We start from the raw sequence: 1,125,826 nt of genomic DNA on the forward strand, positions 1-1,125,826 counted from the left end.
CTGGATTTGAACTCTTGAAGAGGAGACTTTCTATCTGATCCCAATCCCAGTGCCCTATCTACTGCGCCACCTAGCTGCCCTCTCTTATGCTGAACCAGCATCTGTCTCCCTGTTACTTCTATTCCCAGAACTTAATTATACCTTCTGAAGCAATATAGAGTAAGGAGTACGTCTATATAACAATCTCTCAAATATTTGAGGAGGATTATCATGTTCCCTATCCAATCCCTTCAATAGTTCATCTGACATAATTTCTAGACCCCTCAGGATCCTGCTTGTTCTCTAGTTGTACTCTGACATATCAATAACCTTCTTAAAATAAGCTGACCAAAAGCTAGTCTTTCCAGATGTGATACGGTTAAGTCAGATTTCAGTGGGACTACGAATTCCTGTGATCTGGGCATGGTACTTCTATTACTAAAGTCCAAGAGTGGGTGAGTGGTTTTAACAGCTGCCTTACTGGCTGGCCTTATTGGCAGCTGCTCCTAGGACTTCATCATGTGAATCGACAAACCAAGTTGAATACTTCTTATACTTTTATTAGTGATGTTTTGGATGTTGGCATAGGATTTTACATTCATCAGCTGTTAAGTTGAATATTATGGCACTGGATTCATTGTTGTAGCCTGTCCAGATGACTTGAGTGTTAGGTATCTCTGTTGGTTTAGTTTTACCTGCACATTTGATAAGCATGTCATATGTAAGTATTTGATTACGATGTTGAACAGGGTAGGACTGAGGAGTAGGTTAAGGACAAAGACCTGAAGCATGCTACCTGAGGCTTCCCTTCATTTACTGCAATACCAAGCAATTAATCAACATTCTGGTTACATTTGTTTAAGTAGCTGTGGATCTACCAATCATCCATCCCATATTGTTTTTGGCTTTCCCATAATGATATCTTAGGAGATGTGTAAAATTATTTTCTGAAATCATGATATATTTACCTTTATGCCTGACCCATACGGTACTTATGAAGTTGTCTTGTTGAAACTAAATATGAGATTTTACAGTTATCCCTGTTAAGTATCTTTCATCAATATTTTAGAATCCTAACTTTCATCTGATATTTTAGCTATCCTTCTAATCTGCAAATTTGATAAGCATGAATCCTATTTCTTTACCCAAGTTATTGATACAAATCTTAAAGAGACATCATATGGAGAGAATTAAAGCCCAAGGTTAATGAAGGAACATTAGAAGAACATCAGTGGGATTATATTTGCTATTTCTCTGAATTTTTAAAAATCCACAATACTAGCCTGTGCTCATATTTACCCTTCTTTCTTTCCTGGTTATGAATTATAAGATGAGATGCTCATTTTCTCCCTGTGGTTTCTGTCACACATCTCCAGTCAATTTTTCCTAGTTGGCAATAATTAAGTCCGTAAACTTCTGCTTCCTCTACCTTTTAAGAACAAAATTATCAGTTAAGTTTAAGTCATTAATGCATTAGATGTTCTCTTATCAGAATTATATTTCCTGCAAACCTTGGGAGTTGTGGAACTCCTCCATTACTACTATGTCTTGCTCTGACCTCTGTTTAGAAATTTTACAGTCTCTATTTAGAAAGTATTATCCATGTCTTCCACCTGAACAGAGTTAACTGTAGCATAAGACTGCTACAGTAATGTTTTCTTCCTCTCCTTGTTTTCACTGAAATGGTCTCTACCATGCTTTTATGTTTAGTTCTGTAGATTTCAATATAAATGTGTATCATTAACTACATTGCTCCTCCTCCTCCTCCTCATTGTTCATTGTATCTTTTGGATAGTAAACCCTTCAGCTGTCATATGTGATTTTGTGATTCTGAGACCCATCCCACCAAGTATCCAGGATACCAAGTATCCAGATCTGATTTCTTTCCTTGTGTTAAATTTCAAGCTCACTTTCTTGTATCCCATAGTTTTTGTGCCCCAAACTGTTTGCTTTGGCATGGCAGCATCCAAAGTATCAACATAACCCAGATTTCTTGTTATTTTGGGTTAAACATGACTGCGTATCTCTTCCACTGTGTTGTTTCTTGCTTTGCTATACATGTCGTCTTTCCTATTGTCTACTGTGCTTATTATTGTTTTCTTTCACATTTTACCTGAAATTTTTTTTCTCCTCCCTTTTCTTAAAATTCAGCTCAAAGTCATCTTGATTAGGGTGGGAAATCTGCCAAAAAACAATGACAAAAACAGAAGTGTTCATGAAATAGACTCTTATCTCTTACTAGAAATCTAATTCCAATATGATAAGCACTGGTTCACAGAATCAGGTTCTGCTTATCGATTTATCACATCAATTTTTTCCAATACCCTCCTTTCTCTTCCACAGTTATGACTACTGACTGAAAGAAAATATCAAAAACACTCTCTCTGTTTTTAAGCCTCTTTGTTTCCTGCTCACAGATTCTGTGCCAGTAAAGATGTAGGCAGCTTTCTTTTCACTATCTTACTTGTTGCCATGCGAATCTGCAGAAGTGGAGAGCAAGGACTCTACCTGATTATGTGTGGCAGGCCTCCTTCCACATCTTTGATGCATGCTCCAGGAAAATAGCACATACTTTCTTAGGAGGAGGTATGTCAATTCCATTCACTCTTTTCAAAATAATAATAAAATAATAGTAACGATAATCACAGATCTTTGGGTAGCAATTCAAGGTTTATAGACTGCTTTAAATACTCTATCTCATTTGATCTTCATAGTAGACATCTGAGTTAAGTTAGGTACCTCAGGCAATATTATCATTCCAGTTTTAAAGAGGAGGAAATAGAGACTCAGAATTTAACGGACATGCCCAGAGTCCAACAGTGAGTGACAGTGGGTCTTGAGCTCCCAATTCCTCTGATGCCAACACCATCAATTTTCTTGTGATGCTAGGCTGCTTCTGGTTCACAACATGGAGTCACCAACCCCTTTTTTCACACTTCTCCTTCCTCGAGTCAACAAAAGGATTCTTGAGGGTGCCTATGAACCCTCCCTCAGAACATCCTTGATCCAAATTCTTCTCATTTGGGATGGGAACAACTGGGGAAAAGAAAGGGCAGGCTGTCTCCAGCTATGTTTCTCAAAAGGGGCTGTAGTTTATAAGGGGGCACCCCTGGATCTCATCCATTTGTTTTGTCTTTCTGTCAGATTCCAGTTTGAAAGATTTTGGAAACTGCTACCCTAAATGGAAAATATTCCATTCTACTTCAAGTGGAAAAAAAAAAGAAGGGGAAAAAAAGCAGAGCAAAAACCTACTCAAAATGCTAAATCTCATCACACTTGAAATGTAAGTCAGGGTTCAGAGCCAGGATTGGCATGCCACATTATAGCCTGCTGAGGAAAGCTGGTGTACAAAAGCATTAATGCTTTGAATGTGAGATCCTCATTTTAAAATTCATACTACTTGGCTGTCAAGGTCGCTGCCTGCATAAAAGCTGAAATACACGTTCTGCATTGCAAGGTACCACATCTATCAACCTAATTGATGCCATGAGTTAAACATGAACAGAGAGCTTTGGGGGATCACAGGGAACAGTGGCCGTCAGTAAATATTCAGTGGACACCTGTGTGAGGTGGCATTAATTCTGGGGGATGGGGTGGAGGGTGGGGAAGAATTATGGAAAGCCAAACTGAGTTTTCTTTTCAGTGTTGAATAAGGAAATGCTGGCAGCATTTCTTGGGGAGGGGAGAGTGTACACATAGTGGGATCTCATTTTCAGGACCTGTGCTTGGTAATATGACAACATCCTGTTTTATTAAAAGCATGTTGCTGGCAGAGAGGCAGTCTGCCTGCTGCGTGGGCAGGAGCCCAGGACTTATCGCTGTGGGCAATACTAATCCAGTACTATGAGCTAACATCCAACCAGGAAAGAATATGACTGGTTTTTAGCTGATGAAGCAAACCCATTTTTAACAGTTCTCTTGCCTGGAACTGCTGTGTACTTTTTGCACCTCTCCTCCCCCCTTCTTTTGGACCCTTCACTGTTCTTTAGAGCTGCAGCTGTTAGAGGTTGTAGGCCAGGTTCCCTCTCTCTCCTCTCTCACCCCCCCATCAAGATAGGAGAGTGAAGAGCTTTGGTCTGGTTGTTTACAAAGGAGGGGGAAAAACCAAGGGATAGATCATCCTTGTTTATCTCCAGAGTGTTGAAACTAACAGAATTTAGCCAGTATAAAAGAGATCTCTTCCTTTTGTGTTTCCAAAATGAGAATCAGCATAAGAATTAATAATAATAATATAAATAAAAGATAAGAATGGAAAGAGGGAGGAAAGAAAAGGAAAGGAGAGAGGGAAAAATAAAAGATATCAGTGGCTGAATTTCCTTGGGTGGGTCTTGCTCTATTTTTTTTAACTTTGTGTTGAGTGAACATAGGCAAGGGTGATCCAGTTTTTAAAGCCATGTTTCTAGTGAATTCTTCCTCTCTCCTACTCTCCCTTAACAGTGGGGAGGGCAAACAAAATTGAAGGATTAATATAAATTTCTCTGATCTCTGTTCCTGCCCATGTTGCATCTGGCTGAGAGGAATGGTTTTGAGGTTGTGTTTTTTTCCCCTAACCTTCAATAATCCTGTTTTCTGCTGGGGTTAGATAAGCTGTGGGAGTCCTCCTTTCACCTCATAAATTAAAGTCACCCAAATTAAGTCCATTTTTTAAGCTCTTAAAAAAAACAAAGATGTTTGCATGTGCCTCAAAGCAGATTCAATATATTTACTTATCTTTTACTCAGGATCTCTTGTCAAGGTTTTGTTTTGTTTTTTTTTTTTTTTGTTAAGAAAATAAGAAATGTTTGTAGTGCATGACTTCCCTATCAAATGTAGTATGTTAAAAAAAAAAAATTTTAATCTAATTCTGATCCATCCCTCACCCAAATGGCAGCTTTTTTCTATCTTGTTTTTTTCTTATTCTATATTTCTGTATTTTCTCTCATGTCCCCCCCCACCCCCCACCCCTCAACCACAATAGAAAATAAGCTCCTTGAGGGCAGAGACCATTTAATTTGTCTTTGTACCTCCAGTGAATAGCACAGAGTCTGGCTTGCAGTGAGTGTTTAATAAAGGTTTGATCCAATAAAATGGATTGAATCAAAATAATACACTGTGTCTTCAGTGCCAGAAAAATGGTATGTCAAACACATAAAGTTCATAGAACTAGAAGGATTTCTGAGAGGAAAAACATTGAAAAATGGACTTGAAAATGAATGTATTAATTTATCATTTAGTCTCTTCTGAAGAGTATAAGGATTATAAAGCTTCTCCAGTGAATCTCCCTTATGTGAAAGATTGTTAACTTGGTAACATGAGCTCCAAATTCAAATGATTTCTGCTGTGTTTCATAGTCTGATCCATCTGTGACCTGGATATTCTTTCCAACACCATAGATCATAACCTGTCTCATCCAGACTGTCTTGTACTACTTGCCTCGTGGCCACATTGTCCTGTAAATTCTTTATTAGAATTCCAACTAACCTGCTTGGGGTTTATTGTAGGGATTCTTCTCTCTGCATGACCTCAGTCTTCTTCTTGTCTAGCCATACATATCTCTGACTTAGTTTTCAGTGTTTTTCCTAGTTCTTCGGTGGTAGCATGTGGCTGTCTACTTATACCCACCATCCGTGTTTCTGTTGCCTTTTGGGCAACACTCCCCAACCCCTATAACTTAAATTTTTTGGAAATTGATATTCCATGATTCATAGTCATCCTGCTGTACTGGGAGAATATTATTCTTTAAAAAAAGGGTCATTGTTTCAGGGAGAACCTTGGTTGGAGGGGGGGGGGGGGAGTCATTAAGGATGATACAAAAATGTCTTGAAAGCAATCCAGCCCATTCTCTTCTTCATGTTCTGTTCTAGGCCCCACTTACTGTCAATGTACAGTATCTGCCCAAGATATGTTTTACTATTGTATAAATTATCGTACAGGAATTTTTGAAGTCTAGAGAACATATACTCTGTGTCTTTAAAAAAAAAAAAAGAATGACATAAAGCTTTGGAGAAAAGTCTAACACTCACCTTGATTTTAAGAGGTGAGACATTAAATGACTTGGCATTTGATCTTATAACTAGCCTTTTATTTACCGGTAGCAAAAGTGTTGTTCTCTTGAGGGAAGAAAGGAGAAAGGATTTTCTTAGGGGACTCAGTCAGTTGGGATGCATTTCCCATTGGGAAAATACCCATTGGGCCTTTTCTACTGAAATAATTTGACTGAATATTAATGGTTGGTTTCCCAGGGGCCACTGAGTTGAAAGCATATCACATCTGTGTCAGTCAAACATTTAACTGCCCTGAGATACCAGAGAAATATCAAAATAAAAATTCACTGTGGCCATTTGTAAGTCTGTTTGCTCAGATGTCAAATTGAAGCAGCTGTTAGGAAAACCTACATTTTAAAAGGTGTAAGGAGCATGTTTTCAGAAGTCCTGCAGTGTCCTGTTTCTGGTAGTGAAATGCACAGAGTTGTGTTCTTTTACTTGAGAAGGGAAACCTCTTCATTCACAGAAGCTAGACTGAGGAATCAAAAGATCTCAAAGAAAATGCTGTTATCTGTGCTGCAGACAAGTATTTACATATTAATGAACTCTTTGTCTGGGGAAGCAGTGGTAACCTGTTTAGATTTTCAAAGGGAATTCAATTTCCTGTTGACTAAACATGAACCAGACTCATAGAAATACACATCTCTCTACACACTTCAAAGCTAGTAATGAAATTGGTCACTTCCAGTAAAGTAGAGGGCCGAGTTTTGATCAAAGGGACGCTCATTGGTCGTATTTTCTTTGTTTTCTGGGAAATCACTTAGGAAAGGAAGCATGACTGGAAAACAACATTTTTTTTTCTCTTATTCTATTGGCCCACCTTCAAGTGGGTACACTCTGCAAGTTGTTTACCCAGTAATTCAATTCACCAAACATTTATTAAATGTCTACTGTATACAAGTATTCTGATAGTTGCTGGGAAAGCAAAGACCAAAACACCCACACATTTACTAAACTTTGGCACCTTTCCTTCTTCTGGTGTCCATGTCCACGGATAAATAAATACATAGAAGAAATTTCAAGGGGAAGAAAGTACTAACTAGTGGAGAGATCAGGAAAGGTACTGTGTAGGTGATGGCACTTGAGCTGTATTTCCAAAAAAACCTGTCAAATCTACTAGGGGGAGGAGAAAAGGGAGTACATTCCAGGCGTGGGGGACCCTTTCTACAAAAATACAGCAGGAGAAGATAGAGAGCCATGTACAAGAAACAGCTCATCTAGTGGAATTAGCTAGCAAGTAATGGTGATAGTTCACTTTACCCCTTCATTCTCTTCCTCTGATTGGTCAATTCTTCCGAGAACCTTTTTATTTAAAAAAAAAATTAGTTTATTCTGAACTTAAGAAATAAAACAAGCATTTCCATAATGTAGTAGGATATTTAAAAAAAGATAATTGTCCATGAAACTGCAAGTCTGTTATGTACAACTGGTTATTGCTTTTAAATGCAGAATAAAGTTACCTAACTTTCTTTTTTCCCCTTTTTTCTTTCCTTCCTCCTAGACCCCTCCCCCCCAGTGTGCTCTAGAGATGGCTATCATTAGACACAATTCTGTGTGTGTATATACACACATATATACATATATGTATATATACATATATACATTCTATACATATTTCTGTTTATCAGTTCTTTCTCTGCATGCAGACAGAATCTTCCTTTTATAGGTCCTGTGTAGTTAATGTGGGAATTTGTAATAGTTAAAATGACTTAGTTGCTCAAAGTTGTTCTTGAAACAATGTTGTTGTTATAGTATATACAATGTTTTCTTGGTTCTGCTCATTTCACTCTTTATTATTTCATGCAAGCCTATCCACGTTTTTTTCTAAACTCATCAAGCTCATCATTTATGTATATATATATATATATATATATTTATATAATTTATTTATATATATTATATATAATTACATATATAATTTTTTTTTGTTTTCAGCATTCACTTCACAAGATTTTAAGTTTTAAATTTTCTCCGCCTTTCCAAGACAGTGTGCAATCTGATAAAGGCTCTGATGTAAAGAAGAATTAGAACGAGTGGGAGGAACCATGAGAAAGAAGAAACAAAATAAAATAACAAAAGAAAAGGAGAGCAAATAGTATGCTTCCATTTGCATTCAGGCTCCAAAGTTCTTTCTCTGGGTGAGTCTTTTGGAGTTCTCTTAGGTACTTGCATTACTGAGAAGAACTAAGTCTATCAAAGTCAGTCATCACACCATGTGACTCACTGTGTATGATGTTCTTCTGGTTCTGCTCATTTCACTCAGCATCAGTTCTTATAAGTCTTTTCAGGTTTTTCTAAAGTCTACCTGCTCATCGGTTTTTATGGAACAATGGTATTTCATCACATTCGTATGCCACAACTTGTTCAGCCATTCCCCAATTGATGAACATCCCCTCACTTTCCAAATTGTTGGCCACCACAAAAAGAAATTCATCATTTCTTACAGCACAATAGTATTTTTATCACAACCATTTACCACAACTTGTTCATCCATTCCCCAATTGATAGAACTCTCCACAATTTCCAGTTCTTTGCCACCACAAAGAGAGCTGCTATAAAATAGAACATTTTAAGTTCTTTTCCTTTTCCCCTAATCATTTTTGAAAGTAGACTTAGTAGTGGTATTGCTGGGTAAAGGGCATAGGTAGTTTTATAACTCTTTGAACATAATTCCAAATTGCTCTCCAAAATGGTTGAATCAGTTCACAATTCCACCAACAATTTACTAGCATCCCAGTTTTTCCACATCCTCTCCAAGATTTGTCACTTTCCCCTTCACTCATTGTAGACAATCTGCTAGGTATAAAATGATGTCTCAAGGTCATTTTAACTTGTATCTCTCTAATCAATAATGATTTAGAACATTTTTTTCTTATGGCTATAAATGTTTTTGATTTCTTCACCAAAAAACTGCCTCTAGTACCTCCTTTTTAAGGAAAGTGATCAAGCCAGATATGGTCAATCTTTCATTCATCTCTAGTCTTCTCTCCTGACTTTTCTACCATGTCATAACATATGCTCAGCACCCTTCTCGCCCTGAAAGTTCTCTTTTTTTCTGTGGCTTTCTCATCCTGGATGTTTACTCTGCCCTCTACTTCCTTTCCCTGACTTGGCTCTTCTTCCCAGAACCTCCTTTTGAAGGAAAGTACCCAGCTATATCCATTTCTTCATTCCTCTCTGTCCTCTTCCCATTTCAATTTCATTTTATAATGTTGTCTCCTTCCATTAAAATATAAGCTCCTTGAGATCAGGGCTGTCTTCCTTTTTGCTTGGTTTTATACTACCAGAACTTAACACAGTGTCTGACATATAGTAATTACCATTGTACTGTGTCAAGATGATAGGCAGAATAGGCAGTATTGAGGGTTTAGAAGCTGTACAAAGTGCACTGTGCTATCTTTGGACATTCCCTTGTGTCGTTTGACTGTAATGAGGTTGCTCTGAATTCCTGAAATAAGTTCACTTATCACTTCCTCCAGTGGAAGCATGATTAGACAGGAGTTGTTCTGAAAAGGATCCGGAGCTTTTAGTAGGTTGTAAGTTCAATAAGTTAGTAGTTTAATGTGGAAGCCCAAAAAAGTATTATGACCTTGGCCCACATTGAATGGAGATAGCTTCCTGAAATAGGGAAGTGGTAATCCTAAAGTATTCTGCCATCATCAGACCCTATCTGGAATATCGCGTTCCATTCTAGGCATCATGATTTAAGAAGGACATTGGTAGCCAAGATAGTGTTCAGAAGAGAGGAATCCGGGAATGGGGAAGGACCTTGAGTCTATGTAATATGAACATTGACTGAAGGAGTTAGTCATGTATGTATCATCTGGAGAGAAAGAAGATTTGGGGGTGGGGTGGGGGAGGGACTCGATAGCTGTCTTCAAGTATCTAAAAAGTTATTATGGGGAGGAGAAATTAGACTTTTTTTGTTTAGCTGAAGAGGGCAAAACCAAGAAGTTTCACAAAGGCTGTTATAGATTTGATATTGGGGGGAAAACTTTCTAAAAAATTAGAGCTATCCAAAAGTTGAAAGCTTCCCTCTCTAGTAGCTCCTTAAGATGATTTTAGGTACCCACTTCTCAGCTAGGTGATCTTAAGAATTTCTTCTATGTAGTATTTGGATTATATGACAGTTCAGGTTCCTTCCTTTGATGGATGTGCAGATGCGGAATAATGGTAGCTGCCTTTGACGTCGAGCTTTAAGGCTTACAAAACAATTTTCAGATATCTCCTTTGATCCGTATAACAGTTCCTTGAGGTAGGTTCCATAGGTATTATTGCCTCCATTTTACAGAGAAATTCACTGAAGCTCAGGGAAGTTATGATTTTATGGGTCCTTATGTGGTTAACAAATGTCAGGAGCCAGGAGTCATCAAGTCCAATGCCGTGACTGCTACACGCAGTTGTTTTTACAGAACAGAAATAATAATCCTTTATTACTTTATACATATAATGTATAACATAGACTATAAAAGTTAAGAAGTATCCAACATCCTCTTTTTCATTTCATTTCTTAAGCATCTGTCTTAGGCAAGGCACTAGGCTGGGGGCCCCACAATCTAGAGCTAAATAAGATGCAGATCTTGCCTTCAAGGAGATTATAATCTAAAAGAAGAGATCAGACATACATTCAAATAATTATAATAGGAGACAAAACTGTATTGAAAAGAAGTACAAGCTAAAGACTGTGAACAAATGGAGGAGGGAAAGATCACTTCTAAGATTCATGAGAAGTTTAAATAAGGAAGTGGAATGTGCATTGGGCCTTAAAAGGAGAGAGAGAGAGAGAGAGAGAGAGAGAGAGAGAGAGAGAGAGAGAGAGAGAGAGAGAGAGAGAGAGTGTTAGAGTTAGAGTTAGAGTTAGAGTCAGAGTCAGAGTCAGAGTCAGAGTCAGAGAGTTAGAGAGTTAGAGTTAGAGTTAGAGTCAGAGTCAGAGTCAGAGTCAGAGTCAGAGTTAGAGAGTTAGAGTTAGAGTTAGAGTTAAAGTTAGAGTTAGAGTCAGAGTCAGAGTTAGAGAGTTAGAGTTAGAGTTAGAGTTAGAGAGTTAGAGTTAGAGTTAGAGTTAGAGTCAGTCAGAGTCAGAGTCAGAGTCAGAGAGTTAGAGTTAGAGTCAGAGTCAGAGTCAGAGTCAGAGTTAGAGAGTTAGAGTCAGAGTTAGAGTTAGAGTTAGAGTCAGAGTCAGAGTCAGAGTCAGAGTCAGAGAGTTAGAGAGTTAGAGTTAGAGTCAGAGTCAGAGTCAGAGTCAGAGTTAGAGAGTTAGAGTCAGAGTTAGAGTTAGAGTTAGAGTCAGAGTCAGAGTCAGAGTCAGAGTTAGAGAGTTAGAGTTAGAGTTAAAGTTAGAGTTAGAGTTAGAGTCAGAGTCAGAGTCAGAGTTAGAGAGTTAGAGTTAGAGTTAGAGAGTTAGAGCTAGAGTTAGAGTCAGAGTCAGAGTCAGAGTTAGAGAGTTAGAGTCAGAGTTAGAGTTAGAGTTAGAGTTAGAGTCAGAGTCAGAGTCAGAGTCAGAGTCAGAGTCAGAGTCAGAGAGTTAGAGAGTTAGAGTTAGAGTTAGAGTCAGAGTCAGAGTCAGAGTCAGAGTCAGTTAGAGAGTTAGAGTTAGAGTTAGAGTTAAAGTTAGAGTTAGAGTTAGAGTCAGAGTCAGAGTTAGAGAGTTAGAGTTAGAGTTAGAGTTAGAGAGTTAGAGTTAGAGTTAGAGTTAGAGTCAGAGTTAGAGAGTTAGAGTTAGAGTTAGAGTTAGAGAGTTAGAGTTAGAGTTAGAGTTAGAGTTAGAGTCAGAGTCAGAGTCAGAGTCAGAGTTAGAGTTAGAGTTCGAGTTAGTTTCATAGATAGAGTAAGAAGTAGAGGTAGCATCTATTCTAGGCCTGTGGGCTGGTGTGAGCAGAAAAGGTAAAAATGCATTTCAATTCAACAGACATTTGCTAAGTAAATAATATGAAGAAAGTATTATGTTCCATCCTTAGGATACAGAGACAAGAAAAAAAATGTCCTGCTCTCAAGCTGTTTACATTCTCCTGGGGAGATACAACATGTACACTGATAAATACACAGTGTGTGCAAAACAAAGCAAAATCATTTCAGGAGGTAGCTATGGGAGAACCCATGGGAGAAAGAAATCCTCATACAAAGGTAGTCTTTGAACTGTGCTTTGAGGGAAACTGTGAAATCTGAGAGTAAAGGAAAGGGAGTAGTAACTTGAGAAAAAGTAGAAATATGGCTTGTAGTCTAATTGTTGAAAGCTTTAAAGAACAGGGAATTTATACTTTATGTAGTAGGGAATCTTAAGCCTGTGTTCTAATGGGAAGGAACTGAAGGATCACAAGCAGAGGAATCGATATTCTGAGAGAAATGCATGAAGAAGAATATTGAGGCCATAGCATAAAGAAGATGGTTAAAGAAAGAGAACATAGAAGCAGACACACTAGAGTGTCACCGTATGGGAAGCACAAGACAATACAGATCTGAACTAGGCTGGTTGTTGTGAAAAAAAATAGAAGATTGAAGAGTTGTCAAAGTTACTATAAAGAAGAATTTACAAAAAATGGAGGAGAACACAACCAAATAGGAGGTTTAAGTCAAGGAGAGTAAAGAAAGGCCTCCCTGAACTCTTAAAGCTGTCTTGGAATCTTGAGGAGGGGAATGTCTACATCCAGTGGGTGTCCTGAGGGGGAGATGTGGACTTCCAAGGTTTGGAGGTTCCATTCTCTCTGCCTGCAATTGAATAGGACAAATGAAAAATAAACCAAGGAGTCCCCTTTTCTCAAGGACCATATTACCCCAAAGGGGAAAGCCCCACAGCCTTTGGTCTTATTACATAGTCTTCCACTAGAGACCATCACACTGCCTCAGTGTAATTGAGAATGAGATATTGAGAGGAAGAGTGCCAAAAGGAAGGAGCTAAGGTTTATTAGCCTTTTTTTGGGGGGGGGGGTGGAGGGGGTCTCTAAAGTCAATCAGTCTCCTGTATCACATGGTTAAATAATGAATCTATGTAACACATGCATGCTTTGGTCTCTCCTAGGCACTCTCTTTCTACAATTCTCCCAGAAACAGCTTTCTAGCATCCTTCACAAGGAGAGAGACACCATCTACTGATCATCTACATGGAGGTGCTTTGTAAGACATGCTATGTATTTGCTCACTGTTTTTTTTTTCTTGGAAGAGAGGGCATCTGATTTGAGCCTCAAAAGATGAATAGTATTTGAAGTAGAGAAACATCATAGATAGAAGTGTTTTAGGAAGTGTGGTCTCCCTGTTAACCATTCAAGGTTAGATTAGAGAAGGGGGAGCCTGGAAGCAGGGAGACCAATCAGCTAGTAGACTTTTGCAGTAATTCTAGGAAAAAGGTAATGAGGTCTTGAACTAGAGTGGTGGCAGATTTATCCCTCGGACTCCTTGAAGGAACCTATAGATTAGCTAAAATAACATTCTCAAGTCTATAAATAATCTCAAATGCTTCTGATGTAGAAGCAGCCTGCAATGAAGTCATCCTTTCAGGTGCTGAAAAAGAAAGACTTTTAACTGATCCCAGAAAGTAGTCTGGGTCACAGGGACAGCTGCCTCATGCTTTGGGAGCCAAATGGGTAGCAAGTGTGTTCTGATATTTCCTGCTTTTGATACTAAGTTCCTGCCAACTTGTTTTGCCTTTAGTAGTAAAAAGCCCCATTTCGGAGTTCAACATCTGTTTTTTTCAGTCTCCATCTGCCCCATCTAACTTGAGTGTTGAGGAGATATTTCTTGAAATTCAAGTAGAGAATCACTTATCTCCCATTCTGCCTTTAAAACCGAACTCAACATTCAAGTCCATGAATCATTAATGGAATGAGTTTTGGATTTTTAGTCATGGAATTGGGTTCAGTTCAATTCAATTTAACTAGCATTAAGCACCTGCTCTGTGCAAAACATCATGCTAAGTGCTGAGGATAGAAAAGCCCCAAAGTGCAAAAACTGAAACTCTTACATTTTACTGGAACAAGGCATAAATGTCAGCAGTGGGGAATGGAGTGGAGAGGGGATAGATGCAATATGTATAACAGATATACAAAGTTATGCAAAATAATTTCAAGAAAGCAATAGAAACTCAAGGAATCAAGATTGACCTTATGAAGGAGATGACGTCTAAGCGTACTTTGAAAGAAGCTTTGGATGAGAAGAGGCTTGAAACCCAGCTCTGCCATGTAATAATCATGTGAATAACTCATTTTATCTCTTTGGGCCTCTGTAAAATGAGTAAGTTTGCCTACATGATCTCCCTTTTCTCTCTAAATTCTATGAAAAAGTAACTAACTACTCCAAGGACTTGATAAAACAGACTGGGAAAATTCTCATGACCCCAAGATACCATTATGGCAGAATTTCCAGGCTGATGAGATCTTACAGGATGATGAGGTTAGAAAAGAATAAGAGAATTGATAAGTTCTACAATAAAAAATTTATCTTAGCAGCTGTGTGAAGAATAAATTGGAGGTGAAAAGGACCGGAGGCAGGAAGACCATAAGGAGGCTGACAGTGGATTGGAAGGGGAAGTGATACATTGGGAAATATAGATTATATAAAAGCAAAAGATAACACTAACATTGCTTAGAAACCAAGGATTATAGAAATTATAACAATCATACAGACCACCTTCTTCATTTTACTCTTAAAATAGTCAAAGTGGTAAATATAAGGAATTGAATTAAGTGATGGCCATGTTAAGTGGAGAAAAAGTCACAAAAATGAGAAATGTTACTGATGTAGAATTGATAAGATGTGGTAACTAACTGGATATGGGAATGAAGGGAGGGGAAATAGTTAAAAATGGTTTAAAAAGAAGTTTTCAAGCCCAAGTAACGATTGGGTTTTGGTGCTACCTTTAATAGAAACTGAGTAAACTGGGGAAAGGTTTGAGTTTTTGGAGAAGAATGTTTCAGTTTTAGGGTAAATGAGCCCATGGGGATAGAGGAGCTAATTAAAGGAAAAATAGAGAGAGAAGAGAAGAAGGACCAGGACAAAGACAGGGGTGATGCTCATGTAGGTTCCTTTCCCTTTTAAATCATTTTATTTATCTGTAAAATGAAGGAGGTAGTCTATATTATCTATAACTCCTATAATCCTTGTCTTTTATGAAATAAATGTTAAATGATATCTTTTGCTTTTATGTAATCTTTGTTTCCCAATGTGTCACTACCTTTTCTACTTCCAAAGAACCATCCTTTACAATAAAGAAAAGAAATGGGGAGGGGGGAAAATCCAGTTCACCAAAATTAACCAATGTATCAAAAATGACACATACAGTATTCTATACCAATCGTTCCCTTCCTCCTTGACTTTTTAAGTTCTTAGTTCTTTTCCATTAAGTTGTTTAGATAGAAAGCCCTTCAAGAGTAGGGTAGTTAATGTTCATTTAAAAATCCCAAAGAATGATGAATAATAAATTCACATGAACCAGGAAAGGGCTCTTGTGGGCTTTTCCCTGATCTTGGTACTACTTCTGTTCAGTTCAGTATTTGTATAGATGACCTGAATGAAGGCATAAATGATGCACTCATTAATCTGTAGATATCACAGCTGGAAGGTATAATTTACACATTGGATGAGAAAATCAAGATCCAAAGAGGTCTTGACAGGTTGGAGAGAGGAGCCAAACCTCATAAGATGAAATTTAATGAGCGCAAGTGACTAGTTCTGCAGTTGAGTTCAGATAATCACCTACATGCATACAGGATTGGGGAAGCATGGCTAGACAGCAGTTCTTGCGGAAAACACACACATACACATACAACTGCATTTTTAGTGGACTTCAACTTTAATATGAGTCATCAGGGAAAAGGTTAATATGATCTTGGGGTGTATATATAGAAACATAGCATCTAAAATGAGAGAAGCATACTCTGCTCCAGTCAGAACACATCTGGAGGATTATGTTCAATTCTGGGTGACATGCTCAGAGAGGACATTGAGAAATTGGATTGTATCTATATGAGGTAATGAGGAAACTCTAAATCAGATGCTTGATAATGGAACATGTGATGTTTAACCTGAATAGTGTAAGACATTGTGGAGATATGATATCTATCTTTAACCATATGAAGAATTGTACAGAAAAGATATTGTTCTACTTTCTCTAAGAGTGAAAAATTAGAACCAGTTTCTAGAATCTATGGGGAAGTACATTCCTACTCAAAATAAGTTAAATACACTGGAGAAAACCCCTTTGCCAATACTGCATTCCCTCTCCCTCTCCCTTTGTCTCTCTCTCTCCCTCTCTCCCTAATGTATATGTGTGTATATGTGTGTGTAAGTGTAATATGGAGAGAGATATCTCATAGCATTAAATAAGTATTAACATTTTGAATATATGATTCATTAACAATGAAATCAATAATAAAACAAAGTCTTCTAACTGGTCTCCCTGCTTCAAGTCTGTTACCACTGCAATCTATATTCTACTTAGTTACTAAGATGATTTTTCTAAAGCGTGTACTTGATAATCCTCTTCTCCCCACCCCACCCCCAACTTATTTATTGAGTTCCAGTGGTACCCTTTTTTTTGTTTTACATTTAAATCCTTTCATAACCTACCTTCCTCTTTCCTTTCCAGTCTTTTTATACTTTACTTTTGTCCTTGTAATCTATGACCCAAGTCCACCAGTCTACTTGAATTCCTCAAACTTGAAGCTCCATCTCCCACCACTTCAGCTTTGCACTGGATGTCCCCTTTGCCTAGAATGCTGTGTCCTCTCCTCTCTGCCTCTTGGTTTTTCTAGCATCCTTCAAGAGTCAGCTATAATCTACAGGTTGTCTTTTTAGGTATAAAACTGAACTAATATGTTTGTAGTTATAGTTATGGCTATATACATATAGATGTCTGTGTATGTGTACACACATATATAATGGATATATATGTATGTATATCTGTGTGTATGCATATGTATATGAATGGTGGTCAGGCAAGGGTATAGGTGTAGTCGCAATCATGGTAATTTAATCCATAGGGAAATCAATTAACATACTTTTGACTAGAACCATGGAAGATGGCATTTGTCAGAAAATTCCTCTGCAGCCACACAAGCCTCTTTACACATCTCTCCCTTTTCTTATGGAAAAAAATTTCATTTGTGCCACCAATTATTACTTTTAAGGACTTCCATCTCTCCTAAGCTAAATTCTGATGGATTAGTGATAAGGACATGATCCTAGAGAGATGGGCTGAAGGCTTCCATAGTGTTCTCAACACACCATCATCAATCAATGCTGAGGCCATTGACTGTTTCCTCAGGTTGAAGTCAATCCCTCCTTAGCTGAACTTCTAACTGAAGAAGAGGTTTTGAGGGCCATTAGGCTCCTTTCATGTGACAAAGCACCTGGTGCTGATTCTATTCCAGCTGAGATTTACAAGGTAGGGGGACCATTGCTCATACAAAAGCTGACTGAAATTTTCCAGGTTATATGGCAAGAGGAGGTTATCCCCCAGGAGTTCAAGGATGCCTCTATTGTCCATCTCTATAAGGGTAGAGGGAATAGATTGTCCTGCGACAATCACAGGGGGGTCTCTCTCTTAGTCATTGCTGGCAAAATTCTTGCTAGAGTCCTCCTTAATAGGCTGATCCTCACCTGGAAGATGGTCATATACCTGAGAGGCAGTGTGGCTTCAGAAAGGGCCAACGAACAGTTGATATGGTGTTTGCTGCCCGACAACTCCAGGAGAAATGGCAGGAACAGAACAGAGGTCTGTACACAAGGTTTGAAGATCTTACCAAGGCCTTTGACAATGTTAGTCATGAGGGCTTATGGAAAATTATGTCCAAATGTGGTTGCCCAGAGAAGTTCATCAATATTGTACGTCAATTTCATGATGGCGTGTTTGCCTGGGTGCTAGATAATGGACAAAGCTCTCATGCCTTCCCAGTCACCAGTGGAGTGAAGTAAAACAGCGTGCTTGCTCTCATGCTTTTTAGCATGATGTTGTCAACCATGGTGACAAAGCTAAATTCTCTTTTGAAATCAAGGAATGCTAGGGTCATGGATTGAAAACTGTAAGAGGCTTAAGATACCTTAAAACTTAACTAAGACTTTGGGGACACATGTCATTAATGTCAATTATTATTCTATGGTGGCATATGAAATACATCTCATGAAGAGCTGGGGAAGAATATGGTTGACAAAAGACACACTGATGTGGTCAAAAGGGTGTTCACCTTGATATATATGGGAGAAGGAGAAAACACAATTTGGGGAAAATTACAAACTTAAAGACTAAGGAAAATACTAAGTGTGAAACAAAGAAACATCATTTTGGAGGAAGTGCTCTATAATTCTCAGGCAACTAAACACCAAAGCACAGATGGTGGAAAACAAAGTAAGTCTTGCATTTTAAAACAGAAATATGTGTATACTCATAATTAATTAGGAATCTTTTGAGACTTGGTAGGATAGACATGACTAGCACAGGGCAAAAGTAATAGACAGCACTGGGTCTCTCGTACTGGTTTAGTGTACTGGTCCACTTCAGTTCTTTTATTCAGTCTGACAGCATACACAGATTCGTCTGTCCTCATTTTTTCTTATATAACCATGACACACCAAGCATATGGGCTGCTAGACTCTATGCTTATGCCATTGACCAACAGTTCTTATAGATGATTTCAGAGGTATTCCATTTCAGATAAAGGAATATTACTAGAACATTCTTGGGATGGTCAGAGCTCATTAAGGTTTATTCTATTCTTGAGCAGGTCAACTCGGTGGTACAGTGGATAAAGCACCACTGCAGGAGTCAGGAGGACCTGAGTTCAAATCTCACCTCAGACACTTGACACTCACTAGCTGTGTGACCTTGGGCAAGTCACTTAACCCAATTGCCTCATCCTGGGTCATCTCCAGACATCCTGACGAATATCTGGTTGCTGGATTCAGATGGCTCTGGAGGAGAAGTGAGGGTGATGACCTGCACAGCCCTCCCTCACTCAAAACAAAGTCAAGTGCAAGTCACGTCATTATTTCTCTGATGGCATGGTCTTCTTCGGCAACGAAGGATGAACACACACATCCTTGAGCACATTTCACATCACTTTCATGGCATGAACTGCTTTCTGAACTTCTGTGTCAACCAATTCTTTCATTCTCCCAACAGAACCACCAAGTTTAACTTCTCAGGAGCAACTTCTGAGTTTGAAGGACCAGTGCTCTAGTGATTTTGGCTGTTACTACTAGTTTCTATGTCATTGTGAACATCTCCAGTCCATCATCAGGCATAAACATATTAGGTACCACATCATTACTAGTATTTTAAATAAGTGAAAATTAGTTCCCATCAATGTTGATGCTTGAATTTTGTGACTCTGAACATGCGAGAGCCATGGTGTTCATCTTGCTGTGGATTTCAACAGCTTCTGTAGGAAACTTCAAGTTCACTCTGAGGTATTCCAGATACAATTGATAGTTGTCATTCATTCCTCTAATCCCTCTGTGGGCTGAAAAGGTAGATAATTTTCTCAAATACCTATGTTAGAATGATTGAAATATAATAGCCACTTTCAATCCACTGCCCAAAGTAGCAGTGCATTTCCCTTATTAATCTTCCCATAATTTTTGTACAGAAACCGACCAGTCCAGATGAGATAGAACCAACTGATGATGAGGTAGTGGCTATTGTTTTTACGATCCAAGATGATCTCCTTCTCTGGCACCATCTTCATTTCCTGATAATTATTTCTTGAAATTCAGCCACTTAAACACCACTTCTGCATTTCTCTTTCAGGTGTATGCATAACTTGTATCCATAAGACTACCAATTGTTGCAGAAAATAGTTATACTTTTACATTTATACTGTACTGATGATGGCCTTAGAACAAACTGCTATGATCTCTCTTCTCTTGCTCTTTCCTATTTCCATGTCAAATGGTCTTATCCATAGTTCCATCTCTCAACAGGTTTTCTGTAAACCCCTGGCTTGGGATTGATAGTTCCCTTGCTTTGCTTCTGTGATCTGCACATGAGGCTATTTGGAAGAAGTCAAGATTGAGTTTTCCTGAGTTGGTTGCCAAGTGTACTCTCTTCTCAACCCTGTGCCCAGACACTTGTGCTTTTTTCTAGCAACTAATTGTAGATCAAATGTTCATTTTTTGCAATTACATTCTTATTAAACATATTTTCACATTTGTCATGTTATATAGAAGTATTAGAATGAATGGGAGGAACCATGAGAAAGGATGAACAAAAAAAAATGAAAAAGAGAGCATATAGTATGATTTGATCTGCGTTCAAACTTCACATTTCTTTCTCTGGATGTGGATGGCATTTTCCATCATGAGTCTCTTGGAGTTGTTTTAGGGCTTTGCATTGCTGTGAAGAGCTAAGTCTATTGAAGTTAGTCATTGTACAATGTAGCTGTTGTACAATGTATCATACTGTGTATGTATGTATGTATGTATATATATATGTATATATATATATATATATATATATATATATATATATATATATATATATATATATATATACACACACACAATATATTGTGTATAATATTCTCCTGGTTCTACTCATTTCACTCAGCATCAGTTCATATAAGTCTTTCTGATGTCCACCAGCTCGTCATTTGTTTTAGCACAGTAGTATTACATTACATTCATATGCCACAACTTGTTCAGCCATTCACCAATTGATGGGCATCTCCTCAATTTCAAGTTCTTCTGTCACTCACTTGGGAGTGTAAGAGTTAATCTGCTTTTGTCTCATTCTTATCTCTCCTGTCTGTTACCCGAAATCTGGGATGATTGTCTTTTCTTTCAAAATACTAGAAGCACAAAATAAACTGAGTTTTCCTCAAAGACTATTGTCTTTACAATGTTTAACAGTTCAGCTACCTCAAAAGATCAGTTAATTTTCTCTGTGATCTTCTTGAAAATACATATAGAATAAGTATCCAAATCTCTGTGATTCTGGATCTTGGCAGCCAAGGTTTGAATATGTAGTATAGGATGCACAGTCCATGGGATATAGCTGTGGTTAGCTTTTTGATCTAATATGACTATGACAGCAAGAGTCCCAGATGCTAGGGTTGCGTGATAATTCTTTTTGGTTATGCTCTCTCTAGTACATCTTTTAAAAAAGACCCTCAGACTTACAGATTTTTAAATACATATATACACACTCATATTTGCATATACACAAAATAGAGACAAAGTTATGACGGACTTAGTGATTGAGGGCATTGTGATAGACTCATCTGAGCATTGGAAAGAAGCTAGGAATTGTATGAGATGGAGGTGAGGAGGCAATCCATTCTAGGCACAGAGGACAGTTTGTGCAAATATATGGAAGGAACTGACATGTTGTTTTGGAAACAAAAATGAGGCCATTCCGACTGAAATATGGTATGCCTGAAGGACAGTAATATGCAGTAAGTTGAAAGGATTTGAAAACCAAGCAGAGAAATTTGTATTTTATCTTAGATGCAATTGGGTGCCACATGAGGATCTTGAACATGAAAATCACTATGAATTTCCTCAACCAATTGACACCAATATTATTTGCAAATTAATAGTCTTTCTGAGTGGTGCACTCTTCCTCTGATTCTAGTCCCCACTGGTGTCCAGAATCCTTTTATGAGGCATTGTTTTATACCATAATAAGAGATTAAGATTAAATTAGAAAGTCCCTCGTCATCCTTTCAAGAGATCAACTGTACACTTGAAGTATGAATAGCTGGCCGAGTTCTCTCTCTCTCTCTCTTATCATATTATGAGGTGGAGGAAAGCCCCTAAGATAGAAGGAAGGAGGTGATATGAAGAGATTGGGAGAAAGGCATAGTAGAGGCTGTCAAAGGCTGGCTCAACTCCATCTAGGATTCTCTAGAGGCTGGCCCTGCCACCAGACATTTTTCACTGGCCTGTTTGGGAAGAGATTTTGTGTCCTATATTGGTGCAGTCTGAGAAAAGAAAATGTTACCTTCTTCCACTCCCACACAGAAAGGTCCCCCAGCTCAGAGCACACTGCCCACCTGAGTGAGGAGGAAGCACACCTCTGCTACATCTCTAGAGGGCTCTCTCGGGACCTATTCTCTGCATCAGTGTAATCAGTGATTTACATAAATACATAGATAACCTCAAATCAGTAAATCCCCCAAAGCAGGGACAAAGAGTCAATAAATAGCATTATGGGATCACAGTTTTAGAGCTGGAAGGGACTGTGTGTGTGTGTGTGGGGGGGGGGGGGGGGTCATGCAGTTCAGGCCCTTTGTTTTACAAATAAGGAAATGGAGGCCTGAAGAAGTAATGTGATTTGCAGGAGGTCACACAGGTAAGTAAAGTGAAGATCTGAACCCAGGTCCTCTGACTCCAAATTCAACATTCTTTCTACTGTGCCACACAGAACTGAGAACAAAAGAGAACTCCACAGGCTGGAATAGTTGATCACCTCTAATAAGATTAATAGAAAGAAATGTAAAGTCCTACACTTGGGTTCAAAAGATAAGTTATAGAAGTGCGGTACATGGGAGGGAGCATGGAGGGATAGTGTTTCATGTTCAAAGGATGAGTAAACAGAAACATAGAGGATGGAAGACACAAAAGATTGTGTCATCTTTTACTGTATTAAAAGAAACATAATGTTCATGGTCAAAGCAGTAAAAATCACTCTGTACTCTACCCTGGTCAGACCACACATCTGGATTACTTTGTTTAATTGCTTGAATCACATTTTATGGAGAATATTAAGAATCTGGAGCACGAGCGCAGGACAGTGACAGAATGGTGAGGGTGTCCTATACAGCACCATATGAAAATAGATTGAAAAACTTGGGATAGGGAAAGGACAAGGTGTTTAGGCTAGAAAAGAGTTTTAGGAGTGACATGATAATATTTGAAGGACTGCCATGGTAGAAAAAGATTAGGGTCCAAAGGGTAAAATAAAGACCAAGGAATATAAATTACAGGGGAAAAATATTAGTTTTACATAAAGAAAAAAAAAAGAGGCATCCCAAAGTAAAATGGACTGCCTTAGGTAATATGCCTGGATCTGAGATCCTGTTTACCAGTGATACTATGCTGACTGTATCAAACCCAAAAATATCAAAGCCTCATAAATGAGATACATAATAACTCAAAAGAGCTCACCCTAACTATCCACATATGAAAATCTAAGTGGATGAAGGATACCTGTTTTCCAAAGCATAAGGTTAAGTTTCAAAGACATTGCATAGGGCTATTCAATCAGTATCTATACCTTGGACAGTGACTACAAGTGTATATTTTAATTCTGAGCCCAGGATTAAAAGAAAAGGGGAGGAAGAGGATTATCATCTGAGTGGTGTGGCATGGTTTGGAACTGTTCAGGAAGAAACGTCAGATGGATAAACAAAAAGATTGCCAAACAGGTCCCAAAAGAAGGCCTTCAACTTTGTCTAAGGTGGATTTATTATTAGTGGCTATGTGAAAGTTGAAATGGAGTGGAGAAAGATTGGACCTAGTAAAATCAATTAGGAGGTCATTGTAATAGCCTAAGTAAGCGGTAACAAGGGCCTGATATAGGGTTGTGATGTTTGTGTGAATAGAAAGAAGGGGGAAGATGCAAACAATATTGTGGAGATTGAAATGACAAATTTTGGTATTTATAAGATGAAGGAGAGTGAGGAGAATAAGAAAGAAAAGAATGTCAAAGTTGAAAACCTGGGTGACTAAAAGAATAGTGGTACCTTCAACGACAATAACTGAAAAGTTCAGAAGAGGGATGAGTTTCAGGGAAAAGAAAATGAGTTCTGTTGTGAGTTTGGTGTACACATGAGACTTCCAGTTTGAAATTTCCAATAGGTAGTTAGAGACGTGTGACTGGAGCTTAGGAGAGAGAGCAGAGATATCTGAATTTGTGAGTTATCTATGTAAATAGAATAATACATCATCAATGCATAAAAGAAGTGGAAATAAAATACTATATAATGTCTTAAGGGGAAAAAGTTGTTTCTGACTGTGGGAATTAGGGAATGCTTCTTGAGGAGGTAACACGAGAAAGACAAGAATGTTAGGAGGGGATATTTCAGGCATAAGGAACAATATGGGCAAAAAAGTGAGGTGGGAGTGTCTGGTGTTTGTAGGGAGGATGAAGAATAGTCTAGTTTGATTAAAGCATACTTTATCTGGAGGGGAGTGGTAGGAGACAGACTAGTGCAAAGTTGAGAATGCCAAATTAGTGCCATATTTGGAGATATTTTAGAGCCAAATAAATGACTACCAACTAAAGGGCATCACTGGAAGTCTTTGAACAGAGGAGTAGCATATCCAGACTGCTGAGCTATGACTTGCTCACCTTCTTTTCCCCTTTAATGGATCTTCATTCAGCTCAGAACCACTGTGGGTATCCCTAGAGGCTCTGTCCTGGGCTCTCTTATCTTTTATCTCTATATTATCTTGCCTGATGATCTCATCAGCTCCCATTAGTTCAATTATTATTTCTCTGGAGATGATTCCCAGATCTATTATATCCAGCACTATTCATATCTTACTTTCTCCTGTCACCACTTCTGATCAAATCTTATTTCTACTTTCACAGTATCTTTCCTATACTCTGCCTTCTCTCCACTCACACCGTTGCCATCCTAGTATGGGTTCTCTCTTGCACTCTTACAATAGCCTTCTGATTAGTCACCCTTTCTCAAGTTTCTTTCTACTCTGGTGTGTCCTCCACCTGGATGCCAAAATGATTTTCCTAAACCACACCTCTGACCGTGTCACTCTCTAACTCAACAAATTCCAATAGCTACCTCTTACTTTCAGAATTAAATAAAAAAGTTCTCCACCATTCAAAGCCTTTCACAACTTAGCCACATCCTTGCCTTTTTAGTGCTTTTATACTTTATCCCTCTCCAGATGTCCTACGACCCAGCTATACTGGTCTTCTTGATGGTCCTTGTGCTTTATACTTCATCTGTACACACCTACCCACATGGCATCATTTGCCACTCTCCTTTCCTCCTGTATCTGACAAAGAGGCACCCTCCTCTTTGGCTGGAATACTCTCCTCATCTCTGCCTCTTAACGTCTTCCGTAGCTTTCATATTTCACCTTTTTCAGTAGACTTCGTTAGTCTCCCCTATTTCACCCCACCTCATCCCACATCTGCTAATTTCTTCTCTCTGAGATGGCTTTTCATTTATTCCATTTACCTCATATATGGTCATAGTTATTTTCACATTTTTCTCCATTAGGCTGTGAGGCCTTTCTTTGTGTCCTCAAGGTTTAATGCAGTTTATGACACAGAGTAATTGTTTAATAAATGCTTATTGATAGGATAACTACTTTGAAGGGTTGTGGTGAGAATCAAACAACAGAAAGTATACAAAGTGCTCTGGAAACTTCAAAGCATGATGTGAATATTAATTATAAATCTCTCATTCTCATCATCCTTTTCCAATGGGATTCATATAAAAACAGTCCTGCAATAAATCATTATACCACTACTATTCTTTGATATTTAGTGATCCATAGACTGTTATGCAGGTGGACAAAATGATTGCTTTTTGTGGTTGATTAAGAGAGAGAATATATACAACCATATGTAATATATGTGTCTACATATATGTTAACACAAATGTATTTGTTATTGTTCAGTCATTTCAGTCATTTCTGACTCTTCATGACCCCACTTGGGGTTTTCTTGGTAAAGATACTGGAGTGGTTTTCTTCTCCAGTTCATTTTACAGATGAGGAAACTGAGGCAAACAGAGTTAAGTGATTTCCTCAGGACCACAAAACTAATAGGTATCTGAGGCCAGATTGGAACTTGGGTCTTTGTGACTCCAGGCCCAGTGCTCTATCTGTGCTCACCCATTCACATACATACATCTATGTGTTCATATAGATACATGCATGCACATATACTCATTGCAAACTTTATTATTTCTAGGTGCATATATACATGTATGCATATATATGTACACATATGTTGTGCACATATGTGTGTGTGTGTGCTTCCTGAACAGCTATAGGGTTTGTGGAACCCTTGTAGCAGACGGAATGTTGGGAATGATGAGCACCTCATTCTGTTTCCATAAGATTTTGATCTCTGTTATATCTATTACATATTGTAAGTGGGTTATTCCATGTAGATTGGATATTTTATATATGTGTATAGATATGTAAATATCTATGCACACATATATGTATTTGGTATGGTGATATCTATTATAGATGTTGTTCCTGATTTTTGAAAAATGAATTGATGTTATATTTTGGCAGTTGTTGGCAATAGTTTGGTCTGTGATGATAATAGTCCAATTTCAATATGATTTATTGGTTGTAGAGTAGTTGTTACTTTATTATGATGATAGGATAAGAATAGGGAATGGATCTGTGATTCCATCGCTGTGAAGAATTCCCAGATAAGGAATCTCCCTCAATTAATTCAGGTCAATAGCTTTTCTGCAACTTACCTTCTTAGAGATTTGTGTAAAACACTTGAGAGTTTAAGTGGCTTGTCCAGGATCACACAGCAAGAGTCAGGAGTTTAAATCTCAGCTTTCTTGGCTTTCTATATTCTATACCACTGGTAGAGGAGAATCTAAAAACTAGATCTTCTGTCTCCAAGTCAGTGCTCTTTCCATTTGGCTAAAAGAATCTCTTCCTCATACAGAAGTCTGGGATCTATGATTCCATTGCTGTGAAGAATTCCCAGATAAGGAATCTCCCTCAATTAATTCAGGTCAACAGCTTTTCTGCAACTTACATTCTTAGAGATTTGTGTAAAACACTTGAGAGTTTAAGTGGATTTGAACCCAGATCTTCCTGTCTCCAAGTGCACTTCTCTATCCATTATGCCATATTGTCTTTACGTTGTTAGTATTATCATTATCGTTGTTAGGAAAATTAGTCTGGCAATGGTGTGAAACTGGATAAGCATAATGGATAAGATGTAGAACGGCTACTATTGCTGTGTTTCTCCTTTGTTCTCAAAGAGGACTGTGACATCAGGATGGTGACATGACTTTGCAGTCAACTTTGGTTTGAGTGATGGAGGGCTGTGCAAGGTCACTAATCTCACTTTCTTCTTCTTTTTGGGGGGGACACCAGATATCCTCTCAGATCTCATTAAGTTCTAAGATTCTTGCACGTTCTTTCTAGCCTGCCCTCTTCACCTCTTCATACTGTCTAGTACAATATATTATGTATTTATGGTATTAGAACTCCCTGATAACCTTCCCCTGCCATGTTTCTTTATATCCCTAGTGCTTAGTAAGTGTCTGACATATAGGAGACACTTGATAGTCAGTGGACTGGAGTTGAATGAGATTCTGAAGTAGGTTTTGTTTTTGTATCTTTGTTCCAGAAACAACAGAAAGACCACACCTGTCTGTATCCAGCGCATGAGATCAAGTCAATTCAGCAAGCATTTTCAAGTGCCTACTATGTGCCAGTCGCTGTGCTAAATGCTTGGTATGAGAGAAAAGCAAAAACAATCCCTGCTCTCAAGGAACTGGAAATCTCATGGAGAAGACAACTTTCCAGACCAAGTTTCTGAACTTCAAAGAATGAATTAAAAGTAGATGCCAAAGGGAGCACTGGTGAGTTTTCAACAATATTTTTACTTCATTGTCTGTAGGCACCTTCTCCCAAGGTTCAGAGGTTTCTCCCCTTCCACCACTATCCTCTCTTTTTAATCTGTGGTCTTTGGTATTCAAAATGTTGGGAGAGAGGAGAACTGAAGGAAGAGTATATACCCATCCAGACAGCATCTAATATTTATCCAACTGGGGCTGCTACTTCACTCCCTTCTCTGAGTATGACACACACCTAACCCTGTGTATGACAAAGCAGTCACAGCTGGGTACGCATTCAGTGCTGCCTAAAGAATAATGCTGAGGCAGGGAAAATGTGATCATTTAATGATATTAGGAAACTTTACAAAATAATTTCTCCTCTAATCGGTGTCCAAGCTTAGTCATAGCATAGTCTGACGTAATTATGCTTAACTAGAAGTGAAGATACTATGAGATTAACTAGCTAGCATCTATAAATTCTTTCAAGCTTCTTCAAGAAAGATATATTTTTTCTCAGACTTGTGATTTCATCTTCATGGAGAAGTCCTAGTATGAAAATTCCCTCTGAAAAAGAAGATCAGCAAGTCATTGATAACTTATAATCTTAGAGAGTTGCCTGGGGTACCAAGAGGTTAAGTGACTTGCCCCATGGTCAGATAGCTAGTAAGTGTCAAGAGAAGGATCTGAAGCCAGGTCTCACGGATTCTAAGACTGGCTTCCTAATCTGTCCATCTAGAAAGAAAGTTATCCAATAAATATTTAATATGTAAGTTGTTTTGTTTATTTTCTGACTCCCATGGAACCAATGACTTGGCTGTTTTAAAATACTCTAAACTTCATGTCCCTCTGTGAGATTGGGGGAATCATTCACAGGCTCACTCACACTTTGGGAAAGGCCAAGGATCATCACTGTAGTGTGGCTCTGCTGCTTTTAGGGACTTTCAAGCCCAGGGCCAAAGTCCTCCTCCCCATCCTTCCCCACCAAAATTGCTTAATATTCTAAGTGTCTCAAAGCTTTTTCTGGGGCCCTTTAGCACAAGATGCCTGCAGGGAGCTCAAGCTGAGCTGAGGTTTACCTTTGCCTAAACTATGAAGAAAGGACTGCTAAACACATCCGCGGTATAAACAGCAGGGGAAGAGGGAGGGTAGTGTATTTAATCTATGGAAGAAAACAGGCTGTTTTCAAACACTTAAGCAGTACTTATTTGCATGCAAACAATTATATTCTAATTACAAATGATTCTTAAGAGTGCTTTAAGGCAGACCTGGCAGGACTGTTGTTTCTTGGCAGTACTTGGTTAACCATTATTAGTGTTACTCTAATACTTGCTTGAATTCAAGTTTTAAAAATTTCATTGTCTACTATAATCAGTCATTTATATAGTTCTTTAAGGTTTGCAAAGAGCTTTGTAAATACTGTCTTATTTGATCCCTCCAACGCTAGCAGATAGGTATAATTATTGTTCCCATTTTATAGATGAGAAAATTGAGCCTCAGAAATGTTGAGTGATCTGTCCAGAGTCTCTGCACTAGTAAGTGTTTGAGGCAGTATTCCAATATGGTCTTTCTGACTCCAGATTCTTCTTCTTTTTTTTTAAATAGTATTTAATATTTCCCAATTACATGTAAAAACATTTTTTAACATTCATTTTTTAAAAATTTTGAGTTCTAAATTTTCTTGCTCTCCTCTTCTCCCCTCTCTAAGACAGTAAGTAATCTGATAGAGATTATATGTTTACAATCATGTAAAACATGTTTCCATATTAGTCATGGAAAAAAACTCAATAAAGTGAATAATCCCAGCATGTCGAGTTGATTGGCATTCCCTGGGAACACTGTCTTCCAAGGGCATATAATCTGTACCCCCAAATCCCAAATCCAGTCAGTTCTGAACTGCCCCCCTTAGGGGGGCCCAGTTTTGCACTATAACTTCCATGCAACACTTGTCAAGCCAGCTTGAGAGAAATCAAATCGTGGATGCATACACCCTAAAAAAATAAGTGAAAAATATTACTCTTTGATCTGCATTCCGACTCCATCAGTTCTTTCTCTGGATGTGGATAGCAATTTTTGTCATGAGCCTGACTCCAAATTCAAAGCCTCATCTCCTAGGCATGCACAGGGATACATAGTTTATTTTAGACATGGTTCCTGGCCTCAGAAGCTATGGCCTAGGGAGCGCCTCACCTAAAACATAACACATTGCAGGTATTTAAATGGGACACAAGTAAAGTTCTTTATAAGGTCTAAGGTGAAGGAAGGAGTCATTAAATATCTGGGGCACGTAGAATAGGTAACTTTGGATTTAGGACTTCAAAAACAGTCAAAAATTTAGCAGGTTGGAAGAAGGTGTTGTATAATTACTGAAACATCCTTTCCAAAGGTTCATAAGATTTCAGATCTGGAAGAAACAGCAGAAATCATCTCAGCTTATTTTGTTAGACAGACCCCTTTGGAAGTTTGCTGAAATCTATAGCTTCCTCAGAATAAAGTTTCAAATGAATAAAATAAGATACGTGGACTTACAAAGGAAATAAATTATACTGAAATAGTTAAAGTATTTTTGAAAAATATTTTGTGGCAAGAATATATACACACATGTATGTATATGCCCACTGTGTGTATACTCATATACAAATATATGTATCTACACATAGGTACATATATACACATATATAATCATATGCACATCCTCTTATTATTATCATATACATATGTGTATATGCACACAACATATTCTTATGTGTATATTTGTATGTATATATTATATATTGTAACATAATATGTATCAGCATATATACATATGTATCTACACATAGACATACATGTGTACATACATGCTCTCATTATGTACATGTATGTACATGCACATGTATGTATATAAATGTGCATATATATATATATATTGTGTATATGAAGCTCTCAGCTCCCTGAAATTTATCCAGCAATCTTTGGACCTCAGGTTAAGAGCCTCTGCTCTAGTTCAAGCCCCTCAACTTGCAGAAAAGAAAACCGAGGTTCAGGAAAATAAAATGACTTGTCCAAGTTAATGGACCATTTCTTGAAACAACATTCTAAAATTCTTATTTTTTACAAATTCAGGCTGTGCCCTCCTCCCCTGCAAGTCATATGAATTAGCAAAGTTTTACCAAATTATGAAGGTATTATTTGAAAGCATGTTTTATACCACAAAGTTGAAGACAGCAATTAAATCACTATTGTTCAAAAAATATTTAAAAGGTGGTTCAGGACATTAAAATGTGTATAGATATGTATAAAATATGTATAAAAGTAACTAAGCCAGAACATTATTATCTATCTCTGAGTCTTTTATTAGGAAACAATATTAAAAAAAGAGTTGAAAACAATCAAAAGATCTAGTGAGTTTACAGTGACCTGACATCTTCCTTCTGGAAAGTGAATCTTCCTTTTGGCAGAAATGTCCAGTCCTGCCTCCATTCCTTTGGTTGATTGTTCTCCTTTAGCATTTGTATAGTTACTTCTGACCCAATCAATTGGTGTCTGCATTTGAGCCCTTATTCTGCCATCCCAAGATGCATTTGGACTGGGTAATACAGAGGTAGGGTGGAATCTGCTGTCAATTATACCGTTAATGATCAACTGTAGCTAATGGATTTTATGATTATTAGTGACAAACTGTTCATCTCATCTTGCTCCCCAAACATCTCCATCCTACATAAGTCTTCAATGAGTTCTGGCCATGCAAATTTATTTCATTATTATTGAAGGAAACAGTCTCTTTAGAGCCAGAAAAGAAGGGATTGCTGAATCACAATATCTCAAAGTTGGAAGGACCTTACAGAACCATCTAGTAACCTCTACTTGAACCAGAATTCCTGCCAAAACATACCAAACAAACAGTCATTCAAATTTTGTTTGAGGATACCCAGTGAGGGGAAATCCATTGCCTTCTGAGGAAGCTCATGCTCTTTTTGAATAGCTACCATTTAGAAAAGTGTTTCTTTTAACTGTAGCCTATGGTGACTAATTTGTAGCTTCCATCCAATGATCTTCATTGTGCCCTGTGGGAAATGTAAGAGACCTTGAAAACTGGGGGAGGGCAGCTAACATGAACCTCCTCCCCAAACTTCAAGCTGTACATCCTGGGTTCCTTCCACCTTTCCTCATACAGTATAAACTCAAGGTTCTCACTATCGTGATTTCCTTCTTCTAAATGTTCTTCAATTTCTTCAATATGTACTCCACATGACTTCTGAGTAGGGCAAAGAGCAAAGCAAAGAATTGCAGGACAATATATCTCTCTCCTTATGGTAACTTAAGCATGGATGGAGGGCTGTGTCTGGAGGCAGGAAGACCAGAGTTCAAGTCTACCTTTAGACAATTACTAGCTATGTGTCCCTAGGCAAGTCGCTTAACTTCTGTTTACTTCAGTTTTCTCATCTGTAAAATGGTCAGAATAATAGTGCCTATCTCCCAGGACTGTTGTGAGGATTAACTAAGATCAGTATAAATCGCTTAGCATAATACCTGGTACATAGTAAATGCTATATACAACTTATCTGCTATTATCAATATACCTGAAGAATATATTCATTTCTTGGCTGCTATAATACACTGTTGACTCATATGGGGAGCATATAATCTGCTAAAAACTCCCATATTTTTCTCAGAACTCCTGTGGAATTATGCTTCCTTCTTCTTGTACCTCACAAGATTTTTAGACCCCCAACTGTAAGACTTTGCACTTACCCCTCTTTAATTTATTTTCATTCACCTGGCTCAATGTTCTAGCTTGTCAAGATATTTCAGACTCCTATTATCTGATGTGTTAGCTCTTCCTCCCAGCTGTCCTCCTTGATATCTTTATTCAGGCCATTAGTAAGAACATGAAATAGCAGAGGACCAAGCAAAGACCCAAGATACTCCACTAGAAACCTCCTTCTAAATTGAAATTAAAGCATTAACAACTATTCTTTGGGTTCAGTTATTGAACCAGTCCCAAATCCACCCAACCCCTCCACTCTCCATTTCCCCTCCCATAAGAATAATACGAGCAAAACTTTCAAATGTTTTGCCACCTAGGTAATTCATATCTATAGCATCCCATTAATCTACCAGTTTCGGCATCCCGGAAAATAAAAGGAAATGAAGTTAGTCTGGCATAATCCAGTCTTGAAGTTATGTTGACTCTTTGTGATCACCATTCCCTTTTCTAGATTTTCACTGTCTGTGAGAGGTCATATAGACCAGTCTCCTTATTTTACAGATAAATAAACCAAGGCCCAAAAGAGGATATAATTTATCTAAGATCACACACCAATTAATGCCAGAGTAAGGTAAGAGTTCTGGTCTCTTGTCATTTTTCATGATGCTCTTTCTACCAAATTGATACAGAGGAACAATTTACTCGTGCACATGATTAAGAAAAAGAAAAATACATGTTTAAAATTAAGTAGAAAAAATTATCAGGTTTTTTTCTTCTTACTATTCTCCTATCTTTTTCACTAGAATAAATGAGTAAAAGCTGGTTGAGTAATGAATTGTAGACTCTTTCAATATCCTACTGTCCCGTCCTTTGAAGGTCTCTTTTTAGAAGACACCACAGTTAGCCCCACCCTTAGTAGCTGCCTCTACCATGGGATTTGAGAACTAAGAGAAGCTCCTCCTCTCCACCTCCACTACCCTAATTTGGTATTATCTTTCCCCTGGTTCAATTCAACAATAGCTACTGTTTTCATGGAACTTGCTAAGTGTTGGAAATACAGAGTTTTCTGTAGCACAAATACTTTTCTAAAGGCATTTCCTTTTTGTTTGTGATAAAGATGATAATAATAGCTAAGATTAATATAGTACCTACTGTGTGCCAAGCACTGTGCTAAATACTTTGTAAATATCTCATTTGATACTCACAACAACCCTTTGAGTTAGATTCTATTATTTTTCCCATTTTTACAGATGAGAAAGCAGACACACAAAGGTTGTCACTTACTCAAAATCATATAGCTAGTAAGTGTCTGAGGCTGGATTTGGACTCAGTTCTTCCTGATGCCAAGCCTAGCACTCTATCCATGGTACCACTAAGCAATAAATTTTATATATATATATATATATATATATATATATATATATATATATATATATATATATATATGCTGGGGATGGAAGCTCAATTCCATGTGGACAGTCTCGGGCGGGTAAAGGTGGGAACTTCTAAATCTTAGAGTTCTCACGAGGCACCCCCAGGAAACGACTGGGAATCGAGGTGAACCGAGCTATCTCGTGTATTTCCGCCTCTTCCCGTGAGAAACGTGATGGGAGAGAGCTCTCCCCGCCCTCGAGATTGTCCTGGATCTGGGCACACTATTGTTATCTAACAGCACGGTATTCAGATGCAAACTATGCGGCTGGAGAACTTAAGTAGGATCAGGAAAGCCTGAAAGCTCTCTTGGGCGGAGGGGCCACGTGTGAGGACAACAAGGCTCCGCTTTTCCTCTCTCCTCTCTCCCCTCCCCCTCTCTCCCCACTTACACTTCTAGTTCCAATCTCTTATTGTAAGATCTTTGCCTCCTTGGGAGATTCTTCACTCCCTCCTAAGGAAGAATTCCCCTGCAATTGTAACTAGACCCTGAAATAAAGCTCAAGCCTTGTTTGACTCTGGAACGTCCTTTCTCTCATATGAGCATCCGGTTTGGCCAACCGAAGACCTCCGATAGAGGTAAGGGAAGACTCGGGTAGCCCACAGGCCTCTAGGCCTGGCATATATATATATATATATGTGTGTGTGTGTGTGTGTGTGTGTGTGTGTGTGTGTGTGTGTATGTGTGTGTGTATACATACATACATATACACACTGTATATATACACACAAACACATACACACGCACTCTTAAGTTTGCAAAGTATTTTATATAGTTATCTCATCTTAAGCTCGAAACAAACCTTCATTGGAAGGCACTGCAGGTGTTTTACTGGTGAAGAAAGTGGAGCTCAGAGAAATTAAGTGATTTACCATGGTTGCACAGCTAGTAAGTGTCAGAAGTGGATCTGAGTCCTATACTAATAAACCTGGTGGCAGATTAAGTAAAGGCTTCTAACCCTTTGTACCTAATTCCAGGTTTAGCATGACTCTACCATACTACTTGTGTGGTGGGCATATGAGAGAAACATGTATACCAGATGACCCCCAAAGTCCCTTTCCATTACAAAATTCTGTGCTGTGGACAGTGGACATGGTGAAGGAGAGGTAGGGTGCAGATAATGGAGTGAAATATTTTTGAAAGTAAAGTAGAAAAAGTCATTGATGACAAATTTCCCAACTTTGCCTCAAAAGACCCTGCATTAGATATGAATTGGTACTAAGGGGTGAACCTGAATTTACTATAATAGAACCATAAACCAGAGCTGGAAGAGCCCTTTGAGATCATTTTATCTTTAAGCATCCAACATGGAGCCTGCAGACCAGATGGGACCCCTTTGACCCTAAAGTACAGCCCATCAGAAATTTTTAGCGAAATAATTTTACCTAATTAGCTAGTCCACACGAAACTGTAGCAAGGTCAGTGGGGGCTTACCACTTTGCCTGCCACTACTGCTGTGCTGCTGATTACCTCTACCAAACTGAGTCATTCTAACTCAGGTTGAATATAATTAATTTCATGTGATCTAATCACAGGTAGGTTTCTAACCATGCAACATATTGTTGAAAACCCTGAATTCCCAACTCATTAACAGAGAAAACAAAAAGTTGAAATGACTTATGCACAGTCACACAGCTAGCAAAATTTTGACTCCTTACTCAGTGTTCTTTTCACTTTATCTTATTACCTCTCATAAAATCCTGGTGTCAGTCTGCATTGGGAAAGAAGTGTTTTTCCTTTCAGACTCTAGACTGGTATTTCATCTTGTGACCCAGAAGGCTCAGGTCTAATCAGTCCAGGAAGAGGCAAAAGTAGCCAAGTTTAAAATGTTGCTGGGACTGCATGTGTTCTAATTATTATAAAGCAGAATATGTTTTACTTGGTTAATTGGTCACAAGGGCCAAGGGGTTGGCCTTTTGCAAAAGACTTCCAGAGGAGTCAGGGAATTATTTCAAAGACAAAGTTTTTGGCAAATGAGCTGTGATGAGTATTTGTGAGAAGTTATTTTGGGGAACAGCTTTTTAATGAAAAAGTCATTTCAGTTTGGGTATTAGTAAATGGTTGTGTGTTATCTTCTGTTGAGAGAAAAAGAGCAGAGAGGAAGAGAGGGGAGAATAAGAGAGACAGAGACAGGGGTGAGGTAGGAAGGAAAGACTATCCCAGGATCCTCTGAGAAGCATTCAACAGGGTGTCATCCTGCCCACAAAATCCTTTCTTGGTTGTAAAGGGATAATTCTGACTGAGCAAAACCAAACTACAACAGAAGATTCTGGTGGGTAGGGTGGGAATGGGGGAGGTGGTCATTAGGTCTCTTGAAGAATTTCCTTTATTCTTTTTGAGGACATGGAGTGGATGAGTGGGGAGAGGGTAGAAGAAAGAGAATAGCGAAGGATGTAGCTATATGGAATGGCAGGGACCTAATCCTCCGGCCATCTGCCTCTCTACTCTCCCGCTTAGCCACAGGTTTTACTCTGACCTCATGAGATATTCCAATTCTGACTGAGTATAGAAAAAATCACCTCCTCAACATTTGTCCCTTCTAAAATGTCACCAGTTTGTCACTGTTAGAAACAATTGATCAAGTCTACTGAATCCCTAGTATGAGTGGAGGGAACCCAATAAGAAGCTGATAAACACCAGAGAGCAGATAACAGCAGATAGTTATGGACATATACCCAGGCATCCTTATTATAGACATCTGACATAATTAATATAGTAAAGAGAATGAGTTCTTTTGAGGAAGTGTACTTGGCAAGACAGGGACATTTCAGATTCAGTATTAATAGTGAGCGCGACATTGACATGACAATTAACAGAGTATTGGATGAGGACCTAGAATACTTGGGTTATGTTTACAATCCCTTTCTTTAATTTTGTCATGTCTGGTGGCTAGCAGAAAAAAATTACAGAATCATAAAATCATCTCAGAGTGGGAAGGGACCTACCTCAGAACCATATCATCCAAAGCATACCTGAACAAGAATCCCTTCTACAATATCTGTTAAGTGTTCCATAGCTCCTTTGTTGGAAGTAGAGGCATGGTGGGTGGGAGGATGGATGGATGGAAATATAATATCCCAAGATAGACTATTCTATTTTTAGATAGTTTCAACTATGGGAATGTTGAACATCTTAAAATGTTTAATACTTTTTTAGTCAGTGACTTGGATAAAGGCATAGATGACGTACTTATTTAATTCACCAAAGACACAAAGCTTGGAGGGATAACTGCCATGCTGAATGATAGACTAAGATTCCAGAAAGAATTACACATGCTTAAAGAGTGGATCAAATTGATTGAGATGAGATTTAGTAGGAGTAAATGTAAAGTCAAATACTTAGAGATCAAAGATCAATTTTACAAATATAAAAAAAGGGAGGCATGGCTAGACAGCAATTTAGGGAGAAAAATGAGGATTTTAGTGGTCTTCAAGTTTAATGAGAGAGCATGGATTCTGGGTATCTTCTTTTATGCAGGACATTTATAAGCTAGAAAGCATCCAAAGGAAGCAACTAGATGGTGAAGGACATTCAGTTCTTTCTACATAACGCTGAATTCAATTTGGTTTAGTTAGCTAGGAGATATCTAGTGGGTCATGATATCTGTATTCAAGTATTTGGACAGTTATACTGTATAAGGATCAGATTTATTCTCCTTGGCCCTAGAGGGCAGAACTAGATACAGCAGTAAGAAATTACAGAGAAAATTAGTGCTTCACATAAGGAAAAACTTCCCAACAACCAGAGCTATCCAAAAGTGGAATGGGCTTCTTCAGAATAGTTGGTTTTTTCAGTCAAGTTGGGACAACCATTTGTTAGGTATAGAGGTTCATGTATAGGTTGAGCTAACAGTTCCTTCCAATGCTGAACTTCATCAACAACAACAAGCATTATTAAGCAACTACTATTTGCCAGGCACGGTGCTAAGCACTAGGAATATAGAGAAAGATAAAAGCAGTCCCTGATCTCAAGGAGCTTACATTCTAAGTCTACAAGAAGATATAGACAAGGAAAATGAGATCCTCTGATGATGTGATTCTGTGAATGATCGCTCATACTGGGGGAATTCTTGGTCCCAAACCCTGACTCCTCACTATCTGCCTCCAAGTGTCTCCCTCCACTTATACTCACCAATTCTCAAACCCTCAGTCTTTCTTCTCTTCACATTGAACCCTCAAAGTCTTAACCAGAAACTTTGATTGAGGAAAGATGTACGGGTTACCTGAAATTTTTCACTCAGTCATATTCTCTGTCCTAGGTATCAATCTAAATTGCTGATACTTCTAGGCCATGGGTGCTCTGTAGGCTTTTTTGAAACCCCAGGTTGCACAAAGATAAAGAAAAAAATAAGAAATATCCTTGTGCTTGTGAACATCTGGATACTTTGAAAAAGAATATGTCAAAACTTCGTGTTTGAGGCATTTTGAGAGGAAGAAGCAATTAATTAAGTAGCTCTCCCAGGAGCTGATGAAGAACAAAGCTGTCTTCTTCCTTTTCTTTGATGCCAACTCAATCCTTCATTATTACTTATCCTTGGGTTCTGGTATAACTGGGTTCTGTATAAAGCCCTCCATTGCCTTGGATGTCTAGGCAGCTAAGTGACAGTGGATAGAGCCCTGGGCAGGGGGTCAGGAAGATTTAGGTTCAAATATGTCATTAAACATTTACTAGACATGTGACCCTTGACAGCCCTCTTAACCTTTGCCTCAGTTTCTGCATCTGTAGATGAGGATAATATACTTCCCAGAATTGTGGTGTGAATCAAATGAGATAATACTTGCATAGTGCTTAGTGCAGTGCTTGGCAAATAGGAGGTATTTAATAAAGGCTTGTTTTCTTTCTTTCCTTTTTCTCTCTTGTGCAAAGATTGTCCAAATTTAACTAGTATACTTTTCTTCCTCATCTACTTCTCTTTGGCTTCCATCAAGGCTCACCTCAGGTACCAATTCAGTCTTGAGATCTTTCCTTATCCCCTTCTACCCCCGAATCATTCATATTCTGCTTTCTCCAGGAATTACTTTGTTTTTACTTTGTATACGCTTTGCATTTATTTATTGATGTGTTTGGTATATCCACTCCCTCGTAAACTGTAAGCACTATAAGAGCAGGGACTTTATAATTTTGGTCTATGCGGTCCCAGTTGGACCGAATCAAGGTCTATTACTATCAGATATTAGCAGAATCAGAATAGTCCAAGACACTGGGCAAGAAAAACTGAACTATCTTCTTTTGTCTTCATCTTAATCTCTGACATACGCCAGGGAGTTTATAATACTCCACCTTTATAATACTTTACCCTTATGCTTCCCCAAAGTACAGGTGGGTCATGGGGGGACTTTGGTCATCTGGACAGTAAGTAGATGGAAGGTGATTTTTCCCACCAGGCTACAATCCTATGGACTTTTCCACGATGCTCCAGAAAGCTCTTTTTCCTAGAAGATCTCTCGCCCTGGACTTCACAAACATCTCAAAACTGCCTTTTGCCCCTTCTGCCCTTCCCTCTGATGGGCAGAGGGCTCTTTTCCAGAACCTCCATTTAAAAAGAGTGCCTGTGCCAGCCATTTCTTTATTTCCCAACAGTCTCCAGGGTCAGACAACCCCCTTTCCTAGCTTCCTTTTATGTGTTGGCTTTCCCATTAGAATGTAAGCTCCCCTAGGCCAGAGATAGTCTTTCCTGTTACTTGTATTTGTAACCACAGCACTCAGCACACTTACCTACCACTGGGTAGGTACTTAATGCTTGCTCACTAATGGACTGACTTGGAAACATGTCCTGGGTATCAGTTATCTTTCTTCTCTACTCTGTGCTTTGCCCCTCTCTCATTGATTAAAGTTTGTAGGTGGTTAGTATATTAGAACTTTTATATGGAAAATGCCCTTAGACTGGAAAACCATTGTTTGTTGTTGGTTTAAAAAACGTTATCTGTGTTGTCCCTTTTAATAGTGATTTGATATTATTTGAGCACTCTGTTTCTATACCTTTCTGAACAAAGGGCACTAGTGTTTTTCTTCTCAATTCTTCTTTGTTTGCTTCTAAAGGTTCTTGTTTAATGGAGAAGATAAATGGGCTTGGAGTCAGGAGGAACATAGGTTCAAATCTTCCCTCTGATTCTTTCTAATTATTTCATCCTGGGAAAGTCACTTTATCTCTTCCAACCTCAGTTCCCTCATTTATAAAATGAGGATATAGTAATAATAATACTTGTAGGATTTACAGAATTGTCAGGAAGAGAAAATGAGTTCATGTTTATGAAGTGATTTGCAAATCTCAAAGGATTTATAGAAATATCAGTTTCTGTTATTTTTTGTCATTTCTCTCATTTATTCTTTTCTTCTTTGATCTTTCATCATTTTCCCTTTCTCTCTTCTATTGCTTCTGCATATTTTGAGATATGTTGTTTTGGTAACTTGTATTTAGTCCATACAAAAGAGTAAATTTTCTGAGCATTCTCTTTCCCTTTTGAATCTAGAGATGTCCTAGACTGGACCACACAGAGAGAAATGTAGCCAGATTTACTGTATGAGGTAGTATGCTTTAGGCTGTTTGTAGAAGAGACGACATATTTCTGCCAGTTTTCACTATGCTACGCCATTTAAATGGCCTCATTTGGGTTCTTGAAGAAGATTTGAGGGAGCATAAACTGATGTGCATTATACCGAGCATAGAAAGGTTTTAAGTATGGATCCAATAACAAACTGTGTGTCTATTATCTGATTACTAGACTTGATAAGTGTGGAAAGGCTCATCACTAGAAGGATGGCCAGGAGATGAATTGTTCTGGCTGCAGAAATATATGAAGATTCCATAACTTAAAGGGCATTGCATTCTAAATTGGTGGAGAGATCACAGAATCCAAGATTTAGCTGGATGGGACCTCAGAGGCCATCTAACCCAACACTCTCCCTCCCCATTGTATCAAGTAAGAAGTTGAGGCTGAAATATGATAAGTGACTTACCTAAGGTCACATAGAATGTGTTGTTTCCATTGTACCATCCTGCCTCCCCAGCATAACTCCTTTATCAGTAAAGTCTCAGTTGCTTTGATGTAGTAATACACAGATATATTACTATCATGGTATGTTTTATGGCTAGTTGACTTGTTGAGAAGCAATGAACCTGATGTACTGGAAAAGGATCTTTTAACTTTTGTTGGTCACCTATGGTGCTGAAGATAAGAAAGGGATACTATGCGCTCACCTCCTCTACTGCAGTTATTTGGTTGAGTTACGATATTCAGTAAGCTGTCTGTTGGCTTTGGGGATAGACCATAAGAGATATGAGGATGCAAAAGGAGGCAGTCAGGAATGGAAGAATAGAAATAAGGAAACGTAAAAAATGGGAAAACCAACCAGTAATGGAGATGTGTAGATTTAGGGACAGCTTACTTCAGAGGACAGAAGACTGGATTTGAGTCAGGAAATTGGAGTGATTTAATGATAAGGTGGAATGATTGTTTGCCAGGATGACTTCTTGCTCTTCATGAAATGAAATAACTCTCCTGGATTAAATTGCAAATGTCAAATGTAGTAATACATGGCTCATAATTATTCCATGAGGCTTTTATGTCTTTCATCTATCCAATAACTCATCTCTTGGGAGAATTATCTTTAAAATGTATCCTCCAGATACTCTGACTTCAATTCTAAGGTAGAAATTTCCAAGCTTTTAGCTAGAGCCAGATCCTCAGTGTTCCAAGAATAAGATTCCTTCAGGAATCTGTAGGAGGAGGAGAAGGAGAAGAAGTGATAGTGTGGTGATGGTGGTGGTGATGATGATGATGATGGCAGAAAGTATATAACAAGATGGAGAATTAGCATATACAACAGTTGTTATTGTTCAGTGTTTCAAGTTGTATCTGGCTTTTTTTGACCCTGTGGACCTCTGTCCATTGGGTTTCCTTGGCAAACATACTGGAATGCTTTGCTATTTCCTTCTCCAGTGCCAAACAGAGGTTAAGTGACTTGTCCAAGGTCACACAGCTAGGAAGTTTCTGAGTCTGGATTTGAACTCAGAACCAGCATTCTATCTACTATATCACCTAGCTGCCTTCACAAGCAGCAGATAAATGATTTTAAAATCATAGGTGTTACTATTCCTTTGTGTAGGTCTTGTGGATTATCAATTAACTATTACCAAAGCCATAACTAGATATTCCAGGACCCAGGGTAAATTCCACAAACTACTCCCAGAACAAAAAGCTTGCCACAGTATCTTTAAATCAGTGTTTCAGTACAAATTCATTGAGGAAATCTAGAGATCTTGGGTCTCATAGAGGAGAAGACACCTAGAGATATCCAGAAATGGTTAGAGACCCCAGTGGCATCCTGAAATTGTTGGTAGGGAAGTTACTTCTAGGGAAGTGAGCAGGATGGGATCATTCTGGAGAGAAGATTCCTACCATGGGAAGTAAGTATAACAGTATGATAGTTTCCTACTTTTACTCGTCAACAGGAAGTGGTGGTGATGGTGGTGGTAGTAACATAGATTTTTAAGTTTGTCAGGTTTCCCAACATTATGAATATTATCTCATTTTAACCTCAAAATAACTATGAGGTAAGTACTAAAGGTGTTGTGGTTTGTCCTTCATTCTTGAAGACCAGTGATCATGAGGGTGATGTCTTGACAAGTGCATGAATTGGATATTAGTGAGACAGAGTTGCATAAAATAGTTAGCCTCATTCTCCCCTTCAGAGTCATCAGAGTCCAGTGACCAAAGTCAAGGAGATTGTCAATGGCTCCAATGCAGTGGGAGACCTTGGCCTTTCTACATTAAAGTCTTTCCCTGGTCTCAAAATGTTTGAGACAATACCCATTCAATGCTTATGGCTTAAATAAGAATTGAGACAAAAAATGCCCTAGTTTACCATCACAAAAGTATCAGTCTGGAAGGGGAAGACTCAAGAGTTTCTGACCTGAACAAAAACCAATTGCTATTTACACTCATTCTAAGACATTAAAACCTAAACCCTGAGCTTGGGTTCAGGGGCTATTATTGACTGTTCAATGAAAACCAGAGTAATTTGAATTTAAAGAGTAGTCAGGCAAGCTCCGTTTGAATCACAATGGCCTTTTTGTTAAGCCTGTTTTTTCAGAGTTCTATTTCAAGATATAAATGAGAATTGTACAGGATAAAATGTAAATTGTCCCAGCTTCTTGAAAACAAAGAAAAAAGTGACTAATTAATTGATTGATTGAAAAAATTAAAGATATTATTATTCCTATTTTACAGGTGAGGAACTAAGTCCTAGACAGGCTATAACTTGCTTATGGTCACACAGGCAGTAATAATAATAATGATAATAATAACTAACATCTATACAGTGTTTATCAGGCACTGTGCTAAATGCTTTACAATTATTATCCCATTTGGTCCTCACAACTTTAAGGGGTAAGTGCTATTATTCTCCTTATTTTACAGATTAGGAAACTGAGGCATATAGAGATTAAGTGACATGCCTGGAGTTATATAGCTACTAAGTACCTCAAGCTGGATTTGAACTCAGGTCTTCCTGACTTCCAGCCTAGCTCTCTATCTCCACTGATCATCTAAGTGTCAAAGGAAGGACCTGGACAGTCTTGCTGACTCCAGTTGGGTTACTCTACTTTATCACATGTATCCAGCAAAAGAGGTGGGCCAATCATGTACTGAGAGTAAGAGATAACAGCTGGACATCTGTAATGGCAAGGACCTCAACATACACAGGAGGGCCTGCTGTACAGCTTCTCAGATCTACTTTTCTAAAAGGAAAGCAACTTTTGAGGGGTCAACAATCGACTTTATTCAAATACATGTATCATTCACTTAGATCAGGTGAAAAAGACAGTTCCCTGAACTTCAGAGAAAATACAGAGAAAAGAAGACCAATAGACAGGGCTTCCAACTGTCTGACCATAAGCAATATATATGTCACAGATGAACAGACAGATCCAATTGTCTAACCATTACATACATACATAGTTACCAGAGAGAGAAGCACCAACATCTGGATTTTCAAAGCCAAGAGGCTCTTTAGTGGCTACTCAGAGTCTCATCTGGCCAAACAAATACTTCCAATGAGTAAGCTCCAAAGTAAAACCTTACCTCAGAGTATTTACACACTTTTCAGAGCTGGAGGGCAGGACTCTCTGACCTAGTGCCTCAATAGAAATTGACAAAAGGTTGAGGCCTATAAATGGGTGGGGAAGATCTTTAACTCTTCTTCCCACCTATCTTTAAACCCTAAATTACCATTACAACACCATGAAGGGCACACTGATACCTCCAAGATATTGAAAGAACCAAAAGAAACATTTATGATTGATCATGTATCAATGGAAAGCTATGAACAAGAAACACCCAGGATGAGAAGGTTTGGGGCAAAGGGGCAGAAGAGATTACAGAGTCTACGGGCAGAGGGAATGCTTCTGTGAATGAGAACTTGGAGCCAGCCAATTATCAAAATTCATTAAACCTTATATATTTCCAATCTACAAAAGAAAGACCATTTCTGCAGTATGATTTAACTGTGCTTTCCAACCTGGTTCCACTGTGGGTTGCGTATTGGTTTCTTTTATCTGGCCAGTCACTTGACTTGAGTAAATTTAGGTGTGATCACAGACAACACTGTTACAGACATTACCGTGGAAACCAAAAAGGGAGAAAGAAAATATGCATGCTTTCCTTACAAATTTGCTTCTTTTTTCTTTTCTTTTCTTTCCTTTTTTCTTTCTTTTCTTTTCTCTTTTCTTGCAAAGATCCTATCAAGAATCTGTTGGCTTGGAATGATTGTTTATAACCAAAATTCGGTAGTTTGTTTAGTTTGCTTTCATGTAAATAGCCAATTTCTTCAGCTGCCCATAGATTACCAGTGGGAAGGAGGTTGATAGTGTCTGTTCAATAAATGTCTTGTGTGAAAACCCTCAGACAAACCATTTTTATTTGTGGAGTGGTTTCTGATACTTGGGGCCATTTGGTGACCAGACGTTGACCTTTGTCCTTTTTCTGAGGGACAATGGAACATATTGTCAGGTGTGATGGCACAGTTTGGGTGTACAGACATTCTGGGCTTTAACTGTGGATAAATTTGATGCCAAGTTTGGCATAAAATGCTGATGGCTCAGTAGCTTAGGCAATGAATCAATAGAGAGAACTGTATGTTTGGAGGCCAGAAAAGCCACAGTATCTGTCCATTCTTGTATCTAATTAAGTCTGTGGAGGTGAACTTCTCAGGTTAGACACTCTCCTCATTTTTTTGAAGGACTTGTTCTAACTGTATTAGCTGCTCTTACATGTCACTTCAACATAATAAAACTAACTTTTGCCCCTGTTTTTTTCCCTTGGAACGTTCAGGCAAATAAGTACTAAAATATAGGCGTGGTTCTTTGTGCGTATATTTAATTTCTAATTTTAGGCAATGGCTCAACTATGATTTATTAAATCATCTAAGGATAAAACAGACTTAAAAAATAAAAGGCTTCTCCATCCTCTGGCCATGAACTCCAGCGTTATGTATGTTTTTTGTGAAATGCAATGTCTGAAACCTAATCTTCTAACCATTTTATTATTAGCCTCAAGTTATTGGATGGTTTATTTTTCCTCTTGAGAAGACTGTGGTGTTTAGTGAATCTGGCAAAGATCCCTAATAGTGGTTGGTTCAGAGGACAGCTGTAGGTAACTCTTCATCATTATTTGCAAGTCTCCACCCAGTGGAGCTTTGGTTGGAAATGAACCTGTTCAAAACATGCGCGCGCGCATGCGTGCACACACACACACACACACGGAAACAAACAATATACTTAATGATCTGAAGAAGGCTCAATGAACTGTAGCCCATGAACAGAATAGAATGTGGTTATGATTGTACCATAACCTACCATAAGAAATGACAAATACGAAGACCATGACTAAATTTGGGAAGTCTTTGGTGAACTGGTACACTGGGATAATTAGAATAATATGCACACTTAGTGTAATTATTTTTAATGGCGTTTTAGTAAAACAACAATAAAATGCTTCCGAAATACATAAAAGAAAAAGAGATTAGAAGGAGACCCCAAGGCAAACAAGATGTCTCTGTTGTTATTTTGTTTAAATAAATATACACATTTTTTAATACAGTATAAGTAACTTAAAGTCTGTGACTTTCTGAGCCATATTTTTTCCCCTCATTTTGTTTATTTGTAGATAGGAAGTTTTTGGATAGTTAGGTTTAGAGTTTTAAAAATTCAATATAAAATATGTTTGTTTTAATGGACCTGCATCCATCCACAAATATTTGTTTTCTCACTCCATAGTCCTAACTTCCTGCCTTCTTCATTTCAGTCCTGAAATTACAATAATTCTATCTCTAAACTCCAAATGATGGGTCATCCATTACTACTTTTATCACCTCTGGAGGGAGAGGGCATAGAAGAGGTGTTGGAGACAGGACAGGAATAGAGTGGCTGATGGTACCTCTCTGTCATGTTAACTGTACCATAGGAACTACATGCTGGATTACATTTTCAAGGAACACCCCTGGAAGGAGAGGTTTATACTTGGCCACCTTGACCTAGGGCAAAGCAGGTGCCTTTGAACCACTCTACCTGATCAAAAGGTTCCTTGTGTGAAGCTGTTATTACTCTCACATATCATAAATCTTTAATTAGACGAATACAGATATTTTATCGAGCAGCAGCAGGAGCAGTGTGTTGTTACAGAGATTCGGTTCAGAAAGACTTGTTTCGAGGTGTTAACCCACAGCATGCCTTTTGGAAAGGGTGTTTACTTTTAACACTGCTGTGGTTTTCTACACAGAGACCTGAAGAAACTATCAGGGGATGAGGATAACTGAACAATCACCAAGTCTGGACCTAATTCTAAGGCTAAAAACCTTTTCCTTCTCTTCCTAAAGACAAGATTTCTCCTATACCTTTACAAAAATAAAAGAAACAAACAAACAAAAAAAACCCCTGTCTCTAAATTAGTAAAAGACTTTCAAAAACCAAAACTGAGGGCATGAAGAGAAAGAGGGAATTAGCAGAAGTAAGATGCCCAGTGTTAAGATGCTGTGTCCCAGCAACAAAGGAGGTTCTTGGCAGGAACTGAGAGAAAAGACATGTATTCTTGGGAGACATTGTCACGTGAGACGAACGTGATGATGGTTTGTGGTGGTATGCTTTAAGACTAGCACTGTAATGCATCTCTGTGGTCATAGTTCCTTTAGTCAGAGTGAAAGGAGATATCTAGTGAACTAAATAATTACTTAGTATTATAGATGGAAAGCCAAAAGCCTATCAGGCAATCATGAGGCCTCCAAATTGTCTGAATGGGCCTGGAACCATAGAATGGACCAATGAATCCGACTGAGAACCTCCAGGAAAGTCAGTTCTAAATTGTCATTGAAGTATTCTCAAATCTTGTCATTTCTATCTCTGCAACATCTGTCTCATAGAATCCCTTCTCTCTACTCACACAGCTACTATCTTAGTTCTGGATCCCATCACCTCTCGCCCACATTATTTCAGTGTCCTCCTAATTAATTTATCTTCTTCAGGTCTCTCCTCTATCTAGTCCATCTGCCCCATGGCTACCAAAGCGATCTTTCTGTAGTATGCATTAGTTAATATTCCCCTATTCTTTAAACTCTAATGGTTTTCCATTGCTTCTGGGATAAAATAGAAATGCCTTGAATTGGATTTTAAAACCTTTCACTTCTAAGTTATCCCTCCCTATTTTTCAGTTTTATTGTATGTGACTTCCTCTCTGGCACACTAAGGTCCATCCAGCTTCTCCTTTGTTCCTTACATATCATACTCCATCTTCATTTTCCAGGCCTTTATGCTCACCATCTCCTAGGCCTGGAATTCACTTCTTTCTCTTCTCCACTTCATAGAATTCCTCTCTTCTTTCATGACATACTCAAACATCACCTTCTCTGTGAAGCTTTTTTGATCCCCCTAATTGGTAGTGTCTTTTCTACCATATTATCTTGTATTTATCTACTTTGATTTAGTCTCTTTATAGTTCTCATGTAAATGCATATTTACATCTATACTAATTGTGTCCCCTGTTAAAATATAAGGTCCTTGTGTGAAAGGATTATTTAATGCATTGTGTGTGTATCCCCAGTATATAGCACAGTGCCTGATAAGTAAAAGGTGGTTAATACTTACAGATTGATTATTTTACCTATTTCTTCATTTCCATCCACTCTTGGAATCCTTGTGATCATCCCTATCCCTTTGCGTTCTCTCTTTGTGGTTACTCTGGAGTTACTTTCTTCTTCAGGGCTTTTATCTTGGGATTCTCTTAACCCATATTATTTCTGCATTCTCATAGTATTTCCCTGGTTGTTCATATTATTAGCTTCAGTTTTTGGATTGAAATTTTGTGCCGGGCTCTGTCTCCTCCTGTAATCTTGGCATGTGTAGCTAAACCTGAGTTTTGGTTCTCATTGTAAACCTGAAACAGGATGCTACCATACAGGAATTGAGACCTATCCCTGCTGCAGTCCAGATACCTCCTACTCTGACACAGCTGATCCTAATAATAACAATAACTCACATTTGTATAGCACTTATATGTCAGGCATTGTACTAAGTGCTTCACACTTATTCCTTCATTTGATATCTCATTGAATCTCGCTATCTTGAATAGAATAGACATTTACTACATATAGTAGAACTCTCTTGAAGTGAATGACTACGTGTCCTTGTCTGACCTTGTTCAGTCATTTTTCAGTCATGTCTTGGCTCTTTGTGACCCCATTTGGAGTGGTTTGCCATTTCTTTTTCCAGCTCATTTTACAGATAGTAAACTGAGGCAAACAGAATTAAGTGACTTGCCCAGAGTCACACAGCTAGTAAATGTCTGTCTAGACTCTCACAATAACTTCCTAAGTGCTTTTCCTGGTATTTCTTCTAGAGTCCAGTCTTAGTTGTCTGGTTAGTCTTCTTAAAGCATAATTCTAGCTGTGACACTTTGCCCTTTACAAAAATTTTCTTTTTTCTTTTTTTCTTATTTATTTTTAACATAGTTTATAACAGATAAAGCAATTCCAACTTTTGGTCAGATGATACTTCTTTTTAAAGCCTTTACAATATGGACCACAAAAAGAAAATTTTTTTAAAAACATTAACCAACTGAGACACAAATAATATTTATGTTGCTAACTTCACAAGCTCTTGACCTTGACCTTGTCTCCACAGTATTGCTAAGAATTAAAGGACCCTAACTTATTGTTGTTGGTCTAAAGTCCTATGCCTAATAGCTTAACTTTAGACTTAACCTCCGATGTTCCCCTACCCATAATCTATAACTGAATAGATCTAGTATTGAGCTTACAAACATTTTGACTATAGGAAATTGCCACCCATAGTAAGGACATTGCAGGGACACAATATCTCCCCAACTTCATGTCAGTTCCAGGCAGGATTAGATTATCCACTTGCATTCAGTCAGACTTAAAGTCTACCAGGTATTAGTGGGGAAATTGAGTCAGGAGAATCCCACCTCAGCCCATGCTGAACAGCCACTCTCCCACCCTTTCCTTGAGATCACCTATGCAGTTCATACCAGCATCTCAAAAGTTTACTGGCATCATGTATTGCAGGCTCAGATCACCTTTCTTGCTCCCCATACCTGGAGTTAGACTCAGAAGAACAGTCACTTAATAGTCCCATAGCATCTAAAAATAGTAAGTTCCAATAATCAGATTTCAAATATGATTATAGTTTCACTTTGGCTTAGGAACATCTTTTGAGGCAAGTCTTAAGTGGCTTACATGTCTTTCTATGCATGTTCTAGTTCTTGGTTAAATGGCAATCATAAAATCAAATTTACCATTGAAACCTTGACTTTTCCATCAATGCCAAATTTTACCCAAGGTTATCTTCCTCTAGGAAATTTAGACTGAAATTCTTTTCTCCAAACTAAAGATGTCATTGATTTATTCTCCATAATTAATTCAGTCTGTTGTTTTAATACTAATTGCTTTTACCTCACTTTGTAACATGTCCAATTTTTCTCCCCATCACTCCCCTCCCCCCGCTTCCTAACACCTTGCATTCTGATTACTCCTTCCCTCAATGTACCCTCCCCTCCATCACACCCCACCCCTCTCCTATCCCCATCTTCTCTCTTTTCTTGAAGGGCAAGATAAATTTGCATACCCCTATCCCTGTGGTTCTTATTTCCTGATTATATGCAATAAAAATTCTCAACATTCATTTCTAATACTTTGAATTCCAACTTCTCTCCCTCCCCCCACCCCCAGCCCTACTGAGAAGGCAGACAATACAGACTGAATATGTGTTGTTTTGCAAAAGACTTCCATAGTAATCATGTTGTATAATACTAATTATATTGCCCTCTGACCTACCCTATCCCCCCTTATTTTTCCCCCCTATAATTGACCTTGTCCCTTCTTGAAAGTGGTTATTTCTAGTGAATCTCTTCTTCCACTTGCCCTCCCTTCTAACATTCCCCTTGCTCCACTTGTTGCCTCCTCTCTTACTTTCCTGTGGTGTATATAAATTTTCATATCAAATTTAGTGAGCATGTTATTCCCTCCTTCGGCTACATGTGGGGAGAGTAGCTTTATTTTTGCCCCCCCTCTCCCCTTCTCTCTTATCTCCTCCATTGAATAAGATTTTTCTTATCTCTATTATGAGTTATAGCCTCCCCCATTCCATTACTCCCTTTCTCTTCCTGGAATTTTCCTCCTTCACCCTTTAATTTTTATTTTATTTTATTTGTGTGTATATCATCTCTTCTGATATAACACACCCTATACTCTCTATCTATGTGTATGTGTGTGTGTGTGTGTGTATGTGTATACAATCTCTCCAACTACCCAAATGCTGAGAAAACATTCGAGTTAAAAATATTTTCTTTCCACGTAGTAATGTAAACAGTTCAGCTTTAGAGAGTCTTTTATGATTTTTCTTTTCTGTTTACCTTTTTATGCTTCTCTTGATTCTTGTCTTGGGAAGTCAAATTTTTAAATACAGATCTGGTCTTTTCCTCAACATGAAATTTTGAAATTCGACTACATCACTGAATGACCATTTTTTCCCTTGAAGTATTACATTCAGACTTGCTGGGTAGGTGATACTTGGCTTCAATCCCAGTTCCTTTGACTTCTGAAATATCCCATTCCAAGCCCTATGATCCCTTAATGTTGAAGCTGCTAGATCATGTGTTATCCTGATTGTATTTCCACAGTATTCAAATTATTTCTTTCTAGCTGCTTGCAATATTTTCTCCTTGATCTGGGAACTCTGAAATTTGGCCACAATATTCCTAGGAGTTTCTCTGTTTGGGTTTCTTTCAGGAGATGATCAATGAATTCTTTCAATACCCATTTTGCCCTTTGATTCTATAACATCAGGGCAGTTTTCCTTGATAATTTCATGGGAGATAATGTCTAGGCTCTTTTTTTGATCATGGCTTTCAGGTAGTCCAGTAATTTTTAAAATTATTTCTCCTGAATCTATTTTCCAGGTCAGTTGTTTTTCCAATGAGTTTTTGCACCTTATCTTCTATTTTTTCAGATTTTTGGTTTTGTTCACTAACTTCTTAGTTTAACTCATAGTCATTTGTTTCCCTGAACTCAATTTTCTTTTTCAACGAATTATTTTGTTCTGTGAGCTTTTGAACTTTCTCCTCCATTTGGCTAATTCTGCTTTTTAAAACCTCTTTCTCCTCATTGGCTTTTTGGACCTCGTTTTCCAATTGAGTTAGCCTCTTTTTAAAGCTGTTATTTTCCTCAGCCGTTTTTGGTTGTCCTTTAGTAAGCTGCTAACTTGTTTTTTAAGGTCTTCTATTGCCTGAGCCCATTTTAAGTTCCCTTTGGAGGCAGAGGCCTTGACTTCCTCTGACAGTATGCCTTGTTCTTCCTCTTCTGAAAGGATGGGGGGAGACACCTGTTCCCCAAGAAAGTAACCTTCTATGGTCTTATTGTTTCCCCTTATTTTGGGCATTTTCCCAGCCAGTTACTTGACTTCTGAGTTTCCTCTCCACAACCACCTTGCCTCCAGTTCTGCCCAGCCAGCACTTGGGGTCTGAGATTCAAATGCTGCTCCCAAGCCTTAGGGGTTTTTGGCAGGGCAGGCTGCTATTTAGTGTGAGATTAAGTTCAGCTGCTCAAGTTGGGGCAGGGCTGCCACCTGCAGCTCAGTTCCCTCAGGGGATTTACGAGGAGACCTTTGACAATGGATATGGGCTACTGCATGCTTTGGGAGCCCCTATCCACTGCTGCCTCTGCTGCTGCCTCCTGAGGGGGCCTGAGTTATGGGGACACCCCACTCCCCTCTCAGCCAGCCTTTGGCACTGACCTTTGGTGCCTGTGGGTGGAGGGACCTGCGCGGCAGCTGGAGATTCCATCCCTGAAGCCTGCTTGGATTTGCCTCTCTAGGTGCTGCGTGGCCAAGGCAGGGCTGGGCTCTGCTCTGGATCCGGTGCACGACAGACCTTTCCCGTTGGTTTTTCAGGTCTCTCTGGAACAGAAATCTCCTCCACTCCCTTGTTCTGTGGCTTCTGCTGCTCTAGAATTTGTTGAGAGTTCTTCTTTACAGGTATTTCATGGGCTGTGGGGTAAGAGCTAAGCGTATGTGTATCTTTCTACTCTGCCATCTTGGCTCCTCCCCACAAAATTTTTTTTTTTACTAGAAATGGTCTATTATAGTAGAATGTCAAATAGATTAGGAGTCAGAGAATCTATATTCAAATCCTATTAACTTTTTCACATATCAAGCCATGGAGTTTGACTAGATGGATAATATGGTATACTTAGAATCATGAGACAGTAGGCCCAGAATGAAGCTTAGAAACTATCCATTCTACCTCTGTCCCTAGAATTATACCTCATAACCTTGGGCCCTCCAGTTCATCAGATAAGGAGGTGAGGGCCAGAGAAATTGTGACTTGCTTGACTCCCATAGGATAGTTAATGACCAAGCCAGGGAGAGAACACAGGTCTCTTGACTTTCTCTTTCTGCTTTTCCAATCTTTCCTGTAACTCTCTAAACATAAAGATATTATTAGTAGATTGAAAACTTTTGATGTCAGACCCTGAATCTTATTTATCTAAGAGGCAGCATAGAGTAAAGGAGAGAGTGCAAGTCAGAAGAGACATGAGTTTGAATCCTATCTCCAACACTTATTAGATATTAGAGTATGGAAGGTTTCTGGACCTTGTTTTCCTAATCTGAAAAATGGGGGCATAGTACTTATAGTTCCCACTTCATCTATAATACTTATAACATTGATCGGGTAGGGTTGTTGTGAGGATCAAATGAGATTCTATACCAAAAATCTCAGTGCATTTCTAAGACTGAAGAAGCTCTAAGACTTTTGGGATACTTTCTCTCATTGTCAGCTATCATTCTTACATTTGTGTTTTTCCATATATATATATATATATATAATATATATATAGCATAATACATTGTATATAATATGTACTTAATAAGTGTTCATTGCATGAATGAATGACATTTTTTGTGTATCCAGAATGAATCATCTTGAATGAATATCTCTCACTATTCCACTCCCCATATTCAATCTGTTGCCAAGGCCAATCTATTTCCTCTTTGCAATATCTCTCAAATACACCCCATTCTCTTCTCTGACATTCCTACCACTCTGGTCCAGGCCCTCAACACCTCCTATTTGGGCTATTGTTATAGCGTACTGGTGGATCTGACTGACTCAAGTTTCTCCTCATCTACCTCCATCCTCTATCAAACTGATTTTCCTAAAGCACAAATCAGATCATGTCACCTCACCTACTCAGTAAACTCTGTTGTGTCACTGTTGCCTTAAGGATCAAAACCAAAATGTTCCAGTTGGTCTTCAAAGCCCTTTATAACCTAGCCTCTCCTACCTTTCCAGTCTTCTTACTCCTTACTCTCCATCACATACTCTTTGTTCCATGATCCTGGTCTCCAGGCTGTTCCTTGAACAAGACACTCCAATACCTGGAATATTCTCCCTTCTCCACTCTGACTACTGACCTCCTTGGCTTCCTTTAGATCCCAACTAAAATGGTACCTTCCCCTACTCCTGTAAAATCTAACATCTTTCCTTTGCTAATTATTTCCTATTTATTCCTATTTATGTAGTTTATTTTCTATATATTTGTTTACTTATGTCTCCCTGACTAAACTGTGATCTCCTTAAGGACAGAGATTGTCTTTTGCCTCATTTTGTATCCCTAGCAGTTAGCACAGTTCCTGGCAAGCAGTAGGTACTTAATAAATATTAATTGATCTGTTATCTTCAATGTCCAATGCCCAGGGGGAAATTAGTGAGTTTATAACTTTTTCTAAATAATATTACTCTCTAATTTTTTAAAAGATAAAAAAAAAATGACTAATTTACAGCATTATTAATAAGGCTTGATCACTGCAGCCATAATTGTTCCTTCTTTGCATATTATTCCTGTTTCATAGAAGAGGTAACTGAAATCCAGAATGTTTAAGGGATTTGTTAAAGCTCATAAGCATGCTCCATGATTAAGTCAGATCTTTGGACTCCAAATCCAGTTTCCTTGCTACTATGGCAATATATTTTCTTTTCTTTTATTATTCATTTTTAACACAGTTTATAACAGATAAAGCAATTCCAACTTTTGGTCAGGTGATACTTCTTTTTAAAGCCTTTACAATATGGACCACAAAAGAAATACTTTTTTTTAGACATTAACCAAATGAGACACAAATAATATTTATGTTGCTAACTTCACAAGCTCTTGACCTGTCTCCACAGTATTACTAAGAATTAAAGGACCCTAACTTACTGTTGTTGGTCTAAAGTCTTATGCCTAATAGCTTAATTTTAGACAACCTCAGATGTTCCCCTACCCATAATCTGTAATTGAATAGATCTGGTGTTAAGCTTACAAATCTTTTGGCTATAGAAATTGCTGGAGATTCTGTCCCTGAAGTCTGCTTGGATCTGCTCTTCTCAGTGCCGCGTAACCAAGGCAGGGCTGGGGTCTGCTCCGAGTCCAGTGCACACCAGACCTTTCCTATTGGTTTTTCAGTTCTCTCTGAACAGAAATCTCCTCCACTCTGTTGTTCTGTGGCTTCTGCTGCTCTAGAATTTATTAAGAGCTCTTCTTTACAGGTATTTTATGGGCTGTGGGGTAAGAGCTAAGCATATATGTCTCTTTCTACTCTGCCATCTTGCTACTATAGCAATATAAATACATTGTATGGTAGATATACAATGGAAAATTCCATTGTCCAGATACAACCTGCTCTGTCTTTACCTGGCAATGTTTTAAATTCAGAAGGTGGGTATCATAGGGTAAGCAAACAGCAGAAGTGAGGTAGCAAGCAGGACAAATCAGGCAAGGAGTCAGGTATCAGAAAGTTAAGGGAAAAGTAGACAAGAAGGGTGGGCAAGCAGGAGAGAAGACAGGTACTGAAAGGCAAAATGCATCAAAGAACAGATAGGAGACATTAGGGGGAAAAAAGGGCAACTTGATTCTCAGAACCAATCCCCAAACATGGGCAACATGCAATACCTCAGTAGCTATATCTGAGATTCAGATCTTGGATCTGGTTCTCGGAACCAGATTATGATGGCCAAGAAGACTATTGGTTCCATAGTTAAGATTTAAGATATTTAAACATTAAAATAATGTACCTTTATTTTAAATCAATAGTTGCAATTATCCTTTACTAAGAAAAGTTTCAAATTTTTCATTCTTGGTAGAATTGAAAGTGGATCAATCAATCAGCCATCTTTGCTATTCAGTCATGTTCAATCATGTCTGACTCTTCTTCATCCCATTTGGGGTTTTCTTGGCAAAGATACCCGAGTGATTTGCCATTTCCTTCTCCAGCTCATTTTACAGATGAGGAATCTGAGGCAAACAGGGTTAAATAACTTGTCCATGGTCAGACTGCTAGTAAGTGTCTGTCTAAGGCCAGATTTGAACTCAGGAAGATGAATCTTTCATACTCCAGTCCTGTCTCTGCACTCTATCCTCTGCCCTACCTAGCTGCCTGTCAGCCAACTGGCAACATGTAGTTACTGAATGCCTTTTATATGCCAATCGCTACGTTAACTTTTTTGTGGGATACAGAGGTATGACATGGGCTCTGACCTCAGGATTTCAGTGGGCCTTGAGAGGGGAGATGGGTGAGTCTTCTCTTAGCTGGGGAAGGCTTTATAAAAGAGATGATACCTGAGTTTGCCTAGAAGAATGAGTTTGATTTGGATAGGTAGAACAAGTGGAAAATAATAGACATGTAACCACCTGTACCTAAGATATGAGTAGCAACACTGGTAGCCTAAGGTTTGCTGAGAACTTCTATACATTATCTCAAACCCTGAGGAAGAAGGCATTATTATTCCTTTTTTATAGATAAGAAAACTCCAATTCAGAAAATTTAAGTTGGTTTTGCTCAATGACATATCACTAGGCAGTGTCAAAAGCAGGATTAGAATCCAGGTCCTTTCTGATTCTAGTTTCATACTGATAAAGCAGCCAAGTTATTACTGATAATTTGGAAAATTAATCATCATAGGAAAAAAAAGTAACCCAGACTCCTTTTGTATCAGCTTCATTTCCTTTTGGGTGATTAACCAGGATTCCTTGAACCTGATCTAGGCTGGCATTTGACCCTTTGATCCCATTCCTCCTAAGGATTCATATTAATGGCCTCATGACATGTGACGCAGCCTAGAACAGAGTTCTACTTTATGCCTGACAGCTGCCTTTCAGTCCTTACATCTGGCCTGAGTGTGAAGGATGGTCCTGTGCAGCTCACTTAGCCTCTGGGAATTTCCCTGTCCTCTTGTGTCAAGTGGAAGTAATGCTGTGATCCGTATCCCAGGAGTCTGTTGGCATAAAAACATCAGAGGGAGTGGGGGTGGGAGGTGCAGGATTGGGTAACTGGTTTTTTACAAAGGTCTTTGAAAGCCTCCAGTGCTCTGCACCGGGTAGGACATGAACCCAGCATGCTAGAGACCCAGCACACGTGAGCTCATTACTGTGCAGTCCTGACAGCAGTCTTGGCAAGCAGGCTGTGACATGCCCGGGCACATTCTCTAAGTGAGGATGTGCTATCTCAGGGACCAAGTTAAGTCTGTGTCTCTTCTCTAGCCCTGTGCTAAGCTGTGCCATTGTTTCTAAGTGTGGTGTTCTTTTGATCAGTTTGGACATCAGCAACATGGGAAGCTGTCATAGAATAGGGGGACAGGCAGTAAGCTCTGATTTGGGCCCCCAAAGGCAGGAACACAGCAAGAATCTCATTTCACTTGTAGGAACATTACACCAGATTCTTAGGTCTGTGCTGAATCTTTGTTTCAAAATATCCTTCTCATTCAATATTTAAGCAATTGTCCTGATGAGATGTGAAACAATTACTACAAATCTCAAGACTCTTGCTATTTCTATTTCTTTCTGAGAATATTTCTAATGTTTAGAGCATTCTCAGGAAGAAAAAAAAGACAATTTCTAGAGTTTTCCTATTAAGATTAACTAACTTGTTCACCAAAAAATCATACAGGTTGATTTGGCATCTAATTTGGCTTATATGAGTATGTACGTATGTAGATATAGATAGTATTAGCTAGCATTTATATAGTGTTTTAAGGTTTGTAAAGCACATTACATCATTTTATCCCATTATATTTATATGTGTAGGTGGTACAGTGGATAAGAGCACCAGTACAGGAGTCAGGAGGACCTGAGTTCAAATCTCACCTCAGACACTTGACACTCACTAGCTGTGTGACCTTAGGCAAATCACTTAACCCCAGTTGCCTCATCCTGGGTCATCTCCAGTCATCCTGATGAATATCTGGTCACTCGATTCAGATGGCTCTGGAGGAGAAGTCAGGCTGGTGACCTGCACAGCCCTCCCTCACTCAAAACAAAGTCAAGTGCAAGTCATGTCATCATTTCTCTGATGGCATGGTCTTCTTCAGCAATGAAGGATGAACACACACACACATACATATATATATATAAAGCACACAAGAGGTAGTATGGTGTAATGGATAGGGAGCTAGCTTTGGAGTCAAGAAGACCTGAATTCAAGCCCAACTCTACTACATATGAGATGTGTGACCTTGACCAAGTCCCTTAACTCCACAATAACCAATCTGAGCAACTCTCTAACTATAAGCTGCAGAGGATGTGTCAGTGTGGGCTGGTAGAAGGCAAACTCCTTGCCTACACTAATGAAATCACATGTTTCATCAGAAATAAAAAATTCACACATATATTTACCATATCTTCATTTATTTTTTTATCTTCCACCCTTACCCCCACATCTGCCTTAGTCTAAAAGTTCCAAGAGATTAGGATGTCTAATTTATCTCCTGTGCTCTCCAAAGTCCCTAACACCAATCATGTATTCATTTGGTATCCAGTAAATGTGTCCTGTGATCCCCTAACCAGACAAAGAGAGGAAAAGAGAGTTTTAAGAATTAATTTGCTAGGGCAGACCAGAAAAGCACAGAGCAGCAGGGATAGGACTCAGAACAGGATTCAGGATGCTACCAGCAGCAGTTCCCAAATTCCTCAACCCACAAATGCCACAGTCAGCTTCAAAGGTCAGTGGGAGGGCTCTGGCAACTGTAATTTTCAGAGCCCTCCACCTAGAGCCCCTGGGGGAATTGAAGGGCTGATCTAATCTCAGCCCTGAGTGGCAGCCCTGGGAGACCTCTGCCTAAAGCCCTTGCAGGTGAGCCACCGATCTGATTCTCAGCCCTGAGCTCCATCCAGGGATGGGGAGAGAGCATTGGCAGTGGAGATGGAGGCTGTTGTGGTGAGGAAATTCAATTGCAGATTCTGGGCAGAAAAGTTTTTGATTGCTCCTAGACCAATGTGCAGGTCAGGAAAGGAGTAAACTCTTCTCCCATGATTGTGCTACCTTGGAGAAACTGAGAATTTACAGGTCTCCAGAATATATCCTCCTCTTGACAAAGGACTCAAAAAGGACTCAAGTAACTGGTAGGGAAAATGCCCAAAAAGGGAGAAAAAATAAGACTATAGAAGGTTATTTCTTGGTGAACAGGTATTTTCTTCCATCCTTTTGGATGAGGAAGAACAAAGCATAACATAAGAGGACGTCAAGGCTTCTGTGTCCAAAACCTCCAAAATAAATATGCAATAGTCTCAGGCCATGGAAGAGCTCAAAAAGGATTTTGAAAATCAAGTAAGAGAGGTGGAGGAAAAATTGGCATGAGAAATGAGAGTAATGCAAGAAAATCATGAAAAATGAGTCAACAGCTTGCTAAAGGAGACCCAAAAAATGTTGAAGAAAATAACACCTTTAAAAATAGGCCAACTCAATTGGCAAAAGAAGTCAGAAAAACCAATGAGGAGAAGAATGCTTTAAAAAGCAGAATTAGCAAAATGGAAAAGGAGGTTCAAAAGCTCACTGAAGAAAATACTTCTTTAAAAATTAGATTGGAACAGATGGAAGCTAATGACTTTATGAGAAATCAAGAAATTATAAAACAAAACCAAAATAATGAAAAAGTAGAAGACTATGTGAAGTATCTCATTGGAATAAAAGCTGGCCTAGAAAATAGATCCAGGAGAGATAATTTAAAAATTATAGGACTACTTAAAAGCCATAATCAAAAAAAGAACCTAGACATCATCTTTCATGAAATTATCAAGGAAAACTGCCCTGATATTCTAGACCCAGAGGGCAAAATAAGTATTGAAAGAATCCACAGATCACCTCCTGAAAGAGATCCAAAAAAAGAAACTCCTAGGAATATCGTAGCGAAATTCCAGAGTTCCCAGATCAAGGAGAAAATATTGCAAGCACTCAGAAAGGAACAATTGAGTGTTGTGGAAATACAATCAGGATAACACAGGATCTGACAGCTTCTACATTAAGGTATCAAAGGGCTTGAAATATGACATTCCAGAAGTCAAAGGAACTGGGATTAAAACCAAGAATCACCAACCCAGCAAAACTGAGTATAATGCTTCAGGGGAAAATGGTCATTCAATGATATAGAGGACTTTCAAGCATTCTTGATGAAAAGACCAGAACTGAATAGAAAATTTGACTTTCAAACACAAGAATCAAGAGAAGCATGAAAATGTAAACAGGAAAGAGAAAACATAAAGAACTTTCTAAAGTTGAACTTCCTACATTCCTACATTCCTATATGGAAATGAGATAATACCTTATCTATTAAATGGTCAAATTATCAGTTGTGTACTGGAACCAGCTCTAACCAGCTCCTGAGAACTTATTGTTAAATTTTCAGTGTGAGCATTTACACTGCAAAAACCAGTAAACACTATAAATCAGCATTAGTTATATTGTCCTGCTGATTGTCTAGACATAAAGTCATGGAAAATGTTAATAATGTTGATTAAGTTTAAAAGTGTGTCATGGGTACATTCTCCTCGCACTAGGCTATTATTAAACATCCACCAGAACATCCCTGGACAAATATTACCTACAGAAAATGCCTCAAGGCATCATTATGAGTCTCAAATGAAATAATGAATGCAAAGTATATTATAAATTAATCATTGTACATGCATATTGACTATTATTGTTTTATTATTTGTTATTATTACATTGAGAGGCAGCATGATAGTGCATAAAGAGGTGGCCCTAAAAAGAAGGAGGGCCAGGGCTTAAGTTACCTCCAATGACATGCTGATTGTGTGACCTTGGGCAAGTCATTTAACACCTCAGTGGTTCAGGTCACTCTCTAAAAATAGTAACTTGCAAAGCATTTCTAGAGTAAGTTTCTTTCCTAGAGCTCCCTATGCTAAAGAAATAAGCCACATCCTATATATATATACATATATATACATATATGTATATATGTATATATGTGTATTCAGTTGTTCAGTTGTTTTCAGTTGTGTCTGACTCTTCATGTCTCCATTTGGGGTTTTCTTAGCAAAGATACTGGCATGATTTGCCATGTTCTTCTCCAGCAAAATGAACACACACACACAAACACACACATATATATACACACATATGTGTATATATATGTTTGTGTGTCTATACATACATATATATTTATATGTTATCATCATGATTTCCTAGAGACTGAAAAACATATTTGACATCTCTAAAAAATTTTCTTTTCCTAACACCTCACTCTCTTTTAAATGGTGACATTAAGAGGGGGAAAAAAAGCAGCACTCACCCTCATTTGTCATGTCCTGCATTTAAGTATCTGACTCAAACCTTTTAATTTTCAGAATGACATCAGACTTATTTTCCATTTTAATAGTTTGGCTGCTTAATTGACTTTCCAGTTCCATTCTCTAATGCAATTTATGGTTTTTATCTATTTTTCCCTCTCTCCCAGGAAGTGCCAGTCCCCATAGTAATCTCAAATGGTACAAATCCAGCTGTTTTCATTTTGTCAATTTCCTGGTACCCCAAGATACAGACTGGTAGGAGTGAAGAGAATCTTAACTTAAGCCTCAGGTGCTTGCTGATTTTGTTGGTTGCTTCAAATGGTGTCACAGTTTTTGCTTGTAGCAATGATCTGCCATAGCTGGCATGAGGGAGCCCTTTGTCTCGTATAAAGGAAGACTTGGTAGCAGGAAGGCAGTTCCTCACATCACCCTACAAAGCTATAGTCAGCTTGAGGTCAAACAACGAAGACCTTGAGGGTGAACTCACAATTACTTCAATGTGTGGATGTTTCTATTTTGCATAACTTATCTGTGGATTATTTCTCCTTATACAGGAAAATAGAAATGATCAAAAGAAATTATATGTGTATAAGACTTTAAGTTTTGAAAAGAGATCTCCTCAGAAGGCGAGAAGAGTAGTACAAGTATTATTATTCCCATTTTACAGATGAAAAATTGAGATTTAGAAAAGTTTCCCCATGGTCACACTTCTAGTAAATGAAGGAGCCAGGCTTCTAACCTAATCAAACCTACAAACATTTATTAAGCATTGATTATGTGCCACCTTCCAAGAACACAAAGACAACACAGACAGAAGATGAGAAACAAACTCTGCCCCCAAACAATTTATATTCTACAGAAAATTTGAACCGATGTTCCCTGATTCTACATGTAGAAGTCCTTCTATACTGTTAACCTAGAAGAGGTTTAGTGACTTTTAATTAGGGAGAAAGGGAAATGAGCATTTCTTAAGCAACTACTATGTGCTGGGCACTATGCTAAGTACTTTAAATATCTTATCACATTTGATCCTCACAACACAAGTCAGTGCAATTATTATCCCCATTTTACAAGTGAGTAAACTGAGACAGACAGAGGTTAAGTGACTTGCTCAGGGTCACAAAGCTAGTAAGAGTCTGAGACTGGATTTGCATTCAGGTCTTCTTTACAACAGAGCTGGCGCCTATCCGCTACCCCAACTAGCCATCTCAAAGTAATAACTAGCATTTCTATAGCATTTTGCCAATATTATCTCATTTTATCTTCATAGCAACCTGGGCAGGTGAGGAAGGGCTATTGTTATCCCTACTTTACAGGTGAGAAAACTGAGGCAGAGGCTAATTGACTCTCCCAAACTCGCAGTTTGTTGTTCAGTCATTCTCTTGTGTCTGACTCTTTGTGATTCCCATGGACCATGGTGTGCCAGGCCCTTCTATTATTCACTATCTCTCAAAGTCTGTCCAAATTTATGTTCATTGTTTCCATGACCCTATATATCCATCTTGTCCTCTGCTTTCCCCTTTTCCTTTTGCCTTCAATCTTTCCCAACATCAAGGTCTTTTCCAGTGAGTCCTGTATTCTCATTATGGGGCCAAAGTATCTCAGCTTCAGTGCCTGATCTTCCAGTGAATAGTCTGAGTTACCTTCTTTGAGTATTGACTGATTTGACCTCCTTGCTGTCCAAGGGACTCTCAAAAATCTTCCCCAGCACCACAACTCAAAAGTATCAATTCTATGGAGCTCAGCTTTCTTTATAGTTCAACTCTCACAGCCATACATAGCTTTGACTATATGGACCTTTGTCAGCAAGGTGGTCACAACTAGTAAGTATCTAAGGCAGAACCTGAACCTCAAGTCTTCTGGATTCCAAGTCCTGAGCTCTATTCAGTGTGCTAGCTAGCTGCCTCATTTTGCCAATTACCTGGTGTTGGAAGATGACTGAAAATTTATTATTTGTCAAGTACTTGAAATTCTTTGGATTCAAGTAATTAATGAAAAGATAAAATGTTGTTTGAAAAAATCAGCTTTTTAAAAAAATCATTGAGAAATAAATACTCTCAATTCCTCTAAAAATAATGGAGTGTTTGGGCTTGTGGAAAAACAATGCAACCTTCATTTGGTACCTATTTTTCTTAGTTGAGGGGAACATATAAAGGCCATTTTCTGCTTGTGATGATAGACTTTTTCTTACCTGTTTCCAGACAACTCTTCAAATTCCCAAAAGGCAGTGACTTTTATGAGTTAACCTCAGGGATTTTCACTTGGGTTTAACATCCACAAGGATGCCCTCACACGACCTAAAACACCCAGTCAAAGTACAAAAGTACACCAAGTCAAAATACAAAAAATTTACCAGCCAAAGTACAAAAAAATGCACCCAAAGTATAAAAAAATTACTAGGGTGTCTTCAGGTCTCTGATCACACCAAATGGATGGTTTTTTACCCTAGTCCCTGGCTGAGGCCCAAGGAGTGAACAAATACAGGAAAGGCTGCCTCGGAGGGCTCCAGAAGGATTTCTGTTGTGTGACAGCAGTGGTGCATGAAATTCTCAACATAACCAAATACACCAGTCAGCTCCAGTGTGTTCCACAGAAATGATTTAGAATCTCATGGTAATTTTATTGCTGCTAAGCATGTTTTATCCCTGGGGTCCCCAAACTCCTCAGAAATGCAAGAACTCTCAAGTGGGTGGGGGAAAGGAGGGAAGCAAGACTTTCATGATGCTAAAGGAAAAGAAAATCAAATCTTAATTCTTTTGCTCCCCAGACAAACCAGGAGATTGTTTCCTTAGTGTTGACTTTCTCCTTCAGAAACATTTTAAATTAAAGAAACACAAAAAGAATTAGATCTAAATCCTTTAAAATGGAACAAAACTTCAACCCTAGTTGTTGATGTTTACTCATTTTCAGTCATATCTGACTCTTCATGAGTTTTCTTGACAAAGATACTGGAGTGGTTTGCCATTTCCTCCTCCAGCTCGTTTTATAGATGAAGAAACTGAGATAAAAAGGGTGAAGTGACTTGCCCAGGGTCACACAGCTAGTAAATCTCTGAGGTCAGATTTGAACTTAGGGCTTCCTGACTCCAGGCACCACAGCCACCTACCACACTACTTAGCTGTCCATTAAACCTTAGAACTCAGAATAATTCAGCTTTAAAATCTAATCTGAAGACTCACAAAAAACCAACCTCATAACACACAACTAAGTTATAATACTGAGTGAAAGTGGTTACACCTCTAGGATATTGTGTTTGACTTTCAAAAAGACTGTGCAAAGTGACCAGACATACCAAATGAATAGGGATGGTCCTAACTGATGATTTCCCATCCTTTATTATATGCTATATGGCATACAAAAAAGGGTAATGTGTCACATGAATCTGTACCAAAGGACCCCTGAGTCACTTTCCTATAGCAACAAGTTAGGAGAAGATGATGAGTCCACTCTTCCAATTTAGGTGCCAACAAGAGACTGACCCTGATGAAGAAATAACAAGAAGCAAATAAGGTTGAGGTTCTCTTGGCAAAGATACTGGAGTGATTTCCTTCTTCAAGTTACTTTACAAATGAGGAAACTGAGGCAAACAGGGTTCAGTGACTTGCCCAGGGTAACACAGCTAGTAAGCATCTGAGGCCAGATTGGAACTCAGGAAGATGAGTGTTCCTGCACAGATACACAGCCTCAATGAAGTCTCCTTTCACTTGTTCTCTTTCCCATCAGCACCCTCAATTCTACAGCTATTGTTATTGTTGACTCTCCATTTTTAAGAGGACCAACACATCCTGGGGGGATGTCTTGAGTTACTTGTGAATTGGATTTAAGTGTGACAGCTGCACAGAGCTGTCATCCTCATTCTCCCTTTCAGAGTCATTGAAGTTCAGCCTCAAGACTTAAGTTAGGACAATATGCTTTAGAAAGCACAGGCCTGGTCATCTCAGTGTGATGGCCGTACTGTAGCAGCAGCTGCTGCCTTCCTGCTCTCCAGCTAATTGCTCTGCATTCTTGATTATAATAACGTAGAGCAAAATTGTAGCTTTGAACTTTCCCTGAGCTTCAGTCTTTCATTCTTCTCCACACCTGCATTACCAAGACCACTTGCTGGGTTCTCATTTTTTGGAAGGCATCTTTTGTAAGGGAGGAAGCAGAGACAGTTTATGCACTCCCACTAGGAAGTTCATGTGTATGTATCATTAACATTTGAAAGATTTAGGAAATTTATATATGTGTATATATATATATATATGATATATATATACACACACAATATATATACATATATATATGATTTCCTAAATCTAAATTATATGTGATATATATTTAAAGATAAACATGATAGTTTATACACACACACACACACACACACACACACACATACACACATACACACACACAACTATGAGGATTGATTTTACCCATCTTCTCTTTCCTCCTTCATACCTACAAGGAAGATCTGACTTTCCTTCCTGTCAAAGTTGACTCTTACACCTGTTCCCTTTATTCAATTCACTAGCCTCCTGATGACTTTGTCCCAGCAATTATTGTGTGTGTGTCTCTCTCTCCCCTCCCTCCTCTCTTCCCCCTTTCTCTTCTTCTTTCTCTTCCTTCTTTTGCCCCTTCCTTTCTCCCTCCCCCACCAGCTCATTTCTCTTTGCCTATGAACATACAAAGCTGTCTACCGTGGGAAAAAAAAATCAATAATTAAACCCCTCTCTTTGATCATACATATGCCCTCAGACTTCCATGCTATTTCTCCTTCTTTTCACTGTCAAATTTCTTTAAGGTGTCTACACTCTTAGCTTCCTCAGACTCTTACAATCTTGCTTCAATTCTTATCTTCTTATTGTTGAACTCAATGACTTTTTCCAAGTCAACTTCCTTATGATTGGTTCATTCCCTCCTTCTTTATAATATTCCTTCCTTTGGCTTCCATCATACTGCTTTCTCTTAGCTCTTCTTCCTGTCTAATCATTCCTTCTCTCTCTCCTTCACTGGACCTTTTCTATTCTCATGCCCTGAATGTGGCCATGACTCCATCCTTGACCAACATTTTTACTTTCTCCATGATAATAGGCAGACAACAAGCATTTATCAAGTGCTTACTATGTACCAGGCATTGTGTTATCATTGGACTACACATATAAGCAAAAACAAACCAAAACGAAACAGTTTGTGCCCTCAAGGCATTAGTTTTCTAATAAGGGAAGGTAATACATAAGAAGCAGCTGAAAAGCAAGTAGGGTGGGGAGGAGAAGATATGGGGGCATAGTGGCAAAGTCAGAAAAGTCAGAAGCACAACTGGGAGAATGAAGCACCACTATCTTGGGCCCCCCTCCCCCCTCAAATGGAGGGAGTGATATAGCATAGGGATGATCTAGCGTGAAAGGAAAACTGAGTCATGGTGACTAAGTCTGGAAAGTCAGAGCACAGCCATAAGGGGCTCTCCCTTCCCACTTTTCATCCATCTGTGGTAACAGATTTAGAGTGACAAAAGGCTTTAGAGGTCATTCCTAGGGATTCAATTATGATCCATACAGATAACCATGAAATCTGTGCCTCCATCTCTGAGCTCTCTCCTGAAGTCCAGAACTACATTTCTGATTTCCTAGGAGATAATTCCACAGGTCTCTAGTACTTCAAGCTCAATTGTCTTCTACCTCAAACTTACTCCTTATTCTGACTTTAGTTCAAATTAAGAAAAATATGCAAGACATTATATTTGGTGCTGGAGATACAGAGATGTAATAAGATACAATCCTGTCCTCAAGAGCTTACTTCCCTACTACTGTTAATCAAACTCCAATTTCGTTAGTAATTCAGAAGATTAGGCCCAGCTTAGCTCAGTTTCTACATAGTTTTGGTCTCATGAAGTTCAAAACAAGAAGTGACATCTTTGCCATATGAATCTTTATTTCAGCAACCACTGGGCAGGTGTTCCAAAGGTCACTTCTTGCTTCACAAGGCATTGGGGCTATGCTGGCTGTAAAGCCGAACCCTAGAACAAGGAGATGTTGAGGACCCCTCTGGCCTTTCAGACTCACAGTGCTATAGACTGCATTCAGTGGGTCCATCACTGAACTCTCCCAAGAACCGTGAGGCAGAGACAGTAGCCAAAGCCAAGATGCCATTTTAAAGGTCCAGGCAGATAATCGACACCCTTTTCAACGCGTAGTTGGCCAACCAGAGCATCTGTGAATGCTCCATCTCTCTCTCCACGGTTCTTGTTCCCTTATGTATCCCTATAGTTCCTGCAGAAACAGATTCTCCAGGTTCTTCACATGGGGAGCTGTCATCCCAGATGCTCTGCACATGTATTAGACCAGCGTTTCTTAAACTGTGTGGGTCAAGAAAAATTTGGCAACAGTAAAAGGTTTTCTGAAAGTGCAATGACCAAAAATTAATTAAAAATCAAGCATGTAATGAATCTGAGGTGTTTCTGGCAGAGTTTACAGGAGTTACATCTAACAGCTTCACTGCAGCCTTGGTTCTGAACACAAAGCCTGAGCCCTTTGCACTGTTGTATGCCCTGGGGACCATATAACACCAACTAAACCTGCTGGAAACCAAAAAGGAGTTACTAGGGGGAAACGTTTAAGAAGCCCTGCACTAGACCATTATTACTAAGCATATACACAAAATGAATGCAAAGTAGTTTGAGGAGAAAGCCTTTTGCCTTCCCCCACCTCCCACCCCTGGAAACCAAAAAAAGAGCTAACATGAAAAGATTCTTGCAGAAGATAAACTCCCTTAATAGAAACCAATCATGAGGACAGTGAATGAAGAGGCGTGGAGACAGGAGGTAAGAGTTTGATGTGTGAGGAACAGTGAATAAGCCAGTATAGCTACATCAGAGAGTGTGAAGGGGAGAGAAATGCAAGACGTAAGAAATGGTCGGGTTGAGAGAAGCTTTAAATTACAGATTGAGGAGCTATTATTTTATCTTAAAGGTAATACAGCCAACGAAGTGATTTTTCTGAAAGGCAGGTCTGACCATGTCACTCCTCTACTCAATAAACTCCACTTCTCCCTATTACTTGCAGGATCAAATACAAATCCTCTCCTTGGCATTCAAAGCCCTTTATGACCTAACCCCACCTCACCCACTTTCCAGTCTTAGTCCTTACCCACTGCCACATATTATTTGATTCAATGTCACTGGTATCCTTTTCATTCTATGAACAAGACGCTACATCTCTTAGCTCTGGGCACTTTCTCTGACTGCCCTATGCTTTCCCTCTTTGTGTCTGCCTACTGGCATCCTTGGTTTCTTTCAAGTCCCAACCAAAATCTCATAATCTAGCAGGAGTGGGGAACCTTCAGCCTGGAGGTTTTTGACTGAATCCAAACTTTACAGAACAAATCCCCTTAAGAAAAGGATTTATTCTATAAAACTTGGGCTCAGTCAAAAGCTGCACCCACGGGGGCGGAGCCAAGATGGCGGAGTAGAAAGACGCACATACACATAGCTACGAACCCACAACCCACAGAACGGCTAGAGGGGACCAACTCACGGTGAATTCTGCACCCAGAGGCCATGGAATATTGGAGCGAGGGAGATTTCTGTTCCAGAGAGACCTGCAAACCTCTCGTGGGGGGTCCTTCGCACTGCGGACTGGGCGCTGGGACTGGGAGCAGAGGGCAGCCCTGCAATGGCCGCGACACCGTGAGGAAAAGATCCGAGCAGGCTACGGGGATGGGATCTCCAGCGGCGGCACAAGCCCCTCCACCCACAGGTGACGAGAGTCGGTGAGAGAGTCTCTTTGGCGGGTCGAGAGGGGAGTGGGGTGCCCCCGTGGCTCGGCCCCCCGGGAGATAGAAGCTGAGAGGCGGCTGCAGACAGGGGCTCCCCAAGGGGGCAGGAGCCTGGATCCATTGTGGAAGGTCTGTGCATAAACCCCCTGAGGGAACTGTGCCTGAGAGGCAGCCCTGCCCCAACCTGACCATCTGAACTTAATTCTCACACTGAATAGCAGCCCTGCCCCCGCCAAAAGCCCTAAGGCTGGAAGCAGCATTTGAATCTCAGTCCCCAAACGCTGGCTGGGAGGACCAGGAGGTGAGGTGGGTGTGAGGAGAATATTCAGAGGTCAAGCCACTGGCTGGGGAGAATGCCCAGAAAAGGGAAAAGAAATAAAACTATTGAAGGGTACTTTCTCGGAGAAAAGACACTTCCTCCCTTCCTTTCTGATGAGGAAGAACAATGCTTACCATCAGGCAAAGACACAGAAATCAAGGATTCTGTGTCCCAGCCCACCCAATGGGCTCAGGCCATGGAAGAGCTCAAAAAGAATTTTGAAAATCAAGTTAGAGAGGTGGAGGAAAAACTGGGAAGAGAAATGAGAGGGATGAAAGAGAAGCATGAAAAGCAGATCAGCTCCCTGCTAAAGGAGAACCAAAAAAATGTTGAAGAAATTAACACCTTGAAAACTAGACTAACTCAATTGGCAAAAGAGGTTCAAAAGGCCAATGAGGAGAAGAATGCTTTCAAAAACAGAATTAGCCAAATGGAAAAGGAGATTCAAAAGCTCACTGAAGAAAATAGATCTTTCAAAACTGGAATGGCACAGATGGAGGCTAAGGACTTTATGAGAAAGACAGATATCACAGAACATAGTGAGAAGATTCGAAAAATGGAAGATAATGTGAAATATCTTATTGGAAAAACAACTGACCTGGAAAATAGATTCAGGAGAGACAATGTAAAAATTTTGGGACTACCTGAAAACCATGATCAAAAGAAGAGCCTAGACATCATCTTCCATGAAATTATCAAGGAAAACTGCCCTGAGATTCTAGAACCAGAGGGCAAAATAAATATTCAAGGAATCCGCAGAACACCGCCTGAAAGAGATCCAAAAAGAGAAACTCCTAGGAACATTGTGGCCAAATTCCAGAATTCCCAGGTGAAAGAGAAAATGTTGCAAGCAGCTAGAAAGAAACAATTCAAGTATTGTGGAAATACAATCAGGATAACACAAGATCTAGCACCTCTACATTAAGGGATCGAAGGGCATGGAATAGGATATTCCAGAAGTCAAAGGAACTAGGACTAAAACCAAGAATCACCTACCCAGCAAAACTGAGTATAATACTTCAGGAGAAAAAATGATCTTTCAATGAAATAGAGGATTTTCAAATTTTCTTGATGAAAAGAGCAGAGCTGGAAAGAAAATTTGACTTTCAAACACAAGAATGAAGAGAACCATGAAAAGGTGAACAGCAAAGAGAAGTCATAAGGGACTTACTAAAGTTGAACTGTTTACATTCCTACATGGAAAGACAATATTTGTAACTCTTGAAACTTTTCAGTATCTGGGTACTGGGTGGGAATACACACACACACACACACACACATGCACACACGCACACATACATAGAGACAGAGTGCACAGAGTGAATTGAAGAGGATGGGATCATATCTTAAAAAAAAAATGAAATCAAGCAGTGAGAGAGAAATATATTGGGAGGAGAAAGGGAGAAGTTGAATGGGGCAAATTATCTCTCATAAAAGAGGCAAGCAAAAGACTCAGTAGTGGAGAGATAAAGAGGGGAGGCAAGAGAAAAACATGAGGTCTATCTCATCACATTCCACTAAAGGAAAGAATAAAATGCACACTCATTTTGATAGGAAAACCTATCTCATAATACAGGAGAGTGGGGGACAGGGGTACAAGCAGGGTGGGGGGGAGGATGGAGGGGAAGGCATGGGGAGGAGAATGCAATCCGAGGTCGACACTCATGGGGAGGGAAAGGATCATAAGAGAATAGAAGTAATGGGGGACAGGATAGGATGGAGGGAAATATAGTTAGTCCTATACAACACAACTAGTATGGAAATCATTTGCAAAACTACACAGATTTGGCCTATATGGAATTGCTTGTCTTCCAAGGGGAAGGGGTGGAGAAGGAGGGAGCTAAAGAAGTTGGAACTCAAAGTGTTAGGATCAAATGTAATGTTCCTACCACTGGGAAATAAGAAATACAGGTTAAGGGGTCAAGAAAGCTATCGGGCCCTACAGGACAAAAGAGAAGACGGAGACAAGGGCAGGGAGGGAGGATAGAGGAGAGAGCAGATTGGTCACAGGGACAACTAGAATGCTTGGGTTTGGGGGGGGAGGGGATAAAAGGGGAGAAAATTTGTATCCCAAAATTTTGTGAAAATAAATGTTAAAAGTTAAATAAAAAAATAAAATAAAATAAAATAAAGGCAGGTCAAAACAAAAAAACAAAACAAAAAAAAAAAAAGCTGCACCCACGGACCTAGAAGGTCACATGTGGCCTCAAGGCTGCAGGTTCCCCACCCTTGCTCTATAGGAAGCCTTTCCTAACGCCACTTAATTCTAATACCTTCCCTTTTCTACTTATGACCTATTTATCCCATGTACAGCTTATTTATTCATACTTGTTGTCTCCCCCATTAGATTGGGAGCACCTTGAGGTCAGGGACTATTTTTTGCCTCTTTTTGTATTTTCAAGAGAGTGCTTAGAAACTACCTGACAGATTGTAGGTATTTAATAAATAATTCCTGAAACTCTTAGAAGTAATAGGGAGCCACTGGAGTCTATCAAGTATGAAGGTGACATGGTTCAACCTGTGCTTTCAGGAAAATCACTTTAACAGCTTGTGGAGAATGGATTGGAATAGGGGGAGACTTAGGGCAAGGAGACCTAATAGAAATCTACTGAAATAGGATCAGAGAGAGGTGAAGGTCTGAATTAGGATGGAGGTTTTGTGAGCAGAGAAAAGGGGATATTTGTTGAGAGCTTTTGAGATGAAGACAGTAAAACTTGGCCACTAGTTATGATATACTAAGTAAGAATATGAATCTAAAGATAGCACTAGGGTTGAGGATGTAATAACTAGGGGAATATCATACCCTTGGCAATAACACAGAAGTTCAAGAGTGAGGTGGGCTCAGTTTGAGATATATTGAATGTAAGATGCCAATGAGATGTTCAGTTCAATAGGGAGTTGGTGATACAAAGACTAGCGTTCAGAGAGAGTCATCTGCTTAAAGATGAGTACTGAAACCATTGAAACTGATGACAGAAAGAATGAGAATGAATAGGGTACAGGTCAGAGTCTAGGGGTATACCCACAGTGAGTGGATGTGACACATAGGATAATACTTATCTCTTTAAAGGTTGTGCTACTCCCTTGTTTCCTCCTAAAGGAAGGATGTAAGCTCTTTTAGAGCATGGGTTTTCTTTCTTTTATCTTTGCATCCCCAGTGCCTAACACAGAGTTTGCTGGATTGGTTTGTCATTTGGTCACTAGATGAAGAATTCCTTTAACCACAACCATCCATGAAATGGACACAAATACAAAATGATCCTATTCACTTTGTAGTACTCTTGTATTTCTACCGTGACAGTGGTAGAGTGGTGGGAAAAGGAATACTATACTCTAAGAATGCCACAATTCTAATAGTCTACAGTTGTTTTTTTTCTCTTGATAACCTTTGTTTCATTGTCTTTATCCAATTATCAATGAGTTAACACAGTCCTAGAGAAACTAGTCATCATTTTCACTTTAAATCTGAAGATATAAAAATGTTGCATATAAATAGAAGGGTAGCTTGTAGATTCTCCTTGGAGAAGCAAATAAAGGAGTTGGCAGAGTTGGTTTCAGTCTGTGCTCAAAGGCAAAAAGAAATATTATTTCATAGAATGCTTTCATGGTCATCTCATTCTGCAGCATTCGAAATAAACAGTATCCTATCTCTAAGAAGGTAACTGCAGTCTCCATATTGATGTTTTGCAGAAGATTAAGAAATTTTTTCAAGAACTTGGCCAAGTCCTCCACCCTAGGTGGAGGTATAATAACCTTTTGTTATATTCTGGTCTCTAGAAACTGGTTTGGGATCTTATTTACTCAGAGCAATGTTCTGATCTCCCATTCCCTCTGAATTTCTTTCCTATGAGTCTATTAATTACACAGTATCATACTGTAGTGGCATATACATACATTTATATGCATATATATGTGTGTGTGTGTGTGTGTGTGTGTGTGTGTGTGAGAGAGAGAGAGAGAGAGAGACAGAGACAGAGACAGAGACAGAGACAGAGACAGAGACAGAGACAGAGAATAGAAACCTAGGTATATAGAATATAAGATCCTGTTGGGTTTATTTTTTGTTGATTACCAAAAAAAAAAAAAGAAAAGTATACGATTGAGTCAAGCAAAATGTAGCCTGGAGGACTTGCCTCCAACAAGGTGTGTCTCCTATATATTTTAAGATCATTCATTACTTCATTACTCATTCAGTTACAGAGATGACTTTGTTTAATGTTCTTCTGAGTATTAACACATAGCAAAGCTTAAGAAGACACATACTACACAAGGAATCTTTCAGTGCCAAGAAAGAGGACCTATACCAGAGTTGGGGAACCTGCAGCCTGGAGGCCACATGTGGCCTTCTAGGTCCTTGGGTGCGACCTTTTGACTGGGTCCAAGTTTGACAGAACAAATCCTTTTATTAAGGGTATTTGTTCTATGAAGTTTGGATTCAGTCAAAGGGTTTCACTTGAGGGCCTAGAGGGTCACATGTGGCCTCAAGGCTGTAGATTCCCCACCTCTGACATAGAGTATTCAGAGGGAAATAATACAGAATAAGGCTAGATAAATTCTTAGTGTTAAGTAATTCAGGGTATGAAATGTTAGACAAAGAAGTCTGAACTCTATTAGGTAGTCAATAAAGAACTGTTGAAGCCCTAGAATACTAAGAAACCTCCTTAGCAAAATTCACAGCAATATGTAGAAGACCAGTTTAACTATCCACACTGGAAAAACAAAATGGATGAAAAATTGCCCAGAGTATGACGTGCAATTGGGTGGACAACCTATTGAGGTAGTGTACCAGTACACAGACACAAATGATACAGATTAAGAGGCTATTCTTCTTCATGTGAGATCTTTGTCTAGTAAGCAGTAAGTTGATACATAATTGGAAAAACTGAATCTTATATACATTACCATAAACAAAAACCAAGACAACCATAAACAAAACCTGAAGGCACAAAGAAGTTGCAGGTAAATGGAAGGATGGCTCACAGGTTTTCCTTAGAGAGATGAATAAAGGAGCTGGCAGAGCAGGTTGCATCATATACCCGACAGCAACAAAAACCCTTGCATGGGACAGACATTTAGTCATCTCACCTTATTATGTATATGACGAACATAAGCAAACAGATCACCATAAAGATAATAGTAGTCTATGTGCCAACATTTGTTGCCGAGGATGAAGAAATAAACTCTGTGAAGAATTTCATAAGATACTCCAAACTAAGTCAACGTGAGTGAGTACTTTGGGACCTCTATGAGGAGGGTCACAAGGGAGAACAATAAAAAACAAAGGAGAAATTATGGCTAGAAATGAAGAAATGGAGAAGACCAAAGACCTACAGATAACCCAGAAGCCTTGTATTTTAATACCAAGACTTTCTTTAAAAAGAACACTTGGAAAATGTTTGATATGTTAAGAAACAAGTATCATCACAAAAAAATGAACTAAACTTTACTCTAACAGAAAGTGAACAAGTGGTTATTGATATGAGAATCATTCCCAAAGCAGTTCCCCATGTATAGTCATATAGCTTCTGGTTTAAACATATGGTAAAATCAGCACTAAATTAGAGAAAAGGACAAAGATACAAGAATAGTGCAGATAGTTAATACAGTTCTGACAAGCAATTTAAACTGTTGTCTCTGAAAAATGGAAAACAGATCAAATTAAAGACAGGGATTCTGATTATAGCCATTTCTTAGGGTTTAATCAATGTAAAATATTTGCTACAATGAAAAAGCCAAAGGATTCCTGACTCCACATCCATGGCAAACACTTAATCAACTTGTAGAGTAGATATATAGAAATCAAAGGTACTGCCAGTCAAGAGTACAAACCATTTTATTTATAAACCATCACAAAGGAGGAGAATGAAAGACAGTGAGCAGTATTGCCTCATAAAACAGCAGAAGCAGTAAAAATGAAGAAAAATTAGCAGAAAATTTTGTATTAGATCCAAGTAAACTACCTCATCTCAAGAGACCTGGAAGGGAGCCAATAAATAGATGTCAATTGGAAGAGATCTAATAACAATTCTATAGATATGATAATTGGACCATTATTTTGGACTCAACAACCTCAGGACTTAATCTGAAGGATTCAAATGACATTAAGATGATGGATTCAAAGAGACTGGCTGGACTTGACCAAGTAATACATATAGAAGAAATTCATGCTGGAGCTGATCCAATTTTAATGTCACTCAGGGATCTTTCTTCATAATATCACTAACAGACAATGGTTTTAAAAGAATGGCAAACATCACATGTACTATTAATACCAAAAAATGATGACCAGGAAGATATCAGCAATTACTGACATTTATGCCTACTTTCTCATCTCTATAAAATCTTTATGAGAATGATTTATACCCTTCAGGCATCCTTGATGAATACATAAAAAGGAAACAGTCAGGCTTTTGCAGAAAATTTTGAAGACCACATAATTATAATTATGTGTCTTATAATTAGAATTAACTGAAAGGTTTAAATAGTATACCTATCCCACTATGTGTAGAGCATTATTGATTACAAACGAAAAAAAAGGCATTTGAGTCAATGGAATAAAATATAGTCTTAAGGCCTTTCCCTAATAAAAGATCTGAGCACAGAAATAAAATTATTCAGTAGTCCCCTGGGTATTATAATCAATTGAGCTATAAAGCAGGGAGAGATGTGCTCACTAAAAGCATTCCCTAGTCTCTTGGAATATGCTCTGTGCAGAATTCAAAAAAGACTCCCTATAAATGGTAGAGTTCTCTAGATTTTCTTGTTTTGTGAATAAAAACATAAACCAATTGCATCCAACTCAAGAATACTATTAGGGACCCCCCAATGACATCTACTGTTAATGACAAGTGGATCAGTCTATCAGTCTACATAGGTAAAGCTAAAGGTATAAATAATGCCTACTGTTTAGTAAGTTATGCAGTGGGATGGAGAGGTTTGCGCATTAGTCCAACAGTACACACTATGGTGAACAATAAAATAGGCCCAAGTTGAATAAGAGGAGGAGATTTGGCTAGACTGAGTCAATTTGGGAATTCAGTGAACTCAAGACACAAAAGTCTATGTTTTTAATAGAAGTATTGTCTCATTGATATTTTGTGTATTAAACATGGAACACCATGGTTTCAGAAGAATAAAAATTATAGATGACCTACAGGTTAATGGGAAAACACAGGCAGTCCTAAATAACCTGCATAACCTTACTAAATAAATCTGTAAAAAGACTTCACTGAGTCATACACTGAGTATATGATGAGAAAAAGAAGTGATCAGTTCATATATGGAAAGCAATGAAAGTACATGGGAAGTTACATACAAATATATGCATACACACACGTGTGTGTGTGTGTGTGTGTGTGTGTGTATAAAAAACAAAAATAAACTTCACCAAATCTTGAGTAGATCCTTCATCGAGGGTTTATGGTTTAAGAGTGTTTATACACAAAAGTCTCCCAAGACAAGAAGGCATAGAATAGGTTATGATCTGTCATAGTGGTTGGGGGAGTAGTCATCTCAGTAAATCATAAATCTGTCAACATTTGTATGAGCTTTAGCTATATCTCATAGATGGAAAGGAAGCTGGGCCCAGAATCAAGTAGGAAGGAGAGATTTGACTGTGTTATGTTTGGAGAATTGAGGTGTTCAGGGAAGACTAGCACTTCTGGTGTGAAGGCTTGCTCCTTTTCAGAGCTGCTCATCCACCATAGGTATTCACCTTCACCCAACTCTCACCTGTGGCTCTAAGAAGCTGTTGCATACGCAGCAGCCACATCCTAGTAAATCATCTGGGCAGACAGGCTAACCCAAGTTGAGGGTAACCAACTGTCCTAAAACCCTTCAGTGAGTTAGGGGAATATCTATCCTATGGATGTGAAGACTTCCCCTGGTGGAATGGGCAGATGAGAGCAATTTGTCCCAACAGCCATCTAGGCAGCTAAAGCAAGCACTGCAGAGCCACTAGAGCTTGATCAGACATAGAAAACACCAAGGTCATCCGCTGCATCCTTGGCCATCACCAGTCATCTCAGTTTTCATCTTGCACTGGATTTCGATGACTCTGAAAGAGAGTGAGGCTGACAACTTAGCTTAACTTTGCTTTATTTCAATTCACATGCAAATCAACACATTACCCTGTGATGTCTTTGGTCCTCTTCAGAAACAAAGAATGAACAACATTTGGAAAACTGAATATTTTCAGTGATTCCAAACTTTTCTGCAGTGAAAGTCTCACTCTATAATGTTAAATAGCTGTGGGACATGGAGCACTGTGAGCTCAAAAAAAATAAAAATAAAAATTACCAGTATTACAAAGAGTAAGCAAAAGATAAGTGGTTGGTGAATGTAAGCTACAACATGTTATCAATGATGACTTGCATTAATTATAGTGGGGAAGGGAGGAGAACATTATCAAAGGCATATAGAATCAGAATAGGAGATGTAAGCTAATCCAGAGGTCATCTAGTCCAACTCTTTCTTCTTAAAAATGAAGAAACTAAGGCACAGGAAGATACAGCAACTACCCCAAAATCATTCAGGTAGGCATGCAACCAGAATAAAATTTAAAAAAAAGACATATCCTGACTATAGTACATTAGTGATATATATATATTCTCTCTCTCTGTCTCTCTGTCTCTGTCTCTCTCTCTCTCTCTCTCTCTCTCTCTCTCTCTCTCTCTCTCTCTCTCTCAATATGAAAGAACTAGAAGAAATTATTTAAGATATGTGTGGGATCCTCCACTGAGGATTTCTGAAGGGACATGGATATGATGGGCACAGGCTGAGAAGGTATGGTACAATGTGTTCTGCATCAATGAAAGGAGTGCCCTAGTAAAAATGTCATTAGCCTTTGGTGAGTCAATAGGGTATCACAATATTTTGCACTAGGGTCTTTGTTCTAGAAACATGAACTATCACTTATTGAATAGAACCATAGCAATGAGTCTGGCACGCAGAAAGTTACAATCCCTGGGCTTGAGCATTCCTGCCCCCATAGCTCCTGCCCAAGGAAATGAGAAAGCTTCAGGAATTATGGATGACCAGAAGTGTAAGATTCACAAGAAGAGTTCATGGCCTGTCTTTTAGTACTTCATAGACTTTTCTACTGGAATTTTTATTTCTAGTAGAATGAAATTGTTTTTATTGGGAATAAAGAAGGTGAAATTTCTAGGTAAAGTGTAGGCTTGGGCTAACTGGGAATCTTGTTTTGAAGTTAACAGTTTCCACTTTATTCAGCATGGTACAAGACTGTAGTGGCCTTGGCTGTGGGCCACTGTAAACTTCAAACTGTCCCCTAATCTTTGTCTTCCCATACATAGTGCCTAGCTGCTGCCCACATGTCCTTCCACAACTGATCTCCTCCCTTTCCTCTCCCTACTCCCTCCTAAAGACAGGCTGGCTCCATCCATGGGTATGACATGAGGGAGTTCCTGGTTTCAGGCCCTGTGTTTTTCTAAGATGTATACTTATTGCATAATCCAATCCCACAGCATGTGTTGTTCAGAAGGAATGGTCTATACATGTGGGAACAGAGATGAGTCTTGGAAAAATGGCTTACAGGCCCACAGTTACAAAAAGTTCTATAACCACTCAGTCATTGCCCCTTGAATCTTAGACTTTAAATATATACACATATATATCCTATATATATGTATGTGTGTGTATATATACCCTATATATACATATGTGTGTATATGTATACCCTATAGTACCATATATAAATTGTATTCTCTCTCTCTTTCCCCCCTCCTTCCCTCTTTCCCTCTCTCAACAAGACTGTCTATTAATGCAGTAACTTGTGAGTGGAGAGAAGGGAATGTATATGAAAAATATTTTGAAGGTTAGTATGTGACCACTGATTAGATGTGTAGATGAATGAGTATGAAGAGTTGATGATGACAATGAGACTGAATGCCATTGTGGATGGTGGTGTCCCAGACAGAAATGGAGAAGTTGAGAAGAGGGGAGAGTAGTGGTGGAGAGAGGAGAGAAATAATGAATTCTGTTTTGGATATGTTGACTTTGAGACACCTACAGGGTAGTCAGTTCATAATGTTCAAAAGGCAGTTAATGATTAAGGAAAAGACCTCAGGAGAGAGATTAGGGCTGGATATATTCAGTTGAGAATCATCCACTTGAAGATGACGGTAGAGCTTGTGGAAGCTGATGAGATCACCATAGTATAGAATATATATTTCCTCTATACCAGTTGAGAAGTGTGTGTTTGTCTTTCATTGCCGAAGAAGACCATGTTATCAGAGAAATGATGACATGACTTGCACGTGACTTTGTTTTAAGTGAGGGAGGGCTGTGCAGGTCACCAGCCTCACTTCTCCTCCAGAGCCATCTGAATCCAGTGACCAGATATTCATCAGGATGACTGGAGATGACCCAAGATAAGGCAATTGGGGTTAAGTGACTTGCCCAAGGTCACCCAGCTAGTGAGTGTCAAGTGTCTGAGGTGAGATTTGAACTCAAGTCCTCCTGACTTCTGCACTGGTGCTCTATCCTCTGCACCACCTAGCTGCCCCTAATTGAGAAGTATAGAGGAAAAAGAGAAGAGGGTCCAGGACAGAACCCCAAGACAATATATTAATATTCTCTCTACACTGAACCTGCCTTTGTAACTAGAAAAAAAAAGTTAAGCAAAATCAACTGGAAAAAACACTATATCTTATGGTATATGTAACATTCTGCTATTATAGTCACTAACCTCTTTACCAAGAGCAGAGAAACAGGTATCTTCATCTGTTCCTTGGAATAAAGGTCAGTCATTGCAAGGAATCAAAGTTCAGCTGCCTTTTAGAGTTGTTTTTATGATTGTCGTTTATATTGTTCTATTGACTCTATGGAACTTCTCTTGCTTTCCTCTCTAATAATGGCTCATATTTTAATTTTTAATTCATAATAATAATATTTTTTAACTACATAATATTTAAAAATTTCAAAAATGTTTGACATATGTATATATGTGTTTATGTGTATGTATACATACATGTATATGTCAAACATATGAGCCTCTGTGTCAATGCCTAGAGGTATTATTATCCTTGAAACCCGTGGCTCAGAAGGGTTAACTTCCTCCTACTCACATGCCGTTTGAGTGTCTAAGGTGGAATTTGAAGCTAGATTTCCCTGACTTCAAGTTTACTATTCCATTCCCTCTTCCATGCTGCCTCTCCATTGTCATGACTGTCAGTAACATTGTTCATCTTTGAATTTAAATTCTCAGCATCCTTTCACACATGTTCTGGGCCTCCTATGTCAATGACTATGTTCATTTTATTAACTACCTTAGCCACAGCCTTAAGTCCCGTCATTTATTCCTTGTTGATTTCAGCCTCCAGGTCAGGGTTGCCTTATGTTTTACAGCTTGCTGTGGACTTGCCCCAGCTTGCCTTAGAAATGTGTTTGCTTCCTTTCTTTCTATTCATCTTGCTCTGGTCTCTAATTTATCCCTTTGTATGGCCTTTCCAAGCTTTTCCATATGTGTCTGTGGGGGTCATTTCCCCTCTGTCATGGAGTCGTGCCAAGAGCACATTTTTTTTTAGAGAATATTTGTGTCAATTCTCTGCCCAGACTTTCTAGCGGATGTTTCCAGCATGAGCCAGTTAACCAGCAGCTGGCCCAGGGGAATAGATGCCAACATCTGGATGCCCCTCCAGACCCAAAAACAAACCATTGTTTGGTCCCATTCAACAAATGCATCTTTCTATTTTGAAAGCGTTTGAAGCGGCAAAAATCACATCAAACCATAACAAATGTATGGGCTATGGGTATGGGCACAATTAAATACTTGTTTACTTGGACAAATATTTGGTTTGGCAAATGTTTGTCAACCACAACCTTGATTTGAGAGCCTACTGTAAAGTACAGTAGTCTTGTCTCGATCCCATTTTGAATCCCATCTTGAATCTCATCCTAGCTCCCCTCTGATGATTCCGTTTCTGTAATTCTTTGGGCTCTCTCCCTTTACTATTGATAACTTTTGCCTATATAAAGTACAAACAAGCAGATATTTGCCCAGGGATCTAGACTTTTCCAAATGAGAATTCAAGGAACACCACGCACCAAGCACTAACAGGTACATTCCACATTTACATATTGCCCACTTAATGAAGTCATAAAGTCACCATTCTTGATACATTTGTACCCATAAAGCTCTATGCAGTGGCCTGACACCATGTGAACTGTCCCAGTATATGAAGCAGAAGTGGTCTGGCCCTGCATGGGGATGTAGTCATTCCTTTGAAAAGACCAAACCCACTTTCACTGTTTGGTTCTTATTTATCTGGAGTCATCAATTAAGCACATTCTGGAGAAATTGATGAAGTGATACGAAAATACAATTTGAGTGACAGAAAGAAATAACTCAGCAGTAATATCATATTTTACATTTTGAAGAATACTTTTCTCATAAAAGCACTATGATGTAAAGACTACAGAAATTTGTATCTGTTTTACAGATGAGGAAATTGAAGTTCAGAAAGGATAAGTGACTGAGTGTTACAGTTAGCAAGTGCCTTTCCAGTATACCCTGCTTCCTCAAATAGTAGAAAACAAAAGGGCAAATGAATCTACCAGCATAACAAAGATAGCCCTACTATGCTCATCCTTTTAAAAACGATGCATTAAGCCTGGAGTCAGGAAGACTTGAGTTCAAATATGACCTCGGACGCTGGGTGACCTTGGGCAAATCACTTAATCTCTACTTGCCTCAGTTTCCCCAACTGCAGAATTGGGATTAATAATAGCACCTGCCTCCCAGGGTCGTTGTGAGTATCAAAAGAGATAATATTTGTAAAGTACTTAACACAATGCTTGGTAAATAGTAGGCACTATATAAATGCTTGCTGTTCTTATCAACTAAGCAAAGAAGCAAATTAATTTCATTCAGTAAATGAAATCTCACCTTTGAGGACTGGTACTTTCCTCCTAGAAAAGAAATTACAATTGAACTTGCTTATTTTGTTTTTGTCACTTTGTTGGTACAAGTGTGTGACCATAAACACACAAAAAACAATAGGTACTCAAGGGGGAAAAAAATCAGGCATTTTCCTTGAATAGTTTTCAAGTAGACAGACAAAATATATTAAGGCAATTATGTTTTGAGACCAAGTCTTGACAGAACACAACAGTCTGAGACATAAATGGTATGTCCTCATCTGGTGAGAGGTGAGAGAGTCTATGGAGGCCCATTGTTCCATGACTCGCAGGCAGTCTCTGCTCTGACTAGCCCTGTTTCAGAACGTTACTCTGTTTTGCTTTGGGGGACACAAGCATATCTCTCCTAGACTTTTGTATTTGTCCTCTGTGGGATGATCCTCACATCCAAAAAAACCACACATGAGATTTGAATGGTAATTTTAAAAGCCTTTTGAATCTCAGCTTCAGTTTGGCTTGCCAAATGACCAAACTTTGAGGTGTTTGAAGATGTAGCCAGCTGATCCTCTAAGATCAGTAAGAGGGAGTGAGGAAGATGGAATGGCCCACTATAGGAATATGCAGGTGAAGTTTAGACCCTAGTCACACCCAACCCCACTCCCCTTGGGCCTTCACCTGCCACTTGCCTGCAGTGAAGACCTACCAACAGGCTAAACCTGCCAACTGGCTAAACTACCTCCACTCAGTAGGTCTAAAAACCTATCTTGAAAAGAATTCACAAGATGGTGCTTCCTGCAGTGGACTTTCTGAGAACTTTTTTTACTATATACAATACTAACACTGGGAGAGAGGCAGAAGTGGAGATAGAAAAGTGAACAAACTCCAAGTGCCCACATGTCTTGGAGAATAGTCCAATCCCCTCTGACACTGAAAGCTTGGTTCTGGTCTACTGACCCAATAAGGAGATACCCAAGGCATGCTGGAAAAATGTTTGAATTTCCTTTTAGCTTCCACTTGACTAATTCTAATTTTTGAGTTATTTTTTTCAGTGAGTTTTTATGCTTCTCTTAGCATTTGACCAATTCTGAATTTTAAAGCATCATTTTCTTCAGTATTTTTTGTGCCTCTTTTATCAAGCTGTTATTACTCTTTTCATGATTTTCTCACATTCTATTTCTTTTCCTGATTTCTCCTCTCCTACCACTTTTATTTGATTTATAAGATCTTTTTTTTGCTGTCTTTTTAAATCTCTTTCGTCAACTCTTCTAGGAATTCTTGTTTAGCTTGTGTCTAATCTGTCTTTTCTTTGAGGCTTTGCTTGTACATGTTTTCAAATCTTTGTCATCTAAGTTTGTGTCCTGAGCTTCCCTGTCACCATAGTAGCTTTTTGTGGTCTGGTTCTTTCGCTCCTGCTGCTGCTCTCATTTGCTCTTTTTCCCAAGCTATTTTATGGACTTTGGATTTGATGTTAGAGTTGGACTCTGCTCACCTATAGGAGTAGGGGGATGGCTGATCTGATCTTCTGACTTTTACATCGTACTGCATTCACAGTTAGCTCTGAGGGCCTATAAGTGTTCAGTTGCTTCCAGCAATCTGGAAGTGAATTCTGGTCACTGTCATCCTGGTCTGTACTCTTGCTGTACCCAGGTAGAAACCTTGTTCCCTTATGACTATGATATTCCTATCCACCTGGAACTGTGTAATGGGCAGGGGAATTGCTGAATTGTACCCAGTCCTATTCCCAAGACTGGCACAGGTCCCCTGGAACCTGACCAGGTGTTCTGTCCCTTTAGCTTTCCTGGACACAATGTCTACCTGGTGCTATCACTACTGTTACTGTTTCCAGCACCCACAATCTGTGCCACTTTTGCCACACTCTAGTCAGCTCCCACTCCAATATCTACAGACCACTCTTTTTCTATCTCCCTAAGCTGCCTTTGGGAGGAAAAATGACTCACTGAGACTTTTTATTGATCATCTCTTTCAAAATTCAGTTTCACATACTTTTTAAAGTTGTTGAGAGGAGTGTGATGGGAGATCTTGGCAGTAATGCTCACCTTACTCTACTGTCTTGTTTTTGCCCTGAAGTTTCCCTTCGTGACAGTGACCACTGGTGCTCCAGACACCTTTTCCAGAAATTATGGCTACCTTTGCTAGAATGGCCAGCTTCAATGTGATATTCATTGGAAGACTGAACCTATCAAAGCTACATAGGAGCAAATAAAAACACTGTTAGAGGGAGAAAATAATCATCTTTCTTTGATGGAATAAAAGATGATGCCATGGGCAAAATTAATAACACAAATTCTTGTTTTGCTAAATTCCTGTACTCAGTTGCTTCCTACTTTTCTATTCCTTTTTCAGTTTACTAGCCTGGCTATCAATGGCTACTCCATTCTCTGACCTTACTTTCTGGTTTGTACCTCTAAGATTGTTTGGAGAAGATAGGCTTCTTTTTACTCTTGCCCAGTCTGGGCCTCATTTCTTACATTGGCTAGGTGGATATAACATGCCAGCATCCATCAATGAACAGATCATGGAGCCCATCTGAACTGGCAGCTAGAATATCATGATCCAGAATGCCCATTCAGTGGAGCCCACTGAATGACCCCAGTGACCAGGAGAAATTGCACCCAAGAGAGCCATCACTGTTCATCCTCATCAGTCACTCACTACCAATGGGCTGACTTTGGATCACAGAAATACTATTCCACTGATCATCTTGTACAACATTTTGATTTTATAGCAGAGGAAGTTTAGATCCAGAAAGGTTGTGACCTACCCAAGGTCTCAAGAGTATGACAGCCAAAATTTGAACCCATATCCTCTTAATTCCAAACTCAGAAATGTTTCCAGTTCATTTAAACAATTGTTTCATAGACTCATACAACCTAAGAGTAGGAAGGAACCTCAGAAGCCATCTAATCCATTCTGTACCTGAAGAGAAATTCCCCCCACAACATTTCAGAAAAGGAAATGCAGTGCTAAATAACTCAAGGAAATACGGTAATGGGTAACTCACTATTTGTTGAGACAGACCTTACACCTTTTGGGACAGTCAAAACCTACCTTTCTGTATCTTCTAATCTGATAGTTTTGCCCCCTAGGGCAATTTAATCTCTTCATCACATGACAGACCTTCAGATACTTGAAACCTGTTCTTGTGACTCATGCACACACCACCCTCCCCCCCCTCCCAAAGTCATGCCTTCCCCCCAACCAAGAGCTGAGCTCTTGCAGTCAGCTTGCCTCCTGTGTACACTCTAGCAGGTGATGAGGGAGATACAAAGTTTAGACTATGGTAACAATAGCTCCCAGTGGTAACAATTGTACTTGCTTCACAACAACCCTGGGAAGTAATTTCTGAAAACAGTGTTGTCCACGTTTTTCAAATGAGGGAACTGTACTTAAGACAGGTTGAATAATGACTCCGTGTCAGTCTGGGGCTTCCGACTCTAAAGCCTGTGCTTACATCTGCCACCACGAGGTATGATGGGGGATGTGACAAATGAGCAAATAGCAGCAGTATGACAATTACAGATGTAGCTCTAATATAAATGATGGATACACAATGTAAGTATGTTAGAAAATGGTATGTGCCATTAGTCGGACAGCAGAAAAAGCCCTGGAATCAGTATCTTTCACCAAGGTTTAAGTCTTCTGCCTGTTACTTATTACCCATGTGACCTGGGTTAAGTCACTTTATTCCTCTGGGCCTCAAATTTCCCTGTAAAAAATAAATGAAATTTAATCTCAGCTCTGCCACTGGTTAACCTCGTAAATTTGATTAAATTTATCCTCTTTTCTGGACCTCAGTTCCCTCATCAGTGAAGTGAGGGAGTCAAACCAGATCATCTTAAAGGTCCATTCTAGCTCTAAAGAGTGTCATCTTCCTAGAGGGATGCAAGCAAAAGACTATGTGAGGCATAAGTGAAGAGCCTTACCAACTGTGGGAATCAAAGTAGACTTCATAGAGAAAGTAAAAGCAGTTGAGCTGAACTTTAAAGGATGGGCAGGAATTCAACAGATAGTAAAGAGGAGGCTTGTTGACATAAAATTGTGTTAGGAACATATGAAGGTCCAATTTGACTTATGCCATAGAGTCCAGCCTGCTTGGCACCAGAAAGCTAAATTAGGAACAATGGGTAGAAATTCCAAGAGACAAATTTAGGCTCAATAGAAGGAATTATAGCTATCTAGTAATGGAATGGGCTACCTAATGAAATAGTGAGTTCCCCTTCATTCAGACAAAAACTAGAGGACCAATTACCCACAGTACTGTCGAGAGAATTCTTTTTTAGGTATGGAATGGACAACAGTGTCATAAAGGCTCCTTCTAACTCTAAGATTCTGTGATTTTGTATGAGAGTGAGTGGTTTGTTACAAGGCTGGCAAGGTGAGATGCCACCAGATTGTGTAGAACTTTGAAGTTAGGATGAGGGATCTGAACTTTATTCTTGAGGCAGGAGGGAGATAGAGTTTCTCAGCACAGAAGTTATATGATCAAACTGCAAATATAGATTAGCCTGGTAGCCATTCAAAGGATAGATTGGAGTGGAAAGAGATAGAGATCAGAAGACCCATTAGAAGATTTTTAGGCATGTTATAGAGTCTTACTAAATCAGTGGCAATGGCAATCTTGTTGTTCAGTCATTTCAATCATGTCTAACTCTTTATGACCCCATTTGGGATTTCTTGGCAAAGATCCTAGAGTGGTTTGCTATTTCCTTCTCCAGTTCATTTTACAGATGAGGAAATGGACACAAATAGGGTTGGGTGACTTGCTCAGGGTCACATAGCTAGTAAGTTGTCTGAGGCCAGACTTGAATTCACAAACATGAGTCTACCTGATGCTAGGCCCAGCACTCTATCCTCTGTGCCACCCAACTGCCCAACAATGGGAGTAGGGAGGATGAAAGGGATATTATCAAGGGAGATAATTTATGTATAGCACATGACAAACCTTAAATTGCTATAAAATATTTGTTATTATTATTGCTATTAGAAGGTAAAAATGACAAGTTTTTAACTGACTAGATAAAATGTTAAAGATAGGAAAAAGTACAGATTAAAAAACAAACAAGGTTTTGAATCTAGGATATTAGGTGAATGGTGGAAAGGCTGACAGAAATAATGAAAACAGAAAGAGCAGCAGGTATGGAGTGGAGAGGGACAGGTGATGAACTCGTCTGGGATACACTGAGTTTGAGGTGCCACTGAGACATCAAGATGAACATGTCCTATCCACAGTTGCAGATGTGGGTCTTCAGCTTAGGAGAGAGGCCAAGGCTTGGAGATATACATCTGGGACTCATTTTCATAAAGGGATCAGTTGAAGCTATTTGTACCAGGGGGAGAACTGAAAGCCTGGGAATGAAGGAGATTGTCAAGGGACAGTGAGTGTGTGGAGAGGAAAGAGAATAGGACAAGGACAGAACGCTGGAGAACACTCACTGTGAGGGGTCAGGAAGAACACTAGACCAGCATACTCTTTCACCAACTTCCCAATTTTGCTAAAGTACTCAAGCGTGTCCAGACTTCTCAATTTAGAAACCACTCAACAAAAGCTCTAAGCTGTTTTTACAGAGATTGAATCCTTGCCGTGAACTTCGTTTTTCAATATCTTCTTTCTCTCTTTTAAAGATGATTTTATTGTATTCCTCTTTGTTCAAGATATCTTTGAGAAATGTAGCTATACTAAATATAAATTACTGGGGAGGAGCAAGAGAAAGGGAGGAATAGTGTTAACCACTAGAATTATTAAGATAGCACATCTAGCTCAATACACGTGTCTGGCAAGTCTGACCTGCAGGAAATTCAACTCTGTCCATTGAAGTAATTGTAAATTGTCCTGAGTGAGACTCCAAAAGTCACTGTGTGTTTTATAGGCTGTTTGCCATATGGATGAAGAAATCACTTCTGAAAAGAGAGTAACTAGTGTCTGTTAAAAAACAAAACAAAACAAAACAATGGGCTTATCCAGACTATAGCCTTTTACTCAAGCTTTCAACATGGGCCATTAGGATAACAACTGAGGATTAAAGACGCTTTATCCAATCAAGTTCATTGGGTGTGGGCCATCTTATTGACAGCAGCTTGCATGAAGGCAGGCTTAAAAGAAAGCCCACTGATAGTAATAGACTTAATTTCTGGTTGGTTTCTGTCTTTTTAAAAGACTCTGGCAGAGAATGTGCATTGCAGGGATGAAGACCACTCCTGACATTCATAATGGGATCCTGCCACTGGGAGAGATCTCACACTTGGTAATAGTTATACAGGAAGGAGGGAACATCATCTGGAGGTCAGGAAAGCCAAGTTTTATTTTTCTCCCACCTCCAGCTTGGCCAAAGATCTGCTGAATGATAGCCAGGCTCACATAAAGAGTCATTTGCCTACTTGGCATGATCAGTCACTCTAGGAAGGCCTTCCTGGTCCCAAAATCTCCCCAACAAATCCCCCATTGGTACTAAAATTCTGTCATATGGGATGATTTCAGGGATTCAGAGTTCATCCCATCCTGATTCAAATTATTTTCCCCTATCTGCTTGCCAGATACACTTCACCTGGACACAGCAGATTTGGATTCAAATCTCAGCTCTGTTTTTTATTATTGATGTGACCTTGATAATCCCTTAACCTGTCTGGGCCTCTGTTTCCTCAAGTGTAAAATTAGGGGGTAGAAGTAAAATAAACTCTGAGATCTCTTTCAGTTATGTATCTTTGATCTTATGGCTCACAGAACCTGAGTTGGAGGAGGTCAGAGGTCACAGTCTAATGTGAACCTGAGTTGGAATGACCTGCTGAATATCCTTGATATGTGGTCATGTAGGCTTTGCTTAAAGTACTCCAGTGAAGGGGAACATGTAACTTGCTAGAACAACCCATTTTACTTTTGTTTAGCTCTAATGATTCAGAAATTCTTGCTTTACATAGTTTATAAATCTACTTTTTTTGCAACACTCACCCATTGCTCCTCAGTGAGCCCTCTGGAACCAAGAAGACCATAGCGAATCTTCCCAGTGATAGCTCTTTAGACACTGGAAGATAGGTATTTTGTTGGGCAAAAAACATTCCCACTTCCTTCAACTAATTCTTGTATGACATGTATTCCATAGGGCAGGTATGAGGATGATTTATCATTGTGGTGTATCTGTTCCAACCCTATCATTTTACAAATGAGGAAACTGAGGCCCAGAAAGTGGAAGTGATTTGCTCAAGGTCACCAACTAGTAAGTGGCAGAACCAGGACTGGGACCCAGGTCTCTTGGACCCTAGTCTGTTCCTACTTCAATTATACCACAAATATTCTTTGTAGAAGGCATAAAAATATGCTGTGTAAGAAATATTATCACATGGTCACAGATTACCACTTTCCCAGGAGGACAGTTCTACCGCCTACTTCTTTCCTCTACAGGATAAAGTATGAACTCCTCCATTTGACATTTAAAACTCTTTACAGTAGGACTCCAATCTACCTTTCTAGGTCGAGGGCATGTTATTCCTTTTTTATGTACTCTCTGGCCAAAATGACTTGTCTGGTGTTTAACGTACATACCATTCCATGGGGTGAGGGTGGAGATTAGGGTTTGAGGTGGCAAAGCAGTTGTAAAGACCATATCAAGGGAGTTAAATGAAGCATATGGGGAATGACTGAACAAGTTATAGTATATGAAATGTGATAGAATACCACTGAAGGGGATCATTTCAAAGAAATCTGTGAAGACCTTTATGAATTGACGTAAAGTGAAATTAGCACAACCAAGAGAATAACAACACTTTGTAAGGACAAATAACTTGGAAAGACTTAGGAACTCTGATCAACACCATGACCGAACATAATTCCAGAGGATTCAAGATGAAACATGGTATTTGCCTCTAAGTGGAGAACTGATTGAGCACAGATTACACTGAGGCATTTTTCTTTTCTTATATGACTAATGTGAAAATTGTTTTTTCCTTTATCAAATATTTTTTGTGATGGGTTTGTTTTTCTTGTTTTTTTAATGAAGGGGTAGGAAAGGTGGGAGGGAGAGAATTCAGAGCTGAAAATAAAGTAGGATTTTGAAAAATAAATTAAACATTTCTGGAGCAACTGGCATGGCAGTATGCCCCACATATGTGAGGGGCTCTCACCAATTAGGAGCTCAGGGGTCCCAGGGTAGAAGTTCTAGAACTTACAGTGTAAAGTTCTTAGGGACAAGATTGAGAAAATAGTGGGAGAATAAAGCTTTTCATGTGAAAGAAAGTTCTGACAAGGGATGAGAAAAAAGAAATTCAGGAAAGAGCATGGAATTCTATTTTACCTTGGGCCAAATAAGAGCACTGGATAATTGGTGAGGGCAGTCAGTTGATAGGAAGAAAGAATGTGCGGGTGTATTACAAAGAAGTGGGCAAGTACCTGAGACAAATTTGAGCTACTTCCTACATGACATTGTCAGAGTGCCAGCCTATGATGAGGGCTGTGCGATGGAGAAATTCAGACCAAATGGATGGGTGGATCGTAACCACATTTGGTGGGCCGGATGATGCTTTTCTTAAAATGTCTAAATATGGTCATGTTGTTGTTGTTTCAAACAGACCATAACATTCATAGAACCTGAGAAGGAAAGCCGGCGATAAGATGTTCCAGTTCATGGTAGGCTAACCAGGGTTGAGTAACATCAGTTCTCATGACTTACGTTTGGATAGGCACTTATTTGTTTACGTAGTGCTTGCAGGTTTACAAAGTATTTTCTTTATAAAATCCCATGGAGGCAAGTAGTGCAAGTATAAATATCTCTGTCTTACAGATGAAGAACTGATGCCCAGAGAGATGAAATTATTTGAGTACTGTCATCTAACTCAAGTGTATGACTAGAAATAGAGCTGGGATTTGAACCTTCAGGTCTGCTGACCTCAGGTCTTTCCACTGTACCATAACAGACTGGCTCTAAGATGCAGTTGCCCATGGTGATAAGAGAGCAGCAGTGAGCAAGTGTACACCAGAGAAAGATATTGAAACTGAGCAAGGAACCTCAATTTTTCTCCCATGGTTAATTTCAAAAAATCCTTTTTTTTTTTTGTCCCTCACTTTAAATCCACATATACCTGATTGAATAGCAGGTAGTGATCACAACCAGAGCAGAAGCCAGAAACCTCTTTGGATCACTAAATAAAAGAACTCATTTAGGATACATGCCTCTTGGAATTTGGGGTGAAAATATGTCATTTTGTTTTTCCTAATGGCAAATAATAATAATCAAGGTCTTTGTCTTGGCTTTATCAATTCTCTAATCTGTCCCTATTAATCAGTCTCATCTTCCCCCTCCAAACCTGCTCCTACTTCAAACTGCTATTTATGTTGAATGTGCCACCATTTTACCATTAACCTTCATTCATCTTCAATTCTTTCCTCTCCTTCACCTCCCACTCCCGTCCACTCAGGTCGTCAGGTCTTGTTGATTCTGCCTTTGAAACATCTCTACTCATATGAGTGCAACTCTGGTTCAAACTCCATCACCTATCGCTTCATCTGCTGTAAGAAGCCTACAGTTGATCTCACTTCCATTCTCTCTCCTCTCCAATTTATCTTTCACAAAATTACAGAAGTAATGTGCTTAAAGCACAAATCTGACCATGTCACTCCCCTCACTTAAGAATCCTCAGTGACTCCCTGTCAACTCTAGGGGAGAAACCACAAAGTCTTCAGCTTGTGATTTTCATACCTTCTCAACTTGACTTCTTCCTCCCTTTCCAGAACTACTTCACATTGTTTCTACTTAATTGTGTTTTCCAGGTAAACTGACCTATTTTCACTGTTCATTCTACCATCCGTGCCCGAATGTTTGCACAAGCTATTCCCTGTCTCCTCTCCTTTGCCTCTTAGAATTTTCTGCTTACTTCAAGGTTCAAGAATATTGGCTAAATGAAACAATTATTTTGTTGTTTGTATTGTATACTTAAAAAAAAGGAATAGGGGACACGTTAGTGTTTGTAGGGAGGAATGAGATCCTTAGAGGAAGGAAGAACTTACAAGATCATGTGCATAGGAGCCTCTTTTATTGAGATAGGAAAAAAAAAAAAGTAGTGAGAGCTAGAGATAGAGCTCCAAATAGGAACTTGAAAGGAGAATAAAGAGTAATTGTTTCTCTTTTACTCAGGAACCCTGAGGGTCTTCCTCTCCCAATTTGATTTTTTTTTTTTTATTAAAAGGGCCATTCCTTGAGTAACTACTTAAAGAAGTCTATTCATTAAATGGGTGTATCTCACTCAAAGTGAGAATGTGATAAGACCTTAGCCTGAAAGGGCCAGGGTCCCACATTGCATCTTGAGCCATCTCCAGCCATCCTGATGAATATCAGGCCACTGGACCCAGATGGCTCAGAAGAAGAAAGTGAGGTTGGTCACCTTGCACAGCCCTCTGTCACTCAAATCAAAGTCAACTGCAAGTCATGTCATCATCTTGATGTCATGGTCCTCTTCAAGAATGAAGGAAAAACACAACACATGTGCCACCACCTATGGGAAAGTTTTTATGATTTCCCCAGTTGAATTTTATCCCCTCTGAAAATAGATTATATTACCTTCTTGAATTTATGTTGTGTCCTCCCAATACAATATAAGTTCCTTGAAGGCAGAAACTTTTTTCATTTCATCTTTGTATAGGGACTTAATGGACATGTGATAAGTGCCTTGGCAGCTTGGTGGCACAGTGGACAGAGCTCTGGTCTTGGAATCAGGGATACCTGAGTTTTCTGAGTTTAAATCTCAGTGTCTCAGACACTAGCTGTATGATCCTGGGCAAATCACTTAACCCTCTTTGCCTCAGTTTCCTCATCTGTAAAATGAGCTGGAGGAATATCAAACCGCTCCAGTATCTCTGTCAAGAATACCCTAAAGTGGGACTTGAAGAATTTGACACAACTGAGCAACAACACAAATGCCTTTTGAATTGAATCATATAATTAATTCACCTTGGTCTTTTCATAGTTATTGGTGACAAGTTATTTCATTTCCTGGACCTAGTACCTGTGTGTTCTTGGGCAAGAGACTTCTTCATCTGCACAGTAAGGGGATTAGACCAGATAATCTCTAAGGTCCCTTTAAGAGCTAACATTCTATGATGCTTATAAATCCTAATGGCTCTTTTTTTTATATGCATTCATATCTGTGGTTCCAGGAAAGTTTCAGCAGATCATTAATTTCCATTCATTTTCCACATGTATTGTTTAGATTGGAGTCTTGTTTTCTCTTTAAAATATACATTCCTTTCAGTCTCTGTGCTTCCTGAGCCCACCACCCTAAAGCAGAATATTGATTGAGCAATGAGAAAGCTTGAGATACTAGTTAGGGTTCCAGATTCACCTCCCTAGTGACCTGTTCTGAAATCCAACTAATGGCAGATACAAATCAGTTTAGAAGGTGTTTTGAAGGGTTTGAGGTTTGTGTGTGGTGTTTTTTTGGTGTGATTTCTTTCTTTTATACTCTCTAAACAAATATCTATATCCTATATTAGAACATCAGTGTTAGATAATTGGTAAGGTACTTGACTTGGAGTCAGGAAGACTTTCCTGACTTCAAATCTACTTTCAGAGCTTTCCAAGATGGATGGTGCTGAATAAGTTATTTAAATTCTTCCAGCTTCAGTTTTATCATTTAATGGAATAATGATAACTTTAGCATTTATCTCCCAGTGTCATTGTATAGATGACATAATGTATGTAAAGTACTTGGAAAAATATTAAAGTTCTAGGTTAATGTCAGTGACTATTACACTATGCAACAAAATCAATTCACTTAACTTTTATTGATACTTGCTATGTACAGAGCATGATATTAGGCCCTAAGGAGGATAGAAAGATAAATAGAACATAGTCCCTGCTCTCATGGAGTTTATAATCTAGTGTACCCTGGTGTAATAATATCTATTGCATCCTGGTGTAATAGAGATCATAGGACTTGGAATCAGAAAACTTGAATTTGAATCCTGACTCCACTTACTAGTATTGTGAGCTAGTCATTTAACCTCTCTGAGCCTCAGCATTCACGTCTGTAAAATGGGGTGATCCTCCTTGCACTTCTCTGCCTCAGTGGTGAGGGAAAACCTTAACATGCTATAAAAATATGAGTTGTTATTAGAGCTAGTAGAAAGAAGGAGAAAGGATGCATATACAAATTAGAAGGTGATAAATACATAAATGATCCCCCAAAAGTGCAAGAATAAGTAGAAGAAAAAAGAAAACAAAGCTGGTCTGGGAAGGCTTCATGGAGGAGGACCATTCCACATTTAGGGAAGGGTTTGAATGCTACAGGGAGCATACTCCTGGGTGTGTTTTAAATGAACTTAAAAATTCATTTGACTGGCATTTGGTGGATATGCAGCTCAGAAGGTCCTATGCACCAGATTGTGGAATTGGCGGGGAACCTTGTGGATAACAGTCCATTCACCAATCTGCGTGTGGAAATCACCCTTGTGATCATATTACAGGTTAGAATGAGGCTAGCAGTAAGATTTAGGGGAAGTGGACAAAAGTGTAAATGAACTGCTTCTTCATCTTCCCTAACAAGCTATTCAATTATTTCCTCATGGCAACAGTGGCCACAGAATATTATGTTGTTAAACCCACAAGCACCAGAGACCAATGAAAGTTGACTCTTTGCTGTCTCCCCTCTAAAATGCCATGTGAAATGAAGTTTCATATGAAACTGGCTGCCTGGTCACCATCTTGGCACCTACAGGCATGGTCAGATGCAGATCTCCCTATGAAATAGCCTTCTATCTACTCTGTTCGTATCTTATCTGTTGTTTGCATGTTATCTCTTTAAAATCTGAGGTCCTTGAGGGCAAGGATCATGTTTTTGGTTTTGTTTTGTTTTTTCATTTCTTTGTATCCCCAGTGCTTAACACAAGGCCTGGCACTTAGTGAATACTTAATAAATGTTTGTAGACTGACTTACAAATTTCCTTTGGCATTCTGTCATGAATTTGGATTCATTTCTTGGGTATTTTCATCCATAAATAATACTGACCAATTTCTTGGTCATAAAGACCATGTGCTGTCTTGCTAGTTGAAGAGATATAACTAGAGAAAAATGGCTGCCTTCATATGGAAAGAATACTCAATCAATTATTTCACCATTCATAGTAAATGACTCATAGTAGATTAAGCAGAAGAAATAATATTTGTAAGATGTTTAGCATGGTGCCTGGCACATAGTAGGCACTCGTTAAAGTCTTGTTTTCTTCTTCTTTCCACTCTCCATCATTGTAGAGTCATAGTTGGCTAGAGCTAAAAGGAACCTTGGAGATTACCTGCTTTGACTTTGTTATTTCACTAATGAGGAAACTGAGACCCAGAAAGGAGAAAGGACTTGCTCAAAGTTATGTAGCTAACTAATGGCAGATCTTAGACTACACTCAGGTCTCCTACCTCTTAGGTCAGATCTTGGAATCATAAGCACTAGGTTTGAATTCAGATTCTGTCACTTAGTAACTATGTGATTTTGAACAAGTCACTTTTTCCTCTCTAAGCCTCAATCTTCTAATCTGTAAAATAAAGGAGTTGTATGCTTCTTAAACTGCTTAAATGGAAGTAAAGTCATGAGTGGAAAAAGTTTAAGAAGTCCTGCACTAAATGATCTCTAAGGCCCCTTCCAACTTTCACATCGGGTAACATTGACCTAATCTTCATGCCTCCATATTTATCCAAAAACAGCCCCTTGCTTTGCAAGCTTTCCTGAAAATAGTTGTAATTTCTGTAGATTTGCCACTCAGGTGCCATTTGCCAAATTCTCATCTTGTTTCTTTAGACACAGCCCAGTTTCCTGTTTTGTTTACTTCACTTTGTTCTTAAGCATTGTGATTACCAGATTTTCTGAAGAGCAGCAATGATTCTCCTCAGGTTTCCAGAGACTGCTGGCTTTTCAGAACTTCTCAGCAGAAGGTTCCCCATTTCTTTTCTGTAAAATGAGACAGAAATACATTCGAGGCTGCTGCGAAACGATGTGATCAAATCATATAAGCACAAACGGTATGCATGTGGTAAGTGGTCAACCACAGCTGTGACTTGAAGTCATTTCATTTTTTTCTTGACATTGAGAAGACAACTGTATTAAATTGTAGAAGAAGGGGGAAGGAGAAAACCATAAGCCAGCAAAACATCTTTAGGGTGCTTGGGAATTGCCTAATTGAGCAGAGCCTTGTTTATGGGTTTTGCAATTCCTGCAAAGAGAAATTGAATAAAATGGGAGGGGAGGAATGGATTTTTGTTCATTGAAAAAAAAATTAATTTAAAGAAAAACAAAATAGAATGTGTGTTTGAGGAAGATTAACCATTTCATTTCTTATACCCTAAATCTTTGGAATCAAATCTTCCCTGTCATTTTTCCTTTGGAAGCATCTTTTTTATTTACCTTTTCCTCTCCAGTAGTGTAACTCAGATCCTTGTCCTGAATTTATTTCATTATGCCTGGATTCTCATAAAAGTCTCCTAATGGTCTTCTTACCTATAGTATTTTCCCTTCCCCTCCAATCTATACATTGCCATATTAACCTTGGTAAAGCATAGTTTTCATCTGACAACTAAGGTCCCCCAAGTTGGCTCCAGCCTAGCTTCTCCAGCTTACATAAATTTTTCCATTATTTCCCTGTACATGATATCTAGCCAAACTGGACAAATAGCCTTTCCTCCATTGTCTTCCTGTGGTCTTGTCTTTCAGATATATTAACAAAGGCCATCGCCATATCTCCCATTCTCTGTAATGCACCCACACTCTCCCCTCATCACTACCTTTTAAAATTCTTTTCTTTCAGGGTCCTGGGACCTTCATGTTTCTTCACATCCTCTCAATGAAAAATTCTCTCTTCCTTCTCAAGTTTTCCTACAGAACTTAGCTCTTTGAGGGTAATGATTGTGTTTTCTTTTTTATACACCACTCCCCCAGGGTTTAAAACAATGCCTTCATAAAATTTGTTGAACAGAAATTGAACTGAATGTCACTACCCTACTCAAATGTCTACAGGGTCTTCTTCTTGTAAACTGCAAGACCCATACTCATCTATTAAACGTTCAAGATCCTCTGTCAGAAGGGCAGAGGCTGTGAGGAGGAAAGAGGAGCTGGGGTTGCTATTTTCATGGGAAGATTTCCTTAGCCTACTGCTCCAAATGAGCATATGGGGAGGAGAGTTATTGATTACAGAATGTAGAAAATTGGTTCTTGGTAATAAAAACAAAATAGGAGGTATGAAGCCATACTTGGTGCAGAAAGTACCAGAACACTGTAAAAGAGTCTATAGCTGTAGTGAGTTATTCGTTTCAACATGGGAACAATGAAAGAAGGAGCAAAGAGCTAGTGAGGCACATTAGGGTTGGCAAAGCCTCTTGCCTTGAACCTCTCTGCCCCATGTGGCCACCATGATATATGGGGATGCATTAACATAAGTGAGCAGAGAGAAGAACTCTAAAATATGACTTAGCTTAGTTATGGCACATAGCTGATTATGTCTCCAATTTTTACTTTCAAATGAGAGTGCCTTGTGGGAAATTGGTTGACTTAATAGTTACCCCACAAATACTATGGAGGCAGCTATTTTGGGGTTGATAATAACAAAAGTTGACATTTTACAGTTGGCTAAGTATTTTCCTGACTAACTCATTTGAGCCTCACTACAATTCAAGTTGGAAGGTAAGGGCTATGGCTATTTTCCTATTTTACAGATTAAGGAAACTTAAACTTCAAGAAATTACTCACAGTCACATAACTAGTAAGGATCAGAGGCAAGATTTGAACAAAGTCTTCCTAATTTCAAGCCCAGATCTTCAATAGCCTCTATCTCACAGGGTTGGTCCCCACCCACCTAGCACAGAGTGAATATAAATACTAGTAACTGTTTCTCTTTTACCCAGGAACCCTGAGGGTCTTTCCCACCCAATTTGATTTTTTTTTTTTTTTATTAAAAGGGCCATCCCTTGAGTAACTACTTAAAGAAGCCTATTCATTGAATGGGTGTCTCTCACTCAAAGTGAGAATGTGATAAGACCTTAGCCTGAAAGGGTCAGGGTCTCCCATTGCATCCTAGGCCATCTCCAGTCATCCTGGTGAATATCAGGCCACTGGATCAGATGGCTCAGGAGAAGAAAGTGAGGTTGGTGACCTTGTACAGCCCTCCCTCAATCAAATCAAAGTCAACTGCAAGTCATGTCATCGTCTTGATGTCATGTTCCTCTTTGAGAACGAAGGACAAACACAACAACAGCAACACAACAACCACACAGGGTTGTTCTAAGAATCAAATGAGATAATATTTGTAAAGTAATTGGTACAGCACTTGGCAAACAGTAGGCATTTAATAAATCCTTGTTTCCTTCCCACCTCCTCTCCACTCTATCCATTATGTGATGGCTTAGAGGTGGCATGGACCTAGACAAAGAATTATTGTAATTATAAATGCTCATTGCTAGAATCATGGCTTAATTAGATCATGTGGAAGATGGAAGGGAACAAGCATATATTAAGCACCTACTACATACCAGATACTGTCTTAGGCACTGTTATCGATATTATCTCACTTGATCCTCAGACAACCTTGTACATGTTATGCTAATTATCTTAACCATATCAGCTACTCCATAGAAGCTAGGGATCTTGTCCCCACCAATTTTTTTAGAGCAAATGTGGGGATACCTTAGTCTATTGAAGCTATACCAGATTCATTCCTAGGACATTTTTAATCAATCAAGGACTGCCTTCATGATGGGGAAACTGGGAAGACCTGGCTTTGACTGATTGATACCTTTGATGGATGGAAGAGGGAAGTGTTTCATTTGAAGATTATCAAAGCTTAGAGGCAGATTGCTTCAATGTTAAAATTCGTAACAGGAAAAGAGACCCTGACTTGTGCCTATCAATAATTGTCAGGAGTTAAGAAATATTTTGGGCTGGGTGGAGGTAGATTTGAGTGAAGGGACTTTCAATTCTTCAATAATGTGGAAGATTTGCTCAACTCACTGGTCTAGTTAAGTAGTAAACTGAAATACCAAAAGAGGGGCATCAAGCAAGGAACGAAAAGGACTGTGGGAAGACAGCCAAGTCTTGAGCCCCTGCACCCTGCAATGGCACACTATTCCACAGTACAGGAAGGTTTGTGATATTGGTATGTATCCAAGGTTGATCGACCTGCTGATTTTAGTGGTCCTAGGGCCAGGATAAGAAAGCAGGAGAGAGAAGGGAACTGCCACTAGACATCAGCCATAAACCTTAGCTCCCCATAGCAAAGTTATATTGGTCCGTAGTGGGCTCATGTGGCCCAAAGATACAGATGGCCCAAAGATACAGATAGCAATACCTGTCAGGAAAGTTGGACCCTGTTTAGCTGGGATAGGGATAGAGGAACTATGTGACTCAGGTCAAGTCATGTAACTTTTCTATGCTTCATCTGTAATATAAGAAGGTTAGACTACCTAGCCTCTGAGGTCCTTTCCAGCTCTATATCTCTGATCCTATGTGGAAATTCAGCCTATGATTTGCAATGAAAGCAACAGGAGCAGTATATTGTTATTGGAGGGATGGTAGTGTGCTCAAGGTTGCTGTGGGGAGGTGGCTGCTGGTATGAGGCAAATGAAATGATCACAAGACCAAAGTAGTTCTGAGAAGCACTGATGGTAGAAGAGGTAGTGTTTATGGTAAGTTCTGCTTGTCAGTGTGAGAGGAAACAGCAAGCCTCAGAGGGGCCTGCCTTGGATTTTGTTCCTTCGTATGGTCATTCTGGCACTTGGAGGTGTGCTCATGAGTATACATCTCAGGCAGAGTTTATGGTTTGGTGGTAAGAAACCTCCAATCATACAATATAGTCATATATACCCAGTGCCCTAGGTCACCTTATCCCCCAGTATCACTATCTGCCCAAAACAGAACTAGAAGGGCCTAAAAGAAATGCAAGATTAAGATATGTTATCTAAAGCAAAATCTAATTTTACAGAGCCATCACTGTTCTGTCAGTGCTGGTAAATATGCAGTGTAGTGGGGGAGGGGGGTGCTAGGCAGGCCCTTACCTCCCAGAGTCTGACTCAGATCAGGACTTAATGCACGGGTGGGCATTCACCAACTCACTCAGGCATTTACTCCCATATGCATTCACTTAACCCTCATTTTACTCACTTTTGCCAGGATCCCAGCCCCAAACTTTTCTCATTATTGCCCCAATCAAACGAAATGTTCTCTTAGCAGCAGACTTCCCTTCCCATCCAGGCTCCTTTACCACTCTCAAGCTAGTCTTTCAACCTCCAGAGACTGACATTCAGACCTGAGAGTACTTCTGATACCTTTAGTAGACCCTTGAATATCAAACACCTGCTTCCTTCTGCAGCCTTACTGCTCCTTCTTTCCCAGTAGGCAGCACTACTATCTCCTGGCACCGTCCTAGCCTATACCAGTATAGAGACCACAATGGTAATTACAGTGGTAAGATTAGATTCTGTTTGACTCATGGCCTGCAAATGACCTAGTTTTCAGTTACTTTTCCCCGCAAAAGAATGATTGAGGTGAAGAGATGCAAGGCAATCTTCTTTTCCACTGTTTCTCAGTATACATCCTTCACTCCAGCTCTACTCCCTACTGCCATGCTCCCTTCACCTCTGTACTTTTGGCTGAAATAACAGTAACAGCTGATGTTAATAAAGTAGTACTTTAAGGTTTACTAAGCACTTTACTCATCTCATTTTTCTCTTCACAATAGCCCTTGGGAGGTAGATACTACAGCTTTTTTTGTCCTTATTTTATAGATAAGGAAAAAGAAGACTGAAAACTAGGTCTTCCTGACTCCAAATCCAGCACCACCTCTCATTATCTCTCTGCCTAGAAATGATTTTTTCTCATCTTTCCACTTGTCTAAAGTCTGACTTATCTCTCAAGGGTCAGCTCAAGTCCAACCTACTCCATGTAATGCTTTTACCAGACAGCTCCTGTGACCTCTCCTTTCCCCAAGATCCTCTATGCTATTGGCCCCATGTTGGTGGGCGCCAAGTTGCTATGATTACGGCATAGCTTACCGAGAGGAGCAAGTCTTATGCCTGACCAGCAGGCTGCTTGTCCTCCTGTGGAGCTCGCGAGTAAAAGAATGAGGCAGGAGAGTGGGTCAGTAAGCAACTCCAATTTATTCAAGCAAGCACTCTGATTATATAGTCTCTGCCAGCTAGCCCAGTGAATCATGGTAACACACATAAACAACCCGAAACTATAGAAATGAACACAAGCTGGAACTATAGTGACAACAACAAACCAGGGGTGGGGCCGTCCCTTCCAGCACCATCTTGTTCACCCTTCCCTGCACCGGACTCAGTTTACCTGATGTCCATCAGTGTGGTGTCCCAGATGGTGTGGCAGTCAGCACCCCTTACACCTCTACAATGGACCTCACCTCCCCTCACCCCAGTTTAGCACTGTTCTCTAATTCAGCATTTGTCTTACTATGAACCATCTGTTGTGTTGGCATTGATGGTCATGTGCAATGTCTATCTTCAGCTACTGCAAAGAACCATCAGAGATGATCCCAATTGATCACATGACTGAAAAGCTGGATTATTGATCTGATAATTGATCAGATAAAAGAGCAGTCCCCAAAACCTTGCTAGTGCATGTTAAAGGTTTTGAAACTTTAAAAGCTTAAAATTGCATTAATTTTTGGGATATCCTGTCACAGTAAATGTAAAATAATTAGTCTCTACGTTACTCATAGGTTTGGTTATTTTTTCTAAATGTTTTTATACCAATATACATTTTTACATAATCATATAAAATTGGGACCTTTGCAGAGATGAGAAGTAAAGGAAATCAAAATGTTAACAACAAAGACTGAGAGTGAAATAAACATCAATGATTGTAGTTCTGGCAGCACATGACAAATACAGAAGCTACACCAGTATGGCAACATATGTCTCTACTTGAAGTTTGCTTCTAGTCATAGCCATAACTATCGTTAGATAAGTGGGACTTTGCCTTAGGCTCCTCAGATGGTTGGTCTAAGTGACTGTTCTTTAGGTGGACTGGGGAAACAAGAGATGGAATTGCTACTGTCTGACCACTGTTCTTCTCAGTCTTCCCACCCTGGACAGCTCCCTCACCCTAGGTCCTGTTGCTATGGTGCCTTACTTCCAGCAGTTCCCCCATCCCAACCCCAGTAGGGATGAAAACCTTTTTCTTGGTGTGATTATACCTATAGTCTGACTATTGTCCTACTGCCCCACTTTGAGAACTATTTTTGTTCTGTGTGAAATTTTTAGTTAGAACTTTTGCTTCCAGTGATCTTTATGTGTACTGTGTGTTATTTACCATTTTTAAAAGAGAAAACTTCATGATTCTGGCAAAATTATGAACAAAATACAGTAAATTTAGCAACAGAGTTCTCAAATATTTTAAGTGAGAATATATTTGTCATTCTTTTGAGGGTTTGTTTTAGCTCCATAAGTGAAGGCAAAAATAAAAATGATGACAAAGCATCTTATAAGGTGAGATATTTTATCTAATATTTTCACAATTATAAGACAATTATTTTCCATTTTTGTTATGAATTTGACAAACATCAACAAACATGATCATTTCCACATACCAAGAAGAGAAAAAGAGAATTGCACATGAAGCCATGAGCATCAATTATGTATGGCTTGGTTTTTTAAAAGTATATAATAAATCTAATGTGGTAATTCCAATCTTGTGTTTAGTTGTCTGTGTCTCTTTCTCAACTACCTTCTGCTCTTTTAAGTGTATTTTATAGATGTTTGATGTTCATTTCTTTCCTTTGGGGAGGGGGAGAGGCAGCTTCATCATCTCCCTTAAAATAAACAAAAACAAACAAACTCTTGTAAGAAGTAACAATAACCAAGCAAAAGAGAGCCGCTCTCATTCTGCATGTCCTAGAATTTCATTGCTTCTTTATTGAGAGGTAGGAGGAATGATTGATCATTGCTCTTCTGGAGTTGTTCACAGCATTGATCAGAATAAGTATTTTAAAGTTCTTTTCCTTTACAATATTGCAATATTGTGGTTATTGCATAAATTTTGGGGGGGGGGGTTCTGCCCACCTCACTCTGCATAAGTTCATGCAAGGTTTCCCAGTTTTTTCAAAATTTCATCTTTTTTTTTATATGGAGCAATGATATTCAATCACATTCACGTTTCTAATTTGCTTAACCATTCCCAAATTAATGGGCACCTTTGTTTCTAGTTCATTGTTACAACAACAACAAGAAAATGCTGTTATGGATATTTTTGTACATATGGGTCCTTTGCTTCTGCAGTCTCTCTGATAGATAAACCAAGTAATGGTATTGCTGGGTCAAAGGATGTGGATGGTTTAGTGGCTTTTGGGATATAGTTCTAAACTGCTTTCTGTAACAGCTGGGCCAATTCATAGCTCTACCAACACTGTATTGGTGTGTGTGGCCTCCCATGGCCTCTCGATTATCACTTTCCTTTTCTGATTAGTCATTGATAGCAAACAAGCATATCTTTCTCATTGTTTGTGGTATTTTATTTTGAATAGATTTGAAAATGAGTTTTAAAATCATCTTAAAATAGTTTACTATAAGGATCTCACCAATTCTTTATTTAAAGAAAAAGGTGCTGCTACTGCAGAACATTTTAGTACCATGCTTTTAGTTTCATGAAAATGAAAATCCAGTTTCCTTAACTAGAGTGTTTTTAAATGCTCCTTGAAGTCAGGAACTGTTTCTAATAATAATGTAACCTGTGCCTCAAAGCTCATGGGTGTAAGACTCTCCTCACTGATAGAGATCAGTGTTCCTTGCCCATGTGTTCTCACCCAGGGCAGAGTTGTCAAGAGAGGAAGAAGAGAGAGATTTGATCTCTTCAGTCTCATTGGGCTCTTCTGGCTTCCAGCTTTGAGAGAGAAGATGCACAATGCTGAAGGCAAATTCAGGTTGCTGAAGGGATAAAAAGACTCTGAGAAGAAGGTGACATGATGGGATCTCTCTCTCTCTCTCTCTCTCTGTCCCTATACACATACACACACACATACATATACACACACATAGATATGTTATACACATACACATACATGTGTCTATATGCATCTATATGAATATACATATACAAGTATAATTGTATACATATATGTATATATTCCTATATTGCATGTCTATAAATACACATAGGTATATGTGCATATACATATGTAAAATGTGTATATGCATCTTTACATGTACATACAGGTTTGTGTGGTATGTGTGTATGTGTGTGTATGTATATGTATATATACATATCCACATACACACACATATGTGGGGAGAGAGAGAGTATATGCCACACACACATTAGAACTCCACAGTTTCTAATTAAGTAGTGGGGACATAACATAATAGGTGCTCATTTGTTGACTGACTGGCAGTAAGTATCTCCTTTTTGCTTCTCACCAGAAAGTAGAAAAGAGAGCTTATCTAGTGGAATCAATCCTGCCTTTCACTGAACTGTATGAAGGTCACTTGACTAACCTCTGCAGGAACTTGGAGTCTTTATGTCCAGGAAGGGTGTTATAGATATGCTGCTCGTTTCATTCTCTCATACCCAGTCTTTACCCCTTGTGACCAATCCTCTACATTTGTGAGGCTGCTGGTAAATGTTAGGAGTACCGTTTGTGGTCATGGGGCAGAGCAAAGGTGGTTAACCCATATGGGGATTGAACCCATGACCCTGGCTTCATTAGCCATGTGCTTTAACCATATGAGCTAACTAGCCACAGACGCCACTATTAAACACTTAATGAATCCCCATAATGTAGAAGACACATTAGGGCACTGGAACAAAATGTTACTGCTATTTTTTTTTCCTTTGAGGGGTGTTATATACTTGGAGAGTGGAGGAACAATCCCATAAAAAGCGGACTTATGGGCACCATGGCAATAACATTTTCAACAAATCTTAGCAAAATACTCAAGTCTGTGAAACTGATAGAACTTGTAATTTTGAGCCTGCTTTTTAAAATAGTGTAATAATATAAGGGGGTGAGGAAAATAGGACTGTACTGAATTTGATTTCAGGGATGGAGACTTTTGCTGTTCACATTCAGTCCCTAAAGTCAGTGTTGAAAATAGGAAAAGGAAGGAGAAAATTAACGTTACTTGCACATGGTCTCTTTTTGATTCAGTCTCGTTCAGTTTAAATCGTTTTAGGCTAGTGAACTTGTTTTCTAAACAAGCAGATCATCCTCTTATCAGAAACTAGCTGCAGTAGGAAATGTCACTTTTCCTTCATAGCAGCTGTGATGCAATGGGAAGAATTTTGTGCTGAGAGTCCAAGAACCTGAGTTTGAATCTCAGCCTTCCCATTTATTAACTGGATGCCACTTGAATTATAATTTGTCAAATGAAGGGACCGATTAGACAACCCCCTCAATTCATTTTAGGTCTAAATCAACAATCTTAGGATTCTTTCCCCTTATGAACAATCTTTGAATGGCATGTGTAGTGGATGTTTTATTTCCTGTTTTATTCAGACACTTGTTTAAATAAAGGGTATGGTTCTGCTGCCATTCACCTAGACTCAGCACATCATGAGTTCATTGGGGTTATTTATTTATTTATTTGAAATTTTGGCATCCAACCTGCAATTTTATACAAATGGTGGCACCCAAGGAGTTGGAGCTTGGGCTGTTTCTGAGCTGGATACCTGGCATCCCTCAAGAAAATAAAATTATAGCCTAGGACTGCAGTGTTTCTGTTCCCAGTGTGCTTCTATCGAAGGAACAGCAGACACTGTAAGAACCGTCAGACTGGTATTGCTTTTTCTCCAAGAACACAGTATTGTAATCTTTTTGAAGGGTTTTGTACTGCTTTCACAAAAGCCCTTAAAAAAATGAGCCTTCCAACAGTGATCTACTTAGAAGACAGCGTCTTTGTTTCTCACTAAAACTAGTGAAAGAAATGAGGCTTTTCAGGAGATTTAAAACTGACTCCTGATTTATATTCCACTTTCACAGCTTCAGCTTGAAGCTCTGGAAATGCTGCGATTTCTATACGTTCCTGAAGCCAGAGATGGATGAAGACCAAAGATAGCACGGCACTATGAGTTAACAAGGTTCTCTCCCTTCACCCTCTCTACTGTTTCCCTTTATCCAAACTCTGACTTAACATGTGTTTCCTTCTGGGAGGGGGGAGCTAGTCAAGCAGTCTTGTATGGAGACAGGAAGTCACTCAGTTCCAAGGGACAACACCATATATAGCTTTAATGAAATAGAGTAGGGGCCCCTGCTAACCCCAAATTATAGAGAGGATGAAAGAAACCCACAACCACATGAGGTTAGGCTGTTTTTCCCTGAACTATTATCTATATAAATCAAGGGTGCCCAAGAGACCAGTATAGAGAGGTGTACACAGCAAAGACAGCCTATAACTTAGAAAGGGGACTTCATGTGAAGTTCATTTGTAAGTCACTTGTTTGGAACTTAAAATTCATTTTCCTACAGAAATCAGCTTATATTTGGTTTTTAAATTTCTAGACCATTGCAAAAAAGGATACTCAACCCATGATGGACCTGAAGTATATCACTGATCATTTCACCAATCCCTATCACATCACTTCTCTGGTTCTCATATCCCTCCTCTGAAAAATGCAGATTTTGGACTCTGATTGCTAAAATCCTATCATCTTTGGAGGTCACTGATAACAGGAGAGGTACCTAGGATTAGAAGGGCAAATGCTGATCTACTTTTCAGAAAGAAAAAAAAGAGTGGGAAAAGAATAAAATCTAAAAACTATAGCTCAGTAAATTTGAATTTTGATGCAAGGCAAATCTTAGAACTTATTATTCAAGAAATTTCTAACAGATATTTAGAAAAGGAAGTGGTGATAATAAAAAGCCAGCATGGTAGCCTAGTCAAGAACAGGTCAGAGCAGAGTAGCTTCATTTGCTTTCTTCACAGGATTGCTAGAGCAGTAGGTGAGTGAAATGCTGTCAATATAGTTTACCTAGATTTTAGCAAATTATTTAGGAAAGTCTCTCATACCATTCCAATATGGGAAAATGAATTATAGCCTATATGATAGTGTATGTATTTGAAATTGATTGAATAGTCAGATCCAAATTTTGTTTATTAATGGTTCGGTGTTACCTTGGAGGGAGTTTACCCATGGAGTGCCCCAGGAAACTTTGCTTAGTCTTATTTATTTATTGCCTTGTGTTATTTATTTTAAATAATGAATTAGATAAAGGCAGAGAAGGCATGTTAATCACATTTGAACATTACACAAAGGTGGAAACAATAATAATATTTATATAGCACTCACTATGTGCCAAGCTCTGTGCTAAATGCTTATCTGATCATCACAAGAACCCTGGAAGGCAGGTGTTATTATCCCCATTTTACACATGAGAAAACAGAAGCAAATAGAGGTCAAGCAGCTAGAAATAACACATTGAGTGAAAGAGTCAATATCAACCTCACCCCCCAAAATGGCAGGCTAAAACAGCACACCAAACTGAAGAAGATGCCATTTAATAGGTATAAATGACATAGAAGGTATTCATAAGTAAATCATTTTTATACTTGAGTTCCAAAAAATCATCTTCAGAAATCCAAGGTGAGAGGGCATGGCTAGACAAGAGTTCCTCTAAACACAATGGGGAGTTTAATGAATGACAAACTTAACTTGAATCAATAGGATGATAGGGAAGCCCCAAAAGCTAATTTAATAATGGGCTGTATTAAGAGAAACATCATTTCTATAACTATGGATGTAATAGTCTTGTTCAAACTTGGTCAGAGCATCTGAATTATTACAATCAGTTTGCTTAGGTAAACGTTGATCAGCTAGAGTGTGTCCAGGAAAAGATGACTAGAATGATGAAGGATGATTATTCCATTGGATAATCAGTTGAAGGACCTGGGGAAGAGAAGACCTAAGAGGGTTAGGGTTATGTGATTGTTGTCTGAGAAATCACAAAGTTAGCATCACATACAAGAAGAACAAAGTTGTTCTTCCTGGTCTTCAAGGGCGGAAATGAGAGCAATGGTTAAAAAGTATGGATACAAGGTAAGCACAATTTTCCTAGCCATTAGTATAGTGCATTGGCATAGAGGTTGGGGGTGGTGGGTGTTCTGTCTTGGAGATCATCAAGCAGAGACCAGACAACTATTTGTCAAGTATTCTTGCTTAGGACTGGCCAGTATTCTAGATGGTCTTTGGTGATCATTCCAGCTCTTAGGTTCAGTGACTTATCTTAGTCTATCACTATGTAGTATATTATTTCAAAGGGTAAATATTCTCTGACTTCCAAATTAGGACACCAAAACACGGGTAACCACTGTCAAAAGCTGAATGAGGAGATGTCCCTGGAAGCCACAGTAATTCTAGTAGCAGCAGATTGACAGTGGGGATAGAAGTCTCTGACTAGGAGTGCCCAGGGCAGATACTTTCAGGCACCAATAACTTGTTCAGTATGTTTATATAAGAGCTGATACTTCTCTCCTTTTCAGTCAGAGAAGCAACTCTGTGTCAGTTACTCTCAAGGTACTTTGAAATAGTGAAATGAGATTAAGTACCTCCATTGGGAGGAGTGGGGCTGAGGTATAGGAATCAAGGACCTGGATTCAAATCTTGACTCCGCCACTTACTACCCAGATAGTCTTGGGGAAGTAACCTAGCTCTCCTTACTGCATTTGAGGACTATTGCAATAGCTTGTTGGTTGGTTTCTTGTTTCTTGCCACTCCAGTCCACTTCTACTCAACTGCCAAAGAGATTTTCCTAAAGCATAGGTCTTTCTTAGTATGTCTAAAGCATGCTCCTTCTAATCTTCACTAGATTCCAGTGTTCCCTATGACCTCCAGAATCAAATAGAACATCCTCTGACTTTAAAGCACCAGACAACCTGATCCTTTCCTCCTTTGCCAATGTTCTTACTTTTTACGTCTCTCCACAAATCCTATGATCCCACAACATCGGCCTTAATGTTTCTTGGATGGGATACTCCATTTCCCAGCTGTTTGCCTTTTCAAAGGTTATTGCCCATGCTCACTTTCTTTACTTCTTCCTCCTGGCTTCCCTGGTTTCCTTCAAATCTCAGCTCACATAATTACCTTTTGTAAGATACCTTTCCTTCACCCTTTGTCCCACTTTCCTCTGACATTAATTTGTGCTGTATAAATCTTGTATGTATTTAGTTGTTTGCATATTGTCTCCCTATTGTTCCTGTAGATCAGAGACCATGTCTTTACCTTCCTTGGTATCTCAGTGCCTAGCACATAGTAAGCACTTAATAAATGCTCGTTAACTGACAACCTCTCTGGGCCTCAATTCTTCATCTGTAAAAATGAGAGGGTTTAGCTTCTAAGACCCTTTCCAGCTCTAAAGCAATGATGTTATAAAATCCCATTCATAAATTTGGATCATTTCTAAGTTGAGTACAGTTTGAGTATGGTCTAGCCCATCAGAGCCCTGGTTAGTCGAAAATTAATTTCAAGCTCAATTGCTGTGAGAAACATTTCATTTGTGCCCAAATTCTCTTAAATAGATGACCAAGAAAAAAGAAGCTACTGATTTTGACTTGAAGCTAGAAAAAACCACCAGGAGACTTGGCTAATAAGTTGAAGGTGAGATGTTACCATCCACATTCAAAAGATTACATCTCCAAGCTTAGAAAACCAAACTAAAAGTGTTGGTCTACAAGAACCTTATTATTGAAGGGCTGATTCTCATAAGGATTTTGAAGCTAAACCATTTGTGATAAAAGAAAGCATAGATCAAAGGTTTAAAGGAAACTAGGATTACCCTATTAGAGCTGCTCTAAAAGAAGTTTAATATGCTTTGTTCTGCCTTTCTCTTGGCATTGGAATGCCATAGAAATAGAAGCTGGTAAAAAAAAATAGAAGCTGGTAACACAGTATTACATGTGTTCAATGGGGGTAGATGCTTCTGTTCCCACCCCACCCCCCAAACACTGTGGTAGGAAAAAAGTACTTTTTGATCACTAAAGCACTATATACACATGATTGGTGATGATGATGGTGGTGGTGGTGGTGGTGGCAGAGGAGGAGATGGAGAGGGAGATGTGGAGAATGTTGGTCCACATGGGTGGGAACAGTGGATGTTTTATAGAATTAATGGAGTTTGCTTGGATTGAATGTTATTTCTAAAAGCTGTTTGCAAAATCAAATTAAGGAACATGTATTATTTCACCATGTTAAGTGCTACAAGAAATTCAATGAAGTTTAAGACTTAGTTCTTTTTAAGAAATGTAGTAGGGAAAACAAGACATAGAAGCACATGAATAATTAGATAACAGCACATATAACTGGACATATATATCATGCATTATGCAATATATATAACAATGAAGTCATAGATAACAGTTTGAGATGACAGTAGAAGAAAAGTTGCAAGGTCAACACAACAAATTGTCATGTGAATTTTACAGGCAGTAATTTGCAATGGGAGTTAGTTCAGAGCAGAGAGAGAGAGATCTTTTCAGGCTGGGATGTTGAGGAAAGACCTTTTGAAATCACCTGGAGTAGAACTTTAAAGGTTGGGATAGACTTGGGTGAGTGAAGAAGGTGGAGAGAGCATTAATGAAAGATGGGATACGAGAACAAGTGCAGAGGTAGGAGTCACAGATTGTGTGAAGCCCACCTCTAATCATCCTTTGCAAGTGATTGAACTTCCACAAAAGAACAGAAGCCAAAGATGGAATTTGGAGAAGGTGGCGTAATTGCTCAGATATGTTCTGTGCTTTGGCCTTGGAGTGGCCCAGGACCAATATGTAGACCTACGTAGACTCCCAAGTGAGTGCCTTACTGCCCTCCAGAGCCAAATTCATACAAAAGAAATTGGTACGAAATAGCAACAGCACACTCTTCCCCCAGCTATTCCCACCCAAATGTCTTCACACAAAAGATAGGCTGATCTCACCATTCTACACCTCTTTAGTTGCTTAAAGAGAACTTGAACCTAGCTTGAGTGCCTCCTTTTCTCCATTGCCAATGCTGGTAAATTCTCCAAAGTATATCTCTGGTATGTGGCCTCTGCTGTTTCCTACTGGTCATATGCATTACTCTTAATGGGGACGCATAAACTGTGATCCAGGGGTCAGTGGATAATCCAGTCTGGTTGGAGGAGTGGCCTCACACAAGCTTGTGGTTGTAATACAAAATTGTAGAGGCAGATTAGGGCCATTTTATGGAGGCCCATGAGTACCAGCCTAAGGGGCTTGTTAGCCTCATGAAATAGCAGATTTATCAGGAGAACCATAAAATCTTGGAACCAGAAGAAGCCTTTGAAAGCATCCACTCTAAGATCCTCATTTTACAAGATGTAGAATTTGTGCTAATTTTGCCAGGACATCTTTTTCCTCCTCATATTCTCTCCCAAGATGTTCATCCAAGTGTTTCCTACTAGACTCTTGTCAAAGTTTTCTGACAATTACACTGTGAACTCCTTGAGAACAAGGACTGTTGTAACTTTGCCTTTCTTTATATCCCCATCCCTTAGCTCTGGCACATAGTAGGAGCTTAATAAATATTTTTGACTTATTGACTTCTGACACTTAATTTGCTGAGTCACTATGGGCAATTCATTTAGCTTCTCTCAGGCTCATCCTCTTCTTCATTTGTAAAGTAGCATTAACACCTGTAACAACTAGTATATTTTAAAAATTGTAAACTTTACAACTATATAAATGTATGTCACATTCACTTAACCCTCCTTGCTTCGGTTTCCTCATCTGTGAAATGAACTGGCAAATTGTTAGAGCTGACCAGTAGCAATTCCAAAAGTAGCATATAGCAGCAAGTGAAAAGATACATAGAAAGTCTAGGAGGAAAGGAGTAGAGAAAGGCAAACCACCAAAACAGCCTGACCACAGTTGGAAAATGCAGCCTCATAGGTCCATAGGGACCCAGATTTCCCTTTTCCCTTGATTATTAATCTTTTTGGGTATTTTAGACATTTTATAAATAAGCATCTCCACCAAAGTCCTCTTCTGATGCCTCATCATGGCCTGGGGATGACCCTAGATATCCAAGGACTATGCCTACAGACCACAAACTCTAGCAGACCTTACCAAGCTGGAAAGGCATTGTGTAGAGACCCAATGACAGACTACATGCCTGATATACTGGGATTTAGCTAAGTTCAGAAAGGTTTATCACCAGGGTGGCCAGAGGAGAATGGACTTTTGACCTTAGGAACTCTGAAAAGCTACCTACAAAGTTTGAGGGGTTATCATCTGTATCAGTGTAGGGGATGTCCACATCCATGGATGACACATAGGAAGTGCTTAACAAATACCTGTTGACTGACTGACCAATGATTCTCTAGAGCCTTGAATTATTGAAACATGTATTTTTTTAAATGTAGTCTCTCTCTCTGTCTCTCTGCCTATCTGTCTCTCTCTTTTTCTCTCTCTCTGTGTCTGTCTTTCTCCCCACTTCCCTCCCTGAAGATTTTGGGTGTTCATAGATTTCTGGATTTAGAGTTGGGAGGAAAGCAGACGTTAATTGAGTGTTTTCTATGTGACAGGCGTCCTGCTACCATTTGGGGATATAAACACAAAGGATGAAACAATTCTAATTCTTCCATTATACCTGGGGAGTACAGCTAGCTACACAGGCAGAATGAATATAAAGAAAATGAGCACAGTGTAATTAAATATAAGGTAATTAAGTAAGGCAGGGACTAGCTGGTGGGGAGATCAGCAAAGTTTTCACACAGAAGGTAGTTCGTGAGTTGTGATCCTTTCTAGTACCTGCCCTCAAGGGAATCACGTTCCACTGGGATGGGGAGGATCCAAACCCAAATCCAGGGCTTTCCCCCCTGTTCCATACTGCCTCTTCCAAGGTGAGTACAACTTCATTTGCTGCTAAGTAGCTGGAACCCCTGGACTTGGCCTTTACTTCATGGTTAACAAAAAAAAAAAAAAAAAAAAAGCGCAGTGGAGTCCAATGAGAGCTTCGAGAACAGAGTGAATTTTCGTCTCTCAAGATGAAGCAGTGTTTTTGCCCTCCTTTCTTTTTCTCTTTTTCTTTCTCTCCCCCTCCAACAGAAGGAAGCTGATTGCATTCGTTAGGGCAGACTGCACAGTATGTTGCCTTCTTTCCTTGACTGGCTCTATCTTGGCTGCCTGCAGTTTGGGCGCTTGATGTGGTAGCTTTTATTAAATGCTTGCTTCAAGAATGACATCAGTAGTCAATCAGATAAAGCAAAGCCATGAAAAATAATTACCTGTCAGAGAGAAAGAGCATACACAAGTGGATTGTGCACACACATGCTCTCTCTCTCTCCCCCTCACATACGTACACACACACACACACACACACACACGTATGCAGGGCTTCTTTTTTTTTTTCATGCCAGTGAAGGAAATTAAATACACTTGTTGAACAGAAAACCCAGCCATGAATCTTTTCGTTCCAATTACTGAACCAGCAGAGCCTAGAAACAGTGGTTTGGTGTCATAGTATCTTTCAAAAGAGATCTGTATTGGCTTCCTAGACACGTTTTCTCCTGCAATGGTCACGAAGGGGCCACCAGATTGTGCCATCGAAGTTAGATTCCTTGGGGATGCTACCCGCCGAAAGAACAAAACAGCCCTTTCCAGCTTTTTGATTCAATCTGCTGCAGTTCAGGAGTGCACACTAATAAAAGCTGGCATCGCCAGCTGAAGAGAGGTTTGTTTCTCCAGGGGCCAAAGAAAATCTAGTCAAGGGGTTAAAAGGAAAAAAAGGCAAAGAGAAAACCAACAACAAAAAAAGTCTAACCCTCAGACTGCCCCCCCCCCCCCAAAAAAAAAAACCTGACAAATTTGACTTGTCAGATGCAAGTTCAACTTGTGGACAATCCACTAAAGACTGACGATCTCCATAGCAACAGCTAGGTCACGTGACTTACACAGAAGCACTTTCTCTGAGACAGCAGCTTTCCTCAAAACCATTTTCTGGCAAATTCCACAATGTCAGAGGAATTAAACAGAAGCCCAATTGTGACCTTGGCAGTGTAGTTTGCCAACACTTAATAAGAAGAAGAATTCAATGACTCTCCTCCCCCTCCAACATTTTAATCTTGCATTTCTTCATCAAAAAGAGAAAATTTACCAAGATGCATCCCTCCAAGTAGAGATCAGAACTGTGACTGTTCAAAAGGATGCTGGAGTAAGTAGGGGTACGGGACAGCTTTGTGCCGCTTCCCTCCTTTTGGCGGCTGTACTGTATCTCCAAGAAGTCCTTCAGGCTGTGACCATTTGTGAATGAATGAGCGAGGATCCACTCCAATTCCTTTAAAATGATCAGCTCCTAGCTTGTCCAAAGCGAGGATTTCACTAAGAACGCTTTCTCATTAATGGTCTGCCTTTCAAACTCCCCAACCTCTGGAATACAAACCTCTGCCCCCATCATTACATAAGATAATACATTGTATAACCTGGCCAAAATTCTCTTTCACTGGAGACTTTTATTCCTTAGACCAAAAGTTCCATTTTTCCCCCTTCCTCGAGGCAGGTTTCTTTTTCTAAGTGGTTTGAACCCGGGGCGTTTGGAGATTGAGTTTCTAAAGGTGGCATACAAAGTTTAGACATTTACGGAGCTTGTAGGGCAAGAACTCCTTGGTTTGCTGAAGAAGTGCCTGAGCCACAGTCTGTGTGAGTGGCTGGGCAAAGGTTTATTGCCCTTTCACTGAGCTACGCCCAGGTATGTTCAGCAGGCACTGAAATTTATAGCCACCTTTCAAGAAAAGATAAATACACTTTTGACAGCCTGCGTATCAGCCGCTGGAAATCTATCCCTGGTGCTTTCAGGCTGGCTTAACTGGAGCTTGGCTGAATTGTTAATACTTGATCCTGCACAGGGCAAAGTTAGCGGCATTGTCCCCAGGCTAATGAACATTTTGGTCCAAATACAAGGATTGCAGACATCCTCATGCTGTTCTTTTCCCTCCTCTGAAACAGATAGGTACAGACCAGCTCTTTGTGAATTGCTTCCTTTTAAGAGTATGTTACTGCTGACTCAGCGACTTGGAGGCTGCTCTAATGAACTGGATTTGTCCTTGCTAGCTGACTTGAAAGGCTCTGAAAATATAACTCCAAACCAAGTGGATTTAAAAAAAAAATGCATTATTATTATAATTATTGTCCTCTCAGAACGTTTATTGAAAGGAGGGAGGGAGAGAGACTGAGGGAGAGACAGACAGAAAGACAGAGAGAGACATAGAAAGCAAGAGAGAGAGAGAGCAAGAAAAGGGAGGAGGAGAGAGAGAAAGACAGAGGGGGGAGGGAGGGAGAGAGAAGGCAGAGAGAGAGAGAGAGAGAGAGAGAGAGAGAGAGAGAGAGAGAGAGAGAGAGAGAGAGAGACTGAGAGTCACATTTTTTTTTGCAAGAGTTTAGCTTCTGAACCAGTACTCAAAATAGTCAGTGGAATTGGGCTAAAAGTCAGGAACTTTGATTTTAAATATCAGACACTTCCTTGGCCTGGATCGCTCTTGATTCCCAAGTCGGTCGGCTTCTCCCTTAGATATCTCTTTGCTAGGGAACAACTAGATTCACTTTTCATATTTTAAACTTGAACTGTGTAGCACTACGGACCTCTCATGTGTCCCTGAAGCCAAACAATGGCCAAGGCTAGCCCTAAGAAAAATTGTGAAATAAGTAGAGTTTGTCTTCTGTGTGCTTTGTACTTCCTTGTGACACCCGTTCATAATGCTCGTTATCCCTAAGCTCTGTCCTCATCCTTACTTTCCCTCTATATCCCACACCACCATAAAAATCTATTTATAGAGAAAGATTTTGCTTAATTCATTGATACTAAGCTTAGATACTGAAGCACAAGGAATTTATCTTTAATTGTGGAATTTCAGATATCATGGAACAGGTGAAAGACTTATATAGGTTATCCCAAAAGTTAGTGCCGTCTTAAACCTTACTAGCATAAAGGATATCCTATCCTAGGACATCTAGATCTGTGTGTATATATACATACATACATATACATGTGTGTATATATACATATTTGTATATATATACTTACAGATATATACACATTTGTGTATGTGTGTATATATTTATATATAACATATATAACCTATATGTGTGTGTATACACACATGTAGATCTACATCTCCTAGTATAGACAGATAAATACCTCCTAGATATCCATCTATCTGTAGCCTAGTTATATGGTTTTATATAGAGATAAAGCTGTATCTCATATATATGTGTATATATATCTCTTAGATAGTTGGTTGTTATCCTAGGATATATATATATATATATATATATATATATATATATATATATATATATATATATATATACGCACACACATACATTATACATACATATATACACACACATATATACATACACACACACACACATATATATCCTAGACACAGACACAGACAATAAATATGTATAATATATGTAAACTGTCCAACCTTAGGGGAGTTCTCGAACTATAACTCCCATACAGTGCATGTCAAGCCAGCCTGAGAAAAATAAAAACATGGACCCAACCCAACCATTTGTCTCTTTCTTAGAATAAACTCTGTGAGAGGTTGACAACATGCACATATACTGGTAGTCCAGCTCTATAGTTTTTCCAACTAACTATATATGAGAGTCTGGATGACAAGCTTTATGTATCCATTTGATTTTACCAGTATGGATAGTGAAGGTAAACTCTTTTTAATGATTCTAAATCAAATTATTCAATATCTATATACCCTCACTGAAGTGCACAGGTGCTCCAATGGTATTGATCACAACTAATTTGTATCTTTTCATCCTGTGTGACTCTTGTTGGTGACACAGATGCCCCTTGGGATATCCACCTAGCATTGTGGGCAGTCTTGCTCTAGGCTTCTTTGTTTTATGAGTGTTCAGATGGGTTGCTCATGACTACCACCCTAGTTCAGGTCTCATTCACTTTTGAACTATTACGATAGATTCCTAAATGATTTCCCTGCTTGTAGGTACTCTCCTCTCCACTCCAGCCTCCATAAAGGAGCCATTTTACATTTCTAAAGAATAAATCTGACTTTGTAGTTGCCCCATCAATAAGCTTCTGTGGTTCTGCATTAATTTTAGGATAAAATACAAATTCTTCTATTTGACATCTAAAATTTTTTATAATATGGCACTGACCTATCTTTCCAGATGGATTTCCTGTCACTTTTCCTCATATACTCTATTTTCCAGGCTTACTACAAAGGCCTATTTCCTTTTTTCTGGATGTGATATTCCATTTCAAGCCTTCATACTTTACACAGGTTGACCCTTTGACCTGAAATGTTTTCCCTCCTCACCTCCAAGTCTTAGTGTCTCTAGCTACAATAAAGGGCCACCTCACGAGATCTTTTTTCAGTTCCTCCAATTATTAACCTTTCCTATCCCCCCAAATTACTTTTTATTGACTTTTTATGTATTTTATATTTATTTCCTTCTGAATATATCGTCTTTCCTTCTACCAACCCCAATCTTCACTTTGCCTAGAACATAGCAGGTAATCAAGAAATGCTCATTGAATTGACTTCCTCTGTTATCCTTTGTTCTTGCCCACGTTCTAGCCTACCTCCTCTTCTTGGCATTCGTCTTTTCCAAAGATGTGTTAGATATATCTCGATACCACTGTCCATGAAGTGAAAGTAGGTGAGGACAGTTTTGTGTATGTTTGCTTGTTTATTTGTTTCGTGGGTTAGGATGAACAAATAATTTATCATTTAGTAGCTGGCCTCCTGGTGATAAGCTTTGCTGTACTTAGATGGACTGGTTCTCAGAAAGCAGATACAGTCTGTGGCAGGCACCATACTGGAAATATTTCTAGCATGGTAAAATCTGCCTGAGCTTTAACCTTTTGAGATCTCAGGGTCACCTCAAAATCTATAAAAACACATGAAAGGGGTGGAAATTTCTCAAATATTTTCAGAAAGAAGGCCTCTAAATTATTTGCTTATGAAGTTGGCCTTAGGCCCCATTTTGTCATCTATAAATGGAGGGTGCAGAAAATTAAACTAGATTATTCTTGCTTCAAATCTAATCTTATATACCCAAGAGTTTAAAAAATATTTTAACAATCCTAGAAACATCCTCATCAAAGTACATGTGATCCGAACTTTAAGCTGGTGATTTAATGTCTGGTTAAAATTCTGAAAAAGGACATTGCTTCCTTCTCTCCTATATCGTTCCTACACTTCAAAAGGAGCATAGCACGTGGAAGAGACATATGGTAGGTGCAGAATGGGAACCTTAACATGTTAATTTTGGCCATATCAATAGACCAGTTGATCATAAACACAGTCAACCAGCAAGCCTTTATTAAATGCCTAGGCATTGGGGATATAAAAATAAAATAAATAGTCCCTGCCCTCAAGGAGTTGACATTCTAATAAGGGACACAGTATGTGCTCATATAAGTTTATATAAAATATACTTATATAAAATGCAAGGTAGTTAGGTGGGGGAGGGTCCACTTACTAGTACCTCAGGGGATCAAGAAAGACCTTATGTAGGAGATGACATTTAAGCTGATCTTTGAATGAAACTAGGGAAAGAAAGTGAGACAGAGGTGTGAGAGGGCCTTCCAAGCACAGAGAACCATCAGTACAGAGGCACCTCAGGGTCTTTGTGATAGGAGACAGAATATGGTGTGTGATAAACAGCTAGAAGCCAGGTTTGTCTGAATGATAGAATGGGGATGGGAGAGAAAGGGAGTCAGAGTAAGCCTGGAAAGGTAGGTTAGAGACAGATTGTGACGAACTTACACAAAGAAGCTTAAACTTGGTCCTGAATGTAATAGGGAGCCACTGGAATTTATTGAAAAGAATATGTAAATGTCAGTATTTGTTATCTCCCCCTACAATTCACAGATATCCCACAGTCCTCCCCTCTAAATGGAAAAGCCTGAGATCAAGAGAATAGTATCACATGGAGAAAAGTTTGGGAAGCCTTGATGCAAAGAGCTGGACCCATGAGACGTGGCCAGCTAATATTTCCTCCTCGGTTTTTATCAGCATCCCTCTTTTTAGTTCAGAGTAGGCATTCTGGTCAGGTACTGCTCAAAAATATACAGTCCAGGAGAACTTATCTGTCTTGTACAGATTTTAGGGACCAGCAGTAAAGAGAATCAGCCTCACGGTTCCCAGAGCAGGGTCCACTCTGTGCATGTACCTTCTTTTGGCAGCCTGGTGTTGAAGGTATCAAACCACTTCCAGACTTTCTAAACAGATCCCTTCCTGTACCAGAATCAGTTTCCTATCTCTTGCAGCAATCCTACACCCAGTTGTTTGACACAAATACCACTGGTCCTTTCTATGGCAAAGCAACTAGAGCTCCCAGCCTAGAGTCAAAAAGACCTCAGTTCAAATGTGACCTCAAACACTTAACTAGCTGTGTGACCCTGAGCAAGTCACTTAGTCTCTGCTCCAGCTTCCTCATCTGTAAAATGGGGATATTACTAACACTTACCTCCCAGGGCTGTTGTGAGGATCAAAAGAGTTGATCACTGTAAAGCACCTGGCACATAGTAGGTGCTATATAAATATTAACTGTTATGTAAAGCTAACAAGAAGTAGTTCTGTCATTTCTGTGTTTTTTATAATAATTTCTTATGTTGGCTTTAAAGTTTTACTGAAAATATTATTGAGTATTTCTTCCAAAACTCTGAAGAGGGTTATTTTCATTTAAATGTAAAATCATGTCTGCAAATGATTTATAGGTTGCCTTTGAGAGGAAAGGAAATCGAGGAGGCAGCAGCACAAATTCTAGGGAATGCGTCCTGTATTCTACTGCCAGAACCAGATTCGCAAATGCCTCAGAGACATGTTATTGGTGCTTAGCTAATGCTGGTCCCACCAGGCATCTGAACCAACAGCTCATTCTCCAAAAGCGGTCAGCTTCAGGGTGGTCCCTTTAAAATCAGGTCCATAGAATGCAGGGAAGGTTTCAAAGAGCCAATGGTTACTAATAATATCTACTAAAATACTTACTCGAATGCGTTGTGCTTGATAGTATTGAGACACTGTAGGGTGGAAAGAAGCAGTCAACTGAAGGAAAAAGTTCACTTACAAGTCATCTTTGTTGCAAAGAACTGCATAGAAGCTATTGATTGAGGGATGGTGGAAAAAATATGTTAGATGAATATAATGGAATAGCATTGTATTCTAAGGCACAGCAAATAAAAGAGAATCATGAGAAGAATTAAATTAACTTATGTAAAGAAAAGGAAATGATTTATAGAATTAAGCAGGCATTAAGCACCAAGGAACACCTCTAATAATGGGCATGCAAACAACACTAAAATTTCTGACTAGTGAACTTGGATTAATTTCAAATGGACCATCTTAGTCCCAGAGAAAAGCAAGAGAAAGGTATCTTTGTCCTGTTGGTAGAGCAGTGAGGCTTTCTGAGTTCAGAGCATTATATATACAGGCAGATGAATTCAGTCTTTCCGCTGGATTTTGCTTCCGTTTTTCTTTGTTACAAGGGCAGATTCATTTGTATGGGGTGCCATGGGAAATGGCACTGATGGGTGAGAAAAGGCATAAATAAGAGTTACTAAACCCCACATAAGAGATATGCCTATAGTTCACATTTATAAAATTTTATTTTATTTTTAATTTATTGAATAAAACAAGCACTTCCATAACATAGTATAATAAAAAAGATGATTGCACATGAGACTGCATATCTGCTCTGTACAATTTGTCATTCCTTTTAAATATGCAATGAAGTTATAAGGTAGATTTTTTTCTTCCTCCCCACCCTGCTCTAGAGATGGCCACCGTTAGATGCACATAGATAGATATAAAATTATTCTATACATGCTTCTATTTATCAGTTCTTTCTCTGGATGTAATCTTTCCTCACATGTCCTTTATAATTAATTTGAATATTTATAATAGTCAAAATAAATTATTCATTCAAAGACATTCTTAAAACAATATTGCTGTTACTATGTACAACATTCTTTTGGTTCTGAGATTTTGCTCTTTATTATTTCAAGCAAGTCTTTCCATGGTTTTAGTATGTTAAACTTACAATAAGAAAAGAGGAAATTTAAATTTAAATTTGTCAAATAAAATTTTATATTTGATCTTGGAAACAATAGGGAGATACCAAAGTTCATAGAACGGGGGTTGGGAGGAGGGACAGATATATTGCCAGATTTACACTTTAAGAAGATGAATTTGCAGCTGGTCAGAGGATGGACTGGGAGGAGCAGGGACTGGAAGCAGAGAAAAGAACCCACAGGGTATTGTAATAGTCCAGGCATGAGGTGATAAAGGCACATACCACAGTGGTAGCAGTGTTAGAGAAAAGAAAGGGACATAGAAGAAAGATGTTATAATGGGAGAAATGGCAGCTGGTCTTGGCAATTGATTGAATATGCTGGAGGAGGGATGAAATACAGTGAGAAGTTGAGGCAATCCTGGTAAATGAGGATAATTATGGTATTCTTGCCAGTATTAGGGAAGTTAGGAAGAGGAGAAGGGGAAAATGTAATGAATTCCATTTTGAACATGTTGAGTTTAAGATGTGCAATAGACAATTGTAGATGTTAGACTGTGCGTCAGTAGGTTTTAGGGCTGGACCAATAAATGTGACAATTATCTGCATAGAGATGCCCATTGAATCTGTCGAACTGAGATTATCATCATTATCAATAAGTACTTATTAAGAGCCTACTATGTAACAGGCACTGTCCTAATTGATGGATAGAATTACTCTTACTTGAAGTAGAATTCTAATTTTTTTAAGCTGACATTTATAGAGTTTAAAGGTTCATTCAGCTCTGTCTTTACAATAATCCCATGCAGTGGGTAATGTAAATGTCATCATTTGCTCAGTGGAGTTTGCCTGGCTCATCTTTGGTCACACAGGTAGGAAATGTCAGAATCAGAATTCATACTCTGACCTCCAGATTCCCTCTGTCCCCCTCCGCCTCTAAGTGGTTGGAGTATCTGGTTTTCAGCCCACAGATTAGAAATCACAAACTAGAAGCAATTGGAAACAGAGACTGTTAAAGGCCCTCACATACACAGCTGCCAAGTGGGGCATCGAGGGAAGATACAGAAAAACTATAAAATGCGCACATGAGAACTAACAAAGGTCAGCTCTCTGGGGCCACTCAGCAAACTGGCAATTGACCATAGAACTTCAGTTGCTCCTGAGAAATTTACTATTTTCTGGCCCAGAACATGACGATGACTCGTCAAGAAAAGGTTGGGTTATATTTCATGTTCTCTACCGTAGTAGACACAGAAGATTCTAGAAAAATCTCTATCAAAAAGGGTCAAAACAAATAAAATTTGGTGATTAAAAGACCATTTTTAATCATCTGGAAATTTCATTAATATGAAACACCTTGCTACCTAATTATATTAAGTAAAGAAGAAGTAGATGTTTTTGAGGAAGTGAAGAATTTTTTTAAAATAACGATAATGGTATTTGCTATTTTTTTTTCCTGGAGGAATTAACTTTTTTGGCTTAGTGTTCCTTTAGGGAAGGAAACTAGGGAGTGAAAAAAGCTTTGGATTTGTTTTCAGAAGAACTTGGTTTCAAGGTCCGGTTCTGTCACTTATTAACTGTGTGATGTTGGGTGAGTCACGTTTCATCCCCGAGCCTCAGTTTCTTCAGGTAAAATACAAACAATAATACTTCCATTACTTATCTCCCATGTGTTTGGAGGATCACCGGACCACTGTCAAAATGTCATTTTTTTCTTTAGGATTATTAGAAAGAAATGTAATATGTGAAACTGAAGAGGCAGAACTGAGTGGGAACTGGAGAATGAGGTAAAGAATGAGACAGTAGGTTTGGAAATGTGGAGAGCTAAGATAAAATGGAGGAGGAGGGATCAGTAACTTTAGTTGTCAAGTGAGTACCCTGTGATATTGATTACTGGTTGGGATTAACATGTTAACATGGTGTATGAAGTTAAAAAATTCAAATTACGTGAAAAAAGGAAAGTAAAGAAAAAAGACACAGCTCAGGCAAACTCTGCATGATCCCTATCCTGATCCCTCCAACTTCTAGTGATCTCCACCCAAACTTCTTGTATTTAAACTATTTTGTACTTATTTGCATTTATGCTGATATGTGTATACATACTTCTATCTGCAAATATATATGTCATATGTCATGTTCAGATGTTTGTGTGTTTATTGCTTTCCCCTATTATAGTGTACATTCCTTGGAAGCAGAGTTTGTTTCATTCCTCTTACTCATGTCTCCAATGCTAGTGCAATGCCTGGCACATTGTAGATGCTGAATAAATGCTTATTGATTCATTGATTGCAAAAAAAAGTATGCACCTTTCTGTCAGAAAATACATAAGACATATAGGGAAATGATCCCGTTTTGCCCCTCGGTACAAATTTTCTCACCCCCTCTGATCTATTTCTAGCTGGCACAATCCGGCTATCATTAACACCCCCTTACGTTGTATCCTTCTTGGCACAGTTTACCACTTAGTGATCTGAACAGTTGTGAGTAATTCTCAGAATTACCTCTTTCCAGTTTCCTGTACTGGTTTTCAATCAATGCACAAGGTACCTTTAAAAATGGCACTCACCAAACTCTGGATTTATGGCTTTCCACAAAACACATTTACAAATTGTTCCAACAGACACTTATCCTTAACATCAGCCAGGCAGCAGCAGTTTGAGGGGGAAAAAAAACTTAATTGACTGAACATCAGCCTGGATTCACTGACATAAATTAAGCCTGTTTGGGGATATAGAATCCACACTGGTCAACTGTATTGCCCAATAGCATTCTTGGGTAATGTAGGTTTGTCCCCATTGGCAATGAAAATGAGGAATCACTTTCAATATTTCAAACTGAGCGTTAATCCCTTCAGTCCTGACTGCAAACTAGTACTCTGTCTAGTCTGTGCCCTTGCGTTAACTTTGAAAGCTGAAGCTACTATCCAGATTCTCAGATCAGAAAGTCATAAGCCTAGGTGAAATCTCCATCACTGGTTCTAATATTAATGAGTGAAACATTTTTACTAGTTACTACTCTGTGTTGTGTTATAAGGAACCCAATTTTAAAACCTCAAAAGATTTTTTTTCTTACAAATTTCTACATATTTGATCAGTCAAGACCACACCATGAAATGCAATAAGGAAGATTATTAGGTATGGGACTTTAGGGAGTAGGTCATATACTGAAACTCAATGTCGGTGCAGAAGATCAAAATTTCATGTTAAAATTTGGACTTTTGATGCTAATATGAAATGGTCACTGTAATGCTAATGAGATTAAAGATCTTCCCCACTCATTAATTGGCCTGCTCATTAAGGGAGTTTGATTAGGGGAGATTTGTAGGAAGGCTCACACCTTTTGTTCATGAGGCCCAGGTTCTCAAGGGTTGTGATGCTCTCTGGCTCTGAAAAATGTATAAATACTCTGAGGTGAGGTTTTACTTCGAGACTTACTCGATGAAAGTGTTTGTTTGGCCAGAGGAGACTCTGGGCACCTGGTAAGGAGCCCCCTAACTTTGAAAACCCAGTTGTTGGTGTTTCTCTCTCCAGTAAATATGTATATATGTATATATGGTCATATAAGTTATCTGTCTGTTGTTCTGTCAGACGATTGGAAGCCCTCTCTGTGGATTTTGATTTCTCCATATTTTCTCTAAAGTTTAGGGTGCTTTTTCCTCTGAACTAAGTGAATGATATATGTGCTTGATTAAAGTGATTGTTGACCTCTCAAAAGTTTTCCTTTTAGAAACGCAGATCTAAGAACCTGTATGTCAGGGTGCTTGCCTTTACAGTTACCCCAGTTGTCACCCTAATGGAGGAAAATGGCTAATTCTTTCTCTTTCCTGAATCAGAATAAATGTATTATTACATTCTAAAAGAGCATTTTTTTCTAGATCTGTGAACAGCTGATTCTTTATCATCTATTCAGGTATTTTCCACTTTAATGGACTGTTTATGACAACCTAGGCTATATCTGAGTTGTAATGAAAAGAGTCCTTGGCTAGGAGTCAGGAGACTTGGATTCTAGTTCTAGTTTTGTCTCTAATTAGCTGTGTACCCTTGAGCAAATCAGTATAACTCTCTGGGCCTTATCTATAAAATAAGAGGGTTAGACGAGATGACCTTGAAGATCTCTTCCAACAGTAAAGCTGTGAGACCTCTAAGACCTCCTCTTCCTCCTGCCCAGTCAAGCCCTGGACTCTTAACTTTATCTTAAAACAGGGTAGAAGGATAGAATGGGGGACAGAGGTGGGAAGCTTTTGAGTATAGACAGAACAGTGGACCTGGCATCAGGAATACTCATCTTCCTGATTTCAAATCTGGCCTCGGACACTTATTAGCTGCATGACCCTGAGTAAGTCATTTAATCCTATTTACCTCAGTTTCCTCATCTGTTTAACAAAAATGAGCTGGAGAAGGAAATGGAAAAGCACTCCAGTATCTTTATCAAGAAAATCCCAAATGAGGTCACGAAGAGTCGAGCATGACTGAACTAACCTAACAATAAATCATATATGATTGTGAGCCCTGACTAAATTTATATCCCTGGTTGCTATCCAAAGGCAAATATAAATGACTTAGGGCCTGGCTGTGGTTTGATGTTGTCTGTACACCTTTACTCTCCAGTAGCACAAATAATTGAGAGCAAACTACATAGAACATTTGAAACTTTAAAGTATTATACAAGACTTATAATGAAATTTACATCTGATCTGAAATTATAATGTTCTAAGGTTAAACTGAGGGAAAAGGAAGGGGATCGCTTTCCATTGAAAACTGATGTTCTTGAAGTGAAGCCTTTCCCAGCTCGCTACTCCAGCAATAAGCAGTCAGACTTTTGGAACTGGTGTCTGGGTGGGTGGTTCCCTTCAGACAAACTGGAAAACAGAAGGATCGGCTGAAACCTGTCATTATTATCCTTCTATGAGATGTGCTACGTGATCTTAGCATGTAAGCCCAACACCAATAATTAGCATGCTAAATCATGCCTCTCTGGTCTCCAAATGCACTTTTTGTGTGCTCACGTGTGTATATACATGTATCTGTTGCTCTGGGAGTTTGAATTTCAGTCTGAAAAATAAAGCTGTGATATGAAGACTTAGCTTGAAAGAAAAGATCTATTTAAAAATACCAAGGCCTCCTCTTTTCCTTCACTCCTCTCCCTCCCCCTCCTCTCTTTTTTTTTCCTCTGAGTTTTCATCATGGTTTCTTAATCTGAGAGGGAAAAAGTTAGGATAAAAGACTATTTTAGTTGAAAATAACTTCCCTCTTGAGGTAATCTACCTGGGAAGCAAGAGAAAAGGAAGCATTAGCAGTGACTGAAGTGCAACCTCTTTAATACTTTAGGGACCTGTAATTTAGTAAATGTGGGCTGTCCCTTCAGTGATAGAGATGTCAACAACTCTCGCGTTTTGTCTTTAAGAACAGGCCTAGAATTAGTTGCTGACCCTGTGCTTAAAGCCTTTTCAGTTTGGTGTCTTCTAGAGCTTCTGCTGGGATAGAGGAGAGGTGGGTGGTAGCCTTGCAGAATGCAAGGTCACTTCCATATCATGATGGGGAAGAAGCAGTCTCCTCAATTCCCCCACAACCTTTCCTTCCTGCCTCTACTTGGGTGCAGGCTTGCCAATAAAGTAAGTCAGCAGTATAGGTAAACAAAGGAGTTGAAAAGGATACAGTTCTGCCCTTACTCTCTCAAGTAAACCTACAGAAGGGAAAGTCAGTTTTCCAACTTTAAAATAAAGACAGACAGATGTGGGATCTCAGCATTTATTTTTTTTTCTTTCCCTCTCTCCTTCTCAGTCTTCATTATTGTCATTGTCAGAAGTGTCTTACCTCTGGGATAGCCTTAATACAAAGAGTAAGTTAATAGATATGGTGACTCTTCTCTGGAGGTACGGGAGCTGTTAAATGATGCCACCACACACATTTTAAATAAAGGACTGAGAGACAGCTGAGCATTAATGACAACTGCATGAAATAAGTGAATATAAAATTCAATTTATAGAAAAGTGAATTATAGATATTGTTGTTATTCAGTCATGCCTGACTCTTGGTGACCCTATTTGAGACTTTCTTGATAGAGATGCTGAAGTGGTTTGCCATTTCTCCCATTCATTTTACAGATGAGGAAACTGAATCACACAAGGTTAAGTGACTTGCTCAGGGTTGCACAGCTAGTAAGTGTCTGAGGCTAGATTTGTCCTCAGGAAGATGAGTCTGACTCCTGACTCCAGGCCTGACAGTCTATCCATTGCACCACCTACCTGTCCATTCTAGGTGCTACCTCCTCTGTGAAGCCTAACCTAGTCTCAGGTCTCACTACTCCTGACTGCTGATCACTTACTGATCATTCAGTGAGAGAAAGATCAGAAAAAGTGTTAGGATAAGTTAGTGATGGAGGTTCATCCTCAGCTGGGCCTTAAAAGAAAGGAGAAACTTCAACCAATTCGGTGGGAGGAGATGGAGGGGAAATTCATGGGTAAAGGTATGGTGCTGGAAAAGAGATGAAGATGGAGAATACAGAGTATTCTCTATTTGCCTAGAGTATAGAATGTATGAAGGGAAAGAGCTCGAGATAAGGCTGAAAACTAGGTTGGAATGAGAATATGTGTGTTTTGGGAGATAGGGAATAGAGAGTCAATGATAGTTTAAACTCTACTGAGGAGGCAGAGGAGAAGTCCTGAATGTCTTCTGAGTAGAGGTTTGACAATCAGAAAAGTGTGTTAGGAAGACTTCTCAGGTAGGATGGATTAGAGAAAGAAAAGAAAAAGAAAAAAGAAGAGCCTCTTCTATTAATCTCTTTGAGAAGGGATGAGGGCTTCAACTGAAATGATTATAGCAGAAATGGAAAAGGGGGGGGGGGGGCAGAGCCAAGATGGCAGAGTAGAAAGACGCATGTATGCTAGCTCCGAACCCACTGCCCATAAAATATCTGCAAAAAAAGGACTTCTGGCGAATTCTGGAGCAGCAAAAGCCACAGAACAACAGAGTGGAGGAGATTTCTGCTCCAGAGAACCTGAAAACCTCTCACAAAAGGTCCCTTGTGCCCCGGACCTGGAGCAGAGCCCAGCCCTGCCTCAGCGCAGCGCCAAAAGGAGTGGATCCGAGCAGGCTTCAGGGGCAGAATCTCTAGCAGCCGCGTGGGTCCCCCCACCCACAGGTGACAAGGGTCGGTGAGAGGGTCTCTTTGGCGGGTCGAGAGGGGAGTGGGGTGCCCCCATAACTCAGGCCCCCTCAGGAGGCAGCAGCAGAGGCGGGAGCAGACCGGGACTCCCCAAGCAGGCAGGAGCCTGGATCCATTGTTGAAGGTCTCTGCATAAACCCCCTGAGGGAACTGAGCCCCTGAGAGGCGGCCCTGCCCCCACCTGAGCACCTGAACTTGATCTCATACTGAATAGCAGCCACGCCCCTGCCTAAAGCCCTGAGGCTGGGAAGCAGCATTTGAATCTCAGACCCCAAGCGCTGGCTGGGCGGATCTGGAGGTGAAGTGGGTGTGAAGAGGATATTCAGAAGTCAAGTCACTGGCTGGGAAAATGCCTAGAAAAGGGAAAAAAAATAAGACCATAGAAGGTTACTTTCTTGGTGAACAGGCATTTCCTCCCTTCCTTTCTGATGAGGAAGAACAATGCTTACCATCAGGGAAAGACACAGAAGTCAAGGCTTCTGTATCCCAGCCCACTCAATGGGCTCAGGCCATGGAAGAGCTCAAAAAGGATTTTGAAAATCAAGTTAGAGAGGTGAAGGAAAAACTGGGAAGAGAAATGAGTGACATGCAAGCAAAGCATGAAAAACAAGTAAACACCCTGCTAAAGGAGACCCAAAAAAATGCTGAAGAAAATAACACCCTGAAAAATAGGCTAACTCAATTGGCAAAAGAGGTTCAAAAAGCCAATGAGGAGAAGAATGCTTTCAAAAGCAGAATTAGCCAAATGGAAAAGGAGATTCAAAAGCTCACTGAAGAAAATAGAAATGGAAAAGAGCTGATAGAGTTTAGATATGTAGATGAGATAAAATCTACAGGATGTGACAATTGATGGCATATGTGAGATGAGGAAGAAGGAAAAGATGAAAAAATAGAGATTACAAACCTGAGTAAGTGGGAAGATGGTGATGTCATCAACAGGAAGAGAAACTGGGGAAAGGGTAGGTTTGGGGATGGCCACAAGCAGATTATTTCACATTTTACATTTTGGCTTGATTTAGTTTGAGGTTCCAGTAGAATCTACAGGAGAAACTATACAAAAGGCAGTTGGAGAGAGGGACCAGAACTCTAGCGCAAGGTTGGAGATGGGGTTATGACCTTTGTGAGTATGGTAGGCCAGCAATTGACTTGGGCAACATGATTTGGTAGGACAACAAACACAGGTTATCTAGCATGAGCCAATAAGGAACTTCTCTTAGGAAGGTGACCTGTGGCACAGGTTTCCAGGTAAACAATCATCTGCTAAGGAAAGGACTCCTGAAGATTATGTAAGTATGTACTCTTTGTCAGCTTTTCAAACCCTAGTTCCATTTTAGGATACCTCTCCCTGGGGTCACTGAGCACATCTTCTCACTGGGGAACTAGAAGACCTACTCGATATTCTTCTACTGTTTCTTGGGAGTTATAGCATTTATCTCTCAAGGATTCTTATCCTTTTTTGTGCCAAGGGTCTTCCTCTCCCAGAATGTTTTTTTAACTACGTTTTCCTTACCTCACCCTAATCACTGAATGGGCCTTGTGTCAGACAAACTGAGACCTGGGAAAAACCTTAGCTTACAAAAGGTCAAGGTCTCCCACTGCATCCAGGACCATCTCCAGTTGTCCCAATCTATATCTTGCCACTGGGCTTTGGAGGAGAAAGTGGTATAGGTGACTTTGCATAGCCCTCCCTCACTTGAATGCAATTCACTTGCAAGTCATGACATCATGTTCTCAATGTCATGGTCTTCTTTGAGAACAAAGAATAAACAATTGCCTCTGATTATAGGTGATCAATATGAAGGATGTTATTTAACTCACATGTCAGTAAGAGGCATTTTGTGTGTTTTGGCTTAAAAGTTATGGGATCAGGCATTTCCTAGCTCTCTCCTTGTTAGGCATTATTTTTCACTCATATCTTTTGAGATACTTATTACCTGTATGATGATGGGCAAGTCCCTTCCACTTCCTGGACCTCAATTTCCTCAACAGTAAAATGAGGGGATTGAATTAGATGAACTCTGGGGCCCTTCCATCTCTAGGACAATGATCCCATGATACTAAGTCCAAGTCACTCATGGCAGGGTGGGGGTGGGGAGAGGAGGAAGAGGAAGGATATTGCTAGATTCTCCAATGGGAACAATGACTAAACATCTAATTGTAGCAAAGGCTACAATCTAATTTGATATCTACAAAGAGCGTCCCATCCCACATCAGAAGGTGTTAGGAACATTTTGGAAATGATTTTGAACACAAAATAGTTACAGTCTTCTTAAATGGTGCCAAGTCATCCTTATTTTTTAAATTAAAAAAACTTTCATCCATAGAATGAACTTATTAAGTCACTTCTCGGTTTTCAAAATGGATGAGAATTTCAGTCCAGCTAGGAAGATTTATTGGGCAATGGAATTTGTCTTTCCTATTTAAATGAATAGCTAGATAATTTGCCCCAGTGCTCATAAAAGCCAAGGCCTAGCCCTTTGCTCATGGTAATCTTTTTTTTATTCTTTTTGAAAATCTGTAAAACATATTAGACCCTCTGTTTTTTATTACGAATTAAATCATTTGGTACTAGCAGCATTCTGGCCCACGGAGAATTGCAAACTGTAAATCTCAAGACTGTATGCTTGCCAGTTCCAACCAATCTCTCTTAGCTTACTGTGTCTCTCCCTCTCTAGGGCTGTACTGCAAAGACAAGCTTTTGGTGTTTCATAATGAAGTGTGCACTATGGAGATCTTTTATAATGGCATGTCTATAGGCCTTTCAAGTCAAAGTAAAAATAGTCCTTGTAAATCCCATAAGCTTACCAAGCAGAGACATGTCAAGGAATGCCCAGTATATAGTATATATGTTACAAAGTCTTTGGTAGTAGGGAACAGCTTCCATAATATCTTTCAGCAGTGACTAAAAATAGACTCATTGATGTCACAAAATAAATATATATGTGTGTGTTGCATATATTTACATATACAAGTGTGAATGTATACATGTATGCAACACATATGTGTGCATACATACATATGTATGTATGCAACACATATGTGTGCATACATACATACATACATATGTATCACTTGGGCCATACCAAAAATCATTGAAGGAGATCATAGATCCAAGACCTCCTTCCTTATCCTTATTTCCAGAAAGTTGTACTTAGATCAAATGTTGAAGCAAACTAAAAGACAGGGAAAGAAAAAGTTACAAAAAGAGAATGTATAGAGCCAATTTCAGCCAGGAATAATGATTTTCAAATGTGACCAATTAATACTCACTTTGCAGCACAGTGACCTAGGACTGAAGGAAATCAAGATACATCATTTAAGTCATCCCTCTGCCTCCAGGCAAAACGGGTACCTAGGTCTTCCCAATCTCCTCTGAAGGTGAGGATACTTCATAACTTGCTTCTGAATTTATCCTCATCAAAATCTTCATCCTCCTCAAACATACCTTATACACCTGCTGTGTGTAGGACCCTTGCACTAAATTCTTAGGCCAATGCTTCATCCTCTTATGGAGGAGACCCTGGATTCTGAAAAATTATATTAGTAAAGTGTAAGCTCTCTTAGGTTTTACCAAGGAAAAGCTTTGAGCATGGTCCAAATAACATTGAATTCAATTGTGTGTTTTTCATTTGTGGCCTAGCTTAGTGAAGTCTACAGAGACTTAATAATGAAGATATGAGCCATCAGATAATAGAGTTTAGGCTGTTTGTTTTGTTTTGTGGGGGGTTTTTTGTATTGTTGTTTGCTTAGTTTTATTTTTTGGCTACAGCAAATCTTGGAAGGTTTGGATGAGCTATGATTTCTATAAAAATAATCTATCAGGATTTAGTAAGTGTTTATTACATGATAGAACACTATTCTAAGAGCTGGGCGTACAAAGGCAAAAATTAAACAGCCCCTGAACTCAAGAACTTACATTATAAGATGGGGTGGGGGTGGAATAGTATGTACGTGTAGGGAATGCCCAGGTGATGGAGGTCTCTCTACCAGTCCAGATTAGCACCCTCTCTGCAATTTAGCATATTCCACCTGATGCAGGTCCTCATTACTTCACACCTGGACTATCACAATGCATGGTTTGTATCCCTGCCTCAACCTCTCTCCACTCCAATTTATCTTCCCCTTGGATTTTCCTAGAGTGTGTGGGTCTAGTCATTTCACATCCCCCAGCCCTATCCCTTCTGTTCAATAAATTCCAGTGACTCTCTATTGTCTTTAGGATCAATTATCAAATATCCATTGTTCTTACACTTTACTTCCCTTCATATACTCTGTGATTCAGTGGCGCTGTCTTCTGGCTGTTCCTCACACTCTGTAGTACATCTCCAGTTCCTTTTCAATTGCTTTCCCTATCCAAAGAATGCTCTTCCTTACTTCCTGGCTTCTTGCAAGACTCAGATCAGATCTAGCCTTTATCATTAGACCTTCTATCTCAGCACAGTTCTTTTCCTCCACACATGCCAATTCCTCCCATCTGAGATTATCTGCCTTTTATCCATTCTTGAGAGATAGAGAGACAGAGAGAGATCCCTACATTTTAGGGACATTTTTTTTCATTATAATCTAAGCTTCTTGAGAATGTTATTGTTCAATCATTTTTCAGTTGTGTCCAACTCTTTATGACCCCATTCGGGGTTTTCTTGGCAAAGATACTTGAATGGTTTGCCATTTCCTTCTCCAGCTCAGGCTAATTGATTTGTCTAGGGTCACACAGCTAGTAAGTGTCTGAGGGCAGATTTGAACTCAGGAAGATGAGTCTTCCTGACTCCAGGTCTAGCACAGTATCCACTTCAGCACCTAGCTACCCAGTTCTTGAAAATAGGTACCATGTTTTTGCTCCTTTTTTGTATCTCTGCCTTCCGCAGTGACTGATGCATAGTACACATTTAATAAATATTTGTTGAAAGACTGATTGGAAGATTTTGGGAAAGAAAAGAAGGTTTAGAATATCCAATTGTAGAGATTAGACCAGAGAATCACTTAGAAGTAAGAAGATTGTCTTCTGAAGGTCTGATTCAGATCCAGTATAATTCACAATTGCCTTGTGAAAGTCCAATTCAAATCCAGTTCAAGGCCACTATAAAAATAATTGGAATGGACACAGCACAGTTGTAGGGCTTCTTCCAGTTCCATTCAGTAGCATATTAGTGGGTATAGAGGAAGCAGAATGTGGGAATATCCCATGGTTGGGACTTGGCAAGGCATGAGTAGCAATATAAGAGAGGAGCAAGGAATTCAAGAGTATTATAGGTTAGTTTAAAGTTGAGCTAGTTCTCTAAGGGGAAAAGATTGAAGAGGAAGGAGATTATATGAAGAGGAGGAATGGTGTCCTGGTAAAGCACTAATAACAACAATAGCTATCATTTTTATGGCACCTCCTATATGCCAAGCTCTGTGCTAAACACTTGACAGACATTGTCTTGTTGGATTTTCCCAACAAATACTGAGGAATAGAAGGATTTGCAGTCCCAATGAAGACAAAGACCAGATTAGAGAATAATAAAGCATAGCAAAGATAAAATAACAACAAATTCTGATCAAAGGAATTTCAGCTATTAAACATGGAAGTGAAATATTTTGGGGAAATGTCAAGATCTAAGATGTAACCATCCCATGTATAGCTGTGGTGGAACAGAGAAATATGTAATAACATAGAAACAGAGAAAATCGAGGAACTGGGAGGTTAGAGTATTTGAGGGAATCGCAACATGTATGTTAAAGTTCCCTAAGATGAGGGTATGAGTTGGATGGGAGAAAGAGATAGTGAGCCAGGTGTTGAATTCATTGAGAAAGGATGGAGAATTTCTTATAGGTCAATAGGTAATAGTCACCAGGATCTGGACTGGGCAATAAATCTGGATGAAGTGAATCTTGAAAGAAGGAGACATTGCTGAGTAATGGCAGAGAAGGGAGACTCTAAAAGTGTCAATGGGGTCCAATTCTTCTATTGGGACCAGTTTGTCAGGGATGAAGACAGGTAGAATTAAGAAGGTGGGACTAGTCCTAGAAAGGATGATGGAGGTTGGGAGTGGGGCAGGCAGAAGTTCAGATCTTAGTCAAAGAAACACAAAAAGAAAAAAATCTAAAATGAGAGGAAATTGTAGAGGGGAGTACCCGTTCCAATGAAATGGGCTTAGCACAGTATCATGTATATAATAGGCACTTAAGCAATATTTGTTGATTGATGGTTCTTTTGAAGTATCAATACTTGTATACTCTATAATGTACACTGAGAATTTTGCAGTTATTCAGTTGTGTCTTACTCTTTGTGACCTCATTTGGAATTTTCTTGGCAAAAATATTAAAAGTAGTTTGTCATTTCTTGCTCCAACTCATTTTACAGAGGAAGAATTGAATAAAGCAGGGTTAAGTGACTTGCCCATGGTCACACAGAGAGTGTTTGAGGCTGGATTTGAACTCATGACTATGAGCCTTCCTGATTTCAAACCCAGTGCTCCATCCACTGCACCCCATATCTTCCCCACCTGCTGGGACTATGGAGATCTTTCTGTTCTGGATAATCCATTTCTGGAGTATTATGTTCTGTTTTCCACGTTTAATAAAGGACATGTAAACACTGGAGAAAATACAGAGAAGGGCAATAATATGGTTAAAAGACCTCTAATGTTTTGGGAATTGGTTGAAGGAACTTGGGATGTCTGGTCGAGAGAAAAGAAGGTAGGGAGGAGGGACTTAAAGTATTTGAAAGGCTGTCACCTAGAAGACAGAATTAGATTTCTTGGCCCGGGGCAGCAGAACTAGAAACAATGGGTGAGAGTTGCAGAGTCAAATTTAGGTTTGATATAAACAAAAACTTTCTAATAGCGAGGTATATCCATCCAGAAGCGGAATGGGATACCTCAGGAGGCAATTGCTTCTCCCTCATTAGAGATCTTTGGTCAAGGGCAATGGGATGCTACAGAAGGAATTCTCATCGTGAGTCTAGAGACAGCAAGGATCTCAGATACTGCCTAATCCAACCCACTCATTTTACAGAGAAGGAAACTGAAACACACAGAGGTTATGTGATTTGTCTAAGATCACATAGTTTTAAGTATCAAAAGTGGGATTTAAAACTAGGTACTATGACTGCAGAATCTGTGTTATTTTCAAGGTACCACACAAGGTTTGAAGTAGATGTATACTAATGTCTCTGTTAACTCCGAAATTCTGTAATGTTTTGAAATGGTGTCACCCTTCTTCTTTAGTAGTTCCAATCTTATTAGAGATTAATTGGGGATTCATAATTTAAGGGTAAAGGTTTCTCCCTTTACCCTACTTGATGTAATTTCAGAAGGTCCAGACACCTGGATTATACCAATCAATTAATATAATGTAAATTAAGGGAGAATAACATCTTAATGATTTTAAAAGGATCATAAAGGCTGGGTCATTGGATGAAAGTAGATGACATCATGAAGAAAAGATTATGTGATGGCTGAAAGAATCAGATATTATTATGATATTATATTATGATACATTAAGTCTCTTTGCATTGCCTAGTCCATTGCAAAGTCAGCTGAGTCATAGGGAAGAATTCCCAAAAAGGAATTGCCCTGGATTTGGGGGTGAGGAAAGAAGGAACAAGTTTCTCTCTCTACCACTCCACTTGCCCCCTCCCCATTGACCAAGTGATAATCTTGTGAACTTCCAAAGATTAGAATATCTGGAGTTCTCGTTAGCAGCAACGTCCACCAGAGCTAGAAGAAGCAGTAGCTGATAGTAGTGTCTGCCGTAGGAGCTAAGAGATCAAACTAGACCTATCAAGGAAAGACAGTTTCAGTCTAATAGGGGAGCCGACATGCAAACACATATATACAAAGCAAGCTGCATACAGGATAAACAGGAAATAGTTAACAGAGGGAAGGCACCAGAAATAAGAGGGTTTGGGGAAGATATGACTTCAGTTGAGATTTCAGGAAGCCAAAGAGAGAGAACATTCTAGTCACGGAGGACAGAAAGAGAAAATTCCCAGAGCTGAAAGATAGAATGTCTTATTTGTAGACCAGTCAGGAGGCCAATGTCACTGGATTAAAGAGTCCATGTCAGAGAGTGAGGTGTAAGAAAATATATCTCTGGTTTAGGGGGATGTTTCTATAACAATTGTCCTTGCTAAAATAGCTTGGTAAGTAGCCTTTCTAAAAGCAAATGAAGTCTGCCTAATAATCAATAGGATGACACTAGTGGAGGCTCATGAATGATAGTACTAACCCCAGTGCCTCAGGGTTATCTCCAGAACACTGAGTAGAAGTAGTTAGCTGTCTTCTGGGCAACTGGCTTGCCAGGGCAAGTGGGAATTAGGAAATAGTCCCAGAGAGGTTGCTAAACTTTTACATGGATAACAATTCAAAATAGGATGTGCTACATGGCAAATGAGTAGGATCAACAGTAATTGCTACAAATGTTCAAAATTTACCTAATGACCAAGAGTAGTCAAGGACAAGTTGACAGATGACGGAAGACTTGAACCAAGCCTTACAAAAAAGGCAAGAATAATATTCATATAAACAGAAAGGTGTGGAAAGGAAATTTCAGGCAGAAGGAATTATGTGAACAAAAGTCCAATGGTCCACAAGCAAATGGCATGTTTTGGGAACCACTCTGGCTGAAGTAGATGATTCATATCAGTGAGGAGTTAGAGATAAAGATGGAGAACTAGGTTGGAGCCAGATTTTGGAGAACAGACCTTGGATGCCTCATGAAAATGATAGAGATACATTTTTTTTGTTCTTTTCTGTTAGTTATAGAGAGTTGTAGAAGACTTTTCAAAAGGATCTACACTTTTTAAATTTTCTTTTTTTGAATATTTTCTGCTACAATTTAAAATCAGTGTTCCTTGTTTGATCTTCAGTGAAAAATACAGATGAGCTAATCACTATCCTTTATAAAGTACACTGTCATGGCGGTGAAAAGTGTTATTAAGCCATTCTGCTCTTTTTTTGTGATGATGAACAATTCCCATTGCTTTCATAGGCATTATTATCCAACCCTTTACATATCTGTTGATTTTTTACCCATATCCTAAATGATAACAATAGCTCCTACTTCTATAACATGATGTAACTTGAAAACCTTCTAATAATTGTAGTTACAAAAGCTGTTTTCACAATAACCTCAAGAGTTAAGCAGTGCAAATTTTATTATTCTCCTTTTATAGGGGAGTGTGCTGGAAAGAACCTTGGATTTGGGGAAAGAAGACCTGCATTCAAATTCTACCTCTATCACTTATTAGCTCTCTGAAGTTGTATTATCTCTCTGGACCTCCATTTCCTAATCTGTAAATAAATGACAAGTTACACCAGATGACTCTAAGGTCCTTTCCAGCTATAACATTCTGCGATTCCTTTACTTGCCTGAGATAAATACGTCATAATGCTATATTGGATAAGTGTTCGACTTGAAGACAGGAAGATCTGTGTTTGCATCCTACTTCTGATCCTTCCTTGCTGGGTTACAGTCAGTAGTATGGTCCTTGAGTCACAGCGTTGGTTTGTTTTTGTCTCTGTATCCTCCATCTGCCATAGTGCCTTACATACAGCAAGCATCTAATAAATGACCAGAAGCACCTAGGTGGTCAACAGTGAACAGAACACTTAACGTAGTCAGGAAGACCTGAGCTCAAACATTTACTAGCTGTGTGACCCTGAGAAAGTTATTTAGCCTCTGTTTCCTTTAATTTCCTTATCTCTAACCTATGATGAATGACATCTACATCTCAGGGATTTTGTTTTGTGAGGATCTAATAAGATAGTATTTGTAAAGCCCTTTGCACACCTATTGAACTATAAGAAAGGTAGCCACAAAGAAATGACACTAGTCAAGAAAACGACCTCTCAGAGTCCCTGTTTCCTCATCTGTGAAATAGGGATAACAACACCTGTAGAACCTACCTCATAGGACTGTTGTTGAGCTTAAATGTGTGCATGTGTATGTGTGTATATACACATATACATGTACACACATGCATATGTACATCCATACACACATACAAATATATAGCTATAAATGTACACATACATGTATGTGTTTATGTGCATGTATGTGTATTTATGTGCATGTATATGTGTACGTGTTTATGTGTGTATATGTGCATGTATATGTGTGTATACACATATACTATGTATGCACACATATACTATATATACACACACACTCTATATATATGTACATACACATACTATATATATATATATATATATGCACACACACACACATACTTTGAAAACAAAGGTAGCAGAACTGTCAGCTATCATTTTTCTAGTGAGGAGCTCTGAACCTCAAACCCAGTGCTTCAAACTCTGAAGCCCTGAGTCCTTTCCACCACACTACACTGAGTGGCACAGTGGATAGAGTGCCGGACTGCAGAAAGACTCGTTTTCCTGAGTTCAATTCTGGCCTCACACACTTCCTAGCTGTGTGACCCTGGACAAGCCACCTAATCCCATTTGCCTCAGTTTCCACATCTGTAAAATGAACTAGAGAAGGAAATGGCAAACCACTTCCAATATCATTGCCAAGAAATCCCCCAAAGGTCATAAGAAGTCTGACATGACTAGAAATGACTGAACAAAAACAATCCACTGCCTCTCAGTGTTCTACAGAACTACTCATTTTAGTGACTCTTTTTCTACTCTGCTTTCAATCACAAGGGTCTGGGTTACAGGAGTAAATGCGAAGTGTTGTCATCATCATCATCGTCGTCGTCATCATCATTATTATTAACTATCTGAAGACTTAAGTGTTTGGGCCCAACCTCAGCATCTGCTGCCACATGATTCAATGACCTTTGATCTCTTTTAGGTAATTTAGCGAGAAGACATCAATATTTTAGCAAGTCAGGGTGGAGCCTCACCTCCTTTCAGGAACATGAGATGGACAGGATGTCCTAGGGTGACACGAAGCTAATTAGTTTTCTAAGCGAGGTTAGGTTATTTAGTGAATTCAGAGATCTGATTTGCTCCTGCATCCAAGCTTAATAATTTAAGCCTTCTCAGGGGCATGCAGTTTTACCCTCTCTTGGTTCCTGATGTGCCCCTCCATTACTTATTCACCCCTTTGGAATCAAACTATAACAAGTTGTTAAAAATGTATTTAAAACACTGTTTGAATTTTATCCAACTTCCATTCTACTTGAGGGGATGAATTCCCTCATTCCCAAACCTGAGTGGTCAGCACTGAGAAATGGTTCATGCTTCTGAAAAGAGGCACTTTTATTTCCATAACTACTGTCTCAGCTCCTTAGCGTCTGGCTTTCTGTTTTGTAGACTACCCGGGAGATGATGCAGATAGATAAAGATTGTACTCAGGGAGGGAGGAGGAGAAAAGGAGGGTAGAGGGAGAGCATGCTGTGTGAGTCTGTTTGGCAAATGTGGGTGCTAAATGTAAACAGAGACAGACTCTTGTCAACTGTCTAGACAACAAGGTGATGGGCTACACACAGTAGGTCTGGGCAGCTGCCTCGAGCCCACCCGGCTTCTATGAATGCTCCCTATTCATGAGTTTATATCTAGTTCTAGCACTTCTACCAGTGCTAAAATTTAGAAGAAAAAAAAAAGTAGAAAACTGGCTGGACTGGTCCGGTGACTGACGCATTGTGAACATTTCCCCTGAGGGTGTGTACTCAGGTGAATGAAGTCATCAATATTTTCAGGGCAGACATAATCTGTGATTAACTTTTATCTCTCCTGTACAATAACATTGCCTTTTCAGCCCTGGGACAATAAGTGGAATTGGCAGGATGGCTGAATGAGCTTTACTATTTCAGACAATATAAAAAAGGGAGGAGGGATAATTTGTGCAAGATGGCCCCTATTAGAACCCCCTGGAAGGGTGAGGAATGAACAGCCGGCCAGCTCAGATGGTTTCCCAGTTTCCAGCACTTCTCCCTTTAGTCTACCCAGTATCCTGAGTTTTCATGATCGGACAAAATTGGGCAGGACAAAGTAGGAGTGGTAGACTAATGCCAGAAGGGGACATCAGACATGACTAACTCTGCTGCAGCCTTCCCAAGGATCATTGCTACTGGCAAATACCCTGGAGATTCTTTGCTATTGTACCATCTCCTGCTCTACCTCTGGAATACCCCTGGTGACCTTCATATGAAAAGACACTAAAAACGCACATGTGTAGAGAGCTTTACAAAGTGTTTTCCTAACACCAAAGTGTTTTCCATAACCAGATGAGGTAAGAAATCATAGGATCACAGATTTAAAGCTGTAAGACACCTTTGTTGTTGTTGTTGAGTTGTGTGACTCAACTCTTGGTGACTCCATTTGGAGTTTTCTTGGCAAAGACACTTGGAGCATTTGGCTATTTCCTTCTCCAGCTCATTTTACAGATGAGGAAACTGAGACAAGTAATGTTAAGTGACTTGCCCAGGGTCACACAGCCGATAAGTGTCTGAGGTCAGATTTGAACTCATGAAGATAGCCTTCCTGACTCCAGCACTCTATGCACTATGGCTCCACCTACCTGCCCCATGACACCTTGTCTAATCTAATCCACCTCAGCCAAGAAAAGTGAAATAAATAGACTTAAGTCATGAAAGTAGTTAGTGGCAACACCAGGTATTTGAACTCAGGTCTTCTGACTCCAAATCCATTGGTATCTACTTAAAGCTGTAGCACCATACAGAATCCAGCTATTATTATTTCCCTTTTATTAGGTGAGGAAGCCATATCTCAGAGAAGTTGATTTGCTCCGGGTCACACAGCGAGTAAATGATGTCAGCTCTGGGGCTGAAACTCAAGTCTTCTGACACTAAGACCATGCTTTTTCTCCTGTAACATGCTTCCTATCTTTCTATTCCATTCAATCTACCCTCAAGGTTATGAGTTCTCATACTGATCCAAGCAATAACTTCTAAAATTCTGTGGTTCCCCCAGGGAAGTATAGAGTCTTAAGGTTCACAAAGCATTTTATGTATGGTATTTCAATTGATCTTTACAACAATGCTGTGAGGTAGCTGCAATTATTACCCCCATTTTACAGATGAAAGCTGAAGTGATTTGCCCAGAGTCATATAGCTGGTAAGTATCTGAAGCAAGATATGCCATCACACTACCTGGGTATCAGATCTGTGTTACCTGCAACAGGTTGCTGGAAAGAGGCTACTGCAGTTAATAGGCACTTATGCAGAAGAAATGAAAGAGTCTCTCTGTTATCTACCACTAAGGAAAGTTATTTCTTACTAAATAATTGCAGGAATAGGGCCTTTTTTAGTCTTGTGTTTCTCATGAGAAAAGGGATGATGGTGGGACAATTAGATATTTTAAAATGGAGCTCCATGCCCCGGGATCCTTCTAAGAACAGAGGACAGGCATAAACCTACCCCAAAAAGTAAAGGTTGCTGACTACTCCCTGACTGGAAACTAGAACACTAGATGAATTATATCTGTGAGCCCCTTCAGCTCTTCTGAAGAGGAGACTATATTCAGAAATATTTTGAGAAGTACCTATCAGATCTCTGAGTACAGAGAGTTTGACAGTATCTATAGATAGATAACTAGTTAAAGTAATACCCCAGCTTCCTATTCCTCTTGAGGAGACTGAGAACCTCTCAGTAAAACCCCAACCAATCTGGGTTATTGAGTGCCTCCCTCCCATGGCTGGTAAGGACACCGGCTGAATCTACCTATCATCCCCCCCCCCCCATCTATAATGATCTTTGGCAGGCATAGGCAAAACACCTGGCATTCCTGGTGTAAACATATTGACTCTTCTATCAATATTCTGCTAGACCTCTTGCTGTCTGGGTGAGCATCTGCAAAACAAAAATGAGTTTAGATATTTTGGTAAACCCTATAGTATACAGCTAAATACATTAAGATCATTTCAGAGTCATGAAGAGTAGAGGAAAGGATTTCTGCCTTTTAAACGGGAAATCTCTGACAGCATTCAGGGTAACCTTGGGAATGAAGGAGGGTGAACTAATCCAACAAGAAATTCCAGAATATGAGGCCAACTTCTAAGTGTAATTTTAGGCTTACCTGGGGTCACGACCTCTCCATTATTTAGTTAAAAGATTTCCACAAAGTAAGCCAAAACGTGGCAATGCCAACTCATGATTAGGTTGTTGAGGTCACAGTTGAAGACACCACGTCAGCAGGTTCACGTGTGACAGAAAGCTCCCAGGGCCAGAAGTATGAAAACCCAGCTTCCATGCCCAGCTCCACCACTAAGTCCCATGTGAACTTAGGCAAGCCATTTCACCTCTCATTCTCAGTTTCCTCATCTGTAATATGGGGGTAACATACCTCGTCATACCTGTAAAGGCTATTAGGATGTTTTATACATGAAATGCTTAATAACCATGTAGCACTGGAACAATAGGAAATACTTTCCTTGTGGGGTTTTTTTTTTCTGTTCTGAGTATCTCTAATGATCCCTTTCTGTGTTTCTGCCTTATTCCCCTCCTAAACTAGAAACTCCATGAAGGTAGTGTCTGCATTTTAGCTAAGCTTTAGATCTGCCCCATTATCTAATATGGTAGTCTGCATATGGTAGTAATTAAGAAATAGTTGATAAGTAAGTGAAGGAGGGACAGTTTTTCCTCTGTTAGTAATTGACAATTGGAACAAGTCTTGTAAGTGCCTGCTTGTAGGAGCAGAATCTTGGTAGTAAGTGAACAAGCTGCTGCCGCTGCTGCTGAGTTGTTCAAACCTTCCTGACCCCATTTGGAGTTTTTTTGGCACAGATATAAGAGAGTAGTTTGCCATTGCCTTCTCCAGCTCATTTTGCAGATAAGAAAACTTAGGCAGAGAAGGTTAAGTGACTTGCCGAGGGTCATACAACTACTAAGTATCTGAGGTCAAATTTGAACTCATGAAGATGTCATGACTTCCCGACTCCAGGCCCAGCAATTTATCCCTGTGCTACCTAGCTGCCAACAAGTTTTTATCAAGCTCCTACTATGCGTCTGGAACTGTGTAATCCCTGGGTATGCAAAGAAAGGTAAAACACAGTCTCTCGATTCAGGAAGCTCACAGTCTCATGGGGGAGACAGCATGTAAACAATTCTGAACAAATATGACGTAAACAGGATAAATTGGATATAATCAATAGAGTGAAGGCGCTGACATTATAGGAGATCAGAAGTGGCTTCTCATTGAAGATAGACACTAAGGTGGAAATTGGAGAAAATCAGGGAATCCAGGAGGTGGAGATAAGAGCGGACAGTATTCCAGGCTTGGGAGACAGCTGCAGAAAACTGAGTTGAGAGCTGGATTGGTTTTTGAGAGGAACAGCAAGGAGCCCTGTGTTCCTGGTTTACAGAGTATGCATTTTCCTCTTGCCAAATTCTCAGGTATATTGTGAAGATTTATGATAATAGCTAATAATAACAGCTAACATTTACATAGGGCTTTTTAAGGTTTGGAAAGGTTTTTACAAATATTATCTCATTTTTGAGATACAATGAGGTGACATTAGTAAAGTGCTTTGAACTTCTGAAAACCAAGGTGCTGACCTTTGGGCTGACACTGATTGGCTAAGGAGTCCACTCTTAGGCCCTTCACATGAAGTTAGGCTGGTTATTTGAGAAGAAAATTACATCAAAGTTTGGAATATAAAAGAGTTGGGGTGAATTTTTAACCATTTCACTCTTCTTTCATCAAGAGACTACTCCTTGGTCTCCTGGGAGGCTTACCTGTGCCCTGGGGAGAATTACAAATGGGAAAGAAGAAACCTTTGACAATCCTTTTGCTGGTTTCTGGGTATAAATGCTGAAAATTATTTCATACATTATAAAATAGAGTACATTGATACTTTGTTGCAGTGGCACTCTGGGTACTCCCTCCAGCCACCCATTCATGTATTGTCATCCTGTGTGACAGTTGTCCACATTCTCCCCAAACTCTTTTAGGGGAACGGGGGGAGGCATCCAACATTCTGGCACCTTTTTGTTGCCTTCTTACATTTATGGACATCAATAAACTACGTGGGCTGTCTATTGCCTATCCCTCCATCTCATAACAAGACTGCCCCATCTCCTTTCTTGCTCTTCCATTTCTTTAATGATATCCTTTATGCTACTTTTCATGTGTTATTCTAGAGGGCAGGCTAGTAAGACCCATGATGTACCTGGAATTTTAATACCTCAGAAACCATGGTATCCACACAGCACCACTAAAAAAAATCAATGTTTAAAATAGAGTCTTTTGTTTTAGGGAGAATCATGGGGCTGTGAAAAGTATTGCTCAGTTTAAAAAAGAAATAGAGCCACTACAGTTCTACCCTTTTGGCTAAGCTCTGAGATTGTGTTTTTTGTTTCTTGTTTCCCATCTCCTAGACAACAGGTAGGAGTGTAGAAAAATATAGCCTCTTCTTTTCCTTTTCTCATATTTCTTGATTCAGGAGTAGGTCCCTCTGTGAAAGACCTTACTCTAACTTATGGTGAACATTTAGCACATTTTCCAAATCTTAATCACTTTAGGATAATAGTTGGGCTATTTGCTTAATAACCACCATAGCTCTGAGATTCAGGGATTCCCAGTTTTGCTTGTTCCTGACCAGTACCTCCCTCAAGTTGCCCTCCCTCCTATCAGCACCACCACCCCACTCCTCTTTCCCTTATATTTCCCCTTTCCCCCCCTACTTCTCTATAGGGCAAGATAGATTTCTATACCCAACTGAGTGTGTATGTTGTTTGTCTGTTTTTATTCTAAATTTCACTGATCTTCTACAAATGATTAGCTGGGAAATAACATAGTAAGGCAGTTTATGTGTTGAGGGAAAAACCATTGTCTATTCTTTTCTAGCTTTGCAAAATGGCAATTCAAAGAGTCTCTCAAAGCATCCCTCCTTGCCCCTTACAGCCTACAAACCTATCAAGGCAAGAAGGGGCACACTTTTACTCCTCCACTGCTTCTCACACTTATGTGAGTGCCTGCTGCATATAATCTTTTGTAATGTTTTTCCATGAGATTTAATAAATAATTGTATATTCCAAAGCAGTTGTCATCTTAAATGACGTTTCTGTCTGCTTATTGAGGAGATCAAACCTTTGCTGGTTGAAGCAGTTTCTAGAATAGCTTGGTTTTCTTGTGTTGATTGATTTGCATTGGCTAAACTTTCTTTAGAAAATGGTGATGGTCTGGTCATTTTTTTAAAAATGACTTGTACTTTGGAGGCATCAGAAACTTAATCTAAATAAGTGGGGTTATAGTTGCCTCAATTGCACACCTTTTGTTGCTGTGGTTGTTATTCTTTCTTCTAATATTGTATTGATTTTATCATTACTCTGACAAATTCATGGTCTTACTGTGAACAGAGAGTTGATTCAAAAATGACTCCCACCTTAGTGACCAGTCATTTCCTGTCTGTTAAAAGGTAATCATTTTCTTTCGTTTTGTGATATTATTTGGCATTCACCATATTTCCCAACTGTCTTCTTTTTTAAAATTAATTAATTGATTAATTTTTAGTTTTCAACATTCGTTTCCACAAGATTCTGTTCCAAATTTTCTCCCCATCTTTCTTCTTCTCCCACCTCAAGATGCCATGCATTCCATTTACTCCTTCCCCCAATCTGCCCTCCCTTCTATTATACCCCTCCCTTCCCTTATCCTCATCTTCTCTCTTTTCTTGTAGGGCAAGATAGATTTCTATACCCCATTACCTGTTTTTCATATTTCCCAGTTGCATGCAAAAACAATTCTCAACATTCATTCCTAAAGCTTTGAGTTTCAACTTCTCTCCCTTCCTCCTTCCCTACCCATCCCCACTGAGAAGACAAGCAGTTCAATATAGGCTATACATGTGTAGTTATGGAAAAGACTTCCATAATAGTCATGTTGTGAAAGACTATATTTCCCTCTATCCTATCCTGCCTCCCATTTATTCTATTCTCTCTTTTGACCTTGTTCCTCCCCAAAAGTGTTTACTTTTAATTATTCCTTCCTCCCATTTCCCTTTCTTCTATCATCCTCCCCCACACCCCACTTCTCCCCTTCTCCCCTACTTTCCTGTGGTGTAAGATAGATTTTTCATACCAAATTGATTATGCATGTTATTCCCTCCTTAAGCCAAATGTGATGAAAATAAGTTTCACTTTTCCCCTCTCACCTCCCCCCTTTTCCCCTCCATTGAAAAAGCTTTTCTTTGCCTCTTTTATGAGAGATAATTTGCCCCATTCCATTTCTCCCTTTCTCCTCCCGATATATTCCTCTTTCACCCCTTAGTTTTGCTTTTTAAACATCATCCCTTCCTATTCAACTCACCCTGTGCCCTCTGTCTATATATATGTGAGTACTACCAATTACCCAAACACTGAGAAAAGTTTCAAGAGTTACAAATATTATCTTTCCATGTAGGAATGTAAACAGTTCAACTTTAGTAAGTCCCTTATGAATTCTCTTTCCTGTTTACCTTTTCATGCTTCTCTTGATTCCTGTGTTTGAAAGCCAGATTTTCTATTCAGTTCTGGTCTTTTCCTCAAGAATGCTTGAAAGTTCTCTATTTCATTGAATAACCATTTTTTCTCCTGAAGTATTATACTCAGTTTTGCTGGGTAGGTGATTCTTGGTTTTAGTCCTAGCTCCTTTGACTTCTGGAATATCATATTCTATGCCCTTCTATCCCTTAATATAGAAGCTACTAGATCTTGTGTTAACCTGATTATATTTCCACAATACTCAAATTGTTTCTTTCTGGCTGCTTGCAATATTTTCTCCTTGACCTGGGAACTCTGGAATTTGGCTACAATATTCCGAGGAGTTTCTCTTTTCAGATCTCTTCCAGGAGGTGAGCAGTGGATTCTTTCAGTATTTATTTTGCCCCCTGGTTTTAAAACATCAGGGCAGTTTTCCTTGATAATTTCATGAAAGATGATGTCTAGGCTCTTTTTTTGATCATGGCTTTCAGGTAGTCCCACAATTTTTAAATTGTCTCTCCTTGATCTATTTTCCTGGTCAGTTGTTGTTCCAAAGAGATATTTCACATTGTCTTCTATTTTTTTCATTCTTTTGGGTTTGTTTTGTAATTTCTTGGTTCCTCATGAAATCATTAGCTTCCATCTCCACTATTTTCTTCAGTGAGCTTTTCAACATCCTTTTTCATTTGGCTAATTCTGCTTTTTAAAGCATTTTTCTCCTCATTGGCTTTTTGGACCTCTTTTACCATTTGGGTTAGTCTATTTTTAAAGGTGTTCTTCACCTTTTCTTCAGCATTTTCTTCAGCATTTTTTGGGGTCTCCTTTAGCAAACTATTGATTCTCTTTTCATGATTTTCTTGCATTGCTCTCATTTTTCTTCCCAATTTTTCTTCCACCTCTCTGACTTGATTTTCAAAATCCTTCTTGAGCTCTTCTATTGTCTAAGACCATTGCTTATTTATTTGGAAGGTTCTGGATGCAGAAGCCTTGACTTTTAGGTCTTCCTATGATGGTATGCTTTGTTCTTCCTCATTTGAAATGATGGAAGAAAATATCTGTTCACCAAAATAGTAACCTTCTATAGTCTTATTTTTTTCCCTTTCTTGGGTATTTTCCCAGCCAGTTACTTGACTTTTGAGTCCTTTGTCAAGTGGAGGATATACTCTGGGGACCTGTAAGTTCTCAGTTCCTCCAAGGTGGCACAATCAAGGGAGAGTAAATTCCTCTCCTGTCCTGCACTCTGGTCTGGGAGCAACTACAAGCTTTTCTGCCCAGGATCTGTGAGTAGAATTCTCTCTCCAGAGCCTCCACTAGCTCCACTAAGCCAGCACTCTTCCTCACCCCAAGGCCACCATTCAAGGCTGAGATTCAGATCAGCTGCTGAATTCCCCCAGGGTCTTTAGGCTGAGGGCTCCAAAAATGGATGCTGCCGCCACAGTGACTGCTGCCACCCTGGGGCCAGGGCTAGGGCTAGGGCCAGACCCTACTCCCTTCTCACCCAGGTGAAAGAGCTTTCTTACTGGCCTTTGAAGCTGTCTTTGGTGTTAGTGGGTTGAAAAATCTGGGAACTATAGCTGCTGTGCATGATTCTGTGTCCTGAAGCTTGCTCCAGTTCTGTCCAAGCCACATCATGCTGCCAAGGCTGGGCTGTGCTCCACTATGAGCCCAGTGTGATAAATCTTTCCTGTCAGCCTTCCAGGTTGTCTTGGGCTGGAAATCTCTTTCACTCTGTTGTTTTGTGGCTTCTGCTGTTCTAGAATTTGTTTAGAGTCATTTTTTACAGGTATTTTATGAGTTATGGGGTAGAGCAGGTTTGTCCTTCTATTCCACCATCTTAGCTCCAACCCCTCCCCCCCAGATATCTTCTTGGGGAAAAATATTGCTATAATATTCATGAGACAGCTTTTGACTTCTATCATTATATATCCCTGAACTGTGCTTTTCATCTGTCCCCTAAGCCCACCTATTCCTTGAAGTCACTGTATTTTATGTTATATGTTGATTTAATTGGAAGGAATTAATAAATTGCTGGCAGAGTTTCTCTCCTCATCCTCTGCAACATGGTAATTCCATAAGTGACAATTATCTTTTTTTGGTAGCCTTTAGGTGAATGGTCATGAGAATACTGCAACAGGAAGTGACTAAATGTTCCACAAAATGATGAGCTCACTTTATTTGGACTCACAATAAAATCAGTTCTACCAGCTTCTTCATTTGCCTCTCCACAAGGAGCTGCTTTTCCATTTTGCTGTAACATTTTTTCCCTTTCTGGTTTCATTTATAGCAAAAATGTCAAGATAGATGTGACTCACTTCCTTTTGTTGTATGTCAATTGAGAGTCATTGAATAAGGATCTCACATGTGGAGCATCAATAGCTAAGTTAATGTTTATCAAACAGTCTAAAAAACTATGTGGTTCTTAGCATTTTTTTTGAACTCCCTATTACTGCAGAAAAGAAAACATGTTGAAGGAAAAAAAAGAAAAGGTGAGAACAGTTGAATATATTTCTTTGTTCCATCTGTCACAGTGGCCCAATAATGTGTCATCATGTGACCAGTGTACTGGTGATGAGCCTTTTCTGTACTTAAGTGATTGGGGCTGAGAATGTAGGCATGGTGTGTTGCTAGGACCATACTACTATGATAGAATTTGCCAGAATTTCCAGTCTTTGAGAGACCCTGGTTGTGTCCTCATACCTACAATAATGCCTCAGAGTTGAACACTGTGAAATAATTTAGGATGATCAGCCTTGCCATAATAATAATAATAATAATAACTAACATGTTAAAGTGCTTTCAAGTTTACAGAATGTTCTACATGTGTTGTCATTTGATCCTCACACTCCTATGAGGCAGGTGGTATTATTATCTTCATCATGTGATTGAAGAAATGAAAATGAACATGGATGAAGTGACTTGCCCAGGGTCTCACAGCTAGCAAGTGTCAGAGGCAATATTTGAACTCAAGTGTTCCTTACTCCTCTTGCCTTATTATCATCATTGCATTTCTTTTTCTCCCCCACTCCAAAATACTCTTCTTCCAAATCTCTTGGTTATTGAGGACCCCACCATTCTTCCAATCACCTAGATTTATAACCTCGATGTCATCTTCAACTTCTTATTCTCCTTCACCCCTTTCTTCTCACTACCTACAAAATCTTGTCCTCTCTCTCTCTCTCTCTTTCACACACACACACACACACACACACACACACACACACATTTTCCCCTGTTCCCTTCTCTCTACTCACACAGACACTACTCTAGTTCAGTATGAAGGTTAAGCATCACCACTCACCTAGACCATTATAATAAGCTCCTAATTTGGTCTCTGATTCGAATCCTACTCTTCCCCTCTTCAATTAATTCTCTAGACAATTACCATGGTCATTTTCCTGAAGTGCAGATCTAATCATGTCACACCTCTACTCCCTGGTACATTTAGGTACCATTGCTGTTGTTTGTCCTTCATTCTCAAAGAGGACCATGGCATCAGGATGGCGATGCCATGACTTGCAGGTGAATTGGATTTAAGTGAGGGAGATCTATGCAAAGTCGCCAGCCTCACTTTCTCCTCCTAAATCACCTGGACCCAGTGGCAAGAAATAGATCAGGATGACTGGAAATGGCCCCAGATACCATTTAAATATTAATTCTGGAATCAAATATTATTTTATATGTATTTCATTCTTTTTAAATCTCTTAAAATTTGTTTTATGATGTATATAATTATGCATTATATTAGTATAACATGATAATGCATGCTGTTGTTGTTGTGTTCGGCCTTCGTTTTTGAAGAAGACCATGCCATCAGAGAAATAATGACATGACTTGCACTTGACTTTGTTTTGAGTGAGGGAGGACTGTGCAGGTCACCAGCCTCACTTCTGCTCCAGAGCCATCTGAATCCAGTGACCAGATATTCATCAGGATGAGTGGAGATGAGCCAGCATGCAATGGGAGACCTTGGCCTTTTCAGGCTAGGCCTTTTGACAGACTTACTTCTAAGGAGGTAACATTCATTGAGTGAATAGACCTCTTTAAGAAGTAGTCAGGGAATGGCCTTTTTAATGTGCAAAAGAAAAACAATAACTAAATCAAACTGGGAGGGAAGAAGAAACTCATACTATTCATAATCACTCTAAGCCAGTCATTAAGTGGAGCTTAGGCAGGGACCTCTTGTTGTCCAACCTATGGGCTTCAGAGTGCACTGCGTTTAAGATTTTGGGAATGGGAAGGAAGAGAGGAAGGAAGAAAGGAAGGAAGGGAGGGAGGAGGGAAGGAGAGAGGGAGAAAGGAAAGGAGGGAGGGAGGGGAAGGACAGCACATCTAGCCAGTAAACCCCAAAGAAAGGGGAGAGGGTGACAGAAGGGAGAGGATGAGCTGGATTACCCAGCTAGCTGGGTCCCCACTCAGGCAGCTTGGTCTACTCACAAGTTGTGTTTGTCCTTAAATAAATATACACATGGAAAGGTTTCTCAAAACTTCTTACTGACAGGACCACACCAGAAGAATTTGGAAACCATTGGTTTAGCAGGAACTCTTGGCCTGTGGGCTGTGAACATTTTTTCTTAGATTTAATAATTGTTTTTCTTTGTTATCTGTGTATTTTATTTTATTCACCTTTTAAAAATTATTCTAAGAAAGGATCTGTAGACTTTACCACCAAAGTGGTCCATGGCACAAAAAACATTAAGAATCCTTGATCTAGAGCAGCAGTTTTCAAACTTTTTGCTCTTAAAAATAATTGAAGACCCCAAAGAGCTTTTGGGTTATATCTATCAATTTTTACCCAATTAGAAATTAAAACTGATCAATTTTGAAATGTTTATTAATTCGATTGAAATAACTAATACATCTCTGACATCTTCATATGAATAGCACAGCTTCATAAAAATAACTGTATTTTCCAAAATAAAACAACATCAACACGAAGTGCAGCATTGCTTTATGTTTTTGCAAATCTTTTTTAAAGTCTGACTTCAGAGAAGACCGCTGGATTCTCACGTCTGCTTCTGCATTCAATCTGTTGTGGTACGTTCTTTTGGTTGGAATAGATGAAAAAAATCTAGCCTCACTCAGATATGTAGCTTAAAAATGAAGAGTATTGCAACAAAAAATTTAGCATTATTATGAAAATAGTTTTGGCTTTGCAGACTCCCTGAAAGGGTGTCAGGGACCCCTGGGGCCTTGTAACCACAATTTGAGAACTCTTGGTTATAGGTCCCTCAGGAGAAGGTGGGACTCACCAGAGGGAAAGAACATTTAATCATCTGTATATGGACTACTATAAATCTTTTTTTTAATTTTAGCATCTTTTTCATAAAGGCTGTTTTTTTTCTTTCACTGGTATTTTGAAACTCTCAAAGGAAACTCTTTTTAAAGGTGAAGAAACCAAAGGGAATGATTTGGGGGCAGCCCCTCTCCCCAATCAAGAATGAAACTTGTCCATGAAAGCCCAGAGTGTGGGCTGATGAGCCACAGGTTACACAAGGTTTATAATCCACATTTTACAGATGAAAAAAACTGGGATTCAGAGAGATTTACTGGAGGTCACTCAGCCAGTACACAGTTGAATCAGGTCTTCTGAACCCTGGTCCAGTACTTTCCCAATCGAGGGACAGTTTTGACTTATTCTCTTATTTGAGTTGTATAAGCCTATCTTGTGTTTGGTACTACATATGTTCCTATGAAGGTGAATATAAATACAGTTTTTACAATCTAATGCTATTTTCATTTCATAAGTAACAGGGCACTGCTTGGGAGAATTTTATGTACTAGTGAATTTTGTCAGGTTTGAAAGTTATTGCCTCGACAGTTGAAGTTTTTATTAAGAATTTCAAGAAGTGAAAGACTTCTGGGTAATGTGTAAATCACAGGAAAGAAATCAGCAATTTGAGAAGACAGTAAAAGTGAAGTTGGCTTCTTGATGGTAGAGCAAGGCCAACGGGTCATGCGAGTTCATTATCCTACCTGAAATGAACCCCTTTCACTGATGTATTGAAGTATTAATTATCAAGACTTGCTCAGGGGAGGGTTGAGTTTCTGCCTCTTCTCTGAAGTTTTAGGACACTGGAACCAGGTGGCCCAGGTTCTGCTCCCTCCATCCTCTATCATATGCTTGGCAGATACCAACAAAGAGCTATAATGAGACCTGTCATCCCTTCATGTACCACCTGAGTACCTCCCAGAGACAGTCTCACTCTCCAGACCTCAGCTACCCAGAAGCTGTCCATACATCCAAATTCTCTAAGTCAGAAAGGGCCATTCCACGTTTCCTGGTATTGTTTTAAAGAACCTGGAGCCTCAATTTATTCTGACCCTTGACTCAGCTAATTTTTGTTTTGTAAATCTGTATCATCACATTATGTATGTTACAGAATCAGAACAAAATCAACTTCGTATTTTAGAGCTAGAGGTAACATTAGAAATTACTCCAGACCCCTCCTTTTACCAACGGGGAAACTAAAGCTTCTGAGTCTCAGAGAGGTTCGATGGATTGCCCAAGTTAACCGAGTTAGGTTGTGACAGAGATGGGACTAACATAGAAACCGCTGACTTAGGACTGGAAGTTACCTCAAAGGTTATCTAATCCAGCCTTCTCATTTTACCCACTGAGACCCCCAGAGATATAGGAACTGATCCAAGGTCACAGGGCAGGGCGTGGACCAGAACCCATGTCTTCTGATTCTCATTTCAGCATTCCTCTTCTATTCCATGTTGCCTGATTTTCCTAAGACAGACATTACTTGTTAGCCAGATTCTCAGCAACTTTAAAGAGAAAATTCAGTTTCATGGGTTCCAAGGTATGGTGGATTAAACAACATAGCTCCACTCCTACCTTTGACAGTTTGACCTTGGCCGAAATCCCTTTGTCTCATTTTGTCTTGATGTCTTCATCTACAAAATGCAGGTGAGACTATTAATCAGTTTTGCAGAGCTCTGCGTGATATAATTACAATGAAATAAAATGATTCATAAAAATAATAAAATAAAAATGAGTTGTGGAATTCCCCTATATTAGAAATATTTTACACTGGCCTGGACTTGTGAACAGCTTCCTTGGGTTCTACTCAGCTACCTCAAGGCTCAGTGGAGTGTGTCAGATCATAGTGAATATTGGTGCTAGCCATGCATAGGGCAGGAGAGTGGGAGCAAAAGCAAGATACAGAGCAGGGGACAGGATCAGAAACTGGAACAGGCTTGCTTCACATGCATGATGGGAGCAGTGAGTACAGGCCAACATGCAAGCTAACCACAACCAGAACCTGGTTCCTTCAATTAAATAGGAGTCAAACCATACAATGGAGTAAATTCTAAAGCAAAAGTTGTAAGTAGAAACAAGTGTAAAGCCACAAAACCTGAGCTGTAGAGGTCAGAATGCCAGGATGATACAGTTCAGGAATGATTATGTTGAACCAATAAGATCCCCCAGGCTTGCCACCTTCTGTCAACAAGTCAGATGATAAATATTCATCATGGGCTTCCAATATGCCAGGCACTGTGCTAAACACAAAAAGAAGCAAAAGACAGTGCCTACCCTCAAGGAGTTTGCATTTACTGATTGACCAATAGCCTGAGTCCACTGGTGAGACTAAGTCTGAGAAATGAAGTGGTTTTAAATAATTTTATCAGTATCTGTGCTATGACTTTGTATCATAATAATAATAAAAGTAATAGAGTAATATTATTAAGAAGTATAGCTAGATTTATAGAGTGCTTTAAGGTTTATAGAGCACTTTACATCCAGGATCTCATTTGATCCTTAGCAGTAGTCCTGAGAGATAGGTGCTATCTCAGGTCTTCCCAACTCCAGACCTAGTACTCTATCCACTGTGCCAAAATTAGAGCTCTCCAAACATGGACTGGACTGCCTTGGGAGACAGAGGGTTCACCCTTATTTGAGGGCTTCATACGATGACTGCTTGTTGGATATGTTATAGAAAGGATCCTTTTTTCAAATGTAGGCTGGCCTAGCTCACTACTGAGGTTCCTTCCATCTCTGAAATTCAATGATTCTCTCTCAGAGGTGACCAGCAAAGCCTCCCTTTTATCAATCAATGGAACAGTAGCAGAGCCTTTTTTAACAGATTTGGGTTTTTTTCCAGCCACTAGGATCACATCAAGGCCCTTGGTTCCTCTAATAAATCCAATACTGTGATTCCCTACTTCTCTTTCTTCTCCTTGCCCACATTTGGCTCCCGTTTATCCAAATATTTTCCAAGTGATAAACTGTATCAGTATGACTATCACTCAACTCTGAGCTTTAGTGTGTTTGCCCATCTGGAGTATGAAAGCTGTTTGTCATAGTCTGTTTCTTGGCACAGGAGAGAGACAGGGGTTAACACTGTATGATGTTTTGTTTACAAGACACATCAAAATAGTGGTGTCTGGGGCTTGTAGTATTTACTCTGAGCGGGGTTGTGCCCAGTGTGTTCTCAACCTGGAGAAACTGACCCATGATGTAAAAGAAAGATTATGTGTGGGAGAGACTGGCTGTGCCCATTCAGCTCAGGACATCCTGCTGGTCACTTTACCTGATATGCCTGAATATACATTGAAAAGAGAAATAGTCAATTAACATATATGTTAAGCTTTGTGTTAGGCACAGTGCTAAGTGCCAAGAAAAAAAAGGCATGAGAATACAAAGAAAGGTCCTACCCTAGAGGACCTTCCAGTCTAGTGAGGGAGACAACATGCAAATAGTTAGGCACAAATGATATATGAGGGGTAAAGTGTAGAAAATCAATAGAGGGAAGATACTAGGATTAAAGGGAAATCAGGAAAACTTCCTCTGTTTGAGATGTGAAGGAAACCAGGGAAGATAAGAGGCAGAAATGAGGAAGCAAGATCCAGGCATGAGGGACAGCCAGTAAAGACACCCAGAAGTTGGAAGATGATGTTGCTAGTTTAAGGAATAGCAAGGAGAGAGAGAGGCTGCTATAGTGTGATGGGAGAAAAATTGATTTCAGGGTCAGAGGATATGCTAATTTGAGAACATCAACATTAGTATCATGGGATCACAGATTTGGAACTGGTGGTGACTTCAGAGATTATGCAGTTTGACTCCCCATTTTACATGCAAGTATAGGCCCAGGGAAGCTGGGTGGCACAGCAAATAGAGCAGTGGGCTTGGAATCAAGAAGACTAATAGTCATGAGTTCAAATCCAGCCTCAGACACTAGTAAGTCACCTTGTCTGCCTCAGTTTTCTTATCTGTTAAAATGAGCTGAAGAAGGCAATGGCAAGCCATTCCAATATCTTTGCCAAGAAAAACCCAAAATGGGAAGACAAAGAGTCAGATACGATCCAAATGACTCAACAGCGACAAATTGAGGCCCACAATGGTTAAATGATTTGCCCATGGACACCTAAGTAACAACAGATTCGTGATTTGACCTCAATTCCTATTATTCTGTATTCCAAATGCCTTCTGCTATTAGCTTTTCCATTGAGCAGTTTCATCTTGAACAAATCAGTTCCATTCAATTCAATTTTATTTATTTCAACAAGTATTTATTAGGCAAGTATTACATGGAAGCACTGATAAGTGCTGGGGATACAATGACAATGCATCTCTACTTCATTTTCATCATCTATAAAATGGGTGTGAAAATAACTCTTCTACTTCATAAGGTTGGAAGTAGAGTGCTTTGCCAAACTTAAAGTGCTATAATAAAATGATATATAAACAGAATGATAATAAAATGAATTATTCTGGGAATACATTAAGAACTGAAAATGTTTGGCAAAGTGATTATTCCCATGTCTATATAAAAACCCAGAATACAAAGGGGCATTGGTGATGGTGGTAATGATGACGATGACGATGATGGCGTAGCATTTATGTGCTGTTTTAAGTTTATAGAGTGCTTGACATTATCTTTTATCATCCTCACAACTCTGTAAGGTAGGCACTACTATAATTTTATAGATGAAGAACCTAAGACAGATGGAAGTTAAGTTTCTTGCCCAGAGTCACTTAATTTTTGAGGCAGAATTTGAACTTAGAACTTCCTGTCTCCAAGTCCAGAATTCTTTACAGTCCACACCTAGATGTTTAACAACCTATCATGAAGCTACAAGAACAGCTTAAAATTCTCAGGAGGGTCCCTTAACACACAAGCCTATACAATGAGGATAGTACAGACTCCGCGTCATTCTCGCATAAAACTGTTCATCCTGTCACACATGTTTGGATTTTCCTCTTCTATCTTGGTGGTAACCATTATTAGCACAGGACACAGCTATGCTTTGAAAAGAAAAAAAAAGGGAAAAAATAAACTGTCAGTATATGGGAAAGAAAATGTTTTCCAACAGGCCTGACTTAACGATTTGAGAGAATGGAAGGAAATATTGAATCACAAAATCCTAATGCTTGGAAAGAACCTTAGGCATCATTCTTTCCAACCCCTATCTAAAACATGAATCCCCTTTATAAAACATTTGACAACTAGTCATTCATTCTCTGGTTGAATACCTCCCCTAACAAAGAACTCATTACACAGTGAGGCAACCCGTTACATTTTTTATCCTCTCTGACTATTGAAGATTTTTTCCTGTCCCCATATTGGCCCAGGTCTGATCTAGCTACTTGATAGTTGCATAGTGAGGAATAGACAGTAATTATAATAGATAGCATTTATATAGCACTTAAAGGTTTACAAAGCACTTTATAAATATTATTTTATCCTCAAGACAATCCTAAGAAATAGGCAGGATTATTATCTCCATTTTATAAATGAGGAAAATGAGGCAGAAGTTAAGTGACTTCTTTGGTGTACCGGGGGTGTCACATTACTTGTAAATATGAGAGGCAGGATTTGAATTCTGATCTTCCTCACTCAACGTCTTGCACTCAATCCATTACACAATGCATATGCCTAAGTCAAGCCAAAAGATAAAGGGAAAGACTGATTACTGATCTCAAGCATCAGCAGGTTCTGGAACATCATGAAATAGCCTACCTAGACAGGAGTCCCTAGCTTGGCATCCCCCAAAGGAAGCCGTGGTTTCCATGGAAACTGCTAACGGCCAAATGAATCCCTGGCCACAGGGCACACGATGGCCAAAGGAGGTTGTCGTAGGCCATGAATGCCATGCCACACTTGAGGCGGCCGCCATGAAGGGCCCATCAGTAATGTACTATCATAAAGGTAGACTGACAGACTTCTCAGAGAGGAAAGAGAGTCGATCAAGGACAAGGGATGGGAAAGAAAGGAGACCAATATCATGCTCATTTCCACCTCTGGGCTAATTTTGCTTTTCTTCATGTCTAGAAATCTTTCCCTCTCTTCTTTCCATCTAAATCTTGGCCATCCTTCATGACTTAACTCCAATTCCATCTCTTCCATGATCCCTTTGCAGGCCACTCTCACTCACATTGATCCTCTGAATTCCCCGTTTTTGTTGTTCTTGTTCTGTACTTCACAACCATCATCAAGCATGAGTGTTTCCTTATACACAAATCAGAAAAAAAAGAGAATTGTACATGGGGCTATAAATATATTACTTATAGCTTTCATTTTTAAAAAAGAACGTGATAAATTCAATGTTACCTTCAAAACCATTCTCTTTGTATCTTTTTGTAAACCTCTATTCTCTTTGCATATTTTTTTAAAATCCTAAAATGTTCTTTTCTTTCTTCTTTTTTGGCATCCCTATTGCAAAGCACTTTCTGCTTCCCAAATTCTCCCCTCCCCCAATTAAAAAATGTTTCCTCCTTGCAACAGGTAATCATAGTCAAGGAAAACAGATTCACATATTGGCCATCTCAGTTAGCAAGCAATTTATTAAGTGCCGATTATATGCCAGGCACTATGCCAATGTCACAGGAACTGGCCATGTTTGAAAAAAAATATATATATATATCTTTCAGTCTCTCCCTTGAGTACCCCACCTCTCTGCCAGGTGGTACATAACATACGTCATCATCAACCTTCTGAACTACTGACTGGTCATTGCATTAATCAGCTTTCTTAAGGCTTTCCAAGTTGTTTTTTTCCTTACAGAGTTTTAGCTATTGGATGAAGATTTTTTGTTCTGCTCATTTCACTTTATATCAATTCATACAAGTCTTCCAAAGTTTCTCTGAATCCATCTTCTTCTCCAATTTGTATGGCACAATGATACTGTATTACATTTATATACCATAATTTGCTCAGCATTTTGCTGATTGATGGGTATGTCCTCAGTTAAAGTGCTAGCATAGATACCTTTTTGTACAAATGTTTGTTTTCACTCGATTTGATCTCTTTGGGGGTGTTGGTTTTAAAGGCCTCCATTTAAAGGCCTCCAACCATTTCATTCTTTTTATACTTTACTACCATCTCAGGCCTCTGTTGTTCCCTGGGATCCATTTTCTTTATGACAACTTCTTTTCCTGTGTCCACCATTGTGGTATGATAGGCCACTCTTTTGGTTGAACCTTCTCTGATGCAAACAATATTTTGGAGGAATTCCTGAGGGTCACCAGGTCAACAAAAAGCTGCAAAACAGCCCTGACCTCTTTATGGGACACCCTATAAGGCTGCTGATCTGTGGTTGAACCCAAAGTAGATAAGCACATGAGCTGGCCTGGTGGTAGTGAGCAGCCTTGTGATACCCACTTGGTGAGCAGTTGTCATTGCTCTGAGTTTCAGGGAGTATGACTAGGCCCTGAGGGTAAGACAGAGTTGTGCTGACAGCCACCTCTGCATTATCACCATTCACCTTAATTAGTAATAATCATCATTGGCAGTTTTCATATTAATAAAAGCTAGTCAGTTCATAACATTGGTTGAATGATGACTGTATGCAGAACATCATTTTTTGTTGGTTTTTTTTTTAAATTTATTTTCAATGTTCTACAATCACTACCATATAACTTGGGGGCAGCTAGGTGGTGCAGTGGATAGAGCACTAGTGCAGGAGTTAGGAGGACCTGAGTTCAAATCTCACTTTCAGACACTTACTAACTGTGTGACCTTGGGCAAGTCACTTAACCCCAATTGCCTCATCCTGGGTCATCTCCAGTCATCCTGATGAATATCTGGTCACTGGATTCAGATGGCTCTGGAGGACAAGTGAGGCTGGTGACCTGCACAGACCTCCCTCACTCAAAACAAAGTCAAGTGCAAGTCATGTCATCATTTCTCTGATGGCATGATCTTCTTTGGCAACGAAGGAATGAACACACACACATGCACCCTCCAACGCACTCTAATCCAGTTATATGAACCAACTTACTATTCCTAACATATGACACCCCACCTCCTTATTCTGTGCTTTTATATTTACTATTTCCAGTGCCTTCAATGCTCTCTCTCCTTACCTCTGCCTCTGAGCTTCCCTGGTCTCCTTTAGCACTGAGGTCAAATCCCACCTACTACAGGAACTCTTTCCTAATCCCTCCCACTATTCATGTGCTTTCCCTCTCAGATTACCCTCCTCCTCTCCAAACATGTTGACTGCATGTGGTTCTTTACATAAAGTTATTTTTTTCAATTAAAATGTGAGTTCTCCAAGGGCAGGGACCGTATTTTTGCCTTTGGTTGTATTCAAGAACTTAGCACAGTGACTAACACATAGTTAAATGCTTAACAAATGTTCCTTGACTATTTGATATTGTAGGGCAAGCCTCAAGCCAATGTGATGTCACAGAGTGTCCGTAGCTGTCTGACATACTTCCCCACTCACGTGAGTACCAATTTTGTTGCCCCAGCCAACATTTGTGATGTTTGTCGCATGGGTCAAAAATATTCCACATACAGTTCATCTCTGTAGATTCAGTTCTATGGCAGCTCATTATTGTACCTTGTCATATCAGGACATAATTATGGCCCTCAGTCTGGGTCCCATCACCACTACCCTACACCTCATATTTGGCTAACACCTTATCTTTTTCAAAGTGCTTTGCACCTATATCCTCTTATTTGATGCTTACTGCAACCATGTAGGAATAGAAAGGCAAGCATGACAATGCAGAAAATCAGGAGTCAAGAGACTCAAATTCTAATCTTATCCAGTAGCTAGTTTGTCACTTCAGGTAAGACGCCAACTCTCTGAGCCTCAGTTTTCTCATCTTTGTTATTTTTATACATCATAGCTGATTCAGTTTTCTTGGCAAAAATGCTGGAGTGGTTTGCCATTTCCTTCTCTAGCTCATTTTACAGATGAGGAAATTGAGACCAACAGAGTTAATTGACTTGCCCAGGATCACATAGCTAGTGAGTGTTTAAAGTGAGCTTTTAATTTAGGTCTCCTGACTTCAGATCTCTTGCCCAGTGTCACCAAGCTGCCCAATTCCTCATCTTAGGATCATTAATGTAGAACTAGACAGTCCAACGATGTCAAACTCAAGTAGAGATGATCCCTACAGGCTACGTGTTGGCTTAGAAAACCACAAATTAGTGTTATCTATGACATATTGCCTTTTTACTTAGCTTGTTAAACATTTCCCAATTACATTTTAATTTGGTTTAATAACTTTCTGGAGTACAAGGTTGATACTTCTGATCCTAGTCCAATGTCCCCATTTTACAGATAAGAAAATCTAATTCCAGTTGAAGTGAAATAATTTACTCAAGCTCACAGAGGTAGTGAGAGAACTGGCATTCGAAATTAGGTCCTCTGATGACTTTCTCCTACACCACAAAGTAGCCTCCTTGTTGGATGAAACTATAGATTATGTAGTGGCAGTTTGGTAGCACAGTGGATAGAGACCTGACCCTGGAGTCAGGAGGACCTGAGTTTAAATCAGACCTTGGACACTTACTAGCTGTATGACCCTGAGCAAGTCACATAATCCTGTTTGCCCCAGTTTCCTCATCTACAAAATGAGCTGGAGAAGGAAATGGCAAACCACTCCAGTATCTCTGTCAAGAAAAACTCAAATGGGGTCAAGAAGAGATATGACTGAAAAGGGCTCAACAAAAATATAGTGAAAGTTAAGTTCACCAGGGCAAAGTAATTTTCTAGAATCCAGGTCTCCTGACTCCCTTGTACTGAGGCCAAAGAGCATAGCTCATCTCTTGTGAGGAAAGGACTCATGGGGAGCAGGGTCAGTGGCTAACTTGGGCTTATCTGACCTTTCAGTCTAGCCCCATCCTTATCTCTGATAACTGCCCCTCACTCTGGGGGCAGTCTGGGGAGGGGAAGAGGGCATATATATTCTGAGTCAATATTTGCTGCTGCAATAGGGGTAGGAATCCTAATGTTCCAGCTTTTTGTGAGACTGTGTGTAAACAAATCAGAGCACAGGGGCTATGTTCCCTATCACAGCCAGCCAGTGAGGCCGACTCTGTTTACAGGGACTCTCGCTGAAATCTAGTGTCTGCTTCAGTTTCTTTCTGGAGCCAGAATCTCTGGAGAGAAATAACCTCCTGCCCCCCCTCCCAGAAGTCTCTGCCTGCCTGCTGCTGTCTTGCTTCTTTCACAGTTTTATCTCTTAACTCCAGCTTTCAAGTTCCCTTCCATTGAATGCTGCACAGAGAAAGCCCCTGTGGGGTGACCTCCTTTGTCCTTGAACCTGACCGGCTGGCTTTCAGTTTCCTGAGTTGTTCACAGTAGTCAAGCAGAAGCACCCGCCAGACTAAAGTCTGTGATGAGAACCCAGGTCAGCGAGTGGGTGGATGGGCAGCATACAGGATTTCTCAGTTGTTGATGATGACCATAGGAGTAGTCAATCAGTCAGTCAATGCACATCCATTAAGTGCCTTTTGTGCTGAGCACTGGCACACCGAAGATGACCTAAAGAGCAGCCTGGAGAACACCAAACCACTCTAATGCAGCTTTTCTGGGATAAAATGCTACCTCCATTTGGCTATTTAAAGCCTTTCCCAGTCTATCTTCAGCCTCTTTTTCCAATATCACTTCCTAGGCTTCATTATAGCCAAAATAGACCATGTGCTGATTCTCATACCCAGGATTCTATCTCTGTCTCCATACCCTTTGCATGTTCTTTTCTTCCAGCAGGAAATCTCTTTTTCCTCATCCTCACCTCTTGGCATCCCTAATTCCTTCCTAGGCCCACTTTCAGTTTTCATCTCTTACGTGAAGTTTATTCTCTTTCCACTTCCCCACCCAGCTGTTACTTTCTACCACCCTTCCTCAATTATTTGTATATAATTATCTGTTAGCTTTTATATAATGCCAGTGGGATGTAAGTTCCTTGAGGGCAGAAATGGTTGTATTTTTGTTTTTGTATAACTGGAGTCTAGCAAAGTGTCTTGTATGCAGTAGATGCTTAATGAATGCTTACTGAATTTCAAAGAAACGGCCAGCTAGCCAGAAGGAGCGTTTTTTAAAATAAGAGAGACACAGTACAGTGTAATAAAAGTAAAACAGTCCATGATAAATGACAACAAAATGAAAACCCTAATGACAAAAGAGACCACGCTGAACCTGGTTCTTTCATTAATAAATGTCTTCTTTATTTGTTGAATTTTTTTTCCCTTAAACTCCAGGGTTGGCAGTGACCAAACCCCATTTGTTGCCTGTGGTTTGGAGCCTGCTCCAAAAATCCCCTGGCTGGGAAGAGAGCAGCCTGCTCAAATGCTAGCCTCTTGTTCTCCTCTGTTATTGCTGCTGTCAGCACCAGCGTCTGCTCATCTTGCCTGGATTCTGCAGCTGGAGGGTTGTTGGATGTTTTGTTTCTTCTCCTGGGCCCTAGAATCCGTCTTCTCCACTGAAGGGAGGATTGAAGGATTTAGAGCTGGGAGGATTTTATCTATTATAACCTCGTCATTTTACGTATTGGGAAAGTGAGGCACTATGGGACGAGAACTACAAAGGGAAACCTACCCCAGGCTTATAGCTAGAAGCAGATAAAGAAAGGGATGATAGCAGGACCCCACATCTAAGCTGGGTTTATAAGAAGTCATCCTCCAAGCTGTCTGATTTGGTCTTTTCTGGCTTGCTAGGGTAAAATGTCCTCATAGGCATGACTGCCCATCTGACCCTCCAGATAACAAATATTTAGTGATCCCCTAGGTGCCCAGCACAGTGCTAGGGGCCTCGAAACAATGTAACCTGAAGTGAAAGTAGGATGAAACCCCATTGTTAGAAGCCTCACCTCGAAGTAAAAGAACTGAAGCCAAGCACCAGGGGTGACCTCAGGAAGTACATGGAAATGAGAGTCCATTGTGCTAGTTCTCTCACATCACCTTAGAATGCCTTTGGAGATGGTCTTGTCGGCTCTTCCAGGAGACTGGTTGCAATATGGGAAAACAATCAAAGCAAAGGCAAGCATTGTGTCTGGAGGGGAAGAGGAAGCAGGTCCAGCAACCTGCCACTCATAATAAGGATCAGGTCAGACTTCTGGGTAGTTGTGTCTCAGAGGAGATTCTCTTCTCCCCTGCCTTTCCTTTTCCCTTTTCTCCCCTCTTCTCTTGTCTCTCCCTCTCCCTCTGTCTCCCTTTATCTCTCCTTTCCTCTCTTTCCCTCTCTCTCCTCCATCTCCTTCCTTTCTCCTTTTTTTCTCTCTCCCTCTGCCTTCCTTTCTCTTTTCCTCCTCCCTCCCTCTCCCTTTTCCTCTTCTGCTTCCTCCCTGGTGGAGATTATTAGTTTTGGAGGTCAGAAAGACCTGAGTCTGATTCCAGCACTTAATTAGCTATATAACTACAAGCAAATCATTTCACTTTTCTGTGACTTAGTTTAATTGTGGTAGTAATAGTAGTAACGTCATTTGTATTAATATTAGCATGATGGTACTAATAATCACTAGTATTTACATAGAGATTTTTACATACAATTTTACATACATATTTACATACAATTTTACAAAGAACATATTTTATCTCATTTGAGACTCACATTAATCTCATGAGGTAGGTGCTATTACTATCCCCATTTTACAGATGAAGAAACTAAGGCTGAGAGAGGTTAAATGACTTATCCTGGGTCACAGAAATAGTAGGGATCTGAGATAGGATTGGAGCTTAGGTCTTCCTGACATTGAATCCAGCACTCTACCCATTGTGCCACCTAGCAGTCTCTATAAAAAGAAATGTTTCCCTCTGTAAAAACAGGATAATAGCAACTAGGTTGTTGCGTGACTGTTTGTCCTTAGTTCTCGAGGAGGACCATGACATCAAGATGATAACATGACTTGCAGTTGACTTTGATTTGAGTGAGGGTGGGCTGTGCAAGGTCACCAACCTCACTTTCTTCTCCTGAGCCATTTGGGTCCAGTGGCCTGATATTCATCAGGATGACTGGAGATGGCCCAGCATGCAATGGGAGACCCTGGCCCTTTCAGGCTAAGGTATTTTCACAATTTCACTTTGAGTAAGATACACCCATTCAATGAATAGGTTTCTTTGAATCACTCGAGGGATGGCCCCTTTAATAAAAATAATAATAAATCAACCTGGGAGGTCAAGACCCTCAGGGTTCCTGGGTAAAAGAGAAACAATTACTGTTTAGTTATTACATCCACTCTGTGCTAGGTGGGTGGGAACTTGTTGTTCAGTGAATGAGCTCAAGAGTGAATTGGGTTTAAGGCTTGATCTTTGAGCAAGAAATGTAGCCAGTAAACCCAAAGGTAAAAAGGCAGCTTTTGGCCATGGAGTTTACCATTTCCTGGGCAGAACACCAGAGGAGAACAGAGGAGAGGAGAGGGGAGGGGAGAGGAGCTGCTACTCACTCACTGGTTGTATTTTTCCTCATTCTTGAAGAGGATGATGACATGAAGATGATATGACTTGCAGTTGACTTTGATTTGAATAAGGGAGGGCTGTGCCAGGTCACCAGCCTCACTTTCTTCTCCTGAGCCATCTTTGTCCAGTGGCCTGTTATTCATCAGGATGACTGGAGATGGATTGTTGTGAAGTTCCAGTGAGATAATACATGTAAAACACTTTTCAAACTCCTAAGAACTCTGCTATTGTTGTTCTTATTGTCTCCCAAATGACACTGTGGTATAGTCACTGCAGTATTGGGTGGGAGACAAGAACATCTGGGTTCAGATCCTAATTGTAACATTTACTATCTATGAGACCATTGACAAGTCACCTTAGATTTGGGCAACTCCTTAAGACTTATCTGCTAAGTCACAGATGGTTGAGATCAGCAATGATCAAAATCACAGATCCTTTAAGTTTGTCAACCCTACCTATGTGAAAATGAAAGAATGAAGATGAACTCCAGTGACTCAGACTCAGAACAGAACTTGGTGGCCTTAACCCTGAAAACGGTTACAGTTACTCTTCTTGCCCCACTTGTCTGTCACTTTTCCCTTTCCCTCTATGATCCAGAAGCTTACTTTGGTCACGTCAAATGGCTATGAGAAACGCAGGCTGCCTGCATTGGTTTAACAAGCTTTCTGAGCCAGGTGGATTTCCCAAGCACATTTCTTACATTTGGGCAGAGTTGTTTTTGGAAGAGTCTGCCTCTTGGAGGAAAAAAATACACACACACACACACACACACACACACACACACACACACACACACACACACCACAGCACACCCAAATGTGGCTCTGTGGTCACTCCCTTAACAGTGAAGGATCCTAAGAAACAAAGCTGTACGTTCATGGAACATAGAAGGGAAAAGCATTTTTTAATTAAGGAAACACATGTTCTGCTCTAGACTCTCTGGAGATTTCTATAAACAATGCGGGCAAAAAAAAAAAAAGTGATGAAAAGCACCTAGCAAGTATCCTGAGTCTGCTGATAAGCAAAACATAACACCATCACCATCAAAAAACAGAGAACCTACTATGTGCAGGACATTCTACTAGGCGCTGGTTTATAATTGAAAAGTACTCTAGATAACATTGCCAGTTCTGCAGAATTTGAGAAGAAAAAATTACCATGAAGGCCTTGGATCACTGGGGAAGGCCTTGTAGAGGAGAGAGGACTAGACATTGAAGAAAAGATAGGCTCACTTTGGCTAGCCAGGAGATAGAGAGGATGGGCCTGTATGAGGGCAGGGACAATGGGCATGACAAAGGGGGAAGAAAATAAGAGATTTTACAATTTATGAAACAGTTATGACCCTTTACCACAAAGTGTTCCTACAGGCTTTACACAGTTTTTCCAAAAGCATCGTACACTCATGTCTCATTTTTCTCTGGCATCTCAGAGAAGCAGTGCCAAGCCTTCAAGCATGTCCTTTACCACAGGGCTTCATGGGTCAATAGAAGTTTAGACTAGTTGGATGGCAGGCTTTGGAAGGAGAAAGATGATGACGTCCATAACCTGTGAATAACATTCCCTGGCTTTCTTTAAACAAATGTATGTTTCTGGCTCCCCAAGTCAGGTGAGGTTCAGCTCTGAGAAACAACTCATGAGTGTTGAACACGTCCAGCAGTTTGAAAACATGCACCTCTACCATGTTTTAAGTATTTTGTCTTCATGTCAGCCCAAAGTGAGTTTCATTCTAGAGAGATTTTGTCCACACCATCATGCTTGCTGTACCATTCCTAGCTTTGTGCCCTGTGTTTTTTATAAACCTGAACAAGAAATTGCTTTATACTGAAAAAACCAGCTCTGCCCAGTCAACGAGCATTTATAAAGTGTTTACTATGTGCCAGGCACCGTGCTAAGTGATGCAGAAACAAAGATTGGAAAAGCACTTTATAAACATTAACTGATTTTACTCTTATCATAGTCCTGAGAAGTAGGTTGCTGCTGCTATTATATCCATCTCACAGATGGGGAAAATAAACAGTGACAGCCCTAGGAGGTAGGTGTCATTTTTATTCCCATTTTACAGATGAGGAAACCGAAGGACAAAATCACCAAGACAGTCGCTGAACTGAAATTCAAACCCAGGTTCTCTCTGACTTCAAATTCAATGTTTTTTCCATTGTGCCACAATGGAAGGTCTCAGGAAGACGATCATGTGAGTGTTCAGTATGGTTAGGCCAGAATAGCCATCCATAGTGAACACAGGCTAATGCTATGGAAGCAAGGATGCCCTAACCTCTTTGGGCCTGCCCTGGACAGTGATAGACTTGACCTTCACTAGGTAAGGGGGGAAGGAGAGGAAGCCAGGATGAGTTGGCTCACTAAGAATAAGATGGCTAGGGAAGCTGCCGTGGGCTAGGAAGTGGAAATGGAGACGCAGAGTCTTATCCTCAAGGGCTTTGAACTGTCTATAAAGTTTTGTGATTCTTGTATGGAAGACTTTCATTCAGAGGTCCTGTTTATTTTCTAACAGGAAGTATTTCTTGTGAGATGATTCCCTGCTGAGGGTCAGATAGTAAAAAGAGGCTGTTGTCAATAGACAGAAGGGAAATTAATTTTCACATGTACAGAGTTTGAATCTGGAAATATTAAATTGAGTTATCCCTCAGCTCACTGCCTTGTATTCCTAATAATTCAAATAAATCAAATAAATGAATAGCTGAATAAAAGAATTTATTCAAAATTAATGCTGGACTTGGAGTCCAACAGACCTGGATTTGAATCCTTTTTCAGATACTTACTCTTTTGCATGACCCTGGGCAAGTCATTTAGCCTTTTGTAGACTCTGTTTCATCTATAAAATGAAAGTGTTGGACCAGGCCTCTGAGAAGGTCCCTTCTAGCTGGGAATTTATGGTCTTCTTGTCTTTAAAATGCGGACCTTGATAACATAGCACCATTGGGAGGATCAAATGAAATGATGTATGAAAGTACTTTGTAAATCCTTTAATAGCTACCTAAAATATCACTTGTTGTTATCTCATTCTGAACTTGGTGGATGTTGTTTTTCTTTCATTTTGAAGATGACCAGTCACATTACAGGGTGGTGTCTTAACTCAATGAGTGAATTGGATTTAAGTGAGGCAGAGTTGCACCAAGTCATCAGCCTCCCTATTTCTTCCAGAGCCATTGAAGTCCAGTGGCAAGATAAAAGCTAGGACAACTGATCATGGCCCAGGATTCAATGGACAACCTTGGCATAAATTTGGTGGATAGGATTCTGATAGAAGCAGTTCTAGGACGAGGCTTATCCTGCTCATCTTTTTTCGTATTTGGGATCTAATTCATTAATATTTAGTATTCAAAAATATGTCTAGTGCTTTAGTGGATAAAATAACCATTTTTTATAGTTAGTATTAGGCTACAAGCTCATCTCCCATAGGTAAACTGAGAGCATCCTCAGTATAAATCTAGGGGCAGAAAGGGATGATCTATACAGCTACCTCATACTATTCTCATGTGATTTTTCATTTCTTCTGACAAGTCTTGATTCTTCAGGTTTTTTGTCCCAAGAAGCTTTTAAATTATGAATATTTAGGATGGCAACACCTATAAAAACACTATTGTTCTTAAGTATTTGTGGGTCAATGTCATGTCCAAGTGAGTGATGGAGGACAACAGTTTGGTCTGTGATAATGCTCTGGTTCCAGTATAATTTATAGGTTGAACTCTTTGGTATATTTTGAAGTACATGTTTGTAGGATAGAGATTTTTTTCTCCCTCAGTCCAAGTCTTGTCTTGCTAAATATTCAGTAGATTCTCAATTTTTGCAGCCTACAGTGACATATTACAGTTTCTACTGTTACCTGGTATAGGAATTTGTGGAAAACATTATATAAAGAGACTCTCTCCCTCTCAATTTCAGCTTTCATAGTAACCTCTGTCAACCACGCCAGCAGGGCTATCAACCCATTTAATCAGTAGTGACCATGGCTACTGCTCAGTTAGCCAGTAGCACTGCCTAATCTATTATAACTGCTAGGAGATCTATTCTGTTCTCCAAGTTGTATACCCAGAGGTAGTCTGAATAAAAGGAACTACTCTAATTAGACTCATGGAAGCCTCCATCCAGATCAAGTCAATGATGTTAGAAAGGTCCTCCATAGGTGTCTATTTGCAGGGTTTTTACAGTGTCTTCCCTCTGTTTTTGTTTCAAGTAGGGACAACCCTAACTCTTTGTCACCCTGACTGTTTCTTTAGTTCTCAAGAGCTGTTTTGTAGAGGTGTTAACCCAATCAGTGGCATCTAAAGGTCCTAATTTGCCAACGTTTCTAGGCTCCTGCCAGGTCTCCACACTTATCATAATAGTCTAACACATGAAGTCCCTGGTGTACATTCCCCTGTCTGGCTCTCTTGAGTTTCCTCCCACTTGTGGCATAGATAATGATTGGCATTTTAAGAGCTCTGTTGTTTTTATCAGCATCATCACCATTAAAATTTCTTCATACTGCTGTACATGCGTTCTCCTATTAGATCCTATTCATTCTTCTATTTAATACCAGCTTCAACTCTATCTGGGACAAATTAATTCCAAGGAAGACGAACAAGGCAGGAGAGTCCAACTTTAGGATACAGGGTACTTTGTCCCACAGAGTGTGTGACCCTCATCTCTGGGTAGGGGGAAGAGAATAGACCCTAGGACAGGGGTGGTGTGGCAAGGAACCCTCAAGGAGGGTGAAATGGGCATGCTCCACCAAAAGTTCATGAGATTGACTCATGGTACATGGATGGTAATCGCTAAGAACAAAGAAGCAGCATCCTCCAACCTACTTTGTGGCCCTGGAGAGCAGGTATTTAGAACCTGTTTTTTATGTGATGGACACTGTTGGCAGTCTGGTAAAGTGTCTGGATTCCTTTGTGGAATATTTTTAAATGCATAAAATTTAAAATAGGATTACAAAGGAATCCAATTCTACTGAAATGCAATTATCAAAATGTTTTTAAAATCAAAATCACATGTCCTAGGTTCAGCAACTGCTCAGCTCTGAGAGCCAAGAGTTGAGCCCTGTTTACAACTATGCTACCTTTTTACTCCCACCTTGTTTAATAGGACTGAAGAAGCACCTTTGATTCCTATAGGGCAGATACCAGCTTTACCGAATTCCTTTTGCACAAGGCTGAACTCAGCACTTTCCAGGCAAGCATAATTAAGTTTTACAACAACAGTGGAGAGCAATGACTAACACAGCCCAATCACTAATACAAAAGTTCTCTCTGATTCACAGCAGAGGGAAAATATTACAGACTATATGTGAGTAAACAAAGCTTGAATCAAGGCAAGAAATATCCATTTTTATCCTGGGAACCATGAAAATCATTTGTAAATTATGAGGTGATTTACATGTTGATGGGATCAAGTAGTACAGAAATTGCTGGTCTTCATGTTCCTGCCTAATTCTAACAGCCTGGACTGTATTTTCCCAGTGAGTCAAGGCTTAAAGGGAGAAATCAAAATTCATCTGTTATTGAATCAAGAGCCTTTAAGAAGCATGACATCGTTCTGAGGGTAAACAACCATGTGAATTCTATTTTAAGAGACTGAAATCATAGTCATAGAATAAAAGAACTGAAAGGTTACATCTAATATAACCATATTATACAATCCAGGAAACTGAGGCTGAGATGAAGTGATTTGCCAGAGATTGTGTCAAGGATGTGTGACTTCCTCAGTATGGGAATACCTTCACTAATAGTGATCACAACCCATATCAAAGTTAATAGAAGACTTTTCAGGACTTGTATGGGCTCCACAAAAAAAGAGAAGACATTGTTTTTCCCTTTTGTTCTGATTCTTCTTTCACAACATGACCAATGAGGAAATACGTTTGCTATAACTGTACACATGTAATTTGTATCAGATTGTTTGCCATCTTGGGGTGGAAGGGAAGGAAAGAGTAAAAAATTTGGAATACAAAATCTTATAAAAGTGAATATTGAAAACTATTTTTATATGTAATTGGAAAAAATAAAATACTGTTATGTGGGGAAAATTTTTTAAAAAATTAAATTAGAGACAGAGAGTTAGAATTGCCTATGGTCACACACCTGGTAAGAGTCAGAGGTGGAATTTAGCATGGGTTTTTCTAACTCCAATCCCTGTATTTTAGCCTTCTACTCCAACTGTCTCACCTTCTAACATCGCACTCAGTATTTTTAGTAGTAGCATGGGCCAGGGCTTAGGAGAATGGAGATTCCTTTCCTTGACATTCCCATATAACTTAGCAAACTTGTAACTTAGCTTTATGAGCCCTATTATTAACTTGGTCCTAACAAAACTTAGTCAAGAAAATAAAAAGGGTCTTATCTTGCTTCCATCTTGTCACAATTTACCCCCTAATATCACTGTTTAGTTGGGCAGCATTTTCTACTGGTGTGAAAGTGTCTTAACTTAAAAATTCATAGGATCAGAGCTTGAAAGAGCCCTAGAGATCACATAATCTAACTCTCTCATTTTACAAAGAAGGAAACTGAGGAAACTCAGAGTGGTAACATATCAAGTTTCCATGGTGAAGTAAGTGGCAGAGTTGGCCCCTGAAATCAGAATTTTCTGTTTCCAAATGCAGGTCTGTTTTTACTGCATGCCTCCCAAAGGGGCCTCTTTTAGTTCAGTGGGTCAGTCTGCTGTCACGACCATCCTCATTTCATACCTGTCATCACCTCCTATTTCTCAAAAAACTGCAACAAAAGCTCACTTCTTGGGTTAAGAAAACAAAAAAGCCCAAGTAAAAAAGGGAAGTTGAGCTAAGGGAATGTATCACCCTTCTACCTGCCTACCTAGTCAAGTTTAGGTCAGGCTGACTGGGTAGCCCTAAGGTTCAGAGATTTCCCCAGGTTCAAAAAGCCAACTATTTCGCTGCATTTGGTCACTGAAATGGGCACTCTTATAACTCTATTTACAGATCTTTAAATATCCTTGTTCCTAAGTGAAAACTGCTTCTATGCGACTCCTACTAAAACAACTGTGAGGAGGAAGGAGACTCTTAGAGGCCAGGAATACAGGATGAGGAATTGAGGCCGGGGGAGAGGAGGCAGTGTTAGGACAGGACAAGAGGCTGGCTGGCTAACTGACAAGACCTTTTCAATAATATGTTGTTTTTTTCCAAGTACATCCTGTGAAAACTTGGACCTCTTTGGCGGCTGCCCATGGCCAAGTTCCCATCCACACACATTTAGTGTATTGTAGGCTGGGCTGAGGGGGAGGGGACTCCTTTCATCTGCCTTTCCCAGCCTCCTCCCCTCAAATAATAATAATCAAATGCCAGTAAGGAGTTGTGGGTGGCAGTGACCTGACGGTGCCCTTCAATAGCTAGGCCTTGGCCATTCCTATAACTCATTCAAAAAAAAAAGTCAAATCTTTTAGGTCTGGACAGTCCAGCTGCCCTTAGCCCCAGAAGGTGAGGCAGGAGGGGAAAAGTAAATAAAAGGGATTCCCTGACTTTTTGCAGTCAAAAGGGCATCAAACCAAACCTAACTGTGGAGTGGTTCCTCTAAGCTGGGCTGTTTCCCTGAAGTATAGGGAAGGAAAATAGGAAGAGCTGGGGGGGTTTCAGGGTACCGACTAGGAGGAGCACCATGATGTTTGCAGGAGACAGACCTTCAAGAAGGCTGCCTTAGTAGAGGAGCTAGGAAGTAAGAGTGAAGAAAGAGAAAGAATATGAGCACGAATGCACGTAGGAGGAGGGAGAGTTTTGTTTTGCAGAAGCCTGGTTAAATTTGTCCAGGAGAAAAAAAAATGTGTCAATAGGGGAGTAGGAAGGAGGAGGGGGACAGGACATGGGGGCAGTCGGCGTGGGTTCCCAACCCTCTAAGTTTCACTCTGACTTTCAGGTGCAAATGACCTCCAGAAAAGTCAGAATGAAACTCAGCCCAAATAACTAAGCTTTTCTTAGGCTGGGGTCACTGCCATGAGAAACTGGGGCACCTGTGGGAGTACGAGACCAGAAGGGGCTTCAGTCTTATTGGAGGCGAGGAGCAGTGAAGCATCCTGGAAAAAGAAGGGGTGGCCCTTTTGCCCCCAGTTCAATGGTTCTTCTGTAAACTAAGGAAGGGTAGAGTTTAGATGTTTCAAGCTGGATGCAAAAACTCACCTACTTCCAACACCCCTCATTTTACAGATGAAGAAATTGGAAGGGAAGTGATTTGTCCAAGGTCACACAACTAGTTAGTGGCTGAGCTAAGACCCAGGCCTCCGGTGCTCCTTCCTCTACACTTCTCCGCAAGTTGTCACCTGGACTGCTCTCTCTTTTACAGTAGAATACAAGCTCTTGGAGGTCATGGGACTTTTTAATTTTTTATCTTCCCTCTTCCCTAGCACAGTGCCATGACCATAACAAAATGCTTAATAGAGTCTGTTAGATGGGGATGAATTTACTGATAAGTAAACCTGCTCACCGTAACTGCCTTTAACACTTCTGTTTGTGGAGCTGATTTCGCCTACTAGAATACATACATCCAGATGGATATTGCCTTTCAAAACAGACACCTGGGGTGCTTGTGGATTTATTTCAGGGATGCTGTCATTAGCCAAAAAGGTCAGGCAGACGTTGGGTTTTTTGGTTTGTTTGTTTTGTTTTGGAATTGCCTTCAGATGCAGGTTATTAGCCATATCACAGATGAATCTCCTGACTTTGCCCATGCCTCATTTAAATTTAACTGAAATTGACCGCACCCCTTATTTACCTGCTGCTCTGGTCCCTGAATGACATTGTTTCCAAGAAAATTCAATCCCGGCTCAAACTATAAAGTTTTACAAACCGTGAGGAAATGAACAGCCAGGAAAGTGCCTGTGTCAAGAGAAGTTTGTGGCCTCCCTAAGGAGCTACCCTGAAGAGAGGTATTTCTTTTTTTGGAAATAAATTTGCAGTTTTGTTTTATTTTATTTTATTATTTATTTTTTAACACAGTTTATAACAGATAAAGCAATTCCAACTTTTGGACAGGTGATACTTCTTTTTAAAGCATTTACAGTATGGGCCACAAAAGAATTTTTTTTTTTAAACATTAACCAACTGAGACACAAATAATATTTATGTTGCTAACTTCACAAGCTCTTGACCTAATTGTCTCCACAGTATTACTAAGAATTAAAGGACCCTAACTTATTGTTGTTGGTCTAAAGTCCTAAGCCTAATAGCTTAATTTTAGACAACCTTGGATGTTCCCCTACCCATAATCTATAACTGAATAGATCTGGTATTAAGCTTACAAACCTTTTGACTATAGGAAATTGCCATCAAGAGTAGGGACATTGCAGGGATACAATATCTCCCCAACTTCATGTCAGTTCCAGGCAGGATTAGATTGTCCACTTGCATTCAGTCAGGCTTAAAGTCTGGCAGGTGTCAGTAGGGAAATTGAGTCAGGAGAATCCTACCTCAGCCCATGCTGAACAGCTGTTCTCCCACCCAAGAAAGATATTTCTTAATTTGGACTTAGAAACACCAACATCAATTCCAGACACAGGTTCTCACTGATTTGGGAACTCTCTCCTCTGACATAGATGACAACCCCTCCCCATACTATCATTCATGTCTATGTCTTTCAATAAACAGTAGCACCCAACACTCTGGAGGTCACTTCTGGTTATTGAAAACACATTAGACTTGGTTCTTATATGTTAGGGTGTTAGTAAAATTTCAAACCCACCTTCAGATTTGCCATTGCTGAGAAAATAAAAAGAAATGCCACAGGCTCAGGAGAAGTAGGAACATGGATTTGTTGTTGGTCCTTCGTTTTCAGAGACTAGTGACATCAGAGAGCTATGGCTTGACTTGCAATTGAATTGGATTTAAATGAGGCAGAACTGAGAGTCCAGCCTCAGAAGGGAAACTTTCATTTTACAGAATGAAGAAACTCAGGCCCAGGGACCTACTGTGATTTGCCCAATGAATTTGCATCCACTTAATCAAATTCATATATAGTTATCCCTTCCACATCAAGATTTTCCCCATCACAGTTTTGGTATATCATAGGTTGACATAAAAAATTAAATGGAAAAATTTTTGGTAGGTTTTTGGAAGCTGCTAACAACATGCAAAAGCCAACAGATAACACAAAAAGAATTTAGAAACTCACAAATGCATAAAATATATGTATAGTATTGCATAATATCCACCCAAATTTTACAATAAGGTACTATAAACATCAGATAAAAGAAAAAGAAAAAACTCAGACTTCTCTGGTATGAAGGGAAGACCAAAAAATTTTATGCAAATTTTCCAGATCATGGGGATAGGGAGGGCCACACCCCTACCCCCCATCTGGAAGGAATAGTGTGTGTGTGTGTGTGTGTGTGTGTGTGTGTGTGTGTGTGTGTGCATGTATATGGATGGATATAAAATATATGTACATATGAATTCATATGTGTATTGTGTATATATGCACATACACTTATATGGCAGCAACACGTGTGAGACAAAATGTGTTTATTTGTAGGTAGAAGTTTGAGGTTTGAATCTCGGCTCTGCTACTTATTACCTGTGTAGCCTTAGACAAGATGTTGAACTTTTGTGGGCTCACTCATAAAATATGGGGCAGTGGGGGTGGATTCAATGACTTCTGAGGTCCCTTCCAGTTCTGTGTTCTACAGAATGCATTTAGAAGTGGTTCTAGATTTCCTTCCATAGGGTTAAGTAAATTAGGAAGAGTGGAATGCTCCTGTTAGATTGTAAACTCTTTGAAGGTAAGGACTGTCTTTTTGCTCTCATTATGTCTCAGTTCTTAGTGCAGTGCCTGGTACATAATAGGCAGTTAATGTATATTTATCAATTGAATGAGTGAATTGAGTTGCTGGGAAGCCAAATGAGAGGTGAGTCTCATTATCTGGAATAAGTGCTAAGCAAGCCTAAGGCTCTTGTACCCTGCTCAGAAACTCCTACCAAGGCCAGATCGACCTAGTCCTGATTTGACACCATGTTATGTAAGAGGATTAGGGTGGGATCCTCTTGCCACCTTGCCCCCTCCACCCAGGCCACCATCCCTCTAAAATTCAACAACGACATGAACCCAGAAGCAGAGCTGATCTAGTTAAGGATTAGAAAGTGAGTATCCAAAATAACATCATCCAGTATTCTGTACACTGGGCCACCTAACTATGGCTGAACCTGGAGTCAGGAAGACTCATCTTCCTGAGTTCAAATCTGACCTCAGACATTTACTAGTTGAGTGACCTGGATAAGTCACTTAACCTTGTTTGCCTCAGTTCCTCATCTAAAATGAGCTGGAGAAGGAAATGGCAAACCGCTCCAGTATCTTTGCAAGAAAACCCCAAATGGGGTCACAAAGAGTCAGACACAACTGAAACCACCAAACATCTCATCCATATCCCTATCCCATTCTATCTTAAGTTTCCATTTTATTCTCTGGATCCCATTTTATTATTCACAAACCATCCTTCATATTAGATCTATGTGCCTTCCACCTAAGAGATTACTTTGTACATACTACATATTAAATTTTATATATTGTAAATTTAATCTAATATGTTCTCTTCTGCCTCCTCTAGAGGCACTCCACTCCTTGAGAATGTCTATTTCTTCAGGTCAAGGATTGTTTTGTTTTCTTTCTCTTTGCATCCCAGTTCCTATCATGCACTCTGGCTCATCATTTAAAATTGAAGGTAGAGCTAGAAGAAAGGGGCCATAGAAACCACCTAGATATTCAAGATCCTAGAATTTCAGAGTTAGAAGAGACCTCTACTAGTCCATCTACTCCAACCTGTAGCTAAAAAAGAATCTACAACCCACTCAATAATAGATCATGCAGCTTTTCCTTGAAGACTTCTAGAAAAAGAACACTAAGAAAGAAATGCTATCTCTAGAGGCTGCCCATTCCACTATGGGACTGTGTTTTCTTTTATCTAAATTTTATATCTTAATTTCTTAAATCTAAATTTTACCTTTCTATAACCTCTACCCTATTGCTCCCAAATCTACCCTCTGGAGTCAAGCAGGAATAATCTAATTCTCCCTTTCTGCATGGCAATCCTTAAGGATACTTAGGGGGAAAACTGACAGCTCTCTCTAAACCTTCTCTTCTCTAAGTTAAAACCTTCAATTTCTTTAAACAATTCTCAGTGAATAGAGTTCTAGGCCTCATCTTCCTGAATTCAATTCTGGCCTCAGACACTTAGTAAGTATGTGACCTTGGGCAAATCATTTTAACCCTGTTTGCCTCAGTTTCCTCATCTACAAATGATCTGGAGAAGGAAATAGCAAACCACTCCAAATGTGGTCACAGAGAATAGGACATGACTAACATGACTGAGCAACAACATATGGTACAAACCTGGGGCTTTTCACCATCTTGGTCACTTTCCTCTGGACACTCTCCAGTTTAGTGGTTTTTTCCCCTAAAATACAATGTTAAGAATATTTACAACCCCCTTGTTCTTCATAGGGATTCAAAGTCTAAAATGGTTTTGCTGATGCATATACATAGAAAAGGTCAAGGATATGTCTGGATGATGACCTTGCCCTCTATGCTCAGCTTTTTTGCTTGTTTAGATTCATTTGCAAAGTTGATAAAAAGCATGTTGTTGACCCCCAAAGTACCACAAGAGACCAGTCCAACCCCTAAGCTCTGTGGCAAAGCTCCCCTGACAGGAGTTTGAGGGTACAGTACCCTCAATCACAAATTAAGCATTGGAATGACTGAACAAATGGTGACAGAATACTAGTGTGCTATAAGAAATAATATGCTTGATGATTTTGGAAAAAACATGGATAGATTTACATGAAATAATGAACAGTAAAATAAGCAGAACCAAGAGAACATTATATATGGTAACAACAATATTGTTTTAAGAACAACTTCGTTGGAACTCAAAGTTTTAGGAACAACTGTCGAGTACTGCTCTTGCCACTAGGAAATAAGAAATACAGATAAAGGGGTATAGAAAGTTATTTGGCCCTACAGGACAGAGGAGAGGATGGAGACAAGGGCAGAGAGGGATGATAGAAGAGAGAGCAGATTGGTGATGGGGGCAATTAGAATGCTCGGTGTTTTGGGGTGGGGGAGGGGACAAAAGGGGAGACAATTTGGAACCCAAAATTTTGTGAAAATGAATGTTAAAAGTTAAATTAATTAATTAATTTTTTAAAAAAAGAACAACTTCAAGCAACTGAGTCATTTTGACTATTATAAATACCCAAATTAACTAGAAAGGACCTATGAAGAAAGATATCTGCTTCCAGACACAGAACTGATAAATGGAAGTATGTACAGAATGGTTTTACATATATATGTTATGTATGTATGTATGTGTGTATACATTTGTGTCTAATGGTAGACATCTGTAGGGTAGAAGGGTAAGAAGAAAGGAAAAAAACAAAGAAAGTTGAATGATAGCTTATTATATATTTAAAAGAATTAACTAATTTACAGTTTTGTGTGTAATATCTTCTTTTTCGACTCTACAGTTACGAAAATGTTTGTTTTATTTTTTAAGTTCAGAATACAATCAGTAATTTTAAAAAGAAATTAAGCAGACTTTCTGATCCTAAGCTAGAGAAATAGCTTTGAAAAGACACAAGCCTAGTGCATAGTCACTTCTTAATAAATGCTTGTTGAGTAAGTGACTGACATAAGGCTTCAGTGACCAGAAAATACCATTCAGAAAATAGATCGAAGCCTCTGACCACTTGTAATTCAGGAACAGATTTATTTTCTGCCCCAAAGAGCTTATTGCCTAGGGCAAAGACTCTCCTTCTGGGAAAGGAAGCCCATCCTAGCCAAGGCTATGAGAAACTGACAGACTATTCCTCAAGGGGATAAAAGCGAGGAAGGACTTTTTTATTAGTCTGGTGACTGGGTGTATTCAGGTTTCCTCTTTACAGAAAAGAGCCATGGCAAAGGAAGCCTTTTGGCTTTAACCTAAAAGAGTTGTGACATTATGAGAAGAATATGGCATTCCAGCTGAGTCTAGAAACTGAAGGAAACTGCTGTTAGGTGCCCAATGGCATCAGCTCTGGGGGTGACAGGGGACCAAGACTGCTGAGTAGCAGAAACAGGAGATTGTCGGTGAGCAGCGTTCAGTCCACTATAGGTCTGACAGAGATTGGGATCCAGCAGAGAATGCACCACGCTCAAGACTACTGAGGAGAAGTCGTTCAATGACATCACCAGAGGACTTTAGCATCCTTGCAATGGGAGGGGTCCTTGTGTACCCTGCCCACACATGTCCCCTTTGGGCATTCCTCTCTCCATATGTGTCCAACATGCATTTGTTCTCTCACTTTGGGTATATGTTTTTGCAAAAGGCCAGGCCCTAAGTTTATGGGTGAAATGTTTTATTATTTTATTTCTTGTTCTGCCAGTTCATGAAACACCTTTGTTTTTAATTAATTTATCCTCTGATGGACTAGAAAAGGAATATTATACACTGGTTCAGGCTGATAAGTTGGGGTTTTGATTGGATGCAGACCCACAGATGCCTTAAATCTAGGAAGGAACCTCATCTTTGTGTGAGCTGGGGTTGCCTCCAGGGGCTGTATTATGGATGAGGATACTGCAGCCAGGAGAGGTGAGGTAGCTTGTTCAAGGTAATCAGCAGCTAAGTTGGCATTTGAACGTCATTCCTCTGTCTCAGAATCTAGTATTCTTTCCAATACTCTATGTTGCCTGCAAGCTTGATGAAAAATAATGATGGTCATGCCAACAGCTCACATTTTTATAATGCCTTACAGTATACAAAGCAGCTGGGTGACATAATGGATATGGTGCTGGACTTATAATTAGGATAATCTGAGTTCAGTTCTTGCTGGAGAGACTTTACTAACAGTCATGCTGGGCAAATTACTCTGCCTCAATTTCCTCAACTGTAAAGTGGGGATAAGAATAGCACCCACCTCTCAGAATTACTGTGAGGAAATGGTTGATTTGGTTGGTTGTTGTCCTTCATTCTTGAAGAGGACCAAAGTGATATCACTGTGTTACAGTCAAATTTCAACGTGTCTGACTGTGGCAGATCAGACCAATATGAGCTCGGAATGTTCCACCACAGGTCAGGCACAAATTGTCTATGTGAATATTTGGTGTGGATTCTCTAAATTTGCTCATCCTGCATTTCCTTTGAGCTGTTTCAAGTCTGCTTTGCTCATAGAGCACAGCACCTTCTCTGATGTGGACACACCACGTTGGGCGGTCCTGTGCCAGTATCTCCCATGTCACATAATCATTTCCAAAGTTCATAAGCGGGACCTTGAGAGTCTCCTTGTATCACTTTCACTTGCCCTGTGTGAGTTCTCCATAAAACAGTCTTTTTTTCTTGTTTGTGAAGAAATAATAATAACACTTACCAAATACTTTGAAATTTACAGAGCATTTAACATATATTGTTTCGGTGGATCCTCATAACAACCCTGGGAGGAAGGTCCCCATTTTACAAATAAGGAAATTGAAGCATAAAGTCACAAGTGACTCTTTGAAGGTCACACAACTAGTAAGTGTCTGAGACCAGATTTGAACTCAGGACTTCTGCACTCCAGACCCACTGTTCTATCCATTGTACCACCTAGCTACCTCCAAGAATAAGGGAGGATCAAGGACATTTGTTCCATGGAGATGGTAGTATCTGAAATGAGTTTTAAAGATAGGAATCCTGAGCAGTGGAGATAAGGAAGGCCTAGAGAGTGGTACCAGCTTAGGCAATAGCTTGTGAAGGCCTGGAATAGTGAGGTCATGGGTCATGTTTGAGGGAAAACTACTAGTCTGGTTTGCCTCAAACAGTATAAATGAAGGAAAGTCACGTCAAATAAAGCTGGGGAGAGAAACTGAAGCCAAATTATGGAGTCCCCTCAGTATCCTCCACATCTTACTGGTCTAGAGGGTTGATTGGGAAAGTTCTTGGAACTGGATCAACATGATGTGGTTGTAGGGAGATGTCTTTAATTGCACTTCCCTATGGAAGGAATGGAAATGCCCACTTTGAGAGAACCCGTTTCCAACTCCTAGGCTTGGACATGTGTCAATCCTAGTCATCCCAACTGATGATCTTGGTCAGTAGGAATGAATGGAGTGGCTCGGCCAACAGCCCAAGCTGTTGTTGAGTTCATGTTGACGTTGTTCTTCAGTCGTTTCCAGTCATGTCCAGCTCTCCATGACCCCATTTGGTGTTTTCTTGGCTAAGATACTGGAATGGTTTGCCATTTCCTTCTTTGATGTAGCTCCTACTCAGTCCTTGGTACTAGAGCCTACTAAAAAAAAAAAAAAAAGCAGTCAAATCCCAGTCATCTTCCCCTGCTCCTCTCTTTTTGGGATGGAGGTCCTGAAATCAGTAGAGGTGAGGGGAAAAGAGGAGAGTCTGGGATTGTGCAGAGACCCTGCCACATGTCTGGGGCTTCCAATGGCAGTGAGAAACACAAGCAAAACTTCATCCTGCAAAGGATGAAGCCACATGACCAAACCTCTTAGAGGTAGAAGGATATCCTGAAAAATCCCAAGATTCTGAAAAGCTCAGGACCCCGGGCTTCTAGCGAGAAAAGGGAGGGTGTGAGGGCCCTGCCAGCCTCTTGAGCACAAGAAGACTGAGCAGCACTCTCTCCTCCATCCAGGATTGAACCCAGTCCATGTAGGCCCAGAAGCTGGGATATTAGATCACATGTAGGTTTAGAGCTAACAAGCATCAGAGTTAGAACTCAAAGCCAGTTCTCTTTCACTCAAAGTCCAATGACCTCTTTAAGTCCAAGGAAATAGGAAAAAATAATCACAGTCATTATCCTACACTATCTAGGGGCTTTTGTATGTCTAGACGAATGCCCAGACTTCTGAATTCTTCTCCCCTACCTTCTTCCATAGCGTAGAATAGCCATCAGAGCTTTGTCAGGGGCCTCGCAGCCTCCCTAACATACATCTAATTCATGTTGTTAGCTCCTCATTAGCTTCCACATTGAATCCAAATTCCCAGTCTTGTGTTCAAGGCCTGCCACCATTTGTCTCTACCACCTCTGATATTAGACAGGAGTAGGTAAAGCAATTAAGGAACATTAGGAGTCATCCAGTCCAGTGCCCTTGTTTTGCACATCTGAGGTAGCTTGGGCTAAGAAAGGAGAAATGAATGTTCAAGGTCACATAGTAAGTAGGAGATCAAGGATTCAAACCTAGGTCCTTTGACTTGAAATCAAAGTTCTAGACAAATAAACCTGCTTGTCATTTTCAGCACACAACACCCTCTTTTGAGCCTCTACACTTCTCAGTTTAAATGCCTTCCTTATTGTTCAGTCATTTCAGTCACAACTGATTCTTCATGACCCTGTTTGGGTTTTTGTTTTTGGCAAAGATACTGGAGTGGTTTTGCCATCTGCTCATTTTACAGAAGAGGAAATGGAGGCAAACAGGGTTAAGTGACTTGCCCAGGGCCACACAGGTAGTAAGTGTCTGAGGCTGCTGGATTTGAACTCAGGAAGTCATTCTTATGCCTAGCCTAGCACTGTATCCACTGCTCCACCTTCCTTATTCTTTGACAAATTGTTTGACCAGCTCTGATGACACAATACTCACCTCCCCAAAAGAGTATTCCTGTGACAAACCCCACCCACATCCAGTTACTTCATTTATGCTAGAAATTCACATGGATATTCTGCACAACTGAAATGACTTATTTACTCACACGTTTTTGTGCCTAATCTTCTCATACATACTTTAAATATCTTTGCTCTACATGCCTTCCAATGAAATTTTAAGTTCCTTAAAAATGGGGGCCATTTTAATATTATTCCCTTTCCCTCTCCTACAGAGTGCTCTGCACACAATAGAGATTCAGTAATTGTTGACTTGTATAGAGAAGTAAAATGTCTCTACCTATAGATATCAGTAACAATAGAGCTTCAACACTTCCAGAATCTGTGATTTCATAGGTGGGGGTATTCTCTCCACCCATAAAGACTGTAAATCCTCTACTGTATGGTAGATGGTCTATATGAGCTACTACACTAAACATATACATTTATGTATATATACCCACACATTTATCTATACACACACATACACATTACACACACACACACACACACACATACGTGTGTGTATATACGTATGTGTAAAATCTCACCCTGTGTTCAACATGTTCCAGGGGCTCTCTGAGCTTAACTAGGTCAATGTTGAAGTTACACATGAATGAGCTATTACTGGGTCTATAATCCACAATCTCTCCAGTTTGGTGGGTCCTGCCAGATTATGTTGCACTAGTAAAGCCTTTGAGAGAATCTAAGGAACACTCCCATGCCACAGCAAGGCTCTGAATTCAGATGATTTATTAAGGTGTTAAGGGTTCAGAGGGGCAGCTAGGTCATACAGTGGATAGAGCCCCAGTGCAGGCGTCAGGAGGACCTGAGTTCAAATCTCACCTCAGACACTTGACACTCACTAGCTGTGTGACCTTGGGCAAGTCACTTAACCCCAGTTGCCTCATCCTGGGTCATCTCCAGTCATCCTGATGAATATCTGGTCACTGGATCCAGATGGCTCTGGAGGAGAAGTGAGGCTGGTGACCTGCACAACCCTCCCTCCCTCAAAACAAAGTCAAGGGCAAGTCATATCATTATTTCTCTGATGGCATGGTCTTCTTCAGCAATGAAGCACAAACCCAAACAAGTATTCAGAGCTTTTCAAAGCAGATTCAGGAGACTCCTTAGAGCTCTACCTATGGTTCCTACGAAGGTGGTCAGGGTCCTTATAATACTAGAGCAGAGATCATTCACCTAGGGTCCAGAGACCTCACCTACCCTATGAGGGATCTATGGACCAATTTTAGAAGGGCCATTAACTTGGATGAGGAAAAAAAAAAACCATCTTTGATTCAAAAAAATTGGTTTCTTTTATAATTCTTCAAATTTCATTTTATGAATGTAAAAACATTATTCTAGAAAGGGGTCCATACTGCCAAAGGGGTCAGTGACATTATAATAGTTAAGAGCCTCTATGCTATAGAGAGAAATGTCTAGTAAAAACTGAGGAGGACATTCTCTAAAGAAAGATAAAGAGAGTGTTAGAAAGCCCAGGAAAGTGGTTATCTGCAGAGCATGAGAACACGTCTTTATAGAAAACCTTAACTGGGGTAACAGAGGTTAAGCAGATGCCAAATGAGCTTCTCGGCAGAAGTCTGGCAATTGCTAGTTATGTTTTGAAGATTATTTTTAAGTCACTGTATGTGTGTTCCCATACAGCTTCTTACGGTATTTATATCTTAAATGCCTACTCTTCACCATCTGCACAAATGTTTTTCAAAACAGAAAGCACATTATGTATATCTACCAGCCTAGAGAGAAGGGAGATGAGCTAATAGGTGAAAAAAATAAAACCAATGCTGTTTCAAAACTTGGGCTCAGACTGTTTTGAACATTCGTTGGTTATCATTCTTGTTTGCTGGTATTATACCGAGGTAGTGGGTGTGTCAGGGCAAGGAACTGAAAGCTGGGCTGGGCCTTGACCTTATGAACCAGGAAATGGTAAATAGATTGAATGGAAAATGGAGCTCAGGGATTTGTCTTTGGGAATTCAATGAAAAGTTATAAAGCAGGAAAGAAAGAAGTCCCTTCTCTGTAAACATCAAAAACAAAGGGTCAAATTGGCCAATCTGTTTAAGATGGGAGTACTGGGGGTGATATATTCCCTAGAAGTTACCAAAAGCACATGAAAAATATTACAAAAACATAACAAGGAAAGGCAGGTTGATTGGGAAAGCTCCAGATAAGGTAAAATGAGGCTTTAAGCTTGCTTAAATCAAAATCTTGAAAAATGGGGGGAAATCTGAGGGCCCACAAAAATTCAACCTTCTCTTCTTCAATGAGCCTTTATTAGACCAAATTGAGTAAGATATTTCATTTTCCCTATGTGGTGTGAAGGAACACCCCTTATGTTCGAACGAGCTTTCTAAATTCATCCTGTCCCAACCTCACAAGTCCTCCATGTGTTCAATAGCCTTCCCCCACCCCCATCTATTGTGTTACACTCCTTCTCGAATGATACAAAAATGAACCAAACAAGAAAATAAACAATTGTGTGATAGAGATTGTAAAGGCAATAACAGAAGACAGGAAAGGTCACTGTAGGCTGGAGTAACCAGGAACGATTTTCTTGAGGTGGTGAGATGTGGCTGACCCTTGATTAAATTGGAAGAGGCAGAGAAGAGGAGGTCAGTCTAAACAAAGAAAAATCAACAGGTTTGGGGATGTATTGGATAAGGAAAGGGATAAATCAAAGGTAAGAAGGCTCCATAGGCTATCTATTGCCCAAGCCAAAGGTATCCTCCCACTTCATCTCTTCCTCTTAGAATGTTTAGTTTCCTTCAAGTCTCAACTCAGGTGCAGTCTCCCATAGGGAGTCTCACCACATCACCTCCTCCACCCCAGTTAATGCCCTCTCCCTCTTTAAATGACCTTATATTTACTTAGATGTGTGCATGATGCCATATCTCCCAACTTGAATGCTCCCTTACTACTCATTTTTGTCTTTGAAACTTCAACAACAAGCACACATGGCAGGGGTTTAATAAATATTTATTGAATGAAATTGTTTGAATTCTGCTAACAACTACATTTGGCACTAGAACTGACATTTTAGTAAAGAACTATCCTATAGCCAGATATGAGAAAGACTTCTATAGGTCCTCCAGTTCAACCTCCTTCCATCCGGTGACTCCACTTGTATCAAGTAGGACGCTTTAGCCCTTAAATATGTCCAAAGATGATATTTCATGACTTCTTAGAGTACATGCTCAGTCTTTCACAATTGTACCAAATATTTACCAGTTGTCGCTCTGCGCAAAACATTGGGTTTCATTACCTTCAGTGGTCAAAAAGGTAGTTGATTCTAACTGAACAGTCTCTTATTGCTACCAAAAAAATTTTTTAAAAGCCATTGACCAATGACCTCTTAAAATTCCTGCTATGCTCTCATTGTTACTGATTCATTTTTTTAGTTATGTCTGACTCAGTGACCCTATTTGGGTTTTCTTGCCAAAGTTAGGGCCATTTCCTTCTCCAACTCATTTTACAGATGAGGAAACTAAGGCAAACATGGTTAAGTGACTTGCCTAGAATCTCACAGCTAATAAGTGTCTGAGGTCAGATTTGAACTCAGGAACATGAGTCTTCCTGAACTCGAAGCCTAGCACTTCATCTGCTTTGCCTCCTAGCTATCCTATAAGATGCTTATTAAATTATCATTCAGCTTTTTCTTCTCCAAGTTAAATATCTCCAAGTCCTTTAACCGTTCCTCATCAAGATCACTGGATTTGTACACTGGATGAAAGGAAAAGAAAACAAAATGACAGAGAATTCAACTTCTCCCTAACCCAGGACTCTAGGAGGAAGCTAGAGCAGCTTCTCCGACTTTAATTACATGTAAATTCAGTAGCTTTGGCTTTGAGTTAAGGCTGAAGCCAAGGACAGGGCAGGTGTTATTTGGTAAGCTCCTTGGAAGCCTAAAATGTGCTTTGAGTTCAGGACCTGAGGGTTAGATTCTTGTATTCTTCTTTCCTGCAGAATTACTTTGACAAATGAAAGGGACATCTTTGAATGATCCAGGAGCCCAGTTCATTGAAGTTCCCTTCACCCTAGCTCCCCCTAGCCCTGAGAATAAGCCTTCTGGGGAGACTCCAGGGAGACAGCCTAATAGGGAGGCACATTCAGTGACCCCCGACAGAAGCCAGTAAAACCGGTTTTCCAGGTAATATCACAAATGAGGCTGTTAACATTACCAACTGACATGCATCTTCTCCCGGGGAGAGCACCACTGTGGTTTCTCTGTCAAACTGAGACAGGCCTTTGCTGGCTCTGTTTTGATGTGTAATATTCAAATTAGAAAAGGCTCAGCCAAGCCTCCTCCAGCACTTTTCCCCACATTTACTGTTTTCCACACTTAAAGTCTGTTTTTGTTGTTTCCAACACCAAGATTAGTGAGGTTCATTGTGTGGAAAACTTGTCTGCCCCAGCTCCTTCTGGAAAGACATATAGGGCTCATTGTAAGACCCTTGCCTCTGAACCACATTTTCAGAGTTCAATCTGAGCCTGACAAGATTGTCAGTCAATAAAACATCGATGAAACAGCTAACTTGTACATATCATTGTGTCAAGGTCTATACGGGATGCATAATCACAGGTCCCTGTCTTTAGACATACAAACTAAATAGGATGCAAAGAATTATATGATCAGGACAAAATGAATGAAAAGCACAGAAGGTAAATGGTGCATGAACTGGAAGGAGAAAGATCACAGTAAGATCATAAGATTTAGAGACAGGACCATAGAGAGCATCCTATACAGAAATGTCAAACACACAGCCTGGGGGCCACATGTGGCCCACAATATTCTCAAGAGAAGTCCCAACCATATTAACATTTAATTGGGAAAACATTTGACAAAATAATCAATTAGCTGATTCATTAAATGAAATTCATTAAATAAATAAACAAAACATAGATAATATTCAGTTTTCTATGTCAACATGAGGGACCCTTATGTACAGTTTGAGTTTGATACCACTGATTTAGAACAATTGCCTCGTCTTATATATTGCAGGGTTTTTGGTGATTCATTTGCAGCAACCCCATAAATGAAAGCATAGAAGTGTGCTTTTCAAAGGGAAAGTAATACTTCTCAGGTGTTCTCAAGTCCAAACACACCAAATTCCAACACTTCAGCTTTGTTACTGGCTCATTACCTTATCAATTCTCTCACCGGGTGCAAAGGCTCCCTAAGCGATGTGAATGGGAATTATCTCAGAAAGTACTGAAACATGCAAAATGTCCTTTATTAATTAATTTATTATTTCTAAGGTCCCTCCTCATCCCCCCTGTAAAACTGGAGAGTCTTTAGCAAAAAATTGTCCCTCTTCTTTGACTCAGTTTCCAAATTTATAGGCTTAAACAAACACAAATGTTATTAGCTACATAATTTATTAACAGTAATAAATAATACCAAGACATAAATAAACATTTCAATAATGTGTTATCTATGAGAAAATCATAGTCATTCCCGTGTTTTTTGAGGTGGGGGAGGTGGGATTTGTTTTTAATCAACAGCTGCAACCTGTTGAAAACACTAGAACAACATTCAGCAGTTAGTTCTCTCGGAGTGAGGGTTAAAGTCTCTCAGGAGTTCTCCTCTGGCCTTTTCCACAGAATGAGCTAAATAAATTCTGACTCTTGGAGATGACAGTAAATTTACCAAGTCTCTCACAGTCTTGTTCTATCGTTCCAGTTAACTACGGTCTCTCACAGACTCTTTCTCCATTAGAGTTAATTCTCCAAGTCTTCTCATCAAAGAGGGTCTTAGTCCTCACTGCTTCATTTCCTCCAATATGACATTCCTCTGAAAGGTATAGTAATAACAACTAACATCTCTTGGAGGGGCTCTTTAACCTGGGATTAAATACAGATGAGGAAACTGAGGCTCAGAAAAGGGAAAGGTTTTAGGATCCTTGAAGCTGGAGGGACCTGAGGCCATTTAGTCCAATTCTCTCATGCTATATACAATTAAACTAACCTCCCAGGGAGATTCACAGAGGTTATTAAGTGGCAGAACAGAACCCAAGCCAAGGTCTGCTGACTAAATCCAGTCCCTTTTATAGCATAATAAGTGGACTACAATGGTCAGAAGAGGCATCCTGGAGCAATTAAGTCGCAATTGACTTTCTGGCCAAATTATCCTTTCCATGTTCTAAAACAGGTTTGTTTGGCTGTCATCGACCTACACCTGTGAATTTAGTGAGTATAGTTAGGGCATGAATTTTGTATACTCTGGGATTAGAAGATTAAATGATAAGAAATCTAGAGAACTCCAGACTTGGCTTTGAGAGCCTTTCCTAGTCTTTCTCTTGGGTTAATTTGGTGGAAGGGAAGAAGGGAGGTTTATTACTTTTAAAAAGTGTCAAAGCTTTGTTGTAGGAGCCATAGGTAAGATGAACCAGAATGTTCCTCCTAAAGTTGTCATGGTCTCACAAAGATTTGAATCCAGATTTATTTTGAACCCCTGAATCCTCTTCTTCTATACTCAAATGTCCAACATTTGTTTCCTGGACAATCAGCATCTTAAGAAATGCTATTGAATTTCTTTGGTATCATGCCTAGTCTTCACTTAATATGGGGTTAGAGATTTAGAGACATGGCTTCCACTTACTAACCCTGGGCACCCTCTTTTTTCTTTTCCAGGAAGAAAAAAGGAGGACCTGATTTCCCAAGTGTTTCCTAAATACCATAGATCTCTCAATCCATTTATCATTGAAATTACTCTCCCTAGATTCTCTTCCTTTTATATAATAATATATATATATGATATATGTATATACACACACACATACTGCTTTTTGTGGGACTAACCATGACCTCATCTGCTCCCTCAAATAATGTCTTCCTCAGATGATTCCCTGACCCTTCTCTGCAGGGACTGTGATTATGGTTGCCTAGCTCCTCTCCCCATTGCCCAGTTAAAACGAATCGTTTGTGGTTCCAGCAGCCACTGTCAGACCATTCCCTACTGCTGTTTATGTATCCCAGAGATCAGTGCCTATCTCTATTTTCAGCACTGTTAGAAATTCTTTGTAAGGGATTGGAGTTTGACTCTCTTGTCTTTTCAAATTTCCTTCTTCTTCAACTGCCTCAGCATCAGTTAACTATAATTATTATTAACTATTTCTTTTAAAAATGAGTAGGTTCCCTTTTTCAGAGTGGGGGGCTAGGTGATGAGAGGGAAGAAAGAAGGGATGAAAAAAGAATATTTTTAGTGTCAGGGTGTTTTCTGATTATAATCTTGCCTTAATTTTCAAAGAATTGTTAAAGTAGCTTAGTTACCCTAAGATTTTCTGGGTATAGGATTATAGATTTAGAACTGGAAGGAACTTTAGGATGGCTAGCATTTACATCAAGCTTTATCAAGCACAAAGGTGCTTTAGATAATCTCATTTGAGCCTAACCACTAGCCCGTGAGGTAAGTGCTATTATTATCCTGAGATAAGAGGATAAAGACTTTTTTCTAATATACAAATAAGGAAACCAGGCCTGGAAGATGGTCCATGACTTGCCCATGGTCACAGAGCTAGTTAATGCCTGAGTCAGGATTTGAACTAAACTCTCTCATTTGGCAGAGGAGTGAAATAGCCTAAATCAACAAGGTCACACAGCTATGAAATAGTCAAACACAATATTTGAACTCAACTCCTCAGACTCCAAGTTCAGTGTTCTTTCCAAAATGCCACACAGCCTCTTAAATCACCGGCACTTTTCTACAGGATGTTTGGCTGACTTTCTGTCCTTCTTTATTTGGAATAAGTGCTTCCTTTTTCCTCTTTGGCTTCCTTTCACCAGCCAGTTTTCATCATCTCCCTTGCCGCTGCCTCCATCTTTGATGTGTAAGAAGTGGAGTAGCTGGTTCTGTCATATGATCCACATGATTCTTCCTGCTGAAGAGGCTTCTGCTTTGGTTCCTTACATGATTCACCTTTCCTTGGTTCCTCGTGGATTTTGATTGGTAGCCCAGGTCATGCCTGCCTAAAAGAACAGGGAGTTTTCCAGGACTTAGCTGTGAAACACTAGCTGCTGCTCTAATCGTAGACAGAGAAACGTGTCTTATCCTGGCCAATGACTGTTCTTCTGCCAGAGGAAAAAGCAAAGATCAGGAGCAGAAGGACCTATAACAACAACAACAACAATAACAATAACCAACAACAACAACAACAACCATCAACAACAACAATAACCAACAATAACAACCACCAACCAACCACAACCAACCATCAACAACAACAATAACAATAACAATAGCCAACAATAGCAACCAACCTACAGTAACAATAACCAACAACAACCAACATCAACAACAACAATAACCAACAATAACAACAACCAATCAACAACAAGAATAACAATAACAATAGCCAACAACAGCAACCAACCACCATCAACAATAACCACCAACAGCAAAAATAACCAACAACACAACCAACCACCACCACCAACATTAACCAACAACAACCAACAACAACAACCAACAATAACCAACAACCAACAATAACAATAACCAACAACAACCAACATCAACAACAACAATAACCAACAACCAACAATAACAATAACCAACAACACAACCAACCACCACCACCAACATTAACCAACAACAACAACCAACAATAACCAACAACCAACAACAACAATAACCAACAACAACCAACATCAACAACAATAACCAACAACCAACAATAACAATAACCAACAACAACCAACATCAACAACAACAATAACCAACAACAACAGCAGCTTGTCTTTACATAGTTCGTTAAAGTTTACAGAACATTTCACAAAGATGATCTTACTTTGTCCTCCACAACCCTGAGAGCCAGATGCTGTTGAGATCCCCATTTTGCAGATAAGGAAGCTAAGGCAAGCACAGTTTAAGTGACTTGCCCAGCGTCACGAGGCTAGTGTCTAAGTTGGAGTTTGAACTGAGTTCTTCTTGGTTCCTGATCCAGAGCTCTGTCCTTTATATCACACGATTGTTAGTAAGGAGACATTGATGTACAGGGCTGGAACGTTCTGAAGGTGCTAGACTTAACAGAAAGATTATGATCAGCTTGTTAGTGATGACAATAATAGTTAACATGGCTTATGTTTACATAGTGCTTTCTGGTACAAATCTACTTTCACATACATTTCGCACTGGTTTTTCACTGTAGCTCTATGAGTCAAGTTCACTAGGACTATCTGTGCCCAATCTGTGGTAGAGCATTCTGAGCTCGTATGGGTCTGATCAGCCATAGCCGGACACACTGAAACTTCACTTTATCATGGTGAGGTCATTTTGGTCCTCTTCCAGAACGAAGGACAACAGCAACAACGAGTCAAGTAACATAAGTATTATTATGCCCATTTTATAGATAAGAAAACAGAGGTTCTAAAGCTGATTGACCTAACCAAAATCACAGCTATCAAGTCACAGAGCTGGGACTATAAACTGCCTCCACTGATTCCAAGCCTGGTCCTCATTTCTCTACGTTGTTCTGTCCTTCAATCCCTTACTTTACAAGGAGAGCAAAAGCAATCACAGGGCTAATGGAAGGACTTGGGGGTAGAGGATGGGAGGATGAAGCAAATGGCCAAGGGGACGAGAGGAATGGACCAGGATTTCCTGTTCATCATGTCACGACCTGGTGGTTCATAGAGAAGATGCAGACTCTAGGCCCAAGAAAATCAGACTTTCCAAGCAACTCTTCCATCTGATGGACTACTGCTGTGCTCTTATGATTTCCCTCATTCTACTGGTAATATAGGTATCTTTTCCTTCACCCTTTCAAGTGGTCAGCCCACTTAGGTTCTGCTATGGAGATAGCCATTCTGTGACATCTCATTTCCTATGGCAGCTCAGTAATCCTTACTCTTCACTTGTTTAACTTCATTATAATAATCTTTACTGGTATGGGTACTTTCCATAACAGGAGTTCCCCATATCAGTGAAATCCCAGGTGCAGAACAGCATAATAGTTAGATCTATTCATTGCAATGGTCCATTTCTCTTTCCACTCCTCTTCCTTTCTGCTCTGTATTAGCATACCTTTTGTCCATTGAATAAGTAATACTGAGGAGGTTGGGGGCAGCTTTTTGATGCCCCTTTAGGAAATTTGGAAATTTATCTTGGAATTATGAAAGTTAGGAAATGCTGAACTAGAGGGGGGGGGGTAGGGGGGAAGGAGGGGGAAGGGCTGGCATAGAAAGTTGGTCTTTGCTGGCTGGTTTTTATGTTGGAAAGAAAGAAATGCTTAGAAATAACTTTTTTTAAAAAAATTTTTAAATAACTTTTTTTTTTTAAAAAAGAGTACTTCTGTTAAAAAAAAAATCCAGAACAAAAATGCTTACAGACTTTAAGAAGTGATTAAAGGGCTCAAGAACATTTAAACCCAAAGAACAGGGAGGTGCAACCTTTATGTAAGCAGGAAGTAGTGAGACCCTGAACAAGAGCAATTGTGGTGGAAATGGGAAGGAAGAGAGAGATTTGAGATCTGAGGTAAAGTCTGCGTCAGATGTTGGTTTAAAAGGTAAGGAAGAAGTTGAAGATAAGTATAAAATTTGAAGCTTGGTTAACTCAGAGAATGGCAATGCAATGAACATAAATGAAGAAGTCAAAGAGAAGGAGCTGGTTTAGAGAGGTGGGAAATGGGGAGATAACTGTGCTCCATTTGGGACTTACTGAGTTTCAGATATTATTTGAACACCCAGCTGGAATTGTGCGTATGATGTTCAAGATAAAGAAAAAGTTGTAACCCTATAGATCTGGGAATTATCCATATCCAGCTCATAGTGTAAGACAATGGATTAGGTAACATCGCCAAAGAAGAGTATATATAGGAAGAAAAGAGAACAGTCAAGGATAAAGTCTAGAGGAAGAATGATCGGTGGCAAAAACAAGGAATAGTCAGAAAAACAGGTGAACCAGGGAAGTTACGCTACAAAATCCAAGGGTGAAAGGAATTTAGAGAGGGGAAAGGTGGCCAATACTGTCCAATGTTGCAAAGAAGGATGGTGATTGATAAAAGACCATTGGATGTGGCCATAAAGAGATCTTTGATAACTGAGATTCAGGAAAATGGTGGTAAAAGAACACAGATTACAAAGGGTTAAGGAAGAAAATGGTGACAGTAAGTGTTGGTTTTTTTTTTTTTAAAGAAATTTGACAGTTAAGGTAAGAAGAGATGAAATATTGCTCAAAGGTATGGCAAGACTGAAAGAAGTTGGATAGGAGAGAGATAAGGCTCTTTGTAGGCAGAGGAGATGGAGCCAATGAAAAGAAAGAGGTTTAAGATGGAAAAGAAAGAAAAAATGTCTAGAACAAATTTCTATAGGAGGTTAGAGTAGAGGGGAGAATATCAAAGGCGTAGGGAAAAGGGCTGTACTTGGAAAAGACGAGGAATACTTTTTCCTCTTAGGCAAGAAAAAAGGAAGAAAAGATGGAATGAAGATGCAGAAATCTTTTGACTTAGGAAAGAAAACAGTTGAAAAAAATCATGCAAGATGATTTCTTCTTTCAGTAAAGTATCATATGAGACCATACTCTAAGAATGAGTGAGGAAGGTGACAAAGTAACTTACAGAGATATGGAGAGATTGACTATAATAGAGGAGGTCTGAGCTTTCTGGAAATGATGGTTTCAGAGTAAACCATCTGAATATTGGCAGCACCAACCTAGTAAACTGGTGAGTGCCGCCCTCTCTAAATTCAGTTAGCCATCGTTTTACATTTATGTTTATTTTTTCTCAATTACATGTAAACAAAATTTTTAACATTTTTTTTTAATTTTGAAGGCAAGCAATTTGATAACCATGCAAAATATTTCCATATTTAGTCAAGTTGCAATAGAACAACCGAATGCAGATTAAAAAAAAAACACAAATAGCAAAGTTTTAAAAGTATGTTTCAAGATGAACTTTTCCTTCAGCTTCTGATGTCAACATTGATTTTATTTTTTAAAAAGTGTTTTTCTGCTAGATGAGTTCTGCTAGAATGCAATGTAGGTGAAAATGGCACCTTATCTTTGGGTATTCAGTGGTAAGATGGTAATTGTCTGGGCCTAAAGGACTTAGAGAACCAGACTGGAGCAGTCACAGAGAAAAGGATGTCACAGAGGCCATCTAATCCAACTTCTTTATTTTGATCTGAGGCCCCAAAAGATTAGGTTACTTGACCAAGGTAATACAGCATTCAAACCCAGAGTCTTTGGTTTCAAGGCAGCATTCTATCCCTGGTGGAGGCTTTCATTGGACTCTCCTCTTTTCTTTCCCAAATGATGATCCACGTCAGACCTGTGTTCCACATTTGGTTTGGTTGGGAAATTTGCCCCACATAAAATCCTATTCTTATATCCCTCACTATTAGAGGGAATAACCATTCCAAAAGAAAATTTATGGACTGGATCTTTGCTATAAGGAATACAATTTAGAGCTGTTTGTTCATTTTTAAGGTTTACTATGATTGAACACAAGTTTGGGTACTCAGGCATTTTTTTTTTAAATCCATATCAATGAGAAATTGCCTTTGGCTCTTAGGTACTGTTATCTAGTGTTATGTTTATACTGCGTATATTACAAAAGAGACCAAAAGTCAATGTTTCTATTTTATAAAAAGAAAAATTATCAACATTTTTTAAAGGTATAATGCCATCAGTTCTTCTTCCAGAAATGGATAGCATTTTTTTCAACATAAGTCCTTTGAAATTGTCTTAGAATATTGTATTCCTGAGAATAGCTAAGTCATTCACAGTCAATTATTGTACAATATTGCTGTTACTGTGTACAATGTTCTCCTGGTTCTACTCATTTCACTTTGCATCGGTTTATGTAAGTCTTCCCAGTTTTTTCCGAAACCATCTTGCTCATCATTTATTAAAGCACAATAGTAATCCATCACAATCATGTAACATAACTTGTTCTGCTACTCCCCCATTGATGGGCATCCCCTCAATTTCCAGTTCTTCACAGCCATGAAAAGAGTTGCTATAAATATTTTTGTACCTATAGGTCTTTTTCCTTTTTCTTAGATCTCTTTGAGGTACAGACCTAATAGTGCTATTGCTAGGTCAAAGGCTATGCAGTTTTATAACTCTTTAAGCATAGTTCCAAATTGCTTTCCAGAACAGTTTTTGTCATTTTCCTTTTCTATCATATGAGCCAATCTGATAGGTATACAGAGGTATTTCAAAGTTGTTTTAATTTGCATTTCTCTAATCAATAGTGATTTAAAACATTTTTTCATGTAACTGTAGATAGCTTTGATTTTTTCTTCTGAAAACTGCCTCTTCATATCCTTTGACCTTTTAAGAGTTGGAGAATGACTCATATTCTTATAAATTTCACTGCTATCTCTAAATTTGAGAAATGATAGCCATCTTTTTCTGAAAAAAAATCTTTGTTCCAAAATTAATGAGATAATTATCTTCGTGAGAAAAAAAAATGTTTTTTAAAGTAATATGTTGAATGTATTGTATCCTTAAAGGAAGAGCAAGCTGTTTGTAGTGAAGATTTGTGTTTTCACACTTTGTCCTATTCCACTTTATGTATTGAAATGTTACTTTTTTCTTGTCCATTTATTTAAGAATAGAATTAAATGACTTTTAAAAATACTATTAGCTGCTCTTTTCTATTAAACACTGTGTTCAGTATTGCACAAAAATATGACTATTACCTTCCCCTATAGAGATTTATAATCTCAGATATAATCTTAGACTTTTATATCCAAAGAAAATAGCACCAATCTACTTTGGAATTTCAAGAACACCAGTGGGGGCTCTTGAGTTAATGTTTAGGAAGATAGCTAACCATAGATTTATCCTCTGGAACCCTGAGAATAGTTATAGTCAGTTTTCTGGGGAGTTAACTGGCCAGCAGCCATGTAAATTGAGCTCTGAGGAACTGTTATTTCTGTACTAAATTATCTGTTAGATATATTGGACTGATTCATCTCAAACATAACCTGCTCAAAACAGAAGTCATTATTTTTCCCCTAAAACTCACTCCTCTGCTGTACTTCCCAATTTCTGCAGAAGGCACCACTGTTCCTCCAGTTTCCCAGGTTTGTAATCTCAGTCACTATTCTCACCTTCTTGCTTTCCATATTGTTTCTGGGACAAAATACCAGATTCTCTTTTTGCCTTCGAAAGCCCTTTACAGCTTGGCTCCAATCTATCTTTCTAACCTCGTTATATATTACTCCCCTTTCTGATCTCTACAGTCTAGCACCAGGGGTAGGGAATCTATGACCTCAAGGCCACATGTGGCCTTCTAGGTCATTGGGTACAGCCTTTTGAGTGAGTCCAAGTTTTACAGAACAATTTCTTTTATTAAGGGGATTTGTTCTGTGAAGTTTGGATTCAGTCAAAGGGCCACATTTGAGAACCTAGCATGTGGCCTCGAGGCTGCAGATTCCCCAGCCCTGCACTGTAGCCAAACCATCCCTTTGTCCATTCTCTCTGTTCTCCACATGGTACTCTATCTCCTACTCCTTCCTCCCCTCCCCCTCACAGAATCTCCAGCTTTCTTCAAGATGAAGCTCAGGTATCACCTATTCCCTAATCCCTTTCCTGACTCCCCAAGTGGTAATGCTATCCCTCCTTTAATTCAACCATCTTGTGCTTATTTTGTGTCTATTCTGTATTTATCCTGTACCCATTTGTATATGTGCATGTCTTCTTCCCAAGGAAAAGGGAAGCTGTTTAAATTCAGGGACTGTTTTTTTTTTTTTAAACTTTGTATTCCTGCCACTTAACCCAGTGCACATAGTAGGTCCTGAAGAAATGACTGCTGTTTGTGTGAATCAATGAAAGATGGATTGAGACAACAGAGGGTTTGAGGAGTTTTAGACTGGGGCAAGGACAAAACATAGCTGTAGGAGGAATGAAGCAGATGTAGAGTTTGAAGTTCAAAAGCCACCAGAATAATTGTAGCGAACAATAAATATTTGTTTCCTTGTTGACTTTTTGTTTTTCAGAGAAGAGACGTAGTGAAGCCAGAGCCTGGGTCATCTTTAACTTGATCTCACAGCTATACCAAATGTCCATATCAACCAAGGTAATTAAACAATTTGGAATGAGAATTAATAGGGAGTGTTAGGGGTCTGCCTACTCAGCAGTTATTTTATAATCATGAATATTGTACACTCTCAGATGCACAGTAACAGCACATTAACAGAAGTATTTTAATGCTTTGTAGGTGTTTCTTTTTTAAACACAGCTGCCACTTCTCAATAACTTCCCCATAAAACCCTGCCTTGTAATGAAGAAGTACATTTAAACAAACAAACAAACAAAAAAACCCCAATACATTGGTTATGTCTGACAACAGACGTCTTATTCTCTCCCTGTAGTCTTCCATGTTTCTACCTGGAAATAAGAAATATGCTTCACTCTGGGTCCTCAGAAGTCATTATGGTTCATTTTATTGATTAGAATTCTGAATTTCTTCGATATTGTTTTCTTTATATTAGTGTGACATTGGACACATTTCTCGGGTTCTGCTTACTTTGCTCTGTATCAGTTCATAAAGAACTGCCAAAGTTTCTCCGAATTCTACATATTTGGTGGTATTTTTTGATACAATACTATTCCATTTTTGTTTATATACTGCAGTTTGTTCAACCATTCCCCAATGGATAGATACCTACTTTCCTTCAAGTTATTTACTACTATGAAAAAGCACAGATATAAATATTTTATTATATTTGATATCTTTCTCACTGCACTTAACTTCCTTGGGGTATATACTTAGTATCTGTATTATTGGAAAGAATCAGTAAACTTTTTTGAGTGTTTCTGTCTTCTGTCAGTCAATATGTATTTATTAAATGCCAAGAATTGGGCTGAACATTGGTTACAAAGGAAGGCAAAAGATAATCAATCCCTGATCTCACAGTCTAATGGATGCCTCTCTTTTATAAAACACTGGTGTATTCTTAGGGATTCACTGCTGAGATTCAGGAATTGCTGTATATACAAAAATAACTAATGGAAGAGGGCAGGTTCAATGCTGGGAAAATTTGTGGTTTCCTCCTAAGTGTGGGAACTTCCTCCACTAAGGCAAATTGCTGTGTCTAACTGATTATTTAAGTCTTAGGGAGTTGCCTGAGGCTTGAGAAGTGACTTGCCCATGGTCATTCAGCTAATACTGGTTAAAAGTAAGGCTTGAACTAAGATCTTCCTGACTCTTAAGTCCATCTATAGACCATAACGCCTCTCAGCTAATGGAAAAGAAAAAGAAATTTATGGGGTTGGTGATATTTAGATAATATCCTGAAAAGATGTTCAAGGCTAAAAGAAAGAGTCCTGGGTTTAGAGTAAGTTTCCCACCTCTTCTGCTTATCATTAGCAGTGTGAGCTTGGATAATCACTCTTATCTCTGCCCATGCTCCTCCAACCAACCTCAGTTCCCTTATCTGTAAAATACAGAGATTGTATAAAATTATTTCTGAAGTCCCTCCTAGTTCTAAATCCTGTGATCCTAAGGGTTTCTATTGCCACAGTTATGCTTGAAGGACGATATGTCATAAGATTGGGTTATATGAGTCCAAATTTTGACATAAGATCATATGATGAGTGATGGTAAGGAAGGGAGTCTGGTTCACTTGGTTCTATTTATGTTATCAGTAGGTATGTTTACATTTATGGGGCATTTGTTCTTGATTTCTCTCTGTGTTTTTACCTCCCAGTGTTTTCATTCAGTTGTAATCTGCACGTAGCTTTATATGTTAAGCTATAGAATACTGGGAAATTCCCATTCCAAGAAAGAAGCATGCAAACAACTTTTTAGCAGTGAGATTAGGTTATACCACATCGTTAACATCATTAAGTAGTAGTTCTCAAGGCAAATCAAGTCAACCAATACATATTAAGCTAGTCCCATGTCTTCAGTTCCAGTCAAGAATCTGGTCCTAGGCCAGATCTTTGGAGATGCCTGCATGAGTGATGGCCATCCCCACTCATATTTGCTGAATTGTGTGGTCTCTTTGAGATCTACAAACACAGGGCCACTGGGCAACAGACTGTTCATTGGTATAGGTTCTTCTTCAATAGCCCATCGGTTGGAATTCTATAGTGTTTTGGCTCCTGTGGATTCTTACTCTTAAGAGATTTCATGGTAATATGATTCCTCATGACTATTTGCCCCAGTTCTGAGTGCCTTTACTTGGCTAAACAATTCATGTTTTTATTGACTTAAGAGTGAACTGCTTAATTGAGTTAGATATGTAAAGATAGCCTATTTGATCTGCCTTTAGGGCAGAGTAAACAAAGACCAAACACTTGCACAAGGGATATATTAAAGGACTCCCTGGCACTTTGAAGAAACTCAATTGTTTGGATGGCCTGTACAGTTGGCTACACAGTGGTTCTGTGTTTATAAATTTCTAGCAGACCACACAGCACAGCATATGTAGGACAGGGGATTGCAACCCCTCATGTGGTCTTTCCCTGAAGGTTGGACCCACTGTTCTATTTCTAGCCATCTAAAGCTCCTCCCAGCCAGACCTGTTTGTTTCTGCTTCTGGAAAGACAATAGCGTGATCACATGGATAGACCCCCTCGACTTGGATTTGGAATGCCTTGGTTCAGGTTGCAACCCCTAATGCTTGCTAATTTTGTGACCTTGCCCAAATTACTTAACATTTCTAGGCCTCAGTTTCCTCTGTGTAAAATGGGAGTGATAATCTTTTATATAGTGTTTATCTTCTAATAGTAAAGTCAAGCACTTTATTGTCAGAGACTGAGCCTGGAGTTCTTCAAGCAGATAAGGGAGGCCCCAGGAAAATCAGACACACAGCAGGTGTCTGGGATGTGACTCTTACCATCACTGGCTGATTCCCCTGGGTATTTGCTTGTCATAATCTCTGCACTGCTTGCCCTCATAGCCCTAAACTGATAAGAAACGGGGCATTCCCATGGCTAGTTCCCCAAATACAAATAGGCAACACAAAACAAATCCTCAGGCATCCTTTTAAACCAAGTAACAGTTTTAGGAGTTGCAGGAAATTTACACATGAGAATAAAAATCCCCAGAAAACACTAAGACATTAGCTTACTTCTCTCAAGATCACTTCATAATCTTAAAAGATTCATTTTTCCTTTCTTTTTTTTAATTCTTATTTATCTATTTTTAGTTTTCAACATTCATTTCCACAAAATCTTGAGTTCCATATTTTCTCCCCATCTCTCCCCTCCCCCCACCCCATAACACCTCGCATTCTGATTACCCCTTCCCTCAATATGCCCTCCCTTCTATCACATCCTTCCCTTCCCTTATCCCCATCTTCTCTCTTTCCTTATAGGGCAAGATTGATTTCTATACCCCATAAACAGCATTTCTTATTTCCCAGCTGTACACAAAAACAGTTCTCAACATTTTTCCTAAAACTTTGAGTTCCAACTTATCTCCCTCCCTTCCTCCCCACCTATCCCCACTGAGAAGGCAAGCAATTCAATATAGGCTATATATGTGTAGCTTTGCAAAAGACATTCATTATAGTCATGTTGTGTAAGACTGATTATATTTCCCTCCATCCTATCCTGCCCCCCATTTACTCTATTCTCTCTTTTGACCTTGTCCCTCCCCCAAAGTGTTTACTTCTAATTACTCCCTCCTCCCATTTGCCCTCCCTTCTATTATCACCCACCCCACTTTTCCCCTTCTCCCCTACTTTCCTGTAGTGTAAGATAGATTTTCATACCAAATTGAGTGAGCATGTTATTCCTTCCTTAAGCCAAATGTGATGAGAGTAAGCTTCACTTTTTCCCTCTCATCTCTTCCCTTTTCTCCTCCATTGAAAAAGCTTTTTCTTGCCTCTTTTTTGAGAGATAATTTGCCCCATTCCATTTCTCCCTTTCTCCTCTCAACATATTCCTCTCTCACCCCTTAATTTTATTTTTTTAGGTATCATCCCTTCTTATTCAATTCATCCTGTGCTGTCTATGTGTGTATATATATGTATATATATATATATACATGTGTGTATAATCCCTCCAACTACTCAAATATTAATAAAAGTCTCAAGAGTTACAAATACTATCTTTCCATGTAGGAACGTAAATAGTTCAGCTTTAGAAAGTCCCTTATGATTTCTCTTTCCTGTTTACCTGTTCATGCTTCTCTTGTTTCTTGTGTTTGAAAGTCAAATTATCTATTCAGTTCTGGTCTTTTCATCAAGAATGCTTGAAAGTTCTCTATTTCATTGAATGACCATATTTTCCCCTCTAGTATTATATTCAGTTTTGCTGGGTAGGTGATTCTTGGTTTTAATCCTAGTTCCTTCAGTTTCTTGAATATCATATTGTAAGCCCTTTGATCCTTTAATGTAGAAGCTGCTAGATCTTGTGTTATCCAGATTGTATTTCCACAATACTCAAATTGTTTCTTTCTAGCTGCTTGCAATATTTTCTCCTTGACCTGGGAACTCTGGAATTTGAATATAATATTCCTAGTTTTTCTTTTTGGATCTCTTTCAGGAAGTGATCAGTAAATTCTTTCAGTATTTATTTTGCCCTCTGGTTCTAGAATCTCAGAGCAGTTTTCCTTGATAATTTCATGAAAGATGATGTCTAGGCTCTTTTTTTGATCATGGCTTTCAGGTAGTCCCATAATTTTTAAATTGTCTCTCCTGGATCTATTTTCCAGGTCAGTTGTTTTTTCCAATGAGATATTTCACATTATCTTCTATTTTTCATTCTTTTGGTTTTGTTTTATAATTTCTCGGTTTCTCATAAAGTCATTAGCTTCCATCTGTTCCATTTTAATTTTTAAAGAACTATTTTCTTCAGTGAGCTTTTGAACCTCCTTTTCTATTTGGCTAATTCTGCTTTTTAAAGCATTCTTCTCCTCATTGGCTTTTTGGACCTCTTTTGTCAATTGAGTTATCCTATTTTTAAAGGTGTCATTTTCTTTAGCATTTTTTTCATTCTCCTTTAGCAAGCCTTGCTTTTCATGATTTTCTTGCATTGCTCTCATTTCTCTTCCCAATTTTTCTTCCACTCCTCCTATTTGATTTTCAAAATCCTTTTTGAGCTCTTCCATGGCTTGAGATCATTGCATATTTATTTTGGAGGTTTTGGAAGCCTTGACCTCCTCTGATGCTATGCTTTGTTCTTCTTCATCTGAAAGGATGGAAGAAAATAACTGTTCATCAAGAAAGAAATCTTCTATAGTCTTATTTTTCCCCCCTTTTCTGGGCATTTTTTTCAGCCAGTTACTTGACCTTTGAGTCCTTTGTCAAGAGTAGGGTATACTCTGGGGACCTGTAAGTTCTTAGTTCTTCCAAGGTGGAAGAATTCAGTTCTTCTTGGCCTGTGCACTGGTCTGGGAATAACAGAAAACTCTTCTGCCCAGAATCTGAGAGTAGAATTCCCTTTCCACAGCCACTTCCATCTCCACCATGGCAGCCCTCCACCATGGCAGCACTCCTCCTCACCCCAGGGCTTGGTTCAGGGTTGAGATTCAGATCAGCTGCTCAGTTCCTCCAGAGGCTTTAGGTGAAGGGCAGGGCTGCCACTCAGGGTTGCGATTCAGATCAGCAGCTCAGATCCCCCAGAAACTTTAGGTAGAGAGCTCCAAAAAAGGATGCTGCCATTGCAGTGGCTCATGCCTGGCCAGACCAAGTTCCCTTCTTACCCAGATGAAAAAGCTTTCTCACTGATCTTTGAAGCTGTCTGTGGTGTTTGTGGGTTAAGCAGTCTGGAAACTGTGCTGCCAGTGGAGACCTGAAGCCTGTTCCAGGTCCTGTCCCTGGCATGGAGCCCACATTAGGCTGTGCTCCATGCCCAATGCGATAGAGCTTTTTTGTTGGGCTTCCAGGCTGTCTTGGGCTGGAAATCTCTTTCACTCTGTCGTTTTGTGACTTCTGCTCCTCTAGAATTTGTTTAGAGTCATTTTTTACAGGTATTTTATGTACTATGTGGGGGTGCTTCTATAGGTCCATCTTTCTACTCCTCCATCTTGGCTCTGCCCCCCAAAGATTCATTTTTATATGCTCATAGTACTCCATTCATCCATTGTAGAACAGTGTTAAACCATCTAGAATTCCAGTGGTTTACTCCAAACACATCCTATCTTTAAATACCTTGTAGTTAATTACCATTCTCTTTACTCCCAACCTTAGCTTTTCCATTTCTTCACCCTTTTCCCCTCTACTATTCCATCCCTAAAGCAATAGTGTTTTTAGGTATTCCTCTAAAGATCCAGAATTTCAGTATACTATTCATTTCCTCACCTTTATGCCAGAGGAGTCTAGTGGGTCTTTTTTTGCTGCCACTGACGTGTGCCAACTATAGAATGCTAGAAGAGTATGTTGTTATTATTATTGTAATGTCCCTCTCTGCTATTTCCATCTTTTCTATATGATGATGATGCTAGTCACTCTGAGTCAGGATATTAGGGACTGGACTTGTGACTTTATTGATATAAAGAAGTCCTGGGTGAAGAAATCCCCTCTCTCAATATAGATCAGCACCATTACTGCAATTTAATATTAGAGTGTTGTCTACATCTGGCCCAGGGTTACACAACAGCATTTATCATAGGAAGGATGTAAACCTAGATCTTCCTGGTGACAGTCAGTTCTTTATCCATTGACTTTCTGCCTCTCTGGATATGTGCTGGTGAGTGAGACCTACCTCCAGTAGTCAGGCATGCCTTTGGGATTGTATTTCCTGCTCACTCTCCAGTTGTTTTCTACCTTTTCTTCCCTGGTGGTCACTTGTGACCAAAGGCATATATACTCAGTGCTTGTCTGGCCCAGAAGAAGGGTAGCAGTTGTAATCAAGGAATAAGTAGTTCTTCCTTCTTTTGGGCCAAATGAGCTAGCAGTTGGACCAGTGATATTCAATTTATCAGTGCCATTTTCTTTTTAAGCATATTAACTACTAAGTACTAACAAGTGGATTTAAGAAAAGATCATTTTTTTCCTACAGAATGAAAGAACTAATCATGAAATAAAATGTTTTCTAGTCAAAAACAAAGGCCCTGAATATAATTTTCAAAACACAACCAAAAGAAAAAATGACCCATTTCTCTGTCTCTGAATTTGTCTCTGTCTCTCTCCTTACCTCTCTCCCTCCCACCCCCAAACTATATAAGTTTTCCTGAAGAAACATTATCTTTTTATTACTACTTTTTTCCAAAGGATTGTTGGCAGCAGACTTATACCATCCATTGATCTATGGAGGCTGACTTGGGTAACTTCTTAGAACACACAATCTGGAATTACCCTCTTGTTTTCAGTTGCCTTATTGTAAACCAGATGGGACTTAGGACAAAAAAACTGTTAGAGTAAGGGGAAGCTTGTACTTACTTTCTGTCTCAGGACCTATGCCTACAGTCATCCGAGCTGATTATTGTATACTTCCAGAATCTCATCTGACATGATTGCTATCTTCCATGAACTAGTTGGCATAAACATGAATCAGCTTACCTCGTCAATTTCAGAATCATTAAATATCAAAGTTGAGAGGAGCCTCAGAGGACATATGGCCCAGCCCACCCCTAAACAGGAATTCTGTCCTCAAAAGCAGTCAATGAGCAAACTTTTTTTAAGCACTTACAATGTCCCAGATATTGTACTAGGCACAAAAGGGAGACAATTTCTTCCCTCAAGGAGCTTACATTTTATTAGAGGAAATATCACATTCACAGAGAAGTAAATACAAAATATATTTTAAAATAATGATTTGAGGGAATGGAGCTACTAAAAAACTGGGGAAATCAGAGAGGGCTTCTTGAAGGAGGTGGTGCCTGAATTCAAATAAGGATAAAATGAGATAATATTTGGAAAGCCCTTAACAACAGTGCCTGGCATAATGCATCTAACAAATGTTAAGTATTTAACAAATAAATAAATAAACTTTTTCCTTCCCTTCACCTTCCACCTTCATGTAAGTCTTGAAGGGAAGTAGGGAATCCAAGAGGGAAAAACAAGGAGGGACAGCATTTCAGGCATGAGCTGCAGTCTGTGCAAAGCCACAGAGAGGAAAGGGAATGTCCTCAACAGAGAACATTCCCCCTCCAGCATTTCAAGGAGGGGAAACCCCTCTACATCTTATGGTAGCTTTTGAGGGTAGGTGCGAATTGTTAGAAAATTGTTGTTGTACTAAGCTGAAATCCCCCCAGCTGCATCTTCCACTCATTCGCTACTCCTATGTCTACCTAGTTCTACCCTCCAGGACTAAGGAGAATATCATTATCTTCAAATAATGGAAGAAATTTCTCCCACTCTCCTTCATTAAATAAATATATAATGAGTACTTGGGATACTTAAGGTACTGCGTTAGATGTCATAGGGATGAGGACAGAAAGATAGTTTTTGCACCCACAAAACATACAGTTTGCTAATGGAAGAGAAGACATGGGTGCAAAGAACTATAATACAATGGGAAAGTGAAATGAGAGTTCAGAGGAGAGGAACTTCTGCCTGGAGGAGATAGGAAAGGTCAGATAAGCTTGATAGAGGAGATGATATTTAATCTGGGTCTTGAAATGTGGGTAGATATTTGTCAGATACAGAAACTGAATAGAGAGAAAAGGACAAGTGAGAATTCCAAAAGGAAGGAATTTCTTTTCTTTAAATTAAATTATTTTATTTGTTTTCAGTGTTCTACAATCACTTCCACTTCATTTTTCCCCCTCCCTCTCCTTCCTTCTCCACTCCCTCCCTGAGACACCATGCAATTTTATATAGGTTCTACACATACATTCCTATTAAATACATTTTCACCTTAGTCATGTTGCATAGAAGAATTAAAATGAATGGGAGAAATCATAAAACAAAGCAAAACATAACACAAAAGAAAATGGTCTGCTTCATTCTGTGATCCAATTCCATACTTCTTTCTCTGGATGTGGAAGGCATTTTGCCTTAAGAGACCATTGGGAATTATTTAAGTCCTTGCATTGCAATGAAGTACTAAGTCTACCAGAAAAATTCCTCACACACTGTGGTTGTTGCTGTGTATAGAGTTCTCCTGGTTCTGCTCCTTTCACTCAACATCAGTTCATTTAAGTCCTTCCAGGCCTCTCTCAAGTCTTCCAGTTCATCATTTCTTGTAGCACAATAGTACTCCATTACATTCATATACCACAATTTATTCAGTCATTCCCCAGTTGATGGTCATCCCCTTGATTTCCAGTTTTTGGCTACCACAAAGAGAGCTGCTATAAATATTTTTGTACATGTGGGACCCTTTTCCATTTCTATGATGTCTTTGGGATGCAGTCCTAGAAGTGATATTGCTGGATCAAAGGGTATGCACATTTTCCTAGCCCTTTGGACACAGTTCCAAATTGTTCCCCAGAATGGTTGGATGAGCTCACACTTCCACCAGCAATGAATTCGTGTTCCAACTCTCCCGCATCTTCTCCAACATTTATCATCTTCCTTTTTTGTCATGTTAGCCAATCTGATAGGTGTGATGTGGTACCTCAGAGTTGTTTTGATTTGCATATCTCTAATCAATAGTGAATAAGAGCATTTTTTTCATATGACTATGGATAGCTTTACTTTCTTAAGAGGAAGGAATTTCAAGGACAAAATTACTGAGATGGTAAAAACAAAGTAAGATATGTTTAGAGGAAGACATAGCTCAATCTGAAACAGAGCAAATTTATAAGAAGCAGTATGAAACAGAGTTGGAAACAAGCTGAATTCAGTTTTATAAAGAACATTGAATGTCAAACTAAGGAGTTTGAAATTTATTTGATAGGCAGTGGGCAGCCACTGAATGTATTTGAGCTTTAAGTTGATGTGAGTAGAGGTACTGCTTTACTAAGATTAATATAATGTTTATGATAGATTAAAATGGACAGAGACTGGGGACAGAGAAACTAATTAGGAGGTTATTGCAGTAATGGAAATATTAAGTGCCTTAACCATGATGGATAGAAAAGAAGGCATGGGTTCAAAAGATATTAGGAAAGTGTGTTAATTGGTTACAAGAATTAGAAAACTGGACAGGTATGGGAGACAGAGAGGGAAGAGATTCAAAAATAACTCTGAGGGAAGTCATAAACTTTAGTTTGACCATCTTTAAAGAGACAACCAGTTGGAAGATCCCAACAGACGACTGGAACATGGGGAAAGAAATTAAGTTTAGCCAACAGGTTTGGGAGTCATTTACATGTAATTTGAAACTTTGGTAGTAGGGTGGTATTATAGAGAGAGACAGTGTTTGAGAGAGAAAAAGCCAAAAGACAGAATCCTGGGGATTAGCAATTTTAGGGATTGAAGGAAGTAGAAAAGAAGCAGAGAAGTAGAGAACAAGGATACTACAGTGTCTCATGAGCCAGAAATGGAGCCTTTCAAGATGGAGGGAGTGGTCAACACTGCTACATTATGAAGAGGTCAAGCAAAGTAAGGATTATTAAGAGACTATTGGATTTAGAAATTAGTAGTTCACTGGTAATCTTTGGTGGAGAAATTTCAATTGAGAGGTAAACTTTAGAAGGCAGTTTGCAAATAGTTAAGGAAGGCACAAGTGTGAAGGCAATGAATCTAGCCCAATACTTGGGAAAGTTTGATAATGGAATTAGAGTTAGAAGCCAATTTTTGGAAGGTTTAGAAGAGAGTAAGACAAGAGAAAATGGAGGCATTGAATGTAGGTAGTTTTTCCAAGGAATTTAACTGAAAAGGGAGAAAGTCAAGAGGGATAGCATCTGTGATAGAACTCTAGGAAATCTGTTGCATTTCATATCTATTACTGATCCTTCTTTCAGTGTCATTCGCCAGTATTCTTGGCTAGCTTAGCTATATCTCAAACTAAGTTTTCTTCAGACTCATTCTCCTCCCCCTCCAAACATACCCCACAATTGTTTTTGAAGGCAAAACTACTAATTATCTTCTACTGTCCATCTGTTTTTCAAATGAGTTTATGCTGAAGTTGTTGTTATCTTCCATATATTTAGCCTTGAAAAGGAGATATTAACTCACATTTATATGGTGCTTTAAGGTTTGCAAAGCACTTTAGACATATCTCATTTCATCCTCATAACAACCCTGGGAGGCAGGTGCTGTTATTAACCCCACTTTCCATATAAGGAAACTAAGGCAGACAGAAGTTCAAAAACGTGCCCATGGTCACATGTCATCTAAGCGCGTGATGTAACATTTGAAGTTATGTCTTCATGACTTCAGGTCTGATGCTTAATCCACTGCACCACCTCCCTGCCTAGAACACCAGAGTTTATTTGGTGAAATGATTTCTTTGTGACATAAAGAATAGGGGACTGGACTTCGACTCCACCTATTTTGCTTCTGACACTTATTAATTGTAGACCTACAAGCACATCACTTAACCTGAGTCTCAGTTTCCTGCTCTATAAAGATGGCTATAATGATGCTTGTGATACCTCTCTCATAGGGTGGTTATAAGGTACTGATGAGATAAAGTCTTTGATGCATTTTGCACATTTTAAATCACTGCATAAGTCAGCTATTGTTATTACTGGTGAGTGAAATCAAAATAAAAAGTCAATTTGTTTCCTTTTGTCCATTTTCAATTTTTTTAAATTGTCTGCTATCCTTCGATATGTGGGCAAAATGTATGACAACATGAATGCAAACTATTTTTGACTATTATAAACACCCAAATTAACTATGAAGGCCTTATGAAGGAAGACTCTATCTGCATCCAGAGAAAAAACTGATAAATAGAAATATGTATAGAATAATCATGTGTGTGTGTGTGTGTGTGTGTGTGTGTGTGTGTGTGTATTTGTGTCTAATGGTAGCCATCTCTAGAGTAAGGAGGGGAGGAAAGAAAAAAAGAAATTTACATGATAAATTTATTATACATTTTAAAAGAATAGCAAGTTGTGAATAATAGATTTGCAGTTTCATGTGCAATCTTTTTTATTGTATTATATTATAGAAATGCTCGTTTTATTCCATAAATGTAAAAAAAAAAAGTTTTAGTGCTCCAAAGCACTAATAATAGGGATGCTAGACCCATGATTTCATTGTTATTTGGAAATTCCTTCTACTAATGCAGGTCACTTTCTGCTCTGCAACTCTCACCTTGAAAGAGAGAAAGAGATTTATAGAGTCACCTTGAACACTTAGATGCTAGATGACTTGTCCAGGGTCTCACAGTCAATACAGGTCGGAGGTGTGGCTTGAACTCAGGTCTTCCTGACTCTGAAGACTGCTCCCTATCTATCTCACCATGCTACCTTTAATAATAAGAGAAATGAACATTAAAATGATTGATATTTCATCTCACCATTTCATCCATTGGCAAAGATGATAAAAATTGGGAATAGTCAATGATGGTGAGATTGTATGAAGCTAGGGACAAGTTGTAATTACATAAGAAAAGTTATTAAATTATTCATGGCCTTTAGCCCAGTGAACCTTAAGGAAGTCAGTGACAAGAAAAGATCCTTTTTCTACCAAAATACCCAAAGCAGAAAGTCTTTATGATAGCAAAAAAAAAAAATCGGAATCAAAGTGAATGTCCATTATTTGGGAAGTTATTGAATTAATTGTGGGAGATAATTTGATTAACATACAGTTACTACAATAACAAACATTTTTAATCACATTAAAAGGCAGCTGCACCCAAAATATATACAGTGATCAATATTGAATATAGCGCTCAGATAGCTAGGGATGCCAAATGTGGCAGATGCAGACAGATACCTCTTGTTGCCTTGATTCCTTCTGTTTGATTTTTCTTTGTTTTCCTTTTTTTGTTTTTTTTTTCCTTTGTTACGTGGGAGAATTGTGAGATGGGTCAAAGAGTAGAAGGAAGGATATCTAGAGAAAGGATGGTGATGTAAAAAACAGTCATTAAGAAAACAGGATAAAGAAATCCATGGTCACTTTCCAAAGATGGTTAAACCATCAGACTTTGGGGTAACCACTACAAAAACTACAATAAAAATGGCAACAGCAAAGATAATAACAATAGTTGCAATTTAGTTAGTTCTTTAAGGCTTGGAAGACATTCTGTACCTATTGCCTCCCTTGAACTTGGCAACAACTCTGAAGGAGGGCTGAAGTTGCTATACAAATATAACAGATTAACTTACTGAAGTCTAAGGAGTTTGAGTCACATGGTCACAGTGTTGGATATAAAAACCCAGGTTTAGATAAAATGAAGGGTCTCCTTAGTCAAAAAATCTTTTTACTATACCAGCATAGAAATAATTCCTCATAGAAAGGTAAAAAAAAAAAAAAGAGAGAGAGAGAGAGAAGTTGATGTGTCCTTGTTTCTTTAGTTCAATGAATCAGTTCAGCTGTCTCCTGAGCAGCACTTATGTACCTAGAATTGTGCTTAGACTTGTGTTCATTTGTTTCAGTCGTAGTCAACTCTTTGTGGCCCCATTTGGGTTTTCTTGGCAAAGACACTGGAATGTTTCCCCCTCTCCTCATTTTATAGATGAGGAGACTGAGGCAAACAGGATTAAGTGACTTTCCCAGTGTCACACATCTCGTAAGTATCTGAGGTAGGATTTGAATTCAGGTCTTTCTGATTTCAGGCATGGTACTCTGCTGTGCCACCTATCTGCCCAGTAAATACTGGATATTTACTCTGAGGTTTGAATACATAGGAGCCCATTAAACAACAGATATGAGTTGTTTCAAGGTTCAAGTGAAAAATCAAAATGGAGATCTTTGACCACAAGGGTTTATTTTGGGTTTTCCAAAAAGAGATTGTATGACATCTGTTTGGCTTTCTTTACTTTTAGCTCTCTTTGCAATTTCAAGAATATCCAAGAATCCAAGAATTCAATAGCCATTTATTAAAAACCAGTTGTATGCAAGTTACTGAGCTAGATGCATAGGTAACAAACAACAGGCCTTTTTTTCCAAGGAAATGTAAATGTTTTCCTTAATATAAAACCTAAATAAGATAATAAAGTACAAACAATAAAATATACACATTTGCTTGGGGCTATGCAATTTTATACGAACAAATGTGTATATAGAATTTGAGGAGAGAGAAAGTACTAACAATTAGGGAGATGAAGAAAAACCTGCTTTTCTCCGAGTAGCATCTTTGAAATTCTGTAATCATGCCTTAGCTCTTTTCCTGCTCCCCATCCCCCCATTGGTTGGGGACCTTGTTCATTACAAGTGAATGTAGTATATGGTATCAAGACTTGCCAGATTATGAAGTGGCTGCTGCGTGCCAGACTCAGGCATACAAAAGGGAAACAAAGAACAGTCCCTAGTTGGAACTGAGATAATGTCTCAGTTAAAAAAAAAAAACAAAAAAAGCCCTTTACATGGCAAACCTCCATGTCCTCTTGACCCCTCATAGACAAAGAGTATCTCTAGGTTTTTAAAAAATATTAAATCCAGGGACTTAGAGCCTATGATTTTGGTATGGAATATAATCTCTTCCATGAAACTGGAGTTTTCCAGTTATTTCAGGCTTCAAGTTTGGTTTATCTTTGTCCAGGCCTGCTTATATTCTTTGCTGACATTTTTTACTAAAACTTCGTGTTTCCCCAAGGAACAAAATTTTAAAATATTAAATATAAATATTAATTATATAATTTAATATCTAAATAATAATGATATGATTAAATATCAAATATTTAAAATATTGAATACATAAAGCTTCTCCTATTTCTAAGAAACCTGGTGACTAGTCTTAGCACTGAGAATGTGCTATTACAGTCCTTGACTGAATAAGGAAGGCAAAGAGAAGTATTGATAAAATGGACATTGTTAATCAGAGATCACATGATCTGGCAGTGTTCCAAGTAACTAACCTGCTTGTAAAGTTAACTGGGACCAAGAGAAATTGGAAGCATCGTTGCCTTGTAACCCTTGACCCAGAATCCAGGAATCAGATTTAAAAGCATCTCACAAAGCACATTTTTGGATTTATTTTTGCCCTCACCCAGGTTTTCTTAGGAACTTCAGAATTTCCCCAACTCCCCACTATCCTGAGGTTCCTGCAGGCTTAGACTATAACTCATGACCATGTCTGTATGGATGTCGGTAAAAAGATCCCAGTTCCTCCGCTTGCACTCGGCTCACCATATCGGATACAGTACAGCCTTTATTTCACCCCATGTACAATGAAAAATCACACAAAGGACTTACAGTGGCCCAGAAACAGTGGTACAATTCTCCCCTCCTCTCTGGTGAATTCTGTCTTCCCCTCAGGGATTCTAAGGTCCTCACGATTTTTAATGCAATCGTTGCTATATTCTGAGACTCGACCATACTCCCCGCAGGAAACTTTGGAGAGAACATAAGCCAAACTCTTAGAGTCCCAAGGGAATTTGGATAGGAACAACACAAGCTCCAGACAAAGGCTCCCAAGACTGAAGCCAGTCTGTGTAAACTTAAATCTTAGGGACTGAGCCGTAAGATTACATAACACTCTCTTTTAATATTACTACATATAATTTGTAATTATGACTTGAATGTAAGTTGCATCCATAGAATTCTAGTTTCTTGACAGCAAGGAACTGCTCTTTGTTTCATCTTTACATACCAGAGCTTGACAAATAGCTCCCCGTTAATAAATGTTTGTTGAATTGAATCGAACGTATGCCTATTCAAATATAAGACAACTATGGAACGCCAAAGGGTCAAAAACATAGCAATGGCAAAGACATTTAGGAAATTCCTGGTAACCCTACTTAAGGGGAGTCCATTAATGTTCCCTTTATCAGCATTCTCTACCAAGAACCAAACTGACAAAGTCCCAGAAATCTCTTGGGAGTAGTACTTCTTGGGTCCTCAGGAAGACATTCCCACCACAAGTTTTATCCACAAAATTAAGCCCAAGTAGAACCGTACTGACTGGAAGTAGATTGGGCTGTGCGTGTTCTAGTTGAGCTCGGCATATTTATAACTCTGATGCTAGCCCAGAGATTTTATATCATCTCCCAGTGAAATATGTGTCCAGCAACATTGTAGCCAAGAATAAATAACAGGGAACTGTGTGAGTTATGGGCTGGGAAGCGATAATTTTATTCAGAGGCTCTCGTGATGTTGTGAGACATCAGAGTTAAAGCTCATGTTGTCACTGGGAGCCCTCAGTTGAATTACAGCCTGGCCATGATACTTTTGCCTATGTTCTCTTTTCATTTCATGAGTCAATCTGATCACTATCTTACGGTCTTTGACCACTCCCCCATTCCCCCCACCCCACATTCAGTGTCTTTTCTCATCATGTTGGCTGCCTGAACAGATGGTTCTGAGTAATCAGTGGGCAGCCATCCTGGGAGGAGTCAGGGGTGAAACATGCTTCTGTGACAGCTCTCACCTTTCTCCAGCTGCATCTTCATTAGAAATAAAATATCTACTAACACAGAATGAAGATTAGAAATGGAATTTATACGATTATACACAGCAAAGCTCTATGATGGATTTTCTTTTGAACAATTCAACTTGATAAGTATTTATTAAACACCAACTATATGCCAGGCACTGTACTGACCACTGAGGATATAAAGACAGAAGCAAAATTTTAAAAATTTTAATTATAAGCAATAAACAAAATAAGGAATAGTATGTAGTGTGAAATTGAAAAATCCAAACTATTTTGGTTTTGACTTTGTTTTTAACTAGACCTGTAATTTCATTGGTGTAGAGAGATTCTGGCAAGGGACGTTCCCTACAAATGCTGATCCTCACCTGTTACTGAGCTGAGGGGAACCTGGGGCTCTAAGAAATCCAATGACTTGTCAGTATGTGGCATAGGTCAGACTTGACCCCAGGGCTTCCAGACTCATAACGTATTGACATACCCCATTTTATTCAATCAATTCTCAATGATTAAATATGTAGACCATGTCCAGTTTGGAGCCATCATAAATGAAGTAGCTATAGACATTATGGGGCCATAGTGTATGCAGTGGAGAGAGTATTAGGAAAACCTGAATTCAAATCCTGCCTAAGAAACTTAGTAGCTGTGTGATCCTGGGCAAGTCTATTACCTCTCTCAACCTCTGTTTCCTCATCTATAAACTGGGAGCATAATAGCATCTACTCCACAGGACTGTTGCGAAGATCAAATGTGAAAGCACTTTGCAAACCTAAGTACTAGCTATTATTGTTATTTTATAAATATGTATTTTCTTCCTTTTAATAACATTCATAGGACATGGTCCTATAATAAAAAAATCACCAAACCAAAGCATCTGAGTAGTTTTGTGATTCTTGCCTATTGTCAGATTACAAAAAAATTGCACAAATTTATAATTATTCCAACAATTTAAGAGAAAGCCTGTTTCCTCACAATATCATCAGTATTAAATGTTATCTTTTCATGTTTGCAAGGTGGGGTCTCATAGCTATTTTAATTTTAATTTATCTGATTAGAGTAAATTTTCAAGCAATTCAATTATTAACAATTTACATTTTCTCTTTAGAGGATAATCTGTTTTTTGCTCTGACCTTTTATCCACTAGACAATGAGTTTTAGTCTTTTAAATTTGAATTAGTTCCATGTAGATGCTGATAGTAAGATTTTTATCATGTATTGTTGTTCATTCATTTCAGTTGTGTCCAACTCTTTATGACTCCAGTTGGTGATTTTGTGGGGTTTTTTGGTAAAGATATTGGAGTGTTTTGCCATTTCCTTCTCCAGTTCATTTTACAGATGAGGAAATTGAGGCAAACAGGGTTTAGTGATTTGCCCAAGGCCATATAACTCATAAGTATCTGATGCTGGATTTGAACTCAGGTCTTCCTGACTCCACCCTTGGCACTCTATCCACTGTGTTACCTACTTGCCCGTTTATTACATAAATATACAATAAAAAGAATATTTTCCAAATAGTTTTTTATCATGAATGCATTGGTTTATTGTTGTTTATAAAATAGTTTTATTTTTTTGGTTTATTTTTTGGTTTTTATAAAAGTTTTATTTTATGCAATGAAATCTATTTCAAATACAACAAACTCTTCCACTTACTAACAAGATGATGAACATTCTTCAATCTGCAATTGGTAAATATTGTTTCTGCCTTTGTACATTTCTTTTTTTTTTAACATTTAGGCCATTAAGACTATTAAAATTCACTATTATATATGGCACAAGGTATGGATCTAAGCTCATTTTTTCATGTAATAACACTATCAAATTTAATTTTCCTAATGATCATTCATTTTTTTGATTTGTTTTATAATCTTAAATTTCTCCAACCCTAATCTCCTGGACACTTTGATTCTATTAATGAAATATTTAATTTTCTTTTACAACTGAGATAAGCAATTGAAATAAAAATTTCATTTCTCCATACCATTTCTTTTTTTATGCATTTAGACCATTTATCTAATTAGAATTCATTATAGCATATGTGCTCTTTTCTTAGAATTTCTGTAACCCCATACAGGTACTGACTCCAAAGAGCTCTTCACAATGTCTCCACAATATTCTCATTCTGATTAATTACCACAACTGTGACCTAGACAGGCACCCTACTGAGGTTTTACCACATAGGCTCAAACCTTTGCAACAGGTATAACTCTTACCAGTCCAGTGATTCAGGCTTAGGATTGGAATATACTCAAAGTCATGATCCATAACACGCAGTAAAACACTTATAATAAAAGATTAAAAGGATATGGTCATTATGCCCCCTTCCAAATCCACATTTTCCATGGCAGGAAGATTGGATCAAAAAGTTACCATGTAGGATGATAGGAATCTGCCAGACTGTCAGGAACACCCAATCCCCGTGGCCTAGGCTTTTTGTACTCCTAGTTCTCCAGACCAGTTGAATCCCATGGACAACCCCCTATTCTTCTGAAATGACAAGGATTCCAGGCTACATCCTCAGGATTTTTATAGCTCCTCTCCGCATACTTGTCCATTTTCCATGTAGTTTTTAAATTCAAGAAAATCCAGTTGCATATAGATACTTCAAGTTGATTTGTATGTTTATTTGGGCAGTATTAACAATTTTAACTACTTTGGTTTGACAGGAGTACAAAGACTAGCATTCCATATGTTCACTTAGTCTTTTTTTTCCCCTGTCAACATTGTTTTGAAGTTATCTACTAATAAGTCTCATGTGTGTCTTACTAAGCTATTGGCCAAATATTTAATTTAATCTGTGATTACTAATTTTTCTATCAATCTTTATTTTTGAGATATGCCAATAATCATAGCTAACATTTATATATTGATTACTATGTGCCAGGCATTGTGCTAATTATTAATAATAATTAGAATTATTATCCTATTTAATCCTGACAAGAACCCTGAGAAGTAGGTACATGTTATTATCTCCATTTAACAGATGAGGAAACTGAGGTTTCAGAGTTACACAGTTAGTACGTGTCTGAGATCAGATTTGAACATAGGTTTTCCTGACCTGAAGGCTGGCACTCTATCACTGTATCTCCTAGCTACAGCTAATCCTGAGGAGAGCAGGACTGTGATATGCATCACTGCTTTCACTTCTAATCTACTGTTTGACAACCAAGGTCATATGGATATTGAACTCTAGAAATGGCTTAATAGATACTGTCCTAGAATTCACCAGTTTGATAATGTTTTCAAAAAGGGCTCTGAGACTTCTGGAAAGGAGAAACTTGAAGAAATTACTTCTTGTACTCTATTCATTTGAAGTTCTGTAAGCTCCTCTCTTATTTCCATATCCTTAGCCCTACTTTCTCCAGGAAACTGGAAGCTGGCTTTTGGAAGATAGCGATAGAGATCAGAACAGAAGGGCCACCAAGAGACGGGACCAGATGTAACAGCTGAGGTTCACTAGGAGCTTTGCGTCTCTTCTCCCAATAAGAGATTAGCTCCTGGTCCCTGGTCCCGGATAGTCATCTGAACTACAGTCTGTTTGCCTCTGCCCCTTCCCATTTCCTCTTCCATTCTAGGAGGGAGGGACAGAGGAGAATAGAGATTTGCCCCCTCAACTGGTTTTCAAAAATGGTCAGTGCTTAAATTGTTTTTTTTTATGGCTGTACTTCTGTATTTTTGAGTATATCCAGAGTGCCTGAAAAATGTAAAAGGTCTAAATTCTAGCTGGGTGTTTTAACACTGGCAAAGACAGAATTGGGGGGAGGGAAGGGCTTGTGTGCCTTTAAGAGATATTATCTCTTTTCTAGAATTGGTTCATGCACAGTTGGGGAATTCTGGGATCACTGGAGCTTTGAGGCTAGTCTTGTACCCTAAGGCAGTTTGGCTGCAATTTATCATGGCTGGTCACAAGCTGAGATCTCTCCTTGTATCAGCCCTATACCTCATTTACACAGGCTGTACTTACCCACATATGACCTCCTCTCATTTCAGATTTGTTATTTCTTCTACTTTTCAGGCAACCAAGGTGGGAGATTTGATGCACTTTTATATGTGCAAGCTCATAGTAGTGCTACCTTTCTAGGGCAGATAATAATTCTGATTATATGCATGCACGTACATGTACACTTACTATGTGTATGAGTATGTTCCAGGAGGACTAGCACCTCTGGTATGAGGCCTTACTGAGCCCTTTTCAGGGCTGCTCATTTACCTTTGATGTCCATCTTTCACCCAGCTCTCACCTGTGACTGTAGAATGTTGAGGCCACACCCCAGAAAAACCACCTCAGCAGACAGGCTAAACCAGGTGAAGGGTAACCGACAGGACTCAAACCTGTGAGTCTACCCCAAGCATGTGAAGACTTCCCCCAGCAGACAGGGTGGATGAGAACGATTTCTTCCAGAAAGGCAGCTGGAGCAGGTGCTGTAGAGCACTTAGAGCTTGGTCAGGCATTGAAGATGCCAAAGTCATCCGCAGCAGTCATCCTGACTTCTGTCTTGCACCTTGACCTCAATGATTCTGGAAGAGAGAATGAGGCTGATGACTTTGTGCAACTCTGCCTCACTTAAATCCAGTTAACAAAAGGTCAAGATATCACTCCATGATGTCCTTGGTCCACTTCAAAAATAAAGGACAAACACCAACATATGCATATGTATTTACACGTATCTAGAAATATATAAAGATAATTCAGTAATAATTTACGTTAGCAAGATAGTGTCATATGTGACAAACCCCAAAAACTAACCTATATTTTTGTACGTCACTATAAAAAGATTAACAGAACAGACACATGTATAATTTCTATTTGCAGGTGTTACGTATTCAATTCGTCAAGCATTTATTAATCCCTTACAATACACACAGTAAAATAGCTAGGTGGTACAATGGGTGCAGTACTGAGTCTGGAGTCAAGAAAACCTGAATTCAAATCTGGCCTCAGACATTTACTAGCTGTTTGACTCTGTGCAAATCACTTAGCCCTGTTTGCCTCAGTTTCCTTATTTGTAAAATGATCTAGAGAAGGAAATGGCAAACCACTCCACTATCTTTACCCCCCTCTCCAACTGTGTTTACAAAGAGTCAAACATGACTGAGACAAATGAACAGCAGAAACATACACACAACGCAATCACATTACCTTAACTATTTGTTTTCCAATGTTTAGTAGTCTAATATCTTTTTCATGCTTTATTGCTAAATCTAAGGTTTTTAAAACAATGGTAACTAGAATTAGTGACAGTGGATAATTCTTTATCCTGTCTGTCTTTTTGAGAATGGCTTTAATATTTCTCCTTTGCATATAAGGTTAGTTTGTGTTATTGGTTTAAAATGGATACTTCTTTATCTTCTGAGGAAGAGTTTCTATATTAGTGTTTGAATTCATTTCAAGAAGTTTCCATTAAACCTCTAGTATATGCAGTGTACCACACAAGATACCAAATTCCCTCATGAGAATGGAAGTTTCTTGAAGGCTTTTTTTTTTTTGCCTTTTCTTTGTACCTACCACGTTTAGCTCAACTCCTGGAACACAGTAGGTATTTAATAAATACTTTTTGACTGATTGAAAGGTCTTTTCTGATTCTACATCTAGCTTTCATAAATGCTATTATTGGTATGATTTATTACAATCCTCTCATGCCTAATATAATTACTACTTAGCCCAAATGCATATTTTAAAACATACAATTTTATTTCTCAATATTTTATTTAAAAGATTTGCTTCAATATTCATTTATGAGTTTGGCTTTAATAGACTTTTTCACTGTGAATTAAAACTATATTTTACCTAATAAAAATTAACATTTTATTTTTCTGTTTTAAAAAGCCTACATAATACACTGGTTCTTAAATAGCTTAGGATACTTAACTCATGAATGTATTTGTTTCTAGGGCCTTTTTCTGCAGCTGGTCATTAATGATCTGTCTAATTTCTCCTTATGAGACTGATCTAAGCTATCTTTTCCCTATGTCACCAACGTCAGCATCATGTACTTCTTTCTAAAGCTAGGCATCCAGTTTTTAGGAGCTCTTAAAGTAATCAAAATAAATCTGCTATATTCCCTGAAATTTTTCTTATTTTCTTTCGCAGTCAATGTAATGTTTCCTTTCTTAGGCAACGAGTATATATTATACATTTGCTGTGTGCCAATCACTGCGCTAAATTCTGGGGATAAAAAACCCCATAATCTACTCTCAAGGAGTTCGCATTCTATCAGAGGAGACAAACAACATATGTATATATATTTATATACCATGTATACTTTGAAGGTAACTTTGAAGAGAAGAAAGTGAAGGATATAGATGAGGAGAAAGTGGGAAAGGTCACCTATGGCAGCTAGGTGGTGCAGTGGATAGACTATGAGGCTCAGAAGTCAGGAAGAGCTGAGTTCAAATCCAGCCTCAAACACTTTCTAGCTGCGTAAGACCCCGGGCAAGTCACTTAACTGCTGTTTACCCCAGTTTCCTCATCTGTGAAATGAAGTTAATAATAGCACCTATCTCCTGGGGTTGTTGTGGGAATCAAATGAAAAAATAATTGTAAGTGCTCAGTATCTTTCTTAGTAAATATCTTTCTCAATATCTTACTATAGTAAGCACTATATAAATGTTAATGATGATGATGATGATGATGATGATAATTATAATTGAGATTTGAGGGATGCTAGGAGAGTGAGTAAGGAAAGTATTTCGGGCATGGAGGATATGGAGGAGGGAGATGAGAGTGCATGGGAGGCAGGAGATAGGTGTATATATATATGTGTATATATATATACATATATATGGATATGGATGATAAAGTATATAGGAGAAAAGTGTAAGAACACCAAAAAGATAGGAAGGGGCCAGCTCATAAAGAGGTTTAAAACCCAAACAGAGGATTTTATATATAATCTGAGAAGCAATAGGGAGCCACTGGAATTTATTGAATGGGGGGAGGAGGAACAGGAGACAGGATCAAACATGTGGAAATACCGCTTTGGCAGCTGAGTAGAAGGGGAGACTTGAGGCAGAGAGGACAACTACAAGTTGAATGAGACGTGATGAGAGTCCTGCTAGGGTTGTGGTTGTATGAGTAGAGAGAAGGGTGTGTATATGAGACATGTTGAAATGACAAGATTTGACAAGAATTTGAATATGAGAGATCAGTGAGAGTGAAGATTTGAGGTTGATGACAAGGTTTTGTGCCTTTAAAAGGAATAGGGAAGTTAGGAAAAGGGGGATGGTTGGGGCATGGTGGGGAGAAAGACAATAAGTTCTGGCTTTGGAAATTTTTGAGTTTGAGATGCCTACAGGACTTTTAATTCAAGATATTCAAAATGAAGTTGATGATTCAGGACTTGAACTCAAAAGAGTTTGTATAGATCTGGGAATCATCAGCCTAGAAATGGTAGTTGAACCCATGAAAGCTTATGAAATCATTTACCTAGCTTAGAGAGATAAGAGAAAATGGGGACCCTAGTGGTTAAGTGGGCATGATCTGGATAAAGATTCAAAAAAATAAAAAGCTAAGAAGGAATAGTCAGTGAGGTTGGAGGAAAACCAGAAGAGAATAGCATACAAAAAGTTAGAGTTGAGAATATTCAGAAGTAAAGGGTCATTAACCTTGTCAAAGCTTGTATAAAGTCAAAAAGGAAGGAAAGAAAGAAATACATATTTTTCAAGTATCTGACATGTGCCAGGTATTGTGCCAAGCATTTTACAAATAACATCTCCTTTAATTTTAATCCTAAGAGATAGGTGCTGTTACTGTCCTCATTTTATAATTAAGGAGCTTGGTGCAGACTGAGGTTGTGACTTGCTCAGCATCACACAATTGATGAGCGTCTGAGGGGGCATTTTGACCTCAGGTCTTTGAGACTCTAGGACCCAGCACTCTAATCACTATACCACCTAACTTGGAATAAGGAATAAGAAAAGGTCATTAGATTAGGCAGTTAAAAGATCACTAAGAAAACTTATTCCCATTTAAAAACACTATTTCCTTTTAAAAATGAAATTTACTAAATTTGAACAGGCATAGAGCTCCAGGGATAGAGCTTTCAAATCAGGAAGATCTGAGTTCAAAATGCCCTCCTCAAGTGCTTACTAGTTGTGTGACCCTGAGCAAGTCACTTAACCCTATTTGCCTCAGTTTCCTCTTCTGTAAAATGAGCTGGAGAAGAAAAAGGCAAACCACTCCAGTGTCTTTGCTAAGAAAACCCCAAATGGAATCGCAAAGAGTCAGACAAGACTGAGAAACAATTACAATTTAATCATTTTTATTAAACTTAAAAATCACCCTTTGATTTCATTTATTATTTCAATTGCTTCTACATTTTATTAATTTACCACCCAGGGCTTAATAATTTTTATGTTTTCTTGTAGCGTATCACTTTGTCACTTGTCTAAATAATGTCCATAATCTGTTTATCTCTTTTCTTTAAAGTAAGCATTCAATTTTGTATATTATGTCTGAGTACTACTTTAGCTACAGCTCAGAGATTTTGATATGTTGTGTTTTTTAGGTAATCTGTTGTTAAGTTTTTAATTTCTTCTTTAATCCGACCATTAAAAAAACTTCCATATAGTCTTGCAACTTTGACCATGCTGTCTACCATTTTGTTATGCAATAAATTAAGTATTTAAAAATTCTACCTTTCTACATTTACCTGTGACATCTCTATGATGAAGAATATGACCAAATTTTATAAATGTTCTTTATGTATTTGACAAAAGACATTTCCCCTGCTTTTCTCATTAAGTTCTTTTCATGTTCATTCCAGTTAATAGTCTTTTCAAGCCTGCAACTTTTAAAAAATTCATCTTTTTTGAAATTGATATATTATGATATTACAGAATTGCAGTTTATAATTATTAATGCTCTTCATATAGGACTGGTATAATTTCCTTTCTAAATTCAAATACTCTATTACTTAGTTCTTTAATATCTACCCATAATATGCTTTCCTTTTCAATGGGGCATTTAAGCATGACATCATTTCCTTGTTTAATGTTCCACTTAAGGCTACATGATTTGAAAGTGGATTTGGAGTCAGAGTACTTACATCCAAATCCCATCTCTGCTTCCTACTGCCTATGTAAACTTGAAAATGTTACTTTACTTTTCTGTAAAATTAAGTGAGTTAAGGTAGGAGAATTTTAAGGTTCCTTCTAAATATTTTGATTCCATGAATAGAATGTTATTAGATAGAAGGAAACTAATCCCAGATTTCCTAATCATAATAAATGTTATACTAACCTTTCCATTTAAATCTGTACACATCTCCTTTCATTGTGTGTGTGTGTGTGTGTGTGTGTGTGTGTGTCCCACAAAATGCAATTTGTGAGAATCTAGTTTTCAGTCACTTCTGTAATGTTTTTCCTTTTTATGGGGGAGTTTAATCCATTTGTATTTAAGGATACAATTGATAAATTTTTATTCATTAAATTATTCATTAAATTACTATCCTTAGTTATATTATTCCTTTATATATCAAAAGATAATACAAATACATTTCTATTTCAGTATTTCTATGGGAAAAATAATACTCAATAGAATTATTATATTTTATACTATTAATTCAGTATCACTGAATTTGATGCCTCCTTTCATAAGTATCTCTAAATTTGTCAACCCCCAGGACTACCTTTGTCAAAGATAGTTTTTCCTTGAGACTGTCAGGCTTTCCAATTTTTTTTTTTACTGAATTTTTCTTCTTTGTTTATCTGAAAAGCCTCTTTAATTATGTACTCAAATTTCTACTATTTCTCTCTCTTATCTGCCTCTTCTACTCTTTTTCAGGTCCAATTGTATCATTCACTTATCTAACCAATATAGTAGGGTGATTATTTTTATCAGAGACTCTTACATTAAGATGACTAGATAATCACAGTTGAAAAGTATCTTTTGTTCTAAAGTACTCAACTCACCCAAGCACTTCTCTAGCCTATATCCATAGTTTCCTTTGAAGTGTGTGTGTGTGTGTGTGTGTGTGTGTGTGTGTGTGTGTTTTTCTCTGTGGATTCTTTGATTTAGTTAAAATCTATCTCTGCTTAGATTTGTTGGGAAGCTGATTCTGGGATCAAGGCCAAGTTTTTACATTTGTACACACACACATATGTAATGCACCAACTCCAGATATTTTTAATTTTTGTAGAAAATTACAAACCTGGGCAATTTTTGTAGAAAAATCTATTAAGATATGGATTCACCTTTCTTTGTATGTGATTCCTTTCTTTTTTCATTCTAATAGTTTGGGTTTGTTGCTGCAGGTTTGAAGCTTGATAATGATGTTTGGGGATAATTGGAATTTTAAGTTTCAACTTTATTATAGTTTTGCAGAATTTTTCTCATTTACAGATTTTTGTCATGGTGATGGTTGTTTTGTAATTCTGGAAATTTTCATAAATAGTTCATAAACTATAGTAATTTATTTTTCTCCTTTGAAGCTTTCTGGGACCTGATAACTTTTTCTTTGTCTTGTCTTCTGAATACATCACCTCCATCTGTATAACTTCCATTTTTCTCAATTTGACTATTTACTGAGCTTATCTTTCCATGTAAACTATAACATTTGCCATTTTGTCTTCTACAATCTATATACTACTTTTGGTTGCTTCATATATTTTTGAATTCTCTGTGTTATAGTTTTATCTGTTTTTGATGAGTTTTGTCATCATTTAACTCTCATATTTTTAGCTGCATCCATTTCTTCCTGTAATTCTTCCTGAATCGTTTTTAGTTGTGTTCAGTTTTATAATTCTTTTCATGATTTGTCTTGTTGATTTTCATACTTCTTTAAGTCCATTACGTTTCTCTTGAAATTTCTTGCATTATTTCTCATGCTAGTTGTGGAACTGGTTCAGTGGATATTTCTTCACTTATTTTTTCTTTTGCTTTGATTATCCTAAAAATTGTTTTATTGTGTCAAGATTCCTTGATTTGTTCACTCATCTTTTTGGTGAGTTTTCATTTATTTTGAATTTTTCTAGCAATTTTATTTCTTCTCAGTATTTTTATGTTTTTGCTGCAGTTCACTCCTATACACATGCGTGTAGGTATGTATGTATGTATAAATGCATACATATGTATATATACACATACATACATATATATCATAAGATCATAGATTTTGAACTAAAAAGGGACCTTTAGAAGTTGTGTAGTCAAACTTCATTTTACACATCAGGAAACTATAAGGCTGAGGGAAGTTAAATAACTTACTCAGGCTGAGCTGGAATTCAAACCCAGAATTCTGACTTCTAAATATAGCATTCTTTCTACTACTCTGCAGTGCTTTCTTTGACCTCTGACTCAGCCATCTTCTTGGAAGTCCCAGTTATGTTTCTTTGTTAAATTTGCTGTTTTCCAGAGACAGAGAATGATTGTCAATAAAAAGTGCTCATTTCTTATTCGTAAGCATTCACATCAGGGTTTAGTTTAACCACTGAAAAGTGAAAGAATTCCATGATAATAGTTACATTAAGAAAAGTAATAGCTAGGGTCATCAGACTAGTTAAAAGCACTGGAAAGCTGGATTTCTCATTTTCTACCTAAACTATCTGTGTCAAAGATTATGGAAATTTAAGTTAGCTGAGTGTTTTATTTTTCATTAATGTGAATTAACCTAGTTTTCAATTCAATATATTTAAATTTGAGAGCCAGAATGTCCTTGTAGATAAAAGAACAGCCTTAGAGTCAGGAAGACCTGAATTCAAATCCTGTCACTGACCTATACTAGCTGCACCACTGGTGTCCCAGGTAACTATTTAAAAATATGTTGTTGCTGTTGTTTAGTCATGTCTTACTTTTCGTGACCCCATTTGGGATTTTCTTGGCAGAGATACTGGAGTGGTTTTCCATTTCCTTCCCCAACTCATTTTACAGATGAGGAAACTGAGGCAAACAGTTAGGTGACTTGCCCAGAGTCACACCGCTAGTGTCTGAGGCCAGATTTGAACTCACAAAAATAAATCTTCCTGACTCCTAGCCCTGTCCACTATCTACTGTGCCATCTAGCTGTCCTTCAAGAATGTGACAGAGAAGTGATATATTACAGTGATTAATCTAATTGGTCAGTGAAGAGAGTTTCTACACTGGAAATACTTCATAATGACAAAGTCACAGATCCCCTTGTCTCCTTTCTCTCCCTCTACCTCTCCCCCACAAAAAAATCATATCTCCCTTGATCTTTTCTAAATGCTAAGTTCTATGTTACTTCAAAGAGAGTTCTGGTGATACTAGAATGTTAGAACAGAAATCATTTTAATCCAAAACTCCATACCCCCATTCCACAGATTAGAAGAGAGTTGAAGTGACTTGCCCAAGGTCACATAGTAAACCAAAATGGGACTAAAATCCAGATTTCTGACTCCTACTTCAGTTTCTTTCTATGAGAGGGAAGAAAGGAGGGCTGGAAGGGGAAGGCTATCTATGAGTGTTTAAATATTTCTCAATCTCTTGATGAGTCAATATCTTTTTCTGTCTGAAAGTCATATTTTGAGTGATTCCATCCTCTTTACAAGGGAAAGGAAGTGCTTTATAGTGTTGGAGAGAGTCAGGAAATAAAACTAGCAGCAACTGTGTTATATCAGATCTACTATGATTTGATTTGGAAAACATAAGAATAACCATAGTAATTATTATATCGTACTTCCTAAGTGGCCATAGGACACAGAGCACTAAGGAAGAAATTGTGGATAAGGGTTGCTTTTTTGTTTTTGTGAACAAAGAAGACAAAAGAGCCTTCCAGAATGCCACTCTGGCCAACGCTGAGGGACAGGCAGGGCTGGAAAAGCAGGGTTTGAGACAAACACACTTAAAACTTTCAACAGATGATGAAGCCCAAACAATTTCTGCAAAGTTCCCATAAAACTTTAAGTCACTAGTGAGTTAATTACCACGTGCACGCCCCAGATATCTGCCGAAGCTTTACAAATTAGAGGCATATGTTCCTACAACATGGTGTCTAAATAGTGAGAAAGGGGAAGTTCTATGGTGAATGGACAGGGGCTGTTCTTCTCTTGCTCTCTCTGTGAATATATTCAAGTAATAAAACCTCATTCATTTTGCCTCCACCCATTCAGAATTTGTCATTATTAGGCCTGGACAAGGGTGCTGTTTTGGGTTGTATAACCTTCAAAAGAAGGAATTGTCTGGGCAGATGAATAGTAAAGATAAGAGAGCAAGGGGCACTTTCTAACCTTCTGTGAAGAACGAAGTATTTTAAGGACTTCGTTTCTCACCCCATCTCACCCCCACTTTTTTTTCCTGCTAGTTACAAACGAATTTCTTCTACTTAAGTCTATCTGACAAGGCTTCCTCTTGAAAGTCTTAGGGTAGTAGTTAGTGTTAGGATATTATAAAAGCATTATGAAAGTAATGAAACTAAAACAATTTTTAATCTAATTGATGTGTTAAGTAATGCATGAAACATATGGATGTTCTAAAGGATGGGCTGCTTAAATACCCTCCTTAGGATCTCTTAGAAACAGAAGATACCCTTGAGATCTTCTAGTCCAATCCTCTTGTTTTGTAGTTGAGAAAACGGAGGCCCAGAAAAGTGAAATTACTAGCCTAAGATCACATGGCCGATAATTGACAGAGCCTGGAATTAATCCCAAGTCCTCTTTTTTGCTTTTTTTTGTTGGTTTACTTGCTTTGTTTTGATATTGAGTCTCCCTCTCTTGCCCAAGTTGGAAGTCCAAAGGCCAATGACAGTCTAAACTCATTGCTGATTGATGAGAGTTTTGATCTTGTTGTGGTTGTGTTTGTCCTTTGTTGCTGAAGAAGACCATGCCATCAGAGAAATGATGACATGACTTGCACTTGACTTTGTTTTGAGTGAGGGAGGGCTGTGCACTCAGCCTCACTTCTCCTCCAGAGCCATCTGAATCTAGTGACCAGATATTCATCAGGATGACTGGAGATGACCCAGGATATAATGGGAGACCTTGGCCCCTTTAGGCAGACTAGTGATTACCTGAAACCAGGGGCACACTATATTGGTGGCTGAACTTAATGAGGAAACCTGGTGATGAACTCTCAAGCTCAGGAGACCCACTAGCCTCACCCTTCCCAGTAATAGGGACTGTAGTTGTCAGACACGAGTCACTCCTATCATTTTAAAACCCAGTACTGACTCAGTACTTTTTTCCCTTTTCCCCACTCTCAGATGTTTTTGTTCAGTCATTTCAGTCATGTCTTACTCTTCATGTCCCCTTTTGGAGTTTTCTTGGCAAATATACCAGAGTGGTTTGGCATTTCCTTCTTCAGTTCATTTGATGGATGAGGAAACTGAGGCAAGCAAGGTTAAGTGACTTGCCCTGGGTCACACAGGCCAGTAAATGTCTGAGGACAGAATTTGAACTCAGGAAAAGGAGTCCGCCTGACTCCAGGCACTGCACTCTATGTACTGGGCCACCTAGCTGCCCACTGTTTCTCACTGTTAGGTTATAAATTGTATGGAGAGAGGGGTAGAATTACTTATTACATCTATACCTAAATGTTAGAGTTTTCCAAAGCACTTGAATTTGTTAATTAACCAAATGATGTAACTAACTTTTCAGGTTTAAAGCTGTCCCTGATTTTCTTCCAAGATTATGGTAAACATTCCCAGAACAGTGTAAAAAACTCTAGATTGAAAAGGTAGAAGTTTTGAATCCTTTTTTTTCTTCCTATCTTTGTTATTGCCAGAATCTTATTACAAACACTGAAGAGTCAATTATCCAGTTAACTCTCTCCTTTCTTTTCCCACAAACCTAAAGAAGAAGTAATATCTGCTGAAATTGCAACTTTCAGTTAGGATTGGCTGCATTTTAAGCAGTAAATTTATTATTCTAACTAAGCAGGCTTAGCTATTTTGCTAAGAAGAGCATGTCATTAAAAAAAAAAGTCTGGGAATGAAACCAATTTTTGTTCTTTTCCAGCATGAAATTTTTGTTAGTCTTCAGGAAACCAATTTTTACATGTTCACATAATCCAATCAATAGCATCAGGGCATGGAAATGTGTAGCCAACTTTTAAACAATTAAGTTTTTTAAGTTATACCATGTATTATTCCTAATGTTTTTCCTACAATCCCCAATATTTTAAGCTTTTGGAAGGGATTAGAGTGCTTTTGCTGTCAGCTGAGCTAACCAGAAACAACGAGAAGGCCTATTTCCCAATACTCTGTGTAGCTGATGCGACAGAGGACAGAGGACATAATTTAACCTTTAGGAAATAAAAACGATAATATCAATAATAATAATTATATATACATATGGAAGGGATTATCCCATAGATATCTCTTTTTAAAATAATAACCACCAAAATCAAGGTGTTTTCCCTCATATCACCCCAAAACAGATAGCCATAATGCATGTAGGTACATACTATAGATGTCTGCGTTCCTGGGACTTGGTAATAATAACTATTTACCTGTGTATAGTATTTCAAGGTTTACAAAACATTTTCCTGAAATCAACCCTAACATCAGGTGTTATAGTAGTACAAGTGGTATTTTCCCCATTTGACATGACTCATGGCCCAAGAGTAGATAGACCTCTGTCTTGGAGTCAAGAAGACTGCCTCAGTTTCCTCGACTGTAAATGAGGAATAATATGACACCTATCTCACAGGGGTGATGTGAGGAGCAAGCGGAATAATGTTTGTAAAGCACTGGGCACTGTTCTGGGCAAATAGTAGATACATGTTCCTCACCCTTCACTCTGCACAGAAACACTGCAATAACACAGACCTCAGTTTAATGGTGGGTACTTGACTTTCAAAAGAGTCATCATCTCTTGTTAAGTCACTATGCTACCTCCTAAAGGCCTCCAGGAAAATCTCTAAAATATTTCTTAAGTATAACCTGTATCTCAGCTTCCCCAAATTATGTACAGAATTATCAACATTGAATACTAAGTTAGACATTTAACGTACAATAAAGATATCAAGTACAGTGTGGTCTTTGTTTCACCCACTACAGAAAAGCCAAGACTCAAGAACCGAGCAACAAATATAGTAACATCAAATATTCAAATAGTCCATTAGACTCCTCCTGGAAATCTGTCCCGTCATGGCATGGTTTTAGTCCTTGAGTAAGGAGCCTGTTCATTTCTGAGAAGTTCACTGTTAAGAAAATCTCCTCTTTGAAGCCTAACATTGAAACTCAGGAACTTAGAAAACTGCATTTCTTCAACTCAGGATTACCCACAAGATATCTACTAAGGCTGGTGATATCTTGTTCGTCTCTAACCTCTGCTTAGAAAACCAAAAAGAAAGGCAAAGAATAGTAACTGGAACTTAACATCTGAAAACTATGCTTTCAGGTTCACTGGAACCTGGTTGGTCACCATGGGCTGTTCACCATGTACTTCTTCCACAAGTTGCCACTTTATGCTAGGGGTGGAAAAGGAAGGAGAATGCCCAAAGATACCTTTGTTGAACTATGGTTTGCAACTCTAAGGCAGACAAAAGTCCAGGAAAATAAAAAGGCAAAGTCTGATCTCACACCATAGAGGAGGCAGGTCCTCTGACAAGAGTTCATCCTCCTGACCTCAGTCAAATAATCATCAGGAGACAGCCCTAGCCTCTGGAGCCCGAAGGGTTAACTATCAATATTCAAGTCTACCTTCATGGAAAGTAGCCTTCAGATGGTTACCTTACCCTGCAATAGGGAGACTCATTAAATTGATTAGGGGCAATCATCAGACTTCCTGCCAAGATGGCTGTCTGAACAGGAGGTAAACTGCCTAGCATCTCCACTCCAACTCCACTAAAACTCTGAAGTTTCTACCAGACTGAATAATGATCATGAAATCCAATGAGAAACTGTAGTCAGTGACATCTTCCACCTAGAAGTGTGCTGGTAAATGTTTAAGAACTGGCTTTCTGGGGGTAAAAATGTAAATGCATGATACACTAATAATAGTCATAGCTAGCATTTATATAGTGTTTGCTATGTGCCAGGCACTGTGCTAAGTGCTTTACAATTATTATCTCTTTTGATCCTTATAACAACCCTGAGAAGCAGTTGTTGTTATTATCCCCATTGTATGCATGATGAAACTGAGGCAAACAAAGGTTAAGGGACTAGCCCAGGGTCACACAGCTAGAGTCTGAGGTCAGATTTGAACTCAGGTCTTCCTGACTCCAGGCTTGCCACTCTATCCACTGCAACATCTCACTGTCCTGAATTATTAACATTTTCTCCTTCACTTTCTTAAGTCTAGAAATTGAACTACGTTACAACTACAAGAATAAGTCAAGCCCTGATTTGTAGTGTTTCCTGAGGTGTAAAACACTGAAATTTTAACAATTTACTCTCTAGAGCTGAGTTTGAGTTAACTTCAGAATACTCTTCCTTCTGCCCCAGAACAGCATAGAAAAGTTAGACAGAAATTCAGGGTCAAAAGGAAAGCCACCCCTCCCCCTAGAAAAGTGGGTACCAGTCATACCAGAGATGGGACACCTATGACCTTCCAGGCTGGAAGGTACTGTGGATGGAGTGTTCGGCCTGGAGTCAGGAAGGCCTAAGCAATTTGTCCAGGGTCACAGAGCTAGTGGGTATCTGAAGCCAGATTTGAGCTCCAGTCTTCCTGACTCCAGGGTGTTCCTTAGTGGGTGTTCCATTCACTATGCTACCTTAGCTGCCCCATAAATCTGATCAGTGCAATGACCAAACGTGTCTCCAAAAGACCTATGATGAAGCATGTTACCTCCCTCCTGTCAGAGAGATGACGGAACAAGGTGAAGAAACAAACATTTTTAAACTTAGACACTGTTTGGCTAAGCTTATTTCCCTTTCTTTCTCTTGATTAATTGAGGGAAAAGGCAAGGAAGAGGGGGCAGATGTGGCTGGAAAGTAGGTTAGCAATGTGGATGAAAAAAACAGTTCTCAAAATATTGCTTTAATGCACAGAAGAGAGCAGAAGTTTATAGGACCACTTTGAAAATAATATGTAAAATTTATTATATATATTTTAAGCATATGGTCTGAATTAGAGATTCAGGTTCATATTCTCTTCATATTCTGTAGTATATATGGAAATGCCCTTTTTTTTGGCATTAAATTCAAAATAAAAATTTTTTTTTTCAAAGGCTCCCCGCACACCCCCTTACATTCAGATTTGAGTAAAGAAGGTTGTGAAAGGTTTGTCAACTTGCCTGTGATCACTGGGCTACTAGGTGTCTGAGTCAAGATTTAAACCCAGACTTTCTGGTCCTGCACTTTATCCACTATACTAAGCTGCTTGATCATACACAAAAACTCCCATATGCTGTTTCTAGGTTATCATGAGATCCTTTGCAGTCTAGTCCATGGGCTTTAGTTAAATCAGAAAGCATTTTAAAGAAGGGAAGGAGAAGAACCTTTAGCTCTGAATTCTTTCCTCATTTGTCCTAAAGTTTAAGTCACTAATGGTCCAGTTAATGGGGGAAGAGAAAAGTGGAAAGGAGATGGAAGAAGAGAGAGGGGACAGCAAGGAGCCAGCTATCCAGCTTCTCAGGCTAGGCCTCAGAGCACCTCTGTACCTACATGAGGATCATTGTGGCTCCAGAATTTGGTCTTTAGCTTTGCTAGCTTAAAGATTCAATTTTATCAGTTTACCCTGAGGTGATCAGGTTGTGGCAACTGAGTCTCAATAATTCAATTCATAAAGATGGAATTATATATGAGAATGAGGATTTTTTTCATTTACAATTAGAAACACAAATGCTGAGTGGACCCAGATGCTTGTGTTTTCTGGTTGGCAGATTTTTATCCCAGCAGAAAAATCATTCAGGAAACTAACTGAATATCTGAAAAAAATTTGGTAGACAAAAGGGAAGAATTAAAAAGAGACCACATATGGTGATGGAAATGTCATGGACTTGGAGTCTGGAGACCTGGGTTCTAATTCAGTTTTTTTAATTCAATTTTATTTTATTTTCAGTTCTGAATTCTCTCCCCCTCCTCCACCCAATAAGAAAGCAAGAAAAACAAAATCTATTACATATATGGATAATCATGCAAAAGAAATTCCTACATTAACCATGTTCAAAAAAGACAGAGGGGAAAAAAGAGAGGAAGAAAAGAAAATATGCTTCAATATGCCTTCTGAGACTTCCAGCTCTTCATCTGGAGGTAGATTGCATGTTTTATCATAAGTCCTTTAAAATTGTGATTGTTCATTGTGTTAATCTTTCAAGATGTCTTTCAAGTTGACTATCTTTTAAAGTCTTATTTACATTTATTTGAGTTTTTCAAAGTTGATTATCTTTACAATGTTACTGTTACTATATAAATTGTTCTCCTGGTTCTTCTCACTTCACTTTGTACCAGTTCATACAAAGTCTTCTCAAGTTTTTTCATTTTTTGCAGTTAGTATATCCATTACAAAATTATTACTCTTGGTTTCCAATCCTTGTTACTACAAAAGAACTGCTATAAATACTTTTGTATTGCCTTTTTCCTCTTTCTTTGATCTCTTTGGAATATTGACCAAATATCAGTATCACTGCGTCAAGGGGTATATGCATAGTTTAATAATTTTTGGAGCATAGTTCCAAATTGCTTTCCAGAATAGTTGGACAAGTTGATGGACCTGCTTTCTTATATTCTCTCCAGCATATGTCATTTTCCTTTTTGTCATCTTAGTCGATCTGATGAGTATGAATGGTATCTTGAGTTGTTTTAATTTGCATTTCTCTACTTATTAGTGATTTAGAGGTTTGTTTTAGTGATCGTTTGAATTTCTTCCTCTGAAAACTACCTATTTTTATCCTTTTTTTTTTTTTTTACCATTTAACAATTGGGAAATAGCTCTTATTGTAAATTTGAATCAGTTCCCTATACATCTTAGAAATGAGACTTTTATCAGAGAAATTTGCTGCAACGATATCTTCCTGCTTTCCTTCAAATTTTAGTTGCATTGGTTTTGTTTATTCAAAACTTCTTAAATTTTATGTAGGCAAAATTATCCATTTTACATCCTGCAAGCTCTCTATCTCTTGTTAGGTTATGAATTCTTCCTCAGTCCACAGATCTGACAGGTAATTTCTTACATGCTCTGCAAATTTGCTTATGATGCTTTCCCTTATGTCTAAATCATATACTCATTTTGAGCTTATCCTGTTTTGTGATGTAAGACGTTCATCTATGTTTAGATTCTGCCAGACTACTTTCCGGTTTTCCCTATATTTTTTATTGAACAGTACCCTAAAAGCTAGGAAACAAATTGAACTCTGAACTGAGGAGGAGAGTAGACTGAGTTCCTTTCAATAGTCTCCTGAACTCTCTTAATGACTCCAAACTTTCGGGAGTACAAGAACAAAGGTTGCACTTAAAAGCCAGTGGCCGATGAAGTGTGATCTGCATGGTTGGAAGGATCATTCAGATTGATTATACTACAAATTCTTTTGATTATTTGAATAAAAGAAAACATGTTCTACCAGTTAGAACTCTCTCACAATGGAATAACCTTCCTCATGAAATGGTGAGCTTCCCATTATTGGAACAACTCAAAGAAGAAGATGGATGACCACTCATCACACATCCTTTAAACTCCTTGAGTGGTACAATAATTTAGACTAAATGACTTCCAAATGCTTTTCCAACTCTGAAATTTTATAATGTTACAAAGATGGCATTTCTAGTTTCTCACTAGTGGACTCTTTTCTGCATAGATTGAACTGACCACCAAATGTATTGAGTGAACTGTATCTGAGATTCGTAGATTTGAGGTTTAGAGGTCATTGAGTTTAGTATCTTCATTTTATAGATGAGGCCCAAAAACATTAAGTAAACTCTTTGAGGGAAAGTATGATTTCATTTTTGGTTTTGTATCCCCTATAGCTAGCATGATTTGCTGAACATAATAGGCTGAATTGAAATGAATTGAATTCAGACCTAGGACCAACAAATAATAGTGGCAGAGCTAAGATTTAAACCTGTCTTTTGACTCCAATCTAACCCTTTTTCTACTGTACTATTTTGTTAATTCACTGGGCATTCAGCTAAATCAATCTCTCTAAGAATACATTTGGAATCATTGGTTCCACTACCTCTAGAGGATCTGTGAAGCTACCTCAACTCATTCCTTTTATATGAGTTCCTCTTACCAGTTCAAAAGAGTAATTGTTTTCTATAATTTAATATATTGTGGATGCAATATTTGCCATTTACTACATGCACCAATCTAAAAGGAGAAAACCAACAACAGAAAAGTTTTTATGGGCCCTCTATCCTAAGATTCATGAGGAAAATTTGACCTATTTAATTCCTAGTGACAATTTTAGTGAACAAATAAATAACTTTCCCAAACCATGAAAGAGGAATCTTGAGAGTACATTGGTACTTTTAAGGAACTTCATCAAACAATTTGGTGCTGTCTACTCAACTTAGTTGAGATTTTTGGTTATCCTTTATCCAGCTTCCTGCTGATAGCCCAAATTCAAATGTAAAAAAACTGATCTGACTAGGCTTTCCCTGTTTATGCCTTGCACTAAATCTTCACCCAAAGGATCACAAGGCTAGAGCTAGAGGAGACCTCAGAGGTTATAGACTACTAACCTCTCCCTCTAGATGAGAAGACTGAGGTCCAAGGAGATTAAGGGATTTTCTCAAAGTCACACAAGTAGTAGGTGGCATAGGTGAGATTTGAACCCAGGTCCTCTGACTCCAGAGACAAACTCTTTCCACTGTACTCATAACAAAAGCCTAGCATCCATTTGCCTAGTGCTTATTCCATCAGCATAATGGGTCCAGGATACATCCTTTCTCCATTCTCTGTTTTCCCTTTTATGGGTTACTTTTTTCCCAACTTGCCCCACTTGTAACCCTTCTTAATCATGTGTCCTGCATTTCTGTCTTACCTTTCATTTCTATTAGATCAGGTCTCATGTCTAAAACTGACCAATGGTCTTTTCCCTCAGACTAACTTTCTCTTTGGAATACCCATTTCTGGCAGTGGCACCATCACTGTTCTCCTGTCCTAGTCACCTGAGCTCTCAATCCTGGGTCATCCTCTGCTGTCTCTCCGTGTCTCCACATGGATAGTCAGTTACCAGGTCCTCCAATGTAATGTCTCTCACATTTGCATCATCCTTCTTCTCATCACCACTATCTACAACGATCTGGGTATTCCCTGACTCAGCATACAGTGAGACAATATATTACCGCTTGTCCCTACCTTACTATTAAGGCACCTTATTTGGTGGCTGTCCCTGCTGACTTATGTGGAGCCTAGAGTCCATTAAAACCCAAGGTCTTTTTCAAATGAATTGTCTTATCTCCCCCATCCTATACTTATGCATATGTTGTTCATTTAGCCCACAAATAGGACTTTACATTTCCCCATTCACTTTTATGCTATTAGATTCAGCCCATCAATTCAGCCTGCTAAAATCTTTTGGGGATTCCAGTTCTTTGAGCTAGCTTCTCTCTATATCCTCTGAACTCATATGGCACAGATTACCCATGCTACCCATTCTATAGGAAGTATATACTCCTTTGAATCATGAAGGAGGATCTTCTTATGGGAGTGCTCCATTTCATCAACTACACTTAAAAGGCTGGCCCAAGATTAGCTATATTGGTAGTGACTAAAATACTGGATCTGGAGTTAGAAAGACCTGAGTTCAAATCCAGCTTTGGACGCTTAATAGTTAAGCAAGTAACCTAAGATCTCTGTTTCCTCCTCTTTAAAATAGGAATGGGGGCACCATGAACAGACCACCAGGCAGTCAGGGACACTAAGTACCAATCTGGCCTCAGGCACTAGCTGTGTGACCCTGGACAAGTCACTTAACACAGTTTGCTTCAGTTTCCTCATCTGTAAAGTGAACTGGAGAAGGAATTGGCAAACTACTCCAAGATCTTTGCTAAGCAAACCCCAAATGGGGTCATGAAGAGTTGGACGCCACCGAAAATGACTGAACACCAACAACAAAATGGGGATAATAATAGCTCCTGCTTCATAGGGTTATTGTGAGAATCAAAGATGTTTGTAAAGCATTTTGTAAATCTTAACATGTTATATAAATGCCATCCTGTATTGTCATCATCATCATACTATTATCCCACCAGCCCCCGTTACAGGCACGGCTCTGTAATAAGGGTCTGGTAAATGTTTGTTGTGGGTGATGGTGTTGGGGACGATGATGACCTCACTCTACTTGTTTTTTTTCAAGGACTCTGTGGCATTCTGTCAGCCTGTCACTCCACCTTTCCTCTGGGATCAGTACCCAAGCTGTACGTTAACTCGGCCTATCACCGTATTTTGCAGAATCTCTGTGCTAGCCAGCTCCGAAGCAGAGCTCTGCGCACTCAAAACAACCATAGTTGGGCATCAGTCTCACTGTTTAAATGCATGAGGCTACATTTGTATCAAACGAAGACAGCTCCTGCTTCCCTTCTGCTGGCTCTCTCCCAGAAAACTCACAGACCCCATTTTTCAATGTGGAGCATTCTTAGGAACCGATATTTGGGTGCATCATATCCCCTGATTCAACAAACACTACACTCCACCAAGTCAGAACCATGACTTCTGACATCTTTGTATTGCATCGCCCCACCCCCCGCCCCATACCTAGGACAGGGCTCTGTATATCGTAAGCACTTAATAAATAGGTGCTGAAATCAAAGTAAAACCTTGGTTCTAGCCTTGAGTGTTTTCACTTAGCTTTTTCCCTGACTCACCTTTGACTGGAAGAGATGGTTTCTTCTTTAGGAAGTGCGGTGGATAAAGCACCAGTGCCAGAGTCAGGAGGACCTGAGTTCAAATCTCGCCTCAGACACTTGACGCTCACTGGCTGTGTGACCTTGGACAAGTCACTTAACCCCAATTGCCTCATCCTGAGTCATCTCCAGTCATCCTGATGAATATCTGGTCACTGAATTCAGATGTCTGGAGGAGAAGTGAGGCTGGTGACCTGCACAACCCTCCCTCACTCAGAACAAAGTCAAGGGCAAGTCATGTCATTATTTCTCTGATGGCATGGTCTTCTTCAGCTATGAAGGACAAACACACTTCACATTTTAGCAACTCTCCTCATTCAATCCTGCCTGAAGAACAGCAGTGGCTTCCTCTTCGCTGCAATGACCTAATTATTTGATAGTTCAAGCAGTCAAATGCACTAGTGAATGCTTAGTTTCCTTTATAAATCTTATGACTCAGTTTAGAAAGGATTACTTGACTATCAACTCATTCATTCAACAAACAGGTACTAAGTTCTGATAGTGTGAATACTCTATGCCACCCCATCCCCCCATGGGATAAGTAAAAAGGGAAATGAGACATAGTCCCTGACCCCTCCCTTATCAATTATGAGGATAATATGTATAAAGATAAAGACTCAGTGTGTAAAGCATGAGACTTAGAGTCAGGAAGACCAGAGTTCAAATTCTGTCTTAGATACTCACTAGTTGTGTGACCCTGGGCAAGTCATTCAGCCTCAGTTTCCTCATCTGTAAATCTAACTCCTAAGGAGGGAATACCTACCTCCCAGGGTTGTTGTGAGGCTCAAATGAGATACCATAAAGCACTATATCAATGATAGGTATTATTAAAGGAGGAATGTAAAGTGATTTGAAATCAAAACTGGCAGTGGAGGGATCAACAGAGACTTCAAGAAAGTGGTGGCATTAAAGCTAGGCAAATGCACACAAAGACCTCATTGTTTGATGTATTTTATTTGACTTTCTCTCCTGATCGTATGTATCTTAGATAGTTATCTGCTAGAAGTGGTGGGCTGTATCTGCGATTCTCTTCGCATGGAACCTAGTATCTAGCTATGCTACCAATAACAATCAATGAATGGTTTTCCATAACCATGATGATGGAAAATGTCTTTGTAAGGAGCCAAGAATTTATTGTTATCCTCAGCTAGACTTGTTTTTGGCCTTAGGGAGGGAAATTAGTTTCTCTGACAGTGCATAGGATTAAAAATTGGGAGACTTGGCTCTGCCTCTAATTACCTGTGTGATCTTAGGCTAGTCACCTCCCTTCTCTTGTCATTTTCTTCATTTTCCCAGAGGAAATGACTGACTAGCAGATCTCCAAGATCCCTTCCAGCTCTAATATCCTTTATTTCTCTGAATTCAAGGGACAAGCAAAGTGAAACGCTTCTCTCTGGAAAGATTCAAAGCAAGACCCTTTCTAGACTCCAAAGGAAGGATAGAATGCAATGACTAGGGTCCATTTAATTAAGTTGGCAAAGTTCACAAAAAAAGTGAAAAATGTTGGAAGATCTATGTGTTATTAGAGATGTGAATTAATTTGTCCAGTTATTCTGGAAAACAATTCAGAATTATATCTAGAAACTTACTAAATGGGAATAGCTTTTCTTCAAATATTGAATGCTAGGGAAGGCACTTCCTCAGTTTCCTTCCATCCTTACCACTGAGACCGATGACTATTGTTAAGGATACATAAAGAATAGAACCTTTTAGGTTCAAAATGAACAAGAGAGCACCTCCTCTGTGGCATTTGCATGGTGCTTGGGGCACTGTAAGTGCTATGATCGTTTGTCTACTATTGACAGTAATTGTTGGCATAGAATGATCTGTAGGCAAGGCTGGAAGATCCATCCCACCTGCTGGAATATCTTCCTGGAAGCTGCGCTTTGGTTTACTCCACTTTGCAGATTCCAGCCAGTGAGTTTGAAGCTTCATCTCAGACCACAGACAAGCCTTAGAGAAAGGAATGAGGGGAAAGAAGCTAAACATAGAGACTACAGAAGAAAGAGGGGGAGGATGACCCAAGCTTTCGAGGTTTTAGAGCGAGAGGTGGTTAGTCAACATAGCTGGAACATGATAACATGACAAATCAGCTCCACCATAAAGAAAACATGAAGGCAGCCTGTAAGGAACCCACAATCTTGCTGGAAAAACTCTGACGTTGGGTCCCCTTCAGATATGACTGTTTATGCTTTTAGAAAACAGAAGATTAAGTAAACATGGTCACTGAATGGTTAGCTGATTTCTTGGAAAAGGAGTTTCCACAGAATTCTCAGAGCCCAGAAATAGCTGCACAGTAAAGACAAAGGTAACCAGATAAGGAACCGAGAAGCAGATTCTCAAAAATTACACTCAAACTCAGTGCTGGAACTCAAGAGAGTTTTTCTCGGTTTTGGTATCAGAAATGACACTGTGCAATAGTAGACATATTCTCTGAACAGGGAGAGAAGCTGCCACCTTCAGATCTGGCACACAAAGGACCCAAAATAAATGAGTCTTCACCGGAACTGGGAAAAGTGAAGACAAATTCTCTGGCTTCTGTCAGGAATGTATGTGAAAGGGCTCATGAGGAAAGGAGGTGTTACCTAAACAGCTGGAAGCAGCAGCCTAACAGCTGGCTATAGAGATACCCAAGACCTGCTCTTGGCTAGGAGTTCTCTACCACTGTGGCTTGTAACCATCTCTGGTTGACTAAGAACCAGACAGTGCAGTGCAACGGGAAGGGTGCGGGATGGGGGGAGGGTCAAAGGACCTTATTTCAAATTCTGACTGTGTTCCATACTGTCCGTGGGACTTTGGGCAGTCATTTAGCTATTCTGGGCCTCATCTTCTTCATCAATAAAATGAAACGGCTGAATTACAGGTGACCTCAGTGTTCCCATTCAGCTCAAAATCTATAGTCCTCTAACCCTGAAGGATGCATCCACCTCTCTGCAAGAAACCCCTTCATCTAATTTGATCCATATGCCTGGAATCAGACATGAAGTTTTCTATTCAATCCTTTTGGATTACTAGCTTTTCTTTAAAATTCACCTTGAATATCCCTTCCTTCATGAAACCTTCTTTGACTGTACCTCTTGCCCCTGGATAGTCAAGATAATTTTCTCCTCAGACTTTATATCCCACTTTGCTTTCACCTCTCATGAATTTATCTTGTAATATTTTGTACCATAGTTATTTCTGTCTTTTGTGTCATGGTTATTTATGGCATCTCCCCCTACCAAGTACCATGAGGATGCGGCCATTGACTTATCTAAACTTTCCATCTCCCCCAGCACTTAGACCAGAGCTCTGTACTCTGGAGGTGTGTAAATGTTTATTGCTGGTATTGTCCCAACCTGCTGTGCTTCACTACCCTGGAATGACCATCGCTGCCAACTCAGGTCAAAAAGCATTATAGTTATAGCTCTGAATCACAAATATTAGCTGAGGAAAATGATTTCTATATCGCAACAATAGGTCCATGCATTTCAAACAACATGATATGGACAAAACTTGGCATAGCCAATGAATATGGAGGAATCTTTGGGCTTTATTGAGGTGAGTTCAAACCAGTAGAAGCAACTATCTTTCCAAGGATGTCTCTTTTGAATACTTCTCCTCTCTAGTCGCTCCTCTTAGTACAAGAAGCCTTCTATCAGAAAACAATGCAGGCTGATAACAATGTACACCTATTTTATTTTATAACCTCTGCCTCTGAATCAGAAAGCATTTTCAAGGAAGTTTATTATCCCTTTTGGGGAAATGAGGTAGATAAGGATTTTCATTCTGACAATGCAGAAGTTCATTCATCTTCCGAAGAAATCTTGCAACCCTCATCTAAATTACAAACCCTTTGAAGGCTGGGACCTTAAACAGTTTATTGAACTAGAGTTAATTAGATAATGGGTACTCGATAAATGTTTTATGAATGAATGAAGATGATAATAGTGTACTTACTGATGAGGACAAACTTTATCATGCCAGTCATGGATGTCAACTCTCCATTTTCACAAGGATCCAAAAGTATCCTTGAGTCAAGTAGGTGATACAGTGGATAAAGTGTTGAGCCTGGAGTCAGAAAGACTTGAGTTCAAATCCAGCCTCAGATACTTTACTGCCTATGTGATCCTTAGCAAGTCACTTAACTTCTATCTGCCTTAGTTTCTTCAACTGTAAAGTGGAAATCGTAGCCACACCTCTCTCACAAGCTTGTGAGGATCAAAAGAGAATATTTGTAAAGCACTTAGCAGTTCCTGGTGCATAGTAGGTACTTATTTGAAATTCTTGTTACTCTTTTTCCTTTTCTTCCTTAGATTATAAATAGCAACGTCATCATTATGTCCTAAACTTTTGCTTAACATAGAGTCATAGAGCTGAATATGGTGGTGGTGGTGGTGATGGTGGTGGTTTGTCCTTCATTCTTGATGAGGACCATGACATCAGGAAGGTAATGCCATGAGGTGCAAGTGAATTGGATTTAAGTGAAGCTGTGTAAAAAGCCTCACTTTCTCCTCTAGAGCCATCTGGGTGCAGTGGCCAGATGTTGATCAGGATAACTGGATATAACCCAGGATGCAGTGGTGGAACTTGGACTTTTCAAGCTAAGGTCTTTAATAGGTCTCAGTCTGGCCTTCAGTCATTAAGGCTTAATAAGAAATGAGGCAGAGAATGGCCTCTTTACCTAGTCAAAAAAATCGATCTGGGAGGAGAAGACCCTTATGGTTTCTGGACAAAACAGAAACAATTACTGTTTACATTGATTGAACATGGTAGATGTTGAGAAAGGAGAATGATAGCTACTGTCTACATTCTATAAACATTTATTAAACACCTACTATATACAAGGTGAGAAGTAGTGCACCTAGGGGGCTGATCTTGAAGTCACGAAGACCAGGGTTCAAACTCTGCCTCTGACACATACTGTCTGTATGTATCTTAAGCTTTCAGTTCCCCCAGGAAACCCTCTAAGACTGAACGACACAGAAAATTGCCAGTGTGCATCAATGATAGAAATGTCCATATCAGGAATGCCCTACACAAATGAAAATATAGACCCAGACCAAGGAAAAAGTCTTTTTAAGTGCAAGGCAGCTGATAGAGTACTGTGGAATCAGAAAGACCTTAGGTCAAATCCTGCCTCATATAACTTAGCATGTGTGTTCTCCCTTCATAGCCAAAGAAGACCATGCCATCAGAGAAATAATGGCATGACTTGCACTTGACTTTGTTTTGAGTGAGGGAGGGCTGTGCAGGTCACCAGCCTCACTTCTCCTCCAGAGCCATCTGAATCCAGTGACCAGATATTCGTTAAGATGACTGGAGATGACCCAGGATGAGGCAGTTGGGGTTAAGTGACTTGCCCAAGGTCACACAGCTAAGTGAGTGTCAAGTGTCTGAAGTGAGATTTGAACTCAGGTCCTCCTGACTCCTGCAATGGTGCTCTATCCACTACACCACCTAGCTGCCCCAATATAACTCAGTAACTGTGTTATAGGCAACTATATATATATATATATATATATATGTATATATATAAAATAAGTTGCCTATAAATAGGCAATTTATTTTAACTCTCAGCCTCAGTTTCCTCATCTGTAAAAATGAAGATAATAATAGTACCTACCTCTCAAGATTGTTATGAAGGACTTAGCGAACCTTAATGTGCTATAAAAATGCTAGCTACTATTGTTACCTGCCAGAAAAGATAATAAAGATTTAAAAAGGTCCCTTCTAGGTCCTTAGAACTTAGTAGGGGGCAATAAGGCATGTACACAACAATTGTAATCCAAATTAGAGTATGGCAAATGCATGAAAACTATAAAAAGAAAAGGATATACTGAAATTATTGAACGCTGATCACTCCCAGGAGAAGGCAAAGTTTAGAGAGTTGTGGATAGAGATACAGGATCAGGGAACTTTTCATAGAAGATGTAGAATTTGGCAAAGGCCTTGAAAAACAGCATTTTTAAAATTTAATTTAATTTTGTTTCATTGAACAAAAATTTCTTTTCTCTCCTTTCTGTACTTCCCTATTGGTGTGCGTGTGTTGAGGGGTGGGGGGAAACCTTGTATCATAAATATGCATAATTGAGGAAAACAAATGGCCACATTGGTCATATTCAAACAATAAATGTTTCATTCTATACCCCAAGTCCATCACCTCTCTGTTGGAAGGTGGTTAGCATATTTCATTACTGTTCTTCTGGAATGGTGCTTGGTTATTGAGGTGATCAGAATCCATAAGTCAGAAAATGAATCGAATGTCAACAGGCAGGTTGAAATTAGAGAGGAAAATGACACGGTATTCCATGGTATTCCTCCTGCTTCCTTCTCCCACTGTTTTTTTTTATCTTCACTGCAACAGTCTGAGAACTGATGCCTGGTAGTTGGATCCTAAACCATATCTGGACCTAAATGCATTAGCATCTTTCTCTTACCCAGAAGCCTGATGTAGATAGAGCCTGTGTGTATTTAGTTCTCCATCATGGGCACCTCCTACATCAGTTCCAGAACTCTATAATGCTTCTAATAATCAATGTGAATAGATAACTGATAGGGGCAGCTAGGTGGTGCAGTGGATAAAGCACCAGTGCAGGTGTCAGAAGGATTCAAATCCCACCTCAGACACTTGACACTCACTAGCTGGGTGACCTTGGGCAAGTCACTTAACCCCAATTGCCTCATCCTGGGTCATCTCCAGTCATCCTGGTGAATAAGTGGGCACTGGATTCACATGGCTCTGGAGGAGAAGTGAGGCTGGTGACCTGCACAGCCCTCCCTCACTCAAAACAAAGTCAAGTGCAAGTTATGTCATCATTTCTCTGTTGGCATGGTCCTTTCGGCAACAAAGGATGAACATAACAACAAGTTAGGGGTAGTTGTTCTAGCTGTGTGACCCAGGGCAAGTCAGTTAACCCTGTTTGCCTCAGTTTCCTCATCTGTCAAATGAGCTGGAAAAGGAAATGGCAAACCACTCCAACATCTTAGCTAAGAAAACCCCCAATAGGGTCACAAAGAGTCAGACACAACTGAACAGTAACACAGCAGCAGAACGTTCCAGCCACTATGCGAAGTATGTTACAATATCTCATTTGCTCATCAGAATAATCCTGGGATGTACCTGCTATTATCCTCATATTACAGATGAGGATACTGAGGCAAGGTTAAGTGATTTGCCCACTTCATTCGTGTTGAGTATCTAAAGCAGGAATTTGGATTTTGGTTTTCCTGACATCAAATCTAGTACTCTATCCACTAGGCCATTTAGCTGCCTATGTAGACCTGAAAGAGACCTTAGTGTTTGTCTTGTCCAGTCCCCTCATTTTACAGAAGAGGAAACTGAGGTCCAGAGAGAAGTGATTTGCCCAAAGTTACACCTAGGGTAATTGATAGAGGCAGAATTCAAGGTCAGGTCCTCTCCCTCCAAATGGAGCTGTCCTGGAGTGGCAGCACACTGCTGCCATGGTTACACCTAATGACTTGACAAGTTCTCCTTCTTCAGAAGAGGGCATCATAACCCAATTTGGTTTTCTTGTGTCTACCAAAAGAAAGCTGCTGCATCTCACAAAAGGGCTCTGGGTCTTCTGCTATAAACACTAGCGCCACAGCCTACCCCATTATTACAAGACTGGCAATTCTTGTCTTGGGACCTGCGGTTTTCTCTGTGTTTTCTTTGGTGTCTCTCTCCCAAATCTTTTCTCCTTGCTTTGATTATATTCACACAAACAGTCTGCTTTGTTGCCCCAATGCACTTTAAATCATAACTTTATTCACCATTCTTACTTTTCCTGCCCAGAGTTTGGTTGGGCTCCCACGAATGGCCAGTCTCTCTAGGCCAATTGTGGGGTAACAAGAGTTGCTCACTCTTCATCTCCATCTTTCACAAAATAACCACTTTTCTCCCCCAGTTTCACCCGTTATAGAAATTCTTCCCACCAGTGGCCATGGCAGTAGGGATCAGAGTGAGCAGCCAGGACCAGATGGAGGAGATAAACCAGACAATTCAATCACAGTAAAAACAATTCTATGGCTCTTGGTCTCTCAAAGTTGATATTCATTCTGGTTGCTTCAGGGTATTTAGGCAAAAGTCCCAGAAACCCCTCTTCAAATCCAAAAATACAGCAAGCCCTGACGGCTCTCAAAGTCAAAAGATAGACAGTGTTTGGGCTCTTGCTGATACTACCCCTCACCTGCCCTCCACCTTCCGTTTCTCCTTGGGAATCTTCTTTCTGATCTCCAAGTCATAGTGAGCTCTTCCTTATCTGAATTCCTAAAGCGTGTTTACACACATTTGTACCATGCTCCAACATTCCTTGATTCCTACATGGTTAAGTCTTGTATTTTCCTATATGGTGTAAGAGAGAAGAGTGCTGAATGCAGAGCCAGGAAGACCTGGGTTTCAGTTTTACCTCTCTCATTTATTAATGAACAGGTAAGTAGAGATAGCAAAGCCTCATTTTTCTCATCTTTAAGATGGGTAAAACAAATAATACCTGTGCTACTTATTTCACAGGGCTGTCAATGTGAGTTTTAAGTAAGATGCTGTTGTTCAGTTGTGTACAACTCCTCGTGACCCCATTTGGGGTTTTCTTGGCAAAGATACCAGAGTGGTTTGCCATTTCCTTCTCCAGCTCATTTGACAGATGAGGAAACTGAGGCAAACAGGGTTAAGTGACTTGCCCAGGGTCATACAGCTAGTAAGTAGTCTGAGGCAGGATTTGAACTCAGGAAGATGAGTCTTCCTGACTCCAGGCCCAGCACTCTATCCGCTGTGCCACCTAGCTGCCCCTTAAATAAGATAATACATATAAAATGTTATTTAACTTTCAGTTACCATTACTGTAAGCTAACTGAGAGCAGGAGGTAGCTGGATTATTTCCAATTTATCCTTTCTATGGTGTGTTGGTACATAGTTGTTTGCACATTGTCTCTCTCGTTAGGCTGTGAGTTTCTTAAATGTGGGAACTGCCCCTTTCTTTGTGTGCCCAACACTTAGCACAGGACCTGGCACAGAGTATGTGCTCAGTATATGTTTACTAACTGAATTATTTCATGCTCTGTGGTGACTGGCATAGGTATTCTGTAGATACTTGTTGAATTGCACAAGAGCCCTGGAAGTGGAGACAGAGGCCCCAGATTTGTGTCCTAGCTCTGAAGTTGTGTTACTCTGGGCAAGTCAGTTCCCCTCTCAGAGTCTTGGTTTCTGGAGCTATCCAATGAGGTTTCTAATATTTGTACCATCTACCTCCTAATTTATTTTAAGGAAAGGATGTGGCATATTACAATGTAAATGTGAGCTATGGCTATTATTAATGAGGAAAATGAGTTATGTTAAATCATACATGGCAGGAGTTTCATGAAGTTAACATTTTGATGCAAATAGCCAGTGTCAGACCCATGCCCAATCAATTCAGTTCAAGTCAATACACAATTATTGAGCACCTCCTATGTGCCTGCATTGAGCTAGGCACCAGGGATACAATTACTGAGAATGAAACAATTCTTGCTCTCAAGGAGATCATAATCTAACGGGGGAAGGAAATAAGTAGGTATGCATATACACATATGGAATAAATATAAATTCCCTGTGCCCAACTACCTCATTCCTGCATTGTCTGACTGCCTTCTCCGGCCTACCTTCCATTCCCTACAGAACTTCTCCTCCAGGAGACAAAAACAAAGAAAAGAGGGTACTTACTGAATTTGTGACTTTTTCAACAGATGTGAAGTCTGGAGGACTTCTATGTGACAGGCAGCAGGGTTGGGGAAAAAGGAAGGAATTGGTACTTATGGGATACTGTTGATCATGGTGGGAGGGTAGGAGCTGGGGTAGAGAGAATAGTTTGATGGGAAATGAATTCATATTGGAAAATAGTTGTGATAAATTCTATAATTCTTCCCCCCACCCTGCAAAAACCCCCAATAACTTGAGTGGCCATTCTAAAGTCCAACTATAAGAAGACATTGATTGCCTACAACTCTCATTTAGAATAGGGAGCAAAGAGAAAATGCTCTTAGAATAGTGCAAAGAGCACTAACTTAGGATCAGATTTATTCCATGTAATATCACATAGCAGTTCAGAATCTGATCCCCAGACTTAACCCCCATGCCTACTTTATTGATCCCTAGGAGACAGTGAAATGGGAACAATCATGCTCATCTTCCTATGGCATAGGGTTGTTACCCTGAACTTTCTTTTACTTAAATACAGTAGCATCCTTCTCCTTGGAATTCACCAAGCCTTTACAAATGCTTCCTCATTTATCTTCACAACCACCCTATTTTGAAGTGGAGCAAATGATGCACAGATAAGTAACTGACCCAAGGTCATCAAGCTTGCTCTGGCAGAGATCCAGACTAGAGCTAGAAATCTCTGGGCTCTTATTCCTAACAAGTTCATTTCAATAAACTTTTATCAAACACCTACTGTATGCAGAGAGCACCCAGTAGATAATATTCCTTCTATTGAAAGGAGGAATTCTTCAGCTTAAATCACCTAGAGAACAGGAGAATAGTGAAATTTTTCTCACATAAATGAGACATACAAGGAAGAACTTTTTATTTAAAGGGAAAATGAGGAAAGTGGCAGGCAATGCTTGAAGCTCACTCTCACTGGGATTGGTTCAGAGGGAAGAATGTGTGTGTATGTATATATGCACATGCACTTATATACATATATGCCCATATATACACATGTATGCATATACATACATATATACATATGCAATATATGTGTGTACATGTATATTCTTTATACTTTCCTATATTCTACACATTTTTTATATTCTGTATTTTATATATAATTAGGGAATCATTCTTATTTATGTAAATTAGTTTAAATAAATTTATAGCATATTTTCTATGTTTGTAAGCATATATTCTTCCCTCTTTAAACCACACATATACTCAGTTGGGTATAGAAATTATCTTAGGAAAATAGGAGGGAAAGAAGATAAGAGATGGAGGGGAGAAAGATAAAAGAAATGGCAGATTCAGGAAGGCAGTGGTCAAAAACAAAACAGACTTTTGAGGAGGGACAGGATGGAAAGACAGAGAGAGAAGGATAAACTGAAGAAAATAAGATGGGGAGACATTCAGTTAGTCATCATAACTGTGAATGTAAATGGGATGAGCTCACCCATAAAATGGAATCAGATAGGAGAATGGATTAGAAACTAGAATCCAACAATATGTTGTTCACAAGACACACGCTTTAAACAGAAACACACACAGTTAAAATAAAGGGCGAAAGCAGAATCTGTTATGCTTCAAATGATGTAAACAAGGCAATCAGACAAAGCAAAACTAGACCTAATTAAAAGAGATAATCAGGGAAACTACGTTTTGCTGAAAGGCAGCCTAGACAGTGAAGCAATATCGAAAAAGTTTACAGTAAGTTTATCTGAGAAATGCTTCATTCTTCAAATATATAGGGAACTGAGTCAAATTTATAAAAATAAGAACCTAATTGATAAATGGTCAAAGGATATGAACAGGCAGTTTTCAGGAGAGTAAATCAAAGCTATCTATAGTCATATAAAAATGCTCTAAATTACTATTAATTAGAGAAATGCAAATTAAAACTACTCTCAGGTACCATCTCACACCTGTCAGAAATGACAAATGCTGGAGAGGCTGAAGGAAAATAGATGCACTCTATAGATATTGAAGGAAAATAGATACACTCTATAGATATTTAATAGATAATGAACTGTTGGTGAAATTGTAAATTGGTCCAGACATTCTGGAGAACAATTTGGAGCTATGCCCAAAAAGCTATACAATTGTGTATATCCTTTGATCCAGCAATACCACTGCTAGGTATATATCCCAAAGATATCAAAGAAAAAGGAAAAGGTTTGATCTGTGCAAAAATAGTGATAGCAGCTTTTTGGGGAGGCAAAGAATTAGAATTTGAGGGGATGCCCATGGTTGTGGTTGTGGTATACGATTGTGATGGAACACTATTGTTCTTTAAGAAATGGCAAGAGGAGTGGTTTTAGAAAAAAACATGGAAGATCTGTATGAACTGATGCAAAGTGAATTAAGAAGAACTGGGAGATCATTGTGACAGTAAAAGCAATGTTATAATGTTGTTCAACTGTGAAAGACTTGACTGCTGTGATCAATACAGTGATCTAAGACAATGCCAAAGAACTCATGATGAAAAAATTGCTATTTATCTCCAGAGAGAGAACTGATGAATTTTGCAAAGTGAAGTATAATTTTCTTGCTTTCTTTTTTTGTGATATCATTAATATGGAAGTGTGTTTTGCATGATTTCACATGTATAATTGATATCCAATTGCTTACCTTCTTATCGGGTGGGAGAGGTGTAGGAGGGAGAAAATTTGGAACTCAAAACTTTTTAAAAAAAGATTGTTTAAAATAAATAAGAAATTTATTTTTTAAAAAGAATATGACATAAAAAATGACTTAAGTAGGCATAAGAAAATGACTGTTACTTTAAATCTGTTCCCATTTATTTTTCTTTGCCAAGGTCATCTTCTGACTGGTGGTGGATTAACCATAGCAGGATCTAATCTAGTTCTGTTGAGTGTTCACATGTATGACCTTGGTTAGGTAAGTAACTTACCTTCCTCCTTTGTCAAAAGAAAGGGTTAAGCTCCATGTTCCCTCTTTTATTCTGTGATACTCTTGCTTCAAAGGCCCAAGGCTTGTTCTTGTTACTGATGTAGAACATGTTTGCTCATGACCAGTTAAAAATCCATATAATACTTTAGTTGAGGTCAAAAGCCCACAAGTGGCTTGATTTTCCAGTCCATACTTCTTTTATCTGAGTCCATTTATGCACCCCCAAATTGTGGTAGCCAGAGTTGGGTTTTTTGTGGTTCTCTTTTGTTTCTTTGTTGTTACAAAATTTTATAAAATCACCATTGAAAATGACCATGCAGAGTACTGTGTTACATTCCCCCAGGGCCTGGGTAGGGGCCTGGCTTGTCAATCTGATAAGCCAATTCATTCAGGTCACTTTAGCAAATACTTGTAAAGTACATGCTTTGGGGCTAATACTGTATAATATATGCTGAGGAACAGACAACTGTTACTAATAATAATAATTAAAATAGTAATATCTAACATCTAACTCCTTAAAGTTTGCAAAGCACTTTGCATACACAATCTCATTTGAGCCTTACAACAAACTACAGTTTTTTTTTTTCTCTTTTTTGGTTTGGTCTTGTGATTTCCTCCATGTAGGAAAACTCTGTTATAGAAATCTCTTTCTATGCAGATTGGTGATTCCTCTTTGATGAAAAGTTTTAGGAAATTGCTTTAGCCCTGAGATTTAGGGACTTGCCTATAGGTTTGTGTGTGTCCAAGATGAGACTTGAACTTCATTCTTTCTGATTCCAAAATCATAATTTTATCAATGATGTCATGTAAATTCTCAAGGTAGATATTATAGGTATTATCATCCCCATTTTATAGATGAGGAAACTGAGGCTCAGAGAAATTAAATGACTTATCCATAAGCACTCAGCAAGTGCTAGAGTCAGGATCTGAACTGAAGCCTTCGTGACTCCAAGTCTTGAATTCTTTCATCTACCATATTCTACCTCTTATGATAAATACTAATAATACAGGACAAAATACAGACAAAAGCCTTAGTGCAGTTTTAAGTCTATTAAGCCTTAGAGATTTGGGAGACACCTTGTACAGTATTTTAAGGTGTATAGAGAAGTTTATATGAAAAGAATGATGAACTTGGAGTCACAGGATCTGAGTTCGAATCCTGGCTCTGTGATCTACCACGTATATAACTTTGGGCAGGTCACTTAACATCTCAGGTCTTTACTTTCCTCATCTGTAAAATGGGGATGTTGAACTAAATGATCTTGATGTTCCCTTTCAGTTCTAGGTCTGTGATCCTACAATCATTTGTGCCTCACAATCATCCAGGTGTCACTACTACCCCGTTTGTGCAAGTTTGCTAAGACTGAGTAACTTGCTCACAAGTAAGCCTCTGAGACAGAATATCAATCCAGGTCTTCCTCATTTTAAGACCAGCACTGTCGATTACCTTTCTGAAAGATAATGGTCCTATCCACAGGACTACAGGCCCCTTGAGGAGATCACATAAATATATATGAAAAGGGAAATGGTATTCAGAAGATCAGAGGCCTCAAGAAACCTCAGAGATGATCCAGTTCACCTCTTGTTTCCTAGATGAGGAAACCGAGGTCCAGAGTGATAAGGCAATGATATAAAACAGTGGGCAGTGTGCTTCATACAATGGTAAGGTATGCTCAAAGGCAGAAGAGAGTCTTTGCCATTTAAGAGGGTTATTCAGTATCATTAGGCTGGGCAGAAGTATCAGAGAGAAGATGACCAGATTATACAAACCAACGGGTGTCAAACCCTACATGTTGCCACATGTTGACTTATAAAACCACATATTAACATTGTCTATGTTCTATTGTATTTTATTTATTTGGTTGAATAATTCCCAATTACATTTTAATCTGGTTTGGGAAGCACTGGGGAGTGTTGGAGTGGTTGTAGGTTTGACAGGCCTGGTTTAGAGCCTGGTATAGTATTGAGGTTCTGTGGTGGATGCCTCAAGAGAACCTTCCAGAAGAGGTTAAATCTGAAAGAGAGGGAACTGACTTGTCTCAGTGGTGGGAAGGTAGAGTGAAGTCACAAAAAGAAGGAAAGAAGTTTGCTTATTTTTATCTTTTCTCATGAAAAAATATCAGTATATCCTCAGAAAAATGGAACTCCTGAGTCAGATCTGTTAGAGAAACACAGAAAGGTAAAGGCAATTGGAAAAGTTCCCAATTGAGGCTATGCCAAAGTACAGTGGGCACCTCTAGAAGTGGAAGATTGTCCCTCATTTGAGTTCTTCCAAAGTTTGGGCCTGTTTTGGAAGAGAAGAAGGAAATCTTACTGAAGCTCAGTCTTACCCTTTAGGGACTTGTGGCCCTCTTTCGCAATCTGATGAAACCAAGCACTCCTATCAAGATGATGTTTTTAAATGTATAAAAGGCATATGTTTACAAAGGAAACCAATTATGTTAAAGTATTTTTGGTATTGTTGTTAAGTCATTTCAGTTGTGTCTGACTCTCCGTAACCCCATTTGGTGTCTTCTTGGCAAAGATACTGGAGTGTTTTGCTATTTCCTCCTCCAGCTCATTTTTTACAAATTAGGAACTGAGGCAAAGAGGGTGAAGTGGTTTGTCCAGCGTCACACACCTAGTAAGTGTCTGAAGCCAAATTTGAACTCAGGTCCTCCTGGCTCCAGGCCCCAATGCACTCATTGAACCACCTAATTGTACCCACATTGAAGCACAGTTGTCAATTTTTAAAAAATTCATGGATTATAGGTCAAGGACCCCCCTACTAAATGGCCTTTGCCATCACTTTCATCTCTGAAACTCAGAGCACTTACCCTACTTTTGAACTGGAGAGGGACACTCAATTCCTACTGGCTAAGTTATTTTCATGAAAAGAAAGGGAAAGGAAAGGAAAGGAAAGGAAAACCCTTTGTCATGCATGTGGCAAGAACAGTTCATTTTCCAGGGATGGGAGTAATGGCCCATTGTCAGGGACATCAGCTAAGACAGTGGCCTGCTTTCTCTTGTCAGCCCAGCATAAGGTTATCAAGGCAGGTCAGTCAAGAGACAGTTTAGATATTTGAAATGGGAGACAGTATAAAGAAGGGAACAGCAGGGAAGTTTTTTGATGTCATTTTATTTTTCATTTTGGAGGCAACTAGTGTTCAGATCTAGCCTCAGGGACTTGCCAAGCAACTTAATCTTTGTCTGCCTTGGTTTCCTTATCTGTAAAGTGGGCATAATAATAGCACCTATGACCCAGGGTTATCATAAGGATAAAATGATATAATATTTGTGTAGGACTTTGCAGATCTTAAACTGTTCTATAAATGTTGTTATGGTCGTTATTAATTCTCGTTGTTACCACTGACTGTCAAATCAGGCAAAGTGACCAGTGAGTGCTCCCCAGTATATGGGGCAGTGGGAAGGGCAGAAACAGCCAGGCTTTGGTCCCTGCCATCTTAGCCATCCACAGGGACCACGACGGGGACAGACAGCTTCAGCCACCTTGCAGTGCTGCTGAGGGAAGGAGCTTTGCCTTCTCCTGGTATCGTGTGAGAGTTGCCCTCACTTGCTCTGCTGCTATTGGCAAGTAAAGGCATTTTCTGTTTAAAGGGTCCTAATAGGCACACCCAAGTCTACCTCACACGGAGCAGATGCTCAGTAAATAGCGTTGAGTGAATAAGGAGATGAACCATCATGGAATCTGCTTAAGTATGAAATAAACAGAAGTCCTTTCCAGAAAAAAGACAGATTGTGCAGATACCACTGTCCTCATGTGCCCTCATCTCCCGTTAAGGCAGTTGGGTATGGTGTATGTATAGCACATTAGAGCTGGAGTCAGGAGACACCTGGCATCAAGCTCTATCTCTTACACAAGTTATGTGACCCTGGACGATCACTTCACCTCTCTGAGCCTCAGTTTCCCTATCTGTGAAATGGGGATAATAACACCTGTAGGGCCCACCTCATTGGGTTGTTATGAGATCCAGATGAGACAGAACATTTAAATAACTTTGAACACTTGGAAGTGCCATAAAACTATCAGCTACTGCCACTATTTTTATTATTAATTCTTTAACTAGGGGAGGCATCAGTCTTCTTACTGGGACTTCTCACGCAACAAGTTACCAAGTTTTCAAAGAGGACAAGGATATTGGCCACATCCTGAGGCAGGCTCACCATGCAATGCATCTCCCTAGATTTGTTTGCCACTCCAGGTTCATTATTTTTTCCATGGCCAGCCATGTTCCATGCAGGTGGAGCAGAGTCTTTTCTTGCTGCTCGTGGAGTTCTGCCAGGTATAGATGATGTCACCACAAGGGCAGTCAAGTGCTTCCTGAAAAGGGCATCTGGTACCGAGGACTCCAGGGAGCAATCTCCTGCTCCAAAGGAGCCCCATGCATAATTCATTACGATGTGTTGTTCACCTGAGCCCTGACACCCCTGCAGCCTGCTACAGGAGTTTGCAGACTTGTTTGGGAGGAAAGAATAAATCCCAAATAAAAAAGACCTGGGAACTTTCCATGCAGGGGTATGTATGTAAGCTACTTTGGCAGCCCAAGTGACAAAGTTTCAGGACAAACCAAGGAAGAGAGCAGAAAGATAACATATCTAAGATTAAATTGGAGCCAGGGATACGTAGATGAGGAAGGGAGAAACAGGAAGGGGGAATGGGCAAAGGGTCATGCAGAAGGTATGGCACAGAGATTTTCAGTAGAGAAACAGAGGCATGACTCCCATGTCTCCTTCTCTCCTGGGATTTTAAGGCTTTGGGGAAATGAAAATAGCTTCCTCGTTTGGGGAAGGCTGGGAACTCCTAAACTTGGAACCTCCTCATTCTCCCACCTCCATCCACCTCCAGGTTGAAATGATTTAACTCTGTGGAATAAATGTAGACCTGCAAAACAGAGCAAAGAGAAACCAGGCACAGCCTTCAGACGTCCTCAAGAGCTCCTGTGTGAGTTCTAGAAACGTGCAAAGAGTAACCCAGAGCCTTGGGGATTGAGGAAGAGGATGAGAGAGTAGATCAATGAAGTGAACAAGAATAGAGGTTTGGTGGAAAACAACTACAACCCTAGAGCCCCGAACTTTGAAAATGTGTTCTGGGCTTGCATTTGGCCCTTATTTGTTTAGGTGGAAAGCATTTTAAATTGCTTCTAGTCCTTGAGGCAGGTATAGGAGATGGGCACCTAAAAGCATCTTGCATAGAATGTAAGGTCTAAATAAGCTTTTTTTAATGAATTAATAAATGGGTAAGGCTATGTATTGGACATAGGATCAGATGGAACTTTGTGTCATGCTGACATGTTGATTAAAGTCTGTAATTATCACTACTCTTTGGTAATCACTTAGTGATTTGGGAGTAATTAATTGGAAGAACTCTATTAGAAACACCTAGAACCCCTTTCATCAAATAACTTCTAACAAGGCACCCACTAATCAAGCAACGAAAAATTATTCACTGATTACTAAGTACCCACCATAACAAAGGACTATGGGTTATGGAGAGTGATCCATGCCCAGAAAGACCTTGCAGGGTTCAGTGTGTCTTGTTGCTCAATTCTTGGTTTTCATCTGTGCCTTCCTCTTTTTGCCATTTTCCTTTCTTGCTGGTGTCTGACATTTGGCGGTTTTGCTATGTGGTCATTGGGTTATTCTTGAAATGGGCAGAATGGAACAAAGATAGGCAAAAAACTGAGCTCATCATATGACATGAATCAATGTTTATGCCTTAATTCTAAGCAGCCATTGGTTAGCCCGGGGCAGGAAAAAATATGCAAAATAAAAAGGAAAGCTTTTTTATTTTTCACGCTTTGTTGTTTGCATTGGGAGTGATGTGAAATCCCACAGTGTATTTCCAGGAGGACAAAGGGAGAAGTAAAGCATGTGAATTTTCCTGGGAGAGTGGTTAGGCTGTTCAAGAGGTTGTCCCTCTCAATGACCTGTTGTTATTCCTGTGTAGTCTATTCTAACCCTTCCAATCTCTTGCATTCTCTGAGTCACTGTTTCTGGGCAGGTTACCTCTGTCTCAAAGGTGATCTTATCTAAGTTTATCAGAAGGACAGAAAGCAATCAGGCCATGAGGTAATCCCTGAATCCTAAGACATCTCTTGTTAGCCCTGCTGTTTTGGCTCTGGTCATGCTGTTGGTGATAATCATTCCTTTTCCTTTTCTCTTCCCTCAAGTTAAAGAAAGATAGGCCAAAGGGTCTTCCAATATGGAGAAACCCTGCACAAGCTCAGGACACCTCTAAGCTTCACCTGATTCCAGGGCTGGTCATTCTTAAGATGTTAGCACAGCATCACAGAGGTAGCATGGACCTCAAGAGGCCATCTATGCTAACTCTCTGTGAAAAGGTAGGGCAGATGAAAGCTTAACTTAGGAGCCATCTAGTCAAACTTTGCCTTTTACAAATTAAGAAACTGAGGCCCAGAGAGTTTAAGTGACTTGTCAAAGGTCACAAGGCTCATTAGTGACAGAGGCAGAATTCCAACTCAGATACTTTGTCTCCACAGCCAGTGTTCTCTTTTGTGGTAATTCACTGCCATTTTTTTGTTCTCTTTTCCAGAAACAAACAAACAAAAAAGAGCTGGCCAGCAATCTTCCTTATATTAATTTTTTCATGGAAAAACCAGGAAACTGTTATGAAGTTAACCAAGCTTTGCCTGGCTAAACAATACTAGCTCCTCTAATTTTTCCTACATTTCTATACCTTTAATTGTTCTGGTCTCTGCTGGGGACCCTCTGCATGTTCACCACTCAGCACCCTTCATCACTGAAGCAGTACTGACTGGAGCCCCAGTCTTCTCTGCTTTTTTAAAGTCAGGGATTTCAGCCCATGGGGAACTACTTGGTATACCTCTGTCTTTCCCCCTATGCCCCCCAGGATGAGCCACTGAGAACAAAACTGGGGTGAAATCCCTCCAGCTGGCTTTATGGTACTCATATATGGTTATTGAGAAAGTCAAAAATCAGGTCTCAGAAACTTTTTGCTTCCCATCTGGTCTACAAACATCCACACAAACCCTAACGTTTTAAGATGACGACACATCTGTAAAGTTATGCAAATGAAAATGTGAAAGAAATATTATGAGATGTTAGAAACCAACAGAATGTGTCCATTTCCAAGCACTCCCATCCCCCACCTCCTTTCTCTTTCCCACAGCTCTGGGCTGTCTGTATACATGTGGTTGCCAGTTGCAGCCAATTTGGGGCTTTTCTTGTTTGTTTATAGAGTCTGAAATTGAACTATTCAAGGGTTAAACCAGGGCAAGTGATTCATCTGCGAGGAAAGTACCTTGTGATTGCCACAAACTCAAGTTCCTTATTATAAACGTGAATCTCAAAAGCAACTATCTCCTACCCTCTCAGCTCCTAAAAACAATCCCTCAGTCATCACTTTATTCCCACCTTAAGAACCTCCAAGATGTAGTTTGTTCTCTTGAGAAATCAGAAAGACAATTCATTCCACCTTGCTGTGCAGTGAGATAAGATTGATGGGAGATTGGTCTACAATAAAGATCAGAAAAACATGCCAAAAAAGAGCCCCTTTTACTCCTAACCTGGGGCTGCCTGCCTCCCCTGCGCTCATGAACCAGCTGAGCTTTGCCTCAGGGAAGGGGAGTTAAGCCTCAGCAAGGTTTAGGGCCCCCAATGTCCTGAGCAGTGACAATGCAGCAGACTCTGACAGAGTAAATGCTGGGCCTTGCTATCCTGGTAAGTAAGCAAGGACAATCCTCTTATTGATTTTTGAAGTCAGATCTGAGCAGAGCGAATCTTAGAACTGGTCAAAGAGGAGCCCTGGGATCAAAACCACCTCCTTGCCTAAGTTTTTATGACCTTTTATTAGTTTCTATATGATACAGCTAAACTATACCATCCCTGGAGAATCACAGGTCTGAGAGAGGCACATCTTTTCAATTTCTCCCTTTCTTCTGCCCTGTTTTTGTAGTGGTCACTGCAGCTGCCCATTAACTATATGGCTTGGAGATGCCTCCTTAGCCCCAAACAATGGCTCAGAGTGAGTGTAAATAGCAATTCTTTCTGTTCTGGTAAGAAACTCTGATGGTCTTCCCCTCCCAGATTGATTCTTTTGTGAAGGCAAATTAGACCATCTTTTGCTTCCATTCTTACCTAGCCTTTAATTACCAAAAGGGTGTTGCCTCAGACATATTGAAACCTGGGAAAGACAGTAGCTTAAAAAGGCCAAGGTCTCCCACTTTATCCTGGGCCATCACCAGTTTTCCTGACCTAGGTCTTGGCGAGGGACCCCAATGACTCTGGAGGAGAGAGTGAGGCTGATGATTTTGCGCAGCTCTGCCTCTCTTAAATCCAATTCATTTGCAAGTCAAGATATCACCCTTCCAATGTCATTGGTCCTCTTCCAGAATGAAGGACGAACAACAATCTTCAATAAAGTCATAGCTCCTTATCTTCATTGACATCTTCTCATCAGGCTTGTACCTTCTGATTTGGCTGGGATGCTCCCTAAATCTTAAAAAAAAAAATTCACCCACTCCTGTTAGAAGGTCCTATCTCCCCAGATGCTAGTAATTAGACTGCTTCCGATCTTTCTACACAGAAACTTTAAATTTCTCTTGGCTGCTCTGTCAATCAGCATAATCACACTTAGCCAGATGAGGAGACTTTGTATAATTTAGCATCCTCATCTCACATTTATGTTGCATTTTAAGTCAGGGTCTCGGATATTTTGATTGTGTAGCCCTGTGAAAGAAAAATGTTTCATTTCATATGCCAATATGCATATATTTATATGCAAGTATAATTATTATAATTGTGTACCTTGTAAAATATATAAAAAATAAAATTTTTTAAAGGAGATGAGGTAAAGAAGAAATGATATTTGATCCTACACCAGGAGATCTCAATCTTTTGTGTGTATCATGGACCCCTTTGGTTGTCTGGTGATGCTTATGGATTCCAGTCTCAGAAAAATATTTTTAAATGAACAAAATAAAATATATGGGATTACCAAGAAAACAATTATACTGAAATACAGTCACCAAAATATATATTAAAAAATGAAAACAAGTTCATAGAGTCAATAGGGAATTATTGAAGTTTATTGAGTAGGGAAGTGACAGAGTCAGATCTGCACCCTTAAAAAAAATCACTTTGGTAACTATGTAGAGAACAGATTGGAAAGAAAACACTTGAGGCAAGGGGACCAATTAGAAAACTATTGCAGAAATTCAGGAGAAAAGTGATGAGGGCTTGAACAGAGAGAGGGTTATGTGAATACAGAAAAGGGGATGGATGGGAATGATAATTTGGAGACAGAAGTAACAAAATTTGACATCTAATTATATATTCAGGGTGAGGGTGTTAGAAATGACACCAGGGATGCAAATTTGGATGACTGGAAAGATGGTGATGCTCTCAGAAGAAATTGGGGAATTTGTAAAAAGAAGCAAGTTTGAAGATAGCTCATATATTACCTACAGCAAACCATCCAATCCTGCTCATCTCCTGTGGCTCACTCTGTCCCATGCAAAGCAAAAAGGCCCTCTTATTCATTTCTCTGGGTCTACCCTCTGAGAGGCACTTGCCAAGGTTATACCCATGGGGGAGGGAGGATTTTCCCACTGACACCCATGAAGCTACTCCTTGGAGTAGTTGTAAATGCCCCAGGGAGTAGTTAGATTATAATGTTCTGTCAAGTTGAGTCCTGTTGCAAAGGGAGAGAGGTTGGAACTTGTTGGTTAATGGAGAGGGCAAAATGAGGAGTGTTGGGGAATAATAATCGAAATGATTATTATTATAGAAAATCTAGCATTTACATGGTGCCTACTCTGTGCCAGGCACTGTGCTAAGTGTTTCACAATTATTATCTCATTAGATAATGGGATAGTGAGAATAAGGCTTGATGGTAGTGTGTTGAATGTAAAGACCCATGATTGGGTGTGGGAGCCAAGGAACATGATTCATCTTCCTGTCCTTCTGATTATTGGTTGATCCCAGCCCTTTTGGGATCAAGCCATGTCCCGCCTGCTCTCTCACTTTGGAGACCACTGCTTTAAGATATTTAAGATGACCTACTGAGGAATGTGGCATGTGCAATCAGAGGAAGTCACTGTGCCTTGCAGAGGTAGCTTTGCTTGAATGTTTTTCTTTGTTTGAAGTGAGGGTTCACTTGGTGTGTGGGAGTGTTTATGACTGTGACTGTGGAGAAATGACTGTGAAATGAAAACAAAAGGCATTAGTAAAATTTTAATTCTTTTTTTTTTTTTTTTACGGTACCATTGAAGTCGTCATTTACAAAGTACCTCACAACACTTGGCAGTTTGGGGCTCTTGAATTCTTTCATGGAGAACAGGGGAAAGGCACTTTTATTCCAAGACTTCTTTTTTATTATAGGCAGTAATACTCACTGGAAGAGCATGTGTGGCTAAGGGGACTCTCTGGGATGAGATTCCCTGGTGCCTGTCTTTCATTCTGCCCCAATTCCAATCCTGGCTAGGGTTCTAACCTCACTGGCTTTAAGGATAGATAGTCACTTTAAATTATATCCTATTTTGTTCAGTGTAGCACAGCACACCTGTCTGTGTGTACACACACACACACACACAAACACAAACACACACACACACACACGACCAGTGTCCTTTGATTTAGACCACATACAGTTGTCAGATCACCTTTTTAGTTTTTATTCTGCCCCCCATTAAATTCAGTGAGGTCACTAGGCAGCTACACACCAGAAACAACAATGTAGACTCATCAATATCAAAGACACTTTGGAAATCATCCAGTCCAATGTCTTCATTTTACTGATGAAGAAACAAGCCTAGAGAAGTCAGATGACTTGCCAAAGGTCACCTAGGCAAGATTTGAGCCCAGGTACATCCGCATCCAGTGTTCTCCTCTGTACCTTACTGCCACATCTCTGCTTTCTGATATCAGCAATTTACCGACAATTTCTCTTTAGAATTTAGAAGCTCTTGCCACTTCAGTTTCAGAATGCACAGCCTTCCCAGAAAACTCTCTATGAATCTTACGCTAGACGACTGTCTGTGGGCCTTTCTGCATTAATGGAACTGGCCACAGCTGAAATCTTATCAAGATCACCGTGGGTCCCAGCTGTGGTTAGAGGAGTAGATTAGTACCTTAATCACTGTCATAGGAGACTTTTAGCATATGACCCAAATTAGATAACAGTAGGGTAATGTTACAGGGGAGAGCTGTACTTTGAGAATGTAGGCATTGTGTTCTTGCGGACTCACCCTACAACCTCTACTGAGGCAGAACTCCTGAAGCAAGGAGAAGTTAATCACTAGGAGCTGAGCCAGAAGAAGCACTTCTGAACTGTGGTCTTCTCCCTGATCCTCTGGGGATAGGGAGCCATTGCTGCTGAGCAGGGAGGAAGGAGGCAGAGAAGGCTATGTGAGCTATGCTGCTCCCTGCACAAGAAACCTACTTCTCTCCCTATTCTCATGTCGTTCCCATCTGCATGGTGCCAGCACTGCTCACTGCAATAGGAGGATCGATCTCTCTCTTTTGTGGAAACAGGAATATTGATTTTCATGTTATTTTTAAAATTGGATGTATGTTCGCACATTAAAGCGGATTTGAAAGGATTTCATTAAAAATAGCAAAGTTGCAGAGGGGGAAAGGAGACACAATGGGCAGGAGGCCTTAGAGGGAGACACAATGGGGCAGTCAGTATTATGACACAAGACATGTTTTGAGAGTAGTGTTTGTGTGTGCTCTCCTGAGAAGAGAAGTTGGAGGAGAAGGAGAGAGGGAGAGAGGGAAGGAGGGAGGGAGGGAGGGAGGGAGAGAGAGAGAGAGAGAGAGAGAGAGAGAGAGAGAGAGAGAGAGAGAGAGAGAGAGAAAGAAAGAAAGAAAGAAAGAAAGAAAGAAAGAAAGAAAGAAAGAAAGAAAGAAAGAAAGAAAGAAAGAAAGAAAGAAAGAAAAACAAGAGGTTTTGAATGTTCTCCTTCTTTTGGGAAGGTAGGGATTGAAAGGGAGGTGCTTTCTGCATAGTCTGAGCTGCTGGTATATGTGGTTTGAGGCCTAGGTTGTGAAATAAATGCTAAAACCTCCTCTTCTTCTGTAACTTGCATTGGTCACCAGAGTCTGGTATTCTTTTAGTCTCTTGTACTCTATGTTGGTGTTTTTTAAAATTTTCTTCTTAAAATGAAAAACCAGTGCTCATTTACTGCTATCAAAGTGAAAGCCAGGAAGAAGGAGCTGGCCTGTAGGGTGATCCCCTAGAAAAAAAAATTTGGGAAAATAATGATCCTTTCCCAAAAGTATGACAGAGATGTTTGCCCTTTGCAATAATGCTTTTAGCACAGTGGACTGAGCTTTGGTTTCCTGTTACTCATCTCAGAGAGAGGAAGCATAAAACACAGGACCTTATTTCGGCAACAGATGATTAGCTAGATCGATAAATCGATAGAATGATAGGTGGATGGATGGATGGATGGATGGATGGATGGATGGATGGATGGATGGATGGATGAATGGAAGGTAAAGCAAGACAACCTTACCTTCAAAAAGCTTGGGGAATGAGGGAAGGAAGAGAGGTATTGGGATCCTCCTCCTCACTGAAGATTGTCAAGTGAAATCTGGATTATCATTTTCCAGGGATATTGTAGCAAGAATTCTTATTCAGAAATTAAGTGAATTAGGAATTCTGAAGTTCCTTCTGACTGAGATTCTGTGATTCTGAGACTGTCCTTAACTAGCTGTGTAAGCCCAGCTAGTCTCTTCTTATTTCTGAACCTTAGTTTCCTCATCTATAAAGCAAGGGAACTCGACTAGATGGTCTCTAGGAAATCCTCCAGCTTTGAATTCCAATATTCTATGACTTGCATCCTGAAACCATAAGCAAACACACTTTGTCATTTGGGTGCCACCTGTCATTGGATGAGTGCCTGAATGGATGGGGAGGAGGCTCTGCCCACACTTCCTAGGGATCTGGGAAGGCAAAGGCTCATATGCTGGGGATGGTGCCCCCAGGGTCCTGCAATGTGTCAAGAATTTAGAAGCTGTCAAACATGTAGCATCTAGATCCTTTGCAGAGCTCCTGACTGGAGAAGAATCTCTCAGAAACAGGCCTCCTGTTTGACTCACTGAACAGTCCTGTCATTGACCATGCAACTCAGGCACTATCCAGTTTATCAAGCTCCTCAATAGCTTCAGCAGGGAATGGTTAATCATCTAGAAGCTCCACAAGCTAAGGAGAGAAAGGTATCTCAGGTGTTTTTTGTCTGGGTCATCAATGTGTTGTAGATATCTGTGGCAAGAGGATGTTCCTGCTTCTGGGAGAGTTTTCAGAGTCATCACTCAACAAGTATTTGCCAAAGGTTTTGTGTGTGCTCAGCACTCTAGGTAGCAAAATTTCCTACAATGTCAAAGGAGAGCCAAATCCTACTTAACCAAATGGAGCGCTAAGACTGTGTCATACTCCTTTTCTCCACAGTCTTGTGCAATTGAGTGTTCACTGTAGCTCTGGGGCAGCTAGGTGGTTTGGAGTCGGGAGATCAAATTCGACCTCAGACACCTACTAGCTGTGTGACCCTGAGAAAGTTACTTAACCGGGTTTGCCTCAGTTTCCTTATCTGTAAAATGAGCTCGAAAAGGAAATGGCAAACCACTCTAGTATCTTTGCCAAGAAAATACCAAAGAGCTGGATATGACTAAAACAACTCAAAAACTAATTGTAGCTGTAATTCTTCAAGATCCTGTAACTCAACAGTAAGTGACACTTAACTGTAAATTTGCAAAGCATTCGAGATATGGAGTAGGAGACTGATCAAAGGGCCCTTCGGAGACTACTGACCAATAAGAGAAATTTCCTGCATCCTCTTAGCAAGGGGCTAGTACAAATGCCTAGCTCTGTGGGAGCTACCCTCTGTTCCAACAAAAATCCATGTTGTGATTTCATAAAGTTGACTGGGGCTTAGGGGAAGTGGGGGGAAAGGAGAGTCCTCACACTGATCAGACACCCCTGATCGACTCCCCACTGGACATACTAAGTCTCTTTCAAGCTTCACAGTAATCTTGTAAGTCTGGTGTTATTATCCCCATTTTACAAATGAGAAAAATGAGGTGTAGAATAGCTTAAGTAACTTGCCAATGGATACAGAGTTAGGAATTGTCGGAGTCAAGTTTTAAAACCAGGGCTTCCTAATTTCAAGTCAACATTCCATCTACTGTAACATACAGCCTTATACAGGGGAGTCTGGATTCCAACCCCAGCAGGATTACTGAGGAAATTGAAGAATACCAGATTGTTAAATCTGAAAAAATTTTCTACACACACACACACACACACACACACACACACACACACACACACACACATTCCATGCCTAAGTGATCCTGGGACTCTCCAACATAACTTATGCTTTTGGAACCCTCATAAGAGTTTGTGATAACTGTGATATTAACCCATTATAGTTCCTCATCTGGAGTTTTGTCTGCCCTCTTATTAAGGTGAAACTCCCTCCCCATTTTATGCCCAGTAAGATAATAAAGGATGATCTGGAGGTATGAGCAATGTATTCCTAAGCCTTGTGATCATCTCATCAGATATGCTTTGCTGCAGGGTTGCTGTTGATCTGTGTATTAGGAGGCATGGTGCCAATGGCTCTGACAAGTACATCAGTGTCTCTTCTCTCCTGAAGCTACCTGTAAGCAGCCTCTAAAGACAGAGACAGAACTTCTAGTTGTTGCTAGCCCATAAAATTTCAGAGCTCTGAGTGATTGAAAGAATAGGAGCAAGAGATCCAGGTGGGACCTCTAAGGTAAAACAGGGCAGCCTTATGGATCTGGCATTCCTGGGTGGCTTGGTCTTTATCTACCTCTGTTTCGTGTATCCCCAGGAAAGTCTTTGTGCTAGGTTGTGCTGCAAGTGGCCTGAGGTCTTGGTCATAGAAAACAGAAAATAATAACAATAATTACTATCATTTATATAGCACTTTTAGGTCTTCAAAGCACTAAATCAATATTATTTTATATTATCCTCACAATAAAAACAAAGAGGTAGGTGATACCATTATCCCTATTTTGCAGATGAGGAAACTGAAGCAGACAAAGGTTAAGTAACTTGCTCTATGACCCTCAGTAAATCTCTGAAAGCAAATTTGAACTCATATCTTTCTGATTTGGGATTCGGCTCTCTAACAATTGCACCACCCAGCTGCTATGGGGACTAGCTTTGTCCTTTTCAGCAACTTCTGGGCCCTTCCCTATTTCAGACTGCTTTTGATAGAGGTCCCAGGACCTCTGCTCTTGGGTTTTGATGATGGATTTTTTTTTTCCTCTAATAGTGTATCAAATAAATCCTTGCCCTGGAGTAGGAAGAAAGGGCAGGACCTGATTGTGCCTCACCCAAGCTAACTCTATGTATGTGCCTTTTTGTCACACAAATGTACAATAATAGACCACAAAAGAGCAGTGCCCAGAAGCAGCCTGCTGACTTCTCAGAAACAGACTCCTTCTCTTGGAGGAGGAAGAGGAGAACTCTTTTTGCAACCAGCTACTACAGCCAAGCAGTTCTGTAGGGCCAGAGGGTGATGGTTCAACAGTGTCATACATGGCAACCAAATAATATTATGAATTCCAGCCTTAGATGAAAGAACTGAGATCTGAGGCTGATTTTTGGATTATAGGAAAATAAAGTTAGAAGTTAGAGGGAACTCAGTGGCCATCAGTTCCAGTTTCCTCATTTTGTAAATGAGGAAACTAAGGCCCAGAGAAATTAATTGAATTGCTCAAGATTGTATAATTAGTGTCTGAGGATGGTTTTGAACCATCTTCCTGCCTCTAAGTCCAGTGCTGTATTTGCTATGCTTTGCCATTTTTCTTTTGACTTGCCTCTAAGAGGGTGTATCTAAGTTGTGGGTTCAAAAGCATCTTTCTCTTGTTTGTAACTTGGGTTTGCCCCAGAATCATTGCCATAGATATTCAGTTGGCTAGAAATCTGCCAGCAGGTTAGACACTGAGGCAACATTTTCTAGGTTCTATTGGTTTTTGTTTTTGATCTTGAATGAATTTTACAGGAAAAGTCAAAAGGGAATCAGAGGAAGGATGAGCAGCCATGCTGGAGAATCTCAGGTTATTGAGAGAGCACGAGCCAAGACTATATCTTGGACTACGAGTTGGGAGCTTGGTAGACAACAGTGATCATTACCCTAGCTTTAACTGAAATTCTTAGAGCCTGAAGTATAGAGGAAAGAAGAGGTGGGAAAGGTACAGGTTAGATAAAATTTCAAGTTGAGTGGGATAAGATAAAAGCCAGGAGGAGCAAGGTTCACTAGACCCTAGGGCTGGTGAGGAACATCAATCCACTTAGTACCTTTCTTTATTCCTCCATCCTTCCAATGGGAGGAAGCGATTTTCTCGATTTCCCCTCATTTCTTCATTTCCTGCTTTCCCCCTACTAATTCAAAGGGGAAGACATAGAAGTGACAAAAGCCAACTTTGTCCCCTTACATTAGAACTGAATTGTTCTCCGCTTCCTTTAGGTGTTTATGCTTTTTAAAGAATTGTTATAAATTATCATCCTGCTATGTTTCCTTACTGATTTCATTGAGGAAGAGTGGGGGGAAGGAGTCATCAAGCTGAGCGGGTGCCAAAGTCATTTAGACAGTGGGAGAGAGCCTATGTAATTTAGTAGTAATATGCTAAAGGTTGTTTGAACTCTAGATGTGTTTATTTTTATAAATTAATCCAGTGAGAAAAGAGGAAAGGAAGACTACCTTTAGTCATGGGGAAAAGATACTCTAATTCAGACTTGAAGAATGTTGACATCTGCCCTAGAGGCCACATGACTCAGGTGAGAAGTAGGCACATATGATAACCTGTTTTCTTAATAATAGTTTAAGGAGTTAAACTTCACCATGAAGGCAGAAGCATCCTTAGAAATCACTTCATGATTCTTTCTTCCTGTCAAACAGAAATGGGTATAGGAGGTTAGGGCTTCAGGGCCCAGAACCATCCAGATTTTTAGAAATGGTAAAGGGAGGCAACTGTAAGGATAACACAAGACAGCTGAAAACCCAAAGGAAATATTTTTATGACAATATAGAGAAGTCACTTTTTTGTCCAGGGATGGAGAGTAAGGGCTCTCCAAAGGCCCAGAGCCATAAAAAACTGAGAAAGGGGGAGGAGTGAAGATAATCACTGAAACATCAGGGGAGAACTTTTGGAAGCCCAGAAATTGTTGGATCCAGGTAGAAAAGTGTTTTCCTCAAATACAAGACCTACACTAAGAAAAAACTTAAGAAGAAAGTTCTAGAAGAGCTTAAAAATCTAGAACCTTAAGTCAACTCAGAAATACCTTGGGACAGGAGTCTGAGAGTTTAGTCCCGAATCTGACCCCAACAAGAATAAAGTAAAGTTGCAACCAAGGACAAGAAATTCTGAACAAGAGTCTGAGATTGCTTCAAATTCTGAGATTCTGTGATTCCATTAATTAGTCAGAGAAGAAGAATGGGAGTTAAAAGGGACCAAACTGACTCTGGTTACATTTTCACTGAAGATAAAAGTTAGTTTTTCAGACTTCTTGAACCTTTGGAACTTTACATTTTGTATTAATTTTATCTTATTTTCTATTTTTTTGAACTTGACAAATACCAACAAATATGAATATTTCCACGTACAAAGAAAAACAGAAAAAGAATATTGTTCATGAAACTAAGAATTTCATTAATATACAGCTTATTTAATATATATGTATGTATGTATATGTACTCAGTTCAATATGGTAGCTCTAGAGTTGCCTCGCTTATTTGTGTTAGGAAACTCCTCCTGATCTCTTCCATGCATTTTTAAAATGATTCATTGCTTCTTTCTTTATCCCCTTTCCCTTTTGTTTTGGATAGGAAGGGGAAAGACATCACTATCACTAGTCTTTTTCTACCCTTTACTTCCCCTTTCATTAAAAAACAAATTCTAAAAACAAGTTAACAGTTAAACACAACAAATCTGCACGTTGATTGCGTCTAAAAATGTAGGTCTCATTTTTTCATTTCTAGTCCACCATTTCTCTCTCAAGATGTGGAAAATATGCATCATTGATCTTAAAATAATCTTAAAATAAAATCTTAAAACTTATCAGAGTTCTTAAGTCTTTCAAAGTTGTTTTTCTTTACAATTGTGAACAGCTCTTCCGGTTCTGCTTGCTTCACTCTTCATCAGTTCATAAATGTCTTCTTAGATGTCTTTGAATCTATCTCTGTCATAATTTCTTAAGATGTAATAATATTTTAAAAAGAAAAAGATGTAACAATATTTCATTATACCTACATACTGTGGTTTGTTCAGCCATTCCTCCAGTTGATGGGTATTCACTTAGTTTCCAGTTCTTTGCTACAACAAAAGGTGCTGCTATAAATATTTTTATATGTATTGATCCCTTCTGTGGTGAGTAAAAGATGACATGACTGACTGATGGAAAAACTCCCTGTCCTTTGACCATTTATCTACTGGAAATGATTTTTACTTCTATGCATTTGAATTAATTTCCCTTGGATTTTGGATATCAGTCTTTTGATTTTCTTCAGAATGATTTGCTGCAAAGATTTTTCCCCCTGAATAATCATTTTCCCTTAAGTTTTGCCACCTTTGTTTCATTTATAGAAAAGCTTTTAAATTTTATATAATCAAAACTGTTCTTTTTGCCTCATGTGATTCTCTCTATATCTTTGGTTAAGAGCTCTTCTCTTATCCATAGTTGAGAAAGATTGTTTCCTTCTCTTTTCTTCTAATGTTTATAATGTAACCTTTTAGTTGCAAATGATGTGAGATATTGGTCTAAATCTAATTTTTGCCAGACAGCTTTCTAGTTTTCTTAGCAGTGTTTGTCAGATAGAGAGCCAGTGCTTTCCTGTGTAGTTGAGGTCTGTGGTTTTATTGAACACCTTGCTATGATGTTTATTTGCCTCTGGATTTTGTGTTCCTACTCTATCTCACTGATTGACTTTTAAATTTTTAATTAGTGCCCAACAATATTGATTATGACTGCTTCTATAGTATAGTTGGAGATCTGATACTGTTAGATCCCCTTCCTTTCCATTTTTTAAATTATTTTCCTTGCTGTTCTTGATCTTCTTTTCTTTCAGATGAATTTTATTGTTTTCCCAATTCTGTTAAGCAATCTATTAGCAGTTTGCTTGGTATAATATTAAATAAGTAAATTTAGATAATATTGTCATTTGTATTTTATTGGCATGACCCAACCATGAGCAATTAATGTTTCTTCAATTATTTAGGTCCGTACTTATGTAAACATTGTTTTGTAGTTGTATTTGCATAATTCCTTTTTCATTTCTGGTAGATTGACTTAAACTGTCTTTAGGCATTTTTGAATGGAGTTTATCTCTCTGTCTCTTCATGCTGGTGGTTTGGTTTCATTTTGGTAAAATGCAGAAAAGCTAATGATTTTTATACCTTGGTTTTATATAGTCCTTATAAACTCTGAGGAGCCTAATTCCAATTCCAACTCTCACAAGTTAACTGGTTCTTCAAGAGCAGGATTATGTCTCCCCCACATAGTCCTAAATGTAATCTTGAAGTACTGGGGGCCAAGGATGTCTTCGGCTGAAACCTTCATTCCAGTGTATTCTTCCCAACATCAATAAAAAATTACAGTTAGTATTGTCCTTATATTATCAGTACCTGCCAAGGTTTAGCATCCCAATATCATTTAGTCAAATAACATCAATTTGTTGATCTTTTTTTTTTTTTAAGAAAGAGATGGTAATTGAGACAATACATGAAGAGCAGAAGTTACAAACGTTTTCTCCTTAAATGCCTGGGCCACATTCTCCCACATACTATGTTGTTCCTAAGGAGAATGAGATTAAACTTAGAGTAGTTTCTGCAAAACATTTGCTCCCTCAGTTTCATTTTAAATGCAACATAGGTGCTGGATGAATTGGCAGCTTAGCTACCAATGGGGTGGGTCAAATTCACTTCACATGTGCTTGGCCCCCAACAAATTCCGTTGTGGACACTAACTCCCAGCTTTCTGGTACTCACTCACTATTCTGACCTTTCAAAGCTAACAGTATAGCCCTCTCAATGGTCCTTCACCTAAGCAAAAAAGAACAGACATATTAGAGAGAGAGAGAGAGAAAAAAAAAAACAAAACAGTATCAGGGCCATGTACTATTCAAGGACCACATGGCAGAAGCCTAGGTATGGAAATAAAATTCAGAGACCTCTCCCCAACCTGGAAGGCCTCCTTTAGTTCTTGCTTCTTGAAACACATTCATACAGGTAGCCTTAGATGATTAGTGCCTTTTGAATGCATGCTCAGCTTTAGCTCATCAAGCAGCTGAAATACGCTTCTTCTTTATGTGGTAGGGGTCCAGAAACAGTCAGATTTTCTGTACATGTTTTGAATCAGTAAACAGAGAGTTGCCATTCCTTATCATCACACCTTGCTGGAAGCAGGTTCCTGAGCCTCTTGCACGTAGGCTGGCTGCAGGTTGAACACTCTGCATATGTTTGGAAGATGATGCACCATTTGTATTTTTATATATATATGTATTATTTCTATTATATTAATATATAATATAATGATAGTAAATATATATTATTTATATCCTGCTACTGTGCTGAAGTTATCTTAGTTGAATCTTTAGGTTTATCTAAATACACCATTATATTTTCTGCAAAAAAATGTTTTCTCTTTGCCAAAACTTATTTATTTACTTTTTCTTGTCATCATTATAGGTAGCATTTCTAAAACAATGTCCAACAGTAGTAATCACAATGGATATCTTTTCTTCATCTCTAGTATTACTGTAAAGGCTTTTAAACTTTCTCTAATATATAGATGCTGGATGGATATATGTATATGTACATGTGTATGTATGTGTGTATACATATATGTGTATATATACTGCTATTTTTTTATAGATACTATGTAACATATTAAGGAAAAATTCTTTTATTCTTATGCTTTTGTGTGTTTTTAATGGAAAGGGTGATTGCATTTTGTCAAAAAGTTTCTACTTCTATTGATGTAATTGTGTCATTTTAATTGGTTTGTGTTATTAAGACAATCCATTTTATGTCCAGTTTTCCAAATGTTGAACCAGTTCTACATTTCTGGTATAAATGCCACCTGATCATTGCACATAGTCTTTTTTATATGTTGCTGTAACCTCTTCACTAAAATTTTATTTTATATTTTGGGGTCCAAATTCATTACGGATATTGCCCTATGACTTTTCCCCCTCTGCTTTATCTGTTCTTGAATGTGTATGTTCATCCTTCATTGCCGAAGAAGACCACATCATCAGAGAAATGATGACATGACTTGCACTTGACTTTGTTTTAAGTGAGAGAGGGCTGTGCAGGTCACCAGCCTCACTTCTCCTCCAGAGCCATCTGAATCCAGTGACCAGATATTCATCAGGATGACTGGAGATGACCCAGGATGAGGCAATTGGGGTTAAGTGACTTGCCCAAGGTCACCCAGCTAGTGAGTGTCAAGTGTCTGAGGTGAGATTTGAACTCAGGTCCTCCTGACCTGGTACTCTATCCACTGCACCACCTAGCTGCCCCTGTTCCTGAATGAGGAACATGAGGAATGATGATCTTTTTATTATAAAAGGAATTTGATAGAATGTTTTATTTTTCTATTTTTGCCAATAGTTTGCATAATAATGCAATTAATCTTTGATAAAATTAAATTGTAAATCCATCTTGAGTATTTTTCCCCTTTTGGAAGTTTATTTATTGCTTGTTCTGTTTCTTTTCCTGAAATTAGGCTATTTAAATTCTCTATTTTTTGTTAATCTTGGTATGTATATTTTTGCAAAGATTTATTCATGATACTTAATTTTTCAATTTTGTTGGCATTTAATTAGATAAATGATTTGTGATAATTCTTTATTCTTTATTTCCTCTTCATTCCTTGCAAACTGTCCTTTTTCATTTTTACATTGGTACTTTGGTTGTCTTCTCTTTTTTAAAAAAATCGGATTATCAATTGTTGGTTTTTTTATTCATGTTTTTTTTTAAAAAAAAAACAATTCCTAGTTTTATTTTTTCAATTAAATAATTCCTTTTTTGTTTGTTTGGTTTTTGTTTTATGCTTTCACTTTTTCTAATCTCTGTTTTGATTTTCAAGATTTGCATTTAGGTATCATGCTGAGGAGTTTTCTTAGTTGTTGCATTTACAGTTTTTAAAATTCGTGTATCTAGTTCTTTGATTTACTCTTTCTCTATTTTCTTGATGACTACATTTGCATAAATAAATTTTCCCTCTAGAACGGCTATGGCTTTGTACACAAAGATTGGCATAGTGTCTCATTGTTTCTCTGATATATATTTGGGTCCACTACTTCTTTAGAACTAAGGTTTTAGCTTTCATTTAAGCTTTGTTCCTTTCTTCAAAGTCTCTACATCAATTTTAATTTTTATTATATATATCAGTAAAATATATTTAAAATTTTTTCCCTGGTTTTGCACTTATCTATGAATTTTTTTTATGCTCAAGCACAGGGTCAGTTTTTGTAAAGATGCCATATACAACTAAGAAATATGTTATATCCCTTTCTATTTCCACTTAGTAATAGCCAGAGATCTAGCCTAACTTTCTGAAAATTCTATTAAGGTGCCTAGGTTCTTTCATTTTTAAACTTTTGTTAGATTTATCTATGTGTAAGAGGTCACATACTATTATCCCTTTGGGATCATTTTTCCCTATAATTCAATTAACTTTTACTTCAAGTAAGTTAACAAACATTTAAGCACTTTGTTATATGCCAGGCACTTCACTAAACTCTGGGGATACAAAGAGAGACAAAAACAGTCTCTGTCCTCAAGTAGGTAACATTTTAATGGGGGAGACAACATGCAAACAAGTATCTACAACAAAGATACAAACAGAGTAAACTGGAGGTAATCTCAGAGGGAAGACACTAACATTCAAAGGTGACCAGAAGGAACTTCTTGCACAAGATGGATTTTAGCTGACTTGAAGGAAGCCAGGGAAGCTAGGATGCAGAGATGAGGAAAGAGGATATTCCAGGCATGGGAAAGGGCCAGTGAAAATGCAGAATTGGAATATGGAGGGTCTTGTTCAAGGAACAGAATATCATTGAATTATAGAATATGTGGAAAGAAGTAAGGTACAAAAAGACTAAAAAGATAGGAAGGGAGAAGGTTATTAAAGACTTTAAATTCCAGATAAAGAATCTTGTATTTTGTCCTGGAGACCGTAAGGAGTCACTGAAGTTTATTGAATGAGGGAAGGGAAAGGAGGGAGATGACATTATCTGAACTAAGTTTTAGGAAAAACACTTTGATAGGAAAAACACTTTGAGGGCAGAGGATAGATGGGAGTGGGGAGAGACTTGTGGCAGAAAAATGAACCATCAGGCTCTGGCAATAGACCAGATGTGTACCAGAGTAGTGGCAGTTCCATAGGAGACAAGGAACCACATATGTTAAGAAGGAAGAATCAACAGTAACAAACAGATTACATATGGTGAGATGGGAGAAAGTGAGTCACGAATAACATCTAGGTTGTAAGCTTGAATGATTGGGAAGATGGTGGTTCCCTCAACAGTAAGTGGTAACTTTTAAGCATACTATAGTTTCCTCATTTATTTTTTTTAGCCATGCCTGTTTTTAACATTACCTTTTCTGAGATCATGATCACTACTCTCTCTGACTTTTTTTCTAGTTCATTTGAAACACAATGCATTTTCCTCCAGCCTGCCACATCAATTCTGTGTGAATCTTTTTGTTTCAAGTTCGAATCTTGTAAACAACATATCGTTGGATTCAGCTTTCTAGTCCATTCAATTATCTTCTCTTTGATGGGAGAGTTCATCCCATTCACGTTCAGAATTGTGATTATTAATTGTGTATTTCCTTTCATCTTATTCTCTTATTCTTTTTTCTCTCCCTTTGTTCCCATCCTTACAAATAAGACACTCAAAGAGAAGGAAGGTGATAAGCACTAGTATTCTGTTATTGTAGCAATCTATTCCACTAAGCTACTCTTCCTCTCTTCCTGTCACTCATATCCTAATCAGTGGTCTCACGCTTTCTTTCTTTTTCATCACCCCATTGTGGCCCACCCTCCAAAGCTGAAGGGTTGTTTTGGGTTTGAAGCTTTTTGTTTTGTTTTGCTTGTGACTTAAACACTTTCTTTTAAACTCTCTTCTTTCTCTAACCCCAATTATTTTTTTTCTATTTAGTTTAATGTGTTACTCTCCCAGATCCTTAGGGGCACAGTGGATAGAGTGAGTGAGTTCAAATTCAGCCTCAGACATTTAACTAGCTGTGTGATCCTGGGAAAGTCACTTAATCCTATTTGCCTCAATTCCTCATCTGTAAAATGAGCTACCACTCCAGTATCTTTGCCATGAAAACTCCAAATGGAGTCACAAAGAGTTGGGCATGACCAGTTGACTAAACAAGAACAACATACCAGATCCTTAGTGTGTGTCTTTCTATATAAATGTGTATTCAACTGTCCTTTGTGAGTGGAGATTGAGAGTGAGATTTATGTGATGCCTATTCCCCTACTTCTTTCTCTACGTTTGTATATTCTTCTCCCATAATCCAGGACATAGTAGATGCTACCTCCTTTTTCTTACTTCTTCCCTAGTGTATTCATTTTTTTTCTGTTTTAAGACCATCAAAACAGACCAACCCCAAACCCATCAACAACCTAGTACCTATAATTGTCTTTTTTCATTACCTCTGTGATGGTTGAAGACGTTAAGATTTTGAAGGACATTTCTCTCATTATTAGAATATAAGTACTTCATCAGTTAGTCCTTTCCAGTTGCTTAAAAATATTTTACATATAAATATATTCTTTTATATGTTTCTCTTGATTATTCCTGTTTTTGCAATTTAGAGTTTCTATTCAAATCTATTCTTTTCATCATGAATACTTGAAAGTCTTCTTCCATTTAAGGTCCATTTTCCCCTGTAGTATTAAATACTTAGATTTTAAAGGTATTCTTGATTATCTCTTTCTCTCTTTCCCTCTCCCTCTCCCTCTCCCTCCCTCCATCTCTCTCACTCTCTCTCTCTGTCTCTCTGTCTCTCTCTCTCTCTCTCTCTCTCTCTCTCTGTTTCTCTGTCTCTCTGTCTCCCTGTCTACCTACCTTCCTTCCTATGTGTCCAAATAACCAACTGTCTGTCTTTTGAAATCTTATATTCCAAGACTTCCTCTTGTTTATAGTACAAGCATCCAAGGTCTTGTGTAACTATGATTCCTTGATTCTTGAACTCTTTCTCCTGGCTTGAAGCATTCTTTTTTCCCCTTTGATCTAGACACTCTAGATTTTGTCCATAACATTTCTGGAACTTTGCCTATGGGGGTTTCATGAGATGATCAGTGTATTCTTTCTATTTTTACTTTTTCCTTTGGTTCTCATTTGTCTCTGTGATTTCTTGAACTATATTAGATTTTTTAAAAAGCATAAGTTTCCACAGAATCTAATGATTCCTAAATTATCTCTCTTTGACCTGTTTTCCAGATTAGCTTTTTAAAAAAAAACATAGCTGATACATTTTCTTCTACTTTTTAAAAAATAGTAGATACATTATATTTTCTTCTACTACTACCTTTCATATTCATATTTTGATATTATTACATCATGGAGTCATTGATTTCTGTTAAACTTTCAGGCAGTTCCATACTTGGGTAAAGTTTGCTACTTTCTGTTCTAAGCTATTTATTTTCCTTCTAATTCTGTCTTCCAGAGCTTTATTTCATATTTTAGAAATCTCTTCTAGGTATTAATCTAATCCGTATGGAAAATCCAGGTAGTGTTGTTTTTTTCCTTTGAGATTCTGCTTATAGCTATGAAATTTGTTCTTCTAGGTTGAATTATGGGTATGTCTGTATCCATAGTTGGTTGTTATTGTTGTTTTGTTTTGTTTTTTTTACAATGGTTAGGACATTCTTTTATTTCTTATCTTTTTAGCCTTAGGTTCTAAGTGGGAGCTTTGTAGCCAGGGCAGTCTCTGTCCCCTGCTGCACTTTTTGGTGGGGTAATGAAGGCTTTACTTGGTTTGGGGATACTCTGGGTCTCTCTGCTGACCTCTGCCTCCTTAAGCATTTCTACACTAAGAGCAATGACTTCCCTCACCTTTAAGATTCAGACTACTGGATCATTAAGGCTCTCTGTGGAATCCCAGGATTGAGAGCAAGAACCTTAGAACCCCTGAACCTGTAGTGTCCTGGTATGGCTGTTGCCATGACCACACTGACTGCTACCACTCCTGGTTGCTTCCAGTGTTTGCTTTGTGGTTTTTGAACTACTTTGGTACATTCTCATATGAGCCCATTGGTCTTGCTGCCTCTAGATAGAGAGCTTTGTAAATTAGAGATATTTCTGATCATGTAGTTTGCTTGCTATTGTGATACCTTTTCTAGCATTCCTCCTTTCCTGTTGCCCATGGACTTCTGGATAATTTTTTGTGTATTTCTGGAATGAATTAAGTATTTACTCTAGAGTCTCATATTTCTCAATCATTATTTGGTTTGGAGGTATTTTTTGTTTTTTTCTAGAGTAAGTTTATGGGAACGGAGTGACCCAGTTTCATTCAAGCACCCATCTTGCTGAACACTCTGCATTGTTAGTGATCCAGACCTTCTACCTAAAACAAAGGTCCATCATTTTAACATCAGTGTTCTTCCAATGCCACCAAAACGCTCTGTCTCATAAATATATAGTCTCCAAAGAATTAAAGATTTTGGTCCCTGAGAGGCACAAAGCAGGTACTGGAGAGTCAAATATGAGATATGTCCTACTAGCAAAATAGGTGAATAAGTCATGTAGCCACAGCTAGGGGTAGTTGATGAATAGCCAGTATGTTCTAGGGATCTCTCCACAAGGTCACGAGATTTAGAAGAAGGGCCCCAAAACATTAAGTTGAAGTCAGTATAAGATTTTCAGGAGAATATGGAAGAGTACCCCCCAGGATATGTTTGTCCACATGACCAAAGCCTTTGATACTGTCACTTGTGAGGGCTTGTGGAAGAGCATGGTGAAATTTGGTTGCCTGGAGAAGTTCATCAGTATTGTATGCCATTTTCATGTTGGCATGCTCTCATGGGTTCTGGATAATGGATGATGTACTCACCATTTCCCAGTCACCAATGGAGTGAAGCAGGGCTGTGCTTCCGTGGTTTTTAGCATGATGTTTTCAATGATGTTGTTGGGCTCCTTCAACAAGGGTGAAAACAGCATCAAGGTCAGCTAATTGCACTAATAGTAAATTATTTAACTTGAAAAGGCTACAAGCCAAGACTCAAATGCAGAGAGAGTTGGTGTGTGGCTTTCTGTTCACAAATGAATATGCACTCAATGCAGCCTCTGACACTGATATGTAACAGAGGGTATAAATCAATTCTCTGTCACTTGTGTTAACTTTGACCTGACAGTTAACACCAAGAAAACAAAGGTGCTTTGCCAACCAGCATCACACCATCCATATGTGGGACCATTGGTTACAATAAATGAAGAAATTTTGAATGCTATGAATAAGTTCACTTACCTTGGCAGTATACTTTCCAGGGATGTACACATAGAAGATGAGCGATGCACACATTGCCAAAGCTAGCTCAGTATTTGGGAGGCTTTAAAAGTGTGGGAGAGGAAAGGTCTTAGGCTTATCTTAAACCAAAGGTCTCCAGAGCCATTGTGCTGACTTTATTGTTGTATGTCTGAGAAACCTGACTAGGCTACCAGTGCCATGCCAGAGAAATGAACCACTTCCATTTGAATTATCTTAGGAAGATTCTAAAAATTATCTGGTGAGATTAGATATTGGGCACCGAGGTCCTCTCTTGAGCTGAATTTCCAAGCATTCAGACTCTATTATACAGATCACAACTGTGATTGATGAGCTGGCCACATTATTTGAATACCAAACATATATTTGCCTAAAAGACTATTTTTTTTTTAAAAAAAGACTATTTTACAGAGAATTCGCACAAGCCAAGTACTCACCCAGAGGTCAGAAGAAGCAATGAAAGGACACTCTCAAGGACTCTCTGGAGAATTTTAGTATTGATTATGAGATGTGAGACTTGCTGGCACAGGACCCCTCAGAATGTCATGCCCACAGCACAAAAGGAGCTGTGCTGTATGAGCAAAAGCAGAATCGCAGTAGCTCAAAAGAAATATGAGATGTGCAAATCTAGAGATATCTCCATCCCAAATATTCAAATGGACTATTTGCACCTGACCTGTGTTAGAGTCTTCCAAGCTCATATTGTTCTGATCAGCCACAGTCAAGCACATTCTACATTGACCGCCCCCCCTTCATGATGTCTCTTTGTTCCTCTTTAAGAAGGATGAACTACAAACGTGTGTGTGTGTGTGTGTATATAAAATCAATCCCCCTTATGTCAGAGGACTTAAGACTTAAACATCACAAATTCTCAGAGTTGGAAGGGACTTTAGAGTCATATAGTCCAACTCAGACCTGAGGAAGAAAAAAAAGGAATGTTTACAAAGCATGAAAACATTCTTAGATTCCCAGCAATGGTCATTATCCAGGCTTTGATTCAAAATCTCTAGTGATGGAGAAGTTACTGCCTCCCAAAAACGTCCATCCCACTCTTGGACAGCCTTGCTCATTATGAAGTTTTCCCCTTTTATATCATCCTCTCAGTAACTTTGACCTAATTCAATCCTAATTCTGACCTCTTCTACCAAGCACCCTTCCAAAAGAAATCCAATCTTTCCAAATGCTAACCTTTCAAATAATTGAAGGCAGTTTTCAAGTATCTCTCAACTCTTCTCTTGGCTAAATACTCCAATTTCTTCAATTCATACGTCTTTGGAATGGTTTTTATCACCCTTAGCTAGAAGACTGTTCAACCAGTGACCTCTACCAAAGTCTTTCCTAAAGTGTGGTGCCCAGGGCTGAACACAATAGTCCAGATCTAGCATGACTGAGCCAGGAGTACAGAAGGAGTAGATATGTTCTTATTCAGTATGCTATGTCTCTCAAAAGAATGAATAGAAGGGGAAAGCATTTATTATGTCCTTGGAAACAGCAGATTGAACACTGGGCCAGGAGTCAGGAAGTCATGAATTCAAATCCAGCCTCAGACACTTGCTAACTGTGTGACCATGGCCTCTATTTTTCTCAGTTTCCTCAACTATAAACCTCAATTATACCTCAGAATGTGGAGAGGATGAAATGAGACAAAATTTGTAAAAAGTGCTCAGTATGGTTCCTGCCATATAATAGGCAATATGTAAATGTTTATTGACTTCTCCCCTGCTTACTAAGTGCCAGGGCACTCTGCTAAACTTTGGCAATACAGATACCAAAAGAAAAATGGCCCCTGACCTGAAGTGGCTTACATTTTAATAAGAGAAGGCAGTAGAAGCTAGAGAGAAATAATTGGGCACTGGAAATCACAGGTCTAGGGAGCAGAGCCATATGATAATTGATTGACATGTCTTTTCCAGGAATGGTGGTATGGATTTGACTATTGTTCCATGAGCTAGAGGTGGAAAGGAGATATAAAGGTAATTTATGGCATGGCATGTAGATGGAAGAACTCAGCAGGCATTGTGGTAAATCTGGGTCAAGCTAGTTATAAAAACCTCTACGGGAAGCGAACAGGGCTCCTAGAGTAGGAAGTGGAACAGACGAGGAGGTAAAGCATGAAGATGCTTACTAATCTAGGATCACATTAATTTTCTTGGCCTGTCATATAAAGTTGTTCACTACAACATGAACTATCAGCTAACCGTATTTTCATTTTATTGTATCTGTGAGGTCAATTTTTTACTTTAATTAATTATTAAATAGTGAAATATTAAATGCATAAAAGTGATTAAATTAATCAAAACTTTAAAAATTAAATGACTTTAAATTTGTTTCGATTATATTTTATCTCATTTGATTCAATGAAATGTTCTAGTACAACATTAATATTTCTTTGCATTTTTACCTTTTCATCTAGTAGGTCAGTTAACCCTCTCACTTTTAAGTCATCTGCTAATTTGGTAAATATGCCATTTAGGCCTTCCATGTTAACATAAATGGCATTTAAATGACAAATAATTATCCCCAAAAAAATTATGGAGAGGAGCAGCATTGCTTTACATATTTTTGTAAATTTCTTTATGTCTAACTTAATAGAAGAGAGTTAGATTCTTGTATCTGCTTCTGCATTCAGTTTCTTATAATATATCATTTTGGCTGAAGTATATGAAGGATAAAGATATTGGAAAAGGGAGGATTATTTTAATAGGCAAATGGAGTCTAAATTTTGTAATTAAAATAGTTTTGACCTTATCAGCTTCCCAAAAGGGTCTCAGAGAACCCTGCAAGGGGTCTGCAGACCATATTTTTGGAACCTCTGATAAGGGGAATTTCCCAAGAGGAATCTCCCCTCTGCCAATTCATAGTTACATCACCTACTCTCATCAAAGAGGCATACGATCAGAAAATAAGGTAGGCAAATCATGTAACAAAAATGGGAATAATGAATGGATGGTCCACACACTCCATTGGTGTAGATACAGTGTCAAGAGATCTGGAAAAAGATGGATCTTCTTTGACTCATTTATGGAAAAAATGTGATCAAGACTTGCATAGTATGAGAAGGTATGGCAAGATTGGGTTCTATACCGTTGTCTAGAGGATACAAATCAGTGAGATCATAGAATAATCCAAAGTATTATTGCCACTGGCCACATAGAAGAAGGTTTCTTTTTCAGCCATTAATGACAGACTGAGTTCTTGGGAAAAGTCACCGAAATCGTGCTGTTTTATGTTTTGGCATCAGAAAGGACAAGGACCTTAGAGTTCAAATTCTGATAATAATAATTGTGTCTGGTTTCACATTTATTTCTGGAAACTACCAGAGCCTATGAATTTAACCCTCTTGGTGAAGAAAACCTATTCACGTCACAAGCTATCATACAGTAACCATTCTCAGTCATATCTCTTGACCTTGTACAAGATGAGAATTAACTACCCGATTCTTACGTTCATATGGGGTGTTATTGCACCAGTTACACCTACATGACTGGGGTAGGCTGGCTTATCATTAATTCTGACTCTTCAGAATTAGACTTGGAAGCAAGAATGAGCTGAGTCCAATCCTGCCTCTGGTGCTTGCCAGGCATGCAACCATGGCCAAATCGTTTCACTTCAGTTTCCTCATCTTTACAATGGGGAAAATGATGCCTGTTGTCTCTATCTAGTAGGATAATTGTCAAGGTCACAGGAGGCACTTAAGTATCACAGTGGACAGAGCATTGGACCCAGAATTAAGAAGATCTTAGTTCAAATCCTGAGACCCTTGCCTGACCATGGGCAAGTCACTGAATCTCTGTCTTCCTCAGTTTCCTCATCTGTAAAATGGACATATTCAGAGCATCTATGTGTCAGAATTGTTGTAAGGATAATAAAAGATAAAGGTTGTAAAGTGCTTTGCAAACCTTAAAACACTCTGTGCTATTATCATTATTAATGGATTAAAGCGCCAAATGAAGCATAAAATGTCATAGGAATGTTAGCTATTATTGTATTAGTTCATTATAGTTATCAGTGCTATTTGAAAGTCTTCTGGAACACAAACTCGAAGGGTCTGTCTGGGGTTTTGTTTTGATTTTTTTAAAAAAAAGCAAAACCTGCTAAAATGTGTGTGCAGGGTTACCATAGAAACCCTTTTTCCTGCTCACTTATGTTTTGGAAAAAAACACCTGCTGTGTGTTTGTCTGGTTTATGTCATCTATTTTAAATTGTAAGCCCCTGGGGGAAGAGACCTTGTCTGGAGTTTCATTAGACACTGCCATGGGGAGAGAGGAGCTCTTCCTCCAGGCCCTCTAGCCTGTCGGACCAAAGCCAAGACCAAGGCCGAAGCCAACCTCAGGGAGAAAGACCTCTCTAGGTTTCCATGGGAACAAGAGGATTGTGTACATCTGTCCCCTCCTCCTCTCCTCCCCCAATCACCAACTCTCCATCGGTCCCTATACAAACAGTATCAGGAAATGGAAAGTATTCTCACCTGCACAACTGTCAAGTCAACAAGAATTTACCAAGAGCCTACTAGATACTTACTGTGCCAGGCACTTATACAGGATATTCAATTTAGTAAACATTTATTAATCTCCTGCTATATGCCAGTATATAGTGTAAGAAGACTCATCTTCCTGAGTTCAAATCTGGTATCAGACACTAACTAGCTGTGTGACCTTGGACAAGTCACCTAACCCTCTTAGCCTCAGTTTCCTCATCTGTAAAATGAGACGGAGAAGGAAATGGCAAAAACCACACCAATATCTTAGCCAAGAAAACCTGAAACGAGAGTAAGACATGACTGAAAAAGAACTAAACATGTGCCAGGTACTGTGCCAAGAATATGAATAAGGAAAAGAAAGTCTCTGCCCTCAAAGAACTCACAGTTTATTGGGGGAAGAATAAAACACAAGAGGAAGCTAGAAATCTGAGGGGGAGGATGGGACAGACGTGAGAGGACACCTGGAAGTATTATATTTCAAGGAGTTCCAATCAAGTAGAACTAAGGATGAAAAGTGGGAAGGTGAGGCTATAAGTAGTGAGGGAAGACATGACAGATACGAATATATACAGATACAGGATATTCTTATACAGATATATCCAGGATAAATTAGAGATAATCACAGAGGGAAGCCACTGGTATCAAGGCAGATTAGGAAAGGCTTCTTGTAGTAAGTGGCATTTTAACAAGGAAATGAGGACGCCAAGGGGACTAGTAAGCAGTGATGAGGAGAGAAATGCAGGGATGGGAGATGGCCAGTGAAAATGCACCTGGTCAGGAGATGGAGCACAATATGTGAAGGAAAGAAAAGAAGGGCAGTGACATTCATACCTGAAATGGAGTAAGAAGTAAGAAGCCTGGAAAGGCTTGAGGGGCTTGGAAAGCCAGAAAGATTTTATTTTTAATCCTGGAGGTAATAGGGAGCCACTGGGGTTTATTGAAAAGGGGAGTGGCATGGTCAGAGCTGTGCTTTATGAAAATCATTTTGACATTTTGAAGAACATATTGTCAAATTCTGAGAAATGGGGGGGGCAGTTTCTACTTTGTGTTATTCTATCTTCTAAGTTCCTGTAAAGGAAGAATATCGCCTTATTTAGCATTTGAATCAGTGGCTGGGATAAAGACATAAATGGCATGCTTCTCAAACATGGGGGGATAACTAATACACTGGATGACTGAGTAAAGGTGGAAAGAGATCTTGGCAGTCTCCAGCATTGGACTGAATCAAAAAAGATAAAATTTAATAGGGATGCATACAGTTTTACAGGAGGCAACTAGGTGACTCAGTGTATCAGGAAGACTCAAGTTCCAATCTGACCTTAGACATTCACTAGCTGTATGACCCTGGGCAAGTCACTTGACCTCTGTTGGCCTGCATCTGCTGGAGAAGGAAATGGCAAACCACTCCAGTATCTTTGCCAAGAAAATCCCATGAACAATGAAGTCCAAGGGGCCATGAAGAGCTGGACACAACTGACTCAACAGCAGCAACATTTTGTACACTTGGATTCCTAAAACTGACTTTACAACTACAAGATGGTGGAGGCATGGATAGACAGCAGTTTATCTGGAAAATAGCTAGGAATTTTAGTCAACTACAAAATTCAATATGAGTGAGTGGTATGATGGATGATGTAGACAACTAGGTGGTACAGTGGATAGGATGTCAGATCTGACCAAAGTTCTAATATGGATCCTGTGTGATACTTAAGTTCTGTCTACCTCTGTTTCCTCATCAGTAGAATGAGTAATAATAATCTCCCTACCTCCCAGGGTTGTTGTGAAGATAAAATGAGATAACACAGGCAATTCCAAAAATCTTAGTGCAGGTTTAAGCTTTAATAACTTCAGAACTTTAACTGCTACAAACTTACCTAAAAAAAATCATTTGAGAATTTAATTTTTTAAATTTTTTATATTTATTTTCTTTGTGAAATTTTGAATAATAAAATTTTAATTTTTACAAAATGGGAATCCTGTTATTTTGTATTACATGTATGACAGTTTCTGAAACCCATTTTCTTGGATCAGTGGATCAGCAGAGGAGGTCCGCTTGCTTGGCCACCCTAGTCACACAATCTCTTTCAATTGCCTTTTTTTTTTTGGAGGGTTACATCAAAACTGTTGTGTATGCATCAAATCTTGTTCTTTAGATGATCTTATTTTTTGTTATTGTTCAGTTGTTTCAGTCATGTATGGCTCTTTGTGACCCCATTTGGAATTTTCTTGGCAAAGATACTGAAGTGATTTGCCATTTCCTTCTCCAGCTCATTCTACAGATGAGGAAACTGAGGCCAAAAGGATTAAGTGACTTGCTCAGGGTCATACAGCCAGCAAGTGTCTGAGACCAGATTTGAACTCTGGAATAAGAGTCTTCCTGACTCCAAGCCCAGGGTACTTTGCACTGAGCATGCCCTCAGGCCACGAAACACCCATGAATTCTAAAAGGGAACTTTCAGTCTCTTCAACTTTTCCACTCCTGACCCCTTCAGCACTACTTAAACTGTAGGTTGTGACCCCATATGGATCTAGACAACCTAGTGATGAGCTTCTAGGAACCTAGCTGAGTCGGTCCTAAGATGCCAGAGACATGCTCCATGACAAAACACCCTTTCTAACTCAGGAGGTTCGATCAGATTTTGCTTCAAAAGCATAGCCTTAAAAGGGTCTCACCTCCGTGACAGGATGAGGCTGGGAGTTTAGAAGCAACACGAAAACAAAAATCCTCTCTACAAATAGTTGCTGCTTCACTGAAAGAAGAAGCAAAATAAAATGAAAATGAAGATTTTCCCTCTACCTCATCCTGCCTTCTGAAGACCACTTCCCCATCTCCAGCTCCATCTCCTTGTGTAAACACTCTCACACCAGGCCTGACAAGCAAACTGCCCCACTCGCAGACCCCATAATGGTATGAAGAGGCTGCTCAAGCTGGCAGCATTCCGCCAGGGCCCAGAGTCTGCTGAATCAGCAGGGTGAGAACTCTGCTGAAATCCTATCTCCTTCTGTTTTCCTTAGCAGAAGGCAGCTGCTCAGGAGGACCAATCCTTTATCAGCAAATCCACATCTGGAAAAGCCTGGCGACACATGCTGGGCTCTTTTCTTTCTTTTTCTTCTCTTTCTTTTTTCCATCCTTCTTTCCTTTTTTCTTTCATTCCTTTTTTCTTCCTTCTTTTCCTTCCTTTTTCCTCCCTCCCTCCTTTCCTTCATTTCCCTTTCTCTTTCTTTCCTTCTTTCTCCATCTCTCTCCTTCCTTCCCTTCTTCCTTCCTTTCTTCTTTCTTTCCTTTCTCTTTCTCTCCCAAATCCTTTTTCCCTCCCTTGTTCCCTTCCTTTCCTTTCCCTTCTTTCCTTTTTTCCTTCCTTCCTTAGACACACATTCTGTGCCTGAATGAGGACCCAGCCAGTTGAGTAACTCAGCTTGTTTTCTCCCTCTCCCTCTCCCTCTCCTTCTCTGCTGCAAAGGAAGGTAAATTTTGATGGCCAAATGCTGCCCAGTTGACTTGGGGTTTACTATCTAGATTTCTTTCCTTCTTTCTTGTCTGTCTTTCTGTTTTCCTTCCTTCCTTTCTTTTCTCTTTCTTGTCTTTCTTTCTTGACTATCTTTCTTATCTTTCTTTCCTTCTGTCTGTCTTCCTTTCTTTCTTTTTTTCTTTCTTTCATCAAAGACCAAACCTTAAACCCATTTCACTCTGGAGTTCATAGATTGGACAACAACAGGTCCCTGCCCAAGTACCACTTAATGCCTATATTTTGGGCCCTCTTGGCTCAGAGTGAATGTCAATAGTAACTATTTCTCTTTTGGCCTGAGTTTTCATCTTTGTACATGTAGACTGAAAATCTTCCAAGCATTCTTACCTAATTCTTGATCATGTTTCCCCATAAAGAATATCATCTAGAGTTGGAAGAAACCTTACAAATCATCTAATCAGACCTCCTTATTTGAAAATGAGGAAAATAAGACCTGGAAAGAGGAAAAGACTTGCTCAAAGTCATGCAGGAAGTAAAGTCATATAGATAGCAAAAAGCGTCATCCTACCCATTGAACTTATTCTATATAATACCTTCCCAACCTTCTGCAGACTTCCCTCATGAGTTTTTAGCTGTTGGAGGCAGAGCCAGCCCTCCGGCTGCATGACTGAGCATGGTCACTTTTAGAGATTGCCTCCTGCCTTGCTAATCCGCTGGTCTGCTCATTTTGTGCCTCCCCAGAGCCATAGACTGCCTCTACTACCTGCTGGTCAGCTCATATCATAGTCCCTCTCCAAGGTCTGGGCTCCTCTGGGCCATTGTGCCCCAGCCACTGAGCCTGCTTCTACCAGTGCTCTCCATTTGTCTCCTCTCCACCACCCCTCCTCTCCTCCCAAGGAGTAGAGTGCTCAGGCCCTGATTTTGTCTTTCTAGATCTATACTTTTATCTATGAATTTTGTGTCAAATGCTCCCATTGCTATTGTTTGCTTGCTTTCTTCCCAGTTCCACTGATAGTTTCAGAGTGGTAGTTGAGGAAGTAGTAAATGTATTGGAGAGACTGAGGGGGAGGGATAGGCAACCCCTCTGTTTTAAAAAAAAAAAAGTCTCCACTAATTATGGAAACAAACAGAAAACCACAATGGCCAAGATTTGTATGCTGTACACCAAGCCATAATCAAGGGCAGGGCTCTCCTTTGACATGTAAGCAATGATGAGAGTGAGTAGAGTAGGATTTCCAGGTGTTTGTCTTTGGGGGTGGGGGTGGGTATTAAAACTCCATGATGATTGCCCCAGCTGTGCTTAGGTGGGGGTGGAGGTTGGGGTGAGCAGACACTGGCTGCAGATGCACTGCAGACAGTTGTGATGAGGTCAACACCCCCATGAATTTCAGCTTGAGGCAAGTCCTGGTGCTTGGGGGTGGAGCTGTATAAACATGTGTAAAGAAGGAGAGGGAATTGGCCTAAAGAGGGTTTTTTTTAAAAAACTTGATTTTGAAAACACAAATAGAAAACGAGTCTGGTTAAACTTTTCCATTCTCTAGGCCAGAAGGAGAGGGGGTGTATGTGTATGTGACTACAGCTATAGATCAATACACACCCAAGCCTCTCTGGTCCTTCTGAGAGGATACAAAGGGCTCTCTGCCTAGTGGTATCCCTGGAGTGGCCAGCTACTCATGTCCAGCTCTTCGGGACCTCATTTGGGGTTTTCTTGACAAAGATGCTGGAGTGGTTTGCCATTTCTTTCTCCAGTTCAACTGAGGCCAACAGGGTTAAGTGACTTGCACAGGGTCACACAACTAGTAATTGAATAGGAACTCAAAAAGATGAGTCTTCCTACCACCCAGCTTGGTGCTCTATCTACTGCACCACCTCCCTGCCCTGTGGAAAGCTATTAGCTCTATTGAAGACAAAGTTCTACCTGAGAGTTTCATTTTCTTGCAAGGAGTCAACACAGGAAGGTGTAGGTTATAATAAATATTTCCACTGCTCAGGCAACACGATATCATAAATTTAATTTTCAGCCTTCCAGTCAAATACAACCATGCCAGAGTCACAGAATGTTGAGAGCTGGAAATCTTAGTGTTGCCTAGTTCAACCAATAACCCCAAAGGAATCCTTTCTATGACATGCCCAACAAGTGATCAACAAGTCTCTGCTCCATCTCCAAGGAGGAGAAATCCGATACCTCCTGACCAACCTATTCCACTTTTGGATAATTTTAACTGTTTGGAAGTAGTCGTTTTTTTTTAAATCAAGCCTCAACTTACCTCTGCCACTCTTCGCTTTGCCCTCCAGGGCCAAGCAGAACATCTTTACTCTCTCTTTCACAAAATAAATCTGTAAATATCCAGAGAGAGCTTTTCAGTTTCCTGCAACACAGATATCCCACTCTCTCAGGAGTCACGCTCTCCCTTTCATCCTTACCCACAGCCTCAGCTGCTTATTATCTCCCTTTGTGTGTTGTCTTCAACCATCAGAATGTGAGTTGCTTGAGGGCACAGGCTGCTTTTCTTTTTGTTTATATAATAATATTTAATAAATATTAGTATTTCACATCTAATTAAATGATAAATTACTAAAATGTGCCTTGCTTCCTGTGCATTCTCCTCTCCAGGTTTGACATCCCCAATTCCTTTAGCCAGCCCAGTGACCTTCCTTTCCACACTCTCCAGTTTATCTATGGAATACTCTTCCTAAACTGAGATGCCTAGAACAGAACCCACAATTTCAGCGTGGGCTGATCAGGGCAGAATGGAACAGAATGATCACAGTCCGAAACCTGCAAACTCTGCCTTCCTCAATTCAGCTGTGAGACTTATTGTACTTAATGCATCAGTGCAACATTTGTTTTCTGCCACATTGCTACGATGATTCATAATGACCTTTCAATCTTGCAATGCTCCCAAATCTTTTCTAGGAAAGTTGTCATTCTGTGTCTTCTTTCCGCATATTGCACTTAGGAAATTGATATTTTGGACTCAAACATAAGACTTTACATTTATCTATATTCAATTTCATCTCAGTTGATTCAGCCTCTGATGTTCCAAAGTGTCAAGTCTGATGATCTTGACGGTCATCCAGCACGTTAGTTATCCCTCTCAGCTTTGTCAGCAAATTGGATGAGCATACCTTTTCTATCTTTATCCATCCATCCATCCATTCATTCATTCATCCATCCATCATTCATTTATTAATCATTTGCTATGTGCCAGGCATTGTACAAAGCCCTGAATATGCAAAGTCAAAAGAGAAACAGTCCCTGCCCTCAAGGAGCTTATATCTGAATGGAACAGACAGTATATGCATATGTACAAAATTTGTGCAAGGTCTATTTCCAAAGATAACTAGGGAAAAAGAAAAAGAACCTATATGTTCTAAAATATTTATAGCATCTCACTTTGTAGTGGCAAAGAACTGGAAATTGTGGGGATGCCCATCAATTGGGGAATGGCTAAACAAGTTGTGGTATATGATTGTGATGGAATATTACTGTACTATAAGAAATGATGAGCTCATTGATTTTAGAGAAATATGGATGGACTTGCATGAAATCATGAAGAGCGAATGAGCAGAAGCAAGAGAACGTTGTTTACAGTGACAGCAATATTGTTTTAAGAACAACTTTGACTAAGTCATTTTGGCTGTTACGAATACCCAAATTAACCACAAAGGCCGTATGAAGTAAGACTCTATCTGCATCTAGAGAAAGAACTGATAAATAGAAGTATGCTTTGAATGACTTTACAAACATACATAAATAAACACACACATAAATATACACATAAATTTTTGTGTCTAATGGTAACCATCTCTGGGGTGGGAGAGGGAAGGAAGGAAAAAGGAAAATTAAAAAATTACATGAAAACTTTATTATATATTTAAAAGTTGCATATAATAGATTTGCAGTTTCATGTGCCATCTTTTTTTAATTCTTCTATATTATGGAAATACTTGTTTTATTTCATAAATGAAAAATAAAATAAATTTAAAGTGAAAAAAGAGGATTGCAAGGTAATTACAAGGGACTACTCTAGCAGGTGTATAGGGGATGAGGAAAGCAAGAAAGGCTTATTGCTCATTGATAAAAACTTTAAGGAGTACAGGACGGATCCTTGGAGAACTCTGCTGGAGACTGTCTGCCAAGATGATGAGTTGACTTTTCTTTGACTCTAGCTATTCTACCAGTTTTGAACTTTCTTACTATATTACCATCTGGTCTACATCTCACCATCTTTTCCACATACATTCAGCACACAGATACATGAGTATTGAACTGACACAAGATAACACGAAGATTGTAAACACATTCCAGGGAAAGAAGAAGGTGTATGTGTGTGTGTGTGTGTGTGTGTGCGTGTGTGTGTGTGTGTGTGTGTATAAGAAGGTGTGTGTGTGTGTGTGTGTGTGTATGAGAAGGGGTGTATGTGTGTGTGTGTGTGTATGAGAAGGGGTGTGTGTGTGTGTGTCAGTGTGTGTGTGTGTGTGTGTATGAGAAGGGGTGTATGTGTGTGTGTGTGTGTATGAGAAGGGATGTGTGTGTGTGTATGAGAAGGTGTGTGTGTGTGTGTATGAGAAGGGGTGTGTGTGAGTGTGTGTGTGTGTGTGTGTGTGTGTGTATGTATGTGTATGAGTACCTTCCTCTGACGGAAGTTTGCTTTCTGAACTGTGACTGGAAAAAAAAAAAAGAAAAACAAAACCTTAAACTGAGAAGCCACACTGACCAAAGTCAGGCATTAATACCCTGAAACTCATAGATCTTAGGAACAAAAGTTCTTTTTGAGCTCATATTGGACAGGTTTGCTACCTCTATACCTTCATAATGATCAGGGTTGAGACTTGTATAGTGTTTTAAGGTTTGTAAAGCTTTTTAATGTACCTTATGTCATTTGAAACTCATAACAACCCTATGAGATAGTGGCTATTTTCATCTCCATTTTACAGATGAAGAAACTGAGGCTGAAAGGCCCAGTGGTCCATAGAGCTTAACAGCAAAGCAGATAGTAATGCATCTTCTTTAGTGTCATTTCAAACAATGAAATGATATTAATGTCTTGTGTTGAACTGCTTGATAGTGATGGGATCTTTCTTTACTAGTGTCTTTAGCATCTATATTTGCAGGGGGTGGGAGGAGTGCATCCCCTCTACTCCTGCATAATCATTTCCCAGACTGGATCCATAAGGGATACTTCTCGGTTTGGGGATGGGTGAGGGGGGCTCCTGCTGTTCTGGCTCTGATAGGTGGGCTCAACCACCCTATCAGCTTCTACTTTGACCCAGCCTACCATTCTTTCCACCACACCATGCTGCCTCTCCGTGACTTTTTCCTGAATTGGCTTCACAAAAAGAGATTGCGCCTCTTAAAGGAAAAATTTGGTAGCTGAGCTGTTTTTGTTTCTCAAATAAATGTCAACATCGCATTTGCTTCAGATTCTAAAATTCTCGATCAAATATGTTTGTGCCTTTACTTAAACAATCTCTCATTTTGTCTGTATTTTTTCTAATTGGAAAAATTAGAATGGAGGGAACGAGTGATAAGAATCACACACATTTTAGACCAACCATAAATATTATATTAAATATTAGTGCTCAAAATGTAGAATCTTTGTCCAATGACCAATGAGTACGCAGATTACTGGAAGAACTGAATTTATCAATTTTGATTTTTCCAATAAAAAGTCAGTAGAAAACTGTAGCTAAATGGAAGAATGGCTCACAGTTTCTTCATAGAAAAGCAAATAGAGAATTTTTTTTTATCCTTTGAGACTTACCTCATGTCACTTTCTATAGTGTGACACTATTTAAATTTAAATAGATTTAAAATCTTTACAAACCCTTTCCTGACTCCCTCCTAATTCCTAGTTCTTTTCCTCCTCAAACTACTTTGTATACATTTATTAGTCAGTCCATTAATAAATATGACATGCGTCCTACGTGCCAGGCACTGTACTAAGTACTAAGATACAAAGGAAAGTAAAAGATAATCCCTACTTTCAAGGAGCTCAAAGTATAATTAGATTTTTTTAAAAATATTTTTATATATTATGTCTACATCTGCAAATGTCTCCCCCATTAGAATACAAACTGTTTGAGACCAAAGAGTGTTTCACTTTGTCTTCATGTACCCAGAGCTAAACAGTGCCTGGCATACAGTGGATACCTAATAAAGGTTTGCTGATGAATTGATGCATTCAATGACAACAAGAAATATCATTTCATGGGTTATTTGTTTATCTCATGTGACAGTGTTCATGGAAACCCTTTGCCAAAAGACAATTATGAAAATGTTTGCACTCATGCACCAGAATTGGTGGCAGAGGATAAAGAGGTAGAGTACAAGAACTCAAGAGAATAAGTTTCTTGAAGGCAGGGAATTGTTTTCATTTTTGGATCTGCCCCTTATTTAGCACAGTGCTCAATGTATGGTAGAAGTTCAATAAATGCTTGTTAAATTGAATTTAATTGAATTCAGGTCATTGAATCTCTAGTGATATAGAAAGGGAATGTCTCTGAGCCAGACTTGATTCCATCTCTGACTGTTTTCAAATGAAAGTCACCGCAGACTCCAGGAGAATAACTTTCTGTTCTGGAGAACATGATGAAGAAGGCTCCTGACATTTGGGAACTTGGAAAGACTTCTGTCTCATTAAAACTGAGGGTTTGTTTGATGTTTTCTCGGAAAGAAATCATTTCACCTACTTAATAAATACAGTCTTTCAGTCCTTCAAAGGCCTCAGAATCAGACAAACTTGCAAACAATCCAAAAAGAAGAAAGTGAACTTATCTTATTCATGCTGCTGCTATCCTCCCTTAATAACAAGGCGTACTTATGAACTCTGACAAGTAAATTCAGGAAAAATGCAACCTTAGGCCAGTTTTGTAACAATGAAAGTATTTTTTTCCTGTCTTGGGGATTATTTTTTAATCAGTGTGGTATTTTTTTATAAAACTTGACATATGCAACTCACTGGGCCAGAGTCTCCCTCAAATTTTACATCTGCCTTCTCTGGTGTTTATGTTTTTCAAAGGAGGGATTTCCATGCTGCAAATGTGTCCAGTAATCCAAACAGAGCCCCTCTTCAGCTGTTTCTGGGTTTATGTTGTAAGGGCTGATTTCTACGTTGAACTTCTGCTTTTTCTTCTAGCAGACATAAAACACAGTCCCAGAAAAAGAAAAAAAAGAGTCTGGGCTACAGGAATCCTCTGTGAATACGGGGCTTGACCTTGTCAGTAGGAAAAGAGGCATGACTAATGAAGATCTGGGTGATGGCTGGTCAGAGATTTCAGCCCCTTTGATGCAGAGGAAAAGAGAAAAAAAGAAGAGACTATCTTTACTGTTGGTAATTAGATAATATAGCATTTCAGGGAAACATACTCTTGATAGGGTATCTGGTAAATGAGTATTTTTAGGCTAATTTCCTATGGAAAGAAAATTTGGCAATGATCTGTGTCCTCTAAAAGGTCTTCATCCTATATAGGTTCAGATCTATTCAAGTTTATAATATCCTCATATAAGAATTATTAAAAAAAAGTTTTCCACCAGTTATCCCTTCCATACCGTCCTCTCTTCTTACCAGAAAAGAAGTCTGAATTTTTTCTTTTTCAGGGTGTTTACACTACCTTGCTGTAAAATTTGGGTTGATATGAAGCAATACTATACATACGTTTTATGCATTTCTGACTTTCTAAATTTTTCCTATGTTTCTGGTTTCCACAAAACTCCCCCCAAATTCCCATTTAATTTCTTATGCCAACTCTAGATATAATTGTGATGGGGAAAGTGGTGATGTGAAAGCGTCAAATCCCAGCTGTCTCTTAATACCTTTGTGACCTGAGGCAATTTATTTTGCCTCTTGGAGCCTCAGTTTCCTCATCTGTAAAATGAGGGAGTTGGACCAAATGACCTTCAAAAGCATCCTACATTGTTTCTTTTGTATTTATCCCACTTGGTTTAGCTTTGATTTAACTTGTTCATAAAACAAAATGGAGTAGTTGTGATCATGAGACTAGAACACCCAATGGTTAGGTTACAAAGCACTCTGCTCATATTATCGTTCCCATTTTACAGAAAATAAAACTGAAGTTCAGAGAATTGGTGATTTGTCCACAGTCACACGGCAAGTAGCTACCAGAACCAGTATTTGAATACAAGTGTCCATGCTCCAAGCTTAGTATTTTTGATGCTGTACCACAGTACCTCAGGTTTTATTTCAAAGGGTACTGGTCTGCCTTGGAGCTCTCCTTAATCATGGTCAGACTTACTCCTAGATGGAGTGGGCCTCTACCTACATAAGGGTAATGTGAAGGGTCATTGGAAAGGCAATTCCCCTGCCCCCTGCATTCCACTTTTTTTTTTCAGATTCTTTTGTTAAGGCTTTGTCACATAGTAAAATGTGGCCAAAGGTAAGGTAAAAAGGACGGATAGATAATCTTTTGATCATTTATATGTTAATATAAATAAGTTAATTGACGTTAAATTAGTTTATGTAATCCTCTTACAACTTGATGGTTGGCTGAGAGCATATTTGGAAAGAAAAGGCTGGAGACAGAGACATTTGGGGCAATTGCAGGAAACAGCATAGAATGAAAAGAAGAATCCTTAAAGGAGGTGGCGGGATGGGGGAAGGAGAAAGACATTGAATTCCAATTTTGTTAACCTCATAATTTTGCCTTTGGCTTGCCCCACCTTATGATTAATGTTTCTGACATGACAAAGGCCCATGTTCCCTCTAATTTGCTCAAATTGTGAGAAGACCATGCTATCTAAACAACAGACTAGCAAGACTGAGCCCATGAGAATAGAGTGTTGTGTTTTACAATTAAATAAAACTTACAACCAAGTTAATCTGACACACACTTGGTGTTGTCCTACACAGGAACTAGGCATTAATGGTGAGCAGTCCAAGAAAATGAGTATAATTCTGACTGCTTTTATAAAAACCAACGTATTTCTGGAGTCAGCTGGAGGAAAGGTAAGGGTCCATGGAGGTTCTGGGAAGAGTTGAAAGCTACTTGGAGGGCCTTCTGAAGAAGGCCCCTGGATCTTCTTAACTCTCTCAGACCTTCCCTTAGATCACATGGCTCAGACACATATTACACTCCTGAGGCCTCTGACCCTAAATCCTTCTTACCCATTGCCTGAATTTTCCACCAGAGATGGAAAACCTCTAGCAGATTTCAGGATTAGAGAAGGTGAATTGTTAGAAGGGGTGGAAAACTATATAGTGTACCAAGGTTATGGGGGACATTTTGGGCAGTCAGGTGGTGGTGGTGATGACAAAGGTGATCATAATTATAGACACATTTACACAGAGCTTACTGTTTACAAACTAGAGGCATAAACTCACTTAAGCCTCAGGACAACCCAGTCAGTAGGAATTATGACCCTCATTTTATAGATACCAGAACTGATACTCTGCTTCGGGTTACACACAAGAGTATGTTGGAGCCAACTTGGACCCACTGGAGCTGATTGTTAAATGTCTTCATTGTGAAGATTTACACCTAGGAAATTGGCAAATGCTACAAATCAGAGTTTGATCTATTGGTTTGTCAATTGTTTAGATTTTTTAAAAGTGATGGAGAAAATAATAATGCACAGTACATTTTAAAAAATGTGTTGGGAAATATATTTTTAATGGTTGTTTTTTAAACATTTACTAGCTTGTCCTCGGTCACGTAGTAAGTCTTTGGCAAAGGTGGGATTTGAATCTGGGTCATTAAGGGGAAGGAAGATGGGCAGGGAAAGCCTAGAGGAAGTAAAAAAACTCCAAGCACAGACTTTACTTCATTTTTCCTGGAACTGGCCCTACTTCCTCCTCTTATCTCAGAATTCAAAGACCAATTAGGGGAATAATGGGGTTTGGTGAGAACGATGGGGAAGATATTTGGGCCTGGGAAAGGATGAGTGTGTGAGTACCTCTCCTCAAGCCACAGCACTTAGCCTACGTGAAAGTGTTGCCTAAGGGGAGGGGAGAATGAAGTTTATGGTTCCCAGTGATCTAATAAGAGTCTCACCCTTCCCCCAAAAGTCTATCAGTCAGAAATTCTTTGGATTAATAAACAAGCACTATGGGAAGGGTAAGAAGGAGCTGAGGGAGGACCAACCAATTTGGCCTTTTTTCTCAGCTTATGCAAAAGAGACCTGAATCTTCTCTGAAGAGAAGTCTTAAGGCCAGTTCATTCAACAGCATCAACTCTTTGTAGAGCTCTATCCTAGCTGACAGGGACACAGAGATTTTTTATTTTAAAGCTATCTAGTGGTAAGTAGAACTAAGATCCAAGCTAGGAAACTTAGCCACAGTTCTAGGGGTATTTGTCAAATTTCACTGGGAGATTGACTGGACAATCACTACATGAAGGTTGGAAGACCACGTTCCCTGGAGAAGTTCTGAGTGGTCCCCAGTTGTACCCTTGGCTTGTGGTCTTTGCCACCACTACCTGTACAGAATCAAATTCTTATCCTCCCCCCCAAATTCCGTACATAAGGTGGCATTCTAGCCCTTTTTTTTTCTGAGGTAGGCCCTATGACTCTTGGTTCTTTGCTTTTTTAGGAAGAAAGGAAGCATGTAGCTCCTTTGTGGTAGGATTTCTACTTGAAATCACAATAAATGGATATAAACTTGAAAGGGTAAGATTCAGTTATCTAGACAATTCATTTATATGGAAGACCTTCATTTCTAGATGAGGCTGGATGAATTTTATTTAGATGTGCTGAAATCATGAGGGAAAAGAAAAGTCTAGCCTGACTTGACTCAGCTGGCATTCTCTGATGGAGACAGCCTTTGAGTCTTGAACTGTAATTACCAAGCATCTGAGGAGCTATATGATTTATATGGTTGGACTTCTGATTTTCTTGGAATTAATGTTATGTTTGTGACAGGGAATAACAGACCTCATGCTGGCATTCCCATGATCTTAGACATGTTGGTGCATAAGGAAGGAACAGTGAGTGATATTTCTAATTGAAGACAAGCCAAAGATTCCTTTGACATGTTGTCAAAGAGTCACCAGAGGGGTGAGTGAATGAATGAATGACCAAACTGGGGTAATTCACTTCATTTGGGGGGGCCTCAGTTTCCTTTTCTGTAGAAAGAGGGGGTTTGACTAGATTTCCAAGAGCTCTTCCAGCTTCCAATCCTATGCACTGTAACTGACTAAAACAAATAGATCTCCTGGTATATCCGGCTTTCTAGGAGTGTGTGTATGTGTGTGTGTGTGTGTGTGTGTGTGTGTGTGTGTGTGTGTGTGTGTTTTAAAGGGGGGGGGCTGAGTCAAGAAAGTAGCCTTCATTCTCTCTGCTATTTTTTTTTCGCTCATGTCATCTAGCCCACAAATACCCTTAGGCACAAATATTCTTTCCTCAAATAGGAGATCCCCCCCACCTCAAATGATGAAGAACCAGGGCCTGTGTTTTTCTTCATGTCCATATTACTAATTACATACATATGTCCTAATATCATAGATCTTCAGATCATAGAGTTACTGAGTACCTTAAAGGTCCAAACCCCTTGTTTAACAGATTAAAAAAAACAGACCTGGTGAGGTTGAGTCATTTGTCCAAGGTCTCCCAAGTAAGAAGCAGAGACAATATTTAACTTGGGGGTCCTCAGCACTCTTTCTCCACATCAAACTGTCCCTTTTGCTTCCAAAGGATCAAGACTGAGATCTAAATGGTCTGTTTCAGTCTTTCACCCCAAATGAGCTGACCTCTCCTCTCAGGGCCTGATCAATCAGTCAACAAACATTTATTACCCATCATTCATCACAAGCCCAACACTGTGCTAGGGGCACAAAAAAAGTATAAGATACAGTCCCCTGCTCACAAGGAATTTATAATCTTACAGAGATTCTTTGCAGACCTGGGGTCTGCAAACTTATATCTAAAACTATGCTGATAATCATATTTCAATATAATTCATTACTTCTGTGCATTTTATTTTGTGCATTTAAAAATATAATTCTTAGAAAGGATCTATAAGCTTTCCCAGAAGGTCTAAGACACACAAAAATGCTTAGGAACCACTCTTCTAGTAGCTAAATAGTGCAGTAAATAGAGATCCAGTTTTGTAGTCAGAAAGATCTGAGTTCAAATCCAGCCCCAGGCACACACTATGTGACCCTGGTCAAAGTCACTTTTGTCTGCCTCAGTTTCCATAAAATGGAGATAATAAGATCACATCTCCATTGCAAGGTTATGAAATAAAATGGAATGACATTTGCCCCATTACTTCTGTGCAAATCTTAAAGTGCTATATAAATGTTAGCTTTCAATATTATTAGCAAGAGACTTTTCAATTTCTTTTCCTTTCCCATCATCTACACTGGCCTCTTTCCCTTGTCCCATGGTTCTCTCCTGAATTGTGCCTGTGGCACTCTCTCCCTGTACCAGCCTCCTAAGTCATCTCTTCTACACCCTTTCTTGAATGGAGAAGTGTTCCCTGATGAAAGGCTTGAGGCAGCTAGGTGATGCAGTGGATAGAGTGCTAGGCCTAGAGTCAAAAAGACCTGAGTTCAAATCTGGTTCAGACTTTTACTAGCTGTGTGACCTGGGCAAATCAATCAAACTCTGTTTGCCTCAGTTTCCTCAACTGTAAAATAAATTGGGACCTTACAAGGTTATTGCAGGGATCAAATGAGAATAATTGTAAAGTACTTAGCACAGTTCCTGGTACTTAACAGCTATCATATAAATGCTTTTTCCCTCCTTTCCAAGTTACATTCCTTGATCTTCCCTTATAATACATTTAACTTTATTAAGAACTTCATGCAAAGTACATCAAATTACATATGTAATCAGCTGTTTCATCATTCCTATGCCTTCTACACATTTGTGACAATTCTGTGGTTATCACAAAGAGAAAGAGATACAAAAGAACGAGCCTTGGAACCAAGGAGTCTCCTCTGACATATGTTGGCTGCCCTAATGCTCGACAAGTCATAGCAAAGATTTAACAATGGAAAAGTCACCTCGCATTTTCCCCAACCCTCATTTTATGGACAAGAGAATAGGCTCAGAGAGGTTAAGCTCTTTGATCAGGGACTTCTTTTGCCCTTCTTTCTTAGCACAACTCTTAGCACATATACTTGGATGGTTCAGGGGAAACCAGATAAACAACCTCCAGAGATAGCTTTTAAGGAACTTTTATGCTACTCACAAGTAGGTGGGAACAGCTGCCAGTCAATCAGTAGGTATTTACTAAGCACCTACTGTGTGCCAGGCTCTGTTTAAGTCAAACACACAGTCTAACAGAAAAGACAATACACAAAGAACAAGGCCCAAACAGGCTATATACAAGACACATAGGAATAATCAACAGAGGAAGGGCACTGGAATTTAGATGGAATGGGAAAGGCTGCCTCTGCAAGGTGGGATTTTAGCTGGGAATTGAAGAAAGTTAGTTTGGAGGCAGAAATGAGGAGGGAGAACATTCCCGGCCTGAGAGCTAAGAGAAGAGATTGCTTTTTGAGAAAACAAGATGGTCAGGGATACTCCATGGAAGAATATGTTGGGGTGGGGATGAGGGAGATGCAAGAAGACTGGAAAGTTGTATGAGGGGTAAGGTGATGAGGGACTTTGAATGCCAAATAAGAGCTTTTGGATTTTATTCTGGAGGTGATAAGGAGCCACCGAAATTTATTGAGCAAAAGCAGGACATGGTTTGATTTGAACTTTAGGGAAATCACTTTAATGACTGAATGGAGCATGGTTTGATCCAGGCAGATCCACCCATAGTCTATTGCAGTAATTCAGGTGTGGGGTGATGAAGGTTTGCATTTGAGTAGTGGCAGTATCAAAGGAGGGAAGGGAGCATATTGAAGAGATGTTGCAAAGGTGAAATTTGATTGACCTTGACAACAATGAGTATGGAAAGGGGCTGTAAAAGATGGTGAGGAGTCCAAGATGGCTCCTAGGTTGTAAGCCTCAGGCACTGAGAGGATGGTGCTAACCTCTATAGTAATGGGGAGGTGGTGGTAGAGGAGGGTTTAAGGGGAAGAACAATGAGTTCAGTTTTAAAAAGGCTGAGTTTAAGAACACCCATTTTGAGATGTCTGAAAGGCAGTTGGAGATGCAAGTCTGAAGGTCAGCAGAGAGGTTAGGTCTGGATAAGATGATTTGCAAAAAGTGAGTATAGAACTGGTCATGGAATCTACAGGAGCTGAGTAGGTCACCTAGTGAAATAATACAGAGGGAGAAGTAAAAATGTCAGAAGAGAGTCCTATGACTCTCTCCCAGTTAGTGGGCATGATCTGGAATAACAGCCAGTGAAGGAGACTGAGTAGTCAGACAGATAGATGGAAAACCAGGAGAAAGCAGGTTCCCCCAAATCTAGAGAAAACAGAGCATCAAGGAGAAGAAGGTGATTTAGAATAAAAGGCTGAGGACAGGTCAAGAAGAATAAGGATTGAGAAAAAACCATTGCTGTTGGTAGCTAAGAGACCATTGGCAATGCTGAAGACAGAGAATGATTTGATTGGAAGCCAGATTGTTGGGTTAAGAGAGTGAAAGGAGAGGAAGCAGAGGTATTTCTTGGAGTTTAGCCACAAACTGCAGAAGATACATTGGGATGATAATTACTCAAGTAAAGAGCTGATTTTTGTTTTTAAGTTTTGGTTTGTTTGTTTGTTTGTTTGTTTTTAAAGAGTGGAAACAGTCTTTCTGTATGCCTTCTAGGCCCACAGCGAGTAGCAGACAGTGCTGGTAGAGAGATCCTATGCTCTGGTAGAAGGCCAAGAGCCCCTCAGGGCTCAAACTTAAATAGTTTTACACAAAGGACCTACCAATGAAGACTACCGTGTTATCAATGGAACCAGTAAAGCTAAGATAGTTTCTAAATTTCTTAATAAAGAGAGAGGAAAGAGGTGCAGGGCTGTCGGGAACTACACCTTAATTCTGCAGATTCAGCAAGAGGCTGGGTGGAACCAATAATCCCCAGTATGTGGGTTTATTAGCCTTAGCATTCATGCATCCTGAGAGACAGGATAGGGCCATACTAGTCAGACTGGTTTTCACCAATCAGCAATCTATATACCTCCTGTCCCATCCCAGAACCTCATTATCCAGATGGAAAGCTCTCGAGTCTGGGGGACGTGTAAGGAGGACAATGAAGGAATTAGTGAGATGGTATTAGATGCATTGTAGCACATAGTAGATTTTGGTCAGGATTATATCATGCAGAGGTCCAGGGTTTATCAAGCACTTTGGAACTACCCATCCGGTGTTCCTAGAGTCAGGTGACAGAACCACCAGCTGCCAGAATTAGCTGACATTGCTATTGCTTGAACCAAGCATAGGAAAGAAGTAATTGTACAGTTCCATGGCCTACCATTTCAGCTGGAACCCATTTGTCATCACTTCCTTTGCCTAGGACTCCACTACTTCTGTAACCATTATTCAGGTCAGTTGTGTGATCCCAATAGATTCCCCAGGCTATAAATTGGCTGTCAGAGGAAAGGTTAATGGGGCCTTGGACAGGGTGAATGTGAAAGATAGCTGGTTAGCTAGATAGATTTTGAGGGCTTGAACAGCAGAGATCAAAACATCAAGGGTGGTAGTATTAATCAACTCCCTTTCCTCTGACTGGTGGGACCCATAGAGGAGATTGTCCCCCACTGCCCAAACTATTCTTGGCTGCTCACACTCTTTTACCCCACCATATCCAATCTGTTGCCAAGTCCTATTGATTTTAACTTTGTAACATCTCTTGTTGTAACATCTCTTTGTAATATCTAGATGTGGATTGGGTGAGAGAAAGGAGGGTAAGTAGCCATTTGATGATACACCATTAGTCTTAACCTAATGGCTCCCTTCCTTCCCCTCCTGAGATAGTAAAGAATCAATCTGGAGGAAGATGAAGGTATTTCAAGAGTAGACTTTCTAGCCAGAAAGGGACCACCTATTGCCACTGGAACATGGGGATTGTTTCAAGCATCCATTCCATTGTTCCACAATGCCCTCTGCTTGAGAGTTGTAAAGAGCATTGAAGATCTATTCAATGCCCTGATTTTGGACTCATTGTTGAGTCCACACTGAAGTAATTGGAGTTCCATTGTTACTAGAAACATAATCAGAATAGTCAAGGTAGAAGTAGATGTTCTTTTCACATCAGAGTAGGTGACTGGTCAACTGAAATTGTTGTCTCCCAGGTGATCTTTTAATCCATAAATCCAATGGAATTTTCTCAATCCTGTTTCTTCTTGACCTCACTCACTCACTTTTGATACTGTTGATTACTTCTTCCTCCTAGAAAGTCACTCTTTTTCTCAGTCCTCATTCTTCCCAACAACTCTGAAGCTACTTTGATGCTGTTAACCACTATCTAAATATTAAATCTAAATATTCTCTTCTTTATAGGTTTTTCTGATACCTTCTTTTTTTAATTAAATTATTTTATTTGTTTTCAGTGTTCTACAATAACTTCCATATATCTTAGATTTTTTTTACCTCCCTCCCCCTCCTTTCCCCCTCTCTCCCTACTGTCTCCCTGAGAGCTGTCTCTCACCTTAGTCATGTTGCATAGAAGAATTAAAATGAATGGGAGAAATCATAAAACAAAACAAAACATAATACAAAAGAAAATGGTCTGCTTCATTCTGCGATCAAATTCCATAGTTCTTTCTTGGGATGTGAAAGGCATTTTGCCTCAAGAGTCCATTGGGAAATTTTGAAAATCAGGTATGAGAGGTGGAGGAAAAATTAGGAAGAGAAATGAGAGCAATGCAAGAAAATCATGAAAAGTGAGTCAACAGCTTGCTAAAGGAGACCCAAAACAATGCTGAAGAAAATAACACCATCAGAAATAGGCTAACTCAATTGGTAAAAGAAGTCCAAAAAGTCAAAGAGGAGAAGAATGCTTTAAAAGCAGAATTAGCCAAATGGAAAAGGAGGTTCAAAAGCTCACTGAAGAAAATAGTTCTTTAAAAGTTAGAATGGAGCAGATGAAAGCTAATGACTTTATGAGAAACCAAGAAATTACAAAACAAAACCAAAAGAATGAAAAAATGGATATGAAATATCTCATTGGAAAAACAACTGACCTGGAAAATAAATCCAGGAGAGAAAATTTTAAAATTATGGGACTACCTGAAAGTTATGATCAAAAAAAGAGCCTAGATCTCATCTCTCATGAAATTATCAAGGAAAACTGCCCTGATATTCTAGAACTAGAGGGCAAAATAAGTATTCAAAGAATCCACTGATCACCGCCTGAAAGAGACCTGAAAAGAGAAACTCCTAGGTATATTGTGGCTAAATTTCAGAGTTCCCAGGTCAAGGAAAAAACATTGCAGGCAGCTAGAAAGAAACAATGAGTATTGTGGAAATACAATCAGGATAACACAAGATCTAGCAGCTTCTACTTTAAAGGATCAAAGGGCTTGGAATATATTTCAGAAGTCAAAGGAGCTAGGATTAAAATCAAGAATCACCTACCCAACAAAACTGAATATAATACTTCAGGGGAACAAATAGTTATTCAATGAAATAGAGGACTTTCAAACATTTTTGATGAAACGACCAGAGCTGAAAAGAAAATTTGACTTTCAAACACAAGAATCAAGAGAAGCATGAAAAGGTAAACAGGAAAGAAAATCACAAGGAGCTTACTAAAATTGAACTGTTTACATTCCTACATGGAAAGTTAATATTTGTGACTCGAAACTTTTCTCAGTAACTGGGTAGTTGAAGGGATTATACACACACACACTGAGAGAGAGAGAGAGAGAGAGAGAGAGAGAGAGAGAGAGAGAGAGCACAAGATGATCATATCTAAAAAAAAATAAAATTAAGGGGTGAGAGAGGAACATATTGGGAGGAGAAAGGGAGAAATGAAATGGGGCAAATTATCTCTTATAAAAGAGGCAAGAAAAAGCTTTTCCAATGGAGGGGAAAAGGGGGGAGGTGAGAGGGAGAAAGTGAGGTGTACTTTCATCACATTTGGTTCAAGGAAGGAATAACATGCACACTCTATGAAAATCTATCTTACACTACAGAAAAGTAAGGGAGAAGGGGATAAGCGAGGGGGGGGATGATGGAAGGGAAGGCAAATGGGAGGAGGGAGCAATTAGAAGTAAACACTCTTAGGGAGGGACAAGGTCAAAAGAGAGAATAGAAGAAAAGGGGGACAGGATAGGATGGAGGGAAATAGTTAGTCTTACACAACCTGACTATTATGGAAGTCATTTGCAAAACTAGACCTATATAACCTATATTGAATTGCTTGCCTTCTCAGTGGGGATGGGTTGGGAGGGAGGAAGGGAGAGAAATTGGAACTCAAAGTTTTAGGTATAAATGTTGAGAATTGTTTTTGCATACAACTGGGAAATAAGAAATACAGGTAATGGGGTATAGAACTTTATCTTCCCCTACAGGACAAGAGAGAAGATGGGAATAAGGAAAGGGAGGGGTGTTAAAAGGGAGGGCACATTGGTGGAAGGGGCAATAAGAATGCAAGGCATTTTGGGGTGGGGGAGGGGATGGGGAGAAAATTTGAAATTCAAAATTTTTTGGAAATGAATGTTGAAAGCTTAAAATAAATAATTTTTTTCTAAAAAAAGAGTCCATTGGGAATTTTTTAAGTGCTTTCATTGCAACGAAGTACTAAGTCTACCAGAAAAATTCCTTGCACACTGTGGTTTTTGCTGTATACAAAGTTCCCGTGGTTCTGCTCCTTTCACTCAGCATCTGATACCATTTTTTATTGGATATCCTTTTCCTAGGCTAGATTATCATTCATATCACACCCCTGTGAGTGTGCCCTAAGGCTCTGCCTTAGTCTCACTTTTCTTCTTTCTCCATTTTCTTTTTCCTGATTATACTATTAGCTCAAGTGGCTTTAATTATCAACTCTATGCTAATGACTCCCAGACACATATACAGCCCTAGTCTCTCTCCAGACCTCCAGTCCAACATCACTAACTACCTAATGGTCATTTTGAATTTAATGAGATGCCTGAACACAGGCATCTCAAATTCAACATGTCCAAAACAGAACTCATTAAATCTCCCCCCACTCTCCACACAGACTCCCTCTTCCCCAGTTACCTATTTCTCTTGAGAGCACTAAAATCTTTCCATTCACCCAGGTTTCTAACTTCAGTGTCACTCAACTCTTCTCATCTCATCCTGCATATCCAGTCAGTTTGACAAATCTTATTTTTACCTCCACAACATTTCTTCCATTGATCCCCTTCCTTCCCCCTACACCTAGTTCAGAATCTCATTATCTCTTACCTAAATAGCCTCCTTGTTAGTCTCTCTACCTCAAATCTTCTCCCTTTCCTTTCCATCCTTCCCATAGCTGCCCAATTGGTTTTTCCTAAGGGGCTATTGCTCCCTTACTCTACTGCGGTAATCCTATTACCATTACGATCAAATAAAAATTTTTCTGTTTGGCATTTAAAGTCATTAACACCCTGGCCCCAATTTCCTTTTCCAGCTTTATTACATATTATTCCTCTTTATACACACCATGATCCAGTTGAATTGGACTTCTTACTATTCCTCACACAATCTAGCTCCCATCTCCAGCTTTTTCACTGACTTTCTTTTATGTCCAGAAGGTACTGCCTCTTCACCTCTGCATCTTAGAAATCCCTAGTTTCATTCAAAGATCAGTTCAAATACTGTTTTCTAAAAGAATGAAGCCTTTCCTAATCCTCGCAGCAACTAAAGCCTTGCTCTCCAATAACTATGCATGTATGTTGTATATAATGATATGTGTATCCTATGCTCATGATTCTCAGGTCTACTTTATAACCTTAACCTTTCTCCTGACTTCCAGATTCACATCTCCTCTTAGACATCTCCAACTGAATGTCATATGTTTTAAACTCAGTAGACCCCAAACTGAACTGATTCATCCCACCCTCCAAAATCCTCCCCACTTCCAGATTTCTCTAATTACTGTCAAGGGCACCACCCTCCTCCCAGTCACCAGGCTCTCAACCTCATTCTTGGCTACTTAACAATCTTTCACCCCACCATATCCAATCTATGGTCAAGTCCTACTGATTTTAACCTTATAACATCTCTTGTATACTTCCCTTTTTGTCCTCTGACACTCTCATCTTTCTGGAGCAGGCTGTCATCTCCTGGACTATCACAATAGCCTGTTGATATGTCTCCCTACCTCGTCTCTCCAGGTATGGAGGCCATCCTCCACTCAGCTGTCAAATTAATCTTCTTAAAGCATAGATCTGATCATGTCATATCCCCACCCCACCCCACTGGTTTTCTATTACCTCTAGGAATCAAATATAAAATCCTGTTTGGCATTCAAAGCCCTTTACATTCTAGCCCCCTCCTGCCTTTCCAATCTTCTTATACCTTACTTTCCTTTAGCTGTGTGATCCAATGACACCGACCTCCATGCTGTTCCTCGCACAAAACATTTCTTTTTCAGACGTTAGGCATTTTACTGAATGTTTCCTGTGTCTGAAATACCCTCCCTTCTCATCTCTGTCTCCATGCTTCTTCAGAGTACCAGCTAAAACCCACCTTCTATGAGAAGCCTTTCCTGATCTACATGTAAACTCCTCCGTCAGGAGGAGTAAGGACAGTGGAAAAGCACACTGTTTTATAGGTTTCTGATTATTAGAACCACTTAGCCTATGTGACTTCATACTGATGTTCTATGATTTATAGTTATAACACCAAAAAATACTGGAAAAAAATCACAATAATCACATCTTCTCTGCAAGTCGAATTGCCTAGGGATAGGCAATTTAAACTCATAGTTTAAAGTGACTTGCGCAGGGTCACACATTCAGTGTGTCTGAGGTGAGACTTGAATCCAGGCCTTCCTGGCTCCAAAGGGAGCTTTCTATCTACTATGCCACTCTGACTGACACATAGATACTCAAATGGTTGTTGTTTATGCATTTGCTAGGCATTCAATAAATTTTTAAATTGAATTATAACCTCATAGCAGATGGAGAAAGGCAGTTAAAACATTCCACAATCAAACTTGTAAGAATCCCTGCTTAATCCTAAACATTTTCAACATACAAAAGGTAAGAATTCTGTCTAATTATTTTGTACTCTTTGTATCTTATTTTCATCTAAGAAAATCATTAACAACTCTGATATAGTATATAGAAAGACAAACTTTAAACTATGATTTATAAGTGAATTCGGAGGTGACTAAGTTTGATCTTGTCTAGCCTGTGGCTAAAACGTATGACATGCTTATTTTGAAATATCTTAGCTGTTTTAAGGAAATACAGCAGAGCCTTCATTACAATCTTGATTTCACTTCACTCTCTTAGTACTGTCACTTGCCACAACCCTTGTACCAGGCCAGGCATCAAGGAAGAACTTTCATCATTTTCCAATTGTGTTGTAGCTTTTATTTCATCTTGGCACATGTAACCAATTCTTTCAGGAAGAAACTAAAGAAATCCATATTATTTACAGTCTAACATGTTATTACAGATATACCTTATAGGAAATAGTCATTGAGAGGAAAGCTAAGCTATTGATACAACTTTTCCCCAAAGAAAAAGGGAATCTAACAGGTCACCTGTCATTTTTTCCTTTATGACGCTGTTCAGAGAAACCCCCACTCTCCTCCCTCCTCCTAGGGTACAGCAAACCCATATTAAATTGTATTATTATAGGATCATACATTTAGAGCTTGAGGAGACTTCAGGAGCCATCTGGTTCAAATCCATTTTACATATGAGAAAACAAATCCAGAGGCTGTGACCAATCCAAGGTCACACAGATAAGTGTAGAGTTCTTTCCTCTATACTATGATAAACTGTGTTTCTCAGGTAGTATAATTTTTATCTAGGGTTTATTTTATTGGTGCTCAATAAAATACCTATATGGATTAATCTTTGAGGAGGAGAAAAACGTCTTTTAAAAACTCACTCATAATAATGGCAGGGCTAATAGACTTAAGGCAAGACTGTAATAACACCACAGGAAGTAGTCCTCAATTGAACTAGTGTTTATCTATTTCCATTTTTTGGAAAGCTGAATGCTGCAAAATTATATTGACCAAGTTTGACCCCAGAGAAGAGATATGACAAGAGGTCTGCCTATCACTTCCTTATAGCAGTAGAGGACTGTGTCTGTGAAACATTGCATATAGCTGTGAAGTATTGCAAAAAACACAGCAGTTTTTGATATATTGGTTAGTTTTGCTGAACTTCATTTCAATTTTTCTTAACTTACAGTCACAGAATCACATAATTGCAAAGTTGAAAGGGATTCATCAACCATCCAGTCCAAAGCAGTCCTGAAAAAGGAATCCTCACTCTGCTGTACTTAAGAAGTAGCCATTCAAGCTTCTGGCCTTTCTTGAATACAGCTAGATTCCAGTTAATACAAACAATGAATTCCATGAAGTAGTCCTATTATTAAAATTCAGACTGTATTATTTCCATTGGGCCGAAACCAATGACTATATTCACATAATTTAACAAAATATTTTACATGATTATAAACTTAAAAGGTTATTAAAAATAAATGGAGTTGAACTAGATGGTTCCAAGGCCCCTGGTAGCTCTAAATCCAAAATATTAATAAAATTTAAATATATGGGACCACTTTACAGGATTTGTTATTTGAACTAATCAGGACCTTGGTGTACATTAAATCTGCTCAAAAGCCTGAATTTTATTGTTTTAATAGAAGATTCCCTGAGGAAATCACCCCTTATTTACACATGATGCTCGGCTATTCTTTGCTGAATACAAACAACTTGTGCTGTTTGGACAAAGAATTAAGCTCATCTAATTGCAGCTGCTTTTTCCGGAGCTGTGAAAATTCTGACCTTTTTCCTGGACAGGCAAGAAAACAAGAACGTAAGTTTCCTCAATTAATGTGGTTTATGGCCACGTCATAGTAAAACTTCAGCGTGCCAATGGCTTGCCATAGGCAACACAGCACTTTGGAAACCCCACACTAAAACAGGAGGTTCATTACTAATTCAGTGGTTGATTGATAAAGGGAGAGACATTAGACTATTTGACTTCTATCAGATGAGAATTTTATGTGAACTGGAATTTTTTTTCTTCTTGTCACTACTTTTTTTTTAAATTTAAAAACAATATTTAATATCATCAGCTACTTTTCTGCCTGTCAAGAAAAACCTTTTACTTATAAATCTTCAGGAACGACTTAAATCATGTAATAGGCTAAATAGATGAACTATCTTAAATGTCAGTAACTTCAAAGAGTCCCCAAACTAAATTTAATTGATGATACAAATGCCTGTGGCAGAATGTAGCAGACTGGAGTCTTGTCTTAAATAGGTGATAAAATGGTGAATTATAGTCCTTCTTGTACGACTTAATTGTCAAAGAGAGACATAAAACAGACTGCTCATGTTAATATTAAAATCCCTGTGCTTGTTTCCCTCTCTTCACCCCTCCCCCAATCCTTTTTGCTTTAATCTGCAGACTAAGGTGTTTAAACATAGCGAGTCTAGGAATGACAGCTGACTTTATTCCTAGTTATAAATTTATTAGTCTATGATCTTGGATAAAAATAGCCTAATCTCATAGGAGTGTAGAAATAGAGCTGAAAAGGAATTTGAAGGATATCCAGTTCAACTTGCTCACTTTACAGATGAGGAAACTGAAGCATAGGGAGATGAAATGATTTGCTCAGTCACAGGAACAAATTCTGAAGCTTATTAGGGTCTGTATTAACACCAAAAAACCCCCCATTAAGAAATTCTTAGAGAAGTAGCAAGTGATACTTTATAAAGTTTGTCATCCAATTAAAGTGGCCTGTAGTTGTTGGCACGCTTGGTGCCCCATGACTAGAATGCATTTTAGAGTTCCTAGCTTCCTTCAAATGACCATTCACATGCTACTGCTTCCTCTAAGTTCCAACTGCTACCAACTGCTCCATCTTGAAATAACTAGATGAATCTGCTATTTACTTCTTAGGGGCTCATGGGTCATCTCCTTTTCCTCCCTTCAGTAGGAAGCAAGCACCTGAAGGGACTATTTTTGTCTTTGTGGTCCAAGCAGTAAAATGCCCTGTCCATAAGTATTTAATGAATGTTTCGATGCCTTGCTTCCTACTAATGTGTCTGTATCACAATACAATTATCCTCTCCACATCACAAAGGTTAGGGATGTGGTGCCCCGTCTCTAGTTAAATCTGTGTAAAATTTTTTGGCTTTCCCTTCATACAAATCTGAATTTTTATTTTTTGTTTTATGAGGTGTTTTCAGTGCCTTATTATAAAATTTGGGTTAAGTATTTGGTCATAGGCCATATGTAGGTCAATGTTAGGAAAAAATAATGTATGAAGAAGAAATTTCTGAGCTTCTAAACTTTTCCTGTGTTGTTTCCTGGCCTTTGCATGTCTTCTGTGACTTCTGCAAAACTTCCAAAAAATTCCCATTTCATTTCTTATGCCAACCTGCAATATATCGAAACCACAATGGGGAAGTTGCCTGGTGGAAGGGATAACTGTACTATTATAGTATTTAACCTTCTTTAAGGTTTGAGGAATATGGTACTCTTACATCATTTGCCTCAATTATTCGGAATGAAACAGTTTCTTCAATTTGAATATTCCCTTCATCGAGACCTTTCCATGCCTTAGTAGATGGTCTTCATGAACAGCTTTGGCCAAAAACAAGGCATCTGATAGTCAACCAGGTAATTTCAAGTCTCAGACCAAAAAAATTTCAAAACTTTTTCTTGCAAACTTATTACAAATGCAATTCAAATTTGGTAAAGCAAATGTAACAAAGGATTAATAACTACATTAAAATCTGAGCACTGTTTTTGGTTTTTTTTCCAGTAATAAGTAGTATTATTAAAGTACATGTGACAAAGATTCTCCAGTTACGCATTGGAGATTTCTATATTCTGTATTTCTTCCTCCAAGGCCAGGCTTCAGATTCTCCAAAACATCTTGGTTTAATTCATATCCTGAATGACACTGTTTTTAACAACAATGAAACAAAATGGTATGGAGTGGCAATCACAAGACTTTATTTAAGACAAGTAGTGATTATACTTACGAAGTCTCATTATGCAAAGCAGAAGGGGAGGACGCAAGGAAGGGAACTACTTCTTTCTAAAGTTAAGTCACAATGTAATTTTGGACTAAAACGAAAAGGGAACTTCAATAACTCTTATAGGAGAGGGATTAAACTGCCAACGTAAATTTGTAGACTGGTAGAAACACCAAGCTACAAGGCAGTGTTAGGCTATTTCCCAACACAGTAGTATTAATAACACTCTATCATTTTTCCCTTAAAGTGTAGACTGGTACACTTGTAGCGCACATTACATTTCAAAGTACTTGGTATACTGACTGGAATGAAGATGAAGCCATTTGCTAGTTCTGTACTACCACCCCCACCCCCTCAAAGACAGCAGGGCATCCAGGAAATCAATGCCTGGCTTTGATTGCTACATGGTCTCTCTGTGGTTCATGAGAAAATACATGGACTTTTAAAAATGTACTACCTTAACATATGGGGTTGTTATAAATAAAGTGTTCTTTAAACCGTCAATAATTATATAAATGTGAGAGTTAAAGTGTAATGCATATACAATCAAGGTCCCAATTAGTATGAATAATGAATTTGGTAAAGTAAGTGGCATCATTCAAATTCACAATGTATATTTCCATTGAGTTGGCACTAGTTATTATAATAATTTCAAATAGTTCTGAACTGAATACATGTGACTACTTCACAGTATTCACTATTCTCACTAATTGGGACCTAGCTTTATGTACAACCAAACCCAAATGCAGTATACAGTTTCTCCACCCCACCCCCCACTTGCTTAAATTAAGCCAGTCAATCCATACCACACAGGAAAACTAGTTGAAGGTTTTATTTATATAAAATTCATTATTAAAGAACATAAAAGATTGAGTTTCTTCTTAAAAAATCTGCAATTATTTACAGCAGTATTGCACAAGTAAAGTGACAATTACCCTGTTAAAAATTCATCAGTGCAAAACACAAGGAAGCCAGGGAAATTGCAATAAAAATGCTACATGTGCTGGGTCCTATGAAACAAAGTGATTAATCAGTCTAAGTTACAGATCAGTGCTGTGTACATGTAGGTACCTGATAAGTTTGTATACAGTATTAGTGGTCTTAAAACCAGGATACAAAATGTTCAGATCCTCTGAAATTCAAAAAAATATCTTAAGTAGTCAAGTTATTTTACATGAGAACTTGAGGGGGCTTCTTGTGTAAGGAAATGTGTGTAAAGATCAAGTTACACAGCTGATTTACCTGTGTGCCTGCACCAAAGCTCCCATACATCACGTGTATGAGCGCTGAGTAATAGACACACACGTAGGCATTTGACTAAGCTGCAAAAAAGGCCAGAGCTTTTCACGTTATATATGGAGCCTATCAGTAAATACGCTTTCTTAAAACATTCACAACATTAGCACATCCTAACAGCAATTAAAGATTTTTCATTGGGACTCAAAATAATCTCTTTTGAGGCAAGTAACAAATTTCAACCAAGGTCAAACTAAGATGAATATAGGAATGCTATGGATTACTATTCCATTGAGGGGCAGGCAGGATAACCATGTTCCAAATGCAAAGTAAAGCACATTTGCAAGATTTTAAAACAAGTAAACTTATACCCCATCAACTTGCTACCAGTAAGTGGCTGGGGGGTGGGGGGACCAGGCAAAGAGCCAAAAACAGGGTTCTAGTATTCTTTCCTTCCTAACAAATAAAGGAGAAAAATGCCAGGGGACCCAAACAAGGTAGGTGGTCTCCTGTCCACTTTATCTCATGGATCCCAGACTTTGGCAACCTTTATAATCTGATCATTTTTTGTCTTTCTCAACTTTGACTGGTCAGTGGCAGTAAACTTTTCTCAAATGCTAAATATATTTTATACCTAAAGATGTGGCTCAGGGCAAAGATGATCTACTATGGTTTACAAATGAACAGCTTGGTTAAAGCTTTGAATTGATTCCAGCATTTGGCTATCATCAGCTCCCTCAGCATTAAAAATCACAATTGGCAAAGCCTAAAAGTTTAATAAAAGCAAAATGAATAAGAATGAAATCTGGAGGACCACAGTAGAAAAACCATACAGACAGCACTGAAAAAGACAGTGCGTTAAACTGATCAATCACTTCTTCTATATTAAAGTAGGGGGAGGGAAAGGGAATGCATAACTTTACAAAACTTAAGAAATTAAATAAGCAGAAAATAAATATACAATATTTCTAAAGTTACAGCATTATGAAACAGTAGAACACATTACACAGAAAAGAATCTACATATTTACAAAAGTCAATTCTAAAAAAAAGCTTAGAAAACAGTGATATTTACTATTTACAAAATCTTACAGAAAAGACAAAAGAACCACACACAATTGCACACAGACATTTGGCTCAGTTGATATGATAAAGTAAAGATGTACTAATCTAATAAATACTCATTTACAATAAAATAGAAAAAGAGTTTTAAAGGGAGGGAATGAAGGAAAAATTTTATACAAATTTTTCTATCAGAAGAAATTTAAACTGGTTTCTCCAAAACCAAAGAAAATTCTTCATAAAATTTTGGCAGGATAGAAAGGATATATCATCTGAAAAATTGTTCATGAAATTAAGTATTTTGTATCTGCTTATTGCATTTCAATTATGCCATGGGAGACTTACTACAAACCCAACGTGGGTAGAAGTTGTCAAGGCACAAAACCTGCATAAAGTTTTCAAAAAGTGGAACTATTTCTGTCTTAAAAAAAAAAAAAGTATACCCAAAGTATACTCCTGCAGGAGGCATCGTGATCTCTAAGAGATACAGTACAGAGAAATGTATTTCTCTCTCAAACTCATGGTGCCAACATCCTGTTCTTCACTGTTTCCATAATTCATAGAATTTCTCTAGCTCATCATTAGGCTTATTTATATCATCAGCCTGAAGCAATGGAGGCAAACCTGCTGCATGACCATGCTTGAGGTAAATGGACAAGAAAGGACATGGATCCCCCACTAGGGCACTGGGCCAGCAGAGCCTTACAAAAATGTCCTTTTGTAAGTTTCACTGCTTCCAACTCCCAGGGGAGACGTAGAGTTAAAAGGAAACAGAAGTAAAGTGCTCCAGTTGTAGAAATCAGCATATGATCATAGATACACAAGTACGGGATTCAGGTGGAACCAAACATCTTTGGTGTGTCCAGCAAGGTACACAAATTCTAATACTTTCTGTTACAGTCTCTGTTCATTCTCAGAACCAATGGACAATGTGACCTTACTAAATAAGGTTTCAAGAATAATTCAAGAAACCACAGCTAAGATCCAACATAATTCCTATGAACCTAATTCCAAATCACTAAGAGGAAAAGAAACATCCTTCAGTATAAAAGAAAAAAATCCTCTGAATATTTGGGAAAGATGGATAGATACTGAAAAAAAGTGTATGTAATTACAAAACCACATATTCAACTTCTTTTCTTCAATTGTTAATCAAAATTACAGGAACACTGGATCCTCTAAAGGGCAAAAGCGAATATAATAGCTGTTGGCACTGCTGAATCACATTTGACAATCCAAAAAGAACTTTGAAACAAAAAGTTGCTCAGAAGGCTGACTTTTCACCAAGAAAAAGTAGTGTGGGGTTCATGAAACAATCCCCCAAACCATTTGTCCTCCCTCTCCCATTTGTGGATGCACACTGCAAACTCCATGGACCTTTTTCCTTTGAAATCAAATAAAAATAAACAGAAACCTCGTCAGATTTACTCTTGTGTTTTCCTAATCCTGACTTGGTGGCAATTTCAAGATGTAAAAAAGTAATCAGGAACAGGATCACATCTAAAGGAAGAACTGCACCTACCATGGATGAGGCACTGATGACCAGTGCACCAAACACACTTAAAAATCTACCTGTCAAACTAAAAGAACGAACTGGCACTCAGAGGCTTAGAGATGGCTTGAGACGTTAAAAGTATTGGAACATTTTGTAATTATGGCCAATTGAATTTTTCTATGGTACTGATGAAACCAGAATTAAACCTGTACTTCTGAAGGAATTTGATTTTGGGAATATCAGGCATCATAGGTTAGTGGGATTCTCAAGAAAATCTCACTCGTAAGTCTTTAAAACTGTCAACTGAAGGAGCTTTTTCCAATCCCACATCAGCTGGAAAGGCATTTCCTATTTAGTTACATCATCGGGCAATCAAACTTTGGTCATGCAATCAATCAAGTCTCTGTGAGAAGTGACTGAAAACTCTTGGCTCTTTCTAAACTACAGCATTTAATCCCTGCATCAACAATCTATAGAGAGTAGCCAAAAGTCCACGAGACTCGCTCATTTTGCTTCTTTTAGTGCTTCACCCTCCTCAGACTTTCTGAAGCAAATATCCATCAAAATAAGTTAAAACAAATACTGCCCAGGCTGATCTTTTAAAAAAACAAAACATAACAAAAAACCCAACATCCAGAACTATTGTCAAGATCAATATGGGTAAAATCATTTTAATTCTATTATTTAATTTTTAAACCATGTTAATTAATTGGAACCTATTGGTATCTATAAGAATTTAAACTGGCTACAAAAACCTGAAACTCCCTATAGAAGATAGGAAGTGCTCAAAGGTAGCCTGAAGTTTTACCCTTGGACAGTCAGTCTGCCACAGATGCAAATAAATTTAAAGAGGGGGTTAGATATTTACAAAGAGAGAAGCATGTTGGTGTAGATTGACAACCTATCCCTTTTTAACCTGTTCCATTTTATTATGCCGATTTTGGTATAAAGACAGTACAGAATAAAGAGGACAGAACAATGAGACATACTTCTCCCTACTAAAAAGAAAAAAGAAGGAAACTGTACAATAACTGCCCCCCCCCCCCCCAAATAAACTAAGGCAGCTTACAAATTAGCTGGCTCAGTTTCCACTGCAGGATATATGTGTGTGTGTGTGTGTGTGTGTGTGTGTGTGTGTGTACACACACACATATATATGTGTATATATATATATATATATATATATATATATATATATATATACACATACACACACATATATACACACATACATCATCCCCTTTTGAGATTAAGCAATAGATTCTTTAAAATTTAGTACAAAAACCATTCATGAGTTTGTCAAGAAGTTTCCATTTCCTTTTTGAAAACTTGTTCTTTCTTATTAAAGTTGAAAAACACACCAATGTAAATACCACTCTTGTATAAAATCCTGCTTCAAAGAATGGTGACTGATATATTTTTAAAAAATCCATCATCTACATTTACAATGAACTCCCTTTTATAAAACTTCATCATGTGATGAACAAAATCCACTTTCAAGTTCATGTATAGATGTCCAAAAAATGTAGAGTCCTACTGCCTCTGTCCTCTAGGGAAAAACATCTGTTGCTTGCATAGTAATGATATGAAGATGCAAGTGGTACTTATACTTGATGATTTGTAGCAAGTAAAAATTTCTGTGCAGTCCTTGCTTCTCAAATAATCGTCACTGTCTTCTCCAAACAAGGCGGAAGATGTAATGTAACAGGCGTAAAATAACCATTTGGTGCGGCTGGTCACCTGCTGCTTGATAGTTATTATCCAAAAACCCCTGCAACAAATGGAGACAAACCATTCAGTATTGTACCTTTTTGATACAGAATAATTTCAACATCTGAAAGTTACACTTTGGAAGATAAATACTATAATAGTCAAGTGAACACTCTCTTCCAGGCAGTCATTTCTACTTTTTGGTTAGTAAGTTTCCCCCTCAATATAAAGTTGTTATAGAAGCCGGAGCATACTGCATTTATCAGCAAGACACATGTAAAAGAAAGTACACACATAGAAAACCCTCTACAGCCCACATTTTTTCAGGGGACATGTGCTGCCATCATGTTCTGTCTCTCCTATGTCAATTCCAGATGATAGTCAAAGCTCAGAGAGTTATACTAGAGGGGAAAAGTTTAGCTGCTAGAAGACAGAAATTTCTCTCAATTTACACAAGGATTGCACTGGGATTGCTGTCTTTCCAACCCTCTTAATACTGCTCCATTAAATTTTTCAGAGTCCCAAGCTCTAGCATGAAAAACCCTGGTATAATGTAATGGGCTTTATAACAGATTAAAAAGGGATAGAAGACAGAGAAAAGAAGAAAAAGTATTCTGAGTATAATTCTATAGTCAAAATTGTTGACTCAAAAAAAAAAGTTTCAGATTCCCCCAAGGGTGAATTCTAGTAGCTATAATTTATTTAAGAAACCAGTGATTTGGTGTAATTTGCCCTAAGAAGCTAAATAAAGCTACAGACAATCTATGCCAGAACTAATGAACTAGTGAACCTCTAATTGCTCTCAAGTGACTCCACCTGTATAAACACTGTTTGGTCAAGATTGGTGCACAATATGAATAGAAAAGAAACATAAAGCTACCTTCATTCTTTCCCACCCCAAGGGAAAAACTGCAAAAAAGAGCTCTTTTCCTTTTTTCCAGTGATCATCATTTATTTCAATCTGAGAAACTCCGGAAGCATTCAGCAACCTGTTGTTAGAAACGTAGGGAACATGCAAAAACTATTTTAAGGTTTCCAGAGGCAAATTTGGGTCTTTCAGGATACTTTCTCCTCTGGGTTGTTTTCACTTTGTAAAATAGTTAGGTATTGGTAAACATGTGTCTTCATTTGCACAAATGCAATTTACAGGTTTCACTGTTAAAATATGAAATCTGGCCATTTCCTTATTGGGTAACCCAAAGATGAAACCTAGAATACAGAGATCAAAAATACTTTCTTCTTTATTGCACCCAAGTGAAAAACATTCTCATTTTGATTCTACAGACAGGGTTTCTTTTAAATGATTCCAATTTACTGTCACAGGACTCACTCTTGTCTTCCCTCCGATAGAGTAACTAACTATTCTTAGAGGGTAGTGAGCACCTTTCAGATTTAAAACAATACAAATCTACAGCAGCTGCAACTGGATTTTCCTTCTCTAAACTGTTTACATGAGCTCTCTAGCTCTAGTTTGACATAATGGGATTGTGATAAGGCCTGGGCATTTCCCTTTTGCCTCTCCCTAACAAGATGGGAGGAAATCACTTTATGTATGCAATTCCTGTAGAGGCACTCTGTAACCACAGTCTATGATTTTTATCTTTCTGCACACAAGATTGCTTTGTTTTGATTTAACTTTCAAAATTACACTGCTTCTAGTATGTGAGAGTAATTTGATGGTAGGTTAATTTTAAGTTGAAATGAATATTAATAGGCTAAGAGAGACACTTAGTCAAAGTAAAACTAAGATTTACTATAAACTAAGTTTGAACTCACCAATAATCTCAAAACACTCATTTAAAGACAGCAAATGTCTGAGTAAGTGAGTTATTATACCAAAGCTGTCCACTGTAGCACTGCTAAAAAAAATTTGGTACAATTGCTAAGAACTTAATTCTGCTATTGGGCAGCTGATTTGTTTCTCTATGGTCAGGAACTGCCCATCAACAAAACCTCAGTACCAAAACAAGTGGCTCATTATTAGAAATTGTAATAATAATGGTTCATATTTACATCATGGTTTACAGCGAGTTCAAAGTGCTTTCTCATTTGTTCTCTTATTCAATCTTCACAATAATGAGATGGGAAATGTATGTACTAATGCTACAGCCCCATTTGATCTGTTAGTAAACTGGGAGTCCAGAGACTAAATGACTTGCCTGAGGTTATACAGCTGGCAAAAGTAGCAGAGCTGGGGCTCAAAGCTGACTTCAACTCCAATCCCAAAGCTCTTGAAACCATGCCACACTGCCTAGATTAACAAAAATACTATTATTAAAAGAAAACTTCATTTCCCAATAATCAGTGTTCAAAAGCAGAAAAAGAATTTTGCTTACACCTAAAGGATACTGGGAACAGAATGATGTCTAAGCTCAGAAGTGATTAAAGAAATCAATTTTAAGAAAATTTCCTCTAAGCCACAGCAGTTTCTGATCTCCATTTAAAGTATTTCTGGGCACTGAAAGTGTTCATACATATAAATACATGCTGTTTCTGAACAGCCCCCAAATTCTCAAGGTTGCCATGTTGAGAGTTTTAAAAACAAAAGACAGTAAACTTATATACATGGATTTGATGAAAGTGAGTATAAACAGGACCCCCAAAATATTGCAAGTATGTATGATTTAATATGGAAGAGAATGGCAATCCTTTCAAAAAGAGACACACTATCCAGACAATTTAAAACCCCTTAAGCTGCTTTAATATATACCTGCATTTGGACAGGATTCAATTTAGGAAACAACCACTTTCAAATTAAAAACTCTTACCAGCTCAGAAAATCCTTGATGGATAGATAGTTAGCACAACGGGTTAAATTTGTTAGCTGCCTAATATTAAAGATCCTTACTAAAACACGAGTGGACAGTTAGCATTATTTGGAAGGAGGGATGGAAGGGAGGGAGAAGACCACATCTGTGATTTCATCCCTCTAGGAAACTCTTGGTGTAGAAATTCCTTTCACCACTGCAGATAAGTAACTAATCTACAATTTGCAATCTTCAAGAGCTGCTTCAAATACTGAGAGAAGCATCTTATTCACAGTAACACTGATGAATGATCAAAAAGAGGACTTAAGCCCAAGTCTTCCTGACTCCTAAGACGTGGCCTCTAAAGTCAAGCTGTCTTTCCTATGGATTTTACAGCTTTTAGATTTATTGTACCCAGGCCAGTTCCTATACTCCAACGCAGACAATATGAATGTGGGTACATAAACCTTGGTGCACCTTGGTACAGAAAACAAAAACATTAATAAGGCCCTAAGAAATGTCATTCTTATCATGAACAGGAACTGAATTTTCTGTTCAACCTAATGGATTACATATCTTATGTCTCCTACCTTAATTAGGAATCACAGTCAAAAAAAAGAGGATAGTTATACTTATTTTTTTCCCCTAAGACTATTAATTTCTTCCTGGGAATTTTCTTTTTTTGATGTACTAAGAGAAGCTGCATAAACAAACTAATAAACAAAGGTGTAATCTTCTTACCGAACACAAAGAAGTGAGGACAGGGGAAAGGAAGCATAAAAACATTTTTAGGAGAGAGAAGCAAAGTTAAAAACATAATTTGGTGGGTACTTGGGAGACTTTCATATCCACATGCAGTTTTAGGGCTTTTAGTCTATCCCCAAAGAAAAAATAAATTAGGATGAAATGAAATAAGAAGGAGATAAGAGAATGAGTAAAAAAAATACTGAGCAGATGATCACTGCCACCTGATGTATGACTAAAATGGCACTAAAAACATTAGAATTGTCCAGGTTGAACAAGGTTGTTTCTCTTTTTCTAAATAGACCAAAGATTTCCTAAATTATTTATTCAGACCAATCCACATCTAATGAAAGACCAGCTGTTAAAAATGTATTTTGTTTGTATGCCATTCTTCACACAGTACAAATGCTGCATATCATACTAATATTTTCAAAGGCTGAATCATATCACTGAATGCCAAAGTAATACTGGATGAAAAATCTAAAAATTTTAATTAAACTCTATTTTCCTGTTTACTGACTAAAATAAAGTGAAGGAACAAAAAGTGAAAGTCCCTCAAAGACTATCTGTAATTTACATATCTTTGCTCTACCACCACATTTCATCCCTCCTTACCTTAATATCAATTTAGCCCTTTATCCTTTAAACTAAAAAATGCATACTTATTTCACCAGACTTTAGTAGCTTTTCTCTTTGGTCCAAATTAGTGGTTCTCTGAGACTAGCAGATAAAAATTATACTAAGATCTTTCTGAGTGACTAAGCAACATTAACAATACAGACCAGCCAATCAAGAAGGCTAGTCCTCCTTCTGGTCCAGACCTACCAGCCGTTATCCAAGCAAGCAACCCAGGCGGGAAGGAGGCCAGGCAACTGCCTCTCAAGGGGCTGCAGCCCCTACGTCCTTAATACCCACAGCTCCAGAAGACCCAGTTTTTATCACTACAAGTTTTGGGCACTGCCAAATGATTCAATATCAGAAATGGGTATGATTATCAACAGATATAACAGTAAAGAATCTGATTTGCCATCTGCTTTTGCTGCTGCCTCTTAAGACAATGGGACCTGTTCTATCTAACTTGCAAATGAAGCCCATGTGTTGTTGCCCCTTTAACTTGTGAGCTCCTCTCTTGTTTTCCTCTGTAATAAATGGCTGATTCATTCATTCTTTCCTCTTGCCCCTTACCTCATTTACTGCTAATAATAGTACTTGCCCCTTCTCATACAGCTATCTTTTTTAATACATCTGTCCTCTCCCCAACTTCTCTGTAATAAATCCAGGTTCAGCAGAGTACCTTGAATTAATCCTTGAGGACCTCAATCAATGTTTCTGGATTAACTGATTAAGTGCTCACAGGCTAGTCTCTGGGATGTCTTTCAATTCTTTATAAAAGTAATACTAGCCATCCTTACTGTAAGGAACTCTATGAGAGCTGAGTAGGCAGAGGCTTCTAGGTCATATAGGAAAACCTCTTCATTTTACAAAGGAGGAAATGAGGCCTCAGAAAGATGAAATGACCCAAGGTAATAGAAGTACTACCTAGCAGAGCCAAAATTCAAACCCAAATCCAGTGTTCTTCCCACTGTATTTGTTTGGTTGCCTCCTTAAGAGGAGCATAGCTAATAAAGTCACCCTTCCTTTGGATGAATGTGCCTTTTATCCTAGGAACTCAGGGATTTTTTAAGTAATTAAAGTCAGTTGAGGAAACATCAACAAGGTTGATCTGAGCAAATATTGCCAGATGGAGAAAAAGACCAAGAGTGTAAATCCCTACTATGAGTTTTAAAAATTTTTCATACACTAATGAAATAATCTCAAACTGTTTGAGCACCGGAGCTAACTTCCCCAAGAAGGACTTAAGCCAACACTTTATAACAAACGGTTGATGATGGCTTGATTGGCCAGAAACAAATTAAATCTGGTGCTATTTCAGCTAACTTGAGCAGGCAGGTTCTTGGTCAAAATGGCTCAAAGAAAAGCCTGAAAATCCAAACTCTAAATGCCACCAAGTTACTATTCTGTGTCTCTCTGAAGAAGTAAAGCATTACATTCTGAAAAGCTTTCACAAGGTGGGAAATTCTTTAGGGGATTTGTTGCTTAAAAATTAGAAAATGTCTCCTTATAAACTCCCAGGTGGCTAAAGCGCAGCACAGCACTTCAACCCACCCCCTTATCCACAGCTCCATTGTGGTAAGTTAAGGGAAACTCCCCTGAATAGGGTTAATTGGCTCCTGTTATATTTACTTGGAACTTGGAAGGCAGCCATCAATAAATAGTAGTAGTAAGAAGGATTTGTTGGGTGTAAAGCAGGAACATGGAAATCATAAAAAAGAGGGAGGAAGGAGAGTTGAATTTGCCCTTGTCCCATTATAATGCTCCTTAAGCACTGACAATGTGATATGAATATTAAACATTAGTGGTGTTACAACTGTTCCAAAAACTCTACCATAGTGGACACTGCTAGAAATCAGTAACCCTAACTCAGTACATTTACAGGCAAAGTTATTAATTTTAACATTCCCCACTCTATATCTCATTTTCAAGCTCAGTTTAGTTTTCCTTGTTACTGACATGAGGTCAGTCAATCAAGTATCAGGAATTTAACTACACTATACTAATTTATGCCCAAATAACCAAATCAGAACAATGTTTTAAAGCTCAATCCTGAGAGGCAAGTGCTTAGGCAACAAAATAAACCTTGACACTCTTCATAAACCAGTTATGATAACAATGGTGGCAGTCACAGCATTCAACTATAGATTTTGAATAGCTTTCATATAAATGAACTTTTCTCTCAAAGCTGTCCAAAGTACATACATTAAGACGTTCTCACACACCCATACAAAAATTGGTGCTATTGGTCACTCAACCAAGTACACTTAAAACTGAATAAATGCTTAAGAAAACTAGATTAACATAACATGCAAACAAGTTAAATGTACAGAAATTTTAGATCCTGAAAGGAACTTGGGTTTCACAATAAAATTAGGTTAATAACCAGACTTGTGAAAGTATACCATCAAGTGAATTAAAAGTTCTGTGATCTTCTGAGCCACACTCTCTTCATCTGTAAAATGGTTATAATAAATACCTGAATTATCTCACAGGATTAAATAATCTATGAGTTGGAAGAGACTTCAGAGACCATTTACTCCAACTTACATATGAAAAATAACCCCCGGGGAATCTCTAGCAAGGCTTTATTTGGCCTCTGTGTAAAGACCTCCAATGATTAAGAAACCTCCTGAGGAAGCTCATTACATTTTGCATACATCTAATCTTTAGCAAAAATTTCTTTACATTAAGCCTAAATCTATATCCCTGCAAAGTCTCCCCATTATCTTTTTTTTGAGCCAAACTAGAACAATTTAATCTTTCTTATACTTGACAGCCCATTAAATACTTGAAGACAGCTTTCATTCATCCCTACCCAAGTGTTTCTGCAGCTGGACATGCTTCCTGAAAGTAGTAGCCTAAATGAAATATAACGTTCTACATGAATGCAGAAAAACCACCACCATCTTAGACCCATGCACTGGGGTTCCCTTAATACAACCCAAGAAAACATTAGGTTTCTTAGATTTGGCGTATTGTTCTAGGGCCTGTCAAGACTTTTTGGATCCTTATTTTGTCAGGTCAAATATTCCTCCAATCTCTTATGTAAACAGCAAATTTCATAAAACGTCATTTTTGTCTCTACCTAAGTCAATGATAAAAAAGCTTAACAGAACCATGAAATATTCTGATAAAACCATGCTGGCTCATAATGATCTCCGCTTCCTTTTTTGGATGTTCACTAAACAACTGTTTAATATTATGTTCTAGAAATTTGATAACATTTGAAGTCATACTCTTTTCCAGTAACCTTTTGAATCATTCTTCAGACTTTCAAAGACTGTCAACAGTGGTGTAGCAATCCTACCTACTAGTTCTTTCAGTACCCTAGGAACCAGCTAAATATCCCCTGGCCTGCCAACTGATCCCTGTGTGACTTGGTCATCCCTTCTTATCATCTTCATCATCTTCTGGACATCCTTCAGCTTATCTATGAGCTTCCTAAAACACCCCATTAAGCCCAGGACTCTAGATGTGCTTTTCTCCAGAAAACTGTCACTTCCCTTGCTCTGCACACTACATCTTTTATTGGAATTTAGGACAACATTTGACATTTGGGGGGGAATGATATACTCTCTTTGGCTCCTCTTTCTCCATCTTTATTATGGACACTCAGGGATAATTTGAGAGATCTTCTAACACTTAAACTCTGCTTTGAGGTTTGACTCTACATATACAAAGTTATGGCAAGACAAGATCAGTTCTACTACTCATCTCTAGACAATACCTTTAAAAAGGGGGGATGATCTTTCATAATGTTACCTATTAGACAACATAAATATGATCCTCTAAAAAAGTTAGCAATGTTTCACAATTGGTTGAGGGGTTTTAAAAAAATAAATGCTTCTCTAAAAAATGATTAAATATCTGCGTGTGGAGAACTATACAAGGTACTGAAGAGACAAAGATACTAGCTAAAACACAGTTCTTACCCTTATATAACTGAGTCTGTTATTTATAAGGCAGAAAGCCAGATAATCGTACTTCAGAGATATCTGATTTTTATAAGGATTGAATCAGAGCATCCTCTAACAAAGACAGCAACTTTCTGGGAAAAGTTGGCCATGGAAATCCTACAGATCCTTTAAAATTCTCTATCTGGCTTATCAGAACTCCTACTTCATCTCCCACACCTCTAGGTCTCTTCCTAGACTATCCCTTTATGCTCTGAGCACAATTCATCCCTCATCACACTATGAGCCTCTTTCACTCACAGTTCAGGAGCTGCCTATGTTAGGAGGCCTTTCTTGATTTACTCTAGTTATTAATGCCTTTTTAAATTTGTTGTATACACACTTTATATTTACTGATCTAACTACTGCTGTGTCCTCCTACTAGATTCTAGCACAGTCCCTTGCACATTCTAAGTGCTAATAAATGTTTTTGAACTAAATTACCCTGGGATATAGTTGATCTGGATCAGATGACTTAAAAATATCAAGGCCAGCAAGGGAGGAATTGAAGCCAAGTAGGAAGTTAGGAAAACCACTTTTGTTCTATGTTCTTTCCAATGCATTTACCCTTGAGCAGGTACTAGACCTGTGATTTTGGAAACTTCCTCTACCAATGCAAGCTGGTACTTACTCTGCAACTCAGTCAAAAAGATGCCTAGAGTACTAAAACATTAAATGACTTGCCCTGGCTCACATAGCCAGGATACATCAGAGATTCACGTCTCCAGCCTGTCTTGGCTCTGAATTCAGCTATCCATAACAACTATAGTACGTATTTTCTCCTTGACAGAGAAAATAAATGCAAAATACAATATGAGGTCTACCTTTTGTCATCTGTTATTAGGAGTCCCAGTCCTATTTGCTTTCTCTGAGCTTCCTTTCCCCCAATATAGTTTAAAAATTAAGAAATATCTTGTGGTCTGGGGCATGCATTCCAAAGCAGCTCTGGCTTATTTTGAGCTTTTTCTGACACTACTTTTGCAGGGCTGTGTCATGCCTTCCTATTTCTCTATTATCTGTCCCTGCTTCTCGTCTTCTGTATGTGGCTTCTGAAAAGCTAAGTTGGTTGAACAGTCTCCCTATACCTAAATACTGGTCTCTTTAGACACCTTCCTTTTCCTCATCATAATGACTTCTCTGCAGAATTTCAGACTAACCTTTCCTATGCTTTCTTTAAACTCTTTCAAATATTATTTACCAAAATCTAGGGTGCATTCCAAGGACATTCAGCTTTCCTTTCCTTCTCTACCATAAAATCCAAGATGAAATAATGACCATAAGATTCTCATTTCCACTCCAATAACCAATTCCCTGTTAGTGAGAAGAATCAGATCCCTTACAGATTCTACTTTCCGAGGGAATGTAGTAACCTCCTAATTGGTCTCCCTCATTCCAGTCTTTCTCCTTTCTAATTTAGTTTTTGGAAACACAGTTGCCAAAATCATCTTCCTAAAAGCACAGGTCTGACTCTATTACATCCTTGCTCAAGTCTTTATTGATTCCCTGATTAGATTCTCCCTCTTGACACCAAAAGCCCGTAAAAATTTAGCTCCACACTCTTGGGGAGGAACAGGATCCAAAGAGAGAATAGAAGCAATGGGGGGCAGGATAGGATGAAGGGAAATATAGTTAGTCTTACACAACACGACTATTATGGAAGTCATTTGCAAAACTACACAGATATGGCCTCTATTGCATTGCTTGCCTTCCAAAGGGAATGGGTGGGGAGGGAGGGATGAAGAGAAGTTGGAACTCAAAGTTTTAGGAACAACTGTCAAGTACTGTTCTTGCTACTAGGAAATAAGAAATACAGGTAATGGGGTGTAGAAAGTTATCTGGCCCTACAGGACAAAAGAGAAGATGGGGACAAGGGAAGGGAGGGATGATAGTAGAGAGGGCAGATTGGTAATAGGGGCAATTAGAATGCTTGGTGTTTTGGGGTGGGGGTAGGGGACAAATGGGGAGAACATCTGAAACCCAAAATTTTGTGAAAATGAATGTTAAAAGTTAAATAAATAAATTTTAAAAAAATTTAGCTCCAGTCTATACTTCTAGACTCACTTTATAAGATTCCCCCTTCATGAAATGTTATTAGGGCTGAGTTGGTCAAACTATTATTTTTCTGAATTCAGTGTTCTTTCTCCTCCCTTTCTACTTTTGCAGAGGTTATGACCCTGTGCTCAAAATGTCCCTAAACTGCTTCCTTCAAGCCTCAACCCTGGTGTAACTCCCCTACTACCAGGTAAGCCTTTGATCTCCCAGCCAGGTGAGGGTCTCCACTGTGGGATTCCTCAGATTACCCTGCAGCACAAGCTCCCTAAAAGCAGAGATGATCTTTGTTTTCATCTGGGTGCTTTTTATCTCATATACAGAACCTTGCATGTTACTTGGGATGCTCAGTGGATCATAAGGGCAAATGAAAAAATCAACAGTCAATGAACATTAAGTGTCTAGTGTGTGCTAGCAGTCAGGTGTTAAAGTCAGCAAATGCCAAGTCATAGGTGGTGCCTTCAAATACTTTTAAAGTCTGTCTGGCGCATGCAATGTGTACACATATACATATGTGAAAATGAAAACAAAAAAAGATACAAGGTAACTGGGGCAAGCATTGAGTTAAGAAAAGCCTCATATAGAAGGTGGTACTGGAACAGAGTACTGAATAAAAGTAGGACTTCTGAGAGCATGTCACTTAGGGAGGATATCCAGACAACAGGGGCAAGAACGCATAGGGCACATTAGGGAAGTTGGTGGTACGGTCCATAGAGCACCAGTGCCTACAGTTGGAAAGACCTGAGTTCCGAAGCAGCTGCAGACACTAGCTATGTAACCCTAAGAAAATCACTTAATGACCATCTTCCTCATCTATAAAATGGGGGTAATAATAGCACCTCCCTCGCAGGATTGTAGGAGAATCAAATAAAATATTTGTACAGCACTTAGTACAGTGCCTGGAACACAGTTGGCAATCTGTAAATGCTTGTTCCCTTCCCTTACTAGCAAGTCATGGAGGCAGGAAATAAAGAGTGTTTGAGGACAGTTAAGATTGGATCACAGATGGGTATGAAAGGGATTCATGTGCAATAAAGCTGGAAAAGTAGATAGAAGTCAGCTTGTAAAGAGTTTTAAATGCTGAAGTAATTTATATTTGACCTTGGATGCAACAAGGAACCAGCCACTGGAGTTACTGGTGTAGCATGGCCAGGCTTATGCTTTAAGAAAATCAGTTTGCCAGATGTGTGAAGGATTAATTGAAGAGGGAAGAGTCAAAACAGGGAGATCACTGAGGAGGCTCCTATAACAGCTCAAGTGAGAGATGATGAGGGTGGACTCATGTAAGTGGCTCTGTGGAAGATGAATGCAAGACATGTTATGGAGGCAGAAAAGACATTTGGCACCTGAGGATGTCTGGATTATTTAAGTCTCCTACCAGTACTATATAATGCCTCCATGCTAGGACTTATGCTATTTTCCTAACTCATCTATTTCTTCTTGCAGTCCAAGTAGTTTGTGGTACAACTCAGATGACTTTTTTGTTTTTTTCCCTTCCCATCAACTGACAGAGCAATAAATATCTGCTGTTACCCGCTGCTTTCACCTAGTATATATAGTTGAACACTTGGTCAATCAGCATCCTAAATGTGCTAGATACCACAATATCAAATCTGTGGGTCTGAACCCAAGAATAACACTCTAAGAAGGTTTAGTAGCAAAGATTTCTAAGTCAACAGAGACACTGGCAGGGAGAGGGCTACCAAACCGGGTGTCTGAGGAGAAACAAAGCAGCTGACTGCACATTTTTAACATCCATTCTCATAACTTATGGCTTTCCATATGAGAGAACCACAATTTCCTACCTCCCGATGCCTCAGTCTACTCTCTGCTCTTCCTCCAATACCCCTTTCTCCCACTCTACATTCTAGACAGATGACCAAAAGTAGGTCAGGCTGAATTGTTTTGTCTCAAACTGTGTAAATGGTGCTACATTTTGGGTTAAATTTTTAGTGAGCCTCTGGATATCTGGCTGCTCCCAACGACATTTTGTAGCTACAATCACTAGCCCAGCACTCTCTTAGTATAAGGACACATGGAGAACATCCAGCTTGCTTGTATCAGCATTCCCCTGGTGGAAGATTCAAGAGGATATCACAACCTAAAAAAAAATTCCAAAATGAAGACCAAGCTTGACAGAGGTTCAGGAGCAAGAATGAGCTTCAGCATCAAGAATGTTTAGCCAATTATTTCAATAATACCTGCTCATCTAAATCATTCTCTACTGTAAAGTTATCCAAGAAATATGCACAATTAATATTGTTTGCCTATAAATACTATGGAAGTCCTCAATTTAAGATAACACACTGGCCTCAAAGAGTGAGAAAAACACACAAACACAAACACACACACACACACACACACACACACCCATTCATCCATAATTATGAAGCTAAGGTTAAGAAATCATTCTGAAATAGATGTTGAGACTCCAGGTTAGAAACATTTAAACTGGAATTGAACATCTATCTCAACAGGATTTCTTAAAAGTCAATTATAAAACCCAAATCCCTCCTGTGTAATTTTACCTCCTTCATATAAGGAAAACTCATACAGGGTGAGATAGGTCTGTAGGGACTCTCTTTAAATTCAGAAAACTGCAAAAAAAAAAAAAAAAAAAAAAAAAAGCTGCTCTGTAGCATCAAGTCCAATGGAATGCCAGATATTTCCCTGCCTTCTAAGCAAGTCACCACCACCACAACCACCACCAACAACAACAACAAAAGGGCAGGAAATAGCACCACCTGTGGGAAAACTTGACTTGTATAGAAAGAAAACAAACACCCAACTTGAACTCAATTATTCAGAGGCTGATTATCCTTGTTCTCAGGTTCTATCTCCTTGCCTTGAGGCTATTTCTTAGCTCAACTGAACTTCTGGTTTAGAAAGGAACACAAAATGAAATCTGAATCAGTTTGGTTACTAAGTGACAACTCTGGTTAAGGGTTTGTTAAGTGAGGAGTCCCAGACTGCTGGCCAACATGACATCTGAGGGTTACTAATGAGATGAGACTGCTCTCTCTCCCCAATGGCTGCCTCTACTGTTGCTTTGGGGGTTTACTTTTCGGTGGGGCAGCATAGTGTAGGTAATGAAAAGAAAAATGAATTTAAAGACCTGGATTCAAGTCTTAGTTGTGATACTTTACCAGAGATGAAGTACCTGGCTTCCAGGTCACATGTGGTCCTCAAGTGTGGCTCTTTGCATCCAATCTGTTCTGTAAAACTTGGACTCAGTCACAAAGCCACACCCAAGGACCTAGGAGTCTTTTTATAGCCTTTTTTTGAGCTAAAAGGGATCTTAAAGATCTAGTCCAATACTTTTGACAGATCAGGAAATGGAGCCCCAAATGTACCCCCTTGTACAAGGGACTTGTACAAGGTCATCTAGCAGTATGACGGTTTTCCAGCCTGTAAAAATTCCCTTACTGAGGATATTCACTACTTAGGCTTCTCCATTAAAGTTTGCAAAATTGGCTCAAAAACTTAAAACTATTGTTCAAAAACTTTATAAGATAAATGATAAACATTTAAACAAGTTATAGCTATTTTTATATAGTATTTAAAATTTTTTATAATTACTCTTTAACAACAGTGCTGAGTTGTTTCATGTTTCCCTTAGTTGTTTCATTTGCTAGTCTTCTAATTTGCACAGTATCCCAGATGTTGTGCCTTCCTTTATGAAATTTTTCATAAGACTTTGATGTATTTGTCAATTGAAAACTCCCTCTCTGTAAGCTTCCACACGGTGGCAATGACATTCTGTAGTGGAAACATTTTTTGGTATTAAAAATTTAATAACCACATATTATTCATTTGGGGACTATACATTAACAAAATACCCATTTAAAACTAATTGTATACCAAGTAACAATTATAGTTAGTGTACTTTGTAGTATTGTCACAAATGCCTAAATACCATGCTACAATGGATATTACTGTTAACACACCACTAATTTTAGCTCTGTAAAATTATTTCAAGCAATCCTAATGCCATTTATAAGATCATTTTTAAGAGCAGAGTTAAAAATAGTCATAGCACAACAGTGGAACAAAAAATAAACACAAATCAAGTGCCTAGTATAGATAAGAAAAGGTGAATATTAAAAAAGATAAAACAGTCCCTGTCTCATGGAGCTAATAAGTGACATTTCTAATCCAAAAGCAGGTAACAGTGAGTGCCATTAGTTTGCATATTAAGGTACACTTTGTTTTATTAAAGATAAGCTATATTCCTGAAAATTAAAATATAATGAAATATATGTAAAATAAACTTTCTAATTCACTAGGCAAGTTTCACTATTTGAAGGAATCTTGTGAAACCATTCTTTGCCTTAATTTCCTCTCTCAGTCAAAATTAGATGAAGTTCAGTCTTAGGGCAAGAACACACTGTTCTGAGCAACCTCAACCTCAGATAAATGCTCACCGAAAATGTAATGTAAATTAACCACAACCCCAAAGTCACTTTGTTCTGGGATTCAGTTAGCTAGCATTCTAACGATGCTGTAAGAAAATTTATGTTGTATGCTAAGCCTCATCTCAGATATATGCTCATTTCCTCCCTAAGAAGTAAAACCCAAAAAAGATAAAAAGACTGGAACTGGTTGTCAATCAAATGCATGAATTTATGTTTCTGAAATGATTACATACTTGAATGTGCATATGGACATATGTCTGGATGAGTAACACTGCAGGTGTACCACCTGCACTAGGTCTGAACTGAGAATTCACATTTGGTTTGAATAAACACAGCTGCATTTAGCTGAGTGCCCAATCAGCCATTGAAACACACACACCAATGCACAAATCTGGGCCCACGTTTGGGTACACCCAGATGTAGCATATGTTAAGAGAATCAAAGAGAAGTTAAAAAATTAGTTCTAGACTATCATGCATACATTAATACTATTACTAATAACTTCATTTAAGAATAATATAGACTGAAAAGACTTCACTTATAGTCCAAGAGAAGGGAAGCCAAGACATGCTATTCCGAGAGAGGGAGAACACAAGAAAGTGCACTGGACTTGGACTCAGGACCTGGTGTATGATTCTGACTCTATTATGTGTACAGCTTTATCTCTGGGCCTAACTCATTGAGGCCCAAGACGGGCCTCTTAACTTCTCAGTAAGCTGCCAGTTCTTGTCAATGCCACCTCTACATTTAATGGGTATGTCATCTCCTTTTTTTGACTCAAAGTCACCACACCACTTTAATTTTGGTCCTCATCCTTTCTCCTGAACTTCATTAACTTCGTAGTCTCCTAATTGTTCCTCCTGAAACCTGTCTCTCCCCAATCCTACTCCAAGCTGGAGTTGATGATCTCTGACAACCTAACAAGCACCTAAATGACCTTAATCAAGATCCTTTGGAAGTCTCAAAAATGGATCTAATTCAATTAACATTTTAAAATCCACCCCTTACGTCATATCTGAAATTTTACATTACTATGGCTATTTTTCATTTATTGTTCATATCACAAAACATTAAACTTTTTTCTTCATTCCCATTAGAATGGGAGATCTTTTACACCAACAGAAAAATACTTAAAATGGTATGGTTACATTCTAAATGATCAATCAACAAACACTGATTAAATGTTTACTATTTACTAGGCATGGGCAACTCAAAAGCAAAAGTGAAATCTTCTTGAGGAGAAGGCAGAGAGGGCACCAGGAGTTAGGGAGATGAGAAAAATGTCACAGAGAAGGTGGCAATGTAGTTGAGACTCAAGGGATACTAAGAGATACTAAGAGTTAGAGAAGAGGGAGGACATTTGGGTACACTCAGATGTAGCATATGTTAAAAGAATTTCAGGTATAGGGAACAGCCAGTAGGAAAATGTTCTTACTGAGAAACAGTAAAGATAACAATTTAGTTGGAATGTAGAATAAGTCAAGAAAATCTATAATAAGGCAGTGTTACTCATATCTACTCCTTTTGGCTACTGAAAATTGTTTGATTCCATAAATTAGTGTGACAATTTCTAGGAGACGTGTGTGATAGATTCTTGGTTTAAAAAAAGCCACACTTGACTTAAATATGTATTAGTATTTGTTGTTTAAGTTATTTAATAATCTGTTGTTGTTGTTCAGTAGTATAGGACTCCTCTTGACTCCCTGGACCAAAGCATTCCAGACCCTTCTAGCATCCTCCACTATCTCCCAAAGTCTCAAGTTCATGTTTGCTGTTTCCATGATACTATTCATCTCATTTTCTACTGTCCCCTTTTTTTTCTGCATTTGATCTTTCCAAACATCAGGGTCTTTTCCTACAAGTCCTGTCTTATCATGTGGCCAAAGTATTTAAGCTTCAGCTTCAGTATCTGACATTCCAGTAAATCTGAATTAATTTCTTTAAATATTGGCTGATTTGAACTTGCTGTCCCAAGCAACCTCAAAGTCTTCTCCAGCACCACAATGTGAAACACTGACTCTGTGGCACTCAACTTTCCTTACAATCTAACTCTCACAGACATATGCTGCTGCTGCAAAACCAGAGCTCTGACTATATGAACCTTTGTTAGGAAAGTCATGTCTCTGCTTTTCAGTATGCTGTCCAGATTTGTCATCGCTTTCCCTCCAAGGAGGAAGCATCTTTTACTTTCATGGCTACAGAAGCTCCTACAGTGATCTTGGGGCCCAAGTACATAAAATCTGACATTTCTTAACTTCCAGGAAGTGATGGGTCCAGTTACCAAGATCTTAGTTTTTGATGTTAAGGTTTACACTCTCCTCTTTCACCCTCACCAAGAGGCTTAACTCTTCACTTTCTACCACCTTAATGGCCACTTCTGCCATCAGAATGGGTTTGCCTACATAGCTGAGCCTGTTGATATTTCCCCTGGCAACCTTAATTCTGGCTTTTGGTTTGTCTAACCTGCCATTTAGCATAATGTACTCTGCATATAAGTTAAATAAATAAGATGACAATATGCAGTCCCATCGTCCTCCTTTTCCAATTTGTTCCAATGGTGGTGTTCTGGTACTCCATAAACAGTTCTGAGATCCTTTAATAAATAAGAGACCCTGTGCAGCAATAATATTTCCAGGGAAAAAAGTCAAGGAACATGTAGTACGCTAACTCCTAAAACAAAAATTTTAAACTACCCAATAAAATTTTACATCTACAGAACCAAACTAAAGAGAAGAGTCTGGTCTAGGAGTCTGTCTCTGCTTTTCTCTGCCAGGCCTTGTTATCTAAGAATATTATCAAAGATAAGCTCCTAACCCGAGAGTTAGATAACTGCATTAAAGATGTTTTATTTCTCATTAAAGATGTTTTATTTCTTATCTGAGGGTTTTTACAAAGAGTTTTAAAAAATATTTTGATAACTGTATTTCAATATATTTGGATTCCTTTGTAATCCTTTGTGCATTACTGCATGCATTTAAAAACACTTGGAGGGAGGGGGGAGAAAATCTAAGACTTATGGAAGTGATTGTAGATTAAAAAAAACAACTCTTCAGAGAAGAGTCATTGGCTTGATACCCACCCTAAAATTGTCCAAAGTACAAAAAAGATTAAGAACCAATCTATACAATCCCTCAAATAATTCAGACCTCACATAAATAGGAAAAATATCCATTATGGAGGAACCTATAACAGAAGATAAGTTATAAAGAGCAACACTAAGTAAAAGAGAGCTTTTCCTATTAGTCTGAAAAAGAGCTAAGAGACAATCAAAACTAATAGGAAAACATGAATAAAGGCACAGAAAAACTTAACTTGAAAATAAAATATCAACACTATACACATCTACTTCATGACCATTAATTACAATAAAAAACATTCAAATTTTTAAATTGTAACTTGGGTCACTTTAAGTACTAACTGAAATGATTCTTTAGTGAAAGCTATTTTAAAAAGATCAGTAACATATTTAAGAAATCCAATTAAGATCTTAACATATAAATGACAGAATAACGAAGAGAGAATCATATGGATAGTTTTCACAAAGTCCATGTATTTTTCCTTAAATAAATAACACAACAGAAAATACCTGCCTGCTTCATACTACATAAAATTCTGCTTTAGGAAAAAAGGTTGACTAAAAGTACAACCATGAAAGAATATGTACTAGATTAGGAATCTGGTTAAAGTATCTGCTCTAACACTAAGCAGCCATGTGTCCTTGGGTAATAAGTCACGATCTGTCTAAGGCACAAGTTTTTCATCTAAGAAGGAACTAGATGAATTCTAAAGGTTTCTACCAACTCTATCCATCCAATTCTAAAGATCATTAAATAGGACACAATTATTATTCACACCAACACAATCCTTACAAATAAGATTATAAATGATTATAATTATAAATGAGAGCAACAAAAAATTCAAATACATATTGATAATTTTAACCCAAAAGTTGACTCTAAAGTTAAATGTCTACAATTTTTTTAAAATAATGAAATTCTTTATCTTAAATAAAATCATGGGTGTTCTCATTGTGAAAGCACTATGAAAACTAATAATACTTAAGAAAAATCACATCACAGAAAATCAATAAAGTCATAGTTCTTTTTTAATCGAACAAGTGTAACACAAATAGTATTTCTAAATGGCACCTGGGTTAAAAATGCTATCTTTCATTTTCATCTTAGCTCTATAAAAACAGTTATACAACTCTAACAAGCTATGGTTATATTGTTAAAGTAGCTAAGGCTGTATATTTAAAGTTTTGAAATTTTATTTGTAGTCAGTCCATAGTTTAAATTCTCTTAATCTTGACCTAAATTATTTTAAATCCTCAAAACTTACATAAGAGTTAAGGCACTGAAACCTTCTGCTAATTTTTTACACACAAACACACACAAAACACCAAAACTAACCATTTGATATGTTTCTTGAATAATACTTTCCAACCAGTATTCATAAAAATAAAACTTGTCATCTCCAAATGTATTTAAAATATTTTGTTAATTTAAATTCCGTAACAGACCACATACATAGGAGGAAATAAAGAAATAAAAGGGTGTATATTTAAGAAACAAAGCCATTAGGCAAAAAGAATAAAGAAAATTTAAGTTACCCTTCTTGGATAATAAGCATTAAACTCATCTCCAATACGTCGCAATTCTTGTGCAATCCAAATTTCTGGCCGCATATCTGCAGGTATTGATTGAGACTGCCTCATGGAAGCTGTGTCAGAACAAAAGAAGAAGGTTGACATTTTCTAAGATGTGTATAAAAAAAAGATACAAAGATAAAAAGAGAATGCTAACTAACATGCCATCTTATTCAAGGCCTTAAGACACCTAATATTAATGACCAGGATCCCAGAAAGAAAACTAATATGTCACTATCTATTATATAACTTAGATTCATATAGAAGGACCATGGATTTTCCATTTTAATGTTTCAAAACTCAGGTTTGAAGTAACAGAAGTTAGTAACATTCTCACAGGCTTTTCATTTTAGAAAGATCATGACTGTTCAAGGTGTGTTACCATTTAAATATAGTTGAAAATTAGTAAAAGATTTTACAAGTTACTATAACACTGAGAAAGAAATAAGCAGAGTTTCTGGGGTTTCAAGTAAATCTCTTCATTGGAATAAATGACCACTCTATTTTTTAAGTTCTATGAGTAGCAATACATTCAAAATCCATTTTACAGATTTTAATATACTTTCATTTATATTTTTTCATTGGAGATTTTACAATAGTACCATTTTGTGTTATTACCCCCATTTTATACCTGTAATAACTAAGGCTCAGCAACTTAGAGTGACTTGCTCAGGCAAATAATAAATAAGGCTGGGACCAGAATTGAGAAACCAATTTAGTATCCTCTTCCACTTGGGAATACCATTCCTTTTTTTTTCGAATGGTTTGTGTTTTGATAACTAAAGAGAACACGTATGAGAAAACTGATGTGGAATAAGATCATAGTATTGGTGCTTAGGTATAGAAAGCATACAGTCTTTGCCAATGCTATTGTGGACTCAATGAAAACAATGTAATTTTATGTTTTGTCTACATAATTTCAAGTAGTTGATAAGCATTCATTTGGTCGTACAAGATACTATACACACTGGATACAACAGCAAAGTCATTTTTCAAAGGACAGAAAAGAGGGAAGTTAGACCTTTCATTAAGCTGTCACTGACATTTATACCAAGTAAATTTATTCATTTGTTAATGAAAACATTAAAAGCTAGGTAGCAGCCAAAAAATGGGGAAGAACCCAAATGTAAGTCACCAAAATATTCCACTACACTCAACATAATGCTCTTCTCATATAGCACGGATTTAAAAAAATAATAATCTTTTAACATAATGAATTTAGGCAAAAAATTCAGTATTACTGGTTTTTACTGCTTTTCTTGTCATGATCTATATAACTCACTTATAAAAAGAGACAAATTAGGAAATGTTCATTCTCAGCACCACAAAGCACTCAAATCTTAAAAGTGCAGTAATAGGATGATCCAGAATGCCACACTGGCACTGATTTATATGTTACGTAATTTCTAAAGAAGATCACTTTTACCTATCCTTTCAATCCATTTTATGGAACATCTAAAATAAATAATGATTGACAATACAGGCCCTGGAGTCAGAAAACCTGGGTTCAAACTCCTCATGGCATTGACTACCTAATGTGACTGCTTCAGTTTCCTCACCTGGAAAATGAGGGAATTGAACTGAATGATCTCTAAGACCTCTTTCTCACATTTAGAATCACATTTAAAAAAAAACCTACAAAAATATAATGTCAACATGCCATCTTACCCAAGGTCTGAAGATACCTACTAACACTCATAGCCAGAATTCCACAAAGTCTAACATACCCCTACCCACTGTATCTATTTTAGAATACTGGCTACCAATTATCAATATTAACTTCTCAAACTTTAGGGACTGAAACAGCAGAAGTTAAAAACGATCTTATACAATTCTCATTTCAGAAAGATCATGACTGTCCAAGGTGTGTTGCCATATAATTATACTTGAAAATATTAGGAGAATAAGTGATATAAAGTGTTTCACAAACCTTAAAGCCCTATTCAAATGCTATCTGTCAAGACTATAAGGGGGGAAATGAACACATTTTCTCAAGAAATTTTAAGTTTCATGTAGAAACACAGCTGTCTTATTTCAAAGTTCTATGTATAACATTCAAAATCTATTTTTATCATTATGTTCAGGCATGGTAGGACTTATTTAGGGTTGTGTTGGTTTTGTCTTTGCACTTCCAGCGTTGAGAAATGCCAAAAACATAGTAGGCACTTAATGACTGCTTACTAAATTAAGCTGATTTATAGGAGGATATGAGTAAGAATTATACCAGATAAGGAGGCCTGGAAAGGTTGTGATCTGCACAAGTGGGTAGGCTATCTACCCTGAGATAACAAATACATTCAAATATAGGGATAAAAGACAAACCAAAATAACACCATCCATATGTATTTGCAGAAAATGTTTAAAAAAAAAATAGAAAAAAATCCTTAAGGAAATTTTGGCATGCCAATAAGATTTAAGGAAGGAAATATTTAAGTGAAGTCATCTGGGTTATGATAAATTCAAGTAAATTGAAAGTTGTTTATTATCATAAAGTACACCTTATAAACTTAAAGATATTAACTTTTATGTGCAAAGACCAATTACCACTAAAAAAGACACCTGATAGAAAACTTCATAGCAGACCTGACAGAGTCACTTCCTTTCCAGGTGTTCAAATTCTTTATAAATACAGCCAAAAATCCTGCTATGCCAAAATCACTACAGTTCTTTCTAGAACTTTTATGTAAGTCAACCACTAGTTCCTCTATGTTATGTGCTATGTACTATCTCTGTTAATACTGTCATTTATATTGCCTGTAAAAAAAGACTAAGCCACAGTACTGAAGAAAAAGTACGCTAACAAAATTTATAAAATAGATATGAAAGAACAAAAATCACGGGCTAATTAGTCAAATTTTAGCATGCAAATGCATTAAATCCCTTTTTGAAAAAAGTCTTTTTATTTTTTTCTTTAAAAAATTAATTTGTCCTCATTTCTACCCCCACCAGCAAATAAAGCCCTCAATAAACAGTTGCACAGACCAGCGAAACCAATTCCCACAGCAGCCTCAAACTATACATCTCTTTCTGCATTTCAAATTTCAAATCCCTTGGATCAGGAAGTGAGTAGTGTTTCATCTTTATTCCTTTGGCCTTTTGGCTTATCACCGTGTGGATAAGAGCTCAAGTCTGTCAAAGTTGTTTTCCTCTACAACACTGTGATTAATGCATATATTGTTCTACTAAGTTCTGTTCACCGTGCTCTGTATCAGTTCATAGAAATCTTCCCAGTTTCCTCTGAAACTGCCCATTTCTTCATTTTTTAATGGAACAGTAACATTTCATTAACATGCTGTAGTTTGTTTAGCTATTACCCAGGAAGACATCCCCTGGTATCCAATTTTTGGCCACCATGAAAAGAACTGTTACAAATGTTTTTGTACATATGTATCTTTTTCTTTCCTTCTAGCATTCATTAGGTTTTAATTACATTATAAACTCCATGAGGGCACAGATCAGGGAAGGTACTGCCTAGTCTGCTTCTTCCAGATCCTAATGAAACTATTTTGAATTTCCATTCAAAAATGTTATTTAAGTGTGTTGTTTTGTGAAGACTAGTCTGATTTTTAATTGGGAGTATCATAAAATCGGGCAGTTCATATCACAAGTTAGTTTATAAAAAGTTGCACATAACCAGGGAATCACTGTGTATTCTAAGTATTTACATCCAACAATAACAGAACCTAAATTCAAATCCAAGTTCTGTTATTTGTGTATGATCTTTGGACAAATCATTTACTCTCTCAAGTTTCTTCAATTATAAAAAAAACAAGTGAATTTAACCAGATTAAACTCTAAGATTCCTTACAGATTTATAAAGTTTGTTATAACCTAAAAGGCTAAAACTAGAAGCGGAACTCGGAGATCATCCAAGTTAACCTGCCCAATTTGGAAAACAAGGAAATTTTGGGAAAGTGTAGAGAACATTAAAATACAAAGTGATGTTTAGGAAAATTAGCCATAGATTTTTCATAAGCTCATGAACTCTCTAAGTTCAGACTTACAAACTCTTGTAAGACTGACACAAGAAGAAACAAAAACAGGAGACCCAGGAATAAGGAAAGGAAAAGAGATGCTTTATCTTTGATTTCTATGGTAACTCTCTTTGTGATAGCTGGCAAAGAAGACGAAGTGAAAAGAAGACATCAATAGCTGTGAAAAGCTAGAAGGATCTTTTTTTAATGCTGCCCTAATCTAATGTGAGAAGTTAAAAGTACAAACCTCACCGAAAACGCTGTCTTTCAAGAGATGACTTGAACTAAGTGTGGTTTAGCTTATCACTAACATTTATGGATTAGTTTAAAACGTACCGAAGTGTTTGCCTCTTTCAGAACACGCTTTATAAAAATAACCCACTTTCCCATGTAATATAAACTGTCAGACTCAGCAGGTTAATGGCGAGGGGGCTGGGATTGGAATCACAGAGACCTAAATTCACATCCCAAATTCAGACATTTAGTAGCAGTGTGACCCTGGCTAAGCCACTTTTAGACTCCCTACTTACCTACTAAATCACAAACAGTATATGATTTTGGATGCAGGGAATTTCTCATAGAGTAATTCCCTCTGTTGAATCACAGTTTATTCCTATGCTTTTCTGAATAAAACTTTATTGTGACAGAAAGCAAAGATGTGTGGTGACCTATCTCCACCTACCACATTTATGGCATAGACCTGCTAGTTTGGACTGACAAGACAAGCAGGACACCTGACACCATCTGGTGGCAGCATACCCTAAATGCAGTTCCATTCTTCTGAATATTAAATAAATCTTATTAAACTTGAATGTACAAGTTTATAAAGTGATACCATATGTTACACTCCTGCTGAATTAAAGACATAAATGTTTGAAAAGAAAATAACTTTTAAAAAGTCAGTATCAAAATATAGTACATACGTCAAGAACTAGCTCTTCTGAATAAAGAATTTCATAAACAATAAAGAAATTTTACATATCATACAACTGACACAACTCTTTTCATTAACCTCATTTAAGACAGTTAAATTTAAGTAATAGTACATCTGTAGTAAAAGAATAAATATAAAAAGATATACAAGAGAATGGATCAAGCTAGATGACTAGCCTAATCGTTCAACTGGTTAGAACAAGATACCAGTATTAAAAGTTCTTATTCTCTTAAAGTTCAGTTTTATTCTATTCCAGAGTTACATACAGCACCCATAACCGTGGCTAGATATTGGACAAATGGGACCTGGGAGAAGTTTAGCTTAAATCACCAATACTGAAAAAAATATTTCACACCAGTCAGTCAGTATTATATTTGTATATATCTTTCTTCCAATTTCCCTTTTTTTAGCCAAAGATCTGATCATTTCACTTCTTTGGTCAAAATTCTTCAACAGGTCCCAGTCCCTATCTGCCTACTGAGGCAAATTCAAATTGCTTTATCTGGCATTCAAGGCCCTCTACAATCTACTTCCACTGAACTTCTCCAGCCTTTCCCCACTACTTACTTCCATGCATACTACAAATCTGTATTTTCTTGCCTTTTTCCTTAGAATGCTTCCTTATCCCCCACCTCCAACTAGAGAACTCCTGACATTTAAAGTCCCATTAAGACTGTACTCTTCTTCATGAAACTTTCCCTGCTTCCTCTTAAGATGACCTTTCCTTCTAAGATCTCACATAGCACCTTAAACCTCTATTTAACTTGGTATTTGTAGGAGTTAAAAGTTATGCCTATAAAAGCATGAATCTAGTAATCATACCTTTGGATTCATATTTCAACACACTTGCAAAACATGCATATATTTTACACCAATCCAGAATTTCAGTGAATTTAATATTAATTTTATTCAAAATAGTTTATGTCTCCCATACCCTACAAACAAAAGAGAAAATCCTATTGGCAAAGGGTATGTTGGGTTCATTTTTGCACATGAAAAATATGGCCCTAGTATTTTAAGATTACATTTTTTCCCATCAAACTGACCTCAATTAATTTTTTTAATGAATTTTTATTTCTTTTGTTTTAAAAGATCACTTACATTTCAAAATGTACCAAACCTTTCCCTTTCCCCCTCCTAGAAAGTAATCTCTTACAAAAAAGAAAAACCATTAAGCAAAACTAAGTAACACATTGAAAAACTGACATTATCTGTAGTGTTCCACTGTCCCCTACCACTGCACAGAAGGGAGTTTTCATATCATCCCACTTCAATGTTTTTGTTTTTCTTTCCTTTCATGTCATTTTTAGTTGTAGATACTTGTTTCCTGGTTCTACTTACTTCACTTAGCATGCATTCATGTAAGTCTTTCTATGTTTCTCTGTATCCATCATTTCTTAAGAATACCTTAATCTGCCATTACATTCTTTGCTATTACAAAGAAGCGATGCTATAAATATCTGGTTGTATACATAGTCTTCCTTTTTATCACCAATTTCCTTGGATATGACTAGCAGTGGAATCTCTGGGTCAAAAGGGTATGGTCATTTTTAGTCACTCTCTACAAATAATTCCAAAATACTTTCTGGAATGTCTGGACTACTTCACAGCTCCAGCAAGTGAATCAATATGACCATCTTCCTGAGACCTTTAAAATTCAGGCTATATAACCATTCAAGGTTTTTTTTTATAATATAGGGTATAAAATGTTGGCCAAAATTTAATTTCTACCAGATTTTTTTTTCTAGTTTTCCCATCAATTCCTTTCAAGTAGGCAGTTCTTTCTAAGATACCTTATGTTTTCAAGTATGTTATATACTGGATGACTTAGTCCAAATATTCCTGCTTTTTCCTTATCTTTGCTTTTTGAAACCAGTACCAATTTCTAAAATTACTGATTCATAATACAAATCTAGCAATTATAGTTAATGATATATAAGTATATTCATTTTCATTTCTACTTTTCTTCATTATTTCTCTTGATTAAAAAAATACTACTTTTCCAAAGAAATCATCTTTATTTCCTAGCTCTGTAAAGTATCCCTTTGGTTATCTAGTATAGTCCTAAATCTGTAAATTAATTTCAATAGTATTATTATACTGGCATAGCCAAACAGTGAACAATGAATATCCAAACAATTATTCATATTTTATCTATATAGGTATCAAGTGGTATGAAGAAACTTTAAAGAACGCAATAAAAGCCATTATTAACATAAAACTATTCCAAAGGTAAAATGGATAGTGAAAATTTTCAATAGTTATATGGCTGCCTCTAATCCTGCTGGAAAAATTTATTGTTAAGCTACAATGCTCTTTGGCTACAGTTTTCTTCTTTTTCCCTGGAGTGAACGGTATCGATCACAATATAAGGTATTGGTTTGAGGCATGAGACTTGTTAGAAAACTTTTTTTCTTAAAGAAAAGATGCAAATGGGCAGTTCTCTGTCACTTATGGAATGGTATTTCTCTAAGGCAAAAAAAGCCGTTTTGTTGCCCAATATAAAATCCATAAATTATACACACACATTTCTGAGCAAGTCAATGTTCCCACTCATAAGTTAATTTCAAATCATAAAAGCTCTTCAATGCAGGAAATTAATATCGTGGTTAAGTGGTTGATAGTGAAATCAATCTGGCACTTTCAGAAAGGACTTTCTCTAGTGCTGTCAGCAAGTGCAAGATCAAAAATCGAGTGTCATCACAATTAGCTGAAGCAACAAAGATAAACTTTTCAAGTTCATTTCAACACTTGATAGCTTTCAAAAACAGCTCATGCACTAAGTATTTTAGTCATAGCATTACACACACTGCAACTGTTTGGAAGGAATGTAGTGCTCTGTCAAAGATACTGGGGAGGAGAAAAAAAAGGATGGAGGTAATTTTATCAGAAATTTTTAAAAATAATTTTTTAAACTTTTATTAATGCAGTTTTACCCCTCTGCAAAAAAGAGAGAAGTATGTTTTATTATCTGTTCTCCAGGACCATTATTGTTTTTTAAATCATGCAAGAATTCAGCTTCCCTTTTAATGTTCTTTTCATTTCCTTTACTGTATTGCTTCTTTTAATACAACTTATTTCACTGTTTCAGTTCATTCAAATCCTCCCATATTTTTCTCATATTCTCCGTATTCCAACATTTAAAATAGATAATCTCCATGTATAACTAATATTACTTATATGAAATCAAGATTACTATTTGAAAATCATCTTCCATGTCACATATGCTACACAACTCAATTTGATATAACTGAAAAAAGAAAAAATGATTGTCATGTTCCTAGTACAAGATTCCATATTTAAGGTTATAATATAAAACAGCAGCAAAACAGTAATTAAAAAATGAAAATCCCATTACAAACTAATTTTACTACAGTAACTACGTGGTTGTCCTCTAAAAATTAGTTCCTATTACTAGGGCTTCAAGTCTGGTGCTTTTTGATAACAGAAATTTTCTTTTAAGAATATGCTTCTGATGAAAAATTGCTATCTGCCTCCAGAAAGAGAACTGATGAACTCTGTAGACAATCTGAAGTATAATTTTCTCACTTTCTTTATTTCTCTTTTTTTCTGCCACATGTCTAATATGGAAATGTGTTTTACATGATTTCGCATGTATACCTGATATACTATTACTTGCCTTCTCAGCAGGTAGAGGAAGATTAGGAAAGGGACAAAATTTGGAACTCAAAAAAAAAAGTTAAGCATAAATAATAAATGTTTTAAAATTAAAAAAGGAAAATGCTTTCATAAACCAACAATTAGAATCAAATATTTCTCCCATAAGAGTATTTTTTCTAAAACTTGGAGGTCCCTACCTGTACCAATTTTGATAGATTACCAGATAAGGAATAAAAAGTATTAGAAACAATAAGTAATTTTCAACTCTTACAATTACTTTACTGGTGTGTGTGTGTGTGTGTGTGTGTGTGTGTGTGTGTGTGTGCGTGTGTGTGTAATATACATACAGTCACATGAATTTTGAACAGTAGTTAAAAAAAAAAACCACTGCTGGAATAAATCACTGTAAGAAGAAAAAATGTCTTATGGAAAATAGCCAGTGTTTTTATCCAATCATGGACTAAGAAACCTAAAATAAGCTGCTTTCATCAAAGTCTAGACTAACCATTTACAAACTGCCAAACTAAAAGACCATAAAAGCTGATAGAAGCCTATATTTTGGAATTCTAATGATTCTATTCCACCCTTCTACATCCTTTGTCTCAAATACTAATGACAGGTTGGGTTGTTTCAAAAATCAATATATACTTTTTTTATTTCAAGATTTTTCTTTTACATGAGCAGATGACCTTTAGGGGCTGAAGGCAGCACAGTCCAGCACTTAAACTTCATTGACAAAAGAGAGAGGTGTCCTCAGAAGAAATACTCAATGCAAGTAATTTTAGTCTGGCACCTAATAGACTTAAGTTGCCTGGTGTACTGAGGAGCTTAATACTTTGCCCAGAGTCACAAAATCTACCTATACTGAAGGTAGAATTTGATTTGAGGTCAAGACTAGTCACCTGTACCAAATTACTTGAGGAATTTATCATTTATCACTAATCCCTCATCAAGTCTAGAATTCAAAACTATCACTTTTATTTAGATAGTCAATAAAAACAAAAATTCTACCTTCCTATCCCAGTGCTCTACCCACTGCACTACCAAGTGCCCAATGTGAGCCTAGGCAAGTCATTTCAACGCTCAGTGCACCCCAGGCAACTCTGTAAGTTGCAAAGTAAATGCACATCTGCATTGGTAGAAGGAGGTCCCTCAAATGAGGCTAAAAACAACAACAACAAAAAAAGAAACTTCATTTAAAAACCATAAACCAAAATATTTTTAAGTGTGGCTTTTAAGAGCTTCCAATAAAAGAAAACTGTGAACACGGGTGTTTAATTTTTCTCTGCAAGAAACGAGTCAAAGAATAAATGAATGTGTTGATGCCAAGATGTTAAAGTTGATTATGTAAACATCTGGTTTCATCAGTTCCATCTTCAGTTTAAAAAATAGATGACTTTTCAGATGAAAATGACTTGAGTTTATATGCCTGTGATTAAAACACTATACTTTAACTTACAAAATCCTAACTGATCTAGAGCATTTTTTTTTTTTACTTATAATATCAAACCCTTGAAGTTTATCCCTCTTAAAGATGAGATGTTCCTTTGTATAAGAAGATCTTTCTCCTGGTTGCTTGAAGAATTTGGTATTTTTCATTGGAACTTGTAAATTTTCTTGGAGTATGCAGCCTCATTTTTTTAATCCCCTGAAGGTGATTTATGGAATTATTTGAATAGTAATCTGTTTTCTGTGTTCAAAAGTTCTGGGCAATTTTCTTCTATTATTTCTTTCTTTATGGTGTTTAGGTTTTTTGACCTGTCATATTCTTCTGGGAGACCTATAATAGTGTGTCTCCCTAAACATTACATCTTCAAGATCAATGTTTTTTGTTTGGAGATCCTACCTTCTTCTAACATTTTGCTTTCTTGATTTTCTTCTTTCAGATTGTCTTCACTTCTGTACATTTGTATTCTCAATTTTGTATTCTCTTTTGTTTCTTTGGTAATGCTTGCCACAATGGATTCAAGCTTTTCTGATTCTGCCAATTATTTCTGCCGTGCAGGCCATTAATTATGCTTTCACAATTTTTATCTTTCTTTTAAACCATTTAGAAACACTGGATGCTCTCTTGGGAATCCACAGGATCCTCTGTTTCATCAAGTGTTAGGCCTCATTTTCCTTTGTTTTTCAATATTTATTTGTAGATTTCTGGATTCTTTTACATGATCTGGTGGCCATATTCTCTTTTGTTATTAATATCTTCCCTGTTGCTTTATCTGCTTAGGCTCAAAGGTTTTAAATTGAGTTTTCTTCCTCCTGAGATCTTAGGTGATATTAGTTGAGTTTTTTCCTTCCATACCCCCTTCCTCACTTTCTGACTTCTGTTCCTTTAATGCTTATTTCCGTAGGGGCTGGACCTCAAAGCTATCTTAGCCTCTTTTAAGGACACAGGACTCCAGCTGTGACACAAATTACTTCTCAGTTAACAGAACTAGACTCAGCTAGATGTTGGGCTTTTTCCCTTAGGCATAGTGGAATGTCTCTCCCCCTGTTTCCACTGTTCTTCAGTTCTTTGCATTCTGTTGCAACACAGAGCACTGTCATAATACTGTCCTAGTCCAAGTCACCTTCTGCCTTTTGACTTTTGAAGCACTTGGAGGAGAGGGGTATGCAGTTGAGTTCTATTGCAAACCTAAAGATTGGCTAGTACAGATTGTGACCTCTCAAACGTTTACTTTTAAACTAAACTCTACACACTAATTCTAACCTATACCTGCCTAAATTATTCTAAAAATAAATTGTTTTGAATATGAAAATACTAAGTTGTATACTTCATAACTTCAAAGATGTTATTTCACTGATTTAATCTATTCCTTTCCCCAAAATTGATTACAACTCCTCTTTGGTTTAGTAAATCATCTTTAAGAGTTGATATATGTAGCCAGAAAAAAAAATTCATCAGTTGCTAAACTCCTGGTGATGATTCTCTTCAAGTTTAGCTAGGTTGATGACCATCAGTCATTAAGATGCATTAAGGATCTATGTGTCAGGTACTGTGGATCCTCAGGTGAGGATCCACTACCAGGCTCATACTCAAAGGATTTTTAGTTTGGTAGTACTTGCCAAAACAATTTAAGTGTCAATTACAGGAGAAATCAGCATTTCTCTTTAATCCCCCTTCCCCAGAACAATGGTAACAAGACTAGTTTTATAGCAATATAAAAACTGCAGAGTCAGTATGACAGAGCAGAAAGAAATCTATCATGGATGAAGAAAAACTAGGATAAATACTGCCTATGACATATACTGACCCTGGGCAACAAAATCCCTCCACCTGCCTTGCCCCAGACAACTCGAGTTGCAAAGCAGATGTCAATATGCACTGGTAGAAGGTATTTATTTCCTCACAGGGACTTCCCCAGAGTTCTAAAATTGCAGATATAGACCAAAAAAGGGGGAAAAATAAAGGGGAAAAAGACAACATTTGAATTGCATTATCTTCTCCATGAAGTACACTAGAAGCATCAGTATGTTAATATTGTTTAAAATTTCAATAAGAGTATCATATATATTAAACCTATTGTTACAAGAGTAAGTGCTGAATCTTGATGGCTATAAGGACAAGTTCTAATAAAATAATAAAATTTGGCACTCAAAAAGTTGTCAAGTTTTAACTATTTTAATTGTGAAAATACATCTACTCTAAGAGATTAACTCTGCTTAAGCACTTAAGAATTAGAATCACTATACAAAAAAGCAAAAATAGTAATTCATTAACATAAATACACAGTTAACCATTGAGTTCAACATAAATTTTCTATGAAAGACAGAATCGTTCTAATTTCATAGGAGTTGTATAGAAGGTAGTTTTTATCCTCCCTCTCTAAGTAGGCATAAACCAAAGCACCACTAGGCACATTCAAAAATAACTTCAGACAACTAATGGACAGTAGTTCTACTCCTGACAAAACTGAGCTGTATGTCTCATCTGTTCTTATCATCTAATGAGGTGATGTGTATTTGTTTCCCTACAAATGATTATTTCTAGTTAAGAAGGAAAAAGTCCTTCAATGGGTTCCAACCAAAAGGCTCAAAATACCTGACCAAAGCAAGCTGAAAATAAAGATTTTTAAAATTCCAAACCAATCTTTTCTGAATACTGAATTATACTTCTAAATTCACACATATTCTAATACTGTTTACAAGCCACTTCTTATTTAATTTTTACTGAAGATTTATGACTAAAAATCCCCATAAAGTCTAGCGTCTAGTGATCAACTAAGTTTCTCACTAGGCATTCAATAGTAATGGATCTGACCACCTTCTACAAGGCTACTTCACCTAAACACACTAAGGAGATGAGTTGTCTATTGTACAAAATGGGGGGGGAGGGAACAACCCAATAGTATATCTGTTTATCATCCAGAAAAAACAAAACCCCCTTGCTTTTTCTGGTATGGTTTTCTGTCCCATAGGTTGGCTATTCCCTGACTTGCTTCCCACAGCTGGTATCCTTTTTTTTTTTTTTTTTTTTACCTCAGCTATTCTCTGGCCTCTTACACCTCGCCCCCTCCCCTCAACAAAAATGTTCTGGTAGCTAAAACTTTCCAGGTTCTACCTCACTGTTATCTCCCTGTCTGTGACCTCAGGGATGGGAAACCAATCAGACTCATTTAAACCTGACCCTTCCCCTTCCACTAACACCTAAGTTACTCTAATGTATGTTTTTGGGGTTGACTTGAGCTCTCTAGAAGCTTCCATGAGGCGAACATGTATCCAAGAACTCAAGGGTTAATGGACTCATTCCTCTTGCCAGGGCCTCAAGAGCACCATGTCTGAGATTTCCAAGCAACATCCCTTGTATTTCCTCCTAGTCCTATTTTGAAAGTTCAAGATGTTGACCCAGCATGAAGAAGTTAGTAGGATGCCCCAGTCTGGACATATCAGTGTTATTCCAAGAAGAAAGCAGTGGTATCCCTTGGACTGCCCAAGCACCCTTTCCATGTCGTCCCTGCCTCCTGCTGCATTGCGTGTCTCCAGTTAAATAACGAATTTCCTTTGATTATGCCAAATAAAAGAGCCTACTGCTTTCAGCATTTACTGGTTCATCCAATTCTTTTGGAAGCCCTTGAAATCCTAGCAATGGACCTGTCAATATCACATACATTCATATTTACGAACAATTTTCGATAGTCATCTCTAAATCAATTGTGCCATTACTTATTTAATAACCATCACCAGAATCTTTAAGCCAGAAGAAAATGAGTTGAAGCTTTGACATGAGGGTGGGGGGCAGAGGGGAATAACTATCCTCTCACCAAGTTTATAAACTCTTTGAAATCTCTGCAGGAATCTGGAAGGTGAAACTTGTCAATATAGAACCTCACTGTGGTATTGACAAATATTTAGCTTTCAGACACACTTGGTCCACACTACTAAAGTGGAATCAATTTTAATACTTGGAACTGCTCCAACAAGCCAGTTCCAGACTATCCACTTATATCCAAAGAGCCTAGAGGAGGATTAGTTTCTAAGCTCTTATCCGTAATTCACCTTATACCTAAGATTCTGTGTACCTCCCCTGAATTGGACTGTACTTTCTCTTTTAACAGTCTATTTCAATTTGACATACAAGTAAGAACTTCCTTAGATAAACATTTGACTTTATATAAATTAAAGACTAGAGGGGTTTCACTTTTAATCACATATAAATGGGTAGTAAGAGAGAAATAAGTCAATGGATTATAGGTGTAGAACTAGAAGGTGGTCAAAGAGGGCAAAGAAAGTACTTTTAGCTTCTTTTTAAACAAGTCCTTTACTTCCTCTATACAACATTCTAAGTACATCATACTACTAGTTTTATTGATTATTCTGAAGTAGAGATAATAATGAACCTGGTCTTTCATATGTGACAGGAGAACTACATCAAGTGACTTGATCTAAGAATCATTTATAAATCCTGAATTCCTACTATCTCTAAGGAACTGGAACTAAACATGAAATAAATTCTATTTCTTGACTGTAACAGCTAATATCATACCTGTCATTACTACATATTCTTTAAGATAGAAATATTTTTAAAACTATTAACTTAGTCATTCATTTAAAAGTCTGAATCAATTTTTTTCCTAATGTTTCTCACTGGGAGGTGAATTTTCCTCCAGTGCAGTATCTATACCCCTTGAAGTACTCTAATAACTACAGTCACAGACTCTTTCCAAGAGAAAGCAAGTGGTATATTTTCCCTATCATGCCTAGTAATCTTTTCAGCTGCTATCATAACTCACTGGCTAAACAAAAGGGAAGTGACAAAGCAAGCAGATCACGGAAAAACAATGATGTCAGAGCTTAGAGATCATGCATTCAGGGCCAGAGATGACAAAATCATGGCTCAAAGAGTAGAAGTAATTTGCTCAAGGTTACGAGAATGGACGAAGCTCTAAGTTCCAGGGTCCCTTCACAACATAGTGACTCACATTAAACTTTAGTGCTTCAACAGGGACAACATCATTCAGACTGAACAATCGTATGTACACGCACGCACGCGCACACACACACACATATAAAATAGTTTGGACAAGATATCAGTATCAACCCAGATGGTAGTACACCTCAAGGTTTAGTTCTTGGTGCCGTCTGGCTTAACTTTGTAAATCAATAGGATGGAGGAAAATTTAGTTACCACACTTCTAATCCGCAGATAACACTAACCTGAGAGGGATGGCCAGCGGTACAATGAATAACAGTAGTGAAATGCAAAACTCTTGACAGACCCGGTCTATTTTTCCACCCTAATAAGATGTAACAATGAAGAGAGATACAAATTCTTGTATTTTAAGTTTTCAAAAAAGTAAACCACACAAGTATACTATAGAGGAGACCTGGCTTAGTAACCAGGAACTGAGATTAAAAATATTTAGTTTTGGCCCAAAATGAAGTAATGTGAAGGGGACGCTTAAAAAGGTGAATGCATTCTTACAATGCATTAATAGAAATACAATATTCAGAACATGAATGTTAACAGTCCTGGTTAGAACACACACAGAGCATCACATTCCATTCTCTATCACAATTAAGGCAGACACTGGAAAACAGTGGACTAAGTCTAGCCAACAGCAACTAACGCAACATGAAGGCCAGACACCATGTCCTATGGGAATTATCTGAAGGGACTGAGAAAAAGGTTAGCATGACCATCATCCTCAGATGTATGAAAGGCTACATGAAGAAAAGGCATTAAGGCTTATACCTGGAACTTCCGAAGAAGAGAAGCACGACTCATGGTTAGACTGTTTCCATACAGATGATTCTTAGTATTTACCTACCACAGTCTCTCTGGTGACCTCCAGTCTCATGTCTCCAACTGCCTATTAGACAACTAGTATCAAATGTTCTATGAACACCTTAAACTCAACACATCCAAAACAGAACGTATTACCTTTTTCCCCATTACTGTCAAGGGCACCACCACCTTCACTGTAGCCAAGGCTCAAAGCTTAAGTGTCATTCTTGACTCCACAGTCTGTCTTAGCTCTCATATCCAATCAGTTGCCAAATCCTGTGGTTCTATCCTCATAACATCTCATACATGCCTCCTTCTCTCCTCTAACACTGCCTTCACTCTGGTATAGGCCTTCATCGCCTCATGCTAGGGTTACTGCAACAGTCTTCTGCAGGATCTCCCTCCTTTTATCCGCTCCAGTCTGCCCTCCAAAAACCTGCCAAAGTTCAAATTTGACCATGTTAACCCCCACCCCTTTCAAAAACTCTAGTGTCTCCCTATTACTTCCAGAATTAAATATAAAATTCTGTTTGGGTTTTAAAGTATTACAACCTGCCCCCCTCCTACTTCTTTCTTATACCTTTTCCCCTCTCCCCAAATAATCCAGGGACACTAGCCACTTTTCTGTTCCTGGAACACAGTATTCCATCTCCCAATAGTGCATTTTCATTCTGTGCCTGCAATTCTCTCCTTCCTTATCTCTTCTTCCTGCCTTCCCTCAAGCTTCAGCTAAAATTCCATCTTCTGAAAGAAGCCTTTCCTGGTCTCCCTTAACACCAGTGCCTTCTCTGTTAGATGATCTCTAATACATAGTTGTTTGTATGTTATCTCCCTTGTGGTACTGTTTTTTCCTTTCTTTGCATTCTCAGTATTTAGCACAGTTCCTGACACATAGGAGGCACTTAATAAATGCTTGCTGATTTGACTTGACAAATTTCTGTTCAACATAGGAGTAACATTCTAAAACTTGGAACGGTTCAAAAGAAGAATGGGTTGTCTTACAAAATAGTGAGCTCCTCATTACTGGAAATCTTTAAGAGCTCCATGATTATCAAACAAGAATGCTATAGAGGAGAGGGTTCTTGACTTAGGTGGAAATTTTGGGATGAAACAACTTCTAGCAGATCCTTTTAATTCTACAACTTTTTCCATTATAGATCAAAGAAGCACATCTATCAGATTCTCTTATAGAACATAAGCTCCTTCATGGGAGGGGACTGTTTCTGTCTTTGTAGCTCTGATGCATGGCATACTGTAGGTGCCGAATAAATAGTTTCTGACTAATTCACAGTTTCCAAACAGAAGAAGGTATGTTACACTTTAACAAAACTCAATATACAAAAATTACAAATATTAAAACTTATAAATTGGGTAGTAATGTTCTCACTGCAAAAAAAAAAAAATTCTATTTTATAAAATAATTTATCATGGTCTTCCTTTAAATAGTGAATAAGTTAAAACTTGAATTGATTTACAAACACTTGATCCACAGACCTCCTATTAGGGACACATCACTACATAAACACTCATGAAAAATCAATATATTTCAAAACTTTCTAACATTGCATGTGAGTAGGTTCTCACCAGTTTAAGTCTCTGAAAATAAGCATTTACAGAACATCAATGAACCGAAAGAAACAGTGCTAAATAATCTCAAAGATGCCAGAGGGCGAGTGACTGGACTTGTAGCTTCATTGGTAAAGGAAAGGTCCTCTATCAATAGAGAATAACACCTTCTCTACAAGTTCAGTCTGAAAGAGCTGCCGAGAACATGCAGATCACTCAGTGACTTAGCCAGCATCATGCTGTGAACATTAGGCCAGGTCTAGAATCCAGACTTTCTGAGTCTAAAAAGCCAGCTCTCTGTCCACACTGCCTTGCTTTATTTCTAAATTGCTACAATTTTATGCAAAGTATATAGTGGTAGATTAAGGGGAAGAGGAATAATTTCTACAACTTCAAATTGCTTGATTGTCAGAAATGCAACTAATATTAATTGCCTTTATCTGCTTATATAAAAAAGGTTTAAAAATAGGGTCACTGAAGAATCACATCAACAAATGTGCCTTTCTTTGATTTTCTTAGGTGAAAAACACTCCCCAGTAATTAATAATGTGATTACAGGAGAAAAATTGCACTCTTTTCCCTTCAATTAGGACTTGGAAAAAATGAATTTGACTTAGTATCTATTATAAGAAACATTTTAAGGAAGATGAGAACTATCACAACAGAATAGGTACTATATGCCAAGGTATTTTTCAAAGCAAATTTCCCCATCAGGTAGCTCATAATCAACAAGGTAAAACTGGTAAATGACATCTTAGATAATATAGCTAATTCTGTAAGGCTTATTTAATTTTAAAGGATCTTGACCTACAAAAACATCTAAAGAAAAAAGGAACATATGGAAAAAATACCAGAACAGACCCAACTGTTAATCACTTGACTTTTTATAAATCAATCACAAAATGCTTAAGAGCATATTTGTCAAACACCACTCAAATGGAACAGTTCCAACTTGTACATGAGTTTTTACAGTCTACAGATGTAATTTAATTTCTGCAAGTTGAATATGGGATTCCTGTCCTCTCTTCTTCATTCACAATAGCACCACTGCGCTTTATTTTTATTTTATATTATATTTTATTATCTAAGCTACTGATTAGGTATGGGAGAGAAGACATTTTATGGACTCTACTGTGTAGAATGTTTCAGTCAGTACAAAATAAATGATATTAAAAGCTGTCTTATGAGTATATGTTATATACTAGAATTCAACACTTTTTAAATGTAACTATTCATGTGTCAATTGGGGGGAAATTCATATATAATATACTGCAAGGAAATATAAATACTATTTTTCTTGAAGTTGATGGAGATAAATAATTTCAAAAGTTTGCCATTCAACAGCCCTCATTCCTAAGAGAGCCCTGGGAAAGATCAAATTCCTAACTAGTTATTTTTCAATTTCTAACCTTCCTCTTTTTCCACTTGTTTCATGGTACAGTAGGAAGAGCAATTACTCCTCAGAAGGCCTAAGGTTTTTGCGATGCTCAGATGTGAGAAGAGACAGAAGTGCTTTGCAAACTTTAAAGTGTACCTAACTGTCGGTAAGTAGTATTATTATATGAGTTTCAGATCTCCCACTTACCAGCAGGGTCACCTCAAGAGTCACTCAATACTCCTCAGCCTCTATTTCCTCAACTCTGAAATGCAGATGATATCTCCACTGATATTTACATAATGCTTAACATTCTGCAAAGCACTTTCCATACATCCCCTCATTTAAGCTTTTGGTGACTTAGAAAGCAAAAGTATTATACTCATTTTGGCAGTAAGGAAACTGAGGCTTATCTAAATGAAGTCATCCAGGATAACACAACGAGTGAATGTGAGAAGCAAGAAGTCAAGCACATGATCCAACCCACTGAAAATGTTACACCAATGCCAGGCAAGATTGTTATAGGGAACCAAGGAAATCATATATGTAATGTCTTTTCTTGAACATGATATAATATGGCTACCTTTTAAAAAACAAATAGTTCAAGCTTCTAACCTAAGTAAAAGCAAGAGAACCAAGACCTTTTTTTGATCACTATATTTTGTTGACTAAAATAAATAATGAAATAAGGTAAGACACCTTTACTGTCCCTAGCATATAAGAATCACTACACTAATTTAAAAACTGTAAAAAAAAATTGTATATGTATACCTTATGTTATAGTGAAATGATAATATGAATACAGTAATGACTTATCTTTATTCTAAAAATGTCTATAACAAGGCCAAGAAAAGTATTCAAGATAGATTCTTTTTAAACAAACATTATACCATAATCAGCTCTTGACAGAAACTTACCGTTTGGCTAGAAATATTCAAGTACTGATGTACTTCAAGGACTACAAGACATATAGAGCGTACATGACATCACTTAGAAAATTTCTTTATGGAAGGAGTCTATTTACAGCCTCACATTTTTGTTGTATTTGTGTGTATGTTTCTTTGTGAAGAAACATCTTTGTAATAAACTATCAAACGCTTTATTGAAAGTCCTACAAAAACTGTCAAATAGGGAACACTGAACATAGTCCCAAAGCCTAAAAGAACACATTTAACATTCAGGCATCCTTCAGAAGTTTCCTAAAATAGTGAGGATTATTAGCTGCGGTCTGAACAAAGCATGTTTGCAGGTTTACTCCTTAATAAATGATTATAAGATCAACAATTACTGAAAAGTAAATTTTAACTCTAATAAACAGCTTCTATAAGTAGCTAACAAAAAGTTGTGTAATTCATAATTATTATCTTTATTTAATACTTTCAGGAGACATGACAGGGTACTCAGAGATCATAGAATCACGAACTTAGAACTAGGAGAAAGGAAGGAAAAGGAGCAAGTATAAATGCTCTGTCCCAGGCACTGTGGGAAGAATCTCATTTGATTCTCACAACACTTCAAGATAGGTACTCTTATGATCCCAGTTTAACAGTACAGGAAACTGAGGCAAACAGAGATCACCCAGCTAGCAGGAACCTTAGTCCCCAAATTTTACAAAGGAGGAAATAACAGCACCTACCTCCCAGGGTTGTTGTATGAATCAAATGAGATAATATTTGCAAAGCTCTTAGCACAGCTCCTGGCACACAGCAAGCACTGCGTAATTATTATCACTACTTATTTTAGTGGTAGCAGTGCAGAGGCAGACCTCAGAGTAAGGATGATTTTGGTTCAAGTCCTATCTTTGACATGTACTAGTTGTATGACCCTGGATAAGTCATGTAACCTATCAGGTATCTTTCCAAATCACATAACAGTTGCACTATGCATTCTCATAGTTTCCCTAGTCACCAAAACGGAAGCCTACCTTCAAATCTACTCACCCCCACACCCAATCTAATTTATTCCCATGCTCACTCATGTGTGTGCACATACCGCCCCCCACACAAACTCAAGTCACTACTAAAACAATGCTTTCATGCATTTTATTTAAACCCTAAAAAATTCCTTACAAGTGTACCTTCTAAACCAATTTCAACTAAAATTATTACACATCAAGTCAGAAAGTACACACATAAGAGAAATCACTATTGTTGAAATCTAAATAAACACCCAACTAGTATCTCTGGGGATAATTACTTTATAAGAGTACTCCTCTAATCATTCAGATTATGATCTTATAAATTAGATATTCATTTGCCCTTTCAAATATAATATTTCAAAGTAATTTACATATCTGGTAGTATGCTACCACCTGCTAGCTCTTGAAAAAAAAAGCTTGAAATTTCTACATGTCTCTGGACCAAAGAATAACTAATTGATTCTTCTTACTGTTTATTTACTACAAAATGACCAATTTAGTTTTTCATTGAATTCATTTTCGACCACAAATAAAACTTGGTAGTCTCTTACCAGTAGATAATAAGATGAGTCTTACATTAAATAACAAGACTTAACAGCTTTAGTATGGCCTTTTACATAACTGTTTTTACTTAATATACACTTTAAACCCATTAAGTTGTTTAATAGCCAGTACTATTGAGAGAGAGAGAGGTGGTTTAGCTGAAAGAATGCTGGACATGAAGTCAATGGAGACCTTAGCTTCTAATCTCACTTCTTATCTACATAGCTTTATGACCAGGGGCAAGCCTTAGCTTAAATGCCTCTGTATTGTGCTCTGTAAAATGGAGACAACAGTATCTAGCTCAAAGGGCTGTCTGTGAGGCTCAAACAACAGAACTCATGCAAATGGCTTTGCAAACCTAAAATGTTACATTATTATCTGTGGGAGAATATTAAGCTGTAAATATCCTCATGTGGACAGAGTTTGGAACTAAAATATTTACTATATGTATTAAATGCTCCTGGTGAGTATATTTTCAGGATCAGTGATTTTCTAGGCATAAAAAAGCTAAAGGTAAAGAGCTATTTCAATAGGCATCAAGGTATAGTGACACAGAACTGTACTTGGGAGGCAGGAACACCTGAATCTTGATTCAGAAAGCCAGCTGTGTGACCTACAGCAATTCACTTGACCAAATGTGGCCTCAGTTTACTCTTCTGACCTCTCAGCTCTCTTTTAACTCTAAATTTATGATCCTATGAAGTTACTTCCAAGATCTTAAGTGAATACAGAAACTTCTTCTTCAAGAAAAGGTTAAGACAGTATCTTTAGCACACAGTCAGTATTGAGAACTCATTAAATGTCTCCAGATATTTGTGATGACAGTAAGAATACAAAGGTGCTTTTCAATTCTAAACTCAGATTTTCCTGGTGAGCACATGTGAAACATTTTTAGTTTGTTTCCTTATGAAAAAATTCCAAAATAAAAATATATTGTGTTCCAAGCACCTAGAACAGTACATAGTAAGGAAAGAAGGAAATAAACATTTATTAAGGACATACTATGTGCCAGGTACTGTGCTAAACACTTTAGAGATATCTCATTTGATCCTTACTGGGGGAGGTAGGTGCAATTTTTACCCCCATTTTGCTGTTGAGAAACTGAGGCAAACAGAGGTTAAATGACTTGTTCAGTTAAGTGTCTGATGCCCTATTTGAATTCAGATCTTCCTGACTCCAGAACCAGTGCTCTATCCATTCTGCCACACAGCTGCCTTTTAGTAGACACCTGAATGCTTAACTAATTTAACTGAAGCCAAGATGTGAGACCTATGTCTTTTGGAAGAATGGTTGTTTTTTTTTTTAATGGCTAAAACTTTTAATATTAAATTTGATAAGCTCCACATAAAACTATCACTTTCCTGGGCAAAACTCTGGATAAAAATAATTCTGATACAGATTACACTTTACTATGGAAAATCCCCTGCCCTTAAACAAATCTATCCTTTTTTAACCAGTATTTTAAATCATAGACACCTGAAGTTTCTAGTTACAAATTTAGCATTTTCTTACAACTACCCACAAATAACATTTTCCTCATACATATGTGTGTGTGTGTGTGTGTGTGTGTGTGTGTGTGTGTATATATATATATATATATATACACACACACACACATATATATATCAAGCAAAATTTGCCTCTGACATCTATGGTTAGTAATCTTTTACAGTTTTAAGGCCCAGATTGTTCATTTATTTTTATCTAATGCTGCCAAAATGTTTTGAAAAAAGATAAGATAGCTTTGATTTCCCATTGTCATACAACTGGGTATAGAAACCTAGCTTCAGACTTCTATTACCAAACATACTTTTTAAAATACAATGAAAACAATCATGTAAAATAACTGGGTGTAGCAAATATTACATATTCTTATTCCAAGTATATATTTTAATTATGCTAGATATTTTAGGTTAATTTCTTTTCTATGACTGACAAGCTAAATTTAAACTAAATTTGACCATTGGTAGTGTCATTTGCCTTTTGTGCCATATTTGTAGTAGCAGCAATCAACCAGTAAATATTAATTGTCCATTATGTGCCAGATACTGTGCTAAGCAATGGAGATACAAAGAAAAGTTATATCAATCCCTCCTCTCAGGGAGCAGTCTAATGAGGAAGTTAACATGCAAATGACAACGTCCAAACAAAATATATACAGGATAAACTGGAGATAATTTCAGATGGAAATTACTAAAATTAAGGAGAATTGGGAGAGGTTTTTTTGTAGAAGGTAGGACTTCAGCAGAAACGTAAATGAAGCTAGAGAAATGAAGACATAGAGTTCCAGGCATGAGTGACAGTCAGTGAAAACGTCTATAGTCAGGAGATGTGTTCAAGAAACAGAAAGGAGCACGAGTTTGATGATACCTCTCTACCTGCCTCTCCTGGTGATGAAACAGCAAATAAATGCAAGTTATTAACAAGGATTAAGAATACTATTTTTCTCTCTGTAAAACTTAAATGGCCATGCAGGCATCAAATCCATCACCTGAGAGTAACAAACACTGAACAAAATAAACTAAGGAACTCCAAGCAAAGTCTAATTTGAATGGAAAACCAGATTAACTACTTCCAAAGGATGATATGATGTTAAAAGCAATACCTAGGCAAAATGGCTTAATGGAAGCTTTCCAATTTTTAAATAGTAAATACCTCATCTTATTAAATATATAGTTACATCTTAAACTACTTTATACATGCATAATGTTTACATACTTCAATTTAGGATAGATGATTTATTACTAGTACTTTGTAGAAGCAAGCAAATGTTCACATCAGACCAGTTCTAGCTGTTAATAAAAATTTGAGAATAAGCTTTTAAAAGATCTCTCTGATGTTACTGTTTGACACATAGTCCATTCCCATTAAAGCTTGGACTACATAAGAAAACTCATACCCAAGGAGCATTTTTAAATGTTACATACATCTTGTCAAAAAGAATAAAACAAGCCAAAACATGTCTTACCATGATCTTGCTTACCCATTGCACTTAGATAATGATTGAAGGCTTGACAAGGAGGGCTTGGAGTTTGTGTAGATTTGTCACAACTCATAGGCGCTGGACTCCTGTCTGTGTCAAAAGAGAAATACCCACTGGAAGATCGAGGCAGCAGTGGGGATCTTCTTACAAAGATGAAAAGTGGGGATCTGGTAGCAAACGGACTAGGGCTAGTGGGTGGTGCAAACGGTCCCTGAGGGCTGCTGGGTGAGCAGCTGTCCCCTTCACCTGAATTACCTTGATACTCTGTTTGTATAGAGGTAGGAGCCCCTGGTCTGAGTTGTTGAGGCTGAGTAGGCCTTTCTGTAGGATGCAATTGTCCACCTTCTCTGTCGCACTCAGAATTTAGATCTGACGGTTGCTTTGCCATTTGGTCTTTTTTTCTGTAAGAAAAAAAGGTACAGTTAAGATTATATTTCATAATAATACCTACTGCCTTAATTTTCATTTGTATTACATAAAGATTCCATAAATTAATCCACTATAGGTGGATTCTGAGTCTTCTTACTCCAACTGCTTTCCTAAACTTCTGCTCATCTTCCAAGTAAAAATACATGAGACTGCCAGAAGTTTATGGTTACTGCTTCCTCTCTTTAAATAGTGCTAACAAGTTACTTAAAACTTAATTTAAAAACATCAATGGCTCAAGTCATGAATACAGCAACTATACTTTCAAATCCATCTACATACACCAAACACTAAGAATGGGTTTGACTAATTAAAGGGGGAAAAAAAACACCCAACAGTAGGCTCTAATTTCCCATGGATCAGATACTGTGTTGAAATGTAGGAGTGAAGAGTTGATGCAGTGATTGTGCAGCTTCTGGCCAAGTTCCCTGTTCTAGCCCCATTGTTCTACCGAATGTGCTGATCACAGCAAGTCTGGGGAAGGTTTGGCAGCGGCCATCAGTTGTAGTAAATGCGTCACAATAGTTTGTCCACAGCAAAGTGCCTCTTCAGTTCCCTCTACTACCAACTCCACCCCCTGTTCCCCCCTCCCTTCTTTTTCCTCTCCTAACTTAATGCTAACTCAACAAGTCTTCAACTCCTTGTGCAGCCTCTCCTGCACAAGCTGACGAAGGACCCACTTTCTTTTAAAACACCCTGCTTCCTTCAAATGTTAGGCACACACTGATACGCACACAAAGGAAAAAAAACACACACATACAAAAAAAAAAATCAAGCTCAGGGAAGCTTTCTCTTCGAGCAGCGCATAAAACCCCACTGCAGACACACACCTCCCGCAGCCACCTAGGAGGCTAACCAACCCACCTCGGGAGGACCAGCAGGCAAAGTGATACTTTGTTACAATACCTGTGTCTTTTTTAACACGAATAATACTGGGAAAATGTGGGAGAAAGGAAAAGGTCCTCCCCCTCCCACATACGCCGTCCCCATCCGGCACCTTTGCTCCCTAGGATGTCCCCGGGAAGGCGTGCGATCTCACCCCCTCCCGGGCTGCAGCTCCCCCCAGAACTGGGGGTCCCCAACAAAGGGGACCAAGCGGGAGAAACAAAAGCCTCGGAACTTACGCTCAGGGCTCTCGATTCATCCCCAGAAAAACAAAACAAGTTCCCAACTTGACACTCTCACGCGCCGGAGCCGGGGGCCCGCACTCGCAGCCCCGCTCGGTGCCTCCGCCTCCTCAACAGCCGCCGCCGCCGCCGTCTCCTCCTCCTCCTCCCGCAGCCGCCGCCGCCGCTGCCGCCGCCAGGGAACATCCTCCGCCTCCGCCTCCTCCCCCCACGCACTCTACAGCCAGACTGTAGAGAACCGCTGACCTCCCCCTGGCCGCCTGGGTCGCGGCGCCCGCTCTCCCCATTGGCCGAAGCGCGGTCGCTCGGTCGAGCCTCAGCCAATCCGGAGCGGGCAAGGGCGGCCCCCTCGGCGGGTCAGCCTGCCAGAAGGCAAGGCGATTGTTGACAAACTTGCCTTCCGAGTGGCACTCCGGCCGGAGAGCGGCGGCGGCGGCGGCGGCGGGGACTGCAGAGAACGGCTCGCGCGCGCCCTCCCTCTCCCTTCGGCTCCCTCCCCCCAACACCCTCGCCACACAAACACCCGAAGCCTCCTCGGGTCACGTGCGGCTCGGGCTGCGGCGCAGCGCTCCGAATCTGAGGCTCGCGCCCCTCGTGCTTCACCCACTGCTGGGGGAGAAAAGGGAGATCTTGGGGTGGAGGGAGGGCAACGGTTTCGTCCAGGCCTGTGCCACCAGCAGACAAAGAGGGAACCGCGCCGACTCCAGAGAGCACGACCCTCGGCCAACAACATAAACCACACCCCAAAAACCTGAATATCTCTCCCAGCATCCAGCCACCAGCCTTCAAACTAACCAACCCCCCGCCCCCGCCCCCGCCCCCGCCACAGACACACACACACAGACACACACACACACTCACACACTCTCTCTCTCTGTCTCTGTCTCTCACTCCACAGGAAAATCCTGCACAGCCCCTCAGCTCCTCACCTCCAACCGCCGCAAGCCTTGAAATCAACAAGCCCCATGCTCCCCCTCCCCCAGCCTCCGCGAGCAGTCCCCACCAGCTCTTCCCGCCCCCGGAAAAAAACAGGCAGACAGTTCCATCACCCGAAAGACAGACCGATAGAAGCTCGAACACACAGCGGACTTCCCCCGCCACGGCCACCACACTTCACCGACCCCCACGTTAAACCACCTTCGTTCCCACCCCACGCACCCAGCGCAGGAGACACAGTCAAAAACGTCGGATCCCCCTCAATTTCTCCAGACCACTCCCTGGCACCGAACTGAGAGACACCCAGTCCAAGGTGACAATCACACGCGACAGGTAGTGGAAAAGGACCAAGGCACCTCACGTGGTAGGCGCCAGCACACGCATTCACAGAGGAGGGACATGCATACGGAGGTCGAAGATGGAGATAGAAGAACCCCAACCCGAAGTTCGGGGGGCTAACAATCAAGGACACAATCGGCCACCTCCGACCGAAGGGTCCATTCCCAGTTTCTCGTCACTCCCGCTCTACACATCTCTGCAGTGCAGATCAGCGCCTTCCCCGAGACAGTTTAAAGAGCCAGATCGGTATCTGCGGCTCCGGCTAGTCCCGTTTCCAGCAGCCTCTGGACACACAGCTCGGCTGGGCGGGAACTCCCCCGTTCAGTTCACCGCGCTGCCACCCTGGGCGCTCACCCTCTGACCACCCAGAGACCCCGGTCCAAGCAACACAAACTAAAAAAAAAAAAAAAGTGAGCGCCTAGCGCCTACCCCATATCAAGAGGGCCGCACTCCCAGTCCACAGAGTCCTCTAAAAATAAGGCTTATCGTCCAGTACATGCCCAGCACCCGTCCCTCAAAGGCTCGGGCTATGGACACGGAATCTTGAGCAGGCAGAACGAAGAGACCGAAAAAAATGGTGAGGACGATTCTCGCAAGACCTCGGAGCCGGGGGCCCGGAATATCTGCAGGGCAGGAGAAACTGCAGCGGTGACAGTGAAGCGCAGCCTGCCTGACCTGAGAGCAAGGGTTATCGCTGGTACCTCTCCTTAAACCTCGGCCTAAGAGCAAGAGTGCTGTCACTAACGTCACTTCAATGCCGCTGCACAGTTCCTCAAACCCTCCGGAGCGTTGCCTACACACAGCCAGAGCAGAAAACCCTAAGCCACAAGGTGAACTACCTAGATCCTGACAGGGGTGTCTAAAGCCCCCACCAGGCCATGCGCCAAAAGACTCCAAGAAAGAAGAGGACCTCTCCACCTCCCTGCCCCCAGAAAAGTGCCCAGTCTGACAACCTTCCTCCTCCGCTTCTTAATCTCCCTGCATCCCCTCAAATACAGAGCAAATGGAGAGTCTCCCGGACCCGGCCGAACTCATCTCCACCACAACTCCACTCGCCCTCGGGATGTACGTATTTTAGGAGCCCAAATCCCTCAACTTTGGTAAACTTCACCAGCAACCCAAGGGCCCAGAAGAACCTCCTACCCCCCTCTAGCATCACCTCTACCCCCACCCCAGTTCCGGAATAGCAATGATTCTCCCTGGCACGTGGGCGCCAGCGCGGGAAGGCCGAAAGGCTGGGGAGTCGCTGCGACTTAGGCGCTTTGGGGTCTGTGTTCCCCTGGGGCATAGAACGCGCTTGCCCGCCCTCTTTTACACACCACCGAGCTAGACACTAGGAGGCTTTCCAGGCTGAAGTCTCCTGGTCCCCCTCGATTTTCACTCCGTTTCTGGTATTCTGGGCTTACCTTGCGCTTCTCAGTCCGAGAGTCAGAGTCAGACATTGGGGGCGAGCGGGCCGGGGAAATGGGGGAAGTGGAGGGCGTTCAGAGGGATGGTGGTCGCTCTGGTTGGGAGCTCGGTAGAGTGGCGGCGATGGCAATGGCTAAGGTTGCTCGGCACCGGAGGTGGCGGCTACGATGCTGGCGGCTGCGGCTGCGGCGGCTGTTGCTGCTGCTGGGTTGGCTGCGGCAGTAGCGGCACACAGGCGGCTGCGCTGCTGGGAACCGTGAGCTACAAAAAGAGCAGGACACCAGGCACCAGCGAGCTATGAAGTGAAACCTGCGCAGCGCAGCAGCTGCGCCCAGGCTGGGCGCCCCAGAACTGGCCATCCAATCACCGCGGGGTCCGCCCCCTCTTTAGCCCCGCCCCACAGTGGCTGACCTCGCCCACTCCGAGCCCAGAGCAGGCAAGTCCCGACAGGTAAAGGCGGGGGTGGGGGCAGGGTGAGCCCCACCCGGTCCCGTCCTCTCTGGCCCCCCTTCTCCCAGCACAGACAAGTTCCATTCCTGTAGCTGAGGCGGCTAAGTCGAGGTCCAGTTCCCAGCGGGCGGAGCAAGCCTGGTCACGGGTTCTCTGTGTTTACTAGAGTGATTCTGACTACTCCTGCGGAGATGTTTCCCCCTCCCCACAAAACCTACTCTTCTTTTCTAGCAAACCGGTTGGGAGCCTCTAGGGGCGGGGACAGGGGGCGCTCTAGGACTGAGTCACATTCTGCCCGGAGCCGGGCAGCGGGATAAGGCATCGGCTCCCGAGGCTTTAGATGTCTCTTAGCCCGCGCGCAATTCTGGATTTCCCAGGACTTTCTCCTTGACGGTCTAGGCGAATCATCTTGTACCTTGTCACTGGACATGACTGCCCTTCAGAGAACGCCGGGTCTCGAAAGTGACAGAAGGGGGAAAGGTATAAGTTACCGATTTGCCGGTGGTTAGGGTCGGGATTGGGGAGCTCAGCGAAGAAGGAGGCCCATTTTTTTATCGGATACTTTGTATCACCGACGCGAAACAATACGTGTCTCCTAGGAATCCCAGACGACCGCAAGGTTTACCCCTAAACTTGTGCCATCCTCGAAACATGAACGCCATTAATTAGGAGTTTAAGCAGAGGCGCAAAGGAGAGGCAGGGAGGAAGGAGGTAGACAGACTCCAGATTGTGGCTTAGAAAACCTGAATGAAGCATGGCTTGATCGAGGAAAAGTGAATAGGATGAAGGGAAAACAGGAAAAGAAACAAAGTTCCCAACTCAAATCTCTAAAGAAAGTTTGGAGATACCAAAAAAAGAAATTGCTGCCTTTCCCTGTGCCGTGCCTCGGGATTGCGAAGGGCCTGCTTCTCACCAAAAAAATCACAATTTAAAGGCTTAAAGCTATGAAGAGCTCTCCAGTTTTTAGATTAACTGCTTTGTGTTTGCTGGACTCACGCAGGGTGGGCTGGTGATCAGGCACCTTTTGGGAGCAAAGACGTAGTATAGTGTGTCCGTGTTTTTTGTCTGGCTATAGGAGTTATTGGTGTTTATATTGAGAGGGACAAGGAAAAGAAGGAACATAGTTTTTATTTATGCAGGCTGAGGCTGCAAAGAGAGTATTTTGACCAGTGCTGCAAGACCCCTCCTCCTCAACTCCCTCCCCACCCCAACCGCCCGCCCAGCTTACCCAGGATGAGATCATCTGACTTGAGGCTGCGCTTCCACCACCTGTTCTGCCCGCGAGATTCAAGCCACGTCTCCCTCCCTCCCTCCCTCCCTCCCTCAGCTTGCGTCTTAACAAAGGGCATCAAGATAAGGGAGGGATAACGGAAAAAGCAGAATCATTACCTAACCAAGTGGGGGGGGGGGGGGAAGAAGGGTCTAGGAAGGGAGAGAAGGAAGGGGACAGCGGTGAGAATGATACTGCTAATAATCTTAAGGTAAGATATCTTCCCAAATCTAAGAAAGGTGGAAGAAGAGGGAAGTCATTTTCCTGTTTCAAAATCCGATTTAAATATGTGTGTCTATATATATATAGACACACACCACACTTATGTATTTATACCCACACACACACATATATTAACTTTGGAGACTACAATGTCATCATGACACAGCAGAATAAAAGTATGTACTATAGCAAATCTGGCAAAAAAAGAAATGCAAAGGAGAGAAAAGGAAAATGAAATTGAATGAAGGGAACTTTTGAATGATTTCATCAGAGTTCGGAGGCAAAGGCAAAATATTCAGTTGTAACGACTCATCGCTCCCACACATCTCTGACAAAGCTACTGGAGCCTTTACAACTGCTCCTACCTACAAAGTAACAGTGATTTGGAAGAGTGGCCAAGGATAAGACTGAATGGATGGAAATGCCTTACCACTCCAATGAAATCTCCACAGTCATTCCCTAACAGGGGAAAAAAAGTTAATTGGGCGATTCTCTCTTGGGGGCGGGGGGGAGAGAGAGAGAGAGAGAGAGAGAGAGAGAGAGAGAGAGAGAGAGAGAGAGAGAGAGAGAGAGAGAGAGAGAGAGAGAGAGAGAGAGAGAGAGAGAGACGCGAGAAGACATGGAGAAAAAAGGGGAAAAGAAGAAAAAAGTGAAAGAAAATGAACAAAATGGTGGGAAGAGAAAAAAATTGTTTGAATCTACTTATAAAGACCAAAACTCTTTAAGCTAGCTTTTGTAGCTAGCAAACTATTTTATGTGTAGTGAAATCTTTGCTCTATTTAAAAGGGGATAGTTACATGGAAAACAAGAAGGCGGGGTGAGGTAGAGAAAAAAGCAAACCTCCCCTAAAAAGGCAATACTGGGGTTTCTGTAGTCTCCATTTAGAAGAGGAGTACGTAAAACCGCTCCATTTGCACAGTGGTTAGGTTGCAAAGAAAAACATCACGCATTTCATTAGAAGTGGGTGTCAGAAAACCGGAAAGCTCGCTGCACAGAGGAATTGTCAGAGAAATAAACCAGGTGCACCCGGGGGGCAGGCAGCTTGTCGATGAAAGACAGTGAATAGTGACAAAGAAATGGGGGTGGGGAAGAATTTCGCAAAAATACAAATAATGCTTTTTACAATGAAATAACCTTGCTTCCCCAAATCCCACCGTTCAAACAATCATTTGGAAAAATCTGGGGTAGTTAGAATACGTATTCCACCCTGATTTGGATGTAACCAAAGGAAGATGTACAACTTTGGTAACACCGAATGTTAACTGTTACAGTGATGGTTGCGGGCATAACTTCTGTAACTCCCGTAGAACTACTGACTCACAAACAAAGGTCTTCCTGTGTGTCCCCTCCGAGGTGACGACAAAGCTCTAGGTCCTGTCCTTTCCTTCATCCCTTCCCCCTTTCTTTTTGCTGGAATTCTAGGGTTTATTAGCCCAGTTGGACTATAATTTCTGAATGTAAAGGTTTCTTCCCTGGAAACTTTGAGGGGGCGGAGGGGGGAGCCCTCAGGTGGGAAAAATCAAAGAAAAGCATTGGTTTCTTTTTTTCTTGACCCCGGAACTTGGGAGCTTGGAAGGTCCCTCAAAATGATTTTACTCAGACAAGCTTTTTCTACTCCCGTTTTGTTTGTTTGGTTTGGTTGTTGAGGACGTGGGAGCACATGGCATAAAGGGTAGACGGTGGATATTTTGGCAGTGAAGTAAAAAAAAAAAAATCACAGTCCTCGTGCTAGGATTTTTGAGTACAAATGTCCTTGTGTTTCAGGATCCCAATTCAATTTTGATGCTTTTTTAAGATTAAATCATAATAAGCGTCGAGCCCTATTCTCTACTTTGACTTCTAAAGAGACAAAGAACACTGTTCCCTTTGTTTTTATTTCTTTATTAAACTTTCTACATATTTTTCTACTCGATAGATTAAAAACGTTATATGATAAAAATGATTTAAAATGTGTTTCTAAATACCGCCTCCCCCCCACCCCCCCCACCCCTCCATCCTTTTCAGAAGTTGTTTGCATTGGTTGGTAAATAGTTATGAGGACCGGTCTGGTTTTTCTCGGACTCCTCCAGAGCATTTACTTTGAGATCTTCTCTGAGTAAAATTCCAAAAGGTATTATCAGTCTGTCATCTCCCGGGCATTTCCTTTAAGAAGCTAAGTGGGTCTGACTCATTGAAACAGCTAACTGCCTAGGCTAGCTGGGGTACGGGCTGGGAAAAGAGGGGAGTTCGATGAGTTTGTTTACATTTTATCAGCTTTCCTGGAATCCCTCAGAATCTGACTTACTCTTTCCAGCGAGATTCCCGTCCTTAAGGACAGAATCTCTTCGAATTCAAACCTGCAGAAGCCAGAGGAAAGAGCTTAACTCCCGGCTTTGGGTGATCCCTGGGTAGTCAGTGAGACCGAGTGGCTTGGACAGCAGTGTGAGCTCTCCAGCAAAGACAAAACTGGAAGTCCTTTCCGGTATAACACTTTCTACCCTCACCCCTACCCTGCCCAAACTCACTCTTCTCACACCCTTGCGACTGCAGTCCAGACCCAGCTGCAATCAGACTCGTGCTTCTTGCCTGCCTTGGCCTCCCTGACCCGGTTGATAGACAACTATGGTCAAAGACCCGTGGCCACATGCTGGCATTGCCTGGCCCAAGTTTGTGCCCTTTCTTTTTCAGCAGGGGCCAAGTGGTCAAGCGTGGACCTAAATGGGATAGTTTTCCTGGCACACATCAAGGGTGAACTTCCTGATTCTGTGAAATGAACCACCGTGGAGACTGCAAACACAACCCCGAAAACAGCACGTTTATAACTTGGCCCCAAATTTGAGTCGCTGGGGGCCCGTTTTTTCCCCGGCCGACTTGAGCTGCTCTTGAGGCTGGGGTGGAGGGTAAAATGCCCAGGCTGCTCTGGGATTGGGAATACCAGCAATCGGCGCGTGGATGGAGCTGTGAGGGATGTTAAAGGCTGAAATCACCTTCAGTGCATCCTCCTTCACCGAATCACATAAATTCAGCAACTGCAAGACAAGACACAGTGAGAGGTCAAGCTTTGTCGCTTCTTGCTGTGGGTGCAGGGTATCCTTCTCCCTCCTCACCCCACCCCCCTCAATGCCCACTCCTCTCCGAGCGTCTGTCTCCACCTGTCTCCCCCTCCCACCCCAGTCCTCTTTCTCTCCCTACTCCTCTCTGCAAGGCTTTGACATCGAACGCACCCTGGATGCCTGGGTTGCTTACCTAATACCTTACCTCACATAAAGTTTGCCCCAAGGTACGTGATTGGATCATGAAAAAGGACTGAAGGTATGCCCTCTGCCTTCCTAGAAACTTAACCCTAAATCCAGGAACTACTCCAAGCTTCCCTAGATTCACTCTAGGTGTCACACCTCCCGTGTCACTCCTCCCTACCCCTAAGCTTAAAAAAAAAAAAAGTAACTGAAAAAGGGAAAAAATGATCCAAAGGAATCAACAAAACCCTAGTTCACCTGCCCAGAATCCTTCCACAAAGAATGTCCCCTGACTTATCGAATTAGCTATTGTGGTTTGTTGCAGCTTCCAAAGTTTTGTAATGCCAACATAGTCTAGAAAGGGAGCTAGGTTGTATGTAAATACACTATACTACATCTTTCTATCATATCAGAAATACCTCTGAAAATTGGAAACCTAGAAGAAAGACAAACAAAACCCTACCTGCCTGCTGGCACATCCCAGTACACAGTCTGCAGGCTGCTGCTGCTAATTTTCTCTGGGGGTAAGGCAAAGGATCAGGTGTAGCACCGCCCCCCCCCCCCCCCCCACACACACACACATATGAAAGCTATTGATGTTTTCTCAGAGACCTGGACAACCAATAGAGGCATCTGTTTTTCTACACCTTAGGGGGAAGAAAAGGGACAAAAGAACTTCCTGCCTTTCCCAATCTTCACTCCCATTTCTCAAGGTTACTTCAGTTCCTTTTCCTTAATTCTACTTAATAAAGTAAATCTTAAGAAAGCCTCATGGGTTTTCCCCCCTACAGCTTTAAAAATCTGATTTATACAAATGCAAGCCTTACACTCTCATGTGGTACGAGTCTTAAAACTTGAACTGATGATGTGAAGACCACAGTTTCCTTTAAAATACGATATGGCCAGAACCCCCTTTCTGGTTTGCTCAAGCAGAGGATGCATGCAAAGAATGGATGAAGGAAAAAAATGCCATTTCACTACATAACTGGTCAAAAGAACCTCTCAAGAGAGTTTATCTTGCTTCCAAATTTGCTATTCCAGATGGGTATTTTCAACGAACACTAAAGAGTGCAGCTTGTGGTAAAGAATCAGATCAGTACTGAAATCCTTTTGATCATTTTGGGGATGTGTTCAAAGTTCAACTTTCTGTGAGTCACTTTCATTTGCTAAGAGTTCCATGTTAGTAAATAACATTGCTGACTATTCACTGGTTACTGTAATTATAAAATGTACCTAATGTAAACCTAAAAGTCAACACAAATACAATTTCAGAGCTGGAAAGGATCTTAAGTGATCACCCAACCCAATATTTTATAAACTAGGACACTGAAACTCAAGAAGGTTTAAGATCTCCTAACTGAGGACTTCATTTTTATATTTTGTCTCTCTTTTTCTCCTCAGCCCTATGCACAGTGCCTGGTAGTACATAGTAAACTCTTCATAAATACTGGTTGACTAAGACAACACCTACATGTATAGATATATTTAAAATAGATACAATATAACAGGGAGTGGGAAGAAGGCCCTAGTGACAGGGTATCAGGAAAAGTTGCCTGTAGAAGGTAGTGTTTAAGCTGAGCCTTGAACGAAACTGAGGATTTTAAGAGGCAGAGGTGATGAGGGAGTGTATTGCAGTTATAGCAAATACCCTGAGACTACCATCCCAAATCCTCATGCATGTTAGGGGACTGGAACCAATATTTGTCCTCTCAGAATTCTAGGGGACCCTGGGGGACTAGGAAGAGTAGTGGTCTGATACTGTACATCATGAGCCCCCATCAGTGTGCTTTAAGCCCCACTGAATAATAGTTTACATCACTTGGGCTGACTTAATTAACTTTTAGAGAAGACCATTAACTAAGCTGGTATAGTAAGAACAATTGGTCCAAAATATTCCTCAGACCACTGTGATACTTCTCAACAAGCACATACAGAATTCAGGGGAAAGTAAGCACAAGCTTTGAACATATAGTATGGCAAGAGATAACATAGCTTCTGGTTGCTAAGTCTTTTTCTCCCCTCATAGGGACCTCATAAAGTTATCCTTAGTCACAGTATAGCTTTCTTCTGGCATCTTCATAGAGATCTGAAGATGCCTTTCTTCCATGGATCTAGTTTGTCCTTAGTTGCAGATGCAGAGTCTACTATCAGCTGTTCTGGGGATACTGCTAGAATGGCAAATGAGAAGTCCAAATCCTCCAACATTTTGAAGTTTACAGTCTTCTTGTGATTAAAGAGGGAAGAGGTTTTCTTCTTTCCCCAAGTAAATCCCTCTGAGAGTGGTCAATAAAATTGTTTTAGGCAGTCAGGTATCTGAATGGCCTGTTCTGAAATAACTTGTTCTCATACAAAAGCTTTTGAACATTCAATGTATTTTCTTTCTTCAAAACAGTAATATCTTGTGCCATTAATATTAATATTAGTTAACATCAACCACCATATCTTTGTTTTTATACAGATGAGACTGCCTATTTTCCGCTAATCCCAAGACATTTTCTATGTTGTAGCCCTTCATTTCATCTAATGGTTTTCACTTTTTCTAAACTGATCCAAGACTTCTTGGAACATGGTCTAATGCCCTTCATTGATTGACTGATTGACTGAACAGAAGTGGTCTCATCTGACAAAGGTATCTGTCATCTTGTTAGTTATTTCATATTTGGTCATGTGGGTGATTGTTTCATTTAAGGAGTCCAGGCTCAATTATTGAGGCAGGAGCATAGAACACCATTCTTACCTACTAGGCATGGACATGGTGTGGGGTTTGTGGGGGATGACAGGAAAAGAGACAGCCTATGTAATCATACAGAGGTAGGAGATAGGGCACCTTATTTAAATGAGGAACAGTAAAAAGTTTGACTGACCTGTAGTAAATGTTGATTGTCACATTTTTTCACAGTTACTGGCAAAATGAGTAGGGGGGTTAAGGTTCCTAGACTCTCAATCTTAATAAAAATATAGAAGTTCATAGCCTGACACTTTAACACTTCAATGATACTTTATTTCATAGGTTTCTATATTCCCTTCACAATTCTTCTACTCCTTTCTAGATAGTATTGTATAGTTATATAATGCTATAAAGTATACAAAATGCTTCGTATACATTATCTCACTTAAACCTCATAACAACCCTACGAGGCAGATAACTTAAGATATTATTATGCCCATTTTGTTGATGAGGAAATTGAGGTTCAGAAGGTTACATGATTTTTCAAAGACCAAATAGTCTCTATTGGCAGGATTTGAACCCTGGATTCTGACTCCAGATATAATTGTCTAAAACTACAACACACTTGAGTCTCTTTTTTGTCCTATAATTCCCCCATATCATAATCAAACATGCAATTAAACAAATTCTTATGAAGAAAACAATTTGCTTTGTCCCATAAAATCCAATCAACTTCATGAATAATATGCAACGTTGAGGGGCCAGCTTATTTCCTGATGCTTATTTTCCTCATTGGCCATATAGTGGTGAATCTTACTTTCAAGGATTAAGAACCATGAGTTTTGGGTTGTTCTGCTAAGTCAAAATTACCAATACAGTTTAAAAGGAAGGAAGGAAGGAAGGAAGAAACCAGCCATCACTCCTTGTTCCTGCTGCTGTAAATCCAAGTTTATCATTTGTCTATCTCATATCTTCATTTCTATAAAAATATGATGATGATAATTACCATTAATTAGCTGTCATTCTACATGACTGCATTATAAGGATATTCAGGTGTTTCCTATATATCTATTTTCAAAGATACCTATGATTTCATTGATATAGCTAGGTCTCAATTAGTGTGAATAATGAATCCCCTGAAGAGGTCCCATGTATTTGAATTTGCAATATTCAAAGTTATAATTATGTAAAATAAGGTAAGTGGTTCCAGCTCAGTGGAAATAGACATACAATGTAAATACAAATATTGTGAGTACTTCAGGGGAGTTCACTATTTGAATTAACTGAAACCAAACTGTAAAATTAACCTACAAAAATTATTATAAGAAAATTATAATTATTTTCATGGGACCTGAAGAGCTCTAAAAAAATAAAACCATCGCTACAAACACAGGCATATTTAATGGTAGTGATTCTAAATCATAAGCCAATTTGTGAGCCATGAGCCAATTTCACTGATTTATCACTTAAAATCATAGTAACATGTTTAACCAGAATAAGTAGGAAAAATAATGATCTAACAAGTTGCCACTCTAACCACATACCTATGTAGGTCCTTGAACAGGTCACTTTTATATTGTTTTAGTTTTCTCATCTGTGAAAGGGGGATACTGGACTACATAATTTTTGAGGCCCCTTCTAGTATTCTGTGACTTAATATCTTCTTTTAAATAAATAGAGAAAATAAAGAATTAATCTGTGCAAAAACAAAGATATAGTGGTTGATGTTAACTAATGTTAATGGCACAAGGGGTTGAAGAAAGAAAACACATTGAGTGTTCAATTAATGATTCATGGATCATTTTGTGGATTATCAAGACAAATTTTTAATGCCAAAAAGACTTTCTTTTCTCCATAGCTCAATTATAGAATGAAAGATTCTCAGAGTTAGAAAGGATTTATTAAATTTTCTAGTCTAACCTTCTTAATTTTTGCAGATGAGGAAACTGAGGCCCAAAAGAATCAAGTGACCTTCCAGGTCTTACCATTAGTAATAGAACCAGAACACAGTCTCCTGATTCTCAGTCCAGTATTCTTTCTACTTCATTGAGTTCTACCATTAATTGGTGTGTGCAGAAGTGAAAATTAATTTTAATAAGTTTAAAAACAAAATAATTTGCTTCCCCTGGCAATTACTTGGCGTTTAAAATGATAAAAGATTTTTTAATTTGACTTTTCATCTCCAGCACCTAGCACAATGCCTGACACATAGCAGTTAATGAATGCTTATTGAATGAAATTAAAGATAATTTTGTTGACCCCACCAATTACATAATTCACTGTAAGACAAGATCAAAATGATGTGGGGGGTGATCTCATGGCTATATTGTTGAATTACCCACAAACCTGTTTTTCACTTCTATTAGCATAGATAATCCAAGTTGAACTTAAAACAAAGCACTCAAGATGATAAAATAATTAAAGAGAAAATCCTTGGAGAAGCCCTAGAAGCAGCTGCTGAAGAATAGTGTTAAAATCCAAATTATTTTTCATGTTTCATATTATAACTATTTTGACAAGAAGGGCAGTATTTTTCCTTTGTCAAATTTAAGTCTTTTAAGATGCCAAACAAACATATATATCACTCTCTAAAGTCTTAATCAGGTGATCCTCAGATCTAAATTTCTGTTTGCCAGGAGATTTGTTTCTGGTTTATATTATAACAAAGGTTTCCATCAAAAAAACTAAACATAACATTTAGCAGACAGACATGGTAATTTGAGATAAACATTTTGAGATGGAACCAATTGCTGTCACTCCTCTCTTTACCAAACTTTTGCATCTTTATTCCAAATTAGATGTTGTACAGGTGAGTGATTTTATTCAGCTAAGACCTCACTAAGTCTAAGTCTCATTTAAGGCCTAAGCCTGGAAACCACAAAGAAGATATTCAACATACAGTACTTTAGGGCTGCCCTGGGGCCTGAAAGACCTCCCAGATTCACATCCTTTACAAAGCTTTAGGGGAGGGTGACAAACCTTGTCTAATTGCTTGGGAGCCATAGATTTTTGTTTGTTTGTTTTACTGTCCTTCTAAGAGCTCAATACAGCCCATGGGTTGCTCCAATAGATATTAAAATTGATTTTCTCTTTGACTGCTTTGGCTACCTCCTAGTCTCTTTTGTTGTTTAGTTGTTTTTCTTGTCCAATTTTTCATGACCCCTTTGGAATTTCTTGGCAATGATACTGGAGTGGTTTGCCATTTCCTTCTCTAGCTCATTTGACAGATGAGGAAACTGAGGCAAACAGGGTTAAGTGACTTGCCCAGGGTAGCACAGCTACTAAGTATCTGAGGCTGGATTTGAATTCTGGAAAAGAAGTCATCCAGCCTCCAGGTCAGGTACTCTATCCACTTGGCCCTCTAGTTTCCCAGTGTCTGCTAGTTCCTAGCTATTTAAAGCCCAGGGGTGTGGCTGATTCACTTGTTCATCCTATGACACTGCACTTTCTGGTTCAATTAAGGAACTATGTTCAAACCTCCCAAAGTTATTATAAAGTCCATTGTTTTATCAAAACCATATTCACTGTGAGTACATTCTGTGATCATATCAATTGAGTTGGGTAGAGAGATTATATCCCCCATCCCTTACTTCACCTTGGAATCTATGGGATGAATGGATTTAGAGAGAAAAAAGGTTTACATCTTTCCCTTTGACCCTTACTGTATGATGATACAAATTATTTCATCTCGTTGGACCTCTGACAAATCTCTAAAACCCTAAGTTACAATCAAATTGACCTACTGGGTGGAGGGAATTCCTACTTCTAACACATATAAGTCAAAGTTGTCTTTCCTATAAATTAAGAGGATCATTTGCTTTGTGTTTTGAGAATTAAAGATTCACTATGCACTTGTGCCACAAATAAAATGGAAAGTTGTGCCTCACAAACTACTCATCATGCACAATTGATAACTTTGTTTTCAATAGGAAATGATTTTGTGTTAGTATTTTTAAAATTCTGTTTTATCACAGTAACCCTATTGCACCTAAATTTTATTGAATTTTATTGAATACTTTTCATATACTTGCAAGCTTCTAGAAAATGTACATTCAGAAAAAAAGCAAGTATAAAGAAAATATGAATATATATTATGATATTCAGTGCTCTTTAAAAATTTGCCAGTAACATAATAAAAAGAAAATATCAATAGTTATTTTGTAAACAATTTATTTCAAATTGCTATGACATAAAAAAGGCAAAGAAAAGATATATTATTTGTAGCTACTATTTATTAACTATGTGATATTATATAAAATGAAATACTAAACTTAAAATCATAAAAAACCTTGTCACATCACTGAAATTAAACTAACCATTTATGTCTCTGCTGAGTACTAAAAGAATGTGGTGAACTGGAAGGGTTCTTGCAAATAAGAGAGAATTTGCAACAAGATCACAGAAGGAGTAAGCTGGTCTGATTTTGTCAGGATAATCCTTCTGAGTTTTGTACTGAGCTTTAGCACTGAGGTCAAAATATACAAATGAAGTGGCATATATGTAACTTTTGACAATTTGCTTCTCACTTCTTACATGTGTGAATGAGCAAAAAAAGAAAAAATACTAATAAAAGTAGCAATGTATGTAGTCCTTTATCCAAAGCACTTTTATGATTCTCTGAAAGCTATTTATGGACCAAAAACCTATGGTACACACTGATGGAGTCACATTGATTAGTGATAAGGACATGATCCTAGAGAGATGGGTTGAATACTTCCACAGTGTTCTCAACAGACCATCATCAATCAATGCTGAGGCCATTGACCATTTACCTCAGGTTGAAGTCGATCCCTACTTAACTGAACTTCCAACTGAAGAAGAGGTTTTGGGGGCCATTAGGCTCCTTTCATGTGGCAAAGCACTTGGTGCTCATTCTATTCCAGCTGAGATTTACAAGGTAGGGGGACCATTACTCATGCAAAAGCTGACTGAAATTTTCCAGGTTATATTGCAAGAGGAGGTTATCCCCCAGGAGTTCAAGGATGCCTCCATTGTCCATCTCTATAAAGGTAAAGGGAATAGATCGTCCTGCGACAATCACAGGGGAGCCTCTCTCTTAGTCATTGCTAAAAAGATTTTTGCTAGAGTCCTCCTTAAAAGGCTGATCCTTCACCTGGAAAATGGTCATATACCTGAGAGACAGTGTGGCTTCAGAAAGGGCTGAGGAACAATCAATATGGCATTTGCTTCCCGACAGCTTCAGGAGAAATGCCAGGAGCAGAACAGAGGTCTGTATATAACATTTGTAGATCTGACCAAGGCCTTTGACACTGTTAATCATGAGGGCTTGTGGAAAATTATGTCAAAATTTGATTGCCCAGAGAAGTTCATCAGTATTGTACATCAACTTCATGATGGCATGTTTGCCCGGGTTCTGGATAGTGGACAATGCTCTCGTGCCTTCCCAGTCAGCAATGGAGTGAAATAGGGCTGTGTACTTGCTCCCATGATTTTTGGCATTATGTTTTCAGTCATGTTGTCAAATGCTTTCAATGAGGATGAACACGGCATCAAGGTCAGCTACTGCACTGATGGTAAGTTCTTCCATTTGAAATGGCTACAAGCCAAGACCAAAGTGGAGGGAGTGTTAGTGCATGATTTTCTGTTTGTAGATGATTGTGCACTCAGTACAGCCTCTGAGCTGAGTTGCAACAAAGTATGGATTAATTCTCTGCTAACTGTGCTAATTTTGGCCTAATAATTAACACCAAGAAACAGGTGCTCCATCAGCCACTACCACACCATCCATACATGGAACCACTGGTTACAACAAGTGGAGAAGTTTTGAATGCTATGAATAAGTTCACTTACCTTAGCAGTGTACTTTCCAGGGATGTACACATTGACAATGAGATTGAGGCACACCTTGCCAGAGCTAGCTCAGTGTTTGGGAGGCTCCAAAGAAAAGTTTGGGAGAGAAGAGGTATTAGACTGACTACCACACTGAAGGTCTACAGCGCTGTTGTGCTGACCTCATTGCTGTATGCCAGTGAAACATGGATAGTCTACTAGTACCATGCCAGGAAACTGAATTGCTTGCATTTGAACTGTCTTAGGAAGATTCTGAAGATCACCTGGCAGGATAAAGGTACCAGACATTGAAGTCCTTGCTCGAGCTGAACTGCCAAGCATTCAAACTATGCTTCAGAGAGTGCAACTCTGATGGGCTGGCAAAATATATGCTTGCCAAAAAGACTATTTTATGGAGAACTCATATGGGGCAGGCGATCACATGGTAGTCAGAAGTGATACAAGGACACTCTCAGGGTCTCTCTCAAGAACTTTGAATTTGACTGTGCAACATGGGAGGCACTGGCACAGGACCGCTCAGCATGATGTGCCCACATAAGAAAGGGTGTTGTGCTCTCTGAGCAAAGCATAATTGAGAGAGCACAAAGTAAAAAAGTAGGATGCGCAAATTTAGAATATCCACCCCAAATATTCACATGGACTATCTGTGCCCAACCTGTGGTAGAGCATTCCGAGCTTGTATTGGTCTGATCAGCCACAGTCAAACACACTGAAATTTTACTTCATGGTGATGTCATTTTGGTCCTCTTTGAGAATGAAGGACAACCACCACTAATCGTTTACCATTTCTTTCTCTAGCTCATTTTACAGACAAGGAAACTGAGGCAAATAGGGTTAAGTGACTTGCCCAGAGTCACACAACTAGAAAATGTCTGAGGCCAGATTTGAACTCAGGAAGATGAGTTTTCCAGACTCCAGGCACTGCACTATATCTGTTGCACCAGTTAGCCGCCCCTGAAGTAGGTAATACAAGTACATTAATAAAGAAGGGAGGTGAGGCTTAGGTTACAGTCTCTGTTAGTAAGTGAAAGAACTGAGACATAAAATCTGGCTTTGTTACTCTACTTCCAGTATTCTATTGCCCTGTCATATATATGTATGCATGCATGTATGTATACACATGCATATACATATAATATTGTATCTATACATATATTACACATTCTAAATATGAACATATAGATGGGAGAGAATCATTGCAGATCATGGTATCTTTGAGTTAGTGGGGACCATAGAGGTCATACAGTCCAATACTTTCCTTTTACAGAATTTTACAAATGATAGAGCAAAGTGACCTGCCCTCCAGTAGGCATTGGGGCCATAGCTAGGAATTCTTTCACCTGAGAGGGGGAAAGGTTATTGCCAGCCCTGGCACAAATGACGATGGTGGGCAAGAAGGATGATTCCGTGGGAAACTGGAGAGTGATAGAGTAGCAGAAAGCTCCAACAAAGAGAGCAGTCATTGTAATAGGATGAGAGGGAGCTCCCCTTTATTTAAAACACCTGTCTCCTCTCTCTGGATACCATGGTAGCCCCAACCCACTTATGCTTCTGATAAATACTTCTGAATGGATATTTCAGGTAGAGCAACTTATTAAAGAATCCTGTTCTCTTGACCCTTTGCTTACTTCTCATTCACTAGTAAGTTGATATAGCATTCTAACATTTACAATAAATTTTATCACAGCAACCAGGTGGAGAAGTGCAAATATTTTTAACTCCATTTTATAAAGAAACTTTTTTTTTAACTAATAATAATAGTTAGCACTTATACAGAATTTTTGGCAAGCTAGGTGGATAGAGTGCCAGGCTGACTCATCATCCAGAGTTCAAATCTAGTCTCAGACTCTAAAGTCACTTAACCCTGCTTTTGCCTCAGTTTCCTCATCTGAGAAGGAAATGGCAAATCAGTGCAGTATCATTGCCATGAAAACCCCAAATGGAATCATGAAGAGTGGGACATGACTGAAAGTGACTGAATAATAAATATAGCCCTTTAAGGTTTATAAAGCACTTTACAAATCTTTTCTCATTTTATCTTCACAACAACCCTGAGAGGTAGGTGCTATTATTAATCCATTTTACAGATGAGGCAACCAAGGCTGAGAGAAGATAAATGACATAGCCAGTAAGTTGGATTTGAATTCAGGTCTTACTAGCTAATTCCAGGTCCAAATTATATCCATCCAGTGTGCCACCTAGCTACCTCTCTACACTTTTATTTTTAACTGTTGTATTTTTATTATTTTTTATTCTGAGTTTAACAAATAAAATGGATATTTCCCACATAGAGTATAGTCTCCTTCTGTTTTAAATATACAATAAATTCAACATGTAACTTTCAAAGCTGTCCTTCTTCTCCGGTTCTTTCTGGCCTTCCTTCTATTTTTTTATGTGCATGAAAAAAAAAAGATGTTTCAACAATGCTTGTTTCTTTTTTTTCTCCCTTTTATCCTTATTCCTCTTCTTCCTCTTACCCATTGCCCTTAATTAAAAAAGAAAAGAAAAGAAAAACAAAGTCCTCGTAACAAAAATGCATATCATAGACAAGCAAAACAAATCCCTACATTGTCCATGTCTGAAAATGTATGTCTTATATTGCAGATTGGTTCTGTCACTTCTCTGTCAGTAGATGGATTACATGCTTCATCAGTCATCAGTACTTGTGGTTAGTAACTGCATTGGTCAGACTTCTTAAGTCTTTCAAAGTTTTTTTTTTCCTTCTCACTTCACTATCTATCAATCCATACTAGTTTCCTCAGATTTCTCTTAAACTTTCCATTTCATCATTCTTACTGTAAAATGATAGCTCATTTATTCACATAGTATAATGTGTCTAGCCATTCTTCAATTGAGGGATGCCCTTTGCTCTTCAGTTCTTTGTTATAACAAAAGAGCTGCCATATATATACATGCATTTTATATATATGCATTATTATACATATGCATTCTTTTCCTCTTTATTTTACCTCTTTGGGGTACAGGCCTTGTAGTATTGTTGGGTCAAAGGGTATGCCTTTTGGGGCATAGTTCCAAATTGCTTTCCAGAATGTCTGGGTCAATTCATGGCTCCACCAAGAGTACATTAGTATGCTTATTTTTCCACAACCCATTAAAAAACTTTCCCACATATATATATATGTACATATATATACATATATATGTATATCTATATGACTGTGATCATACACAACCATATATATAATACATATTTATTTACACATATCTTTTACTTTAAGGAATTTTTATTGTGGGAATTATATAATATTACTTGATTAAACAAGATTTTACCTGCATAGAGAATTTTCAAGTAGAATCTTATGGAGTTAAACAATTAATTATGTAATATATAGATTAGCTAGTAATTAAATTAATAAATAAATTATATGTAATATAATTATAATATAAAAATAAATTAAAATAAATTAAAATTAAATCAATTAAAACTATTAACATGGTCATTTTGTTAGATAATAATAACTGATACTGATTAGGTTACAGAGTGCTTTACCTACATTTTCTCATTTGATGCTTGTAGCACCCCTGTGGGACTGTAGATATTAACTCCATTTTGTAAATTAGGAGGTTAAAACTCAGAGAGGCTAAGTAGCTTTCTCCTGATCAGACAGCTATGTTAGATTTGAACATAGCTCTTTTTCAGCACCAACATATACAATTAAACTAGGAAAAGAAGCTAAAGAAATCAATTCTTTTAGTTTCTTATTAATGACTTTAATAAAAAGTTTGATGAGAGAGAAAGGCCATTGAATCATAGCACTCCTGAGTTCTATAAACTCAGAGGTCACCTTGGAGGTCCAGCCTCCCAGCCACCACTAGGATCCTCCTTTGAATAATTAGTGACAAGGGAAATGATTACTCCGTGAAGCAGTCCATTCCACTTTTGAAGAGTGTTGGGTGTTAGAGTGTTCTTACTTATAAGTAGCTGAAGTCTGCCTCCTTCTCACTTCTAGTCATTAGTCCTAGTTATGCCCTGCCAGGAGGTTAAGGCTAAAATAAGAAGAGAGGATTATCCATGAATGTGAGCTATGTGTTTTCTGCCTCTACTTCAATTCAGCTCATGTGCCTTTTTCTCCATGAAGACTTTCCTGATCCCACAGCTGCTAGTGCCCTCCCTCCCCAAAATACCTTCCTTTTGTATACATCTCATGTGTCCTTTTACACATACTCACACACAGAGTCTTAGGGCAGTTTTAAAAATTTAAAACTGATTTAAAGCTTTTTTTGGGGGGAGGGGGAGCAATCAGGGTTAAGTGACTTGCCCAAAGTCACACAGCTAGTAACTGTTTGAGGCTGGATTTGACCTCAGGTCCTCCTGACTCCAGGGTGGGTACTGAATCCACTGTGCCATTTAACAGTCTCAGCTCTAAAATTTTGGAGATACTCTGCACATATGTATGTATGCATATCTATGTATCTATGTTCATAATATTATATATGATTGACATACAATATATACATCCTTATACATATATGTATAAACATACACCTTCAGTTAACTGACAAAGTTATCAAGCACTTTCTAGGTGCCAAGCACTATATTAAACAATGACGATACAAAGACAAAAGTGAAACAGTCTCCACTTGTAATAGTAATTTAAATGGAAAGATCTTTCTCATTAATTAATAGACCCATATGATCTGCTTAAATCACCTGGAAGCCTGGGTCACATGTGGTGGGAGGAGCTTGCTGAAGAGGCAGAACAGGAAGGGTAGAGCAGAATTGGGAGGAAGTGAGTGAGTGAGTGGGGTCAGGTCAGAGAGGAAAGGATGCTGGCAAACTGACACAGGCCAACTGACACAGGCCAACTGACCCAATGTGACAGTTGATAGTAAGAAGGCCCTGGCTAGGGGAGGGGAGGTTTGAGAATGGCTTTGCCCTCTGTTATGATCATGTCTATTAACTTCTTGGTCACCATGATGGATTTTGCTTTCTGGTTCTGGGATTTGGCTTTCTGGTATTTAAATAAATGTTTTTCTTCTGCCTTCTATATGGAAAGTCTACTACACTGGCATATTCAGAGTCACCAGCAGTGCTATGAATATTGCCTTGGTGATACACCACCCTCAGGGAGATTATATTCTAACCAGAGAGACACATACATACATATAAGTGAGAGATAAAGGGATTTCTCTCACATACATACATAAAACATGCATATATAATACATGTATACACATATAACTCTTATAAGCACTATATGTGCATTTTAAATGTATCATATATGTATGTGTTCAACAAACATAATTAGGCTAGGAAAGGAAGGTAAACAAATCAATCACATTTAACAAATCAACATGATATAATCATTATATATGTGCATACATAGTATGCCTTTATAGTATTATGTATGTTTTATACATGTGAGTCTATACATAATTATATACACGTAGATTGTGTATTTATTTTATATGTATCTATGTACATGTATGCATATGTATATTATATATACTGTGTGTGTGTTGTCTCTGGTTAGAATATATTCTTAACAGTGGGGACTGATTCACTTTTGCCTTTGTATCTTCAGAGCTTAATACAGTGCTTGCTTGGTACATAGTATCAATAAGCATAGTATATATATATTATATACATATGTGTATGTGTGGGTGTGGGTGAATGTGTGTATATATACATATGTATGTGTGTGTGCATGTATCTAGTTGAATTCTATTCTGTTCCAATGACTTGTCTTCTGATCCACTATTGGTGTTACTTTTGGGTAAGCTGTTATAAACAGCAGCACACATGTGGGATTTGGATGGCTTTCCTGATGAACTTAAAGTGGTAGAATCAGGATAATATAGCCTAGGATTCTTCATTCCAGGGCCAAACCCATATACAAAAGAGGAAGTCACAAGCCTATTTTCCTTATCCTCATTCTCAAATACCAATTATCCCTTAAAACTGGGTAAGTCAGTAACACCTCTCTGAACAGAATGTCTTTGAATGAATGTAAATGAGCTCCCTCACTTACTATGACAGCTTTTTTTTGGGCTGTCCTGGAACTTCTTGATTGTATGTACCTGTAAAGAGGGAGTACCCACCACATCCTCGAATTCTGGTATGGGTGGGCACTCTACAGTGTTAACCTCTAGAGAACAGATCTCAAGTGGGGATAAAACAATGGCATGGAGTTCCTCCCATAATACACCTTTCCTACCTTATAAGGCTGTTTGTGAGGCAAACACTGTGTAAATGGTAAAACTCAGTACAAATCAAAGTCTTACTGTTTTTATTACTGGGTCAGGGCCTAACCCACAGGGTTTAGGGGAAGGACTACAAATTATCAGGCAATCCCTGAATCCACTAGGGAATCTCTGTCCTAACAGCTATTTGTATAATTAATCAACAAGCATTTATTAATCACCTACTATTTGCCAGATAGTCCAGCCTTATACTAGGAATACAAAGACAAAAAAATGAAACAGTCCCTGTCCTCAAGGAGCTGACATGTTATGGAGCAAAACAGTATATGTGAATATGAGTAAATAAAAAATACGTACAAAATAAAGACAAGGTCAGTCCTGGTGGGAGAAGGAATCGGAGAAGTCTTCAGGAGGTGATGCTTCATCTGGGAGGTGAAGGAAGCTGGGGCTTCTCAGAGGTGAAGGTGAGGAGTAAAGAAGATATGAAGAATGGTGTAAAGGAATTTTGATAGTCGGAGAGAAGTGGGAGCATTTGGCAGAGGCTATTTTCCCAGTTATATGTAAGATAAAAAACTTCTGCTGAGAGTGAGAGGAGAGAGATTGTGAAGGAAGTTTGGAGAAGAGAATGTTTGGGATTACTGTGGGCATGCAATAGTTCTTTTTAAATTCCTTTTTACCAATGTAGATCTCCAACTGCCTGGCCATTTGGAGTTTTCCAGAGTCACCCCCCCTCTCCTTTTTTTATCCAATGTAGATTCCTATCTGTTCTGTCTTCCAAAGTCACCTGGGGGCACTGTGAAGTTAAATGACTTAGAATCATATAACCAGTATGTGTTCAAGATAGGATTTAAAGCTCAGACTTGGAGTTGTAAGAGATCTTCGAGATCTTCTCCAATCTCAACAACACCCCTTAAAAACGATCTCCTGGACTCTGCTTAATATTTAGTGCATCCCATCTCATTTTTGTTGTTGTTCAGTTTTTTCAGACATGTTTGATGCTTTGTGACCCCATCTGGAGTTTTCTTGACAAAGATGCTGCAGTGGTTTGCCATTTTCTTCTCCAGCTCATTTTACAGGTGAAGAAATTGAGGCAAATAGGGTTAAGTGACTAGCCCAGGGTTCCACAGCTAGTAAGTGTCTTGAGGTCAGATTTGAACTCAGGAAGATGAGTATTCCTGATTGCAGGCTCAACACACTGTACCACCTAGCTAGCTATCTCTATTGTGTTTTTAGAGAGCTCTCATTAAAAGGAAGTTTTTCCCAACATCAAGCCCAAACCTAACATTTTGTGATTTTCACCCATTTTTTGGTAGTGTAGCTCTCTGGGAGTCAAAGAAGACTAGTTTATACCCCCTTTCCTCCCACGGCTCTTCAAATACTTATTAAAAACAGTGGTCATGCCTCTTTCCCCCCTAAGTCTTCCTGTCTCTTGTTCCTCCAACCAATCCTCTTATGACATAAGGTTTCTTGGTCACACTACTCGATTATGTTCCAGGTGCTGATATCCTTCCTGAAGAATATCTGGTCACTGGATCCAAATGGCTCAGCAGGAGAAAGTGAAACTGATGACCTTGCACAGGCTTTCCTCATTCAAAACAAAGTCAATAATCATTTCTCTGATGTTGTGGTCCTCTTCGAAAACGAAGGATGAACACAACAGTCTAAAATTGCATTACCATATCACACTGTTGAGTGTCTATGTCACAAACACTCCCTCTTCTTTTTGTATAAGTTGGCTCACTGACTGGAATGAAGTATTGATTAAGAATTTTATGAAAAGCTAGGCAGCCAGATGGCATGGTGGACAGTGTGAAGAACTTGGAGTCAGGAAGACTTGAATTTGAATTCTGCTTCAGACTCTTACTAGGTGTATGACTCTGGGAAAGTCATTTAATCTGTCTGCCTTAGTTTCTTTATCTGTAAAATAGGTATAATAACAACAGCAATCTCATAGGGTTGTTGTAAGGATCGATGAGTTAACATTTGTAAAGCACTTTGCCAACTTTAAAGCTCTATATAAATGATATTAGCTATTATAATTATGCAAAGCATTGGGAACACATTTAGATAAGACAGATGTTGCTCTTAAAGAGCTCACATTCTAATAGGGGAGACAACATACAATTATATTTCCTAAGCCTTTTATAAGCTGATTTTTTGAACCTATGTAGGTTTTAATTTCTGTCCCCACTGCATTTCATGTTATTAGATTCCATACAACATTCTAGCCCAATGAGATCCAAAGTAAGGGTCTACACCCCCATTGAGCCATGGGACAACCCCAACAAGTACCCAATCAAAAAGGAAAGAAGGAAGGAAGGAACTAAAGGAAGGAAGAAAAGGGAGGAAAGAAAGAAAGAAGGAAGGAAGGAGGGAGTAAACAGGCATTTATTAAGTGCCTACTATGTTCTAGGCACTGTGATAAGTACTTTACAAATATTATCTCATTTGATCCTCACAACTCCTGGAAGTAGGTACTATTATTATCCTCATTTTATACTTGAGGAAACTGAGGCAGACAGGTTGAATGACTTGCCCAATGTCACACAGCTACTAAGTGTCTGAAGCTGGATTTGAATTCAAGTCTTACAAAGTCCAGGCCCAATGCAGTGTTTATCCTTTTAGTAGCCCACATTCTCAACCTCCTCATTAACCTTGACTCAATTGTAATTGCTCTCTTCAGAAGTACAAATGATCTCTTAATCACTAAATCTAATGACTTTTTCTCAGTACTCATTCTTTTTGATCTCGGGTAGCATTTGACACTGCACTTTCTTGTTCATGGGCTGCTAAAGAAAATATAGGTCACCAACAAAGTTTGTCAGACCACTATTTGAGTCTTTTTGAAATCTTTCTGGACCCGAATCTGTCATTCATTGTGCTGGCTATCCCTTTTAGATTTGTGTCCCCTGCAATCTCAATAAGGATGTCATCTATGCTTTTATCAAAATCTCTGAGAAGAAAATTGGTCTTGGACTTGGCTATAGTTTTTATATCACATTTTATATCCATGTCATAAGTGGTAGGGATAGCTAGGTGGTGCAGTGGATAGAGCACCAGTGCAGGAGTCAAGAGGACCTGAGTTCAAATCTCACCTCAGACACTTGACACTCACTAGCTGGGTGACCTTGGGCAAGTCACTTAACCCTAATTGCCTCATCCTGGGTCATCTCCAGTCATCCTGATAAATATTTGGTCACTGGATTCAGGTGGCTCTGGAGGAGAAGTGAGGCTGGTGACCTGCACAGCCCTTCCTCACTCAAAACAAAGTCAAGGGCAAGTCATGTCATTATTTCTCTGATGGCATGGTCTTCTTTGGCAACGAAGGACAAACACACACACATAAGTGGTAATATGATATAAATGTTAGATGCTCTCTACATTTCATCTTGCCTCTTAAGAATGACCTTAGCTTTATTTACTGAATCTGAGAAAGTTGGCAGCTACATATACTTCAATATCTGAATGTGTTTGCTGACCAAGAGAGTTTTGGGGCTTTTTTTGCCTCCTGATTGTGACATTTACTTTGCATTGGTTAAATGGTTATAGGAATTGGTGATAGTCAAGGTCAATGTTTTCATTTCCTATTTTTTTGGACACTGACAGCTCATTTTGATAGGTTGAATGTGTTTCAGTTGTTCACAATATCTTCTCATCTTTAGCTTTTTCTCTAATTAGATGGTTTAATTTTTTTTCATTTATGCTTTATTCAGTTAATGGTTCGCCTATTCACAAACTGATGACTTGATATGGCTTCCATGTGAGTAACCAGTTATTTCCTGTCTATTAAGATATATTCAACTTTTTTGTGATTGATGCTCACCATTTCTAGCCTATTTCAACTTTCTAATGTATGAAGTACTTATGATATACAGATGTGAGGCTTCTCAGTAGTCTACAAACATTTGGTCCCCTTTGTGTCACAAATGTGAGCCATATTATCCAATATATTTTTCACCATCCTTGCCCATGTCTGTTTCTACACTGAAGTTATTGATTGAAATAGGGAGCTACTGTTTACCTCATTTGCCCATAATGGAGATATCAAGGAGAATGAGTGCACCCAAGGAGTAATAGCTAATAATGATGATAATAGTGCTAAAGTTTGCAAAGTGATATTTACAAATATTATCTCACTCGATGCTCACAACCAGACAGGGAGGTGGGTGCTGCTATTATCCTCATTTTGCAGTGAAGAAATTGAGGCCAAAAGAAGTAACTTGCCTGAGGTCACATATCTAGTGAAAGACAGAGGTTTCATTTGAACTCAGGCCTTCCTAACTCCAAGGTCAACTCTCCATCCAGTGAACCACTTAGCTTCCTCTAAATATCCAAAGGCAACAAGATGAAGCCAGGGAGACGAAAGAATTGATTCACTCTTTCTGCTCATATACAGGAGTAGCAGCTTTCCCATTCCCTTATGAGGCTCTCCTTGAGAATTACTCCTACCCACCTGGGGGTTACAACCATTTTGGTTTACGGTATAGGTAGGAAGGAGAATGATTTCCACTGCCTGTTTATTTTCATACAAGTTATGTAGCTAGACTGTCATAAATAATTTTGCATTTGATCTATGGTTCTTGAATGTCCATTGTCTATAAATATAGTGAATACTTCGAGGGGAGGGAGTATTGAGCCATGATTTTCAAATTTGATTACGTAAATCACCCCACACTAAGCATGGAGGTAACTAGGAGTTCCATGTTATCTAGGTATCAAAATATATATTCATTTGGTCTGGGGAATCTTGTGAAATACTTCAGAGAATGTCTTTGCCTCAATGTCCTGCAGCACATGGTATTTAAGTTACAATTATATTCAGGGTGGTCTTTTTACCTATGCTTGTCATAAGAGTAGTGGAATGAGATGATCAAGTATCCCCTGAAATGAGGTGTCCAGTTGTTTTGGCACATAAGAAAATCAACTCCTTTGTTTTCATTTTTATTGGTCATTGGGTCATTTCTGTAAGGTCTTCTTTTCTTATTGCTTTGTTAATTGAGAGAAAATCAATATTGACATGATTCAGCTCTTCCAATCGTATGCTAATGTATTTTTCATTGAACAAAAACCTCCAGTGAACACTAATATTTATTGGGTTCAACCGAATTGCTGCTCAACAAGGCAATGCCATTAGGGATGTTTTAGATAAGTTTCCAGAAGGATTTATATGGCTTGAAATCTCCAGGAAATAGGCTTGAATAGAGGTGGTCATGGGCTATGGACTTGACAGAAAAGAGAACTTTGTTCAATTAGAGAGTCTCTCTGCCCTGAACAAAATGACAACCTCTGGATTCACTTCTGCTCACTTTAAAAGCCTTTAAACTTTCAGATTAGACTTTGAATCTCTTTAAGACAACAACCCTGTGGCTTCTATCCACAAGCACCAAATAAACAATGCATGCAAAACACCACCTCACTACTTTGCTTGTGGCCATGAGTAATGGGAGTCAGAGAGGCATAGTGGAAGTGGAGCTCAACTTTGAATCAAAATACCTGGGTTTGAGTTTTACCTTAGATCTTTATTAGCTATGGACCACTGGCATTTCTTAACCTTTCAGAGGTTCAGTTTTCTCATCTATGAGAAATGGGGGCCATACTTGGGGTTTCTACCACACAGACTTATGAGAAAAATACTTTGGGAACTTTAGAGTACTCTAAAAATGTGAGTTATTATTTCATATTGTATGATGACCTAACTCCACTACTTTTTATTTGTGTGATGCTAAGAAATTCACTTAATTTCTCTGACCAATTGTAAAATGAGGGTAGTGGTCAAGACGATTTCTTGTTATAGCCAGTGTCCAACATTAATTGCTACATGTTCATGTAAACAATAATACACCTCATTTGAGTGTGAACCTGCACTGCATTTTGTGACAGTATTTTTAAAGACTAAATCTGAAAATCACCTGATTGGGGTTGAGGTTTTGGGTATGTTCATTTTGGGTATGTTCATTTATACCTAATACACTCAAATCAATTTCAGCTTTCCTCTAGTTCTCTTGACATCACATGAATACTAGTGGAGGATTTGGACTATCCCATCAGTTATATCTTTGCCACATGATTTTATTTTTTGGTCCTGCAGTTCTTTGATGATATCCTTTATGTTACTTGCTCTATACAATTCTTGGTTGGCAACCTCCACAAAGTCTTATTCCAGTGTCTTATCCTAGTGTGGTGGTGACCCAGAGGAGCAATCTAATGAGGTTTTGAATAAAGCCCTCACAATAAATTTGGGTCTGTTTTATGAGGACTAACCTAACTAAGCAAGATTGAAGGGAAGAGGCGGTGAGGGAAAGAAAACAAGCATTTGCCAAGTAGGTACTATATACTAGGCACTACACTATGCCACTTGGTAGTTAATCACTAGGTTGTGGCAATCCATGAAAAAAATCTAACACTAAAATGACAGCAGTTGTGGTCTTAAAATGGTGCAGAAGGTGCCTCAAAAGACTGTCTATAAACTTTAACTTTAGTATTGTACTATCTAAATGTGAGATCCTTATCCAGAGACCAATGAGAGGACACAATATTGGAGGAAACCAATGGTATCAATCTTGATATTCTTGAAATAAATTAAATCAGATAAACAGCAGGAAGTTACAGCTAAGTGGAAGTATGGCTCACAGATTTTCCTTAGAGAGACAGTGGTCATGATAAACATTTGCAAAAAGACCACTGTGGAAATATTTACAGTTTTGCACCATCTAGTGTAGAAGACAAAGAAGCAAATAAATTCTACAAGACCTAGATGAATATCTCTAATTAGATCAACGTATACCATAACATTTGGCAGTAGCCAGCAGATTTATTGGTTGTCATTATTCTTGCATTTATTCTGGAATCTGTCCAGCTTCCTCAGAGCTGTTAACATTTGCTTGAATTTAGGGTTTGCTTTCTGATGTTCTTGTTTTTCTATAAAGTGTTTAATGACTTTAATGAAAAGTTGGGAGTATGTGAGAAAGGTGAAAAAAATATATTGGAAAGAATGGGTCAGGAATGAGGAATAAAAGAGGCTAGAGACAGGAGGCTCATACCTATAAATCATGAATACTTTTCTTAAGATAAGAATCAGAAATGACATGGTGAACAACCTTACAAAGAATGAAACTGATATTTAACAGTCGAAAAACAACCCACTACTAATATGGAAGTCATTTCTGAATCAGCTGTCTGTGTATAGTAAGACCATTGACTACAAAAAATCAAAATTAGTACAAATATAGAAGAAAGTAAAACAAGACATAGGGTTAAAATAACTCCAGTCTAGCCTATTAACAGGTTATTTATACTAAAAAAATAGAATATGGGATGGAAGGAAGAGCATAGACATTGAATACAAACATATTATGAAGAAATTCAACACATATAAATCAATTGCCATTGTGAAGAGACCAAAAGAGCCCTCAAAACACTTTAGTCAGCACAGAAAGATATGGCAGCCAGGGTAACAGCAATTTAGAATATAGACTTGTTCATAAAACCTTACAAAGGAGAATAGCATAAGATTATTGACAGTAATACCTCATAAAATTAAGAGAAGTAGAAAATAGATCAGTTTAAAGAAAGTCTGCAAGAGATAAAACCAAGAAAAGGGCAAAAAAACCAAGAACATTTAATAGCTAAGCTGGAAGGAGGTCAACAAGCAGATAAAAGATAGAAAAGATTTGCAAAGATTTTTATAACAAATTCTTTTCACCATTAAGAAAAATGGACCTATCACATTTGGATTTTGACATTTCAGTGCTGGGCTCAGTAAATGATGGCCCAAAGGCCAAATCCCATCCATAGCCAGTTTTTGTAGGCCCTGTAAGTAAAGAACGATTTCTACAAAAAATTTTATCAAAAAAAAATTCTTAGCTTGTAGGTTATTCAAAAACAAACAGTGGGTTGGATTTGACCCATGGGCTGTACTTTGCTGACCCTTGGTCTCAAGAGAATGACATACAGTCAGAAGCACAACCTATTAAACTTGTTCCCAACATACATACTGGGCACCAGAAATGAACAATGAATTGTGCCAGGAACTAAACTGAAGGAGAAGAGCATGTTGGATGGCCTCTGGGAAACTGCAGAACTTCTTTAAAGATTCCAAATTTATCCCTGGAACAAATTCCCTTTTTATTGCTATATTCTCCCAGTGACTATATGTCTTAAAAACTTTAGTCTCTAAAGAATTTAAAATTCTCTATCATTCATAGGATAATGGAGAGGAATATGGTAGGTAAGAGCATGCAAAAATACACAACAAATAAGGAACTATGAAGGATGAAGAAAAAGATGTCAACAAAGACATTTATGATTGAAAAAGAATGACTGGTCATGTGGTAAGAAGAAGGGATAACCACTGGATAGTCTGTGTGCACTCGAAGCATCTCTATGATGTCAAAGGAAAGTGAGAAAGGTTCCTAGCACATTTTTTGGATTCCTGGTGGTAAATGTATGCAAGTACATGAAGAGTCACACTGCATAAGCAGGCAAAGATGGTTTGTTGCTATTTGCACTGTGAGAAAGAATATCTATACTGATGAAATTGCAGATTGATTTGAATATTTGAGGTAACTTTGCTATTACCTATTCACACACCTATACCTCTCCACTGCCCCTCTGAGTGAGCCTCAATTGTAATTCTTCAGAAGCTGTAGCATGCTATGACTCACAGCCATACTGTATCATTGAAAGAATATTATTATTAAAAAGGATCTCTTTTTTTTCTAGAAAGAAGATTGGAATCAATCAAAGCACTGTACAATTTCCCAAAGGTAATCTAACTCATGCTCCTCCTTATGTTCAGTTCAAGGCCCAGTTCAGTGTTCATGATCAGTATCTGTCTGTGTGTACTCATGGAATATTTCTATGGGCTGTTTCTGCAAAGGCATCTCTTAATCTAGATAGCCTGCATTTTTCATCCCCTTGGCTTTCCTGTATAGATGGTTTAAAATCTTTTGAAACCTCTTTTGAGTTTTATTATTTAAGAGTATCTTAGTAATAAGATAACATACATATGACATTTCATTGAATAAAAAGTCAGGATTCAAAAAGATCCAAACATACTAGAACACTGGGTTGAGTCTAAGAAGAAGAAACTCAATAGGGATAAATGTAAAGTCCTCCACTTGAATTTAAAAAACCAGTTCCACAAACACAACATGAAGGATATGAAGCTATGTAACAGTTTTCTTCTTCTGAAAAGATATTTCAGTTTTAGAATACTGAAAGTACAAAATTAATGAGGGATGTGATGAGGCAGTCAAAAAAACCTAGTCTACATTAAGAGAAGGATAATGTTGACAACTAGGGAAGAGATGGTCATCCTGTTCCTCCTCTCATCAGATCATTTCCAGAATGCTCTATTTAGTCCCAGGCACTACATTTTAGGAAGGGCTTTGATAAGTATCCAAAGGAGAGCCACCAAGTTGATTAGGTGATTAGAAATAATGCTTTCTTTGTGTAAGATACTTCCCCTTTTATATATGAGCAGTTTGCAGGGGGTGGGTGGGTGGGTGGGGGGTGTTGAACTTTTGTGTAAAAAAAGAATGAATGAAATCAACTTCTGAAGGATATAAGGTATTTTCCCTTGCATCTGTGAATTTTAGTTGCTGAAAGGGAGAGGAAGAGAATTTTTGTGTACAAAATTTTTGTGTGAACAAGCAGATTTTCTTTTAAAATGTAAGCACACACATTACTAGGAGGACTAATAGAGAACTGCCTCTCAGATGAAGGGACTTGTCTGAAGGTAGAAAAATGACTGAGCTTATACAACATTGTGATCTTTCATTTCATTTGCAAGGGGTTTGGAGACCATGAGAACATTAAATAAGAACTTTTAGTTTCATAACTGACAGAAACTTAGATTTTTAGATTTATTTGATTTATTGGATTGAAAGAGTATAGCTCAAGTTTATGTGTGGATTATGAGTTTTTAAAATATTATTGCATTTGTTTTTTGTTAACTGTTATAATTATTCTTGTGTTTGTCTTGTCATTAAGAACATATTTTATGTTTAAGACTTTTATAGTGACATTGTGGTTGATTGTATGTAAAGAGTAAGCACTTGAAGGGAAGGGTTTACGACCTATAGTGACAAGTAATAGGAGGGTCTTCCTTCTCCTCCCCATAGGGTTATACCTGGGGCTCTGAAAGAGTATTGAGTAGTAGGTGCACAGTGATGGCCCATCTTGATGGTCCAGTGATGCCAGTGTGAAGACTGATTGAGTTGAAAGAGCAGAACCAGAGGCTAAAAGAGTTGGAGCCATGACACTAGAGGTATTTAAGGAAAAGCTTGTTGACCTTTTGTTGGGCATATTATAGAAGAGATTTTTAATCAGGTACAGGTTGGACCTCTGAGTTCCCTCTGAATTCTGAAATTCTTTAATTCTACATCATGGAATATTTAATCTTATGATTCTTTCCAGTTTCATTGAGAGTAATCAATAAGGACATCAATGTGCTAGTTTTCACTAATGAAAAGAAATGTAGCATCATCCAAAATGTTAGAATCAAGTTGCCTTGCTTAAAAAAAAAGTACATTTGAGAATTTATTTATATACCAGAGAGACATCTCTTAAATTTTCAACATGCAATTAATCAGTGTGACCTTTTAAGAAAGGCAAATTAATCCAAATACGTTATGCATATCACTGTAATCTTTTTTTCTTCAGTGAGCAACCAAACCGATTCCCTTGGCTAGAGAGAAGATACTTGATAATACCCATCACAAAAAGCACAGGAACCATGGTCCTTTTGTCTACAGGGCTCTAGTTAATTCACTTCTTGGATTGTCTATGGATCAAGCCTATAACTTCTCACTTCATATTTTCCCATCTAATAACAAATACTCTACATATACTCTGTGGCCCTGACCATCACAGAGCCTAATGTATCACAGTACAACAGGGTAGCTAAAAAAAAAAAAAAAAGCTAACATGATCTGGGAATGTATTTTGTTGTTCAGTGGTTTCAATTCTGTCCAATTCTTCATGACCCCATTTGGGGTGTTCTTGGCATAGATACTGGAATGTTCTACCATTTCCTTCTCTAACTCATTTTACAGTGGGAGCGTTTATTTGCCCAAGGTCACACAGCAGTGTCTGATGGTGGATTTGAACTTAAGTCTTCCTGACTTCAGACTCAGTGTTCTGTACTCTGTGGCACCACCTAGCTGTTTAACTTCGGTGGATAAAGAGGCCAGAGTGCTACTGTATCCCACACTCATTAGGCCACAGCTAGAATACTGTGTCGCATTCTGGACACCCCTATTTAGGAAGGATATTAGCACCAGTGATCTGATAAATGTTTAACAACTGGCTTGCAGTGGGAGGTAGGGGGAGAATGAATATATGACATACTTTTAAGTTTAATTTGAATTTTCATATTTTCCCATCACTTTCCCAAGTTTAAAAAATCAAGAAGAAAATAACTGAAGCCCTGATTTGTAGGTTTGCAGATTTCTGATGTGTAAATGCTCCCACTAAAAATTTAACAACGGGCTCCAGGAAGGATCTGGCTCCAGCACACCTCCAGATATTAGTAACAGAACATCCAGGGAAGGGCAACCAAAGTAGTGAATGGTCTTGAGATCACTCTGGAAGAAGATCAGTTGAGGGAACTGAAGATTTTTCATTTGAAGATGAGAAGATTTAATATCATGATAGCTCTCTTTAACTATTTGAAGTACTATCATGGGGAAAGGGAATTACCTTTGCCCTCCTTGGCCACACAAGGATTAAACCACAAGCAATGAGGTTGCAAAGAGCAAATTTAAACTTAATATAAGAAAATGTATCCTAACAATTAAAGCTTGCCCCAATGCAGAATGAACTGCCTCCAGAGGTAGTCATTTCCCCCCCACCCCTACCCCTTCTCCCATCATTTTCAAATAAAGGCTGGATGCCCACTTATCAAGTGCATTTTAGAGAAGAATCTTTTTGGAGTGTAAGTTGGTCTACATGATCTCCGACATCTCTTCCAACTCTGAAGTTCTGTGATTCTACCTAATGATTGCTAGTTAAAACAACAGGCAACCCCCCCACCCCCCACCTCGGCCTTTCTTTTAACCACTTAACAGAAGCATCTGATATTTGTTCAGATATGACTGATTCATATAAGGAAAGGTTTAAAAAAAAGACAAATGCACAGTGTTCACTTTAGAATACAGGAAACCGTATAAAAGCAATGGCACTGGGATTAAAGCAACCACAAGGCCACCCCTAGTAACATTTTTTTTTTTACAGACCAAGAATTCTGAGATTCAGTCTGAAAGAATATTAAACCAGGAGGCCATAATAAAATGTAACTAGTTTGCTTCAGGATTCTGAGACTCACAGAATGTTAGCAATTAAAGGAATTTAAGAGATTATCAAATTCAGCCTACCCACTTTACTGAGGAGGAAAGAGTCTCAGAGAAGTTACTTGCCCAAGGCCATATAATGAATTTGTGATAGAACTCCACTTAGAACCCAGATCACTTGACCTTCTCCATCACTACATTGCCTCTGAGAAAGAAAAGTTCAGTGAATTGAGACCTCTAATTCTTTCGATATGAACCTGGTTAAAAAAAAACAATCAAAACCTGCATCCTAGAGGGTAGGATGTCACAGCCCAAGTCAATGTGTCTTTCAAAGAATGTCCACATGGATATACTTTGATCATTTGAAGTTAAATGAGGTAAAATGAAAAGAGTGCTAGATTAGGACTTGGAGAATCTGAGTTCAAATGCTCGCTGTGCCATTCGCGTGGAGAAACTCACTTCAGCTTGCTAGGCCCCCTGTTTCCTCATCTATAAAATAAGTAGATTGGACTGAATATTTTCTTGCATGCTATTCTGCTCTAAATTTATGTTACTATAAAATAGCACTGGTATCTTTGACACTGGCTTTATCCTGAGTTTGGAACACAAATTAAAATTCCACAGTAGCTAAAACATGAAATCAGCACTAAAATAACTGAGAAGGGAAAGAACGGAGGGGGAAGCATCCAATATACCCTTGAGTTCCCTTCCTAAGGTATAAGGAAAGAAAGTATATGAATTTGCTAAATACATAAAAGAAAAACCAACCAACTCCAGAAACCTTAAGCCTAAGGCCCTTGTCAAGCCTGTAGCAAGTCTGTACTGACTCTGCCCTGAGGGCTGTATTTGTTTTTGTTTTTATATTCAATGCTACCAAAACTATATAAAATATCTGACTAGGGAAAACTTTGGGGAATTAAGATTTAAGAGTTTATAACCCATTAATTTGGCTTTAAGTCTTTCATGTGAAAATTGACTAGATACTGTTTCCCTGTAGGAATTACCCATCAAGCCTTTCTGTTGTTTTTTTAAAGGTTAGGCCATCTCTTGTCTTAGAGGTTCAAGCAATGACTCATGCCTTCACTCTGGTTCCCATGAAGTCAGAAGTCACTTCTGGTGCTAATATTGACAAGTGAAGTAAGAAAGGAGCAGGGAACAATTGCTGCAGGCCTGTGATGGACTCTAGGTACACTGAGAAAATTCACACATAGATGCCTCTGTGCAGGCTCTTTTGTTTTCCCCATTCCCCAGAGAGAGGTCTTTATTAGAGCGAGCCTCCAAGGTACCATCAATGCAGGCTCTCTTCCCTGATAGGCTTTGCTGAGAGGATCTCCTGGGACAGGATCGCTAATTCAGGCAAAGAAAACTCAAGTCAGCAAGTTCTGAAAAAGATTCTCCAGATAAGGTTCGGTATTGTAAATGCCTACAACAATGGCAGGCAAACTCGTTAGCATAAGAATCAAGGGATTGATGCTCCCATAACACAGGGATTGGGGAGGGGGTAGAGGAGGAGAGTTAAAGCTCTATGGAAACAAGGGACTAAGAGGGGGGGAATATTGCCCAATGCATAATTTCTAGGGGCACTCAAGCAAGACACAATTTTCTTTTTATAAAAGTAATATAAGAATTCATTTAGGGAAATAATTGTATAACGTTATGGTTTTCAACAAGCACTATGATATACTTCAACATTCTGGCCAAATGCATAGATTCACTTAGCTCCTGAGTTATGGATGGGGAATAGTCTGTTTTGGTGGAGGGCATTCCCATTTGGACTTCCCATTTCACTTAGTGGAATTACCGCTCATTCCTGTATTCATATATAGATTTATAAATTACCTACATACCATGCCTAGAAATTACTGGGCCATCATTTTTTTTATCTTCTCTTTTCACTTCCTCTTCTATCTCTCATTCTTTGTGAAAGAAACTTGACTAAAACAAAGCTATATTTTTGGAGATTTTTCTGGTGCATTATTTAAATGATCTAGCAACATTTATTAAACACCCACTATATGCTAGGGCTGCTAGATGGCACAGTGCACAGGGCCCAGAGTTAGGAAGACTAATCTGCCTAAGCTCAAAGCTGGCACTTACTAGCTGTGTGACCCTGGGCAAGTCACTTAACCCTGTTTGCTTCAGTTTCCTTATCTGTAAAATGAGCTAGAGAGGAAATGGTAAACCACTCCAGTATTTTAGCCAAGAAAATCCCAAATGCAGTCACAAAAAGTCAGACACCACTGAAAATGCTAGGCATTAGAGGATACAAAAACACAAATGAAAACAGTTTCTTCTCTTTAAGAATTTACAATCTATCTAGAGAAATCACATACATTTATATAGACATATACAAAATAGATACATTGTGATTGGGGGGGTGAAGGAGGCTGTTAGCAGGGGGAATAGTATCAGGAAAGGCTTCATGTAGATAGGGGTCCACTGACTTATAGGTTGAAGGAAAATAGGGATTTTAAAGGAGAGATGTAAATAGGAAATGGATTCCATGCATGCCAGTGCAAAAGCATGGGAATGGGGCATGCCATGTATGAAAACTAGTAATGAGATCAGTGTGACTACACATACATAGTGTGTATGAAGGAGCATAATATGCAAGAAGGACAGAAAAGGAGATTGAGATCATGTTAAACAGAAGAGTTTTTATTTGATCCTAGGGGTAATAGGGAGCCACAGGAGTTTACTGAGTCGGGGAATGATGCTGCTGTTCCAAGAGTATCTTTCCTGTTTCATGATCAGTTTTCCTATATTTTATAGCTAATGACCAGGGGCACCCATAACCTCTCTTAGTGCTATAGTAAAAGCTAAGAAACAAATGCAGCACCAGTCAGCTTTATCACTCTCTTAGGGCTTTGAGTCATGATATTTCTCCCATGGTTTAAAATGGGGTCCTTGCTTTTTATTGCCACAATGAGGGTCTCTCTCCTAAATAAAATCCTCTTCATTATAGATTTTTTTCTTCTCACACTCTTCTATTTTTTGATTGAAACAGAAATCTGGATTTCCCTAGAAGGCCCCTTTGTCAACACTGAATACTCCTTTCATCATCCTGATCAGGGGGAGGATCCTGCATATTCCTTGCTCCCCATTGACACTTTTATCATCATTACCAAGAGGACTCCCAATTCTGTATGTTGATTTCTCTAATTTCTTTCCTGATATCTAGTCCCAAATCTTCAACTGCTACTTGGACATCTCCATTTGGATGTCCTGTTAGCGACTCAACCCAACATATCCAAAACAATACATTGCCTTCTCTTTTTTAAGGTACTTGCTCTTTCCAACTTCTCTATTTCTGTTCATGGAATCACTGCCTTCCCAGTCAACCAGATATATAACAGTGAAATTGTCCTCCTTCCTCATCCACCATATAAAATTTGTTCCCAAATCCTGTTCGTGTTACCTCCATAATCCTTCTTGCCCTTTTCTCCTTTCACATAGCTACCACCCTAGTTTAAGCCCTCATCACCATTCACCTGCATTCATCAATCAACAAGCATTTAATAAGTATCTACTATGTGTCAGGTTCTGTGCTAGGCTCTGAGGATACAAAGACAATGAACAAAAGCAACCACTATTTCCAAGGAGTTCACATTCTAACAGGAGAGTCAATAAACACATACACAGAATATAATAAAGGCAAACACAGAATAAATGTAAAAAGAATACAAATAAGTACAAAGTACAGCCAGTTCTACCATAATGCTAACTTTGAAAACACAGATTTGTTCCAATGCAATTGCTATATTAGGGAATAATTCAAGCATAACAGGAATTTTGGTTGGCTTATGCATGATTTTATCCTCAAGAAACATCAGGAACACAGACAATGGTACCACTTCACTATAGCTCAAGATCTATAATCTCCCCAACATATACTTTCACAAACAAACTTCAAGGCTTTTCCAAGGTAAAGTGCCATGTTTACAGTATATCTTCGAAGGCAGTAGGAGCTGGGGGCAGAGAACTAGTCCATACCCATTCCCCACTTTTCTCCAAATTCCCCTTACTTTACTCAGATAGTCATGCCCTGTCAGTTGGGTCTACTGAGGCCCTCTTACGGGTAGCCGTTGACTGTATCAGTCCATAGCCTGTAGAAAATAGAGGCACAGGCTGAGCAACAGCCTGAAGCCCCAGGCTGCAGCTATTTATTATTGTAGTTCCTATGTATTTCTTAACCTTTAACATGTAAAACCATGCTACTGTTTTTATTAGATTCCTTTTTTTTAAATCTGTCATTGGTGAAAATTTTGAGTACTGTTCCTTTAACACTATTTCCCCCATAAACTTTGTGGTCTTTATTATGCAATTTTGCACAGCACTGTGATTTTTCAGAATGCATCTGTCACATCATGATAGACCTGACTCTAGCTAGCTACATTGGAATCTGGGAGGTGGAGTGCTAGAATTTGGGAGGATGAGGACAAACTTCATGTAGAAGATAATCTAAGCCTTGTCTTAAAGGAAGAGAAGGATTCAATGAGGCGAGAAGGGAGTTCATTACAGGCATTTCATCACTGAAATAGCCTCCTAATTCATAAATAGCTATTCCTCTATGCAATGTAATTTCCATAACTGCTAAAATAATCTAAGTATACATATGACCATGCCACTCTTCTCAAAAACCTTTTTTACCTCCACTTTCAACAAGGATAAAATACAAAATCCTCAGCCTGGCATTTAATGCCCTCTCTAATTTGACTTCATTCTACTTTTTTAACCTTAGTTTACAACATTTCCCTTCAAGCATTCTACCTTGCAGTCAAAGACTTCTCATTATTCCTTTAACCCAAGCCTCCACCTCCTGGGCTTTGTAGCTGTACTAGTTGCTCCTCATGCCTGGGATCTACTCCCTCCATAACTTTGTCTCTTAGCATCCTTTTCTTCCCTCAAGGCTTATCTGAAGTATCAGGGACCCTCTCTAGTCGTCCTGATCTCTTTCTTGCCACTGGACCCAGGTGACTCCAGAGGAGAAAGTGAGGCTGGTAACCTTGCACAGCATTACCTCACTTAAATCCAATTCAATTGCAAGCCATGGCATCACCTCCCTGATGTCCTGGTCCTCTTTGAGAACAACGGACAAACAGCAATCTGAAGTACCACTTCCTAAGGGAAGCCTCCAGTTTGTGCTCTTGTGTTGCTGTTGAATCGTTTCAGTCACGACCCCATTTGTGGTTTCCTTGGCAAAGCTGCTGGAGTGGTTTGCCATTTCCTTTTCCAGCTCATTTTACAGATGAGGAACTGAGGCAAACAAGGTGAAGTGACTTGCCTGGAGTCACACAGCTAGTAAGTGTCTGAGGACATATTTGAACTCATGAGAAAGCTTCTTCCTAATTCCAAGTCCAGTGCTCTATCCACGGGGTCACCAGCTGTGTTTTGTATTACACTTATCTGTGTACATGTTGTCTTCCCCTTAGGATAATGTTAGCGACATGAACTTGGGAGCCATGTAGTTTTTGGCTTGTATGCCCGTGCTAACAAAGCATGCTATTTACATATAATAAAAGCCTGCTAAATTGCATTGAACCTCACTTCATTCCCCTCATCTGTAAACTAAATGTGCTAGACTACATAACAGTGTATATCCCTTCTAGATCTGACATTCCATGATTCTATCTGCTGTGTAACATTCCTAGGCTTAAAGTGCTTTCCATTCCCCGGAGTTTTAGAATCAAAGATTGAGGAGTAGAATATGAACCTTAAGCTCATCTAGTCCAATCCCTCACTTTCAAAGGGGAATTCTGAGGCACAGAGACAGAAAAGTTTTTGCCCAAGTCACACAGGTAGTAAGAAATAACATTAGGAAGCAAAATCAGATTTTCTGACTCCACATTAAGGATTTTTTTCTACTAAAAAATAATTCACATTTACATAATACTTAAAAATTCAAAAAGAACTTGTCTAACAACAAACCTATGAAATGAGTAGCATATGTATCATTCCTCCCATTTTACAAATGAGGGAAGTGAGATTCTTGAAGAGCAGACTTGCTTAATATCAGATGTTCAGTCATTTTTCAGTTGAGTCTCACTCTTTGGGGTTTTCTTGGCAAAGATACTGGAGTGGTTTGCCATTTTCTTCTCCAGCTCATCTTACTGATAAGGAAACTGAGGCAATCAGGGTGAAGTGACTTGTCTGGAGTCACACAGTTAATAAATTTCTGAGGTCAGATTTGAACTCAGGAAGATGAGTCTTCTTGACTCCAGACCCAGTACTCTATCCACTGGGCCAACTAGGTACTGCATGGATAGTAAATGTAGGAGCTGGGATTTAAACTTAGGTCTCCTTATTCCAGGTGTAAATCACTGTGCTTTCTCCTACATCACAATCTTTCAGAAGAAATGTTATAAATGGATAGCAAGTATAGTCATTCATATAATTCATCATTCGTCATTCCATAAGGGTAACTAGTAGTAGCATCTATGTCATCCCTGTACTTTGTAGAAAAATGTTAGATGTCTTTGGGGAAAATAATATGTGTGCCCATAAACATTTAAATTGATAAAATGAAAAATTAATTTTTCTTGGAAAAAGCCTTTAGCAACCCGAGTGTAGTAATTTGTCTATCCAGTTTAGTAATTGAGTACAAGATTGGAGAAGTCCATTTTTATTCACCATGATCACAGACATTTCTTGGACACACAATACCTATTTGTATGAAGTTTACGAGATACTTCCTTCACAACTGCATGAAAACAACTTCAATGGGTTCATAATCTATCCCACTGAGTTAGAGCACCTTCTCATGGTACAGATTAGATCTCATCCATGCTTTCTTATCCTCTGTAATTTTTGTCTATTTCTTTTAATAAATTATCCAGAAAGAATCTGCTCCATGTGCTAGAGTCTTCCCTCTAGTATAGGTCTTGTAACAAGGCAGCATTAGGCATGGGCAGCTACAGGACTCCTTGTTCCACTCCCATGACTCCTGTTTTGAACATATGTGTCTTGGATGATATATTAATACCGTTTTTGGCACACAAGGCATTGTTAACAGTAGACTGCAGCCTGCTTATGTCCGCCATGCATCTCCTCATCACCCTTCTGATCATTCCATTTTGGTTCTTTAGAGACTTGAGTTCTGTGATTTTCAGCCATAAGGCACCACCAGAATAGAGTTAGAGCTACGACCTGAACTTGTGATTTCATTAATATAAGGAACTCTCAGATGACAGAACTCCTTCTACCAATCAGGTTAAAAACTTTTCTATAATTTGTAGTCTTAGAGAGCTGCCTAGCTTAAGTGACTTGCCCAGGATCACACAGCTGGTATGTGTCAGAAATGTAACTTGAACATCATCCTTCTTACTGATTCCAAGAATAGCTAGGCCAAAGGATGTATCATGTTCCTTCTTGTCACCAGGATATTATAGGTGTAAAAAGATGGACTTTGGTGTCAGGGAGTAGCTTAAGATCATTAAAAATAAAAATACAATCTTGCTCATTTTCTTGCTCCTTCTCACTTCTTCATTCATCTGCATTGCTCATCCAAGTTAATAGATGAACTCAATGGACTGTCCATCAGGCTACATGCCATAATCTAGACTGAAGAAATTCTTCATCTACTTAGAAGAGATCAGTATTGGAAGGGACCCACTGAGAGACTGAATTTCAAGTATTTAAAAGATGAGAAAATACTAAATAACTGGGGAAAAATCATGGACAGCACCATTACCCCCAAACAGGGTTCAGAGACATCAAAAACTACGAATTCATATGTCTGTCTAATGTTCACAAAATTTTCATCAGAATGACCTACATGCATTCAGGGTATCCTTACTGAAAACATAAGATGTTAACAAACTTGCATCTTTACAGTTATTCAACTAATGAGAAGTTGTAAAGAATACAATATTTCATTGTATTGTTTGTTCATTATAAAAGACTGTGTGACTTGATAGGGCCAAATGTAGCCTTATAGGCCCTCTGCCAATAAGGAATTTCTTTTCCATATATTAAGATCATAAATGATTCCTGAGAGTTAAAGCCACTAAGGTAATTTTGTCCTACAACCCTTTAGTCATTAACATAAAATAAGACATGAATAGGGAGATGTGAACACTGAAGGCATCTGACTTTGTCATGGCAGATATCCTATGCAGAGTCCAAAGAGAAGAAGGATTACACATATAAATGAGGTTCTACAGATTTCCCTGTTGGTGGATGACACTGAGCATATCATATTAAGACCAAAGTCCTTCTAATTGAAATTCAAGACTACTTGAAATAGTGGCCTAGAAATCCATACAGGGAAAGAATGGAAAAAAAGGAATGATAATGAATACAAGAGTTATTATTATCTCCATTTTACAGAAAAGGAAAGTGAAACTCAGAAGTGGAATGACTTGTCCATAGTCATGTCATATAACTTAAGAGTCAGAAGTGGGATTTAAACCCAGAACTCTTGACTCTTAGTCCAGCACTATTACTACCACATCAACCACCCTTCTTCTCTGTTGCTTTGACTGCACCCTTCCTATCTTTCTTGTTTGACATTTTACTGAATGTCTTTTTAGTTGGATATAGCTATTTATATGTACAAATTGTCCTTTTTTACTATGGCAGGTGCTTTGAATGGAACATGCTCAAAACATATGAGTTGTTTCAGTCTTGGCTGACTCTTTGTGACTCCATTTGGGGTTTTCTTGGCAAAGATACTGGAGTGGCTTGCCATTTCCTTCTCCAGTTCATTTTACAGATGAGGCAACTGAGGCAAACAGGGTTAAGTGACTTGCCCAGGGTCACACCTAGTAAATATCTGAGGCCAGATTTGAACTCATGAGGATGAGTCCTCCTGATCCCAAGGCCAATGCTCAGTCCACTGTACCACCTACTTGCTCTGAAAAAAAAGAAAAAAAAATTCAACTCATCTCCCTCTGAGATGTATATTTTTCTGAACTCGGTATCTGTGAGTGAGAGCAGAGACATCACTAGTTAACATGAATGGGGCTCTCCATCATTACCATAACTAATGTCCACCAACTTGATGGGGGGTACATATCCTTCCAGCTTTTGTCTGGGGATGGCTTTCTACTGCTTTTGAGCCTTACACCTTGTAAATTCTGTTGGTTTGCACTGTGTAACATGACCCTGCTCCATCACCAAGACTTGGACTGCTGGCCCCAGCATTCTTTCCCTACTTTGGGGCCTGTCTTTCCCTGTAATTCTCATAGAGGCACAAGTCAAACTTGGGGGAAAAGAAACTGTCTCCTCTCAAAAAGTGACTAAATCAGTAGCCAGACTGTCCTCTGTGGCACTGTTGTATGAACCCACCCAACTCTCTCAAACTCAGATAAAAAAATTCCCAGCTATAACTCTTAGCATGGAGTATTGTGCTTTCACCAGTGAGAGATCTGTAAAGTATTTAACACAGAGATTGGTACATAGTAGGTGCTATATAAATGCTTATTCTTCCTTCTCTGGTATACCTAAAGTTTTCACAGGCAGGAAAATTTCACAATGTGCTAAAGCCAGGGGACAAATTGAGGGTACTAGGAAAGGGAAATCATAATTATCTAGTTCTCTAAGTACCTTCCTGCCCTGCACCTCCCCTCGGATCACAATATAGCACAGCTGCCAAATGAACTCGGAGGCTTGTATGGAGCAAACAAATAACCCCCTCCCACATGGGTCATAACAAGTTATTGTTCAATTAAGGAAATTCAGAAAATGATACAAGGATCACCCTTCTGATCACACAAAGCTACACTGTTGGGTAAAGAATTAGAGCTGCCCAGGTGGCTGCCATGAGGAAAACCTGGATTTGTGGGGGGAATGACCTTGGGGTCCTTCCTATGGACCAAACTGAAGAAACCAAATCCGACATATATTTTCTTAACCTCAGCTGGCTGACCTGCATTTATTAGTTCAACAATGCATTTCATGTCACTGAGGTACAGCCTTGGCTAGGGGCAGAGAAGGATGGGAGAGAGGGAGGGAGATTTTTCCATTCTTGGTAGCATGATGTGCAGGAACCACTTTCTAGAGGCAGCCCAGAATGGTGGATGGACCCCAGCAGACCTGGGTTCTTGTCCCAGTTTTGCCACTTAATGGATTTGTGACCTTTGGGGGGCCACTTGTCTTTTCTGGGACTTAGTTTCCCCATCTGTAAAATTAGGAGATTAGATTAGTTGATTTTTAAGATTTCTTCTTCTAAATCCTGCAAGAGCTGGGAACTACACAGTTTTACAACTTGCACGTTTGCTTTGAAATTCTCTTCATGATGGATTTTTGAATCATGGAATCAAGAGGAAAGTTTTCATTTAGGCAATATTCTCATTCAATTTAATAGACAATGTCCTGGAAAAAGCACAAAATCAAGGTTCAGAATAGTTTATCTTATAAACTTTATTTTTTTAAGAGAACACACTACACAGATGTTTCAAAGAAAGATTATTTTATTTGGCTCATTTATATTTCCTACCTTACTATCCTATCTAAATGCTGGCCCAATTACATCTTCCAGCTCAGTGAAGATATCAATCAATTACGAACTTTCTTTCCTTGCACCACCTGAGTTGATGCTGGAAGTTTATAAGATTTTATTCTACACTGACTTTCTCATTGTATCATCTCATTAAGTTAAATTAAGTGAGAAAGAGTCCTCTTGTCACTTCCCAAGAGGACCTATTCTCAGAGTTCCCCTACAACTGAATACAAATGCTTGCAAGTTCTAGGTGTGATTGGAAAAGATGGCCCTAATTCCCCATTCCAATGAATATTTTAAATATGCCATAACTAATGCCTCATCATTCAGTTGGCACTGAATTCGATTCAGGGTGCCTGAACATCTGTTATACTGCCTCAATCTAGGTGGTTTAGGAGTAAAGAAAACATGGTGATGGAAAACTAGAGAGTTCATAACAAAGATACATTTCAATATAGCATGGAAGAGAGTCAATGATATAAGACTGCACAAAGTGAAAGGCTTGAATGCTCCTGTCAAAGCTGTATAAACCCTTTCTCTCTTTAAAACTATAATTTAAGGAGATGAAGTAGCCTTGTTGTCATTAATATAAGGCTAATATAATAGATGAACTCTTCTGGTACCAGCTTCCTAATTGACTCTAATTCAATAAACATTTATTAAGGAACTATTTTGTGCAAGGGATCATGCTAGGTACTAGGCATACAAAGACAAATGAAAAACAGTCCCCACAGGAAAGGGTTTACATTCTATATCCCTCTCTTTTTGATTTTCTTATGCCTTCTAATTAGTCATTATCTGATCAGGTAAAGTCTTTACTTGGATTCTGCACACACTGCAAATAAAAGTAGTCTATTGCTTAAGATTAAAATCATGTAAACATAATTCTGGCTTCTCATAGTTCAGCTGACCATAATTTATGCCTCTTGTTGTTCCAAATTTCTTCCCCCAGGATGATAAATCAGTCTTGTCATGGCTATAGGTCTACCTGACTAACCAAACAACTGATCTGACTGATTTTTTTTAAAAAAAAAACCTCTTTTATTGAATTGACTAGGAGTTTGTCTGATCTGAAAAAACTGACCAGTCATTTTGGAGTCATGTATATGCAGTTGAGGTACTTGAATAGCACTGGGCTTAATTAGCTCTTAATGATTTCCAGTCCTCCTTTCCAATACAATATCACTAAGGTATATTCAGAGGCAACATGGGGTAATGGACAGAGCAGTTTGAACTTTATTTCAGAAACTTATTTGCTACGTGACCATAGCCAAATCATTTATCTTTTTTGAAGCTCAGTTTCATCAGCTGTAAAATGGAGATATTAATAGCTGTAGTGCCTACATTACAGGGTTGTTATGAGGCTCAAAAGAGTTATTATATAGAAAAGCACTGTAGTGGATAGATTGGTCAGGGGACCCTGATCAGTTGAGCTCCCTCCCTACCCCAGTCCTCTTGATGAAATTATGAGATGTAATAGGAAGGAAGGAAAGAAGGAAGGCAGAAAGGCAGGAAGGAAGGAAGGAAAGAAGGGAGGGAGGAAGGAAGGGAGGAAGGAAGGAAGAAAAAGGAGAAGGGAATGAGGAAGGGAAGGGAAAGAGAAGGAAGGAGGGAAGAAAGGAGGTAAAGGAAAGGAAGGAAGGGAAGGAAGAAAGGAAGGAAAGAGAAGGGAAGGAAGGAAAGTAATGGAAGGAAGAGAGGAATGAGGACAGAAACAAGGTAAGGAAGGAAAAAGGGAAGGAAGGAAAGGGAAGGGAAGAAGAAGGAAGGGCAAGGGAGAAAGAGGAAGGAAGGAAGGAAGAAATATTATCTGTCCTCTGGTATCAAGATTAATCATTGTATCGATCAGAATTCTGAAGTCTTTCAGAACTTTTTATTTTACAAAGTTGATGTTATAGTATAAGTTGTTCTCTTGGCTCTGTTTTGTTTCTTAAGACCATTCATGTTCCTGATTATGTTTTTATGCCATTACTCTCACCCAAGTCTTCCTCTATTTCCACATTCTATGCATCCTTCTACTGTACTATACTCTAAAGATTCCAAGCTGATTTACTTTACATTTCTGCTTCACCCCAGGGCAACATTCATGGGCTAGCCAACAGTGAGCTTCCATTTCTGGTAGAACAGCTTCACTGGGGCCCAAACATTCAACAATCCTCTCCTGCAAGTGCTTGTCGACAGTAATCAAAACAACTTGGAAGGAATTTGAGAGTCACTGTACACACACACAATTTCATGGTAACAATACCGTGAAGGGAGAACAGCCCTTCCTTACCTTCTTCAGTTTCATTCTTATCTGTCTTTTAAAATCAACTGATTCTTTGGGAGGGTGGGGTGGAAGGGGTGGGGAATAAAACCAATTTTTAACATTTTATCAAGTTTATTTTCAGGATGTGCATTGGATATTTTCATTTGACCTCCAAATCCTATTTGGGCTGTGTGTCTCAGTAGACACATGGGAATGTCAAGATGCTACCAGATGTCAACAAGCTACATGTCTTGAATTCTTATCACCATCTAAATACAATGAACTTGCTTTCTGACACATAGCTGAGAACCACTGTTCAAATGTTGACCTGTAACTGACTAGAGGACTTGGACAGCTGTAGTATCAAATTTCAGGAAATGAATCCTTTGATAAGAGAAATGAGGCTACTAAATGCTCAACTAAAAGTGACTCTAAGTGCTGGTTTTAAATAGGGCTATAGAATCGAGACTGGTTAATTATTTGAACTCATGCCACTAATTTGAGACTCTAGAGTAAATTTTGAAAAGATGGAAATGCTTATTTTATTTCATACGTTAAAAAAAAGAAAAGATGAATGTAGAACTTCATGGATATAAACAATATTATTGAAGTGTGCAGTCTGGTTACTACAGGGTCCTTTTAAAAAACATTATTCATATGAATGATTAATTCAGAGCTGAAATCAAAATCCAACCTTCTCTTTTCATAGATGAAACAACTGAGGCTCACAGAGGAGTTCTTTGCCTGATGTCATGTAGGTAGCAAATGGGGCAAGTTAGGATAGAGCACTGGCGCTGGAGTCAGGAGGACCTGAGTTCAAATCAGGATTCAGATACTTACTAGCTGTATGACCGTGGGCAAGTCACTTAACCCTGATTGCCTCAAGAAAATATATATGTAGTAAATATCAAGGGTTGGAGTTGAACCCAGGCCACACAGCTTTTCAGAATTTCAGAATTTTCAGAATTTTCACCTCCAGTCTGACTCCTGCTTTCAAAAGAATGCCCACTTTAACACTCTGATAAGTCATCACTCAGCCTTTGCTTGAAGACCTTCACTAAGGAGAGCCCAATAGCCCCTCTGAACTAATCAGAGCTCATTTCACTTTTGAATGCCCTCATTGTTAGGACATTTCTTCCCCCTGGAAATGAAATCTAAATGAACCCTTTTGCAGCTCCCACTCATATTACTCCTAGTTTTGCCCCATGGAGACAAATAGAACAAAACTAATCCCTCTTTCACATTAAGGGTATTTCAAATACTTGAAGATAGCTATCATGTCCCCATGGAGTCTTCTCTACTCCAAGGTAAACATCTCCAGTCGTTTTAAATCCAAATCTAGAGCACCATGCTGGTATTTTTTTTTATGCCTACATTATTTGTATATGCAGTTCTCCTTTACCCTACCTGTTTCCTCCCTGTGGCACTTAAATCCCCAATTTCTAAAATGGAAATAAAATTCCAAATGGGGACAACACCTGAAGGCGTTGTCACTTAAAATGAGCTTCAGATGGTTGCTGTTGCTTAATACAGATTATTTTTGGAAAGCAAAGTATATATGTATCTATCTATCTAAACATATACATACATACATGTATTGTATATATAAATTTGTTTTTGTTTGTATGAGCCTGGGTCTCCCTCTGTCACCCAGACTAGAAGTACAGGGGACAATTCCTCTGCTGATCAGCATGGAAGCTTTGACCTGCTTTACTTCTGACCTGGGTCAGTTTGTCCTTCCTTAGGTAGTACAGAAGCCTCCTGCTTTCAGGGGCTTACCATACTGATTCCAGACACAGCGAGGACACCCAATTAGCATTAACTTCATTGCAGCTCAGAACTCAGAACTTATGGAGTGAGCTTAAGCAATCCATAAGCCTCAGTTTCGCTGGTAGCATGTATTATAAACATGTGCCTGGCAAGCAGTCAATCATAATGGCTAAGTTATTGAACATTGGAAATTTGTGAATACATATACACTGAGTTTTCTAGGAACAAAAAATTAAAAGATTGCTTTATACATATTATAAAAGCAAATGAGATCACAGGACATAAATTTAGAGCTGGGAGGGAATGAAGAGATTATTCATTTCAAACTCCTCATTTGTGGTTGAGGGAACTGAGATTCACAGGGGTTAAGTGACTCATCCAGGGTCATATAGCTAGTAAATGTCTCACGGAGTATTGAACCTGAGATCTTCCTGACTCCAGTCAATGCTCTGTCTACTATACACTACCTTTTTTCATATAATGAATGATCTTGGAATCTTCATATAATGTTCACAGTTAGGAATTTTGCCCTGATGGCATCCCAGAAATAGGTATGAGATACATTCAAATATGAAAGGAACAGATGTACTCATTTTTCTACTAGTGTTGCTGACTGAGCTGTGAATCAGGAACAGGTAAACCAACAATTGTTTCAGTGGCTTGGTGTACTGTTGATTAACAGCTTAGTCAGCCAAAGACAAGGAATTCAGGAAGAATCTTCTTCCTTCCAGCAGAGCAATATTTGCTTCCTGGGTTTTCAGTGTTATGTTTGCAATTGAATGTTTCTTTCAGAAAGATGTTTGCTAATGCAACAATTCACTCTTGGCTATCTTAGTTATGTATTTGGATCTTCAAAGCTGAAGGAAATGATTCATAGATACAATAAAAGAAGGTAGTTTGGGGAAGTGATTTGAGGGTGTAAAGTATGTGTCATTGCTCAGGAGTATGAGCAATACTGAACATTACTGGACACACATTATTCTCAGGCTACTGTTAAGGTCTCCCTTGTAACTAAGCTAAGTAATTGAGGAAGAGGAGGGAGAAGTTACACCTGAGGTTGAGTTACTCAGAAATGAAGATCATTTCATCTGACCAGCCCCTCACCCTATTTAAAAAATGAAGAACATTCTGTAGCACAGAAAAGCAAAGTTATTTGCCTAATGTTACACAGATAGTAAGGTATTCAGTTAAGATTTAATTGGATCTTCTTACTTCAAATTCAGTACCCTTTCTGGTACATAATTTCACCTCCCAAGAGAAGTTATCTTTCATTGCCCTGTGTCCAGAGGTGTGTTGTTAAATGTTTAACAACCAGGTTTTTCAGGAGGAATATACACACATACTGTACACATAGATGCACATACTTTTGAAGGTTAATCTATATTTTTATACTTTCTTAAGTATAGACAATTAACAAAACTATAAACCAAACCCTGATTTAAGGTGATTACCAATTTCCAAGGTACAATGAAAAATTTAACAATGGTCTTTCAAACATTAGAGCCACCTCTAGTATCCCCCTACTTGTATCACAAGACCAAGAAATCTTTGACCTTCCAGTAGCATGTCACTTTGAATTTCCAGTTGTCATTTGTTTTATGTGCTTTTGAACATTTCTTGATACAGTAGAACTCTATTGGTGCATATTTATCAAACATCTCTATTTAATAAATATTTACTCATAGCACTTTTCATGTGTGAAACCAGGCAGGGCTTTATGGTGTGTAGTGTGAGGTCTTCACAATGACAATTCAAAAAAAACAAACAACAAAACACAGGATTTGGAGTAAAAACAAAAATCTATTTTTTAATACTGGCTGTGTTGCTCCCTCACTAGTGATCTGTGTGATCATGACCAAGTTGTATCATACTCTGGTTTCCAATTTTTATACCTGTGAATCAAGGGGCTAGAACAGTTGTTTTTGAAGGTCCTTCCTGTTCTCCATCTGCTCCGATAATCTTAGGAACACTTGCAGGGACTTTAGGTACTCTTTACTAATTATGATGTCAGTGTGCCAGGTGGAAACCTAAGGAATATAAAAAATGAATCTAGCTTCTGGATGAATCTAAAATCCACTTCTGGTCAGGAGACTAGGAGTCTAGCCCTGGCTGTTATGTATTAACTGCGTGACCTTGGGCAAGTCATTTAACCTCAGTCTTTTGAAAAAGAAAAATAATAATCCCTTCCCTCCTAACTTTGTAGAGTCTTTGAGAGAACTAATGACAGTAGACATCTTTGTGGAGCTGTCCAATTTACAAATTCAAGTCACAGAAGTACTTGGAGGTAAAGAGTGCAGGAAGCATTGTCATGCCCATTTTACAGATGAGGCAACTGAAGCACAGAGAAGTTGTGATGTGGTCAAGATAGAACAGCAAATAAAGTGGCAGAATCAGAATTCAGAGGTGAGTCTTCTGATTCCAAATCCAGTGTGTTTTCTGTAACATTCCTGAGCTACTATATATGTTCTGAAAAGTATTAAGTGCTAAATGTGTGTATATAGGTATATGCATACATGTGTAATGATATACACATACATGCACACATATATGTGTATAAACTTACTGTCATTTGCAGTCACATACTAAATCCCCATAGTATATATAATTTAGTGTATACACACACACATATACACACACATACACTATATATGTGTGTGTGTGTGTGTGTGTGTGTGTGTGTGTGTGTGTGGAGAGAGAGAGAAAGAGAGGAGAGAAAGAGAGAGAGTAGTATATAATATGTATACTATAGTCCCTCTTTTGGTGTCCCTTGATTTTTCTGACTCATTAGAAACAGTCCAGTCTTTCTCCTGCTTTGGGAATCTCACAGACCAGGCCAACTCTTTTTGTGGGGAAAAGCTATATTTATTTCCCCTGAAAAGGGCAATTAGAACATTGTGTGATGACTAACTTTGATAGACTTAGCTCTTCTTAGCAATGCAGACAATTCCAAAAGACTCATGATGAAAAATGCCATCCACGTCCAGAGAAAGAGGACTATGGAGTCTGAATGCACATCAAAGCATGCTATTTTCTCTTTTTTGTTTGTATGTTTTTTTTCTTTCTGGTGGTTTTTCCCTTTTGTTATGATTCTGGATGTGGAAATATATTTAATATGATTATACATGTATAGGCTATATCAGATTACATGCCTTTTGGGGAGAGGGGGGAAATTTGGAACTCAAAATCTTACAAAAGTGAATGTTGAAGATAAAAAATTAATTAATCTAATAAAAAAAGAAAAGGGCAGCTAGGTGGCACAATGGATAGTGATAGACCTGGAGTCAGGAAGACCTGAATGCAAATCCAGCCTCAGATACTTATTATCTGTGTGACCCTGGGCAAATCACTTAACCCTGTGTGCCTCAATTTCCTCATTTGTAAAATCAGCTGAGGAAGGAAATGGCAAACTACTCCAGGATCTTTGCCAAGAAAACCCCAAATAGGGTCACAAAGAGTTGGATATGACTGAACAACAACAAATAACCTCTAGTGTGCTGGAGCTAGCTCAAATTGGCTCATGAGACTCAAATGTTAAATATTCAGTTTAAGTATTTACATTTCAGAAATCAGCAAATGCTACAAATCAGGGCTTGATTTATAGTGATTTGTTGATCGTCTAACTTTAAGAAAGAGGGGGAAAATGTTAATGATGCAGAATAAATTTAATATTGTATTATGAATACATTTTCCCCAAAGCAACCATTGTTAAACAATTAAACAATTACTAGCACAACTTTGTGTAACTATTTGATGAACTGATATAGCTATATAGGTAGTAATACCCATTCAAAGAATATGCAAAGTTTTTCTTCCTTCCTTCCTTCCTTCCTTCCTTCCTTCCTTCCTTCCTTCCTTCCTTCCTTCCTTCCTTCTCCTTCCTTCCTTCTCTCTGTCTGTCTCTCTGTCTCTCTGTCTGTCTGTCTCTGTCTCTCTCTCCCTCTCCCTCTCTTTTTCTTTCCTGTTAACCCAAGAAAAACCCTTTAGGAGTCATAGATGGCAGAGAGAAGGAAGGAGAGTTCATGTCAGGGAGTTCAGGCAAAAACAATGAATCATTTCCTTGTCATCTTGGGTTTGAAATGTAACACGATAGCAGTAAAAAATAAAACAGCATGCATGTGAAATTCTAGAAGAACTGAAATTCTTTAGGAGGCAAGTGATACCAGCTTGATAAGAACTGTTTACTAAGAAAGCAAAGTCCCGCCAATTGTTAATGACCCACGCCCTGTCTTGCCCCATGCCAAAGAGCCTTACCTGACTTCTGATCTGCACACTGCTTGCTGGGGTCAAGTATTTATGCTCTAAGTACCATGCTCTCTCCTGGAATACCAACTTGGTTCCATACAAAAGACAAAACTATAGAGAAAGGAAAATATTAAGGAACATATTAATAAATCAAAAAGGTTGAAACACTTTTATAAGGGACCAGCAGGAATTTTTCAATAGGAAATTCTTAAAATAAATGAAAGAAATCATGTTTTCTTAAAAGAAAATACTGGACACAAGGTGGACATTCACTATATATTAATGTACTATCATTACAAACTTAAAACTGTCAACGATCTTTCTCCCACCTTTATATCTTCCAAAACAACCAAAGACCATATACCAAACAATAAAACCAAATGTAATTTCTGTCAAACACAGTCAGAATGGATCCTTCTAAAAGACAACACCCCATAATATAACTTATACCACTTATATAATTCAGTGTTTATGGCACCTTGGTGTAGAGTAGCAGCTCTGGGTCCCTTTAAACTGTTAAAAATTATTGAATTTTCCCTCAAAGATCTTTTGTTTGTGTGAGTTACATCTATTAATATTGACATTATCATATTACATTATCATATTACATTATATTTACATTATTCAAGTTTAATAGCATAATAATAAAATAATCTTGACCTTAAAGATCCCCTGAAACGGTCTCAGGGACCCCCAGCCCCTGAACCGCATTTTAAGAACTGCTGGTTTAATGCATAGAGAACTGTCCTGGAAACCAGAAAGGCCTCTCTTTAACTCCTTCCTCTGATACAGCCTGACTATGTGAGCTTGGACTAATCACTTTACTTCTCAGTGTTTCAGACAATTCACTAATATAAATTTCAGAGGAAGAGCTGATTGATGAAGGAATTTCCTTGCTGGGAGTTTCCTACACCAAAAAATTCACTTGACCAAAAAAAAAAAATTCTTTAAATGTGATTTTTTTTTTCTTATAAGATTCCTGAAACACAAAAGGGAAGCTGATAATATATGGTAGCTTGATGAGATCTATTGTAATGAATTGCAGCAGATAAAAAGTCCTCAGGTTCCAAGAACTAAGATATGGTAAGTGTTTTGTCTCCCCAGAGTTTTATTCAGGGCTATCTGAACAGAATCTTCACACCAATTACCTAGATGCCTTCTACTGACCATTAAGTTCAAAAGTCATGCATTTTTACATGCATGCTGTCATGTAGTACCTTCCATCTTCTCCTGGAGAATGTAAGTTCTTGGGTTGTTTTTGGTTTTTTACATTAAGAGCTGGAAGGAGCTTGGAAGTCACACAGTTCAAGACCTTCTTCTTGGATGGAGGTGAGAAAACTGAGGCTCAGGGAGATTTAGAAACTTGTCCAAGGTCACCCAGGTTGTGAGGGTGAGAGGTAGAATTTGAATCCATGTCTACTGAGTCCACATCTAGATCTTTTCTCTTTGTACCCTCAGTGCTTACTATAGGAAGGAACTTATTATCTCTTGACTTGAGTTTTGAACTGGATTTTGTGGAAGCTAAATTTCTGACATATTATTATCATTCTGAATAACCTCAGACATCCACAAACACTCAATTTGTTTTAGTGAGTAAGCCAGTGAGGGAGGATTCTAACCCTAAATATGACCCCTCTGTGAATGTGCCAAACAAATGAAGGAAGTCGCAGTTGACTCTCCTGGAAGAAATAGTCACTTGTGTTAGCTTGACCCACAAAGTGAGTAGTAGAAATAACTGATAAGAATTTTTGGAATGTACTATGCCCTGATAAAATATCACGTAAATGCTTAGTCAGCTCTGTGAACATATTGGGCCTTGGGTAAGCTCCATATTCCTTCAACACATTTTGGTTCTGCACCTGCTACGTGTGTAACATTATTCTAGGCACTGTGGGAAACACAAAGATGTAACCGGTCAACTGTCCATAGAGATAAACTTGAAAGAAATGGGAAGAGGGAACTAAGAAAGAGCTAGACTGAATTTCCCATAGACACAGGGACTAATTCATATATATGAATATGCATGCATGTACATATTTGAAAATGTGATGGGTGTGCATATGTATATTCACACATATATGTAGTGTATATATGTATATATAGTATATGTGTATACCCAAAAATATACATATATACATATACATGTGTACACATACATACATATACATATCTTTCCCCTATCATTTGTTTTGGCAATATTCGTATGTGTTTTCCCATAGTACATTATGGTAATTCTAGTAAAAATTGCCTAAAATTGGTTGACTCTTTATTCTTAGAGAATATGGGTAGAGAAAAGCTTATTCCTTTCCTTGAAGGACCACCTGCAGAGTGGCAGTAGGAGCAGCTGGAAAGCATTAGGGGGCACCAGTGAGCCAAGTGCATGCTTGCCAGAAAAGAAAAGACCACTACCTTGGAGTAGGTTGTGGAATACAGTAGTAGTAGGTCTCTAGACTGTGGTGTCACATGAATATTTTCATGTTCCCAGTTTTCTGTTCTTCATGATTTCTCAAAAAATTACCTATTGTGATTCTCTATGGATGGGTACAAGTTATTTCTGTACCATGTAATCAATTCACCTTAACCTGAAAGACCTGACTTACTTGAAAGTGGACAGGTTCTCCTTTATTATTTCCTTCCTTACATTGGGTATCAATTCCATCTTAGGAATTTTTTTCTACCCTTTCTAATTGGTGGATCATTTTCCTTGATGAAAAAGAAGGAAGCAAACTAAGATTTGAGTTGTTCTGCCTTCTCTCTATAAAAATTATATCATCTTTCCTATGAAGTGATGAAGCTTTAAAAAAAAGCTTTTGCATTAAAAAAAAAACAAAACACCTCATTCAAGGCTTTTAGTGTTCCTGACACTGTTTTTGAAGCTTCAGCTACTTTTAAAATTCATTCCTAGTTGTATGCTTTTTTCCATCTCTTAAATATATGATGGTTTTAAAGCTGAGCACATCAGGAAGCACACTGGCTTCATTAGATACTTTTTTCTTCTCATCAAGATTACTCACAATTGTGGAGTCAGAATTTACTTATTTTATCACAATAGCTCATCTCTTTTTAGCCATATTCCCATCATATCTTTTTTTTTTAAAAATGAAATGGGTTTCTTAATGTCTAGGGTACATAGTTAACTATGGCCTGGGTTTCTTTTCATTATTATTATTATGAATTTCAATATTACTAGACCATTTTCATCAAAGGTTCCTGTCAATTCTACATTGCTGGTCATTTCCTTCCTTTTTGAGTCTTCATACATGACATGTATTTCCCATCTCCATGCCTTTGAACTTGAGTGGTCCCCCCATGCCTGAAATGTACTCTTTCTTCACCTCTATCTTATACTCTAAAAGCTTCTTTCAAGAATTAGTTCAAATACCACATTTTACATGAAGCCTTTCCTAATGTTCCCAGCTGTAGCATCCTCCCCAGCAAAATCACCTCAAATCTCTTTTGTGCATACTTATATCAGTACATGTGGCCTCCTTCAACATAACGAAAACTTGAGACCAAGGATTGCTTTGTTTTTGTACTTAACACAGTACCTGGAACATAGTAAGCACTTAATAAAAGGTTGTTGACTGATTGGCTGCCTGGTCAGAGTTAATTTCAGAACAGCAATTTCCCTAGTTAACTTGTAAAAGAAGAAATTGTCTTCAAGTCATGAAGAATATTTATCAGATACTTAGTTTTTAACAGAACAGACTTTTAGTATATATTCACATAGGTGAAATGTAAATTACTACTTTAATTTGCCTCTGGGCTATTTTTGGAATGTACTTTAAGAAAGCATCATCCGTATCCTCTGACTGGCTAGGTAGTTTATAGCAGTCAATCAAACAAGCATTTGTAAGCTGACAAGCATTTATTAAGCACCTAATTTATATTAGACATTGGAGATACAAAACCAAAAGCAAAATAGTCCCTGCCCTTAACAATGTTACATTATATTGTTGGGATTCATACTTCACAGATCAGTAAATATATGTTACATAAGTATCTGTTTTAAGTTTATGTCACTAGTCTTATTTATTAAACTAATATCCAAATCACAGTTACTTAATAAAAAACATTTGCTAATTGGATTATATATTTTTTTTGCACAAAAGCACAAAAGGTTGCATAAGGTTACTTGAGTCCAACAAGCACCCTTAGTCAAGTCTCACCTCTGGTCAGTAATATATTTCCAAGCAATATCATTTTGGTTCCTTCTTTTATCCCTACCCAGATGTTGTTCATTATGCTGTCACCCCTATGTTAATAGGTTTCTACGCAAATATGTCTTTTCTTAACACATGATGCTATGTCCCTAAAAACACTCTGGGGGAAGCAGTACTAAAACTGTAGTGGAAAGGGGAAAATGTACAATGACCAATATTTAGGGCTGTGTTCAGTTAACTGATAGGAATCAACAATTTTAGAATTGATACTCCTTAGGATCATACATTTTGGATTAGAAGGGGTTTTATAGACTCTATTCCAAACCTCTCATTTTATAGATAAAAACTAAAACACCAAGAGTGTGAGTGATTTGCAGAGGGCCACATAGCTGGTAAGCATCAAGGGTAAACTCAGATTTTCTTGATCCAAAGGCAAGTACTCTATCCACTATGTCACCGAGCTGCCTAGACTGGACTTCGTACTACAGAGGAAGAGCTGTGGAGGATGCAGGGAGCAAAACAGAATATAAGGTGGTACCTTCATGGTCAGGGAAACAGTTCTGCTTTGGTAGTCCAAAGGTCACCAGAAGAGTATTTCACTATATATGTATTCTTATACACTGCTCTGTCCCCTTCTCCTCTCCCTTTGGCCTCTAACACACACACACACACACACACACACACACACACACACACACACACACACACACACACACACAGAAACCTAGCTAGTATGTCTGCAACCATGGGTTCAGACTAATGATGGTACCTTAGAGATCAGTCATTCCATCCAGAAAACTGAGGCCCAGAGATATTAATTTACTTGTCCAAAGTTACCTTGCTCATATGTGTCAGACCTAGGATTCAAACCCAGGTCCTTTGCCTCTAAATCCTGAACTCTTACAACTACGGTGTCACTGAATGCCTTAGCTGACATTTCTGCCTGGCCATCTGTAATTCTCCTAATCCCTTTTCACATTCCCTCCCTGCTTCTGGTATGTCTGTGTCAGAGGCCAGGGGACCCTGACACACCCCTTTTACTAGATCAGTTTCCTTTCAACAGAATGTATACCCTTCCATTGCTACATTCCCATCAAGGCTCTCATCTCACCAGGCTTCAGTGATACCTAAGTAATTGTCTTTCCATCCATTATAGCGGAGAGCCATAGGACACATGGGAATAAGCCTGCTGGGACCAAAACCAGCATGAAGGAGATTGCCTGCTGCTCTATACAGCCAGCGGGCTGTGTTTCTTCATGACCCTGAGCTACATAATAAAGAGAGAGATGTTGCAGAAGGACTAAAAGTTAGGCTTCCAGTGTCAGAGAAGATGAACATAGCTTATTAATGCCTAGTAATAACAGCATGATCAGAGGATCTTTCCCCCCCTAGCAACAACCCAATTCTCTCATTGTGATGAACTACTCTGCCTTTCAGCCTCAGAGTTCAGCCTCTTGGGAGTAGTATTATTGCCTTGCAAAATTGATGGGCAATGGTGTTATCCCTTAGATTAAGGTATTTCTGTCACCATTAGCAAAATGTATTTTCTTTACATTTTTAAAGAACAATCCCAGAAAGAAAGAAAGGAAGCAAGGAAAGAAAGGAACGAAGAGGAAAAAAAAGAAAATGCTGGCTAGCCCAAAGCAAAGAAATGCCCCTTTGCAACATCCACTACAAGTCATGTCCCCAAGTTACTGTTATTGTCGACTACACTTGCTAAAATCTCAAGATGCATTTACCCCAAAGGATTTGCAGACAATGTTGGATAGATTCCTCAGGGAGGTATATCCCAGAATCCAGGTCCCCCAATGTCATTCTTTGTCCCCCTATCCAACTAGAAATATCCAATTTCTTATGCCTCATGTATTAAATTTCTAAACCACATGTAGATGTGCTATTGTCCCCATATTTAAAAATCAACCTGTCCAACTACTCTCCAGTCTGAGAAGCTTCCCTTCCTGGCAGTGATGACAGAGTGTGGCAGCTGGAGGACCCATTCCAACAACTTTATGGTCAGAATTTACAACTCAAATAGAAGTCTGGGGGTGGGTGGGGGTGGGCAGGAGGAGATAGCGACAAAGGTCAGCCGTTCCTGTTGATTCTTTGGGATCCATCACCTGCCTTTGGATATGGTAGACCCCAGGATAGTGAGAGGAAACCATTTCATCTTTATGACTTCCAGAGGGTTATGATCAAGCAGGGCTTCTTTACCCTCAAGACTGAAATCTGGGGTCATGGCAGATCAAATACATGGGCCAGCATGTGCCCCAGGCATCCAAACCCCAAGGACGCAGATGCATCCTGTGTTTTAGGTCTCATGGGAGAGGCCTAGACATGGTAGTATCCTGGCTGTCTCGAATGCCTGGAAATAGGAACTTGGAAAAAATCCATAAAGTCTGAAAGCAAAAGCCTGGACAGGACCAAAGTAAGGCACAGAGAAAACTTTTGAGAAGGCAACAACACTGTGTCTTTATTAGCAAATTGAAAATACCGTAAGAGCTGAGCAATCTGGGAACTTGGAGGGCTCCTGGGCTCCTGGGTGCTTCTGAATTTTGAGATAAGCAAGGAAGGAAAAGGCCTCTTCTCTCCTTTTTGGCCAGCTGTGAGACTGGCTGGAGAATGGGGCTTTGTGTATCCCTCACTCTCAGTGTGAACCTCTCCATAGCACAGCACGTTCTTTGGGGTTTATGCTGCCAAGCAATGATTGATGGGAGGGGAGAAAGGAATAACTTTCCAGGCCAAGATGGCATTGTTGCTTTTCCTGTGGTCTCTTAGCTAGCATCAGAGACATTTCAGAGGGAATCTTCTCTAATGGGAGGTAGTCCCTGGCAGTAACTACTGCCAATGTTGAAACTTTTATAATCAGCATTTTACTGGATTCTTTCAGCCAAGATTAATAATAATGATGATAGCAATAATAGCTGACTGACACTTATAGAACACTTCAAGGTTTGCAGATCACTTTACCTGCATCATTACATTTGACCCTTATTCTCAGCCTGTGAGGTAAGTGCTCCAGGCCTTGCTATGCCAGTTTTACAGATGAGGACACTGAAGCACAGCCAGTTTGTTGACTGGTCCTGGGGTCACCCAGGTAGCCAGTGTTGAAGATGGGATTCAGACCCAGATCTCTTCTTGACCCAAACCCCAGCATTTCTTTTCACTATCAACTGTAGTGTGTGTTCGTCCTTCATTGCCGAAAAAGACCATGCCATCAAGGAAATGGTGACATGACTTGCACTTGACTTTGTTCTGAGTGAGAGAGGGCTGTGCAGGTCTCACTTCTCCTCGAGAGCCATCTGAATCCAGTGACCAGATATTCATCAGGATGACTGGAGATGACCCAGGATGAGGCAATTGGGGTTAAGTGACTTGCCCAAGATCACACAGCTAGGGAGTGTCAAGTGTCTGAGGTGACATTTGAACTCAGGTCCTCCTGACTCCTGCACTGGTGCTCTATCCACTACACCACCTAGCTGCCCTATTGACATTTGTATGGCCCTCCAAAGTTTGCAAAGTACTTGGTATACTTTATCATTTAAGTTTATACTTACTGTATGTCACTAAATTTCCTTGTGCCCTCAATTAGGGAGCAGAGTGCTGCCAAGAATGACATATTCAGGAAGAGAATACAAAAGGCTTTATTCAAGGCCATTTATGACCAGAAAAGGGGGTGGGCTGGCTACCTAGCAAGAGACAGCTAGAGTGTTACACTGAATACACTATCTTGTGAATAGTAAAAGTTTCAGAGGTAGGCCTCCAGGGCTTTCGTAGATCTGCTATGTTAACCAAATCAATGACTGAAAAAACAATTATTAAGTACTTTCTACTACTCCTTTCTTACTACTATGCCCAGCATGATACTAAACACAGAGATATAAACACAAAAGTGAAACACAAAAGTGAAATAATCCTTACATATAATAATATAATAATCCCTCCCTTTTGGGAGCTTTGTAATGCTAATGAGGGAAATACACATAAGTGACTGGGAAGCATGTTTTGCTCTAGGAAGTCACAGGGATGGTGAATGGAGCAAGAAGGCGTCAATAAAGGCAATTCCAATTCTGGAACCCTGTAATTGGGTTCCAGAACCTGGTGAACATAAACTTCCCTCAACATTTATTGCAGAAATAAATTTTTTGTGATCACATGATGTCCTTCAATTATGTTGCCTGGGAAGATCAGGACCCAGCAAAGAGGATGGTGCAAATGAATTGGATTACATTTTAGCACTGCAGATTCACCAGCCCCAGCATGACTTCCAAGTTAAGGAACTAGAGAAGATTTGGGGAGAGGGAAGTGATGGCTGTCCACACGGATTTGAAGAGCTTTCCTGCGGAAGAAGTATTACCCTTAACATTGCTTGCTTATCCCAGAAACATTAAGCAATGGGTGCCCCAGTCAGTGCAATCAATGAATCTATCAGTTAAAATATAAGCTAAGGAAGACTAGGTCCTTAACAAATTTGAGAGGATTTTATGTTTTGACCATTAGATAAAGCAGATAATGCCATCAAAAAAATGTGATTGGCCAAAAGATTCAGACACATCTCTGGATCTATGTATAGAAGGACCAGTCATCAAGCAGTGAACTGGTGGTGTTGGATTCAGCCCCCTGAGAGGGAACCACTCTTTAGGGGGTAGGGGGATTCTCTTTTCTTCCTCTCTTCTCTCTCCTCCCCCCCCCCCCCAAAATGGACAGACAGGACCAGTAGCAGACAGTGTCTATGACTGGGATCAAGAGACTAGATCATTAAGAGACAGTATATCCAGTGATAGTTATCTGAGGAAAGGCAGCTTCAGGGAGCATGATTCTTTGTGGAAGAGAGAAGACCCTCATCATCTTTTTTCTGGAATATTACGATAACCCTCTAATTAGTTTGAAGTCTCAAATCTCTCCAATCCATCCTCCACCCTGTTGCCAGTGATTTTCCTTAAGTACAGGTTTGACTAAATCAGGACCTACACCCTCTGCCCTCTGTCTTCCCCTCCAGCTCAGTAAACTCCAGTGGCTCCTATTGCCTATTTGGCATTTAAACCCCTTCGCAACCTGACCCTACTTTTCTAATGTTCTTACACTCTACTCCTCTCTGTTACTCTATAATACAACCACCTTGGTTTACAAAGTGTTTCTCAAACAAGACACTCCATCACCCATATCCATTCATTGGTTGTAGCAAACCAGCATCCCTGGAATAGTCTCTCTCCTCACCTCCAACTCTAATTTTCTTTGACCTCCTTCAAGACTCAGCTCAGATCTTACTCAAATCTTAAGCCTCTCCTATTCCCTCTTCCTGATCCCCCCACCCAACTGATAGTCTACTACGTATGTGCTTATTTTCATGTTCTCTTCCCCAATAAACAGAATGTGGGCTCCTTAATAGCAGCGGCCATGGGCTTGTTTTTGTTTTTGTCTACTTCTCTATTGCTTAGCCTAGTGCCTGGCATATAGTAAGTCCTTAATAAATGTTTGAGGCAGCCAATTGTGCAGTAGGGAGAACACTGGGATTTGAGTCAGAAAGACCTGAGTGTAAATGTGACCCCAGCTACTTAGTAGCTGTGTAACTTAACCTCCATTGGCCTCAGTTTGCTCAGTTATAAAATGGGGATAATAATAGCACCTACCTTCCAGGAATGTTGTGAGGGTAAAGGAGATACTATTTGTAGAATGTACTTAGCACAATGCCTGGAACACAGTAGGTACTACTTAAATGTTTACTCCCTTCTCTTCCTTTCCTTTCAACTTGTTGACTGGTTGATTAGTTATGCACTCTCCAAAAACACCAACACTTGGAGACCAGCAGAGAGCCACCCCTAAGTGGAACTTCATGAGGCCTTTATGAAAGGAGATGAGGCCTTCTGGTAACTGGGGATTATGTTGACCTTTTCTCACAGGTCTTCACTACACATATATACCTTCTTACTTTTTCAGTTTGTGCTCATCCTCCCCACGAACATTTTGTGTATTTTTGGGAAGTGTACCCCAGGGTTTTTGGGGTACTGTTTTTATAGCTAGTATTCCTGAGATACCAACTTAGTAAATACTTTTCTTTAAAAGTTAATTAAGTTTGATTGCTAGTGAGAAGCACCCCTATGGGGGCTTATGACTTAAGCAGGAATTCAAACCCTTAAGGTTACCCTCCACATTGCGGAGAGTATAGTAGCTGTCTTCTGAAGAACTAGCTTTCCGGTGAAAATGAGAGTTAGGGAAGTAGACTAGAGGGAGCGCCACATTCAAAAACATTTATTTTAAACAGTTAGATCTATTCAAAATGGAATGGGCTTCCTTGTAAGGTAGTAGGTTCTTCAAGCAAAGGATTGAAGTTGGGTAGCATTTGTTAGGTATTTATTTGTTGGGTAGAATTTAGAAGGTGTTTATATTTAGGCATGGGTTAGAGTTGATGACCTTTGAGAGCTACTCTAACTCTGAAATTCTGTTAACTTTGTAAATGATGATATAGAACGATAAGCTTTATCAGGAGAGATATCTTCCCATAAAGGTCAGAGGAAGAGATGCTGAGTAGTGGGGACTCCCTGATGAGAGGTTCTGAGGCAGCCATTTGTTAACCTAGCACTAATAATAGAGAGGTCTGTTGTCTTCCAAAGGCATGTATCTAAGATGTGATAGAGAATTTTCCGAGACTTGTTATACCTGATGACTATCATCCAAGTTGGTGATTCAAATGAAGACAAATGATACTGCCAGGAAGAATCTAGAGAACAATGTTAATCATTAGGTTGTGGGTAAGAAACTGAAAACTTTAGGGGCAAGATGGAGTTGGTTTGGTTTTTTTTTCTTTGATACTGATTGAACTAAGTGTCTTAGAAAAGAGAATAGATTTATGGAGGGAACAGCTAGTTAAGAAATTGTTATTTGAGAATAAAATTTACATTTCTAGACCATAGCTCAAAATATAGAGTTGATGGTATCTTAGTCAGGGATGGAATGCAACTGAAAAGGGCTGGAAAAAAGATACATACACACACATATACATACATTTTATACACACACATATATTTGATTGGAGTCTTTCAAATCTAATAAAAATAGCTCTAAGTTAAAAGGAGAGAAGAAGAGATGTCTGACAAAGTATTGCTACCCAGAGAGAACCTACAGCAAAGGAATAAGAAAAGCAGGAGAGATGTCCAGACATGGCTATAAAAGCAATCATTTTATATATTTACATAAGTATAAGAAGCAAGGTGACATACAGGTACTAATGGAAAGAAGTAAATTGGATTGTGATTTAGCCTATAACTAGAATGTGACTATGAAGATCTAACAAATAAAAGAGATAGCGTGGTTGGAGGAACATTGCTTATTAAGAGGCCATATACTATGTGAGGAAATCTGGGAAGTACTTTGGGAGAAGCATAGTACACAATATTTGGACAATGATCAACAGAGCTTCCTCTGGTAATGGTAAATACATAGAACTTTAAGATCCACAAAGAATTTTATATTTGGATGTGGTTTCATTCGATTCTTATAAAAACCCCATGAGTTAAGTGATACTAGTAGTATTATTCTCATTTTATAGATGACAAAACTAAGTCTGAAAGGGATGAAGACTTGCCCGTTCTTTGTCCAGAGTCACTCATCTGGTAAGTGTCAGAGACAAGATTTGAACCCAGGCCTTCCTGACTACAACCCCCATGCTCTAAATATACCAGATTGCTTCTCAATAAAAAAGACATTGATATTAGACCACCTTACAGAAGGAAGAAATAAATTAATTCAGATAACAAAACACAAGAATGGCATAGAGTTAAGTAAGAGTGATGGAATAATTCAACTCCTTGCGCTATGAGGGAGAGCACATATCCTGCTCAAGTAGAGCAGTTAATGATTTCTTGACTTATTTTACTAATAATTTTGTCCTCCACAAGGTAGAGGAGATGATGAAAGGAATTTCTATTCTGGAACTAATTCTCAGCAAGGTAGAAAATTAAAGAAAGTGGTTCTTGAGGAGGAAATGATGGGAATTTTTTTTTGCAAAAGGAACATTCAACTTTAGAATCTGTGATAGAAGCAGAGAAAAGAAGCACATAGTCTGACATGTAGTCTATGTTGGGGAAAGTAGATGTCAAAGGGATTAAAGAAAGGAAGGGTAGGATACCACAGCCTAAAATCTCAGAACATGCATCTGATCAGACCAGGAGGAATAGGAATTTCTCAAGGGTGAGATTCTGAAGACAATCAGAGAAGCATTTCAGATGAGGTTGAAAAACTAGAATTATCTAAGGACCCCAGTGTAGCTCTACAGGAGAGTCACTAACCAACTTAGATTTCAAAAAGGCACATTTATGATATGGGAGAAAGGGCAGGAGATGAATTTTTAAAGTATGGCATTTGTTAGGAGTATTGTGATCCAAAATAAGCTCTGAGCTAACACTAGTAAGGAATGGACAGTAAAATAGAACTTAAAAAAACTATACTGTGGTGGATAGGATGATGATAATGGATGACAGAAGAAAGAATTGCTCATCTCTTATAAATTTAGAGTCTGAAGTGACCTTAGAAGTCACCTAGTATAAGTCCCTCATTTAGCAAATGAGGAAACTGAAGCCCAGAGATGGTAAGTGACTTGCTCAAGGTTGAATGGGTAGTAGATAGCAGAGAAAGTTTTGAATTTAGGTGCCCTGACTCTAAACACAATATTCTTTCCAGTCTACCATGTTATATTGAGGTACACTCCATGATCACTGAAAGATTATGCTGAATTAGACGAGTACTGCAGGAATGCAAAAAAGACAAATGTCCTGATTGTTTAAAAAAAAGTAGAAGAGCAGAGTTTGGAAATTATAAGTCAATAAGTTTGACTTTGATTACTACCTAAATTCTAGAAAGTATTATTAGCAAATATCTAGAAAAAGAAATGGGATAACCAAGAGTCAGCATGGCTTCATCAAAAATAGGTCACAACAGACTAAACTGGTTTCTTTTTTTTTTTTTTTTTTTTTGACAACTGGGTAGATCAGGGAAATACTGTAGGCACAGGTTACGTAGATTTCAATAAAGGATCAGGCCCAAAGAGTATTCATTAGGAGCTAACTGTCAACGTGGAAGGAGATGTCTAATGATGTGACTCAGGGAAGTATATTTGACCCCATCCGTGGTATGGGATCTTTGTTTATGATCTGAGTCTGGTGTCACAGTGGATAGAGTGCTAGGCCTGAAGTCAGGAAGACTCATCTCCCTGAGTTCAAATCTGGTCTCACATGCTTACTATTTGTGTGATAATAGCAAGTAACTTAACCCCGTGTGCCTCAGTTTCCTCATCTATATAATGAGCTGGAAAAGGAAGTGGTTTACTACAGTATCTTTACTAAGAAAACCCCCAAATGGGGTCATAAAGAGTTGGACACAACTGAAATTACTAAACAAAATGTTTTGAGTAAAGGTATACTAGTAATGAGTATACTATTAATAATATGGGTATACTAGTATAATAGTAATAGTAAAAGTATGTAATGGAATATTTATTAAATTTGCTATCATGCAAATCTAGGAAGGAGAGCTGGTTAACATGCTTAACAGCAGTCAGGCTACAAAAAAAAAAAATTGCAGACAGGCTAGAATAATATGCCGGACCTAAAAAGAAATGAAATTTAATAGTGATAAATATAAGGTTATATTTAGGTTCAAAAAATCAACTTCCCAAGCATAAAACTGGAAGATATAGCAATACAGCAATTAATGTAAAAAAAAATTTTAGTTGATCAACCCACAAAAGTTTAGTAGTGCCTACTATATGTCAGGTACTAGTTGCTAAGAGAGAAAAAAAAAGAAAAAAATTCATTGCCCGAAGGGAGTTTTACATTCCAATGAAGCTGAAAACATACACACACATATTCACAACCATACACATACACACAATATGTACAAAACTGATAGACAGCAACCAAGTTGTAAAGAACTTTAAATGCCAAATGGAGGAGTTTATACTATCCTAGGTGCAAGAGGTCTTAATCTGGTTCATGGATCCCTAAGGAGTTTGAATAGAAGTAAACTTAGGAAAAATTTTATCTTTATTTTTAATATAATTAGCTTCCTTTGTAATCCTATTAATTTTATCTAATGCATTTAAGAACATTCTGAGAAAGAGTATATAGGTTTTAGCAGACTGGCCAAGGAATCCAGGACAGAAACAAAGCTAAGGGCCTCTGTCCTAGAAGTAATAGGAGAAGCTCTGGAGCCTACTGAAGGGCAAGAGTGACATGGTAGAACATGTACTTTAGGAAAATTGCATTGGTGATTGGGTGAAGGATGGATTGGAGAAGGGAGATAGAGGCCAACAGCGATATGAGATTCAACAAAGCTAATGTAAAATTAGGCTGAGTAGTGTTTGGGACTAGCAAGTCAATGGTTTTGTTGCATTCTGTGCTCTGGTCAGACTCTGTCTGAAGAACTAACTGTGTCTGGTTTGTAGCATTTTAGGTAGGATGCTCATAAATTGAAGAATTCCCAAGAGAGGCAATTGTGAAGGGATCCCAGATAATGACACACGAAGACTGGCTAAAGGAACAAAGATGTTAAACCTAGAGACAGGAAAACTTAGGACAATCATGGTAGCTATTTCAAATTTTCATTTGGAAGAGGAACTAGTGTTTGGTGCAACTAGAAACAACAGGTGGAAGCTGCAGACAGGTAGATTTAGGCTCAGCATAAAGGAAATTTTAACAAAAACTGTCCAAGAATGAAATGGGCTACTCTAGGGAACAGTAGGTTCTCACTTGCTTAACTGTCCTTGAGCAAAGGCAGGATCACTGCTTGTTGGGGAGACTTTAGAGACAAGGACATAATTACACCAGGGTAAAAGCACGTAGGCAAGGTACAGTGGTCAACTTCCACTTGGAGGAACTGTGTTTCCTGACATGGTGTTCTTCAAATAGTAGCAGCTTAATAAATGTTTTTTGAATAAATGGATGGATAAAAGACAACACCCTCCTAAAACCAATGACCTCCTAAAATGAATGAGGAGGTAATGCTTTCTTGAAAACAGTTTTTCAATATTGGCCTAGCACATCCTCCTAAGGAATCAGTTATGAACATTCTTCCAGACCAATTTTTTCAAAGCTTTTAGCCAAAAGGGGTTTAGCTCTAATTCCTGTCTCTTCAATCAGCTTAAAAAGATGAGCATACCTTCAGTTTAAGAAAACTCTTGCTATATCTCTAAGTGCTTCTCTTGGCAAGAGAATACATTGCTTTATACTTTGCCCAGAGCCCCAAAGTAAGCAGAGAAGAGAAGAGAAAAGAAAGAGGGAGGGAGGTAGAAATAAGTCTCTAGGAGAGAGCAGGGGAGGAGGGGAAAGGGAGAGAGAGAGGGAGAGGAAAAGGGAGAGGGAGAGAGAAAGAAATCATTAAGGTTTGCAGAGGGCATTACAGATATGAGACAGCTAGGTGGTACAACCGATAGAATGTGGGACTTGGAGTCAAGGAGACCCAAATTCAAATCTGACCTCAGATACTGACTAGCTGTGTTATCCTGGACAAGTCATTTAATCTCTCTTTACCTCAGTTTCCCTATCTGTAAAATGGGGATAATAATAGTATCTATATCTCATGGTTGCTATGAGGATCAAATGAGTTAACATATGTAAACCACTTTGCAAAGCCTTGAAGCACCATGGAAAGCGATTACTATTATGCATCATGTAAAGTATTATATTATTTTTGCCTCATTTAATACAAACAAGGCAGTGACTGTATAATTCCCACTTTACAGATGAGGTAACCTAGGCTTAGAGGTTAAGTGACTTGTCCCGGGTCACAAAACTTGGATGTGTGTTAGGGAGGATTGGAATTCAGGTCTTTTTGATTCAGAATTCAGCCCTCTCTCCACTATGCCACTTAAAAGCCCACATATACAATTATGTTTGCATGTTGTATTTCTCCTCTCTTCTCCTCCTCCTCCCCACCCTCAAAAGAATGTAGTTTCCTTGAAAGCAGGAGATATTTGCTAGCTTTGTTTTTGAATACTCTGTGCCGTCAGACATGGAAGATGCTTAGTAAATTCTCACTGGATTAGATTGGACTAAATCTCCAAACTTCTACTACCTGTGTTTTGAGTCAGTAGACTTCTGATCACTTACAAGCAAAACAAAGAAGGTAGCAAATCAAATGCAGAAAGGGAAATAGGAAAAGGTGGGCAAGTGCAAATTTAGCAGAAAGCTTATCCCTAAGTCTCATGACATTTCTAGTTATTAATCAAAGAGCAAATGTGGTTAGTTCAGAGCAAAGAAAAGAAGCTTCAGTCCCATACCCTGGGGTGCTGCCTAAACATGTACAACTTCCTGCATAACAAGAGTGTTAATATCCACTCATATCTGCACTTCAAGAACTGTTATCACTTCCATCAGGATCCCTCACTCACTAAATTAATGTTTGGCCCTCTTGATCCACATCACTGAAATCTCCTGACAATTTCTCTGGCTAAGTCACTTGGGGAATTCTCCTGGGAATATAAGGAGTCTGACCTTTTTATTTAAATGGTGAAATGAGGAGCTTTGGCTACCCATTCCCCCTTCTTTCCTATCTCTCTGACTTATTCTCCAAGGACCAAATTTTGCTCTCAGTCTTCTACATATCATTTTCACTGAACATTTCTGATTTTCTTGTTTCTGTCAAGTCATTTCTTCTACTGTTCCCCATCCTATTTTCTAGAAGAGGCTGCAACCAGATACATCCTTTAGTACTGGGCTGATAGGAAATCAAAGACCCAACTTCATAGAAGTGCTTCTAAATCAATACCGCATGAAGCACCCCTAGGCAAAGATCCTCACAGAACTGAGCTATCTGTGCTCTGCCTTCACAGTCAGTCAGCTGACCTTGTTGAAAATCTGTACTTCTGCTTTTATAACTGGACTTTGCATTTTTTTTTATTCCCTGAGATGTTTGATTTCGGACTGTCAAGAGGAACTGAGAGAAGAAAACAGCAGGGAACAAAAATTTTCTTATTTGGGCACTTAATTCTTAATGCATGTCCATTCTTATACCACCACATGCCAAATGTTAGAAACTTCAGACATTTAATCCATTGCCCTGTGGCACTAGTAGATAATTCACTTATAGTCTCTGAGCAGCATCAAAGTTTCAAGACTGCCATAAATGGGTACCAAGGAAAAAACACTGTATTCAGAATTGGATGATCTGGGTTCAAATCACAGCACAGCTCTTACATGACTTTGGGCAAATCACTCCCCTCTCTGGGACTCAGTTTCCACATATGGAAACCTCATCTCAGAGGTCCATTCTATCTGGCAATACTGTGATCTTATAGCCTACCTCAGATTGCTGTGGGAAGTCAATGAAGTAATGATTATAGAGTGCTTAGTATACTTTGGTATGCAATATAAATGTCAGTTGTTCCTACAGTTAGATACAAATTCTCAGGTCCATGTGAAGACCACTGTAAAGTTTGTCTTTGACCTCATCACTGTTTCTTCTGGGGGCTTCTTTCTACTTTTTTGACATACTATCCCTCAACTGAGACCCAGAAAAGTGAAGAACTTAGCCTAAGTCACATAAAGAATTAGTTTCAGCATGGTACAGGCTAGTATCTGCATCTCTAGGCAACTGGTGCAGTGTTTTTTCTTCCCTGGTACCCTCTAACGGTAATAATAATTATTGTTTATCCTTCGTTTCAAAGAGGACCAATGACATCGTGGAATGATGTCTTGACTCACTCATGAACTGGATTGAAGTGATGCAGAGTTGAGTAAAGTCATCAGCCTCAACCTTTCTTCCACAGTCATTGAAGGCCAATGGCAAGAGGAAAAGTCAACATAACTGATGATAGTCCAGGAGGCTGTGGATGACATTGGTGTCTTTGATATCTGCCGAAACTCTAAGTGTTCCACAGTATCCGCTTCAACCACCTACATGGTCATTGGAACATATTGTTCTCACTGGCCCATTCTGCCAGGGGGGAGGGTCTTCACATGCCCTAACTGACTAATAGACTGGAGGCCTGTTGGTTACCCTCAATCTGGTTTAGCCCATCTGCCAAGATGGTTTTATGAGGGTGTGGTTACCAAAGGTGGGGGAGCATCCCTGAACTTGACTCAGCAAGCCCTCACATCAGAAGTGCTAGCTTTCCCTGAACACACCATATACCCCAATAATAATAGTAACTATGATTACTTGCATTTAAGTAGTATTTACCATGTGCCAGGTTCTAACCAAACATTTGACTAAAATTATCTCACTGATTCTCACAACAACCACCTGTGAGATAGGTGCTATTATTATCCCCATTTTACAAATGAGTAAACTAAGGCAAACAGGAATTAAATGACTTGCCCAGGGTAACACAGACAATAAGTGTTTGAGGCCAGATTTGAACTCAGGTCTTCCTGACTCCAGGCCCAGTGCTCTGGCATTTCAGGCACCATGACAAGGGTTTTATGGAGTTAGGCATTACTTCTCAGCTCACACCATGTAGCTGGCTCTCTGGTCCACCTCTGTTTATGGTGGGCCCTGTAGGACAGGCCTCTAACTCAGTAGAGCAAACAAACCTGAAACACACTAATAGAAATTATGGGTCATCTTGGGCCCTTATCTTTCTCCTCGTAATCCACTAAATTGTCATGTCTTCTGACTCTGCTTCCCTGTGACCTCTCAAAACTTTCCCCTTCTCTTCATTCACATATTCATTATCCTAACTGAGGCCCCATCACCTTTCATCTGGATTATTGCGATAGCCTCCCAACTGTATGTGACCTCTCATAGCTACTAAACTGATATCATCAGAGTCTAGGTGTGACCTGGTCACTGCTTGGTCTAAGAATCTTTAGTGGCTCCTTATTGCCTCTGGGATAAAATAAAAGCTCTTTCATGGGGCATTTAAAATCTATTCACAATCTGTCTCCAACCTACCCATGCAAGCTGAATATACCTTACTCCCCTGTATGAACTCTACATTGCAGTCAAACTAGACTACATGCCCTTCCCCATCCATCCCATCCAGCACATTCCATTCTGTTCTATTCCCCATACAAGTTGCTCCCTCCCTTCCTTTTACTTCTGAAGCCCTATTAATCCCCTTTGATGGTCAGCTCTAAACCAACTTCCTACAAGAAATCTATTCTGATTTTCCCAATTAGCATCGCTTTCACTTTGAACAAAACTATTTTGGATTTATTTTTTGTGTGTGTATTATTATTTGCACATCTTTATATGTATTATTTGCCATCCTCCCTGTCCCCCTACCAAGTAGAACATAAGCTTCTTGAAGGCAGAGATTGTTTCATTTTTGCCTTCTTATCTCTCATGTCCAGAATAGTGCCTGGAACATAATAAGGCTTACTAAAAAAATATTGAAGGCTTATATGTCTAGAAACCTCAGAAGCCCTTTAGTCATTTTACAACTGAGGAAACTGAGGCTCATGGAACTTAAATGACTCATTACAGTCACATAGGTATGAAATGTCAAAGCCAGTGGTTTTGAAAGCTGCAGATGAGGACACTATGAAGGGACTGGGCAGTTGGGGCAGAGGAGAACTAGCTGTTAGGGACAAACGTTGCCTCCTTTATCGTTTGGATCTAAAGACAGACCTGCTGGAATTCCTCATTTGACTGCCTTAAGGTTGAAGCCTGAAGCTGGAGCTAATATTTCAGCGTTAAGGGTAAGTAGACAGAGAAAGTTTTGCTGAAGTTCTTTGCCATGGACGAGTAAGCATGATCGGGTGGGACAAGGGAGGCCTTTGCAATTAACCGTTTGGGAGCAGGTTTAGTGTTCTAAAGGACCTGCCACCTACACAGAAGGAGAAAAAAGAAAGAGCAGTTAGAATGGAGGAGTGGGGGAAAACCCTAAGCTTCCACCTGACCTATACAGGCTATACCTCCCTGCTGCCTTCGAAACCTGGAGAGTCCCCTCAACAAACAACCCCTTTGGATGGTTTGGTTACCACGACAACTGTCCATTGAAACCAGAGGGCAGAGGCCCCTAGCACTTGTGTGCTCCACCTTCTCCAAAACACAAAACCCAACAAAAGGGGCCATGAGAGAATCAGAGACAGTTCGCTTTGGGGACTAGTAGTACCTCACAAAATGGCTCAATTACTCGTCCCCAGAGCGGGGTGATATTCCTGGAGCAAGTGTGGGGAAAAGGAGAACTGTGGGAGAAGTCAAGCAGAAATAATCTTTATGACAATGACAATTTAAAGAACACTAGACAACCAGCTTGCTGGGGTGTTTTTAAGCCTCCTGAGCGGGGGAGGAAAATCAATGGAGCAGTCATGCGGAAAATTCCCTCTCCTCTCTTCAATGGCCATCCATTCCCATGCTAGGGTGAAGTCATCTTGTAGCAAAAGCCCAGCATGCCTTGCAAGTTATGTTCACATCAAGGTAGGGGAAGTATATGTTTCTAGAAGGCGGGTCTTTGGGAGTTGGGGGGATAGCATTCAACTTCCAGGACAGTCCAGAATTTGGTGAGGATTCTTCTCCAGTAATTATATAATACAAAGGAAGAATTCAAACTAGAGAGGCTGCCACCATGAGGGGAGAGTGATAGAGGATAAAGAAAGGCCCCTCCAACAAAATTTACTTCCATTTCTTCTGGTGAAAACAGGGAAGGAGCTATTCCAAATCCGAGTGAAAACAAGGACATCTATCATGTATTAAAGCATCACTACAGAAGTATTTCAGGGCATATTAGATAACTGGGCTACATCCATGCTAGGGCAACCTAACTAGGAAATAGTTCCCACAATGTGGGCCTCCCTAAACAGCTGGCAAACTGTACTCCATCCAGTCCAAAAGGCCCCCTGCACATGTCAGCTGCTTAGACAGTAGGTATTGAAACTGTTCTACTTATTTCCTCAGACAAAATTATCATCTATATATCTTGCCACCCACCTCCTCCTGTATTTCCCCAAGTAAACAATCTGAAGATTTCTTTCTGGAGGGAAGTACACTAGTATGAACCTCCTGTCAAAGTGTTTATCATCTGGAAAGCAAACATACGAGACCATCAGAAACTATTCTGCTTAGGGGGAACCCCCCCCCAAAAAAACCACCCGAAATATTTTCGGACATCTAGCATGATTTATGGCAACACAACTATTTTTCTATAATAAGCTGAAGCAAGTTATAAAATCCCACATGCAGCAAGGTCAGCCTTTGCCCTACATGGCACCACAACAGGCTATTGCTGGATTAGGGTAAGTGACACAGACCAAAGCTTCAGTTTCAGGGGTCTCCAGGTTCTGGTGTGTAACAGAAGGTAGCAGAAGGTCTGACTCCGTGGAGCTGGAGGACCTGAGTTCAATTCTTCCCTTTTGTGCTTGCTGTCTGTATGACCTTGAGCAAGTAACTTAACTTTCCTTGGTCTCAGTGCTTTCATTTGTAAGACAAAGAGCTTGAACTGGATTTATGTCTAAGATCCCTTCTGGGTCTGGATTTAAGATGCAACGATCCTGTCTTAGGGAAGTAAGGGAGGCAATTTCATACAGGAGAGAGAAAGTTGACTCTGGAGACAGACGACATGGGCTCAAATCTCAACACTGATGCTTGCTACCTGTGTGACCTTGAGAAAAAGCATTTAACTACCATCTGTTTGCTCCTCTGCAAAATGAGTAGGTTGGGTGAGATGGCCTTTAAGGTCCCTTTCAGGACTACATATATTCATGATTCTATAGCTGACCAGTTTTATGTTATTTATTTATCATGATGGGGAGGAGGGGGAGAATTAACAGTAGCATGTATAATCCAAAATAAGGGACAAATTTTAAAATGCTATATTTTGCCTCAAAATCTATTGCAGAAGTTTTTTCCTTTCTTTTCCTTTTCGTTCCATATTAAGATGAATTTTTTTATTCCCTGGGCATACACCAACTGATGTTTGAATGAAACAATGTGAATGTGGACCAAGAAACAAGAGGCAGCCATCGTGGGATTAAAAGGTTTTCTGTGGATGATCCACAAAGTGACTCTCATGCTTACAGAGCACAAAAGTGATGAGTGCCTGGAGATGAGAGGAAATAAATTTACATTTACATTTTCTATTTACATTTTCTCTCTCAACACCACCTAAAAATGAGTTATCTCAAAGTGGAATGGGCTATTCCAGGAAGGTTCTCTCTCGCTAGACTCTCCTTTTCACCCCAACGCTTAGATCTCCTTATCCTACAATAGAGGTTTATGACCTGGGGTCTGTGAGCTTGTTTTACTTTGCTAAGTATATTTTAATATAATTGATTTCCTTTGTCATCTTATACATTTTATTTTATGCATCTATAAATATTCAAAAAAAGAAAAAAAGTCTATGGGTTTCACCAGAGTGCTGAAGGGGCTATAACACCAGAAAAAGTTCAAGGACCCCTACTCTAGAGGTCCTTAAGGAATAGCCAGATGACCCGATGACTTTTCAGATCTACTGCAGAAAGGATTCTTGGGTTAGCTGAGCTGCCTCTGAGATCCTTCCAGCTCTGAGATTCTATGATTCTGATACATTCACATATTCCTGGGCCATATATGACAGCTATAAAAAAATAAAATCTCAAAAAGTTTTACTTTTTCTCGAGTGGGTACACACTTTTAAAAATTCAGTACATGAAGACAGAACCAACAAGAAATTTATCTTTCACCTGAAAAGTATTTCTCTTGGTTGTTAGTCTTGCCAGTAACATATAGGAGTGACATAACTCCTCTCTGGGCAGTCACTGGGGTTGGAGTCAATATTAATGAAGTCACCATCACAGGTGAGGCATGGCAGCAGATCCGCAACATTACTCTGTCATCAGATTCCCAAAGTTATCATGGAAAGAGTTGTGGACTTGAAGCCAGAAAAGACCAGGCTGGCTTTGATTGCTACCTAGCTGAGTGACTTTGGGACAAATTACTCAACTACCTCTCTCAAGTTCAGATGCCTCATCCTCCAGATGGGGATAATATGACCTGTATCTGCATCTGTATGACCTTGAGCAAATAACTCGGGGTTAGCCTGAGATTCAAATGAAGTAACATTTCCATAGCACTTTGAAAACTGTATGTACACATCATCCTTCACTATTTCTTATGTTCAGATATCTACAAATATGCAGCTGGGTGGCACAGTGGATAGAGGACCAGGCCTGGAGTCAGGAAGACACAAATTCATGAGTTCAAATTCAGCCTCAGTCACTTATTAGCTGTGTGACCCAGGGCAAGTTATTTAACCCTGTTTGCCTCAGTTCCCTCATCTGTAAAAATGAGCTAGAGAAGGAAATGGCAAACTACTCCACTATCTTTGTCAGGAAAACCCCAAATGGGATCATGAAGAGTCAGACACAACTGAAATAACTCAACAAAAATCTACCAATATAAATATAACACCCTACGTGATCATAAAGTTACACACTTCTATACAGAGGACTTAGAGAACTTTAAAACTCTATTGAAGAATAACATAAAATGTAAATGGAAATTTCATTTTTTCAATATTTTCTGATCTTAAGTAATTAATTCCTAATGAATTGGCAACACAAAGGATAGAGTGCTGAGGAAATTCTGAGTTAAAATCCTGCCTCAGACACTTAGTGTGTGACCCTGGCTAGGCAGGTTGCTTAACTGGTTTGCCTCAGTTTCTTTATTTGTGAAATGGGAATAATAATAGCACCTAACCCATAGGGGTCTTCTTTTTTCCTCCTGTACTATCTCGCTTGGTGATCTTATCATCTCCCATGGATTCATTTATTCCCTGTGTGTTGATGATTCCTAAATCTGTTTATCTAGCTCTGACCAACAGAAATGTTGGCCTTTGGTCTCACCTCTCCTACTGCCTACTAAACATCTTGAACTGGACATCCCATAGGCATCTAAAACTCAATGTGTCCCAAACAGATCTGACTATTTTTCCCTTCCAAACACTTCCTTGTTTCCCTCTTCTTAGGCTTGTTCATCGTTTTTTAAGAGGACCAACGACATCATGATGTTGTGTGTTTGGCTGTGGCTGATCAGTGGAGTATGAGTTCAAAAGACTCTATTATAGGTTGGGCCCAAGTAGTCTGTTAGGACATTGGGGATGGAGATGTCTCTGGATTTGTGCAGTGCATGTTTCCTTTGTGCTTCTGTGATTCTCATGGAGTACAAACAGTGTCTTTGATATGGGGATTCTATGCTGGGCAGTCTTGTGCCAATGTCTCCCATGTCTCACAATTCATACTAAAGTTCTTCAGAGAGACCTTAAGATTATTCTTGTACTGTTTCTTCTGACCTCCTTGTGTGAGTTCTCTGTAAAAAACAGTTTTTTAGGTAAACATTCATTTGGCATTCAGGCCATGTGGCCAGCTCATCAGAGTTGCACTCTTTACAATAAAGTTTGAATGTTTGGATCAAAACTGTCCATATCAATGTCCATATCTTATCTTGCCAAGCAATCTTCAGAATCTTCCTAAGACAGTTCAAATGGAAGTCATTCAGTTTTCTAACATGGAGCTGGTAGACTGTCCAGGTTTCACAGGCATGCAAAAGTGAAGTCATAATAACAATTCTGTAGACCTTCCATTTGGTATGCAGCCTAATATCTCTTCTCTCCCACACTTTCTTTCAGAGCCTGCCAAATGCTGAAAAAGCTCTGGGAATACATACGTCAACCTCATCATCTATGTGGACATGCCTGGAAAGTTCACTGCCAAGTTAAGTGAACTTACCTACAGCATTCAAAATTTCCCCATTTACTGTGACCAGTGGTTCCATGTATGGATGGTGTGGTGTTGGCTGGTAAAGTACCTGTTTCCTTAATGTTGGTTGTCAGGACAAAATTAGCACAAGTGGCAGAGAATCAATCCATACTCTGTTGCATCTCCACCTCAGAGGCGGCATTGGATGCATAATCATCTGCAAACAAAAACTCCAAACACCAACTCTCCCTCTACTTTGGTCTTGGCTTGTAACCTTTTCAAATCAGTTCACTATCAGTGCAATAGCTGACCTTGATGTTATTTTCAACCTTGTTGAAGGTATTTCACAACATGACTGAAAATATTATGCTAAAAAGCATAGGAGTAAGCACACAGCCCTGTTTTACTCCATTGGTGACTGGGAAAGTATGAGAATATCTTTATTTATTCAGAACATGCTACCATGTGTGTGAGCATGCCATCTGTACAATACTGATGAAATTCTCTGAGCTACCAAATTTTGCCATGATCTTTTGCAAGCCTTCATGATTGACAGTATCAAAAGCCTTGGTTAGTTCAATGAATGTTGTATACAGAGCTCTGTTCTGCTCCTGGCATTTTCCCTGGAGTTGTCGGGCAGCAAACATCATGCCAATCATTCCTTAACCCTTTCTGAAGCCACACTGACTCTCAGGAAGATGACCATATTCCAGGTTAAGGATCTGTCAATTAAGGAGGACTCTGGCAAGTTTTGAAAACAATGACTAGGAAAGAAGTTTCCTCCCCTGTTAGAGGTATACTTAATCTCCTGGAGGATATTCCTTTTGCCACATGATGTAGAAGATTTTAGTCAGTCTTTATATATGAACAGTGGACCCACTGCCTTTTACATCTTTGTTGGGATGGAATCAGTGCCAGGAGCTTTGCCACTTGAGAGGAGCCTGATGACATTCAATCCCTCTTCTTCAGTTGGAATTTTGGCCACAGAGGGACTGACTACAACCTGAAGTCTACAGTCGATGTCTTCAGTATTGGTTGATGACAGTGTGTTGAGAGCACTATGGGAGTGTTCAGCCCATCTCTCCAGGAATATGTCCATATCATTTATCACTGAGGCTCCATCAGTGCTGAGTATTCAAGATGCAATAGAGGTCTTTAGCTCATAAATTGTCTTCAGGGCATTGTAGAAGTGGTTTGGATTGTTGCTGTCGATATAAAATTGAGTCTAATCTATTAGCCTTCTTACTGAGCCAAGAAGCCTTCATCTCTCTAAGATTCACTCACACTTTACTTTTGATGGAATTAAATATTGCCTTCTTGGAGATAGATGAGCTGTCCTGCTGGTGAACCTGGTGGAGTTCTCATTTCTCATTTAGTAGCTTCTGAATTTCCCCCATCATTTTTATCAAACCAATCCTGATGTTTATGAGTGTTCTGGCCCAGATAAGCAAATGTGGTGATAGTATATCAAGTCTCTGAAAGCTGCCCACTCCTTTTCTGCTTCACTGTTGCTAACTGTGTGCTCATTGAGCTTTTTTCCTCCACATCAGCAATGAACCATTAATGCATGGAGAAGCGCTCTAATCTGTTGATGTTAAGTCTATTGACAGTTGTTTTTCCTTGAGGCTGCTGCTTTTGTTGAATGCAAATAATTAGCTTAGAAAGGATGAGTCTATGATCAGTGCAGCACTCTGTGCCTCACATTGCCTTCATCACTCTTACACCCTGCCTGCCTATTCTCCTTACAATGACATAGACTAGTAAATGCCGGTGCTTGCCACGAGGGTACATTAAGGTAAGTTAAGCAGAAGACAGGATTGGTGACAAGAAGATCATGAGAAACAGAAGTCCTTAGTCCTAAGTGACCATTGCTGTTGAAGTTTCTGACTCCATTCCTCTCAGGGACTCCCTGCCATGTCTGGTAATATGTGCCTCCTTTGGTATTCAAGTGACCCAGAGCTACAAGCTTGTCTTCTTTTGATACATTGATGATGAAGGTCTCTAGATCTTCACAGATTTTTCTTTTACTTCATTAGGGTTTGTCATGGTGGGAGCATACACACTGATGATGGTGGTATGGCAATCATATTGTCATGAGCCTGTCATTCACTCCTTTCAGGAGACATTCAAGCTTATTAACCAGATTAGATCTCATTGTGAAACCTACACTTTCTTCATATCTCCTCATCACAGAGATCACTCCAGAAAAATGTGCATCCAGCTATGGCTTCAGTAAGCTGGCCTTCATTGTCAGCCTTGCTTCACTCAGAGCTGCTATTTGGGTGTAGTACCTGCTGAGTTCTCTCACAACAAGAGCTGTTTGTCTCTCAGGTCTACTGGATTTTAAATTGTTCATGAGTGTGTGCACATTCCATCATCTTTGCAAAATTTTTTGAATTTTTTTTGTGTTTCAATTGCAGGGTAGGATCCTTGCCTGCTGTAATAAACAAGCAATAGTTGGGTAAAGCACACAATTTTTAGAGTACCTTTTCTAGCCCCTTCTTCATGCCAGGAGATGAGCAATATGGTCCTTTTAAAAAGCTGCTCAGACACCTAGGGGGCATGGTGCTTGGTTCATAGTGCTATCAGTATCCTATATGGCCATTGGAACAAACTGTTCTCATCTGCCCATTCCACCAGGGGGAAGTCTTTATGTGCTTGGGGGTAAATATCCCCCTAATCACTGCCAATTTTGAGGCCTGCTGGTTATCCTTTACCTGGGGTGGACCATCTGCTGAGACGGTTTTACTGGAGTAGGCTTCTGCATGTGCTATGACTTCTTAGAGTCACAGGGGAGAGTTGGGTGACTGGTGAACACCAAAGGTGGTTGAGTAGCCCTGAGAAGGACTTGCAAGCCCTTACAGAAGAGGAGCGAGTTCTCCCTGAACACCCCATATACCCAGGCTTACAATCCAAGTGTCATCCTCCATTTCTCACTCTCTTTACACCCCATATAAATCTGTTGCTAAGCCTTGTTGATTATACTACATTCTTCCCTCTGACAGGGCCACCACCCTGGTATTGATCCTCATCACCTCATGCCTAGACTATTGAAATAACTTGCTGGTTGGTCTTCTTGTTACAGTAGACTTACACAAGTTTTCCACTCAGCTGCCAAAGTGAACTTCCTAAACCTCAGGTCTGACCATGTGTCGTCTGTCTGTCTGTCTGTCTCCCTCTTCCCACTTCTCACTCTCTTTCTTATACACACATACTCACATACACACATACAATCCTCATTCAACAAACTCCAGGGGATCTTTATCAACTCCAGAATCAATACAAAGTCCTCTCTTTGGCATTCAAAGACTTTCATATCCTATCCCCCTCCACCAGGTATTCTTTGATGCAGTGACACTGGCCTCCTTGTTCTCCTCCCATAAGACACTGTATCTCTCAACTTCAGTCATTTTCACTCCCTCCTTATTTCTACCTCCCTGCTTCCCTGACTTCCTTCAAGTCCCAGCTAAAATCTCACCTTCTAAAGACAGACTTTCCCAATCCCCATTAATGTTAGTGCCTTTGCTGTTGATAATCTCCAGTTGATTTGGAATATATCTTCTTTGTACTTAGTTCTTTGCACAGTATCTCCCCCATTAGACTATGAGCTCCTTAGGAGCTTTTGTGCCTTTGTTTTTTTATTTTAGCTTTTCTTTGTACCCTTAGTACTTAGCATAATGGTTGGCACATAGTAGGTGCCCAACAGATGTTTATTGACTTACTGATATTTGTAAAGTGCTTTGCAAACCTTAAAATGCTATGTAAATGTTAGCTTTTCTTAGCTAACTAAGTAGTTGGTATGGAGTCAGTCTAAGAATCAACAAGCAGAGCATCTTTCAGGGTCAAAATCTAGAGCTGGAAAGGGCCTTTAAGGCCAGGTCTAAGATCCTCCTCTTAAAGATTTTGAAACAGAGGCCCAGGGAGGTGAAGGTACTAGTTCAATTTCATAAAGTTAATTGATGGTTGGAAGCCCATGTCCATGTTCCAATGATCTGCCCTCTTCTAACATGCTCTCTCTCCTGCAACCATGATGCCTGACAGCTCTATGGTACTTTAAAGTCTGTAAAGTGCTTTTCATACATTACCCAATTTGAACTCCACAATCATCCTACAGAATAACTAATACAGGCATTATCACACCCATTTTACAGATGAGAAAACAGAAGCTAAGGGGAATTAGGTGACTTGGCCTTGCAAGGCCCAACACTCTACTTGTGGTCTCCTCTACATGACCTCATATGAGTAAAAGCAGTAGTCAGAAAACCCTTTAGCCCTAAATGGTGACACCTTTGGTATTAAGTGATGTAAATGTGTGCTCCTGAAAGTCCTAAAGAGAAAGCAGGGGAAAAAATTAAGAGAGAAAGAGAAATAAGATACCTGAGGAATCTATAGCTCCTTAATGTTCAGCACCTTATGCATGTTATCTCATTTGACCCTTACATTTGAACCTATGACAGGTATTATTAGGTCTGTTTTACAGATGAGGAAACTAACTCTCAGAGAGGTTGTGACTTGGTGGTGAGTTCCCCGCTCATTAGAAATCTTTAAGCAGGGGTTGCATGACCACTTATCAAGTTTATTATATTAGGGATTCCCTTTGGATGTGGGTTAGATTGGATGGCCCTGAGATCCTTTCCAACTCTCAAATTCTGTGATTCTGTGACTTGTCCACAATCATACAACTAGCAAGTGTCAGAAGTGGATTTTGAAATTCAACTTCTTCATTTCAGACTCAGGATCTGTCCTTTACATCACGCTGGCTCTGCTTAAGATGGGGAATGGGACAGTAGGAGACAAAGAAGCTAAGAGAGAATGACTCTCCCCCCACCCCCAAAAAGTCAGTGAAATAAAGAGAAGGGAGAAAGACAGAAAAAAATAAGAGATCATAGATGGTAAGGAGGGGAAGGATGTTACTAACAATTTCTGATCAGTGACACTCATGGGCCAGATGGCCTAGAAGAATACGTGCATATCTGTATTAAAGTTGTCCAGATACCCCAGAAGCAAATTCTAGGTCCCAGAAAGATAATAGTTACATAAAGTAGAGGTTCTGAACTGGTTTTGTGTCATGGACCTCTTTGGCAGACTGGAGAATCCTGAGCACCTCTTCTCAGAATAATGTTTTAAAATGCATAAAAATAAACAGGATGGCTAAAGGAATAAATTGTGTTGAAACAGGTTATCAAAAAAAACCCCTCTTATTTTTAAAGTTCAAAGACCCAGGTTAAGAATCCCTGACCCAGAGGGAAAGTTTTGACCTCATGAGTTGAAAGAGTAGCTCCAAGATGGATCAGAGGAAGAGCCGAAAAGTATTTTGGGGGATCCTGTTTTACAGGATCCATTTTACAAATCAGAAAGCTTTCACCCTGGGAAGTGAGGTAATTTGTCCAAGGTCACAGACAAAGAGCATAAGGAATCTTTTAAACTTTGAATAAAACTTTGCCAAATAAAGGGAAATATTTCCGGTGTACCTTTTTGAATTCTAAGTGGATCCTGTTTGATGTAGGTTTGGCCAACCCAAAATGGGGTTCCAATTTATTGTTGTTCAGTTGTATCAGACTCTTCCTTACTCCATTTGGGATTTTCTTGGCAAAAATACTGAAGTGGTTTGCCATTTCCTTCTCTAGCTCATTTTACAGTTGAGGAAACTGAGTTAAGTGACTTGCCCAGAGTCATACAGCTAGTAGGCCAAATATGAACTCAGGTCATCCTGACTCCAGGCCTGGTGTCACATCACCACCTAGCTGCCTGTTCTTCTATTAAATAGGCCCAATTTTCAGAAATTAAAATTGTACTTAAGGCCTGCACATTTTTGCTTCAAAATACATCATTATAAATATAGAGGTTTAGTATTACCAGCATTTGCTGGTATATTAAATGTTGAAAGTTTTAAAATAGGCAGACCCCAAATACCTCAACTCAAGCAAATTACTTAAAACCTATTTATTGAAACATACCATGTTTTTTTTATTTAATATTTTTGTTTCCCACAGTTACTAGTATCTGATTATAGGATTTAGGCTCTGATTTGATGGGCAGAGATAGTATTTTCATACTAGTACAATGTTAGAACTGTCAGTAGTTAAATGTTCATGCCCCAAATTAAGGGCAGATATAGTATAATAGAGATAGTGGGAGTATTGGCCGTTGGCAGTAAAAAATGAATATTATATATACGTGTGTGAGTTTACTACAATCTATAACTGTTTAATACTTTCATCTGCATTCCTACACAAGCTTCTTTTTGTTCTCTGTGCTTGATCAAACCATTCAAAGGTATAGTTTTAATTAACTCATGCATGTCATTGGACAAACATTTCTATGTTTTGGATTTAGCCTTGCATGCAACCTAAATGTTGGTAACAGTAGAACTTTGCTCTTTTTTTTTAATCTGGAAGAAATTTTAAAAAACAACAACAACAATTGTGATTGAGGATGAATAAAGCCATGCTTTCCCTCAGCAGCAACAATTCCATCGGTAATATGTGCCACCTAATTTGTATTAACAATTCATTGCAGACACAAAAGTGAGGGTGAGAGACACATTCAAAACCTTGCCTTAATTAAAAAGTATAGTAGGAGACATAAAATATGGCTAGCTCTCATAAATCTGCTTTAAAAAAAAGTCAAGACTCTGTCAGATTAGTTTAAATAGAACCCACTGAGATCTCTGGAGAATTAAACAAATTCCCTGGTAGTATTTGACAACCACTTTCCTGTCACTCTCATGAACTCCACAGGCAGCAGTTGTGCTCATTAACCAGAAATCCTCCTACTCGTCGATGACAAGTTTATCCCCACAGAGTGTAAAAATTCAGAGATGATAAATTTACTCCCTCTTGTAAAATGAAACTATCCTCAGAGCAATAAAAATGCTAGGAGGCTTTAAGAAAATAAGTGCTTTATCTGATAACCTACCTTCATTAACAAAGTCTGGTCCTCCCGAACAGGGCAGCTCCCCACTGCTAAGGAGAACTGTTCTAAAGTAACTGAAAAAGAAGAAATTAAAATGGTGAACTGGTTTACATTAAAAAAAAGTTTTCATTTTGGTGGACAGTGGAGCACTTACATTGTAAAATATATCAACTATCATCTAAAATACATTGACTACCATGTCAATCTTTCTTCAGCTTTCTCTGTAGAAACAACACAGTAATGTACATTTCTTGAGGGCAGAAGTTGGATTTTTGCTGTTTTTATCCCTGGTGTTTTACACATAGTAGGTTATTTAATAAATACGTTGAATATTGGTGAAGGAATGAATAAAAACCCCCTTGTAAATCACTTGATATGTATTAGAATATTATGTGGGGTCAAATTCTGTCTCATGGACACAAGGATAGAGAATATCCTCTGTATAGAGGACATGGAGTTAGTATGAAGAAGCCTTGCACAAAGACAAGTTTATAAAACCAGTGAATTCTTTGTGAGCTGAAACCACCAGCATTATTAGCATTGAGCAGTTTTCCATTACAAAGTTCACTGAGTTTTCTGAGGACTCATTTAAAATGTCTGAGTTTGAGTCCATCTTCAGGCTCTTTCCTGGTAGTATGGCAACATTTTCCTATGTTATTGCTCAATGAATTTCAATAGTTCATCTTTATATAGAACATTAAGGTTTCTCAAGGGATTTTATCTATATTATTTCATTTGGTTCTCCATGAGGTAGGTGCTTTAATTTCCTTAATTTTACAGATAAGGACACTGAAACTCAGAGAGGTTATACCCAGAGTCATGCTTTTAATATGTATCTGAAGCAGGATTTGAACCCAAGCCTTCCTGACTCTAGTCCAATGCTTTATCTACCCATTACTTGACTCTGTCTTCCCTCATGTGAATTCTGTAAACTCTCAAAATATTTGCAAGTCAGTCTTTCCACTGACATATACTATCTAAAATGAAGGATAAGTCATCCTTTTAAAAGATGAGCCAAGAAAAGTTATGGAGAAGAAAATGGCAAGTCATTCCAGTATCTTTGCCAAGAAAACCCCAAATGGGATAATGAAGAGTCAGATGTGACTGAAAATGACTGAACAAGAAAAGTTATGAAATATGAATTAATTTCAATTGGTCATGAAATTTCTACAAATACTGCTCTAGTTAAAAAAATATATGGAATCTCAGCATTGGAAGACACCTCTAAGGTCATCCACTCCAACCTGCACTCAAGGAGTAACTCCCTTTAGCAAAGCCTTGACAAATAGTCATCCAGTCTTGAAGACCTCCAGTGAGACACAGTCCTCAATCTCCCAAGGCAACCCGTTCCACTTTTGAAAAGCTTTAACTGTTAGGAAGATTTACCTTAAACTGAACAAAAATCTTCCTCTTTGCAACGTCTACCTTTTGCTTATACTTCTAACCTCCAGAGCCAGGAAGAACATGTCTAATCTCTTTCCTTCGTCAGTCCTTCAGATACTTGAAGACAATTATCATGTTTCCCCTTACCCCCTCTCCTTAAATTTTATCTTTTCAAGTTAGACTCTTCCAGTTTCTGAATTATCCTCCTTTGGGATGGTCTCAAGGTCTTTGACCTTGGTGACATACTATTTTGAACAGGTTCTCATCTGTCAATGTTCTTCCTAAAATCTGGTAACCAGGATTGAACACAGTACTTAGACATGATCTAAAGCAGAACACTGTGGGACTATCACCTTCCTTATGACGTGATACTTCTCTTAATTCAGCCAAAGATTGCTTTATCTTTTTTGGCTGCTACATCCCATTGTTGACTCATATAGAGCCTTCAGGCCACTCAAAACCACAATCTTTTGCATCTGACCTTTTGTCTAGCCACACCTCTCCCACCCTATATTTCTGCAGTTGAATTTGAAAAAAAGGCTGTTGTCCTTTAAAAACTAAAATTAATTTAACAAGCTACATTCATTTTGCAGTGATAACATAGCTGACTAATATACAATGGTGGCAATAGTTTTCTGGAGAAAAAAACAGCCTTTGCTTGTAGTAAAAAAGATTTTCACAGGAATTGCTAGGTCCAATGGAATAAAAACACTTGTTAAGTACCTATTGTCAGGCTTTGGATGCATCCTTGGAGGTTCTGACTAAGACAACAGGCCCTGTGCTTCTTTATTCACTATGGATGACTAAAATGTACACCTATTAAAGGCTTCTCATTTCTGAATGCCATTTCTAAGCAGTGAATCACTGTAAGCAATTACTGAGAGCAAATGCTCTCTGCTTCTCTCACAAAGAGCGCTACTGCAAACTACGCCCAACACTAAACTCTTATTCTCAGACTCAACTGTCAGATCTAGAAAGTCTGGAAAGACTAAAGAGCAGTTGTTTGAAAAATGATGTTCGTAACAGCACACCGGGAGAGAAGCATTAAAGAAGCAGACATAACAAGAGGAAGATCAGAGAGTAGAGGAAGTTAGAGTTCCTTCCTGCGTCTTCAGCAATGAGGAGACGCCATTGAGATAGAACAGGATTCTGATTATTCCTGTAAGAGTAGCAAGAGCTGGAAAAAAAAACCAAACCAGTGTATGTCTCATCCTTTACTAGCCCAACATCAATGGAGCCACAATCTTGTTTAAGTAGGTATTCCCTCCAAGGGTACAGATCACAACTTACCCATGTTTCCTTATCTTTTGTGATTCTGATTCATGCCCTTCCATAATTCCTTCTGAGAGAAGTTACCCAACACACTGGGGGCCTTCCTCTAGGTCAGGGGTCCCTAATATGTGTGTGTGTGTGATTGGACTCTGACAATCTGGTAAAGTTTATGGGCATCTTTTCAGAATCATGTCTTGAAATGCACAAAATAAAAAACATAGGATAACAAAAGAAATCTATTATATTGGAATATAGTTATAAAAATTTTATTTTAAAGCTCAAGGACCCCAGGTAAAGAAGCTCTACTCTGGGTCTTTCTGTATTCTTTGGCTATCAGTGTAGTGCACAAACTATCCATCCTTGACTTTCACTAGCCATCTGATTGACCTTCTTTTTTGGTAACACACTTCCTGTATTGTCTTTTATGCCAATTGTTGCAGACGTCATTGGTGATGTGCTTCAGCCTATTTATTCCTACTGTGCATCTCCCATTGCCCTTTAAGTCACTTACCATTTTGATTGGATAGGAAGCCTATTGAATGAGAACATATATCTTGGACAGGCAATGCAGATGGACCCAAAGCTAGATTCAGAATTCAAAAGGAGGAAGAGGGAATTGAATAGGAGGAAGAGGGCACACTAGATGCATTTGGGAAACTACACAGTGCTTTTGAAAATTCCAAGCTGCTCCTTCCTTCACACAAAAGCACATCTTTTTAACACCAATATACTTCTGGTGATGCAATTTAATTATGTAGCATGGTTTATCATGATAAGGTAGTATAAGAAGTAAATAAACCGATATGCCTCCTAATAATAGCTACATTTCTAGATCTTTACAATTTACTATGCTCTTTCTTCCTAATAGCTCTGTGAATTAAGTAATATCAGTATTATCATCTTCATTTTTACAGGTGAGGAAACTGAGGCAAAACTGAATCTCTCTATTTTCATTGACATTACTATTCCACAGGAAACAAATCTGTTTGTTTACTTTGAAAACATTCCTTTTGAGAAGAAGCAATGGAGAGAAAAGACTGTGATGCCCAGGAAAAATGACCACGTAGTAAATACCTGTAGACCTGGGGATTACAATCGCCCTCAGGAGAACCTGAGTCAAAGTACTCCCCAAACTCCCAATCATCCCCAAACCCAAATGGGTTTAATGCTTAACTGCTGCTATTCAGACTAGCTTCAGTCACATATGAAATAGCTTTTTATCCTCAGCATCAATACTGTCTTTATTTCTGCTTTTTTCACATGGCTCATAGGATTAAAGCTGGAAGAAAACTTAGGGTTCAATGCAATCTCTTTATATATGAGGAAACTAATTCCCAGGTGGTGTCATAAATTGCCCAAGGTCACATGGATAATAGCATCACTGTGACTCAGATACTGGTCGTTTGGCTTTAAATCCAATGTGCTTTCTGTGCAGCATCATGCCTTTCCTTACTCTTATGACTGATATATCGCACACACCATCCCAAATGCATCAGAATCCTGCAACTGATATGATAAATGACATCATAGTTTATCCTCCCTATGATAAATCATATCCTTTAAACCTCAATTTTAAACCCTCCTCCTCAAAGACCATGAACACAACCTCACACTTAACCTACATGTGTCCATCAGGCCTCCAACACTGCAGTATCCCTACATATGAGAATATTATGGCAAATATTTAACTAAGGCTAACCTTAACTATAGAATCAGTCAGCCAATAATCTATGAGCCAGGCGCTGTGCTAAGTGCCGGGCGCTGTGCTAAGAACTATTCTAAGTGCTAAGATAATCTTGAAATGAATCAAATGAATTAGCTAAAAAGTTAAATATGGAGAAAGCACATTGATGTTATAGCACAACACTTAGCACATAGTGGACACTTGATAAGAATCTCTTGAAATAAATTGTTAAATTCTTCAGATAATTTATGTAAGTTCTATCTTCACAAACCTTCTGGACATTAACCAATGAATATAGTGAGGAAGGTCAACATTAGCTAATGTTGACATTATCCATGGTTTAGATTTTGGTTGTAACATGCTGCGTATGACATGACTAAAGAATGAACTCTGGGTAATGTCTGAGGTGAGGGAACTAATGTTTAGACGCCTTTTCCAGATTAACAATTTGTTTAGGTAAAGCTTTATATTTTGTTTAGAGCACGCGGCTTATGAAATGCAAACCTTGTCACCTTGAAGACCTCATCTATTCTTTAACTACTGTCTCTTTGCCAATGGCTTCCAGATCTATACAATTTGCCTGCCAACTCCCCTAATCTACAATCCTATATTTCAAACTGTTTACAGGAATCTTCACTTGAGTGTCTAGCTGTTACTTTGAAATAAGCATATCCCAAATCAAATTCATCAACTTCCCTAAACCTACTGACTTCTCTTTCTCTACCTTCTGTTTCTATGAATGCCACCAAAATTTTTTTTTCTAGTTCCCTATCACTGAATCAATATTTGACTAGTTGGTTCAGTGGATAGAACACTGGACTTAGAGTCAGAAGACACCTGAGTTCAAATCCTGCCTGAGACATTTATTAGCTGAGTGACCCTGGAGAAATCACTCAACCTTTCTTGTTTCAGTTCCTTCTTCTGTAAAATGGGAATAATACAAGCATCTACCTCACAAGATTCTTGTGAGGATCAAATGAATCACTTATGTAAAGTGCTTTGCAAACCTTAAAGCCCCACATAAATAATAGCTATTATTGTTATTTTCTCTTCCATCTTCCATGTTAATTACTGTCATTAATTTTTGTTTAAAATATCTAAGATTTACTCCTTTCTCTCCATTCTCACTGGCAGAATTTCTCCAAGTTTCCTGAAAGACCTCCTGGTCTTCAGCCTTTTTCTCCTTCAATCTTCTCTACAGGGCTGTCAAATCACACATTCTATACCACCACTGTCTTCTTCATGTCACTTTTCTACTCAAACTACAAATGTTCCTCACTGCCTGTGGGCTCAAGTTTAAACTCTTCATCCTGACATTTGTGATATTATATTAATTATATAGTACACTTATTGATGTATAATAATTTAGTCCTATTTTATCTCCACAATCTTCTTATTCAGGCTCCCACTTCTTTTCTACTTCATAGTGATTGTTTTGATTTTGATGGCTCAGAGTGAACACAAATAGCATTGTTTTAGGTTCTGGCCAGAAACCTTGAGGGTCTTCTCCTCCCAGCTTGATTTTTTTTTTTTTTTGAGTAGGTAAAAGAGGCCATTTTTTGCCTCATTTCTTACTTAGCCCTAATCACTGAAGGGGTGCCACCTCAGACAAACCGAGACTTGGGAAAGATATATGTGTCCATCAGACCTCCAGCATTACAGCCTCCAATTGTATGAGAATGTTACAGCAAATATTTAACGAAGACCAACCTTAGCTAGAGAGCAGACTTTTCATTGCTACTGATAGCTTTCAAGCCTTGCTCCTTGCTCATTCTGGAATTCCTTCCCTACTTCTCTCAATCTATCCAAATCCTATCCATTCCATTCAGTGCTTTGTCTAAGGCTCCCCTTACCTAGCCCAAACTGATTTCACTTTTTTCTGGTTATTGAACAACTAATATTGAAAGGAGTAAATCTTAGATATTTTAAACAAAAATTAATGACAGTAATTAACATGGAAGATGGAAGAGATTTTTGGATACCTCATCTTGCCCAGCACAGTGCTTGACATGTTGACAACCTCAAGAGCCCCCTTGTTCAATGGAATAATAACATCTCTGAAAATCAAAATGAGCCTACTACAAATGTTGAATAGAAATTTGATTGTTTTTCCTAGAAGAAGGATCTTTCTCAAGGCAAAAAGCTTTCCTTAACAACCCCAAAGAGTTTATCTCAGAAATTAAAATAGAAAAGAACTCAAGGGCACACTTTGTTGAATATTCTTCCCTTACTCCAAACATTAACATGTACTTATCCATTTGTACCAACATTATGTTTGTCTGGATCTTGTATTTTGTGAGAAGAAAAACTGTGCTAAATTCTGTAAAGGCCCTAGAAAACCCTGTGACACAGGGTACTGAGTGTGTATTTTAGAGGGTCACACAAGGTTTGGAGAAAACAGGATCCTCTGACAGCATCTAGAACAGACCCTATACTTTACAGACGAGGAAACTTCATACAAATGAATAAAAATGATTAAGATAATAATGATACTGAAAACCTAATTTCCTTCTCTCCTTTTAAAAACAAATAGCTTTCCTTCACTGCTGATTAACAGCCTGGAACACTTTTTTCATAAATTCTTACATGTACTTGGAAAGCTAGGTGGCTTAGTGGATAGAGCGTTGGACCTGGGTTCAGGAAGACCTGAGTGCAAATGCAGCCTTGCACACTTATCAGCCATGCGACCCTAGGCAAGTTACATACCCTCTGTTTCTCTCAGTTTCCTGATCTGTAAAATGGGGATAATAATAGCACCTGTCTCCCAGAGTTCTTATGAGGATGAAATGAGATAATAATTGCAAAGCACTCTGTAAACGTTAAAGTGCTATACAGATGCTAACTGCTGCTATTATTGCTTTTACATCTGGAACGGACTTCAAAGTTCAGCTGGTGCAACCTTCTCATTTCACAGAGGAGGAAACTGAAATCCAGAAGCTAAATGACTTGTCCAAGGTCTCCAAGGTGGTTGTACCAGGTTTGACGCAAATAAGTGATAAGCAAACATTAATTGAGTGCTGATAAAATCTTCTTTCCTTTAAGTTATTGTAGCTACAGATTGTTTTCTGTGGTTTTATATCTGTTGTTTCAATTATCTTCAATTAGTAAAATTTATTTCTAACAAAAGGCATGATTTGCCATCTCCAAATGGCAGTATTATTACACTGTTAACAGTCTACTTCAGATCTTCTGGGTCTCCCACATTCTTTGGGTTCCTAGATGCTGGGATTTTTTTTAAAGGAAAGCGTTATTGGTAAAATGAATAAAAAAAGCCCAAGGTTTTAAGAACTGTTTATGACTACTCATAACCTTGGTTCTGATACTTCTTTCATGGGTCACATGGAATGAAATGAATAGAGATGAGCACTCAACTGATTTGGGTGCAGATAGGAATATACTAGTATGGATGTTGTTTCCAGAAGGGAGGAGATGATGATATTGATAATACTAATAATATTAATAATAATAAGAGCTAGAATTCATATAGCACTACAAGACTTGCAAAGCATTTTATACATTAAGTCACTTGATCCTCATAATTACCCACTGGGCTTTTTGTTGCTCAGTTGTTTCAGTCGTGTTCAATTCTTTGTGACCTTGTTTGGGGTTTTCTTGGCAAAGATACTGGAGTGGTTTGCCATTTCCTTCTGCAGCTCATTTTACAAATGAGGAACTGAAGCAAACATGATTAAGTGACTTGCCTACGATCACACAGCTGGTAAATGTCTAAGGTCATTTTGAACTCAAGAGGTTGGTTGAGTCTTCCTGACTCCAGGTACATACTCTAGCCACTGTGTCATGAATCTAGGTACTAGTATTATCATGGCCATTGTACAAATAAAGAAAATGAGTCTGAGGGAAGTTAAGTGACTTGCTCATGGCAAAGTAAATACCTGAGGCATTTTCTAAACTCAAGTGTTCCTGACTTCAAGGCCATCACTATTACCCAGCTGTCTAGCTAGTTGTCCTAGAGAGGGAAGTATGGAAAGAAAAAAATATCTAGGAGATTGAGATGAAAAAGAAAATGGAATGAGGGATTTTAGGATTATAGATTTAGAGCTAGAAAGCGCCATAGAAGTCACCTTTATCCAACCCTTTCATGTTACAGATGAAGAAACTGAGGCCCAGACTTTCTCAAGATTATACAGTGTAAAATTAATGCAATACCCATAGAAGCTGCTATGAATATATAGGCATATTTTCAGGGTAAATTTGCAATATATAATACTCTCTTCCTCAAAGGCAAAACCAAAATATTTATTAGAATACTAGGATATAAGATTTAACAGGGTACTTATTACTAATCCAGGGAGTGCTGACATCTTAAACCTTCTTTCTGTCAGGCCTCCCCATAAAAACAAGTTCCTCTAGACAAATTCCTCCCTCTGTCCACTCACAGCTTGCTTCTCTATTTCTGCTCCTTGGACCAACTGCTCCCACTCACAGCTTGCTTCTCTCTCTCTGCTCTGCCTGCTCTCACTCTCTACTCATGTTCTCTCTCTCTCTCTCTTCCTTGGGCAAGCTCCTAACAGTCTAAGCTCCATGACCTAGGCTCCATGTGACCACAGGCTCCTTGTGATCACAGGCTCCATGTGTTAGGCCTATGTTGGGCAGGAAAGATCTTCCTATTCTATTAACATTACACACAGGTAGTAAGAAGCAAAGTCAGACTTGTCACCCAGGTCCTCTGATGCTAAGTCCAATACTCTTTCCAGTGATTCATGGAAGGAAACTATCAACATCCATGAATAACTTGACCCCAGTGTATTTCAGACTGCCTGGAGCCTAAATTTATATAAGTATCCAATTGCTTTAAACAAAACAAACCAAAAACCTCAGGAAAGAAAAAATAAAAAGGAAATGAAAAGAATATCATTCATTTTTCTGTGTAAGGAAGTAGGTGTAAGATGGCTGACTGGACTCCAAGTAGGGTGATTGGTTGATCTTGTCCTATGGATTTCAGGATTGTAGTATGCAACAATTCTGCTGTGGAACCTCTGTCTCCTTTGCTCTGTCTCCACCCTGGAATACAAGTGGGTTGACAGAAGATGAAGAGTCCATGCTGAGAACAGTAAGATCACCCTTCACCAAACTGGATCTTTTCCTTTGGGAACTGATTCTTCCATGATCAGACAGGAAAGACACCCTATCTGAAACTACAATCTAGTCTCAGCCTGGGTGAATCAGTCAATCAATCATTTAATCAATAGACATTTAAGTATTTACTATGTTGTAGGCACTGTGCTAAGCACTGAAGAAACAAAGACAGAATCAAATAGTTCTTTGCCTCAAGAAGTTAATATTCTATTGGGGAGACAGTATATATACATATAAGTATATACAAAATTAATGCAAGCTACTTCTTGAAGTGGGGGGAGAAGCACTAGCAGCTAAGGCAGGAATCCTGAAAGACCTCATGTAGAAGGTGGTGTTTGAACTGAGTGAACTTTCAAGGAAACTAGGAATTCTGAGTCAGAAGTGAGGAGGGAGTACATTCCAGGCATGGAGGACAACCTGTGCAAAGTCACAGGGATGTGGGACAGAGTATTACATGTAAGGAAAATAAGTTTGGCTAGACCAGAGAGTATATGGGGGGGGGGAATAATGGAGAGATAGTTTGTTGTTCAGTAAAGGTTCAACTCTCCATGACCCCATTTTGGGGTTTTCTTGACAAAGTTCCTGGAGTGGTTTGCCATTTTTTCTCCATCCCATCTTATAGATGAGGAAACTAAGGCAAACAGGATAAAGTAATTTGCCCAGGGTCACACAGCTAGTAAGTATTTGAAACCAGATTTGAACCCAAGAAGATGAGTCTTCCTGACTCCATGCCTGGGATATCCACTGTACCACCCAGTTGCCCAAAGCAGAAGTAGGTAGTAGCCAGGTTTTTAAGGGATTTAATTGCCAAAAGGAAGAGTACATATTGAAGGGAAGTGCCTTAAAAACATCATTTTGGCAACTGTGTGGAAGATGACTTGGAGAGAGAGAAGAGATTTGAAACATGGAGAGCAATTAGGAAATTACTGCAATAACCAAGAAAGATTTGCTAAAGGGCTTGAAGTCAGGAAGCAGCTTTGTGAGTGAAGAAATGGGGATGGGTGTGCAATCTCATGGAGGTAGACTTGATAAGAGTTGGTGTATTGGTGCGGCAGGACAAAAACTGACTAAAGTACAGTACAGCTGCCAAAGGCTGGTAAGGAATGCCCCTCCCCCTCACTTACCTCCAGGTGGGTGATCTGGGGCTCAGGTGCAAGCCCTCAGTCAGGCACCCATCTGGAAAGGAGAAGCTGCCTTGCTTGCTCCTCAGACCTGATGGGATGAATGTTTACCTCCCCATGCATCACCTCTGCCACAACCTAGTGATCATTCTTTGCAGACAATAGAGCCCCCACCTCCCAGAAGTCAGGCTTGTTCTGTATCTTTGTACAGCTGTGTAAGTAAAGGCACTGCTTGACGACACACCTGAAACCCCGAGTGAGCTGCTTTATTACTTTTGAGTACAAGAGTTTGAGACCAGCAAGGAACACTGCAATTTGGAGAAAGAGGATTACTTCCCCTCAGAATCCCAGCAGCTGGCAGCCTCCAGTGTTGATGTCCAAGAGGAAAGTCAAAGCTTTCAACCAGATTGGAGTATCTGTGCTATTGGGACAGAAAAGGGATCATCTCCAAAGTGGAATATCTAGGCCAAGGTGAGGAACCTGGGACCTTGGGGGCCACATGTGGCTTCCCCACGCCTGGTCTAGGTTTCCTTGGTTCTCAGCAGCAGGAAGTATTAGATATAGGGAATGGCCGGATTGGCAAAGATCATAATTAGACAGGCCTGTTGGTTTAGCAGTGTACATTAGTTTGGGTAGCTAGCTGGCACTGTAGATACAGAACCAGTCTTGGAGTCAGGAAGACTCATCTTCCTGGGTTCAAATGCTGCCTCAGACCCTTATCAGTCTTATGATTCTGGGTGAGTCACTTAACCCTGTTGCCTCTCTTTCCTCATCTGTAAAATGGGCTGATGAAGGAAATGGCAAACCACTCTGATATCTTTGCCAAGAAAACCCCAAATGGGGTCACAAAGAGTAGGACAAGACTGAAAAGGTTCAACAACAACAAACCAAAGGGAAAGACTAAGAAGAAAAAAATGACACCGAGTGGGAGGTGTTTTATGCTGGCCTGAAGTTCTAGAATGGACTGAGCAGCCCCAGGCTGGCCAGAATCATTATACTTTGATTTCAAGTAATAATTATAGCTGGTATTTACAAAGTACTTTAGGATTTTCAAAGGGCTTTAATAACAGCAATAATTATGACAGCATGAATGTAGTACTTTAGGGTTTGTAAAGCCCTTTACAAATATTATCTTGTTTTATCCTTACAACAACAATAGCAGGTAGGGGCTTTTATTATTCCCATCTTACAGATCAGGAAACAGAGGCAGTTAACAGTTAAATGAATTGCTCTGTCATATAGCACAGTCAATTTTCTATACATTGTCTTATTTTATTTTTAAAGCAACCATGTGAGATGGGTGCTATTGTTATCCACACTTTACAGTTGAGTTTAGTCGGAGTTTAGTTGTCTATAGCCACTTGTCCATAGACAATGATCACTTGTCCACAGCCACACAACTAGTAAATGGCTGAAACAGAATTTGCACCTAAGTCTTCCTGACTATAAATCCAATACTTTATCCACTGTGCCATGATGTTTGTTACAGTGGCTTTCCCTATGCATTCCTTCACTAAGTCTCTTTTATACATTCCCTCCTCTATGTTTAAGGACAGCTGGGTGATGAAGTAGATAGAGCACCAGTGCAGGCATCAGGAGGACCTGAGTTCAAATCTCACCTCAGACACTTGATGCTCACTAGCTGGATGACCTTGGGCAAGTCACTTAACCCCAATTGCCTCATCCTGGGTCATCTCCAGTCATCCTGATGAATATCTGGTCACTGGATTCAGATGGCTCTGGAGGAGAAGTGAGGCTAGTGAACTTGCACAGCCCTCCCTCACTCAAAACAAAGTCAAGTGCAAGTCATGTCATCATTTTTCTGATGACATGGTCTTCTTCGGCAACAAAGTATGAACACACACACCTCTGTGTCTATATAACCATAACCCATTTGGGCCCTCATCAGCCTGGACTACTACAATAGTCTTCTAACTGGTCTCCCCTCAAATCTTTCCCCATTTCCAGTCCATCCTTGTCTCAGATGCCCAAATGATCCTTCTACAGTGTAGGTGTACCATGTCACCCCCTGCTAGCGGGTTCTAGTGGTTCCCTCTTTACCTCTAAGGTCAAATATCAAGTCCTCAATTTGACATTTAATTCTCTTTAATAACCATGTCCCTTCCTACTTTTCCAGTCTTTCAACAATTTACCTTCCTTCTCACATTCTGCAACCTAGCAGTGTTGACTATCTTGCAGTTCCTCAGACATGGCCTTGTGTGTCTGGTCTCCTGGTCTCCAGTTCCCCAGCTTCATACACTTCTTGTGCTCTCATCTCCACTACTTAGCTTTCCTGATTCCTTCAATGTTTAACTCGTATTGATAAAGCCCACTGAGATTCATTTAAACCCAAATCACTCTGGCTGTCACTGATTGGCCAGTAATAGACTCAACCCAAGCCTCACTTGTTCTTTATTTGGATTTTGATGGATCAGGGTGAGTGTAAATAGCAACTCTTTTGGTTCTGGCTGGGGTCTTCCTTTTCTTGATTGATTTCTTTTGTGAAGACAAAGTAGGCCTTCTTTTACCCTACTTCTTACCTACCCTTTAATTACTAAATGGGTATTGCCTCAGACAAACTGAGACCTGGGAAGGACCTTAGCTTAAAAAGGCCAAGGTAGCCCACTGCATCTGGGGCCACTTGCCACTGGACTCAGAATGACTCTGCAGAAGAAAGTGAGGTTGATGACTTTGCACAGTTTTGCCTCACTTAAATCCAATTTACTTGTAAGTCAAGACATCGTCCTCCTGATGTCACTGGTTCTCTTCAAAAGAGAAACAACAACATATTGAACCTTTTTTGAAAGGCCTTTTCCAGTTTCTTCTCCCCCAGTGCCAGATATTACCACCTTCCCTTGCAGATGACCTTCTACTCAATCTGTGTATTTTTTGTATGATGAACTGTAATTTAAAAGTTATTTCCACCACAAGAATGTAAGATCCTTGAGGATAGGAACCAATTTTTGCACATAGTAGGTATTTAATAAAAAAAATTTGCTGATTGACTGAAAAACTTCAATAAAGATTTTCATCTGATGACTTGTCAAATGTGGATCCCTTACAACGTCCTATCCTGGTCTATCCCTTCTGAACAAGTCTCTGAGAGCATCTGTGGAGGAGATACTTCATAGCTATCTCTCTCCCCTCCCAGATATGGGACATCTGTTCAATCCCAAATAGGGCACTCCCTAGTTCCTTGATGTCTTGGACCATGATGTCTGGGCACTTTGAGGGTGACTGCCAAGAGTTCTTCCTTCTTTAAAGAATTAGATGATGTCAACTTGAAAAGTCCTCATGATGCTTCTCTGTTGTCAGTTCCTACACAGGCTGTGCAGTGTGACATGCTACATTTTCTCACTTTGAGCAATGACAGTTTTGTGGCTTTGTTTTTCTGTAGTGGCTGTTACTCCAGGTTTCTAAATTCTCCCGCCCACCTCTTCTTCTAAAACCTAACAAAGAAATGATGAAAAAAATTTTTCAGAGAGAATTTCAGCTTTGTTTTCAGAGTCAACACAGAGAAAGGAAACTGAATAGGAATTTGAAACTTTTTTTCCCCTTTTGGCAACTAGGGCTTGTGTGTGATGTCTAGTTCTGTGGTGGCATGTGGGTGTACACCATTTACCTTCTTTTCTTTGTCTCATGTGATCTGTTCCAGTGAGTAGACAGGATATCAAAATGTACAGTGACCCTCCTCTTTTCCTAGGTGGCCACCTTTTTTTTACCTCCCATTTCATTTGGTCTGAGCCCAGCAGCTAAGAAGGGTTATACGCCCTTTAGGGTAAAGGGTCACAGACTCCCTGCTGCACAGGTCTTTTGAGCAGAGAGCATGAAGAAGTACCGATGTTTTGGAACCTGAGTGAAATCAATAGATTTCCCTCCCCCCAAAAAATCATAAAGCAGAGAGGAAAACAGGAAGAAATGTTTTGCCCATCACTTTGCAGCAAGAAAGAGGGAGAAATGAAACTGGTAGAGACTGGTCCTCTTTTGGCCAAGAAGGCTATAGTGAGGGTCAGGGTGAGGGTAGTGGGAGGTGGTACATTAATGTAAAAACGTTCATTATGGTACTTGGGCAGTACCCAGAAAATAAGGCAGTATCAATGAGACAAAATCAACAGTGTTGAGTCCTATCCTTCTGAAATATAAAAGAAATAAATGAGAGAAACATTACTTTTGAGAAGTACAAATACCTTGGATCCAATGCTTTTTTATACCTTAAAGCACTAGTAAATTTGAGTCCCCATTAACATCCTTATCTTTCCCAAGTTCACCAAAGGCTTTCCACTCCCCTCAATGAGCATTTATTAAATGTTTATTCGGAGGCAGTGTGGTATTGTGGGTAGAGGGCCAGCCTTTTAGTTAGGAAGACCTGGAAACAAATCTAGCCTCTGATACATATTAGCTATGTGGCCATAGATGAGTTCCTTTACCTCTTATTTCCCTAGAGAACCTTCTAAGACCCTAAGTTACAGAAGAGGTGCCTATCTGTACCTGTGGAGGGAATTTCCATGCCAGATAGTTTCCCCAAAGTGATTAAATCAAAAGGTCTGGATCACAATAACAACAAAATAGAGAAGACCCTTTTCGAGGAACATGGGAATTTTAAGTATCTGTGACTTCTTCAATTTGGTATGAGAGCTTATGAGTCCTATGGAGCTGCCTTGAAGCACTTAAACTTTGATGATTAAATGATTTTCTCAGGGTCACATGGCTAGTAAATATCAGAAGCAGGACTTGAAATCAAGTTTTCAGACCCTAAGCCCATTCACTAAACTCTTTGATGGAGTGAGTCAGCCTCCTGAATGTTCTTCAGACAAGGTTCTCCTTTTCCCTATTCACTCTGAGCATTTGCACTAGAGTTCCCCATGCCTGGAAAGCTCTCCTTCCTCATCTCTGCTTCCTGGACTCCATAGCTTCCTTCATGTTCCAGCTAAAATATTGCCTTCTGCAGGAAGCCTTTCCCTAGACTTCTTACTTATACAGACTTCCTTTCATCAATTATTTCAAATTTATCTTGCACATAACCTGTTTGTACATCTTTGTTTGCTTATTATCTTCTTCATTAGACTGTGAGCCCCTTGAGGGCAGGGACTGCCTTTTGCTTTTCTTTGTTGAATATGCTGAGCAACTGTGCTTGGCACACAGTGGGTGCTTAATAGATGTTTATTGAATATCAACTATACCAAGCACAAAAATCAGTGAGAATCATTCACTTTTTCCCCTTACCTTCACCCTGCCCCACTTAGCACTCCAAAACACTTCAGATACTCTCCCTTTCAGTTAAGAGTATGTTTTCTTCACCCCAAAAGAGAATGGAATTCTACATCTCTTAATAGCCCATATCCTGGTTCCTTAGAGTCCTCTTTCCATACAGTTGTTAGAAGCCTCTTCTCTCTTCACTAGACCTTAACGTACTCATGAGCTTTTCAAATGTGTTTAAGTCATGTAATAGTAACTTAAATGGGAAGATCTTTCCCATTCATTAAAAGACCTACATGACCTGCTTAAATCACATGGAAGCCTAAGTTACATGTAGTAGGAGGAGTTTGCTGAATGGGTAGGACAGGAAGAGGTGGTGCTAGAGCCGAGCTGAGAGGAAACTGGTCAGAATCTAGTCAGAGCTAGGAAGGATGCAGGCAAGCAAGCTGCTGGCTAGCACGAGTGAAAAAGATTGTTTGTAATTTTGTTTAGGGGAAGCCTGCTTGTGATTTGTTTAATGGAGCTAGTTTGTGGGAAGCCTAGCAGGTGGAAGGCTTAGGGATGGTGTTGTTCTTTGCACTGTTATTATGTATATATTCTTTGTTACTATGATGGATTTGGCTTTTTGGTGTCTGAATAAATGTTTTGGTTCCGTTTTCCATACGGAGAATCTGTTGCATTTTGTGATTCAGAATTGCACTGGGATATTCATGGCTGCAGTGGGTGCTGTGAATATTGCATTGGCGCTACAAATGGTGACAGCCATGGGATTGTGAAATATCAGCCCTTTATTTGAAGACAGAAAGGTGGAGAAGACAGTGGAAGAAATAAATGTCCCAGGGTGGGAGGATTTGCCTTGCTCCTCCCAAGCAAGACAATGGGCTAAAGGTACTGCGCTCTGTGAAAACTGGGAACTAAGGCTACAGAAGGGAGAACCCAGAGACTTAGAAAGATGTTTGCAGGGAGGACGTGTGGAAGGAGAATGAAACAAATAAGGAGGCTGAGGTTCAGCCAGTACTGAGAAGGAAGCAGGAGAATTTCCCAGAGTGTTTGGGGAGGTAATTGAGGATTTTACTCAGCAGGAGGTCACAGACATTTTGAATTGGTTCATCCAAAGGATGGGAGAATTGTTGGTACCTTAGATGGTGAGAATCAGTAAAAAAGATAAATTTCCTAGAGAGAGAAGAGTAAATAGGCAACAGATTCAGTCAGAATAGAGTGACAAGAAAAGAATTGTTCGTTGCTCTATTGAGAACAGGGGTAGATTTTAGAAGAATATATGGCACCAATTAATGAACTATATAAAATGTATCAGACTGAGCAGAGAGATGAGAACTGCCCCTGCAGATCCTCCTGAAACATTGTATCTAAGGTCATCACACCCGCAGGGAGAATGGGGTTCTGTTTTCCATGTGGAGAGTTGTATTTTGTGATACAGAATTGTGCTGGGATATCATGGCCACTGCAATTGCTGTGGAAATCGCACTGGTGCTACAAGCCATGACCTTATTTTTTTTAATAAAACAAAGTGACTCTTTCTGTCAGCTTGTCATCGAACCTTATCATAACTTTGGGGTATGGTCATTCAAGACCAGGCTATTTTGCTGCCCAGCATTAGCTAACCAAATTAACTGTTTCAAGTTTCTTTTGCTGTTCAGTTGTTTTTCAGTTGTATTTGACTCTTTATGATGCCATTTGGGTTTTTCTTGGCAAAGATGCTAGAATTCCTTGCCATTTCATTCTTCAGCTCATTTTACAGGTGAGGAAACTGAGACAAGCAGGGTTAAGCGACTTGCCTACGGTCACACAGCTAGGAAGTATGGGCTGGGCTAGATTGGGACTCAGGTCTTCCTACTCCAGGCCTGGTATTCTACCTACCTTGCCATCTAGCTGTCCCAAGTGTTTCTTAAGTGCTTGTAAAGTAGGGATTGGTGACCCAGAATATATCTGTTTGTTATAGGTAGATTTTGAATGACACAGGAACCAGACATGCCTCTTCTCTTATACTTATTGGAGTTACCTCTGGGGACCACCCTCGTGTTTTCAGGAACTGTGGTTCATAACTCACTGCCTCCCAATATGGGATCTCTCCTATCCCAAATAGCTCAGAGTCCATCCCTTCCGCTGGCTTTCAAACAGCACAGGAGCAACCAACCTCCACCATTAACTCAGTCCTAAGTCCCACCTATACCTCAGGCGAGTCATTTAAGTGTTCTGAGCCTGAGTTTAAATACCAGTAAAATGAGAAGGTTGGTATAGATAATGGATTCTTAACCTTTTCTGTGTCATGGATGCAATCTGGTAAGGCCTATTGACCCTTTCTCAGGCTATATTAACAATAGAAGGAAATGCTAAATTTCAGTTAGAAGTTGGTAAAAATAAAGATGTCATTTGTTTTTCCCATCCAAGGTCATTCTTTGAAATTGAATGTTACTACCATGTTTTGGCTGCCTTCTACGTTTGAAGTTCCCTTATGCCCTGTAGTCTTCTCACCCTGAGCACCTCTCCACCCTTGTGGTAGACTTGCCCATTGGTTCTAGGAGTTTCTGCTAAAAACTACATTTTGAGAAAGGGCTCAGGTCGGCCATCCTTCATTCCTCTTTGGTTTCTACTTCTAACTCTCTGGACTTCACCACTAATTTTCTTCTCTCTTCCCACCCCCACCCACTTTTCAGTGCCCTTCTTGATTACTGTCTTTATATTAAAATGTAAACTCTTTGAGGGGGAGACTGTCTTTCTTTTTTGCTTCTACTTGTATCTCCAGTGCTTAGCACAGTGACTGATACATAGTAAGCACTTAATAAGTGTTTGTTGAGTCATCCATGGACCCCCTTGAGGGTCCCTGGACCCCAATAAAGACCCCTGGTTATCCAAGTTCTGGGTGATCTTTAAGGTCTCTTTCAGGTCTTTCAGGCAATGATTTTTCAGTTCTAAATCCTATGATACTGATGGATAGCTTAAACCAAGAGGAATTGAGCCAGTTTGTGATTTTGAAAAAAGGTCTGGTCCTTAGATTTCTGAAATTTGAAAGCTGTCTCATCACAAATTGGTCTCTCTTAAAACAAACCAAAATATTTCACATCAATAAGGTTTCTTTAGATAAGGATGGGGGCCCCAAATGCCCTGATTTCTGTGAGACAGGTCTAGATTTAAATTATTTATATCTTATGGAGATCATATTCCAGAAATAGACTCTTTTCTATCTTTTTTTGATGTATATGATCATTTCAGTCCAAGAGCTCTGTGGATGTCTTTTGAATTTGGTTCTCTAGAACCAAGCTGGTCCTAGCTAGGAGAAAAAGCACAACTAGAGGCAGAATAAGTCAATTGGTAATAGTCCTTGAATAATCTCTGGATTAGGAGGAGGGAGAAGTAGATCTATTTCAAGATGGAAGCATGTGAGAAAAACCTTTCCACCACCACATGAACACTGTTAGAAAACTACAATATCCCTTCTCAAGGCATGGAATTCAGAGACCATATCGGCAAGGGAAAAAATTACTCCGCCTCTTGAGTACAACCAAGGGGAACCGAAGACAGTTGAAGATAAGGTTGGCCTCTGGGGTTCCTGTCAGCTCCGAGATTCTGTGATTCCGAGAGTAGAACTAGGCCTTTCTTCTGCATCTCTCCCCCCTCCTCCCCACATTATAATGTCAGTTTTTTAAGGGAGGAAAATGTTTTCACTTCTTTGTATCTAGAGTGCTCGGCGCAGGGTCTGGCACATAGTAAGTAGTTAATAAATGCTTATTGACTGAATAATTTCAGCTCTCCCATCTGACAACCTGGGTACAGACCAAGTTTAGAGGAGTAACACAGCCGATAAGCCTGTTAGGTGCATTCTGGTCAAAGTGAATTTGGTTATCTCTATTCCCTGCTATGAAAAGAGGAGTCATGACTGATTCTATTAAGCAGAGACTTTAGTCCTCAACTGATCTTTCAGAATATGATGAAAGTATCTCTTTTCCCCCTCACTGGCATAAAAGTATCTTTACAGCAATTGTCTGAATTTTGTAAACTATAACAGAATGCTTACTGCTTAAGATGGATTTTGCATGGAATTTAATTTGTGCTAATCAGCTGAAGACAAAGGGGTAACTGTATTATTTAAAAAAATATGTAGGGAAATGAGGCTGCTCACTTTTTAAGGATCCTTGGGTGTGTGACCTTTTGGAAGGGAATCATTCTTTTAAGAGCTATGATGCTCACCCAAGTCTGGAGACAGTGTTTTGCACAGAGTAAGCATCCAAGAAATGCTTGTTGTCTTGCATTGTTCTAAATGCAAATTAAGTATGAAGGAAAGGAAAGCAATCAACTTTCTCTCAAATTGAGATAATTTCATCTTTTATGGGAATTAGCTAATGCTCTAGAAATATCCACAGGGGACAGGAATACTCAAAGAAAAATAGGGGTCCTTCATTCATCAGACTTCCTTCAAAAGATGCCTCTTCTTTACACCTTCCTGACTTTAAAGATAACCCCTTCCCAAATTCTAATAGATTCTTTTTTCTCCACCTGAGTCAGTCAAGAGTTAAGGGTTCCTTTCAATTAATTTTAACATGCCTCCCCCCACTCCATAAAAACCTAAAGGATTGGAAATCTTGGCTGATCCTCTCTGATACTTAAACTGGTTTCTCCAGTTTACAAGTAAAGCTTTTCTTAAGATGCTGTATAGTTACAACTTAACAGCACTGCTGTTTCCTGAGACAATCTGAAATCACATCTCTCCATTACTGAAACATATCGTGATTATTTGAGGATAGTTGGAGCAATAAATACAAAAGGAAGAGAAGTAATTTGTGGACCTAGCATCTAAGGATAGCAAGAATCTGTTGATGCTTACTCACATCAACGTTTATTTGGTTTTAACTCTTATTCTCATCCACTCAAGCTCACCCATCTGTGTTACCAAGAACAGGCCAATAAATGGCTCTGGACCTCTGTTGCTTTCTCCACAAAATGATGTAGTTGCAGTAGATGCTCCGGAAAATGCTTTCTATCTTTAAGAGACTCTTGTTCTCTGAACTACTTCATTATTGAACCAGTAATAGAAGTAGAGGGCAAAAAGAGATCAATTACGTCTTCTTTTTCTTCTTTTTTTTATAAGGGAGGAAATAGATTTTACTAGATCATAGAATCAGAGAGCTAGAGCTGGAAAAGGCTTTAGTGGTCATCAAATCTAACCTTCCCACCTTAAAAAATGGCCATCTTTTGTCTTAACAATCCTTTATTTCCGAATGAATCCTTCCACTCTCCCCTACACATCTCTTATAACTAAGAATGAAAAAGAAAGCAGGTGGGTAAAGCTAACTGACCCATCCCACACCCATGGCTCCAGAATGGAGGGAGATCTATCTTTGCATCCCTTCTTCTAGGCCAACCTTAATCATTACAGTTGTACACCATTCACTTTTAGAGTTATTTGTGCTGTTATTGCTTTATCTGTTTATGTTATTCTAGTCTTTGTGCATATTCTGTCCCCCTCATCTTTCAGAGCAGGAAACTGGCCTGTGGCCCAACATGTTCATGACACGGGTCAGAAACAGGATTTGAATCCAGATATTCTGATTTCTGAGTCAGTGTTTTTTTTCCATTGTGTCCATTATTATATAGTCATTATTATCTAATGTTCGCTTCCCTAATCTAATATATGAGGAGACTGGATCAGATCAGAGGTTCTTAATCACATTTTGGTATGTTGTTATGGACCATTTTGGCAGTCTGGTGAAGCCTATGGACCCCTTTCTCAGATGAATGATTTTGAATGAATAAAATACAATATACAAGCTTACAGCAGAAAAAAATTACATTGTAATACAGTTATCCAAACAGTGCTCTCTCTTTTTTTGTTTTTGTTTTGCTTTGTTTCTTCTCTCTCTTGGTTCATTCCATTGGTTAGAATTCTTCTTTACACCATGACTAATGTGAAAATATGTTTAATATGAATGTATATGAATAGAGACTATATTAGATTGCATGCCATCTTAGGGAGGGGGAGAAAATTTAAAATTCAAAAGCTTGTGGAACTGAATGCTAAACTCAAAATAAATAATTTTTTTTAAAAAAGCAAAAAAAAAAAAAAACCAAATAGTTTCAAAAAGTTTGTGAACCTCAGATTAAAAAGAACCTCTGAACTAGCTGATTTCAAAGGTCCTGTCTACCTGTTTTCATTGCTTTCCTATGCTCCCAAAGAGAAGAGAAAGAGAGAAAAAGAACATCAGAGGCCATTTGCAAAACACTATTCTTTCCCTCTTATTTCTGTTCTTTTGAACACATGACAATTTTTACTTTTTATCCTCAAAAACTGTCAGAAACTCCATATGCTATGGGCTAGGCAAGAAGTTGGAACATATTCATAGTCCTCCAAGGGAACCCTTCTAGGAGGTGGCCTTTACCAACTATTAAGTCAACAAATTTAAGAGAAAATTCTTTCCTTGCTCAGATTAGATTTTATAAAGGCCCATAAATCAGGAGATTCTTCTGTAAGAAACTTCTTCTTAGTCACCTTGGGGTCAACTGCATTCTTTAATATTTCTTTGCATTTTACACATAAATGAAACATACTAGGGTATCAGTGAGGAGTGTATCAGAGAATGATAAATCCTTATTTATTCAGCTCTCACATTTCTAAGTAAATACATCACACACTCACATCACTCCTCACTTCTACTATATAATGTCTGAAGTTTTGAGTTAATTGTGTCTTGAGTTTTCTCTGTAAATAAGATCCCATAGTTCATAGGTTTCAAAAAAAAAAAAATAGAGTAGATACCATTCTCCCACTTCACTCCCTGACATTTGGACTCTAAACTGGTACTAAAAGCGATGTTTATCCTCCTGGCTATTTATTACACTTCAGATTTTAATGAAGATTTATAAATGCTTTGTAGTAAGAATTTATCATCTTAATGTTTCATTAGGTGGATCTGACGGGTTGAAAATTAACTAAACTTAGAAGTTCTTCCCCCAAAACTCAATGTTACACCTTTGCTGCTAGGTTTTAAGGCTCTCTAAAGTGGAAACATATGATCAAGCATTTTAAAAAAGAAAATTGTCACATTGAAAAGGCAAAGATAACATATGGGAGAAAAAACTCACAGAGCTGAAAGAAGGTTGGGTTGTTGAGAGTCAGTGGCTTCTATTTTCTTTTTGTAGTTCATTTTGGGTTTTGTGTGGGTGGAGCACGTGGAGACAGAGGCTATTTGCTAAATGTTTTGTGAGACTAGATCAGGTTTACAGGATAGCATAGAACTGCACAATGCCAGAGTTGGAAGCTCCTTGCCAGTAGGGATTGTTTCATTTTTTATGCTTATGTTCCCCAGTGTCCAGCATTTGTTCTGTCATTTCAGTTATGTCTGACTCTTTGTGACCCCATTTGGGGTTTTCCTGAGCTTCTCCAGCTCATTTTACAGATGAAGAAACTGAGGCAAACGGGGTTAAGTGACTTGTCCAGGGTCTGAGGTCAAATTTGAACTCAAGAAGATGAATCTTCTTGACTCCAGATCTGGTACTCTATTTACTCTGTCACCTAGCTGCCTGCCCAGCACTTAATGGGGGCCTTAATAAATATTTTTAGATTGATTGACTTCAAAGGTCATTTCGACCCACCCACAACTGAGCAATAATTTCTGGTACAATACCCCTCCCTGTCTGGTTCTCAGTTTCCACTTGAAGATCTCTAGTGACAGCTTGTTTCATGATATCTCTAATTCTTAAGGGATTTCTCCTTATATTGAGCCAAAATCTACCCTTTTACAACTTCTACTCACTGTTTATATGTGTCCTGAACAAGTTTAATCCCTCTTATCCCACCTGATAGCCTTCAATCACTTGAAGATAGGAATGTTGTTTACACTAATCTTTTAAACCTCTCCGAGTTTCTTCAACATGACCTCAAGGCTCTTCACTATTCCACCTGCCTTTCTTGGGGCAATGTTCTTTCTAAAATATAATTCTCATATTTTAACACAATATTAAAGACATAGTCTACAATCAGATACAATGGGGCTCTCATCTATTATGACTCTATATCTCAGCTAGGTGGAGAGAGTAGTGGGTCTGGAGTTGGAGAGACCAGATATCAAATATGACCTCAAACACTTACTAGGTGTGTAATCCTAGGCAAATCACTTAATCCCTGCCTGCATAAAACTAGAGAAGGAAAAGGCAAGCCATTCCAACATCTTTGCTAAGAAAACCCCATGGACAGTTGGTTCACAGGGTCACAAAGAGTCAGACATGACTGAACAACTATCTCATTAATGCTTCCATTTCCCATCTGCAAGAAGCTCAGTCTCTTTCAACTCCAGTATCCCTTGGTGGAAAGAACTATTTTCTTTTTCTTATTTGTATCCCCAGTACTTAGCACAGTGCCTGACACATAGAAGGTGCTTAATAAATGTTTACCAAATTTAATTTAATGCATTCTAAGATAATATGGTGGCTGGTGTGATTGCCATATCACATCATTGACTCACATTGAGTTTGCAGGTCTCAAAAACCCATACCTTTGGCACACAATTTTTTGTCTGGTCACACTTACTTTATCCTGAACTTAAGGTAGTTGGTCTTTAAAACTGAACTTGTCAAAAAAAAAAAAAAGAATTAAATTATATAGTAGTCTATTTCATTTTGTAATGGTGAACTAATATTAGATATGGCAATAGGGTTCTCAAGAAAAATGGGCATTAATATTTAAATGTAAAATCTTTGTCAATTCAATTCTGTCAACATCTATTAAGTGTCTGTTATGGGCAAGGCATTGTGTTGGATACTTAGGACAACAGGTTTTGTGCTTCCTTCTCTATTCACAACACATGGCTAAGACGCAAATCTATTAATAACCTTTTCATTCTTGAGCACCATTCCTTTGCGATGTATCACTACAACAAAATACTCACAACAAATTGCCCTGAACTTTTTCTCAGATGTATTGTTGTAAGCTCTGTCAGACACTAAACTTCTCACTCTGAAATTTAAATGTCACGGGGCCATGACTGACTAAGGAGTAAACAATTGCTAACAAAAAGAACAACCAGAAAATTCAAATGTTCTCGATGACACACTGGGAGAGAAATGTGAAAGAAAACTATAGGGCAAAAGATACATCCAAAGAGGAAGAACGGAGAGTAGGGGAAACTCAAATGAATGGCTCCTTCCAGCCTCTCCTCCGGGTTGGAGGGGACATGAAGGTAAGGAAGAACTCACTAAGGGTGAGCATGTGAAAAACAATAAAAACAGCACATCTCATATTTTACATGATTATAAGGGAGTCCAAGTTAAATAAGGAAGTCAACATGCTACTATTATACACACTGATATTGTCTGCTCAAATTTCTGTGTGGATTTACAGTTACAATATTAGCCCTGTAACATATGTAGTGAAAGTATTAGACAGCTAGATGGAGCAGTGTAGCCTGAGTCAGGAAGACCTGAGCTGAAGTCCAGTTTTTACACTTATTCAGCTGTGTGATCCTGGGCAAGTCACTTAATCTCTGTCTGCCTCAGTACTCTCATCTGTAAAATAGAATAACGGCACCTATCTCCTGTGGTTATTGTGAGTATAAATGAGATAACATTTGTAGAACACATTGCAAACTTTTGTGCTATATAAATGCTAGTCATTATTATTATTAATTATTATACAGATGTGGAAACTGAGGTACACCAGCACCAACTTTCTATTTCCTGTAGAGTTCCTAATCCAGTTTATAAAGCTGCTTAATTTAAATTCAACTGCTAATTAATTTAAAAGACCAGAATTTAGGAATATCTTAAAGGACTGAACACATTTTTGAATAAATTTTTGCTTTTCTCAAGTACAGTCATTTACAAAAGAGACCTGATGAATGGGAACAAAATGCCTTCGAGGTCAAATACAGCCCTGCCAACAAGGGAAGTCCCACTTAGAGTTTCAACTCTGCCTTCTAGTGTTAAGAGATTGCAAACTATTTCTGAGATGGGAGCAAAGGGGGGGAAACCAAAGCTGATGCATAGGAATACTTCATTAAAAAAAGCAACAATAAGAAGAAAAAAAGGAAATACCTGGAAATTGTAATTGGCCCTCCAGAGAGGTTGGGTCAAGTACCACTAAGCTATGTCCTGCATTGTTCTCTGTGAAGAGACTTTTTTCTTTTTCTTTTTTTTTCCCTTCAAAGGACTACAACAATGAAAAAGATAAGCAGCCTTGCAATCTGGTCATTTGTCATACACCTACCTCATCAATTCTTTCCACCTTCAAAGGAGAATTCATAGAAGGATTCTCTAAAGATAGCACTCTTTACGAAGAGGAACTCCTGGGCTTTGCTCCCTGGGGTGACCAGGAAGTAAATCATGACTTGTGATTAAGCCTTGGAAAGAAACAACTCTTATTCAGAGGGCAGGAGGAAGGCAGGCACTCTCTAGGAGAGAGCACTTAAAGCTCAAAAGCCCAGATAAACTTAACCTTCACTCCATGCTTGCTCTGAAGGTGGAGGGGGAAGACAATGAAGGTCTGAGAGGGGAAAACTCAAGGTCTCGATTGAAATGATGTAAACAGTGTGCCTAAAACTGAGGTTTCTATAGGTGTCTCATCTTCCATTTACTCTATCTATCTATCTATCTATCTATCTATCTATCTATCTATCTATCTATCTATCTATCTACCTATCTATCTATCTACCTACCTACCTACTTAGGTAACTTATACATAGCAAATATTTCCCATACTGTTTTCACCATTAGAATATGAACTCTTTGAGGGCAGGGACCTAGTTTTTGCCTTTCTTTGAATCCCCAGCACTCAGCACAGTGTTTGGCACATAGAAAATAATCAATGTTTGTTGACTATAATATGTACCAGTTTATCCAATCCCATGAATCAGACAATGTATGCAAATGTATCTAGGGACATGTTGTAACCCCCCTTTTCCCACCAGTAAAGCTTTTGGAAAGCAGGGATTGTTTTGTTTCTGTCTTTGTATCTGCTAGCCCAATGCTTGGCTTAGTTTAATAAATGATACTGAATGAATGTATTACATAGGTACCAAATATCATTACTCTCTTTATGTCATTCTTCTTATCTATTTCAAAGGGATTCATATAGAAATATTCTGGGACAAATTGCTATCTTTTTTATTATTCTTTTATATTATACTAGGGAATAAAATAACTCCTTTTGGCAATGAATAAATGTATTAGGATGTAATTTCATCCTCTAGTAGTAGTAGACCTCCTGGTACATCCTTGGTACAACCCAGCAGCATATAGGACAACAAGAACAATACGTATGATTTGTGAGGTTTCTCTATTTTAGAAACTTTCCAATTCATGTAGTTTAGAGATTATGAATATTTGATAGGGTAAAATCTATTAAATGGCATTAAGCCATTATTTATTGCATTAAAAAATTAATAATAATAAAGGGTCCTCCAATTTTGAGATTAGTTCCTGCCTGTAGCTTCCTCAGAAGGGAAGGCCAAGGGGGAAAATAAGCCAAATCCTTCAACCTCAACACAGTTTGGGGCTGTACCACCTGTACAAGCATTTTTTCTTTCTTTCTTTAGTCTTCGGCCTGGAAACATTTTCACATGGTTTCTATTTTGCTCATCAGCCAAATAACAGAACAAACCCAACAACTTAAAAGGTAAATCTTCTGTCTTGTGCTTCCTGAGTACTCTAAGAGTGTGACAAAGCAAGTATTTATACACCGTAATGCACTAAGGTCAATGATGCTTTTCTGAAGCACGGCCATTTATAAAAGAAGCCTAATGATGACTTAGAACAAAGTGCCTCCAAGGCCAGCTATGGTCCTGCCTAACAAAGGAAGTTCCACTTAGAGTTTCAACTCTGCCTTTGCCACCATCTCTCAAATGTAGCACATACAAGGGCAGTTCAAATAAAAAGGCACCCTGGCTTTCCTCCTCTACAGAAGGCAATCCCCATAGCTTTCACATGTCAGCAGAGGAAGGAAGATGGAGGGCCCTTTCTGTTTGCATTGTCCGGAACCTGTAATATTAGAGATCTGAAGTCTGGTCTGTTTTCATAAACCCCTTTGAAGTGTGCAAACACTTACCTAGGTGCTTCCCCTTCCTGGTCATTATACAATATTTAAAATTATAATTCTTAAATTCAGGTATGATAATGATATTTACCAGCAATAGATGCTGACTTGCAATATCTATTCTGTGACAAGATACATAGGGAACCTGTGGGAACCGGTAGTCTATCCTGAGAGATTGGGCAGGATCATTTAAGACTAGACAGAACTTTAAAGACCAGGGGTTTTTAACCTTTTTTTTTCCCATCCTGGATCTCTTTAACAGTTTTGTAAAGCCAATCAACCACATCTCAGAGTAATGTTTTTAAATCTATAAAATAAAATACATAGCATTACAAAGGAAGTCAATTATATTGAACTATGGTTAGCAAAATAATGTTAAAACAAATTTATGGGCTCTAAGATAAAAATCCCTAAACACCAGCCCCTCACGTTTTTTCAGATGAAGAAACAAACTCAGGGAGGTAAAGTTCCTTGACAAAATTCACACGAGTTTTAGTAGGTAGCAGGACCTAGATTTGAATCTACGCCCTCTGACTACAAGTAGAGGGCTCCTTTGACTATTCTACAATCTTTCCTAACAGCTCCTTTTCCCCCTCCTTATTGAAAGCATCTTCTGGTGGGGGCACAGGGGTAAAAAGCAGTTTAATGCTCCACCTGAACACTCCCCATGCCTTGGACTTCTGACCTTGTTCTCTTCCCTCTCCTCTGCTTAAATGCTGTTATCTAAGCATCCACAACTTCCTAAGTACTCCTTTTCTGCCTCTTTGGGAACTGTAACTATCTCTCCCCAGGTCTTTTAGACCTCTGAGCAGCTAGAGGAAAGGCAAGAGAATAAAAGTAAAAAATAAAAATAAAATTAAGAGCTAAGTGTGATGGCTTAAAAATTTCCAAGGCACTTTGCATTCGTGAGTTCATTAATAACAATAATAATGGCCAATACACTGCATTAAACACTTTATAATTATTCACTCATTTGATCCTCACAACAACCCAGGGAGATAGGTGCTATTATTATCTCCATTTTACAGATGAGGAAACTGAGGATTAGAGCAGTTAACTGACTTGCCCAGAATCAAATAACTTGCAAGTGTCAGACATGTTGCAAATATCCCTCAACATAAGCATCAGGTCCACTTCACAAAAGCAACAGAGTATGATGATAGTAGAAAAAAATAAAGACTGTGGTATGCGGGGTTGGGGTGGGGAGAGAAGGGATGGTAAACTGTAGGGAGCTGATGTACTCCTAATGATCCATGCCTCTGGCTCCCTGAAGGGGCTCAGATTTCCTTTATGGATTAACTAAGACTGTAGTAACTTGAAAGGTTTTGTATCAGGCTTCCATCTATTTTATGGGAATGGATCATGCACTTCCCACCAGCATGTAAACTTGAGCAGGACTTGTGTAAGTTTATCTGAGGCCATGGCATTTTCTTTCCCCAAGCTGGCATGATATTACAACACATGTGGGATGGTGAAGAGTATGTCTCGGAGAAGATAAATGCCAAACCTAGAGACCAAGTCTGGGTGCAGCTTCTATAAGGAATAACACTATTAGCAAAAGGAGAAAAAATAGACTGGGAAAAGTGCTGAGAATGTTAAAAAAAATACTGAAAAGAATGGTTTTGGTTGAAAATGTTGGTATAATACTTTAATAATAAATGTGATTGAATTTTTAATAACAAGTGAACAAACTGGTTCAGAACCAACATGCTCTAGGGAGCTTAGGAATTAATCCTCTGATGGCCAGAAGTTGTCACTGTTATACATTCTAATTATAAATACATATTGTTTTTAATAATGACATTCTAACTTCTTTGTTAGGGACCAAGATTGGGGTTTTCTACTTTCTAAGCTATAAATCTCACAAGTCTTATAAGGGAAAATTTGCATAAGAGGCAGCATGATGAAGGGGAATGAGTACACTGGGTTTTGAATCAGGAGGATCTGAGTTTGAATCTAATCCCTGACACCCGCTACGTGATACTGTTGAGTCAGTTTATGTCTCTGAGCCTGTTTCCTCATCTGAAAAAAAAGAGGTGGATAATAACCTCACAGGCTATTCTGAAGACCGAAGACGTTAATGCATGCTTCAAATGAGGCAGCTAGGTAGCACAGTGGATAGAGGGCCAGGCCTGGAGTCAGGAAGACTCACCTTCTTGAGTTCAAATCTGGTCTCATACACTTACTAGCTGTGTGATCTTAGGCAAGTCACTTAACCCTGTTCACCTCAGTTTCTTCATCTATAAAATGAGCTGGAGAAGGAAATAGCAAACTGCTGCAGTATCTTTGCCAAGAAAACCCCCAAAGGGGTCATGAAAAGTTAGACACAGTTGAAGACAATGAATGTCTTACAAAAATCTATGGAAATGGTAGCTATATTTATTTGCGAAAATAGTCATCTGTTTAATGGTTTAATGTTCTGAAACAGTATAGTGGGGGAAAGTACTGGTTTTAGAGTCAGAAAGCTTGGGTTTGAATCCTGGCCTTGTTATATAGCACTTGTATGAACTTGGGCAGTCACTTAAACTCTACTTCTTTCCCTACTTAACAAATGAGATAATTGGATTAAGAGGATGTTTAAGGTCCCTTTCAGCTCTAGATTTTTCCAACTCTAGCATATCCTGAAATCTCTGGATTGGTTTAAAAGTGTATTTTAAAACAGTCTTCTCCTTAAGCTTTTGCTAACTAGTTAACATTCATGCCAGATTATATTTCTAATGAGATTGATAGAGTCACAGGTCTTTCACTCTTGATAATGCTGGACAATGTCATTCTCAATCTTAACCTTTTCCTTTCCCTTTCCCTTCACTGTATTCTCTTTTATTCGGGGCTTTGATTACCCAAGTCAGACTATCTGCTTGTATTTCTGATCCAAATTCCTTTGGGGGTCTCTTCAGGATGCTTTTCTTCCTAGTTTGAATTTAACAGCTGCTTGAGCAAATTCATCACTGTCTACTGGGAATTCTTCATTTGATTGTTACACATGCTCTGAGCATTCCTATCTTAAAAAAAAACAAACTATTACAACGATTAACCCATTTTTCTATTTTTAGTACATTTCTATGATCCTTGAATGCTATAATAGCATAGATTTTAGTTTTTCTGCAGTTACCTGATAGGTCAGAATCCCTTCCACTTGACTTGCATTTTAATACTCCTTAGATAAATTTCCTGAAGGTCTTTAATCATTTTTGTTACTGCTGTTAGCCAAGTAGAATGGCCTGGAATCTGTTTTGATTTTATATGTGCTTTGGCCACATCAAACACTTGGCATTTCCTCATGGTTAATCATTTTAAGGCTTTCAGAGACTGAAATCAGTTTGGTTTGGGCTCACTTTCTTTTCCTCTTACATAGTAAGAGTGAGGTTTTAAATGCCCCCAAACCTCAGGCAATGGAACTAGGTTTTTTTTTCTTTCTGTAGTCCCTGGATATCAATTTCTTTATTCAAACCTTGACTGTCATATTTCTGGTGGTGACATAGATACCTGAGAGTCATTCTTTAATATTTCTGAATAATGACAATCACATTTCTAAGTATTTAACAGGTCTCCATCTGGAGACCGCATAATTGACTAAAACTGTCCAAAAGAGATGTGATGTCAACTGGGAATTTCTAACTATATGTATTACAGAAATCCCTCAGGCGTAAATACTGACAATATCTTGGTCATTTCATGTCATCTTCTCTACCACCACCCCTCCACCCATTAGGGTTGTCATTATCAGTTTTTACCTGAAGTTAAACAATCATTCTGATGGCAACCTGCTGCCTTGCTCCTCTCTTCCATGGCTCTTATTTAGGTTCACATTCAGTGACATGGTAGATTTTTTTTCTTTTGTGCTCTCTCAGGCTGAAATGAATGTTGTTTAAAGGGCTGAACAAGTTACCCACTAACCTGAGGATTAGGCCTAAGCTGTTAGTTCTGGTACTTAAAATTCTTCAGGCAGTGACCCTATTAAAACAATCTCACTTTATCTGTAGATATGCCCTTGAATTTATTTATTGACCAATGACAGTCTTCTTGTGATGTGATTCGGGCTCTGTGCCACGTGGATCTTTGCCAACTGGCTCCCTTTTGGTAGAACATTCTATTGTTTCAAGTTATGTCAAGTGAGCTGTTCAGTGTGCTCTTCACACTGGCTTTGACAAGCTTCACTTTGCTAGATGTTCCTGCTGAATATCAGTTCATTTAGCACACAAAGTCCCATGTTCTAACTTCAGTAAGTGATTCAGGGGGCCTCAAAGTCAACATTTTAGGCTCTCCAAGAGGTTTGCCAAGTCTCTGACTGAAATGCCTCACTCCTGGACTAGGACGTTAATGTTTGGAAACACTCATGTCCCTAATGGGGAAAGTCATGTTACTCAAATAACCTTCAGGATCATCATGTCATTCACAGATTATAAATTCAATAAACACCAACTGACCTCTGTGTATATGCGCCAGGGACAAGGAAGTGACATGATGAAGACATGAATTCCAGGCACTGAAAATGTCCTCCTTCTTGGTCATTACCTGTCAAATTGACAGAAGGAAAATGACTCCTTAAATAGTTTAGAACTTTTTTTCTTAATTTATTGTTGCTACCAGAATGAGATATGCAGATAGAGCAGAACTAGCTCAATTAAGTGTACACAGAGAATCCCCCACTTCTTGATTTAAGTTAGACAGCACAGTGGATAAACTGCTAGACTTGAAGTCCAGAAAGTCTGAGTTCAGTATTAGTAGTAGCAGTAGCAGTAGTAGTAGTAGTAGCAGTAGTAGTCGTAGTAGTAGTAGTAGTAGTGGTAGTGGTAGCAGTAGTGGTGGTGGTGGTGGTGGTGGTGATAGTAGTAATTATAAGTCACCATAGTAAACAACAACAATATTCTTCTGAGGCTTGGGTTCTTGGGAGCAACTGTTTGATCTTTGAATTAACTGACTTTAAATTAGTTGTGTGTATCAATTGTTACTTAGTAGACTGTCCCAACCCAGGAAATGGCAATTTGTCATCCAGCTATTCTACATAAAGTGCCATCTTAATCATGTGCATCCCCAGGCATCATTCATTCAAAAAATATTTATCAAGTGCCTGCCTGCTGTGCAAGGCTCCATAATGACTAGGGTAGCAAAAAGGGGAAAATGTGAGTAGAACAGATAAAACAAAAAGACACCCAAAGAAAGGGAGATACAAAACCACAAGCATTGCAATCCGGGGTGTAAGCCAGATTATCCTCTGGAAGTCACTGGCTGATCCCTAAATCAGGCAGATGGTCACCAGACTTGAGAATAAGAGAGTTAAATTTGGAATTTCTGACTTTGTACCTCATGAGTTCCTATGACAATCTCAGAAACCAGCATTAGGTTTCTGTATTCAATTCAAACTGAAGAGTCTATCTACTACATGTGAAACAGCCTTCTTGGCCTTAGAGATACAAATATAAAAATGAAGCAGTCCCTGACCTCAGGGAGCTCACCGTTTACTAGGGATAGAAAAATGTATGGCATGCACCATTAGTTTCTTCTTCATTAAGAGGAAGGCAGTAGAAAGTGAATGGACATGTAGCAATAGCTTGGTTCTTGGCTCTTCTATCTTGCTCAGTGCTGTTTATTGATGTAACAATTAAAGAAAAAAATCTGTTTTCGTGCATTTCTGCAATTTCTGCAGCATACCTGATGCAACAGCTTGAGAAAAGCCTTGGTACAATTGAAGTGTCTTTGTGTTCTGATGAACTACTGTGCCGTGTTTAAGTCTCCAGCGTATGTATGATTTAGCATTACTATGTAAGGGAATAGGAACAGTTTTGAGGACAATGTCATTGTTTCCCTACAAGTCACCCTGTCCATGACCCCTTATGTTAAAGTGGTGGGAGCGATTATCTCAGTCATTGCTGCTTGGATTAATATGGTTCACTGTGTCACCAATTAAAACTAAAGAAGAAAGGGGGAGAAAAGTTGGCCACTTAGGTAATAGGTCTGGAAAACACATTGACAGATGGGAGTGACCTATGGTTGGCTACCAATGCTTTTTGAGTTTGGAGAAAGGGAACCTTGACATTCCCTCACATTTCTCAATATAATACTGGGAAATTCAAGCTTATAGTCAATTAGAAGTGTCTTGCCTGAGATACACTTTCTTAATTTGCTGCTGCCAAACTGGGGGGTTGGGGTGGAGAGGGACAAGAAAAGGCAGGGAGTAGTATATATGAGAGACAGGGAATGGAAAAAAAATCTGTTCAAATGTTTCCAAATAAAAACCAGGAGACTTTTATACTCAGTTTGCAGAATGAGCTTTCACTAGACTGACCATGAGGAAATTAGCATCAGGAGAATTGCCTAGGGAATGCAGAACACTGCCCAGGGAAGGGGCTTCTGATGGGGAAAACTCTACAGAGGTCAATAACATACGGAAAGCTCACTGACTCCATCCCAAGAAATTGTACAAGGGGAAAAAAATGTTCCAATTAAGGACATTGGCCTCATAAAGGCCTGCCAGTCGTTTTCTAAGTGCTTTTCCTTATACGTTAACATCAATATTCTTTAAGACCCCACTCAAGTTGATTCAATATAACCTCATCAGGATTGGCAATCATCCATGTGTGGTCATGAAAGCAGTCATTACTCAGTGCTAGAGAAGGGAAAGAAAGGCTTGGCTCTTACACTAGGTTTATGCTTGGCTAAGATGATCTCCGTTGCACAGGGAGGCTACTGACAGAGAAACTGGGACTGTCCCTGGAGTTCAGCTCTGTCTACAGGCAGCAAACAAATGGAACGTGGCAAGGTCAATCCATGCATCTTGGTCTTGACAACTGGTGTGGACTGCCATGTGATTGATTTGGCTCTAGTAACCAATCCCAATTGGAAAGTGGATCTAAATTAATGGATCATCATGACTACTGTCTGGTTTTATTCCACAGAACCTCACTATGGAATGTATTGCTAGTTGTAGTTTTATTACAATTAAAGACTATATATGTGAAGCCATCAAAGTAGTTAAGTATATAAGGATATATATATGTATATATATATACATATATATATATATATATATATATATATATAATACCTGTTATTAGTGAAAATTTCCAGTATTTAGAAAAGGAGAACAAAGATTTTTTAAATACAGTATAGGTAGACATCACTAAACAATGAATCCTTCAGAGGACGTGTAATGTCATCAGTGTGGATTCTCACCCTCCACTCACACAGATGACAACTTATTTATACCCTTTCAGTCTATGTGATTATGTCTTTCCATAACTCCTCCTTAAAGAATCCATTCAGCATGCTATAGACCTTCCTCTGGTTCTTATAATATGTTGTGGCTACCAGGTCAGTGCTTGGACTTGGATATCTTTCCCAAATACATGGTGGACCCACCTCCTTTTTCCCTTATGATACGATGTCTTTCACGGCACCATTTGCATACAAGTTAGCATTGTTTATATGGTTTATATGCTGCAACCACTTATCTTCATCATGCATCATTTCTTTGCTCTGTGGGTCATCTGCAACTGGAATTCATTTGAATTTGTGGTGCTTTATGATCTGTAACCGTAACTTAGAAAATACTGGTGTTGGGCTTTTGTGGAAGCAAACAGTTTGAAATCACTGAAAGAGTTCCCCATTTTTCCAGCTAACATTCAGCCTATCATCCTATCCAATTTTTGGCCTTGCTAATCACTCAGCACATGCCTATGATGTAGTTGTTGGTGGACTAACTCCATGGGTTGTCTGCCCAACTTCATGTCATAATCTTGGCAATATATATTCTTCATCTCCTTTATTTCTCCTATGTGCATGGCTAGATTGATTTGGGGGGGGGGGGTGTTAACCAGAGAGCTAATGAAGAAGATCTTGCAGCATGAACCAACAAAAACAAAGACAGTCTACAGAATCTGTCAGTAGGGAATTCGTCTTCCTCTTAGACTTCTCACAAAATTCCAAAATGAACTTGAAAGAGTTCTGAATTCTGTTCAAGAGAATGTCTTTGATGAGCATACGTCATCCTGTCGGATACCTTTCTTGACTGATATTTAGTGATCATTGAACAAAGGGACCTTGGTGATCACATCTTACATGGAATCTTGCATGGACTATGCTTTATTTGGGGAGAGTTTATTTATTTACATTTTGCTCCACTGAGTCAAGCTCTCTTTTTTGTAACTGACAAACAGTGGGTACAGTGGGATCTTTAATTCTTTGCCTTATGAGCAAAGATGATATAGAAAGTTGTCTACAGCAGTTTTGTTTCTTTCTTAGATTTTCATCCATAACATCCTTGATGTCTGATAGGCCATTCTTATACAGATTTACAGAATTTTTTTAAAGAGGCACAGGGGTTGGAAATTTTGGTAAAAAGAATTGTTTGTGATTCTTTACATTGTTTTGGAATCATCCCCACTTGGAGATGTCATGAATATTGATCCATGAATGTCATTAAGATTTTTTTTTTTTGCCACCAGAGTGGAATTTTTAGATTCATATTTGTTCTGGTCCATCAGTTTTCATCTGCATCTTAAATGCCACTTCTGCTTTTTCTCATTGTTCATCAGGTACTAACATGGTAGAATCCAAATGCAGCGGTTTCCTTCTCCTTGTTGATGAGGGCAGGTCACTATAGAAACCTCACTATACCTGTTCTGTTTCACATTTATTTACTGTCTTCCTTCTAGTTTTTCCTATAAATATTCTCTAGTAGGTTTAGTTTAACTATCATACCAAGACCTCTGGGGATCAGTTCTTCCCCATTAAGCTCTACATGGGCCACTACATGACACTTATTTATTCTTCATGAGAAGATCAAATGTTTGGTGGCTGACAGATTTTCTGGACTTTTGGAGTTGTGCTGTGTCAACTATTTTATATCAGACTTTTTGATGAAATGGTGATAGTCAAAATAATCGTCTTCACTTTTGTCCATTTTCCAGTTTTAGAGTCAACAGCTTATTTAAGCAGGTGGGGTTAAAATGACTATAATCATATGACATTCCCCCTTTACGTTTATTCTTTTATTTCTAATTTGGTATTGATTTTGATCTTTGTCAAAACCATTCCCTGGTCCGACTGAACAAAAGAAGTAGATTTTGAAATGATACCATGTCAGTAACCAGTCATTGTCTGTCTATAAAGATAGAGTTATTTTCATCTTTTGTGTCATGTTGTTTGATGTTTTCACATCCATCACCTCCCTGCTGTTTTCTTAAAGATGGCATTTATACTGGATAGCTGTGAAGCTTTTACATATAAGGCTTTTGGCCTCTTTCATTTCTCTTGATCCCAAACCACATTTCCTATATGGCTTTTGTACCCTCCCCTGTGCCTGTCTTTATAAGGAAGTCACTGATTGCTGAGGTAAAAAAGAAACTTAGTTTAGGGGAGTCTGGTTGAGTTCTTCCTAGATTTTCTCTACTCCTTCATCCTCTTCAAAGAGGTTGGCTAAGAGATTGCATTGATTTTTCATAGTGGTTTTTTTTGCTCAGGATAATAGTGAGCATTGCAATGTGTCCCATGAAAGAATGGTTCTTCTGTTTGTGTGTAATGAAGCCAATTCCTCCAATTCCATCCTCCTCCCCAAAGAGAACTGTAGGCTCTCTCTCTACTTTGTGGCAATGTCTTTATGTCTTCTGGTTTCTTGTACAGTGAGAACAGGAGTGATTTAGCTTCTCTTTAATGTTTCCACTTGTTCAATACAGAAAAATTATGAGTTACTTGAAAATACAACGTATACTGTTGACTGAGTATAACATTATGGATGATAAATTTAACAATAACATAAATGTGCACTAAAGCACAATGACGTGGACTCAAGGAACCACATTCGTTATTACATAACATTATATAATAAGAGAAATGTATTCACTGATGCTGATCTAACAGGGAGTCACAAACAAAAGTGTTAGTGTGGCTAACCTGGTCAGTAATATTCCACCTTCTGAACTGAAGAGGGTCACTGAGAGTTAGACAGAACTGAAATGACTCAACAACCAAATTAGGACATATTCTTTCAGTGAACTGCTTTTCATATCTTGCATTTGCTTCTTTTTAATTTTATTTTTTTATGGAATAAAGCAAGTATTTCTATAACAGTACAATAAAAAGATGTTTACATATAAAACTGGGAATTTATTGTGCACAATAAATATTCCTCTAAAATATACAAAATTATCATGTACATTTTTTCTTCCCTTTTTTCCCTCTACCCTTGAGATGACTACCATTAGACACAAATATATACATATATATGTATATACACATGTGTATGTATATATACACATATATGTAAAATTATTTTATACATACTTCTATTTATCAGTTCTTTCTCTGGATACAGATAGTGTCTTTCTTAATATGCCCTTTATAGTTAATTTGAGTAATTGTAATTGTCAAAATAGCTTATTTGTTCGGTCATTCTTGAAACAATGTTGCTTTTACTGTGTACAATGTTGCTTTTACTGTGTACAATGTTGCTTTTACTGTGTACAATGTTGCTTTTACCGTGTACAATGTTCTTTTAGCTCTGCTCATTTCACTTTTCATTATTTTGTGCAAGTCGTTCCATGTTTTTCTAAAATCGTTGACATTCTTAAATGTGTTTCTTATAAACAATATATTGTTCAATTCTGATTTTTAATCCATTCTACTATCTGTTTTTATTTTATGACTAAGTTCATCCCATTCATATTCAAAGCTATAATTACTATTTGCGAATTTCTCTCCAACTTATTTTTACTTACCATTTCCCTTCTTAGTCTCTCTTTATACCTGATCCTTGCTATTTTGTCTTTCCCCCTACCCTCTTATTCCTTATTTTGCCCATCCATCTAAAATTCCCTCTCTTTTCCTCTCCCCCCCCCTTTCTTAATCTTATTCTATATACCCTTTTAAAATTGTCTCTTCCACCCTATTTCTCCAGTTTTTTCACCTCTCTAGAAGTTCAGAAGACTTCTAAATCTCTTCAGATATATGCTTATTTGCTTCTTAGAATTTTTAATATGTCCCACATTGACTCAAATATTCTGAATGCTTTAGTAAATTCTTATTAATTCACAATATTAGCCAATATTTCTTCAAATTTGTTTTGAAAATATATGATAATCTAAACCCAAAGATAGCAGCTTGGGGACAAGCACTCATCATTTGACAAAAACTGCTGCAAAAACAAAAACAATCATATGACAGAAACTAATTATAGACCAATAGCTTACACCATACACCAAGATAAGGTAAAAATGAGTACATGATTTAAACATAGAGGGTGATGGCATAAGCAAATTAGGAGAGCAAGGAATAGCTCACCTGTTAGATCTATAGAGAAGAGAAGAATTTGACCAAATAAGAGATAGATGGGAGGTAAAATGGATAATTTTGATTATATTAATTTAAAAAGTTTTGCACAAATAAAACCAATGCAACCACAAATAGAAGGAAAACAGAAAGTTGAGAAACCATTTTTATAGTGTGCCTCTGATAAAGGCCTCATTTCTGAAATATATAGAGAAGAGAGTCAAAGTCTATAAGAACAATCATTTCCCAATTGACGAATGGTCAAAGGATACGAATAGGCAATTTTCAGACGAAAAAATTTAAGTTATCTATAGTTATATGAAAAAATGCTCTAAATCATTATTGATTAGAAAAATGTCAATTAAAACAACTCTGAGCTACCACCTCAAATCTAACAGAATGGCCACTATGACAGAAAAGGAAAATGATAAATGTTGGAGGGGATGTGGGAAAATTGGGACACTAATGCACCTGTTGGTGGAATTGTGAACTGATTCAACCATTCTGGAAATCAATTTGGAACTATGCCCAAAGGGCAATCAAACTGTGATACCCCTTTGATACTGCAATATCATTACTAGGACTATATTCCAAAGGGGAGGGGAAGGGAGGGACGGATCTGTTTTTACAAAAATATTTACAGCAGGTTTTTTTTAGTGGCAAAAAACTGGAAATCAAGGGGGTCCCATCAATTGGGAAATGACTGAACAAGTTATAGCATATGGATGTAACAGAGTATGATTGTACTGTAAGAAATGATAAGCAGGCGGATTTTAGGAAAGACATATATAAACTGATGCAAAGTGAAGTGAGTAGAACTAGGAGAACATTGTACACAGAAACAGCAATAATATATGAGGATCAACTATGAATAACTTAGTTATTCTCAGCCATATAATGATCCAACGCAATTCCAAAGGATTCATGATAAAAAAAATGTTATCAACCTCCAGAAAAAGAAGTGATGGAATCTGAATGCAGATTGAAATATACTTTAGTTCATTTTGTGTGTGTATGTGTGTGTGTGTTGTTTTTCCTTTGGGTCTTTGTCTTCTTTCATAACATGATTAATAAGGAAATATGTTTTGTATGATTGCACATGTATAACTGATATCAAATTGCTTACCATCTCAGGGACAGCAGAAGTGAGGAAGGAAGGGACAAACTTTGGAACTCAAAATTTTAAAAAAATGAATGTTAAAAATTGTGTTTACATATAATTGCAGGAAAATAAAATATTTAAAAATAATAAACTATATCATAATCATTAATGTTATGACTATAACTGTAATAAGCTTAAATTTTAAAGTTTTCCCATTTAAAGAAGGGACTGAGAGTTTCCATCAAAATGTGTGTGCATGCTAGTACATCATATTGTATAGACTAGGGTCTTTTTACATACTATCTTAGAGACAGCATAATTTATATACAGAATGGGATATCTTCATTTCGTACTTTTCACATTTTGCTATGTTTAAACTATTGTATATAACAGTGCAAAAACAAAGTATTGTGCAACTTTCACATTTAAAAGATGACGTTCCTATCAATAACTGAAATAAGTTCTACTTGATTTAATTTTCTTAAATGATGATTTTGATATATTTTACATATTTAATACAAAGTAATTACTATTTTAATTCTGAGAAAGCCTTGTATCTGAGACTTCAGAAAACAGGGTACTATAAAATGTTAACACAGTTCCAATATTCCATTCTCTGGTTTATTTGGACCACCAACATAACACACAATATTTTTAAAATAACAATTTAAATGTTAGTGTAAAACACCACAAAAATTATCTTTAAAATAATCTATGTCACAAAAATGAATATCATTATCAGGGTCTTCTATGAGAGGTCTTTATTTTAAATGTGAAAACATGCTAAAACAAAGTTCCTGATCTATGACAAAGTTTTATTCACTGTTTTATTCTTTAAAATATATTGTTGCTTTAAAAAATCCAAAAAGGTAACACTTTCAGTTTTTCTTGGAATGGGTCTTATTGGGAGTGATAATGGGCTGTTGAATATATCCTAACTTCTAGGTGTCAACTGTTGAGTGGTGTTTAAAACACTTTATGAAAATGAAATTATGGATATTTATAACATGTTGCGGGACTGTGGGCAGTGTAGGAATGAGGTGAGTCTTTATTGCATAACCCATTTTCCAGGAATATTTGATGAATAGTGTTGCAAACAACAGGAAATGCAGGCTGAGGGATTCATTCTTTAACCATTGATGTTTGCCCAGACTGCATGGAATTCTAACACAAATAGTGGCATGCACACTAGTTACCCAGATTTAGACTCAATTTGGCTCTGTACAATTTACTATTTCAAATGATAATAGTTATGAAAAAAGTGCATGTTGAAAGCAGATTATTTTAATCTTCATTGATAAATCAGTGTATCTAACATGGGCCCATGAATCTTGTAACACATTTTTAATGAAATTGTTTATATAGAAAGGAACCTTACAAAAATATTTGTCTAGGGTCATGCCCATCCTCTGGGTGGCCCTGATTATCCCCATTTCATAGATAATGAAACAAAAACTCAGCATGGTTAATGACAGTTCATCTCCCATCTCTTTGCCTTTGCTCAGACCACCTGTCATACCTGAATGCACTCCCTGATCATCCTTGCATTTTAGAACTCCTAGTTTTCATTAAGGTTCAGTTCAAATGCTCAACTCAAATGTAGCACAATTAGTCTTTTCCAATACTCCCTCCCTCACTACCTTGCATTTCCTTTGTAGATATTCTGTGTATATTTCTATGTGTATACATGGTCTCTCTTAATGAGATGAAGAGAGAAGAAGAGAGAGAAGTGTGCAGGCACTTTTTGTCTCTGTATGTCCATCACATAGCATAGTACCTAGCACAGAGTAGGTACTTAAGAGATACTTTTTTTGATTGATGAACTAACTTGCCTGCAGTTGAAGCCAAGGTTGCAGACTTGAAATCCAATACTCCTTCTCCAGCACCAACCTCCCTCCCAACATTGTTTAACAGTCTGGAAATAAAAGCCTTGCCTTTTCACCAATCCAGAGTAGTTACTCCAAAGCTAGAAGTCTATTGTCAGTGACATTGGGGCAGGTTTGCCAAGGGGTTACCCTTTGATAGGGGCATCCTTGCTGTAATACAGCTTGAATTATACCACCATGGGTAACTCTGCCCTCTCCCTGCCCTCCCCCCACCCATCCATATGTCTTGAACAAACCCCAGAGAAACAGAGATATATAATAAATTGCTCCATGTTTGCAAACCATTTCCCCCCCTGGGGATAGCTAATGGAAACACTGTGGTCTGATGGAAAGAGCACTAGATTTGGAATTAAATTCAATAAACATCTCTTAAGTGGCTATTATGGATTACACAATGTTCTAGGTCATACTTTGTGCCCTTGAAGAGCTTATATTCTGCTGGGGCTGGGAGATACAATTTAGGAGTACAAGATAATAGATACAGAACTAAGAGGGACCTCAGAAGCCATCTAGAGGAAACTGAGGCTTAAGAGAAGTTAAGTAGCTTGCTCAAGATGACAGAGAGAGTGGTGAAGGCAAAATCTGAGCTGAAGAAACCCTTACACAGATAAGTAAATCAGAGAATCTAAACAGCAAAGACAATGCACTTTCAGGAGGGAGAAAGAATGAACAATTCAGGCCTCAGGTGAGAGGCAGTACTTGGAGGAAGTATCTTGAAGGAATTTAGGGATTCAGAGGTGGAGCTAAGAAGAGGATACATGGCAAGCATGGGGAACAACAAGAGCTGGGTCCAAAGGTGCAAAAACAGAAGGAGGTGAAATATTGGGCAAGGTTAACCACAAGTAGGTCAGTTTGTCAGGGAGTTTGTGAGATGGAGTAATGTGAATTAAACCTGGAAAGATAAACTGTAGCCAGATGATTCAAGACTTTAGATGACTAAATAATAGAGAAGAATACATTTTATTTTAGGCACTGGGGAGCCACTGAAGATTCCTGAACAGGGAAAATCACCTAGATCAGTTCATGACTAGAGATACTGGATGCAGGCAAGCCAGTTAATTAGGAGGTCTGGATTTCATTCTCAGCTTTTATACTTACTATCTCTATGATAGCAGGAAAATCATTTCATTGCTCTGAACAGCAGTTTCCTCATCTATAAACTGAGAGAAATAATACTTGTACTACATACCTCACGTGCTTTTGGGGACGGAAACTTTGAGAACCTTATAACCCTATTTAAGCATGATTTATTATTAACTATGTGTTTTTCAGTTCCCTTCTTTCAGGACCTCTCAGCTGTCTCTGACACTCTTGATCATTCCCTCTGGGTTGCAACTCTGTATAGACTTTATCATCCTGTTCTCCGCATCTGCTTGTGTTCCCAATGACTTCTTAGCTCCCTTTGCTGCTTCCTTCCATTACCTACCAACCATTAGCATTCTCCAGAGCTCATCTCCTTCTATATATATTCAAACAGGGACCACGTTTGCTCATGTCATTTTAACTCTTACTAGATACAGACAATTCCTACATCTTCACCTCTAGTCCTCACTCCCCACTCTTGCTTCCAGTTGTCTATGTGAATATCCACTAATGCCTAGAACGTAATATTAAAGGCTGAGTTCAATGTGTTTCCAAAAATTTGTTCTTTCGTCTTTTCCTCTTCCTAGGAGACCTATCATGGTCCTAGTTCCCAGAGCTTTCATGTTTTGTATAAATTTCTATTCCTCTTTTTCTTTGAACTCTATACACTATTTTATCACCAAGTAAGTAACCTGTTGGTTCTTTCGCTACCACATGTCTTGAGTCTGCTTTTCCTTTTAATTTCATTTCCAAAATTATCAGGCACTAATCATCAGGCTCTAATCAGCCCTCACTTTGCTTCCTTTCTTAGCTTCCTATTTAATTTTCATTTCTCCCTGATTTAATCTAGCCTTCACAAACCTCCCAAAATAATTTCCTTCAGTATGTTTTTATGATATCATTTGCTTAGGAACTTGCTCAAAAATCTTACTGTAACACTGAGGAAATTGCCTTATAACTCTGTTTAAAAGACTGCTTTGCTTTACAATATTCAGAAGTGGGAAAGGTTTGGTTTTTTTAAGAAGCATTTTCACTCAGTGATCTTTGACAGAGAAAACTGGAGGAAGGAGGGGTGGGTAAATAGAAGGGTGGGCAATAGTTTGGGAGGGTAGATCAGGAAGGGCTTTGAGTACTAAATAGATGACTTTATATTTCATCCTGGAGGTTATAAGGGGAGACTGGAATTTACTGAATTGGGATCTAACATAGTCTCACCTCCCCACAGGTGGAGATTGTACATTATCCCTTAATAACAGCAGTAGGGGCTAGGACGGGAGCAAGGCCAGTGCTATGGAGGGCACTACTACCTTCAGGATTCTTGGGCTAAGGGTCTTGTGCTACCTCCATTGGGGTCTAAAGGGAACTGTTGGTTGGGTTGGTGGTGGAGGTCTGACTCCACCTGGCACATGTCACTTTCTATTTCTCCTTCAAGTCACTCCTAGTATGGACCTCTTCTGTATTCTTGGGTAAATCTATTTGCTCTTCTCATCTTTCCCTTTTTGGGGGTTGGGGAGTGTTTCTCTTCATGCGAACATCTAGAGTCCAAATGCAGTAGTTCTACTTTCATTGAAGGAGAAAAAGTTTATAAGAGAAACCTTTAGAGATCGTTTCCATTGGTTTTCCAATTATGTTCCTTTGAATTTTATCCTTAAATCCTCTTAAGATGATTTTGGGTCTTTTGCCAAGCTTTCTGTGAATTTACATCACCTTCCATTGTTTTCTTCTCCTTTATGAGGCAATACTTCATAATCTTCTGTCCTCCTTCTCAGGATTTTACAAATGTGTTCATATCCTAAACCTTGGCTGCCATATTTCTCTGCTTGGTAAGCAGATCAAGGGCTTGCTGAATAATTTGGTTTCTAGGTTCTTTGGTCTCTTTATTATAGTGACTGGTTTATATCAGTTAAACTTCCTTAGGGTAGCTAGGCTGCACAGTAGATAGAGCCAGAAGACCTGAGTTCAAATCTGTCCTCTGATGCTTAATAGCTGTGTGACCCTGTGAGAGTCACTTAATTCTAATCTGCCTCAGGTTTTCTCATCTGTAAAATGACCTAGAGATGGAAATGGCAAACCACTCCAGTATCTTTGCCAAGAAAACTCCAAATGGGGTTACAAAGAGCCAGACACAACTGAAACAACTGAACAACAAAAACTTCCTTAGGAAATGAGGATTGTGTGTTCTCTTATCCATTTCCCCCTTAGGATGAACTACCAGTTTGTTTAAGTAATTCAGGTTAGTGTTGCCACAAGTGGGCACCTAGCTTCCCATTTCTAATTCTTTCTTTGAATTTGATTTTTCTTTCTCTCTCCAAACCAAACTGAAATGTCAGATGGTTCCTCCCTTTATTCTCTCAAGGAGTTCACATTCTAATGGAGAATTTTATGGTTCCCCTTCCCTTTCCTGGGTAGGGAATGAAGAAAGTATTAATATTAAAATCTTTACTAATGAATTAAGAGAACAGTCATGTTTAATGACTTAAATAAGTCTTAAATAAGCACCTTAAATAAGATCATTTTCATATAGGTAAAGTCATGTCTTCTCATGTGACCTACTTGATCTTTCTCTTGAAAGTGGGTGTCACCATGGACTTACTCCTTGTGTCCTCTCCTTTGGCTTTATGTATTCCCGAGGTACACATAAAGCTGCTTGTGTCTTTTGGTATATGAGCTGACAAGTACCTCTGTGTAACCTCAGCCCAGGGCCCATGGCTCTAAATAGATGTACCCTTATCACAAGTCATTCCCCAGTGTTCAGGAAGGGCTGACTACCTGTCTTTTCTGCTGTCAAAGCTGTCCTTCCCTCTGGTACCTCTCACTTCATTCCTGCCAAAAGAAACTTTCCATGGGCCTTACTCCTGGCCTGTTTGAAGCTACAGGTAAGACTGATGGCCCTAAGGCTTAATGAATCATTTTTCCACTCCTCCAGCTGTTGGCTCCACCCTCCTTTCCCACCTTTCCTACAGGGAAGCAGTGCCTTCCAAGAATCCCAGTTAACCGTGTTAGTGTGTAGAATAGTATCCCAGGAAATGATCACCCACAGCAAGAAAGGGGTCATTTAATCACAGAGTTGAACACAGATATCCATGGATCATAGAGAAGGAAAAGCAGATGAACTTCCTTCCCCTTTTTGAATCCTGACTTGAAGAGAAGGTAGGAATTACTGATTTATATGAATAAATACTGCTCTGGAAAGAGTAGTGACCCTCAGCTTACAGAAAGGGGAAGTTATCAACATTCAATTCATACTGGCCAAAGAGAAAGTAACTTAGCTCTCATCTCTATAGCATTGTATAGTTTAGATAGCTAGACAGAGAAAAATAGCTTGCTAGCTAGCTACACAGATAAGACAGAGCATGCATTAATTGCTTACAAAGTACTTCCTCATGACAATCCTATGAGGAAGGGAGGGCAAACGCAAATATTATTCTCCTATTTTATTAGATGAAGGAAGGTATGCTCAAAGAGCTTCAATGACCTCTAAGAGAGCCTATCACTTTGCCAAAGGATTTCAGTGACTCACCCAAAGTCACACATTTAACAAGTGATAGACTGACTCAGGTATTTTGACTCCAAATCCAGGGCTCTTGCTGTTGTACTATAGGCCTCTGGTTACCGATGGATGACTGTCTTTCCCTGTCACTGCACACTCAGCTTCATGCTTCAGTGTATCTGGTTACATGATACAGAACATTGGCCAGAGCATCAGATTTCCTCTCTGCTCCTGCCAATGACTGAGCCACATACTTATCTTCTTCTAGACAGGCAAGAAAAGGCCAAGTACTTTGAATAATGGGATGTTTAGATAGGATAGAACTTATTCTTGATATTGCCTGGCAAAGCTGGCATGTGTTTATGAACCCAAGTCCTGGTGTGGGACCATGATCTTGGCCAGAGGCAAAGTATGATGCAAACAGTCAGGCAATCCAATTCTAATTAAGGCTTTAATATTTTATATTATCTTTCTCTTTTATTGTTTTCATATGTGAGGCAATCCACAAAGGTAGAACAATTACCCACCAATCAGCCTTATGCCTAAGATCCAATTTTTCTTGAAAAGGCTCCTTCATCTTTTAGACCAGTGACAGGCTTGATTGTTTCTATCAAGGACAGGACCCTTATGCTATTTATATGACTAATTCAAAACCCATGTCTCCAACTAATATATCAATCAGAGATGAACAGCATGGGTCTACCTCAAAGGGCTTATTAAAGAAATCCTGGTGGCTTTGGGAGAGTGGAGTTACTACCAACCACTGCTATGTGTAATGCAGGTGGAAACAGGTGGATAGTCTGTATTACAATATACCTGAGAATTGGGACTAGGGAATTTCAGCAGACGAAAGCAGCTAAATCTTGTTGTAGGGGGAATGGTGTACAACAAACTGATCAAAGTAATAAGTCAGAACTGGGAATACCTAGGGCATCAGTGATTAGAGGGAAACCAAGAATAGACTGAATCATTAACAAAAGAGGCAAATTAGGTGGACTAAGAGAGGAAGGGAGAGGACCCTGAATGTTGTTCATCATTTTAACTTACCTTGTCTGGCCTTGGACATAGTAGGCACTTATATATTGGGCTGAAATGAATTGAGCCAATAAGAGACACACTGATGTCCAGATCACAACATCTGATTCATTAACCATTTGAGTTGTTCAGTAAAATAGCCCTATGGTCTTTCTTTTATGGCAGAAGCCTAGCCTTTTATGTCAGCTCTGCCTCTCCTAAAGTGTGGGATGTGTGTAGTAGCACTACTGTGGTTTGGCAGGAGCAATGAAGGAAAGAGGAAATGGCAGCATTGTGGAATTGGCTAGGCATGTTAACTGAACCAACCAAAAGGTCAGGAGAGCCTAGCAACCTAGCTCTGGCAGCAAATACTTGGTCTGGCCAAGTGAGGAGACATTTGGTAGTTAAGGCTGACACCAGTTTAGAATACGAGCTTATTTGTAAAAAAGTTACAGAAGAGGATGGGGGAAATGATAGGAAGCATCATTTAGGAAGTCAATGAAAAACTGTGGTAGGGAAAGTAAGTCTGTGGAAAAATTGGCATGAGAACCAAACAAGCCTGATCACTCCATAAACATTTAAAGATGAAGCCAGAAGGACAACGAATGGATAAATAGAAAAAATCAGTCAGAATTTCTATGAAAAATTATTTTCATTAGCAATGATATTCAAAACATCACATTTTCCCTTTAACAGTTCTTACCCTGGTATGCTACGTGAGGGGATAGAAATAGTACAAAAAACAAAGCTAGGAAGAAAGAGGAGCTGGATGAATGCAGGAAAACACATTTATTAAGCGATTCCTAGGTGACAGATGCAGGGATAAGCTCTTGGAGTATAGGTACAAGCAAGCAAGTGAATCTCTGCCCTCAAAGAACTTACACTCTAACTGATGACACATATAGGAGTGGTGACCAAGGAAGAGTGTTTTGGAGAGAGACATTAGACAGAATGATGAGTGTAATAGTAAAGCAATTGACCGAGTAGGTCTCAACAGGAATGACAGTGCTCATCTGACTGGTATTCCAAGACCTAAAGGTAAAAAGTAGAGGGGTTGGGGGAGTATGCAAATGAAAAATGCCATGGAGGTGTCAAGACAGTGGAATGTGGTGGGTAATTTGAGACTGGGGAAGAGTAGGTGAAATTTCTACCAAAAAGAAGGGGTGGAGACTTTGGTATTAGATGGAGATAGTACAGGATATGGTAGCTTGAGATCAGGCAAGGTTAAGTTAAAATTCTCTCCCAGCAGAGCCTTGCATTACAAGGGACCAGACTAAGGACAAGGGGGAAAAGACACACTGATAGAAGTAATACAAGTTTGAAAGTGTCAAAGGTCAAATTTTCAAGATAATCTAAAATAGAAGATAGTCAATGATTAGAAAAGTCACAGACAGAATAAAAATCACCACCAATTAGGTGGCTATGAAGACATTCATCACCATAAATAAAAAGCCTACTTTCTCATTTCCATAAAACTTTTATAAAAATGATTTACAAAAGCACTGAGGGCATACTTGATGAAAATTTGAAAAGGCAGTGGAATTTTTCACAAATGACTTTCTAGATCAGATCATTCTTTTATTGACAAACAATTGACAAAAAGAAGGTGTACAGAAGACACAATCCTGCTGTGATGCTTGTTTTTTCAAAAGCAGCTGATGTGGTAGAGCAGGCTCTCTTTCAACATGGCGCTCTCTCATTCATATGCCATGATAATATAAGATTCCTTGGTCAATGTAACTATTTCATTCAATAATGCTCTGATGAGACATAAAACAAGGAGCCTATATACACCATTGGTTTTTGTCACTGTCATAGAGGATGGCTTGTGTGAAGTCCAAGTTCTAGAGGAATTCATGAAAGTTAGTGAGGTCCTCCAAATAATCCTGTTTGTGGATGATGTGCTCACTGCATTAATGCTCATGATACTACAAAGTCTCTTCAATGAGATTCATAGCCACTCGGAAGAGATCAGTCTAACATTCCATACAGAAGAGAAAAAACACAGATAGTTGAGAAATGCCTATTGTCCAGACTATGCTATACAATTGGATGGAGGCAGTCGGGAGATGTAGGGGATAGAGCTCCGGACATAGAGTCAGAATACCTGAGTTCAAATCTAGTCTAAGACTACTGCCAGCTGTGTGATCCTGTGCAAGTCACTTGACCTCTGTTTGCCTTAGTTGCCTCACCTGTAGAATTGGGATAATAATAGCACCTACCTTCCAGAGTTGTGAGGATAAAATGAAATATTTTAAAAGTAGTTTTCAAATCTTAGTGTGCTATAAAATCTAGCTATTACTATTACCTAACTATTATCGAGTAAGAGGAAGAAATTATATTTCATTTGGGAAGTTACAGAGTACTTTCAATAAACCCATGTGGCTCCCAAATAAAAACTATATTTTAAATACAAAATTGTCTTCCATTGATACTGTATGACTGAAAATCATACAATAACAATCCCAATGTGTGAATGGCCTGAAGGCTAAAGCACATAACCAATGATGATTTATGTGTAAAAAAATAATGTAAAATAGGAATGTATGATCAGAACAGGTCAGATCAAGACAGGGAAAGAGAAGAGGACAGGCCAAGTGATACACTGGTGCCCCTAGATCATTCAGACCTAAGGGAAGGCATCCTGGAGGCCCCTATTCTCTATGGAATGTTAATGGGAAGGGATGGATACAAATCTACCCCAGATAAGAAGGCTAAGGAGGATTGCAATCTGCATCTTTGGAGGGAGTAACCGCATTGATAACATCACAGATGCATTGAAATTAGATGGGTCTAATAAAAATTATGGTGAAGTGCTGGAGACTATCTTAGTGGCAAGCTTACAAAATGCCCATGTTATTTCTTAAATTCTTGTTTATTTTAGGAAACTGTAATCCCTCATTGAAAGAACACCTTCCAACTGTAATAGTTGGCCAGGCAGACGGGGGGCCCCAGTAGGTAACAGCAGAAGTGCTTATAATCTTTTCTATAGCTCTTCTAAAACTCTAACATTGTGCCATTGCCAGTACTGGCTGCCTGATTCAGTTCATTTGTGATATTAATGCTATTAATAGAGTATGTCTGTTTTCAATTAAGATTAATTTTCATTCAGATAATAAATTAACACTAATCAAAGGCGATTCAGAAAAGATGATTATTCTACAATACTAAAATATGTCTTAGGTTCAATCACAGTCTACCTGATGATTTCGCTAAGGTGAACATAATTCATGTGTCTCCCCATTCCAGTTGGTCAACAAGCATTTACTAAGCACCTATTATGTGCCAAGAATTATGCCAAGTGCCGGAGAGACAAAGAAAGGCAAAAATGAAGTCTCTACCCTCAAGGAGATCACAAACTGTTGGAACATCCATCCTCCACACAGCCACCAAAGTCATTTTCCTTAAGTACAGATCTGATCATCTCACTCCTCCACTCAATAAACTTCAATAGCTTTCTGCAGTCTCTAGGAAAAAAATATAACTTTAGCTCTTACTGCTTTGACCCAGCCTATCTTATCAACCTCGTTGGACACTACATCTTCTCCTGCCCTCTGAGATCCAGCCGAATTGCTTTTCTCTCTATTCATCACATATACCATTCTATCTCCTGTCTCTCTTTGCAGTCTCCCCTCCTCCCAGTCCCCAACGTGTGGAACATACTCTCTCCTTCCCTCTGCACCATCCCTGTTTTCCTTCAAGACATAGCCTCAAACATCATGTCCTTTTACAAGCCTTTCCTGATCTCCTCAAATGCTAGTGGCCTCCCTCCCTAGCTATCTTGTGTTTATTTGTTTCAGATTTATACTTACTCTATAATCTTCTTGAGAATAGGGATTGTTTGGTTCTTTATATGTGTACCATCAGAGCCTAGAACTATGCCCACAGTAGCACTTAGCAAATACTTATTAATGGTTGATCTATAATAGCCACATTCTTATTGGGACTTACAATTTACAAAGAATTTAACATATACTATCTCAATTGGTCCTCTCAACAACTCTTCATTGTAGCCATATAGGGCAAAGTATTATGCCCACTTTATGAATGAGCAAACTAACTCATAAAGCTTAAGTGACTCTCTCAAGATCACACTGTTAGTAAGTGGTACAGCTGGAATTCAAGCCATTCTTAACTAGTTTTAAAGATTTTTTTATTTAGTAGTTATTTTCTGCTATGCCCTACTTTCCAATAGAAGCCTCACTCACAAAAAAGAAAAACAGTTAAGCTATATGGTAACCATGCTGCCCATGCAACATTTGGTATTCACATCTCCCTATCCCCCTAATATGTGCCAGTTGCATGCACACACATCCCTCAACCTAAAAGTATACATATTGTCTCAATAGTTCCATGCTCTATGTTGCACTTTTCCTGCTGTCTTTGGAAACCAAGTTTTTCACAAAAGTGAATTTCACATATGACTTGTGAATACAACAGGTTCTGGGCTGGGTCCTGAGAGTGGCTCCAACCCTTTTCTGCTGAGTAAAGTTAATAGGTTTTCTGACAGCTATTTGCCTTTTTTTGCTTCCTCTTGGGTTTAGGATGCTGCGTAGCTGAAGTTGCCAAAGCTCTATGTCTAAATAACTGAAGCATTCCTGTGATGGAGGCCCAACAGGGAACAGAAATTGAATGAATTTGTATCATACTTTAAAAAGAATCATCTTTTATGTCCCAGGTGTAGTGTTGGTAGTAATTAACATTGCAAGAGTGCCTGAATTAGCTACTTCCCAATTTTGGTTATTAGACATCACATAAAAAGAATGGATATCTGACACTAGTACCAAAGTATATATGGGCAGCTAGGTGGTGCACTGAATAGACTGTAGGGCCTGGAGTTGGCAAGATTCCTCTTCCTGAGGCCAAATCTAGCCTCAGATACTTACTAGCTGTGTGACCCTGGGCATCTCACTTAACCCTCTTTGCCTCAGTTTCCTCATCTGTCAAATAACCTGGAGAAAGAAATGGCAAACCTCTCTAGTATCTTTGCCAAGAAAACCCCAAATGGGGTCACAAAGAGCTAAACAGGACACAAAAATGACTAAACAACAAAACCGAAACAACTAAACAGCAAAACCCAAAGTAATTACTAGCCTTCCCACTGAAGATAAATAAACTATGGTGACCTATGGAAATAGCTTCAAGGAGTCATTTGGATGTTTAATAGAACTAATCACGTTAGTTTTTGTTTTTTATTAGGGGAAGGGGAAGACTAAACTATTAATTATGTGAAAATGTTTTATTGATATCTTTTACTTTATACCAGTCACTCTCTGTTATATCTGTCCCCATACAGAAGTATCCCCTTGTAACAAAGAAAAATGTGACAACTCCTGCTACTCCCTCTTACTACTAATAGTAACAATTATAATAAAATCTAGTATTTGTATAATACTTTAAGGTTTGCCAAGTACTTTACAAATGTTGTATCATTTTATCCTTATAGCAATTTTGTGAGACAGGTGCTATTATTATGTCCAATTTACAGATGAGGAATCTAACTCCGAAAGAGGTTAGGTTAAATGACTTGCCTAGCATCAACCAGGTAATAAGTATTTGAAGCAGGATTTGAACTCAGGCTTTCCTGTTCCCAAACCCAAGACTATCCATTGAGTCACCTAGCTTGCCTGAGGCAAAACAAACAAATACAAAAATGTTTCTAAAAGAGTGTGTAATCCATAGTTCCATTTTTTTCTGCTAAAAGGGGATACCCAACTGGTGAACAACCAATAATTCTGTACAATAACTGAAACTCTAATATAATGTTTTGACAGTAAGGATTTTGTTTTGGAAACCAGTTGGAAGACTGGGACAAATGAGTGGCAATAGGAAGCCTTCTGGGATGAGAGGATAGAACCAGGTTTTAGAAGCTGCTCCAAATCTCATTTGATACCTTGTACCAAACATCTTGTCCTCTGGGTGAGAAAGCTCTCTATGTCAGGCACACCTGAAGAAAACATAGCCACTGTACCCCACTAAATGATAAATTTGGAATAAATGTCCATAATAATATAGTGGATTCAGTCTGGGACGGCAGAGGCCTTGACTCTTAATTGACCTGCCCTGGATACCTATTAGCTGTGTGATGGTAAGCAAGGCACTCTAGGCAGATCACAGTTTCTTCACTTTTGAAACATGGGTAATAATATTTGTACTACCTATCTCTCAAGACTGTTGTGAGGAAAGTGCCTTGTATGCATTAATTTAGCTCTATGTACATGTAAGTTATTAAAACTCAAAGCTTTACTTTAAAAGGCATTCCCATCACTTATAAAGTTAAGACTCAGTAGTTGCTAATTTACCTGATTTGTCAATAAAAACACCCTCCATGACCTAACATAGTATGAGGACCCCAGCGGAAATTTGGACTCTCAAGGATTAATTGAGATATTTTTCTCAGAAATGAAAAGAGCCTGAGACAATATGACTTTAGAGACAAAGTCAGCCTGAAGATCAGGGAAGACCTGTGTACAAGTCTTACTTTTGACATATACTGCCTGTGTGACCAGAATTAGGCAAGTCACTTAAACTGTCATGTCAATCAATAAACATTCATTAAGCTCCTATTTTGTGTCAGGCACTAGGCTAAGCATGGGAGATACAAAAAGAGGCAAAAGACATTCCCTGCTCTGAAGGAGCTTACAATCTAAGTTTCCCAAGTAATTCTCTATTAGAGATCAGTTTCCAATCTAGTGTATCCAAATTGGGATTTCCCCACACCAGTGAAATCATAGGAGGCTTGTGCCTTGATTCACAAAATGGAGACAGATGAAAATAATCAGTGCTAAGGCAAAAGGAGACTGAAAAGGAGACTGAAAAAAAAGTCTAAATAATACTGTGGGAAAAGGAGTTTCCCTACCATAGACCTGACTTTGAAGTCTGAAAAGGCTCATAAGGAACTGGTAAAACTTCTCTCAGTTTAAGTTTTGAGAATTCTAGACCAGAGGAGCCACAAGGATTAAGGGGTATGTCTGAAACTTCATTGTCTCTGTTGTAGGTCTCAAGGAGGCAGGAAGACTTGGGTTCAGAACACCCCTCGATACTTCCCTGGGTAGGTGATAGTGTCTCTTGGTGGCAGTTTCCTCTTCTGTGAAATGGGAACAATGATATTTTTAGTATTTCTCTTAAAGGGCTATGGTGAGATCAATTTGCTAATGTATATAAAGTGTCTTGCATACCTTAGAACACTATACAAATGTCAAGCGTTGCTAATGTCATCCTTGTTAATAAATATTTGTTAAACTAATTTTGACAGGTGTGGAACTTGAGACCCAGAGGAGTTATGTGACTTCAATTCAACAAACAAAAAATAAACGTCTACTGTGTGCCTGGCACCTTCCCCTCTATCAGGGACACAAAGACAAGTCCTTACCCTCAAGGAGCTTACATGCAACTACAAGAAATAGCACATACAAACATAAGTAACTATAATATTACACGATTTGTTCATGGCAGAGCCAGGACTGAAAACCTATTCTCTTGACTCCTGATCCAGAGAACATTCCAGCACCCCACACTACCTTCCCCATCTAGGTGGATTTATGTATTACAGGCAGAGGTTGTGCTGGAATCAGTTCAAATCAGTTGACAAGAGCTAACTGTTCATTTTTCAGTGTGAGAATTGATATCTCAAATAATGGCAAATCCTACAAGTCAGAGTTCAAATTGCTTTTTTGCAAATTGTCTAGACTTAAGAGAGTGAGGGAGAAATGTAAAAAATGCAGATTAGATTGAAAAGTGTGTTGTGCATATGCTCCTCTCCCCTCCCCCTCCCACCCCCCTAGTTTTAGAAGTTGGCCAGCACAGCACTGGTTACAACCTGATCAGTGGCTCTTACTGACAGTCACATGGATTGGGCCCAACAGACCTTATATTTGGATATGCACTGCTGCGCAGGAAGATGCAGAGAGTTTGGAGAAGCATGAAAGAAAGAACCACTTGATATGTAATATTGTTTATAATGACTGAACATGTTGGCCTTCCCTTTAAATGCACCACCACCTTTCAGCAGTTCTTATGACCATAGCCTTGACTTACTTTTTAACCACGTTATTTTTTTTGGAGAGGGGAGGGGAGTATCTTATATTGTCGTTGTGTGTTAAGTTTTCCTAGCTTAAAGAATTTTGAAAGAAAATCATGACAGACTGACTCCAGGTTTAACAGCTTTAAATAGCAAGAAGTAAGACTCTATACAAAGGTAATGAACAATTTAGCTTTTTGAAGACATACAGAGAGTTCCGTGTGCCTCTTGCTGTAAAAAAGGAACTTTTTATTATAATTATATTATTATTATTATATTGTATTATAATCAAGACTTTGTGATTATGGAAATATAGAAGCACGAGATTTATAGCACCAGAGGTACCCTTTCATGACTGATGGATAGCCAAGTGCTGTAACCCACAGAAAACAAAGACATAGAAAGAAGACCCCCCAGGGTAGTGGGTGGGTTCTCTGTGGGGGAACAATGAGAGAAAAGTCACAAGAATGGCACAGGATGAGAAAATGTGGATAGATTGTGATCTGAGCTGATGGAGGTAGTAACCACATCGATGAGATCATAGACTCATTGAAGCATTGAAGCATAAAGACACACTTAGCATAATGTACAAATATTTCATCAGCCAGGCTTTGGCTAGGCTTTCCTTGAACCTGGATTTACCTTACTTAATAAGTTAAACCCACTGTTGGGACTTTCATGAGGGTAGGTTACTATTGTAAAATCCTCTTACTAGTGTTGAAACAACTGTTTAAATTAAGTAACAGCCATGTCAGTTTCATAGATGAGTAAAGGTATATGGAGTTTTAGTAAGTGGCCATGAAAAGTATATGTGGGTTTGTATGTTATATTAATATATAATATTCTATCATATTGGCATATAACAAATATAGCATATAATAAAATCATACATAACATTATAAAATTCATATATAATATTACTATTTCCCCTTCTTTCCATCTGTTTAAATCTTAACCATAGTTCTTTCTTTTAAAAGGGCTGGGGAAGTACCTTACCAATTATTTCATCACTTGTGATGCCCAGCATAGAAACCTCCTCCAGCTATGCAAACCAGGAACTCATCTGTGACTTAAACTCTTAGAGCACTGCCAGGGACAGGGAAATGCTAAGTAACTTGTCCATGTTTACTGAACTAATATGTGTCAGAGGATAATATCAGCCCAAACCTTCTTGACTCCATGGCTACCTCCCCCATCCAAAATGTCCAAATATACCTAATGTCTTCAACAACGTATTTCAATACCAAGCTGAAATTTTTTTTCCTCATTGAAGCCTTCCAAGTTCATTCTAAATCACCATGTTCTCATCCCTCCTCTGGAATCCCATAATACTGACTTAATACTCATTAGGCTATTGAACCTTTAAAAATTGCTTGTTCCGTAATAGTGAATACTTATCCTTTCTAATCATTCATTTTTCATGTCTTTATGCCATATTTCTCAAATTAGATGGCAGATCTCTTGTATACAGGGCCTGTATATTTTACTTTGCATCTATCACTCACTCTGAGCTTAGAATAGTATATTGCTCATAGTGGGTGCTCACAATAAGTGCTGATTGAGAAGTTGTGTATGTTGGATTCCCAGTGCCTAGCACACAGTAGGTGCTCAACACATTTCAGCTGACTGATTAACCAACATCTACCACACATATCTATGCACCCACTCAGAATCAAAGGCAATTTGTAATTTGTATGCACTAGAATTTCACAATTCCTCACATATGAGACAAGACAAAACCAGGCAAGGTTTGAAATTGTGCCTGCTGATGGCTTTTCGGCATTATTCCAACTCATTACAAAATAAATATCCATGTGCCTTAGAGAGTAGAATTTTCTGATATAAAACTATATGCATTATGGAAAGTAATATTTGAATGTGTCCTTCATTTTCATTAGTCTCTGTGGCACCACTTCTCTTCTCCCAGTTCCCGCTCTGCTTACATAAAAATGGTAGCTTGGTAATAACTACTGAATGACTTCCAACCACTGTAATTCCCCTTTCCTGCTCAGGATCTCTACTCCCTACTCCATTCCTTTGCCTCCTTATCACCAAAGAAGAACCTGTTGCTTCCTGGGACACTAAATTGCTAGCCCTGCTTTTCACTTCTTACCTTGCCCTAGGGCAGATCCAGGGCAGCATATGCAGGCACAGACCTGGCACTGGGAATTCCCTTCTTCCTTTCCACTCTGGTTTTTCCTTCATTGCTAATCTTCATTTCATCCTCATGTCACCTGTCAGGCCACTATACAAAGCTTCGCCATAAGGGCCCAGCCTCATTTCCTATGATCACATACTCAGGAGAGTTAATTTGAGGCTGGCTTATCTTCTGAGATGTAGATGTGGTCCTTTATTGAGCCCTCAACTCACTATATCAGGAGAGCATCTCTGTCTTTCCCCACAGAGAAAAGAAGTAAAAGTAGAAAAGGGGTTTGTGTGGAGATGAGGTGAGAGAGGTGCAGAAAAGAAAATAAATCTCTCCCTCCCAGTCTATAATCCCTAATTCACAATTAAGGAAACTGAAGCAAATAGAGATTGAGTGACACAAGGTCACACAGGTAGTACATGTCTGAGGCCACATTTGAACTCAGGTCTTCCTGACTCCAGTCCCAGTGCTACACCCACTATGCCATTCACCTGCCTCCTATTTGGTATCCCTTGGTTCTATTGATCCAATATATCATACTGATGGACCAGCTCTATCAAGTTGTGTATGGAGGACAGGTATTTTTTTTTTATTTTATTTTTAATTTAGGAAATAAAACAAGCATTTCCATAACAATACAATTTTAAAAAAATGATTGCACATGAAATTACAAATCTGCTATGCACAACTTGTTATTTCTTTCAAATGTACAACAAAATTATCATACACATAGAGTCAGTATTCTTTAAGGACTAATTTTCTCTGGTGAGGGTTTATACATTGAACTGTGATTGTTTGTTGAATATAAGAAGGCATTTGATTCAGCACAGGAAAGTGCTATCTGAAAGGCTCCCCTCCAACAAAAGATTTCACATGCTTGTGTTGGAATTGTAGAAGATTCCTCAAAAGATGTCATAACCAAGATGGCTTTGTTATTGAGTAACCATATGATGACTAATATTGGCCAAGGTACAAAACAGAGAGATGTGCATTAAGAGTGTTTGTACTTCAGAGTAAAAATCACGTAAAGATGCCTTGTAGATGCTTATTGTTAGTCCTTAGTTCTGGAAGAGGACCAGTAACATCACTAGAGTGATTTCTTGACTTGCACATGAGCTGGATTTGAATGAGGCAGAGCAATGTAGAGCCATCAGGCTCATTCTCTCCTCTAGAATCATCATGGTCTGGTGGTAAGACAAAGGGTAAGATGACTGGTGATGGCCCACGATGCAGTGGGAGACTGAGTTTTCTAAATTAAATCCTTTCCCTGGTCTCAGTTTGTCTGAAGTCATGCCCATTCAATGTCTAAGGGCTAGGTAAAAAATGAGACAAAAGATGGCCCAATTTACCATCACAAAATCCTTACCAATCTGGGAGGGGAAGACCCTCTGACATTCTGGCCAGAAAAAAAACAACTGCTATTTACACTCATTGGAGCCATCAAAACTAAACAATGAACCACAGGGGCTTGAGCTGGGGTTATTAATGGTCTTTCCATGAGCGCCAGAGTGATTTGGGTTTGAAGACTTAGTCAAGTGGCTCCATTTAAAACACAATGGACTTCTTAAAAAGCCTGCGGTGATGGTCCTCCAGATGATCCTCTCTGAAGTTAGCATGGTGCTGATTACGTCTGGCTCTGGGACTTTGCAGAGCCTTCTGGACCAGATCCAAGATCATTTTTGATCATGGAGCAAACCAGATGTGGCAGATATAATTCTGCTATTTTAGCAGATAAAATTCTCAGAAAACTTAGGAAAAGCTTTTGACTCTAATTGGGAAATGTATGTGAAAAATCTATGAAACTACAAATTTCTATTCTATAATAGGCCAGGGAAGGAGAGAGAACCTGGTGACATGATGGTGATGACTATATATCTTTATAGATATATAGCATTTATATAGATCTTCAAAGTTTACAAAGCACTATAAATATTTCACTTGATCCTTACATCAGTCTAGGAGGTAGGTGCTATTATTATTCTCATTTTACAAATGAGGAAGTTGAGGTAGACAGAGGTTAAGGAACTTATGCTGGCTCAAACACCTAATAAGTATCTGGGCCAGACTTGAAATCAGGTCTTTCTAATTCCTGGACTAGGGCTCTATCACTTCATCACCTACCTGAATTGGGACAAAAGGTGGAAGCAGAAAATGTATCAGTGAATGCCGTTTTGGCGAGAGGGGAGGGGAGAAAATTTAAAACTTATGGAAGTGAATGTTGAAAACTAAAAATAAATAAACATTAAAAAAAGAAAGTGAATCAGATGGATCAATCCCTCAAAGAAGAAAAACAAAGGAGGGAAGTGGGAAGCCAACCAGGCATTGAGGCATATAGCATTGACTTACACCGCCAGGAGGCCTCCAAATCCCACAGCTTCCTGGTTCTCTGAAGCTCTAGTTCCTACTTTTTTTGCCCTTATCCCCAATTCCAGTGGAGGCCTTTCCCCAGATTAAGAAAGCTACCATTAGGACTCTCACATTCTCCCTATGCAATACTCCCTTCCCATTGTGTATTAAGTTGGGAATAGGAACAAGAGAGAAAGAAAAGCCTAGTCTAAAAGAAAGACTAGTGGTTTAAAAATGAGAAGAATTTGGTTTTAGCCTTGGCTCTGACACTAACAACTACATGACCTTGAGCAAGTCCTTTATCTGTCCCTCCATTTCCTTTGTCTCTAAAATAGTGGTGAGAGGTTAAAACAATCTTTAAGATCCTTTCCCATGCTAGAGTTTTACAGTTTGTTTGTATAAAATGTGAATCAAATGAATTCAAGTCAACAAACATTCATTAAGAATTTACTATGTGCCAGGCACTATACTAATCACTGAGGATACAAGAAGGACCAAACCTAGTCTGTGTCCTCAGAGAGTTCACAGTCTAATGGGAGAGACATGAAAACAAATTTATACATATAAGATATTCACAGGGCAAAGGGGAAGGTAATCTCCGAGGGGAGATTATAGGGGACTTGGGAAGACCTCTTGAAGATGGCAGAATTGGAGCTGAGCCTTGAAGAAAGCTAAGGAAGTCAGGAGACAGAGATTAGGAGGAGCGCATTCTAGGCAGAGGGGACAGCCAATGAAAAGGCACAGAATTGTGAGGGGTGTTAAAAATGAAGCAGGAAGGTCAGTACCCCTGGATTACAGAGTACGCAGATCAAGCAGCTAGGTAGTACAGTGTTCTGGGTCCAGAGTCTGGAAGACTCCTCTTCCTGAGTTCAAGTCTGGTCTCAGACACTTACTAATTCTGTGACCCTGGACTTGTCACTTAACCCTTTCTGCCTCATTTTCCCCATCTATAAAATGAGCTGGAGAAGGAAATGGCAAACCACTCCAGCATCTCTGTCAAGAAAACCCCAAATGGTATCACAGAGAATCAGATATGACTGAAAAATGGCTTAACAGGTTGTGAAAGACCATAAAAACCAAACAGAAGATTTCATATTTGATCCTAAAGGTATTAAGGAGCAAGTGAAGTACAGTTAGTATGGGGTAGGTAGTGACATAGTCAGGTCTGCATTTCAGGAAGATTAATTTGCTAGCTTAGCAGAGGATAGATTGGAATTGGTGGACACTGGAAGGAAGCAGATCCATCCAGCACACTATTGTCCAGGTGTGAGGGATGAGGACCTGTACTAGGATGACAATTGAGTGAGAAGAGAGAACAGAGTATATAGGAGAGATGTTGTAATGGTAGAAACAACAAGACTTGGCAATAGATTGGATATGAGAGTGAGGGTGGAAAGATAACTCTGGTGTTCCAAGTCTGAAGGAATAGGGATAATGGCGGGGCACTTGATCACAGGGAAGCACAGAAAAGGGGAACATTAAGTGTACAGAACCAGAGAAAAAGTGAATAGGAATTTAAAGAAAGAGAAACAAATTTAGGGAATGGGGAAAACAAATGGAAACATGGAACAAAGGGTGAATTTGAAAAAAAGATGGAAGAGGAATGGGAGAACATGAGAATTTGGTGCCCAACCCTCCACAAAAGCATTTAATTCCACCTCAAACTGACCTTTTATCTAATGGGTTGGGTCAGTGCCATATTATTCCTCTCTATTACCTTCCTCCCCTTAATAGTCTCTCTGCTCTGTGTCCTGGTGCTCTGAAACTTTTCCTTTCCCTCTCCAAGGAGGTAGTCTATTTCTGGATAAGAAATTAACGTATTAGTTAACCATTAATCATTATAGTTATAGTATACTTGGAATGGGAAATCTGCACACATCTCTCATAGAACTTGTTTCTGAATTTTCTTTCCTCCCCCAAGGCATAACTGAAGTTGTCAGAACACGAGTAAATATGATCTTGGCAAAAGGTTTCTATAATTGAGTATATTACTTCCTAATTTTCCCTCTCCTCTCCCTCCCTTCTGCTATGTCAAGTAAAATGCTCTGTTTTTCATCACGTAGACTTTCAAAATAGAAAAAATATTATCTGACGATTCTTTCTCTTTCAGCTTCGAGTATTCATTTAACTTTACCCAAATAAAAGCAGTTCTGATCATAATCACTATCAGACACTCAACTAAAACAAACAAAATAACTGCTGTCCTCTCCCCCTTTTTTTCTCAACAGCTTCCTCATTTTACAAACCCTGTGGGCTGGTGGAGGGGTCAAAGAAGGAAAAAGCAAAACGTATTGAAATAGATTTTACAGACTCTAAAGGTATGCCTTTAGAGGAAGGTCAGCCAGAAAACTCTCATTTCAATAATGTGATCTTTAAGTTTAGCTGTGCACTGTGGTTACTGCATCTGCCTGCCCTTGTGGACTGGCTAAAGCTGACAGAAGACAGAGAGTAATGTCTTTTTCACATATGAAAGAAATTAGACCCCATGATAATTGTTTCCTAAAACTCTCTGGTCCCTCAGATGGTGTACAGGACATAGAACAGGTGAGGAAACATACTCAAAGCTCTGAATGTTAACTTCTTCCAGGAATGAGTGGAAAGCTTGCATAGGATAGGAGCACTGAATGTTTTCAACATACAAAACCAAGATAAGAACAACAATGATAATAATGTTAACTAACATGGACACATCACGTTAAGGTTTGCAAAGTGCTTCATAATCTCACTTTATCTTCACAACAACCCTGGGCGACAGGTGTTAGTATTATCCTCATTTATAGATGGGGAACTGAAGCAGCCTCACTTAAGTGACTTGCCCAGGGTCATGCAGCTAGTAAGTGTCTGAGGCCATATTTAAACTCAGGTCTTCCTGACTCCAAGTCCATTGTTTTACCCACTGCTGCCAATCAACGTGTTCAATACATCTTTCGAGTGGGGTCAGTGAAAAAACTACAAGGATGTAAACCACTGACCCCAATGTCTCTTTGCTTCCCAGGGATACTGAATTCTTCCTTATTATAGTCAACCACAAGGGCCTGTGGACAGGGCTTGAGATGGGATGGAATAGTGCTCCAGTTTCTTAAAATGAGTTTGCAGAATCATGGAGTAGGAAGGATCTTCAGAGGTTGTACCTGGTTGAGAATTCCCCTAAAATAACTGCAACAAGACTTTATCCACTCTTCTCTAGTCAGGGGGAACCTACTACCTCCTGAGGTAACCCATTCTTCTTCTGGACAGATCTGATTGTTAGAAAATTTACATGACATTAAGCCTACTTTCTATCTTTGTAACTTTCACCTGGTTCTGCAAGGGTGACTCTTTCTGCCCTCTGGAACCATAAAGAAAAAAAAAGAAGATAGTCCTGCTTCCCCATGAGAGTTCTTCATTTAGTCTCATGCCCATTCTTTTCGGTCATTAAAAGGAGTCCTGAGACCCTGAGCTTGTCAGGATGGTTTAATGAAGGATGTGCGTAGCATGCTCTCACACTCGGCATCTGCTGGGACCATTGTCAGAGAGTGAACTTGGGGTTGAGTGGACCAATAGTCAGCCAAGAGTGTGAGAAGATGGAAGCCACTCTCAAACATCCTCCTCAGGTCCTCCCTCTCCCCCCTCCCCAACCATGTCTCCACTTCTTTTTCTTTCTCCAGTTCACCTCTAGAGCACAGATTAATAATATTATATTTATACAGTGTTTACTCTCATCATCTTTTTTGATCCTCTTAACAACCTTGGAAGGCAGACCATTCCCTAAGGCACAGAGGAATTCAATTTGTGGCAAGTCAAGTTGAATATGTGAAGAATGAAAACGCAAAGCCTTTAGTGGACAACAACCCTGTAGGAAGCAAAGTTTTTATCCTTTGCTTAGGTCTCAGAGAGTGGATAGAATGCTGGATGTGGCATCAGGAATATATGACTTCAAATTCTGCCTCATGGACTTACTAGCTGTGTGACTCTGGACAAATTACAATCTCTCTGAGTCTCAGTTTTCTCATTTGAAAATTGAGAAGATTGGACTCAATGACCTTTTAGGTCACTTCCAAATCTAAATCTCCGATCCTATGACTTTTCCTAGTTTGATATGTAAAGAACCATGTAAATTTAGCATATGTTAGTCTGGAATTGACCAAAGGACTATGAATGTGTATACATGTATATCCTGTGTATGATATGTAAATCATGCAGTGTATCAATAAACACATATATATGTACATGCTAAGCATCCACTTTGGGTATAACATTGTTTTATGCTCAGAGGAAAAAGGGTAAGTAACAGATCCAAAGTATAAAAATGGTCCCTACAATCAAGGAGTCTATCATTCAGTTTTAGAAATAAAACACAAATTTACAAAAAGTGAAATGAATATCATTAGAAGTGATTATTATCTTGTGTGATATTTATGTGGCTTCACAGTATTTGAATGGTTTCTTTCTGACTGCTTGAAATATTTTCTCTTTGAGCTGTGGCTTCTGGAATTTGGTCCCTGCTCCCTTCAATTTGAGGTGTTATTTGAAACTTGTTTGGAGGGGAATATTGGAAGAGTTTGGCTGAGTTGTTGCCTTGACTTTGACACCTTGACTCCTCCCCCTTAATTACATACTTTTAAAGAGACAATTTGTACATAACAGAAATTCAGCCTTCACGTACAATTCTCTCTGTGCATTTTATATAGAAATGTTCATCTTGACATTTGACAAGTTTATAATAAAATTTTTAAAAAGGAAATGACATCAATGTGGCTAAACTCTTTGAGAAGACTAGATATATACCCCCACTTCCTTTCCTCTTAACTAACTCTATAGTCCAGCTTCTGACTTCATCATTCAACCAAAATTGCACTTTTCAAAGTTACCATTTCTTGATGGCCAAATCCAAAAGTTTTTTTTTTCAGTCTCTACCCTTCTTGACTTGTCTGTAGGCTTTGATACAATTAATCACCCTCTTCTCCTTAATACTCTCCTCTCTTTAGGTTTTTGTGATATTACTCTTTCTTGGTTCTTCTCCTACCTATCTGATTACTCTTTCTCAGCCTCTTTTGTTGGATCTTCATTCAGGTCAGGCCCACTAACCCAGGGTGTCCCACAGAGCTCTGTCCTGGACTCTCTTCTCTTTTCCATCTATATAATTTCACTTAGTGATTTCATAAGCTCTCATAGATTCCTTTATCATTTCTATGTTGATGATTTTCAAAGCTACTTATCCAGCCCTAATTTCTCTGCTGACCTCCAGTGCTGCATTTGAACATCTCAAATTGGATGTCCCGTAGACATCTTAAACTCAACTGTCCAAAACTGAATTCATTATTTTCCCCCACCCCAAACATCCCCCCTTTTCCAAACTCCCTATTACTGTTGAGGGTACTAACATTCTTCAAGTTCTTCAGGTTTATCACCTAGGCATTATCCACGACTCCATACTATCTCTGACGCCTGGTGTCCAACCTGTTCTATAGCCTGTCAATGTTACCTTCATAATCTCTGATTGTCACCATCCAGGGGTAGGCCCTCATCACCTCATTCCTGAATTATTACAATAACCTTCTGGTTTGTGTCTCTGCCACATGTCTCCCTACTCCAATCCATCATCTTCTCACTGTCAAAGTGACCTTTCTAAAGTCCAGGTCTGACCATGTTACCCCCTTACTTAATAAACTTCAGTGGCTCCCTGTCATCTCTAGGATCAAATACAATATACTCTATTTGGCCTCCCAAACCCTTTTCCTTTCCACTCTTCTTAGACCTTAATTCCACCCACATTCTCTACAATCCAGTGACACCAACCTTCTCACTGTTTCTCAAACAAGGCACTTGTATTGTTAATGTATTTTTGCTTAATTTGAATATTTTCCCCACCTATTAATAGGTCCATGTGATCTGCTTAAATCACTTAAATGCCTAAGTCATATGTAGTAGGAGCAGCTTGCTGAATGGGTGGAACAGGAAGGGTGGAGCAGAACAGGCAGGAAGTTAGTGAGAGAGGTTGGGGTGGAGGAGAGAGAATGCAGGCCAGCAGACACAGCAAGGCTCCTGAGTATTTGCTTGTGGGAAGGCCCCAGTGAGGGTGGGGGAGGCTTGGAAATGGTTTTGTCCCCTGTAATGCTAATATGTATTGACTTCTTGGTTACAATGGCTGATTTGGCTTTCTAGTGTTGGGATTTGGCTTTCTGGTATCTGAATAAATGTTTTTCTTCTGCCTTCTGTATGAAGAGTCTGTAATATTTGTCTGTGCTGTGAATGTTGCCTTGGCAATGCAGCACTCCATCTCTTGATTTTTGACATTTTCCCCAGTTGTCCTTTATGCCTTATAGAAATTTTTCCCTTCTGATTTCTACCTTCTATCTTCCTTCAAGTCCCCGTGAAAATCTTACCTTCTATAGGAAGCCCTCACTAATCCATCTTATTTCTAGTTCCTTGCCTCTGTGAACTATTTCCAATTTATCCTATTGGTACATTGCTGTTTGCATGTTGTCTCTTCCATTAGATTGGGAATACCTCTAGGGCAGGGGTTGTTCTTTTGCCCTTCTTTAAATACATAGAGTTTACCACAGTGCCTAGTGTGTAGTAGGAACTTAATAAAGGTTTGTTGACTATTGTCTGTAGTATGTGCATCACAGAGATAATGTATGTTAAAGTGATTTGTAAACCTGAACATGCTACATAAACATGTGGATTTATAAAAGGACCATGGGATAGTTTGGGATGAGAAGGCTTTTAAGAGGAAGAATTGTAGCCAAGAATTGAATGATGAGGAGAAAGATTTGGACTAGTGGAGAGAAGGGGAAAGAGCATTATTAAAAGAGAAAATGCTAATTTACTAGAGTCTAATACACTCTCTCACACACACTTTTCCTGGGGCATTGCCAAAGCTCAGTGTGCCTTCAGATAATTTTTGAGAATCCCACGGCTGTTATCTAATTGAAATGGTTATTATAACCTCTAGTATCTGATTAAATGACTGTAATCCAATACCTTCTTTTCTCTGAGGGGCATATACTATCACAGAATTGTTGAGCTAAAAGAGAATTTAGATATCTTTTAAAATACACCCCCCCCTCACTTTATAGATAAGGAAAATCATCCAGAGAATTTAAGTGACTCCAGTAGAAAGAGAACTGAATAAGGTCTGAATTAGGGGATCTTGATTGTAGCAAAGTCTTTCTGTGATTAACTTGTTATGTAACCTTAATCTCTTTAGATCTCAGTTTCCTTGTTTATAAAATAAGGCAGGTGTACTAGGTGAGCTCTAGCTTTAACATTCTCTGTGTAGTGAGTACCCTTGGATCCTGTTACCCCCAGCCAGGCTTGTTACATTGCCCCCTCAGGATTCCAGGGTACCCTGAAAGGTTTATAAAGAGTCTCTTGCCTCTGCCATTGGCTCAAGCCCCTGATGGCTATGGTCCTCTCATTTTATGAGCTGGTGTTATTAGCCCCGTTCCATTTAACCACTTAATATCAGGTAGCTTTTACAAAGGGATATTTCCTTCAAAGATATGGCAAGAAAACATACAAGCATTTCCCTCAGCACTTCCGGGGCATGTCCTCCAGCCACCACCTTGGCATCTGGGCGAGTAGAATCAAAATTTAGTTCAGTTCATTGGTCCTACCAAATCCAAATCTAGATGTGGCATGATTACCAGGTGAGTATTTCCACTCAGGACCCAAAGGTCACTTCCAAATATTGTTCCTTCCTCCTAGGAGCATTGATACTACACTAAAAACAAAAAATAAATTACAAAGCATAAAACCCAGTCAGGACTATGACTCCGAGATTCCTGTGGTTCACTTTCCTGACTATGTTCTGAGATTTCACTCCCTGCACCTAGAACAGAAAAGAATGAAAAAAATGGTCCAGGAAAGAGGCCGATTTCTGGGACCATATGGCCTTGGAGGGGAATAAGGCTCTGAGGTTTCCCCCCATAGCAGTCATGCTTTGAAAGATAGTCACCAAACTCTTCCAGAGAGGAATGAAGCAAGGAGGCAGAAGCTGATTCAGGCTTCTTGAAGATGCCAACAGTTCTGGTTTACACAGTCAGTCCCAAAGGGTCCTTCCTGAACTCGTGATTATCTTCCTGGAACCAATTACAAAAGGTCCAGGCAGGCTCCATGGTCTCTCTATAGCCCCGCCCTCACACCTCATCACTTCTCTCCTAGAAGTTACTTCCCCACCATCATCTTCCATGGGGACATAAACTGATGGGATCTGCACATATGCCAAAACCCATAGAAAGGGAAAAGACATTATTTGGGGTCCTTATCTGACTATTCCTTGGGTGAGAATTGAGACTTCCACTTCAAATAAAAGAAGACAGACAGAACTTTAAGAAAAAAAAGCAGACAACTTCAGATATTACTAGGTGAAAAGGATTGGAAGAAGGAATTAACAGGAATTAAATATTTCCAAGAATCAAGGACAAAAGAGACATGAAGAGCCACAGAGCCAGGCCAGGGGTAACCCTCAGCACTACTGGAAAGGAAACAAAACCAGGTCTTGTGCCTTTTTGCCCACTGTTTCTTCCTAACAGTTCAGGTTCTGGCTATCCTCCTCTGTCTAAGGCTGCTTTCAAGAAAGGACCTTCCCTCAGCCATCACTTCTCTGTGAACATATCTCATTGTCATCTCTCCCAAAGGTATGTCATTTCAAACTTTGCTTTATCGTGTTAGAAAAGGATGTGTGCCCTGTTCAGCAAATGGGTAGGGGTTTATTGTGTTAGACAGTCTCCTCCCCCAACTTCCTTTCTCTCCTTTCTCCTATCCATCCCCCTTTCTTTCCCTCCTTCTTTCTACCCACAAAAACAAAGTTTCAGATCTGAGACTTCATGAGCTATCATCTGCCTGTAGTTCTAAAAGACCATTAGACTGACACATTATCACCATTTCTTGCGAGTTTAATGTGCATGTGCACTGGTCATATAATCAGTCAATAAGTATTTACTAGGCACTCACCCTTTGCTAGGCACTGTGCTAAGTGTTAGGGATACACAGAAAGGCACAAAAAGTTCTTGTGACCATAAAGAGAAGAACATCCTCCTGGCAGCAAGCAGAGATATACCCAGCACAAGCAAGCAGCACTCTGCCAAAGGGCACCGACACATGGGAAGCACATGCGCAGTTTCCCTAAGGGGCTTCAGAGACCTCAGGCTTCTTCATTCAGGGTCTTCTATTTGTCTTATATGGGTCTCCCTCTGTCCCTCCCTCCCTGGGATGTCCCTCTCCTCCTCCTGTAGACTCTGTACTAGACTCTTTGTGGGATGTGCTGCTACTGCCCCTTCCCTTCACACTAACCTACATGTCCTTTTGCACCAGGCAATGAATTCCAAACTACAGTTCTTTTCTAACAAGCATAACTGGGGACACTGACTTTAGCAAAGTCTAGGGAAAAGAACTTAAATGAATGCTATATATACTCTAACGAAAAGTGTCAAGCAGGGCAAGTAATTCCTTGTTCAATAATATTTTTTCTCCCTACTTTCTGAATTTTAATTTCATTTGTTTAGAATCTGCCGAAATGTCACCACTAAATGACCTTCACTGAGGTTAACAAGAACTTTCTTTTAAAAATACAAATACCTCTGAGGATATGAGGTGTGTGCATGTGTGTGTGCACGCACGCACTCGTGTGCACGTGCACATGTACATGCACACATGCACATATACTATGTGTATTTGACAGGCTAGGGAGGACACAGAAGAGGAGTTGGTAATTTTTGGAACAGCTATAACATTTTCCTGGTAGATCAGGTCTGAGTGAGCTACCAATCAGAAATGCCTCCTCCTCATATTTCTGCTAGACTGCAGATCAGTGTTCTAAGTGAGAACAGTCCTAGGGACTGCTCAGCTAAATCCACGCTAACCTGACTCATTACTTTGCACGAAGTTAATGCTTAGTAAAATATTGCAAATGAATAAATGAATGAATTCTGGGCATATTCCTTCTTTTATATTACTTGACCCTGGGGACTCAAAATGTTAGTCTTTTTAACGCAGATAGAATATGCCTAATAAAGACAAAATTATAATTAGTATATGCAAATATGCAAATATTATGTGCAGCTAGGTGGCAAAGCAGATAAAGCACCTGGGCTGAAGTCAGGAACACTCGTCTTCCTGAGTTCAAATTTGACTTTAGACACTTCCTAGATGTGTGTCCCTGGGCAAGTCACTTAACCCTGTTTGTCTCAGTTTCCTCATCTGTAAAATGAGCTGGAGAAGGAAATGGCAAACCACTCCAGTATCTTTGCCAAGAAAACCCCACATGGGGTCATGAAGAGTTGGACACAACTGAAAAATGACTCAGCAAGGTCATTAATTGATTTTGTCAAAACCCAAAGTTAGGGAGAACAATCTTATGGGGGGTAGTCAGTTCCACAGGAATAACGAATGCTATGGCAACAATAACAGTTGACATCTACAGACAACTTTTAGGTTTGCAAGGTGCTCTGAATACACAAGGATCATAGGCTGAGAGAAAGAAAGAACCTTGAGGAGGCTATCTAATCCAGTACCTCATCTACAGATGTAACCCCCTGTTTCAGAGGCATACCACACATAGACTATATCTGATGCTCCTGTAATTTTAAGAGCTTTAACAGAACGTTGAGAGAGTAGTTTGTCAGTGGAGAAAATGGTTTTAAGTCTAGTATTTTCCTGTATGGATTCAAGGAGAAAGGTATGTGTTTTATGTATGAGACTCTATGAAGAATCTGTGGAAAAGACAGGAAGGAGGTGAGGAGAGACTTCTTCCTTGTGGGAAGTTTAGCTGTGGAAACTTTAAAAAAAAATTCAATGAAAAGTCTCGGATTAACAGTCAAGTACAGCATATTTTGGAAGGACTCTTTCCAGGGTTTACTAAAGAGAAGATATAGAAATAAGAAGAACTAATCTTGAGAAGAAATTGAGAGATATTAAAATGACTTTAATCAGTATCCAAGAGAACTGACCAGTATTAGATTGAGTTTCCATGTGACTGAAGAAAAGTCAACTATTTTATTTAGGGTTTATGAAGACTCAGGCTATGTTATTCGTCACAGCCAAAATGTGAGAAATAGTTATCTATACCTCTATGTTTTGTCATTTGCTAAATATATATATTCACCAATTTTATATTATTTATTTAAAGATAGATAAGAATAATTCTCTTTGGGAAAGAATTTTCTCTTTCATTAAATAGTTGTTATTTAATGAGGTGAAGGAATTGGCCTCTTTAATAAGAGATATGTTTATTAATGAGAAAAAAATTATTACAACCTGCCCCTAAATCACCATAAACCCCAAGAAGATAAAATTAATTAAATAATAGCAAAGAATCAAGGGGTAGGCTGAGGAGAAATGACATACATATGATTATGGTTCAGTCTATCCTAACCTTCTACAAAGATGAAGAAACTGAACCCCAAAGAATTCAAATGACTTGACAAGGACCATACATAAAATAAGTGGAAGAGCCATGATTTGAACTCAGATCCTCTGGGCTCTAGATCTAGCATTCTTTCCACTGCACTGGCATTCTTTCATTTGATCCTCATACCAGTCCTATGAGGTAGGTATCCTGATATTATTATCCACTTTATAATAAGCATCTTGAGGCTCAAGAGAGATTAAATTATTTGCCCATAGTCACACAGTAACTAATATGCCAATTGGCAATTGACAAGAGTTTCATGACATGGTAGAGTTCGGTTATGATAAAGTAATGTGACTGTGACAAGATGGGGCAGTGCTACATGGAGGTATACCTTTAGGTCAACTATATTGTAGATTACATTGAAGGGACCTTAGAGGATTTTTTAGCCTCTAAGGTGTAGTGACTTTCCCCAGGTCATACAAGCAAAAGGTAGAAGAATTGGGATCTGAACTAAGGTTCTTTGACTCTATCAATTCAGCTCACTTTCCACAGTCCCACAATAGGATGACACAATAGGAGATGAGATGAAAAGCATATTTTTCAGGGGAGGGTCTCTGCCTTCTGAATATCTAAGACATAAAATCAACAAGAGTCATATGCTACATGTCAGTCTGTTTTCAAATGTGCCCAAGAAATACAAGAAAAACGCTGCCATGGAACAGGTTACTCACATCTTATCATGGTTAGTAGTTTATATTCCACATATAAACCAAAAAGAAAAATGATATAGTGCATGGTTACCTTATAGTAGATTCTGGCTGCCAATCCTCGTTGAAGAACTCTTTCTCGAAAATTCACTGCTTTGAGTAGGAAGGTCAGATTACCAATAGCATCCATGTTAAATGCCAAAAAACTAAAAGAAAAATACAATAATCAAATGTTATTCATTGTGTTGAATAAACAGGTTTTGTGAATACTAGAAGGATTTATGATTTCATCATTGTGGGGGAAAGTTCCAGTGTGAGACCTTTCTCCAATACATATTAGAATTGATCTCTAACCTAGCAGGTAAGATCTAGGGAATTGTTTGAGGCACATAGAGCCTAAGTGATTTGTTCAAGAGACACAAAGCTACTAAGTGCAGATGGAGGATATGAATACAGGTCTTCCTTCCTATAAGCTCAGTACTCTATCTACTATGTCATCCTGCTTCTGTAAATCAACTTCATTAGAAAAAACAAAGAGTTTTAAATTGAAGCAAGGTTATCATAGATATATTAGATATATTAGAAAGGATTTTAGATAGATATATTAGGAATTAGATAGGATATATTAGAAGGATTAGATAGATATATTAGAAAGGATTTTTCAACTGTAAAGTTAGATACTAAACACATGGAATGGATTTTCTAAGAGACTCTATGTCTTTAGTGGAGGTAAGTTCACAGTCCTTCCTGGTGACAGAGGAAATGGATTTGATGTTCTCTTGAGATCCCATGCTTTCTAGTTAAACATTCACTGTTTTACCTCCTGACAATACAGTAAGGCATGATAACTAAGTAGCTACTTAGATCTAGTGAACTATAGATTGGGACTTTACAATCTCTTTATACTCTAGAGTATGTTGCAGTTTCTCGGAGATGTTCCCCTGCTGGAAGAACCATTGTTGGAACTATAAGAGTGTAGATAGAGGATATCTACTCCAAGTCACCTTATTTTACAGAAGGAGAAACACAAGCCCAGAAAGGTGAAACTGACTTGCCCAAGGTCATATAGTGAATTAGAGGCAAAGTCTAGGTCAGAACCCAGGTTTTTTTGCACCCTGGCTTCAATATGGATAGAAACAAGTTTCAGTTCAAACTTAGGTGCTGGCTTCGAGACAGTACCTATATCCACACTCAGTGATGTGACTGCTTACAGAAATGCCAATCATTAGAAATCACTAAGGCAGATGCAGGGCTAATATATACTAAGGAGTTTCTATGACTCTTGGCTCAGAAGTAGCCCATTGCTAGGGAATGGTTAGAATGACTCTGTGAAGTTCAGGATAGGGAAAGCAGTGTTAGAACTGCAGAAATCTTCAGGAGGGAAGCTACTTGCAGGAACGGTGGTAGGATTGAAGTTGGAATAAAATGAAATTGCAGGGGAGGGGAGGCAATACATAAATTAGAGCAGAACTTCTACTATTAGCCTTTGAAGGGGCAAGGTAGGCCTATGGTCTGCATCTTGTACCCCTATCATGAGTTTGAATGATTTTTTCAGTGTGTTTACTTTTTCTGCCATTGAACTGACCCACTTTTGTCAATATACAGATATATAGTAAGAGTATTATCAGAATTGGCTATATTTATAGGCAGAGCAGGTGGCTTCCTTTTGAGCATCATTTCAGAGGCACCAGGACAATCTTTCCTATTCTGCCCAAACACATACACTCTTGTCTTTTATTCACTGGTGCCTGAAATCTCTCTAATAGAGGAGGTAAATGGCTTCATTCCAAAAAGAGAGATAAAACTTAAAAGGTGAATGATCCTAGAAGAGATTAAACCTCGCTTTAAAGTCACATAAAACTAAACATAGCTGCCATTCTAACTTTTCCTGAAAGTAAGCTTTGGTAGAAGAAAACAGCATGTGGGCACCTGAAGGTGGGTAGGAACATTATAGAAAGGACAAGAGAGGAGGTAGGCGACACCAAAGATAAACTCTACCTACTTCCAATTTTCACCCAGGGCTATCTCTGAGTAGAAAATTAGATACTCATGGGCAAATGGGGAAATATATAGATGCAGATAATTCAATTAAATTCAATAATATTGGAATAACTACTACATGTAAGTCACTGCATTATTAAGAGGGAATAGAGTACACTGATGAAGACTACATGGTGCCTTTCCTTAAAGAGCTTAATTTCCAGTAATAATAATTATATTAACAACATTTTTATAGCACTTTAGATTTTTGTCTCCCTACAACCTTCCTATGAAATAGGTAATACAAATACAGCTCCTTGCAGGCAGAAATTGTCTATTTTGACTTCATATCCTAAGAGGGTAGTGTCCCAGGCCAAGCCTCACTTGGTCATTGTTTGGATTCCGATGGCTCAGAGGAAGTGTAAATAGCAACTGTTTCTGTTTTGGCCAGAAACCCTAAGGGTCTTCCCCTCCCAGATAAATTTAATGTTTTTTGACAACGTAAAAAAGACCATTCTTTGACTCATTTTTACCTAGCTTTAACCGCTAGATGAGGGTTGTCTCAGACAAACTAAGACCTGAGAAAGACCTTAGCTCAAAAAGCCTGAGGCCTCCCACTGCATCCTGGATTATCCTGATCTAAATCTGGCCACTGGACCCAGATGGCTCCAGAGGAAAGGGTGAGGCTGGTAACTGCATACCTTCCCTCACTTATATCACTTACAAGTCGTGACATCACCTTCCTGATGTCATGCTCCTCTTTGAGAACAAAGGACATACAACAACAAAGATGCCTTGAATATAATATGTATGTGATAAATATATATTTAATCAAATTGAATTATCTCCATTTTTCAAATGAGGAAATGAGGCTCAGAGAGTTTAAAGGACTAGCCTACAGTCACATAGCTGATAAGGTGAGATTTGAACAAAAGTTTCTTGTCTTCAAGTCTAACACTAGGCTAGAGGGTGACATTTGCGAATAACAATAATGCAAAGGTAGAGAGTTATCAAGGTGCATGAGTCATGTAAGCAAAGCACTGCATGAGTTCGGAGGGAAGAAGAATTCAGCTATAGACCTAGGGGCAGTGCATGTTACAGCTTGCTACCTCTCTGTAGGCATCTTCCTGTTAGCCCCTTATGTGTGACTTCCTGGACAGATTCAGGTGATCTGCCCATCCTTAACAATAACCATACCGACCAATGGCATTTGGCCAAAGGACGTACGTCATGAAATAAAAACAAAAACAAGGACAGGCGGAATTTCTTGGCTTATAGTTAATAATAATAATAAGACCTAACATTTATATAACGCTTACCATGTGCCAGGCACTGTGCTAAGTGCTTTACAGTTATTATCTCATTTGATTCTCACCTCAACCCTGGGAGGCAGGAGCTGCTATAATAATCTCCATTTTACAAGATGAAGAAACTGAGGTAAATAGAGGTTAAGTGACTTGCCCAGGGTCACATAGCTAGTAAGTGTCTGAAGCTAGATTTGAATAAAGGCTTCCTGACTCCAGGCCTGGCACTTTATCTATTGTACCCCCTATAGAAATACTGAAATAGTAAAATCCTAATATGTGAGATATATTTAAAATATAAATCAACAAGAGACCAACCAATGAGGACCCAGTCCTAGGAGCATGTGCAAACATGGAGGCTTGGGGAGTCTTCTTCAAGAATGTACACAGGAAGGACTCTGCTCCCCTGTGTAGAGTACTTGGCTCAGAGATCTCTGTCTCCCTCCTGGGCCTCAGGAAAACCTCTCAAGGCTTGAGAAGAAGTGGGCTTAATAAACAATACGCTATTAGGATATATAAAAGGAAGAGAGAGTGGGTCTTAAAAACACTAACCAAGGCTGAGATGAATAGCCTAGAACCACAGTATTTACAGCTTCAACATTGTTGTTAGCATGTCAAATCTATTTTGGAAAACTATTTTAGCCAGTAAACAGACTGTTCCTTCTCCTTCAACCCCACCCCCAAGTATGTGTGTACCTTGAACGAATATATACACAGTTTCTCCTACCCATTTCCTCTAATTTAGATGAGCCTGGTGATGATGAAAGGGAAAAAAAGGGCCCCGTGATTCAAGAGGAGGGGGCAAACAGAAGAAAAGACAAAGAGTAAGGGAATTTACTGCCTTGTCCTACTCTGAGAAAAAAGAAGAATGATCTGGTTAGGAAGGCAGTGAGTTCCTTCTTATCAGAGGGCCTGAAGCAAAGGGGAGATGACCATTTGTTGAGTCTGATTTAGATGCAATTCTTTGGAGAGGTATGGGTGGGACTAAACGGCTGCTGAAGTCCCTTCCAACTCTGTGATTGTGTAATTAAAGGACTCTCTAGGAGCAACCTCATCTCAGAAACTATCTGACTGTGCTACAAAGCATGAAGACAGACAGAGAATACTCCCGCCGTGATAATCCCTCCTTGCTGAAAAATGAAGGAACCCATGGGACCGGGCAAGAGAAACAAGAACATAAGTACCTGGGGATCTGCATGCTTCTTTGCACTTAATCAAGGATTTCTATTTTGAGGCAGCTAGGTCAGTCAACTAGCATTTATCAAAGCGCCTACTATGTGCCATGCACTGTACTAAGTCCTAGGGCTATAAAGAAGGGCAAAAGATAGTTCCTATTATCAAAAATCTCACAGCCTACTGAGAGAGACAACATGCAAACTCTGTGGTTCAAGTGGATAGAGTGTGGAGTCAGGAAGACCTGAGTTCAAATCCAGCCCCAGCTGTGTGACTAGCTATGTGATGTTGGCCAAATCACTTAACCTCGATCTGCTTCAGTTTCCTCATCTATAAGACAGGGATCATATCTACCTTCCAGGGCTGTTGTGAAGATAAAATGAGATCATATCTGTAAAATACTTTACAAACATTTAAGCACTATATAAATCCTAAATATTATTTTTATTATTTTGTCTCTGTTAAACAAAATTTAATATATTATCGGGAACTGTGCAATTACAAGTATAGAATTGGCCTCAGTTTATTTGGGGTTGGGGTGGGAAGGAGAAAGCATAAATTTGTCCCAGATTTCCTCTGTGCCTTGCTACAAAGAAAGTGAGGAAATCCCCCAAAACATACCTGAGATGACAAGGTACCACAAGGACAATACCAGGAATGGAGTACAGTATATGGGGTAGTCCTTGTCAGGCTCCCCAAATAAATAAGCCATTTCCAGACAGAAATTGACAGTCTTGGTATAGAAAAGACAAATTAAAAGGAAGAATATTTGGGATCTAGTTTGGAAACAAATTTGGCCCAGAGGATGGAATTAATAATTCAGCCAGGAAAAAAAAAGACAGCCTGGAATTAATTTAGTTCAAATTTTGCATCAAATCCAGGGGATACCTCAGTAGTTGCACTAGTAAAGACTGACTATCCACAGCATTTTACTCAAACATACATGTAAGGAGAACTAACCTCATCCTCCTCAGGGCTGAGCTGGAACTGTTCCATCTGATTCACTTGAAACAGCTGTTAAATCTGACCAATTTAGACAAACCAGCTGCTCTGCTACTACTCAAGCTAGTCACCTTATCAAGACTGGTGTATCCATTTATCTTTCCTCCCTTTCCCCTCTATTCCCAATTGTTTAAAAATCCTATGGATTGGTTGGTTACCTCAGGTCACTAGGGAATATGGTAGCTTCCCCTCATCCCTGCCTTGCTTTCCCCCTTTACTATATCTCTCCACTGCCTATGGTACCTTCTAATTATGACACAGATCCTGATACCAATAACACTAAAAAGTGGTTCTGGATATTCATTCATTCATCCATTCAATTATTTACTCAGCTAGGACTGGTACTCTCAGGTTGTGAGCCATTTTTGACTCCAGTTGACAATGTAGCCATCTCTGAAACCATTGATAGGTACCTATGAGCTATGTTGTCTATGTTGCCATGAGTACTATGTATCTGTTCCTGTAGAGTTTTCTCAAGGTAGGGGCAGCAGCCAAGAGAGAGCCATCAGCAGAAGTTTAATTAGTACAGGAAAATGGGTCTGCGCCTCAGGGTATCAGTATCTCCTGGGAGACATGATTCCTCGACATAGCAACAACTTCAATTGCCTTATGTTCCCCTGCTGGCCTATGGCACAACCATTCCCAGGTCCCCATCATGGTGGTACCTACTCCTGGGCTGCCTTCCCCCCCCAATTCCCAAGAAGAGCAAGGGCTTGAGTATTTGAGAAAGTAGCCATCTTCTCTCCCGGGATGACGGTACTTGTGGCCAAATTTGTGCCCTATGTGTCACTGCTGCCTCCCTCAGAAGGTTAAAAAAAAATCCCAGTTCTAGCTCCAGCTGTCAAAGAGGCCTTCTCCTCTTCCTCCAATCCCGGATGCTAAAGACAGACACAATGGAAAACATGCCTATAAAAAGACAAGCATAGAGGGAGAAAATAATACGCAAGACTTAGAGAACCTGAAAGTGAAGGTTCATGCCTTAGACTTATTTTGTCTTTCTCTTGCCCACAGCAAGTTTTTTAATATGCGTTAGCTGATTAATTGGTTAACTATTAAAGACAAAGAGGATGCTCAATGAAAAAAAGAATTGGAGTAGTTTGTATATTCCTTCAAATAGAGAAAGAAGAAAGTGGAATGATGATGATGAAGATGATAGTCATTTTTCTAAAATTTACCTGGGGCTTTAAGGATTGCAAAGCTCTTTACACACTATCTCATCATATTTCATGTCTGCTCACTACAAGATAGTGGAATGGTTTCAGAACTTCCTAAAAAAAAATAGTCATTTTTTTTCTCACACACTGGGAAGCTGAAATATTGGTTCATATACAGACATCAACAGTTGCAACCTGTGTTTTTATCCTAGTTTGAGATTTTAATTTCCTCCTAACCTGAGGAGTCCTGAAGTTCCATCCTAGAAAAGAAAGCCTCCTCTCATCATTCCTCTTATATCTTTTCAAGACCCCTTTCCATATATTCAAATTTTCCTAGCTCTCTCTTACAATAATGTATAAAACTTTTGGATCCCATCTCTACAGTACACCAATAGTTAGGGTTCTGGGGTCTGAGGGGGAAAAATGCTGAACATTTGAAATTCATTGATATTGCATAAACCAAGGGAGACAGTACAATAAAGGAAAGCATTAAATTGGAGGTCAAGGCTCCTTAGTTTTAATCCCAGATCTGCCACTGGGTAATTTGGGACAAATCATTCAATTAAATTCAACAAATATTTTTAAAAGCATCTACCACGCATAAGGCAATGTGCCTGGCCCTAGATATATAAAAGATAATTACAATGCAAACTGCTTCTGAGGAAGTTACAGTCTAATGAGGGAAAACACATGTATTCAAGTAAGAGGAAAGTAGGATAACTTAAAGGATAGACGCAAGGAAAGCATTATGGGAAACTGAACTTTGAAGAAGGACACCTGAACAGATGACGAGGGTGATGATTTCTGATAGTGAAAGGCATGAGCAAGGGCTCAGAGATGAATGACAGAGAAATAGGAGAGTGAGAGTTCTATAAAGTGCATTCAGAACTGTTTGAATGGTCATACCCAAGTAGTAGTCAACAATGACTACCACTAAATTATTTGATATGAAGCAGCAGATCAGGATGCCGTACCGGGTTAAAGAACTACAGAATTGTAGCCTCAGAAGATACTTGAAAGGCCATCTAGTCGAACTCTTAAGAATCTTCACTTAAAAAAAGAATCCAAGTGGCCATTCAGCCTCTCCTTGTAGACCTCCAGTGGGAAAATCAATGACCTCTCAATGCACTTAAGTCTACTCAGTAGCTCTAATTGTTACATAGGTTTTAAAAGGTTTTTTTGTTACATGACTTCTAAATCTCCTTCTATGTAATTTCTACCAACTGCTTCTAGTTCTATCTTTTAGGTTTAAGCAGAACTGTCTTAATCTTTCTTGGCCAATGCCACCTGAAGACTGCTATCACATTCCCCTCTAAATGTTTTCTTTTCCAGGATAAAAAATTCCTAGTTCCTTTAATCCTCACATGGCATGAGCTCAAGACCTTTCATCTCCTTGGTAACTTTGTTGTACGCTCTTCCTTTGTAAAAACACACAGGCACACACACACAGCACAAAGTATCTGCTCAATATAAGAAAAATTTCATAAGCTGTTGTCTATGTGCAGTCACATAACTGAATATGTAGGGTAAAGGTCGAAATTAACAGAAAATTGGGAAAAGGATCAAGATGAGGAAAAGACACTGTGTGCAATTTCAACAGCTCTAATCTGAACTATTTGAATAAGTTGTTGAATCTGAAAAATGGATAAATGCAAAGATACTGACATCACAATTTATTAGCAAAATTTAGCTGATAAAAAGAATTGCTCCAATGAGGGGTTCAATATAGGAGGAGGAGAATTACAAGCAATTTTATTTCAGAAAACAGCAAAAGGCAATGAATAAATGAAGCATTTGTTAATAAAGCAGTGGAAAAGAAAACAAGTATGCAAAAAATTTGTTGTGAGATTCAACTAAACCAGATTATCCTGTGAAAATTTTAGACAAAAATGGAAGGAGAACAACAGATAAGAAATGGAACATCTGTCAGCATTTCTATGTAACATAGACTCATCAGTGACAATGTAATTAAATTTGGAGACTGATATCTGATGTTATATGTATATGTACTTCACACCCTCAAAAGAAAGTGCAAATAGGACTCAAGAAAACAAATCAGGAAGAGTAATTGGATTTGATCAAAAACATAGTCATATGCTTAGTTAATCATCTTTATAAATTCTTTATGAAAATGGCCTATGCATATCAAGGGTATATACAATGGAAATACGAGAAGGGAACAAGCAGGCTTTCACAGACAACAGAAAACAGCAGCAAACAATTTCGTTGACACAAAACTGACAGAGGAGTAGCATATCTAAGATCCTGCTGTGTTTACTATCTATTGATTTTTTTTTAAAGCTGACTCACAAGTGACAAAAAGCCTTAAAGTCTCTGTTTCAACATTGTGTCTCCCATGCCTATGTTAAAATCATATAAGATTCCTGGTAGATAGATGCAGCCATATAAATAACTTGGTTTAGTGACCCTCTGTTTATCAAAATCAAGAGACACAGAATAAGGAGACTGATGGTTGATAAAAGTATTTAACATAGTCATGGAGGATGTCCCATGCAACGTCCAAATGTAAGAACCTTACATATGGTAAGACTCTTTGGATGACCTTGTTTGTAGATGCCGAATGCCAAACTACTCAAAAGACATAATTCTAATAATCTACATAGGAAAACCAAATGGATAGTGAATTTCTATTACCCAGATCATGGCATGTGGGCAGCAAATTTTGGAGATGGACAGTGATATGAGCCTAGTGCTGAAGTAAAGGATGAAAGTGGGCAGGATTACATCTGAATAAGGAATTTTTGCAAAGTTTTCAACAATCCCAAACTCTTCCCTTTAGCTTTAGTATTTTTTTTTAGTGATGCTTATGTGTCTGTGATTCATAAAGTAATATAATCTCAGGACAATCAAAATCACAGTTTGATTCAAAGGATAAATAGAAACGCACATGGTACCTGGAATAATGTAGTGAGTGCTTAATAAATAACATTCCTTCCTTCCCTCTTTATTGCTTCCTCCCTTCCCTCCTTCTTTCCTTCCCTCCTTCCCTCTCTTCCTTCTTTTCATTCTTTCCTCCTACCTATATACCTATGGTGAGTATAAGTAATCTACAGTACATGACAAATAATAACACATATACAAAATGGTGCAAAACACTTCATCAAGAACAGGCATGTCCAGAGAAGGAAGTAGGCAAGTCATGTAACAAGGAGGAAAAGGAAAGAATGAATAGCAAGAACACGTCACTGGCACCAACAAAATCTTAAAAGGCCTAATCCTCCAGAGCTTCAGGTAGATTCTTATAGGATTCCTCATTCATATGGGTATCTCTTAGCTCAGGCTCTTTGACTTGGATTATCCTAACAGTCTCTGAATTACTCTCCTTGAATCCAGCTTCTTCTCTCTAATCTGTTCTCTACACAGCTACCAAATTGACAAGCACTAGTCTGACTGTGGTACTCTTCTATTCAAGAAACTTAGGTCATTCTCCAGTGCCTTGATAATAAAATATATACTCTTTTGTTTGACACGTAAAGACCTTTGCAAGCTGGCTCCAACCCATCTTTCCACACTTATTTCCCATTGTGCATTCTCAGGCACTCTACACTTCTCTAATATCTATGTGTTTAATTTGTACATATATTCACTCATTTGTCTGTATGACAGATACGTCATCCTTGTAGAATATGAGCTTCTGGAGTGTAGGGATTACATGGCTATGTCTTTGTATATCTACTACCTAGTCCAGCACCTAGACATAGGCACTTAATAAATACTTGTGGGATTGAATTGGATTGAATGACATGGATTAGACTTGCATAAGGTGGGAGGCTATGGATGGGTTGTCTTCTGTAGTGGTAGAGTCAGCACTAACACTGATGAACTCACTGAGTCAACAACACCAACTGTCCTTAGCACAGCCCCTTGCTATGTACTTACAATAGGCACTTAACAAATGTTTACTGGTTTAATTGGTAGCTCCAAAAGTGGATAACAGTAAGCTTGCTATAACTGAGCTCCTTTTTACTTGAGGAGCGGGGAGGGAAGTGGACAGAAGACTGGTGATTATGGGAGCTTAAACTTTACATACCTGGTTCTCAAGTTGTCACTCACAGACTCTGTCCAGTTCCGAAGAAGGCCCAAAAGTGGTCTTTCCTCATATTGTTTGGTATGCTGAGCAAGGAGTTCCCGTACCACCACCTGTGCATAGAATTCACATTTTAGAGTGTCAGTCAGTTCTCAAATAATTAAGAAATGCTAGTGTTATTTTAGGTGTTGTGCTTTGTTGCAGCATATTTTTCCTTTTGAAAGTGCCTAAACGTCTTTCTGGGTCACATGAGCAACAAGATGATGGAAAAATTATTTGCTCCAATCCCCAAGACTTCACAAATCCTCTAGAAAACAAAAATTATGCACCCAAAATAAGCAATTTCAGCTGTTTCCATGATCTAGGAAACACAGAATCCAAAAAAAAGGTTAATAAAAACCCTAGCAACTGATGCTCCGTTCTGATGACCCTGAACTCAGTCAATCTGTCTCCCCCATTTTCCTTGCTACCAGCAGTGAGGCTGCATCAGCAGACCCAAGAACATGACACAGGCTTACATAAACACTCACCCCTATATCCTGGCTCTCTTTCATTCCTTCTAATGCCATCGAGATCCCAACTCCAGGCTGTGGAAGTTTGCTCAGGCCATGAGAGCCAGCTTGGCCATAGCCCTTTAGAAGCAAAAGCCTGTCAGGACTGTAACCCAGAAGTACCAGTGCTGCAAAGCTCTGAATTAGAAATACTCGGGAAAATAGGCTCTGAACTGCAAGTGGTAGGCCAGAGAACTGAGCAACAGAGGAAGAACAAGTCACCAGGAAAAGACACCATGGGTGAGGTGAGAGGAGGTGTAGAACTCCATTAAACTTAGGGAAAGAACACAACATCCAATGGGGGTCAGTTCTAACAACTCAAAAGTCAGGTGGGGCAGAGATCTAGACTGATGAACTATGAATTGCCAGGTATGGTAGTAGACTAATCGGAGAAGAGGGAATTAGGAAGTACATGATAAAGAAAATAGGGGGAGCAAGACTGAAAATACCAAAGATTTCAGGAAGAAGAAAACTCAAAAGACCTTGAACATAAATAAATCAACTGGAAAAACAGTAACAACAGAAAGAAATATGGCCTCCAGGTCTAGTAAATGAGTTCGGTCATCTATGAATAATACTGCAAGATAAACGAAAATGATCCAACACTTGTTGAGACAGAGGACCCTGTAGAATTAGAGGAGAACATGGAAGCACCGCATGTTGTTCCCGAGTGGTTTAAAAGAGAAATGAGACTTGTGAGTGCAGAATTTATGTCCTGTTCAGCAAAAATAATGAATGGAATAGAAAAAATTTGAATTTGCAATGACAAGCTCCATCAAAGAAACAAAAGAGAGAAAAATAGATTGGGAATGCAAATGCATAGAAGTGAAGGACAACCCAAAAAAGGAGCAAAAAAAGAAAAGAAAATATGCTTGCTATACAAGCAAAATAGACAACTCAAAAACAGGATGTGCAGAGACAACCTAAGGATCATAGATCTCCCAGAAGAATGTGACAGGATAAAAACTTGAACACCATAATGAAGGAGGCAATGGAAGAAAATTGCCAAGAACTTCTAAACGTAGAAAATTAAGTTCCAATGGAAAGAATTGACAGATCTCCCACCCAAAAATCCAAGACTGCAAACTCCAAGACACATAGTGGTCAAATTTAATAATTAAATTCAGAAACAAGTTCTGCAAGTCATCAGGAAAAAAAAAACCTTTCAAATACAAAATAAAGGATATTCAAATAACACAAGACTTTTCTGTACCCACTGGAAAAGGAGGAGGGAATGGAATAATGTGTTCCCAAGAATGATGGAGCTCAGGATGCAGTCCAGGGTGATCTACAAATCTGAACTTAACTGTACAGGGCAAAAAAATGGACATTAATAATAAAGAGGAGTTTGAAATATTTTTAAAAAGAAAACTAGGACTGAAGAAACCATTTGTTTCTCAAACACCCAAAACACTAGAAATGCAGGAGGGATGAATAAATATAGCAGGCAAGGACAGTAACAGCAACAGAATGGCAAGAGAGAAACTAATGAAGACTTCTTTCTAATTTCACACAAGGCAGAAATCTGGTAGAGGTAAGAGTGGAGAAATGAAAAAGAGATATTATGGACAGAACCTGGTAACATCCTGCTTTCACAAGTCAATGTTTCTTTGATGGGACCACTTTACAATAAGAGGGCACATAGAAGGGGGTGCCTCAGGAAGAGAAAATCAAGTGGTGCTCTGGGATCAGATTAAGGGATAGCAATGACCAGAAGGTAACCTGCGTGGCCGCAGAAAGAGAAGAACCTATAGGGAAGTGAGGAGGAAAAGGGAAAGATCGAAGACAGAGGGAAAGGGAAGAGGTCTTATTTTGGATGTGGGAGGGAGTTCCAATGATGAATGCTTCCAGGGGTGAAGACTGATGAGGACCTTTTACTGGAGGAGGTTTGCGTGATTTGGTGCTTGAAAAATCTGCTTGTCCTGAGAGGAAGGGAATTGGAACTGTTGGAGGCAACTGGCACCTGGAGAAATGGGAGAACATGGACCCAGGGAGGAGATTTCCAGGCAAATGTAGAGAAAGGTCAACAAGAAATTAGTGGGCTGAATAATCAGGGACACAGTGAGGAAGGAGCCCTGCCATGGGGCAGTGTTGTCTCGGACATTTGCAATAAATGGCATTATTCTGGAAATGAGGCACAGTGGAAGAGGGGAATGCATGGGGCAAGACCTACAAGGCAGTGGCAGAAAACACCTACAATGAATACCTTGGAAGCTTTGATTGCATACAGAATACAGAGAAAAGAGAGAGACCAGATGATTTTAGAAGTCATGAATCAGAGAATAAGGTCTGGAGTAAACAGAGAGGATGTATAAAGAAGAGAGTGAGAGAAGTCCTTTATGGAAAGGGACACAAAAATGAAATTTCAAAAGTAAGGAACAGGATTAGCTGAAGGGGAGGAGAAGAGAGACTCTATTTGACTAATCTACTTAATCTACTGAAAGAAAAAAAGGGGGGGAGTAATATATAACCAGAAAAAAGCAGTAGATAAATAAAAAGGAATCAGTAGACAAAGCCCTAAAGGGAAAGGGATATCAAATGAGAAGGAGACTCGGGGTGAAGAGAAGAGAGTCAATAGGAATAGGGCCACCTTAAAAAAAGATTAAAGTAACTGAAAGAACATAATACTATGTTTATGGCAGAAGTGGAAACTTGAAACTAAAAAGCTTCTGCAGAGACATTAATGCATCTAGAATCAGAAGGGTCAAAAGGGGAAAAAGAAATCTTTGTATCAAATTTCTCTGAAAAGGATTTGATACCCAGGATATATAAACAACACTCATACACGTGGGCACACATACATACATATATAGATACCTATACATCTGTTTCTATATGCAGATATAGTTATATGCCAGATAGGCATAGTCATTGCCCAATATAAAACTGGTCAAAGGATATGAACAGTCCTGAAAAAAACTGCCAAGTATTCACAACCACGTGAAAAAATGACCAATATCACTAATAATAAGAAAAATACAAATCAAAACAACTCTGAGATCTCATTTTGCACCCTGCAAGTTGGCAAATATGATCAAAAATGGCAAGTCAATGTTGGAGGGGTTGTGGAAAGATAGGCATACAAATATGTTGATGGTAGAGTTCTGAAATGGTATGACCATTTTGGAAAGAAATTTGGGATTATGCAAATAAAATTACTAAAATGTCCATATGCTTTGAATCAGAGACTCCAGTATTGGTTTTATACCTCAAGGAAGCCATAAGAAAATAAATCTCCACATACTTCAAAATATTTATAGCAACACTTTTTTGTGATAGTTAAGAACTGGAAAGAAAGTAGATGCCTATCCATTGGAAAATAGCTAAACAAATTGTGGCACATAAATGTAATGGAATGTTACTGTGCTATAAGAAGTGATGTGTGTGATAAATATATAGAAGCATGGACAGGTCCATATGAACTAACGTAGAGTGAAGTAAGCAGAACCAAGAAAACAATATACATCATAACTAAGACAATATAATATAAAAGAACAACATACCAAAATATCAAAAGTAAATGTAACAAAATTATAAAGATCAAATAGGATGCAAAAGAAGACATATGAAAAGATACCCCCAACCTACCCCTTCATGGAGGTTCACACATCTTACACATTGCACATGTTTTCAGACTTTTTCAATGTATAAATGAATTGTGTTGACCTTTTTTTCCTCTCCAAAAATACTATTTGTTAGATAAAATGGCTCTCAGGGAAAGGGGGAGAGAGAGACATGGGATCCTATGGTGATGTCTGTTTAAGAAACATAAAATATCAATAAAATACTTTTTTTTTAAAAAAAAGAGACAACATTAGTCATTGTCTCTGGGCCTCTGTCTGCTCATCTATGAAATGGGACAGAATAGGTTTTCCAGGTGATCTCTAAAATCCCTTCCTCTATAAAAGTTATTTATTAACTTACTTCTTAAAACAACAGAACATGTGAAACACTTTGCATCTCATTTGCTCTAAATATCAGCTGTGGGTTAAAGAACTGTGTGCTTTTTGAGTTTTTCTGAAAAGAGTGAATTTTTTCCCCTATGGGAGACAAGATATTGAAGTTATTTTTCTAACCAATTGTTTTTTAATTTCTGTTTTTATATGTCATTTCCTAATACAGTCCCTAAAACCATTGAATTCTACCATTTAAAAAAGATAAGTAGTTAAACAAAGTGATCACAACTAATTGATAGGGTATGTAACACTCCACACACTTGGTCCCTGACCTTTCTATTGAGAAGAGGAAAGTGCATTTCACCATTTCTTTTCTAGGAATAAGAATTTTCATCACAATTAATCAGGGCCTAGACTCCAATAATTTTTATACAGCAAACATCTGGGTTGATTCAGAACCTAACTTCTGCATTAAAAACACTATCATCATCATCATTATCAGAAGCAGCAGCAGCAGCATTACTTTAACCAGAAATGGTCCACAATGAGAACCACAGTTTTATTGAACAAGGAGTTCTGAATGAAAAACCGCCCAACTCAATAATGATTTAGTTTCCTACAGAAGGTATGGCAGTACATTTTAACCTTGTCTATTAGAGTTTCCTACTAGATAGATCTGTGATAGACATGGTCACCATGACCCACCAACCCTTTATTTTTACTCCCTCCTACAAAAGGGAGTAAAGAAAGAAGGGGGAAAGGTTGGGGGAGAAGAAGTCGGAAAGGGAAAGATGGGGGGTGGGGAAGAAAGAAGGAAAGGGAGGAAGGAAGGAGAGAAGGAAGAAAGGAAGGAAGGAAGGAAGGAAGGAAGGAAGGAAGGAAGGAAGGAAGGAAGGAAGGAAGGAAGGAAGGAAGGAAGGAAGGAAGGAAAATAGGCAGGCTAGCTCATTTCTGTGAGAACATTCACTATTCCTCTTAAAAAAACTTATTTTTAACAGGTCATTAAACTTAAGATCTTTAATATAATTTTCCTGTCCTAAAAATGGGTGTTTTATTCAGATCTATTGGCAGTTTCTCTCTATTTGCCCTGTCACTAATCCTAAAGACCACAGGTTCTTGCTATCTACATTCCCACTGAAGACCACTGGGCCTTTCATCTAGCCAGCTGAATTCTCCTATGTGTGCTATCTCCCCAATCAGAATGTGAATTCTTTAAAAACAAAGACTGCCTCTTTTTTATTTGTATTCCCAGAATCTCTGCACACTGTGTGCAGTAAGTGCTTAATGAATGTCTTTTCATTCAATTTTTGTGGCCCTTAACAGGAAGAACAGGCTGTCTCCCTTCCCCCATTTTTCATTTCCCTGCCCTTGCTCAGTTTGGGTCTCCCAGTCAGTCTGTGCCTACTATGTGCTAGGGTGATGAGGAGGTCATTTGGCTGGCAGGCATGCCTTCTGGTGACTACAGCAAAATGTTATTTTAAATATTACCAACTACTACTACTGATTCTCAACCCACTCTAGCTCACCATTTGTTTGCCTTATTCAACATCCTCAGAATCTCCTAGTTTCTTCCTCTTCCCCTTGTCAACGTTGTTTCTGTTCTTGCTTAATAACTTAGTTGGAAGGAAAGTTTTCGCCTTTACAATTTAGTAGCCTAACAGCCAAGTTCAAAAATCACAGAGGAAAATTTTAACTTGAGGTCAGGAAAAAATGTATCACAACCATTAGAGCTGCACAAGACAAAAATGGGCAGATTCATAAGATACTGAGCTCCCCATAAGGGGAGGTCTTCAAATGGGGACTGATGACACTTGTAAAGAATGTTTTAGAGTGATTCTTGGTCAGGTATGTGTTGGACCCAATAGTTCTTGGTCAACTATGTTTTGGACCCAATAGTTCTTGGTGAGCTATGTGCTGGACCCATTGTCCTCTGAGGGGAGATCTAAATGGGAGATTCTGATACCCTGAAGTTCTGGTACCTTCCCACCATGAAATGACTTTGTAATTATATTGCACATTATATTGCACAAAGTAGAACAAAAACTCCTTGTATCATATTTTGCCTTCATGTCTATAATACCTAAACCAAGCATTTTATAAATGCTTGTAGAATGAATGAAAGATTCATTGATTCAAAAGCAAAGTTAAAACTGATATTGTTTGAATACAAACTGAAGCATGTTATGTTTCACTTTCTTTCATTCTTTTTCCTTTGAGTTTTTTATACAAAATGACTAACATGGAAATGTTCTACATGACTGCACATGTATAACCTATATCTGATTACTCACAATCTCAGAGGGGGGAGGGGAAAAAGGGGAAGAAAGGAAGGAGGGATAAAATTTGGAACTAAAAACTTATAAAAAATGTTAAATAATAGTTTTAACATGCAATTGGGGGAAAATAAAATACATTGAATAAGAAAAAAACAAACAAAAAAAGCATTGTGCAAAATAAAATATAATATATCAGACGTGCTCTTACCAGAGCAGAATATAGTTCCTTATTCCTGGACACAGTGTTTCTTTTAATTCAGGCCAAGATCGCATTAAATTTTTGGCTGTGACAACATACCATTTAGGCATATTGAACTGGTGGTCCACTAAAATCCCCAGATCTTTTTCAAAACAATTGCTACCTAACCATGCCTCATTCATTCCATACCAACCAAGTTGATTTGTTTTTGAAACCAAGGTTAAGATTGAACATTTAGCCTTATTAAATTACATTGTTTTTACATTTGGCCCAATGTTATAACCTGCCAAAATATTTTTTAATCTTGACTGCCATCTAAGCTATTCTTCCTAAGAACCCAAAGTTTATTTTATTTTTAGAATTCAAAGTTGACTCTTTCTCTGTTTGGAGGCAATCAGGGTTAAGTGACTTGCCCAGGATCACACAGCTTGTAAGTTTCACTCAGGTCCTCCTGACTCCAGGTCTGGTGCTCCATTCACTGCTCCACCTATCTGCCCCCAAAGTTGACTGTTTCTAAGCACCAGTAGTAAGGTTAGAGCCCAACAGGTTTACAAGTTCAGCCATTTCAGGTGAATATTTCACTGAAGCATTAAACCAGGGAATAAATTGAATCAAAGCATAGATTAAGACTATAGAACACCAAACGAAACCCAGTCAGTTGTGATTCTTTTTTTTTTTTTTTTTTTGTAGTTCCATGTGGGCCAAAATTCCCCAATTTCTTCTTCTAGAAGATGGGTTCCCAACTTGGGCAATATCACCTCTGGAGGGCACTGGAATGATCTAGGGGGCAGCAGTAACCTCAGGTGCAACTGGTAAGTGTTGAATAAAAATGAGGGGGCAGTAGAAGCATAAGGAAAAAGGAGAAGATAGAAACATTTTGAAAAACTGTTTGTACATGTTTCATCTGTTGTGTAACAGAGTTAAAGTTATAGTGATTACATTATTTTCCAAGCAAACACACAAAATGCAAGTTATAACTGATCTGTGGTCAAATTTGCCAAGAGGTCTTAACAAGCAAGTGTTGGTAGTATGGTACATTGTTAGGAAGTTCAGCATGAATCAGCAAGAATACGTAAATGTAATGACTTGTTTACGATACAATACTATATGGTTACATGATGCAATGTTACATTATCAAAATTTCAATGCAAGAAAACCCTCCACTAATTTACAAAAAATTATTAAATTTAAGATGCATAATTTTTTAAAAAATATATTTTTGAAATGACCCAAATTTTAAAAAAACATTTGAAGGTTAAGGAAAATAGATTTCCAGGGAAGTGTTGAGTAAATTTTTTTTTTAAAAGGAGGCAGTAAGCCAAATAAATTTGGGAACCTCTGATTTAAACAAAGAAAGTAATCTAAGTAGCTTCATTTAATTCCTTCAATACTTACTATGTGCAAAGTATTGTGTTTAGATGCACAAAGGGATCAAAAGATAAATAAGAAAAATTACCTTTGAGGGGCTTACAATCTAATAAGGGAAACAAGATATAGATACAAATAATAATGATAAAAGCAACATAGTCCCATTGGCATAGGGTAAGAATTATTTCATTCTTGTCTTTGTATCTAATAAATCTTTGTCAATTGCCTTATCAGTTGGCTTGCTATACAACAACAACCAACAACATAAAACCCATAGCAAACAAAGGATCCCATGTTACAGGGAGCAGGTTCTGATCATTGTTATAATAAGTGATGGGCTAAGCAATATTGAGGTAGGACTCTGTAAGTTTACAATGCAGTTTAGCTATGAGATGTTTAATGATAACATTGGATTATAATGATGTTATTAGATAAGGTGACAACATTTTGGGGATATGCCTTTATGTGACAAAAGTCTTGTACAGAAACAAATTGAATCCTGAATCTGACTGACCAGTTGAGCAACCTAAAAAGTAAACTCCTGGCAAAGTAAATGGTATCAGAATACGGGTTGAATAGCCAAATCATGGTTGAAATACAGGAATGACTGTATTGACCAGTATCTGACCAGGGATGGAGTAAACCTTACAAGGGATATATTTTCTGGGTATCTTGAATATCTGATTAAAAGGGTTGTAAAGTAAAAGGGATGGGGAAAAGAAAAGACAGACTATAGATAAATTCCAAGTTATATTCAGTGAAGTAGGAAAAATAACAGTTGAAATACTCAGAATTTCAAAAGAAAAAAAATCTAAGAAAGAGGACTACAAAACCCACAGCTTCACATGTTTACACACAAGTATTCAAAGCTTAGGCAACAAGCAAGAGGAACCATCAATCAATGCAAGAAAGCAAATTTGCCTGTATTGGTTTCACTAAGAGTTGGTGACATGAAACTGCCCTATGGCTCTGGAGGGGAAAACCTTATTCAAAAGAAACGTAATAGGTAAAAGTTTGTGGGTAGCATTCTATGTTAGTAAGATATATTCTTGAAAAGAAAGCTAGGGAACCAGTCTAGGCAAGCATAGTTTAGAGTACTGAGGTGAAAGTTGATAGAGGGAGAAACCCAAGAGATGATACCATTGGTTTTTACAAAGGATGAGAAGGTAGAGAAACTCTGTGAAGAAATCAATAAGACTTTTCAAATTGAACCAAAACATACCTTAATATTTGGTGACTCCAGTGCAAAAATGGGCACAGGAAAGGATCATGATGATATGTTGGAAAATGTGATTCAGCAATAAGAAAAGGGAAAAAAATCCGATAGCTTCTAGACTGTCCCACAGAAATGTCTATAAATCACAAATACTTCCTTCAATAAAAAAAGTGGGAGGCATGAGACATAGCAACCACTGAAAAAGTCACAAAAAAATGAAACTGATTACATTCCAACAGACAGGAAACAAATGATTACTGATTTGGGAGTCATTTTTGAATTTGCCATCTGTGTATAGTCAGACTGCCAACTTGTTGAAGCAAAATACGAATCATAAATTAAAAGAATAAACGTGAGCTTAGGTTTACAACTGAGGCAACTCAAATGACCTATTTAAATAATTTATTGATGCAAAAAAATGAGAATTGGGTAAAAGAACACACATGGACAGTGACTACAATAATTTCTTATGGAAGTTTAATGGATATAATCATTACAACGAGATGCAAAGAACCTAGAGGCTTTAGTCAGAATATACTTGATCTCTTTTCCAAATTGGAAGATGGGTCACAGAGAACTGTATAGAATATCAGCTAATTTATAAGACTTTACAGAGGAGGATGATAGAAGATCATAAAAGGTTTTACCTCATAAACAGTAAACAGCATTCTAAGGGCATTTATCAGAAAGTGAACAACAAAGACATGACAAATTGTAAAAAAACAAAAAAAACAAAAAAAACTACGACAAATCCTCTGTCTATAAGTAACAGTGGCCCTCTAGCATTTAAACTCTTACTATCACAGTCCCTGATTTTCTACCTAATGAAATGGAAATGATACTGATGAAAACAGAGCTGAGAAGAATAGCAGGGTGGCATCAATTATACTCAGAGAAGGTCCACTTTGGAAGAAAAGTCATTTTGTGAGTCCAGGGGAACGACTCCTTCAAACATCTTAAACTAAAGGAAGGGAGGAAATCAAAGTTTTGGATAAAATCTGACATTATCTTTACAGAAAGGTGATTTAGAGCTTATTGATAATTAAAATTAGCCATATACCTACTTTGAAATCTGTACATAATTTTTTATGAGAATAATCAACCCAAGCACTGAGAGCAGGTTTGAAAAAGGGGGGCAGGGAAACTTGTATCATACAGAAGACATCCTTAATGTCACCTAATTGATTTCTAGGTATGGAGAAAAAAATCTCACAATGCTTATTGTTTGTAGACTGATTCAGCAGAGAACAATACCACCATGCAGGTTCCCCAGTGTGGTGTTTCTCAGATATGAGATTCCTTGAAAAAATGTTGCAACAGAGATATCTTGTTTACACAACTCTGACTTAAGGTCAAGCAACAAATAAAAAAGAGATATGCTTGCCAAAGGTGTCTGCTATCATCACAGGGCACAGCCAGTGTGGAGTCCCAATGGAAAAGCGAGTCCTTCTAGAGGGTAAGGTACTCCAGGAGCTCCTATTTGTGGATCTAATACTGACTGCATCAAGCCCCAAAATAGCATAGAGCCTCCAAAAAGCTGTCCAGAATTACCCTGAGAGGCAGCCAGTGTAGCACAGCAGATAGACGGCCAGGCTTGGAGTCAGGAGATAGGAGTTTATGTCCTGCCTCTGACCCAGATTAGCAAGTTCTATAAATCTCTCAATGTCCATAGGAACTCTTTGAAATCATAGGCTATCAATGAATTGCTCATCTGTATCAGTAGAGGGAGTATCCATACCAGGAACTGCCTCCATGAATGAAATCACACATATCGATAAAAAATGCTGATTTCTAAAGAGGTTAGCCTAATTATTCAATCTTATCCAACAAGAATTTATCAAGCAATTAGTACGTACATCACTATGCTTGAGATAAAAGGACAAAATAAATAAGAAAAATATGAAAATGAAAACCCACCCTGGAAAAACCAAGTGGACAAAGAATGCCTGCTGTCCAGACTATAGTTTGCAAGCATACCAAGCAGGCCCATCGGTATTTTGGATGGATACTTCTCACTGGGCTGAGAATTGAAGAGAGAGAGAGAGACCTAGATTGCCTTTGGAAAATTGCTTAATGCTTTAAATAAAACTAAGCCTCTCTGTGTCAGTCAGTCAACAACCATGTATTAAATACTGTGTTCAAAAGCACTATACTAAGCATGGAGGATACAAAGAAAGTTAAAAAATAGCCCCTAGACACAAGGAACTTACATTCTAAAAGAAGAGACAACATAAAAATAAGTACATACAAAATACATGCAGAGCTGACGTAACACATCTGAAGAGAGGAAAGCTTTAGTAGCCGGGGCAACCAGCTCCTGCAGATGATAGAATTTGGACTGAGTCTTAAAGAAAGCCAAAGAAACTAAGGTAATAGGGTTAGAGCATTCTAGTAATGATAGCCAATCAGAGGAAAAAATATAGTGACAAGAAACGATGCGTGCATTTGAGGAAATGTGAGTAGGTCAGTGCTGCTGGTTCATAAAGTATGTAGAGACTAAAGTCTGAGGCTGGAAATATAGGAAGGGGCCATGGTTATAAAGAAAATGTCAACCAGAAGACTTGATCTGGGAGTTAATAGGGAGCCAGTGGAGTTCTGAGCAGGAAGGTGACATGGACAGATCTACACAGGAAGAAATGAAAGTGAAGCCCACCTAAGATGCTTATTAGCTGCATCACCCTTGGCAAGTCATAAGATCATAGATTTAGAATGAAAAGGAGCCTTTAAGTCAAGTCAGTAAGCATTTATTTAGCATGTGCCAGGCAGTGTGCTAAATACTGGGGACACAAAGAAAGGCAAAAGGCAGTTCCTGCCTTCAAGAAACTCACAGGCTAATGGGGGAGGCAGCATTCAAACCGCTATGTACAAACAAGATATAGACAGGACAAATGGAGGGTAATCTCAGAGGAAAGGCACTAAGATTAAGGAGGACTAGGAGGGGCATTCTTTTTTTTTTTTTTTATTTTGTAATGTTTAACAATCACTGCCATACAATTGCAATTTTATCCCTCCCCACCTACTCCCCACTACCCCCCTCCCTCCCCAAGACTGCATACAATTCTGTATAGATTCTACATATACTTTCCTATTGAGTATATTTTCACTATAGTCATGCTATGTAGTCAGACTAAGATAAATGAAAGAAATCGTATAACAAATCAGAACATGATACACAAACACATACACATACACAAACATGATCTGCTACAATATGTGAGTGACTTCCATATTTCTCTCTCTGAGTGTGGAAGGCATTTTGCCTTGAGATCCTCCATTGGGATTTTTTTTTTTTTTTGGTAAGAAGTTCTTGTGTTATTACAAAAATCTAAGTCTACCAGAAAAAACTCTCACACACTGTGGTTGTTGCTGTGCATAAAGTCCTCCTGGTTCTGCTCCTTTCACTCAGCATCAGGTCATATAAGTCCTTCCAGGCCTCTCTGAAGTCTTCTTGTTCATCATTTCTTATGGCACAATAGTACTCCATTACATTCATATACCACAATTTATTCAGCCATTCCCCAATTGATGGACATCCCCTTGACTTCCAGTTTTTGGCAACTACATAGAGTGCTGCTATAAATATTTTTGTACATGTGGGACCCTTTCCCATTTTTATGATCTCTTGGGGATATAGTCCTAGTAGCAATATTGCTGGGTCAAAGGGTATGCACATTTTTGTAGCCCTTTAGGCATAGTTCCAAATTGCTCTCCAGAATGGTTGGATGCGCTCGCAGCTCCACCAACAATGAATTAGTGTTCCAACTTTCCCACATCCTCTCCAGCATTTATCATTTTCTTGTTCTGTCATGTTTGCCAATCTTATAGGTGTGATGTGGTACCTCAGAGTTGTTTTGATTTGCATTTCTCTAACCAATAGTGATTTAGAGCATTTTTTCATATGATTATAGATAGCTTTAATTTCTTCCTCTGAAAATTGCCTGTTCATATCCTTTGACCATTTATCAATTGGGGAATGACTTGTATGATTATACATTTGGATCAGTTCTCTATATATTCTAGAAATGAGGCCTTTATCCCCGAGCTTAGCTGTAAAAATTCTTTCCCAATTTACTACATCCCTAGGAGGGGCATTCTTGAAGAAGGTAGGACCTTAGCTGAGAAGAGCTACCTAATCCAATCCTCTCATTTTAGAGATGGGGAAGCCGAGGCTGAGAGAGATTAAACCATCTCCCTTAGGTCACTGACAGAGAGAGGATATGAACCTATGCCCTCAGATTCTAAATGCTCTATACTTTCTACTATAACATACTGATAGCTTTTCTCAGCCTCAGTTTTCTCATCTATAAAATGCAAAGAATAGTAATTGTAGGACTTACCTCATAGGCTTGTTGTGAGGTTCAAACAAGATACATTTGTAAAGTACTTTGCAAAGGTCAAGCACTACATAAAGGTGAGTTATTATTAATATTAATAATAACAATGAAGGCACATTTCTTATTCTTTTTAACCTTGATCCACACATAATCCATTCACTACCCATCTTCTACTTTCTAGGCCTGGAAGTTTGTCTAGATATATTTATACTCTGTATATGGGAGCATTACCTGGTTTTCTTCTCTCCTTTAGCCCAGAGTCCAAATCTTTTGCTTTCCCACCACATCTCAATAATTACGAGATGCCATCACAGCAGTTCATACCGAAGACTTCCAGTTTTTCCTTTGCTTTCCCAAGCCCCTACATCTAATGTCAATATTTCAGGCAGCCTGAGTTTTTCCCAGTTTTTCCCTGGGTTTTCTTTTCCTGTGTAGTAAGAATGCCTTAGGTTATGACTATAATCTCATTGAATGGCCATCACATGATGATCATGAGCCAGAGTTTGTCGTCGAAGCTTTGCAACACAAATGTCCTAGTTAGGCATCATGGTGCCTTACTAGCTTCTCCCTATCAGAAAGCTACTCCTGAGGAGCTGATCGCCCACCTCCAACATCATAAATCCAAGCTCAGTTTCTGTAATGCATCAGTCACGTGATGATTGGATCATAGTTGCAGAGCTGGAAAAGACATTCAAAAACCATCTAAGCCACCCTCTCACTTTACTGATGAAGAGAGATCCTGGGGCTTAAACACAATCATTCACATGGTGATTGACAGAGGTAGGATTCAAACCCAGATCCTTTGATTCCAAGTCCAGCATTCTTTTTCAGGACCCTATACTTTCTAAAGTCGTGTTTTATTCATGAACTCTTGTCTTCACAAATAAAGCAGCTCCACACAGGTCAAATTGTCACAAATTCTGAATTAATTCAGGCCAAATTAATGAAGGTTTTTTTTTTTAAAACCAGCAGGTCCCTTTGGAAGCTAAATTCACTTGGTTTTGCCACCAGGGAACTAATTAGTAGTTTACTGTTTCAGTGCATGTAACTGAGCTCTAATCACCTTGCAGAAGTGCCTGACGAACTCTCAGGGAATAATTCTGGGGCCTAGAGAATCTGCCTGGAGATGCAGCACAAGCAGTTTTGCCAACACAAGTGGATCTAATTCAACATCAAAAGATCAGCTGGGAGAGAACAGCCCTAATCCACCATCAAATACTGTAAAAATCAAACTATGCCTGGGCTAGAACTTGCCAAGTGCAATGACAAAATTTCAGAGAGATGAAAGACAAGAAATACCTCTGGTTAGGGGAACTTTGTTCTTACAAGTTGGACAACTTATGGGAAGTGAGCACTTTGGGAACGTTACCTGGAGCATGACCACATTGTCACCTTCAAAGGTCGCAAACACGTCTGAGTCACATTTTAAGCCTGAGATCCGATTTTCCATCATGTAGCCCTTTTCCAGAAGAAAAAGAAAACAGAAACATCCTTGGTTATATACATGTTCAGTTTATTCATTAGGCTGGGGTTCTGTACACATTATTTCACAGATTTATTTTTGAGACTATCACCTTTATTACCAATGAGGCTAGATTTGGAAATCATCAGTCCATATGGTAAAGGATCTCACCAGAGAAGCTTATGGACAGAAAAGAAGGTGGGGTGGTTAGGTGGTAAGAGAAAGGGATAAATGACCTACCTGCTGCTCATCACAAATGGTACTCCATTTCCTAGGTCTGCGCTTTCTCTACAGGCTCTCCTGTAGGATGAGAATGCCCCTTTTCACCTCTGAATTTTAGAATTTCTATTTTCTTTCAAAGCACAGCTCAGATGTCACCTACATGAGGACTTTCCTTATCCTCTTGCTGTTAGTGCCATCACCCTTATGATCTTACTGTTTATCTTGCACATATTTCCAATTTATTTATCTGTATACATTTTATATCTAGGCAGGTAGGTGGTTCAGTGGATATAGTGCTGGGTCTGGAGTCAAGAAGACCTGAGTTCAAATCCAGCTTCGGACATTTACTAGCTGTGTGACTCTGGGCAAGTCACTTAACTTCTGTTTGCCTTAATCCACAGAAGAAAGAAATGGCAAACGAGTGTCTTTGCCAAGAAAACCCTTGCTATAGTCCATGGAGTCATGAAGAGCTGGACATGACTGAACAGCATATAGGCTATATCTCTCCATCTTCATCCCAGTAGAATATAAGTTCTTGGAGAGTAGGGGGGATTTATTGTCTTTGTATTCACAATAGTTTCCTTGAATTGAACTGATGGACATTCTGTGGAGTATCCACATAAGGTTCAAGTCTGAGAGAATTAGAAGACAGTCTTAAATATTTATGGTAGACTTCCAGTGGAAGACTTGTGGGAGGACCTGAATCACAGTCAAACAGGGAATGTGTCTTCATAGGATCATAGATCGAGATCTGGAAGAGGCCCCAAAGGTCATCTAATCCAATTCACTCATTTTACTAGGAGCAAATAGGGATCCAGAGAAATTAAGTGACTTGCCCAAGGTCACAGGTAGTAGAACCTAGGGGAGCGGTGGGGAACTTGCAGCCTCGAGGCCACATGTGGCCCTCTAGGTCCTCAAGTGCAGCTCTTTGGCTGACTCCAAATGATTTGTTCTGTGAAATTTAGATTCAGTCAAAGGGTTGCACTTGAGGACCCAGAGCGTCACATGTGGCCTCAGGGCTACAAGTTCTCCTCCATAGAGTAGAGCCAGGATTCAAACTCATGACTCCAGATGCATTAGGAAAGTTCATCACTCTTTCTACTGAGTCATCTTTATCCTTCTAACCACAGAAGAAGCATACCACCTCCAGAGAAAAAAATCAACTCATACCTTATGACAATTAATAGGAAAGGAAGAGAAAACAGCTAAGTTACTACCACATGTTAGCATCGTTAAAGAAAATTCACTGAGGCATGGCAATGCTTTTGATATAATACTGGTAATTTCTACAAACACTGATTTCAGTTCCAAGTTTCTTGAAATCTACAAGAAAGTTGCAGGGGACTACTGTGCTCTATGTTTATATTTTCAAGACATTAGAGAGGCAGAATCAGCTATCCAAATAAAAGCAGTGCTTGTCACAGGAAAAATTGTGAGGTGAGACCTTTGGTCCTGAAGACCCCTTTCTAGAGTCTGTTCCTCACCCTCCCCTTCCAGGTGTTCCATATCTTCTTCTTATCAAAATCTGTGATCCCAATAAGATAGAAGAGAATTGAGAACTTGAGGTGAATTTCAGCCATAGTCCTCTCTCCCCAAGATGTTTGCATTCTAAGCCTTAACTCTGGTTATAGGCTTGAAAATTTATATTACAAAGTCCATAAGTTACTTTATATACATCATCTCACATGAATGGAGGCAGTGAGATTTAGTGAAAAACTATTGACTTGGAGTCAAACGATGCAAATTCAAACCCTATTTCTGCAACTTATTAGCTATGTGACCATGGGCTAGCCCACTCCCTTCTGGAAGCCTTTCCTCAATTGTGGAATGGGAGATTGAACTAAATCAAAGATGTCAAACATAATGGCCAGCTTGCAACAGCGCCAAGTGCATTCTGAACCACATTCAAATGTAACTGGTAAATATTTAACAAAATAAATAAAAATCTAATGAAACAGAAATAATATTACATTTTAAAATTAAAGCACCATGTGGACTGCAGGGATACTTGTGTATGAATTAGTGGTCTTTCTATTTTTATTTTATTTTTGTTTTTGTCTTTTTCTTTTTTTCTTTTTTACATTTTCACCTTAGCCATGTTGCATAGAAGAATTAAAATTAATGCGAGAAACCATGAGAACAAAACAAAACGTAACACGAGAGAAAATGGTCTGCTTCATTCTGCAATTCAATTCCATAGTTCTTTCTCTGGTTGTGGAAGGCATTTTGCCTCAAGAGTCCATTGGGAATTTTTTAGGTCCTTGAATTGCTGTGAAGGGCAAAGTCTACCAGAAAAATTCTTCGCACCCTGTGGCTGTTATTGTGAACAAAGTTCTCCTGGTTCTGCTCCTTTCACTCAGCATCAGTTCATATAGGTCATTCCAGGCCTCTCTGAAGTCTTCCTGTTCATCATTTCTTTTTATTTATTTATTTATTTATGTATGTACGTATGTACGTATGTATGTATGTATGTATGTATGTATGTTTGTTTGTTTGTTTATTTTCAGTGTTCCACAATCACTACCATACAACCTAGATTTTTTCTTTCCCTCCCTCCTTCTTCTTCCCCCCAACCTCCTCCCTCCCTCCCCAAGATTTTATATAGGTTCTACACATACATTCCTATTAAATACATTTTCACCATAGTCATGTTGCATAGAAGAATTAAAATAAATGGGAGAAATCATATAACAAACCAAAACATAATACAAAAGAAAATGATCTGCTACAATCTGCGACTGAATTCCATAGTTCTTTCTCTGCATGTGGAAGGCATGTTGCCTTAAAAGATTATTGGGAATTTTTTAAGTCCTCGCATTGCAATGAAGTTCTAAGTCTACCAGAAAAAGTTCTCCCACACTGTGGTTGTTGCTGTGTACAAAATTCTTCTGGTTCTGCTCCTTTCACTCAGCATCAGCTCATTTAAGTCTTTCCAGGTCTCTCTGAAGTCTTCCTGTTCATCATTTCTTATAGTACAATAGTATTCCATTACATTCATATACCATAATTTATTCAGCCATTCCCCAACTGATGGGCATCCTCTTGATTTCCAGTTTGGGGCCACTACAAAGAGTGCTGCTATAAATATTTTTGTATATGTGGAACTCTTTCCCATTTTTATGATCTCTTTAGGATACATTCCTAGAAGTGACAGTGCTGGGTGTGTACATTTTTTTAGCCCTTTGGGTATAGTTCCAAATTGCTCTCCAGAATGGTTGGAACAGCTCACAGCTTCACCAACAATGAATTAGTGTTCCAATTCTCCCACATCTTCTCCAACATCTATCATCTTCTTGTTTTTTCATGTTAGGCAATCTGATTAGGTATGATGTGATGCCTCAGAGCTGTTTTGATTTGCATCTCTCTAATCAATAGTGATTTAGAGCATTTTTCATATGACTATGGATAGCTTTAATTTCTTCCTCTGAAAACTCTCTGTTCATATCTTTTGATCATTTGTCAATTGGGGAATGACTTGTATTCTTGTACATTTGACTCAGTTCTCTATATAATTTAGAAGTGAGGCCTTCATCACAGACATTAGTTGCAAAAATTCTTTTATTTCTGCTTTCCTCCTAATTGTGGCTGCATTGGGTTTGTTTGTGCAAAAACTTTTCAATTTAATGTAATCAAAATTATCCATTTTGCACTTCATGATGTTCTCTATCTGTTGCTTCGTTAAAAATTTCTCCATTTTCCACAAATCTCACAAATACACTATTCCATGCTCCCCTAATTTGTTTATAGTATCAGTCTTTATACCTAGATCATGGATCCATTTGGACTTTATTCTTGTGTATAGTGTCAGGCATTAGTCTATGCCCAGTTTCCGCCACACTGTTATCCTGTTTTCCCAGCAATTTTTGTCAGACAGTGAGTTCTAATCCCAGAAGCTGGTGTCCTTAGATTTATCAAACAGTAGATTGCTATATTCATTGACTACTCTGTCTTGAGTACCTACCCTATACTACTGCTCTACCCCTCTATTTCTTAGCCAGTACCAATTGATGATTGCTGCTTTATAATACAATTTGAGATCTGGTAGGACTAGGGCATCTTCCCTACCATTTCTTTTCATTAGTTCCATTGATATTCTGGACCTTTTGCTCTTCTAGATGAATTTTGATATTATTTTTTCTAGAAAATAATTATCTGGTAGTTTGATTGGTACAGCACTGAATAGGTAAATTAACTTAGGTAGGACTGTCATATAATTATTATATTATATATATTAGCTCGGCCTACCCATGAGCAACTGATGTTTTTCCACTTACTTAGATCTGACTTTATTTGTTGGTAAAAGTGTTTTGTAATTGTGTTCATCTAGTTTCAATAAGAATGGGTGTTGTATTTTGTCAAAGGTTTTTGCTGCATCTATTGAGACAGTCATATGGTTTCTGTTAGTTTTGTTGTTGATATGATGAATAATGCTGATAGTTTTCCTAATATTGAACCAGCCCTGCATTCCTGGTATAAATCCTACCTGATAATAATGTATTATTCTTGTGATAAGTTTTTGCTGCTATCTTATTTAAAATTTTTACATCTATATTCACTAGAGAAATTGGTCTATAATTTTCTTTCTCTGTTTTAGTTCTTCCTAGTTTAGGCATCAAAACCATATTTTTATCATAAAAAGAATTTGAGGGGACTCCTTCACCAATTTCCCCAAATAGTCTATATAGTATTGGAATTAGCTGTTCTTTAAATGTTTGATAGAATTCACTTGTAAATCCATCTGGCCCTGGAGATTTTTTCCTAGGGCGTTCATTGATGGCTTGTTCAGTTTCTTTTTCTGAGATGAGGTTATTGAAGTATTCAAATTCCTCTTCTGTTAATCTGGGCAATTTATATTTTTTAAATATTCATCTATCTCATTTAGATTATCAAATTTATGGGCATACAGTTGGGCAAAGTAATTTCTAATTATTGTTTTAATTTCCTCCTCATTAGAGGTGAGTTCACCCTTTTCATTTTTGATATTGGCAATTTGGTTTTCTTCTTTCTTTTTTTTAATCAAATTGACCAAAGGTTTACCAATTTTATTGGTTTTTCCATAAAACGAACTCTTAGTTTTATTTATTAGTTCAATAGTTTTCTTAATTTCAATTTTATTAATTTCTTCTTTGGTTTTCAGTATTTCTAATTCGGTATTTTCTTGGGGATTTTCAATTTGTTCTTTTTTGAGCTTTTTCAGCTGCATGCCCAATTTATTGATCTCCTCTTTCTCTATTTTATTCATTTAGGCACTCAAAGATATAAAACTTCCCCTAAGAATTGCTTTTGCAGTATCCCATAAGATTTGGTAGGTTGTCTCATTATTGTCATTCTGTTGAATGAAGTTGTTGATTGTGTCTATGATTTGTTGTTTAACCCACTCCTTCTTTAGGATTAGATTGTTTAATTTCCAATCAGTTTTTGATTTATGTTTCTATGGCCTTTGATTACATATAAGTTTTACTGCATTATAATCTGAAAAGATCATTGACTATCTCTGCCTTTCTGCACTGGATTGTGAGGTTTTTATGTCCTAGTACATGGTCAGTTTTTGTACCACTGAGAAATAAGCATGTTCCATTCTATCGCCATTCAATTTTCTTTTTTTTTTTTTTAATTTAACTTTTAACATTCATTTTCACAAAATTTTGGGTTACAAATTTTCTCCCCTTTTATCCCATCCCCCCCCCAAACACCAAGCATTCTAATTGCCCCTATGACCAATCTGCTCTCTCTTCTATCATCCCTCTCTGCCCTTGTCTCCGTCTTCTCTTTTGTCCTGTAGGGCCAGACAGCTTTCTATACCCCTTTACCTGTATTTCTTATTTCCTAGTGGCAAGAACATTACTCGACAGTTGATCCTAACACTTTGAGTTCCAACTTCTTTACCTCCCTCCCTCTCCACCCATTCCCTTTGGAAGGCAAGCAATTCAACATAGGCCAAATCTGTGTAGTTTTGCAAATGACTTCCATAATAGTTGTGTTGTATAGGACTAACTATATTTCCCTCCATCCTATCCTGTCCCCCATTACTTCTACTCTCTTTTGATCCTATCCCTCCCCATGAGTGTCGACCTCAAATTGCACCCTCCTCCCCATGCTGTCCCTTCTATCATCCCCCCCACCCTGCTTATCCCCTTATCCCCCACTTTCCTGTATTGTAAGATAGGTTTTCATACCAAAATGAGTGTGCATTTTATTCTTTCCTTTAGTGGAATGTGATGAGAGTAGACTTCATGTTTTTCTCTCACCTGCCCTCTTTATCCCTCCACTAATGAGTCTTTTGCTTGCCTCTTTTATGAGAGATAATTTGCCCCATTCAATTTCTCCCTGTCTCCTCCCAATATCTTTCTCTCTCACTGCTTGATTTCATTTTTTTTTAAGATATGATCCCATCCTCTTCAATTCACTCTGTGCACTCTGTCTCTATGTATGTGTGTGTGTGTGCATGTGTGTGTGTGTAATCCCACCCAGTACCCAGATACTGAAATGTTTCAAGAGTTACAAATATTGTCTTTCCATGTAGGAATGTAAACAGTTCAGCTTTAGTAAGTCTCTTATGACTTCTCTTTGCTGTTCACCTTTTCATGGTTCTCTTCATTCTTGTGTTTGAAAGTCAAATTTTCTCTTCAGCTCTGGTCTTTTCATCAAGAAAATTTGAAAATCCTCTATTTCATTGAAAGACCAATTTTTCCCCTGAAGTATTATACTCAGTTTTTCTGGGTAGGTGATTCTTGGTTTTAGTCCTAGTTCCTTTGACTTCTGGAATATCCTATTCCATTCCCTTCGATCTCTTAATGTAGAGGGTGCTAGATCTTGTGTTATCCTGATTGTATTTCCACAATACTTGAATTGTTTCTTTCTAGCTGCTTGCAATATTTTCTCCTTGACCTGGGAACTCTGGAATTTGGCCACAATGTTCCTAGGAGTTTCTCTTTTTGGATCTCTTTCAGGCGGTGTTCTGTGGATTCCTTGAATATTTATTTTGCCCTCTGGTTCTAGAATCTCAGGGCAGTTTTCCTTGATAATTTCATGAAAGATGATGTCTAGGCTCTTTTTTTGATCATGGCTTTCAGGTAGTCCCATAATTTTTAAATTGTCTCTCCTGGATCTATTTTCCAGGTCAGTTGTTTTTCCAATGAGATATTTCACATTATCTTCCATTTTTCCATTCTTCTGGCTTTGTTCTGTGATTTCTTGCTTTCTCATAAAGTCCTTAGCCTCCATCTGTGCCATTCTAATTTGGAAAGAACTATTTTCTTCAGTGAGCTTTTGAACCTCCTTTTCCATTTGGCTAATTCTGCTTTTGAAAGCATTCTTCTCCTCATTGGCTTCTTGAACCTCTTTTGCCAATTGAGTTAGGCTAGTTTTCAAGGTGTTATTTTCTTCAACATTTTTTTGGGTCTCCTTTAGCAGGGAGCTGATCTGCTGTTCATGCTTTGACTTCATGTCTCTCATTTCTCTTCCCAGCTTTTCCTCCACCTCTCTAACTTGATTTTCAAAGTTCTTTTTTGAGCTCTTCCATGGCCTGAGCCCATTGGGTGGGCTGGCACACAGAATCCTTGATTTCTGTGTCTTTGCCTGATGGTAAGCATTGTTCTTCCTCATCAGAAAGGAAGGGAGGAAATGCCTGTTCACCAAGAAAGTAACCTTCTATAGTCTTATTTCTTTTCCCTTTTCTGGGCATTTTCCCAGCCAGTGACTTGACCTCTGAATATTCTCCTCACGCCCACCTCGCCTCCTGATCCTCCCAGCTAGTGTTTGGGGTCTGAGATTCAAATGCTGCTTCCAGCCTTAAGGCTTTTGGCGGGGGCAGGGCTGCTATTCAGTGTGAGATTAAGTTCAAGTGGTCAGGTCAGGGCAGGGCTGCCTCTCAGGCTCAGTTCCCTCAGGGGGTTTATGCACAGACCTTCCACAATGGATCCAGGCTCCTGCCTGCTTGGGGAGCCCTGGTCTGCCACTGCCCCTCAGCTTCTGTCTCCCAAGGGGGCCCGAGCCATGGGGGCACCCCACTCCCCCCTCGACCCGCCAAAGAAACTCTCTCACCGACCCCCGTCACCTGTGGGTGGAGGGACTTGTGTGGCCGCTGGAGATCCCGTCCCTGAAGCCTGCTCGGATCTGTTCCTCTCAGTTCCGTGGCCGTGGCAGGGCTGTACTCAGCTCCCAGTCCCGGAGCCCAGTCCGCAGCGCAAAGGACCTTATGCAAGAGGTTTGCAGGTCTCTCTGGAACAGAAATCTCCCTCGCTCCAATGTTCTGTGGCCTCTGGGTGCAGAATTCGTCGTGAGTTACTTCTTTGTAGTTGTTCTATGGGTTGTGGGTTCGTAGCTATGTGTATGTGCGTCTTTCTACTCCGCCATCTTGGCTCCACCACCCCCCATTCAATTTTCTCCAGAGAGCTATCATATCTACCTTATCTGGAGTTTTATTCACTTCCTTAACTTCTTTCTTGTTTATTTTAAGGTTAGATTTATCAAGTTCAGAGAGGGGGAAGTTGAGGTCCCCCACTAGTATAGTTTGCTGTCTATTTCTTCCTATAACTCCCTTAACTTTTCCTGTAAGAATTGGGATGCTATACCACTTGGAGTATATATATTTAGTAATGATATTGCTTCATTGTCTGTGGTGCCTTTTAGCAGGATATAGTTTCCTTCCTTATCTCTTTTGATTAGATCTATTTCTGCTTTTGCTTTGTCAGAGATTAGGATTGCTACCTCTGCTTTTTTTTTTAACATCAGCTGAAGCACAATATATTCTGCTCCAACCTTTTACCTTTGCCCTGTGTGTATCCCCACATTTCAAATGTATTTCTTGTAAACAACATATTGCTGGATAATGGTTTTTAATCCATTCTGCTATCTGCCTCTGTTTTATGAGAGAGTTCATTTCATTCACATTCACAGTTATGATTACTATGTATGTCTTTCCCTCCATCCTCTTTCCCCCCATTTATTCTTTTAGTTCTCCCTACTTCCTTCCCCTCCACAATAGAGCTTTCATTTTTGACCATTGTCTCCCTCAGTCTTCCCTCCTTTCTTTCAGTCCCCCTCCCTTTCACTCTCCTTTTCCCTTACTACTTCTTCCGTCCCTTTTAGCCTCCTCTCCCTTTTCTTTCCCCTTTCCCCTCCTACTGCCTATGGAGCTAGATAGATTTCTATACTTAACTGAGTTTGTTGTTCCTTCCTTGAACCAAATCAGATGAGAATAAATCTCAAGCAATGCTCATCTCCCTCCCCTCTTTCCCTCTACTGTAATACATTTTTGTGCCTCTTCCTGTGATGTAATTTGTCTTTTTCTGCCTCCTCCTTCTCACATCTCCCATTACAATCTCTTCACACCCTTAAATCAAATTTTTATCATCACATCATTCAATTTATACCCACTCCCTCTATCTATGTATATCCCTTTTATATATCATAATAAACATACAATTCTCAAGATTAACAAGTATCATCTTCCCTTATAGGGATGTAAACAGTTTTCCCATATTGAATAACAAGATTTTTTTCCCTGTTTAATTTTTTTATGCCTCTCTTGAGACTTGTGTTTGAAGATCAAATGTTCTATTGAGCTCTGGCCTTTTCATCAGGTAGGTCTGGAATTTCTTTATTTTGTTGAATGTCCATTTCCTTGCCTGAAATATTATACTCAATTTTTCTGGGTAATTGATCCTTGGTTGTAATCCCAGCTCCTTTGTCTTATAGAATATCATATTCCAATTCCTTTGATCTTTTAATGTAGAAGCTACAAGGTCCTGTGTGATCTTGACTGTAGCTCCTTGATATTTGAATTGTTTCTTTCTGGCTGCCTGCAGTATTTTCTCCTTCACTTGATAGTTCTGGAATTTGGCAATGATATTCCTTGGTGTTTTCAGTTAGGGATCGTTTTCAGGAGGAGAACGATGGATTCTTTCAATGACTATTTTACCCTCTGGATCTAGGACCTCTAAGCAGTTTTCCTTGATGATTTCTTGGAAGATATTGTCCAGGCTCTTTTTTTCATCCTGGCTTTCTGGTAGACCAACAATTCTTAGATTTTCTCTCTTGGATCTCTTTTCCAGGTCAGTTGTTTTTCCAATGAGACATTTTACATTTTCTTCTCTTTTTTCATTCTTTAGATTTTTTTTTGACTGAGTTTTGATGTCTCATAGAGTCATTAACTTCCATTTGCCCAATTCTAATTTTTATCAAATTGTTTTCTTCAGTTAACTTTTGCATCTCCTTTTTCATCTATCCAATTGTTCCTTTCAAGGAGTTATTTTCTCCAGTTAGTTTTTGTACTTCCTTTTCCACTTGTCCAATTTTCCCAGTTAGGTTTTGTGCTTCCTTTTCCATTAGTCCAATTTTCCTTTTCAATTCTTCTGTGATTTCTTTTTTCATATTTTTAAAATCATTGGCCAGTTTTTCTTCTAGTTCCCTAATTTGGCATTTAAAATCCTTCTTGAGCTTTTTCAAGAATGCTCTTTGGGATTGAGATCAGTTCGTATTCCTTTCTGAAATTTCAGATGGGAGTACAATCTCAGTGCTGACCTCCTTGGTATTCATGTTTTTGTCCTTGTCCCCATAGAAAGATTCTATGGTCTTATCTTTTCTGATTTGCTTCTTGTTCAGGAAAAGCCTTTTTCCTGGCTTTTAAAGTAGATCACTGCTTCTGGGGCACAGGGGGCTCTGACCTACAGTTCTTGTGCTTAGAACTTGAGGATTTGTGTATTGTGGCCTCTGGTTCTTTCAGCTAGAAGCTAGAATTCTGTAGCTTACATGGTGCTGAGCTGGCAAGTGTGCCCAAAACAGAGGTCAGGTGAAGTCTTTCTGCATTTCCTCAGAGTTACCCTGGAGCCAGCTGCATTACACGTTGGGGAGGGGTGGTCTGGCCACAGCAGGTCTCTCCTCTTGAGCACAAGCAGGCTCAGTGGTTGATGAACCCCATTTGGATTAGGGTCTTCCCAATTTCCCCAGCTGTGCTGAGGAATGCCTGGGTTCCTGGTGTTGGTGATTATGGACTCCACCACCCCTACAGCTCAGGATCTCCTCCTGGTTCACTGAGGTGGGCCTGTCTGGGACATCTCTGGTCCTGCACTGGTCCCTTTCAGTCACAGAAAGAGGGACCCCCTCTTTGTGATTTTCCTAGCCTTATGGGCTACTATTTACCCTTTTGGCTGATCCCACTGTTCCAGGATTTTTCCTGGGGAAATATTCTCTGGGTTTCTTAAGTTCAACAAGGGGAGGGGTAGAGCATTTACTGATCACTCTGCCATCTTGGCTCCTGAAAGTTCAAGTAGGTGACTTACAGACATTTAATCTGAAGGCTGATAGTCTCAGGAGTGGCTGCTACAGTTACCTAGGTTCTGCAGTTCTCTCTTCCTCAGTTCCACTGAACTGCCATCTTAAGCTAATATGTTTGAGATTCTGCAGTACTGCTGCTGCTTCAGACTGCCTGGGGCTTCCTCCTCAGCTTTGCTATGGCAGGGTCTGTGCTGGTAAGCCTGTGTGCTATGTGTTCCTCCAGCCCCATGAAACAGGTCCTTCCAATCTACCTTCTAGTCTATCCTGGGTTGGAAATCTGCCACATTCTGTCTCCTATTGGATCCTGCCATTCTCAAATTTGTTGAGATTCTCTTTTTAGAGGTATCTGAAGGAGTTTCTCTTAGAGCTTAGGTGAGTAGTTGTTCTCACTCCGTCATCTTGGCTCCACTCCCTCCCCCTCATCTCTAGTCTCTCACTGGGATTCTTTCTCTTTCTGTGACCCCCCCAATAATGACATTTCCCTTTTACCTTCACAAAACACTCTGTTTTGAACTCCTCTGATATACTTGTAATTGTAGTTATCTTTGTGTCTTACTTCCCTACTAGATTATAAGCTCCATGAGGGCAGGGATCATGTCTTATATGAAATTTGCATCTCTCAGGGCATAGCTCAGTAGTGCTTAATAAATTTCTTTGCTCTGTCTATAGGAATGCAGATACTTTTATAAAAAAGACAAATAGTGATCCCCAGATCAACATCACTTAATTCTGTTTCACTCCAAATGACCAAAATGGGGCAAGATATACCAAGAAGTACATCCTCAATAATAATAATCCCTTACATTATAATAATCAATAACAATAATCCAATGCATATACACACACATATATATACGCTAATTTATAGCTCACAAAATATTCTAGATACATTATCTAATTCAATCTTCACAACAGTCCCATCAGCTAGACATAGTAAGGATTATCTCCATTTTCAAAGGACAGAAACTTTGAGATTAAGCCTAAGGTATGTAAGTGGTGGAATCTCGACTTGAGACCATATCTTCTCCCTATAAGCTAGGTGCCTTTTCTACACACCATTTTGCTTCCAAGTATTATCAAGCAGTTGAGAGAGTTATTTTGGGGGACAGAGGACCCTTTCCTCAACCATAAAATCTTACTGGGGGCCACCTAATTTACCAACCTTTAATATTCAAATGAACTCACGTTTGCTGGGTCTAGCTCATGCATGACCTATGGGGGCTCCTACAAAGGGGGCAAAATTAAGAGAAAAGGGAAGAAGATTCAGAGAAGCAGATTTAAGCTATTAGTAAAGAAAAACTACTAAACAAAAAGTTTACAAGCAAAATGATCTGCCTTGGGAGGAAGCAGGATGACCTCCTTGTCACTGGAGGTCCTCAAGCAAAGTCTGGATTCACTACTTGCCAGGATGCTGTTGAGGGGATTCCTGGTGAAGTATAGATTGGCCTATATGATCCCCAGTGTTCAAAGAATTATGGGATTTTGAAATTGGAATACTCTTATAGCCCATTTACTCCATTTATAGAGGAAGAAATTCAGCTTCAGAGAATGAAAAAACTAGCCCAAGATGACACAGTAAAAAATGCTAGGGTTGGGATTCAAACCCAGGTCCTCTGAATCTAAAGCTAAGGATTATATTCGACAAAGCCAAGCATCCTTTCACTGGGTCATCACCAATCATCTTGACTTTTGTCTTGCTACTTGATTCCTATGACTCTGGAGAAGACAGTGAGGCTGATAACTTTGCACAGCTCTGCCTCACTTAAATCCAATTCAAGTGCAAGTCAAGACATCACTCTCTTGATGTCATGGGTCCTCATGGAGGATTGAAGGATGAACAAGAGCAGCAACAACAACTTTTCCATCTTCAGACACGGTCAGCCCAAGGAACCCAAATACATCTTCTAGGCTCCTTGCTGTGTATAGCGCTCTAGAAACTGGTAGCCTACTAAATCTTTCATTCAGACTTAACATGTCCTGCTGTACCATGGTCCCAGTTACCTCCCCTATGCTTGAATTACCCCCATGTTACAGATGAGAAGCTAGGTCTTAAGTTAAGTGACTGGCAGCAGAGGGGAGACCCTAAGTCAGGTCTTCTAACTCTAAGACTTGGTGTTCTTTCAACCATACCACATTTGTCAAAGACTGTCCTTTAATTTAATGTTTAAAATTATTTTTATATCCTATGAATTTGTTAAGTCTCTTCTTAGGGTAATTAGAGTAAGGTGAGCTGAGCTCCCTTGTCTTTAAAATGACCATCTATCTAAAAGGACATCTTAATGATTGACTGATAACTGATTGACGCCAAGATAGAAGAAAAACCCTCTCAAACAGTAATGGATAAGAACATGATTTTTCTTTTATAGAACATTTCATCAGAAATATGATATTTTATTCCTTTCCTATACTGTTTGAGTAAGCTTAAGTTGGCTGTCCTGGTTCCAAAATCTGACAGAAGCCACATGACTCTCTTACAACAGATTTTCAACCTACAGTGAAGCTAGTTCTTAGTGTAGACAAACACCTTTGACATGCTGGAAGAAATGAAGTTCACAAAATGCTAAAAACATTAGAAGTAATTGAAAGTGAAAGAACAGCCCTCCCCCTCAAAAAACTAAAAACTCACATGAGGCATGACTGGCATGCCACTTTCAATCTTTCGTAGCTAGTCAAGAGATTTATTTTTGACCCAATTTTCATAAAGCATGTCAAATGTGCTTGCCCCACTTTTGAGAACTAAATCCTTGGCAAGTCTGAAGTTTCCAGTTTCAAAACTAACCAGACTCAGAGTGCATGGTGTTATGGAATGAGCCTTGGTTAGAAAGCAGAGGACCAGGGTTACAGTTCCAGCTGTGTGATTTTGAGGAACTGCTCCCCCTCTCTGAATCTCAGTCTCCCAACCTGCAAAATCAGGAGGTTGGCCAATATGTTCTCTAAGGTCCCTTCTGGCTCTAATATTCTATGACACTAGGTATAGGAAGAGGGATAATCATCTTGGTCTTTTGTTTACTTGGTTGTTTTAAAGATTCACACATATAAGTGTATTTCCTTTACCCATAAGGATCAGGCTGGTCCAGTAATTCATCAGGTTTTTCTCTGTTTATCTGCCAGAGGATAAGAAGTATGGAGAGAAAAATAAAAACTTATGTGAAACTTTTGATCTGTCTTCAAATATCTGAATGAGTTTCAGAGGGGAAGAGAGTTTAGACGTCTTCTCCTTGGCCTCAGAAGGCAAAACTAGGAACAATTAGGCAAAGTCACACAAGAGTAAATTTCTGTTTGATGTAAAGAAATCCTTCCTAGCAGTTTAAAGTTTCTAAAAGTGTAATGACCTGCCTTGGGAGGTGGTGTTTCCCCTTCACCAAATATCTTCAATCATCAAGGTCACTAGATGACCACTTGCTGAGAATGGTGAAAAGAGGATTCTTGTATGACTAACTTTGTCTTAATATTTTTTTTATGTTCTGAGGCCTAAATTTTGGGTTCCAATATTTTCCATGACAAAAAATGAGGAGTTTATTTGCTTTTAAGAAAGTTTCTCTGAAATATTTTAAAAGCTCAACAATTACTTTCAAATTAGACTGTTTGCCACTGTCCATGCTGTTCCAGACACATCCCTTTTGCCCACAGTCACATATAAGGTAGTGCATAGCTTTGTTATGAAAGAGTTCCCTTAGGAATTCCAGAGAGCAAAGGTAAGTGTAGGGAAGCTGCCTAAAAGTGAGGTATCCTGAGAAAAGTGGCATGATGCCCTGTTTATTTTTGGGGAGAGGGGGAGATTGGAGGTACACAGGGTTAAGTGATTTGCCCAAGGTCACATAGTAAGTGTCTGTGAGGTCAGATTTGAACTCAGGTCCTCCTGACTCTAGGGCTGGTGCTTTACCCACTGCACCACCTAGGTGCTGCTCCTTATATCCCTTCTCCCCACTGTCACATATAAGGTAATGCATAGCTTTGCTTCCAGAGAGTTCCCTTAGGAATTCCAGACAGCAGTCCTTTGAAGAGTTATCTGAAAATGAAGCATCCTAAGAAAAGTGGCATGACGCTGTGTTTCTGGGTAAGACATGGTGAAAGATCCCCCATAAAAGCCTAGGATCTTGGAGGCAGAGTCCAAGTTCTGATGGGAGAGGGAGGAGAAGGGTGGGTGAGGGACATAAAGGACGTTTAGAATGTAGGTAGCAGACATGTTTGAGAAGCAATGTGGTGGTCAGTTTCTAGTAAGACAAGACAAAAGCTTTCCTACTAAGGTCCAGCATCACAGGAACAGAGCCAACAGTCAGAAATGGAATCAATCAATAAACATTTATTAAGCACCTACTATGTGCTAGGCACTGTGCTAAGCATTAGAAGAACATGCTAAAAAGTGGAAGAAGGAGCTGTCTCCATGCTATGTTTAAAGAGGCCAGAGGTTTTTGAAAGACATTCTTGAAAGTCAAAAGAAGGCCAGAGGGACTATTTCCATAATGTCTTAGATTTATAAAATACTGCATATGCATTATGGTGTCTGATCCTGATACTAACCCCAAAAGGTAAGTATTACTAGTAAGTATCATTAGTCTCATTTTACAGATGAGGAAACCGAGGTTTGCCAGTGTCAAGCAACTCGCCCAATGTCATCCACCTAGTAAATGGTGGCTCTGAGACTTGAGCATAGGTCTTCTGTTTCAGAGTTTGCTACTGTTTCCATTACACAGAGGACTGAGCATTGGAAGAATGAAGAAATTACATTTTTTCTCAGTTAAAAATCAGTTTAGGAAACAAATGGTATCAACTATAGAATGATTATCATATCCCTGAAATTGAGTAACCCTAACACACTGTCCATCCATTTGCTAGGGTTCACAGGCAACATACCTTAAAGATCTGCTCAACGGGATGTTTCTATGTATATTTCTGCTCATTCCACAAACACAGAGGTTTGGATGCTCCTGGAACACCACACAGATACAACACCCAGAAACTAGGCTTAACTTCCCTAAAGACTTGTGGATTGGGTTTTTCTTACTAAGGGTCAGTAGGCTTCAAGATGAGCTAGTTGACATCAGGCATAGGTGTTATATGTGAAAGAGACCAGCTGGGTCATTAAGATTAGAAAAGGCTCTTCCAGGGAAGGATATGCTGCTTCCATTATGGAATATTTCATCAGTGTCTGGACAGAGACTTCTCTTGGAGGCAGGGTAGTGAAATCAACTTTGAATCTGGAGACCAGACTTCAGGTTTTTGCTCTGCTGCTGATAAGCTGTATGGCCTTGCATAAGACCTTTCATTTGTCTGGGCCTCAGTTTTTCCACATGTAAAATGAAGCCACTGGATTTTATGATCTCTAAGCTTCCTATTAGTACTAACATTTTATATGTTATAGGAGTCAATTAGTCTCTGCGAGAAAATGGCTTGCTCATGTGAGGTAAAGATGCTTCCTCAGAGAATGGGATCCTGGTAGGTAATATATTTCCATAGTATGCTCCTGGATACCATTTAAAATAATTCAGATTCAAAGAAACTTCAGAGTAGAATGGGATCTCAGTTCCCAGCTAGTTCAACCCACGCCTGAACAGAAGCCGTTCCTTAAAGACTTCCAGGGAAGGAGATCCCCCAACAGACTTTTCTATCTAATCATTAGGCAGTTTTTCCTTGTCTCAGGACTTTTGGTAACTTCTGCCCTTTGCTGCTAATTTTGTCCTGTGGGAACAAATATAATTTCAGTTGTGGGGCAGGTTAATTCTCTCTCTCAGCTTCATGGCATTGATATCTTTCAGGCAGGCAATTCATGTCTTGAATCCAAATCACTGAAAAATATATTAAATAGCATAGGGCCAGGCACAAATTCCTGGGACCTCCACTGGAGTGATAGCTGATAACGAACACCTAAGGACAATTCCTTGGGTCTGGTCAGTCAACTAGCTCTGAATCCTTTCCCTTATTCTATCATCTAGCTCACATCTCTTCATCTTTTTTCACAATACCAAGAGAGAATATCAAATGCTTTGCTATGATCTGGAAAAGCAATACTAAAAACGATGCTGTTGTTGCTCAGTCATGTCCAACTCTTTGTGACCTCATTTGGGGATTTTTCTTGGAAAAGATACTGGAGTGATTTGCCATTTCCTTCTCCAGCTCATTTTACAGATAAGGAAACTGAGACCAACAGGGTTAAATGACTTGACCAGGGTCACACAGCTAGTAAGTGTCTCAGGCTAGATTTGAACTCAGGTTTTTTTGACTCCAGGCTTAGCACCCTATCCACTGCACCACCTCACTACTCTATTACTAATGACAGAGCTATTTATACTTAACTTATTATAACTTATTAACACTTATAGAGCCATTTAAAGTTTGCTAAGCATTTTGCACATTATCTCATTTAATCCAAGCTACAACCCTGGGAGGTAAGGACTATTTTAATATAATATTATTAATATAAACTTTCTTTATTCTAAAGATCAGCAAACTGAGGATAAGAGAGGTCAAGAAATTTGCCCAGGGTCACAAGAGTAATAAATGTCTGATGCAGAATTTGAACCCAGGTCTTCCTAATTCCAAGTCCAGCACTCTACATACTGTGCCATCTGACAGCCTTCAGTATCCTAATCGTAATCTTTGTTTTACATCAGTTCATTTGAGCCTCATAACAACCCTATAGGGAAGCTATTATTTTTCCCACCTTAAAAATGAGGAAACTAAGACTCAGAGAGGTATGCGACTTGCCCAGATTACACAGCTAGTAACTTGATTCCAAATTTAGGATTTTTTTCTAACTCTAATCAGATTATAGACCATTTCATGGGAGAGTAGCAAATTCTGTTCTCGCCCCTATTTCAAAGGGACGTTCCCCCCTTCCCTGCCAAGTACAACACACTAACATTTTCACCTAATTTCTCTTTAATGTGTATAAGTCCTGTAATTGTATCAGAAATAACCAGAGGAAGAAAACCCTGCTTGTGGATCAGAAGATGTAAAGTCAGCAATCTGGTTGCCAAATCATACACATCCCTCTCTTCTGCTGCAGCTGAAGATTCAGAAAATATACATAATATGCCAACTAATTTAAGGTCTAATGCATCCAATTCTCCTGAAACACTTCACTTGCAGTACTTTTAGCTGAGGTTGATTCTGATTTCCAGGACGAGGTATTCTACATTAGTCATAGTTGTTTCAAATAGAAAAGACCAGTTAGATCACTGAGTTCATTACTGTGCAGGGTACAAGAGTTCCTCCCCAGGGGAGGATCTCATACTTTCCCTGTTCAATAGCTTGTAGGTAATGAGCCAGATTCTCATTCTATGGAAATCAGTAGGGATTTTCATGGGTTTACAGTAAGATAACTTAGCCTACAATGTGTCATGAATTAAGGTGGAAATTTTATTTTTTCAAGGTCTAGTGTGGTGTCATTGGACCCTGGGCTTGTGTGAATGAAGTACTGAGGCCCCACTTGTTAGTGAAGAAATCAGCCAACTCATCTCTGGAGTTAAAATTCCACATTCATGCAAGGCAAGCAAACTCTCAGCCTGTGGAAACATTTTTTTCAAAGTCATCTTTCCAGGGCATTAAACAGTACCTGAGGTTTTAGTTGCAAATAGAGACATATGCTTCAATTATAAGCATTCTCACAATTTGCTCTTCTCAAATGATGTTCTGGTTGAAAGAACCTGCTTATCCACATAAAAAAAAAGTGTGTGTGCATGTCTGTATGTGATAGAGGGAGAAACATTCTACATCCAACAAAGAACAACATTTTCCATTAACTTCCTGTGCTTCTAATAAAAAAGAGAACGTGGGATGAACAGAAGAAACTAAAAGTTTGGCATTTCTCAAGCCAATAGAACTCTGACGTGTAATGTAACTTAGCATCCGACTGCGGCATAATAAAGAGCATATACGGTAGGCTATGTTATTTTACTTCTTTTCCTTCTGCAATATATCTAGCTTCTTAGCAACTAATTGTGAATGTCATTGAGGTCATGTCCTATTTCAATGGAAACTCTATAAAACATATATTATGTCTCAAAATTTGTCCACTGAAAGTTTAATATTTTCCTGCTGTTTTAACATCTCCACATTTTCAGTGTTTGATTACATTTAATAAATGTATCAGAACAAATTCAAAACAGGTGCCATGTAGCATTAGCCTTTTGTTTTCTTTTAACACAGATTGGAGAAGGATTTTGTTCATTTCCAGTGACAATCTGGAAGGCAAGGGCAAGAGTGAATAAATGAACATTTAACTCTGCCACTAAAGAAGGCAGTGACGTGTGATGGATAGAAGGTCTGCCTTGGCTGGAAGAGGAGAATCCTTCAATGGCTGCTTTTGACACGTTACTAGCTTCATAAACAGGGGCAAGTCACTTAACCTCTGAGTGTCACAAACATTTCTCTAAAATCATAAATTACAAATGGGCTATGAAACTGCATTGAAAAAAATACATGTATATTATTTTTTTAAAAGAAACTGCTACCAATAGGGAATGAGATAAGTTGAGGTCATTTTCAATTTATACCCCAATATCTCTACTTATAATCTCTTTTATGTCCCCTGATATCAGTCTGAGTGAGGACTCCAAAGTGTGACCACACAATTTTTATAGGGTTGACATAAGATTCATGATAAGGACTAGGGTTTGATTTTTGGATCTACTGGCATCTTTAGATCACAGTTGATGACTGGAGGGGAAGGATTCAGTGAAACAGTGGGGGAAGAGGAGGAAATAAGAATTTTTCTCACACAAGGACTCTTTCTCTGCTATTGCTTGTCATGTTTGAGGTTGTGAGGTTCACAAACACTGACACCACAAAGTGTTATTTATAAGGATTTTTGAGCAAGATGAAAGGGAATAAGAAAAGGATCTCTCTTCATGTGTTGCTTTCATTGTCTTTGTAGATCATCAGTTCTTTCTTTTTTTCCAAAGCTCACAGCAGGGGCCAGGCCTAGGCAAGCGTGTGTAAGAGGTGTGTGTGTGTGTGTGTGTGTGTGTGTGTGTGTGTGTGTGTGTGTGTGTGTGTGTGTGTGTGTGTGTGTGTATCTGTTTAGGGGTGAGGCTATCATCACAGTTCTCTTTTCTGGATCTGAAAATGCCAAACCACGGAAAGGCCTTCCAAAGAAAGAAGCTTCCATGACAAGTTTCAGACCACCGAAAGCTTGGCATTTCTATTTACCTGTGATGTGATATAGCCCTAAATATTAAAAGAGGGCAGATAAGTAGTGCAGCATACAGAATGTCAAACCTGAAGTCAGGAAGACTCACCTTCTCGAGTTCAAATCTGGCCACAGAAACTTACTAGCAGTGTGACCCTCGACAAGTCACTTAACTCTGCTTGCCTCAATTTCCTCATCTATAAAATGAGCTAGAGAAGGAAATGGCAATCATCCCAGCGTCTTGGCCAAGAAAACCCCCAAATGGGGTCATGAAGAGCCACACATGACTGAAATGATTGAACAGGGCAACAAAACATCAAAAAAGAAAATTGAACATCCTAGCTTTAGCAACCAAACACGATGACAAACATAATTACTATAACAACTCCCATGTCCATAGCACTCTGAGGTTTAAAAATCACCTTCCCATACTGCATTGCCATGAAGTAGATGATGCAAGAATGATTGTTCCCATTTTCCAGATGAGGAATGTTATTAAGAAAAGAATTTGGTCCTGTGAGGCCTGGCACACAATGTCTATTTACCCACAGAGCAGAAACTCAAGATCATGTAACACTAAGGAACAGAAAAAGAGAATGCATTTTATTGTCAGAGCACAGCTTGGCTTGGAGACTGCTTTTTAAAATATCCTTTCATTATCCATTGTTCTTCACCAGCACATATTCATATCTGCTATTTTTCATTCATCTCTTTCTTAGGCATAACAGCTAAAGTTCTACACTTGGATTTAAGAATTCCTGAATTCAAATACCACCTCAGGCAACTTTCTGAGACTGATTTACAGGGGTGAGGAACCTGTGGCTTTGAGGCCACATGTAGCCCTCTAGGTCCTCAAGTGCAGTCCTTTGATGGAATCCAAATTTAGGGCCCCATTTGAGGACCTAGAGGGCCACATGTGGCCTCAAGGCTGCAGATCCCCCACACCTATTATAGACAGACGTGTGTTGCAGCCAGCCAAATGTTAACTTTTTGCTGAGAATTTACAGCTTGGATTTGAGAAAATGTTACAAAGCAGGGTTTAATTTATTGTTCTGTTGGGTGTTGATAATGCAGATTAAGCCTAAGTAAAAGAGGTGTACTTATTTTTCTGCAGATATGGTTGTTAAATATTTACCAGCACACCCTGGAAAATACTTACAGATGAATAATAGATAGTTATAGTTGTCAAAATGTGTATCTGCTTCTTTAATCATAACTCCTACTGAGTGAAGTATTATTCAAAAGCTTTGCCCCAAATATTAAATTGTCCCCAAATTTGGATTTGAAGCTAAGTGCAACATATTATAAGTGAAAAGAAGCAGGTAATGATTAAAGGTCCAAAGGAGATATTTAATTTCATCTAATCTAAGCCCATTGCTTTACAGAAAAGGAAACTGAGGCCTAGACAGGAAAATCCCTTTCTTCAAATCACGGAGCAGTAAGATACAGTGCAAGAAGGGCTGGATCTGTAGTTGGTCAGATGGTCTTGGTGTTCTCTAAGGTCCCTTCAAGCTCTGTAAACCAAGAATATTCCTCTTACTAAAAGACTCAGGATTCTAGGTGTAGAGCCCAAAGGAGACTTCCTATCCAAACCTCTTATTTTATGGATGAGAAAACCGAGACTTAGAGAAGGTGAATTGACTTGTCCAAGATCATACAAGGAGTGACAAAGGTGGGATGTGAGCCTAAATTCTTTTCCTCCAAATTCACAGGTATTTTCATGGCATCAGATGGTGTTTTGGGTATTGTTTATTTTTCCAAAAAGGAGGCAGTTTGAGCCTGTATCTATGTAACAAAATGCACTGGATGGAGCAGTAGATGACACAAATTACTGCAGAGGGTTCTGAGTTTCCCTTGGTACTGAAGTATAGAAACCAGAGCACAGAAGGGCTCCTCAGTCCAAAACCTCCCCCTCCATACCGCCCTGCCCCCAGTCTCTTTCCTTCCTCAGATAACTCTCAGTATTTTGTCGGTGCTCCCCTAAGTATTTCCTGTTTTCTTGTGCGTATTAAAGTATTTCATATTCTTGTCTCATCTCAAGTGGCCAAGTGAATAAAGTGTTGGATCTAGAGTCAGAAGACCTGAGTTCAAATCTAGCCTCAGCTATTTACTACCTGGATGATCCTGGGCAAGTCACTTAACATCTGTTTGTCTCAGTTTCCTCATCTGTAAAATGGGGATTATAATACTAGGGCCTACCTCTCAAGGTTGTTGTGAGGAGCAAATAAGATCATAATTAGCACAGTGCCTGCCACATAGTAAGCACTATATAAAGTTTTAGCTATTGTTTAGCTAAATTTTAAGCACCTGGAGACCAATGACTAGGTGACCCATGACCAGAGCACACGCCTCCTCACATCTGTGTCTCAGAATCCTGAGCATCCTTCCCATCACAAATCCAACACAAGGACTTTCTCCACCCTCTTTGGTTCTTTGTACACTTTCCCTTCTGAGGCCACCTTTAAATTAACATTATACGGTGGATTTTCTTACTTGAGTATATGTTGTAACCTCCCCACTTGAATATGAATATAAGTCCTCAAGGGCAGGGGCTATTTTGCTCTTTCCTTAGTATCCTCAATACCTAGCACAGTTCCTTGCCCATAGAAAGTCCATCATCATCATCATCATCACTGCAATCATTAATAATGAAATTAATTATTAGCATTTATATAGCCCTTTTAAAGTTTGCGAAATACTTTATAAATACTAGCTCATATAATCCTTCACAACCCTGGGAGGGAGATGCTGTTATTATCCCCATTTTACAGATGGGGAGACTGAGGCACACAGCATTTAAGTGACTCACCCAGAGTCACACAGCTCGTAAATCTCTGAAGCAGCACTGGTATTCAGGTCTTCCTGACTGTAGGCGCAGGGTTCTATGGAGCATCTAGCAGAAATCTTCACTGTGCCCTGGACATCATGCAGTAGGTGCTTCCTTAGCTGGGCAGCAATGTGCTGTGGTCCCCTTGTTCTCTCTTCTCTAGCTCCTCTGGCACTGATAGTATGTGCTGAAGCATAAACATCTTATTCTACACAATAGAAAATTCTATACTTATCAGTACCTATTGGATAAAATGCTGAATCTGGGGTCAGGAATTTTGTTGTTGTTCAGTTGTGTCTGGGGTCTTCATGACCCCATTTGGGGTTTTCTGGACAAAGATGCTGGAGTGGTTTGCCATTTCCTTCTCCAGCTCTTTTGGCAGATGAGGAAACTGAGGCAAATGGGGTTAAGTGACTTGGTCAGGGTCACACAGCTAGGAAGTATCTTTCTGACTTCAGACCCAGTGCTCTCACCAATGTACTACTGAGCTGCCCCAGGGTCAAAAAGACTTGACTTGAAATCCAACCTCAGGCATTTACTAACTACGTGACACTGGACAAGTCACTTAATCTCTGTTTGCCTCAGTTATTTCATCTGTAAAACAGGGATAATAAGACCACCTACTTCCCAGAGCTGGTATAAAGATAAAATGAGTTAATATTTGTAAAGTGCTTTGCAAACCCTAAAGAATTATATAAATCCTGCTGTTTTTTTGCTGCTGCTACTGCTATTACTACTACTACTACCACCACCAACACTACTACTACTACTGCTACTACTACTACAACACTACCAATCCTCTTTTCTAGTCATCCATAAACACAAGAAAGGATTTTATGACATCAGCATACAATGTTGTCATGAATAATTCTGTCTCCTTCCTTAATTGCTGTGCTTGCAGGTGACTTTTTTGTCTCCGATTAGACTGTAAGTTCTTTGTGGGCAGGGACCATGTTTTATACTTCTTTGTTTCCCACAGAATGCCTAGCAAAGAGCCCAGGCTCAGGAACTGCTCATTGTCTGGTTGTATGATGAATCTGATTAATTGTTCAGAAACCTTGAGTTTTCAACAACTTTCTGAGTAAACACAAAAACCATTGGTTCAACGTCTGTGCACAGACATGACCTGGGATCTTCTTCATTCCAAACTGGCCCTGTTGAACAAGTCCTGGACAATTTCCCATCAGAAAGTTCATAAAACCACAATGACTAGCCTCTCAGAAAAGGCATGTTCAAGATTCACTGGACTGTCTATGAGAATGGCCTTTTCCTTGGAGATCTTGAGTGGTTTTAAATTGAGCAGATTGGGGAAAGGACCTGAGTGAGATAGCAGCTTTTTCCTCTTTGTTTTGAGATGGATAGATGCACTGAATCCTCTCGTGGGGGCATGGATTTCATCCAGAGAGGATGAAACAATGATGATAAACAAGGCTCGGGAGATACAGACTTGGCAAAGAGAGCCCTGCCAAATGCCGCCTCCTTGTGTTGCCTTTTCACATGTCTGGATACTTTCCATGGCATGTGCAGTTTATAAACACCTTGTTTATTTCCTGAATGTTTTTGGCGGGAGGCTCTGAAGGAAACCTGCCAATACAATGGGTGATTCCTTGGGCCCATTTCAACAATCTCACTTTTCTTTGACACGCAGTTTGCTTTCACATCCTTATAATCTGTCCTCTCCTTTGCTTAAAAGGGCAGGACATGTTGAACAGGAGCAGCTCAGACAGGCTACAGAAAATGAATTTATTAAAGAGAAGATGCTGCTGGGTACCATACATTGACAGCAATGGAGCAGCTTATTTTCCCACTTCTGATTCATTCAGATGGGATTAAGTATAAGGCAGTTTTAAATGAGGAGATCAGGGGATGTCAAACAACATCATAGCCCAACTGGCAAAATGAGATCCAAATCTGAACGCTTTAGAATAGAAGCTTTTCTTGTTGGTTGTGCGAGCCTTCTTGACATTTAATGAGAGTCAAAGCTGCCTGGCTAGGTAGCAGGATTCTTCTGAATATCTATATTTAAACTTGTTATTACCAGCGAGCCTATGGCCGAATCCCCTACCCAGCCTTCAGGGAATAATGAAAAGGAAACCAGGAGGCCACATTCCATATCCCTAAGGTATTTAGATTATGACACAGTGAACATAAGGCCAGTGAGGGAGACTACTTAGAGACCAACAAGAACCCTTTAAATACAGAGGGACTGATCAGGAAGGACAGAGTTGAGTAGTTAGGACTGAGTTGTTTTAGTCTGAAAAGGCAAAGTCAGTAGTTCAGATGAACTACTGAAGTGGGTCTCTGTTGACTGAAGGCTTTAAACTCCTCCAGTTCATGACACTTGGGACCATAAGTAGAACTTTTGTATCAATGGATCTGTAGAACTAGTCTGGGGAACATAAAAACATAAGAAGAGATAAAGATCATTTCTTCTTTTCACCAAAGTCATTAGGGCAGCCAGTGACGGTTTTAATTGTTACTTTCTTCTGACTCACTTGAAACTAACTGACAACTCAGTCACATAGTGCCAAAAGATGAAAGAATGTTGAAGATGCAGTATGCATCCTTACAATACTTGGGGGTTAGCAATGACCTTAGATGTGATCTGGTCTAACCTTCTACCCAAGGCCAAAAGCTGGTGACTAGGATCCCTGTCTCTTGACCCCTAGTCTAGTATTCTATTAAGCCAGCTTCAATCATAGACCCATGGATTGAGAGCTTATAAGGGACCAAGAGACAATCTAAGCCAATGCCTTCATTTTCACATAAGGACACTGAGGCCCTGAGAAGTTAAATAACTTACCCAAGGTCACACAGATAGTAAATGACAAGGTAATAACATGAACTTCAAAGCCAGTGTTCTTTCCACTGGACCATGATGCCCCTCAATTAAATAAGGAATTCTTTACAAATTTGCATGTCATCATTGAGCAAGGACCACACTCATTTTCTTTTTATTGTTCCAGTTTTAGTATATGTGCTTCTAAGTTTAGTCAAATTTAACACAGGAAGATCCGAAGGAGCAGGTTAAGAATGCAAAGTGTTCGCCATCATTCTAGAAATGGTATAATTATGACAACCACAGCGATGATGCTCATAGCAACAGCTATATGGTGTTTTAAGATTTGTCAGCCACTTTATATATGTGTTATCTTGTTTGGCTTTTACATCAACCTTGTAAGATAGGTGCTATGGTCCCATTTGGCAGATAAAGAGACTGAGGCTAAAAGAGATTCTTGTCCCTATGCAAGTTAAGTTCATTTTCTCTTAAGAGGTACTGAGACATGACCAGCTCATAGAACTCAGGCTCAGGCTGCTGATACCACTTCCCAACCATCTAGTTATAAAATAACCATGAGGAGTTCCAGGCATTTGTTCTGATGGTTGGCTGGTGGATCACAATGGACAACAGAGTCAAGGGAGCTTCACTGAACTGAATCAACTCAAGTAATCTTTAATACATATCCTTGTTGCCTGTTCTCCTTTTGCTAACTGCCAAGTGATCTATGAATGTCTCATTTTGTTCTGCTATCAAACGTAAACTACCAAAAGACTGGCCTGAGTCAGACCTAGCTTGGAACACTTGCCCAGGGTCATAAAGCTAGGAAGTGTTTGATGTGAGACTGGAACCCAAGTCTTGACATCAAGTTCAATGTTCTATCCACTCTCCATCCAAGCTTCTTCTGGAATAATTGCAGACAATACTAAATCTTTAGATCATTGCTTAGCTTTCCCCTTGCCAACTTGTAATTATCTGAGATGGTGGGGGGCAGGGAAGGGGAGGCCTTTAACTAGACCTGAAAATTGGTCCAATGGGGCAAGCCCTCCAAATGCCCCAATGTGGTCAATAGCTGGATTAACATTGACCTTTAGATTTCCCAGGCCTTAGAGTAAATTTAAAGACTTTTCTTTACTCTTGCTTGACAGTGAGAAACCAATTATATCCAACCATTGCTTTCTCACCATCAGCAAATAGGACAATGGTCTTACTTCTCTCATGACCTTGAGACTGATCCAAAGTGAAAAAGGCTGCCTCAAAAGATAATGAGCTCCATGTCATTGGAGGGTCTCCCAGTGGCTATGGTATAAAGACTTCTCAGAATAGTACAGACCAGATTCCTATTCATAAATGGCCTCTGAAGTAATTTTCCAGTACTGAGGTTCTATGACTCTGCATTTCTGTGTCTGTGTATACTTCTACCAGGACTATTGACCCAGAAGTCATTGACATTATCCTGGGATATGTTCCTGCATGAAAGATGCACAGTATAGTACAAAGGAAAGCACTGTATTCAGAGGTGGAGAACATGGCCTCAAACTCCAATTCTGACTCTTGTCATACTACATATTTTATGTCTATAACTACTTAAAAGTGCATATTGTATTGTATATATTATATTTGGAACAATACATGCAAATATACATATACATTTTCTTCCTCATTAGAACAACAAAAAGCACCCACTATGTACCAGGAACTGTACTAAGCATTGGAGATACAAACGAAAGGGATGGAAAAGTCTTTGCCTTCAAGTAGTTCCTGATCCAACACATGTACAAATAAGACATAGACAGGATAAACTGAGTAGCATCTCAGGGAAGGAGATGGAGATGGAGATGAGGAGGGAAAGAGTTCCAATCACAAGGGACAGCCAGTAAAAACACACAGAGCTAAGTTGTGGAGTGTCATATTTGAGCAACAGAAAGGAGGCTAATGTCAATTGGGATTGAAGAGACTGGAAAGGTGGGAAGACGCTGGGTCAGAAAATGTCTTAAAAGTCAAAGAGAGCATTTTGTTTGATCTTAGAAGTTATAGGGGGATGTTGGAGTTTGCTGAGTGAGGGGAGGGTGACGTAGTCAGACCTGCACTTTAGGAAGATAAGTTTGACTTAGACTGTAAGCTCTGTGTGTGTGTGTGCAGGGGAGGGGGGACTATTTTCATTTCTGTCTTTCCTTCCCTAGTGCCTACTACAATATCTTACACATAATAAACACTGTTTGTTGGTTGATCACCTGTGTGATTTTGCACAATTTACAGCTTCTGTGGATCTTCCTCTCCTGCATTTATAAAATTAAGGTCTTGGACTAGATTACTTCCAAGATTCCTTAAGTTCTTGACTTATGATCCTTTGGACCTATGAAATAGTCTTCTAAGATATGATCACAGCAAGCCCACCATTGACCAGTTGTCTTAGGAGTGTTATATTTCTACAGAATGTTGATGCATAATTGAATGATTTATTTAAAATATACATACACAAAAAACCTATTCTGTTCCAGAACACAATAATGCCTTATTTGTCCATCATATATGAGGTCTAAGGTATCTTACATAAATGAATTTTCCAGATGACTAAAGTGTAGCCTTTTAACCCTCAAAATTTTTGACTTTGCCTCTAATGAAAATATTTCTAAATGACATTATACACTACCCTTACTTCTTAAGCTATAATACTATAACAGTCTCAGTGTCTGCTGAGATGTGGAAGATGTGTTTGCCCCTACTCTGAGTGGCCTCCAGACTCCCAGGTCTTTTGAGTTCTTATGCCTGCTTATCATTCATTCTTTCTCCTTCTTGGCTGCCATGCCAAATTGGTGTTGGCGTAACACCTTCCAACAGCCTTTAGGATTTGTTGCTTCTAATTTATTGTGGTTTGAGATGACAAACTTGATTAGAATCGTGACTAATATAAGAATAAACCAAGAGTTTTGAGGAACTCTGACCAAATGGCTCATTTTGAAGAAAGCCCACCAATTGTAACAGATGAACTCTGTAAGTGATGTCTTGGTTTCTCCAATGTCATTTTTGCTTACTTCCTAGTTCTTAGCTCTATCCCTGGTAGCTGAAGTTGTCAGATAAATACATGATATATAAATGAGGCATTGTGGTCTCTCACTCTCTGTGGAATCAGCTCTGGTCCCAGAATGGTTGGAAAATCAAAAAGCTCCCTCTGGGATGTCCTAGTGTAGAGTCATTCCCCTTCATCTTTACATGCATTAGTCTGTTCCTGCCAGTTCCATCTTCTTGCCAAATCACATGGTGTTGGGCAGTGGGGAAGAATGAGAAAAAAAAATAGCCAGGTAGAAAAAGAATCTTCCTAGCTAGACCCTGTGGGTGTTGACCTAATGTTAAGGCAGGAATAGATATTGGAGCGCACAGAGTCACTTGGTAATGACGGGTCACCACCAGAGTTTCTTTGAGTATCACTTTCCAATGAGTACAGATGTTGATTTTTTTTTAAATTTCCTGGTTGCTCACTTCGTTACTACTGATCTTGCCTCTTTCTACTTCTCCAGTGACAGCAGATGCAATTTGGGAGACTACAGGGAAGTTCCAGTTTGGACATGGGATTCTGGGCCTCAGATATGTTTACACCCACTGAGGTAAATCCACAACAACACAAACGAGTCATCCCTGGAACCAAAACTGAGTCAATGTGCAGTCTGACCATATACCTTTCATAGAGAGTGAGGTAAAAGGAGAGGCATAACCACAGAGCACTCAAAGAGAAGGAAGTGGTTCTGGGACCATGTGGCCCTGATTCCCACAGGATTTCAACAGGTAAAGATGCAGAGAAAGGGAGATCCAGGCATTGGAAATGGGACAGCCCAGGTGGGAGAGGATAGAGATGGACTAGGAAAGAACTAGACATCCCATTTTGCCTAGAATACAGTATAGGAAAGGTAATAATGTTAAACAAGACTAGCTTTAGACTTTATTTTATGTATTCTGCCAGCTTTTAGTCTCTGAGAAATAATCTTTGACTCCAAAACTTGGGCCAGAGGTAGTGATGTGGTCAGACCTATGTCTTAGGAAAAGAATTTCAACAACTGAGCAAAGGACAGATTGGAGAGTGGATACAAGTTATTAGGAAGATACTAGTTAAGGGACCATTAGCATAGAGGTCTGTGTCTGTGAGCATGCATCAATTATATATATACATGTACACACGACACACATATGTGAGTATACATGTTTGTATACACATACATATATATGTACTTGTATGCATAGGTGTATACACATGTGTATTACAAATCTATATGTATGTGTCTGAATGAGTTTGCTTGGGGACTGGGTAGGTAAACTCCTCGGAGTCACTAATGGTATTGATGAGGTCAGTTAACTTTACAGAGAAAAATTCTGTCCTATAGCTCCAGACTACATCCCTAACCTTGATGGGTAATCTCTAATATTTAAAGCCCCTTATAACCTGGCTTTAATCTACCTTGCCAGCCTTATTACATCCATCACTCCACTTTATAGTCCAGTCAAGCTGAGCATCTTACTGTTCCATTTCCCATCTCCATGGTTTTGTTGATGCTTATGCATGCAATGAACTTTCTCCTCATCTCCATCCCTTCATGAGTCACTTCCTGATCATCCCAGCTGCTAGTGTTTCATCTCCCAAATTATCTTGCATTTATTTTGCCCATCTTTATTCATGCGTATGTTGTCTCCTTCAATGGAATATAAACTCTTTGAGGTCAAGGACTGTTTCCTTTTTTGGCCTTGTATGCACAGCACCTAGCTCAGAGCTTGTGATTGATTGAGTGATGTTGCAATGATGACAGGAAGGACCAGATGAGAGAGTGGATATGCCTCAGTATGTTTTTTTTTTAATTAAAGCACTTGCTGACCATGGATCTAAAATGTAACCCTCACATATATAAGATAAAAAATGGACAGATCTACATAATCAAAAACAAAAAGATTGGAATTGGGGTCCCCTGCTTGTAAGATTTCAATTCCCCAGCTCTATTAGAAATATTTAGGACAGAAAACTAGAGATTATAGGGATTCATTGAAATAGGCAGAACTATTAAAATTCCATTGATCCTCCTATACCCACTAGTAGGTCTCAATAACCTCCACAATAAACTCAGAGCTGGAACTAGTAGCATAGAGGAACCAGGCCTCTGTCCCCAAATGTGTGTATATGTATGTATGTGTGCATATATGTGTAGGGGGCAGGACTAGCCAGTTCTTCTCTTAGGATCTGCCCAGTGCTCCCTACTTTATACATACACACACACACACACACACACACACACACACACACACACACACACACACACACACACACACACACACACATAAACACACACTCACAGATCTACTTCCCTTTAAGGGCAACTTGGATTACTCTTCTATGGTCACACTTTCTGACCTGAGGATATATTCCACTCTGAATACTTGGGATCATCTCAATGCTGGCTTTCCTTTGCCCCAAATGGCTGCTGCTTCCCTTCTTAACCCCAATCTGTACTTCTTTCTTTCCCTGTTTATTATCATTTATCCTCACAATAGCTTGGGCAGGTATTTGTATATTATCTCCATTTCACAGGTACAGAAATTGAGCCTCTGAGTGTAAAGTATATGGGCATCTATATAGGAAATGTCTAAGGTGGCATCTGAACCCAGGATTCACCTGATTCCAAAGTCAGCATATTCACTGCTATACCAAGCTCTTCTTTTCTTTCAACTGTTTCTTACCTCATCTGATCCTCAAAACAACATCATGCGGTAGGCGCTGCGGTCATTATCATATCTTCAGAGGCAGCGGGGTGTGCAAGTGGTTAGAACTCCAGGCCTGTGAGTTCAAACCTGGACCCGGACACTTACTGTGTGACCCTGGGCAGGTCATTTATCCTCTATTCATCTAAGTTTCCTCAATTGTAAAACAGAGATAATGATAGCACTTATTTTGCAGGGTTGTTATGAGGATCAAATGATATAATACTTCTGAAGCCCTTAGCACAGTACCTGGCACACAGTCGGTGCTATCTGAAAGTTTACTTCCCATTTTTACAGATTAGGAAACTGAAGCTCAGATAAATTAGTGACTAATTCATCTAGTTGTTAATTTATAAGATACCTATATAACCAGTAAGTATCTAGTAAATTATGTAGAACTCAAACCCAGGTTTCTCCTGACTCCAAGTCCCATCATTCTTTCTATACTATGTTGTATCCTGTACGGGTAGTGCAAACTTCCAAAACGTTTGATAATACTCCAATGATTCCACTACTTTCAGTGTTTCCTTCATCTATAGTAACAGCAATTCCTATAGTCAACCTGGTGTTGAACCCTGCACTTCACTAAACTGACCTTTGAAAGAAAACATTCCAGTCACAGGCTCATCCTTAAAGCTATTCCAGGCTGGTAAGTCTTGCCAGAGCCTGTGTGCCATGGATATGGTTCTGAGCCCATAGTAAAGACTTAATAAATGCTGACTGACACTCAAGGATACTACCACATCACCCTGGGACATTAGAGAAAGCCATTGGTGGAAAATCTGATTAAATAACAGTGATGATTAATTAATATTTATAAAAAGCTTTGAAATCCATGTGAGAAAATGAAAAATGTATGTGTCATCCATTGTTACTCATTAACTGATCTGGCTCCCAAGGTGGTTTTTTTCCCCAACTTTCTTATGAAATCTCATTTATACTCTACTTTATGCACCCTGAAAAGCAGGATGGCCAGGAGCAAAAGACAAAGAAAGAATGTTATTAAATTCCAGGTGCCTAAGAAAATGCCAAGAACAGGTCCTGTTGTACGTGTGCTACCAATGAGCCTGGCATTTATCAGCTTCATTGCTGAGAATATCCTTTAAGCGACTAAACTTTACTCCTTCCACATTTGTCATGTCGTGTAAAGAAAGTAAGAGTTACATTTAACTCTCCAAGAAATGACATACCCAAGGGTCTCCCAGGTTTTCAACTGACAGGCTGTGATAGAATTATGGAAATTTTCTTCGCTGAGCTATAAATATACTAACTTATGGAGATAGATTGATCTTTCAAACAAAAGTTTTCTAGAAGAGTTCAAAAAACTACCCATAGGGGAGTTACCATCAAATGGGAACTCATCAGATCTGCCAAAAAATGCTCCAAATCACAAATAACAAGGCAAATGCAAATTAGAAGGATTCTGAGGTTTCACCTAGCACCCATCAAAGTGGCACAAATGGAAAAGAGGGAAACGGCCAATGCCAGAAGGGCTGGGGGAAAATGAGCATGCTAATAAAATGTTGGTACAGCTATAAATTAGTCCATTCTGGGCCTGGGGGTGGGATTGGAATTGCCCTAGAAAAGTTCCTCAATTGGGTATATGACCAAGGACCAAAGAGTTGGTAGAAAGGCCCCATTTGGATAAAAATAACATGCATAATGCATAACAGCATTACTTGCAGTAGGAAAAAAAAGTGGAAGCAAGGCACCCAACAATTGGAAAATGGCTGAACAAGCTGTGATAGATAAATATAATAGAACCCTACTGCACCATAAGGGGAAAAAAAATTATGAGGAATTAAAAGAAATTTGGGAAAACTTACATGAACACAATGAAGGAAGTATATACAACGACAGTAAAGTAAAGTAGAAGGCAACTGAACAGATGTATTTTAAAGATCAATATTAGTAGTGTTGATCAAACAGTGAAACCTATCTCCCTCCATTCAGCAGAAAGGTTGCAGATGGTGGATGTGGAAGGTAGAATACTATGCCAGACTCAGTGGGTATGGCCTGATTGACAGGAAATGATTGAGGTATAAAAGCTAAAGGCACAGAGATAAGTTAAAATTTCAGGGAAACCATCTACCAAAGAAAAAAGAATGCTTCTGTCATTAAAATATATAAAGAAGGCAAATATAAGAGCAAGGCTTATATTTTTGCCAAGCTTCAGAAAAGAATGGAAAGACAAGAACTTAGGATGATCAAAATATAGATTTAAATGTCATGAGCCATTCTCTATTTTCAAGTGGAAAGTTCTCTTGGGAAGGAGAATGTCAAAGTCAATAATGGGAAAGTCCAAACTGAATTAGAAAAGGTTTCCACTAATAAAAGGAAAGCAAGCTAATTGATCAACAGTGGACATGGCACACGTTGAACTTTTAATGAGGAACCTTGTAATCAAATCCTGCCTCCACCCTTATTGTCTCTGCCACCGTGTGGCATCACGTGGCATCAAAGCACCATACAATTGTAAGTTAGAAGGAACTTTAGGAATAAGAAGTCATTTCACTTGTTCCCACCTGAGTTTCTTCATCTATAAAATTGAGATAATGAAACATGCACTATGTGGACCACAGAGGTGTATCTAGAAAGCAGCTGATAAACTAAAGCTCTATTTTAATGTGTGCAGAGTAGAAAGGATGTTGATCTATAATTCAGTAAAATCTGGGTCCATCCCTCATCTAGACACTGACTAACTGCTTTATCAGGCAAGTCACTTAACTCTACGAATCTCAGTTTCCTTGCCGTAAAATGGAATCGCTAGGTGGTACGGTGGATGGAGCACTGGGCTTGGAATCAGGATGATCAAAGTTCACATCTGGCTTCAGACTCTTACTTAGCTGTGTGACCCTGGACAAGTCACTTACCCTGTTTGCCTCATTTTCGTCATCTGCAAAATGAGTGGAAGAAACACTTCAGTGTCTTTGCCAAAAAACCTCCAGATAGGGTCATGTGACTGAAAACAACTGAGCAATAATCAAAAATTGCAGATAATAATACTTCTACCTCATAAGGCTGACTAGAGAATCAAATAAGGTAGATGTGCCGTGCTTTGCAAACCTTAAAATGCTATATAAATATCAGCTGTCACTTTTTCATGTGTTTTTCATCTTGCTAATCTCATCTTTTTCAGTGGAGTTCAAATAGAAATGGATCTCAGGCTGCTATTCTCTTATTCATTTCAATCTAATATTTTGTGGACTATGGTACAGATGGGTAAAGCCATTGCTTTTTTGTAAGTGAATAAAAGATTGGGGATATAAGTTCATTTTTTTGTAGGCTCACTGAAAAGATTTTCAAAAGATGCCAAGAACACACAGGGATAATGGACTTCATCATATTTTCATGCAGATTTGACCTCTTTTTCCATGTCTTCTCCTCCTCCTTCCCTCTTCCTGTGAATTTCAGATAGGAAGGGCCTTGGGAAGTCACTATTTTGCTATTATTTTATATTATTGTCCTACACATTGGCATCTTTTCTCCTCAAACACAGTCCCATTCTGAGCTTCCCTGTTTCTTTTGAAGGTACCACCATCTCTCCCGGTAACCAATTTCCCATTCTCCATGTTGCCTGATGCTTCATGCTTACATCCATTAAGTAGCCATATCCTGTCATTTCCACCTCTAAAATATCTCTTACATATGTCTTCTTCTTTTCACTCACACAGTTGCTATTCTACATTGAGTCCTTACTATCCCAGTGCGTGTGTGTTCATCCTTCATTGCTGAAGAAGACCATTCCATCAGAGAAATAATGACATGACTTGCACTTTTGAGTGAGGGAGGGCTGTGCAGGTCACCAGCCTCACGTCTCCTCCAGAGCCATCTGAATCCACTGACCAGATATTCATCAGGATGACTGGAGATGACCCAGGATGAGGCAATTGGGGTTAAGTGACTTGCCCAAGGTCACCCAGCTAGTGAGTGTCAAGTGTCTGAGGTGAGATTTGAACTCAGGTCCTCCTGACTCCTGCACTGGTGCTCTATCCACTGTACCACCTAACTGCCCTGATTCATTATATAGTATCACCAAGAAGAATTCATATATCTTGGCCAGAAATTAGGCTTAGATTTGAATAGAAAGGAGTGGGCTGAATTGCATTTGGCAAATGGAACAGTATTTTCCAAGACCCCAGACTTCTTCTTGAAATGAAATCTCATCTTTTTATCCCAGTAGTACAGATGATTGTAAAAACTTCCTCTTTGGTTTCTCTGTCTTAAATCTCTCCCGACTCCAATCTGTCTTTCACAGGGAAGTCAAAATGATGCTCATAAAGCACTGGTCGGCTCATGTTACCACTCTGCTTAAGAAACTCCAGTGGTTCCCTGTTACCTCTAAAATCTGGTTCATATTTAAATTTCTATTCACGATTTTCACAGTCTTACTCCACTTGACATATTCTATGATATAGTCATATCCATCTTGCTCTCCTCTGACACACAGTGCTTTATCTCCTATCTCTGTGCCTTTGTGTGGAAAAAAAAGTGTCTATACACACACATTGAACCAAATGGACATGTAACATCCTAGGCTAGTCATTCCAATGCTTTTGGTTATCCTACAAAAATACCCAATTTTTAATGTCCAAAAAATGTCACAGACCTCACTTCCATTAACAGTTATACTGTTAGTGTCCATGGTTAAGAAAATTCATGACTCCCTTGCAAAAAATCCAAGGCTCCTGCATATTGTTGCCTGTACCTGAAATGCATTACATCCTTATTTTCTCTTTGGGGAGTCTTTCATTTCCTTTACAATTTAATTCATAAGTCACCTCCTAGGGTTTATTTTTTTTTCTGGCTTCTTGTATCTAATGTGTATGTATCTTATACATATCAAAATATGTACCTATTGTCCCCAAAGTTAAAATGTGAACTGTTGGAGGGCAGGCAATTTTTCATTTTTTTTCCCTTTGTATCCTCAGCACTTAGCACAGTGCCTGGTACATAGTAAGTTTTTAATAACTAAATGCTTGTTAAATAATTGAATCCTCATAAATTTTGGTGAGGAACTATTCATCTTTTAATAACTGCCTTATATTAAATAACTCTGAATTTTGTTACTGTTTTGTGGATTTTATTAGGATCATTATCATTATTTGTTTGTGATACCCACTCAGATGAGTAAAACTACACCAGGAATTGTGTAGTTTTGAAAAATGAGAAATGGTTATTGGGTGGCATGTAAGTCTCCTTTAAACTCTAGGACATAGAATGTGAATAGGAGTATTTGTTATGAATTTACTATATGTAATCATGGGAGTTTACATTTACATAGCAAATTATAGATTATTAAATTGCTCATCTCACACCAATCTTGTGACTGTGATGGGGTAGTTCAAGAAAAATTATCTTCACTTACTTGATTGATGAAGAAAATCAAGTCTCAGAAAAGTTAAGTGACTTGGCCAAGGTTACCCTGATGGTATCAGAGTCAACACTCAGCTTTTGTGGATTGTTGGAGGAATGAAGATTTTTTTTTTTGCAAGATAGTTATATATTTCCTCAATCAATAGTATGACTGTTCTCAAAAGAGGGAGTCTATCACAATTTTTGAAAAAAATTAGATCCTCATGCTCAAAAATATTGGAAAGCACTAACCTAGGATGCTGTGGTATGTATCTGGTTGGTTGTTTTTTCTCTTCTGGCAATCTATACATGCTTGGATCAATACACACAAGACAAGGTACCAATCACTAAACAGCCCAGAAGTCTGAAATAAATATGATAGAGTGAGAGGAGCGGAACCAGGAGAACATTGTACAAAGTTGCAGCCACATTGTGCAATGACTGACTTTAATACACTTGGCTCTTCTCAGAATGCAAGGTTCTAAGACAGCTCCAAAAGGCTCATGATGGAAAATCCTATCCACCTCCAGAAAAAGAATTAAGGAATCTGAATGCAGATTCAAGGATACTATTTGTTCTCTCTCTTTTCCGTTTTGTTTTGCTTCTTCTTTACAACATGACTAACATGAAAATGTTTAATATGAATGTATATATAGAGCATATACCATATTACATGTCATCTTGGGGAGGGGAGAGGGAAGGAAGGGGAGAAATTTGAAACTCAAAAGCTTGTGGAACTGAATGTTGTAAACTAAAAAAGAAATAAATTTCTTAAAAAAAGAAATAAATATGGTATGCTTTGCATGCTTGTCTCAGACCACCTTCGTGCTATAAAACAGGCAGAGTCCATTAGGGAATGAGGAAAGGTAAGGCCCAATAGCTTCCGGCTCATAGGAGTGAAAGCTAGCCACCAAAAATGGTCTGGGGTAAAAGGAAAGGGGACCCTGTTCTGTGATTCAAAGCCTCTGAACTCTGAAGGAAGGTGGAAGGCTTTCCTCCCAACAGTCAGTGCAGGTGTTTTCAAACACCAGTATTTTACTCTATGTGTAAATCTTTCCTCAACATGGATGTTCTTACCACAGATAAAATGCTTTCTTGCTTGGGGCAAAATAATGCAATCCCTAGGAGGTGGAAAACCCCACAGTCACCAATGCACCCTGTGTGAACAGGGGAGCATGATACTCTTGGCTTCTGAAATGGAAATACTAACTTCACTTAAATGACAAACAGCTCTTTGACAACTGGTAGAGGAAATTATTGTTGTTTTTTCAGATGGTGCTGAGGTCACAAATGAGCACAGAGAAATTATTCAACTCACTTTTGCCAAATGTTTGTTTGTAGACATATCCTGTCTTTTGTAATCTACATTTCTCTATGTACGTTCTTTCCCTGAAGATCTCCATTCCAGTAGTTTCACCTTTCACTTCTAACCTGCATGGCTGCCATACTAGTCTCTGTTTTTGAACCTATCTTCATCTAGACCCATTCTCTTCCTTCCTTCCTTCCTTCCTTCCTTCCTTCCTTCCTTCCTTCCTTCCTTCCTTCCTTCCTTCCTTCCCTTCTTCCTTCCTTCCTTCCTTCCTTCCTTCCCTTCTTCCTTCCTTCCTTCCTCCCTCCCTCCCTTCCTTCCATCTTTCTATTTTTCTTTCTATCTGTCTGTCTGTCTGTCTATCATTTTTTTGAGGCAGTCGAGATTATGTGCCCTGCTGGGAATCACATAGCTATTAAATATCTGATTCTAGATTTGAATTCAAGTCCTCCTGACTCCAGGGCTGGTGTTCTATCCACTGGGTCACCTAGCTGCCCTCCATTTCTCCAACAGCCTGTAGGCCATGTTGTCTTACATATATGATAAAGAAAAACTGAATTGGTCTTCTATATGACAGCCCACTTCCAGGAGAGGATCAGAGGGAGTGGGGAGAATAAGCATTTATATAGCACATCTTAGTGCTAGGTACTATGCTAAGCACATTACAATTACTATCTTCTTTGATCCTCACAACAACTCTTCAAGGTGTTGTTATCATTATCTCCATTCTACAATAGAGGAAACTGAGGCAAACAGAGGTTAAGTGATTTGCTCAGGGTCACACAGCTAGTAAGTGCCTAGGCTGGACCAGTCCCCTTACTTCTCTGTCTCCCCAGGTAGAGTTGCCTCCCTCTAACCAGCCTCCCTGAAAAAAAATAACCTTGTATTTAACCAGCATTTACTTTGTCTTTATTTTTGTATTTATGTGTATATATTGCATCTTCCTTTCTATCTCCAGGAGAACATAATTTTATCTAGGGCAGGGATTAGCTTTTTTTCTTTTTATTGGATTTGTTTCATATCCTTAGCACCCAGCATTGTGCCTGACATAGAGTAGATGCTTAATAAATGCTGGTTGGTTAATTGTGAAAAGAGGATCCTTTTACAGCTACGAGTTTTCCATAATCTCTGAAATTCAAGTCAAGATTTCTGTGGGCAGAGTAAGGAGCCCTGGACAGCCAGGGAAAAGAGTCCAATAGCACTGAGTACAGCTAAGTTGAGAAGACAGGATAGACTTTAAACTCTGATGCCCTTTTCCTGCCTTAATTTGAAGTTAACACACACAAAAGCACTATGGAATATTTAGTTTTATAAGTCTGAAAAGATATTAAGGAAGTTGATTTTTTTTAAAGTCATATACACTTTGAAGACTTTCTTCTATATCTTTTGCAAATCAGATTCTATATCTAGAAATGAGACTGAGAGGCAGAGAGTGAAGAGTTAGAGAGAGACATACCAGAAAGGGGAGATAATAGAGTGAGACAGAGAGAGATTGGGAGACAGACAGACAGAGACAGAGAGAAAGGGGAGAGAGGAGGGAGAGAAAAAGGGGAGGGGGAGAGAAATGAGGAGAGATAGAGATAGGGAGTGAGATAGGAGATGAGAGAAAGACAGAGACAAAGAGAGGGTGGAAAGAGGGAGAGGAAGAAAGAAAGAAGGAGAGGAGAGGAGAGGGAGAAAGGGAGAGAAGGAGGGAGGGAGACAGGGAGAGGGGAGGGGGAGGGGGAGGGGGGGGCAGAGAGAGAGACAGAGAGCAAGAGCCAGCTGGAGGAGGACCAGGGCCAGCAAACACCTGTTTAAAGAGGGAGATTAGCCCAGGATGCCTGCTAGCAGCTTCGAAACAGCACCCGGCTCACTTGAGCTGAGTGTGGAAATAAGCCACCTGGTCTCCTGATTAGTTAGGCCATTAAGTGAGGTCAGACTGTCATTACTGTAAATTGCTTAGCTGCTTTGGCAGACTCTTAAGTTCTTGGCCCAAAGGGAATTTGGTGTGTTGTGGTCCACTGCTGCATGTCATTTTAGCAGTTCCAATTTCTTTCCCACTCATGATGGCCACAAGTCATCCCAGAAGAAATAATAGGAATGCCCCCAAAGAAAACTATAGTCCTTCTCTCTATTTTCCACAGTTCACATATATTTACTGGGTTACCCACAATTCTGGTAGGTTTTTCCTTGACACAATATCAGAGACAAAGGGGGGGGGAGGGAGAAAGAAGGAGAAAGAGGGGAGACAGAGAGAGACAGAGACAGAAAAAGAGAGAGTAGAAGAAAAGGAAAGAAGAGGAAGGAGAAGGAGAAGGAGGAGGAGAAAAGGGGAAGGAGACAAGGGGAAGGGGAGGGGAGGGGGAGGGAGGGGAGGAGGAGGAGAAAAGGAGGAGAAAAGGGGAGGGAGAAAAGGAAAAGGAGAAAAGGGAAGGGAGAAAAGGGGAAGGAGAAAAGGGGAGGGAGAAAAAGGGAGGGAGAAAAAGGGAAGGAGAAAGGGGAAGGAGAAAAGAAAAGGGGAGGGGGAGGAGGAGGAGGACGAGGAGGGGAAGGAGGAGGAGAAGGAGAAGGAGAAGGAGGAGAAGGAGGAGAAGGAGAAGGAGGAGAAGGAGAAAGAGAAGGAGAAGGAGGAGAAGGAGAAGGAGAAGGAGAAGGAGAAGGAGAAGGAGAAGAAGAAGAAGAAGAAGAAGAAGAAGAAGAAGAAGAAGAAGAAGAAGAAGGAGGAGAAGGAGAAGGAGAAGGAGAAGGAGAAGGAGAAGGAGAAGAAGAAGAAGAAGAAGAAGAAGAAGAAGAAGAAGAACCTTTACTGATTCCCCCAACTGTTACTGCCTTCCCTGCAAACATAACTAGTTTTTATCTTGTATATTAATTTTATACAAGGGTGAAGCCGGGTGGGGTGGGGGGGAGAAAGTTCAAGAAAGGCCTCCTGATTAATCGAGCTCCCCAACAAACTTGATGAGATCGCAGAATAAGGCAGAATGAGATCCGCGCTCCCCCCTTCCAGACTTGAAGCGCCCGTCTGCAGCTTGTAAAGGATATGTCCCTGTCACACTCTGGTCATCTTACAGGAAGTGTCAGGAAGCTTCCTTGTCTACTTGTGGTAGCTGCTGGCTCACTAAAGCAGCCCTGGAGGTCTTTAAAAAGCAAGAGAAGCTACGAGAAGGCCATCATCTCAGCTGGTCAAAAAGAGAGAATGCGACTTTCTCTTTTCTGTCTGGCTGTCTGTGTTCCTTTCCCCCCACTTTCTCTGCCTCTCTTTGTGTCTCTCTGTGTCTCTCCCTTCTCTTTCTTCCCCTTTTCCTCTCCCTTTCTCTCCTCTCCTCTGTCTTTTTCTATATTTCTGCACACACACACGCTCCTATGAAGAAAGAAGTCAGCTCTTGAAGGAGTTGCTTGCTCACCACCTTTTCTCCCTTACACTTTTTTCCCCAGAATGCAGCAGTAATGGGGTGGGCAGGATTTCTCTTTTCTCCTCCTCTTCTCTCAGCAGCATGGCAACTTGTCCAGCAGAAGACCCTTCACCTAGCCAAGCATGGGCTTCAGCACAGACAGTGGATTTGAAGAGGAGCAGGACCAGGGGCAGGGGACTGGATGGTCCAATGTGCCCAGCAAACAGCTCCTATGCTAGGAAGGCACAGCATAAAGCCATCACCAGGAGAGATAAAAAATTGAGGTCTTCCCATGACAGAGGTTTGAATTACTTTAGCCAAACGTAGTCTCTTCAAGTATGTCTTTTTGTGTTTACCCTTCCCACGGACACTGGGTAAATTTGTGGACAAGGGCTCAGAAGTGGGAGCTGCATTGGCCAAATGTGTCCTCACAAGCCTATGCTCTTGATGTTTTCATTCTGCCTGTTGCTACTCTGTGTAATGGGGGAAAGTGTGCCCTACGTTTATGAGGAGATGTTTAATAAATTATCTTTTCTTTTACTCTGCACTTTTTGTTGACTATAAAAAGTAAACATGGTAGAAGGTTCTCTCAAGCTATAGTTTAAAAAGTATGAGCCTACAAAGTACCTTAAATTTAGGATAGTCATCCCCCTGGGGACCCAACCTCCAAATTCAAATTAGGGGATACCCCCAGGAAGGTGGTTTACTTGTGTGTACACAGTGTCCCCACTAGAATGTAAGTTACTTGGTGAAAGGAGCTGGGTTTTTTCCTTCATATCACCAACAAAGCTAGCAGATAGTAAGGGTCTAATCAATACTTATCGATTGATTGAATTAATGAGAAGGTTAGAGAAACCTATATTATATTCACTTCCCTCCCAGGTCCATTTTCTGTTTTGAAGGACCAAAGAAGTTCCTTGGAGGAAGAGGGTTGGGAGGAAGTAGGGGAGTACCCTCAATGAAGCTAGAGGGGCATTTATGGAATTACTATATATATATATAGACCTCGGGTTTTGGGGGAAGGGATAATATGTGGTGAAGCCCTCCTTTCTCTGCTAGCTGTCTCCCTACTTCAGTCAGTTATAGCTCAGCAAAACTCCTAGCTGCTTACTTCTATTCACCATACCTTGCATAGGTATGATTCTGCATAAAGAGTATAATATCTGACTTGGTTTCCCCCCCTCATTTTGCAATCTCATTCATTCACTAAAGAAATATTTATTTTGTCTATTAAGGGCAACACATAGTGCTGGGTAGTGGAGGAGGTGACTATTTTCTTAGGATGACCTTTCTGTAAATCCAAATTAGGTTAGTAACATAATATGGCAGAATGACTTTATCTTTCTCACAGGCTTTTGTGTCTCAGTACCCACAGCTCATATTTATGGCTCAAAAACATTCCATGGTTCCCTATTACTCCTAGGATAAATTACAAATTCCTCAACTTAGCATTTAGAGCTCTTCACAATTTGTCTTTTGCTCAGTGATTTTCAGTCATGCCTGACTCTTAGTGACCCCATTTGGGATTTTAGTTTATCATCTCCTGCTCTAGCTCATTTTACAAATGAGGAACTGAGGCAAACAGGGTTAAGTGACTTGCCAGGGTCACACAGCTAGCAGGTGTCTGAATCTGGATTTGAACTCACATGAAACAGTCTTCCTGCCTCCAGGCTGACATCCCACAATCTGCCTGTCTGCTACCTTTCTAAGACTGGTTTCATGTTACTTTTTTCACATACTGTTCCAGCTAAACTGGCCTTCTTGCTAGTTGTTCTCTGAACTCAACAATTCATCTTCCCTCTGTGCTTTTTCCTAGTTGCTCTTCCATGCCCAGAGTGAGTTCTTTGGCTCTTCCATCTTCCTTCATGGTGGGCACAGGGACCACTTCTTATGGGAAGCCTTTGTGGATCTCCCAAATTACTAATACCCTTTCTCTCATCGATTAATAAATGAATAAGTGTTTATTAAGTGATCACTAAAAATCAGGCTCTGCCTGACAGGTAATAAAGATAATACAGATACAACATGCTCCTAGATGCTGGCATCATATGACTTTGTGTTTTCATCTCTGTGTAAATGGTGCATCCTCTTAAGCCAGGCTCCTTGAGGGCAAATACCATTTTTCCCCTGTCTTTTTGTCTATGGTGCTGTGGTCATTAGAGGTGCTTAATAAATAACTGTTGAATTAAATAGACTATAATGCTCACAAAGCATTTTCCTTTGGGGAAGAGAAAATTGGGGGTGAGGATAACCTTTTAGGGTTATGTTTATTAGACTCAATCAGTGAATCTGACAACAATGAATCACAGGAGCCAAGATTCAACATTGACTTTATGGGAGAGTTTGAAATCGTGAATGAGATTTTTGTTAGTAAACCACACATCTATCTTATAGCGGTCAAGCAAGGTCATATAAGAACACAGGTTTAGAGCTGCAAGAGACCAGTAAAACTAGATTAACATACACATTATATTGTGTACATATATGTACATGTGTGTGTGTACATATACTTAAATTAGTTCCACATAATTCTATAAGGGAATACACACACACACACACACACACACACACACCCACACACACTGTAACTGCATCTGCTGACAGAATCAAAAATTAGGCCAAGGCAATCAGAGCTTTCCCCAGGATGTCAAAATTTAGAGAGCTCAAGAATTTAAATTAATGATTTTGGAAGATTGCGTAATTCTAACTGTGCTACATTTTGACAAAATTTTCACTGCTTCAGTGGCATAGAAACAACTGTACTCAGCACCTAGTTAACAAGAATAATTAGATCAATTAGGAAGCTACCAGATGGCACACTCCCTCCCCTAAAGACTGCATACCAGGTGAGTTCCTCCCTGGTAAAGGCCTGCCTTATTCCAACCTCATCACTCCAGTCATTGGCTTCCCTAGCATCCTCGGGTTTCCTTCTAAGGGAGCTGATGTGAGGGTCTTCCCTCGTCCAACCATCCATGTCCCAGAGTTTGTCTCCTTCATTGAATTTATCTTAATTTCTTCTTGGGCTATTTCCATACCATATATGTCAAAGTTGATTTGAGGATTACTTGTTTTGGGTCCAGTTTAGGGTGGCTAATCTTGAGTACCCATATTGCTAGGTATAGCTGTATGGGCTGATATTTAAATAGAAAGCTTCACCACAAATCTTCAACATCATCTTTAGAAAATTTCAACAAAAAATGGAGGTAGGGTAGTACCCACAGCACTGTGTAGTCTAACTAATTTCATTTGCTTCCAGTTATGTAGCTTAAGGAGATTATTGGAAAGTATTTGTAAGGGCTTTGTTCATTTAAGCCAAATAACTGTCTAGGAGTGGATACCCTTGGTTTTATGACAACTCTCTTTTCACAAGATGATAATAGTAGCTTATGCTTAAACACAGGTTCACTAAAATGGATTTTGAATCAGTTCTATATTATATTTTGAAAATACTGACTCCACTTGCCAAAATCAAAGGTCACGTTTCTCTGCCTTAGCCAAGAACCTATGGCACTCTTTCTAACTTTATTTCTAATTGTTACAGACCAAAGCTAAGAGCATAAGAATTCTACATGTCTCTTCTTTCTAATAGCCAAATTCTACACTTAGCAATGAGGACAGCTAGGTGGTACAGTGGATAGTGTGCTGGACCTGGAATCAGGAAGACTCATCTTCCTGAGTTCAAATCCAGTCTCAGACACATATGAGCTATATGACCCTGGGAAAGTCACTTAATCCTATTTGTCTTAGTTTCCCTAAGTGAATAATGAGTTGTAGAAGGAAATGGCAAAATGCCAAGAAAACCCCACACAGGGTCATAAGGAATCAGACGCAACCGAAATAAACTTTTAGCAATAGTGAGAGTCCAAAGTGGAAAAAAAACAGTCCCTCCAAGGGCCAACAATAGAACTTTTTCTTGATTTCTCCAGCTCACCATGCCTCCAGTGCACTCCCGACAATCTTGTAAACAGGTTATGTTTTCCCAGGTACTGTATGCCTTCAATCCTGCTACTAGAGCCTGCAAAGATCTACTGTTGACAAGATCCTTCTCATGAAAGATATCTTCATCCAATAAATCCCCAGCATATCTAGAAGAGAAAATTAACAAAGCAGAATGACTTAACATCTCAACCACACGGCACGAAGCAACCCCACTGACCAACTAGAGAGCTTGAGGTAAACCACAAGGCTAAAATCTGGGTCTCAGGCATGGCTGAGAACTTGATACATGCTTTCAGTCTGTTAGGTTGAGCCTTTGAATATATCATAACAAAATCCTCCAACCACATTTCTCTGACTTGGTAACAGCCAATGCCCACATCTCCAATGTTTCATTTTCATGTTTTGTGTGTTATTTCCCATAGTCCTTTCATAATGAGACTCTTCAAAGACCCATCTCTGCTGTCCTTTACCACAGGGCTAACGCCTCACAGTTGGCATCTCTTACTAGAATCAATTCTTTGAAACAGATATTCAACTCAAAACTTTTTGTTAAGAAATTATGACATTCTAACTCTCCACCATGTGTTGGATAACTGCAGGTGAGACCATACCTAAAACTGAACTTTCCTCTGCCTGTGTCCAGTTCCCTGCTTCTCATTCCAGCTTTCTGTATCCACCCATCAGAAATTCCGAAATTACTTTGTATACACATAATTTTTAAAAAGTCATTTTGTTGTTATTGTTCAGTCATTTTTCAGTCATATCCAACTTTTTGGGACCCTACTTGGAATTTTCTTAGTAGAGAATGGTTTGCCATTTCTTTCTCCAGGCCATTTTATAGATGAGGAACTGAGGCAAACAGAATTAAGTGACTTGCTGAGGATCACACAGTAAGCAAATGTTTGAGACCAGATAGGAATTCAGGATGATGAGTCTTTCTGATTTCAGACTCAGCACTCTATCCACTGAGCCACTCTACAAAAGGTCATTATTTCCTCTAATTCCTTAGATATTTTGAAAGTCTATTTAAAGTGACTTTCTGGTTCCTATATACACTAAAATATTTACAGAAGTACTTTTGTAATAGCAAAGAAATGCGAACAAAGTAGATGCCCATAGATTAGGGGATGATTAAACAAATTGTTCTATAGAAAGTTAATGGCTTATTTCTGTATTATAAGAGGCAGGCTGTTGTAGGGGATAGAAAGTTACCTTTGGATCCAGAAAGGCCTAGGTTCAATTTCTTTACATTCTGATATATGATATATGGCCCTGGGCAAGCAATTTAACCTATCAGTACTCTAAGCAACTCTCTATGATTAGAATTACCAAGAACGTACCAATACGCATTAATAAATAGAGTTTCTCCATCTAGGAGTTCCAGTGAAATCACAGGTCCGGTTCCTATTCATATCATAATAAACAATGAATATAAAGTATTCAGAGGCTCATAGGAAGACTTACTTAGAAAACTACATAAAGGGGAAAAATAAACACCAAAATTGAGAAATGAAAAACAGCAAAGAAACTGAAATCTATGTAACCATAAGGACCAAATCTACATGAGAAGAGATTTGAAAAAATACTTCTCTCCCTTCACTGCAGAGGTAGGAGATTAGGGGTGTGGAATGTTATCAAAATTCGTTATATCAATTACATTTACTAAACTGCTTTTTAAATTCTTTTGTTTGGGGGGCTATAGCAGTAGGACATGTGATATATTTGAAAGTGAAGGTGATATAAAAACAAAAGATAATTTTAAAAAAGATAAACAAGAAAAATAAAATAATATTTTTGGTGGTAATCACTACAGAGGATTTTATGGTAACTTATCCATGAGTCACCTGCTTCCTTTCTACCATAAATACTTCATAATTTACTCCATCCTTTCTCGTTTCTGGGCTGCTTCTCTTATCCTTTTCAGATTTACATTCTTAACAAAAGGCATTCCCAGTCACTCACTTGTTCTGAACTTCCTGTAAGAGCTTATTTTAATAGTGAGTTATCATTTCTAAACGTTGCTGACTCTTTTCTGATAATCAACCAACCTGACTACAGAGAGGCAAGCCACTTACAGTTATGGAATTTTTTAACCCTGGCAATCTCCTGTATTGATAATGCATGGTTTTTTTTTTTTTGTTTTAGTATAATCAAGTGTCTCTCATTGAATAATGTGATTAAAGAAGATGTTCCCCACCCATTAATGGACCTGGGAAGATTTGTAGGAAGGCCAACATCTTTTGTTAATGAGGTACTGGTTCTCAAGGGTTGTGATGCCCTCTGGCTCTAAAAAATGTATAAATACTCTGAGGCTGAGGTTTTACTTTGGGGCTTACTGATTGGAAGTGTTTGTTTGGCCAGACAAGAATCTGGGAAGCCACTAAGGAGCCCCCAGGCTTTGAAAACCTAGATGTTGGTGTTGTCTGATGATCTATGATATATGTATTGCTCGTGCCAAATATTTGAAAGCATGTCTGTTGATGTTGAATTTTCTGTATTTTTTCTGAAGTTCAGAGTGGTTTTTCCCCTGAACTAAGTGAATGATACATGTGCTTCATTAAAGGGATTGTTGACCCCTCAAAAGTTGCCTTTCCTTTTTTAAATGCAGATCTAAGAACCTGTGATAGCAGGCTCCTCTGTGCATGTCAGGGTGCTTTCAGTTATACCTCTGAAATTAATACTGACTTTAATAAAATACAACAGAAAATATTTTTTTGCTACCCTCTCCGCTTCTTATTTTTCCTCCCTCTGCCACACTCTACCTTGTTGTCTTTCATTTTGAAGGAATTATTTTTTTAAATTTATTTTTAGTTTTCAACATTCACTTCCACATTCATGTAGGAATGTAATCAGTTCAACTTTAGTAAATCTCTTATGATTTTTCTTTCCTGTTTACCTTTTCATACTTCTCTTGATTCTTGTGTTTGAAGGTCAAATTTTCTTTTTAGCTCTGGTTTTTTCATCAAGAATGCTCGAAAGTCCACTATTTCACTGAATGACTATTTTTTCCCCTGAAGTAGTATACTCAGTTTTGCTGGGTAGGTGATTCTTGGTTTTAATACTACTACTTTGACTTCTGAAATATCATATTCCAGTCCCTTAATGCAGAAGGTGCTAGATCTTGTGTTATCCTGATTATGTTTCCACAATACATGAATTGCTTCTTTCTGGCTGCTTGCAATATTTTCTCCTTGACCTGGGAACTCTGGAATTTGCCTACAATATTACTAGGGGTTTTTCTTTTGGGATCTCTTTCAGGAGGTGATCAGTAGATTCTTTCAATATTTATTTTACTCTCTGGCTCTAGAATATCAGGGCAGTTTTCCTTGATAATTTCATGAAAGATGATGTCTAGGCTCTTTTTTTGATCGTGACTTTCAGGTAGTTCCATAATTTTAAAATTGTCTTTCCTGGATCTACTTTCCAGATCAGTTGTTTTTCCAATGAGATATTTCACATTGTCTTCTATTTTTTTCATTCTTTTGGTTTGGTTTTGTAATTTCTTAATTTCTCATAAAGTCATTAGCTTCCAACTTCTCCATTCTAATTTTTAAAGAACTATTTTCTTCAGTGAACTTTTGAACCTTCTTTTCCATTTGGCACATTCTACTTTTTAAAGCATTTTTCTCCTTATTGGCTTTTTGGACCTCTTTTGCTATTTGGATTAGTCTATTTTTAAAGGTGTTATTTTATTTAGCATTTTTGGGGTCTTCTTTAGCAAGTTGTTGACTTGTTTTTCATGATTTTCTTGCATCACTCTCATTTCTCTTCCCAATTTTTCTTCCACCTCTCCTACTTGATTTTCAAAATCCTTTTTGAGCTCTTCCATGGCCTGAGACCATTGCATATTTATTTTGGAGGTTTTGGTTGTAGAAGCCTTGATGTCTTCCTCTGATGGTATGCATTGTTCTTCCTCATCCAAAAGGATGGAAGAAAATACCTTTTTGCCAAGAAAGTAACCTTCTATAGTCTTATTTTTCCCCCTTTTTAGGTATTTTCCCAGCCTGTTATTTGACTTTTGAGTCCTTTGTCAAGTGGAAGGTATACTTTAGGGACCTGTAAGTTCTCAGTTCCTCCAAGGTGGCACAATCAAGGGAGAGGAGTTTATTCCTCTCCTGGTCTGTGCTCTGGTCTGGGAGTAATCACAAGCTTTTCTGCCCAGGAACTGTGAGTAGAATTCCCTCTCCAGATGCTCCACCAGCTCTACCACACCAGCACTTTTCCTTACCCCAGGGCTGCCACTCAGAACTGAGAGGCAAATCAGTTGCTCAATTCCCCCAGGGTCTTAAGGTCAAGGACTCTAAAAATGGATGCTGTGCTGCAGCTGGGGCTTGGGCCAGACTCTGTTCCCTTCTCACCCAGGTGAAAGAGCTTTCTCACTGACCTTTGAAGCTATCTTCAGTGTTTGTGGGTTGAGAAATCTGGGAACCTTGGAACTGCAGCTGCTGCCCATGATTCTGTGCCCTGAAACCTGCTCCAGTCTTGTCCAAGCCGAGCAGTTTGACCAAGGTTCTGAACCTGGTGTGATAGTCCTTTCCAGTTGGACTTCCAGGCTGTCTTGGGCTGAAAATCTCTTTCACTCTGTAGTTTTGTGGCTTCTGCTGCTCTAGAATTTGTTTAGAGTAATTTTTTACAGGTATTTTATGGGCTATTGGAGGAGAGTTATAGCAGGTCTGTTCTTTTACTCCTCCATCTTAGCTATGCCCTCTGAAGGAATTATCAAGGTACCATATGAAAGGAAGCATGGTGTCCTGCAGGGGTCAGCAGACTATAGGCAGAGGGCCAAATATAGCATTATCCTATATTTAGTACATGCCAAGGTAAGAATGATTTTTATATTTTATTATATTGTGAGGGCAACTAGATGGTGCAGTGGCTAGAGCACTGGGCCTGGTGTCAGGAAGACCTGAGTTCAAATCCAGTCTCAGAGACTTACATGCTGGTGAACCTGGGCAAGTCACTTACCCTGTTTGCCTCAGTTCTCTCATCTGTAAAATGAGCTAGAGAAGGAAATGGCAAACCATTCCAGCATCTTTGTCAAGAAAATTCCAAATCAGGTCACAAAGAATTGTTTACAACTGAAATGACTGAATAACAACATTATCATATTATTTTTATATTATAAAATAAAGTTTTATCACATTTAAAAATTTATTTTATTGTATTTTAAAAAAATAAATGCCATTCTTAGTTCCCAAGCCTTACAAAAATATGCTGCAGGCTGCAACAAAGCTGGGTTACATAGTGGATAGAGTGCTAACTCGAGTTTGCAAGATTTGAGTTCAAATCCATATTCAGACACTTAATGACCATGTGTCCCAGGGCAAAACATCTCTGCTTGCCTCATTTCCTTATCTGTAAAATGGGGGCAATAGACTATAACAACACCTACCTCAATAGGTTGTTGTTAGACCCCTTACAATCTGGCTTCTGACCTGATCACGCCACTGAAACTGTTCTCCAAAGTTACTAAGGATCTCTGAATCACCTGATCCAATGGCCTTTTCTCAATCCTCATTCTCTTCGACTCTCTTCAGCCTTTAACACTGGTGGTCACTCTCTCCTTCTTGATATGGTTATCCCTTCCATACCATCTCTTTCCCCATTGCACTTTCCATAGAACAAGTCTTGCCAGAAGACATTAGATGGGAATTTTGGGGGAGTTTTGCAGAAGCCTCAGATAGCATGTGAAGGCCAGCAGACAATACAGAAAATGTGTAGAAACTCAGAAATGCATAAAATATACACATAGTATTATATAATATCAGCCCAAATTTTATAATAAGGTACTGTAAACACCCCATGAAAGAAAAAAAATTCAAACTTCTTCTCTTGTACAGAGGGTGGTCCAAAAAAATTTACTCATATTTTCCAGACTAAGGGGACCCACACCCCTAACCCTCGCAATGTGGAAGGGATAATGGTATTCTCTTTTCTTTAGGTTTTCAGGACACTACTCTCTCTTGCTTTTCCTCTTACCTATTTCATGCTTCTTCCTCTGTCTCCTTTGCTAGAACCTCTTCCAGATCATGTCCTCTAACTATAAATATCCCCTCAAGATTCTGTCCTGGGCCCCTTTCTCCTCTCTCTCTATAATACTTCATTTGGTGATCTTATAAGCTCCCATGGATTTAATTATCATCTCTAAGCTAATGATTCCCAAATCTACCTATACTGCTCCAAACTCTTTGCTGACCTTCAGTTTCATATCTTCATCTGCCTTTGAGACATTGTGAATTAGATGTCGAGTAGACATCTTAAGACTCAATATGGCCAAAGCAGAACTCATTCCTCCTAAACTATCCCTAACTCTGTTCTTTGCTATTATTGGAAAGGGGAGCATCATCTTCCCAATCCCTGAGGCTCAAAACCTAGGAGTCAAAACCTTGGATTTCTGACTATCTCTCACTCCTTGTGTCCAAAGTCTTTTTATTTCACCTTTGCAACATCCCTCCTATATACACGCCCTTCTCTCCTCTCTGACGCTGGCACCACTCTAGTGAAGGCTTTCATCACCTCACTCCTGGATCATTGTAATAGACTGCTGGTGCATCTGACTGCCATGCTAATCCATGCCAATCCATCCTCCAATAAATCATTAAAGTGATTTTCCTAAAGCACAGATCTGATCATGTCACCACCTGCCACCAACTTAATAAACTCCACTGACTTCCTCTTGCCTATAGGATCAAATGCAACATGCTCTGTTTGGCATTCAAAGCCCTCCACAACCTAGCATCTTTCCACCATCCCAGTATTTTCACACCTTACTCACTGATACATACTTTTTGATCCAGTAACACTGGCCCCACGGCTATTCCATATTCAAGACACTCCATCTCTTAGCTCTAGGCATTTTCTCTGGATAGAATGCCTAGAATGTTCTCCCTCCTGAATTCCAACTATTGATCTCCCTGGCTTTTTTTTAGTCCTAACTAAAATCTATAGGAAGTCTTTCCCAACTCCTCTTAATTCCAGGGCCTTCCCTCTGTAAATTATCACCAATTTCTCTTGATTAAAGCTTGCGTTGTATATATTTGTTTGCATGTTGTCTCCTCCATTAGGCGATAAGCTCCTTGAGCATAAGGACTGTCCTTTGCCTCTTTTTGTATCCCAGCATTTAGTACAGTGCCTGGAATATAGGTTAATAAATGTTTATTGATTGACTATGAGAAGAAAATAATATTTTTAATAGAGTAAATATCTCTATGAAAGCACCACATTATGACTTTGAGCATCTGAGTCAAAATAAAGCACCTGGCCTGGTAAATTGTTGGACCTTTTTATAGACTTTTTTTGCTTTTGGAAAGAGGTAGGAGATCAGTAAACATTATCTTAGTGGTGACAAACCACTCTATCCAGTATGCATAGTGTTGCACAGTCAGGGAGCAGAAAGCATCTGGAGCTGCTAAAGTGCTTTGGGAAAAGTATTATTATTCTGTAGCTGGTTTCCCTGCCAAAACCAACTTAACTCAGGTAAAGCCTCTGAAAGCAAACTACTGAAGAAGGTGCTGGGTTTGCCAGGAATTAAGATGCACAGAACTTTCCTTTACCACCCTCAGGGAGATCTAAGCTGCCAAACATACTAGAGCTCCTGAGGCTTGAGCAGAAGGCTCCTTGGAATCAACACGCATGCTTATGATGTTCCCAAGAATGATTCCACAAGCTTCACTGCATACCTGCTGACATGTGGGTAAGAGTCACATGTACTTTCTGATGAAGAAGACATGGAATTTCATGCCCAGGACATCTCTCACCTGAAAGATTGGCTACAGGCCTACCACCTTGTTCTGACTACAGCTCAGAAAAGCTCTCACAGAAAGGAGAAACGATATGATGCTTGAGTTAACTGCCAAGCTCTTCTGCAAAGGGATGCAATTCTGCTAAGAAGTCTTGGAGGGTGGGGAAGACCAAAAATAGGGGAGTGATGGAATGCCACCTTGCATGAAGTACCTGCAAGAATGGGCAACTCTCCAACCTATAAAACAGATCTTTGGAGAGGTTAGGGTCATTCAATGACAATACACGGCAACAACCTGTACTGAATTAAAGACATAGCAGACACCAGAGTGAGCAGGAGGAAAAGAGCAATGGAGAATCAGCCAAAGGGACTCTGAGAGGAAAAGGACATTCATCAGTGGCGAAGAAGACCTCCAGAGATCAGGGGTGGGGAACATGCGGCCATCTAGGTGCTCGGGTGAGGCCTTTTGACTGAGTCCAAGTTTTATAGAGCAAATCCTTTTATTAAGGGGATTTGTTCTGTGAAGTTAGACTCAGACAAAGGGCCACACTTAAGGACCTTAAGCATCTTAATTCCTGTCAAACAAGGCCACATGTGGCCTTGAGGCTGCAGGTTCCTCACCCCTGGCTTAGATGATGGTTTGGATGGGGAAAAAGTCAAATGTTGATATATTCCAGAGGGTCAAGGAAATTAAGAGGTTTATGGCAGTCTAAGGAAAACCTGTTAGGACAAGGGGAAGGGGAAAGAGAGAGTGAGAGCTGAACACAAAGGCATCCCCTTTCCTGACTAATACTACAGGTGTGTGGGATCCTAGAGATCAGAGGACATCCTTAGCAACTAAAGATATCAGTGGTCTTCCCAGCCCATCCAGAAGCTCAGGATCTCATGGTGGAAGTACAAGGCCTATTTAGTCAGTGACTATGCTTATTATATAGGATACTTCAGAACCAAGAGGAGAAGTGGTTACCTAGGTATCCATTGCTGGAGGCCAATAATATGTACCTAGTATACAACTGCCAAATGTGTCATTTTGTGTTGTATGTGATTCATACCTTCTTATACCTCTTGTTTTATGCTTCTTTGTTATGTCTGCTAGAACGTAGTTAGGTATATTATATCAGTATGTGATATGTTTCTGCACATAATTCTGGTCAGTTTATCCAATCCTGTTTTCCAATGCAATATTACATATGACATTTGACTTGTGTCCTTCATTACTTCAATCAACAATCATCTATTAAGAGTCTACTAGTAGGGCAGCTAGGTGGCACAGTGAATAGGGCACTGGTCCTGGAATCAGGAGAACCTGAGTTCAAATCTGGCCTCAGACACTTGACACTTAGTAACTGTGTGACCTTGGGCAAGTCACATAACCCCAATTGCCTAGCCTCTCCCCTCCAAAGGAAAAAAAAAAGAGTCTACTATTTGTTAGCCAGTGCCAGGTTCTGGACATACCTAACGTTGTTATATGTGCTATTAATGATATGCTATGTATTATACTTGTTGTAGGTGCCATTGCTAGCCATGTGTAGTTCTCATGAAAATGTTATATATTAAGTTATATGTTATATATTAAGAAAAAGTTATATATTAAGATAGTTGGAATAATTACCTTTAACTATATTATATGTCGATTTATGTTACTTTTGATATACGTGCAAGTATATCCTATTTAATTTGCAAGGACTATAAATTTTTTCACTAAGGGGATAGATGTAATACCCCTGACCCTCCCACATACAAAACCATGTGTCTGGGAACTGACAAAACAATTTGAGGCAGGATATTTAAAAAATGACACTAAATTTAAACTTTGAGAGACTGGTGAAAATGAATTCCCCTTCTCTAAGTGCTATGATACTGTGATATCCAGATATTTTACATTCAATGAGTGGGTTATGAGAAAAATCTTCCTGGACTTGCCTGGCATTAAAGGAACATTGATGAGATTAAACACCTTTAACTAACAGCAAGAGAGAAAGAGCTGGGCGCTAAAGATTGAAACTAAAATTGCCCAGAAGTGAGGTCTGTCCTGATATCTCCTAAAGAAAGAAAAATCAAGTTAAGAGCAGTGTTCCTGCTATCCATCAAAAGGAAGCTGATTGACTCGGCAGTCCTGAATGAAAGCCCTGCATATGCCTGACTAGGAGCAATGGGGCATTGAAATTCCCTACTTTTGTCCTGTTTGCTACTTAGGGACAGGGTAAAAGGATGTATTTGATGAAGCTATATAATGAATGAGAAAGCAGGCACTGGACACATTGATATCATCTTGTATTGGTTTATTTCCATCATTCTCACTAATGTTTTTATATGATGCCTATTATAAATGATCTTAAAGAAAACACAGAGGATAAAGTGATAAAGGAGAAGAGCCAGAAGATGAAGGGCCAAGCTAGAGCAGGTGACTGGATAACACAGACACAACCCCCTTGGACTAACAAGAGAATGGTGATATTACTGGAAAAGGGGTGGAGCCAAAAGGTGAGCGATTGTCAGTTGCTCTGAGAGCTAGAAAGAGGGCTAGGAAGTGAGATAGATGTCCCAGAGCTCCCTCTGGTACTGAGTGTATGTGTACTACCATAATAACACTGATGACAATATCAATAACAATAGTTCACACATTTCTAAATCACTTTCCAGTTATAGTGCCCTTTCATATATATTACCTCATTTGATCAATAGTGATTATCTTTGATCCACCTATTCAGCAAACCTCTATTCAAAGATATTGATTCAGATCTTATATGGCATGCAAAAAAACAATACCAAAAACGTAATCATCTTTATTGCAAAACTCATTGGCTTCCTTAGGCAAAAAATCTATGAAAAATGGGTGAGCTTTGCATGACCTTCTCACTGATCTCAATGTAACAAATCCTAAAATGTATAATCTAGTAGTTAAAATGTAGACTTGGTCTTTGTGTGTGGTCCAAGGTGGAGAACCACAAAGTCACATATTCAGAGATAGGTTGAAGGTTGCAGTAGGGATGTAAGCTATAAACTGAGCTGAATATATATATATATATACATATATATATGTATATATATACATATATATATATACACACATATATATGTATATATAAAATATGTACATGTATATGAATACTACTACCATGTGGTCATTGGTGTTTTAGGTAAAATATGTCAAACTATTCACTTTTATTTAGAAGTGGAAAAAATCATTTTACAAGCAAACTCAAAATTTGTTGTTGTTTTTGTTGATATTCAGTCAGTCGTGTCCAATTTTCCATGACCCCACTTTGGGGTTTTCTTGGAAAAGATGCTGGAGTGTTTTGCCATTTATTTCTTCAGCTCATTTTGCAGATGAGGAAACTGAGGCAAACAAGGTTAAGTGACTTGCTTAGAGTCACACAGCTAGTAAGTGTCTGAGGCCAGATCTAAACTCATGAAAATTAATCTTCCTAATTCCAAGCCTAATACTCTGTCCACTGCACCAAAAATGAAAATAGCCCTTTCTAAACACATATCTAAAACAATTCTTCAGTTAGAGAGGGAAAAGTCACCAAGTTACTTTATGTGCTAGCAATCTCATTATTGAATAAGAAATCATCAAAAACTCCAAAGGAAGGATCTATTACTAATATACTATACATGGCAAAATTAGTTCTTAAACTCCATTATGCAATTAAATTTCAAGTTCTGGAAAATGTTAGACTTACTTAAAACAAAACCTCCAATGGAATACTAGACTTAAATTTAAAAGGTAACTAAAAATATGATGGTCAGATGCCAAATCCAGTTCATTCGAATATGGGCATCCCTATGTGAACAGATATTGATCTTATACAAATGGAAAAAATCCATTAGGAATCATTCAAAGCCAAACAGAAATTCAATAGGCTTTGAAAAAACCTATTAGGCAATATAAATTTTTAGTTTCTCTTCATTTGTAAAAATTGCTGGCTATATATGGGTTCCAACACCACCACAATTAATATTACAGAAGAGCCAGAGACCTCAACTGAACCAAACAATCAACAGAATGAAATCACAAAGTACATACTAGGTTATTGTTCAGTTGTGTCCAACTTTTTGTGACACACATTTGGGATTTTCTTGCCAAAAATTTTGGAGTGGTTTGCTCTTTGCTTCTTCAACACAATTTCCAGATGAGAAAACTGAAGTAAACAAGGTTAAGTGATTTGCCTAGGGTTACACAGCTAGCAAATGTTTAAGGTCAGATTAGTTTTCCTGACTTCAGGCCTAGTACTCTATCCATTATGCCACCCAGTTGCCCCATATACTAGGTTAAGTGGTAATGAATTCTCCTACAACCCCACCACAATGTTAGAAAACAATCTTTTGTTTTTTTTTATTTATTTTTAGTTTTCAACATTCATTTCCCCAAGATTGTGAGTTCCAAATTTTCTCCCCATCTCTCCTTTCCCCCCACCCCAAGACACTGTGCATTCTGATTACCCCTTCCCCCAATATGCCCTCCCTTCTATCACACCCCTCTCTTCCCTTATCCTCATCTCCTCTATTTTCTTATAGGGCAAGATAGATTGCTATACCCTGTTATATACAGGTATATATACCTATACCTGTATTTCTTATTTCCTAGTTGCATGTAAAAACAATTTTTAACATTCATTCTTAAAACTTTGAATTCCAACTTTTCTCCCTTTCTCCCTCCCCACCCATCATTACACAGAAGGCAAGCAATTCAATATAGGTTATACTTGTGTAGTTATGCAAAAAACTTCCATAAAAGTCATGTTGTGAAAGACTAACCATATTTCCCTTCATCCTATTCTGCCCCCCATTTATTCTATTCTCTCTTTTGACTTTGTTCCTCCCCAAAAGTATTTACTTTTAATTACCCCCTCCTCCCATTTGCCCTCCCTTCTATCATCCCCTCACACTCCACTTATCCCCTTCTCCCCTAGTTTCCTGTAGCATAAGATAGATTTTCATACCAAATTGAGTGTATATGTTATTCACTCCTTAAGCCAAATGTGATGAGAGTAAACTTTACTTTTTCCCTCTCACCTCCTCCCTTTTCCCCTCCATTGAAAAAGCTCTTTCTTATCTCTTTTATGAAAGATAATTTGCCCCATTCCATTTCTCCTTTTCTCCTCCCAATATATTCCTCTCTCACCCCTTAATTTTATTTTTTAGATATCATTCCTTCCTATTCAACTCATCCTGTGCCCTCCATCTATATGTATATAATCCCTTCAACTACTCAAACACTGAGAAAAGTTTCAAGAGTTACAAATATTGTCTTTCCATGTAGGAATGTAAACAGTTCAACTTTAGTGAGTCCCTTATGATTTCTCTTTCCTCTTTACCTTTTCAAGCCTCTCTTGATTCTTGTGTTTGGAACTCAAATTTTCTGTTGGGCTCTGGTCTTTTCATCAAGAATGCTTGAAAGTCCTCTATTTCATCGAATGACTATTTTTTCCCCTGAAGTGTTATACTCAGTTTTGTTGGGTAGGTGATTCTTGGTTTTAATCCTAAGTCCTTTGACTTCTGAAATATCATATTCCAAGTCTTTTGATCCCTTAATGTAGAAGCTGCTAGATCTTGTGTTATCCTGATCGTATTTCCACAATACTTGAATTGTTTCTTTCTGGCTCCTTGCAATATTTTCTCCTTGACCTGGGAACTCTGGAATTTGACTACAATATTCCTAGAAGTTTTTCTTTTGGAATCTCTTTCAGGAGGTGATTGATGGATTCTTTAAATATTTATTTTACCCTCTGGTTCTAGAATATCAGGGCAGTTTTCCTTGATAATTTTATGAAAGATGATGTCAAAGTTCTTTTTTTGATCATGGCTTTCAAGTAGTCCCATAATTTTAAAATTGTCTCTCTTGGATCTATTTTCCAGGTCAGTTGTTTTACCAATGAGATATTTCACATTGTCTGCTATATTTCATTCCTTTGGTTTTGTTTTATAATTTCTTGATTTTTCATAAAGTCATTAGCTTCTGTCTGCTTCATTCTAATCTTTAAGGAATTATTTTCTCCAGTGAACCTTTGGTTCTCCTTTTCTGTCTGACCAATTCTGCTTTTTAGGGCATTCTTTTCCTCATTGACTTTTTGGATTTCTTTTGCCATTTGGGTTAGTCTGTTTCTTAAAGTATTATTTTTTTCAGCATTTTGTGGGTCTCCTTTAGCAAGCAGTTGACTTGTTTTTCATGATTTGCTTGTATCACTCTCATTTCTCTTCCCAATTTTTGCTCTCCTTCTCTTACTTGATTTTCAAAATCCTTTTTGAGCTCTTGGCCTGAGACCAATTCATGTTTTCCTTGGAGGCTTTGGATGGAGGAGTTTTGACTTTGTTTTCTTCCATTTGCATGCTTTGGTCTTCCTTGTCATCAAAGTGAGATTCTATAGTCTGATTCTTTCTCTGGTTTTTGCTCATTTCCCCAGCCATTACTTGACTATTTAGTTCTGTGTCAAAGTAGATCTCTGCTTCCAGTGGGGGTAGGGTTGTACTGTCAGCCTCTTGATTCCCCACAATCTGTGGGCCTAGAGCTCCAGAAACAGTAGCTGTCTCTGTCCCTGCTGCTGCTGTGTCTGCCTTGGGTTCCTCTTCCCCCTTCCCCCTCTGCTGCCCTGGGGCTGGGGCCAGACCACTCCACTCTCCCACACTGTTCATACAGACTTTTTCCATTGACCTTCCAATTTGTCTTGAGTGTTTTGAGGTCCTGAAGTCTTGAAACTGACACAGGTATGAGAGATTCAGTCTCCTTAAGGCCTGCTTAGTTCCTGTCTGCACTGGTGTGAACCATGCTGGACTGTGCCCTGCCCCCAGGGTGGTGTGATAAACACTTCCTGGTGACCTTCGATGCTGTTTTGGGATGGAGATTTGCTTCGTTCCATCATTCCATGGGTTCTGCAGCTCCAGAATTTGTTTAGAGACATTTTTTACAAGTATTTGGCTGGACTTGGCAGGAGCGCTCTAGAAAGTCCATGCTGTTACTTCATCTTGGCTCCACCCTCTAGAATAAGTCATGAATCAATTAAAGGGGATTATAGAGCTTTGATCATTGGATGAAGTCAGATGATACACAGGAAGCTCCTTCTGATTGTTCAAAATAATCAGACATACTCCTTGGCCTATGTATACCCTATTAGTGTACCAGTAAACTAATCAAACAACAGAGGACCTGGGGTTATTTCAGGGTTGGAGCAAGACCCCTGAAAAGGGATCACTCTTGGGAGAGATTTTTTTTCTCCCCTCTCCTCTTTCTTCCTTCCTCTACCCTTTTTCTCTCCTTCACTCTCCTCTATTTCTCCTTTTATTGAAGTAATCTCTACTCAGTCTCTTCCATCCAGCTTCTGTCCTCATCATTCTATTAAACATGTCCCCTCATAAAATACCAATGAACTATAAACTACCAAATACAATGACCTTCATTTCAGTTCTTATCCTCAACCTCTCTAAAGTACCTGACCCTGTTGACTTCGCTATTTTGCTATTTCTATTACATCACCATTAAAAAACTTTTTTACTATTTCTATTACATTTTTTTCTATTTATTTTTTGCTATTTCTATTTTCTATTTCTTTTTTTTTGCTATTTCTATTACATTACTACCACCACCACCCTTCCTTCTCTCTAATTGCTCTTTCTCAGTTCCCCTCATCTTTGTCATTTGACTTCCTATTCAACATATAAAGAGCAATGGAGATAATACCTCCTCCCCTGTGAAGCCTTTTTTTGATCTTCTCTGTAACAGCCTCTTCCCCTTACACCTAATTTTTTTAATGGGACCTATGATTTTATTGATGTAGGGAGCTCCTGGTGAAGAACACTCTACTAATGACTATCAGCAGCTGCTCTGCAACTTAATTATCTTAAAGAAGATTCTTAAAGAATCTTAAGATTCCTTAAAATTTTCCCCTGCAAAGGAGAATGGTTTTACACTGGAAATACAAGGACAAAAATAACTAACAAGGAGTTGAAATCCAAGATAAGTAAATCCAAGGAAAGATACTAAGAGAACACCTAACTGCCCTCAATGAAGTCAAGTCACTTGGCCCATCATGGGATCCTGAACAAACTGGCAAAAGAAATTACTAAATCACTGCCAGTGATACTTGAAAGATCATAGAAAATGAGAAAGTTGACAGTGGATAAGGGCCAACATCATCTTTATTTTTTTAAAAATGGAAGAGAACCTGAAAACTATAAGCTAGTAAGGTGGACTTCAATTCCTGAGAAAATTCTAGAATGGATCACTAATGAGATGGTTGGTGAGCATCTAGGAAAGAGGGTGGTGATTACAATGAGCCAGCAGGGCTTTATCAAGAACAAATAATGCAAAATGAATCTCACTTTTTGACAGAATACTAAGCTAGTAAATGAGGAGAAGTGCATGGATAGAGCTTATTGAGATTTTGGCAAAGCTTTGGATAAAGTATCACATATTTTTTTGCAGAGGAATCATAGATAAGGGTTATATGATAATATAGGTCAGATGGATTCAGAGCAGTTTTAGTGGCTGAACTCCAAGATCAGCTATTAATGGTTCTATGTCAACATGGCATGAGGTCTCTTATGGAGTACCCCAGGGACTGGTGCTTAGCCTGGCACTGTTTAACATTTTTATCAGTGACTTGGAGGAGAGCACAGATGATAAGCACATCAAAGTTGCAGATGACACAAAATTAAGGGGATAGATATCCACAATGGATGATAAGACAGTCAGGATCCAAATGGATCTTGACAGGTCAAAGCACTGAGCTGAATCCAAGAAGATAACATTCAATAGAAATAAATATAAAATCTTGCACTTGAGTTTGAGAAGTCATCTTCCCAAGTCTAAGATGGAAGAGGCATGTGTGGATAATAACTGTTCTGAAATGGACCTGGAAGTTTTAGTGGTCTGCAAACTTGAAAGGAATAAATAGTGTGATGTGGTAGCTAAAGAAGGTAATGTTGTTTTTGGGCTACATTAAAGGGCATAGCTGTTGGAAATAGGTGGTAGTCCTTTAATATTCTGACTTCATTAGACTTCATCTGGAGAATTGTATTCAGTCCTGAACATCACAGTTTAAGGAGGACATTGATATACAGGCGAGTGTCCAGAGAAGGACAATTAGGATAGAGAAGGACCATGAGTCCAAGTTGGAAGGAAAAAAGAAAGGAAAGGAAAGGGAAGGACAGGAAAGGACAGGACAGAACAGGACAGGACAGGACAGGACAGGACAGGACAGGACAGGACAGGAAAGGAAAGGAAAGGAAAGGAAAGGAAAGGAAAGGAAAGGAAAGGAAAGGAAAGGTAAGGAGAGAGGGAGGGAGGGAAGGAAGAAAAAAAGAAAAAAGAAGGAAGGAAAGAGAGAAAAGGACACAAGCATTTATTTAGTGCCTACTATGTGCTAGGCACTATGCTAAATGTTTTACAAGTATTATCTCATTTGATCCCCATAATAATCCTAGGAAGTAGAGTTATTATTATCCTCATTTTAGAGTTGAGGAAACTGAGGCAGTCAGAGGTTAAATAACATGCCCAGGGTCACACAGCTAATAAATATCTGAGGCCAGGTTTGAATTAAGGTCTTTCTGACCCTAGGTCTAGCCCTTTCTTCCCACTTAACCACCTAGCTGCCTGCTAAAGCTGACATGTGCATTGATGGAAGAAACTGAGTATATTAAGCCTGAAGAAGCAAAGATTCAGGGGGAATATAATAACATTTAAGGGCTATCATGAGAAAGAGGGTATTGATTTATTCTGTTTGTCCTCAGAGGGCAGGGTTAGGAGCAAAGAGTAGAAGAAACCTATATAGACTATATGTTGGCAGGTGGGAGAGAAACTTCGTAAAAATGAGAACTATCTAAAAGTAGAGGGACTGCCTTCAGAGGGACTTGGTTCACTTTCTTTCTTTCTTTTTTTTTTTTGGTATTTATTTAATATTTAATTTTTTTCCCAGTTACATGTAGAAACAATTTTTAACATTTATTTTTAAAACTTTGAGTTCCAAATTCTCTCCCTTCCTCCCTCCTCACCTCACACCCATTGAGAAGGAAGCAATTCAATATAGGTTACATTTGTATAGTCATGCAAAACATATCCATAATAGTCATGTTGTAAAAGAAAACATTAAAAAACTCAAGAAAAATCAAGTGAAAAAAGAAACAAAAGTTGCCTCAATCTGTATTCAGACACCATCAATTCTTTCTCTGGGAATGAATAGCCTTTTTCATCCTAAGTCCTTCAGTGCTTCATGGATCATTTTATTTGTTGCTGACAACAGCTAAGTCATTCACAACTGATTATCTTACAATATTGCTGTTACTTTGTACATAGTATATTTCACTTTTCATCAACCCACATAAATCTTTGTAGGTTTTTCTGAGAGCATCCTGCTTATCACTTCTTATAGTATAATAGTATTCCATCATAATTACATACTACCACTTATCCATCCACTCCCCAATTGATGTGCGTTCCCTCAATTTCTAATTCTTTACCCCCAGAAAAGAACTGGGTTCCCCTCCTTGAAAGCCTTCAAGCAGAGCCTGGCTTACTATTCATGGGGCAGAGTATAATGGAAATTCCTTTCAGATATGAGTCAGACTAGTTGTTCACTGGAGTCCCAAACTCTCAACAATTCTATAATTTTGTTAGGTACCCATAGGTTAAGTGATTTACCCAGACTTGCAAAGCAAATTCATGTCACAGTCAGAATAATGGGTTCTCTATTACTTAGTTTAGTTTGTCTAAGCATGAGTCTTTTTTTTCTCATTTGATTATAAGCTCCAAGAGAGTAGGAACTATAATTTATTTCACCTTCGTATCTACCTAGTTCCTTTGTCCTGTGTCCAGTACTCTGCACACAGCAAGTGCTTAATTAAGGTTTGTTCAATTGAATTGAGAGTTACCTGGGTCATTGATTCTTGACGACCTTTTTGGATCCTGACTCTCTCATTATCCATTGTGATGCCTACCCATAAATACAATTTGTGATTGTTCTACTAGAAAGGGGGAAAGATGATAATACAAAGAATCTCAAAGTCAAATGATTTCCTTCTTTTTCAGGGAGATCCAAACATGAGCTTAAAGTCATTGAATTGGCCTCATCTGGGCATAATGCCCAAATGAGATTTTCTTTAGCAACTGTGAAAATACTTCTTCAGTATCAAAAGACTGAGTTAATACAATGTAGATTTTTTCAGGGGGTTCAAATTCCTTTCAATCTCACTTAGTAGTAAAAATGTCTCAGGTCGACCAGAGAGCTCACTGACTAGAAAGCAGCATCAAATTATGTAATGCATTGGAAAGGTGTAGGGAAGGAAAAGAGACAATGATGAAGTGTGGAAATTTAATAACAGCAACTCAAAAACAGTGGGGTTGAAAAATGTGCTTTGCTCAGAGATAGCTACATAAAATGGGTGACCAGAATCTCATATTTCTTCCAAGTTACCTAAAGTTCAGGGCTATTCATCTCAAGGTATGGTCTGAAGCACTTAACTCTACATATAAGTTTTCCAAGACAGGTATTCTTTGTTCTTTTCTCATAATAATTCTCCTATGAGGAACAATTATTATCCGCTTTTACATATGAGGCAACGGAGGCTCTGAGATGTTAAGTCACTTGACCATGGTGGCACAACTGGTAAGTGTTTGAGGCAGGGTTTGAACCTAGGAATCAAGTATTTTATCATTATACTAGACTGTCTTCTAAATAAGTGAATACAAGGTATGGATATAGTTTCTATGCCTATATATAGATATATATACATCTATGTATCTATGTAGATACATATCTATATAGATATGTATAGATATATATATTCTATATTGGAATGGATAGGATTTCTAACAGTGAACAGAAAGAGATATTACTGGGGCAGCTAGGTGGTGCAGTGGATAGAGCACTGGCCCTGGAGTCACAAGGACCTGAGTTCAAATTCAGCCCCAGATACTTACTAGCTGTGTGACCCTAGGCAAGTCACACAACCCTTACTGCCTCCAAAAAAAAAAAAAAGACATCAGTGAAACTAAACCTTGAGTGAAGATTAGGATTCTGAGGATGGGGTACTTCACAGGCTCAGGGAACAGTTTATACAAATGCACGGAGGTGGGAAACAGAATGCTGAGCTTGGGAAAAAATAAGTAACCTAGTTTGGCTGGAAAGCAGATTAGGTGAAGGGGAATAATGTGAAATAAATGAGGTTAGAAAGGCAAGTGAAGAGTCAGACAATGGAACAAGACAGAGAAGTTTGTATTTTGAAAGAGAGTCCCTGAAGTCTTTTGCATCCAAGTCTGAACTCTGCTTTAGAAAGATTACTATGTGGAGGCTGGATTAGAGTAGTAATGAACTGGAAGCAGGGAGATGAGTTAAGAGGGTATTATGGTAGTTCCAATGACAGGTGATAAGTATGAGAAATAGGGTGGTGGCTATGTGAGTAGAGAGAAGAGTATGGATGTGAACTATGTTATGGAAAGAAAATCAACACAATTTGGCAATGAGTGGATGAGGGACAGGGTGAAAGAAAGAATAGTTAAGAGTAACTCCAAGGTAAAGAGTGTGAGTAGTAATAACCACCCAGTAGAAACAATAGTGTGGAGGAAGAACATATTTAGAGGGAAAGACAATGAGTGAGGCTAAGATGTTGACAGCACACTCCAAGGAAGACTTCCAGGAGGTGCCTGGCCAGGAACTGAGGGAGAGATTGGGCTGCAGACACAGATTTGAGAGTCACTTGTATGGACATGAGAAGTGAAGTCAGGTGAACTGCCTATTATTGTTTGTTGTTCATCCCTCGTTCTTGAAGAGGACCAAGGACCTCAGGAGGGGATGTCCTGACTTATGCATGATTAGGACTGAAGTGAGACAGAGCTGAGCAAAGACATCAGCCTCATTCTCTCCTCTAGAGCTGTCAGACTCTAGTGGCAGGACAAGTCACGAGGACTGGCCACAGCCCCAAGAGTAGGTGAAATCAATTAGGAAAGGGATACGTAGAGAGAAAAGAGGATTAGGATGGCGTCTTGGGAAACATCCATGGTTAAGAGGCAGAATATGAATAAAGGTTCTAGAAAAGTTTATGGAAAAGAGCAGACAGGTAGGAGAACTTGACAAAATAAAGAAGGAGCCAAGGGAAGAGAAAGTATACAGGAGGAAGGGATCACGGGTACTGCCAAAAATGGCAAAGAAGTCAAATGGGTTGTCTGAGGAAAGTCGATAAACTTTAGCAGCTAAGAAGTGACGGATGGTCTCAGAGGACCATTTGGGTCCAGCGGTAGCCAGCTATATGTATAATGCTATTATATTTAATATAAATAGCTCATATTCATATTATAAAGCTTCACAGTTCACAAAGCACTTTGTATCTTCACCTGCTAACAACCCTGAAAGGTAAATATTATTATCCTTATTTTACAGATGAGAAACTGAAGCAGACAGAGGCTGAGTAACTTACCCAGGGTCTCACAGCTTAGTAAGTGCCAGAGATAGAATTAGAATTCAGGTCTTCCTGACTCCAAGTCCAGCCCACTATCCACTAAGCTACCACAATAGTGATAGGGGCAGCTAGGTGGCACAATGGATAGAGCACCAGTGCAGGAGTCAGGAGGACCTGAGTTCAAATCTCACCTCAGACACTTGACACTCACTAGCTGGGTGACCTTGGGCAAGTCACTTAACCTCAATTGCCTCATTCTGAGTCATCTCCAGTCATCCTGATGAATATATGGTCACTGGATTCAGATGGCTCTGGAGGAGAAGTGAGGCTGGTGACCTGCACAACCCTCCCTTACTCAAAGTCAAGTGCAAGCCATGTCATTATTCTCTGATGACATGGTTTTCTTTGGCAACGAAGGACAAACACACACACACAATAGTGATAAGATCAAAAGCTAGATTTAAAAGGCTTGAGAAGCATTCGCATTGAGGAAGAGGAAGCTGTGTAGATTTTTTTAAAAAAAGAATTTTGGAGAAGACAGAAAGGATATAGGATGGTAATTTGATAGGGTGACTGCAACAAGTGAAGATATTTTTAAGGATGAGGGGGAGCTGAGCATGTTTGAAGTGGGGGACGGAAAAGAGACAGAGAGAAGGAGAGGAGAGAGAAAGAGAGGGACAGGGACTCTCCCCGTCACGGAAATGAGAAGCTTTTGCAAGAAGGGACTGGAACAAAGGAGAAAATAGGGGACAATGTAGAGGGATTTTGAACTGTGGGTAAAGGAAAAAAAGATGTTTGCAGAGGATGGCTTTGATACCGTCATTAAGATAGTAGGTGAGGAGAGTGTCTCTGCCGAGGAAAGGAAAAAATAATCAAACTAGGGGCTTAAGGGGCGAGTCTGGCCCAGCTGGTGGAGTTCAATAGACAGTCAAACAAGGAAGAAGAAAAAAAGATAGGGCTCAGTTGGCATTATGGTGTGATCTCATTCAGGCATTTTCAGCAGCTCAGGAATATAATCAGGGAAGACGAATGATGGAGGCAATTTAGGGTTGAGATATGCGAACGGATGAGTGTTTTTAGGGTAAAAGATCCAAGGACAGTAGACAGGAGACAGGTGAACTTGTCACTTAAAATGTTAAGAATGGCATTATCCCTCCTCAATATGTGTATCTGTGGAGATGTGATGCAGGGGGTGATAGAGAGAGGTAGAAAAAAGAAGCTGAAATTCAGATTGGCCAAGTCCATTGTTTTTGGCCACTCTAACAAATAGTTTACTAGGGGAGAAAATGAAAGAAACCCAATGGAGAAAATGAGCTCTTTTTTTGATGATCTGAAGGTTTTCATTAGCACTGATCATCCAGACAATGGCGTGTTGGCTACTATTTCTAGCCCATCCAAAAAGCCCTGGGTGTTCACATCCAATATCGTTAGAATTTTAAAATCGCTATCTCATCTCTTTTCAGCTGCTTATTAATTTTAGCTTGTCACTTATGCTAATGTTTAGTTAGCAAATATTTAATCAGCTCAGATGGCCAAAAGAAGGTTTTACCTGCTGGTAAAAGTCAGCGCTAATGCCGTTGCCAAATGAGGCATCAATCGGAGGTACTGCGTTTGGTGTTCAATGATCTTGACTTCTTCCTTGGCCTTGGGCCCAAACTGCCTCCGGCTAGAAGTAGTAAAAGCAAACATGATATTTTATTGAAATCCAAAAGGCAAAACCTTTGTGTTTCTGGCAAGACAAGTGAACAGACAGTGTGAAACTGTTGCAAAAGTCAAACAGCAGCCTATTTGTCTTCCAAAATTGCTTTGAAATAGAATCTAATGGTATCTTTCAAAATCTGATTTAAAACAATTAAAAATCATAAAGTCTCCCCTCCCCCCACACACATACAGAACAACGGCACCTGAACATGGCTCAAAAGGAACCTTTTAAATGTTTTCCTCTACATACAACCCTTTCCCTCCACTTCATGGGCAAAATGATTTTTACTGCTTAACATTTATATGGCATTTAATAGTTTCCAAGTGCCTTATGATCATTAATTATTCGGCTTAACTAACTTTGTGATATAATTAAGAGGATGGTTATGATATTCTAGAACATATTTCAAAAGGACATTCTCAGAAGGAAACCAGCTTTAACCCTGGTGTTCCTGTCAAATTCAAACACAGGTCATTATTTTCAGCCTCCCTGAGGCCCCCCCTGTGGTTACAAGTTGAAAAGGTATTCCTCACTTCCTGCCTTCAATTACCGTTGAGTCTCTCCCATGCCCTATAAAACAGCTGCTGGGCTTCCCTCTTGAGGTAGGTATGTCAGGGGTGAATCCAACCATTCCAGCTAGGAGTTTATAAAATATCAGGGGATCTTTTGCATGAAAGGTGTTCTGTCACTGCAGGTCATGATCATTAGTGAGCAAATGCTTAAATGAACTTTCACAAAACCACCAGGCTGCAAGGAACTTTGAGGGGTCATTGAATCTATGCCCCTGCCTCTCTCTCAAAGCCCTAGACCTAAAGCACAGTGTTTCTGTATAGGTAGGATCTAGATATTTAAAAGGGGTAGTTACAACATGAACAAGAGCAGAATATTTCATATACATTCATCATCTTTCTCAGGAGATCATTTAAATACTTCAATGAGGACATTTATTTCCTTGTACTAGATTGGCTATAATGACCCGTCAATCAATAAATCAATTAACAGATGTTAAATATTTGTTACATTTAAGAGAAGTATGATTCATGGGAATTAGTATGATTGATTAATTAACAATTAATAATATTAAGTAAACACTATATGCCAGTAACTGTGCCAGGCACTAGTGATACAAAGACCAAAATAAAACAGTCTCTGCCTTCAAGAAGCTTACTGGTCCTATGGGGAAGACAAAATATAGAAAGATAGATAGATAGATAGATAGATAGATAGATAGATAGATAGATACATACATACATACATACATACATACATACATACATACATACATACATAGACAGACAGACAGATAGACAGACAGACAGATAGATAGCCAGCCAGACAGAGATAGATAGATATACAGACATAGATAGACAGACAGATAAACAGATAGAGAGAGATAGATAAGTGTATAAGTATGTGTAAGCAAAAAATAAAATTAAAAACCAAATGTTTAAAAGTTTACATTGATGAAAAATAAAAAAAGTTAAGAATATTAATAGCAAGTTGCATTTACAAAGTGCTTTAAAGATTATAAAGCACTCTCAAAGAAGTATTTCTTCTGTGGAGATGAAAATTCATCAGGTTATAGTCAGTGTACTCTTCCATAGTATCACATCTGTATGCTTTGGGTAAACAGCTGTTACAAAGGATGTGATAAATCTTAAAACCTTAAAAAAACAACACTACTTTAACATGCATGTTGCATAATATCCTCCCAAGTTCCCCTGTATTGGAGGGGGTTTTCATTGGTTCACTATATCTCATTCACTAATCAAAGCTGGGCTTCCCTTCACAGTAATCTTTTCATCATCCTCCTCTGCATTTAGGAATGTAAACCCCATTCAGAGACAAGACACACTCAGTCAACGTTTAAATTGGAGAGAATTAGGGAAGGTGGTTGAGGGCCAGGATGACAGCCTTCACCATGTCTTAGACGTGGTCCTTTTCATTTGAGGTTGATGTGAAGAGGTTAAAGAATAACTATGTTGTCAAATGGTTTGGGGAGAGTGAGAGAATCCTTTGACAAGCCATCCCATCAGCTCAAAAACTTTCAGACTTGTCAAAGTAGCCTGCTCCCTATTGTATAAATTATTTAACAGATGAAAAGAATGTGCTGTGGACAAGGATGATAAAAGAAATCCATAGCAAAGTCAAAGGGAGCACTCAGAGATCTCAATTCAATTATCTTCCCAGCTTTTAGAATAGCCATGAGGAAGAAAAGAGAGGGAGGACAAAGCTAACTATCCCATGCCATCCCGGGTGGGCTAGCCCTGCTATCTGCTCATTCCTGAAGCTTCAACATTAGCATCAGAACAAAGAAGCACTTTCCTCACTATTCTGTAAGGCTAAGCAAGTAAGTGATATAGTGGAGAGAGTGAGGAATTTAGAATTAGAAAGAATGGGGTTCAAATCCTGTTTCAAACACAAACTCAAGGGCAAAGGCAGAGTGTTTACAAATGAAGGAATGAACACACACATATTAGTGAGAGAAAAAAATATATCTTAAGTGTTTTCTACATCCAAAGCTAAGTGCTAGGGATAAAAGTAGAAAATTAAGACAATTTGTGCTGTCAAGGAGCTCATGTTCCAATAGGGGGAGGGAGCACACCTAAGAAAGATGGCTTCTGGGAAGATAGAAAGGTCTCTGATAGGGTATGAGCCATGTATGGCTTTTAGTGTCATTTCCATGAAGAAAATCATGTCTGCTTCTGACATTGTGACATTTGTCAGTGTCTCAGGCTAGTGTATCATGAACTATCTTTTATATGCCCTTCAGTGGTTGTAGATGTGGAAAAAACAGGGTTTGCTCTTTAGAAAGATGGCTATTTAGGAGCAGGCTGGTAGTAGAGTCAGTGATGTCTGTAGAGTGCTGCCATTCTTAGGGTTTTTGGGTGCAGGGTTCCAGGCCTGAGGGAAGTGGTGGTCGGGATATTGGAGATGATTTGGTCCATCTGGAAATGCCTCCTGTCTTGTCCTCAAAGTGTCTTAACTGCTTCAGTGCTAAGATAAGGATGGAAAGAATAAGAAAAAGCTATTGGGTTTAACAATGAGGAGATTGATCATTGGTAAACTTGGGGATAGTGTCTTCAATAGAATGGCACAAGTAGAGAAATCAGATTGCAGAAAGGAGTCAATGGCTATTGAGAATAGAAAGATGGGAGGGGAAGATAACACTTTGGGCAGAATTTTATTTTATTTCAGAATTAAATTCATGTAGACTCAGACTTATTGTTTTTGATTTGTTCTTCACATCAGACGATTGTCTGCTTATTTCTTCAACATTTAGAGCATTTTCTTCCAACCTCATACTGAGACTGAATCTTATTTCAGACACTTACTAGTTGTGTAGCCCTTAACCTTTGTTTGTCTCAGTTTCCTTACTTGTAAAATGGAGTTAATCATAATACTTCCCTCTGTCATAGTTATTGAGAGGATCAAATGAGAAAATATGCAAGGGGCTTTACAAACCTTAAAGCGTTACATAACTAAGGCATTCTATGAATTATATAAATAAGGCATTATGTAAATGATATATAAATATATCATTGTTATTAAGGTAGGTAGAACTTTATTACTCTCATTTTCCAAGTGGGAAAAGAGGCTCAGAGAAGTTAAACAATTTGCTCCATTTCACAGAGTTAGTATTTTGGCCAACATTTTAACCCAGGTGTGTTGATTCCAAGTACAGCATCTTTCCACCCTCTTCCATTAACATAGGATTGGATTTCGGTATACCTCATTTGCTAATGCAGAAGACTTTCTAAAATAAGAAACAGCCACACAGAGACCCAAACTAGACCTCTGCAAGGTATTTCACCCCAGATCCTCAGAAGTGCATGAGAACAAGTCTGGTTTGGCATCTGCCTAGAGCTGCAACTCCTGACAGAACCCCAGATTCACTACAGAAAGGAGGAACAAAGCCTTGGGTGGTATTCACTCTACCACAACCACAAGGGAAGGAATAGTAGAGTGCTCTCTCCCCTCTCCCATCAGATTTAGCAGAGGAACAAAGGATGTGTCTGCTCTGGGGTGAAATGTACATGTATGGAAAGAAAAAAGAGGACTCCCCTAAGTCCCTACAGGCTAGGGGGGAAAGAGGGAAAGAAGTACACCTCAGGTCATCACCTTAAAAGACAACCCATGGGAAAGGTAAGAGTTGTAATGTCTCATCTTTTAAAGCCAGGCTGTTCAGAGTTGGAAGAGGAAAGGGTTCACACTCATTCTGGCTTGCTTTGATGAACTAAAAAAATTTTTAAAAAAGACTGAGGAAGATAACTGAAGTATATGTACCACTCTCTCTGAGAAACTTGACAAGATCCCTGAAGTTCACCAATATGTCTTGTTATGTTGGAACATTATAGGCATTCGAGAGAGATGAGTCTGACAATCCACAAGGGAATGAAAAATGAACAATGTGGATTGCAGAAGATAGATGATGACTTATACTTTCCTTCTGCTGGTGGTGGATTACAGGTATGGCCAAGGTATATGATATTAATCATGACTGTTGTGTCAGTTTATTTTAATTAACCCCACTTCATTGTTCCAAGATGGGATTCTATTGGAAGGAGGTCCTGAGAAATGACAGTGGATTTTTTTAAAGCATCAAACATTTTTTAAAAAGAATTTATATTCCTCCAATTATGACAGATAGTAGTTGGATAAGCCACCCACTGAGTTGGCCAAATGTCACCTAAAACATGAAAAGACACTCCTGAAGAAAAAGGAGTTGGACACAGAATTGAGGAGAAAGGCAGCATTCTATATCATAAACTATGTTCTCACATAGAGAAATCCCATCTTTTCAACACTGATATTTCCTGGTGATGCTATACATCTGAGAGTCAAGGAACAACCACAATCTCAGAAAAATCCAAAATCTATGAAGCCCAAGGGACAATGATAAGACATGTAGGGTATGTATTCAGCTAATGGTCCATTATTCATGATAACTCAGATTCAGAAAGAGGCATAAAATACAATATTGAGGACATACATAGATGGGAAAGGAGGGAAGCCAGTTGTGTAACATGGTTGAAATATAACAGATGGACAACCCAAGAGCTGCCCTGCTATCCATCAAATATTGAAAGAGCCAAAGGAAAGCCTCAACATATTGGATAGATACTCTACAGTAGATTCAGAACAAAATATGGACAAGAATCACACAGGATGAGAGAGTATAGATGGATCGCCATCTGTGTGGGTGGGGAGAGAGGGCCCACATCAAAGAGATAGCTATCAAAGTAGCTCATACTTTGAAGTACGGATGGATTGAAGCATGAAGAGCCATCAGAAACTTGAAAAACAGAAGGACCCACCAACATTATACTATAACAAAGAATTTTTTTGTTATAATTTCTGGGTTTAGAGTCCTCCAGAGTGTCAGACAGTTAGAGAAAGCTTCCTTTTCAGAAAAGGAACTGGGTGAGGAAGGAAGAGACTTGCAGAAAACAACTTTTATCATGTGGAACACACATACACACATAGACATGCCTACACCTCTTTAAGGTTTGCAAAGAACTTCACATATGTTATATCTCATTTGATCCTCAAAATAACCCTGGAAGGTAGATGACATTAGCATCCCCATTTTACAGATGTGGAAACTGACAATGGAAAAGACTAAGTGACTTGCCCAAGATCATACAGCCAGGAAATGTCTAGTTTCCTTAGGAACACTGAGCTGCATTTCAGCATCACTTCATGGTAAACCACCAACCACTGTTCATACCAGCTGGGTCTCACTGGTGAGGCAGAAGCATAAATTTTGTCACAAAGGATTCTTTCTGCTTTTCCATTTAAGAGTTATGTAATACTGCTCCTCAACTGCATATAAATTATAATGATCTGACCAGATAGAGTTTCACAATAGGATTTTATAACCTGATTTTTAGAACTATAGCATGCATGATACTGAATGAAATTAGCAAAACCCACAGAACACAGTACATAGTCACAGCAACTTTGTGTGATGGTCAACTTTGATAGACTTAGCTCTTCTCAGCAATGCAGTGATACAAGACAATTTCAAAAGACTCATGATGGAAAATGCTAACCACATCCAGAGAAAGAACTATGGAATCTGAATCAAAAAATACCATTTTCACATCTTTTTTGGTTTTCATTTTTTCTTTGACACAGTTTTTCCCTTTTGTTCTGATTCTTCTTTCACAATATGACTAATGTGGAAATGTGTTTAACCTGCCTTGGGAAGAGGGAGGGGGAGGGAGTGATGAAGAAAAATTTGGAACTCAAAATCTTTCAAAAATGAATGTTAACTATCTTTACATGAAACTGGAAAAAAATACTATTAAATAAAAAGAACTATAGCATTTATTTATTTATCGCTTTTTCCTTTGAGTCTCAGAGTTTGTGAGGTAGATCCCCATTTTACAGATGAGGAAATGAGAGGTTTGACTTGCTCAGGGTCACATAGTAGGTAGAATATGAATCCAGAACTCCCTTTTTCCAACACTCCATTTCGTCACATATTATCATAAAGTTTCTGTGCTAGCAGAGGTCGGGCAATAATCAGATTGTCTCAACTGTTTTGCTAATCATTATTTTAAAAGAGCATGCTTCCAATTTTCCAGCAAAAAAATAGTCCAAGTCCTCAAAAGGTTTTGGTTTTTAGCAGAAATTTACCAGGATTTTCTTCAGTCCTCCATGCTCAGTGTGTGATCCCTGATGTTTCTCACCAATCTTGAAGATCTCCTTTATAGGATTACAGATTTTGATTAGAGGTGTAATGGAGCTAGTTTCTACACTCAAGACTGCTTGAAACTTTTCAGTGCAAGCTTTTATACCTCAGAAATCAGAAAAAGTTACAAATCAGGACATTATTTGTTTTGCTGCCTAGACTTAAGAAAATACCAATAGCAAATTATAGTTCAAAGTGTGTTCTGTGTACATTTTGTTCCCCAGAGAGCCAATTGTTAAACATTTACCAGTATACACCTGCAAAGAACCTTGGATATTATCTAATCCAACCTCCTCCGTGTTAGAAAGTTTGTTGCTCCGCCTCCTTCTCCTTTGTCTCCTTCTCCCCCTCCTCCCCTCCCCTCCCTTCTTCTTTCTGGAGGCAACTGGGGTTAAGCAACTTGCCCAGAGTCACATAGCTAATAAGTATCTGAGGCCACATTTGAATTCAGAGCCTCCTAATTCCAGGGCCAGAGCTCTATCCATTGTGCCACTCTGCTGCCCCAGAAAATTTATTCTTATAGCAAGTCAGATTTTTCTCTCTGGAATTGCCACTCATTGTTCTGTTATCGGGCAGTTCTTTAAATAATGTGGAGGTAATACTGTGTAGTGAATAGATCATTTGACCTATACATAGGAAGACCTTTCCAACTTTGTTGCTGTTCAGTTGTGTCTGACTTTTGGTGACCCCATTTGGAGTTTTCTTGGCAGAGATACTGGAGTGGCTTGCCATTTCCTTCTCCAGTTCACTTTACAGATGAGAAAACTGAGGCTAACAGGGTTAAGTGACTTGCCCAGAATAACACAGTTAGTGTCTTGAGGATGGATTTGAACTCATGAAGATGTGTTTTCCTGATCATAGGTCTGGTGCTCTATACACTATGGTACCACCTAACTCCCCATTCTCCGACTTTATCTCACTTCATTTCCCTCTACATATTATGCTCCAGGAAAACCAGATAACTCTGGCCTCAAACATTGTGCTCTCTCACCTCTATACCTTTGCTCAGGCTATGAGTGCCTGAGATCCACCTCCTTAACTGTTGAATTCCTACTCAGCCTTGAGTAGCTAACTTTTTTTTACAGTGCTTCATATGTACCAGGAGCACAGGAATGTGCGAAGTGCATTACAAGTATTATCTCATTTGATCCTCATAATAACCCTGGGAGATAGGTGTCTTTATTATCCCCATTTTACAGTTGAGGAAACAGAGACAGAAGTGAAGTGACTTGTCCAGAATCACACAGCTGGTTAAGTGGCTGAGGCTTGATTCAAACTCAGGCCCATCATTCTGTCCACTGTCCTGCCAGCTTTACACCCCAATTCAAATATCACCTCCTTCAAAACGCAGCTGATGATTTCCCCCCTAGTAACTCACATATCACCTAGGTCTGTCCTTCTATGATGTGCTTATCACATAATACTGCCTGTGTCTCTTGGTGTCTTCACCCTGTACCAAGCAGTGAGCTCTATGAGAGCAGGAATCCTGCCTTATCTATACTTCTGTTCTCCCCATTGCTGGTCATGTGCTCTGCACACAGCATGAATTGAACAAATGTGTAATATTGCTTTACTCCAGTGGGTGAGCTTGGAGGTACCAAGACTGTGTCTGAGAGAGGCTCATAAGATGTAGAAACGGAGGAGCTGCTAGGTGGCACAGCGGATGGAGCCCTGGCCCTGGAATCAGGAGGACCTGAGTGCAAAGCCAGCCTCAGACATTTGACACGCACTAGCTGTGTGATCTTGGCCAAGTCACTTACCCTCAATTGCCTTGCCTTTCCTCCTCAAAATAAAAAAAAAAAAAGATTTAGAGGTAGAAGGAATCTTTGAGATTTCCCAGTCTACCTCCTTGATTTTACAGACATGAAGGCTGAGACCCAGAAGACCTAACTGACTTGCCCAATATCACACATGTAACAAGACAAGCTGGGGTGGCTAAGTGGCCCCATGGTGCATAACAGTGCTGTGTGACCCTGGGCAAGTCTCTTAACCCTGCTTCCCTCAGTTCCTCATCTGTCAAATGAACCAGCAAAAGAAATGGCGAACCATGCCAGTAACTCTACCAAGAAAACCCCCAATGGGGTCATGAAGAATTGGGCATGACTGAAATGACTGAGCAGCAATCACAATAGGACAAGCTAAGATGTGAACCCAGGTCCTCTCACTCCAAATTCAGCATTTTTTCTATTTTTTTTCTATTCTCTGCAGTGCCTTGCACAGGGGGAAGCAATATGGTAAAGCAGAAACAATGAGAGATTTGTTTATTTTATGTTCAGTTCCAAATTCTCTCCCCCACTCATTGAGAAAGCAGGAAATATAATACCCATTATACATAATAAAGTCACACAAAACATATTTCTGCATTAGCCATGTTCCAAAAATAGGAGGTTGGGGGGATGGAAAAAAATACTTTAATCTTCACTTAGTGTTTATCAGTTCTCTCTCTGGAGATGGATCGCATTTTTCATCACAAGTCCTTTGGAACTGTGGTAGATCATTCCACTTTGCATCAGGTCCTATAGGTCTTCCCAGGCGTTTCTGAAACTATTCCCTTCATCATTTCCTACAGCACAACAGTACCCTATAACATTCATATACCATAATTCTTTGTCTCCACAAAAAGCTCTTATTTTTGTATATGTGGGTCCTTTTCCTTTTTTAAAAAATTATCTTTGGGGTACACACGTAACAGGAGTATTGCTAGGTCAAAGGGTATGCACAGTTTTAGCGGATTAACTCACAATTTCACCAAGAGGACATTCATGTACCTATTTTCACACATTCCTTCCAGTTTGTCATTTTCCTTTTCTGTCATCTTAGCCAGTCTGATGGGTGTAAAGTGGTGCCTCAGAGTTCTTTTAATTTGCATTTCTCTAGTAGTGATTTAGAACACTTTTCATATAACTATTGATAGCTTTGATTTTTTTCTAAATTTCCTGTTCACATCCCTTGGCCTTTTATCAATTGGGAATGGCTCTTACTCTTATAAATTTGGCTCAATTCCCTATATGTTTGAGAAATGAAACCTTTATCCAAGGGATCTGCTGCAAAGATTTTTCCCCCAGTTTCCTGATTTTCTTCTAATTTTGACTGCATTGGTTTTGTTTGTGCAAACAAATTTAATTTTATGTTATCAAAATGATCCATTTTACCTCCTGTGAACCTCTCTACCTCTTCTTTGGTCACAAACTCTTTCCCCATCCATAGAACTGTCAAGTAATTTCTTCCATCTTCCTTCCGCTAATTTGTTTATGATATTACCCTTTATGTTTAAATTATGTACTCACTCCGAGCTTATCTTGGCATACAGTGTAAGATGTGGGTCTCTGCCTAGTTTCTGCCAGACCATGTTCTGTTTTTCCCAGCAGTTTTTTTCTAATAGTGAGTGTTTGCCCCAGTAGTTCTGATCATTGGGTTTATCAAACACTAGTGTGTGTACTCATTTGCTTGTGTTTATTGTGTACCTGAAAAGACCTTAGCTTAAAAGGCTAAGGTCTCCCATTGCATCCTGGGCTGTCTCCAATCATCCTGATGAATATCTGGTCACTGAATCCAGATGGCTCAGGAGGAGAAAATGAGGCTGGTGACCTGCACAGCCCTCCCTCCCTCAAAACAAAGTCAAGTGCAAGTCATATCATCATTTCTCTGATGTCATGGTCCTCTTCAAAAATAAAGGATGAACACAATATGTTTTAATATTTTGTCTACCTAATCTGCTCCAATGATCAACCATACTATTTCTTACCTGGCAGCAAATTGTTCTGATGACTACAGCTTTGGATCATAGTTTGAGATCTGGTACGGCTGAGCCTCAAGTAAGGTATTTGTAAGCAAGAGAGACTTTGGTTAAAATCTCAGCTGTGACAGTAACTTTGTGTCCTCTGACAAGTCATTTCTGAGCCTCAGTTTCCTCAACTGTAAAATTCTGATATAACATTTACACAATTTGTCTCGTAGGGTTATTATGAGGAGAGTATTTTGTAAATTATTGAAGGATGGAGCAAGGAGGGAATTGTTTTTATTCTTCTGTGTGGCAGCTGTCTTTGCTCTGACTCATGGACATCGATGGCAATCATAATCCCAGCCAGGCTTCTCACAAATGTGTGCTCTCAGGCACAAGGGAGAAGGCATGAGGGGGAAGGAAAGACTAAAGACTCAAAACAACATGTCCAGTGGTTGGTGGGTTAGGAGAACTATCTTTATAAGTGAGAGATTGTCATAGGCAGACAACCTGAGTATTTCTTCTTTAAGAAAATTATATTTTAAAAAAATAAGCTGCATGCAAAACAAAGAAAATGAATAGGATCATTGATTAACCAAGCATTTGCCTCATGGCAATCATTCTGCAAAGTAAGATATTTTCCAGATTCTGCATTCTGGCTGTACATTCTGCCAGGCCATGTAGGAACTGTCTCTTCAGGATGGTGATAGGGTAGAAACCCATTTCTGGCAAGCGAACTGGAGTGTCTCAGCTCTCTGTGATGACATATTATTGGCCTATGGCCTTTGGGGAGGCCAACTGTTTTCCTTCAGAATTATAAGTAGGGAACTGCTCACTCTCTTTCTTTGGCTTCACAAATTGCTTGTTCCCTCTAAGCACATAACTATCTGAGAAAATGGATGCTGCAGTTTTCCCTTGATTAATATCTCTTTAACCCAAGGCACATGAGTGAGAATTTTTGAAATCTCACTCACTGGGCAAGGTTTTCTCAAACTGGGCTCACAATTCTCAATCTCCATGAAGCTACTAATGACAATCCATCCTGGGAATGCATTAAGGCTGGTTGCTCTTAAATCTTACTATTAACCCTGTTTTCTCTCAGTTGCAGACACCATCCTTGACATTACCTTCATTTTCTTGCCCAGTGTCTTGGGCTCCTGACTCCCTAAGTTATCTACTTATGAGCCTCTAGAAGAAGATGTTATGGTACTAGTAAGATGATAAAATGGTAGCAATGGTGACTGCAAAGTTGTTGAGATAATTTCAAACTTCTTTATGTACAAAACTTTGTTTCTCTCTTTTTTCCTCCTCCATGTTTTTTTATCTAAATGTAAGGATCTGTTGCCAAGAGCTACATGCCCACAGTGACCAGAACCATCATGGCGCCATCAAGAACATGTCATGCCAGACTAAGCATCCTTTTCTGACAAAATTACTAAACCAAAAGATTAGGGGAATGAACTGCATTCAGTTTCACAAGTATCTTAGCAAAGCATAGGACTAGATATTTATGATATTTCTCTGGAAAAAAATGGAAAAACATTAGACAGACCTTAGGATAATTACATCAATTTATAACAGGTTGAACTGTGAGACAGTCTGGTATAGTGTAAAGACTGCTAGATTTGGAATCAAAAGACCTGTTTTTGAATCCCTCTAGTATCAAAGTGACCTTGAGCAAATTACTTAACCTCTATGGGTCTTAGTTTCACAGTAAAATAGAAAGCTAGACTAGATCAGTGGTATCAAACTCAAAAATGGGGGCCACTAATCCTATAGGCCACATATCTACTTAGTTTGAAAACGCAATATTATCTATGGTTTTTATTCTTATTTATTTTAAAAATCATTTCTCAATTATATTTCTCTGGTTTGGGTAGCATTCAAGATATTGTGACTTACATGTAGCCTGTGGACTATGTGTCTGACACTTCTAAAACTAGGTGACCTCTAAGTGTCCCATTTTAGATCTAAATCTAAGATCTATATATGACTAGACCCAAAGAATAGCTATTAATAGGTTAACTTGAAAGGAGGTCTCCAGTGGAATACCACAGAGATTTGTGCTTGGTCAGGAGTTATTCAGCATTTCTATCAGTGATTTGGATAAAGGCATTGATGACATGCTTATCACATTTTCATGATATGAAGCCAGAAGTGAGAGTGAAAATACTGAATGACAAAACCAGAATTTCAAAAAAGATCTTCATAAGCTCAAACACTGCAGTTTAATGGGAGCAAAGGTAGAGTCATATATGAATTGAGAAAGTCAACTTCACAAATACAAGATTGGGAGGAAAAGGGTTCAAGAAGACCTGGACGTTTTGTGGACCATCAGCTCAATATGAGTCAACAGGATGCTATGACTGCCAAGAAAACTAAGGCAACATGATGCTACATGAAGAGGTAACAATCTTGTCATATTCTGTTTTCATCAGATAACAACTGGAGTATCGTGTTCAGTCTGGAGCACCAGAATGAATGCCCTTTAGGAAGGCTTTTGGGAAGCTGATGTATTTTCAGATGAGGACAACCAGAATGACAAAGGAATGAATATGAGTTCATGACATGAAAGGAGAAACTGTAGGAAGTTCAGATGTTTGGCCTGGAGAAGATGAGTTAGGACCAATGTGTTAATTCTATTCAAGAATCTGAAGGCTGGTCATGTGAAAGAGGTATTGGTCTTATTCTCCTTGGCCCCAGAGGACAAGCCAGGAATGCTGGAAACAAGGTGAACAGACACAAACTTGGCCTTCATTGTCAGGACCAACTTTATGACATTTTAAGGTATCCAAAAGTGGAATGCCTTGGGAAATATTGGGGTATCCCTCCCTGAAGGCCATCAAAGTCGGAAAGCAAAGCACTCACAGAACAGCCATGTTAAACTCAAAGCCAATTCAAAACACAAGTAGTTGTAGCCTGAAACAGATTAAAATGTAATTGGAAAATGTTTCACAAAATAAATAAAAATGCAATACAGCACAAATAATGTTACATTTGTGGTTTCCTAAATCAATATGCAGCCCAGAGGACCATTTCTATTTGAGTTTGACACCACTGTAATGAAGAGTATGTTGTCTGGAGGATTCTTGTTCAGAAGGTACAGGTTGGACTGAGGTCCTTTCCCACTCAGACATTCTGTAAAGGTCATATCCTCATTCCACCTCCCATGATGTTAAACGTTCTTAAAATAGCACAGCAGAAGCCACTCCTTAGGGCACTGAGAGTGACAATTAATAATGTGAAGCAAAACAAAAGTGATCAGCTTCAGAACTCTGATGAACGCTAACGCAGCGACCAATGACGGCTTCAGAAGATGTAGGATAAAGTATGTCTCCTGCCTCTTGCCAGAGAGGCAGTGAACTGCAGGCATGGATTTTGAGATGCAATTCATGTCCTCATTTGTTCTGTTTGCCCATATTTATTTGTCACAAGACAGGGATCTACTAGGTGTGAGGGAGTAATTGGGAAATGACAGTAAGCTCAGTGATATGGAAATTAGAGCATCAACAAAATATTTTCAAGGGATTATTAAATATATATGTACATTCATAAATATAAATATATATTCTACATACACACACATATGTATACATGTAAACATTTCTCTCTCTTTCTTTCCCTCCTCCCTCCTTTGATTTCCCTCCTCTACTCTTGAATGAAAGATCAAAGAGATTGAATTATCCAGAGTTAATGAGAAAATCAGTCCAAAAAATGATGTAGGGTTGGCCTATGTCCTAAATTTCAACCCCATGTATTCTGTCCCTAGTACAAAGTGCTATTTCTAGTAAGTGAAAATTGAATAAGGCAGCATGTATCTTCATTCTGGTGAAAAGAGCACTGAATTTGGAGCAGGAAAACTTGAGTTCAAATCTCACCTCTGTTACTTCCTTGCCTGTGTGATCCTGAACAAGTTGTTAAACCTCTCTGAGTCACAGAATCTTCTAAATTCTACATGATCACTCAGATCTCTAGAGTGAAGGACTATAGAGTTAGCTCCCTAGACTGTTGGGGTTTTTTTGGAAGTATAATGAATAAATCTGCTTCATTAGTCTCAGCTCATTTAGAGGATGCTCAATGAAAACCTTCAAGATCCTTGACTTTTAAAGACTGGGTCTTTAAAAGAAAAAAACAAAACACAACTCTCAAACCAACAGCCTTGGTGTGGGATTAGCCCTCTGCCTTGCCCTGCCAATAATTCTCTCTACCTGGCTCAGAATTCTGGCAAGAGGTCACTATGAGGATCAACAGAATAGTTCAGTAGTGTCTTCTCCCACCCTTTTAGATTTCATGAATGTCCCAGTTGTCAACTTGAACTTGAGGTTGAGGAGTAGGGCAGGGACAGTGGTTTGTAAGACCCCCAAGCCCTATTGGGAGGAGTCTAATGGTAAGAGCCAAGGGAAGACTGGCTGATCCATAGGAAGGAAGGCCAGGAAAATAAGGTCTGTGGCTATTTCCTGGTCACCTCTCCCTACTTCCTTCTCAAAATTGTTAACTCTGATCAGACTTTTCAAATGTAGGAAACCAACAGACACGAGCTATGCAACTGCTAGGAACAACACTGTGCACTTAGTACCAGGGTCTTGAGCATAGGAGCACTGGGTGGGTGTTTATTTCATTGAAAGGATGAGTCACCCTACTAGGGGCAGTGTGTCTCTGAGCTAAGGGAGAAGGGCAAATAAAAAAGCATGGGGAGATCTTATTCCACCCTTCCGCTGCCTACACAACAATGGCCAAATTTCAAGTGAGGGTAGGACTAGAACAGGAGCTTAGAAGTTGGGTACTTCCCATCTTCTTTTCCATCAATAAGAGGATTCAGAAATGGAAGGCATCTTGGAGAAGTTCACTTGCTTATAGTGCCTCCCTAGCCAAGCTGACCACTGTCTGTTTTCCATTTGTCTTGTAGATACCTACATATGCACATATTGTCTCCGGAGTTAGGATACAAGCATACTGAGCCCAAGGACCGATTCACTTTTGTCTTTGCATCATAGTGCACGTAGTAGGAGTTTAACAGATGTTTGTTGATGATTCCAATCTCTTCATTGCACTGATGGAGAAACTAACTTGCCTTCAAGTGACTTAGGTAAAGATCACACAGACAAATCCAAGTTCTCCAACTCCAAATACAATGCACATTCTGCTTCATTATTCTTTCCCTTCTCCACTAGGGATCTTTGAATGTTGATATTTTCTAAGGTTAAAATAAATTCTGTATTGGGTGGAAAGGTTTCCCCTTCTCCTCTCTTTCAAGTCAAGACATCACCCTCCAGATACCATTGGTCATCTTCAAGAACAAAGGACAAACAAAAGGCTCCTGAAATCCCCATGTAGGGAAACTAATACTAGCAGTCCTGCTTCTTCCTCCTATTCACCAGAAACATAGGGTGGGGCTTTGCCCCAGGACACCAAAATTTAGAGGGCTCTGACAGTCTTGCAGACCTTTCAAGACATAAAAAAACAACTGAGCTCAGAACCTAGTTAGCAAATATCAATGGGTGAAATCGGAAGGTATCAGATGAGGCACTCCAGGTGAGCTCCTCCCTGGCTCAACCTAGACTACTTTCACTCACCCAAAAAACTGCTTCTCAGTGTCCCTTCCCCTGTGCTTAACTGAATATGCCTTCAAAGGTTGATGTGAAGCAGTGTCCTGAGTCAACTAGTATGGAAGCAAAAATTGCCAGCTATAATTCTGCTAACTAGATTGGCCAGACTAAATGGGAAAAACCATAGGAGGAAAAAGAGAAGAAAAGAAAAAAAAATCAAGAAAAAAAAATTAGTTTTGAAGAAGTGGAAATAATTTATTTTAAACTACCTTAGAAGTCAGGAACGCTGGGGGTAGGGTAGAGAACATCAATCAATCAATAAACATTTATTAAGCACCTACTATGTGCCAAGCACTGTGCTAAGTGCTGGGGCTACAGAAAAGAGACAAAAGACAGTCCTTCACCTCAAAGACCTTACAGCATAGTGGGGGAGACAACATGCAAAGAGTTATATATACAAAGCAAACTATACACAGGATAAATAGGAAATAATTAACAGAGGGAAAGCATTGGAAATAAGAGGCAGGATTTTAGTTGGGACTTGAAAGAAAGCCAAGGGAGTTCAGTAGTTAAAGATGAGGAAGGAGATGATTGTAAGGCTCATTTTATGGCTCATAATGAGTAACTATGCAACAGTGACAACAGTTGGGCAAAACATGAAACCAAATGAACTTCAGATTTACTCTCACATCCCTGAACTCCAATCAACAGTTACTGATTCATTCTTGTGTCTGTTGACTGTTAAAAAAAATTAATTGGTGGTGGGAATGGGGGATGAAGGATGTGAGAGAGACAACTTATAATCAGGTCGAGTGAAGGAGAGAATGGACCTGGATGTTTTGAGTCATTCATTCATCCTTGCCTCATGGTAGGACTTTTGCCTGAACATTATACCCCAAAGACATCCATTTCTGATGAGTTAGCTTGCATGCCTATTGGCATATGCTGCTGCTTAGGAGGAAGGAAAGGTGTTGCTTTTATGCTTCTATATCTGATTCCTCCCAAAGATGTTCAGTGAGGTCAGCTCTATGACTCCAATATAATGAAATCCCTCAGAGAGCAGACGAAGCACATTGAAACCATTATGTAAGGATAGTTTCTGTGCTGTGGGCTGCAAGTTGGGTTTGGCAAAGAGAGAATCTGCAGTTCCATTCAGTGGTCATCCATTATTTGTGCTCCTTAAACCTCAGCTAACAACCATGAGGCCAGCGGAGTTTGAGAAATTTCCCTAGATTTGCCAGGGTCTTCCAGCGTGCAAACATGGGGACCATGAGCAGCTCTACAATTCCCACAGCAAGATAGCAATTTCTGTCTGGCGAAGGTTTTCATCATCCCAATTTAGGATACATGGAAACAAAATATACCTCCTGCCTTATTTTAACATCACAGAACCTCAGAGGCAGAAGGGACTTCAGGGACTGCCATCCAGCCCACACCCCACACTGACAGCATCATCCACAAGTGGTTGGTCAGCTATTTTGGCTTGAAAACCTCCAATGAAGGGAACCTACTACCTCTCCAGGAAACCCACTCCACTTTGAGGCAGTTCTGATTATTAGGAAGTCTTTCCTTACATCAAGCCTGAAATTAACCTCTTTGTAATTTTGGCCCTCTGAGCCAAACAACACAAATATAATCCCTCTTCCACTAAAAACATTTTAAACATTTAGGGTCAGAGATTATAGATGTTGAGCTGGAAGTAACCTTAGTGATTATTGTACATACCTTCTTCTTTTACAGATGAGGAAGCTGAAATCCAGAAGGACTGAGCTATTTGCCCAAGGTTACACAGCTTATGAATGGATTTGAACTCAGGTGTTCCTAATTCAAATCCACTATACCCTGCTGCTTATTTGAAGACAATTACCATGTCTCTCCAAAGTCTTCTCTCCCATTTAACCATGCCTAGTTCTATCAACAGGTAATCCCGGGCATGGGGTGCAGTCCCTTTTGTTGTTCAGTGGTTTCAGTTGTGTCTGACTCTTTGTGACTCCATTTGGGGTTTTCTTGGCAAAGAGAGTAGAGTGGTTTGTCATTTCCTTCTCCAGCTCATTTTAAGATGAGAAAACTGAGGCAAACAGGGTCACACAGCTAGAAAGAGTCTGAGATCAGGTTTGAACTTGGGTCTTCCTGGCTCCAGACCTGGTGCTCTATCCACTGCTCTGCCACCCTCATTGACCTCTTCTGAATGCTATTCAGCTTACCAGTGTTATTCCTAAGATGTGGCACTGAGGACTGAACACAATACTCCAAATGGAATCTGGAATCACTTTACTAGACTACTTTTTCCCCTTAAAAACATAAGCAAAGGTCATTCTTTTGTCCTCTGGATCATCATTTCATTTTCAACAAGAAAAGCCCCAAAGTAATTTAGCTCAAGTTCTTCACAGGCATTGAAAGCAAAATGTCTCTGTGTGTAAGTATACGATATCAGTATTAAAGTAAATGAAGGCATTTGAAATTTTGGTGAAGCATGCCATTTCAAATGACATATTTGAAAGCCCATGTCTGCATCCTAACTGCTCATAAGAAAGGAAACATTTATTTTCAGCTGTTTGATTTCATTTCCACTCAATTTCGAACACTGCTGCTTAAAGCAACATTCATTGAAAGTGACACTGCTATTAATCACTCGCACCGCTACCGTACACACACCATCTGAGGACCAGGCAACTGTGTGCTTCCAGCTCTCCCCCTGGTTCCTTCTCCCAGAGGAGGCAAGTGACCTACTAAAAAGATAATTGCCTAGCATGTTTCCTGTTTGAGAGCATTATTGCATCAGTCTGCTCTGAATGACGATGAAGTCAGATTGTAAGGACAAAAGTGGCTTTAGTTCCTCAGCTACTAGCCTTTGACTTTATGAAGTCCTCACTGCAACCAGACTTGGCCATTTCAGCTCTGGTCACAAGCGGGGGCAGGTAGCCCAAACAGAGATTGTGTTAGGAATGAAGTAATAACTGATGCTTCACTGTTAAGCAAGTGATCTTTTCAGGTAGGAGTCAAGTCCATTGTTAAACCTTGGTCCCCTAATTAGTAACCCAGTTATAGATCTGATCTAAAGAACATGGAACATGGAAAAAAATCAGGAGATAGAGGTTCGAGTCTTGACTCTGCTATTAACTCGTTTGGACAGGGACTTTCACCTGTCTAGGTTTTAAATACAGATGAGGAAATTTGTACAATAAGGGGGTTAAATGAGATTATCATTAGGGTCTCTTTTATCTCTAAGTCTTATTTGTGTCATATACATGTATTTGTATATATATATATATATATATACACACACACATCTTATACTCCATTTGTGGAAAATCATGATTCCTTAAACAGCTAGCTATACCTTTGTTTTTTATAATTTAGACAAACTAGTAAGCGGTGCAAAGGGCAGAATGCTAAACTTGGAATCAGGAAGCCCTGAGCTAGAAATCTCCTCAGACTTTCACTTAGCTGCATGACCTTGGGCATAAGTCACTTAACTTCTATGAGTCTCAGTTTCTTCATCTGTAAAATGGGAATAACATACCACTTACTCGACAAGGTTGTTGTAAGGACCAAATAAAGTAACAAAGTGCTTTGCGAATCACAAAGGGCTCTATGAATGCCAACTGTTAAATTACTCTTATCACTACTACCTACAATCATACATAGGACAAGAGAGCAAATTCAAGAAATAACAGATGGGTAACCAAAGTACTCCATTGGTACCCTTGAAATACTGGGAGAATTGAGGAAAACCTCTAGTGTGTTGGGTCGAACCTACTATGGTGAACTTTGGTGAGACTGTGGACTAGAACCATATCAATGGGTACAGCATAGATGAGTTTCACCTACATCGTTAGAGGGAACTTATTGAATCTGTGAGATCACAGATCTATTTGAGTAATCCTCTACAGAACGAGAGGCAATGTAGGGGAATGAACAGAGAGCTGGCCTTCTGGGCAGGAAGATCTAGGTTAAAGACACTTCTAACAGATATCCCGCTGTGTTACCCTGGTCAAAGCATTTAATTTCTCAGAGTCCCAGGCAACATTCTAAGATTATTGATCTTCATTGGCAGAGCAAGTTCCCATGTTGATGAAAACACAAGTCTAGTAAAAAAAAAAAAAAACCATACCCCACAGATACCATCCAATGATAGCCTGTTCTTATACCCACTTACAGAACAGGTGACTACTAAGCAATCAGTTGCTCTGGTTGTTGTGCATATTAACATTTCAGTTGCATAGCTTATGTTTCTTTGGAGCTACTGTACTTCTGCTTTGTTCATAGAGTATAGCACTTTCTTTGATGCAAGCAAACCATGCACCTTTTCTGTGTCTCACCATTGACTCCAAAGTTCTTCAGAGAGACCTCGAGAGTGTCCTTGTATTGCTTCTTCTTACCTCTGTGTGAGTGCTTGCCTTGTGTGAGTTCTTCATAAAATGATTTTTTAGGCAAACATCCATTTGGCATTCAAACACTGTGGCCAGCCCAGTGGAACAATCTCTCTGTCCAAGGAGTTCTAGAGAATTATGTGAATGCACCACGATGCTCACCCCTTCCTACTTCCCATCACCATTTGGTAGCTATGTCTTTCTTGGTGATAGAAGATCTTGTTCTTCAAATAGCTCAATACATCTCAGCTGTATAAGCCTTAGTTCAATACATATCCAAAATTACACACACACACACGTACACACACACGCACACACACACACACACACACACACATACACACACACACACACTATGTGATCCTTGACCACTCTGAACTTTGGTTTCCCCATTTGTAATATGGGAATAACAATATTTATGCTACCAAATTCACAAGATTATTGTGAAAAAAGCTCTTTGTGAACTAAATTGCCATATAGATGGGTCTTCAAAGGCTCTGGTGGCAGAGGATAAGCCATGACACTTCCAACCAACTTGAAAGCGGTCTCAAATCCATACTTGCTAGTGACACTATATGTCTGTTAACTACTAGTCAGTGACTCTTTTGGTGAGCCTCCCATATAAATGTGACAGCTCCATTATGATTATTTATCATTTCTCTTTGACACTAATCAATATAGAAACTCAAAGGGCACATATTCTAAGTGCTGCTCCTTCCAGTGGACACCTTGCCCAAAAGGTGCATAGTAATTAATTGCCTTTTAATAATCAGAAAGGTTGAATACAGTCCTGAGTATATCTGTTGTCTGAGGAACTAATCACGGGAAAGAATGTCAACAAAGATGGCCAGTAAGTGATTATTTGGCCATGGTGAATAATGTTTCTGCTTTTCAGTATGCTGTCCAGGTTTGTCAGCTTTCCTTGGAACAAGGGTCTTCTACTTTTATAGCAGAAATTGCTGTCTCTAGTGACCTTTGAGTCCAAGAATATAAAATCTGGTGCTGTTTCCATTTCTTCTCCCTCCAGTTGTCAGGAAGTGATGGGTCCAGGTGCCAAGATCTTAGTTTTCTTGATGTCAAGCTTCAAACCAGCTTTTACACTCCCTTCTTTTACCCTCATCAAAAGGTCTCTTAATTCACTTTCTGCCATCAGAATGGTATCACCTGCAAATCTGAGATTGTTGATATTTCTCCCGGCAACCTTAATTCTGTATTTTGATTCATCCAGCCTGGCATTTAGCATGATCTATTCTGCATGTAAGTTAAATAAATAAAGTGACAATATACAGCCTTGTCAGACTCTTCTTCCAATCTTAAACCATGTTCAGTTCTAACTGTTGCTTTTTGGCCCATACACAGGTTCCTTGGGAAACAAGTAAGATGATCTGGTACTCCCATCTCTCTGAGGACTGGCCACCTTTGGTTGTGATCCACACAGTCACACATCTCTAATGTGCCACATTTAATCAGCTGTCAAGTCCTATTGGTCCTACATTGATAGCTCTCAACCTTACCCCCTTTATACTAATAGTGTCCTCACTATAGTTTAGGGGCCCCTTGTTACCTCCAGACTGTTGTAATTGCTTCTTAATTGATCTCCATGTCTCTAGTCTCCCCTCTCTAATCCATTTTCCCCAAAGCTGCCAAATAACATGTATGATTAATCAGTCAGTATACATTCAATATCTGCTATGTGCCAGGGACTGTGCTAAGCATGGGTAATGCTAATAAAGGCAAAGGAAACTATAGATTTGAATCACAGTTGTGCTCTTTGTTACCTATATCGCTTTGGACAAATCACTTAGCCTGAGCCCCAATTTCCTCATAAATAATTCAACAAAAAAGTATTTATTAAATGCTTCCCCTATGCCAGACTCTGTCCTAAGTCCTAGGTATGTAAATACAACAGACTGTCTCTTCCCTCAAGGAGTTTATATCATGATGGGGGGAGCAACATAGATGGGGAGTAATTGCTGTGTCAGAGTGGTTTGGTCTGGGAAGTCCCAAAAAAGAAAAATGAAGGGATTCCAGGGGTGGGGAACCTTTTGCCTCGAGGCCATAGGTTCCCCACTCCTGGATTAAACTCAATGGTCTCTAAAAATCCCTTCTACTGGGAAGGTACATTATTATATAAGTTCTAATGACCCTTTTTCTTATGCCATTAGAGTACAAGATCCTTGAGGATAGAAATGAGGTCATTCTTCATCACTGCCTTCCAAGCATCAAGTATATAGTGAAGACTTAATAGAGGTATTTTTAGACTAAACTGAATTGAGTCTTCCACTCGACCTTAAGTAAAACAGGAATAACTAGTTTGAGAAAGAAAATAGACTGAATGTTTGCAGGTACAATATAGAAATGGAGCTTATATGGCACACAAATAGATAGACAAACAGATAGATAAAGAGTTCCCTGAACTGTCTTAATATTATTTTCTCTCTTATGCACTCCAGAGCCCTGGGAAAAACCCCAAGTCCGGAGCTAATTCTACACTTCCCAAATCTGAGGAATGGGAAGCAGTACAAAGCCCAGGCAGAAGCAAGCATCGGGGCTAGAGTCCCGCAGCACATCTGCGTTGCCATGGAAGCAGCCAGCTCTTTCCAGAGTCAATCCACCTATTCTACAGAGGAACACAAACATTATTCACATACTTCCTGAACACTGAGAATTAATTTACTCTTCAGAATTATGGCCTTGGTAATATCTGTGAGTGATAGGATTGCTAATGGTGGGATTCAGCACTGTGATTTCTAGAGTTCTTTAACACACACACACACACACACACACACACACACACACACACACAACCGATCTTGAGGAATACTAAATAGGGGTGGGAGATTTGGAGTGATAAATTGTAGCTAAGCCTCAGATTCTGCCTGGCATGGAATGATGAGTTCACCAATTATTATTTTCACACAGAAAAATTCTGAGTCATCAGCTGGACAAACCCAAATGCTCCTGCTTTCTTTTCTTTTTCCCAAGTTCCACCCAATAGGGTGACAGACGGTCGTTAGACCCATGGCCAGTAGCCATGAGTCTTAGACAGAGGAAATCATGCTATTGGTCTGCTCTTCCCCCAGGGAGGCCGGGGCGCCTTCATTACCACTCAGTTTCCTTTCCTTTTCTAACAGGAGGGAAGGGGTTTTGTTCATCCTGCCAGCTTTGGCAAGCCAAAGAGCTTGTGTTATCTCCACAGCAGAAGAAAGTCAGGCTAGGGGAGGAAGTATCTGTGCCTCCATAGGAAAGGGGGAAAAGAAACAGAAAAGAAACTGAGTTCAGGGCCAGGGAATGTCTTTAACGGAAGAAGGGAATGTATAACAGCTTTCCAATGTCCTCTATTCCTGAGTTCACGCAGCATGAAATTTTCTACAATTGGTGATAAACTCTGGTTTTTTTCCTGGCTCTTAACTGGCAGGCTGGTGGTGCTGGCCTATCAGTTAGGTTTCTAAAAAGTTTTGATCTATCCTCAATGTAAAAGCTTCCAAATCAGGCCCCCAAATGCCTATTACAAGAATCAGAGAGCCTAGATTTTCAAAGCAGCCTGTATATTTGAAAGCCTGAGCAGTCCTGGGGAAGTAATTTACATCAGATAAGGGACTTACCTTTGCAGCCTCATTTTACAAGACTATATTTCATAAGTCCTAGACTCCAACTACACTGACCTCCCTAAGCTTCACATGCTGTCTCCTACACCCATTCATTCCCATGGGTTATCTGTCCTCCATGCCTAAAACTCCCTCCTGATCTCTATGTTACAGAATCCAGCTCCTCTTTCAAGACTCAACTTATAGGAAATCACAGAATGGTAGAGCTGAAAGAGACCTTTGAAATTAATCTATTGGCAAACACTGACTAACTGCCTTCTATGGACCAGGAACTATGCTAAGTACCAAGTATATAAATACATAGGATAAAACAATTCTTGAGATCAGCTAATCTAGTCATTTCATCTGAGAAATGAGTAAACTGAGGTCCAGAAATGTGGAATGACTTACCCAAAGTCATAGGAGGTACAGTAGATAGAGCACCAGGCCTGGAATCAAGAAGACATCTTCCCAAGTTCAAATCTGGCCTCAGACACTTACTAGCTGTGTGACCCTGGATAAGTCACTTAACCTTCTTTGCCTCAATTTCCTCATCTATAAAGTGAGTTGTAGAAAAAAATGACAAACCACTCCAGTATCTTTGCCAAGAAAACTCCAAATGGGTCACAAAGAGACAGACACAACTGAAGTGACTCAACAACAAAATACAACTCCCAGGTGAAAAGGCAAAAACTTAAACCTATGACTGATACATTCCCAGGCACCCCCTCTTTGTTTAAGCCTTTCCAGATCACCCCCAGTTGAATATCTTCTCTAGAACACTTTGGATCTATTCTTTGCTTCTATTACAGTACCTCCCTTGTATTCTATCTGAGTATCGATCTATGTACTGGCTGACTCTCCTTCAAAGTCAGTTACCATTTTACTGTTTGTTATCTTTGTCACCTCAGTGTCTAGCGCAGTTCATAAAGAAGGTGTGAAATACATTCTTACTCACATATTTTACTTTATTTTTTATAGAAACATGCAATTTAGATCCATTGGGTTAAATTGCTGATTTTATGAACATCATTACACACACACACATACACACACACACACACACACACACACACACACAATGTATATGTATATTACGTCCCAAAAGTCTTACTGCTGTTTTAAGCCTTTTTTTTAATGAGCACTAAGACTTTTAGGACGCCATATTTTCAAATAATTTTATTCCCTCATGTGACAGCAACCCACAAGAGCAAAAGGCAATTTCCCTCCTTTTGAAACCTCAAAATCTTGATTATGTTTCAGTAATCTTTGACAAGATGTAACATTTGATAAATATCAAAGGCCCTACATATATTCTAAAAGGTGTTTGTCTCCATATTTCTCAAGGTTTCAACCAAGAACACCCACATAATGCATGCATGAAAACTCTCAGTTTGGTATCAATTGCTGTTTATAATTTAGCTAAACAAGATTACAACCTCAGAGTAGTTAAAGCTTTAAGGCTGTTGGAAGAGAATTAATTGTAGGGTGTTTTATATTAAAGACACTATTTCAAATGGCTTGCAGCCAAGTGTCTTTTTTGCCTAGCTTAATAAAAATGGAGATTATCTGGAAACTGATACAAAGTTATTCAGTTCAGGATGGTGTTAGCTTCTTAAAAAACAACTTCAGTTTTTCCAACTTGCATTCTTCTATAATACTTGAAAATCTACATGCTATGGAGGTAGTACGTGCTTGAAAGAGTCAGTATACCTGGATTCTAGTTCTCTATCTTGCCACTAATTAGCTGTGCAAAACTGGACAAGCCATTTTCCCTTTCTAGGCTTTAATTTCCTCATCTATAAAATAAGGAAGTTGGAATAAATGAGCTCGAAGATACCAGTCTAAGTTTTAACAACTATATCTGAGATCAAGATTCACCAACTACTATCAACATTAGCAAGAATGTTAACGTGTAAGGTGGATGAAGGATAGAATATAGAAGAAGGACAGATAGAATAGAAGGACAGAAGAAAGGATAGATGAGGCAAAGATTGTCCAGAGAAACTTTGAAGCTTGAAAAGGAATAAAGTTCTTTCCACATAGGGTAGAGTAGGATCTACTGAGTAGAAATCAGTTTCTGCTCTGTGAAATAAAGAAGATTAATGGGAGCTACTGGAAAGGAGACCATCTAGTAATGGACAGAGGAAAAAGATGTGAGTCATGGTGATCAATGACTACCTGGTGTAAGACATAGTAAGGCAGCCTTATGTTGACCTCAGGTAAACATGAAGAACTACCCTTTCTTTGCAAAACCTGTTTACTGAACCTGACCCAAGACTGTCTTGAGATTTGTTAAACCTGATGGGCACACACTCCTGGTGATTCACATGGGGCAAATGGTATTGACGGAAGGAACCTAGAAAGCATCACTTGAGATTACCAAATTCTAGGCAAAAATCAAAGATCATAGGGGTACAGGTGGTATTTTTATAAATTCTGCCAATTGAAGGAAGAGTCTTCAGAAGACAAAGGTAGAACTGGATGGTGGTTAAGAACCTGGTGTTTGAGAAAAGGATATGGACTTCTGGTTCATATCTAAAGAGATAGAAATATAGGTTCTTGTCTAGAGATTGGGTGAATCTAATAAGGGTTTGTAAAAATATATTTACCTAGATATGTGCAAATTTAATCAAGAGAGCTTTCAACTGAAAATGGAGGATGGTGTATCCATCAAGTTAGATACCAGAGAAAATAGCATGTAAGACATGATAAGATTATCAGTAGTGAAACAAGTACAGTAACAAATGTCATTGCTTCTGATGACTATACACAAATGCACAGAATACAAGTAACAAACAGGATGATCTAAAGATTTTTTCTTTTTTGTATTTAGTATTTAATTTTTCTCAGTTGACATGTAAACAACAATTTTTAACATTTGTTTTAAAACTTTGAGTTCCAAATTCTCTCACCACCACCCCACCCCCCACCACTGAGAAGGCAACTAATTCCATATAGGTTATATATGTGTAGTCATGCAAAGGATATCCATAATAGTCATGTTGTTAAAGGAAACATAGATTTTTTTAAAAATTCAATAAAAAGAAAGAAGATGAGAGTGGAGCCAAGGTGGCATAGTTCTTCCCCTAAACCCAGCCAAATACCTGTTAAAATGACTCTAAACAAATTCTGGTGGTACAAAACCCATAGAATGATGGAATGAAGCAAATCTCCAAGCCAAGACACCCTGGAAGGTTGATAGGGGTCTATCTTGCCATGCTGGGAGCAGAGCACACATAAGGGTGCTGGCACATATGGAAACTGGGTAGGCCTCAGAAGAACTGAATCTCTGGCACCTGCAGTGGTATACAGACTTCACAACCCCAAAACACCAAGGACAAATTGGAAGGTCAATGAGAAAAATCTGTCTGACTTGTGTGAGAGAGTAGAGTGGTGTGGCCCCAGTCCCAGGACAGCAGAGGAGGGGAGTATCCTGTGGCAGCACCAGCAGGGGCAAGGGCAGTGGCTGTTTTGGGAGCTCTAGGCCCACAAACTGTTAGGGGATCCAGAAGCTGATAGTACACTCCCCACCCTCACTGGAAGCAAAGAACTACCTTGACAAAGAGCTCAAAAGTCAAATAAATGGGGGCGGAGCCAAGATAGAGGAGTAGAAAGACACACATACGCTAGTTCTGAACCCACAGCCCATAAAATATCTGTAAAAAAGAACTCCAAACAAATTCTGGAGCAGCAGAAGCCACAGAACAACGGAGCAGAGGAGATTTCTGCTCCAGAGAGCCTGAAAACCTCTCACAAAAGGTCCTTCGCTCTGCGGACCCGAGCCCAGCTCTGCCTTGGCCACACGGCGCTGAGAGGAGCAGATCCAAGTGGGCTTCAGGGATGGAATCTCCAGCAGCCGTGCGGGACCCTCCACCCACAGGTGACAAGAGTCGGTGAGAGGGTCTCTTTGGCGGGTCGAGAGGGGAGTGGGGTGACTCCATAACTGAGGCCCCCTCAGGAGGCAGCAGTGGAGGCAGCAGCAGACATGGGCTCCCCAAGCAGGCAGGAGGGTGTATCTATTGTTGAAGGTCTCTTCATAAACCCCCTGAGGGAACTGAGCCCCTGAGAGGCAGCCCTGCCCCCACATGAGCACCTGAACTTGATCTCACACTGAATAGCAGCCCCACCCCCACCCAAAGCCCTGAGGCTGGAAAGCAGCATTTGAATCTCAGACCCCAAGCACTGGCTGGGCGGATCTGGAGGCCAAGTGGGTGTGAAGAGAATATTCAGAAGTCAAGTCACTAGCTGGGAAAATGCCCAGAAAAAGGAAAAAAAAATAAGACTATAGAAGGTTACTTTCTTGGTGAACAGATATCTCCTCCCATCCTTTCAGATGAGGAAGAACAATGCCTACCATCAGGGAAAGACACAAAAGTCAAGGCTTCTGTATCCCAAACATCCAAAATAAATATTCCATGGGCTCAGGCCATGGAAGAGCTCAAAAAGGATTTTGAAAATCAAGTTAGAGAGGTGGAGGAAAAACTGGGAAGAGCAATGAGAGAGATGCAAGAAAATCATGAAAAGCAGGTCAACACCTTGCTAAAGGAGACCCAAAAAAATGCTGAAGAAAATAACACCTTGAAAAATAGGCTAACTCAATTGGCAAAAGAGGTTCAAAAAGCTAATGAGGAGAAGAATGCTTTCAAAAGCAGAATTAGCCAAATGGAAAAGAAGGTCCAAAAGCTCACTGAAGAAAATAGTTCTTTCAAAATTAGAATGGAACAGATGGAGGCTAATGACTTTGTGAGAAACCAAGAAATCACAAAACAAAAAGAATGAAAAAATGGAAGATAATGTGAAATATCTCATTGGAAAAACAACTGACCTGGAAAATAGATCCAGGAGAGACAATTTAAAAATTATGGGCCTACCTGAAAGCCATGATCAAAAAAAGAGCCTAGACATCATCTTTCATGAAATTATCAAGGAAAACTACCCTGAGATTCTAGAACCAGAGGGCAAAACAAGTATTCAAGGAATCCACAGATCACTGCCTGAAAAAGATCCAAAAAGAGAAACTCCTAGGAACATTGTGGCCAAATTCCAGAGTTCCCAGGTCAAGGAGAAAATATTGCAAGCAGCTAGAAAGAAACAATTCAAATATTGTGGAAATACAATCAGGATAACACAAGATCTAGCAGCTTCTACATTAAGGGATTGAAGGGTGTGGAATAGGATATTCCAGAAGTCAAAGGAACTAGGACTAAAACCAAGAATCACCTACCCAGCAAAACTGAGTATAATACTTCAGGGGAAAAATTGGTCTTTCAATGAAATAGAGGACTTTCAAGCATTCTTGATGAAAAGACCAGAGCTGAAAAGAAAATTTGACTTTCAAACACAAGAATGAAGACAAGCATGAAAAGGTAAACAGCAAAGAGAAGTCATAAGGGACTTACTAAAGTTGAACTGTTTACATTCCTACATGGAAAGACAATATTTGTAACTCTTGAAACTTTTCAGTATCTGGGTACTGGATGGGATTACACACACACACATGCACACGCACACACACATAGAGACAGAGTGCACAGAGTGAATTGAAGAGGATAGGATCATATCTTAAAAAAATGAAATCAAGCGGTGAGAGAGAAATATATTGGGAGAAGAAAGGGAGAAATGGAATGGGGCAAATTATCTCTCATAAAAGAGGCAGGCAAAAGACTTTTTAGTGGAGGGGAAAAAAGGGGAGGTGAGAGAAAAACATGAAGTTTACTCTCATCACACTTGACTCAAGGAAGGAATAAAATACACACTCATTTTGGTATGAAAACCTATCTTACAATACAGGATAAGGGGGATAAGGGGATAAGCAGGGTTGGGGGGGGGGGAGGATGGAAGGGAGGGCAGTGGGAGGAGGGAGCAATTTGAAGTCAACACTCTTGGGGAGGGATAGGATCCAAAGAGAGATCAGAAGCAATGGGGGGCAGGATAGGACGGAGGGAAATATAGTTAGTCTTATAAAGCACGACTATTATGGAAGTCATTTGCAAAACTACACAGATTTGGCCTATATTGAATTGCTTGCCTTCCAAAGGGAAGGGGTGGGGAGAGAGGGAGGAAAAGAAGTTGGAACTCAGAGTTTTAGGAACAACTGTCAAGTACTGTTTCTTGCCACTAGGATATAAGAAATACAGGTAAAGGAGTATAGAAAGTTATCTGGCCCTACAGGACAAAAGAGAAGATGGAGACAAGGGCAGAGAGGGATGATAGAAGAGAGAGCAGATTGGTGATAGGGGCAATTAGAATGCTCGGTGTTTTGGGGTGGGGGGAGGGGACAAAAGGGGAGAAAATTTGGAGCCCAAAATTTTGTGAAAATGAATGTTAACAGTTAAATAAATAAATAAATGAATAAAGTCAAATAAATGCCTGGGGAAATGAGTAAAAACTGGAAAAAGAATCTGAATATAGAATCTTACTTTGGTGACAAGGAAAACCAAAATATACAAACAGAAGAAGACAAGAAAATGAAAATTTCTATATCCAAAGCCTCCAAGAAAAATATGAATTGGTCTCAGGCCATGGAAGAGCTCAAAAAGGATTTTAAAAATCAAGTAAGAGAAGTAGAGGAAAAAATTGGGAAGAAAAATGAGAGTGATGCAAAAAAAAAAAACCATCAAAACTGAGTCAACGGCTTGCTAAAGAGGACTCAAAAAATGATGAAGAAAATAACACTGTAAAAAAACAGACTAACCCAAATGGCAAAAGAGATCCAAAAAGACAATGAAAAGAATGCCTTAAAAGGCAAAATTGGCCCGATGGAAAAACGGATTCAAAAGCTAACTGAAGAAAATAATTACTTAAAGATTAAAACAGAGCAGATGGAAGCTAATGACTTTATGAAAAATCAAGAAATTATAAAATGAAATGAAAGGAACGAAAAAATAGAAGACTGTGAAACATTTCATTGGAAAAACAACTGACCTGGAAAATAGATCCAAGAGAGACAATTTAAAAATTATGGGACTACCTGAAAGCCATGATCAGAAAAAGAGCCTAGACATTATATTTCAAGAAATTATCAAGGAAAACTGCCTTGATATTCTAGAGCCAGAGGGTAAATTAGAAATGAAAAGAATCTACCGATCACTTCCTGAAAGATATCTCAAAAGGAAATCTCCTAGGAATATTGTAGCCAAATTCCAGAGTTCCCAGGTCAAGGAGAAAATATTGCAAACAGTGAGAAAGAAGCAATTTGAGTATTGTAGAAACACAATCAGGATAACACAAGATCTGGCAGCCTCTACTTTAAGGGATCCAAGGGCTTGAAATATGACATTCCAGAGGTCAAAGGAGCTAGGATTAAAACCAAGAATCACCTACCCAACAAAACTGAGTATAATACTTCAGGGGAAAAAATGGTCATTCAATGAAATAGAGGACTTTCAAGCATTCTTGATTAAAAGACCACAGCTGAATAGAAAATTTGACTTTAAAACACAAGAATCAAGAGAAGCATGAAAAGATAAACAGGAAAGAGAAATCATAAGGGACTTACTAAAGTTGAACTGTTTACATTCCTACATGGAAAGATAATATTTGCAACTCTTGAGACTTTTCTCAGTGTTTGAGTAGTTGGAGGGATTATATACATATCGACAGAGGGCACAGGATGAGTTGAATATGAAGGGATGATAACTAAAAAAATAAATGGTGAGGGAAGAATATATTGGGAGAAATAGAATGGGGTAAATTATCTCTCACATAAAAGAGGCAAGAAAAAGCTTTTTCAATGGAAGGGAAGAAGGGAGAGGTGAGAGAAAAAGAGGAAATCTTACTTTCATTGGATTTGGCTTAAGGAGGGAATAGCATGCACATTCAATTTGGTATAAAAATCTATCTTACATTACAAGAAAGTAGGGGGGAAGGGGACAAGTTGGGGGCTGGGAGGATGATAGAAGGGAGGACAAATGGGAAGAGGGGGTAGTTAGAAGTAAACACTTTTGAGGAGGGATATGGTCAAAAGAAAGAATAGAATAAATGGGGGCAGGATAGGATAGAGGGAAATATAGTTAGTCTTTCACAACATGATTGTTACGGAAGTGTTTTGCTGACGACACAAGTATAACCTATATCAAATTGTTGGCCTACTCAGTGGGGATGGGTGGGGAAGGAAGAAGAGAGAGATGCTGGAACTCAAAGTTTTTTTTAAAATTAATTTATTTAACTTCATTTTCACAAAATTTTGGGTTACAAATTTTCTCCCCATTTGTCCCCTCCCCACCCAAACCGCTAAGCATTCTAATTGCCCCTTTAACCGATCTGTCCTCTTTTCTAACATCCCTCCCTTCCCTTGTCCCCATCTTCTTTTTTGTCCTGTAGGGCCAGATGACTTTCTATACCCCATTACCTATATTTCTTATTTCCTAATAGTAAGAACAATACTTGACAGTTGTTCCTAAAACTTTAACTTCCAACTTCTCTTCATCCCTCCCTTTCCACCCATTCCTTTTGGGAAGCAAGCAATTCAATATAGGCCAAATCTGTGTAGTTTTGCAAATGACTTCCATAATAGTCGTGCTTTATAAGACTAACTATATTTCCCTCCATCCTATCCTGCCCCCCATTGCTTCTGATCTCTCTTTGGATCCTATCCCTCCCCAAGAGTGTTGACTTCAAATTGCTCCCTCCTCCCACTGCCCTCCCTTCCATCCTCCCCCCCCCCAACCCTGCTTATCCCCTTATCCCCCTTATCCTGTATTGTAAGATAGGTTTTCATACCAAAATGAGTGTGTATTTTATTCCTTCCTTGAGTCAAGTGTGATGAGAGTAAACTTCATGTTTTTCTCTCACCTCCTCTTTTTTCCCCTCCACTAAAAAGTCTTTTGCCTGCCTCTTTTATGAGAGATAATTTGCCCCATTCCATTTCTCCCTTTCTTCTCCCAATATATTTCTCTCTCACCGCTTGATTTCATTTTTTTAAGATATGATCCTATCCTCTTCAATTCACTCTGTGCACTCTGTCTCTATGTGTGTGTGCGTGTGCATGTGTGTGTGTGTAATCCCATCCAGTACCCAGATACTGAAAAGTTTCAAGAGTTACAAATATTGTCTTTCCATGTAGGAATGTAAACAGTTCAACTTTAGTAAGTCCCTTATGACTTCTCTTTGCTGTTTACCTTTTCATGCTTGTCTTCATTCTTGTGTTTGAAAGTCAAATTTTCTTTTCAGCTCTGGTCTTTTCATCAAGAATGCTTGAAAGTCCTCTATTTCATTGAAAGACCAATTTTTCCCCTGAAGTATTATACTCAGTTTTGCTGGGTAGGTGATTCTTGGTTTTAGTCCTAGTTCCTTTGACTTCTGGAATATCCTATTCCACACCCTTCAATCCCTTAATGTAGAAGCTGCTAGATCTTGTGTTATCCTGATTGTATTTCCACAATATTTGAATTGTTTCTTTCTAGCTGCTTGCAATATTTTCTCCTTGACCTGGGAACTCTGGAATTTGGCCACAATGTTCCTAGGAGTTTCTCTTTTTGGATCTTTTTCAGGCAGTGATCTGTGGATTCCTTGAATACTTGTTTTGCCCTCTGGTTCTAGAATCTCAGGGTAGTTTTCCTTGATAATTTCATGAAAGATGATGTCTAGGCTCTTTTTTTGATCATGGCTTTCAGGTAGGCCCATAATTTTTAAATTGTCTCTCCTGGATCTATTTTCCAGGTCAGTTGTTTTTCCAATGAGATATTTCACATTATCTTCCATTTTTTCATTCTTTTTGTTTTGTGATTTCTTGGTTTCTCACAAAGTCATTAGCCTCCATCTGTTCCATTCTAATTTTGAAAGAACTATTTTCTTCAGTGAGCTTTTGGACCTTCTTTTCCATTTGGCTAATTCTGCTTTTGAAAGCATTCTTCTCCTCATTAGCTTTTTGAACCTCTTTTGCCAATTGAGTTAGCCTATTTTTCAAGGTGTTATTTTCTTCAGCATTTTTTTGGGTCTCCTTTAGCAAGGTGTTGACCTGCTTTTCATGATTTTCTTGCATCTCTCTCATTGCTCTTCCCAGTTTTTCTTCCACCTCTCTAACTTGATTTTCAAAATCCTTTTTGAGCTCTTCCATGGCCTGAGCCCATGGAATATTTATTTTGGATGTTTGGGATACAGAAGCCTTGACTTTTGTGTCTTTCCCTGATGGTAGGCATTGTTCTTCCTCATCTGAAAGGATGGGAGGAGATATCTGTTCACCAAGAAAGTAACCTTATTTTTTGTCCCTTTTTTGGGCATTTTCCCAACCAGTTACTTAACTTTTGGGTCCTTTGTCAAGAGTAGGGTATACTCTGAATCTGTGAGATCTCAGTTCCTCCAAGGTGGCACAATCAAGCGTATACTTGTCTGGATGCAGAGAGGGATTTTTGTGCCCAGAATCTTAGCAGATACCTGTCCACAGCCACGTGGCCTCCAGTTCCAATAAAGTCAGCACTGGGGGCTGATTTTCAGATAAGCTGGATGAGCAGGGCTGCCATTCAGTGTGAGGCAAAGACCAGCTCTCCCAGGGCCTCCACCCAGGGCTGAGGTAAGACTCAGCTTTTCAATGCCCCCAGGGGTTTTTATGCTCCACCAATGAGCGGTCTGTACAGGCTGCTGTGCACCCTCTGTGGCTGTTGCCTGAAAAAATCCCATCACTGACCGTTGGCACCTATGGGCCAAGAGACCTGAGGACCCACTACTGCGATTGGAGATTCTGCCCCTGAGGTGTCCTCCTCCCAGAGTCTCATCAGGCCACAAGCCACTCAGCCAAGGCAGGGTTGTGGTCTGTGCTTGGCTCCGCGTCTGGTGCAACCAACGTTTCCGTGGGCCTTTCAGGTCACTGTGGGCTGGAAATCTCCTCCGCTCTGTTGTTCTCCACTTCTGCTGCTCCAAAATTTGTTGAGAATCCCTCTCTACAGGTATTTTATGGGCTGTGGGGAGGACCCTGGTAAGTGTGTCTTTCTAGTCTGCCATCTTGGTTCCACCCCCCACTCAAAATTTTAAAAACAAATGTTGAAAATTGTTTTTACATGCAACTGGGAAATAAGATATACAGGCAATGGGGTATAAAAATCTATCTTGCCCTACAAGAAAATAGAAGGAATGGGGACAAGAGAAGGGATGGGTGTGATAGAAGGGAGGGCAGATTAAGGGAAGGGGTAATTAGAATGCATACCGTCTTAGGGTGGGGGAAAGGGAGAGATGGGGAGAAAATTTGGAACTCAAAATTGTGTGGAAGTGAATGTTGAAAACTAAAAATAAATAAATAAAATTTTAAAAATAAAGTGAAAAAAAAACCCTAAAAGTTGCTTCAATCTATTCTCAGTCATTCCCAGCTGATCATCTTCCAATATTACTGTTACTTTGTACCCATTACATTTTACTTTGCATCAACCCATGTAAGTCTTTCTAGGTTTGTTCTAAGAGCATTCTGCTCATCATTTCTTATAGTACAATAGTATTTCATCACAATTTATTCAGCCTTTCCCCAGTTGATATGCATCCCCTCAATTTCCAATTCTTGACCCCCAGAAAAGAGCTACTATAAATACTTTTTGTATACATAGGTCCTTTTCCTTTCTGGTTTTTACTTCTTTTGGAGTACAGATATATTATTGCTATATCAAAGTTTTAGAGCCCTTTGGGCATAGTTCCAAATTTTGCTGTAGAATGGTTTAATCAGTTCCCAACTTCAACAACAGTACATTAATGTCTCATTTTTTCCCACATTTCCTCCATCATTTGTCATTTACCTTTTCTGTCCTATTATCTAATCTAATAGGTATGAGGTAGTATTTTAGAATTATTTTAACTTGAATTTCTCCAGTCAAGAGTGAGTTAGAATATTTTTTCATATGGCTATAGACAGCTTTAATTACTTCATGTGAAAACTGATTATATCTTTTGATCATTTATCAATTGGGGTATGGCTCTTATTTTTGTAAATTTAACACAGTTCTCTATATATTAAAGAATGAGGCCTTAATCAGAGAAGGTTGCTTCCAAAGTTTTTTTCAGTTACTATAACTGACTGCATTTCTCTCCATCTTATTCCCCTTACCCTCATTTATTCCATTCTCTCTCTTATTTCACCCTGTCCCTCCTCAAGTCTTTTGCTTCTGATTACCACTTTCCCCATTCTGTGCTCCCTTCTATCCACTCCCTTTTCTTTTCTCCTTTCCCTTCTATTTTCCTGTAGGGTAAGACAGACTTCTATACCCCATTTCCTGTGTATCTTATTTCCCAGTTATAGTAAAAACAATTTTTAACATTCGTTTCTATAACTTTGAGTTCCAAATTTTCACCCTTCCTACCCACCTTTGTTGAAAAGGGAAGCAGTTCAATATAGTTCATACATATGTGGTCATACAAAATACTTCCATAATAGTCATGTTGTTTCCTTTCACCCTGTCCCTCCTCAAAAGTGTTTGATTCTGATTAAGTCCCACCCCCAATCTGTCCTCCCTATATAATCCCTCCTCTTATCCCCTTCTCCCCTACTTTCCTTGAGGGTAAGATAGATTTCCATACCCAACTGAGTGTATATACTATTCCCTCCTTAAGCCAATTCTAATGAAAGTAAGGTTCATGCCTTCCCTGTCACCTCCCCTCTCTTCTCCTCCACTATAAAAGCTTTTTGTCGCCTCTTTTATGTTTATTTTATGTTTATTTACTCCATTCTACCTCTTCCTTTCTCCTTTTCCCAGTACATTCCTCTCTCTATCTCTCTCACTCCTTTAATTTTATTTTCTAGATATCATGCCTTCTTATTCAACTTACCCTGTGCCCCCCGTGTGTGTGTGTATACATACATACATACATACATATATATTCCCTTCAGCTACCCTAATGATGAGAATCTCATGAGTTACCAATATCATCTTTCCATGCAGGAATATAAATAGTTCAACTTTGATAAGTTCCTTATGATTTCTCTTTCCTGTTTACCCTTCATGCTTCTCTTGTGTCTTCTATTTGAAAGTCAAATTTTCTGTTTAGGTCTGTTTTTTTCTCAAGAATGCATAAAATTCCTCTACATCATTGAATATCATTTTTCCCCTCATGGATTACACTCAGTTTTGCTGGGTTTTAATTCTTGGTTTCAATTCTAGTTCCTTTGACCTCTGGAATATCATATTCTAAGTTCTCCAATCCCTTAATGTAGAAGTTGCAAAATCACAGCCCTAGTTGTGTTTCCACAATGTGTGAATTGTTTCTGGCTGCTTGCATTTTTTTCCTCCTTGATCTGAGAACTCTGGATCTTAACTATAATATTCCTGGGAGTTTATATTTTGGGGATCTCTTTCAGAAGGTGATTGGTGGATTCTTTCCATTTCTATTTTACCTTCTAGTTCTAGAATATCAGGGCAATTTTCCTTGATAATTTCTTGAAAGATATTATCTAGGCTCTTTTTTTGATCATGGCCTACAGATAGTCCAATAATTTTTAAAATGATCTCTCCAGGATCTGTTTTCTAGGTCAATTGTTTTTCCAATGAGATATTTTACATGGTCTTCTATTTTTTCATTCTTTTGGTTCTATTTTATAATTTCTTGATTTCTCAAAGAGTCATTAGCTTCCATTTACTAATTTTTAAAGAATTATTTTCTTCAATGAACTTTTGAATCTCCTTTTCCATTTGATCAATTCTGCTTTTTTAAGGCACTATTCTCCTTGGTTTTTTGGAGCTCTTTTGGCATTTGGTCTAGTCTCTTTTTTATGGTGTCACTTTGTTCAGAATTTTTGGAGTCTCCTTTACCAAGCTGGTCATTTGTTTCTCATGATTTTCTTGCATCCCTTTCATTTCTTTTCCTAATGTTTCCCCTACTTCTACTACTTGATTTTCAAAATCCTTTTTGGGCTCTTCCATGGTCTGAGACCAATTCATATTTTTCTTGGAGGCTTTGGATGTAGGAGTTTTGACTTTGTTGTCTTATTCTGAGTGTATGTTTGGATCTGCCTTGTCACCAAAGTAAGCCCAACTTATTTCTTAACTTTTTAATTCTTTGTTAAGGTAGGACTCTGCTTCCAGTATGGAGGGTATACTTCAGGGATTTTTTGTGTAGCTGTGGGCTGAGAACTCTGGAAACAGCCTCTGCCTCTGCCACAGGCACTGCTGCCACCACCCCTGCCACTGCTGATTCAGTCACTCCTAAGGACTTCTCTTGGTTTGCTGGGGCTAGGGCTGTGTTGGGACTGGCTGGACTATGCCCCTTTCCCACCCAAGTCCAGCAGCCCTTTTCTACTGAACTTCTAAGTTGTCTTTGGTATTCATAGGTTGAGAAGTCTGAAAAATCACCATAGCAGCCAGTGAGTCAGTTCCCTGAGCCCTACTCCAGGTTTGCTAGTGCCTGGTCCATGCTGGCATGACCTGTGCTGGATCGCGCTACTCTGATACAACAGATGTTTCCTGTCAAACTTCCAGGTTGTCTTAGGCTGGAGATTTGTTTCATTCTGTCTTTCCGTGGGTTCTGCTGCTCTAGAATTTGTTTAGATTCATTTTTAGAGGTATTTGGAGGGATTTCAGGGAGAACTCTGGTGAGTCCCTGTTTTTATTACACCATCTTGGCTCCACTCCCCACCACTCAACTAAAGATTTTTATAAAAGGAAATGCATTTAGTCTCATGGGTATCTCTGAGCTTGGTGAGGGCTTTAAAATAAAATATCATCTGAATCAGCTATGGCTGTGAATGAGAGACTATTTAAAAATGAATGAAATAAAATAGACAATGGAATAGTATTGAATGTAAAGGTATATTTATTGAAGGAATTGTGATTCTATGATAAGTACTTAAGGATTGAAATGCTTCGGGGAAAATAATTTGGATTGATTCAAGAAAAGTTTCTACTCTTTGACTTAATAATCCCACCGATAGGAATCTTTCACCTCTAATGAGATAAAAGAAAAAAAGAGTTAGCAGTGAGGCCATAATATTCATGGTAGCACTTTTTGTGACAACAAAAGACTGGAAATAAAGTATGTGCCAATCAATTAGGTATTAGCCACATAAATCAAGGTATGTAAAGGAGAATGTTTGCAAAACACTTTGTTAATCTTAAAAGGCTCTATTAATGTGAGCTGTTATATTATTTTATAAATGGAATGGAATATTATTGCACTGTAAGGAAGGATGGGTATGAGAAATAAGTAAAGGTTTGTAGTGATCAGTAAAAAGTAAGAACTATGAGAACAATGCACCAAACAATGATAACAGGACCAATGTTAAAAGGCAGCTGAAATCAGATGAATTGCAATGCCTAGTCCTGGTCCTGAAGAAACTACCCTTCTTGTAGCAAAGAGGTGGGGGACTATAGGTATGGAATTGTGCACATGCTGTCAGATGCAGGCATCTGGTCTGTTGATTTTGAGGAATTCTTTCTGTTTTGAAGGAGTCCATCCTGGGAATGGCTATGATATTTTTTACAAAAGAATAAATAGAAACAAAAGGAAAAAAATACCTTAGAAAAGGAAAGTAAACCTAATCCACTGAACCAGGGAATTTCACATCCCATTAGGCGCAGGTTAAACTGGGTTCAAATCCTATTTCCAATACTTACTAATTGTAGGTGACCAGAGGTAAGTTACCTAATCTATCTAAGTCTCACAACTCATCTAAAATGAAAATGATAATACCTGCAATACTTATCATATGGGATTGCTTTGAGTGTCAAATGAGATGATGTTTAAAAGTGCTATCTATGTAAGTCTTAATATGTGATATATGAGAAGAAGCAATGATTTCCCCAGGATGGGAGCTCCTAGTACAGGAAGTCACTCCACCATAGCAGATCATACCCCATCTATGTCTTAAACTTTAAAGTTCATTACAAATGTCAGATTTAATTTTACTTATTCTGTCTTCTCCTTGTATAATTTTATTCACATCTTTACCTACTGAAGCTCTCTTGCTTTAAGTGCCACTTGTGATACCCCCTTCTCCCTAAAACTTATTTTGACTCCTGGCCTTATCCAGTATGGAAAATATTTTCTCCCTCTTCAAATTTCTCATAGCCTTCTACCCAGACCTCTATTTGGCACTTATCATATTCTCTTTTGTATCATGGATTTTTGAGAACATGAGTTTATTTTACTTCTTTTGAATTCTTCAAGAACAGATGTATGTCATATTCCCTGTTGTGTCTATAATTCCTTGGACACATTAGGTACTTAAGAAATGCATTCAATGAATAAAAATACTTCACTTTCCCCATTGTCTTAAAAACACCTTTGAACACTTAGGTAGACTCTGGATATGTCCTCCTCCTATGACTCTGACTAGGACATGTGAGATCTGTAAGGGGTAGGGTTGGTACTCAGAGAAGAAAGGTTAGGCTGAGGTTGGGGCCCTGGCAGAGTTTTTTTTTTAATTTTCCTTCTGTTGGAGATAGGTGATGAAATAGAGAGGTGAAGACATTTGTCTGGGATTGGTCTTATGTGCCAGTTCTAATGATCTCTACCATCCAAGGATTTATAAGGTGGAGGGGGTCAATCCTGGTGTCAGTAGGAATAATGACAGATGCCTAATTTAGGAGGAGACAATTGTAAAGAGGGGAGGGGAAATTCAGTGTCTTGTGTCCCAGTGGCAAGTGAGATAATATTTGTGAGGTGTTTAGTATAGTGCCGGACACATAGTAGGTATCTAATAAATGCTTGTTCCCTTTCCCTATTGGGAAGCTAGAGAAAGACTGAATGGTTAGAGGCATTGCATGATAGAAGCCTTAAAACTGGGTTTAGTCCACAAAGAAGGATAGGCCAGATGGGGTCAAGATGGGACCTGAGAACCACACAGACCCACAGAGTCTTCTTTTCTTCCTAATTAGCTTCAGCAGTGACATCCCTAGAGAGAGGAGGACGCAATAAGACCAAATAGGAGGTGGGATTGAACACATATCTGCCATAACATATATAGGATCATAGATCTAGAGCTGCAAGGATCCTTAAAGACCACATAGGTCCGTCTGTCATTTGACAGGCGAGGAAACTGTTGTCCCAAGAGTGGAAGTAATTTGTCAAAATTCACACAGCTAATAGCAGAGCGAGAATTTCAATCTAGGACTACCAGCTCCAAATCTAACATTCTCTATGTGTGTGATGAGGAATCCTATAGTTCCATGTGCCTTTATTCCTTTTGAACAACTCATAGTAATTTGTTCTTTTCCATTGTCTTTAGTCACTTTCCTTTTCTGTGCCTCAGTTCCTTATCTGTACAAAGAGATAGTCATATCATGATATGTAAAACCTCTTCCATTTCTAAATCCTACGAGCCTATGTTCAACTGTATGCTTTACTCATCTTAGTGGTGGGGTTTACCCAGAGCATATATAGTAATAAAGAATTATCACACCAAAGTCTACTCATCTTTTCCTGTTTAGTAAAGCCCAGAACAATATCTGGGCAAAAGAATGAAATTCTGTCAAAGCTGAGAGATCATAAGCAATGCAAATCTACTCTCATGTCCGTGACTAAAGATGGTCTCTGTGCTGGAACTGCAGCACAACCTGTACTTCAAATGGCTGTTTGGGGACCTGAAAAAGAGTCCTTTGTCAGTCAGTTTTCTTTAGGTTACAACAAATATAACAAAGCAGCATTGAAAAAAAAGCAGCATTCTGCGCTCCTGACAATTTACGTGACCCAAACATAAGCTATAAAGAGATCTCTTATCTTTCCCATCCCTGTTTCACTTAAAACTAAGAAATCTGATAAGCACACTGAATTACTGAGAGAAACACAAATCACCACTACATTGAGACTTTAAGATTTACCAAGTCTTTAACTCTATTATCTCATTTGAGCTTCATGGCAACCTTTTGAGAAAGTGAGGTATGCTAGAAAGGATCCTGGATGTGAGTCAGAGTACCTGGATTTATATCCCAACTCTCTCATTCACTTCTTCTATAACCTTAGATAAGTCCTTTCATTTTTCTGGTTTTCAGCTTCTGCATTTATAAAATGAAAGAGTTGGATTAGTGACTTCTAATATCCTTTACAGGGTTTAAATCTGTGATCTATCATCTAGATGCTACAGACATTGTCATCTCCATTTTATTGATGAGAACCACTATGAACAGGGACTCAAAGAGACTTGTCCATGGCCACACAGCTGCTCTTTTGGTAAAAGGATGGATACAAACCCAAGTCTCTTCTGACCCCCCCAGTTCAGTGATCTTTCCATATACCATGCTTCCTTTTTTCTTTTTCTTTTTTTTGCTTCTTACTAGAACTTTCTTCCACTGCTCAGAGATGTAAGCTTCACAAATGAAAATACAGTCTCATGAAGGCATATTTATTTTTCAAAACAATGTATAATAATGATGATAATAGATAGGTAGACAGATAGGTAGGGAGTATTTATATAGTTCCTTGAGGTTTATAGAGTACTTTACAAATATTATCTCATTTCATTCTCATAACAATCCTGGGATGTTGTTACTATTCTTATCTAGATTTTACAGATGAGGAAACTGAGATGACAGTGGTTAAGTGACTTGTGCAAAGCCACACAATTGGTTGGTTAATGTCTGAAGCTGGATGTGAACTCAGGTCTTTCTGCCTCTAGGTCTAGTGATCTATCTACTGCCTCACTTAGCTGCCTATAAATTCTACAATTTTGGGAATTTCCTAGATGATGTAGTATAAAATTTCCTCTACTATATGGAGTTCACCATGGAATCCCACAACAGATCCTCCTAACTGAACCAAATTTGATATTTATAACCACCACAGGCAAGGAATTAGCCAGTGAGGCTAAATGCCATAGAAATTAAAGGCAGAAATTAAATGAAGTCTACAAGGATAGTGAGAAAGCTTTAGCCAAGTGCATCAACAGAAACCAGGAAATGGATGTTCTAAAATACTTAGAGATCAGTACAGAATATAAAGCTGTGCTTCACAGCAGAGCTTCCTTGATCACCTGAACAGGGCATACCATTCAAAATCCATCAGAACGAAAATTCAATTAATATTTATTAAACATCTAGTATGTACAAGGCACTGTGCTGGGAATACAAAGATAAAAATGAAATTATGTCTGCCTTCAAGAAGTTTATAGTCTACTGGTCCAGGGACTGTCATAGAAATGCATATCATCTTTCCACCAGGTAATCCTGATTATATGAATGACAGTAAGGTTCAGAAATGACGTCAAATTGAGAGGACCAATGACCCAACATTTGCAGTACTTATAACAGTGCTCATGAAGTGTATTACATAAAAGACAGACTACAGAACACACCTGATTAAGATAACTCAACCATCCAGAAAGACATCCTCCAAAATCTTTTCTCATGAGTCATGAGAAGTCAAACTTGTTGAAGTTATAATGTATTCTTCAGGAAGATAATGATAATGATCACCCAGTTGATATCTTTGAAGGTTGTGTTGTATATGTGCAATTCTATGCCTTCACCATCATGTAAATTGTCTTGTGTTTACTTATCAAAATGCTGTAACTCCAAGGCAAATTTGTCTTTGTCTTCCCATTCTCAATAGATAGCACAGTGACTTACTTACAATGGGTGCTCAGATTCCAAATCCAGTACACTTCCTACTGTGGCATATAGTTGACTCAGACCACCTTCTAGCAACCCACAGGCCACTAGACAAAAATCCAAATTCCTCAGGAGTTGTTGCCTATTCCAAGGCTCTAAAACATAAAAGGAGTTTTTTGCTTTTCCTATTTTCAGATGTCATTTTTAGACTGGAATGTTGACTGTCAGAGCCCCTAGCCTTTAAAAAGTTAAATCTTGCCCCTCTTCCAGAAAAGATTTCACATCTAATTTCTTTAAAGGGGGATGTGTTCCACTGTTAACCTGAGTATACTGCAGGGACCCAGTGCCCTTCCTTGGTATTCATTAGCACTGAAACTATGCAGAACTTAATGGCTTTGTCCTTGCGTATTTTTTCTGCATCAATATTGATAAAAGTTGCTTGATTTCCCTCAAGTTTCTGCTTTAGGGAGAGAGCATGAATCACTTATGTTTTATGAATGCACAATCTCTCTATATTTCATCTTAGTTTTTTTTTTTTTTTAATATACGTATAAATCTGCATTTGGGAAAGGGGAAGAGGCAGGATCCTGAATGTATTCCTTACACCAAAGACTTGTGTTCCCTTGATTTAAGTCTACCCAAGGGAGGAAGACTCTGACTGATGCCCAAAGATTGGGCCTGGACAATCCAGGACAATCCAGGACAATCCAGATTCCTACCCATTCCCAGGCCAACCAAAATCATTTCAACAAAATGGACCCACTGAATCTTTCAACTGCTTTGGTTCTGCCATGGCATGCACAGGCCCAGCATCAGTCCCAAGAGAAAGTAAAGAATAAAGAGAGGTTAGTCTATAAAAGAAGGAAAATGAATAGCACTGATGAGTGCTGGTAAGGCTACTGAAATCTCTTCGGACCAAATAACCTTGTTGTAGGCCTTACAATTTTTTTTTACACTGTTTGCAAGGCTGCATTGCTAGTCACTTATCCGTGTTCCTTTAAAAAAATTGTTGATTGGTTTCAACTCCCTGAAACAGCAGAGGTGAGAGATGTAGGCATAGCCCAGTGGGATATAGGAATAAATTTAGCCTTGCAGTTAACTACAGTAAGGGCTACCTTACTGACCTTCAGAGGATATATGAAGGTGAAAGCTATCCAGTTCATACCTGCTTAAAATAGCCTCCCCCTTGTCCCAAGCAATTTCTTTGCTTTCTCCCTTCTCTTGGTTGACCTAGTGTTTGTGCCCTACTCTCAACCTCTATTTACTAGCTTATTCTTTTAGGATTGCAGGATTTCAAGCTAGAGTGTTAGAGATCATCAAGGTCAATCTCTTATTTTTAGAAATGAGAAAACAGAGGCTTGGCAAGGTAAAATGACATTCCATAGGGATCAGAGAGGAAATATGGAAAGGACAGCAAATATGTGGAAGGACTGGGCTTCATGAAATCTCCCTCCTTTTCAGATGACATCTTTACACTATTGACTCTTACAAGGAACTGAAATACTTGATTGGTTCTACAGGTAACAAAAATTGATCAAAATTTGCTTATTTCACTCTAACAATACATGGTCTCAGGGACCCCATTTAAGACTGATGCTAACTTGGTCTACACCCAGGTGCACCCCACTAAGTACACAGAATAAAAGAAATAAATATATTTATTTCATAGTCACATGGAATCCTCAGAAATGAGGCTACCAATAAATTACTCAGGAAATTCAGCCCCTCTCAGTTTCAAGATCATTCTGATTAACCATGCTGCTCTAAGTTCTGCTCTAAAGTCAATGTCCACACTTTTGCAATTTATCCAGAAGTATCTGTCATAGACATTGAAGGCTTTTAACTAATATGTGTGGTATTTGAATTTGTATATTTGGCTCCCTCAATCAAAATAATCTCTTTCAATCTCTTCCAACTGAGCTTTCCAACCCCACCTCTCACAATTCCAGATGTAGCCTCTGTCCTAACCAAACAGCACTATGGTGTATGATTTCTTTCCTTTAGACCTTTGCCTATGCCACTTTCTACACTGGAACATTCCTACCACTCCCTATTAGAATTCTACTGAACTTCCAAGTCCTAGCAAAAATCCCCACTCTCTTCCATGAAGCCTCCCTTCATAATCTCTGCAGACATTCTCGTCCTCTCTTGAAGTCTCATAGAATTTGCTCTGGTATCATTTCCGCTTATCATACTCCATGCTGTATTCTATTTACCTGTTTAATGTAATTGGTGGGGGAGGGATGGAAGATGCCCGTATCATCTAGGGGCACTGGCTGGAAATCAAATTCTCTAGAGTCACTAATGTCTTTATCTTTCATTATGGCACCAGAAAACTCAGTAAATAACCTCATGGACAAGTGAACTACATAATCAGAGAGGTCCAAAATAATTTTGCATCTTAGCTAAGGCATAAAAGTGAGCTTTCAGTAGTGAATTTTTAGCATCTTAGGAAAAAGAACCTAGTCAGAAAGTCCAGGGAAATCCTATGATAAGGGACAGAAAGGAGTCATTAGCTTCTATTTGTCACAGGATAGAAGAAAACCCATCAATGAGTCATAAAATTGCTGGAGTTAAAGAGCCAACTCCAAAAGGAAGAGAAGGGCAAGCCCAGCCAGTAGCAGATCTGAGGTAATGTGACAACCAAGAAGGCAGGAGTATACCCTCTTCTTAGCATACATAAAACTGTATTTAGATGTGCTTCCTGACTTGAACCATCTACCATGGCCTCAGAAATCCAAGGTAGAATGAAGACTACCCATGTCGCCCAGCATCTGCACAGGCCATACCAGTCTCATCAAAGGAGCAGAATACTATGTGGAGGAGAATCAGTTACATTGTGTGCTACTCTCTTTAGAAGATACCAACCCTGTGACATCAGAAACTGAATTGTCTCTCTGAGAACCTGCCAGTTCTAAATATTAGGACTATAATTTATAGGAACAGAAAGAAACTGTTAGGCATGTTCTCCTTTGGATGTTAAAGGAGGAAGACATGCCAATCTTGAGAAGGCCAGCCAGGAGCTAAAGGAGAAAAGACTGAGGAGTGTAACTAGTTTACATAGGGGCTTTAGAGGTAGTGTTAAGAAGACAAAAAAAATACTGCATTACAAAAATAGACTTCTCTTGGGAAAATGGGTATATAGCGTGGCAGGAGAGTAGAGGGCAGAACAGCCTCTTGCTTTGGGTTTCCCAGCTATCTTGTGCTTTTGTAGAATTGAGTATGATACTGCACACATGGAGAATATTTATTAAGGATCAAGTGATGGGGGTAATGGTGACAGAAGATAATGATTTTTTTTGTGCTGAATGCCCCAGGGAGAATAACTCAAAGAAACATTCAAGTCATAAGCATTAATAACATTTTGGTCATCTTCTGCTTTAGTCACCTAACAGCTGGCAATGCTGGTGACCCAATGTGACCGTCTATTGGCAAAACTTGAACTGGCAATGCTGTCACCTCTCCTGAGTATGGAGAGAGTCTGAAAAAGCTGGGAAAGGAATTAGAGAAGTAAATGCACTGGGGGTTTGGGTTATTAAAATTAATTAATTAAATGAATAATTAAATTATTAAGATTATTAAATGATACAAGTTGGGTTTGTGCTTAGTAGGTAGGAAGGCAAAGGTTAATAGAAAACCAAGAAAAGGAAGGAACTGGAGAGAGGATATAGTTGATCTTACAATTCAATGTTTCCATTTAGGACATAGCATATTGTTAATCATAATCATGACCAAAGTTTATGTTTAGAAAGTTTTTTCATATATATTCATTCTATCTTCACAACAGTCCTTGTGATATAGATAGTGCCCATATTAACTCATTCACTCAACAAGCATTTATTAATCACAATCTGCTCAGGGACAAAAAAATCAAAAATTAAATAATTCCTATCCTCAAGGAGCTTATGTTCTATTGGAATCAAACAACATGAATGCAGAAAAGTGAGTACAAAATATGTACAAAGTACATATAAAGTAATGTTGGGGATGAAACTTGCCCCAGGGAACTCAAAAAAGGTTTGATATAGCAGACAGCACTTGAGCTGAGCTTTGAAGGAAGCTCCAGATTCCCTAGGTGATAGCAAGGGAAGAGTACACTCTAGGAATGGAGGATAGCTCGTAAAAAGGCAGGAGTTAGAATATGGTATATAACGAGCAGGAAACAGGCTAGTTTGATCATAAAACAGATTAACTGAAAAAGTACAAAATGCAGGAAGCCTGGAATATAGACTGAAGTCAGATTGTGAAGGTCTTTAAAAGCTAAATGAAGGAGTTTGTATTCCATCCCAGGAGCAAGATGGAACCATGAAAATTCTTTAGCAGGAAAGTGACCTGGTCAGACCCATGCTATCTTTTAAGTTACTTATTTATATAATAACAAAAAAACCCCCTCAAAAGGCAATGCTAGAAAGGGAAATCTCATACAAAATGACTATAAAATGCCTAAAATATTTGAGAGCCCATCTGCCAAAGCGTGCTTAATACTTGTACAGATTCAACTACAAAATATTCCTTAAAGAAATAATGAAAAACTTATATAGATGGAGAAATATCCAATATTTATGGTGGGACCATGCTAATATAAAAAAAAATTACATAGATATTACTAAAATGCTAAAAAAAGAAAACACCTTTAAAAATAGGCTAACTCAATTGGGAAAAGAGGTTCAAAAAGCCATTGAGGAGAAGAATGTGTTAAAAGCAGAATTAGCCAAATGGAAAAGGAGGTTCAAGAGCTCACTGAAGAAAATAGTTCTTTAAAAATTAGAATGGAGCAGACAGAAGCTAATGACTTTATGAGAAACCAAGAAATTACAAAACAAAATCAAAAGAATGAAAAAATAGAAGATAATGTGAAATATCTCATTGGAAAAACAACTGACCTGGAAAATAAATCCAGGAGAGACAATTTAAAAACTACAGGACTACCTGAAAGCCATGATCAAAAAAAAGAGCTTAAACATCATCTTTCATGAAATTACCAAGGAAAACTGCCCTGATATTCTAGAACCAGAGGGCAAAATAAATATTGAAAAAATCCACAGATTACTCCCTGAAAGACATACGAAAAGAGAAACTCCTTGGAATATTGTAGTCAAATTTCAGAGTTCTCAGTTCAAGGAGAAAATATTACAAAATATTACAGCCAGAAAGAAGCAGTTTCAGTGCCAGGCCTAGAGGCCTGTGTGGGCTACCCGAGTCTTTCTTACCTCACCTCCGAGGTCTTTGGTTGGCCAAAACCGGATGCTCATATGAGAGAAAGGACGTTCCAGAGTCGAACAAGGGTTGAGCTTTATTTCAGGGTCTAGTTACAAGTGCAGGGGGGTCTTCCTTAGGAGGAAGAGGGGGAGATTTCCTAAGGAGGCTAGGATCTTAAGGGCTTGGAAATAGAAGTACAAGCGGGGAGAGAGGGGGAGGGGAGAGAGGAAAGAAAAGAAGCGGAGCCTACTGTCCTCTTGGCTCCTCATGTGCTAAGAGAGCTTTCAGGCTTCCTCAATCCTACTTAACCTTCAGCCGCACAGTTTGCATCTCAATACCGTGCTGTTAGGTAACTAGGTGTGCTCCAATCCGGGACAATCTCGAGGGCAGGGAGACTCCACCCATCACGTATCTCCCGGGGAGAGGCAGAAATACCCGAGCTAGCCGAGCTAGCTCAGTCTGACCTTCTCGAATCCCCGCTGTTCATGGAGGGCCTCGTAAGACTCTAAGATTTAGAAGTCCCACTTTTACCCGCCCGAGACCGTCCACACGGAATTGAGCTTCCAATCCCAACATTTGAGTATTGTAGAAATACAATCAGGATAACACAGGATCTGGCAAGCTCCTACATTAAGGTATCAAAGGGCTTGGAATATGATATTCCAGAAGTCAAAGGAACTGGGATTAAAACCAAGAATCACCTACCCAGCAAAAATGAGTATAATACTTCAGGGAAAAAATGGTCATTCAATGTAATAGAGAACTTTCAAGCATTCTTGATGAAAAGACCAGAACTGAATAGAAAATTTGACTTTCAAACACAAGAATCAAGAGAAGCATGAAAAGGTAAACAGGAAAGAGAGAACATAAAAGACTTTTTAAAGTTGAACTGTTTACATTCCTACATGGAAAAATAATATTTGTAACTCTTGAGACTTTTCTCAATATTTGAGTAGTTGGAGGAATTATATACATATATATACACATTACATATATACACACACACAAATAAAATAAAATAAAATAAAATAAAATTGAGGGGTGAGAAAGGAATATATTGGGAGGAGAAAAGGAATGGGGTAAATTATCACTCATCAAGGAGGCAAGAAAAAACTTTTTTAGTGGAGGAGAAAAGGGAGGATGTGAGAGGGAAAAAGGGAAGCTTACTCTCTTCACATTTGGCTTGAGGGAATGACATGTTCACTCAGTTTGGTATGAAAGTATATCTTGCACTACAGAAGGGTAGGGGAGAAGCAGACAAGTGGGGTGAGGGGGATGATAGAAGGGAGGGCAAATGGAAGAAGGAAGCAATTAGAAGTAAATACTTTTGGGGAGGGACAAAGTCAAAAGGGAGAACAGTATAGATGGGGGCAGAATAGGATGGAGGGAAATACAGTTAGTCTTACACAACAAGAACTATTATGGAAATCTTTTGCAAAACTACACATATTCAGCCTGTACTGAATTTCCTGCCTTCTCAGTGGGGATGGGTGGGGAGGGAGGAAGGGAGAGAAGTTGAAATTCAAAGTATTAAGAATGAATGTTGAGAACTGTTTTTGCATATAACTAGGAAATAAGAAATACAGGTAATGAGGTATAGAAACCTGTCTTGCCCTACAAGAAACGAGAGAAGGGGATAAGGGAAGGAAGGGGTGTGATAGAAGGGAGGTCATATTGAGGAAAGGGCTAATCAGAATGCAAGGCTTTACATGGTGGGGGGAGGGGAGAGATGGGGAGAAATTTGGAACTCAAAATTTTGTGGAAATGAATGTTGAAAACTAAAAATACATAAACATTAAAAAAAATAAAGTACAAATATGGAGTAATAGCACTTCCAGACCTCAAACTATATTATAAAGCAACAATCATCAAAATCCTTTGGTGTTTGTTAAAAAATAGAAAGTAGATCAATGGGACATACTAGATGAGAGAATCAGAAATAATAGAACTCAATAACCTAGTGTTTCATAAGCTCAAAAGCAAAAATTACTTAGAAAAGAACTCCTTATTTGATAAGAATTGCTAGGGAAACTGGAAAGTAGGCAGTATAAATTAGACTTAGACTACCATCTTACACCATGTGCCATAATAGGTTAAAGATGAATAATGTAACCTAAATAATAAAGATCACACCATATAAATTATAAGAGAAGCAGATCATAACATTTTCACCTCTATGGGTAGGAAATTACTTCTAAATTAAACAAGGGATACAGACAATTACAAAAGATATGAAATAACTTTGATTATATAAACTGAAAAGCTTTTGCACCAACAAAATTAATGCAATTAGGACAAGAAAAGAAGGAGCCAACTAGGAAAAATTCTTTGTATAAAATTTCTTGGATAAGGATTTGGTATCCTAAAGAAAGAAATATCTCAAATAAATAAGATTAAAAAGTCATTCCTCAATCATCATCTTCATCATCCTAGTTGGGATTCATATGTCATGCTGCCATATTTGATCCTTGTAACAAACCCATGAGGTAGGTGCTATTGCTGTATCCATTTTAAATATGAGGAAACAAAAGCAAACTGTGGTTAAAGTACTTGCCTAGGGTCACAAAACTAGTAAGTATTTAAGGCAGGAATCACACTTAGTTTTACCTGACTCAAAGTTGACTCACTTTATTCATTGAACCATGGGCAAAGAATATGAACCAATAGTTCTCAAAAGAACAATTGCAAATTATCAACAATTATAGGAATAGATGTTCCAACTCACTAATAACAAAAGAAATGTAAATCAGAACAACTCTGAGGTTTCACCTCATACCCAGAAAACTAGACAAAAGAAAGGAATAGATAATGTTGGAGGGGTTGCAGAAAGACAAACATTAATACATTGTTAGTGGGTTGGGGAATTAATATTACCATTCTGGAAAGCAATTTGGAATTAAGCAAATAAAGCAGCTAAAAATGTCCATAATTTTTGACCCAGAGATTTCAGCATTAGTCATACACTCAAAGAGGTCAACGGCAAAAAAAAATGGCTTCACATATACCAAAATATTTATAGCAGCACATTTTGTAGCAGTAAAGAACTGGAAGTAGAGTAGATGATCATTGCCTAAATATCGGCTAAACACACTGTGGTACAGGAATATAAAGGAAAATTTCTGTGCATAAGAAACAAAGAATATGATGAATACAGAGAATTATGGAAAGCGAAGTAAGCAGAGTCAAAGAAACAACATACAAGATAACATAACGTTTTTAACAATCATATAAATGAAGACAACAACCAATGAAAGAAAAATGAACTAATTAATTAAATGAATTAAGAATAAGCTTTACCCCAGTGGAAAGAGAAGGCCTTCCCCTACCTCCTTTGCAGGGTGAGGAGGGAAAGGTCAGCATTTGTAGAACATTTCATATAATATCAAGTTAATTGAATGTATTGATTGATTTTGCTGATTTTCCTCTCTCTTTTTTTTCTTTGTTATAAGGGATGGTGAAAGCTGCTTTGGGAGGGAGGAAAAGGAGGGACCCCTGGACGTTTAGGTGACTAAAACAAAAGATATCAATAAAATCTATATTAAAAATAAAATCAGGCAAGTCTTATTGTCCTATTCACAATTCTGTCAGATATTATTATCTTCATTTTACAAATGAAACAACTGAGCCTCAGAAAGTTTAAATGGTTTGCATGAGGTCCAAAAAGATAGTCAGGGCTCACAGCCAAGCTCTCTGGCTCCAAAGCCTGGGCTCTTTCAAGTGTACCACACTGACTCTGCTCCCTGGCGAAGTCTTAATCTGGTAGGATGCAATCAACTCATATGAAAGGCCATCTCTTTAGCCTAGGAGTCACAGCCTTGAAGTTCACCCAGATCAGAAGCTGATGTAAAATTGAAATTGAGTATCTTTAGATGGTGAATAACAGGGGGAGGACTCTAAGAAGATAAGTTTAAAAAATATGTATTTAAGTCATTTACACACTAAGCCAAATATCCCCTCCTATCCTTGTTGTAAGACAGTCGCAACATATCCTTACACAATTAGTTCATTTTTCAAAAGAATATTTGGAGGTCACCTTTAAAGTTGGCAGTAAAGGAGGGGGAATGAAAACATGGGGAATATAATTAATCAAATTGGGTCTCTGTGGGCTTGCAAAGAAAAAAAGGAATAATGTAGTTAATAAGGGAAATGCTGACAAAGTATTAAATGGGAAAGTGGGCAAAATCTGAGTAGAACTTGGACATCAAAAGGGTGTGCACAGGAAAATAGTCCAGAAGAACAAACTGGGAGAACTTAAGGTTCTCATGAATAAATACAATGCCTACTTGGTCCACATCAAGATTCCTAATGCTGTTTGATGCTCGAAGGGAAGGATAACATGGAAAGACATTTAATTTAGGCATGATTGAAAGGAGAAAATGAAATGGTGTCAGCAACTGCCAATGCAAAAGCACTCTCATGCAGGCTGATGTTGATGTCAGAAACAGGAAAAAACCCATGTCTCAAAATAGCCATGCACTGCATAATGATTCTAAGAAACACCTAATTAGGGAAAGGTCAGGAAATCAGACCATTCCAAAGAAAGCGCCAGGATAGACAGGTAACAAGCATCATCAGAATACTAATGAATGGAAAAGCCTTAGAAAGCTTTCCATTGGGTTATAATCCCATGATGACAGGAACAGAACTTTATCTAAATATATTTGTGTGTTGACTGAAGAATTCTCATGGGGAAGGGGAAAGAGTCTAGAGTATCCCCCAAAAGGCAGCAGCAGCGGTTTGGGGAAGGACTTTGGATTTTGTACACATTCACACGTTGAATTAATGATTAATTTCATGTCTCACTTTTCATTAAATCCCATCACCATACGATATCTGATGCATGTTGATTACCAACACAAACCTGAATGACAAAAACTACAGGCAGACAAAGGCGGGAGTACTTAGCACTAGTTTTCATACTGGAACTCCTTCCACCTGCTTGATCTCTCTGGTTAAGTCAAACATGAGCCCTATAGTTTCCTTCACTTCCAGTCCCACCCACAGTTAGGTGCTCCTGATATAGACTAATGAGATAGTGCCACATGAAGCTTGCTTATATCACAGAAGTAGGCAGGTTTGAGAGGGGGCCTGTGCATCCATTTGTTAAGTGCATAAAGCCTTTGAGGATTCTATAGGATAATGTGCAAAATATCAATTAAAATGTTCCCAGATTTGCATTTTAATAACCAGATAGGAGCCCTTTGGAAAGAGAAACAAAAATTGCCGCAGGAACACACCATGCCGAGGGTTTCCTAAATTTAGCCACCAGATTAAGTTGAATGCTGAAAAACATAATGCTAATGTCTGTAGTTTCCACCACATTTCTCTTTAGACAGACAGGTCAGGTTTCATAACTACAAATTTCCTTTTTCTTGAACGTTATTCAGACCTTTTACAGGGCATCTCCAGTCGCAATCCACTCCTCTTCACCCTCCAGATATCAAAAACTTCCTTTAAGTTCTATTTCATTCTTCAATTTCCCTTCTGAGAAACAAACCACAAAAGTAACTGAAGTTAAGATCTGATCATTACTTTTCTGTGTTGCTCCCAGGTGCAGCAGAAAGACCTTAGATACTTGCAAAGGCCAATGAGAGAAAGAAAGAAAAAATCTGAGTCTTGCAAAACTTGGAGTCAAGATCAGTAATATACATCACTGGTGTTAAGGGAAAACTAAGGGAGTAATCGCTTTTAAAGGCTTGAATGATGCTTCACCTTTAAAACCCTATCAGATTGTTCTTCCTGGATTTGGGGTTTCTATTTTAGAAGATCAGAGACAGGGTTATGGTGTTTTGTTCAGGATTTCAGGATTGCTGTAGGATTTTTTTTTTTTTTTTTTGCGTGGTAGTGCTGGTCATGGAGGACTTGGTTTGGTAGGTTACTGTGAGTCATGGGGCACTGTCATAGGTCTATAGATTTAGGAGTTGGGAGTCACATGAGAGGCCAGAGTCTAATTACCTCATTTGACAGATGAAGAACCTGGAGCAGAGTAGTTAAATGACTTATTCACAGTCACGAAGTTGGTAAGTATCTGAGGCAGAATGAGGACCTAGGTTTTCCTGACTCCCAAGTCCAACATTCTATCCCACTAACCTGGTTGCCTCTGTATTTCTCATAGGATGTCAAGTCATAAGAGAACTTGGGAGATTTTTGAGTTCAATTTTATTTTACAGATTAGTTGAGTGAGGTCCATAGATGAGTCATACAGTTAATTAGAATCTAACCCCAGAGTTCCTGATTCCAAGTCCATTCTACTTTCCCCCATACCACAGCCACCCTTATTAAAAGAAATGTTTCTTTGGTAGTGGTGTGGCAGGGAAGGTTGAATTGCTAGATGCCTACTGTGGGACATTTTGGAGACAAAATTATTACAGATATTACTACAAGCCCTAAAGTCAAAGCTCAGTCAAAGTAAAAGAAATAAGATCAATCCCATTCATTAAAAGTTCATTAATTATTTATTGTTATGTAGTTACTGAGAGTCTTTTGGAATATTTGTTTACTTAAAAAATATTACATTAAGATGGCGGAGTAGAAAGATGCAAATACACATAGCTCCGAACCCACAACCCATACAACATCTGTATAAAGTAACTCATGGCGAATTCTGGAGCAGTGAGGCCACAGAACAGTGGAGCGAAGATTTCTGTTCCAGAGGGACCTGCAAACCTCTCGCAAAAGGTCCTTCGCACTGCAGACGCGGAGTCCAGCCCAGACATGCCGCAGCCGCGGCACCGAAAGGAACAGATCTGAGCAGGCTTCAGGGACGGGGTCTCCAGTGGCCACACAAGTCCCTCCACGCACAGGTGACAAGGGTTGGTGAGAGGGTCTCTTTGGTGGGTGGAGAGGGGAGTGGGGTACCCCCATAACTCAGGCCCCCTCAGGAGGCACCAGCAGAAGCAGGAGCAGACCAGGGCTCCCCAAGCAGGCAGGAGCCTGGATTCATTGTTGAAGGTCTGTGCATAAACCCCCTGAGGGAACTGAGCCTGAGAGGCGGCCCTGCCCCGACCTCAGCACCTGAACTTAATCTCACACTGAATAGCAGCCCTGCCCCCGCCAAAAGCCCTAAGGCTGGAAGCAGTATTTGAATCTCAGACCCCAAACGCTAGCTGGGAGGATCAGGAGGTGAGGTGGGTGTGAGGAGAACATTCAGAGGTCAAGTCACTGGCTGGGAAAATGCCCAGAAAAGGGAAAAGAAATAAGACTATAGAAGGTTACTTTCTTGGTGAACAGGTATTTCCTCCCTTCCTTTCTGATGAGGAAGAACAATGCTTACCATCAGGCAAACACACAGAAATCAAGGATTCTGTGTGCCAGCCCACCCAATGGGCTCAGGCCATGGAAGAGCTCAAAAAGAATTTTGAAAATCAAGTTAGAGAGGTGGAGGAAAAGCTGGGAAGAGAAATGAGAGACATGAAGTCAAAGCATGAACAGAGGTCAGCACTCTGCTAAAGGAGACCCAAAAAAATGTTGAAGAAAATAACACCTTGAAAAATAGGCTAACTCAATTGGCAAAAGAGGTTCAAGAAGCCAATGAGGAGAAGAATGCTTTCAAAAGCAAAATTAGCCAGATGGAAAAGGAGATTCAAAAGCTCACTGAAGAAAACAGTTCTTTCAAAATTAGAATGGCACAGATGGAGGCTAATGACTTTATGAGAAACCAAGAAATCACAAAACAAAACCAAAAGAATGGAAAAATGGAAGATAATGTGAAATATCTCATTGAAAAAACAACTGACCTGGAAAATAGATCCAGGAGAGACAATTTAAAAATTATGGGCCTACCTGAAAGCCATGATCAAAAAAAGAGCCTAGACATCATCTTTCATGAAATTATCAAGGAAAACTACCCTGAGATTCTAGAACCAGAGGGCAAAATAAATATTCAAGGAATCCACAGAACACCGCCTGAAAGAGATCCAAAAAGAGAAACTCCTAGGAACATTGTGGCCAAATTCCAGAGTTCCCAGGTCAAGGAGAAAATATTGCAAGCAGCTAGAAAGAAACAATTCAAGTATTGTGGAAATACAATCAGAATAACACAAGATCTAGCAGCCTCTACATTAAGGGATTGAAGGGCATGGAATAGGATATTCCAAAAGTCAAAGGAACTAGGACTAAAACCAAGAATCACCTACCCAGCAAAACTGAGTATAATACTTCAGGGGAAAAAATTGGTCTTTCAATGAAATAGAGGATTTTCAAGCATTCTTGATGAAAAGACCAGAGCTGAAAAGAAAATTTGACTTTCAAACACAAGAATGAAGAGAACCATGAAAAGGTGAACAGCAAAGAGAAGTCATACTAAAGTTGAACTGTTTACATTCCTACATGGAAAGACAATATTTGTAACTCTGGAAACTTTTCAGTATCTGGGTACTGGGTGGGATTACACACACACACATGCACACACACACACACACACACACATAGAGACAGAGTGCACAGAGTGAATTGAAGAGGATAGGATAATATCTTTTTTTTTTTTAATTTTTTTAATTTTTTTTTTATTTTTTAATGTTTAACAATCACTGCCATACAATTGTGATTTTATCCCCCCCTACCCCCCACTCCCGCCTTCCCTCCCCACGACTGCATACAATTCTGTATAGATTCTACATATACTTTCCTATTGAGTATATTTTCACTATAGTCATGCTATGTAGTCAGACTAAGATAAATGAAAGAAATCGTATAACAAATCAGAACATGATACACAAACACATACACATACACAAACATGATCTGTTACATTATGTGAGTGACTTCCATATTTCTCTCTCTGAGTGTGGAAGGCATTTTGCCTTGAGAACCACCATTGGAATTTTTTTTTTTTTGTAAGAAGTTCTTGTGTTATTACAAAAATCTAAGTCTACCAGAAAAAACTCTCACACACTGTGGTCGTTGCTGTGCATAAAGTTCTCCTGGTTCTGCTCCTTTCACTCAGCATCAGGTCATATAAGTCCTTCCAGGCCTTTCTGAAGTCTTCTTGTTCATCATTTCTTATGGCACAATAGTACTCCATTATATTCATATACCATAATTTATTCAGCCATTCCCCAACTGATGGACATCCCCTTGACTTCCAGTTTTTGGCAACTACATAGAGTGCTGCTATAAATATTTTTGTACATGTAGGACCCTTTCCCATTTTTATGATCTCTTGGGGATATAGTCCTAGTAGCGATATTGCTGGGTCAAAGGGTATGCACATTTTGATAGGATAATATCTTAAAAAAAATGAAATCAAGCAGTGAGAGAGAAATATATTGGGAGGAGACAGGAAGAAATTGAATGGGGCAAATTATCTCTCATAAAAGAGGCAAGCAAAAGACTCATTAGTGGAGTGATAAAGAGGGGAGGTGAGAGAAAAACATGAAGTCTACTCTCATCACATTCCACTAAAGGAAAGAATAAAATGCACACTCATTTTGGTATGAAAACCTATCTTACAATACAGGAAAGTGGGGGATAAGGGGATAAGCAGGGTGGGGGGGATGATAGAAGGGACAGCATGGGGAGGAGGGTGCAATTTGAGGTCGACACTCATGGGGAGGGATAGGATCAAAAGAGAATAGAAGTAATGGGGGACAGGATAGGATGGAGGGAAATATAGTTAGTCTTATACAACACAACTATTATGGAAGTCATTGGCAAAACTACACAGATTTGGCCTATATTGAATTGCTTGCCTTCAAAAGGGAAGGGGTGGAGGGGGAGGGAGGTAAAGAAGTTGGAACTCAAAGTGTTAGGATCAACTGTCGAGTAATGTTCTTGCCACTAGGAAACAAGAAATATAGGTAAAGGGGTATAGAAAGCTATCTGGCCCTACAGGACAAAAGAGAAGACGGAGACAAGGGCAGAGAGGGATGATAGAAGAGAGAGCAGATTGGTCATAGGGGCAATTAGAATGCTTGGTGTTTGGGGGGGGGAGGGGATAAAAGGGGAGAAAATTTGTAACCCAAAATTTTGTGAAAATGAATGTTAAAAGTTAAATAAATAAATTTAATTAAAAAAATAATTAAAAAAAAAAAAGAATCAGGCCAAACCACAACCATTGATTGCAAACAAAAAATACTATTCAGAAAAAAAAAATATTGCATTATTCCCAACAGTGACTAGCATTTTTATGTGAGTCCAAGGAGAAGAAAAAAGACATTCTCCAGTTGAATCTTATCTGCTTTCCCAAGAAGTAAGACTTGCAGTATGTTAAAAGCATGAGATTTGCCTAAAGAGGACCTTGTTTGGCTTTTAATCCTGGTCCTGCTCCTTGTGTGACTTAGAGCAAGTCATTTCATTCACTTCTCTAGACTTCAGTTTCCATATTTGTAAAATGAAGCTATTGGTCTAGATGATTTTTAAGGCTCCTTCTAACTCTAACTCTATAATCCTCGAATGTGACTGGAAGGAAAATGCTAGATTTTCTGGTCAAACTACAAAAACAATGTATAATTTCTATAAGTTAATAAATGAATTCCCTGACTTAAAACATAGTTCAAAAATGGTCTCTCATAATTAAATCATGAGAGCAGCTGATGTCTGGCTTCTCCAGCCGGACAGAATACAAAAAGCCAGGTATCCCAATCAGGATGGAGGGTCTTGCTCTACTCTTTTGCTAAAAGGTAATAGAGAAGATCAAAGAACCAAGTGGGACAGAAAAGAAGTGCCCTTTGCCCCAGACATCAAATGCCCCATTCTTTATAAAAAGCTTTTTGATGTATTTTTTAAAAGAAGCCAATTTCTACTTCTAATTATAAAGAGAAGTGATTTTAAAAGTCTGAAAATATTCATATTTTCATTGTGTAACTTCAAAGCAAAGTTCATTAAAAACAGACCATATTTAGAACTTCAAGCCATGTCATGAGATCATTATTTTCTATCTTAATATCTTATTTAAAACTGTTGCCATGTTTTATTCTATTTTCATATTGCCTCTACCCCTCCAAGTAAGAAAACATTCATCCTTCCCCTCAGAGAAGAGAAAATAGTTGACCAATTGCCTTCCTGAATCTCCTGCTTACTCTCAGTGTGATTGTAAACAGTCCTTTTCCCCTCTGGACCTCAGTTTCCTCATCCGAAAAATGAGGGGCTGGGCTAGATAATCTTTAAGATCCTCTCCAGTTTTAACATAGTAGGATTCTTCCCATATTGCCCTACTGGGTTAGATGTGGATCAGAATCAGTCGTTGACAGGAGATCTAGGGTGATTTTATGGAAATTGTAGCTCAATGTAATTCAATGAGCATTTTTATCAAGTGACTACCATCGTGCCAGGCACTGTGTTAGATGACGAAGACAAAAAGTTAAAAAAAAAAATGTCTCTATCCTTAAGAAGCTTCTATTCTACTGGGGAAAGCAACACATTAACAGGTAGCTAATACGAAATACATAAAAAGTAATTGCTGTGTTGTTCATCCTTTGTACTCAAAGGGGACCGATGACATCATGATGTTGGAGTTAAGGTACAGTGTGTTTGAGTGTGGCTAGTCAGTCTAATATGAGCTCAGAAGTCTCTCCCACAGGTCAGGCATAAATATTTGATTTGAACATTTGGGAGAGAGATGTCTCTAGATCTCTGCATCTCACATTTCCTTTGTGCTTCTGCAATTCTGCTTTCTTCATAGAGCACAGTGCCTTCTTTGATGTGGGCATGCTATGCAGTCCTGCGCCAGTGTCTCCCACACCTCACAATCAATGCTAAAGTTCATTGTAGAAACCTGGAGAGTGTCCTTGTACTACTTCCTCTAACCTCTGTGTGAGCACCTGCCTTGTGTGGGCTCTCCATAAGATATTCTTTTAGGTAAATGTATATTTGGTATTTGGATTACATGGTCAGCCCACTGGAGTTTTACTCTCTGGAGCAGATTTTGAATGTTTGGCAGTTTAACTTAAGAGAGGACCTCAGTATATGGGACCTTATTTTGCCAAGTGATCAGAATTTTCCTAAACCAATTCAAATGGAAGTGGTTCAATTTTCTAGCACGGAGCTGGCATACTGTCCAGGTTTCACAGGCCCACAATAATGAGGTCAACACAACAGCTGTGTAGACCTTCAGGTTGGTAGGCAGCCTAATACCTCTCCTCTACCACACTTTTTTTCAGAGCATCCCAAATATTGAGCTAGCTCTGGCAATGAATGTATGCATCAACCTCATCCTCTCTGTGGATATCCCTGCATAGTGTTACTGCCAAGGTAAGTGAACTTATCCACAGCATTCAAAATGTCTCCATTTACTGTGATCAATACTTTCATGTATGGATGTTGTGGTGATGGCTAGTGTGGTGGAGAATCTCTATTTTCTTGGTGTTGACTGCCAGGCCAAAATCAGTACAAGCAGCAGAGAATCAATCCATACTCTATTGTATTTCAGCTTCAGAGACTGCACTGAGTGCACAATCATCTGCAAACAACAAGTTATGCACCAATTAGTCCTGGCTTGTAGTATTTTCAAGTTAAACAGTTTACCATCAGTATGGTAGCTGACCTTGATGCTGATTTTGTCCTCATCAAAGGCATCTGACATGATTATAGAAAACATCATGATAAAAAGAATGGGAGCAAGCACACAGCCCTGCTTCACTCCATTGGTGACTGGGAAAGTGTGAGGAGCATCATCCTTTATCCAGAACCCGCACAAGCATACCATCATGAAAATGTAGTTACAGAAGGAGGGAGAGGAGGGAAGGATGAACAAGTGGTGGAAATGTTTTTTAAAGATTCTCTCATAGAAAGTGACACCTAAGATAAGCTTTGGAGGGAACTAGGGGTTCCCAGATGCAGAAGTGAGGAAAAAGCATTTGTAGGCATTAGAGACAGCCTGTACAAAAGTAACAGGAGATGGAATGTCATGTCCATGGAACATCAAGTAAGTCAATTTGGTCAGAACACCAAGTACATGATGGGAAGCAATATGTAAACAGCATGGAAACTAGAATGGAGCCAGATTTCAAAAGGCTTTAAAAGGCAAACAGAGATGTCCATCTTTTATCCTAGATGCATAAGGGAGCCAATAAAAGTTTTCCTTAGAGAACTGATCTTTGAAGGTTAAGTGATTTGCCCATGGCCTAAAAATAATCAGAGTCTTACATGAATATCAAGTCTACCTGAACTGAACTACAGTGAAGTAAGCAGAACCAGGAAGCTAACCTGGCTGATGACCAAGACAATGCAAAAGAAAGAACTTAGAAGTGATAAATGCAGTGGATAATCATAACTTCTGAGCACTGACTAGGAAGCATTCTTCCTGCCTTCCATCAGAGAGATTGTGGACTATAAATGCAGAATGAAACTGAGACTGTTAGATACGATCAATGTAGTCATTGTCTTATTTATTTAAAATTAATTTTGATTCTTTAAATTGACAGAAATTTTATTTTATCTTCCTCCCATCCCATTGAACAAAAAATGAAAAGAAAAACAAAATCCTTATTAAAAAAAAGCTAGCAATCAAGCAAGCAAAAATAAATTATCTTCTTGGCCATATCCCAAAATAGCAATGCCACATTTTACACTTTGAGTCTGTCATTTCTCTGTCAGGAGATGGATAGCCTGATTCATCATCAGTCCTCTGGAATCACAGTTAGTCATTGGGCTGATCAGAGGTCTTTTGGCTTTCAAAGGTGCTTGTCTATGTGCAAAAATTATCTTTCTGGCTCTGCTTATTTCATTTCTCATCAGTTTATAGAAGTCTTCAAAAAGTATTCATTTTTATAATATTGATGTTAGAGTATAAATTGTTTTCCTGATTCTGTTCACTTCACTTTGCATTACTTTATGATATGTCTTCCCATGTTTTTCTGAAATCATATTTTCCTCTTCTCTTATAGCACATTGAAGAAATAGCATCTCACAGAGCACACTCATATACCACAGTATATTTGGCCAGTGCTCACCTAATGGGCATGCTCTTAGCAATATTTTGGCACCACAGAAAAGAGATGATATAAGTATTTTTGACCATATAGAATCTTTTCCTCTTTCTTTGATATCTTTGGGAGGTAAAGGTCTATCTGGGTCAAAAGTAATATACTGTTTGGTAATTGCATATAATTTCACATTGTTTTCTAGAATGGTTGGACCCATTTACAACTCCAAATTGTTTTGTCTAAGAGTACTTTCTAAGCAAGAGGTTCTGTTACCAGGGTTAGAGGCAGAGTCTGTAGAAAGAGACAACAATATTTTTAGAGTATTAATTAGAACTTTTGTTTTTTAGTGTCAAAGGCAGAATTTGAGTTCATATCTCTGGATTCACTACCTAAGAAATATAAGGAAACAGTAACAGAACACCTTCTTGTCAATGATTAACTTGTTACTTGGCCTGAATGAACTACATTCTCAGGGACTAAAACAATAACCTAAAGATCTAGAAGATACGATTACTGAGTCACTGTCAGAGATATTTAAAAGGTCATGGCAATCTGTCAGCACAACAGTCAAAACACTGAATCTGGCATCAAGAAGAAGTGAGGAGGGGGGCGGAATCAAGACCGTGGAGTAGAAGCAGAGATCTGCTTGAGATCTTTTCCAAAATCTCTCAAAAATCCTGTACAAAATGACTCTAAACAAATTCTAGAGCAGCCTAAGCCACAAAATGACAGATTGCAGCAAATTTCCAGCCCAAGAAAATCTAGGAGGTAGATGGGAAGGACCTATTGCACCAGGTTGGGAGTGAAGCTTGGTTCAGTGGGGGACACTCCAGCACAGATGGAAAGGGAGCAGGCCTTAGGGGATTGAATCACTGGCAGCTGCTGTGGATTCCTGACTTCTCAACCCACAATCACTCAAGACAGCTTCAAAAGTCAGTGGGAAGGGTCTCTCACCTAGCTGAGAGGGGAGCGTGGTGTGCCCTGGCCTTAGCCCCAGGGCGGCAGCAGCCAATGCTGAAGCAGAGGCTGCTTCTGGAGCAGTCACTTAACAAAGCTCTAAAGTCAAGTAATTGGCTGGGAAAATGAGCAAACTGGGGAAAAGTACCTCTTGGTGAAGAGGTATTTTTTTATGTCATTGGTGATGAGGAAGATCAAACCATACAGAGAAGATGACAACAAAGCCAAAGCTCCTGCATCCAAAGCCTCTAAGAAAAATATGAAATCTTCTCAGGCCATGGAAGAGCTCAAAAAGGATTTTGAACATCAAGTAACAGAAGTGAGAAATAATTGGGAAGAAAAATGAGAGTGGTGCAAGGAAATCATGAAAAGAAAAAGCTTGCTCAAGGTAACCTCCCCAAAATTCTGAAGAAAATAACAACTTTAAAATTAGACCAACCCAAATGGCAAAAGAGGTGCAAAAAGTCAACGAAGAGAAGAATGCCTTAAAAAGCAGAATGGGTCAAATGGAAAAAGAGGTCCAAAAGCTCACTGAAGAAAATATTTCTTTAAAAATTAGAGTGGAGCAAATGGAAGCTAATGACTTTATGAGAAATCAAAAAATTATAACACAAAACCAAAAGAATGAAAAAATAGAAGACAAAGTGAAATATCTTATTGGAAAAACAACTGATCTGGAAAATGGATCCAGGAGAGATAATATAAAAATTATTGGACTACCTGAAAGCCATGATCAAAAAAAAAAAGAGCTTAGACATCATCTTTCAAGAAATTATCAAGAAAAACTGCCCTGATATTCTAGAACCAGAGAGGGAAATAGCAATGGAAATAATCCACCAAATATCTCCTGAAAGAGATCCCAAAAAGAAAACTCCTAGGAATATCATAGCCAAATTCCAGATAAGAGTAATCTGGAATCACCTACCCAGCAAAATTGAGTATAATATTTCAGTGGGAAAAAATGGAACTTCAAGGACTTCCAAGCATTCCTGTTGAAAAGACCAGAGCTAAATAGAAAACTTGACTTTCAAACACAAGAATCAAGAGAGGCATGAAAAGGTAAACAAGAAACAGAAAGCATAAGGGCCTTATTAAAGTTGAACTGTTTACATTCCTATATGGAAAGATGATATTTGTAACTCATGAGACTTTTCTCAGTATTAGGATAGTTGGAGGGAAGATATATGTATATGTGTATATATATGTATGTGTGTATGTGTGTGTATATATACATATGTGTGTATGTGTATATATGTATATAAGGAGAGAGAAAGAGAGACAGGGAAAGACAGAGAGGGAATAAAAGAGAGAGAGGGAGAGAGAGAGGGCACAGGGTGGGCTGAATATGAAAATTAAGGGTTGAGAGGAATGTACTAGGAGAAAGATAAAGGGAGAGGTAGAATGTAGTAAATCTTTTCACATAAAAGAGGCAAGAAGAAGCTTTTAGAATGGAGAGGAAGAAAAGGAAGATGAGAGAGAATAAGTGAGTCTTCTTTTCATCAGATTTGGCATCAGGAGAAAATAATATGCACATTCAGTTGGGTAGGGAAGTTTATCTTACCCTACAGGAAAGCAGGGGTGAAGGGGATAAGACAAGGGGGATAATAGAAGGAATAGCATATTGGGGGAAGTGGTAATCAGAATCAAACACTTTGGTAGAGGGACAAATCAAAGGAGAGAACTGAATAAATGGAGGGCAGGACAGGATAGAGGGAAATATAGTTAGTCTTTCACAACATCACTGTTATGGAGGTGTTTCGCATGACCATACATATATAACCTTTATAGAATCACTTGCCTTGTTAATGAGGGTGGGTGGGGAGGAGGAAAGGGAGAGAATGTGGAACTCAAAGATTTAAAAATGAATGTTAGAAGCCATTTTTACTTGCAACTGGGAAATAAGATATATAGGCAAAGGGGTACAGAAATCTTACCCTACAGGAAAACAGAAGGTAAGGGGATGGTGGGGGGGTGGGAGGGATAGAAGGGAATGAAGATTGGAGGAAATAGCAATCAGAATACACACTGTCTTGGGGTGGAGATAACAGGGAGATGGGGAGAAAATCTGAAACTCAAAATTTTGTGAAAGTGAATATTGAAAACCGACAATAAATAAATTTATATGGGAAAAAAGAAGTGAGTTCAAATTCTCCCTCAGACACTTATTAGCTATATGATGCTGGACAGGAGAGGTTCCTCAGGGACTAAAAAAGAACAAATGGCATGCCTATTAAATAAAAAAAGGAAGAATGAGCTTGATTCAACTCCAGGGACAATTCTAGAATGAATCATGAAAGAAATGGTTAGTGAGCATATAGAAAAGGAAATAGGAATTACAGTGTCAGCATTGAGAACAAGTCCTACCACACTAACCTTATTTATTTGATATTCAGGGGAATGTTATAGGGGGAATTTGCCTAAATTTTAACAAAACATTTGATAAAGTTTTCCCTACTATATACTCATGTAGGAGAATGAATGATGTGGACTTAACGATAAAGCAATTAGATGGATTCAGAGCTGTGCGAATGGTCAGAATCAAAGAGTAAACGTTAATAGTTAATGTTAGAATGACAAGTAGTTGCCAGTGGAATGCCCAAAGGATCTATGTTTGACCCTGTGCTTTTGAACGTTTTTATCAAGCATGTGGATAAGGCAGAGATCAATCAGTAAATGTTTATTAAGCACCTACTATATGCCAGGAACAATATCAAGTGCTGGAGAGGGCAGGCTTATCAAATTTGTACATGACACAAAATTAGTTAGGACAGAGGATGACAGTTAGAATCCAACAGGCTAAATTGGGGCTGAATGTGATAAGATAAAATTCAACAATTTTATCAAAAGACAAAAGTCTTACAATCAGGTTCAAAAAATTGGCTTCACAAGTACAGGATTAGGTAGAAAACAGTAGACAGTAAGTTAAAAGAAAAAAAGAATCTGGAGATTTAACTGGACTGCAAGCTCAGTGTGAGTGAGATGTGAGAATCAAAAATATTACTGTGATCTTTGGCTGCATTAAAAGCGTAACATCCAGGAATAAGGAGGAGATGGTCCCGCCATTTTTTGCTTTGGTCATGTCATGCCATATCCAGTCATGGGCAGGACAGTATAAGAAGGACATTGATTGGTGAACTATAAAGTACAAAGAAGAGAACAGATGGAAAGGTAATGCCCTTGAGTTGATTTCATGTAAACATGGGCTGAAGGAACTAGATATGGTTATCCTGGAGCAGAGGAGACTCAAGAAGGGCATGATAACAGCTTTCAAGTTTTTGAAGGGCTGGTACATGGAAGAGAGATTAGCCTTCTTCTGTATGATTCCAAAGGGCAGAACCAGGAATGAAGTTACAAGGAAGCAAATTTAGACTTGATGTCAAGAAAACTTCCCAAGAATCAGAACTGGCCAAATGTGGGAAGGACTCCCTCTAGGAGGTGGTGGCTTCCTCTTCTTTGAAGGACTTCACACAGAGGCTGGATGACCATTTGGTGGGTACATGATAATGGGAATTCATATGGAGGTCAATGGTTGCTCAAGCTGATGGGGTGTCTTCCAATCCTAAATTTTGGGATTCTGTGATGCCAAGTCCAGTCCTCTTTCTTCCTGCTTTTGGCCTCTTTAATAGCAACTTGAAAGGTGACAGATGCATCTAAAAATATACTACCTTCCCTTAATTATTCTCTATGGAGGCTATCTGGTAGTTTGTCAGTTCCCTTATGAATCTCTTCCTGTGTTCAGCCTGAGCCATTTCTTGAGGTATAAATTCCATAAAGTTGGCTTCCCTTTAATTTGTCCCATATTTACTTAGAATCATAGGCATCTGGAGCTAGAAAGGATCTTAGAGGTCATTTCAGTCCAAACTTCCTATTTTACAGATGAGGAAACTGAAGCCCAGAAAGGAAAGATAAAAGTGTCCAAGGCTACATAGTTAATTAATGCCTGCAGCCTGAGATTTGACTGCAAGTGTCCTTACTCTTCATCTGATGCCAAACTATTTCAAAGGGAAAGAGGAGGATGCCCACTTGTTCTCAGCTAGCTGGTGTAGTAAATAGAGTCCTGGAATAGGAATCAAGAAGACCTGAATTCAAATCCTATTGAGATACTTAAGAGCTGGGTGACACTTAGCTTCTCTCTGGGCCTCCCTTTCTTTAAGGGTAAAATGAGGATATTAATAGCACCTACTCCCAAGCTGTTGTGAGGATCAAATAATAAAAAATATAACTATCACTATTATTCAGATACTTGATGCAGCAATCTATGACTAACAAAGTCATGTCCTTCAGGATGTGATTATAAACTTTCTATGAACTCTTACACTAAAAGGCCTGTCTTTTTAATATATATATATATGTGTGTGTGTGTGTGTGTGTGTGTGTGTGTGTGTGTGTGTGTGTGTGTGTGTGTGTATTCGAATAGAAAGGCCTCCCATCCCCTTGGCCATGTAAATTGACCTTTGGTGGAACTTCTGTAGCAATGGAACATTTTGCTGGAGTTAAAACACCCAGATGAGCCAACAGCTTCCTAAGGGCAAACATGAATACATATATACCAGACTCTTTTTCTTCCTAAACTGGTCTAAGTTGGGGGTGGGAGAGGTTCTTAACAGACCTCTTTGCCCCAACAACCTTGCCACTCATTTTACCTGACCTTTAATTTAAGGCAGTAAAGCCCCAGTAAGATAAAAAAGACATCTGTGCAGGTGACATGCCAAGTCATTATCTGCCATTAATACCTAAACATAAATTGGTTTATCAGTTTTCTCTCTGTAAAGTTCACTGAAGAAATGAGATATAGGGTAACTTTCCCTCTCCCTGCTCTTCACCCTTAATCCTATAATGACTCACTCAAACTTTTTGCAAGTCCTTGGTGTGGAACTTTGTCAGAGCTTTCCGAAACTTGAAATAGATTATATCAACTTTTCCACATGCTTTTTTGTCCTCTACAGAAACCTGGTTCTCTTAAATCAGAGATGATTTCCCCTTACCAAAACCATATTGCCTTGTCACCAAAAGGTTACACTCACTAAAATATTTGGTGAGCCAACCCTAAAGCACAATTGCCCCATTCTGCCCACGATGAAAATGTGATGCTCCAGTCTCTAGATCCCTGGTTCCACCTGGAATCTTTCTTAAGAATGGTAGACGTATTTCAGTGCAGCTGGTCCTCTGACCTGTGGATATCTGCAGAGACAACATATGTGCTTTGGCCAAAAATTCCATCATTTCACCCACTCTGGAGTTCCTTTAAAACTGTTAGGTGATGAAAAGTGCCACCACAAGACAACAGAAACTAAATGTTGTAAAACTCTAAAGAATAAGCTTGTTAGCAAAGAAGATGTATGAGAACACCCCACCACTTCTGCTCCTTTGTAAAGACTTGGGTCCACAAGTTTGGAATACTATATATATCATCAATTTTTTAAAACTGGTTGATCAGTTTTACAGAATTATTCTCCTTTCTCTTCCTCTTTTTTTCTTTAAAATTCTTTGACATAAGAAACAGCTATATGGAAGAGGGGAGAGTGAGAAAAAGGAAAAAAAACTGGGTGATTTAAAAAAATAAAAGACATCAATGAAAATCTATTTTAAAAACTGTCAGGCAGAAGCCATCCTCAAACATTTATTTATCTCCATTCAGGATACTGATTACATTTAGAAGTCCTTTTGCATTTGACCATCTATGCCCATCCTGTCTGCTTCAAAAGGCAATCAGAGAAGAGAAAATTCCCTATAATTAAGGCAGACTAGATTCATAACCTAGAAGCCGGAAGAATCATGGGGGCCATCTAGTCCCTTTTTCACATTTTACAGACAAGGAAACTGAGGCTCACAGGAGTCCCTCCAAAGCCATGCTATCTCTCGAATAATGGAAAGCGTACTTGACGCTCTTCTAGTCAAAGAGATATGGATTCCATTTTGACTTCTGATACAGTTGGCTATATGCCAAATGTCTGATAGTCTTCATCCATAAAATGACAATGATGCTTGTACTACTACCAATTTCACACAGTTATCAGGAAAGTGTTTTGCATACCTCAAAGCACCACATAAATGTGAAGAATTATTTATGTCTTCCTCAGTCAGAAAGGCAGCAAGGAAATGACACAGCCTCTAACTTTTTTTCTTTTCTGAGTGTATCCTTAAGACCAAAATTCAAGCTGTCACAATGTCTCCCTGGTGGACTTTCTCTCTCTGCTGTATTTAAATAACTTCTTATTAACTATGAAGTCCCTTGCAAGGTGATTCTAAATATAATAGTATAAGGTGAGCTTACTATAAAAAAATTCATTCCGTAGTCGACTGGAAAGCCTTGTACGTCATCACCAGAGCCAGCAGGGAAATCATGATCCTCCACTGGGGCTGGCCTAGGTCAGAGTACAGTTGAGTATTTGCATGTGACCTATAGAGAAACCAACAATCCCGAGGTTTTTAAAGGAAAACTAATATCAACTCCCTGTATATCCTTCCTTGGAAGTTTCATTTAGTGGCTGCGCATCATGGGAAATATTCCAGGCCTCAAGCAAATATGAATATGGTTCTTAGGATAAAATTTGAAAATGTCTGTTGTATGTGACATTGTTGGGCAAGGGTCCAGGGCTTATGCAGAAAGAGGAAGGTTTGGAAAGTAGAATACAAGCTCTTTTTTTATCTTTGTATCAAACAGCAACTGACATAGTGGGCATCTGTGCCATAGCATCCCAGATGAGTGATATTCTAGTGCCACTGGAAGGCCTTCAGGGATGAGTAAAAATGCCAACTCACTGTAGACATGAACAATTTTCAGTTTTGTTTCCATGTCTCTAGCTTCTAACAGAGTGCATTCAACAACTATTTTTGAATTGATGGATTGAACTGAAGAACCTCACTACCTAACTCACTATTTGAATGAATAAAAAGGATTTATTAAACTTTTTCTATATGCCACAGATTGTGATAAGAACTGGGAATATAAATTCATAAGCAAAGACAAATTGGAATGTATATATGAAAGAGCAACCAAAATGTCCTGGGTGTTCAAAGTCACATCATATGAAGATTGGCTGAAGGAACTGGAAATATTGTATCTAGAGAAGAAGAGGACTTTGGGGACATGTAAAGGAACATGACAGCAGTCTTCAAATATTTAAGGGTTATCATGTGAAAGATAGAATAGACTTATTTTATTTAGACCTAGAAGGAAGACCTAGGAGGATGGAGTAGAAGAAAGGAGAGAGCTTTCAGTTCAACACAAAGAAAAAGTGTCCAATGACTTTGTTTTGTGTAAATGGAAAGGGCTATCATAAGTATTAAGAAGTTTCTAGTCATCGGGAGGATTGAAGCAAAGACTGGACAGAGGACTTGGTGACAATGTAGCTGGGATTCATGATTTGAATTGGATGACTTTGGGTCTCTTCTAAATATCAGATACAATGATGGAAAACTACATAATAAAAATTAATTTTTGTGCAAAATTATGATCTTTCCATGTAGCAGGAACTCAACATTTGTTGAATGAAAGAAATCATAAAACTAAAAAAAAAACCAACACCTTAGAGATGTGTGATCCTGTTCAGCTCCAAGAACATGCTGCTATGATTTGCCAGCAATTTGGGACACAATGTAAATAAATATATGACCAAATGAAGGGTATAGACTAGCTCTGAAGATCACCTAGCCATAGAATGTTAGGGTTGGCAATCTCCTAATTGTACTGGGATGTAGGGTATGTTCAGGGAGCACCAGTACCTTTGGTGTGATGGCTGCCAAGCCCTTTTCAGGGTTCTTTCCACCTTTGGTGTCCACCTGTTCCACCTAACTCTCACCTGTGGCTCCAAGAAGCTGCAGCATGCATAGCAGTCACACCCCGGTAAACTGTTTCAACAGATAGGCCAAACCAGGTTGAGGGTAACCAAGGGTTCTCAAACCCATTGGTGAGTTAGGTGGGGTGTCTATCCCAAGCATGTGAAGACTTCCTCCGGTGGAATGGCCATGAAGGCAGATGAAGCTGGCGATGTGGAGTGCTTAGAACTTGGTTAGACACTGAAGACGCTAAGGTCATCCACTTCATCCTGAGCCATCGCTAACCATCTTGACTCTGTCCTGCCATTGTACTATGATGGCTCTGGAGGAGAGAGTGAGGCTGATGACATTGTGCAACTCTGCCTCACTTAAACCCAATTTATGCACGAATCAAAAGATATCACCCATACCATTTCACTATAATGCCTCAAAGTCCTATGGTGACAGGTAAGTGATAAAGCAACAGATGCAGATACACTGGGAGGTATAGTCACAACCCTGCACACAAGCGGCCCAGGCCATAGAGTCATTTCTTACTGGAAGCAGCAGTGGGACTCAGCAGCCCCCTGGGTGTCTGAGCAGCCTTTGAAGGATCATATTGCTTACCTCCTGATGTGAGGAAGGGGGCTAGAAAAGGTGCCCTAAACACTGTCTGCTTACTCAATCCTGACCTGATTATCGCAGCAGGTGGGGAATTCTTCTATGTGGTCAAAACACAAAAAAAATGTACAAAATGTACAAAAACATCTGCAAAGATGATTCCACTCACCATCAGCACATGGAACATGTGCACACTAATAGACAACACAAAAATCCAGTTGACCAGAAAGAACTGCTCTTGTTGCAAGAGAACTCAGCAGGAATCACATTCAAATAGCAGCCCTGAGTGTAACAAGGTTGGCAAAAGAAGGCCAGCTTACTGAAATTGGAGCTGGATACACCTTTTTCTAGAGTGGGCTCAGCGAAGGGGAGTGCCATGAAGCTGGCATGGGTTTTGCAATCAAAACTATCTAATCAGCAAGCTTGTATTCTTGCCAAAAGGAGTGAATGACAGGCTCATTATAATGCGATCGTCACTCGCAGGAAAACACCATGCCACCATCATCAGTGCCTATGCTCCCACCATGACAAACCCTGACGAAGTCAAAGAAAAATTTTATGAAGACCTAGAGACACTTATCATCAAAGTGCCAAAAGAGGACAAGCTTATAATTCTGGGTGACTTTAATGCTAGGGTAGGCTCAGACTACCAGACTTGGCAGGGAGTCCTAGGGAGGAATGGAGTTGGAAAGGGCAACAGCAATGGTCATTTACTGCTGAAGATTTGTGCATCACATGACCTTCTCATCACCAACACTGTCTTCTGTTTACCTAAATGCAAACTTCATGGATTCACCCTCAAAGCAAACATTGGCATTTAATAGACTGTGTGAATGTAAGTAGAAGAGACAGACAAGATGTAAGAATGACAAAGGTGATGTGTGGTGCAGAGTGCTGGACTGATCATAGACTTATCCTTTCCAAGCTAAATATTTGCCTTTGTCAGAAGCACTGCCCCCAAGGCAAAATGACTACCAGAAGAATTAATGTCAACAAATTAGAGTTCTTCTCTGAGCTTGAGCAGTTTGTTGCTGACTTGGAGGGAAAGTTGAGCCAACATACAGTTGGAAACAGTGGAGCAGAAAAGGAGTGGGCAGCTCTCAGAGATTTGGTGTACAGCACTGTATTTGCTAATCTGGGTCAGAACACTTGCAAACACCAAGACTGGTTTGATGAAAATGATGGGGAAATTCAGAAGCTGCTAAATGAAAAACGAGAACTCCACAGGATTTACCAGCAGGATAATTCATCCACCTCTAAGAAGGCAGTATTTATTTCCATCAAAAGCAAAGTACAAGCAAAGCTTAGAGAGATGCAGGATTCCTGGCACAGTAAGGAGGCAGATGAAATTCAGTTTTATGCTGATAGTAACAATCCAAAATGTTTTTATGATTCCCTGAAAGCTATGTATGAACCAAAAACCTATCTTGTGCCGCAACTGCTCAGTGCTGATGGAGCCACATTGATTAGTGATAAGGACATGATCCTAGAAAGATGGGCTGAACACTTCCCATAGTGTTCTCAACAGACCATCATCAATCCATGCTGAGGCCATTGACCATTTACCTCAGATTGAAGTCAATCCCTCCTTAGCTGAACTTCCAACTGAAGAAGAGGTTTTGAGGGCCATTAGACTCCCTTCATGTAGCAAAACACTTGGTACTGATTCTATTCCAGCTGAGATTTACAAGGTAGGGGGACCATTGCTCATACAAAAGCTGACTGAAATTTTCCAGGCTATATGGCAAGAGAAAGTTATCCCCCAGGAGTTCAAGGATGCCACCATTATTCATCTCTATAAGGGTAAAGGGAATAGATTGCCCTGTGACAATCACAGGGGGATCTCTTTCTTAGGCATTGCTGGCAAAGTTCTTGCTGGAGTCCCCCTTAATAGATTGATCCTTCACCTGGAAGATGGTCATATACTTGAGAACCAGTGTGGCTTCAGAAAGGGATGAGGGACAGTTGATATGGTGTTTGCTGCCCGACAACTCCAGGAGAAATGCCAAGAGCAGAACAGTCGTCTGTACACAATGTTTGTGGATCTGACCAAGGCCTTTGACACTGTTAGTCATGGGGGCTTATGGAAAATTATGTCAAAATTTGGTTGCCCAGAGAAGTTCATCAATATTGTATGTCAATTTCATGATGGCATATTTGCCCAGATTCTGGATAATGGACAATGCTCTCGTGCCTTCTCAGTCACCAATGGAGTGAAACAGGGCTGCGTGCTTGCTCCCATGCTTTTTAACATGATGTTTCAGCCATGTTGACAAATGTTTTCAAAGAACATGGCATCAAGGATGGGAAGTTCTTCAATTTGAAAAGGCTACAAGCCAAGACCAAAGTGGAGGGAGTGTTGGTGCATGATTTTCTGTTTGCAGATGATTGTGCACTCAACGCAGCCTCTGAAGCTGAGATTCAGCAAAGTATGGATCAGTTCTCTGCTGCCTGTGCTAATTTTGGCCTAATAATTAACACTAAGAAAATACAGGTGCTCCATCAGCCCTACCACATCATCCATATGGGGAACCATCAGTTACAACAAGTGGAAAGGTTTTGAATGCTGTGGATAAGTTCATTTATCTTGGTAGTATACTTTCCAGGGATGTACACAGTGACAATGAGGTTGATGCATGCATTGTCAGAGCTAGTTCAGTGTTTATGAGGCTCCGTAAAAAGGTTTGGGAGAGAAGAGGTATTAGACCAACTTCCAAACTGAAGGTCTATAGAGCCATTGTGCTGACCTCATTGTTATATGCTTGTGAAACATGGACAGTCTACCAGCACCATGCCAAGAAATTGAATTGCTTCCATTTGAACTGTCTTAGGAAGATTCTGAGGATCACCTGGCAGGATAAGGTACCAGACACTGAAGTCCTTGCTTGAGCTGAACTGTCAAGTATTCAAACTATTTCAGAAAGCACAACTCCAATGGGCTGTCCACGTTGTTCGAATGCAAAATGTATGCTTGCCAAAAAGACTATTTTATGGAGAACTCACATGGTGGTCAGAAGAAACAATACAAGGACACTCTCAAGGTCTTTTGGATTTGACTATGCAACATGGGAGACACTGGCACAGGACCGCTCAGCATGGCATGTCCACATCAGAAAGGTTGCTGTGCTCTTTGAGCAAAGCAGAATTGAGACAGCACAAAGTAAATGCAGAATGCGCAAATTTGGGATATCCACCCCAAATATTCAAATGGATTATCTGTGCCCAATCTATGGTAGAGCATTCCAAGTTCATATTGGTCTGATTGGACACACTGAAATTTCACTTATCATAGTGATGTCATTTTGATCCTCTTCGAAGACGAAGGACAACAACCAATTGTACAGATTTTACAAGGAAGGTAATTGAGGCCTGGAGAGACTTGTGTGAACTTGGCTAAGTTAGAGACCAGAGCTATGTCTTGAGTTAGGTCTTCCAAGCCCCTGTAAAATGTGCTGTTCATTGTCAACTGTTCGTCTTTGATGACCGTCATACGAAGGAGCTGTTAATATTAACCACTGATTGCCATTGTTGACAATTTGTATGCACTGTCTCCTCCTTTCCATCACCTATAATTTCTCTTACATGCCAGAAGGAAAGATGTTGCTTCTGCCATACAGTGGGGTGACTTTGGGGGGAGGGGGTGTTGGATGGAAAGAGGAACTTTCAAAAGTATTTATGATATCATGCTATGGAACAATAATGTACCTTTTCACATGCCAACACAAAGTGGTGTGTGAGAGTGTCATGCCCTCTGGCTATCTTTTCTGGGTGGTTTATTTCTGGGGCTCAGCTGTCAACAGGGTATGTGCTGCAGGGTTCAAGGTGCTGTCACAAAGGCCACAAGTCTTGAGTCTTAGCTTTCTACTCCCCCTGGAAACTCCACTTGTGGCTTGGTGGGTTGTACTTCACATTGGGGGAAGATGAGCTGTGTGGGTGGGAATCCACTACTGATGAAGATGAGGGTCTAGGCCCTGCTTTGGTGGGGATTTTTCCCTCCTAGTTTTTTCTGCTACAGGTTGGTGTGTGCACGTGTGTGTGTTTACCAAGCTACCTCCACTCCTCTATCAGCATACATTGTTGTTTAGCTGTCAGAGTTGGCAGAGGTACAGGGAAGATAGGGAAAGTATGCAGGTGCAGTTGAGTGTTCTGTGGGTACCCACGGAGACCATGTCAAGTGTGCTGTGCTTATTTCTGGGCATCATTTTTAGGAAGAACATTGACACGCTGAAGAATGTCTAGAGAAGGCAACTATAGTGGTGGAGACCTGTAGGTCACACCATTCTAAGCACTGGCTGAAGGGATGAGGCATGTTGAGCCAGGAAAAAGAGAAGGCAGACATGTCTTGAACCATTTGAAGGGCTGTCATATAAAAGAGGGATTAGACTTATTTTGCTTGGCCCCAGAGGGCAGAAGTAGCAGCAGTGGGAAGAAAAGTTAGAGAATCATATTTTCTCTCAATATAAAACAAAAATATCAACTTGTTAAGAATTAGAGCTGTTTGAAAGTAGCTAAAAGAGGCCTTTGCTCATAAAAAGCTTCCTCTCACTCTTGCGCAATTCTTCTATATAATAGTTTGAATGTCTAGCTTGTCTCTCACTTAAAGTGGCAGGCTTCTGAGGGCGATAGCTTATCCTCTTTTAATTCCTCAGACTTGAGGGCTATGAGAAATAGCAACAGGTATTCAGAGAGTATTTAAAGCTTTTAAAAATCCTCTAATATATTATCTTGTTTGATCTCGCACCAATTCCATGGTATGTTACTTGTATCATGCCAATTTTACAGATAAGGAAATTGAAGTTTCCACAACCTGTAGTCATTCCACAAATATGCTTACTGGAAGTCTAAAAGTTACAGTGAGAGAGGAGTGTTGTTGTTCAGTTGTTTTAGTCACGTCCTACTCTGTGACCCTACTTGGGGTTTTCTTGGCAAAGACACTGGAGTGGTTTGCCATTTCCTTCTCCAACTCATTTTACAGTTGAGGAAACTGAGACAAAGAGGATTAAGTGATTAAGGATTAATTGCCCAGGTCACACAACTAGTAAGTAGCTGAAGCCAGATTTAAATTCAGGTCTTCACGACTCTAAGCCCTGTGTTTTATCCACTGAGCTACGATCCAATACTATGGTTCTTCTGAGGAACTCCTTGAAATTACTCGCTGGAGCTGACTCAGCTTCTATCTGGGCTTCCCCTTCCTTAGTAATCAAAGTTTTTCCCCCATTCCCACAACACTGTGAGGTACATTGTGAGTGTTTAATAATGATTTGGGGATAATTTTGATGAAGTTAGTGAGTCAGTGCTAGGCACAAGGTCCAAGAATTTCCATTTTATAAGTGAAGGAATACAGTTGTTGTAATTTGTAAAGTATTCCTGTTAGCTATCTCAGGTCACAGGAATCAATACTGGAATTTCTCTTCCAAAGGGAAGGAAGGGAGAATGGAAGGTAAGGGAAAAATCATTTATTAAGTCCCTACTTTTGGGTCAGGCACTGTGTTAAGTGCTTTACAAATATCTCATTTAATCCTCCCAACAACCCTATGAGGTAAAAGTTATTTACAATACTCATTTTACAGTTGAGGAAACTGAGGCAGGCAGATGTTTAATGACTTGCCCAGGGTCACAGAGTGTCTGAGGAAGGATTTGAAATTAGGTCTTTCTGAGTCTAAGCCCCATGCTCCTAACCACTAGCTGTCATAACCAAAGACTGAGGTAAACCATAGGAACGTTTACTGTACCTGCTACATGGACACAAATACAAAGTTAGACTGAAGGGTAAATATTTATCAGGGCACCCTTTATAGAATCCTACATATTGGAGAGGAAGGTACCTCAAAGATTACTTGGCTCACCCCCATGTAAGTGATTATCTTCCATTTACATATGAGGCAACTGAGACTCAGGAACTTGTCCATGAATTCAGAATGACTAAGTATCAGAATTAGAATTCAAATTCAGTTCTCTTGCTTACTCAATTGTTACATCCTTCATGCTCCCATTTTAGAAATTTCATTGCTCTTTTTTGACTTGCTTCTTAAGTCATTTGTGAAAATAAGGAAATGTTTCAAGAAGCTACTGGCAGGAAAAAAAAACATTTTTTATAATTTCTGTCTATCCTACACTGAAAAATTAAACCAACCTGGCTCAATGTTCCTATCTAAATAGGTAACTCAGATTGACATTTATAGCACAACTGTACAATAAGCTCAGTGACTGAATGAAAACTGAAATTCTTCCTTGGACTCAGACCATTCCTGAATTTAGCTACTATTTGCAACAGGCTATTGGTAGGCATCTGCTCATGGCTGATCACAGCTAGACAAAGAAGGAGAAACAGGGAAAATTGGTTATAAAAGGACTCAATCCCAGAGGTTACAGTTCAAATGACAACTATGACTGTTCCAAGAGTTCGCTGTGGCAGCCAGCAAAGAGAGAAATCAAGGGGAGCCACCAAGAACTCTCAGTTCTGTTTCAGGAAGTTTGGAAAGGGAACTGTTCCCATAATCTGCAAAATTCTACAAAAACAAAACAAAAACAAAAATCTATAAAAGCCAACTGCTACATTTATGTTTCATCTACAGACAATCCACAGCTAGGTCTACACTAGGTATAGGTCGGTCTCCCTGACAGAAGAGAAAGTGAAAGAGCTGGAGGATAGCTCCTAGACTCTCAGATTTATAATGGGTGGTGGAGAAGGGAGGGGAACAAACATTTATAACTTGCCTTAGGGTCCGTTAGTATCTATCACAGTATTTGACCTGAGATCTTAATCCAAGTCTAGCACTCTACCTACCATGTTGACCTGATCAAGAGCATATCTGACAATGGAATGAGATGGAGGAAATTTCCTATATGCAAACTGCTAAATAAGATACCATAGATAGCAGTAGGTATTCAGATAGTCAATAAACATTAATCAAACACTGATTAGATAGGATTTTAGCTGGGACTTAAAGGAAACCAGGGAATCCAGGAGTTAGAAATGAGCGAGAAAATTCCAGGGATAAACAGTGAAAATGCCTTCTCTTTTTAAAACTTATTTATGACATGGAAATAGCAGTGCTTTCTGATCTAAGGCTACTTCTTAACTAGTCTGGATCTTATATATATTATCTATAAAATATATACATATATGTGCGTGTGTGTGTCTTCTCCTCTATTACAATGGAAGTTCCATGAGGTTAAGGGCTATTTTCACTTTTTCTCTATATCCCCGGTGCTAGCATATAGCAAATAATTAAGAAATGCTTGTTGACTGATTGACTGATAGTATGCCCAGTCACTTCACAGAAAACAATGATGAAGAATTAAGTTGGAGATGGTAGTCATGTCCTCAGACGGCCTATAACACTAAAGGAAAGTACACAGGTAACAAAGTGATCTTGAGAGTTTTTGGCAAAGAGGTAACAATCACCTCATAAGTAAGATTAAGGCTTTGTGGGGGGCAATTCATAACTAAAACATGGCCATGGAAGAGTTTACCTTGCTGAAATGGAACAGGCTAGATAGAAGGAACAATTGAGGAACACTCAATATCAGAAAGTGATAATTATGCAGAAAGCCACAAACTGGAGGGTGGGGTTGTAGAGGAGGAAGTGTTTATATTAGGAAGCATTTGTCAAAGCAGAATTACTGAGGTAGGACTCAAATTCAGTCTTCCAGATTCCAACACTCTCTCCACTGCTCTACACAGCTTCTATTGCTGACTATGAAAATGGAAATGTAGGTAACTCCAAAAGGCAACAAAATTTAGGTCAAATGCAAAGGTCAGCGTTGGGACCAAATCATCAAACACAAGGCATACATCCTTCCTTTATGTAGCACAGCAGTAAAGTACAAAGTGACCCATACTTTTAAGCAATCAACAAACCTGCATCATTTATCATGCTACTACTTATCAGCTACTGTGCAAGGGGTTGGAGGTACAAATATAAAAATGAAACAATGCCCTCAAGGAGATCACATTCTATCAGGGGAAATAAAAATATGGAACTATAAACATACTGCATACAAAATATAGACCAAATAAATACAAGGTAAATTTTTGGAGAGAGACATGAGCAGTTTCATGTAGGAGGTGGGCTAAGACTGGAAGGAAATTTAGAGGTTACACTGAGGAAGGAGTTCTTTCTAGGAGTGTGGATATTCTGTACAAAGACACAATGACAGGAGATGGGGTGAAATGTGCAAGGAAATTCAAGACGGCCAGTCTGGCTGTATTGCAAAGAGCATGGTAAGGAATAATACGAAATAAAGTCACAATTGCTATCAATCACAATCACGCAAGCAAAATTATGCTCAATTATTTTCAGGGAATATACTTTGTTGGGAAGGGTCATAGAGGAGCAAGTTTGGATATTTGATGGGAAATATCTGTTGTATGAAAATAAAATTATTAATATACATTTTTTTAAATGCATGTATATGTCTTTGGTACAGTGAACAGGATGCAAAATTTAGGGTCAAAGTAGCAGGATTTGAAATGTGGTTCTGTTACTTATTACCTGTGTGTTCATGGACAAATTATTTCATTTCTATGGGACTCAGTTTCTTCATCTGTAAAACAAGAGAGTTGTACTAGATAATCTCTAGCATCTTTTCTATCCAAAAATCTATGATCTTACAACTCTTGGCAAAATACCAGAATAGACTACTGAAGAGATGATTTGTAAGCACTTAGAAAGGGAAGTGGTAATCAGTATAAGCCAGAATGAGTTCATAAGTCATGCCAGACTAACCTCATCACATTTTTGGCAGGGTTATTAAATCAATGGATTGCTATGGGCATGACACATCTATTTGACTTTTGGCAAGGCATTTGAAAAAGTTTCTTGTGATATTCTTGTAAACAGATCAATCAATCAACAAGCATCTATTAAGTGCTTACTATGTGCTGGGAATACAAAGAAAAGGTCAAAATACTTATTTCAAGGAGCTTACATCTTATTGGAGGTATGTTCATAGACAGGTACATGTGAGACACATACAAAGTAGATGGAAGGTAACTTATGAGGGGAAGGTACTAGCAGTTAAAAGGAGAGGCAGTAAGGTAGCATGATGGATAGAGCACTGGGGTGGAGTCAAGAAGATCTAAGTTCAAATCTGACCTCAGATAATAACTAGCTGGGTGAGCCTGGGCAAGTCATTTAACCTCTGTCTGCTTAAGGTTCCTTATATGTAAAATGGGGTTTATCACCTATCTTACAAGGTTGTTGTAAAGATTAAATGAGGTAATATTTGTGAAGTATTTAGCACAGTGCCTGGCCCATAGGAGACACTTATTAAATGTTTATTCTCTCCCTCTTTCCATTCAAATCTCCCACCACCTACAGAAGGTGCCCTCTGAACTGGGCCTTAAAAGAACTCAAGGATCCTGAGAGGCAGAGGCAAGGAGGGAGAACATTTCAGACAAGATAGCCAGTTGTAAAGGCTTGGAGGTGGTATATGGGACATGATGTAGGAGAGTTAGTGAGTGGGGCAACATGACAGGATTGTATGGTACATGGAGGGTATGAGTGTGTGTGTGTGTGAGAGAGAGAGAGAGAGAGAGAGAGAGAGAGAGAGAGAGAGAGAGAGAGAGAGAGACAGAGAGAGAGAGACAGAGAGAGAGAGAGAGAGACAGAGAGACAGAGAGAGACAGAGACAGAGACAGAGAGACAGAGACAGAGACAGAGAGAAAAAGAAAGAGAGAAGACTGGAAAGACATGAAGGGGCTAGGTTATGAAGAGTTTTGAGTGATAGAATAGTCTCTATTTTATTCTAGAGCTAATAAGGTTTTATTGAGTAGAGAGATACCATGGTCACACCTATATTTTAAGAAAATCATTTTGGCAGGTATAGGGAGACTGGATTAGAGAGGGGAGAGACTGAGGAATGGAGATCAATTTAGAGGTTTTCAATAATCCAGGCAAGAAGTGACGAGGACCCAAACTGAGAGAGATTCTACATGAGTAGAGACATGGTGATACATGTGAGAGATAGACTGGTAATTGGTCAGATACTAATCCTTCAAGCTCATAACCTAGGAGTCATCCTAGACTCCTCACTATCTCTCACCCCCAGCTATTTCCAATCTTTTGTCAAAACATACTGATTTCACCTTTACAACATCTTTCCAATATCCCCCCTTCTCTCCTCTGACACTGTCACTACTCTGGTGCAGGTCCTCAGCACCTCATGCCTGGACTACTGGAAAGTCTTCCTGCCTCAGTTTCTCCCTACTCCAATCCATCCTCCATTCAACTACTAAAGTTATTTTCCTAAAGTACACATTGAAGAAAAATGACATGCTTATCATACTTGTAGAAGATAATAAGATAGGAAGCAGAGCACATCTGCTGTATGATAACATCAGGTGCCAAAAAGATCTCAACAGATTGGAATTCTGAGCTAACTTAACAAGGTAAAATATGATAGGGATAAATATAAAATATACTGTACTTAAAAACATCAATTGCAGAAATATGAGAGTGGAGAGAGGTGGCAAAATACAGTTTATGCCAGAAAGTCCCAGTGGTTTAATGGACTAAAAGCTTGTTATGATTCAACAAATATTAATGACAAGAGGCGGCATGGAATAATTGATAGAAAGTCAACCTGAAGTCAAGAAGAGCCAGATCTAAATCTTGCCTCTGACATAAATTGGCTACATAATCTTGCACAAATCACTTAAAATTCCTAGTGCCCCTACAAAACTAAGAACTTTCCAACCAATTGAGTATCTTCATTGGTCAAAGAAGTTTCTTCATTAGGATATTCCTTACTCCAATGAGGGCAGCTAGATGGCACAGTGGATAGAGCTTCAGGCCTAGAGTCAGGAGCCCCTCTGTTCAAATTCAAATCTGGCCTCAGACATTTGCTAGCTTTGTGACCCTGGGAAAGTTATTTGACCTTGTTTGCCTCAATTAACTCATCTGTAAAATGAGCTGGAGAAGGAAATGGCCAACCACTTCAGTATCTTTGATAAGAAAACCCCAAATGGGGTCATGGAGAGTTGGACACAACTGAAATGAATGAATACCCCAATGAACTCATAAGTCCAGACCAAAACCAAAACCTTATTGATCATTTTATGGTACTTCAAGGTTCACAAAATGCTTCGCATGCATCATTTCATGTGATCCTCAAAGCAATCTTGTAACATAAATTCTTTAGGTCTTATTATTTCATTTTACAGATGTGGGAACTAAGACTAAGAGAGGTTCAGTGACTTGCCCAGCATCACACAGATAGTTCCAGAGGCCAAATTTAAACTCAGGTCTTCATGACTATAAGAGCAGTTCTCCATCCATAATACCACTTACTTGTCTAGGAGATAATTGCTCTCCTGTGGTCTAACTCTGGTCAGACCACAGCTATAGTACTGTTTTCAGTTCTGAGAGTAATACCGATATACTCTAACACGTCCACCAGGTAGGGAACTTCCCTTACTCATACTCAGGCAACTGATGGTTGAACCTGACAAATAGGGGATTTCATGGCTATCCCTTTTGAACTTCAATTTGTTAGGTTCCAGCCTACTAAGAATTTTTATTACTCCCATGCTATCATCTAGCAGTAATGACATATAAGGAATGATTTCAGGAAACAATGGCTTTTAATCCTAGAGAAGGGATGATTTCATGGGAAATGATTTTTGTCCTCAAATATGCAAAGGGATGTCACGAGGAAGAGAGATAAGATTGATTTTGTGTGGACCAGAGACTACAACAAGGACCAACCAATGGGTAGAACTTATGGGAACACAGATTTGAGTTTTATCCTAGCAACAATTTCCTAACAATTTGAGATGTACAATAGTGAAATGGGCTGCCTTAATAAGTAGCAGGGTCCTGGTCTGTGAAGTTGTTATAGCAAAGTCTAAAGGATTACAGAAGATTGTAGAGGGGATTAGTAAATCAGGCTGGGGTTTAGATTAAATGCCCTCTACAGCTAAGGGGTGCAGCGGATAGGGCCCCAGACCTGGAATCAGAAGGACTCTTCTTGCTGAGTACAAATCTTGCCTTAGACACTCACTAGCTGTGTGACCTTGGGCAAGTGACTTCACTCTATTTTCCTTAGTTTCTTCATCTGTAAAATGAGAAGGAAATGATAAACCACGCCAGTATCTTTGCCGAGAAACTCCCAAAAGCAGTCACAGTCAAACACAACTGAAAAATTACTAAAACAAAGTCCCCTTCCACTCTGAGAGTCTACCAAATGCATTGATGTTTATAACACACGTGGTGATGGAATAACTGACCCAGAATTTTCCTTCCTGTAACAATCAATAATTTTCACAAAGGAGTGGTAGAACCTAAACAAAAGGACTTGTCCAGTGCTCTCTGAGCTATCAAGGAGAGAGAGAGAATCACAACAAGAAAGCAGGCTCTGATATGAAATCATTATAACTGGTAAATGACATCTGTCTAACTCATATGACCCTTTCATCATATGATCTTATCTGAACTTCAGAACCTCATGAGGTGGGTACTACAGATGTTGCCCTTCTCATTTTTCAGATGAGGAACTAGAGGCTCAGGGAAATCTCTGGGGATTTGCCCAGTTTCACCCAGGTAGTTAAGTATGTTTAGTACAACCTTCTCTCTACTCTGCCTCAACCTAGCAGGTCCATGAAAACATGGTAGTGTGGTAGAGCAGAAAAAGAAGGACTTGGGCTTGGATTCAAGAATGGAATGGAAAAGCATTAAGTGATTACCAAGTGTAATCTGTGCTAAGTGCTGAGGTTATAAAGAGAAAACAGTTTTTGTTCTCAAGGAGTTCGTATTCTAATTGGGATAGATAATACATAAAGGAAAGGTCATACTTCTATTCAGGAGACCTGGTTTAAGTGCTGGTTCCCATATTTAGCTTTGTGACTCTGGGTAAGTGACTCCACCTTGATGAGCCAGTGATTCCCCATCTATAAAATGGGGAGAACAATACAGTCATTACCTGCTTCACAAGGCTGTTGTAAGCAAGGCCCTTTGTAAAACTTAAAGACCTATCCCAACAGAGCTTCTCTGCTATTTATAATGGCCATTTTTCTTTTACCTGGTACAGGAAGAAGCAGAGCTGCCCAACTACGGATTTCCTTCCGTCCTACCATTGTCCACTTTCTTTAGGTCAGTACATTGCCAACAATGTATAACCATGCCCCCTAAGAAGCTGCACGTGCAGCTGGAGTCACAAGACTTGGTGATGTTTCCTGCTCAATAAATTCCCCCCCTCCTGGGCCCACCCCTTGTGGGGAAGGGGGAAGGAGATGATGGCAAGGTGGGGAAGTTGTGGTTGGGGCCACTACCCTGAGCAAAGATGAGCTGGAGGTGCCAGGAACCCTCTCTGTCAGATCTTGGCAGTGGCTTTCACTTTGTTTAACTTTTGTTATTTCACTTTGTCAAAGACATTCCACATGTGGTTCCAGGGAGAGATCACACTTCTGTGTATAACCAGCAACAGTAGGGAAGGGGAAAGTGGCATGAGCATGATAGGGTTCTCCTAGTGCCAGGCAGGCCCCACTCAATCCTTTCAGATATGATCAAAGGCCAATCAGTAGCCAATCTAAAGCCCATGATATAAATGGTGTTATATATTTGGAATTTCATTTCATTTCCAAAGTTACTCAGTATTATATAGGTACATATAAGCAACACTGGCATCCTTTCTTTTTCTGACACAAGGTACTTCATCTCCAGACTCTGGATATCAACACTGGCTATCCCACATTCCTCCCAGAATCCTCTCCTTCCTCATCTCTGCCTCCTGGCTCTTTTCCTGGCTTCTTTCTAGTCTCAGTTAGAATCTCACCTTCTGCAAGAAGTCTTTCCCAGTCACCGTTTAAAAAGTGGGGCAAGAATTATGATTTATCCAATAATATATTGTTGTATTTTTAAAAAATAATTCCTTGGTATATGAATGTAATAGAATACTATTGCACTCTAAGAAATGATGAACAGAAAGACTTCACAGAGGCCTGGAAAGACTTATATGATCTGATGCTGAGTGAAAGGAGCAGAACCAGGAGAACTTTGTACATAACAACAACCACAATGTGGGAGGATTTTTTCTGGTGGACTTAGAACTTCATTGCAATGCAAAGACTTTAAAAATTCCCAATGGTCTTTTAAGGAAAAATGCCTTCCACATCCAGAGAAAGAACTATGGAATTCAATCACAGATTGTAGCAGATCATTTTCTTTTGTGTTACGTTTTGGTTTGTTATATGATTTTTCCCATTCATATTAATTCTTCTATACAACATAACTATGGTGGAAATGTATGTAATAGGAATGTATGTGTAGAACGTATATAAAATTGTATGCTATCTTGAGGAGGGAAGGGAGAGATGGGAGGGAGAGGGGGGAGGGAGGGAAAGAAAAAATCTAGGTTGTATGGTAGTGATTGTGGAATATTGAAAATAAATTAAAAATAATAATTTCTTGGATGACTAAAGCAATTAAAATGAACTAATTTCAAAAATCTGTAAAATCTATTTGTTGCTGCCCTCCATCATAGAGAAAGGGGACTATGGATATGGAATGCTGCATATACACATATACACAGCTGATATGTTGGTTAGTTGTGCTGAACTGATTTTTTAAAAGTATCAATAAGAATAAGACAAAAATGAAAATGAACTATTGGTTAACTTTTCTTTTGATATTGGCTAACTTATTTTAAGAGAGAGAGAGAGAGAGAGAGAGAGAGAGAGAGAGAGAGAGAGAGAGAGAGAGAGAGAGAGAAGAGCAGTGCATCACACACAGGATAGAGATCCTCTTCATTTTCACTCCAAATTGAAATATAGATGGCCCTCAGGATGTAGCTTCTGACTTTAGCCTTTCAAATCAGAGTTTAAATTTGTGTGGATCAAGAAGGAAGAGGAGTATTGTAATATGCAGTGTTTCTTAATATGATTCAAACAAGTAAGAATGATTGGAAAACATTTTAATTAAGGTGAAAGGAAGGTATTGACCCTCTCTTTCCCTTCATTCACCACTGTTCATTCAGCTCTTCCTTGATAGATGAAGGTCGGTTGGGGGTAGGATATAATAGGAAGGATGCAATAGTAAGGGTCAAAAGATAGCTTGCCTTATGATCTTGGACAAGTTATAATACCTGAATCTAAAGGCAAAACTCTAGATTTATACAAATCAAAGAATATTAAGAGATGGAAGTGGAGAGGATAGCTAGCAATCTGTGAACCTGGGGCACTTCGAAAGTTTTAATTTAAAATAATTGAAATTATCCTTTTTATACTTCAACAAGACTCTCACTTTATAGTATAGTTTAAGGTCTGATACTGATGAATCTACTTCCTTTACATCTTTTTTCCTTGGTTTCTTTGAAGTGCCTGACCTTTTGTTCTTTCAAATGCAAAGACCTAGACTTTAAAAAAAAGTTTATTGTTATTTATTTTTAACATTTTTAAAAATTTTTAGTTCCAAAATCTTCCTCCCTTCTGCCTTTCCCCCATCCATTGAGAAAGCAGAAAATGTGATATCAATTATACTAGTGAAATCATGCAAAACATATTTTCATATTGCCATGTTGACAAAAAAAAGGCAAGAAAAATAAAATGAAAAAATTGTTTCAATCTGTACTCGGACTCCATCAGTTCTCTCTCTGGAGGTGGATAGCATTTTCATCATAAGTCATTCGGAATTGTCTTAGGTCATTGTATTAATCATAATAGCTAAGTCATTCACAGTTGATCATTGTACAATATTGATGTTACTATGTTCTTCTCACTTCACTTTGTATCAGTTCATATAAGTGTTCCCAGGTGTTTCTGAAAGTATTTGTCAAATAGTGACCTCTTATCTTAAAAGCTTAGATCTCTGGGTTTATCAAACATTAGATTACAGTGCTACTGTGTATTGAGTACCTAATCTATTCTACTGATCCACTATGCTGTTTCCTAACCAGTACCAGATTGCTTCATTGTTACCATTTTGTAATATAGTTCGAAATCTGGTTCTGCTAGGCTACCTTTCTTCACGTTCTTTTTCATTGATTCTCTTAATATTCTTGACCTTTAGTTCTTCCAGATATATTGTTATTATTTTTCTAGCTCCATAAAATAATTTTTGATTGGTATGACCCTGAAAATAGACCCAGTCTTAAAAAAAAAAAAAAAAAAAAGCTTACAGCCAATAGTATCCATGTCAAAAAAGACAATATGATCCTGGTGTAGCTCCTCCTTGCAGGCCACTAGCTCTCAGTTCCTCTATTAACCAAGAATCATGAGTAGAACCAGAATTATTACAGTGTCCAATACATAACAGGTACTTAATAAATGCTTGTTGACTGACTGGACTTCAAATTTCCTTTTCCTTTGGTACACTGAAAGCAATTAGCTCCACCTCTTTCAAATAAAGCTCTTCTGTGAAACAGATCAGTATTACTTGAATAACCTGGCCCAACTGACCCAGCTTACAAGGGTAGGAGAGCAAGAGGGGAAGAGAGAGGAAAAGAGAAGGGTGGGAGAGTGGGAAGAAGAAGAAGAATTGGGGAAAAGGGGAAGGGAAGAGGAGAGAGAGGGGAAAAGAGGGAGGGAGATAAAGAGAGAACAGAGATGGCAACAAGATGGAGAAAGGGAGAGGTAAGAGAAGAGAGAGATTGGAAATTTTCCCCAGAACACCAAGAAAGAGCAAAATAAAAAAGCCAGAAATGCTCAGATATTGAAAGAAAAAAATTAGTCAAAAACATGCATATCAGAGGCAGGGAGTCACCTGCAGGTGAAAGATGAAAGGGTTCCGATATCTTCCCCTCAAAAAAAAATTTGAACTGTGAACAGGCCAGGTTCATTGGTCCCCCTAAGGGGAGGAGATGAAAGCCATCTGCCAGAGTAGAGCCAAACTCAAGAAGTAAGAAGAGGGGGACAGCAGGTATGGGTCATGAGCACCATCTGCTAGAGAAGAACCATACTGCAGAAGCATGACAGAGCTGAGAAGCTGGGAACCAATTCTATATAACACCAAGCAACAAGATCATCACCTGTTGGGAACAATGCAAAAATGGGAGCCCAGAATGGAGAAGGAAAAGCAAAAAGAGCAGACAAGAGGCCTCCTGGAAGTAGAAGAGAAGCAAGAAGCAAACAGGAGGTGTATGGATACCTGGGAAGGTTTCTTCCTTGAGAGGACCATTACTTTTTATGAGATCAGATATGTCTCATCTGTTACAATCTATGAGGCTCTTACCTTATAAGGGGACCTGGTTGTTATGTATGAGGACTACCAGATACCAATGTTCTCAGATCATCTAACTGGGGCCAATGAGCCAGAGAGGTAAGAGGTTCCCTCCAAACACACCACTTCCAAACTCAGGAAGGGGTCTCTGCTCCCAAGTCTACTTTGATACCAACACAGATGGCTTCTTTTTGGGTCTGCTCTCTAATTCATAACCAAATAGAGACATTTTTCATGATGGACTCAAGAAAGGTATAAACCCTCTGAAAGATCCTACTAATACTGGTCCCTAGGGAGTTGGTTGTCTCATAGACCCAGTAGAGTAGGCATTGTAAAAAACACTTCCCCAAACTTCCTAGCAGTACCCTCTTTCTCTTCCCCCTCCTTACTGGATGCTGACCCCACTGCCATCCTCACAGGAGGGAACCCAGAGACCTTACTCCATTCCAACCCTCTTTATGGCCAACTCCCCTATTCCCAACAATTCATCCCAGCCAGTACCCCATGGTGTGGCTGCTCTTACCACTTGGAAGAACGACTTTCAACTATAATCCTTCCAGTAAGATGGAAGAAAAAAGGAGGAAATAAGTATTTTTATATAGCGCCAACTATGCGTCAGGCACTGTGCTAAGCACTTTTTATAAATATTATCTCATCTGATCCTCACAACAACCCTGTGAAGTGGGTACCATTATTATTCCTGTTTTACAATTGAAGAAACCAAGGCAAAGAGGGTAGGTGACATGCTAAGAGTCATACTACTAGATATGTATGTGACTAAAACCAAATTTGAACTGAGGTTTTTCTGATTCCAGGCCTCATATTCTGTCTACTGTCCAAACAAGTCTTGAATTCCAACCACTGGGCTTTGTTATCTCTGCCCCCCCAGACTCCCTCCAGAACCCCACATCTCTGACCTGCCCATGTTCCCCAAAGACCATCTTCTCTGGGTCTTGTCATCTACTCTTCAGGGTACTTCCATTCTCACTGCAGATTAACTTTCTTATAGGTTGTCACACATCAATAGAATGTAATTTCCTTGACAGGTGGACTGTCTCCCTTTCCTATTTGTATCTCTAGTGCTCAGCTCAATACTTAGCACACGTGTGTGTTTGTCCTTTGTTGCAAAGAAGATCATGCCATCAGAGAAATAATGACATGACTTGCACTTAACTTTGTTCCTGAGTGAGGGAGAGCTGTGCAGGTCATCAGCCTCACTTCTCCTCCAGAGCCATCTGAATCCAATAACCAAATATTTATCAGGATGACTGGAGATGACCCAGGATGAGGAAACTGGGGTTAAGTGACTTACCCAAGGTCATGCAGCTAATGAGTATGAAGCGTCCAAGGTGAGATTTGAAGTCAGATCCTCCTGACTCCTGCACTGGTGCTCTATCCACTGCACCACCTAGCTGTCCTAACAGCATACAGTAAGTGCTTAATCAATGATGTTAGTTTTTTTTTTTTTTCATTCATTCATGCTATGCAGGGTCCTGTGGCTATAGGTGTGAAGCTTCTTCTTTTTGGAAAGATTTATTAGTTCAATAGGTATTTATTTCATTCTCAAAAAAATATACATTAACACAAAATTCTAGTGAAACATTCTACAGAATCTATAGTAAGATTTCTTACATTATTTGTTAACACATTTTGCAAATTTGGCTGAAATACAAATATTTCATCAAGACAGTGGATGAAACTCATAAGTTTTTACCCACTGCACATTTACAGACACAGGATTCCCTTGCTGTTCTGTGAATGCCTACACAGTTCGAGTCACAAAAAATGGAATTTACCTCATCTCAACTTGGGGCAGCTGAGTGGCACAGTGGATAGAACACTAGTCCTGGAGACAGAAAAACTCATCTTCCTGAGTTCAAATCTGGCCTCAGATACTTATTAGCAGTGACCCTGGACAAGTCACTTAACCCTGTTTGCCTCAGTTTCCTCATCTGTCAAATGGGCTTGAGAAGGAAATGGCAAACCACTGTGGTATATTTGCCAAGAAAACCCCAAAGGGGGTCACAAAGAGTCAGACACAATGCAAACAACTGAACATCTTAACTATGTAAAGTTTTGTTTTCTACTGACATTCTGTGTTTTCTTTTTCGTGACTAGAAGAGTCCATTAGACATGATCATTTTATAAAATAGAAGACAGAAGAGAGAGCAAGAAACACTAAACAATACGATTTAGCCAGCATGTCTGTCATACTCCCTCCCCAAAAGTAACAAAAGGTATGGAAAGAGATAATTAAAAGCAGTCATGCAAAGTTGCTCACACCATTTGGTGTGATGATTTGAAGGTCCTCAGAGGCCACTTCATTTGACCCATATTTGAACCAGAATCCTATCTATAAACTACTCAACAATTGATCCTTCAGCTTTTGTTTGAAGATATCTAGTGAGGAAGACACTCTTACCTATCAAGTCAACCTGTCTCACTTTTGAATAGCACTAATGATTCAGGAGATTTTTGCTAAATCAAACCTAAATTTGCCTGGGCAATTTCTACATGCTGCCCTCTGTTCTTTTCTTCCAAGGCCAAGTAGAACAGGCTTAAGCTCTCTTCCATGTAACACATAGCCCTACAAACCCTCGAAGATTGTCATCATGTCTTTCCCTTGTTCAGGCTAAATATTATTGGTTTCTTCTATGTCATGAAGTCAAGGCCCTACATTATCTTTGTTATTCTCTCCACCCTAACAATCACCTTCCTAAGATATAGAAGAGTCAATTGGCATTTATTACATGCTTATTATGTCCTAGGCACTGTGCCAAGTTCTGAGGATGTCAAAAAAAAGGTAAGAAATAAACAGTGTGTGCTTTCAAGGAGCTTACAATCCAATGGGGAGAGAGGAGAATAAATTAGGGATAATCTGAGAGGGAGAGGAGTGAGATTAAGGAGGTCTTGGAAAGTCTTCTTGCAAAAGGGAGGATTTTAACTAAGCATCAAAAGAAGCCAATAAAGCTCAGAGCTAGAAATGAGGAGGGAGAGAATTCCAGGCATGTAGGACAGCCAGTGAAAGTGTCTTGAGTTGGAGATGGAATGTCTTATACGAAGAACAGTAAAGGAACCATGTTTATTAGATGTGAAGAGGAAAGAGGTATAAGAAGACTGAAAAGGTAGGAAAGGGATAGATTATAAACAGCTCTGAAAGTCAAACAGGATATTATACTTGATCTTGGAGGGAACAGGGAACCCTAGGAGGTTGTTGGTTTGTTTGCTTTTTTCAATAGAGTGGGGTGACATGGTCAGTCATGTGCTTTAGGATGATCAATTTGACAGCTGAATGGAGAATGTAATTGGTAGGGAGAGGCTTGAGTAAGGAAGACCAATCAGCCAACTATTTCAATAACCCAGGTGTGAGGTAATTAGGGACTATACCAGGGTGTTACCAGGTTCAGAGGAGAAAAGGAGGCACACATGAGAGATGCTACAAAGATCAAAACAACAGCACCAACCATTGACTGGATATAGGGAAGTACAAGACAATGAGGAGTTGAGGCTGACACCTTGGTTTACAGCGTGGATGACTGAGAAGATGGTGGTATCCTCAACAGTATAGGGAAGTTAGGAAAAAGGAGGGTTTGGGGGAAAAAGATAATAAAGTCAGTTTAGTACATGTTGAGGTCAATAGATCTATAGGATATCCAGTTCAAAATGCCTAAAAGGTAATTGGAAATGTAAGACAGAAAGTAAAGAGAGGGTTTAGTGCTGGACAAGTAAATCTGAGAGTCATCTGCAGAGCAGTGATAAATGAAACCATGGGAGCTGATGAGATGATCAAATGAAATAGCATTTAGGAAGAAGAGAAGGAGGCCCAGACAGAGCCCTGTGGGACACTCACGGTCATCAGGCATGATGTGGATGAAGAGTCATCAAATGAGACAAAAGGAGCATTAGATACATAGAAGGAAAACCAAATGAGAAGAGCATCAAAAAACCTAGACAAGAGAATATCAAGGGGAGGGTGATCAGTAGAATCATAGACTGCAGAGAGATCAAGAAGGATAAAGGATGAAGAAGAAAGAAACAGGTGGTGGAGCCAACATGGCAGAGTAGAAAGAAGCATATATTCTAGCACTTCCCCCACAGCCCACAAAATACCTGTAAAAAATGACTCTCAACAAATTCTAGAGCAGCAGAAGCCACAGAATGACAGAGTGAAAGAGATCTGAGTCAAAGGTAACCTGGAAAGTCGACAGGAAAGGTCTATCCCATGGGACACTGAGAAGAGCTGAACTTAGCCCTGGTTGCACAGCATGGGGAGGAACAGGACCAGAACAGGCCTTGGGGACAGAATCCCCAGCAAGGAGGGTTCCAGATCCCTCAACCCACAAGTGACAAAGAAAGCTTCAAAGGTCAGTGTGGGAGGGCTTTCCTAGCTGGATGACAGGGGAGCAGGGTCCCCCCAGCACTGGCCCCAGGCAGCAGCAGAGGCAATGGCAGCAGCAGCCACTGCAGGCAGCTATGGTGGCTGCATAAAGCAGCCTGCGTCCATTGTCCCAAGGGCTCAGCTTAAAGCCTCTGGGGGAATTGAGCAGGTGATCTGAACCTCAGCCCTCAGTGGTAGCCCCACCCCCACCCAAAGCCCCTGGGGGATTGAGCAGCTGATCTGAATCTCAGCCCTGAGCATGGTGCTGGGAGGAGGAGGAGCAGCACTAGAATCCTCCCCTTGACAAAGGATTCAAAAGTCAAGTAACTGGCTGGGAAAATGCCCAAAAAAGGGAAAAAAATAAGATCATAGAAGGTTACTTTCTTGATGAACAGGTATCTCTTTCCATCCTTTTGCAAGAGGAAGAACAATGCATACTGTCAGAGGAAGTCAAGACTTCTGCCTCCACTATCTCCAAAATGAATACAAAATGGGCTCAGGCCATAGAACAGCTTGAAAAGTGAGTCAGCAGTTTGCCAAAGGAGGACCAAAAAAATGCTAAGGAAAATAACACCTTTAAAAATAGGTTAACTCAATTGGAAAAAGAGGTCCAAAAAGCCAAAGAGGAGAAGAAGCCTTTAAAAAGCAGAATTAGCCAAATGGAAAAGGAGGTTCAAAAGCTCACTGAACAAAATAGTTTATTAAAAATGAGAGTGGAGTTCAGAGAAGCTAATGACTATACAATAAACCAAGAAGTTACAAAACAAAATGAAAAGACTGAAAAAAGAGAAGATAATGTGAAACATCTCACTGGAAAAACAACTGACCTGGAAAATAGATCCAGGAGAGACAATTTAAAAATTATGGGACTACCTGAAAGCCATGATCAAGAAAAGAGCCTAGACATTATCTTTCATGAAATTATCAAAGAAAACTGCCCTGATATTCTAGAACCAGAGGGCAAAATAAATATTGAAAGAATCCATCAATCACTTCCTGAAAGAGATCCAAAAAGAGAAACTCCTAGGAATATCGTGGCCAAATTTCAGAGTTCCCAGGTCAAGAAGAAAATATTGCAAGCAGCTAGAAAGAAACAATTTGAGTATTGTGGAAATACAATCAGGATAACACAGGATCTGGCAGCTTCTACATTAAGGGATCAAAAGGCTTGGAATAGGATATTCCAGAAGTTAAAAGAACTGGGATTAAAACCAAGAATCATCTACCCAGCAAAACTGGGTATAATACTTCAAGGAAAAAAAATTGTAATTCAATGAAATAGAGGACTTTCAAGCATTCTTGATGAAAAGACCACAGCTGAACAGAAAATTTGACTTTCAAACACAAGAATCAAGAGAAGCATGGAAAGGTAAACAGGAAAGAGCTGATAATGGACTTTCTAAAGCTGAACTGTTTATATTCCTACATGGAAAGTTAATATTTGTAACTCTTGAGACTTTTCTCAGTGTTTGGGTAGGTGGAGGGATTATACACACACACATACAGACAGAGAGTACAGGTTGAGTTGAATCAGAAGAGATGATATCCATAAAAAAACAAGATTAAATTAAGGGGTGAAAGAGGAAAATATTGGGAGAAGAAAGGGAGAAATGGAATGGGGTAGACTATCACTCATAAAAGAGATCAGAAAAATCTTGTTCAATGGAGGAGAAAAGCGAGGAGATGAGAGAGGAAAAGTGAAGCTTACTCTATTCACATATGGCTTAGAGAGGGAATAACATGCTCACTAAATTTGATATGAAAATCTATCTTACACTGCAGGAAAGTAGGGGAAAAGGGGACAAGTGGGGTGAGGGGGATGATAGAAGGGAGGGCAAATGGGAGAAGGGAGTAACTAGAAGTAAACACTTTTGGGAAGGGACAAGGTCAAATGAGAGAATAGGAAAAAAAGTGGGAACAGGGGAGGATGGAGGGCAACATAGTCTTACACAACATGACTATTATGGAAGTCTTTTGTAAAATGACACATATATAGCCTGTATTGTATTGCTTGCCTTCTCAGTGGGGATGGGCGGGAAGGGAGGGAGGGAGACAAGTTGAAGTTCAAAGTATTGAATTCTAATCAATAGAATAGAAACGAATGTTAAGAATTATTATTGTGTATAACTGGGAAATAAGAAATACAGGTAATGGGGTATAGAAATTTTTCTTGCCCTACAAGAAAAGAGAGAAGATAGGGATAAGGGAAGGGTGGGGTGTGACAGAAAGGAGGGCACATTGAGGGAAGGGGTAATCAGAATGCAAGGTGTTATGGGGTGGGGGAGGGGAGAGGTGGGGAGAAAATTGGAACTCAAAATTTTGTGAAAATGAATGTCGAAATCTAAAAGCAAATAAATAAAACTATAAAAAAAATAAATACAAAGAAAGAAAGAAGAAAAAAGTCATTAGATTTGACAATTAGCCATTTAGAGAGAAGAGTTTCAGTGGAATGATGCAGCTTTCAAGCAATTTATCCACAAAAAGGAGGAGAAATAAAGGTTGATAAACTAGCAAGGGTGGATAGATCCAATGAGGTTTGTTATTTTTAATTTGGGATAGACATGGATATGTTTGCATACAGTAGGGAAGCACCAGTAGACAGTGGGTGACTGAATATTAGTGAGAGGGTAGGGATAATAAAGGGGGCACTGTCTGCTGTGAAAAATGTGATGGAATGGGACAACTTATGCATGCACAAGGTTTTACCTTGCCAAGAAGAAGGGTCACATCTTTATGTAAAAAAGGAGTGGAGAAGAATCTAGCAGCAGAAGACATCTGGGTAATATCAAAGAACGTCCTCAATTTTTTTCAATGAAATATGAGGCAAGCTGAAGTAGGGGGAGGGGAGGGAGAAATGTGAGAAGTTTGAGAAGGGATGAAAAGGTTTGAAAATTCTGCTGTCATGAATGTGATGGTGAATAGATTAGGGAGGTATATAAGGATTGCCTTGTTGTAGTGAGGGCCCAGTTGAGATTAAGTAGCATAAACTTGTAGAAGACCCAATCAGCACAGTCTAGTGATTTTCTGAAGCTTCCTTCAGCAGCATATGAATAGATGGTGGCAGTTGGTGAGTATCATACAGGGCTGGGGTGTCAAAGGGCAAGATCTTCTGTAGGATAAAGGGACAAGGAACTTGGAAGAAAAGGACAGTGTAGAATTGAACTGGTCCCATAAATAAGCACAAAACAAGCCAGATGTGGTCTAACTAGACTAGAGTATAATGGATCACACTCTCAAGTGTGTCCCAAGTGCTGTACTTCATGTAACCTACAATTTGCCTTCTTGGCTACCATATTGCATTGTTAACTCATACTGTGCTGCATATCACTTAATATACAAGAATCAAATAGGTCAATAGTGCTTTCTTTCAGAGCTGGGTATACTTTTGCATAGACTCAAAGTGAATTTTCTAAGATTCAAGACCACAGGATGCCCCTTAAAAGCTGACTGGTATGGAAACAGGCTGAGCAGAGAGAGGAGAAACACCAACTTGGCTATTCTTCAGCTAAAATATTAGCATCAACAATTTATGTTCCTATAGTGTTTTATATGTACAGTCGCATTTGAGATACAAAACAACCTTTGAGTTTGGTACGTAGCAGAGGCATCCTTATCCCCATTTTAGAGATCAGAATGTTAAGGATGAGAGAGTTTGTCTTTTGTGCATGGTTATCCAGCTATTGTAATATCAGAGGTAAACCCAAGTCTCTCTTGTTGCTAAGTTGAGCACATTTTCCACTATGACAAGCTTTCCTCTCCAAAGCCCTTTCTGCACATCTTTTCTTTTTTCCTTTCTTCCTTCCTTCTCTTTTCTTTCTTCCTCTTCCTTTTATCCCCTTTTCTTTTTCCTTCTTTCCCCTTTTTTTATATCCTTTCCTTCCATTCTAACTTGTGATTTCAGTAATGTAGGGAACTCTCCCTCTATCAACATAGATCAGATCAGCACCTGCTCTGCAACTTCTAGTCTTGAGGTTCGGAACCATTTGCCCATGGTCACATAGTCAGAACACATCAGAGGCAGAGTTTGGACCCAGGTCTTTTGTAATCCAAGACTGGCTCTTTATCCACCACATCAAGTTACCTTTTTCATAACTATCTTAAACCAAAATGGAAATCTAACTGATACGTTCTGAAAATCACAAATCCTTCCCAGGTTCCTTTGTGAAATAAAACAATAAAGAATCAGTTTCAAGAATCAGTTCTTGCCAGGGGCTCAGACTGCCTTATAAACACATTCTCTCTCTAATTAGAGATAATTATCACATGTCCCTGAGAGGAGGGAAAGGAACAGTGAGGATTGGCAAGCCCATTCTAAAGATGGGAAAATCAAACAGTAGGGGAAGGACCTTCTCTCCACAACCATGTGAGCTGATTGCAGAGGCAGAGAGACTCAGACCTCAAGACTAACAAGAGCCCTATTTGGTAGGTTTTGTTGATTCCCTTGAAAAACTAAACTGAATTGGCCACTTTGCTCTGTTTCTAAGATGAAGGAAAAAAGATGCTGTCTAAAGTTCAAACCAGAGCTACAATTCGTACTGAAATGAAAATCAGATTCAGGGGGACAGTCTTGCTCATTAGAGCAAATAGCACAAGTGAAAAATCCAAGTACTGCTTCTACACTGAGTAGTTCCAAAACATGCACAATGCTGGAGTCACTTCTTTAGCTAAGCAGATTCAACCTGAGGGGTTGGTCATCCTCCCCAAAAATGCATCCTATATTTTGAGTATGCTGACACCAGGTGATGGGAATATGAATCACATGATCTGAAGAATAAGGATGAAATTGTAGGTGTCCAGGACCTGGGGATCCAGATGATGGCTCCCTACTTCAGGTATCTTTAACTATAGAATATTTTTAAAATAATAACTTTTTGTTTAAAATATAGCAAATAAAAAATAATATATGTAGTAAACATATTCTACACAATTTATAGCACTATACATAGTACTCTCTATCTATGTGTATGGTACTGTATATACGTGATCTATGTAATACTATCTAGTGTATATATACTTCCAGGAGGAACAGAGACTGAAGTTGTCTCTCTGTCTGAGTCTGGGACAATCACTTGGTGAACAGAAAATCATGTGACCTCGATTGTATATTCAGTCTCACTGACTCTCTGTATTGACAAAGAGAACTGCTGCCCACCTATATTTCCAACCCTCAACATCCATCCCCAGGCATTGCTAGGTCCCCTGCACTTGGGTCATTTCCCTCATCTCCCTCCCATCATATCCTGGAACTCCAGCCTCTTATCACTGAGGTTTCAATTTAATTTTGCCCAGAACCTGGTATCTATGTCACTTCCTCACCATTTCCAAAATACTCTCCCGTACCTGAACATGCCCGCCCCCTTTTCTGGATGCCTCATTTTATTTCTTCATTGCGTACTATCTGTGTCAATAGAATTTAATCTTCTTGAGGGCAAATACCGTCTTGCTTGCTTGTATTTGTACCATCAGAATTAAGAGAGTGCCTGGCACAAAGGATACTGTACATCAGAATTAGAATCAGAATCTTTGTACACACACACACACACACACACACACACATGCACACACACGCACACACACACGCACACACACACACGCATATATAGTACCTATGTGGCACTGTAAATAATATCCACTATAAATTTTTTATGTTTATACAGTACATAAATTTTATATGGTATATGTAGTACTGTAATATTGCATATGTATAGTATATATAGTACTATAAATAGTATACTATATATATTTATTATGCATTTTTATTTTATATACCCATATGTAGTAAAAAAAATACAGTATATATTTACTATATATTTTAATATATTTTGTGTAGTATATATTTCATATATACTATACACATATATATGTAGTATATAGACTACTGTATTGTATGTATGTGGTATATAACTATACAGTAGACTAGTAAATACATAGCAATTAGCAAATTATTACATAATTATAAAGAAAATATATTTATATATGTTATCCATATAAATATGACGTACCATATCATCTATATATTCTATCTAATCCATATGTTATACAATAATAAAAATAAATATAAATTGCATAAACATAATATTAATATAAAATAAATTATATAAATATAATAATAAAATTAATGAATTCTATAAATAAATTAATAGAGTAAACATAGTAATACAGCAAAAAAATATATATCAGATAACCAATATTTACAAAGATGACATTTTAGAACAATGCTTTAAAAATTGGGCACCCAGGTTATAATTTTGTACCTTTCTCATTAATCCATAATTTTTCCTTTATTAGTTCACTTGCAACTTTCCATTCTACTTAAAGTATGTCTGGAGTTTGTGCTGTACAGTGGGACTTCAGACTAGGGTGGTATAAGAGCTTCTGCTGGCTTATTATTTTAGATTCTAAAAGCTTTACCTAATGTAACAAAGTTTTTCTGCTGATTTCAGAGTTACTCCAGTGGAGAAGACATCACCATTAACTCATCGTTCTAGCATCATTCTTGATCATCTCTTTGAGATAATTTGAGTCTCTGCTTCTTTTCTCCTATGTAGGAGAAAGGGGACAAACAGTTATGTATTCATGTGTTATTTTTTCACTGAGAGCATAAAAACCCTCATGACTAAGTAGTTTTGCAAATGTAGGTGGTTTCCAATATGCCTTTGCTTTTTTTTTTTAAATTTAAAAATTCCTTTCTACATCCCCTTGACTATACTGGGTATGATCTCATGAAAAAGGACTTAGGCTAAGACTAAACTGATATGCTTTAGAAACTCCCTAACAATAGCTTAAGTTAGTTTCTTTAATTACAAACTGTCTGAGTTCCCAGAGTTGTTTTCCTAAAGGCAATGAATCCTCCACACAAAATAAACTATTTTGAGAAAAATGTAAACATGGTATTTATCAAGTCAACAAGCATTTATTAAGCTCTTACTGTGTGGCAAGCACTGTGCCAAGCAATACTAATACAAGAAAAGAGAAAGACAAGGAGTCCTCAATATGCTTCAATTCTAATGGGGAAAAAAATACCTAAAATGGAGCTAAGAGGGGGAGATGGGGAGGCATGGTGACTGAGAATGGAGAACAAATCAAAGCTAGTCTGGGCCCTTCCTCAAAGTGGAGGATCCAGGAGGAACTCACCAATGGGGAGAAGAGGGCAGCAGGGTGGAGGAGAAGTCAGCTAAAGCATGATGACAAAGTCGGGAGACTGAAGTATGGATGGCCTGGGCCCTTCCTCAAAATTGCGGTCCCAGGAGGAACAGAGACTGAAGTTGTCTCTCTGTCTGAGTCTGGGACAATCACTTGGTGAACAGAAAATCATGTGACCTCAATTGTATACTCAGTCTTACTGCCTCTGTATTGACAAAGAGAACTGCTGCCCACCTATATTTCCAACCCCCAACATCCATTCCCAGGCATTGCCATGTCCCTTGCACTTAGGTCGTTTCCTTCATCACCCTTCCACCCAATGCTACACTGTTCCCTGGAACTCTGGCCTCTTATCAGTGAGGTTTCAATTTAGTCTTGCCCAGAATCTGGTATCCATGTCACTTCATCACCATTTCTAAACTACTCTGCTCTACCTGAACACACCTGCCCCCATTTCTGGGTGCCTTTTTATGCATTGTCTTCATCAATAGAATATAATCTTGTTGAGGGCAATCACTGTCTTGCACGCAGAGTGCCTGGGACAAAGTAGTTAATAAATGGTTTTTCATTCATTCATTCATAAATGATACTATCAGAAGATCTTTAGTGAAGCATCACAAAAATATGTGTTGAGATCTGTGCTATTCAACATTTCTATCAAAGATTTACATGAAGACATAACATTTTCAGGTGACATGAAGTCAGGAGGAAGGGCTAAAACATTACACGGCAAAATCAGGATCCAAAACAATCTTGACAGGTTAGAAAACTGGTCCATATAAAATAAAATTAAATTGAATATGAATAGATGTAAAATCCTACACCTGATTTCAAAACAAGCACCTCTCTAAGTATGAGATAGGGGAAGTCATAGGTAAGATAGCAACTGGCCTGAAAAAGATCCAAGGGTCTTGATGGACTTTAAGCTCAATACATGTTAACAGGGTAATATGACAGTTAAAAAAGCCAACCTAATCTCAGGTTGTGTTAAGAAAGGCATAGTTTGCATGATGATGGTAATGATAGCCATCCTGTATCTTGCCTTGTTTAACGCATGACTCGACATTACGTTTAGCTCCTGAGTACCACATTTAAGGAAGAATGTCAACAAGAGGGAACATGTCCAAAGGAAAACAGCCCAGATCATGGTATATAAGCATTGGTTGAAGGAAATGGAGATGTTTAATGGGATTTAAAAAAATAACTGGTAGAAAACACAATGACTGTCCTTCAAGGATCTGAAGGGTGGTCACACACCACAGAAGAGGAATTAAACCCAGAGGCCAGAACCAGGAATAATAAATGCAAAGTCAAAAAAAGAGGCGCACTTCAGCTTAACAGAAAGAAAAATCGCTTAATAATTACAGCTCCCCCTTTTCAGAAGGGGTTCCCTTAAGACGGGGATTCTTCTGCTTTGGCAGTCAGGTGAAGCCTATAGACCCCTTCTCAGAATAATGTTTTTAATTGCCTAAATCAAAATACATAGGTTTGCAAAGGGAATCGATTATATTGAAATACAATTATCAAAATATTAAAACAATCAAATTCACAGGGCTCAGGTTAAGAAATCCTACCTTAGAAGACAGAATAGTCTTCTCATTCAAAGTCCTGGAGGAAATTCTGGATGACCATTTTGGTGATGAAACCAGATTCCTTTTCAGAGATGGGTTGGGCAAGATTGGCCTCTGAGGCACCTTATAACTTTGTGATCCTATTAGAATTCCTTTTATTCCTGTAGTGCTTGATAGCATTCAAAGGAGTTGAATTCCCATTTGGCCTTTGTGTTTAAAAGGAGAGGATTCAACAGCAGTGAATTCTCACCCATATATGTACTTTCACACTCAATTTTTAGGCAAGAAGTCAATTTTGTTTAGTTTTTCTATGAATTATATTGTTGAGAAATCATCATCATCCTCTCTCTCTCTGTCTCTCTCTGACACACACACATACATACATACATACACACACACACACACACACACACACATATTCTGGACTTCCAACATTGAGCTTATTCAAGGAGATGAGCCCAAAAGTTTCCTTGCTGCCTTCCTAAGCCCTTATATGACAAGAAGGTGCATTGCCAGTGACAGATAACCTTACTTTGGACCCTGCGAATTTATGGGGTGAGGGCAGGGAGACCTTCACCTAATCCAACAACCCAGCCCAGGGAACAGACTGGAATATCCTTTGGCAGATAAGTTAGAAGGGGAGCAGACAAGTGAGGATGCTGAGGATACTCTCTGGGAAAGGAAGGCCCCCAATCAGCCATGGTCTGACCTTCCATAGACCCAGCCTGTGAGTACAATTCTGTCTTACACCACGTCACCTTTTAAAAATGAAAACTTGCTAAGTTTTAGAGAGGTCAAAGGATTGGGGGAATTTAGAAAGTCTCTGATTGAGTGTGCTGTTGGAGGGAGGGGACCATAAGGAAAGGAGAGAGTCCATGCACCTGGGGCAGAGGCCAGCATTACAACAGCCTCTACTTCCTCATCTCTCAGAGGGAAGTCCCCATGGAGCAAGCCAAAATAAACATGTCCCAGCTGACTTTGAGCAGTTAAGTAGGTCAGCAGGATGCAGAAACCCAACCTGCAGCCTTCCACCTTCATGTTGAGGGGAAGTATAGCAATCTCTTGGTGGTGTGCTGTGTCAATTTTTTTTCTTTAAAATGGTTACTGGATGCCAGGACAAAAATAATACTAACTTTTTAATCGGCTTTTAATGCATCAAGCCTTTGTTCCTAGCTTCTAAATTGGTGGCTGGTCCCATTCCCCAGGGCAATTTCTATGGCCATAGGTTGTACGGCTGCTCCCTCGATATCTCCAGAGTTAAGTGACTTTCTAGGCCTTTGTTTATTGAATGTATTCACTGTCTCATAGCTTAAAACTTCATGACAACAATGATGCTAAAATGACTTTGTAACTGTGACTCCCTTACAGGAGCATTTGAAGCAAGGAAGACATATTCTCCCACACTTTACATAATACCGGGCATATAGTACACGTTGAATAAATGCTCACTGATTGATTGATTTTCTATCCTATTTTCAATGATCTCACTCCAAATATTCAAATGTTTAACTTGTAGTCCTCTGAAGATACAAGGAACTAGGGATAATAGAATCACAGATCTGAGGAATTGTAAAAGACCTCAAGTCTACGTAGTTCATTACAGCTTTGGAAGGAATCCTCACTATAACATTCTCTCAAGTACTTATTCAATCTGTGACTGAATCTCCAATGATGGGGAACCCAGTTCATTCCACTTTCGGACAACCCTAACTTTTAGGAAATTCTTCCTGACATCAAGCCCAAATCTGATCCTTTGCAATGCCTTCATGATGCTTTCTTAAATTTTTTACACTGAATTTTGTGAACCTAAGGATTCCTTCCTATCCACTATAGTGCATATGTAGGCAGCTAGGTGGTGCAGCAAATAGTGTTGAACTTGAAGTTAGGAAGACCTCAGTTCAAATCCTAACTCCAACTCTTACTATATATCCTGGGAAAGTCATTTAATCTCTCTCAGCCTCAGTTTCCTTATCTGTAAGATAGGGATAATAACAGTACTTACTGCATAGGATTACTGTAAGGATCAAATGAGATAACACATAAACTGTTTTGCAAAACCAAAAGCAGTATGTAAATGTTAGCTCCTATTATCACTGCTTTGTAACTACAGAAAAGGAGTTCAGACAGGGCCTGGTACCTTGGAGAACCAGACTCTTTTGCTTTCCAGGGGTTTTGGTGGTGGTTGTGGTGATTCAGTTGTGTCTGACCCTTCATGATCCCATTTGGGGTTTTCTTGGCAAAGATACTAGAGTGGTTTGCCATTTCCTTCTCCAGCTCATTTTACAGATGAGGAACTGAGGCAAACAGGGTTAAATGACTTGCCCAGGGTCACTCATTTAAGTATCTGAGGCCAGATTTGAACTCACAAAGATAAGACTTCCTGATTCCAGGCCCAGTAATCTTTTCACTACATTGCCTTGCTGTCCTACTAATGCTTTTGCTGGAGTGTATATGGGGATGTGTTTCTCTTAGGGTAAGCTCCTTAGGCATCAGTCCAAAGAACCATTCACTTTTGACTTAATGAGACACAAAACTTGAACTCAAAAAGTCACCTCAAACACTAAAGAGGTAGCCCCAACCCAAGCACAGGCTTGCCTAGGCTAAACATGTGCTGTAGGTGCTACGTGTTTATGGTCACAGGGAGGCCAGGGTAAGGGTCAAGATAAGTTATCTTTTTTCTCAACCTCCATTTCTTCCCCTCCTCCCAGCAAGAAGCAGTTAAAAACAGTCCTGACATGATTTGTAGCTGGAAAGGAAGGTGAAAGCTGAGTAGGAGTGGTCAGTCTCATTTTAAACATCCACTAAGTCTTCTGACTTGGCAGGAGATCACTTCACCCTCTCAAAGCAAAAGCCCTTTAATTCTGAGCCATACCTGTCCAGAAGCAAGCCCCACAGCTCCCATGGTTACTGAGAATGAGAAATAACACCTAGGAGCATGTTCCATGGGATGGCCCCAGAGGCCATTTCAGCCTAGTTCTCATGAATATATTCTATGTACAACATAACTGAGGAAGGGCAATCGCAAGCAGAGGATCAGGAAAGGCTTCATGTAGAAGTTGGTGCTGAAGCTGAATTTTGGAAAGGTGTGGAGATAGGATAGGTTTGTGCAATGTATTATGTGAAGGGATTGTAAAAAGGATGACAGAGCATGTAATTCATCCACAGTGAGCACCACCAGGAGGATATTCGTGTTCAAAGGCAAGCGTTTGGAGCATCAAGTAGATTGGGATCATTGAAAGGTCCACAATAGATATCATGGAATTTTAATTCATAAAGAACTTAACAAGATCATCCATATTAAGACATGTCTCTGGTTCTTTGGTGATGCCAAGGTGAGGGTAGGCACAGGGAAAGACGGCAAAAAGTTTTGTTAAATATAGTTTGGAACCAAGAAATGAAAGAGGCCAAAGACTTGTAAACTACTCAGAAATCCCACACCTGCAGATCATGAATAGTTTCTTCAAGGAGAGTGTGGGAGGTGCTGGACACCTAATCATGGAGCAACATAACCAAAAAAAATCAAATTAAATATATTTTAACTGACAGGAAACAACTGATTACTAACGTGGGAGTCAATACTGAACGAGTGGTCTATGGACAGTCATATCTACTGATAAGAACATTGGTTGAAATCAATATTAAATTAGGAGAAAGGGAAAAGATAGAAGACTAGTTTGTGTGTGATTATGGTACCCACAACCCAACTTGTTCAACATACTGTCAATTTTGAAAATTAAGAGATGAATAACGTTTTTATAACACTGACTCTCATCATTTCTTAGCTAATGCAAAACAGTTGCCACAATGAGTGGTAAAGGAAAGACTTTATCTCTATATCATATAAAAAGACATGGCAGCTAATGGCAACTCGGAATTAAAGTACAAGTTAATTCAGGAATCATTATCAAAAGAATGATGTAATAATGTAAACAGTATCTCCTTACAAAATGGTGGAAAGCACTTCAGAGTTTGGCAGGAGATGCTGCTAAGTCAGGTTCAATTTAATTCAATTCAACAAAGTTTTTTTTTTAAAACTATTTACTTTGTGCCAGACATCAAACACAAAGACAAAAAATGAAACAATTCCTTTCCTCTAGGAGCTTATTTACTGCTAGGATAAAACAACAAACACACAGGTAAGTAAATATAAGATGATTTGATGAGAAATCAAGCTTTAACACCTGGAGGCATCAGGATCACAGAGAAGTTGGGATGACAGGGCTGAACCTTTAAGGAAGATTAGCATTCTGAAAGGCGAAAGGGAAGGGGGCATGGGCTGGTAGGTGGTGTAATGGACAGACGGCAAGGCCTGGAGACAGGAAGAATCCTCTTCCTGAGTTCAAATCTGGCCTAAGACACTTGCTAATTGTATGACCCTGGGCAAGTCACTTAGCCCTGTTTGCCTCGGTTTTCTCATTTGTAAAAACAAACTTAAGAAACATTCCAGTATCTTTGCCAAGAAAACCCCAAGAAGAGTCGCAAAGAGTCAGACATGACTGAACAGCCACAAAGGTGGCATGGGGAATAGCTTGTGAAAATGGATGGAGCCACGTAGAAGACAACCACAAGTCCAGTTTGTCTGCAATGAAAAAATGCACATAGACTGAAACAAAGTTGACAAATTTAATCAAAAATAAGGTGAACCAAAAGAACAATATCTACAATGACTACAACAATGAAAGGATCACTAAAACGAAACTAAATTCTGAGTAATTTTTTAAAATATTCAAGATAATAAAAAAGGAAACATATGTCACTCTTCATGCCAGAAAACTGAGCTAGAATGCTATATACATTGTCAGATTCAGTAACTGCACTGGGTGTTTTGCCTTAATTGTTTTTCTTTGTTATAAATTATAATTTTATCTCGAGGGGCAAGTATTTCGTTAAATTATTGTGATAATAAACAAAACAAATGGAATCTAAAAAGTTCATTTTAAAAATCAAGTCCTATTACAAATGTAAAATTATATATATGTATACACACACACACACACACACACATATACACACATGCAAAATATTATGAAGGCCCTTAAATCTCAGGTTGAAAAGTTTACATTTTATCCTAAAAACAATAGGGAGTTACTGAAGATTTTTCAGAAGAGGAGTGACATGATCAGAACTGTACTTAGGGAGATTGTTTTGGCAGCTGTGTGGAAGATGGTTCAGGAAGGGGAAATACCACAAACAGGAAATCAAATAGCAGTCTCTTTTAATAGTCCAGGCAAGAGGTATTAAGGGTCTGAACCAGAGTGATGTGTATAAGTGAGATATAAGAGAAGTAAGTAAAATCAAGAAGACCTGATAAATGACTGTACATACAGGATGAGGGACAGAGAAGGATCAGGATAACTACTAAGTTACAAGCCTGAGTGAGACAGCAACAAATACATATGAAATAAAATGAATCTACCAGTGTTTTTGACAAGAATGCTGGGCTTAGAGTCAGGAAAACCTACATTCAAATCCTGACTGATAATCACTAGCTGTGGGATCATAAGCAAATCATTTAACCTGTTTGGGTCTTAGTTTCCTCATCTGTAAAAAGAGGACAGTAAGGGTATACCTGTCATACTGAACAAATTATGTGAACACATGACAATGGCCTTTAAGAAACAGTTGGAAAGCAGCTAAAGGACTTTTAAATGTGTTTGTGGATTTATGGGTGAGATATTTCAAAGAGGGTAAGATTTCAAAAGAACGAAATAGATTAAGGATATTATTTATTTTAAAGTGACCAAGAAGACATCAACTATCTACCCATATGCCTACTTGATCAACTCTATAAAATATTAATGAAAATAATCTATGTGCATATTGTAAGCATCCTTAATGAAAACATGAAGAAGGAACCAGCCAGCTATTTCCTGCTGCAGACTACGTAATGACAATAGCACTTCAAGATTTTCAAAGTCTTCTAGGAATATATTATTTAATTTGCTTCTTGCAACAGCCTTGTGAAGTAGATACTATAGGTCTTTGTATCTCATTATTCTTACTTTCCTGATGAAAAAACTGAGGTTCAGAGTGGTTATATTAACCTTCTGTGGATGTATTTATAATGACACAATAGAGATAAGTATTTTCTACGTGCCAGGCACCGTGCTAACTACTACAATGGACTAAATGACAGGGACTGAATTTAAACCAGATGTTTCCTGACTCCAAATCTAGGTACAACATTTGTTATTCAGTCATTTCAGTCATCATAAGATGGTTGTGTAAACATACAGTAGGAAATTTTTCCAGTATGTAACATTTCCCCCAGAACAGTAAAATGATGCACACATTTAAAGTTGCATATAGTATGACTACTTCCCTGTAACTATCTATCATGGGAAACTAACAGATTCAGTTTCTGGAGAGTATATTAACATGTCCCTTTGTTGTACTAGACTAGAATGGCTATACACTGCAGAGTTAACTCAAGTCATTTCTTATCTATTTGATAAATAGAGAAATTTGAGAAATGCTCAAATGCTTCAACTTTAAAAAAAATCAGCAAGATTACTGTGTCAAGTGGATCTGCAGCACCTTCATCTGAAAACAATCCTGGATGCTAGGCTAGCACCGATGGATTTGCACCTCAATCCTACACATTAACAAGTGGATCTAAATGAGAATCATCTTGTGGTGGAGGTACTCAAGGTTCATTACAACTTCTAATATGAGTCATTTATGTTTTTAGAAATGTTGATGCTACCATTCAAACAGTTTTGAATTTGAATGAATGTTTAGGGCCAGGATCAGGGATGGGAGGAGAACTGATGGATGGATACTAATTTGTATTTTTTGAGCACATGTGAATTGCTGTGGAGAAACCCTTCCCATTCAATTCAACAAACATACTAGACTCTGAGCTAGGACTCATGAAGATAAAAAAAGAAAACTCTCTCTGACCTTGAAGACTTTAGATTCCATCAATGGAACACAACAAACACAGATAAGTAAATGGAAAGTAATTTCAAGAGGAACAGAATGCTAATAATTGCGGGGAGGGGGAGGCTGGAGAGGATCAGAAAAAGCTTACAGTAGGAGATGGTATAGAAACAGAACTCATAGATTTTACTTCCTTGGCATCTCCTGTAACTCATTCATGCTAGTTCATGCCCTCAGGTACTGACTGTCTGAAGTTCTCTAATTGGTTGCCAGCTTTTATCTTTCCCATCTCTAATTCACTTTTCACACAGCTGACAAAAACAATCTTCCTAAAACATAGGTCTGACCATGCCACTTCCCTGCTCAAAAACCGTTCATTGCTCCCTGTTGCTTTTAGGAGAAGAGAGAGATCAATGGTGTTGAAAGCCTCAGAGAAATCAAGTAGAATGATTAATCTCTTAATCCTCCTTTCGTTTCTCTGTCCTTTACAGTTTACTTGTTCTTTCCTTTCTCACATCTTCTCAGAAAATTGAAGTGGAAGACTGATTGACTTAAAATAGGTTAAAGGGATATATAGTCAATGTTTTAATACCTTAGGGAAAGAAGATAGTGCCCCTTTAGGGACAGGAAGGGAATCAAGGGGTAAATGCCAATCCCAGTAAATGGGCTTTCACTGAGGGTTTTTGTAAAGTGGCCCAATGTTCTTGATACAAGGGAGGAAAAAAAAACCAGTCAGGATCAGGTTGTCCCAAGACAATTCCACTGAGAACAAATGAGATAGCATGTGTGAAGTACTTTGCAAACCTTAAATATCACAAAAACGCTAGGTAATAGTACTAACTATTGCTGAGGAGGAAGAAGAGGAACAGGATGATGAAGATAGTGATGATGATGATGGCAATGATAATAACTGCAATGGTCATGGGTCCCCAAGTGTCTACCCTCCTCTGTAGATGTCAGGTGGCTTCTACTGATAGTGATAAATCTTTCAGGGGGACAGTTAGTGGCATGTGCTCTTCATCCAGGTCATTTGTTTACCTATAGAGTAGTCATTCAGGTGGAGATGACATGGTGGATCCCAGCTCTAGCACTGAAAGACCTTAGAGGTGATGTAGTCCAACCTTCTTATTCTACATATAAGGAAGCAGAAGTCCAGAAAGGTGAGTAACTTGTGGAGGATTATAGGAACAGTCAGGATTCAAACCCAGTTTCTTTGATGTCCTAGCCTAGAATTTCCACTGCAATAGAGGACCATATTTGGCAGCACCAGGTGGGTGAGGAACTTGTTTATTCCAGGATTATAAAAGACTGGGAATATAGAGATCTTCAGGAAGGGAAAAGAATGGTCAAGTTTCTAATGATTCTGCATCGGGTTCTATTTTGTTTTTTCCTATCTGTGAATAAAACTTTCCTGCCTTAATCCTGTCAACGATGTGCTTATAAGGTTCTCCAATTTGTGGACTCTAAATACTGAAGTCCTTTCTCTGGCTAACACCTGGGAGGGGTGTCCCCTTCTTAAGAGTTAGGGAGCAGACAAAACACCCCCATTTCTCCTTAATAGATTCACTTCAGTACTGGATTATGTCTTTTAGGCATTCGGGTAGGAATTATTAAATCCTACTGGGGAGCAGACTGCAAACAATGTATTGAACCAATCAATCAACCTCTAAATCAACCACTTTTTCTAAGGCTTCCTCATGTATCTCCTCAGGGGATACTATTCATTTTTTTTAAGGGATGATTGGGGGGGATGGGAGAGATACCAGCACCAGTTATATCTGTAACACCACAACATTCTCTAAAATTCCATTACTAGACACAATCCTATATTGCTGAACCGCAGACTAGAGGGAGAGGAAAGGGGAAGTTAAATGTTGCACGTTTCTTTTTCCCATCTACTCTCTTTCTCTTCACATGGGGAATTCAATGGCTCCAATGGGAGTTCCATATCAAGATATAGAGGAAATTGGGTTTAACACATAGCCAAGCCCACGTATGTCTAAGTTTATGAATAAGCAGTATTGAAGACTAGCCCTGTCAAAGGGCTATTAAAGGAAGGGAAATTTGTCTGTGACACTATCCCACATTCCTTTCCCATGATCCTTTCTACCCTTCTGCGACTTCTTCCTCACAGACCACCTTCCCCCAAGAACTTGCTCCTTCTATACTCAATCAAAAAATGTTTTTTTAAATTACTTTTCATGTGACAAAGGAAAGAATCTCTGAATAGGTATTACGGGGCAGCAGTCTTGAACAGGTAAAGCACATGAAAAGAGCAAATCACAGGCCTAGCCCAAACAATCATAGGTAGGCTAGCAGCTGAGACACAGCACCCTCCTTGAAATTTGTAGTGCTTCATGTATAACATATATCAGATTGCTTATCGTCCCAAGGAGGAGGGATAGAATTTGCATCTCAAAACTTTAAAATAAAAAAAAGAATGTTAAAAATTGTTTTTACATGCAATTGGGGAACAATAAAATATTATTTTTTAAAAATGTGAAGTGCTTGTAAGGGGCAGGTAGGATAGCCTGGTAGCATTGGCTTCTGACCAGCCACCCTTTTCACACTTTCCCAGATGGAAATCTGGCAAATTATAAAAAGGAATCTCTATCATGGTAACTTCTGACTTTGATGTCTTCCTGCTGCTTACAGTTGAAATAATGGAAATTTGGGTTAGGCTGAAGTCAAAAGATAAATTCAACTTCATCCCCTCCCTTGGACTATCAGTTAGATCCATAAAAAGGAAAGAACATCTGGGGCTTTGCTCTAGGGCACCAAATTTAGAGGGTACAGATAGCACTTGCAGTCCTACAGCACTGTTGAAACAACAGAGATTAAGCACCTAGCTAACAAAAATAATTAGTTAAAATAGGAAACTACCAGATGGTATACTGGGTTGAGCTCCTCCCACGCCCACCCTACTTCCCCTGGCCCCCTGCACAGCAGTCTCCCCAAGAGCCTCCCACCAGTTCCAAAGTCTCTGCCTTCCCCTGTGGGGCAGTAAACAACTTCCCCACCCCCTTCACTCTGTGCTTCCACCATCCCCAGCTTGAGGCCACCTTCTGCACCATTTACCACAGTCCTCTAAGGTTACCCAGTTACAACCTTACTATCCGTGTGTATGTATAAACATGTGCATAAACACGTATGTATGTATACAAAGACATGTATGTATAGATATGCATAGATTTTTAATATAGGGATATGTATATAAATGTGTGTATGTATATTTTACCAGATCTGTGATTTCATTAATATAATAAACTTCCAGTGAAGAAAGCCACTTTTTCCAGTGCATTGTGACCTTCCAGACTCAGAGAGCTTCTTGGAGCACTGTGAAGGTATCTTATCCATGATCATATAGAAAAGTATCATACAAGACTTCAAACTCAATTTCAGGTCTTCCTGACTCAAGATTGGCTCTCTAGCCACTAGCCCATGTTGCCTCTCATCTGTACATGTTGTCAACATGAAAAATAACAAAAGAAGACTATATTAGGCTGCTAAAATTTAAACGAGTCTCTGGTATATCAATTTGGTATTGGAGAAACAGCATAAGGCTATTTATTTACATGGTAGAAACATAGCCAATCTGCTGGGGTTTGTCAGAAAACCAAGAGGAAGTGAGATCCCTTTGGGGATATAAATGGTTCAATACAGAGGCAAGAACCTTCACAGAAAAGGGAATTCATCATTTATTTTTACTGTCAATGTTTGATTCTTTCCCCATCAGGGAAAAGAGGCATCATCTGTCTTACACTAGAGCAATTAGTTATGGTCCATATCAGTCAAGAAAATGTTTCTATGCTACAAGTCATGATCACAATGGAAGTAACTCACTTCCTCAATGATCAGCACTTATGGGGAAAAATCAAGCCAGAATAATGCAGGATTGGAGGACTGATTTTAAAATCTTCCTCAGACACTTACAGGCCATGGAACCACAGACAAGTCACCAAAACTCTGAAAGCCTCAATTTTCTCCTCTGTAAAAATAAGAATAATAATCCTTGCAAGGATTATGAGGAAAGGATGGAGATAGAAACTGGATCTGTGATTTCATAGGAAATTCCCAGGTGAGGAAACTCCCTTTACCAGTGCAGACTGTCATTTTCTCTTCAACTTGAGTCAGAAAGTTGCCTAGAGCACAAAAAAGTTAAGTGACTTATCCAGAATCATATGAGTATGTATCAGAGGCAAGGTCTAAACCCAGGATTCCTGGTTTCAAAACCAGCACTCTATCCATCATACCATGATGCTTCTCAAAAACAAATTTTCTTTCTTAGCAAGGAATAGTTTCAAACTATCATTCTCTGGATTATGAACTCAGCGTGCTGGCACTGACTCTGGTGCCAGAGGATCTGGGTTCAGTTCCCATCTCTGAGGCTCACTATCTGTGTGACCTGAGGCAATTTCCTTAGCCTTCTGGGCTTCATTTTCTTCATTTGTAAAATAGATGAGGAGGACTGCTAGGTGGCATAGGGGACAAATCATAAGGTCTGGAGTCAGGAAGACCTTAGCTCAAATCTATCCTCATACATCTACTACGTATGTAACCTTGGGCAAGTCACTTGCCCCTATTTGCCTCAGTTCCATCATCTGTAAAATGAGCTAGAGAAGGAAATAACAAACCATTCCAGTATCTCTGCCATGACCCACATGGGGTCATAAAGAGTCAGACACGACTGAAATAACTGAATAATGTCTTACCGTTATACTTCCTAATCAGTAAACTCCAGTAGCTTTTTATTACCTCCAGGATGAAATACAAAGTCCTCTTCTGGCATTTAAAGCCTTATATAAGCTTCTGCAGTCTTGTTACACATTACCTCCCAATGCGTTGTACAATTCAGCTACACTGACCTACTGGCTGTTCCCTCACACACATTCCAGCTCTCATCTCTGCCTCCACTCCTGGAATACTTTGCCTCAACTTCCCTGGCCCCTTCAAATTTCACCTTCTGCAGGAGATCTTTCCTGGTTTTTCCCTCTCTTTTCCTCACATCCTCTACTGTGTGCTTTCCCTCTGAGATTGCCTTACTCTGTATACATCTTATTGTACGAAATTATTTTTTCTTCTCAATTATAATGTGAGCTCTCTGAGATTGGTACCATGCTTTTGCCTTCCTTCCTACACACAGTGCCGTTAACATATTGGTCACATTGTTAATATTTACTGCCTGACTGACCATAGAATCCTACGGATTCTAAACACATTGGAACCAACCTGGACATATGAATTTCTGAACTGCTAGAAGAGAAAGTTAAAGGGGGAGATGAAGGAAGGTTGCAGAGCTTAAGCCTCTGCTATTCAGGTCAGATCCAGGATGGCAAGTGAGGCTGGTAGGAGTGGAGGCTGGAGTCCAGCCAAGGGCTGCCAATCTTTCCCTCCTTTGAAACAGGAGCAGAATGGCTCTCCTCCTATTCTATCAGGAGCAGGCTAGCAACTGTATCAGAGCAAATCCCTCAATCCCATGATCCACTTTTGGAATGCACCCACTAGCTGAAGCTAGCTGGAAAAAGAGTGAGATTCCCTAAACAGTTTGAAAAATATCTGTTGTCAAACAGAAGCCTCAGGATGATAGAAGTGGGAATGTACCTGTAAGCTAACGATTAACCACTCTGTTAACTATCAGTTAATAACTATGACATTACCAAGGGAAATAGGCAGCTGAGGACTTCCTAACACAAGTGGCAGAGTCAAGTGGCAGGTCTTTTGACTCCCTATCCAATCAATACTAGTCTGGGCTAGGTTGAAAGTTATCTCTTTTTTCTACGAAGAAAAGGTTTACTCAGCAAAGTAGGAAGAGAAATAAAATTGCAGAGATCATGTGAAAAGAGCATTGGCTTGAAAATCAGGGAAAACGGGTTCAAATTCCATCTATCTTACTACCTCTGTGACGTTGGGCAAATCCCTTAACATCTCTGAACCTCATTTTTTCATTTATAAAATAAGTTTGGTTTGGATATAGTCCCAGCTTCCAGCTTCAGCTCCGTGGTTCTAGAAATTCTTTTTAAAATCTTTAGCCAATGACTTGCCCATTGCTAATTACAAGTGATTTTTTTTTATTCACAAAATCTTGTCTATTCACAAAATTGGTACCACTTCTAAAAAGGCTTAGAAATAGAGTAATTCTCAAAACTTAAAAAAAACTTATGAATGTTTTCTCTTTTTTTCCATTTGGTCTTTCTACTTAATTTTAAAAGATACATACTCAGGTTACAATGGGCCCTGCTCATTACACTGGCTATAAAGGGTCTGAATCATCATTCTTCAGAAAGTTTTTTTTCTTTGTAGAACTGTGAAATGTTTGGTTTCAGAATGTGCAATCTGGGCACAGTTCAGCCGTTTAGAAATACAAAGTTAGGATTAAAAAAAAATGAAAGGGTTTTAGAGGCCAATCTGAGTCAGGAAACTCCCCCCCAAGATGAGTGGTTAAATAAAAGAGTGATACTGATATCTCAAAATGATTCAGGGAACTTTAGAAACTTTTAAAAAACTCAAGCTCATACTTACAGCCCCAAATCACCCCCTTCATCCTCAGCTGCCAGGTTGGCATATGAAAGGGGAAGAGAAGGCTACAAGAGGATATGCAAGAATGTAATCTGGTATGCAAATATTATCATAGCTTCCTTAAGCATTTACAAGGCAAAAATACCATTTCAATAAAAAGACAGTGTTAAACTAGGGGGTCAAAAAATTGCTTTCCATCTTTCTGCTCTGTGTTCACTCACCAGTAACTAGAAACTTTTCTTACAACCTTATTTCCTATGTTCCAAGAGGGATATCATATGTCCCAAAAGTCTTAGCACAATTCTGAGCTCTGAATACTTAAATAGCACCAAGAATTTTGAGACATCCTGTATAAACTATGAAAGCTTAAAACTGAACTATAACTTTTGGGACAAAACCATTAAAGCTTAAAACAACCCTCATATTTTGGAAAACATCCTGTATAAGCCATAGAAGCTTAAAACTGAACTAAGACTTTTGGGACACCATGTGTAAAAGTCTTGGAGAAGTATTTTATGTATGAAAAATCATCTATTGATATTCTTGAATTATAGAATTTCTAAGCTGAAAGGAACTTTAGCAATCATCAAGTAAAAACAATGTCCTTTTATGAAGGACATTGAAAACCATGGGTCTTGGTCAAGTGACTTGTCCAAGGTCTCATAGTTCATAAGGAGCAGGGATAGAACTTAGCTGTATCCGAACTTCCCCCATTCTTTTTCCACCCTGCCACTAGGTCTCCCTGTGTAGAATCCATGGGTTTAATTGATCATTCAAATTACATTTGCCATGTTCATTAGTAGTAGTTATAGTAATTAATGTTGATACATTCAAGCTCTACACAATCTTATTTGAGCATCACTACAACCCTGTGAGGTAAGTAGTAAGAGCACCATTTTAAAGATAACCTAGTCCAAAGACTGACAGAAACCTGGGCTCAAGTCCCAGTCCCACTACTACCTTAAGCTGCCTGACCATGGCTAACCCAGTTCATCCCTCTCAGTTTCAGCCTCTTCTTCTATAACAAGAGGGGGACTCAGTAGATGATCCCACAGAGTCAGCTCAGCTCTGACATTTCAATGGGTCAGTCAGCAACAGCAACTAATAGGAATCATGAAAATACACAATGGAGGCAAAAAATCTTAATCATACTCCCGGATCCCTTTAATTTGAAGATTTCCAAGAGCTTCCACATTTTCTCTGTTCAGGCCTCACATGTTTCCACGAAGAGAAGCAGCTTTCCAGATCAGAGAGCACAGGGAGATGGGAGGATGGGGAAGGAGGACTGGAGTTTAAAACCACATCAAGGCGGTAGGCTGTAAAGCAAGAAAACTCTGCTGACTGCACAACGAGAATCCAGATTCCTATGCCCTTTTCCTAGGTCTAACCTCTGAAATGCTAAGTGACTTGCCCAGGGTTAGTGTCTGAGGCTTGATTTTAACTAAGGTCTTCCTGAATGCAGGCCTAGTGTTCTATCTACTACATTATCTACCTGCCTCTAAGTGTCCCCTAACCGGAAAGGACAGATAGTCACCCCACCTTTTTTGGGGGGGGGGTCTGACCTATGATTTCATCTGTATATGGAATCTATAAAGAATCTATAAGAAAAAAACAGATCAGCAACTTTTCTACAACTTCAGAGTCTTAGAGAGACACCTAGAGCACTGAGAGTTTAAGAGACTTACTAAAGGTTACACAGTCCACATGAATCAAAAGAATGACTCGCACCCAGATCATCCTGATTTTGACACCACCATTCTTACATGTTTACACCCATCTTCACAAGATTCACAGTTACCAATGACAGGAACTATATGCCCATGGGAAATTAGTTTCACAAAATTCTAAAAAAATCTATCCCCAATTGACCCATGATGAGCCATACTCTTAAGCTTACTTAATCTTTACTGCATATCCCTTCCCATCACACACACTCCTTTCCAACCAAACTGGTCTATGTGATGTTCCCCCATGAACAACATCCTCCATCTGGACTCTCTGCCTTGGGGAGGGCTGTATGTCTCATGCCAGGACTGGTCTTTCTCCTCACCTCTGGCTCTTGGAATCCCTTCAAAGCTCCACTCCAGTGTTACCCCTTTTTACTAATTCCTTCCTGACCCCCTTTGACCCCAATTGGTAGTATTTCCTCCCCAACTACTTTGGATATATTTTCCTTGTATAATTATATATGTAAATATGTGTGTATGAATATATACAAAACTTTTACCGATTTTTATATTCATTTATGTGTGCATATCTCATTTCTTCCTAGTAGGCTAGTAGATGTCTCTTAGAGGGCATTGATTTTTTTCATGTGCATGGAACACAGTGGATTGTTAAGGGTATAGATTCATGTTGCAAGGGACTTCAAGGCCCACCTAGTCCAATCCCCTTGTTTTACATATGGGGAACAGAGAAGTTAAGTGACTTGACCACAGTCACAGAGGCAGTGTCCGAGGAGGGACATGAATCTGGGTCCTCAGACTCGAGACCCTTTTCCACTCTACTGCTCCACAGAATTTCACATTCTTTTGGTCAAGGATTATGCTTTTGTGGCAGTGAATACAAGTGGTTCAGTAGAAAGAGGACTAGGCCTAGAGTCAGGAAGATCCAAGTTCCAATATGGCCTCAGATACTCAATAGCTGTGTGACCCTGGCCAAGTCACTAAATCTGCCTGCCTCAGTTTCCTCAACTGTAAACTGAGGATTATAATAGCAGCTACCTTTCAGGGTTGTGGTGAGGATCAGATGAGATATTTGTAAAGTGCTTAGCACAGTGCCTAGTATATAGTAGTACAAATCCTTATAGAATGACTTAAAAAAATTTTTTTAAATTAAATTTAATAATTTTTGAAGACTGGGTCTTCCTACCTTGCCCATATTGAAAGTAGAGGGGCTAATCACAGGCCAATCCTACCATTCATTAGCCCAGGAATTTTGGCCTGCTCCTTTTCCCATCTGGGCTGGTTTGACCCACCTGGTAGCTTCCGAGGGCCTGCCATATTAATGCTGAACCTGGCATGGCTATCAAATTGACATAGCCCACCCAAACTCAGAACATTCAAGCTCAGAAATCTGCCAACTTCAGCCTCCCTGGTAGCTGGGATTACAGGAATGCACCGCCACAACAAATAGCCTGGCCCAAAGCTTCTTAGGTTTATCTAGGGAATGCAGAAGACTCACAAACTTGTTGTGAGGATCATGTAATAACACATGAAAACTCATTCTATAAAAAGCAGAACTCTGAAAATGCAAGGTATTAATAATAAAAATCAGAACAACTCATGTCCATAGCCCTTGACTGTTAATTTCCAATCTGAGATGTTGTTTTCCTGAAGCAAGATGACAATTCATTTATTCCCTATCCTTCACTTGCTGGGACCCCTATCCAATAGACCTAAGAACCTTTGCAAAAATGAGTTAAACTTCACTATTCCTCAATTTTAAAAAAAAAGTTATTTCAAGTTCTCATTTACACACTCAGGATCAATGGAACATTCTTGTTGCGAGGGAGGAGGAGAAGAAGGATAGAGCTGCTGGGCTTAAAGTCAGGAAGACATAAGTTCAAATTCATCCTCAGACACATCCTTGTATAGCCCTGGCCAATTCATTTAAGCCCTAGTTTCTCATCTATAAATTAGGGATGTTGATACCTACCTAACTTGTAGGCTTGCTGTGAGTAGAAAATGAGACTATATTTGTAAACATAAACCTCAAAGTGCTATATTGTTTTTATGGTTCTATGTATTATTGCTGTTACTGTTATCAGTATTTCTCTTTCTTTTCTACTTGACAGCCCACAACTTCCAAGTTTCTGGTGTTTCCTGGAGAACCACATTTCCAACCCAGTTGCTTCCTATTTGTCCAACAGCACATATCTTTATGTTTCTAAAGCAACGCCTTATCTCAAGCTTCATTGTAAGAAGCAGGAGGAATGAGAGCAGGCTCTTGAGCAGGTGTGTGCCATCACATAAAGATTCTCAGTTTCAATGGCCTCACCGCCACTCTCGTTCGCAATATTAGACCAGGAAGAAGTCCCTGCAGTGCTCCAAGCATCCAAGCTGAAACTACACGGTCAGTAATGCTTGCCATCTGTCATTACAAACCTTATCTCATAGCTGTGATTCTAATAACTGATGTCACTGATCAGAGCGGCAAAATAATTCAGATTCACTAACATGGGAACCACAGAAAGCAATGTAAAACATGGGGGGAAATCTGGCTAAATACAAGTGAAGCTCGAATAACTCCAAACAACTTCTTTAGGCATTAAGTAGAAATGCAACCTTTGGACTCTAAAAGACATAGTTGCAGTGGTGATTTGACATCATGGACTACATACAAAGCTTAAGCACAGAATGAGGGCTTGAGTTGTAAATTTCTAAGATTGAAGTCATGGAGCAGGATATATTTGATATAAGGGACAGGGAACAAGATAAAGTCCTGCAAGGAGAAATAAAACATTTTTCACATCATTCATTACACATGATCAATGAACTAAATTATTCTCAGTTTAATTAACCAATCCACTGGTGGTATGCCATCATTTTCATTTGTGTTTGACTCTTCGTTATCCCATTTGGGACTTCCTTGGCAAAGATATTTGAGTGGTATGCAAACCTTCTTCAGTTCATTTTATAGATGAGAAACTGAGGCAAATAGGGTGAAATGATTTGCCCAGAGTCATACAACTAGTCAGTGTCTGAAGCCACATTTGAACTCAGGTCCTCCAGGGTCTGCATGCCATCCACTGTACTGTCTAGCTTTTCCAATTCATTGGTAGGACAGAATTTGAGATCAAGCTCACCCCTTCATTTGGTCTGTGAGAAAAATCTGACCTTGAGACAAGCAGTGACATGACCAAGGTCACACACCTAGGAAGGAATAAAGTCAGGATTCAAATCCAGGTCCTCTGACTCCAGATACACTGCTCTTTCCACTACGGTACTCTCAATCATCGGCCTTAAAACCTTAGTGCCACACCTTACAAACCACATTGCCATCTGTGGTCTGCCTTTTTTTTTTAAATCAGTCTTTTCATAACACCTACATCTAGAATGCTGGTGACTAATACAATAGATTCAAAAACGTGTTGCAGAATTATTTCCATTACGCCCAATGAACAACAATATTTGTATAGTGGAATGTTCATTCAGAAAGCTAACATGCAGTTAGATCAATTAAACTACAGTTAGATCAATGACATTCTCAACATGTTTGACGAGAGACAAGTCCAATTAACAGAAAATAAACAACACTAAAAAAAATTTTAACGATCCTGTCAAGAAACATTTCTAAATGTTTATGTGCCTAGCACTGTGCTCAACATAAGAGCAGCAGAAGACATGATCCTTGCCCTTCTGTTTATGCCCACTAATAACTGTTTTTCCTCCTACTGACCCTTCCTCACATGGAAAGAATTTCACCCACTCACTCTGGCTTCCAATCTGACCACCTGTCCACTCTGTCAAGGATCACTTCACTGATAAATCCAATTTCTTTTTCTTGGTCTCCGTCATTTTCAAGACCATTGATCACTTCCTTCTTTTCTGGATATTATCTTCTCCCTTGGCTTCCATGACCCTGCCTCCTACCTGTCTGACTGTTTCTTCTCAGTCTTCCTTGCTAGGTTCATTATACGTTTTTCTGCACCCCAAGTCTCACTTAATGACTTCATCTGTTCCTACCAGTTCGAATATTGCCTCTGTAAAGCTGATCCCTAAGTCTGTAAATATTCAGTCATAAAATTTTCTAGTAACTTAGGAACACATGCATCTAGATACACCTGAAACTCAACATGTCCAAAACTAATCTCTCCATTATCCCATCCAAGCTGATCTTTTCTCCATTTTTTTCTCTTTTTCTGTTAAAGGAACAGTTGTCCTCCCAGTAACCAGGGTTCATAACCTCAGATCAATCTCTGACTGGTACTTCCTCTCAAAACCCATAACCAGACAGTGGCTAAATGCTGTCAATCCTTTTCCAGAAAGTCCCTTCAGTCTATTCATCCTCTACTCATCCTAATTCAAACTCACATCACTATTTGCCTCAACTATCTTAACAGCCTTTTAATTGGTCTCTTCACTTTCAGACTGTCCCAGCTTCTATCTAGATTCCAAACGGTTGGCAAAACAATCTAAGACATGTCTGACCATCTCATTCCACTGTTCAAAATCATTTAGTGGTTCCCTATTTCCTCTATGATAAAACACAAATGCTTCAGCCTGGCATTGAAGACCCTGTATGTAAATTTTAATTATCACCTATCCTTTTGGCCTTACTTCAATTCATTTCTCCTTAAGTCAACTTAGCTGGTACAAAGAGTACCTATCAGTTATTACCTGATGTGCCATCTTTTTGTCTCTTTGGACAGTCATCCAAAGGAGGCAACTAGGTGGCTCAGAGGATTGAGTACTGGACCTGGAGTCAGGAAGACCTGAGTTCAAACATGAACTTGGACACTGACTAGCTGTGTGATCCTAGGCAAGTCACTTAACCTCTCTGCCTTAAACCACTGGAAAGGGAAATGGCAAACCACTCCAGCGTCTATACCAAGAAAACCCCATTGACAGTATGGCCCATGGGGTCACAAAGACTGGGACACAACTAAACAACAGTAACAAGAGCAATACAGTCATCCAAGCAGTCCCCATGCCTAGCAAGAACTCTTTTCATCTCTGCCTTTCAGAATTCTTATCTTTGGTTTAGGTGTCTTCTTGCCTTCCCTGATCTTTAACTACCATAAATGAATGAATGAATGAATGAATGAATGAATGAATGAATGAATGAATGAATGAATGAAAAACACTGATTAAGGGGGCAAAGCCAAGGTGACAGAGTAAAGCACAGACTTTCTGGAGCACTCCCACTAAGTCAAGCCAAATACCTGTAAAAAATGGCTCTAAACAAAGTCTGGAGCGGCAGAACCCACAGAATGACAGAGTGAAGCAAATTTCCAACCCAAGACAGCCTGGAAGGTCACCAGGAAGTGTCTATCGCACCACGCTGGGAGGAGAGCACAGTGCAATGTGGGCCCCAAGCGCACAGAGGAGACCAGAGCAGGCCTTGGGGAGACTGAATCTCTCACACCTATGGTGGTTTGACATTTCATGACCCCAAAACTCTGAGGATAAATTGGAAGGTCAGTGGAAAAAGCCTGTGGGACCAGTGTAGAAGAGTGGAGTACCCCAGTACTAGGGCAACAGAGGGGGGAGGAGGCAGAGGAACCCGAGGCAGCCACAGAAGCAGCAAGGGCAACAGCAGTCACTGTTTCTGGAGTTCTAGGCCCACAGATTGTGGGGGGATCAAGTGGCTGACAGTACACCCCTCCTGCTGCCCCACTGGAAGTAGAGAAGTACCTCGACAAAGAACTCAAAAGTCAAGTAAATGGCTGGGGAAATGAGTGAAAACTGGAAAAAAAATCAGACTACAGAATCTTACTTTGGTGACAAGGAAGACCAAAACATGCAAACATAAGAAAACAAAGTCAAAGCTCCTCCATGCAAAACCTCCAAGAAAAATATGAACTGGTCTCAGGCCATGGAAAAACTCAAAACAGATTCTGAAAATCAAGAGTAGCAGAGCAAACACTAGAAAGAGAAATGAGAGTGATGCAAGAAAATTATGAAAAGGGGTGGAGCCAAGATGGTAGAGTAGAAAGACAGACCTGTGGAAGCTCCCCTCCTCCATAGCTCATAAAATGCTTGTAAAAAATTACTCTAAACAAATTCTAAAGCAGGAGAAGTCACAAAATGACAGAGTGAAAGAGATTTCCAGGCCAAGAGAGCCTGGAAGGCCAACAGGAAAGGCCTATCATACAGAGTTTGGAGCTGAGCACAGACTGGCCACCATGCAGCATGGCAGGAACAGGACTGGAGCAGGCCTCAGGGTGCCAATGGCAGCCTCCAATGGCAGTTTGGTTTGCTTAACCTACAAACACCAAAGACAGTTTCAAAGGTCAGTGAGAAAGCTCTGTCACCTGGGAGAGAAGAGAATGTGGTCTGGCCCCACTGACCAAAGCCACTGCAGCAACAGCATCCATTTTTGAAGCCCTCAGCTTAAAGATCCTGGGGGAATTGAGCAGCTGATCTGCATCTCAGGCCTGTGAGGCAGCCATGGGTGAGGAGGAGCACTGGCTGGTGGAGGCCCTGGAGAGGGAATCCTGCTCACAGTACAGAGCACAGGCCAGGAAAAGAGTAAACTCCTCTCCCATGATTGTGCCACCTTGGAGGAACTGAGAACATATAGGTCTCTTGACAAAGGACTCAAAAGTCAAGTAAATACCTAGGAAAATGCCCAAAAAAGGGAAAAAATAAGATGAGAGAAGGCTACTTTCTTGGTAAACAGGTATTTTCTTTCATCTTTTCTGATGAGGAAAAACAATGCTTACCATCAGAGGAAGACCTAAAAGTCAAGACTTCTGTATCCAAAAATCTCCAAAATAAATATGCAATGGTCTCAGGCCATGGTAGAGTTCAAAAAGGATTTTGAAAATCAAGTAAGAGAAGTAGAGGAAAAATTGGGAAGAGAATGCAAGAGAGTGATGCAAGAAAATCATGAAAAGTGCTTGCTAAAGGATACCCCAAAAAAATGCTGAAGAAAATAACACCTTTAAAAATAGGCTAACTCAAATGGTGAAAAAGATCCCAAAAGCCAGTGAGAAGAAGAATGCTTTAAAAAACAGAATTAGTCAAATGGAAAAGGAGATTCAAAAGTTCACTGAAGAAAATAGTTCTTTAAAAAGTAGAGTGGAGCAGATGGAAGCTAATGACTTTATGAGAAACCAAGAAAATACAAAATAAAACCAAAAGAATGGAAAAATAGAAGATAATGTAAAAAAAAAAAAATCTCATTGGAAAAACAACTGACCTGAAAAACAGATCCAGGAGAGACAATTTAAAAATTATGGGACTACATGAAAGCCATGATCAAAAAAAGAGCTGAAACATTATCTTTCATGAAATTATCAAGGAAAACTGCCCTGATATTCTAGAAACAGAGGGCAAAATAAATATTGAAAGAATCCACCAATCACCTACTGAAAGAGACCCAAAAATAAAAATTCCTAGAAATATCGTGTCCAAATTCCAGAGTTCCCAGGTCAAAGACAAAATATTGCAAACAACTAGAAAGAAACAATTTGAGTATTGTGGAAATACAATCAGGATAACACAAAATCTTCTACATTAAAAGAGCAAAAGGTTTGGAATATGATATTCCAGAAGTGAAAGGAACAAGGATTAAAACTAAGAATCACCTGCCCAGCAAAACTGAGCATAATACTTCAGGGGGGAAAGTGGTCATTCAATGAAATAGAGGACTTTCAAGCATTCTTGAGGAAAAGACCAGAGTTGAATAGAAAAGTTGATTTTCAAACACAAGAATCAAGGGAAGCAAGAAAAGGTAAACAGGAAAGAGAAATCATAAGGGACTTACTAAAGTTGAACTGCTTATATTCCTACATGGAAACACAATATTTGTAACTCTTGAAACTTTTCTCAGTATTTGGGTAGTTGGCAGGATTATACAGATACAGACATACACACATACACACACACACACACACACACACACACATATATACATATATATAGAAAGAGAGCATAGGGTGAGTTGAATAGGAAGGGATGATATCTAAAAAAATAAAATTAAAGGGTGACAGAGAATTATATTGGGAGGGGAAAAGGAGAAATGGAATGAGGCAAATTATCTCTCATAAAAGATACAAGAAAAAGATTTTTCCATGGAGGGGGAAAGGGGGAAGGTGAGAGGGAAAAAGTGAAGCTTACTCTCATCACATTTGGCTTAAGGAGGGAATAATATGCACACTCAATTTGGTATGAAAATCTATCTTACACTACAGTAAAGTAGGGGAGAAAGAGGTGTGGGGGGGGAGGATAGAAGGGAGAGTAAATGGGAGGAGGGAGTAATTAGAAGTAAACACTTTTGGGGAGGGACAAGGTCAAAAGAGAGAATAGAATAAATGGGGACAGGATAGGATGGAGGGAAATATAGTTAGTCTTTCACAACATGACTTTTACGGAAGTCTTTTGCATAACTATGCATGTATAACCTATACTGAATTGCTTGCCTTCTCAGTGGGGATGGGTGGGGAGGGAGGGAGAGAAGTTGGAACTCAAAGTTTTAAAAATTAATTTTTAAAATTGTTTTTACATGTAACTGAAAAATAAAATATACAGTAATGGGGTGTAGAAATCTATCTTACCCTATAAGAAAATAGAGGAGATGGGGATAAGGGAAGGAAGGAGTGTGAGAGAAGGGAAGGATTGGGGGAAGGGATAATCAGAATGCACAGAGTCTTGGGTGGTGGAAGGGGAAAAATGGGGAGAAAATTTGGAATTCAAAATCTTGTGGACATGAATGTTGAAAACTAAAAATAAATAAATTCAAAAAAAAGAAATTTAAAAAAGGAAAACATTTATTAAGTATCATGTCAAGCACTGAGAACACAAATACCAAAGGAAGATAGCCTGTGTCCTCAAGAGGTCTACATTTTAGGGCAGAGAAAACATATAGGGGGGTGGTGGCAATGAAGTATGCTTTGGTCTGGGAAATCCCTAAAACTCTTTTATCTGATCTCTCTTTTTTTCCCCCATCACTACCTACCTTGTTGTTGTTGTTGAGTCATTTCAGTCCTATCTGACTCTTCATGACCCCATTTAGGGTGTTCTTGGCAAAGATACCAGAGTGGTTTGCCATTTCCTTCTCCAGCTCATTTGACAGATGAGGACATTGAGGCAAATAGGGTCAAGTGATTTTTGCCCAGGGTCATACAGCTATTAAAAGTCTGAGGTCAGATTTGAACTCAGAAAGATGAGACTTCTTGACTCCAGACCTGGCACTCTATTTACTGTGCCACTTTATATTTACTTATATGTATGCATGTATCCCCCAGTAGCAGTAAGCTTCTGAAGAGCAGGGTCTATTTTATTTCTGTTTCACTACATTTCATGCAGTTAAGTTGACTGACACTACCCTTTCCTTGCTATTTAAATCACCACACTTGGCTAAGCACTAAGAAACTAGGCACAGTATGGCCATAGAATAATACAGAACCACAACAATAAGCTTAAAAATGAAAAATTCAGTCAGTCGTGTGTTTTTGTCTACCGGATGTCAAGTAATTACTTGACTTATTTCCTTTGTTGTTACTAAACTGACCAAATGCTTCTTCCTCCCACAGGCAAACCAAAATGGAACACTGAGTGGTAAGATAGTCTAAGATAGTCTAAGTGTTATTAACCTACTGATAAAATTAAGGCCCAAGCCACCTTGTTATTTTTTTCTACCTTCTTTCAATGAGTTTCCAACAAGGGTGAATTAAAGAGGATTTTACCAAAGACAGAAATTTCTTTGTGACATATCAAAAGAGAATATATGAATTCCCAGATACAAGTAATTTCAGTATGGTATAAACTGGCTTGTTCATACTGATACTCTGACCATGAAAGCATTTCCAGTCAGCTAAGGAAGAACAGGGACAGCTAGATGGTACAGTGGATAGAAAGTCAGGAAGACCTGAGTTCAAATCTAGCCTCAGACACTTACTAATTGTATGATCCTGGGCAAGTCACCTAACCCTGCTTGCCTCAGTTTTTCATCTGTCCAATGATTTAGAGAAGGAAATGGCAAACCCCTCCAGTATCTTTGCCAAGAAAACCCCAAATGGGGTCACAAACTGAACTGACATAACTGAAAAAAAAATGACTGAACCAAAGAACAGTTATTTAAAAAAACATCTACTGATTTAACAATGTTTTTGGAAAGTGGCCTTCTCTACCCTCCTTTGGAGGATATCTGAAGTGATCTGACTGGACTTCATGGTTCAAAGGCATTGAGAACAATTTTTTAGAGAAGGTTCTTGACAAATGCTCCCTTTGGTGCCAATGAGTCTAAATAACTTCCTTACCAACACAGAAGCAATGAAAGGCAATATTTCACTCACTTCAACAGTCTCTACAGAAAAACCATCAATAACAACATAAAGGCAAAAATATTCATCTTCTCTTCTGAGCAATAGCAATGCTAACCAGCAGCCATTCATAGAGTCCTGAGCTCCAAGAGACCCTACATATCACAGACAAACCTTGCATTTTACAGAAAAGGAAACTGATGCCAGAAAGGGCAAGGTGATTTTATACAATGTAGGTCCCAAAGGTAGAAAACACCAAAACTGAGATGCTAAGTCCATTAAAGTCCATGGGGTCATGAAGAGTTGGACATGGCTGAACAACTGAACAGCCACAAGAAAAATGAGATGAGCAAACTAGAAACCTGAGAGGTCATGACTTGCCCAGAGTCACACAGGAAATAAGTGACAGAGCCAGGGTTCAAACCAGGCCCTGTTTCCAAATCCAACTCTTCCCACATTTCCTTCCCAACAAGTCAAGTCAACAAGCACTTATTAAATGCCTATGATATAGCAGGAATAGTGCTACTCATCGGGGATACAAGGAAAGGCAAAAATAGTCCTTGTCCTCAAAGAGCTTATTATGTAAAGGAATACCTTTTAATTCAAGCCAGTCATGTGAGCCCAAGGAGAACCATTCCAACCCCAGGATGTATTGGAACCAGCTCTAACTGGTTCAGGAGAGCTGATGATTAAATTATCAGTGTGAGCATTTAAAGGCCTCTTCCAACTATATGGCTCTAAGTAAGTAAGCCAATAAGACAAAAACATTTATCTAAGATTCTAAGACATGTATCTAGCAACAAGACCACCAGCCCAGTGCTAAATTGTAAAATAAACAAATACTATAAACTGGAGCTGGATTTCTCATTTTGTTGATTGTCTAGACTTAAGAAAGTGATGGAAAAATTGGTAATAATGCATATTAAACTTAATAGTGTGTCGTATGCCTTTTCCATTTTGTTTTGGTTTTTAGAGAGCTGATTGTTAAATATTTACTAGCCTACCTCTGATGATTGCCTTTCAAATATTTAAATATCAGTTCCTCTTTGACTTTTGTTCTCCAGGCTAAAAAACCCGGTTCCCTCAATAGATCTTTGGTAGAACATGGTTTTAAGCCACTTCATCATGCTCTTGTAGACTTTTTCCAGTTTGACCATACTCTTAAAAAGTGATTCCCAATAGTGGAATATTTTTCTACTTATTGGCATTCAACTGTTCATTTGTGCTGAACTCTTCATAAAGTCCATTGGGTTTTCTTGGCAAAACTACAGAAGTGGTTTGCCATTTCCTTCTCCAATGTGTCCCCACTTTACAGATGACGAACTGAGGCAAATAGGGGTTAGGCATGGCCTAGCCAGGAGTGGGAATAGTGTCCTCTGACTCTCTCTAATATCTCCCTCTTTTAGACACCTAAAATTCAAAACCTAGAGCTTCATCCTTCTGAGGCTCCCCTTATATGGAATATTAACATTGCTAAATGCAAAATATTCAGCTAGGGCAGTAAGGCTTTTCCCCACCTCCTAAAATGGGAGACAAGTGGTACCTTCACAATCACTTATGCCTTAGAATAAAGATTTCAGATCCTTTCTGTGACACACCCTGTACCCAAGAAGGTAAGAAAGTCGGAAGGACAAAATTTCCTGATTTTACAATTTGGTATTAGGGTTGGCCTTACCTTATCTTCACATCTCAGATTGGTATTTTTTGCCTTTCTTAATATCCCCAGTCCATGGTAAGTGCTAAATAAATGCTGAGTAACTGACTTAGAATCATGCAACTGGACGGGGCCTTCAAGAACATCTAGTACACCTACTTGTCCGATTTTATAGACAGAAAGACTGAGACTCCAAAAAATGAAGATCACACAGATAATGGCTAAGCCAAATCTAAGCCTAGCTCTCTTGACTCTGAATTCCTCGTAGGTTCCTAGTGAATACTCAGAGATTTGAGGAAGCCAATAAATACAACTTTGACTTCTGTGAAGCTGGGTAAAAGGGATTTTAAAAAAAAAAGGAAACAGAAATACTTTGTCGTTAGAGTCTAAGAATTCCATTTTCTCTTCATCACAGACTGCTTTGCTTGAGAGGAAGGTCATTTTTTGGACAGTTGATACATATTTGGAGCAATTTCACTTACATTACTGTTGATATTTTCATTTAATTCTTGATCATCCACCTGCTGAGCAGCTGGATTACACCCATCTTTTCTATGGCCTCCTACAATAATTGCTCAGTCCATTTTTCTCCGTCCCGCTTCCTCCCAGGCCCGTGACCAGGTGTGCACATGGCAACAACTGTTTCAATAATTCCCCCTTTCATAGTGCTCTGATGAATAGATTTTCTGTGTTTTCTTTTACATTCTTTTTCCCAAGTCAGGACTATACTCTAGTGACCCAGCTGTACATTTTGAAAAAAATGGAATGAGGTCGGATATGTTTTCACCTAACACTGGAAAAATTGCAAAAGACATAACGTCAGTCACACAACTTCAAAATTCTAGAAAACTAGATTAAGACACTGTATATGGCTACAAATAAAATTGTAGAAAGCCCCCCAGATCACAGATGCACCCAGCCAAATGGCATTGCCCCATCTAGCCTTATTTTAAGACTTTCAAATATAGTTATGTAAAATTTGTGTTGCTAAACTCACTGTGGTAGCACTAGCATTTTTCGTGAGGCTTAGCCTTGACAGATAAAATCAGTTCAAGCAGAGGGTATCATGCCTATGAGGCATCCACTCATTAAGCCTCGAATTTCGTTTGCCCTTTAATTGCAGTGCGAGAACTGAGAAATGCATAAAGAACAGAGGGTGTTCTTTACCCGTTATAAACAAAGACATCTCCTCGTGGAGCATCTGAAATATCTCACCAAATATCAAAGGATCAAATGCTACAAACCAAAGAGAGACAAGCTAGCTATCTTTTAGACGAGTTAAAGGAAGAGGCGTGCTTGTGTACATGGGTTTTTTTTCCTTTGACATGTAATGAGACAGATGGGCTTAAGAAACTGAGAAGTGTGTGTATGTGAGTGTGTGTGTGTGTCTGTGTGTATGTAGAAGTACACTTTTTCCACAATGATATTTTGATGAAACAATATTTGTATTTTGTTCCATAACCAAATGAAATAAGCTAAAACCGTAGGGAAAGTACATGTGTTTGCACCTGAACCCAGTGTCGACTTGTTACTGCTGAATGTTCTGTTCTGGTTAAAAACATCCTCTTCATAAGCCTTCTGGTTAATATGCCCTCAACAGCTGAGGCCAGATGTGGCTAACAGCACCTTGTGAAAGAAATGCCATGGAGCCGACCTCGACCACAAGGCTCCCAGCACCTGCAAATGACATCAGCCAGAGTCCTTCTTGCACCCGAATTCTATTAACACGAAGAAACAGGTGTCAGAGACTCAAGATTTGCTTGCTCGCTTACTCTTAGAAAGCATTGATTACTCCTCCCTAACAGCAGGATTTATTAGCTAAAGGCTCGTCTGCTAACCACTTTCTCATGTCTGACCAAGGGAAAAACAAATGCATAGCATTTGGACGTAGACTGTCCTATGATACTTGTACTTTTATGTCCTAGGAATACCTGGATCCTTCCCCAAGAAGCTTCTGAGAAAACTATTTACTAGATTTGCCATTTGGTTTCACAGGGAAGCTTAGTCTTTTCTCCTTGGAAGATTCAGTTCCTGAGCAAATCACTTAATCTCTCTTAGCTTCAACTTGTGCTTCTGTTAAATGGAGATGGCCCTACCTGTTGTACTTATTTGCTGTAAGGATCAGAGGAGATAACATACATGCAAACTTTAAAGAACTATAGAGATACATATCAATTAATATTACTTTAATGGGATGGTCTTCATTAGTGCCTTGCTCCTAAAATGGCTTAATATATATTCCTTCATTTCAGGAAAAAATGCTAGCTGACTACTGACCAGTAGCTACTATATGTTAGGCACTGTGCTAAGTAGTGAGGGATACAAAGAAAGGTAAAAGATTGCCCCAGCACTCATGGAGCTGACGAACTGATGGGGCGGAGGAGACAGCACATAAAAAGAAGCTGAAAGGGGAGGGGAGGAGAAAGGAGGGAAGGGTATCCAGCATGGGGCTATATGAAAATCTGAGGCTGGTTGGAAGATGATGGAGAGCAACACTGGGTTCCCTCCTTAAATGAAAGATCTGGGAAGAGACTACTTCCAAAGCCCTATTAGGTGCTAGGTACATCAGGAAAGCTGACACAAAAATGAATTAGGTATGCTGTCTGCCCTCAGGGAGACTATTATCTAATAGATGGGGAAAGATTTGTATAAAATAACTAGAATACAAGATATAATGAAAAAAAACAATAAGAGAGGTACAAGTGTTTCTGGAAGTTAATAATAATAGGTAGCCTTCACATAGAACTTCAAAGGTTTGCAAAGTGCTTTACAAGTATAACCTCATTTGATCCTCACAACCCTGACCCTAAGAGGTAAGTGCTATTATCCTCATTTTACAGAAGAGGAAGCTGAAGAAAAACAGAAATTAGGAGATTTGCTCAAGATCATACAGCTGGTAAATGTCTGAGGCTGGATTTGACCTTGAACCTTCCTGACTCTAGATCCAACATTCTAGTCACTATCCTATGTAACTGCCTTGAAAAAGGGAACATTTTAGTCTGGGAAGAATCCTGGAAGTCTTCAGGGAGGAGAGAAGATAGGAGTTAGGTCTTGTATATTAAAGTAACATAAAACTGTTGCCCAAACTTAGAAATGTAATTTGAGATTCTGTTATATAGTCACTACTGAAGTACTGTATAAGAATCAAAAACCTTGTTAAAACAAAAGAATGGTCTAATGACTTGGATGTGATTAGCTGGAGGTGGCTAGGTGGCATAGTAGATAAAACACTGGGCCAAGGAATCAGGAAAACCTGAGTTCAAATCCCACCTTAGACATTTGCTAGCTGTCACTGTTTGCCTCACTTTTCTCAACTGTAAAACGGGGATAATAAGCTATCATCATCATCATTATGACATATCTCCCAGGGCTGTTGTGAGGGTCAAATGAGATCATATTTGTATGTATCTCTAATATGTCAACACTGCCTGGCACACAGGAGGTACTACATATGTGCTTACTCTCTTCCCCTATTCTCTTGGAGAAGAGGTGACTTGGAGGAAAATCCCAAGAGTCTTCAAATATTTAATTGGCTGTCAAATGAAAGAGGATATATTTATTGTATGAAGTTCCAGAAGTCAGAACTAGAATCAGTGGGTAGAATTTACAGGGAAGTAGATCCAGTTTAATAGAAGGCAAAAACTTTCTAACAACTAAATTGGTTTGAAAATGGAATAGACTTATTTTGTGAGGGTCATAAATTTAGAACTAGAAAGGATCTCAGCAGCCATCTGGTCCATCTCCTTCAATTTATGGATAAAGAAACAGAGGTTCAAGTGACTTGCCTGGTGTTGTACAGTAGTCAGAAAGTGTCAGAAGTACATCAAGGTGTTCCCTACTCCTGGCCCAGAACGCTATTCATTAAGCCCCATCTGGAGAAGTCTTTAAGCAAAGACTAAATGTCGGCCCATTGCAGATGTTATTCACAGTTAGACTAAAGATACTGCAAGAAGACTTCTGTGGTCCCTCCCAACTCTGAGATTCTATGAGGGGAAAAAGATTCATTTGCCTTTTTAAAAGAGTCCCTTCTTCCTCCAAATTCAGTTGAGGTGTCACCTCTTCCAAAAAGCCTTCCCCAGTTTCCCCCCATTTCTACTCCCACTCCCACTTCCCTAATTAGAAATGGTCCCTTCTCGTGCCCAATCTCTCATTTCTTTATGTTTGATCTTGCTGCAAACTTCTCATATCCTATCTTGTATCTCACATTCTAACTTATCTGTTTCCATGTTACGTTCCCTCCAATAAAACATCAATTTTTTGAAAATAGAGTCTACTTAGTTTTGTCTTTGTATCCCAGGGACTGCATACAGTTGGCACTTAATAAATACTTAATGTATAATGCAGTTACATGTTTGTAATTGGTTTTGTTCTTGTGTTCTCACTTGGAGGCAGGGCTTGTGATGCGAAGGAGAGAAGGTAGATTTGGGTTTACTGGAACAAATAAAATATTTTTAAATAAGAAAAGTTACCACTATTTCTGTATATGCCATCCTCCTCCCAAACGAGGGGTTCTTAACCTGGAATTCTTAAACAGGTTCTTAAAAAATATTTCAATAACTGCCTTATCTATATAATTGGTTTTCTTTATAATTGTATTTTGTTTTATTCATTTTTTTTTTAAATCTGAGAAAGGGTCCATAGACTTCAACAGGTTTCCAAAGGGGTCCATGACACAAAGAACCTCTATCTTAGACTAGAAGCCCTGTGAGGGAACAAGCTCCATGAGCCATTTTCATTGGTGTGTCCTCGTTGTCTAGCACCCAGGACGTATTTAATCAATGGAACTCAAAGAGCATAGAGATGGTGTAGCTTTTCACATCTAACACTTTTCTGCTAGACCCTTGTCAGCAAACCACATACTTCCTTATGACATCTTTTGGACTGGCATTTTGCATTATTAATTTCTGTTGTGTTGACTTCTCATTGTTTTAACTCAGCTGTAAGCTCTGGAATGTAGGGACTGGGGTTCTTCTATATCCATGCTCCCCTGGGGCACCCAGCATAGAGCCTCTCATCCAATGATCCCTTAGTGAACATCTGTTGTTTGATGACTGCTTTAACATGGGTGAAAAAAGTGGCAGATGCCAGATTTGTCTGGCATGAATTTTATCATGCTGCCTCTTTTTTTCTCCTTGTGTGTTTGAAACTTGGGTATAAAAAAAGAAAGTGATTTTACATGTGAAAAAAAAGAAGTTGGACAACAGTCCTTCCATGGTAGCAGCTCTTAACTTGGGGCCCCTGAATTTGGGTTTTATTTGTTGTTTATTTCACTGTTCTGATAACTTTCTTTCAACATAATTGGTTTATTTTGTAATCCCATTTATTTTATGTATTTAAAATATTATTCTGAGAAGAGGTCCAAAGGTTTTATTGGAGCACCAATGGGATCAGTGACATAGAAAGATAAAGAACACCCACTCTATAGGAATGGCTTGGTCTCTTACCTACAGGTGCCCTTTTTTAAGGTTTCATTTTAAAAACTTTTTTTAAAGGACTTTTTTTTGCAATAGGAAACGAATGAAAACACATGAATATTTCTTTAAAGGTTTTTCAGCAGACAGAATTGGCCTCTTGACTTCAGTTAATAAAGTAATCAAAAGGAAACTACAGAAATGCGTCAGACTTTGTCACACAATCAGAGACTTCCCATTAGAAAGACCCTTGGAAGTCACTGAGTCTGTCTACTTGAAGCAAAAAATTCCACACTACCACACCTCCTCAATAAGTGATTAGTCAAATATTAAAATATCTCCAATGACCAGGGATTCAGTGCCTCATAAGCCAATATATTCCATTTTCAGACACTTAATGTTAGAAAAATCTTCGCCATGTGAAGCTGAAATCTCATTGCAGGCAAGGTTGGATGATCCCTGATACACTAAGTGACAAAATTCCATGGTCCCAGAAACATGAGATAAGGATCCAAGGAAAGCCCGCCACAGTGACCACTCTACCAATCAAAAATACAGGAAAACATCCAATTGTCCTTGTCAAACAACCTAACCCAGTTAGCAAAACACCATACCTACTACAAATCAGATACCAGAAAAGGTCTTCATCCTTTGTCTTGCCTTATCATCATTAATTAACCATGAATCTTTGAACAAGTCAACCTTAAGAGGCCTAAATGGCAGAACACCCTTTATTTATCTGTGCAAAATGTGATGAATAATAACTGCTCTCATGATTGTGTTGGGCAGCTATGAGATCTAATGAGATAAAATATTTGGAAATGTGTTGAAAAGCATAAAGGCCTATGTAAATACAGTGGAAACAGCATCTCCTTTTGATGGAAGTATCCTGAATTCCCTTCTGCTACTCCCTTCCAGGGGAGACAAAGAAGGGAGAAAACAGTCAAACCAATTTACTTATTTTAATATCAACTCTCAGTTATCTGCCAACGTTTTAGACATAAGGGACACAAAGAGTCAATCCCCAGGCTACTTGAAAATTCAATCAGAAAACAATGGGCTGAGACAGATGGGGTTAGAGTACTGATCTGTGCATTTAGATCTGCATCCACGTGGCTCTCTCTGCATTCCAAAGCCACATAGAAGTGATTTCCTTAATATCCCTACCCCTACTTCCACTCTATTAGCACAATAATGATGAACAGAGAATTTATTTAGAATGATTTAGGGGTACAGTATTCCCCACCATCTGGAAAATCCACCTAAAATCAGGAGGAATAGACTCTTCACCTTCATTTTTCTTAAGGAAATCACATAAGAACCTTAACCTTTTTTTGTATGATATCAGATTCTACATAACAACTTCTGAGTTTCTAAACTTTTTCTATTTCATCTGCTGGCCTTCATGTCTCATTTGCAGCTTCCCCCAAAATTCCCATTTAATTTCTTATGCTGACTCTTGATCTATGAAAACTGTGATGGGGCAAGTCACAACGTGGAAGGGAGAACTTGTATTTTTGGTCTTGGAAGATTTTCTCGGGGAAGTTAGAATCAGCGTGTCATCCATTCACTAGCAAAGACAATACACAGAAACATATTTATACAGAAGCATGTAATTTTTAACAGAATGGGCAGGCATGAATGGGTCACAATCTACATCATTTGAACAAAGTTCCAAATCGATGACATCAGCACAGATCCATCTGAACATCTGAGAGAGAACCTTAAAGGTCATCTAGCCCAATTTTCTCATTTTACAGATGAAGAAACTGAGGCATCAACCTGTTCAAGAGCACATAGGTAGCAAATGACAGAGCCCAGAATCCAAGCCATGCCATCTGATTGGAAAGCCAGGATCCATTCTTCACTACACCACACTAACTCCTTATAGAAGCCAAGACTGCTGCTTCTCATTGGCACGTGCTTGAACTAGCTTACATAACGCATGTATGTATACATGTGGTGAGCAGATTTAGGCTAATAAGATCCCAAAAGACTGACCTAGACAATTCCATATCCCTCCAACAAAACAATAGTCTTTCTAGGTGAGCTGGAAGAAATTCATTTATTCAGTCATCCAACAGATATTTGTTGAGTATCCATTGTCTGCAGAAAACCACAAATGTTTTATGTAATATAAAAAGGCCCAGCAATGACACCTTATGAAAAGGAGTGAGAAAGTACAAATCTGTTCATTAATTTGTCTGTGTGGTGTATGAGATTGCACAGACCTCAAAAGAAAAATCTAAGCGATAAGAACTCTTAGGGGCAATTGTTTGTTGTTTGTTTTTTTTTTTTAAATAAACTAGGCTGGCACAATTTCTTTTGAAATATACGGTCATCTATATGGACTATATATAGACGACTACATACTCAACAGAGACATACTCCTTTACTTACCTGGTCCTGACATTTATATAACTCTTTTAAGGTTAGCAAAGTATTTTGCAGGTATCATCTTGTTTTATTTGCACAACAACCCTGTGAGTTAGGAACAATTACCATCCCCATTTTATGGATTAAGAAACTGAGGTTCAGAGAGTATAAAAGGGTCACACAGCTAATAAGTGTCTGAGGCATGATTTGAACCCAGGTTTTCCTGACTTGAAGTCCAGTCATCCATCCATTATGCCATGGTGCCTCTTGGTCATAACCCTTTAGTTACAGAAAGGAAGGGACAGAAAAACTGTGGTGAAATCTGATCTGTAGATCACTTGGACCCCCATAATAAGCCCAAATTGAGACTTGTACTTCATTAAAAAAAAATATTTCAGAGAAGAAATTGGTGTCAGAAGGAAGTAAAGTCCTTGCAATTACTTTGTTTCTGTGGATTTCTCTAAATAGCCTTGCAACTAATAATCTGATCTTAAGACTAATCAATCTTAAGACTTTAGAGTTCTCTAAAGTTAATGAAGGAGGGAGTCAGGAAAGATTAAGTTATGTTTTTAACTGGGGCCATATAGAGTAGAAGAGGAATCAAGTATTCTCTGATGCTAGCCTACTTCTTCTCAACCAAAGATATAGCAGTAGACTTGGTATCTTCTTCCTCCATAAAAAAGTCTTCTAAAACAAAAGAGTGCAGCCTGATTATTATATGTTTTGTTATATGGGTTTAAAAAAAATACATGAATAGATGATGGATGAAATTAAAGTAATTGTGGATGAATTACAAAGACTTATAGTCCTGTAAGAATAACACCAGGAAAGCTGAGGGCTAGCACAAGTTGAGGCTTGCTTGTTTTGAATGTTAGGGGCAAACATAATTTGTTTTGTTTGTTTGTCTGAGCTTTAGAAACCTAAGAAAGAAGATGGACTGGTCGATGATAGAAGCTGATGGGAAAAGAAAGAATTCTTCAATTTCTCTTTTGTTTCTCTCTGTCAATGAGAGCTGGAAAGCTAGATTAGCAAGAGACTGAAACTCAGGATGAAATAAGGAGATCATAAGAGGGTACTGGTTGGAATAGAATATATTGTGCTTCAGTTGATGTAAAAAAAGCAGAGGTAGCAGAGGTAGCAATCCTAATCTCAGACAAAGCAAAAGCAGAAATAGATCTAATCAAAACAGATAAGGAAGGAAACCATATCCTGCTAAAAGGCACCATAGACAATGAAGCAATATCATTACTAAACATAGATACTCCAAGTGGTATAGCATCCAAATTCTTACAGGAGAAGTTAAGGGAGTTATAGAAAGAAATAGACAGCAAAACTATACTAGTGGGGGACCTCAACTTCCCCCTCTTTGAACTTGATAAATCTAACTTTAAAATAAACAAGAAAGAAGTTAAGGAGGTGAATAAAACTCCAGATAAGGTAAATATGATAGATCTCTGGAGAAAACTGAATGAGGATAGAATGGAACATACCTTTTTCTCAGTGGTACATGGCACACATACAAAAACTGACCATGTACTAGGACATAAAAACCTCACAATCCAGTGCAGAAAGGCAGAGATAGTCAATGCATCCTTTTCAGATCATAATGCAATAAAACTTATATGTAATCAAAGGTCATAGAAACATAAATCAAAAAGTGATTGGAAATTAAACAATCTAATCCTAAAGAAGGAGTGGGTTAAACAACAAATTATAGAAACAATCAACAACTTCATTCAAGAGAATGACAATGATGAGATAACCAATCAAATCTTATGGGGTACTGCAAAAGCAATTCTTAGGGGAAGTTTTATATCTTTGAGTGCCTAAATGAATAAAATAGAGAAAGAGGAGATCAATAAACTGGGCATGCAGCTGAAAAAGCTCAAAAAAGAACAAATTGAAAATCCCCAAGAAAATACCAAATTAGAAATACTGAAAACCAAAGAAGAGATTAATAAAATTAAAATTAAGAAAATTATTGAACTAATAAATAAAACTAAGAGTTGGTTTTATGAAAAAACCAATAAAATTGATAAAGCCCTGGTCAATTTTATTTAAAAAAAAGAAAAGAGAAAACCAAATTAGCAATATCAAAAATGAAAGGGGTGAACTCATCCAATGAGGAGGAAATTAAAACAATTAGAAATTACTTTGTCCAACTGTATGCCCATAAATTTGATAATCTAAATGAGATGGATGAGTATTTTAAAAAATATATAAATTGTCCAGATTAACAGAAGAGGAAGTTGAATACTTAAACAACCCCATCTCAGAAAAAGACATTGAACAAGCCATAAATGAACTCCCTAGGAAAAAATCTCCAGGGCCAGATATATTTACAAGTGAATTCTATCAAACATTTAAAGAACAGTTAATTCCAATACTATATAGACTATTTGGGGAAATTGGGGAAGGAAGAGTTCTCCCAAATTATTTTTATGATACAAATATGGTTCTGAAACCTAAACCAGGAAGAGCCAAAACAGAGAAAGAAAATTATAGACCAATGAATATAGATGCAAAAATTTTAAATAAGATTTTAGCAAAAAGAATACAGCAACTTATCATGAGAATAATACATTACGATCAGGTAGGATTCATAATTGGAATGCAGGGCTGGTTCAATATTAGAAAAACTATTAGCATTATTGATGATATCAACAACAAAGCTAACAGAAGTCACATGATTATCTCCATAGATGCATAAAAAGCTTTTGACAAAATACAACACCCATTCTTATTAAAAACACTGGAGAGTATAGGAACAAATGGAGGGTATTGGGCGTCCATCATTTAATTCATGTCATCAAATCCAGATAAACTTCTCAAGAGACTGAAGGGATATGCAGATCTGACTACTGACCTGCTGTCAATGTTGTGTGAAAATGGAAATGGAGAGGTAGCAACAACAAGAAAAACCAATGTGACCAGAAGGTGTATTAATAAAGTCAGGGAGAATCAAGAATGATAGTCCTGTTGTACTCTGTACTCAAATCACAACTGAAGAATGGAGCTTAGCTCCAGGTGTCACATTTTAGGAAAAGCTGGAGTGTACCCAGAGTGTGGTACCTATTTTAGGTATGAACCCGGGTAAATGGAAAGATACTTTCCATTTACCCGGATACTGGCCCTTGATGATAGCTGGGAAGTCTGGGAGTGGAGTAGATTGGAGGTGGGTCAGTGGAGAAGGGAAAAGAATTTATACAATACCTAATTTTCTAATAGGAATTTCATGATGTGGGAATAGAGCTCAGGTGAAAGACTAGAGGGAAAGAAAGAGGGAGAAGGAGAGAGAGCTTTTTCTCTCTCTACCTACCTATCTAGCATGTCTCTCACTCTTTTTCTCTCTCCAAAAATATATATATATGTATGTGTATGTATATAAGTATGTATGGATATGTGTTTATACACACACACACATACACACACACACACACACACATACACACACACACAGAGAGAGAGAGAGAGAGAGAGAGAGAGAGAGGTAGTACGTAACCCCTCTACATAGATATAATAATTAAATGGGAGCTAATAAGACTACCAAATGAAAAATCATAGAAGGAAAAGAAGAGAGGACCCAGGACAAAGCCTTGGGGTATAACCATCATTAGTGGAAATGACATGGATGATGAATGAATAAGGAGCCTGAATAGGAGCAGTCACACATATAAGAGGAGAACCAGAATAGAGCAATGTCAACCCAGAGAGGAGAAAGTATCCAGGAGGAGAGAGTGATCAACAGTCAGATGTTTTGTGTTGTTAAGTCATTTCAGTTGTTTCTGACTCTTCTTGACCCCATTTGGGATTTACCTGGCAGAGATACTGGAGTGATTTGCCATTTCCTTCTCCAGTTCATTTTACAGATGAGGAAGCTGAGGCAAATAGGGTTAAATGACTTGCCCAGGGTCACACAGAGAGTAAGTATCTGAAGGACCAGATTTGAACTCATGAAGAGGAGTCTTCCTGATTCCCAGCCCAGTGCTCTATCCATTGTACCACCTGCTGCCCAGTCAGAGATTAAAAATGATGAGGACTGAAGGCCATTAACTTCAGCAAACAAGAGATCACTAGCAATTTTGAAGACAGTTGTTTCAGGTGAGTGATAAGGTTTAGTAGAGAGCATAAGAAGAGGAAGGAGACTAGAGAAGATAGTAGGCTCTAGGGAGGAATTTTTTTTAAGGATGGGAAGACTTCTAAGCAGCAAGGAAAGAACCAGAAGGTAGGAAAAGATGAAAGACTAAATGGACTACGGGTAGGACAGTGAGAGCAATCTACTGGAGAAGATAAGAAGGGATGAGATCAAGTTTTTATGTAGAAGAATTAGCCTTGACATGGAAGGTCACCTCTCCATCAGAGACTGGAGGAAGAGAGGAATTACTGTGGTCAATGTCAAGGGGTTGAACTTAAGTCATAGGATCTGTGTTCAAATTCTGGCTCAGCCATTTACCTGTCACTTCAACTCTCTGGGCCTCAGTTTCTCCATCTGTAAAATGAAGAGATCAGCTTCAATAACCTAAGAGGTTCCTTCTAGTTCTAAATCTCTGATCCTATGACTCAGTGTCCTCTAAGGTCTCTGTCAGATAACGATCTACCTTCTGTGACAGTCCAAAGAGAGGCAGGGATTTTGAAGGCACCTGAAACAATGAGGATTGGTTAAAGGAAGGAGATGATTAGCAAGTGAAGATAGCACTGGGACAAGAGTGAAAAAGAAAAAGTTAGTTGTGTGCTGGTAAAGGTTTAACAATCGGCTCTCTGAAGATGTACGCATGACACATTTTTAAGTTTAGCTATTAATGTTTTCTCCATCATTTTCTTAATTCTAGACAATCAACAAAACAATAAATCTAGCCTTGATTTGTAGCATTTGCCAATTTCCAAGATATAATTGTTCACACTGAAAATTTAACAATTGGTTTTTGGATCCAATTTGATCTGCCTTCCACATACCCTTGGGGGAAAAAAACCATGATAACTATTTTCCAGTACATAAAGGAGCCATAATGTGGAAAAAGGATTACATTTGCTCTGTTTGGTCCCCAGAAGGCAGAAGTAGGAACAAAGGGGAGAAGCTAAAGAGAGACAGATTCTGGTTTGAAATAAGGAATATTTCTGTAATGCCCCAAAGTGGACACATTGGAAGACAGCAAGTTCCTTGAGGACTTGAGCTCTTCAAGAAGGAGCTACATAACCTCTCACTGTGGATGTTATAAAGGCAATTTATACCCAGGCACAAGCATTGGAATATCTTTTAAGGTTCCCTTCAAGTCTGAGATTCCATCATATCATCAATCTGAGTATTAACCCACTGCTTAAGGCTGAGTTGAGGGGGAGTAAAACACTGGTCTGCTTTCCCACTGAAAACCTTGATGGAGATCAGGAAAACAGCTGCCAAGTTACTGATTCCATTTGTCTCTAGGGAAGAACCTAGGCCTCTTGACCAGATGAGCTTTCCAGATGGTTTGGATGAAAAGTGCCTCTTGGGATGTTACCTTGGGCACCATTGCCTGTGGACCTGCAGGATCAGTTTTCAGACTTAATCGCTGAATTCATACCCAGCAGAGGAGAGGAAAGCCAATCTAGGCAGTCTATTCTCTTCATCATCACTAAGGTCTCAATGAAGTTACATGATAAGGAGCTAAGAGTCACTTAATAAACAAAGCTGGTTAATGCCCTGCCCTCTCTCAAATCCTTGATGTTGTTTGTCCTTCGTTTTTGCAGAGGACCAAGGATACCATGGGTGATGTCTTGACTTGCTTGTGAACTGGATTTAAGTGAGGCAGAGTTACACAAATCCATTAGCCTCACTCTCTCTTCCAGAGTCACCAAAGTCCATGGCAAGATAAAAATCAGGGCAACTGATGACAGCCAGGGAACTAGTGGATGACCTTGGTATCTTCAGTGTCTAAGCTAAGCTAAGCTCCTGTTCAGCCACCTTCATGGCAACTGGAATAAATTATTCTCATTTGCCCATTCCATCAGGAGAAGTTTTCACATGCTTGGAGTAAACATCCCCCTAACTCACTGATAGGTTTTTTACTTTGTTTGATATTTTCTTTTTTTCCAATCACATGTAAAGATGGTTTTCATTCACTGATGGGTTTGCGACCTATTGTTTACCCTCAACCTGATTTAGCCCATCTCCACATGCTACAGATTCTTGGAGCCCCAAGTGAGAGTATGGGGTATTCTGGATGATGACTGCCTATCAAGTTCTTTTTAGGGCCCCTCATCTCTCCTTAAAGGGATAAGAAGCCACTGAAGGTTAAACAAAGGAGTCTGGAAACTGTTTGAAGGACAGACTTCAAAGAGAAAAAACCTAGACAGAGGGAAGACCAAGGAAAAGTGTATTGGAATAGTCCAGGCCAGAGGTAACACGGGACTCAACCAGCACGTTGGCTTTGTGAGAAGAGTTATATTTCTCTATTTAAGTCTGCAAACAGACCTTAGAGGCCTAATCACAAGGTACTCTGCTTTCAATGGAAAGGCCAAAAAGCAAACTGTAATTGTGCAAACTTCATTATCTCAATTAAATTAGTAAGTGCTATCAGGATCAGGAGACTTGGATTCAAATCTCAGTTCTATCACTAATCATTATGTAATCCTGTGTAAATCAATTAAACCTCCTTGAGTCTTAGTTTACTCATCTGTCAAATGAGGGGACTGATCTAAAAGACATGGAAGATTTCCCTCTCATTATCCCCAGGCCATTAGCCTTATTTATAACAGAAAGGGAAATCAGAGAAATGGTCCATTTCAATAGAATGGGGCCAAAGGATATTTGTGGACTCTGCTTCTTGAAAGAGGCAGAATTTCAGAAGATGCTTAAAAAAGAAAACAAGGGATCTAAAAGGTGTGGTCATGGCAATTTCCTAATCATACAGTCTTTGAGATTTCAATAATATCCCAAGTACATGAAAATCAGCACAAAAAAATAAAGTTCCTAGATTGTATCCTATCCAACTCTGGACACACGCCCTTCTTTCAGAAAGCTTGTTGCACAAAATTAACCTACATGGCAAATTATGGGATAATTACTCATTGCAGAAAAGGAAATTTTGCTTTACAAAAGGATTCCTAAACAGTCTTCCAAGAGGATTTAAGGATTTGTTCTGTGGATCACCAACTTTGGGAGAGATGCTGGTGTTGAGGGGAGCAGTACTGATACTATTGCTTGAGGATAAAGTAGAAATAAGGATAAACAACGTTAGAAGCATAAACTATGGAGAGAAAACAGGCCTTGTTACTAACAGCCTTTTGTCATCTATCTGTTGTACAAAGAATGATAGCTTTTGACATAAAAAGTCAAGATATTCCATGGATAAATTCTTAATTGTGTTGTTTGGTCGTTTTCAGTTGTGTCCAATTCTTCATGACCCCATTTACGGGTTTCTTGGCAAAAATATTGGTTTGTCATTTCCTTCTCTGGCTTATTTTACAGATGAGGAAACTGAGGCAAACAAGGTTAAGTGACTTGCCCAGGGTCACACAGCTAGTAAATGTTTGAGGTCAGATTTGAAGTCAGGAAGATGAGGCCTCTTGACTCTAGGCCCAGCACTCTATCCACTGGGTGCAGGAGCAGCAGAGATGAAGAAAACTAGAAGTAAAGCTCTAACCTTGTTACAAATATCTTCCTACAACAATGCTTCACTGGGGTTGTTTGGTAGCAGAAAATCTTCTGATATTAAAGTTGGAAGGCAAGCAAGAATTCAACTAGAACAAATACTGAACCAAGCTCAACTGATCCCTTCCCTGCTCAGTAGTGAATGAGGCCAAAGGTGAGAAGTCAAAGGGAAAAGAATGTCAAAGAAGAATCTACAAACTAGAGAACTGTAAGATCATAGAACTACAGCTGGAATGGATTCCAGGGTTCATCCAGTCCAGTCGCCCCATTTTAGAGATCAAGAAACTGAAGCCTAGAAAATTTAAGAAACTTGCCCAAGGCCCCAGTGTCAGAGGCAGCAATAGAATCCAGAACCCCTGACTCCAAATATAGGATGTTTCCCATTGTACCACACTGTCTCTCCAAAAAGCCTCCTACTGACTAAATGGTTAGCTCAACAGTACTTCTGGAATGACTAAAATATTTGGGAGTTCATCCATGAATGTGCCTTCAGTGGCTTAGAACATTTGTTCACTGAGTACCACCTTTGGTTTTCTAATGTCTTACAACATGACTCCTTTAAGGGAGCACAGCCAGCATATCCTCTACACCCAAAATGTACTTAGCAGAACACCAAGTAGGACATCCTCATTAGTCTGGGTTGAGCTCTAGGCATAAGCTGGCTTTTCCTGGCTCCAGACCCTTGGGCTCAGTCCCTTTTTTACTTTCTTTCTAGCCCCTGCTTCTGTCTCTGATTTCCATGTATCTCAGCCTGGTCTGTACCTTGGCTTCCTATCTGCTGTTTCCCTTGGCCTGATGACTTCATTCTCCAGTTTCCCAGCTTTGAACTTTGGCTGAGATCCCACCTACCACTCAAAGCTTCTTGGCTTCTAACTCTATCTCATCAAGCCCTACCTACTCCAGTTCTTCAAGGTCCTGTCTGTAACCATTTCCTGTCCAACTGACCTAATGAGACCAGATTAGTGGATTAATATATTTCTAGAGAGCTGTAAAACAGATTGATCAGGAAGAGGGAGCAAAGAATAGGTCACCCATGCAAGCCCAACCTTATAGGAAGACAGACTAGGAAGTCACCTATATGAGTGTGACTCAAGGGGCATTAGGAAGGTTTTATCCCCTCTTAAATATATCCTTCACTGAATACATCTAATGACTGAAATTCTTCCATTAAAGATTCATTCCTTTTGATTAAAACATTGCCTCATACTAGATTGCAAATATGGCAACTCATCACCAAGGAACAGCTTTAGCAACACTGTTGTTAGTCAGATACCTTCTAGAAACTGAGAGCAGCCCAGTGAGTCTGTTTTACAGGAGAGAGCATTGCAGAGCTGAGGCACTGACAGAAGAGACCAGACTGAGGGGTGAGCAGCCCTCCTGGAAGTTCTTGGGCAGCCAAAGCTGGAAAGGCTTACATGATCTGATGCAAAGTCAAGTGAGCAGAACCAGAAGAACAATGTCCACAGTATCAACAACTTTGTACAATGATTGACTACGAAGACTTAACTTTTCTCAACAATACAATGATCCAAGACAACTCCAAAGGACTCAGGATGGAAAATGCCATCCACATCCAGAGAAAGAACTCTGGAGTCTGAATGCAGATCAAAGATTACTTTTTTTCACTTCTTTTTTTTTGTGGTTCTTTTCTTTTGTTGTGTTTCTTTTTTCATAACATGACTAATATGGAAAAATGTTTTGAATGATTGCACATACCTAACCTATATCAAATTGCTTACCAACTTAGGGAGGGGGCAGTGAGGAAGGGAGGGAGACAATTGGGAACTCAAAAAAAAATTTTTAATGAGTATTAAATATTGTCTTTACATACAATCAGAAAAAGTATTGTTTTTCTTTAAAAAACAGCATGGAGGCAGAGGGTACAAGATGAGGAAGAAGAAAGAACTCAAAGGGGAAGCAGGAAGGGCTTGAAGATAAACTTTATCTACTTCATCATTTCACTTAGTACTAGTCCTGCACATACGGAAAAGATTGTACCACGAAAACTTTGAAAGTTAATTAGTTGGATGGGGAGTTAAGAAATGGGTTCTAATCTTGGCTCTGCCCTTACTAGTTAAGTGTCCTTGGCCAAATCCCTTAAACTCTCTACACTTCAGTTTCCTCACCTCTAAAAATGAAGGGATTGAATGAAATAATCTTTAATGTTCCCCAGGGGTCTAACATTCTATTGTTCTAGACATTTTATTAATATGGTACCCTCTTTGAAGATTGATTGGGTCAAGATTAAGAGAGATACAGAGATAGGACTGAATCTGCAATTTCATTGACAGAATTCCCTGTGACTTCTACCCAGGCAAGTCTGCACCTTCTACTATAAATTAGTCTTCAAAACTTGCCTAATGTACATTGCCTAAAGGTGATGGGACTTGCCTAGGGTCACACAGCCTGCATTTCAAAGAATTTGGGACTTGAGTCTAGGTCTTCCTGACTCTAAGACCAGCACCCTATATGCTAGAGAAATACATCACTTCAAAAGACAGTTTTGATTTCAATTCCATTCGACAAACATTTAACTAAGTATGTAGAGGCATTGTGCCTGGCACCAGGGATATAATATACACCTTTTACTCTCAAAGGGCTTACAATGTAATTAGAAGGAAAAAAGAAATAAACAAAAATAATTGTGATATAAGAACATGATAAATGCAAGAGAGATGTCCAGGGAAAGTGACATGAATCATTTCAGGAAGTAGAGGCCACATTCAGCTGTTGGGAAGTGGGGGTGAAGGAAGAGGAGAGGCTTTACTGAGGAGACAGCATGAAAAAGAAAATTTGGAAGCCTGGAAGGACTTCAGTAGTTGGAGATGGGAGAGGAAAATGGGAATTCATTCCTGGTGTGTTCATTTGTTAAGAGAGAAAAAGGGTGAGGGTTGGGAAGTTGGGGTGGGAGGGAAGGAAGATTGGAGCCTCTGTTGCAGGGAATGTGATAGATTTACAATGGGAAGGGAATCAAAAGATTTCTTTGGAGCAGAGTTGACCCAGTTGAGGGAACAAAGTAAAAATTTAAAGTAGACTCAATACAGCCTGTTTGGGGGCTTCCTTTGGTAGTGTCTTGGCTTTTCAGGTGAAGTGTTAAAGGAGCCCAAAGGTAGGAGTTATTGTGGATTGGATATTAGGAGGGCCTGCTTCTCTTCTCCCTCTATTTCACTTGATGATCTTAATCAGTTCCCAAGGATTCATCTACCATCTCCATGCTGATCATTTTCATATCTACTTATCCAGATCTAGACTCTCTGTTATCCAAGTCCAGTCTCACATCTCCAAGTGCTTACTGGACTTCTCAAACTGGATGATCTGTAAACATCTTAAACACAAGATGTCCAAAATGGAACTTATTATCTTTCCCCCTAAACTTTGCCCTCTCTCTTACTTCCTTATCATTTTTAAGGGTACCACCATCCTTCCAGTCTCCCAGGTTCCCAACTTAAGTGTCCTCCTTGATTTCTCACTCTGCCCCTGCCCACCCCATATCCCGTCTGTTGCCAAAGCCTGTCAATTTTACCTTCATAGTACCTCTCCTCTGCCACTACCACCACCCTGTGGGACAGACCCTCTTCATCTCATGCCTGGAATTTTGCAATTGATTGGTCTCTCTGCCTCAAGCCCCTCCCTAATCCAACTGCATCCTCCACTCCACAGTCAGTGTTCTTTCTAAAGAGTAGATCTAATCATATCATCCCACCCGGGAAAGAAATTCCAAGGACTTCCTATCACCTCCAGGATCAAATATAAAATGAAATACTCTATTTGGTGTTCATAATCTTGGGGTGTGTGTTCACACCATACATACATGCACATACATGGATATCTTATTTCTATATAGTAGCTTTAATATTGTTTTCCCCATTACACTGTGAGCCCCCTGAGAGCAGCAAGTATTTTTCTCCTTTCACTTGCCCCATAGCAGGCACTTACTAAATGTTTATTGGTTGAGTGACTAAATCAAAAGACCTGGAGATTCAAGCCCAGGGGAGAAGGAGGTATTGAAATGCCTTAACATAAAACCAGTCACAGCTCTGCCACTTACTCCCAGTGTAACCTTGGACAAGTCATTTCACCTCTGCAGGCCTCAGTTTCCAAATCTTTAAAAAGAGGAGCTTGAAGATGAACTCCCTTCTAGCTTTAAACCTACCAACTCCTAAGATAACTTTATTGGGAGGCAAGAATAGGAAGACTTGGATAATAGGAAGAACTATAGAGACTGAAGGTCACAATGAGGGCAAAGAACCATTATGAAAGAAGAGAAGGAGTGGAAGAAGTAGAAGGGCAGGAGATTGTGATCAGAGAAGGGAATTTCAGAGTAATTTCAAGGTGATTGATACAGTCAAGCTTGAATAATTTCTTGGACACCCTGTGCTTAAGGTTGCTTCTTAGCCTCCCTGTGACATCTGGAAAAGGGAACAAAAGAGAAAAACAGCCAGCGACAGCTATTCCTCTGCTTAGGGTAGGGAGTGGGAGTCAGGGGGACATGGAAAGGCATCTTTGTTTATTTTCACAGAACTTGGAGAGCCAGAGTGGTGTACTCCAACTGCCTTCCAAGAGATCAAACCAGCACAAAATAAAAGTCGCTAGATATTTGCCAACCACATTCAAAATCAAAATCCTATATGCTCTAATGCTGTGTTTCTTGTCTTCCACTTCCTCTGTATTTTAAAGAGACAGCTCTTTTCTCAGCAGTCACACATCCATTCAATAAATGTTCTGTTTTGCCTATGAACTCATAATCTAAATCAGTGCACTAAAGTCCATGACCCCATCACTTTTTGCTATGCCGTCTGGGTTCATTCAACACAAAAGCATGAGCATATTCAAGACCAGTTCTCAGAGTGCCTAATCTTAACCTGCTTAATTCACCGAGTCTCTTGTTTTCAGAGGTGAGCATGCAAGCGGATGTCCCCAGTCAGAGATGATGGCCAAACTGCTCAAGCAATCTTCGTGAGACGGATCAAGTGCTGTTCTCAATTTGCCGTCTCTCCCCATAGTTCAGACTTCTAATGAGACATTTGAACCATCAGGGACAGTGCTATTAAGTGTGAATAAAAGGAAATGAAGAAGTAGGGAGCAGGGGTGGGGTGGGAGAGGTCAAAAATTGGGTGGCAAGTCATGGAAGAAGGACCTCACCAAACTTTTTCAAAGGGTACAGCCCTTTCCCCACCCTCAATACCTCAGAATGACCAAGAAAATGGCATAGAACAATCTTCAATAAGAGAAAAGCATAAGGTAATAATAACAATTTACAATAACGTAGTGCTTTAAAGTCCACTAAACTTTTTGTATACCTTTTCTCATATGACCTTTACAACAACATTGTAAGGTAGGGATGGTATACAATTATCCCTGTGTTACACATGGGGACACATGTAAAAAATGCTCAAAACAATTAAATCATTTGGCCATGGTCTCACAGCTAGTGTCCAAGTGAAGATTTGAACTTGGGTCTCTCATGACTAGAGCTCCAGAGTTCTGCCATTATAGCACCCTGCCTCTAGTTTTCTGCCTCTGTGATCACCAGTCTACTGCCCTGCTCCAAAGTTTCCCTTTCCTCTGCCCCCCACCTGCAAGGCAAGTGGTGGGTGGTGTAAACCCAGAGAATCAAATCTCATCCAACAATCATTTATTATGTACCTACTAAATGTTAGGCATTGTGCCAAGTATAGAGATACAAAGACAAAAGAAAAGATAGTCCCTGCCCTCAAGAAGTTTATATTCTTCTCTAAATTTTGTTTACGCTGGAATTCTGTGAGATTTAGGGTTCAAGGCTAAAAGGGTTAGCTAACCTGCCTTTCTTAGGTTCTAACAGCCACTGGTATAAATCAGCTGCAGAGAAAAATATGCATTAGGTATTGGTGCAAGAGGTGGAACCTCACAAGTGGGAATTCAATTTTGACAAAACCAAACCAAAATTCACCACCTCCATTCCTTTGATGGAAAAAGCCATTCTTAGATTTAGAGGCCAAAAGGTGGCAATCTCATTTTGTTTTAATAAGTCTTCTCCCCAAAATTTTGATATCAACACTCCATATTATCCCAAAGTCACTGTTTAATAGAATCTCTCCAACATCACATCAGAAGTAAATCTGAAAGGTGAGATGCCCAACTCTAGGTCCATTAATTAATTTCATTTTGTGTTGTTCAGTTTTTTTGCCCCAGAGTACTTACCTTAAGGATTTCTGCTTCTCAAAGTAGTTTCACTAAATTTTGCAATAAGAACACATAACCTATCTTTAAACCTTGTGGAAAAAAAAAGAGAGAAAAACACCCACACACCAGGAAATCTTTCCCCACTGTGTGGGTGGTGGAGGCCCTGAGAGTTTTATCTGCAAAGGGCAATTCTGGGGATACCAAATTGTCACCCACAGTATGGATTCCACACAGAAAAACCCTCAAACCATGCAGTGGAAAATGCAAATACAGGAAAAAAAAGTCTATTCTATGAAAATGACTTCACAAAAAACAATAAAAACATTATGAACAACAATGAAGTATCCACAGGTTCCTATAAAAGCACAGCTGCTAATGGCAGATTCCTAAGCACGGGATATTTCTACCACCTTCAGATATCTACTCAACCTCCTACAACATCCCCTTTGGCTTTGGTTGGATCAGAGATTAGATGGTTAAACCTTAAAATTAAAACATCTCATCAAGTCAAGCACATATCTCCCCAGAACCAACCACCCTTTAAAAACCAAAAGGCTCACTTCCTTTTTTGATAAAATGGCAATGACAGAGAGGCAGTGTAATCTAGCAGAATGAGCCTTAGATTGGGAGTCCAAGAACCAGTTTTCAAACTCCAGCTATAGCCCTTAGTCCCTGTGTGACCTTGGGGCAAGATATTTATTCTCTCTGGGCCTCAGTCTCCTCATCTGTAAAGTGAGGGAATTGGATGTATAATCTTTTAAGATTTTTTCACTCCTAAACCTTTGATCCTTAAGCACACACAGAATAATTGATATAAATAATTTATATTTGTTTAGTGCTTCATTATTTACAAATCATGTTATAGAGAGCATCACACTTAATCTTCACATCCGCCTTGTCTCGTAGGGAGAAGTAAAATGAGGCCCAGAGAAATGATATGACTCTATCCACAGTCATACATATCTTGTTAGTGGCAGTCAAGACACAGGATCCAAATCCAGTCCTTTTATGACTATTTAAAGGGACATCTGATCTCAGACAAAGCTAAAGCAAAAATAGGTCTAATTTTAAAAGATAAGCAGAGGAACTACATCTTACTAAAAGGCACCATAGACAATAAAATAATATCAATAGTAAAGATATATGCACCAAATGGCACATCAAAATTCTTAAAGGAAAAATTAAATAACTTACAGGAGGAAATAGACCATAAAACTATACCAAAAACTATAGAGAACCTCAACTTTCGCTTTTCAGAGCTAGACAAATCTAATCATAAAATTAGAAAGATATTAAGGAGATTAATAGAATTTTAGAAAAGTTAGACGTGCTAGACCTCTGGAGAAAATTGAATGTGAATAGGAAAAAATGTACCTTTTTCTTAGTAATATATGACATCATCACAAGTATTAGAACATTAAAAACCTTACCAACAAATTCAGAACTTTTCAGACTATAATGGAACAAAAATTACATTCAATAAAGTGATAGGAATGTATGAATTAAAAAATAATTGCAAACCAAATAATTTAATTCTAAAGAATTAATAAGTAAAAAAACAAATGATAGAAACAATCAATAATGTCATTAGAGAGAAAGTCAATGATGCTAAAGTTTGTGAGGTACAAAGCAGAGGGGAAATTTTATATCTCTAAACATATACATAAATAAAAGAGAAAGAGTAGATTAATGAATTGGGTATGCAACTAAAAGAATAGAAAAAAACGGCAAAATTCAAAGTTCCAATCAAATACCAAAATGAAAATCCTGAAAATCAAGAGATTAATAAAATTGAAAATTAAAAATATTAAGAAAACTCAATAAAATAAACCATTAGATAATTTGATTTGAAAAAAAAGAAAACCAAATTGTGAGTATCAAAAATGAAAAAGGTGAATACAATGAGAGTGAAATTAAAGCATTTATTAGTAGTCATTTTGCCTGATTATATGCCAGTAAAACTGACAATCTAAGTGAAATGAACGATTACTTAAAAATATGTAAATTTTCTGAATTAGCAGAAGAGGAAATAGCATATTTACATAACTCTATTTTAGAAAAAGACATTGAACAAGTCATAAATGAACTCTCTCATAAAACATCCTCAGGATCAAATGAATTTACAAGTGAGTTCTACTAAACATTTAAGGAACAATTAATCTCAATACTATATGAACTATTTGAAAAAATTGGTAAAGAAGGAGTCCTACCAAATTCCTTTTTTGACATAAATAGGTTTGATACCTAAACCAGGGACTACCAAAACAGAGGAAAAAACTATAGGTCAATTTCCCTAGTGAATATTGAAGCAAAAAACTATGAATAAAATATTAGCAAGGAGATTACAACAATATATCATAAAAATTATATACTATGACCAGGTGGGATTTGTACCAGGTATAGAAGTCTGGTTCAATATTAGGAAAACCATAAGCAAAACTGATCACAGCAATAACAAAAACAACCAAAATAATATGATTATGCCAATTTTTGTTGCTGTTCAGTCGTTTCAGTCATGACTGACTCTTTGTGACCCTATTTGAAGTTTTCTTGGCAAAGATACTAGAATGATTTGGCTTTTCATTCTGCAGCTCATTTTATAGATGAGGACACTGAGACAAACAGGGTTAAATGACTTATTCAGGGTCACACAGCTAGTAAGTATTTTTATTCGAACTTACAAAGAACGTTATTGACTCAAAATCCTATGATCTATCCACTGTGTCACCTAGCTGCATGATTATATCAATAGATGCAGAAAAAAGCTTTTGAAAAAATACAACACCCATTCTTATTTAAAACACTAGAAAGCATAGAAATAAATGGAATCTTTCTTAAAGTGACAAGTAACATCTGTCTACTAAGGGGCAGCTAGGTGGCACAATGGATTGAGCACCAGGCCTGTATTCAGGACGACCTGAATTCAAATCTGGCCTCAGACACTTAACTAACTGTGTCATTCTGGGCAAATCACTTGCTCCTGTTTGCCTCAGTTTCCTCATCTGTAAAATGAGCTGGAGAAAGACATAACGAACCACTCCAGTGTCTTTGTCAAGAAAACCCAAAAAAGGATCATGAGTCAGACACAACTGAAAATGACTAAACAAATCTATCTAAAAAAAAAAATCTATCTAAAACAGAGCAAGCATTATCTATAATGCAGCTTTCACAAAAAAGATCATACTTTCCCAATAAAATCAGGGATGCAGGAAGGATGCCCATAACACCATTACTATTCAATATTGGTAGCAGTTATAAGACAAGAAAAAGAGATGAAGGAATAAAAATAGGCCATGAGGAAGCAAAACTATCACTCTTTGCAGATGACATGAAGCTATACTTAGAGAACCCCAGTGAATCAACTAAGAAAGCTAGTTGAAATCATCAACAACTTCAACAAAGTTGCAGGATATAAAGTAAACCCACATAAATCACCAGCATTTCTATAGTATTACCAACAAAACACAGCAGGAAGAAATAGAGAATTTCCTTTTATAACTGCAGATATTATAAAATATTTGGTAGTCTACCTGCCAAGACAAACCCAGGGACTATATGAACACAATTACAAAACACTTTTCACACAAATAAAGACAGATTTAAACAACTGGAAAATATATTAATTGCTCATGGGTAGGCCAAACCAATATAACAAAAATCACAATTCTACCTAAATTCATTTACTTATTTAGTACCATACCAATCAAATTATCAAAGAATTATTTTATAGAGTTAGAAAAAATAATAACAAAATTCATCTGGAAGAACAAAAGGTCAAGAATAGCAAGAAAATCCATTTTAAAATGTGAATGAAGGTGGTCTGGCAGTTTCAGATTTCAAACTTTATTTAAAAACAGTAATCATTAAAACTGGATAAGAAATAGAGTGAAAGATCAGTGGAATAGATTAGGTACACAATACACAATACAAAATGACCATAGTTACCTAGTATTTGATAAACCCAAAGATCCAAGCTTTGGAGGCAAGAACTGACTATTTGACAAAAATTGCTGGGAAAACTGAAAATCAAGTTGGCAGAAACTAAGCAGAGACCCACATATCATACTATATACCCCTCAAAAAAAGTCAAAATGGATAAATTATTTAGACAACAGGGGTGATCTCATAAGTATTTTTGGGAAACATAGAAAAATGTACCTGTCAGAACTATGGATAAGGGAAAAATTTATGACCAAACAAGAAATTGATCACAGGCAGTGAAATGGATAATTTTGATTACATGAAATTACATGTTTTTGAACAAATTCAATAAAGCCAAAATTAGAAGGAAAGTGGTGGAAATTTACAGCAAGTTTCTCTGAGAAAAGTCTCATTTCTCAAATATATAGAGAACTGAGCCAAATTTGTAAAAATAAGAGTCATTTCCCAATTGATAAAAGGTCAAAGGATATGAACCGGCAGTTTTCAGAAGAAGAAATCAAAGTTATTGATAGTCAAATTTTAAAATACTCTAAATCTCTACTAATTGAAGAAATGCAAATTGAAACCATTCTGAAGTACCACCTTAAACCCATCAAATTGGCCAACTTGACAGAAAAGGAAAATAATGAATGCCGGAGGGGATATGGAAAAATGTGGACACTAATGCACTGTTGGTGGAGTTGTGAACTGGTCCAACCATTCTGGAGTACAATTCTGAACAATGTTCAAAAAGGTATCAAACTATGCATACCCTTTCACCCAGCAATACCACTATTAGATCTGTACTCCAAAGTTATCAAAGAAAAGGGAAACAGACAAAAATATATGTACAAAAATATTTATGTATATTGTACTATATGTACAAAATGTACATATAGTACAAAATATTTATAGCAGCTCTTTTTATGGTAGCAAATATTTGGAAATTGAGGGGATGCCCATCAATTAGGGAATGGCTGGACTACTTGTAGTGTATGATTGTGACAGAATACTATTGTGCTATAAGAGATGATGAGCAAGATGGTTTCAGAAAAACTTTGGTAGACGTGAACTTAATTGAACAAAGTGAAGTGAACAGAACTAGGAGATATATCACACATAGTAACAGCAATATTGTAACAGTGCCTGTTATAATCAACTGTGAAAGACTTCGCTACTCTGATCAAGTCAATGATCCAAGACAATTCCAATTCATCATGGGTCCCATGATGATAAATGCTATCTACCACCAGAGAAAAAATTGATGAACTCCAAGTGTAGACTTTTTTCACTTTCTTTTATGTTTCTTGCTTGTTATTGTTTTTGCTTTGGTTTTGTAATATGGATAATAAAGCAATAACTGTTGTATGACTTTGCATGTACAATTTTTGTCATATTGCTTGCTTTCCTAAAAGGTGGGAGAGGGACTTGAAGGAGAGAGAGTATCTGGAATTCAAAACAAAAAAAAATAAAGGTAAAAGTAAATTTTTTAAAAAAGGAAATGGGGGAGGGGAGTATGCTTGATTTAGTAGCTCAGATGGAAGGTGAATTCAACAAACATTTAATAAGGTACTTACTTGCACAAAGCACTGGGAATGAGTAGCAATATGTCTGTAGTTCCAGCATACTTGTAAAGAAAATGGGCAACATCCTCAAAGATGCCTTTGCCCGCATCACTGCACTGGGGTTACCACTTGATTTGGAGGTAACCTAGTCTTTCCCTATCTATGTTCTCATGGTAGGTTTGCTTAAGAGTTCAAGAGTTCAGTTGAAAGTGAAGTAGAGCCCAGACTTTTTTTAAAGTGAGCTTATCCTCCTGCCCTAACCCTTCCTCCTCACAATGCTCATCTCCTCCCCTTTACCCCAATCATTGCTAATGATCTAACCATCTTCCATTGTCCAGGCTCTAAACTTTGGCACCACCTTTGACTCACATCTCCACTTGGTCACTATGGCAAACTCATCACTAAGCCCTGTCCTTACTAGAGTCTTACACTAGCTAACTCCATAGCACCTCTTGGAATGGACCTTCTGTTAGAAATTACATGGTTAATGTTGGCATAAGAAATCAGAATTATTGCAATTTCAGATTCATTCAAAGGGCACCTACTAAGTGCAAAGAGCTATCCTAGGTGCTATGTGATTTGGTGGCTTCCTACTGTTTCAAGGATAAAAATGCAAATTCTTCACCATAGCATTTAAAACACTTAAGAAGCTGACTCCAGCCTCTTTCATATTAAATCTCCCCTCTCCCTCACTCATACCTAGTATTTTAATAGACTGTGAACTATTTCCTAAACCTGAAATTCCATTTCCCACTTACATGCTCTCCCATGTACCTAGAAAGCATATACCCTTATCACTTCCTCCTCTGACAAACCCTGCCTTCCTTCAAGGAGCAGTTCAGGTACCACCAACTAACAGAAAGTCTTTTATAATCCCCCTAGATGTTAGTGCTTCCTCCCTCCTTGAATATTATTATATTTACTTATATGTGCAAATATTACCTTATCCAAATAAAATGTGAGCTCTCTGAAGGCAAAAATGTTTCCTGCTCATTTATCTTTGTCCATCCACAACATTTAAAACATATAGTGCATGTCATAGGTATTTAACAAATACTTGTTAAATTGAGCTGAAGGGAAACAAACATAAGATCCAAGCTCTGACCTTCAAGAGTCTATAATCCAATAGGAAAAAATAAGATAGTTCACAAATAATTAAAAACAGCTCTGAAAATGTTGGGCACTCTGATCAATGCAGGAATCAACCAAGATTCCAGAGGACTGACGAGTCTACCCTCTTGAGTGACAGACTCCAGATGCAGAATGAGACATACAATTCTAGACAGTATCAAAATGGTCATTTGTTTGGATTGACTATATTTATTACAAGGGCTTTGTTTTTATTTTTGAATGTAGGAGGGTGATAGGATGGCAAAGAGAATAGCAAAAAAAAAATACAAAGCAAAATGGGGGAGGGAGAGGAGAGACAAATATTTATTAAGCTCCTACTATGTGCCAGGAATTGTGCTAAATGCCTTAAAATATTACCTCATTTCATCCTCAAAACACCCATGGGTGGTAGGTACTATTGTTATCCCCATTTTACAGTTTAGGAAACAGTTGAGGCAGACAGAGGGAACCTCTCCAAGGTCACATAGCCAGTCAATGTCTGAAACTAGACTTGAACTCATTTCTTCCTTACTCAGGCCCAGTACTCTATCCACTGTACCAATAAAACATGTGCTAATTAAATGAGAAGCATTAAGGAAGTCTATAGATTTGGGAAGAGGGGGAGAGAGTGAAGGAGATTGTTCTTTGAAGACCTAAAATTCCTAAAAAAAACAACTTCTAGTATGCTCTGAATAAGGTTGGTTTTTGGTATCAAACCCTTCCACTCAATCTTATAACACATATCTGCTAATCCAGGTCAGAGGTCAGGCTGCACCAGAGAAGACAGAAATCCAAAAAGAACTCTTTTACCTTCTGACCAGAAATATCTTCTGAGTCCTTTCTCTCACCTCCCTCAATCAACTTCTAGCAAAAAAAAAAACAAAATCATCTTAAATATTGTCTATATGGGTTTAAAGAAAGAATTGTCCCTTTCTGAATGAAGGATGTCAGGGAACAAAAAAGCCTCATGGAACCAAGTCTCATAAACATGGAGGAGAAGTTGAGACTATGCAATAGTCATTAGTTGGGGACAGAACTGGGCTGAGAGGTGGGACTGATTTCTTTACTTTAACACTTTTGGAACACTCTGTATAGGCAGAGGGCCAAGGAAAAATGCAGACAGCTGTGAGTATTAATCTTTACAGATATCAAAAAAGCTTTCTGTTGTGGGCTCTTGGGAGGCCATTGAGATGGGGTCTGAACTTACAATTTCATTGGTATAGGGAACTCCCAGTGAGAAAACTCCCTCTATTAATGAAGATGTTCAACTATTCTACAACTTAGAGAGTTAGAAAATTGTCTGAGGACACTGAGAAGTTGTCAACTGTCCAGGATCAAACAACCAGTAGGTGTTGGAGGTTAGCACTTGAACCCAGCTCCTTCTACACTCCAAGGCCTGCTTTCAATTCAATATGCCATGTTACCTCTATTTATAGTTCTGAACAAAGAGGACAAGTGACCAGTCCAACGTCATACCAGTCATAAGCAGCAGATAAACTAAAGATTCGAACCCAGTTCCTTCTACCCAAAATCCAATGCTCTTTACACCACACCATAGGACCAAACCAACTAGCAATGCCTGTAATTGCTTTGCTATCAGACCCATTTTGTCAAATAGCTACGCAATAATGTCAACAAAATATTTATATTGTTATCAAATACAAATACTATAAATTGGCAGGGCTACCTCTTAAAAGAAGAAGAAAACATTTACCTGTGGCTATAGCGAATGGCTATTGTCAGACCAAGCTGCAATTAAAGAGAGAAAAAAACCAGTTAAATCTTGTCAAGCATGGTTTAAACTCAAAATAAATGAATGTTACATGGTCAATTATTTGGGGGAAAAACTATTCCCAGCAAAATGCATGACTCTCAGCTCTTTCTAGATGGGACACTTTGCATGCATATCACCTGTTTAGAATGAACTCAACATTTGAAGGAAATCTTGAAGATTGAAAAGCTGCTTAAGTCTAAAGAATAGAGTTGGAGATTAGAGCACAGGTCTCTCTTGTAAGGAAAGAGCTTCCAAAGTAGAACACATTTAACTTTGAAACAAATAAACAAAAAAAGCCCAAAGGCCCCAGACCACAGTGCTTAAATGTTTCCAAGGTTCATTCCCAGACTGTTCCACATTACAAGCCACTGGCCCAGGGAGGGAAGGGGTCATGATGATCCAAAGCTGATAGAGCATAAAAGTTTACAAATGTCTCTAGGCCTAGTTCTCTCCCCCTCTCCCCCCCCCCCCCCCGCCCCGCCTTCCTTTCTGCACCCAGCACTCCTTGAAGTGAAAGGGAGACTGAGAAACAGCCCACGCAGCACAGAGTAGAGACCTGGCAATTAACTGATTGGTTTGATGGATGCAGACAGCCGAGTCAGGGCCAAGAAATGCACTCTGGGGTCATCCAGTCAGGCTGTCAATGTTGATCAAGTTAGCTGGGTAATTATCAAATCTTCCCTTCCCTTTGGGCTCTCCATCCAGAGCATCCTAAGCTTTTATGTATAAGGGACAAAGGAGACTTGGATAAGAAATTGTCTCTGAGGCAGACAGAAGTTTAAAAAAAAAAAAAAGGATCAAAGAGTTTGAAAGTGTAGGATGTACTGGTTTGTGACGGTCTGAGTCTTGCAGTGAGATGCTCCCCTCTTTGTTACAAGTAACTTTATGTAGAGCATATGCATAGTAAGTAACTTTATAATTTGCAACTGTGTTCTATTTGGCCCTGGAAGGATATACAAGCCGACAACTACTATATCACAGAGAGTCCTTCAATTTATGAATGAGTTTTCCCATAGAAAGACTATTCGTTACCCTCCAAGGCTATGCTAGCCTATTTAACTCAGAAGAAAGGTAAAATACATTTCTAAGAGTGCTATAAAGAGGTTCTTCACACATACAAGGGGAATTTGCTACTTACTAGCTATAAGATGCTGGACAAATTATTTAACATGGGATCAGGCATTTGGAACTGAAAGATTTAGAGCCAGAAGGAATCTTATCACTTAGTCCAACTTCCTCATTTTAAACATGGGGAAATTAAGTCCCAGGGAAGTTAGGTTACTTGTTCAGGTTCACAAAACTAGTAAGTGTGTGCGCTGGGATCTGAACCCAGATCTTCCCAACCCCTAATCTAGCACTCTGTCTGCCATGGCATGCTGTCTCTTGAATTTAAAGTCCGTGGACCTGAAGTTCAAATTCCAGCTCTGCTACTTACTACCTGCATGATATTAGGCAAGCCTCTTCACCTATGTGGTTCTCAGTTTCCTCATCTGTAAAATGAAGGGGTTGAGCTAGATGACCTCAAAGATCTCTTCCAGGGCCAAATCTATGCTACTATGATCTTCCTCTGTAAAACGAAGTGATGATGGTAGCAGTGGATTGGTATCACTGGACAAATGATACCTTCCAATTCCAAATCAGTGATCTTAAATTTTAGTTTTGACCCATTCTTGGGGACATAATGCAGTGCTTTTATTCCCTTGTTAACAAAATAAATAGACGGTTGACCTTGGAAATCCTAAATTCCAATCCCAACTCTGACATATATCAGCTGCATTAGCCAGAGAATCACTTAGCTTCTCAGTTCTTAGACAACTCTTTAAGAATGTACACTGCAGAAAAACTGCTACTCTACATCAATAGGGTTTCTATCCAGGAAGTTCCTATATCAGTGAATTCCCAGGCTGGACCCTATCTCCCAGGCTGGACCCTATCCCCCAAATAGCTACCTGTTGTTTTCTCCCCTTTGCATTCCATAGTTGCTGTTTGTAGTGATTTCTGGAAGAGGTTTTGCAACAAAGAAGCTAAGTCATGTTGAAAGTCTGCACATCCCTTGTCTATTTATTAGTGGCTGAACTCAACAACTCCCCCAGTCACAAGCAGTGTGACCCTACTCTCCTGGGCTACCATTAAACAATTGAATACAGTCTTTACCCTAGAACCCAGGCAAGCCCTTGGAAGAGTCAGTCAGTCAATGATAATTTATTAAGTGCTTTCTGTGGGCCAGCACTGTGCTAAGTGGAAGAGAGATTGAGAAACAGCCCACATGGCACAGAGTAAAGATCTGACTGTCAGATGAATGGACACAGCCAATTTGGGGTCAAGAAATGCACTCTGGAATAAAAGACAAGGCAAAAGCAGGATCCCTGCCTTCCAGGTGCTCACATTCTAATGGGAGAGATGACATGCAAATAACTGTGTGTATATATATATATATATATATATATATATATATATATATATATATATATATACACACACACACACACACACAAGATGTATGGAGTATAAATGGGAGATAGTGTCAGAGGGAAGGCACTAGAAGTAGGGGGAACAAGCACATTAAATTCAATTTAGCAAATGTATATTAAGACAGCCAGGTGGCACAGTGAATAGAGTGCTGGGCCCTGGAATTAGGAGGACCTGAGTTCAAATCCTGCCTCAGATATTTACTAGCTGTGTGGTCACCTAACCCTGCTTGCCTCAGTTTTCTTACCAGTAAGAAAATGAGCTGGAGGAGAAAATGTCAAACACTTCATTATTTTTGCCAAGAAAACCCTAAAAGGGGTCATGAAGAGTCAGACATGACTGAAATGACTCAACAACAAAAATGTATATTGTTGATCAGCCAGCTTCAAGGAAATCTCTTCTAGAATTTTCTTTTATCTTGAAGAAAACAACTTAGTGTAATGATCTCATCACTCCCAGTCTTCCACACTGTGCTGTGAATTCCTTAAGGACAAGGACTGTGTTTTGCCTTTCTTTGTATCTCTGGTGTTTAGCCAGGTGGGTTATCAGGAATATAGCAAGTGCTTAATAAATGCTTATTGACCGACCAATCGACTGGTCTCCCTACCTCCAATCTCTGCCTCCCATTAAATCATTCCCCACACTGAGGCCAGATCAATATTCCTAAAGGAGAGATCTTGTTATGGTATTATTCCCTTACTTGACATGCTTCAGTGCCCCTTCTTATTTCAAGATAAAACCCAGAATAAAACATGAACTCTGTTTGTTTGGCATTTAAAGCTCTTCATAATTTAGATCCAATCTGTCTTTTGAGATTTAGTTCACATTACTCTCCACCAACATAAGCAACATAAATACACATACCCTTTATTGTTGTTGTTTAGTCATTTTCAGTCCTGACTCTTCATGACCCTTTTGGGGCTTTTCTTGGATGGAATGGTTTGCCATTTCCTTCTCCAGCTCATTTTACAGATGAGGAAACTGAGGCAAACAGATTTAAGTGACTTGGCCAGTGACAGCTAGTAAATGTGGGAAGTTGGATTTGAACTCAGGCCTGGATTTGATTCCAGGCCTGACACTCTATCCACCATGTCACCTAGCTGCCACACATACCCTATAGAACACACACACACACACACAAAATGACCTATTTGCTATTTCCCATACATGACAATCTATCTCCCACCTCTATTGCTTTAAATAGGCAATATCTCAAGCCTAGAATGCTCTCTCTAGTCATCTATGCCTCGTGGAAATCCCCAGTTCCCCTTCTGGGCTCAGTTCAAGCACCTCCCCTGGCACTGATCAATTTGCCCTTCCAATAAGTAAATAGTGTTCTCTCCTCACCCAAATATTATTACATATATATAGCTATGTATAGTATATATTATCTCCACATATATTTTATATTTATTATATATTTTAGAAGTATTTTTCTCTCTCCATTCCCTCACAGAAGATATAATCTCCTTTTGGGTCAGGACTAGTGTGTTTTTGTCTGTCTCTCCAGCAACCAGCCCAGTGCCTGGCACATTATAGGTGCTCAGTACTTGCTTGCTGAATTGAAATGACTCACTCTACTGCATCTCAGTGTTAAATTTCATATCAACAGTCCACACAATAAAAGTTTCCTTGCACTCACCCTGAGGCTAGTTTCTCCCATAACACCTAACACAAACATGGACACTTCTTTTTTTTTTCCTTTATAGAGTAGAGGGGTTTCTTTTTTCTTTTAAACATTCATTTTTTAAATTTTGAGTCCCAAATTTTCTTTCCTTCCAGCCCTTTCCCAGTCCATTAAAAAGACAAGTAATATGGCACCCATGATCCATGGGAACTCGTGCAAATGTCCTGACAATTCGTAGACAGATTCACAGGATCACAGGTAACCCTTCTGCCCCTTTCTCTCCTCTCACAGTCAACTCTAAGGCCCTGTAGAAAGTGGCAGTGAACTCTTTACAATCTGTGAGTCCTAAATGAATGCCAAGGTGAGATCGTTTGAAAATTCCCACTTCACCAAACACAAAAACATTTGTACAACATGTGGAGTCACTGAAAGCATATTTCTCATTGGTTCCATTAGTCATTGACTCAAAGATTTAAATTTTATAAACAGAATCAACTGCCTGATAAGGACACTGAAGCAGTCCTCTTAGCTTTGCAAATCTGGAGCCTTCTTAGATAAACCTGGGATTACTTTGTATTTGACATTCACAATGATGCTCACCAGTGGCATCTGTTGACTGATGTAAATTTGGCATTATAGATTCAAAGTGAGAGGTGATTTGGCAGAATGGACAGAGAGCTGCCTGACAGTCAGGAAGCCCTGGGTTCAAGTCCTGTTTCTGACAAATATGGACAGACAGGCTATGTGACCCTACACAAATCATTCTCTCAGCAACCTAGGCAGCTCTGTAAGATGGTAAATTGCAGAGCTAGCTCTGATTAGGAGTTTTCTTTATGCCAATCAAATTACAAGTCTGGCCTCCCTCTCCCTTTTCTCCCAAAACGATTATAGACAAAGATCTTGCCTATAATAAGGTAACTACATGTCTGCATGTACAGAGTTTAAGCAAACATACAATTTCTAATATTGTTATCAATACTGTCCATAACTCTATGGACAACACTGTCAGAGAATGCTAGTCAATGGTGCCAGTAGACAAAGGGAATGTAGGCTCTACAATATTTGTAGACACTTTCAATTATAAAAATACTTGCTTGGGGTGTGGGGTGTAACACCAATATTGGATTTACCAGTGACAAGTCAAGTTAAATCTACAAGTATTTAGAAGGACCAGAATTTAAGTTATACACTGCATTTTTTTTATCCATGAGGCAAAAAAAAAATTGAGATAGTAGGATAAATATATTTATATCAAAGTAAAATTATGACATCCATGTGTAATTATTTGTATTTAAAGTGCATCTGCAGAGATAATAGAAATTATAGTAAGTTACAGTAAATTTATCCCCTTCCCCCCAAAACTTCACAATTTGTTTGATATTCCTGTTCCTTCTTAAGTGCTTACTATATGCTGGGTGCTATACTAAGCACAAACAGAAACAAAAGGAATGAGATTCTCTGTCCTTATAATGGGAGAAAACAACACATGAAAGGAAGCTGAAAGGAGAAAGTAGGTGGGAGGTACCCATGTGAAGGTGCATAGGAAAAAGAATTCTGAAAAGTTGGGGGGAGGGGTCCCCAGAGAGAAATGAAGGTGTGAACATGGCTAGCCTGGAGGCTCTTCCTTGAAATGGAGGTACCAGGATGAAAGGACTAATGAGAGTAAGGGGTCTCAGGGGTGAAGGGATCTTCTAGTTTGAGAAGGCTGTTGTGAGAGAGGGATCTTTCAGGAAAGAAGAGTGCTAGATCATGGCAGCCAAAGTGGCTTTTAGACCATTGAAGGATATGGAGTAGAAAAGGGATATGGAGCCATAGATCATGCCAGAAGTAAAGGAGTTTTGAGACAGAATGCTATTCAACCCTGCCACTCACTCTAAAGCCCAGAAATTGTCCCAAAAGTCAACATCATCTGTTATCTGGTGATCTTCATTATTTATATGACTTGAAACAAAGCCTTAGAATTACATGGCATCCAAAGGATCAATGGCAATATGTCTTAGTTAAGCGCTGTAGTAAAGTGCTTATTGGTATGAGGGTGCAAATTGAGTATGCTATAACTGTTAATAACTGGCAAATATACCTTCTGCAAAATTTTCTCACAAAGAAATTATGGGATGTGTGGCTTCATAAAACTTCTGTTCCTCAGCACAACAGAGATGAGAGACACCTGACCTGTAAAGGAGAAGTCAAAATCACTCCTACAATAGTCTTTATACTTTAAAATAGGTGAAAACATGTCAATTGAACAATCAATCATAAGTTTTAGTCTAAGTGCAAAATCTTTGAGCTGAAGATGGAGCAACATTGCAATATGAATCATGCACAGATAGACAAGGATAATTTCACTGAATCTCAAGGGTCATCTATAAAATAATCGAACAAAACTGAGAAGGGGGTCATTAGATAGGGTCAGACAAGTGTGGCTTTTCAGTACATTTCTGAGGAGGAACCACCTGTATGAGGAGGGGTAGGAGAGGCCTTAGTTTCAACTTTGGCTAGATCTTTTCCTTCAATGCAGGGATGGACCTTATGAGCTTCAAAGACTCTAGAGGATTTTGGACTTCCCATCTTCTTATCAGCAACCTAGTAGATCAGCTGATGGGAATGTCTGTTTTAGGAGCCAAGGATAAACTAGACATAGATTCACAGCTCCACAAAGAAGTCCAGAAAAGATGCCATGCCATGTCTAAGGGAGAAATTTCTTTTTTTTTTCTTTAATTGAATTTAACTGTAATTTTTTTGTGACTTTTTTGGGGAATTTTTTAAAATTATTATTTTATTTGTTTTTAGTGTTCTAAAATCACTTCCATATATCTTAGATTTTATTCCCCTCCCTCCACCTCATTCCCTACTACCTCCCCCCTCCCTCTCCGAGATGGCATACAATTTTATATAGGTTCTACACATACATTCCTATTAAATTTTCACTTTAGTCATGTTGCATAGAAGAATTAAAATGAATGGGAGAAATCATAAAACAAACCAAAATGTGATACAAAAGGGAGAAATTTTGTGAGCACCCCACAAATGGGAGAAAAAGATTTCTAGCAAAGGTGCTCAGAGTTAGCTTTTTTACAAGTGCTCTCTAAGCTTGATCCCACTTTCTCCTGGACTCTGTATGTACTTGTTGGAAAGTTTGCCACAGACTCTTAGGGGAAAGTTTTGTACCAACTATCCTTAATGTATCATTTAATAAAAAAAACCTTTTTGTAAAAGCTATTGAGGTTTCATAAGTAAATTAATTCTCAATCAATAATCTTGGCTGGGGGAGCACACTGGTGGGGACTCAAGTCAATAGCATTAGAGAATCACCCTCTGATTGTTAAGGGTTGGAACCCTACAACCCTGAAGCAAGATGGTAACCAAGCTCCAGGGACATGATCAGTCAGTAGGAGTGAGAGTTGGGATGAGGATCCTCAGAGAGTATATAAGGTTGCACACTCATGGCAGGGTGGCAACACAGGACTCAAGATATGATGCAGGAAGTTTCTATGGTTCTCCTGGGCTCAACCTCAAGACTGCTTCTCCTTCCATCATGTTGGCAACTACAATTCTCCCCTGGCTTGAGCATTCCCAGAGCAAAAGAGCAAAGACTAATGTGGTGGAAGTGTCACTGGAGAAAATGTTGGAGAGGACCACCAGAGACCAGGAGAGGGGGAGAATGAGCCTCTTGGTATTCACAAAGGCCAGAAGAGTTATATACAATCAAAGTCTCTTCTAACTCCACATGGCCCTCTCACTTTCTCTTTAACCTTGCCTCCCTTACCTGTCTCTTCTGTCATTTGTCTCCAATCAACTAATCCACACCATGTGGAACAGAAGCTATGCTGGAGATGTCTTCAGTAATGACAATTGCTAGAAAAATATCACCCAGAGGTTCCTGGCTTGCATCCATCTCAACAGACATACCCCTTCCTAAACAACAATCACCCAGATGATATTGGAAACTGTTCTACCAATGGCATCTTCACAGTGAAAACCCTGCTGATCATTTTAAGGGTGGGATATGAATACTCTTAAGAAGGAATCTGTTCGTACTGTTAAGAAATGGTGTTCAAAGCATATGGGGTATTAGAACTGTCTGACTACAGGAAATTGATAACAGATTTTCAAGGATGCTCTCCAAGGCACTGAGAGTTTATAAGACAGAGCCAGTGTCATTCATCCCATCTGGATCCAGCTATAGGACTGATTCACTTGGAAACTAGAACTGTCTCATTGCTCTAAGGCAGAAATTCTTAATCTGGGGTCCAAAAACTTGTATTTTTCAAAATATTTTGATAACTGTATTTCAATATAATTGCTATCCTTTATAACCTTATGCATTTTATTTTATGCATTTAACATTATTCTGAGAAGGGGTAAATAGACTTTACCAGATTGCCAAAGGGATCTATGACATTAAAAAAAAAGATTAAGAACACCTACAGAATAAAACATGATCATCTGATCAAGCAAAAGTATCCTTGAGCTAGTTACATAAACCTGAGAGATGGGCTAAATTCAGACTCTACTAGAACCTGATGATAAGGTGAGACTTTGTGTGGGTTATAAATAACCCTTTAATAAGACAAAGGCCCTCCCAGTTCAATCAGATTCAACAGGCATTTATTAAGTGCCTGTTATGTGACTGGTACCATGCTACGGATCCAAATACAAAAACAGAGAGTAGTCCCATGGCATCCTCAAGGAGTTTACATTCTACTGGAGGGATACAGTGAGTACACAAATTAGCATAATACGAGGCAATCTGGAAAAACAGAAAACAATAAGAACTGAAACAACAGGGGAAGAAGTAGCCCTTGAGTGGAGCCTTGAATGAAAAATGCTGAACAGTAGAGATGAGGAGAGAGTAGAATCTGGGCATTGGCGAAAAGAAATGTAGGATCCAGAGAACTACAACTCTCATTTGGCTGGAACATAGAGAACATGAAAGGGGGTCATTTGAAACCAACATGGAAAAATAAGTTAGAACCATATTGTTGAGGGCTTTAAATGCCAAGCCAAGGAATTTGTATTATAGCTTAGAGGCAATGGGAATAAATAATCACTCACAGAGGGTCACCCTTAGTCAAGTACCTTCAACTCAGATTTTTTGTTGCCCCTGCAATCTGTCAATGCTTCCTAGAGACCCTGCATTCTATAATAATAATTACAAGCACAACAACAGCTGATTTGCATAGCTTTAAGGTGTGCAAAACACTTCATAGGTTACCACCATCCTGTGAGGTAGGTGCTATTATTATCCCCATTTTACAGTTGAGGAAATTGAGGCAAACAGAGGTCAACTGACTTGCCCAGGGTTACACACTAGTAAGTATCTAAGGTCAAATTTGACCTTGGGTCTTCCTGACTTCAGGCCTAGCATTCATTGTGCCCAACACTGTGCCCTTGGTTGCCTCTATGGCAAAATCTGGCACTCTCAGACTTCGAGGGTAGCACAATGTAGTAGTGACTTAATTCCCTTGGAGTTCCTTGATGTTTAGTGGCCACTGCTGATGCACCAACTCAAAATTCTTGCCTGTTTGCTCAAATTGAATTCACATCCTCTTGCAAAATTATTAGAACATCTACTCATCATTTACTAAGAAACATCATTTCTATGGGAAAATGAACTTGAATTGTAATCTCAGATTGGCAGCTCTCATGGTGGCAGCAAGGAGAGTCACAAAAGACATTGCTAGAAACTGGACCCCTTAAGTCAAATACCCTTAAATCAGGGTCTGCATCATTCAAAACATTTAAAAGTCACATAGAAACAGTCCTGCTGACATATTATTATATTATTAAATTATTATATTATTATTATATATTATTAAATCACCATTTGTGTCCAATGTCATAACACAATGTCCAATGAATAGAATTTTCCAATGCTGAGATTAAGAGATATAAGATAGGGGTGGTTTTAGACAGGCTAAGTCTGCCATAGAGTTCCTCATATTACAATAGCTTCTTGTTAGTTTTATGAAACCCATGAATGACTCTCTGTATGAGGCAATGTGGATAGTAATGGATAGAGGGCCAACCTTGAAGTCAGGAAGACCTGAGTTCAAGCCATGCTTCTGATATAGACTAGCTGTACAACCAGGGGCAAGTCATTAAACCTAAGAGTGTCCCAGGCAACTTTCTCATAGAGGCTTCTTAATTTTTCCATATCATGGACCCCTTTAACAGTTTGCTGAAGCCTATGAACCCATTCTCAGAATAATATTTTTAAATACATAAAATAAAATACATGGAATTACAAAGGAAATCAATTATATTGAAATTAAGATGCAATTTTTTTCCCCATCCAATCTTCTGGACCCCCTGAAATCTATCCACAGGTCCTTTGGAAATTGAGAGTTGGCCCCCTGGTTAATAACCCCTGCTCTGATATTATCTGTTATAGACCAATGGCTGAGCCACATTGGGAGTTCCCTACGTTGATAAGATTACAGATCTCAATAAAAATCTTCAAAGAGAATTTCTGAGGCATGATGCATTAACACATGACTTCAGAATGCTCAGCCATTAATGTAACAGCAGTGAAGTAAAGCGGTCTGTCCTCAGGAAGGTCTGGTTCTACAAAAGGAGCCATGGATACATAGGCACTGAATGTAAAATCAAACTGATTTCCCCTTGACATGTGAAGCATGCAATCTACTCACCTGCAGAGATAAGCCCAGACTGTGAGTGCTTGAGCTTATAATGTCTTTCAGACTAAACCAAACATAAGAAGAAAATGCCCCAAAGCCATTAAAAACTTAAACCCAGGAGATAGAACTGGAGATGGCTTTGTGAAAGAAATAAAGCAGACACTGAAGGCTGCAGCTGAATAAGCCACAGGCAGAAGCAGTTTCAAAGTTCCGTGCCCTGTCTAACTTTACATGTCCTGGTGTTAATAAGTTCTGGATCACTGTTAGACTAATTACAAGGTAATTTTACCAACTGAATATTATGATAAGCTTTGAGTACTGTTTAATTGGTGGTTTTTCCACCATTGAAAGATCAGCTCTTCCTGGGAGAAAAGAAAAAGAAACTTAGCAAGAGAAAGGAGAAAAACAAAGAAAAAAAGGAAAAATTGTCAACTGGGCAGCTGCACTTGTTAAACAGGAATGAGAGAATAATTCTTAAAGGTGGACTTTCATTTACCATTTTTATTAGGTTTTTGCTTATACTGAAATCTAATAGATTTGATCACCACTGACGAAGGACCTCTCCTTCTCCCCTCTCTCCAAAAAACCCAAAAAGTTTGGTTAGAAAGAAGGTGGGAAGGAAGAAACACACCACCCATGGTCAGTGTCTGTTGCCCCAAGGTCACAATAATTACCTTTCTAAAGCTGGCATCTATTAAGACAGCCTCCTAAAGGTTTACTTTTTAACCCCTTCCAGTCCAACAGTCATCAGGATGGCTGCCATGGCCCCAGGGCTACCAGAGACCAGTTTATGAACCAGAGGCAGAGTGACCAAGGGAGGCTTGAATATTTCAGCTGCTAACTCCTTTAATGTGGCTCTTTTTATAGCTGGCACATTTGCAGTCAGACCAAACAGCCCTGGTGGAAATGTGGCTTAAATTACCCTTCACAATGCACTGGATCTAATGAGCCTACTCCCCTAGCTCACGTAATAAGTAGGTGTCAGAACTCCAAACTGCAGAGAGCCTTTGTGATCCTCACAGGATAGTTATCTCAGAACCCTGTGGTGTAGACAGACACTGGCCCATGATTTAACAGATGAAGGCTTCAGAAGGGGACAGTTTTAAACTGTTCCTCTACAAAATAACCAATAGATCACAAAGAAAGGGGGAGGGGGAGCCCTTTAAGAGGCAAGTAAGTATCAGACTGAAACAAGTAGGGTAGTATGAAGAGTTCAATTTTATAACTGTGGCATTAAATGGCCTTCTTAACCTCAGAGATCTGGAGCTGTCTACCCCTCCCTCCCTCCCCCTTCAAGCACAGTGAATTGGCCCTTTTCTCCTTCTCCTCTCCCATCTCTTTTGTGTCCCTTTTGCATAAAGTTTTTCTAAGTGTCCTCAAAAATTTTTAGAAACCTCTGTCTCCTTTTTTCTCTTTCCTCATTCTTTCATTCTTTGTACCCCCAAAACTCTCTCTTACTCTCCATATCCACCTCTTTCTCTCTCTTCCTCCTCCCCCCTCTTTTGTGTCCCTTGACTGTATAAAGTTTTTTTAAAATGTCCTCAAAAATTTTTAAAAGCCTTCCCCCCCTCCCTCTAATCCTCTCTCTTCTTATTCATTTCTCTCTCCCCTCACTCTTTCAATCTTTATATCCCAATAATTCTCTCTTACTCTCTATATCCCCCTCCTTCTCTGTCACTCTCATTTTTTTCCTTTCTCTCTCTCTCTCCTCTTCATCCTTCTTAATCTTCTTCTCTCTACTCCCTTCTATGTCTCTTCTCTCCTCTCTGTCTCTGTCTAGGCCTCTGTTTATCTCTGTCTCTCTCTGACTGTCTCTCCCCATGTGTGTCTCTCTGTCACACACTTGCGCGCGCGTGCACACACACACACACACACACACACACACAGACACTCAGAAAAGCACACAGAACTCTTCATACAAAGAGGGGGCCTCAGACAAAGAGCAAGAATACTGCCCTGACAATGGATTCTCTTGTTGTCTTGCTCAGCAGGGACCCTGAGGACAGAGAGGAAGGCAGGGCCAGAGTCGCCTCTGACCTCTCAGGGCCTGGGGTGAGCCTTAGTGCCTCGGGGGTCAGTAAGAGCTTTGTGCAACCACTCTCTGAACCGGGCCGTCCTGAGGAGGTCCCGTCTCCCCACCTCCCTTTGCACATCTGTGGGCCCCCGATGCTCCACAACAAACACCACATTCAGGGTCCTTCTTTTCATTTGCATAATTTGTTAATGACTAAATTAAATCACTTCTAAATAGTGAGGGGAAATTTAACTTTTGCCTCACTCCCTGCCCCACCCCCCACCAGCTATGAAAACTCTCTTACTGCCTCTCTTAAAATACGACTTCTGCTTACAGCTGATTCCCCCAGCTGTTTCATATCAAGTCTGAACGGTTTCTCTATGACACAGAAAGCTTAGACAACAGGCAAACCTTTCTGCATTAAAGGGTAATCTGAGAATAATCTGCCATAAAACATCCAGAAGTGCACCAGCTGTAGTTGGATACTTCCTATAAATCACAACACAGACTTCATGGATCTTAAAAATAATGACTCTTAAAAAAAATTACAGATTTCAATTAAAGAAGGGGTCTGTACCTCAATCTCTAAGTCAGCAGAGTAATTTCATGACACGTTAATAAATAGCTACTTAGTTTGCGTTTGAAGGTGTTACATAGAACTGGTGACTTCCAGGCTATGAATGGTAAGAGAGGTCCTCACAAACACAGTCAGGCAAGACCCACCTTTCTAAGTGAGTGCATTCACTTTTGGAAAGTCTGATAAGACAAAAGGAGTGTGAGAAGGTGGAGAGAAACCTACTCTTGAAAATATCAGCAGTCCTGACAACCTTGGTGCCTAGAGATTATCATGGATAATCAGGGTTGGCCTGAGCAGATACAGTGAAGCCAGTGAGAGGACTTGGTTTCCTCTTCCCCCTATACTCCTTGTATTCTAATAATTGTATTTATTATTAATTATGATCATAGATCTCAATAAATATTAAGTGCCTAATGTGTGCCAGGCATAGTACTAAAAGATAAAAGACAGTCCCTGATCTCAAGAAGCCCACAGTCTAATGGGAGACAACATGTCTACAACTACATACAAATAAGCCATGAACAAATCCAAATCGGAAATAACCATCAAAGGAAAAGCACCAGGATTAAGAGAGATTGAGAACCAAGGCCAAGGGAGTGGCAAGGTCACACAAGAGGTAAGTGTTCAGAGAGGGGATTTCCACCTAGGTCCTCTGACTTTATAGCCAATGCTCTTTAAGTAATGACGTACTATTCATATGGTATTTTAAAGGTAACTTTCCTCCAGCTCTGCTTCCCTGTCATTTCTTCCCAAGGTCTAGGATTCTGGTTCTCCATCGGGCACCACCAAAACTTAACTAACTGGTGTCTCATTCCCTCAGAATTTTACTAAATGACTACTTCCTAATCTAAAAAATTAATTTCGCAGAAGTTGCAAAGGGTAACAACTAGAGTTCTCACATAGTCATTTCTATGGTGCAACTCTAGGAGTTGATAGACATTCAAGTACTTGATAGTACTTGACAGATAGTCAAGTGGCTATCAGTCTAGGAGACAGCAGGTAATATGGAGGCAAGAGACCTTTTGGATATTGTTAACATGGAACACATTTTACATGTATCCATCTAATCTGCCTGTCTATAGGCTAGATGGTTGGGGCAGCCGACTCATTACATCTTTCTTCAATTCCTTCGGAAAGTGTCCAAAAAAAGTCACATCATAACTCCTTGGATTTCTCCCCAGAGGCCCTTCATCACAGATGACTTCCCCTCCCCCCTGCAACTTTAATAAGCTAGTTATACAACAAAACAATAACTTCCTCAATAATTCAGTGTTTGTTTTTGCAGGTTTTCTTCCCCCTCTTTTACAAAGGGAACAATATAATAAGGGAGTCTTGCTTTAAGTGAAGAAAACGGGTGGAGGAAGTGCTTATAAAACCACACTCGATTCTTAGGTTATTTCCCAATTTCTGTCAGCAAGCTGAAAGTGAGAGGGAGTTACAGTAAGACCTCATTAATTCCAACCCTGCTCATTTGGAATGTGTGATAACTGGAAGAGAGGTTGGGTTGACGGTTGCCTTTTCACTATCTATGAATAAAAAGGGGTTGCTAAGCAAATTAACAGTGTAAATAGGATGGAAAGTGAATAAATTGTTTTCAAGTGCTTTAGAAACACATATTTACCAAAAAAAAATTGATCTGCTAATTACATATCATACTACACAGGATGGCATGCTGGGTTTAGAATCAGGAAGAGAGGGTTCAAATGCTGCCTTTGACATTTCCTGGCTTTGCCATCCCTAGGCAAGTGAATAGACCTCTCTGGGCCCCGTTCCCTTATCTGTAAAAAAGGGTGATAATACCTCTGGTATCTACCTCACAGGGCTATGGTGAGGCTCAAAATCACATAATGGGTGTAAAGTTCCGGGAAAAGTTAGGACAGTGCCTGGCATACAGTAAGCAATTAACAAATGTTTATTGATTGATTGAAAACATTCTATAAATGCCAATTGTAGTGAATGGTATTATTACTATTATCTCCTCGTTGAAGCCAATTCCCCATAAGACCTCACTAGGCAGCAGTTTGTTAGCTTAGGAATTAACCAGCATTCAGGAGAAACAAAACAGCTCAATTTCTTATGTGATGCTTTATAAACTCAAAATTGTCAGGAAGACAGATTTTTTTTCCATCAGATTATTCAAGTGAATGATGTTTTACTGCTTTGAATTTTGGATCTCAAGCATTATTTCTAAAGTCAATGTAAAATTTTATTGAGTTTTTTGGGGTTTGTTTTTTATTTTGGACAGAAATGTAAACAGGAAAATTAATTGGTCACTTTGGGTCTAACCACTTTGTCTTATGACATTGAGTAGTTGGTTTCAATGATAGATACAGATACATTTATTAATAGGAAGCACTTTTAAGAAATCAATATGTCAAGAGATGTGAAGATATAAACTAGATCTTCAAATATACAACCCTTAATTATTAAATCTTTGGTATATTCAAAGAATTTTACTCCAGCCATAGATACTGTTTCACATAAGCAGTATGTTTTTTAAAGAGAAAGAGAAAGAGGAAAAAAAACACCTCTATAATCTGAAAAAATTGTCAATCACCAAAAAAAATTTTTGAAGAAAAAAAGTTCAAAAGTCAGTTTAGAGACTATTAAATAGTAAATTGGACAGAACAGGATATGTCACATGTCTCAAAGGGCATGTCTTCATCAGTAAAACAACTCTCATACCTCAATCTTCCATAAGTAATTAAAAAAATAAAATCCACTTGAAAAGGGAAATCTTATTTTTACAGAATCATTAAGTTATAAAAGATCTCATTACCCATTTAGTCCAACCAATAGTTTCAATTGTATCCCACTAAAAGCATACTCAACAAGGATTCATCCAGACTTTTCTTGAAAACTTCCAATGAAGGAGAGCCCACAACACTTACCAAGCATTCTACTTTGGGATACCTTTAATTATTAGGAAGTTTTGTAGTTATTTCTTTCTGACACTAACCTTAAATATTCTAAACAAGTCTCATTTTTCTTCCCCATGAAAGCATTTCAAATACTTGCATTCAGCTAACGTATCTCCTACCATCCCTCCTCTCTCCAGCTATTCTTTTCTTTTCCCCAAGCTAAACATCACCAGTTTTCTCAACCAATATTCATATAGCATCAATTCAAGGTCCTTTATCATCCCCAATGTCTTTTTTTTTTTGGCCATTCTCTCAAATTACTGTTGTCCCTCCTCCAGCAAAAGCTGAAATGACTTCAAATCATCACACGTGTATTAAATATTACTACTTGAAAGGCACTGTTGCTAAGGTGTTGTGTGTGTGTTTGTCCTTCGTTGCCAAAGAAGACCATGCCAACAGAGAAATAATGACATGACTTGCACTTGACTTTGTTTTGAGTGAGGGAGGGCTGTGCAGGTCACCAGCCTCACTTCTCCTCCAGAGCCATCTGGATCCAGTGACCAGATATTCCTCAGGATGACTGGAGATGACCCAGGATGAGGCAATTGGGGCTAAGTGAAATTGCCCAAGGTCACACAGCTAGTGAGTATCAAGTGTCTGAGGTGAAATTTGAACTCAGGTCCTCCTGACTCCTGCACTGGTGCTGTATCCACAGCACCACCTAGTTGCCCTGCTAAAGTGTTAGAAATACAAGAAAATTAACATATTCCCAGTTTTCAGAGAGTTTACAATCTAATAGGCTAAGATGGAAATACAAATAATGTTCCTTAATGCACTCTTTCCTCTACCTAACAAGCCACTTTTTCAGCAAACATGCATTTTCTTACCTCTGTTCTTTATCTACACCACTACCCATGCATGCAATGGCCACCTTTCTTCTCCTATGCCTCTGTCAGCTGAAATCTTACCAAGAATTACCCCTTATCAAAAGTAAGCTCAAATGCTACTTTCCCTCCCCTCATTCATTCTTCCCTTTGCCCTCAGATGAATGGCTTCCCTAGCAATTATCCTTTCCTCAAAATTCTCAAAGTCATTTCTTCATATCTCCATTTTCAAATGAGATAATATTTGTAAAGCACTTGGCATAGTGCCTGGCACATAGGAGCAGTTAATAAGTGCTTAACCCCTCCCTATATATTATATCTTAATTATTTGTATATAAGGAGCTTTTTGCACATTACTAGGCTGCAAGTTCCTTGAGAACAGTGACTGTCTTACCTTGGTAGTTTTCTTAGCATCTCTCAGAGCTTGACACAGAGGACACCCTTGATTATTGTTGACTTTATTGGCTATAATCCAATCACTTTTGTTGATCTCACAGTTCCTGGTACTCACACCTCTTTTTATGGGGGGGGGAGCATCAGGGAGGTAAATGGGGTTAAGTGACTTGTCTAGAGTCACACAGCTACTAAGGATCTGAGGCCAGATTTAAACTCAGGTCCTCCTGACTCCAGGGTTGATGTTCTATCCACTACACCACCAAAATTATCGTAAATACTTCATATTTTCTAATCTGTGCATATGTTTCATCCTATCTCCCCCACCTGCCCTTGTAAGAATATAAACTCCTTGAGGGAAAGAACTATTTCATTCTTTGACCTTGTACCCCTCGAACTTTGCACATATCTGTCCACCTGCCTGGAATATACTCTCTATAGAGTACATGGAAAGTCAGCTTTCCATACAAATGGGTTAACGATTAAAATGCGCTATGCTCATAAAATGGAGAGCTTCAAATACTTGTCTTCTTCATGGTCAAAATCAAGGACAAAGACCCAACAATATAAAGAAACAGAGGCTAAACAGAAAACAATGTGGAATCTATTTCTTCACCATAAATAACCCTCTGCATAAATTCTCTCAAAGATTCCGTTTCATGATTCTAAATGTTTGGGGTTAATGTTTTAGTGCCACAGACGTGAGATAAGAGCAGGCTTTGATGGGACAGAAGTGAACATGTGTCTAGAATGATGGATGTGCTGGAGGGCCAAGGTGCAGTCAGAGACAGGAGAGCACATGCATTGCAGAAACACGGGCAGATCGGAGCTTTTTATGGGATTTTTTTCCCCTAAAATGAAAGTTGCCTAAATACTGATTACTAGGTTGATGGCCTTGCAGTGCTATTTATTCTTAATCTTTAGAAAGAATAAATGGCCCACCTTGACAAAGAATAGTCATGAAACAGTACCATGAAATAGTACAACCTGGACTCAGACACAATTGTCATTCTCTTTCCTAATAGATGAGTCACTAAGCAGGTGACAAAGAAAATCTCTGATTTTTCTTAACATTTCCCAAAAAAGGCTTCCCAATTCCCTACCTCCTTGTAAAGAAGAGAAAACTTGTTTTTCTTAGGATTAAGCAAACAACCCTAACACGGTTCTTTGGAGATTCATTCACACCTCAGCAGTGCAGTGACTTGTGACTATAAAAGCTAATGGCGTCCAGCAAAGGCCAGAATGTACCGAAAGTGTTCGTTCTGTAGCTTATAGAAGGTTACTGTTCCGTGTAGCAGAGGAAAGCGGGTGGATGTTAAGTAAGGCAGGGATTTTCAGAAAGTCTTTCTGGTTGCTTTTGTTGACTTTAGTTAGCTAAGAGGAAAGCTGTCAGGGAGCTCTCACATTTACAATGTAACCACAGGATGACAAAGAACACATTATATTCCTAAAGTAGCCTGGATGATGTATTCCACAGAGCCGCCAGGGTGGGGGCAAAGTCCCTTTAATAATCTCAGAAGCGATTCTAGGACAATCTGTACAGCCGCCATACCTAATTGCGGTTATAAAAAGCAAAAAATAAAAAAAAATAAAAACAGGAACGTGTTTTGCATGTTTTCAGCATTCAATCTGACGTGTTTATAACATCAAAACTAGGTGACTGCTTCCCCCAAAACTACATTACTGTGACTCAACAGCTGGTCAGGTCAAAGCTGTAAATGCTGCACTTCTCTCAGAAAATATTGCCCATTTAATAAAAATACACAAATATATATCCCTCAAAAAATTCAGGATAACATAGAAATGGTCCAGAAACATAGTCAACAAACATTCGTTGAGTGCCCATTAAAATGACAAAAGATATTTATATAACACTTTAAAATTGGCAAAATGTTTTATATACATTGGACTATTGCAATGGTTTCCTAATTGGTTTCTGTCTTCAAGTAGCTCCTCTCTCCTGCACAAACAACTGTCAAAGTGGTTTTCCTAAAGTACAGGTCTGACCCCATCACTCATCTAACAATCAATTCCAGTGGTTGCCTATTGGCTCTGGGTTAAAATATAAACTCCTATTTGGTTTTTAAAGTTCTTCATGACCTGGCCTCAGCCCACCTTTCTTGCTTCATTACATCTCACTCTCCTTGCACATTGTAGTCTAGCAATACTGGCCTTTGAGTTGTTCTTTACGTCTGGCCCTCTATCTCCTGTCTCTTTGAGTCTTTGTATCAACAGGTGTATCCCATGCTCAGAATGCTCTGCCTCTTCACCTCCACCTCAAGGAAGCCCTCTCTCCCTCATTCATTCATTCATTCATTCCTCCCTCCTTTCTTTCTTCCTTCCTTCCCTCCTTCCTTCCTTCAAGACTCAGCTCAAGGACCACTTCCAAAACAAAGTTTTTATTGATCCTCCCCAACTAGGGAGTCAGGTGGTGTAAGTGGAGCACTAGACCTAGAGTCAAGAAGACCTGAGTTCAAACCTAGCCTCAGATACATACTAGCTGTACTGTTTGCCTCAGTTTCCCCATCTGTAAAATGGTGATATCAATAGCACCTACCTGCCAAGGTGGTTTATGAAGATCAAATGAAATAATACTTGTAAAGTGTTTAGCATGGTGCCTGGCATATAGTAGGTTCTTAATAAATGCTGGTCCCCTTCACTCTTTTCCCTAGTAGTATCCTTCCTCCCAAAATGCCCTCATATTTATTATGTGTATATGCATCTCTCTCTCTCTCTCTCTCTCTCTCTCTCTCTCTCTCTCTCTCTCTCTCACACACACACACACACACACACACACACACACACACACACACACACACACACTCGTATGTCTCCCTTGATAGAATGGAAACTCCTTCTTAAGAGCTGGGAAGTGTTTCACTTCTGTTTTCCTATCTCTACCACCTACCATAGTTCCCAACACATAGTAGGCACTTAAATGCTTGTGAATTGATCCATGACCTCACAACTATGTGCGGTAGTCTCTACAGGCATTATCATTTTTATACATAAGGAAATTGAGGCTCAGAGAGATGAAGTGATTTGTGCACAATCGCACAATTAGCCAATGTCAGAGGCAGGATTGGAAGCCAAGTCTGCCTGTCTCCAAGCCCAACCCTCTAACCAACATGCACACTACCTCTCACAAGTTAGTATATTATATCCAATTAAAGCCAGTAAGGGGTAGAGATAGGACTTCCAGGCTACCATTCTGTCCCTTCTAGAGCAGCTGCTATACTAAGTGCCTTGGAGGATTCAGAGAGATGTGAAACTGTTTCTATTCAATCAATCAACATTTATTACTTGTTCTGTATTACTGTTATTAAGAGGCTTATTACAATACAAACATATAATACCATATAACATATGGCGAATGGCAAATAATTGTGTAGAGAAATGCCATAAGAACAGTTACAGGCTGAAGCTGGCTCATAATGGCTCCCTGAGAGCCAATTGCTAAATTTTCAGGGTGAACCTTTATACCTCAGCAAACTCTACCAATAGGAGCTTAATTTATTGTTTTGTTGATTTTTAGCACTTAAGAAAGTGATAAAAGTGCTAATGATGCAGATTAAACTTAAAAATGGGTCACACTTTACATTTGGGAGGGGAGAGGGAAGAAAAAGTTGGCTATTAAACGTTCACTAGAACACCACTGGTAAAAGAATGCAGAGAAAGTAGAGACTGTGGTCTAGATGGACCATTACAAATAATCTGAGTCTTAGAATCATGTAATATCATAGAATCACAAAGTTAGAAAGGACCATGAAGGCACTTAGTCCTAGCTGTACCTGAAAGGATGAATTGTCTCTTTCTACCATCTTGTTTTATAGACACAGAAATGGAGCTTCAGAAAGAAATAGCTTTCTGAAGTCACAGATGGAAGTAGCAGAGTTGGGACCAGAATCCAAGTCCTCCATCTTCCAGTCCAGCACCCTTCCAACTATACCATACTGCTTAAGCTCAGTTTTTAAAGTGTGGACAAGATTTGTCTGAGCAAAGAGGAGCGAAGGACATAGCCCATGAGGGGGAGGGACCTCATATTCTACATGGGAAAAGCTGGAGGAGCAAAGACAAAGATGCAGACATGAGTAAGTCATTTGGAGGAGACAATGAGTAAGCCAGTTTGAAAGGAGCAAAAGTTATAAGAAAGAGACTGAGAAAAAACTGAAGAGAAGGGTGGAAGTCACGTAGGTTATACAAGAACTTGAACACCAGGCTAAAGAAACCGGGCATTTATCCAACAGACACTGAAGAGCCATTGATGGTTTTTGAGTAGGAAAGTGACTTAATCAAAACAGTATATTAGGAAGATTAATCTGACAACATAGTACTAGGGTGCGGAGTCATAAAAAGAGAATTCCTCCTTTATTTTTTTTTTTAGGCAAGTAGGGTTAAGTGGCTTGCCCAGAGTCACACAGCAATAAGTGCCTCAGGCTGGATTTGGACTCAGGTTCACCGGACTTCAGGGATGGTGCTCTATCCACTGCACCTCATAGCTGCCCCATCCTTTACTTTAATATCTCTCTGTATATTTTGAATCCTCTTTTCTGTTCTGCTGTGCACATGACAATGTTTTTCTTTTCTTATTTTGTAATTAAGTTTTAGTATTTAAGGTTATAATATGTTTCTTTTTCATATTTTATTATGTGTTTAAGTCTGAAATAAATTAATTAAAAAATATCTCTGGAGTGAGGAGTTTCAACCAGATAATCTCTAGGATCCTTCCAGCTCAAAATCCTGTGACCTTCAGAGGAAGGAAATAATAACATCCACTATTCATTAATAATTGTTAATATGAAGAAAACAAAGTAAGATACATAGAATCACAGGAATTTGAGGAATAACATTAGGAAAGCCATATGTGAAACAATAGACGTAGCACTGAATTTTAAGTCACGAGGCTTGAGGTCAAATCCCAGCTAGATGGCATAGTAAATAATAGAGTGCTAGACCTGGAGTCAGGAAGACTTGAGTTCAAATTTGAGCTTAGACACTTGCAAGCTGTGTGATCCTGGTCAAGTCACTGTTTGCTTCTGATTCTTCAACCGTAAAATAGGATAATGACAGCACCAGCCTCCAAGGTTGCTGTGAAAATCAAATGTCCTTAGCACACTGCCTGGCACTTAATAGGTGCTTAATAAATGTGTGTGTACTTTTTTGCCCAGTCTTTGGCACTTACTATGAGGTGCTGTGCAAGCAATTTAAACCTCTCCAGGACTCAATTTCCTCATCTGAAAAATAAATCAGAGGTTGGGCTTCTCCTAAGGAGAGGAAGGGGAATGTTTGCATATCTTTCAGCACCTCAACCAAAAGTCCCACCATGGACCAGGTCCCAGGGGTGGAAAACCTGCAGTCTCAAGGCCATATGTGGCCTCTAGGTCCTCAAGTTTGTCCCCAAGTACAGCCCTTTGACATGAGGACTTACAGGGCTACATGTGGCCTTGAAGCTGCAGGTTCCCCACCCCTGGATCAGGTCCTTCAAGCAGTTCTCAATTAGCCTCTTTTTTAAAAAATTTATTAATTTATTTTTAATTTTCAACTAAAGTTTTCATAAGTTTAAAATTTCCCCTCTCCTTTTCCCCTCCCTCCTCAATATGGCATGCAATCAGATATGGACTGTACACATGCATTCCTATTAAACACATTTTCACATTAGTCATGTCTCATAGAATTACAATGAATGGGAGAAACCATGAGAAAGAAAAACAAAACAAAAGAAAAGAGAAAATAGTCTGCTTCACTCTGCATTCTGACTCCATAGTTGTTTCTCTGGATCTGGATGGCATTTTCCATCATGAGTCCTTTGAAAGTCTTTTAGCATGGCTGAGAAGGGCTAAGTCTATCAAAATCAGTCATGGCACATTGTGGCTGTTTTTCTGAACAATGTTCTCCTGGTTCTGTTCCCTTCACTCAGCATCAGTTCATAGAAGTCTTTCCAATATTTTCTGAAGTCTTCCTGTTCATCATTTCTTATAGCACAATAGTATTCCATTACATTCATATACCACAATTTGTTCAGCCATCCCCCAATTGATGGGCATCCCCTCAATTTCCAGTTCTTGACCACCACAAAAGACCTGCTATAAATATTTTGGTATATGTGGATCTTTTTCCCATTTTTATGACCTCTTTGAGATGCAGCCCTAAAAGTGGTATTGCTGGTTGAAAGGGTAAACATATTTTTATAGCCCTTTGGGCATAGTTCCAAAGTGCTCTCCAGAATGGTTAGATCAGCTCACAGCTCCACCAACAATGAATTAGTGTTCCAACTTTCCTGCATCTTCTGTAATATTTATCTTTTTCCTGTTTTGTTATGTTAGCCAATCTGATAGGTGTGATGTGGGACTTCAGAGTTGTTTTGATTTGCATCTCCCTAATCAGTAATGATTTCAAGCATTTTTTCATATAACTATAGATAGCTTTAATTTCTTCCTCTGAAAACTGCTTGTTCATATCCTTTGACCATTTATCAACTGGGGAATGACCTGTATTCTTGCAAATTTGATTCAGTTCTCTATATAGTTTAGAAATAAGGCCTTTAATGATAAACATTGTAGAAGATGTGAAAGAGTTGGAACACTAATTCATTGTTGGTGGAACGGAGGGCAGTTTGGAACTATGCCCAAAGGGTTATAAAAATGTGCATAACTTTTGACCCAGCCACATCACTTCTAGGACTGCATCCTAAAGAGATCATAAAAATGGGAGAGGGTCCCACATGTACAAAAATATTTATAGCAGCTCTCTTTGTGGTGGCCCAAAATTGGAAATCAAGGGAATGCCTATCAATTGGGGAATGGCTGAACAAGTTGTGGTATATGAATGAAATGGAATACTACTGTGCTATATGAAATGATGAACAGGAAGACTTCAGAGAGGCCTGGGAAGACTTATATGAACTGATGCTGAGTGAAAGGAACAGAACCAGGAGAACTTTGTACACAGAAACAACCACAGTGTGTGAGGAACTTTTCTGGTAGATTTAGTCCTTCATAGCAAAGCAAGGACCTAAATTCCCATTGGACTTTTAAGGCAAAATGCCTTCCACATCCAGAGAAAGAACTATGGAATTGGATCGCAGAATGAAGCAGACCATTTACTTTTGTATTATGTTTTGTTTTATGGTTTCTCCCATTCATTTTAATTCTTCTATTCAACATGACTAAGGTGAAAATGTATTTAATAGGAATGTATGTGTAGAACCTATATAAAATGGCATGCCATCTTAGAGAGGGAATGGGGAAGGAGGAGGGAAGGAGTGGAAGGGAAAGGAAAAAAATCTAAGATATATGGAAGTGATTATAGAACATTGAAAACAAAATAATTTTTTAAAAAAGACATAAGACTTTTATCAGAAACACTAGTTGTAAAAATTCTTTCCCAGTTTTCTGCTTCCCTCCTAATCTTGGTTGCATTGGTTTTGTTTGTGCAAAAACTTTTCAATTTAATGTAATCAAAATTATCCATTTGTATTTCATAATGTTCTTTATCTCTTGTTTGGTCATAAATTCCTCCATTCTCCATAAATCTGACAGATAAACTATTCCTTGCTTCCCTAATTTTTTATAGTATTAGCCTTCATACCTAAATTGTGTACTAATTAGCCTTTTAAAAGAGAAAAAAGTATGGTATCCCAAATATAAATAAGTGTCCTAAGTACTAGAAAAAGATAGCTTAAGGACCACCACTAATAAACAAGATAAGGAGATTAAAAAAAAACAAATGAAAAAGAAATCTTTAAAATCCTTATGAGTAGGAGGATAATAACAAGGACTTATTCTTTTTTTTGTCCAGAGCTTTCATTTTATTGATGTTGGAGGCTCTCAGTGAAGAAACTGTCTAAATCAATGCAAATCAGCAACAATTCTTCAATTTATCACCCCAGAGAGTTGCCTGTAGGCAAAGAATCATTTGCTCAGGGTAAGACAACCAGTATGTTGCTGAGGCAGGACCTGAACTCACATCTTCCTGTCCAGATCTCTATGCCACACTGCCTGTAAAGGACTTATGAAGTGAAATGTAATAGAATGAAAGAAAACTTTTCCAGAAACTTCTTAAATGATTGCTTAGGAATTAAAATAATGGTCATTTTTCATAAAACATGCTTTGTACAGAGAGCCCACTCAATAAACATCGACTGAATTGAATTGAAAGGAAAAAGCAGATGTATGTAACACATCTGAGATACAGGGTCACAGATTTAAAATTGGAAGGGACTGCAGAGACCATTTACTCCAACACTTTCATTTTACAAATAAGGAAACTGATACCCAAGGAGGTTAAGTGACATGCCCAAGATTACAAAGGCAATGAGAGGCATGACCTGAACTCGGTTCCTCTGACTTGAAGGCCAATACTTTTTCTATTGTCCTACCATGCTACTGCCCCATCAACAGTTTGCTTTTAGCATTGATAAAATGATAAAATTGATAGAATTTTTTAGATAGTCAAGACTTAAACGTGTGACTCTTAGGTCACAGAAGAAAAGGAAGATTCCTAAATGAAAGATGTTTTGACAAAGGTGCATATTGACTCTCCAATGAGGTGATGTCTAGAAACAGCAACAACTTCCTTGTCACCCTCATTTTTTCTTCTGGCACAAGCCTGGGGAACATCGGTCTAGACAACAGTGGGGAGGGATGCCAAGGATCTACCTTATCATTGAATCATCTCTCAACAAGAAGGTCTGTCCATTCAGGAATGTCCCTGAGGACTGAGATCTGCATATTCCAAACTAGATGATTTCTTTAAAAGAAGCAGTATTTCTAGGTTGATCTACACTCAAACTAGCATTTGGAGCCATGGAAAGATGGTACTGCCATTCATCTTGGTGCTCACTGGAAAGTTAGTTCATGCCTTCGTCTCTTGTCATAGTGATATCTCAAGTCCAAGGGCAAAGCTAGAACAGGATTTTGCAAAAACAACTCTTAGAGCACTGGATATAAACCTGTCTTAACATCCTCACTTATAGAATAACTGTTGTTTGTCATTTTTTGGGCCCTGATTGGTTCAGAGTGAATTGTTTCTATTTTGGTCAGAAACCCTGAAGGTCCTCCCCTCCAAAAATGATTTTTTTTGACTAGGAAAAAGAGGCCATCCTCTGCCTCATTTCTTACCTAGCCTTAATCTCTCATTGGGCATTACTTTCAGTCAAACTGAGACCTGTTAAAGGCCTTAGTTTAAAAATACCAAAGATTCCCACTGCATTCAGGGTCATCTCCAGTGGTCCTGATCTGTATGTTGCCACTGGACCCACCTGGCTCCAGAGGAGAAAGTGAGGCTGGTCATTTTCCACAGCTCTCCCTCACTTAAATCCAATTCACTTGCATGTCATGTCATCACCTCCCTGATGTCATGGTTCTCTTGGAGAATGAAGAACAAACAACAGTATAGAATAGCAATCAAATAATGATGATCTTCTTGAAGATTTCCATGAGCTTGATGTTTCTTTGGGCCCTAGAGGACACATAATTGAAACAGACATGATAACTTTGTGGGAAGAAAACCCTCCTCTATGACTCTTTTCCCCGAAGTAGACCTTCTACCTTGCTTCTTTTAAAAAGTGGGAAACTATGGACATGGAAACCTGCAAGTAATGTCAAACTTTTCCCAGTGTTAGTTTTGCTGAACTGTATTTTTCCCTCCTCTTCACTTTTTGTTAAGAGTTGGACTGTCTGAAAAGGGAAAAGGGAAGGAACACATTTGGAAGTGTAGATAATATAAAAACAAAAGATATAAAAAAAATTTTATTTTCTGAAAATATCAAGTACAAGTGGCAGTATACTGTGTGACAAGGAAGATACTAGATAGCATCCTACTGCTCATCGCCTTCCACTGGTCATGTCTTTTTTTAGGTACTGTGTGTTTCACAACCAAGCAATGGGCCAGGAAATGGTCTCTGTGGCTATGTAAACTTGTGGTGGTCAGCAGCCCTCCTCAAATTTGCATCAACCCAATATCTCCTCCCTAAGGGAAGAACAAAATTGAAAACAAATAAAGTATTTTTTCTGTCCTGGTCAGACTCCATCTGGGTTATTTGGTACTGTTCTGGAATTTAGGAAGGGTAATGATAAGCTGAAGAGTTTCCAGAGGAGGGTAACCAAAGGATCAAGAATCTAGTGCCACTTACCTGATTTCACAGATAAGGAAACTGAGGCACAAGAAAATGGGATGACTAGCCCAAAAGTTCATGCTGTATAAAAGTTAAAGTACTACAACTGTTTTTACAACTGGAAGAGTGGTCTTCAAGTATATGAAGGACTATCATGTGTAATAAGGAATGAGCTAATATCATTTAGTCATAGAGAGCAGAGATGGAAGTAATGGATAGAAGCTGTAAAGTGGCAAATTCAGGCCTGTTATAAGGAAAATATACATATACATGTATGTGTATATATTATATATATATATATATGTTTCTGTGTATGTGTGTGTGTGTGCACGTGTGTGTGTAGATAGATAGATAGACACAGATAGAGAGAAACACACACCAGTCAAGAAGATTCATCTTCCTTAGTTCAAATCTGGCCTCAGACACTTACTAGCTATGTGACCCTGGGCAAAATACTTAACCCTGTTTACCTCAGTTTTCTCATCTTTAAAATGAGCTGGAACTTCTGGCAGCCAAGAGAGTGAAGTAAGCAATAAATTGCTGTAACTCTCCCATATTCACCTCTAAACCACCATAAAATAGTACCCCAAAACAAATCTTGGAACAGGAGAACCCAGCAAAAAGATAGGATGAAAGGATCTTTTATTTTTTTATTTTTTTTAATTTATTTATTTTTAGTTTTCAACATTTATTTTCATAAGATTTTGAGTTTCAAATTTTTTCCCCATCTCTCCCCACCCCAAGACATTGTGCATTCTGATTACCCCTTCCCCCAAACTGCCATCTCTTCTATCATACCCCTCCCTTCCCTTATCCCCATCTTCTCTCTTTTCTTTTAGGGCAAAATAGATTTCTATATTCCATTACCCATACTTCTTATTTTCCAGTTGCATGCAAAAACAATTCTCAACATTCATTCCTAAATCTTTAAGTTCCGACTTCTCTCCCCTCCTCCCTCCCCACACATGCTCACTGTGAAGGCAAGCAATACAATATAGGCTATACATGTGTAGTTATGCAAAAGACTTCCATAATAGTCATGTTGTGAAAGACTAACTATATTTCCCTCCATCCTATTCCATCCCCATTTATTCTATTCTCTCTTTTGACCTTTTCCCTCCCCAAAAGTGTTTACTTCTAATTACTCCCTCCTCACATTTGCCTTCCCTTCTATCATCTCCCCCACAGCCCACTTATCCCCCTCTCCCCTACTTTACTGTAGTGTAAGATAGATTTTCATACCAAATTGAGTGTGCATGTTATTTCCTCCTTAAGTCAAATGTGATGAAAGTAAGCTTCACTTTTTCCCTCTCACCTCCCCGCTTTTCCCCTTCATTGAAAAAGATTTTTCTTGCATCTTTTATGAGAGATAATTTACCCCATTCCATTTCTCCCTTTCTCCTCCCAATATATTCCCCTCTCACTCCTTAATTTTATTTTTTTAGATATCATCCCTTCCTATTCAACTCACCCTATGCCCTCTGTCTATATGTATATAATCCTTCCAACTACCCAAATACTGAGAAAAGTCTCAAGAGTTACAAATATTATCTTTCCATGTAGGAAAGTAAACAGTTCAACTTTAATAAGTCCCTTATGATTTGTCTTTCCTGTTTACCTTTCCATGCTTCTCTTGATTCTTGTGTTTGAAAGTCAAATTTTGTATTCAGCTCTGGATTTTTCATCAAATATGTTTGAAAGTCCTTTATTTCATTGGATGACCATTTTTTCCCCTCAAGTACTATGCTCAGTTTTGCTGGGTAAGTGATTCTTGATTTTAATCCTAGTTCCTTTGACTTCTGGAATATTATATTCCAAGCCCTTCAATCCCTTAACATAGAAGCTGCTAGATCTTGTGTTATCCTTTTGTATTTCCATAATACTGGAATTGTTTCTTCCTGGCTGCTTGCAATTTCTCCTTGATCTGGGAACTCTGGAATCTGGATACAATATTCCTAGGAGATTTTCTTTGGGCGTCTCTTTCAGGAGGTGATCTGTGGATTCTTTCAATATTTATTTTACCCTAGGTTCTAGGATATCAGGGCAGTTTTCCTTGATAATTTCTTGAAAGATGATGTCTAGGCTCTTTTTTTTTATCATAGCTTTCAGGTAGTCCCATAATTTTTAAATTGTCTCTCCTGGATCTATTTTCCAGGTCAGTTGTTTTTCCAATGAGATATTTCACATTGTCTTTAATTTTTTCATTCCTTTGGTTTTGTTTCATAATTTCTTGGTTTCTTATAAAGTTATTAGCTCCCATCTGCTCCATTCTAATTTTTAAAGAACTATTTTCTTCAGTGAACTTTTGAACCTCCTTTTCCATTTGGCTAATTCTGCTTTTTAAAGCATTTTTCTCCTCATTGGCTTTTTGGACCTCTTTTGCCATTTACTATTTTTAAAGGTGTTATTTCTTCAGCATTTTTTGGGTCTCCTTTAGCAAGCTGTTGACTTGCTTTTCATGATTTTCTTGCATCACTCTCATTTCTCTTCCCATTTTTTCCTCTACCTCTCTTATTTGATTTTCAAAATCTTTTTTGAACTCTTTCATATCCTGAGACCATTGTAAATTTATTTTGGAGGTTTTGGATGAAGAAGCCTTGACTTTGATGTCTTCCTCTAATGGTATGCTTTGTTCTTTCTCATCTGAAAAGATGGAGGAAAATACCTGCTCACCAAGAAAGTAACTTTCTATAGTCTTATTTTTTCCCCCTTTTTGGGCATTTTCCCAGAGAATTACTTGACTTTTGAGTCCTTTGTCAAGTGGAGGGTATACTTTAGGAACATGTAAGTTCTCAGTTCCTCCAAGGTGGCACAATCAAGGGAGAGGAGTTTACTCCTCTTCTGGCCTGCACTCTGGTCTGGGAGCAACCACAAGCTTTTCTATCCAGGATCTGTGAGTAGGGTTCCCTCTACAGTTCCACCACTTCAGTGCTCCTCCTCACCCCAGGGCCGCCATTCAGGGCTGAGATTCAGATAAGCCACTTGATTCCCCCAGCGTCTTTAGGCTGAGGGCTCCAAAAGTGGATACTGCAGCTCCTTGGGGCTGGGGCTAGGGCAGGACCCTGCTCCCTTCTCACCCAGGTGAAAGAGCTTTCTCACTGACCTTTGAAGCTCTCTTTGATATTTGTAGGTTGAGAAATCTGGGAACTGCAGCTGCTGCTTGTGATTCCACACTCTGAAGCCTGCTCTGGTCCTGTCTATGCTGCACTGCATGGCCAAGGCTGGGCTGTGCTCTGCTCCAAACTGGTGCAATAGACCTTTCCTGTCAGCCTTTCAGGGTGCCTTGGGCTGGAAATCTCTTTCACTCTGTTGTTTTGTGGCTTCTGCTGCTCTAGAATTTGTTTAGAGTCATTTTTACAGGTATTTTATGAGCTTTGGGGCAAAAGCTACAGCAGGTCTGTCCTTCTAAAATGCCATCTTGGCTCTACCCCAAAAGAATCTTTTAGCCCAAGAAACTTGAAAGATCAGCAGGAAATGTTTGTCTCACTCAAGTAAAGGGGGAACACACTCCAGGACAGGAAGCATCCCAGCAAGCCAGCAGCTAGTTGCACCTCAGAAAAATAGCAGGAGATCCTGAGCCCCAGTGTGTTAGAACAGGCAAACACTAACACCAGCCCCCCACTCCCTCTCTACACATACACATATGTCTCAGGGCTATAATAAAATTGTGCATACCCTTTGATCCAGCAATACTACTACCAGGTTTGTATCCCAAAGAGATCATTAAAAAAGGAAAAAGGACTTACATGTGCAAAAATATTTATAGCAGCCCTTTTTATGTGGTAAAATATTGGAAATCGAGGGGGTACCCATCAGTTGGGGAATGGTTGAACAAGTTATGGTGTACGAATGTTATGAAATACTATTGTTGTGCAATAAGAAATGATGAACAGGTCAATTTCAAAAAAATCTGAAAAGATTTGTACAAACTGATACAAAGTGAAGTGAGCAGAACCAAGAAAACATTGTATATAGTATCAGCAACACTGTTTGATGTTCAACTATGTATGATCCAGCTCTCCTCAGCAACACAGCGATCCAAGACAAGTACAAAGAACTCACAAAAGAAAATGCTATCCACATCCAAATAAAGAACTGATGGACTCTGAATGCAAATTGAAGCATATTTTTTCACTTTACTTTTTTTGTTTTTTTCTTTTGATCTCTTTCTCCTTTCATAACTGTGACTAATATGGAAATAATACGTTTTACATGACAGCACATGTATAACCTATATCAAATTCCCTACCATTTACAGGGGAGAGGAGGGAAGAAGGGAGAAAATTTTGGAACTCAAAATCTTGTAAAAATAAATGTTAAAAATTGTCTTGATATGTAAGAGGAAAAAAATAAAACACTATTTAAAAAAATAAAAACAAAATAAATAAAATGAACTGGAGAAAGAAATGGCAAACCACCACAGTATCTCTGCCAAAAAAATCCCAAATAAGGTCACAATGAGTCAAACATGGCTGAAAATTACTGAACAACAACTCTGTGTATATGTGCATGTATGTGTTTCCAAAAAGACTATATGTGTATTCGCCAATTAAAGAAAGAATTATAATTGCATCCTCCCCCCAAATCAACCCTCCCAATAGGAACAAAAGTCTAAGAGGGTTAGATGCATTGATTTTCTACATGGCTCAAACTGACCAGATTAATTGTTTAACATCCCACTTCTCTTTGTCAATGTGGACTCAGATTCTGTGTTGATCAGGAAAGTTAACATTCACATTTGGAGCCCAGACCAAGATGGCATTCTCTCTAGAGATACAAATATAAGCAGAGTTAACAACACCAATTACATGAGAGAGTTAGAGCTAACTTTGATCCTTAACAGGCTTTTCAGAAATGACCCAAAACAGCTTAAGTTTCTTGGCTCAAGGAACAAATTGCAGAAAATTTAGAAACCAGTGCTAGTCAATTAAGGGCATCTTTTTACCACAGTGAGAAAAGTTTTCCCGAGATTTTCTTGACTGTTTTGAGTCTAACATGCTGTACTTTGCTTTAATCATCTCATCAGATCTGTACTTTATCACTGTTTAATAGTCATGCACATGTTACACATCTAGGCAGAGATATTTATATACATATATACATACATTGTATATACATGGTCACCAATCAAAATGAATCAAGATATACACAAACACTTAACGCGGGCACAACATAATGAAATTTGATTGGCTTGGGTTGGCAAAGATTTCAGTTAATGTAATTATGGGGTGACCACAAAATGGCTGGGTCCCAGCAGCCACACCATTGGACAAGCCAAAGTGAAAGAAGGGAAGAAAGACATGAGCTAGTGTCTTGTAATAGTAATGGAGCTCCCAGGAATGTTGTGAAAATGTGCCACAAACACAACATCGCAATATCAGCAATGGCTTTCCCAATACAATTAAAATCCTTCCATTACCTTCAAATACCTATCAGTATTTGAGGACCACAGCAATGAGATGGTAGAACACACTGTAGTAGAGTGGAAAAGGGCAATGACTCCAGAATCAGAGGACCTGGGTTCGAATACTGCTTCTGATACTTATGTCTGACTTTCAGCAAGACACTTAAACTTTCTAGGATTCAGTTTCCTCCTCTATAAAAGGATGGATTAAATTAAGTGGAGTCTGAGGTTCCTGCTAATGCTAGGTCTGTGATTCTATCATGCTAAATGACATAATAAGCCTATCTCCCTGAATGAGGACAAATAAGTCTATTTCAGAAGTCAACATGATACAGTAAGAAAGAAGAAAAAGACATTCCTTAAATGGTTCCTCAAAGATAGATTTCAAACTCCTGCATGCCCCCTCCTCTCTACCTCCCTATAGTAGGGAAAGAAAATAATAATAATAATAATAATAATAATAGCTAGAATCAATACATAGCACCTAAAAGTTTGCCAAGTTTTTCAAATATGATCTCATTTGATCCTCATAATAACTCAGGAAGTTGGTAACATTATTATCCCTATTTTATAGATAAGGAAACTGAGGCAAATAGGCATTCAAGTGACTTGTCCAGGGTCACATGATTAATAAGTATTTGAAGTCTGATTTGAACTCAGGTCTTCCTGATGCCAGGTCCAGTGTTCTATTCACTGAGCCATCTAGCTGTCTCAACCACTTGAGGCTATGATTAGAGATCTCCTTTAATAATAAAATCTGACATTCCTGTAGTTGTCTATAGACCTCATCTTCACATTACCTGAGTCTGATATGTTTGTGAAAAGTTGTTTATTAGACTGGTTATTCTTATTCTTCATAGACTATATACAGAGAAATCACTTTGGTATATGGTCTAACAGAAGTATCCCTAGCCTGGGCATCTGGAGACATGGTTCCAGTCATGACTGTAATTAATGAATTGTGTGGCCTTGATAAATAAATAAAAATTTATTAAGCACTTACTTTGTACCAGGCACTATGCCAGGTTCTGGGGACACAAAGACAAAACGATACCTGCTCTCAAGGAAATTACATTCTAATTGGGAAAACAAAATGTGCATATAAAAGTAGAGATAAACATATGTATATACATACACACATGTACAAAGAAAACACGAGTTAAATATTAGGAAATCTGGTGGTAAGAGAAGTGCTAGAAGAAAGTCACAGATAATCCTGACTTCCTTTTTTCACCTATAAAATAAGGGGATCAGATGAGATGACCTCTAAGATTCTTTCCAGCTCTAAAATCCTGGGAATATATGATTACTGGATGAACAAAAACCACAGCATCCTTGAGAACAGGGTTCAGATGTGGACTTTAATAGACACTCTGAAGTACCCTGCTGTGTGCTTAGCTGACGTTCATAGAAATATATAGTTCGTTGTTGAACTGTCAGGGCCCGAATGAATTCTGATCTTAGCATCACAACTGAGTGACCCAGTTCTTTGCCTTTTTGGCTCTAAAACAGGTGACCTAGAAGGTCTAAACTAAAATTTTCTGATTCTGATGATACATAAAAAAGGGGTCATGTGTGAATTTAACAATTAAGTGAACCATGACAATTGGGAGGGGGTTAAAACCCTGAGTCTTTTATTCAGTAGAAAATATTGTTGTCCACGAGTGTAGTAACACCTCCACTTTACTACTTTGTGTCTGTCTCCTGTCTCCTCAACTACACTGTAAGCAACTCTGAGGCATGGGCTGTGACACCTCTTTTTTGTGTTCTTCCTCAGTCCCTAGCCTTTAGTCTGAGATCAATAAAGACCTGTTGAATGAATTCCAGAATTCAGAGTGGGAAGGGACCTTAGTAGCCATCTATTCCAGTCTACACCCTCCCACCACCAAAAAAGAAAAAAGAAAATTCTCTCTACAAATAACTGATGAAGCAGTCATCCTGACTTTGCTTGGAGTGAATTGAGAAAAGCCCAACAATCTCCCAAGGTAGTCTATTCTATTTTGACTCCAAGCCTAAATTTACCTCTTTGCAATTTTCACCCACTAGTCCTAGATCTGCTGACAGAATTAGTCCAATTGCCGTTCTACACAATTTTTCTAGTTATTGTTCAGTTGTTTCAGTCTTCATGCACCCATTTGGGGTTTTCTTGGCAAAGATACTTAAGTGGTTTGCCATTTCCTTCTCTAGCTCATTTTGCAGATGAGGGAATTGAGGTAAATAGGCTTAAGTGATTTGCCCAGGGTCACACAGCTAGTGTCTGAGGCCAGATGTGAACTCACAAAGATGAGTCTTCCTGACTCCAGGCCCACATAATAGTCCTTTCAATATTTTGATCTTAGCATCACAACTGAGTCATTCACTTTTTTGCCTCAGTCTTCTCACCTCTAAAACAGGTGACCTAGAAGGTATCATATCCCACAGCCATCCAAGTCTTCTCCTCCCAATTAAACATCCCCAGTTATATGATATGAACCTGAGGTCCTTCACCAGCCTGGCTGTCTTCCTCTGGATGCTCTGCAGCTTAAAAATGCCTTTTCAAAAATATGGTGCCCATCACTGAAAACAGTATTCCAGAGCTATGCTCTGACCAGGGCACAGCAGAGGACTACCCAAGGACTAATGAGAGGCAGCCTGGTGGAGTAGAGAGCACACAGAATTAGGAATCAGTCTCTAGGCTTAACTCTGCAACTAACCAACCAGGGAACCTTGGGTATCTATGAAATGGCAGAGCTGAACTAGACCTCTAATGTCCCTTCCACTTCTGACATTATTTAACTTCATAAGATGATGTCAGAGGGTGAGTTTCTCAGATGAAAGGCCGTGTTTAAATTAAAACTCTTGCTTTTTGCCCTGCTTTTAACTTTTTAGAAATTAGATTTAGATCCAAAATTGCCCTTTTCATGTCATGAAATGTTAGGGATTAGAATAGCAATGATGTCATACTTTAAAAGTCACCTTCTAAAATCTGGGCAGTGTTTGAAGACAGTAGGGCTTTTCATCTGGGGGGGCCTGCCTAGTCCTTTTGTAAAGAGGAGTCTAAAACACACACTGAAAGCAAACCTAGAAGAGATCAAGGGTGGGAAGGAGGAAAAAGAAAAAAACCTAAGGTGAGCCAGCTTCTTAGTGACTTAGACTGGGACAGATATTTAACCAAGCATGAAAACTAGGACATAATTCTTAAAGCACTAATGAAAGAAGGTGGGATAACACAGTTTTTAAAAAGTTGACATATTAGAACATTTATTCCAGGCCAGGCAAAGACCAAAGAAATTCTCTCTGGAAATTAATGTTCATCAGTCTAATTGCCTGACCCATGACTGGACCTAGAAGCAAACAAGGAAGTTGATGTCTCAGCTGGGCATCTCTGACCCTCACAGCTGAGATAAGAGAATTCTCTGAAATGTCAAAGCCACAAAACTGGCCCCTTTCCAAGAGCCAGTGAAAACATTTATGAATATGAAGATACCACTCTCAGCAATTCATAAATGCCAGACTGGTTTAAGGGATCTGTGGACACATGACACATCTAATACCTATTCTCCAAGGCAGACACAATATGTAGTGTTGTAAAAACAAGTGGCTCCCTAATAACCAGAGAGCCATTTGGGTGTGCTGAATTCTACTGAACTAATCATCTTATTATAGGTCTAGTCCTCTGGTGAGTCAGTGGGGCCCACCGTACTGATTTTATCACCTGCAAGGGAAAAGACTCTCTCCTTTAGAGAGAGCTGGACTTTAGAATGCCACTAGACACCTGGCCTCAGAGGTAAAGGGCCTGAGGTGACAGTTATTAGCTTTACTCCTATTAGCTCTCCTAGCTTTAGATATTTCCTTTAAATGAAAATTCTGACATTGCATTCTAATCACACTGGCAAAGTAACTTATACACTGGTACAGGTGTGCATGGGACAGTTAGATGGTTCCCTGGATAGAGGGTTAGGCTTGGAGTCAGGAAGATCTGAATTCCAATACAGCTCTTTCTAGCTGTGTGACCCTGGGTAAGTCACTTAACCTCTGTTTGCCTTAATCCACTAGATGAGGAAATGCCACACTACTCTGGTATCTTTGCCAAGAAAACCTCATGGACAGTGGTCTTTGGGGTCAACAAGAATTGGACATGACTGAATGATTAAACAACAACAGAAGTTCATAACCTTTTTTTTAATGTCATGGCCTGCTTTGACAGTCTGGTAAAGTTTATGGTCTCCTCATAATAATGTTTTTAAATGCATAAAATAAAATATACAGATTTATAAAGAAAACCAATTACACTGAAATACAGTTATCAAAAACAACAACCACCAAGTTCACAGATGTCAGGTTAAGAATCCCTGTTCCTAGAAGGAGTAGCTGAGCTTGAGGGAAGAGGGTAGAGAAAAGCAATAAAAAATTCACCCCCTTCCTCCAAGCATCCATATGCTCTACTTTAATATAGGTTGAATGTAAAAATCCAAATTTACTAAATGTTGGGATAATTATTCTCAAAAGCACTTTTCCAAAGTTTCTACTTCAGAGTTCCTTTAAATAATTAAATTGTATCCTTAATACAAAACTAACAATTTACTTTTACATATCATTAAGTTGTTACAAAAATCTCATTGGATGCCCATAAATTTGACAATCTAAATGAGATGGATTATTATTTTAAAAAATATAAATTGCCCAGATTAACAGAAGAGGAAGTTGAGTACTTAACCCCATCTCAGAAAAGGAAATTAAACAAGCCATCAATGAACTCCCTAGGAAAAGATCTCCAGGGCTAGATGGATTTACAAGTGAATTCTATCAAACATTTAAAGAACAGTTAATTCCAAAACTATATAGACTGGGAAAATTGGGGAAGAAGGAGTCCTCCCAAATTCTTTTTATGATACAAATATGGTTTTGATACCTAAACCAGGAAGAGACAAAACAGGGAAAGAAAATTATAGACCAATGAATATAGATACAAAAACTTTAAATAAGATTTTAGCAAAAAGAATACAGCAACTTATCATGAGAATAATACATTATGATCAGGTAGGATTCATACCAGGAATGCAGGGCTGGTTCAATATTAGAAAAACTATTAGCATTATTGATGATATCAACAACAAAGCTAACAGAAATCACATGATTATCTCAAAAGATACAGAAAAAGCTTCTGACAAAATATAATACCCATTCCTATTGAAAACACTAGAAAGCATAGGAATAAATGGAACTTTCCATAAAATGGAAACTATAACCATCAGTAAGCATTATATGCAATGGGGACAAGCTCGATGCATTTCCAATAAGATCAGGGGAGAAACAAGGATGTCCATTATCACCACAGTTATTCAATATGGTATTAGAAATGCTAGTTGTAGCAATAAGAGAAGAAAAAGAAATTGAAGGAATTAGAATAGGCAAAGAAGAAAATAAGTTATCACTCTTTGAAGATGATATGATATACTTAGAGAATCCCAGAGAATCAAGTAAAAACTACTTGAAATAATAAACAACACTGGCAAAGTTGCAGGTTACAAAATAAACCTACATAAATCATCCACATTTCTATGTATTACTAACAAAGCTCAACAGCAAGAGATAGAAAGAGAAATCGCGTTTATAGTAGACACTGTAAAACATCTGGGAGTCTACCTGCCAAAACAAACCCAGGGACTATATGAACACAATTACAAAACACTTTTGCACAAGTAAAGTCAGATCTAAGTAAGTGGAAAAACATCAGTTGCTCATGGGGAGGCTGAGCTAATATAATAAAAATGACAATTTTACCTAAATTAATTTACTTATTCAGTGCCGTACCAATCAAACTATCAGATAATTATTTTCTAGAGCTAGAAAAAATAATATCAGAATTCATCTGGAAGAACAAAAGGTCCAGAATATCAAGGGAACTAATGAAAAGAAATGCTAGGGAAGGTGGCCTAACCCTACCAGATCTCAAATTGTATTATAAAACAGCAATCATCAAAAAGACTTGGTATTGGCTAAGAAACAGAAGGGTAGACAAGTGGAATATGTTGTGTACTCAAGACACAGTAGTTAATGAATGCAGCAATCTACTGTTTGATAAACCCAAGGACCCCAGCTTCTGGGATAAGAACTCACTGTTTGGCAAAAACTGCTGGGAAAACTGGATAACAGTGTGGTAGAAACTGGACACAGACCAATGCCTGACACTGTATACAAGAATAAAGGCCAAATGAATACATGATCCAGGTATAAAGATTGATACTATAAACAAATTAAGGGAGCAAGGAATAGTGTATTTGTCAAATTTATGGAGAATGGAGAAATTTATGACCAAATAAGAGATAGAGAACATTATAAAGTACAAAGTGGATAACTGTGATTACATTAAATTGAAAAAGTTTTGCACAAACAAAGCCAATGCAACCAAGATTATGAGGGAAGCAGAAAACTGGGAAAGAATTTTTGCAACTGGTGTTTGTGATAAAGGCCTCATTTCTAAAATATGTAGAGAACTGAGTCAAATGTACAAGAATACAAGTCATTCCCCAATTGATAAATGGTCAAAGGCTATGAACAGGGAATTTTCAGAGGATGAAATTAAAGCTATCTATAATCATATGATAAGTGCTCTAAATCATTATTGATTAAAGAGATGCAAATCAAAACAACTCTGAGGTACTACATCACACCTATCAGATTGGCTAATATGACAAAACAGGAAGATGATAAATGTTGGAGAAGATGTGGCAGAGTTGGAACACTAATTCATTGTTGGTGGAGCTGTGAGCTGATCCAACCATCCTGGAGAGCACTTTGGAACTATGCCCAAAGGGTTACAAAAATGTGCTTACCTTTTGACCCAGCAATACTGCTTCTAAGACTGTATCCCCAAGAGATCATAAATATGGAAAGGGTCCCACATGTACAAAAATATATATAGCAGCTCTCTTTGTGATGGCCAAAAACTGGACATCAAGGGGATGCCCATCAATTGGGGTATGGCTGAATAAACTGTGGTATATGAATCTAATGAAATACTATTGTGCTATAAGAAATGATGAACAGGAAGATTTCAGAGAGACCTGGAAAGACTTACATGAATTGATGCTGAGTAAAAGGAACAGAGCCAGGAGAAGTTTGTACACAGCAACAACCACATTTGGGGCAATTTTTCTGGTAGACTTAGTACTTCATTGCAATGCAAGGACTTAAAAAATTCTCAATGGTTTCTTGAGGCAAAATGCCTTCCACATTCAGAGAAAGAACTATGGAACTGGATCACAGAAAGAAGCAGACCATTTTTTTTGTATTATGTTTTGTTTTGTTTTATAATTTCTTCTATTCATTTTAATTCCATGCAACATGACTAAGGTGAAAATGTATTTAATAGAAATGTATGTGTAGAACCTATATAAAATTGTATGCCGTCTCAGGGAGGGAGTGGGGAATGAAGTGGAGGGAGGGGAATAAAATATAAGATATATGGAAGTGATTGTAGAACACTGAAAACAAAATAAAATAATTTTTAAAAATTAAAAAAAGTAAAAATAAAATCTCATTGGATTCTCACAACTCTAAAAGAGGTAGAATTAGCATCATTACCCTCATATTACAAATGAGAAAACCAAGTCTCACCTCTTATTTCTAACAGAAAGCTTCCTTGGTTCATTTAAGATATCAGACTTGCATGAGATGATGTATATTCCATTGCCCTAATATTTTATGCTTAATCAAAAGCATCCTTCATTTGATCAGAATGCTTTTATTGTTTCTCTAGCAAATTATTGATGTATTGCTATTCATTTGTTATACTTCCCCCTAGACAATATTAGACTTCTAGGTGAATGTTTTCATCAGCACATTTTCTGCCATAAACATAATGATTGTTTTAAATTAGGGCATAGAATCATGCAATCTCAAAAGTCATTTTATCCAGTTACCCATTTCTACACAGCACTACATTTTTTAGACTGAAGATTGGTGTTAATTTTCTTCTTAAAATATTTCTGAGAAAGGAGATTTTCCAATTCTGTTTCTGGTATCTAATACCTTTTTTGTAATCCAACAACCTTAGACACAAGGAATTCTACATATCCAACCCCTCCTGCTGAAACATCATCATCACATTTATCATCATCATCATACAATCCAAACTGTAATTCCAAGAACATTTTTGTGTGCTATGTGCAAGGCACTATATTAGGTGCTAGAGAATACAGAGATGAAATGATATAGTCTCAACTTTCCAAGGACTTATAAGCCTACTAGAATAGTTAAGGCAAATAAAGGAATATCTTTAATAGAAATTAGAATCTCCTAAGTGCAGCAAATGACACAGAGCCATGGACAGAATAGGTACTTAATAAATGCTTGTTGAATAAAAATGAAAGTTCCAAACAAAATGCTCTGAGAAATCTCATTGTCATTTTCATTCAACATTTCAGCTTGAGTCCTCAGAATGAATCCACTGCACTCATTCCTTAAGGCTGTTTTTCACAGCAATGTAGTCCTACGGGCACACTCCAAAGTGAATTGTCATAAAAGAAATCCTACTTTTCCACTGGAAAAAATTATATAAATGAGGGGCTATGTTCCTGACCAAGGAATTGTCAGCAAATAAATCAGAGATATGACTAACAGTATATCATAAAAGTTACAACCCAATACCTCTATTATCATTTAATAGAAAAGTCATGGTCCAAGTTTTATAAAATGGATATAAATGTACTGTATACATTTGGAACTTAATGTTTCAACTGGGCTCTGGGAATTGGGGGTGGGGGAGAAGAAGAAGGTTTCTTCCCAAATCCTCTAGCTCATACCTCCCACCCAGGAAAACCTGGTATAGTATTTGGCTTGTACCAATCATAAAACCTGACTTGTATTCACACCCAGGGAAACCTTGGGAACGTGAATCATTTTGTTTGGATCTTCCAGAAAGAGCCTTCAACTCTCCTACAAATGCATAAATGAACACTATATAAGATATTGGATAAGTTTTATATGATCTGACAAAAATACAAAACATGCTTGATCCAAGCAAGACACTTGGTCATCAGAAAAGCTTTTACCCCCTTTCAGAGTATCAAGCAAAACTGTCTTCCATCAAGTCACCCCTTCTTTTAGGACCTGCACAGTCCGCATGACTCACAGTATTACCAAAAAGATCATTCCATGCTGCTCTTTAGCATTCATTGTTCCCTATTATGATGAAATGGGAGCAAGGGGGACTTCTTCCCTGCAAAAAACTATACCCAGTCCTGTCATGATCATAGTCAAAGTCAAATAGAAACAAGGATTTCAAAAGTATATATTTATACCTGCTTTATAGGACTTACAGCATGATTTTTCTATCAAATTATAATAGAGGGGTTGAGTTGTAATTTTTATGATATGACGTTAGTCATATCTCTGATTTGTTTACTGCCAATTCCTTGGTTCAGGAACATAACCAGGGCAAGGCCTGTGACCTTCCTTCTTCCCATCAGGCTCTGTTCACCATCACCCTTTGGTACACGTGATTCACATCACATCAATGTCTCTAATGCTAGCAAGGGTCACAAGTTTCCTCCTCCTCATCACTACTCTATATTCATTGCCATATTTCTTTCTAGCACCAGCTCCTTGGTGCACAAGATTCCCAATAAGGGCTGTGTGCAACTCTCTTCTTTCATGATTCACATGTTCTTTATTATATCTGAAAGTGCAGCCTTTCTTCAATACATACTGCAGAAATCCCCTGTGAATAAGGGTTTAGCTGAATACCAATTATACATTAATGAAGACCATCTATTATAAATTATGATATATAAAAACTCTATCTAATATATGTGATATAAATCAAATATATATTCTACAAAAGACATTAAGCATTAACATTTTTTTCTGCTTTATTAGAATGTTTGAAAAAAAAAGTATTTCTATTGTCTGTGTAGGGTATATGCAAGGGTGTGCTAGAAAATGTTTAACAACCAGCTCTCTAGAAGGAATAAAATAAGTACTCATGACACACTTTTAAGTTTAATCTGCATTATAACATTTTCTCCATCATGTTCTTAAGCCTAGGCAATCAACAAAACAATAACTCAAACTGTGATTTGTAGTGTTGGCTGACTTCCAAGGTGCAAATGCTCACACTGAAAATTTAATGATCAGCACTCTCAAGCCAGTAGGAGCTGGCTCCTTCACACTTCTGGTTATTTGTGTCCACATCTAGATGTGACTCCCAGGGAAGCATGGAAAGATATTTATAGAGTCTTCTCTACCCTCCATTCTGCAAAGAGAATTTTGGTTCCAAAGAGGAGGGGAAGCAGAAAAATGGTACCAGAGGCTGGCTACTCAGTTCTTTCCAGAGAAAGGCTACCAGGATAAAATTACATCTATCTACTTCCATAAATATTGTTTATCTAGGGGAAATAATATTTAGGTTCAAGCTGTATTTCTGATCACTATCACTTAATAGGGAAGGAGTAGCACAAGCTATATATCCAAGAATTGACTCTTCTCCCACCAAATGCCAGTTGCACAAAGCAAAATAGCAAACCCATTTATCTAAGCCAATAGCAAATAGAAATTAGAGAAAGTATACATATAAGAATATGCTGAACAATATGTAGAATGAATGAGCTCTCTCCTACTGGAAGAGAGATATCTCAGCTCAGCTAAGAGAGACAATACCAGATCTTCTCCAAAGAGAAATTGCTCCAAGTCTCTACTATCATAAGCTAGGGATAGGAATATGTTCAAGCTCCTCCTCTAAATGTTGGCTTCTTCCCAGAATCTGTCTCTCTCATTAGGGACCCCTCCTAGAAGACAATCTATCTTCTCTCTTGGAGCTAGAAACCAGAAAAGTCAAGATCTCTCTTCTCCCAAGTTCTTGCCAACTCTGTCCTTTGTCCAGGAATGGAGCACTGAATCATCACTCTCCACCAACAAGGAGAATCTTATGCAAATAGGCTTAGAACCATAGATTACACATATAATGACTTTTCAGAGATAAATTGGATAACCCAGATGTCTTTAATAAGCTAGCCAAGGAAATCTCTTATTACTCTAAAAAGTGCTTGATTCTTTTTTCTCTTTGAATTTATTGCCTTACATCAAGCAAAGGCACTGAAAATCATTCTGAAGAATGCACTCAAATTAGGAGGTGCTCAATAAATGTTTGTTATTGATGAATGTCCTTCTCCACTGAAAAAAAAATTTACAGTAAGGGTTAAGCCAATGGTTTTTTCCTTTCTCCTACACCAGATTCCTCAGCTTTTCAAAACTATAAGTTGTTCTAAGTTTAACTAGCTTGTTTCAGTATCTGGAGAAATGATTAGGCTCTCCTACTTATTTTCTAACATTTAACAAAAATGCTCTATAAATGGATAATCATATGGTAAATGTTGCTTCCGTGCCACTAAAAAGTAAAATCACTAACTCAACCATAGAATTCAGATATATTCCATCAAGGATATATTTCAGCGGGACGGATCTAGGATGTATAGCAAGTACAGGGAACATGAATAACTGCCAGGGCTGTCTTAGGTTCTTTCAGCTGAGTGGCATGGTCCCTTAGCCTGAATAGCTCTTGGTCCTCTGACAGCCTCTGGCAATGATATAAGCAGCAGTATCCATGTGAAGGTCTCAGCATGAGTTTTTGTAAACAACGTGGTTTGAAACTGGATTGTTCTTGCTTATCTAGACAAAAAGTTCTGATTCTGATGTGCTTTCTCAATTAAAGTCTTTCTTCTTAATCAGCCTTGACAATTTGGGAGCACTAATTGGCTAAGGTTTTCATAGCTGAGGCTCACAGATCATCTTTTCTGAATTCATGATTGTTGTTTCAGCAAATCAGCCTTGATACACAGTTAAGAGCCTTCGATATCTCAGAAGCAGTAGACTGTTATCTTGGATACTGGGGCTTAAAATTGGATAGTTTCTCAAAATGATCTTAAAGATGACACATTCAGTGACTTTGGAAAGGAAGCCTATAGGAAGGGCTAACTGCCCAGTTCAGGCACTAACAATTATCCTGAAAAATACTTCACTAGCAGGTATCATTATCTTGGGAGCATATAGAGGAAGGAAAATCCTGTCAGTTTCTTGAAAATGTTATCAAGAAAAAACAAGACTGAACTTTTTCTGCAAATTTGTGAGATTAGAAGTGCCTACACTTCAAATGCCTTAACATGCAAGCAAAAAGTGTCAAAATGCTTCAAAACTAATACAAATTTTTCTCCTATATAGGAATGGAATTTCTCAAAATGATAGTTGAATTTGAAGTTTCAACAGAAATAATAAATGCACATATCATACCTATCATATTGGCTAACATGACAAAACAAGAGAATGAAAAATGCTAGAGAAGATATGTGAAAATTGAAACACTAATGCATTGTTGGTAGAGTTGTGAACTGATCCAACCATTCTGAAGAGCAATTTGGAACTCTGCCCAAAGGGCTATAAAAATCTGCATATTTTTTGACCCAGCAATACCCCTTCTAAGTCTGTATACCAAAGAAATTATACAAATAGGTAAAGGACCCATATGTACAAAAATATTTACAGCAGTTCTTTTGGTGGCGGTCAAAGATTGGAAATTGAAGGGATGCCCATCAGTTGGGGAATGGCTGAGCAAGCTGTGGTATACGAATGCAATGGAATACTATTGTATTATAAGAAATGATAAGCAGATAGACTTCAGAAAAACCTGGAAAGACTTATATGAACTCATGCTGAGTGAAGTGAGCAGAACCAGGAGAACACTGTACACAGTCACAGCTACATCATGTGATGTAGTTTTTATATACTTATCGCTTCTTAACAATGCAAGAATCTAAGATGACTCCAAAAGACTATGTCTTTGGAATCAATTCCAAAGTTCTTGAGAGAGACCTTGAGAGTGTCTTTGTATTGTTTCTTCTGACCTCATGAGATCACTTGCCCTGTGTAAGTACTCCATAAAAATAGTCTTTGGAATCAGAGAAGGTTCTGTGCTCTATGAGCAAAGCAGAATTGAAACAGTTCAAAGGAAATGCAGGATGTGCAAATTTAGAGTATCCACCCCAAATGTTCACGCAGACTATTTGTGCCCAATCTGTGGTAGAGTATTCCAAGCTAGTATTGGTCTGATCAACCACAGTCAGACACATTGAAATTTGACTTTAGCATAGTGATGTCATTTTGGTTCTCTGTGAGAACAAAGGACAACAATCAACCAACCAAAAGACTCATGATGGAAAATGCTATCGACATCTAAAAAAAGATCTGTGGAATCCGAATGCAGATTGAAGCATATTATTTGCTCTTGCGCGCTCTCTCTCTCTCTCTCTCTCTCTCTCTCTCTCTCTCTCTCTCTCTCTCTCTCTCTCTCTCTCTCTTCTTTTCTATTTCTTTTTTCTTGTGGTTTCTCCCATTGGTTCTAATTCTTCTTTACAATATGACTAATGTGAAAACAGGTTTAATATGAATTTATATGTAAAGCCTATATCAGATGGCATGCTGTCATGGGGTGAGGGGAGGGGAGAGATGGGGAGAAAATTTGTAACTCAAAATCTTATGGAAACGAATATTGAAAACTAAAAATAAATAAATTAAAAAATAATAAGTTCAAATGCTAATTCATCATTTAGCCTCACTTCTTTAGACATAAAGTCATGCCAGTAGTACCTTGAACAATGAGGTTCAAACAGTCAAAAAAAAGTGCAGGCTAAACTGATGATACCAACAAGGATAAATCATTCTTCTATATCCTTCACTAGCCCAGCCAGCTCTGCCAACATGATTCTCTTAGACTATTTAATATGAAGAAGAATATTTCATTAGTCATGTATTTTTTTAATTTCTACAATCTGCTACTCCCCTACCTCTTTTCTCTTCCCCTTACCCAGAACCCAAGTACATGTTCTTACTCTTTATTTTTAAAATACCTCTTCATGATTCACCTTCAAAGTTTGAGTTTGTTTTGTTCATGATTAATTCCTTTCTGACTCTATCCTTCTTTATTCCCCACTCTTCCTTCTTCCCATTGCTTTTTGTTTCCTTGTTGAATCTATTCCTATGTCAAACTGTGTTCTACCCTTCTATGATTGGTTCAAATGAAAGGGAAGTTCACGCGATACCCACTCTTCCTACCCCTTCCTCTTTGTGTAATCTTCTATTTGTGCACCCTAATTAAATGAGCCCTTCCTCTTCCTTTTCCCCCCATTGTATTCCATTTTCCCTTCCTTCGCTTTATTCTACTGTATTAATTAAAACATTATAAAACCACATTCTTATTTCACTTCTTCTATGGTCCCCCATGACATCAAGGTTCTGAGAACACATTTGTGTCATCCTCCTCAGTAGAATATAAACACTTTGTCCTTGTATAGTACCTTCTACTTGCTTACTAATATTTACCTTTTCTCTTGATTCCCATGTTTGTATTTCAAAATTTCTACTCAGCTCTTGTTTTTTCATTAGGAATGTCCGAAACTCCTCTGTTTCACTAAATGTCCATTTCCCCACACACCGTAGGAGTCTACTCAGTTTTGCTAAGTAAGCTATTTTTGGCTTTAAGCCTTTTGGAATATCATATTCCAAATTCCCTATTTCTTTAACCTTATTACTGCCAAATCTAGTGTGATCCTGGCTCTCCTTGGCACTTGAATTCTTTATAACTGCTACCAATATTTTTTCCTTTGACTGAGAAGTTCTGTATTTTGACTATAATGATCCAAGGAATTTTCATTTTAGGGTTTCTTTTGTTAAGTTACTAGTTGCTTATTTCTACCCTTGCTTGCTTTCTTATATATTTGAGAAATTTTTATGATTCTTTTGAAATATGATATACAGGTTCTTTTATGTTTTGGTCATGACTTCCAAGTAGTCCAGTGATTCTTAAATTATGTCTCCATGACCTGTTTCCCAAGTTATTTGTTTTTTAATTGAAATACTTTGAATTTTCTTTCCTTGTCCTTAACTTTTTTATTTTATTTTAATTTTTTACTGTCTTCTGGAATCATTAATTTCTGTTTGGTCTATTCTAATTTTCAAGGAGTCAATTAGGTGGGTAAGGTTTTGTACCTCTTGTTCTAAGCTCTTAATCCTTCTTCCAAAACTTTCCTCTCAACTTCTTATTCCTTTATTCAATTCTTTCCTCGAGAACTCTCATTTCATTTGATAATATTTTAACTTTAAAAAAAAATACTAACCCAGAAATTCCTCTTTAAAATGTAGTCAATCTGTGTTTTTCTTTGGGGTTTTTATTATAAATGTTTTAAAAATATTCTCTTCTTTTGGATTTATTTTGTAGGAATACATGGCTCTTTAACAGCTCATTACAGTTGGTGGGGGAATTTTTGTTTCTTTGTTTATTTCATTCTTTTAGGATTACTTCCTCAATTGAGATTTTGTTCTAGAACCAGGTTCTATACGCTTCTGAAGGGAATGGTGGACCCTTGTATGGTCCAGAACTGTATTATCTGGGGTCATGATCTTCATTCTTCCTGTGCTGAGTATTGCATTCTTCAAGGATCTCAAGGTTGGCTCATGTCAGGGATCCACCAACTTTCAGTGGGCCCTAAAGCATGCTCTGATTTCTGGCTCTCAATCTGAATTTGCAAGCTCCAGACCCCACTTTGGGTCTGGGAAACACAAGTGTAGGCCTACCCTTGGTTGGAACTCAAGTATACTATTGTCAGCTCTAGCTGCTGCAAAGCTGGGAAGGCTCTGCAGGTTGAAAGCAACAGAGCTATAGGACCACCACTGGTCGACAATCCCTCCCCTGGTCACTCATCTGCTAACTGAATCAATAATCCTACTGTGGGATTAGAACTACAAACTTGTAAGCTGACTTCTGGCCTCCACGACCCACCCCTGGTCCCTCAGCCCTGGCCTGAGTCTGAGATCTCAGGAATGACAGAGCAACAGGATCAACCCTTCTCTGTGCCCATGGACTAAACTGCTATTCTAGGTCTAAAAGAATGATCCACAGTGGTTTCTCCATGGATTTCCTAATCACTATTCTGTTTGGTTCTCTTCCCCTATTTTTGTCAGTGTGGTTGTGGAAAAGAACTACACCATCTTTGCCAGCCTATACTGTTCATGTATTCTCTATCAAAGGTGCCTGTCCTATAACTGGTGACTTATACTTCAAGAACTATCAACCTAGAGAAAAAGAAAATATAGTTATCATTTGGCTTTGTGAAAAAAATGTTCTTTAACAGACTATGTATTCCAGTTTTGGACTCAGAATAATACCACATCTATGAAGCACCTAGAAACTCAAACCTATAATATAAACCTGGTCCTCCTTACCTATTCAGCATTTATTCCCTACAACTTGAACAAGGTAGGATACATTTAGCACTAGTGTCATAGATATAGTATTGACCTGAAACCAAAAGACCTGGATTCAAGTTTCTGTTTTTCCATACACAGAATGACATTAAATAAATTACATAAACCTGCTAAGCCTCAGTTTATTTTTAAAAAATTCATATTATATAAACTCTAAAGTCCTTTTCAGATCTAACATTCAATATTCTAATCTTTTATCTCATCAAAATTGTCATCCATATAGTAACCACATTTTCTGATACAATATCCAGGGACCCATTTATTCCTTCCTTCCTTCAACAACATTCCTTCCTTCATTCAACAGATACTTACAATATACCTACTGAATGCAAGTCTTCCACTAATTAATATTCTCATGACTAATTATGGGAGGAAACTGACTCTGTGTTTCCAAAGGCTATATCAACAGAGTCCAAAATCTGGCAGGTCCTTCCAGAGTATTGGCTTTGAAAAGACTGGAAACAACCATGATTCTGTACCTCAAGGACCAGCCTCATTAAGTTCAAAATAGCTCCTGCCCAGAGGGTTGACCACCAGGTGATTATGGAAAAGATATGATCTGCAAATAAGGGATACCTACAACGATAGAATTAAGCATCTTTAGAAATATCAGATATGCAAAGCATTGTGCTGGTTCTAAATAAAAGATAGAATTGTCTCTCCCAGCTATCTACCCTGAACATCTGACTATCTACTATCTCACTGCCCGTCTTCCCCATCTCCCCATCAGAAATAGCATTCTACAAATCATAAATCCAAAGACCATCCCCATCCCTACCCCAATGAACATACTCATCTTTGAAACTCCTGCCCTGAGGGTGGGTGGTCATGATTGCAAACTTAATTAACCCATCATATCAAGCCAGCCCTATACCATATTTCACTATTGCATAAAATCCTCTCCTCCCCTCTCCCCAAGAATGTCCTGCTTTCTACCTCTTCTTCTGGGAATAAAAATTTCATTTAAATTAATACCATTATTACTTCACCATCTCAGTGACTCTTGAGGGTAAAACTCCCTTACCTCACTCCTATACCTATGTGGTTGTCTCCTTGATTAGAGCATAAGCTCCTGGCAAGTGAGGACTTACACTTTTGTATTTGTATCCCTGGCACGTAGAACAGTGACTAACACTTAGTGTTTTTAATAAATGCTTTTTCCCTTCATTCTCACACCAGTTGGCATTTCATTGACAAAATATCAAAACATTTCCAAAAATAATCAGGTCATTGGCAGAGAGAGCACTTGAAAATATCTCTAAAGAGATAATTACCATGACAAGTCCAAGGCAGTATATGACTAGGTAATAGTTCAAGGCCACAGAAATGCTGATGGAGAAGAGCAAGGGTAGAGTATGGCCAGTCACCTTTCAGGACTCCACTTCCTTCTCCTAGTCTTCCCCTTTTGGACCCCCACCCTTCCACCCAATAAAAGAATGCTGTCTGGATGAAATTGCTTTGATAAAACTGTCATCTTTTAGACACATACCACTCCCCATTGCAGGAAGGCATGCTGACTTTCTCAGCCCTCGACCACTGTTAGGAACTCCTTTTTCTACCTCCTGTCTAGCCCTTGGATTTGGTTACTCAATGAATACTGGTTTGACTTGGCACAGCATTCTGCTTACTCCCTGTGAGCACAAATTGTACTATACCCTCTTTCCTCAGGAGAGTTTTTTGCCTAAGGCTCTGTTAATTGGGGCCTAATCACCACCATCCTTCAGGTTTCCTCTCCCCAGAAGACTGGTATATAATGGTACCCACCTATTGTATACGTGAGAAACTGTTAAGTGACGGAATACAGACTAGAAAAATGAGGAAGGGAAGGAGGGGGAAGAAGAGAGAGAGAGAGAGAGAGAGAGAGAGAGACATTGACAGAGACAGAAAGGAAGAGAGGAAGGGAGAGAAAAAGAGAGAGAGAGAGAATATTTAGTTCAGCTACTTACTGGACCTTAGGATCTTACATCCACTGGCCTCAATTTCCTCTTCCAAAAAGAAAATTTAGGTTGGAGTAGATCAGAGGTGTCGAACTTAGTAATGGGCCACTAAACTATACATAAAGATCTCTATGGGATTGAGTTAGAAAAACCACATATTGACATTATCTACTTTCTATTATATTTTTATTTATTTTAAAAAAATATTCCTCAATTACATTTTAATCTGGTTCAGCAGCAGTGGGGAGTATTGCCAGTCCATAGGCAGCATGTTTAACAACTCTGACTAAATAAATTCTAAGGTCTAAATCTTATGAGATATGAATTAGTAGAGAATTAAAGAGAATATAAAAGAAATTAATGAGCTCTTTTGGACAGGTGGAATAGAAATTCAATTTTAAGAACAAATAAGTATGACTATATATTCATTTACTGACTAAAAATAAGTTCACAATAATTTATTTAAATATATATATATATATATACATATATATATATAAATTCAAATCCAAAATACTCCTATGTCCACCTGCATGTTGCATCCTAGACAGCTAACTCTCTCAGTCTCCATATGTGTGGAAAGAAGAGACCTGGGTCTTTCCTGTGATAGGTTTCTGATTAATGACATAGACAGTACATGGAGCCCAGGGCCTTCTGCAGCACATTCTTTACATATATATTTAGGGTTGGAAGAGTCTTAGAGGTCAAGTAGTCCAATCCCCTCACACTACAGATGAGGAACCTATGACTCAGAGAGAGGGGTAAACCAAGGTCACAAAGGTGGTAACCCAGGACTTCTGAGTCCAAATGAGTCCTAAGGGCCCAGTCATCCCTCAGATAATCCTAGGTTCTTCACCTAAGACAATATCACTGCTTCCTCTTTCTATACTCTTTCTATTATCACCAGACCAGTGATGAGAAAGTTAGATCTTTCTCTCTCTTTCTCCCCCATACAGTCAACCTAGTTAACAGGAACTTTACTCCCAAAGCATCTGAAGCAAAAAAACATGGAAAGAGCAATGAATTAGAGAACTAAGGATCCTCAGTTGGTTCTGCCACTATCTAACAAAGGGCCAGTATTTTGACCTGTCTGAACCTTGGTTTGCTTACTGTAAAAAGAGGGAGTTGTACTAGAAACCCTTTAAGGCTTCCTGTTCCAGCTTGAATGTTGGGTGATTCTGTGATCTAAGCATCTGGGTTGGATCTACCACCTTGGATCATCATGTGTCTGATGTATTAATGGAGTGTCTCTTGGATAACAAAGGAAAACTATGGTGGGAGGGCCATAGGCTTTTAATCTCCTACCTGAACCCAAAGTGAATCCTTCCTTCTCTTCATAGAGGTAGAAGAAGGCATGGTGTCAAAGTTCATGGAATAACACCAGAGAGACCTAGCTGTCCTTTAGAATGTTTTCATAAAAGTGTGTGTGTGTGTGTGTGTGTGTGTGTGTGTGTGTGTGTGTGTTGAGAGCTGGGGTGGGGGAAGGAAGGAGAGGATAGATAAGATGATCCTTATAAGGTCTTTTCTTGTTCTTAAGATTCTCAGGAAGCATATAAGTTAAAGAAACCATGGTCACATTATCGAAGACAAAAAGTGTCAAACATCGGGCCCACTGGATGCACTGGCACTCCAGCAAAGGGCCTAAACCAGATTAAAATGTAATTTTAATATTTAACAAAAGAAATAAAAATACAATGGAACATAAATAATGTTAATATTGGTTTTCTAAGTCAATATGTCACAGCAGGGATCCTTATTTAGCAGCCCTATTTCTATATGAATTCAAAACCACTGGTCCAAGATGCAACACAGACTTCACTTTTTTTGCTGCCTAACAGTACACCTTACACTAGGCAGGCAGCCTTCCTCTCCCACAAAAAAAAAAAAAATTGAATAAATAAAGATGTTCCAAATATTCATTTCAAATATCCCTGTTAGGCATTACTTGTTATTTCTCCATATACAGAGATCAGGTACTGTGTCATTTCAAAAATAACACATATGCATTTCAAAGTAAAAAAAAAAAACAAGCTAGTAAATATACTGTAGTGGAACCATGATTTCACCAATACGCGCACTTCCCACAATGGTGGGAGAGACAAACTTTTGTCTATGTTTTTCTCCAGATCCTCCACAGGGGCATGCTGGGGGCCTCCTTTGAGATCTTGGCTAGGATACCAATGGGACATACACACTATTGTCGATTAATCTTTCCTCTTACTGTATGCCCACCTCCTTTTCCAGTCATGCACGTCTCTTATGACATCTTTTATGTCCTGTGCAATTCTTCATGGGTAATATGATATGACTTACTCTTCTGCCCCTCTCCACTACCTTGTGAGTGACTCCTCATATTAACTCTTCAAGGATTTGTGTGCTTTTTCATGATTTGAAACCAAACAGCATTACAAGAACATTAGTGCTTAAATAAAAAGGAGGAGGAGGGAAGGGCCACAGGCCCCTGAGCAGCAGGTTCCAGGAAGAAGCCAGGGATCATCTAAAGCCGTGATGTATGTCAAACTGAAATAGAAGTGTGACCCACTAATCTGTGCATAAGAATACCTGCAGGCCACATATGACTTAGCTTTACAAAGTAATATGTATAGTTCTGTTGTGTCTGACTCTTTGTAACCCCATTTGGGCAAAGACACTGGAATGGTTTGCCATTTCCTTTGCCAGTTCATTTGACAGATAAGGAAACTGAGGCCAAGAAGGTTAAGTGAGTTGCCCAGGGTCACACAGATAGTAAGTATCTGAGGTCCCATGTGAACTCAGGTCCTCTGGACTCCTTGGCCTGCACCATACCATCTAACTGCCTCCCCAAGCCTAACCATAAGAACTGATATTTCAATAATATCTTACAGGATTTCAGTATCCTTTACCTCATTTGACCCTCACGGCAACCTTGTGAAGAACAGTACAAGAATTATAATTTCCATTTAACAGATGAAGAAACTAAGGTTCAAAGACTTGTGTAGAGGTTATGCTGCTAACAAGCAATCTGAATAGGATGTGAACCCATGTCTTCTAACTCCATGTCTAGTCTTCTTTCCACTGCATCATACAGTCTACTGCTACAAAATATCATTTCAACAAACTGACTTTCCTTTGAATCTTTATAGCAAAATGTATCCAGAATATTCGACAAAAGATTCCCCTAATAAATTTTCTATTTTTCATTCTACCAATCTTGAGTCAAGCCATTTCTTAAGGGTGCTATCTTTAGATTCTTCATCTTAAAATTTAACTCTACAGGCTAGTAAAAAGTTTAAAAAACACACACAGATGCAAACAGCTACACCAGCCATCACTTCCTTAGAGAAAACAGCCATCTTTATGGGTCTTTGTCACCCTCTGGTGGACAATTATACAAAGTTTCTAAACAGGGGACCTAGGGAGTTCAGAAGATAGCTTTGACAATCAATATTCCATTATTTACATGCAGATTGCCTCCTCCATGAATCACCTGGAACAAATTTCTCATTTTAGGCTGGCTTCTTCTGGTCACTCAATTTTTCCTAGGTTTCCCCACCCCTACTATCATCTCTGGGAACCTAAAATCTGTTCTGGGATCTACTGTGGGACCCTAAAATCACTGCTTGCTCAGCCCAAACAAAACATGATTAAGGCAACTAATCTAGTACACTCCAGATCATATCATGCATCCCCAAAGCTGAAAGGGAATTGAATAGGGGTTACCCACTGTTTTGGATTATCCATGTCTCTACTGGCAATTATCTGACTGGATAATTGGGCACTGGCCATACTCAAAATTCACCAGTAGGATAAAAACAGGATTAACTTGATTTCTTTAATCTTTGATTCTGTAATACAAGACAGTATCAAACATACATTTTCATTTCTATTTATTACTATGGGAAACTCCAGTCAGTTACTTCATGGGTCAGTAAATATGCCTACTATAAAGACTAGAGATTCAATGTACTTGATCTAATGGAGCTCATGGTCTAATGGGGGAGACAACTTGAAAGAACTACATACAAACAAACCATATTCAAGATAAATTGGAGATAATCAACAGAGGGAAGTCACTGACATTAAGGGGAATTGGAAAAGGTTTCCTGTAGAAGGTGGGATTTCATTTATTGATTTTTATCTTTTTTTATTTTAGACTTAAATACATAATGCAAAAAGAAAAAGAAACATATTACAAACTTAAATATTAAAACTCAAATATAAAATAAGAAAAGAAGCATGACATATGCACAGCAGAACATAAAAGAGGATTCAAAATATATACAGCACCACATTTCCACATTTCAAGAAAGCCTATGTAATAAATACCAAGCATTGTGTTGAGGTGGGATTTTTCCAGGACCTTGAAGGAAGCCAGTGTAGTTAAGAGATATAGATAAGGAAGGAGAATGTTCCAGGTATGGGGAGGGTCTTATTCATGGAACAGTAGGAAGTCCAGTGTCCCATGATCAAAAGTAGACTAAAAATTGAGGTGAGAGGCAGGTTATGAAGGGCTTTGATTGCTGAACAGAGGTTTTTACATTTGATCCCGGAGGTTATAGGAAAACCCTGGTATTTATTAAGTAACCTTTTCTGAATGAGAGTTGTTTAGTTTGGTGATGGGAAAATCTGAAACTTATTAAGAAAACAATCATTTGCTTGGATAATCGGACTTCTTTTGGGCTTCTATCTTTCTATTTCCTTCTCTACAAAATACATAGAATTTATCCTCCATGCTTACCACAAGTTTTGCCATGGAAAACATTTTGTAACCTATAAGATACTATACCAATATTAGTTATTATTAATATTGTGATAATCACAGTAGAATGATTTCAACCTCATTTTAAAAATGAGATTTTTTTTTTTAAATCTTCACTGAATCAAATTCCAATACAGAGACAATTCTGACAAACAAGTTAAATGAAAGGTGCCTGAAAAGACTGATGTAGATACACCAAGAATTCACCAACCAATTTAGATTACTCAGAGCTACCTGTGGAGGTTGGAAGCAAGAAGAGACGACAGAAGATTAATACAAAAGCGTAGCACTGTCCTGTGAGAAAAGTATGAGATAGGCTAAAGTTGAGAATGAACTGAGACTAGTCAGGAAAACTCAGGACAAGAAAAAGAACAGTTCTAGCTAATTAGAGGAAAGAGGAAGACTAGGACATGGACCAAAACATTGCTCAGAATGGAGGGGATGTTGATTATTGGCAACACAGAGGCACAGAGGGGCTCGATTATTTTAATTCTATTTTGTCTGCTAAAGTGAATGGTCTGTGGAGAGGAAAGGACAGGCCAAAAATGCCTCTAACAAGGAGCTGATACACAAGAATATAATTGGTCTCCCCACCTTAAGTCTCTCCCCACTATAATGAAAGAAACTCCACTCAGTTGTCAAATGGATGTTCTTAAAGCATAGGTGTGACTATGTTACCTTCCGCTCACCCCATTTAGTAAACTCCAATGATTCCCTGTCACCTTAGGATCAAATACAAAAATTTCTGTTTGGCATTTAAAATTCTTTTTAATCTGGTTCCAACCTACCTTTCCAGTCTTCTTACACTATACTCCACTCCCACTCTCTACCATATGCTCTATAATCCAGTGACATTGGTCTCCATGTTGTTTCTGGAGCAACACTCTATCTCCAGCCTCCAGATGTTTTCCTTGGCTGTCATCTAAATTTGGAATGCTCTCCCTCCTCATCTTTCCCTCTTGGTTTACCTGCCTTTCTTCAAGTCCCAGGTAAATTCCTACCTTCTACAAGAAGCTTTTCCCAGTCCCTTTTAAAGTTAGTCTCTTCCCTGTTGATTATCTGTCCTTTATCCTGTATATGCCTTGCTTTGTACTAGCATGTGGTCTCCTCCATTAGACTGAGAGCTGCTTCAGAGCAGGGACTGTCTTCAGCTTTTGTATTCCATCACTTAGCACAGTGACTGGTATGCAGTAGACATTTAATAAATGCTTATTGACTGAATGAATAGTTTAGAAGTTCTAGGTCAATAGGCTTGACTTCAGCTCCTGCCAGAATTGTGTACAGGACTCTTAGAGAGATGGTTAGTGGACACTTAGTTCAAAAAAAAAAAAAAAAAAGGAAATCAGGATCACAAAGACCCAGCATGATTTCATTAAGAAAAGACTAATCTCATTTCCTTTCCTTTTTTTTTTGACAGAGCTTCTAAACTAGTGGGTCAGGGGAATGCTATAGACATGGTTCACCTAAAGTTTAGCAAAGTATCAGATAAAGCATCTTACCATATTCCTATGAGAAAGATGGAGAGATGTAGACTAGATGATAATACAATTAGATGAATTCAGAACTCTAAATGGAAGAATCTAAAAGGTAGTTGTTCATGTCAGCTTGGCAGGATGATGTTAGTGAGACAGTGTACAGATCTGCCCTTCGTCCTGTGCTATTTAATATTTTTATCAGATTTGCAAATGACACAAAGCTGAGAAGGATATCTGACACACTAGATTATGCAGTTAAGATCCAAAACGATCTTGACAAGCTAGAATACTGAACTGAAATCTAAGAAGAAGAAATTTACTAAGGATATTTGATCTTGTATAAATGATTTTGTGAGTATAAGATGGAGGAGACATAGGGAGTCATGCAGTATAATGAAAAGAATAATGGCTCTGGAACCAGAGAATCTGTATTCAAATCCCACCACTAATGTTTACTACCTGTATGACCTTGGGAAAATCATTTAATGTCCTTGGGCCTCAAGTTGTTGTCTTTGTTCAGTCATTTCAGTCATGTCCAACTCTTTGTGACCCCCTTTTGGGTTTTCTTAGCAAAGATACTGGAATGGTTTGCCATTTCCTTCTCCAGTTCATTTTTACAGATGAGGAAACTGAGGCAAACAGGGTCAAGTGACTTGCCCAGAGTCACACAGCTACAAAGTGTCTGGGGCCTCAGTTGCCACATGGCTAAAACAAAAGGATTGGACTAGGTGACCTCTGAGTTTGTTTCCAGCTCTAGATCTAAAAATACTATGATCTTAAGGAAGCCACTTTTTAAAAAAAAAAATTCTATCTTAAAAAGATCTGGCAGTTTTAGTGGACCAGAAGCTCAGTGTGTGATAGCAGTATAATATGATGGCCCCAAAAAGCTATTGAACTCTTGGGGCACATTAGCAGAAGGCTAGCATCTAAGAATAAGGAAGTGAGAATCCCTATTTACTTTGCCCTTATCATGCCAATATAGGTTGTGAGACTTAGATTTTAAGAAGGATATTGACAAGCTGGAGAATGCTGAGAAAGGGGTGACTAAACCACATGAGGATCAACTGAAGGAATCTTGAGAATTTACCCTAGAGAAGATTCAGGGGGAGAAGATACCTATCTTTAAGTATTATAAGGGTTACCTTGTAAAAGAGGAATCAGGTTCATTCTGTTTGGCTCAAAACCAAGTACAAATCCTAGATGCCCACTTGTCAGGTACACATCATGGCAGGGATTCTTTTTGGGGTTGGAGTTGGATTAGGTAACTGCTAAGGTCCCTCTGGGTATCTAGGTAGCGTAGTGGATACGATGCTGGGCGAATCTCAGACATTTACTATCTATGTGACCCTGGGCAAGTCACTTAACCCTGTTTGCCTCAGTTTCCTCATCTGTAAAATGAGCTGGAGGAGGGAATGGCTGTTACCTTTGCAAGGAAAACTGGGTCACAAAGAGTTGAACAGGACTGAAAAATGACTAAAAAACCACCACAACAAAAGACTTTTAACTCTCAAATACTGTGATTTGGAGATTTTGTCTAAAGAAATTACAGAAAGTAAATGGTCATCAAGAAAGAAAATGAGAGAAATATTAAAAGGCAGATCAACTCTAACTAATTTTAATGATCACTCTTGATCCTGAAGAACAGATTAAAAAAACACCTTACACGTTTTGGTAGAGACATGTGGTATAGGTTGCATACACTGTCACATATGAGTTCAGTGTGAGTTGGCCTCATTGAACTATTTTTCTGTGTTCAGTTAAAGGAGAGAGTACATAAAGAAATGACTGTGGTACAAAATCAAATAGCATTAATAAAAATTTTTAAACTATTTACTGAGCACCTACTTTTTACTCATGACTTTTAGGTCTTTAACAAAATTTAAAATCAAATTTCACATAGTGAATATTAACAAATGGTTTCAACAGGAAGAGAGGGGACAGAGAAAACAATCTTTAATTGTGTTCTGCCTGAATCTTGGTTATACATTCCTGAGCTTGTCAGACTATTCAGTCATTGCTATCAAATAGATACGTGCTAACACCTGGTGGCAGCAACACCTGAGGGCTCAGGTAAAATTTCTCAGCTGGGATCTAATTAAGATTTACCACAAACTCTCAAAAGGAGCAAGTGATGTTAGGTTAGGAGGTCACAAAATGCCATTCTCATAGATTCACAGAAACCTGAGGTGGAGAAGGAACATAAGACACGGCCAGTCCGTTCTATTGAAAATCCAGGTGAGTCAATAGTCAAAGCATCCTAGACATAGGTATGCATCATATTGTTCAACTCTGAGTGAGAAAGTTTCAGTGATTACCTGTGAGAACCTTCGGGAAGGTCTAGCCCTCTCCCCTCACCTTAATCAGGTATAAGTTTCACCTGTGGGGTACTTCCTTCTACCACAATACACCTGTGAGGCCTTGCCTCCCCCTTCACAGCAAAGAATATGGATAAGTTCAAGGGGCAAAACCCCCTGGGCCATAGGGACAGAACTGGCTTTTAGGATCTTCTGTTTTCTAGTGCTCCTCCTACCTAAAGGCACCTAGACACTTGCCAGTTCCTCGATCTCTTAGCTGATTTCTCGGCACTCAGTCTTTAGCCAGATCCCCTTAGCCCTGTCTGCTGCCTGGACCTTGATTGCTACAGGCTTCTCCTGCTCCTCATCACTAGACACTGGGCCCTGACCCCTCAGACATCCCATCCCTGCCCTGCCCTGCCCTACCCTGCCCAGCTGTGCAGACATCTTTCAAAATATTTAGCAGTTCTCACTGTCAGAGCATCCTTCGTAAATCCTTCCTTAGTTGTTTAAGCAGTCCTGGGAAAGAAAACCACCATCCTCTGTAAAACAGCCACAGTATAGGGAGGCCATAGTGGGTGGGTGGGGGGGGGGAGTCAAGAGACTTGGCCATTGTACCACCTCAGCACAAAACTGTCTGGGAGAGGTTAAGCAAATCACCTTATCTTTGGGAGTATCTGTTTCCTTGACTTTAAAAGAAAAGAGTGAGATGAGATCTATAACAAGGATTCTTGACCTAAAGTCAAATTTGAGTTTTAAAAAATATTTTGATAACCTCATTTCCATGTAATTGGTTTCCTTTGTAATCCTATGCATTTTATTTTAACATTTAAAAACATTATTCTTTTAGAATAGCAAGAGTCTCTGGGATTAGAACCCCTGCTGAATCCCCAATGGACAATAGTAGTGATGAAGGGATAGTCGACCTCTAGTTCCTTTAAATGTCCCTTAGGACTCCCATATTCTCAGGGGTCGGGGGTGAGGGGTGGGGGTGGGGGTGGGGGTAGGGGTAGGGGGAGAGGATTACTTCTGCTAGAAGGGCTGCCAGTAAACATGGAAGGAATGGAGGATTCTCCATAGGCTCCATCTGACTTCCAAACAGGTTCATGACACAAGAAAGGTTCAGAACCCCGGATTGTAAGGTTCCTTCCAGTTCCAAGAGTCTATTATTCTACCACAAAACTTCATTTTATTAAGTCATCCCCACGGTTCGTAAGAGCTTAGTCACAATGACAATTTGGACACAGAAGATAAAGAACTAAAACTTGGAAAAAGGTAGGTAAAGATCATTACCAACACATGCGCACATTGATTACCTCTTGGACAACAAAGCACTGTGCTAGGCACCAAAGTCATAATGAGGGTGAGGCCAACAGAGCTTTGCCCCAGAGTAGAAAATTTAGAGAGTGCTCATGGCACTCTTCAAGCAGCTAGATGATACAGTGGATAGAGCACTGTGCCTGGAGTCAGGAAGACTCATCTTCATGAGTTCAAATTGGGTCTCAGACAGTTACTAGCTATGTGACCCTGAGCAAGTCACTTAACCCTGTTTGTCTCAGTTTCTTCATCTATAAAATGAATTGGAGAATGAAATGGAAAACCAGTTCCAAAAAAACCCAAAACCAGATGGGGTCACAAAGCATCAGACACAACTGAAACGACTGAATGACAACAATGATAGGGCTGTTCAGTTACCCACTTCTTATCCTAACCCACAGTGCCAAAGTTGTCTTAAATCAGATAACTACCCCCTCCTCACTGTAGAATCCTCTTCCTATAACAGAGCTGCTTCTTCCACTCCTGTTGTCCACCTGTCAACGTCCCCCGCTTCACTGACCTCTGGTGCTTTCTAACCCTACCCTACCTCCCACTGCACTCCCTAGCCCCCAGCAATAGCCAGTCTTTAAGCATCTTCCTGGGTATCCAGGGTCAAATGGAAATCCTCTGATTGACTTTTAAAACACTTCATAAACTTCCCCCTTCCTACCTCCCTAGTCTTCCTACAGCTTATGCCATCATACATACTCTGCAATCTGAGCCTGGACTCACACAGGACACTCTCCCAGCTCCAAGCCCTTTCCCTGTCTGTCCCCTATCCCTTTCTCATCTCTGCATCTTGGCTTTCCTGACTCCCTTCAAGTTTCAACTAAAGTCCCATTGCAAAAATTTCTCCCAGCCCTCCTATAGGCTGAAGAATTATCTCCAATGTATCCTGTATGTATCTTGTTTGTATATAGCTGATTGCATGTTATCACCTCCATTAGATGGTGAGCTCTTTGCATTTCTTAGCATTCCCAGCACATAACAAAGTTCCTGGAATGTAGTAAGGGCTTACTAAATGTTTACTGACAGTCCTTTTAGCAGAAGTGATTTTTCCCCCTGAAAATATGGGAGTTTTGAGGGTGATCTAAAGGAACCAGGGGCTGACCATCTCTTCATCACTACTATTGTCCATTGGGGATTCAGCAGGGGTTCTAATCCCAGAGACTTTTGCTATAGGAATGGACATTTCAATAAGCCTTTGAGCAGACTCATCCAAATTAGTATAAACTGAAAAGACTTGGTATATTTTCAGGATCTCCAGGGAAAGCAGATTCCACCACCTTCTTCAGAAATATAGACGAAAAGCCCGCTAAAAAGAAGTTAAATAATAAAGACAAAGAAAAACCAGAGAAGGTCCTGATATTGAACTATGCCTTCATTCTCACAGTAGATACGAGGCATTACCAGGACAGAATGCTGTACATAGTCAGTCATGGCTTCTTGATCAGATGGTTTTGCTCTGTTGTTTTGCTTTTCCACAAGGAAGAGTTTGGCACAGGGGGAAGGAGGGAAAGGACTAAGAAGTAAAGACGAAAGGCATCCACAAACTGTATTAGTAAAAAGCAGAGAACCATATGGGTGATACCAGATAGCTGTTTAGATCCTCCCCAGCTCAGATATTCTGTGGCTAAGGCTTGAAAGTAAAATATGACTAATGTAATACAATATGGAAACAGACAACTTCTGATTTGAGGGAACAAGTTTTTGTTATGCAAGTTTTAGTTACTGTAAGGTTAAGTTTTCTCCCCCTTTCAATGCTTTACCTCTCTAATACTACCTGATATACTTTTGGGGTGAACCCCCCCAAAAAACCTTAGGGTATAAGTTTCCCAAATCCTTAAATATCTCTATCTTTTACTCCTTCACCCAGATACCCCACCTCTCTCCATTTGCAACAGACCTTCCCTATTTCTGAACATGGTCCAAAATTCTTCCACCCCTCCCTGGCCATACATCTTAATTTCCTTATTCTTTTGTTTTGTTAATCACTGAATCTGCCAAGGTATTCTAGATTCAAATGAGAGATGGCCTATTAGGCACACTTTTCAAAGAAAATAGTCAAGGACCAAGAAGAACAATGGAAAGGAGAGATAACCAAGAAAAATAAGACCTCTGGGCAAAGTTTAAAAGCATTAAGTATGCCCGGCCTTGAGAAAAAATATCATTATGAGTGAGAAGGGACAGTAACAGTTTCCTAATATATGACGAAGGCAGAAGAGAAAAAAGAGGGCCATTTTCCCACTCATCAGTGAAAGCAAAAATAGAAGGGATAAGCTTAAGTTTCAACAGGGAAAACATATGTCATGTGTTATAGCCATAGAAGTGGAGGAGCTGCCAAGAAAGGTGGTGAAATCATCCTCACTGGAGACATTCGAGATGAGATCACACGGGCCAAGGTCACTATCTATCATGGCTGATTAAATCAGTTGGGCCACAAAAGTGGAGGATGGATCTGATGTCCACCAGAGCTCCAGCCAGATCCTATTATTATGTGACAAGCTCTCTTTCTTCGAGAGAAGGGGAGTGAGGGGGTGAGGGGAGCCTGGTGGCAGGTGCTCACATTGGTGTCAATGGGATTTATATCACACAGGGTTTTGTTAAGGGTGCAGTTCACTTTTGGAGCACTGCTTTCAAATATTCCTACTGTCTCTTCACTTCCGAGTTAGTGTCTGGTTCTTGGTATTTTCATTTCCGATCAGTGAGTATGAGGCAGCTTTGTGAAGAGGGTGGCAAGGGTGAAGTGTGTGTGTGTGTGTGTGTGTGTGTCTGTGTGTGTGTGCGTGTGTGTGTGTGTGTGTGTGTGTTTTAAGGAAAATGACCCCAGCTAGGTGGGGTGACCAGGGCTTTACTCCAAGGTATTTTATTTAAAGGATATTGACAGCATTTGCAATTCTCCAACAACCTAGAAACAACACAGCTAAGTATCCAGTTAGCAAGGGGTAAACACATTCCCTGCTCCTCCTCCACTCCTTCTCCTTTCCCCAACATGGACCCCCAAAGCAACAAATATTGCCATTATCCCCTTCCTTGAGACTTACCCAACCTAGATTATTGGAATTGTAAACTATCTACAAAGAAACTGTTCATACTTTGATTTTCCTAATATACTCTTAGGCCCTGGAATCAGCATTCACTGTGCTGCAGAAATCAATGAAGTATGGTAGGAATTTCTTTTTTTAATTATTATCTATTTTATTTTATTAGCCACCTCATTGTTTGCCTTCTGTAAAAATTGACTATTGAAAAATCATGTCTTTCTCTTGGAGCATATTCACTCCTTGTCTCACCCCAATTGAGCTTTTATTCATAGGCTCTATTCAAATGGAAAAACCATATATGCATGAGATCTTTGTGTATTGTCACACAGACTGAAATTGGTGCTAGTGGGGGATTCTTAAACTAGACCTCATAGCACTCAAAAAGGCCTATGTTCCCCATATTCTTCCAGCACTCTCCTCAGAGAGACACTACCAGGGTTTTCTCAAGGCTTCTATCATTTAAACTTGCAGATTTGTAGATAATTGCTATTACTACTTTGTATAAAATTGGAATCATTTTTCTCTCCAGCCAATTCCTTCAATGCAATTCCAAGCTAGGATAGCTTCTCTTATTTGCCTCTTTCTGTGGCTATGAAAATGAGTCAATGATTGATTGCATATAGTTTGGAAGGAAAGCTCTGCCCTCATTTTTGGCCAAAATCCTAACTTGAGTACTGGTGACTTCATTACAAAACTGCCTCGGTTTCTTCATTGGTGATATAAGCAGGTATGACTGAGGCCTGTAATAACATCAAAAATTAGCAGCAGACCACCTAATTCCAGACACATGTGCGCATGTGTATATACATGTATGCATGTGTATACACACATATACACACACATGCACACACATACACACCAAAATGGATTAGGAACACAATGTAGTTGATGTGGAATAATTTGTTCCTTCCCAAACATGTGTTTATAGTAGAACTTCTAAGCCATTTATAAGGAAATCACATTATATCTCTGTTTGTAAAAAATTTTTATGTTGTTAAATTTAGGGTTTGTTGTTATTGATTTCTTTTTTCTTTTTTAAATCACCCTTTTCAGTCTAATATGTAAATCTATAAAACTGTAAGGAAGCCTAGAGATCTTAGTAATGAAGTGTTAGGTATACATTAGCAATTTTGTGTCAACATCCTGTCCACTAGGGCACAGAGAAGGGTTAGTGGTCAAAGGGAAACTGCTTCCCCCAATAAGAAAAGGAGCATCATAAGGGGTTGACACTGGGGTCATGTACGTGTCTCATCTGCCCCTCCACTCGCTTTCATTGCCCAAAGCTGAAACCGAGATGGAGAGAGCACTGGGAACCAATTAGTCAAATAGGATTTAGAAGACAAGAAAGAGTTTTTCATTCCAAGCTGCCTGTAAAACCCTAAGTTTCAAAGTAAGATGGATGAGGAGGTGGTAAGAAAGTTCCTCATCACCCTCAATGAGTGCAAGATGAACAACACCCAACATAATGAACAAACTAAATGTCATCAAATCTCTGAACTGGAAGGGTATTAGAAGCCATCCTATACCTGAGAAAGTATCTATGAGAAGGTAAAGCCTCAACCAGCTGAAGATCTAATGAGGAAGAATTCATCACCGTTTAGGGGAAACCACTGATTCCACTTTTGGACAATCCTAATTGTTAGAAAATTTTTCCTTATAATGAAGTCAAAATCTTTCTCTCCACAACTTTCCTCCAGTGCTTCTAGATCTGCCTTCTGAAGCTGAGCAGACAAGTCTCACAATTCCTCTTCCACACAGACAACCCTTCAGATATTTACATATTACAATCACATCCTTGAAGAGTTGTCCCTTCTCTAAACTAGGCAACCCAGCAGATTTCTATCCTTCTTCCCACCTTGATCACCTTTACCAAACGTACTATAGCTTGGCAATGTCCTTCCTGAAATCTGGCACCAAATGTGAAGATAGGACTGCATATGTGGGCTAACCAGCACATCGTGCTATGCCTACGATTGCCAAATCATTGTCAGTAATCTCTGTGGAATCATGAAGATGGCAGAGGTACTGTGGGACTGGAGATGAGCAAACATCTCCTGATTTTCAACATGGAAACAGTATACTTTATTAGCAGCACAGAAGATTCTATTAGTGGTCCGGATTCCATTCTATGCCACTATTAGTAGTCGATTCTATAGTAGATACTATTAGTAGTAAATACTACAAACTAAGTAAGATGGATATCAATTACTGACAAAACGTGTAAATGTTTTATCAAAGAGATGACTGATGGCTTGTACCCATTTTAGGGAATGGGTGACCACTCCAAGTCAGCATGGATTCAGTAAGAATATGCTAACCTGATGTTCCTTTTTGCCCCACAAGATCACCAAAGTGGTGAATCATGGAAATGCAGTAAACAAAGTTAGTATGCCATGATTTCAGCAGAGACCCATGAGAGTCTTGTGAACAAGAGAGATGTAGACTAGAACAGAATAGGTAGGTAGGTAGCCAGTTAACACTGGCTTAAACAACCAGTATCACAGAATGCTGATACAGTAACTCCATTTTTCCCTTGAGAGAAGTCCCTAAAGGATCCTTTCCATGCACCTATTCTGGTTAACATTTTTATCAATATCTTAGATGAAGGTACAGGTGGGCATGCATGTCAAATTTTCAGACGACAGCAAGTAGGATGGATAATTAATATGTTGGATGACAGAGCTAGGATTCAAAAAGATCTGAACAGATTGGAATTATGTGTTAACTAGTCCTAATAAAATGAAATTTAGCAGAGGTAAATGTAAAGTAAATTCAAAAATTCAATTGTCACCATAATCAAGAATACAAGGCAATGGCTGCTTAATAGATATTCCTGAAGTACATGTCTGACTGTAAGAGAAATAAATACAGCACACAGAATGGCTGCTAGCACAGGTTCACTCTTGATTTGATCAGACAAGAAAGATACTAAGAAGGGGTTAATAATCTTACTTTATTCTAGTCTAGTTTTCTCAAATGGTTGCTGGAAGAACCAGTTCCTACAGTATTCCCTAATCACCTTTTTTTGCAAGGGCAAAGAAGGGGGGGCAACTGCCTCTACAAAAACACAGATTTCCCATCCCCCCAACCTTGATAGGGGATGATCAAGGCATGTACAGCATTCCAGCTTGTGCAGTCAACCCTAAGGTTCCCTCCAAGGTTCCCCCCAAGCTTCAATGGGGACCAGTTGAGGCACACCCAGCATTTGTGCATTTGTCCCTAAGATTCCCCCTAAGGTTCCCCATTCCCTGACCCGTGACCACCTGTTTTATAGAGTAGTAGACAAAAAAGGCACATTGCCAGCAATAGCTTCACAAGTTTACATCACCTCATCCCTGTATCTCACCAAGCAGCCACAGTAGATGTTTATATCATTTGTCATTATATAACTCTGCACAAGCATGGGGGAGATGTTTTGAACCATAACTGTGGGAACTCATATCTAATACCTGGGACCAGGAGATTGTTATGACTATAGATCCTGGGAAAGTGAACTGTGGGAAATAATACCAAAAACTCACTTTACACACACTAAAATCCGCCTTACTTACACTGACTATGCCACTCCCTTCTCAAAAATCCCCAGTGACTCCTTATCACTTCTACTATAAAATTCAAATTCCTCTGGTTGACATTTAAAGACTTTCACAAACTAGCACAAATCTACTTTTCGAGGCTTAGTTCCTATTAGCAATGATGTGCTGGCAAACGTTTCACATCCAGATCTCCAAAAAACATAAAAAATAAACAATTTTATACACACACACCAGTTTTAATTTTAATCTTCATTGGTAACATTTTTCTCAATCACTTTTTTAAGTCTAGAAAATCAACAAAAACAATAAAAATAAGCCCTGATTTGTGGCATCAGTTAACTTCTGACGTATAAATACTCATACTGCAAATTTAACAATCAGCTCATGGAAGCTGATAAGTATCAAGTACTCGCTTTCATGGAATCTGTGTTCCCACCCAAATGGTCTACTTACTATTGCTCTGATTTGACACGTAGAGCATTAGACTGAGAGCAGAAATTGTCTTTTGTTACTTTTTGTATCCCCAGTGATTAGCACAATGTCTGGCATATAGCAAGTGATTAATACATGTTTATTTACTAATGACAATCCAATCCCTGTCTACATGCCTTTGCCTGTCCCTGATTTCTGGGATGTGCTCCTCTTCACTTCTACTTAGCAAACTCCCTAACTCTCTTCAAATCCCAGCTCCTACATGAGGCCTTTCCTGATATCCCTATCCTAAATATTACTTTCCTGTCTGTCTTTCTCCCTCCTCCTTCCTTAGTATATTCTACTGACTTATCTGGGTATGTGTCATTTTCCCCAAGCAGAATGTAAAGTTCTTGATGGTCGAAGCTGTGGTTTTTGGTTTTTGCCTTCATATCCCCAGTACCTTGCATAATTCCTGACACAAAGGTGCTTAACAAATGCTTCTGGATTAATCTGTGAGATGGGATGGAGCAGCTGTTGTCAATAACCCTGGTGATGGCACCAACCTCACTCTCTAGCTGAGGTTTCCTGCAGCCAGACTACATGAAGCTTGTTTCTTGGGCAGAATTTCCTAACTGACCTTTACATTGAAGAATTCTGTTATCAGGAAGGGCAGTTAGCAAGAGAGTCAAGCAAAACCTTTGCGGGACATGCCCATGCAGTTCTGGAGAACCTGGTTACTTGGGGGGATTCAGCCTGTATGTTTTGTGTTGTGTGTGACCCTAGGGAGAGTTTCATGAAATGCACCACCATATAAGCTGGAAGAGGTCTTAATGTACAACTGATACCAAAAGGTTGGGTAATAATGATATTGTGTCACAAGGTGGGTGACACACCTTTGGAGCCTTTCCCCTATTCTCTTAGCACATCTGTTGTCAAGATGGTAGAATCTTAGCCATTCAGAGGTCATGAGACTCCAACCTAATTGCACAAGAGCAGGCCAGAACCAATGCAGCCAGCTAGACAACGACTTGGGGGATTTTAATGAACTGAAAACTCAACATGAAGCAATAGTATGACTATTGGTCTTATTCAAGAAGAAATGTTTTATAAAGGCTTTATCTGCAACATCATGGCCCATGCTGAATGCTAGTTTTTAGGAAAGATATTGGGAAGTTGGATGTGGCTTTATATATTGGAGAGTTCTAGACTTGGGATTAGAAAATCTGAGTTCAGATGCCATCGCTGACACTGACTATAACCCTAAGCAAGTCACTTCCAAGATGAGTCCCAGGACACATCTACAAAGCTGTACATGGGTTGTCATCTAGGATGGTAGAGAGAATTCCTACATTGAAACTTCTCCCCACTAATGAAATTATAGATTATAGATACTTTGCTGATTTACAAGTTGATGCACATTCAAAGGACTGGAACCAGAAGAATGTACAGTGAACACTCTGGATTTGGACCTGGATTCAAATCCTGGCCCTGTCATTTACTACTATGAACCTCTGGCCAAGTTACTTCATTTGTCTGGTCCTCAGTATCCTCATTTGTAAAATGAAGTGGATGAATGAAGTCAAATCAAGAAGTATTATTAAGCACCTACTAAGTGCCCAACCCCAGAGTCTTGACAGACATGAGGGATGTCTTCAGGTACTTAAAGGAATGTTTAGTGAGTGGAAGAATGATTATGTTTTCTTTAAAAATGATTGGATCTCCCTAGCTCACTCAAGGTAGAAGTAAAGGATTCACTCATGGGGGCAATCCCAACCTGACTGCCCCATTATGACTTGATTTGTTTCTGACTTGGGCCAATTCTCTCCTCCTTAGCACCCTAGTGGCCTCACCATTCTCAGGGGGCTCATCTTTTAATGTCAAACTTAGCACATATGTCCAATAGGCTTAGCGCAATGCAGTTCAGAAATTCCAAGCTCAAGAGATCCACCAGCCTTAGCCTCCCCAATACCAAGAATTAGAAGCATGTGCTGCCATGCTTATTCTATTTGGTTGCAGAGAGCTACTAAAAGCAATGACTAAAAATTACAGGACAACGTAACATAAAGGCTCAACGTAATGAAAAGAATTTCTTAACAATTAGAACCATTCCCCTTACTCCTCCCCAAATAGGCTACTTTAGGAGAAGTGAGTCCTCAGTCATTGACCATTTGTCAGGTATGATGCAAATGTTGAGGATCAAATCCCTGCTTCAGATGGGGTTTGGATTAAGTGCTTTCTAGCTTTGAAAATCTAAGATTCCATGAGTGTAACCCTAAGGCTTTGGAGGAAATTGACCATCTTCTGGAGTTTAAGCCCTGCAAATCCAACTCCTGCAAACATCATCACACCACCACAGGCAAATGAGACCACCCCAAAGAGTGAAATAAAAGTGTGCTGATCGACACGTAGGATTCTGCTGACCCATCACGAGTAGAGCATGAGCTTACCATTGTTTTTCCAGTAGTGGTGATGATTTTATACTGAGTCATCCACACCCTTTTACCCAGTGCCCTTCCTAATCTATGAAACACACATCTGTGAAACAGATGGCTGGCGTTAAGGGTGCATCTGTGGCCGAGGAACAAAAATTTTCCTGTGTATGCAGCCATCTGGCCTGAATAGGGATCGAATCGCTAATCCTAGCCTCATTAGCACCAGGCTCTAACCAACTGACCTAAACAGCCCTGACATTCTGAAGAGCTACTCAGCCTCCAAGTGTGGTGGTCTCACCAGGGAACATTCATGAAGTAGAGACGAGAACCATTTGCATGTGCATTTAAGAAATGCCAGTAAAGCTACCTTCATGGCTCCCATGGCTTGGAAAGTCAGAGCTAATCGGGATGGTGTCAAAGCTGCCAACATTACATTGAATCTTTCACTTTTGTTCTTAATGGGTGAATAATATTGTCCATCAGGTGCCACGGAACCAAACCTACATAAGAAAAGAGAGGGAAGACAAGGATATGTTTTGTGTCATTAAAAAAAATTCACATGGTTGAAAATACCATCCACTGGAACCAACAGTGGCATATTCTTTCAGATGTATCCCTCCCTCAAAGAGAGAAAGAGAGAGAGATCAAGTGATATGGCATGCAGGGATCCTTGGGATACACCCAATGAGTTCAATTTAATCCTGCACGTCTTTTAATATCCACAATGTGCAAAGCACTATGCTGGGAGCTATGGGTACATAGACAAGGATGGAAAACATTCCCTCTACTGAGGGAATACATTAGTATACAGAGAAGTCAGAGAATGAAGAAGAAAAAAGCATTAACAGCTAACTTGATTTAGATTGGCACTAAGGACTAATTTGATTTAATTCTAACTACTGACTTGATTTAAAGTAGTCCAAGAAAGATATAAACTGGTTCCCTTTGACTGCTCCCAGAAGTGCCTGACATAGACAGGACTACTATGGCAGTAGAAGTCCTATTGAAATAAAATTTCCCTGGAGTCTACTTCAGGATCTAGCTTTGACTGATGGCTATCAAACCATTTATGTGCCCACTGGCCAGCCTTCCTGTGCACTGAAGCTTCATTCTAGGCCCTGATCTACCTCCCCCATACTGATTTCATAGGTGATCATGATGCCTTTGAGTGCATCAATTTGATTCCAGTCTCAAATTGGCTCTCCTCATCAAATTCAGTTATACATGTGACTAACTCTCCACTTCATCTCTATGAGATATGAGAAATGTATGTCCTCTTTTCCAGTTCATGTCTACCTCGTCATTCAGTGTTGATCAATTTCCTTAGCTCTATTGGCATTAGGCTAATGAGCAGTCTTCAGCAGGTAAGACTTCTAGGTATTGTCTGGGCCATATTTCATCTCACTAAAGGATAGAGTAGTAGTAGAACCACTGCTGCTTCCCTTCCTTTTCCATTCCTAGAAAAGTACAAACCACTTTTGCAGGCAAAACATAACCCCAAATACCCAATCTTCATTTACATTCACTTGATACTGATGTTGCACTTCCAACATTAGCTAAAAGCATGCAAACCATCACTGTCATTCATGAACTTGCCTTTTAAAATAATCTCAAAAAGTAAAAAACTACTACCTCCTACCCAACTATTCCTAAATAGGAGGAAAAAGTACTAACTCTAGGATTAAAGGTTCAGACCTTAACATCAACAGAGAAAAGTTGGTGGTACGGCACTGGGCCTGGAGCCAGGAAGTCCTGAGTTCAAATCTGCTCTCAGAGATTTACTAGCTATCTCAACCCTGGGAAAGTCACTTAACCTCTGTCTCTCTCCATTTCCTGTATTGTAAAATGGGTAAAACAATAGTACCTACCTCCCATGGTTGTTGTAAGGATAAAATGAGATATTTATAAAGAGCTTAACATAGTGCCTAGCATTTAGTAGGCATTAATAAATGCTTGTTCCCCAATAGTGATAACCACCTGGATTACCTTGGACAAATCACCTAACACCCCCACACACACCACACACACCCTCTCTGTCCCCCAGCCTCAGGGTCCTCATCTGGAAAAATGATAGGGATGAACTAGACGAATAATGGTGGTGGTGGTGGTAGTGGTGGTAGCAGTGATGGCAGTGGTGGTGGTGGTAGTGGTGGTGGCGGTGATGGCAGTGCTGGTGGTAGTAGTAGTGGTGGCAGTGATAGCAGTGGTGGTGGCGGTGATGGCAGTGGTGGTGGTAGGCCTTAGTTCTCAAAGAGGACCAAAGACATCATGTGAGTCATGTTTTGACTTGCATATGAAGTGCCTAAGGGCTAGAGAAGAATTGAAACAAAAGATGGGCTAATTTACCATCACAAAAATATCAATCTGGAAGAATGATTGAATGAATGACCTTTTATTAAGAACTTAAATGTGACTTAAATACTGGACAAATACAAAAAAAAAAAGACAGTCCAAGTCCTCAAGAAGATTATATTCTAATGAGGGAAACAACACATATAGAGGAGTGGCAGCCAGGGATGGTGAATGGAGCCATGTGTCCTTTCTAGAATCAATTGTAGTATTGTTCTGATTACTTGCTGAGGGAGGAGTGGATTGGAGGAGTGGCAATGAGCAATGTTCCCTGAAGTCCCTTCAAACTCTGGTTCTGTGCTCTTATAATCCCAAGAATGAACCAGACACAGAAGTCAAAAACCTCTTTGGGACCTATGACATCTGAGTCTACTTTGAGGGAACAATCATTTTATATGAACAGTGAAATTAACATGGTGGAGAAGGGTTACTCACTTATCCAGTAGGTTCTCCCTTGGAATTCGAACCTTGTCAAATATTAAAATCCCATTATCCACACCATGTAAACCTACAGAGCAAACAAAAATATAACCAAATGAACCGAAGAAGCGTAAGAAAAAATCCAAGTTCTAATCAGCAAATCTGCTTCTCCTACTGCCCATGTGCCAAGCTTTGATTCCAAATACACAGTGTGCTTAACCAAGGATGTCCACATTACTTCCAGAGACATTTTTTCCCCAAGTAAGATTATTTACCAAAGCTATGTTTGTTTCCTTTAGCACAGCTGGGCAGCTCCCTGACAGGCCCAAAAAAAAAGCTTGTTCTGCCTCAGATCTGACATGCTCAGGGGAGGGAGGGAAGGGGGAAAGAATTAGTGGGGGGAAAAGACCTTATCTGCTTGAGCAGTTAGCAATGGTCAAGAAAAGGAGATTCAATTTAAGTTCTAGTTGAATGAAAGAATACAAGGAAGACCCCAGGAAAGTCAATTTGGGCTCTTCAATAATAGTGTAACTCAAATTTCTCTTCCCTCACCACAAATGTGCCCCAACACACCTGGCTGACTTGAAGGCAGCTGTCTAGGAAAGGAAGCTGCCTAGGTGGCTGCAGCAGGTAACCTGGCTACGGGAGGTTGCCTAGCTTAGCAGAGAAGCTGCCAAAATCTGCAAAGTTCATCTCTGAGTGACTCATGAGAGCCTGTCACCAGCCCCCCACTAAGGTTTTACTTATGTCTATAACACAGTTCCTTGCTCAGCTTAGAGCCAAGCTATTTTTGCAAGCTTAAGCTAGAAGTATAAGCTGGAAAAGTACCTTTCTTTATTCCACAAGAGACCCTGTTGACTAGGACAGATCCTCATTTTGGTGCCTGAGAAGAAATAAGATCAGGTTTTCTAGAGCTTTTACATTCTCATCTGGCAACCCTCCATAGGGCCTGGGCCTAAGCCTCTGCCCTATACAAACTCTGATATATTTAAAGCAGCTGCCAGAGTTCCCTGGCATCTCCATCACAGTCTGAGGTAGTATAAATCAGGCACTTAGGAGACAGGTATTTAAAAATCTTCCACATCTATATAGGATAGGTCAGCTAAAGCGGTTGTAGGGTATACAGTAAGGACTTCTCTAAGTACCCAAATTCATCCATACTACTTAGTGGTACCTAAGACAATGGATGAAACTCAACCATTCTCCTGCAGGGGTGGGGAACCTTTGGTTTTGAGGTCACATGTGACCTTTTGGGTCCTGGGGTATGGGCTTTTGACAGAGTCCAAGTTTCACAGAACAAATCCTTTTAGTAAGGGGACTTGTTCTGTGAAGTTTGGATTCAACCAAAACTTGAGGACCTAGAGGGTCACATGTGGTGCTGAGGCTGCAGGTTCCCCACCCCTACCTAGCATCCATTTCTTATGGTATAGTGGATAAAGGGATGCCCTTGGGAATCAAGATGACCTTCCTCCCTCCTGGCTTCTGACCTTCACCCCTTACTAGTCTGTTAATTTTTCTATCTCAGTTTCCTCATTCATAAAATGGGAATCATAGGACCATAGATTTAAAGTTAGGAAGAAGCTTAGAGTCATCTAATTCAACTCTTTCATTTCACAGATGAAGATACTGAGGTGCCTAGAGCTCCAGTACCTTGCCCCAGCCCACACAGCGAGGAAGTATCAAAGGAAGGAACTGAACCTAGGTTTTCCTGGCTCCCCATCCAGCATTCTATCAGCTAAGGGCAGCTAGGTGGTACAGTGGATAGAATGCCCGGTTTAAAATCTGGAGGACGTTAATTCAAAATCCAATCTCAGATTCTTACTAGCTATGTGACCCTGGGCAAGTCACTTAACTCTGTTTGCCTCAGTTTCCCTCCCTGTAAAGTGAGTTAGAGAAGGAAATGGCAAACCACTGCAGTATCTTTGCCAAGGAAACCTCACAAAGAGTCAGACACAACTGAAGGCTGAACATCAGTTCCCTCTGTAGCCTTCACCTCATGAGGTTGCTTTGAGTCTCAAGTGAAATAATGTATATAAAGTGCTTAGAAAAATCTTAAATTATTATTACTATTATCTTGTGCTTTTCACTTTCTTTTTTCCTTTCCCCTGACTATGACTGAAATCTGTCAGTGGCAATTGATGGTGCCCACAAACCTTGATGAATCTCATTCAACAAATATTCACTTATCAAAAAAAAAAATACTCTGAAACAATGGCCACACTTAACCTCCCTCACTCATGACATTTCTTTCCTGAGGTGGGGGGCTGTGGGTATGAAATGCTAAATTTAATGTCACATCTTTTCCATATAGTTTTGTTGAACTAGGGCTGTTGGGGTTTGGTTTTTTGTTTTGGGGGCTTTTTTTTCCCCTTTGTTCTAAGGATAGCTCTCTAGGAGATAGTAGAGAGATATGTTGGGAAATATAAATTAAGTAACGTAAAACCAAAAGAGAGCAATAAAAATTTATTTTTAAAAAAGCAATTACTTACTGAGTTTCTATTACATACACAGCACTGTGCTGGGTCTGCAGGGAACATGAGGGATGTAAGAAACACTTTTAGCTCCAGAGGAGTTTATAATCTTTAGGAGAAGACCACACATGCACACAGTTAATTGAGCAGAAATCCATTAACCCCTAGTACTAAGAAATGACTTAGAGGTGGGGATGACAAAGAAACAATCAACAACATGAGTACATGTGGAACTTTCTACATTTCCTATAAAGAATTCCCCCACTCTCTCAGCTTCCTTGTATGTGTGGTCTTCCTGGTGAGCAGAGACTGTATTTCTTTGACTTTTTATATTCTCAGTGCTTAGCACACAGAAAGTGGCTGTTGACTTGATTTCCTTGGAGTCAATGAGAAACTTGATCAGCAAACACTTATTAAAAGCCTACTCTGCACAAAGTCTGTGCAAGACTTCTTAACCAATATTGCTATTATTGTGGTTGTTTTTAATTTTGTCATTTCTATCTGATGACTAAAGGTGTAATTTTTTGTTTTTTTTTTCTTCAGAAGAAAAGAAGAGAAGTTCCCAGGAGCAACGTGGGCAGAGGGAGGGCCTGCTTGAAGACTCACCTTCTTTGTGTAACATATCAATCGCTGTCACTCCGGGATACAATCTTCCATTTTCATCTCTCACGGGAACAATGAAGCAGTGGGGACCTAAAGAGGTCAGAGAAACAGGGAGATTCCTGAAATGTATGCTTCTAAAGGAAAAATAAAGCCACATCCATTACTGGATATTTGAGTGTCATTCACAGAATCAGTGACAGGTCCCTAAATCCACTCAGCTGTATGGTACGTATGTATAGACTGTATATATGTATGTATAGCCTGAGCAGGTAGGAGGTCAAAATAATAGTCTATAACAGAGATTTTAAGTTGGGGTCCATGGGTCCATAGACAGATTTTAAGAGGACCATGAACTTGGTTTTTAAAATATTTTGATAACTATTCAATATCATTATTTCCATTTGTAATCTTGTGTATTTTATTTTATGCTTTTAAAAATATTATTCTAAAATGGCTTTTACCAGTCTGTCAAAGGTTAAGAAACACAGGTCTACAATCGCAAAAGCAACTGAATATATGTGACTCTAAAACAAGAATAAATTGTGCTGCTTGTCACTTATTTTAAAGCAGAAGGGATAGCATTGGAGACTTTGCAATGTGCTTTAAAAATATTATCTCATTGGATCCTTGCAACAACTGGGTAAGATAAGTGCTCTCATTTACCCCATTTTTCAAATCAGTAAACCAAGCCAGGCAGAGGTTAAATGACTCTCCCAAGGTCACATGGTTAATAAGGGTTTGAAGTCAAATTTGAACTCAAGCCTTCCTAATTTGAGATTTAGCATTCTATCCACCTACCTGCCTAGAATGAAGAGTGGATGAAGATTTTGAAGTATATTTATAAGGCTGATTAATACACTTGCTAGACATATACAAAAAAACTCAATCATAATTGTAATTTCAGCAAGGAAGTATATGGCAGGGTGGGAAAATGTGGAATTTGGAATTAGGAGGGTAGATTTTCAATCCCTAGCATTTACTCCTGTTTGAGTAACCTTGAGCAGGTCTCTTCATCTGGGTATTCTTCATCTTCCAGGCATGATTACTCATACCTAAAGTGGGGAGAATAAAATGTGTATGATGTGTCCAGAGCTTAGCCCAGTGTCTGGCACATAGTGGGTGACTACTAAATGCTTACTGACTGCCTGACTACTGATGTTACAGGAGAGCCTTCGATATGGAGCTCCAATGAAATAAAGTCTACATTGTCATGAAGCATTATACAAAGCGTCCCAAAAGTCTTATCTTTTACAGCATATTAAACAGCTTTAAAGCTATTCAAGCTGAAAACTGCCCTTTTGGGAAACGCTGTATAAATGTGAACTGCTTTCAAGCTAGGGTAGCAATACAAACCTTGAGATCTTCCATTTATGATGAGTTGTGCAAAGACAGCAGCATAGTGACCTTCCATTGCATTCCCAATGTACATCTTTTCAGCATTTTCACAAGGGGTGTCAATGATAAACTCCTACACAGAAATGTAAGACAAAGGATTACTTTTCTTTTCTTTATGTAATTTCAACTCAAGCAAACGAACAAGGAAGAAACATTTCCCATGGTATATGCTAGACACAGAGCATACAAAGATCAAACTGAAGCAATCCCTGACTTCAAGGAGATTAAAATCTAAGTGATAAAAGGACAAGGACACAAATGATTAGGAAGGGAAAATGAGATAAGTGCAAAATGAGGAAAAAGTAAAATATTCTGAGTTATTTGAAGACAGAGAGATTATTTTCACCAGAGGGAATGGGCATGGGAGGCTTCATGGAAGAAGTGGCCTTTGAATTGAGCCTTGAAATAAATGAAGGACTTCAATAGAGAGGAGAAGGGAGAGAGGTCCATTTTAGCAAGTGGGATAAGCATAAGCAAAGGTCTAGAGTTCAGAGCAGGAATTGGGAAGAGGGGGTAGCAATTTGGCTTGCTGGTAGACTACATCAGAAGTGTCAAACACTCAACCCAAGGGTGGCACTGTAGCCCCCAATTCCAGAATCAAATTGAAAAATAAATGGGAAATAATTAACAAAATAAATAAAAGCACAATAAAATATTGATAATGTTAATATGTGTTTTCCTAAATAGAGTTTGACACCACTGGACTACTAGAAAGCAGAAGGTAGTATGAGACAAGGTAGGAACAAGATTTTGGAAAGCCTTGAATGGCAGAGTTGGATTTGATACTACAGAAAATTTTTGAGTCAAGGAATAACATGATCATAGATTACTTAGGCAGGGATGTGGAGGATATATTGAAGAGGTCCTAGGATCATAGATTTAGAGCTTAAAAGGATCTTAAAAGCCATCTAATTCAATTTTATAAAAGGGGAATATGAGGCAATAGAAAAGTTAAGTAACTGCCAAGGGTCACACAGCTTGTGAGTATCTGATCTGGGGTATGAACCCAAGTCTTCCTAACTCTAAGTCCAATACTCTTATCCACTAGGCGATGCTGTCTCTCTTGATAAACCAGAGGAAGGAATATTCATTAGAAGGTTATTTACAGTAGCCTGGGCAAAAACTGGATGATCTATGCATCAGGTGCCTTCTGCCTTAAGGGTCTATGATTCAACGATTAAGATTTACTGTTATATTGTAGGACTAACTACTCATTCCCATGATTTGCAAAGTCAATTATGTCAGAATATATCACCTCAGATATTATTTCAGTTCCTCCACTGGCAACTTGGGACAGTGAAAAAAGAATTTATTATGGATCAGAAAACCTGGATTCAAATCTTGTCTCTGCTATTTCCAATGTATGATCTTGGAAAAATCATTTTATCTTGTGGAACCTAAGTTTTCCCATCTATGAAATGAAAGATTGAACTAGACCTCTTAGTTTTCTTTGAACTCTAGTTCTCTGCTTTCCTGATAGATTTGTAATCTCAAATAGACATGAAGCATTTTTTTTTCTTAATAGAGAAACATGTGCCAAGCATTTGTGGAAAGATATTAGGTATACAAGTAAAAAGTAAGAAACAATCTTGACTCAGAAGAGTTTATATTCTAATGGGGGAGGCAAGAGGAATATATAAAAATATGTAATGATGATTTTAAAGTGAGCAAATAAAAAGTAGCTAAAAACAAGGTAGTTTGGTAAAAAGGGAATTAGCAATTGGAAGATCAGGAAAGGTTTCATGTGAAAGGCAGTGCTTGAAGCGGTATAGTAAAGGAAGAGAGGGTTTCACTGAGGTGGGGGAAAGGAGGGAGTGAATTCCAGGCATGAGGGCTGACCAGTGCAAAGATACAAGGTAGGAGATGGAGTCCTGTGTGTGATGAACAAAGAAGGTTAGGTTGGGTGGATCTCAAAGCGCCAAAGAGTAAATTATGTCCAAAACAGTTAGACAGGTAGGTTGGGGTCAGGTTGAATAGGGCTTTAAAAGCTAAAGAGAACAATTTATATCTTATCCTTAGAGGCCATAGGGAACCCCTGAAGTTGGTTGCAAAGTAAGGCCAGATAAAATATGGTAGTCACTTTGGACTCTTTTCCCCAAGATCTCTTTACCTTCTTTTCTTGCTCCTCTGAAATTACTATAAGGCAGATCCTCAGTCCTAAGGATTCTTCTCCTTTCTCCCCTTCTCTTTGCATTCTGCCATGGTTCAGCCACCTAGGTGACTACTGAAATATGAGCTAACTAGACCTTATGCCTGAAAAGAATCATGTTCTTGCTGGCCTAAAACAAGGCAGGCGATTTGGGCTGGGGTAAAGAGTCCAGAGGAAAACTGACGTGCTCCTAAACGTGGTGACCTAATCCCTCTCAGTTTAACTGGGATTGACTATACTGAAGATCTGGCTGAACTAAACCAACATGCTATTGATCACACCAAGATTATCTCAGATTTCAGATTCTAAAAGCATATAGACTACACTTTCCCTCTGGCCAAGAAACACAGTCCTGGGGCCTAAGAAAACATTCACTGACACATGTTTGCACAGGGAAACTTTTAACATATGCAAGACCTTTTTAGAAACAGAAATGGACAGGCTGAATCTTTTTCAAAGAAATCTCCAGAGGAAGACATTGTTTTATCAAGTCAACAAATTCTTCTCAACTGGAGATGTGACTTCAAACTGGGTACAATTTTAAAATGAAAATCAATTTAAAAAAATAACCCCTATGGAATATTCCTTACAACTGAAAATGACAATGAGACTACCACCAAAAGACGTGACTTGACAGTGCAGACCTGGTGTGGGAGAGAACACTAGGTCAGCTCCCCATAAACATCTGATATACCCTGGGAAAGAGGGCTTGAGACTTCTGGTCCAGCCCTGGCTTTGGAAAGTTTGCATGGGCTAGAATACAAGCATTATAGCTATATCGAAATAATGTATACCATGTGTGCCTGCTATTATTATTAATTATTTGTAGCAGGCCAACAAAATGGTCAATTACCAAAAAAAAAAACCCAAAAACCCAGCATGGCCTAAGGCTTTATAGATTCATTTACCTTCTCCGCTCAATCTCTAGTTTTAGCCAAAGCTTTTCAAACAAAACTTTCTTCCCTCCAGATCACTTCTACCCCACCCCACCCCCATATCCCCAAAGTAAGTAAATAAATAAATTAATATAACAAACCTAAAGGAACCAGTAACCAGAGCATGTAAAAGATTTCAATAAGGCTCAAGGGAAAGAAGGCTCATTTGATATGATATGCTCCAACGTTTTAAAAGGAAAATGAAGAGGAAAATGCAAAAAACCAGTGAAGGGAAAAATTCATTCCCTGTAATGTCAGTTCTCAGGGGTTTGTGTTGATGATGGATTTGTACTCTGTCTAGCTCCCCCGGGGGGTGAATGAGGAGTTCACCGGGACCTCATCATTATTAATATTCAGAGTACTAAACTCCCTTATCAGAAAGTACCATCTGCTAATGCAGACCAGGTAGCAGGATCGGTTCTGCTCTTTGGGGATCATGGGACCCAAGTACTGAAAAGACTTCAGTACAGGGAAAACAGCCGTAGGGCAGACTCCAATTTTTCAAAGTTTGAAAGTGCTTTTTTTTTTTTTAAGTAAGGCAGTCACATGCAATGACTATAATAATGCACATGAAAACATTAAAAAGGAAGCTAAACTCAGATTATAGTCAATGACCAATATTGGTTCTAGAGAACAGATTATTTAACTCTTCTCTCCCCTCAGCAGATAGTAAAAGACTATGGGCGCAGAATGCCACAACCACTTTAGATGTGGCTACTATGTTGGTATGTTTTTGTTTTACTGCTTTTCTTTAAGATATAGAGGAATTATTTTGGCAGGCAGGGGAGGGGAAAGTTATATTGGGAAATGTTAATGTTATAAGAAGCAAAAGCATCTTTTTTTCAAAAAAAGAATCTATACCACATTCTTTAAAAAAAAAAAAAGTAAGTTGAATATAAGACTATTATGAGGGAAATAAGAGAGTTTGGCCCCCCTATACTCACAAGCCATTTGTCGCAGCTAAGTAGCACAGTGCTGGGCCTAGAGTCAAGAAGACCCAAGTTCAAATCCAACCACAGACACTTAATAGCTGTGTGGACTTGGGTAAGTCACTTAATATCTATCTGCCTCAGTTTCCTCAGTTGTAAAATGAGGATAATAAAACCACTTAACCTCACAGGGTCATTATGAGGATCAAAAAAGATAATATGTGTAAAGGCATATACTAGCACTATTTAAATTCTTATGCCTTTCTTTTCCCTTTCTATCTATAAAGAGAGGAGACTATGGGATAACTATGTGGAGGAGATTTATATATGATACCCCTTACTCATGACTGTGGTCATAGGGTCTTGGGGTAAACTCCAATGAAACATCCAACTGAAAAACACTCAGTGCCAACATAATAATTATACTGTTTATGATTCCCCACCTAGGGAAGGTTTATATCACATCCCAGATTCAAGAATCATAAACTATTAAAATTGAAACTAACCTCAGAGATCATCTAGCCCAGCTCTTCCATATTACAGATGGGAAAGCTGAGGTTTGAGAAAGGCAAGTGAGTTTCCCAATGTCCTCTAGCTGGGAAGTGGCATAGCCAGGACTTCGATCTAGTTCTTCTAGCTCCAGGTCAAGGGTTTATTCCTCTCTACCATGAATCTATCCTTAGTCCTTTTTCTCCTCCTTCCTTTCCCTCTTCCCCATAAGAAGATAGTACACACATCAGCTAACCTACAGTGAATCTACTTACAAGAAGGGCAACTTCATCAATTGGGGATTGGCTGAACAAATTGTGTTGTATGATTGTGATGGAATATTATTGTGCTATAAGAAATGATGAAGGGGTGGTTACAGAAAAAACAGGGAAGACATATGAACTGCTGCAAAGTGAAGTGAGCAGAACCAGGAGAACACTGTACCCAGTAACAATACTGTACAATGACTTAGCTATTCTAAGTAATACAATGATCCAAGACAGTTCCAAAGGACATGTGTTGGAAAATGTTATCAGCCTCCAAAGAGAAAATTGACGAACTCTAGGTACAGATTGAAGCATATCTTTTTTACTTTCTTTTTCTTTCTTGGTGTGTGTGTATGTGTGTGTGTGTGTGTGTGTTTTCTTTTTCAACATGGCTAATATGGAAACATGTTTTGTATGACTTCACATGTATAATCTGTATCATATTCCGTGCCTTCTCAAGGTATAGGGGAGAAGCAGGAAAGAGGGAGAGAATTTGGAACTCAAAATTTTTTTAATGTTAATAAAATTGTTATATGTAATTGGGAAATATTTAATGAATAAATACAAATATATTTAACAAAAAGAAGAGTATCTTACATGTACACCACGAACTTCAATCAGAACCCACAAATTTTAAGGCCCCCTTATTCAGCAGTCCCCCAATTCCAAACTAGGGCAGCTACATGGCACAGAGGATAGAGTGCCAGACCTGAAGTCAGAAAGACTATCTTCCCAAGTTCAAATCTGGCCCCAGATATTTACTAGCTGCTCAGTCCTGGGCAAGTCACTTAACTCTGTTTGCCTCAGTTTTCTCAACTATAAAATGAGCTAAAGTTGAAGGAAATGGCAAACCCCTCAGTATCCTTGTCAAGAAAACCCCAAATGGGGCCACAAAAAGTCAGACATGACTGAACAACAACAAAAAATTCCAAACTAAGACCAAACCAAGTGAGCTTCTCTAGTCCAGAGCAATTCTATAAGAGGCCACTTCTAGGCAATATCTAACTTAGATAGACAAAAACTTTCTTCATCTGTAAAATAAGGGACTTGGAAAGGATAAACAATGATATACCTAAAAAGAGGATGCACTCTGAAGTCAGAGGATCTGGGTTCAAATCTTGACTGCAATGAGGGGGGGGGGGGTCTGACCTACTTAGTTGACCTTGGGGAAGCCGTTTATCTTCCCGTTTATCCTCAATTTTCTCTTCTGTAAATGAAAGTGACGAATGAGATGGTTTCTGAGGTCCCTTACAGTTCAAGATCTATGATCCTATTACAATTTTCTGATCAGAGGGTTCATTACTTATGTCAACCCCTCTAGGCTTTGTGATTTTGTCAGCGTGTGAACTTAATGTTGCCTTTGTATCCTCAGTGGTAGCACAATATGGGTGCTCCATAAATGCTTATTAAATTAGGGTGGAAGAACTTCCAAATGCAACCAGGGATTTCCAAATAGATCAATGTCCCACAAATATCACAAAATGCATACAACCCACTACCCTGCTTGATTCAATCTCTATCCAGGTAGGCCTAGAAGGAAAAAAGAGTAACTCAAAATTAAGCCGCTTCAACCTGGCCTGCCCAAATTAGAAAAGCTTTTTGATACCAATTCAGATTTCCAAAAGAAAGCTAAACCTAGAGATTTGAAATCCCACACACTTGTATGTACATATACATGTGTGTATACACACACACACACACACACACATGCATGTTCCCACTAAATAATTTTTGAAAGCACCTTAAAATATATCTATTCTTTGTTGTTTGAATTTGCATTTTTTTCCCTCTTAAAAGCATCTGATAGCTGTAAAGGTATACAAAATAAATCCATCCACCTTCTTTATATAAACATAGTAGGGAAAGAAAAGATGATGGGAAAAGTCAAGCAATCCTTGTCCTTTGGTTTAAAAAAATAGGAACTGAAGGAAACTATGATGTTTGGCTGAATGTTAGCCTAATACATACCTAGAGCTCAAACACAGGTGTTCTCTGGCCTGCCTAGAGGGAATTATTGTGAATGGGAAAGACTAAGGGATAGGAAGCCATCATATGTTGGAATCTATATCTGTAAGGGATCTCAGAGATTATCTAGTCCAATGTCCATATTTTATTAATGAAGAAACAAACTCTTATCTGAAATCTGCCACTAATTAGCTCCGTGACCTTGAACAAGTCATTTCCCTTCATTGTGTTTTAGATTTTTTTGTCTACAAAATGGAGGAGAGGGGGAGAGAATAATAGATGAGATGATCAAAGAACCTTAGAATAGGAAGACGCCTTAGAAATCATGCCATTCAAGCCATATCTCACTGATAATCTCCCATATAACATACCCAATAAGTGTTCATTTGGCCTTCATTTGAAGGTTCCTAAGGGGAAATCCACTAACCTTCCAAGGCAGCACATACACAACAATTAAAACTGCATAAAAGTAGAGATTTGTCCCTAGATCAAGCTTAAATCTGTCTTTCATCAAGTACTATTCATTATTCCTAGACTTGCCCTCTGAGGCCATGCAGAATACGAATAATCCCTCTTCCACAAGACAACCCTCCAAAAACTTGAAGATGGCTATTATGTCCCATTAGTTTCCTCTTCTCCAAGCTAAACATCCTTATTTCCTTTGACCAGTCCTGGATGGTGACCTCTAATGGTCCTCCCAGCTCTGTGATTTTGCCTGCTATGTTTACCTTTGCAGAATAAAACCTGGGAGATTTCTTCTTGACAGCTAAGTTAATTGCTTAGTAACTCCAGGGAGAGGAACTTGGCCAAATATATTATACCACTTATAGTTTCTTTTCTTCCTGAATAGGAACCCCCTCCTGCTGCAGAAGATAGTGAAATGCCTCAGGGAAGGCACCAGTCATTACACATACCAATCACACATCCCAATCTGCATATACTAGAGTGACAGGTGAATCTGGAGTTAATCTAAAGGCACAGAAAACACACACACACACACACATACATGCATGCACGCACACACACACTCATATCCATCAGGCCTTTTTCTTTGGTTCCCAATCAGACTGATGGTATTTTACATCACTACCAAACAAAGCCACAGTTATTACCTGAGCAGCAAGATCAAAAGTCGCTTCTGTCTGTATGCCTCTCACGTTGCTACCGTGACCCCGCTCTGTCATCGCAAACATCCCTGTGTATTTCTGCTCCTGTGTTTGATCAAAAAGAAAATGCATTCATATCAGAGTCCTAGATTTATATGTAGAAGAGATCCTAGAAATCATGGTGGGTTTTTTTTTTACAGATGAGGAAACTGAGGCCCAGGGAGTTCTCAAGTGATTTGTCCCAGGTCACATAGAGAGGTAGGGCTTGAATTCGGGTTCTCTGGCCCCAGATGCAATGGTCTTTCCACTGTACCACTAGCCACTGAGAATTTTATTCCACATTAGTATTCACTGTTGTAGGTTTGCAGTATCCAAAAATAGAGTAAAGTTGATTAAATCAGGGGATACCAGTTTTCTTTATTTTTTTTAAGTTAACCAAGGAAGAGCTAACATAAACTAGAGTTAGCATTACTCAAGACAGAGAAAGATTCTCTCAGGTACTGAGTTCTGATCCTAATATACTGGACAAATCTCTTATTCTTTCTGTGTTCTGACATCCTTATCTTCAGATGCAGAAAAAGGCTAGCCTTCCAGGTTCTCGAGGCTCACCACACAAAGATACCTACAACACCAGAGGGCTAGCCTCTTAGAATGCAATGCAACAAAATAGCTGAAGAGCCATACCATACCTGGAGTGGCTGGAACCACTTAGCAACATGTCCTGGGCTCCCAAGATTCCTGACAGCCCCACCAAACAACCAGTAAATTATGCCACACTGAAAAAGAAAAAGTCAAGAAAATACTGTTAGCAATATTTAATATCTGCAAGCTATCGGTTCGACTTCCTTCAACAAGTGTCTACTGGGTAGAAGCATATCTGAGTCCTAGGGGACAGAAAAGAAGTAGGAGACAAGATCTTTGATTTCAAACAGAGACACACAAGTAGAGTAGGGTGACTAGAACTTTTCCCAGGGCACCAACATTTAGGGGCAGCTGATGTGATTTGTATTCTTTCAGGAACAGAGAAATAACCAAACTTTGTTACCCAGTTGGCAAATGGATGGATGGATGGATGGATGGATAGATAGATAGATAGGTAGATGAATAAGTAAATGAAGGGATGGATGACTGATTGACTGGATGGATGGATGGATGGATGGATAAATAGATAAAAAGACAGACAGGCAGACAGATGAATGGATGGATGGATAGATGGATAGATAGATAGATAGATAGATAGATAGATAGATAGATAGATAGATAGATGATAGACAGATAGATAGATAGATGATAGATGAATAAGTAAGTAAATGAATGGATGGATGACTGATTGACTGGATGGATGGATAGATAGATAGATAGATAGATAGATAGATAGATAGGTAGGTACATAGATAGATAGATAGATAGATAGATAGATAGATAGATAGATAGATAGATAGATAGATAGATAGATAGATAGATAGATGATAGACAGATAGATAGATAGATGATAGATGAATAAGTAAGTAAATGAATGGATGGATGACTGATTGACTGGATGGATGGATAGATAGATAGATAGATAGATAGATAGATAGACAGACAGACAGACAGACAGACAGACAGAGACAGACACAGACAGACAGACAGACAGACAGACAGACAGATGAATAAGTAAGCGAATGAATGGATGGATAGATAGATAACTGATTGAATAGACAGATAGAAGATAAATAGATAAAACAATTATTCTTGCCAATAGATCTACTAATAGATAATCAGCTCCTCCTTACCCACATACTCCCCATCAGGTGCCTTATGGTATCTGGGAGTTTCCATTCACAATTCTAAATGTGTTTATCTTTAGAAATTGATGTGAAGATGTGTTTCATGCACTTGCCTCAAGCACAAAAATTGCTCAGTATCTCTACCTTTAAGGGGTTTAATGTAAAGCCTATATCAGATTGCATGCCATATTGGGGAAGAGGAGGGGAGGGAGGCAGAGAAAATTTAAAATTTATAGAAGTGAATGTTGAAAACCTAAAAATTAATTAATTTATTACTTTTAAAGGGTTTAAAATCTCATTGAAGAAAAGACTCACATAAAACAAATGGGGAACTAACTATACACAAAAACATATGAGCAAGTGCATCAGAGGATGGTGTAGTTAACAAGTAATAGGGCAGAGGAGGACAGGGTGAAATCCATGTGGGCCAGAGGAGCTGAAGAAGATGCCCCGCCCCCTTCTCCTTCCCCCTCCAGAGCTTCTGGGCTTGTCAGATAAACAGAAGGTAGAGAAGCAGAAAGGAGGGATGAGAGAGTTAAGAGCACAGTATGAACAAAGATCCTAAAATGAGAATAAACAGATGAAGGCAAGGCTGGGGAGACCCCTAACTTAGAGAAGTGTGTCTGTGCCTGTTGAGAAAAGTTATCATGTTTTATGATTGATTTATTTATAGATTTTGGAATCAATATAATACGAAGAACAAAAGAGCTGCTTACATTTTACTGACAGTTAATAATATACCATGTGTTTTTATTGTTTAATTGCTTCAGCTGTGTCTGACATTTGGGGTTTTGTTGGCAAAGATACTGGAGTAGTTTGCCACGTCGTTCTCCAGCTCATTTGACAGATGAGGAAACTGAGGTAAACGGGTTAAATGACTTGTCCAGGGTTACACAGTTAGTATCTGAGGCCAGATCTGTGCTCAGGAAGTCTTTCTGACTCCAGCTCTGGCATTCTATCCACTGCACCACCTAGTTGCCCCTATACCATATCTTTACTATCTTTTTTATTTTTTTACAACTAACTTCTGAAATAGAATGAGAATTTTATTAGAATGACCTTAATGCATCATTGGAAGACACCTAATGTCCTAATCACTAGATTGTATCTACAATATAATTATTTTGGATTATCATAAATAATGTTATGAGCTCCAACTTAGAAAGAAGGATTCAGTCCAAATGGACAATTGTTTATTTTTCTTAAATCATAAACTCTTCAAGTTTATCTTTTTTAAAGACTGATTTACAATATCTACTCTTGCTTAACTAAAACAGGTTTAGTGTTCTACTCTTGAAGCATATAATCTGGCCTATACTCTTTCTTCTTTATTTTTTTTTCTTTCCCCTTAGAGAGAAGAAAATAAGGAGCGACCCAGTATAGTGGAAAAAGAAGTGATCAGAAGATATAGGTTTAAATCTCAGTTCAGAGTTACTAGCTTAGTGATCTTGACAGAGTCACAACTAAGGTGGGGAGACTGGGGTTTTGTCACAGGGCAATAGCTTTCAACAGTGTCCAATTTGGAGTGCACTGACAGTACTTGCAGTTTTCTAACCATATTAAAACAATAGAACTTAACACTTAGTTAGCAAGAGTAATTAGTTCAAATAAGAAGATATAAGATGGGAGAAGATCCTCTTCTATGGCAACCTTGGTAGTGACCTCCAATGGACCTCCATTGCCTTCCTTCTGCCTTCCCTCCATTCATATTGTTGACATGTTGTTCAGTGGTGCCCAACTCTTCATGACCCTATTTGGGGTTTTCTTGGTAAAAAAAAAAAAAAAATACTAGAGTGGTTTGCCATTTCCTTCTCTAGCTCATTTTACAGGTGAGGAAACTAAAGCAAATAAGGTTAAGTGACTTGCCCAGGGTCAGATAGACAGTAAGTATCTGAGACCAGGTTTAAACTCACAAAGAGGAGTCTTTCTGACTCCAGACCTGGCACTCTATACACTGCATCATAATTATATGAGACCTGAACTGATAACATATGCCTTGGAAGCAGAGACTCCAAGATATAGCTTTGGATGTTGGGCAAGCCATACTTACTTCCCTCTCACTTCTTTCCATATATAAGATAAAGAGTTAGACTAGATGATATCAAAAAGTCCATTACAATTGCAGCTGGTATAACCCTATAAATAGTCTTCTAACTTGCATATTTGGAGATTCCATTCACTAACTGTTGCCAGGACAATGCCACTAATTCCAATTCAACCAATAGAAGAACATGCTGCTAAATGAGTCAGAGGAACATGACCTGATGTTAGTACAAAACTTGAGCTCTGAGGAGCCATAAAGGGAACAAACAAAAGCTATAACTACAGACACCAGCTTGACCACTGAAGAGTGAAAAAAAACACAAGCATTTTTTCATCAGCATAATGCCAACCAGTCTTTCTCTGCAATGAGAATGGTTTAGTTAAAATGACCAAATCAATCCGTGGTTTTAGAGTCATGTAGACATTACCTAAGATGAGAGAAACCATATACATGTATTCACCCTTTACCCATCTTTCCCAGCACTATGAAGCATAGAGACCATTAAGATCTTTTTTATGAATATCATAATTGGATAGATTTTTAGACACAGGACTAATAAGCTATGTGCATTTTTAAACTTTGTCCTTCACATTTCACATACTTTTTTTTCATTATTCTCAATTCTGTCCTTCACATAGGAAGACCCATAGGCAGTAGGGCACCAGCCTTGAGTTGTTTGTCAATAGGAAGGTGCTGAGTTCTACTCCTTCTCTCTCTCAGTCCCCTAGTTATCAACAGCATGATTATGGAATGGTTTCCTTCAAGTCCCAGCTAAAATCCCAACTTCTACAGGAAGCCTTTCCTGATGCCCCTTAATTTTAGTGCTTTATTTTAGCTGATTATTTCATCCTATATTTCACATGTTTGTACATGGTTGTTTCCCTTCCTTGAGAGCAGGGATGGTCTTCTGACTTTTTTTTTTTTTGTATTCCTAGTGTCTAGCATAGCACCTAGCAAGTAGTAAGAGTTTAATAAATGCTAATGATGGATTCAATATTTATTATTACGAAAGGCTTTGACCTCAGAGACTCCTCAAAAAGAGTCTCAGGGTCCTCCATGAGCTCACAGACCACACTTGGAGAACTATGTTCTAAAGGACTCAGAGAATCTTTTCTCATACCTCTGTGGGCAAATCGATTAAGTGGCCAAGAAGTTTTCTGTCCCTGTGCCTCTGATTTTTACTTCCTTCCCCACCATGCTCAATTTCCAGTGTGGCCATCAAGACAGTGAAAGATGGGAAAAGCTTAAGGACTGCAGGTGCCTTCCCCCAAAGTCTACTGATATAAAACAGATATCAGGTTAGTGTTAATTCTATTTAGAATAATGTTGGTGTCAGGGTAGGATTTAGATTCTATCTCAGAAACCTTTCTCCTTCTAGAATGTACAGAGAAGTATCTGTATTCAGCAGCACAGAGAAAAACCTGCAGAGTCAAAGGGAACCTGCTCATATCCAGAGGCTAACTCTATGTCTTAGTGATGCTATACCTACTTTTCCCTGAACTTTTTGACAAGTGATGAGACCTTACTATAGTAGCTGAGGCTTGGGATTTATCAAACACCTTAGTGTATTAGTTTGCTCCTGTATGTTATATGCCTAGTGGTCCACCAATCAACATTTCTATATTTTAACTAGTACTAACATAACTTTTGGTTTAAGGCTTTTCTCCATGGGTCGAAAGGTCAACTGAAACATTGGTGCTAAAGAGATCATAAGTATGTGTATCAGCAAGGACTCCAGCATACACAGGAGATCCTGTTGTACAGGTTCTTAGATCTGCATTCATAAAAGGAAAGTCAACTTTTGAGGGGTCAAAAATCACTTTAATCAAGCACATATATCATTCAGTTAGTCCAGGGGGAAAAGTCAGCACCCTGAACTTCAGAGAAATAAAAATCAACAGACAAGGCTTCCAACTGTATGACTGTAAGCAATACATACATCACAGATCCAACTGTCTGACCATACATACATAGTTATCAGAGAGAGAAGCAACAACATCTGGGTTTTCAAAGCCAAGAGGGCTCCTTAGTGGCTACCCAGCGTCTCATTTCGCACACAAATCTTCTTCCAAAAAATAAGCCTCAAAGCAACTCACCTCAGAGTATATATACTCTTTTCAGGGCTGCAGGGAACAATCCTTATGACCCAGTGCTTCATTAGAAATTAACAAAAGGTGTCTGAAGCTTATTAATGGGTAGGGAAGATCTTTAACTCTTTTCCCCATCCACCATTAACCTTACATTATGATGAAGGTCAGATAGCTTTGGGCATGAGCTGCACCTCTAGCTATCCCTGACTGAACATCTCACAGATGCATGCTGTTGGTGTCAAGGGAAGGAGAATAAATGCACCCGTGCTACTGGTGACAAACTGGGGATGAGTGCCCCACTGATGATGCGTTAGTAGCATCACCTTTGTAGGTGAAAATCCAGCATCGTCCTCCTTACTTGATGTACATCAGTGAATGAGGACAGCAAATGGTCCCAGATGCAGTGGGGGATGGAGAAATGGAAAAAGTAAATGCTTAAGTGGAGATGACATCCACTTAAATGGGGTGTCTGTTTTGGAAACCTCCTTTTCACCATTCTGTCTTCACTTGTCTACAGAAGGGGCTGCAGCTATGGCTGGATGACCCTTGCTCTGGAAGATAGCCTTGGTGACAACTCCAAGTCTGAAGCAGACCCCACAGACCATGGTAGTCAGTCAATCAGTCAGTCAACGAATATTATATACTATATGCCAGGCATTGTGCTAGGGATACCAAAAAAAAAAAAAAGGCAAAAAAGAAGCAAAAAAAAAAACCAAACCCATCCCTACTTTTAAGAAGCAAGCATCCTAATGGAGGAGAATGCATATAAATAACTAGGCACATAGTACATTAAGTCTTACAAAGTACATTCCTCAAAACAATGCTTCGAAGTACGTAATACAAGTAATTTTGTCCCCATTTTACAAAGCAGGAAACTCGGGCTCAGTAAGTCAACAAGAGCTTTATTTTTTATTAAGAGCTTACAACTGAGTGAATGAGTGGTACAATGGATAGAGTACTAGAGAAGCCTGGAGTCAGGAAGACTTGAGTTCAAGTCCAACCTCAGACACTTAACTAGCTATGTGACCCTGGGCAAGTCACTTGACCTTGTTTGCCTTAGTTTTCTCATCTATAAAAATGAGTTGGAGAAGGATATCACAAACCACTCCAGTATTTGCCAAGAAAACTTCAAAAGGGATCATGAAGAGTCAGAGATGACTGACACAACTAAACAACCACAAACAAAGAGAGTGTTGAGCCTAGAGTCAGGAAGTCTTGAATTCAAATTCAGCCTCAGGTACCTAGCTGTGTGACTCCGCCCCCCCGCCCACCACCACCACCAGTTTGCCTTAATCCAACGGAGAAGGAAGCAGCAAACCACTGCAGTGTCTTTAACAAAAAAACCCCCATGGACAGTATCATCATGTTATGATCCATAAGGTCATGAAAAGTCAAACACAACAACCACATATTGAGCAAATAACAGTGGAAGAGGTGTTTACTGCAGTAACTGTGCCCTATTGTGGGAGCCCAGTTATTAGCTAAGGATCAATCTAGGCAGAGGAGCAGAACACAGGACAATATGGGCCACTGGACAAGGCCACAGATGACTCATCACTTGTGTTTTCTTTTTTAGGGACTATTGGAACCCAGGCAGCATGGTGCAGATCCAGTTTCCTCTGACCTCATTTACAGAGCGGTGAAACTAATAGACTCCCTAAAAGAATTATAGGAGATTTGGGCTGATTTAGAGCTCATGGTCTTAAGGTTCTATGACTTTTTAGGTTATCCAACTGAGCAGACAATGAGAGAGAAAGATATTCCCTCACCAATGACCATAAAAAAGGAAACAAAGGTTTTCTTTAAAGTTAGCATTTACACTGGTTCTGCACTCATCCTTAATGAGTATAGAAGGATCATTCAAGCCTTAATCAGGCTTTTTTAAAAGAATCACCTAAGTCTCTAAGGAAACTTAGAGATTCTGCTCATTCTACAGAGGAAACAGATGTTTGGGGATCTTTTCATCCCTGAGAGAAAGGGAAGCTATCGTCACCTTGGACACTGAGGGCTGGGGTTGGGGAGAGAAGGGCAAGTGGTCCTAGAATGTCCGTTAACCCTGAAGGAGAACAATAATGAGAAAATCTAAATGAGAGAGGGAAAACTCAAAGGTCATTAGGAAGAAGAGAGGGAGGCACGTCACACTTCTTTCAACAGTAAAGTGTTTCCAGATTGCATCAATTTTTTTGGCAGATCTGAAGCCTTCCCTGGGATCTCTCCCAAACTAGATTGGAGATTCAAACGCCTCAGCAAACTAAGCTCCTTTCTTTGGCATCTCTCTCTCCCTTCTCTCCCCATTCCACTGTGAATCAGCCCCCGTGCCAGACTTTAACTCCTGCCAGGATTTCGCTGCTCCAGTACAACTATGTTTATCCAAAGCTCTCAGGGACACCCAAAGCCTTTTAGATAAATAAAAGTTTTGATGGAAAAAGTAAAATGTATTCTGACCTGCCAGGACGGAGCTGACTTTGAGAGATTCTAGATCTGACACCTCTCTCCTCCAGCTGACAAGTGGGCTCACGCGAAGAAATCAAGCAGAGGGTGAATGTAATCCAGCTGTTCTAGGGTTATGAGAAAACCTGGGACGCCCTGATAATCACCAAGCACTCTGATCACCTCCATGAGCTCCCAAGGGCCCACCATAGAACTTGTACTCCTCTCTTCCCCCAAGATCTGAGGAAGGACAACTGAGCCCTTTGGGGAACCCTTTGTGCTGTAATACTGGGCTAGATGTACCTTAGACTTGGCTCAGTGTGGCAAAATTCCTTTGTTCCAAGTCAAATCAAGAAGTACTTATTAAATACCTACTACATATCTGTCATTGTGCTAAGCACTGGAGACACAAAGATAGGCAAAAACCCAGTCCCTGCCCTAGGTAGCTCATAGTCTAAAGGTTCTATGATTTTTTTAGGCTACACCATCTGAGAGGCTTATGAGAGAAAAAATATCCCATCACCACAGAAGGATGCAAAGATTAAAGTCAGCATTTAGACTGATTCTGTACTTGTCTTAATGCGTGTAGAAGGATCACTCAGGCCTTAATCAGACTCACCCAAACATCTTGCTAGGGTTCTTAGAGAAGAACTCTCAATGGCTCCCACATGCCACACATTTTCCCATGATCCCAATCTAATTTTGCGCATCCTAAACTCATAGAGAGAGAACGTGGGAGGTGGGAATAAGGAGGAGGTGAACAAGAAGAAGAAGTCGCCATGACAATATTGAAGATCTAAGGCAAAGATCTCCAGCTTTTAGGGGAAGAGGAATTATTTCTTATTTTCTCAAGTCCCTGAGTTCACAAAATGTACCAAATGAAGTATCCCTGAGTAGTAGTCTTGTGATGAACTCCCTAACCAGAAAACAAATGTCATGCAAGCATCATTGACCAACCATTTGGGGATACCTGGTCTAGTTTGGGGCAACTAAGTAGCACAGTACTTGTCCTGGAGTCAAGAAGTCTCATCTTCCTGAGTTCAAATCCAGCCTCAGATACTTACTAGCTGTGTGACCCAAGGCAAGTCACTTAACTCTGTTTGCCTCAGTTTCCTCATCTGTAAAATGAGCTGGAGAAGAAAGTGGCAAACCACTCCCATATCTTTGCCAAGAAAACCCCAAATAGGGTCACAGAGAATTGGAAACAGCTGAAAAAATGACTGAGCAACAATTGGCCTAGTTTCAGTTAAATTATATTCAATAAACATTTATTAAATCACCCACTTTGCACAGAGGATTGGAGAAGAGACAAAGTTTAGTTAAGATAGAATCCCTGTTCTCATAGAGTTCACAGTACAATTCAGAGAAACAAACAGGTAATTTTAACATGATCTAACATATAAGTGCATAAGCAAGGTGTAATGTATTTTATGAAGCAGGATGAGAGAAAGTTCATTTGTGGTCCTTGGGGGAGGGGGTGTGGAAGGAAAGAATCAGAAAAGATTTCATAGGGCAAACAACAGAGAGAAAGCCATAGTGGTGTCAGCAGGCTTAAAATCTGAGTATCTAAGCATCTATCAGCATATGTGATCTGCTTGTTAGAGACCCCTGATTTGAACATTTTCATTCTGCCATATCAGAAAGTTATTTGTGCTAGACAGATAAGCTCTAGGAGGACAGGAACTGTCTTTTATTCTCCTCTGCACAAGGCTCTGCATAAAATAGCTTCTCAATAAATATTAGGGGCAGTTGGGTGGTCCAGTGGATAGAGTGCTAGACCTGAATTCAAATCAGGTCTCAGGACTTACTAGCTGAATGTTAAATCACTTAACCCCTGTTTGCCTCAGTTTCCTTATCTGGAAAATGAGAATAATAAAAGCACCTACTTTCCAGGGTTGTTGTGAGGATCAAATGAGATAATAATTGTAAAGTGTTAGGAAAATACTTGATAGATACTAAGCATTATATAAAGGTTATTGTTGTTGTTTGTTGAATGAATACATGATTGAATAGAAAGGATTTGGACATCATCAGTAGTCCCAGTGTAGGAACTCCCTTCAGCAATACAACTTGTAATCAGCCTAAACTAAGCCTTAAGGAGTTGCCTGGGACAAACATATGTTAGGTGACTTGCCCAGAATCCTTCAGCCATTAAAAGTCAGAGACAAGATTTCAACCATGTCTTCTTTACTCTATGTCCAGCATTTCCTCCATTATGTCACACCACCTATCACATGAATAAATGAAACAAACTAAATCTTGAGGTGTTGGCATCAGCTATGTACATACTAATTGAAAACCAGTTCCAACAAATTCATTTTTCTCTGTAGGGCTTCATATTGTAATTTCTAACTAAAAACTAGTGGAATTCCATTAGGAATACATTATTTCTTACCTTCACTCCTGTCGCCATGTCTGCAATGGAAAGGACTTCTCCAATGACAAGACTTCTCCTGACAAAATTCTTCTTTTTCTCTGCCTGAAACAAGCCATATCTCATGTTAAGTTCTCATTATGTTCTGACCCTTGACGGCCAATGACTTCCACTGGAACCGTGAGTGCCAGCCTTAGCCAGAATAGGGGCCCTGAGCTTCTACTATTCAGTCCCCTGACAGCTTCATCTGGCAATTCAACAACTGACTCCAGTCCCTTTTGATGTCTCTTCCTGGGTTGTGGTCTGATCCCACGCACTCCTTTCTAGCATCTCCTCTTTGAAGACAGTTTTAGAAACATGGTAGGTGTTTGAGTCAGTACTGTTCACACAATCAGAAATTCCAATCCTCCTAAAACCAAGCAGATTTGAGAATGCTGCTGAAACAACACTCCAGTCAGAAAATCAAACGCAAATTATTTTTAGGAAACTCTTGCTCATAGTACTTTAATGATTTCACACCAATGAAATCCTGGATCACCTTTGGGCAGGATTTGAAAACAGGTCCTCTGGCTCCAAACCCACTGCTTTTTCCACTGTACCACACTGCTCCCCTTCAAGGGTTTTACCTACACCATCTCATTTGAATTGTACAAAAACCCTTCAATTATCTCCATTCTACCAAAGAAACAGGTTCAGAGAAAGTAAGCAACTTGTTCATGGTCACATTGCCTAGTGACAGAGGTAGGATTCCAAGCTATGTTTACCCTGACTTTAAATCCAGTGTGCATCCTACCTCTAAAAGTACTTCTGGATGGATGCCAATACAGTGCACTTCAAAGCTGCTAACCTACTTACTATATGGGAACCCCTGATACTAGGATGATTTTTCAGTTTCAACATTTCCTTTTGTTTCTCTGCCAAGGCTATATGCATTCCCACCAACAACACTTTTGTAGATTTTTTTGTGATGTTTGTCTCTCAGTTAGTTCTGCTTATTGCCTTGAATTGGCAGCTAGGTGGCACAGTGAATAGAACGCCAGGCAGACTCATCTTCAAATCTGGCCTCAGACATTTACAAGTTGTGTGACCCTGGACAAATCACTTAAACCTATTTGCCTCAGTTTCCTCATCTGCAACATGAGCTAGAGAAGGAAATGGCAAACCACTGTTATCTTTGCCAAGAAAACCCCAAATGGGATCACAAAGAGTCAGACACAACTGAAATAACTGAATGACAACAACATTGCCTTATTAGTTATATTTAAAAAAGGAACGTCTGGTCTGTTGGTCAGGATCTGCTGATATGTCATTAAGGGCTGTATCCAATAGAGTACAGAATTATTTCCTAAAATGTCACACTGTTAATCCATATTGGGAGACAGCATAGTACAATGGAAAAATTGTATTATGAGTCAGGGGAACTGGGTATGAGTCCTGTAACTGACGTGAACTACCTTTGTGACTTTGGCCAAGTTATTGAATCTCTCTGGTCCTCAGTCTCTTCATCTGTGAAATGAAGTGATTGAACTGGATGACCCCCAAGATCCCATTGTATTATAAGCCTATGATCCCTTGAGTAATTGACAAGGGTTAATAAAGGATGGTATGCTAGATTTGCACTCAAGAAGACCTGGGTTCAAATTCTGCCAGACATATAGTGTGTAACACAGGCAAGTCACTTAATCTATGGCCTCTCATTCCTATCAAGGTTATACTCTGAACCCCCTCAATCATGCCACAGCTCTTCATCCTGAAGCCTAACTCCAATCCCGGACTTTACATACTGAAGGCATCTTCCCTTTTTCACCTCTTGGACACATTGTACCTTGACCCCAACGTAGTGAGTGATATTATTTTGGTCCTCTTTGAAAGTGAAGGACAACAACCAACTACCAATCCCAGAACCTCCATTTAAGAAGAATTTCCAGACCAATCATGTCACATGCCTCTCCAGGCTATTCTCAGGACTTTCTGTACCATGTCCTCACACTGGGTAGCTTTGCCCCACCCCCTTCTTTCAGCTTCCTTTTCCATGTTGTCCCAAGTCCTTTTAAAATATAAGCTTATTGAGAGCAAAAACTGTCTTGCTTTTCACTTATATATGTATTCCCAGTATTTAACACAGTGCCTGGAACATGGAAGTATTTAATAAATGCTAGTTGACTGACTCATGCCAGTGACCCTCAATTTCCACATCCATAAAATGGGGGTGATAATATTTCCATCTATAGCATCTATCTCTCAGGGCTGCTGGGAGTCTCAAATGAAATCATGTATAGGAAGCACTATATAGATGTGATCTGGTGTTACTATTATTACCAGAGCGTTGTAGCACAGTCATTATGATGGTTCAATCCATGGCTGATAAAAGAGCATATCCCTCCAATATACTTCACCAGAGGCTCTACATAGCCTGCATCTGTCATCCAACAAGTTTTCTTCTTTTCCTTTAGGATATACCTTTTTATAGTAAGCTCCCCATCACAGGGACACCACAATGAAACCTTGCTTCTCTTTAAGCAACAAGCATAATTTCAAATGTAAACATTACAAAGCTGATATATTTTCATTTGAAGCTGTTTGTGCCTTTTATTCCAGGCTCTGTTCTTCACTTCTGTTTGTTCTCATGCTACTATTTCTCCAACTTCAGTGCAAACTGTCATCATTTGAATTAAATCTTTTGTATGAAATAATTAGGGCAACTAGATGGCACAGAGAATAGAATGAAGGGCCTGGAGTTGGGAAGAGTCATCTTTAGGAGTTCAAATCTGACCTCAGTCACTTATAAGCTGTGTGACCCTAAGCAAGTCACTTAACAGTGTTTGCCTCAGTTTCCTAATGTGTAAAATGAACTAGAGAAGGAAACTGCTCCAGCATCCTTGCCAAGAAAAGATCTTTGGCGCCACAAAGAGTCAGACTTTACTGAAAATGACTAAATAACAACAAATGAAATAATCTCCCGATATTATAATCTAGGGGCAACAGAAATGGCCAAAAGTATCTGCTCCCCTTCTACATTCTCTTCATGGCAGAATGATCCTTTCAATTGCAAGCTCATGGACATATAGCTCAAAGGAACCGCAGAGGCCACCTAGTACCACCCTCTCCTTTTACAAATGAAGAAACTGGGGCCCAGAGAGGTGACAAGATTTGCTGAAGATCACATCGGTGGTACCTGCCAATGATATGATTTGAACCCATCTTTTGATTATAAAACTAGTTTTCTTTACCCTGTTCCAGTAATGCTTACAAATGTTTATCTATTGATACTTATAATTGACATAATCATCTGTTCTAGGTATGGACAGGACCATTTTACATTGTCAAATGAAGATAAGTACTACAATCAGTATGGCTTGGTGAAAGAATAATAGCTAACATTTATATAGAGCTTACTGTGTGCCATATACTGTGGTGACTGTTTTACAACTATGATCTCATTTGATCCTCACAACAAACCTAGGTAATAGGTGCTATTATTATCCCCATTTTATAGATGAGGAAACTGAGGCAAGCAAAGTTAAGTGACTTACCCAAGGTCACACAGTTAGTAAGTGTCTGTGGCTGGATTTGAACTCAGGAAGATGAGTCTTCCTGACTTCAGACCCACACTGGCATTTCTCCACTTCACACGTCATTGGAGGCATCACGACTAACATTACTAGTCACTTTGTTTTCTTTGAATAACATTTTATTTTTTCCCAATTACATGTAGAAACAATTTTTAACATTCATTTTTTTTTATTTTGAGTTCCAAATTCTCTTCCTCCATTCATCCTTTCCCCTTCCCTAAGACAGTACACAATTTGATATAGGCTATCTATGTGCAATCATGTAAAATATATTTCTATTTTAGTCATGCTTAAAAGAAAACACAGGCCAAAAAACAGAGAGAATAACAGTATGCTTTGATCTTCATTCAAACTCTATCGGTTCTTTCTCTGAATAGCATCTTTCATTATGAGTTCTTTGGAATTGTCTTGGATCACTGCATTGTTGAGAACAGCTAAGTCATTCACAGTTGATCATTGTACAATGTTACTGTTACTGTGTACAATGTTGTCCTGCTTCTGCTCACTTCACTTTGCATCAGTTGCTATAAGTCTTTTCAGCTTTTCAGAAATCACCCTGCTTGTCATTTCTTATAGCACAACAGCATTCCATCACAATCACATGCCACAATTTGTTCCCCAGTTGATGGGCATTCCCTCAATTTCCAGTTCTTTGCCACCACAAAAAGAGCTGTTATAGATATTTTTGTACATATGAATCCTTTTCCTTTTTCTTTGATCTCTTTGGGAAATAAATCTAGTAGTGGTATTGCTGGGTCAAAGAGTATGCACCATTTTATTGCCCTTTGGGTATGTTTCAAATTGCCAAGGTTAGATCAGTTCACAACTCCACCAACAATGCATTAGTCTGTTTTAACAATAAGTTCTGCTTTATGGGGTTTTGTGGGGTTTGTTTTTAAGTATCAAGTCATCCACAAAGACCAGACAACTGATGTTATGATGGTCAACTATGCACACGCACGCGCGCCCGTGCACACACACTTTTATATATATATTTGACTTTTTATAAAGCCTTATCAGTGCTCCTTAGGGCAACTAGGTGGTACAGTGGATAGAGCATTGGGCTTAGAAGTAGAAAGATTTATCTTCATGAATTCAAATCTTACCTGAAACACTTACTAGCTGTGTAACCTTGGGCTAACACTGTGTAACACTTTACCCTGTTTACCTCAGTTTCCTCATCTGTAAAATAAGCTGGAGAAGAAAATAGCAACCTACTCCAGTATCTCTGCCAAGGAAACCCAAATGAGGTCACAGAGTCAGACACAATTAAAAAACAACTTAACAACAATAAAGTGCTTCTTACGTCTGTTTGAAAGATTTCGTCCCAAAGAGAAGTACAGGAGGCTACGTGAATGTCCCTGAAGTCTTCATTTTACATGCATTTTTTGATCTTTAATTAATTGGTGATCTCTTTGATGTAGAACCTATCTCCGAAGATGTAAAGTTCCACCAAGCCATGCTTCCTTGTCCTTGAATGCCCTCATTCACATCCTCCCAAAAACCTGCAACAAGGGTTCTGAACTAACATGTGCAGCCCACCATCTAGATCTCATCATACTACATGGATCCCAAAGGTACAGGCAGGCTGTCCACTGGTTTATCCTTGGCTCTCACAGGATGACTAGTTCATATTTTTTCTGATTACACATTTCTTTGATGATATTATCCTGCTTCTCCTATGAAATTTTTTCTTGTAATATGTTACAGCCTGTTTAGCCAACCACGTAATTCTTCCACTTTGGCTGACTCACAAATTTAATGCTTTAGGCACTGTGTTACTTCATGATTCTCATCATGGGACAATGCAAGTAACAAAGGCTTTGAAGTCAGAGGACCTGGATCCAAATCCTACCTCAGAGATTTACTTACTATGTGACTCTGGGCAAGATATTAAATATCACAGCTCAAGTTTCTTCATCTGTAAAATGGGATGATATTAGCACCTACTTCCCAGGGTTGTTCTAAGAATCAAATGAGATAATATATGTAAAGCACTCTACTACATAAATGATAGCTATTATACAAAGTCACTCAAGAAACATTGATGTCAAAAGGTAAGCCATTGTTCCAAGGAGAAGGTCTTTAAAGGGACTGTGAAGTTTCCCAAAAAGCAACATAACCTATTTTTTGGTTCAGTTTTGGACCCAGATGCTATCCATTTGCGGTGACTCGGTCCAAAATATCTTCACTGACAGATGAGCTCTGTAGGTTCTTCATCCAACCTAGACGAGGGGATTTATCAGCCTTTTGGTTTTTCCTGTATGGAAAATCCCATTAATCCAAATCGCTCTCTTGATTTTGCCAGTTTTTCCTGTTGAAGTGGCAAGATTCTGTTCTGATTGTTCACTGTTTTCTTCAAATAATGAGCAGCTGATCAGTTAGTTTTATAAACTTGGAAAATTGAAAATAGGTCTCTATACTGCCTTTCTTAATAGTACTAATAATAATATCTAACATTTATATAGTACTTACCATATGCCACACATACAATGCTGTGCTAGGTATTTTACAATTATCTGATCCTCACAATAGTCCTAGGAGGTGGTGTTGTTCAGTTGTGTCCAACTCTTTGTAATCCTTCTTGGGGTTTTTTTTAGCAAAGATACTGGACTGGTTTGCCATTTCCTTTTCTAGTTCATTTTATAAATGAGAAAACTGAAGCAAACAAGGTTACATGACTTGCCCAGGGTCACACAGCTAATAAGTGTCTGAGGCCAGATTTGAACTCAGGAAGATAGAGTCTTCCTAATTCTAGGCCCAGGTCTCTATCCACTGGGCCAGCTAGCTGCACCAACCCTAAAAGGTAGGTAATATTATCTTCATTTTACAGATGAAGAAACTGAGGAAGAGAGAGGTTAAGTGACTTGCCCTGAGTCACACAGCTAATAAGCATCTGAGGCTAGATTTGAATTCAGTACTTCCTGACTCCAGACACATTCCTGTTCTATCTACTGTGCCACTAACTGCAACGACAAAGAATATTAATAGCTACTGATTTACAAGAAGTAGGGCATTACCTCGACTTACCTTTCCAGAATGCTTCATCTCCCTCTATACCAACACCATGTATCTGTGAGAAATGATCCTCCTGAGTTAGGGGTATAGCTTGTGGTCATGAATAGTATGTCCAGGAACAACAACTAATATTAATTTTTGTAGGGAGCTTTAAAGCTTACAAATCCCTTTCCATCTTCTACCTCTTTTTCTAGCTAATAACCTGCTCTGTGAGGTAGATGAAATTCTTCCATTTTATAAATGCAGAAATTGAGATTCAGAAAGATTAAGAGTTCTCCCCTGGTTCACACAGCTAGTAAGAGTTTTGGGGATTTGAACCCAGGCTTTCCTGCTTCCAAGTCCAACACTCTTATCTACTGCACAACACTGCCTTTGGAGACTGAATAAGGCTCATGTTTCTTAGCAAGGGCTTCTTAGCACAGAGTTTTCAACCAGGCAACCATCTATAAGAGAGGTGTGTGACAGGGTAGGGATTCCTGCCTTGGATTCAGGAATACCTGAGCTAAAGTCCCACCTTGAACCTAAGCATTCCCAGACTATATTAACTGCATGACCATGAGCAAGTCATTTAATCTCTAAGGATCCCCATCCCTACCTGTCCAAGACCATGAAAGCATTGCCAGACTACATGGGTGGAGGAAGATTACCTAATGATGCAATCCTAGGTCCAAACAATAATGAGGGACTGACTTATAAGCCTTTTGCTAACACACACAAGTAAAACCAATGGATTATTTTTTATTGTCTGTTCATCATTGAACGTCTAATGATCTGGTCTATAACAGCAACACACACAGTCCATCACACAGATTTAGAGCTAAAAGGGATCTCAGAAGTCACATAGTCCAATGGATCCCCATTTTACAGGTGAGGAAACTGAGGCTTAGAGGTTAAGTGATCTCCCCAAGGTCACAAGTAGCAAGGCTGCAATTTGACCGTATTCTCTCTGTCTTTAAACGCAGCTATGTTTCTCCTATCCCGTACTGCTGGCCTGGATACCTCTATACCAATTTAGAATAGCCTTCCTTTTCCTTCAGACTTCATATTAATCTTCCCACAATGTGATGACCTCCACCCAAAAGGGATATGGTTATTTTATACTGACAGGCAAGTATGTTAAAAGTTTATATTTGGAGCAATTTATGGTATTATAATCTTCCTGAAGAAAAGGAAACTTTCCAGGGGGGAGAAGGGAGACGAATAACTAGACACCAGAGTTGAAAGCAAGAATCATTTCTGACTCCATCTTCCTGATGTGTGATAGGGAATGACTCACACCGTGACCCATAGCAGCTGGGAACAGCTCAGGGCTTTCCAACTGGTAAGTGTCCTGATGGCTGCAGTCATTGCCCATTTCCTTATTACGGTAAGTGACCCTTCATGGTTCTGTCTGTATGTATTTTCTCTTTTCAGAACCACACTGCTTCAGAGTTTCGACATTTTGGGACTTCTCACATACAACCCTCACAGTTGACATTTTGTCAAATGGCAAAGCACTCTCTCAGCCTCCATTTGTAGCTGTTGGAAGTCTGGACGTGATTTTTTTTTTCAGATTTATTTATTATTAGTTTTCAATATTCACTTCCATAAGATGTTGAGTTCTAAATCTTCTCACCGTCCCTCCCCTTCTCTCTCCCCAAGACGGCATGCAATCTGACAGAGCCTATACATATACATTCACATTAAATATATTTTCACATTAGTCATGTTGCAAAGAAAAATTAGAACCAATGGGAGGAACAAGAAAAACAAAATCAAGAAAAGGGGCGAGGGAGGCGGTGTGCGAATTGTATGCTTCAATCTGCATTCAGACTCCTTAGTTCTTTCTCTGGATGTGGACATCTCTTTCCATCAAGAGTCTTTTGGAGTTGTCTTATATCACTGTATTACTGAGAAGAGCTAAGTCAATCACAGTAAGTCATTGAACAATGTTGCTGTTCCTGCGTACAGTGTTCTCCTGGTTCTTCTCACTTGACTCAGTATCCCTAACATGATTTCTTTTGGGTATTCTGGAAGCCTTTATTCTTGGGGGTTCCACCCTGCCCCATCCTCGCTGTTTTCTACTATCTGTAAGCATCTGCAAGAGTCAGTTAAAGTAATTTGCTCCACTCACAGCCTATCTTCACTTTGGTCACTCAGTATAGAGAGAGCAATTATTTTGCCAATTTTGTTTAGTCACCTCGATTGGTTGCTGCCTTTGTAAGCCTCTCCCAGTCTTTTCAGAGCTCACTCATCTTCTGCTCTGATCCTTTCTAGGCAGCCTCCATCTCAGACTCTGTTTGTGTGTTGACTTTTCTTCTGGGGCAAGTTTGCAGGCCCCTTTATTCTTGTTATCGCTTCTCCTCATCTGACAAAGTCAATACCACATATTTAAGATCTAATCTAGGACCTCAAGGCCATGTGTGGCCTTCTAGGTCCTTGAGTGCAGCCTTTTGACTGAGACCAAGTTTTACAGAACAAATCCTGTTATGAGGGAATTTCTTGTGTGAAGTTTGGATTCAGTCAAAGGGCCACACTTGAAGACCGAGAGGGCCATGTGTTGTCTCAAGGTCTGCAGGTTCTCCAAACCTGGTCTAACCTGTCATCAAAACAGGAAGCTTCAACTCAACTAGCATTTATTAAGTTATTAGCATGTACTAAGTGTGGGAAATAGAAAAACAAAGACTAGGTTTACATTCTACTGATAGAAACTGGTTCTTGAGGCAACTGGGTTGGGATTGAAGTCAAGAAGACCTGAGTTTAAAACCAGCCTCAGTCACTTACTGGCTGTGTAACTTTGGGCAAATCAGCTAACCTCCACCTTGGTTTTTTCAGCTATTGTGACATTTAAAAAGTTCAATAGACATAATTCCTAGGTAATTAACCATTTATTGAAAATACTAACATTTTAATAAAAGAGGTCAGCGGCACTCTTGAATGCAAAAGATCCTCATAGTGGAGGGCTCAAGGCTTATAAGGTCTTGGAAAAGGGGATGTTCCAGAGGGTGGCAATCAGCTCTGACTGCTTAATAAGTCGTGTTCATCCTTCATTGCCGAAGAAGATCATGCCATCAGAGAAATGATGACATGACTTGCACCTAACTTTGTTTTGAATAAACAAGGACTGTGCAGGTCACCGGCCTCACCTCCTCCAGAGCCATGTGAATCCAGGGACCTGATATTCCTCAGGATGACTGGAGATGGCCCAGGATGCACTGGGAGACCTTGGGCCCTTTAGGCCAAGGTCTTTGCAGGTACTCACTTACGGTGAGGCAATACCCATACATTGAATAGTCCTGTTTAAGAAGTAGCCAGGGCACGGCCCGTTTAATGAGGTCAAGAAAAACAAAAACATCATGCTAGGTGGGAAAGGTTAGTAAGTAACAAGAAAATGAAGAACTGGACCTATTCTAATGAACTTTAATTACGCCCTTTACTTCTAAATTACCCCCAGTCTTGAGCACAATCTCTATCTCCACACACTAGCCTGAGCTGAAGACCACCCAGCCAGGAGTTTCACCTTCGATGAGAAATCTGATCTTGTTGGGTGGAGCAGCAGTACTCAGAAGGAGGAGAATGTTAATCCTGTCTTCTATCAGCCCTGTCCTTGAGAGAATGGACAAGGAAATAGGTGGGTGGGGGGAGGATCTTGGGTGTCCTCAATTTTAGTGATTGGCTATTGATATGCGAAAGAAATAATCATTTCTCTTACTATAAGATAGGAATAATAGTAGCATCCACCTCCCAGACTAAGATAATAATTGTAAAGTTCTTAGCACAATGCACGGCACATAGCTATGTAAATGCTTGTTGACTTACTGACTTGTGCATTTAATATACAAAGAGCATATGCATATTTGTGTTTACTTTTAATAAATTTATCTATGTGCATGTGCACATATACCCCTTGCTCTATATATGTATGAATATTCACACTATTATAACATATGTATGTATGTATATGTTACATGTATTAGATGTTCATGTATATGTTTAACACATACCAACTGTGTATAAGTGGGTATATGTTAAATAAATATACACAGTTTACAAATACCTCAGTTTTAACATCTTCATCTTCATGCTTTTTTTCCTGTAGGGTTGACTAGGAAAGCTTTCATTTTCTCCTCTAAGCTGCCAAGGATATCCTAATTTCTTTTTTTAATGTCATTGTTCAGCTAGTATTTCTTCAAGTTAAAAATAAAAACAAAAACAAAAATGTTGCCAACATAGTTGAGGATCAAGCAGGCCATTCTTCACTTAAGCATTTAGAAAAAGGGCTATAATAATCCTTTAAATGTGGAAGCTCTTAAGTGAGCCCCTTTTGGGTCAGTAAACTTACACAAATTCAAATCAAATCTTTATCCAAATTTATTTCAATGGGCATGTCTATTTCCTTGCCATAAATAAAATGGAAACCAGGCATCCAGTCTCAGTTCCTAGGTCTAACAGAGACTACATTTAGATCAGTCTTCCCAGGACATGTTTGGATTGTAAAGGAAAGCCATATCTCACTTTAATGAGACAGATAAAGTTCAACTACTTTCCCAACGAACACTGGAAGACTATTTCTAGGCCAGACCACAAAACAGAATATTCAGGGAGGGGATGATTTGTGTTGTTTAGAACATGCAAATGCTGCTCTTCTAGATTAATACAGATGGAGAGTAAAAAAACATGGGGAGAAACTGAGGACATTTGGGGCTGAGTAAGCCCGCCCATGACTTCTCAGTTGTCAGACCACTAGGATGCCTCTAACATAGTCTGAAACTGAAACAAGAAAACTACTTAAAGATTTTATTCCATTCTTTTTAACTTAAGGATTTTATAAAATATTCAAAAGTTACCTGGCCCATTGTCCCAGCTCGACAGGAAGAGAAAAGAAGAATGAGGGAGAAAGCAGTACAACATGGCCAGGAGTCAGATTTCTAAGCTATTAAGATAAATGTCTCTCTTGTGCACATCCCTTTGCCAATGTGAATCTGATCCCAGTGATCTAAAGCTTTAAGGGGCCTCAGAGGCCATCTAGACATAACCTTTCATTTTAAATAGGAGGAAACTGAAGCCCAGGGAGGCAGCTAGGTGGCACAGTGAACAGAACGTTGGACTTGGAATAAGTAGGATCAGAATTCAAATCCAGCCTGAGACACTTACTAGCTATGTCACTTAACCTCTGTTTGCCTCAATTTCTTCGTCTATAAAATGGGGCTAATAATAGCACCTATCTCCCAGGACTGTTGTAAGAATTAAATAATATTTGCAAAGTGATTTGTAAATCATTTTCAGGGGTGGTAATTGAACCTCTAGTTCCAAAGCTCAACAACAACCCTATTCATTCAATAATTTATTGATCACCTACTATGTGCTAGACATTAGGGACGCAAAATTGGGAGGTGAAAAGGAAAAAGGGGAAGGGAAGGAGATAGTCCCTGAAGTAAGGATACCACATCAGCAGCAAAGATACATGCTGTATAATAATAATAATAATTAATAATAATAATTCTTAAAGAGTTCTTTGATTGACCAATTTGGATACTCCTTCCAACCATAAAGACTGCCAGCCAGTCACACTTTTTCATCATGTTCATAGCCTCCTACAAACTCACTACTGTGGATTCACCCAATATTCCAGGGACCTTCCCCTACATAGTTTTATAGCTTGAACTCCACTTGACAGTTTCAAGGTACTTTCACATGGATTATCTCCTCTGATCCTCACAACCACTCTGAGTTAGTCATGGCAGCTTTCATTATCTCCATCTGACAGAAGATGAAGCAGATAGGATAAGTGACTTCTCTTGTCCAAGGTTACATACAGTGTGAAATGGGGGTGATTTCTCCTGGGTAATTATTGCTGCCTGGTTGCTTCCAGATCCTCCCTGAGGAGTTACTGCTGAGACAACCATGAGTCCTGTATCTCCTATGACTCAACCCTCAGAATCAATCCATCTCCATTAGGTTGTCTTGAACTCACTGCTGGATTCTTAAATAGGATGTGAGTTCTTGGCCAAGGTGCACAAAGAGATTTAATTCCGTGAACAGAAGAAACAGGTGCAAGGCTAGTGCTGCAGGATGTGATCATGCAGGCTCAGGAATGTTGTGTGTTTGTTCTGGTAACCCCAAGGATTTTTTTTTAGGTTTGAAATTATTGGAACATTTCAAATCTATTACAGATGGCAGGGGTGGAAAGGGGAGAAGAAGGAAAGGAGTGAAGTGGAAATATTTTAATGGCTTTTTCTTGGCTTCAATACTGTCCATAGAGACCTAGCAGCGAACACCAAGCGTAACCTAGCTCTGGCTTCCACTACTCACCCTTCATTTGATTAAAAAGACACCCTCATTACATATACTTCAACGTACAGATTCTCGTCAGCAAGATGTAACAATAAAACAAAATGAAATTAGGGTGATGGAGACAAATGCAACAAAATATAAACATATATATGTGTTTTTGTCTTACTGATCTGATATTTTTCTTAAGGCGTATGAATCATAAAGCATTGCTTCTAGAATTACTTGAAGTAGACCACGGTTCCAGCTGTTTACAGAATAGAATTTGAGACTCTTCTAGAGCAGATGTGCTGCTGAAGTTTGTGATGTCAACAAGATGGTGAGAAGCTACAAACAGTTTCTATTGTGTTCTTATTACTAATGCAATTACCTTTTGGTTCATTGGTTTTTGAGACTTTACTGAAAGTAAAGGAATAACTACAGCCTAGAAGGGGCCATCTAATCTATTGCTCTACTTCCTAAAGGGAACACACATAGCCACTAAAGGAAAAACAGTGGCCTGTATTTCAGGGAAGGCTACAGTAAAGGGGAAATTGTACTTGGATGTGTACAATTAAGAGTACTAAAAGAGCTGTAGTAAAAAAAACAAAATACCCAAGTCCAGTGTGCAGCCTTCCTCATAAAGTAAGGGATTGTACAGGTTAATCTGGTGGGCTCAACAGAGTCTGGCAGCAATTAGTAAGAAGCATAAGAGGATCAACCTTCATGTCTGGGTTTCAGTTACTGACACTCAGTTAAGCTGTGGACATGCTGAGCTGATTAGGGGAGCTGGAGACTTTATCAGTAATGATTGGCCTGAGGCTGAGATTTCTACTGATGACCCTGAGCACTGAATATACTTGGAGGGGCTCTATTTCCCTAGCAAGTAAGATCACGCTGAATGGGAGAAGTAATACAGATGGGAGCAAAGGAGGGAGGACTTTGGATCTTAGCCACAGGTTCCCTGGAACCTGAGATAATCTAGTCTTAAGTTGACTGGCATTTTCATGCTTTGACATTATGGACTCCCTCTTCATCTCTGTTGTTGAATTAACTGTCTTTCTACAAAGTATAGCATGGATGCTTGATACACCCAGTTATTAGCACACTCTCCCACTTAAAACTGATATATGTATGTGTGTATATACACATATATTCACACATAAACACAAATATATATATACAAATACACATATATAGAGACACACATATATACAGATGCAGATACTATGTGTATGTGTGTGTGTATGTGTTATTTGCTTTCTTTTCTATATGTTCTAGCCCCCAGTAGAGCACTTTGAGGGCAGGATTGTTTTGTTTTAAAATATATATTCTCAATGCCTAGTATAGTGCCTTGTAAAGTTAACAGAACACTAGAAACAATGCCCTGTGGTGGACAGAAACCTCCACCATTCTTCTACTTGATTATCTTCTGGGGAGCTTCCTAGAACACATGTTAGACTGGGTCCAGACATCCTAAGGGAGAGGGGATATGGAAGCGGCTATGGGGAATACTATCATGTCTTATTTCACACATAGTAGGCACTTAAATGTTGTCCATTTGATTTACTGTTGAACTGGCTCCATATAAAATAAATTTTTAACCTTGGCCAATTCTTTCAGCTCTTCCGTATTGAGATTTTTATTTTCCAGATCAACATGTATGGATTATTTCATGCAAAAGCTATGAAAACATACTAAATTGCTATTTCTCTCTTCCTGACAATGAGTTGTGAGGCAAGATTCTATGAGAGGAGTAACCATTTTCTCAATGCTTAGCGTCTGTCTATCCCCTGCCAAGGATATTTTGGTTCCAAGCTCCTCAGAGGAGTAGGCTCAGTTCCAAATGGCCACAAAAAGTTGGGCCAAATTGTGAGTCATCCCTAGCAAAAAGGACTCTGAGAAGGACTGGTCAGTGCTGAGGCTGACTTATGGGTTTGGCTCAACTCTAGGATAGATACAAGGTGAGCTCCGAGATCTGGTCCAGGATCATATTCCATTATTACCCGAAAGAAGCTTCAGATCAGCCCCCAAAAGTGAACTAGGCTCTCTTTGGCCTTTATCACGTTGTGTGGTCACATAATGGAACAGAACAGACCTCTAAGGTTCATGCTGGAATAGAAAAGGGAATTCCCAAAATGAAACTCATCTTTGGTAGAGAAGCTGATTGGCAATTGGTTTTGCTGAATTCTATTCCCTGTAAGCTCAAAGTCTTACGAAAATATGTAAAAAAATTAAGTCCCTGGAAAACAGATTTTAAAAAGGAATCACAAATTAAGTGTGAAACTTTTTTCTCAAATAGATCAGGATAGAAATTAATTTCAAGTATTTAACATACTCCTACCATTGCATCACAAACAGAGGATATCTCTATAAAAGAATCACCTCAAATAATAATAACCAGGGCTCACATTTATAAATCACTTTAAAGCCTACAAAGCACTTTCCTCAAAACAATCCTCTGAGGTAGAGAATGCATCATTATCCTCATTTACAGCTAAGAAAAACTAAAACTTTAGATTTTGTAGTCCATATAGATAAAAAAAATTGCAACAGGTGGTAACTGTAACTACTAAACGAATGAGTGAATGAATGAAACAGCATTTATTAGGAGTTTACTACGAGCCAGGTCCTGTGCTAAGAGTTAGGGAAACAATTACAAATAAGCAAGACATTTCTTGCCTTCAAGAGACAATGGGGAAATGAAAGGGGTACAAGATGGCAGCATGATTTAGTACTATCAGGGAAGTGACATGGATGCTTGGCTCCATGCAAGGTAAGGTAAAAGGTCTGTTATCAAAACCTAGAGTCCCAGGGAATGAGTCCGAGGCTCAAGTAGGAGGAGGATGAGAAAGATAAAGGGGATGAGAAGAACGGTTGGAATGAAGGCAATATGGTCTTGAAACGGCCAGGAAGTCAAAAGCAACATATATTCGGAACTTTCCACCTAAAAACTATATCAGTCCCCTAAATTACATTTTCATTTCTCTGCTCATCAAAGTTATATATAGATTATGTTCCCAGAAATAGTCAAGATAACTAAGTTAGAATCAAAATAAAGGGCTGGAATATCAGGAAAACACTGTAGAAAGAGAGAAGATATTTGGCACTTCACTATGGTGACAAGATTATAAAAACATCACTTAGGAAGCTAGAAGGCATTATGGCATGGAATGTAGAGAGACAACATCAACGTAAAGAAGACTCATTCAACCCTGGGCAAGTCACTTACGCAGAACAGTCACTGATCTATGTTGGTAGAGGGAATTTTCTTACTAGGAGTTCCCTAGACCACTGAAAATATAGATTTGTAATAATAATCCAATTTAAACTGACAAGAATAAGGAATAGAAAAGAATATGGAAAAACAATTATAAAATGCTGTGAAATGAAAAAATCACAGAAGCAAAAGAATGGTGTACACACTAATTATGTATGATTAAATGAGAATGAATGGGCACATAAAGAATCCTGATGTAGTTTTAGGAGTTTCTTAAAATTTATGATATGAAGATTACTGAGGGGTATAGTGACTGGTGGCTACATTGAAAGGCAAAGAATTATGATTTTGGAAGAGTGAGATCTAAGTAAAGCTGTAGTGATAGGAGGTTAGAGTCATAAAAAGAAATTTAAGAATTCTTCATTGTAAACCTAAAACACTTTTGGGTGATGGATAGAACATCTGGTAACATCCCTGCATATGACTAAGAAGGAGTGAGTCATGGGAGTCAATGAGATTGTTGAACCAGAAGACAGTATATTCTCTAACTCTCTAAAGCATTGGATATGGTTGATCACCCTCCTCCTCTTAGACATTCTCTCTGTTTTTGTGATACTATTCTTTTCTATTTCATCTTCTACCATCTGACCTCTTTCTGTCTAAACCTTCCTCTTGTCTTTTTTTCTTTTTTATTCCTTTATTTATTTTTAATTTTTAACATTCAATTCCATAAGATTTTGAGTTCTAAATTTTTTCCCCTCCGTTCCTTCACCCCTCCCCAAGATGGCATCCAATCTGATATAGGCTATACATGTACAATCATATTAAACATATTTCCACATTAGTCATGTTGTAAAGAGGAATCAAAAGCAAAAGGAATAACCACAAGAAAGAAGAAAAACTAAAAAAAAGTGGAAATAGTATGTTTCCATCTGCATTCAGACTCCAAAGTTCTTTCTCTGGATGTGGATAGCATTTTCCATCATGAGTCTTTTGGAGTTGTCTTAGATCCTTGCATGGCTGAGAAGAGCTAAGTCTATCAAAGTTGGTCACTGAACCATGTTACTGTTACTGTGTACAGTGTTCTCCCGGTTCTGCTCACTTCACTCAGCATCGGTTCATGTAAGTCTTTCTAGGTTTTTCTGGAGTACTCATTTTTTATGGAACAACAGTATCTTCCCTGTTTCTTTAAGGACACTAACATCCTTTCAGTATTCCAGGTTCATAACCTCAGAATTATCTTGAACATCTTACTATCCCTAACTCTATACATATAATCAGCTAACAAATTTTCTACCTTCATTTCTAACTTCACAATAGCACTCACATTTGACCTCTCCTCTCACACATGTATTGTCTTAGTTCAGGCCTTTCTCAAATCTCAAGTTTATTGCAACAAGCTGCCTCTTCTCTTACCAGTTCAGTTCATCCTTCATCTTGCTGTCAAAGTAATTTGCCCTAAGTTTCTATCTGAGTATTTGATTCACCTACTTATATCCAGTGACTTTCTATCACTCCTAGGTTAATACTAAATTCTGTTTAGCTTTTGAAGTCCTAACCTCAACCACTTCCTCTTGTGTCCTTGGACATTACTTCACCTCCTGACCTCTGAAATCTGGCCAAACAAGATTTCTCTCTATTTGTCACACAAAGATACTCCATCGCTCACTTTGTCTTTGTGATAATTGTCCCCCATTCTTGGAGTTCACTCCCTCCTTAGCCCCTACCCTCACCTCAGAGTCAGTTAATTCCATTAAGATGCAACTTAAGCATGACCTTCTGGATCAAATATTTCCTGATCCTAAATACTAGTGTTCTGCTTTCCAAAGAAGTTGATATTTACCTACTTTGCATGCATTTGCATTTATTCTTTTTATTTTTATTCTGGATATATTTATATATGTGTTTGTTGTTTTCCCTTTTAGAATGAAAGTACCTTGAGAGTAAGGATTTTTTTTTTTTACTTGTATCCATTAGATTGTGAATCCTTTGAAGGAAGGAGTATTTTGTGGGACTTTTTGTATCCTCAGTACTTAGCACAGTACCTGACATAGCAGATGTTTAATGAATGATCATTGACTGAAAAAACAGACTGGGGATAATTTCACAAAAATCACATGCCAAAAATAAATAAATAAAACTTACCTGTTCCTGAATTGCACGTTTTAACTGAGGTAAGCCCATGGTAAATTTCACTCTCTGAAATGTTAAATCCCTCATTTCATCCAGACTTAAGTCATATCTGTGAAAACCAGAAGCAAAAAGGATGTTTTTAAAAAGGGTACAAAATGTAAAAACTAAAAAAGAGTGCTAGCATAAATAGAATGGAATATTATTACTCTACTATAAGAAATAATAGACTGAATACAGAGAAACATTGAAAGACTTACATGAACTGATTCAAAGTTGGGGGTGGGGGGAGCCAGGAAAACAATATAGTGATGACAATAATATAAATAGAAACAACAAACTCCACTCCCCCCTACTACCCTCCCCTGAAAAAAACAAGTGAAAACGAATGTTGCAAAATTACAAAGAGAAAAGAGACATGAGAAGACACCTTGCCCCATTCCTTTGCAGAGCTGGGAGGGTGTGGGTATCCATTGGTGTGAAATGGCTGATCACTTCAAGGTCAGATTATTTTGATACAGGTTTGCTCAATTTTTTTCTTTTTATTTTCTTAAAAAAAAATAATGTTATAAGGGAAGTTTCTGGAACGGGGGAGAGGAAAAGAGCTAGGTAATGTAAAACTATAGACAACAAAAGAAATTTTTAAAAAGAAAAAAATTGAGTATCAGGTAAAATTTCTTCCAACAACTTTCTGAACATTTTATACATGATATGGGTTCAGCCTATCTTTTATGTAGGTAAACAGAGATGGTAAGATCCTCTTATTGTATAATGTAGGCCTTGTAGTTGACATCATTTCATAGCTCATCAACTCTTTAGAATAAGAAAGGACCTCAGAGGTCAGCTAGTACCACCTGAATACACAAGGCCCCTCCACCACAAGCAGCTGTGAATAACCAGGAGGACTGTCTTCCTGGGTAATGTGTCTGGGTTGAGTCAGAGAGACTAAAATTAGCATCAGAACAAACCTAGAAAGTGTCTCTGTATATCGCAAAATATAAGAGTTGGAAAGTACCTCAGTGTTCCTCTAGTCTAGCGCTTTTTAAACTGTGGGTTTAACGTACTCTTTGGCAACAGTAAAAGGTTTCTGAAAGTGCAGCAACCAAAAATTAATTAAAAACCAAACGTGTAATGAATCTGAAGTGTTTCTGGCAGTATTTGTCCCATCCCTTAGTTCTGAACATAAAGCATTTGCACTTTACACTTTGAATGCCCTCAGACCACAAAACACCAATCAAAAAATGGGTCAGAAGTGGAAAAAGTTTAAGAAGCCTCAGACCCATAATCCAAAGGAATCCCCGATGTAATGGTGAGAAGTAACCAGCTGGTTAAGAAGATAATACCTGAGAATGGGATATTAAAAGAGGTCAGTAGTTATATGCCCAAAGTACCTTCCTCTTACAGGGAGCCCTCAGACCCAGAAAAGTCTGGGAAAACTACATCAGTTCCTGTGGGAAGAGAGGTTTACCAGAGTACAATTATCCCTTCCACATTGTGACTTTCCCCATCTCAGTTTTCATATATTGGAGGTTGGCATAAGAAATTAAATGGGAATTTGGGGGGAGTTTTGAAAAAGCCATAGATAACACCCAAAGGCCAGCAGACAACACAGAAAAAGTTTAGAAACTCAGAAATGCATAAAATATATGTATAGTATTGTACAATATCAACATATTTTATCTTTTAGTACCATCTCTGGTCCAAAGGGAGGGCCAAAAAATTTTATACAGTTTTTCCAGATCATGGAGCCCTGTGCCTCTAACTCCCTCAATGTTGAAGGGATATCTGTAAAAGGTTGCTTTTTTCCTGTGTCCTAAGCAAGGTAGGGATCAGCACCAGAACTGTATAAGACCCCCGGAGAAGGTGGGTATATTGAAGATGGAAGGAGAATTTCCTTGATTGATTGCCGGTTCAGGTTTGGGTGCTTTGCATTTTCTGTGGAGTCAAATAAAGCCTCAAGTTTGATGTTTCTAGATTGAACACCAATAGGTTCCTGCTCAAACTCCACTTAATGGCTGTTTTCTAGACTCTCCTGGATTCAGAGTGATTATCAATAGTAACTGTTGCTCTTTCCCTCCCATCTTGATTTACTTATTTTTTCTTTTTCTCGTTAAAGGAATCATTCCCTGATTACTTCTTAAAGAAGTTTATTCATTGAATGGCCTTACCTCACTCTAAGTGAGTAACTGAATCGGCCAAGGTCTGGGCCTTCCCCAGGCATCCTAATGAATATCTGGTCACTGGATCCAAATGACTCAGGAGGGGAAAGTAAGGCTGGTGACCTTGCACAGCCCTCCCTCACTCAAAACAAAGTTTTGCAAGTTATATCATCATTTCTCTGATGTGATGGTTTTCTTTGAAAACGAAGGACAAACACAGATAGGCAAACCACAGAAGAGCTGAGAGTCCTTTTCTTTTCTTTGGAGAAACGTAGATATGACCATATTTGGGAGGCAGAGAAGAAATTGCTGAAGTATAGTGGGAACAGTTGAGAACATAGCAATTGGGGGAGAGAATGGAAACCCCATTCTGAGGGTGGAGAGAGGCAGGAGCACAGAACCCCCTTCTCAGATGGCCAAGCCCCAGCAATGCTGGAACCACCACAGGAATGTGACAGGTGACACAAGGCAATTCTGATGAGCTTTGGTTACAGACACAAGCACCTGGCAAGTGGGCAGAGATGGTTGAAGGTTTCTACTGCTCCCTCCATGTTCCATCCCATTCTACTTTTGCCTGTCCCTGGAGACCTCCTCCAAGAATATGGCTATTAGACCCTGAGAGGGGAGGACCAGGATAAGAGGAATACAGGAGACAGAGTTTGTATAATCTGGTACACAAAGGGGTCTTTTTGAAAGGGTTGAAAGAAAGAGTGATGGAACTGCTGGTTTCTACTGAGCCTGGATGACTATGAGGGGCATGTAATGGAGGAAAAGGATCAGGTCAGGTGCTTTGATCCCTATTGGGGTAGGAAAATTGTGCTAGGTACCCCAGAGGGAAATCTCCAAGGAGAAGGAAAGGGTTAGGCATGGGTGGGAGCTGGAGAGGGAAGAAATTGGAGGCAGCCCCTTCCTGGGTTGAGAAGGTTGCTGGGGGCCAGAGGAAAGCCCAAAATGGAAGGATAAAGGAAGGAGGAACTCACTTGATATGCCTCATGAGTAGACCCTCAGGGCTGTTATCCATCCATATTAAAATCTCATACTCCCTTTTCTTTGGCCCATAACACCCCACCACGTACATGGCCTTATACACTCATAGCACTTTGTGGAAGATGTGATGGAGATACTTCAAGTTACAGACAATCTCCTTGTTGACCTTAAAGGGAACCTTCACTTTGTAGTCCACACCTTCCTTCAGCATAAATACTTGGGCAACTCCAGGTCTCCTGTCAGGTACATGGCAATGGGTTCAGGTGCTCATTCACACAGCAGTGTCAGCCCTGTCACCTGCACATGGGGGAGACAGGGATCCATAGCCTCAGAAATGGGACCCAATAATACGCTTACATTTGGTTAGACTCTTGATCTAGCTTCTAGATCTCCTGCAGCGTCTTCTTCTCTGGAACCTTGTAGCCTAAGTAGCCTTCATCCAAATCCTCCCCATGGGCAGCCCCAAAGTCTTCCTTGTCTGCTATGAAATCCTAGGGTCTGTCTGATCAAGTTCATAGCTGCCACAGTTTCTAATCCCACCACAGCCACAGACTTACTGAGATGACATAACCACATCTTGATGGATCCAGAGTAAGTTTTGAGTTGAGAGCCTGAAACCTATTTAGTGAAAAGCCCATAAGATAACAAAAAATAAAATCCTGGTCACAAAAAATGAAATCCTTGTTTGATCCTCTCCATACTAGCTATCATCTAATATCTCTCTTCTCTTTATAATTAAAAACTCATTGAGAAAGCCACCTAAACTTTGTGCCTCTATTTATTCTATTCTGCTATCTAGCTTACAAACTCATCAGTTAACTGAAATAGCCATCTCTGAAATTACCAATCATCTTTTAATTGCCAAATCTTGTATTTCTTCCATCCTCATGTTTCCTTACTTCTCTGAAGCCTATGACTGTTGAGAGCTGGTTTTTGTCATCTGTTAATAACAAGCTTCTCCAAGATCTTTTCTCTTCTCTAGGTTTTTGTGATTCTGTTCTCTTCTGATTCTTCTATCTGCCTAACTTCCCCTTCTCTTCCTTGCTAGACCTTTATCTATGTCAATGAATGTCCCCAAAGGCTCTGAACTGGATCCTCTACTACCTCTATACTATCTCACTCGGTAATCTTATCAATTCCCCTATGTTCAATCACCATCTCTTTGCAGATGAGTCTCAGATCTATTTATCCAGCTCGAATTTATCTCCAGAGCTCCAGTCCCACATTACCTCCTGCCTCTTAGAAATCTCAAACTAGATATCCAGGAAAAGCCTCAAACACAATATGAAAACATAATTCATTATGTTTCTTGCATCCCGACTTTCCCGACTGTCAAAGGCATCACCATTCTCCCAGTCACCCAGACTCACAACTTCAGTGACATCCTTGACTCCTCTCTGGTAATCATCCCACAAAGACAATCTGTTGTCTAACCAACATCTCCTATACATCCCCTTCCCTCTGCTCCTACCACCAGAGTCCAAGCTAAGGCCTTTATCCTAAAGGACTTAAACCTTATTTTTTACTTGCCTACATCCTTCTGGGTGGTCTCAGCTTCAACACTCTCCCCACTTCAATGCATTATTGATTTAGCTGCTAATTTTCCTGAAGGGCCATTCTGTTGTACTTGATAAACCCCAGTGGATCATTATCTCTACAAACATGAAGTCTTCTATTTGGCATTTAAAGTCCTACATAGACTTGTGAAGACCTACTTTAAGAACATCTTCCCAGTATTCTTAAACTTGGTTCCTAATTACTACATAGTAATTGTTTCTCTTTTACCCAGGAACCCTGAGGGTCTTCCTCTTCCAGTTTGATTTTTTTTTTTTGTATTAAAGGGACCATCTCTTGAGTAACTACTTTAAGAAGCCTATTCATTGGATGGGTGTATCTCACTCAAAGTGAGAATATGATAAGATCTCAGCCTGAAAGGGCCAGGGTCTCCCATTGCATCCTGGGCCATCTCCTGTCATCCTGATGAATATCAGGCCACTGGACCCAGATGGCTCAGGAGAAGAAAGTGAGGTTGGTGACCTTGCACAGTCCTCCCTCACTCACATCAAAATCAATTGCAAGTCATGTCATCATCTTGATGTCATGGTCCTCTTTGAGAACGAAGGACAAACACCACAACAACAACCTCCACACTCTATAATCCAGCAACTCTAATCTACTTGTATTCTTTATACATAGTATTATCTATGTCCTGTCTCCATGACTTTGCACTGGTTATCCCTTCCATACCTGGAATACTCTTCCCCCCACTCCTCCCCACACCCAACCCTTTTACCTCTGCCTCTTGGACTCAGCTCAAATTTTACTTTCTGAAAATCCCTCCCTAATGCTTTCCCTCTGAGGTTACCTTCCATCTACTTGAGATATATATATCATATATGCCCCTAGTTATTTGCATGTTGTTTCCCCCACTAGAGAGTGGGCTCTTTGAGAAGAGTGGCAATGTTTTTCTATTTCTTGGTATGACCAGAGCTCAGCACAGTGTTTGGTATGTTATACACCCTTAATAAATGCTTGTTGATTAACTACAAAGCCAGGAGTTCTGTTCTGTGCTAATAAAACGGATATTTAGAAAAGGTATCTATATCATTCAATAAATATTATTAAGTATCTACTATGTGCCAGGCCCTGTACAAAGTGCCAGAGATATAAAAAAGAGGCAAAAGATAGTTCAAGACTTCAAGAAGCTTATAATATGGTAAGGAATGCAACATGAAAACAAATATACACAAAGAAAGCTACATACAAGATAAATAGAAAATGATTAACAGAGGGAAGGCACTGGAGTTCAGAGGAGTTGGGGAAGGCTTCCTGTAGAAGGTGGGGTTTTAGTTGGGACTTAAAAAAAAGTCAGGGAGATCAGTAGGTGGAGGAGAACTCTCCTAAGAAGTAAAAAAAAAAAAATGTGAAAAGGATATGGGGGAAGAGCAACGGAAGCAGAAACATAAATAATATTATCAGAGTATATTATGGCCTCCAATTCTGACATGACGGCATCAGGTTTGAGGGATGACTTCGATTATCTGGATATTTGCTGAACCGTGTTCTCTCTCTCTCTCTCTCTCTCTCTCTCTCTCTCTCTCTCTCTCTCTCTCTTTCTCTCTCTCTGTCTCTCTCCATATAGATATATATATATATGTATATACACATATATATGCATATACACATATATCCCTCTCTCTCTCCCCCCCACCTCCCTCTCAAAACAATTCATAATTTCTTAGCTTGCCTTATGATAATTTGATCTTTCAAAAACAAAATATCCAATGAGAAGCTTTATTCTGGAATTATTTCTCACCCTGAGGAAGACCTCATAGTTGTAGAAGTAGAAAAGATAAAAAATCTTGAAAGAAAGTGACCTTCATCTTAGAATTTGTGCTTGAGCAGGTGAAAGCTGAGCATAGTCTGATATAAACCCTAGATGTTTTGGAAAGTAAATGTCCAATGTTCAAAGAAAAACTAGGTAAGTTCCTATGAACTAAAATGCTAGGGGGGCAATCACCCTAAGAGGGATAAGAAAATCCCTAGAATGAAATGTTGACTTAGAAAAATAATTCTAATGAACAGAAAATGGAAGTTATCTTAAAGAAGGCAATTTTGGTTTTTGTTTGTTTAGATAGTTTTAATTTTTTACTGAACTGAGGTCAGTTAAGGGAGGCAGCGATCTACAGTGGAAAAAGTCCTGAACTGGTTAATGAAGAGACCTGGGTTCTACCCCCACTTCTTCCAGTAAATTAGCTGTGTGACCTCAGCCAAATCACTTCTCTGAGTGTCAGAGGCCACATTGGTAAAATGTGAGTGTTAGATCAGATGATCCTTAAGCCCTTGCAGAAGTCACATTCTATTTCTCCTGATAATCTCTAGGATCCTTCTGCCTTCCTTTTCCTCTTTCACCTCCTCTTCCTCTTTTCTTTCTGACACATCTCTTTGTCTCCTTTCTCCCATGTCCACACAGTGGTAGAGAGGTTTGGGTTTACAGGCATCATGGGAGGAAAGGGCACTCATTAGGGGAATCTTGTCCATTCTCATCCCTCCTCTTGAAGGTTCCTTTTTTAAATGGTTCAATGGAAAGAAAAGACAGTCCACAGACCCTATGAAAAAGTCTTGGCAAACCAAAAGCTGTAGATCTTTTTCAGTGCGTCCATTAAACTTCACAGTTAAATTATAACAAATGCAAAAAAAAAAATGTAAAAGCAGCAAAAGCAACCTCAATCCTCTCTCCCCTGAGCCAGCACTTGCTTAGAATGAACCCAGAAAGGACAGCCCAGAAAGAAGAGCCCAGAAAGGGTGGGGAAGGAAAACCCTGGGCAAATGCATCCCAAGACCACAAAAGCAATTGATTTTCAAGTTTTCAAAGTGGCATATGCAGAAAAGATTTTAAGAATCAATTTCAGAATCAATTAAATCTTTAAACAAAAGTTTTGGTGATGGGGTTGGGAGAATAGACAACAGTGCGTTCTTCCTTTGTTGCCAAAGAAGACCATGTCATCAGAGAAATAATGACATGACTTGCACTTGACTTTGTTTTGAGTGAGGGAGGGCTGTGCAGGTCACCAACCTCACTTCTTCTCCAGAGCCATCTGAATCCAGTGACCTGATATTTCTCAGGATGACTGGATATGACCCAGGATGAGGCAATTGGGGTTAAGTGACTTGCCCAAGGTCACACAGCTAATGAGTGTCAAGTGTCTGGAGTGAGATTTGAACTCAGGTCCTCCTGACTCCTGCACTGGTGTTCTATCCACTGCACCACGTAGCTGCCCCAAACAAAGTCTATCTTGGCTAAAGTAGCACAACATTACATGGCTAGGCATATTTCATATGAAAGTAGCCTTCAGCTTTCAACAAGCCTAACTGAAAACAGCTCTGAAGAAAAATAAACAATAGAGGGGAAAAAAAAAGAGATGGTGGGTAGAATCACAGGAAGATACAGTCAATCTATGATTTTCCCAGGGTCTCTATCTATTTTGGCTATTGATCAAACCCTTTCCTTCTCCGTGTACTTCCAGATGCTGATTTGGGGTCTATCTTTGTTATTCCAAGGAACTCCAACAGAGAGCAGGCTGGGAAAAAAGAGGTGACCTTCAGGTCGGCCCAGCAGTAATGGGAATGGGCTCTGGTCAACAAAAGGAAAACTATTAACCAAGATCAGTGTCTACGTTGTCTGTGGATTCTATTTAGCTTTGTTATTCCTGTTTCCCATCATCGTTATTTCTTAAAAGTGGACTACCCGGGTAAGGGGATTTCCAAAGAGGCTAACTGTAAGCCAGGTATGCTAGGGGCACACTAGAGAAAGGCTTCTTAACCCGGGTCAAGGGGTGTATAGATGGAGTTCAAGTGTCCCATTAACTTGGAAGAGAAAAAAGTTACCTCTTTATTTCAGTGTAAATTGGTTTCTTTTGTAATCCAATGTATTTAATTGATGCATTTAAAAACATTCTGAGAAGGGTCATAGGCTTTACCAAATGGCTCCTAGGGTCCATGGCACACAGAAAAAGTTAAGAACACTTGTGTTAGAGTCGTATTTTCCCAGCATAATGAAATGTGTTATGTTTTCATATTGTTAGCTTCCTTCCAAAAAGATAAAGAAAAATAAGTTTGAAGATGCAACGGATGTACTTGTTTCCCTAGAAATCCTCAGCACCTTGGTACCCAGACTCATCCAAATGATCCGCCGTGCCAAGGGTGCTTTCTGAAAACATGTCTCTCCATCTGCAAGTGGACAATTGGAACCTAGAGACATGCCTTCTGTCATCTCACAAGAGGCGCAAATCCTAAGAGAAACTGTTAAGAATTAATGCCACCACCACTACTGTCAAATGGTTTCTCTTACAAACTCTTGGAGGGCAAGGCCTGTGTGGGTCTCCTACTCAGCACGGTTCCTTCCACAGGGTATGAGTCATTAATTAAGTTCTTGGTCCAGATACAGTAATGGCCTATGATATCTGCCTTCTATAAGCCATCCATTCTTAAATAAAGCAACTGATACCAATTATATGCTATAATATACACTGTGTTATGCTATACTACATACTATACTATACTATACTCCCCAAAATACCCACTGGAAACCAGAAGTGATGTTTCTATTAAATTTTAAAGTTTAAAGAGCACTTCATGTACTCTATTTCATTTGAGGCTAAAATCAATTCTTCCAGGTGGGTGCTGAAAACTATTGCTATCCTTATTTTACAGGTGAGAAAACTGGAGAGAAGTGTCTTGCCCTTGTCACCCAGCCAATGTCCGAGGTGGAATCTGAACACAGATCTACATTACTTCAAGCTCAGCACCCTATCCACAATACCACACCATCTTGTGTCCCTAACTGTAAATAATAATACTGTAAGATTTCCTTAACAAATACAGTCGCATTTATCTTCGAGGCTAGACAAAACTAGGGTATGTTAAAGTCCTGTTCTTTAGGCATCTTTTTAATAAGCTCATATTAAAAAAAAAAAAAAACCTGCTCTCAACCACTAGATGGAGCACTGACACTTTGACCAAAGAGGATAATGAGAGCTAAGAATTCAAATTAAATCTAGAAATAAAAGATAAAAGGAATAATATACCGAAATATTTTTTGGTTTGTGAGAAAAGTCTGAAAATGTGCTCCAAAAATTAAAAATGTCTAAGTTTCTGCTTTTAAAATATGTGAAATTCTTTTGCTATGAAAATCAAGCTACTGTAAAAAAGTCAAACTATATCAATAAAATTTATTCTTAAAAAAGTGAACAGCGACTTTAATAATTGCTTTCATAAAACGTAATAAACAATAAAGTTTACAGAGCACTTATATATTCTATGTACCCTTAGTAAGTAAAAAGGTTAAATGGTCATCTTTATGCCTTTTGCAAGTGCCAAAAGCTATTTACCATTCTCCTGAATCCTTTTCAGATTACAAAATAAACTAGGGAAATAAGGTCTCTGTACACTGACAAACAAAATCATCAGATTCCTAAGCATTTAAATAGTTCTTGTGCAGTGCTATCGCCAATTGTCCTGACCTATGTCTCATCACTGAACTCCTATGACTGGAGGAGAGAGTGAGATCGATGACCTTGCACAACTCTTCCTCACTTAAATCTCATTCACTTGCAAGTCAAGTCATCACCCTCCTGATGTCACTGGTCCTCCTCAAGAACAGTTCTTGTACACCCAAGGAAGAATCTTTATTATAGACAAAGCCAAGATCCCCAGTTTCCTCATCTGTAATATGAGAGAGTCAGAATTCATGATCTCTAAAATCCTTTTTGTGTGTAAAATGCTGTGGATTTTGTACAGCACCGCAGTAAACTCAATCTCTAAATGACAACCACAAAGCACAATGAGAGTGAAGGATAAGAACTAGCCCCAGCAGGGTTGACTTTGCTGTTACTCCTGTCATAGATGTCCCCCCTCCACCCACCTTAGATCAAGTCCCATTAAATATGGTAGGAGGTTGATTTTTACCTTCAAGCAGACCCAGTCCTTCAACTTGTAACATTCTGAATCAATAGAAGATGATAATCTATGTAATCTTTCTCCTCTTGGTGGCACAGTGGACAGAGCCACTGGATTTGTAGTCAGGAGGATTTGAGTTCAAATTTGACCTCAGACACTTGCTAACCACATCACCCTTGGCAAGTCACTTAACCTGTTTCATCAACTATAAAGTTAGGATAATAATGGCACCTCCCTCAAAGAGTTATTGTGAAGATCAAATGAGACAAGATTTGTAAAGTGCTTTCCAAATCTTAAAACCCTCTATAAATGCCAGGTATTATCATTATTACTATTAAGTATCTACTATAATCTGGGCACCAAATTAGGCTCTTCTCAAGCAAAGACAAAACTATCAAACAGTTCCTGCCCTCAGGGAGCTTATGGAAACATAGCACTCTTTGACTTTCTCTTTGTACTGAGAAAGCAAACTCTCTAAAAGACTCCTTTTATCCTTTTGCCTACTGGCTCACCCTCAGCTCTTTCCAGAAAGTGAGAGAATAAATACCACCCCCAACCATGCCCTAATAAAAGCATATCAAAAATTAATACTCCTCTAGTGGTTCAGTCAGTACACAACGGGGGATAGGTCTTCATTTTATTCTTTAATCAAATTAAGAAAGACTATTAAAACTAGTGTTATAATTACATTAAATTCTAATAACAATTCTTTAGGAATTTTCAAGGGATAAAAAAAAAATCTATGTTTCAATTAAGTAGAACAATGGCCCTTCTACTGAGATGGAGGTCTCCATCCTTTGGGAACAGGTAATTACCATTGAACAGGTAATTACCATCATCCACTGAAAAGATCTGATTTTATTCTGGTCATTTACAGCAGGGTCCATTGATGTGATTTCACCTTCTAGAGAACATTTGGAAACAAACTGCTGGTCAGTTAATAGCACTGACTCAGAGCAGCTCACCTAAAGTGTGAGCTTGATTCCATTTACCAAGCACTTATTAAGTACCTATTATGTGCAAGGTACTGTGTCAGGGACTGGGGAAATAGAAACAATGATGAAACAGCTCTTCTCCGGGAATCAACATTTTATTGAAAGGATATTATATTACATGTAGCCAGGGAAATAAAGTATGATAATTCGAGAAGAGAGAAAACACAAATAGTTGGGGAATCAGAAACGGCTACAAATAGAGGGCAGAACTTAACTAATACTTCTCAAAAGCTAAGGATTCTAAAAGATAAAGGTGGAGAAAGGAGTGCAATCTTAGAGATCATGAACAATTTAGACAAAGAGAATGGAAATGGAATGCCAATTTCAGAGAAGAACAGGTAGGCAAATTTGACTGAAATGTAAGAATATTTAAAGTAGAGCAATATGAAATGTCAGGAAAAGTAGTCTGGAGTCAAAATATGAAATATACAAGATTTTAAATGACCAGCTGAAGAGTTTATATTTTATCCAAGAGGCAATAGTGAGCCACAGAAGTTTCTTGAGAGGTGAAGTTGACAACTGAATGAAGAATGATTTAGAAAGGAGAGAGACTGGGAATAGGGAGACCAATTAGGAGTCTGTTGCAATGGTACAGTCAAGAAGAGATAAAGGCCTGGAATAGTTTATTAGCTATGTGAGTGGAAGAAAAGGAACAGACATAAAAAAATGTTGTCAAGATAGAACCAACAAGAATTTGTGGTTGTTTGGCTGTTTCACTCGTATCAGAACCTTCATGACCTCATTCTTGACAAAGATACTGGAGTGGTTTGCCGTTTCTTTCTCCAGCTCATTTTACAGATGAGGAAACTAAGGCAAAAAGCGTTAAGTGACTTGCCCAAGGTCAACAGCTAGTAAATGACTGAAGCCAGATTTGAACTCAAGAAGAGGAGTCTTACTGACTCTGGGCCCCACACTCTGTCTACTAGCTGCCCTTGAATTAGCAAGATTAACAAGAATGAGCAATTAATTACTAAATTAAGCAGTTAATAACTAAAAATGGAACAGGAAGAGTTATGGTAAACGTATGGGAAGAAAACAATTATTTCAAGGTATGAACATTTTCTTTTTTTAATAGTAATCTAGAAGTAGAAAAACAACAAGTTCAAGTCAACAAACCATTATTTAGCTCTTACTATGTGTCAAACACTGTGTTCAGCATTAGGAATACAGATACAAGCAGAAAGACAGTGGCCTGCCTTCAGTGAGCTTATATTCTAAAGGTGGAAGATAAGACATAAAGGAATTGAAAGCATGGAGGGGGAGAGCAGTCTGGGTTGCCTGGCCCTCATTGTGCTGACAACTTGTATAAAATATGTGCCTGCCTGTGTGTGTGTGTGTGCATGTGCGTGTACATATGTATATATGTGTATATATGTACATGTACATGTACATGTGTGTGTGCATATATATACATATGTACATGTATATACACTAAAGTGGGACTATCTCCATATGTCCTCAGTCACAAGCTCAATGGGGCCAGGTCCTGCCCATCTCATCCTTCGTATTTGCATCCACTTTTTATCGAATGCCTTTGGTTAGGTGGTTAATGTTTTCTCTTCAGTAATCAAACGTGTTTTTGTCTTCTCTGATGGTTTCTTCTTGATATAGAGAAAGCTAACAATCGGTCACCCAACCCCAGCATTATTTCTTTTTCTCTCTTCTCTGACATCTGAGGATTCCAGTTGAACCCAACTGTGTAACCACTGCAACATATTCCTGCATTGTTTGCCTGGGACTTGAATCTCTAAGTGTTTTCTATGCCCCTCGTTCCTGTTTCCCCTTAAAATCAAAGCAGCTTTTTTAGGGACTTTACAATTTCCAACTTTGACCTACTTGTAGTGGTGAAGAGACAGAAGAGCAGCTTCCTGTTGTCTAGAGGATAAAGGGTCAGGCTTGGACTTAGGAGTGGTTGCCTTTGAGTCGTTTCTGTCATATCTGACTCTTCATGACTCCATTTGGGGTTTTCTTGGTAAAGATGTTGGAGTGATTTGCCATTTCCTTCTCTGGCTCATTATACAGATGAGGAAATGGAGGTAAACAGGCTTAAGTAACTTGCTAGTAAGAGTCTGAGGTCACTTTTGAACTCAGATTTCCCTGACTCCAGGCCCAGTACTCAATCCATTGCACCATCTAGCTGCCCCTGAGTTTAAATTCTGCCTCAGACACTACTAGTTATATGATGATGTAGCAGCACCTACTTTGCAGGGATGTTGATAGGATCAAATGAGATATTTGTAAAGCACTTAGCCTAGTGTCTGGAACATACAGATATGTATGCTAATTCCTTCCCTACCCTTCACCTAGACCAGGCCTTGCAGGTGAGCAGAAGTCTGCTCAAAAAGCTCTGCCAGATTCTTAGACCCCTAACCCTGGAGACCAGTCAAGAAATCCCCTAGCAATCTCAGACTCAGCTCTCTGCTACCATCACCAGAAGAGGCCCCGTGGATGGGTAGGGGAAAGCCATGCCTTGTTCAGTCCCAGGGGCCTACCTGGGCCCCTCAAGTTACTCCTGTAATTGTGCCCTGAGGGTGGCTAAGGTGGAGTGGGTGGTTGCTACCTTCACTTGCTCCCCCTTCCTCCCTTGCTCTCCATCCAGTTCTGACTCTCTAGACACACACACACACACACACACACACACACACACACACACACACACAAATGACATTCCACTTTTTGCTTATGTTTCTTTAAAAAGGAATTCTGGCTTAAAATTGAACTTTTTTAGAATCTGTTTCTGCCTCCTCCTCTATCAGACCAGTTTCTTCCATAGCCACAACTGCTTAGTGCTTAGAATCACATACAGAAAGGTACATCCAAGACATGGAAGAGGGAAAGTCCTTCATCTTGTTTGCCAATAAGATCCTAACCATTTGAATATCTATCCCTTTGGATGCTTCAGTAACTTTCTCTTCCATCACCATATACATTTCAAGTACTGTTGTAGTCATCACGATGACATTACATGGTGGGGCCATTAAACAGGCAGAGTATTATAAAGGTTACCATAACTCTTGTGAATTTCTCTGAATGAGAGATAGATTGCTTCTTAAGTATTTACTACGTGCTAGGCACTAATCAGTCACCAAGACAGTCCCTGTGCTAGAGGAGATCACCCTCTAATTGGGGAAGACTACACAGAGAGGAAGCTGGAAAGCCGGAGATGACTTAGCAATGGCGTATCAAGGGCTCCTAAGAGACATGGAGCCCTGGTTTCAAAACAAATAAGGTGAAAGCTCACCTATCAGAGCCTGGTGATCTGAGTAGTCTCTATCATATGCCAGTAACCTCTCCTAGACCATGACCACCCATAACCTATCTGTAATCTATCCATACCACAAGCCCAAGATTTCCCAAACACAGTTCAGATGCCTACTCTTGGACACTCTCACTGGGAAGTGTAACATTCCACATGTTGAGTTTAATAAATGCTCCCAAAGCTTTCCATTCATAATCTGAATGTCCTGCCATTGACTTTTCCACACTGAGAGTGAGGAAATCCAGGAGGCAGTCACAGAATTGACAATTCAGAACCAGCTCCCAGTAGATGCTGCTACTAATCTGCTTACACTCTGCCACTGGCCACAACCACGTTCTCAAACTGTTTCCTGGTGCGTCAACACTTTCAACTAGGTTGTAGAGAACCCAGTTGTTTCTTGTCTCTTTCTCATCACAGGTGGAACGCTGTAATATAATAGAGGGGCAAGCCCACATGTGGGAAGGGAAACTCCCAGTCAGCATTGGGAGATACCACTCTTCCAACACCCGCCCTAGCCCCACCTTTGCTCCAGATGCCTTGATTCTCTGGCTATTTCTGTCTGGTGTCAGCTTTATTGGGAAGATCATCTGATAGCCCAGAGTGCTTGTCTGATAGGGCATAGATATTAGCCTCACAACAGACATATAATGAGGAATTGGGATGATCACTATAATAAAAAGAACTGGGGCATATCTCCAGATAGAAAATGAATTCATTGAACACTCATTAAGTAACAGGCACTGTGGATACAAATACAAACAAAACCTGCTGTCAAGGACATTACATTCTAAGGTGGAAAGACAACACCAAAAGTGGAGGGGGCAAGACTACTGACAAGAAGGTAGAAATGACCAGAGAGTGACCAGTGAAGATCATGGCCTGAATATCTCATGGAAAGGTAGCCCTAGCCAGGTACTCACAAATCAGAAGAGCGGACCTTCTGGGCAGTCATCTCTATTAATCAAAGGTATTCCACAAGCCACCAAGACTACAAGGTGCAGCCATCATCTTGCAGGGGCTACCCACTCACTCCAGTAAGTCAAAAGTAGCTACGCAGACTATGTCCCCAAAGGTAATGAGTAAAGAAACTATGAGCCTTCTAGTAAATACCACAGTCAGATTCACAACCACCCCCAGATGGGGCCTTTCCAACCCCAAAGTTCTCCACCCCCACTTCTACAAGCCACACTCACCAAGGCATCTCTGAATGGTTATGAAACTTACTACTCTACTTGCTCAAACCATCAGCTGAAACAGAAACTACTTGATCATCTTGTGGTAACTGTCAGAGCTAACAGATCCTGAGCAACCAAAGTTACTTCGAAGTCCCGGGACTGAGCTTTAAGAGTGGTTTCTTTGGGGACTGCTAAACCCACTGAATGTGAGGCTTAGCAAACAGAACACATCTGCTAACAGAAGCTAAAAAGGCAAAGAGATTCTCTTCCCCTATAAAAGGAAAGTAAACACTTTCTTCCACTAATGAAAAAAACAGGAGAGTGGATATAAAAGGAATCCCAGTCCATAACAGCATACCACCAACTACAACTTTCTTTGAGCTTTCATTTGTTCAGCAGGAAAAAGAGGGTTGTTAATTGAATCAGAGAATGGTTAATTTACTTCCATGTATCTACATAAGTACATTCAAAGCCTGTGTAAGGTAGTAGTTGTCCTGTGTGGATAGAGCATGTCAAGAAAGAAGTTTAGAAAACAAAAAGGATCAATTTTAAAAGGTACCAAACCAAGTCAGGCTTCCCCCTGCCAAAAAGCAGGCAAAGGTGGTAGAGGAATGCCAAATTTTCTTCCCCCAAATCTACCCTCCTTCCCAATTTGCCTAATGTTCTATCCAGGGTACTTCTGTCCTTCCAAGACATTCAGGTTCACAACTTTGTGGAGTCATCCTTGACTTGACACTCTCCCTCACTGACATATGTAATCAGTTGCTAAATTGGATTGATTATACTCCCACAACATATATTGCATCTGTCTCCTCTCCATTCATGTGGACCCCTACGTGAATTCAAACACTTCTCATACCTAACCTGGACTACTGCAATAACCATTCTCCCTATTTTCAGTCTCTGCCCACTCTGTCCCATCCTCCAAACAGCTACCAAAATGATCTTCCAAAGATGAGTAGGATCACATCACTCAAGAACTTCCATTTGCTCCTAGGATAATATATAAACTTCTTAGTTTGGAATTTAAAGTCCTTCATAATTTTGCTCCTGTCTCCTATGTTCCCTTTCATGCTCCTTCCGTTCTAGAAAAACTAGACTTCCTATAGCCAGTGCTGCTTGTGAATGTCCAGTGATTGTGTCTGAGATGAAATAAATGGAGTCTTCAGGGTTATCAGGATACCAGAAGGAGACAGAAAATGGTCTACATAGCATAATCCAAAGACAAAATCACTTCCGTTTCTCTCTCCATTCGATCTTATTCAAATGTTCTCCACTATGCTTTCCACTTCTGGTTCCAAATTTCTTCACATCATAAACATTTCCTGGCTTCTTTCTCTTTACCTAGACTATTTCTTTGGAACAAGTTATACCCATCCAGAGCCATATTTCAGGTGCAAATTTCAACCCATCAAGATTCACTGAAACCTGTGAAGTCAAATTTGCCTCCTTATATTGGGATCTCTAGTTCCTCATACTCATTACCTAAATTGGAAGCATATACACAGACACATTTAAGGCCTGGGTTACGTTCCTTACTCTTTCCTGGATGGGGATGTAGCATCAGTCTCTTGTGAACTGCTGAGCATTTAAAATGCTAGTATTTTTCCTTCATAATAGCTATTCTCTATGATTTCATGAATAATAAACATAAATTCTCTCTTCCTTGCCACCGGTGTTATTCTTTTATAGCCCTTTTAAATACATTTGTAGGGCATCAGAATATTACATCTTATCAGGTTTTGTTAAGAGTCTGTCGTTCCTGCAAGTTATTTCTTCTCATTATTGCTGCCTTTTGTTTTTAGATCACATATATCCAATTATATGTGGCACAGTGGATAGAACGCTGGGCCTGGAATCAGGAAGATCTGATTTCAAATCTGGCCTCCAACACTTACTAGCTGTGTGAACCTGGGCTTACCCTCTTTTCCTCAGGTGCTTCATCCGTAAAATGGGAATAATAATAGCACTTCCCCACCTACCACTGTCAGAAGCATCAAATGAAATATTGTAAAGTATTTAGCACACTGCCTGGAACATAGTAGGTGCTTAATAATTGATCAAGAGTATGTATGTTAATGCATTGTGAACTGATTCAACTATTCTGTAGACCAATTTGGTACTATGCCCGAAGGGCTATAAAATCATGCATACTCTTTGACCTAGCAGCACAACCACTTGGTCTGTATCCCAAAAGAGATTTAAAAAAACAAAAAGGAAATGAACTATATATACAAAAGTAGTTATAGCAGCTCATTGCTGAGGGCAAAGAATTAGAGACTGAGGGTATGCTCATCAATTGGGAAATGGCTGTACAGGTTTTGGTATGCGATTATGATGGAATGTTATCATACCGTAAGAAATGACAAGCAGAAAAAAACTGAAAAAACTGGAAAGACTTGCATGGGTAGATGCAAAGAGAAATGTACTGTGCACAAAGTAACAGTAATATTGTAAGATGATCAGTTATGAATGACTTAGCTATTCTCAGCAATACAACCATCCATGATACCTCTGAAGGATTGATGAAAAATGCTATCCATCCAAAGAGAAAGAATTGATGGTGTCTGAATACAGACTCAAGCATAATTTTTTTACCTTATTTTTCTTGAGATTTTTTGTCTGTTTTCTTTCACAACATGACTATTGTGAAGGTTTTGCACGACTACACATGTATAACCTATATCAGAATACCTGTCTTCTCAATGGGGGGATGAGAGTGGGGAGGGAGGAAGGGAGAGAATTTGGAACTTAAAGTTTTAAAAATGAATGTTAAAAATTGTTTTTACACATAACTGGGGAAAAATAAAATGATAAATTTTTTAAATGATTTTTAAAAAGTACATCTGCGTGTAGGCAATAATGCCCAATAGCTCATTGTCCTCATTTACCTTGGGTCACTTTCCTTCCTTGTTCCACTGCAGGATTTCATTCACTTTAGCATAACTTCAGCAAAAGCCATCACTATATATCTCATTTTGTCATGTTCCTGCCCAGGAAATGGTCATGCCCCTCCTCTTTGAGAATTCTTATGCCCCCAAAAAAGGTGATGCCCATTAATCCATCTTGCCAACATCTGTGATGAATATCCAGCCAAAGCTATGCCATTCTATAGCTTGGCCTCAACACATCTCTGATTCTATCATCAATGAAGTCCTGTTTATATTTCTTCACTTTACATACTTCATTAGCCTGGAATCCTGAGATGCGGCTGTGATAGACAAAACAACCTGTAAGTGCCGGAGCAATGAACATCCCAGTACCAGTGACTGTATCTACTGAGGAATGAATGAAAAAAGCACTTATTAGGAGATTACTTTGTAAAAGCATCGTACTAAACAAGCGAGACAAAGGGAAAAGTAAGATCATCCCTGCTGTCAAGGAACTCAGGATGCTTTTTTAAAATTAATTTTTTCATTTAACAAAAAAAAAATCTATTTTTCTCCCTTCTACCACCTCTTCAATTAAAAGAAAAAAGAAAAGCAAAACCCTTTTAACAATATATGCCAAGTCAAGCAAAACAAAGTCTTGCATTAGCCATGTTCAAAAATCTATATGGCTCATTGTGCACTCCTAGACCGTCACCTTTCTGTCAGGAGTATGCTAGAGAGACAGGCAGGGCAGGACCCAAGTAGGAAGAAGTAAACCAAGCTAGAAGGAGCAAAGGAAGGAAGCTTCTGCTGTATCTACACCACCTGGTTCTGCTGCTTCTCCCACAGAGAACGGAACCTAACGCTTTAAAAACAATTGTACAGGACAGATCAAGGCTCTTAAATAAAAATGTGACGTGAATTCAATACAAAATAAACTAATAGAATGAAAAGCATGTTAAAATAGATTATCTAGGGGCAGTTTGGTGGCCCAGTGAATAGAGCACTGGTCCTGGAGTCAGGAGGACCTGAGTTCAAATGTGACCTCAAACACTTGACATTTAGTAGCTGTGTGACCTTGGGCAAGTCACTTAACCCCGATTGCCTCACTTTCGCCCACAAAAAAAAAAAATGATTATCTGCTGAAATTTTAAAGAAGGAATACACATGAATTCCACTTTGCATTTTTATCTGGCTTATAACTAGAGGTCCTAAATACTCTATACTGAACACTTATTTGAAAGTTAGCTTTGTAAATGGTTCACTGGGATTGTAATTTACAGAGAGCCCTTAGAGGTCATCTATTCTAGATGCCTCACTTTTATGGATTAGAAACTGGAGCCCAGAGAAGCTAAGTGAATTGCGCACAGATCACACAGGTAGAAACACAGATGGGATTTGAAACTTGGTCCAGACTCAGCATTCTTTCTTCTGTTTCACATGGCACTGGGAGGATTAATCTTAATTCTGAATAGCCAATATTCACTCAAAACCATCAAGCTATTAAAAAAATAAACCTTTACACAACAATACTAAGAGTTCTCCACTAATACAAACTAAATCTTTCCTAAGCTGTAGGATATTTTTGTAACCAGGATTACTTAAATCATACTTTTAAAAAGTGAAAAATTTTTGTAATTTTTATAAAATACTAGCAGTAAAAGCTACCTTGGAGATCATCTGGTCCCATACTTCACACGGGACTTGTCGATTCTTTTTTTTAATAATATGATAGCTGTATTTCAATATAATTGGTTTCCTTTATACTCCATATTTTATGCTATGCATTTAAAAATATGATACTGAGAAGAGGTCCATAGGCTTCCCCAGACTACTAAAGGGGTCTGTGACACAAAAAGACTTCTGGTCCATTTCTTGCTACAATCATATACTTTCAATTGTGTTTAAATGTTTTCGATGCTATTAAAAAATTCAACCAGCATTTATTAAGTGCTTACACATGCAGGGCTCTATGCCTTCCCAAAAACTTACTGATGTGTGTCATGGTCAGGGGTGGCAGCAGTCAGACCAAGCAATACCAGGTAAGTGAGCAGAGCCAAAGCTCTAATACTGAAAGGGCTGCCACGTTAAAGAAGCATCCAGCTCTGGGATTGGAGGCAGGCGGAAATGGGAGAGAGGAACAAATTCAAATTGATGGATAAAAATTAAAGGGAATCATTGCCTTTGTATAAAGAAGAATTTGACTTAGGATGTCCAAAACAACTCAGCTTTGCCCCTAAACTAGACCCTCCACCAAAACTTCCCTATTTCTTTTATGGGAACTATTTTCTCAGTCTCGCAACTTCAGTAGCTTAATCATTCTCACATCTTCCTTTCTGCTCACCCACTGCATATAATTGTGTACTAAGTTATCAATTCCACCTCCACATCATTTCTGACCATTCATCCCCTTGGGAGCAAGATGGTACAGTGGATAGACTGGACCTGGAATTGAAAGACCTAACTTTACATCCACCCTCATGGGAAGTGAAGGGAGCAAGCACAGGAATGGGGAACCTGTGGCCTCGAGGTCACATGTGACCTTCTAGGTCCTTGGGTGTGGCCTTTTGACTGAGTCTAAGTTTTACAGAACATATCCTTTTATTAAGGAGATTTGTTTGGTGAAGTTTGGATTTAGTCAGAGCCACACTTGAGGCCAGGCACTATGCCAAATGCTTTTACAAGTATTATCTCTTTTGATTCTCACAATAATTGAGGCAACTGGGGCAAACAGAGGTAAGTTGACTGTCAGGGTTACATAGCTAAGTAAGTGTCTGAGGTCACATTTGAACTTGGCTCTTCCTGAGTCCAGATCCAAAGCCATCAGCTGCCATTGGCACTTACTAGCTGGGGTGATTCAGAGTAAGTCACTTAACTTCTCTGTCTGCCTCAGTTTCCTCACCTGCAAAATAGAGACAATATCACCTACTTAAAATTGTCATGAGGATAACATGAAATATTTTTATTGCATTTTCCAAACTTTAAATTGCTATGTGAGTGCCAACTACTGATGTAATTATTGTCATTACTGTCTATTTTCATAGTTACCACCTGGTTCAGTCTCTCATCATCTGTTGCCTGGACTATTGTAATAGGCTCCTAACTGCCTGCCCACTGACCATACTACCCTACCCCCCATACAACTGTACTTAACCCACTTCCAATCTCTTCCCTCCCCAATCCATCCATACATATACACACACACACACACACACACACAGCTACCAAAAATCACCTTCCTAAAACATAGGTCCAACCATATCACCCCCTGCTCCAAAGCCTTCATTGGTTCTTTGCCTCTAAGATAAAATAACACAACCCCTCAGCTTAGCATTGAAAGCCTTCCCTAGTAAGACACCATCTTAAGTTTCCAGTCAGATTTCACATTATTCTTGTTGGTAACCCCTATGTTTCAGTCAAACTGGACTGTTCCCCATACCCAACATTCCTTCTCTTGCCTACATGTATTTGCACAACCTATCCTCTTTTCCTGGAACACACTCCTTGCCTCCTTGTGGCTCCTCTTAAGAATCCTTATCTCCCTTCAAGGTTCCCCTTGACTTCTTGGTAACGTTTTCAATCAGTACCACCCTTTAACACATGCCAGCTGTTAACATTTTCCTCAACTTCAAATTACCTTTCATTTCCATGTGTACAAGTTGGATCTCTGCCCTAAGTCTACCCCAGAAGAACAAAAGCTTCTTACTCTCCTGAAAATAGGGACTGTTTCATCTTCTGTTAGATTATAAACTCATTGAGGGCAGGGACTATCTTTTTCCTCTTTTTTTGCAAACCCAGTATGTAGCACAGTGCCTGGTACAGAGTAGGTGTTGAATAAATGTTTATTGCTTGATCTTGACCTCCATGTTTCCTAGAAGCAGCATGACACAGAGGAAATATTAGATATGGAATCAGATGTCCTAGGTTTGATTCCCAGTTCTATCACCCATGACTTTGAGAAAGTTACTTAACTCCCTTCCTGTACTTCCCCACCTCTATTTAGTGTCCATTGTAGCAGCAACATATTCTAAAATTGGAATAATAGGAGATAGGTCAGCAAATCTATAAAACATTCAAGATGTTGAGAGGAAGAGTGGTGCAGTGGATAGAGCACAGGAAAACCTTGGAAACACTCTTAGTTATTTGACTCTGCAAAAGGTACTTCCCCTCTCTCAGCCTCAGTTTCCTCCTCTGTAAAATAAGGGACTAACAGATATCTATAATCACTTCCAGCACTGAATTTATGATGCCAAGACCTCTTTGTATCCCCTACATCTATTATGGTACCTCACATACCCAAACCATTGCCAAGGCTTATCTTTTCTACCTTCACAACATCCCTCTTAAAAGTCTCGTTTCTCTCCCTCACACCCTACTTCAGGCCCTGGTCACCTCTCACCTGGACTAACATTCTCAATGATCTCCTTGACCCAAGCCTCTCTCCACTCCAATACATCCTCCACAGAGCTGTCAAAATGATTTTCCTAAAATATAAATATCTAACTGTTCTCCTTTCATCCTTTTTCCCACCCCACCCACATCACATAGTCAAAAAACCCAGTGACTTCTTGTTATTTCCAAGATCTAATATAAAGAACTTTGTTGGCCATTTAAAACTCTTTGTGTCTTGGACCTGGGTTTGTACCTAAGTTCAGATCTAGTCTCAGATACTTACTAGCTTTGTGACCCAGGGCAAGTCATTTAACCCTGTTTGCCTCAGTTATTCATCTGCAAAATGAGCTAGAGACGGAAATGGCAAAGCATACCAATATCTTTGCCAAGAAAACTCCAAATGGGATCATGAAGATTTGGACACAGTTGAAATGACTGAACAACAAGGAAATGTCCTGGCCCCTACCTCCCTTTCCAGTCTTCTTATACTTTCCTACGTTCTACACACTCAACTCGGGCAACTAGGAGGTGCAGTGAATTGAATGCCATTCCTACACTTACCTTCCTGAGTTCAAATATGGCCTCAGAAACTAGCTGTGTGACCCCCTGAGCAAGTCACTTAACCTTGTTTGCCTCAGTTTCATCATCTGTCAAATAAGCTGGAGAAGGAAATGTCAAAATATTTCAATATCTTTGTGACACCATTTGGGGTTTTCTTGGCAAAGAGCTAGACACAACTGAAATGACTGAACAAACACACACTCCACAATCTAACCATACCAGTCTAACTGTTGATCCTGGTACAGGATCCTTCATTTCCTCTTTCCATGACTTTGTTCTCATAAGGGCAAGCAAAATAGGATCTTTTGCTGTTTTTGTTTTAGTATAATCAAGTATCTCTGATTGAATCTTGCCTTTATCAACGAAGGGTCTTTACCAGGAATAAAGTACAGAAACAAGAGTTTCTTTAACTAGAAACAGAATATGTTGGTTGGTTGCTTGTTGTTCTTTGTTTTCGACGAGGACCAAAATGACATCACCATGATAAAGTGAAATTTCAGCGTGTCTGACTATGGCTGATCAGACCAATATGAGCTCTCAATCTACCATATGAGAAGGTCTGTCTGTGTTGGGCACAGATAATCCATGTGAATATTTGGGGTGAATACCCCAAATTTGCACATCCTATGTTTCCTTTGTGCTGCCTCAATTCTGCTTTGCTCAAAGAGCACAGAACCCTTTCTGATGTGGGTATGCCATGCTGAGTGGTCCTATGCTAGTGTCTCCCATGTTGCACAGTCAAATCCAAAGTCCTTGAGAGAGACCTTGAGAGTGTCCTTGTATCACTTCTTCTGACCACCATGTGATCACCTGTCCCACGCAAGTTCTCCATAAAATAGTCATGTTGGCAAGTATATATTTTGCATTCGAACAATGTGGCCAGCCCATCGAAGTTATGCTCTCTGAAGCATGGTTAGAATGCTTGGCAGTTCAGTTCGAACAAGGACTTCAGTGTCTGGTACCTTATCCTGACAGGTGATCCTCAGAATCTTCCTAAGACAGTTCAGTGTCCTGGCATGGCGCTGGTAGACTGTCCATGTTTCACAAGCATATAACGATGAAGTCAGCACAATGGCTCTGTAGATCTTCCGTTTGGTGGTCAGTCTAACACCTCTTCTCTCCCAAATTTTTCTTCAGAGCCTCCCAAACACTGAGCTAGCTCTGGCAATGAGTGCATCAACCTCATTGTCAATGTGTACATTCCTAGAAAGTACACTACACCAAGGTAAATGAACTTATTCACAGCATTCAAAACTTCTCCATTTGTTGTAACTGATGGTTCCACATATGGATGGTATGGTGGTGGTTGATGGAATGCTTGTGTTTTCTTGGTATGAATTATTAGGCCAAAATTAACACAGGTAGCAGAGAATTGATCCATACTTTGCTACATCTCAGCTTCAGAGGCTGCATTGAGTGCACAATCATCTGCAAACAGAAAATCATGCACCAACATTCCCTCCACTTTGGTCTTGGCTTGTAGCCTTTTGAAATTGAAGAACTTATCATCGCTATGGTAATTGACCTTGATGCTGTGTCCATTCTCATTGAAAGCATTTGACAACATGGCTGAAAATATCATGCTAAAAAGCATGGGAGCAAGCACACAGACCTGTTTCACTCCATTGGTGACTGGGAAAGTACAAGAGCATTATCTATTATCCAGAACCCAGGTAAACATGCCATCATGAAATTGACATACAAAATTGATGAACTTCTCTGGGCAACCAAAGTTTGATATAATTTTCCATAAGCCCTCATGACTAACAGTGTCAAAGGCCTTGGTCAGATCTATAAACATTGTGTACAGACCAGTGTTCTTCTCCTGGCATTTCTCCTGGAATTGTCAGGCAGCAAACACCATACTGACTGTTCCTTGGCCCTTTCTGAAGCCACACTGGCTCTCAGGTATATGCCTATCTTCCAGGTGAAGGATCAGTCTATTAAAGAGGACTCTAGCAAGAATTTTGCCAGTAATGACTTAGAGAGAGAACCCCCTGTGATTGTCGCAGGACAATCTATTACCTTTACCCTTATAGAGATGGACAGTGAAGGCATCCTTGAACTCTTGGGGGATAACGTCCTCTTGCCATATAACCTGGAAAATTTCGGTCAGCTTTTGTGTGAGCAATGGTCCCCCCTTGTAAATCTCAGCTGGAATAGAATCAGCACCAGGTGCTTTGCCACATGAAAGGAGCCTAGTGGCACTCAAAACTTCTTCTTCAGATGGAAGTTCAGCTAAGGGGGGATTGACTTCAACCTGAGGTAAACAGTCAATGGCCTCAGCATTAATTGATGATGGTTTGTTGAGAACACTATGGAAGTGTTCAGCCCATCTCTCTAGGATCATATCCTTATCACTAATCAATGTGGTTCCATCAGCACTGAATAATTGTGATATGCCATAGGTTTTTGGCCCATAAATAGCTTTTAGAGAATCATAAAAGCGCTTTAGATTGCTGCTATCAGCATAAAACTGAATTTCATCTGCCTTCTTCCTGAGCCAGAATCCTACATCTCTCTAAGCTTTGCTTGTACTTTGCTTTTGATGGAATTAAATACTACCTTCTTAGAGGTGGATGAACTATCCTGCTGGTAAATCCTGTGGAGTTCTTGTTTTTCATTTAGTAGCTTCTGAATTTCCCCATCATTTTCATCAAACCAGTCTTGGTGTTTGCAAGTGTTCTGACCTAGATGAGCAAATGCAGTGCAGTAAATCTCTGAAAACTGCCCACTCCTTTTCTGCTCCACTGTTGCCAACTGTATGTTGGCTCAACTTTCCCTCCAAGTTAGCAACAAACTGTTCACACTCAGAGAAGAACTCTAATTTAACATTAATTTGACATTAATTCTTCTGGTAGTCATTTTGCCTTGGGGGATGACACTTTTGATAAACGCAAATATTTAGCTTGGAACACCATAAGTCTATGACCAGTCCAGCACTCTGAACCATACATTGCCTTTGTCACTCTCACTTCTTATCTCTCTTTTCCTTACAGTCACATAGCCTATTAGATACCAATATTTGTTGTGAGGGTGCATCCATGAAATTTTGTTGCATTTAGATAAACAGAAGACAATGTTAGTGATGAGAAGGTCATGTGATGCACAAGTCTTCAGCAATAAATGACCATTGCTGTTGCTGTTTCCAATTCCATTCCTCCCTAGGACCACTGCCAAGTGTGGTAGTCTGAGCCTACTCTAGCATTAAGGTCACCCAGAATTATAAGCTTGTCCTCTTTTGGCACATTGATGATGAGTCTCTAGGTCTTCATAAAATTTTTCTTTGACTTCATCAGGGTTTGTCATAGTGGAAACACTGGCACTGATGATGGTGGCATGGCATTTTCCTGTGAGTTGCAATTGCATTAAAATGAGCCTGTCATTCATTCCTTTCAGCAGGCATACCAGCTTACTGATTAGATTAGTTTTGATTGCAAAACCCACACCAGCTTCATGGCATTCTCCTTCACTACTCTCACTCCAGAAAAATATGCATCCAGCTCCAACTTCAGTAAGCTGGCCTTCATTTGCCAACATTGTTTCACTCAGGACTGCTATTCGGATGTGATACCTGTTGGGTTCTCTTTCAACAACAGCAGTTCTTTCAGGTCTACTGGATTTTTGTGTTATCTATTAGTGTGCACATGTTCCATGTGCCAATGGTGAGTAGAATCATCTTTGCAGATTTTTTGTACATTTTGTACATTTTTTGTGTGTTTCAACCACATACCACCTGCTGCGATAATCAGGCCAGGATTGGGTAAGCAGACAGTGTTTAGGGCATCTTTTCTAGCCCCCTTCCTCACACCAGGAGGTGAGCAGAGTGATCCTTAAAAGGCTGCTCAGACACCTAGTCCCAGTGCTGCTTCCCGTGAGAAACGACATGTGTGCAGGGTTGTGACTACAGCTCCCAGTGTATCTACATTTGCTGCTTTATCACTTACCTGTCGCCACAGGACTTTGAGGCATAATAGTGAAATGGTATGAGTGATGTCTTTTGATTCATGCGTAAATTGGATTTAAGTGAGGCAGAGTTATACGAAGTAGCCAGCCTCACTCTGTCCTCCAGAGTCATCATAGTCCAATGGCATGACAGCATCAAGATGACTAGCAATGGCTCAGGATGCAGTGGATGACCTTAGCATCTTTGATGTCTAATCAAGCTCTAAGCACTCCACATTGCCTGCTTCATTTGCCTTCATGACTATTGGAACAAATTGTTCTCATCTGCACATTCCTCCACAGTAAGTCTTCACATGCTTGGGGTAGATACCCCCCAACCTACCAATAGATTTGAGGCCTCTTGGTTACCCTCAACCTAGTTTGGCCAGTTTGCTAGAAAATGTTTACTGGAGTGTGGCCACTGTGCATGTTGCAGTTTCTTAGAGCCACAGGTGAGAGTTAAGTGGAACAGGTGGACACCAAAGGTGGAAAGAGCACTGAAAAGGGCTTAGCAGTCATCACACCAAAGTACTGGTCCTCCCAGAACACACCCTACACCCCAACAATATATATATTTGCATTGTTGTGATTAAAGATCTTCCCCACCCATTAATGGGCCTGGGAGTTTGATTAGGAAAGATTTGTAGGAATATCCACACATTTTGTTAATGAGGCACTAGTTCCCAAGGGTTGGGATGCCCTGTGGCTCTAAAAAATAAAAAGTATAAATACTCTGAGGGTGAGGTTTTACTTTGGGGCTTATTGACTGGAAGTGTTTGTTTGACTAGACAAGGACCTTGGAAAGGAGTCTGGGTTAAGGTGCCCCCTGGCTTTGAAAATCCAGATGTCTGTGCTTCCCTCTCTGGTAACTATAGTCAGAGAGTTGGACCTGTCTATTGAATTATGGTCAGGCAGAGGAAGACATGTCTGTTGATCTTTGAATTCTCTGTATGTTCTTTGAAGTTCAGGGTGCTGACTCCCCTGAACTAGGTGAACGATATATGTACTTGGTTAAAGGAATTATACATGTGCTTGATTAAAGTGATTGTTAACCCCTCAAAAGTTGCCTTTGCTTTTATGAATGCAAATCAAAGAACCTGTGATAGCAGGGCCCCCTGTGTATGTTGGGGTGCTTAGTGTTACAGTTCTTCTGCCTCTCTTCTACCACTTTTTTAGGGGTATGTGTATATATGAGAGACTGGATCCTCCTATATCACCCAGGTTTTGGGAAAGGCATTGGTAAACTGAATAATGTCCAGGGGAGGGCAAGCAGAATAAAGAAAAAACTGAAGATCACAGCATATGAGGACTGACAAAAAAATCTGGGAATACTGAGCCTGAAAAAGACAGGAGGGAAGCAGGATAGCAGTCTTTAAGTAGTTGAGGGATTATTATATGGGAAAATGAATACATATTTTTCTGCTTAGTCCCAAAAGGCAGAATTGGGAGGAATGATAGAAGTTTTGAGGAAATTTAGACTAGTTATCTGTAAAAAATTTCTAAGAATTACAGCTGTCCCCAGTGAAACATGGGCTGCTCAGGAAGTAGTGAGTTCTCCCTCAATGGAAATATTTAAGTAAAGCTTGAATGACCACTTGTCAGGCACAATGAGAATGTCTTGAGATTCAGTACAGTTATATCTGTATAACAGATGAGGATGGTATAACTATTGATCCGAGAACAGGGGCTGCTTGCTCCCTTCTCTGGTTTTAAACATCCTTGCTGTAGGTTGATTCATGCACTCAAGAAATCTTTAAAACTGTCTACTCTGTACAAGGCTCTACGGATACAAAAAACAAAAAAAATAACCAACTGTTCTTTTGAGAAACTAACAGAGAGAAAGACAGAGAGACAGAGAGACGGAGAGAGAGAGAGAGAGAATGAGAAAGAAGGAAAGAGAAAATGGGAGAAAGAGAGAGTGGGGAGAGAAAGCTACAGAAAGAGATAACACATGGTGCAGTGGAAGTAGGGGTATCAAGGAGGGTTTCTTGCAAGAGATGACACTTGAATTGAGGCTCAAAGGAAGAAAGGGATTGTGAGAAGCAGAGATGAAATGCAAATACATTCCTGGTTCAGAGAAAGGTGTGTGATGTCTGAGAGGAGGAGATGAAGTTCTGAATTTAGGGAATAGCATGTATTTAAATTTGGCTGAAACAAAGTCTGTGAAGGAAAAACATGTGAAACAATCCTGGAAAGTTTGGATGGAGGAACATTGCTAATGGGCTTAAATGCCAGGCTGAAGAATTTGTACTTTATCCTAGAGGCAAGAGGAAGTCACTGAAGATTTTCAAATACCTAAATGACACTGTCAGACCTCACGAGGTCAGGCCTTTGCCTTAGGAAGGTGATTTTTGACGTTTCATGGAAGAAGGGTTGGAAAGGGGGAAGGGAGGTTAGAAACAGAAAGATTATTGCAATGGCCCTGGTCAGTGGTGATGAGGCCCTTAAATATGATAGTAGTAGCCATATGACTGGAGAAAAAGAGGATAAATGTGAGATGTGGAGTTAGAAGAATTGACAATACTTGGCAACTGATTGGATATGGGGTGAGGAAGAGAGAAGAGCAGGGAATGACTTGTAAGTGCTACAAACCTGGGCTGGCCAGTAGTGTTGTTGTGGTTTAATCTTTGTTCTCAAAGAGGATCAGTGACATTACAAGTGTAATGTCTTGACTTCAGAGTGAATTGGATTTAAGTGAGGCAGGGCTATGTAAAAATCTTCAGCCTCACTCCTTTAGAATCATCAGAGTCCAGCGGCAAGACATAGATCAAGATGACTGGTGATGGCTGAGGGACTGGTTGGTAAAGAAGGGATGGAAGGCATGTTCTGCCATCCAGGAGGAGGAGGGCTTTGCAGCTGACTGGATAGTGACAGGGAGCAGTCTGAAGGTTCTCTGGGGAGGTCTAGCAAATTCTGACATCATCATATTGACTACAACTAAATATTTGTTAAAAAGAAGCAGAACTGGAAAACAGCTATAAATTTCCACAGAAACATTAGTACTTTCAAAAATAATGATTAATGACCTTGAATTACTTTCTTGGTAAGTCATACAAACATTAGACACTTTGGTACTCATTACATTCACTAATGAAGCAGGGGGGAACAGTGTCATTAAGAACAAAAACAAAGAGAGGGATTAAAGATCACAGTGAGAATAAAAATTTTTCTTTATGAAAAGCCTTAGAGGTAATAAGAGAATAGATTTAAAGCTGGAAGGAAACTTAGAGTTTATTTTACTCAACCCCCTTCATCCTACAAATGAGAAAACAGACCTAGAGACTTAAAATGACTTGCCCAAGGTCATACCAGGAATAAAACTGCCTCCACAGACTGGGTAAACCAGGCTGAGCATAATAGGCCTCAAACCTTTCAGTGAGTTACAGGATATCTACCCCAAGCATGTGAAGACTTTCCCTGGTACAATGGGCAGATGAGAACAATTTGTTCCAAAGGCAACGAAGGGAGCTGAAGCAGGTGCTATGGAGTGCTTACAGCTTGTTCAGACATCAAAGACATCAAGGTTATCTACTGTATTCCAGGTCACCACCAGTTATTTTGACTTTCATCTCGCCCCTGGACTTCAATGACTCAGGAAGAGAGAGGGAGGTTGATGACTTTGTGCAATTACACCTCATTGGAGAGTCAAGACATCACCTTTAATATCACTGGTCCTCCTCAAAAATGAAGAGCCAACAACAAAAACAGGGGATAAATGCTGAAGCCAGGATATAAACCCAGGTCCTCTGACTCCAAATTCAAAGCTCTGTTCCATGAAGGAAAATGCAGAACTCTTTATAAACAGTCAAGAAACTAGCACTCACAATTAGCCTTCTAAATTTTGAATTTCTAAATTTATTTCTAAATTATGAAATTGCCAAGCCATCTTATTATTCAGTTTTGTAAAGAAGTACAGGGAGAATGTTGATACACAATTCCAAATTTAAAATGCATTTGTTAGATATTCGTAGTTAGAAGTATGAACCATGAGTACCCAAACTCCAAGGTGATCTCCTAACAAAAATTCTTTTAGTATGATGCTGTAAAAAGAACCCTAATTTTGGGGTGAGAAAACCTACATTAAATCTACCACTTACTGACACCTTGAGCAAATTATTCATCTTCCCTCATCTACAAAAAGAGGAAAGTAGTTGTATTGCCTATCTCATGGAGTTGTTATGAGATTCAAATGAAATAATCAATTAAAGGTACTTCATAAACTGTAGGGAAGCAATGAAATGTGGGTGAAGAAATCAGAACCTTACCTAGGATAAGACAACAAGGGCTCTATAACCATATACCAAAATTTAAAGGGTGAAAATATCACCATCCCAAGGAGTGCTTCCTTTCCTACCCCCACTCCAGCTAGAGATCACATCTCAAATGAATTCCTCTGAACCTGCCTCCCACCCTGGACAATAGCAGCTTTCGCCCAGGACGTGCTTCCTATCCCCTATAACTCCACCACCAGCCTCTGGTCTATCCCACCCTCCTCCTTGTTCCAGATACAAAAATTCCTTGTTAGATCTTTGAAAACAATACCAGGACTTGACGATGAGAAGTCAGTCTTACTATCGGTACTGACAAAGGCACTTCAGTTTTAAGTTTGGGCTAAGTATCTGTGAAACAGATAGTCAATTCTGCTACCATGTGAAGTGTTCCTATGGTATTCATTTTTCAAAGGCCCTATCTATCACACCATCAAATTTCTATCTTTCTTACAAGCTTATCCCACATTTGTTTTCTAATCTGCTTTAACTGAATCAATAAGATTACTGTCTAATCTTCATTCCATGATCTGGGGGCTGAAGGTGGCCTGTGTAATCCCCCATTTCTGGGGAACTCAACAAAATAATAACTTGAGCACTTCCTGAGTAGTCTTGTCTCTGAGAGGGGAAATTTGTGGAAGATATTTTGAGGAAAAACAAGGGACAGTTTCGAATGTTTTATTAAAAAAAAAACCTGCATTATATGACCTGATGCTGAGGGAAAAGAGCAGAGACAGGAGAACTTTGTGCACAGCAACGACCACAGTGTGAGAAAGTTTCTTGTGATAGACTTGGAACGTCATTGCAATGCAAGGACTTAAAAAATTCCCAATGATCTTTCCACATCCAGAGAAAGAACTATGGAATTCAATTGCAAAATGTAGCACATCTTGTGTGTGTGTGTGTGTGTGTGTGTGTGTGTGTGTGTGTGTGTGTGTGTGTGTGTGTGTGTGTGTGTGTGTGTATTACATTGTGGATGGTTATATGATTTCTCCCATTCATTTTAATTCTTCTGCACAGCATGACTTTAGTGAAAATGTATTTAATAGGAATGCATATGTACAAACTATATAAAATTGTATGCCATCTCAGGGAGGAAAGGAGAAGCTGTGGGGAGGGAGAGGAAAAAAAAATCTAAGGTATATGGTAGTGATTGTAAAACACTGAAAATAAATAAAATTAATTTTAAAAAAAAAACCTGCAACTCAAAAACACTGAAAAAGGGGTGAACGTTTTAATATTTTCAATACCACACTGCTGTGAGATTTAAGTACAATTAAAAATTTACCCTAATCAGAGAGTTAGCAAACCTTTCCTGAAGTCAAGCTTCAATTTGTCCCTTTGCAATGATCACCCATTTACTCTAGGTTTTTCCCTCTAGGGCCAAACACAATCTTAATCACTCTTCCACTTAAAAGTTCTTTGAAAACTTTGACACAGCTGTTAATAAAATGTCCTCATTCTTCCTTTCTCCAAGATAAACATTACCAGTTCTTTCAACCTTCACATGACCAAGACTCAAGGCTCTTCACCATTCTACCTGATCTCATTCTATTCATTCACTCATTCTACTTGGCCTGGCCACTCTCTAGTTTATTAATGTCCTTAAACTTTGGCTACCATAACTCTCCAAAATGATCCAGATGAAGTCTGCCCAGGGCAGAGTACAAAGGCATTATCATCTCGTCATTCCTAAAAGCTGCCCCCCAAAATGTGGCCAAAGACCCCATTAGCCTTTTTGGCTGTTAGCACAGCTTATGATCTACTAAAAGCCCCAGATCTTTTTTCAGATAAATTCCTGTCTAACCAGGTCTCCCCCATGCTGCACTTGTAAAAAAAAAATTTTTTAACCCATGTGTGAAATTTTACATTTTTTCTTTTCAATTTTTCCTTATTAGACTTGCCGCAAGGCTCTCAGGAGTCCGATGTGGTCTCCAGGCCTTCCCCAAACCTGCTAGGATATCAAGATCTTTTTGGATCTTGACCATTAACCAGAGGGTTAGCCATACCTTCTAACTTTGTGCCATCTGAAAATCCGGTAAGTATGTCACATCTTTATCCTAGTCATTGATGACAATGCTAAATAGCACAGGTCCAAGTATAGATCCTGGGAGGTTCTCCATTGGAGACCTCCTGTCAGTCTGACACTGAACTAATTTTTCATTCCTGAATCCTGACATTCAACCAGTTCTAAACCCCTCTAACTGTATTATTGTCTAAGCCATATCTTTCCCCATAGTTCACAAAAATTTTGTTAAAAGTTTTGCTAAAATGTAGGTAATCAGGTAAACTATACCTACAGCATTCCTTTGATCTACCCACTTAAAAATTCTATCAAAATAGGATTAGTCTGGAATGATTTGTTCTTAATGAAGCCATTCTGACTTTTTATCATCACTCCTTCCTTTTGCATATGATCATTAACCATCTCTTAAATGACCTATACTAGAATTTGTTCTGGAATTGAAGTTAAGTTCACTCACCTGTAGTTGGCAGGTTCCTTTCTCTTTCCTTTACTGAAAATCAAGACATTGGTCCTTTTCCAATCCTAGAGTATCTCTTCCATTCTTAAGAATCTCTCAGATATCACTGGCTCAGCAATTACACCTACGAATTCTTTCAATTCCTGAAGAGGCAATTCATTTGGATCAAGTAAAAGGATTTCATCAAAGACACCTAGGTGCTTTCTTACTGTCTCCTGAAATCTTGAGCATCAACTCCATTAGCTAATCACAACCTGGCATTTCCAGAGCAAAGATTATTCTCTTAGGCAGAACAATCTAAAGCAAAGGAAGAATGAAATGGCTTCATCTTCTTTTGTTCATCAATCATCATTGTCTCATCTATTCCAACCATCAGTCATCTCCTTTTTGATCCTCCTTCCTCCTCCCCTCCATAATTTCCTAAAAAAACCTCCATCATCCTTCGGTGAAGTCAGTAAGCATTTATTAAGCTCCTACTATATGCTGGGCACTGGACTAAGCATCAAGGATATATAGAAAGGGAAAAAAAGAGATCCTCCTATCAAAGAGCTCACATGCTAATTAGAAAGGTAATATGCAAACATGCTACGTAGAAACAAGATAGATTTGGAGATAACAGCAGAAGGAAGGCACTGGCATTGAAGGGGATGAGGAAAGGCTTCTTGCAGAAGGTAAGACTTTTAGCTTCAACCTAAAGGATGCTAGGGAAGCCAAGAGATGGAAATGAACAGGGAGGGGATTCCAGGCATGGGAATAGTTAACAAATATGCAAAACCTAGTTTATCAGAATATCTTGGGAGAAGAACAGCTCAGAGGCCAGTGTCACTAGATCATTGATTATGTGAAGGAGCAAGACATAAGGATACTGAAAAGATGTTCATTTTGTTCGCCCTTTTCATTGAGGACCTAAGACATCACAAAGGTGATGTCCTGACATGCAAATCAACTGGATTTAAGTGAGGCAAAGCTGTGTAAAATCATCAGTCTCACTTTCTCCCCAGAGTCATTCAAATCCAGTGGCAACAAGGGATGGCCAAGAGTACAGTGGACCTTGTCCTTTCTAAATTAAGGTCATTTCCCAGGCCTCAGTTTGTCTAAGGCAACACCCATTCAATGACCAAGGAGTAGGTAAAAAATGAGACAGAAGATACATCGTTCAAAGACAAAAATCACTTCTGTTTCTCTCTCCATTGAACTTTATCCAAATGTTCTCCACTATGCTTCCCACTTCTGGTTCCTGGATTTCTTCACAACATAAACATTTCCTGACCTCTTCCTCTTTACCTAGCCTGTTCTTTGGAACAAATCATACCCTTCCAGAGCCATATTCCAGGTTTAAGTTTCAACCCACCAATGCTCAGTGATTTCCGAGGTCACATTTGCCTCCTTATATCAGGATCTCTATTTCCTTGTACTTATTACCTAAATTTGAATTATCTGTACAGAGACATTTAGGGCCTGGGTATTATTACTTATTCTTTCCATCGATTTTATCTCGTGAACTTCTGAGTGTTTCAACTGCTGGTATTTTTTTTTTTTTGTCATTATCAACTCTCTATGATATATAACTTCATGAATAATAAACATAAGCAATTTTTTCCTCCCTGCCACCCATATAATTATTTTAAAGCTTTTTTAAATACACTTGTAGGACACCAAGCTATTACATCTTACTAGGCTTTGTTAGGAGTCTGTCATTTCTAAATGTTATTTCTTTCATCCTTTGTTTTAATATCACATATATTTCCAATTGTATATGGCATAATGGATAGAGTTCTGGGCCTGGAGCCAGGAAGATCAAAATTCAAATCTAGCCTCCAACACTTGACTAGCTGTGTGAATTTAGGCTTACTCTCTTTTCTTCAGGTACTTTATCTATAAAATGGGAATAGTAATAGCAGCTCCCTCCCAGAATTGTCATAAACATCAAATGAAATATTTGTAAAGTGCTTAGCACAGTGCCTAGAACATAGTAGGTGTTTAATAAACGTTCCTGTGTGTGTATGTGTTTGTATACACACACAACCCTTCCATTCCCCTTCCCAAAAATCTTTACCTAGTAACAAGGACTAAGGGGAAACAAATAGACCAGAAGAACAACACACTGATTACATCTGATAGCATATACCATATTTTATATCCCTGATCTCCCTACCTCTCCAATGAAAGAGGATACACCATGTCATTATTTCCCCCTCTAGGGGCCACACAGTTATAATTATACAGAATTCTAGAGGAGGTTCTTTCTGTTTAGTTTTTGTTATTTGTGTTTTCCGATTACAGTGTTGGAATCACTAACTATATTGCTTGACTGGCTCTGCCTTCTTCACTCTATCAATTCAAATGCCTTGCCATGCTTCTCCAATTTGTCGCATTGTCCATTTCTTATGGCATATTCACACACCATCATTTGTTTAACCAGTCCTCTATTAGTGGTTACCTGATTTGTTTCTAGTTCTATATTCCCTTCAAAGTACAAAAGGCTGAGAGGTAGTAAATTCCTCTTCCTTGAAGGTCTTCAAGCAGAGATCAGACACCCATTTGTCAGGTATGTTATAGCTGGGGTTCCTTTTCAGTTATAGGTTGGACTAGGAAGTTATAGAGGCCTTTCCAGCTCAGAAATTCTGTGAATCTGTGAAGATGCTGCTCCAAACCAGTTTTATACCAAATTCCTTTACAATAGGAGGAATTCCTTTACAATATTCCCACAAAGTGCTATGAACATTTTGGCATATAGGAGACCATTATACCTTTGACATCCCCCAACAACATACATACATACATACATACATACCATCCAGAGGAGATGCATATTTTAGTCCATTTCTTAGCATAATTCCAAGCTTCTTTCAGAATGACTATATTAATTCACAGTATATTGAAGACACAGCCTGTCTTCCTACAGTCCTGTCAACATTGGCTTATTTTAAGTTGTCTTTACCAATTTTCTTTATCTGGTTTTTAATTTTCTCTTTTCCTTATTACAAAGAATTGCTTTAATTTGCATTTATCTTGTTATGAATGATATGGAGCAATGTTATTTGTTCATATCATTGACCACTTATCCGTGGTGAATGGCTCTTGGTCTTAAATAATTGAGCAAACTCCCTAAATTTTGGATATTAGACTCCTAAAAAATATATTTTATACAAAGTTTTGTGGGGTTGATTGACCAATTTGTGGCCTCTCCTCTTATCCTAACTCCTCTGATTTTATTTGTTCACAAACTTTCCAACTTCATGTCATTGAATTTGTCCTTCATATTCTTTGTGATCTCCTCTTTCCCTTTTTTGGTTAAGCTTTTTCCCTCTAGTTATAATTATAAAAGATGCCTCCAGAGATCAATTTCCCTTCAATATTTTAATGAGGTGACATTTTATATTTAATTCATTTGGAACTTAATTGTGGTATGTAGTATAGGAATAGGTCTGCAAATTGTAGACTTGACTTTGATACCTGGGAAAATTCTGGAATAGACCATTAAAAAGAACATCTAGAATTTGAAGCAGTGATTACAAACAACCTACATATTTTATCAAGAATAAATGATACCAGGACAGCTAGGTGGCAGAGCACCAGCCCTGGAGTCAGGAACCTGACTTCAAATCCAGCTTCAGATGCTTACTAGTTATGTGACCCTCGGCAAGTCACTTGACCCCAATTGCGTCCAAAAAAAAAAGAATAAACCATATCAGCCTAACTTTGTTTCCTTTCTTTTTCTTAACAGGTTTAATAAACTCTAGGATCAAGAAAATGCTATGGATAGAGTTCAACTTGACTTTAGCAAAACATTGATAAAGTAGCTTGCTGTTCTAGTGGCTAAGGTGGAGAGCTGTGGACTAGACAATAATATAATTTGAAGGTTTCAGAAATGGTTGAATGATAGGACAACAGCCAGTGATATAATGGGAACTTATAATGGGATAAAATGATAAAATAAGAACCCTGTGTTCAGATGCCCTAGGCATCTGTGTATAGACATGTGCTGTTTATCTTTGTTACCAATGACTTAAAGACACAGATGGCAACCAGGAGAGAAACAGCCTTCACAACAGAAGACAGAGTTAGGATCCAAAATGCTCTTAATAGGCTAAAGCCTTGAACTGAATCTAAGTAAGACAAATTCAATAAGAATAAATATAAAGTCTTAAATCTGAGTTATTAAAAACTTAACTTTAAACTTGAGTTATTAAAAAAAATCAGCCTCACAAGGACAAGCTGGTATTGGCATCGGTTAGAGTTGTCTGAAGAAATCTAGGGTTTTTAAGAGGACCACAAATGCATTACACAGAGCTTCTCGGAACGAGGACTTGATAGCATCTGTGTACTATGCCTTCAGCAGGCCCCATCTAGAGTACTATGCTTAGTTCTTAGCACTACAATCTAAGATGACAATGTTTGGAGGAGGACAACCAGAAACTCTATGTCAAATGAGGCTCAATTGGAAGATCTATGGATGTTTATTCTAGAAAAGAAAATATTCAGATGTGAGATAACAGCTTTCTTTAAATATCTGAAAGGCCATCAGGTAAGAGTGGTATCCAATTTGTTCTTTTTGGCCACAGAGGACAGAACCAGAGAACAGTAGGTACAAATTGTAAAGAAGCAGGTTGATACCAGGAATACATTCCTAACCATCAGATATGTCCAAAAGTACAAAAGGCTGAGAGGTAGTAAATTCCTCTTCCTTGAAGGTCTTCAAGCAGAGATCAGACACCCATTTGTCAGGTATGTTATAGTTGGGGTTTCTTTTCAGGTATAGGTAGGACTAGGAAGTTATACAGGCCCTTCCAGCTCAGAAATTCTGTGAATCCAAACCAGTTTTATACCAAATTCCTTTACAATTCCCCTAGCAGGTCTTGTCAAATAAGAATTCTTTTCCTAATTGGAAAGTTAGGTGATACAGTAGATAGACTGCTGGACCCGGAGTCAGGAAAACTTGAGGTCAAATCTGGCCTCTGACACCTCCTAATTGGGTGACCCTGAAAAGGTTAATCACTTTCTGCCTCAATTTCCCCATCTGTAAAATAAGAATTAAAAATAGCACTTACCTCCCAGGGTTTTGTTTTTCGATTTTTTTTTTTGGTGAAGATAAAATACAATATTTATAAAGCATTTTATAAATCGTATAAAGTACTACGTAAATGCTACCTGTTAACTGTTAGTTTCTATTCTTGTGTGTATCAAACATTTAGTTGTAGAGAGGGATTGTTTCTGTTTTTTACTTGCATCATCTATTTCACTGTCATTCTCAAAATATAAGCCATGGTCCAGATATTCAAATCCATTGTCAGACCATCTTCTTAGCCAGCTTTTAATTCCCAAACACATATTTCTCTTCTATATGCCTTGCCTTCAAGGAGGAAGAGTGAGGAAAGCACAATCTGTATCACCATGGTCTTCCATTTCTTACTCAAAATCCTGTAATTCTTGGCAAGACTTTCTAAGTTCCTTAGGTCAGTATCATTTGTATCCAAGAGATCTGTCAAATCTTGGGAAGTTCTCAGTTATATCTCAGATGCAAGTTCCAGGAAAATAATAGACCTCTCTGTTATGTTAATAAATAGCTGCCTTTTTACCTTTGAGCAGGGAATCACCAGCCACTAGTTCTCTTCTTTTTCTTGGCCCTTAATAGATGATTTCTCACCTAATAGCTTTTGTAGCTCTCCTTTATCATTCCTTGGAAGACCAAAACAAAACAAAAAAGAAAAGCCATTTCCTCCTCAAAACAATCACCTCCTTCCTTCAGGGAGTGCATCAAACTTCTTTTTTTCATCTCCCCAGTGTGTGGTTGTCCTTTTCCTTCCCTTCTTCTGTGTGACATTCTTCCACTTTACACTTTCCTGACAAGGATCAAGTTTCTGCTCTGCTGCTTTATTTTCCCTTCTCCACAGAAGCCTTACTTCCATATTTTTAAAAAAAATTCATTTTCTAAAAAAAAAAAATTGCATTATGAAGAGGTGTTTTTGAGTCCCCTTACCTTCTGTTCTAGGAAGGAGCATGATCTATACTTGAAACTAATTATTTGGCTACCATAGAAATATAAATATTGCACACAATGCTAAGGAGGGGGAAATTCATCTTACTCTCCATCTTGATGGAGGTTCTCAGCCTTATCCTTTTTTTAAGAAAATTTCTAAACTACTTTCAAATGTTTACACAACTCCTAAGCACCTCTTTAAGATCTTTATCACCCTCAAAAAAACTTGTAGGCTACCACACCAAGCTTCCTTTCTTTTATCTCAAAAACTTACTTGCCATATCCTACTTCCTTTCTCTTTTCTCAATGGCCTCTTATTTTGTTTCAACAATTTGTTTTACTAACAACTTGTTTTATATACTTAGCAACTATCTTCTCTGTTTCTTTGGATTTGGAGCTGAAAGAACAAGTTCAAATTTCAGCCTTGGTTTAAATGCCTTCCCTGTCACTAAGTAGCTGTGTGAAATGAAGTCATTCTTATGGGAAATCTCACCTTTATCTAGAAAATAAGGGAGTCAGAGCAGGTAGCCTCTAAAGTCTATTAGATGACCTTATGATTCTTCTTGAGCCCTTCCCTTCAGGTCCTTACTCTTAATTCTTTCTTGAGTCTTCATTCAATGAGTTCATTCTTAGCCCAAATTTGTTTTTTCCCAGATTCAACTTTTGACTGTCTAGCCCCCTCAAAATCACTTTTTTCTTTCTGTCTGTCTATCTTTCTGGAGACAATCAGGATTAACTGACTTGACTAGGGTCACACAACTAGTAGGTATCAGAGGTTGAATTTGAACTCAGGTATTCCTGACTCCAGATCTGATACTCTGTCCACTATGCCACCTAGCTGTCCCCAAAGTCAGTTTCATCGATTGCTTCTCCTTGTTCAACTTAAGTAAGACCTACTCTCCTCTCCTATGCCTTTGTCCTGTAATCCTCTCTCACCGGATCTGAAAGTAGAATTTTGAGTTTACATGTGCCATCCTTCCATATTTTTTTTTCCAAAGGTACGATATGGGCAAGCTAAATAAGCTAATGCAAATAAACTGATACCTTTCTATTAAAAATTGAATGAATTCAAAAAGCAATTAATCTGTTTTCTCTTTCTCTCATTTAGGTATTCTGAGCAAAAGCAATTCTCATTTTAAAAAAGAATTCAAGGGGTCAGCTAGGTGGCACAGTGGATAGAGCAGCAGGTCTGGAGTCAGAAGGGCCTGAGCTCAAATCTGGCCTCAGACACTTGACACTTACTACCTGTGTGATTGTGGGTGAGTCACCTAACCCCAATTACAAGATTTCCTCCCAGTTACCCAATACTAAGGCTTTGTTATTTTTTCCCCACTTAGCTATTCTATGATCTTGAGCTGTCAGTCCCAAGTACAGTTATCATATTCTCTATACAAACTCAACATAGAGAATTTGGAGACACAAAAAAGGGGGAAAAAATCATTTTATGGAAATCCAAGGTCTCAAACTAAGTCCTTTCTAGGACAGAGTCCACATATAAAAGGACTGTTTTATGCCTTTCTATCCCCGTTGCTTGGTACATAATAGGCAATTAATAAATTCTAGCTGACTGAGTAGTTGACTAAATGAAGTATAATATTATACTGCAGAGTTCTACTGGATACCATAAGCATACAGATGGGTAAAACATGTTGGAAAAATTCTGGAAAGTCTATGGGAATTCCCAGTACGAAAAACTACAAGCAGACATTTCAACTTCCATTTGGCACAAAGTCACAATGTCCTAATGTCATAAGGCTGACAACTTCTTCAGATGTTTAAATTCAGTCTATCAGAGAACTCCTTCCAAAAGAATACATTTCTGTCAAGTTTTAAATGTAATTCAAGGAGAAGATAGTATTTTTCATACACAAATTTATTCAACTATGAGATTTTTCTAATAAGTTTGTAGAACATGCTTGGATATGCTCCCTTCTTGTTGGTTTGTACAGAACATGCACAACAATTCTCTGTCTGCTTCCAATTAATGCCCTGGAAGCTTGGGGATGTGTACTTCCCACCATGTATAAGTGAGGGGTATGTATTGTGTGATGACAAAGAGTCCCTCACCTGGCTGCTGAACCACAAGAGCTGATGAATCAGAGGCTTAGAAGAGAGATTCCCTGTTATCTCCTGAGCTGTAACTTAATCCTCTTCTGCCTTGTATCTTCCTTTTGGCTTTGAAAAGTGAAGACTACTTTGAGCTGCTTTCTGAGAGGGAGATACGAGGACATCTAGTCCCATTATTTCACCTAGCCTCTATATGGCAATTAACCTATGAACTAGCTAGTTAAGCTTGAAACTAGGTTTGGGCTTCCTCTTCTATGTTTACATCCCTGTATAGGTGTTTGAGTATTCTGAGGTAGAAGTTTTCAAGTGGCCTTGTGAATCTCAAAAGATCTGGAGAACTGCAAGAAGGCAGCTCAGCACACACCAAATAGACAGTGATGTACATGAAAGGAAATATCTACATTAGAAACAGAGAGACACATCAAAGGCAGGTATAAACAGAAAGATAGTTACCTGAGGGAGGAAATAGTTTCAAAGAGTACAGGAACCACTTGCACCAAAGAAGAATGTCAGCTATAGAATCAAAAGACTTCAAGCCAGAAAGTGCCTGGAGCTGTGTTATTCCTTTGTCAGCTGTGCACATCATTATCTTTGTACTCTAAGTTTAAGCCTTCCTCTGAATGCTATGTCTATTTTGTCTCAACCAGGTTGAGAGGTATCTGGGGGTGGGGAGAAGGGGAAATGTTTTGTAAGTACTATTGTTACTATGATATTTGTGTAAATGCCTTTGACAAGAGCTGTTTGACTCTACTGGCTGATTGTTAATGGGAGGTATTCTGGTTGGGGCTCAGGGGTTACAATATAAACATAGTCTAACATACTTACCCCTAGAACCTTTAAAGTACTGAGCTGTCCTTTAGGGAGTCCAACAACCAAGCATAAATGAAAGTTGGGTAAGTAATCAGATGGAGTACTGTATTTCAATTCAACATGTTGCCAAATGTGAAGAAATATGTTTAGAGACATAGTTAGAAACATGGTTCCTATCCTCAAGGGGCTTCTAATCTATTGTGATCTTTAATATTCATGTTCCATAAAGTGGAAGATAGCCATGTTCTTAAAACAAGGGAAAATCTTCCTATCAAAACAAAAAATCACTGGTCATTAAGCTCAGTGTAAAAGAGAAGGTAGTTTAAGAGCACTTAGCAAGAGTTTCCTAAAGGCCTATTTTCATTTTCTGCTGCTTGACAAGGGTAGTACACAGGATGAACAGCAGTAGCTGATATTTCTGCAGTGTTTTATGACTTAAAAAATGCTTTCCTTGCAACTGAGCACAGTCAGTGTGGTTTGATCAGGGCAGAGAATAACAAGTCTATCAACTTCCTCATTCAGGACTCCACATCTCTCAATGAAACATAAAATTCCTATCACACTGTTCATTCCTATTAACCTTGAAAATCACCAAAAAGTGAAAATCTTTTTTCTTTTTCATAAATCAACATTATTTATCAAGCAGATATCATGTGCCACGTACTGTACAAAGTGCTGAGGAATACAATGAAAGACAAAAAAAAAATTTGTTCTTGTCCTCAAGGAGCTCCCAGTCTAATGGGGGAGACAACATGCAAATAACCATGTACAAACTAGCTATGAAGAGGATAAATCAGAGAAAATCACAGAAAGAAGCATAAGCCAAGAAAATATTCTTTTAGACCATGGGATTATAAGTGGGATTCTAAGGAAGCCTGGAGATAAAGATGAGGAGGTAAAGAATTCCAGGCATAAGGGATGGCATAGTCAGAAAGCATGTCTTATGAAAGGGAAGAGGAAGGGGACTGACTGCTTCCTTGCCCAGTGAGATAGGTTGTAGAAGTGGAAGAGCACTGGGCCTAGGGCCATGAAGACTTGAGTTTAAATCCAGACTTACATACCCAAAAGCTGTTCAACTGTGGGCAAGTTACTTAACCTCAGTTTGCCTCACAATAATAGTACCTGACTCTCAGGGTTGTTGTGAGGATCAAAGGCAATAAGAATTGTAAAGTGCTTAGCACAGTGCCTGGCATACAGTAAGCACTATATAAATGTTCTCTATGAGTTGTTGTCCCCATTTTATAGATGAAGGAGCTGAGAGCCTTCAGAAAGGTTAAGTTGTTCACCCAAGAACGTACAGTAATAAGTGTCACAGCCAGGATCTGAACCCAGTTGTCCCGATTTCAAGTCAATGCAACCCAAAATGCTTCTATTATGCTCCTTCTGAGTACAACGAGACACTGGGTAAGGAAATATAAAGACAAGACACAAAACCAGTGCTGTACTGGGCTGCCTCTCACAAAGAACTTTTCTACTAACCACCCTCATTCTACAGATGAGGAAACTGAGGTTCATACTCTCTATGACAGTAAAAATTAAACTCAGTTTTCAAGCTGGGTCTCTGTTACCCCAAGCCTTGTGCTTTTTCCTCCTAGTAGGAAGGAAACAAACATTTATTAATGATCTATGTTCCAGGCACTGTTTAAGTGTTTTACAACTATTATCTCATTTGAACCTTCTGAACAACCCTGGAGGTTGCTCCCGTGTAGGGAGCAAGGATATAGAACTGGAGCAGGTCAAAGTTAAGGAAGTCAGCAACAGCATGTGAGCTGTGGGAAGGGGAGGGTATTTTGCTTAGAGCAGCCAAAATGGTCCATTTGGCTAACCAAGTCCAAGTGCAAACATCAAGATTCCCACCAAAGGGAGGATGGGAAGGCAAAACCTTCTGTAGTTTATAATATTCTTCCAACTATGGGAAATGGTCTAAAAGGCTGACAAAGCCCTTTAAATAAACTCATAGGATGTACATAGCACAAAGCAACCCTATAATTTTCTCAAGGTCTAAAACCAAGTAGTGATGCTCCAGAGCTATGGCATTTAAAAAGCCATACCCACAGTTCATTTCTTTCTGTGTAGATTAAAAATAAAACAAACAACCTCATCACCATTTTAGCTGGCATGACAAAAGAAACTATTTTAAAAGCTCAGTTCTGACTATACCCGTAGGACATTCCACATTTCTCTCCCATTAGAGAGAGAACTGAAAGAAAGATCTTTTGTTGAACTGAGATGGGAGAAGATAGCCATAACCAAGGACTGTCTAAAGCTTTCCCTAAAGACTCCATGATCCAGGTTATATGCTTTGGAGGAATAAAAAGAAAAAGCAATAAGTCAGGGTAATCTCTATCTTTTCCCTTCCTTCTTTTCTTTTCCTCTCCCCATATATGTTGTATGCTCTAACAATTACCAGAGAATGCTCTAAGGAAATGTTGCTGGCACTACAGACTTCTATAGGCACTATGATTTAATGGAAGGATTGCAGGATTTGGAGTTAGAGGACCTAGGTTCAATCCCTGGATCTGCCACTTAACTTCACTGGGCCTCAGTTTTCCTATCTGTAAAATGATGAAGTTCTACTTGGTAAGCTCATAGGCTTTATCACTAGTTAGTCAGGTTGTGACCTGTATGAGTAGAAGATGCTATTATTTAAAAAAAAATGAAATCATATATCAGTCAGATCCTTGACAAGGTGACACATACAGCATATTCAATTTTCATTTCAATTATAATATCAAATTCAAGGTACTATTGGTTTTATTGACAGTTTACTGATTTTCTAATAACAACTGCAATGAAAAAACCAAAATTTCTAAAAGCCCCCAAACTGAGAAGTGTCTGCTTTGACCCTGATAAAACAAGTTATTTTGGGATAACCAAAACAGGACAAGTCTTCTTTGCTAAATGAGTTGGTCAGAAACCTCAAAAAAATGAGGCATAAAAATTAATAATGAACACTCAGTATAGTGATTTTTTTTCCTACCTATTTCCTTTTTCATTTACAAACTCCTGCAGGTCTGGAGTTTGGGGACCTTGATTTCCTTAAGGCCAGGGACTTCAAGACAACAGACTATAGGACACTCACAAAGGCAAAAAGCACCCTGATTCAATAATTATTTGATTGGTAACCTCCTTACCTTACTGCACAGAAGACATCAGCTGACAAGTGTTTTAATAAAGTTTTGAGTGGGGTGATCCATTTTGCCCCTAAGAAACTATTTTTTAAGGTTGATTATAATAGTTTATTTCCATCCTAAATTATTTCATCCCTAGCACATAAGCCCCAACTGACTGGACTTGCCTGAGCCTTAGCAGTAAGCCAAGATAATGGGATAAGGAGTCGCTTTTGACAAGGAGTGGCTTTGTGCCACTTTCTTTGCTGCCTCCCTCTTTGCAGAGAGAGAAGAAAACAGCAAACATAGGCCTCCCTTTCAGATTATATGTGTATTTATAAATGAAGAAAATAATTTCCCTTAGCCCAGGAGTAGAGAACCTGCCTTAGCCTCTAGGAAAGAGATTCTTCATCTTTTCTGTGTCATGGTTCCCATTGGCAGTCTGGTGATTCCTATGGGCCCCTCCTGAGTATAATGATTTTAAGTGCATAAAAGACAATATGCAGGACCACAAAGGAAACCAGTTATACTGAAAGAGGCATCAAAGTGTTCATTTTCACAAAATAAGCTCATGGAAACCAGGTTATGAACTCCTGCTAGGATATCATCACCCCACAAATTAAGAATAAAAGCTTATGTCATTACAAAAGAAACATTATGAGTGAAAAGTATCCCCCACAGAACACTAGAAACCTCAGTAAGGATATAATTTCACAACTACTTTGAAATAAAGACTAAAGTAGCATTTATTAAATGCTTACAATGTATGTGCAAAGCACTGGAGATATAAATAGAAAAAGAAGACAGTCCCTACTCTCAAAAAGCTCACATTCTGATATTTAACACATATAGGTGGTTTCATTGGTTCAACACATAGCTGACTCATTATTTCCATAAGAGTTGCTACCTTGATGAAGAAGCATGGCTGCAGGGACCAGGCTGGTAGCAGAGCTAGTAATCTGAAGAGTACTCATTCCCAGAGGCCATGGCCTTACACTCCAGTCATTGGTACTTGGTCAAGGGTGGATGGTAGTGGGGATGGTGGCCCTCTTCTCCACTTCTTCCTTGATAATGGCTTCTTCCATAGCTGAAGACCTGGAGCAGGGATGGGGAACCAAGCTTCAAGTTTGGATTCAGTCAAAGGGCCACACTTGAGAATGCAGAGGGAGATATGCCCTTGAGGCTGAAAGTTTCTCAGCCCTGACTGGAAGATGCTGACATTCTTGGGACTCTTGGACTCAGGAGTATTGAGCCATCTGCACCAGGATCTGAAGGAAGGTGTTTTGACCTGCCTGGCACATTCTGCCTCCTGTCTCTCCCTCTGGGTACCTTACTGCTTCAGCTCACTGGTTTCCCTGCCCTGTCCATGGCAGTAAATAGGTATTTCTCCCCAGGATGATCAGTGCCAGGCTGGGCTCAAAGAAAGTCAGGTGCTCTGAAGAGTGTTAACTGTTTCCACAGCTCTTGTACTTTCTGTCCCTTCTTGGACAATCGGTCAGTTGTAGTGGTGGTGGTAATGGAAATGGGGCATTTATGAAGTACCTACTATGTGTCAAATATTGTACCAAATGCTGGGGATACAAAGAAAGGCTAAAAAAACAGTTGCAAATCATAGTTCAATGGACCCATTGTCTCTACACAATTTTCCCATAAGATGTGTACATTTGTTTTCCCATCACCATATCCACTGTCCTCACAGCAGCATCTATAGACACTTCCCCTGCAGCCTAGGTAAGCACCTGTGCTACAAAGCCACTCTTTGTCCCTGCCTGAAATAGAATTTTGTGGTCTCTATTCAAATAGTTATTAGACATTTATTGCGTACAAGACTTTAAGGAAGCGCCATGTAGGATTGCAGAAAAAAGACCAGACTTGGAGTCACAGATTTAGAGCTGCAAAGAATCTTTGAGGTCATCTACCCCAACTCCCTTATTTTACAGATGAGAAAGCTGAGGTCAAGAGAGGTTAAGTGACTTGCTCAATGTCACATTATAAGTATTTGAGGCAGAATTTGAACCCAAACCCCTTCAAGTTAGGTCTTCCTGACTTAAAGTCCAATTTGGGCTCAGCAACTTATTCTGTGACTTCGGCAAAATGTTGTCTAACTTCAAACTTTAGTTTTGTTTCCTATAAAATGAGGAGATTGGGCTGACTGATCTAAGACCTTCCAGCTCTGAAATCAATGTGGGAGACACAAAGATAAATAAGATAGTAATTGTGCTGTGTAACTATATGTGTAATGGTATCACATAAAAGGTGTTTATTGTTCAGTGGAAGATGTCCCTGAGATTAGGTGTTACAATAGGTCTCCATTTTATCTAGTGTAAAACATCAGGGTGGACTAGGTCTTAAGATCCCTTTCAAGACTAACATTATACAACCTCATAAGACGCCAACTTCCTTAGTGCCCTATATCCTCCTGCCTTCTATCACAACCTACTCAACAAAAAAGAAACAAAACTCAAGTGCAAACAAGTGGCACCTTAATAGGGATAAGAAGAAGCAAAGTTCTAAATCCCAACCTGGTAAGCAACAGATTGCCTCAGAGTTACTGAAAATGGGTCCTTATCTGGCCATGTAGATACAGCTCTAGCCCTGAAGTCACAAAGACTCATCTTTCTGAGTTCAAATCTGGCCTAAGAGACTAGCTGTATAAACCTGGGCAAGTCACTTAACCCTGTTTGCCTCAGTTTCCTCATCTGTAAAATGACCTGGAGAAGGAAATAGTAAATCACTCCAATATCTTTGTCAAGAGAATCCCAATGAGGTCACCAAGAGTTGGATAGGACTAAAATAACTGAACAACGCTATCTCAAAAGCTATTAATAATAATGCGACTTCTAACATGTGGTTGGTCTGTGAAATGTTTTGACATTGAAAAACAGAAGGCCATCCAGGGAAAAGGAACCTGAGAATTTTTTTCAATGGAGGGGAATGTACCCCTTCCAGTCACAATGCCCACTATTTCCTGTCCTGAATCATGTCTACACAAACACAGTTCCGATCCTATAGATTTAGTTCCAGCTGATCTTTGTCTTTAAAAAACTGGGAGAGGGAAGATATTTAATCAAAATAAGTAGGGGGGAAGGGCAAGAATTTGTAATGCTGGTACCTAAAACTAAAGTGATTGATTACATTCGACAGTAGCTTATGGAAAGAGATGCCCAACACTTTTTTCATCTTGTACATAATTCTCATTTAACAAGTTTAGTATCTTTAGGTTTTCTCCACTTAAGAGTTTCCTCCTACAAATTTTTTCCTCTTTGCATTTAATGACCTGTCCATTGTTTTCCAGATAATTTTTCTATGAGAAAAATACAGAAAAATTTGGGGTTTTTTACTTGTTTCTAAAAACTGCCTCAAGATTCCAGCAGATAAAAAAAAAAGGCAAAACCAGAAAGGAAACTTTTCAGTGCCTAGAACTTGTCCTTACGTAGTCATCTATCACCAAGACATGATTTTTCAAACTTCAAAATTTCACTGAACGTAATGGAAACTAAAACCTCAGTAACTCATGTATTAAGGAGATCTGCATCTTCTAATTCATCTTGAACTTTTCCATTCTGTTGAGAAATATGTATATATGAGAGTCAGTCTGACTCAATCAATAGTTTTGAGCTTACCAAGACTTGGGTTCAAACCCTGCCTCTAGCAAGAGTTAATGGTCCAGTGAAAGCATATCACTTAACCTTTCTGTGACTCGTGAAACTCCCTAGGACCTACTAGGATCTGCAAGGGCTGAGGCAACTTCAGCACCTGGAACTCACCATGATAACCAAATCACAGTCCCTTCCTGTATTTGCATATATGCATCATCCTATAATGTTGACTAGTAAAATGGAAAATCTTTTCTTCCTACCAGTACTAGACTGTACCATTCTCAGGAAACCACTGATCTGGATTTTCATTTCATAGGAAGGAATTTACATTGGCAGATAAACTATCTAGAGACAGGATATATTTCTTCTGCTGTTTCCAAAATAAAAATCCTGATTGTTATTTGCTAACTGAAAGCATGTTATGGGAGTCAGTCATTTGATCCAGCCCATAGCCCAACACAGTAGGTAACTTTCATTGTCAGTCCTCACAGGGTAAAATGGGTAAAGTGGAAATTTGGAGTCACAGCACCTAGGTTCATCAGTACTGGCATTTACTAGCAGTACGATTTTGGGTAAGACCCTTTGTTTACCTCCTTGGACCTACTTTTCTCCATCTGTAAAAGTAAAGGGAATATAAGTGCTATATTTGGAACCAGAGAACCCAGGTTCAAATCCTGGCTCTGACATTTACCACTCATTTGACTTTGGGCAAATTAATCTCTTTGGGCCTCAGTTTCCTCATCCATAGAATGAATTGGTTGAATTAGATGACCTCTAAGGTTCCCTCTAGCCCAAAATCTGTAACACTAAATTTGGATGAGACTATTTCAGCCTCAGGATAATGTAGAAACTTTAGCTTAAACTTTGCAATCCTTGCTGGGCAGGTGGGATAAAACTCCTTTGATGAAACTGTTAGAAGCTACAGGCAGAGCAGTGAGACAGTCTCTTTCGGAGAGGAGGGGGAGGAATTTGGACTGGCACCCTCTTCTGCCAACTGCTCCTGGGATATTGTGTTCCTTTGGAGAGTAAATATGTGAACTGGGCCATTTATGGGGCATGACTGCTATTGCTGCTGGTAGACCCTTATATCTGGGCAGTGCCAGGGTCTTGGGGCATCTCAATAATGCTTTTTATAATCTTATTTCATGTAGTCAATGTAAACTATAACATGACAGTGTTTCTTTAAGGGTCCTATAAGATAGGGAAAGAGATAAAAATCTTAATGAGGCATGAGAGAGAAGCAATACCTAAGTATGGCTGGAGATTTTCTGGGAGTAAATCTCCACCTGGGGTCAAAATTAACAAGCAAAAATTGTGAAAATTTATTAAATGCTATATGCAAATGATCTTTTTATATTTTAAAACCCTACCACAATTCTAGAAAAATCTGAGTCAAGATGTGGAGGAAGGAGGAGAAAGGAGAGGTGTTGAATTTATAACCACCTCCCAAATAGTCAACAGATTGTTAAGGCATCCCTCCTTTACTGTGGAAAAAGTACCTACCATCTACCACACCCACTTCAGGTGAGGTATACTCTCTCCTCTCCCTATCTTCACACATGGGGTTCAAAACTCTCATCTTGGTTGTACTTAATAGTAAGAAGAAAGTATAGAGTCTGAATTGTTAAAGACTAAGGAAGAGGTCTGAAGAATGTAGGAGAGAACATAGGCGAAATATCACCACAGGGTTTGGAGGGGAGGAAAAAGAGGATGGTGGAGAGGAGCCATAGTGGATGAGGGAGGAATTTGGAATGGCTTGGCATCATCCCACACTTCCCCTCCCACTTCCCCAAAGTACCCTTCACCACTAATATCGTTCATTCCTCTCAGGTTCAGCTTGGAGCTGAATCAGCATGGGGAAAGGACCAGAGAGGTAGTCAAGGTGAACGGGGGTCTGCCTAGAACTGTGTTGCTCCATTCCACTGAAGCCAGAGCCCACCCCAAACACAACCCACCACTCCACCACCATCAGCACCCTTCCCCAAACCAAAATTCACTGCCCTCTGCCCCATTTTCAAAGTGATATCACCGTTTAAAGAAGCTCAGGACAATACGTGATAACAGAGATTAGTCTCCCAAGAAGCTGCAATCAAGTGGAGCTTTCTTCAGTTAAGGAATCAACAAAATGGGGGATTCTAATGATCAATATTTGAAAAGAATAGGGACTAAGAAGACAAGCTGAGTGCTGACACTTTTCCAGCCCTGCCCCAATCATATCAGATCACATCAACTTTCCTTCTCTGTGAGCTTAACTCCACTACGGAAACGGAACGCCTGTAGATCCTCACCAATACTGCTTATCTGGCCTCAGTCTACCCTCTCCCCAGCACATCCCCTGTGCAAGTTCAGTTCCTGGGCAGGACCAGCACCTTCCCCACTCGAGCCTATCATAAGACTGTGGTCCTGAGTTCTTTGCCTTACACCTCTCATCTCCAGCCTACTTCATTCCTTATTCTCTGCCTCTCTCCAACACCAGTGATTGAACACGTTTTAAAATGCTTTCATAAGTGAGCAACTGGGGACTCGGGCAATCAGTGGAAAGCTAAGTCCTCCTCTCAACTTAGCGGGTGAGTTACATTTATCATGGGGAAAAGGGAAAGGAATTAAGAAAGCATCCCACTTGTCTAAAACCGAGAATTCATGAAGCCGGCACATCCAGTCATACAATTTTTACTGTCACAGGGACTTGGGAGATGATCTAATCCTTTCCTCAGCATCCTATTTACCTCATCAAACCTATCTCATCCCCAAAAGGAGCCTGGCCCATTGTTCAATATCTTCTGAGGAAGTTCCTCCCTCTGTAAAAACCAAAAATTCCTTTCCTGACACATAACCCAAATCCCCAACTTCCCTGGAGTGTGGCTGAACCTCGCTCCGGGCAGTAATCAAGCACACATTCCAGACGGTGAGCTGGTCTGGTTCCACCGCGAGCCAAGATCCGAGACTCACACACGCCCAGAGAGAGAGAGAGAGAGGGCTTTGCGAGTCCCCCTGGCTACTGGGAGGTTAGTAGACAAAACAAGGGAGGGGAGAAGAAAAGGCCCCAGAGCTTTCACACCCTACTCCCTCCGCCAATTTCCAACCTCCAGTTTGGGGAAAGTGGGAGTTGTAGCTGCCGTTGAGCTGGGGGAGAGGGGGCCACAGGTACCTGCAGGCAGTTCGACAGCAGGTATTGTGGCTGCTGGGAGGCTGTTGTCCCTGAGGCTGGGGGAGGCTGATGGGGTGGGGGTGGGGGCAACAGCTGCTGCCATTGAGAGGGACTGGGGAGCAGCTTTAATTCCGGCGGGGAGGAGCAAGGCTGCGGCGCTCCCCAAGCAGGGCAAGAAACGAGACAGCCCCGCTTGAGGTGGGCTGCTCCGGGAGTAAGCATCACGGGCGGCTTCAGGGGCGGGCACGGGTGGGGAGAAAGATACCTCTGCCAGAAGAGGGGACATCCGGCCAGGAGCCTGCGCAGCTCGTTCTTCAGCCTCCAGAAATCCCCGTCCAGGTATCTGTGCAAAGAGGAGTCGCCCAGTCCCAAGTCCCGGGCGGGCTCCGGCTCCATTGTGCTGCTTTCCCTTAGGCTGTTCGGGCGGCTGTGGCTGCGCCTCCACTCCCGGGCTCTCTCGGCGTCTCCTCGCCACCTGCTGATGGCTCCGCGGCTGCAGGGGCCGGAGCCGCACGGCCTCGAGCTGCTCCAGCTGCGCCAGCTGCAGCAGGGGAGGCGACAGCGGCGGTGACTAGGACATCGCAGTATTGCTACCTCTCCCCGGCCCGCTCCACGTCACGTGGGCGATAGGCACATTTTCCCCCCTCCCCTCATTTTTTGCCAGTAAGCTCTCCCATTTCCCCTTGTCCTTCACCTCTCCGACCCCTTCTCTCTTCCGACCTGATCTTGCCCTTTTTTCTCTCCCTAATAGCCTCTCTCTTCTCCATTCTTTTCCACTTCTTACTTCGCCCCAACTCCCAGGCTCCCTCCTCCCACCACCTATTCATACATAATCCCCTCCAGGTGAGGGGGAGAGGGGGAAAGGTGCTGACCCAAACAGGTACTCAGTCACCTGCGGGAGTTGGGTGCTGAAATATGAATGAAGTCCCTGCTTTAATTTGTGATTGTGATTATCATGGCAGAATATTATATACGTAAAGCTCGTTGGGAACTATACTATGTGTTAAAGATGATGATCGTGATGATGGTTGCCAACTCCCTTCCCAGACCGTCCTTGCTTGCTCTTTCCAGACAATGAAGAGTTTGTGTTATCCCTAAAAACAAAAGGATGCGTCTCACTCTCAACAAAACCCCAAGTAAGCTTTGCTTCCGTCCATTGTGTGTGTTCGTCCTGCGCTGCCAAAGAAGACCATGCCATCAGAGAAATAATGACATGACTTGCACTTGACTTTGTTTTGAGTGAGGGAGGGCTGTGCAGGTCACCAGCCTCACTTCTCCTCCAGAGCCATCTGAATCCAGTGACCAGATATTTATCAGGATGACTGGAGATGACCCAGGAGGAGGTAATTGGGGTTAAGTGACTTGCCCAAGGTCACACAGCTAGTGAGTGTCAAGTGTCTGAGCTGAGATCTGAACTCAGATCCTCCTGACTCCTGCACTGGTGCTCTATTCTCTGCACCACCTAGATGCCCTTCTGTCCATTGAAATGTCAATTTCACCTGTCCGCAATTTTCAGTGCAACCTGGGACCACAGGGGAAAAGGGGGTGGAAGGTAGTTCCTCTAAGAGTGAAGTCCTACTTAAAATAAGCTTTGATGGCCCCGGGCTGAGCTTGAGCACCCACAGTTTAGAGTTTTAGGGAAGGAAAATGAGATAGAAAGTGGAAAGGGAAAATTGACCCATTGTGGCTAACAAGAGCTTTTGTTGTTGTTGTTGTTACCATGCAAGATTCAGAAAATTTAGTTGGCGCATCCAACCATTCTGGAGAGCAATTTGGAACTATGCCCAAAGGGCTACAAAAATGTGCATACCCTTTGACCCAGCAATATTGCTACTAGGACTGTATCCCCAAGAGATCATAAAAATGGGAAAGGGTCCCACATGTACAAAAATATTTATAGCAGCACTCTATGTAGTTGCCAAAAACCGGAAGTCAAGGGGATGTCCATCAATTGGGGAATGGCTGAATAAATTATGGTATATGAATGTAATGGAGTACTATTGTGCCATAAGAAATGATGAACAAGAAGACTTCAGAGAGGCCTGGAAGGACTTATATGACCTGATGCTGAATGAAAGGAGCAGAACCAGGAGAACTTTGTGCACAGCAACGACCACAGTGTGCAAGAGTTTTTTCTGGTAGACTTGGAATTTTGTAATAACGCAAAAACTTCTTATAAAAAAAAAAAATCCCAAAGGCGGTTCTCAAGGCAAAATGCCTTCCACACTCAGAGAAAGAAATATGGAAGTCACTCACAAAATGTAGCAGATCATGTTTGTGTATGTGTATGTGTTTGTGTATCATGTTCTGATTTGTTATACGATTTCTTTCATTTATTTTAGTCTGACTACATAGCATGACTATAGTGAAAATATACTCAATAGGAAAGTATATGTAGAATCTATACAGAATTGTATGCAGTCATGGGGAGGGAGGGAGGTAGTGGGGGGTAGGTGTGGGGGGGATAAAATCTCAATTGTATGGCAGTGATTGTTAAACATTAAAAAATAATAAAAAAAAAAAAAAAGAAAGAAAATTTAGTTGGTATGAAGGATGGGATGTCCATGTTGTTTGTGATAAGTTCCTATTAAAACAGGGGACAGATAAACCAAGGCAAGCAAGCATAGCCCTTCTTTTCTTTACCTTTCTTCCTTCCTGGAGACTTGATCAGTACCCAAACTCTTCCCTTTTCCAAGGCAGGCCTAAAACTGATCTAGATATCTGATCAAGAGGAGAGCAGAGCTGCCTCCTTCTTTCTTCCTCATGCAGCACACTAATTCAAACCCAGTCTTCTCTTAAAGAACTAGATAGTATCCCTGAAAGCTTCTCCAGCAGAATTTAGCACTGCCTTATCAAGCATTCCTGGTTGGTGGAAAAGAGGATTTAGAGAAATTTGGAAAGAGATCAAGGCTGTGGCAAGCAGCTGGCTAAGGAAGCTGAAAGATAAATCCAAGACTTAGAGTACAGTTAATAATTCATAATGGATTTATTAGGTTCTTCTTTACCCAATAAGGAAAGTCAGATAGGTCTAGGACAGGAGTGAGGAATCTGCAACCTTGAGGCCACATGTGGCCTTCTAAGTCCTTGGGTGCGGCCTTTTGACTGAGTCCAAGTTTTATAAAACAAATCCTTTTAAGGGGATTTGTTCTGTGAAGTTTGGATTCAGTCAAAGGGAGGCACTTGAAGACTAGGGTCCCTCGAGGCCACAGGTTCCCCATCCCTGGTCTAGGATTTTAGTCTCCTCACTCCCAGTCTGATGCTGTCATCACAAGTCTTTGCTTTGTTTCTAGATTTAAAAGCAAACTTAATTTCCTTTTTCTTTATGGTTTGGATTTTATTCCCTTAACTTGCATGTGTACACATGCTGTTCATCTTCAAGGTGGTATCACAGATTGTGTGGGGGTGTATTTGAAAAGACCAGCACTGTTTTCATGTTCAACATATAAAAATTTTCTTATTTGTAACTGATTTGCAGAGCTGGCCTGTTCTGCCCTTCTGCTTCTAAGAATCATCATTTCCTCAATGTTTGTTGAAAACAGTTTGACTGTGGCTGCTGCTCACCAGGCTGATCTGTTAGCTAGCAGTTCCTGGTTATGCAGTTCAATGTGTGTTTGAAGAGTTAAATCAACCCTCTCACCTCTAATCCTAAACCCACCTCTTGAGTACCCTGACAGTCTCCCATCCATCTACTTCTTCAAGATCCAGATTTCTCACTGCAGAAATCCTCATCTTTGTCTTTCAAATTCAGGCCACAGCTCATTTGCACCTTCTAGAAGAATCTTTTCCTGCTGTCCAAGTTGGTAGTACTTTATCTTTCCTTCTCAGATGATCATCTCTTTATTATCTGTTTATATGTTGCATCCCCCACCTCCAGGAGAATATAAGTTCTTTGAAGGCACTGAGATAATCACCAGGGATACAAAGAAAGGCCAAAATCAGCCCCTGCCCCCAAAGAGCTCACAGTCTTAAAGGAAGACAATACAGAACAAATGTGTACACATTACATAAGAGGGATTAGGAAAGGTATCCTGTAGAAGGTGAAACTGTAGTTGGGACCTGAAGGAAGCCAAGAAGCAGAGGAATAGGGGACTAGTCAAAGAAAATGCCTGGAACTGGGAGTCTTTTTCTGGAATAGCAGAGGCCAATATCACTAGATCAAAGAGTACTGGGTGGGGTGTCAGGCAGCGCAAGGTACAGGAAGACTAGAAACTTTGTGGGGGGGGGAGGTAGGTTATGAAGGGCTTCAGATGTTAAAAAGAACATTTTGTATTTGATCCTAGAGGTAATAATCACTGGAATTTCCTGAATTGGTAGGGAACAGGGAGGATAAAAGTGATGCAGGTCAGGCCTGTACTTGAGGAAGATCACTTTGACAGCTGAGAGAACTTAGAATGGACTGGAGTGGGGAAAGACTTGTGGCAGGTAGACAAACCAGAAGCCTTTGGTATTAATAATTCGAGAGTGAGGCTATGAGGGCCTACACCAGCGTGATGACAGCTTCAGAGGAGAGAAAGGGGTATATGTAAACAATGTCATGATGGGAATGTCTCCTAAATCCCAAAGTCCATCAGTATGGGACCGTCTTCCTCATTGGTGGAGATTAACACCCCATACCTGGGTGAAGGGCAAGTCAGAGTTTTCAGAGCAGTAGAGAGGAGAACTCAAGGCACTTCAGTCTATGGTCTCAGCACACTGTGACCCTGCTCTTTTTGTCATTTGGAGCTCTGCATTTGCTATGTATGTTTCTGGCTTTCTGAGAGAAGTTAGATGATACCAATCTCATTTCAAGTTGCTAAAGGGAGAACAAGACTCCAGGAAGAAGTCAACATAAGAAGAGCTAGCAGGCTCCATCATGTTCCTATCTGCAACTTGCTGCACTAGAGACTGGGGAATTTCCCCTTGGGTGAGACCTGAGTGTCTCTCTCTCTCCCTCTCCTTCCCTCTCTCTTTCTCCCTCTCCCTCTCCTTCTCTCTCCCTCTCCTTTTCCCTCTCCCTCTTCCTCTCCCTTTCCCTCTCCCTCTCTCTCCTTCCCAATGGAAGAGCTCTTTTACTCTGCATTGTCTGATAGATATTCTCTTATGTATATTTTCTCTGACTTCTGTTTGGCTATCAATTTAGGTAAATGAGTTTCCTTGCTATTAGTTATGTGAATGTTTATGGTGGAACTGATATTTGGTGGGAAGGACATCAAACTTTAGATATAAAAGTTGGCATCTCTCCTTTTCCCATTAATAGAGTGATTGGAAGTTTAGCTCAAACCTGAAAACCACATTCCCTAGACTAACAGTATTTAAGGAAGCAGATGCAATTCTAGCCAGCTACCCATTCTCTCTGAAGGGAGCAAAGTGGCCAAGCTTCTGACCCCAACCTCCTGATACCCTTTCTGGCAGGCATTAAAGTCTCCCTTGGAGAAGAGTGGGAGGAGAACGGGCTAGAGATGTCTATTCTGCCTCCCTTTGAACCGCATATATGATGCCCCATACTACATCTGGGGGACATGCTTGGGTACTTTAAAGGATAGTGGTATCCTCCACAGTAACAGGAAAATTTGGAAGGGAAATTTAAGGGAGGAAAGGGGAGGAAATAATATTTCCATTTTGGACATGTTCCAGATGTCCACTGAACATCCAGCTGAAGATGTCTGAAAGGCAGTAGAAGATGCAAGGCTGAAGATAAGAAGAGAGGTTAGGACTGGACAAGGAAGTCTGACCAGAGAGTACAATGCCCTGGGCTTAATGCCTGTTGAGTTGAACTGGAGTTGTGCCAGAATGAAAGAATAATAACAATGAAAGCATTTTACAAATATTATCTCATTTTTATCCTCACAACAACTCTGGGAGATAAATGCTATTACAATCCCCATTTTACAGATGAGGAAACTGAGGCAGACAGAGGTCACACAGCTAATATCTGAGGCAGAATTTGAACTCAGACCTTCCTGACTCCAGACCCAGCCCTCTATCCATTGTACTACTAGGCAGCTAGGTGGTACAGTGGATAGAGCACCAGTGCAGGAGTTAGGAGGACCTGAGTTCAAATCTCACCTCAGACACTTGACACTAGCTGTGTGACCTTGGGCAAGTCACTTAACCCCACTTGCCTCATTCTGGTCACTGGATTCAGAGGGCTCTGGAGAAGTGAGGCTGGTGACCTGCACAGTCCCCCCTCACTCAAAGTCAAGTGCAAGTCATGTCATTATTTCTCTGATAGCATGGTCTTCTTTGGCAATGAAGGATGAACACACACACCTAGGCATATGCTCTGAATGAGTGAATAAGTTCCCAGTATGTGCAAGGCATTATGCTAAGCACTAGGGATGCAAATAGAAAAGTCAGACTGTACCTGCTCAGAAAGTATTCACATTCTAATACGGATGATAACATACATAAGGAGATTTTAGCTACAACTCAAATGGAATGGTTCCATTGGCCTTAGGGTACAGTGGCTAAGCAGGTGGTAATGAATCTTCATTAATGTTGTTTCCAGTGATAAAGTCATATGTGTTTTCATTTTTGAATCATTTAACAGTGCTAAGTACTCTGGTATCAGGGCTGAACCACCCACAGGGGCAGTTGCCAGGCTGTATCTCCGTAGGGGGTGTTTCCTAGAATGACAACCACTAGTAGGTTTCTGGGTCACTATTGATTACATCTGCTTGTCATTTAATGCCAAATATAGCTTTTACAAGATACTAATGAGGGTGCTCAAGATAGTGAACAGGAGCAGAACAACCCTCACCTCTCATAACTACTCTAGCAAAGATGAACAGAAAGCACCAAATCAACCAATGACAAAGAAATCCAAGGATGAACAGAATTTCAGCCCTATTCTACACAAAGAAGCCTGAAGACACTAGGGAAAGTGTACAGTCACAAATGGTTAGGAGCCAGGAGTTCAGTGTGTGGAAACCTTCCAATTCATAGACCATGATCTAGGGAGTAATGAAAAGCTACTGCAACTTCATCACTCTGACCCCAGAACAGATTCTGGATACCTGTGGAACTCATCCCAGAAGGATGATGATTAATTAGTCCATGCCCTGGATCAGATCAAACTGGTAGAGTACAATTCCTTTCCAAAGGGCATAAAGCCTGGTCCTGACACAGTTCCAATCAGGAAGTAAGTCTGGATAATTGAATAAACAGAAGAAAATACTCAATAAAAAAAAATTTGGAGTCAAGGAGGCCTTAGATACAAACCCATTATAATAACTCCATATCATCTACAAGCAAAGCTTCAAAGAAAATAATGAATTGACACCATTTTTAAAATACTGTAATTAAAAAGAGTGGAATGAAAATAAACATCTATCTTAGTTCAGTATATTTAGCACCAATGCAATACCCATAGCAGCACTATGGATATGCAGGTTTATTTCTAGGGTAAATCCACAAAATATAAACTCTCTTCCTCAAAGACAAAACCAAAATATTTATTCAGATATCAGAAAGTCAATTCTACCATGGTAACAAGGAAGTTTGTACACATTACCAATGGAGTGAGGACTGCCATCCTCAAGTCTTCCCTTCATCACGCTTCCCCACAAACAAGCTCCCTTAGACAAATTGCCTCTCTCTCATGCAGGATAGCTGCTCTGCTCTGTTCTGCCTGCTGTCTGTCTGTCTGTCTGTCTGTCTGTCTGTATGTCAGTATGTGTGTGTGTGTGTCTCTCTCTCTCAACTCCACTTCACTCTCTCCACTCCTGTTGTACCTGCTCCACCTTTTCAGCAAGCTCCTCCCACCATCAGCTCCATGTGATTCAGGTTGTGGGCTGGGCCAAAGCTCAAAGCAGGTCACATGGGCCTATTAAGGGGCAGGGAAGATCTTCAAATTCCCTTAACATTAAGCAGGTGGAAAATTTCACTCAAGTAACAGACTCCTTGAGAATTATATTGGACTAAACGTAAATCAGTAATTCCATGAAACAAAAAAGAAACAGAACATTAAAGTATTTCATATCTGACAGTTAAGTGACATATAGAATTCTAGGTCTAAAATTAGTTCAGATCAGGCCTTAAACCCTTATTTGCTGTGTGAACCTGATAAAGTCATGTAAATTCTGTCTGCCTCAGTTTGCTTAACTGCAAATAATAGCAGCTACCTCCCAGGACTGTTATGAGATCAAATGATTGTAAAGTACTTAATACAATGCCTGGCACATAGTAGGCACTTAATAAATACTTGTTTTCTTCCTTCCTGTCAAGAATAACTGACCTAGAAAACAGGTAAAAGCCAGATAATCTAAAAATCATTGAACTACCTGAACTCTTGCCATTAAAAAAAAAACTTAAACACCCTATTTCAAAAAATCATAAATGAAAACTTAGGGCAAAATGAAAATAGGAAAAATCCACGAATCACCTCTTGAGAGAAACTCTAAAATGAAAACTCCCAGGAATGTCATGGACTCCCTAAAAATCATGAATCTTTAAAAAACCTGGACATTATATTTCAAAAAATCATAAATGAAAATTGTTCATATCTATTAGGATATAAAAAAAGGAGAAAATCCATGAATAACCCCCAGAAGAAAAATGCAAGAATTGTTGTAACCAAAATGCAGAGCTATCACATCAAAGAAAAAGTACTACGAGCATCCAGCAAGAAGAGTTCACATACCAAGGGACCAGAGTCAGGATCACACAAGACCTGGCAACTTCTACATTAAATAAGACACTTGGAATATGATATTTGGAGAGGCAAAAGATAAAACTTTCAACAAACAAGAATGATACCCTGCAAAGAGTAAAATTAATCCTACAGGGGAATAAATGGACCCATAATGGAATAAGGGGCTTTCAAGCATTTCTATTGAAAGACCAGAACTGAGTAGAAACTTTGAAATGTAAATACAAAAGTCCAAGGAAATCTAAAAAGAAAAATATGTTTGAGCAATTGGATGAGGCTTTGTAATAGTCTTAATTCCATAATGGGAGGGGGAAAAAACAAAGTCTCCTCAGAACCATAAAGTTTCATCAAAGGGTTATTGAAGAAGTTAAATAAGAAAATAGAGGAGGTGTGTGTGTGTGTGTGTGTGTGTGTGTGTGTGTGTATGTGTGTGTGTGTGTGTGTGTGTGTGTGTGTGTTTTGGGGGGAGTGTTCTGAGAGTTTTAAGAGGGAAAAGAAAAAGGAGGATAAAAGGAATATATTAGGATGGAAAGGAGGAAAACTGGTAGAACTTGTTATTTTTCATAATTGGGTTGAATAAAAAGGAAGAGTATATGAACAAACATGGAGGAAGGGGTGCAGGGAACAGGAATCAGATGAAAATCACAAATACACACACAGTTTCAAGTAGAAATACATCAAACTCAACAAGAAAACAAATAGAAACTCCGGGAATGGCAGAAAGGGAAGCTGAGAGGAAAGAGAATACCAGGAAGAGAATAGTAGAAACACAAACTTTCTTATCCCAAAGGGAAGATTAAGAGGAAAATGAAGAGAATCAGAATGAAAAGGGGGTACCCACCCACTGGGGAACAGCAGAATAAATTGTGATGTGTGAATGTCATGGAATATCATAAGATCCTAGGAAATGACGACAAAAGACTATTTCAGTGTGCTAAATCATATGAGAAAACAGAGGTGAGCAGAGCCAGGAGAACAAGTTATAAAAGGACAACAAGAATGTAAAGACAAGTAACTGAAAGATTTAAGATGTCTGATCATAGCAGTGACCAATCAAGTCTCTATGATAAAACTCTATAACCAAGGGGAGATGCACTTAAAATATACATTTGGAGGCATGATCATTGGTGTGAATTCATTTTGCTTCACTATATTTGCTGCAAGCGTTATTTTTTTTCCTTCTTGCTTTTTAATTGGTGAGAAACGTTCAAGGGAGGTGGGGAAATTAGCAATAAAGAGACAAAAGAGAGAGAAAAAGCAACTGAAACTTTTTTTAATGCACAGAAGAGAATAGAAGGAAGTTAAGAAACCCAGATAAGCAAGATACTTTTGAAAGTAACATGTGGAATTAATTATATCCTTTAAAAAACACAAATGGTAGGAAATGGAACTTAATGGTTTCATATAAAGTCCTCTTTTTGTGTTTTGTGTCTATGAAAATGCTTCTTGACACCAACATTCTGCTAGTTCAGGCTTGATTCAAGGATGAAATGAGACACCCATAAGCTAACAATTAACAAAATAAGGTTTACTTTGCCCTAACTAACAAGGATATGCAAAAAGATACAATGGCACTTTACTTTGATGGATTCAGCCCCACTCATCTCCGGATAGAAGCCCATTTGGTCAGCAGTACAAGATAGTGTGACTTAGGTGGTCTTCAGACATTCACCAAGTTGGAGAGGCCCTGACTCCACATGGGTGGGTCTTTTTATGTCTGTACATGACCAGAAACCTTAGTCAAAGAAGGCAAGAGCCGATCGAATCATGAGGACACCTTTGTCCCCTTTTAGGGCAGGAAAATGTAGGAATCTATTAGATATTGGACCCATCTGCTCTCTCCCACTTTTTTAGTGTTTAAGATAATAAAATTTTTTTAAAGAATAGGTAATCTCCCATGGCCTAAAATTTTATAGAGCAAGTCATCCTAGTAGAGGCTGGCAATATTTAAGAATGAATATCTGAAGACACAAAGAGAAACCATTCCAAGAAGTAGGAACAATTTTAGTTACCAAAAGAGACCAATTGTGGATACACAGCGACCTCATTAACCAACTTAGACTTTTGAAAGACATATACGTATGGAAAATGGAAGGAAGAACAGGTACAAGCATGACAAGGTACTGTAAGAACAGTCTCTCAAGTGCTAAAGCTCGGAATGATCTGAGACTAGAAAGGAAGACATGACAAATAAAAAACAAAAAGGGCTATGGACTGTTAAAGCTATGTTAAGAGACAATTGCTCTGGAGGAATTAAGATGACAACAAAAGACCAGAGACGGAGAAGTGATCCAATTCTTATCTTGTTTTCTCTGCCAAGTAGCATGTCCTTCAGAATGCAAAGGACAGGATAAATATGGCTAGTTTCCAAGGAACTGATATCCAAGATAAGTAAACAAATAGTAAAGAGGCAACTACTTGTCCCTGATAACATCAAGTCGCATCGGTAGATTATTTTCAATTTATCCTCTACGTAGCTTGTTTGCACATAGTTGTTTACACGTGGTCTCCCCATCAAAATGAGTTCTCTGAGGGCAAGGACTGTGTTTTTGAGCTGATTTGAGTCCTCAGAGCTTAGCAGTGTCTGGCACATAGTGAACACTTAATAAATGCTTGTTAGTGATTCTCCCCTTCCCAACATCTTTTTGCATTTATTTCCTATGTATTTTGTATTTATCAGTGAACGTGTTGATTCCCCAAATGGAAAGCAAACTTCATAAGGACAGGATCTGTTTCATCTTTGCTTTTGTATTCCCAGCACCCAGCCCAATGCCTGGTACATACAAAGTGCTTAATAAATGCTTATTGAATTAAATTGACAAGAGTTCAGCATCAATGAAATCAAAATTAAGATAGCAAGAGAACATTCAAAATTAACAAAGAATAAACCAAGACAATGATAATACAATTGCGAATGGACAGTTACCAGGACAGCAGAGCTTGGACTTCGGGTATGTGTAGGGATACACAAATTGCAATAAACAATGTGGCATCTGAAGAGATGTAAAGGAGAGGTTGAAAAAAAAAAAAATAGAAGGTGGCTTATGGCTGTAGCCTAGGTATGGCCCCAAATCCCTCCAATTTTTCACTCTCCCTGAGCTGAGATTGGCTCACTCAACTCAACTTGCGTGTCTTTTGGCAGACTGGGGCAGGGTGCCCAAGAGATAGCTATCATGACCACAACCACACAGCTATAATTGTGATGAGGGGAGAGTGGATACAAAGTTAAAGAAAACTATCAGGGAGGCTCAGGAGTAAGGAAACCCATATGCCTAGAGCAACCCATAATTTATAACTGTAGGATTCTAGGCCCTGGATATCTTTAGAAAACAATCTGCACCCTGAGTCATCTGCAGAACAAAATGATTTCTCTGCTACCTACTCATATTCTGGTCCTTACAATATTATTGTTTGGCAAAACTACTTCTCTGCTCCTATCAAGTTGTTGAAGCAGTGACAAGCTCTTTTAGCACACAGCCACCCATGGTAGGATGCTGAGAAAGTATAATGCTCTTTCAGTGACAAATAGTTCCCTTAAGCTAGAAAACTGCCAAGCTGTCTCAGATCTGCCCTAAGGCTCTGTGCAGTTTCTCCCAATCAAACTATAGATAGAAATAGCAGCCTTTCTGCGGCCAGCTTTTCAAATAGCTGGGGATTATCTCTGACTAATCAGTTCTCAGTAAAGCCAACCCGCTTCTCAGCAAAATAGATGAAAAACCTTCCTTTCAAATAAAAGAGAACCATACAGGGAAACATAAGCAAACTCAAAGAGGTTTCCCTCTCCCTCCTTTCTCCAGCCAATAAACTCTCAGCAAAGCAATATTTCTCTTCCAACCAACACAGCTCCCAGCCAAACAGCATAACCTGCCTGTCAGTTTTGATCAGCTGGTCAGTTCTTGTATTCTATAAGCAATTCTTTTTGTTGACTCCTATCCCCGATCCTCTTACTCTCAGCTTCCTCTTCTGCTTCCATTTATCTGATCATCTCCTACTTTTCCTATGTTCTCCTTTTCTTTTTTTTTTTTGGCTTCTAATGCCTCAAACAAGGGTCTCTTCGTAAGTGGTGGCCCATCTCCAACTTGTTATGTAAAATTTTTAATTTTTTTTACATTTTGATTTATATTTAAATTTAAAACATTTAAATTTTAAAATTATGTAAAAGTTTAAAATTCCACCTTTCTGTTGGGGAAGGCCCCCAACAGTATTTATGTAATCGTCCCATAGTCCCCAAACTGTCATTTGATTGATAGGTACTGATAACTCTGGTCATACTCAGCCAGTCTAGGAAGAGCCAGAGACAAGAGACTGGCCTATTCTGTCTGACTAGTGCCCTTACAAACCATAATACTTTGCTGGAAACAGGCTCCCCAGCCTCCTCCAAATATGTGAGGGATTCATTAGCCTCCCTATTGCATATAATTTATTCAATTATATTCTTCAGTACTGTGAAAGCAGTTACATGTAAATGAACTGGCAGACCACAGTGCACCACAAACCATCTTTAATTCAGTCAGTGTTCCACCTTCAAACAGGTCTTCAGAACAGACTATTTCTCTCTTCAGCATTTTATTTGAGAGGCTGTGGCTCCTCTAGGACTGATTTCATCAGTTTTCCTTATATAAATGTTCTTTTTGTGCCCCTTGTAGCAGCTAAAATGATCACTTGTCACCCACAGCTCAAGAGGGGCTTTTCCCTTATAAGAGGATTCAATCTAGACTCACACAGAGCTGGGATTTACCTGGGAACAGACTGACTCTAAAGAAAGGGGATCAGGCCTCTCTCATTTTCTCTCTTTCTCTAAAATATGGTTTTGATTATGGTTTATGTTTGGCTCTTTAGTCATTCAGTCAAGTCCAACTCTTTATGACCCCATGGACCATAGCATGCCAATACTGTCCACAGGGTTGTCTTGGCAAAGATACTGACATCATTTGCCATTTCCTTCTCCAGTGGATTAAGGTAAACAGAGGGTAAGTGACTTGCCCACAGTCACACAGCTAGAAAGTGTCAGAGGTAGGATTTGAATTCAGATTTTCCTGACTCCAGACCCAACACTCTGTCCTCTGAGCAATCTAGCTGCCTCTAATGCTTACACCTAATGCCTCTAGATGCTCATGTTCAAAGTCTCCTCAAAAGATATTAATGGGGACCTTTCTAGAGAAGGTCCTTAATGTACAAAATTGGTATCAAGTACAATAATTATTTATTTCCTCCACCACAAAAGAAATGCTTAAGACACCAAAGACTCATAAACATGTGTTAAAAAAAAATACTTAAAATATAAAACAAATCAACAATGCCACATTATAATCTCCCTGAACAACAAAGGCACCTTGTGGGACTGCTAACCCAACATTTAGCATTCTCCTCAGACCTGTACTACTACCTAGGCAACTTAAAAAGATCTAGATCTTCTTAACAGCCAAACATGACTCAATGATCCCCTTGTGTTCAAAATGATGCTAAAGGTAGCCATCTCCTCTGAGAAGCATGGTAATTGTGGGACTCCCCTCCTACTGGGAACCTAGGAATTCTTAAGTTCATGAAGTAGCTGCCAAAGCTGAAAATATACATTTCTCAGAATTGCTTTTCAGCAACTTGTGTTCACACAAAAAATATACATAAAACAAAAGAAGCAGGCTGGGACTTTAGGTCCAGTCTCAGACTCACCATGACAAGCACATGTTTTTGCTGTATTGTGGCTGGTGGGGATAGGATGGGAGGGAAGAGAGAACAATTCTTTCCTCTCCCCCTAGAAGTACATGGGAGATCTGGCAGAGCCCCAAAGCAGCGAGCACAAAAGAAAAGAAGTCTTTCTCTTTGGTTCTTTCATAGACTTCTGAGTTGGTGCTTCTTCCTGACTCATCTGTCAATCATCTTCAAACCAATGCCAATGACAGGAATCAAAGAACTTATTAGGGGTTGCCAGATCAGACATTTCCTTTAGCAAGGGGCCAGAGCACATGTGTCATAGAAATAGGCTAGAACATATGGCTAGCTGCATGAAAATGCTTCAACCTATGTCTGCTACATACATAAGGGCATGTATCTAGGAGACAGAAGAATCCAGATCACATATCTATACATAGTAGGCTTGTTTTCTAAACTTTTTTTACCTGAAGTTATGTAGATAAATCCAGGTTTGCTAACTTACTCAGAATGCCAAAAGGGTGAAGGATTGTTAGGAATAACTTAGAAGGACTTCAGACACTTTTCTAGGCAGTGGCACACTATAGCTACCATAATACCTTTGGCAGTTAAAATCTGCTTCTGGGATGCCACTAAGTTTGAATCTTCTTAAAGACAGAACTAGTTCTCCACAAAATAGAGCCATTGCACAGCCAAAGATGCTGTCTATTATGTCTACACCTAGAAATTATAGAAGCTGCTTGGATGATATGCCCCCTAGACCCCAATGTTTTCTCACTTTCACTTAGAACAGACATATAGGCTGAAATCTACATGTATTCTGGCCAGTGCCTTGCCTTGGAACAAGGATTATGGAATCATGTGATCTCAGAGTTGGAGAAAAGGAATGAAAAAGCATTTACTATATCCAAAGCACTATGCTAAGCCCTGGTAATACAAAGAGAAAAACAAGGCAGTTCCAATCTCAAAGAGCATACAATTTAACAGGGGGAGACAACACACATAGGAAGTTTCAACCCCAAGTCAGAAGGAAAGACCCAGTGATCCACAGGGTTCAGAGGCAAAGCTGAGAGTAATGCATCTTCTTTAATGTCCTTTGCGCTGATAGAACCTTACTTATTATTGATAGTGGCAAGAACTTTGGTGGTAAGAATTTTCAGGGTCTTTAAGAGTTATGACTGCTAAGGAGGCAGGAGCTGCAGCACCTGCAGAAAAAAAATTTCCAGTTTTCATATCTATAAGGATTACTCCACTGCATGATGTCTGTAGAGACTGGGGTGGAAGTAAAACCAATGGTCTGGAAGGTTCTTAGGCTCAAGATACTGGTTTATTTCTGCCCATTTATTAAGGGAGGTGGTGATTAAGTTAGTGGCAATAGAATAACCCATCTGGCACACGCTACCTCCTGTCTCCTCTCAGGGTAACCTATTGCTTCAGCTAGGTTGGCTTGCCTGCCCTGTCAGCAACAGTTGCTGAGCAATCGGTGTTGCGTGGGATAGCTGGTCCTTTCTCAAAGACAGTAACTGACTGGCATGATTGACTGGCAGGGGCTTGGTTTGGAAGCACAGACACTGGTCTGGGGGTAGTACTATTCCCCAGGCTCAAGATCTCATGGTGCTGGGCACTCTACTAGTTTCTGAAAGGAGAGGGTGTTCATGTTGGTGGTGGCCATTTGATTTCAGCATATAGTCTCCAAATTCCCTCTCCAATGATCCGCAAGATCATCTAGTTTGGGATTGAAGACTTCCTGTGAAAGGAAACACTCTACCTCCTCAAGTACCAGTTCCATTTTGGGATAGTTCTGTTAGAAAGTTTTTCCTGAGATCAAACCTAAATGTCTCTTTGCAATTTCCATCTATTACTCCTAGTTCTTCTTTCTGAGGCCAGGAAAAACAGAAATCTAACTCGTTTTCCACATAATAGTCCTTCAAATATGCAAATATAGCTATCTAGACTACTCTAACTCTTCTGAGGTTAGCCATTATTAGTTCTTTCAGCTAATCTTTATATGGTAGGATCTCAAAGCTCTGCCTTATCCTGGTTGCCTTCCTATGGATGCTCTCCAGAAAATTAATTCCTTGTCTCTTTCAGTGGTCAGATTTCCATGATATATCTGGCCAGCTGTGGACCATCACTTCTACACACTACTTTCTGAACCTCACATCATGGACTGGAAACTATTTCTTCTACTTTCCCATGCTACCGTTAGGTCCAAAGCTACCCCTTTGCTACATCTTTAAGATAGTTGCCCAGCTGATCTCCTGAGAACTGGGACTTTACCTTCTCAGTTCTTTCCAGGAGACTGAAATTTTATCTTCCTATTGTGTCAATTTTTTTCTGATTTCACTCATTATCTCTTTGATTTACTTGACCAAAACACCCCTTCCTACCCTACCACATCGTTATATGTGTTATCTTCTCCTACTAGAATATAAGTTCCATGATGGCTGAGACTGTTTTGATTTTTGTCCTTGCACCCTAAAGGGCTGAGCTTCCCCTTGAATACAGTAAGCATTTAATCAGTAAAATCATTCATTTTTAAAGTAGCCCCCCCTTTTACATGTCAACATTTTATGCGCTGAAAGGGACAGAAAGAAAAACATCCATATGAAAGCAGATTGAAACTCCTGAAGACCTGAGGAAAAATTGTCCTCAGATAAAAGCACTAGAAAGAACTGTTTTGAAAGCACATCAAAGACAAGAGCACTGAGGTAAAGCTGACAACAGCGCCTTAAACCAATCTATAGATGCCTAGATTCAATTTTAAAGAACATAACTGAGAAATTATAAATCAAAGAGCTTCTTGTGAACTATGGGAAAATTTATATATTGTGTTTCGTACCATACCTGATAGAACTGTGGATTTTAGTTTTTTTCCATTTGAATTGACACCAACTCCTACTGAATAGGTGGCCCTGACCTGAGGCACCAGAAGTCAGAATCTGAGTGAGCAAAGAAACTGAGTACAGGAGGAATCAGAAGATGCTGGGGGTAGAAGGCATGAGAGGAAATGAGAAGCTGATTACAGAAGCTGACAAAGAGAAAGATAACTTTGTTAGAAGCCATGCAAATTGAAGGAAAGTTTTGTTCCTGAGAGTTGGTTGAAGAAGGCAACATCAATAAAACAATCGCAACTATTAATAACTATATACAAAAAATACTCCAAATCATTAATAAAAGAATGTAAATCAAACAACCCTGAGGTTTCACCTGCTAGCCAGTAAATTGGAAAAGATGACAGAAAATAGGAATAGTCAAGGTTAGAGGTATTATGGGAAGATGAGACACAGTGCATAGTTGGTGGAGTGTGAAATCAGTATAAATGCTTCAGAAAGCAATTTGGAATTATGCCAATAAACCAAAATTCTCATACCCTTTGACTTGAGGTTCAAATGTTAGACATATGTCCAAGGAGGTCCCTGATTTAAAAAAAAAGACAGTCCCCAAATATACCAAAATATTTATAGTAGCACTTTTCATAGTAGCAAAGAATTGAAAACAAAGTAGATATTTATTGTGAATGGCTAAACAAAGTGTAGTACCTGAATGTAGTAGAATATTATTGTATTTTAAGAAACAATCAGTGTGATGATACGGCGATACATGGAAAGATTTATATGAACTGATACACAATGAATATATCTCCCCCCAAAAAAACCCATATACACAATGACAACAAAATAATAGAAAGAATAACAAAACAACTGAAAATGATGTTGTAGAATTACAAAGAATAAGCATATCCCCAAAGAAGATATGTAAGATACCTTCTCCAACTCCTGTCCCAGCTATGGGAAGGTCCATGGGTGTAAAACATTATATATATTTTCAGACATTTCAATCCATTAATCATTTTACTAATTTTTTTCTCTTCCTCTTTTACTTTTAAGAATAGTTATTTTCTTTCATAAAAATAATTTAATGTTTCTCTGATTTGTTATTTTGCTCTTTAGGATTGAATTAATCTCCATTTAGGTCTGAATTCTTCTCTTAAATTCCCCTTATTTATCATAATTTTTATTTTGTTGTGCTCTGTAAAGAACATATTTAATATTTTGTTTTTCTGCATATTTTAGTCAAGATACCATGAAAAACTGAAAAATGTACACTTCTTTCAATTCCATTCAATAATCACCAGAGGTCTGCCATATATAATTGTCCTAAAATTCTCTTCAGGTCCTTAACTTCATTCTTATTTAACTTTCTGTTAGATTTGGCTGGATGAATGGGGCACTGAAATTATTATTCTTCTTTTTTACTCTGTAGTTCAATCAGCTTTTCCTTTCATTATGAAGCTTTGATGCTATTTGATGTTTATGTATTTAAAACAGATTGTTCACCTGGAAGAACAAAAAATCCAGAATGTCAAGGGAATTGATGTAAAGAAATGCTAGGGAAGGTGGCCTAACCCTGCCAGATCTCAAATTGTATGATAAAGCAGCAATCATCAAAACCACTTGGTACTGGTTAAGAAATAAAGGGGTAGACCAGTGGAATAGATTAGATACTCAAGACACAGTAGTCAATGAATATAGCAATCTACTGTTTGATAAACCCAAGGACCCAAGCTTCTGGGATAAGAACTCACAGTTTGACAAAAATTGCTGGGAAAACTGGAAAATAGTGTGGCAAAAACTGAGCATAGACCAACATCTGACACTGTATGCCAGAATAAAGTCCAAATGGATACCAGACCAAAGTATAAAGGCTAATACTATAAACTATAGATTTGTCTAATTTGTCAGATTATCTGTCAGATTTATGGAGAATGGAGGAATTATTGACCAAATGAGAAAGAGAACATTATGAAATGCAAAATGGATAATTTTGATTGCATTAAATTGAAAAGTTTTTGCACAAGCAAAGCCAATGCAACCAAGATTAAGAGGGAAGCAGAAAAGTGGGAAAGAATTTTTACAACTAGTGTTTCTGATAAAGGCCTCATTTCTAAAATATGTGGAGCACTGAATCAAATTTACAATAAGACAAGTCATTCTCCAATTGACAAATGGTCAAAGGATATGAACAACTTTAAGAGGAAGAAATTAAAACTATCTATAGTCATGAAAAAATGCTCTAAATCACTATTGATTAGAGAGATGCAAATCAAAACAACTCTGAGGTCCCACATCACACCTATCAGATTGGCTAACATGACAAAACAGGAAAATGATAAATGTTGGAGATGTAGGAGGTTTGGAACACTAATTCATTGTTGGTGGAGCTGTGAGCTGATCCAACCATTCTGGAAAGCAATTTGGAACTACACCCAAAGGGCTATAAAAATGTATATACCCTTTGACCCAGCAATATCGCTTCTAGGACTGTATCCCAAAGAGATCATAAAGATGGAGAAAGGACCTATATGTACAAAAATATTTTTGGAGCTCTTTTTGTGGTGGCCAAGAACTTGAAATCGAGGGGATGCCCATCAACTGGGGAATGGCTGAACAAGTTGTGGTATATGAATATAATGGAATACTATCGTGCTATAAGAAATGATGAGCAGGTAGTCTTTGGGAAAACCTGGAAAGATTTATATGAACTGATGCTGAGTGAAGTGAGCAGAACCAGGAGAACATTAAACACAGTAACACCCACAAGTGTGTGACGACTGATTTTGATAGAGTTATTAGCCCTTCTCAGCAATGCAAGGAACTAAGACATTTCCAAAGGACTCATGATGCAAAATGCCATCCACATCCAGAGAAAGAACTAAGGAGTAGGAACACAGAATAAAGCAGACTATTTTCTTTTTTGTTATGTTTCATTGTATTTTGTTTTTTCTCATGGTTTCTCCCATTCACTATAATTCTAAGTAACATGACTGGTATGCAAACATATTTAATAGGAATGTATGTGTACAGACCATATAAGATTGCATGCCATCATATGGGGGGAGGAAATGAAGGGGAGAAAATTTAAAACTTACGGAAGTGAATGCTGAAAACTGAAAACAAATAAATTAATAAATTTGAAGGAAAAATTTTTTAAAACTGAGATTGTTTTATTACCTATGGTGCCTTCAAGCATAATGTATTTTCTCTCTTTATCTCTTCTGATCAATTCTATTTATACTTTTGTTTTGTCTGTGATCATGACTGCTTCTTTTGCTTTTACGGATTCAACTAAGGAAACGCTCTTCCAACCGCTATCTTAACTGTATGAATCTTAATATCTTGTGTGTTTCATATAAAGAGTATAATTGGATTTTGCCTTTTTATACATTCTACCATCCTTCTCAATTTTATGAGAATAAACTTTTGTGTGTTTCGTATAAAGAGTATAATTGAATTTTGCCTTTTGATACATTCTAACAACCTTCTCTATTTTATGAGAATAATCTTTCCTGTCTGTGATTATTATTTCATTTTCCCTTCATCATATCCTTTTACATTTCTCTTCTTCCCTTTCCAACACTCACCCCTTTACAAGGAAAAAGGTGGGAAAATAAATGAATTGAATCAATACTAATAAGCCACAGTTAGAATCATCTGATTGCAATCCTTCCCTTTCCCACTTTACCCAAACTAGAAACAAATCATTGAGTCTTGCCCTTTCTCATTATGTCTTTTTAATCCGAGTAGGATTGTCATGGGCAGCTAGGTGACACAATGGATAGAGTGGCAGACCTGGAGTCAGGAAGACTCATTTTCCTGAGTTCAAATTTGGTCTCAAACACTTACTAGCAGTGTGACCCTAGGCAAATCACTTAACCCTGTTTGCCTTAGTTTCTTCATCTATAAAATGAGCTGGAGAAGAAAACGGCTAACCAGGCCAACATCCATGCCAAGAAAATCCCAAATGGGGTCACAAAGAGTTGGACATGACTGAGATGACTGAACAATAAGGACTTGGCATAATTTAACATCTAATTTTATATGTCCATCTTTACATTACCTTCAGAGAACAACAAACACAGTTCTTTTTTTTTTCATTAACTTCTCTATAGCAACTAGGACAAACCTTTGCTTCTAAGGGCTCACTCACAATTATTCCTCCCAACCCCAAGTATGACTTGTTCATAGATTGAAGAGTATGACAAGTGGTAGTTAAGAGAAGATGGGTGAGAATTATAAAAACAGCAATAGGAGGACCCTGCCTTTCATGTACCAATGTTGTCTGTATTGATATATTGGGTTTCCTAAGTCACCCCAACTGTCTGAAGACAATCCATATGCTGAGAGATAATTTGATTCCCTGGATATTTTTATTTTCTATTTTTTTCCTATTACCAATATTAAACAAACAAACCTTGTACTTTGACATGACCAAGACTCTGAAAAATTTCTGTCAAGACCAAGATATCCTATACCTCTTGCAAATGTTTTAATGACCTCTCTTCTAAACTAACCTAGCTAAAGGACTTATGTCCTTTAGACTCCTTCATTTTAGATGAATTTGTTCTGAGTGCAGTGTGGACCCTTAACATTGGCTGAATTTGCCTCTCCTTTTACAATCAAGGCACCCCACACTTATAAAGAAGATATCTAAGAAAATTCATGACTGCACTCCTGACAATCTCAATCTTCTGAATATCTATTGTCCAAATCCTCCAAAGTCAAAAAGCTTTATTAACTAATTGCCAGTGCTTTGTCATCTAGACTGCTCTTCCTGTCTGTCTTCAATAGCTATTTCATAGGATTCTCAGTTTAGGGCTGAAAGGGACCTTAGTAGTCATCTAACCCCCTCATTTTGAAGATAAGAAATCTGAGACCTCTCAGAGAGATTAAGTTAGTTACCTAAGGTGACACAGGTATTAAGCAGCAGAACAAGGATTGAAACATGGACCCTCTGACTCCAAAACCAGTACTTTCTCTACTACATCATGCTACTGCCATTTTTTTGGACTTTTGATGAGGAAACACATAAGTGGCATAAAAGAAAGTATCTTGTAGGTTACTGACTACAGGGTATAAGTATCCCCACTGTTAATTCACAGATGATTCAACTCTACCTTAATACAAATACAAAATTTCCTTAATATAAATCATTCCCCTCTGCCCTGCTAACTTTTTAGTCAAGGCCTCCCCTTTACTATGAAGAAGCCAGGTGAATTCATCTATATTTGTTCTAATTAGAAGACCATAGCCTCATGTCCACTGAGCCTGGTACCTTGTCCCTTATATATCAAAGGCATCATAGTTTTTTCTCATGGGCTGTGCACATGCTCTTGCCAACATTTTTGACAGATATAGAATTGCTTCACTATAGACTACTCCTCACCTCCTTAATAGTGTTCTATAGCGCCAAAATTGGAGGTATAATTCTACAAAGAAATATTCTATACCCCTGCTAGAGGAAGAATATAGCACTGTGCAGCACGATAGGCTATAGCTTATCAGTCAGTAGTCAATGCCCCCAGAGATCTTAGGTATTCATGTACAACATAATGAACTCTGTTCTACTAGTCTCCAAATCCATTGTTTCAAAGATTGCCCCAACTCCTGCAGATTCTGCAGAGAATTTTCTTCACTCAAATGCTGTATAGTTTCAGATCTTTCTAGATATTATATTTAGTACCTGGGGGTTGCTCAGTCCCTTTGTACCAAGAAAGTAGCTAACAATACTAAGCTATTCCCCCTTCCTTCCAGGAAGAAACATAATGTCCCACTTTCCCATCATGTTTCTAACACTTGGCATTTTGTAATTTCAAAACCTCTTCTCATTTACAGAAATACTATGATAAGATTATAGATAATGAAAGTGCCTAAGACATCTGTCCAGACCAAAATAGTTGCTTCCATCACTTAACTAAACCTATCCTTGTCTAAACAGAAAACCAAGCTAAGAACTCAGACCCTTTCCATTAGCCTCACATAATCCTCTAGGTCCCAGAGAAATTCATAAGCATTCAGCTCCATTTTCTCCCCAAACTAAAACAACCACAATTTTCTCCAGAGCATCCTGTACCAGTATTGGCACCCAACCATTCAACTGCCCTGGGCCCCATTGATAATTTTTTTAAAAGTCTCATGAAATAGTCAATCAAGAAGCTTCTTCACTTTTGGTAGGCTTTTGGTAAGCCACCCACATATTCCTACACATACATTAGCTAATAAAGTCCTCTGTTCTTCTCCAACAATCTAAAGGGAGGAATATAGGAATATAGTGTTCTTTGCAACCTAAAAGGAATCCTTTTCTCCCAAAATGACCTCAGCTCTGAACTCAAGTGAACTAGGTTTAGTCCTGGGGAAGAATATCCTTTAAAGAATGGAATTCAGGATTTTCTTGCACTGCTGGCATATTATGCTGCCACCTCAATATTCCAGGAAAACTTCCTTAAAATAAAGCTTAGTTTTGGCTCATGTCCAGGGTCTCCCCTAAAATAACTTATAGGGTATCTTCTAGAATATTACTAGATGTACAAAGTGGTAGATATCAGGACACTTTAATTTCTTCCACCAAATAGGAAATGCTTAAAATACCAAGGACTCATATCAATGCACTGACAAATACTGAAAGCATGAACAGTAAGCCATCAGTACTAAAATGTTCTCCAGGGAGACTTGCAAAAGTACTGATGAGATTTCACTTCTCCTCCTGCCTACACTCTTTAAGCAGCAACTCAAGACCTAGTCCTGTCCTGCCAGGCATGGCTCATCCTCTTGATAGTGGTCATCCTTTTCTCTGAGAAGGGGGTGGTTACTGAAGCACCTCTTGCCACCCAGGATCTCCTGACCGCTTCTCACTCACAAGGCAGCTGCCAAGACTGAAAATAACAATCTCAGGATTGCCATTTAGTCACCTGTGCTCAGGAAAAGAAACATAAAGCAGAAGAGGCAGCTTGGAATTTGAGATTCAATCCTAGTTCCACCTAGACAAGCAATGTACTCACTGCAATGTAAATAAGGCCACATAGCAACTGCTGGGGAAAGGGAGGGGAAAGAAATCTATTCCCCTTTAGGAAGTTCAAGAGAAAACTATTGAGAGTCCTAAGCCAGACATTTGAAAGAAAACTGAAAGAAGGAAAACCGTTTCTCCTTTTAAAGCTTTTTGAGTGGATGGCTCTTCCTGGTTCAGTCACTAATCATATCCAACACAAATCCCTGGTAATGGGAATGATAGGATCTTCAGGAGCCCTTGGTTGTGCATGTCCTTTAGCAAAGGGCTCAAGTCTGGGACCCAGCAAAAGGGTATATCCCATGCAAGCTTCATGGAATGTGCTGTAATATGATCTCTGTCACAATAATATAAAACATAATACAAGTTTTCCTCATTGCCCAAAAGGAATAATTGACCTTCAAAACTCACAAAGTAACATATCATTCACACATACCCCAGCAGATGGGCAACTTTGAAAGCTATTTTAATGAGGACTATAGCAACAGGGAAAAAGGTAGAGAAGTTAGATGTATTTAGGTAGAATGATATTATAATGGATGTTACTATGTGTGAGTTGTTCTAAACTGAGTATTTCTAAGTTGGAGACTGTCTATACTTTCAAACTAGGGGAATAAACATGATTAAGAGCTGGGATGGTATCCCCAACTACTTAAAAATGACCAGCCATACAATGAGAAAGGCAACACAACATAAGACATATACAAAGAAAAATGGAGGGATGGGCCAGCTACACACAACTGTGCATTAAAAGATGCATGTGCCCACAGAAAAAATGAGTGCAACATTCTGAAATCTTTGGCCCAAATTATAATTTTCTGAGTTCCAATCTTGCCTCAGATACTTACTAACCACGTAACCCTGGTCTCATGGTAATAATAGCATTTGCCTCCCCTCTTCCAGGGTTTATTCTGAGTATCAAATTATATTTGTAAAGTGCTATGAAAGTGTGCTATTACACACTCCTCAAGGGCAGACACTGGATCTTGCCCTTCTTGGTACCCCAGTGGCACAGAGCCTGGTGCATAGTAGTTGTTCAATAAATGCTTAATGAATAACTAGTTATAATTATTATTATTGTATGAAATTCCTGCAAACAGACCTCATGAACCTGCTCGTTTGCTCCCTCCTACTTGTTGCTCTTGATTTTGGGCCTTATGAGAAATTTAGTCCAACCCTTCACCATGGAGTAGTGGATAGAGAATCAGTATTAGCATTAGGACAACCCGAATTCATGGGCCACCTTTGACACATCTTGACTGTATGACCCTCGGCAAATCACTTAATTTTTCAATGCTCTAGGTAATTCTCTAAGACATTAAATTGTAGAGATGGTGCTAAACTATCTTGGTAGAAGGAATTTCCTCACCTGGGAGTTCCCTATATCACAGGTGTAATCTCAGTACCTACTGTTTTTACAAATAAGGAATTGAGGCATAGTGGGATGGGCATTCTAAGCAACAAACCCATTTTAAGGGTTCTGAGTACATAGGCAACAACCAAGAACTAACTAGTTAACATCTTGAGAACAGGCCGGAGAGTATAGTCAGAGTTAAGAAAGAACAAATACAAACCCTAGAGATTGAGGGATAGAGGGGAGAGAAGAGTTCACATAGAACCAAGTTATTAAAAAAAGTAAAAATTAAGCAAGAACCCAGGCATTTCAAACTGTAATATTAATTTTGCTTGATGTCAGCCCATATTAGCATCATTATATGATAGCTACATCAAAAAGAATAGCAGATAATAATCCTTCAATATTTCAAGTAATTGGTGATTTAATGCCTATAGGAGAGACAGTATTGATGTAGGATGCTACTCCCCTATGACTTAGAAGTCAAGAGCTGCAGTTAATATAAATAAAACCTCTGTCCCAAAGCCCATTGGTATGGGATGTTCTCCTTATTGGTGAAGATGAAGGCCCTGCCTCAAGTGAGGGAAAGGGTGGAGTTAGAGACAGAGACAGAGAGAGAGAGAGAGAAAGACAGAGAGACAGAGACAGAGACAGAGAGACAGAGACAGGGAGACAGAGAAAGACGGAGAGATAGAGAGGCACAGAGAGACAGAGAGAGAGAGAGAGACAGAGAGACAGAGAGACAGAGAGACAGAGAGACAGAGAGACAGAGAAAGAGAGATTCTGTTCTCAGCCAGTTGGGACGCTCCAATTCTGCCATCTTTGAGTTGAGAGAGAAGATGCAAGAGGCCAAGACCACTTCAGGTTGCTGAAGGAAAAGACTCCAGGAAGACATGAGAGGAACAGGTATTCTCCATCATATCCATATTCCTAGATTGCTCATTAGACTTTGGAGAGTTTTTCTTTGGATGAGATCCAAGATCCTCCCTTGGTTGAAATGAGTTATCTTGCTCCCAGTGGAGTTATTGTATTATTGTTGTGTTAATGTATTAACTGGCATATGTCCTCCTCTGTGTACCTTCTCTGATTTCTGATTTGCTATGATTTGGAAAAATGAGTTTCTTTGATAATTCCTATTTGTGTTTGCTGTGGAACTAGTATTAGGTAGGGAAGAGGTCAAACCTTGGATATAGAGCTTGGGGTCTCCCTTCTTCCCCAAAATGACAAAGTGATCAGAAGTTAGTTTGAATCCTAGATGAACATCCCCTAGATGAACAATATTTAAGGGAACAGATGGATATACTCCAAGCCCAGTATAGCCCCTCTTTCTGAGTAGAGTGGCCTCTGGCCCCCAAACTCCTGTTTCCTCTCCTGGCAGGAATTAAAGTCACCCTTGGGGAAGGGCAAAGTGGAAGAGAAGCTAGAGATGTCTATTCTGCCTCCCTTCAAGCCACACAAGGTGTCTGCCACATAGAGACCTCTCTACACATTTGAGATCCTCTCCTTTTGCTCCACATTGCTACACCTTGGAGGAGGAACTCAATAGGCTTTCTACCTTTGTGCTGTGCAGTATACAGGGCAAACAGTATAGGAGTATATACTATATATACTCCTGGCTCTTTCGCCAGGTAAAATTCAGCCTTTCTTCTAAAAGGGTCTCTACTGCCTTTGCAGCAATCTTTTTCAGGCTGGCAGTCTCATCACTTTGTCCATGTCAAGGGTCTTCCAGTGTCCTAAGCTTGTCCAACCCAAGTTTCCCATAATTTTTCTCCTTGGGGATAGTTCACGTCCAGAGAAAATGTCAAGTTTGGGCCTATGATAATCACACACCACATGGGTCATGGTCCTAGTCATAAATGGAATGGAGTTTGGGTTTTAACTGTAACATTCAGTCTCTCTGTTAGGAGGGCAACCTTTGATTATAAGGGCACCTACTTGAGCAGAGGATGGACATGCCTGAAGTTGCCAGGAATAACTTCCTACTATTAATTCTTCAGTACATCTCCATGGTCAAAATTCTCAGGGAGGATTAGGAAACCTTTCTGAGTTATCTCACCTGCCTTAACATCAGTGGCTTTAATTGTATACTCTTCCAGTCCTTTTACTTTTCTGCCCGATATCCTTAAAATGTTCTTATTCTTAAGGTCTAGTCTGTCATTGACATTAGAAGTCTTTTATCCTTTTCAATTTCAGAAGCTAAACGGTATCCCTCAAGTATCATAGCTCTCATATTTTCTAGAGACTCATCCATATGTGCTCATACTAATATACAAATATTAATGCAATGAATAAATGTACAATACTACATCAATAGTGGTCTGCTGGATTAATAAGCTGGGCTTAAAAAGTACAATCATGCAGCAAAGGATCTGAATTCAAATCATGAAAACAGTACCAATGACTGTTTTATGTATCAACATATAACAAATCATACCTTCAGTAGCATATATACCACCTCACTGCACCAACTGAATAAAAGTGGGGTGAAGCTAAGCTAGGATAAGCTAGTTACCTCTACAAAAACCAATAAAATTAAATTACATTTTAAAAAGAGCTTGGGGTTCCCTTTCTCCACCCAAAATGACAAAGCAATCAGAAATTAGATGAACCCAACCACAGCCCCTAGATTAATAATATTTGAGGGAGCAGAAAAATTCCAAAATGTAACTAGGAAGAAGAAAAATTGTGACTTTTAAGGGCTGGGCATTTTACTGAATGGCTTAAAATTTATTGGGCTTAAAAGTATATTCAAACAAGCTCATCTGAAACACAATGAGCTAAAAAGGAGATATTTTACCCAATTATATGTCAATAAATTTAGCAATTTAAGTGAAATGGAAGAACATTTACAAAAATACAGAAGAGGAAATAAAACATCTAAAAAAAACATTTTAGAAAAATAAGTTGAATAGGTCACAAATAAGCTTCCAAAGCAGGGCAAAACATCAGGACCAGATGGATTTACAAGTGAATTCTACCAAACATTTAAATTTCAATTAACTCCAATACTAAATAAATTATTAGAATAATAGGCAAAGAAGGAATCCTACCAAGCTTCTTTTATGGTACTGATACCTAAACCAGGAAGAGCAAAAATAGAGAAAAGGGGATTGTAGACCAATTTCATTAGTATAAATGCAAAAATCCTATAAAATACTAGCTAGGAGACTACAACAATATATTACAAAGATTATACATTGAAATGAGCAAAAGCAAAGCAAAGCAGAAACCAGAGAAGGTATACATAGCAGAATAAATACCAGATAATACTGAGTGAAGGGGCTCACCCATTGAAAGCAAGAAAACTCAACTCAAGGACCTTGGATCTCACCCAAAGAGAAACTCCTCAAAGTTTCTAGTGACAATCTGAGAATGTGGACATGATGGAGACTGCCCACTCCTCTCATATCTTCCTGGAGCTTCTTCCTTAAGCAGCCTGAAGTGGCCTTGACCTTTTCTATCTTCCTTCTTAAAGATGGAAACTCACTTCAAGCTCTAAGGAGATCATCTGAGAACTGAAGTTCTCTTTCTCTTGCCAACTCCACTCTGCCTCTCACACCTTCATCTCCTTCGTCTCCACCAATAAGGAGAGAGTCCTCTCCCAATGAACTTTGGGACAGGGACAAGGGTTACAGAAATATAGTACCATGTGGCATTCTGCCTAGGACATGCTCAGTTAGTATTTTAATCAAGTGGTATGGCTAGCTTCCAGTTTCAGAGTCTGTACAGATATCCCAGCCATAAGTTGGGAGCACAACTTCTCCGGGATGGTCATCTCATTCTCAGGTCATTTTAACTTTTCAGAGAGTCTTGGGACACCTCAAAAGGCTACTGGAAGCATTCTCCCTTCCCATAGTACCCAAGCACCAGAGAGAAGAGTGAGTCCCTAAGCATTTCCATAATTAGCAAGTTTCCCCAAATGTGAGGGTCGGGATGAAGAGCCAATGAATGTGAGGACTGAAAGGCCTATTTCCCCTAATAAGAAGTCAGAAAGCCCCAGAGCAATGAATCCAGAGCAAAGCAAGGACTGCTACAGTCTAGCTACTGTGCTAGAGAAATAATAAGGTAGAGATAAACATTTAGAATCAATTTGTTCAAACATTTGCATTCAGAAAACTCATTACAGAGAGGGAGTAATATATATAGATGCATTTTTTTTCCTGAGAGAAGTATAGGTTTCCTAGATAGTTCTCAAAGAAAGCTCTAGAGTGATAAGTGGGAGAATGACAGAAACATATCACCAGGAGCAAAGTGAAAATTACATGGTAAATCTTCAAGGGAAAACTACCGGGGGATCTAGAATATTAAAAGACATTCTGATGACAAGCCTGAGGAATGGTGGCTCCTCAGTTATCTAGAAATTTTAACTCTCTGACCACTATTCATGCAGCGGCTTCCAGGTATTTAGAACAAAACTTTTTCTTGTGGCAAAGCTGAGCAAAGTTTGGCCCCTCATGTAACCAGAATAATTTCAAGTTTAATGTTCAAGGGGAAAAGGTTTCCAGAAACCTGGAGCATCAACAGTATGTTTTGGCAAGCTTCAAAAAGCTTACCTGAATCTTTACTCGGGATTTTGGGAAGGAAGCCTATACGGATGACCCACAGCTCTTTTAAAAAAGCAGAGATCCATCAAGCTAAATACCACCCATGGTAGCTATCATAACCTAGGAAGAAAGCATTGACACACCCAGAAGTTCTCAGGAAATAAAGTCCAAGAAAGGAGCCAGAAATAAAACCTATGACCTTAGATGTCTATATACAAAGTATGGGTAACAAGCAAGATGAAGCAGATATCCTAACACAAGGAAACAAATTTGAACCCATGGTTATCATTAAGATTTATTAGGTTGAACCTTATGACTGAAATAAGCACTCAGTACAGTGCCTGAAACATAGTAAGCACTTAATGAATACTAGCTGACTGAAATATGGCTCTGCCTTTTTCAAAAGGAATAGGATTGGTAAAAAAGGTGCGGACAAAGTAAAACTGTACATTAATATATTCAACAGAGGAAATATAGAACATGGAGGAACCAAAGAGGGGAAAGTATAGTAGAGAACATAGTAGAGAAGATTGACACAGACAATAACTGAAGTGATGTTGACAATAACTGAAGTGATGCTATCATCATAATATACGTAATATACTACAAACTGCCTGACTAGAACCAGATGAGTTCAGAGACAGCCAAGCCAGCCTGATGGGCAAGAAAGCAGTGATGGAGACTTAGATGATCTGGACACCTGCTAGGGCACTTTCTTAGCCAAGAGCAGAGAAACTGTTGATTTGTCTTACTGGTAATTTACCCTTTCCAAAAGTGGACAGAAAAGCAAGAAGAAATTCTAGTCTGCATCTGATTCTCACCAACAAGGAGGAACAGCCATTTTTCTAGAGTAAAAATGATAGGGACTTTGCAGAGAAGTCACCACTCCATCTCAGAATTTGTGACAAAGGGTGAGGAAAGCTGAGTATAATCTGACATGTATCCTAGATTTTGGGAGAGCAGATTTCAAAGAACAAGGAGCAAGGATGGGTTGCATCCCATGACTTAAAATTCTGCAGAAGTCATCCCAAGAGGGATACAAAATGCCTCACAAATGAAACTCTGAAGACATAAAGATAAATAATTTCAATGAGGGAAGAAGATTGTTTAAGAAGATCTATAAGGATGCATAGAAAATTCACCAACTTAGGGTTTTTTTAAAAAAGATATTGACAAAAAATGAAAACAAGGATAGGGAATAGAAGATGGATATAAAAATATGGCATTGTCCTTTAAGATTAGTGTCAAGAAGGCTAAAGCTCAGAATGTGCTGAAGTTGGAAGGAAAGTAAAGGTCAACAAAAAGCGAGTTTTAAACTATCTGAGGAAAAAGACTGGAGAAGGACAAAACTGTTGCTCAGGGTGTGTGAGACAACGATAACTGACAACATCGAAAAAGTAGAAATGCACAATTATCATTAAGCTTCTATTTTCTTTGCCTAAGAAAATAATCTTTGGATCAGAAAGGGCAGAACAAAAAGGCTAAAAAGGAATTGATACCCAAGATAATGAATAAGAGCACATGTAGTGGTCCTTAATGAATTCAGGTTACCAAGTATAGATGAACTAATGCTAAAATTATGAAAGAAGTGATTTTTAATTTACTATCAGTGATTTCTGAAAGATTGTGGGGAAAATCCAGGAATGACCACTGCAAAAACAAAAGATGTCAATAAATTTAATTTTTAAAAAGAAGGATCATTGAGAACATGAGTGGTACTACAGGACTGGAAAAGAGCAAATGCTCAATTTTCAGAAAAAGAAGAAAATGAAGCCTACAAATTGTAAGCTTTCCTGTAATTTCTGGCAAAATTATGGAACATTATTTAAAGGGATGATTAGGGATATATAGAAAAAGAACCAACAATCACAAGGAGCCAGTATGGCAGACTGTCTTATTTCTTTTTTTAAAATAGGATTATTTGATTAGAAGATTAGAAGAATTCTGTAAATAAAATTTTTATATATTTTTAGAAAGTTTTTGGTAAAGTGTCTAATGCTTTCTTATGGATAAAAGTCAAGATTCAAACAGTCTTGATAAGTTACAATTTGGGGCTGGATCTAAGAAGATGAACTTGAGTTAGGATAAAAGTAAAGACACATAAAAGAGGGTAAGGTATTGCTACATAATAGTTTTTCTGAAAAAGATCTAGGTTTTAGTACACATTAAACTCAATATAAGCAATAATAGTAAATATGTCACTTCCTCTTCAAAATAGTAAATGTCATGGACCTCTTCGAAAACGAAGGACAAACACAACCAGTGAGTAGCCGTAGATGCCTGAATGGGGACCCAGTTAGCTAGGTAACTCAGCTCCTTCTCTCCAAAGGAAGGTAAAGTTTGGTAGCCAGAAGCTGCCTGGTTTACCGACTAGATTTCTTTCTTTCTTTCTTTTTCTTTCTTTCTTTCTCTCATTCTTTCGTTCTCTTTCTCCCTTTCTCTCTCTTTCCCTTTCTTCCTTTACTCCTTCCTTCTTTCCCTTTCTTTTCTTCTCTCTCTTTCTCCCTCTCCCTTAAACCCAGTTTACTCTGAAGCCCGTAGATTGGACCACAATAGGTCCCTGTCCAAGCTCCACTTAATGGTTGTTTTTTGGACCCTGCTGGCTTACAGTCAATGTCAATACTAACTGTTTCCTTTGAAACAGTAACCCTGAGGGTCTTGCCCTCCCACCTTGATGTTTTTCTTCTTCTAATTAAACAGGCCATCCCTTGACTACTTCTTAAAGGGGCCTATTAACTGAATGGGTATTACCTCACTCTGAACACCTCAAAAGGCCTTAGCCTAAAAGGGCCAGGATCCCCCACTGCATCCTGGCCCATCTCCAGTCATCCTTCACTGGATCCACATGGCTCGGGAGAAAGTGAGGCTGCTGACCTTGCACAGATCTCCCTCACTCAAAACAAAGTCCAATGCAAGTCATATCATCATTTCCCTGATGTCATGGTCTTCTTCGAAAACGGAAGATGAACACAAAAAAGAAATGTCAAATTATATAGCCCTACCATTGAAGCAGATTTGCCTAGCCTCTCCTCTGCAATCTGGGTAAAATTTATATACAAGGCATGCATTCAAGTTAATGCAGAGAATTTTTTAAAAAAATTTTTCTTGATCATTAAGTAGAATTTTGATTATGTGATCAATTTTGACAAAGTATTGTCATCTATTATAGAATGCCTTTAATCAACTGACTGCGTTACTAAGAATCATGAGGACAAAGCAGTAACTGTGGACAACAGAAGAGGACGGTATCCCTGAGTACCACCTTCTCTCCAGTTCTTGAAGTTCATTTCAGGCAGCAAAGAGAAACCTGTCTTCTCTAGGCTGACATTTGTCAATCTAAACAACTCATCTGCTGTTGTAAAACTTTTCCTCTCAGAAGGAAGAAATAGTAAGTCAGTGTTTCAGCTAACAAACAGATGTGACAAGAATCAGATCTGGAGCAAAGAAACAACTCAGAATCCAAGCAGGTCAGCAAGTTATGGCTTTACTGATGTAGTAAGGGTACATCTCTGAAGCAGTAGTTGAAACATACAGTGAGTACAGGTGGCAGCAGTCCAGTCAACAGTCAGTCATTTAAGCATTTATTAAGTGCCTACTGTATGTCAGGTAATGTGCTAAATCCTGGGGTAAAATGTAATCTGTCTTCAAGCAAATCACAATATGACGGTGGAGTCAACAAGCAGGCAAATATATAAACAAGCTACATACTAGATGATATTTTTTTAGCAATCCATACTACAGCACTGATCCGGACTTTCAGGACTCAAAACCTAAATCTAGTTCAGCATATGGAGCTGAAACAGGTCAAAAGCCAACACAGTCAGCTGGAAGCAAACAGTGATAAATATAAATAAATATTAAGCAGCTGATCTAGTAGGTTCTGATGTTTAACCTTTTCTGGTACCTCCACAGGATCTTTCTTCACTCCATCTTTCTGTCAGTTGCCTCATCTCCAAAGCTCTTCCATAATAATTCTATGTCCCACTCATCAGTACATACCTCGAGTTTATCTATTTTAATGCATGAATTTAGGAAGAGACTACACGGTTCTTTGTTCTTCCCGGTCCCAGATATTCACACTCATTCCCTGGCAAGCCTTGGGTGGACGAGATTTCTGAATCACCTTCCAAGCTCTAAAGCCTCTGATGGCCACCTCGAAGATCATTTTCTACCACACCTCTTTCTGGCGCCAAGCCACCAAACCAAGGCCGGGGCGGCCCTCTTTTCTCGTGGGCACTTCCACGGGTCAAGGTCGCTGTCCAGCCTTTCTCCTGCCCTCTCCCCTCCCCGCCTCCCTTCACTCTGGATCGCCCCAGAGCCCCTGGATAAGTCACTTCCCCTCTCTTGGCTTCGGCTTCCTCCGGTGTAAAATGAGGGGGCTCTGCCGCACAGCCGCTGCCTCCCACTGCCACCCCCACCGTCCGGCAAGGGTGAACTAGGGCTGGGCCAAGGCTCTGGAACCCCATCGGAGGGATCTGCCGAGGCCTTGAAAAAGCCCTTCAGCGCTCTAGGCTTCAGTCCTCTCCTCTGTAAAATCAGGGAGTGGGACAAGATGGCCCCCGAAGTACCTTTTCAGCTCTAAACCTGCGACCCCCTAAAGCCCCAAACCTGACAGGGGAGGAGCGCTTAAGCTCCCAACTAGCCTCAAACGCGAAGCGCGTTAAGGGTGTTGGACGCAGGCGCACCAGCACGAGCCCAATGGGCGGGACCGGCCAAGGCTCAGGAAGAAGCTCCTCCCAGCAACTGCGCTCCTGATTGGCCAGGTGCTTTCAGCGAGGAGCCAATGACCGCGTCGCTTCGCGAACGCTCGGTGTTCGGACTGCGCCTGCGCGGGAGATTTGAATCCGGCAGATGGTGGCGGCTCTCTGATCTGCGTGTGTATGTGTGTATGTTCGTGTCGGGAGGCCATGGACGACCCGAAACGTGCTTTGCTGTGAGTCCCTCATTGGAGGCAGGGGTGGGGTGGGGGTGGGGATACTATGTCGAACGAGGCGAGAACGGGTGGGTTTCGTTCCTGTGATTGGGAGCTGGAAGCCCCCGTTTTACCGACGAGAAGACCGAGGCCCAGGCGGTGAAGCGGCTCTTCCAGGGTCGCACAGGGAACAAGTGACGGGATCTGGATTCGAACCCAGTTGTCCTTAAAATGGCGGGGGGAAGAGTGGCGATTAGCATCAGCTGTTTGGTGGGAAAGCTGCGGGCAGGGCCAGGCATCTCCCCCAGCTCCGGACCCCGGGCGTTGCGCGCAGTAGAGACCGTGGTGTCTGAAGGCATGGACGCGGCAGTCTGTCCGGCAGTCCGTATTTACTGCGCACCTACTACGGGGCTGGGTGCTGGGCGAAGCGGGGGACGGCGGTCTGCCCTCCCGGAGCTCGGAGAGCTACCGGGGGACACGACTAGGGCCTAACGACGTGCCTGGGAAGTAATCAGCCAAGGGAAGGCTCCGGAGCCAAGGGGCGCTGGGAAAGGCTGCCGGCAAAAAGGGACATTTTAGTTGGGATTTGAAGGAAGCTGGAGAAGCCAGGAGCCCGAGATGAGACAGCCGGTGGTAGTGCCCGGAGCCCCAAGGAGGAGTGTGCCGGGAGTAGATTAGCCAGGAGGTGGGTGTCACTGGATCTCGGGGTGCTGGGGGGGGAGGGTCAGGTGTAAGTAGCCTGGAAAGGGCCTAGAACCAATTATGAAGGATTCTGGACACCAAACAGAAGGTTTTCTATTTGATCTTGAAGGTAATAAGGAGCCGCTGGAGTTTATTGAGAAGGGGTAGGCACGGCCAGCCCTGTGATTTAAAAGGAAGATCACTTTGATGGCAGAGTGGGGGACAGACTGGAGTAGGGAGAGAAGACCAACCAGCAGTGCCCTGCAGAAGTCTAGGCATGAGGTGATGAGGTCTGTACCAGAGTAGTAGTCATATCAGGAGAGAAGGTATAAGAATTAATGGCATGTTAATGCACTTTAAGAAATGACAAAAAAGATGGATTTGGAGAACCCTTGCAAGATGAGTATGAAACGGTGCAGAGCTAACATTTTCTTTAGTGATATTTATGTGTCTGTGTATAGACAGATAAATATATAGATATATAAAATTAGGGGTAATTTCAGAGGAAAAGAACTAAAGTTAAGAAGGGTTGTAAAAGGCTTCTTGCAGAAAAAAGAATTTAGCCTGGAACTTTAAGGAAGTCAGGGAAGCCAGGAGATGGAGATTCTGGAAGAGGAGAATTCCAGGCATAGGGGAAAGCTGGTGAAAATGCCTGGAGTCCAGAGGTGGATGGAGCATCTTAAGGAACAACAGGGTTTGTAGGGTATATTGAGGGGAATTAAGGTTTTAAAAACCAAGAAAAGGAGAAAGGAGCCAAGTCATGAAGAATTTTAAAAGCCAAATAAGATCTTATATTTGATGCTGGAAGCAATAAAGAGCCAATGGAGTTGAATGACTAGAGGGGAGATATAGTCAGACCTAGGCTTTAGGATGATCTATTTGAAGTTGATTGGAGGATGGGCTGCAGTGTGGAGAAAGTTGTGGTAGGAAGACCAAATAGTAGGCTATTGCCATAGTTCAAGTGTGAGGGGATGAGGAAAGCCTGTGCCAGGGTGGTGGCAGTGACACAGTAGGGAAGAGAACATATAAGAGACGTTGTGAAGGTAGAATCAATAGAACTTGGAAACTGATGGCATGTGGAGGTGGGCAGTCAAGGATGACGCTTCAATTGGGAGCCTGGTGACTGAGAACCTAGTAGACCTCTCTACAGTAATAGCAAAGTTAGGAGGGTAGAATGATGTGGGGAGATGGGGGGGATGGAGTTCAGTTTTGAACACATTGGATTTAAGATGTCTTCTGGGACATCCAGTCAGAGATATCCAATAAGCAGTTGGAATTGTGGAACTGGAGGTCAAGAGAGGTTTATTGTTTTTTAGTCATGTCCAACTCTGTGACCCCATTTAGGGGTTTCTTATGAAAGATACTGGAATGGTTTGCCATTCTTTAGCTCATTTAACAGATGAAGAAACTGAGGCAAACAGGTTAAGGGACTTACCCAGGGGTCACACAGCTAGTAAATGTTGCAGGTGGTATTTGAACTTAGGTTTTCCTGACTCCAGGTCAGGGGCACTATCCAGTGGGCCACCTAGCTAGAGGTTAGGACTGTATAATTAGATCTGAAAATGATCTGCATCGAGATGATAATTGAATCCATGAAAGCTGTTAAATCACCAAGTAAAATGGTATAGTGGGAGAATAGAAAAGGGTCCAAGACAGAGCTTTAAGGGTTAACCACAGTTAGCAGAGAGCATGACATCTTCAGATCCCACAAAGGAGACTAAGAATGAGCAGTCAGACAGGCTGGAGGAAAACCAGGAGAGAGCGGTTTCATGAAAACATAGTAGGAAGACAGTATCAAGGACGTGAGGGTCCAAAGTTGAAGAAAAGTCAAGAAGGATAAGGATTAGGGAAGGATGAGAGATTGGTAATTTTGGAAAAGGAAGCTTCAGTTAAATGATGAAGTGACAAGTTTAAGAAGAGAGTGAGAGAAAAGGCAGTGGAATCACTGTAATTGACCTGCTGAGGAATTCAGACACAAAAGGGAAGACAGATGTGATAGGACAGGTTGTAGGGATGAACAAAGCAAGTAAAAGTTTAAGGATGGGGGAGACATGGGCATATTTGTAGAGAGTAAAGAAGTGGTCAGTAGAAGGGGAGAGATTGAAGAAAGTGGAGATAATAAAAGGAACAATTTGTAGTAATTGAGATGTCTTTAAAAAAGGAGGGATGGGAATGGAGTGTAGGGATTAGATCATCATCAAGATTCTTTCTAGCTCTAAAATTAAAGAAACGTTTATTGAGTGCCTTCTTTGTAGAAGATATTGTAGAAGGAATACAGAGATGAGGAAGGCATAGGCCCTAACCTTATGGAATTGGTATTCTAATGGTGAAAATGGGAGTGCAAGGGATGCTGGGAGTACTCTAGCTTGGCTAGATTCTAGGTCCAGCTCTACTGAGATGTCTGTTCTATTTTTATAAATTGTTGTGAATACAAATAACTATAGAATCAAATAGGTTGCCATAAGATTAAAGATTTAGAGTAGTTGCATTAGGTAGGAGGGGATATCTGGATTGGTTTTGTGAAAGCACTGTAGAATTCTGGACTCTCACATTTGAAGATTTAGACAAGAGATAATTAGGGTAGTATGTTCCCAAGGGAAGGAAGCTACCAGGTCATTAAAAGTAGTTTTGTTGATTCCTTTTGTTTTTAACATGAGTAATTTTCCAATCTAAAGGCCATCTTTTGCCCTCCTCTCTTTCTCATGCCCCCTACTTTATGAACTATCCTGTGTAAACAGTCAAGTAAAACCACTCAGTACAGTGATAAGATTGTTCAGCCTACATAGATCCCTACCTCTCTGGGGAGAATAGTTGGTCATTAATCTGTTCTCTAGGCCCAAGACTAATTATATTAATTATTCCATGTTCTTGCTCCTGTTAGTATTTTTTATTTACATTATCGTAATCATATATATTGTTCTTCTTATTCTGCCTCAATTTATACTAGTTTTCCCATGTTTACCTTACTAATATATTAATTAGAGACAACTAGGTGGTTACTATATAGTGGGCCTGACTTGTGTTCATCCTTCATTGCTGAAGAAGACCATGCCATTAAAGAAATTATGACATGACTTGCACTTGACTTTGTTTTGAGTGAGGGAGGGCTATGCAAGGCCACCAGCCTCACTTTTCCAGAGCCATCTCACATAGTGTGCCAAGTGATCCTGGGCAGGTCATTAATCTCTCTGCCTCGGTTTCCTCATCTGTAAAATGAGGGTAATGACTAGCACCTACATCCCATGGTTGTGAGGATCATATGAGATCATAGATTTAAAGAATGAGCTACATAAATACTAGCTATTATTATGACTGTCATTTATCAGATTCCTATTGTTTATTATCCCTTACTACACAATAATTTTCCATTACATCCACATACACAATTTTTCAGGCCTTACCAAGCAGGGAACTCCATTCTGTTTCTAGGACCTTGCTACCACAAAAAATAAAAGGAGAGTATATTTAAGGAATATTGAATAAATGGTTTGGCTATGTAATGTAGATGAAATGTAGGAGAATAGGGAGTGAGTTTTAGTTCAAAAAGATATATTTCCAGGTTGGCTAAAATAGCAATAAATTTGAAAAAACTTGGGGGCTTCATTATGAGTCAGCAGTGTTACATGGCAGCCAAGAAAATCCAAGGCCCTTTTGAGCTACAGAAGAAGCTGGCTTTCACTGGCTAGTCACTGGACTTGGAGTCAGGAAAACCTAAGGGTGCTGTCTCTTACTAGATAGGTAACCCTGGGCCACACCCTTAGGGACCAGATTAACCCCAATCCCCTAGGTTTGTGGGGAGGACCAAATGCAATACCTACATACAAAGGATTTTGCACCGTACGGACACTATTGTGTCCAGGATTAGGGAAGTGATAACAGCACTGTTCTTTGTCATTGTCAGATTATATCTGGAATATTATTTTTCATTCTGGGCAGGCCATTTTAGAAATGACATTGATAAAAAAAAAATATGACATTGATAAAAAAAAATTGGAAAGTGTTGCTTGGAGATCTTGTCATAAGGAGGATCTGTTAAAGAAACTGAGGGTGTAGCCTGAAAACAGAAGACTTAAAGGGAACATAACTGTCTTCAAGAATTTGAAAGGCTATCACATGGAAGAAAGATTATACTTGGACTGCTTTATAGACTAGGAGCAAGTGGAAGTTACAAAGAAACAAATTTTAGCCCAATATGAGAAAAAACTTGCTAGCAGAACTATTTAGAAATTAAGTGGGCTGCTTCATGAAGCAGTGACATTTCCCTCACTGGAGATCTCCAAGCAAAACTATTTATTAGCCATGACATGGTGTAGGGATTGTTGTTTAGTTACAGGTTGGACAGGTTGTTGTTGTGTTTGTCCTTCGTTGTCAAAGAACATCAAGATGATGACATGACTTGCAGTTGACTTTGATTTGAGTGAGGGAGGGCTGTGCAAGGTCACCAACCTCACTTTCTTCTCCTGAGCCATCTGGGTCCAGTGGCCTGATATTCATCAGGATGACTGGAGGTGACCCAGCATGCAATGGGAGACCCTGGCCTTTTCAGGCTAAGGTCTTATCATATTCTCACTTTGAGTGAGATACACCAATTCAATGAATAGGCTTCTTTAAGAAGTTACTCAAGGGATGGCCCCTTTAATAAAAAAAAGATCGAACTGGGAGGGGAAGACTTTCCTTCCGAGTTCCTGGGTAAAAGAGACACAATTACTATTTAGTAATTATATTCACTCTGGCTAGGTGGGTGGGGACTTGTCCAATCTATGAGCTCCAGAGTGAATTAGATTTAAGGCTTGATCTTTGAGCCAGAAATGTAGCCAGTAAACCCAAAGGAAAAAAGGCAGTTTTTGGCCATGGAGCGTCCTTTCCCCTGGGTAGAACACCAGAAAACAGGAGAGGAGAGGACAGGAGAGGAGCTGCTACTCACTCACAGATTGTGTTTGTCCTTCGTTCTTGAAGAGGACCATGGCATCAAGATGATGATTTGACTTGCAGTTGACTTTGGTTTGAGTGAGGGAGGGCTATGCAAGGTCACCAACAACACTTTCTTCTCTTGTGCCATCACAGGTTGGACACCATGGCCTCTTGAGATTCATTTCAACTCTTTAGGCCCTGTGATTCACTTCCAAGTTTCAATGATACTCCATACAGGAAGGGGGAATACTTTATGTTGACATTCAGGGACCTATATAATTTGACTCCAGCGTCCCTTTGCATCTTTCTCACACTATTTCCTTATGGTCTGTTTGATCCAAACACAACTACACCTTTTTCTCATATTGCCTTAGTTTTTATATCTTTATTATTCATCCTTTTCCCACATGCTTGGAATAGGTTCTTTTCCCTTTCACTTATGGAATTCTCTTAAAGGGTCTGGTATCAATTCCTCCATGAAATGTTTTCTACTTTTAACTCTCATCCCTTTCCTCTTTTGAAAGTAGTTTTCCTTCTTACATTTCTCATAGTACTTTAGACTCTCCCTTTGTATAATATCTCATACTCCACCTTGGAATGCAATAATTTTAAGAAGCTTTTCCATAGAAGTTGCTGATTATATATAAACTTCCATATCAAAAGAAAAATAACTAGGATATTAGTTCATGGGTGGAGGTGGGGATGGGGTGTGGACAAAAGCAGAAAAAGGCATCATTTTGGTTTCTTCCTAGAGTACAAACTTGAATTAAGACACAGATTATCAGACTTAATATTAAATTTTTAATTTCAAATCAATACTTTCTCATTGAATACTGTCTTTAAACATTTTAAATTGTATTTTGTCCTGCTTTTTAAACTTGCATTTTAAGGTATGTAAGTAATAAATACCACACAAAATCAGGACACACTTTTTTGCTTTCATTAGCCCACAGTAATACTTTTTCATCATTTTTCCTATTTTTTTTTTTTTTAGAATGTTTGAAGCCCATGTACAAAGCTACAGGGGAGATGATCCACTTGATCTGTGGGAAAGGTTAGTATTCAGTTTACCTTTACCTTTTAAAAAGAAACAAACATCAACCTTAAACACTTTTTCAAATACTCTTGTTTCAGATATGTACAGTGGGCAGAAGAGAATTTTGCTCAAAATGCAGATTTTTTGTCAACACTGTTAGAACGGTTAGTCAAGACATTTTTGGATAAGAAGAGGTACCACAGTGATCCAAGGTTCATTAATTGCTGTATAAAATTTGTGAGTATGTTTTTAGAGTGTTATTGAAACAAGTATGTCAATCATAATGCCTAAAATTCTAAAGTTGTTTGTTTTAATAAGAAGACTTTTTATCTTAGTCTCCAATCTTTTTCTCTTAATTGTGCATAGCAATAGAGAATATTATCATTACTGAATAAAACTCATTAAATCAAAGGAAGACTTGTAGGAGCGATGAGAAGTTGGGTGGGAAAAGAAACTGCGCTGTTGGTGGGGAGAAGGTGTTGGAATATAGATTTCATTTAGAATATCAGAATCAGTTAAAAAAATCTATGACTAACTTACAAAAGATATGGAGTGGATTAGAAGGTGAGATAAGACCAAAATCTCTATAAATGGTTTAGGTCAGAATATTCAATACCCAAGACCCTGGGAAGAAGATGAGCAGAGGTCTTAGTGGGGTTTTTGGTTGTGGAATAAGGGAAGTGGTATATCAGGCCCTGTCTAAGAAATCAAAGTGAAACAATTTGAACTCTTGGTTTTGGAATGGCAAAGGCTAATCAGAGACATGATTAGAATTTTGTGATGTTTTGAAATGCATATGAATGAAATAATAAATGCATTAATAATGTACTAACAGTGAATACCCTTGTTTAGCAAATCCCAGGATTCTGGGACTAGGCAAGAAACTTTTGAAATTTGACAGGAAGTTTTAGGACAAATTAAAGTACTATTTCACACAACAGGAAATAAACTTGTGGGACTCATCTTAGGACCAGAAGTGCCAGCTAAGGAAACTTGGGGTATATTTAACTTCAAAGGTTGACATTAGAGGTCAACTAAGCCCTTCTATAGCATAATACTTAGGGTCTCTGGCAACAATATCCGGCAAAATAGAGCCCTGGGTTTAACCTGGCATAGCAATTCCTGTGTTGTGATGAAACTTCTGAACATGTTGTTTTCTTTTGCTTTCTAAACTAGGCTGAATTTAACAGTGAACCTCATCAATTTTATGAATATATACACAGCCAAGGGATTGGTATCAGGTCATCTGCTCTGTATTTAGCTTGGGCTCAGCACCTTGAAGTCCAAGGAGATCTACAGCGTGCTAGTGCTGTTTTTCATACAGGAATTCAAAACCAGGCGGAACCTACTGAAATACTGCATCAACAGTACAGGTAGTTTATCAGATTTCTAAATCTGCTTAGTTAAGTACCGTTCCTTGCAAACTATTTTCTACATTGTGCAACACAGTACTCACTCTTGGCAAATAAATATTGCCTAAACATCTGAAACTTAGCTGTTACTTGTAGGTTCCATTTACCCTCTTCTCTTAGGTATAACTAATAAATATGAAGTGAGTTTGAGGAATTCTCAAGGGCAGAATTTTTAAGGCACTCAGCAGTCACTTTTTAAAAAATCATTTCCCAAAGGAATGAGGATGGGAAAAGTGACCAAGATTACAGCAGTCCTTTTAAGTACTTTTTAATTTTATTTTAGACTTAAATGCCAAAACACAAATAGAAAACAGAAAAAAGAACCAAAAACGTATCATAAACTTAAATATCAGAACTTAAATACCCAGTTAAAAAGAAAAAAAGCATGTCGTGCACAGCAGAACATGAGATGAATCAAATCACGTTAACAATCAATTTTTATTTCAAGAAAGCCTGTATGATAAATAATACATGTTGTGTTGAAAATTGTCCATGTTTTCTTTGCTTTCCTGTGAGTTCTTTCATTCTCTGCTGTGCATTTTTTTTACTTTGTCCTTTTTTTCCCTCCCCCCACCCCACTCAGAAGGCTACAATAAGGTTTAGAAATGTTTCTCTATAGATATATACACATATGCATATATATACACACATAGAGAGACATATACATTCCCAAACATATTCTACTCCTGATCTTTGTTTTTCATATTTGTGTATATTTCTTGTTTCCTATCCCTCCTACCTCTTCTACTTTACTTTTACCCACTACCTTGTTCTCCTATTTCTTGCCTACCCCCCTCCAAGAATTCCTCCCCTATCCTCCCATTCCCGTAAATCTAAACATCCTTCTAAACCCCCCTTTTGCCTATTCCCTCTACCTCTCCTCTAAAAATCCCTCCCTTGTCCTCTTCCCCACTCCCAGTGCCCTTACCGTTTTATTTCTTCTGAATTTAAAAAACTTTTATACACTTCTAAATATATATGTATTGTTCTCTCTTAAACCCATTCTTGATGAAAGTAGGTTACCAGAACTACCAGCCCTTCTTCCCCATCTAACTCCTCTATATTGATTCTTCCTCTTGCACCTCATTTGTATAAAATAATTACTCTTTTTAGTTGTTTCTAAATTCTTTTACTTTTAAATTCATATTCTACTCAGGTTTTCCCCAGTATTACTTATGAGCCACCCAATTATTAATAAGAATTGTAGACATACATTTTACATTTATGAAAAGTAAAAAGTAAACAGTCTGTCCTTATGAATCCCTTATAATCAATCTTTGGTATATATACCTTATGTTTCTCTTGCTTCTTGTATGTCAAATCTTCTGTTAAGTTCAGGATTTTTTTAACAAAGTCTCAAAAGTCTGACAATTGATCAAATGTCCATTTGTTTTCATTCTGGATAATATTTAGCCTTGAAGGGTATGATATTTTTGGCCAGATCCCCAATTCTTTTGCTCTTAGATATATTGTGTTTCAAGATGTGCAGTCCTTTAATGTCTCTGCTGCTAGGTCTTGTGTGAGTCTAATTGTGGCACCACCATATTTAAGTTGTTTTAATCTTGATTCTTTTAATATTTTATCCTTGGGTTGGAGGTTTTGGAATGTGACTGATATTCTTATGAGTTTTCCTCATAGGATCTCTTGTAAGTGGTGATTGATGGGTTTTTTCTATTTCTTCTTTCCCCCCTTGTTCTAATGCTTCAGGACAATTTTCTTTAATTATTTCTTGTATTATTGTATCAAGATCCTTTTTTTTTTTATCATAACTTTCAGTTCAATTATTTTTGTATTTTCTCTTCTTGATCTATTCTAGAAATCTGTTGTTTTTCTTATAAGATGTGTTGCTTTCTCTTCTATTTTTTCATTATTCATATTTTGGTTAATTATTTCTTGATCTCTTATAATTTCAGTGGCTTCGCTTTGCCCAATTCTAATTTTCAAGGTGTTATTTTTTTCCTTAAGATTCTGGATCTCCTTTTCTAATTGGTTGACTTTTCCTTTCATATCCTTCTTGTTTTTCCTGGATTGGTCTTATTTTTTCTTTAGTTTTTCTTCCATCTCTGTTACTTGTTTTTTAAACTCTTTTTTAAGATCTTCTAAGAATTCTTTTTTGGCAGGCGACCCTTTGACATTACTCTTTGGGGATTTCTTTACTTCAGTATTCTCCTCTGAAGATGAACCTGGGTCATCTCTATTCCCGTAATAGCTTTCTATGGTTGGATTCTTTCTCCTTTGCTTTTGCATTTTTTGTGGTAATAGCTTTATTTTTGTAATCACCTCTAGCCCTGGGGTGTGGGAAATGATGCCTCTTACCCCAGATCTTCAGTTCTCCCCTCCTGCCTGGAATCAAAGCCAAACCTCCAACCTCCTGTAAGTGCCCACAGCCAGGGGTTTTCTAGCCCACTGCTTCTGCAGTCACCGGTCATGAGCTGTATACTTCTCTCTCCCACCTCCCACCCCCCCAGCTCTGGCATTCCTTATCAGCAAAGGTTCCCTCAGTCTTCTCGGGCTCAAACTCCTAACTCCCCTCACTATCCAGGGGGTGAAAGTTCCTATGGCTGGGACCTAAGGCAGCCTCTCAAACCAGTTAACCCCAGGGCTTACAACATGTTAAAATGAACCCTGATCTGGAGGTGTTTACTCTTCATAGGGGACCAAACCTTTTCCTCTCAAATTGTCCCGGGAAGACTCCTGTTGTGCCCCATTCTTATTTATCTCCACCCACACTTTGTTTGCCCTAAGGTGCTATTTTAACTCTTGTGGGGGAAAATCTTGAGAGCTTGGAATTTTCTGACCTACTCCACTATCTTCCCCAATCCTCTTAAGTTCTTTTTAAAAAGTACTTTTAAGTACTTTTTTATACCTAAGAATTTTGGGAATAGTTTATGCATGTATCATGGGTAGACTTGACCAAAGCATGAGAAAGCAACTTTTTGCAGACAGTTCTACAACAGATACATATTAACGGTCCCACAACTGAGTTGGAGTTTTAGAGACTACGATATCCCACTGTGTTTATCATTTATTACAAAAAAGCAATTAACCCAGTAGAACAAGACACATTCTTAAATATTCTCCAGTGGTGTCTCTCTAACATGTACCACAGTTGTTTAAACTTCCTTGATGCTACATTAAGTGTTCAACAGTAAGTGAAACCCCAGACAAGGAAATCTGCTTGCTAAAGGTCAAGATGCATGCTCTAAGGAAAATTCAAATAAAGTGGAGTTCCCTTTAAACAGTTCTATAGATATTCATTCTATAGATATTTATTTGTGGATAAGATGTTGATTACCTTGAATCTTCCCAGCTTAGGTCTAGTCTTTCAAAGGAAATCTACGTAACCCTTCTTATTAGAAAAGCCAAGCAGGTGAAAAATTTGTTGCCAAGATTATGATAGAAACTTAAATCGACAGCCTAGTGATGTAGCTGATCAGTACGTAAACTTAGATAGGCTCTAAGTGAGTAAGAAGAGAGGAGAATAGATGACTTCGGGGTGACGGTGCAGAACATTCACTGATTCCTGAACTGCTTGTTGTTACATATGCTTAAATTTTTTACCCCAGTATTCTTGGGGGTAATTCTACATGGCTGCAAATGATATACTGTGACCACATCAAACAGTTCAGAATTGCAAGTTGACCAGAGGACAGTGAGGGGACATAAGTAACCTGCAGCATATTGCCCATGGTAACTTGTGTGCAAAAAATTAGCTCTCTTTCAGCACTAAATCCATGACCATATAAATAACAAAAAAGATATTAAGAATGTGTATGATTAGAAAAGAATATTTGACTGGTTGTGTAGCTAGAATGAAGAGATATAAAAGTTATGTGAACAGCCCAAATGCTGAACCACTAACCAAAAAATATTAAGACAATGAGAGGAAGATCTGTAGCACTTTAAATGGCTTACCTATAGCTAATTTTATAGAAAGTCATGGACAAGACTTGCATAGGATGACGTATGGAGTGGTTACAGTCTTTATTGTTGGAGAGAGTACTCACAGTGATAAGACCCATTAATGGAAACATTAACCCATATGATATAATGAACACTTTAAAAGTTTGTTTATTTAAAGCAACTCCATTATTTCATGTCCTATTAATTTACATTAATTTAGTTTCTTTTTACAAAATTGCATGTTCAAAAATGACATCTACTTTTGGTTGAATTTTATTCTTAACTCCTACTCTCTTTTTAGTTTATTCCAGAATCGATTCACTGGAACACGTTTGCCAGCTCAAGGTAAAATTGCATTTTCCTAAGTTGAAGTTGTTGCTAATTTAGATAAAAATAGTCTTTAATACCTAGAATGCCATACTAGATGATATAGGAGAATATGAGGTAAGTAGAGGTTCTTTACCTGTAGACAACATTTTTTAAGATCAGGGAACCTGCTCAGCATAGTTAGTCCCCAATTTATAAACGAGTTTAATTGTGAAGTTATTCAGTTATATAATGAATTATGTATCTAAGAGACTTTGCAAAAATCTATTTAACCTAAAGTATATCCGAGCTATGGTATTATTATCATAAGATATGGATCTTGGGAACCCTGCAAGCTGAATATGAGTGATTTCTGTTACTGGATATAATGATAGCCCTGAGCAAAATTTTAAATTAGGTGAAATTTCTTTAACAGTCTCTTCTGTTTCTCTTTCCTTAGGTTTCTGTTTTCACACGGCTCCCCTCTCCCCCAATTCAGTACCCCAAACTTGTCCTTCCCCTAAGTTCTTCGTATTACAAAATAACCTAATTCTGTGGCCCCCAAACACAGTCAAACATTTATTATTATATTATATTAAACAGAGGACTGTGAGGTACTACAGAGTATACAAAAAGAATATAATACAATTGTTTCAGCAAGTTTGTTCAGCTCAAATTAAATACTAAATTATATTTAATAATTATATATTAAATACTAAATTAATGCTACTCTTCCTGGAAAAGACCACATTTCAACAACCATCTCATAATGGCCTGTCTTGTTAGTTGAGCTTACTAGAATTTTTTACAATTCCTTTTATCCCTGCAGTGATTACAACTGATTAGAAGAATGATTAGATTGATTAGAAGAGTCTCTAGAAAGCATTCAGTAAATAATGAAAGTAGTTATGTACGAGCAATACGTGAATAATTTATGATCTTCCTTCTCAAATGTATTGCAGATATAGCTGCAGTCTTTTGTTTCATAGCTTTGCTTCTTACGAGTTTTTATTTGACTAATTATTCTATTAATTTCTTTTTTTTCAGAGCCCCTTCGCAATTCTCAGATTTTAAATCAAATGACAATGAAAAGATCACTTCAAGGAAATGGTGACCCAGCCTGCATTCCCAGAAGTCAGGTAGCCAAAAAGAGGAGTCATGCAGACTCACAGAATGACCAGGAACGGTATTGCCTAAAGTTGTGGGTCGTTGATCGCTTAATAGAATTTGAGATAGGAAAATCAAATAAACATTTGAGAATTTTTGTCTTAAGGCGAGATTTTAAGATCTAGTTAATTATGATTGGCATTCTGAGATTATGTGTCAACAGTTATTATTTTATTATTATAATATGTTTATAAGGTTGGGGGAAAATCTGCCACAGAAAATATCGTTGTTATTGTCAGATTTTTTGGGAGACTACTTAATCCATCAAGTGAAGACAGCAAGGTTATACTTCAGTCTGGTCAGTGTATGGTATGGTAGACCAAAGATATCAAATATGTTACCTCCTGGTTATAGGCTGAACCAGTTTTTGTTGTTGTTTGGTTGGTTTCTGTGTTTGACACCACTGTAACAGACCATTGCCAAGATTATGCATTGATGGATGTCTTAAGATAATTTAGATACCCTTCTCCCATATGAAGTGATGCATCGGATTTTATTTTATATTTGGCTTCCTGATTGCCAGTATCACAAATGGTCCCTAACTGCAAGATTTAAACTCATTGAGTAGAAACTTCGAATATTAGTAGTAACATATAGTTTTAAAAAATAAATAAATAAAGGTACTTGATTTTTCTTAGCAGTTTCAAACTATTAGGCAGAGTTGATTGGGTAAAATGTATTTTAATGCAAAGAATTCATTGCATTTTTTTTTAGGATTCACTTCCTTCTGCAGTACAGTCATCTACTCACAGTAAAGAATCAAAAATGCAAGTACAGTCTGTGCATAAATAATTGATTCGCGTTTAGAAGAGCAGGATAAAGCATACAGTAGTAAATGTATATGCCCTGTCTCTCCATTACAGAGAACAACGTATCATCATTTCTAAATCAGGTTATTCAGTCCAGCAATCTTCATTAGCATCCAGAAGTGATGTCAAGCAAGTCTGTATGTACTGCAAAGAGAAACTCATTTGTGGAGATTCAGAATTATCCTTCGAGGAACTGAGAGCTCAGAAGCACAAGCAAATGAGAAAACAAAAAGAATGGGGTATTTGTGATTGTGCTTTTTATTTGACTTCTTATTCCTTATCTCAAGGGCCATGTTATCCAGCTTATATTGTGTAATAAATATTCTCCTCTAGGAGAACCTGCAGAGAAGAGCTCTCTCAGTTACTGTCAAGAGAACTGAATGAAAAGTATTCCCCTAAATCCTAACAAGATAAGTTGCTAAGGACTCACTATGAGATTCTGCCTATGAGATTCTGACAGGTTCCTAAGTCAAATGAAGTGAATTTCTTCCCATATAGTTCACTATGTTATGGGCTGCGTATATGGCTCCCATCTTAGTCATGCCTCTTAAACACTTGCTCTAAGCTAGATCAACTTCTCATGTCATCAAAAATTGGCCACAACTTTCCCATCTCCATTGTTTTAAATCTGAAAAATTTGTTTAAATCTAAGAGAGTGGTTTAAATCTGAGAAATCTCCAATATTTTAAATCTGAGCTTCTATCATAAGTAATCTTAATATCATACTGTATTCAAACCTAAAATAACTGGTGAAAACAAGTGACTTATGGCTTTCATATAGCTTTCCCACATTTGCCTTGTACACTGCCACCTTCAGTGTGAGAAAGAGTTACTTAAATATGGACAAGCAGCAGTCTGACACCAGTAATGTCTAAGATTTTAATCAAAATTAAAATTAAACCTTCCTCTGTTTAAGTGATATAATCTTTGCTTCTTAGGGTTTGACATGTTCTATCTTTTATCTTTTGTTCGCCTGTTGGATTCTATCCACTGTGTTCTGTTTCTACTTCCCACCTCCACCCCCAGGCTTCCCCTCCTCCCCCCCTCAAAAATCTCTACTTCTGATTCAGTAATCAGCAACATTAAATGAGCACACACTGTGGAGAGCAAAAATGCATTTTTACAAGTAAAAAACTTGAGAGGCAGTGTGGTCCACTAGTCAGAAGGCCAGCCTTGGAGTCAAGAAGACCTAGGTACAAATCCCTTCCTCTGATACACGACTCACATAATTTTTCAGGGCTCCAAGGAACTGCCTTAAGAGTATCAGTTATAGAATGTAGTGATCTACAATTTGTAGAGGAAGTTTCCACAATGGAAGTTCCTCACAACTGATGACATCATGTATCCAAAACACCCAGACTAAACAAGAGTCAGAACTACAAGCACCAGCAAAACCTAATCTGTAAATAGTTGCATTCAATGTGGTAGTGACTTAAAGTTGATTGCCATTTTAGAAGTGATTCCAGATTGATCTTTTAATGCATATTACCATATTTCCATTTAACTCTTACAGAGGAGTCAGTATCACTAAGTTTCTTAAGAACTTGCGAAGTTTATGTGCTGTGTTCACAGCTACTATTCTTAAGTTGATCCAAATTTGTTCCTGAAAATTTTAGTACATTGTTATTGGATGTGTGTGTGTGTGTGTGTGTGCATAAATAAAATTAAGAGACTCTGGGCCTAAAAAATATTGTTAGGTCAAACAACAGAGATGTAACAAAAATTTTAAATACTCTATGTCAGTAGTATCACATTTCTTAGCCTGTTGGTATGCTCTGTCAATAGAAATCGCACTTACCATTAGGTGCAGAAATTAGTACAACTTAAAAAAAAATCACCTTTGAGCATATGTAGATATGTCTTAAGGACTTCATCTTACATATAAGGCTTTAAATGAATGTATTTTAATGTATTTTTATGTCAAGTGAATGAAGACAAAGAATATTTAAAAAGGAAAGAAGCTGATGCTTTTGAAGATCAGCTTTTAAAACAGAAAGTGGATGAACTTCACAAGCAGTTGGCAGAAGTGTTGAAGACATCACAGGGAAATGCTGCTACTCTCCAGGTAAATTCAACTGGGCAAACATTAACAGTCTATTACAAATGAAGCACTGGCAGTATAATGAAAAAAATGAAAGCATCTCTGCCCTCCAGTGTATGCTGTACAGGGCAGAAGTGAGTGCGCTGAGCATCTGCACAGATCAGTGGTTTAAGTATCAGAGTAAAATGAGAGGAAATTTGGGGCTAGAAAAAGCACTGACAACTTTGGGCTGGGAGAATGAGCAAAGACTGGGCCCTCTCCTAAAACCAAAATTGGTCTTTATTTCTAAAGAGCTACTTTACTTTTCTTATTATAACATTTACCAGCTCTGTTTTATTGGTTAGTAGCTTTTGGAGTTTTAAAAATATTTTTAATCCAACATGCCTGCTAGACTTCTATTCTGTTTGGAAATTAATTATGTGATAATTTAGCAAGAGGTCATGTACTGAGATAGCAATGACTAGAATTTCTCCTGAAATCCTCAGCAAACTGTAAGGATAAGAACAGAATAAGAAAGTTCAGATTCTACTTTCACATGTATTTGAACGTAAAATCTCTGTTTCTTATATAGTTGAGGCAACGTAGCATAACAGACAGAGTGCTGAGTGCTGGGCTCTGGGCTCAGAGTCAGGGAGACTTGGATTTTAAAGTGACCTCTGATACTTAATAACTTTGTGACCCTGGGCAAAGTACTTAACCTCTGTGTGCTTTAAGCAACTCTCTAGGACTTACCTGCAAAGTTCCCCGACACTGACAAATTCTAGGTTATTCTCATATTCATATGTAGGCTATTCATAGATAGTTAAAACTGGAGTGGATCCTAGTCCAACTGCTCATTTTGCAGTTACAGAAATTGAGGCCCTCATTTCTAAAATATATAGAGAACTGAGTCAAATGTACAAGACTACAAGTCATTCCCCAATTGATAAATAGTCAAAAGATATGAACAGGCAATTTTTAGAGAAATTAAAGCTATCTATATTCATATGAAAAAAATGCTCTAAATCACTATTGATTAGAGAGATTCATCTCAGAGGTACCACATCACACCTATCAGTTTGGCTCACATGACAAAACAGGAAGATCATAAATGTTGGAGAAGATGTGGCAGAGTTGGAACACTAATTCGTTGTTGGTGGAGCTGTGAGCTAATCCAACCATTCTTTTTTTTTTTTTTTTTAATTTAACTTTTAACATTTATTTTCACAACATTTTGGGTTACAGATTTTCTCCCCTTTTCTCCCCTCCCCCCCACAGACCCAAGCATTCTAATTGCCCCTGTGATCAATCTGCTCTCTCTTCTATCATCCCTCTCTGCCCTTGTCTCCATCTTCTCTTTTGTCCTGTAGGGCCAGATAGCTTTCTTTATCCCTTAACCTGTATTTCTTATTTCCTAGTGGTAAGAACATTACAGTTGATCCTAACCCTTTGAGTTCCAACTTCTTTAGCTCCCTCCCTCTCCACCCTTTCCCTTTGGAAAGCAAGCAATTCAATATAGGCCAAATCTGTGTAGTTTTGCAAATGATTTCCATAATAGTTGTGTTGTATAGGACTAACTATATTTCCCTCCATCCTATCCTGTCCCCCATTACTTCTATTCTCTTATAATCCTTTCCCTCCCCATGAGTGTCGACCTCGGATTGCATTCTCCTCCCCATGCCCTCCCCTCTATCATCCCCCCCATCCTGCTTGTGCCCTTGTCTCCCACTCTCCTGTATTGTGAGATAGGTTTTCCTATCAAAATGAGTGTGCATTTTATTCTTTCCTTTAGTGGAATGTGATGAGAGTAGACCTCATGTTTTTCTCTCGCCTCCCCTCTTTATCCCTCCACTAATGAGTCTTTTGCTTGCCTCTTTTATGAGAGATAATTTGCCCCATTCAATTTCTCCCTTTCTCCTCCCAATATTTCTCTCTCACTGCTTGATTTCATTTTTTTTTTTAAGATATGATCCCATCCTCTTCAATTCACTCTGTGCACTCTGTCTCTATGTATGTATGCGTGTGTGCATGTGTGTGTGTGTACTCCCACCCAGTACCCAGATACTGAAATGTTTCAAGAGTTACAAATATTGTCTTTCCATGTAGGAATGTAAACAGTTCAACTTTAGTAAGTCCCTTATGACTTCTCTTTGCTGTTCACCTTTTCATGCTTGTCTTCATTCTTGTGTTTGAAAGTCAAATTTTCTTTTCAGCTCTGGTCTTTTCATCAAGAAAATTTGAAAATCCTCTATTTCGTTGAAAGACCATTTTTTCTCCTGAAGTATTATACTCAGTTTTGCTGGGTAGGTAATTCTTGGTTTTAGTCCTAGTTCCTTTGACTTCTGGAATATCCTATTCCATGCCCTTCGATCCCTTAATGTAGAGGCTGCTAGATCTTGTGGTATCCTGATTGTATTTCCACAGTACTTGAATTGTTTCTTTCTAGCTGCTTGCAATATTTTCTCCTTCACCTGGGAATTCTGGAATTTGGCCACAATGTTCCTTGGAGTTTCTCTTTTTGGATCTCTTTCATGCGGTGTTCTGCGGATTCCTTGAATATTTATTTTGCCCTCTGGTTCTAGAATCTCAGGGCAGTTTTCCTTGATAATTTCATGGAAGATGATGTCTAGGCTCTTCTTTTGATCATGGTTTTCAGGTAGTCCCAAAATTTTTACATTGTCTCTCCTGAATCTATTTTCCAGGTCAGTTGTTTTTCCAATGAGATATTTCACATTATCTTCCATTTTTCCAATCTTCTCGCTATGTTCTGTGATATCTTGCTTTCTCACAAAGTCCTTAGCGTCCATCTGTGCCATTCTAGTTTTGAAAGAACTATTTTCTTCAGTGAGCTTTTGAATCTCCTTTTCCATTTGGCTAATTCTGCTTTTGAAAGCATTCTTCTCCTCATTGGCTTTTTGAACCTCTTTTGCCAATTGAGTTAGGCTAGTTTTCAAGGTGTTAATTTCTTCAACATTTTTTTGGGTCTCCTTTAGCAGGGAGCTGATCTGCTTTTCATGCTTTTCTTTCATCTCTCTCATTTCTCTTCCCAGTTTTTCCTCCACCTCTCTAACTTGATTTTCAAAATTCTTTTTGAGCTCTTCCATGTTCTGAGCCCATTGGGTGGGCTGGGACACAGAAGCCTTGATTTCTGTGTCTTTGCCTGATGGTAAGCATTGTTCTTCCTCATCAGAAAGGAAGGGAGGAAATGCCTGTTCTCCAAGAAAGTAGCCTTCAATAGTCTTATTTCTTTTCCCTTTTCTGGGCATTTTCCCCAGCCAGTGACTTGACCTCTGAATATTCTCCTCACACCCACCTCGCCTCCTGGTCCTCCCAGCCAGCGTTTGGGGACTGACATTCAAATGCTGCTTCCAGCCTTAGGGCTTTTGGCGGGGGCAGGGCTGCTATTCAGTGTGAGAATTAAGTTCAGGTGGTCAGGTCGGGGCAGGGCCGCCTCTCAGGCTCAGTTCCCTCAGGGGGTTTATGCACAGACCTTCCACAATGGATCCAGGCTCCCTCCCGCTTGGGGAGCCCCTGTCTGCAGCCACCTCTCAGCTTCTACCTCCCGGGGGGCCCGAATCATGGGGGTACCCCACTCCCCTCTCGACCCGCCAAAGAGACTCTCTCACCAACCCCCTTCACCTGTGGGCGGAGGGACTTGTGCAGCCACCGCTGGAGATCCCGTCCCTGAAGCCTGCTCGGGTCTGTTTCTCTTGGTGCTGTGGCCGCAGCAGGTCTGGGCTGGGCTGGGCTCCATAATCCAACCATTCTTGAAAGCAATTTGGAACTATGCCCAAAGGGCTACAAAAATGTTCATGCTCTTTGACCCAGCTTTATCGCTTCTGGGACTGTATCCCAAAGAGATCATAGAAATGGGAAAGGGTCCCACATGTACAAAAATATTTATAGCAGATCTCTTTGTGGTGGCCAAAAACTGGAAATCAAGGGGATGCCCATGAGTTGGGGAATGGCTGAATGAATTGTGGTATATGAATGTAATGGAATACTATTGTGCTATAAGAAATGATGAACAGGAAGACTTCAGAGAGGCCTGGAAAGAGTTGTACGATCTGATGCTGAGTGAAAGGAACAGAACCAGGAGAACTTTGTGCACAGCAATAATCACAGTGTGAGAGGAATTTTTCTGGTAGACTTAGTACTTCACTGCAACTCAAGGACTTAAAAAATTCCCAATGAACTCTTGAGACAAAACACCTTCCACATTCAGAGAAAGAACTATGGAATTGGATTGCAGATTGAAGCAGACCATTTTCTTTTGTATTATGTTTTGTTTTGTTTTGTTTTATGGTTTCTTCCATTCATTTGAATTCTATGCAACATGACTAAGGTGAAAATGTGTTTAATAGGAATGTATGTGTAGAACGTATATAAGATTGTACACTGTCTCAGGGTGGGGGAGAAAGGGGAAGGGAGGAGAAAAAAATCTAAGATACATGGAAGTGATTGCAGAACACTGAAAATAAAAAAAAAATTTAATTAAAAAAAAAAAAGAAATTGAGGCCCCAACCTGCCCAAGGTCATATGACTTTTGGAAGTAGGACTCAAGCCAAGTCCTATACTTTTGACTATAGTTCAGTTTGCTTTCTACTAACAATAGTACAAAACAGTTATAATAAATGTTCTCTATATTTTAAGAGAGAATTCAAGACCATAAGTCTGTTTGCCAATAGAAATAATCTGGGACTTCTGAGTCACCCTTCTTTTGCATTTAAGTATTTTTCTTGCTTATTGGTAAGAGAAATAATATTAATACAGTCACCCCTTAACAAAATACCTACACTTCCCTACAAACACACATTTTGGAGTGGTGACTTTGTTTAATTTTTTTCTCCAAAGATAATTCATCAATCAAACACCTACTGTATGCAACTAGTGACAAAATAATCTGAACAGAACAAACTTTTTTTACTTCCTAAACTGAAAAGGAGCTGAGTAGTTCAAAAACTTAATTGTCAAGTGTCAATAATTAAGAAGATGCCAAAATTATCTATATAAATGGAGAAGGCTAATCTATGTTGGTTCCTTCTGAAACTATATGAGCCCCTTCTTGCCAAGAGCTGTCTCCACTTCCTCAGAGATATATACAATGTAGAATGAAAGCCAGTGATGATCACAGATTTTAATAACTAATATAGCAAAATTAGAATTCTCTAAGTCCAAGTTAAAAACACCAACGAAGGAAAATCAGGAAGTGAAAGTATCCTTTAGTTGGAGGCATTTGCTCCAACAGAATAGATACTCTTTACAAGACTGAAATTACCCCTTAGTAATTTTGAGCTTCTTTTCCTTTTTGAATTCACTTTTAAAGGCTCTTCCGGTATGTGTGAGGCCAAGTGTTCTCTTGCCACAAGAACCGACTGGACCTCTTCAAGCCAGAAACCAACAGCCCTCAGTTAATATAAGAGATCAACAGCTAATGGTGTCTCCTGTTGTGCCACTCCCAGCAAACACTACTTCTTCTACTTCAGTGTTACCAAGGGTCAACCAAAGTGCTACCTGTCCTGCCTCTCTGAGGTCTCAGCCAGGAACAGACTTCCCAGCTGCAGTATGCAGAAAGGATGCCAATGAAGTACAAGAAGACTCTGGAGAGGGTCAAGACTATCATTGGGCACCAGCTAACAACAGCAATGTGAATATTAGGCCTGATTGTTTTCAGAAGCACTTAATGTCTTCTCATGATGTGGAATTTAAAGAACCGTATGTATAAAATAGCCTTTTTACTTTTCACATTTATATAAATAAGTCACATTAGTGAATGACTAGACTGTTCTAAAACTTCCCCCAACTTCCAAGTTTTGCTCTAAAAGGAGCATAGTTTTTACTACATTTCATGGTTCCCTCTTGAATCCAACTTTTTCCCCATATTAAAACTCAGCTCGATACTTCTTGGTATTTACTGAAGAAAATCCAACTGTTAAACCAAAATTATCTTTGCTTGCCAGTCTTAAAGTTGGATTTGTAGGAGTAATTGTTAAACCAGGCAGTCTCTGATACACAATCTCTTCATATGTTTCCTTCAGTCTCCCAGGGGGAAGTGTGTGAGATTAACATTTAAGATGCTCTCTGCCAAAATAAAACCATATCTTGGAGATTTTAATTTTGAGAGATTTTACAAGTTGGTGTTTTTAACTGGCACTTTGAGAATTCTAATTTTTACTGTATTAGTTTGAAATCTGTGATCATCATTTGGTTTTAATTCTACATTGTACGTATCCCCGAGGAAATGGGGACAGCTCTTGGCAAGACAAGGACGGGATAGACCAAAATCCTGAGTCTCTCCTAGAACATGCCATTCTCTCTCTTCTGTAACCTCAATAATGCTTGCTGGCATTTCACCAATTTCTTTCTCTCCTGCTTCTTTAAGCATGTGCTTTGTGGTTGCCCCTTCTTTTCAATGTATTCAAGCCAAAAGTATTTTTGATACTAGCAATTGAAGTGAAAGAGGATACAAAAAACCCCTGTAAGTTTATGGAGTTGGAGAATAATCTGATTATAACCCAAGAATCTTTTCTTAATTTTTTTATACTAACCTTAGAGTCTGGCAGTAAGACATCCTAGATTTAACTAGCCCCTGCTCCCCCATTACTAACATCAGACTTCTCCAAGTGGAGCTGCAGTCTTTCCTGGAAAACAACTTTGTGGCCCATCTGCCTCCTAGCTTTACTCTCCCAGGACTGACTGGCCTTCTCATTGAGCCTTGTGCTGCATATAACTGCTTCATCCCTGAAATTCCCTTCAGTTACAGTTTCCAGGGGTCATCATACCTCTACACTAGCAAAACTTCCCAGTGTCCTCCTCATCAGCACAGCCACAGTCCCTCCTCCGGAGTGACTGTTGCCACAGCATTTCTCCCTCTATATCAAGCAAAGGTGGCAGTTTTGTGCATCAGTTTTAAACTTATGTATAGCAATCTACGTTCCTTCCCACAGACTGAGACAGAAAATAAATGGAAGGAAAATATGGTAGCCATTTAGTGTCCAATCCATATCTGAGCACTAACTCCTTCTGTGACATATCAAAACAGTAGTGCATCCAGCCTGAACTTGGGAAGTGGAACCCAGTATCGCCTAAAGTGACTTCTACATGGTTCCGTTCTGGAGTTTTTCTAGACATCAAAACAAAGTCTTCCGCTTCAGCTTCTACCCTTTGTTACTAACTCTACTGTCTTGGGCAAAGCAGAGCAAGCTTAATCACTCTTTTACAGAGTAGCTCCTCAGATACTGAAAGACAGCTCATGTCCTAGTCACTCCCAAGGTCTTCTCCAAACTGTATCATTTTGTTTCCTTCAGTTAATGTTCCTATGACATTTCTTCACATTTTCAGTCTAAATTTCTAAAGACAGAGCATGCCTGTCTATAGTGGTGTCCATTTCCTCACCATGAAAGGTGATTGTGTGTGTCTGTGTGTGCATGCACACATGTGTATGCATTTTATTCTTAGCAGTTGGTTGGTACTTTTTAAGGGAATCTCCCAAAGTCAAATTTTCTATCATTTTGTTTTTAAAATCTGTGCAAAGATGGCCAGAAAATTAGGAAAGGATCCAAGAAACTTTTTAATGACATAATAGGGAACTTAATTCACTGAACAACTAAAACTTGCTAATTCCCCTGTATAGTTGATGCATTTAGTTAAATTGGAATATATCTTTATTAAGAGGTTTTGCTTTGTTTTTTCTCCCCTTGATGTAAGTCAATCTTTTATAAACATACATAATCACTTTGGGTTAGGAAAATCTTCATATTACCAGACTATTCCTGGTTCTAGAAGTATCATTGGAAGTGGCATAGGTGATTCTTTATCATTGGTTTTGAAGGTAACATTTAATATCTGTTTTATGGGGTACGTGGTGGTGTACCTCTAAGAGACATGGAACATGAAAGTCTCCAAAGGCTTGAAAGTGAATTTCACACAGAGAGCACAGGATAGGCACAGGGCAGCTGTGAGCAGGCTGCTACACATAACCCGTAAAGAACTTTGAAGAAGTAGCAATGTCATCACAGAAATAGATGAGAGATAACCATTGGACAGCCCGAGGCCTTGCCCTTATCCTCACAGTGTCAGGAGAGAGCACATGGGGTATACCTTCTGTGACAAATTTACAGGAGAACGCATACAGAATGGGCAGGCATGGGTGCGTTGTAATCTACACTGTTAGAAGAAACGTTCAAACTGAGATCACACATCTGCTTGAGTATTTAATAGTGGGCATTTTTCTTTGAGGTACAGCATATCTATTGTTCCAGGTATATTCTTATTTTAAAAATTCAAGAATGGCTGGAAGAAGAAGAGTTGATTTTTGGAGTCTGATTATTGCTTTGTTGAGGATTTACTTAATATAGTAACTGCTATGCTCCAGTTAACCATTTTTTTCTTTTTCCATTAGATATGTGAATAAAAATACTTATGACTCAAAGCTATATACTGGACCACAGATTAAAGGTAATTACTCATGTAACCAAGTTTATTTGTGAAAAGTTATCCCCAATTCATTATTGATGGCAAAATACTTAGGTCTGTTTTGTTGCAGTGGAAAAAGTAACCTTAATCCTTCAGGGAGCCTGAGGCTTGGGATTAATCTACTTAGAATATAGGGATTGCTATAAAACTTTTTGTATTTTTTTATCAGTGGTTATTGTAGGTCTTTGAACACAAGATGAGCTGCACATATGATAATGTTCAGGGTAGCAAAGCACCCTTTCCCCTCTTACATGAATGAGTCTTTCTGTATTAAGTCAGTTCGGCATTGAATATTCTCACTGTTTGTCCCCCAGGCCTAAAACATTCTCCTTCCTCACCTCCATGACTTAACACCACTAGCTCCTTTCAAGACTCGTATCAAGTGTCACCACCTTGAATAAACCTTTCCTAACTTCTCCAATTTAATGCTTTCTACTCCTCTGTATGCTCTCTATTCCTCTGTTTGCCTATCCGTAGAAGTGCTGTATTCCCTCAGGGATGTAAGTTCCTCAAGTGCAGAGTGTCTCATTATTCTACTTGGCAGGCCTGCATACTGTAGGTGCTTAACATGTGCTCATTGTGTGATATATGGAGTACAGTGGAGAGAGAACTGGGGGAGAGACAGGAGATGAGGAGTCTGTATCTCTAGCTTGTTGCAGTCATAAGTAGATTACTGAACTTCTCTGTACTTTAATATCCTTAACAACAAAACAGAGTTTGTGTTTCAGTAAAGATGTAAGGATAAAATAAACAGGCTGAGATTGTTAGAGCCCAGGGTAGCCTTAGAGCTCATCTGATTGAATCTGCTCATTTTAATGGTGAGGAAACTCGAAGATGTTTCTAAGGTTATGTAAAAAAGCAGTGACAGAAGAGACTGGAGCCCACGTTCTCAGCTGTGATTCTTTTCCTCTGTGAAAGTGCCGTGAAAAAAGTGCTATATAAATGAAAGTAGTATTGTTATTGTTGGAAACATGTGATTGAAAAAGTAAGAACAAGTGACTGAAAATGAGAATCAAATTTTACCTAGTAGTAAATCTTTCCCAAAAGCTTTGATTTCCCTTGATGGTTCTGGTACTATTCTGACACTACATTTTCTTAAACAATTTACATTAGCTGAAACACCTTCACTTTTTGGTGTAAGTACTTCTCATGTAACACCCAACACATCAGCAGGATTGATACAGGCTACACCATCAAGAGTCCAGCCTTCACCCACAGTTCACACCAAAGAAGCTCTAGGTAAGGGGTCTTTTAGACTACATCTTGCCATGGATTAATGAAAATTCTTCTGTAATCATTTTGTAATGAACTTTTCCTTTCTCTCTTAAGGTTTTATAATGAATATGTTTCAGGAAACTTCACATCCTGAAGTTTCTGTTGAAGACGATAAACTTTCCTCTCTAAATCAAGATGATGATATATTTAAGGACCATTCCCAAAGTAATGACTTCCTTCTTTCATTTTCATCAAATACCTGTTGATTCAGTTCACACTGTACTAAGGTCTATGGGACATATCAGGAATTAGAAAGGCATAATCTCTGACTTGGGTGGGATTACAGTCTAATTGAGGAGGTGAGAAATTACAGAACAAAAGAGACTAAGACGAGGCAGCTAGGTGTCTCGGTGGGTAGGGCACTGGGTCTGGAGTCAGGAAGACTTGAGTTCAAATTTGACCTCAGACACGTAATTACTGTGTGACTCTGTGCAAGTCATTTAATCTCTCTAAATGCACTGGAAAAGGAAATGGCAAACCACTCCAGTGTCTTTGCTAAGAAAACCCCATGGACAGTATGATCTATGGGGTCATAAAAAGTCAGACATGACTGAATGACTGAACAACAGTGATAGTAGACCAGTATAATGAAATGAGAGGCACAGTGAGCAGAGAGGAGTTTAAAAAGGAAGGGAACACAGTGGTTAGTGGTGACCAGCAAAGATGTCACAGTGAAGGTCAAACTTGAGGTGGGCCTCCAAAAACAGAAAATGAGTAGACTCTTCTGGACTGGGAAAATGCAAAGTATTACAGGACCTGGATTCAAATGCTGCCAGTGATGTTCATCACATGTGTGACCCTGGGCGAGTCACTTCAGCTCCCTAGACCTGCTTACTCCTTAAGATGAGCAGTTGAATTAGATTATCTTCCAGCTCTTTGATCCTATGAGTATAGGTTCAAAGGGACAATAAAAAAGAATTGACTGACCATAAGAAGTGTTCTTTGTTAACAGATAAGGCTGAAAAGTAGGGTAGGGGATCACACTGGTCCAAAACAGAGGCTTGAATATCAGTCTGAAGAGGTTTTGGGTTTTTTTTAATAGGCAATAGTGAAGTAAAATGATGAAAATAATACATTAGATTAATTGAGTAATGATTTTGCAGTATTAATTAGAATTAGGAGAGGCTGGAGGGAGAGCCCTTAGGACACTTGCAGTAGTCTAGTCATGAGCTTAGACACATGAACCTGAACCTGAACACATGAGCTCTGGGTGGAAAAGAAAAGGAAATGGTAGAGATGAGAGATTTATAATAGAAAAATCAGCTTGACTGGTTAAGTATGGGTAGAGAAGAAATTAGAAACAATTAAGGTTTGAGGCCAGGGTGGTTAGAAGAATGCTGGGACCATCAACAGAAATGGGGAAGTAGAACAATTCTGGAGGAAAGATGATGAAGTTAAAGCAAAACTAAATATGTAAAGTGTTAGCCACTGTCAAATATTAATCAGAAATTAATTTTAAATAGTAAATAGTCATTTTATAAAAATTATATATACAGTTTCTTAAGGGACATTTGTATATGAAAGAAACATTATCTGAATGTGTTTTGTTTATAAGAAGAAAACTTGAACTGGTTACCTAAACATTTGAAAAGTTGATATTGTTACTTCAGTTTCAGAAATCAGAAAACCTAATTAGTTTCTCATTAATAAACAAAAGTATAGCATAAAATATGTTAAAATATGTCATTTTTATAACATCAAAATTGATGCTATTTAACTGTCTTGCAGAGACTATACAGCCCCTAGGAGCTTGGGGAGTTAATGATGTCCCTTCTGTGTCACCTGCTTTTTCCATCTTTGAAGATGGAAATAAAGAAAATGCTGGGTAAAACAACATAGTTACAATAATATTTGGGGCTGGGGAATGGAACATTATATATTCCTATAGAATCAAAAGATTTGAGCAGTAAAGATACTTAATTTTCTAAACCTTGTCATGAGACACTACATATGTTCAGGACAAAAAGTGTTGGATTTGGAATCAAAGGATCTAAGTTCAAATTCATGCCCAGTTACTTTTTACCTGTGTGACCTTGGGCAAATCATTTTCCTCAGGGCCTCAGTTTCCACATTTATGAAGAGGAAATTGAACTGGATTTCATCTATGGTATCTTTCAACCCCTAATCTATGAACTAATGATGTTAGAGATGAGAAAACTGAGGCCCAAAGGGGTTAAATAACTTGCCTAAGAATAATTGGATAGTATATAATATGCAGTAGATAACCATCCCTCATTCTAAGTAAAATTAAATATGTAAAATTTGGGCTCACAGCATTTAAAAAGTAGAAAATTGTTTTACATTGCCTGAAGATTCAAATGATGGCCATTTTCTAACTCGGTAATATTGTTGTACTTCACTAATAGATGGCAGCAGATTGTCTAGCCTTTTTCCATTAGCTAAATGAAAGTTCTTGTCCAAAAACATAATAAAGAAATGGAGATTTCAGGACATCAGAGAAAATCATATTGTCCAGGGATTGGAAAGACTACAGAAAAATCTTGGATGCAAAAATGAGCTGCTGGGGAGGAGGGGACCAGGAGTGGGGGAAAGTTTCCAATTTGCCACCAGACCTTTTCCTTTTGTGCCAGAGCTTTGAATAGAGTATTTAGGTTTCCCTAATGCATCATTCCAGGCAAATAAATCTCTAATTTTACAACAAAAATCAGTTAAATTTGTATTATCTAGTTTTGCATTCATCTATTTCACTGAGCAAAGGATATCTATCTATACTGATAGAATCTCATCTAACAGGACAGCTGATTTTTTTTCTTTTGCCATCTTTTCAGCTTTTTTAGTCTGTCTTGTTTACAAATTTGGCTTTATTTTGTGCTACTCAAATTTATCTAAAAGATTACCAATCTTTTCTAGATTAGCACAGCCTATAAACAAAATCACGGGGATCAGATTCTTTGGTGAACAACCTACAAGCAGATCTGCTTCCAAACCAAATGTAAGTAGAGTGCAAAGAAAGCATTCAAGAACCCTAATGAGCTTGAAATTGTCCCCTCTGCCCCAGCCTTTAAGGGGGCCTTAATACTTATTTATTCACTTATTCCTTTGAAAAAATGTTTGTTAAACAGATGAGAAGGAGCTAAGAAAAAGATCGCAAGAGGAGGTGATGATGGGCTTTTGGTCTTGCAGAGAGTGGACGAATGGGATTAAAGATAGAGGTGGAAGAATTAGCCTGAAGAGTCACATCCTATGACTGAAAGAAAGGGGAAGCAAGTGGATGGTGCCACTGAGGGGCTTTGAGAAACAAAGTTGTGCTGAGGGAGTTCCTATGATTTGGCATCAGTCTTCTCATTAATTAGAAGGTGAGGGTGAGAGGAAAGACAAAGAGGTTTATGCTGGATAGTATAGGCTGTGAGGAGCGTTACTGAGAGTAGATGAAATGAATGATCCAGTATCAGCTGAGCTTACCTCATTTGTCGTGAGCATCCTGGGTTTTCTCCAGCACTGTTCAACAGCCCTGGAACTGACAATGAGAAACTGGACAGTACATCCACAGGTGTCATGATCATCAAAAAGAATACATGTGAAAGGATTTTTGAAGGCCTGTGCAAATGTAAAATATTGTTTTAGAACATAAGTTTAGGAATGAGATTCCTAAAACTCTGGGATTTGAAGTTAGTGAAATTGCAGCAGTTTACAAATGTGAAAAAAATATCTAATTTATTTTAGTATCTTTAGATTATCTCTTCAAATATCTTGTGAAGTAATGAAGAGTATTTGTTCACAGTTCATTTGGGTAGGAAGGTGGGCAAATAGATAATTTGAAGGCTAAGAGTAAATGAAGCCAGTTTTCAGAAGTTAGTTTAGCAAGCCTTAAGTGAATGAGAAAGAAAACCCAGTTTCCTTCTCTACAGCAGCATTGACCTAAGGAAATCTTTCTCCATTGTCAACGCAAAGTCCAAACTTCATCCTTCCTCTATATGAAAGTGCTGAGAGATTGTTGAGTTCTAATAAACTTATGGATTGAAATATATAGCTTCAACTTTGAAGTTGAAGGGGAAAATACAAAAAAAGGAATAAAAGGAAGTTTGAAACATCAACCAATCAATACATGTGCTACATGAATAATATAAAAGTCATTGCTACTCTTAACCAATACACAGTCTTAGTCATTAGCCCCCTGGTCTTTTTATACTTTCTCCTTCAAAAATCTCATCCACTTCCGTGGTATCAGCTATCACTTCCATGGTAATAACTTCCAAATCTCTATTACTAGACCTGACTTTTCTCCCCAGCTCCAATCTTTTTTTCTAGTTGCCTGCTGTACCCCATCCCCAATACCAAAAATATAACATGTCTAAAACTAAACTTATTTTTTTCAACTCCCAAGCTGCCTCTCCTGTCTTCCCACTACTTCTCTCATTAGTACTACCTTTCTTCCAGTCATCCAGGTTCTGCCTTTTATTTTATTTTTTTGGACTCTTCCTTTACCTCCTGTATCTAAGTAGTTGTAAAGGCCTATAAACTTCAACACCATAATTTCTTTAATACCTTTCCTCCCTTTTCTATTCATTTATTTGGGTTTCTTCTTCTCATCTCAAGGTCAAAAACTTCCTAACTAATCTTCCTTTCTCTAGTACTTCTCTTTTTAGTCTGTTTTATACACCCCTGCCAGATCAGCTTTTCTAAATCCTGTAGAATGAAATAGAAATTCATTAGACTGGCATTCAGTGCTTCTTGTAACATGGCCTCAGCTTCTCTATTAGCCTTCTACTACTTATGCATACGTATCCTCCATTGTCGCCAAAGTAGACTACCTACTACTCCTCAAATGCACCTTCTATTTCTCTATCTCCATATCTCAGCTCAAACTTTTCTTGCTGTTTCAAATGCTTCACCTACCTTCCACCCCTGACCCATTTCTTTCTGTCAAAATTTTTAGGTAAATTTCAAATGTCCAGATTCTTTCTCTTCCTCCTTCCCACCCTAAAAGAAAGAAAACCAAACAAAGCAGACAAACAACTCTCGTTAAAATTTCCCCACCCCAATAGCTGCATTAATACTCTCCTTAATCAGCCTTATCTCAGACCACAAGGGGGGATGATATGTTTGTCAGCACTTTATGAACCTTCAAGTACTACATAAGTGCAAGCTGTAATTCTTGGTACTACAGTTTTTGTGTCTTTGCCTCACCTCCCTCTGCCAGATTTCAAGTTCCTTGGCTGACTTTCTTACTATCTTTGTATCTCAAAGTGCTTTGCACGTAGTGGGGTCTGATAAATATAAATTTAATTGTATTGAATTTTTCTTCCATATCTTCCTTCATCCTACCTGCCTGGTATGTCAGTTTACCAGCAGAGTGGTACTATAACTAGAATGTCCCAGCCTGAAAAAACAAAGCTGCGTCTTCTTCTGATATTTTGTATTCTGCTATTAGAATTCTTAGGCAAGTTAATCTCTGCTATATTTACTATGGCAAGCTCTTTGACCTTTTTCTTAGAAATATGCCAATTAATTACTTGAATTTTGTATAATGCCTTTAAAAAATAAAAATCACAATTATAGGAAGAGTCATTATTGGCTACTTCAATAGTAATAAGACTAAAATAGCTTCTTACATTTGGCAGTGGTTTGAACATCTTAAAAAGCTATAAAACTTTAAGTTACATTGGAAATGAGAAGATTGCCACTTTTCAATATTTCTTATTTTCTAGGAAGGATTTCAGGCAACAGCCTTAGATGACTGTACTGTATGGGGTGTACGCTACAACAAAACTTTGGCACCCAGTCCTAATAGCACAAGAGATTTTACATCTGCTGCACAACTTGCTTCTACACCATTTAACAAAATTTCCATGGATGCATGGCAAGCCCTGGAGGACAAAGGTGGGTGTTACTGTATTTTGATGCCTTTGTGAACCACTATTGACATTTTAGTGTTCTAACTGGAGGTCCTCAATAGGAACTGTGTGAATTGTCAAGAAGAAACTCAATGGACTTCCATATCTTTTCACTGTACTTCGTCATATCATCTCAGATCTCTTTCTTCATATGTACACACACACACACACAGATATGTAGATAGTTCTGACATTTATAGGATCTTCTTGCTTTTTTTTTAGATTTTATATCTTAGGTTGCCAGTAAAATAGAGATCTGTAAATAGCGATCGAAGGTGTGTGAATCTTAATTTGGCCCAACTATATCAGACAGTTATGTACGCTGTTCACTTTTCCTTATAGTTTTCCTTCACCCAGTCTTTACCCACCACCCACCCCATTCCTGGAATTCATGTCCTTCTCACCTCCCTCTCTCAGAATCCCAAAATCCCTGCAAGGTTCAGCTCAGGAACCAGTTCTGACGTGAAGCCCTCCTGAAACCTCCCCGATCCCATGTTTGTGTTTACCTCATCCACACCTAGATATAGGCATACTGTGTGTCTGTGTACATACTGCTTGTGTATATCTGTTTCTTCTGGTACGGTGTAAGGTCCTGGAGGTTATCCAGGGAACAGGTATTTCATTTATGTTTTGTATCTTCAAAGCCTGATACATGACAGAAACGTGTTGATTTTAAATGCAGTTTAACATTGAATTCCATGAGAGCTACACTTAAGTCCCTGCCATATTATAACCTGCACAAGCTTCTTATATATCTTTGATTTATTTAAATTTCACGCTGTGAGGCTATTGTCTTCCTGAAAATGTTGTCTTTCTGACTTGTCAAAACTAGTAATTATAAATGTATATTTTTTCAATAAACTTAAAATTCTAGGAAGAATGTCTGCTTTAGAGTTGATACTGGAAACAGTAGGCAGCAGCGTGGGGATAGAGGGAACTAACTGTTCTCTCTTTCATCTTTTCCTTTGAAGGCTAATTAAGGGTGCTGACTTTGTGCCTTCTGCTTGGTTGCATTTCTGATGTCTCAGTGCTAATCATTCCTCTCTAGAAAGATCATTACTTATTTAAATTAAAAGCAGATTCTTATTGTTTGTCACCTAAACCCAGAGAATCATTAGCCTTTCCTTTCCAACTCACAGAAATCTTCTTTCACAAATGCTACCACTTTGCAATGTCAGTGATTAACCACACCCTACAGTTAAGGCTTTTTTCTCCTGACACATCACTTTTTATTAGCAATTGTTAGCTAAAGCAATAATGTAAGATCTGCCAAGAGAATGTCAGTCAGGTTGCTACACCAAGGTATATTTTAATGTAGGTTTGGTACCTCCTAGACCCATTTGTTTTAACTCATCTTTACTGATGGAAGAAAGAGAGAACATAATCCCTGGCTTATGAACTTGTAAGTTAAAATTTTACTTCTTTTTTTTTTTAAAGAAAATCCAATAAATGGAAAAAGATCATGCATTAAGGGAAACTTGTTACACAGTTCATTAAACAAAGTTCTAAAAGCTATTTTTAAAGGGACTCTAGTTCAAATAGTAATTTTTTTTCCAAAAAAGTTAGTATCATTTCAGCTGCCTAAGCATAAGCAAAGCTCTTCATAGTATGAAATACACATAAGGACCATCTAGTACCTAACTCTGTAGGCGTCTGCTCGAAATTAATCAGCAGAAGTAACTCTGGCTTAAAAGAGCCTTGTGCTTTGGATTATAGTGTCAGCATGAATATTCAATGGTAACATTTTCAGGGTCCAATTTAAATGTTGCTTCTCCTTATCACTCATTGGAAAGTGATCCTTCCTTCCTTAGCACTCCTATAGAACTAATTGTATACCATTCATTTGGCATTTATCAGATAGTACCCTGTATTGTAGTCATTTATCTGACATCTTCATGTTCCTTGAATAAGGATATGGTTTATACTTACTTGTATCCCATTTATTGCCACATGTGTTGGTCCCGAGCTGAGAGGCACCATCACATAGTGCAGTGAGTCTTAGAGTGTGATCTGAAGACTCCTGGAGTCCCTGAGACTCTTTCAGAGCATCTACAAGATCGAAATTTTCATAATAATATCAAGATATTGTGTAAAACACTTCTATTCTCCTAAGGTCTTTGTTTTAGAAAATATTTTTCATAAAATATACTATTCATATTAAAATGATAGTTTATCATTTTAATGAATTAATTTTTAAAAATTTACCATTTTTAATTTCTAACATGGTGAATATCAACAGATATAATCCACAAAACCTTCCTCAATTTTAAGAGTGTTAAGGGATCCTAAGACCAATAAGTCTGAGAATAGCTGGTATAATGGATAAAAAGCCAGTATCAGAGCCATGAAGACCTGAGTTCTAGACCTGCCTCAAATATATATTGGCTTTGTGACCCTGGGCAAGTCATTTAACATCTCACTGTCCTCCAAGCTGTTCTCTAAGACTTACCTTCAGAACACTTGCTAATCTCAAGTGGTAGAGAGTTTCTTTCCTAGGAGTTCCCTATACCAGTGAAATCACAGGCATTATACATTGATAAAGCAAAAAATTTGCCTTTGCCTTCTGGCTCACCTTATACTCAGGCAACATACCCAAATCATGATTCTCTGTCTGTTAAATATCTTTTATCTATCCCTTCATCTACTGACACCATCCTAGATCAGACCCTTACTACTACCCACCTGGACAATAATTGCCTGGCAGGTCAGTTCTCCACTATTTACACCTGCCAGTCCACCCTTCATAGAATCTTCAAAATAATCTCCTTTATCTAAAGCTCAGACTTGATCAGTATTTAGTGCCAAGAGCTGCGTCAGGTTCTAGAGATCTAAATACCAAAGGGAACAATCCCAGCCCTCAAGCCTAACACTCTAACAGCATCACTCCTCTGCTCAAAAATTGATATCCCTCCTTTATTCAGAATCTTCAGGCTTTCCCTGCTTCCTGCTGAATCAAATTCACATTCCTTCTGGCATTCGAGGCTCTCCACAATTCAGCACTATCCTGTCTTTCCAGTCTTATCTCATTAATTACTTCCTTATATTCAACATCCCTGTGAAACTGAACTATGTTTTGCTCTCCTACATGCTCTATATATTCTTATGAGATCATTACTCCTCTTTCAAGGTCAGTTGGCTTTCAGAAAGCCTTGTCTGATTTCTCTTCTCTATTAGTAACAACTTTATTTATTTTTAAGAGCTACCATAGAGCATGTTTTGTATTTCACTGAAAAAAATTACATAATAGTATACATTTTATAGAGAGTAGCCAAGATGTGATGTAGAGAGAGCTGTTCTCAGAGCCAGGAAAACCTGGGTTTATGGTCTGACCCTGGTACTTTCTGGCTATGTAATCCTGGTCAAATCGTTTAACTTTTCAGTACTTCCCAGCTAACACAAATCCTAATGGACCCTAATTCCAACTTTACCTCCAACTCTATGATTTTAAGTTATTGAAGCAGATTCAGTCTACATTGTGAAAGGAGTTCCTCACTTGGACCTCCCAGCATTCATGAAATCACAGTTCTGGGCCCCCCAAAAAAATGTTTTATATCTTTTCTCCTCAACTACACTGTAAAGTCTGAGAGAGCAAAGTCTAGCTTATTGAAATTGTGTGTCTTCCACACTATGTAGCACAATGTCCTATAAAGAGGAAGTACTTAATAAATGTTTGTGAATTAATGGCTTCAGATACTTTCTATTTCTGGTCTTCCTATATAGTTTGCCAGTCTGGAATCAGAAAGATTCTTCTTCCTGAGTTCAAATGCCACCTTAGACATTTAATAGGTGTGTGACCCTGGTCACTTAACCCTGTTTGCCTCAGTTTCCTCATCTGTAAAATGAGCTGAAGAAGCAAATGGTAAAACCACTCCAGTATCTTTGCCAAGAAAACTCCAAAATTGGGTCTTGGAGAGTTGGACACAACTGAAATATAGCTTAACCTTGCTTTTTGTAGAAATTGTGTCGAATTGCTTTTGGAATTGTTGCCATTTCTATTTCTGTTTGTATATATGCATTTTTCAAGTCTGGATAGCAAAACAACATTTTCATTTCATTAGTATCTATATACTTTTTCAAACTAATTCCTCCCTAACAGCTATTAAACTATGTATATAAGACTTGATTAAAAGACATTATCACAGGTTTTATTTGTGTTTTTAAAAAACTAACATGTTTTAGAAGATTACATACTACACTGGACATTTTATAAATAACAACAGTACTGCCAAATGATATAGCCTGGGTACTCCCTGAAAAATCCTCTTCGTATGATTCTCCCAGCTCATGAATTCTGCTCAGTAGATGGAGCCATGGCATTACCCTAGTGACTGCTTAAATATTCAAGTCCATTAGGATAAATGGAAAAGTCACCTTCAAGCATAAAATGATCTCTGGTTTTGTATATTAATATGTGTGCTGTTAAGAGATTTGCCTGCACTATTTGTATCCATTTGTGATTTTTCTTTGAGGGATTGTGTAGGAGAAAAAGAAAGGGAAGGAAAAAGAAAAGAAGGAAGGAAAGAAAAAAGGAAAATACTTATTAAAATGAAAAGTTAATATTAGAATTTTTATGCATGATCTTTATTATGTTTCTGAACTAAACTTTTATGAGAATAGAGTTTCAAAGTTCTAATGGAAATCAGTGCTTCTCTTTAGTAGTACTTTCAAATCTTCAAGTCCAATATACTCTGTAAATTAGGGAACATAATTATAGTTACTGTGTCATAAGGTATCTATTTTTTATCATGTACTTTTGTTTGTAATTAATTATGTTTGAATTTCAGAAAATATGATTGAAAATGATAGTGCTGGGATGACTTATGATTCCTGTAAGGAAAAACTTGTGGAAAACTCAAAAAATCAAAAGCTGAGGTAATGGCATATTCGAGAGTTTGTCTATCTTCATTTCCAAATGTGTCTTTAATTTCACATCTATAATACAGCACTTAATTCTCATCTGTATATATTATTGTGTAGTTGTTATTTTAAATTGAAAACTATTCTCACTTAAGATATGCAGATTTTAACTATGAAGTTGAGAAGCCAAGAGGATAAATAGCTGGGATAGAGGTGTCACGACAAAAGAACCCCACTAAGTCCCTAGCCAGGTGGAATACAGTAACAGTATCTTCACTTACAGATAGTGAAACTGAGGCTCGGGGGAAGAGACATTGGGTATATACCCTCTTCTGGTCTTATGATCATATGATTCGAAAACATGCCACCACAACCTTGTGCTTATCAGATCTGGAGAAAAAATTATGATACCTCTCATTCTAAATACAAGCAAGTGGGTTTTAAAGCTGTATGGCTACTATTGAGACATCAGAGCTCATCCAGAAGAGTGTGACCAAGATAAATGAGATGTATTTTCCATAGAGCCAGGAGTAGAACCTCTGGTAATGGGTAGGAATTACAGAAGTAGATTTTAGCTTGATCATTGTAACAATTTATATTTATATAATGATGATAGTAACCAGTTAATATACTATTTTGAGGTTACAAAGCATTTTTCTCACAGCCCTATGAGGAAGATAGTGCAAGCATTTGTACCCCTGTTTTACAGAACTAAGGCTCTGAAAGGTTACTTGCCCAAGGTCACACAGGCAATTAGTGCCTGAGTCAGTTTTCAAATCCAGTCATGTAGATGCTAAGGCTAACCATCTTTGTACTACACCAATCTATACTTTAAAGTTTGCAGAGAACTTGCCCATCTTATAGATGAGAAAATTAAGGCTTGAAGGTTTTGTTTTAGCACATAAATATTGAGTGTCAGAGCTAGAATCTTAAAACCTTACTCTAAGCTCAGCAGTCTTTCAGACTCTCTGTCCAAAACTAGAAAGAGCTGCCGTAGGAAGTAATAAATTTCCCGTTATTGGAGGCCTTCTTGGGAAAACTAGATTCTCACTAATTGGAGGTGTTATAAATGGAATAGATTGTTCAAGTTGAATTACACGACTCTCTGAAGTCCTTTCTAACTTTGACATTCTGATACCCTCTTCTGACTTCATATCAAGGTGGTTTTAAAACACCTTTCAGACTACTTGAAGTAAAAGTCAGATTCACCACAAATGGATGTGTTCCAAAGATGAATTATTTCTTCATCCCACTTGGAGGGGGGAAATGACTATTAAAATACCAGCAGGATGATATAATTGAGGATTGGACTTGGGAGTCGGGAAGACCTGGTTTTAAATTTTACCTTTAACACATACTACCTGTGTGATTTGGAATAAGTCATTTGACCTTTCTGAACCTCAATTTCATCATCTGTAAGTGAAAATAAAAATACCTGTATTACCAACCTCACAGGGTCATTGTGAGCCTCAAATGAGGTAGTGTTGTATATGCAAAACACCTTGTAAATTTTAAATAAAGCGTTATGTAAATGTCAATTAAGTATCAGTTAGTGCTCTTAGAAAAGAACGACTTTGGTAAAGCACAGGCCAGTAGATCAGGTAACGATTAGGAGCATTGGTGAACTACGCAAGAACTCACGGTTGATTAGTTTGGGGATTCAAATTCAGATGACAATTGCTACACACCTCTTGAACTGAGTCCAGAGCACAGGGCTTGGTGACGAGGAAGGAAGAAAGTTTAGATAAGAAAGATTAGATAGGACAGTTGTTCATGCCATCATGAAGCTTACTGTATAGCAGGATGTTTGACATACACAAATCATTAGAATAAAAAAATTATAAATACCCAATGGCCAAAGAATAAGCTACAGGAGGTCCAAATGGGGAAGGGCCTCACGAATTGGAGGGATACAGGGATTCAGGCTTCACGAAGGAGATGGTGTTTGGACTGGGCTTTAAAGAATGAGGTGGTAAACACCCTAGATGAGTCTAGGAAGTGATGAGCAAAGGCATGGAGGTGGACTGTGCAGTCAACTATGTACGAAGAATGATAAGTAGTCAAGTATGTTCCAAGCAAAATGTATATAGAAGGACCACATTCTAGTGACTTTAAATGCTTAAGGCTGATCATTTAATCTTTTTTACTTTGGGTTTTGAAATAACTGCCCTTAGAAAACTACTTGATACAAGGCAGGAGTACATTCTAGTCCCTGAATTTCTAACATCTAATTTTCAAGTTTAACATTTTTTCTGCCTCTTTTGTGTCTGTACGTATCCAGTATAATTCAAGAAAATGTTGCAGAGGCTGTGTTGCCAATCAGTGTGCCACCGCTCCCATTCACTCAGCGTGTGGTGGCTGGAGCTCTTACTAATGGTGTTGAAGAGGGCCTTGTTGCTTGTAAACTCTCTGAAAATGACCTTGCAATGGATGTGGACCCAGAAGAAGCCAGTGTTGAGCAACCAGCCAATTACACACAGAGTAGGCCATCTCAAAGTCCTCATGTCCAAGGTATGAACTGATGATCATCTTAATTTTCTTTTTTTATAACAAGAAAATTGATTTCTGGGCATCAAGGGTAGCCCTTAAGAGAGATATAGTCATTAATAAGAGACATTATTTAAAGGCAGATCTGAATATTGTTTAATGGTACTTGTTTTCTGACATGTTGTTGTTTAGTCCTTTTTTAGTTGTGTCCAGCTCTTTGTGACCCCTTTTGGGGTTTTCTTGGCAAAGATCCTAGAGTGGTTTGCCATTTGCTTCTCCAGCTCATTTTACAGATGAGGGTTAAGTGACTTGCCCAGGGACACACAGCTAGCAAGTGTCCGAGTCGGGATTTGAACTCAGAAGAAGAGTCTTTCTGACTTCAGGCGCAGTTCTCTATCCACTTTGCCACTCTGATATTATTACGAATTATTTTCTGGAAGGAAAAGTATGTAACATTTGATTCCTACAGTGGCAGCATTTGAAGGACAAGTTGATCAGCTGCCATTGTGTGATACCAAAACTAGAGTGAACTTCTATATGCATATTTGTTACTTTAGGACATCTAATATATTGTAGTAATAATGTGTTTTCATTTATTTTTATAAGAATATTTTTCTTAACTAAGACACAGCTATTACCTGGATATACCTGTAAGAGTAATATGCAATAGTGAAAGTACAAGCATTTAAACCTAAGGACCCAAACTATGTTCTGGGCATCCACCAGGTGCTCTCTGTTACTTTGTTGGTAGTAATATCAAATCTTTTGATTTCTGCCATCAATAGCAATTTTTACTATAACTTATTTTAGGAAGAAGAGATGATTCTGTTCCTTAGAATTTACTTTTGGAAGTTTTTACTACCCACGTCACTAAGCATACTTTTTGTAAATTTACCAAAAGAACATGTATAATGCCTGTAAACATACCTGCTGTACTCATATCTTTCAGTGTAAATAGAAAAGTATTTTAGAAGCATAACATGTGAATATTTTAATCATAATAATAACATTTGTGATGTTTAAACAGGTGGTATATTTTATGAAAGGAAGCTGGGTGTCACAATGGCTAGAGCACTGGGCTTGGAATCAGGAAGGCTTATCTTTATGAATTCAAATCCAGCCTCGGACAGTCACTAGGTGTGTGACCCTGGACAGGACACTTAACCCTGCTGCTTTAGTTTCCTCATCTGTAAAATGAGCTGAAGAAGGAAGTGGCAAACCACTCCAGTATCTTTACTAAGAAAAGCCCAAATGGGGTCACTAAGAGGCAGACAAAACTGAAACGACTCAACAACAACAGTATTTTAAGAATGTTAGTAGGGAATTAATTTCAAAGGTATGGATCCAAGCTGGATGTATCACAAGGTACTATCCATCAGCAAGCCTTTATTAAGTACCCAGTACACGCCAGGCCCTTTTGTAGTCTCCAGGGATGAATCTGAAGAATGAAACCATCCCAGCTCTCCAGGATCTTATGTTCTCACAGGGAGACAAGAAGTATATATCCAGGGTTTCCCAAAAGGCTTCATGCATAAACTTTTTAAAGCTTCACATATGTACAGAATAAATATAAAGAAAATCAATAGAAGGTAGCTAGGGATGCTGGTCACCATCAGCCTGAGGGATCCAAAAAAGGTGACTGTCCGAGGTGATGCTTGAGTGGCGTTGTTAAAGAAAGAGGGAGTCTTTGAGGCAGTAATGAGGTGGAAATACATTCAAGACGTGGGGGATGGCTGGTGTAAAGGCCCAGAAATGGGGGTGAAGTGCCCTGTGTGAGGAAAAGAAACAAGGTCCATTGGGCTGAAGCTCAGAGCATAGGAGGGCAAGTATTAGACAGCAAGGCTAGGGAGATGTTGACAGTTCCACAGAGGAGTTTGGAAGCTGCTGTCATTTCTTGCATGGGGGAATGACACAGTCAGATCTTCCCTTAAGGAAAATCCTACTGTGGCATAAACCAATCTATGATTTGCCAAGAAAGACAGATTCATAGAATGTTGGATCTTAGAGACCATCAAGTCCAAGCCCCTTATTTTACATATGAGACCCAGAAACATCATAATGTAATTTATCCAAGGTTACATCACTAAATAGAGCCAAGAAAAGAATCTGAGTCTTCTCTCAACCAAGTCTAGTGTTCTTTCTGCTGACTCCAGGAATTGCCCCCATTGAATATATATCCACACGATGACCTCTTCTACCACTTGATTTTTTACTTCTCTTAAGCTCTTCTGTGCCTATGTATCATATTATATTATAGCCATGTGTCCTTCCCATTAGAGAGTGAACTTGTTGTAGGAAGAAACTATACCTTACTTAATCTTTATGTCTCCTGCACATCCAAAATGGCATTATATATCTAGTGAGTGTGCTTGTCTGTCATTTCTGTAGCACTATAAATCTTTCCTTGATATTTAGGCTTCTTTGTTGAATGTGTCTGGACATTTAAAAGGCTTTATTTTCTGAAGAAACTTCAAATTACAGTAGTCTCTGATAAGTGTGATCATTTAAGTAATGTTTAAAAAGGCATTTTCTGGCTCTTCTGCTAACTCTGTGTTCTTGACAGTTCTTGTCCTTTTTTCCAGCTGCTTTTGCTGCTACTAAAAGAATAAAAATTTGAGCTTCCATGGTCTAACGATGTCTAGTAGCAGGAAAAAAATAAGAGAGATCCATAATTGGCTCTTTTTCCAGTCTTTTGGATAAGGACAAAATAGGACCAATCCTGGATAGGCCCACAGCATATCTTAAATCTTGGTTTTTGGAGAGCAACCTTTCAGCACCCCAAACATCTGAAACAATGTTAAGCCCAGATGTTTAGGGATTTTTTTCTTTTTGTTTCTTAAAGGCATCTTTGAAGTCAGAATCTACTGAGATAGGAGCTACCACAAAAATAACTGAAGACCACAGAATATTATGGTGTGGTCAGTTGGCCAACTGCTTAATGAGTTAAGCATAAGTTATTTGGGAGACTCTCCTATTTAGACTCATCCCCTGATATACTAGATAATTACAAAAGATCCACGATGTAGGAGAAAGAATGCTGGTTAGACTGTGCCCAAAGGGCCATAAAACTAGGCATACCCTTTGATCCAGAAATACCATTACTAGGTCTGTATCCCGAAGGGATAATAAAAAAGGGCAAAAGACCCACATGTACAAAAAAAAGCTCTTTTTTTGGTGGCAATTGAAAATTGATAGGATGCCCATCAACTGGGGAATGGTTGGACAAGTTGTGGTATATGAATGTAATGGAACACTATTTTGCTATAAGAAATGATGAGCAGGTGGATTTCAGAAAAACCTAGAAAGATTTACATGAACTGATGCTGAGTGAAGTGAGCAGAGCTAGGAGAACACTGTACACTGTACACAGTTACAGCCAAGGAGTGATCTAACACCATTCCAAAAGAATCATGATGGAAAATGCTGTCCACATCCAGAGAAAGTCTGAATCTGGAGTCTGAATGGAGATCAAAGCACACTGTTTTCCCTTTTTTGTGTGTTTTCTTTCTCTGGTTTTTCCCTCTTGTTCTGATTCTTCTTTCACAACATGACTAACATGGAAATATGTTTAATATGAATGCACTTCTAGAACAAAGGACAAACACCACAGCCACAAAATGTATAGCCTGTATCAGATGGCATGCTGTCTTGGAGAGCGGGGAAAGGAGGGAGAAAAAAATTGGAATTCAACCTTCTAAAAGTGAATGTTGAAAACTATCTTTATAAGTAATTGGAAAAAATAAAATGGTATTAAATGAGAAAAAAATAAAAATGCTGGTTAGAGTCCCAGACCTACATTTGTGACTTTGGGCAGATTATTAACCCTTCTGTTACTCATTTTTCTCATCCACAAACTACAAGGTTTGGTCTAAAAAAAGACCACTGAGGTCTCTTCCAGCTCTAAAGCCACAATCCAATGATCAGGGTTTTGCTTCACTAAGTTCCATATTATGATGGGAATGTGCTATACTGTATTTAGTTTCTGATATATTTTGCTTTATAGAAAATTGCCCTTTTTTTCTTTTCTCTTTCCAGAGTTCATTGTTGAGAACCCATGGGATAGTGACTTGATTCAGAAATTTTTATCAAAACTATCTACACCAATAAGTTCTTATCCTAACACTTTTGAATGGGATTTTAAACTTCCAACTATCAAGCCAAAATCGGAAATCCGGTTGGGTAAGAATTGTTACGTACTCATTCAGTCTTATTTCTATGAGGAAAACTGGGTTGACCATGTAGTAAAAGCAAGGGAGAACACGCTGACACCCAGAGTGTTATGAAAGACCCTGGGCAAGGTTTCTAGTATACAGGGTAGATCTTCTTTTAAAGCTTTAGACAAGAATATGGACACAGTCTGCGAAGGTTGAAAAGATGCACTGCTGTCTGTCTTAGTGGAAGGAGTTCTCATATTGATCTTTTGCTTTACGTTAATTAGTGCGGACTTTTCCATGTTTATTATGCATTTTGACATATTTGTCATTTTTTAAATTCTTGGCATTTCTAATCCCCAACCACTCATCGTTATTATCCTGCTTACTTTTCTTTTTCCTTTCTCTAAAAAATGTATACTGGAGAAGCCTGTAGGATATAAAATTTCTGGGATTGATGAAGAACCCATATGACATATTCTCCTTTTACCTTTGAAATAGTATAGGATACAACCAAATAGTTGGTCGTATGGTGTGGTGGAGTGTTTAGCACAGGAAACACATTTGAAGTTCCAGTCAGTCTAGTCTTGGTTATGTTTCTTGACTTGCTCTGCAATTTTATTTTCATTTACATAGTATATGCTGTTGCCTCACAACCTATAGATTCTTATTGCACTTTATGATAAAAGAGAGCACAATCTGAAATTTAAGGCTTATAGCCCTTTATTATTAAAAATTAGACAGAAACTTGCTTATGTTAAAAAATGTCAGTCAATAATCAAATACTTGCTTTTCCTAAAGGTGCATTTATGAAACTTAGCCTTTAGCAGTTTCTAGTTCCCTTGTAAGTGCTGTTATGATGACCTGTTTCTATAAATTTCACCCAAGACTCTAAAAACACTTTGAGAACATGGAAGTACTTCTGCAGAACTTTTGCATGTATCACAAGCTCTTTTCTCATTTCAACTTGCATGCCTCTTCCAAAGGGCCTTGGTTGACCTATGTTGATTCCTTTCTTGGAGAGGGAGCTTTTGCCCATGTTTATGAAGCTACTCAGTGGAATATGAGTGACACCAAAAACAAGCAGAAAGTAACATTAAAGGTAAGTTTGGGGGATGAGGTCAGTTTCAAAATATCTTTGTCACCTTTGCTTTCAGACTGGCTTGGTATAGTTTCATATTTTGCATGTATTCTTCTGTTATCTGGTCATGTGATGTGGATGGAAAACTGACGTTGGGGTCAGGAAGAGCCCGGTTCAGTCCTGCCTCAGTCCCATAGCAGCCTCCTGACTCTGAACGAGTCAGTTACCTTCTCACTGCTCTATGCAACTCTTTAAAACTCTCCATTGTGGAACAATTATTATGCTTGAGGAAAAAGAGTTTCAAACAGTAAACACTTAGTAAGTTTCTATATCCTAGATATTGTGCTTATCACTGGGGATACTGAGACAAATATTTAATAGCCCCTGCCCTCAAGGATGTGTGTGTGTGTGTGTGCGTGTGCAGAATAAATACAAACAGTGGAGTGAAGAGAGACACTTTAGCAGATGGAGGATCAGAAAAGGTTTCATGTACAAGGTGACACCTGAGCTGAGTCTTAAAAAAATAAGAGATTCTCTAAGGGGTGGAGGTAGGGAGATGGCCAGCGCAAACCCAGAGACGGGAGCAGTTTGTGACTAAGAGCGATAAAGTGAAATTGGCTAGACCTTGTAAGTGTGAAATATATCTTTTATACAGGTCTGCTATTATATAATATCTGTATAATATACTATTTCTGTGGTAGTAACAATAATGATAATAATAATAAAATATCTATAATATGGCTGAAAAGGTAGGTTGGGCCAAGTTATAAAGGGCTTTAAAAGCCAGTAAGAAGCCACTGAAATTTGTTGACTAGAGAAATGACATGTTCAGACTGTGATTTAGGAAAATCATTTTAGCAGATATTTGGAAGATGGATTTGAGCGAGGAGAGAACTGAGGCAGGAAGACTCATAGTACAAGTGAGAGAGGATTAGAGCCTGATCTAGGTGGTGCAGTGGATAGAGCATTGGACCTGGAGTCAGAAAGACCTAAGTTCAAATCTAGCCTCAGACACTTACTAGCTGTGTGACCCTGGGCAAGTCATGTCACCCTGTTTGCCTCGGTTTCCTCATCTGTAAAATGAGCTGGAGAAGGAAATGACAAACCATTCTAGTATCTTTGCCAAGAAAACCCCAAAAGAGGTTACAGAGAGTTGGGCATAACTGAAAAACAACTAAATGTGAGTAGCGAGGGGAAATGGATGTTAGAGATGGTAGGAAAGTAGAAACAACAAAATTCTGGCAACTAATTTGCTAAGTAAGGTAAGAGAGAGTGAGGGCACAAGGATAACTCTGTGGTTGTGAACTTGAGTGTCTGGAAGGATGATAGTGCCTTTGAAATAGAGGGAGGAGTTAGGGAAGGAGAAATGGGAAAATAGTAAGTTGTGTTTTGGATGTACTGAGTTTGAAACATTCTATAGGATATCCAGTTTGAAATGTCCAGTAGGCAGTTGGACACCCATGTGAGAGAAACTAGGGCTAGAACAGATATATAGATTTGGGGGTCAAATGTATAGAGCTAATTAAACCCATGGAAGCAGACAAGATCACTACATTAAAAAGTATACATAAAGAAAAGAAGACCCATGACAGAGCCTCAGGGTTTATTCACAGTTAGGGGATGAAATACCAGTAATAAACCAGCAAAGGCATTTGAGAAGAAGCAGTCACTGAGGAGGAGAACCCAAAGAGAGAAAATAGAGATGAGAGAAAGTATCTAGGAGAGGCAGGTGGTCAGTAGTGTCATGTGTCACATAAATGGCAAGAAGGATGAAGACAGAGAAAAGCCATCAGATGTAGCAGTTAGGAAATCATTGCTAACTCCCAAGAGAGCAATTTCCATTGAGTGCTGAGGTCAGAAGCCAGTTACGAAGGTTTGAGATGTGAGTGAGAGGAGAGGAGATGGAGGGGGAGGTGATGGGTATCAATAGATTTTTCTGGGAGTTGGGCTTATGTTTTGAAGGAATAGAATGTTCCTGTGAGGGTTTTTTTGAAGATAAATGAGTCTTAGATATATTTTCAGGCAGCTTGGAAGAAGCCAGCAGATTGAGAGAGGAGAGATTAGGGAAGGGGAAGATGAAGAGGCGAGGGTGGATCTACAAGAGAAGCCAGAGAAAATGGGTCAAGAGTATATGAAAAGGGGTTGGCCTTGATGAGAAAAGTCATCTCTATCAGGGACTGAGTTAAGGAACAGAGAATGGGGCAGGGTGGGGGTCATGATGCCAGGGAGTTCCAAGATGTAGAGAAGGGGAAAGGGAGAGCTCAGCATGAAAAGCTTCTCTTTCTCAGTAAAGTTTGGGGCAGGGTCTTCCAAAGTTTCCTAGACTGATGAAATCATGATTTGGGAACCTCTACTCTCCCACTCGGAGAAATAGGCCTATAGTCAACCCAGAAGAGAATGTACTAAGCACAAGTGTGTACAGTTCTCCTTGGATACAGCAGACTGGTGTTCCTTGCCACAGCCACACCTCGCCTGGTTCCCATGGAGGGGGTGATGAGCTCTCCTGTTTAGAGCTGTCTTTCATCTGGTTGAAATTGCATCACTTCCTTGTCATAAACTTTTTTCTGATATTTTCCAGAGTATACAATGGATTTTTTCAGTAAATGTTGCTGTGTACCTAACTTACAGGTCCAGAAGCCTGCAAACCCCTGGGAATTCTATATAGGAACTCAGCTGATAGAGAGACTCAATCCCAGCACACACCACCTATTCATCAAGTTTGATGCCGCTCATTTCTTCCATAATGGCAGTGTATTGGTTGGCGACCTATATAGTTATGGAACGTTACTAGTAAGTGCTTTATATTTTGTGATTCAACTGTATGTTTAATTCTGTTTGAATTATAGATTTTTTTGTGGCTCATATTATTCTTTTCAGTGTTGGAGGTTGGGTTGGAGGGACTGGGGGCTTTGCTAGCTGATTTTAAATCTTTGCTGTAGTCATGTTGCTACTAATAAAGAATTTCATCTCTGCTTGCAGAATGCCATTAATCTTTACAAAAAGACTCCTGAAAAAGTGATGCCACAAGCATTAGTCCTCTACTTTACAATAAAAATTCTCTACATGATTGAACAACTTCATGGCTGTGAAATCATACATGGGGACATTAAGCCTGACAATTTTATAGTTGGAGAAAGGCAAGTAGCGTTCCTTCTTGTCAGAGATCCTTTGTTTATCATGTCTTTAGTCCATGACAACCAACATTTTTTTTTTTTAACCAAATTCAGGTTCCTGGAACAGGACAATGGAATAGATGATTTATCTCATGGATTAGCTTTAATTGACTTGGGTCAAAGTATAGATATGACCCTTTTCCCAAAAGGAACTGCATTTACAGCAAAGTGTGAAACCTCTGGTTTTCAGTGTATTGAAATGCTCAGCCAAAAACCTTGGAACTATCAGGTATGGAATTATTCAGTTTGAGAATTTTGGCTTAACATTTCTCAGACCTTCAGAATGATTTGGAGACCCTGATCAATATGAACATTTAAAAATAAAAAACATTTTGTATAAATTCTTTCTGAGGGGTGAAGATCAGTTGAGAATCAGCAAAAATGAGTATTAAGGCCATGGGAAAAGCTACTTGAATTCTTTGTTTTGGGGAGTTTCTCCCCTTTCTGTCATTATTTAAGTTGTTTTCCCAGGAGCCAGAAATTCTAATGAATTGATTTTTGAGTAGCCATGTAAGTTACAAATGATGTTCTATATATGTTTTGTTCATAGACTGATTACTTCGGAATTGCGGCAACAGCATACTGCATGCTGTTTGGCACATATATGAAGGTGAAAAATGACCAGGGAGTCTGGAAGCCTGAAGGAGTTTTCAGAAGGTAGATCTTTTGGTTATAAAATATGTATCCTAACATGAAAAGACTAACAGGTGGATAGAAATGAGCACAAGTCCATTCATAAGAAGTCAGTGCATTGAAGGAAGTTTATCATTTCTTTGCCTTTTAAGGAAAGAACAACTAGAAACTGACAAAAAGAGAAGTGGGGGATTTGCCCAAGGTACAGATCAGTATATTTCAATGGCTAGTAAAACACTCTACTCTGAATCCTCTGAGTATAAATGTTAGTTACGAGAACATAGATTTAGAATGGGAACGGACCTTAGAAGCCATCAGATCCAACCTTGCATTTTATAGATGAAGAAATTGAGACACAGAGACATTAAGTGACTTGCCTAAGACTACGCAGCTAGTAAATGTTAGGAGGTAGGATTTGAACTGAAGCCTTCCTGAATCCACACCCAGCACTCTATCCATTGTGCTACCCAGCTCCTGGATCTCATCAAAGAGGGCTTAATTATTAAAGAACTTAAAATATTTTGTTAAAATTAAGTATTTGCATTCCGAAAAGCAGTATGTGCTTAGTGAATAGAGCCCTGAACTTGGAGTCAAGAAGGCCTGGGTTTGAATACTACCTCAGACACGAGCTATGTGACTGTGTGGAGCAAATAATTTCTCCTCTCTAATCCTGTTTCTTTATATATAAAATGGGCACTGTAGTGCCCACATCTCAGGGCTAAGCATGGTGCAAGCCTTCAAGTGCAGTATCCTAACGACTGACGTTTTTGTTGTTGTAGTTGTTGATGCTGTGCCTGCATTTGTACAGAGACAAGGATGACCGTTGGTCTTTTTATAAAGAAAGAAAAGGAATGGTTTTATATTTGAATGTAAAGTGCAGAAACCATGTCTCACTATTTACTCACAAAAATTTTCCCTAGAAAACATATGGCATCCCCAGATTTATTGTACCGTCCTATGAGACTATTAATTGTGGAAACCAAACTATCTCCCCAGTGTTACCTTCTCTCCCATCTCACTCTTCTCACACTAAGCCAGGCTGCTTCCTTTACCATTCCATTTTCCTTTGCTTTACATTCCTCATTACTTACGTGCTGCTTTACATTTTTGTTTATATTCTCTAGTTTTTATATATTCTATATGAAGTTAATGTAGTTCCCTTATGTCTACAGAGAATTGCCTTGTGCTTAGTAAGTATTTTTGAGCAAATGAGGAATCAGCTATAAAACCTTAGGAAGGTTTTAGAAGTAAGTAGTCATTAATTGGTGAGCTCTAGTATCTCTGCATTTCTAATGCAAACTTAAAATGTGATTTAGCATCTTGATCAAGTGATCAAAACCTGAGTGAATAAACAAGTGTACAAATAAGATTTTTAAAAGTATTAACCTTTCAATTTCTTGGCTTTCAAAAACATATTAGTGGTGCATGCCTAGTCTCGTTCTGGGGAAGAAGAGGCTGATGAACAGCTCTGAGCAACAACAGGGTTAAGATTGGGTGTCTACACCAATATGGTGAGCCCTGGGAGTGAGACACCACCAGCCTGCACAAGGAGGGGTTGCTGTTCATAAATAGTGAAATCAGACTAGTGAGGAATCACTGCACTTGAGCCTGAGCTAAAGAAGGAGTCCCCCTCTCAAAAAAATGTGTGTATATGTGCATTTAGATGCATATCGCTATGTGTGTATACATATATGTACATATTATTAAAGCATCTACCAGGAACATATATGTAGATTTTTAAATCTCATTACAATAATAGGTTCTATATATCAGTTATTATAGTGTTCTGGAGGAAGGCCCATAAAAGTATTTTGTTGAATGACTTTAAAAAAATCTCTGCATTGAATAATTTAATGCAGCAAATATTTTTTCTATAGTCACTTTCTTGAATCATAGCACATTGTTTGTGTCATACATGTTAGGCCTAAATATTTTTAGTTTAACAAATGTGGTTGGCCCGGATACAAACCCCCCAAAAAATCCTAATTTGTTGGAGTCTTGGATAAGTCAGATCATAGCTGACAAACCTCCTCTGCCAAGCCCAAACAATTTTTTTTATCACATTTTCTGCATTACTTCTACTTTGCTGTAGTACCTTTGATATAGATTATGGGTTTTTAACTTGAGGTCCATGAATTTGAGTGGGGAAAACTGACGTCTTTATTTTTACTAACCTCTAAATGAAATTTAGCATTTCTTCCAGATCAGGCAATAAGAAGGGATCCATAGCCTCCACCATTCTGCTAGTTAAATCTATGAAACATGAGATGTGCAAATTTAGAGACATCTTCACTCCAAATGATCACATAGACTGTGCCCAACCTGTGGTAGAGCTTCCGAACTCATATTGGTCTGATCAGTCACATTATTACATGCTGTTCCTTGAACCCAACATAGTCGAGTCACTTTGGTCCTCTTAGAAAACAAACAACAGCCACACCAATGAACCACACAAAGAATAAGAATCCCTCGTCTGAATGGTCTTTGGTGGCAGCTGTTACCTATTTTTCTTGCTATAATAGCAACAAAATTTTGGACTTCAGCCATAAGAATCCCAAGTAAACACAAGCTGAATCCCTCATCCTGCAGATAATGGTGTGGGCCAAATGGAAGGATATGTGATTTTGACCATAATACATCTATCATTAGTCAAAAGTAAAATAATTTCTATAAATCATTAAAGTTCTTTTGTGTTATGATAGTCACATTTCCCCTTCTCTTTACTTGCTACATGTGGATTTAAACAAAGGTGGGAAATAAATTAAATCCAATCTTTTTGAGGCTATTAAAGGTCTTATCATTTTAAAAACACTTTTAACATTTTTTTTAATTCTATCACACTTTTAGGATTCCAAATTCTGAGATGTGGAATGACTTTTTTCATATCATGTTGAATATACCAGACTGTCACCATCTTCCTTCTCTGGAATCCTTACGGGAAAAACTGCAAGCAGTATTTCAACAATCCTACGCAAGCAAAATAAAAGCCTTCCGCAGTCGGCTAATTGTGTTACTTTTGGAATACAAACGTTCACGAAAATAAATTTGGATCTGTTTCTGCCTGTTGTATAAATTGGTTCATTCTATCACTCCCTAAGTACATCGATTAGAAGTCAGTCTGTTACATCTTCTAAATGTTCTGAAAGACAGAAAGCCTGGTGTAGGGGAAAGGACACTAGATGTGGAATCGGGAAAGACCTGACCTCAGGACGCACGTCTAACACTTTACTAGCTGTGTGACCACAGACAGGTCCCTTAACCAGTTTCCTTATCTACAAAATGGGAGAAATATTTGTATTACTTTACTGGACTGTTGGGAGGATTAGTGAGATTATGTGTATAATTAACCTTAAAACTCTCTTTAATGACAGCTATTGTCATTGTTAACTATTGAAAGACATCCTTGTGACTGAAAGATATTTTATTGTGTCAGCACTAAAAACATACTAGCCAACTTGCCAAAAGCATTCAAAATATCTAATGAGTATCTGGAGCAGCCTAAGTCTATAAGGTTGGAATGAAATGGGACACATGCAAAAGTAGGTAATTAACAAGGACTCCAGACAAGTTAAATTTTCTGGCTGTTGTTTTTTAACCTCTTCTGTTTCATAAATTTCATTCTTTATTTTGTTCTGAGGGAGGATGTGTTTGTGTGTGAACTAGTGCTACTTACTGTTTTCAGGGACAGGAGTTAAGGTTGTCAAGCCCCTGTTTTGCTGTTTTCTAGGGATGGGGCTTTAAAGCTTTCAGTTAAAATTTTAGTCTTTAAGAACCATTGTAATGTCTGTGGCATGCACTGTTTCTCAAAAGAAAAAACAAATGTAATAAAATGAGAGATTTTGAAAACACTCAGTCTCACTATCGTATATACATATAGACATTCATCTGCTCCATTTGGGCCATATCAACCATCAGGAATGCAGCTTGGAACCTGGAAATAGCAAAGGGGGGGAGAGGGGAGTGATAAGGCCCACAAAAGAAACACATCTACCCACAGACCAAACATCAATGTAGAATTATGTCTAAGATGGGCCTGGCTGATTTAGCAAGCATGGCTTTATGGTTTCCTTGGAAACCTTCAGTTCTTCCTAAATTACAATGATAGAGTAGAATTTTAAAGCTGGAAGCATATCATGTAATCCATTCCCCTAATTTTAATTGTGGAAATGTATATTAGAAGATGATTCAGAGAAAGGACAGCTGGGTGAGGCAGGAGTTAGGGGCTGGGGAGATAGGACTTAACCACTGATAAAAATGAACCTTTCAGGGGCCATTTATTTTAATGTTTGTGAAATTTGACAGAAGCAAATGCACGCATCATGGCACTGAAACAATATTATAATTGATCATAATGACTAAATTATCAACAAAAAAATCAAACAGAATATGCCAAACATAAGCATAACTACATGACATAATAGAGAACTAATCTCTAAGCTAGGAAAACCTGGATTCAAGTCTCACTTCTGACCCAGACTGACTGTGGGACCAAGACAGTCTAGGCAACTCAAGAAGGAAAGGGAAGGAAATAAGCATTTATGTAGCACCTATGTACCAGGTACTATGCTAAAGGTTTTACAAATACTGTCTCAAGCCTCACAACAATCCTGAGAGGTAGGTGCTGCTCTTATTCTCATTTTATGGGACACAGTGATAGAGCACTGAGCCTGGCATCAGGAAGACCTGAGTTCAAATCCAGCCTCAGACACTTAAGAGCAGTGTGACCCTAGGCAAGTCACATTGCCTCCTCATCTATAAAATGGAGATAATAATGGAACCTATTTTTACTGTCCACCTGGACAATTACTCTGAGACTGAGCTCCTTCCCTCCCCTCCCAACTTCCATTTCTAAAACCATCAGCAAATCAATTCTGCCATTGTTACCCTAAAGTGTACTTCATTATATTCACCTTTGACTCCTCTTAACCATTTCTCTAATTTCCAAACCAAAATATTAATCCTTGGCCACCACAATCCCCTCTGTGTTTTTTCTTAAAAATAAAAAAGTTCTTTGAAAACAGTCTCCATGTTTGCATTGCTGCCTTCTGTGTTCAGCATAGCCCTTGGCATGAATTAAATGCTTTATGCTGTATATGACTTCTATGTACAGTCATTTGCATGTTGTCTACCCCTTAGATTGTGAGCTTTTTGAGGGCAGAGACTGTCTTTTTCCTCTTTTTGTATTCCCAAGGCTTACCACAGTGCCTGGTACATAGTAGATACTTCATAAATGGTGATTGGTTGGTTTGTTTAGGATCATAGTTCCAAATTGCTTTCCAGATTATTCAATTCACAGTTAACAGTACCTACACTGATGTGCCTCTTTTCGCACAGTCCCTCCCACATTTGCCATTTTCCTTTTCTCTTAACTTTGTCAATCTGATGGGTATGAGGTGGAACCTCAGAATTACTTTAATATGCATTTCTTTGATTGTAGGTGATTTGAAACATTTTTATATGATTTGAGATAGGTTGGCATATAAAAAATAATAAATGCTTATTGACTGAGACTGTTAATAATTGCCTTTTTCACTTGTTTATTCAATAAATGATTGCGCAAGACAACCAACCAGGAAACAAGCAAAAAGTAGGTAGACTTCATGTAGTAAGAGCCAGGTGTAATGTTAATGGAATGGGAAGATCTTTCCTGCCCATTAAATAGGCCTATGTGACCTACTTTGAACTTGGGCCCAACTGACAGCTGTAATAGAGCCTGAGTCCTATGAAGCCTGAGTCATGTAGCATGGTGGGAGGAGCTTGCCAAACTGGTGGAGCAGGAACGGTGCAGTAGGAAGTGAGAGTGAGGCAAAGGTGGGAGAAAGTGAGGTAGAGCAACTAGCTTGAGTGAGAGATGGAGGAATTTTGCCTAAGGGAGCTTGTTTGTGGGGAAACCTAACAGAGGAAAGGTTTGGGGATATGGGTACTCCCTGGATTGGTGATGTGTACAAACTTCCTTGTTACCATGGTAGAATTGGTTTTCTGGTATCTGAATAAATATCTTGGTTTCATCTTTGAGGAAGAGAGCTTGTTCTGTTTTGAGAATTCACCCTGGAAATACGCCGGCATATTCATGGCGGCTGCTTTGGGTATCGCATTGGTGTTACACCAGGGAGAGTAGATAGACCTGCATGGATGATTGAATTAAGTGATTAAGTTTGCTTTGACAGAATATAAACTCTCGCAGAAACCTTTCTTTAAGATCGCAATTCAACACGGAGCAACAACTGAGAGGTTGTCTATAGTTAGAGACAAAGGGAGAGCACAGCATTGATTTGTACATGAAACCCTTGTTTATTTCATTTATGCTGTGGTAACTCAAGATCCCTGTAATTGTTCTCTGTTAACATGCAGCAGGAAATAAGAATGAATGATCTGGAAAAGAAATCACAAGCCTAGCAGAGGCATGACATAGTAATGACGGGTGACTTCAGTTATCCAGACATCTGCTGGATCTCTCTCTCTCTCTCTCTCTCTCTCTCTCTCTCTCTCTCTCTCTCTCTCTCTCTCTCTCTCTCTCTCTGTCCCTCTGTCTCTCTCTGTCCCTCTGTCTCTCTCTGTCCCTCTGTCTCTCTCTCTCTCTGTCTCTCTCTCTCTCTCTCTCTCTCTCTCTCTCTCTCTCTCTCTCTCTCTCTCTCTTTCCCTCTCTCTCTCCCTCCCCCAAAATCTGAGTAGCTAATAACTTCCTGACTTTCCTGAATGACAGTTTCATCCTCCAAAAAACAGAAAAACTATCAGGAAGTTTTATTCTGGATCTGATCCTTACTAATAATAAGAATAACTGGTTGCTGAGATAGAAATGATGGAAAGTTTAAAAAGAAGAGATTTCTCCTATTGTTTGTGGTAAAGGAGAATCATCTGATGGACACTTCATTTTTGGGAAAATAAATTTCAAAAGGCTCACATCACAATATTAGATGTGAAGAAATAATATAGACAGCTTGAGAAAGCTGTACAAAGCGGGAAAACTAAAATTATCAGATAATCTTTTAATTTTTTCTCCCTCTTGTCTTCCCCCAGCCCCCAAAGTCTGGGGAATAAAAAGAAAAATAAAAGCCTTTTAACAAATGAGTATAGTCAAGTAAAACAAGCTCCCAGATCAGTTACGTCCAAAATGTGTCTTATTCTGTGTGTAAGTTGTTGCCTTAGGTGAGTTTTCTTCACTTCACTCTGCATCAGTTCATACATTGCCTCCCAGGTTTCCATGAAACTATCTCCCTTCCCAACTCTTACAATATAATATTATTCCATAGATTCATATACCGTAATTCGCTTAGTCATTCTCCAAATAATGGGCACCCATTTAGTCTAGGTCTCTGACACTACAAAAAGCTAGAAATATTGATGTACATATAAGATCTTTTCCTTTTTTTAAAATCTCTCTGGTGTATAGGTCTAGTTGTGATGCCACTGGATCAAAGGATTTGTACTTTTTTGATAACTTGGGGAATATAGTTCCAAACTGCTTTAAATTCAATTCATAGCTCTACCTAATATACATCAATGTGCCTGTTTTCCTACAGCTCCTCCAATGTTTGCCATTTTCCTTTTCTATCAATTTTGGCAATCTAATGGGTACAAGGTGGTTCCTCAGAGTTACTTCAATATGCATTTCTCTGATTATGAGTGATTTGGAACACTTTTTCATGTGGTTTGAGATAGCTTGGATTTCATCCCTCGATAATATTTCATACCCTTTTTGATTTATCTGTATTTTGCTATTTTTAAAGTTTGTATATTTGAATTACTTTTTCTTTGAATATTTGAAAAAAATTTGCTTGTAAACTTATCTGGTTATGGTTTTTTTTTTCTTTTGGGAGTTAATATATAGCTTGCTTAATTTCTTCTAAGATTAGATTATTTAAATTCTATTTTTCTCCTAGTCTGGGTCTTTATATTTTTATAAAATATTCATGCATCCATTTGTCAATTTGATTGTCATATAGTTGGATAAAATTGTTTCATAATGTTTTATTTTTTTCATTAATTGAGAATTGACCTTTTCCTTTTTGATATTGCTAATTTGATTTCTCTTCTTTTTTGGGGGGGGGGGTTATTTTTCATTTTTAACACAGTTCATATCACATAAAACAATTCCAACTTCTGGTCAGGTGATACTTCTTTTAAAGCATTTACAATATAGACCACAAACGAATTTTTTTTTTTTAACATTAGCCAACTGAGACACAAATAATAATTATGTATGCTAACTTCACAAGCCCTTGACCTCATTGTCTCCACACTATTACTAAGAATTAAAGGACCCTAACTTATTGTTGTTGGTCTAAAGGCCTAAGCCTAATAGCTTAATTTTAGACTTCACCTCGGATGTTCCTCTACCAACAATCTATAATTTAATAGATCTGGTATTAAGCTTACAAACCTTTTGACTATAGGAAATTGCCACTAAGAGTAGGGACATTGCAGGGAAACAATATCTCCCCGACTTCATGTTAATTCTAGGCAGGAGTAGATTGTCAACTTGCATTCAGTCAGGCTTAAAGTCTGCCAGGTGTCAGTGGGGTGTTTTCTCTTCTTTTTAATCAAATTAGATAATAATTTCCCCCCCCCCCCCAAAAAAATGAATTCATAGTTTTATTTATCTATTCAATGAGGTTTTTGCTTCCACCTCTCAGAGTTAAGCCCTACTAGATCTTTGAGTTTCAGCGACCTGGATCTTTAGGACGCTCAGTAGCATCTCAGGGCAGAGTAGTGGGGACCTGGGAGCCTCTGGGCCTGAACTATACTGATCTGAGTGCTGGACTTGCCACTGCATGTTACCATTCCTAGTTACTTCCAACATCTATGTTGTGGGTTTCCAACCACCCTGGAGCTTTCTTGGGGGATTCCTTTCAAGTATGGGTTACATAAGACAGTCACTGAAGTCCCTTGAAACTATATAATTGTGCTTATCCTGTGAGTTGAACCAACAATTAGAAAGGAAGATTAACCTAATAATATTTCGAATAAACCTGTGGACCTTGGTTGAGAGAGAATATACTTTAGAAATAGTCTTCATACTTTCCAACAATGAAATCATCTTAGAGTTAATAGTCCCTCAAGGGGGAAGTAAAGACAGTGTATAGTTTGTTTTTTTAAGACACCAGGCAAAATTATGAATTATTAAAATTTTAGAGTTGGGCTTTTCCAGTGGCAATTCTACTGTTTTCCTATACTTAAGATGTCTAGCCCAATCCTTGCCCCCTTTTAAATGGTACAACTACTGTGATTATAATGACAAAGCTTAACACTGAAAAGATGAGAAAATGTACTTCCCTCCCTTCTTTGGAATGATGGGAACTGTGTGAGTGTGGAACATTGTCAGTACTGTCACATTCATTTGATAGGCTGGTTAGTTTTGCTGAATTTCTTCTTTTTTTCTCTGTTATAAGGGTTCCCTAGGTAGGAGACAAGAGTATATTTGGAAATGAATGTGATATTTAAAAAATCAATTTGAAATGTTAAGTTAAAAAAATAAAAATAAATGTATGCAAATAAATAAGTGGGCACGAGGTGGTGCAGTGCATAGAGTTCCAAGTCAAGAAGCCTCATCTTTGTGAGTTCAAATCTAGCTGTGTGATCCTGGGCAAGTCACTTAACCCTGTTTGCCTCAGTTTTAAGTATCTTTTGCCAAGAAAACACCAAATGGGGTCACAAAGTATCAGATATGACTGAAAAACAACTGAACAAAAATAAGCGGAATAGCAACTAATGATTCCCATAGTTCATTAGAATGTGAGTTTCTTGAGTAACTGCTTAAAGAAGCCTATTCATTGAACAGGTGTATCTCACTCAAAGTGAGAATGTGATAAGACCTTAGCCTAAAAGAGCCAGGGTCTCACATTGCATCCTGGGTCATCTCCAGTCATACAGATGAATTTCTGGCCACTGGATCCCGATGACTCAGGAGAAGAAAGTGTGATCTTGCGCAGCCCTTACTCAAATCAAAGTCAACTGCAAGTCATGTCATCATCTTGATGTCATGGTCCTCTTCAAGAACAAAAGACAAACACAGAATAAGAGTTTCTTGAAGGCAAGGACCATGTTTTTTGCCTTTCTTTGTATATTTGACATTTAGTACAATGCCTTGTGCATACTTAATAAATAATTATTGACTAAGAGTCTCTTAATCAATGAATTCACACCCATTTCTTGAGTACCTACTAGTTTCCAGGCATTGTGCTAGGTCTTAGAGATATAAATAAAAAGAATGAAACAATCCCTACAGTCAAGGAGCTTATATTCTGCATAGGAGTTTATTTTTCATTTCCTTTTGAAAATTAAACAGATTCAAATAAATCTTTTTTTTTCCATTGCTACTATATAGGTAAAAGTCAGGCCTTGTTGAGACATCTAACTTTTGGTCAATGCTTGCCAGATTATGAGAGCAAAATACTTAATGCTGTCTCTGATATTAAAACCAATTTCAGTTCTCTTGGACCCAAATATGATCAGTCTTTAAAGACAGATTGTCTGTTTATAGATGGAGCTGAATAATCCTATGAAAAAGATAAGCTGATATATCAAGTTAAGAATAAATTAAATTTGTGTTTGTCTACTTCAGTCTGGTGTGTGCAGCACCCCAACAACACTGATACCTTGTGTCAGAGCCCTTTTCAACACACCCTCTGTCCCTGGCACCACAGCCCACTTGCCAGACAACCAGTTACAGGACTTTAAACTCCAGTCCAATTAGAAACATTGCTTCCACATTAGTGTTGTCTCAGTGTTGCTGTTTCCCATCTGCTAACCCATTTATGCCAGATCTTCCATTTAAATAAAAACTTCAAAATTTGGTTTCCTAGCAACAGGATAGCTCCCCCAGGACCTATGCCTGTTTTCATAAAGGAAGGTACAAGGTAACCTCAAAGCCAGGGCTTCAAGCAGCAACCCTTTCTCCTCTGCTTGGTGTAAAACAGTTTCCAGATACATTGACTTACGGAGTTTGGGATGGGGTTCCGGTACTGAAGACAATCACCCTAGGTACAGTAGAGTAGAGAGAGTGTTGGATTTGGCATGAGAATCACAGAATTCTAGAGTTGGAAGCCATGTCAGTGACAACGTAGTCTAATCTGAGAACAAATCCTCACTACAACATGGCTGATGCTCGATGATCCAGCTTTTGCTCAAAAGTCTCCAATGAAGGGGATGCCATGATGTCTCTGAGGGCTATTATTCCATTTGGAGGCAGTTCTGCTAGGTAGTTTTTCCCTGACACCATGTTTACCTCTTTGCAATGGCCACTTCCCTGCTCCTTTTTCTGTATGATGGGAGTAAAAAGATAGAGTCAGATCCTATACCTGTCATTTGCTTACCTGTGTGACCTTGGACTTTGACTGCTCTGGGCCTCAGTCCTGTCATCTGTAACATGAGAGCATTGGACTATAAGAACTTTATACCACTTTTCATCTATGAGATAGAAGGAAAGGGAAAACGTCCCCAATTTATGTATAATTAGTTTCAGTATTATGTAATTGCAAGTTCTTGCTCTTTACCCTTCCTTGACCTCTCCAAAAAAGACCAAAATAGTTTGGGGGTATTTTGTTTGAGGAGTTATTTAAAGACTACCTTAAGTGAGAAATTAGGCCTCCAGACTTGTGCTCATACATAACTGTGGTATCCACATTTAAGATGCCAAATGTTCTGGGAGGGAAAAGAGAATTCAAGGAGAAACTTGTTTGGTATTAATAATGGAAAAGAAGCATCATTTCACCTTTAAATGGCTCTTTCCTCCACCACCATCATCATCATCATCATCATCATCATCATCATCATCCTCGGCATTATTATTCTATCATTAAGTTATGGAGTTGGAATTTGGAGTACACCATCTGGAGTTTGGGTTTGCTGGGTTTTTGTTGTTGTTTTGTTTTGTTTCTTGCTATTATTTTTTATAAGAAGTTTGCCATAATACTTTGTTGTTGTAGTCAAGTCCAACTCTTCATGATCCTGTTGGGGTTGTCTTGGCAAAGGTACCATGGTAGTTTGCCATTGCCTGCTCCAGTTTATCCCCATTTTACAGATGAGGAACTGAGGCAAACAGAGGTTAAGTGATTTGCCTAGGGTCACACAGCTAGTAAGTGTCTGAGGTCACATTTGAACTTAGAGCTTCCTGACTCCGGGCCCAGTGTTCTAGCCATTGTACCACCTAGCTTCTCCCCCCAGGATATTTAGAACAATCTTAATAGAGGGTATAGTGTATGATGGGAGAGAAATCATAACCCAAAGGTTATGGAACTTGGAGACTGAAAGGCACTGAATGGTAACAAAAATAAGCTCACTTCTAGACATAAGGTTTGAGGCACTTTTAGGCTTTCTAAGTGAAAATGCCCTCTGGGATTGGGGATATGGATTTCAAAGTCAAGAGAGACCATGACTGGAGATGCAAAACTGAATCAGATGCACAGAGATGGTAGTTGAAAACATGGAAGTAAAAAAGATTGACAGTAGAGGGATGAGAAAGGACAGTCCCTTAAGGACCCATGGCTTATCTCTGCCCTCACTCTGCACTCTGTATCTACTTTGAGGCAGCTAGATGCCACAGCAGATAAAGTTTCTGGCCTGGAGTCAGGAGGACTTGAATTCAAATCGAGTCTCAGACACTTACTAGCTGTGTGATCCTGGACAAGTCACTTAACCCTGTTTGCCTCAGTTTCCTCATCTGTCAAATGAGCTGGAGAAGGAAATGCCAAACCACTCCAATATCTTTGCCAAGAAAACCCCAAATGGGGTCATGAAGAGTCAGACACAACTGAAACGACTGAACAACAACAAAACCCACTTTGTATTTATATTGGCCTAATAGCCAGGAAGACCTGAAGTCAAATGCCACTTCTGACACATGATGGCTATGTTACCCTGGGCAAATCTTTTAATCTCTCAGTTCTCTAGGCAGCTCTCCAGTACTATAAACTGCAGAAAACTTACTAATCTACAGTGATAGAGGGACTTTCCTCATCTAGGTATACCCTATCTATATTAATGAAATTGCAGGTTCAGTTCCTATTCCATCTCCTCTATATAAGCTTATGTATGTATATGTTACATCTCGGGATGGCCTGTCCTACTATTGCCTTTGTGCCCCAGAGCCTAGCCCAAAGTAGCTTAACATATGCTAATAATGCTTTCTGACTAAGTAATCATTCAGGAAATGGCCAAAGTGCCAATGGAACTGAGAAAGGAGATCGTGTTCAGTAGAAGGGGATGGTCAACAGGGTCTTGTGGTTGTGACTGTTGTGTGTCTTTCATTTTCGAAGAGGACCAAAGACACCATGAGAGGATGTCCTTGACATGCCCTTGAATCGAACTTAAGTAAAACACAGCAGCGCCAAGTCATCAGCCTCACCCTTTCCTCCAGAGTCATCAAAGTCCAGTGGTGAGACAAAAGTCAAGAACAGCAATGACCCAGGATGTGGTGGATGACCTTGACCTTTCTAAATTAAGGTTGTTTCTCATCTGAGAAGTCACAGAAGAAAGAAGCTTTAAAAGGGAAAAAAAGTCATTGGATTTGGCAACCAGGAATTCATTAGTGATGTTTGAGGAAGAAATTTCCTTAGAGTAGAGGTGACAGAAACTAGGTTACAAAAAGACTGAAAAAAGAGGGAAGGTGAGGAATGGGAGCACGAAGTGGAGACAACTTTTAAAAGAAAAGTGCTCTTTATTAGGAACTTAAACATCAACAAATACAAAACATCTCAAAATACAAACAGAAAATAGTATTGTATATGAAACTGTGAACTTCTTACATAAGTTTTTAAAGTGTGTGTTAAATTTAAAAGGATAGCACCAACAATCCCCTGTATGTCTGGGTCACCTTCTGGACTTCTTTCTGCTCTCTTCTGTGTATTTTTTAAAATGTTTCATTGAAGCTGTTTTCTTTTCTTTTTTTTTTCAGCAGCACTGTCACCACCTAACAACCCTCTCTACCATAAGAAGTCCTTCTTTGTAACCAATAATAGTTTTCAAGGTTACATATGAAGGGAAGACAGATGAGATGGTAGCTTGATGGGGCATTCGGAGCAAGGGAAAGCTTTTTTCAGCTGAGAGGTATGGAAGATCTGAGTACATATGTAGACAGATGGGAAAAGCGAGGAGTGGAGGAGAGACTGAAGATGGATAAAAAAAGAGAGAAGGACCATTGGAACAAAGTCTAGGGGGAGACAGGAGGAAATGGGATCAAGGACTCAAACAGGGTTAAGCAATTTGCTCAGAGTCACACAGCTAGTAAGTATCTGAGGCTGCATTTGAACTCTGATCCTCTTGACTCTAGGTCCAGCACTCTCTCCACCATGACACCCAGCTGCCCATCCTGACACATAGTAGGTGCTAATAAATATTGTTCACTTCCTTTCTTCCTCACTCATCTTCCATTTGGACTCTGTGGGACTATGATCATGACCCTGGAAACAATCTTGTAAATTTTAAGGTGTTATATAAATTCAAACTATTTTTATTACAGAACCATGAAGGTTTCAGGTTTAGGCCTGGTGACCAAATCTGTCATCTACAGAGAAGCCTAGCTAAGTTACTTACATCTCATAACCTCAAACTTCTCACTTAAGTGAGCAAATTCTGCCCACCAACTCAGCTGCAGGCTGATGGTCTCAACCCCAGCAATTCTTAAAGACCAGCTACTCAGTTATAGAGGGGTTGTGGTGTATATCAGTGCAGAAGATGTCTGCACCAGTGAGGCTGCAAACCCCCATAAGGGACCGTACCACTCTGCCTTCCCCGTAGATAGAGGAAGAGCTGAAAAAAGACAGTGGGTGGAGATCATGTGCATGACTCTCTCCTATGTCTCTGTCTAGTTTACTCTCTCCCTCTGTGTGTATATGTATACATATGTGTATATATGTATATGTGTACATGCATGTGTGTAAATATATACACATACACATTACCTCTAATGCATATGTGTACGCTCATATATATATGGATATAAATATATACTGCCTCTAACACATATGTGAATATATGTATACATATATCGCCTCTAATACATATATGTGCACATACACATATACTTATATGTACACACATACACATATACACAAATATTAATGTGCATATAGATGTAGATGTACATATATAGATATCACCTCTATCTTGTTTAGCAAGTAACTGAGATCCCTTAGCTAAATTATTCAGCATCTCCTGGACAGGGCAAAATGCTGTCCTGCCACTTTAAAAAAAATTAAACTTAGATGAGATGTAGTCTCTGTCTTCATAGAGCTCACAGTGTAGATACTAGCAGGGTTCTTAACCTGTTTTGAAGCATGGACCCCTCTGGCAGTCTGGTGAAAACCCCTTCTCATAATATTTTTAAATTCATAAAGCAACATATATAAGATTACAAAAGAAACCAGTTAAATGGAAATATGTATGCATGTGTATCTATACATACATATACGTGTACATGCGTGTAGGTATATATGTATATGCATACACATATGTGTATATATATATACAAGCTACCTCTAATACATATATGTGTACACACATTTATTTGCTTTTCTTTTTTCAAGAATATATAACATATGTTATGTATAACACATATATAACATATGTATGTTATATATATACACATATATACAAGTATATATGTGTATATATATTTATAGGGTTGGTTTGTTTTTTTTTTAAGTAGGGAAGACACAGCTTGCAGGGGACGAAGATTGCTGGGCTAGGATCCTGGGTCTCCTCCTACCAATAGCTCATCTTTCGTTTGCCAGGCCTAGATCTTTCTTGTATCTATGAGTCCTCTTCTCTGCGACCAAGGGTGGCCCTTCTGGAAGCTGCTTCCTCTCCCCAGTCACTGACTTTCTAATGGGTCTGCATCTTTCTGGAGAGGGTGCCTCTGTTCCCTGCTGGATTAAGTGTCTCCTGAGGATCTGGGCTCCTGTACCTATCAGCGGTAGCAGGAAGGAGAGCGATTTTCTCCTCATGTCCAAAAGGGATGTCCAAGCACAAGCATGCCAGTTTTCCTTCTAATCCTACCAAGGAGAACTTTTTTTCATCCTGTAAAGGAAGAAGGGGCAGTGAGGTGGCATGGGGGATGGAGTGCCAGGTCTGGAGTCAGGAAGACCCATCTTCTTGAGTTCAAATCTGGCCTCAGATTTACAAAATGTGACCCTGGACAGGTCACTTAACCGTTTGCCTCAGTTTCTCCATATATAAAATGAACTGGAGAGGGAAATGGCAAATTATTCTAGTATCTTTGCCAAGAAAATCCCCAGTGGGGTCACAAGAAGTCACACACAACTGAAAAACAATTGAATACCAACAAAAGAGAGTAGTATTATCTTTTCCATGTTAATAACTCATTGCCTCTGTTCTCTACACACACACATGTACATACACACATGCACACATACACACACGCACATACACACATGCATATGCACATGCACACACATATACACACATGCACGCACACACATACATATACACATACACACACACACACACACACACACACACTCTGCTTTCTGTGATCACATCAAGTGGCCAGGAACAGAAGGAAGAAATCACTTGGTCTGTGACCAATTCTCCCTCCTGCCCCCTAGGAATTATAAATTCTAGAATAACCAAGATTAGCTCCTCTTACTTAAAAAAAAAACCAAAACACCAAAAAAACCAAATTCCTCACAGTACCCACACTGGGCTTCATTCCACCCAGCTTTTTCATCCATCCTAATTTCCTTAAGATGACTGTATTTGCCCTCAAGACATCCGAACAGCCCTTTCTCTCCCAAATTTCTACAGCTTTGAGATGTCCCCAACTCTCCAGCTTGCTTTCCATGCAAATATCCAAGTGATCATTATCTCTGAGGGATTTATTGGTAGCTAGCATGAGCAATCAGTCAACATTGTCGGTTCGCACCTAGCTACATGGAAGTAATGGAAGTAAGGTTCTTCTTGATGTCCCTTGGCCTCTCACATTTAAGAGCAGAACTTATGAGCTCTTAGTAGCTGCTGCTGGATCGATTTTTAGACAAGGGAGCGGCTCCATTTAAACTGGTCCCCCATCCCACTTTTTGTTTCACAAGTGGAAAACATGAGTACCGAAGCTGGAAAGGTCCCCGCTGACTCCTTGGGCTGACTCCTCCAAAGACAGGACTAAACCATGCTTTGGAATGTGAATGATGGAGTGGGGAGGCCCCCTAATGGTGGACAGGCTGATTGCACATCACGGGAAGTGCACCTCAAGATGCAGGACTAGATGAGGTTCTAATGGGTCCTGTGGTTCAGTCTCCTGTTTCTGGGCACAGTTACACACATCATTCTAATGTATTCTCTACCCTATTCTACAGCTCTCTAAAGAAGTTAGAAAGACCACCTTAATTACAATTCTAGCAATAAATCTTAGACATCAGAGTTAAAGGTTATTTAGTCTAGCCTATTTTAATTTAACAAAAAAAGTTTCTCTTCCTTCCACTTCCTCGAAAAAAAAGCAAATCCCTTTCAACAAACTACATAACAAACGTGTCCTCAAACAAAGCAGTGTTGCATGTTGTGCATGTCCCAAAAGCGCATCTCATCCTTCACCCTCAGTCCGTCATGACTTTGTGAGGGTTTGGGGGCGGGGAACACACTTCATCTTTTGGGATCAGGGTTGACTGTTGCTTTGAACAGAGTTCAAAATTCCAACCCATTTTCTAAATGAGACAAATATACAAACGATTAATATATTTTCCTTAAATAGAGATTTGTCCTCTCTTTGTACTGACAGCATCTAGAACAGTACATTACACATCTTAGGTACTCCATAACGTTTTTTATTCAAATCTGAGAAGAACATAGCATTTAAATCCCTTCACAATCTGGCAACACCTACCTTTCCACAATTATTTCACACAATTTTCACATCCTGCATCTTACATTCCAGACAAACCAATTTGCCTGCCATTTTCTACATACATCTTCGTCTCCCACCTTCAGACTTGGCATAGAAAATCTCCCCAGCCTAGAATGTTCTTTGCCCTCACTTCTGCCTCATGGTATCTCCTGCTTTCTTCAAAGCTCAGCTCAATTACAATCTCCCACTTGAGGTTGGTCCTCTTAGGTATCAGGCTCTTTAAAAAAAGTGTTCCTATGATTTCATCCTTATGGGGAGGTCCCAGGCTGGAATTTCCTCTGTCAGTGCAGATCATACTTTCTCTGCAACATATGGTCTTAGACAGTTGTCTGGGGCCATGAGATGCCCATGACTTGCCCAGGGTCACATGGGCAGTGAAACCAAGTCTCCTCCACTTCAAGACAGGTCTTCATCCTTCATGCCATGCTAACTCCCTAGTACCCCTCCCCTTCTCCCACCTTTCTATGTTGTATATGTTTTTTATTCCTTATCTATGTGTAAGTCATATTGCCACCTCTCCCTCCTCCCCAGAAGAATATAAGTTCCTTGAATTTGGCCACTGTATCTTTTTTGAGGCAAGTATATGCTGGACTTAGGGTCTGAAGATCTGAATTCAAATTCCATCTCAGATACTAGCTCTGTGATCCTGGGCAAGTCATTCACTTCTCTGGGCTCCAGTTTCCTTATCTTTAAAATGGGAATAATAATATCATCTATCTCTCAGGATTGTTTTGACAGCCAGATGAAATGACGAAGTACTTTGTTCTAAATGCTTATCAATGACTGTAGAAATATTAGCTGTTATTTGTTTTTTCTTTGCAATCCTGGAGCCTAGCACAATGTCTTATACACAGCAGGTACTTACTAAATGCTTGATGAATGGAATTGAATCCTATAAGGCTGTGGTGGAGTAGGAAGATTCTAATGTTATATCATTCAACAAACATTTATCAAGCACCTACTGTGTGCACAGTACTGTGCTGGGCCATGGGGACAGAAAACAAGGTCACTGCCTTCAAGGAGTCTAATGGGGGTAGGAGCTGTGTCAGGGCAGGGGGAGGAGAAGGAGGAAGGCTATGATATATACCCATAGATGTGTGGTGTTCATCTAGAATGAGTGCAGCAGGAATTAACGGATCCCTTGAGGTCACTGTCACACACCAAAAAATGAGAAAAGAATAAATTTCACAATGTTTGCCAACACTGTTTTGGTCCCTGCCTCCTGGGTACCAAGTATGTTCCTCACTGCCTGACTCTTCCAAGTCACATTTAATCCTAGTCCCTTGCACGGAAGTAAAAGGGCATCTTGATAACCCATATTGCCATCCCTGGCAATTTGTCCTCATGGATAGGAAATTGATTCTTTTAAAAGAATCAAACAGAAAATGGTTTTCATTAAATCATTCTCCTGGAGTCAAGAAGACCTAAGTTCAAATCCATCCCTTAGACAATTACTAGCAGCAGGACCCTGGGCAAGTCACTTAACCTATCTGTCTCAGTATCTCCATCTGTAAAATGGGAACAATAATGACACCCACCTCTCAGGGTTGTTATGAGGATAAGATAAGATAATAGTTTAAAGTGCTTTATAAACCTTAAAGTGCCATATAAATATTTGCTATTATTATATAATTATTGGAAAAAACCTCCCAGTTCATGGGTACTAACATTAACATAAGAATTACCAAGGGCGAAAACTAGGTCAGATTTTAAGAAGCCAAAAAGGAACAAAGTATTTCAAAACTCAACCCATAGGGTAATCTCTACAAATTTTATTCCCACATTCAGGTATAAAGCAACACTCCCTGTTGGAGCTACTATATTAGCAAATATTCTGCTAATTATTTAAATACTCTAAAATCTTGGAACATGACAGTCCAGTCACACCTAGTCAGTAGGATGGCAGAATATTGTGTAAAAATAAACGACTTGGATTTTATATACATTGAAATAAAAATTCCATATGTACATACATAGGCATAGTAAGTGCTATTAATAATCTCTGCATAAAATATTCCCTATTTGTTTTCAAAGTTTCATTTCAATTTCAGGCAAAATAGTAATACAAAGTAAAAGACCTTCGGTAGACTCTGAGCTAAAAGATTATCTTAGTCCCATGACAAAAAAAAAAAATGAAATTTACCCAGATCTCTGAGAGAGGTTACTTCCCAACTTCCTCAGTTGGACAAAGGGCCTTTAAGCAAACTTCATGAGAACACAAAGGAGAAATAAAAATCCCCAAATAACATATACAAAAAAATGATGCCACTCATCATATTTCTAGTTGTGTTCCCTTTGCAAGTTTGGACTACGCAGAATTTTCAAAGGTTGGATTCTTTGGATACATATCACTGGGTGAAAGGTTCAAAATCTCATCCAAGGAAGGTCCTTCATCTTCAGGAGAGATTTCAGATTCAAACATCCGTTGTAATAAAGCATCAACTGTCCTGTACCCTGGGAGGAAGAGAAATGAGTATTTACAAAGAGAGATTTTTAACTATTACAGTTGCTGCAGTCAACGTAATTCAGAGACTCCCCAATCAAATAGCATCTGCTGAACTAAGCCAAATAAAAATGCTCCAAATATACTTAACCAAAACTAAAACAAGAGAAGTAATATAAATAGCACATGGTGCGTCTTACTCCATGGAACAAAACCTACCAGAATCATCCCAGAACAAACTCATACTTAAGAACATGAATCGATCACACACACAAAAAGACTTCTTTGAGGATGAAGGCATCGTCAGCATCATTACCACACCATCACCATCATGTAGGACCTTCTTTCAGGTTTGTACCACCAACTGTGTTGGTCAAAACAATAAATGTTTATATCCTCACAACTCAATTCAACAAATATTCAAGTACCTACTATATGCCAGGGTCTCCTGGGTTCCTCTAAAGCAATATAGTTAAAATGGAAAAAAAAACTCAGCACCTTCACCACACACCACCTACTAATTTTCCCTATTTGTCTACTGTCCTTCCATTTTGCCTGTTTCTACTAAAGATGTCACCCTCCTCCTAGTCACTGAAGCCTGTGAAATATCTTTGATTTTTCCTAGTCTCTTATGTCTTCATATCCAATCAGCTGCCAATTTCATCAGTTTCACCTCCAGAATCTCTCATATCCAACCACTCTGTATCCTCACAGCCATCCCTTCTCCATAAGACAACTGTTAACAGCCTCCTGACTAGTCTCACTAACTCCAGAATTTACCACCCCAATTCATCCTTTGCATCTACTAAAATCATCTTCCTAAGGACAGGTGTGATCTTGCTACACTGTCTCAAAAAAAAATATTGCTTACAGGAAAATTTTACATTTTAAAAATAAGGACATAAGGAGTTTGTTTTCCTTAGGCTTGCATTTAAGGCCCTCTACAATTTGTCTCACACCTAACTTTCCAGCCTTATGTCACACTGAGAAGCAGTACGCACCATGTACTCTATATACCAGCCTGAGCCTGACTAGAAACACAGAATTTTCCAGTCCCATCCTTTATTCTCCATGTAGGTTCTCCATATCCTCACACTGAAAAAAAAAGTGGATAAAAAACATTTTTCAGATTATCAAACACAGATAGGTAGGCAGCTCAAATAAGTCCATCATCATTTGTAATTGATACAGCAAAGGGACAAAAAACTAGACCCAGAATTCAACAGGCCAAGAATTCTTAATCTTTTCTTCTGTCATGGACTTCTTTGGCAATCTGATGAAGCCTGTGATGAAGCCTTTCCAGAATAATGTTCTTAAATACGTAACATAAAATGTGTAGGATTACAAAGTAAACTAATTATGTTGAAATAATTATCAAAATATACTTTTGAAAAAACAAGTTTATGACTCTCTGGTTAAGGACACCTACAGCAGAAGGAAATCAAGCCAAAGCATTTCTTTGGATATCTTCTTTGCCCTCATCACTTCCTATACTTACCCTTTTGTCTGTATCATTCTCTGGACATGTTGCACCCTCCTCCTCTGTGGAATATGTTCTTCTTGAGGGTAGTAACTATGTCAATTTGATCTCTTTATCCCCAGAGTCTAGCAAAGTATCTTATACCCAACAATTCCCTAAGGAAAGTTGGTTGAATTATAAATTTTATTTGGGAAATTGCATAGGGCTTTCAATGATTTCAAATTGGTGGCTTCCATAAAGACCTTTCTCTTTAATATCAAAATTCTCCCACAGATGCTATATAGCTACAAATCACAGAAACAATGATCTAGGGAGAATTAAAAATGACAACTCAGAAAGTAATAGGTACTCCTGGTGAACATAAATAAGCAGGCTGCAGCAAGCTACCACTTACTACTTACACATAAGAAATAGAAAAAAAAAAGACATTAATCAAGGAAGCTTATGACTGGAAAAGACAACATCTGGTTGACCATAATAACAAGAATGAGAAACAGACAGACAACCCAAATGGTTCCTTCAGTAGCTTAAAGCTGTTAAAAAGGTCAAAGGAAGATCTCTATCGAATTGGACAGATCCCCAAGGGATGAATTATGGGGAAACATGAACAAAAGTCACACGGAATCAGAGATTGAGAGCTGACAAAGTCTTAGAGGTAACTTAATCCAATCCCTTCATTGTACACATGAGGAATGCAGCTCTCCACTGATCAAGTCTCCCAATTCTCGGTAAGGTTAGCACTTACTTTTTGAGGCTATTCTGAAGAACAATCCTCCTGAGCATTGCTTTTGCATTTCTTCACCACTACTGAGATCATTTTCATTTGTTTCCATGCTGTCTATCAGTTGCCCATCAGGGACATTTTCCCTGTTAGATAGAAACAAAAACTATGTGAAATGTCAGGTATTTATATCACCAGCCATAGACTCATTCCATTAAAGTCCAATTCATAATATAATTTATTTATGGAAGTCCTATTATTTATATAAAGCTATACATATATCTATCCATCCAAGTATTTATCAAGTACTTCCTAAGTGCATAACACTGTGAGAGGTGCCCTGGGGGAAACACAAATTTTAGACATAGATAGGTTAATATATTAGAAGTACCTTCTACCTTCAGGATTCTGTCAGAGAAACTTAACTGAACAGGTTACTCACTCTTGAATGCCCATACCCAGCTCTTGAATTTTCTTCTCAATAGTAGTTTCTATTTCACTTTTTTCTAATGAATATTCCACAAAGAAGGCCTCCAAAATGAATGCTACAAAAATACTGTGGTGGAGAGAAAAACAAAAGGTATTAATATAAATTATTATCGGTTGTGGTTTCACAAAAAGATGCCAAGACATAAGAAGGCCCAACAAGGTGTCCATGTTTCCTTAGGGCTTGGATGTTTTTTTTTAAGACCAGTTACTCTTCTCCATCCAGTTCACAAGGTGAGTATTTAATTCACAAAGAAAAATGGGATCTGGTTTAACAAAAAAGAGTTCCCAAGCAGAGACTGGAAAACTAACACTGTCTGGAAATGTTGTAGAAGAACTGGTCCAATTAAATCACCTCTAACAACCTTTCCAACTCTGATTCTGGAAGCTTAGCCCTCATTTGAAATTATTTATAACTAGGTCTTTAGCAAAGTAGTAATATTGATGCAGTTTTTACAGAAGAGGACAGAATGTATAGATGATCAAAACTTTTTTGTTGGCTTGCTTCCATCTTTCTTACCACTTCTGTAACTACATGTTGGTAGGAATCATTCACTTCTTCTACAACTTCCATAAATATACTCATGTTTCCCCTGACTTCAAAAAACCCTCACCTGACCTTTCCATTCTCACTGGCTCTTGTGCTATCTCTTTCTTCTCTTTTGTGATTATGATTTTTTAGAAACCTGTCTATAATAAGTACTTCAACTTCCTTTCATTGCAGTCTCTTCTGAACTCTCTACAATTCAGCTTCCCACCTCCTCCTTCAACCTACATGATTTTCTCAAAAGTTGTCAATGATGTCTGAACTTGCAAAATCTAGTGACTTTTTCTTAGTTCTCATTCCATTCAGTCTATAGAATACAACAAAGGGGTTAAACTAGGGTTACCTACAATGTTTCTTTTCCTCCTAATTTCATTTCCAGGTCTTCCTCTTTCATTGACAAATTTACCAAGAGAGTCTTAGGAACACATTCCATTCTACTCATTCAAACGCTGAAGCACTTGTCATGTATAAGACATACCATTCATTGTGGAAGATATAAAGATGGATAAGACAGTCTCTATCATCAAGGAACATCCAGTCTAATAGGAAAGGATAGGTAATAACCAGAAAGAACTATAGTACAAAGACAGGATGTGATAAGTGACATTTGAGAGGTATAAACAAAGTAGGATGGGACTCAGAGATAGGAAGGGATCCAAACTCTTTCCAAGCACAGGTAGGAAAAAACTCATGAACTTACTTAACAATAAGGATGACGACCACAATATGGAAAGCAATGAAGAATAGCTTTGTAGCCTGATGAGTCACAAGAGCAAAACCACCAGCGATAAGTATGAAATTAAGGTAAAAGAGAAAAAAAGATACCAGAAAAGATCAGTTTTCTGATCTATTAAAAAAAAAAAGTGAGGGGAGTAGGCTGGATGATGTCTAAGGTCTATGAATCAATTTATGAATCCATAATCAACGAAATTCAAACTCAACATAGGTAGACACTAGACATCTCCTTGCTTTAATGAAATTCTATTTCCAAGCTTTATTGGTATATTAGAAAGAGCACGAGATTTAGAGTCAGAAGGCCACTGTTGGCAACCCATGACTGCCATTCATGCCTGTGTGATCAGGGCCCTCAAAGTAGTAAGGCAATCCTTTTATATCTCCCTAATTGGCTCATTATTCCACTCACCCCAGTGGCTTTTCCCAACCTTTTCATCCTTCTTCAAATTTCCCACAGTTCCCTCTCTGCCTCCTATTTCACTGAAAAAATTGAGGTCATTCACTGAGAGCTCGCTCTCCTCTCTTCCTCCTCACCTCACATTCCTCAAATGCCTTCTGCCACTCTCTACTTCCTTTGTCTCATTAGAAGAGGGGCCTTGCTAAGGCAAACCCTGATTCTCATTCACGAGGGATCCCATTCAATCCCATATTTTCCCACAGATTTTCTTCTCTGTCATCTCTACTCTGTCATTAACCTTTAATCTCTCACTGTCTACTGGCTGACTGGCTTACTGACTACAAATATACCCATGTCTCCCCAGACTTCAAAAAATCTTCCCTTAATTCAACCTAAATGATTCTCTCCAAAACTACCAATGATCTGGTAGCTGCCAGATCTAATGGACTTTTCTCAGTGCTCATTCTTCTTGATCTCTCTGCAGCTTTTGATACAGTTGATCACCCTCTTCTCCTTGATACTCTTTCTCCCTAGGTTTTCATGTCATTATTCACTCCTCCTTTATATCCAATCTCTCCTTCTCAGTCTCTTTTGCTGGATCCTCATACAGGTTGTCCCTACTAATCTTGGGTTTCTTAAGGGGTTCTGACCTGGGTCCTCTTCTGTTCCTCCTCTATAAAATTTCACTGGATGATCTTATCATCTCCCAAGGATTCAGTTGCGATCTCTATGCAGATAACTCTCAGATCTACTTTTTCCAGCCCTAACTTCTTTCCTGACCTCCAGTGTCATATCTGCAACTGCCTGTTGACGTCTTGAATTGGATGTCCCGTAGACATCTTAAACTTCACAAGTCTAAAACTGAACTCATTTACTTCCCCTCTCCCATCCCACTCCCACAGCCAAACCTTCCTCTCTAAATTCCCTATTACTGTCTAAGGTACCACCATCTTCCTAGTCACCCAGCTCACAGCCTAGATATCACTCCTACTCTCTCTCACCCCTCCCCATATCAAATCAGTTGCCAAGTCCTGTCCTTTCAGTCTTTGTAACAATTCCTTATATGTCTCCTAGAATTAAGCACTAGTCTGCTAATTAGTCTGCCAGCCTTGAACCAGTCCCTACTCCAGTCTATCCTCCATTCAGTTGTCAAATATCACCCCCCAATTCAATAAACTCGGGTAACTCCCTATCACCCCCAGGAACAAATATGAAATTCTCTACTTGGCTATTACAGTCTTCCACAACTTGCCCCCCTAAGACCTTTCCAGTCTTTTTACCCCTTGCTCCAGTCCACATACACCATGCCACTGGCCTCCTTCCTGTTTCTTGTACATGACACTCCATCCCTGGCCTTGGAGCATTTTTGATGGCTGTCCCCTCATGCCTGGAATTCTTTCCCTCCTCATCTCCTCCAGGCTTCCTCAGCTAAAATCTCACCTTCCACAGGAAGCCTTTCCTAATCCTTTTTAATCCTGGTGCTTTGCAATTCAGCATACACACTCTATGTATGTAGTTATTCGCATCTTGTCTCCCCCATTAGACTGTGAACTCCTTCAGAGCAAGGACTGGTTTTTTGCCTTCTTTGTATCCCTAGCTCCAAGCACGGTATATGACACATAGTAGGCACTTCACAAGTACTTGTTGATTGATTAACTTAAGGCGAGACATTTAACTTCTTCTGGGTCTCATCTTTCTTGCAAAATGAGAAGTGGAGCAATTGATTTCTAAGGTCCCTTCCAGGTCTAAGTTTGTAATTCTATGACCTCATATGTTTATGAAACTACAATGACTTAATTCAATACGGGGCCTTTTTATATGTCATAGTAAATCAAATATTTGATCTTCCTACTGGCTTCAGGTATGAATCTAAGTTAAAAATTTAGAAAGTAATTCTGCCAATAGACAAACTGGCAGTCTCTTGGTCTAACCCTCTCAAGTTTATACCATCTGATGGTGCCCTCCCCCAATTTCATAGAAAGGATATCATGCCACTGATTTACCACGGTGAGCTCTGTCAGTATGATGAATGAAGAGGCGAGGTCATTGAAATTATTCTTACAGTATCTGCTTCGGGCAAATGTTGAATCTTTCAGGGCTGGGTTCCCACAGTCCAGAGCATGAGGATTTGTGGAACTCTCAGAGAAGAATTTGATTTTGTCTTGGAATAATTCCATCCCGATGATAGCAAACATATAGTACACCACCTGGAAAGTGAGTCACTTGAGTCATTCATATCCAAGAGGATGGTGGACATTGGGAATTATGTTACAAGCTAGGTAATGAGGTGGCCTATTTTACAGTAAACCAAAGGGAACACATGGGAAATTGGTAGTTGCTTCAAGTTGAATTTATTTTTAAAAAGAAAAGCCCAATAACCATTTAGCAGCTAATAATGGCATCACAATGATGATGCTAACTCCACTAATAATGACTGTAACAACATAACTTGTCCTCTCCTACTTTTCTAGGCTTCTAACACCATACTCTTCAATCCAGTGCCATGGCCTTCTTGCCATTCCATGAACAAGACATTCCATCTGTTAGCTCTGGGCACTTTTTCTGGCTGTTCCTCATGCCTGGATTGTTCTCCTTCTCTACTCTACCTATTGACCTTTATAGCTTCCTTTAAGGCCCAGCCAAAATCCCACCTCTCTCTAGAAGCTTTCCTCGTCCTCTCTTAATTCTAGTGCTTTCCCTCTGCTAATTACTTCCTATTTATCCTCAATCATCCTTTGAGGTGATATAGTTATGAGCACGCCCATTTTATAGATGAGGAAAATGAGGCTAAGTGACCTAGCAAAGGTAACTTAGCTAGGAAGTGTCTGAGGCAGGACTCAAACCCAAGTATTTCTGATTCCAAGTTCTTCTATCCATTATACTGTGATACTGCTAAATAGCCAGTTGATATAGAAATTCAGTCCAGGATTTATTCTTCTATAAAAATAAACTATTTTTACATACATAATATGTTTATATATATACATATATATTATATATATACAAAATATTCAGTTATCAGTTTAAGTAAGTAACTCTGCCTTTCTTTTCTTTATCTAAAAGTTCTCCAAAAGTCTCTCAGAAGTACAGCTCTCAGGAACAGACATGTATGTGACACTTACATTCAGATTAAATATTACCAAGCAAACTTACCAAAACAAGTCCACCAAATGTCAGCATTGTAGGGATGATATTAATTAAGGTTGTCATTATGACCCGGAATCTAAGGTCAAACAAAAGTTTCAAATCTATAGCAAAGGTTCAGTTGCACAGAAAATATGGCACATCAATTAGCATATCTTAGTCTGACCCTTCAAATGTTAAAAAAAAAAAAATTGTCCTGTGACTCTTATTAAAAGATCACACTTTACCAAGATTTGAATTTGTAAATCTCATCAAAATCTTTGCAAGTGGACATAGATGTCTCAGTCTTATAGTTTTCTCCCCATCCTCTTAGAGTCTCCCTCAAAGTTTCTCAATCTATCAGGGAAGTAAGGACAGAAGACTTAACTGGAAATATGTGAGAATCTAGGCTACAATTAACAGCATCCAAGAAAGATATTGGACAAGGGCCCTAAGAGAGAGGTCTAATAGTTTATCTTGCTTGGTTAAAAAGCTTCAATATTTACAAAAAAAATGTAGTAGAGAAGGGGGTCAAGGTAGCAATAGATATCCAGGTATATAAAAAGAAAGCAAAAAGATACAGCTGCTTGAGGGGGTACATAAAGGTATAGGATCAAAAGTAAATGCAAACAGCAAAGAAACATGCAGAATTTGAAGTCAGCATGATGGACTGTCAAAGTGTCAGACAAAAGGGCAGGCACTCAAGAGTGAGGTAGGCTGGAGGGTAAATTCAAGGCGCCAGCAGCCAGGAAAATACCAGGATTTGGGACACCTTACTTTCCTGCCTCAGCTAACTTTACTCCCCACTCATTTTGGTGAATAACAATCCTGAGGGATCCTGGAGATGAGTGAAAACTTCTGGCTAGTGGTCACTGCTGGATCAGAGCATGGTCACAGATCTCTGGCAGAAGCATCTCACTGACACGGATCTGCCCAAGCTCCCTGGATGTTTGTGTCTAGAGAGACCGCAGCTTCTTCATTCCTTACTCAAAAGGTAGCAAGCAACTAATTATATCTTTCTATATCATAAAACCAGACTGGTAGCATTAGCCTCTCTCTCTTTTTCAAAAATGCTGCATCAGTTTGTTCCCTAAACAAACTCACCTCCACCTATCCCCTCACTCGTTCTCCCCACCCCCTACTCCCACCTTCCCTATTCTGATTCATTAAACTGAGTATATTTCCACTTCTAATGCAAAAATATTTTTGGCATAGGATGTTCTATTTCTTATTGCTGAAAACAGATCTTATGTACCAGGCTTAGCTTGAACAATTTTCCAAAAGACCCATGATCAAGCACCAACCTCATCACTAACTTCTTTTGGACAAACCGCTCCCCCTTTCCAGTCCAGAGTTCCTTGATCTACAAAAGCAGGGGTTTAAACTAGATGATCTCTAGGGTCTCTTCCAGTTCTGACTCTCTATGATGTAGTCACCATATATCACTCTTCTGAGGTTTTTTTTTTTTAACTTACTTATATAATTTTAGTTTTTACCTCTGAATGCTGTCAACAATCCTTATGAGCCGGAGAAGTCTCAATATAAAGACAATATCCAGAATCTGTTGGCTGTTATATTCAATGGCTAGAAAACAACCACACATCTGCTGATTTGCCATTATTCTGTTTATTCCTTTTATTAACAAAATCCAAACTTTTATTGATATTAGAGAATAATTCATAGGGTCATAAGTTTAGGGCTGTAAGGGAACCTGGAAGCCATTGAATCCAATCTCCTTATTTTACAGGTAAGGAAAGTGAGGCTCCAAGAGGTTATATGACTTGCCATGGGTCACACAGCAAGTAAATATCTAAAGTAGGACTGAAACTTAGGTCTTTCTGCACCAAGTCCAGCATTCTATCAGGCCACATAAGTGCCTCATGCTTTAGAATATGACTAGATTAGATTCTTCTCTTCACCATGGAAGCGACCCTGGGTTCTCAAGGGCTATCAGTGGAGCATAAGCTTTAGCAAGTGCAACCAAGTTGGAAAGTTTTCTCTATGGAACCAGGGAGATTCTAAGTACTTTATTTGAGAACCAGCTTAGCTCAGTTCTAACTTTTGAGACACTTCCAGCTCTATTTCTATGATCCTATGAACCTGCGAGCATTTCTAAATTCTTTACCAATTTACGAAGAAGATAGAGGGGAACAACTGTGGCACTCCAACTCCCTCTCAGGCATTCCATACACTATGGCTGGACCTGGTACCCTCCCTGTTGTAATGATCTATTTACCAATATGGCACATCTGTGAGGATTTGGCCATTTAATATAACCCAGGGTACATTCTACAAAGGCAGTTATGCTGAATTTCTGACCCATATCTCTAAGAGTATGTTTGTGATTCCCATGCGTTGCAATTATTTTTTTATGATCCTGACCCCACTTGACCCTAAATAGAGAAAGCTGAAACTTATAGCCCAATGACCAGTTTTTGTCCTACCAGAGGAGGAAATTTTAACATAGAAGTTAAATAAAAGTGAACCCATAAAAACATAATCAGCTATAGATTGGAAGAGATGAATTATGCCTTAAGAGTGGAGGCTATCTGTCTGTGTTCATCCCCTGTTTTTGAAGAAGACCATGACATCAGAGAAATGATGACATGACTTGCACTTGACTTTGTTTTGAGTGAGGGAGGGCTATGCAAGGTCACCAACCTTACTTTCTCTTCCTGAGTCATCTGGGTCCAGTGACCAGATATTCGTCAGGATGCTATGCCTTGGTTTAAGACTATTTTTGAGTGTCCAAGGCTAACATTTGCTTAATAACTCTCTTACAATCATGAGTCAGGCATCAGTAACATAGAAGTGATGTGGTACTTACCTGTCTTAATTGCAGCATTGGCTGTTGTGGCCACCAAGGCTGCGACGATAATTAAAGTATCAAACCTAAGGGAAGAGAAAAGAAATTAATGGAATGTCATTATGTTAGAATATAAGGAAAAAACATTCAATACAAAAGTCCAAGATTCATCATCTATGTTAAGAGGCGCTCACTTAAAGCCAAACCAAAAAGTCCTAAATAACTACAATAATGCCCAAAACAACCTAATTTTCTGATTTCAAGCAAAACTAAAATGTATACAAAGAATGAACAAATGATCATATTCATGTCTAGCACTTATAACTAATTCTCTACAATGGACTGGGAGATTTGACATATATCATGAGTAGTTCTTCCAATAAGAAAGAAGAACTAATTTAGGATCTATAGAAATGGCTATAAATATGTAGCCAGCTGTAGACAAACTGCCTGTTTACCTTGGTCATCAAACAATGTCTTCTGAGAAAAACAAATAGCTAGACTATTTTATGACAGATAACTGCTCCCCTTGAGCTCCAAGAAAAATGGCAACATCTGCAGAGGCTATCTATGCATTCAGTCAATAAACATGTATTTAGTGCTTACTATTGTCCAAGGGCAGCGAGGTGGCACATTGATAAAGTGCCAGCCCTGGAGTCGGGAGGACCTGAGTTCAAATTTGGCCTCAGATGCTTAGCAGCTATGTGACCCTGTTTGCCTCTGTTCCTTCATCTATAAAATGAACTGGAGAAGGAAACCGCAAACCACTCCAGTATCTTTGCCAGGAAAAGCCAAATGAGGTCATAGAGAATTGGACACAACTGAAACAACTCAACAACACTATTGTCCAGGCACCGTGCTAAGCACTAAATCTAGTCTAAGATGACTGGATTAGAGATAAGCCCTAGTGAAAAACAAAGTGGACATAAAATGAGTATCTTAGACAAAGCATGCTATGTAGAGAAAAAGTAGCAATAAGAGACAGTGTCAAGAGAATAGCATGAAGAGAGAAGGGAAGCCATATCCATCAGCTTCAACCCCAACACAGCTCTGTGTATGTGACGTTGGGCTAGTCACATCTCTTCTTCGGGACCCAGTTTCCTCATCAGCAAAATGAGAAAATGGGATTAGATGACCTCAAAGGTCCCTATCAACTCTTGGTCCTATGATTCTATGAATGTTGATCCATAAGGAGGTGCCCATAAAGATTAAAACAAAAACCTCAAACTCTACAACAAAATTATGAACAGCTGAAGCTGGCAATCACTCAGCATGCAATGGAAAACAATTATATTCAGAACTCTGTAGGAGCATAGGACAAATAAGGGACTCTGTAGAAGGTCAAGGGTAACAGATAGATTAGGATCAGTTTGTCACAGAGAAAGATGCTCAGTTGGGGAATCAATAAACGGGATCCCAGAGGAGTACAAGCAGAGAATCAAGAGCCTGAAAATTCAATGGAATCTAACAGTGGCCTGGCTAGTTAGAAAAGATGGAAACAACACAACAAGCAGTATTCTATGCTCACATTATGACGTGTTAAAATAATATTGTCATAGGATCACTAGATCAAGGAAATGTTGTAGATATGATGGATCTTGATTTCAGCAAGGTATTTGACAAAGTTTCTTCAGGATACAGTTGCATTCAAGGTCAAAAATGTGGGCTAGATAAAAGTCATTAGGATGCATCCAGAGCACACTGAATAACTATTACCCAGTATTGATTAATGAACTTATGTCAACCTGAAAGGAACTCTCTAGCAATTCCCCACAGGATTCTATCTTTAGCTCTGTCCTAGTTAGCCAACACTTCTATCAACAACTTAGATGAAGTCAGAAGCATGTTGGCCAAACTCACATGAAGAAAACATGGTGGGGGTAGTTGGCACAATGAATAAGGAAACTAGAATCCAGAATTCTACAGGGAAAGTGATTGGCTGGAACAAGATAAAAAAGCAAGGTAAAATTTAGTAAGATATCTAGAGGTAAAGTCCTATATTTAGGTGAAAAAAAATTAAATCCCATAAGTGAGAGACTGAGAAAGATTGCTGCTATAAAAGTTTATAGTCATAGGCAGCATTAACAGAAGTTCAACAGACTGTACAATGGAAGCACAATGTTCTACAACAGTGGAAACAACAGTCCCACTGTATACACCCTGTGATATGGGACCACACCTAGAATATTGTGTTCAGGTCAGGGAGCCACATTTTAGGAGGACTGCTGATCAATTAGGAGGGCCTAAGGAGGGTGTCTGGGATACCAAGGGTTCCAGTACCCTTGTTTCCCCAAGGAATGGTTAAAGAAACTTAGAAATTTCATCTAGAAAAATGAAATTTAGTGCTGTCTTCATATGTTTTTATGACTGTGATTTGGCAAAGGTAACAGACATTCTCTATTGCTCCAGAAGGTACAGACCCGTCAATAGAAGTGGCAGCAGAGAATGATTCCAATCATTCTAAGCTTTAAAAGTTGTTCTAAAACTGTGTAGATACAGAGAATTGCCCATGAAATAATGAGTTTCCTATCCCTGGAAGTATTCAGAACACAAACTGAATAACCCTATGTGAAGAATATTGTAGAAGTTTCCCTCCCTGGTGAAGTGGCTGAACTAGAGAAGGAGTTCTTAGCCTCTTTTTGCGCATGGTCTCCTTCTGTCAGTCTCGTGAAGTCTGTGGACTCTTTCTCAGAATAACATTTTAAATGCATAAAAAATACTTAAGATGATAAATAAAATCAATTATTTTGAAATATGGTTACCAAAAATGTTTTTCAAATATGTTTACAAACCCAAGGTTGAGAACCTCTGAACTAGAGAATCCCAAAGTCTCTTTTCAACTCTAAAAATCTATGAATTCTACTCCCTACAGTGGAGTTAAAATTTAGTTGGATTATCAACATCTAATACTATTACCTGGAATCAGTTCATAAGATTTTTACTGAATTAGAAGGTTTTATTGCTGAGATTTAAATCACAAGGCTTTCCAAGTCTAATGAAACAGATGATAAATTTTAAGAATAGTTGAAACCAGGAAAATAAATCTCTTTTCCCTGCTTTCTATCTTCTTTTCTATCTTCCCCCTTGTCTGTCTGTCTGTCTCTCTCTTTCTCACACATACACACACACAAACTTTCCTCAAAGGAAGAGACATCAACACTTACCAGTTCCAGAATTGATTCTTTGCAAAAAATGTCTTGGGTTCATAGGTGTACAACTTCAGGAGTATCTCAATGATATATAGAGAAAGGAAAACCCATTCTGCATAGGAAATGAATGGATTTTTCTCATCCAAAGCAATGAATACAGCATTTATTATGATAATTACATCATAAATCCAGACAAACACCCTGTTGTGGGAGTTGGTAAGAGATGGGGTTGGGGAGGAGAAAAAAAGATGTAGTTATTGAACATGAACCAGTCTCAATATATAAGAGGTCTTTGGATTTCTTTGAGAAGATCTCTTTCTCTTCCTCCTAGACCCTTCTGCCCACCCCCAACAACCCCAGTGGTTTTGCCAAGGGCAAATAATGGAGCCAGCATTCAAACCCAGGGCCTCTGATTTGGAATCTAGGGCTCTTTTCAACTATCTGCCTGCCTCTCTCCATCTTCTTCTCACTAGCAATAAGTGTACTGTTTTTTTTTTTAGCAAAATGAAGGCCAAAGCTCAACATTACTGAATGCAGCCCTTGAATCAATGCAGACTGGGGTGAAACTATTTTATGAACTATAAATATAAGAAGCTATTGCATATAATAAATATGAGCTATAATAATACAATAAAATATGTAATACATATAAATTATATATAATAAACTATTTTATTTATTTTTATGGCTACTTTTTATGATAGAAGGAATTTGACAAGTATAAAAGTAAAAGGAACATTTATTTACTTAAGGGAATAAGCTATTTTCACTACTTCTGAAGCCTTCCTTTATAGCCAAAGAGATAATTATAATATATGCAAAGTCTCCATAGCAAAGAGCAAGAATGAGGTGAGAAGGAATATTAATTTAAAATCCTACAGAGCAGAAGCTCAAATTAGGGTAACAAAGAGTTGCCTATTCCATGAACCTGGAATTAATAAAATTGTAATTTTTTAAATAGTCAGTAAGTTTGAATTACAGGATAGATTGGTCTTACTTCTCATTGGACTGAATTCATGAGCTCATGATGAGCTTAAAGTCACCTGGTTTAACCTACAAGTCTACACAAATCTCGACAACATTCTGGACATATGGTCTCCAACCCAAGCTTGAGGAAATCTGGGAATAGGGAACTCACAGCTTCCTGAAGCTAACTATTGCACATTTGTCCAGTTCTCTAATTCTTAGAAAGTTTCCCTGTTACATTAAGCCTAAATCTGCCTGTGTGACTTCTATCCATTGTTCCTAGTTCTGCCTCCTAAGCCTAAGTAATCATAACAAATTAATTTTTTTTTATGTGGCAACTTCTCAAATATTTGGAGATGCTATCCATGCCTTCCCATGTAACTTTTCTACTCTCAGTTAAAATACTCAGTTCTTGAAAACAAAATAGATGTCCAGTCATTAGGGAATGGTTAATAAATGAGTTATTGTATTGAATGTGACAAAATAATACTGAGTTGTAAGAAAGAATATGGTGACTATAGGATGGCATGGGAAAATGTATGAATTCATGTATGATGTACATCATCATGTGAACAGAGCCAGGAAAGCTACAAACACACTGACTACAAAATATAAAGGGAAGAATAACCAAAAAACAATAAACACTGAATGATCTTAAATTATAAACAACCAACCTTAGTCCCAAAGAAGAGATATGAGAAAGCATTTCTTCGTGGTTTCTTTATTTTATACTATAATATAAGGGACAGTTTTCTGGGAAAGCATGAACTTGACCTGTGTTTTCACTAGTATAGGGAACTCACAAGTAAGGAAACTCCACCAGTGCAAGTTGGGGGAGGATATAGTGGGAAATATATTAAAAATAAATATCTCTAGTTGCTTCAACACACTTGGAAAAATGGAAAACAAAGAGAGAACATCATCCAGGCTTGTTAATGCTGAATAGCTCTCACTGGCTGGAAACTGTCAAAGAAAAGTGCCCTGCCCCATAACAGATTCTCAGATTCTACATGCCTTTTTAAACCTAGACATCCAACCCATTGAATGGGTGTGGTTTCTCCCTTCAACTAAATACCTCAATTCCTCCAGTTTCTGAGAATTCAAAATGTTTCATCCTGCATTACACCCTTTGATCCAATGTTAAACACAATGTTGTCAGTAAGAAGACAAATCAATTTCACAATTTTATTGGATTAGAATGAGCTTCTATCCCGTCATTACAACAATTTTATAAGCAGAAACTCTACATCTGGGGAAATGCCAGATATTTTTCCTTTATTCAATTAATGTTTTAAAATGTACAAATATATAGGTATTACAACAACATAATGATTTATTTCTTAATGTTCTTTCTTATTAAGTACATAAATGGTAGTAATAAAAGATAATACACCAAATTTAAAATTCATATACACGCCCCTATATCTGTCTGCTATTTTTAGCTCGTGTATCTGGTCCTAAACTCTTCCTCCTCAGACAAAGCTAATTTATTGAGTAATAACAATAGCTGCCATTTATACAGTGTCTTAATAATTTACACATCTCATCTGATCTTCACAGTACAGATAGGTACTGCTGGGGCTATTATTTCTATTGTACAAATGAGGAAACTGACGGTGAGAGAGATGAAGTCATTTGACCAAGATCATACAACTCATGAGTTTGGGAGTCATAAGAAGCCTCAGTTTGAAGAGGTAACTTACTTGTAAACTCTGACACTTACAACACGAAGGGCCTTCCATTTAGTCCAATGGTGATCTGAGACAGAGACAGAGAAGAGAGAGAAGAAGGAGGAGGAGAAAGAGGAGGAGGAGGGGGAAGGGGGTGGGTACAGAGAGGGGAGAGAGGGATACTCCATAAAATGAAAAAGGGCAAAGGAGCCAGAAAGGTAAATTTTAACACTAATGTTAATCATAAGAAACCACCTCTCATCAGCAGCACCAGTTCCCCCCCAAAGCACAATCTAACTTACCTGTGTTGAACTATCTTTTGTACAAAAAGACTTCCTGAAGACTTATACATGTGCGGCATCCAGATCTCCAGGGGATGTCTTTTAAATTTTATAGTAATCACTTGAATGTTCAATAGATCAGCTAATCTCAAAAAGCATTTTTTGTCTGCAATACAAAAGTGATCCCAAATATTCGTAGAAGCATCCACACCAAGGTCAACTGGTAAAGTCTAAATCTCACACAGAGGAAGGAGAGGGAGGGAGGCTCATCAGACTTCCCTAACTTTGCTAACATAGGTTTTTAGAGCTGTCAGGACCATTTCTAATGGGCAGAAGTTGACGATCTTTAGAGGTCATCTCATTTAACCCCTTTATTTTATATGTGAAAAAGCTGAGGCCCATAGAAGTGACCTGGCCAAGGTCATTTACCTAATTCACGACAGAATTAGAACCCAGGACTTGTTATTTCCAGTACAATGGTATCTGTACTCTACAATTATTCAGTCATGTAGCATTTATTCAGTAGCTCCCTACGGTCCAGGCACTGTGCTAAGGAATGAGCACCAGATTTACTAGTGGCAGAGAAAGCGCTCACGTTGGCCAAGTGACTTGGAGTGTGATTTAGTCGAATGATTACATGCTTCAGCCAGATTAATCCTCAAACACTTTCATCATGTTACACTTCTGCTCCGAAACCTCCCTGACTCTCTGTTGCCTATAGGATTGGGCTTAAAGTCCTAGGTCTGCCAGTGAAGGACCTGAGTGATCAGGCTCCAGCCTACCTTTGCAATTCTGAATCCCACGATTCCCCTCCCTAGCTCTTTACAACAGACTTGTCTATTTGTCCAGGTAGAACATGTGCCTTCATGCTTTTACACATCATTCCCACACCTATACTCTTGTGCCCTCCCCCACTTTCCAATTCTTGTCTATAAATTACACAATCCCAGAACCTCCGAGTTAGAGGGGAAGAGCTCAGGTCATCTAATCTGATCTATACATGAAACTCTTCACAAGTTACAAGAAATCAGCCAGGTCCTCTTCAAGGGCTTCAAAAATAGGCAACTTACTACCTACCAAGAGAACTCCTTCCTATTTGGGTCAGCCCTAAGCTTAGGATATTTTTCCTTAGAATGAGACAAAAATTAAACGCTCTGTAACTTCTCATTAGAACTGGTCGTGACCTCTGCAAACCAAAGCAAATCCACTCCCTCTTCCATGTGGCAGCTTATAAAATATTTGAAAGCAGTTATCATGCGTCTCCTGAGGTTTCTCTTCAACCACAGAGATACTCTCAGTTCATTCTCTTTCATTCTTCTCCCAGTCCTGGTGCTGATTTCTAGATTTCTAAACCATGCTTCTCTACTGCTGGTTCAGCCTAGAACTTGCCTTGGCACTTGAGGCCTCCTTGCCCAGTAATAGCCTACCCTCTCTACGGCCTACTCACTTGGAATAGTCCTCCACAAAGCCTGCCCCCTTCTTCTATTGCTAACTTCCTCCTGGAGTCTCCATTTTGTGGAAGGGCCGAGGCTGGCCTGCCTTCATTCTCTTTCCAACCTTATTTCTTACTTTCTGGACTTACCTTCCCCTCAATCCACCCTTCCCACTGCCACCCCTCAACCTCCCACCTTCCATATCAGCTCCCTTTTGTGTGTTGTAATGACCCCCTTAAAATGAAAGCTCCTTTCTGTCTTGCTTGTTTCCTCAGTGGCTGACATGCTGCCGAGCATACAGTATACATTTAATACATGCTCATTTCCTTCCTTCTTTCTTTCCTAGTTTCTTCAACTGGTGAGAGATAGCATGATACAATGAATAACATGAAGACTGTAGAGTCAGAGGACCTAGATTCAAATCCCATTCCTTGGGCCTGTTACAACTACCCTAGGCCTCACTTTACTCATCTGTAAAATTAGGAGGCCTCTGAAGGCCTTTCTTGCTCTAGAGCTATTGCCCTCACAATCCTTCATTCTCAGGCTCTAGTTTGTCCCACAGGCAGCCTGTCAGAGCAGACTTGAATGTTCAGCATCGTCCCTTACCTCTCCTCATCCCTTTTATAAGGGGTAGGTGCAAGGCAAATGGGTCTTTTTATGATTTATTTATGATACTCACCCACATATCCCCTCTGTTCCTCATCAGATATCCTCAAAAGGAGCTCTCGGTGGGAATTGCTGATGTCAGGTGCCACTATCTTAACTAACTGCTTCCACTGGGCTTCCTTCACAACAAACTCGGTGCCGTTCCTGGCCTTCAGGATGTTGAAAGCCTTTACCATTTTGTGACGTTTCATGTAAACCAGTTTGCGAATCTCATTCTAAAAAACATGGAGAATTTTTTTTTTTTAGTGAAAGACAGGTTCCTATTTAATTAGCCTTGTGGTAACTCTGTGGTCTGGCCCACCTGGTCTTCTCTTTGTTCCTCACTTTGTGGCTCCATCCCTCTTCTCTGTGTTTTTGTACTGGCCATACCAGATATATGAAAGCATGCCCTCATGTCCCAGAGAGCCTCTGCCTTCCATTAAGATGCCCTCTGTTCTCCAAGGAGCCTTTCCTGATGCCTCTGACTGCTAGTCCCCTCCCTTTCAAACTATCTTGGATAGAACTACTTTGTATACATTTGTGTTTTATTCACCTTGTATTTATGCTATTGAATATACATATTTATATATTTTATATATCCTTGTCTCTAGTTCCTTATCACTTACAACTTGTTTCATTCTTTGTACTTGCAGCCTGAGTTCCTAGCGTATTGTAGGTATTTAATAAAATACCTGATGGATTGATATTGACATAGAAGCAAAGACAAAACAGAAACAGGACCTATGTCCAGCATGATGAATAACATCTTCCTTCGTGCTCTGGATGTACTGACTCTGTCCTCTGTACAGAGGCATAAACAGAAGCCAACTTACAGTATACATGTAAGCTCTGGCAAAGCCTGACACTTTAAAGAAGGACTGAAACAGAGTAGTAGATGACAGATAGCTCGGGCCTCGTCTATCCAACAAGAGAGAATAAATATAGATAAAAGAAAATCAGGATGTTTCTAAGGGAAAGCCCTAGATTGAAGTCAGATCAGGAGGGAAAGGAAGAAGGCAGCTTGGGAGGTGAGGCTAGGCTAGAGAACGCTAAAGTTCAGGAATACAGGCTATGGACGTAAGCTCCTGGAGGGCAGGGACTGATTCACTTTGATATTTGCATCCCCAGCTTCTAGTACACATTGGTAGACACAATAAGTACTCACTAATTCATAAAGAACAGCAAACTCAGTGTGTCAGGAATCATTTTAACAACGTTCAGTATGAAATCTGAAGTTATGCCTAGAGAACTAAGAAAAAGACGTTGTTTCCTCCAGGACTTGAGAGACCAGAGGAAACAACTTCAGTGTGGCAGTGAAGAAACAGAGAGCAGAAAGGGAAACCAAATTTCCTGTGGAGCCAGGCAAGAAGATCTGTATCTATCTGTATCTACTGCTTCTATCATCTTTTAACCTATATAGTTTGTAGTCTTTGAATCTTAATATTATAGAGGTACTGGTGGGGTATAATCTCCCTCCCCTGTGGGCCTAATGCCCTGGAGCCCATTAGGGTGAATGTGTAAGGGTCTGGTGCACGCCAGAACTCCTCTGACAACTCTGGAGGCATGTAGGACTCACTGCTGATGCACTCCCTCTTGGAGATAAGTTAACCTCCCAGGGCCTCAGGTTTCTTTTCATCTATAAAATGAGATAACTGGATTATATCACCTCTGAAATTCCTTCCAATTCTAAATCTACAAGCCTAAGAATTCTCCAAAGTACCTAAATGATACATATATATGTGTGTGTGTGTGTGTGTGTGTGTGTGTGTGTGTATATGTGTGTGTATATGTGTGTGTATATGTGTGTGTGTGTGTGTGTGTGTATATATATATATAAATAGATAGATAGATAGATACATGAAAACCCTGAAATGAACAAGAACATTTTGGAACAAAACAAAACCAGTTAGATAACTTTGTGGTACTGTATTGCTCTGAATATGCCTTTGGCTGTATGACTGTGTTCTTCCCATAGAAAACCTGAACTGAGCCTCTAAAATTAGTATTTTATTGCAATATATTCCTATAGATTGTTTTTTCTTTCAAAAGCATCTCATTTTAAGGATGCGACTTATATTCAGTCCAAAATGATCTTTTTTTATGTTTCATATACTTCTAATTCCTCATTCTCCTTTAAAGGTGGATCTGGATCCTCTCGGTTGGCTTCTTAAATGCACAGATGTGCATATTTTGTCTTTATACTCCCAGAGTCTACCACATGGTAAACCTTTAATATATGTTTGATAAACTGAATTAAATTCTCAAAGGAAGTAAACTCTAGCAGGCAGATCTTAGCAAACTTAGAAAAGCTTCAGATGTGAACCTATAATAGACTCTGTTTTGGTTGATGAGAACCAGCCCAGTTAAGTTTGAGATGGTAATTATATTAGGGTCATCCACTGCAGGATGCATGTTTTTGGGCAAGCCAACCCATGAAGTCAGCTTCCTAGGGCATGGTGAGAATCTCCATTAACACAAGAAGTATCCACACTGATAAATCACATGTACTTCAAGTAAAATTTCTCTCTCTCTCTCTCTGTATATGTATGTGTGCGTGTGTGTGTGTGTGTGTGTGTGCGTGTGTGTGTGTACTTCTTTTTTTAGCTAAGCATCATAGTAGATAGGGAGCCAGCCTTGGGGTCAGAAAGACCTATACTCAAGTATTCCCTATAACACATGCAGGCCGTGTGATCCTGGGGTAAATCATAACCTCTTGGTTATAACCCTAGCCAACTAAGACTCTAAATTGCAGAGTAAGTACTAATCTGCATTGGTAGCTGGGAATTTCCTCACAGGAAGCTGCCTATAACAATGAAATCATAGGTCCAGTCTCCTCCTCCTCCCTTACCTCTACAACCCACACCCACACCCACACCCACACCATGCATCTTTTACACGTTTCTAAAGATAATAAAAAATAATAGTAGCTAACATTTGCATAGCACTTTAAGATTTACAAAGCAAGTGCTTTACATATATCATCTCAATTGATCCACGCAACAATCCTATGAAGTAGGAGCTATTATTATCTCTATTTTGTAGTTGAAGAAATAGAATCAAAGAGAGGTTAAGTGTTTTTGCTCAGGGTCATATAGCTAAGTGACTGAGGAGGATTTGATGCCAGGTCTTCCTTCTCCAAGTCCAGCATCCTGTCCACTCTGCCACTTAGTGACCATTAATGATGGTGAAAAGTGTCCTATTAAGCAGAAAGTGTTATGAAGGATCTATGCCTTCAGTATCCGTGGGGAACTCCTGGTGTGGGAATTCTCTTTATTAACACAAACTAGAAAGCCATCAATAACTTAGAAAATGAATCCTATGAAGTTGCTTGAGATTTTCTGACAGTTTAAGTGACTTGTTAAGGTCACTTAGCTAGCATCAGAAGCACAATTTGAACTTTAATCTTCCTGACTCCAAACTCAGCATTCTACCTGCTATGCTATGCTATAAAAAGAAGCAGTATTTTAAATATCTTGAGCTGCCACCAAACTAGATAGTGCAGGAGGAACAGATATTTCATGGCACCATTAAATTTTAACGTTTCTTAGAGCTTCATTGAACAATCATGTCTCCACTGCATAGAAATAACTTGTTTGAGTGGGAGAACATTAACCTAAAAAAGGGAAGCCTGCCTCCTTCCCACATGCTGCTGTTGGGTAATAAACAACAGATGGGATCAGCAGCAAAAAAAAGGGGGGAAGTCCCTAGAATTTTGAGGCATGTTTTTCATGACAGTGAAAAAAAATCCTATAAATACATTGGTCATCATTTCTTTGCACCAGTACACACCGGGCAACGTTTCCTGCCCTATTGCTTTCTATACATTACCTTTATATGCTTTCTGTAGTTGTTGTACACAACAGCTAGGAAGACAGACATGAAGATGTAGGTATTGATGACAATGTAGGTTATGAAGAAGAGAGAATATCGCCAATCTAAGTTGTAAGCAGGCATCCTGGAAAGGAACAAAACACAGCAAAATTTAGTTGTTTATGGCAATAGATTTCGGATTTTAATCTTAATCACCCTCTTTACCTACTTTCTGTGCTTCTCTGAGGCAAATGACTCCTTATACTACACGTGGGGAACTAGGATTTGAGGCAGTCCATTGTAAAGGGAAGAGCCTTGGATGGGGTGGCAGGAGACCAGAATCTTAGTCCAGGCTCTTCCACTGACCTTAGATATAAATCACTTCTCTGGAGGTCAGTTTTCTCATTTGAAAAATGAAGGGATTACACAAGGTTATCCCCAAGACCCTTTTCAGCATCTGTTTCCTTGATTTTTATGAGGGTCACAAGGAAAACATCCCTCCATACACCTCATAGCCAATGCCTAGCACAGTGCTAAACACAGTAGGTAATTAATAAATTGATTCATTGATCTGTCCACCTGAAGGTAGATCATTGTCAAAGATGCCATGTCACAGTGGAAGAGAATGTATGGGGCTGAACTGAACTCCCCTGCTCACTTCTGGGGACATGTGCTAGGTCACTCAAGGATTTTGTCAGTTTTCAGATAAAAGCAGGAGCATGTAATGCTCAGGGGAGATTAACACTAGATCTCAAATCCCTAGATGTTTCTTCTGTTTGTGTTTCTTCGCCTCAGCATAGGTGACAAAACAGTAATCCTGGGATGGAAGCAGCCTCAGAGACCAGCTCAGGAGTTCACGAGGTCAGGAGTTCCTAGATTCCTCAGTCAGAACTGACAAGTAGCAGGAGGAGTTTTCTGCAGCTATGCCCTTTTCACAGAACATGGCCACTATCAAGAGGATGAGCCCAAGCCAAAACTGGCTTGCCCAAACACAAGAACATTCAGGCAGCTGTTTTGATAGCGCAGAGCTGAGGAGAAGACAAATTACTGCTTAATTAGCATCCAATAAAATGCTTGAGATTTTCAGTGTTTTGAGAACTGTCTTCCCAGGAGAGTGTAACAGCACTTGTATGTTATGGTATGTTATAAGTCTTTGTCTTTGTACATGTATGAATCTTCTGACCATTTTTTTGTGTGGAAGAAGCAAATAGCTATCCTATGCCTGATATATACTACATTTTGAATACCTTATTAACTTCCTTTGGGAGGGATCCTGAGATATAAGCTAAACCTAAGTCTTAAGTGATTTTCTCTGAGACTCTTGGTTGGGGGAGGGGCACAGAAATCCAGGGAGAAAGAGCCTTTGCACCCCTCTTTAGAGGGCAGGCTCTCCCAGGAGTGATGGGGGTCTTAGCATGAGCCCACAATCAGGGTCCCTTGGTGGAAAAGGTGGTCTTTTGTTACATCATCTCCAATTTATTCCTTTGGGTTAATTGTTACCTTTCTAGGGAGATCCTTTCAATATTAAAATGGTCCTGGAATAAGAACTCCCATTGGCATGTTAAGCTGCTATTTAGGGGCAAGAAGACTTAGAAAAAAAAATTTAGAGTAGAAAGCAGACTTTAAATGTTTCAGAATATCTGCATTTTTTTCTTATGCTTTTTCTGATTTTTAAAGAATTCAGTTTGGTTCTACTTCCTTAATTTAAGAACTTGGTATTACTTAGTATTCAAAATTCAATTCAATAAAATGTTTATTAAGAACCTAGGCTGTGCAAGGTATAGTGCTGGATATTATCATGATTTAAGATAAATTAAACATATTCTCTTGTCCCCAAGGAGCTTACTCAAGTCTAGTACGGACTATATGACATATATAACTGTGGGCTTATAATATTTCATACCATAACAAAGATGGTTAGCAAAATACTATTCAAATAGAAAAGAATGATAAGTTGGGAAAGGAGAAGCAATTTTGTTTAACCAGTGAAGGTTTCATCTAGTTCAATCCAATGCAGCATTTATTTAGTGCCCATCCTACCTAAAGCATGATTCTAGGTATTATGGATCCAAGGACAAAACAAGCTGAAGACCCAAAGTAAAAACAGTTCCTGCCCACAGAGAATTTCCATTCTTCTATAGAGATATAATATAGAAACAAATCAGGTGTCACGATCATTTAAGGAAGAGAGAGAAGGCAATGATAACTGAAGGGATCAGGAAAGGTTTTCATAAGAGGTAATCCTTGAGCTAAGCCTTTAAAGGAGCATAGGAGCTTAGATAGGGAAGGAGTTCTTATATTCTAGGAACACCGCATAGCCTAGCTGTAGGCAAAGGCACGTAGGTGAGAGATGAAATGTTGAGTTTATGGAAAAGAAAGTAGTTCAATTTGGTTAGAATACAGAATGCATGAAGGGGAATAATGTACAACAAGCCTGGGAAGGTAGGTTGGAGCCAGCTTGTAATGGGTTTTAAATGTCAAATAGAAATTTGCATTTTATCCCAGAGCCAATAAGGAGTGATTGAACCTTCTTGAGTGGAGAAGTGACATGATCCAATTTGTACTTTAAGAAAATTACTTTGTCAGTTATTTAGAGACTAAATTAGAGAGAGAGGCTGGAGACAATAAGGACAATTAGGAGGCTACAGAAAAAACACAAGTGAAAGGGATTGAAGGTCCGACTAGGGTGGTGTCTATGGGAGCGAACAAGAAACATGTTGTGAGGGAGAATCTATAAATACTTTGAGAACTGATGGGATATTGAAGGAGAGGGAAGAATCAAGGGCGACTCAGAATTTTTGAACCTGAATAACTGAATAACTGGAAGGACGGTGGTGCCTTCAACAGGAAAAGGGATATTTGGAGCACCGGCAGGTTTAGCAGAAAACAATGAGTTCAAGACTGGGCATGCTGAGTTTGAGATGCTTATGAAACATCCAGAGATTTGGTAATATGTTACTGGAGTTTAGGAAAGAGAAAAGGGCTTGATATATAGAGAGCTGAGAGTCATCCACATAGACATGGGAACTGATGAGGTCACTAACAGAAAGTTTAATGAGAAAAGAAGAAGCAGTTCCAGCAGGACATGGGTGATGATCTATCAAAGGATAATGAGAAGATATGATCAGGCAAGTAGGAGGAGAACCAAGAGAGAGTGCTGACACAAAACTCCAAGGAAGACAGTATTGGGGGAGTCCATGATGTCAGAGAGTTTAAGGATGAGGAGTTAACATTTGACCTAGGCTTTGAGAAATGGTCAGATTTTACTAGGTAGAAATGCAAGTGGAGAAAGGGCAAGAAGATGCTGATTCACACTCTACTTCAAGCAGGACTTTTACACCTTCTTACCTCAAGTTGAAATAGCACATGGAGCATGTGCCATAGCTAGCAACCTAATCCTGCATAACATATACAGTAGGGGAAGAAAAATTGGCAAATTAATTCATTACCGAGAACACAATAGGAACAAGAATTTCTTCAAGACAAATAACTGCTCCATGTCAATAAGAGATTCCTGCCTTCCATTAAAGACAACAGGGTCAAATTTTTGAATTTTCACAAGAATGTCTCCATTCCCCACACCTCACATTTTCTAACAGGAATGCAGGCTCAGAAAACATTCTCCTGTAATTAAAAGCAGAGTTTGCCAAGTATTTCCCCCTACTTTGAACATTGGCCTGGCTCACTGACCTCTCAAGATTCCCAGAACTTCAGAGCCAGAAGCTCCCTTTAGAGATCATTTAGTCCAATCAACACTCCAATTTTATAAAGTTAAATAAACTTCTACATTCCCCTATCACTGAGCTTCAAACATCAGCATTCATATGAATGAGCCCTCCAACATCTTGACTCTACCATACCTTGACTTGAACACCAAAGTCCTTCAGCTCCACTGTAGCCACTCATCAGTAGAGTTGTACCTTGAACCTTGTCATTCAAAACCTCCTTTCCCTCTATCCATTCCACTTCTTCAGTCCTGCTGAACACGATCTTCATGCTGGTCACTTTTCTTAGTGACCTTGCTATCTTCCTAATCTAAATATTCTTCTGGATTCACTATGACAAGGTTCTTGATAGTGTCTTAGCATTTCTTGGCTACTTGACCTCTCACTATATCTTCCTTATCATTTATACTATGGGATAGACATCATCCTCTGCTCCCAGCTGCTGAGCAGCTTTGGAATAAGTCAGGAAAACAATGATTGAGTCAACTGTGAGTTCATATTATTTACCATAAGTTGGATTGCAATTAAAATTTGGAAATCAGGTTTTATTTTCATCATCAAGGATATACAAGATTAAAAAAAGGAGATGGGCTGGGAGAAGGAAGGAAAGTAGAATGTCATCCTGGGTGCTGCCTTATTATCTACAAAATATTAAGAGAATCAGAAGTGAGTGCCAGGATATTGGATGGATCCTCTCCAGAGGATTTATTAAAAATTATAGGTAAAGAATCACACAGAATGGGACATGAAGGAGTTTTAATCTGTACTGGTACAGGAAGAACTCATGATAACAAGAACATGAATTCATCAAATTATCAAAGTATGAACTCCCTACTATATCATCCATGACAGATCCATATCTTCCCCACAAACTCTGCCTCTTATAATCACTTTTCCTTCTAAACACATCTCCAGTACAAACTTCTACATGAAGCATTTCCTGATTCTCATCAGCTGCTAATAACTTTCCCCTCCAAAAATGTCACCTTGTATTAATAGCATCCCCTTCTAGACTACCTCCCCATAAAGCAACTATTACCCTCAGGCTCAAGGGTATGTGGGATTCCGCATTCCTACAAAAGTAAATGATCAATCCCCACCACTATGCTTTCTTTTAACAGTTAACCAATTGGCTCAAAGCAAAGGTGTTTACTAAGATAGCATAGTAAGAAAAGAAGTTACAAAACATCGTTCTCTCTTCCCTCCCTTCCCCATTAGCCTAAGACCACTCCCCTATGTCCATAGGAAGAGTGGACACGAACTGAGAGTATAATGTCAGTCAAGCTCTCAGGTAGGGAACATAAATGGCCAAAGTAACTCATGCCTCTGGTACTGCAATACACCAGTAATTTTTTTCCTTATACAGTCATGTCCTCTGGGCACAGTATCTCTACTGAGTAAACTATTTCACAGGGTTTCCTGGTCTACTCCTCCCTACAGCCGAACTATCAAATTCCAAGGCTCATTCTCTCTGCAATCCACAGTCAGTTTTCTTCTCTGCAGCCAGAAGGTATTACCATTCCTTGAAGCTGCTTCCTGCTTGGAAGGCTGTCTCCTTGGGTCTACCTGGAAACTGTTTCTCTGCGACCTGTGTCAAATCGAGAGACTCGCTCAATGCTAGGTGCCTCTTCCAATTTAATCAAACTTTTTCCCACATTGTAAAATAATACAGAGTATAGGCATCTAGTTATATTTAGTTTAAGACCTCAAAATCTGCCCCTTGCTTTACAGAATTATATCTTTAATATACAAATTTTTATTTTGCATTTATTTTTATATACATATTTGGTCTTCACTTACAAACTGTATCTTGAGAACAAGGAACTTCATTTTTTTTTTTACATCCTTGGACCATTATAAAGTGCCCAGCACATGGAAAATGTTTAATAAATGTTTACTGATTGACTGATAAAAGCTAATGCATTCTCTAAACTTCAACCCAAATGCTATCTCTTCCACAAAACCTATCCTAATCTCACCAACCAGAAGGGATTTTTCCTTCTTTGACCCTCCCACAACATCTTATCACATTATTACTATTATCATTAATCTCCCTGCACTAGCTTTATTTGCATCCACGTGTTATCTTTCCTATTAAAATAGAACTTCCTTGAGAACAGACACTACATCTTAGTCATCATTGTATTCACAGTTGTGCTGGAGGACCCTCAACATAGTAGGTGCTTAATAAATACTGAATAGATGAGCTTCCTTTCTTTTCAGTTCAAATCTACAGAATTTATCATGGCTTATCCCCCCTAGGTGGGATTTATAGAGTCAACCCTTCATTCCTCAGCTCATGAACTCATGAAGGCAGCATATTGGTGGCAGAAGGAAACTTTTCCTAAAAAGAAAGAATCAGCATCTATATGGCACAAGTCTCTGAGAGAATTCAAGTTCCAGAAGTAAGTCTAGATATTGCATATCTATAAACTAACTGAACAGATTTAATTTAAAAAATATTTTTCCAACACTATTCACATGTTATCTGGTACTACTCTCCACCAAAATAAATAAATATCATAGTATCCTCCTTATTTCATGGGTATTCTCTGTCACCCATTTAGAAAGAATACAAAAGACATACATCTTTCTCAAGAACCCCCCATTAAAAACTACCTCTATTCTGCTAACATATAGTTGTGCAGGTGACTAAATCCAAGCACTGACATTAATAAAATGAAGGATAAATAATAAAATACATACATGACATCAGGGCTGTTAGCGGTGGTTACCAGCACATAGAGATCAAACATTATATCTAGGATATTTGTAAAATAGGATGATCCTTCCACTGTTTTAAGATTCCTAAAGAGAGAGAGAGACAGGGGAGAAAACTTACACACAAGTATAAGAAAGATGACCAACAGACTTGCAATTGTACTTTTTGGTCTTACAGGAATGTGGTTGTAGCTGTCCAATAATAAAGTTGCCTTCTGAGTTAAGAATCCTTCTTGGATAAGGGATAATGCAAATGTAGGACGGCCCAGAAGAGAAGATTCTAGTAGCATTCTTACCTATCACCAAACAATTTCAAGGCCATAAGAGAGAACATCAACACGTTGAACATGAGCAAGAGAAATACGTAGAGAACCTCTGGCAACGTGTTCCGGATGCTTCGGAAGGCTCTTCGAATCTGCCAAGACAAATATTTCATTTCACTCTGGATGCAGCCAAAACCACCAATATGGCTTCTCCTTGAGAGAAATTAGCTTTCTATTTGAGGAAAAAAAACAAACCTGTAACATATCAAGCCAACCCTCTTACCTGACGACTTTCAGGAAAGTTGATTAAGAAGAGAGGCCTTAGGAATCTTGACCATCGAACACTGTGGATGTTAAAGACTCTAAGGGATCCATAAATAATCAGATCTAATAAGGTCAGCTATAAAAGAAGTAAAGCAGGAAGTTAAGAGAGGGCTAATGGAGAAAAAAAGGCTAACAATAAATGGTTTTAGGGAGAAAACACTAAAATACAATGAAATCTCATTAATTTAGACTTTCTAATTCCAATTTGTCACTTTTGGACGAGCTTAAGGCTCTGGTTTACCTTATCCCAGAGAGGATTAGCTAACCAAGTAAATAATGCAATTAATACATATTGTCCTAGTGAGTACTTGGTACTCAAATCTTTGCTGAAAATCAAAAAGCATCAGGGCATGGTAGTCTATGCCTGCAAACCCTGCTACTAGGAGAAGCTGAGGCTGACAGATTACCTGAATTTGAGAATTCTGAACTTTGGGAGGGCTAACATCAACCAGGTGTCCTTACAAAGTCCAGCACTACTATGGTGAGTACCTGGGAACAGAGGACCACCAGGCTGCCTAAGGAGAAGTAAACCAACACAGGTTGGAAAATGGAGCCGGGGAAAGCTTTCATAGGGCAGCTAGGTGGGTCAGTGGATAGAGCACTGGATTGGAAACAGGAAAACTTATCTTCATGAGTTCAAATCTGACCTCAGACACTTGATAGCTGTGTGACCTTGGACAAGTCACTTCACATTATCTGCCTCAGTTCCTTATCCATAAATGAGCTGGAGATGTGAATAGCAAATCACTCTAGTGTCTTCTACAAGAAAACCCCAAACAGAATCACAGAGTCAAACACGACTGAAAATGACCGAACAACCAAGTGTTGGGATTAAGAACATAAGTAGAGCATATACAAGATAAGTACAAAATAAATGCACAAATACAAAACAAAGGAGGAAGAGAAAAACAAGTATTAAAGCCTCAGTCTTTGCTCTCAAGGGGATTAAAATCCACTTGATGAGCTGAGACACGTGCCTAGCACTGAATATTTTATTTTGTATGGATTAAAGTTTCATGTCTGTTACAGGCCTATTCCCTTTCAAGAATGAAAGTGACAGAGAAATTTTTCTCCAACTCCTAACTCTGTTTCTAAACACCCCTGTTTGGGGTATTCTTAAAAAAAAAAGCCATTTCCACTTCATTTCATTTTAGAATTGGAAGCATCAGAAATAAATCATGACTTTACAACAAGGAAGCAGAGAGCAGTCTGTCTCTCAGCTGAGTAGCTATAAAGACAAATTGAAGCACATGTTTCAGACATGGCCAATTTATTGACATTTTGCCTGACTCTACTTATTTGTTACAAGGGAAGGTTCAACCGGCTGTGGGGGAGGAGGGGGCAGTCACTGAGGACTAAGAGGGATGTTTAAAAAAAAAAAAAAAGTAAAACATTCAATGGTAAAACATTTTTTTTAAAAAATAAAATGTAAAATAGTTAAAAAGAAAGAAAAAGAACTGCCAAATAAGATTACTTTAAAAGAATATCGGAGATACAAAGATTCAAAGGAAAGGGAGCAGATTTTCTTCCAAAATATAGTACACATAAGCATAAGCACAGGATATGAGAAAAGTCATATAAGAGGATAATTTTTTTAATGATCAGTTTCTACAAAGGTTCTACAAGGCCATCGGTATGAAATGGTACATATAATATCAGATTTTTTTTTTCAATGAATTGAATGGCTTTGCTGACTTTTTCCTCTTCTTCCTTAAAAAAAAAAAACAAAAAAAACCAACTTTTTAATAAAGGATGGAACTGATCCAGGAAAAGGAAAGGAAGAATGCAAGGGAAAATGTAGGTGATAAAAAAGCAAAAGATATCAATTAAAATCTATTTTTTTCCCAAAGGTTAATTTCATGATCTTTGATGATGTGATACTTTGAGAAATATTTCCGCAAACTCTACACTATCTTCCTTTTCTCTTTCCCATTCCAATTTTCCTTTACCTGTAACATTTGTCATTGAACACAGGGGCCATAGAGGCCAGTATTAAGTTTGGCTTCTGTACATGACACAGTGAATATTCAGATTTTTTTTTTTTTTAAGAGAGACGAACAGTGACCAAGTTTCACAAACTTTGACCTGATTTGTGATTATCCCTCTCCCCAGAGTTAAAACCAAACCACAACTTCCTAGACACAAGCAGCAACCTCAACATGAGAGAAAAGCAAACAAGGAGTAATAAGGAAGGATCGGTTTTGCATCCTTGTGCATGAAGAAAATTTATAAAGACTAGACCAAGCAGCCAAGTCTGTCATTTCTCTCTGCCAAATCTTTTAAGATCCAACACAAAAGACTCACCAGTATGGTTAGCATGATACAGATGTTTTTGGTATCCTTCCAAAAAACCATGCGTGGAGTGACTTTCGCAAACTGTACAAGCCGTCCAAAGAATGCACAAAGGCAAAGAACTTCAACCAGTGAGGTAGCCTACACATTGAAAAAACAAAACCAAATTTCTCATCATTTGACTTAGTATTTCTAGACTAAGCTTTAATTTTCTTTTACCTCTGTTGCCAACATTCCTCTTCTTACTCAGAAGATCAGAAAATGAAAATTGTTCTAAAGAGGCAGCAAGGTATTGACGTAGATAAAGTACCAACCCTAGGGTCAGGAGGACCTGAGTTCAAATTAAGCTTTAGACACTTACTAGTTGTGGGACCCTGGGCAAGTCACTTAATCCTGATTGCATCCACCCCACCAAAAAAGTGTTTAAAGTAGGAAGAGAAGGAATACTGGGGGAAACTATGGTGATACATAAAAATAAAGTAAAATACATTAATAAAACATTAAAAAAAAGAAAATTACTGTAGTCCTCAATTGAACAATGACATGCCCCATGAAAGATGGCACATGCATGTTACTAACACACAGTGCTTCATTTAGGATAATTGACTCTTCCTGTTAACAGGCTTTTATTTGACAAATAGCTAGATCATAGAATCATCGGTTTAGATTTAGAACTGGAAAGGACCTTACAAATTGGACACTCCAACCCCACTCTTGACATTTTAAAGATAAGGAAACTAAGTCTCAGAAAGGCTAAGTTTTTAATCAAAATTACACAGAGAGGATGCAGCACAACCAGGATTTGAACCCAAGACCTTTGATTTTAAATCCAGTGCTTATAGAATCATAGATTTAGAGCTGGAAGGAAACTCAGAAACTGAATCCAACCCTTTCACTTTACAAACAAGGAAAAAGAGGCTGAAAAAGGTAAATGACCTACCCAGGGTAGTAAAGTAATCTTTCCCTTGCAGCCAGGGGCAACATGGTGGAAGAAGAGCTGAAACTGGAGTCATGAAGACCTGAGTTCAAATCTTGCCTTAGACACTAGCTGTGTGACCCTGGGGGTCACACTAATCTTTCTCAGTTTTCTCATCTTTAAAACAGGATTCATAATAGCATCCAACTCACAGAGTTATTGTAAGGATCAAATGAGAGACAATATGTGTAAAGCTCTATGCAAACCTTAAAACACCATAAAAATGCTAGCTATTATCACTTCCCTTGTAACTGCTGGGATACAGCTCATAAAAAGCCTGATTCTTTGCCATAAATTATTAGGCTATGTAGAGACATAGATGCCAAGCCTAGAGGCCTGTGTTGGGCTACCCGAGTCTTTCTTACCTCACCTCCAAGGTCTTCGGTTGGCCAAAACCGGATGCACATATGAGAGAAAGGACGTTCCAGAGTCGAACAAGGGTTGAGCTTTATTCCAGGGTCTAGTTCTCGGAGGTCATCTAACTCTATTGTGACCCCCGCCTTCCTGCATTCCCTGTGAAGTTTCTCAGCCCAGAACTCCTGTTCCTCTGGCTTTATTACTGGCAATAGATTCCCCATCTCCGCCCTTTTCCCAGGGGTTTGGGAAGCTTCTCTCCACTTTCTCTCCTTCTGAATCTAGGATTCGGGACTCGCTTCTTTCACAGCCCCTTCCGGGTGTACCCCAAAAGCACCCAGGATTATCTGCGCTCCCAATCCCTGTTGGGGCACCAACTGCCAGGCCTAGAGGCCTGTGTGAGCTATCCGAGTCTTTCTTACCTCACCTCCGAGGTCTTCGGTTGGCCAAAACCGGATGCACATATGAGAGAAAGGACGTTCCAGAGTCGAACAAGGGTTGAGCTTTATTTCAGGGTCTAGTTACAAGTGCAGGGGGGTCTTCCTTAGGAGGAAGAGGGGGAGATTTCCTAAGGAGGCTAAGATCTTAAAGGATTGGAAGTAGAAGTACATGCGGGGAGAGAGGGGGAGAGGAGAGACGAAAGAAAAGAAGCGGAGCCTACTGTCCTCTTGGCTCCATACGTGCTAAGAGAGCTTTCAGCCTTCCTCAATCCTACTTAACCTTCAGCCACACAGTTTGCATCTCAATACCGTGCTGTTAGATAACAATAGTGTGCCCAGATCCGGGACGACCTCGAGGGCAGGGAGACTCCACCCATCACGTATCTCCCGGGGAGAGGCGGAAATACCCGAGCTAGCTCGGTTCACCTCGATCCCCTGCCGTTTCCTGGGAGGGTCTCGTGAGAGCTCTAAGATTTAGAAGCTCCCACCTTTACCCGCCCGAGACTGTCCACACGGAATTGAGCTTCCAATCCCAACACATAGATATCTTGAATATCTAAGAGCAGTTTACCCAATAGTAGGGAAATCTCTCAAATGACAATATTTCATTAATTCCCTTGACATTCTTGACCTTTCTTTCTCCCAGATGAATTTTGTTATTATTTCTTCTAGCTCTCTACAATAACTTTTGGTAGTTTGATTGGTGTGGCACTAAATAAGTAAATTAATTTAGGTAGAATTGTCATTTTTACTATATTGGTTTGGCCTGCCCATGAGCAAGTGATATTTTTCCTATTGATTAGATCTGACTTTATTTGTGTGAAAAGTGTTTTGTAATTGCATTCGTATAGTTCCTGGGTTTGTCATGCCAAGTATCAAATGACAATGTGGAGACATCAAAGGTTCTGTGACTCTGCCATGCTTGGCTGGCTAAGTATGAGGATGAAGCCCTCTTGGGCCCCAGAATCATATCAGAGTTCTCTTCTTGAGGCTGATTTTGCATGCAAGAGTGACAATTGTACCACAGTCAGAAGCCCTATTGAGCATGGATCTCCTAGGGCCGAGAAAGGGGAGTTGCTAGTGACAGTCAAGCCCAGTTTCCATGAAGCCAATCCAAGTAGCTAAGTAGATTTCAATCATACAGCAACAGTGCTATGAATAAAGAGGGTGTATTTTGGTGGTACTTTTCTATATTAGCAACTTTCCTACTGGGATAAAAATAACACTGGAAGTATTGAGACATTCTAGAAAGTCAAGATGAGGGACACAAAATGGGTTACAGCATTATACCTAACTCAATAACCAAATGTGACAGGAAACAGAAGATAAATATCAGACACTCTTAGGAAAGGGAAAAGGGGAGGGAAGGAGTTTGAGTAAGGTTAGGAAAGGTGGGGAGATGAGAGAAACCCAACTTGTTCTCAGTCAGTCAATAAATATTATTAAGCCTACTATGTGCCAGGCACTGGGGTAAATGCTGGGGATACAAATTAAGGCACAACATAATTTCATATTCCTTGAATAGCTCACAGTCTAATGAGAGAGACAAAATGCAAACAACTACATAGAAACAAGCTATACACAGGATAAATGGGATCTAATCCAAAGAGGGAAGGTCCTAGAATTAAAATGTCATTAGGCCTATGCTGGGACAGGGCAGGCTCTAGGTCTTGGTACAAATCAATGATGCAGCTCCAAGAAATAGGCAACTACCATCCTCTCCCCCACCTCTTTTCTTCTTATCTTCCCTCCCTTCTAACCCTAAAAGAATCTAACTCACGTTTCCCTTCAAAGCCACAAGAAGGAGGTCTGGTCTAATTTCAGGGGTCTCCTACTCACTAATTCCTGAAATTCCTTTATCAAGGACAAATCTTTTCATCATACCATGAGAAACCAAACATTGAATTATTCAAAGACCAAGTGGCATTGCATTCAACAAGGATGTTGAGAGAATTCTACTCACGGTGGCAGTCATGCGTTTGATCCCAATAAACCAACTTTCTGCGGAAGTGCCTACCTCTCCATGAGTGAATGACCTTTTGCCCCTCAACTCTGTCTCTCTCATATAGGCTTTTTGGGATGAGGTGGGCAAAAGCCCAAATGAGAAAAACCATGCCCATCCATTTGACCAGCCATTCATATTTCAATTTGAGGTCTTCAAATATATAAAATCACCTATTTTATAGATGCTTAGGCATTTTTTTGCTTGTGGATAATATCCTGATCCCTCCCAGAAATACACTCTGTGTGGGGGACTGCATTCAGCCTAAGGAAGTCCACAGAACTTAGAAAGTCCATGCAGAAGGATTCCAATCAATGGTTCTGACCACAATTTCTGTCTGAAGGATTAAGAAGAAAAGCATCTCCATGAAAGGCTCTATTGTCTCCTCAACAAATAGGCACCCGAAATAGATACAACCCAACCTGGGGTCCCATTTTACACAGGCAATTTCCTGGGTGGAATGATGAAGGAAAGTGGAGTGCTGTGAACTACCAAAATTCAGGTTTCTGTTTTGATGTCCAGAAGTGGCCAGATTCAGTGGATCAACCATATCTTTCTCACTTACTGAAACAACTGGGTGAAGAATATGATGGTACGACCAGGTTCAGTTTTTCCATGACTTAAGGAGATTCACACTGGGTTTTACCAGATGAAGAACAAATGCAATTAAGGTATAACCCAGACAACCTAAGTCTTAGATGCCCCTCCAGACAAAAAGGAGATGTACACATTAAAAGAGTTCAAAGTAATCAACTGCACTGAAACCATCAGAATGGGAGCTCTTAGGAGAATCATTCAGATTCTTAAATACTGGTGATTTTCTAAAATGATTAACTCCAGACTCTGCTTAAAGGTAAGTAAGCTCTGTTGCTTGCTCCAATGAAAGGGGCCAGAGAGAAGGAACACCATTCCCTGCATTCAAAACCTCTCCCTCTAGTTTAGGGAGAAGTAACTTGGAGCATTAGTACGCAGAGGGTCCAGGGCCAACTGAGGCAGCTGTTGTTGGCGCTCTGCCATTTAAGCCTCTTTTCCTGTCTTTATTTTTCCTTCTCTTCCTTTGTCTTCCACTCTATCTTTTCCTTTCCCTTTTTTTCTCCTTCTCTTCTTCCCTATGCCGAAGGGTATTATTTGTGGAATTCTCAATAGAGTTCCTGATTCCAACTCTTGCCCTTAAGTCCTTTCTCTCTGGCCATTAAATTTATTTCCCACTTAACTTCATAAAAAGTTCTTCCAAGTACCAAGTATTCCGGGCAAGGGATCCAAAGAACCTGTTGTTTATATTATCTGCAGCTAAGATGGTAGAGCTATTTGGGAAAGTCAGAGAAACTTAAAACTGTGTAGCCCCTACTTCTACAATCAACCTTAGTATGAGAGAAATAAATGGAATTAAAGACTAAATGGAGATCACCTATTGAGAGTGGACTAGAGTATTGTATGCTACCTGTGAGTCTGGCTGCCATTTCCCTATTTCCTAGAATGGAATTACCACTAATTGTATTGTATTCATGATTTTTATAAGAGAAATAACAGATGATTTTGTATGTTATGGCACTCAGGCTCATTCTGAATAAAACAAAATTCCTGCACATTGAAAAAAAGTTTCAGGATTGTTAAGCCATGACAAACTCATTCATGCCAAAGACAGTTTATACAGCTGTTTTTCCAGGATGTTGATGTTCTGAAGTAGCTCTTTCTGCCCATTTTTCCTCCTCAAAACAGGAAAGGGTTTACTAAATCATTTGGGGAAGCAAACAAAGAAAAGCTACGTCAGGCACCAGAGCCCTACAAAGACAGCTGAGTGACTGAGTGATCACCTCCTTTCCTGCTGTTTTAATAGGCAAGAGGGAGTTAGAAGAATGGGATGTCAGTGGGACCTGAAGGAGGGTGCAGAGATGGGGAAGTGGAAGTGGGAGAAGTCATTGGAAACAGGAGGAAGAAAATAAGAGTCAGGAGGCAAACTTAAGAAAGCATACATGTTTGTCTGGGGTGCTTCTGCAGTTTACCTTTAAAAGAATAAGGACAAAAAGCCAGGCTGAGAGGTATCTTTTTTTACATATAGTTAGCTATGAAGACTTACTACTCTGTCTTGTATAACTTAGAGAAAGTAATGGTTTTTTTCTTTTAAAGCACAATGACTATTCTATAAAACAGTGGTTCTCAAAGTGTAGTCTGGGAACCCTTGAGTGTGTTTGCAAAGTCAGAATTATTTTCATAATAACACCAAGACACTATTTGCCTTGTAAAGCACTCCTCCCCTTTCTAACTACTTATTTACGCGAGATCACTTCTTCACATACTTCAAACAAAAGTAAAACAACACGTCACAACAGGCTGAACGTAGAGGCACATAGAAGAATTGACTAAGTCAGACAAAAAAGAGATTTGCAAAAATATGTAAAACAGTACCTCTCTTTTCATGACATTTTTTTTGTTTTGGAAACTAGAGTGACTTCTCATTAAATTTGTTATGTATGGTAATACAGTGGGTTTGTTATTATTTTAAAATTAATATATATTTTTTAAATTTAGCAGTTTTAACTTTGAATTTAGTAAATATCAATAGATATAGCCTACATGAACAAAAGGTCTTTGGGGTCCTCAATAATTTTTAAGAGTATAAAGAGGTCTTAAAAACAATCCATCACTTAAAAAGTGATTTCATTTCCATAGGATGTAAAGAAATTTCATTTCCATAGGATGACCCCAGGTTACAATTTGAAGAATGTCATTTTAGATTTGTAAGGTTGAAGACAGAGTCACTGGCAGGATCAGTCAGCCAATGAACATTTATCAGTCACCTACTATGTGCCAGACACTATGCTAAGAACTAAGAATACAAGAAAAAGTCCCTGCCCTCAAGGAGCTCACAATTTAATGAGGGAGACAAACAGCAAACACAAATGTACCAACAAGCTACAGTCAGAATAAATAGGAAATAATTCAGAGAGAGAAGGTACTAGATATGAGGGACTGGGTAAGCATTCCTCTTTAAGGTGAGACTTTAGCTGGGATTTAAAGGAAGGCAGGGAAGTTAGTTAGGAGGGAGAGCATTCCAGTCATTGGGGGACAGCCAGAGAAAACACCCAGAGTCCAGGAACAGAATGTCTTCTCCATGGAACAGCAAGATGGCCAGTGTCACTGGACTGAAGAGTAGAAAGCAGAGAGTATGGTATAAGAAGACTGGAAAGGTAGAAGGAGGCTAGGTTATGAAGGACTTTGAATGCTAGAGGATTTTGTATTTGATTCTAAAGGTAATAGGGAGCCACTGGAGTTTACTGAGTGACATGATCAGACCAGGAAAATCACTTTAGTAGCTGAATGAAGAATGGATTGGAGTGGGGAGAGACTTGAGGCAGGCTGACCCACCAACAGGTTACTGCAATAATCAAGGCATGAAGTGATGAGGGCCTGCACCAGAATGGTAGCAGTGTCAGAGGAGAGAAGGGGACATATTGGAGAGATGTTGCAAAGATGAAATCTATAAATTTTCCAACAGATTGGATATAGGGGTACAGGAGTGGTGAGAGATGGTAAAGAATTCAGAATGACTCCCAGGTTGTGAGCCTGAGGGACTCAGAGGATAATATTGTCCTCTACAGTAATAGGAACGTAGGAGCTGGAGGAGAGTTAAGGGGAAAGATAATTAGTTCAGTTCTGGACATGTTGAGTTTGAGATGTCTACTGGACACCCAGTATGAGATTTCTGAAAGGCAGTTGGTGATACAAAATTGGAGGTTAGCAGAGAGGTTGGGGAAGGAAAGGTAGATTTGAGAATCATCAGCTTAGAGATGGTAATTAAATCCATGAAACCTGATGAAATCACCAACTGAAATACACAGAGGGAGAAGAGAAGAGGGACCAGGACAGAACCCTGTGGGACACCTCTGGTTAGAAGGCATGATCTAGAAAAGGAACCAGCACAAGAGACTGAGAAGAAGCTATCAGACAGGTAAGACGAGAACCAAGAGAAAGTGATATTCTGAAAACCTAGAGAGAAAAGAGCATCAGGCAGGAAAGGATGATTGATCAACATTGTCAAGGTTGCAGAGAGGTTGAGGACTGATGGATCATGAAAAACTACATCTATCATCTACTAGGCAAGGCACAGAGGGATGCTGAACACATTTCTGATTCAGATCCCTTCAGAATCGCTTTTTACCATGTTTTATGCAGAGGTAAACACAACATATCATACTAGTAGACAGTTAATATTTGTATATTTTAAGATGAATATGGTGATTAAAATAGAGGATCTAAAGACATTCATTATTATAACATCATAACATGCTTGTTAGTTTGCAACAAGTTAAATGTTCTTTAAAACATCATTTCTCTTCTAACTTCCAAAAGCCCCAAAGGAATGTCAATCTGATGCATCTGACCTCATTTATTTGGATACTCCCACTTACGATTTGAACTAGTAAACCGTTCATGCCTGCTCCTCCCAGGGGATTCTCATCGACTTGTCCATGTTCTCCTGTAAACCTGTTAAAGGGAGTTCTACCCAATGTACTGGTGACATTCTAATACATCTTATACTCTCTTTTCAAAGGGAAATACTCTATTTCAAAGGGAAGAGGAAGAAAATTAAGGGAATGATATATGTATAAAAGAATGGAATTTATTCCTGAAGAATTCAGTTTCACAGTATAAGATGTCTTTCCCACAAACAGAAAGACAAAAAAAATAAAATCAATAATTAAAATTTCTGAGAAAAACAATAGAAATTTCATTATTCTGATAACTCATGTAAACCAAAGAGTTACTTGGTTTTTCATCTCTGGGACTTACCAGGAAAGGAAGTGGATACACAGCAGGCTCCTCAAACAGAGCAAGAGAAAGATCTAGAAAAATAAAGAAGTAGGTGGCAACTTGCATAGCCCAGTGGTTGTAAAGATAGTAAAATCTGGAAGCAAAAGAAAATAGAGAATATTATAAGTAAATGGGAAAATCAAGTTGCTACCAAAACATTCAGTTTTTTCCTTAATAGAAGGCTTGAATTTTTGACAAAATACAACCCTTATAACTGACTGTCTTTGCCCTTTCTTTTCTGTAGAATTGGAGGGAGAAAAAGCCACCACTTCCTTTGCCCAAGAGTTAAAAAGTAAAATTAAGTTTGCCTTTTTTATAGCCAAAATGAATCAATATTACCCCTTAATGAATCAAATCACCCCATATCTTCTCACAAGTAGATTTTTAAAAATATATCATATGGTATTTTTCTTACTCTTGAGATTAGTTTGCTTTTCACATAAAAATATTATATTTGTATTAACAATAAAATTATATTTATATAACAATTAAGGATTGCCCAGAATGATCTTACTTGATAATCACAACAACTACTTTACAGATAAGGAAATTGACATTGAGAAAGGTTAAGTAAGACCCAGGTCTTTCAGACTCTCAGTCCAAGGCTCTCTTCACCATGCTACTTAACTAGTTTTGCTTGTGTTTATTCAGGAGGCACTTCAAAACCCAATGTGCCTTGTTAATAGCTATCCATAAAAGCTGAGCAAAGAGAAGATAAATGAGGTTACTTTTCATTATAATCCATTGTTAAATTAGAACATAAATTCCTGCAAGGAATTGCTAGACTGTTGTTTTTCATTTTTGTATGAAAAAAAAAATCTTTCTGTCATTATTTCCCCAGTGACTTGCACATAGTAATAAAGATTTGTTGGATATATTTAATAAAGATTTAATAAAAATTTGTTGGATTTATTTGCCCTACTAACACATATTAACCAGAGAATTCTGTGGATGTCAGAACTTTAAATAAAGGTCTAAGTCAACAGTCTTCACCTTTTGAGTTCCTATCCATCCTTTAAAGCCAATTCCAACACTAACTGCTCCATGAGAAAGGCCTGAGCTCCCTAAGGGAAGAATCTTTCCTTTCAGAATTCCCCTAATGCTTTATTCTGCACATCTCTAATGCAAGTCTTAACCTTTCAAAGTTGCATCTTACAGGCCTCTCTGTTTATGTCTCCTTCCCCTAATAGAACATGGAAAATGTCTTATCTAAATTTTCTGTTTCCCTCACACTGATACAATGCCCTGAGCAAAGTGCTTAATTCAATTTTTATTAAATTAAAGCTAAAAGGAGTATAGTGATAAGTAATCATCAGAGACTAAAGCAAAAATTTAAAAATATCTACAATTAATCAATTTATTAAGTATCTACTATGTTCTAAGGACTGGGCTAAGTGTTGGGAATACAAAAATAAAACAGTGTCTACCCTCTAGAAGCTTACAGTCTATTAGAGGGATGTGATGTGTCCACAGTTAAGTCAACGTTGGATATATGATCCCCATGAAAAAAGCCACAGTGATTGGGGGGAGGGGAATAAACACTAACAGCTAGAGGAATCAGGATAGATCTACTTAAGAATGTGGTTCTTGAACTAAGCTAAGGGTTCCAAGAGGCACAGGTGATGAGGAAAAGCATTCCACATTTGGAGGCAGGAATTGGAATGTAGTATGCAAGAAATGACAAACACAGAATGTATGAGAGGGAGAAATGTGTAATCAGCCTGGAAAGAAAGGCTGGGAAACGAACTGGAAACTAAGGAGGTACCCATCCATTAAGAAATAGATAAATAAATTATGGTTTATAAATGTAGTGAGATATTGTTGCACCATAAACAACGATAAAATGGATGGTATTAAAGAAACTGAGAAGACCTATGTGAAGTAGTCAGAACCAGGAGAACAATTATACAGTGAGAACATTGTAAAGAAAAGCAACATTGAAAGACTTGAGAACTCTCATCAATGCAATGATAAATCACAATTCCCTACCTCCTGACCAAGAAGTTAAGGATTCAAGATGCAGAATGAGACAGACATTTTTGAACATGGCCAAAGGCATGGCTTTACTTGACTATACATATCTATTACAAGGACTTTCTATATATATATTTTTTTATTGTTGCTCAATGGGGGAGGAGGGGAGGTGGGAGGGAAAGAAAGGAAATGCTTGTTTCTTGAAAAACAATTAATTTTATTTTTTTACGAGACAGGTTGGAAACAGATTACAAAAAACTTAATACCAAACTGAGTTGTTTGTGTTTTAACTTAAAGTCATTCAGGAGTCACTGAAGCTTATTCAGCAGAGTTCCATGGCCAGAAGTGATTTAAGTATATTATATTTTAAGTTTGGCAGCTGTGTGTAGGACACAATGGAGAGAAGAAGAGCCTGGATGTTAGGAGACCAATTAAAAAGGCTATTGCAATAGTCTGGACAAGACTGTCAATTGCCTAGCTATGTTATTGTGTGAAGAGAGACAAGGGGGTTGAAATGAGAGATATTGAGGAGTCAGAATCAACAAGATTTGGTAAATAATGTCTACTGAAGAGTTAGGTGAATGTGAAGAGTCAAAGATGATCCCTGGGTTGTGATCCTGGATGACTGGGAGAATGGTACTTCTCTTAACAGAGACAGGGAAATTAAGAGGAAGGGTAGGTTAAAGAGAAAGATAATGAGTTCTATTTTGGACATACTAATTTGAGATGCTTATGAGACATCCAGGTGGAGATGCCAGGGAGGCAGTTAATGCAGAATCAGAGCCCAGGAGAAAGATAAGGGTTGAATATAAAGACTTAGAAGTGAGTTACCTAAAGATGATCATTGAATCTAGTCAAGTTGTAGAGATCACCAAGAGAGGAACAGAGGGAGAGATAAGGAGGACTATGAAAGAGGCCTGAGATTTATGCATGGTTAGGGGCTATGATGACTGAAGAGAGGTCAGAACTAAAAGAGAGCAGCGTACCAAAAATCCAGTAAAGAGAGAGTACCTAAGGGAGTGTGATGGACAAGATAAGATGCTGCAGAGAGGTCACAAAGGATAAAGACTGAGAAAATGCCATCAGATTTAGAAATTAAGAGACCATTCGGCACTTCAGCAAGAGCAGTGTGGTGTAGGGGACAGTGACTTGTAGTCTGAAAGATATGGGTTCAAGTAAGTCTGGCAATATACATTTACTAAGCATATACTATAAGTCAGGTGCTGTGCTGAATGCCTCCTAATGTATGTGTGACCCCGGACAAGTTAACTTTTCACTGCTTCAGTTTCCTCATCCATTAAATCTAAATGAGGGAGTTGGACTCAGAGACCTCTAAGGTTCTTTCTGGCTCTGACTCTATGATCATATGAACAGTGAGGTCAGAAGCCATATCACAAAGGGTTGAGAAGTTAGGAAGAGTAGAGAGAGTGGAGAAAATAAGTACAAACAGCTTTTCTAGGAGCTTGGCTGAGAGAAGAAAGAGAGATACAAGATGATAACTTGAAGAAATTGTAGGAGCAAGTGAGGGAGTTTTAGGGATGAGGAAATCGTACACATATTTGTAGGTAACAGGGAAGGAATCAGTGGATAGGGAGAGAATGAAGACTAGTGAGAAAGGCAAGGAAGGAGGGCAGGAGAGAGAAAGAAGGAGGGAAAAGATTATGGAGGCAATCTGCTGTAGAAGATGGGACAGGATGAGGAGATAGAGGGCACCAGTGGATTTGGCATTTATAAGAATACAAGTCATTCTCCAATTGATAAATGGTCAAACGATGTGAAAGGCAGTTTTCAGACAAAGAAATCAAAACTATCTACAGGCATATGAAGAAGTGCTCTAAAACACTTTTGAGTAAAGAAATGTAAATTAAAACAACTCTGAGGTACCACCTCACACTGATCAGAATGGCTTTGACAAAAAAGGAAAATGATAAATGTTGGAGAAGATATAGGAAAATAACAACACTAATGCACTGTTGGTGGAATTGTAAAACTGATCCAACCATACTGGAGACCAATGTGGAATTATGCCAAAGGGCAACAAAACTGTGCCATACCCTTTGATCCAGCAATACCATTGCTAGGTCTGCATCCCAAAAAGATCACAAAAAAGGGGAAAGGACCCACATGTGTAAAAATATTTATTGCAGCCCTTTCCATGGTGGCAAAATATTAGAAATTGAGGGGATGCGCATCAATTGGGGAACAAGTGATTAAGTTGTGATATATGAATGTAATGGAATAATATTGTGCAACAAGAAATGATGAGCAGGCAGATTTCAGAAAAACCTGGAAAGACTTGTACGAACTGATGCAAAATGAAATGAGCAGAACCAGGAAAATACAGTACACAGTATCAGTAACATTATGTAATGATCAACAATGAATGACTTAGCTCTTCTCAGCAACACAATGAACCAAGAGAATTATACAAAGGACTCATGATGGAAAATGCTATCCTTCCTTATCCAGATAAAGAACTAATGGACACTGAATGGAGATCAATGCATACTTTTTTCACTTACTTTTTCATTCTTGTTATCAACTTATTTTTTCATTATTTTTTCCTTTTGGTCTGCTTCTTTTTTCACAACTGTAACTAATATGAAATGTTTTACATAATTGCACATATATAACCTATATCAAATTGCTTACCATTTTAGGAAGAGGGAGAGGAAGGAAAAAAATTTGGAATTCAAAATCTTGTAAAAATGAATGCTAAAAATTGTCTTTACATACAATTGGGGAAAAGTAGAATTCTATTAAAAACAAATTTAATTTAAATTAAATTTTTAAAAAAGAATGAAAAACAAGTGGATCTATCAAGAATCCTGGCTACTTTAGCAGAGACTGGAGTAAATGGAGAAGAGAACAAGAGATAATATTAAGGGCCAAGGTGCAACGAGGGAGAGAGACAGAGTATACAAAGAATTTTCTTAGGAAAATTTAAGAGAATTCTCAGTGGAGAAGGTGGCGGAGGTCCGAGAAAAGAATGATAGGTTCAAAATAGTTACTGAGAGGAATAAACAGAAATAATCAGTAGGAAGGAATGACTACTATGCTGCAGTGAAGGATCCACTTGAGATTGAATAAAAACATATTGACTAGAATTCCTTGAAATAAAAACTAAGAAAAAATGTATTTACTTACAACAAAACCTAATAAAAATAGGTTTCCCCTCTGTAGTTTCTTTAACTAGGAAAAGAAGAATATCAAGAGGAAAGTTACATAATCCTTCAAAATTAGATGTCCTCTCCTTTTCCTGTAGTATTTTCCATCCATTCATGCAACATTTATTGTGCATCTAACTATGTTTTAAACAATACTTTTCACAGAAAACTTTAAAACTATAGCTTTGGATTTTGTCAATTTCAATGTCCTATCTAATGTACTTCCCAAATGAAGTTTTGATTCATCTTAGGTATATCAAATTCACCAAGTCTAAAAGGGAACTCATATATCACCTAAATAAAACTCATAATTCCTTCAGATTTCCCTGTTTCTGTCAAGAGTGACTAGAAGAATGATGGTACTCAATTTTGCAACTTCAAAGTCCTCCTTGATTCTGCCTCTTCTTCCATCTCCCAGAACCCAATCAATTGCCAATTTTATGGATATTACCAACATCGCTCTGGTCTGTTCTCCATTGTCCATTCACACAGACACCAACCTAGCTCGGGACCTCACTCTCCTCTCACATGGATTACTGCAGCAGCCTCCTAATTTGTCTCCCTGTTTTTCTAGCCTACACTTTCTCCAATCCATCCTCCACACAACTGTCAAAAACAACATTTCTAAGACACATCTCTTACTGAGTTACTTCCACACTCAAAACTCTTCTGTGGTTAGCTATTGCCTTTAGGATAAAGCCCTCCACAATAAGTAGGCTGAGCCAATATAATAAAAGTGAAAATACTACCTAAATTAATTTACTTATTCAGTGATATACTAATTCATATGGAGGAAACAAAAAGGTCATGAATCTCAAGGGAAATTGAGATTCCTATTTACATGTCACTCTAGACTTTGTCTAACATGTCCCAGAAACCTTTTCATCCTGTAAGCTCACTCCAGTCAGGGAATTCATTCTTCAGTACTTCTCTTTCTTTCTTTCTTTCTTTCTTTCTTTCTTTCTTTCTTTCTTTCTTTCTTTCTTTCTTTCTTTCTTTCTTTCTTTCTTTCCTTCTTTCTTTCTTTCTTTTTCTTTCTTTCTTCCTTCCTCCCTCCCTTCCTCTCTCTCTCTCTCTCTCTCTCTCTCTCTCTCTCTCTCTCTCTCTCTCTCTCCCTCTCTCTCTCTCTCTCATTGGATGGTTCCCAGCAGTCATGTTCTCATTCCTCTCCAGACTTCACTCTGAACTTTTTTGAGGGGGGGAGGGGTTAACTGATTTGCCCAGGATCACACAGCTAGTAAGTCTCTGAAACTAGATTTGAAATCAAGTCCTCCTGACTTCAGAGACAGTGTTCTATCCACCTCACCACCTAGCTGCCCCCTGGACTTTCCTCCACCTCCACCTTCGTTCCCCCCAAACTCCTCTTCAGCTTTCTTTTATGTGTTGCCTTTCCCTGTTAAAATGCAGTCTCATAGAGGGCACGGGGTTGTCTTTCTGCATTTATTCCCAGCACTTAATATATTACCTGGCACATGGTAAACATTTAATAAATGCTTGTTGATTGACTGACTGGAAATAATGAAACGAGTAGGAATGCGGTCTAGTAGTACCTGATCTCAAACCATACTACAAAACAATAATCAGCAAAGTCATTTGGTACTGGTTAAAAAACAGAGGTGTTTATCAGTAGACAGATTAGGTAAACAACATGCTGAGGCAAATGAACGTAGGGGCCCAATGTTTGATAAACAGGGAGACCCCAACTACCAGGATAAAGACTTGCTATTTGACAAAAAGTGCTGGGAAAACTGAAAGGAAGTGAGATAGAATTCAACTTTAGACCAACACCTCACACCACATACCAAGAAAAATTGCAAATGGATATATGTCCTAGACATAAAGGTTTCATCATAAGCAAATTTGATGAACAAATCTATGGATGGGGAGGAGTTCATGATTCAACAGGTGATAGAGAGGATCATTTGATTAAATTTTTTTACATTGACAACTTGATTACATAAAATCAAAAAAGTTTTGTAAAAAATAAATCCAAATGCAGACAAGTTTAACAGAGAAACATAACTATATAAAAAAATCTTTGCAGCAAGTTTCTCTAATAAAGATATATATATGTATATATATATACACACACACACACACATATGTATATACACATATAAGGAATTGATTTAAATTTATAAAAATAAAAGTCATTCCCCAATTGAAAAGTGGTCAAAAAGGGTATGAACAGGAAGTTATATGTTTCTCTTCTAATCTCATCTGCATTTTTTTTAAAAGATAGAACCATACAAGACCTCAAACTTTTTCCAATTTGCACATCTTTCTTAAGCTGACCATCTCTGCTATTTATTTCTCCACATCTAATTTGATGTCTAAGAAAAAGAATGTTTGTTAAGGACATGACCTAAATTTTGGTGGCTGAAGGCTAACTACTAATAATTATTCTAATTGTGTACCCTTCTAACTTATGGTATGTGTATATTACATATTACAAGTATGTATATATATGTAAATAGATATTATGATCTGGGCTTTTTAAAGAAAGTCTGATTAATGAATCAATCCATAAGCATTTATTAAACACCTACTATGTACCAAGCACTGTGCTAAGTGCCAGGGATACAAAAAGAAGCAAAAGTCAGTCCCTGACCTCACAGAGTTCACAACCTAATGGGGGAGACAACATGTAAACAATACATATGAAGCAAGTTAAAGGCAAGATAGATAGAAAATAATTAACAGAGGAGAGACACTGGAATTAAGAAGAGTTGGGGAAGGCTTCCTGTAGAAGGTAAGATTTTAGTTGAGACTTAAAGGAAGTCAGGGAGGTCATTAGCTGGAGTGGAAGAGGAAGAGCATTCCAGGCATGGGGGAGAACCAGAAACCTGGTCTCTTGTTTAAGGAACAGCTATAAGACCAGAGTCACTGGATCAAAGACTATATGGTAGGGAGTAAGGTATAAAATGACATATATAGTATCTTCTGAAAATACTTTTAAACCACATATTAAGTTATGACTAAATTAGCAGATAGAAATAATTTTTATTTTGAAAAAAGATTTTCCCGACTGTAATTTATTAAACATCATTCTGTGTTAATAAGGTTCTGGTGCAACGCAGTAAAACTAGAAAAAGGATAAAGCTCTTCATGAGCTGACTCCGACACACCTCTTCAGAGCTGTTTCACATTACTCCCCACTCAACATTCCTGTCAAACAGAAATTATTCCCCAGGCTCAATACTCCATCTTTCGCCTTCATGTCTTTGCACAACCTGTCCCTGATGCCATGAACGTTTATCTCTGTCTCTTAGAATCCCTAGTTTCTTTCCAGGTTTGGGTCCAGTCCTACGTGTCATGATTCTCCCAGTTGAAAATTGGTACCTCTCTCTCCCTCTTCAAATTATCTTGTATTTACTTATCTGTACACATCTATCTCCCAAGTATACTCTAACTACCTTAAGAACAGGTACTTCACTTTTCTTTTTGTATTCCCCAGATGCCTAAATAATAAACTATTAATGTTTGTTGAAATGAAATTAATGAAAATTCAAGAAAACTATGAAAAGGAGTAAGTTTTTTCAATATTATGTGGGTACGTATAGATTCAGAGATAACATACATGTAAAAATACACACCATTCATTACCTGATAGCTTGAGGTGAGGTTTCAAATGGAATGTTTCTATTGTATTGGGCATCATACACGTAGGCAGCAGCCAGCAAGAGGTCCTAAAAATTTCAAAGGGATATAAATAAGACATTGTTAAGAATGTTAATGAATGTTAAGAACACTGAAAATAGAGAATGTATTCCCCAGCTACTTGTTCCAGCACTGGTTACACTTTCTCATACCCTGACTCACTAGGAGAATACTCCTTGTTCCCCATTGCCATTTCTGGGCTCTCCCTCTACCACCCTCAGTAACTCCTTCTCCTTTGAGGTTCATTAAATCCACACTTTATTATCAAATCAAGATTCTGGTGGCTGTTGTCTCCAGGATGCTCTTCTTCCCTCATGCCTGGCTCAGTCTTTCCTCCTTAATACCTGCCCTCCTATTAAAGGATTTCAGCACTCATATTGATTCTCCTAAAACACTCTAAATTCCCAGTTCCTCAACTTACTAATTTCCAAAGACCATAGCTACATACAGAGATAGTAAAGATCCTTCATTGTCATCATTCACAATTCCTCCCCATCCCATGTTCATGAACTCTGAAATTCCTTTGTTCAGTCATAATCTCTTATCATCCCACCTCTCCCTCTGCTTTGCAAGTCCAAACCCTGTCCTTGGTCCTCATCACAACCTCTACTCCCTTGACCCGTGAGTTCTTTTGTACACTATCATCTCTGCACTGTCTACACTTTCTTCCCTTCCTCATTTTGACTCCTTGGTGAACCAGCTCAGTTCTCCACAATTCTCTCATGTCCCTTACCCTTTTATCATATTAAAGATCTTGTCCCATCAGACTCCAACCTTGAATTACTTCCTACCATCCACTACCTTTGCTCCTGCTCATATGCTGTTGAATGAAGCTAGAGAAAATCATGAAAGCATACTGACTGGATCTACTAATTTTATGTTATATCTCAACTGGGCCTTTATTATAGCAAGTAATTGTTTATACTTCTCTAATTAATTTGCTATCCTAACTCACCACAGTGGGTTTTCCAAATCTTTTCATCCCTCTTCTAGCTCTCCACTCTCTGAGCTGAGAATCTTGCCTCATATGTCACTGAAAAAAATAAGACCACTCACTGAGAACTCCCTCCTTCCCTCCTCTTCACCTTACATCACTCACACACCTAATGCCTATCTTCTTTTTCACCTATTTCACACGAAGAGATGGCCCTTCTCCTTGCCAAAGCATACACAAGTTGATCCCACTCCATCCAATCTTCTCCAACACATACTCCCGCTATCATTCCTACTGTCTTGCTAGTCTTGAGTCTCTATCTACTATCTACTTCCCTGCTGCCTACAAACATGGCTATGACTCCCTCACCCTCAAAAAAAAAACCTCCTTTGAGCCATCCATCCTATAGCTATCATCCTAAGTCTCTCCTATCTTTTGTGACTAAACTTGAAAAAGCCATCCACAATCAGTGCCTTCATTTCCTTTTCTCTCATGCCTTTCATAAAATTCTTCAGTCTGGCTTCTAACCTCATCATTCAACTGAAACTGTTCTCTCCAAAGCTACTAATAAACTCAATGGACAAAAGTAATAGTCTTTTCTCAGTCTCCATTCTCCTTGACTGCTCTGCAATCTTTGAAACTATTGATTGCACTCTTGACGCTTTCTTCCCTCTAGGCTTTCATGAAACTGTTCTAACCTGGTTCTCCTCTTGTCTACTTATTCTCTGTCTCCTTTGCCAGACCTTTATCCAGGTCACCCCTGCTGACAATGGGTATCCTGCAAGGTTCTGGCCTGGACCCTCTTCTTTTCTCCTTCTGAACCATTTTACTTGGTGATCTCATCAGCCCCATGGACATAATCATCATATCTATGCAGATGATTCTCAGATTATTTGCTTAGTCCTAACTTCTCTCCTGAGCTCTGGTCTTATATTTCTAACTGCTTACTAGACATCTCAAACATGTCCAGAAAACTCAACATGTCCAGAACTGAATTATTTTCCCTCCACACTCAAACCTTCCCCTCTTCCTAACTTCCCTCTTATTATTGAGGGTACCACCATCCTCCCAGTCACCCAGGCACTCAACCTAGGTGTCTTCCTAGACTCCTCCCTCTCTCACTCCTCATATCCAATCAGTTGCCAAGATTCATTGTTTCTACCTTAATACTATCTCTTGTACGCCCCTTTCCCCTGACACTGCCATTACTTTGGTGCAGGCCCTCCTGGACTATCACAACGGCTTCCTGGTTGGTTTCTCTGCCTCCTATCTTTCCCTACTCCAGTCTATCCTCTAGTCAGCTGTCAAAATGATATGTCTCATCATATCACCCACACACACACACACACACACCTATTCAATAAACTCTAGCAGCTCCCTATTAACTCCAGATTAAAATATGAAATCCTCTGATATTCAAAGACCTTCATAACCTGGTCCCTTGTTGTCTTCATGCTCCTTACTCTCCTCCACCCAGCCTGTGATCCAGTAACATGACCTTCTTACTGTTTCTCTCCTTGAACAAGGCACACCATCTCCTGCTTAAGCATTCATACTTGCTGTAAGTTCTCCATGCCTGGAATTCTCTTTGTTTATCTTTACCTCCTGGCTTCCCTGGTTTCCTTCAAAATCTCAGCTAAATTCCAGTATGCAAAAAACCTTTCCCATCCCTTAATTTTAGTGCCTTCCCTCTAAGACTATCCCCAATTTATCATATATGTAAAATACATATGTGTATGTGTCTTGTTTGTTCCTAGTTGATTCATGCTATGTTCCCCATTAGATCTGGCTCCCCATGACACCTTTCTTTGTATCCTCAGTACTTAGGACAGTGGCTGGTACCTAGTAGGTGCTTAAAAAATGTTTGCTGACTGGCAACCTAAGATAAAAAAGCCAACTATTTTTACAAGTTGCTTTGCCTTCTTCTAGTCTTCCTCAGAAATGAAAAAAAATATATAGTTTCAACTATTTACCATAGTAATCTATCAAAGTTGAAGAAATCCACAATAATGATTAAATAGCAGTCTCAAAAATCAGAAATCTCAGTTCTTAAAAAAAATACAACATAATTTTAGCCTAAAAGCAAATACCAATCCTCAGAAACATTTAATTTGTTTTTGTTAAAATTTTATATTGATTTGATTTTTAGTTTTTTGGTTTGTTTGTTTCCATACCTGTCATGTCATCAGTATGGAAAACTCCAATTAGGTTAATTCCCTCCACTGATGCAGATGGGCAATTTGCCTATGATTTAGTCTTAGAGAGCTTCCTAGACACTGAGGGATTAGATTGCCCATGGTCACTCAACTAGTCTATATTAGAGGAAAGACTTGAACCTAGGCCTTCCTGATTTTATGACCAATTCTCATCCTCTATGTCACAATGACTTTCATATTGTAAATGCCTATCAACAGATTTTTCTAAAGGAATGCATAGTTGCTGACAAATTAAAGTAACAAAGAATGAACACAAGGGCATGATGACACAGCCCTGTAAAAAACTATCGTCAGAGGATGCTATGACTGACAATGAAAGTTAAGGACAACACAAAAGAATTCTTTAAAACCATAATGGAACCCAAAAAAGCAACATTAGAGAGAGGTCCTCTGCTTGGGGTGGGTGCAAAGATGATACTGTCAAGAGAAAGAAATCTGGGCAGTATCACTATTATTTTGCTTATGTTCTCTCTGCCAAGGAGAATGAACTTTGCGCTGGAAATGACAGAAGAAAAATAATTAACAGAGACTTGATGCTCATGATAAGTAAGAAGTAACTAAGAGCACCAAGAAGCCCGGGATGAATTCAAGTAATCTGGCCATAGGTAATTAATTCATGCCCAGGTACTGAAAGGACTGACAGAGGTGTCTGCTGAGCCAAAGACTTCGGTATTGGAAAGATCATAGAGAACTGGAGAGGTATATGACTGGAGAAGGGATAATGTCTTGATTTTCCCTTCAAAAAAAGGGGAAAGAACAGAGATTATCAACTATAGGCTAGAGAGCTTTACTTAGAATGATTAGAAGATTCCAGAATGGATCATTAAAGAGATGGTTAGGGAATATTTAGAAAACGGAAGTGATGATTACAACAGTTTTACCCCAGGCAAACCTTAACTCCTTTTTTGACAGGCTTACTCAACTGGCAGACTAGAAGAATTCAGTAGATACGATTTACATGGATTTTAGCAAAGCAGTTGATTGACAAAATTGCCTGGAGAAAATGAGGATGGGAATTGGAATGATAATACAATTAGATGTGTTCAAAATTAATTTAATGTCTAGACTGAAAGAGTTAATGGTTCAATATCAACTTGACAAGGTCTGGTCTACAGTAAAGTGCACTATGCTTTTTTTTTTATCAGTTACTTGGATAAAGGCATAGATCACATACTCATCACATGTGCAGATGATACAAATTTGGGAGGCAGAGCTAAAAAAGAGGATAGCAGAATGAGAATCCCAAAACATTTTAACAGAGAGCACTGGGATGAATCTAATAAGATAATATTTACTAAGGAAAATGTAAATTCTTATATTTCAGTTTTTTTAATTATATGTACAAGATAGAAGAAGCATGGTCAGATCTCTGTTGATCTAACAAAAATCTGGGGGTTTCAATGGACAGCAAACTCAACATGATTCAGCAATATAATGTGACAACTTTGCAAAAAGCTCATGTGATCATGAGTTGGGTGGAGAAGCATAGCTTCCTCAGCATAGTCCATCAATATTCTACCTGCATCAGACTTCATAAGGAGCATCATTCCTTTCTGAACCTCAAGATTTAAGGATGTTAATGAGCTGAAAAGTGTCCACAGGAAGGCAGCTACGACAGTGACTGGCCTTGATTTCACATCCCCTGAAGAGCAGTTGAAGGAACTTGATCCAGGCAGCACATGATACCCTATCTTGAATCTGATGGGTCTCACATGGAAGAATAATTAAACTTTTTCTGTTTGGCTCCAGAGAACAGAGCTAGAAACAACTGACAGGAATGACAAAAAAGCAAATTTTAGGTTGATGACAGGAAAAACTTGCTAATAATGCAAGCTCTCCCAAAATGTTTTAGCTGACTCCAGAGATGGTGAGTTCCTTCTCAATGGAGGTTTTCAAGGAAAGGCTGGATGAGAACTTGTGGGAGTGTGTTACTGTGGAGTCTTTCCCCACATGAGTTGAACTAGGTGGTTGCCAAGGTTCCTTTCAACTCTCAAATTATGTAATTCTTTGACTAGCCTTTGAATCCAAAAGTATTCTCTAAGTGTTGAGAAAGTAATAATGATGCCACTCACACAACATTAAAGCCATGAAGACTCAAGGTGGATTGATGCCAGGCCTAGAGGCCTGTGTGGGCTACCCGAGTCTTCTTACCTCACCTCCAAGGTCTTCGGTTGGCCAAAACTGGATGCTCATATGAGAGAAAGGACGTTCCAGAGTCGAACAAGGGTTGAGCTTTATTTCAGGGTCTCGGTTACAAGTGCAGGGGGGTCTTCCTTAGGAGGAAGAGGGGGAGATTTTCTAAGGAGGCTAAGATTTTAAGGGATTGAAGTAGAAGTACAAGCGGGGAGAGAGGGGGAGGGGAGAGAGGAAAGAAGAAAAGCCGAGCCTACTGTCCTCTTGGCTCCTCACGTGCTAAGAGAGCTTTCAGGCTTCCTCAATCCTACTTAACCTTCAGCAGCATAGTTTGCATCTAAATACCGTGCTGTTAGGTAACTAGGTGTGCTCCAATCCGGGACAATCTCGAGGGTGGGGAGATCTCTCTCCCATCACGTTTCTCACGGGAAGAGGCGGAATTACTCGAGATAGCTCGGTTCACCTCGATTCCCTGCCGTTTCCTGGGGGGGTCTCGTGAGAGCTCTAAGATTTAGAAGCTCCCACCTTTACCCGCCCGAGACTGTCCACACGGAATTGAGCTTCCAATCCCAACAGATTGAGAAGCCACAGCAATATGGCAAGGAAGGGGCTGTGCTGGAGCTAGAGCTGGCTCTTAGGTGATACAAGAATGTGAAATTTACACTCAGAAATACAAAATCACTACAAATCAGGGCTTGGCTTATTGTTTTGCTAATTGTCAAGACTTTAAAAACTGTTAATAATGCAGATTGAATTTAAAAGTGTATTTGCATATGTTTCCTTTTGGGTTTCTTCCCCCCAGGAGAGCACAGCTATTTAACATTTACCCACACAACCCTGTATTGCTCTATAAACATTGCTTGAGCTCAGTAGGAGTGCAGAAAGCTCAAGGAATGAAATCATCCTCGGACCAGAGACCTGGTGAATGTAGGCTAATAACAACTGGCATCCTTTATACCATCTGAGCCTCACAATGCCCTTGCCAATCAGGTATTATAGACGTTGCTATCCGCATTTTACAGATATAGAATGAGGCTGAGAGAATTAAATGGCCTATCCATGGCTACATAGCTAATGAGTGTTGGAGGTAGGATTTTAGTACAGTCTTTCCTTTATTTCAAGTTTAGTACTCCATCCACTAAGCCATACTGTCTTTTGTTATGATATTTTTTTACTGGCTGCAATATTAACACAAAAAGATGGAGGATGGGAAGACAGTTAACCTAGCAGTACCCGGACGAAGGTAGAAGAACATTGGACATGGGCGAAGAATAGTTTCTACTCCAATTTGGCTAGAACAGTGTGGAGAATAAAAGAAAGTGATACAGTACATATATATGGAATTAGACACTAGGAAAGTATACAAGGTGCTAATTATACAGTCCCTACATAGACATAAAAATCTGAAAAGAAAAATAAATTTGAAGTTTCTGAGCTTGGTATGGAAAGCAAAGCCCAGAAAGATCAAATGATTTACTAGAGGTTACCCAAATAATAAATATAGCTAGCATTTATATAGCACTTTTAGGTTTGCAAAACCCTTTATGTGCATTATTTCATTTGATCCTCTTAACAACCCTGGGAGGCAGGTGCTACCATCATCATTTACAGATGAGAAAACTGAGGCAGACTGAGGTCAAGTGAGTTACCCCAGGTCACACAGCTAATTAAGTGTCTGAGGCAGGCTTTGAATTCAAGTCCTTCTGAGTGTAAGCCCAGTACTCTATTGCCTGTGCCACTTAACTACTACAATACCTGGTGTTCAACAAGCACTTGTTCATTTGAATGAAGTTTTTTTCCTACTCCTTGTAAATTATGCAAATCGAACATTAAAGTGAACAGATTATAGCTGCTCTGGGTCAGAGTCTGTGCAGGAGAAGGTACTTGTCTACCTAGTGCTGCTACATCAGCTCCTTTAATGACTTAATCAGTAACTTTCTAGATTCAAGTTCACTTGTTCACCTGTTATCTAGTTTAAAAAAAGGAACCTCCTTAAGATAGAATCAGCTGATGTTCAGGTGCAGATGATTGTTTTCCACCAATGCCAAAGAAAAACATCGGGAGGATAGGGTGAGAAGGAAACAAAAGTCAGAATGGATATGAAAGTTACTGAAATTTGTGACTTGCCAGCACTGTCTTTAGCCTTCTCAGCATTTCTGGCTCTGAAGGCTCCGAAACATTTCTCTTACTTATTACATGTTATAAAATCTACACCCTGTGACTTTCAGTCAAAGAATTTTTTTTAAATCTTGGTTAAAAATACTTTAAAACAATTTTAAATATCATGGTACTTTAGATCCTTGAAGATCATTTAGTCTAACCCCTCTCATTTTACAGAGGAAGAAATTGCAGTTCAGAGAGGTGAAATCCCTTACATAAAGTCATACCTAGAATATAGCATACCTCGGACAAGAAACCAGGACTCCCCATTTCCTATCAAGCATTCTTGCCACTAGATCACACTACTAATATTTACTAACTTTCCCCATACTCCTCCTGGAAATAACTAGAAATAACTACTTTATTTCCCCCTCCCCCCCATCCAAGACCTGTTCCTCCAAGCTAACCAAAGACCATGGTAGAGCAACATCGCACAGGTGTGAACTATCCAGATAACTTCTTTTTCACTTGCTTCAAAATCTCCTAGAAGCCAAATGTATCAGGGATGTCTAGATTTTGAAATGACAGATAGACTTCTCAGCAGTCAGAGCTTGGAAGAGTGGAAGCTAAGAAAGTAGAAGCAGTGTGATATGGCAGATGAAAAACCAGCTTGGACATCAGCCTACCCCCTCCCATTCACATCCCCTTATTTACCAACTTAGTGACCTTCAACAAGCTAATTCATGTTTCTACCTCTAACTCCTCATCTGAAAAATGAAGAGGTTAGACTAGTTGATAAGGTCCCTTTCAGTTCCAAATCTATAATTCTGTTTTACTTCTCTCCAAGGGCTGGACCTAGAATCAGGAAGACCTGAGTTCAAATTCAGCCTCAGATACTTAACTAGTTGTATGACCCTGGGCAAGTCACTTGACCTCTGTCCACCTTAATCCACTGGAGAAGGAAATGACAAACTATTTCAGAAAAAAAAATGCCAAGAAAACTTCATGGACAATATGGTTTGCAGGGTCACAAAGAGTTTAACACAACTGAACAATGGACAAATGAAATAGCTGTTTGTGAATTTTGGGAGGAGCGGGGAGGGACGGCAGAGAAACATCCAAAGAGAACAGGAAATGGCCCAAACTAGAGGCCACATCCAAGGAAGGCCCCTCTTCCCCCACCTCCCCCAGTTTTCCCTGAAATAGGAGAGAAACATGTTGGGTTTGGTTGGTCAAGGCAATATAAGGCTACAAGTGTAAACTAAGATCCCTTCTCCAGAAGGAGGTGATCAAAACACACACACACACGGAGAGAGAGGGCGGTAGAGAGAGGGAGAGGAAGAGAGGGAGGGAGGAGAGGGAGAAAAAGAGGGAGAGAGAGAGAGTTTTCTTTGCAATCATAATCTATAAACTACTCCTGGATTTAGCTGCAATCCTAGCCATGTTGCCCTGTTGTTTCCATGGCTGGTTTTGATAATCACAGGATAAGGAGTCCAGGCAGCAGTGATGTGGATTCACTGCCGTGACCTAGGCTAATAGAAAATGAGCAGGAGTGACAACTCAAAACCTGGAAGAGGGTAAACATTCCCACAACAATCCCCATGTAGGTTGGGTTCCCACTTTACACTATGGGCTTCTAAGTCACTCTCCCTCATTCCAAACAGCAGGGCTCCCCCTGCAACTAATGGAAGCATGCTTAAAAGGTAGAAGGTGAGATGACTGGAAGAAAACCAGGAATGGCACAGAGACAGAGGAAGCATTTAACTTTGTCAAAAGAACTTTTCCCCGAGTTCAGAGGATTTGAAGCTGGATGGAACCTGCAAAGAACAATTTGTCTAATGCCTGATTTTACTTGTGGGGAAACGGTCCCATAAAAGAAGTCACTTGTCTGAAGTACCACAGGTAGCAAGGAGGAGAGATGAGCCAAGTTGTATTAACATGCTGAATGTCGCGTGCCCTACCTAGCGTGGTGGTGAATAATACTGACTTGGGTTCACAGCGTTAGCTTGGAAGTTTGTCTCCCTCCTTTCATTCGCTCCCAAATACGGCCCCAACTAACTCCAAGCCTTAGATGGATCTGATCACTGTTTAGAATTTTACTAAACCTTTTGAAGAGTGAGTCCAGCTGCCCTACGTAAACCTTTAGAAACATGTTTGCGCTCTGAATATGAAATTTTAAAAAAATACAGTCTCAGGAAAGGATTACGGAGGAGGGTTGAGTCAAGCTTGTCAACAAGGAGTGGTCGGCTCGGGGTTCTAAGCCTCTTTGCTTCTTCAGCAAGATCTTCCTAAAGGGAGAAGGGTGTAAGATTATCAGAACTGTAAAACAACCCCTTAACAAGTTCTGTTTGTCTACTTACGTGGGATGGAGCAGGATGCGGAGGGGTACCGGAGAGCGCGAGGGTCCTCCAAGCCGAAGGGTAGTATAAACAGGGGCGCGCCCTCCCACCACTGTCTCCCCACCCCATTCCCTGCCTCGCCTTTACCTCTTCTGTGGGCTGCTCCAGCTCCGGGCTAATCTTCACTGCGCTACCCTCCCCGGCTCGGGGGGCTTCGTTACTCCCCTCCGATTCTTCTATGGTGCCAGGCATCTCAAGAAATTTCGTGTTTTAGCCAGACCCAAATGGACACCTCCGGCCACTGAGGGAAAGCTTGCCTTTGGGTCTGGGGAGTTAAGGAAAGTGCAGGAAACTGGACGGCTGCCCAAGGCGCTGGCAGCTAACGGAGGCTGTAGGAAGGTGCTCCCAGGCTCATTGACGGGGCTCGGGGGAGAGGGTGCATCCCCCACTGCAGCCCAGAACGCTGAATCCGGCTGGAAAACTGAGGGGCGGCTGGGGCGGCTGAGAACGGGAGATTTAATCGCCGTTTCACGTGACTCGAGAGGCAGCGGGAATCATTCAGCAGAAATCCCTGAAAGGGAGTGGAAATTCCAGCAGCGCCAGATGCGTACGGACAGACCTACAGACTGACCCTCCCCTAAAACGGGCCTCCTCTCTCGCTCGGCTCCCCCAACTCTGGCCTCTTTCCTCCCTAGTCCTGACCCGGGCTGCACTAGTCTAAGACTGTTTGAAGAGGGAGGGGTGGCATGCAGCCTGAGTAGGGAGGGAGCCCACCCAACAGTGGCTAGAGGCTGACCAATCCGACCTATTGTGAGAGCCACGGTGGGCAGCGATCCTTCGGAAACGTCTTCCAAACAGCGGCTGGCTTTGGCTTTCACCTAAACAGGCTGGAGAAATCGTCCCTAAGCCTAAAGAGAGACGCAAAGACATACAGGAGGATGGGGTCCCAGAGGCGGGTGGTTGCCCTCAGCCTGTCCCCGGCAAAGTTCGTTCTCTTTGGAGCTCTCTGGGGCATGAGGAATGGACAACGGAAAGGAGTTGAGAGTTTTCTATATGGCATCTGGAAATGGGAAAGGGCAGGGCTTGGTCCAGTGGCATGGTACACCTGTTTGATGCTGGCATTGTGGATACCTCTTCTATGCCCAGAGCGCTGGGAATTTTTTAAAGACAAGGAACTTTCAGGTAAAAACAAACCAGCTTTATGATCAATGATCCAGGTTAAGTAAGACTTCGAACCATTGCTCCCCCAAAGTTGTACCACCTCCAGTCACAGGCCCCTGAGTGTCCCGGAGGTGACGTGGGGTTCTCCCAGATCAGGTCAGCTCTCAAGTGATGGATTGTTTGGCCCCATCAACACTCTGCCAACGATCAGAAAGCTTGGAGATGGCTGTCAGCATAGGGAAGATTCGAGGCTATGAAAATGCAGGTTTTGCCAAGTATTAAAGGCAGCAGAACAACCACAGTAGCATAGAGAGTTTGCAGAATGCTTTATATTCCTTTTGTTGTTTAGTCACATCCAACTTTTTGTGACCTCATTTGGATTCTTCTTGGCAAAGATACTGGAATGGTTTGCCATTTTCTTCTCCAACTCATTTTGCAGTTGAGGAAACCGAGGCAAAAAGGTTGAGATTTGCCCAGCTAATTAAGTCAGATTTGAACTAGGAAAACGAGTCTTCCTGATTCCAAGCCCAGTGCTCTATCCACTGCACCACCTAGCTGCCTACTTAGTACGATTGTCATCAAAACTTGGCTTTGACAGTGGAATTTGTGCTGCTTTGCTCAAGCATATTTTAAGCTCCATTAGCTGAAATTAGACTTTGCTTATATTAAATTATTAATAATAATAATATATGTAAGAAAAGCATCAGAATGTAACGGCCTGTTTTGGAGTGGAGGAGACCTGCCTCTGACATACACCAAGTGATCCTGGGCAGCTTCTCAGTATTCCAGGCAACCTTCTAAGATTATGAGTTATAGAGCTATAGAAGTGAAAGGAGGTTTCATACTGGGAGTTTTCCACAATGGGAGATTGCCACACCAATGAAATCAGAGGGCTAGACCAAATATTTATGTGTATGCAAGATACTCAATAGAATCAAGCAAGTTTCCATGAAGGAACCTATGTTTCTGCAAAACCTGGTCTAAAAAGTGCCTGCTACATAGTGTGTACTATGAAAGACCTGTGCTCTAGAAGTCTGAAGCCTGTTCTGGTATTCAGAAAGAGAAAAAAAAATTCTAATATAAACCAGAATTAATGTTTTCCTTTCTTAGAGATCTAGGATATGCTTGACATAATAGATGCTAAGTTCTTGTTGATTTTTTTAAAAAAAGTACTTGTTGATTTAAAGTGAATTTACAAGGCCAATTCCAAAAATGGAAAAAGAAAATCTGTCTAAGGGAGCACTAGAGTCAAATGGAGAGGGCAACAAGGAGAGGGAAAGGGTGAGGGTACAGGGAGGAAGGAACGGTGAGGAATGTCAGCCTATGGGAAGGGCAGGCAGAGCTGTAGGAGGAAAGTGAAAGTTCCAAACAGGGAACCAAGAGGCTATTGGAGAGAGATTCCTGGTAGCAGCCAAGGCTCTTAGCCTTCTCCTCTGTATAGAGAGCTGCTTTCCTTACCTTAGGTAAATAGTCCTACCTTGGATGAAGTGCATACACAATTGAAATTACTCTGATTTTTAAACATTGTCTTATTTCATTACAAAGGGCTGGTCTTGGCTAGTTTAATTTCAAGTTATAGCATCAAACTATATTTTAAGAGTTTGATGAAGCTATGACCTCACTGGGTGTGGATTCTTCTTCAGCTCATCCAGATCACATCTCTGCCATGCTTTCTCATCCTATGTGATTCTTAATCATATCTTTCCATTATTCCTTCATAGGTGGGTCTCCGCAGTCAAAAAAAAATTATCACATCGGGGCCAAAATTCTGGCAACAAATCCCTCCTTAAGTAGATAGACTGGTCAGTCCTCAGACAACATACAGTTTTTATAACCAGAGTGGTTATAATTTGAATGATATAATATATTTGAAGCTTTTCCAGTTTATTAGAATCTACCATTGCTTTTGCTCCACTGGTCTAGTACTCCTTCACACCATAATGAGATGTCAGAGTAAGACCTCTGAGAAGATACAAAGGATTATGAGATTTAAAAAGAAAGAGTCAGCAGGGTGTTCATACTGTTCCATATGAAGTGCTAGAAGTGCTATTCAGTATTTCCTGTTACCTATTGTCAGCCATGGAAGGGAGGAAGGGAGATTGCCTTATGCTGCACATTCCAACATTCTCATATAATGTACTCCTCATTTCCCTGTATGCTGATGGAGTAGATCACAACTTGTTTTTTCCTCTACTCAGAAGAAGGATGGCTGCCGACACTTTACTTTTGCCTTATTGCATATGGCTTGGATTAAACCATATGGCATTCCAGCAAAGGAATGCAGCTGTCTGCAGTTCTTCGCTTTATAAATAAGAATGAAGTATTCAGACACAACACTGGAGCACAGAATCTGAAGGAAGAATTCAAATGTCTTTAAATTATCAAACAGTTCAATTTAGTTTAAGATTTTTTATGATTGTTTTTTTAGTTTGGAAATAAAAAAAGACTATTTTCCCAAAATAATTCCCCTTTTCATTCCTCTTTGACTTTTAAACTTACTAGGGTGAGGCAACTGAGGCTTTATCCAGGCAACTGAAATTTAAAGGGCACTGACATCACTTGTACTCCAGCAGGCAGAAAAAAAAAAGAGAGAGTTAGCACCAACCAAATTATCAACTTTCTCATCACCAACCTCTTAGCAACCTAAGGCCTTTGTCTCCCCACCACAGGACCAACTCCCTAGCTCCACTGAATTTTTCTATAAAAATTAATTCAAGAGTACCTTTGTTGCTTATTCTTGCTCCAGAAGTTAAAATTGCTTTTATACTTATGCTTACAAACCCCACTCGCATAAATTCACAGCATCATCCAATGTCCAAGTTGAAAGGGCTATCTAGTACAATGGAGTAGACTTCACAATCTGTGATATGGAGTTATTTGGGGTTCCGTCCACAAAAAATATTCTTGCTGGTCCCTATTTTTTCTGTTTCAACACAACTAGAATCTAGTATGTTTCTGAATCTTTGGGGCTCTATTGTGTTTTTCTTTTGCACAAATGGGAGTGGGGGAAGGTGGGTAACAGTATGGGATTACAAATTGCACCAATTCACTATACTTTTTAAAAGAACTACTGTTTGCAAGGCACACATTTGTTAAACATCAAAGCAATGAAGGAGGAGCTATGAATAGAAAACCCAAACTCAGGTTATTTAGTATTTTGAGAGTGAGTCAGGCTTGAAGGTGGTTGTTTTGGCTGTCTTTGTCAGAACTGTTTCCAGGAATTTCACTAGATATGAGGCCTCAGTAAAAGCCAGTGTCCCTGGCTAGGCAAGTCGTCAACCAGCATAGAGCCAACCAATAAAATGACTCCTTCCCCTCTAATGATTCAGTGACAAGAATAGGGTTCCAAGCAGTCCACCTTCCCCACATCTACCCTAGAAATGCTGGAGCAGTGGCGAGACACAGCCACCTAGGGCCCATGTATCTCTCACTGGTCTCATTTAAATTATTACTTTTCATTTTTTTTTGGTTGCTCTTTTGCTTTTATATCTGTTTCATTTTCCAAACAAGTCCTACCTCCATCCCCTCTCTGAGGAGCATCTCTTATAGCAAATATAAGAAAGAGAGGGGAGGAAAACAGTTCAGCAAAGCTAACCTTGTGGTAGTGTTCCACATTCATAATCTCCCACCTCTGCCAAGAAAAGGAAGTAGGATCTTACAACCCTTTTTTGAGACCAAGCATGATCATTATAATTATACTGAATTTAATTTCAATTTTTTTGGTGGTGGTTATTGTTTCCACTTAAATTATGATCACAACTGTTTTTCTGGTTCTGTGGTACTTCATATACATATCTAAGGCTTCCCATGCCTCCCTATATTTTTCATATTCATCATTTCTAATGGCACAGTAATATTCTGTCACATTCACATGTCAAAATGTATTTATCCTTTCCCCAATCATTGGACATTAATTTTGCTACTAGTTCTTTGCTGCTACAAAAAGGTCCTGTTATAATTACTTTTGTGTTTATAGTTCCTTTCTTTCTACCTTTGACCTGCTCGGCGTATAGGCATAGCAATGGGATTTAGAAGTAGAAATGATGGGCATCCTAGTTATTTTCTTTGCATAATTCCTAATTGCCTGACACCAGGAACTCCTCCAGCATCCAGTTTCAAGAGGGAATGTCTGTAACTTGCCCATGACCTGATCCTTTGCTTCAAGATCCTTTACCACTTTTCTCCTCCATTCATTTAACTGCTCTCATCTTCTCTGCCCCAATTTTCAAATTTTGTCCAAATCAAGTACCCTTACATCCTATTCGTTGTTGCATCTAAACCATCCACTGTTCATAGCATTCTTTAATCCTGCCCTTCCCCTCTTTAGACTTTTTCAAGCATGGGAAGACTTACATGAACTGATACAAAATGAAATAAGCAGAACCAGGAAAACAATATACACAGCGATTACAATTTAAATGAAAAGACAAAATAAAAGAAATGAAATGCTGCAAAATGATAATGAGGAAGTTTTGCCCCCAAAATAAAGAGATATGAAAAGTCATATAAACACCAGTCCCACCTTCTTTACAGAAGTGGGGGAATGTAGATATAGAATAAAGTGTAATGTCAGGTTTTTTTGTTTGTTTTTTATATGTTGGTTGGTTTTCTTTGTTAAAAAAAAAGTTTTTATTTTAAGTTTAAGATACTTCCCTGGGAGGAGAAAGTGGGAGAGATACTTTGGGAAATGCAGTTGATATTAAAAAACAAAAGAAATCAATAAAAAATTATTTTTAAAAAAACGAATCTCTCTCTAAGAAGGCTTACCAGACCAAATATATTTAACCATGGAAAGCTCAGCATCCAAAACCCTGAGCTCTGGTCCAGTCTGGCACAGATGCAAATACAATGCTTGTTCTTATTCCCTGTCCTTATTTGTATATTGTTGTTTGAGGTGTTATGTTACAGTTTTCATGTCAATATACCACCTCTCTTTGACCTCGTTCCTTATAACTTTCCATAGTATCTAGTATCATGCTCTGCACACAGAAGTAATAATGGTAATAATAATAAAAATTAACGTTTACAATGTGTTTGACATACAGTCATGACAATCATGTGGTAGGTATGGCAATACTGCTACAGGTACTATTATTCCCATTTCACAGATGAGGAAATTGTGTTCATCCTTCGTTGCTGAAGAAGACCATGCCATCAAGGAAAAGATGACATGACTTGTACTTGACTTTGTTTTGAGTAAGGGAGGGCTGTGCAGGTCACCAGCCTCACTTCTCCTCCAGAACCATCTGAATCCAGTGACCAGGTATTCATCAGGATGACTGGAGGTGGCCCAGGATGCAATGGGAGACCTTGGCCCCTTTAGGCCAAGGTCTTTGTAGGTACTCACTTAGGATGAGGTAACGCCCATTCATTGAATAGACTTGTTTAAGAAGTAGCCAGGGCATGCCCCTTTTAATGAGGTCAAGAAAAAGAAGATATCAGGCTGGAAGGAAAACAGTAATTGTTACTATTGATAATCACTCTAAAGCCAGGAGGGTCCAGGAGGAAATTAATACTCAGAGAAAAGAATTGACACCCAGCTCTTAAGAGTAAGAGGTAGGATTTCAACCCAGGTCTTTTTTTATGTCCAACATTTAAACTGCTACATCATTCTCTGTATCATTAAGCATCCCAATATACATAGCAGGGGCTGCTATCACAGGTTCTTAGATCTGCATTCATAAAAGGGAAGCAACTTTCAAAGGATTAACAATCACTTTAATCAAACACATATACAATTCCTTTAACCAAGCACATATATCATTCAGCTACTTCAGGGAGTCAGCACCCTGAATTTCAAAGAAAATACAGAGAAATCGAAATCTCAACAGACATGGCTTCCTCTGCCTGAATTCAAGAGACAATTGACCCCAACAGTGTCACTATCATTACCAGAGAGGGAAGCACGACATCTGAGTTCTCAGAGGTGGGGAGGGGATTCCTTAGCGGCTTCCCAGAGTCCTCATCTGACACTCAAACCTTCTTACCAAAAACTAAGCCTCAAAATACAACCTCACCCTCAGAGTATGTATACCTTTTTTAGAGCCAGAGGGCATACCAACCCTTGAGAACCAGTGCCTCATTAACAAAAGCTGTGAGTATTCCTACAAATCTTCCCTAATCAAACTCCCCTTAATATGCAGGCCCATGAAAGGATGGGGAAGATTTTTAATCACATTAACAATACAAATACATATCGTGTTTCTAGTTAAAGAAACTCTTGTTTCTGTACTTTTATTCATAGCGAAACTCTTGTTGATAAAGGCAAGATTCACTCAGACACTTGATTATACTAAAAGAAAAACAGCAAAAGATTATATTTTGACTGTCCTCACATTGTCTGACTAGCTTATAAAGGAAATTAGTATAAAGAATAGGTAGAGAGAGCTCTTTTTATCTTTTCAAATAATTTTCCCCAAATCCTCCCAAGGATTCTTCTAATTTGTTCTGAAGCAAATTCAGTGAATAATAATGGTTATGTAACATCCCTCTAGACTCCCCCCCAACCCAGCTTGACCCTCTAAAGTGAAGAGAAGATACCCAAAGTGCAGTGTGCTACCTGTGATCATAGGGATAACCTTGTGATTCTGCAATCCTAACACTATAGCTCCAATCCCCTACAGATGTGCTTCCCATTAACAATCAGCTACTAGACATAGTTCTTTTTTGTATAATATTTTTATTTCCACAATTACATGTAGAAACAATTTTTAGCATTCATTTTTTTAAAAAAAAGTTGAGTTCCAAATTTTCTCCCTCTCTCTTTCCCCTCTCCCCTCTATGAGATAGTGGGCAATTTGATATAGGTTATACACGTGTAATCATGAAAAACATATTTCCACGTTAGTCATGTTGTGAAAGAAACAGACCAAAAAGAAAAAATACACAAAAAATAAAGACAGTAAAAAATAATATGCTTCTATATGCATTTGGATTTCATCAATTCTTTATGAGTCCTTTGGAATTGTCTTATGTTACTGTATGGCTGAGAATAGTTGTCATTCATAGTTGATCTTCATACAATATTGCTATTATTGTGTATAATATTCTCCTGGTTCTGCTCACTCCACTTGGCATCAATTTGTGTAAGTCTTTCCAGGTTTTTTGAAATCTGTTTGCTCATCATTTCTTACAGCACAACAGTATTCCATTATAATTATAAACCGCAGTTAGTTCAGCCATTCCTCAATTGATGGGGATTCCTTCCATTTCCAATTCTTTGCCACCACAAAAAGAGCTGCTATAAATGTTTTTGTATAAATAGGTCCCTTTCTCTTTTGGGGGGAATCATTTTGGGACCTACTAGTGGTATTGCTGGATCAAAGGATAGACACTGTTTTATAGCCCTTTTGGGCTATACAGTTCCAAATTGTTCTCCAAAATGGTTGGATCAGTTCACAATTCCTCTAACACTGCATCAGTGTCCCAGTTTTCCCACATTCCCTCCAACATTTATCACTTTCCTTTTCTGTCATACAGACAATCTGATAGGTGTGAGATGGTACCTCAAATTTATTTTAATTTGCATTTCTTTAATCAATAATGATTCAGAGCATTTTTATATCATTGTGAATAGTTTTGATTTGTTCATCTGAAAACTCTCTGTTCTTATCCTTTGACCATGTATCAATGGGGAATGACTTGTAGTCTTATAAATTTGATGTAGTTCTCTATATATTTGAGAAATGAGGGCTTTATCAGAAACACTTGCTGTAAAAACTGTTTTCCAGATTTCTTCTTTCCTTCTAATCTTGATAGCATTGCTTTGTTTGCACAAAAACTTATCAATTTAATATAATCAAAATTATCCATTTTATATCTCATAATGCTTTCTGTCTCTTATTTGGTCATAAATTCTTCCCTTTTCCATAGATCTGACAGGTCAACTATTCCTTGCTTTCCTAATTTGCTTACAATATCACTCTTTATGTCTAAATCATGTACACATTTTGACCTTATCTTGGGTATACAGCGTGACGTTGGTCTATACCTAGTTTCTGCCATACTGTGTTCCAGTTTTCCCAGAAGTTTTTGTCGAACAGTAGGTTGTTATCCCAAAAGCTGGGGTCTTTGGGTTTATCAAACGCTAGATTACCATGATCATTTACTACTATGTCTGCTGTACCTAATCTATCACATTAATCCACTAATCTATTTTTTAGCCAATATCAGATTGTTTCAATGATTACTACTTTATTATACAGTTTCAGATCTGGTGGCTACGTCACCTTCCTTTGCTTTTGCTTTTTTTTTCATTAATTCCCTTTATATTCTTGACCTTTTGTTCTTCCGGATGAATTTTGTTATTTTTTTTTCTAGCTCTGCAGAATAATTTTTGGCAATTTAATTGGCATGGCAATGGATAAGTAAATTAATTTGGGTACAACTGTCATTTTTATTATATTGGGTTGGCCTATCCTTTAATAACTGATGCTTTTCCAACCATTTGGAGCTGACTTTATTTCTGTGAAAAGTGTTTTGTGATTGTGTTCATATAGTTCCTGGATTTGTTTTGGCAGGTATTTTATGTTGTTTACCATTATTTAAATTAGAATATCTCTTTCTATCTCTTGCTGCTGGGCTTTGTTGGCAATATGTAGAAATGCTGGCCATTTATATGGGTTTATTTTATATCCTGCAACTTTGCTAAAGTTGTTAATTATTTCAACTAGTTTTTGAGTTGATTCTGTAAGTCTACCATCATATCATCTGCAAAGAGTAATAATTTTATTTCCTCATTGCCTATTCTAATTCTTTCAATTTCTTTTTCTTCTCTTATTGCTACAGCTAACATTTCTAGCATAACATTGAATAATATTGGGGATAATGGACATCCTAGATTCACTCCTGGTCTTACTAGAAAGGTTTCTAGCTTATCGCTATTAGATACCACTTATTATTTTAAGGAAAGCTCAGCTTATTCCTATTTTCTCTAATTTTTTTTTTAATAGAAATGGGCATTGCATTTGTCAAAAGCTTTTTCTGCAACTAGTGAGATAATCATATAGTTTCTATTGTTTTTGTCATTGATATGGTCAATTATGCTGACAATTTTCTTAATATTGAATGAACCCTGCACTCCTGGGATAAATTCCACCTGGTCATAGTGTATGCTGTAATCTTCTTGCTGATGCTTTATTTAAAATTTTTGCATCAATATTCGTTAGGGGAATTGACCTACAGTTTTCTTTCTTTGTTTTCACTCTTCCTGGTTTAAGTATCAACACCATATTTGTTTCATAAAAAGAACTTGGTAGAACTCCTCAAACTATTTTTCCAAATACTTTATAAAGTACTGGAATTAGTTGTTCTTTAAGAGTTTGGTAGAATTCACCTGACCCTGATGATTTTTTCTTAGAGAGTTCATTGATGGCTTGTTCAAATTCTTTTTCTAAGATAGGGTTATTTAAGTATTCTATTTCCTCTTCTGTTAATCTGAGCAATTTGTAGTTTTGTAAATATTTGTTCATTTCACTTAGATTGTCAGATTTATTGGCATACAATTGGGCAAAATGGCTCCTAATAGTTGCTTTAATTTCTTCTTCATTGGTGATGAATTCACCCCTTTCCTTTTTGACACTGGATATTTGGTTTTTTTCTTTCTTTTTTTTTTAAACCAAATTAACCTGTGGTTTATCTATTTTTTTTTAATCAAAACAGCTCCTAGTTTTATTTATTAATTCAATGGTTTCCTTACCTTCAATTTTATCAATCTCTCCTTTGATTTTTAAGATTTCCAATTTGGTGCTTAATTGGGTTTTTTTAATTTGTCCTTTTTCTAGTTCTTTTAGTTCCATGCCCAATTCATTGATCTGCTCTTTCTCTATTTTATTGATGTAAGTGTTTAGAGATATAAAATTTCCCATAAATACTACTCGGCTGCATCCCAAATTTTAGTATGTTGTCTCGTTGTCATTCTCTTCAATGAAATTTTTTATTGTTTCTGTGATTTGTTCTTTGACCCACTCATTCCTTAGGATTAAATTATTTAGTTTCAAATTAATTTCTAATCTTTCTTTCTGTGGTCCTTTATTGAATGCAATTTTTATTGCATTATGACCTTAAAAGGATGCATTTTATATTTCTACCTTTCTGTAGTTGATTGTGAGGTTTTTATGTCCCAATTTATAGTTGATTTTTATGTAGGTTTCATGTACTGCTGAGAAAGAGGTATGTTTCTTTCTATCCCCATTCAATTTCCTCCAGAAATCTATCATATCTAATTTTTCTAAAATTCTATTCACCCCCTCAACTTCTTCTTTATTTTTTGATTAGATTTATCTAGTTCTGAGGGGGGAAGTTTGAGGTCCCCCACTAGTATAGTTTTACTGTCTATTTCCTCCTATAACACATTGCATATACATTTAGTATTGATATTACTTCATTGTCTATGGCACCTTTTTTAGCAAGATGTAGTTTCCTTCCTCATCTCTTTTAATTAGATCTATTTTTGGTTTTGCTTTGTCTAAAATCATGTTTGCTACTCCTGCATTTTTTTTACTTCAGCTGAAGTATGATGGATTTTGCTCCAACTCCTTACCTTTACTGTGTGTCTCTCTGTTTCAAATGTTTTTCTCATAAACAACATATTGTAGAATTCTGTTTTTTAATCTACTCTGCTATCTGCTTCCATTTTTTCCTCTATTCAAGGTCCATGTGTTAACCTCTAAGGAATTAATGATCAACTAGTGAGAAGGTAGAAAGATGGATTCCATGTTTTTCCCCTCCCATAACCAATCATAGGTTTCTCTCAAACAGAACTACACCATCCCCTTAAATATTCTATCCTCTATTCTCTTCCACTGCTGGCCTCCCAGGGCTACATAGGGTAGAGCCCCTTAAGTCAGTTATAACCTACCCCTGACCCAAACACTCATAGTAGCTATAGCACACAAGATCTCCCACAATCCCCCACCCTAATCCCTGAGCATGCCCACATTCTGCCTGTACCAAGTATCCCTCAATGATGGAGCCTATCCTCCAAAGAAATGGCCAATAAGTTAGCCCAAACCCCCATATATGACATAATTCTTGTTTTGATGGGCATGCATGGATGGATTGTGATCATGCAATTACATTCTCTCAAAAATGTACCAAAAACTACCAAAAGCCCATAGCCTTTCCAAATTTCCCTAATTCTGCTAAGGATACCACCATTCTTATAGTCACCCAACTGTATAACTTTAGTCTGATCCTTAATGCAACACTTTCTCTTACCCCACATAGTCAATCTGTTGCTAAATATTGTCATTTCTGCCTCCACAGCATCTCCTTCCCTCTGCTCTCATGGCCACCAACTCAGTTCAGTTCCTCATAACTTTTTGCATGAACAACTGAAATAGCTTCCTGATTGCTCTCTGTGCCTCAGGCCTCTCCCCATTCCAATCTATCCTCCACACAGATGCCAAAGTGATTTCCCTAAAGCATGAATCTGACCATGTCACTCCCCTATTCAAAAAACTATACTGGTTCCTTATTGACTATAAGAAGAAATTCTACTTGATCTTTATCTCATTTTACTATTTCTGTTTTCTAAATTCTTTAATGTACAGGATTATTAGTATAGTAGTACATGTATAAATAAGTACAAGTATAAGTAAGTAAATGTTCACATACTAGAGAAGTTTGTTCAAAATTTTTTTAACTGATAGGGCAAAAAGTCAAAGAAGTATGAAGACCACTGGTCTAGGGCAGTGTTTCTTAAACTGTGGGTCAAGATCCCATATGGGGTTGTGAAAAATCTGACAACAATAAAATGTTTCTAAATACAAAATAATCAAAAATTAATTCGAAGTCAAACACATAATGAATGTGAGGTGTTTCAGGCAGCACTTGCCTATGTTGCATTGCGTAACTTCATTGCAACCTTGGTTCTGAACACAAAGCATGCACACTTTGCACTGAGTGTGCTCTCAGGCCATTCAATGCCAATGAATGGGACCAAATCCAAAAAGGAGTCTTGAGAAGAAAAAGTTTAAGAAGCGCTAGTTTAAAAGACATATCCTTCCAGCACTTCAAAGCCAACTTGTCTAAAACTAAACTCATCAACATCTCCCCTAAACTTGCCTCAACTTCTCTATGATAATAGAAAGATCATCTTCCCACTCAACCAGGCTCATAAGCTTGAAGTCATCTTGGACTCCTCTCTCTTCTCTCACTTTCACATCAAATTAGCAATAGCTGTCTCATTGATCCTTCCTCTGTACTGCTATTGCAACTATCTTAATTCAGGTTTCCATCTATAGAATGTAAGTTCTGTTCAAGCAGAAACTGTTTAATTCATTGTATTGTATCCCCAGTGTGGAGCACAGTGCCTAGTACATAGTGAGTAGGATAATTAAACAAATGCTTGCTGCCTGATTGATTTATTGATTCCAGACTTTTTGTAAACTTGAATGGATTTGTGAGCTTCCTTGTGTGGGTTCTCCCCCAATTGTATAGACTACAAAGAGATCAGAGAAAGAAGTAGAATCCCACAGCCAAAAACAAACAAAAAAAAAAAACAGGGAGAATTTACTCAGGCAGATGTTTTTCAAGAATCTGATTACACAAACACAAATTATCCCTATGAAGAAGAAAAGGGAGAACTGCTTTAAGTGACCAATGTGTATGTACAAAGAACTCAACCAAATTAGTTGCTTTAAGAGGATTGCATTTTTGTTTTTATTAATTTTAAAATTCTGTTGATTTTTTTTTCTTCTTTTTAGTCCAAGATGACTTCAAGGTTATAAGCCTAGGTGATTGGGAACATGATCTTTCTATTAACATAGAGAAGTTGGAGCAAGTTTAGGGGAGAAGAGAATGAGTTTAGTTTTAGACAAGTTAACTTTGAAGTGCTGCAAGGATATGTCCTCTAAACCACTGATTTCCATATTTTTTTCATTCTTTCCTGGATGCATCCCTCCCCTCTCCCCTAGGCACAGAGCCAACCTCTGCAACAACAAATGAAGAAGAAAGAGGTAGGCATTAGGAGGAGAAGCAATTCAGCCAAATTACCCAATGCATCCACCAATACTGAAATTATATCCAATGTTCCACACCCATAGACTCCAGCCCACCCCTACCCTCAACTCCTGCAAAGAAGGAAGGAAAGCACATTTTCTCATTTCTTCCTCAAGCCAAGCTTGGTCATATAATTATGCAGTATGCAGTCTCATTTTTCCTTCTGTTTACATCATTGTAGCCTTTGTGTATTGTTTTCCTGTCAACCAAATTAGACTTCTCCTAAGAGTAAGGAGAAGATTATAGTGTGTAGAAGATGGATGCAGGAGCGGAGAATGAGAGGCAAGGTTCTGTAAGAATAATATTCAAAAGACTGGAGAAAGGATTTTTTTTTTTAGCTATATTGGGAATAAACAGAAAGCCAAGAAGGCCTAGGACCACAATTTGGATTGGATGGATTATGGATAACAGTGAGTGGAAAAGACAGAATTACTCCAATCTTGTTTCTCTTCCATACAATAAAATGGAGTTTTAAAGGCTCTCTAGCAGTAAGGCGAATCCAATGCAAATGTCAAGATCATACAAGATGCCTTAGCAGATACATCTACAGAGATAACTTTATTCTCAGGAAATCTTGAAGTTTTATTAACATAAATGAGAATCATAAGTGAGAAAAAAGAATCTTGATCAAATTTCTCAGATAAGAATTTGGCATTAAGGACATACAATACAATAAACATTTATCAAGCACCTAGTTTGTGCATGTCTGTATTTTTCAAGATTTGTAATTGTAGTAGGGGGTGGGGCTCTGCCTCCCCCTAATGAAACAGCCTATTTCTCAAGTTGTTTTTCCTACCCCCATCTCCAAAATAAAGCTTCAGAGAGAGCTTAGGTGGGTTTGCCTGCAACATTTTGTCCCCTGAAATGAGACAAAATAAATCTTCTGCTAGAGGTATAGACTGCAGAAGGAAGAAGTGATCTAAGATGTGAGCAGGCCACAGAGACAGACAAGGCAGTAACCTGAAGGGAAGAAACCAGGTTCTTTTCTTGAAGTTGATTTTTCATAGTGAGACTGTGCTCTTGGGCAGGAACAGGTTTATGAGTTAAGCAGTAAAACAGAATACTAATACCGAATAGCTGTGCTCATTGTTTGTCCTTTGTTCTTGAAAACAACCATAGTCAGGGAGGTGATGTCATGACATGCAGGTGAACTGGATTTAAATGAGATGGGCTGTGCAAGGTGACCAGCCTCACTTTCTCCTCCAGAGCCATCTGGGTCCAGTGGCAAGATACGATCGGGACAACTGGAGATGGCCCTGGATGCTGTGGGAGAACTTGACCTTTTTAAGCTAAGGTCTTTAACAGATCTCAGTTTGACTGAGGTAAGGCCTATTCAGCAGGCAGCTAAGTGGTGCAGTGGATAGAACACTAAGCCTGAAGTCCTGAAGATTCATCTTCCTGAGTTCAGATCTGGCCTCAGACTCTTACTAATTGTACAACCCTGGACAATTCACTTAATCCTGTTTGCCTCACTTTCCTCATGTGTCAAATGAGCTGGAGAAGGAAATGGCAAACCACTCCAGTTTCTTTGCCAAGAAAACCCCATGAAGAGTCAGGCATGACTGAACAGCAATACTGATGGACCCATTATATGAATAGTTAACATTTATATAACACTAACTTATGTGCCAGGCACTGTGTTAAGCACTTTATAATTAGAATCTCATTTGAGTCATACAGCAACCCTGAGAGGTAGGTGCTATTACTATCCCCATCATATAGATAAGGAGACTGAGGGAGAAAGAAGCTAACCTTTACCCAGGGTCACACAGGTAGTAAGTATCTGAGCCTAGACTGGAACTCAGGTCTATCCTGACTTCAGGCCCAGCCCTCTATCAGCTATGGCACCTCATTGCTCCTAACTGTCAGAAGTCAGAGGCATGGCCAGAAGGAAGTAGCCAGTGGATAGGATGAGCAGGAAGAGGATTCAGTATCTGATCCAGATAGCCATCCCCTGCCTTCCTAAGATTTAGAACAGCCAAGACATTCAGTCCTGAGTTTCCCCATTTAACTACACATTGGCTCCCTCTGAGGTGAACCTGGGGGCTACTTAAGGGTTGTCTGCTAGTTCTCTGTGGTAAAATGGTGGCAGCAGCTGAGTGAGAGGTTTGAATCTAAGTACTGAGTACAATTTAAACTTTTGGGGTTGGTGCCCTGCCTACTGACTAAGAGTTTGGGCTGGCTAGACTGGAAGGAACCATGGTCTGTTCCTCATAATAATTGTTTTAAAGTATTTGGTTTTAATTCTTTTTCATCTCTTGTTATGAGTAGCACAAAACAGGGGTTCTTAATCTAGGGTCTCTCAACTTTTTAATGTTTTGCTAAGTTCATTTCAATATAATTACTTTGCTTTGCAATACTATGCATTTTCTTATATAGACTTAAAAATATTATTCTGAGAAGGGGTCCATAAGTTTCATCAGACTGCTTAAGGGCACAAACATGGCACAAGTTAGGTCATACTTGTGTTATTGATAAGAATAGGGACAGGACCTGTGATTTCATTGGTATATGGAACCCCCAGGTGAAGAAACTCTACAAATGCAGGTCACCACCTTCTTCACAATTTATAGTCTTAGAGCATAACTAGAGTTAAGTGGGGTCAAACTCAAGAACCTGCGAGTAGACAGAGCTGCCCGAATGGGGACCCAGCTAGCTGGGTGACTCAGCTCATCCTCTCCTTTCTTTCTCTCTCTCCCCTTCCTTCTCTTTCCCAAAGGAAGGTAAATTTGGATTGCCAGAGGATGCCCAGTTAACTTAGGGTTTACTGGCTAGGTTTCTTTCTTTCTTTCTTCCTTTCTCACTTTCTTGCTTGCTTGCTTGCCTGCATTCTCTTTCCCAAAACCTTAAACCCAGTGTACTCTGAAGCCCATAGATTGGACCACAATAGGTTCCTGCCCAACCTCTTTTCTCTGGACCCTCCTGGCTTACAGTGATTATCGATAGTAACTGCTTCTCTTTCTCTCCCAGCTTGATTTAGTTATTTTTTTCTTTTGCTTATTAAATGGGCCATTACCTCCCCTTAAGTGAGTACCTGAAAAGGCCTTAGCCTAAAACGGTCAAGGTCTCCCATTGCATCCTGGGTCATCTCCAGTCATCCTGATGAATATCTGGTTACTGGATTCAGATGGCTCTGGAGAAGAAGTGAGGCTGGTGACCTACACAACCCTCACTCACTCAAAGCAAAGTCAAGTGCAAGTCATGCCATCATTTCTCTGATGTTATGGTCTTCTTCAAAAACGAAGGATGACCACAACAACAAACTCAAGACCTGTAAATTAAACTGTGAGCCACATATTGACTTAGTTTTAAAATGTAATATTATCTGTTTTATTGTATTTTTATTTATTTTGCTAAATATTTCCCAATTCCTTTTTAATTTAGTTCAGGTTGCACTGGAAAGTGTTGTGAGCTGTGGGTTTGATACCTCCAGCCTAGAGCCTTGAGAAGGGAAGTGATTTGTTCGGGGTCCTCTAATCAAATGTGTCTCAGAGACTGGACTTGGAACCAGGTTCTTCTAGCTTCTAGGCCAGGTAAGCTATGCTACCTTTCTGTTTAACTAAATTTCACTGAAATAGAACAGCAAAGGGAAGAGGGGGGTGTTTTCTTTCCCTGACTGTACAGGTACTACAAACCAAGTCAAGTCAACAAGCATGTATTAAGTGCCTTCTAGGTACCAGGCACTGGACTAAGCATTGGAAATATAAAGAAAGGTAAAACAACAACAAGCCTCACTAGGTAGCTTTTCAGATAAATCCACATAATATGGGCCTAGTTTGAGAGCAATCCTTCTACCCAAAAGAGAGTGGAGCTAGGGGATAGACATAGGCAGCTCTCTGAAAAATCACAAAGAGCTTGGCATGACCTCCTGAATGCTCACTAGTGCCAGGTGGAGTATTTAATCACTGGGATGAGACTGTGATTGGCAGCATTAAGTCCTCATCACTAAGTAGGGTCATGTGCTTTCTTAGCAGCACTCCTGATGGTTAAATAATCATTTTCCGCCTATATAACTTGTTAACAAAATGAAATATTGATCTAATAATCCAACAATTCAGCATTTATTAAGTATTAGGGGTACAAAAACAAAAAAGCATTTATTAAGTACTAGGGATACAAAGACAAAAAACAAATATCTCTGCCCTTGAGGAATTTATACTTTTCCAGAATAAGTCAGCCTTTACCTTCCCTTGCTTGAATTAAGACCATTTCCTAAAAATTAATGGTCAGCCATCCTGGGACATGTGCCCAAAGCACCAATACATAGCTAACATCATTTAGCATAATCTGAGATTCTTTTGGTGGTGTCTCCTAAGCAACTGACCTCCAAAATGTGAAAGGTTCCTAATATAGTGAAGAATATTTTATCTGGCTTAGTTTACTTAAAAGGACACTTAAAAATGGAGGCCTGAGATACAAATAATGATATAAATCTGCAAAAATACTCAGGAATACAAAATAATGCATATTTTTTTTTCAGAAAACCACAAAGGTAGAAGGGACCCCTAGGTTAGACTGGTTTACCTAGGATGGGAGCAATATACTAACCCACCTTACCCCCAGACTCTATACAAATCAGACTTGTTTTTTTTCCCCCATATTGAAATAGAGGCTCTAGCTGTTGACATCACTTCTGGTCTTCTGAGTGGTGTCAGCAACCCTAAGGAACTCCAGTCTTATTCTGAGGTTTTACTAACAGACTCAGAAGTAGTGGAGTTTTACTCATTTGGATCAACTCCCAGCATATACTAGTAGAATAGCCTTCCCCTGCTATAGCTAAGTATATCTTTGGTTAACTATTGAATGACCTATGTGTCTCCTTTCATTCTAATATCAAATTTGGTGTAGTGGATACAGTACCAGTGCAGGAGTCAGGACCTGAGTTCACATCTCACCTCAGACATTTGATACTCACTAGGTGTATGACTTTGGGCAAGGCACTTAACCCCAATTGCCTCATCCTGGGTCATCTCCAGTCACCCTGATGAATATCTGGTCACTGGATTCAGATGGCTCTGGAGGAGAAGTGAGGTTGGTGACCTGCACAGGCTTCCCTCACTCAAAACAAAGTCAAGTGCAAGTCATGTCATCATTTCTCTGATGGCATGGTCTTCTTTGGCAACAAAGGATGAACACACACAATATCAAATTACCAGGAGATAGCCCAAGTCACATTTAATTTATTAATTTTTTTCATCACTTTCTTGAAGTCAGATAATCAACAATAAATTAAGTCTTGATTTGTAGGGTTTGAAGATTTTATAACTCTTAAAGGCTCCTATGAACCTGCGGCCCTTCTTTGTATTGAGGAATGCTCTATTCTCTTTTACAACATTTAGCAAATAGCAAGCTGACTTCTGTAGAGTGCTTGGTTGTGGTATATACTGATGGCAAGATGAAGTGTGAATGTCTCAGTGGGGCCTGCCATTAGCATGTATCCTATTCCAGATGTGGTTTTCCTCTTGGACACTAGGTGGCTTAAGTGTAACACTTCAGGCTATTAAAACAAGGATTTTACTTTTTATTGATATTCACAGAATCAGAGGCTGAACTAAAACCTTAGCGACCATATAGTCCAACACCCTCTTTTTTACAAATGAGGAAACTGAGGGCCACAGAAAGTTATGTCATTTGAATCAATGAAAGTAGTAACCTTTAAGTGTTCCAGATTTAAATTCATATCTAGACTAAAAATCAATTAATAAACATTTAGTATGTGTTTACTATGTGGCAGACTACTGTGCTAAGACAAAAAAAAAAAGCAAAAGTAGTCCCTAACTTCATGTAGCTCACATTCTAGGCATGAGGTACAACCAGTGGAAAGGCATGGGGATGGGAGATGGAGTACATGCTCAAAGAATGACAAGACCACTACATCTAGAACCCAGAATGCATGGAGAAAAGTAATATATAAGAAGATTAGAAAATGTAGGAAGGGGTCAGGTTGAGAAGTGTTTTAAGTACTAAAATGGGGACTTCCTATTTTATCCTGGAGGTTATAAGAATGTTGTTGGTATGGCTGCTGTTGTCCTTCATTCTCAAAGAGGACCAAAATGACATCACCATGATAAAGTGAAGTTTCAATGTGTCCTACTGTGGCTGATCAGACCAATATGAGCTCGGAATGCTCTACCACAGGTTGAGCACAGATAGTTCAAGGGAACATTTGGGGTAGTTCCTCCAAATCTGTGCATTCTATGTTTCCTTTGTGCTGTTTCAATTCTGCTTTACTCATAGAGCACAGCACCTTTTCTGATGCGGGCACGCCATGATGAGCGGTACCGTGGCAGTGTCTCCCATGTCGCACAATCAAATCCAAAGTTCTTGAGAGAGACCTTGAGAGTGTCCTTGTATCACTTCTTTTGACCACCAAGTGACTGCCTGACCCATGAGAATTCTTCATGAAATAGTCTTTTTGCAAGCATATATTTTGTATTCTGACAACATCAGAGTTGCGCTCTCTGAAGCATAGTTTGAATGCTTGGCACTTTAGTTCTAGAAAGGAGCTCAGTGTCTGGTACCTTATCCTGACAGGTGATTTTCAGAATCTTCTTAAGACAGTTCAAATGGAAGCGATTCAATTTCCTGACATGGTGCTGGTAGACTGTCCATGTTACACAGGCATACAACAATGAGGTCGGCACCACACAGACCTTCATCTGGTAGTCAGTCTAATATCTCTTCTCTCTCAAAGTTTTCTTCAGAGCCTCCCAAACACTGAGCAAGCTCTGGCAATGCGTACATCAACCTCATTGTTAATGTGTACATCCCTGGAAAGTACTCTACCAAGGTAAGTGAACTTATCCACAGCATTCAGAACTTCTCCATTTGTTGTAACTGATGGTTCCACATATGGATGATGTGGTGGTGACTGATGGAGCATCTGTGTTTTCTTGGTGTTAATTATTAGGCCAAAATTAGCACAGGCAGCAGAGAATTGATCCATACTTTGTTGCATCTCAGCTTCAGAGGCTGCATCAAGTGCACAATCATCTGCAAACAGAAAATCATGTACCAACACTCCCTCCACTTTGATCTTAGCTTGTAACCTTTTCAAATTGAAGAACTTGCCATCAGTACGGTAGTTGACCTTAATGCCATGTTCATTCTCATTGAAAGCATTTGTCAACATGGCTGAAACCATCATGTTAAAAAGCATGGGAGCAAGGACACAGCCTTGTTTCACTCCACTGGTGACTAGGAAGGCACAAGAGCATTGTCCATTACCTAGAACCTGGGTAAACATGCCATCATGAAACTGACATACAATGCTGATGAACTTCTCTGAACAATCAAATTTTTGACATAATTTTCCAAAAGCCCTCATGACTAACAGTGTCAAAGGCTTTGGTCAGATCTACAAACGTTGTGTACAGACCTCTGTTCTGCTCCTGGCATTTCTCCTGAAGTTGTCAGGCAGCAAACACCATATCAACTGTTCCTCAGCCCTTTCTGAAGCCACACTGGCTCTCAGGTATATGACCATCTTCCAAGTGAAGGATCAGACTATTAAGGAGGACTCTAGCATGAATCTTGCCAGCAATGACTAAGGGAGAGATCCCCCCTGTGATTGTCACAGGACAACCTATTCCCTTTCTTTACCTTTATAGAGATGGATAATGGAGGCATTCTTGAACTCCTGGGGGATAACCTCCTCTTGCCATATAACCTGGAATATTTCAGTCAGATTTTGGATGAGCAACGGTCCCCCTACCTTGTAAATCTCAGCTGGAATAGAATCAACAAGAATCAGCACCAGGTGCTTTGCCACATGAAAGGAGTGTAATTGCCCTCAAAACCTCTTCTTCAATTGGAAGTTTAGGGGTAGAACATTCCTTGGCCAAAGCTTAGGGTAGCTGAGTAGAGGGTGGATAGCTTGTAGTAGAGAAAGAGTTCTGAGGCAAGGAAACCAAGTAGAAGGCTACTGCAATAGCCAGAGGTGATGGAAGCTGTGTGAGTAGAGAGATGGACATATGTACAAGAAATATTGGGAAGATAGAAACAACAGTTTTGTAACTGATTGGATTTGTGGGATAAGTGAAAGAGAAGAGTGGAAGATGACAGTAAAGTTACAATCCTGGAAGTGTGATAGTACTCTCAAAACTAATTGGGATGTTCAGAAGAGAGGTGGGTTTGGGGTAAAAGTAAAATTAGTTCTGGGGGAGGGAAGAGAGAAAAGGGGAGAGTCACAAAAGCCCAGAGAAGAGAGAGCATACAGGAGGAGAAAGGGATCAGATTCAAATGCTGCCGGGAAGTTAGGAAGGATGAGAATCAAGAAGAGGCCATGAGATTTGACACTGGTAACTTTGAACATCAGTTGAATGACAAAGTCAGAAGTCAGAATGAAGAGTTTAAAAGGCAAAGAAGTGGAGGGTACAGATTGTAGAAGGCCTTTTCAAAAAGTTTATCTATGAAGTGGGGAGAGAGATAAGATGATAGCTGAAGGACATCATAAGATCTGGTGAAAGGCTTTTTTGTTTGTTTGTTTAATAATGGGAGAGGCAGGCATGTTTGAAGCCAATGGAGAAGGAACTCATGGATACAGTGAGAGTAAAGAAGAAAGAGCTTGGGGATGGTGGTGGTAGCCATCTGCTGGATAAAATGGGAGGGGAGGGGATGGAGTGCATCATTGGCTAAAGCAAAACAGGAAATGGAGAACAATTATCAGGAAGATCTGAGATGCAGAAGAGGGAAGAAGATGGAGCTCTTGATAAATAGGCCTCAATTTTTTCAGTAAAAAATAATTATGAATCAAGAGGGAGGAAAGAGGGGCATGGGAGTCTTGAAAAGAGAAGAAAAAAATAGAACACTGTGGAGAGGATACAGAATCAAGTGGAAAGAGCAGGGTTTCCCTGGTGCAGTAAAAGTACAACTTAGATTAACTAATATAAATTTGTAGTGGACCCAATCAGGACCATTTTGTGTTTTTAGCAGCATGTGAATTGGAGGGAAGAAGGCAGATTGTGAGAATAATCTAGGCTTGGAATTTGGCAAAGTTTATTTTAGTGGAGTTATAGGACAAGGGAACAAGGAATTGAAGAGTAAAGGATATTGTATCATTGAACTGGCTCAAGATTGGGAAGGGACACAAGTGTAGTTAGAGCAGGGTTGATGGCCTAGGATAGTATGGAAGGATGGAAGACTGGTGATCATGGTGAAAACAGAGTAGGTGTAGGAGGAGTAAGGAATAGGAAGCAACAGAAAGATATCAGATAAAGCAAATTCAGAGTTCTTGAACAAACAAGTGGAACACTAGCAGGTGATGACAGGATTAATGGTACAATCCTCCTTGTGAATGGGGGAAGTAGAGAAATAGATCATGCTAGTTGAATAGATTGAGGAACTGTAAAGTTAAGGTATTTGAGGGAACACAGAATCCTCTAAAACAAGGGAAATGGCTGGGGTAAAGAGGGAAACTGAGACCCATACACTAAATTTGTTGCTGCTTGATATTTATCTTTTGTTAGTTCCTTAGGACAGTGTTGGCAGTCTCCACTGAGTCTATTACTTTTCTATCTGGAAAAGTGATTTTTTTCATCATAAATCCTTTGGAATGGTGGCAGGTCATTGTATTGATCGGAATTACTAAGTCTTTCACAGCTGATTAATTTCATGATATTGTTGTTACTATATAAATTGTTCTCATTCTGCTCATTTCACTTTGCATGATGATCATATAAGTGTTCCCAGGTCTTTCTGAAGTCATGCCTTTCATCATTTCTTATAGCTTAATATTCTAACATATTCATGTACCATAACTTCCTCAAGTGATGGGCATCCACTCTCACTTTCAACAGATGGGCTTTGCCTTCTACTTGACTGATAAGATCAAGATATCAGATCTGAGGTCTTACCCTATCTCCCTTCACACACACACACACACACACACACACACACACACACACACACACACACAAATCCACTTTATTTTTATCCTCTTTTTCTTCCTTGTAGACATTTCCAAGCCTAGAAAGAAAACTGTCTCACTCCTATCCTTATACAAGGCTCAAATCTCCCTTTGTGCAGGAGGTTTTTCCAGGGTTTCTATTGCTAATGCCTACCTTCTGAAGTTAT

General features: G+C 39.0%; 4 protein-coding genes, 2 long non-coding RNA genes, 1 other non-coding gene and 1 pseudogene across 14 annotated transcripts; 3 read left to right on the plus strand and 5 right to left on the minus strand.

Moving 5' to 3' along the window:
• Nucleotides 1-311,141: 311,141 nt before the first annotated feature.
• Nucleotides 311,142-359,739, minus strand: BCL2L11 (BCL2 like 11). Its single transcript, XM_072636320.1, is given in 6 exon segments — nucleotides 311,142-315,751; nucleotides 315,754-315,887; nucleotides 317,986-318,077; nucleotides 334,962-335,071; nucleotides 359,122-359,537; nucleotides 359,663-359,739. Coding segments are annotated over 6 exon segments (867 nt in total). The 5' UTR covers nucleotides 359,692-359,739; the 3' UTR covers nucleotides 311,142-315,665.
• Nucleotides 359,740-367,307: 7,568 nt separating this feature from the next.
• ACOXL (acyl-CoA oxidase like) lies at nucleotides 367,308-939,943 on the minus strand. 5 transcript variants are annotated; one of them, XM_072636271.1, is made up of 19 exons: nucleotides 939,714-939,943; nucleotides 886,198-886,294; nucleotides 868,015-868,098; nucleotides 857,976-858,062; nucleotides 857,293-857,391; nucleotides 849,406-849,520; nucleotides 848,056-848,142; nucleotides 844,994-845,066; nucleotides 842,577-842,709; nucleotides 771,686-771,720; nucleotides 612,631-612,747; nucleotides 589,944-590,097; nucleotides 543,911-544,000; nucleotides 528,705-528,814; nucleotides 518,135-518,246; nucleotides 478,071-478,158; nucleotides 445,857-445,927; nucleotides 414,179-414,280; nucleotides 367,308-368,324 (listed from the first exon to the last, which is right to left on the minus strand). In XM_072636271.1, the coding sequence occupies exons 1-19, from the start codon at nucleotides 939,842-939,844 to the stop codon at nucleotides 368,112-368,114; spliced, it is 1,998 nt and encodes a 665-aa protein (XP_072492372.1). In that variant the 5' UTR covers nucleotides 939,845-939,943; the 3' UTR covers nucleotides 367,308-368,111. The 5 variants fall into 5 exon arrangements, with proteins under 5 accessions (XP_072492372.1, XP_072492378.1, XP_072492399.1 ...); XM_072636277.1 differs by lacking the exon at nucleotides 939,714-939,943 and adding an exon at nucleotides 925,786-928,059; XM_072636298.1 differs by lacking the exon at nucleotides 939,714-939,943 and adding an exon at nucleotides 920,735-921,882.
• LOC140521371 (uncharacterized) lies at nucleotides 411,950-592,780 on the plus strand. Of its 2 annotated transcripts, XR_011972912.1 has the most exons (5): nucleotides 411,950-412,330; nucleotides 438,869-439,038; nucleotides 536,314-536,435; nucleotides 589,996-590,185; nucleotides 592,097-592,780. It is a non-coding gene; the product is annotated as an uncharacterized lncRNA (long non-coding RNA). The 2 variants fall into 2 exon arrangements; XR_011972913.1 differs by lacking the exons at nucleotides 411,950-412,330; nucleotides 438,869-439,038 and adding an exon at nucleotides 518,242-522,566.
• Nucleotides 570,349-570,456, minus strand: LOC140521809 (U6 spliceosomal RNA). Its single transcript, XR_011973100.1, has one exon. It is a non-coding gene; the product is annotated as a U6 spliceosomal RNA (small nuclear RNA).
• Nucleotides 888,892-901,660, minus strand: LOC140529817 (uncharacterized; annotated as a pseudogene).
• On the plus strand, nucleotides 939,157-941,871 carry LOC140521378 (uncharacterized). Its single transcript, XR_011972917.1, has 3 exons — nucleotides 939,157-939,305; nucleotides 939,863-940,791; nucleotides 941,176-941,871. It is a non-coding gene; the product is annotated as an uncharacterized lncRNA (long non-coding RNA).
• A 32,349-nt stretch (nucleotides 941,872-974,220) lies between these two features.
• On the plus strand, nucleotides 974,221-1,026,459 carry BUB1 (BUB1 mitotic checkpoint serine/threonine kinase). Of its 3 annotated transcripts, none has more exons than XM_072636358.1 (25): nucleotides 974,221-974,400; nucleotides 980,966-981,025; nucleotides 981,106-981,244; nucleotides 982,184-982,380; nucleotides 986,624-986,667; nucleotides 987,676-987,767; nucleotides 988,510-988,562; nucleotides 988,659-988,843; nucleotides 990,530-990,669; nucleotides 995,951-996,339; nucleotides 999,026-999,081; nucleotides 1,000,213-1,000,338; nucleotides 1,000,429-1,000,539; nucleotides 1,002,103-1,002,199; nucleotides 1,003,246-1,003,327; nucleotides 1,006,044-1,006,215; nucleotides 1,011,014-1,011,101; nucleotides 1,013,368-1,013,597; nucleotides 1,017,609-1,017,752; nucleotides 1,018,711-1,018,826; nucleotides 1,021,434-1,021,595; nucleotides 1,021,785-1,021,942; nucleotides 1,022,033-1,022,207; nucleotides 1,022,529-1,022,635; nucleotides 1,025,459-1,026,459. In XM_072636358.1, the coding sequence occupies exons 1-25, from the start codon at nucleotides 974,348-974,350 to the stop codon at nucleotides 1,025,652-1,025,654; spliced, it is 3,372 nt and encodes a 1,123-aa protein (XP_072492459.1). In that variant the 5' UTR covers nucleotides 974,221-974,347; the 3' UTR covers nucleotides 1,025,655-1,026,459. The 3 variants fall into 3 exon arrangements, with proteins under 3 accessions (XP_072492459.1, XP_072492450.1, XP_072492469.1); XM_072636349.1 differs by lacking the exon at nucleotides 974,221-974,400 and adding an exon at nucleotides 975,197-975,350; XM_072636368.1 differs by lacking the exons at nucleotides 974,221-974,400; nucleotides 1,000,213-1,000,338 and adding an exon at nucleotides 975,197-975,350.
• A 13,905-nt stretch (nucleotides 1,026,460-1,040,364) lies between these two features.
• On the minus strand, nucleotides 1,040,365-1,102,423 carry LOC140520638 (two pore channel protein 2-like). Its single transcript, XM_072634685.1, has 19 exons — nucleotides 1,101,737-1,102,423; nucleotides 1,091,814-1,091,896; nucleotides 1,083,046-1,083,160; nucleotides 1,074,495-1,074,623; nucleotides 1,072,150-1,072,266; nucleotides 1,071,900-1,072,018; nucleotides 1,071,589-1,071,690; nucleotides 1,065,176-1,065,302; nucleotides 1,061,382-1,061,583; nucleotides 1,059,291-1,059,435; nucleotides 1,056,368-1,056,553; nucleotides 1,053,225-1,053,289; nucleotides 1,051,894-1,051,981; nucleotides 1,050,428-1,050,497; nucleotides 1,049,262-1,049,481; nucleotides 1,046,843-1,046,933; nucleotides 1,045,552-1,045,665; nucleotides 1,045,134-1,045,255; nucleotides 1,040,365-1,042,919 (listed from the first exon to the last, which is right to left on the minus strand). Exons 1-19 carry the CDS (start codon nucleotides 1,101,839-1,101,841, stop codon nucleotides 1,042,774-1,042,776), a joined length of 2,346 nt encoding a protein of 781 aa, XP_072490786.1. The 5' UTR covers nucleotides 1,101,842-1,102,423; the 3' UTR covers nucleotides 1,040,365-1,042,773.
• Between the last annotated feature and the right edge of the window lie 23,403 nt (nucleotides 1,102,424-1,125,826).

Source organism: Notamacropus eugenii, chromosome 1 (genome assembly GCF_028372415.1).
Source record: "Notamacropus eugenii isolate mMacEug1 chromosome 1, mMacEug1.pri_v2, whole genome shotgun sequence".
Lineage (NCBI taxonomy): Eukaryota > Metazoa > Chordata > Mammalia > Diprotodontia > Macropodidae > Notamacropus > Notamacropus eugenii.

Bases quoted from the DNA above. Each gene is read 5' to 3' on its own strand.
- ACOXL (XM_072636271.1), bottom strand. From the start codon at position 939,844: ATGGAGCCGGAGCCCGCCCGGGACTTGGGACTGGGCGACTCCTCTTTG. The intron at 849,521-857,292 runs GTAATAACTGTG...ATTTCTGTGTAG, and splicing joins CTTTTGATCTTGCTGCTCAG to GAGTTTATCATTGACACCCC. The intron at 544,001-589,943 runs GTGAGCTGGAGA...CTTCTGGAAAAG, and splicing joins GGGAGTGCACTGGAGGCATG to GGCTACATGATGGAAAATCG.
- BUB1 (XM_072636349.1), top strand. From the start codon at position 975,268: ATGGCAGAGTGGGGGACAGACTGGAGTAGGGAGAGAAGACCAACCAGC. The intron at 996,340-999,025 runs GTATGTATAAAA...TTTTTCCATTAG, and splicing joins GATGTGGAATTTAAAGAACC to ATATGTGAATAAAAATACTT. The intron at 1,022,636-1,025,458 runs GTAGATCTTTTG...TCACACTTTTAG, and splicing joins CCTGAAGGAGTTTTCAGAAG to GATTCCAAATTCTGAGATGT.
- LOC140520638 (XM_072634685.1), bottom strand. From the start codon at position 1,101,841: ATGCCTGGCACCATAGAAGAATCGGAGGGGAGTAACGAAGCCCCCCGA. The intron at 1,059,436-1,061,381 runs GTGAGTATCATA...TTTGTATTGCAG, and splicing joins GGAACAGAGGGGATATGTGG to ACAAAAAATGCTTTTTGAGA. The intron at 1,053,290-1,056,367 runs GTAAGTGTTGAT...CTCTTCCCTTAG, and splicing joins AAGAATCAATTCTGGAACTG to GTTTGATACTTTAATTATCG.